Source organism: Emydura macquarii, unplaced genomic scaffold (genome assembly GCF_026122565.2).
Source record: "Emydura macquarii macquarii isolate MOO-44397 ecotype Brisbane River unplaced genomic scaffold, CSIRO-AGI_Emac_v2 contig_587, whole genome shotgun sequence".
NCBI lineage: Eukaryota > Metazoa > Chordata > Testudines > Chelidae > Emydura > Emydura macquarii.
In genome coordinates, this window is record NW_027130724.1 from 11,876,369 (window position 1) to 13,002,328 (window position 1,125,960).

Consider the following 1,125,960-nt stretch of genomic DNA (forward strand, 5'->3'; position numbering starts at 1 on the left):
GCTATTTTGCTCTTTGAATTCACTATTAATTCCATTTTACTCCTCCAATATTGTTTATGTTCACTGCTCCCTCCCCCCCCAAGTTTTTACGTTCAATTCTATTGATTTCACTATGGTTGGATGTCTGTTTTTGGAAGGATATCCATTTGCTTCAAATTACCTCTTTAACCTTGCTATTTATTCAGATTGGTTTCTTGCTTTTTTGTTTCAAGTTATGCATAACTTCTGCAACTATAGTGGTATGGTTATATAGCCAGGAGGTTGAATCTAAGGATTTTAAATGTCCTTACTTTTGACTTTAGAGTTTCTTTAAGTAATTTCCTCATTTGTGGGTTTGTTTGTTTGTTTTTAACTCCCCCTTCCAAAGTTTAGTGTCACAGGTTTAGTTTTTGATACAACCCTAACTTTATTGCTCACTTTTGTTGTCAGTGTTATGACTAGACTTGGCAGAATTCCATTTTTTTTATGATTTCAATGGATAATATTTATGTTTATTTTAAAGCATTGTATTATTTGTATCACTTTAAATGTTCACAGTTGCAGGAAATTATGGGGAGGGTCAGAAAAATGACAGTAGACATTGAGATTTTTAAAGCTTTATAACCATTAAAAACAAATTGTCAACATTGTATATCAATATAAACAAAATAAATGTCCTTAAATCAAACTAATATATTCTCGAGTAGCATTTTTCTTGATTTGCCTATCTGTGAACTTTGATTATTATCAGTGGAAAGTTTTCTTGTTGATTTGTATTATGTATGGTGAAAGTAGTGTTTACTGACATTTTCAAATAAAAATCTGTTCCTTCCAAGCCTAGTTATGTCCAATCACATAGTTAAGCCAGAGGTATTTTTTCCTAGCATGTGTCATGACCACCAGGCAATGTGCCTAAAGTGTACTAGTGGGGGATGTCTGCTCTTGGGTTTTTATTACAATTTTGTTTTTTCCTTTTGAAAGTCCTTAGTAGACTTCCAACAAAATCAGACAAGCAAGGAAAGTGCACCAGCAGGCAGTATTCCTGCTCTGTGCAAGTGAAGATGCTATTGTAGCTTTCAAAATTTTTCTCCTTATAAATTTCTTCTTTAAAAATAATCTTTTTCTACAACTCCAGGATGGAAATAGCCTTCAGTATGTACTGTGGGGAATTTTGCTTTTTTTCCTCTTCAATCTAATTTTCATTTTTTTGTCTTTATTTTTTGTTTTTTATTTAAACAAAATGCAACAGTAAGTACCAATCTAGCAAACCACACAAACGTACCTTCTCAGAAATGTAAAAGATAACACATTCTATATAAATTAAAATGCGTGTGTATGTATATGCATATGTATGCACACACACAGCTATGATAAAATGTGTGCAGGTATACACCACAGATATTTGTATATCCCATCTATTTAGGTGCCTATAAGAGACTCCAACATGGGTGGGGCACCCCATCAGGTATCTGAGCCCCAGCAACAGTGTATTTGTCCTCACATCCTACTGTTATTATCCCCATCTCACAGTTGGGGAACTGAAGCTAAGAAAGATTATGTTTTTGTCCTCATAGCAGCTATAGCAGAGTCAGGAATTGGACCAAGAACCCAGTCTAGCGTCTTAACCACAAAACCATTCTTCCTCAACTGTTAGTATAGGAATTTTAACTTGAACACAATATGCTCTCCAAGATAAGCTTCTTTGCTTGAAGGTACACACGCTGTTGGAGGCCCAGTGCAATTTGAGTTGCCTGACCACTGTCCTAAAGGTCTAGCATAGTCTCAGCTGCTTGCTTGGCTATTCTGACCCCTATAGCGTGATATCTTCCGGGTGGCAGAAATGAATAGGACTACTAAGTAACCTTGCAGATGTCTCAGTTTCTGCATACCACAGTACATAAGACAAAATACACAACATATATGCTTGCAGCTGCACATAGACAACAGTGATGGAAACAAGTTATCTTTGAACATCTGGGGGTACACTTTCTCACTGCCAAGGGACATATTTTCACACAGCCCCTCCTATCACCGGAATTTGTTTTGACGACACCAATTATCATGGTAAAAATGGAATATAGTCAAGGATAAGAACCCATTGTAAGTAATTAGCATATATAATAATAAATAAAAAGGTAATTAGGTGAAAGCTGTTTATGGAAGGCTATAAGAAGTCACCATTTGGAGAAAGGGGCGTGCTCCATCAACGCCTGATTCTGAGGGAGGTGCTGCCAGTCTGACCAGAGGATCCACCATTCCTGTATACAGCCTTCTGAGTGATTGCTTAGCTCTCCAGGAGTAGTGAATATGATATATTGTAGTTAATTTTAGTCTTTGTATTTAACTAGTATATTTATAAAAAGACCTTGCACATTATGCAAATCGGGCGTACCATGTCTCACTGGTATTCACACTAATCATTAAGCCTCCAGTGTCAACACACGTTATAGTGTAGGCTGTATACTGAAGGATAGGATTAACATTTTAAGTGACCATTCTCCCCTCCATAAGTGCACAAAGCCTCAGACATTAATGGAAGAATTGCATGTGCATTTTGGAGGAAATAGACCCCTCCCGCATTAAAAAAAAGTGTAAGATGCTGCCCCGTAGCTGAATGTCTTTAAACACACTAAGTTTATTACTTTGTACATTCCAACTGAGCTTCACATAAAGAGGGTTGCGTCTAGTCAGCAGGGGGAGATCTCCTAGGAAAATGGTTCCTTACAAGAAATACTATACCCTGTGAGCCACCACTGAACTAAAGCCCCAGAACAGTGGTAGAGGGCAATGGGCTGGTAGAGGCATGATGGTTTGAATGAGACGTAAAACAAAGGTCTTAACCACTTCAGCTCATTGAAAAAAATGTATTTGTTATTTGTATTAGATCTGTGCACAGAGCCCTAAAGTAGATTGGGGCCCTGTTGGCTCAGTCAAAACAAAAACCATATGGCAACTTTAAGCTATTCAGAGCAGTGACTGGCTATCCAGGTTACACAAGAAGTGGGAGTGACAGACAGAGTGATCAAGTCCATTTCAAATGTTCTATTTCTGAAGAATAAGAGTATTAAACCTGCTCTCCTGGTTAAATTCTCATGACATAATTACTGTACATCTTTCCTAGTTAAAACTCTCCTGTAGTCTTTATTGGAAAAGTACTGATCTTTATTTCCTATCTTAAAAAGCTGCTGTGCACCCTTTAAAGGCTTCCACCTTTCATCCTACTGCATTTAGTCTCTGATTCACCTGATGAACTGCAGGTCACAATGAACAAGTTTTCTGATGAATGCACCAAGCTTGACATGGTAATCAGTATCAAGAAAACCGTTGTCATGTCACAAGGTACCAACATTCCCCCTAAAATCTGTCACTAATTAAGCTCTGGACAACATGGATCACTTCTGCTATCTTGTCTCAATTCTTACCAGCTCATTTAACCCTGATAGGGAATTTGATGCTAGAATTGGCAAAGCTTCTGTTACCTCTGATGAACTTACCCCACCTGTTTGGAACAGAAGTTGCTAATCCTGAACACAAAGGTGTCTGTTTATCAGGTTTGTGTCCTCAGTACCCACCTTTATGGTTGTGAAAGCTGGATTACATACTCCAAGCAGGAGTGGAAATTGAACAGTTTTCACCGCCGCTGTTTTAGAAAAATCATCGGAGTTACTTGGGACCAACATATCACCAATAACAAGATCATTGAGAGAGCTGGCCTACCATCTATGCTGACTGTTCTGGACATTTGTAGGCTTCAGTGGTTGGGACATGTGGAGCACATGCCTCAAGATCATCTGCTGAAGGCTGTGCTCTTTGGCTAACTTAAGAACTGCTTATGATGCAAAAGAAGGTTAAAGCTCTGATATAATGACAAGGTCAAGCAAGGCCTCAAGAAACTCAGCATTTCCACTGATAATTGGGAAAATCCTGCACACAGTGTTCCATTTGAAGAAGCCAGGATAAGACTGATGCAGTCACCGCTGAGAGCCATCAGAGAGCCCAGGCTGAGGCTCAGGCTGAGCTTCAACTTTCATCTGGCAAGTGGACCTGTGACCACCATGGAAGGATTTGCCTCTCATGCATCGGGCTGTTTTCCCATACCATTGCTAAGCACCACTGACAGACAAACTTTGTCACGTCTTTTTGCATCTGTCAATATGTTGGATGGCAATATTTCATAGATGGATGAAATTATGCTTATATTAATACCAAAAAACTGGAAGTGAAGAGTTTGGGTTGTTTTGTGTGTGTGTCTGCACACAACCCCATACCTGACAAAACCCCACAAGAACAAAGAAATGTAAAGTTAAACCACCCTTTGCTCGTCTACCTACAAGCACACATTGTACCATTGATGGGATTAGATTCAATGACCTCTCATGGACTCTTCCAGTCCTTTGTTTCTATGATTACTGGAGATACCATACACAACAGCCTACACATCCCAACTCTACCCTCTGTTTGCTCTGTACATAATTCTTTATCATATTATCTCCTCCAGCCCCTGTCTACCATGGGTAGTTACGGAAGTTTGGTTGTTAGTGGTGCTGGGAAAAGGTAGTTTGGTAAAGGGTTCTGTGCAGAAGTATGGTGAAACAGGGTGATAGAAGGCTGGCATCCCTAATGAGACAGAGCTACAGTTGTGGTTCATGGTCTGTGGTGTATGATAATTGTAAGATGTGTGCTTGTGGATGGAGAAGTAGAAGATATGTTCAGTAAAATGGCTTAAGTATTTTTAATACTATTAACAGGTTCCAGGGAGGATGGGGCTAGGCTGTTCTTGGTGGTGGCAGATGACAGAACAAGGAGTAACGGTCTCAAGTTGCAGGGCGGGAGGTCTAGGTTGGACATTAGGAAAAAGTTTTTCACTAGGAGGGTGGTGAAGCACTGGAATGGGTTACCTAGAGAGGTGGTGGAATCTCCATCCTTAGAGGTTTTTAAGCTGAGGCTTGACAAAGCCCTGGCTGGGATGATATAGCTGAGGTTAGTCCTGCTTTGAGCAGGGGGTTGGACTAGATGACCTCCTGAGGTCCCTTCCAACTCTAATATTCTATGATTCTAACAGCTATTTTTAATACTTAATTGAGAGGTGGGTCTTTGATGGGGAAGGACCTGTGGGGAGTAGAAGTGCAACTGATGACAGAAAATATTTCATCCATGAGCAGGTGAACCCTTCCCTGATGTAGGATAAAAATTGACAGGCTCTTGATGGAGAATGTTTTATGTAACTTAGCCTTCCACCAACCAATCAGGCTTATAAACACAGTGCTTAGACTTCAATTATAATGCAAATAGCAGTTAGAAAGGACCCTAAATCCAACAGTTTAAAAACACCCTAAACTTGTACCATGTCTACTCAACATTGCCCTCTCAATGAACTTTTGTGTAGATAGAATGTTTTGTAAAGAAAAAAATTGGCTAATGCCTAAATTCAACTTCTTCCTGTTAAAAACCTATTACACAAAACCAAACAAAAACTACAAAGAAAATTCAAAATGCACAAATACTAACCCAATGTGAAGTTTCACAATAATTGGCCAGCTGCTTTTAGAGAAAAGATAACAATTCATGCCCCATTTTAAATCCATTGTAGAACACAACACTAAGTATGGAGTTCCTACCAGGTGCCTCCATATATGGATCCAACTTCCCTGTTTTTATTATACACCTACATTATGCAATATACATAAATAAGGTTGGCACCTATCACAGAGTAGCTGGTCCCTGTGGATAGACTAAGCCCAGCTCTCCTGGACCAGAGCAGGTGAGCTCAATCCAGTTAGTTAAAGAGGGTTGGGCTACACCTGGGCCTATATAGGGCTGCTAGTGGGCGGCTGTCGGGAGGAAAGCCTGAGACAGGCTGACTCCTAGGGATTGAAAGCCACAATTGAGTTGAACTAGCTTCTGTGATGGGTCCCTGGTGCTAGGGGCTAGGGAAGTAGCTCTGTGACTGCTTCTCCAGGAAGGAAGCAGAGCTGACTGAGGCTATGTACACACTGATGGCAGCAAATTCACCACCATCAGATTGATTTTTCCGGATCAATTGAGCAGCAGTGAAGACACACTTAATTGATCCGGAAGTTGATCTATTCAAACCACCTCTAAAAAAAGCGTAGCACTGAGTCGACGGGAACACATTTTCCATTGGCATAGTGCAGTGGAAACGCCACGCTAAAAGGAAGTAACGAAGTCGATGGGAGTTACGCAAGATACTCTGCGTAGCTTGTGGGAATCCTGTCGACTGCTGCCAAATTTTGCCGGCAGTATAGACCAGCCCTGAGGTTGGGAAGCTGCCAGGAGCTGGAGTGCTAGAAACCCCTGGAAGGGGTGGCCTGGAAGTGTGGGTTCAAGGATAGAGTTAAAATTGTTTTCTGTTTGTTTGATAACCTCTGTTAAAGATGCTTGGCCTGGTGACAACTCCATAGAAAGAGGCAATTGGTTGTACTAAGAATGAAAAGGGTGTACGTCAGCAGAGTAATTAGTTTTTGAAGTTGATGAAGCACTTTGAGGTGGTTGGATGAAAGTACACATGCACACAAATTATTCCCCAAATATTTAAAAAATAAAAAACTGTATTTTGGGCGGGAAAGGGAAGGAGGTGAAGGAGACTCATCTAATGGCTGCCAAGGCAATAGTTTTAAAATGAAATTTTATTGGCTCTATTGTCAAAGTCATTGGCAGAGCTCTGATGTGCATGCATTCAACTTAAAACACCAAAAATGTAAATGCTTGCAAATTTACAGTTTAATGCAATATGAAAGAAGCTACAATGAACATTAAGTTGGTTTTACTTTGCAAGTAGAAATTACATATTATGCAGTACATTAATATCAATAGTCCTGATGGTATGTAGGCATAAATACGTTTTCAATAAAACGGCAAACAGTACACCTTAGTTTTGTATCTGTACTAAGATTTGAAAATGGAAGTTCAAATAACATGATTAGGTACACTATGGTATTTGGGTTGATACTTCCTGCTCTGAATGGAACATAAAGGACATCACTAGTAACCCCTACCCCCACTCACAGTGCTTTTACGTCAGAATCAAATGGCTTCTCACCCTTGCTATTTGCACTCTATGGGCTTGTCTACACCTACAGCAGTGCAGCTATGCCAATAGGAGAATTTCTCTGTCAGCAAAGGTATTCCACCTCTAAAAGGCGGTAGCTATTCTGACAGGAAAAGTCCTCCCATTGACATAGCGCTGTCTACACTGGGTGTTCAGTCAGTATAACTGTGTTGCTCAGGATCACACTCCCTGAGTTCTCCATCTCTACTTCAAAGTATATTCAATGCTCAGAATTAGGATTTCTTCGTTTTGGCTAACGTGTGTGCAAGGTAATTATTTCTTTTCTAAAAATTTAACCTTTAATTTTAACATTGTTCAGATAAAATCAGCAGCATTAGATATGTGGACATTACACCATGGTAATCTTTGGTAATCATGGTAATCTTCATGGTAACTTTAACACTAAAAAATTGCACTATGCTCTATTTGTCACATTTTGTACATGTTTTATTGACATCCTGCAGTTTGACTAGGATTGGAATGTAATTGTTTGACAAGAAAGAAGGTATCTGTCTAGTTATAATGTATTATTTCCAGGACTTAAGAGAAATTATAAATAGATGATTGTTGAAATTATTATAGTATCCTGAGAAAGAGAATATGTACAACATGGGGAGCCTGGTTGTTGCATAATCCTCTGCATTTTCCACCCTCAGGGGAATAATGCTAGTTTCATTAAATCTCTGCTTTCATCTCATTTGATACATTGGGTTATTTCATGTCAGCTAATGTGATCTAACAGGATGTAGCCAAACATTAAATGACATGTGAAGAAGGCATTTTCCTCAAACAGGGAGAGTAAAGGCATTTTGAGTACCTTAGAAAGGTTCAGATTCAACAGAGTGGGAATGAAAATATTAGGGAAAGCCTTATTCTTAAATAACTGCTGATATTAACATGTATTTTCTTTGTGATAAAGTATCAATGTCCTTTGATATTCTGTATTCAGAGTTGGACAAAATACCACAACAATTTTTCAACAGGTAGTCACTAGAGTTTAAAGAATTCATTTCAGCAAAGCTCAAGCTGCTTTCACTTTTGTGTTCACTTTTCCTGAGTGTTACAGCAATTTTATTTTAGTCATATAAAACATCACAGAAAAAAAAAACAGTAAGAAAGCCTGTAGGCTTGAGTACCTGAATCTTAAGTGGTACATATTATATGAAACAAAGGGGGAAAACTTTACCAGAGCCCTAGCACAGAATAAATGTAAAGAGCTCGAAAGAAAATTAATGCACCCACCCAGTACATCTTAGAGTAGCCAAACTTTCCAGTAATTCCTCAGACAAGGACTGTGTGGTGTAGAATGCAGAGTTTTGAATTTTTCTAAATTTTCTTAAACTAATTGTCTGCTATCTCCTTTACCTACTGATAACTCTCCCTCACTGACTCATTTACCCACAGTGGCTTCTTGAAACTCTGAGTATGAGAGTCAGGGGATAGGACAATACAATAGGATTTATAGGACCAGAGATAAAATACCATGAATTTCAAACACTGAGTTTCAGATACTAATATCAAACTATTTGTGATTAATCCCATTAAGTTTCCAGGTATTTTTTAAAGTGTGGGGGACGGATAGTAAGTCTGCAATATTCATTTTACAGGAGTGTTTGAATATATGTTGTCTAGCCCAGCGGTTCCCAACCTGTGGTCCACGGACCCCTGGTGGTCAGCGAGGCTACTACATAGGGTCTGCAGAAAAGAAAAATAATAACATCCTCACCAAGGAAATGTACAATTTCAAATAAAACTAGTAGCATGTAGTGGTCTGCAAAATGTTTGGAGGTTGAAAAGGGGTCCGCACATTCGGAAAGGTTGGGAACCGCTGATATAGCCATAAGGACCTATTGAGTATGTCTGCACTGCAAAGAAAAACCCACGGTTCAGAGCCCGAGGAGTTGACTTGGACTTGTAGGTCTCAGGCTACAGGGCTAAAAACAATAGTGTTGACATTCAGGCTCCAGCTGTAGTCTGGGCTCTGAAACCCAGTGTGGGAAAAGGGTCTTCGAGCCAAGGCTTCTGCCAAGTGAGAATATCTACACTGCTATATTTAGCACCACAAACCAAGTCAATTGACTCAGGCTCTGAAACTCAGCATCACTGGTTTTTTTTTCAGTGGAGACATACCCTGAGTAGCCTATGTATGTGCTGTACAACATGCCACATGTCTAGAAAAATTGCATCTAAGGGTACAGCTATACCGTAATTACACACCTGAGGCTAGGATTGCCAAGCCTTCAGGATTGTCCTGGAGTCACCAGGAATTAAAGATTAATTTTTAATTGAAGATTGTCATGTGATGAAACCTCCAGGAATACATCCATCCAAAACCGGCAGCCCTACCTGCAGCTGGCCCATGACAGCTGATTTGGATTTACAGGTCTTGGGCTAAGGGACTGCTTGATTGTGGTATAGGTGTTGGGGTTTGGGCTGCAACCCAAACTCTGGGGCTCTCCCACCTCGCAGGGTCTATGACAGGGTGTTCCACTCACCATTAGTCTGGCACCTCTTCCTGGCCGCTCTGGGAAGCGGCTCATCAAGTTGACGCCCACTCCTGTGATCACACAGCATCATTCTGTCTCTCTCTGTGGTCTGCAGTCCCTCTCACTCCAGAAACTGCACTGTCCTCTTCATGACTCAGCCCTCCAGTCAGGTCACTCAGTGTTCCCACCTTCCAGGATATATCAAAGTCTTTCCCATTCACAGCCTCAGGTGCCACTCCTTCAGTGGTTGGAAGGGGAACTCAGGCCTACTCTCTATTCCAGGTTCCAGTCCAGGGACCTTCACCTTCTCCTAGCCTATGCAGCTCCTTCTCTGGACTGCTTCCTACAATTCTTTGTTCCTTTCCTTTCTCTGGGAGTAGCAGCTCCAAACTCTCTTCCAAGGGAGGGAGGGAGGGAGGTAGTGACTACTGCTCCTCTTCCCAATACTCCTCCCTTCTCCCAGGGAGTAATTTCAGGCAACTTGTCTCTGCAGCCTCCAAACACTCCTTCCTCTTCCCAGGGAGTGACTGCAGCCTTTCCCAGCTGCCCCTTCTGTTGCCAGCCTCCTTGCTTTTTGTCCCTCACAGGTGAACTTCTCTCTAATTACCTGCCTCCAGCCTAGAGCTCCCCTGTTTGCAGCCTAATTAGCTGATTGGGCCCACCTGGCCCAATACAGCTTTTGTAGGGTTTGTATAGGGCAGGGGTGTCAAACATACGGCCCGTGAACCTTTTTGATCCGGCCCGCGTCTGGCCGGTTTTTTTGAGACGTGCTGCCGCCCAAAGTGAGGGCATTGGCTCTTAAAGAGATTTCTCTGCCTACGGCATTGCCGGTTTGAGTACGTGAAATGTCTTAAAGCGTCAATGCCGGACGCAGAGAAATCCCTTAAAGTGGCAATGCACTCAGTCCAGGAACATGGTCCCCCGCAAAATCCCGTCGCCAAAACAGGCTGATGCTGCACCGCCGAAAATGGGAAGATGACCCGAATTTTTCGGCGGAGGGTATTGCATGGCCCCTGAGAAGTGCAGTTTATGAGAATTTGGCCCGTCACCATCAGCGAGTTTGTCATCCCTGGTATAGGGAATACATCCCAGCACATGGTCCTAGAGCCCAGGCTTCAACCCAAGCCCAAATGTCTACACCACAAATAAACAATCCTTTAGCCCAAGCCCTGTGAGCCTGAGGTAGGTAGCACAGCCTCCCATGGGTTTTTAATTACAGTACAGACATACCCTGAGAATTTTCTAATCTCTGTGTATAAAGGCTATCTTGCAAACTTCTAAGGAAGTTTGATGCAAAAGCAATAGACCCAATAAGTGCTATTTTATATGAGGAAAAAAAAGTATTGTAAAAATATTTTGGGGGCACTGTCTTGTTCCAAATGAAGCCAATGGCAGCTTTGCCATTTAACTCCACAGAACTGGTGCCCAGGCCTAGATTTTTTTTTACAATTATTTTTATACTCTCATATATTATTTATTTAGAAACCTGAATTTGTAAGTTTCCCTTGTCCAGAATTATGAATTCCTCAGAGAATATGTATTACACTGTATTAATACTGTGGGGATAGGTTAAAGGCACTGTCCCCTCACAATGTCAGTTTTGCTATTTACTTCAGTGGGAGTGGGAATAGACCCCTTTATAAATTATATAACAATGACAACGAGGTTAGCCAACATAGGCCTGCACCAAAAAATAACTATTGAAGACATTAAATAATGCAGTAGGAATGCCATCATATATTGATTTGGCATAAGAATTCTCACTAGCAAACAAAACAAAACTATTTGAAAAATTCAATGAAACAAAAAAAGGATATGCATTCTAAAAATGTATATTTTGCCATTGACTTTCTAAATGTAAGCCCAAATGCTTTGTCTTCACACTTAAATTTAGCTTCATTCTCCTGCAGGTAAGTCTTCTGCAAATTCTAGCCTGGGGGTATGCTTTTTTGCTTTGTGTTTAATGCTGTTTGAAGCTGCCTGAGTGGAACTTGTGAAATTTCCAGCATCACAGGAGAGTTTTGTATTTTCCATTTAACCCCTGAGTTCTAACTTCTGCTCACAAATTGTCTGAAAGATATACTACATTAAGCATTTTCCTCATCTGCTAGGGATCCTGGGCTTCATCCAAACAAAAGATGAGTTTGTATATTCTAATACACTACTTTCACCTTTGTATCAGTATTTTTGACCACAGCAGACTTAACATTGTCTAAATTTCATGGAGATTAGTGATCATCTCGATGGTGTCTTAATTGCTTTTTCAATAAGAAACATAAAATCAGACACTAATAAGAAAACACACCGACAAACAATGTGCCAGCAATCACAAAAGGAAAAGATTAACATTACATTGGTCGATATTTGGCAGAGAATAGAGTGGTTTATTGTTATAGACAAACTGAGAGCCTTATATAAACAAAGGAAGAACTGGATGTACTAGCTTTAAGGCTTTAGTCAGAGAACCTACACCTGAAGTTAATATATATTTTAGGACTGATAAAACAAATTTAATTTAGAGTGCTCAGTGTGCTAAATCTACTTGGCATGCTTTACAGCTTCCTCTTTGCTGCTGTAAGATTCGCTGCCTATAGCTTTTGGCAGTCCCAACAGAGTAAGCGCTTTCCACTAACAAAATACAAAATGCAAAATTAATAAAAGGACCCTTTGAAACTGACAAATGTGCCTCAGGCAAACTATCTGCCCAGCAGCTGGTTAAAATTTAATCAGTTATTCTTTTCCCATCTTGTATATCTTTTGTAGAGAGCTCCCTGGACTGAGTGTGGTCAAAGTTTGTTAAAAAGAAATAATGGTAAGTCTTTCTCCCTTTCAAAGGAGCAGCAGGGGCTTTAATTTATCTTTTATTTTGCAACATTATGTAACTAATTGGTGTGGTCTTCTCAAAAAGCATATGATTTGTGTGTGTTTTTTTAAAACAGTTAAACCAAATAATTAACACCTGAAAGCTGTGGTAAGATTGCTATGACTCTGTTATGCCTCTTTCTTAATGTGCATTCCTCCTTAAAATGTCTAAACTCCGCTGTGAATGGAGCTTAGCAGCCTTGTTCTTCTTAAGCATTAATGCAGCTTGTAACAGGGAAACATGTATACACATACACACAGCATGCTCTGATGCAGAATTTACTTTTCTTGTTTCTTGTGTTTTCTTTAGTCTGTGTACTAGGCCCTATTCTTAAACATGATAATTGAGAAGAGGGGTTTCCTTGAACTGTACTTTCTTTATGCACTTGAACCCTAAAGATTATAAGATCTTTGGGGTAAGGATTGTCTTTTTGTTCTGTGTTTGTACTTAGTGCTTAGCACAATCGAGTTCTAGTCCTTGACCAGGGTTCCTAGGTGTTATGATAACACAAATAATAAAATAAAATAGTAATGGCAACTTCCCCTGTAGCAACAGTCTCTCTCTGAAATCTTGGTTCCTAATCTCAAAACCCACACACAGTTTCTAAGGGCCTCTCATTAAAAGTTACCCAGACTACAGATAGTGGAAATATTTTTTATATGCTCACTAGAAGTAGACAAATGAATCTTTACCTTCTATTTGGATCTTAGATGAAAAAATTTTAACTAGGAAGTTTTGGGATGTGTACATGACTTTAAGACTCTCTAATAAGCCCTTATACATTGTCACTAGTAGTAGTAGTAGTAGTAGTAGTAGTAATTATTTCTGTTACCATAATGCTTACAAGCTTTAGTCATGGACCAGGACCCAAGCTTGCTAGGTGCTGTACAACAGAACAAAAAGACAGTCCATGACGCAAAGAGCTTACAAGCTACATATAGGACAGAAGACAGCACATGGATCAGACAGATGGGAGAGTACAAGGACACAACAAGACAAGGCTGATCAGTATGGTAGGCAGTGGTGCCGGTGCACCAGTGGCCTAACTGTTGTCAATTTTTTTGTCAGCATCACAGCACAGGAGAATATTAAAGGAGGAATTTAAAGAAGGATAATGATGTTGGAAAATTCACAGAATGATTCTATGTTTCCAGATGGATAGATACTGCCAAAAGAGTGATCCACTAAAAAAATTGTGCATAACTGTGCAACTATTTTATACAGTATATATAACTTATCTGTATATAATGTCAGACCAGTTACTTGCGTATGATATTCACACCTTTGCAGAGGGACTATAAAGGTCTGTGCATCATATAAGTCTCTTGTAAGCTCTCAAAAGAGAGACAGGGGTTCCAGTGAAATATATGTGATGCATAGGCCTTCAACAAACCCCTCCACAGGGGTGAATTTCCCTTCTAAATGACTGTTTTGGCAGATTGACTGCCGCGTTAGATAGTATAAAAAGAATTTATCTACATTTTTTCCACCGGAGTTGGGGGTTAGTGTGTGATGTGCTTATGCATTCGTGAAAGGACAAGGCATGCCTATGAACTATTGTTGTCAGAGAAGGCAATTTTGAATTGAGTTGACATTTCAGCAGGTAAGAACTCAATAGCACTACTGGCATACATAAGTGTCTACAGGATTGGGGCCTGCATTATTATTATTATTTTTATTTTTTTAATTTTTGATTGAACTGTCACTGGAAGTCTATCCATAATTTGGATTTCATGCTAACTTTTGTTTGATACAGCACGTCAAGACTGACAAGGACCTGTATTAAGGATCCTGTCGTGGAAAAGATCACGCAGCTTCTCTTTTAGGGTTGGATCGAGCAGAACTTTAATTGTGACGTACACACAGACAGCTATAGCTATAGGGAAGCCCAGACAGCATGTCCCCGTGCTGATCTCTGGAACTTCGCTTTGGTACAAAATACAGGTGACTCATATAGGTTTTTAAGATTCCTTTTTACATATAGATCGTATAGTGGAGTTTCTGATACTTAACAGGTCATTTACCGCACATAGGGTACTTATAACACACAATGGGGGTCTCACAGTGCCAGCATGTCCCGGTGATTCTTTTGGTGCCAGTGAGTCCCGAGTCACACGTAGTCACTTGTTATCTATCTGACAGGGTATGGCTGGGTGCTGTTACAAAGGTAGTTAACGTCTTACAACATAGACCAATGATTTTGCATTTCTATTGTAGTTCTAAGACATCCTGCCTGAATTTAGCATTTCTATCACAGTTTCAGTCTAAAGCATCCTGTCTGATTTTTTTGTGATTCCACAATCCGTAGTTTTGCATTGGTGCCAAATCATTTCCACAGAACATAACAGAATTAGAATGAGTATTGTGACTGATTACTTCAGTGTTTGAATTAATTCAATGAAACTTGGTTAACGCTATGGCCCCTTCCTTAGAGGCTGATCCCTCTGCTTCTGTGCAGGGCTACGCTGATTTTTAAGGGGGCTCCATGTGGGCGTAAGGATCCACCAGTGCAGATCAGATTGCAGGATAAAGTATTATATTATTTCATAAATAATATTTAGGCTGTTCTCTGTAATTTCTTATTTATCTTGAATTTCTATTTTGATTAGCAAAACATAAGAATTCACAAGTCTTCAATTTCGCTAAGCAACCCCATATTCGGTGAATTCATGTCTGGGTAATTGGCTTATTAAAGTCACCTAACCAGTGTATGTTTACCCTAATGTTCTCATAGTAGAAATGAATAACTTGCTTCAGAAATATTATATTTCTATATAATACAGTGCCTGAGGCTCTGCAATGAGCCCAGAGAGCCCCAGGCAGGTCCCAGCTTCACCTACACATAAACAAATTCAGTTTCAGGTGGAAATGCTTTCAAGCTATTTACCTTGAGCAGATCACATGTTTTTCCCTTAACCGCTAAGGGAACATGGCCCATAAAACTTCCCAGTATAACTTATTCACAAGCAAGGGATTTTGACATATTATTTTACTTCTAAGCTTAACGTCTATTCTTTATCATTATGGCTTTTGACTTAATTTTATTAAAATTAAGTCATTAATTTTAGATTGTAAAGTTCAGCCGTTTACTCTTTAATCTAGTGATGCAAAAATAAAAATAATACTTATGAGATAATATATCTGTGTTAAACTAACAGAAATACACTAAGCATTCAGTCTGACATTTTAGTTGAAATGTCATTGCGAGGAATACATTGATTTTCCCTTGACAGTTCTGTTTTGTTTATCTTGCTCTCTTGGTAGGTTCAGTATTTCTTTATATAATATGATGCTACAACTCTAATGAACCTCTAGCTAGATGCTGTGTAGCCCTTAAGACTTTTAAAATGCTGTACCAACCACAACTAATTAAAAGCCAAACTCTGGAGCTTTTTCGCTTCTGTACAGGGGACAACTAGAATGCCACACTATGCTGTTGCTGAGTTCAAAGGCTGGTGCAAATAGACAAGGGTGTCAGCATCACCAACTGTGCTAGATACCCTGCAGTCACAGCACTGTTCTTTCGCAAGAGTTGGCAAACTCTTAACACCGAGGGAGTGTACACTGCAGCCTGTTAAGAGTATAGCAGTAGCCATTCCTGCATGCACTCCCCAGCAGAACCAAAGGCATTCTGGTGGCTTTAGATCTCTGCAGGCAAAATGCCTCCAGGGAGTGCTGCCAACCCCAACATGCCCAAGAATGTTGGAGGTTTTAAAAGCCACAATCTGGTACTAATCCTCATGACATCAGTGAATAGTAAGTATTGTTTTCCCGACTTCATATGCGGGAAAACTGAGGCAGGAAATTGAAGTGACTTGCCCTTAAGGTATTGTTCCTTAAGGTATTAAAATTTACAAATAAAAAGGGGAATGGTTATTTAGGGGAGATTGTCAATCTTTCTCGTACCACCACATAGTTGGACATTGCCAAAACAGTGGAGGGCTCAGGCAAAACGTAAGTATTGAGTGCTTCCTTTAGAAACTGTATTCTTTTATTGTCAGCCATGAAGGGGAGAGTTACATCAGGATCCTTGGGATGCAGTATAAGAAGTAGAGTGAGCCACATGTTTGTGACTATGGATAAAATTAATCATATGGAGTGTAACTTCCTACAAGTGATTAAAATCTACTGGTCTCAACCATTATAAGATAAAAAATGATATTCAGCCAGCATTCTGCTCTGATGTACGCAGGACAAGTGTGTTCATATTGATAACTCCTCTCTCCACTTTGCTTTCCAAAATGGGGCATTCCTCTACTGTTCATGAGTGCTGAAAAAGGTACCCCAGAAGGGACAGCAAGACTCACCCCTTTCCTCTCCTCCCTTGCTGGCTGACCTGTGTGCTTAGAATTAGTCTGGACTCCATAACAAGAATTCCTCCATCCCCTGCATGTTGCTTACTTTACACCAGATGCTCTCTGTTGCTTTCCAATATCAAGAAAGAGATGGGAACCAGGAGTAGCTCATAATGAGAGAACAGGCTGGGGAAAGGGATATGATTAAGAGAAATTAGCTAGTCCAATAACATCTTTCTGGGGAATATTAATTTGAATTTAGATTTAAACAATTAAAAATACCCGTACAAAGAGCTCTAAGAACCCAAACAATTAAATTTAAAACAACAGTATTAAATACACATATAGGTCATGTCTATACTGAAGGCGGCAAATTCGCCGCCGCCAGATCGATCTTCCTGGATCGATTGAGCGGTCAGTGTAGACCCGCTCAATCGATCAGGAAGTCGACTAAGTAAATCCACCCCCTCAAGAAGCGTAGTGCTGCGTCGACAGGAACGCTGTTCTCAACGGCGCAGCGCAGTGTGGACAGCGTGCAGAAGGGATGCAGAGCAGTCGACGGGAGTTACGCAAACCACGCAGAGTAGTTTGCGTAACTCCCGTCAACTGCCGCCAAATCGCGAGGTAAGTGTAGACCAGCCCATACTGTTAACATATTAACTCAGCCAGATAAAGCAAGAAAAGAACTCATCCTTCACACTCCCCCCCACCCATCCTCGAAAATCTCTCTCTCTCTCTTTTCTCTAAAAACCCTGTCAAATAAATGGCTTTTTGCTGTGCTCCTAGAAAATCCTCAAATGTGGGCAATCTCAGACAAAGAGTAGCTAGCTTCCAAAGAGTTAACTAAATTTAGGGAGACTATGGTAAAATACTTATGAAGTGTAATGAAAGGCTTGATGGCTACATGAGTTATCCTGTACTATACATGGAAGATTTAAAACCTGAAGGTAAATCTCTCTGGATTCAGGAGGTTTAGTGATAGGATAATTAAGATAAAGAATGTTGGGATACTTAGTACAATTAATCTAACCTATGTTTAATCTGACAAAGGAGGTAATCCTGGACACACAATTGAAATACGCTAAATGAGTTTCTGATGAAGAAGAAAATGTGTAGTGGTGAGTATTTTAGAAAGAATGAAAATTTAACTTAGAGAAAGACTGAAGCTCTATTGTGCCAGGAGGGCTAAAATCAGGATGGACCTAAACCAAAATACCAGATGTGAACATCCTTGAATTTGGGGGAGTATTAGGAATCTAAACCCAGATCCAGCATTATAAATCTGAACTCAACCTCCCCTGACTTGTTTTGGGTTGGTAACAGCGCATCACAGATTAATATATTTTCTTGCTAGAGACGCACTCTGGACTTAGAGTTCATTGTAGCTTTTCTTGTGACAAAGCTGCTAGTAAAAAAGGGGAAAATGCATGCTCTTGCTCATATTTGTGATTTTTTATAAATATCTATTTCTCATTCACCAAGGGCTAGATTCTGCCACCATTATTAAATTGAGTAATACCTTATTCTTCAAGTAGTCCCATTAAAATTAATGGAGCTGCTCAAGGGGTACCACTCATCTTGAGTAAGGATGGCACAGTCTGCCCTTAAGTGAGAACTGACTTTAGACTTTCATCAACTCTCATCTTTAATTGTACAGATGTAGTGGAAAAACTGGCAAACCAAGTTTAATATTTTCCAAACCTTAGAAGTTCCTGAGACCTAAACCTGCTCTGCCATGATGATGTTGTATCTTACTTAGTTCCAGAATTATCCTGGGTGATATTTTAGTTTGGTTTTTATATTTTGTCTGTAAATTGCTCAGACATAAATACCGATACTAGATAAAAGTAATAAATTAATTTAAATGCAAGGGACATTAAATGAAAATCAAAGAATATAAAATAGCCTTAAATCTTTATACTGTAGCAGCTTTTTCCATGTTCATCTCAGTAGGCACTGCCACAGTGCCTAGGAGGTGTATATCACATATAGAGCAAAGTTCTAGAGCTTTTATTTGGCCAGAAACCATAGACATTTATTTTTTATTAGCATATCTGAGGTATACATCCCTTTAGTCCCCAACTTTGTGCCTGTAGTGCGAAAAAGACAGGTATTTAAGATACCACCTAAAAGTATAATTATGAAAAATTTGCATATCTTTCATGGTCTCTCTTTTCTTTTGTAAAGGAAGCGGCAAAAGTAATGGTGTGAATTACTACAAACTCCCCACCTCTGTCCTCTGATATTAAGTTTTTAATTATCAGATCAAATAAGGACGTGTGGATCTATTGATTAAAGCAGACTAGGAGCCAGGACTCAGATAGGGGTCTAATCACAGTATATATTCTGCCAATGTTGTTAAAAGGAAGGTCACTCAAAAATGTTACTCTTCGGTCAATGATATAGGGAGCAAAGTACTTACTGTCCCTACAAACCCTCTAAAACCAAACAGTTTCATACTTCTCCCCACTCAAGCCCACCCGGCCAACATTCATTCATTCCATAACTCTCCCCCAGATAAGAACAGGAGGGGAGCTCTTCAAACTATAGATTCAGGTTGGCAAGCAGAAAGATGTGCTACTGGAGTCACACTTTAGGCGGCAGCCTCAGCAGGGCAGCGCACGATTTCATATTTACTTGAAAACCAGTGCAAACAGGAACAACTTGCATCTCTTTCTACATGTGGCCAAGTTTGATCTTACATTTATGGCCACAGCACGAGGCCAAGACCTGGCCTATAGTAATTGAAATCTTCCCCCTTGAGACACTTAGGATATTTCTACACTGCAGAGTGAAGTCGACTTACTTAAAGTCGACTTTCACCCGCCGATTTTTAGAAGTCGCTGGAGCATGAACACAACACGCTCTCTGCACCGGGCTCGTGCGTCCACACTCGCCACGCTTGTGTCAACATTCAAAGCAGTGCACTGTGGGTTGCTATCCCACAGTGAAACTAGCTGTGGTGGCTGTTGAGACAAGTTTAATCATTTAATCGCAGTTTAATCGCAGCTCTCCTTCCCCCCCCCCCTTCTTCTCCCAAACAAACAGGAAACCGATTTTTGCGCTGTTTGTTTATGCCACACTCGCCATTGCTGCGGAGACATGGAGTCATCTCAACTCTGCACTTTTATTGTGAGCATCACAAATACACCACGGCTTATCATTGAGTATTTTCGAAGTAGAGCAAGAAGCTGAAGCACAGGCAACTGCTATGCCACCGAGACTGCTTTCTGCTCACATCCACTGGGGTGGAATGCATCACGTACTGCAGCCTGGCCATTCTCCTCCGAGACATCTTGTGTGTGTGGGAGGGGCAGGGCAGCAAAGCCATAGGCGGAGAGGCTCCGGTCTCCACTCCTCCTGAAGCTCCACAAGCCGCCAGAGCATGTCTGCATGGTTGTGTATTATTCGCAGCATCTCCTGCGTGGTACTGCGCTCATTCTCCTGCATTGCTCTGCAACTCCCCCTGTCCATGTCCATATTCTGGGACAACGTCAGCCACCACACTCGGAGCTCTGTCTCTGCGGCCACGGAGGCATTCATGAGCTCGCCAAACACGTTGTCTCTTGATTTTTTTTTCTCTTTCTAATCTGCGATAGTCTTTCCGCAGCATTTTTAGAGGGTTGGGCCAAGGCAGAGGTGTCTACAGAACGAAAAGAAATACACAAGGTTGCCATTGTTAGCAGACCCAGGAAAAGGAAAAAACTGCAACAATGTATAAAATACTCCCCTTGCAGTGCACAAGGCAAACCCAGACCCTCATTCCATTCCTAACATCCCAGAAGGGTCGTCTCGCTGTGCCATTACAGAGATGGTAAGCCAGGGGCACTTTACTGTGCTATAGAGAGGATTAACGATCTTTAAAAAGCTCATTTCAAATGCCCTGTGTTAGAGGGATGCCTGGGCAATATGGTTTAATTTGGTTTTGTCATGAGGTGGCCACAGGGGATCTGAGGACAGCGCGAGGGAGTTAATAGTCTCTTCTGAAACCAAATCAAATAATTAAAGTGACTTGGTAGGACACTACAATGGGGAATACAGAGGTACAGGGTATGTGCTGTACAGCTCGGGTATTTTAAACATGCGCCATCTTCCCTAGGTGACCATGTGTGATATCAGTCTCCTGAGAGTAACGCACGAGGAAAGGGAAGATTTGCTGTACGCAGCAGGGTACCAGCCTGGCCCTTATGCCGCTATGCTGTGTTCCGCCATGACGCCGGCTCCCTTGATTGCAGCGTGGCGTGGCAAAGTATCTTACCGGGGAGGAAGGAACCAGGCTGCCCTCCCCCGAAACCTTGTGCAAAGGATAACAGATTACCTACATGAAAGTTTCCTTGAGATATCAACTGATGATTCTTGGAGCATATCGCTGCATATAAATAATCTGTTCTGGGGATAACCCCCCAATAAAGTCCGCTGAATGCCTGAAATCCCCTCTCCCCACCTTAAAAGGACAGAACTGCTAAGAAGGAAAAAAACCTCACCAGATATGCCTTCCCTGGGATCATTATTGCTGTCCTGTGTGCTGCTGGACTGCTCTGGGGTCAGGAATAGGTCCTGACTGTCTGGGAGAACAGACACCCCGCTCTCCTGCACCCTGCTCTCCTCAGCCTCCTCCTCATCCACGGAGTCCTCATCATTGTCCATGGACTGTGATCTAGCGGAGGTATCGATGCTGCAGGGTGGCACAGTGGTGGGGTCGCTGCCAAGAATTGCATGCAGCTCCTCGTAGAGGCAGCATGTTTTTGGCAAGGAGCCATGTAGGCGGGGGGCAGGGTCCGACTGGCACGTCGCGACCCTTTCTTGGGCCCAAGCTCCGAGGAAGGCCACAGCGCCTCTGCTGTGGGGAATTAGCAGCCAGTTTAGGAGTCTATAGACCCAGCCTTCCCCCAGGCGGGCTGTTTACGCAGTCTGTCACCTCAGCCCGTAGGCAGGGCGGGCAGGCAAGTAGTCTATTGCCCCGGCCATTAGGCAGGGCGGGCAAGAAGTGTCCTCGGGTCTGTAGAACCAGGGACGGTAAGCACTCCCTGGGTAGTGAGGGAAGGGGGGAGGAGGACGCAGGCCCACCCAACTCCACTGCATCCCAGCCCAGGACCCTATCAGTGGCAAAGGCGTTTGCCACAGAGTCAGCGGGGCTCCCGCCGCAACACGCTGACAGTAGGGTTTTGCCCCTGACTCAGCCACTTGCTATGAACATCCCTGGGCCACTTCCTCCCACCCAATCCCGGGGTACCTGCATCCATGTATCTTCCTCCGGGTCGCTGGGGGAGGTGAGAAGGCGTCCGGCGAGGCCCTCACCATCGACTGGCGGCAGGTCCGGAAACACCTGCGGGTTGTCGGCAAGCAGTAGCTCCTCCAGGTCACAGCGCCCCAGGGGTTCCTTTGGTCTGCTAGGGGCAATCCACGCCGGTGGGTCCTCCACGCCAGGCAGCTCCTCCAGGTCAGGGCTGGCCTCAGGTCAGGGCCGGCCTCCAGGGGTAGCTTTTCCCAGCTATGAGGGTCCGGTGACCCTTCCCAGTCAACAGGATCCAGCGGCCCTGTCCAGTCCTCTGGACCCGGCGGCCCTATCCAGTCAACAGAGTTGGGCAGCCCCTTCCAGTCACTCGGGCCTGGCAGGTCCGGCCAGAGTTGGAGGCTCCGGTCAGCGGGGCATCTCTGCCAAACAGCCGCGGGGCCTGGGTCAAGCCTAGGCAGCAACCTCCGGGAAGACATGTCCGCCTCCCGTGGCAGCCTCCTCCCAAATGAGCTGCTGGAACTGTCTTTTATATTGCCTGCCCTGAGCCTGGCTCCACCCCTCTGCTTCCGGGTGGCTGGGCCTGCAGGGCCCGGTTCTGTCCAGCAGAGGCAGAGCGACCCTTCCTCGGACCCAGGCTTTGAGGAAGGCCACAGCACCTTGCTACAAGCCAGAACGGCTGTTAACCTGGCTTTCTGATATGACTGCTGCAGCTCCTTGATCTTCACGTGGCACTGCTGCGTGTCTCTGTTGTGCCCTTTCTCCAGCATGCCCTGGGATATCTTCGCGTAAATGTCCAAATTCCTTTTGCTGGCTCTGAGCTGAGCCATAACGGACTCCTCGCCCCAAAGACCGATGAGATCTAAGACCTCTGGTCAACTCCATGCTGGAGCATGTTTGGGACTTGCAGTAACCATGAGGAGTCCAGCGATAAAGCTCTCTCTACTCTGGCTGCACAGGAAATGAAAATTCAGATTTTCCCGGGCATAAGGGGAGGGGTCATTTCTGGGTAGCATGACTACATAACAGCAGAGCGCAAATGTCCAGAGTGATCACAATGGGGCATTGTGGGATACCTCCCGGAGGCCATTAACATCAAATTACATTACGCTCTGATGTAAAATAGACCCAATAAAATCGAATTAGGCGCTATGCCACTTGCAGAGGTGGTTTTATTATGTCGACTTTTGCTGCGGTTTAAGTCGACGGAACTGCCGTTCCAGTGTAGACGCAGGCTTTCGGAGATCGATGTAAGTGACATTATGTCGACCTCCATCGCCAATGTAGACCAGGCCTTTGTTGCAGAGTTCTGCATGGGTGTATGTAGTTCACATGGTGAATCAAAGATGGCAAACCAGTTTTTTCAAGTATATGGGTCCAGGCCACTTAGAGTTTTATAGAATTACTAGCCAGTTGTTTGAATTAGGAATGGACTTTTTAAAAGTCAGATGTTTTCAACAGGCTGCTTTGGTCTAAGCAACTGAATGCAGGACTGGGATGTGGAAGACTTGTGTTCCAGTTCCAGCCCCAGCCACTGACACACCATGTGATTTTGAGCAAGTCACTTTACCCATCTGTAAGATGGAAATGAGAATGCTTATCCACCTGTGTAAAACCCTGAGAGACCTATACAAAACTCTTCATGTATAAGTGCAAAGCAGCAGCTACATGTAAGAAAAAGAACCCCTATGAAGCTCTTGTAAATATATTAGTCCATTATAATCATGTGATAATGGCAGATCAGTGGACTGTCCACAGAGTTTTCCTGTCTGGCAACAACCCAAATCCTGAGGTTCTTTCTGAAATACTCAGAGGATGGATGACTGCATCCCACCCCTTTGAAGCATTGGGAGAGAGCAAAACTACACCAGTGTTTCATTAGCAAAGAGTGAAGGTGAATACAGCTTAAGCTGAACAAATGGAACTTTATTAAACCCCGTACATTGCTTTGTCCACATGGCAGTGTTCCTTCCAATCCAACTCCTCACATTCTCAGTTTCCTGGTGTCCCATCAATAATCTCTTCAAAAACACAGGCCCTCTGACTCCAGTTCCACTGATCATGATATATCTTCCCTATTTTACAAACATTAAAATAAATAATTGATGCCTACACTACCAAACCATGTCTTTTTGGCCATAGGTTGCTAGCACATAACTGAGCTGGAGTGTCTTTACCATAGACTCAGCTGGTTACATGAAGCTACTTGCTTCAGTCTTCTCACAAAAACCAACATGTGATCAGACAACTAGCAAAGTTACCATGGACCAGTGGTTCTCAACCTTTCCAGACTCTTTTCAGGAGGCTGATTTGTCTGCATACCTCAAGTTTCATTTCACTTAAAAAGTGCTTTCATACAAAATCAGACATGAAAATAAAAAAGAGTCACAGTACACTATTACTGAAAAAAATGCTTACTTTCTCATTTTTCCATATAATTATAAATCAAATCGATTGGAATATAAACATTGTTCTTACATTTCAGTGTGATACATGAGCCGAATTTTCACTTGTGAACCTTTTCTGAAACCAAAGCCCTGCCTCTTGGGGCTGAAGCATGTAACTTAACTTCATGGGCCCCACTGCGGCATGAGGCCTTGGGCAATTGCCCTGCTTGCCACCCCTGCATTATGACCCCCCCAAAATCTGTCCTGTGACCCTGCTGGTGTTTCTGAGGGTATGTCTACACTGACGGCGGCAAAGTCACCGCCATCAGATTGACTTATCTGGATTAACTGAGCGGTCAGTGAAGACCCACTCAGTTGATCCAGAAGTCAACACAGTAAAACCACCCCTTCAAGTGGCGTAGCACTGTGTCAACGGGAACACGGTTCCTATCAGCACAGTGCAGTTAAGACGCTGAACAGAAGGGAAGCACAGAAGTCGACGGGAGCTACGCAAGCTACACAGATTAACTTGTGTAACTCCTGTCGACTACTGCCGAATCGCCAGTAAATGTAGACCAGGGCTGAATCAGAAACACTGATCTAGATGAGTTGAGTACTCCCGGAAGACCTCTGCATACCCCAAGGGGTTCTGTACTCCTGGTTGAAAACCACTGCCATAAACAATAAAGGGGAAGGGATGTGGATTGGATAAGTAAAAAACATGTCAGAGATCTATTTGAATGAATTCATATCAGTGGGGCCAAATGCTATTCGTCTGAGTGTACTAATGGAATTAGCTGAAGAAATTTTGGAGCAACTGGCAATAATATTTACAAACTCATGAATGGCAGGAGAGATCCCAGAAAACTGGAAAAGGGCTAATGTAGTGCCCATCTTAGCTACTAGAGCAATTTGCAAATACCTGGAGGATGAAGGGGTAATCACTAGCAGCCAGCATGGATTTACCAAGAACAAATCATGCCAAACCAGCTCGGTTTCTTTCTTTGGATGGGTGGATGGAAAAAATGCGGTGGACATAATATACATGGACTTCAGCAGGGCTTTTGATACAGTCCCACATGACGTTCTGATAAGAAAGCTGAAAAAATGTGGGCTCGACAGAACTACCATTGAGTGAATATATAACTGGTTAAACAACCACAAATGAAGAGTAATGGAATGATGTTGAATTGAAGGGAAGTCTCAAGTAGGGGTTTCACAGGGATCTGTCCTGGGTCCAGTGTTATTTAACATCTTTGTTAATGACCTGGATTTAGATACAGAGCGCATACTGATCAAGTTTGCAGATAACACAAAGCTAGAGGGTGTTGCCAATAGTTTGGAGGATAGAGCTAAAGTTCAGAGATATCTTGGTAAATTGGAGAACTTGTCTGGAGACAACAAAATGAAATTCAACAAAGACAAATGTAAGGTGCTCCACTTAGGGAAGGAAAACCAAATGCACAAATAAAGAATGGGGGAAGAATGGCTTGGCAGTAGCACTGCTGAGAAGGATCTGGGATTTGTGGTGGATCACAACCTCAACATGAGTCAGCAATGTGATGCTGTTGCAAAAAAAGCAAATGCAATTTTAGGTTGCATTAACAGAAACATAGCATGCAAATAATGGGAGGGAATAGTATCGCTCAACTTCGTGCTGGTTAGGCCTCAGCTGGAGTAATGTGTCCCATTTTGGTCACCAATATATAGAAAGGATATAGAGAAATTGGAAAGGATCAAGAAGTGACCAACAAAGATAATCAAAAGGATGGAATGCAAGCCATATGAGCAAAATCTGAAGGAACTGGCTATGTTTAGTTTGGAAAAGAGGTGATTAAAGGGAGATTTGATAGCGGTCTTCACATACTTGAAAGGCTGCCATAAAAAAGATGGAGAAAAGTTGTTTTCTTTTGCCACAGAGGACAGGACAAGAGGCAATGGGTTCAAACTACAGCATAATAGATTTAGATTAAATCTCAGGAAAAAATTCCGAATTGTAAGGGACGGTAGGACAATGGAACAGACTGCCTTGGGAGGTTGTGGAAGCCTCTTCACTGGACGTTTCCAAAAGGAGGCTGGATAGCCATCTGTCTTGGGTGGTTTAGACACAACAAATCCTGCATCTAGGCAGGGGGTTAGACTAGGTGACCCTTGAGGTCCCTTCTAACCCTATGATTTTTTGAGACAGTTTGGTATCCTCAACAAGTGACCACTCTGGGGATGACCTCTCTCAGTCTAAGAGTGTTCCAAACTCTGTGGAGTCTTCTCTCTCCTGGTGAGTTGGCTTCTGGATGGTTCTCTGTCTTGCCATTCCATAATGATCTCTGCATCCTTGGAGGCTCTCTCTCTCTTGGGGTGTTGTGTCTGCTAGCTTGTAAGTGCCTCCTTTACCTTCAGATAACTTGTCCCTCTCATGTAATCAACTCATCTGACTTTGGTGCCACTGCACCCTTCACAACTCCTTTAGCCCACTCCTCCTGGTGTCTCTCTAATGGCTGGAACCTCACAGGAGCACTTGTCTTTGGGGTCGGGCAGTCCTTGTCTGATCTACTGTGCTCTATTGCCTACTTTCTCTGATTGGTAGCTATGTTCTCTTGGTAGTACCTCCATCCTTCTGGTCACATCAGGTCTCCCGTTATTGGCAGCAGGGTTTTGTTTCTTCACCACATCAGTGCCTCCACTGGACTGTTTTGGCATCCCTCTGATAGGTTATTCCTGAGTACTAAAAATGCTAACAAGGGGTCTGAACCAAAAGAAACAGCATTGTGTATGAGTCTGAGCTGTTTTCACAGCTGACTGCACCTTACCATTATTGTGTGGGGATGCAGGAGAGGTGGTGTTGTGGTTAACCTCCCATTTGCACACAAATTACTTCAATTCTTCCAAGACACATTGGGGTCCATTGTCAGTGAATGCAGTGTGTGGAATATCTTATCTCACAAAGTGGGTTTTCAATTTGCCAATCATTGACTTGCTTCTTGTGTCAGGCAGGGCATTGAGCTCCCAAAAATTGGAATAGTTGTCCACTGTAATCAAGTATTGCTTTTCACTGAAGATAAATAAATCTGCTCCCACCTTTCCTATGGTAAGATGGGCATCTCATGTGGCAAAGGTCTCTTTCTGCTAGCAATTGTCACATCCTTCCACCAGGAACAGAGTTGCATATTCATTCTAGGCCAGTTGACATACATCCAAGCCCATTTAAGACGGTAGTCAATGCCCAGGTGTGAGACTTTTTTTTACATGACATCCCTACATAATGAGGCAGGGACAACAGCTCTCTGAACTTGAAATATGATTCTGTCTTGCACACTCAGCTCATCTTTAATTTGAAAATAGGATTTTGCTCCTATTGGTAGTTGGCTTTTGTCTTCTGGCTACCCTGCTAATATCAGTCTCTTGACTACCTATAGTTGGATGTCCTTTTCTGTAGTCTCTTTGATTTCTATCAGCTGGGAGATAGAACATTAAATCCTTTAACATGCTGCACTGATTCTCTTGCCCCATCTTATTGATGCTAGGTATATATGACCTGCTCAGAGTGTCAGCTAACACTAATAATCATTCTGGACAATATCTGATCTCCAACTGAGAGCACTGGAGGCACAATGACATGCACTGCAGTCTCTTTGGAGCACTAAAAAGGGGCTTTGTCATGATTGTTCCTAGAGATTTGTGTTCCGATTGCTCTATTACTGGTGACCATCTGTACTGATGGAATTACTTTCTTCCAAATACCAGAACCAGAAGCTCTCTGTATTTGGGCAGACCCCTGTTCTGTCTTTTACAGGGCTCTGCTGGAATAAGCAATTTGCTGCTCCTGCATGAGAGCTACACCCAATACTTCCTCGAAGGCATCACACTGGAGTGTCAGTGGCTTTCTTGGATGGTAGCACTTCAGGACAGGGACAGCTGTTATTTGTTTCAGCATGTCAAATGCTTGTTGTTTGGAACCTGCCTAGTCCCACTCTACAGCCTGTCTTGTGAGCTGATATATTGTTTCTGCTACCACAGTCAGGTATGGGCAGAACTTGAAAAGAAAATGCATCATTTCTATGATGTGCTGCACTCCTTTCACATCCACTGGAGCTGGCATGTCTCCGACTTTCTTGATCTTGTTGGGAATCTGCTTTCAGACTCCCTGCTGTGAACAGATGTCCAATATATGTCACTTTGTGCTATCTGAGTTACATTTTTTTTGGCATGAGAGTTTTCTGCTTGTCCCTGCATTGCTGTAGAAAAGCTTGTCATTGTCTGTCATGGTCATGTTCAGCTTCTATATCATTACTCCCTTCACCCACAATGAGGATATTTGCAATTATTTTCACCTTCCAGTGCTTGGGTGAGTCTTTTCTGAAACACTTCTGGTGCTGGGCATATGCACATTGGCACGTGGCCATCTGTAATGACCAAATGGTGCAGCAAAAGTTGTCAACATGTTTATGTACCAGGCTTATATACCAAATTCCATTCTCCATATCACAGACCATAAAAATTCTGGGTTTGGAGAGTTCTGGCAAGATGTCATCCATGGTGGACAGTGGCATCTTTTCAATGCTCAGTTCAATTTTCCACAAGATTTTATATTTACAGACTAATGTGAGCCATATGTTGGAAGAAGGGCTGAGTATATAAGGCCATGATATGACTTATATCATATCTAGTGTGGGTAGGGTTACCACCTTTACACCAGGGGCACAACTCAAGTATGTACCTGGGCTAGAGGTGATGTTGGCCAAAGCTAGGAGGCTTTGAGCAGCATGCCAATGCTGGGGAATATAAAGCGTGCGCCAAATTTTTTGCCATAGATTTAAGAGGAGGCAGAGGTAAGAGAGACAGGGAAGGAAGGTAACTGGTAAAATCTGAGGCTGTCATAGTTGTCAATTTCACTGTTCAGCTTCAGCAGTGAAAATGACAAGTTTTCTGGGCACTGGGCTTTGAGCCAGGGAGGGGGGCTGCCGCCTGGTTGACAGCCCGGAAGGTGGGCGACTGCCACCCAATCCGAGCTGGGGCAGAGGAGGCTTCAACGTTGGCTGGGATCCAGAGATGTGGGCAGGTGGCTGCTGCATGTCTTCAAGCCGGGGCACTGGAGGCTGTCTCTCAACTAGGAGCCAGGGCGCGGGTGGCTGCCAACCATCTGCAAGCCCAGCTCACGAGACGCAGGAGGCTGCCACCAGGCTCCCCCTTGGGAGCTGGGACCTGGCAGGAAGCGGGCAGCTGCTGTCCGCCTTCCTCAGAAGCTGGCAGCTGCCGCCCACCTCCCCTTCACTCTGTTTTTTCCCCGGGTACCCCCTGCCTGTGTCTCACGTACCCCCAGGGGTACACGTACCACAGGTTGAGAAACTATGGTCCATGGTATTCCCCCTTTTGTTTCTTGCACTGCAGCTATAAAATTCTGATGCTACACCCTGATCAGATCCATGGTTTGTGTGGCTATATTTCCCAAGATGGATCTGGGGTGCTGACTATCCTCCACCACAACAAACTTCAGTTGGTACCATCTTATTTTCAGGTTGGTTCCTCTGAGGTCACATTTTCCTATGGGCAGCATTAGGCTCTCACTGTACATTATTAGATTGAAACTGCTCTTTGTAGTGTGCATGTCTGATTCCAATTCACCCTGAGGAATCACCATGAGAAGGCCCTGCTAGCCTGAAGAGAAAGGATGAAAGCCCTAGGAGGCACAACCACCCCAGGAGAGAGACAAGAGCAAAAGGGAGCAGGTGGCCAGACTTCCATACCCATAGTCAGTTGCATTTACTGTGGGAGACAGCATGAGTGAGTAAAGGAGAAGTGGCCTGCACATGGACAGCACTGCCAGGAATGTGGCAGGTTGAACCATTTTATCAGTGTGTACAAGAGCAGAAGCAGCTCTCAGAGATTCAGTCAATCTTGTACCAGAGGGGAATGGCATCTCAGGCAGTGGTGATGACATTATGACTCTCTTCTTGAGTCTAAGAGCATGGCTGTCTGGACAGAAAAACAACAAGGGACAATACCAACCTGCTGGTATGCAATAATGGTAATAGGGAATCACAATATGTGATTTCAGCTGGATTCCACTGCACACCTCACTTCTAAGTATCTGGTTAATGTGAAAGAGCCTTCCCCAAGCAGCCACTCCCACAGGTAGTATTCCCAAGTTAGCGGTTCTGAATTACAGTCTTTGTCAAGTCTCCAAAATTGCCTTTAGCAGCCAGTGAGCATAAGGCAGTAACTAACCTAGGAACCCCTTCCCTTCGGATTGGTCTGTAGCGAAAAACGTGTCACTCCACAGTTTTGTTCTGCTTTGGGAAACAACAGTTCCCCAGGGTTCCTAGCATTGCTGTGGGGCTTGAGGCAGTTGTGAGTTAAGAACTCTGCTCTGTTCTGCAGGTAAAATAAGTAAAATAAGTTTTACTTTCCTGTGGCTGTTGTCTTCCTGCATTGCCAGAGGCCTGTGTCCAGCTGGAAATCCTCCTTCCACTATCTCCATCTCTGGGCTTTGGTTGAGTCTGCAAAATTCAGGGCTACAGGGAAATTCATCCCAGTTCCAAGGCTCACAATACCAGCAGCTGCACTACAGAGAACTCACTGCTCAGACACTGCCATCATATTTAATTAGAAAAGAGTGGGGCTGAATGCAGGTTAAGTTGAACAAGTAAAACTTTATTTAAACCTGTGCTTTGCTCTGTCCCTGTGGCTGCATTCTTTCCATCCTAATGGCTCATAGTCCATGTTTTCCTGGGTGTCCCAACAATAACAGTCCCTCCAGGGATCATAGGCCCTTTGATTCTGGATCCACTGATCATGATATAGTCAGTTTACATCAGATGGAACCTGTGTATGTTTGGAGAAGAGTTGGGGGATAAAGAAAGAACTTGTGGTGGGAGGGAAGTGGAGGTTCCTTTAGAGTTTTGAGTTTGCACCTTCAGAGCAAACATGGTGGGGGGTCATTGATCTATAACCCCTTTTCAACTCTACTACAGCTCTCTGTTCTTTGAAACTATTGTAAAGCCAATCATGCAGGGTTAGCACAGCTGCAATAAAGGTATATAATGTTCAGCTCAAACACATCCAGATATTGTAGTCATTTCAAAGGTTCTCAAATATCACAGTGATGGGTGGGCTATAAGAATAAAAAAGTCCTTACTTCCAGGGCCACCACTTCTCTACTAGCTAATTTAATCATTACCCTTTTTCCCTGGCACCAAGCACGACTCATTTCTTGAGGACCACTAGCTATCAGACATCTTTAGCACAAAGAACATTTTCACATTTCCTATCCTCTACTATCTTGGTGCTCAGGAAGACCATTATCACTATGTAAAGTAGTGCTCTTCCTCTCTTCTGGATCCCCTGAGAGCAGAAATAGGTGTAAAAATTTCTTTGCAGGGTGCTTAGCCTACTTACTGCTCCCTCATCTTTGTCCCCTCCCTAACACAGTCAGAACTTAGATTTGAATCCTGTTTGCAATTTCATTTCAACATACACTGATGCTTTATGAAGAGATATAGACCTACACATATTTCAGGGGCAGATGTTTATTTTGGCTCGCCTGTCATGCTGCACAATCCTATCTGTTGTAACAACGGAACAGATTTAAAAACAAAATCCTGTGTTTCTGACAAAAAGCTAAAGCAGCATAATATATGCTTATCTGCCAAAGTCATCACCACATCACATAGTCGCTTTCCAAGATTTGAGAACACAGCAAAATGAATTACATGTTTGTGGTGGGCAGATTTTCTCCTTGTTTTCTGTAGACCAGGGAAGCAGAAATGAAGTAGACAGTGGAAGTTTAAGGATGATCTCCACTTGAATTAGGTATCAAATACCTGGTGTTTGATTTATCTTTGGCTTGTATTGCTGAGCTGTGATGCACCACAAAGCATAGAGGCTTAAGTCAGAAAACTAAAATCCTTAACGGAGGAATGGTAACCCCCACGGATTTACTTATTGAAAATAATTGTCTTGACAAAGTGTGGATTTTATTACTCTCCAAGAAGGTTACTTTGGGAGCACTCTTCAAATACTATTGTCAGCAGTTTTAACAGATAGTGTGTGAGAAAGGCACAAAGTTAAAAAAAAGATCTTGGGGCATACACAAGCATCCCCAAACCTCTTTCTGTGTTGCCAGAGACTGTGCACCAGTGCTGATATAAAATATCTGTGCAATGAAAGAGCAGTCTGGCTTTTGCAAGCTAAATTGCATACTATCTGCCTATACCGGAAAATAAGCTGTGTTTGAAAATGGTTATCCAACACACTTCCGCTGTCTTTCCCGCCACCACACACATAAACCAAACTTGCACACAGTTAGTTGTCTGTGTAGGATGCGCCACGCCATGTTCAAAATCCAATTCAGAAGACATTGCTGAGACTTGAACACTATTTGGCCCCGTTTACACAGGCCAGCTAACGATGTCCATGTTTGGTTAAGTGAGGATGAGTGAGAGCTCTGTCTGTTTGCAAACTCTTTTCAAACTTGGTTTATTTTCTAATTTAGATGAGGCCTATGTGCTTCAGTACTAAATGTGGGAATGCTCAAACTACATGGCAGGCATTGTTTTCTATCTATATAATTTTCCACTTTACATTTCATGCTGCAGCATCATGACCCCTGGTTATAGTAACTGTGTTTTGCCAAATTTCCTGGTTTAGTTGGCCAGGGAGCCATGCAGATATTTTTCTCTGGTTTGGTTTCAAATGATTTTGCAGACCCAAGACTTTTTTCATTAAGTTTCAGGTTTGAATGAACCGCAAATCTGACACTCAGCAAAACCTCAGAGTTTCTCCTCATTTTGCATCATGGTCTTACCATGAATTTCTAAAGAGTTCAATGCAAAACCACAAACTGGGCTACATTTGCTGAGAGCTAGACCATGTTTCACTCTAAAAAATTAACAAGCCTTTTGAAAAACAAAGAATTTGTAAAGAAACATGAAACCAATCAACTCTCATGGAGCTTGAGGTTTCACTGAAAAATAAACATTTCACACTGCTGGGCGTTTGAACACTTTACAAAGATTGCAGACTACAACATGACAGCCTTACGGACACTGAGTAATACCTTGTTCCACAAAAAAGTTCCATAGAATCAATGAGACTACTTGAAGAGCAAGTTACTACCCAGTGGAAGTAATGGCACAACAATATAACCCTAACTGATTCTATCTCAAGTAGCCTCTTGTGATTTAGGCATTATTCTATCTATTTTACAGGCAGTTAAAGTGAGACAGTGAGATTAAACACCTGGCCTGATGCTGCAGGTAATAACTGAAGACTTTCCTCATTTCTTGACCCCATGAATTTGGGGAAGCGTAGCTTTCTCAGAGACGATAAACAACTGAGATTGTGCACATGCATTGAAAGAGGGACAACATAGTGATTCAGCAGTTTTTAAAATAAAAAAAAAATGTATGTAGCCATTTGATTTAATGGCTGCAAGATTTTAATAATGATTCTTACCCTAAAAATATAACCACCACTCCTCTGATCAAAACAAGTATATGTTTTATACTGTATATACACATTTGCAATATTAAAAATATAATTATATTTATATTAAAAGGGGCACTTTACAAAATGTAAGCATCATTTTTAATAGATCCCAGTGATTTGTAAAACTCAGTTTCACTATCGTTCCTTTCCTATGGGATCTCTTGTTTTTCCCCTAGTCTTTGAATCTTTTAGAGCTTCTCTCATTATTTTTGTTGTCTGAAGTTGGGCAATAATGTTACTGTGATTAATTAAGCAAAAAGACATGGAAACGGGGGTGTGGTAATCATCAGATAATAAAGCCCTCTGGGTGTTGCAATGCATGAGGTGCAGGCCAGGACCCTTTATCCCCAGAGGTCTGATTATCTCCAGGAAAACTGCACCTCCCGTACTTGCTGTACGGGCTATTATGAAATATCTTTACATTTTTATAGATAAAATAAATTACTTTAATCACTGAAAATTGCCAGTGTGGTGAGGTTTCAGCTGTGAGGTTCACAGAGCTTAATCTGCCCATTTCAAGTCTGAAATAACCAATAATTGTTCTAATAAAAGCAGCAGTAAATCATTATTTAAATGCTGGGATCATCCCCTCAAACTGGAAAGACTCCTACTGTACATCTGATGACATGAGGCTCCTACTTAAAAATAGCTCCAAAACTGCAGACCATAAGAGAAATGCTTCTCTTGAGCAGTGCATCTAACCATTGTTTCGTTAGAACATTGAATTAACTGGATATTCCTCAAATCTGAAGTCTCCAAACAATAGCATTTGGCCAGTATCTGTCACTCTTCTTATAAGTTTTTTTTAAATCCACCACTCTTCCAGTCAGATATTTTGTTCAATGGAAAACTAGATTTTCCCCCCTTCCTAAATCATTTGGAACCTGCAGGAAATATGCTTAATAATTTGTAATAAACAGGGTGCCAATGGTGGATGCCCCAGCACTATTCAGCTATGTACACCTGAACACAAGGGATTGACAAAACTTATGATTAATCAGAACATCTAGCAATCTGATAGCCAACGAAGCTCCATATGACATTATTCTCAAATATAACTCCTGTAATAGGAACAGAACTTCCAAAGTTATATCAGATCATATGATGGTGCTCATTGGCTGATGCAGTGACATCACCTCTGGAGATGTTTCCAGGAATGAAAATTAAATATTGTGATGTATCTCCCAGCTCTACGTGCAATGCTACCCCTAGTTAGTTAAAAGTATATTAACTATTTGGTGGTATTTGCAAGTAGCTAGGTAGTGTATTTTCAACAATTTCTTGTTCTTTTTTATTTTAAAGACCTTATCTACTATTAGAAGGCAAACAAAATATAGACATACACCCCAGAAGCTATTCTCAGGGTAGAGATTTATAGAAAGACACAAAAAATATTTTTCTCTGTTAGTTTTTATTGATTTATATCTGATCGAAAAATTCTGACTTTAGTCATTTTTCAACAAAAAGGACAAACTTTTAGGCAAAATATCCATCCAATCTTTCCACCTATTATATAGCGAACAATATGAATTTCAGACTTATTTTGATTTTTTTCCCCATAAAGTATATTTCCTCCTTTTGATCTGTCTTATTTAAAGTTAATAATGACCATTCTGATGGGGTTAAAAGGTCTTAAGATTTAACAGGATTTAGCTCTGTGAGAGTGCAACATTACTTGAAACTAGGATATGTCTTAAGGTTAAAAATTAAGGTCTAGAACCTGTAAATAAACCCACACAGAACAACCCTTAATCCTGATGGATCCATTTGCAGAATGTAGCCCTAAACATACAGGAGAGCTGAGCAGTATTCCCAAGATTGAAAATGATTAGCTTCATTTGTAAGACCAATATATGGCATAGGCACAATTCTAACTGACATGTCAAAGAGAAACAGGTTCACTTAGTGACAAAAAGATTATACTCTAAGGAGAGGTGAAAAACCAAAAAGACTTGAAGGAAAAATAGAGGCCCCCATGCCATCAATCCTGTTTTCAAAGAATGTTAAAAAATTGTCACACTTCTCATGGAGGGAAAAGTCTAATTTGCCTTTAGAAGGTTAGAGCATGCTATCAATGGTTCTCAAGAGAAATCTGAGGTTCTTGTACCATAGGCAATTAACCCTGAGTAATAAGAACTTTAGCAACCAGAAATGACAACCTAATAGAAGAGTGAATGCTATTTTTAAGGGAAAATGGTGAACCTGAAAAGCAGATATCCTTTGCTACTGCTCAGACTTTCAACCAGAGCTTTTTAAACTCCCTCCAGTAATTTGTTTACCAAATTGACTAATGAGAAGAGGAAGTCAAAGGAGTTTTCATAGGAGAAATGACCTGTAACATGAGCAAGAACAGTAGAACATAGATCAGTAACAGCATCTGTTTCTGGAAGGATTCCAAGCCAGAAGATTGAATCCAATTACAAGGTATAAGGAGAGGGGTGATCAGGGACACTTTGTGGGGAGATAAATGTGATAAAAAGCAAATTATAAAGTATTCTTCAGCAACATTTGCAAACAAAAATGAGAGATTAGAGAAACTCTAAGAAGACTAGACTCTCTGCCAGTGATTTAGATGTGAGTTGGTGCATACTATAAACCAGCAAAGTCAGATGGACAAAATTAAGTACAAGAAAGTCATAGGAAAATGAGAAAGATGGATAGTGCATATTACTAATAAAATCATTATTGATGAGAATCTATCACATTTACAACACATGCAGGTATCTGTTAAAAATTCAGTCACAAACAAAGAGTTGTATATTTTAGTGAATAGCAAACTGGAACAGTGGAAAATTCAGGGGAAGGGAAAAGAAAAGCATTCATAAGGGCATTGTCCTGCAAACCACCATTGCATCAGAGTCAATAGAACTACTTAGTGTGAAGACTTTTTATTTATGTGAGTCAGGGTTTGCTGGATTGAGCCCTCAGATACATGAGGATATCCTCAGTAGGAATAAGGCAATTTCACAGAAGGTATGTGCTCTCTAGGAGCCTAAATTATTTTGTGTATGTCTACATTGCAGCTGGGAGCACGCATTCCAGGCCAGGTAGACAGACTCACACCAGCAGGGCTTGTGCTACTACCCTAAAAGTAGCAGTGTGGACATTGTGGCTTGAGCTGGAGTTCAGGCTTTCAAGCCAAGGAGGTCGGGTGGACTTAAGAACCCATCTACCCTGCTATTTTTAATATGCTACCTCCAACTCCGCTAGTGGGAGTCTAGATACATGGGCTCAGGGACTAGCGTCTAGCTGCAGTATAGACATGCCTGTAGCCGCTTTTGAAAATTTTACCTCAAGTCAGAAAAGAATTAAGGTTCCAACAACAAGTCAATGCACTTATGTAGTATTTCAATCCCTGTTTTTCGGGATTAATGTATAGCATAATATTGAATGTCATATAACGTATATCACAAAACATGCATATGCAGACAGCAGAGTCAATGTTGCTGCCGGAACAACACATGCATTTCCTGAATTCGTATGCTTTTAACTGCACAGCCATAATGTTGCATTTTTAATCTAATACAATAAGATAAGACTGAGGCATACTATATTAAATAAACAGAGACTAGCCAACTGGAAGGTTTAGAAAAAGATGGAGACAGACACACATGAAGAAATTAATATATACTTTATATTAAACCATTTTAAAAATGTATCAATATTAGAAGTGCGATCAAAAGCAAAGGAATCACTTCAGATTTTAAACTAAGGAAAGAAGTTTGCAGAACAGCCCTCAGAGTCTAGCCTTTCTGGTAGCGGCTATATTAAAACACACAGCTCTGCTAATTACAGGGGAAAGTGTCCAGATCATCTGCAGCATACCCAAGATATAAATTAATTATCACAGTAAAAATATAAAGAAAGAAATCAGCATTTGGAGAATAGGATATAGATGAGAATTACCAAATCTTTCAGTTTTACCAAGAATTTAACCCTGGACTATTCAGGATTAATCACTGTAAATATACCAGTCACACTCAAATCCCTGAATGTGTTTCTCATGTCATTCTTCACATACCTTAAACTGGAGAGGAATCATACCTAGCATTTTGTAGCGCTAACATTGCCTATCAAATTCAAAACATTTCCAAAATGTATTGACTAGGCAAGGTAGCTCCAAACATTCCAGCTACGATTCGCTATTTCCCCAAGTACAGAACATTTCGTCATTTTCCTTCTCCTTGTCTAAACATATATTGCATCTAACTGTAATTCAGGCTAGAGAGTAAACATAGATGACAGAAGCAACTTGACTAAGAATACAAAAGAAATGAAGACCCTTTAGGAATTGCCTCTGGAGTAATACGCAATTTACTAAGATTTAGGACAGGAATCAAGTAAAAGTACTGATAATGTGTGTTTATAAACAAGAATTAGTGTCACTGTCTCAAAAGCTATCCATATCCAAACTAAACTTTTACATGCAGTATGATGTAATTGGGTGAATTTCATATTCAATAGTAACTGAAGAGAAGGGGAAAACATAAAGCTGTCTGCAAACCCTCTTTGGTGTATCTTGTACTAGTTCTCCTGGGAAAGAGACATTTAAAACTAAACTGAACAAAACAAAACAATAGAAAGTGTACTGCTGGAAGGAAGCACATACTGGCAAAACAAATAAACTAGGTCTTTTTCATACTTGCTTTCTTTAATCCGCAGTATCAAAGATACTATCAATCCCTGACAAAAATTCCAGTATGTCGCTATCTGGAAAGTGTGTCCTACTTAGCACTAGTGCTCAAATCATATGCAGAATTTAGGAAAGCCACCTGGAAGTTCCAAATAGTATTTCTCTGGGGATAAAAATAAGACAGAACAGCGTCTTGTGTATACTAGTATTACAACTAGTACCAGTTCAGTCACATAACTGCAAGTTTCAATGGTGCAGCTCATGCACAGTAGCCATCCTGTGGATGACTCAGTGGGGAAAATTGCTTCTGGCAAATGGACAATTGAATTTGTAAAGCCTGAGCTCTGTTTAATAGTTTATATTTGAGAAAGACCTATGTAGTTCCTGGGTATCGGGTACACTACACGCTTAATAGAGAAACTGAACTCATGTAACATTCATGCAGAAGTATTTTGCGTAGCTACAGTAAATATGATCAAAGCCTTTAATTGTAAAATAGACTGAAGTTTTTTGTGAAGAATTTTGGGTAATAAGCAAATTTGAAAGCCAACTTGGGGGCTACCTAAAAGGATGAATAGCCTTTGAGATACCAAACTTAAAGCCTCTTGTGCTTCAAAAATCTATAATATTTAGAAATGAAAGAGAGAGCTTTGAAGGCATGAAAATCCTCAGGCTTCAAGAATATCTTATTTAGGCTGGAGAATATGTTATCGCAAACCGGAGAGGGTATTATGAACGCAGTATAACAAGAAAACAGAGTAATGTCTCAACATGTTTTTGTTCAAATGTTAAAAAAATTAAAATAATGCACGAGTTTCTTGATGTTAAGGTTATTCACTCACCCACCCACCCACCCATTTTCCTTCTGAACTATATACGGTATTCTCCTAAGATATAAAATTAGATTTTCCTCTTTGCTCAGCTTTGTTATAGCAGATGCAGAGCTTCATTATGTTCTCTGATAAAGCTACGTTTACCAAGTTACATTGAGCACTTCTGTTAACATGGGTATTCTCTCCTATTATAAAAAAATAGGCTATCAAAAGAGAATTGCAATTAAATTTAATGATTTTCTTACAGCATCTTTCACAGCAAAGACTATTTTTAAGATAACTTTGGATAAATTCCAAATGAGGCTCACAGACCTCTAGGAAAGAAGCTCTGTTGCTTGCAGTACAGGATGATAAAGATCTGGTCCTGAGAAGACTTCCATCACTGATATCTGCTTCTATGGAGGAAGATCAAGCTTTAAGAATCCACCCCCAGGTCTCCAATCAAGGTCTCCAGTGAAGAAAAACTTTCCCTCTTCTTTTCTGGAGTGGATTAGGGTTGGAGAGGCTAGCCTCTCCTTAAGACTATCGCCTACATCCTACTGCTTTCTAAATTAAGTGAAAGGAAAGATTACACTATACAAAGATCAAAGGTGTCTTTTTCAATGGGGAGGTGGAAAATTGGAATGTATTGGAACTTTATTTATTTATTATCCTATAAGTATAGGATTACCCACCATGTTGGATGGGGATGAGATAACATTAAAGGAAAGGAGTCCCATCTATATTATAGGGGCAGGATGTCTTGTGCAGGAAGTCACTCACATGAGGTGGAGGAGAGAAAACCAGAGATGTTATCTGTTTGTTATATATTTTAAAAGGAAAAGTCATCACCAAAAGAAAGGTTGGATATCCCTGTGGCCAATTTGGTAAATGGTCGTGAAAGAACAGGGAAATAAAAAGGGAAAGAGTAAAACATGTCTCCCTTTAAAAAGAGAAAACATAACAAAATCAATTTAATAAATAGGTATAGGGGTTTTCCCTAATAGTTTTGGTGATGAGGGCCCAATCATGCACTCTGTCACAGTTCAAGGCAACTGCACCTGTCTTTCCCCTCAGTGATCCAGTGACCCAGCCTCAGGCTTCCAGCTCCCCAGTCATCGCATTTTCTGGTTGGAGTCCTGCATCCCGCTCTCTTCTGATAGGGTATTTCCAGGATGCACAGTTCCCTGCTTTCACTGTGTTATTCCCAGCAGAGACAGGTTGCCTAAGTACACCTGCTTGCTGTCTCTTTAGATAACAGTTAATGAGGGTAATTGCTATGGTTGTTAGTTACCCATGCAGCACTTCCTATGCAAGCCTCTTTTATTCTTAAGGTAAAAGCACTACAGAGAAAATATATTCAAAACAATAAAAGAACCACACACATGCCAATACACTTACCAGGGAGCACTCAAATTCCAACATGGATTCTGACAGGAGCAGTCTTTCAAATCCCCATCCAAGTGGATTCCTTGTGGTGTACAAATTCATCACAGCTTCAGCTCAGAACAAGTATCCAGTCTTATGGGGCCTCAGTAGATTCAGCCATACCAGCCCTTCCTTAAGGATTGGGGCCCTCAGTGGACCAGGGTTCTGTCCATTTGCTGGATCAGGAAGAAGGCCCTAATCCTGTTTAAAAGTAGGCTATTTAGCCAAAAATCCTTTCTTTGTCTGCTAGTTCCTGGAGAATCCTGTTTGAACTAGTATATGCGCACCTCTCCAGGTGGTGGCTTTCAAGGGCTGGTAACAGAGGAAGTATATTAGCTTTCCTCTCCTACTAGAGGAGGTACATATAATTCCACAACACATCCACAACTGTATTTTTAATACAATGGCCCCCCAAAAGGTATTAAATCTATTTCAATGAAGGTTTAACTTAATTCAATAAAGTTCATGAAGGAAATTGTCAGTCTGTTCAATACTCCTAAGAGTCAGTGTTTAGCTCTGAGGTTCCTAAAAAGCCATAACCAACCAGTAAGATATGACCTGCTCTATTCTTCTGAATACAGTGTAAGGTTATATTGTTTACTTAGTTTAAGTTTAACCTTAAATAGATAATAACAAGGGGGAAATAATGCTGAAGTTTGATGTGCAAAGCATATGATACATTCCACATGTAAGAAAGTTCAGTAGCTTACACTAAGAGAATAAATACTATCAAATGACTAACCATTGTTTCAGACATAAGCAAAGCAGAAACTCTTTCATCCTCTACCATTATAAGTAAAGACAGAGGAGGAGGGAAAATATAAAATAACCAATAAAAATAATTATGGTACTTGGAATGGTAAAAAGCAGGGTCACAACATTATCTTTACATACAGCAGACATGGAGGCAGAATTGTTCATGAAGGAATTCACTAATTCACAGGACAGAGATAGAGGAAAATGTGATTATGTTTCTTAGCATGTGTTATTTTCATATTCAAAAGTTAAAGACAGAAAATATGAAAGATGTTTGAAAAGATGTAGAAATATCAGCATTTGCTAAACGTGTCTACACAGTGGTATCTGTTATACCACAGTCTTCTCCCAATATTTAACGTATGTGCTGAATGTTTGGTATTGTTGGCAAATGTTAACTTTTGAAGGCAACCACTGAATGGCATTGTTTTACTAGTCCCGTGGAGAGGAGGTTCAGCTCTTCATCCTGCATCATTCAAGTCAGTGGGCATTTTCCCCATTGTCTTGAATGGGAGCAGGACCAAGCCTATAATTCCCCATATAGATTTCTTGTAGCTGAGACTACAAGTGTTACTTTTGACAGACCATTTGTAACTAAGAGTTAAGACAATGGAAACAAATCGGTATGAAGGCAAAAGCATTTTTACCATCTGCCCCACAGAAGGAACCCAATATTATTGAATAAACAGTAAAGTTTGAGAAATCACCAGAGATTCAAGTCTCAGAACTAAATTAATAAACCCAAACATTATGAGCAAGGTCCTCAGCTGGTGTAAACTGGCATAGCTCTGCTGCTTTGAACGGAGACAGATTGTACTTTTGACATGTACTTTTGGCTGAGAACACTTGTTAGACTTCCCTCCAGCAATCATGGCAGTCTAATAACCTTGAGCATATTTGCACATTGTGATATATAAGGCATATTCATCATTTTCTATTATTGCCAGAGACCTTGATTCGAGAAAGCACTTCAGCCCGGGCTTAAGTGATTTCCTGAATAGAGATTCTTTACTGAATCTTTTCAGTCAAGACACAAGCACCTCAACTATCTTCTGGCTGATACCTTTTTAAGAGATCACGAAGATGAGTGTGTTTCTCTTTTTTCAGTTCCCATTCCATTAGCAAGAGCAGGAATTAGTTTCACACAAATTTTTTCTTATGTTTAAAAAAATATATGTAATAAAGCCTGTTTAAAGCAAAAGTTAAAGAATAAGTCTAACTATAGGTCCTGCTCTAACTCTCATTGAAGTCAGTGAGAACATTTTTGTGGACTTCAGTCCATCAAGCCCACAGAGAGGGGAAAGAGTGCGAACTCCCTGCAGTTATCAGATTTGGCAAAATTCTGGCAAAATATAAAATTTGGCAAAAGTCTGCTTGCGTTACACATGAAGGTCATCCCTTTGACTTTAGTGCATCAGCATCGCTGTGTAAGACACGGAAGACTCAGCCATTAGAGTACTCCATACACACATACGCTTAACTTTCAGAGGTCATTATTGGAAGTGAGGTCAATACTAATACAAAAATATATATGTTTCCAGTTCCCTTGCTTGTAATTAATATTTTCACTTCCAGAACTTTCATAAATTGAGAGAGCCTGCAACAAGAATTATTTTACGTCTGTGACTGATAAAAGTTAGTTTCCAATACATTATGTATATCATTCTTTAAATGCCATATCCAAATGTATTTTTGTGACCAATCTTAATTTTGCATAGGCTTTTAAAGAAGCATTCATTAAAAAATAATCTTGGTGAATTGACGTTGGGACCATCTTTCATTTTGTCAATCAAGTTCCCAAAATCTTTGCGACAATTTCTTGCACATAACTAACTATAGTAGGAAAAATGATTGTTTCACTCTTAGACTACATCCTGAAATATCAAAAACATTAAAAACTTAAAAGCAGAATTCTTCACTGGAAATAAAAATGCAGTGCATTATATCATATTGAACCTTCCAAGCTGCCTTTCCCAATGCTGGAGTTCAGGGGGATAGATCCTCAGCAACTGAACAGAGCTATGACAATTTACACCATCCAAGGATCTGTCCCCAGATTTTAGGAGTGTTATTTTTGGAGAGGCTGGAGTGGTCAGTGTCTGGCATTATTTTAATATATATATATTAACAACATTTCTGATAAATTTCTGATTTCAAACTACATTGAAAATGTGATGGTTTTTGCTTTAATTTACTATGAATTTAATAATGTAATAACATCTGATACATTAATGTACAGCTTTGTTAATTGAAAGTTGGAGTCCAGTATCGGAGTCCTTTAGTTCTCCCCTGCCACTCTTAGAAAGTGAACTTTTAATTATATATTTTTTGGACCCTGTGGATTTGTGAGGAAATTTTTTTTTCTCATTCTCACAAATTCTCAATTCTCACAAAGTGTCTATGAAACAAAAAGCTGTATATGTATATGCTTCCTCTTTCTATCTTTTTTATGCAGAAGAGTTCAACACTCAATACATCTGAGTACTCTTCCAGTATCATGGCTTTTGAGCTGACAGTAATGTGGGGTTTTTTTTCCATGCACTTGTCGCTGATTAATATGGAAAAGTGTCTGGCAATAGAGTACTCAGATAATATAATACTTTGTACATGGGGGGAAAGCAAAAGAGATTTACAACAAAATTTTGAAGCAACACGTGTTAGATTTAGGTGGAAAACTGGTTTAAAAGATTTTCTACCAAGAGTCATGTGACAAATCAGAGCCTAGTGAATCTCTTCATGTAATGTATGCATAGGTCCTGAAGCCACTGAAGTCAGTGGAAAGACAATGGGCCATTAACATCAACAAGCATCATTAAGGAATGTGTCTGCTGTTGTCTAACAAATATCATATTACATGTTGCGCATTATAAAGACATTGGGTTAAGGTTATAGATGTGCACATACATGTGGATTTTTCCATTACAAACTACACACGGTTCACACCTTACTTATGGAGATATATATACATACAGCTTTGCATACAGTGAGCAGATGTTTTGTGCATCTATCCTGGGCACTTATGCTCATTCATAATTGCAGGTCTTATTTTATAATTGCAGGCCTTGCTCTTTTTCCATCAAGAGAGTAGAAATTAGCCAGATTCCAATCTGAGTTGCACTGTTGCAAATCAAAAGAGCAACTGAATTCAGAATCTGTCTCACCAACGATCAATGGGCCCAAAGCCTCCTACCATCTTATAGTCCAACTACCTGGGCTGGGAAGCTGTGTACGGTATTGGGAAAGAGAAACTACACCTCACAGCAACTAGCTACATACTCAAAGCAGGAGTATCTGCCACAAACCAGCCCATCCTCCCCATCTGCACCGCCTTGAGGTGCCTTTTCATATTCTGTCTCAACCTTTACACAGCAGAACAATATCCTTTATGCTGCCAGGGACCCGCACAGTAACTGAGGTGGAGGCAGAATAGTGAACATCTTGTCTCCCTCTACAGATAAAGCTGGATAAAAGATAATGTTTAGCATTTCTAGAAAAATCTTTCACCAAAGGATCTCAAAGTATTTTGTTAGTGTCCTCTGTGAGCAAAATAAGGAACAGAGGTTAAGCAGCTTGGCCAAGTTATGTAGTCAGCCAGTTGTGGAGTTGGGACTATAAGTCAGAACTCATAACTTGCAGTTCCCTGTTCTAATACTCAGACATAGGGATGGACAAACTCCTGCAAGTTTTAAACAATACACTGAGGTTCCTGGATAAAACACTGGGAGTTACCAGGAGTTGTAGTGCACTGCAACACAACTCCAACTGAAAAAAGTACATCTTGCTCAATCTTAAGGGACATGAGAGTGGAGAAAAGAGGCTTTATTTTTATTTCTTTCAATCTTCACATACTTCATCAGTAAAGAGACAGAGTTACTGCTGGAAAGAATTATTTTCTCTCTTTGAAGGGGAGGGGCCTCTTACCCTGGCAGAAAAAGAAAGTGTGGCAAATAATTTCCACCTCTTTACAAATATAGAAAAAACAGGATTTGCACTCTGTCAACTTTTTCCTCCCCCTAGACCATCCCTGACAAGTGTTCATCCATTCTTTTCTTAAAACACTACAATGATGGGGATTCCACAGCCTCCCTTGGCAGCATATCCCAGAGCTTAACTACTCTTATAGTTAGAACATTTTCCCTAATATCTAACCTAAATCTCTCTTGTTACAGATTAAGCCCATCGCTTCTTATCCTACCTGTAGTGGACATGGAAAACAATTGATCATCATCCTTTTTAAAAACAACCTTTAACATGTTTGAAGATTGTTATCAGGTCCCCCCTCACACTTCTTTTCTCAGGAGTAAACAGGCTGATTTTTTTAACCTTTCCTCATAGGTCAGGTTTTCTAAACCTATAATCATTTTTGATGCTCTCCTTTGGATCTCTCCAATTTGGCCACATCTTTCCTAAAGCAGGTTGCCCAGAACTGGAAGCAATATTCCAGTTGAGGACTCTACAGTCCCAAGAACAGAGTGACATTTACCTACCATGTCATACATACCACTCTCCTGTTAATACACTCCAGACTGATATATTTTTTTTTTTCACAATTGCATCACATTGTTGACCACCATCTTTCAACCAGTCATGGTGAAGATAAAATTACTATAAGGTGGGTGCACACTTCCCTACTTTGGTTATGAATATGTCATGTGGGACTGAATCAAAAGCCTTACTAAAATCAAGATATATCATGTTGACTATTTCCCCTGTAACAGAGGTGCTCTCTTACCATTCTGGCGCCTCCTAGTGGCCCATCAGGGGTTAGCTCACCAAATGGTCTGATGCCCTTCCTGTGGTTGCTCAGCGTGTTGTCACACTCACTCGCTCCATGGTCTCTCTTATGCTCCTGGAACTGCAGCACTTTCCTCTTTGTGGTTTAGCCCTGCAGCCAAGTCACAGTAAAGTTCCCCTTCAAAGTCTCCTTCTAAACTGCCCCCAGCAGTCCCCAAATAGGATGCTCTTACTGTACCATTCCTGCAGTGGCTTGGAGGGGAACCCTTTGCACCAGATTCCAATTCAGGGACCCTTGACCCAACAGCTCAGGTCTTTACTTTTCCAGCCCATACTGCTCCTTCCCTGGACTGCTTCCTACACTATTTCAGGCTCCTACTCTCCCTCATTGCATCAGAGAGTGTGACTGCAGCTTTCCTCAGTACAGATCTTCCTTCATTCTGTCACCAACTCGCTGGCTTTATGGAAGCCTCACCTGGTTCTAGCCAAGTGATCATCAACCCCACACTAGCGGAGTAAACCCTCTAGACCAGTAACCCTGTGAAAGAAGGAAATTAGGTTGGTGTGGTATGATTTGTTCTTGACAAATTAATACTGGCTGTTCCTTATAATGCTATTATCCTCTAGGTGCTTCCAAACTGACTGTTTAATAATTGTTCCAGAATCTTTCTGGATATCATAGTGTTTAAGGACAGAAGGGACCACTAGATCCTTTAGTCTGATCTCAGGTATATCACAGGCCACCAACACTACCCAGCACTACACACTAAACCCAACCACTAGAATAAGACTGAAATATTACAACCCACATGATACTTAGACTCTCTTTGCATGGTACCTTACCTACCAGTTCTCAGAGTTTGTTAACGTCTATATTTTTTAAAGTTATTTATCCTCATTCTGCAGCTCTCAATCCTTCCTTTCCTTAGAATCATAAACTCTATATTTCATGATGACTTCCACCCTAATTGCCTTCAGCCATCAGATTCTCTACCAATTCCTCTCTTTTTGTCAGAATCAAGTCTAAAAAGTCTGTCTCTCTAGTTACTTCCTTCATTTTCTGAAACAAAAAGTTGTCCCCAATACATTCCAAGAGCTTATTGAAAATTTTGTGTTTTGCCATAATACTTTTCCAGCAGATGTCTGGGTAGCTGAAGTCCCCCATTATTACAGGTATTATGTTTTGGATATTTCTGTTATTTGTTCTAGAAATGCCCCATCAACTCCACTTTATGATTTGGTGGTCTACAGTAGAATCCTACCATGACCTCATCCCATTTTTACCCCGAGACTTTCAACTTGTCTGCTTCTGATCTCCTCCGGACCTCAAAACAAGGTATATATTCTGGATGTATAATGCAACACCTCCTCTCTTTTTCCCTGTCTGTCTTTCCTGAACAAGCTGTACCCCTGTATACAAATATTCCAGTCATTAAACTTATCTCACCAAGACTGCCATTTAAGTAATAATTGAGCTTATGTACTAATACTTCTAGTTCTTCCAGTTTATTCACCATACTCCTTGCATTTGTATACAGACATCTAAGATGTTGAGCAGATTCCCCCACTGATTTCCCTCTTGTTGCTCCTATGATTCTACTGTAATTGTCTACCGCTTCCCCCTCCAACATCTAGCCCTCTCTTAAGATTAGTTGTTTATGCTTACCTGTGGGCTGTTACCTGCCTCATTTGAACCTCGTTTACAGCCTGCCTCACTAGGTTGTCAAGCCGATGTGCAAAGATGTTCTTTCCCCTTCTTTGTCAAGTAGACCCCCATCTCTTCCCAGCAGACCTTTCTCCTGGAACAGCATTGCATGGTCAAGCAAGCCAAAGCCCTCTCCTTGCCTCCATCTCTGCAGCCATGCAGTCATCTCCAGGATACGTGTAACTCTTACCTTCAAGTGGGAGGCTGGATAACACCAAAACATCCACCCCCAACTCCTTCACACTGGTTCCCAGAGCCCAGAGGTCATGGATGATCTGCTCCAGGTATCATTAGTTATCAAGTGGATGGGGTAGTGGTTAGAGGGATGGATGAGCTTCAGCAGTCTTACTGTAACATCTTGAACACAGGCTCCAGGCATTCAGCACACCTCCGAGCACATCATGTCAGATTGACAGATGAATGCCTTTAGGAATCACTATTTGGAATGGAAAACGTTAGATATGGAAAGATTTCTAGGGTGATATTTTTATTATTATACAGAGACTAAGCCAAAACTCTCCATCTTGCCCTCATGATACTTTATGTCATGAGCTAGATCTGGGTCTTGTGTGAATACATTTCAGTCTATGGAACATTCATGAGCTGTTAATTGAGGGTGATATTCATACATATGCAGGTGAACACCATGAAAACTATGCATTATGGAAGTCCCATTTATCCCCAGCTTTAGTTCTTTGGTGCATCCTCTCAGCCATTGTCTGCCTACGATAGAGTCATCAGAAAAAGGTTTACATGGGACTTAAGCGGCACACTAACCTTCAGAGGAGTAAAATTCTGGAATATCCTTCCAAGAGAAGTAGTCGGGGCAAAAAAACCCTAACTGGCTTCAAGAGTGAGCTTAATAAATTTATGTAGGAGATGGTATGAGGTGACTCCCAACATGTAACTACTCTTGAACTGCTAGTGGCAAATATCTCCAAAGGGCAGTGATGGAACACTAATTGGGGAGGGCTCTGAGTTATTACAGAGAATTATTTTCCAGGTGTCTGGATGCTGGGTATTGCCTACATGCTCACAATCTAACTGATCACCATATTTGGGGTCTGGAAGGAATTTTCCCTTGTGTCAGATTGGCAGAGACCTGGGGATTTTTCACCTTCTTCTGCACCATGTGGCATGGGTCACTTGCAGGTTTAAATTACTGTAAATGGTGGATTCTCAGGTTGGGCCAGTATGGAAATATCCTATCTATTTTAGGCTTTTCTGTATCACCCATTGCCACCAGTTTCGTAGGGGCATGACCATACTGTCCATTTATTGCTATACAGGGTGATAATTTGATAATAAGCGAATCTGATTCTATTGATACGTTAGCTCAAATTTTGTACCTATTTTATTTGCAAACTCAGATATATGAAAGACATTTTCCTTATTCTATACTTTTGCTTTTGCAGATGAGAAAATTGTTATATGAAGTATCAGAAGCCTTTCAAGTTACGAGCATGTGTGAAGAAACTTAAAACAGTTGTAGGGAAGTCAGCAGTTTTTCATATTGGTTCTACTGAAAATTTAGAATGAACTGCACCTATTTTTAGCTGAAATTCATTATTCTTTCATATAGTGCATTTTCTGTACTGAAAAAACATTAATGTAACAAAAATGAAATATTGCATACTGACATATGTTCCTAAACCTTTCACAAAGGAAAATTTCAATTATGAATATTAAGCAGCAAATCTCTTATTCTGAAATGCCACGTTATTTACAAAGTGGTACACTAAAACATTTTTAGGCTGTTAATCTAGAAATGCCTATTTTTTTTATAGCAGACTTTTACAATAAACACTATTTTATTCACATGTTATTTTTAATGAAATACTAGGTCAGTCTGTATCATGCTATACTCTGGAATGTTAATGTGTTATATGAATTTTTGGTTTCAGAATACAGATAACATGTGACTATCATACATCCTGGCAAATTTATCCATGCTACAAAAAACCCACGATTTGTGTTCTTAACCCTGTGATTTGAGAACAATAAATCTTAATATAACTGAGTTAACTATATCACTTTTAATTGAAGACAATCTTAATTACAGCCAAAGGGCACCATTAATACTCTGAAGAAATGACTAAGATTTTAGCATTTGAATGTTGTACAGAAAATAGAACTAATTAGCACTAATTTAATTCTAAGATTAAAGAAAATTCTGTTTTTAATTTTTAATTTAAGATAAACCATTTTATTCAGAACAAAGAAAGAATAATAAGTACTTTTTTCAACTGAAAGGCAATTTTTACTTTTGCATTATTACATTAATATGGGAATCATGGTCCCATTAAAGATCAGATAATAAGCATTTAATTATTGACAGCAATAAATTTTTAATAAAGATACAAGGGTTTTGCTGTTTAAAAGAAAAACAAAGTACCTCTGACCCAGAAATGCATAGAGGATCCCATACCAGTGTATAATCTATAACCTAATTTTAAGAGGATAGGTTCACAAAGGGACATGTCATTTTTCTTTCTTCTGTACTACAGAGTGAGGAACTATAAGTATAGCGTCTGTGAAAATGCTCCCCAGAAGTACCCCCAGTTCTTTCTTAATCATGCACTTAAGCTAAATAATACATTGAATATGTCATAACCAGGAGGACAGTCATGATAAAAAGTGATTTAACCCCTTTTTACTCTACAAAATAATACTTTCTTTTCTTTACCTTGGGACTAGTTGTCATTTATAATTTCTGACCAAGGGAGACATAATGGATTTACAATGAAACCCTGATGCTTTTCCAAGTAACATGGAAACACAGAAAATAAGCACCCATTGCATTAGCAGACAAAAAGAGAGGTTTTTGCTGGAACTCTGGAGCTTTATTCTGATGTTGGCAAATAAATGGACTGTTTGTGGATTCTGAAAGCATAGTTTGTGGCTAATCACTATCCTTAAAGTAAAAAGATCTGAACTTTTTCTGAACTTCCTTATACATGACACAAAGAAATTGAGTTAGTATTTTTCCACCTTTGGATTTACATTTAGAAGTGGCCCAGTCCTGATACATCTGACCCAAACAGATGCTACCAGAATAATCTGCACTGCTCAGATTACCCATCCTGTTTAAGAAGAGATCAACTGGATACTCAGTGCTGAAAGAACTCCCCCACCCCCCCCGCCCCCTCCCCCACACACAAAAGTGTCTTGTAAAGCAAATAAATACTGCCCCTCACATAGCATAAAGGAGAAAAACAAAAACCATATGGAAGAGAAGGGAAGGAAGAATAGCTGTGAGAAGACAAAATATTTAAATTATGCTATTCATTTACTCCTTACCCAATTTTATAAAAAGGCATATTCTGTAGAGATAAGCAAACTTCAAGGGGCCATAATTTGCTGGGGATTAACTGCTAGGTCACAGGCAAGACAAAGCCAGATTCCCCTAAATGGGCCAGCTAGCCTGGGACAGTAGCCTAACCCAATTGTGAAAATTTTTACCTTAATCTTTTCACACTACAGTTTGGTTTCAGTCAGGTGTATGAAATATCTCCAAATTCAGTGCATATATTACAGTACTCTAGTAATATTCTTTTGCTCATGGGCAGTAGGTATCATAGGCCAGGGGAGGCTAAGCCTCCACATACAGCCAGGTGTGGCCCCTCCCATGTTCCATCCTCAGGCCCTGCCCCCCTCCTGCTGCATCCTGCTCTTCCCCCGTTGGCCCCAGCTCAGCTCAGGCAGTTGCTGGTCATTCTTCCCATCCTTGCTCAACCTCTCCCCTGAAGCAAGCGGGGGCTAGGGCTAGGGCGGGCCAGCCGGTGGTCTGGGACTCGAGGAGGCTGGGGCCAGCACTCAGGTCACCTGGAGCACTGGGGCAGGGGCTGCCCAGCTGGCATTCCAGGGCTGGGACTGCTTGGGGCCAGTGGCTTGTGCCAGCTGGTGGTCCAGGACCTCAGGCTGCCCAGGCCAGCAGCTTGGGCCACCTAGAGTGGGGCTCCTCCAGCTGCAGTAGGGAGCTCAAGGGTCCTCTATTGGTCCAGTCATCTAGACAGAGTGGGGGCTCAGGAAGAAGGGGCGGGGCCATGGGCTAGCCTCACCAAACAGGGGGTACTCGCACCACCTATGATCCCCCTCTTCATTTCTTTTACAATTCTAGTGTATTCACTAGTGTGGTTAAAATCACTACTCTCCAAACACAGGCCAGAAGAAGTGTCCAGTAAGTTCCTGTACCACAGGTAAAAAATTGCATATGTTATAGATAATTAAGATAGTCATGACCAGAGAGGATCCTAAGGAACTTCAGAAAGACCTAAGCAAGTAGATGAATGGGCAACATAATGGCAAATGGGATTCATGTCAACAAATGCAAAGTAGCTTTAGAGGGAAAAATTTAAACGATATATACACCTTACAAGAGTCTAATTAATGGTATCAAACAAAGAAAAGGGCTTAAGAATTATTGTAGATAGCTCATTGAAGACCTCTGCCTCGTGTTCAGTTGTTGTAAAAAAAGTCTAATGTGGTTTAGATACATAACAAATGGGATGGAGAAGAATACAAAGAATGTTGTTATAAAAATCAATGGTGCAGCTTCATCTAGAATACCATGCACCACACAGCTCATCTCATCTCCAGGAGTATATTGTAGAACTAGAGGGATGTTAAAGAAGAGGAGAAAGAATGATTAAGAGCCTGTGAAAATTCATCTGAAGTTAAATTGAAAAGATTGGAATTCTTTACCTTAGAAAGGACACAATAAAAATATATAAAATAATGAATGTATAAAGAAGATATATTAGACTTCTGTTCTCTGTGTCTCATAACACAGGAACAAGGGAACACTCAATCAAATAAATAGGTAGGAAATTGAAAACCAATAAAAGGAATTACTTTTTTTCATACAACATATGATTAAACTGTGGAATTCTCAAGAATACGTTGTGGCCCTGAATTTAAAATTTTAAAAGGGATTGGACATTTATACAGATATCAAAACTACTCAGAGTTATAATTAATTACAACATTTTTATAAGCAATATTAAACCGCATACTTCAATGCTGAAGGCAAACTCTAGCCCTAAGAGATCAGAGTGAAATCTATGGAGGGTGCGGATTATCCTACATCTATCTGCTGCAGGGTTCTTACATTTGCTCTGAAGCATCTGATATTGGCCACTCTTGGAGACAGGTTATGGGACCAGATGGACTTTGGATCTTATCCAGTATGGCAATTCTAATCTTCTTATGATCTGCCCCCCCCCCCCCCCCCGAGTCTAGATGACAATTCAAAGATATATTTCTTAGGGCTTGTCTATAGACCTGTGGCACAGCTGCAGCTGGCCTGACTCATGGGGCGCAGGCTGCAGGGCTAAATGTTGCTGTGTAGACGTTTGGGCTTGGGCTGGAGCCAGAGGCTGGAGCTCAAGCTCCAGTCAAAGCCTAAATATCTGCACAGGAATTTTTCAGCCCTACATCCCAAGCCTGAGTCAGCTGATCCAGGCCAGCTCTGGGTTTTTTATGCCCATGTAGAAATACCTTTAGCCTCTATCAATCAAGATAAACAACATAGTGTTGGAATTGCAGCTCCAGTGTTAAGGCTTCCTTTTATATTGGGGTTAAGATAAACAAGGGAACCAGAACCATGCTGGTGTAAATCTGAGCATCTACTAAAGGTTTTAGGCTGCACAGGTCAAGTGCTGAATAGCGAGGAGGTCGGGGCAATTGGAAGAGAGGGCTATGGCATTGTTCTTTCACAGAAAAAAACATTTAGTGAAACTTTTCTATGGGCAAAAGTGATTCTAGGGAACTAGGTGTCTCTTTCAACAGTAATACAAACCCTCAACAATGACACAAAAATTGAAGGTCAGATCTTCTCTCTTCTTCCCCAAGCAAGCACTGTCCTCAGGAACCACAGAGCTTGGAATCTTAGAACAGATTGTAAATGGAAAACAAAACCAAACCTGCAACTTTTTTAAGGTCATTTGTTTTGAGCTGTTTAAGAGAGTGAGTGAGTGTGTAAGAAAATCATTATGGAATGGTGTAACTTTTTGGGGCTTTCCAAGACCTATAATAATGATCTCATCTGATCACCTAGCACAGTTCAAACTGAAGAATAGTGAGAAGTGGTGCTGGCAGGGGAAATGTTTCCCAAGTATCTTAGCATGAGAAAGAATAGGGGGCATCTCCCCAGGAAAGTAACAGGAAGGATAGAAATGGGCTGAGCTGCCTTTAGTATGTATATCCTTCCCTTCCAAGGGTGAGAGGTCAAGGCCCCTGAACTCTCCCAAAATCCTATGTGGCTGCAGTCAAACAGTAGAGACCCTGGTGATTCTACACACAAAGTACAAGTCAGTATTTGGCCCTTAGGAAGTATATGAGGCAACTGGAGCGCTGAGCTGGGTTTATAAAGATCATCCCTCTTTAAAGTGAATTTAGAGCTTGTGGGACATCTGATAGGCTGGCAGACCCAGAAATGAAGTACCTGTCCATAGAACAAACCTGCACTTCTAAAAATGACTCATGCAGATTTAAAGACTTGGAGGAGCATTCAGACAAATATATATGTATGCAAAGTCTCAGGGCCAAATTTGTCCCTGGAGTTTATTAAAAGATGATTTTGGCCCATTATGCATATCCAAGTATGTATTTACCTAGAGACTAGTGTCTATTGAGGTGCCAGTCAGACAAGTAATATGAGTAATATGACTACAAAGAAGATTTAAATTTTCTTCACTAGATAACACAGTCACATGCACCCAAGCAATGTCAGTCTTATCTTTACATGATCCAGAATGAGTATGTTTTAAAGAGGGGCACAGTCTCTTGGAAGGTAATGTGCAGTGTATTTCTCAACGTCCAAAACCGCAGTTTAAAAAGCAAGGTAAATCAAAGACGAAAGTGTACATTTAAATAATGCTATAGTTGGTCTGAAAATAAATAAAAGACATATTATATATCCAAAATGCAAACTGGTCAGCTTGGTTTTCTATGGTGGTCCAAGTATCTGCATTAACTATGAATGTCAGTGTTGAAACAGTTTTTTGCTTGTCATTTAGAACATTAAATGTTATTTCTCTGTCTGAATCCTAAAATTAGATTTGAATTGCAGAGGCAGTTATGAGTTTTTTTTGTTTTAACTTGAAAATATTTTAACGTATTACCTCCCCTTGGCAGGGGTTAGCATATTGAAGACAAAGGAAAACAAATGTACTGTATTACTTTCCATATACTTAGGGCGAAATTCTACTTCTATTAAAGTCAATGGGAATTTTTCTATTGACTTCAGTGGATTTCACCTTTGCCCCTCTGATTTATTCAAGGTCATCCAAATTACTGAAGTGCCAGCATTGTTCAGCCAGTACAACAGAGCACAGAAAAAAATGTGTATTCATAATATCGCTGGATTCATTTTCTGGTTTAGAAAAACTCTTCAAATATCACAACTGAGAAAAGCACCTGCTCAGTAGTTTCAAAATAGGAAAGTCAATCAGGTCTCCCCCAGCCCTCCGTTAAAAACATATTTGTTTCAAGAGGTTGATGCTATGAGTGGGAACCAAAAGAGCATCATACTAGGAAGTTATGTATATAACAGATATACATGGCTCTAATACCATTAACTATAAAGCTATTCCTGTATATTTTCTACAAATACAACAGGTTGCTCAGGTAGCAACTCCTATAGTTAAGATTGCTTGAAACTTTCTGTTATAAGCCCATGTTTTCAATGGTTAAAACTTTGCAAAACAATCATTTAGCCAAAATTTTCCATTCTGAGTATCTAGCATAAGCCGTTTAGGTTAAGGGAAAATACGTTGTTTTGCCCATGTAAAAATTATTTTTACAATTATTTTATTGAGAAAATCTATTGACTCTGTGCTTTCAAGCAAGGGCTTGAAATTTGACAATGGGATAATCCCAGTGTCATAAATGGTTTTTTTGCCATCCAAATGACAATCCACCTAAAATTTGGCCAAATTATGAGCCTCTGAAAATCCTCAATTCACACGCACATGGTAGATGCTTGTCAGAGTTTGGCAGCTAAATTCTTCTATGATTCTGTCTCTCCTCAGCATTCTGCAGTCCAGAGCAGCAGGGCTGAACAGAGTCCTGTAATTGTTTCTCCCAGAAGCTGGGGGCTGCGGTAGTGGTGGAACTGGGAGAACAGGAAGAGTGTCTCTCTGGTGCTATCAATGCATCCCCTGTTAGCACTCAGGCAACAAAGAAGAAAAGAAATAAACAGCTTGAATGGAATGCAAAGGTGAGGTGCCATGCTGAGGGTGGCAAAGACAGAGCTTGGGATGTGAAGCTGGGATGGGGCTGAAATGTGACATGTAGCCAAGATGGGGGGAACTGTGACTCGTATGTGGGTCTCAAATGGGGGGCAAGAAGGAGGTGGGAATGGGACTAGGACAGGTGTGTGATGGACAGTAGCAGAAAGGTCTCTGACCGCTACAGTACAAACTAGAACCAGGAATAGAAGCCAGAATTCCTGAGTCTCAACATTGCTCTGCTATTAGCAAATAGTGTGAAACATAGGCAAAATATGGCTCTTCCTACTCCAGGGGATGTCCCACATAGAGAAAAACAACCTACTACTGCTATCAATTACTCTGTTAGCTCAAGTGGAGGAGGTTTGTACAGTTGATTTACAGGTTCTAATTCTAGATATGAACCATGTGGGAGTCAACATGGTTCCACATGAAGGAATTCCTGGTTTTTGTGCTTGCTTTTTTTTTCAAAACCTAGGAAATTACATATAAAAGGATTACATTAAAATAAGGTTGCCAAGTGAAGCACTCAAAAGTTAGGAAACACCAGGATTAAGGGTTGCCTGTGCAACCATAACTGAGCGTGCATGAATGCGTTTGATTGTTCTGAAAAACAAAACAAAATAAAATTCCAAATAAATAAAAATATTTTGTTTTGACATTTGCTAAATGAAATGTTTAGATTTCAGTTTGTTTACAAATTTCCTTCAATTTCATTTTAAGAACTCAAACATTTTTAAAAGCTCAAAAATTTAATGAAGCATTTTGTTTCTCATCAAGCAAAATGTTTTATTCAACCTGAAACTTTATGCACCCCCCTTCTCCCCCCCCCTCCCCAGAACTGACAGGAAATGGAAAAATCTGTTATTAGCACAGCTCTAATTATGACGCAGTCTTTAATTAAAAGACGCTTTTTCCCATAGGACTCCTGGATCATTCAGAGCACAGGATGAACAGTGTTCAAGGGAATGCATCAGAGCTGTGTAGTTAATGAGATTGCTGTCTGTAGGACCCCTGCCTCATTTCTTACAGAAGTAGTAAATGAGGCAGGAGATCACAGGAAGAGAGAGGATGCTCTAATGGATAAAATAGATTAATGCTGCCTAGGATAACTGGATTCTATCCCTTTTCTGCCTCAGAGCTTTGACATGTGACATCACAATCTCCCTCCATATTTTTGTTGTTTCATCCATCTAACCATTCTTCTTTTCTCTCTTGAATTCCCTTTAAGTCTTCCATATCTTTTTAAAGATGGGCAACTAGTTCTGAATACATTATTCCAACTGAATGATGATTGATTTCATATAAGCTGTTGATTTCATATAAAAATATTATAATATTTTCTGTATTATTCTCTAGCCTATTCTTTATGCACTTTAATTTTTTTGCTTTTTTGACCACTGCAGCACGTTAAGCAGAGGTCAATTCATTCGTAAGCTTGCCAGCTGTGGCTTCTCCTACTCCTGAAAGTTCTATGAAACATTTAAACCTGATTCACTGTTTGCTGTACTTCAAATACTTTTCCATTTGAAAGATCCAGATAAACACATAGGACCAACTGACTTATGGCCAGTGATGAATTTGGCCCACACTGTTTGTAAGCAATCATCATTTGTTTAGAGATCTCAAGTTTGAATCTCAATACTGAACTTTCACCATAGTCCTATGAATAACTTCAATTTTTTTTCACTGTTTTGGATGTCTTCTATAAACGTCAGACATTAAAATGGACCAAATTATTTTCAATTTTCAATAGGTTGAAACCTAGTTAGTTTGGGGGGGAAAAATCTCAGGCAGTTTTCTTTAGAAAACAAAAGAATGATTATTTTAAAATGTTAATTTAATAACATGCTGCACCCTTTACTTCTGCCTGATGGTTTAATTATTAGTAACTCGGTTCAGTTCATTTGCGATCTATTGTGCTGCTGTTGGCAAAACAGTAACGTCACTGCCTGTTAAATAATTAAAAGCAGTAAAACAAACATCTTTTGTGCCCTAGAATTTATAAATTGCTGTTGCGCATGCCTCCCTTTAATCAATAACTGCTCATCTCTTTTGTCTTTGTGAATAATAAGTATAAACCCCCTCTTGCCTTTTTAGTTACAATTTGATAGTTTTCTGTTCTTCCCGCAATAACTATAGATTTTTGGAGAACAAAGTGTAAAAGTAAAGAACAGCTGAGATGTACGTACTAGCCAGGTTCTTCAACAATGGTAGCCCATCTTACCCATAATTAGTTATTATATTTTGAGCTGTTTCTAGATAGTCAAATATTTCTCACAGATCAAATCCTGCAGTCCTTACTCAAGCAAAACACCCATTGAAACCTGTACCAGGATTTGGTCCTGTAGTACATGGATATAGGTATTGACTCTGGAACAGTTGGTGATGGGTTATACAGCTTTTCACTAGGTTACCAGCTTGAAAACAAATCAGATTAGAAGTGTCAGCAGTGGGAACGAAGCAAATAATGTGCTGTTTCTTATGTGAAATAGATTGTTGGACTCATAGTTCCTATTCCCTACCCTCCTCATAACAAAAGTCAAAAGTACCTTTTAATAGCAGACGGGTCAAGGACTGAAACAAGATAGAGACCTGTTCATCACCATTACTTTGCTAGAGGCGAGATACTTTGGACTGGTAATGAGAATTGGCCATGTAAGGAATAATACCAAGGGAAATTATTTTCAATTAAACACATTAGTTCACTTGTTCATATCTTAATCTATGCTTTCGGTTTCTCTGACATCACAGCAGTCACTTTACTTTGCTTCCAACTGAGACTGGCAAAAACCAATTCAATTTAAGGTGAAAAATAAGAGACTGAACATTTTCAGCTTTTTGAAAGTTGTCAGTGCTGCTACTGAAGAAGCTTCAAGCCAAGAATAACACTTATTATTTCACTATATTCCAGCTGTTGACTTTTAAACAGTTTCAAAGTGATTTAGGATGTTATGTCACATTTTCAAAAGAGACTTAGGCACTTAAGGAGCCTATGGGTATGTCTATACTTGGACTATGTCTACACTACAGACCTTAGAGCGGCACAGCTGTAACGCTGGATCTATGTCGCTATAAGTTTTTCCATGTAGCCTCTCTATGCTGACGGGAGAGAGACCACCCCCAACAAACGGTGGGAGCTATGTTTGTGGGAGAGCGTCTCTCACCAACATAGCGCTGTCCACACCAGTGCTTTCGTCTGTGAAACTTGTCAGTAAGGGGTGTCTTTTTCACACCCCTGACCAACAAAAGTGATAGTGTAGACAAAGCCTTAAACAGCTACAGTGGTGCACCTGGAGCTGCGCTGATGTAGCACTTCAATGTAGCCACTATCTATGCTGATGGGAGAGGTTCTCCCATCTGCATAGGTAATTCCCCTCCCAAGAGGTGATAACCGAATCCATAGAAGAATTCTTCTGTCGAGTGCTGTCTACACCAAGAGTTAGGTCAGCATAGCTTTGTCTCTAAGGGGTGTGGAATTTTCTCATCCCTGGGAGATGTAGCTATGCTGACGTAAGTTCACAGTATAGACCAGCCCTAACTCTCAATGAAAGTGGGTGGGAATAGGCCCCTAAATGCTTACATTACTTTTGAAAATGGGACTTGGGTACTTTTTTTAAAATTACCTGTTTTGAATAAACTGATTGCATCTGATGAAGACTTTTAGAAAAATAACCAGCACAATATAAAGATGTGGAGGGGGGAGGTCTCACTGCACCTGTCTGACTGAAGAGGTTGCTTAGAAGAAACACTATGAAACAATGAAATGGTAAAAGTAATTTCCTTCAAGTTTAATCAAAGTTTTGCATGGTGCTTAGTAGGCAAACAAAAGTGACAGGTCTCTAGCCTCCATTAGACATATCATCAATGGATGACAAGCATATTTAGACTGTATCCTTCATTGGGCAAGGACTGTATTTTTACTACTTTTATGTAAAGTAAGGCACCAAACCTGACTACCACAATACAACAGACAAGAACAAAAACCAAAGCCACCACCTAAAAAGGGAGCAGGAGAACATGGGTTACAACTGTAACAGAAAGCCAATAATGAAAATAACTCATTATATTTAGATGATTCATCAGTTTTTCAGTGTTTAAAATCAGGTTCTGTAGAGCTATTGCAAACAACTTGTATTTGGGATCTGAATATATACAATACAGTTACATAGCATGGTTATTTGCAGTGTCCACATATCATTTGAATCTAAGATCTGAGACAAAACATCTGTCATCATTTGATTGAATCTGAATATTTGATGGAACATGACAAATATCTGCAGAATTTCCTTTCCTCCTGTCCTTCATGCAAGACTTTCTTTATTCTCTTACCAACTCTCTCTTCCATGGACTTAAGTTGGTAGCTGATTTCCTCCTTGTCCTTTCAACTCCCTAGACTCAACCATAGCATCTCCCTTGGTACAAATTATTCAGTATGCATTCCTCTGTTTGCCTTTGCAGCTCATGCTGGTTCTTTGCACAAATTGGTTCTTTGCTTTTGGATATTTGCATTTTCATATTTGGTTTGGTGCTGCAGAAAGAAAAAGGAATGGAGGAAAGAGTCTGCAAACTGACAGAAATAATCTTCTTGATGAATATGAATAGAACCAGAACACAAAACAGGATTTATTCCATGTACAAACTACATTAAACTGAAGTGTATATCAGTACCTCAAGGGCAAAAACATTAGAGTGATATCGTAATTATCCCCAAATCAAGTATTAGAAACACAGAAAATTCAGAGTTAAAGATAACTTGTTTGGATTTCTTTCAAATTAAAGGTATCAAAATGCACTCTAAAGGCATCCAAACAACCTTAACTCTGCTCTGCAGTAAGACCATTCATCAATTATACATTTATGAATAACACATAATGTTTGCAGTCCCAGATTATATTAAACAGATTCTTAAATACACATTTGTTTTTTCATTTTCCCACCTCCTATCAGGTCACTGCTTGGTGGCGTTGAAGTTGTAAATATTAGTAAATTCTCAGAAAATTCAGCTGTAGTCAAAAAGTAGGTGCTGTAATTTTGAAGAGGACTTGTTTTCTTCACGTCTGAAAAAATGGTTGAACGCTTTAAGTGCACTCAACTCAGTTTTAACTATGGAATTTTCACCAGCACTTTCATAATAAGGAACATAACTTTCTGTGATTTTTACCTTGTTATGGCAGGTGATGTGGTTACATACGGTATGTCTACACATAAAATCCTACAACAGCACCACTGCAGTGTTTACACTGGGGGTTAGATGAGAACAGATATGCCTTTCATAAGTGTGGATTTTTCACACCCGAGTGATGTAGCTATGCCGATGTAAGTTTTCAGTGTAGACCAGCCAATAGTCTTTCAAGTTCTTTTAATTAGCACAAAGGCAAGATTTTAGTCTCTGAAGAAATTCTTGAATTGTTGTTAGTTTAGTTACAAGATTCTATATACAGTAAGATATTGCAAGGAGCAAAAAGGTTAGCTGTTAGCTAGAATCAATTCTTGGGGAAGAGTAGCATCCTAGAAACCAGATACTGGTACATGGTAGGAAATTCTTAAAAGAAGGGATTGCTTACTGACACTGTTTTTAACTATTTTGTTCTAGGACTGGAGTATTTGTGTAAATACAGCAAGTTATACTGAGAACATACCCTGCATGAGGGATCTCAGGTCTTGAAACTAAGTCCATGCATTCCCAGCCACTTGTCAGACCACAGTAGCCACACAGAAGCTTGGTGAAACCAGCAGGAAGTATGGGCTGGGGGACCCTAGCTCACCAGAGGCACCATTCACGAGGTTCCTGATTGGAGTTGAGGCCCAGCTTCTCCAATTGCTATTTAAGTTAGAAGGCAGAACAGAAAGATGTCTGAGCTTGACTTGGCTTCTGGCTCTGGCTCTGACCCCTGACCCCTGTTCTGAACACTAAACCAGACCATCACTGCCCTGATCAAGAGGTCTGACCACTGCATCCCTCTTCACAATACCCAGACTCCTCATCACTTATTTCTTCTCCAATGGAGAATATTGCAAAATATGCACAGAAATAAAATTTTGAATTTGTAATCTTGAGTTTTCACATCAGAAATATTATTATAAGAATTACTTTCAATCTAATCAGAGAATAGAGACATAGCATGGAGCTATGCCAATTTACGCAAGCTGATGATATAGCTCCATGTGACCTATATGTCCAAGAAGTACACTGTCAAATTAATCAGTAAATAATTTCAAATAATAAATAAATTTGAGAAACTTGCCATCTGTTTACAGACAATTTGTGATAGAAAGAGAGGCAAAATGTACCAAACAAGTCATTATGAATTCTTCACACAGCTCTAAATGGAAACTACTTTAGTCACTAATCCAGGAATGTCTGGTATTTTAGAGCTGGATTCACATAAGAATTATTTTTATGTATCAGTTTGAATGAGTAAATGGAATTGGTTTTCCTTATTCATAAATGTATGACCATTCTAGTATTCCTGTAATTACCAAATTTCAATATTTATTATCAGCATATACTATCCAAAGAGAGAAGCCTATTCAATGATGCTGTTTATTATGAATGTAGAAATTTAGTGATTACTAGAACTTAATTCTGAGAACAAAATCAGGTCCCTGTTATCCCTTACAATGGTTTCTCTCTCTTTCTAGTTCTACACCATGTAATACCATAGTATCCAGACTAAAGTATTTAGTTAATATTGATTTGATATGCCATTCTGTGGTGTCTTTTGCTCTTACACAAGCAATATAATTGGAAGGTACCATGACCACACAATGGGGTCCAAATGACCATTTTTACGAAATATATATAACATGCAAGGCCAGCTACATATATACACCACTGGATTCTGAAATGTGAAAGATAGTGACAGCCACTAGAGGACTCAAACTATTTAAAGAGACACTACACATTCCCTGAAGCAAGTCACAAAATTTGCACCTCTTTCCCTACAAAGACAGTGCCTTTTTAATTGTCTCATTGGTAAAGTAAATCACAATTTGGATTTTTTTTTTAAATAAAGATTGATAAAGCAAAAAATCAAATTCATGAGCAAGACCCAGTGTTTTGTAGATCTCTTTGCTTAAAGGTAAATTTAACCATATGTTGCATATCTGCTTGAAAGGTGAAAGACGTGTTAAGAGCATATAAATAAAGCAGGATGTGGGCAGCAAATGTGACTCCATAAGGTCATGTTAGGCACAAGCCTATTTTAAAACTATGTGAAGCATTTAAAAAAAAGTTTTCTTCTGTGCCAGGCACTGTCTGTGGCTTTAAATGGCATTGTGCTGTAGCTGTTCCCACTCCAGTTTAAACATAAAGAGATAAGCATTCAACCCGCTGAGTGGCAGATTAGACATGCAATTCCAATTAATGCTAATGAGAGTTGCATGTTTATTCAACTGCACATGCCGCTAAAAATGGACTCCTTGGTCTGTAGCTTTAATTAAAAAAAATCTGAAATTTATAGGGAAAAGTCTCACATTTCAAGTATTCTTATGCAGAGTGAAAGTTAAGAATCATACAGCGTGCTGGGTACATAGAGTATGAGCTATTACATAAAGCTAAATCAGCACTGTAGTACCAGATCTGAACACCAGATAATCTTCAAAGTGTCAAGCGTGACACATTATCATATATGATATTGTAAGGCATTTGCATGGATAGGGTGGAGTGGACTAGCTCATAGCCCAATCATGTGACCTGCAACCAGCAATTATTTCCTAAAGTTCTTAAAATGAAGTGTATCATCTAAACCAACATTAACACTCTAAAGAGAGATTTTTGAAAGCCATCTGTTTTTGTTCATATGGCTTTAAGTGTTAAATTTGATGTTGTAAAGCTGAGTTATGTCAGGACTGTTTAAATAAAAGCTGTGACTTGCTAAATCCTGTCCCCAGCTAATTAAAAGCATGAGTTTGAAGTATGTTGCTCAATACATTCCCCTCATTTTCTGTCTGTTGCAAATGCTTTTACTGAACAATTGTACAATACAGGACATATCTGCAGGGCAGGTTCTGTTTCAACCATAAAGAAAAGGAATGGAAACACAAGGCATTCTCCGATACTGTTTTCAATAGAATACAGAGACGCACAAGATAAGGAAATGAGCATATATTCTGTCTTTCCCTACAGTAGAGGAAGTCATATTTAATGGCACAGTGATGGGAGTTTGAGGAGACTTTAGTAAGAGCTCAGGAAATTTCTAGGACTGCAAGGAAAGATGTTCATAATGGAAAGACATCTGCCCAGATGAGCATGTTAGACAATCACCGGCTATTATCGGAGATGGATTTTTGGATGAGATATTATTTCCAGAGACATTAAATCTACAGATACGGACAATACAGAATTCAAACTGAGTAACCTATCTCAGTAATGACAACATCCAGATCAGAGGTTAAAGCACTTATCCCCAAATGAAAGAAAGGCACCCACACACAGCAGTTCCTGGGTATAATTGATCTTCTGTTAAATACGATTCAAGATAATCCAGAACCTATCCTATAGGCATGCGGAGAGGTGGTACTATGTGTATCTCCCTTGCCTACTTAAATATCTTGGCACTCCTGCATTCTCATCGGTCTTCTGTAAGGCTAACTTTTTGCAGCGGAGAGCATGCTTTCCTGAAGTTAACCCAAAACCGATTTGATGCAACTAATACAGTGTACTAGCAGCAGAAGACGCCTACATCTAAAGTTCAGTTCAGAATATCATCTAAACTCGGTGCAGTTTAGATCTAGAGCCAAACTTTGATGCACTGGTTCCTCTCCACCCATCCATTAGCTTCTCCTACAGCTGTTGCAAATTACAGCTGCAAATTCATTATCTATCAGTTATTGAAGAATGGTTAATAATTGCACATCAGAGTAAAGTTCTAAGTTGAAAGAGATAAACATACTCTGGCTGCTGTCAGAGAACATAGCTCTTTGACAGTAACCACATACAATGTGCTGATAAATTTTGCAGAGTGGAAGCAATCTAATGGGTGACACCATAAATAACAGGAACTTCTTTATTTTAAAACCATTCAGCTTCCCAGAGGCAGTAAATTCTTGGCGCACGCAAAATATTTGACACAATTATCACTCAAGATCCAGGTCTATGGCAAGCAGTAGCTTGTATCATCAAGCAACTGTTTACTTATGTAGCAACTTCTAGTCACACAGATCAGAGGTTAAAAGCACTTATCCTCCGTGAAAGAGGTGCAGAGAAAGTGGCAGAGAGGTAGCGTGGTCTAGTGGATAGAACACTGGACAGAGTCTTGGAGACCTGGATCTGCCACTGAGCTGCTGAGTCACCTTATACAACTCACTTTGCCTTTCTACCCTTTGTCTGTCTTCTCTCTTTAGATTGTAAGCTCTTTGGCACAGGGACTGACACTTACTATATGTCTGTACAGTGCTTACCACAATGGGGCCCCGATCTCAGTATAGATAATACTAAATAGATGTTCAAAATGAACTGTCAGAAAGTTGTGATTGTGCAAACTTTACAAAAATTGATTTTTCACCATATTCATGCCCACAGCCATAGAAAATGGATGCTCACACTTCTCATACAGGAAAGACCGAGTATCTCTACTGAATATGTCAAGCAGGACACAGAGCTCGACAGCTGGACAATCGCCACTGAAACATAACTAAAGCTAACATTTTGCTCTCATTTACATGGGGTATGAATCCACTCTAAATCCAGACCAATTCTATTGAGTTCATTGGTGTTACTCCAATTTCACACCTGTGTGACTGAGAACAGAATAGGGCTTGTAGTCAGGATGTGGTTATATTGCCGAGACTGCACTCATAGTTTTCATACCTGAGACACCTGCATGGGAGTACGCTATATTGAAGATTCTTCAACAGACCCACCTTTAATCTTTTCAATATACTGCTATGTCTATTATACACTACCTCATTAGCATGAATAAATTCAATCAATATTCCAACAGAGAATTAAAAGCCAATTTGTGTTGCTTATTTATAGTTTTTTAATGAACTCAGTAGGTACCTATATCTGTTTCCTAGTGCATCAGAAAAATGTCTAAGGTAATTATTTGCAGACATATTGGACAATTTGATTTTTTTTTAATGGAGCACTTCCTCTGACAGCAATTCATCTCGAAGTCAAAGAATGACCATAATGATTTATATTCCTACTGTTCCTTGGGCCAAATTCAGCACTGTTGTAAATAGGTGCAATTTTCCTAGCAACAATGAAGCTGCACCTATTTGCAAAAGGAGTAAATCTGGACTTCTGTAGCACTGATAAATAAAATATTACTAAAGTCAGATGGGTCACAAAAGTGAAAGTGTACAGCTCTTTACTAAGACAGATCTTCTTGAGTTTATTTATCATTCACAGGGAATGTTTTATAGCACTGCATAGAGGTTGCCAGTAAACAACATTTTAAGAATCTCTTTACCATATTTCATATAAATGTTCTATGGACCTGAGAGGTAAAACTACCAACGTTCAATATTAACATCTTTATTACAGATGACCTCACTATTGTGTTCACTATAAAGAAAAAATATTACAAAGCATTAACATATTTTAAGTCTTAAATTATTGCAGGTTTACTGTCCATATCTGGATCTAAATTTTCTCACAGTGTAATTATTTTTCTATGAAAATTTGGTTGATAACTTTATTAACGGTGATTGGACCAAAAATAAATGTTAACTATATTACTAAAAGTGTGACTTTTGGGATGGGGGCATGCCATATGCTAGTGTAACTCCATTAACTATTTCATTTGTGCTAAGTTTTATAATGAATTTCATATTTAAGAACCTGAACATAAATTAATGTATGTCATCCTGGAATTTCACTACATTTCTTTTATTTCAATAGCCCCAAATATTTGTATTTTTAAATCTAATCTAATATAGATATTTATAACATGCATCAAAAACATACACACACTAACCCTATTTTCAAGTATAACACCAAGAAACAGGAATACTATTACCAGATTTATTATTTCAGCTAATAAAAGTTTTTAAAAAAAATATAAAGCCAAAAAGCAGAAAAGATGCTTATCCTAATTTTTATTGGTTTAGATATCTTTATAATTGGTACTAACGTAAGCATCGTGTGTCTAAGCATCACTGGCTAGAGCATGGCTCCCGTCAAGCAGGAATTTGACAAGCTTCTTCAATATAACACTCCTGCTATTTCAGGCTTAAAAAGCCCTAAGCAATTCCTAAAGCTTTGTTTGAGAGAATTGCAACAGTCGTAATTCTCTCTCCATAACCCTCTCACTTCGTTATCTTTCTGGAACTACACTGAGTTGGTATAACTTGTCCAAATGGCTCCCAAATAAGTAACAAGTCATTTTTGAAGATGGTCACTTCTAGATGAGAGCAGCAGATTTCTTTAACTTGGCTCTACTAATTTAGAAATAGCTTTTCCACAAAAGACTATCTTCAGTCTAAAATAAAGGGTTGCACTGTCAAACAGTCCCAGTTGCACAGAGCTTCAAGATACACCAGGGCATATTTGCGCTGGAAAGCCTTAGCACATTTTGGATGCTATATAATTTAAATAAAATAATATCATCCCAGGAAAAAAAGCACTATTTTATATCTATTTGACAAATTGCCTACTCCTTTAATTTAACTTGAGACTCCAGAATGTGCTCCCAATTTCTAAAAAAAAATCTGTTACAACGGTCAGTTTATAGTTGTACTAAATCAAAATAGAGGGTGTTGTTCTGCGATAGGGCCATTTCTCTGTTAGTTTTGGCACTTAGCTTTAAGACACTTGCCTAAATAAAGAAACCAGTTGGGTCTTATTGCTGAAATATTCCTAAGCCTATATGAACCCACTAGGCAAAATTATTTTTTCATTTTCTTTTTGCCATTACTATTGTGAAAATGCATAACATAGAAATTAGTGTCTGGATGTTACAATTTTATGCTTGTATGCATGAAGGATAGCCTGGAAAGGTAGGCATGATACAGTTACACTATATTCATACTATTCACCTTGATAGAGCTTTTGTGCATCATAGTTCAATAGTACCTGACAAACCTAATGTTAGTTTTCAGCTAGCACTAGCTTGTGATGTTAAATAAGGAGCTGTATGTGGGAACATGCTTTTAAGCACTACAGTGCACCAAAGAATGAGCTGTTTTCAGCTAACATTGAGCTGCTAATGATTTTAATGAGAGTGCCTTCTGGATTCATATTTTTTTCATAAAATACATCACACTAAAACAAAATCAATGAGAAACATTAATTAAGGCCTTTTTAGACGCCTTCTGTGGTGTTGTTTTTCTTTTGAGAAGCACCAGATGAAGAATGCTGTGCTTTATTTAAGCTAAGTTGTTTGACATTTAGATGAGAGTAAAAAGAGAAAAATACTAACAAACACAGGAACAATTTTTGACAGCTCTTTGTCATGCAAGAGAGAAAAAAGGGGACCGACTGTGAGATGCTACTTTGAAGCCCTGGAAATTTGTAATGAAAAATTTAAGATACAAGAGAGGAAGAAAGCTGAGCTATTCATTTGGTTCTGCATATATTAACACTTGTAATTCAAACTAAAGGTTTTCTATGTGTTTTCATAATTTTGACTCTAATAAATATCTTGGAGAATTGCTTTGATATTCCAAGATCATGCGTGTAGCTTGCATCCATTAAGAAAAATGGGGAACAATCATCATCAACCCCCTTGGTGCTAATGAGAAGGTCATTGCTCTTTAATTAGCAGAGACATGAAACTGAAATATTTCAAAGGGTTTGTGGAATACAGTGGCTATCGGCAAGACTGTATATCTGTTTATGAGTCTATCTGTCATACAGCAAACCAAATAGAATCTACATCTTCCATTCTGAAACCTCTGCTTTCGTGTACATTTAATTTAAGTTTACTTCACTGTCCATGCACATGAGATTAATCTGGGAAATTTGGACTAGCTGTTATTAGCAGGGGGTAGAGCAAGGTAGCGGTGGATAGAGAGATGTAAAACTAGCAAAATGCTCCTCATCAGCAAGTATTGTGAAATAAGTACTAGAGGGTTATGTGACCTTTTTTTCCCCACACTAGGGGTGTTATCAAGGGATAGAAACTGAGGCATTGTAGGAAAATATTAGCAAACTAAAATCTGTGTTTTGTGTTGGTTCTAATCTCACGTGTATCTCCATTTTTGCAAAGGAGGAGACTGTAGGGACAACAAAAAAAATAGGAGCAGCTAAGGAAAAACAGGGAAAAAGTAAATATTTTTCTTTGAGATGTGAATTGCCCCAAAACAACGCTGGCCTAATCTGACACATACTTGAAATGGATCGTCACACTCACATCTACTACATGACATATATATTTTGTGATTATATCTGCATCTACTTGTGCCACATGACGAATTTGGGATTACAATAGGGTTGCACAAGTGTGCACTATTTGATCTTCAGTATCTGCATAAGTATTACTTCCTCTGAAGTGTAAATTAAAGAGGGAAGAAGGATAAAGAAGTGTCCAACTTCTGGGTTCCTAATTGAATTTGGTTTTGCATAGTTTTGAAGATAATTGTCATCTTCATTATCACTAGGAGGACATGTACAACTACATTGTCTTCTTTTCGCCTTATTCTTACCCTGGAAGAAGTTATCTCCCGACTTCCACATTTTGCTACTGTTAGTGCTCTTCCCGTTGTATTGAATTAGCTCTAGATATGGATATCTAGCCTGCTAATCTTCCGCATGCTGTTTAGTGATGGGCAGTTAAGGCTACTGGGGAAAATTAATGTTTTTTTCAGAATTTCACATTAAAATGTTTTGCCAGTTTCAGTGTCATTTTCAAATCCTTGAAATTTCAATATATAAAAAAACTCAAAGGCTCATTTCCCCCTCAGATTGACATACAAATCCCCTTCTAGTTTGACTTTGTGCATTACTGAAATAACGTATTTGAAATGTCACAAACTAGAAGCTATCAATTGCCATTTTGTCTTGGGGAGAGAGCCTGTAAAGCCTTCCCCCATCTCCCTGATATTCCCTTATTCCAAGTCCAATTAGGGCAAAGAACCATGCTCTAAAAACCAGCTTTGGAGTTCTACAAAATTAGGACTGGTAAAATGTTTCCATCTAAATTGTTTTTTGATAGAAGATTGGGCTTTTGACTTTTTTTCCCTCTCCAAAAAGTGTTTTCTTTCTGTGGAAAACTGAGTTTTCACTGAAAACTTTCTGGTTGAAAACTGAAAGAGTTTCGGCTGGATAACTTTTGTTTATTTTCAAGTGAAAAGTCAAAAATTTCTGCAGAAGAAAAAACCCAATTTTTTCTCTTTTTTCCAATCAGTTCTCTGGGCAACAGCTGAAATACATGAGAGCTTTAGACATACAACCAAAACATGTGGTTCAAAACAACCAGAAGTATAGGTGTTTTTTAAAGTAACATTTTTAGATGGTCTCTGAAAAAATATTAGCCTCTTTTAATGAATGTGTATCAGAAACCACTGGATATTGGTAGTCTCCCTGAAACCATGTAATTAGCAGCTTTTGCCCTAATCCCTAAAGGGGGCAAGTCCCCAGTTGAGTGATTCTCATATAAACCAATTGCCCTGTTAAATACTAATGTAAACATTTTTGCAAGTATTCTCCCTTCTAGGCTTGAGACCTAAATGCATAACATTATACAAAAAGATCAAATTGGCTTTGTCAAAGAGAGAATTCTCCTCCACTAATTTCCAAATAGTGTTAAAATTGTTCTCGTTTGCCTGGTCAAAAAGCCTTTGACTGCATTGAAATGGGTTACTTCTTCACAGTGATGGAGAAAGCGGAGTTTGAGAAAAGCTACACTGATTGTAACCTTGTTTATTCACTCACATAGACACCGATTAATTATGCTGCCTCTGTGGTCCATTCACTAGGTCAAGATACTTCTCAAGGGTGCCTCTTTTCACCTTTAATATTAAACTCTTACTTCAATTTGAGATGAGCACAATATCTGTGATATCATCTTGGAGGAGGCCACCATTAATTGGTACTCCATATACTGATATTTGTATCTTCGCTCACTCTCACCTTCACTAACTTCTGAGTCAAATTTTGGCGAGAGCTCTGGACACAAAGTAAAATAGGTTGAGGGAAAGATCTTCGGTTGATTCCATGCCAGATGGGAGAGGTCCATGTACATGGAAAAGAGACACTCCACCAAGAGGACTCCGAGAATACCATGCTGGAGTTGTAAATTATATTCCCTATAGCCTATTTTGGAAATTTTGCTTGCATATTCAAAGGTACTTCAGTGGAACTGAGATACATAAGAGCTGCTGTACCAAGAGCTCAGAATGCTATCTCAGATCATATTTATTGGCTAACATTGCTAGATAAAATACTTTTATGTAACGTTTCTATTTTATCTGAATATCATACGTATTTAGAATCTATTTTTCATTCTGGAAGGAGTTTGGGGAGATGTGTTTGTCCTCTCTTTAGGTTTTATTTGTTTGATTTTATTTGGTTGTTTGGCTTTTGCCTTATTGCTTTATCTCGTGCACCAATATATTTGAAATAGTATCTATTTCTATAATCTTTACATGAAAAAAATACCCAATTACTTAGATTGTAAAGGGCAGGAAACACCATTTTGTTGTACACTTTTATAGCAACTAGCACAACAGGTCTGTGGCTTCCAAGTGCCACCATAATACTACTACTAAGTATTAATAATAATGCAACCTAAAAAGGAAGTATACCTTGCCAGTTAAAAAGCAGCAGTTTAAAGTTATTATGATCCAAAATGTTAAAAGGGAGTGGGCTTCCTAGTGCTTCTCAGCATTTCGCTTAGCTATACAAACTATCAAAGCTCCCAAACACTTCTGCTGTTTAACATTTTCTGTACGACCACTTAAAGAACCTCAGTGGTCTATTCCTCTTCCATTTTAGTCTGTAGCCTTATGTTTCTAGAGACTGAATTGAGTAAACTACTTCCCTACCTAAATTCTTAATCTATCCAAGTCATTCTTAATTGCATTGCCCTGTTTCTTTATTTTCACAGCCCCCAACTTTTGTATCTCTGGCAGCTTTAATCCTTTTACTACATTTTCCTTCTTCCTGGTCATTAATATATAAAATGAATTAAATTAGTCCTAAAGATGATCCTTGTGATACTTTACTTCTCGCCACCTCCTTCTATCCTGAACTGATTCATCTCACAAGTACCTCTCTGTCTCCAGTATCAAAGCCTTCATCAGTCAAGTAGTTGATCCTACATACAATACTTGCAAACCTTGCACATAATTAAAAGAGTCTTTTGTTCAGCATTATATCAAAAGCCTTTGAAACAAAAATGAAAAAGGTAAAATGTTCACAATATAAAAGGCTAATGTATCAGTTTTTACCAGTGTGGTTTCACGAGGTTTTCCCTGCCTGCAGAAGACCTAATTTTTACTTGTTAACAGTGAACACTGCACACAGCAAAGCGTGGCTCACACAGGTTCTAATATGAAACTGGCATTTATGTTGCCTTAACACATTTCCAGAAACATCGTGTTACAGCAAAAAATGGATTTTCTTAGCTATCCCATCTCTATAAGGTCAATAAAAAATGTTATTATATACAAAATGATGCCAGATATAACCCTTCCAATAAATGTAATTGTATTTGATGTGTTATGAACCTCTCCAATACTGAGCACTGCATGGGAGCTTTATAAAGATGAGGATGAGAAAGAGAACAATGAGGAACGAGAAAGAGGTGACAGATGTTAGTCATGTTGCTTCATTCACTACTGGAAAGCACTTGGATCCCATGGCAATGACGGACATATAAGTACGCAAATAAAATGGAATAGAAAGATGAAAATGTATTTAGGTTTCTCTTATGGTGGTAAGCTGAGCAGGGCAGGGACCATGCCTTTTCCCATGTCTTATATACCCTCAAACCTTCTTTAAAAGAATAATGTATCATTCATCTTTTAATTGATTGTTACTCTCTGTGGACCCTACACGTCACTCCACTTTATGAAACAAAAAAGTAAGAAAATGGCATTAATGTAAAGGAAATGGGGTAGGGAGCTGCAAGGAGAAGAATGGCAGCTAGAAGGCACATCATGGCTGGCAGCCTCTCTATATCAAGACCACATGAGCTGAGCATTCTATAAAACTCACAAGGGGGCACTGGTGACAAGGAGGCAAGCAGCAGTCACCAATTGCTGTCAGGCAACAAAGACATAACTCTGATAAATAGCCGGTAAATTCACAGTTGCAGCCACAAGAAAAAAACTTTGGGGTGGGGAACTACAAGGGAGAACGTGCTTTCCCAACTTTGAATGAAGGGGGAGATTTGTGTGGCCTGGGGGAAAAAAACTGATTCATGGTTCCTTTAAAGGCCCCCTCCTTCCTTTGGGTTAAGAGGAGACAGTGAGAGACATCTGAACCATGGGTTGATTGGAAGAGGCTCAGATGGGGCACAGGCACCTGTGGGAGACAATGTATTTATACCCTATTCCACCAGAGCCACCTTTCATCCCAGAGAAGTTGCACCTACTCTTGGGATCAGAATAGGACCGAGTTTTATGATCTGTAGTGGGCATTGCATTAGTCACCTTTTGGGCAACTGGGAATACATTTTTCCTTCACTGCCAGATTAGGCAGAGCAGGATGGATTTTTCCACCTTCCCCAGAGCAAATCCAGGACCAGGTGGGGTTGGTAAGCTGGTTTGGTTCAAGCTATCAACGTGGTAGGTGTCCAGTGCAGATACTCATTTTGTAGGTGGTCTAGTTCCCCAACGAAACTGGAGTTGGAAATGGACTTGGGAGAAGGCATCTGCTACGGAAGCTGATGGAGGGGGAAATGGAGCTCCTAATGTCAGGTACAGTGGAGGAGACAACCCCATTTCCTCACTCTCCCTTGATCCTCCTATAAGGGGGATGAAGGTGGGGTCCCAGCAAAGGGCTGGAACCAGGTTTGGAGAAGTGGGTAATGACAGCAGTCCTCCCCAAACAGGTGGAAACAACAGTCCTGCAATGTATGACTTATTGCTTATTCCCAGATGAATTAATAAAATCATAGCCTAATTAAACCACATTTCTTGCATTTTGACTTTCTTCCTGTCTGGCCAGGACATGATACATCATTGAAAAGACAAAGAGAAGGGCTTTTCTAGTCAGTGGGAGTTGGGCACCTAGCTGTTTTAGATACTTTTGGAAATCCCAACCAATAAAGCTTAATCCTCTCTCTTGGATCAGCACACGAAGAGAGAGGCAAAGGTTACTCTAAGCCACCCAGCTGCCTCAGTCCTGGGGCTGACCAGAGCCCAAACCAGATCCTGGGACTAGTCAGAGAGATGACAATGTAGTCCCTCATGCATTAAGATAAAAAACAAGCAAACGCCTGCATTTTACTTGGAAATCGAAACCTTTGTGAAATGTCATGAAAATGAGACCACAGAAGCTGCAAGGTAATGGAAACCCCAGGCACAATGCATTGAAGTCCTAGGTCAATAGGGCATAAGAAGCCCAACCTTCCTCCGATTAATTCCATGCCACTGACTTCAGCGGGACCAATCCCAGGAATGATGAGCGAGGTTGTTTTTAACTCTTGTTTATGCCGTGTTAAGTTAGTTGTTCCAAATTGCTTTGCAGTAATTAAGTTGTGGCAGTTACTGCTGCATGTGCTTATTAGCAAAAATAGTAAAGAACTGTGGCTGCTCTGTTCTTTGTGTGGGGCCTCAGGGACTTTGGCTTTCGTACTCCCCAAAGTGCCTTTTCATGACTGAAGTGAACCCACCAATAAAATGCAACGTGTGATACAATAATTTAAAATTTTTCAGTAGTGATGGGAGTTTAGACTGAACCTGAACTTCACCAGTGTGCCAGCTGCTATTTGTTAGAACATGACGTACGAGCAGCTGGGAAAGGTCCCCCTGTATTGTTCCTCTCTTTCATTCTAGTTAAAGGTTCATTATGGCAGAAGTGGTGGGTGGATGGTCAAGAGTGTAAGAACATTTCAGTTTTCTTACTAGTGTGCTCATCTCTGTAAGAACAATGAAAGGGAGGCTACAGTGGGTATCTGTAATACACAACAAGAGGTTTATATTGCTAATTCTCACAATTTTTAACCACAAGTCTCATGATATGACTAGTGAAATCCTGGTTCCACGTAAGTCCATTGCAGTTTTGCTATTGACTTCAATTGAGTCAGGATCTCACCCTTCTTGTTTTTCTTAATACCCCACTGCCACATGAACAGGACAGGGCAGTTGTACCTAGTGGTTAAAATAGGAGTTGGTAGACAGGAATCAGAACCAAGGGTCAGAAATGGAATTAGAGGCCTGACGCCAGAGGCAAGGGCCAGAGCCAGGTGAGCTGGAGCGAGGCTGGGCAGGAACAAGATTGAACAAGCAGGCACAGGAGCTATCGCAACCATGGATGAAAGCTTTGAGCAGCCAGCACCTTGCTGCTGCTGCTGAGGTTAACAGCAGGTCAGCTGATCCCCTCAGCCAATCAGGCAGTTTGGCCAATCAGGTGGCTCAAATTGGAGCCCAGCTACATTCATTAGACTGCCTGGGGATTAAACTAGCAGGTAAGCAGGCTATCTGTGGGTCCTTACTCCTGAAACCCAGTCTGCTGGAGTCATATGAACACATGAGGATCTCAGCTTTTATTTAATAATTAAAAAAAAAAAAAAAAAAGATTCTAGCCCCATGATTGCAGAGACAATCTTGAAACATGAACACTGAAAGGCACAAGAAACAGAAGGCAAATAAAAAGATTCCAACATTTATATTGTTTTTTTTAAATCTCATGATTTTTTAGGGCCTGACTCATGATTTTTGAAAACTTGGGGCTGGCAATACTGACATTGCAACAGAGGCGCTCAGAATATTGTCTCTGCAGCACTTGTTGTTTAACTGCACATAACTGGCTGGTCACATGATACCGGCTTTCTCCGTTGTTTACAGCTGTTAAATTGCATTCAATGATAAAAGTATCATAATATTTTCCTAATATTACTTTTCCATGTAAACATGTCCTATAGTTGTTGCAGAGAGGCTATTAAAAGTTATTGCAATTGGGAGGCGAAGTCATCCACAAGACAATCTCCCTCTTATATCTTGTGATAGTGCCTAGAGGCCCGAGTCAAGATTAATATGTGATCTATGCTATGAAAACCTTTGCAAACTCCATTACTGTATCTCAAATTATGCAATTGTATTTCTAAATACAGAGGCTACAGAGCACTTTCATAAATGTACCTGTTATACGCCAACAGCTTCAAATGCACATAAGAATCTGAAAAAAAAACCCAACAAAAACCTCACACACCAAAACACTGAATGCTAGAGTTTTCACTACAAGACTTTGGTATTCCTCTTCTGCCATTAGATGGTTAATTCCTTCCTTCCTTCCTTTTCCCACCCCACACCCTCTCCCACACAATCCAGTGTTGACTGCAGTGCTGCTTTTGAATCTTAAATTAATAATAGCTCAGCTTTGGGATCCTCATGCCACTGCGGCTACCTATTGGAAATAGTTTTCATGTCTCTTTTCCCATGAACGTTAAAAGTAAGATACAATGGGCCTGATTCTACATTGTCCTGTAACTTACGTAATCATTTACATCACAGCAGAGTAAAGAATGGAGAATCAGGCCAAATCTGTACAGTTGACCGTCAGTAAGAATGAAGTTAAAACTTCAAGAGGTAATTATGGCGCAATATCTTTACTCTCCCAATTTTAATAGAATAATGTTAGTAAAAAATAAGCCGCTAGAAAAATATTGGTAAAGAATGTGTTATAGAAAATACATGCCCAAAAAAAGGATAGCCAGCCACATAGACTGCAACAAAACATTCCAGAGGGGTATTGGACTCAATTCACTCCAGTAGGCTGAATGCTCACTCTTCTATTTTTTGCCTTCTTCCTTCAATTGCCCAATGTTAAGACTGAATTTATGTGTCTCAACTGAATATACTTGGTGAATGAGATTACATGTATATAAAATTGTCTGCGTGTCTAGTCAAAGGAGTCTTCCTTAAGCCCATATTTGTTTTTCATGCAGAAATATAGACTCTAGCCTTAGTGCGTCTGGCTTTTTCTTATGGACTCATCACCATAGGCACTTCTGAATCAAATTCTAGCAATGATGGCCCATGTCTCAACATAGCATTTTCAGCATATTAGACATCATGTTATTATAGATGTTATATTCAATCAACAGATTTTTCTGGTCAAGGTGAGCTTTGATGACAGTCACTCTCCCACTCATTTACAATACTGTGGACCAGTATTTGAAAGGCAATTGTGTCACAATTTTTAGTTCAAGTACTGCCAATTAGTAGACCCTATGAATTTCAGACATTTACAATTAAGGATGTGGCAGTCTAAGAAAATTCTTCCTAAACTGTTTTCTTTCTCTTTGGCTTCTCATTTGAAGCATATTTTTAAATATGCATCATTGCCCACACATAAATTCATTACAGATATTAATTTTTGCTCCACTTAGCAGAGTGGTCACTTAATTAAATGTCTTCAGTTGTTTTAATGAAAAGAAAAACCCCTCAGCTTAAACAGACTGTTGTAACACTATACATTTAAACACACTATTTGTTGCCTTTATTTCAGTCCATTTGTAATGATATCAGGACATTTGTGGGAACAGATATTAAAAAGTAATATCCTTTTCTAAAGCCCAAAGACTGTTTAGCAGATTTTTAAATTGAAATCAAAATTATACAGATTTTTCATTCTGATAATTTTACCAATTCACTAATTCTTTAATCTTTACAGGTCATTGAACAGCTTCACATTAATGAGATGTAGTTAAGAACAAATTTTACAGTTTTTCTCTCTTTTTTCTTTTTTTTTGAAAAATGTTGCATATCATTTGCAAATTAGAAAGAACTTGTTCCATTTATGGTACATTTATTTAAAATAATCGAATGCATGAGAAGTGGCTGAACACTGTGTGCAATGACGCTTTAAAACAAATTACCATTTATTTATAAGCAAGAAATAGACTTTTAAAAAGCACACAGACTGCATTACATTATTAATGGCATTCTCCATGCAAAACTGATCTTTCTCAATAAAAAGATACAGAAACAGGAAAAAACCCGGAGAAAGAAATGGGAAGAAAGACCTTCTTGGGAACATGCATGTTTTACATATATAGAAACTTACAAAATACAAACAAAAATTGCCAGCATCTCAAATATATGCACAAAGAGGTTTAATGTCAGTTTCTCTTTACCTATAAGCCAGTCTCCAACTAGCAGTTCTGAGGTACAGCATTTGAAAGGGAAATCAGATTATAGAGTACAAGGATGTAAAACTTCTTTTTTTTCCCCAGCATGCAAAATGTATTCAAAATACACCACTCACATCAGTAGCCTGAAAGAATTAATATTTCTAAATTACTGTGGACTATAATTTCATACTGTGGAAACACTGGAAAGGTAATTACTTTGGTTCAAGTATGTTAAATTACTATTATTCCTTACCACATGCTACTGAAATGAATAGTGTTTATCTTTCTAAGTGGTATGTTAACCACTTAGAGCTTCTGGGGCCAAGTTCTACTCTTAGATAAACGTGCACACCATGCACAGAATTCAGTGGGACTTACATGCAGATAATATGGCCCCTGCTATTCAGTTTTACACCCACAAAAAATAGGTTGTCTAAAATTAAAGTCACATCCAGCTCTTAGCTGGAGATGTCCAATACTGCTCAACAAGCCTCTCTAGGCTCATTTGAAAAAGTCTGCAAATCCTGCACCTTTCTAGTTTCTTCCTTTAAAAGTCAAATGAAAAACAAGCCTCAAAAGACATTCTGTTTGTATTTGTTATAATCAGTTGTCTTATTGGACAGGACAAGCAGTCAGGAACAGAGATGTTTTGTGAGGCCAGGAGATTAAAAATATAACAGAGGATATTTAAGATGTCTTTCCCCCCCGCCTATAGTTTTCTCCAACTTTAAACAGACCGTTCTAAGTTTTGTAAATTTACTGGAGGATATATTCTCTCAGTTTCTTTTTTAAATAAACACTATTTGACTTCCATGCCAATTCTCCATGCTACCATACCGTTATTTAAAATAATGCTGCATATTTGTTGATCTGGACTGCTGTAAAAATAGAGAACTAGGTAAAACTTAAGCACATTTTCTTCCAAGTCAGTTTAAAAACCATTCAGAAAATGCTTTATTCAAAGAAATGTGAATCATTTTGAAAAGTCTTACCATTTAGGCATACTGTAAGTGTGCTTGATAATATTGGAAAGGATCCCCTAAGCACTGAAAGAGAGATGATTTACATAAAATCTAGATCTAGTGTTACTAATAATATCATTCCTAACAGGCATCAGTATCAATGCACTATAGCAAATTCAGATCTGGCCAATAATTTGCCAGGTATTTTGAATTACTCATTAGTGAACTTCAGTTCAAGAGGTGCTTAGTAAAAGTCTGAACTAACTCCCGTTCTTTCACTGAAAGAACTCTCTGCATTCCTGAACTGCTAACATTGAAAGATTCTCTGTATCTAACAGCTATTGTCACCAATGAGGTTCAAGTTCTCTCTTTTAAAGCTTATTTACAAAGTTCTTAGCAGAGGAAGTGTGTTTGTTACAGCTCATGAATAGCCAGTAATACTCCTGGAATCTATTCCCAGTTCTGTCAATAACTCATTGCAGGACTATGCCTCCCAATTGTCCGCATCCATGGCTGCTGCAGTTTTTAAAGCCAGTCCTGGGATGTGATAGTTAGATTAACCACCTCTTGATTTTTTTTTATTTAGAGAGAGAGGGAGGGGCATCCCACAACTAGGGGCTGCTGTGGTGGGTAGGAGTAAAGCTGGTAAATTTCTTCATCCTTTTACTCTGTTCTCACTGCCTTACCTCTCACTGGTGTATCCAGTGAAGAGCGGGGCAATAGTAACAGAAGTAGAGAAAACTATCAATGAGCTGTTAGCCAACTGATTCCCACTTAGCAGTGGCAGCATCAAACCTCGATCTGTTTGCTTATTGCTATAGTAATGGGATGCTCCGACTGCAGTTCTCATCTTCCTCAGGACTTTAGAAAAAATAGATTGCGAAAGAAAGGCTTCCCCAACACCACTGGCAGGGAACAGACAGGAAGGAGAGAAATATGGGGTAACACACTGGGAAGGGGAAAAATTGGGGAAATAACAAAAGGAGAAATGTGGGCTGAAATAGAAGGAGGGCAAGATAACGGAGGTGGTATAATTTTTTCCATTTCCTTTGCTCCCTTGTGATGGGATTTGGCACAATGGCCTCCTTGTACACTCTTGAATGAAAGATGTCAGAAGGCTCACACTGCAACTAACTGCCAGGCCTTTAAAGTAAGCAATGAAGGGTAAGAAAATGATTGTCATGCCTTCTCCTTCTCCTGGCCCAGAGAGGAGGCATGCGGCTTCCTATCAGAGTTTGGAAGATCGGCCACACACCCCTGTTTACCATTGAATCTGAGGGAGCCATTGAATGCTCCATCACATTCCATGGCTCCAGGAGTTTCCAGTGGTCCACCATACCACTCCCTACGAAAGGGGGTGTGAGTTAAAGCAACAATTTATTCCTATTATTCTGAGGTGGTTCCTCCACTAATCTTGCCCAGTCCATCCTCTAATGCAGGATTTTAACACTTCCCTTCACAAACTAGTTAAGGGCCCTATCTACATAAGGCAAACAAACACTTGTACAACTTACAATAATGTACAACTTACCTGAAACCTGATTTAAGCAAAGTTCTTACCAAAATGGGATCTAATATGTTTTGTTCCCATCTACACTGTCTGGCCAGAGCATGTTATATCCTCATTTGGCTACAACTGGGTTGAAATCATGTTGAAGAAGCTTTTTAAAACATGGTTTGACCCATGCAAACAATTGCTTAGTGCTCCATTTCCTTTAGACAGGGCCTTAGTATTGCAGTACTTCACATAATGTACTAATAAATAGTAAGTAATTCTTTAAATAAGGTGCTCAGAGTGCTGTACAATATTAAAACATGTTTAAAATACAATAAAAAGTCATCCAGGAGACAGATAAACTTACAGGGGCCATGTATTTTTAACCCCCATTTGCCACATTCCCCATTTTCAGTGATAAACTCTATCCCTCTATACATACATACACCTCCAGCACATACATTAATGCAATACACACACCAGATTCCTCATGTCCACATTATAATGCAAAGCTTCAACTCTCACCACAACAGCACAGTTATGTACGAGCTATATAGAATTACATATCAGTAGCATATTAGGTCATGTAATGCTGTTCCTAGAAGTCCACTATGAAAAGATATAGCTTGGCACGTTGCTTAGTTAATTTTAAGTTTTAAACATAGAAATACTTCCTACATCACAATAAATAAAACATCTGCCAAGTTATTTTTAAACTGGCAGGTGAGAAGAACACAGTTGTATACACTGAAAATAGCACTCTCTCTCAAGGAAGTAAAGATAAGAAATGGGTTCAGAAAGGCGTTATATTGACAAGAAAATGCGTATTACTGAGATTTTCACCCTGGTATAATGGAGTAATTTTTTTTGGGGGTAATAGCATGCATATCTAAAAGTAAGAAGTTTGAACTCTTACTAGCAGAATGGAGAGAGTAAAAATTAAAATAAAAAGTGTCCCTCTACTTCAAAATTGTTGGAAGCAGATATCCCTGATATTTACAAGGGCACTAGAAAGAAAGACTAGATTCTAAGATTCTTTTAAACAGAAGAATATTCTTTTAAATCACAAGGAAATTGTTTGTGGCTGGGTGTGAACTGCTAGAGAAACATTCACAGGTGACCCAACTATAGCAATGCTGTCATGCATTTCAGGTTTGTTTACAAGGTTCTTGTTCAACCAAAGTAATATCAACTATCAGTCTCTCACCAGATTATGTTCATGCAGTTCATCTATCTGTAAACTCTATACAAACACAAACTCACACACACACACACACAATTAAACAAAACAACATCAACAGGATGACTTACGTCTCCACTTCTCTCTCATGACCTTTCATTAGCAAACTCTACTTTCTCACACTGAGTGTAGCTCCACCCCTTTTAAAGGTTCTGAGTTTAGTTAAACTCAATCACACCTGATAATGTCAACTAAGAGAGCACTTCTCACCTAGGCATCTGAAAACCTTGGTGGGATTAATCTCCCCCCAAAAACTTACACTCCCCCCTGGCTCAACTGGGCCTCCTGGTTATGGATTAGGCTGCAGCAATATTATGGGATATCCTCCAATAAGCACCTAATAACCTGTATGCCCCCATCTTAATCTTACAAACCATATGAAGACATTATTCATGGAAATCAGCTAAATTACTAGAAAAGCAGATAGAGCAACAGAAAGAAATTATGGTGTTCAAGAAGGTAAGTGAAGAAAAGAGAAGCCCCCGAGTCCCATCCTGGGACTATATAACATTCCAAACTGGGGCCAACCTCAAATCCTGAAAGCAAGAGCTGTGGACTAAATTGAGACTAATTAGAACAGACTGAATATCACACTTCGGGCTCTAGGTAATCTTTGTAATATTTTACTGCATGCACTGCTCAACTTCATCCATTCAGGTCTAGAGGGTTTTATTGTCTTATTTCAGACAGTATTTTTCACTCCTTTGAACTTCCCAGCCATTTCTTCTCTGAAGAAGTACATCTCCACTTGTAAGCAAATTATGTCTTTGCTGAGATCTGTAAGCTCAGGGCATGATTCCATACATGCATCTGCAGAAGGAGAGCAGTCATGTTGTTGCCAGTTCTCTGTTCTTTAGCCTGAATTGGAGTTTCAATTCTGGCAGATTTTCGGTTTTGTTGGTCTTCCTCAGCATCTTAAAGAATGATGATGGTTTTTTTGGTTGTGAGCAGCATTTGATCTAGGAAGACTGGGGAGGAGGCATGTGCAATTTTAAACCAGCTGTGACAAAAGTGATTCTCTTAAACTACCATCTTATTCACAGAACTAATAGCCAGAACAGGAGTGACCAGTTTGCTCTTTTCAACTCAAAGGAAAATAGGAAGTTCCACATGGTCTCTTCCTACATTGGCAACACGATGTCAGTTGCTATAGAAAAGCCTAAAGTAGACTGTACTGTACTTTGTCCTCCTGAATACTAGCACCTGCTGGAGTACAGTCCAAGTAATAATGCCAATAGAAACTGCATAGTTATTCTTCAAACTTATCTATGATATCACATGAGCCATTAGCTATTTTTTCCTCTTTGGTTTAGACAAAATTTAACATGGAGGGTGAAGGGACAGTTTGGAAAAAGAGTTATGTGGCATTCTCACTCTAAAGAGGCTATTTTTATCTCATGGCCTTGATCTCTCTTTTCACCGCTTTCATAATGCTCATTCTTCTATGCTTTCTAGATACAGCCACAGACCTCCTAGCCATCTGATGTCCATTTACGGTCTCAGTTACAAGTGTCACAGATAGACCATCTACTGGGATAATGGCCTCAAAACACTGAGTGAGCATGACTGTACCCTGTCAAGTGGTAGGTCACAAGCAATAAATGCTGTTTAGCTTCAGTGTATACTTGTTTCACGAGCAGAACTGCTGACTCTTGAGCTCTTGCATACCATTGAGTCCTACACCAGGGGGTTCTGGAGGAGTCCCCCACAATGGTTGATCAAGAGGACTCTGGCAAGATTGCAGCTGCAAGCCAGGGAGAGCTGAAGTGAGCAACTGAAGCCCACTGAGAAACCGCATCAGAAGAAAAGCTGTTTCTTCTCTCACAGGAGCTTATATCAAGGGAAATATGTTAATTCTGAATGCACTGAGAACTCACATGATTAAGAAAACTTTCTCCCATCAATGGTCCTAGATACCTAAGAAGGAATGCTGCAGAATGTAATGAGGGGACAAGGACTGATAGGGAAAATTTTAGCATCATATAAGAAGAGATAAGACGTTCAGTGCAGCATAGGGGAAAGAAGATGAGAGAAGAGCAAGATTTTGAAAGCAGTGGGATAGCAGGAAGAACTCTAGATTTAAACATGTTATGGTTCTAGGAGGAAAACTATGTATTCCGATGATGATGTAGAAGTTCTTAATTTCTACAAGAAACAAAGTGAACATTGCAATTTTGATGTTTTTTCCAGTAGTATATAGTCATTTTAAGTACCTCTGGTTTTTCAGTTAGAAATAATTGAAGTTCCTTCTATAGCATTCATGTCTTATGATCTGGAAGAATCATAACACTTTGGTAGATTCTGTAGTTAACCAAAAACCACACATATATTGATCCTTCCTTTATTCTCTACAGATCTACAGTTTTGCAGTGTTTTGAGTCTACTTGAAAATATATTTCCAGTCATTACCATTGAAAGTTGTATACTCCACTTTCCAAGACATACACTAGTGCATTTTTTTGTAAGGAAAAGCACAGGAGATACTCCATATCCTTTTTGAAGAACTTATGTGCTTCTGCTTCACTTCCCAATCTAACCTAACATGTAGATCTGTCCAGTTTTAGCAGTTGACAGCTCTACCATACATAAGAAATAACGATAGTACATGACACTTGCATTTATTTTAAAATAAACTTAAGACATTAGTTAAACCTAATATCGCCAAAGCTTTTAGAGATCAATTCATAATAACTTTTGACGGGCACAAAGGATGAGATCTAGACATCTTTTAACAAGGGGTTGTAGATACCAACCTGATTTCTCAAGAGCACAAGCCAGATGTATTAACTCAAATGGAACAAGCGAGAAAGATGCTTTCCTTGTCCCAATGAGCCTATTATCATGAGGGTCTGTGAATATTGTGTGTTCAACATTCTATATGAAAGAATGAACAGGAAAAGCTTTCAAAATGAAGTCAACTGTAAATACTTACTATTTTTGAACTTAATATGTAAGTTCCCATGAAAGCTGGCCTTTTAAAAAAGCTAGAGAATGAACAACGACCTTTTGAATAATGAATTCAGTACAAAAATAAATCTGCTGTTTATTCTTTTAATACAAGAGTCAGTAATAATATCTCATAAATCACCGAAATTATTAAAATATGATTTTTCAACGTACTTCAAATTGTACTGCTGTCAATATTATAACTTACATGTGTGAATCCTGTTTGCTACAGATTTTCTACATGTTCAGGGAACTGTAGGCTGTGTTCCCAAATCTCATGATTGAGTCTCACAATATTTGGTGCTAATGTTAAAACCCCAACTGCTAAAATCAAAAAACTTCATGACAATCTAAGCCTCATTGTTTTTACTTTTTGTTTTATAGCTTTTACTGTTATGAAGAAAGTCTTGAAAACATGAACTGAATGCATGATAAAGCCTTACCATCATGGAGAAAATGACCAGAATATCTACTACAGAATAAACTATTCTGCAAAAGTTCCCCATATGGACTATTCTGGAATAAAAGTAACTCTATTCCAGAATAATGTGGAATGATTATTATTCTGCAATAGCTTTTCCAGTCAATTTTCCCATGTGGACAATGCCTAAAGGTTTATAAACCAGAAGGCACATTTTTTTAAAAACACAAATGTCATGATTTTATGCTAATTCCATTATTTTTAAGCCAATGTCATGTTTTCGGAGGCCTGATTCACTAGTTTTGAATGCTTGGGCTTGGGCATTTTATGTACGTGTACTATTGGGCAAATTTTATCATTTTGAATTCTTTGTATTGAATTAGGAACAAATTTGAGCCACTGTACAGATACATACATATTTGGATTTTCTGTTAAAATGGATAAACTGGAAGAAATATTTTATACTACTTACCATGGAATAATCCTCCAGTTCTTAATGAGGCAAAATATCTACTAAGTCATGTTTTTCCTCCCAATTATAATGATATAATTCCATTATCCACTTATTCCAAATTTACGCCAGATTTGAAATGGACTACAGTGAAGTCTGTGGAGTTACTTCAGATGTACACTATTGTACTAAGAGCAGAATTTGACCATATATATATATATATATATATATAATAAACCATCACAGACACAAAACAATGGTTTCTTTTCCTTAGTAACATTCATTATACACAGTAAAAGGAAACCAATCATTTATTGGTTAAATTATTCTTACTGGAAATTTTGAAAAATCATGGTAAAACAAAACATTTAAAGCAATTTTATGAAGGCTTCTGAATTATAGTTAACATGTTCAGGTCCATAAAGACTATAAAGTACCAGTATGTTACACAGGGTAACTCTGATAGGTCTCAGTTTATACTGAATACAGTTAAATTTGTTTTTTACATGTGAGAAAGGTTAATTCTGTGTTGAAGAATGTTCTATTCCACACTATTGGATGCCCCAAAAAAACACAAAAGATTGTATAGATTATTAAACAAAGGTAATAAAAATTCAGTTCGTATTTTATAATATAAATAATAAAAATGTATACATTTGTAAGAGATATATTGAGATATAAAACTCAGGTCTTGATTTAGAAAACAAGTTTGGATAAAATATGAAAGCCCTAAATATTCACCCAAAACTTGAACTGATTATTCTAAATATTTATTTACAGCAAATGTGTTTTTGTTAAGTCACTTTTTTGTTTTTAAGAAAGTTTGCCACTGAAGATCATTAAACATACTTAAACTATTTGTGGAGTCACTGCAAGGGTTTCAGTGAAAACGTGAACTGTCTTTCAGGCCAGTTTTTCATCAAAATTTGAGCCAAGTTTGCTCAGTTCATGAACTTTTCATTGGAGCTGGGAGACATTTAAAGTGAACCCAAGCTGATTTATTGTGTTAGGTTGAAAATAGGGGTATCTTTATATCATCACAAAGTTTTTAAATAATATAATGCCATTATATAAAGCAATTGTGGGGGAAGTAAAGGGTAAAGGGATTAAAACCACAAAGCATAACCAAACTTTGGAATTCAATGAAGCCATGAACTTAGTAGGGCTGCAAGGGTTTAGATATTTATATGGATAATATCAACATCCATAGTTACACTAGTTAAGAGGGGGAAAAAACAAGGATATAAAACTTCGTGCTTAGAGCATGACAACTCCTAACTGTCTGGGGTTAGTCACTTTCCCCATGGGTACCTTATTCCAAAATGATACTTGAATTTTCTCTGAAGCATCTGGTACCTGCCAGTATCAGAGACAGGATACTGACTAGATGGACCAGTGATCTTTAACTTAAAAAGAAATGTAACTAATTAACCACGGGCCTTTCATCACACTAATCACTTTTTCCTATATGTTGTATCTCTTTCCCCTACTCTTTATCTTCAAGGCAATCATTGTCTTCCACTGTGTTTGAATACACTTAGCCAACTCCGGGCATTACCACAATAGCAATACTAAATACGAATAATAAATCCACACTGTGGAAGCAGTATGTCCAGAATCTGGATCCTAATCCTTTCAGTACCCTACATATCATCTTGCACAATAGTGTCTGTATAGAACATGTCCTCATATTCCACTGAGAACTACCATAGAGTAATAAATCATGCTGCATAAGTGTGAAAGTGGTGGTCCTCAAACTCATCATGACATGTCTTAGGCCAGGGAACTGAGAATGCTGATTAAGTTATGTGAGGTGCTGTACAATGGAATTTCTGACATGCCATAAAATCTCTTGAACGCTCACAGTACAACACTCTTTTCTTTGAAAATAATTGTCCACAGCCGTAATAAAATGTGGTAAAGTACTGTAAAACCATGTCATTATCCTGGGATACACAGCCAACCTTAGCATTTTGGAGCTAGCCTGCAAGGTTTTTCACTCCTCCTCTTTCCAATGTATACAACTGATGTCTGATATGATCATACCAATATGCACAGGGCTAGCCATTTAAGAAAGCAACAGGAAGACCATTTTAGATACCCAAAATGTTTATAAATAATTTTATATAAAAGGATGTGGGGTTCAGGAATCACTCAGAGACATTCAGCATCAGTTCCCTCTGCCCCTGAGTTACACAAAACATGAGCCTCTTAAAGGTACAGTTCCCTACAGTGGAAGGGGCTTGGAACATGAAGGCCAGCACCAGCCTCCTGCTCCAGGAGAAGACAAGCCCAGCTGCCATATCTACAGAACCTGGTAACCACAGAAGTCTTTGTCAGTTGGAGAGTTATACGTATGCACTCTAGTGTCTGTTAGCATTTATATAGAGCCAAACGGGACTGTTCTATGTACTGGTTCGAGTGGGTAAGGGGAATAAATCTATCCCTTCCTTGCTTACAATACTGCACTTACACTACTTCATTTCTTGCATGCAGGGGGAAGCAGGCTCTCCAAAGCTTCTGTGTCCCTCTCCCTACCGTGCACCAGTGGGCAAGAAAGCACCTGAGTCAAGCTCTGTGGCACAGCTGGCCATCAAGTTGGGGTGCACATGCTATGCCAGGAAAAAACAGTTGCTGCTAACTCCCTCCCCAGAGCAGCAGGGAGACCGGGGAGGAGATTTTGACTCGGGGGGGGGGGGGAGGGGGGAGGGTCTGCCTACACTGCAGTTGGGTGTGAACCTCGCAACATGGGTAGATAGACTTGTGCTAGTGGCGCTCAAGCTAGTATGCTAAAAATAGCAATATAGACATTGTGGCTTGGGCAGCAGCTCAAGTTCTCAAGCACACCCAACCCCCAGGGTCCGAGCTTGGGTGGCTAGCCTGAGTCCATCGGAACCACAATGTCCATACTGTTATTTTTTGTTCACTAACTCTTGCCGCGCTAGCTTGAGTCTGTCTGCTCAGAGATGGATTCTTCCAGCTGTAGTGTAGACATACTTTGGGAATTATAATTTTCTCTCACAGGTTGCTCTGGGGATGTTGCAACAGCATATTGCCCTTTGCTATGGGCTAGATCATAAACTGACCCTCTAGCCCAATGACATTTTGCAAATGATACATAATTAATCATAACTGCAGAAATGTTAAGTGATTTGACTAAGGCCCCTCATGAAGCTGATGTTAGAGTTGGGTTTAGAATATCAAGCCCTTTATTCTCAGTCCCATGCCTATTCCACTACACCATGCTGCCACTCATGGTCTTCAGCTGCCCCTCCTTGAGGCTAAAGGTTACGATCTCTGCTCATCAGATGAGTCAGCTCAGTTTCAGGCAGCCAGTTGGACTGGCAGGCACTTGCAGCAACAATAGCAACGTAACCGTGATTTAGTTTGAAGTATTCCCAGTAACTGAGCTCTGGGTCTATGGATTGCATGGACTCCAAAAAGAAGCCATGTCACGTGACTGGAGAACAGTGGAAGATCTAGAATAACCTGTGATCTGTCGGAAAAACTACATACAACCCTTCAGCCCCAGTGATCAGTTTATATTTTCAAGGCTACCTTCACAAGGAAAGAGCTAGAACATGTATTTTCTTCAGACATGAAAGCATTAGATTAGCTATATATTTCTAGGTGCAAGACCAAAGCCCAGCTCCAGATAAAGGCATTCACAATTAGTTTTTGTCACTACTATAAAATATGTACTGCAGTACTTAGACATGAAAAAGAGACAAAGCATCAGTCTCTTGCAAGTTTACAGTGTATTGCTTGAATGTAGCTTTGTATGACTTGAAACAGTATATACAGAATACCATTCCCGGCTTTCTGTAGCATGTTAGCTGGTTTTAAAAAAATGCATGCACTGTTCAGTGGTATGAGATCCAGGTTCACAGACTACTGCTGTAGTTGAATTGTTTGAAAAGACATATGGCATCCCAAGTGTAACAGATAGTTGAATCTCAAGGGGGAACCATTGTTCATTCATCTGGACCAAGTGACATTCTTTATGCAAGAATAATTCCTGATTAAAGGGTGAGTTTTAATGGAAACTAATTAGGCAACCTCTTTAGCCTGGGCATAATGATCAAATGAGCTGTCACACAGTACCTGATACAATGATCTCACTTGGTACAAGATTTTATTCCTTAGCAATTACACTCCCACATTGCACTGCATGTGTTTATTGCCTGGAGCACACATGTCAAATTAAAGAGCAGCTTATGCACCTGATATTTAATTATTGCCTAGCACTACAGACAACCGGGAAATGTCAAAGCGAGCAGTCCTACATAGGAGCAACTAAAACTGATATCTTCTTTGGCAAAGAAAAAATAGAGATAAAATATGTATGGACTATTCAGTTGTCTTACAATTCACAGTTACAAAATATGGCCTCCCAAACCGTAAATAATTTACTATTGTGCTGAATTCAGAGAACTCTGTCAAGGCAGAAGAGTATGAGAAACGGGTTCAATGGCTCACATGATTATTTATTAAATGCATCCTTACAAGATTAAAGTGTTTACAAAATCTGGTCAAATCTGAGCTGTTTGTGGTTGTTTTATACTAAATTGAACTGAGAAAGGAATCACTTACTTATACAGGTATGAACTAATACACAGGTGCTAAAAGAAATACTCACTTGCTAGCAAAAGGAGTTGGACAACACTGTTATCCCAGTGTTAACTTAAAATTATCCTTAGTTAATAGGAAACTTTCCTAAATTCCATCATAGTCAAAACACGTCACTAATCCTAGCTGTATTAAGGCTGAAATGAAAACCCAGCAGTATTAAAACAAAAAAAAAGATATAAGAAAAGTGTCTCTAGCAAACTGAGATACACTAAACAGAAAAGAAAGTTTTATGGTCATGTTGGAGGTGCTGATATTAAAGTCAGAGAAAAAAAGACATACAATTGAAAGTTTTGATGCAATTTTTAATAAAAAGTGTGCATAATGTGAAAAAGTTATCCTAGTCTTTGATCTGTTATGGGACACCCAAATACAGATCTGATGGTGTCCTATGGCTAAGAAAGTTCTGTGTGAGAATCTTGGACCATTCTACTCCAAATAAAAGAATCTAATTACCCGTATTCTTAATTGCACAGTCTAATACTAAAAAGGCTTAATAAGAGCGCTTTTGTATTTACAAAACTGCACAGCTTGTGAAAGAACCCTCAAAACATTTGGCAGGAATCCCAGCCGAGGTATGACTGACTGGAACCTCTAATGACTACAACATGTAAACAAGTGTTTTGTTTCGACTGATAATCATTAACTTCCAGTGTCAGACTTATCCCACAAGGTTTTGTTCACTGCTTCACCAGTCTGCTTTACAAAGGCATCTGGTGCTAAGGGAAAGGGAAGGGGGGAAAATTGCAGAGTGCTATACAGTGTTGTCACTCTTAAACTAAAGTGGCAGTAGGCAAATGAAAGGGTCATGAGGTAAATGATTCTAACAAGGAGCAAGCTGCTGTGATAATTCCCACTATTCTTTGATGGGCCTTCTTACTGTGTGACTCAGGCAGTGACATAATGTGCTAGAGCTCCTGTTTATTTTATTTTTTAATGAAGAAAGGAATTTGATACCAAACCTCTTTGAATATTGTTCCATGCCTTGGTATTTTTCAAAATTAAATTGGTTTAAAAAGCAATTCCTTTCTCTAAGTGCAGCAGTACCGGAACAATCTGCGGTGGGAATGGCAAAGCCCCTAAACACTGGTTTTAAAAAAAGAAAAGCTAAGTAGGTTTATAGGACAAATCTGATATCATAAATGCAGGTTCAGATGCCAAAAGTTACATGTGAGTCATGGATTATCTCAGTTTTAAAATAAACATTGCAACAGCTATTTATAAAATGCATTACAGGTGGCCAGATTCTCCGCTACTGTGAAATGACATAGTGCCAGTGAAATCAACGGTGCTATGCTGGTTTACACCAGCTGAGAATCTGGCCCAGAAATTTTTGAATTTATTCTCCCATTATAGTAGTTACTGTTAAAACCTTTTCATATAGAATACTGAAAGATTCATAATAAATTATTGTATATTATATACATTTTATTGTGACAATTAATAGCATATAATGAGATGTGAAGTGGCCAAATTTAAATTTTTCCTGACCATGTTTTTAGCAAGAAGGTTACCGAAGTACAGCAACAACATTAGTATAATTAAAACATGCAATAGCTGATCGATTTCAAGGCCAGAAGGGATCAGTGAGATCACCTAGTTTGATGGCCTGTATGAAACAGGCCATAGAACTCCCCCAATATATTGCCTAGCGCACATTTTAGAAAAACATCCAATCTTGATTTAAAATTGGTCAATGATTGGGCATACACCACGACCCTTGATAAATTCCTCCAATGGTAAATTACTCTCACTGTTAAAAATTTACATCTCATTTTTAATCTGAATTTTTCTAGCTCCAACTTCTAGCCATTGAATTGAGTTATACCTCTCTCTGCTAGATTGAAGAGTCCATTATTAAACACTTGTTTCCCACATAGTTATTTATAGACTGTAATCAAGAAACCCCTTTACCTTTCCTTTGGTTAAGCTAAATAGATTCAGCTCCTTGAGCCTGTCACTATAAGGCATGTTTTCTAGTTCTCTAATCATTCTTGTGGCTCTTCTCTGAATCCTCTTCTATTTTTCAACATCCTTCCTGAAATATGGACACCAGAACTGGACACAGTATTCCCACAGCAGTCACACAAATGCCAAACACAGAGGTAAAATAGCCTCTCTTCTCCTACTTGAGATTAAGATCATATTAGCCCTTTTGGCCAAAGTGTCCCACTGGGAACTCTTCTTCAGCTGATAATCCACCATGACTGCCAAATCTTCAGACTATCTTCAGACTGCTTAGTAAATTAGCACAAATAGCTAGTAATAGATTGCAGGCCAGCAGCTCTATAGGCTACTAGTTAGCCATTCATAAGTAAGAGTCACTTGTAAACTCCATTTAACTATTCACGCCACTAAGAGTTAGTTTCAAATGTTTCAATTTATTCCATGCTCTAGCAGGAGCTTGCCTGCATAACAAGAATTTCTATATAAGTTAGTCAGGCAGTGTGAGGAGTTTCATGCATAGATCTCACTACTCCGCAAAGGGATTTATGCATACAACTCTCATACACTTTGATATATAACTTCACAGAATCAGGTAGGGACTGCGGATCAATCTGTTAAATTTATTAAAACACTGACATAGCAAGTCTGCAGTTGTTTAATTTTCATTTTAACTGCTGCCTTACAAGATAATGTGCCCTCATAATTGTGTTTTATATAAAAGCACATTATGCCTTTACGCAGCACACATAAATGGCTAGTGATTATTAACAAATGTTAAGATGTCAGTAGAACCAAACCAGCATAATGATGTACATTTAACTACCATAAATGGTGCAAATGACTACCGCTTATTTTTTTTTTTTTTTTTTTTTTTTTAAGGTGAGCATCCAAAATGGTAACAAATAAAGGCAAAAATATATTTTAGGAGAAACAGAACTTCAGAAGACATGTCTATTAAATTTGACTTCACAAAATGCATGACATACAAGAACCAGCTAAGCTCGTCACTGGTGATGTTAATACTCCTGGTGATATTAGAATTAGAGGTAAGATGCTTTATGAGTACTTTATATTTCCACCTGAAAATTGTACACACATTTAAAAACTTTTTCCTAAATTTGAATTAGACTTGTTTCTTGTAGTCCCCAGATTTCAATGTTTTTGAATGTTTTACAAAAAACATACCCAGAGTAAGACTTGGAGAGTCCAAATATACACAGATGCCACTGATTTATGTGCTGCAAAAAAAGTCCACTTTTTAATTAAACTTTAGTCAAGAAAAAAAGTCTAGACAGGGAAATTACAATTTAAACTATTACAAACATTCTGGAAGCTTTTAGCCTCAAAATAGGATACAGTGAATCATTTTAGGTGTAAAATTGGTCTTGCTGTGCTGCAATCAGGTGAAAAGGAACAAGATAAAAAGCATGGATAACAAAGGATTCACATTGTTTGTGGTGTGGCTGTTCATTTTCTCCTGTCTTCCAGTTCAGTTCTTGCATCTCTTAAATTCTTCAGCTCATTTAACATGAAGTTTCTTGTCAGCTAGGACTTCTAAAAGATGAAAAACCTGATTTTATTTAAAAGTTTTCTCTCTAGGAGAAGGATAATGAAAAAACCCAATATAATATAAAATATTAAATTGAATTTGTCAGCTGGATTACTGTTTTGCGCCAGGTAACCCATGTGCTACATGAGCCCATATAAGTTAAACAAACCTTTTTTTTTCTTTTAAACCTATTCAGTTATGTGCCACAGACCATATTTAATGTGTAGGCATTTCATACATTAACATATGATGTTCAGAGCAATTTTCCGATCACATGATCTGTTTTATTAAAAATATGTAAATAATAAACAGAAATCTCACGATAGTTTGTTTCCCCATTTTAATACAAATGATCATAGTAAAAGATGTGTGCGCTATATACATACATAAACACACACACACACACGCACGCACGCATGCGGCATTGTGATATTCCTTTCTGAAAATTAAATGTTTTCCTTAGACTCTCTTAACCCCCTGAATTCCTAGTCAGTGATATTTTTATTTATTTATTATTCTGAGCTAATGCAATTTTATTTTATAACAAACATGTTCCCATTTAAAAGCATCATACTTTATATATAATCAATGTCATTAATAGCATCCCTAGTTTTTTTTTCTGTTGCTATAAACCAAATGTTTAAGACACTGAGTTTGACACAGTATGAATTCCGGGATATAAAAATAATATTAACATAATACAATATATGAAAAAGAAGAAGTCAGGAAACATTGGTGATTTTAAAATGTTAACATTTCATTCCTTTCATTGGGCACTTGTCAGTAAACTAAGTCAAAATGTGTTTAAATATGCATGAAGTAGGTATTTTTTAAAGATTGAAATGTATCATTTATTTCCAGTCAGCTTTAGCATCTAAAAAATACATGTTTGTTACAAGCCTAAGGAACAAAAGCCTTGGCGTTAGCAGGGATGTTAAAAGGCCCAGTTAATTAAGCTACATTATCTCAATATGATCAAAACTTAGACACTAATATCCTTTGGGCAAAACAACATTTCAGGTCAAAGTATTCACATAAAATATGCAGAAATGAGACAGAATCCTTGCTTTATCTTAAGTGTAAAAAACTCACATTAACTGTTTGAACTAGTTGCTTAATTTATTTGCACTGTAAATTATCTGAGATCAGATTTTAAAGTTTGTTTGATTTCTGATATGTACAAAAAGAAACTGTTGTCTAATATTGTATATACTGATTGCCTGGCACCACCCAATGGCAATGATTAGAAATGCAGACAGCAATTCTCACAGATCTAGATGTACAAATTTATCATTTTTTAAGAGAATAAATAGTATTTTATTTTGCTGAGATAATAAACAAGTACCCATTTCTTCATAAAATGGTTGATTTCTCCTAATCCCATTTTTAAAATTGGTTAAATGGATGCGCTTTTTCAAAACCATAGTTTGTTGATAGAAAAATCATAGTAAAGTGGTATATCAGTTGACTAGTAAATAATGTACAGTTATTTACATGCAGACACATTAGAAAAAGCAATGTGCTTTACTAAATATGTCCATGTATAAACACCTCCCATTCCCAACCCCCAAGAATGGCAGGAAACATTTAATGCTATGTGTTCTCCAAAAGAGTGAAAAAATACATTAATTATCACATATCTGATGTCATCAAGGTATATAGCAGGGATGGCCAAACTTACTAACTCCCTGAGGCCAGCTTCCCTCTTGGGCAGAATCCTCTAGTTCCACCACACTGCTGGTCCCCATCCCAGTCTGGTAGGAGGAGAATAGGGGTGGGGGAAAGAATAGGGGGCTCCCTGAGCCATACTTTAACTGTAAAAGAGCCGCAAGCAGCTCACGAATCACTATTTGGCTACCCCTGATTTATATAGTCAGATGACAAATGTTTCAGGCCTACAGTGACTGGGCAGCACAAATATATGTCTATGGAGCCAAAATACAATACATTTACTCCTGGGAAAAGGTAAGTAGATACATTAAAAACTAGAGAGGGATAAATTCATTTTGGCTAATTTCAAACCCACTTTAACATCATGGGTTCAAGTATGTGACTCAAACTTCATTGGGTTCACATTACACTAAAGAGAAACTGGAAAAAAAAGGAGCAGAGTAGGAAGAGAGAAAAAATCCAGTGGGAAAAGCAGGGAGAAATGTGGATAGGACTTCCAATTTTTTGTTTTAACCATAAGACACCCCAATAAAAAATAAAATCAGTGTTTATCCAATACTAGAATTAAACAGAAAATCATTATTTGTATCTAAGGACTTGTCCACATAGAGCGGTACTCAGCACTATGGGGAGGGTGATTTCTAAAGTGCACTAACATGTTTCACATTAATTCATCTGTGCAGACCCTTTTGGTGTGCACTAAAGGTTCCCTAGTACACTTTGGCATAGCTCTGTTTGAAATAGTACTATATTAAAGTGCACTAGGGTACATTACAAAGAGATTACTCAGAGTTTATAATATACATCACTCATTACAATATATACAAAGAGAAAGCCCTGAAAACGTCTTACTTTTGGACATCTACATAAAAATAAAAAATAACTAAAAAAATTACCTCCCAAAAATGAAATTAATAAACCCCCAAAGCAAAAGCCATAAATATAGATCACAGACCAGATTCCTGAGGAAAGGACAACCCATGCAGGGCAGAAAGAACTAGAAGTATATATAGTCAATGGTAAAATGAGCTTACCCCACTTCTCATTTGCAGAATATGGAGTTTGGTTAGGTTAGTTCACCCACTTCTTTTTTTACCACTACGTCATTGGAAAGAACCAGGAATGAGTCTCTGCTACCACCACTGTGGAACTGAGTAGGTACATGTCCCAGGTGTACCTTCACAATGATGAGCTAGGAGGGAGGTCATAGAATCCTTGATATGTAGCTCTTAAGGAATACCTAGGTATGCCATTTTACCCCATACTAATAAGGGGTTCTAAGACCTGAAGGTAAAAGGTATCACACATGACACCAGCCCCAGTACTCTGAACTTTCACTGACAAGAAGCAATGGGCTTAAATTGCAGCAAGGGAGGTATAGGTTGGACATTAGGAAAAACTTCCTAACTGACGGTAGTTAAACACTGGTATAAATTGCCTAGGAAGGTTGTGGAATCTCTGTCACTGAAGGTTTTTAAGACCAGGTTAGATCAACATCTCTCAGGATTGGTCTAGATAATACTTAGTCCTGCCTTGAGTGCAGGGGACTGGACTAGAAGACCTCTCAAAGTCCTTTCCAGTCCCACACTTTTATGATTCTATGATATCCATGAGTTCAGGTAGAAACCTATGTTCTCCAGCATTGGTTGGGTTGGTGTTTCTATTGGGTTTTTTTTGCATAGCTCTGTGCAAAATTTCCACACTGGGAAATTCACAATCAGCTGTTTTATAATACAGCAAAAAGTTATGGCTAACACAAAAAGAACCCTGAAATGCATGTACACAGTTCAGGAGAACAATTTCAGTTTTCTTATTCTTGCAATTAAGAACACAGCAACATTAGTTTGTGTTTTGCAGAACAACTGCATAACAGATCCACTCCATATCCCCAAGAATCTTATCAACTTTCCTGTTGGCCACCAAAATTATCCCTTATTATTTGAAAAATAATTGGTAAAAACAGCTTGGAGGTGCTGTGTAAACATCATTTTCAGGGTGCTATTCTGGCCTTTCTTATCCACTAATTATCAGCATTTATTCCCTATCACTCAGTTTATATAAACTTGGCCTTCACCATCCTATAATTTGGTACCCACAACATGCTACTCACAAGGCAGAGAACTCAAGTATTGAAATGGGGATCAGGGTTGTCATTATTTGCTAAATGTAAGCCTGGGAAACTAAAAAAAAAAAATGTTTGTGAGGCACATCTATTAAACCACTAGATGATTGAGTAAAAGCTCATGCAGCTTGCTGTGGGTACACTGGTACTTTGGCCACATATAATTAAATGCATAAATACCAGTGGAGTGCCACAGAAACTCAGAGGGGCTTTAGAAAAGAATTGGGGTCCTGCTAGGGTAGACTGTAAATTCTGTAGAAGCTATATTAAAACTAAAAAAAAAAAAGGCAACTTTCAAAAATTAAATAGAAAAGAGAACAATAAATTTAGTTCAGCTACTCCTGTGTTACATATTTCATTCTAGATTGAAATTTAGTTGTTTGGCCCCTATATTTTTAATTTCTCTTGTAGTGCAGATTTTTGTATTGACAATAGATAAAGTTGTCCTGTGGGAAGCTGGAGGCTTTGACAGCTAGTTTGGGGACCAACTGTTACCTTGGGAAAGGAAGATTGGAACTGTGAGCTAATCATATTAGATGGCTGTTTCTGCTAGAATGATCAGTAATAAAACAGTTAACAGTGTTGACACTGTAGTTGTGATCTATAGGTTTCAGAGTCAACAACTCAAAAATAAATAGATGAATAGAGGCAGTGTACCCATCTCAGAACTATTATTCCAGTGCTAAGAATAGAATCCAGATCTCCTTACTCTCTTCCTTTATTCTGTAGGCGACAATCAGACCAATATGAGAAGTGCATTGAAATCAATGGAAGAATGGATAAGGGTCAGTGTATGACCATGCTATTGCAGGTTTCAACATTGCAAGGTCATATTTGTAAACAGTCTTCATTTTAAAAGGAAAAACAACAACAAAGCTCATAGCATTGAACATAATAATACAATTCACGTGCTATTTTCACAAGGATGAACTGTTTTCTAAGGATAAAACATAATGAAAGCACACCAAGTCGGGCTAAATATATCCCAGTTAAAATTGTTAATGAAGCTACACAGTGACTGCAAATCTACAAGTCCCAGAGCTGGTATAGCACCATGTAATTTTTAAGGAGAAGTTCCTGGGAAGTTCCTTAGTGGCACACCACAATCCCTACTGAAGTACTGAGCGAGTCCCCTTGTAACACGTTAATGGGCTACATAGCAGCATTACATCAGTTTCTTTAAACTGAAAAGTGCCTTTGCAGTTTGTGAGCAATCTAACTCTACTGGGGGAATCTTGGATCCAAAAATCAGAAACATTACTAATTGAACTGGAGGTGAATCTCCAGTACCTTTTAGCTGTAATCTTATGAGGCCTGTAACAGCAGTGTAGTCTCTCCCTTGAAGAGGCACTAGTTATAAAATGTAAAATACCTTCAGCTGAGTTTAACCAAACATGAGTAAAGACCAGAAACATGAAAACGAGATGCTCAAATTAGGAGAACAGTAGCATTTATATATTCATATTTATATATTCATCCCGGGTTAAAATTCACTCTGAGCCAAACCCTGATGGGTACATTCAACTCCACCTGGGCCAAATCCTCAAGTCTGTAATGATTCCTCTTGGAATGGTAAAATTCCCAATGAAGTTCCAACCACCCTCCCCATGCAGACACTGCTATACGAAGCGCTAGGGTGGCAGAAGGAACTGATCAGGCCATTAGCACCAGGGGATGGAAGTGACACCATCTCCCTTTTCTCCTAGAGGGGAGGGAGAGCTGAAAGTGGCAGGATCTCTCTCTAGCACCACTGCAGAGATGAAAAGCTAGCAGAGGAACAATATTTCTGTTGAAGAAAGGAGATAGATGGGGGTCCCAGCTCGGACAACAGTTCTTTCCTGTTAGGTGCCAGTGTAGTGGAAGGCTTGGAACCCTATAAAAACACCCAGCCTGGCAACAGCTCCATCTGCTGCTTCATATTCTCCCACTTGGTCAAGCCCTGTGTGATCGCTGACTGAATCTCTAGCATGCTGGGCTGGTACGAAGCCAAAGGCCTCTGTGCGGTTTTTCAGCTCTAGCTTTCTGGGATGAGGCCAAGGCACAGATCTTTGTGAGCTCATTGGCTCAGCTGCCCTAATACGCAGAGCTAAAGCGCAGGTCCCTGAAGAACATTTCTTTGTTTATTTAAAAACCATCAATCATGGATCTCTTAATCTCAGAACTATGACAAACATGCAACCCTAGCACCAAATGCTGCCTTTGAATGCACATAAATTAAAGCCCGTGAGTGTAATGTGGCTGCCACGGAGACACCTTTGGATCTAAGTCAACAGGCGACAGCTGATAGTGTTCTCAGAAAAGAACAAGCTGGTTTTCGGAAAGGGTATGAATGCACAGGTCAGATCTTTATTCTACAGAATAGAATAGAACAATGCTTAGAATGGCAACGACAACTTTACATAAATTTTATAGACTTTGAGAAGGCTTTTGACAGCATTCATAGGATCAGCCTATGACGTTTTCTGCAGGCTTATGAAGTCCCTCTTGGCATAATTAACATCATTAAAAGCTTCTATTCCAACTTTATATGTAGTGCTGGTCACTGCGAGCTCAGTTTTAAAGTCAAAACAGGAGTACATCATGGGTGTGTTATGTCTGCAACCCTCTTTAACATGGCCATTGATTGGGTAATGCAGAGTACAATAGAAGACATGCCAAGAAGTACTAGATGGACACCCTTCCCATCCCTTGAAGACCTGGACTTTGCAGATCTTGCTCTCCTATCAGATACCCATCACCATATACAAGAGAAAACAACCCAACTCAACATATTCAGCCAGCAAACTACACTGAAAATCAACCACAATAAGACAGATACCATGACTTTTAATATTGCCTAACCATCACCAGTATGGATAAAGGATTATGTTCTCACCAATATAGAAACATTCACATACCTGGGCAGTAGCATCAGCCAGTTGGGACAAGTCATGACATTCAGAACAGAATCAATAAAGCCAGAAACACTTTAGGAGCTTAAATACAGCCTGGAAATCATCAAAATATAACATCAAAATTAAACTTAAGATTTAGCAGAGTTGTGTACTTTCAACACTACTTTATAGTGCAGAATACTGGGGAATGGCAAAGTATGACATGTCCAAGCTGTCTTCATTTCATACAACCTGCTTCAGAAAAATCCTCCATATCTTTTGGCCCAGAACAATATTAAATCAAGATCCATTCATACAGTATTTGCCAAGACGATATGAGCACCATCATTACCAGAAACATTGGAAATGGATTGGCCATGTGTTTCAGATGGAAGTTGATTCCATCACCAGAATAACAACATGGACACCTTAAGGCAAGTGCAAACGAGGCCACCCAAAAACAACCCAAAAATGGTGAAGAGCTGTGGAAACTGAGCTGAAAAACCTGGAGCACAGCTGGGGAACCATTGAAAGACTTGCCAGAAACAAACAGGAGTGGAGGAGCTTCATCACTACCCTAAATGCCAGATGCGTAATGGGTGACTAATTAATTAACTAACTAACTAACAACAGGAGGCATATCCATACATTTAAAGGAAAATTTACCCCTTACTTGACATAAATAACAAATTTGCCACAACAGAGGAGGTAAATCTTCACTATACTGTATTGGCTCTTCCACAGACACTACAGCAAAAGGAATTTAATTCAAATAGCTTTAGTGGGGTACATATTCATAGAACTTCTATAAAAATCATAGGCTGTTTTTTGAGCACTTGGATTTGAATTTTATTCAATAGCATGAATAGCCACAGTTCACAGCCTAACCAAGGCTCCCTTGGCTGCAGTATGTACTGGATGACTTTGACCGTACTTGATTGTAAGAACTTCTATGGGAATCTGGCACCCAGCAAGGGGAGGAGATTTGAAATTAAGTGGCAAAAGACTACAAAAAAAAAAAAAAAAAAAAAAAGATAAATTGGACCTGGCTTGGCTACCTAAAGCCATTAGGCAGCAGAAGACTATCTGGTCAGGAAGAGGTTAAACAAATAAATGTTAAGTCTAAAGACACATTACAAAAAACATTTTAAAAAGCAGTTTTAGATCCTTGGAAACAGAAAACACTAATATCTTAGAGGTCATGAAACCACACCTACCTAGCCATTCATTTTTTAAAACCAACACTGAAGGGTTGAAATAGGTCAACAAGAGTGGGGTAAAACAAGAATGCAACATACAGGAGGGCGGGAGGGAGTCTATCCATTCAATTCTTTCTGTGTTCATTATTCATTAAACCTTTTGTCTACATTTTTACAGGCTTTAATCTCCATACTTCAACTCCAAACCTCTCTGAATGACAATTTAAACACATTTTATTTACCCTCTAATTTTTTTTAAATGAGTTAATTAAAATAATCTGTTTTACACTTATTAAAAATAAATTATTGCACGTTTCAATGTTTTTCCTCCCTGCAACTTTTTCTTAATTAGTTATTTAAACTATGTTGAAAATCCCAGGCCAATAAATTTCAATATTCATTTTTCTATTTCAATTTTTCAAACAAGAAAAGTTCCCCTCTTTAAACTGAAAATTCAGTTTTAAAAGAAGATTAAATACACATTGATGATATCTTACATACTTAATTCATTCACCAGTCACAGATGTTTTTGTTTTGTTTTCTATTTTTTGCAGAGCTGTTAAAATGACAATTTTGCATGTATACACTTTCTTACATCTGTATTAGCATCTCTCATCTTGAAGAATCTCAAAGAGTTTTAGCAAACTTACACAGCTGTACAAACTACACACAGAGGGATTGCTTCACCACTAAAATGCGTCCAACTCTGGGGTGAAATTCTTCTGCTGTTTAACAGCACACAGCAATGCTATGCACCCCTATATGATATGAAGCAAAGAAAGCCTTTTGTGGTATCAACATTGCCTAGCATGATTGGGCTTCATTCCCAGTTGGGCCTCTGGGCGCAATTGAAAAATAAATAATATCATCATTATCCACTGAAAGTATCATGTGACGCTCATGGGAAAAATATAATTACTTATGTTCGGTCTCTTTAGACACTGGGGTTAATACCCTTACTCTTAGGAAAGGACTATATATCCTCTAATGATACAGGAAGTCAAGATCTTAGCTCTATGTCTTATTTGAAAGAAGGCTTCCTTCCAAAACCTACTGGCGGACTAGTTTAGTATTACCTCAGACTTGCAGGGGCGTCAAAGTTATCTGTCCACAAGGGCCATTTAAGACAAAATTGTTCACTTGGCAGGCCACACTGTAAAAAAATATGTAATATTAAAGGGGCAGCACAATGGCGCAGCTTTCACTTACTCACTTTCCATACCCGCTTAATACTCCGGGGACTGGGAGCTCTCGAGCTGGAGGTGCTCTGGGGGTGGGGCGGACCAGCCAGCCTGAGGGCACTTGGGCCAGTAGCACTTAGAGTGCAAGGGCCTCAGAAATTAACCCAGCCCTATGTTTGACATCCCCGCCTCTGAGGAAAGACTGCCACTTACTGAACCACCCTTTGTGCTGTACTTCATTGTCCTTTAGATGTACCCTACAGAAGTACTAACTTACCAAGCTGTGAGAGCAGACAACGGCCCAATCCTCCGAAGTGTCAATGACGTAATCATGTAGCATCAGAGCCAGAATCATAACACATGTTGGCACTGGCTTCTTTAGTACCATGAGTCCAATAGTGTACATATGCATGGGATGAAAAAATAAATTGAAGAAATGTAAAACATCTCCAAAATTCATCTAAGAAGCTTTTGTACACATAAAGAGTCTGACTATAAAGTCCGATATCTTGGGAGCATCAGGCTTTAAATCATAACTTTTTTAAATGCATAAAAGCTACTTTAAGTCGTATTTGGCTATTTTTATTGCACAACCTAAACCCTGTATTTTTGAATTTGTGCTAACTCTAAAGCAGCTGGCTTTACAGGAGGAGGGATACAAAACCATAGTCCCAGCCAAAATTTAACCACTCTCTAAAACATTCGAAAAATAGCTTTTCTAAAACATAAGTTGCATATACAAAAATACATGAGGTGTGATGTGGAGGAAAAATGTTATTAAAGCATGCACACACACACACGTGTGTATACATACACACACACACACACACATATATATATATATATATATATATAAAATTATAAAAGGTCTGATGGAAGGCATGCACACACACACACACACACACGTATGTTCTCTGCTCTTAGAGCAGCTGACACTTTAAGTCATCACACAACATTTAATGATAAGAAGGTAGTATTCATTAAAGTTGATTTGAGGAGACTAACTTTTGTAAGGAACCCCTCTGCCTCGATTGGTGTAACTGTACCAGGAACAGATAGTAGCATTCTAAAGCCAACTTAGAAAGAACAGAGACAATCCAGGCAAAATTCACCCAGCACTAAGCCCTCTGCCCCATTTCAACTCCAAGATTCAACTGTGCATGGGATGAAGTGAAAGTCTTCACAAGTGGAACAGCCAGAGAGAGAGAGATCTCCACACATCACATAGATGGAGACTTCATGCTAGTCAGTAGCTGGGGAACACTGAATGCAGGTAGCTAATAACTACTTTATAGGGGTGGGAATAGATTGAAATATAGCCCTGCAGTGCAGACTGTCCATGGACTGGAGTGAATTCTGTGCCCCAGACAGCCCTGCTTAATTCCTTACACCGATGGCTTTGAGTGGGACGGGAAGAATCTTTTCTTAATCTGAACTGAGGAGAGTTCTTTTATTATTACCTGTAGGGCCTTGTTAAGATCATCTATGTTTAAAATAAAATGCTTTTGGCTAAATTACCATAACATTGCACTACGCTAAGAATACAATAATACAGATGAGTTTATCACAAACAAACTGATGATATTCCATAACCTTCCATTTTAAAAACTGCATTTATTTAAAAAAAAACATATTTCCATCTCCCTCCAGCTGCAAGAAAAAGTTGGTTTTTTTAAAAAAAAGCAGCAAGCCCTTCTTCAATCCTATAGCCTTCCCATTTAACCAAAGTAGGAGAGTCAAACAATTGCTACTTGATATGACAGAGTAGATCGTATCCCCTATAGTAATAATCATTGTTAAGCATGGCAGCATGCTCAAATTCCGTGCATCTTATTTATGCAACAGCCATAAAAAGGTAGTATGGGATGTAGACTATTCCTGCCACCTTTGCATCAAATGGTTCTCTACACCCAAAAATAATATCACAAGTATGTACCGTGAACACATTACCATGAAAAGTGCTATAGTGCAAACAAACAAACAAACAAACCGCATCCTAGAAGCTGATTTTTTAAGACATAGCAATGCATTTCCCACAACAGAAAGTAGAATCAGGCCCCATATTTTAGCTTGATACATGTTAAAAAGCTGAGATATGTAATCAAATGCCCTGGTCCTGCACTGGGATCATTTAGCCTGGACCCCTTCATCTGTATAGAGTCCCATAATCTTTGGCAGGACACGTCATGAGTGAGCGGTCCTGCACTAGTAGATCACAATGAACAATCAGTGGTAAAGGGTTTTTTTTGGTTGGTTTTTATTTTTAAAGAAAATCAAATACACCAACTCTCATGGTGCTACAAGTAAAATGCATCTCTCCTTCCGTCTCTTTATATATGCGTGTGCATGCCCACGCACACAATCTATATATATATATGCTGTATGGAATGCCTCAGATTATAATTAATTCTACTGTTGTAAAGCAGATCCAAGAAATCTCTACAATAATGCTACTTCCCTGGGGGAATGCTGCATGAAAAGGCATTTTTTTTTTAAATTAATTTTACTTTTGTATAACGGAGTCTCACTTTTCATGTAGCGCTCACCCTAGGGAATTCTGCAAAAGAAAAACAATATTTTACTAATTCCCTGTTAAGATCATTAAATTTAGAACACAACATTCTACCAGGCACACAATTCCAAACATGTCACTGAAACAAAAGGAACAACAAAAAATGACAAGTTTGCTCCATTTTGTTTTTTCTTTAACACTCTTTAAGGTAGCAAAATGTTAATGAATTCTGACACAGTGTATGATAATACATTGTATTGAACTTTTATATTGGAGATAAATTGTCATATTCTGTTAGGCAGTTGCATAGAGAAAAAGCTTTGACAATGTCTATTTGAGTCTATTTTTACTGCCTCTCAGATAATATCATTAGGATTACATACTGTACATTTTTTTTAGTTTCACATTCTCCACCCCCCAACAACGTTTTACTACTGCTGTTATCAGTCCTGAGGATTTTAGCATGAAATGAGTAGTCACTAATCCTTATTCTGTGATAGTGAAATGGTGATAAATTAAAAATGAGCTTTTATGTAAACACAAAATATCTGGGTATTCAGTAAAATATTCATTTTTAAAGCAGAAGGCTGGTCTTGTGGATAATGCACTATATTGGGATTCAGGAAGTGAGAGTTTACCTCCTGTTTTCACAAGTTCCCTGATTGACCTTGAACAAGTCACAATCTCTATCTTCCTCCATTCCCCATCTGTAAAATGTGGATGATAATAATAATACTTCCTTTCTCTCACACTTTGTTTGGTTCATGACATTGGATTGTAAATTCATACATTCATAGACTTTAAGATCAGAAGGGACCAATATGAGCATCTAGTCTGACCTCCTGCACAACGCAGGCCTCAGAACCTCACCCACCCTCTCCTGTAATAGACCCCTAATCTATGACTGAGTTATTGAAGTCCTCAGATCATGGTTTAAAAACTTCAAGGTACAGAGAATCCATCAGCAAGTGACTCCATGCTGCAGAGGAAGGCAGAAAATCCCCATGGCCTCTGCCAATCTGCCCTAGGGGAAAATTCCTTCCCGACCCCAAATATGGTGATCAACTAAACCTTGAGCATGTGGGCAAAACTCACCAGCCAGACACCCAATAAACAATTCTCTGTAATAACTCAGAACTTACCCCATCAAACATCCCATCACAGGCCATTGGCATATTTACCTCTCGTAATCAAAGATCAGTTAATTGCCAAATTAGACTGTCCCATCATACCATCCCCTCCATAGATTTATCAAGCTCAGTTTTGAAGCCAGCTATGTTTGTTTTTGTTTTTTTTAACCCCCACTGCTCTTCAGAGCAGGAACTGTCTCTTGTAGCCGTTCTACTGCAGTGGGAATAAAGTGGCCAGAGGTCATGCACACAGTGCACCATAGCACACCAGAAGACCTTGGGACATCTTAATGCACAGAGAGCTGGGAGGAAGGAAAACTGGTGAATCTGTTTACAGGGCCATGACTAGGGCATTCCATCTACTCTGAACAAAAGGCACATCCGGAACTGGTTGCAGAATTACAGTCAGGTGCCAAACTGCCTAGGCCATGTAGCAACATTAAAATTAACAACTGTATTTGTTAGTGACGTTCCATGGATTTTTTTTTATTTGTATTTTTGAAGGAAATAATATTGTTTCTATATATTTTTTAAAATATATCGTATTTTCAAGTCTACAGGAGTTGAAGCAAATCTTAGAAGATCCACAGGAATAATGCCCCCAGGACTTATTTCATAAATTGTGCATGGCCAAAATGAACAGTTCATTATATATGCACTGGGGGCACCATTCTTGGCATAATGCCTGGGCACTTTAGATTCTAGAAGGTGCCAGTTTATCCCTCATATACCATGTTTTATTCTTATTCTTGTTAATAAAGTGATAGTAATGAGCAAAGAGGACCTGAGATGAGGACTGCTTGGGAGCTAGAAAACAACAGACCTTCCAAAGTACTGCTTATTCTGTGCCTACCCTTTGATTTCTATAATTGTCTTCTTCCCTCTGCTCTACAGCTCTCCCCTTTAGTCATAAAAATCACATCTTTTCTATTCCCCATAATAAATTAGCATCCGTAAGGTCCTTCTTTAAAAAGGCCAGGAATAATGTCCTGTCGCACGCTTTATAAAATACGTGTCTACTAGAGCAGGTCAAAACTTTTGCATCAAAAATTAATTTTCATGAAAAATGATTTTCACCAAAAATGAAAACTTTTGGAAAAAATTCATTCTCATGCTTTTTGTCAAAAAGCAGAAAGTGAAACCCTCATTTTTTTACTGAAAATTTTCACTTAAATGGTTTTCAGAAACAAAACTTTGAGTTTTGATTTTTTTTTCCATTGAAAAGTAAAAACATTTCACAAACATTTTTAACAAAAACTAAATTACTAATTTTTTTTTCAAAATTTCCTGTAAAGAAAAATTGGCGTTTTTTAACAGCGCTAGGGCAGTGCCAGTTCTAGCATGGTTTCTTCTGGGTACTTTATTCTTTGGGGCATTTTAAGATTTGCAGTGGATCCTGCCGAATTTTGATGCCCATTTGGGATGCTAATGAAATGAAATGAAACAGGGAAACTGAGGAATGAAGAGGGAAGTTGGGAAGCACCAAGGATCTTGGGGAAGAACATCTGGGACCTAATGAATTACTGTTTCTGTGGCTCATACTAGACAAAGCAAAACGTACTATTCAAAGGGAGTGAATTACTAACAGTGGTTGTTAAAGCAGTTTTAACAACAGAAGTGTTACAAGTCATAAAAACTGTGGCAGTAGATATGAGTAATAAATGTATGTGTTCGTAGACCTGCTCCTATGGTACTGCTGCCCAGAGGCTATGGTCAGACATCCAGGACATGAAAATGAATACACCATATAATCAAGACAGTCATGCTCATGGCACTCACCTCCATTTTGCCTGCAGGCTTCTGAAAGTATGGGGAAAGTTTCGTTGATTGGGAACTAGTATTAGATATGAATTGCCAGAGAGAGCAAACTTCCAACATATGATAACATTGTTTCATTTTACATGAGCAACCCTGATTTACTGCTCATAGCATGCTGGTCTGAACAGATGGGTTTGTGATTCAGTTGGTTTGTGTGCAAACTCTGCTCAGTTATTAGAAATCAATGTGCTTTTTGTATGTGGGTTTATATGAAACCTTTACTGGTGTATTACAGAGTATTCAGGTTAAATTTTAATGAATCTATAACAGAGCTTGGGCCAGGGTTTCTCACATCCCATTGTCAGCTAGGACATGTGGATGTTTTACATGTAAAATGGCACAACTGAATTTGGAGTTAAAAACAGTCACTATTTATTGCCCAATGCTACATGGTGATTCAAGGGAAAATAAAAACTGTTCATGAGAGAGAGAGCAAAGCACTGAGTGAAAGTCCATTCTGTTTTCTGGACATTAATTGAACTTTAGCCTCATTGCCACAGAATTTGTTACATCTGTTGGATTTATTAGTAGTAGTCGTATTTTCGGATATAGACAGATCCATTGAAACCTCTAGGTTTTTAAAGAAGATTTTTAATGTTATGTAACATGTATGGTGACACATGGCATTGTACTAGTACCATATTATGGTTTAACAAGTGAATATAAGAATCACGTTAAGGCTCTGATCCTCCAAACATGAGTAACTTTACACACATGAGCATTGCCACTGAGTTTAATGGGATTTCTCCTGTGTGTATATTTACTCACATGAATAAGTGTTTGCAGGATTGGGACCTAGGACAGTATCTTTATTTTTCATTTTTCTACAATGATGAGAATAAAACCAACAACATTTGTTAAGCATAAACTACAACCACTTTACAAATATAACAGCAAAGTTGTTTCCAGGTTAAACTGTTTTTTTCTAAAATGTGTCGTGGTTTAATTTATTTATGTAAATATACACCTTGATTGTCCAGAAATCTACGCATGTCCAACAAGGCAGAAGTTGAAAAAAAGAGATTAGACTTGTGTAATAATAAGAACATGAACACTAACAATAGTAGGATAAAAATGTTAAGGACAATGAATTCTCATGTTTCACGGCCAGGATGATCTTTGGAAAATTCAGTAAGACACTTCCTTGCATGGTACAATGTTGCACAATTAAGGCACCTTCCTCAGAGATGAAAGTGTCTCCAGCAACTGTTAAAGAAAATATATAGGACAAGATAGAGTACTGGTTTGTTCCAAGATGCCACGTTGGCAGCTCTCATGGTGTGGTAGCAGTAGCTTCTCCACAGTTAGGCTTAAAATAGAAATTTGATTGGAACCTTGACTTTGCCTCATTCCCACCTCATCCTCCATTTTGAAAAACATTGCTTTCATAATTGGCAGGGTAAGTTTAAATCATTAATCCCAAGGCAGGGGAATCACTGAAAGACTGTGACTGTAGAAGGTGAGGGAGACCTTAAAGGGACAGAGCTTCAGTTAAGGTTCAGCAAAGCATCCAAATGCCAATTTTTGCATCTTTCTATTTGTTCACTATTTATGGTCCAACAAGCTTTTGAAGGCCATTGCAGTATAAATCAAATATGCACTGGAAAGTGAAATGAACTTTAAAAATTAGAAATAAAAGAGAACTTTTTAGTCCAACGTACAATATGGTACAGTTTGTAAATGAGAAAAACTAAGCCTGGTGCATGGTTTGAGGCTTCATCAAATTTATAACCTTATTATTTAAAATTATGCAATTGCTCCAAGGCCTCCCTCTGTCTCTCTCTGAGAGTCAGATACAAAACTTTCATTAAAAGAGGCTCTAAGCTTCCCTGTGGATATATATATAGCTCCCCCACCCCCATTTAAGAACTAACTTATTTTGCAAACTAGTTCTGTGTGCAATACAAGCATAGTCTGTAAAAGGCTCAATTCCATGCTAGCTAGGGTTTGAATTAACTGAGCTGAGATTGGGTTGTAATAGATAGAAGATTAACTAAACTAGAATGAAGTGAACCAGGGAAGAATAGTCCATCTTGCAACTCTTTCTAATTTAACACAATATGCAAATGGACAGGTTGCATTCAAGAACAGATTTCACTTCCCTCCTCCCCCCATAGTCAACACATGAGTCTTCCTTTAGCAATTGAGAGACCATTAATGACTGGGTCAATGCTTTCTTCTTCTCTCACCCCTTCCCTAAGAGTGTCTCATTTCTTCTTTCCCTTTCATCTTCTACATACTCCATGCTCACTTCCCCCTTACTATTTGTTCTGCCTCCTCCTTTGTTCTCAGGCTCACCTCTCTTATTCTTCCCTTTTCCCCACTACTTCATCTGAGTGCCCCTGAGTTTGGGTTCTTCCAAACTCTACCACATTATACCCATTGTGATAAAGACAGGCCAGAGGGCTGCAAAAAGGCATACCAGGGCCAGAGTGTGAGCCCAAGAATGCCTAAAGCCCTGGTTCCTGCAAGCAAGGGAGAGATTGTTGCAGGGCAGTTAGGGACACCTGGGCCCAATGAAGGGCCAAGTCCAGGTGTACTTAAACCCTGACTTCCCTAAAGGGGGGGAGGAAGCACCAGCACCGGAGAAGGAAGCTGCCAGAAGGCTGGTAGCAGCTGGAGGAGAAACTCCCCTCCAGGCTAGGAGGTAGTGCTTCTCTGCCTCCCCTCCAGGTCAGGAGGCAATGATTCTCTGCAGCTACAGGAGAAAACCCCTGGCCCCAGCCAGCAGAAGGAAGCTGGAGCAAGGTACTTCCAAGGGGAGACAGGGTTACTGGGGACTCACTGGCCCACTACAAGGAGTTGAAGCGTGAGACCCACTAGGGAGAAGCCGGCTGTTTGCCACACCATATAACTGTGACCTTCCTTCCTTGGTCTTCTCATTCCTACCGCTATCCCATGGTATACAGGTGCTGCTCCCACAGCACCCACATCATCATTCTTCCTCATACACATGAATGACGTAGAACATGCAGACACACATCGGATCTGCACTCTACTCCCCACCCTACACTTGTGCTTTAGGAAGAAGCTGCCTGAGAGCTGCCTCAGTGACACATGTTCCCACACATTGTGAGGGCAGGCTGTAAACAAAGACCCCAGGCCTGTTTATTACTGGAAGAGAAAAGAGAGATGATAGTATTGTTTTTACCCTGCTCAGACACTGAGAGGCTAGGGGCCTGTTGAACGTTGTGTCTCGAGGTCATGCCTTTGGGGTGAGGACAGGTACCTCACTTACTTCATGCATCATTCTCTGGGTGGCTGCTAATCCTGTGGTGAGGTTCTGGAGTATGGGTACTGCCCTCTGACGGTACTTCTTAGTGAGTCCCCCCTTCCTGAAGCCGCTATCAAGCAGTCTAAACAACAAGAAAATACTTTTGTAGCCCTCAAGAGGTCGGGCCCTGTTCCTTGTGCAAGGGAGAGGGAAGCAGACTTTCCTGCCCCAGGGCTCCCACTCTCCTGTACAACTAAAGGCCCAGGCTTAGTCCTGGGGGTTTCAACAGAAAAAAACAGATTGGCTATTTTCTTCCCCAGAGAGCTCGGCTGGGCAGGTAGCATTCTCAAGCCATCGGTCAGTTAGTAACCGAGGACCCCAGTCTGGGAGCACGGACTCTGCTTGCTTCAGAGTGCTGGTCCCAACCACATCGAGTTCTTTCCTTTTAAGAGCCTGTCCCCAGGTCTGACAGCTGCTCAGGTGTCATTAATTGGAGCTGATTGGAACCACAGCAGTTCTTTAACCGCTTCTTTATTGGTGTTGGTGGGAGGGAGGGTCACCTTTTCCACTCCAGAGCCATATATGAACCTAACATTTCCGTGTCCAACTTGTGGCTTTTAATGCCCCCAAAAGCCTCCCTTTTAGGGCCACTCCATGCACGGCTCATCCCCCACCACAAGCACTCTTTATGGACCTGCAAAATCTAAACTGTGGCCTTCAAAGGTGGCAGTGTAAAGAAGAAAACATTAATCTGATTTTTTAAAGCACAAATGTGCTTCCTGATCCATGCCTTGTGGTTTTTAAACTGAAGTCTTCGAATCAATCTGTCATTGATGAGGAGTCAGTGTCTCCAACTCTAACTGCCTCCCCACTGCTTCCCCTGGAGCATCTCTGATGTGAATCACAGTGCTATAAGCAGCTGCTATCCTTTCCCTGAGGAAGCTACGCAGAAGCACCCTCCTGGCAGCCTGTTGCATTGTAGAGGAGGGAGAAGAGAGTAGCTCGAGCTGCTTACCAGGCTGCAGGAGCCCCAGAGAGAGCAGAATAGCAGCTCAATTGGTTTTGTCCAAGCTTAGGGAGTGCCTAGCAGAGAATGGCTCCTCTCACCACACAGCTTCCCAGGGCAGCCCAGAAGAAGAGAAAAAGTTGACAACCAGCCAGTCTTTTCTCCCTGAGTCTCTGCTCTAGCCCAGGTTAGAGCAGCTTATGGCCCCCAAAGGGCCATATGTCGGCTACAGATAAACAGGAATGTAATGTTATCCCACCACTTGTCCATTCTCCCTCTGACATGCCCCTCTTCAACCTGAGACACCCTCTCTGCCAGGGACTGCAGAGGGAAACATAAGAGCTGGCTATAGAGGCTTTATGTCCACTGAAGACCAACATACTAAGGGAAATCCCGGAAGGGGAACCGGGGGTGGGTCCTGCTCCCTTTGTACTGCTCAAGCAGAGCAAAAGAAGCAGAACAGAATTAAGAATTTTCCCAAAGTATTGATTGCAGCCCCTTGAGCTTTTTGAAATAAAATATTTGGCTTTCAGGCGATAGAGGTTTCACACTCTTCCTATAGAGAAAGTTTAAAAAGAGCTGAGCAAACAAGGCAAAAATATTTCCAAAAACAACCACTCGAATTTCAGAATCAATCCACTTTGGAAGTGCATGTGCCACTTGTGTTATCTTTCCACAAGAATGGAGCAACTGAGCTTTATTTGCACTAACCAGCAGGTGCAGGAGCTGCACATTTTGGCGGGGGCCCTGGCAATTGTTCAGCTGTATTGTGCCCCAAATGCATATCTTGAGCTAATAGAATTACATTGCTGTTGCATATAAACAGCCAGATTGCTCACATGGGGTAGGGGGAAAAGCACAAAAAGAGTCGTCATTGCTCCTTTGTACACCCTGACCCGGGGTCACGAACAGTCACAGGGAATCAAGCCCACTACCTTCACGAGCATGTGTCTCCAAACAGATTGGGGAGCAAGTAGGGGCAGCCACACCTCTTAGTTCTCCTTCCCACCATAAAGAGCTGACCATCCACAGAGAGGGGAAGCATTATGCCATGGGAAAAAGCAATCCTTGCTCAAGCTGCCTCGGTGCATTGCCTCTTATTCAGAGCTGTAGCTAAGGCTACATCTAGAGTTGGAGCTAGGAGTGTGATTCCCAGCTCACGTATATATACACTAGTTCTCATAAAGTTAGAATGCTAAAAATAGTAGCATAGCCACACTGCCCACGAGTCCAAGCGGATTTATACATGCGGCAGTTAGCCTATGCCACAGCTTGCTGCTGACCATGCTACCGCGACGACACTATTTTCAGAGCTCTAGCTCGATGAGTGCTAACACAAGTAGGTGTATAGGAGCTGGAAATCACACCCCTCATTCCAAGTGTAGATGTAGCCTTAATGCTACACTCTAGCTCAGACGGACTATGGAGTTTATGGTTTCACTGGATCTGTTTGGCCTGATCAGAGATCCAGAAAGTTCTATTGGCAACTGCCACATCCTCTCAGATAACAAATAGAGGGACAAAAAGAAAGCGTGACAAAGTGTGAGACGCATTCCTGACATCATTGGTCTATTAAGTTGCTTTACTGGTGGTGGCAACGGCAATATGAGAAGCAAATTAAATTAGTGAGTCTGCAGCAGAAGAAAACATCTTTTGACACATCTTTTATTGATGCCAGTTCAAAGTGGTACATCACCATCACGCACACAAACCAATAGAAAGTCAGATATTAGCCTTGGCTTTCTCCAATAAACTTAGTACACTAGTACTCTCAAGGTTATCTGAAAACAGGCTGCCAAATCAATATTTGTTTTAAACTTAAAGGCAGGTACATTGGACTTTCCACAAGCAGAAAAAACAAACCACTTTTCATACCATGGAACAGTACGTGCTGTTATCAGAATGCAAGAGACCCATCTATTTTTTTGGCACATCTCCTGCTCACAGAAAGAAAATGGTACAGGAAGATATAATAGCTTGAACAAATGTCTTACTGACAGGAATCAAAATATACATGTGGGATGTGTCTCTGGAATGAGAAGAGAAAACGTGTGTCCTAATTTATTTACTGTAATTAGAGGTTGGGAGTACATGGCAAAATTATTTTATCATCAACATGGAGAGAAATAAATTCAAAGATCCTCATTACATTACCATCTGTTGATGGAAGTACTTTGAGAAGCACTGGATTATACACCTCCTCACAAATTAGAACCTTGACAAAAAAAATCTAGATGTTACAGGAAAGTTTCAGAATTTCAGTCCATTTCTGAACAGATTTCATTTCTCTAATTTTTTAATAGAAAAGAAGATAGGCTGTAATTATTTTTTTAAAAAACGCTTTTATAGTAGATGGCCTAAAACCACATGGTAGAATCTCAATCAAACATGCTAATATTCCTCACTATCTGTTCTCCTCTGGTTAGATTTTTATATCGGATCCATCACTGGAGAGCATCACTTGAAGCATAATCTCTCCCTCAAAGAGGTAAAAACCATGAGAAGTGCTTTGGTGCCCAGTTCTGGCATAACCAGCCATAAAGATAATTTCTCCCTGACTTCAGGCAGGTACTATGTCATCATGTAATGTTTATGTCCATTTATGAGGCTACCTAAATTGCCACTAGTAATCATGTCATTGTGAATCTAGTTAGGGAATAAAACAAAGCATTTCTGAATAAAGACTATACAATTTTAATTATTCCCCCCCTCCCCTCAGCATTTGTCTTTTCATTTTATTGGTCTGGAAAACTTTCTTAGCACATGACAATAAAAAAAATACAAACAACAAAAATCAACTAATCTTAAAGCTGATTCTTATGCATCTACATTAACATTCTTTGCAACAACAGCACCACCATCTTTCATGGAGGTTCAGCAGACCTGTTGTTATTTAGCAGAGCCAGGCAAATGGTATGTCTTCACAGCACCATTAAGGCAAATTATAATTTTAGTGTTACTCCTAATTTAACTCCTATCCACACACAAAAATCTGTAGTTTGAGTTAAATAGTGATTTAAACTCCAGCTAATTGGCCCGTCCAGAGGAGAGGATGCGGGTTTGAAGTTTGAATGATGCCGATGCTTCATATTATAATACAATGGGAATGCAACAGCTACAGTTACAACTCATCAGCAGCTAATCCAATCACTCTACTAATCAAATCAGTTGAATAACTCCTGTGTTGTTTAGGAGTGTGATTGCTCTCACTGGAGCTAGCCTAGGCTTCTGTTGCTTCACTGGATCAGTTTGCTCTAATCAGTGATCCAAAAAGGCTAGGCTAGTTTGATTGCAGAAACTCGAGCGTACCAACTCGAGCTAACTGCTTCAGTGAAGACAAGCCCTTAGGGAGAGGCTGTACTATGCTCGAGAAAAACAAAACCCCCAAAACCTTCTGATATTTCTTCACCCAAAGCTGTGATTATGCAGAAGTTCCTTTAAATATACTTAGGTACTACTGCAACATTTACATGTCACAGTTGTTTCATGGTAGCAATACAGATCACAACCAGAATTACACCATGTCAAACAGGCAAGTGAATGTCTTGGCATCTATTGCAGTCTCATCTATGGCAAAGTTGAAGAGATTTTGCTGTTGAAATGATGTCTTTGGAAAGACGTTGGAATTTTAATTTTTGGTTCTCTCTCTGCACCTTGTTATTTCTTATGTACAATCCCTACAACATGAAAAAGGAATACATCAAATAAGCTGTTTCAGCAAGAATGCATACCTGCATCCTCACATTACATACCATATGCCATCAAGGCGTTCCAAGTATAGACATAGCCCAGACCTAGCTGCCAAATTTTTTGCCAGGGACAGTTTTCCCAAGTAAATTCCAATATGTTTCTCCAATGGTTGCTGTAGTGTATTGAAATACACTGTAGAGTACCTCCTAATGGTGTTTCTATATATGTAAAGAGTTACAGAATGTTGTGTACTGTGTTTGCTGGTCATAAAGTTCGTTCACAACTGGCATTTGTATGAGTACCTCATACTGTAGCTTCTCCCCAAGAAAGCCTAAAGTCACCACAGATGTTTCTTACCTCCTTTTCTCTGCTCATGGCTGCCTCCTCCTTCATTCCTGCTTTCTGCATTGTCACTCCTTCCACCATGGCTGCTGTAAGAATAACCACAAGAGACAGTGGATCCTGATCTATGTCAGGTGAAGAGGGTATTGACCTGGGTCAGGGTTAGACAGGTTAAGTGATCAAGTCCAGGCCGTAAATCTGAAAGTCCTCCTCTAGCAGTTCTCATATCACACCTCCATTATATTCCTTCCCACCCTCTTTTGCTTCTTGCTCAGACCACCATTTAACAGTTAGATGAAGTGATGCACTGCTGAACGCAGTTTGCCCTTGTGAATAATGTTCAGATGCCTCCAGTGTTAACTGTTAACCGTTAAGTTAACCGTTAAGTGCCATTTCCGACTGTAGACACATGGCCTCACCCTAAAGCACTTTCATGATATGACAGTCCTGTTACATTGCTGAAGCTGCTCTTCAAAATGTCTATCTGGCACCATTTATCCCCAGTTTTCCTCTGTTTCTATGTCTTTTTATTTTATGAACAATCATTTCTTCTACTCTCTGATGTTGGCCCTTTTAAACTTGCAGTGTCTCCCTTCCTCTTCTCTCCGTTCTCCGTGGGAGGCTGTTTGTGCGGTCAAAAGATCAGAGAGAGCTGCTCCCACTGCATAAGAAGCTATTCTGCTTTCCTTCCAGAATGTGTTTAGATACCACAGAATACAATTGCCTCCCTTGTGCCACTTCTTCAATAAAACTCAGATGATGCTCTTCTGCTTCAGTTTCTACAAAGCCAAGCTTTGATTTTTAATAATTTCACTTCCTTTTCATTCAGGAAAAAATTGTGATATTATTCCAGCCAATGAAGAAGAAAGGCCAATTAAAAGGCCAAGGATTCATTTATATCAAACAACAAACAGAATATGACTATCGTATTTCCCATTATTGCTTCCACAGACAGATTCTAATAAAAATGGGATATTTAGAAATAAGTCTATCTAGCAAATTAAGATTAAAAACACAGTATCAAGTGTACAATCCAGGCATTTTTCTGGGGCTGTCTGTTAAAATATTGAATACTAAAATGGACCGACAGTTTCATTTACATCCAATATAACATTACATTGCACATAAATTTATTGAATAAGTTTCAAACACAGGCATCTATAATAAAAATAGCAATATCATCCATGGTCATCCGTTCAATTTCTTTTGATACTAGTCATGGGACAATTTATACAGGATTGGCATTTTGTTCAACATCTTCATTAATGATCTGGAGGATGGGGTAGATAGCACCCTCAGCAAGTTTTCAGATGACACTAAGCTAGGCGGAGTGGTAGATACCCTGGAAAGTAGGGATAGGATACAGAAGGACCTAAACAAACTGGAGGATTGGGCCAAAAGAAATCTGATGAGGTTCAACAAGGACAAGTGTAGAGTCCTGCACTTAGGACGGAAGAATCCCATGCACAGCTATAGACTGGGGAGCGAAGAGCTAGGCAGCAGTTCTGCAGAAAAGGACCTGGGGGTAACAGTGGATAAGAAGCTGGATATGAGTCAGCAGTGTGTCCTGGTTGCCAAGAAGGCTAATAGCATATTGGGCTGCATTAATAGGAGTATTGCCAGCAGATCGCGGGAAGTGATTATTCCCCTCTATTTGGCATTGGTGAGGCCGCATTTAGAGTATTGTGTCCAGTTTTGGGTCCCCCACTACAAAATGAATGTGGAGAAGTTGGAGAGAGTCCAGCGGAGGGCAACAAAAATGATTAGGGAGCTGGAGCACAAGACTTATGAGGAGAGGCTGAGGGAACTGCGCTTGTTTAGTCTGCAGAAGAGAAGAATGAGGGGGGATTTGATAGCAGCCTTTAACTACCTGAAAGGGGGTTCCAGGGAGGATGGAGCTAGGCTGTTCTCAGTGGTGGCAGATGACAGAACAAGGAGCAGTGGGGGAGGTCTAGGTTGGACATTAGGAAAACGTTTTTCACTAGGAGGGTGGTGAAGCACTGGAATGGGTTACTTAGGGAGGTGGTGGAATCTCCATCTTTGGAGGTTTTTAAACTGCGGCTTGATAAAGCCCTGGCTGGGATTATTTAGCTGAGGTTAGTCCTGCTTTGAGCAGGGGGTTGGACTAGATGACCTCCTGAGGTCCCTTCCAACTCTATGATTCTATGATTTATCCACAGAAGATCTCAGCCAACGTAGTAAGTGGTATCAAACCCTTGACTCTCCCAAAGACTTTTTGTAAAAAGCAAAAAATTAAAATATAATGCTGTACTCATGCAAGATGTGTTACTAATATAGATGCAATAAAGGGCCCAAAGAGTCCAAGGAGTTAACATAACCCCAATACTGTTCAGCACTAATTGGTATTAAACATGATTCAGAATTTGGTATGCAGAGACCTCAGCTTTAGTACCATGGCAATCACACTACTAAAAATCTTTTTAACTTTTTTTAAGATGCAAAAAAGAAGGGGGGAGGTTAATGCATTTGAAATGTATAAGTAGGACTTTCATTTTTAACATATCCCTTGTTCCTTTTCCTTTTAGTGGCAGATATTTTGGAAGGAAAGCCCCAATGTTTGAGCATCCCTTAGATGGTAATAAGGATGGTAATAAATGTCCTTTTCGGAAGAAGAGAAGTTAGCTGAGATGGGCTGAAGTTATTGTTTCCCATTTCCTATAAGACAAAACAAGACATATGCACACAAAACAGGGGAAACAAAGGAATAGAAGTGAAAGAAAATGCTGTTTGGTATTGATTCTCACTTGCTGCCTCACTTCTGGAAAAACACAGGCAGAGCACAGGGTCTTATCAGCCACTCCAAGGCCTGGAAAACTTGTACAAGCATCAGACTGTTTAGGGCACTGTTTGTGGCTGTCTCTTTCTGGTCACAGGCTTGATTGGCTAAGTCTTGCTTGGCTAAGCCAGACTCTTAGTAACCAGAAGGAAAAAAGGGGAGCGAGAGAAAAGAGAAGAAATAAAATGGTGAAGGAAAAGGACACACTGTGGCATGAGGTAGGGGAGTGACAAAGTCTGAAATCCCAGGTGGTGGTTGGGATTTAGCCAAAACTGGTGGAAGAGCCCAAGCCCAGAAGTCTACACAGCAATTAAATAAATCCTAAGCCAGAGTATCGTGAGCCTGAGTTGGCTGGCATGGGCCAGTCGTGGGTTTTCCTTTGCTGTGTAGACATACACAGAGTGTCACAGCTAAATACAAAGTGGAACCCTATGTGCCCACTAGGTTGTCTCTTGAAATGTGTTAAGTAAAAAATGAATTTTAATTCATGCACTGTTGCCAGCACCTCTGTAATATTTCATACCTGACTGCATTAAAATGCACGTTTCATTGTGTCCAGCTTACCATGTGATCAAAATAATGCCAAGTGTGTTCCAAACTGACAAAATCCAACAGATTCAAAGTTAAGGCTGACACACTTTTACAGAAGAGTGTGTGTGTGCATGCGCACGCATGAGCACCCACTTCCATTTCCCTCCCAAAAAATATCCTAACAATGCAGTGTAGGTAACTTTCCCTTATCTTAGGTTTGTACTGCTTAGCTTTGTCACTTTGCATCACCAATTTAAAGTGGTTTAATGCACAAAAGCTTTAACCCTTTTCCCCTTCCTCCCCTCCTCCCCCAACTCAACACAAACAATCTTTCTATCTCCATTGTGTAGATCTGAATGTTACTTTAAAGTTCTGAAAGCCTTTACTTGACTTTATGAATTGTATAAAACATAAAATAAACATTAGAGTATAATAATATTTTGTAATTCAGAAGACAGCAACAAAAACCACGGGAAGACAAAAGAATGAATGCTTGAATAATCTGCTGAATGTCAGAAACATTAAATTAATTTATGTAATAATGTAAGTGCAGTGATGTTAAAATAATATGAAGAACATAAATTATACATTATTATTGTCAGTTCTAGCACTTATCTTAGTGGTATGTCAAAATAAATCCTGATATGTTAATATTTATAGATTTGTACAACAAGTGTTACAGCTCAGGGATTCATTTGTGATATTTTTGTATGTAATTTGCATTTGCACATATGGTCATCATTGTCTTTTTTGTAAATTGAAGGGTAAGCATTATGCAATTCATTTCTAATGCATTTTACATTACCATGAAATCACATTATGCTACCTCTGCTAACATTTCTTGAATAGATGGCCTGCAATGATTTAAACATTTCACAAACTGATTTAGCAAATGGGTGGCACTCTACCTGCAAACCACATGGCTGGTAAAACTAGCTTTCTGGTGCTCAATGTAGAAGTGGGCAATTTATTTTCCAGCAAATAGTAATTTGTCAAAAAATGTATTTTTCAGGCACTGAAACTATTTGATAATTTGACACGAATTTGCCAAACAGTTTGGCAGAAGAGTTTTTTCAGAGCTAAGGTGCCAGCTGCAATGATTTAGAGATTGAACTGGGGTTCGATTCCGCCCCCTTCTCCCCTTTGGCTGCTGTGGAGAAGAGATTTGAACATGGGTCTCCCACATTGTGGCACAGTATGTTAGCCTACTGGAGTATGGGATATTCTGATATAGGCTTCTCACATACTCTCCTGTTAAAGCTGTTGCACTATGTAAAAGTAATTCATTTGAACTGGAATGGATTTTTTCAATTCACTGATTTTTTTCCAAATTGTTCGGCATCAGAACAAAACCTAATTTTGAAACTGCAGAAATCTTCAGAAGGTAGAATTCATCATCTCTGTCCAGCTCTACTAATTTTTTTTCTGGCGCAGGATTACTGGACATGGATCTGCCCAGCAATCTGAAGCTGACGGGAGGGGCTGCTGGAAAATAGTACAGAAAATTTCTTTCCCCCCAGACAATGAGTACACTCGTAGTCATCACTACTTCAGAAGCAAGAGACCTACAAATTTTCTCCAGCAAGAGTCCACAATTCTTACCATGACGAAAGAACTTGTTGGGGATTTTGGCCCTGAGTCAAGTTTTCTGGGGCCTTGTAACCATGCTTCGGATTGGACGGTAACTACAGAGGATATATACAGCTGAGTCTGCAGGTTACTGTTTCCAATTACTCAAGTTCATTTTGTTATTATCAAGAAAAGAAATGTGAAAATATTTACTCCCTGACTCATGATCAAAAGACTGAGCTTGAGTCTCTAATTTACCTACCCTGCATGGAAGAATTATGTCACCAATGTCTATTTAGCCAGCCTTAATTATCACATTTTCACCTACTTTTACAATCTACAGCTGTTTGTTGACAAATTAACTTTGGCCAAGATATTCAGAATATAAGAGCCTACAATTAAACGTCTATATTCTTGTCAGAGCACCCATCTGATTTTGAAAAGTGCTGAACACCCAGCTGCTTCCAACGCTGTTAACTTTCCTGACTTTTGTTGTGGAATGGAAGGGTTTCAAATTGGAACCAGCCTTGTACTTTTGTTCCTTTGTCTGGGGTTCCCCACTCCCACATTTTTTGTGCATTTATAATTCTATGAGCAGAAACACAAATTTATTTTCCCCCTTTTGTACGCATTGGATTGAAAGGAGACTATGAGGGAGTGTAGATGGCTAAGTGAAGAACTACTGATGTACCTTCCAGACAAAGAAAAGAGAACCCTTTGTGAAATCTTGAAGCAGTTACCTGCCTGATTTGTGCTGCAGCCTAACATACAGCTAAATTTTGCTCTGTATTGCATCAGCACGCTGGGTAAAAAAAGACTAGGAGCTCACAGAGAACAGCTTCCCCCTAAACACCTTAAAAAAAGGCAGAAAGACAAATTCTAACTGCAGAGAGAAGAGACTGAGCTGCACAGCTGTAATTGACTGAAGAGTTTGGCCTGCAAGCCCTTTGTTACCGGGGTGATAGGCAAGAAGGAAAGAACTCAGCTTGATGTTCCCTGGGTTCTTTGAAGGCTTGACAGTTTTAAAAAAAAAAATTTAACTTTTAAACTGAGAAAAAATTATCTGGAGATACCAAGGGCCAGATTTTCAAAGGAATTTACACACCTAAAGACATAGATAGGAGCCTAAGTGCCTAAGCAATGGAGTCCCATTGAAATCATTAGGAATTAGGCACATAACTGAGAAGCACCAAGTAGGATTTTCAAAGATGCCTAATTTACATCTTTAGGCATCTAACTGCCTTTGAAAATCTCAACCTCAGACACAAGCATAGAGCCCTCACAATGAAAAGTGATTGTGAAAATGCCACAGCGGAACAGCACTTCAAACAATTCCATATAATAGCAAGATCTGTACAGATAAATTGGATATCTTCAGGTATGAGTTTACCTACTAACCCAGGGGTGACACTACACTGTTTATGTTACTTTTATATATTATCTTTTATGCTATATACCAGTATTGTGTTCTCTTCCATTAAACTCCCATCACCTTTGGGATGAAATGTAACAGCACAAAAGATTATATAAAAATGTTTTTTTGGGAGAAGGGATGGGGATGGATTTAGGTCCCAATCCTGCAAAGACTTATGCATATACATAACTTTACACACTGTGAGTAACCCTAATGAGGCAGATCCTCAGCTGATATAATGGTCAATGGAGCTGTAACAATTACATCTGCTGAAGATCTGCCCCATTGAATTCAATGGAGCTATTCACAGTGCATAAAATTCAGCTCATGTAAATCTCTGCAGGATTGGGTTCTTATTTGGCAAAATCAGACCAAATCCTGAGGTTCTTACTTATTTTTAATCAGTACTTACTCAGAATTTTTTCACTGAAGTAAATAAATTTTTCTGCGAACAGAGTAAAAAATTGACAAAGGACCTCAAAAACAGTGCATGTGGGAATAAATCAAACTCTAAGATCTTAAATGTATGAGCTGCTCAAAAGTTTTTGACTGAAAGCTTCTCCATGACAAAATAGGATTATTTTAATGGGGAAAATATTGTTTAATAAAATATTTTGGGTTTTTTGGAAACTGAAAATGTTTTGAAAATTTGATTTTTTTAATTTCTCCCCCCCCCCCCCCCCATCTTCCCCTTTTTCACCTCTGAATGTAATAAAATAAATATATAGGTGGGAGGGGGCTTGACTTTTTCCACTCTAGCTCTTCAAAGTTTCCTCAGCTTTGGAAAAGTGACAGAGTAGCAAATGGAAAAGTGAAACCAACTTTGAGAAAGAGACAGGGTGGCAAAGTTAAAGAAATGTTGCAAAGTATAGGGAGGGAAGAATTAAAAATGGGAAGGTGCTGGGACACGATTCATTTTATTGAACTCGGTGGCAAAAAAGGAAAAATAGGAGACGAAAAAAGACCAAAAATCAATTTTTTTAAAAAAAGGAAAATTTTGCAAAAGTTGTTCTGTTTTGAACCTTATAGGAAAGAAAAATTGGAGATGCCAAAGTTGTTGACCCAAATTGTTTTTTCTATTTTTCTTCCACCTCTAATACACACACTTGCTTTATATTTATTATTATATATTACTATTAAACTATTAAAATCATTTAAAAAATTACTTACTGTGGACCTACCCTGTATTCCTTGAGCAACCACAACACCTTTTGGAGAATGAAAGATTTTGGAGTGAATGAAAAATAAGACTGGTCTCTGTGTTCCCTCTGATTTCTTCCTTTGCTTTCATCCCCTACTCTATTTTTTTCCTTTACTTCTATTGTATAACTTGACATATTTTCAGCAACAAGTGACTAGGAAAACATAACATGTACTCACTAGCTGGAAGAGAGGGTAAGAGATGCATCTGCTGTTGTACAGTGGCCACACAGGGCTTCAGCTACTTGTTTGTCCCAGATTTAAAGCATCAGCTACCAGAAAAACAATGCTGGAAAAGCACCTTTAATAGATTGAACTCAATCTAGACAGGTCAGTAGAAACCAGGTAAAATAGCTACACTGAAAGGGGCTGAATTCCTATATTTCTGTGGCCAGGGATTGGGGTGACAGACTGATCTGTGTGAGAGATGCTCATTGTATGTCATTTTGTTTTCTTTTGATGATATCTGATATTTCCAATATAAAATCTGGATCCTTTTTGAACAGCAGGTGCCTTTTGCTTTATGCTTGCCACCACTGCAATCACAATTTCTATTTGCTTTTTTCATTGATTTTTTTCTCTGCTTTTCTTCATTTTTCTATACTTAATAATTGCTTCCTTATTCCTTTAGACCCTGTCCATCCCTCTCTTCTTTGTTCTCTTCCTATCTTCCTCATTTTCTCTCCTTTCACTATGTCCCTCCACCCTTCTTTTCTCCACATCTACTTATCATAAACTCTCCACTTCCCAAAGTCACTCGTCTCTCATTCTGCACCTATCATAGACAGCTGGCCCACATCCCATTGCTGCACTCTCACCCAAAAGATAGCAGGACCAGAAACCCAGCAGATCTGCTACCCCGCAGATATCTTTGAATGGGGGGGGGGAATTTTCAGATGGCAGAGCTATTGAAGCAATATCTATGTCATGTGTAGCAAAGCGCTGTGGCCTTCCTCAGAGCCTGGGCCTGAGGAAAGGTTGCTCTGCCCCTGCTGGACAGAACCAGGCCCTGCAGGCCAAGCCACCCGGAAGCAGAGGGGTGGGGTCAGGACAGGAAGTATAAAAGGCAGGCCCAGCAGCTTTCTCAGGGGGAAGCTGCTGCCGGAGGCAGATGTGTCTTCCCAGGGGCTGTGGCCTAGGCATGGCCCAGGCCCTGTGGCTGTTTGGCGCAGCCACCCCCACCAATTGGAGCTTCTGAAGCCTGCCTGAATTGCTGGGCCTGAGTGACTAGAGGGGGCCGCCGGGCCCGCTGGGTGGGAGAAACCCTCTGAGGCCGGCTCTGACCTGGAGGAGCTACCTGGCATGGAGGACCCACCAGCATGGACTGAACCTTGTGGACCAGAGGAACCCCTGCGACCTGGAGGAGCTACCTTCTGTAGATGACCTTGAGGTGTTTCCAGACGTGCTGCAGGTCGATAGTGAGGGGCTCACCGCCTCCCCCAGCGACCCGGAGGGAGCTATGTGGCTGTGGGTACCCAGGGATCGGGTGGAAGGAAGTGACCCAGGGGTAGCCAACTAGTAAGTGACTGAGTCAGGGGCTAAAGCCTGTCAGCGTGTTGCAGCTGGAGCCCTTCTGACTCAGTGGCAAACTGCTTTGTCACTGATAGGGCCCTGGGCTGGGACGCAGTGGAGTCGGGTGGGCCTGCATCCCTCTCCCCCTTCCCTAACCACTCTGGGAGTGCTTGGCATCCTCTACACACTGACCAGAGGACCCTGAGCTTTGCCAGCCCCATCTGACTGTAAGGCCAGGGGCTATAGACCACTATACCTGCCCCGCCCCTTGAGAGCCGGGGCTATCGATTGCCACACCAGCCTTGCCCGGCTTGAAGGAAGGGGGCTGCCACCTGCATATGTGCCCCACCTGCTTGAGGGCCGGGGCTATGGATGCCTTCGCCAGCCCTGCCCGGCTTGAGGGCTGGAGGCAGTAGACTGTACCTACCCTGCCTACATGAGGACCTGGGGCCACAGACTGCTCATCTGCCCCGCCCCGCCTGGGGGCTGGGGGCAGCAGACTACTAACCACCCCACCGACCTGTTTGAGGGCTGGGGGCCATAGGACCTTGGTACCTTCCAGCCCCACTTGTGAGCCAGGGGCTAAAGACTCGGTTGCCTGCCCCGCCCTGACTGAGGGCTGGGGGCAATAGACTACTGGCCCACCCCACTTGTTGGAAGGCCGGGGAGCTGCTGATCCAGTATCAGCCCGGCCCTAAATGGGGATGATAGACTGCCAGGGAAGCCCGCCCCGCCTGGGGGCTGGGGCTTCAGACTCATAAATTGGGAGCTTATTCCCCTCAACAAAGGCACTGTGGCCTTCCTCGGAGCCTGGGCCCGAAGAAGGGTTGCGCCGTCACTGCCTGGACTGTGCCACCAGTCTATACATGTCTTCTCCTGGCCATGGCCATAGGGAGTTTGTCTAAGATAAAGGTGGCATGTCTGGAGCATCCCATTACCATGTCAATTCCTTGGTGCTCAAACAGCCCTTGGAAACATAAGCAGACAGCCATAAATTATAGCAGCTCTGAGGTATAGTCTAATTTACATAGGGTTCCAAACTGGCCCTTGGATAGTTCTAGGTTTTAAGGAGCATAAAATGTTCCTTAACGCTCCCTTTTTTTTTCTACCCACTCCACTTCTGCACTGAGCAGGGTTCTGCTGGACAAGAGGATCTAGCCCTTCCTGTGCTTTATCAACCATACCCTTTCCATGGAAGTCCCATTCCCTAAAGACCTACCTTCTTCCCATAGCCCCCTTTCACCAGTCACAAATTTCTTTCTTCCACACCTAACTGTTTTTCATCTCCTTCCCCAGCCATATTCCATTCCATCCTCCTATACTCAAGAAGGTCTCCCATGAAACCACCTTTCAGCCCTATTTCCTCTGCTACTGCTGTGTTCCAGCTGCCCACATCCCAGAGAGAGGGACCCGTGGCAAGATTTGACTGGAAGCAGGAGGAGTATATAGAATGCTACAGGGAATAGACAGAGCCTGGGACAGCTGTAATCCGAGGAGAGCAAACATTCAGCTGCAAATCTAGTTATGCTGATTTTGCTGCCCCCTCAAATAAACTACTTTGGGCAAATACATGGTCAGCCTGTACTGTAGTGCCATCCCTGTACTTAATGATGAATATATTGATGTTAGATATCTAATTAGCAGCTATATTATGAACATTTATAACAGTTCAGAATCTATGTATATATATCCTATAACACTCACCATTCTTACCTGGGATTGCTCTACCGAATCAGCCTGTTGTGCAGACTCTATCTCTTGTAAATGTTGTCCTCTTTCAGGATATCTTAGATATAAATATTGAATCTCTCTGATATTACTAGTAAACAAATTAAATATAGCAGACACACAAGTTCATAATGAAATAATTTTATTCCAGATAGAGAACTATCCCAGGTCTCCCAGTCACATGCCACCTGTTCATGTGGTGTGAACCTGTAGCTCTCTTTCTTGGCTTTTGCAAGCATTAGGCTTTGGTAGTAAACACACATCCCACACTTTCTTGGGGTGCTAGGTGGGTGGAATAGCCTGTGGGTATCTGACAGCAGCTAAGCAGAGCTGTGTGTGTCAGTGCCAGCTGTTCTCTGCAAAGAATCCATCCTATAAACCTAAACAGGATGCATCTCTCCCACCTCTGACTAGCAAAAGCTTTACAACTTTGTCAACCTTTTAAGCATTCAACAAATTCTTTTAAACATATGACTTTTAATAAGTTAATCCATTCATTGTCTGGAGCTGTGCAAAGTGACATAAAAGCACAATGAAGCCTAATTAAACTTGTTCTGTGAAAGCTAATTTGTCAAACCCAGAAGCATAGTTCATAGATAAATGCTAATATTTGAAAGTCAAATTAAAGTTGAAAAGGTTTGTAATAACAGTTAATTAACTCTTGTTTTGTTTTCCTCTCACAAACTTGAACCAACTGAAATACTGTTCAATTCATCTTTAACATTTTGGACCACAAAGATAAAATTCAAAGCTTTGAGATAAGCCTTTGATGTCGGTATTCTCTACAGATTAGATATTATTTTAAGATCTCTTTGTTTAAAAATTCATTTTTATTATCCCTGCATGAAATGCATGGCAATTCCCCAAATAACTAACCATCAGGGCAATTAACATCTTCGATCGACACCATATTCCTGATAATTAATACAGACTTTATACCTCCCCTGTGATAGCTGCAAGGGTTTGATTTTCCAGAGCAACTGTTCATTTACAGAATCAGTTTCATCCTAATGAAAATGGATTGTGAAACTTTAATGAACAAGACTTTGCTGTCATAATAATAAAGACTTTGAAACAACACGAAGACCTACATAACAAGCATCTGACTACACTCGTGTTGCTACAGTATATCAAACCAATTAAGCCAAACGATGAATATTTACACCAATTTTTTAAGTTATATGACATAAACTCATAAAAGTGAGCATTAATTCTCCTTCGACAGCTTCTGACATTATAGCTTTAATAAACTAGCATCTATAGAATAACATGGCTTGATCTGCCCTGCTCTCTCTGTGTTTTATAATAAAGGAAAACAAAAATTTTTGAAAGTCTGAAAAACCAATTTACATACAGTGTGCGCATTTGTTATAAAAAAACAATGGGTTGCTCTGTATAAATGTCTGTGTGCCTGCGCTTGTAACAGGTATTTATAAAAGCAAATAATGACTAAAGAGATCTGTCAAGAATGTTACACCTGCTATCAATGTGAGTATCTGTCCATTAGTATCTTGTACAGTAAATAATTCACCTACTAACAGGCAGGCAAACCCAATGGGAATTTCTGTGGTTTTTGCATCAATCCTAGGTGAACTGACTGCAGAAGGTGGTTCTTTCATAGCGCCATCTAAGCAACACTGACCAGTGACCTATTATTTCTGGAAGTACTGTATTTGAAAGCATATTTTAGGGACATGGGGGGGAAAAAAAGCAATGCCCTATTTGGCCTTCTATTTGGAGGATGGTCAGTTCAGCAAAAGACAATAAGACACTGTCCAGAATTATTTGGGGGCTCACCCAAAGCCCACTGAAGTCATTGAGGCCCAGAGCCTCAAGAGTATTTAGACACCTAACTCTTGTTGATTTCAATGGGAGTTAGGCAAGTAAATACCTTTAAGGAGCTGGTCCTGGGAGCCTTTTCACTAACATACAAGGGCCTGATCCTGCTCCCACTGGAGTCAAGGGCAAGGCTATCATAGAAATCAGTAAGAACAAAAGCTGTCCCTTAGGCCCCCCCAATTGTTCATTATTAGAGTGATAAAACACCCATAAAGTTGCGTTTCTGAGGAAGACAATGTCATGTTACATGACTTTTTCAAAACAATGCAAATTCAGCCACAGATGACTGCAGGCTCTAATGTTGGTGTGCAGCATAATTAAGAAAAAAATAATTCTTATAATGATGACCTGTTAGGAGTAGTATATTTGTGGAAAGAAGAGAAATGTTAAGAGACCAGGAAGCACACATTCTATGCACCACAAACACTTTGTTTAATAAGTTTAAGGATGTTCTGGAATATCAATTTATTTGAAGGATTGGATTGTTAGCTGTCTATGGATGATTCGGGAGCATTTGCTTGTTTTTTTGTGTGTCACAGTTTCAGGGAAACTGCACCTGTATTCACCCTCTTTGTGGTCCACTTCAAGAGTGCCCAGTCAGGTCTCAGGACTCCAGCCACTTCCTTTCTCTGGGCTGGGACCCGTGTCCCACTCTCTTCTGATCAGGGCTTTTAAGGCTGCACAGCTCCCTGGCTTATACTGTGATAGCCACCTGCAAGCCAGTCAACCTAACAGTCAGCACCTATTTGAGTTCTATGAACAGTGAGTTGCCAGCAGTTGCAAGTTACCACACAGCTGTTTCTAAGCAAGCACATTTATTCTTCAGGTAAAGGCATTACAGAGAAAACATAAAAGCCATAAACAGATGTAAACACACACTAAACATAGAAGACTCACCCATCAGTCTTATGGGGCCCTAGTAGGTCAAAGTCCTTCTAACCCATCAACACCAATGCGGCCCCTCCGACAAAAGAATGTGTCTGTTTTGTGGAACAGAAAGAAGGCCCTCTGTCAGTTTATACTCACCCTTCATATACCAAAAGCCCTTTCTTTGTCTGTTGGTCTCTGGAAAACCCAGTATGATGTAGTATAAGCAAGCTTCGCCAAGGGGGTGATAACTCTCGATGGTTGTTTACAGTTTCAGAGACTTGCCTTAATCTCCTTCCACCATTTTAGCTCCTGGAGGACCTGTAGAAACCCAACCCTATGATGTAGAACAAAATCACACAAAAACCATTCATAAATATAATAATGGTCCCCAAGAGTACTGTATGGGGTTGCAATATCTGCCACTGTATTTTATATTTAATATAATGAAAACTGGAGTGGAGAGAAGGAAATGCATATTATTCAAAATTTGGAGAGGCCACAGAAAAGAGTCATTAAAATTATTAAGGGCTGGAATAAAATGCCTTATGTTTAAAGACAGAATTGAATATGTTTAGTTTATCACAAAGGAGAGAGTGCATTCCAGTACCAAGCACCCATAAATCTTTGCTCCACCGAGGATTTAGAATAGTCTATCACAGCTCCAAAGATAGGCAGTATTGGACAGCCAAAGATGCACTAATTCAACACATTTCCAGGAAGCCTCTACTGATGAGACTCCTTTGGAGCTTTGACTGTGATTAAGTTTGTCCTCCCCTAGCAAAGCCCCCCAGGAGATGTTTTCAGTGAACCCATCAGATGCAGGTAAGTTACAAACACCGCCTGCAGCAATGGATATGAACCAAACTCTACTTCACTGGCTTTGTTCTCTCTTCAATAGCATGTGGAGCTCCCTAGAACGTTTAATGCAGAAGTATACTCCATCTCCATGATGAAAAACCTTTCAAAGTTGTAACCTACCTGTAGTGTGCTTTTAGTTTTCACTTGACTAGATACTGACTCTCAGAGCAAGGATCTGGCTGATTTTCTATTAAAAATGAGGGCAGGGGAAATCATTAGTAAGTGTATGAATGGGATGGTTTTTGAAAACTCAAATCTCATTTAAGCCAGTGGAACAGGAACAGACTCAATATTATTGGGCCAAATTAATCCTTGATATAACTCCATTGAAGCTAATGGAATTACACCAGAAATTAATCTGGTGCATTGGCTATTTAGTATTTTTAAAGTATCTTAATCCAAAAAGACGCTTATCTCATTGAAGTCAATGGGATGGTTTTGATTGACTTTAGTAAGCTTTAGCAATAGCAATGAACATTTCTTCTCATTCAGGAGGTAAATGAGGAAACTGAATCTGTTATTTATAGTTAATACCTTTCTTGGCTATTGAATCACCCTAGAATTGCAAAGCTAACAGCAGATTCCCTGAAGTTAAAATTGGGCCTGTTTTTTGTTAACAGAATTTATTTAATCTTACTATGTAATATTTCCCTGAAGTACCATACAATTCTATTAAGAAAATAGAAGTAATATTTCATAATTAAGTTACATTTTTAAAATATTTTTATACGAGGCATGTTTTATTGATAATACTGACTGTGTCACTCTCAATAAACCTAGAGGAAAAAGGAGTAGGAAATTGGCAGCTTTATTTTATAGAAGGAAGGTTTATAGTTTTTTTGGTCTGTAACATATATATCTTGTATTGCAGACTGATCTTACTACAGAGAGTGATGCGGTTACTGTACCTAGCAATGGATGGCTCCTGTTCTGTGCAGATCCAGGCTGCCTTTTTTCAGCTGAGTCCTCTGATGTGCTGTAGGCAAAAGACATGGGTGAATATTTTCCATTAAAAATAGGAGTGGGGAGAAATCACTGGTACTGTAAATTAATGAGATTGGAGTCTTTAAAGACACTCAACAAACAGTCATTTTAGGCTGAGTATAATAAATCATGGAAATTTATAAATTATTACCCACTATAGTACTCCAATGACTATTAAACATCTTTTTCACACCAAGGGCCTGAATGAATGGCTTGGCAGCAAAACATTGGCCAGGTGGCAAAATGTGCTTAGTATAACCCATGCCAGAGTATTTTGTTTGGCCAATATCTAACAGAAGCTGGTTTTAACGTGTGTAACCCTCAGTGTGCCACAGACATCCATTTGAAGAGGGACTCACTGATATTCATTGAGTGGTATGAAATACATTCCAGATACGCAAATATGTTTTATGAATTAAAATAGCCCTCTGCCTCAGCCCTCCTTACCACTTTGAGCTGCAGTTCTGCTGACTATCACCAGGTAAGCACCATCTTTCAGGTGAAGTTTGAAAGAGGCCCTGAACTCTTGTGATAACTTTCCATAGCAGGGTGTTAATCCTGGTTTTCTGGCCAGACTAACTTTGGGGCCTCATTCATGCCATAAAAGAATAATCCACATAGAGATGAGGAAACTTCCAGTCACAGAGATTTCTACCCATTAAACTCATGAAATTCCCTGCTCATTCTTCTCTGAATTAAAGGACATAGTTTGCCCTTACCTCGCAGAAGAACCCAGGGTTCTACTCATGGTTTAAACTCGTGAGGTCCCTGGAATCTACATAAGACAAGAAGTGTCTGTGAGGAGACTCCTGAACTCTACTCCACTCTGCTGCCTGGCCCTATACTAGCTCCAGCTGGCCCCTGTGGAACACAGCTGCTACAGAAGCCATACTTCATCCAACCATTGCCCCTCCTAGAACATCGGTCATATAAGCACTGCGCAGCTCAAAGCGGGGAAAGCAGTGCATGTTAATACACCACTGGGATCCATTAACTTGTGCTGCATCCCTGTATATCTGGAAGAAATAACAATAGAGGATCACAACCAGCTCCCCCTCCTGAGCTCAGACCCTGCCAAACCCCCACAGAGGGGAAGTGGGGAACATGCTACAGAGGCAGCAATCTCCTCCACATGCTGACATTGAGGGGTCAATGGAATCTTGTGAAAAAACAATTCTGCCCACCTATACTAATTAGTTAGGGCTAGATTGTGCCTAGCTGAGGGAACAAGGACAGGCCACGGTTACTATGTGTTCTCAATTTGGATAATTTTCAGAATTTGAGTGAAGACTCAGTTCATCTCTTATACTGTCTTAATGGTTTCACTTATCCTTAACAGTGCCAGTTACTCACTAAAGCTTTTTAAGTAGGCTGTCCTATTTTTCCATTATGACCTCAGACATGGCCTGTGTCAAGGGACATAATATTTTGAATTTTACTTCTTAGAAAGGACTCTGTCCAACTTTGTGAATTTCTTCTTTCCTCTCAGGTAGAGTTATTATAACAACTTATAGTTATTCAGCACCTTTTATTCTGAAGAATCCTACAGTGCTTTATAAACTTTCACACAAACAGCAGTCACTTTGTCTACCACTGAAATTCAGCCACTACTGCAACTAAACCGTAGAGGACACAATACATTTTGATCTCTGACACAGGCTCACTAGCACCCAGTTGCAGTCATCTCCATGGGCCACTTAACCAGGGTGCTGGATCACCGGGTCATAAGAATGCTGGCTCCCCTACTGTAACACCTCCAGCACATCCGCAACTACAACCCAGTGCTATGGAAGGCTGTGGAGGTAAGGAGGTGACAGAGAAGACACTGCACCTGCTGTTGGGGCCTCTTGCACTAGCGTTATTCCCCAGGGGGTTACAACTGTCCTATGTCCCTTTTGCGCCAGCGAAGTGTTGTCAGTATTGTCTAATGTTGCCACGGGACAACATTGAATCAGGTCCAACAAATGTAGCCAAATGAAACTGCTGAAGGAATTTAGGTAGGCAAAAAAAATCTAATTACCAGAGCTGGAATTGTGCAAGGACACATTCACTAACACCTCTATTCATGTAAAAAGTGCCATGTGATCTTTAATGACCACAAATGATCAGGACCTCTATTTTGCATCTCCCACAAAAGCCAGCATATGCTGCAGCACCCCAGAGCTAGACGAACAAAGAAAAAACAAATTCCCACAAATATTAGTTCACATCTTTAAACAAAAAGAAATTGAACAAAAGAGACTCGACCCAATTTTTTCTTGTCTGAGCCCAAAGTTGGCTGACTGCAGACTCCAGGTATGGCAGATCAGGATCTGCTTCTTTTCAAGTAATAAAAACCCATTAGCCCTCAGTATGTAACACTGTTAACATGCAGCAAAATGGAAATAATCAACCTCTCTGAGGGTAATTGACTACCTCATTCTAACTAAATGATTATTGGCCTGATCCAAAGCGCACTGAAGTCCACAGAAAGATTCCTGTTGATCTCAATGGGCTTTGAAGCAGGTCCCAAAGGCACAGAAAAGGTTTTAGATTTTCTATCAGTCTATTTACTGTTCCTAAACTACTAGCAATTTAAGATTTTTACTTTATTACAATTTATTCCAATAGATATGTTTCCATCTTGAATATTCACATTCATACCTATACCATGTGAAATTTTCCTCCACTGTTATTTTTAGCCCATAATTTTATTCTCCATCATCATTCATTTCTCCCATTAAGCTCTTTTGTCCTGCACTGGTCTCTTTATTTGTCATAGACCAGACTCTGATCCCAGTTATACTGTTCCAAATTGGGAGTAACAATAATATACTTAATAGATACCCCTAATTCAGAGAGGTATAGCTGGGAACAGAGCCTGGCCCCTAGATTTTTAGCACCATATAGTATATAGCCACATACAAATCAGGCAATAAAGATTAAGAAATTTCCAGTGTATGTTATGTAAATACATTACGCATGGTGCTGTTCAGAGTGTTAAACAGTGGAGCCAGATTGTGTCTCACTGATCTGTGTTCAGAGGGAAACCTCATAGTTCTCTGACACAAGTGGTTCCACCACCTCTGCTGCACTGCATGGGAGATAGCTGAGGATTGGAGTACACAGCCTGTTTTGGTTGGGAGAAGGGGCTTGGGTATGCATGTTGTTTCCCCTCATTCCCTCCTGAGCTTACCATGGGACTGTATTACCTGCCCCTCAAATCCAAATCTGTGGTAGGGACTGCCTTTAAAAAGAGACGGCTCTGTCTCAGGGAGTAGAGATGTGCTGATGGGGGGTGGGATGCATGCACCAAGGAATCAGAGAATCCTCGGGTTTGGGGTGGGGCCAGCAGAAATCCCACCCACTCCAGATAAAGAAACCCAGGGATGGATCTCTTGCCTTTAGCCCAAGCCTACATCTTTTCCCTTGGAAGGAGCTGACCTGACCCTTTGTTAAGACTATGAATATTTTCCGACACATGTGGCAACTAGGAGGACGGGCAAGGGTGTGTGTTTCTCAAGTGGTGAACAGCATCTAAATGAGAGTTCTGTGATTAAAACCCTGTGCAACACTTTAAAATAAAATCAACTAAAATACAGCTATAATTTTAATTAGGAGGATCATTGAAACCCTCCACCTTACTGACAGATTGCCTATCACAAGAAAAGGGAAAGAGAAAGGCCTCTCTATCTGCAGAGAAGCAAAATATTTCTTCTGTGAGGAAAAGAAACATAATATTAAAGGCTTTTGGAAATGGGGCTTCATTTTACCCAGCATTTGACTCCTTAGGTCCTTTTGTAGCATTCAAATTTACTACTTGCTCAATGGAGAATAAAACTGGGAATTTAAAAAGTTTAAATCTTTACTCAAGACGAGACAGACTTGAACTAGTTACTTGTGCAAGATTCCCCCCACACTGCTGATGCCGTCATTTAGGCTCCTTGGACCTTGGGTCTTGGCACACAAGTAACTGAGACTACTAGCCACCCACTCTCTTTCTGGAGCTGGCAAATGAGGAGAGAGGAGTCATGAGTAGATCATTGGTTCCCTCCCCATACTTGCTGGCCATAGATGTCGGACTACGATTCAATGTCTCCTGGGACAACTCTTGGGGTGGTAGATATTATGTACTATTCTTTGCTATGGACTATGCCTAGCAACACAATCTAGCCCTTCTTTATTGTTACATACTGAATTGAACTGAAAGGTGTAAAACATGGTTACATAAAATTCTGCAGTTGTTTTACATTTTTGTGATCAAACTTACCATTTAGCATAACACAGCTTGGAGGCAACACCATTGCTCCAGCTTATGCCACCATTGAAGTTTGCTCTGATGTTTTCCAAAAAAAAAGTTATATTATTTTCTGGAGCCAAAGAATACAGAAATCTCATGCGCGGCTATGGAAACATAAGTGGAACAAGGCTGTTTCTGATCCATTAAGAGTTTCTTTTATATTGGTTACTATTTGAAACACTTCTGGCACTTTTGCAGGCAATAAAAAAATGGCCAAAATCTGTTCTTTCTTCATATTGTGCAGTTGTAAAATCAAATCAAATCCAAACTTTCATGTTGAAAAGAAAGATGCAGCCACGCTTAGCTTCTGAAGTAGATTAGCAATTTGTCTACCTTCATGAAAATACAAAGGTCATAATATTCTGTAATAGGTGCCTCTGGTGCTATTTGAACCCTTCTTAATACCTGTAATTGTAGGGGGGGAAGTTTTAAACCTAGTTTTATGCTGACAGAAACTGGAAGCAATACAGAAGCAACATACTTGGCCCTGGGATATAGCACCTCACTGTTGCACTGCAATGACCTCCAAGACTGAGGTAAGTGAAGTATTGATGGGTTCTTAAATGGAGTCCCATTCAGTCCTCAGCCAGGAAGGGTGTTACAAAGAAGCCCTAATTTCATATTTCCCTGCTTTCATTTTACCCTTAGCTATGGGAATGAATTATATTAGTTTTGCCCATATATATTCTTGGCTTTGTTAACATGATCTTTTCAGTGTCCTTTATTACTCAGCTGTTTTAAGACTCCCTCAACCTTAGAATTTCAGCTAGCTACAATTCAGAGAATTTATGCTACTTTAAGATGCTCATTGTGCCACTCTTTTCTGCTAAATACACAGCACGTATTGCATCTATAGTAACTTGCTGTTTCAGTTATGGAACAGATCCATAAGATACCAATACAGATACAAAACATGTAACCAACTGAGTTGATTTTGGCACTTGGATTGGCAATAAAATTTATGCTTCATTAATGGATGTCTAATATATATAACACACAGTTTAGAACTGACTTTAATGTAGCCAGTGAGGCAGGCTGACTCCATGAAAATACAATTACATGATGAGAGATTTTCTTATTGTATTTGCCATTTCTAGAAAATTACTGTGTTTGTGTAGCTGTGTCAGACTCCCTCTTTAAATTTTTTTTTTTTTTAAATGTTATTACGTTTGCGAGCTAAACTACTGGAAAGACAGGCAATGGCAGCACAATTTCCTTTCAGACCAGAGCCAGCCTTTCTCCAAAATCTTAGCAGGTTGGGTGTGTCATAACATCAATGCAGCTGAACATTCCACCTGTGGAATGAGCTCATTGTCTATGCATTACACTCACCCTCCGCCAGCCCAAGTAGTGAAGACTTCTGGGGTTGGTGCTGAACTTGCTACTCCCCACAGTGGAGTACTAAGTGCTGCTGCCAAGACACCAGGCTTGGTATTAAAGGCATTCTTGGTGCTTTTATTTCTCAGTACACATAGGACCACATTAGAAAGTTTAAAAAAAAATAATAATAATAATTAGAAGCACAGAGTGAATGGCATGCCAGAAGATTTTTTTTTCCAAGTCTGAAAATTGCTACTTAAAGATGCACTGAAATATGTATTGCACCTTGTCCTTTCCCCACATTCCTGAAACATTACCCCCTCTTGGGGGAAAAAAATAAACAAAATCCAAGTGAAAGTCATTTACCTTCATCCCAGTTCTACAGTCCTTTCATTCACCACTGTTATTTTAGCAGTGTAGTGTTTCCATTTTCCAGACCACGGATCTTTTCAGAGGCTGTAGCTCAAATGCCCCAGACTTTGGAGCCCCCTACTGCAATTTGGAGCACACATTCCATTGCGGGGCTCCACAATAACAGCATCTAGTCTTTGGAGTAGTCATGCCACCTTTAGTGAACAACCTGGAAACTGCAGTTGAGAACGGGAACGCTGCTTTTAATTAACTTGAGGACAAACTAGTGAACAGGGGAGTGACGTTCACGTAAAAACATTTTGGCAGAGGAATTTAACTCAGGATTTTACAGTTCTTACCAGGGAAAATGAAAAAAGCTATTGATGATTTTCTAGTTTTGTTTCTTATTGTTGAAGTCCCAGGGAACTTCATGTTCATAGTCTGATAAACAGCTAGGAAATGTACATTAGATAGATTTAAGCTGCTAGCATGAGTCAAGCATCCTGCCTAATGGTTTTCCCAAAAACCAAAACAGCAAGAAAAGGCATTCAAAGTTTCCTGAGGGCCCGTGTGGAACTTGAAAGTTCTGAGGTCACTACTATCCATTTCAGCAAATGTCGCATACCAGTAAAATAACTGCCACGGTAACTGTCTCCTACTGAACCAGAGCTGAACTCCAACCCATTGTTTCAGCACTGTAAACTTTATAAACTAAGGGTGCTGTTCTGTTTGTAACTATTTATTGGTAGAGACTTAATATAAGCTGTGCTCTTCATTTTGTGTATTTTGCTAACTAATAGCTGACAGTAAACAAAAAGAAAAAGGAAGACTTCAAAAATATGTAAGCATTTCCTTTAGAAACACATCACTGTATCTAGATGTTGTTAGACAGAGGTCATACATGTAAATATAGCGTTGTCTTCAACCTAGCCAGATAGGGCAAGCTTTTTTGGGATTAAAAAAGGGCCAGAATTTGTTACAATGGAGCTGCCCTAATTCATACCTTCGCATTGGCATCCAAAAGACATGCTACTTCTTCATGCCATATTCACAAGCTTTCTCCCACCTCTTCCCTGTCTTCCCAATCTGTACTAGAAATGAAATAAAAGGTAGTGAATATAGGCTTGATAGGATCAGCTTGCGTTGGACTCTGATATATATAGTTAGGCTGTGGTCCCCTTTGGTGGTGACTTTACAATGAAGTTTTCGATCCCAAGCTTAAAGCAAAATTGTCACAACATATTACTTCATTATAATGCTCCCAAACAGTTGACTATTGTGACTAAGGCACTCAGTTAAGATTTACTAATTGTTTAACATTTCGGATTACTTAGGCTGTTTTAACATCAATATTTAAATTAGGTGAAAGAAAAAAATTGTATAACATAAGTTCAATTTAAATAGAAGCAGAACACTGAATATGACAGCAAGTGTCACAAGGTGGGTGAGATAGTATCTTTTATTCGACCAATTTCTAAGCAATTGGACCAGACAAGTTTTCAAGCAAATGTCACATTGCATCACTAATGGAGCAGGTGTGCTGTGTCTTCAAAGAAGGAATGCCTCATACTCATGAGAAATTTCTGTTCAGAAAATTTGGACTATAACATTAGGCTATACCCTCCACATTCTAAGGTGAAGCATATTCCTCATATTCAAGTTAGTAACAAAATTGTAATGAGTCTGATTTTCTTTTCACATAGGTCTGGCAGAAAAGAAAAAAAATTCTGGTAAAGTTTGCAGCTAATTGAAAAATTGGTGGAGTGATAAGAACTGGTCATTTGTAGAGAGTGTTCTGGATCACTTGGTGAGCTGGGTTCATTTGAATAGCATGAGTGAAATGCTGGCCCCACTGAAGCCAATGGGAGCATTTCTATTGACTTTAATATGCCCAGGCTTTCACCCCATGTGTTTTAACACAGCCAAATGGACAAGCATACATCTAGGAACAAAGGGAATTTAGCTCACATGTACAGAATGGGGGACTGTATCCTGGAAAGCAGATACTTTGAACGAGACTTAGAAGTTATGCTGAAAAAAAAAAATCAATTGAATAGGAGTTCCCAAAGCCATGTGGCTAGGAAAGCTAATGAGATCTTTGGATGTATAAAAGGAGCAGAGATGGTATTACCTGTGTCTCCAGTATAATGAGACCATTTCTATAATACCGTCTTCAGTTTTGGTTTCTACACTTAAAAACATTGCAAAATTATAAAGGATTAGAAAGAGCTCTAGAGGTTTAGAAAACCTTACTGTGAGAGACTTAAGAAGATCAGTCTATTAAATTTGTCCAATAGAAAGTTCAGAGGTGCTTTAGTCACAGCCCACAAGTATTTGTGATAGAATAGGGCACTCTAATTTAGCAAACAAAGTCATAACAAGATTGCATGGTTGGAAGCTGTAGTTAGGCCAATTCAGAATAGAAAGGAGGCACAATTTATGGTTTTTAAAGAACTCTGTGGGGAATTAACCATAGGAGGAATTTAGAGACGTTATGGATTCTCTCTCACTTGAAGCCTTTAAATCAAGATTGGATGTCTCTCTAAAAGATATGCTCTAGCTCACCCAAAAGTTATGGGTTTCCTACAGAATCATTCAGTGAAATTCTCTGACCTGCTTTATGCAGGTTAAACTAAATGATCGCAATGATCCCTTCTAAACTTAATCTGTGGAACTATGGTGAAAATCAGGAATAATTTGATTGACATCAATGGAGCTACACTAGTGTAAATAAGAATATCATATCCACTATTTTTAAATGCTGGAAGATCAGTCAATACTAGTGAAAAGAGATGTTCAAGATTCATATGATGATATCTTAAGAATGAGGTCCTTCCATTGCATTCTGAATATAATAATGTTTGGACTCTGACAAATAAATTACATTAATTGCATTCATTCTAGCAGCCACTTTAACGCCATTAGAGCTTGTGAATACAATAATGGTGCCATTAGTCAAATGGCAATGATAACCAGCATTCTGTCTTCTTCTAATTTGGCTTTCTTCATAATTTCTTCTTGCATGTCTCCCCCTGTACCAGTCAGCTACAATGGTTGAAATTAAGATAGTTACAATATTGCCTAACATTACAATGATTCTCCCTATGAGGAATATGCTGCGCATCAGGGCAATGTTAATTAATTGCAAAACAGTTGTGGTAAGGATCTGAATGGTGACCACCGTCTGATGCCATGCCTTCCCGGCTACTCTGCTGCCAGTTCTTCACCATTCTGCAGCTACCTGCTGACATCCCATCCTGAATTCTGGTGGAGCTATTGCCCTTGTTATCACTTTGCTTTTTTCCCTAACCCAGGAGTGTGCCCACTCTAGAGCGATTGCCACACACTAGTCCAGGCATGGTACACAGGAGTGAGGGAAGAGAGACAGCTGCATAACCCTGAATCCATTCTGAAATGTGATGTGGGGAAAGTAGTTCATCATTTCTTGAAACCCACCTTCCTTCCCTGCTCCTCCCTAATCCAGTTGGTCAGAGGCGCCGCTAACACATCCAGGGTTAAGCAGTTCAGGGAGCAGGTAGTTGGCCAAAATGTAGTGTGTCTACTTTTGCAACACTCAGTATAGCTGTGAGTGCATATGTCCTGGGCTTACTGAGCCATCAGTGGAACTCCCTCTCCCCCCATGAACTGGACTGAGATTTCTTCTGAGTAGGGGAATGGGGAACAGCCCAGAGGAGAGGCATAAGGCAAGATGAAGAGGGAAAGAGAATAAAAATAAAAGAAAACAAGACAAGATGAGACAAGACAAGAAAAAAAATGGTGACAGAAAAGAGAATGGGCAGCGGGGGGGAAAAAAGGTTAGAATCCACTGCATTAAGGACTTTAGGAATGTTACTATCTCTGTTATACTCCAAGGTTGCTTATTTAGTTTTCATGGTGTCAATAGAGCCCCATCTGTACAGCAGAAAGGAATCACCTGATTATTATAGGCAGAGAGCTGTCTTTTACATAACAAAAAAAATATATATATAAAAAGCAGGGCATGAGGTTTTTTAAGTTATTATTCAGGTCATATAGATCTCTACTTTGTCATCTAATTAGCATTTTTTTCAGATCAAGGCAGTAAGGCAAGAGATTAATAGTTAGTCATGGTATTTTGCAAACAGGAAATGTGCTTTGTCCATTGATTTCAGAGTAGAATGATTATAAACAAAACATCACACAAAGGATCGGGCTCTCCCCACTATTTTAGATTATTATTATTATTTAAATTATTTAGATTATTTTAGACACTATTTTAAATGTCTTCATTCCACAAATAAACACTGTTTGATGTACTGGAGTTTGGTATTATTACAATATTGTTTTAAATCTAACAGTTTGTTTTGTTGTAAATCTAACTCTTGTTGCTTTAACTCAAGTCCTTTCATTTATGTTCATTCTCCCCCCTCTTGTGGTTCATTATAAAATCACAATTGTTACTTTCTTTACTTTCAAATATGGTTCACACCTATGCTTTGGTTCAGAAAAGATGAGAAAATGGTCCCAGAGTGGCTACCAAAACCAAATGCTACTAACAACCTTAATACACTTCAAATACAGCAGTGTAAATGAGCACATTATTCAGGCTAATTCCCAGTCCTAATGTAAGTGTTCTCTATAATTTCCAATTGAAAGCAAGAATTGCCATGACCATTATGGAATACAATTCTGAAAAGCCAGATTAACTGTAACTACTAATGGGATATCATGTGATATTGCCTGGGAAAGATTTTAGTACTGTGTATCCTAAATCATTTACCATATATAGTGTCTTGAGCCAGATCCTCAGTTTGTGTAGGCTGATGTAGCACCAAGAATCTACGTGACTTATACCAGCTGAAGATCTGACCCGTTATTTGTGCACGTGGATTGTTGCTCATGTAACACAGGGTTTGATCCTAGAAGGTGCTGAGCATTCTAGTTCCATTCAGCAAAATGTTTGTGTCTGAAAAGTATTGACTGAAAATGAACATAGTGTCTTTGTATATACATTAGGAATGCACGTTTACTTCATGGTCTGCAGTAAAAGTAGGTTTGAGGCATGCAAACTAGCAGCCGTGAATAGACATGGATTTGCATAGGCATGGTGATCTTTGTAAGAAAAAGATGTATTTTCTGTTTCATGATAAATCTGCAGCAGGTCAGCTAAATAAGATGGATAGGTAGATAGAAACCTGTCAGCCGAGCAAACCAGAAACACAATACAGGAATGTCAGGACATGGTAACATGTGGGATTAAAACATATTAATATGAGTCAGAAAACTGACATGTCAGAGCTCTCCCTTTAATGCTGATTGACAGCCAAACAGTTCCAATTCTGAACATAAGTTAGACTATCACATTTGCAATCTGTTTCACGTGACATTCTAGTAACCAGAGCTCACCATTTTAGAAAGATCTCCCTTTACTGGAAAAATAGTTCCTATTTGGAATGTGATCTTATTCACAGGGCTAAATTAACGGCAGAAGGTTTATGATACAACAACAACTCGTATGCTCAGAGGTGCAAAACTAGTGTTAAATCCCCATGTGGTTGCACTTACCTTGCCTTTGAGTCAGAAAGTAGCAGGTTTGCATTTTGATGAATGACAGCAGAGTTGTCCCAAGAGTCATGTCTTATTTGGGAAAATGTTAGATGGAAAATGTTAAAGAATCTCTCTCTCGGATCAGCAACCCAATAGTTTTTACTAAAATAGGTAACATAGAAAATAACGTAAGGACTGGGCTGAGAGCACAATGTAAAACTTTTCACACAAAAAAAAAAAAAAAAAAAAAAAAAAAAACACCACACCACCAAAAAACAAAAGTACCCAATAAACAGTTTTTAGATTATGCAAATTGATGGAATTTAGGAAAGCCAGGGGGGAAAAACTACTTTTTGCATTTCTCAGTTTGGACAATGATAGGGATGTTTCTTTTTTGTTTATAGTTGGTTTCTAGTCACTTTCATTGTAACTAGTATGATGAAGTTGAATACGGAGTCACAGCTCTTCCTGAGGAATATTTAATCGTTTTTTGCCCTTTAACTTTCCAAAATTATTCCTATTTAATATTCAATTCTTGGTAAATATTCTTCCCCCTTTCCTAATCTCATTGAAGGTATATTTTCGTTTAAAAAAACTGAATTAACAGGCCTACATTTTCAAAAGTGACAAGTGATTTTGGGTGCCTAACTTGTGACATCTTAATGGGGCTTGAAATTCAGAAAGCGCTGAGCACTCAGCCTGTAAAAATCCAGCCCCTTTAAGGTGTGTCAAATTGGGCATGCAAAAATCACTGGTCATTTTTGAAAACTTAATTCACAAACATTTCCAAAACACATTCGACTTGTGCATTAACCTTCTACTTCTCATTTTTCTTTTCTCCTAATACGCTTGCAGTTTATTTGTCTAAATGTTGATCCAAAACTAAGGTCAGTGTCCCTTTAATTAATGAAGTCGTTCTAATACATACATACATTCTGGGCTGCAGCTGAGTTTGGCCCAACAGGGCAACTGAGAGTCAAAACCCTGGATAATCACTTACTAAAATTCCCAAAGAACCAGGGATCACCCAAGAAAAAATTAATACCCAGCAGGTTTAAACCAAATGTAAGGTAGTAATTCTTCACACAATGCACAGTCAACCTGTGGGACTTGCTGCCAGGGGATGTTGTGCAAACCAAAAGAATAAGGGGGTTCCAAAAAGAATTAGATGAATTCCTGGAAAGATAAGCCCAACAATGGCTATTAGCCAAGATGGTCAGGGACACAACCTCACGCTCTGCGTGTGAAACCTCTGACTGCCAGAAGCTGGGACAGGCATACATTGTAATTGTCCTGTTCTGGCTCTGAAGCATCTGACACCAGCCCCTGTTGGAAGACAAGATACTGGGCTAGATGGACCATTGGTCTGACTCAGAATGGTCATTTTTATGTTCTAAATCATACAGTTCTCTCTCTTTATACAAAGACTGGACATTAAATAGGTGTGGGAATGCCAGGTGAAACAGATATTCACTTACATCCAGTGGAATGATATTAAACACAGCATGTAGTTTACCGTGAACACAGAGCCCCACCTCTTATTACTTTTAATTGTGTGACAGAACCATTTTATACAACCCAGTCATGTAAATTATGGACAATTCTAAGATAATTAGTGCCTTTAGGCACAGCCCTGAGGTAAGTGTGGTGCATACATTGTAACTGTGGCTCAGATGCGCCTCTGAGGCACAGTTCCTTCCCCAGTTCTTCCTTGATCTAGAGCAGTGGTTCTTAACCTTTCCAAACTACTGTACTCCTGAAGCCTGAGTCCCACCCCCACGGGGCTGAGGCATGTAACTTAGTTTCATGGTGCCCCTGTGGCTCCAGGCAATTGCCTTTCTTGCCAGCAACTTGCGACCCCTCTAAACCCCCAGGTTAAGAAACACTGATCTGGATGCCTACATCAGCAGCAAGTGACAACACCCCTCACACTGGTTCAACTATGCTGGCCAGCAACTGTGGGTGGATGAGAGGGCATAGTCCTCCCACGTTCTGTGCCTCCACCCTGCACCTTTCCTGCCCAACTGCTCCAGGGAGGGAGTAAGCAGATATGTAGCATTCTGATTCTTGCACACCCAAACCCAAAGTTCAAGAAGCCCACGTAAAGAGAAAACAGGAGTACTTATTCTCTTCCATGACACATAATCCAAATCACATTCTAGCCCCAAGATACTAAGGGATTAAGGTTAGAATATGGTTTTAAGTGGATCTGAGCAAATCATTGTCACAGGACATTTCATGATGGATAAGTTTCACCTGTTTCTTTTCAAGCAATATTGATGAACAGATTGCAATTCTTTCACATTTAGTCATTCATTTTTCAAAATTACTCAGCAAAATCTACAAGTTTCTTTTGAACTAAGGATGGTTATTCAAAGCCCAATTGAGATTGGCCCCATAAATCACTTAGTTTTGTTTCTGTTCCCCAGTCAGGTGAACGTAACTTGTAGAATCAGATTTGTGGTGCAACTAGAAAGCAAATTTAAATTTCACTTTGAAAGTAGTCTATTATGAGAGATTACCATTTGTTTTCTGCTAACATTCACACTATTAAAAACTTAGCATACGAGTTTGTACAGAAAATGATACCAAAGTACCCAAAAATGGCTGCAGCAGATTTGTTTAAAAATGTGTGCAAGTATCAGTAAAATCATTTTTGCATTATTCATCCAGCTCTAGTCATAAACCAAACATCTTGCTAGCAGACTTGGAAATGCATGATAAGGTGTTTTAAATTTCCATTAGATGTCAGCACACCTTCCCCAGCAAGTGCTTAGGTAAATCCATAAGAAGCTTTTAAAAAGCTGGTTGCACTATCTCATAAAGTGAGAATGCTCTGAGACTTGATTTGCTTTGAATTGCATTTATTTATTATGGCAAATGTTTTTCCATTAACATCTGTTTTTTGGATTTGCAGTAGTGATTGTGCAACCTTACAGAAATCCTGTCACTAATGTGAACCAAACCCTGACTGGGCTAGGAGTCTGCAAAGGGGGAAAAAATTCAAAGAAATAATGATATCACTAACACAAAACTATTCTTCTTCTATCTGATGTTTTTCCAAGAATACAGAATTCAAAAAATTGTTGGTTCTCTAAATAAGAACCAGGTATAGACTGAAAGAGGTGTGATGATACTAAACATAACATCTTTCACCAAGAACACACACACTAAAAAAAAATCAAACAAAACTGTGAGCTTTTGACTTTTGAGATTTGCTGTTCAGCTCTACAAAATCAGACTTGGATTCTGGTGTGGTCAATTGTTGTGTTAGCAAGGCAAAATGCCTGCTGAACTATAAGAAGTGCAGGGAGAGCACACACACACTGCTATACTCTATAAGGGGATGTAGCAAACAAACCCTTCTGTGACTAGCCAATTCCAATGATCAGAGCATATGGTGCTGGTGCCTTTTTCTTGCCCCCTTTGAGCTGGCTGGCCTCTTGCAGAGATAGAAAGGAGAGTACGGAGACTATGATTCTGGCCAGCTGCATGCAGCCTTTAAGAATTCTTGTACCCTCCCTTCCCTTGAATGCCAAGGGTCTCATCCTCTGCCCATTAAAATCAATGGGGGTCTATTTACTTCAGGTTCATACACAAGGTCTAGCCATTATCTGGTTCTACAGGTAAGGGGAGACACCACCAATGGAGTTCCATCTACTTACACTCATTTTGGTCCCCTGTATCCTCCAGCTGAAAATTTTTTTCATGGTACACTATTATAATGAATTATTTTTCACCATTTACATTTTTTATACATCACACTGAGGCAGAAAATTATTTTCCCTATTCCCTTAAAACGCACGCCTAAATCCATATAGATGCAAGAATAATGTCAGTAGACATTTACATTTATAGTTAGTCTGTGAAACCCACTTCTCTGCCGAGGACTTGTACAACCCGTGCACCCCACTAAAATCTCATTTAGAGAATTTAATTGGGAATTAGGGCTTGAGGTGACTCTCTACCCAGATGTGAATTTCACACACAGTTTATTGACATTATTCTCACATCTGTATTTCACCTAACAAGCCTATTTCAGAAAAAATTCATTCCAAAAGAAATCTCAGAAAAACAAGCTGGGTGGGTTTTTGTTGTGGTTGAGATTTCCCATATTACCAGTGTCTCAACAGGCCTCAGATATAAGGAGTGATTCTTCTGATTGTATTTCATCACTTCTACTTCTGGACAGAAGTGCATTATACTGAAGAATAGTGGAACATTATATTCTTCTTATAGGTTTACCAAACATTTTTAAAACTTCAAAAAGATTCTGGATTTCATCCAAATGGTTTTGTCCTTCTCTAGTTAACAACATCAAAGCTCTACATCAGAAACTTATAAACATATCAAAAGTTGGCTCTTGCAATAATTTTAAGAAGTCTCAGGTATTTCAGCTGCAATCCTAAACCAGACTTTTTTTTTTTGAAGGGTTTTGATTGGTCGGTTCATTGGAGGGAGTTAAATCCACCACGTAGCTTTTTAGCATCTTTAGAAACAATGTGGCTTAATCTCTTCCCAGAATTCTAAAGGGCCTACAGATTAATATAGTGTTACCCCCTTTTTAAACTTGAGCACTAGGGATGTTGCAAGTAGAAATTGATGATGGTGCCCCCTATTTTCTGTTTGATATAATCCTGTTTTATTTATAAGGAATGTACAAAATCCTGCTTCTGTGAATACAGGAGGAACCAAAAAGCAAAAGGGAGCAGTTTCTTAGTTCACAAGGCCCAAGGTTCTTTCAGCCAGCACCTCTGACTCAGTATCTTTCTCTAGGCTACTCCCACGGTCACACTGCACTTTACAGACTACTGCTTCTTTTTCTCTCTCTGCTCTCAGTCTCTCTGCGTGTCTTGTCTGCAGCCCCAGATTGTCTTTTTCACACACATGAAGACATACCCACCATCATGACCAGGACAAAACTCAGTTGAACCCTCCACCTACATGGTGCTAGTTTCTGGGTGGACTCCATTATACCTTGTTTTAGGTGTGGCCCCTTAACTCTCTCTTACAGCAATCTTAAGTGAAGGATGCAGTCACACATCAGTTTCAATGAGGTTTCAACTCAACCCATGACAAGGCTTAACGCAGCTCATAACAATACCATCACTGATACCGGTAACACAACAGGCACAGCTAACATGAGGACGAACAACAGCTACAGTGTCTTCATTATGAAAAAGAACAACCCTGAAATAAAAATATAATGTGATGACCTTAATGAGATTCTTACAAGTGTTTTATAATTCTTCCCCCCAAAAAAGCACTTCAGTTTCAATTTCTTTAAATTACAAATTATTTTCAGAAAAGTAGGCTTAAAATTAAAGTAAAAACCCATCAGGTGGTTTATAAATCAGCTAAAAGGATGGCACAACAGGGAAACAATGAGAGCAACCTGCCCTGAGAAAACTGGTTAATTATTAACCTTAAGCCTTCCAAGAAAGAAGCAATCACATTCAAAGACAGTTAATAACTCACAGTACCTAGAAGATCTTGTGGCTAGCTTGATTGTTGTTTTGTGGATTTTAAAAGAGTCCAGCATGAATAAGCTCAAGGTAAAGAAGATGCCTCTAAAAAAGGTGGAAGACACAATGGCTCTTCAGTGGGCAAGAGTTGTAAATCGTGGGGAAGAGAAGAGGAGCATTGACAAAATCAAAATTATCCAGAGGGCTGCAGCTCTGAGCTGTGCTGATGTGGATAGGGAGAAAGCAGCTCTCAAGAAGTTTTTGGATAAAGTTAAGAAGTCCACAGGACACATGAATGAAGACAGTCATCAACCAAATATGCTAAGAGCCAAATATCATTCCAAGTGAAGCGTGCTTGATTGGATATTCAACAGGACAAATCTCTTTAGGTGAGACTTAACCACTTGCTTGCGCTCCATACATACCCTGGTACATGGCCACAGCATAAAATGGTGTAGAGAGCACAACTACACGACTGCTGTAAATTAAAGAGACAGGACTTCTGTTAACTTTATTATTCTGAGTGAGAAAGCACCCTCTGCATGACAGAGTTTTGTCTTGATAATTGATACTCGAGTCTGGACTCTGGGTAAGAAAGCACAGATAACTGTTTTGGAACACCATGGAAGGTAATGAATAACAAAATGCCATTTAAGTTACGGTGTGGTGACAAAATCTGAACTGAGAGACCTCACTGCTGACCTCATCACTGAAGCATCTGAGTTTCACAGAAAAGGGAAGAGTGGTTTCTGAAAGTCAGACTCCAGCAGGACAGTTGTCATGGAGTTGTTTCTTCCTCTAGTGTAATCACTAGACCATAAAATGAGATAACTGCTGTATCTGAATTTATTAGCAGGAATATTTTATACTTCAAAAAGTTTTATTTGCCTTCATCAATTTTTTCTTTTCTAGTTCCAAGCAAATGTTAGAAATTCAGCCACAAATAAAATAAGCACAGTATATTTGAAAATGTAGCCTCAGAACTACAGTAGAATACATAACTTATCTATTCATGCCAATAGACAAGTCAATGTTATTAATTTGTATGCTGCAAGACATTACAAAGTAAGCTAATGATCAAATAATTTTAAGCTGCTTTTGTTAAATAAACTTATATCTCTTGATTACCCCATGCCTCTGTTTTATATTCAACATTATTAAAATAGATCAAATAGATTAAATATACATTTAAATATTAAATTGATAAAATAGATCTGACTATTTTAAATTATTATTTATAGCTATATTAAAATGGCTTTTTATGGTAATAAGTAGAGCTGGTTGAAATATGCCAAACAAAATTTCTCTGAAAAAGCCCTGTTTTTTTCTGAAAATAATTTTTTCTTGAAAAATTATCAACATTGTTAAAAATATTTCAATTCATGAAAAAGGTTGTGCCTTTAAAAAAAAGTTCTATCCAAAAATTGATGCAAAAATCTTTTCAAAACCCTGTTTGTGGTAAACTTAGAATTTGAACAGCTATTTTAATAAAGTGGTATTTTTTAAGGAAGAGGGGAGTGGAAGTGACAAAATCCTCAAAAGTTGTTCAAGAAAACAAAAACAAAAAAAGGATCAATACTGAGCCGTTCAAAAGGAAACCAACTTCTAAATTTCAATTTATTTTGCAAAACCAGTTGTTTGTACCAGTTCTAGTAACAATATCTGAGTAACAAGTACTCTTCTCTGATGATCTTAGAGGCCCCATAATCAGGGCTGATCTCCACACACCATGTTCTAGGATTTTATGGACCTACTACTCTACTCTTATCCTCACCTTCATGGAGACCCTCAGAATCCATTATCTCTTCCCCATTATTATAAATTATTATTGTTAGTATTAGTAGTAGTACTTAAGGAGCCCTATTCATGGACTAGAACCTCAGTAGACTTTCCACTGTATAAACATGAACAAAAAAAGATATTCCTTTCCCTAGGAGCTTGCAACCTAAACAAATCATCACTGAACGGGGAACTCTTCATATTCATTACTTGACAAATATACGGTAAAATACTAAGTCACTAAAAATTGGTAAAGGCGCTTTTCATTCATGCACCAGGAACTTCTAACTCCATTGACATTTGTGAATCTCCTCTCTTCCCTTAATCATCAAGAATTCATGGTGTATTAGCATTTCATGTCTGTTCTTCTACTCTCCGTGACTGCAGTACAAATATTCTGGCTTCACAGTTAACATGTAATGCACAGTTAATGTATCATTAGTGTATGGACTTGTAGCACAGTTCGACTCCCTGCCTCGGCACCTCCTGCTGGTTGTCTGGGGAATCAGCCCTCAATTGGGCAGATGCCTCTTTCTGTGGTGTCTTGTGCCTGTCTCCGCTCGACCCTTGCTCTCGTGACTCAGCCCTCCACTTGAGTCAGAGTCTATGCTCCCTCCTCTTCTGGAGAATTCTGCAGTCCGTTCTAGGAACCTTCCCACAGTGGCCACTGCAGTCCTGACACCAGTCTTATGGCAATCAGGGGGTGAGGGAGGGACCCGAGCCCACCCACTACTCCAGGTCCAGGCCCAGGGACTCTAAGTGCGACAGCCTTTCACTGTGTCTCCCCCACCTCCTCCGTAGGTTTCCCTGGGCCGCTTCCCCACAGCCTCAGTACCTTCTCTGCCCTTGCTTCAGGGACTTTGGCTCTACTGATTCCCAGCAGCCAGCCACTGCTCTGTCCAGGGTACTGCCAGGGTTTCCCCATTGAGCTCCTGGTAAGCACTGTCCTTACTCTGCTTTGTCGCACCTTATATCCTGGCCTCCTGGGCCTTGACTGGCTGCCACACAGCTCCTTCCCATTCGCTGTCTTTCCAAGGGCCCTTTTAACACTTTCCTTGCCCATGCGGACAGGTGCCCCACCACAGGACCATTGAACACTTCACAGATAAGTCACAATTACTGATTGACAACAGCAAGGATAATCAGGTAAGCGGAAGTCCTAAATTCATAAGGAATTAAAGAGGACATTTATCTACTGAACTACGTCTGGTTAGCTAAGGTGGGACAAATTCGCCTGTTCTAGTTAGAAGCTTGATGAGATATGACCAAGTGAGAGAGAACCATACTAGTTATAAAGACATGACATTTATAGAGTTTTACCCAGTAATCCTGATTTTCTAACTTCCACTAAGTCTCCTTAAAGGTGCTGTTTTATAATGTAATCATGGATTAAAATTTGTCCCTGTGCCCTGCCCAGCACAAGCCTAGAGAGCAGGTTAGTCCCCTTTAAACTGTTTTGAAAGCTAACTTGGGACTTACGTAGGGCATAGAACTTGAACTGGTCTTCAACACAGGAGCTAATTTCAGCATCTGATCAAAGATCTGTTAGACAGTTAATAAGGGGCAATCTCTGGGCCATATCACCTGCACAGAATTTAACAGGTTTCTACAACAAAATTATTACCAGAAAAGAAAAGACAGCTTGAGTCAGGGATATTTTCTTGTATTTAGGTGCAAAAGGAAAAGGCACCAAATGATACAACCTAACAATCCAGTTACAAAACAATCACAGCAAGAGGGTCCAGGGAAAAGATGAGGAATATAAGCAAATGAACAGGATATAAGTAGCAACAGAAGCATTGTCAATTAATAAGGGCTCCCTAATAAGATAGCAGATAATTTATTTATGGAGTAAACTTTAAATTCGATTGCTCTTATTTAATGAACACTGCTATTGAAAATATACCACAATAGAATAGGCAGCAGTCTAAGATAAAACCATATAAAAGTAGTAAGCATTCACCATACATGCTCACATAAAGGTATGCTAAAGTTGCAAGAACATTTTTGGGAACTATATAAGACAAAATGCTGGCACTTTCAAAGGAACTGCTATCATTAACATTACTTTTACTACAGAAGCCCTGAGAGGTCTCAGACACTGAGGCCTCAGTGTTCTAAGCACTGTACAAACACATAGTAAGAGACAGCCCTTGTCCCTGCAAGCTTACAATGTAAAACAGACAATACATTTTAATTTTAGGTGTTTCTCCCCCCACAAACACTTTCACGCAACCTGTCTGTAGGGTTTGATTGGTTGCCTTATGTATTTCAGGCTTTATAAATGTAGATCAATATTTACTTAATGAATCATGACACATTGTGCATGTACCTCAGATAGTGAATTCCTTCCATCATCAAGCAAACATACACAAATATTGCCAATTGCTAAGCCTCTTTCTCCCTTTATTTGGGATTATGAATGCCTTTACCAACATCTCCTCTGTCCATCTTTAACTAGATGGAAACCCTTAATAGTAAAGAAAATAAGACACCAGGGTTATGTTGAAGAAACATTCCCACCATACACATATTGATGTGCGCTGGCTGACTTCACCCCCAAGACAGGCTGCATTTCAGAGACACTTTGGATAGTATGTAAAGTATTTAGGGACCTTTCTCAAGATAACTTTCCAACAGTTAAAATATTTTTCTGCAACGGCTGCCAATACAACTTCAATTTGCCCCAAGTATAGCAGGTTGGGAAATTATGTTTATTTTCCAGTGAAAAGTTTCAATGAAAACAAAAAAAAAATTGAAATATGTCTTCCACTATTTTTTCATCTACTCAAAGAGCCATTTTTTATTGAAAATATTTTTGGAGGAAAGGTTTTCAACAGCTCTGCTCTAAAGTTAAATTATTTGTAAGGTGAGTGAATGAACAAACTTGAAAGGCACTGATAGCTGAGCTTTTTAAATAATCAAATAGTTTTTAAGTGAATGAAATTGCAAAAGAAAGAAATGCTGGTGGAGTCTCAGTGTTTTTCTCTCACACGAGCTGGGTGCAGTAGTGTATAGTTTACTTGTAAACTAAAAACTAACTTAGAATACGCATGCATGCAAAGTTGTAAGAGAAGGTAAGAATTCCCTTATACTCTAGACCAGTGATAATCAGACCCTAAACCATTGGAACAATAGTGCTGTGTGTGTGGTCAGTAGAGCTAACTTTTTTAGGGATTATTTTATTTTATTTTATATAAACTGGGTCCTGCATATAGGCATGCCAAGGGATCCCAAAGTGCTTCACAACTACACACATATAGCACCACTAAAACCTTTGGTGCTCATTACTCTACACAACAGTGAAACATGATAAGTCCCTACACATTATAAAGTCATCCATGTGATTGTTAACATCCATACAATGCAAAAGGGAACTCAGTTTTTCAGGTCTCACTTCTAAGATGCACAGAAACTCCAGGGCATGAAGGTGTTTCAGGCCAGAAAACTATCCCCCCACAACTGAACAAATGCTCTCCTATTCTGTGTTTAAACCCAGTGAATAGCACAAAGTTATTTTCTTCCATCCCTTATTTTCTCCTTCCACACAATCAAATACTGGACTGAAGAGATTTAGTGTTTTCATTCTAGCTCGTCTATTTGTATTTGCCTGTTGCCCATTTTTATCCTTCTCTTCAAATGTTCTAATCACCAATCAGACAAATAGTCATGAGTAGTTTTTTCAAAATGCTATATTGAATCTGAATTTCCAAATGTTGTGCCTCTTCCTATACAAACAAAGAGGTAGTACTACTTTCAAAATATAGAAAAAAAAGTTGTAGGAGACTGACAAATCACCATTTGTTGTAAGAAGTTCTGTATGGTGTGGGTGCTCTTAAGAAGGCAAATAGAAGGTGTGCTTCAGGATATTCAGACATTGTATTTTGCCAAATTATTTAGCCATGCTTCAAGAGAAGTTAACTGTCTGCATACCCATTTTATGATGAGATAGCTATTTTAAATAGGACTGTAACCTTTTTAATAGTGAAGATTCAAATTCCTAACATTAGCCGGAAGAGAAGAGAGATGGAAATGGAAACAATCAGTTTGCTGTACAAAGTTAATGGTTTAGTGTACAAAATACACAATTTCTACATTTATAAAGGATTTTAAAATACATTTAATTTTAGTTGCATATTTTATTTCATGCCTTTTACTACAGTTCTTCTAACCTAGTAATGAGCTGAAACTCTGGGAATATCTAAATATACAAGGGAAGTTTTGCCCAGTCAGCTTTTGTGTACAGAATCGACCAGCATATTGATTTTCCATAGCTTTACAGGTGTCTTCCCCAGAAGTCCCAATCCATTCCGTACTTACTTATGCTACAGGTGAAAATTTAAATGGATGCTCATGGATCTACTTAGATCTAAACTCCTTGTTTGTCATAAACTGGAAGTCTTGTAAACAGCGCAGTTAAGAATTATAGCTATAGAGTCTGCTTTACACTAGAAGTCCAGGAACATGCAAGATCTAACAGATTACAAAAGAAAGCACATTACTAAAATTTAGCTATAAGGTTTTGTTAATGCACCAGAAAGCTTAGCTACAAGAAAGGTAAAAATACTTATTAAATCTTAGACTATTCTGAGATTTCATCTAAATCTCTGATGCAGGTGGCCATAGCATTTGTGTACAATAAGAGTGAGAAAGAGCAACAGGGTGTATATAGACTTGATTTTTCTCTATTGAAGCTTTTTGGCCTATTTCTTTTCCTTTTTGGGATGATTAGAATAGGACTGTTGGATTTTGAATTTGCTTCAGAAGGATGGTACAGTGAGTTCTCCCCCCTGTGCATCAAATTCATTCTAATTATTTACACAGGTACTCAGTTCCCTGTTGGGAAACCAAAACCTTTGGTTTGTGAACTGCTATGTGAAGCTGTGACTGAGGGTGGGAGGGGGAGACAGAAAGGATGTATGTGTGCAATCACCTCCTGAATGCTTCCAAGTGGCTAGGAGTGGGATTGTAGTCTTTTTCCCCACTCCTGGAGCCCCCTGTAGGTTACCAAATTCACTAGGCAGGTGTTCAATGGTTTAGCCCTCCAGCCAAGTCACAGTCACAGAGTCAAAAAACAGATCCCTTCTGGGGTAACAAAGAATTCAAACTGTCTGCCAACATCAGGGTCCATCTCCGGGCCCTTTAACTCCAGCTCTTCACTCGGGTTTCAAAAGGAGCCTTGTCCTCTTCTTAGGGCTTAGGCCACTTTGCTAGTGGCCAGTGGTGGAGCCCAGACCCACCCACTTCTCTAGTTTCCAACCCAGGGACCCTAGAAACAGGGGTCACCTACTGCTTCCTTTAATTAGTTGCAGATGTATCCCCCAGGCCTCTTCCCAGCTGATCCCTTTACTTTTGCCCATTACATTACTGTTACAATTCTTAGGTCCTCTTACTCCCAGGTCCAGGAAATGCAGCCAGTCAAGCACCTTTGGCCAGAGCAGAGCATCCTTCCTCCGTGCTCTGGTCCCAGTCAGGGACTGACCTGCTAAGGTCCTGCAGCAACTTTTATCTGAGCCTGCTGGGCTCTGATTGGCTTCTTCGTACAACCTTTCTAGGCAGGCCTGGAGAACCCATCTTCACTTCGCTTCACTTTGTTCTGGAGCGGGGTGTAATAGGACTGCAGGGCCTGCAGCAGGGGGCTACGAAGGCCTGTTAAAACCCCGTCATACAAAGTGCTCTTCTGTATATGTCTCGTTCTCATAACTTGACTTTCCATGCAGCATGCTGATCCATTACATCTTGGTTAATGAAGACCTGCTATTAAAGTCAGAGTTGGCTAATAAGCAGATCAATAATAACCAGCTGCAGAGATGTTGCATGGATCTCTTGGATCCAATTACTGGCCCTGGCTCCAGCTGCTTTGCGCTGCTGAGGATCCAGACCATGACGCAAAACTCATGCTTGTCTAAAGCAAGTACTTCCAGCCAATATTAATTGGAGAAATAGAGTAAGAAAGGACCATGATCATCTGGGTTTCTTACTGGTCACTTTGGGTTTGTTCTGATACCCAAAGAAATATTATAACTCTGTTCTGAGTGCTCATATCTCTGCTTTAAAAATAGCAAAGTTAATGCACAGCCTTTAATTTTGAAATGTTTTACTTTGCTACAATGTGGACCACTTTAAATAAAACAAATTCAGGACAAACTAATACTGCAAACAATGAACCCTAAATTATTCAAAATGCAGAAGGCTGTGTTATTTCAGCAATTCATTGCTATATTTGAACTGAAAATTGCTTTAAAGTGTAAGACATACATTTTGTTTAAACAGAAAATATTCAAAAGTTATAACTAGCAGATGACTCAAATGGAAGTTAACCATATTACAGTAGAACCTCAGAGTTACAAACACCAGAGTTACGAACTGATCGATCAACCATACACCTCATTTGGAACGAGAAATACGTAATTAGGCAGCAGAGACCAAAAAAAAAAAAAAGAAAGAAAATTCTTTACAATACAGTACTTTGTTAGACTACTGAAAAAAATAAAGGGAAAGTTTAAAAAAAGACTTGATAAGGTAAGGAAACTATTTCTGTGCTTGATTAATTTAAATTAAGATGGTTAAGAGCAACATTTTTCTTCTGCATAGTAAAGTTTCAAAGTCAATGTTCAGTTGTAAACTTTTGAAAGAACAACCATAATGTTTTGTTCAGAGCTACGAACATTTCAGGGTTATGGACAACTTCCATTCCTGAGGTGTTCGTAACTCTGAGGTTCTATCTGAGCTTCTAACTCTGAGGTATTTAGATTAATCAGGTGTTTGATTCACAGATGTAGTTGTATCACACCCCACAACCTCTTAAATTCATGTTTTCACATTTACCCTGTTGGATACAGTACCCCTTTTTCATCACGAAGAAGATTCAGAATATGAAGATTGTAGTTAAAGTGAGGGTCAAGGGAAGATGCTACAGAACTCCCAAAGAACAAGCGATATTGCATCATTTCCTACAGTGAACAAGATATTTCTATACTTGAAACACAGATTTCTTCCTCAGTCTTATGGCTTGTCTGCATTGCAAGTTAGTGTGTGGCAAGCCAGGGTATGCACTGGACTTGTCAAGCTGCACTCCTGGGCTTTCCATAGCAGTTTCCATATGGGACATTACTGTATGGCAAACTGATGTGCTGTAGATTCACACCCTGACTTGCAGCACGTATCGTGACACAAACAAGCCTGAACAGAGCACAACAATCCTCTGTGCAGAAATGACCAATTAGAGATCTATTGGGACAATTCTGGAGAGGATATAAAACCTGGAGATGGCAGAAGGCACCTTATTCGAGGATCCTTTAGTTATTTCTCCATGGATTCTGAAGTGGGTTGTTGAAATTCCTCCTGTTTGAGATTATACCCATACCCATGTTTGAGTCCATACCCACCGCTAGTATGGCCAACAGTCTTTATGATTCCATCATCAGTGTCAGTTAAAGCTGGCATTAGTGCAAATTGGACAGATGATACTTCAGCCCTAGATTTGGCACAGTTGGTTTCAGCAAGGTATTAGGTCAGTCATATAATTTAAGGCCAGAAAGGACCACCAGATTATCTAATCTGGCCTCCTGTATATCACAGATCACCACCACCACCCAGCAGCCACACATTAAACTCAACTTTAGCTACAGTAGTAATTTTGGTTGGTTTTTTTGTTTTAATCTCATTTGTAGTGCATGAAGGGGCTAACCTTTGAGATAAATTTGTTCTTTGTCTCTAATGGACATCATCATTTAGGTTTCTGCTAATGTAAAGGCCACCAAAGTGTCAGATTTTACAACTAATGATATATATATATATATCTATATTATGCAGCTGGAAACATGCCTCTCAGCCCAGGTAGACAGACACACACTAGCTCTGCTCAAGCTAGCGCGCTAAAAATAGCAGTGTGAGCACTGATATATGGGTGACAGCACAGCCTCGTCATACAAGTACAAATCCAGGGGGTCAGGCAGGCTTGTATTCAGATGGCCAACCTGTGCCAGAGTGTGAATGCTGCTATTTTTAGTGTGCTAACTCAAGCAGAGCTAATGCATTGAAGCAAAGAACTGGAAAGGACCTTGAGAGGTCTTCTAATCCAGTCCCCTGTACTCAAGGCAGGACCAAGCATTATCTAGACCATTCCTGACCAACCTGCTTTTAAAAATCTCCAATGACAGAGATTCCATAGCCTCCCTAGGCAAATAATTCCAGTGTTTAACTACTCTGACAGTTTGGAAGTTTTTCATAATGTCCAACCTAAATCTCCCTTGCTGCAATTTAAGCCCATTGCTTCATGCCCTATCATCAAAAGTTAACGAGAACAATTTTTCCTCCCTTCTTATAACAACCTTTTATGTACTTGTAAACTGTTATTTCTCCCCTCAGTCTTCTCTCCTCCAGACCCATTTTTTTTCAATCTTCCCTCACAAGTCACGTTCTCTAGATCTTTAATTATTTTTGTTGCTCTTTTCTGGACTTTCTCCAATTAATCTGGACTTTCATGAAATGTGGTGCACAGAACTGGACACAATACTCCAGCTAGACCAACGCAGAGTACAGGGGAAGAATTACTTCTTATGTCTTGTTTACAAGCTCCTGCTAATACATCCCAGAAAGATGTTTGCGGGTTTTTTGGGGTTTTTTTTTTGTTTTTTTTGGGGGGGAAAGGGGGGAGTGTGACACTGTTGTCTCATATTTAGCTTGTGATCCACTATGACCCCCAGATCCCTGCCTACAGTACTCCTTCCTTGGAAGTCATTTCCCATTTTGTACGTGGGCAACCGATTGTTCCTTCCTGAGGACAAATGTAAAGTACACCACTTATAGAATTTCATCTGCATGTCTGTGTACCCAGGCTGGGAAGCACACTCCAAGATGCAGTATAGATCTATCCTAAAATTTCCAATCTGGCAATGGAGTTCCTTTTTGAGCCAAGTCCTGAAGGATATCTATCTTTTAGATATTCCACAAATTGTGCCTTTAGGCAGTGGGTGACAGGCCTTTGGTATGCTGATTTCTGAGCATGGAACATGCTCTTACCAAGCATCTGCCTGGGCTTATCCATTACTTCCACTTTTCTAAGTTCTTGAAGACATTTTATCATTGGTGCAGTTTCTGATTTAATCCCCCCCCCCCTTCCTCACACACACCCCACCCAGCAGTTTAATTTAGCTCTTATAATAGTCTTTTTATTCTTTATATTGTTGTAAATGTTGTGGAGGGGAGTTGGAATCAGTAGCTAATTGTGCTGCACCCAGAATAGACCATTAGATGGATTTATAAATACAGTTCTTTGTACCTAAATCATTCCTTGAAACAAATAATGTCAGACTAATAACCTTCACTGTAAATAATGTTTAATGTAATAGGACACAAAATACATGGAAGTAAACATTTTTATTGTCTCAAATGTCTGAGCCAAAATACATGTAAATACTTGAACTAAATATGATTTGAAATACAAATATTTAGTTCATAGTCCAAAATCATAAGGTCTGTAAAACAACTTACAAAGAAGCTTGCAAGTTCACTGCACATTTTTCCAATATTTTAAAAACATACAAATTTAAAACAATTCTAATACATTTCAATGAAGTGAAAATTTTTCTGGCAAATGTTGCATTCACGTTACTAAATGACTAAGCTAAATGCTGCCCTAAATTCTCCCCTGCAGCTCCTTCACATCAATGAGACTGATACATATATTTTAGAGCTGGTTGACTTTTTTGGTGCTCAAAGTTTTCCTGTTATGAAATATGGTTTCATTAAAACTGAATTTTTTCCTTGGAAACGGTCAATTCTTATTTAAGAGACAAGGTGAGTGAGGTAATATCTTTTACCAGACCAACAGAGAGATCAGACCAACATTGCTACAACTACACGCATGCAATTCTGATTTAAAAAATTGATTTTTCCCATGGAAAGTGCAAAACAATTTTGTTGTTTAGAATTAATGTTTTTAATTTTAAACACATTTTCATTTAGAATTAAAATGCCATTGTGTTTCTTTTTTGGCTAAAAATACAAAAAACAAAATATTATATATCTAAATGTCAATTGAAAATGACAAGTTTTCATTTTGTTTTGTCCTCAAATGTTGAGGGGTTTGGTTTCCAAAAAAATGAACGTGTAGTTCAAACAAAGGTTGTATGCAGTGTTGTTGTTTCAAGAATATTAGAGAGACCAGGTGGATGAGGTAATGTCTTTTATGGACCAACTTCTGTTGGTGAGAGAGAGAACCATTTGAGCTTATGCAGAGCTCTTCTTCAGGTCAAGAAGAGGAGGTCTGTGTAAGCTCGAAAGCTTGTCTCTCTCATCAATAGAAGTTAGTCCAATAAAACAAAAGTTGTCATTTCAAATGGTCAATTTGAAACAAATTTAACATTTAGACTAAGTTCAAAATTTCTTATGGAAAAAAAAGTTGAACATTCAAAGATTTTTAATTATAAAACCAAAAAGATTCCAGTGGGACTTTTCTGGCAAGAGCTAGTGTATATGAAAGGAACATTTGAACTGATGAGAGAAACTCAGACCTAGTGCCCACAGGTACAACTCCATGAAAGATACAACAGCCCAATATATCAAACTGAAATAGTAACTAATCTAATATATATTTTTCATTATTATACCACACATTAGTTTCAGTGAAATATTTATTCCCAAAATGTAAATAGCCATACATACGCACACACAAACTGAGTATATTGGACCCAACAATGTAGTTTCTATGTGCAAATTGAGAATAACTACAGTAAAATCAGTTACTCTGCATTTACACTAGCACGTGACTGCAGAATTAGGCACACAGACCTGATTCTTCACTGTCCTGCACTTTGTACATTCATTTAACCTGAGCAAAGTAAGTGTAAAAGGCTACCAAATTTGCTTTACATCTACTTTGCACTCACTTCAACCAGGTGTATGTGACCTCACAAGGTGCGTGACAGTGAAGAGTCAGGCCCAGTGACTGTAGAGATTTCATTGTGGCTTTCTTTAATCTCGGTTGGTTGGTTGGTTGGTTGGCTGGTTACAGAAATCCTTTCCAAAATATTTTTTAAAAATTAGCCTGAAACTATTTCTTTGCTTAGATTTCTAATCCCTGTTTTAGGGAGATAGCTAGGATTTGTCACGCAGATGAGCGCACAAATGGGAACACACAGCCTAATGTCACTACTATCATCAGTAGAAAATGGGATATCACAATGTTTTCTATTGTTCGTGTGTCTCGTGTATAGGTCTTGAGGGCTGCTGGCTAAATTTTAACTGTGAATCAATATGATTACTTGTGATACAATATGTGATGGTTTGTAAAGGGTTGTGTGGCTGTGCTTCTCTATGGATTTTCTTACTTTGTACTATACCCTACTAAAAGTAGTCCTGGTTCACCACTGAACCTGTACTATTATTTCTGCTCCACCTGGGTCAGCTCTGAAGTGTTTGTACTCCTGCTATCAGCTCTCACTGACTAGTTACACTTCCAAAGAGTTGGATGTTCTCCAAAGTACTCTTCTGCCTGTGGTATGCTGAAAGTATGTCAACACTGCAATAAAACACCTGCCGCCAGCCCATGTCAACTGACTCAGGTTGTGGGGCTATGAAATTGCAGTGTAGATATTCAGTCTCCCATGCCAAATTTGTGCTGAATTGAGCAAATTATTCTGGTCACCAGATAAAAAAAAATCTGGGGAAAAAATAATCAAAATGTTTCTTTTTGACATCTTTGAATTAAATGTTTCAGTTTTTTTAATTCCGAACAACTTTTGCTTTGAAATTTAATGCAATTTCAGGAAAAAGCATTTTTAAAAGCTCAAAAATTAAAAACAAAAACATTGTGTTCACTCTGAAACATTTTTTTAACTCCTCAATTCACCAATTTTTTTTTTTTTTAAATTTCAAGTCAACCTGAAGCAGTTTCCCCCCACCCTCCCCAGAGAGACCGAAAAAGAAAAGAAAAAATCAGTTATTCACACAGCTCTTCTTCATGTGACTCTGGCAATGTAAATTCTACTTGTACCCATGTTAATGCAACTTTAGACTGACAAAATAGTGTTAAGTGGGGTTAGTGCAAGTGAGCAATGGACTTTCTTAATTTTTATGCATAGCTATTTTTGATGCTTAAACATCTCTTTGGCCTTACACAGGCATGAGATGTACTAGTGAACTCTGTCCCCTCCTGCATGTTATCTGTTTTTCAGTAGAACAATGGCATGCAGTTTGCACCTATCCATTTTTGGATGCAGCTGTTGACTTGAACACACTATGAGACAAATTCTACTCTGAGCTACAGAAATGCAAATACAGAATGACATTAACCAGAGCCAGTGAAGTCAGGTTTACAACAACAGGACTGAGAGCAGAATTTGGCCCCTTATATGCAATTTAGGATTATAAATGGTGACAAATTATAACATCTGTAGTAAACGCTACTATCCTATGTGTTGCTGTCAAGTTAAAAACTGTTCACATCAGGAGTGAGGATTTCTCTATTTAATGTGTCAGTTCAAATATGTATTTGTTTTTAATGAGGAAAGTGCCAGAATCACTGGTGCAATATAATGAAGCCTTTACAACAGACCAATCCTTAGAGTGCAAGATCATGTCTTAAAGGACTGCCTCAAAATAGTCATGTGTACTAAGCAGAATTAATCTTCACTCATATAAGAAGAGCATCTCCGTACAACGTCTGATTTGTCTGAACTTTGAGTGGTTGCTTAAGGCAGCAGTCAATATGTGTGCTAATATTTATAAAAGTTGTGTTAAACCCTATCCAGGATAAATATGTGGTTGTCCCAACGCGTCGTCATGAAGAGACATTCAGCAAAGAAACTTCTACACTCTTACACAACTGTAAATGAGCTGGATTGTCATACATAGAATAAAAGGTGGAATCATCTTTCATGAAAACCAGGAAGACAATGACAATTTAGCATTTTCATAATACCTATCATTCAAATATCTCAACAGTAAACAAACATTAATGGATTAAGCGTACTAAAACTGTTGTGAGGTAAATTTTTGCAGAGATTCTAGCATCAGATAGTTGCCTGATCACAAATTATTCAGAGCAGTATTTGCAAACAACCAGAAAATGTCAAACACAAATCTTCCTCAGAGTTACTAGAGAAGAGTAGAAGCAAAAGACTCTCATAGTATTGCTGATTGAAAAATTTCCAAGTCCAAACATTTTTGATGAAAAAAATTCCCATTTTTCAATAAATTCTACACTCAATGTGAACATCTACCAGTTGAATTTCCTTCAGCCAACTCTGAGTGAATTTTAAAATCCCATGCTACATTTTAAAGAAAATTGACAGGCTAAGAAAACAGAATAACTCAAGATTCAATCACAGTCATCATCTGCTTACCTTTTTTTAAATATATGCGCACACACTTTCAGACAAGTATTGGCTTAAATCATTAAAAATATGTCTGGGTTTATGCACTTCAGGAACTCACATACAACTCTGGAATCAAGGAAAACTGATTTGTGTGACATGCTAAGTCTTTTGTGGATATCCAAACATTTCATAGTGAATCAGGTATATCTTTGTATGTATTTTTACAAACTATTAGTTTCCAGAATTTTTCATTTTCATGTAAATAAAATGAAAAATATTACCTGTAATTATATATCCTGTGAAAGACCACATTTTTATACCATCTCTCAACAACAAAAACAAAAAATCACTCAATACCATCATCTGTGCAATCTCAAAATTCAGCTTTGAAAATGTGGCCATATGATTTCTGACATATCTTTAATATCTAATCCTGTGCAGATATTTCAACAGGTCTGTTTATTAAAAAAAAATTTAGGACCAGATCTTCAATGTATCAGCAAATCAACATACCTTAATGGAAACGTGAGATTTTTGTAATGTTTGTTTGATTGTACTGTTTCTTTTGTATTTAACTTTATTTTTTGAATTTTTAAGAATCAATTTTTTTTTTTTTACATGAGTGCATCAAGCTAATAAATCTTTTGGACAACTTAATAGTACTGTAATTGCAAAAAAAAAAGCCGTGATAAAATGTCATAGCATTTAAAATCAAGGGACCCAATTCTCCTTAGTTATCATGACGCAATCTCATGACACCAGTTTAATCAAGTAAATTTGGCCCCAAATCTATACACTAAAATGACAACAGTTATAATCATAATTTTCTGATTTGTTGACATGTCTAAGTATTGCAGAAGAACGGGGGGGAAATTACTTGTGCAAACCACTGATACAAGATTGTTCTTTCTGTTTCTTTTCCTCTACATACCGGACTTTAATAGTTTTAAAATAAATTAATTATAAATAATATTGTCAGAACTACATCATTCTGCATGTGTTATTTTGATTGCTTTTGGGGGCTATATTTAGTCATTTATACAAAGCTCTCTTCCATATTTGTGCACAGCAAAAAGGAATCCACAAGTCTAGGCTTTACCAACTGCTGGAAATCTGAATCCTCAAGGCCATCAGGACTCATAACTGCTAGTCTTCGTAAGGCTGCCTGTCAGAAACAATAACAGTACAATTTAGGATTAGTAAATTCTTCACTTTGATTCTATAAAATACAATTCCTACTGATGATTGACCCCTGGACACAGGGCCAGCATACGGCCTATGTACTAGATTGAATTTTCCAGTCATTCAGTTAAATCTCCCTTCAAAAATCTGTTTCATAATCAAATTGGAATACATTACACTGAGTGCTTGACCTGTTGTGTGATCTTTGGTAAGTCATTTCACTTTCTGCACCTTTGTTTCCCCTCCCTACTGAGAGCCAGTAGCCTACTGGTCACCATAATCATTTTGTGAAATGTGTGTATGGATATTTAAGGAGTTATGTAACTGTACTAAACATTATGTTTTTAAGGCAGGTAAACAGGAGTTGACATGTCTTGGACAGGGTCTTTTCAAGCAAGTGGTAATAGATACTTTATCTGGTCATTTATGTATTGGGCATTGTACACTTAACACTGAATGCCTGTTTGCATATTGAGCCCAGTGCTGATCAAGAGATTGTGAAATCTTCAAGAGAGGAAATTTACAGGACGGGAGCCTCTTTATGAGTAAATACAATCAATTGTTGTGGTATATTTGGTTGTGCAGAGATACACCCTGGATCCTTCACTCGGGAGGTAAGTTAATAGCATGTTTGTCTTTTGAATGGATAGTCACAGCCAGCTTGGCTGTAAGACACTGAAAGGACTTTGGGTGAGATTTCTTTGCAAGGCATAAGAGTATATAGTTAATTAAGTCTAGGTTTTCGAATGTGTGTGTTGATTTTGTTTTACATGTCACGATTTGTTTCCAATATTTCTACTTGCTGTCAGTTGAATCTCTTTACTTTGTTAATAAACTTTTACTTGTTTTCACTATAACCATATCTAAGTGCGATCGGAGATGTAACTAGCAAGCTAGGGTATCCTGCTTCTTTGGAAGCAGCCAGCCTATGACGACTGCAAGTGTCCAGTGGTCCAGGGTAGTAGGAAGGTGCCTCACAACCCTGGGTACCCCCAGGAAGTATCACAAAACCTTACTGAAGAAACAGCTCTTGCATTTAGATGTGAACTTGATCTAGTTTCTGATTGCTTTCTGAACCTGATTGCTTTCTATGATGAGGTGACTGGCTCTGTGGATGTAGGGAAGGCAGTGGATGTGATATACCTTGACTTTAGCAAATCTTTTGATACTGTCTCTCACAGTATTCTTATCAGCAAGTTAAAGAAATATGGTTTGGATGAATGGACTATAAAATGGATAGAGAACTGGCTAGAGCATAGGGCTCAACGAGTAGTGATCAATGGCTCCATGTCTAGCTGGCAACCGGTCAGAAGCGGAGTGCCCCAGGGATCGGTCCTGGGGCCAGTTTTGTTAACATCTTCATTAATGATCTGGAGGATGGGGTAGATTGTACCCTCAGCAAGTTTGCGGATGACACTAAGCTGGGGGGTAGGAATAGGATACAGAGTGACCTAAACAAACTGGAGGATTGGGCCAAAAGTAATCTAATGAGGTTCAACAAAGAAAAGTGCACAGTCCTCCACTTAGGAAGGAAGAATCCCATGCACAGCTATAGACTGGGGAGCGAAGAGCTAGGCAGCAGCTCTGCAGAAAAGGACCTGGGGGTAACAGTAGATAAAAAGCTGGATATGAGTCAGCAGTGTGCCCTGGTTGTCAAGAAGGCTAATAGCATATTGGGCTGCAGTAGGAGGGGCATTGCCAGCAGTTCACGGGAAGTGATTATTCCCCTCTATTCGGCATTGGTGAGGCCACATTTAGAGTATTGTGTCCAGTTTTGTGTCCCCCACTACAAAAAGAATGTGGAGAAGTTGGAGAGAATACAGTGGAGGGCAACAAAAATGATTAGGGGGCTGGAGCACAGGACTTATGAGGAGAGGCTGAGGGAACTGGGCTTGTTTAGTCTGCAAAAGAGAAGAATGAGGGGGGATTTGATAGCGGCCTTTAACTACCTGAAAGGGGGTTCCAGGGAGGATGGGGCTAGGCTGTTCTCGGTGGTGGCAGATGACAGAACAAGGAGCAATGGTCTCAAGTTGCAGTTGGGGAGGTCTAGGTTGGACATTAGGAAAAAGTTTTTCACTAGGAGGGTGGTGAAGCACTGGAATGGGTTACCTAGAGAGGTGGTGGAATCTCCATCTTTAGAGGTTTTTAAGCTGAGGCTTGACAAAGCCCTGGCTGGGATGATATAGCTGAGGTTAGTCCTGCTTTGAGCAGGGGGTTGGACTAGATGACCTCCTGAGGTCCCTTCCAACTCTAATATTCTATGATTCTAGTTGGAGCTCAATTTGATCTTGTCCTCTAAGGCATTCCACAGTTATGTTAATCTCACTGACGGTGATCTGCCCCCATGCGCAAGAGTCTTATTTTGCACTTTGATAGTACACACTTTGGCCTCACAGTTACTGAAGATGAGGACTGAAGGGATTGAACCTTGTGGCACTCCATATGTAAAAACTCTTAGTGAGGAGATACATATGTCTGTCAGGATTTTTTTTCTGATCTTAGAGGAATGAATAAAACGAACAGTGCTGGCTTTTCCCTCTTCTGGCAGGTCCTGTAAGCAGCACCCTACAGATTCAATGACAGGGCAACAGTCCAGTGATATATATTACATTAAAAAAAAAAACTATATTAAAGAAAAAGTTAAAGTTGCCAAGTTAAGCAGCCCTAATGGGCATTGGGGAAAAATACATTTGTGATCATGTCATTAAAAATCTTATCATCATGCCTGTACACAAGGGGGCTATTTAAGGTTGTACAGGCAATCTTAAATTTCGGCATTTCCTAACTTTTGAGTGTTTGACTTTGCAACCTTAATGTTCTTTTAACATACTTGTGTGAGAGTTTCTGGGTTTTTAAAAAAGCACACTGAAAATACAGAAATGGCATCATGTGGAATCAGACTGGCCCCTTGAAGGATCATCAGCAGAGTTGAATCCTTTAGATCCACTGCACAGACCTCTAGCACTCGAGCGAATAAATTAACTGATAGCAATAGTAAGTTGTCATCCTCTATGGAGGCCAGGCAGTAGTGGAGGATGAGAGACACTTTGCCAGTGGATTTCATGGATACCTATCAAAATCAGAGGAATACTGAGATTCAGGAATCTTGGCTTCAATTCCAGATGATGGAAAGGAGCATAACTCTAGATCACACAGAGCCTTCAGTCCCTGTTTCTCTCAAGCCCGACCCATTGTGTCCATGCCCTGTGTAGCCTGTCCCTGTGCCAGTCTTCTCTCTCCACCCCTTTGGACTCCTCATCCCAGTTCCAGTCTCCTTGCCTAATCAGTATAATTCTCCACCCCCTCAGGCTCCTCCCAAATGGTTAAACTTTGGCTAAGTTATAAGCAACTGAAAACAGATCTTATGATTGAAAATGTCAGGCAACCTTTTGCTACCAGCTCCAGTTACAATGGATGTTTGACCACTGTCCAAAGGAAGTCAAAGTCAGGAGAAAGGATTATCTTTGCACCATGTCCTATTCCAAGACCTGATAGTGAGAGATCTAGGAGGATATTAGAAGCCATTGCATGGGTTTAGAATCAACCAACTCCCAGTGTGGAATTAAATAGGTCATGATTGTAACTTTGCTGAAGACGAAGATGGCACAAATCTGCTAGCCAAATCTTTCAGAAGAGCATACACTCCACCAACAGGCACAGGTGTGATGTTCTTACTCTCCAGAGAATAGGAGAAGTGAGTACTTACCTCATGACTCTCAAGAGCTTGAAAAAGCCAACTTGGAGCAGTATAACTACCTCTGAGGAGACTCTCTTAGCCACAAAGTCAAGTACCAACGGGCATCAATGACATGTGCACAAGAAGTGTTAAACAATATAATATTCCCAAATCATGGATGGATTAAAACTATGCATCCTTAAATAGATGATTAGAGAAAACAGAACTCCTTCAGTGCACAGTATAGTTTAAGTCAGATGGGGCAATGAAAAACCTAAAGTCTCATTGCCTCCCCGCCCCATCCACACACCCCACTCCAATCTTAACACTGTAAAAAAACCAAAAAGTTAAACATCAGACTAACTCCATGAGCTAGATCAATACAATGAAATCTATTTACAAATGTTGGAGTAAAGACAAGGGGGTAAATTTCGTGCCAAAAACATAGTGAAAATAACAAGAACCATAGTATTCTCCTATATTCGTAACATTATAACCGCCAGTCTGCCTTATCATCAATTACTCCAATATCCATCCTGACATCTAGGTTTCTGATACTTGCAAAATAATTATCTAATGGCCACCACCCAGTATAGTTAGGTAATGTCTGTCGTACAGCATAATACACAGCCTAAGAGTAAATTTTGTATGCTGAAAAGAACAAGAGTAAAAATGAAAGTGTCTTTATGATATACAAGGTGAATCATGATCTGATTCAGTACCATTACTTAAGGATCTTACGTTTAACCAACAGGTGTACCCAACTTTTCAGGATCTGTTCAAAATAACCACAAAATGCCTTACACTTAAGGCTAAAACTAAGAATTCAAAATGACCTTTGTTCAGCCTGGCTTCATAGTCCTGTGTAAATAAAACAAAACTTCCCATAGTCAGAGACTAAGCAAAATGTTCATAAAGGTTCTGTTTTGTATTGAGCCATATATTGAGTCGGATATTTAAAATAAAAATAACGGTTATTTGGCTAATATTCTCCACCTTTTCATTCATCAGGGTCTGGCTTCAAGTATCAGTCAGCCCATCTCCCCAGAGCAACTCCTTCTCATAGTGCCCTGGGGAAAAATTACTTAATTCTTGACAGCTGAGCCAGACCAGCTATTATGACAATCTCTTCACTTAGGAGACATGCAGCTGTGATCTCTCTCTCGGAGCAAGATTTAACCATCTCCCTGACAATCCCTTCATGGGGTCTATACTCCCTGTTATAGTCCTCCACCGAGAGAAGAGGGATTGTAATGAAAGTGATAGAAGAAAGAAAAGGAGTTTGTTTTTTTAAAAATATATTTGCATGAATGTGTGTATGGATCACGGTCCAAGAGCTCTGTGATTTAAGGTTCATTTCAGCAAAGAAATGGCATTAAACAGAGAATGGAATATAAGTTAGTGAATTATATGGAAAAAGAATTAAAGATGAAAATAGAATTTTCCTATTTGCTCTTCCATCAGAAATGTGCTGTTAAAGAAAAAAGTATATTTGGAAGAATTGAATATGGTAGCTTTACTTTTCCTCATTAGGAATAATCCCACTGTTATCACAACTTCTTTGTTAACTATTTATAAGGACAGCCACATAGTTTTAGGACTGACATTTTTAGGTCTTTCTGAAAACACATCATCAAGCGGAGTGAAATGTATAAAGTAAGCTAAGAGGACAGACTTTTTCAATATAAAATTATTTTGACTGAAAGACTTTCAAAAATCTAATCTAGGCTATAAATAGCACAAAAATGTTTTAACACATGATCTTTATCTTTACCATGTATCTGTTACCTTTTTAGCAAATTTAGAAGCTCCAAACTTTTCAGAGCTATGGCTTCAGCTTCTAGAGTGAAGGGAAGTTGAGTTCCAGTTAGTATCATGAGTACTAATCCCATGATGTTCTGAGTGCCTCCAGTGAGATGCTGAACACCCTCACCTCCCATTTACTTCAAAGACGTGTGTGTGTGCTCAGTATTGTTGAAAATCAGGCCACTTATTTAAGTGCCTGTGATGGGGGATACTCACCTCAAGTGCCTTCTATTGGCTGGGTATGGTGCTGCAATCCTTTTCCCCTCCTTCTCCTGGCACTCCCTGCCCTCTGGCTAAGTCACACAATTAAAACTGAATGAACCCCTTCCAGGGATAACAGAAGTCCAACTAGAAGTGAAAAACATCCAAACAAATGATTCTTCTCTTTCTTTCACCCTACTCTTCAACCTTCTTTCCGGGCTAACTAAGTCCTTCCCTGCCCTGTTATAGAGCACTGACTACCAGGCTGCTTTCCCTGGAGTCCTTCTTGCAGTCCATCAATCACTGAAGTTCACTCCTCTTCATCCCTACTCCTGGGCCCTGCAGAGTTCTTCTTTGTTACTTTAGCTGTGCACTGACCCCAAGGCTTTCTCCCTGGAAACTATTTTCACAGACTCTCAATGCCAGAGCTCTCCATCCAGGTCATCTCTCAAGCCTAGTCCCCTTCCTGGGTTGCAAAGAGTTCACCAAACAGTCTGTCTGCCCATACCGGTCTTCAGGTCCATTTCCAAGGCCTTTGAACTTCAGCCCTTTTCTTGGACTTCTAAAGGGCCCTTGTCCCCTTCTCAGGTCTTAGGCCACTTCTCTGGTGGCCAGAGGAGGAACTTGGGCCTGCCCACTACTCCGGGTCCCAACTCAGGGACTCTATAAACAACAGCCACATATTGCTGCCTCCAGTTCGCTGCTGCTATTCCTTGGGCCTTTTACCACGTCACCCATTTCCTTTCATCAGTTACCTTAGTGCTACAGTTATTAGGTCCTCTCATTCCCAGGGCCAGTAAATCAGCCCAGGGAGCTCCTTTGGCCAGAAAAGAGCCCTCTTCCTCACTCCTCTGTTCCCAGCCAAGAACTGACCAATGCAGGCCCTACGGCTGCTTTTATCAGAGCCTGCTGGGCTCTGATAGGTTGCTTCTGTGCAACCATGCTAGACAGTCCTGGAGGCCCTACCTTCCTTGTTCCTTGCTGGGACGGGGTGTTGTAGGACCACGGGGCCTCCAACAAGGGGCCTCAAAGGGACTGGTACACGCGTCACAGTGTGTAAATCTTGATTGTAACAGGAAACAAGGTATTCAGCACTGGGCCCATGATGGAAAGGAGACTAGTCTGACATGTAATTTACAACAAACTTGTGATACTTACATGCACTCAGAAATCCCACTGAAATGAATGGGATTTCTTCATTTTTAGGGATAGATAAAGGATGGTTTAAGTGCACCTACCAGACAAGCCACTAGAACAGAATCACTGTTATTTCTTTCAGTGGGTGATCTGCAGAGTTCTACAAGGCGAGGAATGCCTAAAAGTGTAAACAAGAATGAAGAGAAATAACATTTGGGGTTATCTAAAACTCTTAATTTTGACACCAAAAAAAATCAGCCTGATGATTCTTTAATTTTATCTGTCTCATTTAATACAATTGTGAATTAATACAATTGCTATCTAGGAGTGTAGAAGGAACTCACCACACATGCATTAGAACAAGCAGTGAAATTCCAAATCGTCAGTTAGATAACTGTGATGCATGAACACACACATTGTTTTTATCCTCTAGTGCTCTTTGACAATGAAAATAGTTGACCTAAAAAAATCCTTCCTGTCCATCATCCCCCAGCTCACCAAAACAAACTAACATTTTTTCCTCCTTGATTTTTAAATTTGAAAAATCTGGTCCCTCGTCTGTTTCCTTCTTTGCTGGAGGATCCTACTAGTCATGTTTGCATGAGGTTTCAAGTTGTGGAGAGAGTAGATGCTGCATCTTCAAGCTTCCCAGCGTCAGCTAGTCACTGTAAAAGCTTGGTATCTCCTTCATCCCTAGCTATGTGTAGGAAGAAGCTGCACCTCATTTTCCACTGAAAAATTAGCCATAGATTCATTTAGTACAATCTCCAAACAAGACAGATAGTGTGGGGAGCCTTGTGGTCTGTAGAGAGTAACCATAACAAGCGATATAAAAGAGCCTCTGCTGCTCTAGTCTCAGCAGGAAGTCATTCTCTTCATATTTTACAGTCTGCCACTAGGCTAGGATTAAATTCTTACAGCTGAGTTTTATAGCTGCATGTGCCACTTCAGGGTCTCGGCTGAGCCGTGCCAGAGTAACTGCAGATTTCTGCTGAACTCGCTCACAAGCAGCAACTTCTGCTGAATTCCCAGAAGATGATCTCTCAAAAAGCATTTCCATTAAAAGCTGAATGCCTACAGAGAAGTAAAAGTTGCTGTTAGTATCTCTCCACAAGCCAGTAAAAACTTCAGTACAAGAAAGTAATTAAAAATAAAGCAAGCTAGGCACTATGGACCAATCTTGCAGTAGGATCTTTACCTGAATGACTGCACAACTGCAACCAATGATTTTTTACTGTTCAGGATATAGGCACTATCTGCATTTGTGCAAAAACATATATTGTCTACAGGAAGCTACAAAACATAGGGAACCAGCAAAGACATTCATATTTTCCCCTCCCCTTTCTAGATTGTCAGTCTGCATTAGAGCATAGGGACTTTAGACTAACCTATCACATCTGGCTCAAAATCCATGTCAATGCTTTTAATTCTTAGTTACATTTAACTTTTAATCCAAGATAAAGCTATAGGCAGGGCCCTGAAGTACATCAGAAGATCTTTTAGGTTAGTAACACCGTATGCAACTTTCCTCTCCAGTTCATATGTTTTAAAACACCTTTTAAATGTTTCAATTTAATTATAGCTAATAGGTTGAATTCTCAATTGAAATACATTGGTATGTTTCCCATAGACTTCAGTGACACTCACATACATGCATGTGAAGGAAGATGTTCATCTCACATGTTTTAGACTCTTCTGGTCTTGTTGCATTCTCAGTAACATTTTATGCTTCAGTTTATTCATCCGAAAAACCAAGTTATGTACCTTGGTTTCCAATTGTTATAACATGACATTATATTATAACTACTGTAACATTGTCAGTTATTTTAAATTTCTGCTCAGCAAATCTATTTTGCTGGTCTAGTGTCAAGCTAAAAGCCTCTATGAAGTTATTAGCTCACTCTGTTGACTGATGTTAAGCTCAAAGCCTTTTTGAAATTACTAGCTAAGTACCTGTGCTTTGACAGTTTGGTGTTATGGGCAGGCACAGGCCCCCGTGCTTCCTGGCTCAGCAACTTTAGCTTGCTAGGTTTATGTGAAGGCTCAGGATTTTGTGAAGTTATTGGGTCAGCACATTGGATCTGTTGGTCATGGCTAGTTTTGGCATGATTCAATGTAAATCAATAGATGTCGGTAAACATCTATGTCAGCTGTCACTGGAATTGAATACAAAAATAATCTATTGGTAACAGTCAGTGAGAGAAAAAATAAAAATCAATATTGAATGTCAAATTCTGCCAACCTAGTCATGGTACAGGCTGCTGTGAGGTGTGTGGTTCAGTATTGTTAGCTTGCTGGACTAATGTTACTGCAGAGAACTCTGAGGTACTGACTCAGGACTTCAAGTTTGCTGGTCTGATACCATGGAAAAGGATGCAGTGAGGTCAGTGGGTCATCACCTATAGCTTGCTGGTCTGATGGCAAAACACAGACCTCTTACAAACATCTCATTCAAATTCTCGTGCAAGTAGGAGATGCTCAGGTTAGGAGGCAGTGCCTCTGCTCCCCAGTGGTGAGGCTGACTGGCTCCTAACAGTAAAGCCAGAGCAGGCAGAGTGACTTTGTTTCTCTACAATCTCCCAGGGTGCCTAAGTGTGGCAAAATCAGACATTTCCACATCTGGAAGCTGAAAACTGGAACTCCTTTTAGCAATTCTAAAACACCACTACAGACAATAGGTATGTCAAAGTGGCCCTCTCATTGGAAATCCGTATTTAAAACAGTTTATAAATATGGTATAAAAGCGTTGAGAACCTTCCCTCTAAATATCAAGTCCCTTTAAGGTGTTTCAAGTCGAACACCCAGAATCACTAGTAACTTTAGGACTAGCTGGATCACACATGTACATATGTATACGCACACAGAGCAAGGTCACTTTAAGGCATTACCCAATTTTACAGGGTTAGGGCTGCACACTGTTCCCTGTTACATTGTGGTTGCTGATGGCTCTTGCTATGTGCTCTTACTAGGGAGGAGTGCATGTGGCATCATGTCCATGTAGCTCTGTTGGTTGGTGCAGAGAGAGCCGGTTCATAGGCTTATCCTTGCACAACCCCAATAGACATCTCATACCACCAGCCACTCTAGATTTCTCATTCCTGCTGCTTTTGGGGGGAGCAAGGACCCTTCGCAGAAGTGCAAGGAAAGGGAAAATTCTTTGTGTATCTTGTATAGGGTGTGGCCAGATGCTACACTGATGGTCACCCTGTAGATAACTGTAACAATAATACAATCAAAACAGCAATGACACAGCTACTGTGCTCAGTTAGATGTTTTGATAACCCATCAGTTCCCTGGACACATCCACACTGTCAGAGAAAAGATTCCTTGCAGCCCCCGGACTCCTCATGATGTAGAATACAGGGAAGCATGCAGTAGGGCACTAGTAACAAATGTTTTAGTGATAGACTGGTAGTGTGATATTGTGGTGTATCTTTCTGGAGCAAAACACTATGGATAAGTCTTACAGGTATCCCAGTGCCTTTTAAAATAGGATATAATGATTAAGAGATGAACACAAGAGCCAGATTATTAGTATTATATCATTCACAAAACCCACACTTTCAGTACCAAAACAGCAGAGAGGGGAACTATACAGTAAACCAGAGAAATATTACACCAAAAACATTGTTAAAGGGTAATGAAGCCCCTTTTCCATTTCAGTTAACACTTTATAACTGAACTCCCATTAGTTCAACAGGGCCAGGATTTCACTCAGAATGTCAACAATCTGTACACTTGTCTATGTATTTATTGTTACCTATATCTGTTATTTAATTTTATGGTCATATTTTTATTGTTATATTTTTGTTAGAACGTTTACATAATTAACAAAATATTAACTGCTTCCAATTAGCAAAAGAATCAGTGCTAGAAACCAAAGCTAAGAAGAGAGCCCACCCAAATTCTTCCAATCCCAAAGACTCTTCTCTCAGTATCTCTGGTTTCTAACCAACTGCTAATTGTTACCATATTACACAGACACAGGAAACTATTATACACAAGTTGGCTCTCACCCCTTATCAAAAGCCTTGAGGAGCTGCCTCTGTGTGAGCTTCCAACACGAAAGAAATATGCAGACTTTACTGTACCACAAACACACTTTGGTTAATAAAGCCTAAATTTTACATGGCCACGTGCCCGGATTAAAATGATCACTAACTTGTATCATTTCATTGGCTAAGGAGGGGGCTAGATGGCAGTGTGCTAATGTGCATTAACATTTTAACACTCTGGGTCTGGGTCCAAATAAGGTTTACTCATCACAAATGAAGAGAACACGTCTGGTCTCAACTTAGACTATAGTGGATGTTCATGCACATCCACAAACCGCTGCACAATTCATTACAACTGGCAGTGTCAATTCAGTAAAGAGCTGATCCTGCAAGGTGCTAAGTGCTCTCTACTCCTATTGGGCTTGATTCTCTTCTCTTACTCACTTGGCAATGATGTAACTCCACTGACTTCCATAAAGTTCCTCGTGGTTTACACCATTCAGAGAGAAGAGAATCAGGCCTATTGTCTTCAGTGTCAGTGGAGAGTTCTCATCACCTCCCAGAAGGACTCAGCACCTTGGAGGATTTGATTCTAGAAGGAATAGACTGGAATAGTGGGTGTGTTACAGGTAAAGATGGAGCTGTAATGAACTATTTAAAGGATACCTAACTGAAAATACATGAACTTACACACAGCATTAACCTACATAGAGTTTTGCCTAATATATAATATATAGTGTATATTACACAAGAAAAGTTTTATGAGGCAGTTCGAGTTCTCTCACACTTCTGTGCTTGTGTGTGTGAGAGAAGAGTGAGCTTAATTACCCCTCTCTCTCTCTTTCTCTCTCACACACACACCCTACCTGACACAAGCATACAAAAGCAAGGAAATTAAAACCTAAGCCACTTATGTGTCCATCTGGACCCAATCCAGTCAGGGTAGTTTGTGCCCATCCTCCATGAGTCAGGTCTTTCAGCTATAACATGAGAACTGGCTAAAAATAACCATAAATCTAATGATATTTTAAAAAGAGCCCATTGCATCATTTCTCCTCAGAATCCATTTCAACAAAGTGTACATAGAAAATGATTTAAAGAGATTTTGGTCAACATTGAAAAAGTAGACCTGCTAAAGAAAAGTTTCAGCCACAACCCAAATTCAAACCCTTTCTATTAAAAATGTATTAAACAAGGATAAAACTATACAGAAAATTCATGGGACAGAAAAAACTAACTTTGTGAAACTTCACTGTGTAGACATCTACTTTTAGAGAAATACAGGAATTTATGCCCTATTTAAACTCACATAATCCTAATTTACTGGAGTTGCTACCAGGTGCCTCCATAAAGTCAGTTACAGATTTGCTATATCCTTATCATGGGACTGTTCTCCTGCCCTTAGAGTCTAGTATGATCCTATAACACCTTGTTCTTTCATCAAATCACAGAAATATAAGGCCGGAAGGGACCTTGAGAAGTTATCTAGTCAGCTCCCTACACTGAGGCAGGACCAAGTAAACCTAGACCATCACTGACAGGTATTTGGAAGGAACCTCAAGAGGTCATCTAGTCCAACCTCTTGCTTAAAACAGGACCATCCCCAACTAAATCTAACTTACTATTGTTCCTATCTTTCCTTTGAATCAGAATAGTTGGCAACTGTGCTTTTAATATTGCCTCCTTGAGAAACTGCCCGCTCCCCTGAATTCCTTTATCCCTTAAATTTTACCTACCAGTTCTCTGAGTTTGTTAGTCAGCTTTTTTGAAGTCCACTGTTCTTATTCGGTTACATTTTCCTTAAAACAATTTCATGATGGCTTTCAACCAAACTGCCTTCTATCTGCTGCTGTTTTGTAGCTTTTGGAGCAGTAATGGCTTATTATTATAGCATTGTACAGTTTGAATGAAGCAACGCAAAATACAGGATGCTAATGTACAAAACTCAACAAGCAGATGATTTAATCTGATTTATAAAAATCACAGGTCTTCTCAAACATCTTAAGTCTTAATTTATGGAAAACAATGTTAATATTAAAATGCTTCATGTTGCCTCAACATGCATCTGTGGGTAATGACATGAACTACAAATATTAAATCAGCAGAATGTCTATATATTTGAAGTCTTCTAAACCATGTTGCAGAATGGCAGCATATTTAAATTATAAGGCCATTCCAAGACCTCACTTTGCATCCTGCATCAATTTGTATTAGCCAGCACATGGAGATTCCACGAAAAATGATTGCCAACAGCAGGCTTAATTTGTGTTGGATTGCATCCTTAGATCATGTTGCCCTGTGATTGAACACAGGTCACCTTTCAAGCACTCTCTTTTTCTCACATGCATTCCATATATACCAATACAGCATTTAATTCAGCTCAACTACATACCATTTCCTTGAATTATTTCTGAAGCACACTGGTCCAGGACAGACATGTTTGCTAATATTGTCACAACCTGCATTAATGAGAGATGAGCACATAAAATATAACATTACAATTCAGAAATGACAAAGATACTCACTATTTCATATACTAAATAATATGGTATAACCAGGACAAACCAGTAGGATAAAAAACTATCCCGCTATTCTTCATACTCTTAGGCTGCTTCAATTTACACTCAGCTGTTAGAGGCACTCGAACATGCACTGGCAGCTGCCAGAGGGAGGTTGTGGAACCATTACTCCTACAGCAGAGGATTTCCTTGGTGGTAAGATCTGCATGCTTTACATGCTGCTAAATCATAAGGGGGCTGAAGGACTACAAAAAAATTAGGCCTCTAGCAGTCTTCACTTAGGTACAAATCATGAATTCCATACTTAGATTCCGACAAAACTCCCATTGAATAGGGACTACGAACATCTGTATGTATCCAAGCAATAATACTACTTAGAAGTTAGTTTTCATCTTCAAAGCATGGTAGAAACACTATTAGATTAATCCTCACAACTCCCTTGGGAGGTTGGTGTTTTGGGCCCTGACTCTGGAAAACATACCTATTCAAGGACAACATGTAAGTACATGTTTAAATCTTACTGAAGTCAATGGGATTTTGCACATGTTCAAGTGTTGTCCTGAATAGAGAGGTGGATTTAAACATATGCTTAAATGTTTTCCTGAATTGGTGCCTTGATCACATTTTGAGATTGGGGAAACTGAAATTAAGAACCTGAGTGGCAGAGCTGCTGAGCAATCACAATAGGAGTTGCGGGTCTTCAGTGCTTCTCAAAAATCAAGTATTTACACCCTACACATTACTGTAATAATCTTTGTGCAAAATGTGTTTCAGAAGGTATCATTTAAAAACTAGTCTCACTCTGATAATCAATACTCTTGTGTAACATATATACAAAAGGCATATTAAGAGTTATGAACATAAACTGAAATTATGACTACAGTGTATTTACCAGAAAAGTCTGAGGAGTGAGTAAATTGGTTTCTCAAAGACAAAGGAAAAGCTGATACCTCTAGTCAGGCATCAAAGTTGATTGCCAATCCCCTGTCTAGTGGCCATTCTTTGACAATGAAGGGGAGGCAGAAACTGATCAATCTGCATTTTAGCAAAGATCATGGAACCTCTTTTACCACAAGACTCCATGTGTCCAATCTCACAGCTGGAATGAGCTTTTTCTAGGGGTAACCATTAGGAAAATGCCTTTCAAGGGGTGACCGGACTATAAAAGTGAGGGGCAAAAAGACCCTGACCTATCTCTTCCTCTCTTTCACCTAAGAGCACAAAGGAACTAGCCCTTTGACTTTGCAGGTGGATTCTGACCTGAGAGTTTGGGTCATCAGTATTGATGGGATCACGTGGTAAGGATTTTTTACCTTGAACCAACTCTAGTTTGTTAAGTTTTAGACATGAGAAAACTTTATCTTTATTTCAGTGGAACCACTTGACTTTAATACCTTATACTTGCACTCAAAATTTCTCTCTTTGCAGTTAAATAAATTTGTTGTATGTTTTTAAATCAAAACTAATCCTGTGTTGTGTTTAAACTGAACTGTTAGGGTAACTCCAGTTAATGTAGGAAATTGTTGAATATTGACTGCTTACAAGGGCAACTGACCTCTAATATATTAACTGCCCTGGAGAGGGCTGTACAGTGCAGAATACACATTTCTGGAAAATATGAGGACTGGAAGTGTGTTGGGGTTACCCTGCAAGTAATAATCAAGGCTGGCGGAAGCTAGAGTGCAACTGGAGTGTTGTTGACACACTGCTAGGGTCAATTACTGGAGCAGGGCTGCAGCTATACACAGAAAATCAGGGTATGACCTGCATGCTGTTTGTAAGTGGCCCAGGTTGGCAACTACACCAGAAAAGCATTGTGAAGCACCCATGGTTGCAGGTCAAGTGCAGACACAACCCATCACTGATCTGGACTCATTCACCCTGGAATGAGACAGAAATTAAGGACCTGGTTGGCAGAATTGCTGAACAATCACAATAGGAGTTGTGGATTTTCAATGCTTCTCAAAACCAGGCTGAAGGCAACTTGCTTTAGTCCATAAAATGATCCATTGATAGAGGCTGGATTAGAACTCAGAAATACCTGGCTCCTAATCCCACACTCAATCCACTATAGTATATTGCTTTCAATAACGCAGCCATTTGGGGCCAGGTGCAAAGATATTGTTATATATCTTAACATTCACATAACTCACTGCATGCAGAGAACCATACATGCTGACATTAGTATGTAAAGGGATTGTGAATAACCATTATATGTAATTTCAAAAACAAAACAAATAAACAATTTCATTAAACGGGTTTTTTGTCATCTTTTTCCTTTTCTTAGTCTGATGCTGTTGATCTCCTTTGAGGAATAATGGATGGACAGAGGGTACATTTGACTAACAGCTTTTGGTTGCAGGATTTGTGTTCGCAAACAAACAAATGCCATTAACAGATGTAAGCAAGCATGAGAACAAATTAGCATTAATTTTGATCTCACTATTCCATTAGAGTAACAAAGGTGACTAATTTTTGGTGCTCTGACATAAAGGTCTTCCACTTTCCAAGGCAGTGTTACAGTGTCATCTCTCTGAATAAATTCATTTACTTAGGATGCAAATAAGCTGATGAATCTCTAAAGAGTGACAGGTAGAAAAATGGAAACTCAATATATGTCTAGGTATTTATTCCATGTTAATTATTAACAGAGTTTCAGGCACACTGTATATATTTTTTCATTCTAAATTATATCCTGTTAATGAAAATTACTTCCTCTATGCAGCGTCTGTACCCCATGTGGCTCTCTAAGTGATAGATGAAGAATTCAATTAACCACAATTTGAATACATGCCAATTATTTCATGGCTGCAAGTTATTTTATCTAATAAGTATTTTTATATATGTAAAAATATGTTGTGTATCTTTTTATGCTAGAAATTATTAGAGTGAGGGGGTATATATGGGCTCAATCAAGACTGCTCTTCTTTCCTTGATTATACATTACCACATATTTTTGAGAGATATTAAAGTGCTGGTCAAAAAGGGTTAAATTTGCCCCTGTGCAGAGGGTGCATAGAAAGCTTATGCATCACTCAGGCCCAATTAAAGCCCTTTTCTGAGGTCTTAAATAGATCTTAAAGGCACTTAAGTTTAGACTGAAGACCAAACTATGAATCTTCAACTCAACTGTTATTTCCATCTTAACATAGAGATGTGAAATCTGGAAGTTCACCAAAGGTCCAGACAGATGTCTAACTGCCTTTGAAAGCAAAGGCCTTTGAAAAATACTACATATTACACAGAATGAATTTAAAACAAATGCCAAGATTTCTCATAGAATTCCTCACCTCTTCAATGTGAAAGTTACCCAGAAAAATTCCAGAAGGGTAGCCGTGTTATTGTTTTTGCTGCATACAGACTGAGAGTTCTGTAGCACTTTAAAGACTGGTAAAAATGCTACCAACTGCATCTGAGGAAGTGAGCTGAAGCTCACGAAAGCTTATGCCTGCTGAAATTAAATTTGTTAGTCTTTAAAGTGCTACAGAACTCTCATTGTTTTTACCCAGAGAAAGAAGATAGAAATATCTGGGACATGCTTTAAGCATGAAGCCAGTGCACCTGGCGTGGCAGGGGTGCCACTGGGCAGCTGAAAGAACATGAAAAAGGGGCCATCTGAAATAATCTCTTCATTAAACACTAGCCAGAGAGGGAAAACCTACAGGACTTAACATCATAAAGGACATGGAAAGAATGGTGCAGGATAGACAGGGATGGCAATGCCGTGTCTGCACTATAAGAACCATCTGACAGCATGAAAAGGATTCAGATTATTTCACCCAAAGCAAGCACAATTTTTCAGTGGAAAATGAGTCAGACCTTTTTGTAATGTAAGCTACATATACAAGCAACATAGGATATAGGTTAACTGAGAGAAGAAACTCTAAATGTTTGTACTTATTCTTATATATCACACACTTATTGGGATTACCAGTTTAGTATAAATACAACTCCCATCTCTCACAGCAAGATTCATACAATGAGACTCTGTAATGAAGACCAAAGTCCATGGACAATTTAACACTAAATATGGACTCTCTGGGTTAAAACCACAATTCTATCTGTTTACTCAACCTAATTATCATCATTTTGAAAAAAGAGAATTGAAAATGGTCCTCTTTTTCATAGAATCATAGGAACGTAGAGCTGGAAGGGAACTCAAGATGGCATCAAATCTAGCCCCCTGCACTGATGCAGGATCAAGTAAACCTTGACCATTGCTGACAAGTCCAACCCGTTCTTAAAAAACCTCCAATGACGGGGGTTCCACAACGTCCCTTGGAAGCCTATGCCAGAGTTTAACTACCCTTATAGTTAGAAAGCTTTTCCTAATATCTAACCTAAATCTCCTTTCCTGCAAATGTGCAATTTGTCTGGATCCTTTAGCAACCAGTGAATTGGGTGACATAGGACAGTGCAAAATTAGGAACCCTATGAAAATGGAACACAGACCAAATTCTCATTACCTGCCAACGTTTGAGATCTATGGACCATCACATTTTTGGGTAAGTCACAGCTCAAACCAATCAGGATTTCCAGTACTGCAGTGTAATTCTGGGAAAGCTATCAATAAGCATAGCAACCTCAAGGGAGGAAGGGTACTGGCCACAAAATGCACTTTGCTCATTGAACTTAGAATACTCCCACATCTAAAGGAAACTACATTTTTCTGAACCGTTAGACTCCCTCAATGGGAGGAACTGAATAGCTCGGAAGATCAAAGGATTGATAATGGAAATAGACCATTTTTTTCTCAGTCACCAGTTAAAATCCAATCTCGGGTTTGTGACTGGAAGCTGTTACTACCCAATGGCCATCCAGTGGACTATGTTGAGTTCAATGAAAAGACACCTGCATCAATAAAACCCTATCACAATCTATAGCAATGACACCTTTATTAGCATACACTACAAAGAGGCCATGAATGTGCAGGGAAAGAAAATCCTCTCACTCCTAAAGTAGTGGACCTTCCAGGTCAAGGCTGGGGTATACTGGTGGAGCAAAGTGCAGGAGTTTACATGATCACTTCCCAAGAAGTTGTTCTTTGGTGAATAAAAATCTACACTCAAGTTCTATGACAAATTTACCCTCATTTCCAGACCAAACTAACTGGGTTGTGTTTTGCATAGACTTCAGCTAATCCAGCACCAAAAAGTCTTGTCTTTTCACCATGCACCCTTTGCTATAGATACATGGTCAAATTTTTAGCGATGGGTGCTTCACATACCTGCAAAAAAAATAAACATCTTCACAGTCATTGCAGCAGCAGAGGCTGAAAATTTTATTATATGCATTATTAATAGATCACCAAGAGTACACTTGGCATAGTTCAGATTTTAGAGCAAAACACAATAAAGATAAATAAAAAGAACTAGAATTAAGGACCTATAATCTCTCTCATTGGCTCAGGAACCATTATGCTGTATCAAATTCTCACCACCAGGAGCACCAACTCATCTTCCACAGAACAACAGGGGAAAAATTAGTGATTTATATATTTCCATGTAGAGAGAAAAATCAGCAGCAGTTTTTGGGTATTTGAAAAGTATCTCAAGGTTTTCAAATGGATTTATCTTTGCTCAGATTCTGAGCAATTTTATAGCATATCACCATAACGGCGGTGGAAGTCTTTACCCAGAACAACCATCAAGCTCCCAGTGAAGCTCTACCCTGTTTAAACCAGTATCCAACATCATTCTTGACTAAGCATGTAACAATTGCACTACATTGACTACAAACTACTAGCCACAACAATAAATCATAAATTGGGAAGGGGATTTAAGGCAAATCTCTTCTATTCCTTATGAGGCTCTAAATTAAGCTGGGGAGGGAGAAATGGCACCCAGATAGCCTCAGGACCAGGGAAAGGGAACCAAGACCCACACCTCAATTCCTTAATTTCAGTCAACGTCACACTTCAGCAATTGCTTAGAAGCATCCAAGTATCCAAAAGCTAGGCATCTTATTACCGTTGTAACAACACGGGATGCAAATCACATTTGTTTCTTTCTTATCAGTAGTTAGTATTTTAATCAGTGGCAGCATTTACAGTACATACTTATATTTAGGGACAGGCAAAGCAGTGTGGATAAAATAAGAATCAAGCCAAACTGGAACTGAACCAAAAAAAAATTTCAGGCATTTGAAGCTATTGGGTTACCGTGCTTTGGTTCATTTTTCATTTTCAAACAGCTCTGAATTGCTTGATTTGGGCTGGAAGCAGCAACACTAAAATAACCTGAGAAAGGCTATTTTCATGCTATAGCAACTCTACTGGCACTAGGAATTTCTGGAAATTTCTAGAGACCCTATTCTCAAGTCATTTCCAGCTTTTCAAACAGAATAGTCTGGGATACAATCTGAATAAGTTTCCCAGCTTCTGAAGGATTATCCAAACCTCTGAAGCTTTGTACTAGATCTGTCTATCACTAATTTTGATTGGAAACTATTTCTGAAGGGCTCATAGTTCAGAAAGAAATTTGACTTCATGTGGCAACTTAGTATTTCAGGCCAAATTTGGTTTAAATCAGGTCAGTCATTTTTAAGTTCTAGAAGTTAAAGAGAAAAGAAAAAAAAGTTATGTGGTTGCAGACTCTTTTCAATGCTCCTATAAATCAAAATCAGCTTCATGTTTGAAAATGAAATTCGGAAGCCATTAGTCTACAAATTGAATAAAGACCTTTGGATGCGTTTCCACCCCCCACTTTAAAAACCAGTTTAAACAATTAAAATATTGAAGTAAGAACAGCAAAGAATCCACATGTGCAGTTAACTATTTCTCATATTGAATTGTTCTGTGTATTTATTAACTTTCTTTTTTGGGTCAAAAATTCAGTCTTTACACTCTTCTCTTCTGATGTATTTCACCCTGTTGTATTTGCTATGCATACCTCAGCTTCAACAGCTGTAACACTTTACTTTAGTACTTAAGCTGAATCGCATTGGCAGGCAACAGCAAGCTGTGTGAACCTGCACCCTAAGACAGTCTCAAAATACTGATACCAGTCATTAACTTTAGGGATCGTTTAACAATTACTTCACATAGATATAATGGTGATTGGCACCCTAATATACCGATTAGACTGATAGATAACAAGCTAATCAGCAAGTATTTCTACCCTAGATGAAATCAGAGTTGTTCAGGTATATGTCACAGGCTATCAACTACTGAATGAGATTCTCATTTAGTTCCAGTGTGATGGGGCCTGTGCTTTGATGCAGAGGGATCAAAATGTTACTCCTGTTCTCATCATGATGCTGTTAATGTATAGCAGCAATGTACAGCACAAGGACAGTCTTGGAATCAGTGAGACAACGTGGAGCCACACCATGTCACTTTTATGGAGACACTTTACAGAACAGAACTTCTCATAAAAGGTCCTGATCCATCAAAGTACATGAATAGCCCCACTAACTCCAATGGGATTCCTCACATGCTTAAAATTAAGTATGTGAATTTATGCTTTGCCAAATGGAGGCCTAAAAGCTAATTTTTAGAGATTCAGAACTCCAGGTCAAGTCAGCAGGAACTCTGGGTGCTTAGCACCACTGAAAAATCAGTCTCTAAACTAATTTATTAGTGACTTAGGAGATGTGCAGCGTAATTTTAAAACTCTATGGGAAGTCTTTTCTCTTTAATCTTATCTAGCTTATAATAATAAATGTCTGTTTCATATCTTCACAATTGTTGCTACAACATCACGTTAGTCTTATGATTATTTTGGATTTATAAAATTCACCTCTCAACAAGCGCATATACAAAATCTAATGGAAATCATCTAAATGTACAAGAACCTCACAGATAGTTATAAAAGCCAGATATGTCACCTATACATTTTAGTTTTAATATTAATATTAAATTGACAGCATTTGTATCATTCGTGATCATCATCCGACAGTAAACAAAAACTGTTCTCTGTCCTCCAAAACAAAGAAGTTTGCAACCCAAGAACAAATAGCCTCCTACCACTAACTCCGACTGAGTTTGTGAAAGATGAACTCCCTCTTTAACCATTTTTGTGGTCTGGTTTACACTGAAATATGGAATGATGTTAAATCAACATATTTTCTTAGAGAGTTAGTGGTACATTACAGAAATAAAACATTTTTGGGAAATCAAGCTTCTGTAAAGAAAAGATTGATTGAAATTGGAGAAACTATATTATAATTAAGGGTCTTTAAAGAAATTTTTATCAGACATCTTGAATGAGAAGTGTCAGCTTGAGGAAGTTATATTGCAAGGAGACCATAACCACAAAGCACTGCAATAATGTGTCTGGTTTTAAATTTATTAGCATTTTTAACCAATAATGAACAAAGGTATCAAATGGTATTTGTGTTTTAGCTAAAACCAGATGAAATAATTCATTTACAGGCTAAAAAAGCAATGCAAAGTGAAATTCTTCATTGTAAACCAAAAGTGTGTCAAAAAACTAAATGGCCAGAAGGTTTGTTCACTGCTTGGGAAAACTCAATGGAGACTAAGGCTGCCTAGCAGAGGTGATGTGTTGGGGCGGCAGGAGGTCATGTATGTCTCCCCTACCCCAAAGTTGCTGCTTGGCTTGTACTCAGCATACTCACACAGACTGAGCATGCTCAGTCATATCTGCTTAAGCCACAGCCCTCACTCTGCCCTCCCCCCACCACTATTGGCAGGTATGGATCCTCTCCGCTGCCTAGAAATTCCAGCTATCAGAAACAGTGTAGATGTTTGCAGGGGGAAAATGAAGAAATAGAGGGAGAGTGAGCAGGCATTAGAGGGCAATATAGCTACATTCTGGGCAGTGCTTAATTTGTAATGAAAGAGGTGCTGAGGCTCAAGCAAATTTTTAAATTCATAATTGATGCAGCAAGCCCAGACAGGCTGGGGCTATGAACTGCCAAGCTTAGCCCTGGCACAAAATGAATCACTGATTATGGGATGACGGAGAGACACACTGGAATAATTATATCCTCCCATTTGTAACCTGCTCTTTAAGGATCCGTAGCCTCATTTTGCAGATCCTGCTCTGCAGAGGTGAAAAGCATGATCTTTGTTGTTGCTAAGGTCACAGTGTTTCGTAAACTTTTATCGATACTGCTGACAGAAGTAGAAAAATTCAAGCTCAAAATGAAAATGAGCAAATCATTAAACTGAGTGGCAAAGCAGATCAATATGGAACTGCTAATCTTCTTAGTTAATTACTCCTTTAAGGCTGATTCATCACTAAGTAAAATTAATTTCTGCTACACATTATGAGTGTGCATATCGTTTCACTTAAATTAATCAAATAAAGATAAGCCAGAGGGTGTTCGCAAAGTTCCAGACACCCATCTGCAGGGACAAAAGTGTGGCTGGCCACTTGCAAGAAGCAATATGGAGTCTATTAGGTTTCTTTATTTCTGTATGTAAATTAAAAACAGCAAAGCAAAAATCAACCCACCTGGAGGCAGCAAATGGAGAGCACTTTTTTTTTTTTTTGTCAGTGGCTGACATCAGGTATTGCTTTGGAGGCATCAACCCTATGGAGCAAGACCTTTTAGATTATTAAGAAGTGTATCAACTGTCCTAAGACGCTTCTAAATAATAGGAATGAACTTCCTCTGGTACCTGGTACTATATGTAGGAAGAAGATTCAATCCTACGTGAGCCAGCAGAGCATGGTTCATATTCAGGACACAACATAGGATGGTCTTTCCCTTCTAGGCCTAAGAGAATTGGGAAGAGGCAGCACCTAGCTATGTGTATGATGGTTTCTTTTTCTTTCTGCTATCTTACTGATTAGTAAAGGGCAATGTCACAGCGGTAGTTGGAGACAGGAGATGGTGGTGTTTTCACAGTTATACATTTATGTTGGACTATATAACGAGCAAGACATGTAAAAGGTAAAAGTCCTGTTCTCACAGCATAGCATATGGTCTCGGAGATACAAGAGGAATTCTTCTGGGAACCATAAGATTCAGTGTGAGGGATTAAAACAAAATAAACCTCTGACCTCTAGTGTAAAGAAGACTGAATACTTCTGTTCACTTATATTTTTCCATTAAAATTTAAAAGGATTAAATGACACAGGACTAGATTGTGACTAGGACTGGAAGACAATACAAGAGTGTAGAAACCGCCCTTAATTGCCTACGTAGGCAATCTGGACTTTGCATCTAAATTAATAGGAGTAAGCATAGTGTGTGCATGCTTACTCCCCCCAAGGAGCAGGAGGGCAGGGAAATGGAACGGGGGTAGAGCCAAGCCTCTCTACTGGCCAGAAGAGCTGAGTGAGTGGGAGTAGTAATTTATTGGTGTCTGTACCAGCAGTAAATGAATACTCCACTGGGAGCAAGAAAGAAGCAGGAGTGAAATGGTGACTCAGGAAGGGGATACTACTGGAAACGTGCACAGTTTGTATAGCACCCCTTGCTGACAGCAGTGCCCGAGGTCACAACCCTAGCCATATGTTGTATTTGTTTCGAGAAAAAAGGCACAGTGAAATATCAAAACTGAGCAGCAGTTTGAAATCTATTACATTGTTTGAAATCTATTTTTATTGTTTCCTGCCAGACTGAAGAGAACCAGAAGGAAGAAGCACTCGTGTGACTGCGTCATTGTCTGTCTTACAGATTTATAACAGCTATAAAGCCCATAACATATCTTTATTATTTCCAGTTTCTACAGTAGACAAGTAGCTGCTCTTTCTGCATCAGCTGAAAATGTGGCAGGTCAGGGCAGAGTCAGCATAGAGTAATAATAAATAAAATGTGCAACATACAATGATGTAGCATACTCCATCCATAGATACTATACACCAATGGGTAAATACTGTTTGCCCCACTTTACAGATGGCAAAAGAGAAGCACAGAGAAATTAAATTATTTGCCTATGGTGACATCGAATAAATGACAGAGACAGGAATAGATCCCAGGGCTGAAATACTGGCCCTAATGAAGTCAATGGAAGTTTTGCAATTGATTTCGATTGGGCCAGGATTTCACCCCAGGTCTTCTGACTGTCTCTGGTGCCTTATACAATGGAATATGCCGCCTGTCTTGCATACCTCTAACTCCCAAGTACTGGGCCAAGATCTGGACATAAGGACCATTTTGGCTGAGGCGGGATTTTAGTTATACGACCTCTGGAATTTAAATCTGCGTAATTTTGACTCCCACTCTGTTTGCCAAGACTGATTTTCACACACAATTATATTCTTATATGCCTATGGTTTGCTACTCCAGGAGAAACCTATCTGAACTTTTTCCAGTGTTCAAATAACCTAATTTGGCATGCAAGTGCAGAGATGGTCAGGTGTATTAAAAAAAGAAAAGAGTAGTAGGTCCTGCAGGAAAGTTATTATGGTCTCTTATAGAAACCTTATTAGGACACCAATAACATAATGGCATTGCTAGAGTTCATTCAAAGCAATCTCCATGACTTGTAGCCTTGCAGCCTTGCTCTTATATTTATAAATATTATTGGCAACCATTGCACTTTTTGTTTAATTTCTTAAGTATTTTGTGGAATTTAATTACATAATTGATCATCTTTGTCTTTGTTAATAGACACAAGAAATTACCTCACCACTTACTATGCAGCAAGACATATGAATTCGTTTTCTTAATGTGAGTCCTGACACTAGTATAAGTGACAGCATCATGCCAGAACATTTTGTGTATTATATTATCCATTCACAGAGCATATTTGGAATATTGTGGGTAAAGGAAATTTCAACCACAAATAGGCTATGCAACATACCAAGCAATAGTAGAAAAGGGACATCAAAAGCCAAAAATCCTAAAAGCAAGGAAGTTCAAATCTATCTGTAATTCTTATGTAGACTTTCATATTAACAGAGAAACAGTTTAAGAGATCTTCAGTGCATACCTTTTACCACCACAGTGTAGAAAGGTAGATGCATACTACCCAGTCTTTATGCACAATGTATGGCTGATTGTATGTTTGAACATAGACTTTTTAATATTGTCAGAAGGATTGGCCCCCTCCCTGCTTTTGATCATAAAAGGAACAGGAGAAAGCTATGGTCTGCTGGACTGAATACAGCCTGGTTCTGTTCTTTACTCTGCTACTAGATGGCTGTGTGACACTGAGCAAGTCCAAACTGTTAAAACATGGGTGCCTCAAGTTGGGCAGGAGCTCCTCTTTCCTATCCCTGGTTCTTCCCTAGTAGAGACACTGCACTAGCAGTCATGAGATTGCAGAGCAGAGGGGCTCTTTTCTCCTGTCTCAGCCAGGCTGCCAATAAGACACTACACTACCAGAGGCAGTAATGGCGTGGGAGAGCATGTTCCCTGCCCCCACCTCTTCTTTGCCAGCAGCATCAGAGTCTCAGGGCAGAGACCAAGTCTTCACAGCCTTCTTTCCCCCCTGCACCATTTTATCTTGTTCTCTCTACACAATTTTTGATGAAGTCTTGTCAAACTAAGGCAGATGAGCACCTGATACGGAGCGGAGTGCTTCATTGCCCAACTTCCACCTCAAATCCCCTATTCTTAATATATCAAACATATCCCTGGACCAATACTGGTTTCCAAGTATGAAGAGATCTGGTCAGCAGCTTGAGAAGAAGCCGATAAACCACCAACCCGATGATCCTGAGCGGAACTTAGATGAGGAGTTCACAGGAAGGAATGAACCAGCTGATATTCAAGAAACTCTGATAAAAGGAATTTCTGATGAAGTAATCAAGGCTGGGATTTTCAAGGGAGCCTAATGGAATTAGTGACTCAATTCCTATTGACTTTCATTGGGAGCTAGACACTTAACTCTCTTAGATCCCTTTGAAAATCCCATCCTAAAGGCTTTGATCCTAATGTAACATCTGTCTCTCTTCTACTTTTGACCCCAAAATTACTGGAGGGGGGGGGAACCCCTCTCCCCCAAGGACAACACAGCAGGAAAGCTTATTATATGCCCTGAGTGAGTGGAGAAGGCAGAGAAAAGGATGTAGAATTTATAGGAAGAGAGGCTATGATTTCATCAAAGCGTGCAACATCTCCAGCAAGAAGCTGCAAAAATGGGAAAACTTCAGGATTATGTAGAGAACAGAAGGAACAGCTAGCTAACTGTGGGTCTCCAGGACTGAGTCAAAGGCCCTCCCACATGCCACAAACATTTGTGAAACTTGGCTTACTGAGGTATTAAACCTGGAATGCAGGCATAAATGCTTTAAAATTGATGGGTTCACTGCACATTAAGTCTTTGTCCCCCAAGATAACGAATAACCAAAAGCTACTAGACTGCACAACTTCACAGGTAAGGTGAGAATGCTAGCCTCACTGAGGAAACAAGACAAGTGGGAATTCAGAAGGAACAGATATTTTTATATTTTAGATTTTTCTCCTCATAAACAGAATGAAAGGCATCCCCTTAGCCACAAAAGTTTTAATTACACCTCCCTGTATCTGATAGTGCTAAAGATTAATGAAGGCAACATGATGCATACATTCCACACAAACAGCAGAGTACCAACTTTCTCTGACAGGAGGAGGTTGAGGTCCCTGAACACGAAGAAACTTTATACTTAGGGAACAGTCACTGGTACCTGTATCAACACCAATGTCAATTGTATAACTCTTCTTGATGTAAAGCTAGATGTTAATGCATGCAAGATCTCTTGTTCCTACTTGAGAGGTGCAGTAGTTTTCTTTCTCCTTTTTAAGTCTTATGTAATGGTTTACCCTGCTTCGAGTTTTGGGATGGGAGAAAGAGAATTTTGGGATGGATCAACTTCTGCATAGCTCCTGACTGGATACTAATGAACAATCCCTTTGGGCCCCAGTAAATGGTTTCTTCTGGGCATCCTCTGCTAGTTGCAGGAAAATGTTTTTTGATTAAGCAGCTTGTCTGATGACACAGGAAATAGGAATAGTGTTTGGGGGGGGGGGGTTGTTTATTTCTTTAAGAGGTGAGGGCCTGTTTTGTCCTTCAAAGACTCTTAATACTTTAAACTGAATATGCAAAGGTATATGGAGGTGACTTGTTACCTACATGAGTTACCTAGGTTTATACCTGCAAAGATGTGGGACCCTTCCCTTACATCTTTTAGGCAAAGTATTTTGTTATTGCATTAAGTGGTCTAACAATAACCGCCTAGATGATAAAGTGTATCCACACGCCTCTAAAATGAAAGAGGATCTTATTAAGAGGAGTGATGCTCTAAGTTGGTTTTCCCTAGGAAACTCACCTGAAATAGTTGAACAGCTGTGTGAATGGCTGGGATAGAAATATTACAACAATAAAACCAGGGATGTTTGTGTACTAATACAAGTTAATCATTTATAGTCAAAAATTCCTTTTCAGTTACCAAAGATGTACTGTTATTGTTAGAGGGAGGATATTTTATATAGGGAGGTGATTTCTCTACACAATGTAGACAAATTCAATATCCCATTCATTAATAGAATTGTCTCCATGTACCTTCTCTTCATTGGGAGTGATTTTAATGGTGTAATGTTAACTTCATTGGACAGGTCTTATAGGTGGGGAAACTGAGGTACAGTGACATGACATGCCCAAGTTCACAAAGAATTAGTGAGTTGCTCCAGACATAAGTCTTTGGCACAGCTGGGAACCACAACCAGAGATCCTGACTCCCACTCCTATTTTTAAGCCACGAGTCAAGCAACTACTCTTTAACGAATCTGTAAACTCAGGGGTTGCACCCTATGACTGGAGAATTGCTAATATAGTACCTATTTTTAAGAGGGGAGGGGGAAGTGATCCAGAAAACTACAGGCCTGTTAGTTTCACCTTAATTGGATGCAAGGTCTTGGAACAAATTTTGAAAAAGAGAGAAAGCAGTTAAGGACATAGAAGTAAATGGTAATTGGGATAAAATACAACGTTGTTTTACAAAAGGTAGATTGTGCAAAACCAACCTGATCTCCTTCTTTTAGAAAATAACTGACTTTTTAGACAAAGGAAATGCAGTAGATCTAATCTACCTGGATTTCAGTAAGGCATTTGATAATGTTTCACATAAGAAATTATTAGTTAAATAGGAGAAGATGGTGATTTAATATGAAAATTGAAAGGTGGATAAGGAACTGGTTAAAGGGGAGATTACAATGGGTCATAGTAAAAGGTGACCTATCAGGCTGGAGGGAGGTTACTAGTGAAGTTTCTCAGTGATCAGCCTTGGGACCAATCTTATTTAACATTCTTATTAATGAGCTTGTCACAAAAAAAGTGGAAGTATGAAAATAAAATATGCAGATGACACAAAGTTGGGAAGTATTGCCATCATGGAGGAGGACCTGAATATCATACAAGAAGATCTGGATGACCTTGAAAACTGGAGTATTAGAAATGGGATGAAATTTAATAATGCAAAATGCGAGGTCATGCACTTAAGGACTAAGAACAAGAATTTTTGCTATAAGCTGGGGACATATCAGTTGGAAGTGACAGAGGAGGAGAAAGACCTCGGTGTATTGGTTGATCACAGGATGACTTATGATGCGGGCTGTGAAAAAGGCTAATGCAGTCCTAGGATGTATCAGGCGAGGTATTTCCTGCGGAAACAGGGAAATGTTAATACCATTATACAAGGCGTTGGCCAGATCTCATCTGGAATACTGTGTGCAGTTCTGGTTCCATGTTTAAGAAAGATGAATTCAAACTGGAACAGGTGCAGAAAAGAGATAGTAGGACAATCAGTGGAATGGAAAACCTACCTTTTGAGAGGAGAGTCAAAGATTTGGCTTGTTTAGCAAACCAAAAGAAGGCTGAGGGGAAATATAATTGCTCTCTATAAATACATTAGAGTGATAAATATCAGGGAGAGGAATTATTTAAGTTAAGTGCCAGTGTGGACACAAGAACAAATTGATATAACCTGGCCATCAACAAGTTTAGGCTTGAAATTAGACAAAAGTTTCTAATCATAAGAGAAGCGAAGTTCTGAAAGTGAAACCTTCCATGGGAAGTAGTGGGAACAAAAAGTCTAAATGGCCTCAAGACAGAGCTTGATATGTTTATGGAGGGGTGGTATGATGGGACTGCCTTCAATTAGCACATAGCCAATCCGTGACTTCTAGCAGCAAGTATCTCCAATGGCCAGTGAAGGGACACTAGATGGGGAGGGCTCTGAGATAATACAATGAATTCTTTCCCAGGTTTTTGGCTGCTGGGTCATGACCCCATCCTCAGGGTCCAACTGATCACCATATTTTCCCCCATGTAAGATTGGCAGAGACCCTGGGTTTTTTTTTTTCTCTGCAACATGGGGCATCGGTCACTTACAGGTTTAAACTAGTGTAAATAGTGGATTCTCTGTAACTTGAAGTCTTTAAATCATAATGTGAGGATTTCAGTAACTGAGCCAGATGTTATGAGTCTGTTACTGGAGTGGATGGGCAAGGTTCTGTGGCCTGCAATATGCAGGTGGTCAGACTAGATGATCATGATGGTCCCTTCTGGTCTTAGAGTTTATGAATCTACCCTTCCTCCCTCTATGGTAGTGTAATGGCCACCTTTTAGTCCGTTACTGAGAAACATTGTAAAAACAGTAATGCCACAATAGTAACATAGTTACTGATTGTGATTAGATTTCTATTAGGAATATTGCTCTATTTAAATGTAGCTAACTTACTGGAAGCCATTGGCTTTATGTTTGAGGAAATACTGTACAGTATTTGATTGAAATTAGATTATCTCTGTTCTATTTGTGGCAAAATGACTCATTTCCTACAAATGCCATTCCTACATTCTTGTTTATCTAATCACTTCACTATACAGTATATTTTGAGTCTAGCATTATTAATCCATCTATTTTACTGATGGGAATGATTTGATCTTTCAAGTAGAACATTTGTCTATTAAAAATATGCTTAGTGGCAACTGCACAATGAAAAAATAAAATCTTCAACCTAGCTTTTTCCAAACCTACTATGAACTATGATCTGCATATTTCTATGAAACCATGTCCACTAATTGATTGGCATACAATGAAATATCTAGATAAGCAAAATTAAGTAATGTATTATGTATGCACAAATAAATTAAAATTATGAGTATCCAAGCCAATATATCAGAATATAATACCATTTCAAACCAATAATAATGTAAGTTTATATTTTAATGGCATCTATATTCCCATTACCACAGAATATGGGCATATGGCAAGTTCAAACCAAGAAACGTATTCTCTTAAATTCCAACAATAGACCAAACAAACATCCCACTCTCTACAACACTGCAACTGTCACCAGTATAAGATAACCTCTCGAGCCAAAAATGCTTGTTCAACAGCCATGGTTGAGCTCCTCCTTAAAGGCCGGAGGTAGTAGGGGGTATCTCCCAATATAGTGGCATAGGGCCATCATGTAGATGGCCTGGGTCTTCCACTGATCCCCCTGAATCCATACAGATCCTTCCAAATAGTTTGGGGGCTGGCTCTGTTGCCTGTTGTGTGGGAAATAATGGGCACAAACACCATCATCCATAGTAGAACAACTGGGATGAAAACTTTATCATGGGAATCTTCCGGAGATTTTCTCCACTTTAGTCCCCCTCTTGTGGGTTTTCCCCAGAGGGATGTGAATCAGTCCTAAATTCCTATTGGAAATGGTACCATTTTGACAGAGGGAAGCTAGTAAGTACTGAACATCCAAAAGGCAACATAAGTAACTGTAATATAAAGCCTACATTCCTTTAGTAATTAACATTAAAAGTTCCAGAGGGGGAGCCGTGTTAGTCTGTATACAGCAAAAACAACGAGAGTCCTGTAGCACTTTAAAGACTAACACATTTAATTTCTGCAGCTTTCGTGGGCTGCATCTGACGAAGCATCTGACGAAGTTGTTTTAACATTAAAAGGATTATCATACTCCTAAAACTGTTTGGCCAGCATAAACATGTTTTTTATATATACGATCAATAGCAACTCAGGTTCAACCTAGGCACCAACACAGAAACAGATCTTAGCAGCACAATCTTCAATTGTACAACCTACAGCTACCTAGCAAATGGATAACAGTGAAATCCAGACACCTATCCCTTCCTGTCTACGTACCAATCCTCCTCGAGTATTGCTGCTTCGTGCTCCTGCCCTTCTTGCAACCAAGAATGCAATTAATGGATTAACATGGACTAAGCACCTGCATATTTTCAAAAGGTCAGCCATTAAAAAGTTTCCTGTTGCTTTGGTTAAAATGTCATAATGGAAGCTAGCAAATTGCAAGAGAATAGGAACAGGCTTATTGGCTAACACAGTAAATATAATTTAATTTAACAGCTGCATTGCTACTATGAAAAAAGCAGCCAGTACTGCTCCTACCAAAGTCAACAGTGAATTTACCATTGAATTTAAAGAGAACAGAATTGGGCCTGCTAGGAGGAGGAGACCGATGGCAAAGAATCATAGAGAGTGTAGGAAATAAAGAGCACGAGAGTCCACAAATTATATATAGGAAATAATGGGCATACACAAAAGCCAAACACTATGGCCTAGATCCTCAGAGGCATTAGAATAGCGCTTGACATGCCAAAATAAAAAAGGGGTAGATGTGGGTTTTTACATTTTACACCACCATTCTTAATTCTGGTGACAGGGAAAAAAGCGGGGGAGGAAATGGCTGCGGGTGCAAATCAGAGCAGCCTCAGTGATAACTTACCCCAGGAGTAGTCAATAAGCAGAGTATGGGCCAAATCTGGGCCACCAGATGCTTTTGAATGGACCCCAAAATATTTTTATTTACTTATTATTTTTTGTATTATTATTATTACTATTTTCTCTGGAGTCTGGACCTTGACTATACCTCGACCAAGAAACGTGGATCTTGACAAAAAATAATTGTCTATCCCTGACTTAAGCCATCAGACAGTGTCTACTTTGGAGCCTCTCCAGCAGCCAGGGTCACTGGAGAACACTATGCTCCTGCCATGCCCCATCCCATCCCCAGTACAACATTGAATGCTGCTACACTGGGTGGCAGAGGGCTAGCTATGTCAGCCCAATCCTGAGCTGCTGCCTTTAGCCAGGTTTAAGCCTCCTTTGTGCTGTGCAGTGGCATGAAGGAGACGGACTTAACAGGGGCTGAGGATCTGGCCAGGGCCAGATTTCCATTTACACACAGTAGGCACATGCCTAGGGATGCCGGCATTCCAGGGGCATCTAAACAATGGTGAATTACCACACAGACTCACGGGCCCTGGCCAATTTGGGGGCCCTACATGAATGCCAGAAATCTGGCCCTGGCCCTGCTCCTCCTCCTCTCTCCTGGGGCCTCACCACCCTGTTCCTTCTTTCCCCTCTGAGGCCCCCATCCCCTAGTCAGGCCAGCTCCTCTCTCCCTCATTGTGTGCCCCTCCGCAAAGAGGAAAACACAAAAGTCAGGTGGAGGGGGAGGGGAACTAAAGATGCAGTGCCCAGGGGCATATAAGGTGTAAATCCAGCCCTGGATCTGGCCCCATTGCTGTATCTATACTGCCCACAAAAGGTAGACAGCTGATGAGGTTAGAGTATCATCCTCTACCACACCAGCTAACAGAGCTGACTGGCTCAAAATGGGAAATAATTCTGCACTCCCTTAATAGGTGCAATAATGAGTACATCCCTGAAACCTGGGAGCTCTGAATAGTATTTTATCTTAAGGAAGCTGAATTCATCCTGTAACTCTCACGTAAACAGTACCCCTCTGGAACAAACCTAATGCAGGCCAGTGACTTATGGGCACATATGAGCCCTTTGTGATTTTAATGGTGCAGGAACACATTTATTTGCATTTAACTCCCTAGGTTTCTGTAATGCAAAAGAAAGAAGAAAAAAAACCCACTACTTCACTCTTTAAGTTACTTGCTACTCAGTTAAGACTTGACCCAAAGCCCATTTTGAGAGAGACACACCAAGTGACTCTCTCTCTAGAGAGAGACAGAAACCAAGTGTGAAAAATATGGGACCAAATAAAGTTTTGAATACATCAAGAAGTGGAGATTAAAACAAACTATTCTGCCACTTCATAACAGGAGCAATCACTGACTGCTATAGGCATGTGTAAACATCACTTTTGTTCAGAAACCACTCACCTGGTCTCGAGAATATGGAGTATCCACGATCTGCTTGTCAGTACAAGCTGCTAGAAGAATTTCCATTGCATTCAACTGAAGCAACATCTCACAAGCCATGGTGTCAAAAAATGTAATATTGGCAAGCGCTGCTGAAGCCAGAAGGAAAACTTCACCAGATGAGGCCCCTTGGCACAATTCTAGATATGCAGAAAATAATTTAATTAAAATAGATCATTTATTCCTCCAGCATGAAAAGCTTCGTATACAGGTTAAATATTCCTCTGAAATTAATACTAGGCATTTCCACCCGTGTTTTTGCAGACTGGACTGAAGCAGGTATAGATGTTAACATAAATCTAGAATACAAATCTTTGGCAGTATTCACTTAATTAGGGACCTAGGCTATCACACTCAACTTTCTCCATTGGATGTTGTTCAAGATAAAGATTATATTTCTAAATAAAATGAGATACAGTAAGCAGATGGGTAAAACTAATGGATCCATAAGAATAAAATTCTACACTTCATCTTACTGTTTCTAAAGCTACTTTTTTTTTTTTATATATATAATCGAAGACTAGCTTGTGTGTTTTTTTCCCTTGCAGTACTCTTAAAAATGCTGCAGACACAGCTATTATCATCATAACCTTCTAAGTGCCTTTTAATTCCTGTACACATTTATTTTAATTAAGTCTGAGTCACCTAGCAATTTGATTTCAGTGTGTTTTAAAAATATGAAAAGAATCACTCAATTACTTAGCTATAAATATTACAAGGAAATTGATGACTGGATAGTGAAAAGGCTTTCCCAAATCTGAGTCATTCTATTCCTAAAGCTTATATTGCTTAGGCTTGGTACATCTTAACTCGCCTCAATCTAATTATTTGGTGGTGGCAATACAGGAAATAGCCATCTCCTGATTCTGCCCATAGGAATTCATTTTGGTATACTCCTGACGGGTCATGATTACTGGGCTTAAACACTGCTTGCTGGTAGCAGGCTAGCTCAACAAATGCAGTATAAAGTGGAAACAGACAGCTGAGGAAGCTATATCACCTTGCTTTTTGAATATATGTCCCCACACACTCATGACTTTCCCTCTCTTCACACACTGTGTATGTGTTCAAGGGCACGTGAGGTCCAGTCTGGAAAAGTACACTGAACAGCATAAACTATCAAATAATGTCTAACAGGCTTCATATTCACTGGATTGGACAAGCCAGTATGATTGCCATATTTGTGATCTGGGATAGCTTTCCACCTCTGGCATATTATCCTGGCCCCAGGGACAAGTGGCTTTCAGCTTTCTCTGTTCAACAGGCCAACATTGTGATGGACTGTTTATGTGCATTTTGGACTTTGGGTTTTGTTGAATTTGTAACAGCTGCCATTGGAACATCCCTAGGGGGTTTCCCTAAAACTCCACTTCAGGCTAGGACTGGGTAAATTAGAGGTGGGATAGACTGATGTTGGTGACATACTGGACACAAGAAGTAGCCCCTCAGAGTGTTTAACATCACTTCATTACAAAAGGGCTGCTGGATGGAAGAAAGGGGTGTGCAGAATAGTGTGCCACAGCATGGGAGGATGGGGGCACAGAGGTGCCTGCAGGCACGACAGACCTATTTTTAATTAATGGAAATTGTAAAATGACCATCTGCAGGGTAACACTTGATGGTTAATAGTTATATTCACATGCTTTATTTAATACTAGTCAGAGGTTGTTGACTCCAGATTTGTGAGTGTTCTGTATTTACAACATCTGGGCAGTGGCAATGGTTATTTCATCTGTACCGTGTTTGTGAATGTAGAATGCATGAGCAGAGCGGCAATAACTATGGATTGTTAAAGATAAATAAGTATTTGTATCTCTAAGATGGAGGAGTAGTGGAAGCATTCATTTACCAGACTTGTACTGAAAAAGGCTAGAAAATAACACTACAAACTAAAGGTTCCCCTATCTAGCAATGACTTAATGCAGGTATTAATGCCTCAGACTATGGGTCCAGCATCTTAATTTACAAGAATATCATCATTACCACCAAATAAAGGAAAAGTCAAGTCACGTGCTATAGTATATAATTGTTGACTGGACGATGCATTTTGGTCTTCATTGTTACATTGTACTTGTCGCCATTACAGTCCACCTCTTGTCTTAGCATGCACTGAAATCCTAATGACAAGACCACTTTTTAATGCACAAGAACAGCAAGTTATACAGTAATTTTCTTATGAAGTATTATACAGACGTAGAAAAGATAATGGGATTGATCTCCACTCACATCAATTTTACACTGATAGTTCTTCACTTACTTCTATATTGTTACTCCTGATTTATACCAGTGTAGGTGAGATGATAATCAGGCCCAAAGTTTTAGGGTTTCATATGGCTACTATTTTCACAAATATGTGCAAATTTTATTTGAACTTTGGGTAAAAGTCAAGAACATTAGAACAACTGAAGAATTTCCAACTTCAGGATTTAAAATGACCTACCTACATAGATTTCTACCACAGCACATTATAATGGCGAGAAAGGCAAATGTTCTTTAGAGAACACTGCTAATGGAGACAATTTTGTCTTTCCTCATTTTTATCTTTTCCAGTCAGTCTAGTAAGAAAGACTTAAAACAAATCCTATTTACTTACTGACAAGTGCAGTGACAATTTCCTCCATGTTCTCCAGAAAGCTGCTGAGATGCTGAGTGAAAGTGAGATGTGGAGATGTGATCTGTGCTATGACTGCTGCTGCTTCTGCATGTGTGGCTTCAGAATGGGTACTATCCATAAGAATGTCAGCTAAACACAATATTCCATCAACCTTGTGGGGGAACACAGTTGGATACAAGTTAACAACTGAGACAAATATTTTTAAAGCCAAATTAAGATTTACAGGTGTGAGTTTTATACTAATTTATAAAAGTACTCAACTGATTTCTTTTCAAAATTGGCTTGAATCTTAGAACTCAATGACATTTACCAAACAAAAAGTTAATAGATTCCAGCTTTTAAAAAATTGAGTGCAACATAAGAAATTATCCTCAGGATACACAGAGGGGAAAAGTGTCATTCCTATCCTTCCCCCCCCCCCGCATAGCTTTTATAATTCAAAATAACTGAGCTGATTTGCTCAAACAAAACAAAACAAAAAGTTTTGGAAGACACCAAGCACGGAAAATTCCACCCCAAATAAAAATTTGTTTGTCAAAGCTAACAGCTATTATCTCAGTGTCTCATCTAAGTCACCGTTTACTCACGTCACTTCACTAAACTTACCCAGCCCTGCAACGAGCTCCACATGGATGGAATGTTGAGGAACTCATTGACAATGCTAAGAAGCCAATACAGGATGAAGGCCTATACTTCTCAGCCTCTAGCCATGACAAAAATAAAATTTTTGTTGTAGACCAGCAGTTTCTGGGAAGCTTACACAAACGTATCATGGGCAGATGCTGTCTCAAACCAGAGCGATAGCTCTTAGTCCCTTACAACATTTGAAAAGTAAAACAAAACAAAAGCAAAGATTTGTACATCCCTGCACTGCTGGAATGACTGACATCTTCAAAGTAAGTTCCTTTTAGCGGGCATATTTATATTTATACACACACACGCAACACATGGACTTTATTCTGTTACACCTTGAAATGCTACAACAGGGCATGATGTAAAACAGCCAACAGAATGTAACAGTTCTTATTGTAAAAATGAAATACAAATTACCCAGGTCAGAGTGATCAAAGATCTATAGACAATGGGATAATCAAAGTATTTGTAGTCAATTAAACTTGTTTTCTAACTGTTCTACGTATTCCTGAATAATTCAGCATGTTGCCATGTAGGAAGGTAAATCTGCTTAAGGCAGTTTTACATTTGTAAATACAGAAATTGTACACAATGATCCAGATTTTGCTCTCAGTTACACCCATGTAAATCCAGAGTAATTCCATTGATCTCAGAGTTACATGTAAATCTCAAGTAAGTGACAGTAGAATTTGGCCCAATATTTAAAAAGTATTATCTCTTTGGTAAGTTTTCTTTAGAAGCTCTTCTAAAATCTTTTTTTTTTTTTTTTACTTGCTTCTTTACAGGATTTCTGGTCTCTATCAGCTCATGATAGCTGGACAGATTTTATAACTCTCCTTTACAGACCTCCCTCCAAGAGAAAGATTCCGTGGGGAACCAATTTCTTGCTCAAAATTTAACTGAGCTGGAATCAGCATTATAAATATAGGAGACAGTTGGTACAAACACAATATCCTTCACTAAATATTTCATATCTCCACTTTATGGGAAAGACACCCTTTTAATAGTCTTCCAAATATCTGTGTGGTCCAGATGTTTGTCATTTTCCAGTTAGACGACAGCAGATTCACATGACTGCCTTGAAGAAGCTGCAGTTTGTGCAATACCCTTCAGAACACCTATCACACCAATACTTGGAACTTCACTGGCAGACTAGTTCTTTCTAGACTGAAGTTAAGATTCTCATCTACAAGACACTTTGCTGGGTCTAAGATACCTCAAAAACTACCTATTAATGACCCTCCAAGGTAGCTATGCTTCAGAGAGACCCTTGCACTAGATTAGCTCCAAGTTAAGAGTGTGTACATAGAGCATTTTCAGCATTACAGCCCCAAGATTTTTTAAAACCCTATAAAAGTGCATCAGATTGAGTCCAAGTCTGACTATGTTTAAGCCTAAATGCATGACTCAGCTCTTTGATAAAGCCTTATCCCTGTAATGGCATCTTCCTTGGAACAACCCACCATTTGTAAAATTGAAGAAAACTGATAAGTGAGAAAAGGAAAAAAGAAAGGAGGAAAAAAAGTATCACCCTTTCTTTCCATCCTCCCAATTCTTATCTGAGAGAGACTGGGAGGACTCTACTAGAAGATCCCAAGATCTTAACTATACCTACAGTTCCTGGGTGATTATATGTTAATTTCTGGGCAAAATAAGAAGTTCCTGGGGAAGTCTTTTTATCACTGTATTTTAAATGTGTTGTGGAGCTCCTAGAGCAAAGGATAGGAGCTTATTTTTCATAAATGTGTGGCTAAATTCAACAAACCCACATCAAAGACAAGTAAAGAGGCAAACTAGTTCCAAAGGAAGCTTTGGGAATATTGCCGCTTAGGGCACACTTAATGCTCTCTTTAGTTATTAGGCAGTACTTGAAGACTACATAGAGAGGTGCCTTAGATTTTGGATTTTGTTGTTGTTCTGATTAGTCTGTGATGCCCCTCAACACCACAGTTTAGCACTTTTCAGAGGTATCAGGGAACAGAAAAGATCCGAGCAGCATCTTGCATAGTGAGGAAAAATCTAGCCCCGCAGAACAATGCCGGGAATGACTTGCCGGGCGTACTCTGAAGTTCTGTGGACTGGCCATATTCTCAGTTGTCCAACTGCCATATGTAGTAAAACAGTCAAGGCAGAACAATCTAGGTTCCATGGGCTCCTGGGGAACCTATTTGGATTTGTCTAATGCACTGACCAATAATGTAATTTAGGCTTGTGGAGCTGCCTCATTTTCTCCAGCTAGTCAATGTTTCCTTACACCTTGCATATTTTTAATGTTCAGTCATTCATCTCTAAATGGTTTGTTTAAAACTTCGCTTGTTCCCATTTTAGTTATTTATTAATGCACAATGCCAGGTTACCTTAATTAAATGTCTCTGCAAGACATAAATTAAGTTATTTTATAAACAGTGGCAATTGCTGTACTCAAAGATCTCTCAGATTCCTGGGAACAGGAATTTCCCTCTTGAAGATCAATCATTTGGAGGGCTTTTTTAAAGGTAAATATAAATATTCACCGGATCCCAACTAAAATCAGGAAATACAACAAAAGAAATAACATCTCTGTGGAGGTTTTTTCTACTGATTACAAATGACATTTAGACTGAATACGCAAAAAATGGGAAGAAGAGAATACCTTTTCAATGTTAAAAAAATTATTTATTTATTTAAAAGCTTTAAACAGTACTCTACCAAGAACATGATATTTTCTTCTAGTTATGGCAGAATTCTACATCTGGAAACCAGGGATTCACATTCATTTAGTTTCAAGCTATATTAATAGATCTCTGTGTCAAAAAATTAGTACGACCCCCCAAACTGATTTACTAGCCAATGTGAGCTAGACATCATCATGAGCAAAAAAAAATCCACTTTGTCATCCTGAAGCTTCTGGTATCACACTTTGTTCAGGCTGAAAAAATGCTAATAATAATAGTCAGTTGAAAAAAGTTAAGTATATTTTAAAACATTCAAAAAATACTACAGTAAGGACTGGCTCTAGTATTTGGTAACAGATTACACAGACTTTCACCGCCGAAGTAATTGGTTCAAACCCAGACTAAGTCAATAATGACCAAGATAATGACCTGTAGACTGTTATTCAACTACCTGTTCAGAAAAACTTCAGTGCAATTGTTAATAGAGAGGAATCCACATCCACAGAACAGCCATCACAACACATGGCACTAACTTGAACCCTTGCTGACAGTCTTAGCAGAAAGGTCCAGGGCTAAATACCCTGAAAGAGTGTAAATCTCCCAGATGCTGTCTGTGCATAAAGGATTACAATTTTCTGTAGCTTCAGTCTAATAATTCTACTGACCACAACATATATTTAAAAAGAAAAAAACTTAATATATTTAAATATGTTGAGATCTTAGGATATGTATAACCAGCAAAGCCATATGAAAATAATTTAAAAAGCTGACTCAAAAGAGCTAAAATATAACTAAATATAATACACACTAGAACTCCAAATAGAACAGCTGCTTAGAATATACATATAATTACATAATTTACACTGTACATGTATACAAGTGTTTACAAATGCAACACATGAGCATGCAGTGAACACATACTACAAGGGAGCATTTATTTCCATCACTGAGAAGTGAGAGGCAGGACCATGCATGAGTTATCCTTCATCTCCATTAATGAAGACATATAGTTAATTCATAAGCAAGTAGGGATTATAAAGCTATTATATCATCAAGAAGATCTGGCCACCTCTCAGAAACCTGTAACAGAACTTAAAAAAAAAAACCCACACAAGAGTCCTGTAGCACTTTAAAGACTAACAAATTTAATTTCTGCAGGCATAAGCTTTTGTGGGCTGTAACCCACTTCATCAGATGTAAGGAACAGAAATCAGATAAGAGGTATATATATATATACACACATACATCTAAGGGTAAGGAACAACAATGGGGAAGTTAGATATAACAAAGTCCATTCAGTTAGAGTAGTTGAGGCCTCTCAGTGTTGGTTTCTGTGTCTGAAAAAATACATAGTAAAAAATTTGAACCCTGGATGCTTAAATATCGATTTAGAGCCTGCCTTCAAACACCCAGGTTTGAAAAAATAATGTCTATATACATCAGAAGGGCATTGAAAGATCAATTAATGTCTATATTGTGCACTGAAGTATTAACAACCAGTAAGCTCTATTTTCCCCATGTAGAATTCAGAATAAAACCACCCACATTTGTCTTTACATCAAACCACCTCACTATTAATAGAGTTTCAAAATAATCAGAGTCTACCTCTCTCATGGTTCCATTTTCCCCCATCCTTTTTCAATAGCCAGGCTTCCCATTATCTGTGACTGTCAAGAACTCCAGCAGGATCTATCTTTGCCCCTGTTACTGTGAGACCTTCAAAATGCATCTCTTTGCACCATCTACTTTTGCTATAAGCTGGGGACACATCAGTTGGAAGTGACAGAGGAAGAGAAGGACCTGGGCACATTGGTTGATCACAGGATGACTATGATGCCAATGTGATGTGGCCATGAGAAAAGCTAATGCGGTCCTTCCAGTAGACAAGGGAGGTGTTAGTACCATTATACAAGGAATTGGTCAGACCTCATCTGGCATACTGTGTGCAGTTCTGGGCTCCCATGTTTAAAAAAGATTAATTCAGACTGGAACAGATGCAGAGAAGGGCTGCTAGGATGATCTGCAGAATGAAAAACCTGTCTTATGAGAGGAGACTCAGAGCTTGGCATGTTTAGCCTAACCAAAAGAAGGCTGAGTAGAGATATGACTGCTCTCTATAAATACATCAGAGGGATAAATACCAGGGAGGGAGAGGAGTTAAGTTCAGCACCAATGTAGACACAAAAATAAATGGATATAAATTGGCCATCAGGAAGTTTAGACTTTAAATTAGATGAAGGTTTCTAACCATCAGGAGAGGAAATTCTGGAACAGCCTTCCAAGAGGATCAGTGGGGACAAGAAACCTGGCTTCAAGACTGATCTTGATAAGTTTATGGAGGGGATGGTATAATGGGATAGCCTAATTTGGCAGTTGACTGATTTTAGATTACTAGCAGTAAATAGGCCCAATGGGCTGTGAAGGGATGTTAGATGGAGTGGGTTCTGAGTTACTACAGAGAATTCTTTCTGGGTGTCTGGCTGGTGAGTCTTGCCCACATGCTCAGGATTTAACTGATCGCCATGTTTGGGGCCAGGAAGGAATTTTCGCCCAGGGCAGATTCGCACAGGCATTGGGGGTCTTTCGCCTTCCTCTGTAGCATGGGGCACGGGTCACTTGCTGGTGGATTCTCTGTACCTTGAAGTCTTTAAATCATTATTTGAGGACTTCAATAACTCAGTCTTAGGTTAGGGGTCTCTTACAGGAGTGGGTGGGTGAAGTTCTGTGACCTGCATTGTGTAGGAGGTCAGACAAAATTATCATAATGGGCCCATCTGATCTTATAGTCTGAGTCTATAAGATGGACTCCAACTACCCACAGGGATAACAGGGCTGAAGCAGGACTCAGTTGCTCTACCGCTCCTCTCACTTCTCTGGGAGTGAGCAGAAGGGGGGAATATATAAATTCCATATTTTCATTTTAATGCTTTACTTTGCAACAGAGCCATGGCCACAGATCTCAGAGATATAACATCCTCTGTGCTCAAGGGTCGGCAAGTCCAGGTATCCCAGAAGGATGAACCACAACCACCAGGAAAGAGCCTAGCTACTTATTCATTGTCCTTTTCTTCATTTAGCAAGTAGGTGGCTGTCAGGTGTGGGAATAGGAACACAGTGGTTAAGGAATTTTCCTGAACAGTATTTTACATTTCTTTCCCATGTCTTTCCAAGCCATATACATTTTGTAAATTATCACTAAAAAGCAGCAACCAAGCAGCTTGCAACATACAATAGAGATGGGGAAAAACAGATCAAGGACATCTCCTTTACTATTACAAATCATGATCTGGAGTATTTCAGATCTCCATGACCCAGACAGCAACTCACATCTTTGTGTCTGAACCAGAAGTTCCCCTCTGCCCCTAATGCAGGAACCTCCATGTAACTAAACTTATTTCCTTGGAAGCATACTCTGATTCAGCCCTACCAGAAATTGAACCTATAAATTCCAGTGAGTCTAAATATTGCAAACCTATTAGGCCACTAAGCCATCCCCAGGGGAACCCTTTCGTAGGCAATGTAAACCCCATCCCCTCCAACATATTTTAGGTCCATTTCTCCAGTGACTTGCATCTTGTATAGTCATTTACACGGGCGCAAAGTAGGTGTAAAATGCTACCACTTGTGGGAGTGGAGAATTGTGATCTGGGAGGGAAAAAAAAATAAAAGGGAAAAGTGCCAGAAACTCCATGAAGTCCACTAGAGGCTTCACTACATTATATGTGGAAAACGTTCAGATAGCATGGTGATGAATTGCAGTATAAAACCCTCCAACAGACAAATTACCTATTCTACTTTGCTGTGTTTTATACTCACTTGGTGCAGGAGCAAAGGACTATGCAAGGTACAAGACAAATGAGAATCAACCCATAGTGTATCAAAGACCTATACAACTGAATGATTAGAGCTTCTGCCAAGTATTTGCTGTTTATACCTAAAAGCCAGTATCAAAATGTAAAAGACAAATGGCCTTCCTCAACTTGTTAATGAGTTTTGCTTTGATACTTTTGATATGCTGAGTTGCTGTATTTGGAAAAGAGGACTTGATTTAATAGTGAGAAATACATAAGGAGGATATATCCTGGCTGGCCAGTGAAAAGATACACTTGATATTTTAGACTCAAAGGCCAGGTTAGTCTTTTTTTTTTTTTTTTTCCCTTTTGCAATGACGCAATATGCCAACAAATTTAGCCCAAGATCTGCTTTATGCTGTTTTGGCAACCATCTTTAAAAAAAAGCTTCATCAAGCAACACCATTTATAAGCGTCCAATAATAAATTTTAGAATGACAGGAGAACAATCTAATAAAAGCACTTTAACATCCAAAAAGAAATTGCTGCTCAAAGCATTTATATAATTAGCTTTCACACTGAAAGGAACTTTGGACGGCTGCCCTGTTTTCTGTTTAATTCTGGTGAGGTAATCAGATAAATGTCATATTCATTCATCACCTTGGCAATACAAAAGAATGGGTCAGAGGGATAACACAAACAAAAAGAATTCTATGAATGCAACAAGATTCTGCAAAGACTTTGCATTTGAGGAATGTTATTTGATAAGCAAATTATTATACGCATTACTGATATTTCAAAATTGATTATTGGAAAAACATAAGGAGTTTAAATTCTTAAGGGCACAGCCTTGTTATGTAAACTTAATTGATATAACAGTTACATCTTTGTGACCGGTTTCATGCACAGATAATGTGTTCTGGAAGGAAATATTCTGATAAACAGGAATCAGGAGTGAAAAAAAATGTAAGGTATCCTTGCCCTTTCCTCAATACACATTGATCTCCCAGAAACATCAAATGAAGATAGGATTCTATAAAAGCAATTGGACTGGCTCAGGTTAAATCCTGGCATTTAATGAGGTGGCTAATATGGAACTTCTGAAAAACAACATTGGACTTCCTGATTTGGAGTATCATGTACAAGAGATGTCTTAACCTTTAAAGCACTGAGGACTCCTCTTCTATCTTCTGTAGTGAGATCCTGAAGCAAAGTAATTTCATCTTCACTACAACCCACACTGGAGAACAAGATGCCTTCTACCTTTATAACCATCCTCTAAGTTTGTCTCCACCCACACTGCCCAGCAGCCTCCCTGGAGACCACAGGTTGCTCCACACTGTGGCGTCAAGAAAGGTAATGATCTTTGACCAAAGGGTGCTCCTACCGTGAAAAAGGACAAGAGGGAAGAAGGGAGAGGAGAGAGCAAAGGAAAGAGGAAGCATAGAGGGGAGAGAAACGGGGGGAGGGGAATACTCCAAATTGTGTTCCACCCTTCACAGTAAGCATCCCACATTTTGCAGGGGTTGAAAGTAGAGACCGCATCCTACAGTGAAACATTGAGAGGAATGGCGGGGGGGAGGAAGGAAAAATATCAGAGTTGGGATTAACTTGGGGTTTTTTTCCTTCCACACTTACAATGTATTAGAGTTTAGCACCTGCAATTTGGAGTCAGAACAGAATAGCTAGGAGCTACAGGTAATGATATGACCACTATGGTACTTGAAAAACCAAAAAGCAATGAATTCAGTATCAAGGCAGAATAGCTGGAAGCTGCAGAGCTGGATTACAACTCGAACATAAGCTATACTGAAAAGTTATGGTGGGGGAGAGGAAAGGGAAAATGATCACATTTTCCTTTGTGTAGAAGAAAAATATGTTAGAATCATTAGCTCCACACTCTTGGAACAGACCACACTGCACTTTCAAAACTACAGTATGAAACATTAAATGACCTTCCACTGTATTGCAACTGTTCAAAATGGAATACAGTGGCATACAATATATCCTTATTTTGATGAATGGATATTTATGAGCATGAATCCCTGATCATCGAGATGGATGTATATCCTATAATTATAATCCTATAATGCTTCATCATTACTGTCTATGGATTTTTTTTAACTCATCTTGCACATTTTAAATGAAAAAGGCCTTCATTTTTGCCTACAATTTCCACTTTAAGATTATGAAATGAGACAAAAAATAATTCCACCTTTCACATAGAACTATTTCATATTTCAGCAGTTGCCAGTCTGAGATGCTGTTCAGATCCTCAGCAGGTGTCAGCTGGCATAGCTCCATTGACTTTGAGGGAGCTCTGCTTATTTACACCAGCTAAAAAGCTGGTCCATTATTATTAAACCAAGAGAATACAGAGTAAAGGCTATATACAATGGTTACTATTAATGTTAAAATGTAAAGATTTTAACAACATAAGACTGGAAGGAATCTCCTGGGTCATTGAGTCCAGTCATCTTCTATCACAGGCAACTAGTCATATAGTCACGTTTATAAACTTATCAAGCTGTATAGACAGAAGTGTTCGTGGTATTCCATATATTTAACCTTTTTGAAGTATAGGGAATACCATGGTAAAACTATCTAGTAGTAAAACAAAATTGCAATGATTTTTATGGCTACTACTAAACAACAGAGGCCATGGAAATTAATTGCATTTAACCCATTTCTCTTTTTATGGTAAGGGATAGTGTAGAACTTCATTTAGGCTGATAGCTTCAATGGATTTAAACTTGCTGGAAATTGCCATCATATGTTGTTTCAGTTGGCAGCTGATGACTGAGCCATTCTATTTTCAAAACCAGCTTGGAGTTTTGAATTTTCTTCCCTCAGAAGTGGCTGCATTATTTAAGGGATATCTATGCTTCACTATGGTTAGCCATTGAAAGGTTCTGGTGTTGGTGTGTTTTTCTTTGTTTCCCCAACCCTCCCCAACGCTCCTTAAAAGATCTGCTCCACTCTTTCTCTGAGGAAAACAGTCATAAAGCATGTCAATGAAAGATCTCAGACTCATTGCACAGCATGAGTGGACAGTCGACTAAAAGCTGCCTCTAAATGCAAGAATGTTACAGTTTCATTCATAGATGGCTGTCCCTCATGCAGCAGATCTTGCAGTGACAGTGAGAGAAGAAACCAAAAACAACCATTAACATGAAGGGGTTTGTTTCTTTTTAGTTTATTTCTGATTGTGAGGGCTTTGTTGGACCCCCTCTATTATTTTCATAAAAATGGCACATCAAAGTTTTGGGCTCATTGGGAACAAAAGGTAAAGAAAAGGTTGAGTCCTTTCCCTCAGATATTAGATATAGTAAGCATGGCAAATCAACTCATACTCCCTTGTCTGCAGTATTTAGGGATGAAGTAGGCTTGTCACAGATAAAAGGCACCTTGATTACTTGTAAATCAGAGGACCAGCAGAAATGAAGCTACTTTAGGCCAAAACATACATTCCTTCCTCCTGTGGAAATAGGAAAGAGAAGGTCCAGCAAACTCCCAGAAGGCTCACGTCAGCAGTTTCCTTCAACTCTTCCCTTCAAGGGCTTGGGTAGGAGACAGGGTACATAGCCGCACAGATCCCAAGAACCTATGAGGAAGAGAACACACTCTTGCAGAGTGTTCTCCTCTGTACTGCTTCTCTGATTTTCTCCAGCAAACCAAATCAGGAACCATGCTGCTATTGGCCAAGCACTTGACGCCTGTGCAACCCCTTAAGGCACAAAGCTTAAATTAATGTGGCTTCAGGCCACACTACTTTAAAATGCATTATCCCGAACCACAGGAGAAGGGAATGCCAAGGAGAAAGGCATTCGTCTCTCTTGGTTCCACCCCTCACAGAGCCCCAACTCTTCACTACATCCACAGTGTGGGTGCTGTGGGTTCCAAGGAAGGACACGGTGAGGGGGCAGGGGGAGACAGTGCCATGGGCACAACATCCACCCTCCTTCTGCTTGACTACTATGCTGCTTTAGCTGGTATGACTGTAGTCACTGAGAGGGCCACAAATCGCAAAGAATGGATTTTTCTGCCTTACTACACTGGTTTATTTTTAAAATTGTAGAAATCTATTTCTATTTGTGCCCATCATTGATGTCTGCATTTCAAATTCCATAAATTATGGCCCCATTTCTTTTAAATAATGAATAAGGCATTACATTTTATACTCTGGGTCTGCATTTCATTAAAATGAAGCCACAAAATGGGGGGGAAAAAAGACTGAGCAATAAGACAAGAGAAACTGTCATACAAGATATAATAATGCTGCGCAAGATACTGGGACCTGAAAGCTGGGTTAAAACAAGGACTATACATTAGCAGTTTCCACATAGCCCTCATTTTTATTTACCCTGGGGGATCACAGTCTGAGACAAAAACTACTCATATATACAAAGAAGAGGTCTAGCCTTTTGCATAGCAGGGCACTCTTGAAAATGAGATGTGTTCACTGAAAAACATGTTCCGATCATCCAGCTTTAAATAAATAATGTCATAGGCACTTGATTGCATGAGGACAAATTATCAAACACCTGGTGCCTGGCATTTAGAAACAAGAGCCTTATTTCAACACATTTGATTACTTTGTATTTTTTGTTGAGTCTTTTGGAGTGACATTGTGGATTTTATGCTCGAAAAGTGCCTGTCAATATATCCCCAGTAAGAAAAAAAAAATGTTCACAGAGGACTCTTCTGGTGCATTACAATAATGAGAAAGCCCCACCGATGCAACAAGAGCTGGATTCAGGGCACCACCAGAGAAGTAGTCATTATCAACTAATCTAACTCTTCATATTCCCTTTTCTCTTGAAGAAAATATCCAACACATACTTTTGCTGAAGCTTTAGATCAATATCCCTATTATAACTTACTCAAACACACATTCAAGTCTTTCATTGTGTTAGGGAGGATCCTTAGAGAGTTTGAAAAAAATTAAGTGGACAGTAAATAGTAGTACATTTACATGTACCAAAAAACCCTAAATTAAAGTCAAGTCCTCACACAGACCAACAGAAACACATACAATTATTTGAAAGCTGACATCCATTTTTCACCCAGAGCATTATGCCATAAGGGTTGGGGCAGGGACACAAGAGGTACTTTAGAACAAGCAGTGCAGGCGTATGGAAGGTGTAAACACCAGAGGTTTCTGCTTTACTCACTGCAAATTTAGGGCTCCAAACCTGTAAATGCACATGCCTTTACACAGCCTGTTTTCTGTATGTAAACTGTCCATGAACTAATCCCAGTTTCTGTTTATGAATGGATTATTCATAAGTATTTGCCAAACTTCTTTCTCAAATGTTTTTCATTTCAAGGGAGTCACTAATTTTAATCAACAAGTTCTCATACTATGAGAATTTGTTTGTCTCCTTCACCCCCTCCCCACAGAGAGACACTTTTACTGTTGAAAATTATGTACATCAGAAAGAGAGAATCATAAAACTGAGGTTATATAAAGGCTTATTTACACTAAAGGAAGGAATCCCACAGCATCTTAAGTCTCCTGCATGAATCATATATGGTGTCCCACATTTTGGTATGTGTCCCACATGGTGTTCTTAATTTCGGCCTTTGCAGGTTGAGAGGAGTGTTCCATCAAAAAGTTGTGTTTGACAACTAGAACACTGTTTATGGAGTATATGTGCAGTAACCAGATGCAGGGTAATAATCTGTTATTTTCTTTAAATAGTGCTGTGTATATAGAGCAGCCATTGTTCAAAATGAGATTGTAAAAATATGCGTAAGTGACAAAACCCATACTATGGGCTCAAAAACTTGCCAATATTTCTTTTTTAAAGTGAAATTTATTTTTGAATTATAAAAATACCACTAGATAGCGAGAATTAATAAAATTCAGTTTGTTCCATTCATACCTTAAAAATGGCCTTGCAATTATTTTAGCAAATTGATTTAAATAAGTTAGCTCCAGGCCTGAGCCTGTGTACACCAGGTTTCATCAACAGAGAATGTTTATAGTTATGTTGTAAAGATTTAAGATAATAGTTTATAGTGGAAACATTCACACCATCACAACCATAAAAATTCTAGTGGGCAATTTTGTAAGAGTTTATTTGCTTTGTAATAACGACAAGGGAAACAACGAGCTTTATTATGAGGACAACTCACTCTGTGGCAAAAGCTCAGATCCCTAGCTGTTGTATGTCAATGTAACTCCACTGGAGTCATGCTGACTTAGACTAGGTGAAGCTTCTCTTTATGGATAGGAAGATCCTTTTTGTCTCCTACAAATGTTAGTTTGTTTATAGCAAAGTGGTAACACCAAATTATTTTAATTTGGTTAACATATGATAGTCAAGCTTAAATTCAGCTATTTACATTCAACATGGATGCTTGTGAGCATTTAGATACCTGCTATGAACCATCAGATGAAATTATTTCACAGCTATATCACTTAGAAATTACCTGATATTTCTCCTTTATGAAACAAATGCTGAATATGGCAGGGATATAGCTTCTGTGTTGGAAGCAAGGATATGGCCGAGAGGCTAGAATGATGAAGTCATTATACCAGCTAAATATTTCCTCTCCTTCCTCTAATAGTTTGCTGTCTTAACTATCAAGGTTCCGATATAGGAAAGCACTGAATGGGGACAGACATAAGCACACGCTTAAGTGCTTTTCCAAATTGTGTCCCAAATTTGTCAACCATCATCTCCAAGTGTCAAGAAGCAGAGATGGCCTCAGATGAGATTACAACTCGTTGATAACGTGACAGCTCAGATCTGGACTCAAATAAAAATTTTGCAACTCAGGCTCATTTCAGTAAGATGGCAATAGACAAGCATACCATATCAGAACCACTTGAACTTTGGGAAAGTTCAGATCAGCATCAACACACAACTCAGGATCTTCTCTGGCTAAAAAATATTTCACGTTGAAAAATCTTGCAGTTCAGTGTTGTTTATGCTATTTGTAGTGACATTTAAAACCTCATCAGCATCAACATGTTTTAACTGATCAGCAGCATGAATTTGAGACTGAGCATGATATTGATATAACCATTCATTCTAATCCTCATTCTGCCACTAGCTCACTGTATGGCTTTATGCAAATCATTTAATTAATCCAAGTCTCATTTTACCCATTTTTAAAATGGTGATAATACTTGCTTTCCTATCTGAATCTGACAGGGCATATTGTGAGAATTAGGTAGTTAATGGCTGTAAAGTGCTAAATATTACTCACCGGGAATGAGCAAATTCCAGTATTTGAGTTTAAATAGGCTGCAAAATGTATGACTCCTTATCAAAAGTATTTCATCTCTTGAGTCAGCAAAACTGGGCTCACATGAAATCTCACATGATCAGAGATTCACTGAAATATTTTTGTACCCCTTCCTTCTGGCCAGGTCATAATATCACAAGACCAGCCTCTCTTGGGGCATTTCTGCACTTCTCCTTCCAGACCCTGGGTCCAGCAGAGTGCAGAACTGTATGAAAACAAAACATATATGTTTCAAAGAGCTAAATAGATGCCTTCAAATGTCAAAAATATTTGAGTGTGGGTTCCATTTCAGTTCTGGGCTAAGAGTGAGGCCAATTCTTACTTTTGATCAACCAATTCATCCAACCCTAGTTTAATGTTTATCATTTTTTAAATGAGGGACTTTGTTTACAAAGAAAAACTTACAGGATCAAACTAACTCTTCCACCAGTGCTGGTCACCTTTGAAATCAAAGAGGCTCTGCACAGGCTTATGGACCAGAGTGCAGAGCAGCTTGTAGGATCAGGACCTTTTTGTTTATTGTATTCCAGAGGGGGAGATTTCACCAAAATATGATCAGACAGAAATGACATTACAGCTGGTTGGGAAAAAATAAGAACAAAATTTTTAAATTAAACATTTTAAACAAAAACTTTTTACAATGAAAAAATTTCTGATCAGCTGGATGGAAAGTGGAAAAAATGGCCATGAAAATTCTCAAAATATGTTTACAGGCTTTTGTTGAAAAGTTGTTTTGAGAGAATGTTTCCAAACAGCTCTAGTTACAGTACATTCTATTTTCAGAGCATTACAGCGGTTTGTGATTTTGTATTGTTGTTTAATGGCCCGCAGGTGGAGCTAAAAACATTAACGGCCTGTGTGTGTCTCAGAAAAATTGAAGCACATAAGCCAAGACTGAGCCAATATCAGAGGGTCCTTGCAGCTGGCCAGTCTTCACATGACTCAGTCCCATTTAAGCCCTATCTTGACCCAGGTGAATTTCACCCAGCTAGAGCACTGTAAACAGATATATTTCTACAACTTTTACTTCTTTCAAATCTTCCAAACCATAAATATTAATTTATAAAAAATAGTAAACAAGATTTGAAATAAATGTTACAGGGTCTGAAAGAAAGCCCATTGAAGCTAATGAGAATGTTTCCATTGCATTGCAGAACAAGCAGTCATTTAAAATTCAAGCAAGGTGGTATTAAAAATCCTTGATTTCTGGAAATGTTTTTTTCTTTGTTTGTTTTTTTGGAGGTTTTTTTGTTTTTGTTTTTTAAGCACACATTTTCCTGCCGTAGATAGTAACCCAAAAAAGTGTACTATTTGCAAACTTATATTAAATTAACAACTCATTGGTTCCTTAAGAATAAAGGTTGTTCAAATATTTTACTTACCACTTTTCCTCCAGTATAATTCTTATATTGGCTAATTTTCAATGCGAAGATTTATTTATTTATTTATTTTTTTAAAACATGACTGAGTGGAAGTAATTAAATTCTGAACATTCCATTGTGAATTATCATTACTTTGACCTCTTTCTGCTTGGCATGAAGGCATCCAAAGTTTAGTTCATGGGCCATCAAAATGCATGGCCTCAGCTACCCTCATCTTTAGTAAGGAGGCCCAGGCCCCACCAAGATAATTAGTTACACACCATTTACTGTTCCACCTCTGTCCAAACTACCTGGTGTGCCAAGATCTACTGGCTCTGAGCTGCACCTCCATATAAGATGAAGGCTGATGCAGTCTGCTCCATTCTATGCAAAACATGTGTGGCCTTCCTGCTACTTGGAAGGTGTTGATGTGGCTCTTACAGACATGTCTAAACTGAGCAAGTCTCCCAGTCTCTCACTAGCAGGACTCAAACTAGCACATTAAAAATAGCAGTGTGGATGTTTTGGCTCAGAAGGAAGATCAGGTTCTCAAGCCCACCTGACCCCATAGGCTTGAGTCCCCAAGCCGGAAGATCCACATTGCTATTTTTAACACTCTACCTTGAGCCCGGCTAGTGCAAGTCTGTCTGCCCAGAGTGGGAGGCTCAATCCCAGCTTCAGACATACCCTAAGGGTCTGATCTTGCCCATTGAAGTGGATAAGAGTTTTACCATTGATTTCAATAGGCACAGCATCAAACCCTAATTGAGTAAATTTGGGCTCCCCTAATAGCAATGCTTCACATCTTCTATTCTGTAGCCACATCATTCTCTCCATGAACTGGAACTTTCATTAGCATTTATGATTACTCAGTGGCCTTTTTTTGGACGGGTGGCAGAACTCTATGACCGATTTTGCTCAAGGTCGCCAAAAACCTCTGTGGCAGGGACCATCTTTTTGTTCCTTGTGCTAGGCAGTGTACACAATGATCCTGGTCCATGGCTAGGGTTCCCAGGTGCTACCATGACACAAATAATAAACAGCAGCAGCACCAAAGATAGTCACAGAATCCCTTGCACTCACTTCTTACTTTGTTTTCTTCTCAGTGATTCTCTTCCTGAAGATCTGTGGAACCAAGTTGGTTGCAGTGACGTACAACATATTGTTAGTGTCATCAAGGTTATGCACCCCATCAGCATTTTTATTGGCGGGGTCTTTGCCAGACCCAGAACTACTAGGTCCTCCCTTGCGTTTGCAGCATTTGGCCATTAAACTTTCACAGATTTTGGTAGGTTTCCCCTTACTTTTTCTGGCACAGTTTATGGGACTCTTACAAAGCTAATACAGATGCTAATGGCACTATTCAGACATTAACAGGGTGGTGGATGGGTTTCCCCACCATCTTCTTTAGCAGAAAGATCTTCTAACTGCCACTTATTGCTGTTTAAAACATCCTTTGTCTTTTCCTCATCCTCAGACACGCACATCCCTTACATATAGAAAGGGAGAGATCTGCACACATTGATCAGAAAAGCATGATCTGGCCCTGTTTTTACACACCCACAAAATGCTTGCCCCCATGAAAGTCTACTGTTGCATGCTATTATCTGCGCCATACATGCAGACTCAGGTTTGCAATCGAATAGTGGGTGCACAAGGTCTTTCCCACTGTAAGATCATTGAATTATCCTGATTGGCTTCCTTTCTGAATTTGATTTCTGGACTTTTATAACTTTTACTCTCTCGAAAAGCAGCTACAGTGCACTCTAAATCACTTTCTTCTCCATTATTAATATCAGCATCTTCCATTGATTGAGTGTGTGTTTTTTTCTATGAGGAAAATCAATTATAATTATGTGAGTGTGTCTCAATTACCTGCATTTTCTCAGGATGGGAGTCACCTCATCCACTTAATTGGAGTTTCCTTTCCCAATGCCTCCTCATATAAGCTGCCCTCAGTCCTGCTGTGTGTGATCTACACTATATAAGAGGCTTTGCATACAGACGAGTAGACTCTTCTCCCTTTTGAATAGCCTGTACACAAAGGGAGTCCTTACACCGAAGACATAGTGAGTCAATGGGATGTGTTAAAAATGAGATGAGCTTTCTTTCCTGTTGAAAAGAGCAATCTTACACGGTAGGGAATGAGCATTCGGGGGGATCAGCATTCAGGATAATGGTATTTACCCCATACGACATCAGCTTTACCTATGGTACAATTCTTGTGGCAAAGCCAATGCAAGTAAAGAGGTAGACTGTGCCTTTCGATATACTCCTGTAAAGCACTGACCTCTCTGAGCCACAGTTGCAGGGCTGGGGGAGGGGGAGAGAGAAGTGATTTGTTATAGACTTTAGAAGGATGCAGTGTACTCCCCGCAACCTCTCCAGCTATTTCTGCTCATCAGACCATGAGGTGGGGAGAGGAAAAGGAGGAGGAGAAATGGCCTCATCCATTCCCCACCCAGTTGCTCCTGGGAGGGAGCATCTGACCGTCGTCGTCCTCCTCCCCCTCCGAGCTCAGGAGACTGAGTCTGTTCCTTAGAGACGCGAAGTCTGTCATTGGCTTGTTGTGGTTCTCTTATCCTCTCTGGGCTTGATTTCTCTCACCATCAGCCCCCATGCTACAAATTGGGTATAATATTTACTCTCCACCATACAGTGATGCGACCTTTTGAAAAATGTAATATACACCAACAATTTTTGCAAACACTAGATGAGGCCAAACTCTGCCATCCTTACTCACTTAGTAGCACCTACTGTGAGTGCAGTCTCATTGACTTCACTGAGCCCACTTACAAAGAAAGCACTATTCAATGTAAGAATGACAGAATACGGCACATAATACACGGCCTTACATTTTCAGAACCACACTACATGCTGCTCCCTGACGACAGGGCAAATTCTCCCACCACCCATCACACATTAACATTCACTGCACCTGGGGCAGCATAAATTGGCCCAAACTTATCAGCCTGTTTCCAACCATCCTAGCCAATTGCAAAGCAACATTAGCCTTACTCTTTCCTGCATCTATTTGCAGCTGGTGTCAGCAACGTTTACACCTGAAATCATTTCCACATGCCCCTCAATGTAAAGGAATTTGGTGCTCAGAATGAAATGTGGAAAATAATTTTGCATTCTAAATTCGATGCAGGAGTGGTTTTGAATTAAATAGAAAAAGGGGAAAGGCTTGGGAACCAGCTCATTAATTTTAAAGGAATGTTAAGTGCCTAAATACCAAAAAAAAAAAAAAAAAAAAAAAAACCACATAGTGCTAGAGCCAGAACAAAGGAATAGCAATGCTCCTCTTAAATATAAATGTGTACTATGCCTTTAAATGGTTTGGGGAGCCTGGAGACAGTGGGTCAGCTTCACTGCTGTTCGGGCACTGAGGCCAATGCAAAAGCAGGTGGGAATCTGCTTGCACAAGCCCTAAGTTGAGGATACAACCCCCATAACAGGTGAGAGCAGCTTGAAGACAGTTTCATCGTCTCACCCTCCTACCTATGTCATTGCTGTAAGATACTACAGCAGTGAGAAATCACTGGGGTGTGAAGATGCCCTGATCATACCTCCTCCTGTCCCCAGCCACCCCCGAATGCCCTGATAACACCTCTCGTGCTGGATGCTGCTGCAGGTGCTATGTCTGCCTAGAGCCCTGTTGGGTCCGTAGGGAAGGAATGGATTCTCCCTAGAGCATTTCTGAACTTGTATGGATAATGAGATGGGAGTTTTGCTATTGATTTCAACAAGAGCAGGATACGGTCTGGGCTAGACAATTGATTACTATGTCAGCAATAGCCAAAACAGTTTGTGCTATCTAAGCCTCTTTAAGGGAGAAGGATGGAGACCTTCAATGTAGTGCATTGAGATTACACACCAAGGTAGGTTAGATTGATCTATTGTTAAAAATAGATTTTAACACAATAGATGCTCTAAGTTTAAATGCATCCCTTTTGGAAGAGTTGTGTTTATCCAAATCTAATTTTTTAATCAATGGAGTCCCACAATGTTTCTTTCTGATTAAGAGATATATATGACTTGGGTCAAGATGCAAAACTGTTCTGCAAGTTGGAAGATAACATCAGTTGTAAGTCAATAAACAAGTCACTACAAGAAAACAAACACATGCTTAAAGTCTGCCCTGAACAGGGATGCTTTCTTGAACTGGGGCCTATAGTTACAAACCCTGAGTATATATATATATATATATTTTTTTGGGGGGGGGGGGGGGGGGGGGGGGACACAAAAAAAAAAACACCTAACTATAAACTGAACAACTGTGATAATTCTAGTTTCCACTGGGTGACGCTGTTGCACAATCCAATGCATGTGTTATGCTACAGGAAACCACAAATGACAAAAAATGACATACCAAATTTAAGAAGCTGCATTTCTTGCCATTTGATTTGTTCTGAAAGTTATCACTCATTCACTTCTCATTCACCTTGTCTAGTCCTCAATTTTTGCATCTAACTGAAGGGGCTGCACATCTATAATGCCAATATACTGCAGTGTCCATTTCTCATCAGTCCTTTCCAATTTAACTGGAATTAAATATTAGTTTTATGGACTGGATTTAAATTTATAAAGTTGACTTAACGGCTTGTGGGTGTCCTGTACTAGATGAACAGCAGGCTTCATTCAGATGTCTCAAGTTGGAGATCCAAAAAAACTGAAGAACCCAAAAATCACAGGTCACTTTTGAAAATCTTGGCCAAAGTATTTAATAATCCTTGAAACAAATCAGAAGCCAGGTTCTCTCATGCAATTCCTGCTCCATGTCACATTCCTTTGGGTTTTTATATTCCCTATTTCCCCAATCTTTTTTGACAACCATGCAACAAGATTTATTTTTCCACTGCATCACAGTAGGTTTTAACAACTTGCACCGTACTTATACAATATTCACACAAGAAGGAGAATATTGCTGTTATATTATATGGTGATCTTACAGTTCTCTCTCAATTGCTGTCATTTGGCCAAATTGCTCTCCAAGTTACACCAGTATAACCCCATTAATTTCAAGGAGAATTTCATTCCATTTCTGCAGAAAGTGGAGCTAAGGTACAGGGGGATATGGAACCACTTTTCATAATGGCTCATCTTTTCTGTCACTCCCCCCAACCTTCCCATGTGATGATTGCTTTGGCTAGTAAAAGACCAACAACCATTCCCCAGGCCCAGATCTGTAAAGGTATGATTTAACAGCCTAAATCTCAGTTTCAAACATTTTTTTTTTAAATCTTGCATCTGACTAAGTGGGTTTCTGCCCACGAAAGCTTATGCCCAAATAAATTTGTTAGTCTTTAAGGTGCCACAGAACTCTCATTGTTTTGCTGAAAACAGACTAACACGGCTACCCTTCTGAAACCCGTAAACATTATTTAAAAGTCTAAATCCCACCAATTAGGCCATTAAACAGAAAAGAAATTCCTACAGAGACTGACCTCCAAATTATCTCATTCTCCTTCCACAGGAAATCAAAACTGTTTTGTGAGACTTTTATGATTGCAATAGCTGATCAAAGATTTCTTAGAAAGGGGGACCTTATAAGGGACTATGCCAGCATCAGGTGTGTGATACAGCAGAAGGGGAGGGGAGGAGGAGGATACATAGTATGTCTAGGGGTTGGGCCACAGACACCTTTAAGGCAGAGAAGTAGCAATGGTAGCGAGCAGAGGAAGAAGCCTGTTCTTCTGCTGTTCAGCCACTCTACTCCAGAGCCTGCAACCGAGCACCTAAGGTTCTGTTCCAGGTCTCTGTCCTAGCAGGCTCTCAGATTGTGTCAATAGGCCACTAGTAAGCCAGGGAGAAGTGGATGTCACATGTACGGTTCCCCCCTTTTTATGCCCGCTTGCTAAATCACATTTTAAAACAGCTACAAGATAGAATGATTGCTTGCAGATTATGTTGTGAATACTACAGGGATACCGGGTGTATGTGAATGGGGGGTGGAAGGCTTATGCAGTCATAGATTAGAAGGGGAAGTGGTCCCCACATCAATCTGTGTATTATGAACAATTAGAGAATCCCTGTGCTTCCATTAACAGCCAGCACTGAAATAACAGCCTGAGATTGGCTCCTTTTTTACAACAGGGCTGAAGTCATATGACCTCTAATCCTACTTTTACATGTACAGAGAGTGTTTACCTTTTTATATTTCACCAGTGGGTAAATCTACTTTTCTTTTGACAATAACCTAAAATATTTGTCAAAAGGGCTATTTAAAAAAAAAATCAGGTCTTTCCCTTTGTATAAAAATATACAGCCTGCCACACAGACCTTTAACCACTTCACCACCAGTCCCGCTGTTTATTCACGTGTTAAGCTTCTCTTTTTCTTACCTCCGCTTTCATTTCCGCAGCAAATTTTTACAGATTGGAGACTCCATTGAGAAATGTAGGGAGCACTAAATAAGATCTATTTCAATTCGGAAGCTGTGCAGTCTGCAATGCTGCCCACGGTAAACTAAGACTTACAAGTCAGTAAGCATCATAGTACGATCCCACTTTTGGAAGGGCCCCCTGTACAATGCCACTGAATAGCTTTCTGTTACTTAAAGATGCAAACGAACAAATAAGGTGCTTGCACAAATGGGGGCAGGAGGGAAGGGAATTAATTCCTGGAAACAAGGATCAGTGTCTATTTTTCAATTACCTGTTTGTAGGCAGTAGCAGTGTTGAAATGCTCTAGGGAGTAAGGGCATCCAGGATATTGGTGTTCACAGACACTGAAGTTAGTCAAGTAGGTCCCATCCTATGCAAGGGCAACCAGTCACCCATGGGAAATTTTGCTTTCAGTTACACTGCTGAAGATTCCTTTCCTGTTCACAGAGGTCACAGAAAGGCTACTGGCGGGAACCTCTTCTGCCTGTTCCTCACTGGGCTGAAGCTAGAAGATGGTCTGCTGAATGGCAGAAAGTTTTCAACCCCTACTTTCACACTAGGCCCAAGGGAGGGCTGATAGAGATCTCCTACTCCTGCTTTTCTGCCCTGTGAGACCTGGTTTTATGCCACAATGTAGTAATCCTAATGCAATTGAGATATTTGTATATGAGAGTTGTAAACTGGTGGAGACTCTACCCAGTTCCACACAGAAGCTTCCAACTCACTGTTAGAGTAAAAAAAAGTCACCCCTTTCTGGGGTCCACTTTAACCACCAAAAAGCAAAATTCAAAAATACCACCACTTAAAGTCCCAAGTATGAGCCTAGCTATTTCTACAGTTCCAGTGCCTCAGCCTTCTTTCCAGGCATGTCAACCCCTTCTTGCAGAAGGCTAGTCCCACCTCTTATTTTTCAGGGTCACTGAGCCACATGTGACCTAATAGGTCAGCTCTAATTAACTTTTTCCAGCTCCTATTAACAGGGTGGGACAGGAAAAGAATCCTGTTATTCAGTTACAAATGTCTAAACATCAGCAGAAAAGTAGAGCCTCCAGATATAAATATGCTCCAAATTCAAATGTTAGCTTATTTGCCAATCCCTAAGTAGGACAAAAGGGCCGACTGGCTGGAATCCAAGGCAGGCTCACTGGGAAATAAATGTTAGGACAGACCAGACTGGGAAGGAAAGGAACAGTCAGAGAGCTATTGTACAGGTCTGTAATGATAGGCAGGCTAGAGATGCATGACCTGATGGATCTGTGAATATTGCTATCAAATGTTTCGCTTTGCAAAAAGAACAAAATTATTTTGTCATTTAAAAATATTTTGGTATTGAAGAAATTCTTATAAAACAAACATACACACATGAAAGTTTTAGTACATATCAGGCATAAGTGCCACTTCTGAGTGGTTTCCTGCAAGCAAACTTGACTGAACAACCTTAAACTGTACATGTAAGCAAGCCTCCACATCTGCTACCATCATCTGCACATTAACTTCAATTGCTGAGAAATATGACTTTGTGCATATCACAATAGTTGGCAAAGGTTGGTTGGCTGGAAGATTTTGGTTGCTGCTGTTCCTCTTTTGCAATCAACACAGGGGGAAAAGTGAGCTTGCTTGCTAGATGGATTTTTTTCTAACTGTAATAATCCCATCACAATGGCTCATTCTTCTCTATCATTATCCAGAGTAGTCAGAACTCACTGGAATTGAGAGAGAAAAAGCACTGAAGTAACTTTACACATACACAGCACTATCTAAGTGAGGATTCAAAGTGTTTTGTAAGCATTCACCTCTGTTAGAAAGGCAAAGTGATAGCATTCAGTACTAGAGCTGACTAATGTTTTCATAAAACTTTCCCCCAGGCAAGAATTTTTCTAACTGAAATTATTAAACTCCTCAGTATTTTGACAAATTTGGAATGGAAACAAAAAAGTACTGTTTATTTTATTTTATTTTATTTTTGAAAACAAGTTCTCACAATATGTTTATCCTTCCCTCCTCCCCCGGCTCTAACACTACAATTTTCAAATGTAGCCTCTTACTTTGGTGCCTAGCCTCAGAAACCTAGGATCTGATTTTCAAAATTGCTGAACACCTGCAGTGCCATTTGACTTAACAGAAGTTGTGGGTGCTCAATAGCTGGCTTAAGTGTCTCAAGTTGGGCCCCTAAAATGAAAGTACTCCACAGTGGCCACTTTTAAAACATCATACAGCAAATTCCCAGCAAAGATGGAAACAGAAACCATGCACCAGACTCAGTCTCTGCATAAGAAAGTGAAATTTCCTTTGCTCCATACAGTCACACTTGTTTACATCAGGGCTGAATTAGGCCCTGTGGCAGGGATCTTATTCATCAACAAATGTCAGCAGACGTTAAAGCTGCTGAAAATTCTGCTGGCTGCACAGTTAACACCACCCTAAATTTTAAGATAGAAGTAAATTATTCACTAGGGAGAGGAAACCAACATAGAAGCTGTCCTAGGGGACAGCCAAGCTCACAGAAACAGCTTTTGCTGAGGTTTATGTTGTTTTACTGCTTTTGAGCTACTACTAAAGCCAAACCTCAGGAAAAGCGTGTGTCTGGATATGAACTCAGGGTCTGGGAGCTCTGGGGTGGGGGATTAGGAACCCAGCCCTTTTAAGGCCCCAAGATTCCTGACCCAAGTCCTACAACTTTACACTCAACCCCAGATGAATTTAAAAGGTCACTTCGTCTGGCACCTTTTTTCATGCTGAACCCATTTACATGGGAAATAAGACTCAGCAGATGGAAACACAGTTGTATATATTCCACTGGGGGTGGGGGAGAAGAAGGATGCTTCGGTGGTTAGCGCACTAGCCTAGGACTAGGGAGACCTGGACTCAATTCCCTGCTCTGCTACAGACTTCCTGTGACACCTTGGGCAAGTCAATCTCTATGCCTCAGTTCCCCATCTATATAATGGGGATAAGAGTACTTTGCTATCTGATAGTGGTGTTGAGAGGATAAATTTGTTAAAGATTGTGTGATGCTCAGATAATGTGGTAATGGGAGCCATATACATACCTAAGGTAGAGAGCATTGCTTACAAGAATGCCCCATAGGACATTTTCACAAGCAAACTAGGGAAATATGAGCTAGATGAAATTACTGTAAAGGGGGTACACAAATGGCTGAAATTCAAAGACTAGTTATCAGTGGTTTGCTGTCAAATTTGGATGATGTATCTGATAGGGTGCCACAGGTGTCTGTTCTGGATTCAGTACCTTTCAATATTTTCATTAATGACTTGAATAATGGAGCAGAATTGCTTACCAAATTTGTAATGACACCCACTAGGAGGAGTTGCTAGGATTGAGGACAGAATTAGAATTTAAAATGAACTTGACAAATTAAAGAATTAGTTTGAAATCAGCAAGACAAAAATCAATAAAGACAAGTGCAAAGTATTACACTTAGGATGGAAAAATCAAATGCACAGCTACAAAATGGGAATAGCTGCCTAGCGAATAGTACTGCTAAAAAGGATCTGGGGGTTATAGTGAATCAGAAATTAAATATGAGCCAACAAAGTGATGCAGTTGCAAAAAAGACTAATATTTTGTGGTGTATCAACAGGAGTGATGTATGTAGGACACAGAAGGTAATTGTCCCTCTTTACTCGGCAGTGATGAGGCCTTTGGAGTATTGTATCCAGTTCTGGGCACCATTCTTTAGGAAAGAGGTGAACAAATGGGCGAGAGTACAGAGGAAAGCAAAAAATAAATAAATAAAAAGTTTAGAAAGCCTGACCTATAGGGAAAGATTAAAAACTGAAGGCCTGTTTAGTCTTGAGGAAAGACAACTGATGGGAAGCCTGACAATGTTCAAATATGTTAAGAGCACAGATCAATTGTTTTCCATGTCCAATGAAGATAGGACAAGAAATAAGGGGTTTAATCTGCAGCAAGGAAGATTTTAGGTTGGATGTAAGGAAAAAGTAACTATAAGGACAGGTAAGTAATGGAATACGGAGGGTATGGAATCCCTGTCCACTGAATGTTTTTAAGAACAGGTTGAACAAACATTTGCTGAGCATGGTCTAGGTATACTTAGTCCTGCCACCGCACAGGGGGCTGAACTAGATGCTCTCTCAAGATCCCTTCTAGCTCTACATTTCTATGATTCTACAGACTGCAATATACTTGCCTTGGAAAGGAGAAATGGAAACATGCTGGAAGAAGGCAAAATTACTTTCTAATTTTCTCTTACTATTAGTTTTATATTATATTGAGCAGTTAGTGTAGTTTGCAGCAAAATAGCAGATGAGGCATGAGGACAGAAGTTTAATAACTCACAGCTGTGAAAAGTGGAGTTCTTCATTAAACTATCCCTGTTTATACCCCAAGACTTTTCTGGTGAGTCACAAAACCATCAGCAGGATAGTTAGGGAAAGAAAGTGTAAGTGTCGGTGAAATTATTCACTTAGACTCTGTGCTGGAGGCAGACATAGAATCATAGAATATTAGAGTTGGAAGGGACCTCAGGAGGTCATCTAGTCCAACCCCCTGCTCAAAGCAGGACTAACCTCAGCTATATCATCCCAGCCAGGGCTTTGTCAAGCCTCAGCTTAAAAACCTCTAAAGATGGAGATTCCACCACCTCTCTAGGTAACCCATTCCAGTGCTTCACCACCCTCCTAGTGAAAAACGTTTTCCTAATGTCCAACCTAGACCTCCCCAACTGCAACTTGAGACCGTTGCTCCTTGTTCTGTCATCTGCCACCACGGAGAACAGCCTAGCCCCATCCTCCCTGGAACCCCCTTTCAGGTAGTTAAAGGCCGCTATCAAATCCCCCCTCATTCTTCTCTTTTGCAGACTAAACAAGGCCAGTTTCCTTAGCGTCTCCTCATAAGTCCTGTGCTCCAACCCCCTAATCATTTTTGTTGCCCTCCGCTGGACTCTCTCCAACTTCTCCACATTCTTTTTGTAGTGGGGGACCCAAAACTGGACACAATACTCTAAATGTGGCCTTACCAATGCCAAATAGAGGGGAAAAATCACTTCCCGCGACCTGCTGGCAATGCTCCTCCTAATGCAGCCCAATATGCTATTAGCCTTCTTGACAACCAGGGCACACTGCTGACTCATATCCAGCTTTTTATCCACTGTTACCCCCAGGTCCTTTTCTGCAGAACTGCTGCTTAGCTTGTCGGTCCCCAGTCTATAGCTGTGCATGGGATTCTTCCTTCCTAAGTGGAGGACTCTGCACTTTTCTTTGTTGAACCTCATCAGATTTCTTTTGGCCCAATCCTCCAGTTTGTTTAGGTCCTTCTGTATCCTATCCCTACCTTCCAAGGTATCTACCACTCCCCCCAGCTTACTGTCATCCGCAAATTTGGCGAGGGTGCAATCTACCCCATCTTCCAGATCATTAATGAAGATGTTGAACAAAACTGGCCCCAGGACCGACCCCTGGGGCACTCCGCTTGTGACCAGTTGCCAGCTAGACATGGTAATCTGTATCTGTTGAGGGAAAGAGATTTAATGCGTTTGTCTCTATGAGTAAGTATTTTCAATCCTTCCCACCGTGCCCAGTCATTCTTCAACGTGTGTGCAGTGTGCCAGTGTAGAAGCCACATGCTAGTGTAGTTTCCTGATGATCGAGGGACAGAAAGTGCCCAGGAGAGTGAAGAAATCTGTTCTTCTCAAAGAACTCTCTTCAATTCCTCTTCTTCCTTGTTTCTTTCCTGTGTGTGTGTTTGGAGTGGGGGGGGAGGGGATGGGGAATGTTTGGATTTGCTGCTCTAAGTTTTCCCTCTTCTTGCATTCTTTTTAAATGTCTCCATTGATTTTCATTAAACTATGCCCTCAGCTTAGAAGCTGACCAAGCTTCTCTCTCTCTCTCTCTTTCATTTTAAAAGTGAGCTTGCTTGCTAGGTGGATTTTTCCTAACTGTAATAATAATCTATCATGATCCATGTAATCTTCTGATTTCCTATATGCCATTTATGGATCATTTGTAGACCCGATTATTGTCATTTTATGGATTATTATAAATCCCTAAATAAAAAAAAATTGTCTGGTGACTTCAAGTTATTTTTCCTCCACAATATTCTGTTAACATCCTGACTTTTGATTCATAAATCTACAGCTATTTGAAATGTTTCAAATGAAATATCTAGTGCAGTGTAAAAAAAAAAACCCAGTAAGTGGCATGAAATACTAATTTAGCAGACTGCAAAAACTGAGCACAACCTATAGCTGTGCATTGAGGGTGCCTGCCCCCAGCACAGACCCCTAAACTCAGATTTTGCGGAGTGGCAACTTCATTGTTATTTTAAAAAGCAAACGGTATACATTAGCATTTTACAGCATTGTGCAACATATAATAGTGTGCATTTCGCAAGCTTAAATTGCATCACTGTTGCATTCAAATATTTTTAAACACAAGTAAAACCTTCAGATTACCTGATACGCACCTTAGAAATAAAATACTCATACACATCAAATGACAAACTGCAGTGGCACAGAACAAGAAGGTAGTCAAGACATTGTACCTTATGGAGTGGTCATTGAGGGGAATTCAGAGGCTCTGCTGGAAGGGCCAATTGACATGGTGCAGCTGCAGCGTCAGCTCTTTGCATACACTAGCCTGGCAATGGAGCTCTGCCTGAACTCAAGACAGAACAGGGCTGAGGCTTGCTGTGATCAAGTGCAAGCCTGTTCACTGTGGCAGCATGAGGTGTGTTGAACGTGGCAGGTGCTCACAATACCAATTTTCTAATCTAAGGTAGACAAGGCTTTACTCAACCTGGAGAACTCAAACCAAGTGAAGCTCACCCGCTTTCATTAGCGAATGTTTACACAACCCCCTGCAGCACACATGCTATATACCATCACCCACTGGTGGGCTTGAACTACATGCATCTTGGAAAACAGAGAATAGGGAAATGATAAATCCTCATTTTTTAATTTTATAAATCTTCACCAGATGCATGTTTGAGTTTCTTGCTTTGTGAAATGTATTACAATCCAAGAGTCCAATCCTACAAACATTTATACATGTGCCTAAAACTTTAAATACATGATAAGTCCTATTGACTTCAATTGAGCAATTCACATGCTCAAAGCTAAGCATATGTGCAAGTGCTGGCAGAATCAGGACTTAATTTATTATCTAAATGGTGATCTACTGGAAAAAAAACAAATCATGCCCTATAATGGCAGGTGTTCACTAGATTATTAGATTAGTTTTACACTGTCCTATTTTGCCGTAACTATCCACAGAATCATCTCTAGTGTTATGCATGCTAGCTCCCCTCTCCCCTTCTAAAAATCTGTAATTGAAATTAGCTTCTTAATGGAATAGGGGTAATAGCAGTGGCCTCAGCAGGGGCAGGTACTGTACAGGTTTTTCTGCATAGATCTAGCAAAGCCCCCCAATCCTAACGGAGCAGGCACTCCTCCCTCCCCTCCCCCCCCCCAAACATCTACGCATCCTGAACAAGGCTGCCAAATTTTGTCCCTTTTAGCATGTTTTCAAGGTATTCCAAAATCACAAAAAAGCTAATCCTTGCAATGGTAAATGATTCAGTAAGTGAATTTCACTATAAATTCAACCTCATCCAAAGGATTCCCTTCATACACTTTAAATACAACAAAAGTTCTGCAGTTACTTAAGCAGTTCTATTGCTCTTGCATGAAAACTTGTTGAATGCAGATGGATCTGCTAATAATGCACAGATAGCATGACTACCAAATAAAATGTTTGAAGCCAAAAGACAAAAAAGGGCAATCCCTGCACTCTTCAACATGATTTAATGAATCTTGCTGGGTCTTTGACAAAGATGTAATTTGCCAAAGCCAGCACATTTTTCACTGCCAATTAATTAAAACTGCCTTATTGAGAAGCACACTCCAGTAAATCAGATCCTCAAGTCTAGAACTTTACATTATCTAATTGTGTCATGAAGTCAGATGTTGAAATAGATTTGCAGTTTTTGGAAACATTATTCCCCCTAACTATAGTTTGATGTTCTTTTGCCATTTTGTTGCTACAACAATCTTCTTGGTGACCTATAAAATTAAACAATGGCAATTGTGAAGCTTATTTACCAGCTCTAGATGGAAATGACACAGTGTAAGTGAACTAGTTGTTTGAGCTTGCCTCATTTTCACAAAAGAGGTTATTCTCCTCACTCACGATTTAGAGGAACAGATGTGTCTTTATCCACTCCTAATTATTATTCGTAACTTACTGAAAAATTATTACAAAGCCCAGCTATCAACTGACCAAGCTAAGGAAATGGGGCCAGTGCAATGTCAGCACTATTGGCTGCAAAGACAAGGGCAATAGGCAAGCTAGAAATAGAAAATAAAATCAGAGGTGACATTTTAGCCATAGTGCATTCATTAGGTTATGAAGAGCATGTGTGGATTAAATCCCCTTTTTCCTCTAAATTAACTCAACATGCACTTGGCCAATGAACTAATGCAGCCTGTCTTTTAAACATTCTTGAGGAAATCTCTCTCTCTATAAAGAAGTCATTTTTCCAATTATATATGCATGAGACATAGAACAGAAGGTTGTTTCTTAATAAACTATGGGAACATATTAAATGAATATTTTTGGAAGCTTCTCTACCTTTCTATGAATGAAAAGCTAATTTTAAAGCCCTAACCCATAAAAAACACTGTTCCCCACCTACCCTCTTCCTGAAGACAGAATAATCTGAAATGAGTGACCTGCTTTGAATAAAACTGAATTTTTGCCCATCTCTTGAATTTAACTTTAAGTTTTGGGGGAAAAATGCAATTTATGTTTTATATCCCTTTAGGCATCTCTCTTCTATCATTCTGATACAAACTTAAAATGAAAATGTTGAAATACCACTTTAAAGGTTTTTATTGCCCAAGTGGAATAACAGAAATTTCATATGAAAGGCCATTCTCACAATATTTCTAGCCTAATATAACAGATCCAAGATGTCTGAATAAGCATCTGAAATCACAGATTGTCCAGACCAAACCTTTGAATTTTGAGATTTGCTCATTGCTAGTAGCAATGTAGCAAGCCGCTGCTCACTTGTCATGATAAAAATCTTTCACCACTTATGATAATTCTGTATATTATCCTTTTCTTCTTGCTAGAAGCAAATGCAGGCATATTTTGAAATATGACAATCTAAGGGCTTGATCCTTCTCATCAATAGGACTTCTCAAGTGAATGAAGTTTTTCTCATGTATGCTTGCAGACATAGGCTCTAAATTAGTACTTCCCCTATTCCCCCCCTCCCCTCCCCACTATTGTGCCCAGGAACTTGAACTGTTTAATGAACCTGGAATGTTCATGTCCTAAGAAAATTAAACTCTTAGTAAAGAGTTGACTAATCCAGGTCTCTTGCATGGAAGCACAGAACATCAACCATGAGGTTAACAGGACTTCCCTACAACCCCGGGATATTGGAAGAATAACTACATTAAAGATTGTTGACCACTCATTTACTACAGTAATGGGATCTATATATGTACCTTAGGTAGACAGAGCTAATCTTTATGTTTAAAATGAAATAAGTGACAAGAGTGTTCTTGATCTAATCTCTGATTTTTGTGAATAGTTCTAGTGAGGACAACACCGGATTTATTTATAGAAAATTAAAGAATGAAATGCTAATGTATTGACTCACTATTGGGCCAGTCTTTCTCCCACTGAAGTCATTGGCAAAACACCGATCAACTTCATTCGGTGTTTATTCTCTACAGCAAGTCACATAATCCTCACATCTACACTTTTTAAGTGGTCTCCAAGTTCTGCCTCACACCAGAACTATGTAAAATGTTAGGGGTTTTAACTGACAAGGATTCATGCAATATTTTTCTTCACTGGGGTCAAACCACCTGTATTTGGCTTTGAGAATCTGAAACTCAAAACTACACTCAGTCAAAACCAAATTTTGAAATAGTTTCAAAGTCAATAAATCAGCTCACATAGGCTCAAAAGGATGCACAAATGTTGCATGGTTTCAGGTTCTGTAGTTAACTTTCACACAGTCCTACCCCATATAAAGCATCCATTGTTAAAAGCTCTTGTATTTTGTCTGACCTGCTGGATAATATCCTGATCCTGCAAAAATTAATACCCATATGTAAAGTTATGTTCTGCTGCTGTCTTTCCAAGACAGAGTCCCTACAGAGTATTAAATGTTAACTTTTTTCCGACATTTAAGGATGTTTGGCAAAGTTATTTCAGTTTCTCAAAAAGAAATATTTTCAGTTCATAGTTGCTTTCCCATTCCTAAACTTCTCTTTTTGCAGTAATTCACCATTTAAAATAAATATGTTTTCATTGAGGGACTCGGCAATTTACAGTCCATACCTGGGCAATTTTACATAAAAGCACAATATTAATAAGCTTTGTAGTTATCCTTCCCTCTGCAAATGTTTCATTAAAGTAGCAAGTGCTGTCATCAGCCTCTCTCTGGAATCACTTCCCTTTTAATGAGTAGATTCCAGGTGTCTGGCTCCATGAGCCATTTTAAATATTTAAAACAAATATGTACTGGTCAATGTTAATATTTGGGCAGCTGTTTGAATGAATGTTTGTGAAGATCATGTTTTTATTGCAGTTGCCTTGGTTCTAAATCCATGGAAAGTTGCAGCCTTTAAATGCATTATTTAGTGCTTCACACAGCACAGGTATTGATTACATTATATTATGTTGTAATAATTAGCCATTTGTGGCCTGATCCTGCAGATCCTTTCCTCCAATGGGAGTTTTGACTGAGTAAGGATTGCACAATTGAGCCTTGATAGAAGTGTTCCATTTTTGCAATGAAATGCAAAGTACAGGAGAATCATAGTTTATAGACCCCAATCTTTATAAACAAGATTTTATCGTGTGACAAATTGCCCACTCTGCTATGGTGGGTCCCGTGCTTTGCTCTTGTATTGTGGGTCGGGACACCACCTGTTGCCCATCTCCGGACGTTGGTGCCTCTGTAGTGCACAGTGAAGGGGGAGGAGGCCCTATGAATAGCAGCTATGTGCTACTGACAGTATGCAGCTGAACTTCTTTTCTCTGGGCTACTTCCCCCTCTCTGTTCTCTTGTACCTTTCACATGGCTCTTGGTCTGGTTCCTATGGTTGACTGCAACACTCTTCCCACACTACTGCCAGCTCTCCTTCCTTTTTTCCCCCCATCTGGCTGGAGCAGGGGTTTTTAATCAGGACTCTAGCTGGGCCTTAATTGGCCTCAGGTGCTCCTAATTAACCTGTAGTAACCCCTGCTCAGTCTGCAGGGAACAAGGCCCCAAACATTCTGGAGCTTATATATCTCCCTTCTATAACCTTCCTGCTTTCCAGGAGCGGTGGGTGCTGTCCAGGGTTCTCTGCTCGGTGTCCCTTTCCGGTTCCCTTCGTTTATACCTCTGACCCTCACGCCCTTTCCTGTTTTTACATTTGTTGTCCCACGAAATTAGTTGCTCTCTAGGTCTGGTGGCTCCTCCCCATCCTAGTTTGCAAATATGCATAACCTTCCTACTGTCTGGGGTTCTCTGCTCAGTGTCTCCTTCCGGTTCCCTTTGTTTGACCATTCCTATTGGCCTGTTCCTGTTTTTAAATTAGTTGTCCCCCAAAATCCGTTGCGTCCCGGGTCCAGTGACTCCTACCCTTAGGCTGAGGAGGGGCCTTTAGCAGTGGGCGGGCTTGTGCCTGTCCACTTCCCAGAACACAGATAGATGACCCTCCTGCTGCCATCTGGCCCTGCTGTCTCACAATGGGCAGACCACTGTGCTGACACAGAGCCCCTTTGACATTAATGCAGTGTAGGGGGGCTGCATGTGTGGAAACCATTGCAAGATCAGGGCTCCAGTGTTTCAGAAAGAAGTTAAAAAGCATATTTAGGCAAAGAATCCTTCATGTTACATGAATATTTCAAATAAAACTAGGCTCATTTTCTAAGCAAGATGGCTTCAGATTGAAAACATAGAAATACAGGTTTTTCACATCTTCATTAAGAAAACACCCATTTTAACCACACTTCATGTAAAGCAATGTGAAACTGAAGGAAACCAAAGATCACACATTTTTGCATGACATTACACGTACATTTTAATTCTTCACATTCCTTCCTCTTAGATAAGACTTCTTACAGAGGAAATAAGAAAAGCACAGCTGAAGAAAGCATGTCATTGTCCTCTGAATTTTAAAAGGCGTGATCCAGGTAGTCACAATGTTCCCGCACAAACGACATGTACAATATGGCCTTGTCCAAAACTCTCCTCCCACTTCCTAGGGTTTGTCATTAGACTTTCGCTTCAAATACATAACAGAAGCAACAAAACCCTGAGGTACGTCTGTATTCACAAATAGTTCTCCCTACAGAACATTGATCCAGGTTAGTTTAGCCCTTTGTCCCCATCTCTCTCTGACTGTTCTGTGATCCTCACATGCCCTCTGCATACAGCTGCCCCCTTGGAACTGGGTTCAGTGCCATGCAAGGGTACACATAACCCTGCACAGTCCCCAGAACCCTTTATCCCTGTAACATTTATGCTGCTAGGAGGAATTCTGTAGCCAAAGAAGGTTGGATTTGACCTTCACTGCAATTCTTTTCTAGTAGAAAACTGAGGCTATGGTCTGTCTTCATTTTCCCTGTTTTTTAACAGCTCTGACTCCTTTATAATCTTGTGGAATTTTCCCCTAAATTCTAAAGTGATAGAACATGGGCTGCTATCTGATGATTACAATGGAATGGTTATGCAGCATTGTGTTCAGTCACACATGACTCCTCAATCAAAAAATCCAGGCAGCTTCCGCAATATTCTTACTACAATACATGGCTTCCTACTTGAAAAACCTGAACAATTTAATATTGACATATTCCCAGAGTGGTCTAGTTCAAGTCTGTACAATTAACCAACAGTACAGTTAGAAAAATCTTTAATGTAGTTAGAAGGAAAGTGATAATTACCCCAGCTCAGCGTTAGAACTGACTGATGAGGCAATATTTTATCTCTGGTCAGCCGAGTTCATCTAAAAGAGACCTGAACCATTACACAGCAGGTATGGCTTAAAACCAGCCTTGCAAAATTGTCATAATTACTAGTTCAGGAAAAATATTTACCTGCTCACCCTTATGACAATGAAAAAGCCACTGTAAAAAAAATAAATGAATTACTTACCATGGATGATGGGAGGGTAAGCTTTTACAAAGCTAGTCGAAACGGTGATAGTGTGAGTGGATGTATATGTGGTAGGACATGGGACTTGGCAGAACTATTCTTCAAAAACAAAATGCTGGGGAAAATGTTCCCCCTTTTTTTAAAAAATAGGCATCGTTCAACATGTTTAGATTTTAAATTCATGTTTCAACTTGGCTTGGAATTGTAGAGCCCAGGAAAGCATGCAAGAATCCAAATGATCACATAAGAACACAACAGTGTGTGAACTCAGAAAAGCTGAAGTCCATATTTCTCTATGAAACAAGGTGGGTGAGATAATATCTTTTATTGCAACAACTTCTGTTGGTGAGAGAGACAAGCTTTCAAGCCACACAGAGCTCTTTTTCAGGTCTGGGAAAGGTACTCCCAGTATCACAATGAATTGCAAGATGGAACAGATTGTTTAGCATAAGTAGTTAGCACATATTGTAAGGGACCATTCATGAGAGAGTGGCCCATTATGCTGTGACACAGAGGCTATGTCTAAACTACAGCCTATGTTGGCATAGGCTATGTCCCTCAGGAGTGTGAATAAACCACGCCCCGAGTGACACAAGTTACACTGACGTAAGCGCTGTGCACATGAACGCTATGTCAGCAGGAGAACTCCTTCCTGCAACACAGCTTCTGCTGTTCATGGAGGTGGGTTTTTTTATGCCAGTGGGAGAGCTCTCCCCCATTGACATAGAGCATCTTCACCAGACGTGCTACAAGAGCATAGCTGCACCGGTTCTGCAGTGCTATACATATAGATATGGCCTTCGAGTACCTTTCCCACACCTGAAGAAGAGCAGTGTGGCTCAAAAGCTTGCTTTCTCTCATTACCCACCTTGTCTCTCTAATATCCAGTGACTGACACAGCTACAACTACACTACATATTTCTCTACAGTCAGTCTTTAAATTTTTGAATTTATAACATTTGCAGAGACAGAAAACCTAAAACTTGCTTTACTGTAAATACTATAAATTTCATTAACTTCATTCATATTAGAATTTCTTTATAATTGAATTATACTACTTTAGTGTTCAAATATCTTAAAAACCAAGAAAAATTTCAGACTAAAGTCTACTCCCACAGTGCCTGTAAACATCGCACTGTCTTGCTTGTTTCCCTACATTAATAGCATTTACATCAGCACAGATACTCTTATTGAACCACTGAATTCATGAAATTGCATGAGGTTGGAGAAATAAAAGAAAATATTTCTAATGTCTCCAGTCACCAAGCCCTGTAATTGTCTCAATGAGTATACCACTCCCTTATTAGCTCAGCTCCCCACTAAATATTCCATTAGGTGGTTCTTTATAAGCATTAATGGCTTTGAAACCTAATTGTCAAATAAGGTTATTTTGTCTTGAATTATCCAAACTAAATTGTTTTGGATTCAATATATCTTCAGTTTTAATGTATTTTCTACTTTAATAAAGTACAATGTCAAAGTGTGTTGAAGTTCTAATTCCCTCCTTCTGGGGCTAAGTGCTGTGATCGGATGATGATGCACAGAACAGCAACTAGAGCCAGGTAACTTTTTTCAGCTGAAACATTTTTTCCACGAAAAATGCACATTTGGCAACACCAAAATATTTTGGAAAAATCATGTCAATTTCACTCAACTATTTCAACTGGAAAAAATATTTTAAAAAATTGAAATGAAATATTTCCATTTTTCAGTTCAACATGACGGTTTCAAGTTTCTCCCTCTTCTTTCAGGGGTACGAAACATTCCTCTTCTTCAGGAACAGCTTACTAAATCCATAATATGTAAACCTCCTCAACAACCACCACAAAATCCTACCTTGTGAAATAAAAATTGTGGTGTACATATTCAATTGAAAGTCTTCTGGTATGTTGAGTGATAGCTGTCTGCTTTAAGATTGATATGGGGAGTCCTCTGTCATTTTCTTTTCCTTTTCCAATTTCTTAAACTCCCTCAAATATAGCTCAAATTAACTATCAGCAAGTCAGCTCTCTCCTCATGGCTATCAGATTTTTCCTCTCTCAGAGTGATTTAACTCTATTTCCTCGTTAAATCATATCTGCCTAACTAATGGAGACTAAAGGGAATAGATCTAGAGTAATGATTAAACATTGGTTTACTTGTTTTATTTTTCCTTTAGCTTCCCCTTTTTCTGGCTGCACCTCCCTTCTTTCTCCTGGGGTGGGGGGTGGGAGCAGGGTAGGAAGAGAGACAGTTGCCTCTTCCACACATTACATCACTAACAATTGAATGTTTCTGTCATGAACCTTAATTCTGTTTAGCCACATGGAGGGAGCTAACCTTCTCAGCTCCAGTTTTGGCCCTTAATGGACAAAGCACAGATTCTAAAAAGGTGTGGATTTAGGGATTATAGGCCCAGTTGACAAATGAGCTGGTGAATCCAATGGTAAGAACTTCAGTTAAAAATCTTCAAACCCCAGCAGAGTTGATTTTGTCCAACCTTGTCCTTCCTACCTACTCCCCCACATTAAAATCAGCCTATAGACGTACAGGCACAAGAAGAACTGCTTCTTCTTGGACTTCTGTGGGGTCATCTTAATATTTGGTATGTCCTGAATCAAGGGACCATATCCTAATTTTGCCAGGGAATGGGCTAAACCTCGATGATCTAACAGTGGTTTTCGAACTTTTTTCATTTGTGGACCCCTAAAAAATTCCAAATGGAGGTGCGGACCGCTTTGGAAATCTTAGGCCTTGTCTACAGTACAAAGTTAGATTGACATAAGGCAACAGCCTTGCTCCCGCCGACGTAAGTGCCCTATTACACTGACATAACAATTCCATCTCCATGAGAAATGTAGGGTTTATGTCAGTGTAGTTAGGGCAATGCAGCGTCCATGTAGACGCTGCATTACTTACACTGGCTGCTAGCTGTTGTTCTTGTCAATTTCACAGCTCCATGCTGGAGACTGGCTCTTAGCAGGGAGCTCCATGCGGAGCTGAGAGCCCCAGCAGTAGCTGGGCTCCTAGCATGGAGCAGAGCTGAAAGCCCAGGCTGGGGGCTCAGTGGGGAGCTGAGCTGAGAGACCGGGCAGCAGCTGGGCTACCAACAGGGAGTTCCAGCTCTCAACCCCCACACTGTCCTCCTTCAGTCAGTGGAAGCATTCCTCTTGGTGAGGCACATCTTCAACAGGAAGGTAGCGTGGACATGAAAAACAACAGTAATCACCGCAGTGACTGTAAGTTGACCTAACTTAGGTCAACTTAAGTTTGTAGTGTAGACATGCCATTATAGTCTGCAGAACCCCAATGCTCCGCAGACCACAGGTTAAAAACCAGTGATCTAAAAAGGTTGTTTCCCTCTCTAGCTGTTTTGTTCCCAAGATTACTACAGAGGTAATGGGTGAACCCTTAAGAGTTCTTCCTGTGTCAGTATGAACTAATACTTATTTCAACAAAAATGTGAGAAATTATCTTCATTAAACATAGGCTTACAGATTTCATTTTTGCAGCAGATGTGCTATCATACTTTGCTTGAGTTTTGGGTAGTAAATTACAAGACATGTCAATGTAAAGTAGCAATGAAATCATTTATCATTAACTTGAAGAGGCACATTATTCAACTGTAGATGATGAGTGTTTTATGAAATACAAAGGATGAGATCATGATTTAGCGACTGATAGAAGTGCTCATTTTCCTAAATATAGAAGTGTACTTTTGTGGGTGATGGCGGAATAAAGTATAAGTATTCCAAATAATTTTGTGGGATAATGTTTTCATGTTAGCTATCAGTGTTCAAATGGTCTCCTGCATGACTTATTGGTGGAAGCCTCTTCCTAATGCTCAGCTATTATTTTTGTCTCTATGCTAGTGCAATTATACCCCTTACATGTCACCTCATTGCCACAGAGATGCTTTGCAGGGATGTCAGAAAAAAGGGCTTAAACATGTTTAAAGCTCTCCACATTTCAAGGGTCTTGGTTATTTGGAATACAGGGATTTCTAAACAAAGACTTCAACAAGTCCAGAGGTAATTATTTCAATAATTTCTTGACACAGCTATCAATGTATCTACTTGCCTTATGGAAATTAGCCCTACTGAGAGAGATCATTTGTACAGACAATTGAACGGGATACCATTATTGCTGGAACTAATAGTATAAACACTGAAGATGTGCTCAGTGTGGCAAAATTGAGCTCATCACCAAGCAGGGTATCAAACACAAGCCAGAACTGAATCCAAAACATTCCCAAGTTACCAATCACTAGATGAGACTAATGATGAGACTCCACTGTTCTTGTAGAACAATCACAGTAAAGAGCATTTAAATAACCATACCTTTTCCAGCTGGTGAATCCCTTCCTCCACACAGCATATGGATGCCAGTGTTCTGAGTGTCTGGGGATAAAGGCACCTGAAACAATCCTGGCGGCAGATCTTAAAGAGAGCAACAACACCTCCTTCCTAGAGGAGGAAAGCAAAATCAAATCAGTAACACTAAATATTGCTTTGCACTTAATTGTTCTTTTTAAAAGATCAGGGATAATGAATTTTTTCTTTCCGTAATTTCTCCAAATTAACTGCCACCTACAATAAAAAGATCACAGAGTCAAGTTTATTAGTGCTTATAAACTAGGTGATAAAAGAGTAATGTAGCTTCAGTGGAAGGGTGCTTAAACTATTGACTTTTACCATTTACAAAACCTTTTGAATTAAATTTGTCAAACAAGTGAATGTTATACACAAAATTATCATTAGTCTAATTAGTAATTATCTATTCTTGGGGTGGTAGCAATATGTGCTTGAAAAATTTAGCTGGAGAAAAAGTTTCTGCCTGTAAATGTTGGTTTTAAGGCAAAAATAAGAAATCCACTTCCAATATTTAACTATCTTCCAAATTTTTGAATCACACATGCCATTACTGGCCTCATTGCCAAAATGTAACAGGGCTGCATTAGCGATTTATGTATGTGTGCATCCCTACAGTGATCATCCTTAAAACATTTCCAATTTTACCTTTATAACTAGATAGCATTATGGCACTTTTCATTACTATTCCAAAGGACTATTAAGGTAACATCCCATTTCAAATTCTGGGATTTTCTATGAGAGGTATTAGGCCCTGATCTAACTTGGGGCTTGTATGTGCTATCATAAAACAAATAATGAATAATAATAAAAATCACATCCCATATGATTCTGAATAATGTTGCAAGTTCAAGGGATAAATACTAATCCATTCACTGACTCCAAACAAATCAATCAAAAGTATCATTAAACCCTGTCACTTACATATATTCAACTGGAGAAAAATCCTAAGAGAATATGAACACCTGGAACTCCTACTGACCCTAATGGAGATGCAGGTGCTCTCAGCACTTAGAATTTGACTCAGTTTCTCCATTCTTCTTGGTATAGTTGACAAATTGAACAACATTAATAAAGTGGAAAACCTATACATTTAAAAATCTGAAACTAAACATAACACTTTCCTTGATTTTATCCTGTTATTAATATGTTTCAAATGTTACTACAGATGTCTTAAGTTATGTAATAGCAAGCTGTAACCAAGATGGAAGCATTTGAAATGTGTTCTCTCTCTTTTGTTGACAGTAAATAATAGAGCTTAGCCTAAAGCACTCAAAGATTCCAGGAACTAATTAAAAAATAATCATAAACATGAACCAAATGACATTCAGTAATGATGGAAATCCTCAGGCATCTTTCTAAATCACCTGAAAGATCTATGTATTAAGATATTTTTCAGTTTCACAGAGCTGTCTTTTTGGAGTTGTTTTTTTTCTTGGTTTTCATTTGCATCTTTTTACCACTTGTGATACCTAGAAATACTGTGATGCTCAGAGCTTTATTGGCATGGGGATTATGGAATGATTGTGGTCAAATTTATTGATTTCTGGAATGAAAATAAAATACTTTAAGATTTTGCACTTGTTCTATATAAAAACAATACAAACAGTAGAAGAGTTTGTTTACAGTAAGTTAGAGCTAACAAAAAGTAACACTACTTTAAAAAACATCAGAATTTTGAAAGATGACCTCTGAATAAATCTTCAAGGTAGAAATTTTATATTGTGCCTTTGGCTATGCATGCGCAATTTCCACTGTTATCAATGGATATAGTATCAATGTATTTAAGAGCAGAATTTGCTCCTGCAATCATCATCATAATGTACATATAGCATATACACTGCAGTACCACAAAATCTACCACATAACACATTACCAAGTCTTAAACTAATGATGGCAATGTGCTAACAAAGCTACTTTGCGTTTCATTTATACCTTTCTTCCATCAAAAGGTATCCAAATGCTTTACACATATTAATTAGTTAATCCCCAAAACCCACCAATGAAAAAGATACAAAAGAGTTCGTGCAGTGCACTTTTTCTAAACCCAGTGCAATCAGCGTACATTTGGTTATTTCATATTTTAAAGTCCTTACAGTTTGTCAGATACAAAGAGGATACACTGTACATTGCTCTTTATTGAAGATCTGTATTTCAGTACTTCAGTTTTAATAAGTGAAAGTTTATAATGGATGACCCTACTAATTCCCAAACGATGGAGGCACATTTATTGCAAGCTTTCTGTGTGATAAATAGCCATCCCGCTTTTGTCTAGTGTGGACAGAAAAGTTATCGCCATACCAGTCGGCAGGAGATAGCATACAAAACAAATACATAGTATGTGCCGTATTGAGCTGTTAAAAGTCAATCATAAATAATGAATCTAGAAAAGCTGAAAAAGGAGATTCCTGCTTTTGTACTGAAGTTTGAGAGAAACAAACACCAAACCAAAAGCACTCAATTGCCACTGATTTCAATGGGAGCTGAAGCCGCTCAGCACTTCCCAGGAGTCACTCAACACCTTGCAAGATGAAGTATCTACATCTTTAATAATGATTACAGAATGATTTAGCCCGACGGAGATTAAAATACATAATAAATAGAGATGGGTGAGCTAATTCAGATAAAACAAGAAACTTGACCTCACTGAGCTTTGCCTGTTTCAGAGATTGATTTAAAGCCGGCATTCCTAAAAGCTTCTGACACGCCGAAGCCCTTTCCCACCCAAATTCTTGCTGGGTAGAACTAGATGAACCAAACTGTTCCAACATTCAGAATAGCTTCTTGTATCGTCTTCACTTCCTCTGAGCACTCAAGGGGCTCAACACTCCAGAAAGGCAGGTCTGGGGCAGGTTAAGGGGCTTGAATTAGAATATCATCCTCAGTACTGGCTGCTTTGAGCTTCTCTCTCCGAAGGAGAGAGTTAGCATAGTATTAAGTCACATGCCATTAGCATTACCCCTTAATGGTTTGTCTGCAAAGTAGATTCACTTACAACAAGGCCTGTTTCTTGATTGGAATTTTTCCTTTATTTATACCCCATTTATTGTTGTTATTGGCTTTTGTTAGTTCTTTTAGCTGTCATGAAGTAGAATTGATTTAGAAACAAATCTGTTTCAAGTAAACCAATTTTCCATAAGTGCTAGGCTCCATGGGTAAGATTTATAATTCAGGTTGTTGAGGTTTCCCTATGATCTCAAAGCCTAACGGCTGATTTTTAATGATCAAACTATGATTTATGGATCTTAACACAGAAGGTCCAAGGGAGAAAAGTCTAATAGACATATTGTAATAAAAAGAATTTTGTGAAAAATAGTACTGCAAAGGCCAGACAACATACAGCCAATAATTTGTACCAGGCCCTTGCTTTATTCTGTCTGCTTTTAAAAGTATATACACATTGCTAGGGTCTCCATCCTGTTGTCACCATAGCATGTACATGTGCACTTGCACACAGAGATTATTGTCCAAAACTAACAGCCCAAGCTTTACCTTTTTTGTTATTCAGAGTAACACCACCACACACAAAACTAGTTTAGCTGTTCCTAGGTCCACGTACAGGACTTCCTTTCTCCTTCCCTACCTTTTATATTCCTGAGTAAGCACTAATGAGACCCAAATCATCTAGCTGCCAGGGTGAGTCAAGAGAATTACTCTTTCCGACCACGCAGTTTTAGAATCTGACAATGTGACGAACACACATACTATGGGTTTCACTAAAAAGGAAAACATTTGTTTCTAATGAATATAATGTGCCTCCAGCATAAATAAGAGGCCAGATAAGTTTTCAGTTTGGGGTTTTTGTTATTTCAGAGCCTTTTAAACTTTAGTAAAGTAATTTATATTGAAAAAAAGAACAAAAACCCCACCAAAAATCAAACAAACCAACCTTATCCAACTAACCTTAAAACTTTAGCATGGCACCTGGTTTTATGCCCCACTTCTTAGATAATCTGTGAAAGCTGAAATGGAGTGGGGTGGAAGAGGACACAGACATGGGACAGGGACACTAGATCCTGATGCTCAGGAAGAATGAAACTAAAAGCTGCATGAACAATTTTGCAGGTTTTTTGCATTGGTTGGTTGTTTACTATAAATTAATATCCTTTCCCCCCCACACTAGCTTTCACCAGTGAATAATGGTTCAAAATGGGGTTTATGTGAAATATTCACAAGGAAAACTTCAGTATCTGAGGGTTTTACGCATGGTGTTGAGATTTCACAAAAAAATAGTACCCATCTTCACCTTGCTACTGAAGGAAATCCTGGGCTCTGAAGGAGCCTGCTACTGAAGGAAATCCTGGGCTCTGAAGGAGCCTGCTACTGCTACTGCTACTGCTACTGAAGGAAATCCAGATTCTTTTTGCCCTGCATCTTGAAAAAGAACCTTTAGATGTTATTTGGTTGCCAACTCAATATTTCTTTGAAAAAAAAAATGTGGTTAGTGGGTGCATCATCCACTTTGTACAGTTTATTGGGCCTGGTTCTCTGTAATCTTGCATCTTGAGTAGTTACTTACACCAGTGTACAAGAGCATAAAATGGCTGGTTAATGCCACCAGATCAGAATGGCAGTATTTTATGTCCCTTTTTTTACTCACTGTGCACTTGCATAAGTGACTACACAAGATGCAGGGTGACAGAGAATCAGGCCCAATAAGTTGTACAAAGTAGGTGATGTATCCACTATCCACTTTTTTTTCAAAAAAGAAACATTGAGTTGGCAATCAAATGACAACTAAAGGGTCTTTGGGAAAAAAGAACATGTCTTCCTCACTATTTAGAATGTGCTTAGCACATTTTGTGCTACTGCCACATAAATATTAGCCATAAGTGAGTAGGTAAAAAACCCTCTGACCTTAAAAAAACCACTTTTTCCTCAGACTCTCCATGGGTCCAACAATGGTAAAGAAACCTTTTGAAAGGAGGATTCTGACCCATTTGATAGTTCCATGTTTTCTCAAAATAAGGCATCTTAACATTGTTTTTGGACACCACAGAGTGGAGCTCAAATACCAATTTAGAACATGTTAAGCCTCTCACACAGCTGCCAGTTTCTACCAGGCATTCAGATTCCATTTAATCCACAGAAATGGGAACAAGGACAAGAATTCCCTAGGTCCCCAACAAGCATGTAAATTCCAAGCTCCCAAACATTAATACATATCAATGATTTATTAGGAAAAATATTAGCTAGATTGTGCCTTTTAGCCTGAACTCTTAGTAGGAGGCAGGGGAAAACCTCCAATGAACCTGGGGAAGCTCAGGAGTGCACTGGGGAGGGGGTGGGCTGCGTAGACTGTACATCTTCTCCTCAGCCCCACCATCTCTCTGACTCATCCCCTTCTTCTAGGGCCATGTGTGTCCAATGGAGCACATGGAGATCCAACCCTATAGGAGCTGCCAGTCCTTTTCCTTTACTGGAAGCGTGCAAGGAAATATTCCTTGCACCCTCTCTACAGCCTGCCTATCAACACAAGACCGAAATAATCTGTTGCAATGTGTATTGTTTACTTTTAATATCAGCATTTTATATTCTCTGAATGACAACATGCACTTTGGGACTGGTGCAGATCTAGCCAGCACCATGTTGACAGCCCTCTTTGTGTATGTCCTGATTCCACACCCACTGAAGTCAATAGGAAATTTGCCATTAACTTAACTGTGCTTGCAATACTTACTCACCTAGAGCCTGATCTTGCCCCCAGTGAACAGGCTGGATTCAGGCATGTATTTTGCAGGGATTTAGGGTATTAGCAAATGTCGTTTGTTTGCTAGAATTAGTGCCTACTATTTGTGTGTGGCTGCAATTACAGCATATAGCTGTTTGTGTTCCATGAACCGCACATTGCTCAGTTATTCACCCTTAAAAAATCCCGCTCACAGTTCAAAAACTTAGGGCCTGATTTTCAGAAATGCTGCTCTCACACAACTCCAGTTAAGTTAAGGGAAAATGGGGGTGCGGAGAAGCTCTGAAAAAGAAAAATCAGACCCTTTATAACATTTAACACTGCTTCCCAAACATAGATGAAGATACATCTTTACGTCTGAATGTTCTTTAAGGCTACCAATCTGGCCTACCCACACTGCTGCAGGTTATAGTCTTGTCATTACATAAGATGCCTTGTGCTTGAAAAATACTTCAATGAGAACCTACCCCCCCTACCCCCACCACAAGCCCAGGGTCCTGTAGGAAGTGGTGATACATTGGGTGGCTTCCCTCTGAGTCAATATTATTTGAACCAAGACCCAGAATCATTTAAGGGCTACTAGAGTTGCTTGCAGAGACCCTGACCTTTATGAAATTAAGGATTCCATAGCACTCAACCTAACATGCTGGCCTCCGTTCCCTGTGGTTTGTGGGTTTTATCATATATTTTATCATATATTATATATATATATATATATTATATATTATATATATATATATTTATCATATATTATAAATGTAAATCATAAATGTAAATCATAAATGTAAATCATATATTATATCATATATTATATATATATATATATATATATAATATTATATATTATATATATATTTATCATATATTATAAATGTAAAATAGCAAAGAACAAGGGGAAATTAATGGTTTGGTTTTTTTGTTTTTTTTTTTTTGTTTTTTTTTAATTGAACACATACAGGGCCCAATTCACTATTGCTCTGCACCTTGTTTACACCTTTACAACAGTGCAAATTGGATGCAAAATGCTACCAAAACTGAAGATCATCATTTTACAATCATTTTACACTAATGGAAGTAACTGTTGTGTCACACCAAAACAGCCCCATAACGCACGTTTCTAACATTTATACTAAATGTGACTGCATCATCTATTTCACATTTCTTTTAACAATTATAGAGATGACAAACTTTTTTTTTTTTTTTTAAAGTCTGTTCTTAGTTTGGCAATCCAAACCCAGTGTGTAATTAATGCTGTCTACAGGAGCTCTCTAAATAATTTGATAGGTTACCAAAACAACTTGGCAACATTTCAACTATGGATTTTTAGATCAGAACGTGCTAGTGGTTCTGCTTCCTTGATTTAAAGGATGAACAATTTATTGGACTGAGGAAATCAAATGAATAAATCATAACACGTTAAAATGTTGGGATGTATTTGAAAGCCCCCCAAATGGCTGAATTTTAGAGGGTACAGCCTTTCTTCTATAAAACTGAGTATTCTGCCCTTCTTATCCCTTGAATAACCAATAAAGATAGCTGCAGGTAATCACTTCAGTTCTAATATGCTCTATAATGTTCATCTGAGAATATCTCTATAGTCGTAGCAGACTGAACTAGGTTAGCTAGATGGTCAGCAAAATTTCCAGAAGCACCTTAGGAAACCTTAAAGCTCTTATGAAAAAGGAGACAGAAGGCAAAGGTAGCTTTAAGCCACCTTTCTGCTCCATAATCCTGGGGCTGGCTGGGGGCCTAAGGAGGCACTTGCACCAGCTTGTAAGTCTCCTGAGAGGCCATTATGCCAATAACAATCTACAGAGCACAGTGTGCTTCAGGCCTTGAAACATCTCCTCCCACTCCCAGTACACTTCCTGCCTCAGGAGGTGACGGAGGAGTTGTAGTTTGCTATGCTGGCTCTGTACCAGCTGGGGATTCCATCACATTGATGGAATATGTGGCTGCTTAGTTTGGGTAAATATAAGGTTTCTTTGCCCCCCTCAAAATTTCTCTCAGACTTCCTATGTGACTTTGGGTAAATTATTTAGCCTTTCTGGCCTTAGTTCTCCATCTGTAAAAATGGGGATAATACTTCCCTGCCTCACAGGGGTTCTGTGAGGCTAAACAAATTAAAAATATATGAATCACTGAGATCTACTGATAAAAAGTGCTATGTAAGAGTTGGATGTTAGGGTTATTAGTGCCGATAGAATCCTCTTTGTATGAAAAAGCCGACCTGCATGAAATGGGTTGTTTTCCTTCCTCCACTGGACTCCATGCAGATGCATCTTTGCCAATTTCTGGGGGCAAATCAGGGGGGATACTACACCCCATGACATTTTAAAGTAAAGACATTGCTTAATTATCATAAATATAATAGCACACTTGTTCCTCTTGATATTTTGCAGAGCTTTTGAGTTAAATGTTTAACTTGAGGGGTTTAAAAAAAGTTAATTAAATGGTACAAAACCTATTATACTAGATTGTAAGGGGAAATGAACTGCAATGAGGCTAAAAAATAAAACTAAGGAAGAGGGAGAAATAAAATGCAATGTGCTCAAGAGGCAGTACAATTGTAATCACTTTTTTGTAAGCAACTCTATATAGTGCTCAACCCAATGGAAGTATTGTCACTCACATCTATTCATTGAGATCTATGAGCTTTGGATCAGACCCTAAGTTACTTGCTCATGATTTGCCAATTTCTATTGCGTATGAATCCTTAAAATATATGTTAGGGAAACCGTCATCAATTATGTTAAATGAATAGCATATGATATCCACATACATAGTGCAAGTCTCCAGTTTCATTGACAAAATACACCAGTGATTTTTCTTTTTAATTTAATTTTAAGTTATTCAAACTCTTTTGTGGTACAGTCATCAGTCAATTAAAAGACAGGAGAACACATATCTACTGGGGTTTCTATTTTCTTTTGGATTTGAAAACGAAATTATTCATAAGTACAGGTTATTTTAGGTTTTATTTGAGATTATATTGTCTTCACACTAGACAAACTAGCACTCTTCTATGAAGCTCCTTTTGGGGTTTTAAGTAAATTTCTAATGTGTATACCGTACAATGTACTTTCAGTTTTAAAAACATACAAAACAAAACACTAAGCCTACTCTTTACTGATGCCTAATGTTTCTAAAAGCTGCTAAAATGATGACAGAAAAATGAATTCTGTATGTGCCTACTTTCCTTTCCTATTGAAAATTATGTAAACAATCAGTTATATTCTTACAGATTCTTACAGTTCAATTCATACATGCTTTCAGAAATTCAGAGCTTTATCAATCAATGCGTCTCAAAAGAACATGATGCTCCTTTTATAGCTGATAAGAAACAATGTCTTGATCCAACTGTAATTCAAGTATTCTCCTCAGGTAGCAAAAAGATAATTTGCCTGGAATTATTCTGTTAACGGATTGTGGAATTAAATAGTTAAGCAAAACACATAAGAAATTTAAGATAGCCACAGCTAGTTGTAGATCCAGAAATGGTAAGGAAACTAAACACACTAATGGTTCATTCTCTTCTTGGTATGCAAGTTTCATAAATATTAATAGGTGCTAGGCCTGAATATCAAGGGAACAACAGGCCCCCTTATTTTCAACTATTCTTCAATCCATGGCAGAACTCCCACGGATATCAATGGAAATTGTGTATGGACTCGGGCTGTATACAGCATGTTATTTTTGAATGGCATAAGGTGAATTTTCAAAATGCTCTACTGAAATAAAATAAATGTAGCTTTCAGTGAAGCATAAAATTCCAGGGGACAGTATGTTAGAAATTATAGAGGCCACTGTAATGCCTAATACACAGAGTTTGGGTGTGAGGGAAGATGGGAGTGTACTCTATTAAGAAGGCCAAAAGAACCCATACTTCATCAAAAGCCTATCCTTAACAAATAGATGGGAGAAGTTTAGCCATATAGGAAAGCAGCCAGCCCTCTCAGGCCAATAATAAGGCTGTGTTCCAATAGGGCTGGTTCTTCTGCGCTTCATTTGTGTTCAGCAGACTAGGTCATGATTATTTCAGGGGATCCTGAATTCACCATAATTGTTTAGCTCTTCAAGCCCCAGGCAGGAATTTAGGGGTGAGGTAATATTTAATTAGCTACTCATGAAAAAATTCAACCTCTAAGAAAATAGCTATATTATGAAAACCACAATTACATTTAAAATGTCAGTCCTGAGATAGGCTCACATGTTCTATGACACTTGCAATGCAACAGCATGTGTCATCTTCTACCCAGCTACCACACCCCGTATGTCCATCTTTTTTTATATTTTTAAATAAGCAAAGGGGGAAAAGTGGTTTCTTAAAGTAAAATTTCTTTTTTCATTAAACTGGATTAGCTGAAATAAAAATTAGCTGAAATACCTACCTTCTGCACTACAGAATTTCATATTAAAGTATGTTTATAGTAAACATCAAATTAGGAACTTTAAATCTCCCAGCTATTCCATAATACATGGTAATTAATCTAGTTCTAGACTTACTTCCAGATTCTGTGACATCCTCTCAGAAGAGAAAGTAACTTCCCCAACAGTGCACCCCACAACACTTGGTAAATATCGGAGCCATTTTAACTATAAATAAAAACAGCAAAGTTAACTCTATATTGAATGAATTTGTGTGCACCTTACCTTAGCTATGATGCGGCACAAATGAGCACCCTCCTGTGTAAGGCTGAATAAAGCACTGGTAGATGATTCTGTGATATATATATTATCTGATGAATGTATTTGTCTCACAAGATTCTGTGTAACACACAAAGATAATAAACACCATTTACTTCCAATGAGGAGAATCAAATGGGGGAGGGGGGTAGGATAACTGAGGTTTTTGTTTTAGGTTGAAGTAACTGAATTTAGTCAGTTTAACCAGTTCAAAATTACCAATCACACAGTAAAGGGAGTGTGTGTGTGTGAGGGGGGAGAGGGGGAGGAGGGATGGGACGGGACGGACGGACACATGAGCTAAATTCCACCCTTGGTAATATTGAGTTACCATATTTATTCCAATTGCAAAGATGAAAGAGTAGAATTTGCCCCTAAACCTCTTTATATAAAGATATATATCAGGAAAATAAACATGCAAAACCAAGCAATTTAAATTACTGAATAAAGAGCCTTGCAATTATTTGGGAGAACTTTATTTGATTTAGCATGGAATTACAATAGGATTTACACAAGGTGATTAATTTGCTTAGCTCAGAATTGACATAGCAGTATGAGTCTCCTATTATTTAAGCCAGTATAATGCCTTGGACTACTGACCTAATAGATCTTTTACACTTCTGGTTTGCAGGGTTCTATAACAGGATTCTACTAAGATCTATTAACTGCCCTCAAACTATAAAGTTTCATAGGTCAGTGCATGACCTTGTGACAGAAAAACCACTGATTCAAGTCTCTAGTAAATGTAATTGATTAAATGCATATTTTTTCTTTTTAAATTATCATCTTGGTTTTGCATTGTACCACTGCATTTGTGCTGATTAAGGGGGTTGTTAGAAGAGCAGAGACTCTTAATCTCTCCACCAGTGCATATTATCAGTACAAAAAAGACACACAAAATGATAATAGTCTTTAAGAAAAAAAAAGTTCTGCATCTTGCCCCCCCTCCCCCATCTTTGGGAAAAGTGCAGAGAAAAATCCCACATTTGATAAGCTTACTGAGCCAAAAATCAGTCCTCTTCTCTTCAAAAGGCTGTATTCCTCTGTCTAACTTTTAGCACCCCAAAAATTCTTAGAAAGCCACAGAACCTATTATTTTAAACATTTCAACATTAATCCAGACAGGAGTAAAAATCTTCACAATCCATGGCAAAAAATCAATCAGGACAGACTGCTGCTATTTGATCTGGCAGTTCCACCTTCCACAGGCTAGCTTGACGCATACCTGTGGTTCCCAAGGAGTGCTATACCAGCCCTGTGCCCACTCACAGAATTTCTAGTTTTTAGCCAAGCACAGAGGCTACCCATTGGCTGCATGCCTGGTCTCAGTAGCTATCCTAATGGAATCAGAGCACTAGAACAAAAGGAATAGGTAACTCCTTTGAGTTACCAGGGGGACACATTTTCTAGGAGGGACTGAATAATGTACTGTGCCATGTAACAAAAGCAAAAAGATTTTAAGGTTTCTAAAAGTGGTTTTGTATTAGTGATCATGCGCGCCTTCCTAGTTTTCACCCATACAAACACAAACTGCTCTTTCATATATAACATAGTTCAGAGAAATTATTTCTGCTTCCCTTAAAAAAATTATTCAGTGATTCACACAAAGATAGTGTCATTAACTATAAAGTGAATCCTACTTCTTTACCTTTTAGTTAAGGTAAAGAGAAATGGAAACTCTGAGCACAGCCTAGTTACTTTACTTACTAAATTGAAATATGACAAATTATTTACACAGCTATTTGTACTTGGGATCATTTGTGGCATTACATATGATTCCCATAAACTATAGCTCAACAGCAGGCAGCTTATTAGCTTGACTTAGCTCTGAGATGCTGAAAATAAACTTTTCTACCTTCCCATTTCCTGGGCAACAATCTGTTTTAAAACTATAAGGTATTACTATGAAAGAGAGGAAGATAAAAATCAAGCCATAATAGGTTTGAATCTCTTAAGGCAGCATGTTAGAGCAGAATTTAAATTACGCCACAGAAGCAATTTCATTTTGGCAAAGTACTATATAACTATTTCCTCCACTCTCAGCTCTTTATGTTCCTTTTCTGCAGTGAAAGCATTTCCGGGGTGTATTGGCATCAGCTCTGAAGTATGCACAAATACTACATTACATAAAGCATAATTAAAAATATTTATCAAGGGTGACTAGAGGGTTAAGGGAATTAATAATGGCATAACGAGCAAGTCACCAGTTTAAATCTAGCCAGATTGATAGAGTAAGAGTTGTTACCATTTAAAGAATGTTCTCAGGGTCAATAAATATGCAATCCCAGTCGAGTTCCACAGCCCCTGTCCTGATATTTAACCACCATTTAGAAATCATGTGTTTTATTTGTGACCATACAGTGCCTTTACTGGAAAGCTTATGTGCAGGGAGGGATTTGTTCTCCAGAGTCCTGTGGTCCTATGAAGTGCAGGGAAACAATCTGTGGGTAAGGTGAGGCATTTTCCCCATCATTCATTAATTGGTTATTTTTGGATTTGAGGTGAGAAAAAGCTAATGGTTTTGTTTGCATACACAATTATATATTTCTAGGATTTCACTCACTGGAGCCTAGAGTCTAGGACAGATGTGCTCTTGTGGGGAAAACTGCAGCCCGCAACTTCAGCCAGTAAGAGCAGAAGCAGCGAAATCAGGGACCATTCCACTAGTGGAAGGTGGTAAAATGAGGCCCAGCTGGAGCCACCCTTTCCCCCCAGCACTCCCCTGCATACAGAACTGTGCAGGAGAAACCAGAAGATGCTCTGGGGGCACTAGACCCACATGTTGCCTCCAAGTGTTTAATTTGTAATGGAAGAGGTGCCAGGGCTCAAGCAATTTTTTAAAAACTTTCATAGCTGATGTGGCAAGCCCACAGCTGCAGGGACTATGAATTGCCAAGCCTAGAGGTACCAGGGCTGAGCCAGGGCAAGCCTCCGTACAAATTAAGCACTGATGCCTCCCCACCCTCCCATCATGAAGTCCTGGGGGGAAAACTTCAGAGAGGAGCTAAAAAGACTCCAGCTGGTAGGGGCAGAAACACTCAATTCAGGGACCTTTGGACAGTCAGAGAACTGCCCTGTGCTGATAGAATTGGCGTAAACAGCCACTCTCTCCCTCACAGCCTCTTCACCTGTCTTCTATACCTGTCCTTCTTATCCTCTACCGTCTCCCTCACTCCTCCTTCATTTTCCATTTAGCTGATCTTTTCCTAAGCCCACCAGTCACATTGTTCATTCTCCTTGTGTGTTCTACCCATTCTACTACATTTGTACAGTGTCTAGAACAACAGGACCCTATTCTCGGTTGGTTCTTAGGCACTACCGTAATAAGCACAATTAGAACAACAACATGAGTGGAAGCAGGTCCATTGCACTGAATCATTATTTGGGCACTGTTTAGACTGCAGCTCCTTTAACTGAAGAGAGCCTGACAGCAGAAGCATTCAGAGGCAGCCCCGTGATCACCTTGTTGGGGATAACGGAATCAATTCAATTAACATAGAAAATGAAGGACACTGATGTTCTGGAAAAACTAAGTGTCCATGGAATCAGAGAAAGATATGATCAGTGATGAGCTATTTGAAGACTTGAATAGGTTACTTTCAAGGTCTGTGAGATACTGTGTGTCTAACAAAAACTGGAATGGTTTTCAAGACGCTTGAAACACCGAACTTCAGGTTTATAGGGACTGAGGGGCTGTAAATATTTTACTTCCACCTTTCAAACAAACTCTCCTTCAATACAACAGAATGTTTTTAAAAATGCATTCACTTCTTACGGACCTGTATCTCGTATGTTAAGGCCAGTTCTATCAACTGGCCAAAGTATTGTGCCACTGTGGTTAATATTTCATTAATACAAGATTTCATGGACTGTAATGTCTGTTCATCTTCAGTTTGTATGCACCTGAAAAGAAATTGAAAGGAAACGAATGAGAAAAATACACACATTAGGCACCACCTTTATCAAGCTGATTGAGGTAGCCAAGCACTTTATATTGCACAAATGTTAATAATGGATATTCAACTGTTCAAATCAAGGCACAGCCTTCTTATAGTTGACATCAGAAAAGGCTTTTAGCAAAGTCTTGTCTGTCCAAGATAAGGAGGAAGTCAAATTATAATATTACAAATTAATATCGTACAGGTTCACAATGCACTTCATAGGCTGTATGCTAAATTCTGCTTTCAGTACACTGGGATAAAACCAGAGCAGCTCCACCACTGTTGACTAAGGCTTAGTGCTGCTGAGCCTCAAATGGCTGCCACAATCGACCCTGAGGTGTCCGCATTTCACTTATAGGTATGTATACCCTTTCTTCACAGAGCCAATTTTGTGCTCAATAAAGTTTAATTTCCTATATTTTAAATGTAAGTAAGATCAAGGCCCTAATAAGTATAAGTCAAGGTGTCCATGTCAAAGGAGTTGGTCAGGATTTAAATGGTGTACCTGAGAGCAGAAGTTAGCCCTCTATACACAGGGAGCACTTATCACTGAAATACAGCAACCTCAGGGATTGCATGCAGCAGCCATTCTGTGCCCAACACTACTTGGCTACAGGTTTCAGGAAGGAAGATGAAGAATAACTTTTATAGCTACAGGGGACAAAGACTCAGACTCTAAGGTCAGAAGGAACCATTATGATCATCTAGTCTGACCTCCTGCACAATGCAGGCCACAGAACTTCACCCACTCACTCTTGTAATAGACCCCTAAAAATCTATGGACTGAGTTACTGGAGTCCTCAAATAATGGATTTAAATAATTCAAGATACAGAGAATCCACCAGCAAGTGACCCATGCCCCATGCTGCAAAAAAAGGTGAAAAATCCCCAGAGCCTGTGCCAATCTGCCCTGGAGGAATATTCCCTCCCGACCCCAAATATGGCAATCAACTAAACTCTGAGCAGGTGGGCAAGACTTACCAACCAGACACCCAGAAAGAATTCTCTGTAGTAACTCAGAACCCACCCCATCTAACATCCCATCACAGGCCATTGAGTATATTTACCACTAGTAGTCAAAGATTAGTTCATTGCCAAATTAGGCTGTCCCATCATACCATCCCCTCCATAAACTTATCAAGCTCAGTCTTGAAGCCAGCTAGGTTTTTTGCCCCCATTGCTCCCCTTTGAAGTCTGTTCCAGAACTTCAGTCCTCTGATGGTTGGAAACCTTCATTTAAATTTCAAGTCTAAACTTCCTGATGGCCAGTTAATATCCATTTGTTCTTGTGTCCACATTGGCTTAAATAATTCCTCTCCCTCCCTGGTATTTATCCCTCTGATGTATTTATAGAGAGCAATCATATCTCCCCTCAGCCTTCTTTTGGTTACCCTAAACAATCCAAGCTCTTTGAGTCTTCTCTCATAAGGCAGGTTTTCCATTCCGTGGATCATCCTAGCAGCTTTTCTCTGCACCTGTTCCAGTTTGAATTCATCTTTTTTAAACATGGGAGACCAGCCACAGTATTCCAGATGAGGTCTCACCAGTGCCTCGTATAATGGTACTAACACCTCCCTATCTCTACTGAAAATACCTCCCTCATGCACTGTAGGACCGCATTAGCTTTTTTCATGGCCACATCACATTGGTGGCTCAGAGTCATCCTGTGATCAACCAACATGCCAAGGTCCTTCTCCTCCTCTGTCACTTCCATCTAATGCATCCTCAGTTTATAGCAAAACTTGTTATTAATCCCTAAATTCATGACCTTGCACTTTCCAATATTAAATTTCATCCTGTTTCTATTACTCCAGTTTACAAGGTCATCCAGATCTTCTTGAATGATATCCTGATCTTTCTCTGTATTCAATCTGTATCAATACCTCCCACCATTGTGTCATCCACAAACTTTATTAGCACACTCCCACTTTTTGTGCCAAGTTCAGTAATGAAAGGTTAAACAAGATTGGTCCCAAGACCAATCCCTGAGGAACTCCACTAGTAACCTCCTTCCAGCCAGACAGTTCTCTTTTCAGTATGACCCATTGTTGTCTCCCCTTTAACCAGTTTCTCATCCACCTTTCAATTTTCATATTAATCCCCATCTTTTCCAATTTAACTAATAATTCCCCATGTGGAACCATATCAAATGCCTTACTGAAATCTAGGTAAATTAGATCCACTGCATTCTCTTTGTCTAAAAAATCTGTTATCTTCTCAAAAAAGGAGATCACGTTGGTCTGACACAATCTACCTTTTGTAAAACCATGTTGTATTTTGTCCCAATTACCATTAACCTCTATGTCCTTGACTACTTTCTCTTTCAAATATTTTCCAAGATCTTGCACACTACTGAAGTCAAACTAAACAGGCCCGTAATTACCTGGATCACTTTTTCCCCTTCTTAATGTTATGTTAGCAATTCTCCAGTCATACAGTACAACCCCTGAGTTTACAGATTCATTAAAAATTCTTGCTAATGGGCTTGCAATTTCACATTCCAGTTCCTTTAACATCCTTGGATAGAGATTATCTGGGCTGCCCGATTTAGTCCCATTAAGCAATTCAAGTTTGGCTTCTACCTCGGATGTGGTAATTTCTACCTCCATATCCTCAAACCCATTTGCCCCCCATGCCACTATCCCTAAGCTCTTCGTTAGCCTCATTAAAAACTGAGGCAAAATATTTGTTTAGATATTTGGCCATGCCTAGATTATCCTTAACCTCCACCCCATCCTCAGTGTTTAGCAGTCCCACTTCTTTGTTTTTTTCCTATTTATATGGCTACAGAACCTTTCACTATTGGTTTTAATTTCCTTTGCAAGGTCCAATTCTACTTGGCATTTGGCATTTCTCACTTTGTCTCTACATGTTCTGACCTTTAAGAAGTAGTTTTCCTTGCTGATCTCTCCCATCTTCCATTCCTTGTAGGCTTTCTGATTTCTCTTAATAACCTGTCCGAGATACTTGCTCATCCAGCTTGGTCTACAACTCTTGCCTATTAATTTTTTCCCCTTTCTTGGGATGAAGGCTTCAGATACTTCAAGTCAAAATTGCAGGAACTAATTCCAAGCCTTTAGATCCATGAGTTCTTCAGTCCAGTCCACTTCCCTAACTAATGCCCTTAATTTTTTTAAGTTTGCCCTTTAGAAACCAAAGACCCTAGTCACAGATCTATTTTTGTTTGTCCTTCCATTTAGTTTGAACTGAATTAGCTCATGGTTGCTTGAACCAAGATTGTCCCTACAACTGTTTCTTCAGTGAGGTCTTTACTACTCATCAATACCAATTTAAAATGGCATCCTCTCTTGTTAGTTCAACAACTATTTGGTGAAGGGAAATTTAGGAGCTAAATTGTTAGTTAAACAGTAACAATGTTCTCTATGCTAACAATAAGGAATATTATCCAAGAATTTGGGGCAGGATTACTAGGGTTAACATCCTTACTCTTGTCTAATATGTCATAGGATATTGTAATAACCATGAATAGTCAGGGTCTCAGTCATGTATCTCATCTAAAAGATTGCACCTCCATTTGTACAGTTTCTCCTAGCACTGGAAATGGGCAGTATTTTCATACAGACAGAGTAGAGGGAGATCTATGGATTTATGCACACAATTTCTTACAGCATTAGTTTTCCTTGGATATCTTTTAGCTGATCATTGTTAATCAGGCCCAACTCTGCTTAGCTTATGGAATTAGATGAGATCCCAACCTAATGTGATATTCACCAAGACATTTATTCTCTTTACTTTCCCATAGGCAACATTCAGAGATTATATAATATTCCCCACACACAAAAATTAGTTCATTTAAATTAAGATTGCTAGACCATACATGCAACCAACAAAATCCAGAAAATGAAAGGAAACAGACAGTTCAGTTATTCAACATCTTCATTTACACTCTCTTCAGCAGTTCTTCTTTAACCTCATCGCCTCTCATCCACCACCTATAGCCCATACAATGGGTCTGCAGAAGGTGAACTGACAATGCAGTCTAGTGGTCAGACAGTGATTGACAGGACATTTCCCCATTGAAGTGCAGTCCTGTTTTTCAGTACCCCCCACTCCAAGGGTTTCCAGTTCTCCCCTTTAGCACAGGGGCTTTGGGGGCTGGGCCCTTGAACAGTCAGTCTTTTCCAGCTGCCCTCTCACTGGAGGTGAAGGCTCTTGTTGTATTGTCCTTTCGGAATGGGGAGGGGAGCCCAGGCCCACTCTTTCCTCTGGACTTCAGTCCAAAGCCCAATGGTGGGCAGTTATACCCAACACCTTGGGGTGCTAAGCTGCTGCCTGGGACCTGACAATGAGCTCCCAGGCAGTCTTTTCCCCTCAGATCAGCTGTCTGCTCCCTTCCACTGCCTGCCTCTGAGCTGCTCTGCTCCCCTTTACAAAGCCCTGCCTCCTGCTTGAGCAAGCCCTGCAGGTGTGTCTGGGCAGGGATGCCTGAGCCAATGGCTGTTCATTAACCCCTGGCTCTCTAGTATGGGGATTGTCTACTCCATCAGAGTGTCCTCCAGGACATACATGAAGAATGCTTCTAAGTAGCACATATTTGGTAGAGAGCAGCAGTATTCAAGAAACATTCTTTTCTCTTTTCTGATAATTATACATTATCTTTTTTTCTGAAAATGCCCCGAGCTGAATGACAGGCCCAGTGTTTAGAGTACATCAAATGAGACTATTAATTTGCACAACTGTGCAAACAGGGAAAGTTCTGTTAGAATCAGGGCATCAGCATGAAAAGGAAAAGGAATCTTTCACAGTTCTTACTTTAAGAGTGTTGTACAGTGCTTATATCAGAGACTCTAATCTAAATGTAATGCAGGTGAACACACATCTGTGCTTAGGCACTAGTATAACAAAACTTGCAGCAATACAGAAACCCATGGTATCAGTTGTCAACCATGGACCGGCACCAGATTTCAAACTTGGTGTGAAATCCTGTCTCCAATTAAGTCAATGGTAGTTTTATCATTGATTTCAACAGAGCAAGTTTTTCCACCCTTAGTGCCTAAAGCCTTAATCCCATGTCACAATCCACTAACACTGACCCTTGTGCCATTCCAAATTCTCTATTTAACAGATCCTAATGAAAGATCAGGGTCTAAACATGGATATACTAAGTACCTAATTTAAGGAACTGATGGCCCAATATTCAGAGGGCATTTTAATGAGAACAGCTGCACATTAAACGTTCAAAGGACTATTGTTGGATATTCCTCCCTCATTAAAACTCCCACATAGTTTATAACAAATTAAGAAGCAAAACTGACTAGCCTGTTCAGGAAATTTAAGTTACCTTTCTGTGACTGCTGTAAATTCGGAACATTTTTCAATTAAAAGTTTTTCAAACTGCAGGGAGAAAAAAAAAAAAAAAAGGTAAAAGTGTTTAAAATAATGTATCCAATATGTATCTTCTTTCAATAAGAGAAAAAGACCTGATTACAGTAATTAGAAAAAAGTCAAGATATTTTATGTGAACACCAATTTTTTAAATTTCCCTTGCTATAGGCATTGGTGGTTAATTATAATAGAGATAAAAAAAAACTGGAGTTAAGCCAGTCCCAGAACAACAACAACAACAACAACATTTTCTAATTCTTAACTGAAAATAAGACTCTCAGATGTAGGATCCAATTCCAGTAGTCCACATGGAGTAAACTACTCAACATAAGTAAAGATGACAGAATCAGGCCCATAACAATACTGTGATCCAAACATAAGACATGTTTGTTTACACACCTACAGGAGGATGGATGATTCTGACATATGGAGCCTTTTTCTCATGGTTCAGAATGAGTTGCCATTATTACAATTAAAAATAAAAATACAAAGGTTGCCTCAATCAACTTTATCAGCTCCCAAATTCTAAACATAGTTTATACATTCAAACTGACAAACAAATCAATATTGAAGAAATAATCTCACCTGGTGCATTTCTTCTGAGGAATTCCTGGTGAAGCTATTGTATTCATTTATCATCGAACGTACATGACAATTGACTCTTACTGTCATGCTGTGAACTCTTTGCCATCTGTTCTTCTCTAGTTTTTGAGCAATCCTGGTCAACTCTGTGCTTATGATCCAAGCTCTTTTTAACAATAACTGCAAGTTATCATATGCACTATGTTGTGATGAAAGGATAAGTTCACTCTGTGCATCCTCCTCTGTGCTGATTGGTTTGGACTGAAGAATACACATACATTCACAATCAGTCATCAACTTCAAGTCCTCCATCCAACGTTGCACAGAATCCACCTGAATTAAGTGCATGCTAAAGTATTGTAAAAAGGAAAAAAAAAATCAGATGACAAAGATCTGAATCTATTTAGACAAGTCTTCATGAATAGAATATGGGGATAAATCTTCCCATCAAGATGCATCTCAGAAAAAAAATGAATTAAATGAAGAATTAACTTGGCTGCAATATGAAAGTGACATGCTTTATATTCCAAATTGAGATTTTGACCACCTAACAACCACTTCCACATTAGAGGCATACAGATCTGCAAAGGGAGTAAGATTTGCCCACAGCAGGGCATTCTTAGTTGACATCACTACTATGTTCTATTCTACTTGCTTTATATTGACCCGATCTAATCTTAATTTTGGCCAAAAAGTTACTCTATTTTATTAGTGGAATAACTGGCAGGCAGCAGACTTCTCAGAAGCGAAGCCACTAGGCTGAGTTACAGACCAATACAAGTCTATACTTCTCTTATAGTAAGCAAGAGCTGTTAGACCCTCAAGCTTCATGAGACCTAAATACACACAAAACAAAGTTTAGGGAGAAAAAATACATTACTTATAACACTGAGATCAAAAGTAAAATGTGTGGAGAAGCCTGATAAAAATAGAGCCCTGTCCTATGAGATGCCAAGCACTTCCTAAGAAGGGGTAAACCCCCTCAAATCTGATTGGTGGTTCTCTGCACCTCTCTGATTGAAGCCTATAATTAGGAGTAATGAATAAACAAATATTGGAGACATTTGTGGAAAGACATTGATTTATGAATGTAGTGAGGAAAAAGGACTAGATATGCTGAAGAGTATCACTGAAGAGCTGTAACATGCCAACTAAGTTTTTGTATCCATTTTTTGGTGCATTTTCACTTATTTTTTATTATGATAAAACAGATGCCGGCCATTAGTTCTGAAATGTCTTGTCAGAGATATATTTTTCAGCTAATAATAGCTTTGCAAGAAATACTAGTTCATATTAAATATAAAAAACACAGCAACTGAGTATTCCTGTGTTCCACATAAGCTGAAGAAAGTTGTCTACAGAAATAATGTCAAGAGTTGCCTTGGAAGACAACTTCAAGTTAAACAACAGACAACTAAATAAATGTATACCATTACCAAATGGAAAATGTGACAGTCTAAGTGTTCCTCAGAACTATAGTCTTTGTGCCTCATGCATTGGATCTGCAGTCTTTCCCAATAGAAGAAAGCAAATCTTCACGTAAGTTTAGGTAAAGGATGCTTAGTCATGATATTCAGTACAAGATTTAGTCTCGGGAGGGAGTTCTTCCCATTGTGTAGAGGTGAAAAGCAGGGCAGCTCTAGGAAAACATATCTGTGTGAAAAAATAATCCTTCATCCATTTGCTGTCTCTAGAGAGCTGGAAATACCTACCACCTAGACTTTAGAACCTGAGACTTAAACAAATATTAAAACTTCATTGAAAGAACTCCAAAAAAGAGATATGCATGGCCCTTGTTTTTACTGTATCCATCCATATTAATGACTTAGCAGTATGCCTTACCTATAGACTACACCCTTGAAGATGATGCCTTTGTGGAATAATTTCTCAAGTCTAAAGGTGCAGACACACACGTGAATAATCAAATTTTAATTGGTACCTCTGAACTATCCTGTAGCTGGATTAATTACTCTGGGTTTGGATGTGGAACAGTCCTTTAGAACAGATCTTTCTTGTACAGGAACCTAGACTGAACACTGATTGCCATTTGAATTTGATACAAGAACCAGGATCTTCTAGGACAACATAGGACCCCCAAGCTCATTTCTACCTTTTTAATTGACCTGGAGAACATTATGAATAGAAAGACATGCTTTTGGCCCTGAGAGAAAGTGCATTATTGTAGCTGTGGCCTATTAATCTCTTCATCTGGTGTGAGACTTCAGGATCCTTTGCTGGATCCCAGGTACACATAGGTTCATTACTGGGAAAACAATGCAGGGCCTTCAGTCAAAAACCTTGGGATGTAGACTCCACTCTTCTGGGTCTGTCCTTTGCCTGCTTACCAGCTGCTATGGTGTATATTACCAATTTATGTGTTGCACTCGAGAATACAGAAAAAAAAATTTCCCCTCCTTTTCATCCCAGCCTCTTTTTTCTGTTCACCCAGGAACAGAAAAGATTAGATGCTCATAGCAGGGATAAGGATCTGGTATCTCATTTCTTGATTTTGCAACTTTATGTAAAGCTGGTGTGGTGACAGAGTTGACTATATAGCTTGTTGCTCTTATTTTAAAATCTCGGGCTGTTGGGAGGGAGACTAGAGGGATATCTCCCACAGTAGTCACTGCTAAGAAAACCTCTCTCAAAAAAGGTTCTCACTTCACAGCATCTTCTGATCCTGACTGTCACAGTAGGCAATAGGGAATCTGATAATGCACCCATGGCTCTAACACAAGACATGGAAGCAGCAGAGGCACTAATAGTGAGGTGACTTACTTTATCATTATTTTGGGGAGTACAAAGGAAGACAGATTTACTTGTGGATGGAGTCACTCTTTTCTCAGGGACTTATCTGAGTCCGCATAATACTCCGGAGAAAGGTTTCTAACTACTGATTCTGAGGTTCCTCCTCTGTAGGCTTTGGTTTCAAGGCTGAAACAATGGTCCTAGTTCCCATGACGTTGAATATGAAGACCACTCTCTGCACTTCCTGGGCTCTTTCTTTCCCATTTAGAGCCTTTACAGTGAAGACATTTGTATTATGGTGAATGTCCCTCAACCTTTTGTTCTTTGTTAGAATTTTTCCTTTGTGGAGAGGTGTTAATCTCTCAGCCTCCAACACTGAGCACATCCTGGCCTTACAGAGTTCTCTCCCATTTTTGTCGGGCAGAGGTACAGTGGCATCCATGTCCTGAGATAAGAGAATATCACTGATGAGGCAATCTGAAGGGAGAACCACACCTGTTGGTGTGCCATAGAAACAAACATAATACTTGAAAGGTTCCTTCTTTTGAGAGGAACCTTAAATGAACACCTTGAATTTTATAGATGCTCCACAGCCCCTACCCCAGGAAGGCAGGGGAAACCTTTATACATTGCAATCACTTTGTCTGCCAAAATCAATCCCATAGTGCACAAGGTAATGTTTCAGAAGGGCTGACCCACACTTTAAGGAAAGCAGGGAAAAATAGTCTGAAAGGAATAGGGAGTCCCTGCTTGTTCTTCCATTTCCAGCCTGGTCTCCCCCTTCTCTCTCTCCAGGGCTGGCTGTTGGGAGCAAAGTGAGAAATGGCGCAGCATGGCTGACTCTCAGTAAACAGAGTCTCCTTAGCACAGGAATTTTGCACTCTGAAATTTCTGTCACTTTATTCCTCTGAGTGCCAGTTTGGTGTTTATGCCACAAAGTCCCACTGCGAAATGTTACACTTTAAGCTACTTCAGTCATCTAGCACAGTATAAGAAGGGGGCTTCCAGCAATCTTTCTGTAGCGCCCCTGAGGTTAATCAACCTCCTAGTACCACCCAGAATCCAATAAACTGAATGCTGAGAATTAAAGATTGATACATCCGGGTCTAACTCCAGTAAGCTGTAAGAAGGGGTAAGATCTCCATTGTAATGAGTATGTGGACTTTCCTAACAGAACAAGAATTAGGTTTTTAGATCAATTTTTTTTTTTAAATTAACAGTTCAAGTCTGAGGTTTTAAATCTAAAGGAGACATCGAGGATAAAATAAAAATTAATATGGATCATATGTGGAATGTATGCAGCTTAGAATTTGAAGCATTCTGTTCTCCATCCCCCACAAAATTTTATACATTTACCATAAAAATATACAATTCTGGGCAGCTGAATCCTATCCTTTCAAAAGAGCCTGGAAACTTATAAACTAAACAATTACCATGGAGGACTTTTGTACATTTCAGAAAAACATCTTAAGAGCAATGACGGACTCTCTGTTGTGGGAGAAATCTGCAAGAATCTGCTTGCAACCTTTGGGAACAGCAGGGAGGCCATAGGGTGTCATTGCTACAGAACAAAATAATGGAAGCCACCTATAGCATCTTGTAATTCTATCTGAAACATAGCTGATTCACTTTGAGTCCTTGGTGAAACTATTTCACTTTGTGCAGCAGTGAACTCAGTAATATGACAGAGGAAGACATAGGACTTTAATTACAACAACTCATTTTACACCTTGGCCATGCTTTCCTGGGCAAATAAATTACTGAGTCAAAAAGATTTGCCTGTTAAAGAATTAGTTTACAGTTTTGAATGTCATCTGTGTTTTAAATTCATTTGTTATTATACTAAGCATGCTACTGTACTGAGCAGAGACTTGGGCAATGACAGCGACTAACAGAAAGAGACTGGAGGCTGTCCACCAGAGATGGCTGAGGAAGATACTACACAGTTCATGGAAAATCAAAACAAATACAAGAATAAGCGAGCTGACAGAGAAGGACATTAGAAAAATATCAAAGAAAGAAGGCTCGGGTGCCTGGGACATGCACCATAAGGAAGATGAGAGAGAAGCTAAGCAAGCATTGAATTGGGAGCCCAGGTATGAAAGATTAAGCATGGAAGGCCAAGGCCAAGAAAGAATTGGCAGAAGACAGTGGCAGAGGATATTTCAATGATTTGTCTCAAGAACAGAATTGCATTTCCCTCCCTCTACTTCCATCAGAAACATATACCTATTCTTGGGTTTTAGTGGAAACTTAAAAGAAAGACCCACCATTTTTCTTTCCTTGCTAGTCTGACCTCAAGTTACATTTTGCAGTGGCTGTTTTCAGAAGCTGCTATATTAGGAAAAATTAAAGTAAAGTTTGAATTACCACTTGTAATATTTTTCTAGCTATATACATGTATCTAAGCACTTATACTGCACTCATCACCATTATATCTGAGCACCCCTGCACTGTCATTACATAAAGTCTTTTTGTAAGAATAGAATCTGCAATTACATTAGCTAAGATAAAAATGACACAACCGTCATCAATTCTCATGCTTCAGGGTATACACTGATCAGCAGCTGGACTCAGGGAAAAAAACATCCTCCATTGTGGTGTAATGTGCAAATGACCAAGTGCATTATGTATGTATTGGGAGGAGAGTCACCCCTGGAATTATACAATATAGGCCAGTATTGGAAACAAGATGCCAGAAGAGAAAAATTATTGATCTGTTCTCCTATCACAATTCCTACTTTGCCATGTATAATACCACAGCTTTTTAATTTTAGACTTTACAGGCTGCTGCTGTTTAAGGTCTTCATTTTATTCAAGCTTTGAATTGAATATTGTGTAATTACATTACATGGTTGATTGTGGTTTTCTTATTCTTGTTACTATATATGATTTCTTTCCTTTATTAGATATGAAACAAGACTTCCTGACTGATAAAAATAATTACTTTAAAAGTTTGATTTATAACCACATGCGCTATTTGCATGACACACAGTACAAGTTCATATGACTTGGAATAATGTATTTTTCATTTTTTTGGAATATAGAATGTACTTTGACAGCTGATTAAATTCTCTTTACTGAGTACAAATGACTTACTACATTTTGCTCTTATAGGGCAAAACCAAAACATGAAGAATAGTCAGATAAAAACAGGGAATAATTCATATTCTTTAATACAGAAGAGAAATCATCCATTTTAGGAGAGGAAGATTATGTAAAGGGGTGGGAATTTCAAAAGTGCTCACCACTAGCCTAACTTTGTTCCCACTGAAGTCAATGTTAAAATGCCCATTGACTTTAATAGAGACAGTACTTACACTTTTGAAAATCCCACAGTAAATAAGTAAACTGAATGTAAATTGGTTGGATTTTATATCAGGAAAGGTCTTCAGCTTCCCTTGCTACTACTCCTTGATTTTATATACACTGAAATTGAAACAGTGTCAAAATTAATTTTTTAAAAATAGTACTTGTAAAAAATATACCTTATAGCTACTTGGAGATATAGAACAAACTTTTCACTTCTCATTGCCTTAAGGAAATCACATATCCCTAAGAGAACTTGAGGGGCAAATCCTGCTCATTTTCCTAACACAAGTAATCACACTAACTTCAGTGGAATTATTCCTATGAAGACTATTCTTTGGCCCTTGTACTGGAAAACTTTAAAAGCCAAAAACCATTGTGTCCCTAATTACGTTTGATGTCACTCTAACCGAAAGCTGCTGCAAGGAAACGTAGCCAATCTATACCAGCTGAGGGGCCATCATACAAAAAAAATGTAAGCATGCCAATTGGGATCATTGTAAGATCCAAGTCATAACTGTACATTTCAATGTCCAGACTATCCACATTTGTATGTGGGTTTTTTTTGTTTTGTACCTGCCCACCTTCCATTTTAAAGCATTTTCTATAGCATACTTCATTGTAGTATCTAAGCGCTTGCCAGGCAAATTAGATCTGCATAGCAGATCTCTCTAGTAGACTTCATGGAGTTTTCTGGTCCCCTCTTCCCTGTTAGGTTTTGTATCTATTATAGTTTTTTATACCATTCTGATAATGATAGGGAAGCTTTAATAGGAGAGGAGGCTCTTATAACATGCCCTGAAATGCTCAGCCTAATCTCCTCTGGAAATTTATTCCATGGCCGAACGCCCTTCTAGCATTCTCCAAAATCTCAGGCTCATGTGTTTCTTATGGGCTTCATTAGTTACATTTCTCTGAGACAGAGTAGCCGTGTCAGGGAATCATGGATGCACATGCAGTCACCACTAGATGGAACTGGATTCTGACCAGCTGATGGCTCTGAAGACTGGTTCTAAGGCCTTAAAACAGTCAACAGAAGCAGACTGGGAGTCAGTGGAGGGATTTGTCCACAGAAGAGCTCTGTGTAAGGTCGAAAGCTTGTCTCTCTCACTATAGCAAAGCGCTGTGGCCTTCCTCAGAGCCTGGGCCTGAGGAAGGATCACAATGCCCCTACTGGACAGAACCGGACCCTACACGCCAAGCCACCCAGAAGCAGAGTGGCAGAGCCAGGACCAGGGAGGGAAGTATAAAAGGCAGGTCTAGCAGCTCAGTCAGGGGCCGCCAGGCCCTAGGAGCAGCTACCCGAGCCCACTGGGTGGGAGAAACCCCAAGGCCAGACCTGACCTGGAGGAGCTACCTGACATGGAGGACCCACAGGAGTGGGCTGAACCTCGTGGACCAGAGGAACCCCTGGTACCTGGAGGAGCTGCCCTCCGCGGATGACCCTGAGAAGTTTCCGGATCTGCCACTGGTCAATGGTGAAGGACTGGCAGGACACCCGCTTGCCATCTACCCCAGCAACCCAGAGGGAGATACTTGGATGCAGGTACCTGGAGATTGGGTGGGAGGAAGCAGCCCAGGGACAACCGACTAGAGAGTGGCTGAGTGCGTGGCCAGATCAGTCAGCGTGTTGCGGCTGGATCCCCGCTGACTCAGTGGCATAACGCTTTGCCACTGATAGGGCCCTGGGCTGGGACACAGTGGAGTCAGGTGGGCCTGCATCCCTCTCCCCACTTCCCTTACCACCCCAGGAGTGCTTGGCATCCTCTGCACTGCTGGCCAGAGGACCCTGAGCTTTGCCACTCCCAGCTGACTGTAAGGCCGGGGGCTATAGACCACTGCACCTGCCGTGCCCACTTGAGGGCCAGGGGCTATTGACTCAGGCACCAGCCCTGCCCAGCTTGAGGGCTATAAACTACTTTACTCACCCCACATAGTGGAAGGCCAGGGGCTACAGACTGCTTAACAGCCCCGCCTATTGGGAGGCCAGGGGCTATAGACAGCTTCTCCTGCCCTGCCTGTTTGAGGGTGGGGGGGCAACAGACTGCGTATCAGACGTGCCCAGCTTGAGGGCCAGAGTCTCTAAACTGGATACCTTGCCTGCCCGCTTGAAGGTTGAGGGCAACAGACTGCTTTCCAGCCCCGCCCTGTTTGAGGGCCAGGGGCTATAGACCACTTTGCCCGTCCTACCCTGCCTAAGGGCCGGGGGCAATAGACTACTTGCCCACCCCGCCTGTTGGAAGGCCAGGGGTCGTGGGCACCGTACGAGCCCTGCCCTACATGAGGGCCAGGGGGCTATTGACTGCTAGAAAACCCGCCCCACTGGGGTCGGGGCTAAAAGACTCACAAGCCGAGGGCTTTTTCCCCTTCAGACAAAGGTGCTGTGGCCTTCATCAGAGCCTGGGCCTGAGGAAGGGTTGTGATGTCCCCGGCTGGACCATGCCACCAGCCTACACTCACCAACAGAAGTTGGTCCAATAAAAGATATTACCTCACCCACCTTGTCTCTCTCCTAGTCTTTAACTCAACCTGGTAGCTCATGTGAAAAATACAAAACCTCTATCTGTGATTTCCACTTCATGTATCTGACGAAGTGGGTTGCAGCCCATGAAAGCTTATGCCCGCAGAAATTTATTAGTTTTAAGGTCCTACAGGACTCTCATTGTTAAAACTTCCTCAGCTTCACTAGGATTTTACCTCATATTAGTTAACTCAAATTAGCTAATGTGAATTAAGAATACAATTTTTTCCTAGCAAAGATAAGGCTGAAAAGGCTATAGAAACTTTCATTATGAACATTTACGCAAACGCATCCATACAGCCATTTGTGACACCTTCTCCTTTGGGCATTAGCCTAGCTAACAAAAAATTCCCCATGTGTGAATGTTCATGAAAAACAAAGGAAAGAGCTTGAAATACCATCCAGTCGAATTCACAAAGATGAGTTTTTTTAATCAAATGAAAGTTTGCAATTTTTTTAAAACAATATCTACCCAGCTGTAACTCCAACATGTTTGTCAACTCACTACACAGCATTATATAACTCTAAGTGGGTCTTAGAGATGTTTCTGTAAAAAAAGGTAAATTGAGATGCCTACTGGTCTTGAAGGCTCATTATATTATTATTACCATCTATGAATTACTGTTATTTTAAATGAGAAACTGCTGTCTATCCTTACATATTTCTGTATGAATATATTTTTATTTGACTCAGTAGCTACTCGCTCCATATAACTATTAGGTCTGCTGGCCTCTACTCAGAGAAATGATTAAAAGGTAATAAAGATAAGAACCAGCTAACCTTTTCCCAAAACAGCAGCACTTACTGAAAGGTTATGATGCTTTGAAATCAGATGAGTCCCTTGAGATAGATGGTAAATAACATTATTTAAGTTAGCCAGTGACAATACCTTTTACCCTTTAACACCATTGTTTAACGTGGCAGTAGGCTTAAATCACTATTAAGAGTGGGGGGGAAATAGCAAAGGTATGAGAACTACCACAGTGTGTGTCAAGGCAAAGACTGATTTTTTTTTTTGTTGTTTTTTTTGTTACCAACTTTTTCTTAAAGGTTTCAGAAAAAAATATCTGTTATTAAGGAAGGCTGTAGATAACTTCCTAACACCAGCATCAGAATTGGATCTGAGATGTGTGGGAATTACACTGCAACAGAATCTATACAGCATTTATAGTGGTTTTTAATCAAATCTAAAGAAACCAAATTAAGGAGCAGATTGTGAAATTTAGAATTTTACCTATCCATTGAGATGTTTTATATGAATCTTTCGTTTATAAGGAAAGTAAAACAAATATCCACGTTAAACACCATTCATATACATGTCACTGTCAGAAATTAAATACAGCATTATTACACATATCCAAAAGTCAATTTGCAAGTTATTTTGGTTACATCATTTCAATACTGAATACTGCAAAGTATCTGAGTTTTAGGATGATTTTTCCAGTTATTACAATGGTTAACATTCTCCTTAAAGCGCTTATGTTTTTATATTTTCTGTGATTTCTTCATTATAAAGTTATCCCACCAGAAGAGTTATAACAACATCACAAAGTTACTGGCTCACTAGAGAACATAAAGGAAGAGACATGAAGTATGAATTTTTCAATATATTCACTTTGATGAGTAGACCACAATAAAACCACATTTACATCCTGATTAACTTTACTCGTGTGAGTAAAATTAGGCATATGGATAGGAATTTGCCGGATAATGACTTCCAACTTCAATCTGCTGACTGTATGAAAGTACACCTAATTCGACCACCAGAGGGCAGCCTATTTTTGTTTGTTTGCTTAACTCATTGCCCGGTACATTACAGTGTACAAATGGTGATATGGCTAAATAAGAACATAGACCAGCTAGTTTTCAGAAAGAAAAGGAAAACAATAGGAAGGGGACATATTTGCCTGTTAATTGTCCTATGCTGAAATATTCCCTGCCATCAACAAGTTGAGTTAGTCTAACCTCCAGTATCTGAAATGCTTGCAAGCAAAGCTCTACAAATGACACAAATGTTAAATATTGTTATTTTCAGTAATATAAAAACTGATTTATAATTGCATGTTTCTCTAAAGAATAAGTCAGTGTAAGGCCAGAGGGGTCTAGTATAGCATTCCCTCTGACCTCCTGTATGTCATAGGCTACTAACACCAGCCAGCCACTTGCACACTAAACCCAACCAACCCAACCCAATTAGACCAAAGTATTATAGCCCTCAGGATACTAACCTATGTGTGTCACACACAGAGAAATGGAGAGAGTTGTGCCAATGCTCGAGAGCCCTTTGATGGAAGAGAATTGAGTGAGAAATGACCCACGCTCCATGACACAGAGGAAGGCAAAAAAAACCAAAAAAACAAGACCGGGGAGAAAATTCCCTCCCAGTTGATATGGTGATCAGTTATGCCCTGAGCATGTAAGAAGCCAGGCAAGCACCTGAGAAAGAATTCTCAGTACCTTCTCACAGTCCAGTCCAGCCTGCCTACCCAGTGTCCCATCTCCAGCTGTGATACTTCAAGAGGAAGACGACTAAAACTATCCACAATACATTCAGAGGTGGGGTGGGGTGGGGGAATCCCTTCCTGATCCCTGCAGGTGACTGCCTGAGGCCCAGAAGCATGAGATGTTAGCAACACAAGATATGAACCAGAAGGGACCCCCAGAGCTGCTAGGTCCTGCCCCTCTCCACCGCAAACAACCCCATCACACAGTCCCACTCAAATTTGTCAAGCCCTTTCTTAAAACTGATTAAGCTGTTTGTCCCCACAACAGCTACTGGGAGGCTGTACCAGAACCTCATTCTCTGCTAGTTAAAATCCTTCTAATTTTCAGACTAAATTTATTCATGGCCAGGTTATACCCATTTGTTTTTGTGCCAACACTGTCCTTTAGCTTAAATAGCTCTTCACCCTCCCTTAACCTGCTGATGTGTTTATAGAATTCAATTATATCCCTCTGCCTTCTTCATTTTGCAAGGCTAAACAAAACAAGCTCTAGTAGTCTCCTCTCATAAGATGCCCTTCTCTTCACCTGTTCCAGTCTGAATTCAGCTTTTCTAAACAGGGTGACCTCATTTGGAATAGTATGTACAATTCTGATCTTACCACTGACTTGTACAATGGTATTAATGCTTCTCAAACTGGAAATTCCTCACCTGATACATCCTAGGATCACATTTACCTTTTTCACAGCCACCATTGGTGGCTCATAGCTATCCTGTGATCAAACCCCACACTCAGATCTCTCCTTTTCTGTCTCTTGCAACTGATGAGCACCTAGCTTGTAGAAGTTATTATTAGATCCTAAGTGCATGATTTCTATACTTTGTTCTATTAAATTTCATGCCATTACTCCAGTGATCAAGGTCATCCAGTTCTTCCTATATAATAGGTGACAATGCTCCCAACTTTGTATCATTAGCATGTGATAAACTCGTGCTCCTAGTGGTAAATATTGTATTCTGATGCTTGGATAGTACTCATTTGTAAACTGGCTAAGACTTATTTTCTGAACAAAAAAATACAGCCATTATTTTAAGTGTGTGAGTGCATGAAATACTCATGAAAGTCAGGATCTACTTTATGTAAGATATTGTGATCACTGTATGTTTCCCTATACGCAGCTCTGCAAATCCTAACCTAAAGCACCCTTGCTAGACTGGAGTCTTCTTTGGGTGGAGATTGAATTGGGCCCCTGAACCATGTGACAGTCTTGCAACATGACAGACAAAAACTGGGATAAGATCACCAAAGAAAATTCATTTGGCTCAAATCAAGATTACCATCCTGCCTTATTATGAAGACACATATACAATGCCAAATTGAGGTGTTTTAAGTACATGAATCAAAGTACAGACTCACAGATAACTTCTTGGCCATAATTCAGGAAGGACATTCTTCTGTGCAAAATGTTGCTTATGTGTTTATTTTGCGTAGTACAATCTGCCACTCCTCATTCTTAGTACTAGGTCATCCATTCCCCCTCCATTTGGGGAAGGATCCAGGAATAGGATGCTATTCTTGCTTTGCCCTAGTAGTGGTGCCTGGATGCAAGACTCCAGCTTTTATGCTGGGTCCCACTGCTGTTCTCTGCAAGCGACAGCCTGGGACTTCAAAATACATACATTCGAGAATCACTGGGGTTGGTCTTTTTGGAAATACTGTAAACTTGGGGGTTTCATAAGCATGTGGGGCAGTCTGGAGCTAAAGTATAAAAGAAGCCTCAAACATAGAATAGCCACACAAAAAAAAGTCTGTCTTTGTCATCTTGAGACCAGATTATTGTAATGTGTTCTTTCATTGCATGAGTAGCCCTATGTAGATGACCCCTCTGTTCATCCTCCTAGTCATCAATTGATATTTGCTGAGATATTGGAACTGCCCAGTCCTAGATTTGTTTTCTGGGAGCTATGGCCAGGACAGATAAAGTAGAGGGCTCTTGACTCCGGAATCTGTTCCCCGCTAGGTCCCTCATAGTCAGAGTTTGATGACGTTCAGGGCACATTGCAAGGTCTATCAACTTACTCAGTCTATTTCTGAAAATATTTGAGCATCATTAACAGGTAGATGTTTATTACTTGCTACTTGTTTTGTACATGCAGATAGAGGGACTGGCAAAATCAGCGCTCAGCATAGGCTATTAAGTCCTACCACCTAGCAGTTGCTCCTACCTCAAACACTGCTGAGGGAAAAATCTGCAAGGCCAACAACAGGAAGAGAAGAACATCAGTTTGCTCTCCTCATAGAACAACCAGGAACAGAGCAGGGGATCATGTCACTTGACTACCCCCTGGTGATCAGCCAAGAGCAATAGCTGAGGGCAGGACACTTGGCAGCCCCAGAAAGACAACATGTCTTAAGGTACAGAGAAAACCTCTGTGTGCAAGAGGAGGAGATAAAGAGGGACAATGTAGTACAAGGTTTGGAGGTTCAGACTATGGGGCCCCCCCATCAGTTATATCACTAAGAAGCACCACTTAGAAACTTACAAAAGCTTTAAGAAAATGGAACCTGTGCCTAGCTGAAAAATCTTGATATAACAACATCTCCCTCCCCTGACTTTCCTTTTTTAATCTGCCTTCATCTGTAGCATTATAACAGTAATAATGTAATTCATGCCTTCTTTTAAAAGCACGACATGAGTTATGAATGTCAGCATTAGCTCTTCACTTCTCAGTTTTTACTCATTTTGAGTCCTCACCCCTAATGTTATTAAAGTTAATTACCTGAAGGAAGGACTGACTCTTTTTACAGAAGGTTATAAAGTCTGTAGAGTTTACAGAAGAGACCAGAATGGGTTTGGAGCCTCATCTCATCTGCTGTGCAACAGTCCTGAACAAACATATCCAATCAATAATTGAAGCAAAGGGTAGCTATATAAATATACTACCTATATTTTTTAAAAGCTGCGTTACAGTGTTTGCATTTAAGTGGACAATATAAACTAGAGACAACTAGCCCCCCCAAAAGTTCCCAAGTGTTGGTGTAGTAACCTTTGGTGAGCTGAGAAGTTAACATTAGCAGAGCAGCACCATTATAAGAACATAGGTGCTAACTCAGCAGAGCACATAGCATGGCTAGCCACATGCATAAGTTCTGTGCTGAATCGAGGCCTTGTTGAAGATCGTGTCATTGGGACGATGTCAAACCACTCCAGAGAGATGCTGAGTGTTCTCAGCTCCCTTTTATTTCCGGCCCATTGTATCAGAGTCTCATCATTACAGCCATACCATGTGCTACAATTATGATACAATAATGTCAACAGCAGTGTACATGGAATAAAGCTCCCACCCCACCCAGACATCCTCTTTATCAACCCTATGGGACCATCAGCTACACAGCGGGAGGCAAGGTGAAATGAATCACAGTGATTAGTTTAACTTTAAATATAAATGTGTTTGAAAAATTTCCCCTCCCGCCGTTTTTTAAAAAGAAAATGTATTTTAAAATGCAGGTTCTTTTACAACACCTCCTGTTCCCTGCCTCTAGTTTATCCCTGTCTGATCTAGGTAGCTTCCAAGGATGTTTGTTCTCCAAATGCGCAGTGAGGCCAGGTTAAAAATGTTTAGTTTATTTATTTGTGTAGCATTAGGTCTTATTAGTCTTATTATAAGGAGGCAGCATTGTCTGCTGGATAGGGCACCTACTGAAGTCAGGAGACCTGGATATTATTGCCAACCCTTCACTAACTTGCTGAAAAGCTACTTCACCTCTTGCTGACTCCATTTTCTCTCTCAAACTTGGTCTGTCTTGCTTGTTTAGATGGTAATGAAAGTAACTGCCTCGCTATTGTACAGCGCTTAGCAAAACAAGAACCAACTCATGGTAGCACTCAGAAGTCTCAACCAAAATACAAGTGATGAAGCAGTCGTAGTTAGAATTTTTTTAGATAAAAGTGGGAAAGCAATGCTGAAAGGAAGCTCTGAAAGGTTGGATGACAGGATAGAGGAAATCAACAAGTTTGTCATTACTCCCAGAAGGGGAGTTTTGAGCAAGGCTCAGCAGGCCAGAGGTAAACAGCATCTCAACTAGAGCAGTCATTAAAATATAAATTCATCAAGGAATGACAGAGATTCAGGAAGGTTATCATAGAAATATAGGGCTAGAGAAGACCTCGAGAAGTCATCGAGTCCAGCCCCTAGCACTGAGGCGGTACCCCGTAAACCTAGACCATACCGGACAGGTGTTTGTTCTTAAAAACATCCAATGATGGGGATTCCACAACCTCCCTTGGAAGCCTTTTCCAGAGCTTAACTACCCTGCTAGTTAGAAAGTTTTTTCTAATATCTAACCTAAATCTCCCTTGCTGCAAATTAAACCCATTACTTCTTGTCCTACCTTCAGTGGACATAGAGAACAATTGATCACCATCTTCTTTAGAACAGCCCTTAACATATCTGTAGACTTATCAAGTTCCCCCCTCAGTCTTCTTTTCTCAAGACTAAACCTGTCCAGTTTTTTAACCTTCCCTCAGGTCATGTTTTCTAAATCTTTTATCATTTTTGTGGCTCTCCTCTGGACTCTCTCCAATTTGTCCACATATTTCCTGAAGTGTAGCAACCAGAATTAGACACAGTACTCCAGCTGAAGTGTCACCAGTGCCAAGTACAGTGGGACAGGTATCTCCAGTGTCTCACATACAGCACTCCTGGTAATGCACCCAAGAATGATATTAGCCTTTTTTGCAGCTGCATCACAGTGTTAACTCTCATTCAATTTGTGGTCCATTATAACCCCCAGATCCTTTTCAGCACTACCACCACTTAGTCAGTTATTCCCCATTTATAGTTATGCATTTGATTTTTCCTTCTCAAAGGACATATTTTGTCCATCTTTATTGAATTTCATCTGGTCAAACTCAGGCCAGTTCTTCAGGTACTTTTTTCTAATCCTCTCCTTCTAAATGCTTGAAACCCCTTGCAGCTTGTTGTCACCTACAAATTTTAAAAGCATTTAATTATCCAAGTCATTAATGAAAATATTGACCAGTTACAGACCTGGACTGACCCCTGTGGGTCCCCTCTAGATACACCCTTCCAGTCTACCAGCAAACCATTGATAACTACTCGGAAAATGTTTTCAAGCAGTTGTGCACTCAACTTATTATTACTAACTAGACAGTATTCCCCTAGTTTGCTTATAGAATCATAGAATCATAGAATTATAAGAATGTCATGTGGCAAAATCCTTACTAAAATCAAGATATATCACGTCTATTGCTTCCCCTCTACCCACTAGGCCAATAACCCTGACAAAGATGGAAATTAGGTTGCTTTGGCATGATTGTTCTTCAACACAGTTCAGAATTAGAATCCATTTGAGAGGAGAAAACCAACCCTTCTGGTGAAAGCAAAAGGTAAGTGATAGAGGGGTCCCTCACTTTGCTCATTCCTCTGACGCATTTCAGTAGTGAAGACTTTTCACCTCTTTGCTATTCACAGCAGCACTGGAGGGGGGGGGGGGAGAAGGACAAATCTTGATGATGTGCTCCCTACAGCATAGGTGCCAATTCCCATGTTCAGAAGGGAGAGGGTGAAGGGATGACTGTGCTGATGTACAGAGGACAGAACCAGCTAGTCTTTGTAACATTTCCCTGGCAAGAATGGAGGCAACAAAGATATCTTTTTTCTCTTAGTGAGTAGGATGAAGCAACATATCTATTTATTCCTCTTCATTTAGCAAGAGCAGGGTTTGGGTCACTCTCAGTGAATCTCTGATACAAATGCATTACCCATGATTCATAAGGGTATGCAGACAACATTCTGTAGCACATTAAAGAGGGAACAATGATGTTTTTCAGAAAAAATATTCTGGAAGCAGTATACAAATTAAGACAATTATCCCTTGTTAATTATATATGTGGTTATAATAAATTTTGTATTACTGTCCATGAAAAGAACCTGGGAAGCAGCAAAGAGGAGCGAAGTTGTAGTGAACACCATTGTCTTGCAACAATATATCATCAGGTTCAATGAATTAGCCTCTGACACCAAATAAACAGGTATTTTCTATGAGAACTGTATTTTGCATTAAAAACAAATTACAAAATAAGTGGATCTGGGATTTTGTGTTGCTACATGTGAAAACGTGTAACAACTGGAAGCAAGGCAATGTTTTATAACTTTAAATGTATTATATTTGGCAGCTTTAGCCATAGGAATCTTTATTTAAGTAATACTGTAAATGAAGGCAACAGCTTCTTTATAAACAAATCAAAATATATCTTAAATATACTTGACAAGTGAAAGAAGTTCAATGGTTTATTAAGTGGACATAGTAATACTTCCTTTCTCCTAGCTGTCTGTCTTCTCTATTGAATGTAAGCTCTGAGGCAGGAACTGTCTTACTATGTTTGCACTGTGCCTAGCTTTCATCTTGGTTGGGATCTCTTGGGTCCACCCTAATGCAAACAGTAGATAAAATAATATTTGGTTTGATTGTATGAAGACACAAAATGGACCCAGTTTTCAAGATTGTGTACCTATGATTTAAGATTGCCCTTTCTGCATTTGAGTGCAGAATTAACTATTAAAAAGTGTGGTTGTCAGTGCTAAGTGATTTCATACAAAGACAGCTTCGTAAAGAGCATGTTATGGTGTCTCAGTGATTCCAGATTAAAGTTTTTTTCAGTTCACAAGTAAAATGCTGTGTATGGTTTTTCTTCAACTGCCAATCCTGCAAAATCAATCTGGGATCTCAAACCAAGGTCACATACCACCACCAGATCCTGCAAGCCAAGTTCTGCCCACTGTGCAATCTAGATCCAAAAGTTTTCTGCTGACCTATTTCTACAAATGGATCAAACAAAACCCTCAAAACTCCTCACCTTATTACATTTGGGGACATTTGCATTTGGGAGCATTAGGCCCATCTAGTTTAGAACTGAGATGGCCTTGAACTTTCCAACCCAACCAAAAAAGAAGTTGCATTAAAAATAAACCCAACATGTGGCTAACCCATTTGTAAAGAACTATTCAAAAAAGAAACAAGATGACTGAACCTGCCTATTGTAAAGTTAAAATAAAAGAATTGGTTGTGTAAAGTATATTTTGATGGTGATATTACAGTTCCTACAACAATATTTTAGAAGTGAGTCATAATGACAAACAAAATAATATCTTCTAGTTCTAGCATTTTAGTACTGTTCTGTTGTCACCTATAGGTTAATGCTTGTTTTTTTAAAAAGCAATATCTCTTTTCAGTACTAACATGATGGGATGTGAAACCATATGACAGGTTAATTCAGTCCATTTCTAATAGCCAACAGTGCAAAAACTTAAATGTCCATTTGTGAGGCAGGATACAAGGGGGCAACTACACAAATAGGACAAAAGCAGCAGATACAACAGTGAAAATATTTCACTGGATTATTTCTCGTTAGGTTTCATTAGCTACTTTGTATAGGAATTGGTCAATAAGTTAAGTGTGGTATCTTGTGAATTTCTCTCTCATGAATCTGTAAAAATGTCAGTTTATGTCTTCTTCCTGTATTTTGCCCGCTGCCTTCTGGCAAAGATATACAAAATAGAACTCTGGTTGAGTTTTGCTTCCTCCTGCCCACCCCACTCAAACCTTAGATAAATCTCATCTGAACACAAACATTTTTAAAAGGCTTGCTATGCCCCAGACTGTACTATGCTGATTAAGCCCCAAAATAAGGTAAGGGTAATATGAATGCCTAAGTAGCAATGTTGCCAGTCCTACTGCTGACTAGGCAGATATCCTGTTCCTCTATTCAGAGGAAGCCAACTTTGTCCCCACCTATCCCAATACACATTCAGGTTCTGCAACAAGCAGGAGCTGGTCCTGCCTCTCGTCACAGTTATATGCATCTCATTTTCAGGCACTCTGTGTAATACATAGCATATTGAATGTAAATAATTAGCAGCACCACGTAATCCAGTTTTTTTTTATTACTTTGTTTTTTTCTCAGTTTTTTTTATTAAATAAATACTAAAGCACTAAACAAGAAGGCATGACTCTTAGATCAGTGACCCCAAAGTAGATTTCTGGATGCAAAGGAAGGATAAGCCAGAACCCTTCATGCCACAGAAAACAATAACTGCAGAGAACACTAAGCCAATTAGCTATTTATCTGGTATTTCAGAACCCTTGCCCATAAAATTATGAAGCACAACTTTTTTTTCCTCACTAAGGTTCCCATCATATTTTGGAATTTTTCTCCTGGAAATAATTCTCCCATAACTCATTTTATTGACACTAGTCCAAGTAATCTCTTAATCATACATTGCTCAGTTCTGAAACAATTGTCTTGCTGCATAGAAGCTACATTTGTCTGTCCCGTCTTCATACTTCCAGAGAATGGTATAGAGAACAAGGAGAATTACTGATGTTGTCAGTTTACATTGCTCATATTATTAGAGGATACACCATCTTTGACATTCTGACATGAAAGGCTGCACTTGATGTCCTAAACCTAACATTTCTTCTCTTGTGTGACCACAGTAAATTAGGTAACCCATGACATATTTATCTGCTTGAAGTCTGAAAGCTTGTTCTAACAAGCTCCCAGGAGATAGAGACCTCTAGTAATAATAGACTGATTTCATTGCTAAAGCTTTAGGAGATTTAAAATCTAACTGACCTAGCTTTCTCCTACATGTAATTGTAAAGACTCAGTTCTGAGAGCACAATGTTGTTGGGCTTTAATGCAAGTGTGACTGGTGGCTATGTGTAGCTACAGGGAAGGTTAAGCATTAGGCATTATTCCCACAGTGAGTGGCAATAAATCTCAAGCTCTTTGTGTAACTGCTTTTTACACTCAGAATTACAGGTCAACAAAAAAGAAGCAGGATGTAGCAGACATTGGATGTACCAGAGAGGGCTTATGTTTGAGTGCATCGTATGTAAAGCTAGTCAAAAAGTGCCAGCACCACCACATCACATCCTGGGAGTAGCACGATTGCTCAGCCACAGGGAAAGACCAGGATGCATCATGGGAGATGTAGTCAAGCTGGGGAACAATGACCATTGTGGAGAATGGCAGCATGAGACCTAGAACTACAGCTCCCATGAGGAAATGTGGCAGCTCAGGTGGACACACATTAATGTTGATCCAAAATAAAACATTGTGTAAGTCTTCCCAACAGAAAATTCTGCTGAAAGCAATTTTTTTAAGTGGAAAATTTCAATAAAACCCCATTTTCCAATGGAAAAATATTCTATTTGAAGTTTTTTGGCCAATCTCACTATCTATAGGAAACACTGCAAATACTGAGGTAACATTGCCTAGTTGTCTCTGTGTCTGTGAATACACATATCCATATATGATATGAGGTTGTTCTTATGCTCTTCAGATTGTCCTTACAAGCCAATTCTCAGAGACTGATGGGTTCAGTTGCTAAGTCTGTAGCAAAATCATTTGTAAGAAGCTACAAAAGGAGAGAGACAAAAGTTTTCCCTGGCAGGGAGGTGGGATCAAAAAACCCAAAAGAAAAGAAATGAGAATATGGAAAAGAACAACAGCACAAAAGACAAGGGTGGATAGAAGGGATGGAGGAAGATTTTGTTAGAGGTTTTTGGAGGACATGGGAATCTCTATTTCTTATTCATGCTTTTGTCAAAGCTCAGGGCAGCTGTTCTGGAAACATGTAATGTACATTTTGTAAGTCCCCACACAGATTTTGCTACTTGCAGAAATTGTAGTTAACTTTAAAACATGCTATTACAGTATGAATTAACCTATAAACAAGTATAGGGCTTTTTTTGTTTTTAAATACAGCAGTGGTACACCAAAATAGAAAGAGAACGTGCAGTGATATCAATTACTTCTGTTAATTTAAAAGAAATTGTCAAGATAATTACCTAAAGGCCTCAAATATGGCTCTGGGTCTATATACAGACATCTGAGGTCATTCACTTGTAGATTGAGGGCAATATTTAAATACACCGTGGAAGCACAAAAATAATGAAGACTGGGACGGATGGCTATAATTATAAACTTGTCCATCATTCCATGGGACTATAGTAAGTTTTATGACTTCAGTATCTGACCTCACGGAGTCATGGGGCCTGATTCATCCCTGTACTGACACCAGCACAGGGACAGAGGGGAAGCAGCTTATGCCTTCTCTGTTGAGGTGCTGCCGAGGGCCAGCTCAGACCACAAAATAAGCTAGTAGCCCTGAGAGCTGCCTTATGTGCACCTCTATTGCTGCATTCCATATGGAACATTTTAGGGGCACAGACTCCCCAGACATGCTGCCTCCAGCCACGCCTAGCCCGGAAGGCCCACTCTGATAGGGATTCTGTAGAGATTGCATTCCTCTGGGATTAAGGCCTTCGGCAATGGGGATATTCTCCAGGTTGCTTACGCCTGTTAGCATCCTAGTTAGCGTGAAAGGGACAAAGTGCAATGATGAATCAGGCCCATGAAGCACAACTTGGGCATTTCACTTAAAATGGAAGCCCAAATACAGTAAATAAGGATAAATAAGTAAGTGCATAAAAGCCCATTTACACACCTAAATGTCAATTTAAATGCTCAAATGTTGTATTTGATACATCCTGCTTAAGTGCTCATGTTTGAAAATCAAGACCACAGCTTAAAATAAATGCTACTTATACAATGCTAAGCCAAATACATGTTTTGACCAAGCCAATAAAAAACATGACTCTTTCACATTGCCTCCATAGGTTACAGCAGAGTCATGCAGCAGCTCACTTGAAAGAGCTCAGTCGACTCTGTTTTCACATATGAAAAGATAAACAAGAAGAATGTGCCTTATGAAAAATTAATGAGACCAGCCTCCTATCTGGTACTGAAACCCTGAAGGCTGCTCAGTCTGACTGTCAGTGGAGCAGGAAGTGGCTGGGGACTGATTCATGCACTTTTCAATCCATCACTGTCAAGAAAGATGTGTTTCCAGTTAATTTCTAGTGCCTTATTTGAGAGTGACGTGATGTTAGACCTTCTCCCCTCCAAAGCCATGAGTACATACTGGTTTAATCATTGTCTGGTTAATTGTCAGAGCACAGTAACAAACATATCCAGCGCTCAATTTTTCAGTGCCACTAGCAAAGTTCTGATGAGTGGAGAATATTTTAAATTATGGGAAAAATCACTTTTAGCACCTGAGTATTTTTTTTGGGGGGGGAGGCGGGAGACATCCCCATCTAAAGCTAAAAAACAAAAACCCTAAAAAAGAGGCACTTTGCTTCCCATTTCATCATCCCTAGTTCAGAGGGAAATGCCCCATGCCCTGATAATGAAAATACATGTGAATATTTCAGTTTAAAAAAAAATTCACAGAATTTACTGAAGAATTATTCATGTGTTGCTTTCTATCATTTTTAGACCTCTAGGTGTTAAGGTCCACCGGTTCTCTGAAGCACCTAACTCAGGCAGCTGGACCAGAGGTCAGGCCCAGTACTTCAGGAGACCCACGCAGGACAATAGCTTTCTTATACTGGGGGCCCCACAAACCATAAAGCCAACCCCCTGAGTAGCTGGAATCACTGTGATTAGGAAGCACTGATGACAGTAATTTATTTTTCTTCTCTGTTTTTTTGGTCAGTTGTTTTTTTCCCCATCTGAGTTAGACCCAGGACATAATAAGCTAAGATCAAGATGAAACCAGATCAAGATAACAGTCTATAAATATTTGAAGGGCAGAGACATTAAGGATGGTGAAGATTTAATCAGGGAGGGACAGTTCAGAGTAGCAAAATGACAAAGGGAAAAGATAGGCCGACTATCAAGAAGAAGTTCCTGACAGTAAAATCAATTAACGTCTGGAAGAGTCTCCAAAGGAATGTGATGGAAGCTCTGTTGAGATATTTAAAACTAGACTGGACAAAAATGTACTAAGGGGAAGAGTCTTAGACTTGCAAGTGCTTGAACTGATGCCTTCTAGTGTATTTCCTATATCTAGAAGTTGAAATAACAATTTTGCACTCAGCAAAAGGAAAGGCTCATTACATGTATAAACTTATTTTCCAATCAGGGCTCCCACATGGGGGGAATACTTTACCAGGGCCCAGAGGCCCTGGGAGGCCTGGCCCAGGCTGCAACCAGTATTACTATAAGGAAAAAATTGAGGCTTAATTGTAGATCATGTCTGAGGATATTTATAGAAACTATTTCCCTGCATCTATGTATCTATTTTCCAGATCTTGTGAGATTTGCTGAAGCCAATCAGGAGCAGTCTCAAGCAACATTTTGAACAGAGAGTTGCTGGGCCTGTTGGCCCAGCCGAGGCCTTCTCTAGAATAGAGTGTACGCTTGTGCAGTTAAACTAGGACCTGAAGTTTGAGATTGAGACACAGAGATTTGTGCTCCTCTCTGTGACATGGTCTATCATGTCAAGATCAGGAACTACCAGTCCCAGAGTTCCTTGTGCATAGGCAGGAGGGAGGGACAGCTGGTGGGAGGGGCAAAGCAAAGCACCATAAGACAGTGGGAGCCAGTGCTGCTGCTTCTTCTGGAAGGATTTGCAGGCCCAAAATATATGTGAGTAAGTGTCTGTCTAACACACACACGCACGCACGCACGGTGGTGGCTATAAATACAAATCAGGCAGCCAGAAACATAAGGAGGTAAAATAAAGGGAACTAAAAGAAGCTAACAGACACCAATCTATCCTCCAGTTTTTCAAATCAGACAAGGCCTTTCTGCAGTCAGGCAATATACTAACTAGGGAAGCAGATGAACAAAATCAAGATGAAAATGATTTCAATATAGACTGTCTGTGGCACATGAAGCTCAATCACAAGTAGAAGCACTGAAAAGGTTCTTCAGCTCATTTTTATGCCTTTTGATGGCTAGTTTCTGGTACAAAATTCTTTCAAGTATTGAGGACAGAAACAAGATTTTACAGGCCAAAGGAATCTCTCTAGAATCAGAGGTAGCTCTCATTGCTGATATTATTGAAGAATAAAACAACTTAGAAATCAGTGGCCCAAAATTCTACCGGAAGCATGTCTTTCAGCAGAAGGCATGGGAATTTTGGCGTGGGAATTTTGGCACAATTGCCAAAGAAGAGGGGAATGAAATGGAAAATATTTCATGATGAGACATCTGAGCCTGAGGAATCATGTTATACCATCTCTGAAAATGAACCAGAGTCTTTATACAGAAGGAACATTTTCAATGCAGCTTTGGACAATGTCATCTGCAAATTAGAGCACAGATTCAAAGCAACCAACAACATTTGTTTGACATTCCGTTCAGTCCTCAAATGTGACACTAGAGCCTGGGGAACTGGAAGAAGCTTCTAAATGTCTACTTCACAAGTATCCTACAGATCTTTCTGAGAATTTTCCTTGTGAAATGTTGCTCCCCCCCAAAAAAAGGCTTCAAGTCTACTTTTGGAAAAGAATATGAACTACCCCCACTTATTTTATTAAATGCGATTTACAAAAAAGTATGCATAGCCCTACTGATTTTTTGCACACTGCTAGTGACTGTGGCAGAAGCTGAAAGAAGTTTCAGCAAGCTAGCATTCATCAAAACCTGCAGGCATTCTACAATGGGGCAAGAACAGTTAAGCCACCTAGCTATCTTGTCTATTGAGTGTAAACTTGCAAGAGGCATTTACTTTGGGGGGCTAATTCATGATTTTGCAATGAAAAAGGCCAGAAAAGTAAAGCTTTAAAGTTAATTGGCCTAATTATAAAATATTTGCAGTCACATTGGTCCATTAGAAAAAAAAAACAAAAACAAAAAAAACCCAAGTCATTGACAGGTTATAATACCTTTATAATGACCAAAAAGTTACAAAATAGTCAGCAAACCTGTAGGACTCTCAGGCTGGATGTTATGTTAAACAAAAATAGCAAAGGGTGGGGGACATTTTTCAGAAACGCAGAATATGTAACCGTAATTTCAGAATTCAAACTTTTTTCATGGCTCATGAAATAATATGTATGGGATGAGGGATTGTGTTATGTGCGTGGTTGGGGGCCTATGTTACAAGTTTGTACTGGGCCCAAAAAATTTGCTTGGGCCCTGTTTCCAATTAGGAAGCCACAAAAGTGCCATATTTTCAAAGATAACGTTAGGAACAGAGTCATTTCCTGACTTCCAGAACCTGTTCTGGTCACATTGTTAACAAATAAAATACCCTAGAGAGGGTAACATCCTGTCTCCCTTTCCAGAGACTTTATCCCATTCTAGCAGTGGGAAGAATATGGAAAGCTGTCCTCAGAGAACATGAAGCATGTTAGCATAAAGGAATATCTAGCTGGTGTAGACCGGCACCAGGAGGCATATTAGGACATGGCCAAAGCACACCGTACTCCACTGACTCTCTGCCAGTGCCATGGCCCCTTATTGGCAGCCCCAGGGATCAGAGAGCACAAGGGTGGCTTAAAGCCACCTCTGCCATCCTACCAGCAACATCAAGAGGAGCTCTGATACAGCTGGTAATCTGTCCCAAAATTGTTTAAACTTTAAACATTTTGCTTTGATACTAAACTTTAAAAGATCTTTCTAACTGTAAAAAAGATATTTACAAATAAATTACCCTTCATAATTAGGGGGAAAAGTGCATCTTGCACTCTGCTTATAATTTATTTATTTATTGGACTACTACAAGGATAAACCGGATGCACTTGTCTTTCCCATCCCAGTGGGTACCAAATATAACTTTTTTTTGCATTTTTAAAACATCTTTTGTAGCAATGAAATTCCATACTTCTAAAATCATGTGTTTCAAAGTGAAATTAAAATGTTACTTTAAGAATATACTGATACAAGTTCAGAATCAAATGTTTGTGCCCTAGATGTGCCCAGCTGAGGTTCTCATTGACAATGAAGTTGAGATATTTTGCTCTGGTTGTTTTACAAAAGGGGGCTTATAAAAATCTAACCAGCCATTGAATCCCACATTGCTTTACAATGATTTTTTCCATCCCTCTTGCACAAAAGCATTTTCCATATATTACATTTTTTTGTTTACACCTGTTTTGTTCCTATCCATGAAGCATTCATCTTGCACCTGATCTAAATCCCCCATCAAGTTAATGGAGAAACTCCCATTACCATCAATGGTGCATGAACAAATTTTCCATTGTACCCATCACACACGTTTTAAAGGTAAAATATTTGCTCAAGGAAAGAAATAGCAAACTAATAACTAACACATAATGAACACAGATGCAGCAGCACAAAAGTTTGTTTGGAGACCAGACCTCTATCATCCTATACATATACTATCTTATTCAAGCCTACGTACATGTTCATCTTAGCATAGCCTAAATATTGCAAGAAACATACCAATATAAATTAATTGTATCAGCTCATTTCTGTTTAATATTAAACCCATGCATGTTATCTGGTTCATCACTCCAGTTCCTTATGGGCTAATGTGAGCTGGGAAAGCCAACAGCTAACAGATACCAGGGAATTTAATGAGACTAAAAATGGGGTCAAACCAAACACATTTCTTAAGGCTACTAGCCTGTTTGTGAAAAGAGAAAAGCAAGAAACCCATTTACAAGGTTGTAGCATTGTTCTCTCATCTCTTTCTTAACTTGCTCGTTACAGGTAACTCAACAACTGATTATAAGATCCTCCTCACTATCCCCAGACAGCAGTGAACCAAATTAAGGGAGATCAGGCAATTATGTCAGGAAGCCATTCCCTAAGGAGAAAAATGCACATTAAAAGCAACAAATATTCTTTTTAACACAATACAGTACAAGTATTTGTATTAAATAAATAGATGAAATGACAAGCAGGACAAATCTTATTAAGATAGTTATTTTTAAGAATCAGAGTGGAACTAAATGTGTCTTAGAAATTACAATGTAGATAGCTATTGAGCAGTCTCAGTTGTAGTGAATCAAGTTCCTGATTCCCAATCCCATGATCCCTTCACTAGACCACATTATCTTTTCTCTTGAAAAGATGATCCTCAGGCAAGTGAGCTGGCTCTTTTGTTCAGTTTCAGGTACTGGGATTCCTTCTTGCATTCAGTCTTTGTATTTGTTTACAGAGTCTGTCTAGGGAGCATGTGCCTTTAAAATGTCCATTAGGAAGAAACTTCCTGCCCTGCTGTGTCCTCTCTGGGCATAGTTTCACCACACATTTGGTTAGCTCAGTACATGCAACCATCTCCAGAATAGTGTCAACTGCTCAAATAAGGCAATGGTTCTAAAAACTAGGGTGAAATCCTGGACCCTTTGAAGTAAATGGCTTTGAAGAAATGACTTCACGGGGCCAGGATTTCACTCCTGATCATCATCCCAGTCAGTCAAGCATTATTTCAATTATATTAAGCTTGTGATAAGAAGAACAGTGTAACTAAGCTTGAAAAAGGCAACAGCTGAAATATGATTTTATCATATTTAAAGCAAGGTATTAAGAACTACAGCACACAGTTTCTTGCCAGTAGAATATTAATAATAGTTTGCATTTCTATAACACTTGGATCTCAGAGCACAACACAGACATTAAGCAAGTCTCACAATGATCCCATGAGGTAGTTATTGTATTACATACAAGAAAACACAGACAGTAGTTGAGTGATATGCCCACAGTTAGATACAGTGGGAGAGAAAGGAGAAGAATCTAGGTCTGGGTTTCAGGAGTCCTATGCTGTTAACTTGAACCTGGATGATTTTAAATGCAATGTTACTCATCTTTGCCAAGCTTCAACTCAGTTCATCGACTGAACTTCTATAGGACACAAAAATTCAAAGTGCAAAACTTTGTTATGATGCTATGTCAACATGTGATGGTGCAAAATCAACCACCACAAGACAACATCAAACTGTCACAATGCAGATAGTTTGTGCCTTCTTGCTACTCTATTGTTTGTGTTCTTTTCCCACCATCCTTTCGTCGCTTCATGGAGATGTAAGCACATCCTCTCTCCACACCTAACACATTAGGTACCAATGGAGTATTCCCACAATCAGTGCTCACTACACTCAGACTAGGAAATACACATAGACTATAGAAGAGCTACGTTCATGGCCCTAAAGAGCCACGTATGGCTGTAGTGCTATAGAGCAGTGGTTCCCAAATTTTTCTCCGCCATGGCACACCTTGATACTTTTCATTATTTTGAGGCACACCACCATATAGTCTCCAAATGACCATTCGTGAGCCAATTCAGAACTCAAGTAGTTTTTCAAAAAATGCCGTGGCACACCTGGTCAGGCCTGACAGTACACCAGTGAGCTGTGGCACACCGGTTGGGAAACACTGCTATAGAGACGGAACAACACTGCATTTGTTACAGGATTCAGAACTTAATAGGAGTTTGGAGCAGTGAAGCTGTATAGGACAGACAAGTCACATGGCACCAAAATCAAGTACACACAATTGTTTCTACATTTAATTCTGTGATAGCCAACAGGGTTTCTTCTTTCTATGCAATTTATATTTAATGTGAGAGATCTCCTAACATATATTTTGTTTACCATGGCACTGGGAACAAAAGATTCACTGAAAGTATGTATAAACACCACCAAGAGAGGTAAAGAAACATTTAAATCCTGATTCTACACAGAAGTAAGGAAAGTTTAAATACAATAATAATTGTGCAGAGAAGACTGAAATCAGATTTGAGTTAAAGTAAAGAATTTAAGAGGACAACATATGTTTTTTTAAAAATTGGAAAAATCTGTGTCTAACTAAATGTATTCCAAAACCTTCTCCCTACGCCTTTGTGTTAGCAAAGGCCTCACGGAATAGCTGTGATATGAAATCTATAGTGCTTTAACTATAACAGAAGCATTCGACTGAAAAATCAAAAGGATCTGTGTCAGGTAGTGCGTCATCTACAATATTAGACATACAAACAATAATGAGAAATCCCACACATGGCATAATCCCACACACAGAGGTTAATGATCTGATTGCAAAACCATGCTCTGAAAATAGCACAGACAAGGAAAAACCAATGAGAGTGGCTGATCTCTAGATACCTGATCAAGAGCCTCCCTGAAAGATGGTACTGAAAAGCAAATATGAGGGAAATGAGGATGAAAACAACTGCAAATCACCACAGATTTATGGATACTTCAAAAAGGTCATGAAGCTACTGAGGAAAATTTGACGCTGTGGGCTTTAAAAGATACATTTTGAGCCAAAGCCAGAGGATGATGATGATGGCCGGAAGAGAGATTCAAAGAGACCCTTGTCATGAAAATTTATATAGACAAAATGAATATGTTGCTACTTCAGTGGAAAAGACATGTAATACCACCAAGAATGTGTACAGAAGGGATAAAAGTGTCATGACAAACATCTCTGTCAAAGAAACAAAGTGAACTAACATTGAGGAGAGGCCTACCAGTTAAAATTCCAGATCACTTATTCAACCATGAGAACCACAGTTTGAAAGTTATGAATTTCAGGGATAACTCTCAAAAAGATACTAGATTCATGCTAGAAAGAAGTTTATCAAGCAAATTAAGGCTATTATTGCCTCATTGTTCGTAGGACAAAAAAGAAAAAAAAATCTTTTAAATAGACTTCCACATTTCTGAAGGCATGTTCTCAAGACAACAAATCAAATATATCAAATTATATGGGCCATACCAATGCTAAATTAATTACTGAAACATGTCTATGAAATGTGCTATTTTTCACTGACCATAGGTTTTGAGGGTAAACACTTATCTGTTATCTGAGATGAAAGTTGGTGTTTAATCTAAAAAAAAGTTAAACAACCAATTTGCCACAAATAATTGTGGACTGAAAATCTGATGAGAGGAACTGAATTAACGCAAAGGAGCACCTTTAAGAGAATGGAATTAACTGATTGTAGAAAAACAAAGTTGCTAAAATTTCAGTTATAATCATGGATATCAACTTCCATCAAATTAAAAGCCAGATGTTCTTGTGATTTCTATTGTACAATAGAATTTCTTACAGCTTACTTCTTATTACTTCTTAGAATTTCCATAATATCTTATGTTGCGCTACTTGCTTTGAGATTATAGGGGGTAGAAGTATAAAAAACAAGATTAGGAAAACTCCTACTGTCTGGCAACCTGATACAACCAAAACTGTAGTCAGTACAAGTTAAATGTAATTACTTACTGCCCACAAGCCAAGATGCTGGCCTGCACTTTAAAATCCTGAATGCAGTTACTGATGGGGACATTTGACCCATGGATGAAAATGAAAAGTGGTCTTGTTCAGTTTCTTTGTGAATGTCAGCAAATGGAGGATCTCTTGCCATAGTCTCTACTCAGCTGAACTTTTTCCTCTAGCTCCACTCAACATGTTACATTATGCACCCTCTTGGAATTGCAGTGCATGTGGGTAATTATGTATAGCTTTAAAAAAAAAAAAAAAAATAAAAAAAAAAAAAAAAGACAAAATAAAAAATATCATGATCTGGATTCAATATTTTTCTTGCAGGTGGGTTTTAAATCCTTGGAATGAGAAACATTTTATTCACTGTAAAACAAGCTCTCTCTCTGTGGCTATAAAATTCTTAGTTAAATTGTTATCATTGTAAGATAAATCAACATGAAGTGAAACAAGGATAAAAGGTCATTGAACGAGGTATCAGTCACTTCAGCCATTCTATAATTGAACTGAATTCTTGTCACCAAAACCATAGCTGTTGTGTAACTAGTGTAGCATTCTCTTTCTCCTATAAGAATGCTACTCAGATTTATTACAAAATAGGCTTTTGCAAGAACATCTTTAGTTCTCTGGCAAACATTTTATTCCTGAATGGTATTTAAGACAAAAACCATAACAGAACACAGAACAAAAACAATAAATCTATATAACTAAAACCCAAACTACATCAAAAAAGAATGGCGTTTGTGCAGTGTTTTAAGCTATAAAATACAATATTCAGAGTATTAAATATCAGGCTGCCTTGAAATCTTCAACTCTAGTCAATTTTACTTTACATTTGTGTGTTTCCCAGAATTTTTTTTAAATATTCGTACAAAAGTTTTAAAAAATCATGAAATACTAATTCCTGATTTTATTACAATAATGGACACTATAGAAAATGTTAAAAGAACTCAGTACACACAGTAGATAGCTGAAATAGATATAAGCATCTACAGGCACTTTGGGCTCTGATTCAGCAAAGCACTTAAGTATGTACTTGCATTTAAACATGTATGTAAGTGTTTTGCTGAATAATGATGGAATTCAGCATATGCTTAAAACTGTATATATGCTTACATTTATTTCATTTTTAAATCCTTGTGGCATTCTTGGGAGTTCGGGGCCAGAGAGAAGGGAACAGGGCTTTGGGGTTGGTGAAGATATTTGGGGAGGAGCACAAGGAACAGAGAGATGGTATCTCAGTGCAGTTGACATACAGAGATGGAGTAAATTGGAGACTTACAACATCTGAAAGGGAGTTGGTGGGAAGGAAAAAAAAGGGGAAGGGACAAATATGTGGAATATCTGGATGAAATACATGAGCCTGGTCCTGTTGTCCGTGTGGATTACTCATTTGGTTAAAAGTTGTGGGACTGGCCCCTAAGGAAGTAGTTAGTTGAATGCACTGGGAATGTTTGGAAGAAATAAGACACAAACAAATAACTGTTGCCCAAAATTCATTGCAAACCTGAACTAAGTCTTGTTGGAATTTCTAAAAAGTTGAGTTAGTTTTTATTGCTGTTTCACTTTCATGTATCCCAATCCTAAATAGATACTGCAGAGGCAGGTTCTATTTCCATAGTATTTTCAGTATTTGGATGAAATGAAGAGGAACTAAAAACCTTGTGCGAGAGCCTATTCTTCTGATGCTTCCTATGCAGTTTCTAGCCCAAAAATTAAGTATCTGATATTCTGGAAATTTGGCTGACATGAAACTCTAGACCATCTATACTTCTTCTATACCTATACTAATAGGTATCTGAAGTTCTCAGCTCTCATTTGAAGGCTGTATTGAAATTAACAGAGAAAACATTTCTCTCAGAAGTTGTAGTTAAAAGAGGTGTAAGCAAAAACCCAAAGGGCCAGATCCTCATCTGTGGTAAACTAATGTTTCTGCACTAAAGACTATGGAGCTATGCTGATTTACACCAGCTGATGATCTGTCCTAAAGAGTTTTAAAGACGGTCAATAAAATTTGCTTCTCCCTTCAATTAATCACTTCTCTGGCATTTCTGATTTTATAATCCTACCAGCTCCTCTATCATCCAGAAAGTGTCTTCCAGCATAGCCAAGATCTGAATTTTTAATGTTAAGAGCAAGTAGAGAAAGACTTTAAAAAATTAAACATAGGCCTACAAAATAGGGCAATTTTTGCTTTTCAGGTTACCTTTAAATTAGTATTTTTCAGTTGTTTATATAGTCTTATTAAAATAGCAGAAAGTTCTTGTTTAAAAACATGATATTGCCTGAGATATCAGTATGTGATAAAGTGCACACTTGGGTTTAAACAAGTTTTTTGACTGAGTACCCCAGCTGGCCCCTGTCCAATATAATGCTCTGAGCCAAGATGAGTGGCTGGAACAAATACATGTCTGAAGAAAATCTGTCTGATGGGAATATAGAACTACTTAAAAATAATCAACTGCTGGATGTTTGAATAGGGTGATTCATTCGAACTTTTCCATGCTTCTTTCGGAACAAAGTGTTGCCTCCTGTTTTTAGGAAGAGGCATTATGAGGGTCTAGACCAAACTTTAAAAACTCACTGTGCCTTAAAAAAAAAAAAATGAATGAAGTGTTGGGCTGGAGAGGGGATGCACATCAGACAAACAAGTGTTATAATGACTAACACTCCAAATTATATCATTGTTAGTACCACCTGGACAGCAGGTGTAGAAACTCAGGATGTTAAATTCCCCTCTACACTGTACCATAATCAGTCTCATAAGAAGCAATAAATGCTTCAGTGCATGGCATGTGCAGAAAACAGCTAGTCTTCAGGAGACTACTTCAGTGGCAAAATACATGAAGTATTTTTAATTGTATTTAAAAAAAACTATTGCTTAAAGTAAGTTTAATGTTTATGAAGGCTGGAAACATGGTGCTAGAGAGTGAAGGCCTCCATTTATGCATCAAGAACAAAAACAGCATGAGCAATCACTATGAGGAAGGATGGTCCTGTAGTGAAGGTACTGGACTAAGCTGGAGGTATCCTCAGTTCAAATCCTAGTATACCACAAATTTCCTGGGTGACCTTGGGCAAGCCCCTTAATCTCTATCACTAAACAGGGAACACAGCACAACGTTAGAGGGGCGATGTAAGAGTAAACCAAATTTTGTGTCAGATACTAAGATGGCAGGGGCGAAACAGACAGATCCATTCCATTTCCCTACATCATTTGTTATGTTTGCTAAGGGCAGTCAGGAATGTGAAGTCAAGAATATGTCGTTGGAAGGCTCATCATGTCTTTCATTTTTCAAGTCCAATGACCTCAGGAGAGAGAGAGAAAACTTTGTTCAACTATGCATAGGCTGCACCAAGTGCATTAAAATGAATTTGAACTATGCAATCCTTAAGGTCTCTGGCTTGAACAGAATTTGCTAATTCTACTCTACATAAAATTCTTATACTGCCCGCATCACTGCAGCATCTCAGTAGATATTTACCATTACTCCGTGGTGGTTAGGGCACTCACCTGGGAGAAGGAACATGTGGGTTCCAGTCCCTGTTCCAACGAAAGAACGAAGATATAAAAAGAATTGAGTTTCAGTGTGTATACATATTTAGAATGTGTGTGTGGATTTAAAACTAAAAGGTTTCCTCTCTTTGCAAAGTGGTGTGGTAAAGAGACCCACCTTTTATGACTTAGGATATGTCTATACTGCATAGTAAACCCAGGGCTGTGGCACCCATGTCTGCAGAGCCATTCTTACCAAGCTTATACTTGAGCATCCACATTGCATTGTGGCATGAACTTGATACCTGTTACCTGAGTGGAAGTTTGAAATCTGATTTCAGGCCAGCAGCAGAGAGCCATCTAGGTAGGAGATTTTTTTTGGTGTCTAGTGACTGACCAGCACACCTACAAATGGAGGGAGCTAGTGAGCTATAGAGGCAATCCCTAAGAAATATGCCCTGCCCTGGAATGCAGCCAGCCATCCGACTAGATGATCATGATGATCCCTTCTGACCTTAAAAGTCTGAGTCTCTACTCCATGAGAAGTTTGCATGAATCACCACTCAGGAAGAGTGAAAAATTGTGGCAAAATAAGATGCTGATTTAGGATGGAGAGACATTACAGCCTCTTTACAAGTATCCTAAATTATTGCACAGACCCAATTGGCAGCCCAGGACTGAGCATGTTCTGCTACCATGTGGGCTCATACCACAGGCATCACAGACTAAGTACTATGTGGACTCATAATACTAAACACATTCACCGCTACCATTTGGATTCACAATACAGACAGCCCCAGGACTCTTCAGCTGTGCTGGGAGGAGGGTGCAGCATGGCCAATTTCCAAACTTTGCTGTAATTGCAGGAAAGGGAATGTAAGGTTCATAAGCCTAATGCTCCAAACCCATTTTTCTAACAATAAGCATTTATCTAATAAAGTTTCATGCTAACTGCTCAACTCCTCCTCCCCTGACCCCATTTCTCAGTATCTATTTTAAATGAATCCCACTTAATGAGGGAGCAGGAGGAAGGGTGAGGGTCCGCTAGGGAAGTGGCATGGCTTCTACTCTCAACAGAAGCACATACCATGCTCCGGCTGCTGATGTTTCAGCAGTGGGCTGCTCCCCTGGGCCATTCCCAAACAGGTCTTCCAAAGATGGACCCAACATGTGCTGTGGCTGCTCTGGCAGCATAGCCTGATCCACGACCAGTGTCAGCACCAGGGTTACTTTGGCTGCTTGATCCAGTAGCTTCAGGTTCTCCCATAGGTGCTGGAACTAGGGGTGCTGGAGGTACTGATGCTGCACCCCCTAGCTTGAAGTGGTTCCCATTATATACAGAGTTTACAGTTTGGTTCAATGGTTCTCAGCACCCCTGAGCACTCCTCTGGCAGTGTCTCTGACTCAGGGGTTATCAGAGTGCCATCCCCAACCCAGCAGGCTGTCATGCAGGACTGCAGGCTCAGTGCTTGCCACAATGCCCAACACCCAATTGAATTCCTTGAAGGAGGAGGTCGATGGGGAGTTCCCCGAGTTGTGGCGGTCATCCCTGGCTCAGTCTACAGCTGCTTGACATGCTCCCCATATTAGTAAGCAGTCCAGTAGATCCCCATTGCTCTCAGCCTTGCTGAGATACTTTTGTACCCAGCATAGTCTCTGGCACTCTTACTGAAATCAAATGTCTTGCCCTCCTCATACCACATTACCAGAATTTGTCTGTTTTCCTCTGGCCAACTAGCAGTGCACTTGATACAAGACTTCTTGTTAGTGCTTACCATAGCTAACACATAATAGGGTTAACTACATTTCCAATTGAGCAGCCCATGTGGAAATGAAGGGTTAAATGCTAAAAACTGTATCTGAACCAGAGGTTGCTTCTGATTCTGGGAATCAAGTGGGAAGATCGGGGATGGAACGGCCAGGATGCACAGGCTTAGGGGAATATGGAATAGCATTGTTGGATTCTCTACACAAGTCTGGAGACCCAAGCTTCAACTACATCCATGCTTCAAAGTGAGCAGGTGTGGCTCCACGCTATGGTAGGACTCTAGCTCAGGCCCATACCCCCGGGTGGGTTGGCAGATCAATCCTGAGAGGTTTCTGCCACAAATTAGAAGACTGTGGACTGCATTAAGTGGTTGGGCTTAACCCCAAGTCTGAGCTTGGATTTATTATGTAGTGTAGACATACCCTCAGTTTACAGCTATGATTCTAAGCATTGTTCCTCTTAGGAATATCCTGAATAAGGAATACATTACATTACTTGACACAGCCAGGTCTCTGAAACATATCCTGAAAAGTTTGGTTTTTTTGAGCTAAAGAATGTCTATATCAAACTGGTGCTTTGTAAAAGGGGACGTGTTCTATTCTTTGAGAAGACACTCTTGTTGGTCAATTGGCTTTTAACCAAGAGGTTCCTAGATATGTAGATTTGTTCCTACCATTTGTAGTACATCTACAATTTTAAAGACTCCTAGCAAATATTCTATACAAGGCACAAATCACAACATTTACTTACATCTTGCAAACACTATATAAAAGAAAAATGTAAAATCATAAAGCAAAATAGAAGTTTAAGGCTATAGCCCAGAATCAATGTAAATACACTCAAGGTAATAAATATGGTTTTGATGGCTAAGAAGATGTTATCCTCACACACTTTTGACAACAGGTGCAATGACATGTACCATTTGATACATGCTAACAGAAAGCAGATATTTCCCTAGAAACTTCCTGAATTAGCTAAAACGTTTCCTTTAATTAAGGAACCACAAATATAAGCATGTGAGCTGACATTTTCCAAATGTAAGCTGTATGAAAGTAATTGTAAGTATCTCCTAAAATTCAGTAAATGCAAATGCAATCTTGTTTTAACCTAAAATTACAATATATACAAATTTTATTAATTATTTTTGCATAAGTAATGAGATCTATCCCTACACATTCGTTGACCTGACCTGAAAAGTTTTGTTTCGAGTCAGTTCAGCGTTAAACAGTGTGTGCCACATTGCCTCATGGGAATTGTAATTTTAGTCCCCATTCTGATTTATGGGCTAGGTCACGTGGCCAGATTACATCTCCCATAATGCAGTACATGCTTCCCTCTGACCAACCTGCATGATGCATCTTGGCAGTCACATTACTGAATAAAAATGAGAGTCCTGTAGCACCTTAAAGACTAACAAATTTCTGCGGGCATAAGCTTTCGTGGACTGCAACCCACTTCTTCAGATGCATGAAGTGGAAATCACAGATAAGAGGCATATATATATATATACATCCAAGGGTAAGAAACACAACAATGGGGAGGGCAAGTGTTAAAGTCAGTTCAGTTAGGGTAGATGAGGCCTATTCACAACCGTTGATTAGAAGGGGAGAATGGATCTACAGCCTATCCTCGAATATGATTCCTAACTTGCTCAAGCCATGGGAGGCAGGCCTATCCTTGCTTACAGACAGCCTCCCAACCTGAAGCAAATACTTACCAGCAACTGTACACCATACAACAAGAACACTAACCCAGGAACCTATCCCTGCAACAAACCCCATTGCCAACTCTGCCCGCACATCAACTCTAGTGACACCATCACAGGTCCTAACCACATCAGCCACACCATCGGGAGCTCATTCACCTGCACATCTACTAATATAATATATGCCATCATATGCCAGCAATGCCCCTCTGCCATGTACGTTGACCAAACCGGACTGTCACCTCACAAAAGAATAAATGGACACAAATTCGGACATAAGAAATGGTAACCTCCATAAGCCAGTAGGAGAGCACTTCAATCTCCCAGGACACTCTGTAGCTGACTTGAAAGTTGCCATTCTTCAACAAAAAAAGTTCAAAAACAGACTTCAGCGAGAAACTGCAGAGCTGGAACTCATATGCAAACTTGACACAATCAGACTTGGTCTGAATAGGGACTTGGAATGGTTCTCTCATCACAAGAAGTAATTGTCACTGTTCACACATTCTCCCATTGTTATGTTTCTTACCCTTGGATGTATATATATACACACCTCTTATCTGTGATTTCCACTTCATGCATCTGACGAAGTGGGTTGCAGCCCACAAAAGCTTATGCCCGCAGAAATTTGTTCGTCTTTAAGGTGCTACAGGACTCTCATTGTTTTTGCTTTATACAGACTAATACAGCTACCCCTTTGGAACTTTTCACATGACTGAATGTGCGTTGTGAGACATAGACCATAAGGGAGACTGAGACATTAGGCTCCCATACTACAATTCTCATAATGCAATGCAGCACCATGAGAAAATACAGTTTAAGTGTATGCTGACTCAAAATGAAAACAGTTCAGATCACTTCAACAAACTGAAAAACAAAAAATATCACTTTGAGAATGTTGAAATGTTTAACTTAGATCAAAAAAAAAAAATGTTGAAACAAAAGAGTTTCCAAATCATAACTTTTCAGAATATTTCATTCTACAAAAAATTTGAACTATTTCAACTTTTTTGCCCTGATTAAGAAATACATTACAGGTCAGTCCAAAGTTTCAATGCTGGACCCAAAGAACATTCACAGAATTATGCATGTAATTTTTCATGTCAAGTCTAGTCTGCAATTGCACATGTAGATCAAGTATTTGTTTAACCAACCCATTTGTTTTCCACATGCAAAATTATGGGCACAATTTTAGACACAGAGTTGAGGTGGTTGAAAACTTGGCCCCAGGAGCTTTTCCATTCATTCAACACAATCCATGATAATGAATGTCTTTAAAAGATTTCATGGAATTTTCCTCCTATTTTTCCAGCAGGCTCACTGTTTTTGTTGCTCTGCATCATGTGACATACAGTCATGGATCTATTATCGCTGTTAGTTTACATAGCTCCTTTCACCAGTAATTGATATAGCTTCTTTATAATTTCATTTCTATAGCTCCATTCACCATCACTTACGGTATAAATATACAAGGGAACACCACAACAGATAAACACTGATGCAACCATGAAAAGTATGAACAGGTAATTAAGTTAAAGCACTAATTTATTAGTCCTCTTTTAAGTCTAGATTTAAAAGAGCTGAGAACCAAACAAAGCATGATTGTCTTGATGGCAGAGGTCAAATGGATCTCGTGACAGAATATTTAAGAAGCTCCCATAGCTAAATCATCATAATACTGCAGATATAGAGTACATTTTAGAGAGCAGCACAAGGCTATAAATATGCATGGGGTGACCTTATTTGTACTGTTCCTTCTTAGGGCTCTGTTCTTTAGACTAACAAAGAAAGGAAGAAAGTCCAACAAAGGGAGGAAGGATTGCCTTTTGGTTAAAATAGAGAACTGGGAATCAGGAAACTTTGATTCTATTCCTGGTTCTGCCATGGACTTTCTCTCTGACTTTGGGCAAGAGTGGGACTACATATAGGAAACTAAATAAAGGCAGTCTGATTTTCAGAGGTACAACAGTGAAGTCATTACAGTTAAGTAGTTAACTTTAGGTACCCAAATTTAAAAGGTTTGCCCTTAATCTCGCTTTGCCTCGGGTTTCTCATCTATAAAACAGAGAAACTATACTTATCTAAATCATAGGGATGAAGTTTAAATTTTTTCATATTTGTATGATGCTTTGAGATCTTCAAGTGCAAGACACTATGAAAAAGTATTATTATAATATGGTGTTCAGAGCCAAGATTTAAACCAGCTGCAAAATGAAGAGAAGCCATCTGCTTACATGGGTGTCTGATAGTCTGTGAGTATTCAGGCCAGGAAAAAAAATCTAACTCCTGATCTTTGAATAAAACTTTATGTAATAATTTAAAATATTGCCCTTTATAATTTCAAAGCAAAATACAAACATGACTAATTCATCTCTAGGGTCACATTTCGTTCTTAGAACTAAAAGTACATTCAAATCTTGTACTAAACATTCCTGAAGTGCTAAGTTTCTGCCGTCAGGAAGGCAAGGTGCCTTCAACTCACACTGAATTTCCGGGGTGAGATTCTGTTTTGGGATGCTAAGAGGGGCAGCGCAGAACTCAATTCAAGAGGAGGGCAGAGGACAACATAGCTTTTTAACCACTTTGTATTGTCCCGATCCAGGCTGTTCAAGGGTCTGGAGAGACCCCTAAAGTAATTTAGACAGTCCCAAGGACCTGTTTAAGCCTTCCTGGGGGCTGCCTGATGGGCCACATTACTGCCCAGAATCTACATGATGCTGTGGGCTACAACCCCACCACCAACACCTGCTTCCCAGGTCTCATGGGAGTGCTCTCAGGAAGCAACCTTATACCAATCTTCCATGATTCCTATACCAGGAGAATCTTCCCCCGATGCCCCATTCTGGCATAAAGGGGTCAAAGCAAGGGTGAGGATCTCCAACCAGGGGAGGATACACCTTAAGAAATTAACTGCTTAAATTGTGTACAAGCAGATTGACCTCTGTGGAGAGCAGAGGCCAAAAATAAGAGCCTATTCCCAGCAGATGAGAAGTTCAAATGCACAGAATAGGTATTTGGGGGTTGTTTTTAAATATAGACAATTTCTCAGTATGCATTTTATAAGCATGGAAGTATGTTTAGGTATTTTGTATTTGCCAATCTCATAACAGCCAGTGAATCTGACATTAAACTAAAGAACCAAAAATATGTTATGCCTTCTTTAAATATCTCTAGAGCTCATGGAAATGGATTCCATCCATCAGGGATTGTGCAAAAACCCACAAATATGATGAAAAAAGTGGCTGCAGCTTGAGAAAGGTAATCAGCCTTTATTACCATGGGAAGCGGCGGGGGGAAAAAAAAAAATCGATATTTTCTGATAGCTTCCTACTTGAAAGGATTCCCTAGAAACAATGAGAGACAATTAAAATGCAGTAAAACTTCTGAAAGAAAGATGTAGAGAAAATATTTTCCAAAGCTTCAAAAAAGGTTTCAAAAGCTAAGCTAAAACATTACATAAATATGCTTGACACACTGCTAAGGAATATACGCCAAACATGCTGTATTGAACTGGCCATGACTATCACTCTGAAAATGGCATCTGCATGAAACATTTCTTCTGTATTCAGTTAAAAGAACAGTGTTTCACGTTAAGCCTACTAATACTTTTGGAAACCATTTAAAATCAAGGTTAAGAGATTTATGTTCCCTTCTAAATGTTTTCTCCCATAAAACTCATATCGGTCACTATGTGTTAGAGAGTTGGAAAATAGGTTTCTTAACAATGGTTTTGTTTTTCTTCTTGAGTTTGTTTCTTTAGAGATAGTATACATTTTAAGTACTGTATATATAGATCAAACCAGATGACAATTAGAGAAGATAGGTCTGACGGTATGGTAGAAAACCACTAGCGAGGTGACTCAAAACACTAGGGACTTTCCAAACCAAGCTGTGATTTCCCACAAAATTACAGTGGAGAGAAAACAAAGTAAACAACAATTTAAAACAGGATAGGGACAATTTAAGGGCCTATCCTGATTTCTTGCACAGCCAACATGATTAGTGACTTTAACAGCAGATGTGCACAAGGAATGCACATGACATTTTCCTAAGGATATGTGAGTACTAAATTGACCATTGTGGAAACAAAATATATTTTTTAAGAAAGCAGTGTTAACCAAATCCTGGTGGGATGTTGGATTGGGTTATAACAGTTAAACTGTTTAAAAAAATTAATAAATATTCTAAAGTACCTCACATCCTTACAGGAGACAATACAATGCCACATTTCCTGTTTGTTAACACAATTCTCTCTCACACGCACACACAGAGGAGTAAAAAGCAGGAATCCTGAGACAGGCACGCTAACTTATAACCGTAGGAATCTTCTTCTTTTCCTTTATGTCACTTTTCCTGCAAGGGTCATGGTGGCAGCATGGAGAATAGGGAGGACCAGACCTCCCTTTCTTCCGCAACAGGTTCCAGCTTCTCCTGGGGGGATTACCAGGCCCTCCCAAGCCAGCCAGGAGATAGAATCTCTTCAGCATATCCTGGGTCATCCTTATCAGGTTCTCAAACCACCTCAGCTGACACCTCTTGATCCAGAGAAGCAGCAGCTCTACTCCAAGCCCAAGCCCTTCACCCTATCTTAGAGGGTCAGCCCAGCCAGCCTGCTGAGAATCCTCATTTCTGCCTCTTGTACCCACAATCTCATTCTTTCGGTCATTACCCAAAGTTCATGACCCTAGGTGAGGATGTAAACCAAGAGTTTCAATCAAAAACTCAGCTCCTGCTTCACCACCACGGATCAGTACAGTCCCTGCATCACTGTCACTGCTGCACCAATCTGCCAATCAATCTTACGCTCCCGTTACCATCACTCATGAACAAGACCCACAAATACTTCAATTCTTCCACTAAGGGCAGCTGCCCCCCTTCACCTGGGGATAACAGTCCTCTTTCTTCTGGGAAAGGACCACAACCTCCAATTTGGACGTGCTGATTCTCAACCCAGCCGCTTCACACTTAGCAGGGATGTTTACCCTATTTCTTATTTAGTTAATTAAATGTTAGTCTGAAACCTGACTCAGTTGTCATTTAAATATTATGCATCTATATTATTCCTTTTACAAAATCCACATCAATCATTTCACAACCACAGGTACTGGAATAATTTTTATAGTGGGGGTACTGAAAGCCATTTAACCAAACTGTAAATCATGTATAGGATGGAAACCACTTCAAGCCAGAAGGTGTGGCAGTATCCCCAGTCCCAGCAGCTATGTTCACAACTTTGTTTAAAATCTCACCAATTAAGAAAAGTTATTATATTGTGGTTTTCAAATTGGAAAGACTATTTTGCACCATCCTTGGACCTTACTGTGCCCTCAACCCACACAAGTAAGTACTATAGGCTGTTTTTTTCCCCATCTCCAATACCAACCCTCTTCTTGCACTTTCACCTTTCATTTTATGTATGTCTTCATTATTTTAGCATCCTTTGAAAACTCACTTTTGTATCTTATTAGGATTGTGAGACTGCAATCCATTCTCCCTCCATTATTCTCTCCCTTGGTTTTTCTTACCAAAACAAACCTTATCAATGTTTAAAAACAAAAAACACACGAGATCATAGATTTCTGAGAAAGTTTCTTGGTTGCTTTGGGATTCTTAAAAACAACTAAATACTGTTGCCCCTTTGGTCTGAACAGTTAGCTCAAATTTAGGGTCTTGCTAGGATGTTTTCATTAGTATGAGAATTTGGTATAATTCGTACAAGTCCTGTTTCTCTGAACACAGGAGAAACAAACAGCAAGCAGTTTCCTTGCTCGTAAATTTCCATCTCCACTCAGTTCTGTGCCCAAAAAGCCCTGTCTCTTCCTCTCAGGATCATAATCACAACTCCTTCACCAGGCTTTCTTCCAAAACACAGTTTGCAGTGGATAGCCCCCCATGTTTGCAAACAGGGAAATGGATACATCTTCATTGCAAAGTTAACCAGGGCTCTGCCCAGCATTAGAGGTGCTTTAACCCGGGCTAATTTACTGTCTGGGGGTATTGTTTAGGATCCAGGTGCCACATTAATTCTGTCTGGAACCCACCCACTTTGCTGTCAGAACACAGGTATAAAGTCACCCGAGTGATAGAAAATAGAATCTCCAATGCCTTCCCAAAATTCCCCCAAAGAACAGACAAGTTCTTCCATAATGGACACAATCTGACTGGGAAAGAATTAGAGCATCTCAGCATAAAGAACCATGGGTTGTGTCCCTAATGCACATGGGCAAGTGCAGAAACAATGAGGACACTAACACAGTGGGATGCTCACACAGACGCTCGTCACCTGAAATAACTCTGCAGTCAACACACACCCTGTTAATCTACCTGGGTTAACACTGGCCTATTGCCATGAGCAGTCACCACCAATGTCTGCAGCTGTTCTTATTACATAGAAGAGCTTTGTTGATCCTTCTGTTGAGCCTGAAAGCATATGTCTACACTGCAGCTAGGAGTGAGCCCCCCAGCCCAGGTAGACAGGCTCATGCTAGTGGAGCTTGAGCTAGCACACTAAACATAACAGTATAGAAGTGGCTTGGCCTGAAAATCGGGTAATCAAGCCTAGGTGGTTAGGAGGGCGTGAGGAGCTCAAGCTGCAATATCCATGCTACTATTTTTAGTACACTAGCTTGAGAGCCCCACTACCATGGAGTCTGCTTACCCAGGCTGGAAGGCTTGGTCCCAGCTTCAGAGCTATAGCAGCCTCTAGTTTTCATTTACTTCTAATCTAATACAGACACTTGGAAAAGAATGAATAAGTGTGTGACAATTTAACATCTGTTTCCAATGAGCTAGAATCTTGAAGTTTGGCAGTCAGTCACTAGGGCAGCTGGAGTATTGAAAAAACAATTCTAAAACAATGAACCTCTCTGCTACCTGAACTAGAAGACACAGCTCTGTTAGCCAAGACTATTGCAGGCTCGGTCACCTCTATATTTGGCCCAGCCACCACTAGAGGAGGACAGAGCCCCACAGAGTGCATTGTGGGTTACACAAGGAATATCTGAACAAAATCATAATTTCACATGGTTAGGAATGATCAGCTACTTCTGTTTCTTTTGTTTGTTTGTTTACAGCAGTCTAAATAGGGTATCATTTATTATAGGGACTCATCACTGGAAGCCACTAAATCAACTTCTGATACTATAAAGCAACTGATATGGCTCTATTACTATTACAAGCATAGCCTGACATTTTAAAAACTTAGTGTATGCTCTCTTTATAAGCAACCAAATTGTCTGCACAACACACCTATTCTATGTGTGCCATTTGGAGATTTGCTAATAGCTTTGCATTAATGCAACCCAGACTTACACAGCTCTTTGTACATACACTTGTTTAAACCCAGAGCCACAAAACTGAATTAACATCCAAGTTTGGATGTTTTTATCCACAAAGAAACTCATTGAGCCAAACCAGAGCAACTCAGATGAACTCAGTGTTTATCTTAGCTCACATGTGCATGACATCACATCAGCACTTACCGCTGAACTGGCAGTGGAAGGGAATCTAAGTGGTCATCACCTTGAAAAGCCATGCTTATCTCAGTCTGTTAGTGTATTTCTTCATAGGCCAGAAAATCTAAGAAGAAATAAATAGTTGATCAGCAAATCAGGGGAAATCAGACTGATACTGTACAATAAAGTGTCAAATTTCTCTTTTTGGGTATAGTAATATTCAACTAAGTAGCAAAATATTCCATTAAGAACAACTCAAAGGGCCTGATTTTCCTTTACTATAAGACCGCTTTGCATCACTAGCAGAGAATCAGGCCAAAAAAACTCACATAACACTGTAGAACACACAGGATTTTTGTCCTCATAAGATTCATGCATTATTGCACCGCGCAAAGAGTCACTTGTAACAAAACGTTTTCGTTATATTAGCATGGGAGCAGTGAAGTGACAGTGCCATTGCCCAGCCTCCTCCCCACTCCTCTCACAATCATGTGCACCCCTGGGATCTCCCAGGGACAATTAGATTACAATGCACCAGGCTACTGTGCGAAGGACTGGCTACAGGCAGAATAGGAGCACGTTAACACTGTTTTAGCAGCACACAGGTATGTACATTTTTATGCATTGAAGGAGAGGGCAGGATTTGGCTAATGACAAATGTTAACATAAGAACAGCCATTCTGGATCAGACCAATGGTCCATCAAGCCCAGTATCCTGTCTTCCAACAGTGGCCAATGCCAGATGCTTCAGAGGGAATGAACTGAACAGACAGACAATCAAGGGATCCAGCCCCTGACGTCCAGCCCCAGCGTCTGGCAGTCAGGATTAGGGACACCTAGAGCATGGGGTTACATCCCTGACCTTCTTGGCTAAAAGCCATTGATGGACCTATCCTTCATTAACTTATCTAATGCTTTTTTGAACACATTTAAACTCTTGGGCTTCACAACATCCCCTAACACAATGAGTTCCACAGGTTGACTGTGCATTGGGCAAAGTACTTCCCTTTGTTGGTTTTAAACCTGATGCCTATTAATTTTATTGGTTGACCACTATTTCTTGTGCTATTTGAAGAGGTAAAAATCAATCATATTCACTGTCTCCACACTACATGATTTTGTAGACCTCTATCACATCTCTCCCTTAGCTAACTCTTTTCCAAGATGAACAGTCCCAGTCATCTTAAAGTCTCCTCATATGGAAGTTGTTCCACAACTCTAGTCACTTTTGTTGCTCTTCTCTGTATCTTTTCCAATTCTAATATACCTTTGAGATGGAGTGACCAGAACCACACACAATATTCAAGGTGTGGTGGTACCATGGCTGTATATAGTGGCATTATGATATCTTCTATCTTATTATCTATCCCTTTCCTAATGGTTCCTACTACCTTTTTTGACTTCTGCTACACACTGAGTGGATGTTTTCAGAGAACTATCCACAGTGACCTCCAAGATCTCTTTCTTAAGTGAGAAAGCTAATTTAGACCTCATTTTGTCTAAATAGTTGGGATAATGTTTTCTAGTGTGCATTACTTTGCATTTATCAACATTGAATTTCATCTGCCATATTGTTGCCTAGTCACCCAATTTTGTGAAATCCCTTTGTAACGCTTTATAGTCTGTTTGGACTTAACTATCTTGAGTAATTTTGTAGGATGTTAAATTTTTAATAAAATTATGGTCATTAATATCAAGTGATTCAGCTACATTCACCACTTGGATCATATCCAGTGTGCCATTTAGGACTAAATCAAGAATTGCCACTCCCCTTCTGAGTTCCAGGACTAGCTGCTCTAAGAAGTAGTCATTTATGGGGGTCTAGAAATTTTATCTTTGCATCACATCCTGAAGTGACAGGAGCCAGTCAATTTGGCAAAATCCCTCATTGAGTTTTCTATTTTTATAGCCCCTCTAATCTCCCTGAGCATTTCATAATCACCATAAGGTGGTCGGTGGCATATTCGTACTGCTACACTATTTGTTATTCAAGTATAGAATTTTTGTCCATAGAGATTCTATGTAGTTTGATTCATTTAAAATTTGTACTATATTCAACTATGTTTTCTTTCACATATAGTGACACTCCTTCACCAGCACCTACTCTGTCAAATGTTGTAACCTGGTGTTACCATGTCCCATTGACCATCATTGTTCCATCAAGTTTCTGTGATGCCTATTAGATCAAAATCCTCGTTTAATGCCAGGTACTTAAGTTCCCCCATCTTACTATTTAGACTTTTTGCATTTGTATACAAGCACTTACAAAATTTGTCAATAGTTAGTTGCCTGCCTTCAAGTGATGGGGGGAAAAAAAGCCCATTTGATAGGAGCTGTAGAGAAACAAACAAACAATCTGTACTTTATAAACTTTCATTCTCTCCTCTTTACTGGGATATAGAGAATCCCGGTTAATAGATCCTCCCTTAAGGGATGTCTCTCTCTGAACTACATGCTCCTCAGCACCTGTCAGCTTTCCCTTACTGTAAAAACTCCTCTACAACCTTTTTGATTTTACATTACATCAATCTATTTCCATTTTGGAGTAAGTGGAGCTCATCCTTCCTGTATAGGCTCCTCCTTTCCCAAAAGGTTCCCCAGTTCCTAATAAAACCTAAATCCCACCTCCAAACATCATCTCATCCATACATTGAGACCCTGCAGTTCTGCTTATCTACCTGGCCCTGCATGTGGAAGCATTTCAGAGAACAGTACCATGGAAGTCCTGGACTTCAACCTCTTACCTAGCAGCCTAAATTTGGCCTCCAGGACCTAGATATACCATGACCACCAGGTTCTCCCCAGCACTGCACCTAAATCTAGAGGTCTCGACAAACCCACAACCTTCACACCAGGCAGGCAGTTTACACTGCGGTTCTCCTTGTCATCACAAACTCATCTATATTTCTAGTAATTGAATCCCCCATTACCACCACCTAGTTATTCCTATTAATGGGTTTCTCTCCCCAGGAGAAGTATCCTCAATATGAGAGGACACCATGACATCATCCAGGACAAGGATCCCAACTATGGGATCATTTCCCTCCACTCCAGTCTGATGTTCTCCTTCCCCAAGAATTCCATTCTCCTCAAACATCACAGAGGCTGTCAGATTGGGGTTGTGATCGCTGTACTGTGTCTCGAACTCTCCTCTATGTATCTCTCCATCTCCCTTCACTCCTGCAGTTTAGCCACTCTGGCCTCAGGAGTCCATATTTGGTCTGAGGGCTATGAGCTACTTGCACCAAATGCACACATTACCTGCCCACTAGGCAAGTCATTATACATTCTGCATTTAGTGCAAAACTGGATAGCCTCTGCTCTGCTACTGGACTTCTGCCAGCATTTTAACTCTTGTAGATTTTCTCTTTTGTTTGTTTTGGTTTTGTTGGGGCTGAGGAGGGTGTTTGTTGGCCTATGTTTAGAGAATGTTAGGTGTATTTGACCCTCTTGCTCAATTTCCTCACAAAACTTCCTTGTTTGCTGCTTCTGGTCACTAGGCTCCTCTGGCCACTCAAGAGACAGCTTTTTAGATCCCTGTTCTCCCTGAGTAACCCCCCTGCCCTACTGTTAAGGGCTCCTAAAGGGATTAGGGACCAAAGCCTCTTTAACAAGGTCTCAGCCTTGCCTAGAAGACTGCTAGGTTCAGCACATGCCCCCTTCTTCCCTCCCGCAACAGGTCACACAATACATTTGTATTTTTGATTGTTTCTTTCCATACATATTTCTTCAGCAATTCATAATGTCTTTCATAAATTGGGGGGGGGAGGGCAGGAGCTGGTCATTCAAGCAGCATACTGAAGCAAATTCCACATTGGTCCATAGTCCCCTATGCCGGAAAAAGGGAAAGCAAAAGGAACTTATCTGCTTTTTGCAGAGAAGGGGGAGCCACAATCCCCATATTCAGTCCCTGACTAGCAGAGTCAAAGGAGGCTTGTCCCACCCAGGAATCAAAAGGGACCTACAACCCTAAGTAGCCACCCCAACCACCACTAGAGGGAACCCACTCCACACCAAATTCACAGCCAGAGGCCTAAGATGATTTGTTGCTATTTGGGGAGCCACCTAGAAGAGTCTGTTTGAGATGACAGGAAGGGAAAGAGAATGGTGGGTCTGGAGGGGCAGGGGTGAAGATTGGTGGATTTGGGTGGGAGGACAGTATGAAACTGATGCATGTTCTGAAACATGAGGGGAAGGATATAGAATTTTGGTCAGGTAGAAATCATTTTACCCAGGGAATGTTAGATGATATGGATTCACCAACCAATGCAGAAAATGTTTTAGACCGCCCCTAGTGGAATGTTGGCAGCACATCAGCTGGTTATTGGCTATGCTTTGTAAATTGAGGTCAGCTTGCATTTAAGGAACTCGCCACTCCAAATTGCTCTTAATTGATGTTAAGTGTGGGCCTTAACCTAAACTAACAAACTGATCTCATTGCTAATGCATTTCCTTGCTTTTATGCCGGATTTGTATGTCAAAATCCACAAACATTGTCCTGAATAAATAAAAGTATTATAGCCAAAGTAATGAGTTCACATACTTTATCCAAGAATACATAATACCACTAGATTGCTAGGAAAACGTTTCCCCCCTTTTTCCTGGACACAGTGAGTTCACTTTTTAAAAAGATGTATCTAGCAAAGGAATATACGGCAAATAGAATAGCCTAAAAGGTTTAGTGGTATAACTAGTATTGAATACTGTGATTTTTAAAAATTGCCAGTCTGAAGAAGTTCTGTCTTACAGCAAGATTGCTTGATATTTGATAAACTACCCCTGCATAGCTCATACATATTAAAAATATGTAAATCTCTTGAGATTGTCTCAACTTGTCAAAAAGACTCATTCATCCTGTTTTCCATTAGAGCCTCTATTGTCTCTGCCATACAACCATGAAAAGTATTAAAAAACAAACCAAATATCTTTATTTAGCAATACAAAAAATTCACTAGTTTTTGCCTCTTCATCTAAAAAGAAAGTTAAGCACAGCAAATATAAAAAACTGTAGATTCAGTTTTACTGGAAATACTTCATTCATGTTGGTACCGAACCCCTTTTTAATCAAGGAAAGAAAAAATTGCTCAACTTCTTGATCTTCAAGGCCAAGATACCTTTCTATAAAGCTAGTGACTAACACATTTGTAAAAAACTGAGACCTTTTCCAACAGACTGCATCTGAACAGACATGATGATATCAGCCAGTTGACTATATGCAGCATCAGAAATAGAATTCACATTTTTCTGTTCCCAACGCAGAAGCAAAGGCCTCTGTCTGTCAAGCTGGAGCAGCTGCTCCATTAGTTCAGCCAATGGAGGGAACCTTTACACATACAAATGAGGGGCTCAGATCTATTCTATTAGCAGTAATCAGTTATATACGGTACATAGATAGACCTAGTCATTACAGTCTAATTTTCTTTAGACATTGAAAACCTCCTATAAACATCTGAGGTATCCTATCACCACAAAATGCATATATATTTCATGCCCTAGGAGCCCTTAATGAAAATAAACTAACTACAGATCATATTGAACCCTAAAGAATCCCCAACCACTTTCCAGACTCAGAGATCCTTGTTTGTACATCAAGGTAGTTACCTATCCCTAGGAATGTAGCCCCTATCCCCAGACCAAAAAAGGTCTTAAATCTCAAGTCAATAGTGGCCAGGTTTGGAAAGGACAGCATTCTGCAGGGTCCTGCGAGATGCCTCAGGGTGTGCATTTCCCCTGAGTATCAAGGAACCTGGTCAGGGATTGTGCCTAATTGTTCTGAGACAATGAAGCACCACACTATCCCCTACACTAGGCAGTGACAAAATGCTTAATTCAAGTCTTAATTTAAAAAAAAGCATACACGGGTCATGATTTGATGTGAGGAGCTGTAGTTCTTTGTCAGGCAGGAAACTCTACAATCTATGAGTGATGTGTTGAATACACGTGACTGATACTCTACTTCTATACAAATCAGTGTTGGGAATCCCATAGGCAAGCTGTACATGCCACCTGCAACGTAGTCTGTTCTATCACAACAACATGAATGGCTGTTAGAGGTGCTTTGTTATGTCAGCCCTAAGGCTGGTAAAAAATTATCCATCAAAACTGGTTTTTTGAAGGCAAATGGGATTTTCAACTCAAATTTTTGCTACAAGCATCTGTTCGCCATGGAAAATTTCATCTTTACCGCAAAAAAAATGAAAATTCAAAAATGGGAAAGTTTTGATTGATGGTTGAAAACCGAAATGGTTTGGGTTTTTTGGTGAAAAGCCAAAATGCTACCACGGTGCCTCCTGAGAGTTGTAGGTTGTGACACCATGGAAGCATTTCCCAATTTAAAATCTTTGGGGTTTTTGATTGTTCACTAAAAAGTCAGTTTTCCATGGAAAATAAAAATATTTTGTTGAATTTTTCCCCATTGGGGAAAAAAAAACATTTTCTGAGCAGCTCTAGTCAGCATTCCTAAAGGCAACATCTTCCAATGTCATCCATTTTAGGAACTTCCCCAGAAATATCACCTCAAGCCATAACCAAAGAACTAATTTTATACATTAAACACTCTAATCAAAACCCAAAGTCTTCATTTCCTCCCTTAAACTAGAAAATGCTGGACAACAGGCACCAAAGGGGTACGGATGCAGTGGTGCTAGCAAAAGTTTACATATGCATTAGCCACCATGCCAAGAAAACCTGCTGTGAGGCTATTTTTCTGAAGGGCCAAAATACGTTGTCGGGGCAAAGTGTGCTGCCTCTGCCGCATTTGCACTGCTGAAGTCTCAGCCTTTTCTGTAGACACAGTGAGGAAATTCAGTTTTCTTCCTGAGTTGTCAATCCAGCACTTTTCATTAACACTAAATTCAACTTACAAGTTTCACACATACCCACACGAATTTAGCTGCTTCCTGGGAAGATTTCTCTTAGCACTCATTATAACTAGTTATCTGCAAGCAGTGCCAAGTCCAGTTTCAACGCTTCTTACTCCCCAAAGTCCATTTGAAAGTTGCTTGTGAATTTTTCTAACTTACACATAATTACAAAAACTAAAGAAAGACACCTCCCCCCCCCCACACACACACACCCCCCACACACACACCTTAAGTGCTTTCCAGAAGCAATGAAAACTATAATTTATTGTTTCTAATGTTAATGGTCAAGTGGAAATATGTTCCACAAATCTCATTTTAAATAAAATTCAACACTGTATCAGGATACTTAGGAAACATTTTTACTTCATACATTCATTCAGGCTTAAATCCAATGCCCACTGAGGTCAGTAGGAGTCTACTGACTACAACAGATCAGGTAAAAAGGAATGGTCAACATGCAAATTTTCTCCAAAACTGAACGGGTTATAATTCACACCATTTGTTATTTCAGTGCAAATCTGGGTATGGACAATTATTTTAGAGTCAGTGTCCTATTTCCATGTTGCTTAGAACACGGAAAAAGGACACTGACTCTAAAATAAGAGTCCACACCCAGATTTGCACTGAAATAACAAATGGTGTGATTTACAACCGGTGTAGTTATTTCAGCACAACTGTGTGTGTAGATGAGACCTTTGATATATTCAAGTAGTCTTTTGTCGTCATTGACATGGTAAAAGAAATGGCAAAAGATTTTAAAGACATTGTTTCTTCTTGTTTATTAACAGAGGGAATACGAAGATCACAAGCCACATTTCATTCCCCCCCCCCAAAAAAAAGAGACTTGTCAGCCTCTCTTTTCAAAAGAAAAAAAAAAGTAGTATGAAAAGAAAATAGAAATAAGTCGCACACTTGTTACAGCATATACAAAATCATCCACAAAACCTCAATCAATGAAATACTTGGCTTTCTAGAATTGTACTTGCAGTGAGACAGGTAGCTTGTTTGCACTAAAGCATTCAAGCCCTGATGTAATGGAGAGATGCGGCCACAGAAAGCCAAATACAGCTGCTTGTTTCAAGGTCACCCAACCCAGGCATAATTTAGAGCAGAAGCACCAGTGGAGAAATAGGCATAGAGGAGCATAGCTCCACCCTACCCTTAATGCTCTATTTTCCTTATGCTAAGGGTTTTGCGGGGTGGCTGGTATAGGATGTAAATATGCAACCTCCACCAGTTCTATGGCAGCAAAGATCCCCCTTACACAATGGAAATTCTCTGTTGGGAATATTTGGCCATTTAAAGGTCATTTTGCACTGTGTAGCATCTTACACAGCACCAAGTGGCTGTAGCAGACCAGTTAAGTCAGCTCTGTCTCCTACAAGTACAGGATGATCAAAAACATGAAGGGAAAATTATTTTGTCACAATAACTTATAGCACAGCACATCTTCCAGTATAAATTCTCTCCCCCATCATGCAATATTTATGCCAAGGTTAGAAATAGCATTTTGCAAAATGTGAGTATCTCAACATAAGCTATTGTTGATAAATATAGTACATTAAGTTGATTACCATGAGATTAATCTTGTTCTAAAATAGCTGATAAGATAAAAAGCAATGATTCGTAGTTCTTGCAGTTGATTGAATGACTGTTTTGGTCTGCAAAAGAAAGATGCCAATAACTTCACCATTAACATTAGCTGATAAATGGCAGTATCCAAGAGAAAACATGGAAAAGTAAAGTAAAGGCTTTCAGTATGGCAGCTTGAAACATTGAGGGGTAAACTAGAAACTTAAAAAAGAATCTAATAGTCTGGATTCTATTTTAGAAAAAAGACTATAGAAAGGTTCTCATGTCCTGATGTTATGGCAGAGTGTTCTTCAAACTGAATAGTTGTGACTCATTTAGTAGTATTAATGCTAGACTTAAGAAAGTTCTCCCCTCTCAAAAGGATGTGCTGGATAGTGAAAGTCCTGAAATACACACAAGTAAGCACACATTTCTCAAATCACTAACTGCCAGGACATCAAGCCTTCTGAAGACCTAAATCAGAAGGCAAGTCCATGAACTCCTGTAATGTCAGCTATAACCTCAAACACCATAACGTCAGCATTTAAGAGTATTTTAAAATAAGGAACATCATTCTTCCTTTTCAAAGAGAAAAATTCTCTCATCCTCGGCTATTAATATCCTTGGATTTGGAGGAAGCTAATCTAATAAATTGCATGGCTAAGCTGTGATAACAAGCCTTCATCTACAGCAGAAACTCATTCTAGACCAGATATCATTTGATTATTCAGAATGGCTGATCTATCATAATAAAGAAAAAATCCCAGGGCTGCCAAAGCATATCTATTGTCCTTTTATAATACTGAAAATCTGGGAATCATTAGTCACTATCCTCCTGATATACAGAAGATCTGCTAATGGAATGCCACAAATCAAATTAAGGACAGTATTGTGAGAATACTTATGTACTGTTAATTTGCATAAATGAATCAGAGGTGGCAGAAATTAAGTATGTATTCTGGCCTCTATAACAGTGGTTCCCAACCTTTTTGAGCGTGCAGACCCCTTTTCAACCTCTGAACATTTCGTAAACCACTACATGCTACCAGTTTTTTTTTTAAATTCTGTTTTTATTTGAAATTGTACATTTCCTGGTGAGGATGTTGGTTTTTTTCCCTGTGGACCCCATGTAGTAGCCTTACAGACCACCAGCAGTCCATGGCCCACAGGTTGGGAACTGCTGCTCTATAACAATAGATAGGATTCATCATTAGTTTTTTCTACTATCCACTTGAAGACTCATGGCAGAGTGCTAATATTGTTTCACACGAGTTTTATATTGGTGTGAATCCATTTACTTCAATGGAGTTACTCCTCATTTACATCAGTGAAAGCAAAATCAGAATGCATCTGTTTGTGACCCCACAAATATAAGGAGGAACAAAATCAAGAACTAGAAAAACCTTAAGGATCCAGCAAAAGATGTGCTGAAATGCCATAGTGAAATTCCCACACAAGAACATAGATACATACACAGATACTCCCAGAATGCAAAAAAAATCACTGTAATGGGTGGGGGGAACCAGTCAGGTTTATTTAGATCTTTAGCAGCATTAATTACTTTCAGAACCAATAACCAAGCTTGCACTGGCCTTGATGATATTACAAGGCAATCTCTGCATAGAGATGAACTATTCCTCTCCAATGTCATGATACTGTTTGGAGGCACAACATTTTCTTCCCCTCCTCTCCTCCCCCCCCCCCCCAAACTTCCTCTCCCCAACATGCATATTTCTTCTAGATCGAATCCATTTCTTTCACCATAATCCTCATTGATGGCCACACCACCATCCCAATCTCAGATGGAGAAACTAACACTATTTGATGATCTTCAGCATTGCTAGTTCTGTGTTTCTGGTTCTGAATTGGATTTCTTCTTCTGAGCCTTAGTATGTGCAAGGGCACACCAAGGACTCATGACGAAAGAAGAGAGGCAGAGAAAATCCAGCTAAACAGAAACAGCGCATCCTGCTAATTACACACTGGAAGCAATACCTTCTGATCCTGGGCTGAGTTGAGAAGTGCAGCATCACCAACCTCAAGCACTAGAAGATAGTAATGAGTCAGGCCTCAAAAAGAAGTAATGATGTTAGCCTAAAAATAATGTGTTTTAAAATAATCAATTTGGATTCTTTATATTTGCCTTCTGGTCGGTGAGTCTTTCTAGGGCTCTTGCCTCAGATTTTCAAGCTTTTCACTGCAACCGCAAGGACTAATAATTTACCTTTTGTTTTTAAAATGAAACTTGAGAGTCTCATGCTGTCTCAATTCCAGCCACTGGAACATTAAGAAAAACAGCAAATATCATGAAACTCACAGTAAAATTGAGAGAGCTGGCAACGTTGGGAAGTGAGAGTGAAGGCCCAGACAGAGCACCTGACCTAACATAATAAACAAAGCCTATGTCTATAGATATTGCAGATGGAAAAGGCCAGCCATCTCATCAAGTCAGTACCTTTGCCGGCACACATTTTTTCCTTTCCATATAGCTTCTAGTAATTCACCCGGTCTAGGTCTAAATGTCTCCATAATGTGGTTTCCAGATACTGTATTAAAAATATCTATATTTCAAGTAAGAAACACAGGGAAGGGTGTGACCTCTTCCAGATTGCATCTTTTTGCCTAAGAAAATAATTTGGGGGCAAAGAACCCCAGCCCTTACCTTACTCTCACTTTCTCACACATACATAGGAGATTCAAGACCTCCAGTAAATTCAGCTTCTTCCCTGGGCATCTTCATTTATAGCTCATTACTCAGAGGACTCTCCCCTACTGGGAGGGGTACACAGATCAATTTATAAAATATACAGGAGTGGGGGCAACTGATTAGCAGCCATGCTTCTAGTAATTACCATTTCAGTAGCAAAGAAGAAATAGGTTGCCACTTGCTTTTTTAGTGCTGAATAATCACTTCATTAACGTGTTTATTAGTTTTTTCATACCTATACTATGATAGTTTGTTCTCATAAAATGCTGAGCTGTGCAATTTTCTAGCTACACACTCATGATCTTTTTGATTGACTGTATAAAGCTTTCCTCTGTCTTAATGGAAGAATACAAGTATGTTCAATTGGCATCGCCTCTTTCAACAACAGGATTCCTAATACTAAAGCTCAAAATGAGGGCAACCCTACTCTAGATAATGGCTTCTTACTTTTAAAGAGGTTTATGCTAAGCGGTAGGTATGTGCACTTCTTTCTCAGATGAAGTTTGCAAACTGTCCATCTTCTGACTTCGGTTATGTTCTCTATCATAAAAATTCCAAGATATGGACATATATCAGAATTTAGGTCCCCGACTGATAAGTACCGTATACCCTCAACTCCAATGGAAATCAAAGGGAGCGGAGGATGAAGAGTACCTCATAGGAAACATTGAGCTGACAAAAAGTTCAGATCCCCCATTTGTACTGGAATAACTTATATAGAATGATTTATAGCGTGAAACAGTATTAGAAACATGTTCACTTAAGGTGAAATTAGAATATTTAGTCAGAGCCCTAAGTAGGGAACCCCAAACATTTGCAGCTTGTCCCCTCGGCACATGCGCTCTGCCTGGACGGGTTGGACCATACTCCACCTCAACACCCCTTTTGGGGCAGTGTGCAATGTCTGAAGTACAGGGACCGCAATTCTCCCTGGTCATTGTGTAGGGTGCACAAGAAAGGAAAAAGGGAAGATGGATCCTTGCACTCTCCATGACACACATCTACAGAAAGGCGAGAATAACCGGTCATGAGACTCCAGGTGTGAGAAGCGGACTGGCACTGCAGTGTGAGCCTATAGGCCTAGGTTTTATTTCCACCTCTGTCACCGAGTGCCTGAATACAAGTCTATTTAGTCTTTCACCCTTTGTCTGTTTAGATTGTAAGCCCTTTGGGTCAGGGAATGTCTTTTGCGTGCATGTGTGTGGCACCTAGCACAGTGTAGCCAGAGGTGCTGTAGCTCCTCTGGTTCTCACACCCCCTGGCTTGAAGTGGTTTCCATCTCAGCACCCCCACTATAAAGCTTCTTCCAGCATCTTTGAGCTTAGCCCAAGTTCATTTCAGGCCTCTGGGTACTACTGTAAAATAAATTAAAATAATGAACAAACCTGTACACGTTAGTTCACATTTTCTTCTGGGAATCAACAGAATATGAGCCTTATAATTAATTGATGTCACCTGCTGCTGATTCGAGACTCCTAAACTAACTCTGAATTCTCTAGTTGGCATTAAATAGCTTGAGTATTTTTAATATGACTTTATTAATATTTCAGTAAAGTCACTTAAGCCCCACAACTTCGTATTCAATAATACATTTGAGAAACAAAGAAATTAAGTGACTTCCCCACAGTCACACAAGAATCCTGTGACAGTCAGGAACTGAAACCAGTTCTCCTAAATCTCAGTCCTATACTTTAACCACAAGACTAGCCTCTCTCTCCAAGTACTAAGTCTGCATAAATGAGTGGCAGAATCAGGTTCTATATGAACTGCACACTACCTGGAAACCAGAAGTGATAGGAATGCCCCTGCATCTCTCTACAGATGATCCCCTTTCTGTAATCAGAGGATTTCAGCTCACTTAATACCAGCTGCTGTTATTCACTTGTGCTATCTGAAAGACATCCTTCCTTATTACATTCAGATTCCTCTAAACACACTGAAAATAATCTGACATTTAGGATAGCTTTATTTATTTTTTTAAATGAAAAAAATACTATATTAATTCAGGTCACAGTCCCCCTCACACGCCACAGTCCTTATTGGAAGTATTACACGGCATTGCATGGTAAATAGCGGTGGCATTTAAAAAATATTTGCAAGCTATTACTAATATTTTCATTTTGCAGAGCTAATATCCGATTGCTCTTTTTTGACATTCATTTGAAAAAAATCTTGAAACCAGTCTCAGACCAATACTAACACATCCACATCCACCTAAAAACGTAGCATGCAAAACAAACTGGAGGGCTAAGGCCAGTTCCCTGTATCAATAGAAGACGTCGTCTGCATCCAGCAATAAACTTTATTGCCGGTTTTATTTATTGTTCTTTTCAGTGTAGAAAAGGGAGAAAAAGAAAAGAAAAAAACAGGAACCTTCTTCATAAAGTTAATACAGAAGAAAATATACAATCAATGTCAAAAGTTACCTTCTGCTAATAAGACATTTCAACGGAATACTGAGGAATCAGATTTAATGACAAGGGGAAACCAGTTCAGTCAAGACACTGAGGTGACACCTATCGAGAACCTTCAAAGCTCAAAACCTTATTTCATGGCCTAGGAAAAGAAAATGATAGCTGCCTTCAATACTGATGTGATGCTGTCTTTGATTGTAAGAGGCCATCACCTTCAGTGTCTCTTACCACAAAAGATACTAGATATAGTTCAGCTGAAGAATGGCAGGTTCATATGACTAAACTAGCTAGCCATTGTTTAAACCAAACAAACAGTTGTATTTTCCAATGCAGGCCACAACATATGAGAAAGCTAAAATCATGAGACAGGCCCCCAAAAAAGTTGGAAACTTTTTTTAAAAAGTGAAAGCTCAGGTTCTTGCCTGATCAAATGATTCCAGGAGCGAGAGCATTAAGATAAACACCAAATGTTGCAAGACTTGTGACTAAATCATGATTGTCCACAACCGTGAAACCCACTGTTAAGGAGTTTAAGCTTTATACATTTGCAATACCACTAACCCAGTGTGTTTAGACTTGGGAACTTTTAAACCAAAGCAATAACATTTTCAACTTAGTTTTATAAAAACTACAGTTGACAACAGAAGAAAAACACATGCACTCTATTTCTAGTTATTCCTGCCTTGGCTGCAGGCATTCTTACTATGTTAATACAACAAATGGCTAGACATGCAGATGTACCATATCAGAGCTTAAAGCAGGAATGGATATTTAGCTCCTTATTCCCTTGCTGTCATTATTTAAGAGCCTTTCTCCTACATCCCCAGGTTCCTTTAGCACAATGCTTCAACCAGTGGCCTGCTTGTGGCCAGCTTCTGGCCCAGCTCTTTCAATTGTTTTTTAGCACAGTTTGCCGCTGCCTGGTCCCGGCAGGAGACGAGGCCAGCTGAGGGGGAGAAAGCGCCAGGCAGCCCTGCTGGAGGGACTCCTACCCTATGGTGGGGGGAGTTGCTCAGCTGGCCCCCTGCTGCTTTATCCCACCCTGTGCTGCAGGGTTACGTTGTGTTTTAAGGTTTCCAGGAGTCTGTCGAAAAGGGAAGTCCAGTTACTAAGGGTGAGGCAGGCGAGAGGGCTTGCTCTGCTCAGTCTGTCAGAGAAAAGGGAGGAGGCTTGCTCAGTCGCTCTCTCTGGCTGAGGCTGGCAGTTCTGGGATGCTGCCTCCTGGGTCTATTGCCCATTGTCATCCTCTAATAGATGTGCTGGGTCCTGTTTCCGTACAATAGAGAGTGCCCGTGGGGGGGAAGGGGCAAGGGTAGATGCACACAACCTGTACATCTATCTATCTATAGTATGGATGCAGCCCACAAACACAGAGCTGCATACGCAGCCCACAGTGGTACATAGGTTGAGAACACTGTTTTAGCATTACCTGATATCTATTTCCATATTCACTTTTACAGATAAAGTGGTCATGCTGCATACTTCCTTCAAAGAAACCAACTTTCTTAGTGATTTTTCACTGGAGAAACTGATTTTGTCAGCAAGTTCCAATATAAACACTCCCTAAACTTGCCTTACACAATGCCTTCTTTAAATACGATAGCAGAATGAGTGCCATGATACAGAAAGTTCTTCTCTTAGGTCAGGAGAAACTTGGAAATTCACTGCCGTCCAATAGCAGGGTAGGGATGAAAAAGCAGACAAGAATAGTGAACCTGCTTGAGAACATATGAATGTAAGTGTTTGAGCCCAGAGCAAACATTTAAGTGCTGTTTTTATTTCTTGGTCATTTCCCTTATTAATTTAATTAACCTCTCCTTCAGAGAGCTTGACATTTGCTGGTTGTTTAACTCTACTTTATTACTTGACCTTTATATAAAGTATAATATGACTGCGTTTATATTTTAAGTCACTGCCAAAGTAAGAGTTCAAGAAGGTGAGGTGCCTGAGCATCTGTCCTTCAGAAGGGGGTGCACAGACTCCAGAAAGCAGCTGTAAAAGTGCAGATTGGGATTCCCTGGCTGTTTTAGAGCCAAAATAGGCTGCCCCATCTTAAATGGAATAAAGGGGCCTATTGAGAGTGGGAGGGAACATGGTCAGAACACCTTGTGCTTTGGCAATCCCTAGCCAGCACAATAGCCCCTAGGAAGCTGTTCCAGCCAGTATAGGTTGATGCACCTTACACCCAGGGTGAAACTGGCCTCAGGATGTACCTGGAATCATGGAAGTACAAAGATGGCTCTAAGTTACTTCTGCTGCCTTCCGCCCTTAAGTCCTGAGCCAAGTATAGCTCAATTGAACCTAAACATCAGATCCACAAAGCTAAAATGCAGCAATAAGATTTGAAAAATACAAAATGATCTATTTGAGGGTTTGTTTGGTTTTTGTTTGTTTGTTTGTTTTTTGAGGGGGGATGAAATAGGAGCAAATGGGGTGGAAAGGAATGTTGCTCATTAGGAAATGAGGTTTGATGTTGAATGGTGTACCTACCTATAAAGGACCAGAAATACCATGAGAGACCTGAAAATATTACCAGTCCCATATGCACAATGGGGAAAATCCTGAAGCTTCTAGTGAGGCAAAATACATTTAAGTCCATGGAAATTTTGGTGAGTTCGGACTGAGTAAAAATGGAATAAGGACTTCTAGATTTAACCAGTTGCACTTTTGATTTTTTCCTCTTTAGACTACAGAACCAACCATGTAGGGACAACATTAGAAAGGCTAAGGCACAAAATGAGTTACACCTAGCAAGGAACATAAGGCAATAAGAAATTCTTTAAATACATTAGAAGCAATAGAAGTGTAAAGGAAAGTGTAGGTCTTCTACTTGTTGGGGAAGGAGAGCTAATAAATTAAAACATCAAGAGGCGTTTAATGCCTATTTTGCTTCAGTCTTAAATAAGAGTTAATGGTGACCAGATACTGAAAAAATTAATATTAACAAAGGGAAAGGAGCACAAGCCCACATAGTCGCTAACCTGTTCTTTGCCTATTTAGATAAGTTGGATGTATTCAAGTCAGTAAGGCTGATGAAATCCATTCTAGAATGCTTCAGGTAGTTCCTTAAGTAATCTCAGAACTGTTAGCAATTATTTTAGAGAATTCATGGAGGCTGGGTGAGGTCCCAAAGGACTGGCTAAGGGCAAAAATCATGCTTATCTTTAAAAGGGGGGAGGGGAGGAGGGACGCTGGGAATTATAGACCAGTCATCTTAATTTTGATACCTGTTAATAACGTGTATCAGTATGTTTGCAATCAGGCTGAAAGCACAAAGGATAATTGGGTTATAAGAAACAGCATGGACTTGTCAAGGACAAATCATGCCAAACCAACCTGACTTCCTTCTTTGACAGAGTTACTGGCCTGGTGGGTAGGGAAGAAGGAATAGATGTGATGTATCTTAATTTTAGTAAGGTTTTTGACACTATTCCACATGACATTCTCCTAAACTAGGGAAATGTAGCCTAAATGAAATTATTATGCACAGCTGAAAGACCATACTCAGAGTAGATATTAATGATTCATTGTCAAACTGGGAGGGTGTATCTAGGGGAGTTCTGCAGGAGGCAGTCCTGGGTCCAATACTATTCAATAATTTCCTTTAATTACCTGAATAATGAAGCAGAGAATATGCATATAAAATCTGCATGACAGCAAGATGGGAAGGGTTGCAAGCACTTTGAAGGACAGGATTAGAATTCAAAATGATCTTGAAAAATTAGAGAATCGATCTGAAATCACTAAAATTAAATTCAATAACGATAACAGCAAAGTATTTCACAACATGGGGAATAACTGGCTAGGTGGTAGTATTGAAAAGAATCTGAGGGTTATAGTGGATCATAAATTGAATATGAATCAACAATGTGATGCAGTTGTGAAAAAGGCTAATATACTAGGCTGTAGTAACACGTGTCATACGCAAAAGAGGTAATCGAAGAGGAGAAAACTGGAGCATGCAGAGATGAGAATGGGGCAGCTGCCTGTCTTGTCCAGGTAGGCATGGGGACAGAGCAGGATAGAGCACCTGCTCCCCATAGTGCAGGGGACAACAGCAGTTAAGGGGAGGCCCTTCTATGTAGTGAGCTGGGAAGCAGTGTGTGTACATATACTGAACTTGAGATTACCCCACATAAATTGGGGTGGGGGGGTAGCTTCCCCTGAAGGTAAAAAAAAGTAACAGTAGGTGAAAACCTGTTTGATAGTTTAAAAATCAGAAGATTAAAAACTATTTTTGGATGCCTTGGGTTAGCAAAACTAATCTCCAGGTGGGTCCTTTGGGGCCATGGCACTGTTTATAAAATATGCCTCAGGTTGTTCTAAAACTATGCCATGTGCTGAACTTGCCTCTAGGCCAGGTAGCCACCAACCATTCCCTGTTTTCAGCTGTGTCCACAGATACTGGGTGCCACTGAGGAAGAAGGCCTACAAATCTTCTGTCAACAATGGTCTTGATTCTGAATGACACTTTCAGCAGCATAGACCACTAGCAACTCCACTGAAGTTGATAGAGTAATGCTGGGCTAGAACTGGTGAGATCAGAAATAGGTCCAACATTTTGAGAGAACACATTTGGCAGATCAGTTGGTATAAATCCATGGTGATGAACTACAGCTACACTGAACTACTTCTCATTTACACAGGAGTAAGATCAGAATCAGGCCTGTTGTGTTTAATATAAAGGGATCTAAGGGAACACATGCAGTTTTTATGCTTATTTTTATATAGATTAGAGTGTTTTCAAATCAGGATCCCCTTTTCCAAGTTTAATCTTTCCATTTTTTCCCCCCATTTCAAGTTTTTGTCCATGAGTTGGGACTAGGAAACTTGTCTCAACAGTTTTGCAAAAGAGTTGTTGAAAATTTATTGACATCAGCTTGTGGCAGGGAAAGAAAGCCTGGTTATTTTTCTCCAGTTTTGGTTCACATAACTTGAAAGCTTGTGTTTTAGGTGTAAGTCTTCAAACAAAAAAGTTTAGTGAAGTTCTGATTCTGAATTGCCTATTGTTTTGGTTTATAGGACAAAGTGCAAACTTCAAACTTTTCTTTTCATAAAATGGTATAACTAAGAGTATTTATTAGTTTGCCTTTTTAGTATTAATAATTGGATTGCATGAATCTAAATCCTGGGTAATCTGTGTACAATGAAATCATAAAATTTCATTGATTTTTTTCCACTGAAATAGACAGCTATGACCTGTAACATGTAAAGGCTAGCAAGAAAGATATCCTTAAAGTGACAGAAATATTCAAGGTTCTGCAGTGGTAAATCTAAATCAGTTCTGAGATTCAGCCATCTAATTGTCCATTAAGATAAAAGAAGAATCAGTTTTTGCTAATTAAAAAAGTCCTCTAAAAAGAAAATCAAAGACAACAGTAAGCATTACTCATTGTGCAACTGCTAGGCAGAGCTTTTGACTCATGACTCATCCAGTAAATATAAAAGCAGTTCAAAAACAGAATCTGGAGCATTTTAGCTGAAAAAGTCACATTGACAAGGGGAAAAAAAAGGTAGTGAGACTCAGGAAACTTGGGTCAATGGTTAGAGGTAGGGACTCAGAATGAGAAGTCCTCAAACCCTATTCTTAGTCTTGACACTAATTTGCTGTGTGGCTTTGAGCAAGTTACTTAACCTCTCAGTGCTTCTACACTAAGTGATAGTACTCAGGTGTCTCTCCTGAAGAATTCTATTTTCTAACTACCCAAATAACAGTTGTACTGGATATGAACTATTTTCTTAGCTCTGATGTTGATAATCTCTTTATTTCAAAATTTCATCTATTTTTTTAATCACAGGAAGTCCATAGACATCACAGTTTAATCTGGTTTACAATTTATTCAAAATAATTTGACTAAATTTTAATGTAAAATTAGAAGGGGTTAAGAGACAGGAGATGAAAATGATCAATAGCATGGGAAAACTCGCATATGAAGAAAGACTAAAAAACCTGAGATTGTTTACTATAGAAAGGAAATAAAAGGGGATGTGATAAAACTATGTAAAATGAATGATATAGAGAAAGTAAATCAGGAATTTCTGTTCTTCCTGTCTTGTAACTATTAATAAGGGGACATTTAAATAAATTAAAAGGGAAATTAAAAAAAATGATAAAAGGAAATGTTTTTACACACAATGTAATTGGATGTGGAACTCATTGCCACAGGATGTTATTGAGGCCAAGAAACTTAGCAAGATTCAAAATGGAACATTTATATGAACAACCAGCTTTATCACAATTAATGATAAAATATTTGGAAAGGATAATGACTTCATCTTTCAGGGCTCACGCCAATCTATCCATTAGAGATCAGGATGAGGCCTTAAGTGTTTCTTGCTACTCCAGGGTTCTTACATCCTTCTCTGAAGCATCTAGTACTTGCAGTGATCAGAGACTGGATACTGGACTATGTGGATCTGATCCATTATGGTAATTCCTATGGTACTGTGCTCCTAAACTTTTACATATTGTTTAATGGCTTATTATTCAGAACTTGAAACTGAAATAGGAGTTGAGTTCTTTAGCTATTTTTGGTCCAGAGCCCTCAAAGGAATTCTGGCCAAGTCATTCAGAATTCTGTTTGACTCATGCAGCTCCCCCCTTTAGGGTTCCTAGCGGATTGCTAAGATTTCTACTTCCAGTTCTAGCTGAAAATACCACAAGAATAGCCTCTCTCATGGTATTTGCACTGGAAACAAGAAGCCTGTGTTTGGAGGGGTGGGGGCAATCCATTCTCATCCCCCATTAAAGCAACTGCAAGTCTTACCACTGACTTCAGTAGAAGCTGAATTGCATGCAAAACTCCTTGCATTGTAGGAGTTAAGTAAATTGACTGGGACCTGTCTTGTATTAGACAGGTTCTTTCACACATACAAACGCAACCTGAAACTTTGCAGATAATTAGCTGGTTAGATGCCCATAAAAATCAAGATAGATATTTTATTACCTGCTCATCTCTTCTTAGGGAATCCAGCCAATATTAGTCAGCACAAGTAGCTTTTTGCAAGCAAGAATACCTTCCTGCCTCACTGGCTGAAGCAATGAGGGAAATCCAAAACACTTATACCTGCCAGCCATATCATATAAATTGTACTTTTTTATTCATTAAAAAAAAGCTTTGAAACAAAGATGCCATATTTTAACTGAGTTCTTGATTCTCTTTCTGCGAGGGAGTATGTAATTTACAAGAAAGAGGATTTGAAGCTTTAAGTGCTTATGACTTAATTCAGCATGCTGTATTGATGGTCCCATTTAGATGATTCCATTTTAGACCCGCTAACGCATTAAAGCCTGACTTACTCACATCCATTTGGCTAATGATCCCCACTGCTCAAAGTAAATGACAGCTATTTACAGTAAATTATTCAATTAGATGGAAGGAAGTGCAGTATTTATTTTATATTGCTTGATATGGCAAAACAAAAGTGTGCAAGGAGCTAGGTGGGGATTTTAATCTTTCATAATCAATTGTTTAATCCATAGCAGAATAAATACACTCCACAATAGTTGTCAGTCTCAGATTATTACTGGAAACACTGTAAAACACTGAAATGTTGTGACTTGTTGATCTGTAATATAAAGTCTATCCACCCCAAAAAATAAAAAGATGTCATAAGAATATAAAAGAGGATTCTAACAACTGTCTCAGATAATTGCTTTATTATAAGCATATTTTAAAATAAGTGCATCAAATAAAATGTTCAGAAACATCTACATGCCTTGGGAGTTTAAGTCCCATTTTCAAAAGTGACAGATACTTGGAGCCTAAATTTTATTGACTGACATTGAGAGTTAGGCTGAAAATGAGACTTAGCCCTGGTCTACACTTATCTGGAGATTTGGCGGCAGTCAATGGGAGTTACGCAAACCACGCAGAGTAGCTTGCATAACTCACATCGACTGCTGTGCTTCCCTTCTGCACAGTGTCTACACTGCGCTGTGCTACTTGAGGGGGTGGTTTTACTCAATCGACTTCCTGATCGATTGAGCAGGTCTACACTGTCTGCTCAATCGATTCAGAAAGACTGCTCTGGCGGCAGCAACTTTGCCGCCGTTAGTATAGACATGCCCTAAGGCTAAGTCATTTAGGTACCCTTGGAAATTTTACCTTGTGAAATACAGAAACAAAATAGACAAAACTTCCTTTGTGAAATCTCAGAAAAGGTCAACTTGGTTGGGCTCACAAATGAAGCTGGTTCCAGAAACAAAAAACAAAACCTCAGATGAAAGAAGAAAAATTCGAAACAAGTTCTAGATTAAGCTAGTGTTAAGTAACAGCCACAGAAGATTACTGTTTGGGGGCTGGATCAGGACTTTAGATATGCAATCTGCACTACTCCAGCAGTAATTTCAGAAAGCGCTGCGTCTCGGACTCTTCTCTCAGTTGCAGTTCTTCCCCTTTTCCCCTGGGGAGGGTGGGAGCAGTGCAAGTAAACGGCAGTTCCCACCATTACTGAACTGATTCAGCTACTGGGGCCAGCAAGTAGGGCAGCTAGAAACCAAGGCTCTGAGTCTTCCCTGCCCTATCCTCACACATTTGCTCTGCAGAAGGGAGTAAGCGGATGAGTAGCTCTGCCTCTTCTTTTGCACCTAGATCCAAAATCCAAAGCAGCTCACCTAGGCTTATAAGCAGGGTTTTTACTCCCATTTGCAGACACTTATTCCAAGTCAGCATGCTACCACTGGAAGGAGGTGGAGGAAATCTGTTTTTCATAATGTAATATTCAGACAGAAATAAGTTAGGATAGCAAATATTTTACTATTTCTGGATTTTAATACACCGGTAAAGAGGAAGCCATTAACAAGCCCAAAACCAATGTGTGCTTTTCAGGTTGGAGGGCTGTAAAATGGGTTTCAGGCACCCATATGGAAGAACACTTTGCCTGAGGCTAAACTGCCAATGCATTTAATTCTGCTGTAGGCAGCAGGCCAAATTCAGCAACTGCATAAGCAGGCATAACTCCCACTAACTTAATGGGAGTTGCACCTGTTTATGCCAGAAAATGAAAATTTGTCCAGTGTCTAGGGGCAACAGACCACAGAACTATTATTGTAGTGGGCTTCATTCACCAGTCAGAGGTGTATATTAAAAACCACACAAAGTCTAGGCTGTTTATTTTCTCTTTCTATTTCATTATTATTTTTACATAGACCGGGCCATGATGGTAGAGCACTAACATCTCTGTTGGGCACACACTCCTGCAAGTAAAGCTACTCATTTTACAGGGACTACTTGTGTGAGTAAACGGTCACCAAGATGCATGGAGCTCCACATATGGATATATTTAGCTGAATACTAGCTTGTGGTAAATAAGACTACCATGAATTGTGCTAGCATTTTTTCCTTCTGAGTGGCAGAATGAATCCAAAACTCCTGGTCACACAGTTCACAAGAATAATGGGCTCAGTGTCTCTCACTTGTGCTCCTAAGAGTCTTTGGACCTTAGGATAGATAGCTGGGGGCGGATGCAGAGGTTTTCCAGGGGTACATCAACTCATCTAGATATTTACCTACATAAAAAGCAGTAGCGAAATAGTACAAACTAAAATTTTATACAGACAGTGTCTTGTTTATACTGCTCTATATACTATACACTGAAATGCAAGTTCAATGTTTACATTCCAATTGATTTATTGGATATGAGAATTTTATAAAAATGAGAAAAGCAATTTTTCAGTAATCGTGCTGTGACACTTCTGTCTTTTTATGTTGGATTTTGTAAGCAGTAGTTTAAGCGAGGTGAAGCTTTGGAGTGCACAAGACAAATCAGACTCCTGAAAGGGATACAGTAGTCTGCTTTAGTGCATGAGGAAATAGCCTACAATAACTGTAGAAAACTTCAGAGGATAGTTTTTTTTTTTTTAATTTGACAAACTCAGAAAGCTATCTGCCTGAAAGGCATTGGAGTTAAACCAAATTACAAACCCACTCTTAATCTGGTAACGTTTTCATAACATGCACATTTAGTGGTGTACAGGAAAACAAACATAACAGACAAAAAAAAAAGGGAGAGTCAGCCTGGATTTGGCTTCATATTTTTAATTTAATTCACACAAAAAAAAATCCCACCAAATGATTAACGTTTTGTTTACCTAATTTTGAAATTGCCCCAGGTGTCCAAACAGGGATATATGGGACAATTGAGGGATTAAGATTTAATTGTAAATAACTGATTTGCATATGCAAATGCAGAGTTTAAAAAACTAACTATACATCACAGTTACTATAAACGAGTGTTGAGAGGGAGCATTTTAGGTGTTCTATGTAGTTCTTTTTCAAATCTGACTGCTCACAGTATCCTAATTAGTTATAGTGAGGGAAGTAAAAACACAAAAGGTGGGGTGTGGAATGAATCTGTACTGCACCTCATGAAGGTTCAGCACAGAACATGCAGCCCAATGTAAAGCAAGAAGGATTCTCTCTCCAAGAATCAGGCAGCAAAGACAATACTGAGCAGTTTATTTGCGATATCGGGAAGTCTGACAAATCAGCTTCAACTTCATGGTGTTACAAAGATCACTTATATACGGTTTTTTCTCACAATTTACATTTCTTTTATCTATTTACTTACAAATACAGACCTTTTTCTTCTCAGTAAGAACAGGGGTGATAAAGACAGAGACAGAACAGGATTTCTAACTATCCTTGGGGGGGGAAATGTGTGGAATCTTTACAGATAAGAGGGTACGCCACAAGTGCGGGGGGGGGGGGGGGGAGTGCAAGGAATGTGCTGTTCATGGAAAGGCAGAATCACTAAATGGGCATCTGGTCCTCGAGTTATCAGGCATTTACATTAGCCATTGTCCTTGAGGTTTTGTTATGCATGCCTGTTAATTATTGTGGGTTTTGGTTGGGCTAAAAACGGCTTCAAGTCTAACACCAAAAAGATCAGAGACGAGGAATTTTAAGCCACATTTCCAATTCTGTGCTGTGGCCCTAATTTATGGCAGTCTCTCAAGGGCTGCTTATGGGCTCTTCCACAGTCCAAAACACCACATAATTGCCCCACGTACTGGAGCTTGTGGGCTGGGATCAGTGAGCAACATAGGGTCTATGAGGAGCTTGCACTAGGGAAGTTTCCCCCAGACACCTGTAAGACTTTTCTTACAAAGAGAAATGACTAAATGTCAATAAAGACAAAAAGAGGAAAACTACAGTATCAGTCTTAACTTACTGTGAAACACGTAGAGCCAAGCATCCAAAAATTAACACTTCAACTCACCCTTTGTAATGAGAAAATCAGATTTTTTTAAATTAGTTTTTAATTACATGTAAAATTTCCTAGCATTCTCTAACAACTCAACACTACCACAACAAACTTTCTCCCAAAGCTTGGCTTCTCCTAGGGTTTTCTCCTTCAGGAACTCTTTGCAGCTGATCTCTGGCCATGGCCCCTCCCCCCCACCTCCCCTATGCTGGGAGCAAGGAGAAAGTGGGTGGATATATCAGCTCTATGCCACTGAGGGATTCCCCCATGCTGGACAAATCGTCAGTTGGCCAGCTACTCTGCTTTTCTAACTGCTTTGTGCCACAGAATTTGGGCTGAGAATCTAGCCAATACTGCAGTGCATCAACATTTTCAAAAATACAGATTCAGCTTTTTGAAAAGACTATTAGATTGGGGTTAATTCACATCTTCTCCTGACTCAAGAGGGGAAAAAATGCTGAGGTCAGTCTTTTTAGAGCATTCAGTTTTGATATCCTATTCCCAGCTTTGTTGATGATTCACTGTATCCCTGGGCAAATCACTTATCACTACAGTGCCTCTGGTTTTTCATTGCCAAAATGGGTATATTATTTCTTATCTACCCTACTTTAAAGAGACTTAAGGCATAATTAAGTGATGTTTGTAAAACACTAACATTCTCAGGCAAAAGGTTCTATGCAAGCATAATTGCATGATTTTTCCATTCCAGGCCAGTATGTAACCACCATTCATATTAACATTAGTGGAGGCAGAGGGGCTGATGCTCATGACAGCTAGAGACTAGAGTCCCTTGTTGATATTTAGCACAACCCTACTGAATATAGTTAAGCTCTGCTTGTTTCTATAAGGTTTCTTTTCACAAGATTTTAACTAAGTTGTTTTCTAGCTTTCATAACATTGAGGCTAATGGCAAGGCTCTATCTCTGTAGTGAGATGTCTTTAAGCATATAATACTGCCTGTCTCACCTTAGACTATCTCCCTAATTTACTAAATGACTGGGTCTTCTTATGTTTAGATGCCAATAAACTACAGAAAGAATCATGTCAATGGAAAAGAAAAAGAGCCTAAATGGATAATGGGCCAGAATCTCAACTCCCACTAAAGTGGAACTTAATTGTACTTCAAAGAGCAACCTCTAGGCTGACCCAGGGTCCTCAGGATGCCAGCTGCCATCTAGTATGTCCCTAGGACAGACAGACAACCACTTTCCTCCAACTCCAGCCTGTGGCCATCTTCTCAGAACTCCAGCATCCATCACCACTTGCTAGCACCACCCATCTGCACTGACCCAGCATTTACAGTGGGGAGCAATGAGTGTTTACCAGCATTGGAGGAAAGGGGGGTGCCTAACTTGATTGCTTTGGGGGTGGGAAGCTGACAGGGAAGTATCTACACAGGGAAGGAGCATGGTTCAGGTCTGAAGTAAGGGCCATCTCTACTCAGAGACAAGTCTCTTGTACTCTATACTTGTACCATAGCACCCTAGCCAGTGACTGAGCCAGTCCACCCTTACCCCAAGGCAGTCATTTTAGCAACAATGTGAGCATCATTCAGCCACAGTTAGCATGCTAAATGTCATTAAAAAAAAAAACCAAACAGAAAATTCCAAACCATACTGGCCATAAAGAAGGGCAAAATGCCTCCAAGCCAGTATTTCTCATTTCCATTCCAGTAACTTAAAATGACAAAACTTTCCTCGTTTTTCCAAGCAGCCTTTTTTTTATTATTATTATTATTATTATTAATAATAAGTGCTTACATGCAGATGTTATGTTGCAAATTTTAGCCTTGAGCACATTTTAAACACTAAATTAACTCCTGGAAATAAAGAGATAAGCTCCTAATTATTTATACCTATATATAGATGCATGTGTATCCTTTTTTCTAGGGAAAAATCCCTATTTTAAGCAAACATTTTAACATTTGCATTCTGTCCTGCCTTCCCAAAATACCCATTTCTAGTACATTTCAGGGTTACTACATCTACATCCCTGTTTTTCCTTCCAAGTGTCTCTATGGATTGTCTTCAAAATGTTATCTATTGCATCCATAGACACCAATATTCCTATTTCATTTGGATAGTTTTCAATATCTGCTGCTCTCTCTACCCTGCTGAGGACCAACCTAACAAATAAATTACCTCACGAAGAATCCAACGCTCCTAGAACTAGCCAATCTACAACTTGATCCATACCTGGCATCTGTTCAGTATTTAGCATTTTAGCTGTCTGGAAGGGAATTTATACTGAACAGCCACTGCTTCAACTGTAAAACTTGCCTGGTGGTTTGTAATTAACTGGAGCACTTTCTATTGTGTAGCACAGGACTTTCTATAGAGAGCATTTACTGATCTTCCCTCTAGCATCTGAGAAGCATTTCAGACATTCAGAAGTTTCTATTGACTTTGACAGAGCTGATGAGTTTCTTGATGGAGAGAAGGTAGCTGAATTTCTCCTCAGACTCCCCTTATCAGGGGCAGTAGCTCAGGGGGGAGGCAAGAAGCAATTCTCTGCATGCCTCAGAAGCAAGTGGATACTACAGTGACCGGTACTGCAGAGGACGGGGAAAGGGATGCTGTATGAAAGCATGGAAGAGGGACTACTGGAGCAGGGGAAGCCAGAGGCAGCATGGGAGAGTTGTGGGGGAGGAGAGCCAGGGGAGAAAAATCTGAGAGGTGTTGTGGATGAGGAAGAGTCAGCCAGCCTTAGGAGGATGTTATTGTGAGGCAACAGAAGGCCTAGAAGATTGCTGAGGTATGTGGGAAACTAGAACGCTGTTGCAAATGACAACTACTTGCAGTTCTGGGGTTTAGCCACTGTTTAGCCTGTGTACTATGTTGAGAGTTCCACAACAGACTAAGATGGAAGCCAGCCATCTGCTTTGTTCATGGCTTGCTGCTGTTCTCCCTGCCATTGTCTGTGGTTTAATAAGGACAGGGGCTCCATATATTAGCACGCCTTTTAATCTCCTTATTGCCTGCCCCCATTAGGTCTCCACCTTGAAGCCCCCAAAAAGGTGAGGCGTGGAGAGAGGAGACGCAAAGAGATTACCTGGCTGTCTGAACTTAGTGCCACAGTGGGCTGAAATGTAATTGCTAGAAGGAAAACTGCAGTTGGCTATGTGATACCCCATCAAATATGAGGCTGTGCTGGGGTATGAGCAGGTATGACAGGGTTACTAAATGCACTGCATGTGAGATGCGTGTCACTTTGCAAATTCTGTTTAAATTTACAGGGTTGCCAATTTGATTGGTCATTGTCCATCCTCTCCCAGAAAGGCCCTATATTGTAGCAATCACTTAGGAGCACCATCAGTTCTGTTCCTTTAACTAAAGAGAGGTCACTTGAGGCTGATACAAGTTTCTCCCTCTCACTGAAAGTTGAATGCATTATTTCCACAATTCCTCCAGTTCCCACTGGCCCAAAGAACTCAAAGCCTGTGGTCAAATTGGAAACCATGTATTATCATCTGTAACCTTGCATGTAAAAAAAAAGTGTAGGGGGCCTGCAAGTTACACCAATTAGAGCAATGTGTTTGGTCCAATTAAAGCATCCCTGTTATTAAAGAATAATGAGCCTGAAAATTTGATGTACAGGATGTACAATAATCAGGCTTTAACACTACAAGAACAGCAGAAAAAGGGTAGAAACACATGAGTTAAAGGGCAATAAGTGGAACTCAAAGTAATAAGAATAGAACCATTGTATTTTTTTTCCCCTTGAAGGAAATTATGCATGAGTATTGAGGATAGTAGAATTACAGAAGTTGAAAATGAAAAGTAACTAATACAGTAAGTCATCTAGTCCCAATACCAATTCGTGCAGGATTGTTTCCTGAAGTGTGGCACCCAGGTTATATTTTCAGGTAGGCTAAGGGCTGGATTCCTTATTTATAGGCATAAATTTGCACTTCCATTTTTGCACCCACTAAATGAATTGTGGACACACATTTGAGTAACTGTACATCTACTCCATTTGTACTCGCAATCAGATTGAGAGAGTCCACAATAAGACACTTCACATGCTTCTCCCTCCGGTGAGAGGATGAGAGAACAAACATCACATAAGATGGCTAACGAACTACTGGAATGCATTCAGATATTATAATGAGTGTGGTATAAAAGCCTATATAGAACGGAATAAAAAAGAAAAAAGTTCAACTTCTCGGTTTTGCACCCACAGATGATCTGTGGGTATAGAACTACAGGCACAAGTTACACCACCCAAAGGAAGACTTCTCTTGAAAATGCATCCCCTAAATGTCTCAAGCTATGAGTATGATTATGTATGAAACTAAGTAATTGTAATAAACTCTTCCAGATTCCTTACGTTCACAGGTACCTGAAGCTTCGCATGGTTCTTGAACGTAAACACATCTATAGGAATTATTTTATTTGCGTTTCAGCCAACTGCCTAGAAGCAGCTTGATTTTCATTTAGTAGGCAAACATCCCATTTCTTTGTCCTGTGCCCACATCCGTATATTCAAGTCAAGTTTTTAGTCTCAGCATTTATAGCTTTCATATGTTTACCATTTCTAAGGAAACCACTTCCTTATTAATGACATGTTAAATTCATTTGTCTCATTTTGCATGTGGCTCTGGGACTGGCACAGTCCTAGGGAAAAAAAGTAAATCAGACCAAAAAACCTAAATAATGCATTTCTCAAGATGCTGTAGATCAAATAAGCTGGAGACCAAGGGTTAATTGTTATTTTTCAAATTACTGTATGTTTCCCCTTTTTTCTCTCAACGTGACTGTCTCAGCTGCACACAGACTGTCCAAAACTCTTATGTTTTTAGTGGGTTCACGTAAAGATTTAAGCCTTGTCTATATTGGGGATTTGCCCTGGATCGCAACCATCACTGACCAATCACTGATGTAGCTGCCACTACACATATAGGTGCAACCTACCCTTCTTTCAAGCAAGGGTAAGCTTCCCTGATACTAATAGCAGCTTTGCCTACCTGCTCCATCTTGGGGTTTTATACTGCCGTCCATCACTCTGGTATCTGAATCCCTATTTTGGTGGGAATATACTGGTGCAGCTACATTCACAGCAGGCCAATGATGGCTGTAATGTGGGCAAATCTCCACAACATATGAAGTATAATAAGTGGATATATAAACAAGTCATTTTTTGTAAAAAGGTGTGCTGAGGTGCGGGGATTGGTTTGCCACTCTAGCAACTTTCCAGGATGTAACCAATTCCAGAATCTAGCAGACAGACACAAACTCTTTATTCCTTTGTGTGGACTACCAAAAAGGGCAGAGCAACATTTCATCTAAACAGATCTGCAGTAAAAGTGGGTATGTCTGAAAAATAAATCAATTGACTTGAGTTAAGATGATTGCCCTATCTGCATTCTCACATCCCTTTGCTTTTGAGGCAAAAGGAGTGGCAGTAATTGAAATTCTGTATATTGTGTATGCTTGACAGTATAGATCCTTGATCTGAGAAAACTTGGCACTGAACACATGAATAAGTCTTTTGTTTTCAAAGATCATAATCTCAGACCATTCCTACTTCCATATGCTTGCTTTGCCAGTTGTAATTCAAACAGAAGTTAGAGATGGAAAAGACCAAGTAAACTATCAGTTCACCCAGCCACCACTGTAAGACTACTCCAAAGAATAGATTGGAATTGAAGAATACATGAGACACTACTTACAGAGTAGGAAAAAGAAATCCTATGAGAAATTTGTAGTTATCAAAAAAAACCACCATTAGAAAGCTAGAAATTCAGAAATAAGCATTAAACAGAAACATTTGAACATAGGGAATAAAAAAAGTTTGTCTCTGCTGGTCCTTGGGGGCTCTTTAAAAGACAATTGGAGCCCAAAAGATCATTCTGACATTCCTAATTCACAAGTTAACTTTGCAAACATGTTTCTCAAAAAAAAAAAAAAAAAAAAAAAAAAAAAAAAAAAAAAAAAAAGTTCCCATGCAGGAGATCTTGCAAAAATACAAAACAAAACATACAATCAAAACTGAAGTTCCTAACACAAGCCATCTCTGAGAAGATGTGGCATCAGAAGTATATTTTAAGTGTGATTAACACCTGTTTTTCTTGAATTATAGACATAAATGATTAGTAAAGTATCACAGACCACACTTGAAGTGGAAATGGCCTTGGAGGCCAAAAAAAGGCAGATTCCTAATGGCAGGCAAGAATCAATCCTATCTATGGGGAGTCTACACCCTCTGTAATTATATTATTTTGCTACCCACCAGCTTGCATGTAGAAATAGAAGAAGTCATAGAGCTATGACGCTATCCATGTATCACATACTGCCTTATGAGGTGGTTGAATCCTTAATTTTGCATGTTTGTTTCAGCATTACAAAGTGTTAGAAGGAGTGGGCGTGTCTTAAAAGTCATCAGAAATTGTTATGTGATTTATATACAGCTCCTGTGCCAATTTACATGTGCTGAAAGTCTGGCTCATTATCCTAGCCATAGGAAGGCTGTAATCTACGAATCCTATGGAATGTCACAGGTTTCAAAATGCAAGTTTCCAGTTACAATATTCTCTCTGAAATTTTTTCCCCTCTATCCTGAAGCTCACTTGACATCACTGAAAGCTCAACTTTTCCACCTCTTTCTACTTCCTTATCAGCCTCAAAGCATTGCTCAGGACAGAAAGACATTCTTCAGACTTCATAGCCAGAAAATCCAGTGATTCTGGTACTTGACATTGCCTCATCATTTTCTTAACATTTATTGATCCTTTCTAATTCATTTTCTACTTTTTCCTTCCTGTAAAATGCTGTCCAAAACATTTTAAAGAAGAAACTCTCCTGATCCAGCTATCTTTTATGGATGCATAGCCCTGCAAATTTCTATATGAAGATAGCAGTTTTGAGAATGCAAACACTACCACGACAAGCATCTGCATAGGAATGGTTGGAAGATAAGTATCTCACTATAAAATGACAAACCTAAAGCTGGAAGAAATTGAGGAAATATCTCCTGCTTTAGACAAGTTTCACAGCAGATCTGCACTATAATAGTTCTTTATGACAGGGGAAAAGATTGGTCTTGTCATCAGTACACTGGTCTAGAGCTTGAGAAATCTGAGTTCACTTCCCAGTTCTATCACAGATTTCTAATTGATCTTGGGTAAATCCTTTAATCTCTGCATCTCCCCAGATCTCCATTTGAAAAAATTTAGGGTTATAATGATTCTCTCATGCCTTTCTCTGTCTTGCTTATCTAGATTGTATGCTCTTTGGGGTAGAAACTGCTTCATATATAACAGCAAGTAGCTGTGCTGCCCTAGAAGCAAGGCAGGGACCAGATCATCTCAAAGAGAATTTTCATTAGGAAATCTAATCACATCTAAACATGATCTTTAACCATCAAGTTAGCTGACATGCAGACCGTGAGAGAGAGGGCAGTTTAGACAAGGACAAGTCCCAGTCAGCATCCTATCAACTAGTCATGAATAAATACCGGTTGAAATGGGATTTGCCAACAAATAACTGACAGGATGGTGACAACACTGACCAATTTGTATCAAATCAGCTAACTCATTTGTTAAGAACAGAGTTTAAACATGTCCTAGTGAAGATGCAATATTGGAGAACGTTGACACATAACAGATTAAGGCCAGAAGGGACTATTCGAACATCTAGTCTGACCTCCTTTATGAGGCAGGTCATTACATTTCATGCAGTTACCCCTGTACTGAGTTCAGTAACTTCTGATTGACTGAAGCATACCTTCCAAAGACATCCAGTCTAATTTGTGTTTTACAGGGAAGATGTTGCATGAGGAGGGGACTGGTCAAACTTGCTATCAGTTATTTCAAAGTTACTGTATATATTTTTCTTGGGTTTTTTGTTTGTTTTCCAATAAGTACAGTTTGACAAGTATGTCATTGGTAAAATGTCAAATTTAAATGGAAGACATACAGAATAACTAAAATGTTTTATTCTTTAGTCTGTTTTGTGGATTATTTTTGTGACTTCACTTAATAAAACGGAAAACTTTTTAAAAAAGATCACTATCTTTAAAAAAAATCACCACTTTATCCAACCTAAACACGATAATCAGCAAAACACAGCTTGATGGCTGCTTTTGATCACACAAGGCACTTTGAACATCAAAACCAATTAATATTTAATGATTAGTAAGCGTCACTTTCATTTCTGTCCTAGTAAAAATAACTGCTCTTAACTGAAGAAAAACAAAACAATACACAAAATGTCACTGATAGCAGGTAATATTTTTCTTGTGCTATAGAATGGGATTTCCGTCCGCTGTTGACCTCATCATGCTTCCCCTCATCCATTCCTTGCATAGGTGCTGGAACTGGGGTGCAGCAACACCCGAGGTTTGAAGTGGTTTCCATCATACACAGGGTTTGCAGTTTGGTTCAGTGGCTCTCAGCACTCCCATTATACAAGTTATTCCAGCACCCCTGATTCCCTGTGCACTGGCAGGGCTGCACTGTGGAAGAAGGAGAGGCAGATGTAGCAACTGCCATTGCCCAGCATGCTCTCACCAGGATGTATTATGCCTTCTATGAGCACATTGCCTCTCTCCACAGTGCTTCAGCACCGATGGTACCCACTCAACTCCTTAGCAGTTGTTTAGCCCAGAAGGTTGAAATATTTTTGCATTAGCCACTGAAAAAGGGAGAACATGAAAAAGTAGCTATAAAGCTAATGCCAAGGAGTAGCTGTGGGAGACAGTCAGCATTGTCAATCAAACATGGCAGGAAGCAGATGAATGCATTGGCACTTCGTTAAATTAACCATCTTTTCTCTTCCTCTCTAGGTATTTGACAGCTTAACACACAGCTTTCCATTTGGTACGATAGGGGAAGTAGCAAACTTGGATTCAAACAAACTTCTCATTGCCCTCCTGCTCCCCATTGCTTAATCCTTCGTTTAGATGTACCCTACGTTGCAGGGTTTTGTTCATTTATTTATTTTAGAACTATTAATTCCCATCACAGATTTATGGAGGTTGGCAATACAAGTAGCAGCATTACCTTGCAGCAAACAAAGATAATAGTATTGGCCTCACTTACACAAAAAAGGCCTGATGATTCTCCGTAACCACATCCCTGCATGTGGCACCCAAATGGCTTTAAACCACCATTATACTCACTGTAGTCTGATGCCAGCAAAGGGCATGCCCAGTGCAAGTCTAAGCAAACTCAAGGTTGCTCTTTCACTGTTCTCCACGTTCCCCAATAGGCACTGAGGAGCAGAGAATAGTTATAGTGCAGTATGGTCTAGCCACACCTCCTTCCCCTTCCCTACTCCCACTGCCAACCCTTTTGCCGGCTCTGTGCCCGCTAGAAAGGCCTCCTGCACAGGAGATTGTTTTCTCAGGCAACAGTTTATGCCCCCGTCATGCTGCCAGGAAAATATTATTTATTCCATAGTTTATTTTGTAGTTCAAAATAGTTTGAATATATTCACTGCTCTTAATCTTTTTTTAAGTTGTCTGGCAGAGTCAAGGGCAAGAGAATATAATAATTGATGTAAACACTGCGCTATCTGCTGTTTCAGATACTATTTGAATATTTAATTTTAAATACAAAGCTGAAGCCTTATCCACAGGGCTTACAAACCAATACAGTACCTGGGAGCTGCTTTGGTCCTCTTTATTGTAGCTGAAGTAAGAAACTAGAGCCAAACTCACCTTTCTTTACTGAAGTACCCTTTTAGAAGAGAAAAGCAAGACCCAATTCATCCCTTTTGAAAATCTGTGCAACCTCAGACTACAGGCAGCTCTGTAATGTGAGCAAGGCAACTCTTGTCAGATTTAGGACGCTGATTTTTTTTGGCCACATGAGGGGGAGAAATGTGCGTGTACATACAACTGGCTGCAGATTACTAGATGAGTGCTTGTCAAAAATGATTAGTGTTTAATAGATGTTTACACATCTAATTACATGTTTTCTCTGTAACAGACCTTTTTTTGGCTTCTTCACCAAACCATCCTCCAAATAAGGAATTGTTCATTTAAAATCCTTCTATCTTTTGTCTGATATTTTAGGAAAACCATGTCAAAAGCTGGCACAAAATCCCTTCAGCTAGCTAATATTCCTCTGTGACTGGGAAACTACTGCTTCTCTCTCTCTCTCATCTTCCTGATCCAAGGAGACCTTCAACTAGTTTGTGAAGATGTGGGGTAGAACATGAATAAGACAGGGAGGCTCAGAAGCTCCATCCAAACTAGCCAACAGCCTAACTCTAACCCAGTTCTTCACCTCCTTATTCTGTAGAGCTGCCCCATCCTTGGTCCAGTTTCTAACCTGGCAGCACAGAGGGAACATATGTTTCTTGATGTTGCAAAGTCACACAGTGGTTATTGACATTTAATCCAACTAGTTTATACCAATAACAAGTGCCTTTTGAAAAATTCATTGCGTACAGTATTTGCCATCCAACCTTTAGATGCCTTCTTCAATAATACATACACACAATGAAGAAAGTTCACAAAAGAAAGAGGTATTGTCACTCAGTGACATAGGAGGTTGGTAATGTAATAGTGAAACATAAGAGGAATCAGGTCAGCAGCACCTATTTTCTAGCATGACTATGCATCATTTATGAGGGTTTGTAGTTTGTTACAAGCCTCTATTTGAATACCCTTTGTTTCAGAGAAAGAACAACTAAGATCAGTCATTGGTATATTGGTTGGGGGTTTTTTTCCTTTTGCCTAAGATTAAGTACAAGTGGGGCAATACAATCAGTTCATGCGCTTAGTTCCTGTTCTCCCAGATTGTTTGTATTCCAATTCCTTCCCTATTACTGGCGTATTAAACAACAACAAAGTTCTTTCTCTATGGAAATTCCCATCAATTATGTGGTCTTTTTCTGCTTTTTAGTATGACCTTGAATCAAGTTGTTTGTACATCAAAGATATTGAGAAGCACATGGGACCTTTATTCTCTTTGAAATCTTGTATAAAAATACTAAATTGTTTCAGGCTCAAAAAAGAAGAAAATGGCATGTGCATGTTATGGAGAAGAGGGAGGATTCAGAGAGGAAACAGCTAAAGTAAATGGTACAAATCTAGAGCTGGTTTAATTATCACTGAATCAGGTTTGAGATCTGAGGATTTAGTCCTGTTAGATGTTGAGCTCAACCTCAGCAAAGCACTTATGCACATACTTAATTTTAAGCATGTGGACAGTGCTATCAAAGCAAATAGAACTACTCACATTTAGAGGTAAGCACCCCCGTAAGTGCTTTGCTGGATTGGGACCAGAGTACTCAATACCTTCCAGGCTCAAGAAGGATGGTGTTGTGTTTACAGTACTGTCCTGGGACTCAGAATATATGAGCTCTGTTCCGGGTCCCGCCTCAAATTTGTGTGAGACCTTGGGCAACTCACTTAAACCCCAACTCAAAGTGCTTACATCCATCCCTATTCAGTAAAGTGTGTCATCAGGTGTTGAATCTCCTTGAAATAAATAGGGCTTAAAGTATGTGCTTTTGCTGAATAAAGAGGATTTCTACTTTTGCTGCATTGGAGTCTTAACAACACTGTACCTCGCCTTCTAATCTATAAAGTGGGGATAATGATACTTCCTTTCTCTGATATTTTTCCTGTCTTGTCTATTTAAACAATAAGCTCTTCAGGACAGATTTTTCTTGTACTCTGTGTCTTTACAGTGGTTAGCACAATGGGACTCCAATTTCAGTGGGAACCTCTAGGTGCTACTATAGCTAGCATTAAGATAAATTAGTGTGCAGCTGTCTTGTACATACATTATAGCCCTTTCCTGTGCATTTTCATACTTCACTTTATAACAAAACTGTTGAGAGTTAGAATAAGAGTGTTTGATAAGTTTATGTTTCCACAAGGACGTAATAGTTAAGCAAATTATAATGAATTAAAGCATTGTTTGTAATCCATTTGCTTTGCTGTTTGTGAAAGGGTACATATGCCCATTTCCCCATGATGGTTATTATTTTGACATGCTCCAGCCTTGAAATAAACTAGTCACTGAATCCTCACTGCTCTGGGTTCTCAAAGGGCTACAACTGATCAAGTTCCTTTCATTAACACTCTTGCTTTCCAATATTCCTTGACATACACATTCTCCTATGGCTTTAACAAATCTTGCTCCCTGGACTATCAAACCTGGCAAATTCATAGGATGTTTTCAGAACTACACATCTGCTCACCAGATGAGATCTTGCCAGACAAGATTTCACCAAGTTTAAGAATTTCACAGTCTTAGAAATAACTGCCAGTTTGTACCAAATGTATGATTCTTCTTTTCTACCATGTTTGGACATAGTTCTCAGATAAACACCATTAAAGTAAATCGAATAACTCAAGACGTAAAAATAGGATAAATCATGTTTCACAAATCAACGATATAGAGGTCATATTCAGCCATCTACTTTTTATACAAATTAAATTAGCTAAGTTTTCCACACACTTCCACTGTTTTAACAGTATAAGCACAATCCATAATTTCATAGTGATAACATGTTTGGGGATCCAGAACAGAAATTGCATAAAAAACAATATTTTTCAAAACAGATTGTACATTCTGGTAAACTGTCTTAAGGGGGAGCCAGGGGAGAAGATAACTAACATGGGAAAAAATAAAAGATGGGTAGGAGGAGGATAGACAAGGGAAAGGGGAAACTAGTTGCGATTTAAAAGAGAGAAAAGACAAGAAAAGAAGGGAAAATAAAGGGGGAGAGCAGAGGACATTGATGTAAATGGGAATTGAGGGTAATGAGCACCACAGAGGAAATACTTAGCAGCTCATATAATCAGCTCATAGTGAAGAGAAAAATCAGACGGAAAATTAGAAGGGCAAACTGGAACTGCTTCAGGTAATACATATTTTGTCTCGCTTTTTTCAGCTAGCCTATAAATTCTCTACAGATTCCTTGGCCCTCTTACTAATAGGATCATATGACAGCACTGAAGTCAGGAATACACCAGGTGTGGGGGGAAGGGAGGGGAAACAGGGTGCTAAAACATGGAGGCAATACCAAGCCTCCATGTGGAGGAGTGAAAGCAATGCTATGGCTGACAAGCTGGTTATTTAGTGTTCGTATCCTGAAAGTTTGTAGTTGTACAATTTATTTGGACAAAAGTGATTTTTGGACAATACATCAATGGCACTTGATACTTTAGTGGGAAACTATAATAAAATGGGGGGGGAAAAAAAAAAAAAAACCCACCACAGTCACCTTCTCCCCTAATTTTTTTCCCAGGTGTGTAACAGCCAAAAGCCTTGTTTGCCTACATATTTAGTCAAGAAAGTATCATATACTGGCAATTTCCTTGTCTTAAATCAGAAGCCTCCAACTTGTAATAGCAAGTTTTAATACTGACTTCCCTTGATACTAAAAGCAGCCACACTCTATCCCTACCTCAGTTTCTCCAGTGTAAACTAAGTAACATTAGCCCTATCTACCTGAATTACATATTATTTAATGTTGTAGTAGTGACCAGAGACCATAAATGAGAGAACAACAGACCCCTGCACTAGTCATTGGTATTACACAGCTAGCAAAAAACACAACACACAACGCCCTGCAGAATGAGTAGAAAGCTCCCAGTCTTGCAAATTTTTCCTTATATCTAGCTACTGATTACCTCTTGGAAACCCCCTCATAGACAGGAGTCACTCTACTTCTTTGGCCATCCAACCTCTTCAGAGGCCTCTTAAGAGTTCACAGAGTAATGCAAACAGTGCTCAGAGAAGCTCTAAATAAACTCAAGTACCCACTGGCTCTCCAGGTCCTAACTTGACTTCTAGCTTTCTCTCCCCACAGTTCAAAACAAAGTCTTTCAAATCAGAATATAACTTCATGCAGTCCTCACCCCAGATTCATCCAGGCACTATCCCCTCCTCCCTGAAGGGCTGTTTATCAGCCTCTCACTACTGCTTCCTGGGCAGGATCTTTCCCAGGTCTCTCTGCCTCGAGAACTTTCTTCTGCTTCCTTGTTATTTTCCTTCAACTAACCCTCTACTTCTCTAATTACAATTTACTGAACTTCCCTGCAACTGCCTTCTTTTTATCCTGGGAGCACCTGATTCAGTCCAGGTGGGGGTCATCCTGCAATCAGGGCTGCTTAACCCAGGTTCTCTAGGCCATGGGGCAAGCCACCCTACTACAGTCCTATTAGCTTTACTGGGACTACTCACAAGTGTAAGGGCTCTTACATGGACAAAGATCCGCAGGCACAAGCTCAAATGGCATAGTAGCAATATATTTTTTTTTAAATATCTGATCTAATCACATAATATTAAGAATAATTTCTGATAGCACATTTGATCACTGTAAAGTTTGGATTTTATTGTTCCACTACAGAGTGGTGATAAACTAAACCTATTTCAGTTTACGTCCAGGAATTTTTATAGCAATATCTTGAACTTTCTTTTGAAATATTTATTTCTGTGCTGTAAACACCAGCTCCAGCATGCCAATATTAATCATCTGTTTCAAGCCTGAAAATCCGTTGATCAACACTTATTGCAGAAGATAAACTGAACATATTGACTTGAAATCCATCACAAAATTAAACAGGCCTATTGATGAAGATGATTTGTGCTAAATTTGACCAGCTGCTCAGTTTTTAAACTTTTCTGACTCTCTCCTAAGACCTTTTTCCCTTCCAAAAGCTGTTATGCTTTTATTATATTTCAGAAGAGTATGATCTATTGTAAAAATTAATATTTGTCAAATGTCCTTTAACTCCTCTTGTATCTTTAGTTCAAACATGCAATGCTTTTGACCTATTTGCACAGCATTTAAGAATGAGCTTATAGCAATGCCGGTAACCCTGAGTGAGGAGTAGCACGTAGCTGTGCTGGTCCACAGCACTAAAGCAACTACGAAATATAGATCTTAAATTATTTGTCCTGTTTTTCTTGTCATAAAAATGAGGAGGTTACATAGAGTACTAGCCCATAGTTAACACTGTCAATGAGGCTTCCATTCAATCAAAAATAATTGGTTGGTTTTTACTAGGTCTAGATGAGTGGCTAAATTTAACCAAGTTTTACATGGCTTCCTTCAGAGTATAAAACATTATGTATGATCCCCACATGTGAAAATCCACAAGTGGGGCTGCAGCACAGCAAGGCATCTGCAAGCTCTCCTCCACCAGGAAACAGCCAAGCATCTAGCACAGTTCAAAAGTATGACAGGACAAATGTGGATGGGAGCATAATGATACTAGACACTGGAGAAGAGAAAAAGAATTTGTAAATATCAGATAACTTCACTATGAAAGTCCCAACTACTTTTTTCCTTGGTGGTGTCATATGGGGGTTTGAGGAAAACAAAAGCATGTTGTGAGCTCCAAAGTGCAACCATGGAAGAGAAGAAAGGAGATTTTCTAAAAGACTAATTGCTACCTACCTGTCTCTGATATTGTTAATTAAGGTTCACAGCCAGGCTTTTTGCAGGCTACACATAGGATTTTATTTTATTTATTTCTCTTTCTTAAATTAACAGCGTATTGCGGAAATTCAGCTATGATTTGGGTCTGATTCTTAATCTGAAGAAGATATAGAGCTCATTGACTATCCAAGAGAAAATGTCTACCTTCAAAAGAAGGGGAAAAAACCCAATAAAAGTTTTTAGCCATTCCAGTGCCAGAAGACATCACAATGCTTGAGCATGTCTGTGGATATCACCATTCATCTTTGCTGGCATAAACAAATAACAGAAATATCCAAAACGCAAGACCGGCTAGTACTGGGGGACTTTAACTACCCAGGCATCTGTTGGAAAAGTATTATGGCAAAACACCAAATTTCCAATAAGTTATTGGGGACAACTTTTTGTTTCTGAAAGGGGAGGCAGTAACCAGTGGGACAGCCATTTTAGACTTGATTCTGACTAACAGGGATCAATTGATAGCAAATCAGATGGTGAAAGCAATTTGGATGAAAGTAATCATGAAATGATATAAAAAAGGGAGGCATGAGAGCTACAGAATAAGGACAATGGACTTCAAAAAATAAGACTTTAATAAACTCAGAGAACTAGTAGTTAAGGTCCTAGGGAAAGAAAATGAAGGGATAAAGTAGTTCAGGAGACCAGGCAGTTTCTCAAGGAGACACTATTAAAGGCACAACTGCAAACTATTCAGATGCAAAGGAAAGATAAGAACAATAGTAAGGGGCCAGTATGACTCCATCAGGAGCTCTTTAATGACCTGAAAATCAAAAAGGAATCCTAAAAAAGTGGAAACACAAATGAATTGTTGAAGAGGAGTACAAAAGAATAGCACAAGGCATGTAGTGACAAAATCAGAAAGGCTAAAGCTTAAAATGAGTTACATCTAGCAACGAACATAAAAGGCAATAAGAGGTTATTCAAATACAATAGAAGAAAGAAAGACAAAGGAAAGTGTAGAAGTATAGGTTCTCTACTTATTGGGAAAGGAGCACTAAGAAATGATGACATCAAGAAGGCTGAAGCGTTTAGTGGCTATTTTGCTTCAGTCTTCAATAAAAAGGTTAATTGTGACCAGATACTCAACACAAATAATCTTAACAACAAGGGGGAAGGAACGGAAGCCAAAATAGAGAAATAACAGGTTAAAGAATATTTAGATAAATTAGATGTATTCAAGTCAGCAGGTCCTGATGAAATCCATCATAGGATACTTAAGGAAATGCCCAAAGCAATCTCCGAACCATTAGCAATTATCTTTGAGAACTCAGGGACGACAAATGAGATCCCAGAGGACTGGAGAAGGGCAAATATTTAAAAAGGAGAACAAAGAGGACCTGGGGAATTATAGACCAGTCAGCCTTAATTCAATAACTGGAAAGATACTGGAACAAATGATTAAAACAATCAATTTGTAAGCACATAGAGGATAACAGGATTACAAAGAATAGTCAGCATGGGTTTGTCAAGAACAAATCATGTCAAACCAACCTAATTTCATTCTTTGACAGCATTACTGGCATAATGGATAGGAGGAAAGCAGTAGACATGATATATTTTGATTTTAGTAAGGCTTTTGATACTGTCCCACATGACATTCTCCTAAGCAAACTAGGGAAATGTGGTCTAGATGAAATTATTACAAGGTGGGTGGACAACTGGCTGAAAGACCATATTCAGAAAGTAGTTATCAATGCTCGGCTGTCAGACTGTGAGGGTGTAGCTAGTGGGGCCTGCAAGGTTCAGTCCTAGGCCCAGTACTATTAAATAGTTTAATTAAATGATTTGGATAATAGAGTGGAAAGTGTGCTTATAAAATGTGCAGATGACACCAAGCTGGGAGGGGTTGCAAGCACTTTGAAGGTCAGTGTTAGTACTTGTCAAAATGGCCTTGACAATTTGGATAACTGGTCTGAATTCAACAAGTTGAAATTGAGTAAAGACAAGTGCAAATTACTTCTGTTAAGAAAGAAAATTCAATCACACAACTACAAAATGGGGAATAAATGGTTAGGTGGTAGTACTGCTGAAGAGACCTGGGGGTTGTAATGGATCACAAAATGAATGAGTCAACAAATTGACGCAGTTGCAAAACAGTCTAATATTGTTCTGGGCGGTATTAATGAGACTGTTGTATGTAAGACAAGTGAGGTAATTGTCTCACTCGGAGCACTGGTGATGCCTCATCTGGAGTACTGTGTCCAATTCTGGCCACTACACCTTAGGAAAGGGTTGGACAAATTGGAGTGAGAATGATAAAAGATTTAGAAAACCTGTCCTGTGTGGAATGGTTAAAAAACTGGGCATGTTTACTCTTGAGAAAAGAAGACATATCTGAAGTCTGTTAAGGGCTCTTCTAAAGAGGGTGGTGATCATTTGTTCCCCAAGAACACTGAAGGTAGGACAAGAAGTAATGGGTGTAATCTTCAGAAAGGACGATTTAGATTACATATTAGGAATAACTTTCTAAATATAATGGTAGTTAAATTCTGGAATAGGCTTCCAAGGGAAGTTGTGAAATCCCCATCATTGGAGGTTTTTAAGAACAAACACCAGTCAGGGATGGTCAAGGTTTACTTGGTCCTGCCTCAGCACAGGAGACTGGACTAGATGGCTTCTTGAGGTCCCTTCCTACATTTCTATGGTTCTATAACATGAACCCTCAAATCTTTGGGGTGCTAGGGCACAGTGACCTTGTTACATTTGTACACTGACCTGTAAAATCAACATTCATATCCAAAGATCATCTCTTATTTAAAAATAAAAAAGGCAGTTTGGCTTAACCCTTCCACAAGATTAGAAAGATGTACAAGTTAAAGGTTTTCCTCTAGTTGTTCTCTTGTGTGGTTTCAAGCAAAGTAGAGATTGGCATGACTTTTGCACATCCCAAGTTAAGTCTGCTGGTAAAAGGCACCGGAATTTATAATCCTCTTGTGTATTTTTATATTGCAGCTATCTTTACTCCACTTCTTGCACATCCAAATCCATCTGTAAATGTCCTGAATTTCCCATATCTCAAATGATAAGATTACAGTGCATCAGAAAGCAGACACTGATGAAACAACACTCTCTGCTTTCGATGTACCCCATGCAGACTTTATATTGCCTGAAAAATTATATAGCAAATTTATTACATAAGGGAAAGGCAGGGATTACTCTTGTTTTGCTTTCAGATGCCACATGTACATGTCTGAATTTTTATTCTCTACAAATACCATGAAGTCAAAGTGCAGATCAGAAAAAAATATTGCAGCATGTTCTTTCCCATTACAGAACTCACAAAGGAGCAGCATGCTGCAATAATAGATCCAGCAAGCAGTTGCAGTGGTCCCACTACAAACTTACTTACTCTAAGTTCAACATTCAAGAAAGTTGTCTAATTAGAGCAGGGGAATCGGCATCAGAAGTCCTGGTTTTTGTCCCCAGCTGTGTCAGTAACAGTGATTTTGGGCACGTCACTAAACCAATTTTTGCTCCTGTTTACCCATTTGGTACATAACCTTCCTCACAGGAGTACAGTACGTTTTAATTAATTTTTATAGCATTCAGAGATCTTCGTATGAAAGGCATTTCAGAGGGCCAAATCCTCCACTCAGACACATGAGAATTTACCCCAGTACAGCAGTCACCATAAAAATGCCAATATATTTCCCAACACTCACCGTGCTACAGTACCTAACATACCACAGTTATTTCCCCATTCTAAGTATATGGAAAAAACTATGGTAGATCAGATGCTGTGGTGCAGCATTGAGAAATTATGATTTTATTTAATGGATGCCACTACAATTGCAAGATATCATAAATGCTTGGGTTACTTTTAAATTGAAAATCAGAGCAGAATTTGGCCCCAGACTTATTCAAGTATACTAAGTAAGATCCACAGTCATCAAATAATTCAAAAATCATGTTACTTCATTTGAAACATAAATGTACTTCTGTTTTTTATTACTAGGTGTGAAATACTATGGCCTTACAATTTAAAAACCTGTAAAACCAAAATATGACGAACTTCATATGTTCCTCCATTATAAATAGTGCAATGGGGCTCCCTTTCCCCATTAGCTGGGTTGCAGGTAGGTGTGATTTGAGAGAGAGGTGGGGGAATGGACATTGAAACAAACTATTCTTTTGGTGTGAGGTTGCCTGTAGCAGCTATTGGGAGGCAGGCACTGCTTATGAAAGGTCTGGCTGCATTAAAGTTTTTGGTGGTGTTTTGGGGCATTGGTGTTTTTTTAGGACAATGTGATCTCACCTTATTCCTCTGATATACTTTACATATACTTTGTTACACCATAGGACCAGTTCTGCCACCTCAACCCAGAATCAGATATAACTCGTCAGTTAGGGTGGCAGTATATGGCCGATAACAAGTAATTTACTTAAACACTATTATTGATAACTACTCTTTTGAATACGGTCTTTCAGTAGTGAATAGGTGGGTTGTGCACCCACCTTATAGTAAGTTCTTCTAGACTACATTTCCCTAGATTTCTTAAGAGAATGTCATGTGGGACTGTGTCAGAAGCCTTACTAAAACCAAGATATGTCACTCACTAGGACAATTACCCTATCAAAGAAAAGTATTAGGTGCACACCACTGCACTTGAGTACTTCTGTGAGTTCTGTAGTTTAACGTATTTATAAAGTATATTTAATAGTATAATAGTTAATAAAACCTTTAAACTAATGCAGTACTGTATGTACAGTGCATTCATCAACCGACATAGTTATCCCCCCCCCCCCCCCCTTAGTGGCCTCACCTCATTTTCTTCAGGCCAATTATCTATGTGCCTGTTTCCTCAAGTTTAGTTGGGAGAAGACTGGTTTGGGGGGAAAAAGTTAATGTAATACAGTCAAAATTGGAAAGAACTTTCTAGCCTAGCTGATTATATTTTTAACAAAGAAAACTTGAGGCAGTGTGAAAATTCCTCATGTACAGGCCTTTTATCAGATTTTTCATGAGCCTATTCACTATTCTTATTATTCATTAAAAATGACAAAAAAAAAATTCTAGCTCTTAACTATTTTCCTGATACAGTCCCTTCCTTTTCCACTCCTTCCGGCACACTGCATTTGCTTTTAAAAAAGGAGTAGAAGTTTTCAGCCTTTTCTAAAATCAGTGTGTTGGCTGCTCACAGAGCCCTTTCATTATGAGATGACATAAATGGGTGCTTGACTCAACAGTGATGCAAAACAATTTTCTAAAAGAACAATCTATTCATGTGATAATAATTGCCTCATTTATTTTCCATAGAAATAGATATGATTAAATTAATGTTTTTATTTTCAAGCTTATTAGACTGGGGTCAGCCTTTAGTGAATGGTAGGTGGTTTCACAGTGCTAAGTAATTTTTGTTTTGTTTTAAATATGCTTTATTTACTATTATTTTGTTACCCAACTTCATGCAATCAAGTCCTTAAAATGGCAAATAAAATTATAATAAAAACAGATACAAAAGCAACAATGTAAATTGTTTCATATCTTCTAACACTAACAAAGGTATCGAAGATCATTTCAAATTTTGCAGACTGTCCCTGGCTGCTGTAAGAGGGACCCACCTGGATAACAATGACCCAAGGTACAGGGAGCCTGCATAAAGAATTCAACAGGGTTTCTGATTCCCTTTTACTGGTGCCAAATTTGAGTCAGAATCTAGCCCTGAACCATTATTCCATTTGTTCTCTAGGCAGCATTGTCATCCTTTCTATGGAAATAGTTTGCAAGTCGTTTACCAGGTGTTCACACTAAACTAACTCCGGGGGGGGGGGGGGAGCCTTTTCCAAGCACGTAGGCCACAATATTACCATACAAAACCAAGAAAAGCGGGATAATATTCTCACATTTAAAAAAAAAATATGTCTGGAATGTGCTCTGTAGAAAAAGCAAATATTTTTCGAAGGGTCATTTTATTGGTAAAAAAAGATTAACACAGATGTAGCCAGAATCCACTTAGAAACTGTGATTCTGCTCTTTTGGATATCACTGGGGGGAAGGGTCATGCCTTTACATAAGCAGAACTACAATCAAAAAGTAACATTTCTTCCCATTTATCTTATGCAGCTTGCTTTCTGGGTCAGATTTCAAAAGTCATTTAACTGGTTTGTGCAAGATCTAGCCCTATAATTTGCACTTTTCTGCATCAGCCAGGGCTGCTGTGCCCCAGGGGAATTCCCTTTTCATCTTACAGGCAGGAATAGAAACATAACCTGACCTCTCTAGGAGTGAATTAGAAGTTCCAGTGGGGCTCCACAGGACTCCAGCTGCTGGAAGATGCTGAGGTTCAGGCTGAATCAGTCAATCTTCAGTGCTCTGGCCCTGTGAGTGTCACCCACTTCTGGGTTGGCCCCTGCTGCCAGCAAGCATCCCAACACTAGTGGAGGGGAGGTTGTGGATGCCTCTGTCTGGTCTTTCCATTGACAAGGTTCCGCAACCAGGATCCTGCTGCTACAGATCCTGAATGAGTCTGTCCCTCTCTGTTAGCCATTCTAAGTACCTTTCTTTCAACTATTACACTCCACTCCCTTTCAGTCTTTAGCAAAACACTGCTTCCTTCAGTGTAAACTACATGAGGGCACTTTTACTACACAGTAAGTTGCCAACTTGCTGCATAGTAAGTTGCCAAAAAGTGTTGTCAACTTTTTATACCACAAGTCTCACAATATTTGGGGTTTGATTTTAAAGCCTTAGTTCCTGAAATTATGCAATTAGCTGAGATTTTCAGCTTTCATATTAAAAAAAACCAAAAGATTGTAACCATTGTGGTAGTGGAGAAAAGCTTGAAAACAAATCCTCAAGGCAAACAGAAAGAATTCAACTGTATGCTTGTTTGGTTTCAATCTTATGGTTTTTAAATCTATCTCCTGATAGTTTCAGGGGCCTGACTCACAATTGTTAAACACTTGTGGTTAGAGTCATAGAATTTAAGGCCTGAAAAGACAACCAGATCATCTAGTCTGCCTTCCTGTCTTTTACAGGCCATTGAACACCATCCAACAACCAAAATACTGAGGGTTCTGCCTAATGGTTTAATTATTGCAATCAGGCAGCATTTTAAAATATTATATATATATATGGACTTTGAAGTCATTTGTATGTATCTGATTGCTTTAATTATTTAAATCTCTCTTCTTATTTGTTTCTTTCCTTTTATACTAAACCTTTAGTTTTAGTTACTAAAGGATTGGCTGGCAGCATGGTATTTTGGGTAAAATCCAAACTTTCATTGATCTGGCGATGTGGCTGACCCTGTGGGGATCAGGAGAACATTTTGGTAAAGGAATAAAGTTTAAATAACTTATCTCTGTATTGGACCCAGTTGCTGATTGGGATCCTGAGACTGAAATGCAATAAAGGGGGCTGTGTATTTCTTGTTGTAGCTTCTTGATAACCATTGTGGGCAACCAGGAGCACTGTTTGTGATTAGTCAGGGAATCTAACTTCTGTGTTACCCACCAGTTCTGGGAGAATCTGCTTTCTTTCTGCAGCCTGCCCTGACCTTGGCATTTTCTGGTGGGCTACCCTAAGGGCATAGATGGATCACACCTACTTTTCAAATGTTGAAGCCAATGGGATTACTTACATGTGTAAAATTAAGTGCATATGTGTATGCTGGATTGGGGCCTAATTTAGCACCAGAATGAGGGTTGCAAAACAGAGGGGCCATGCAAAAGCACATGCTTTATGCACCAGCTTTGTTTTCAATATCCTAATTCATTAACAACAAAAGACCAGGCCAAGGCAGGGAGGACACTTAGAATCATAGAACCATAGGGTTAGAAGGGAGCACAAGGGTCATCTAGTCTAGCCCCCCTGCAGGATTTGTTGTGTCTAAAACATCCAAGACAGGTGGCTATCCAGACTTCGTCTCAAAACCTCCAGTGAAGGAGCTTCCACAAACCTCCCTAAGCAGTCTGTTCCATTGTCCTACTGTTTTTACAGTTAGGAAGTTTTTCCTGAGATTTAATCTAAATCTGCTATGCTGTAGTTTGAACCCATTGCCTCTTGTCCTGCCTCCTATGGCAAGAGAGAACAACTTGTCTCCATCTTTGTTATGGTAGCCTTTCAAGTATTTGAAGACTGCTATCATGAGCCCCCATAATCTCCTCTTTTCCAAACTAAACATACACAGTTCCTTCAGCATTTGGTCATATGGCTTGCATTCCATCTCTTTGATCATCTTTGTCGGTTGTCTCTGGATCCTTTCCAGTTTCTCTACCTCCTTTCTATACATCGGTGACCAAAATTGGACACAGTACTCCAGCTGAGACCTAACCAGTGCCAAGTAGAGCAATATTATCACATCCTGTAGCTTGCATGCTATGCCTCTGTTAATGCAACCCAAAATTACATTTGTTTTTTTTGCAACAGCATCATGTTATTGACTCATGTTGAGGTTGTGATCCACTATAACTCCCAGATCCTTCTCAGCAGTGCTGCTGCCAAGCCAGTTATCCCCGATTCTTTATTTGTATATTTGGTTTTTCTTTCCTAAAGTGTAGCTTACATTGGTCTTTATTGAATTTCATTTTGTTGTCTATAGCCCAGTTATCAAGATACCTTTCAATTTTAGCTCTATCCTCCAAAGTGTTTGCACACAGACACACACACACACCCCCGCAGCTTTGTGTCATCTTCAAATCTGATCACTATACTCTCCATTCCTACAACCAGGTCATTTATAAAGATGTTAAATAACACCAGACCCAGAACAGTTCCCTGTGGGAACCCACTTGAGACCTCCATCCAATCTTGTATCATACTTGCTCCATGCGTTAATATATGCAGGTAGGTTAAATTTTAGGCCTACCAGTCTTGATGCTGTTATTTTAAATATACATATATATATGTATATTACAAAGTTTTGCTTGTTTTAAACCCTCTTATCACAACTTTAGCCATGATTCAGAAAACCTCTATAGTCAGAACAGCTCTAATGCATATGCTTGAACATTAAAAACATGACTAACAGCTTTTGAAGTCAATGAGACTTAAGCACCCACTTTCAGATCTTATTAAGCATAGATTGGGCTATCTAGTTAAGTGCTTTCCTGAATCAGAGCCTCCACAAGCAAAATCTAAGATATTACATCAAGTTTGATTTATGCAAAGTAACTGGGAATCCCACAAAAACATTTCTTCTCCCTCTATTCCAGGTCCTCCACACAGTTCTGCAGGTCACACTGAAAAGAGTGTTGAGAATCAAGACACCTGGCATTGTGTTTGAGTTTACTGACCAAACTGAAGGAAGAGAATAGCATGAGTATCCTCGCCACTCCTTAGCTGAGGAGCACTGGAAGTAGAGCTGTGCAAATAATCAATTTTTTGGGTCACTGGCTGAACTGAAAAACAAAAATTTGTTTCAGATCAATCTGAAAATATTTTTGTTTTCTCATCAAAATAAACAAAAATTTTGTTTTGGGTCAAACAAAACATTTTGTTCTGATTTCAGGCATTTTAACAGCTTTTTTATTAAAAGATAAGGAAATCTGGAAGCACCATTCACAAAACAGGAGGAGGAGGCCCCCTTATAACCTAGAGCTCTATGATTAGCGCATTCACCTGTGATGTGGAAAACAAGAGTTCATCTCCTTAGTTCACCTAATTCAGTGCAAGGACTTTAACTTGTGTCTCGCACATGGTAAGTGAGTGCTCTAATCGCAGGGCTATATGGTATTCTGTGTGGTTTGCTCTCAATGTCTCCAGTTGAAGCTGCTCTACTATGTATAAGTAATTAAATATTCATTGAAACAGGGACTGAAACCCAGGTGAGTTTCATAACCACCAGGTTATAGAGTCGTTCTCACATAGATAAATATTCATTGGGCCAAAAAGAGAGTATGTATACAAAATGGAACAGCCTCAAAAGGAGATGACAAAGACTTCACCCGCGCCCCAGCCTATGATTTGGTGGTTAGAGCATTCACCTGCTAAGTAGGAGACATAGCTTCAAATTCCCACTCTGCCTCGTTTGACCTGAATTAGGCTCCTCCCCCACTGAAGTGAATCCCCTACCAATGATTGGGTGAAGAGCACCTCAGTCCCCTTGCAAATCTACCCTCAAAGAAATTTTTGGCTGAAAAGATTCAGCAAATTTGTGTCAAATTCACAAATAGTATCAGTTGACCCAAACTCCATTTTTCAGCAAATATTCATCCAAAAAATGTAATCAAGCTCTAACTGGTAGGTTCACTGCTACCTGAATTGCTTTGCATTTTAGTATTCAATACTTTACTTCAAACATGAATTACAATACTTCTATATTGTCCAAGGGTTCCATAATAGTTCTGGTAACTGTCCTCTCTTTGCTTTCATATTCATACAGAACACTTGTCATGAGGCCTGGAACAAAACAAACAATCTATTTTTGTAGTATTATAGCTCTTCAACACCAACAATGCATTCATAGGCACTACAGTCTACTTTGATCCAGTCCATAATACATAAACCTTTTTCATTGTTGACCTTCTCACAGCCTAGCTCAGGACTCACACTTTTTAGACAGGTTGAAATATATTTTGCTTCAGCCACAGCAAAAGCAAAGATTTGTAAATTAATGTTTAATAATAATAGCTATCAACTAACCAGACAGATAATGCTACTCTGAGTATTTAATTTTTATTTTTAAACATTCCAGAAAGTTGATTGCATTTATTTTTAAGCTCAGAGGAAGAGTGAAAACCCCAGTTTATGCTGCAAATCCAAAGGATCCTTATCCTTAGAAACACAGCCAGAGCCAAGTGAATTTACAGAGTCTTCTGCTTGACTTGACAATGCAAAATTCCTTAAAAACACCTTTCACCTGTAACAATCCCAAGAAAATCCTTGGCTAGGGTTTCCTACTCACATGAAATAGATTCCAGATTTATGGCTGAATCTGATAGTCTCATCTTTTACAATCCATCTATTCTGTGTCTTGTTAAAATACATTAATAAACTAAAAAGCTATCTGACCACTATAAAAATTCCAAAGGCAATTCAACTGATCTCCAGACCCACCAATTTTCCATGTCTAATTATTTGCATATATAACCCCAAATGGGAACATACACTTGCAATCTGTATGTGCAAATGTGGATTTCTGTGCATGGAAATGTATTTCAGGCACAAGAGAAGGGAAATGTACTTTTTAACAGTGTATAACTCAGCTAAAACTGAACAGAACTTAATGGGACAAAGAAAAGGCATTTTTCTACCCTGCAGGCTTCCCTTCAGCCAAATTTCAAAAGCCTGCTTCAAACAATGAAGATGTGAGAGCTTCTCAAAACAAAAAGGTTGTTAGAATTTTTTTAATTTTTAATTTTTTTAATGGGAAATGTTAGGCAACCTGAACATGAGGGAGCTGCTAGCTCCCTCTATAATGTTTGTATAGTATCTAATACAATGGAACTCGGATCCCCAATCAAGAACTCTAAATGCTACCATAATAGAAATAATAAATGGTGTTTCCCATATTTATCATTTTAAATAAAAAGAATATTGCCAGGATATATAATATCTCTTACACTAAACTTTTTTAATGCACTTACTGTACTAACATTGTTTTATGGATAGTAAAATGTTTCATATAGATGTAGAGATACTCACACCATAATGGGATATATATATAATCCAGTGAGTGAATTTAAAATGTTCATTCTGGTTTAAGAGATATTATATGTATTTTTACTATATATAAAACAATGTAAATAGATGTGTCATAGAAAGGTATATCAATAAATTAATTATTTAAGTAAAGAAGAATAATTATTGGCACTCCACTATTTAGATAAACATAGCAAACAATCTTTTGGCAAATTACAGTGTTTTGCAGAATATTTTATGAATTACTTGCAGAGCTGAAATGCATACATTATAGGAAAACAGAAAAATGTTTTACTTTCCTAACTGGCAACTACCTTCAAGTCTGTGAGGTGTGGGGCAGACTCAGTTTTATTTAAAGGTAAACTTACAAATAGCTTGCGAGATACTTATTGCCAAACATAAAGCAAAGAACTGTATCAAATTTGCCAATTAATTGTTTTACTTATTTCCCATCATGCGTCCCAAATGTACAATGACAAAGAATTAGACCTTAGACTCAGGTTTACTTCTATCCCATAAAATCCAGTGTTTTCTCAAATCATTGTATTGATTTATTAATTTTTTTATAGAATTATCAAACACTAATTCATGAAACTGAGTTTATATAAAATGTTATTTATAATAAAGATATTAATCCCATATCATTTTTAAGCTTTTATTATTGTTTTTTCTTGTGTAACTAATTTTGGCTCTTTATCTCAGTTGTGGCCCACATTTGAGCTTTAGCAGGTTGAATATTTGACTGTCCTGTAATTTTGGTACTTGGTAGTAGTACCCATTGGAGACTGCATGGCTCAGTGATAAAGGATATAAAGCCATCTGTAAGTGACAGGTTTATTTATAGTGCAGGTCAATAGTGACCAAATTTAGTTACTATTTGATAGCTACTTGGTAACCTACTATACATCTAAGAAGTTGGTGGTTCAAGTCCAGTTTCCAGGGAAAAGATGTCCATACCATAGACTAACCAATGCATCTGGCACTAATTAACATATTTGGTTAGAGTCTCAGCAGACACTAAAGAGTTTTCATGTTTATTCAGCACAACAGCTTTCTCACCTTAGAGGTAGTCCCTGCAGAGTAGGGTTGAAGATGGAAATGTTCTGGTTCTGTTACCTTCAAGGCCTTCTATGACTCATCTATAGAAATTTGACCACATGTAAGAATTATTTAATATATAATATACATTTTAACTTAAGTATCCCTTTAAAAGTGAGTAAAATTTACAGTATACTTTATTGGACACTGTTCTTTTAAAAATAACTTTTAGAATAAAAATATCAAGGTTACATTTATTAATTAGAAATTTACTTTAGTTATAGCAGAAGCTACATTAGGAGCATACACTAAAACACTACCAAGAATAAAGATTTGACCCTGATCCTCCACACTCAGCACACAACTAGAAAAAAAGAAGAAAGCTGGGGTCGGTGAATATACTTTCCTGATTGTGGGGCCAGCAAGGCACTGGGCTGATCTCTGGTGTAAATTAGAGCAGCCTCATGACTCTTCTAATTCACGCCCAACTCTTATTGCTCTGAAGGGTTGGTCTGGGAGCTGGAGATCCTGTAGTGCAAAGCAGACCTAAACCTCACTTAAAGGGGGCTGAATACTGCTTGCTGGGATGAGGGAATCCTCAATGGTATAAAAGCACTAGAGACTTCCCCTTCCCCCAGTCTTTGCATAGGGGATGTGTCCAAAGTATCTTGGGGTTCTAGTGATCCCCAGCTGCCACAACAGACAGGCAATCAATGTAATGCAACCTCAGGGCTGCTTTACTTCACATGAGGGGCTTGGCTGATGCCAGCACAAGTTAACCACAGAATCTGAGGAAGAGCAGTATAAAAGTGGCTTAAAACCACCTTTGCCAGGCACCTCACCCTGTGAGGAGTGCTGCTCTGGTGCAGCTGAAAAGTTGGCCCAAACTAATTACCAAGTAGCGTTGGTATAAAAGTAAAACATCCTTTAGTCTGATTCATATTACACATTGAAAAATATTTTTAAAAGACTCAAATATTACATGCTATTACAAAGTTTTTGAGGTTTCATTTTCATATATAAAATCATAAATCAAATACAATGTAAGACACTGAATTAAAACCTTGAATGATGATAATTTCTGTCCCTAGAGCGCCTTTCACCCAGAAGAACCCTAGAGCACTTTACAAACGTATTTATAAATGGAACCCACCAATGAAATGCAACCATTTGTCTGGCAGCCCAAAATACAAGTGAAGTAGTAATAAATGTAACAAACTACAAAGAAAATATACAGGCCCAGTCCTGCTGACTAAGAAGTACATGGCAAAATTCCGATTGACTAATGGTAGTAAGATTGGGCCCTACATTAACAGCCTACAGTTTGATTTAATAATCTTGCATTTTTTATATCTTCCTCTGCAGTTTCTTTTGGAACAGAAATTCACAATACATCTCTTATATACTGTACCTCTTATCTTATTACTGGAAACACAAGAAACTTCATTATAACCAGACCCTATTCTGTTACTTAGATCATATTTCAGTACAACTGATACATAAAAAAGAGAAAAATCTTACATAAGTCTTCATTCAAGACACTAAAATCTGCAGCTTCAAATTCTTTTTATCCACTCTCAGTCACATAAAAGTAAAACATTTTGCCTAGAAGAATAATGAGGATGGTAGAAAAAGACAATGTTTTTTACCAGTCCATTTAACAAATGAAACATTTACTTTGTGCTTGGTGTAAAGTGACAGCAGTCTTATTAGACCTGATACTGATCCTCCCTAGAGGATTTCAGTGAACAAGTTACACAGGTTGAGGTCAATATAGCAAACAAATTAAATGAAGAGAGGCTGGGAACAGCCAGAAATTAAAGACAGAAATTAGTTAAAAACAACAAAAGACAAAAAGAAAATATATTCCTATTGAAAGCCTAATCTGGGGAATATAACCTTCGTAAAATATTAAACGGCTTTGAAAGATTGCCAAGCTCTTTTGGGGTTCAAGAGTGAGCAGATTTGAATCTGAGTCTTTTAAAGTTGGCCTCTCTTCACAAGCACAATGTGCCACCAATATTGCATACTTCATAACTCCTATAAATGCTCAACTTGTGCTATGTTACTGCTTTACTTGCTATTAGGTACACATATTATGTTCACATTTGTTGCATTTTAATGGAAAATAAGCCAATGACTTTTGTACAATAGACAAATCAAGAGGCTTATACTGCAATGTGATATTCTCTTAATTTTTTTAAAATCAAAACTAAAAAGATTGACACCATTGCATGCTAAGCTAGGAAGGGGTGAATTTTAATCAACATTCCCCAGAAGCCACATGTAGCAGCTCCTCAGCTTGCCTACACTGTCTTAAACAACCCTGGTGGCCTTTAAAAGTCTCAGGAAGATCAGTTTTCTGATCTGAGGGGATCAGTTTTCCCAGAGTTTTCCCTAAAGCTTGAAGTCCTAACAAACCGAACTGTAAATGTTAGGTCTAGAGATTCCACAGACCTTTGCAGTTTACCCTAAACTGAATAATGCTGCATATCTGTAGACTTTCCCACATGGGATTATTCGTCAAAAGGGCAGAAACTAATGAGTCCTGTCCCAGAAGACCGTAGAAATGTAGGTTTAGAAGGGAACTTGATAGGTCATTTAGTATAGTCCCCTGCACTGAGCAGGACTAAGTATTATCTAGATCATCACTGACAGGTGTTTGTTTAACCTGTTCTTAAAAACCTCCATGACATTGATTCCACAATCTCCCTAGGTAATTTGCTCCAATGCTTAACTACCCTTATATTTGAGAGGTTTTTCCTAACCTTCATCTGCAATTTAAGGCCATTTCTTCTTTTCCTCTCCTAGTAGATAAGGAAAAAAATTATCACCCTTCTCTTGATAATTTTGTACATACTTGAAGACTGTTATGTCCCCACCTTCAGTGCTCTCTTCTCCAGACTAAACAAACCCAGTTTTTTTCGGTCTTACCTCTCATGTTTTCTAGAGCTTTAATCATTTTTGTTGTTCTCCTCTGGGTTTTCTCCAATTTGTCCACATCTTTCCTGAAGTGTGATGTCCAGAACTGGACACGATATTCCAGCTGAGGCCTTACCAGGGCTGAGCAGAGTGAATAATTACTTCTTTTGTCTTGCTTACAACATTCAAGTTAAACCATCCTGGAATGATGTTTGCTTGTTTGCTTTGTTTTCCAACAGTATTACATTGTTTACTCATATTTGGTTTGTGATCCACTATAATCCCAGATCCTTTTCTGCAGTACTCTTTCCAGGCAGTCATTTCCCATTTTGTATTTGTGCAACTGATCATTCCTTCCTAAGTGTAGTACTTTGCATTTGTCCATATTGAATTTCATGATATTTATTTCAGACCCTTTCTTCAGTTTGTCAAGATAATTTTGAATTCTAATCCCATTGTCCAAAGCACTTGTAACCCCTCCCAGCTTGCTATCATCTGCAAATTTTATAAGTGTACTCTCTATGCCATTATCCAAATCATTTATGAAGATATTGAAAAGAACTGGACCCAAAACAGAACTCTGAGGGATCCCATTTGTTATGCCTTTCCAGTTTAACAATGAACCATTGATAACTACTCTGAGTACTGTATTCCAACCAGTTGTTCACACACCTATAGGTTTGTCTAGGCAATATTTCTCTAGTTTGCTCATGAGAAGGTCACTTTCAGGACTGTGTCCCTGTGAATCCATGGGAAAAGCCTAATGATGACAGACAGAAACCAGATTTCAGGAGCATAAATTGATCATGATGCTCATAAGGTGAGCATCATAGAATATTTCATCCATCTGGCAAAGCCAGCCAGTCTATGGAATAGTCTACGTACTCATATGGTCTAATGCGTGCTATTTTTAGAGTTTACTCTCACTTTTGAACAGCAACATGAACATATTCTTACGTATGAATTCTGACTGCCATTTATTTAAGAGGGTTGATTATTTGTGTCTCTTACAGACATATTATCAAGGAGGGAATCCATTCATTCTTGGTAGATCTGTCTGATCCCATGAGTTAAGCAGGCAGGCACGTGTATGAAACTCAACCCACGCAGGTATTAAATCATTGTCTCATTCTCAGACAAGTTCAACCTTAGCAATCCTTGATAGCTTCAGGTTGTGACAGATGGCAAACACTAAATGGACATGGTTCCAAGACATCTGCAGGAAGTCTGTGACAAGTATTTTACTATTTGTATTTCAAGAGAGCTGAATAGTAACTGAAATAGCCAAGCCGCATTTTGCATCAAGCTCAGGAGCCCTTTGACAATCTGTTATTCTCTGAATATATTAGTCCCGTTCCAACTCTCTGTTTAATCCACTTATGACCAAGGACCTATGAAGCACCAGTGATTATTAGTGCTAGTGGTCCTGTTAAAATAATGCTGATCCATTATTGTGGGTACGAGAACCAACACAAAGCCAAATAATGAGGAAAATGTCAATGTCATTTCTGCTGTCTAATGAAAATTTGGATATAGAATCCCTCCCCACCCATTCACCGTCATCCTGGCTGAAAAGCCAACTGTAGCTAAATGAATAGAGTGTGTTCACAGAACTCACAGGGAGGGATTCACAGTAAATTTTCCAGACAACTAATATATTCAGAACTCCATTATACAATGCTAACCTGACATTCCATGCTCTACAAGCAATCATGAAGCCAATAGATGGATGCAAAGAGTCAATATGTTTATTAGCTACTTTCAAAACAATATTTTCTGTCACCATGAACTGTGATGACCAGTTTTGTGAAGGTTGCTATATATAAAATCGTTCATATTGATTTTCACCTTTTTTTTTTTTTAATGAGCTGCCTGTGTTAAGACAAAGAATTGTCTCCTCACTGCCGCTAACGCCAGGTTTTCAGAGACAGCAGCTTTAGTCTGGTTGCCACTCACCCTGACTTCTTTCCACCAGTGTCTGTGGTAAGCCCCTAGAATGAATGCTGGAAAACCTTCAAAGCATAAGATGTCAAATTTCTGTTTGTCCTAGGAAGACTGGCAGGACAAGTCTAAAATCTCTCTTAAGTGGAACAATGCACAGGCACGTAGGAAGGTGGTGATGTATCACAAGGTTAGCATACACAGATATGTGTACAACAGACATATGGACACTGAATGCAGTGTAGTGGTCACATTGAAGCTACATCCTATGAAGGTTGGCAGAGGTTTGGGGGTGAATGGTATAGTTGTGTGTGAGAAGTAATGATAGAGGCTATGAAAGCACCATATTTATCTCCTTATATCACTGCCTTTCTTCTATTCAGGTCTTTTGTAACAGCACCGTTGGGCCAGCTCCAAGGCTTGCAGCTATCTCTTCAAGTAAGTTCCCTAAGCATTCTGAAGAGCATGATTGACTGCACACTAGCCAACATCTTCTTATTTGATTATACATCCTGCCATGTGTCCACAGCTATTGCAGCCTCCAGGTTGGAAAATCTAGATACCATTCTGGGCTCCATGGTGTTCACGTTCTCCCTCATGTTTTTTAATCTGTCACACTAGGCAGCCCTGCAAATTAAGATCTACACACCTCAGTCAACAGTGCTGCAGTCATGAGAGAGTCCATAGTGAAAGTCACCCAAAGAGCCGGAATCTTTGGGAAAAGCCCAGGTATGAAATATTATTGCACAGCAATGCTGTGTATGGAGTCTGAGAAAGTGAATTCTGACCACTGTGCTAAGATATGGTTAGTTAATAAAGACAAACCACATTCAATCTCTACAGAAAAAACAATAGAAATACACTTCCACGTCAGCATCCTTTTGATAACCCGATCAGCAGCCCTTGAAGCCACCTGTACAGTAGCTGCATATCTGGATGCCATTCCAAGAATGGGGAAAACGCAACTAGATATTTTAAGATACAGTACATTATATGAGAAATAACTGTAAGCATCACATTGTATATGCTTTGAGGTTTGTAAAACGTACATCCAACAGATACTGTGTATTGAGAATCCTGAGAATACTTCCAGATACTGTGTATTGAGAATATTTTGGAAAAAGCTTTAATACCAGAAGTGCTACCATTCTTGAGAAAATTTAGGCCTTAGAAGCTTTCTCAACATAAAAATCATGGTTATGTTCTGTGCCTGCCTGTATGTGTGTTGTTCTAACAATGTCTTGTTGCAGAATTGTCTCCTTGCAGACAATGATCCAAAACTCACCATAAGAAGCTGCTCTCATCAGTGACCAGGGGTTAAAACAGCATATTAAGGTAAGGTAGGAGAGTGAAGAAGGATCCGTTCCAGAGCCTGGAACTTGCAAATTCCTAACTCAGGACTGCTTAAAATACTCCCAAGGAAGTTAACAGAAATATTTCTTAGGCTTCTTAAGGCCTGATCCAATATCCATTGACTTTAATAGTCTTTGGACCAGGTCCTCAGTGCCCAGGACCCAGGATGAGGTTTTTCTTAAAGTTTTCTGCAAATCTATGGTTCTACTGAGAGCTTCTGTGGTTTAATCAGGGAAGGTTTTATGACTTAGTTCTTCCCAGCCCAGCAGACAGCAGCCATTCATCCCCATACAGAGTTTTGTATGTTCTATGCCAGAGGGAAGGAAAAGAGCTACTCTCCTGACTAACTCTGACCCTGGGCTTGAAGGCCCAGAGTTAATTTTGAAAATCTATCATCGGCTTTTTTAGCAACTTCTGATCCATTACAGTCTATTTACACATTAAATCCAAGGTGTACCAACATCTCCATCTTCAACCCCACCCTCCTCCAGACACACATGCAAAGGCCAAGGATAATCTAGCCATCAGGCATTTTCCCTAAGATTATATTATCATTGTATTGCCTTATTTAAACAATATATTCCAGATCTTGAACTGGTGTAAATCAGTATAGTTCCACTGACTTTACTAGAACTATGCCAATTTACACCACCTGAGTTTTTGGCCCTATACACACCTCTGTATATTTCTCCTTTTTCCAATTAATTTCTCTTTTAGTAGCATTTACCTATTGTGATGTTTTGATGACTGATTATTATTATAATTTCAGTGTCTGTGCAGCAGTCTGAATGCTTTAGCAGGAAGAAATTATTATTAAGTGTGGTACAATTTGTGCTAGTGACATGGATTTCAGTTCAGTGTTCTGTAAATGCTAGAATGAAAGAATGAGAGAAGCTAGGAATGCCCCTTTCAAGCCAAATCAGGTCCCCTGTAGAGCTCCAGCTTCCGAAACACGCTGGGGATGGGGATCTGGATTTAAGCATGTTTATAGTTGGTTTTAAAAATCCTGAAAATCATCAGTTAAGCAATATGTCCCATCACATACCTCAGTCACTTTTAAGCACAGAAACAAGAGCCTCTTACACGTGTTTCACTTTCTTCTCCTGTGTTTTATTACCTAGCTTTTACATGAGCAGAGGAGAAGTTATGCTCATGCACATAACCAGATACAGTACCGGTTGCCATATGTAACCATGGAAACCTACAAAGGAATGTCTTCAAACCATCACAGAATGTGCTGTTAATCATTTCAAATAAGCTAGAATCTCAGTTCCACTTCTGCTAACAAAAAACCATACAGGATACCAAGGAACAAGCATTTGTTTGGGATATTTTTCCTTCATTAGAACATTACATATATATTAGAACTTATCTGAATCATTGACGGCAAGATTTCCTTTCCTTAAAATCATCTATTTCCAGCCACAATTAACTCATTCCAGATACTCAAGAGTAAAGCAGTAATTCATTTTCATGAAAGTTTGAAGTGTCCAATTACCAAACTAAGATTTATGAATCATATCATTTACGGTATATTCCTCAATAAAGATGTCTATAAGGTCTGGGAATTTTAGAATAAGATAGATGGATAAGTATAGCTATGTACAATCACCTGAAAAAAACAGAGCCATGATTTTATAAAGTTGGAATAAGACAGTAACACTGCATTTCTATAGCTCATTCAAAGATCGCAGAGTACTTTACAAACATTACTAAATTAAGTCTCACCTTCCATGTCACATAATTATCACTTTCCTTTTACAGGTGGTAAAACTGATGCACAAAGTTATTTACCTCATGTCATAGCAATCACCAGCAAGGCAGGGAACAGGAACCAGAATTCCTTACTCCCATACCACATCCAAACCAGCCACATTCAAAATTGCTGGACCCCAATGCAACTTTCTGAGCTAGTTCATCAGACATTTTTTTATATCATGACATTGTGATGTGAACAGGCACAGCCAGAAGAGTCCTGCATTTCACAGGCCCAGCCCCAAAGCATATAAGGAAGGCTGAGTTTGCACAACTTTGTGGGCAAAACATGAAACTCGTACATTTTCCAGGTTCATTCATGCTAATTTAAACCCCCGTTGATTATACATTAAGCAATATTCTAGGTGTGGATATATCCATGTTGAAGAAAGTAAGAGATAAACATGTGTAATCAAGGGCACCACCGGGCCTTATATGTTTATGAAGTAGTGTTGCAGTAGAGAGTGGCTTGCAAACAGCTGAGACATAAGTCTGAAAGCCGAGCAGTTCCACCCAGTTTTATCCAGATATAAATGTGTTAGTTTGAATAAGATAAGAACTAGCACAAGTCTCTCTTTTGTAGGACATAATCCAGCTAATGTTAGTATCTTCAGCTACTGTCCAACCCAAGCTGCACAGACTTCACTTACCTGTTGAGGCTACTCACAACTATAGGCTAGAAATGCCTTTTTTTCCCCAGAGGCCATGGCACACAGAATAAGGAAGTAAGGAGTTTCCAACACTGGGACCGCATTACCTTTCCATGCAGAGCCAGTGAACTTCCCCAGAATGTCCACTCACTGCCATCTCCAGCTCCACGGGTTGCCCAGACCTATGGAGCACTCTCTATAGGGTCCATGTAAATAGCAACGTTACTGTGGAGGCATCTGAGCCCCCCGTCCTATGCAGAAGGGTGTAATCCACTTAGAGGAAATCATCTGCCTTCACTCCAAAGGTTATTGATAGGGCCCCAAAAATTACAATAGTTCTCTCTCCACTACAAGTCCTTACAAGAGATCCTTCTCTTGGTGTGAACGAAGACTGAGAAAAAATATTATTAAGTCAATAGGAGTTTTGCTGAATAAGGACCTCAAGACCTGGACCTACATCATCACCACAAAAGAGACACTCTCTCTCTCTCTCGCTTTCTCTATATATGTGCCATGAAATAGTTCAGATACGTGTTTACAAATGCCGTAAATAAAACATTGTTCTGTTATCATACAAGTGAGCACAAGTACTTCCAAGTTTATCCATTCCCTTACCCCCAAAATGTTTACTGTATTGCATATTATCTCTGGTCTTTACATGGGTGTACAGTGGTGGAGAAAAGGTAAAAAGGAGCCTGTCGCTCTCCGTATGAGGGTTAGGTATAATCACATTTTTGAACCTCAAGGGAAACAGACCTTTTCCCTTCATGCATGCCTGATCAAGATGTATTGGTTAAAGTGGCTGGGGGGGCCATGCCCTCCCTACCATCATCATACACACTGATAGAGATAGCTGGGCATGGCTAGTAGCATAGGGTGCACTGTCCTTGTACCCTGGGGAGCTCTGGGAGAGGTTTTACCTCTTTAGGTATAATCCAGTCTCAAATTTCCTCAAAGGTAGGGCAGCTCTGCTTCCCTTCTTTCCCCTCCATCTCTCTCTCCCACCCACAAACACTTCACTGCAGGACAGTGGCTAAATACCACTGTTTGGCTCTATAAGAATAGTAATAACTTAAATATCCTGGAAAACAAGCCAAGAAGTGTAAGCTTGAAGGAACACACTTTACTGAATTTTTCTGGAAGTCTTCTTGCCATTCAGAAGTTATTCTTCATTCCTGTCCAATTGCCATTTTGAAAAATAGAACAGAGGGGCAAGGCAATGGTGTGTTACACCACCTTTATGCTTCCTGAGAGCAGCAGTCACTTGCATCTGGCTACATATGCTGACCCCAGAGGCAGATCCAGCAGCTAGGAATAGCCAGAGAAAAGTGGGTCTCTAGCCATGCTCCTTTTTCAACAGGAGCACCTCCTATGACGGGGGCTACCAAGGGGCAATAACACAGTGCCACCACACTGACTCTGGTAGTACTTGAGGATTCCCCATGTATCGGAGAATTTCTTATAGGCCAGTTCTATCTGTTTTATGGACTCTTTTGCTGGCAGAGCCTCAAAGGGACTATCGGAGAATGAAGAATTGGGCCCATTCATTCCACTTTAGACACTGTGTCTAAGTGCATGCACAGAAATGTGACAAAGAGAAAGCTGAAGAAACCTGAGGTGGGGGCATTCTCACTATTTTAATTAGGTATGCCAGGGGGCAAATTTAGGATGCCTTGCCTTCCAAGACCTCATTTATTCTCAGTGCTAAGGAATGCATGTTTTTCACTCTACTTACCTAGTAAATACTTAGGCTTGTAGATGACTCCTATAAAAGCAAATTTTATGGAAAAGAATTTTCTATGACTATACTATCCTGTATGTGCTTTTTATGCAATATTCTTAAAGCCCATTTTATATCCTGTTTCTCCACCAGAGCTCTCCACCATGTACCAAGCATGTCATTTTTGGCATTCACATGGGTGGACACAACGTAAAAAAATCAGGGCAATGGTTAAAAAGAAATCAAAGACTGAGTGAGCTGACCATTTATTTCACTGAAATAAAATGTGCCAGTGGAAATTCTGTGCCAGTTACTTAATACTGTCTTCTGAACATAGCACCTAATCATCCAGCTTTACCTTCTGATAATATTCTCATACAACTTTACCTTATACAGTACTGCCACATGTAAAAAGCCATAAGGCAAGAAAGATAAAAGAGAAAACAAACCTTGTATTCCCCCTTTAACAAATCTTAGAGTTCAAAGTAATGAAAACAGACTAAAAATATATAAAATTGACAAAACTGAAACAGAGAATCATGCCATGTACTGTTCATTCAATCCTACAGAGCTCCATCAAAAATGTAGTTGGGTTTTCTTTTCACAGGTGCAACACAATTCCATTCCCACCACAAATGTATAGAACTTTCAGTGAGACTTTCAGTATGAAAAATAAAATTATATATCAGAGGAACGGACACATGGCCGGATCCTGAAAAGACTTTGCAAGTAAGTAACTTAACTCGTGGTTAGTCCATTGATTCCAGTGGGATTAGCTGTGCATGCTTACCCATATTCTTAAGTATTTTAAAGATCAGGCCACAAAACTGCATTTAAAACTATGAATGTTCTTATAGTATTTATTGAAGAAAAAACCCAACTTTTCTCTTATTATTCTAGTGCCTAACAATCTTGGCCCAAATCTATGTGCCTCAATTAGTTTTTTTTTTTTAAGTAAATAAGGCTGTTTTCATAAGAGTGGCTCCAACTCAGGAGGCTCTCAGACCTAAGGCATTTCCCCACCCCATCTGGATTTGAACCACATTAAACAAAAAAATATAAAGACAGATATTGCATTACTGGTTTTGTGTTTTTTTCAGTCAGTAAGTCTGTGGCAACTGCCACATACACAACTAAGGAAAAGTATTTATCCTAGTAGTAGCTTTCCCTTTCCAATAGGAAATATTTTCATCAGTGTAAGCAAATTTTATAAATATAAAAATAAGGACCAGATCCTCAACTTCAGAGATATGACACTTCTTATGACATACAAATCTTATGCAGAGGAGAAAGAAGAAATCTTATAGAGTAATCCACTAAGAAATATCTAAGTTTTTTTCTAATTTATACTCATAGCTTATTAAAATTCTGGTACTTAATGTAGTGCAAGTTTTTTTATAGAAAGAAATAGTTAAATTAACTAAATTCTATTTTTAAATAGCATTATATTTAACATACTGATTGCTATTAAATCCCCAACAATTAGGGTAGTCTCAGACAACTCAGAAAGCTATCAACAAATAGTCATGCCACAATAATTGTTTAGTTTCATTTTCATTATGTGGCTACCAACCAATACAATTTTCTGTTTGTTTCATGTAAATTGTCATTCATCTGTTTTGCTTCTTATGCTCCCATCAGAACTTAACAGGAAGCTGATAATCCACTGCACAGCACTGAAGGGAGGAATCTAATGCACTATAACTAAAGTTTTCATAGGAAGTTTATGTACTATATACTTAAACACTGCTATGTATTAACTTTATTTTTCCAAATGGTGAAAGACTATACATTATAGTTTCAGGGCAAATACTATACACTGAAACAATTCTAAGACTGCCTAGACAAACAGTAGAGTTTTATTTCCCTACTAAAGTTGTACACAAAAGAGATGAAAGTGCTATTTCAATACTTCAAATCAAAGCCAAAAAAGTTAATACTCACCAATTTGAGATAGTCTATTCAGTAAATCAGATGAAATGCAGAGATTTTGTTGCAGAAAACAGAAGTTGCAGAAGAAGCAGACAAAAATAACAAAACTATAGGCAAACTAGTGTAAATCCTCTCTCTCTCCATTCATCTACTTGAATATTCCTAAAGACTAAGAGGACGTTAAAAAATTTGCTTTCAGCAAAGACTACATCCTCTTGTCAGTCAAACGCTGCATAGTTTCAGCTAGGCATCCATCCAAAAAGACGTGGAATTATTCTATTTTTGTCTCCCATTGCAGTGGAAACATTTTTACAGATTTGTGGTGAGGACTTAATTTTTATAGTGGTCAGTTAGCGGGGGAAATGTAATAAAAGACCCTGCTAAACTTAAGTATGTCCAAAGAGGAGGAGCTGAAGAAATGTGGAGATAGATAATAACCCTACTGCATTAAAGTCTGACATAGAAGTACAATAAAAACTTTCACCCAGGCTAAGAATCAAGATGTAGTTTACTGAAAGAAAACTGCAAACACTTTTTAATAACAACAAGGTTGTTATGAGCAATGTGATTATGATATATTTTCAATTAATCATTTTAAAAATGAAATAATTTTGGTTAAAAACTTTTTTGTATGTTTTTACAGAGAAACCTAAATATTTGTATTACCACCCATGCTATGCCTGGTATGTTACTGTTTTTATTCAAACACAGGTGTTTCCTTTATAAGTGCTTCATGTTTCACCTACTGGTGACATAAAATAAACCTTCTAAACCTCTGACTTTGTAAAATTCTATATATGGAAATATATCTTGGATATGACATGCTTGGATCTATTGCATTTAATTTAGTTTTTATTATACTGATATGAAAGTACAGTAGTTTCCTCTGTACATACTCTCTAGACACTAATACTATACATTTGTATATAGTATCTGGAGGGCTCAATAGATTAGTAAAGCTACATGACTTTCCCCTCTAGGCAGCCGTTTAAAATCCATCCCAATGCCCCAATCCAACAGCAGAATCTACTAGTTTGGACTACTATCCAGGTCTTCATCACTTCCTCCTCTCTGCTCTCCCTGACATCCTCATCATCTGTCAATTTCTTCTTTCCCATTATTCTGACCATGTCAACCCCCTCTTTGAATTCCTCCACTGACACCCTCTTTCCATCAAACTTCTTACCTTCACCTTCACAGCTCTGACCCTCCCTATTATGCTGGTCTCTTATTCAGCCATCACTAATTGAAGCCATCTCTGCTTCACTAATAATGCTGGTTTTATCTTCCAACTTGGCCTCTTCTCCCACAACCATCTCTGAGTTGTCTTCCATTCTACTCCTTAGGCATAGAAAGCCATTCCTGAATTAGTCTATAAGGCCACCATCTTTTCTTCATAACTTTCCTTGGGATGCATACAAGAAATTAGCCAGCTTTTAACAAAGACCTTAAAGAGCTCTCTGGCATAGCTGAGGAGTATTTATTTATATTTGTACTATTTGTAACCCAGGAAGTGGGCGGAGTCACTGGACCCAGGACACAACTAAATGTGTGGGACAACTAATGAAAAAAGGAGTAGGCAGGTTTAAACAAAGGGAACCAAAAGGGGACACAGAGCAGAGAACCCTGGACAGCGCCCACTGCTCCTGGAAGGTGTCAAGGGAGCCAGCGGACGTTGCCCAGAGGAGCTCTTCCAAGATGCGTATTTGTAGCAAGGCGCTGTGGCCTTCCTCGGAGCCTGGGCCTGAGAAAGGGTCACGACGCCCCTACTGGACAGAACCAAGCCCTGCAGGCCAAGCCACCCGGAAGCAGAGTGGCGGGGAGGGAAGTATAAAAGGCCGTCCCAGTAGCTCTGTCAGGGGGAAGCTGCTGCTGGAGACAGACATGTCTTCCCAGAGGCTGCAGTCTAGGCCTGACCCAGGCCCTGCGTCTGTTTGGGACAACCACCCCACCGACCGGAGCCTCCAGAACCTGCCCGGGCCGCCGGGCCCTAGTGACTGGAGAGGGCTGCCAAGCTCTAGTAGCTGGGAGAAGATACCCGAGACCGCTGAGTGGGAGAAACCCCCGAGGCGGGCCCTGATCTGGAGGAGCTGTCTGATGTCAGGGACCCACAGGAGTGGACTGAGCCTCGTATACCAGAGGAACCCCTGGGACCCTGGGACCTAGAGGAGCTGCCCTCTGCGGATGACCCGGAGGAGTTTCCGGACCTGCCACCGGTCAACAGTTAGGGACTCGTCAGACTCCCACTCGCTGTCTACTCCAGCAACCCAGAGGGAGACGGCTGGCCACAGGTACCTGGGGACCAGTGAGAGGAAGTAGCCCAGAGACAGCCGACTCTAGAGTGGCTGAGTCTGGGGTTAAACCAGTCAGCGTGTTGTGGCTGGATCCCCTCTGACTCAGTGGCAAAACACTTTGCCACTGATAGGGCCCTGGGCTGGGACACAGTGGAGTCAGGCAGGCCTGTGTCCTCCTTCCCCCTTCTCTAACCACCCTGGAAGTGCTTGGCTTCCTCTGCACTGCTGGCCAGAGGACACCGAGCTTTGCCAGCCCCACCTGACTGTAAGGCCGAGGGGCTACAGACCATGATACCTGCCCTGTCCGCTTGAGGGCTTGGGGGTGTAACCTGCTTACCTGCCTTGCCTGCTTGAGGGATGGGGGCTATTGACTACTTTGCCAGCCCTGACCGACTTGAGGGCTGGGGGATATAGACTGTGTGTACTTGCCAGCCCCGCTGGAGAGCCGGGGGTTAAAGACTACTTTGCCTGCCCCGCCCTGCCTGAGGGCTGGGGGCAATAGACTGCTTGCCCACCCTGCCTGTTGGAAGGCGGGGGTTATGAAAACTTTACCAGCCCTGCCCTACGTGAGGGCTGGGGGCTACAGACTGCCAGGGAAGCCTGCCCCACCTGGGGGCCGAGGCTACAGACTCATAAGCCGGGAGTTTATTCTCCTAGACAAAGGCACTGTGGACTTTCTCGAGCCTGGGCCCGAGGAACGGTCGCAATACCCCCGGCTGGACCGTGCCACAAGCCTACAATATTCTTTACTGGCACTAAAAAGATGAGTGCCTACCATCACTCTTGAATGCTATATCTTGCTCTTTTCAACTGTTTCAGATCCTCATAGATTGTAAACACTTTGGTCAGCAACTGTTTCTCACAGGCATTTGTACAGCACCCAGCACTCCAATCTGGTTGGAACTTTTTCATACTACTTCATTACCAATAAGTATCCAAAGAAATAAGTAGAGCAACATGTGACAAGAACCAAGTTTGGAACCCTGCACTCCACACAGAAGTGCACTGATTGCCTAGTCAGCCAACTGCTGTTACTACTTGATTGAAATCCCATGCACCTACGCTGGAACACATGCCCTCTTTCTGTATTAGAGAACCCCGTATAGACAACAATCTATAAAAACACATTATTGCGAAAAGCCATTGTAACCGATGGGGATGATGTTTGCTTTTGTTAAATAGAAATGTGCTGAAATGTAAGTAGAGAATAGGCATTTGGGCTTGATAACAATAAGGCCTAGTGAACTATGCGTGAAATGAAGTGAGACAATTCAGAGGCAAGCTAGAGATGTTAGGACCGTGGTTCCCAGCCTGTGGCACAGAGGCCAAAAGTGGCCCGTGGGGTCTTTCAAAGTGGCCTGCTGCTTCCCTCCTGACAGCTGCAGAAGGGAGCTGCCATCTAAGGACTCAGGTGGAGCGTGTTGCCTCAGGACTACAAGACCGGTGCAGGCTCCTTGCTACAGCCAAAGGGACCAGAGATCAGTGCTCCCCTCCCGCTTCCTGTAGCAGGAAGTATGACAAAGTGCTCCTCCTGGATCCATAGGCGCTGGGGTCCCTGTTGGAGCCGGAGGGAGGGGAGCACTGATTTCCCATCCCCCTGGCTGCAGACTGGAGCCACTGCCTAGGTACCCAGGTGGAGTGCACGGGGCTACAGGAAATGTGCAGTTTCCCTGCTGCAGCCAGGGGGACAAGTGATCAGCAAGAAGGCAGCCTCTGCGCTGAACTCTTTCTGTCTGGCTGCAGTGAGGGGTCAGGGATGGCACTGCTGGTGGAACAGCCAGGACCTACCATGCTTGAAGAGGGGCAGGATGCTAAAATATCAGTGCCTTACAGTTTGGCCTGCATTTAGCAGGCCACCCACCGTGACTTAGCTGTCAGGCCATGTGCTTCAGTGTGTAGTGACAGTCACTCATCTACACCAGTGCTTTGTCTGTGAGTATGTGATATACTGTAAGTAATTTGTAGGAGTAAAATAGTGAATGTAAAAATGAGCACAGTAGCATCAAAATGTTTCCTTTAAATATGTAGTGATTTGTAGTCCTTAATGGTGTATACGTCAATACAATTTTTATGAGTTGATAGATTGGTGGCCCTTCAGAGTTGTAAAAATTATATTTGTGGCCCTCGAGCCAAAAAGTTGGGAATCACTGTGTTAGGACATGTTATAAACATGTTTTAAATGTTGTAGAGGAATATTTGGATGTTTCAGAATATTGGTAACTCCAGAATTTGCATTGATGCAAATGATAGTTAGGATGATGTTTGATATTACTGGCCATTTGTGACTTTGGCCTCTAGAGGATCTATGCTAAGATAGCTTAAACAGGGAAAAACTGCAAAGCATCGGGCCGGCAGACCCACAATGCTGATGGTTTTTCTTCCAAAAGATATCTCAACCCAGCAACAAACAGCTTTTGATCACCTTACTGGTCATTCAGAAGTCAAAAACACAGTTTCCTTAAAGCCATCCAGCCCTCTGCCCTTCACCCAGACAGCCAAGTCAAATATGTTTGAGGTTACTGAAAATCTTTATCCCTCATATGTAAAAAAAAGTTCTACCAATCCTAAAGGATCAGACACACTGCTAACCAGGTCAATGAATATTTCAGATCTTACCCAAATACATGCTTAAAGCCAATGCCTATTAACTAAACTAATACTTATTTAAAAAGAGAGAGTGTGGGTTAAAGATCATATACATACAGATGAGAATAAACCCCATAAATCAGTTTCAAAGTAGAGATGATAACTGAGTTGCAAAGTTCTTAATTTGCAAAAGTCTCTGGAAACTACCCAAACAGCTTAGGGGTCATCAGTCCTTGTTTAGAGCTTCTTTGTTAGAAACCCAATCCAGAGAAATGAAGCAAAAGATTAAGACAAAATGGAGATGTTGAAACTGCCTTGTATGCTTTCTGCCATGTGGGTGACTGCTCTTTGTTTTAGCTTGTGGAAATTCACAGACCCAATATGGAGTCAAGGATCACATGAGCAAGTCACATGTCCTTGAATGCTTTCTTGAGTCATAGGAGCAGCTATTTTAACTGGCTAACCCATCCACAGGAGGGCTCACCAGGCAGGAATGAACTTCTTTTATGGCCCATTTTGAAAGCTAAGTATCCTTTGATGAGCCATAAATTGGCATTGTTCATTCACAAAGCAGCTAGACTGGATACAAACTGTTACCCCATGAGCAAACACATTTGGAATCCAAATGGAAAGACCTATTTATAACTTCAGATGCAAAGATTATACATGCATATAAACAGGATAATCATACTTAGCAAATCATAACTTTTCCATTGATACTTTACATGACAGACTTTGTATAAGATTAGTTGCAATTATATATCAGTGGTAGCAACAATGATATGCCTGGTCATATTTTTAATCATACTCTGTCGTATTTTAATCATACAGCATCACACTCATAAAGAAGAAGATAATATTTAGGTTTTGGGATATGGAAGATTAAATGTGGTAGCAGAAATATAGATATGGTAAAAGGTAGGCTTAATTAATTAGGAGTGTTATTATAATTGACTATAAAAAGGAGTACACTAATTTTAGGTTTGCATGCACATCCCCTATTGACATGCCATTAGAAAAAGGATTGTATACCCATTCTTCTCATCCAGGCACGGATCAACAAGATCATTTTATCTTGGGATGTGAGTATAAATGCTCTATATGCTTATACTGTAACGTCTGTTTGCTTTAAACTAATTATTTTATTTTAAATAGCCTTTAATTTTATCATTGTCATTCAAAGTCATCCACTAACTTAAATTATCTAGAACCACCTTGGAGGCTCAAACCTTAAAGAGTTGAGTTTGGTTCTGTTCCTTAACTTTACACTATTAATTGAGAACACATAAATCAAGATTACACACTAAAAGCAATGACTCTGATAGAGTATGGCGCTCGAGAAAATTCCCCATCTAGGACCTAATTTGGAAAGTTCCATGCCTGCTTCTCAATTTTAATGAAGGCAGTGAGTTCAGAAATTTTAAGAAAGCTAATAAAGCCATGGGTGCCCTTCAGGATTTGGCCCCATGTAAACACTCAGTCTCTATTATTCCCATCACATCTATATACAACCAATGACAGACAACAGTTCTCTTGAATACCAAATGTTATGTGATACCACTATAAATATAATCTGAAATCAGCTGTAGAAGTGCTCTTCTACATATTTATCAAGTGAGGAAGGGGATGGGTGGTGTAACTGTATTTAAAAAATACATTTTTTTTTGTTCCATTTAAAACAACTAAATGATACCACATGTGGAAATTACATGTTTCCAGCATTAAATGCATTTAGACAGACACACCCAACGTTATTTTTTTTAAAGCGGTTTTGTCTCAAGAAAATAAATCCCACATATAATTAGACAAGTCAATATACATTGAACAACATTATTCTTTTTAACTTAGCAACCTTCTCTTAGTACTAAACCATATCTTTACAGACCATTAATCTAGTAAATTACAGGTTCTGGTTAAAGCCGACTCATTTTGTTTCTCAGAAATTTAAGATCTTCAGACTCTGTAGACAGTTTCCTACAAAGATTTCTTGCAATAAAAGTTGCATAGCATTTCAGTTCCTACAGTTTCACCATTTTTAGCTTTATTTACTCATAGCTTGTCTCTTCTTTTCTGCACATAGGATAGGATAATTAACTCAGTTACACTACAGTAGGCAGAACAGAGACCAGTGCAATGCCTTTTACAACCACATGGCTTTAACTTCATTCTCTTCATCTTCTCTCTGAACTACCAGCTCTGTGCGCTATCTTCCTTTTCCTGAATCAAAGTAGAGTTTACAGAAAGTAGTTCATTTAAAGAAATAGTAATCTTCCTGGAAGGCCAAGCTCTACTCTCAGAACACAGGTCCAAATTCACTGAAGCCAGCAGCTATAAACACTATGGTATTAACAAAGTTACACTTTTAAAAATTAATAAAGCCTATTAATATTAACTTCTTTATCCTCTAACTGTTTGCATTTTCCCAGTTATTACTCCAGGATTTGACATCTGCACTTGCTGGGATTTCTGATCACAGGGTCTGTGGGATGTGGCTGCAAAGACAAAGGTCATTCTCCATTTTGGAAGGTGGAGCTCTGAAATTCTGGGTGAAGCTGTGATTAGCTGAAGCTTACAGCAGGTTCTCATGGTTATGTAATGATTAGATAACACTTATGTAGTTAAATTAAATAAAAGCTCTGTCTTAAAAAGAAAAAGAACACAATTACTGGATAGAAAGTTGGAAGAAGTCCCATACATGTTGCGATATTTTGGCTCTTCTACTTAAGAAAAAAAGTATCTAGATTTACTGAAACCTCAAAGAAACTTTGGTTGAAAGCTTTTGGACAAATGCCTGCTTGATTCTTGTTTTATTTGTTCTGATTTTCTCAACCCTGCTTACAAGCATGAGAACTATTCTGCCTGCTAAACATTTCAACAAAGTTGGTGGGAACAATTTTTTAAAACATAAATGTTGTAGAATTAGAATCAGTCAGAAAAAGAATTATAACACAATAGTTGGAAGAAGCTAAAAAATAAAAACATGGAAATAAATTAAAAATACAAAGCAGCTTTCCAAAGCTGAGCTTTCCTTGGAGGCTCTCCCTCCCTCCCTTTACAATTCATTCTAGTAAAAAGAGAGTATTATAGTTGTGTGACTCAGAATTACTTGAGTGTCTTTCAGACACTGATGAGGCCTCAGAGTCTTTTCCGTTAGTCTAGACTTTGCCATGCTGTAAATATTCTATAGGTTTTAAAGGTTCCAAAGTCCTTCCTGCTTTAAAGATAAAAGAATTCTTCACTCCTCAAACACTGCAATTCTGCAATTACTCTGAGGATATTAGAAATGTGTGATTGTGAGGAGAGGTGTAATTATGTCCTTATGTGAATTGCACCATTCAGAGAGTTTCTACTGAGAGACAATTTCATGGCATCTATAGGCCCTTAGGGGTCTAGCAAATCATTAACAAATACTCACAAACTCAAACTGGTCTAGTAGTGGCTTCAATAATGATTGTCAATTGCCATCATCGCATTAGTAGTTATTTATTTATTATTTAAATAGCATCTCAAGCATGTTAGGTGGTGTAAAATAAGATGAATGTCTTGCCCTAAAGAGCTTGCAATCAAAATAGACAAGTATGAAGGAAGGGGGGAAATTAAGAACAAATTTTTTAAAACTCTTTTCTCTTATGTATTTATATTTTTAACTTTTAGCCATTTCTGAATTTACCTTTAGCACTTTTATTTTGATTACATATCCTCATTTATTTACTTTTTCATCTCCAGTTTAACCCTGTCCTATTCCAAACCCTCAGCTAGTCTAACCATTTCCATTACAAAAAGGTTGTTACCCTAATGTCCATTGAAGTCAAGGGGACTACTCTCAGTAGGTAAAGTTATGTACGTAAGTCCTTGCAGGACTGGGCCCTGAGGGTACATCTACACTGTGCTTTAAAACCCCCAGAGGCAAGCCTCAGAGCCTGTGTCAACAAACTCGGGTTCCCGCTCTGGCACTAAAAGCAGCCATGCAGATGTTGCAGCTTGGACTGGAGCTCAGGCTATGAGGCCCAAGGGCGAAGGGGAGCTTCAGAGCCTGAACTCCAGTCCAAGCAGCAATGTCTACACTGCTGATTTTTGCATTGTAGTGTGAGCCTCGCGAGCCTGAATATATCAACCTGGGCTCTAAGACTAGCTGCTGTGGGTTTTAAAACACAGTGTAGACATACCCTTTAGTCTGCTTCCAACTCCTATTCTTTTGATATGATATTCATTTCAGACTGGTAACCACTGGCTTCCTATCTTTTTTTCAAGCGGTCAGCACAACTTTACACAAACTTCAACTGACTGCTACAGGATTGGGGAATGCTGGGGAATCTCTGAGTCACCTTCAAATAATCAGAAACTCAGTTTAATCTGCACTGGCCTCAGAATTAGATCGACCTGAATTTGGATTAGAAGGAACCAGGATGGATGAACCCTGAGGAGACACTTGACCAAAACCATTTGGGGTCTTTAATGAAATATGTACTGACATATTTTTACTCCTTCTTCGATATAACTGATCTATAACTAGAGACAGGCAATTCTGTGTTTGTTACTGCCCTCACCTCCTGCATGTGAATACAGGCACTGAAGGGATTGTTTTCATAACAGTTTCCGAGCCTTCATCCTACACAAAGCACAATTTTCCCAAAATATGCAGAAGCGCTCAGCACCCCAAGAGGGGCCAGGTTTTCAGAACAGTGTTCCTGTTTAGGCACCTACATAAGGCAGCAGAACTCCAAAACTTTGCAGCATTGTTCTCAATGAGAGCTGCTGGGTGTTAAGCATCTTTGAAATTCTGTCTTCAGCTGTGTATACCAATCATGTTTGAAAATCTGTCCCTATCTGTTTTGAAACATCTTAAATCAGACTTATGAAGAGTACAGAGTCTTTGAATAATTTTTTGGAATAGTCCAAAAATATGTTTCAGAGATATAGGCTAAAGGGAATTGTTCTGATCCTTACTAGGGCTCAGAGATCAATTTCAAGGCCAACTAAGAGCATGTCTTTGGGTTCAGTATCTCTCCAGTACTATAATACCTGAGAGCCGAAAAACTCATGGGCTGTTCTTATGGGATTTCCTCTATCTTGGGCTGAAATCTCCTGAGAACAGATTTTGGGCTGCAATCAAACCAGAACTGAAAAATGCTACAAAACTCAAATTTATCTTGTTGAGGTCAGTTTTAATTCAGCAAAAGGACTCAGTGGGACCCACTAACTGAATCTAATAATGCAAAAATGCCAAATCCTCTGGAGTCTCTCCACATATAAACCGGTAGCCTCTGCACTAGAACATCTTCATCAGAAAACAAAATTGAGCCTGACTTCTAAAATAAATAATCTAGATGTCTGAGTAGTTCATGTGGCGAAACATCTGGATCAAATAGAGAATAGCACACAGAAGCAAGAGGAAGCAGTGGCAAAAGTTCAGAACAGCAGTTACAAGACATTGAATCATTTCAGCACAATAGATTGGGATTGCATAAAATCAGTTATGGTCCACAAACACCAGGATTTGGGAAATCCTTTGTGTAGGAAAGATCTTGACCTCATGGTTTTCCTAGATCAAATGTTTTCTACCCTTTCCCCCATTGCATCTCACAGTTATCTCTTTTACGCAGTGAAGAGCTATGGGATGATCCCTGTTAGGGATGAACTGAAGAAAATAAAGTGTGAAACGCAATCATTACAACCATCTACAATTCCCGAGCTTAGGAGAATCCTAACTGCAGCCAGAAAAAGACATCTATCATTTAAGGAAACAACATTTGAACTTTTCCAGACCTCAGCCCAGCAATATAATCCCATAGAAAGAAACTAACAAAGGTAGGATGCACATTCGCTGCGGAAAATGCAGAAACAGCAGCCACAAAACTCATGGTACTGTACAAAATTAAAACCTATACTTTTGGGACCTACCATCAAACTGCAAATGGAAATTGAGGAGGAAAATACATACAAAGAAGGAGTGGGATAATAAGACAGGCATATATTTAGAGCTATATTGTATACCAAGTAGGTTTTTGGCTTCTTAAGCTTTCTCTCTGATTCTGTTGTAAAGTATTACTGTACTTAAGGGCACTTAAACATCCTAAAATGGTGTATTTTTCTTTTCAAAATGATAATCTATTGACCAAAAGAGCAAAAAATATCAATAACCTGAATCACTTAACAATAAAGGCACATCTGAAACTTATTCCCAATGAGTCATGGACAGAACTACAGCCTTGCTGCAGCCCACACCAACAACAACCACCAAAATGAAGTGAGGCATTAAAAGTGAATGATGTCAGCTGAACAGAAGTGAACTGAATATTTGATTTTTTCCCCCTTTGGTGGGAAACATACCTATGTCTTGGAGTTTGTGCTTTTATAGATCCCAACAGCTTTGCAGCAGCTGCCATTGTGCTGAGTGGGCTTTTTTGTTTTGTTTTATTTTTCTTCTTTCAACAGCTTCTTTTCTTCTTCTCCCTTTCTGTTGCAGCTTAAAATTAGGGAGGACCTGGACAAACAAAGTACAATCAAGAACAAAGGCACTCCCCCTCCTGCTCTTTAACGCTGAAATAAAAGGGCAACTTTCCTTTACAGAGACAAAAGAGTTCTCATCTGTTCAGCAATGATCTCTGTTCAACACTGTCTGATAAGAAAACATCCTTTCCTGTCCCAGCTTCTCACTTTGGATGGTCCAGCATTATAAGCTATTAGATACTAATAAAGTCAAATGTTATTCCTTATTTTCTTAGTCTTTTGATTTCTATCACCTGTTGAACTGACTTTGTCTGTAAGGTTTGTCTTCTGCTCACAGGATCACAGGCCGGTCATTTGATTTGAAGACTCTCCACTGCCCAACCTGCACGTTTGCAGTAATGACAGCCCACCAGGGCTGAAAACATATGGTTCTCCCCACCAAAGCTTTCTCTGCCAAGAGTGGGCATCAGCATTCAGACCTGAGATGGAGTTGTGATGATCTAAGGCTTGTCATTTGGTTTATGAAAGGACCTATTGTCCCCACTGAAACTTGCATTTGGGATTTGGATTTGTCAAGTTGGAAAAATTCAGCTCTACTTTCATTCTTTAATGAGATGCCATCTTTCTCACTGTAATGCTGCCTTGAAAAATATAGACCTACATCTGTACTCATTCATCACTGCCAAGGCAGGCCATAGGAGTTGGAACGCTTTACCTGTCCCCAACATCCATTTCAGTCCATCATTATTTCATTCATTACTTTTTTTATTTCAAAGAGGTTTTGTTTTATGGTCACTGTTGACCGGATGTTTAGAACTTTCCCTGATCCTTCTGCCTCTTTTTTTTCTATTAGACTCCTTCCTTCATTTTTTATTTGTTTGAAATGTAAGAATGTCATTTATTATTATTATACTGAAGTAGTGCCTACATTATCTCTTTGTTACATCATACAGGTCCTCTAGCAAATTCACAGGACAGTGCGGGAAAGGGCTTTGTAGGTAAAGTTATGTAATAGTATGCAATTGTTTTAAGGGTCAAATCATTTTATTTTTCTCTCTTTATCTGTGACACATATCACAAAGTTCCATCTAATACCATAGGCCCTAATTCAGGAAAGCCCATACACATGTGCTTCACTTTAAGCACAGCTAAAGTCCATCTCTATTCATCAAAGCACTTAAACGTACCCTTCACTTGACTCGAAAGGGATTTAAGCATGTGTTTGAGTGCTTTTCTGAATCTGGTCCATAGATTCTAATCATGTAATGGTGATTCACCAAACACTATTCCTGTTCATTCCATTTATTTATTCATTTGTATAAGTACTTACTTGGGAAAACATTCAGACTACACAGCACATTTGTTGAATCGTTTCTGTCTTCAGGTGTATTCCCTAAAACATATTTCATAATCATTACTGCATAATTCAGAACCTGATGAATTATTCACTGAAGATTTATTACTTTATCAGTTTTTTGTTTTGTTTACTTGAATGTCATCCCCACACATTTCACACAATATACAGCACCACATGAAGGATTCAATCTGGCAAACCCTTCCTCATATGAGTATTCCCATTGACTGCAATGGGACTACTTATAGCATTATAGCTTAATTATGAGTAAGGGTTTGCAGGATAATGGCCCAGTTTTAGGGCCTGTTCTGAAGCCCTTTCTCAGTGAAAATATCTATTACATCCTTGAATATTTTGCTTGAGTAAAGGCTGAAGGATCAGGGCCTTGACACTATATTGTAGAGCTGAGTGTGACTATATATGCAGTTATTCTGATATGAAACAACTTTTTAAAACTATTTGTTCTATAACATATGGGATATATGTATATTAAGCTACATGGCATTCTGACCTGACCTGATCCTGAGATATAGAGAGCACCATTAATTCTTAGTGCCTGAAATGGAAATTGAAGGTTCTCTGAGTACTGGCTCAGCACAAATCAGGGCTCAACCATGTAAATATAATGAGAGTTGTAAGAAATTTGGCACTTCCAGTTAATAATCACTGGTGGAAATCTTTTATTTGATTTTGGTTCCTGTGAGCTCACACACAATGGATTTCACTTTATGACACGGGTTCAAATGAACTAAAAAACTCAACATGAAATTGTGTTTTGCATCAGTCCCAGTTCATTTGAAAGGTTTGTGATCCTTAGTAAACCTTTTGATGAATCTTCAGTTGATTAATATTGAATTGGAACCCAAGGCCAGGTGAATTTTGTGCAGCTTTATAATGAAAGTTTCACACTGCTCTGTTTGTAACATTTATGGTGAGCTCCATGAACTTTGTTTTAGAAACACAGACAGTGTACATAAATGGTTATTCTATCTGGTAGCAGCATTTGTAGAATCATAAATGTTTTTATCTTCCACAGAGCAGGTAGATGCTATCTTTTTCATTTAAAAATTATTATACTCTATTATACTCTAAGGTATAATATATATTTTTAACTTAAATTATATGAAAACCTATGAAAATTCTTGTGTAGATTTTGTCACTGATAAAATAGCTCTCTATAGTAGTACTAGCTAATGCAAGCCACAACATTTTTTAATCTGTATAGTATTTTGAGTTAGATATATATTAGGGTCTCCATTTAGATTGAAATCTCTACAAATTGCTGTTTTTTAATCTTGACTAACTCTACACAAAACTAATCAAAATTCAAAAATATATTTCCATATTTCAGTAGCTGCACTTTGCAAAGAGGACAGAATCAGTCTGAACTGTATTATGTTAAGTGGCATATTGTTTTTCAAAAAAAGGAAGAAAATTACTTCAAATGGCTGCTTCAAATAGCTTGATAACTAAATTCTATATACAGACATTCTATGTCTCCTATGCCCCCTAGCTTCTAGAACTTGTATTTTCCAAGTATTCCATTTCTTAAATGTAACAGATTTGTCTATAGTTAAATTGTTTTAATTTTCAGTTAACCATAACCTATAGTGAAATGAAGTAAAATAATATCCCCATTTTCTTCCCAGGTATAAAATTGTCCCAAGACTAAAGAATAGTTTTGGCACAGCTTCCACACAGCCATGAAGCTTTGGGGTTGGATTCTCATTTACAGTTAGACCCCCTTACAACACTCTGGCAATGTAAAGGTACCTTAAAGTGGGCATACATTATTTTACATCCACTTTAAGGCCCTTTTACATTGTCAGAGTTCTGTAAAAGGGCCTGATAACTGAAAATCAGGCCTGTGAATTCCAGGAGTGTGTTATGTCCATCTTGAGAGAGAAGTGAGTTGACACAGATGGCAAAAAAAACAACATGTATTTGTAAATCACACCATTCTACACAATAGCGTGCGGTCTTTGGAGGTAGCACTTGTCCTGTGAAGCCCCATCAGAGCAAACCTCTACTCTGGTGGAACTTAGAAGTTTTTCAAGACAGGCACTGTGTTCAACACTAGAGTTCCTATAGCACACAGGAGAAGGGCTTCTTCCTGAAACCTTTAAGTGCTCCACCAGCATATAACCAGTTCAGGATGTCTTGCTGTGGAGGCAAGACAGGTTGCCCTTCCTCCTAATCTTCTTAGGGAGTGCCCCACTTGTGGACATATTTGTCCTGAAGAATTCCTAAGCTCTGTTGGAACAGTGACTTTACATAAAATCTTGTCTGATGTGTAGAAGGGCTTTGTATATTGCAACATCTAAAAGATAGCTTTTGAAAATATATACTAAAAAAAAGAAAAAACCAAAATAAACTAAAAATCCTTTGTTGAGAGACAGTGCAACCTAATAGTTACAATAAAGGACAAAGAGCCAGGAGAACTAAGATCTATTCCTGACTGCTTCAGACTCACTGTGGCATGTTTCTCTCTCTCTAAAACATGGGTAGGAATACTTCCCTTTTAAAATTATTATTATATTATCATTATTATTATTGAGGTGGTGGCATCCCACCAATTTTTGGAAAATCACTGAAGTAACTGAATATTCAAGTTAATTCCATTAAGAGTTCCAGTTACAAAAATGTTTAACTCAGATAAGGGCTATCTAAAAATGTTTTTAAAATACCCATAGATGAAACCAGTGCCTTGGCATCTGAGGAACAAGATAACACAACTCAGTCACGATCAAACTGGAAAAAGACAAACAATACAGACATTCTGTCTATTCTGCAAACCACAGAAAAGATAAGCAAAGAGGTATCTTCACAAAATACCTCCCAAACCCCAGAAAATTAAAATGTGTAGATTTATCATCTATGAACTTCATGCAGAAATGGTCAGTGCTTAAATTTTATGAAAAATTATTTTACTACACAATTAATATAGAATGACTATTTTAAATGGTTCCATGTCTGATCTTTCTGTTTGTAGACCTTCATATGAACCAGGGATGCTTTTTGTTTAAAGTCTCTTGCCTTGACATTTGATTTTTTTTTTAAAACATTTTATTTTAATTCTCAATCTATTTCTTTTGCATTAAGAAAATAACTGTTAAGGCTTCTTATAACTAATTTCACATCCATAAATTCATATGAAAGTTAAAGAAAGAATACATACAGCCTAAGGGAAAGCAGCCCTTAACTAACTAATGGTACACATTTTGCATGAAAAACATTCTCCCCCCAGAAATATTTAAAAGCTGGAATGCTCCTCTCAGGTCTCTATGGGAGAACTAGTGAGGGAAAAGGTACACCTAAGCCTTTGAGGATACATCTACACTGGGATAAAAGACCCAGGTCAGCTGACTTGGGCTTGTGCGGCTCAGCCTGTGGGGATAAAAATTGCTGTGTAGACATTTCGGGGTCAGGCTGGAGCCTGAACTCTGAGACCTCCACCCTTGCAATGTCTATACAGCAATTTTTCAGCCCCGTGAGTCTGAGTCAGCTGTGGGGTTTTTTCCCCTGTGTAGACATACCCAAAGAATCCCCAATAGATAAAACCTGAGATTAATACTATGAATATTTCCTACAGCTGGCATTGGAGTGATATTCTTCATCCATCCTGACTCGCATTTGGCTGTCTTGTGTCAACAGGCCTCTCATACCTGTAAAGTTAATAATAACAACATTCAATAAAACAGGGAGCAGGACAAGGAAAACTGGTTAGATTAGTAGTTAAAAATTATAAAGCACCTAGATGAACATATTATGAGAGTGGCCAACTAGCATGGCTTCTGTAAAGAAAAATAGAGCATCCCTGTTAGAATCCTTAGAGCATGTCAGTAGAACAGTGGATAAATTAAACTTGTTGATATCATTTACTGGGCTTTCAAAAAGCACTTCGCAAAGTCCCTCATACCAAGCTATTAAGGAATCTAAGTAGTCATGAAGTAAAGTGCTGTCATGAAATAGAAAGTGGCTGAGAGAGAGAAAACAGAGTAGGAATAAATGGGCAGTTTTCAACATGGCAAATGGCGATGTAGTCTGGAAGACCATGGAGGCAGACAACTTGAGACACCCAGAGTTAGGCAGTTTCCTGGGACGAAGGCAGGTCAGTTCAGGGGATGAAGTGTGCCATGTTGTAGAGATGGTCCACCCTGGTCAGGATGGTTGTGAACTCATTGGACTCAGGTAATTCTACTATGAAATCTATGGTGATGACTGCTCAGGGGTTAGATGGAATCTGGAGGGGTTGCAAGGGACTGAGGGGTTTGTTGTGTGATGTCTTGGAGAAGGCATACACATTATAAGAGGCAACATGGACCTGCACTCTGGCTTGCATGTGAGGCCATCAAAAGAGATGAGAAATTTGGCAATGGGTCTTGAATCTGCCAAAATGTCCTGCCACAGGCAAAGCCTGGCATACTTGCAAGGCCATAATTCTTGGAGTTCCAGAAGTAATATAAATGCACCTTTCGTGTAGGTTATCCCATCCTGGACATCATGAGGTTCCCTGTTTATGGTTTCCTGCTCATCAGAAGGGATCCTCTGAACTGAGCTTGATTGAATCAGGGCAAGCAGGTCTTGCTGGTGGGTGCACCCAAAAAGTTTTAAAATATTGTAGGTTTCAGGGTTCGAGCCCATCACATCAGCACAGAATGTCAGCTTTGCTGGTTTTGGTGCCTGGATGCTAGGCGATTACCAAGTTGTAACAGGAAAAAACAGGGCCCACTAGAACTGCCATTGGTAGAGGGCTTTGGCCTAACAGAAATATTCTAACATTCTTTTGGTCTGTGTATAATTCAACAGAGCACTGTTCCCCTTCCAGATAGTGGTACCATTCCTCAAAGGCAGTTTTGATCTGCAGGAGTTCTTTATCCAATATCTCATAGTTTTGATCTATAGTGGTGAATTTCCTGGAAGCTGAGGTGTAATAGTTTCTGGTGGCTGTGTTTCTGGGAAAGTACTGCCCTGATGACCATGTGAGAAGTGTTGGCTTCAATGAAAAAGACGTGTGGTGTTTAAATGAGCCAATATGGGAGCAGAGATAAAATGCAAGTTTCAATCTCTCAGAGGTCTGTTGGGTCCCTAGATACCAGAGGAAGTTGGTATTTTGGAGGAATAGGGCAGTGAAAAGGATGATGCACTCCGAGAACCTTGGGATCAATAGCTTATAGAAATTCTCAAATCCAAGGAAGTGCTATAGTTCTTGGATGTTCTCTGGAGCTACCCACATTAGGAAGGGCTTCACCATATGAGGGTCCATCTCAATACCCTCAGGGGGTAGGATGAGTCTAAGAATTCTATTGACACCCGACTGAAAACACACTTCTCCAGCTTAGTGTAGAGGCCATATTGTCATAGCCATTCAAGGACAGAACAGACACACATGATTATCACTTAGCATTGTCTAGAAACATATGTTATCTAGGTAAACCACCACTTATTGGTCCATAATATCCCAGAACTGGTCATTAATAAAATATTGAAACATGGCAGGAGTATAGATTAAATTGAGAGTCATTATGAGGTATTCAAAATGTCCATAGCGGGTTCGAAAGGTAGTGTTCCATTCATCCCCAGCTCTTATATATACTAGATTATATGCCTCTCAGAGGTCCAATTTTGTATATACTCAGGCAGCTCCCACATGGTCCTATAGTTCAGGAATTAGAGGTACCTGTTCCTAATAGTGACCTGTTTCAGTGCTCGATAGCCTCCCACTTCGCATGGACTACTATCTCTCTTGTTAACAAAGAGGACCAGTGCTCCAGCAGGCAATGTAGACTTGTGAATAAAACCCTTGGCCAAGTTCTCCTGCAGATAGGTGCATAGGGCCTATTGGCCAGTTTGAGTTTAGACATGGCATGAATCCAACCAAATGCAATTTTCACTCCCAGTTGTCGTTCTGTTGGGTAGTCATAATGCATATGCAGGAGTAGGATGTCTTCTTTTTTTAAAAAAAAATACATAGGCTGGGGTGGAAACTGGGTGGAAATCTGTCAGACTAACTACCCAGGCTTGCAGCTGTTGGGGGGCTCTGCTATGCACTCTCTACTTTCTGGGGACAGGCAGTGCTGTTGGAAGAGAAGATGACCTTTAGTTAGTGCCAAATGATAAGGTTATGGAGGGCCAGCCATTAAATACCCAGGATTGGGGAAAAATGTGGGGAGCAAATGGCACTGAAATGTGGCATCTGTTGTTGCCATTGAATAGTGATCCCCCAGAGGTATGATCTCCATGGCCATTGGCCCAGTGTAACATGGCTCAACTCACTACTTTGGGGCCTCCTGCTGGCTATCTGGGGAATCAGCTCTCAGCCAGGCAGATGTCCCTCTCTGCAGTGTCTCGCCCTCCGTCCTGTCTCTGCTGGACCCTCCTTCTTGTGACTTTGCCCTGCAGCTAAGTCACAATCCTTGTTTCCCAGCCTCCAGGGGATTCTGCAATCCATTCTAGCCACTTTCAGCTGTGGCCACCAGAGCCCATCCACTACTCTGGGTCCCAACCTTCAGCCTTCTGCTGCATCTCCCGTACAACTCCTCCATGGATTTTCCTGGGCCACTTTCCCACAGCCCCAGTACCTTCTCCGCCCTTGCTTCAGGGCATTCAGCTCTGCTGACCCAGCAGTGAGCCACTGCTCTGTCCAGGGTGCTCACAGTCCCCCCTCTTTGAGTTCCTGGGAGTCACTCCTCTTGCGCTGCTCTGCAGTTCCCTTTTATACTGGCCTCCTGGGCCCAGATTGTCTGCCACACAGCCCCTTCTCATTGGCTGCCTTTCGCACAGCCTCCCCAAGGGCCCTCTTAACCCTTTCCTGGCAAGTGACGGGCAGGCACTCCATCACATCCAGAGAATAAGGGGGACCCATCAATCATCTCTATTAGATCTGAAATTGGCTTGGGCCTTAAGGAATTTGAAGGATCTGGGCTGCATCCAGCTTGATAAAGTTATCCACTGCACCAATATCAATGAGGGCCTGCTGCAAAGGGATTGGAAGGCAGCACTGTGGGACATGTAGCTCAACCAGTACTTGCAAATGCAGTGCTGGCATTCAGCATGTGTTCCAGATCATGACCAGGACATGGGCAGTCTGACCTAGTGGTCAGAGCAGGAGTCAGACCAGGTCTGATGCCAGGAGGTCAGAGTCCAAGACAGGGCAGAAGGCAAATCAGGAGTCAGGTGTCAGGAGGAAGGCAATGTCAGGTTAGCAGAACAGAGTCTGAGACAGGCCAGAGGACAAACCAAGGCTAAAGTGTCAGGAGGAAAGAAGGGTCAAGAGATCAGAAGGAGCCAGTAGGAGCAGGTATTGCAACAGAAACAGCCTGAAGCAGTGAGAACCCAGTTGCTTGGACAACTTCCTGCTCCTGTGCTGGGTTTTTATAGAAGCTGTGAACTAATCAGGATGCCCAGCATTCTGCCAATCAGATTCCAGTACTGGAGTCCTCTGTCAGAGTTCAGCTCCTATTCTGACACTAGTTAGCAGGTCACTGGGTGGCCAGTTGGTGTGTACTTGTGCTAAAGATCCCTGTGGGTGAAAGTTCAAAACCTGCAATCCCTGACAAGACCGTGACTGGAGACACTAGGGAATATTTTGTCAAGGTTCTCAGGCTAGCCCTCTTTACTGAGCCTGAATTGGCTCATTTTCTTAGCTATCTTCAGTCTAGGTTCCTCATGGGGCAATCAGAGATAGTGTGACCCTGTTCAGCTCAGTAGAAGCACAGGTTAAAACATCAACAGCATGCCCTTTCCACAGGCGTGAGTGGCCAGTGGGCCAGCTCGACCTAAATTGGCTCGCCTTGCGGAGTGAGACGCAATGGGGGTGGGCGTGACTCTGATGCCGCCCGTCTTCTTTCTTTGCACCATTCATCCAGCTGATTGTCAATCCAGAGGACAAGATTGATTGAAGCCCCCCAATCTGTCGGGGTCTCAACTCTAGCCAACTCATCCTTTATCTCATCCCACAGGCCCCATTTGAACTGGAACAGCTGGGCTGCCTCATTCCACTCCATGTCTGATGTGAGATGGCAGACGTGTGTTGCATGGGAGGCAGCTGTGCCTGACCCCTGTCAGAGCTTCCACAAGGCAGCCTCGGCAGGATGAGGACAGATGGGGTCAACCACGATGGTTGATATTGCCCTCTGGAAAGCATCCCAGCAAGACAGCACTAGACTGCCGGCCCCTAACATGGGGGAGGCTCAGTGTAATGCTGCCCCAGTCAGTAGGCTAACTACCAGGCCTATCTTCATTTGGTCAGATGAATGTGTTTGAGGATGAAGCAAGAACAAGAGATGGCATTGGTTCATGAAGCCTCAAAATTTGAACAATCCTCACTGAAGTGCTCTGGGAGGGAGATAACAGGTCTTGGATCCAGGGGTGATGTGGCCAGTAGGGCACAGAGTACATTGTTTTCTGCACAAGAGTTGATGGACTTGCCCCTGGAGTGCCTGATTCTCAGTGATCAGCTGTGCAATCCATTCCAGCATGGCTTGGTTTTCTGTCTGAAGGCAGATCACTTGCTCATGGTGCACCAGCACTCCTTCGGTTAGGAGGAGCTCTGCTGGGTCCATATTCCACTGGACCCCATTCAGAGAGATTGGTGGTCTTAGCAAACTGTTGTAGATCCAGACACAGACAGTCATGCCTACCGGTCAGAGCAGTGACGGTCATGCCTAGTGGTCAGAGCAGGCATTAGGAGCCGGGAACCAGAGATCAGAGACAGAATCAAGCCAAGGTTCAGAGCCAGAGCCAGGAATCAAGTCAAGGGTCAGAGTCAAAGACAGTAGCCAGGGTGGGGCTTAAAGAAGGGATCTGGAACAAGGAAAGGGGAAGGAATCAAGAACAAAGCAAGGCTCAGGAGCCAGGCGAGAAGACAGACTCTGATGTATCAACAACCTAAGGATTCATCTAGTTTCTCAGACAACTTCGTATGCCTCCTTCTGGCTTAAATAATGAGTCTGAGCCAACTGGGGAGGCCGGATGTCTCCTCCAGTTGGGAGCTTCATGGGCAATGCCTATGGTGAGCGAGGGTCCGTCATCCTACAGTCCCTGCTGCTACCAGCAAGCTGGTGGATTGTGGCTGTGGTCTGAGAATTGCCTGGGGAGCTACAGATCCATATTCCAGACCTGTGATCCCTTACACCCAAGCAAGATTCAGAGTTCTCCCCAGGGAAGGAATGATCCAGTAATGGCATAATTTGGAAATAAAAACCTATTTACTTTCTGAAATAGAATATTACAACACAGCGATGTGTTTCTGCAAGAGAGGTGAACTTTAAAGGTTGCAAGGGGAATATAAATATATAGACTAATTACAAGTAAAGGACAATTTCTTGCTGAACTGGGAAAGCATGGACTGTATATTATAACAGTAATGAGAGGGCATAATAAATATATAAATAAATACCCAAACCCTGTCAACAAAGACAGAATGGGCCTTATTTTCAGAAGCAATGAGCACCCACAGCTCAGACTGAAGCCAAGAGAAGCTATGCGTGGTCAGCACCTTTGAAAAACAGGCACATAATGCATCCTCGACTGTGTCTAGAAATACTATGATTCTGTGATAATTAAATATATCCCCCTGGAGAGGAACAAAAATATTCTCAGATCCAAATTAACCAGCAGGTTTTAAAAATGACCCACTTCATGCAGATATTCAATCAGCTAATTATACATGACAATGTAGAATTAAATGACCAATACCAAAATTTACTACTGTCTGCTAAAGGCTGCTTTTGGCAAGGTTCTGTGACAGAAGCAATAGCATTAGCTATGCTCATTTCTTACACAGCAGACTATGGAAGCTTTCAGGAAGATTAATTCAACTCTACCAACAAAAGAGAAGCAAAGAGATTTAAATAACTGGACAGAGCTACTATGTAAATCTATTTGCATTTTTTAAAAATTTTGGCTAGTTACTACATTTTCAGTGAAGTTGAATCCCAGGGCTTCATAGCACAGATGCAGACTGTCACACGTGTAAGAACAAGGTAAAAAGTGATAAGCAGAACCAGGCGCAGAAAGGAAACATGCCCTGTAATAATGAAAGTACTGTTTTACAGCCACTGTGTTATGCTCCCTGTAGAGGACAAGCCAACAAAGGAGCACATAACTAAGCACCCTATTTGCATGCTGAGGATCACCATGTCTACTCTGATATACTCATTCTCTGTCCACACCTTGGTGCTTTTTTATTGTGTACTCTGGGGAGTAAAGGAGTGGGTGTGGAAGGAGCCATAGATTTACTCCGAGTCAATGCAGAGGGCTATGCCTAGTGCATAACCTTTCTTGTGCCCACATGTTGTGTCTATTCACAATTACACTGAGATCAATACCATCAGACAATGACATACAAACTGAAGGCCCAAGAAGTCTGCAATAACAGTGAGATGTGTCATGAGCAACTATACACATCACTTCCCAACAGGCTTTGGTTGTGCATATTTAAAATAACCATTTGTTAAAGAAAAACAATTTGGACAATTTATTAAAACATTAGAACCAAAATGTAGACGTGGTTTATATATCCTCTTCAACATTAATACAAACACTTGTATATGACTAATCTGTATTATGTTGCCTGACTGAATACTAAATAACTTAGATATGATGCTGCCCATAAAGTGTAAGCCATTTATACTACACTAGCGTTTTATTTTCTGTCCACTTTCAGCACGGCTTAGAATGGCAATGTAATTAAAAAAATGAAAAGGTAGTACAATGGAAACTGCACATTCCCTTATTAAATGCTAATTTCTACAGATATTTTTATCTAGTATAGCTCTTCAGTTTTTTAAAAAAGCTAAGGACTTTTGGCAATTTCATCAACAGAGACAGTCATGAAAATAAAATTTTTCCCCCAGTTGCTCATGAAGTCAAATAATCAAAATTATCCACAAACTTTTGATCAATCCTGTATTTCTTGTGCACCCAAAAATGGATTGACTTCACAAAACATTTGGGTGCAAAAGGAGCAGGGTAAGACCCTAAGTAATTAAAAAAACTGCATTAGTTTCTTGACATGTAATTTTGTCTCCCTTGAATGGGAACCTGCTGTCCCATCAAGCTTCGAACTGATGGGTTTTGTTCATCTCTTGCAAGTCACAAAAACACTTTCTTCTCTCTGCCCCAACCCCAGCAATGTTTTTTGATCCTGTGGTCCACAAAGTTCTTTGGAAAACCTACGCATTAGCTGGGAGAAAAATCTTTTTGCTTGAGAATGATCCTAAGACAAGTTAATGGTCAAGACAGAAAAAAACCTGGTGGCAATATTAGTATAGTTTCATAAAGACTTTATTGATGGGCCTCTTCTTGTCATGGTTGGATCACACAGAATCACAAATAGGCTTAAGAGATTCTGACATGAGAAAACAGTTCTACTTTTTCCTACACCTCATCTTGAGGACACCTTGCGTGGTGAGATACTGAGTAGCTGGTTTGACTATCTGCAAATTGGAATAGATCAATTCAACTAAATTTCAGTGTATTCCTTAGGGAACAGGTGACCCAACTCATGCGATGCAGAGTGCTCAGAGCAGAAAGAAAGGTCCCTTTCATCAGATAAGGACTGGAGCAAATGCTTGATACAGCAAAGAGTCTCCTCAGAAGATAAGGCCAATTTGCTTCTTTGAGAATGGTGTTTATGGCCCTGAAAAGGTGAAGGAGTGCCCTGGCCTTGGTACTTAGACTAGGATGAAGGGAAAATAGAAGCTATCTAAGGAGGCAAATAGAAACAAGTGACTAAGAGCATGATTTAGATTTGTGGAGAATTGGCTGAGGACAATGTGAAGTGAGTAGCGGTTGACTGAATGGAGCAGGAATCTTAAAACATTTAAGAAGGAGGGAAGGGGTGCTTGAGATGATCAGTTTCTGATTCAAACAAGCTATTGAGGTAGTGGATCATGTGCAGCTTGAAAGGGTCTATCTCGGGGCAGGGACTCCATAGGGGAGCTCTGGAGAAGAAATCTTGCAGGGACTGAGGTAGGAAAAGGAGACTGGCTTTCAGCCCTTCCCTGGAACATTGTGGGCAATAAGAACTAGTCACTGCAGTAGCTTGGAGAGTCAGTCCCACACTTCTTCCCACACTGACTAATGTGAGGCTTGCTGGTGCTGGAGCATGAGGACAAAAGAAAGAAAAGAACTGAGGGTGGAGAAAAATGACTGAGCAGGGGGCACTGCCAGAATGGGGAGCTGAATGCAGGAACTTGTGCTCTTTGATGTGATGGTTGAGCCTTGATCAACAGCTGCAGCACTGAAGTGGCTGAGGATTTACTGCTGGACTAGAGGTGTCCCCAGATTTCATCAAAGTCCTCTGCTGAACACTGTCTCTTCCAGAGGAAGGTTAAACTGGGAAGGTGATGAAGAATTTGCCAAAAGTATCTGAGGAAAAAGGCTCTCAGATAGCTACTGAGGAAACTCCCGCCTCACCACACAGAAGCAGAAGACTGGGGAGCTATGTCAGTGCAGTTAACCAGGCTGCCTGTTAAGGGCACTAGCAGGAATATTGTGCTGGGTGGGGGAAGAGCAAACTCTTGCCTGCCTCTGAGAATTTGAAAAAGTGGAAAAGCTCAAGCAACAGATTCCCATGAGAAAGCGAAACGTTGTTAGTGAAATGTCTCGATGGGTCATTTAAATAAGTACATTCTTTGTGAAAGAAGACTGTACATATTTAAAGTATTTTCCTGTAGCTGGAGTGGGCACAACTATCGGTTGCTGTGCAATATATTGTTCACTTTAATCTAAAAAAAAACAAAACTAATTTCTCTTCTATTCTAGTGTCTTTGGTAAAATTATGGAGGAAAAATGTACATTCTCAAATGACTTTTCTTGCCACTAATCTGAGCCCACATCTCTTTAAGAGATTAGTTTCTTCCCGTTGTTAATAAGACACTAAACTTCACCTTTCACCCTAACTCCAGCAGTTGTCCAGGTTTAATGAACATGTCACTTTTCTAAAACAGTAGGACATGATCCTGGGCTTTAAGCCAATGTTTTAGCTCAATAAAGTGTGTGCTAATGTACAAAACTATGTGTGAGCTATTGCTGAGTACATAATGACAGGTGTGCTCTTCTGTGTTGCTGAAGTAACAGGACCAAAGATATCACTGTAAAGTAATATGGGTTAATATGAGTGGATACTATATACAACTGAATTCTAGATATTGCAGAATTCTAGTTTATTGTGGTAATAAATGCAATTTGTGTTTAGCTAAGAAAAAAGTATCAAGCACTGCATGTAGAGAAAAAATGGTTTATAGTCAAGTTAATTTCAAACATAACATGTCGTATGAAATTCACCACAGCCATCCATACTACTTAAATCCCACCTGGCAGAGTTGTGTGAGAATCATGCGGTTTTAAGGCTGCTCTAAGTTACCCAAAAGGGCCAAAAACATAGCCAAGGATTGGCTTGATGTAGGAGTGTCCCCACCACATAGCCTTTCCCCCAACCATGCCCCTGGTGCAAGAGATCCCGACTGGCTGCTCCACACCATGAGATGATCATCACTTCAGTGGCATGATCCTCCCTGGATTGTTGAAGGTGACTTTAGGGTCAGATTACACTGGCAGTGCACAACAGACTCAGAGGCTATGTTTACACTGCACACCAGTGGGGATGGCGGCACATAGGGTATGCGTAGCTGTATGCCACAGTGAAAAAGCTGTGTCCACACAGCAGTGTTTAGCTGCATACGTCAGTGAAAGGTTCTGGCACGAGAGAAAGGGTCCGGCAGCTCCCTGCTGATGAAGCCTTTCACTGCAGCAAGGAAAGATTGGCGGGGAGGAGGCAGTGGGGAAAGGCTCTCCCTGCTGGCTCTCCCCTCTGCCAAAACCTTTCGCTGCTGCTGAAGTCTTTCTCTGAAGCAGGGCAAGTCTCCAGCTGCAAGAAACTGGCAGAGCCTTTCCCCACTGGCACAGTCTTTTCCTGCAGAGGGGAAAGACTCCATCAGCAGAGAGACAGTGGGACACTAACCTGCTAAAAATAACGTACAGATATGGGGACACTGCTTGGGCAAGTGGAAAGCTGTGGAGGGTACATATCCAGAGGCTTCAGGTGTCTCGCGACTCACTTAAGCAGTGCCTCACCACCTACACTGCTATTTGTACCCATCCTTGGAGGGCTAGCCATGTATGTACTGTACACGCTGCCATAACAAATGTGCAGTATAGATGTACCCAGAGTATCTAGCCCAGCCAGTATATGAAAAGTCAGCAATTTCCTTCTGTAGGAAGAAGTACCAGCATTGGTTAAAAGGTGTCCTCCTTGGTTTTAAAACCACCCATGGATTTTCTCCAATTTCCCTTTACTCCACTCCCTGTTCTTCAGCTCCTCTAACCCGTGCTCCTGAATAGACACAGTCTCAAGCACTGGTTAATCAAAGAAACTACTTCTTTGCAGTTCCTTCAGTCTGTAATGGCCTTCCTCAATCTCTTTTCCTCATTTCAATCTCAGCTGAATACATATCGTATCTCCTTTGTCTATCCCCCTACCATTTAACTCTGGAAACCATTTTGGGATATAGCTTGTATGAAAGAGGCTGTACAAAACTGTGTTGTCTTGACTGATGCTACCATAGCCAAAGGGAACTGTGGGGGTTTATTCTGTTTAATCATTTTGTAATTATTTTTGAGCTACTGGTTCATGAGTTTTGTAAAAAGGAAAATGTTTTCTCTAGTCTTAACATTCAAACTTTAGTTCTCAAGAACCACTCTAGAACCTGTAGTTAGATAAGACATAGGATGTACCATATGGGAGCAGGCCAATGATCCTTCTAATCTGGTATCTATTTTTGGCTACTGCCAGATATTTAAAAAAAATATATATAATAAACTAAAAATAAAATTGTTTAAATGAAAAATCAGTTTCTCAATCCAAGTGTATCTAAAATACTTTTTTTAATCTTGCGTAAATTCACAAATGATACAATATTGAAGTGTTCTTTAAACATACTGTACAATCATGTTAGTTAAATGTTTTACATCAAGACACAGCACACCATATTTTACAGATATGCCTTGATAGGCAGCAATTTAGTGTAATCCCCGAGATTTGGCAGTATTGCCCAGATAAATAGCATGGGTCACATTTCACATATATGCTAGAAGATAAATAAATAATAGATGCTATCACATTTTATTTGAAATAGAATTGCATATAAAAAGAATAATTTAACTTGACTAATTAGATTGTTTTGTACTATACATAACAGAAGTGCTTTCATTTGTTTTTAACAAAACATTTTTAAATATTAGAAGGATGCAAAAAATGAGTCTTCTGTTTGGCCTTCTTGATTTATGGAGCAGAGTTGCTTCCATTAGAAACAAAAGGGAGTTTACTTTTCCATTTCATGGCAATCTGAAAGAAAAAGAAATCCAAAATTACCAAAATATTGATACTAAAATATTACTTTTGGTATAATGCATGGATATCCACTGATTGAAACTATTACTTGAACCAACCAGCTTTCTTTTATAAGATGATCTAGCATTTATTACAACTGATTATTTAAATTTTTCACTTTACTTTGAAAAAAAAAAGAGTTTACAGTAGATGTACTATTTAAATAATGTACAGCTGGATTTGTAACACATATGTATTGACTCTTACTGTTTCTTTCTAGGATATAGACACCATAAATCTATTTTCCATCCAAACAAGAATTCTAAACAAGATATTAGCAATGGTAACAAAAGTAATTGCAGTGTGTTTACCATATTCCTGGTGTCATTCAGCTGTTTATATTTGAACATTTCTTCTTCGCCTGCCAAAAGCTTTAGATCCCACATTGGTAGGTACAAAGTTGTTCTTGCCCACTCCTCCTGACCTGCTCAGGAAGTCTGCCAGACGATGGGTCACGCAGGTTGCTGTGTTACATGCCCTTTTCTGTGCTGTTACACTGCTTTTCAAAAATAAAAAATAAAACTCATTCTATGTACATAGAATGTAAAAAACACTTTGTTCATATCAATAAGGTGTGGTTCTACCTGGAAAAGTATCTCTATAAAAATGGGATTTTGGGGTTCCATATTTATTGTGTCTCAAGGATTTCCATACTGTGCACTCAAGTAAAAAAAATTTTTTTGCTTTTCTTTTTCTAGCTGCCAGTCAATACAGACTCAGCTCAGGCTGTTGAAGTCTAACTTGGCTCTTTCTTTTTTGCAAATCATCACCAATAGTTAAGGTTCTGTAGATAAAATCAGGCCCTCAGTAACACTTGATCAACTCCATTCCCACCAGCCAATAATTAGAACTTGACAACTGTTGATAATGCATAAGGAGTAAAAGAATCTAGCTAAACCTCACCTGAGCTGATTCTGTAGTGCTGATGGAGTAAAGTAGCAAAAACTGATTTTAGGTACTCAGACCAGCAGCTATGTCAGGATACCCAAAAAGGGTGAAATCCTGGCCCCATTGAAGTCAATGGGAGTTTTGTCATTGACTTCAATGGGGCAAGTATTTCATCCAAGAATTGAATCTACAGAGTAAGAAGGTGTCAGAAGTTTTTTTTAGTAATATTCCAGAGTTGCCCTTCACTTAGTCATTTTCCTTCTTCCGTGTATCTGATTACACTATTTAAACAGCTTTCTTTATTTAGGCCTTCACCCTAAATAATGCTAACTAGCATTAAGCATGTTAGTAATCCCAATGTCTTCAAACTCACTTGCTTAGAATTAAGCACATGCTTATGTGTTTTGCTGGACTGGGGCCTTAGAGTACATGCTTCTATAGTCCTTGCTCTACCTGATCTCCTACTGAAATCAATGGGAATGTTACCTGAGTTAGGACTACAGAATAGGGCCCAGAAACAGTAATGTAGACAACATCTCTGGTAACATGACAGTTGTTTTCTGAATGGTCCCCTTATTATGAAATGTATGTTTTACAGAGGGAAAAAAGTTAAAGAGGCACAAAAGTAGCACTAAATCTGAAACAGCCACTGTATTAAAAGTAAAAAAATGTACATATAACAAGATTTTAACTGAATTACACAGACATGAAAGTTCCCCTATTTCATTTTTTTAATATACAAGTCTATCTCACAGGTTATTTCTAAACCTAATATACAAGTAAAAAAAACCCAGTTATTCTTGTTAATACTGTAACATGTAATACTGTAAAGAAGCTTCATGTAAATACTTTTAAGGAAAATGAAAAAGGATATTAAGGTTCTTACCTGGATGAGTTCAATGACAACAATTTTAAACCTGGATTACATTTCTAGTGTTTTCACACTAGTTAATACATGCATTTCTTGATTCTTAGGCATTTCAAAAGTTCATACAAATAGTTTTACTAACAAAGATTATATGAGTGACTGATTATATATGCACACATACATATAAAAATGTTCAAAAGGGTCTAGGAGTTCTCCCAGTATATATGAACATAGTAAAATTGTTCAGCTATTCTAGAATTAAATTAGTATACAACTTTTGTATTGTTCTGCTCGTCTCTGCTTTTGAAAAGATTTGTAAAACTTTCCTGGCTTTGTCTAGAAATCTTGCATTCCAACACAATTAATTAAAACAACAGGCCTAATCCTCATAGAAAAATAGGTTTATTGAACAAATGCATGAGCAGGCAAGAAAGAAGAGTTTATCTGTACATGTAGTAGCCAGAAATGAAAAGCTTTGTTTAGATTTTTTTAAAATAAATGTCTAAGAAAATTAGTTGAAGTCTCAAGGCAATGCTGTTCATTCTTTTTTATTTTGTTTGGTTATACTTTTTTTCCCCCTAACTTGGTATGTGTGTTATGTTCTTTATCTTCCTAACTTTAAGTCCATCTCAAACATTCTCTGTCGAAAACAGAATCAAAATAACATAGCAAAGTTAGCAATCAAGGTTAGCTCCACATGCATCAAGTTAAAAAAAGGGAGAAGGGTGGAAATAAGCATGTCTAGTTGTTTCCCAGGGATTCCCCATAGTTTGCATAGCGTTCATTTTCCAGGTCATTCAGCACATTCCTTTTCTTGCCAGGAGTTCCAGCCCCGACGTCAGTACGAGGGTAAGTTTGCAATTTGTGCAATTCTTGAGACAGTTTGCCCAGCACACAAGTACTCAGACTGGCGCAGCGTTTAGAAATAGGTCTATCCAGGCTGCAGGGGGAAAAAAACATGCCAAAAAAGTAATATAAATCATGCACAGTCATGCATTACATTCCTAGATAAAGAACTATAATTAAGAGACAAAAAGAGAAGAAAAAAAATCCCCTCACACTCACATTTCATGCAAGGGGGCTTCATACACGTGAAATCAGAGGGAGAACAGAGTTTTATCATGAACGAAATTAACATATTTTACTTGATCAAGCAAGTTGATTAGATTTTTGGATGCTGGTAGCCGAAGGATAGGAGGAGGTTTGTCTTCCAGTGTACTAGACATGCTGGTGAGTTTCTCATTCATCAACATGCTTTGCAATGGGAATTCATTAAGGTTAATGCAAATGTACTTGCATGCCTTGGCCCTGCGGGAGAGGGTGCCCCTGCGTGCACTGATAGGATGCCCCGCTTCAGCCAATGGCCTTCCATGCCTCACGACAGCATGCACTATCGCGACAGAGAATCCAGGAGCGATCGAAGAGCCCTCAATACTCCCATCAGGGAAACCTACCTCTTGCGGCCAGATTTTAATACAACCCCCTCCTTGAAGTTCAACTCACCCTCCAATGGCATTTTTTATTTCCTCTCGGTGGTAGAAGACAGATAAAAGCAGGTTAACTAGGTGGAAACATTCTCCTGCTACTGACACGGGGAAACATCTCTGCAGCCTCACCCCTTCCCCAGTACCATCCGCAGTCCCAAGGGAAAGGAAAATCTTAGCCTGCCCGGGTGTCTGCTGAGGTGGCTCTTGCTGGGAAATCAAACGGGCGCACAGAGTGGTCCCCCTTCCCCAGCACCTACGCATATCCCCGGGGCTGCGGTCCTTACCTGTTTCCCTCAGTCGCTTGTTCCAGCTCCTCCGTGGTCATCTGAACAAATTCTTTCACCAACGCGTTTAATAACCGCCGAGCTTCGTAGTCACTGAGTGTCACTCGATCTGTTATAGAGTCTAAGCCCGGTCTAGGTGGAGACAAGCGAGACAGCATGAAGACAAACAACTGCTGCAGAGACTCGGCATGCGTGCACTTAGCTGGGATTGGTTCTTTTATGCACCATGCCACATTGTTGAGAGTGTCCTATGTACACCGAACTCAAGACAAAGATTGCTCACTCATTCCCTCCCACACTAGATAATAATCTATTGCATGTCAAACTATGAGTGTCACAGAAAAGTAGTATTAAAGATCTAAGTTTTCTCCTTTACTTTAATTCACTTCCTATCTGCAGCCCACAGGAATACTAAATGTCCCCAGACTGTTCCGAAACTCACGAGTCTCTGCTTCTTACCTGAGTGGGGTTGCCTGGGAGCTATCCATCTGGCACATAACCAAGGCATAAACAGCAAGGAAAGATGAAATCTTCAGCATAACCATAATGTCCTCTCTACAACAAAGAGTCACATCAGACAATGGCCATTTTCCAACCTCCCCAATCTTATCAGATCTATTTAAGATGCAGTCTTTCTCTGGGCACACACGGTAATAGGTTGTTAATTTGCTTTAGTTATTGGTCTTCTGCTTTAGTTTTCTCAAATAATTTTCAATTTTTTTTAGGATTTTTATATATGAGCCAATTAAAATATCTGGAGTTTTTTCAGAGTTAGGATTACTATAAAGATGTAAATAAAATGGGATTTAAATTAATGCAGATCTGTCTGTCTATAAACTGATGGGAAACGTGTCCCTTCGCTCCTATAGTTGAAGAGCTACACATAATTTCATGTATTTAACGAGTAGGATCTAAACCGGTCAAAATGGCACTTCAGGTATAGTAACCCTTATGAAAAAGTATGAAAGCTAAAGCTATTGTTGATATTTTAAAATATGAATTATGACCAGTACTTTTCCTGTATTCTCATTTTGCAGAATATTAATGAAATTTAATCTCTGTGATATTTAATTTTAAATTAAAAAAGAATTATGTTTGTTTAGAAATTAGTACATTATATTAAAGAGTGCTCACTTCCTGGTACAGTTTCTTCCACTAATCTCCCAACTCAGACTCAAATTAGATAAAAATTATAAACAGGTCCTTTAAATTAACTTTAATTTAAAAAATCCCAAAATTTTGACCAAAAATAAATAAATCAGATTAACTCAAATCAAGAGAGCAGAAAGATTTTTTAAAAATCACTATATCTTGAAGAACTCCTGTTTCTGATAGACAGCTTTATTTAAAATATCTTTAGATTGACTTCACCTTTGCACTCATAAATGAAAACACCTCTTACTACCTACAGCATATATTGTTAGCTAACATACAATGAAGGTTATCACATTCTAAACGTTTACCATTTTATAACAGATTTTGTGAGACGCTCAGTTTACAAAAAGAAAGAAAGCTATGCAGCCCAATAATGTAAAGAGAGTAGGGTTTGGAGTTTTTGTTTTTTCATACAAAAATGTAATACACTACATTGCTTTCAATTATTCTAACCTTTCTTACTGGATTGTGTATTCCTTCGTTTATCTTGGTATTTTTTTATTTTACCTGGAGGAATCCAGTAACTGTAATTTTGAAGACCATACGAAATCTAGCTAATTACAAATTAACAGAGAAAACAAATCAGAATAGAGAAAGGCATCAGAAGATGTAACTTGGCACCAGTTAAAGACCTTCCGGGCTACATGTACAGCTTCAAGCACTGCAAATTCTGCTACACTTCAGTAAGCTCACCAAACCGTAGATTTAAGAAAGAAGGAAAGAGCGAGCACGCTTACCTTGAAATGCAAAGCTTCTTAAGAAACAGTAAAACGTGGTGGAGGTTTCCTCAATGTACGTTTCTAAATCGTGATGCTGTTCAATGCCTAAGTACCCCCTTTTATATCTACCGCCAGGCTGAAAGTGTGTAGGCGTTTGACTGGCACTGGCCAGCCAATCACAAGGTCTGTTGGCAAAACGCAGCCAATCCACAACTGGGCACGAAACCCACTGCTCTCGAATTACGTCATCTTCCAGTCACTGAGTATTCCATTCACAAAATTTGCTAGTCGGTTGGCTACATCTGATAGGTTTATTTGCACTGAGGTCACCGAAGGAAAAAAAGAGGGATCACATCAGAGGATTAATGAAAAGTAAGGGAAATCGTCTCGAGTCATTAATAATGTACAGTCCACCCTCTTACCCCCACAAAAAATACCATATCTTTTTAATGAAAAATTCAAAGGACAGGTTATTTACTTATTAGAAGCGACATCTACTGCAAAAAATACCGCATTGCAGACAGAAAAGAGGACCGTGGCAACGGAGGATTGTCATTATTTTTTAGTCTGCAAATGAGTGGATATAGTAATGTAACTGCATACATGGGAAACTGTATTTTAGTATTTATTACAAACATGTTCTAATAGGACAGTTTTATTTGTGGTAACACGTTAAAACATGGGTTCTGAAGTTATTTCACTGTTTCCCTATTGAATGGGAATTTTTATTTTACTAAATAAGCTTAATTATATCACGTTAAGAGTATAGTGTCCGGAGCAAATGAATCTATTATGCTAACCATATTAGAAAAAGTTTTCCTTGAAGCCCGATTCTGCAAACCTTTATTCACTTGGGTAGTTCCCCTGCCTTCAATGGGACTAAGATTTCAGGTTCCAGTTTTTGGATTGCCAGTTTAAGACATTTTCCCATAGTTGTGTTAGCGATTCGCATTTGGCCAAGTGTATGGGGTAAGGGGAAAGGGAAAGTGGGAATTAAATATAACTAAAAATAAAAACCGCACATTCATGGAAAGCCCCAAAGCCCACTGAAATGAATGTGAATCTTCACTCTGGTTGTAATGTGCTTTAGATAAGGCCTTTCGTCTATAATGAGGGGAAGTGATTCCTTTTCATCTGTCAACCAACAAGAACAATTCCCATTTTTCTTCTATAAGTATCGACCATGCTGAAGTCTTTTCACATAGCATATCTCGCATTCTTATTGTTCAGTGTAAACTAAATTCCGAGTGAAAGCTCAAGCATCTTGTGAAATAATTCTTTCTCTCCAGCTATTAAATTCACTTTTCATAAGGTTTGAGAACAAGAATAACATTTGTCTCCGGAGTCTTTTGAAGAATAGCGCAACCTAGTGGGGTAGGCAGTTGTGTGGAAAGCAGGTCTGAAGAGAGATGCTGGTTAGGACTGAAGGGACGATAGGGACTTCTATTCAGAGTTAATACTTAAATGCTGATCATTGTTTCTCCTTTGAACATGACTGATTTAAATTGGTCTTTGGTATGCATTCTTTGGAGGGCAGATTTTACATTCACTGAATCTAATGCAATTATTGTTCACAATATGAATGTGGATTCCCCAACAGAAAAAAATAATACTTGCATTGTCTTCTGTGGCTCACAATTAAGATTCGTAGTTTATTTAATATAAAGCCAGGGAAAATTGCATACTGCAATACTATTTTTCCACCGATGGCACCTGGTATCGATAAGTAATGTAAGAACCTCTCTCTATTCCGCAGCAAATTGTCCGCAGAAAGTGTACAAACACTACGACTGGCCCGACCATCTCCTGTCAGAGGGGAGGATTGCTAGCAGATGTTGTTGTCGGCGTAATTCAATCACTTTCTGCTAGGATCCCTGACTTTATTGATGACCAAGAATACCATTATATTGGCAGCTCCCTTTCTAAGGGCTGCCTGGACCAGCTGGAAGTGTTCGGAGCGTATCTCGCATCCGCGGCTCCCCCGCCTTCTAGAGTTGAAGTGGTCACGTTCCGGCAGCTACCCAGCTGCTTCCCTTCCCTGGGCACTTGGAGCTCCGAGAGCTACAATGAATCACTCTTAAAGAGACTCTTAGTCATTGTCTAGAAGCTTTGTAGACGTGTCTCGAGTTTGTACACCTGCTTCATTACAGGATGTTTGGATTTACTCTGTGTTTGTAAAGCTCTTTCGCACACACACACTGACACAAACCCATCTAAAGGAAAGGAGCGGACAGCAAGTAGTTTTTCCTGTGGAAAATCTCAGTAAGGTGTGTACTTTCTCGATGGGTCTTTTCTTCATTTCAGAAAAGCTCTTTATAAGGGCAGCAATACGTTCTGCCAATCACACCACCGCCACCTTGGGATAAACCACTTTCTGAGTGCAGCAGCATAATAATAAACACTGTCTTTTCTTCTCTCTTGAGTTAAGTTTTCATTGTGCTATTGAGACTATCCCTGGGGTAAGTAGAATGCTTTTCTTTTACTTTGCATTCCAAAGTGGGCGCGTGTGTATCCAAGTACTGGATTCAGACACATTCTGCTAATAGCATTCAGACATAGGAGAGGGAATCGAGCTCCTGCTTAGCAAGAAACAGAGCATAGCGATCTGGAGCTCGCGGACCTGGGCTTCAAAATTAAACCCTAAGGTTGCGCAAGCAAATTGTTCCCCTCTCATTCATCCGAAAGAGCATAATTGGGGCACTGCTGAAGGGGAGCCTTTGCACAAGCCATGAGGTCCGTTTGGCTGCCTTTCTGGCTGCATGCGTTTGACAGGGATCCGGGAGTTCGTTCCTGTGTAACGGTGCCATGGGGCGTCTGGCAGATGGAGAGTGAGAAGGGTGGTTACCGAGAAATCCCCCTCTGGGAGCGCTGGGGAGGGAGAGGAGAATTACATCAGGCTGATTGCTTCTCAGTGCTTTAAAGCAGAAAAAGCCTTTTTATTGCACCCCAGAGACTTACACTGGAAACCCTTACAGCCTTTCCTAAGCGTTTCCATTTGTTTGTACAGAAGATGATACTCTGTAGACATACATTATGAAATGATCACCCATGGACATTATTACTAAGGTAGAAGCCAAACTGTTTCTCTCCTAACCCAGACAGCTTTAGACCCTGCGAAATTCAGAAGGAGCCCCCCTGCCTCTGACATCAAATAGATGGATGGGAAAAACCTACAGAAGGGTTGCTGAGTCCTAACATAACTATCATAACATGTGACTATAATATTAAAGCTTCCAAGAATGATCTGAATACCTGAAAGAGACTATTCCTGCACGGAAATATTATCCCACATATATTCGATATACACACACACACACATATATAATCATGATTTCTCCATTTACTTAAATGAATCAGATCTAGAAATACTAATTCCGATTTCATTATTTTCCATTGTTTGAAACTACCGTCTACATATTCTTGAAAGTAAAATGTGTGACTTTTTATTTTAGATTTAGTAGATATTTTGTAATGAAACTTTACATTAACAATCTACTGCAACCTTCCATTTCTGAAAAATTGGTGACACTACATAATCTTTTTCACAGAATATGGGTAACAGTTTAAAATGGGCAATTAGGCTCCAAAACCCACATTTGGGCGATTATAATGGTATTTGGTGAAGGGGGAACAGCTGCGTGCAGCACTTCTGAAAATCAGGCCACTCATTCAGCTACCTAAATTTGGATTTAGGAGTCTGACTTTCTATAATCTGATCTGTACACAAAATATAATTACAGGGATAGCTCCGGTTGTACTAAAAATATTTATGTACTGATTGATAGAGTTTGAGGGAACAAGATGAATGCAAAGCATGTGCTGTTTTGTTCATTTTATTCTTAGTTCTAAAGCAGAAAGATACCTGATCATAGTGAAAACATGTTCAAAGACTCACACAATTATTGACTACATAAAAGGCATTGCTGATTTTTTTTTTCTGTCATCATTTTTGGTTTTCCATTACCAAACTTCTCCCGTTCATTTTAGTAATAATAAATGTGCAATACACCCATTTATAAGCCGCACACCTTGTATATGCTGACTTTATACCAGGATGATTGTAAAAAAGCCTCAGGTTTCTTCAAATGACCAGGAATTCATGGCTTTCTAAACTCTCTAAAATTTCTCCCTAGGTTCAGGATTTAATGATAGTTACAGGTCCGGAGGGGGCTTCGATATTTTATTTTATGTTCAAGCTTCCGAATTCAGCTGCAGTACGCAGTAAGTGGCTTTATATAAATGCATAACTATACTGTAGATGTTATTGTTTAACTGTAAATTACCTTGAATTTATAATTTCCCCGAGATTTCCCTGTATTTACGCATAGAATTTCAACTTTTCCGTTTTTGATGAAAGTGTCCAAATACATTTAAGATTTATTCCTCTTGCTTACACGAGATATACTAACACTTTACCAAGCCTCTGCTTACAATCTACATGCGCACCGAATTAATTTCATGTACGGAAACTAAGCTAAAAGAATTATCATACTTTCAGGAGATACAGAAATTAGTGGACTGCTGACTACCACAGAACTATTTCAAAGCTTTGCTTAGGATTTTCAGGGCTCCCATAGGGGTGACATTCTTGTGTTTTACAAAAAGGTTCAGCATCCTACCGGGACCTGTTGTGCATTTATATGGATTTCATATAACAAAACTCGAACAACTTATTTGCCACTGAAATAATGTTCTAAAAGAAAATGTAGGACACTCACCAAACTCTGAATTTGTGCCAACACAATGACAGCAAAGTTCACTTTACTAAAAGCCATAACGAATTTAAAGATCAATCTGCAGAAACGACAATATCTTAAACTTGAAATGCAGAAATGTGATTTGCATTTCATTGGAATCCCTTGGGAACAGTTTTTGAATTTTTTATATAGTATTATTATTATTTAGTTTTGAGATGCTTTTTCCTTCTACCAGATTAATGGAAGTTTGATTTGAAATAACCCATTCAGAATGCTTATTTTCATCAAGGCAATTTCTAACAATCTATTGGAAGAATTAAGTGATGTGTTTTGCCTCTTTGATATCCCTATTTCTGGAAATTAAAAATATATGTCTTTGAGTGAGGTAATATCTTTCATTGGACCAACTTCTTGTCTTTAAAGCAGTCTGTCATTTACAGTTAATTCTTTGTTTCTCAGGACTTCAATCCACAATATTAATATTTGAAGGAACAGGCTTTACATTTGCCTTTTCAGCATGGCTTGTACAGTTATTCACATTAAAATAAAATACATTTCCTTAAAGGAATCCAACTTTCCATATAAATATTTTCTCTCGCAAACATCAAGCTAGAGGTGGGCTCATTGTTAAGAATTAATTAAATAATAAATAATACTTTAATTAGGTTTATTAAATTAGAAAGCTACATTCTGATTGTTTTTGCTAGAGATGCAAAGCTACTTTCTCTTCAAAAAACAGATTTTTACATTTTAATTTATTGTATTTATGTTTATAGGAAGAAGCTTGGGTTTCTCAATAACAGGACTTGCCCTGTCTAGGCTAGGGGCAAAGTCCTATTTAAAATCATGAATGTTAAAAAGTTTTAGCTGACCTTTTAAAGCACAAACATTTTCCCTACTCCACACACATCAATTGTGTCTTCTGATTCTGGTCAGCCCTGCTACCCCCCAGCAGCTGAAATGATGTTAAACAAAATATTAATGTTTACACTGTGTGTTTAGTATGGTGTTAGTTAACTTGTGTTATAATACAAAGTAAATTTCCAACATAGATAAGTGTGAAAACCACACAGTGGAAATGCACATGAAAGTAACACAGGGAAAACAGCCATTCTCCCCACACTGGCTCCACACAGGATACCACATATATGCACAGTAGGCATGGGCTAAGATGGTGCCAGAGCCACATTTATAATACAGATCCAGTGAGCGGTGTGGAATTGAATTCATGCCCCCACCTTCTTCATGGACAGAATATAAGGGTTGCATAGAGTCTAATTGAGCCTTATGCAGGTAGAATAAATTATATTATATTAAGTGTAGCTATACAGTTAAACAGTCCCTTTCTATAAAGGGAAGCCTAAGGAACATAGGAATTACTATATTGGATCAGACCCATGGTCTATCTAGGCCAGTATCCTGCCCGCAACAGTGGTCAGCATCACATGCTTCAGAAAAAGTGCAAGAAAACTTGCAGTAGGCAGATGCAGGATAATCAGCCCTCCAGGTAGGTCTCATCCTAATACCTAATGGAGATTAGTTTAAGCTCTGAAAATGAGGTTTTATATATTTTCCAATATTTTGCTAGCATAAACTATTAACTATAAATCTGGATGTTGTTATCCATATACATGTCAAATCCTTTTTTGAATACTGCTTGTCCAGGCCAGTTGAAGGGCCAAACTCAGAACAGGTACAAGTGGGCATCAATTCTATTAAAGTAAATAGAGTTTCACCTATTTACAAGAAGATCTCAATTTAGCCAAAAACGAGCATCTGCCCTTAAAAATCTCCTGAAGTCTCCTGAACTGCATAATCACTGAGGATGATCCCAGTGTAGAAGTATTTTCTCTCTAACAACCATGGAAAGCTGAATCAGGCGTTCTTCAGCCATGGCTTGCTCAAGAGCTGCATCTGTGAGTCCACTAACCGGTTGGTCTCTTGAGAATGCATAAATGAGTCAATGAGCATGTGAGCAGGTTGGGTTCTTCCCAGATGTTTCAATTTTTTCTAGGCTAATATATCGACACTGATGAGAATTATATTTTTAAAATGTATACTACTCTCTGCCTTGTTCTTGGAATGGTGAGGAAAGAATAAGGGTAAGAAGACAGAAGCTCTTTCTACCTGGAATGAGGGAAAATGCAGTTTTATTTGTAGCTAACTCAAACAAATATATAGAATTTTGTAAAATTAACACAGATACTACAGGGATAAGGGGAAAGGCCAGATAGGTTAGACAAATTAAATTGAAATATTTTTAGTGCGGTCTCCCTATTCAATCTATAATATTCTACCTGGCTGTTCTTGTCACCCAGAGAAAGGAAGCAAAGGGACCCAAGAGGCTGCAAACCTCCTCCCCCTTGGGAAAAAGAATACAAAGATAGAGATCAGGAAGAAAAAGTAAGTTCTTATAGGGCCTTCCATTGATAAAATAGGGCTTTACCCACCACAATGGCTAACAGGGCAGGAGTTCCTCTACACTTTCTGGTGATTCCAACAACACTAAAGTAACTCAAATGAGTTATACAGTTGTGGCAGAAGGATGATATAACGGACAATGAATGTTTGGTGCTGTTTTTTAATAATACAATCTATAGCATGTACAGTAGAACCTCAGAGTTACGAACACCAGAATTACGAACTGATCGGTCAACCACACATCTCATTTGAAACTTTGGAAGTAGATAATCAGGCAGCAGCAAAGACCAAAAACTAAAGCAAATATAGTACAGTACTGTGTTAAATGTAAACTACTAAAACAATAAAGGAAAAGTTTAAAAAGGAGATTTGACAAGGTAAGGAAACTGTTTCTGTGCTTGTTTAAATTAAATTAAGATGGTTAAAAGCAGTGTTTTTCTTTTGCATAGTAAAGTTTCAAAACTGTATTAAGTCAATATTCAGTTGTGAACTTTGGAAAGAACAACCATAACATTTTATTCAGAGTTACAACCATTTCAGAGTTATGAACAACCTCCATTCCTGAGGTGTTTGTAACTCTGAGGGTCTACTGTATGTCTCAGAAGACTGTGATATAATGAACTGAAATTGGCCCCATATTTGTTTATAGTTGTCAGGTAATTGGTTCATCTCTCCCTTTACACAATTTCTTCTCTCCAAAGAAAATATACCTGCAGATTATGAAACAGTAATCTAAATTTACGCAATAAGGTGTGTGTATGTTTGTGAATGTATGAGTCATGTTAAGATACCACTGTGCTTTGGATGTATGGTTGAGCTTAAGGCTGAATGCTGCATGCTAGAAACACACAATAAGTACTGTGATATAGCGAGGGCAGAAGGCAGTAGGAGAGTGCTGTTTGAGTACCAGGGTGAGTGGGCAGGTTAGCCCATCGCTAACGGCCCCTCCCCCAGCCTAAGGGGAGGAGCCACCGGACCCAGGACTCAACTGATTCTATGGGACAACAAATGAAAAAACAGGAAGGGGCGTGAGGGTCAAAGGGCCAAACGGAGGGAACCGGAAGGGGACACTGAGCAGAGAACCCCGGACAGCGCCCACTGCTCCCGGAAGGTGTCAAGGGAGCCAGCAGATGCCGCCCAGAGGAACTCTGCCCGGATATGTGAACGGACAGAGAAATGGAAATAGGCCCCACAGTCGCAGGGTGCCCCCCCCCAGCCAACTTCCTCTCCCTGGTGTTATAGATGGCCACTTTGGCCAGGGCCAGGAGGAGGTTGACGAGGAGGTCTGGTGAAGAGAGGTATGTAAGCCCCAGAATGCTCAGGGCTCTGTTCCCTGCAGACTAACTAAGAGTCATTAGGGGGCAATTAGGAGCTGCTGAGGCCAATTAAGGACCAGCCAGGTGCTTCATAAAAACCCTCTGCTCCAAACAGACAGCGCACAAGCTGGAGGAGTGTTTGTGTTGTTGTGGAGCAGACTGGAGTGCTGAGTTGTGTGGAGGAGCTGACCAGAGTCTGGAGGAAGGTACTGGGCTCAAGAAGCCAGAAGGACAAAAGGAGGAGGAAATTAGCCCAGGGGAAAAAGACTGCAGCTGTGAACACAATGCCAGCAGTACATAGCTGCTACTCATAGGGCCCCTGGGCTGGGACCCGGAGGAGCAGGTGGGCCCGGGTCCTTACCCCCTTCCCAGGGGAGATGGGGTGACTGGAGACGTCCTGGCCCACTACAAGAGACAAGAGCGTGAGACCCACTAGGGTGAAGCCGGTGTTGCCACAGTACAGTAAGTGAAGGAAGACATACATCATTAGATATTATAATGTGATGATCAGATAGCTCTTAATAAATATTATTGCCAAACAAATTATAAGGTTAAATAATTTTTATTATCCAAACCTAAATAAAAATAATTCTGATATTAAAACAATCTAAATGAAAGGGACACTGTTTTTTTAAAAAACAAATACCCTTGTCTGGGTTATTATCATCATCTTAAATTTTTCAAACTGAAAGAATTAAAAAAAACAACAACTTTCTTTTCACTGGTTAGAATTTTTTTTCCACAGTGGAAAGAAGCTAGTCAGTTTCACTTCAGTTTCCCATGCAAGCACAGAGCAAAATGATCTGGTTGCAAGCACTAGAGTGATTTTTTATTTGTTTAAAAAAATGTGTACAGTGGATTATTTTTAACCTAATGTAAACATTTCCTTGGATCTTGGTTTTTGCATCTTTGGGTTTTTATAAAATCTAAATTTGGAAACAAATTTAACTTAACACAGCCCTTTAAGTAAGGCATCATTTTTTAAAACTAGGGGATTCAGATTCTAGTCTGCTCTGAAATCTACTTGGCACAGGAGACAGGGACAAACTGTCAGGGAACCATTTATGGTTCCAGTACAGTCCCAACAGTTGGTTTAACCAAACCCTAGGCCCTAACTCATGCCAGCTGGCAATGGGCCCCACCTAGGATGACCACATGTCCTGATTTTATAGGGATAGTCCTGATATTTGTGGTTTTGTCTTATATAGACAACTATTACCCTTCACCCCCAACCTGATTTTTCACACTTGCTATCTAGTCACCTTAGCCCCACCAGGACTTCCTGTCAGCTGTGATTACCAAAGCACAGCAGTGCTCCATCCATGCCCTCTGCTGTCCCAAGCCATACCTCCGAGATGGAGGAGGAGAGTGATGTAGGAGGTGGTTATGCTGGCCTTATACCAGCTGAAGGCTCACCCAACAAGGGGAATGCTCAGTATACCAAATATGACTAATATATGGCCCCTTTACACCTCCAGAACAGCATAAACAATGACAGATTGAGGGGACAAAATCTGGTCCAGAAACTTTACCTTCATTTAAATTCAGTAGATCTATTTAATTTTACACATTCTGCACTTGAGGTAGGGACCGAATATTCTTCTCCATTTCTGTTTAAAAAGTTAGATCTGAATGGATAATTAATCTTGTTAGGCATACACATACACAAACATACACACTGGACTTGATTGTTTGCATGAGTGAGAGTTGCATGATAGTGCCCTATACATTAATGGAATGTCGGCAAAGATCAAGTGGAGAAACTACAGAGTAGGTCTTCAGTTTCAGCCAAGATCTCTGACCTTGATCTACTCTTTATCAGAAATATAAGGACAGAGCTACACATTTGGAACAAAAGTATCAGTTAAGTGTTGTACTCGGTTGACTGCAGTGTTGCAAACTCTGATGATATTTTCTGTTTTACTTAAGTCCCATCTGGTGGAAACAAGGGACTCCTTGAAAATTTCAGCTTTCATTTTTTTAAAGTAAGTTTCTAACACCCATGGTTGCAGAGAAAAGCCTGAAAAAGTGACCCAAGCATACTCTGAAGGCTCAAAAGCAAACAAAAAGATCCTAAAATTGACTATTTTTTTAAAATCTCAATTTTTAAACCAATCTCATAATTTTGGGGACTGCCGTATGATTTTTTTAACATTTAGGATTGGCAATACTGTGATACTATTATGTGATTAATATTATTACTAATATGAAATACTATTTTTTCCTGTTTAACGTATTTACAAAGTACCATAGCTGTTGCAGGTTTAGCTAGCTAGAGACTGTAATTTATAAACTGATAATTGTTGTGCTATTATGGGTGTGTTAAGAGTGTTATTTAATTCCCATAGATAAAATCTTGTGTTGGTCAGCAGATTTATTAAATGAGTTTCTCATACTTCATTGTGTTGAGTAATTAGCATGTGTATTCCATGAACAGTATCTACAGATTTCTCTTTCTTTCAGAGGAAAAGGAAAGAGTTTTTCTAACACTATTTTTCTTTATATAAAAATGTTGTTTTCTAGTAGGTATGCTATTTATAAATTCACTCCCATCCATCCCATTCAAAATAATGCTGCCAAAATGAGCTATTATCTTTCCTTTTCTTTCTTGTCCTTTACAAATGATGTCCATCCAAATATATTTAAATAACAGAAGAACCCTGGAAATGGCTTGGCAAAAAGGAGGGTGAGACTGGGGCACTAGCTGAGATCTCCAGGTGGCTAACATTTGGCCAGTGCAGGACGTGAAAGTGATGGTCCTTGAGAAGAGTGATCTGGGTTGTAGTTTGGCAATAAAAATCCATATTAGATTTAATCTTTGTGAAATCTAAGGATGGATGTGTGATAGCTAAATTAAATTACGTCAGTACTGGACTAATACAGATGCGGGGAGGAAATGGGTCAGTTCTGAAATAATGAAGGAGAAGGGTGGTGGTCGGGGAAATAATTGTGTGTAGGTGATTCAGTTACACGAGCTATCATAAGAATCATTGGTCCATCAAATCTGGCATCCTGATTACTATAGTGGCCAAAACCTAATGCTTTAAAATTATCATAGAAGTAACAATGCATCTAGCCGATTCTACAGTATAGTGGTCTATGGAAAAAATTCCTTCATGAGTCTCTCTGAATGAAAGCCAAATCTACAAATGCTGGAACTCTTGATTGGTTGAGAGAAGAACATAATCTGCAATTTAGCCATTTAAACAGGAAATTTAGTTGTGTTGGAAAGCTTGGGATAAGATAAAGACAATTTCTTACAGAGAGGAAGAAATGTGTGGATTCCTTAGTAAAGAGGTACAGATTATAGTAGAAGTAGTGATGTATTAATATGAGGAGAAAGAGAGAGAAAAACTGGCAACTCATTTAAAGACCTCTAAATTGGAGAAAGTTATAAATCTGTAGTTAGCAATCTGACAATAACAATCACCAAATATTGTAGAGAAAACTCAGGGAAGTACTTGCGAGCACTGGCACCATGTACTTTATGTTTATTTTTGTTCCACCCAAGGATCCAAGTTAATAAAAGGAACTCTATCTCTATGCATGGAGGTTCAGCTACAAACTACTCTGGAATTTCCTTTTAGGGAAACTGCCTGAACTCAATTTTGGGATAGCTAAGGAAGATACTTAAGCACTGAAAGACAAGGCAGTTTGTAGTTTTCACATGAGTTAGCAAGATGATTTAAAACTATGGAAGATCCTAGGATTTACCTTGTCCTGCTAACTCATATGAAGACTACAAACTGACTCATTTTCACCAGGATTTTAGCTGATATTAGTTAACTCAAGTTATCTAACTAGAGTTCCGAACACCCCTCTTTTCCCTAGTGAAAACAAGATCTATGTGTATAGTTCTTTACCATATTTTTATTTCAGCTTGTGGCATTTACTTCTTGCCTCTGCTTTAATACTTGCCTTTGTTTGCTACCCCACAAAAATTAATTAAAAGTAACCCTTCTTTATATTGCAAATAGTTTGGCTCATAAAAGATGGAAATACATGAAAACACTGGAAAGCTCTGCCAAATGAATTCAGTGTTATTGAGCAGCACAAGCAGTGTTGCTACCTTTTTTGAAAAGGTAATGCAATTAGGGCTGGAGGGTTGGGGACTGACTAGACCTACAATAAAGTAAGGGTTTCTGTTGCTCTGGAATGCAAAGTGAGCAATTTCCTTGATCCTTTACTACCCTAGTAAATCATTTATTGGAAGGATTCCTCTAAGCCAAAAAATAGCATACTGGTAATGCTCTTCAAATTTGTACATATGCTCCACTGATTATAAATTTCTGCGATGGACTAAGATGATCATATGACTTTTCCACTGTATGATTACTTACTGAAGAAAGATTACACCTTTTTAATACCTTTCTCACTTTTTGTATCCTGCAGCAAGCGATCATCAGCACAAAGGATCAAATTGAAAAACTGAAATTATCTTGCAATGTTGGGAGTAGATGGCACAGCCCTAAATAACAATCTGTTTAGCTTTCTCAAAGAAAGTATTGCAGTCTACCCAGTGTTTTGGGACACTCCCAGTTTCTCCCAAACACTCCAGTCACTGCAATGTCTTTGCTAAAGAATGTAAAATGGAGTGCAACAGTACTGTTATTAAATTTTGATTTTTAGTCCACACTTCAAAGATATAATGGTAGTGGCCAGGAGAGAGAGAGGATAGGGTTGGAAGGGAAAGTAGAACAAGAATGGTACAGTGCTTTGGCCATGTGTGTGTTTTTATAACCTCGCATCCCTAAGAAAAATGGAAAGATAGTGTAAAAAAACTAAAATCTTGAGTTTGTCAGTCAACCCCCTCCTTGGAATACACTGGTTTCTTCCTCCTTTTCTCTCACTTCCCCCTCCCAATTTAATCACCTTTCACTAGAAATATATTTTACTGCATCAATCATGGACAGGTGTAAGTATATTTTGGTGCCAAAGGACAACAATTCAAATCCAATTTGCATTCTGTCCCTCACAGGAGTACAGTTGGACTGTAGCAAAATAAAACTGAAAACCTTTCCGAAGCTAAAGACCATTTCACTAATTAATGAACTAAATATGGCTTCATGCCTCAAACACGTTCATAACATTTTACTCAAAATAGTAATCTTTTTTATTTTTATTTTATACCCATCCCTCCAAATCAATAAAATGGTCACATACGGTAGATTATTCAAAAGCACTTAAGTGATTTAGGAGCCTAGATCTTCTTGAAAGTCAATGGGATTTAAGCTCTTAAATGACTTAATGACTTTTGAAATGTTTCCCCATAGCCTGGTTTGAAAACTTCTGCTCAGAAGGGCTTGCCAGCCGGGCCCCATTGATGGAGTCACTGTCTGGTGCTGAAGGCTATCATGCCACTTGACCTCAGCAGAAGATCCTTTCAGCCTATGGGAAGCAGACTGCGTCCATCCTAGCCTGCTCAAACGACTTTGTAAGGACAACGAGGCGCAAAACTGACCCCAAAGCCATAGGTGCTGGAACTAGGGGTGCGGGGATGCTACCGCACCCCCTGGCTTCAAGTGGTTTCCATTATATACAGAGTTGACAGTTTGGTTCAATGGCTCTCAGCTCCCCACTCTGCCCATTCATTGTTCCAGCACCAAGGCAGTAAAAGGCCTCACCTCAGCAGCTGGCCTGCAGCTGTCAAGCTGCCTCTGCCCCCCTCCCCCCAAGCCAGGTGCTTCATTTCTGGCCACGCCTCACTATTGTTGGCAGGTGACTCCCTAATTCCCCCGTGTGGGGGCTTTCCCTGAGCAAGCCGCATGTGCTGTTCCGGGCCCGGGGCTGTTTGGGACAGGCAGCGACCCTTGCTGCAAGAGCAGAGCAGAGCCCTCCTGGAAGCCACCCATAACGGCCTTGGCAACTGATCTGCCCAGTCCCGCTACTGTGAAACTGGTCCGGGACAGTTCAGGGCTGGCCGGCGGAGCAGCCCCCCGAGCAAAGGGCTTTGCTGGCAGCTGCACGAGGCTCAGTTACGTAACCAGCCCGCCTCGGCTCGCCGAGCACAGCAGGACACAGCGCCGGAGAAACGGCTTACACGCGCGGGGGGGCGAGTGGGGGAAGGGGAGTAACGGTCATTCCCTGGACCCTGGGGAGCCGCCACTGACCGCCCCCTCCAACGGCCCTTCTCTCAACCGCCCCTTTTCAGAATTCGAGACTGGGCGTGGAAAGAGCGAGAAGAGGCTGGGCAACAACCGGCCGCCGGGCTGACTCCACCAATCACATCTGGATTCTCTTGCATAGCCCGGCTGTCGGCCAATCCGGGCGGTCGAGGGAAGGCAGAGCCCACGTGGCTGAGTGAAGGGGCGGGGCCAGGGAAAAGGGAGTCCGGAGTCGGGCGCTGGCGGGGGCAGCGGCGGAGTCTGGGGTGGGGTGGGGGATGTGGTCGCAGGGCCAGGTGTTCACGGCGGCGGGCAGTGGCGCGCTCCTGCTCCTCGTCCTTGCGCTGGTGGTGAGGCAGCTGCTCAAGCAGAGGCCGCCGCCCGGCTTCCCGCCTGGGCCCCGGGGGCTACCGCTCATCGGCAACATCCACTCGCTGGCCGCGGAGCAGCCGCACGTCTATATGAGGAGGCAGAGCCAAGTCCACGGCCAGGTATTTCAGCACCTCCTCGCCGGCTACCAGCCTGGGGCGCGAGGCAGGGGGGACAATCTCCCCCCCCCCCGCCCCCTCCCCGCCTCAGCCGAGAGCTAGGTGCACTGCACGGCGCACAGGACGACACCATGCACGGTGCAGGACGCCCCGTCGCAGGGGCTTGTGTCCGTGGCACTGCTCGTCACCGTGCAGGACGCCCCATCCCCAGGGCACGTCCATGGTGCTGCTATTCACCAAGCAGGATGCCCCAGCTGGGACTAGTCACCATGCAGGACGCCCCCTCCCAGGGACGCATCTGTGGCACTGCTAGTCACGGTGCAGGACGCCCCATCCCTGGGGCACGTCCCTGGTGCTGCTGTTCACCAGGTAGGGTGCCCCGTCCCAGGGCCATGTCTGCTGTGGCACTGCTTTGGCACACTGGGGGGTGTCAAGAGCTGCATACTTGTGGCACACAGTGCCCTCCGGGTGGTGTCAAGAGCAGCACTGTTCAGAGCTCAGGACTAGGAATGGCCCTAGCTTTTTTGCCAGCCAGGGTGAAAAAATGTTAGTGGAGGAATCAGAAAACAAACAAATGCACAGCCAGGCAGTCAGCAGAGGAAGGGGGAAAAGGCAAGACAATTAACAAAGAAACTAAAAAGTTGAGTAGTACAGCGTTCCCTTGAAGTTGGCACCAAGGGTGACCCACCTCTAGAACCTGGTGCAAGACAGCCTCCTGAGGGTGTTGAGAGCACCACCGTTCATTGCTCAGGATGCCCCACTATGGCAACAGTGCCACTATTGAGGATTCGGGATGCCCCTCCCCATGAGGTGGTGTTAAGAATGCCATTATTCATGGGTCAGGACTGTTCTATAGTGGTGAGAGCACCACTATCCACAGTGCAGAACACACTCAGGGGCTGTCAAAAACGCCACTATTCACAATTCACAATAAATTAAACAGTAATAAGTTACCAGGGCCAGATGGTATTCACCCAAGGAACTCAAGTATGAAATTGCAGAACTACTAACTGTGGTACGTAACCTATCATTTAAATCAGCTTCTGTACCAGATGACTGGAAGATATCTAATGTGACACCAATTTGTTAAAAAATGCTCCAGAGGCGATCCTGGCAATTATAGGCTGGTAAGCCTAACTTCAGATTGGTTAAAACTATAGTAAAGAACAGCATTATCAGACACACAGACTAACACAATTTGTTGGGGAAGAGTCAACACAGCTTTTTCTAAAGGGAAATCATGCTTCACCAATCTATTAGGATTCTTTGAGGAGATCAAGAAACATGGACAAGGGTGATCCAGTGGATATACTGTACTTTGACTTTCAGAAAGCCTTTGACAAGGACTCTCACCAAAGGCTCTTAAGCAAAGTAAGTAGTCATGAGATAAGAGGGAAGGTTCTCTCATGGATCAGAAACTGGTTAAAAAGACAGAAAACAGAGGGTGTGAATAAATGGTCAGTTTTCAGATTGGAGCAAGATAAATAGTGGAATCCCCAAGGATCTATCCTGGGTCCAATGCTGTTCAACATATTCACAAATGACCTGGAATAAGGGATAAATCAGTGAGGTGGCAAAGTTTGCAGAAAATACAAAATTACACAAGATAAAGTTAAGTCTAAAGCTAACTGTGAAGAATTACCAAGGGATTTAACAAAACAGGTTAACTAGGCAACAAAATGGCAGATGAAATTCAGTGTTGATAAATGCAAAGGCATGCACATTGGAAAACATAATCCTAAATATACATACAAAACGATGAGATCTAATTTAGCTGTTACCACTCAAGAAAGAGATCTGGAGGTCACTGTGGATATTTCTCTGAAAACATCTGGTCAATGTGCAGCTGCAGTCAAAAATGCTAACAGAATGTGGAACTCTGGAAAGAAATAGATGGAAAGGAATAGATAATAAGACAGAAAATATCGTAATGGCACTATATAAATCCATGGTATGCCCACACCTTGAACACTGTGCAATTCTGGTCACCCCATCTCATAAGAGAGATATTAGAATTGGAAAAGGTTCAGAGAAGGGCAGCAAAAAATATTAAGGGTATGGAAAACAGCTTCCGTACCAAGAGAGATTAACAAGCCTGGGACTTTTCAGATTGGAAAAAAGACGTCTAAGAGGGGATATGATAGAGGTCTATAAGATCATGACTAGTGTGGAGAAAATGTTGTTTATTTCTTCACATAACACAAGAACCAGGGGTCACCCAATGAAATTAATAGCAGGTTTAAAACAAAGCACAGTCAACATGTGGAACTCATTGCTGGGAATGTTAGAAAGGCCAAAAATAATGGAGTTTAAAAAGAACTAGATAAGTTCATGAAGGATAGGTCCATCAATAGCTATTAGCCAAGAAGGTCAGGGATGCAACCCCATGCTCTCAATGTCTCTTTCCTCTGAAGCATCTGGCAGTGGCCAGTGTCAGAAGACAGGATATTTGGCTAGATGGACCATTGGTCTGACCCAGTCTGACCATTCATATGTTAATGCACAGATGTCCTTATTCATGGCACAGAACGCCTGTCCAAGTTGTGTCAAGAGCACTGCTATTTATCACATAGTATGTCTCTCTCAAGGGTGTCGAGAGCACCACTATTCATGGTGCGGAATGCCTCTGAGGGGAAGTCACAATCTCTGCTATTTATGAAATAGGACACCTCTATGGGAGGACTGGAGGTGTCAAATGCCACTCTTTACAGTGTGACATATCTATCTATGGGGTAGAGAGTGTCTAGAATGCCATGATTCACAGCAAAGTAATCAACTTTGAGATGTGTAGATACTTCTGCTACTTATGGCACAGCAATTTTTTTCCCCTCAGACATTAATACTGTAATCAAACACAGCACATCTTGCTGGAGGCCATCTAATCCAACACTAAACATGGTGCAGGATGGCTCATGGCTGGGCACTGAAGCCACTGCTAAACATGATGTGTAAACTACAGCATAGGGCATTGAGACCTTAGTTTCATGTGATATGGTGCATGATTTTTTGATGCATGCAATAGAATATCTCAGTGCCACATGTGGAGACATTCATTATTCACAAGATGGTACAGCAGAACTTCCCTATTCATAGAGAAACCTGGGAAGAATAACCATCCCACTCCCAAAATGTACTACATTATGTCATGTGGATGCAGGAATGCCTTGATCTCATGAGATGATTTGCCCAAGAAAATTTCCTGTGAGCCCAGCACACTGAGGTCTGACACTACAAGTAAAGGGTCTCAGGAGATGGTTTATTAGCCTAGGGATCATGTCCTGTTACTACTCCCTAGTATGGAAATTAATCTTTTGGCCAAATAGGTCATCTTGCAAGTTGGCAAGCTGCAAGATCAGATTTATCATGTTAATCTGTTAAAACCATAGTGAATACATGAAAACCTATGTATAGATTCCAGAGATCTTCCTGATATCCTCTACCACAGGTAGAGACTCCAGTGCACCCTGCTGATATACCAGTAGCAGCCAATCTTGCCTCACGATTATTCTGGATATCCAAGAACCTCTTGGAGCACTATGACACTGTTCTCCTCCCTGCCAGTCACGTCCTGGCACACCAAATTCTGATGAACCCAAGGACAAAGCCTGAACATAAAACCCATGAAATCAGCATAAAACTCCCAAGAAGTGTGTCATGGGGTACACTCACCGCTAGTGGCACCTGGTTGCTCTGGGGATTAGCTCTTGACATGCTTTGCGTACTCCTCTGGCAGTCTCTTTCCAGTCATACTCTCGTTCTGCAGACCCTTCTCGCTCTAGGAACTGCAGCCTCCTCTTTGTGACTTGGCCTCCAGCCAGGTCTCTCCATGGTTCCCCTTTCTAGGAGATGTAAGAAAGTCTTTTGAGAACAAATCATCCCAGGCAGTCCATTGTTTTGTGCAATGTCCCCAGTTCTGTTAAACGTGGAAGGGGTCTGGACTGAGAGCGGGGCTGGCTGGAGGAACCAGGACACAGGGAGGCACTGTAGAGGGTGAATCCTTGCAATGCTGTGTCCTGAGGGGAGTGTTCTAATGGGGAGGGTATGCTGTAATGTCCCTAATTCCCTGACAATAGTATTGTTTATTATTTGTATTACCATAGTGCCTAGAAACCCTTGTCAAGGACCAGGACCCCATTGTGCTAGGCACTGTACCAACACAGAACAAAAAGATGATCCTACGCCCCAAGGAGCTTACATTCTAAGCACAAGACCAGAGACAACAGATGGAAATATAGAGAGAGGGGAGTACAAGTAAACAATGTTCAGCATGATAGGGAGTAGTCCCAGCACACCAACAGCATTGTCATGTTCTTGGTAGGCATCACTGCAAAGGAGAGTCTTGAGGAAGGATTTGAAAGTGGATAATGAGGTTGTTTTATGGAGGTATAGGGGAGCACCTCTCAAGCATGTGGGTTAGCATGGGAGAATGCAGAAAGGTTCTTGTTTGAAAATTTAGGAAGTGGGCAGTGGAGGCGAGCATTATGGGCTGAACAGAGGCAAGCATTGACATCTTAATAGTGACTGAGAGTTATGAGATCGTATTTAGCAAACTCAGGGAGTTGGTAGGTAAGATCCCATGGGAAGCAAGTTTAAGAGAAAAACAGGTGGAGAGAATTGGCAGTTTTTCAAAGAAACATTAAGTGCACAAAAGTAAACTATCCCATTGCATAGGAAAAAATAGGAAACATGACAAGAGACCACCCTGGCTTAACCAGGAGATCTTCAACGATCTGAAACTCCAAAAAGAGTCCTACAAAAAGTTGAAACTAGGTCCAGTTACGAAGGATGAATATAACCAAACAACACAAGCATGTAGAGACAAAAATAAAAAGGCCAGGGCACAAAATGAGATTAAACTAGCCCGGGACATAAAGGGTAACAAAAAAACATTCTACAAATACATTAGAAGCAAGAGAAAGACCATGGACAGGCTCGAGCCATTGCACAATGAGGGGAGAAAGACAATAACAGAAAATGTGAAAATGGCAGAAGTACTAAATGACATTTTTGTTCCAATTTTCACCTGAAAGATTAGTAGCAATTGGACATTTAATATGGTGAACGCCAATGAAAATGAGGAGGTAGGATCTGAGGCTAAAAAAGGGAAAGAATAAGTTAAAAATTATTAAACAAGTTTGATGTCTTCTAGTTGGCAGGTTCTGATGAAATACATTCTAGAATACTTAGGGAGCTGACTGAGGAGATATCTGAGCCATTGACAGTTATCTTTGAAAACTCTTGGAAGATGGAGAGATTCCAGAGGATTGGAAGAGAACAAATATAATGCCAATATATAAAAAGGGAGATAAGGATAACCCAGGGAATTACAGATCAGGCAGCTTAACTTCAGTACCCAGAAAGATAATAGAGCAAATAATCAAGCAATCATCAATTTGCAAACGCCTAGGAGATAATAACAATAAATAACAATCAATATGGATTTGTTAAGAACAAATCATGTCAAACCAACCTAATAGCTTTCTTTGACAGGGTATCAAGTCTTGTGGGTGAGGGAAAGTGGTAGTTGTAATATATCTTGACTTTAGTAAGGCTTTTGATACTGTTTCTCATGACCTCATAATCAAACGAGGGAGATAAAACCTAGATGGAGTTACTATAAGGTGGGGGCATAATTGGCTGGAAAACAGTTCTCAGAGAGTAGTTATCAGTGATTCACAGTCAAGCTGGAAGGGCATATCGAGTGGGTCCCGCAGGAATTGATCCTGGGTCTGGTTCTGTTCAATATCTTTATCAGTGATTTAGATAATGGCATAGAGAGTACACTTACAAAGTTTGCAGGCAATCCCAAACTGGGAGAGGTTGAAAGTACTTTGGAGAATAGGATTAAAATTCAAAATGATCTGTACAAATTGGAGAAATGGTCTGACATAAATAGGATGAAATTCAATAAGGACAAATGCAAAGTACACTACTTAAGAAGGAACAATCAATTGCACACATAACAAATGGGAAATGACTGCTTAGGAAGGAGTACTGTGAAAATGGATCTGGGGGTTAGAGTGGATCACAAGCTAAATATGAGTCAACAGTGTAACACTGTTGCAAAAAAAATCAAACGTTATTCTGGGATGTATTAACAGGAGAGTTGTAAGCAAGACATGAGAAGTAATTCTTCCACTCTACTCCGTATTGAAAAGGCCTCAGCTAGAGTATTGTGTCCACTTCTGTGTGCCACGTTTCAGGAATGATGTGGACAAATTGGAGACAATCTAGAGAAGAGCAACAAAAATGATTAAAGGTATTGAAAACATGACCTGAAAAAATTGGGTTTGTTTAGTCTGGAGAAGAGAAGATGGAGTGGGGACAGAACAGTTTTCAAGAACATAAAAGGTTGTTGCAAGGAGGAAAGTGAAAAATTGTTCTTGTTAACCTCTGAGGATAGGACAAGAAGCAATGGGCTTAAGTTGCTGTAAGGCTGGACATTACGAAAAGGTTCCTAACTGTCAGGGTATATAAGCACTGCAACAAATTGCCTATCAAGGTTGTCGCATTTCTGTCATTAGATGTTTTTAAGAATAGGTTAGACAAACACCTGTCAGGAATAGTCTCATTATTCCTTAGTCCTGAAAAGTCCTTGAGTGCAAAGAACTGGACAAGATTACCTATTGAGGTCCCTTCCAGTCCTACATTTCTATGATTCCATGATGGGAATTGTCTGTGAAAGGCCTTGAAAGTGAGTACAAGCAGTTTATGTTTGATGCAAAAGTGAAGGGGGAACAAGGGGAAGGTTTCAGAGACCAAGGTGACGTGGCCAAAGTGATGGGCTAGGAAAATGATCTTTGCAGTAGCATTCTGAAAGGATATGAGGAGGGCAAAATTGCATTTGTCAAGGCCAGAGAGCAGGATGTTGCTGTAATTGAGACATGAGATGATGAGCTGCAGGTGTGGCCTGGGGACACTCTTTAAAGAGGAAGTCCCCAGCACAGTGTACAGAAAGTCAATACAGCCTTGGTGACCTATCTGTTGGCCTGATCACTCCATCTGCTTCCTACTCACTGATCCCCAGACTCAGTAGTGGGGAGAAGGAAGGAGATACTGCCCCAGAGATGGCTAGGCCACCTTTTCATATGCACAAATCATGGAGGCACAAAAGGGTATATTCTTATTTAAGAGAAGCAAATTATGACAAATAGCAGCACTTGAATATAGTGGCAGTTTCACTGAAGGCATTTTTTTCCAAAACTGTCTTCCATTTGGTTGTTTCTTTGGTCAACAATGTTTGCTGAAAACTCAGCTTTATAGTACCTTAAAAGTACATTACATTGAAGCCGACAGTCTGTTGATTTATAAGTTAATGACATTAAAGCTTTATTTTAATTTTTTCAATATTTGTTATTTTAAAAATGTTTCAATGCTAGTAACAATTTTATGGTCTGTTGATATGCAGGCATCTAGTGCCAATAACTGTGGAAACGCTTGCTTAACTAGTAAGAAAGTTGGGTTTCAGAAGCCAGTAACTGTGGACCACAGTATTGGCCCTGAGAAGCTATTTAGGAACTGGGAAATGTGCAAAGATTTATTTAGTAGTACAAACTCATTGGAGCTTGACTTTGACAGAAGTACTGAGCATATATAACTCCCAGATTCCGTCTTTGAATAGTGATTGCTCTAGACCGGTTATTGATCTCAGAGATTAATAGAAACTTTGGTTTGTCATATGGCTTATTGGTCTGAGAGGAATCAGAAATTTTCAAGTGTATAAAAAATAAGGTAATTGTAAGCATTGACCACAATCACAGGTTTGTTTTTGCTCTTATTACAATGGATTGTTGGCGCTGTTTGAATCAATGCCTTACTATTTTAATATTTAGTGAGAGTTACATGTTGATTTTTTTATCAGTATATGTACTTGTGTGGGTGGGCATAAACTACTACAGGCACAAAGAATGGGGGATGTGATCAAATAAGTCTGAGAACCACTACTGTATGCAGAAGGGATTCTACAGAATTATGGGGGACTCAGAGAAGGGAAATGATGATGATTAAGGGCCTGAAAAAACTCTTTTGAAGAGAGATTGAAAAGACTGGGATTGTATACTTTAGAAAGAAAATAAGAGTGAACTTGGTAAAAGTATGCAAAATGATGAATGGTATAGAGAAAGTTCATTAAGAGTTTCTGTTCTCTCTGTCTCATAAAACAAAAACAAGGGGGAAATCAAAAGAAATTGAAAGGCTGCAAATTTAAAACTGATAAATGGAAATATTGTTTCAAATAGGGCATAATTAGATTCTGAAATTTTTTGCGACAGGTTGTAATGGAGGCCAAGAGCTTAGCAAGATTTAAAGAGAGATTGGACTGTCAATATGGGTAATAAGAATATCCAGTAATAATGCTAAAAAAAAGTTTTGTAAGTAATATAAAACCTCATGCTTCAGGGGTTAAGTTAATCTTTATTAGCAGTTAGGACAAGACATTAATCTGGGGCACATCCCACGTCTGCCTTCAACAGGGTTTATTGCATGTTCCTCTGAAGCATCCAGGCCACTTTTGGAGACAGGTACTGGGCTAGATGTTGGCTGTTGTCATGGGTGTCATCATTTGATGATTCTTTAGGGGTCTATATGAAATGAGTTGGCAGCCAATTTCAAAGACAGGAAACAGGACTAGATGAACCATCTCATAATTTGATGGTTACCTTGGTTAACACAGCTGTTGTGGCTGCATCATTTGATGGATCTTTGGTGGTCAATGTGGAATGAGCTAGTGTTCAGTCCACTACTAGTGTATAGTTGTCCATAGCCAAACTTTTCTATCGCAGTTGGCACCTTTGACAATTTCAACAGAGGGAGACCAAAGGTTAAATAAGCATTCTTCTCACTTGTAGAGATGGTCCCTGCAAATCAGAGTAGGAGGTAGTTTAGGGAAGCTTGCACTGCACACCTGTTCTGTGAATAAATAATGCTAATAATAAACAGAGGCATTCAGAGCACTGTCAATTCAATATCTTTCTAAGAATATTATTATATTGCAGTAGTGTTCAAAAGCATCAGTCAGAATTAGGGCTGAATTGTGGTTGGCACTGTTCAAAAATACAGAGACATGGGTCCAACCTTAAAGAATTTACAATCTGAAGTTTAGAGGAGAAAAGATTATACCAAACAATGTTTATGCTTGCAATCTGGAAACAGCTTAACATACTCTTGGAGGAATTTTATGCCAAAAAATTAAAGGTTTTGTGCACAATAAAATTCTACATATTTTATTTGCAAAATAACACAATATAATCACATCAGTTTCAATTATATTGAGAATTTATTTCAAAATATCCATATATCTGTAACAATACAGGCAACAGAAAATATTCCCCCAGGAGTAGAATTAAAGAAACCCCTAGTACAACCTAGTTACTGTTTCTCTGTTATGCTTTTGTTGGGTGCCTCAATCTGGATGTGTCATGTGCCAGCTGTGCACATTTTGGGGGAAAATTCTGCCCCTCTTGTATCAGATACCCACACTCCCTACACCTTGCCCCCAGCCACAGGACGCCCTCAGCCCAGACCCCCCGCACCCCCCTAGCCCCCGGAGAGAGAGAAACAGCTTGATGCTGGGTCCCCGGCTTTTATGGAGTTTCCTGCACGCCACCTCCTTCCTTCAGGACGTTCTGAGAACTGCAGCTGCTGGAACCCTCCAGCTCCCCTCCTCTCCCGGCAGTGTTCTGTATTTGCAAGCTGGAGACCCAGGATCTGGTGGGTGCAGCGTCCCCTAGTGGCGGCCAATATCTCTGCAGCACCAATTCTGGGAGGGGTTGAGCAAATTCTGCATTGCACAGAATTCCCCAAGGAGTGTTAAAATGTTTATTGTAGTGATGCTCAGTTGTTCTACTTTTTTCAGTATTGTCTTCATTACTTATTCTTGAAATTAACTTGAGGTTAATTTTACAAGTGCACTTTTGTTCATTTGTTTTTTTCAAAGATTTTCAGTCTTGATCTTGGAGGTATATCTGCTATTGTACTGAATGGTTATGATACTGTAAAAGAATGCTTGGTTCATCAAAGTGAAGTTTTTGCAGACAGACCATCTCTTCCTTTGTTCAAGAAGCTGACAAAAATGGGAGGTATGTACTGCAGTCATAAAAGGGAAGATAATATTTTCTTATTACATTGGATACTTGCTTTAGATTACTTTCCCAATCTTTTCATTTCTTATCCCAGAATATTTGACACTTTTCTAAAGACAGTGTCTGGGAAAGAGAAATGGAATTCTTTAAGCCCTAAAGTTTATGGTTTCTATGGTCAGCAGTAGCAGGTGGCAGCATGAATCATCTCCCTCCTTGCTGGTGATCACACGCAACTCAGGTCACTATTGACTTTGGAACTTTTCAGTCAGTTGTTTTTTGACAATGGTCAGTGAAAGAAGTCCATGCAGAAGCTACACTTCTTCATCTGCCATTCCAACTCTTTCAATTGCTCAGTGTTGATCTTGTTTGAATATCTTTTCTGTTGTGTCCATTCTTGCCTCCCACGCAGGTCTGGCCCTTTTTAATTGTTAAATTTGTTTTCTGTGAGTTTTTCTTCAATGTGGATCCAGGAGGATCAATAGGAAGCTGGTCTCCAAACTCTAAAAGACTTAGAGCAGAGATAATCATTTATTTTTTGTCAAGGTCCAAATTTCTTGGTCAGGGTATAGTCAAGGTTCAGACTCCAGAAAAAAATAATTTAAAAAAATAACAATAATGGTAATAATAAGTAAATCAAAAGATTTTGGGGTCCATTCAAAAGTGTCTGGTGATCCGGATTTGGCTCGTGGTCTGCCTGTCAACTACCCCTGCCTTAGAAGACCTTTAGAGTTCATCTGAGACTTTTCCCCCCTACTGTTAAGTAGTTCATTATTTTTGCTTGGTGATTGAGCACCCATCATTCTGGGGTCCTTAGCCTTAGCACTTTAGCATCTCTGTTTCAAGACCTATTTTACATTGACATTCTTTGTAACCTTCACTCATTACCTAAGAGGTTGGCTCTCTAGGATATGGAATGTATTATTCTCCAAAGCTCTTTGCTTCATCTGTTCTATGTTTCTTTACTTGCCTTGCACAAAAACTACTTAACTACCTTCTTTACCTGTCTGTATCTAACTCAAACTCTATTCAGGTACATTTAGCAACACTTTTGACCTATCATGAATTAGTCAAAGGTAGACCAGTGTCATCAGTTTTATATGGAGCTTGGCACTTTTAAAATGTCCCATTAAAAAGCTCCCTGAATTGTGAGATGTTAATATGATCCTTATGAGGCTGATGTAGACTCTGTGTGAGCCACTCAGTGTCTGTGAACTCAAGTCTCTGATTTTCCTGGTGGCAATAACTTCAGCTCATAAAGTATATTAGCTTCAGGGTTTAGTGACCTTCTTCCAACTTCTACAAGGACAAGGTGGTTCTATAGACCCATTTGAAATTCTTCTCCAAGGTGGTGACAGTCCTGTCTTAATAAGTCTATTATCCTGTCAACATTTTCCCAGCCCTGCATACCTATCTAGAGAGGCCGTTTTTCACACATTCAACATTAAAAAGTCTTTGGGTTTCTACCTGGTGTGGGCTAAATTCTTAAAAAGTCCACCTAACTTTTTATTTCCTTTAACACCAGTTAGCTGCTGTCATTAAGATGAATGTGTCAAAATGTTTCTAACTGTTTTTCACATTGCTATTATCCAGCAGGCTTGAAACTGTAAGGCCATATCAAGGGTAATCCAGTTTTAAGGAAACTAGATTATTTTAGTAGTACTCATTACGGTAGTATCTGAATATCCTGCTGGATCTGCAGTGCCTGCTTCAGCAGTGTTTTTATCGCAGACTTATGCAAAGCACCTAGATGGCCCTCACTCTATAATTATGCAAAGCACTATAGCTTGGATTAGGAGTCTATAGAGGAATCTCTTTTCATTCTCTCTATTCTGCATATCCTGTTTCTCAAATAGGAAAATCCAAACTCTCCTGGTCCTGTTGCTAGAGTTTTATTCTTTTGTGTTCTCTTATTTGTGTTAGCTGCATTTTTGAAGTGTCAAGCTGATGCTTTGGGAAGTCTTACTTCTATCCTATTAGAAAGAAAGCTTCTAGTTTACATAATAAACAATAATATGTAATATTGATACAGACCTCCTTTGTAAAGCACTTTGAGCTCTACTGATGACAAGTATTATATAAGAGTTAGATATTATTATATACATAGTTTGTGCATCTGTTTACAATAGTACTTTTACTCTTTAACCATTTGAAATATCCCTCAAAGTACTTCCTCCATAAGAGTGAGAACCTTACCTCAGTAGTATCTTTAGAAAAGAAAGATTAATTAACCTTTTAATTCTGCTTCACTGAAGGTATACTCACTCTCTTCCTTCAGAGTTTGGAATGTTTGCTTCCTTTTCAGTCAGGAACTAACTGGAAAGTTGCAAGGGCAGTGGAGTCCTGGATGATGTGTGACCACCAGTATAGCGTGAGATGTACCTTCATGCACTACTGCTACCCTCAGAGAGACACACACACAGAAAGAAGCCTTAGTGCTTATGGAATACCTCCTGTTTTATGCTAGGAAGCACAAGACCCAAGAGTAAGAATTTTGGCAGAGTGATATATTTGGGGAATCAAAACTGTGGGATAAGTAATTTCCCCTTTCAGCTTCTATGACTAACAAACAAGAAAGGGAGTTGTTTTTATACTGTTTGCTTGTATTTTTATATGCACACTTGGTTTGTCACCTTATAGTGAGGTAGGTGTTTGTTAAACTGGTTTCAAGCATTTAACAATTGATACTTTAGTGCAAATGTTGTTTCTTAAAGTACACTACTAATTAGCATAATCACACTGCCATAACCAAAAAAAATTATTAGACGTCACAGTCCATGCGAGTGAATTATTCTACATTTTACAAGAAATAGCAATTCACTGAATTGAGTTGGAATGCTGATTTCCAGCATCTTGGACTCAGTAATATTTTCCCTCAGAGTTTAATTACTCAAGTTCAGATAGCTCTCTCAACATAGCTTCTCTCTTCCATATTTTGCTCTTTTATGCTAATTTCTGATCACTTAACTGGGTAATTTTTCCATTCTTCCCCTCTTCCCTTCAAAGTGAAGTGGGGGCAAACATTAACTAACATATTTAAGTAGTAAGAAGAGTAACTAAAACAGATTTTACACACTCATGTGTGTGCACACACACACACACCATATATACATTCTTGCAAAATACAGACTAAAATTCTTAGAATGCTGATCTTTGCTTTTCTTTGGACGTCTGGGCTTTTGTTTCATCTCAGCTGTGAAGAAGGCAGTATAAGGCCAATTCATTTTTCTTTTCATTTCAAATACAGTTGAACCTTGCATTAAAATCTTCATGGCTGTAGACTATTTTCACTTTCATTCAGAGCTCTGTTGCTGTCCTTCCCAATTCAAATGGAATCAAAAAACCTTCTCATGCTTTGTCATTCAAAGTATAATTTGCTCATTAATTTTTCCTGTGCCTGTTATAAACGTAGAGATGCTTAAGAAATGAACTGATCTTTTGGAGAAAAACAAGGGCAGAATTTTGAATCTCTTAATTCACCTTTTAAATTCTTGTAGAATCCATTTCCCAATATATTAAGAGAGGTAAGAACAAATGGGGTCTTTTAAGCCCTTAGGCTCCTCAGGTTGTTCACAACTCAAGAGTTTTGACTGTGGATCCTCTGCTGTCTAATGGTGAAGAAGTAATACCCTAGATTAATCTCCAGATGTAGGATCTGGACTCTGGGATCCAGCAGCACAAAATCCATCAGAAGCAGAGATGTAGTGATGCAAACCACCCTCAAATTTAACTCTACCTAGAGGTTATGAGCTCCAACTTGGCAAAACTAGCCCAGACTAGCCATGAGATGTGCTGATTTAGCAGCTTTCCTGGGGCAGCCTTCACAGGTGAGACTCCTTTGTAGCTCAGTTGGAATTTAAAGTTGTTCTTCCCTGAGGGAATTCCCACAAGGTAAATACCACTTTGTGACAACTGGGCCTGTAAGCATGGCTGTGTACGTATTCTGCAATGGGCATAGATAAAATAAGAGTAAAGGGAACAGTTGTCAAATCTGAGGCATCATATAGACCTCATCATCTTTCATTCCAAGTGCAAACTATACTTCTTTGACTTTGTTTTTGCTAATATAAACACACAGAGTGCACGTATAATATATTAAAAGTGTTTATTTAAAAACTCACACAATTTCTCCTTGGAGTGAGGAAGAAAGAAAGAAGGAACTGCACGGAATACACTCTAGTCACGTTGCCCAGTGCACTTCTGGAAGGCACTTGAGTACTGTGTTGATGAGGAACATAAAAGAATCTGAATAGAATAGAATTCACACCATGAAACAATGTGGGTTATTTTAAAAGTATTGCACAACTAAATCATGGACATGGATATTTATATTGCACTAACTGATTAAGAGAAACATACACTAAGTTATTAAACAAACAAACAAACAAAAAAAATTCACCTTTGGTATGATACTGAACATGAATGTATGAAAAATGGAGCTTATACGGAAGTTAGAATTCAATCTTAACTATAGAATCACCACAGGCTACTGCTATACTATTGTGGCTTCAGCATTTTGTCATCTGAGTTCACTTTGCTTATTTATTTATTTTTATATGATTCATTATCTGTTTAAAACTCTTAGGTTTTTCAGTTTAAACCTATTGAACTGCCTAGAAGTATAATAAAATTTAGCCTTCACATAATAATCTTACCATTAAAGCAATATTTCTTGTCCCATCAACTCACTTTCTCCTAGATACCCAAAAGAAAAGATGGGCTTTGTAGTGAACACAAAGGGTCAACAAATGCAGACTAGTGGACAAGTGAGGTCTCTTCTTGAAGGATGCCCTGCCATCATCAGTTTCTCATTTAAACTGAGAGATCTCCGACTTGAGTGTCTTTGATAGCTACTGGAGCAGTATCACATGGATAGAGAGACCATCTCATAGATAACTGGGTTTCAAACCATGCAGAACTCTAAAAACTAATACTTTGAAGTAAATCTGAAAATGTATTGCTAGACTGTACAGATTATGGAGTACTGGTATAATATTTACTCTGAGGCAAGCAGTGTGTAAGATAAAAGATCATGTTAGAAGAAATCAATTGATGAAAAAAGGAGGGGAGGAAGTCACTATGTCAATCATTGTGTCCATAAGAAATAATTCTAAATATTCTCTCATCACTAAAAGTATGTCAGCATATAAAAAATAAGAGCATAATCCCAACCCCATTTTGTATTACATAAGAAAGAATTTATATTGGATAAAATATGAATTGCCATAGCATAATTAAGAAGCCAAGTGCCTGACAATGTGTCATAGGTAAGGGTGGGAAAATAAAAGTGCCACCGATCTGTATCCAGAACCATCTCAAGACACATATCCTCAATGGTGAAATGAAGGTAGCAATTGAAAATTATATGTAATACATGAAAAAGGAAAAAATAGCAATCCATATAAATTAGAAGTTATGAAATGCGGATAATGGATATGGGAAGCTAAAGGCATCAGGGAAGAATCCACGACTGACAGAGCTAAAGATAATAAGTAGGTGTCTTTTTTTAAATGTACATGAGGAATAACAACAAAAAAATACCCTAGCAATGTTGTAGACCCCTTGCTAGATGGAGATGGTGACGTTTTTAATGACACAGAGAAGGCAGAAGTGTTCAATAAATATTTCTGTTTTGTATTTGGAAAGAAGGAAGATGTACTCAAATCATATGAGGATGATGAATTTGTTTCCAATCCATCAAGAACTAAAGAGGATGTTAAAAAATATCTTACTAGGGATAAACATTTTTAAATCAGCATGCCTAGGTAACTGCACTCAAGATTCCTAAAAGAGTTGGCTAAGATATTAATAAATATTGAAATTCCAAAAGACTGCTAATGTAGTGCCATAAAGGGAAAGTGGGTTGATTCAGGTAACAATAGGTTGGTTAGCCTGACACCAATCCCAGGCAAAATAATGAAAAACTGATATGGTATTCAATTAAGGATGAAAGGAATATAATTAATGCCAATCCGCATATTTTTATGGAAAAATAGGTTTTGTCAAACAAACCTGACTTCATTTTTTAAGATTAAAACTTTGGTTGATAAAGCTAACTGCGTAGATGTAACATACTTAGATTTTTGTAAGGTGTTTGACTTAGTATTGTATGAAATTCTGATTAAACAGCACTGTACAGTATCAATAGACCACATGTTAAACAGATTAAGAGCTGGCTAATTGAGAGGACTCAAAATTGTTGTGAATAAGAAAGCCTAATTGTCTAACTAAATGGAGGTGTTTCTAGTGGGGCTCCGCAGGGATCAGTAATAAGCCCAATGCTATTCAACATTTTCATCAATGATCTGGAAATAAGTATGAAATCATTGCTGATAAAATTTGTGGATGACACAAAGATTGTCAGAACAATAAATGATGAGCATAGAGAACTCATACAGAGCAGAGCAATCTGGATTGCTTGCTCTGGGCCCATTCATACATGTATTGTATTACAGCCAAATCTAAAGTTATATGACTAGGAACAAGGAATGCGGGCCATACCTACAGAATAGGGACTATATCTGGAAAGAAATGAGACTGAAAAGATTTTTAGGGGATCATAGTGGACAAGCAACAGAATAACCAACCATTATATTGCTGTGTTGAAAAGAGCTTATGTGTTTCTTGGATGTATAAATAGGGGAGTAGTGAGAAGGAATAGGGGTGATTTTTACTGGTTTAAGGCATAGGTGAGAACGACACCGGAATACTGTGCGCTGTTCTGCTATTCACATTTTTAAAAGGATGTTGAAAAATTGAAGAAGGTACAGGAAAAAGCCACAAAAATTTATCATTGGAAGTCAATGGTAATTAGGCTTCTAAGTGCTTAAGTCAATTTTGAAAATGAGACTTAGGCTCCTATGTTAGTTATGTATTGCAACACTGAGCAATGCCTAAATACCTTTTTTTAAATTTGCACTTTAGTGACTGCTAAGTGGTACAGTTTTTTGGGTTCTTTTGCATTGGCCTGTCATTGATCCCTGTTCTTCATCTTCTCCCCCCAAGTCCTCCTTTATTCATTGGCATATTCACTATGCAACTTATTACTGTGAGAAAAAAACAATTAACCTTTTTCGTGTTTTGCTGGAGGTTTTTTTTTGTTTTTTTTGTTTTTTTGGCTTAGAGACAGAGTGTCTATTATCCCATCTTTGCACAGGGATGTATATAACTCGTTAGGATTTGGGGGAATTGCTAATAAATACATCACATTCTGGGCTACAACAGTCCAGATCAATGAGTTGTCATCACCTGCCCTGCAACCTTGGGTGCCTTGCAATGATTTGCTGTTGTGGCTCCCAATCTGGGCTGCTCACAACCAGCCTATCATCATTCAGGTCACACCCTGAGTGTCTGTGTGGTTTACAGCCCTGGTTCAGCAAATCTGATGATACAACCCCGCTCTGATTTCTACCAGTTACTATTTTCAGGGTGACCCCACACAAACTCCCAGTCCCGAATTTTCCCAAAATCATGTGCTCTGTAATGTTCAACCCTCTCCTGGGTAGTTCAGAGAAATAATATAGTTCATTTGCTTCTTTAAGGAGACAAAACACACCAGTTTGCTATATTAACTGGAGCTGACATACACTTTAGTACAAACACAGCACTGTTAGTTTAGATTAATAGTAAAACAAGTTTATTAACAAAAGAATATAGGATTTTAAGTGAGTTGAAGTATGAGAGAGAAAGTTAGATATGGTTACAAGCAAATAAAAGTGAAAACACACATCTAAAACTTATTTTAGCAAATTTTGGTTGAAGGCTTTGTTCAAGATGGCCTCTCTCACTCTCAGTCTTCTAGCAAAATGGTGACTTACCCTGTCCTTGATCAGAATCTCTTCCAGAGGCTCTGGTGCCTTTGTTGTCTTAGGTGAAAGTGACAACTTGGGGTTCTCTGACCCTTTCTTTTGTAGTCCATTGAATCTCTGAAGTGGATTATCCTGAAGGATATCCCTTAAAGTAAAGTTTATTTAAACTGTGAGGAAGACAACATGGAGTTTGGTGATGAACGAAGCACCATCTCTTTCTTCCCCCACTTGTGTTTGCTGAAATACAAATTGTTCTGTTTCCTGCCATCTCCTTTCCCTGCTGTTTTGATGATCCTGTTTACTACTTACATGTAACCTGGGGTAAATACATGTTCCTTTGTTAAGGATAGACCTGTTTAACAACATTTTTTTGAACATTTGCTAATAACATGATACAGGAGGAATTTATAACTTTACATATAATGTTGCTACATACATTTCTCCATGATATTATTGACCAGCAAGTAATTTGTTTTCAAATGATACCTCACAAGGCATATTTTCTACAAAGATTATTACAATGAATGTGAATACAGGAGTGTTCTGGGTCATAATATCCATATATGTTAGTGAAGGAATAGATGTCTGAGACTTTCCTGTATGGGAGTGGCCATCACCACTAGGCAAGCCACTGGGACATCTGTATTTGTGAATTTACTTTTAGCATGGACTGCTATTTTTAATAGCTTTGTTATCTGTTGAATATGGATATAGAGCTGTACATAAAATACTGTTTGAAAATGTATTTTCAGGTTTATTGAACTCCAAATATGGTAGAGGCTGGACAGAGCATCGCAAGTTAGCTGTAAGCAGCTTTCGTTGTTTTGGGTATGGTCAAAAGTCCTTCGAACACAAAATTTTGGAAGAATCCATGTTTTTTCTTGATGCCATAGATACATACAAAGGCAGACCTTTTGATCTTAAACACTTGATAACAAATGCAGTCTCAAACATTACTAATTTGATTATTTTTGGAGAACGTTTTACATATGAAGACAATGAATTTCAGCACATGATAGAGATTTTTAGTGAAAACGTTGAATTAGTTGCTAGTGCTTCAGTGTTCCTGTATAATTCTTTTCCCTGGATTGGCCTATTACCCTTTGGAAAACACCACCAGCTGTTTAAGAATGCAGCTGAAGTCTATAACTTTCTGCTTGAACTTATTGAGCGTGTCTCTAAAAACAGGAGGCCTCAGTCACCTCAACATTTCATAGATGCATATTTAGATGAAATGGATCAAAGTGAAAATGATCCAGAGTCTACATATTCAACTGAAAATTTAATTTTCACTGTTGGAGAACTTATCATAGCTGGAACAGAAACCACAACAAATGTTTTAAGATGGGCAGTATTGTTTATGGCTCTTTATCCAAACATTCAAGGTAAGAAATTCTGTCATCTTTGAGGAACTGATATTGTAGCCTTTATGGTGAGAATTTAGAGTGCATTTTCAAGGTGGTATGTTGGAGTTGCTCTGGCTAATCTGTAGTAAAAATAAAAACTTGTGAGCATTACTCCATCATCTCCCTTTTTAAATATATTGCACGCAGACAAGCTGTTATTTTATCTGCGGCTAAATGGGTGTCAAGTTACCATAAGGATAATATTTTAAGGTTGGGTTTTTTTGTAAATACTTCACTGAACTTTTTTTTAAATAAGGAGAGATTTACTTTTATTATGTATAGTATGAACAATATGATGACTCAGAATATTTTCTGGCAGAAGAACACAAGCATCAGCAAAAAAGTGTAAATCAGATTTTGGATAACTGTTTTTGAACCATTTTTTAATCCTTAAGTGCATCAATCCATAATAGGTTTATGTACTATACACTTATATGTGTTGATTGTTTGCGGGGGAGGGAGGGGACGACAATATGAGCTTTTTAAAACATAACCATTGTTAGCTTACTTCTGAAGTACAGTGGTAACATGTATTCTTAAAGATGACCACCACTGATGTTTTGTGCAGAAGCTTGGATGTTAAATTTCATTTGTCAGCTTTTTCTGTGGGTTCACACACCTTCTGAGAATTTTTTTTTCATATCACAACCTTGTAGGTGCTTAGTTTGAATTAGGACTTTTTTAATACGTAGGGGAAGAGGCCAATTAAAAGTGGTTCAAATATTAATGTGTGAAAAATTGCTATAATATATATGATGAGCCAAATTTTCTGCTCATGTAAATGGGTGCTGCTGCCTTGACCTCAGTGAAGCTGGATCCATTAACACCAGCCGAGAATTCTGTTCGGTGTTTATTTTTCATAAATTTGTTTAACTGTTTTAACCATGCTCTACTGTACATCTTGGAGACTCTGCTGAAATTATGATTGTTATTGCAATGGTGGCCATCAGTTAAAATATCTTATACATTTTAGAGAGACCTCTCTTTCATCAAAAGGGTTTCCTAAACTCCACATTTAGATATCCATATCTTGTCAAGAGCTATGATCCAGCGGATAGCAATATATGTTTGTAAGTATGTATATGGCATGAGAGGAAAGGGAAGAAATTCAAGGCTAAGAATGACCTTCATAACTACTATATTTACTCCCCTTTAATTTCCTCCTAATATCAGGATCATTCATACCTTACCAGCAGTTTACAGGCCTTACAACAAAAAACATCCTTATTCCCCTCTACCTTAGGTCTTCCCCAAAACATCATCTTCCAAAAGAGGACAGAAACTAGACACTTCTTGGAGTTTTGTCTCTCGCCCAGATTATTCAGGAGGCACTGGATTGTTATAACACAAAGCAATCCCTCCCCCACCCCCTTAAAATTCTCCTATGATCTCAACTTCTGTTAGCATGTGGGAGAAAAATAAGCTCAGGATCCAAGATCAGATTCTTTACATAGCAGCAAATAATATTAATATCCTGCATTTATTTATTTTCCATGTGAGGATCTCAACATGCATTGACAATACCAATTAGATACAAAATGCACTTAAGTTCTGGTCTGATCTAATCTCATGCACTTTCTTTGGGATGGAAGAGGTTAGTTTCATTTGAAGAATTAGGTAATAGTTCTCCATTGTCTAGATATATTGTATTGATGCCATTGAAGCTTATCACTGCTATTTTATGTGATATAGGGGCTGTCTAACAGCATTAGCAAACCCACTGATAAAATACATCAGGAAAAAATAGTAAAGGAGCTGTTACCCAGTTGAGCAAACTATTATATGATTTTTTTCAATGTGGACTTGATTTAAAGGATCCTGTTACATTTTTTCATTTTTAAAAAAGCTTGAAAGAGAAATAATTTATTTCCCAAAATGTAAAAAATAAATAAATCCAGAAGCCAGCTAGAGTTCTTCCTCTTAGTTTTACCATAATGTGCCTAACTATTTCAAGATTCTTAAAATAGTAGGTAGTTTTACACAACTATATTATGTACTATTTTGGGATAATTTGATAGATTAAAGATTAAGCAACTCTTAATTCTAATTTTTCTATACATGGTCTGCTCTTTTGTGTTTGTGTTTTTTCTTGTTGCATCTAATATACTTCATCTTAGCTATCTAGAATGTGATGTTAGTTATCCCAATTCTGATTAGCTCCTTGAGAGGAAGAACTTACTGAGAAAGAAAAACATAGGAAGTAAGATTATGGCCCCAGTTTGTTGTGACATTACTATTTCTTTGAGGCTTGAAAAAACTTTCAGGAGTGGAATGAGACAATTAAACATTGAAAATATCTATCATACTAGCTTATTAGGTGCTGTATTAAGTAGTAAGACATTTAGAGTCTTTAAAAAATTATTTATATATTTATTTCTTATCTTTGAATTTTAAAGTATTGCACAAGAAACTAAAGTTTTTTTCCCCCCCTAACAGGACAAGTTCATAAAGAAATTGATTTAGTCGTGGGCCCAAACAAAACACCTTCTTTGGAAGAGAAATGCAAAATGCCTTACACTGAGGCAGTTCTACATGAAGTTTTAAGGTTTTGTAATATAGCTCCATTAGGTATTTTCCATGCAACTTCTAAGGATACAGTTGTGCATGGTTATTCTATCCCTGAAGGCACTACAGTAATTACAAACCTCTATTCTGTACACTTTGATGAAAAGTACTGGAGTAACCCAGACGTGTTTTATCCTGAACGGTTTTTGGACAGCAATGGGCAGTTTATCAAGAAAGATGCATTTGTTCCTTTTTCACTAGGTAAAAAGTCATATCTATTCATATATCTAGATAGAATAGGTTAATAGTGTTAATTGATGCACAGTAGACAGCATGATGTAAAAAAGCTATACTTATGATAAAACAACTATTTTTAGTTATATTTAATATAGTGCATCAGAGGCATAGCAATATCCAATGCAATCTCCTATATAAATGAAAGCACATTTTGATACAAAATCTGATCATGTCATCTTAATGTTTTATATGTCTATTTATGTGATGATTTTACATATCTTCTGTCACTGTGGTATCTAAATGGATTTTTTTGTTTGGCAGTCAATGCATCTAGGCTAAGCAGTCATTTGCTGCTTATGTTTTTGTGTATGTTCAATTTTCATAGTCCAGTTTCCATCTTTGAGCGCACCCAGATCAGCACTTGAAATTGCTGCATATGAGTCTCTTATTTCAAATATGGTCCACCATGTCCAGGATGCCAGTTAATTTTGTTTTTCCTACTGATTACTTTTTGGGAAAATAAATACATCTGATCTGGAGCAGAAATCTAGAGTTTTTAGAACTACTTGATTGATGCTGCAGATGCTTTTACTGAATACAGTGTTCTAATTATTCAAGTGATATAATGTGGGGTTTTTATTAAATCAATTGAGCAAAATACCAAAACCCCCAAGCCCTTCCAGCTAACACTTTCCTTTTACAGAACCTGGAGAGTGTTTCCAAGCTTTAGAGCAAAATAGATTAAATGTCTTACTTATTTAACCTCTTCCTGTTTAGCTGCTCTTGTATCTAATCATATTGCTTCTTGCCTCTTGTACTTCATCATTTCTGCTAGCCTTGACTGTCAATTTATTTATGCTTCCATGCTGCCTATTACGCATGGAATGGAAATTAGCGTATAAAGCCACTACCCTATCCTACTTCATCCTACTTCAAAAAAGTCCCATTTTTACTGTGATATCTATAGGTAATTGCAGCTGATGATTGGCAATAGACTTAAACACGTGTAATACAGAAATTAGTGAGTGACAAACATCTATGACAATAGGCACAATTTTTTTATCCTTTGCAAAAGTCCCATTGATATCATTAGCAGTTTTGCCTAAATTAAGACAGCAGGATTAGATCCAGTAGTACTTGTGTTGTCAAAACTACAAATGTTTTTAAAATGTAACCCTTAATATAATTTGCCCCCTATTATTTCCTATGAATGAGACCCAGTATTGTGTCCAAACACCTCCACTTGGACTGGAAGCAGAAATAACTATTCTTATCTGAAATATAGGTGCAAATATTATTAAGGTAACTTTAAAAATATATATTTTTTTCTATTCAGGAAGAAGACATTGTCTTGGAGAACAACTGGCCAGAATGGAAATGTTTTTGTTTTTTACTTCATTACTTCAACGCTTTCACTTGCATTTTCCACATGCTTTGATTCCAAATCTCAAGCCAAAATTGGGTATGACATTACAACCTCAGCCATATCTCATCTGTGCTGAAAGACGTTAAAGTATATGGGCTAAATGAATACATGGTGCTACAGCAATTTAGAGCAGCTGAGTATCTGGCCTCATCTTATATTTGTAAATATCTTGTTCATAGTCTTGCCGAAAGAAAAAGAATTCTGAACACTCTTTGTTAAAGCACTTGCACACAGATTTTGTCTTATGCTTTTAGATATTTCACATATTTGTATGTGATTTGCACAAAAAAGGCATTCATACTCTTCATGTGTTACTTCATGTTCTTACTTCAAAAATCTAGATCAGGTACCATTTCTGATTTAAACTTTTCAAAATTTCATTGAATTACCCCTATTTAAAGATTAATAAAAATTCAGCTACTGACACACACAATATATTCTATTACATATAGTATTTAAATAAATTTGAGAAAAATAGTTTTCAGAGTTTTTAACATAAGCAGCAAACTGCTTTTAGTGTGGGAGAATGTTCTGATAAATTTGGAGAACTTGGATGAAACCTTTTACAGTCAGATTCTTCTCGTGAAATCTCAAATAATGAAAAATTGCCCCAAACAAACTTACTTTTTAGAGTATTGCATTAAAAATATATAAACCTCAATTTTTTCATTAAAATCATTTTGAAATAGATACGATTCATTACAACCTATTTATTCTTCAGCTTTGACACATCCCATCTTGCTCCATTAGAAGCCATTCAAAATGCTGCTGCAAAGATAATTTTTCTTGCATGTCACTTTGAGTACATCAGCCCTTTTTACATCCTTCAGTTAATTCCACATTTGCCATTGCATCAAAGAATAACTGCGTGTCTTCACTTTTATGGCCCTTTATGGCCTATATCTATCCTATCTACTATACCTTATATGCTGTCAGTAAGGATAAGATTAGGTCACTGAACTCACAGAATCCGCGATTTCCTGTGACCTCCGTGACATTTTCTGTTTCAGTTGGAGAGGAGGGGCAAGAGCTGACAGCCAGCAGCTCCCTGCCCCTATGGGCTGGGGAAGAGGGGATCCAGATCTCTGAGCCGCAGCGGGGGACCCCTGGAACTCGATGCCACTGCCTGCGGCCCCTGGAGCTCCTAGGCACCATGGGCATCCCCCGAAGCTCCCAGCCACTATGCGCTGCCAAGGTTCCCAGCTGCCATGTATAGCAGGGGACCCCTGGAGCTCTGATCCACTGCCATGGGTGGCGGGGAGCTCCCAGAGCTCAGAGCTGCTGCGGATGGTGGGGAAGACTCTCAAGCTCCAAGCTACCACTGTCAGTGAAGGCTCTCAGCTGTTGCAGCTGGCGACGGGCCCCCAGAGCTCCAAGCCACCATGGATGTGGGCCCCAGACCCAGAGCTCCCAGCCCTGACCCCCAGCTCCCTGCCTCTGCAGACAGCAGGGAGGACCTTGTCCCACTGCTTTCATCCTCCCAACCTCCCCCGACATCAGCCCCATTTTGTCACAGATAGTTATTTTTAGTAAAAGTCAGGGAGAGGTCACAGCTTCCGTGGACGTTTGTTTAGTGCCCACGACCTCTCCCTGACTTTTACTAAAAATAACTGTGACAAAAACTTAACCTTAGCTATCAGGACATTGTCTTCTGCCTCTGCTCTGACAATTATGGCAGCCATCACAGCCTATTTGTTACATTTTCAAACAAACATCTTGCTGCTTCCCATGCTAGCCTCTCCATTGTTAAAAATTTGAGACTTATTTCTAATCTAATATGGTGTACCTTTAACTTCCAGCTACTGGATTTATTATACCTTTGTCTGCTAGATTGAAGAGCCCTCTATTATCTATCATTTTTGTAAGATTGAGCTCCTTGAGACTTTCGGTATAAAATTTGTTTTTTTTTTTCATTCTTTTAATCTCTCTTGTGGCTCTTCTCTGAACCCCTTCCAGTGTTTTTCCACATCTTTCTTGAATTGTGAACATCACAAGTATTCCAGTAGTGATTGATCAGCACCAAATACAGAGTTAATATAACCTTCCTATTCCTACTGTATATGCTCGTTTATATATCCAAGGATCACGTTAGCCCAATTTTCTTAAGCATTTTGCCAGCACAACCCCATTTTAGTGAATTATTTCCTTCTGAAGCCTAGACAGCCAAGAGGATGCCATTTTGAAGAGCAAAATTGTGTCCTCCATCCATTCTGACCTTGCACTCACGGTACATGCGAGGTAACATTGTACAGAGCAAAATGGTATCCTCCGCACACTAGGGATCGCTTCTACTTCGTTCGCTGATGGCACGACCCCATGACCCACTGTGTGGGAACCAGTGCTGTTTTGGCCAAAGTGTCGCACTGGAAGCTCATGTTCAGCTTATTATCCTGGAAAGCAGTGACTGAAAGAGACTTGGGGGCCTTAGTGGATTGAGTCCCCATCTTATAGGTATGGCCTAAATTATTGGTTCCTAGATTAATGACTTTGCAGTTAGCCATATTGAAACACATATTTTCTGCTTGTTCCCAGTTAAGCAAAGTGATCCAGACTGCTTTGCAACAGCAACCTGTCCTCTTCCTTATTTACTGCTTCCTCAATCTTTGTGTCATTTGCAAACTTGATCAGTAATATTTTATGTTTTCTTCTAGGTCATTGCTAAAAATGTTAATGATGTAGGGCCACGAATCAATCTACAGGATCCCTCTAGAAACACGCCAGTTCAACAACAATTCAACAGTTAGAGTAACATTTTGAGACCTATCCATTAGCCAGTCTTTAATCCATTTAAACTGTGCCATTTTGATTGTGTCTTTCTAGTTTCTTAATCAAAATGTTGTATGATACCAAGTCAAATGCCTTACAGAAGTCTAACTCAACACTATTACGTTTATCAGGTAACCTTGTAATCTGTTCAAAAAAAGATATCTAATTAGTTTGACAGTATTTGTTTTCCATAAACCCAAGCTGATCAGCATTAATTGTATTACCCTCCTTTAATTCTTTATTAATTGAGTCCTGTATCAGCTGTTCCGGCACCATTGTCACTCTGACAGTCTTGTAATTACCTGGATCATCCAATTTACCCTTTTAAAATATTGTCACAACATTCTTCTAATTTCTTCCTTCTAATCCTCTGCAAATTTGCCAGTGCTCCAAGTTACTGAAAATCAAGTACTGGACCTCACTATTCCAGATTGCTTCTTGGCCAGCACTTTTAAAACCCTGGGGTGCACTTTATCCAGATCTGCAGATACAAAAATATGTAACTTTAATAGTTGCTGTTTAACATCCTCCTGGGTTACTGTTACAATGGAAAGTATTTATTTCATCATCGTCGTGTAATAGGAATACATCATCTGGCTTTTCCCCAAATATAGAACAGAAATATTTATTGACTATTTCTGCATTATTATTGATAAGTCTATCATTTTCATCTAGTAATGGACCAATACTAGGGTTCTTTGTATTCTTAATATACTTAAATTCCTGATTGTCCTTTATCCTGCTGGCCATAGATTTCTCCTTGTGTTCTTTTGCTTCCATTATTAGTTTTCTACAATTCCTAGCTTCTAAATTATATTCATCCTGTCAGCTTCCTCATTTTTCTATTAAAAAAATTGTAATGCCCTCACTTCCTCTCTAACACAGGATGCTTTAACTAATATAGCCTTTCCTTCTCATAGAATGTAAGGATGAAAAGAAATAAATCATCCCTCTGTCAACGTAAAATTGTTCCCTATTGTGAATTTGTTAATGTTTGTCCAGACTATTTTTAAGTGTCCCATGCGGTAGGACTTTCATCATGGGAGACTGTTATGGAGCCTTAGATGTCACTGTAGGGAAGCTTTCTTAGATTAATCCTAAATTTTAACTTTCTTAATTTCAGTCCATTAATCTTAGTTATGTCTCCCCTTGCTCCATACCACAATAAACAATTCCTTTTCCCCTTTGATGTTGGCTCCCTTCAAATATTTGTAAATTGATGCTCACCATACTTGTGCTAAATTTATACAGAGTTAGCTCTCTTAATCTGTCCTCAAAATCCATCCTTCCAGACCACAGACCACTTGTTGCTCTTTTCTGGACTCTCTCCAATGTGTTAATATATTTCTGGTAGTGAGGTATCCAGAACTGAAGGCAATGTTTCCAGATACAGTTGCATCAGAACCAGAGAGAAGAGAATGATTACCTTTTCACTCATAATCTGCTGTCCCTGCACTTGCAGTTAAAAACAGCCTTGGGAAAATTAAATAGCAAATTCTTGTCTAATTGGCTGTCTCTTATCATCCCTAGTACACTTTTAGTAGGACATCTTTTCAGGTTTCTCTTTTCTATTGAGTGTCTGTTACAAATTATTTCCCCCCAGATTACTGGATTATTTTAAACTCTCCGTGTACCTTTTATCATTTTTCTGTTCTGATTGGCATTTGTAAAATAAGGGTCAGATCCTGCTACTTCTGTTCATGCCAGGAGTTCCATTAATGTAGGCTTTTCTCTGAATTCCCTTTACTATTTCTCTTTCTTTCTGCTATTGAGATGTCCAGAATTGAAATCAGTACTGTGGGTGCAGTCTTATCAGAAGCCATATTGAGGGAATATTGCTTTCCTGTTCTCTGACTTAATGTTGCTTTTTTTGTTGATTATGCATCTCCTTGAAACTAGGTGGCGCAACCCCATTTGTCATTCCTATATTTGGGGAAAAAGACCTTTCCACTTAAACCACCATGTGGTGATATTCCCAAAGCTATAACAGTATAGTGTAAAATTACTAAATATTAAAACTAAATTTTGGCAATTTTATTTAAATTATTAATCTTTCAATAGGAGAGAGAAATAGCTGTTGAAAAACCAACAGAAAATCAGTATTAGCTCTTGAATATGGAATTAATAAATATAGAATTTAGGAGAACAGAAATTAGACCAAAAATGAGTATATTGTTTGAGTATAATTGTGTCTTTCTTTGTGCCATCTTATCACTGTGGAAAGATACATTATTGTGCTTAATATCCTCTGCTAGATGTATTTGTACCGAGTAATACCATTATATTTTATGGCCCCTTTTCTTCCATTTTTTCCAATAAGAAGCAGTATCACTGCATCTCTGAAAGCAAGGAGGTAAAGGACTGAAGTTATATCTCCCAGGGAATATAAAAACTCAAGCTTTATCTTATCCAGGCAGTCTTCTTTTCCTCTTCATTGGAAGCATGGGAACCCTGCAGTCCTTTGATAGCAATCTTCCTTCTTTCATTCAGTTCTCTGGCCCAAGAAGAAAAGCTAAGAAAGAGAACAATAAAAATTAGGAAAATGAGTCATAGAAGTAAAACACCTGAAAACAAAGAATAACACCTGATTAAAGACACTTTGATTTAAGTGCAGGCTCTCACAAAAAGAGATTTCAGTTCAGTCTTTCAGATCACTGACTCGCCCTCTTCAGTCTCACTCGTGACAGGTCGTCTGTCTGATAGTTGGCAGCTTACCGGCCCCAATTTATTACCACCAGCAATATGGATGGCAAATGGCAGGTCCTTTCTTGTTGTGGGCAATAACTTTTCAACTGAACCCCAAATGGCATGTCCTTTCTGGTGAACAAGCCTTCCTGTTGCCTTGGTATAACAGTTTTTTTCTGTCTATTACACCTACTGTGCCTCTTCTACTTTTTCTTCCTTGTTCATTCACTATTATCTCTGTCTCTTCCTCAAAAAGAGAGCAATTTGGTAATGCCCTTAATCCTGGTTTCCCTTTTTCCAGGTCTGCAAGTGGAGTGGGGGTTTTTTTCTTTTTGTTTTTCCTCTTCCTTCACTGTGATTTTTCCTGGCAGTAGAAACTCTTCCTCCACTTGGCATAGAGAATCGAGCATTACTGGTAGTTACCCAGCTTCAGTGCTCACAACCAGCCCTTATCCCCTCCAGCTTTGAAATGCAAGGTTGTGCCTTAAGACTGATCTAGCAGCTGTATTCATTTGCTGTCTTGCCCTTTGAAGTTGTGAACTTCCTCTGGCTACTATCTCAATGTTCACTCCTCAAAATCCTTTTTTCTTACAAGGATGTGTCTACACTGCAGCTGGGAGATGTGATTCTCAGCATGGGCAGACAGACAGACCAGTGCTGTAGAGCTAGCATGCTAACAATAGCTGCTAAGGCTAGCTACCTGAGTCCAAGCCCACTTGACTCCCCAGGTCAGAGCACAGGTAGCTAGCTTAGGTTGCTGCTGGTGCCACAACATCCAGTGGTAGGGGCCAGCTGCCATTCCTTCCTTTGTTCTCTGTTGTGATAATTGGATACAAATTTATCCTAATTGTGAGCTCAACTGTAAAAGGTAATGTAAGTTCATAAGATGTAACAACAAAAGTTGATAGGAAAAAGGTGCAAAAGTGAGACAGAGACTTAATTAGTCTAAACCACATTTTTGGCATCCCAGCAGGACAGGGCCTAAATACATACTCGGAAGCTGGCACCTTGGCAAATAGGCCATTGTTTTCAAAGTTAGTTTAAAATAAAAGTTTGTTCTAAAATTCTTCAGTGTATTGTGCTTGTTTGAGATAAGTGTGCAAAGCAAATCCTTAATGATTTTGCTTTTTAAAAAAAGGGTTGACAGTTGTTTTAAAATTTTAAATTTTTTAAAATCAGTTTTTTTGAGGTTTGTATTTTCTGTGATTGGTAATAATTGTGAAGGTTTATTGAAAAGGTATTTTTAGAAAAAGCAAAAGTAGTAAAAATGAAGTGATTTAAATAGTTGAAGGTTAAGTTTATTGAAATAACGCTGTGGGTAACCCTCTTGTTAACAAAATGTCAGCTTAATTCAGGGCTGCTACTGCAATAATTATGAGTTGAATCTCAAACAACCAGAACTAACATCTCTTGCAATACCAAATCTGTGGTTGGTTTTTTTGTTTGTTTGTTTGTTTGTTTTTGTGATTGTTTTGGTTTTGCAATTTTTTTCCTTGTTGTTTTTGCAATGTTTTCTTTTCATTTCAGTTATGTTTTTTTATATTTTGTTTGTTTGTTATTCTTTGCATGTGAGAGGATGGTGCTAGTGTTGCAAGTTAGAGCCTCATGATGGACTATGTTGCCACAATGGTTATGTTGTCATCACAAATGTTGTTGGCAAAATAGGTGGGCAAAGTCAACAAATGCCTGTGAATTTTTATTGCCTTTGAATGTTGCAAATTGCTCATGAATACAAAGTGATTCTAAAAGAACATCATTTTATCACTTCTTTTTAAATGAGGCAGCACAGTTGGGTAAGAATGCCATCAGGGCTAAAGCTTTTCTCCAAGAGAGCAAGCTTAACCCCTAGTGTGCAGTTCTGACTGTGTAAGTGGCAAAAACAGGGTCCTTCCTCCTCCCCCATATATTTATCCATTTTGAGCATACAGCCAAAGAAGTGATAAGAGCTAGTTTGTTTTTAAACATCTTGCAAACCTAGCAGCAGTTTTGAGTTTTGTTTTAGCTATAGGTGAACTGAGTTGTTAGTTCTTAAGCTTTGTTAACATCTGAAAGGTTTAACTGTAATTTTTGTAATATTTGATTAAATAAGATTTGTAAATCCCAATTTTGGGATAAGAAATTTACAAATTTTAAAATATAACCAGATACCTTTTTTACCTTTTTTCTGTATGCTTAAAATGATAAAGGTTTTCGTAATTGTGAACAAACTTCCAATCGTGGCAGAATCGATTGATGAGAGAGAGATTATGTTGTGATAATTGGTCCTACAAATTAATTGTGAGCTCCCCTGTAAAAAGTGAGTGTAAATTCATAAGATGTCACAATAACCTATAACTATAAATGTTGATGGGAAAAGGTGCAAAAACAAGACTAAAAGACCAAATTAGTTCAAACAAAAAGGCCTGTTGATATAACGCAAGGATTGTGGTAAACAAAAAAAGCATAGAACCAGCAATCCATGAACCAAAATTGGTGTTTTGGAAACCAGGCCTAATAGGTGGACAGAATAATGGGGGGATGGGCTATCCTGCCCACCACTCTTTTTTGAAGTCTTTAAAGAAAGAGACTCTGGAAGAAAAATTGGCTACTAGAGAAAGCTTCACCATCAGGGCTGCCACACCCACTGTCTTCTGGAACCCTGCGTCTTTGTAATCCTGATCTTGAGAGATGTCCTGACTAGACTGGGCCAGAAAGAGACTCGGTGACATTGCCACCTCTACTAGCTCCAGTTGAATCTCAACCACCATCTGGGATGAAATTGGATTGGAATTTAGCAGCAACAACAGCTCCATTCCATCTCCATTAACTTCTTTTTTCCCCAGAGTGACAGTTAATAACATCTTTGATACCACCTACGAGACTGCCAAATACGGGGTAGTGTCCTTCTAAAAATTCTCTTCAGTAAAGGGAGAGTGAACAAGGGATGTTAAAATGAAAGCATTATTTAATTCTCTACATTTAAAATGCTATAACTATTTTTCCTTCTCTTCTTTATCTTTAATAAAAGGTTAAAAGGATTTTAATGGGATGTTTGTATACGAAACTCCAAACCTTGGACAGTGATTGGATTATGTTAACATTTTTGGCTTATTTATTCCATCTAAATTAATACACCACACCCTCTGAAGGCACCGAGGGAACATGTTGATCCCCTTGCAGAGCTATGCCCAGAAATGTTCCTGATGATGATACATTGAGACAGGCTGTGAAAGGCCTCTTTTTCTGTGCCTCCTCAGATTCATGGCCTCTCAAGTCTTCCTGAGGTCAGATGGATATTTTTGGCAGGGCCCCTGAGAAGGTTTAGACTTTCTCCCCTTAAAGTTTTTCCAAAGCTGCAGAAATGCTCATAGATTATTCATAGCGAATTCTCAACTGAAGCTTCTCTAAATTTGAGGAAACCAAACAACTGTATGCACATTTGTCCCACCAGAATACATGCATGACTTGTACAAATTGTATCCTGGCAATCCGAAGTGTGGGTTCGATTGAGGAAGATGCAACTATTAAAAAGGAAATTATTGGGTGCTAAATTTTCTATTTTGTTATAAGGGCTAGAAATGTACTTTGTGTGTGTGTGTGTATAAATATATATTAAAATAGAGGGTAAATTGCATTCTGTAGACTCTGAATCAGTCAGTTCATATAATAAATGCATCGACAAATGCATTGTGCAACAAATATCTGATGTACAACTACTGCATAACTGGAAAATGTAAATATTTTCACATCAGTATATTAAAATGTGTATGAATGTTAAAGTTTTACAGTTGCGTAGTGTTAGATCATAAAGGTCATAAAGATCATAAGGACATTTTTCATTTTGAAAACCATAATTTTAACTCCTTGCCATTTAAACAATTCTGAGCCTATATTTCTGAAAATCATAAATAAATTCTTCTACACATCCTTTAAATAACACAAAATTCAGACCAATAACAACCCTAACTAAAAAAAGAGAGGAATTTGTCAGAATAAACTGTATAATGGAATATTGGTTGCAATTAGAACTATGGAGTTGTGAGCAGCATCTTTGAGAGGACTACTCAGTTTCAGGTAAAAAAATGGTATTTGTGCCCATGTTATCGAGTCATGATAATAACAGCATGGTTGAGGTTATTGAGACAACTTTCATAATTTCAGTTTTGATGCCTCTTTTAAACTTCCTTTGAAAAAATTTTAACATCAAATTTCTAAATTTGACTCAGGGCCAAATTAGAGAATTTATTTCAAATGTAATAATTTTAGTAATAAAGTGACTATCCTTTTTGGGGGAGTGGTGCTTGTCTCTGGATATGATAAACATAGTTGCCATTTGATGAACATAAACGTAGACTATAGCCCCGATTCTGCATATACACTTAAACATGTGAGTAACTTTATATACATGAGTAGGCCAATTAAACGTGATAATTCTCATGTTTCAGAGATCCTGGTAAATAAATACTTATTATGAATCTATGAAACTCAATAAACTTCATGTCTCAGAAACAAATATACACTTCACAAAGTTGACAGAGTTTGGAAGGGTCATAAACTCGCTTGTTGAGTGGTCTTATCTACTGGACCTGCATTTTACATGCTTGTAACCATTTTTGTCTTTATTCCTTGTACTTGAACTCATTTAAAACCTCTCTTTTTGTTAACGAACTTGTTTTACTTTTAATCTAAATCCACACAATGCTGTGTGTCAATTGAAGTGATTGTTAATTCCAGTGAAAGTAATAAGCTGTGCTTTTATTCTCTTTAAAGAAACCGTGACTCTTATTATTTTTCTGAGTGTTCCAAGAGAAGTCTGGACACTTCAGGGCAGATGGTTTGGGGGAAATTCCGGATTGGAAGTGCATTAGGGTCACCTTGCAACAGTGGTGCACAAATTTTTCCAGTTGTGCCCCCCCCCTTACCAGTAACAGAATGTCTGCCCATTAGTGCACAGCCCCGGTTCCTCAGCAGTGGAGCCTGGGTTGAAGGCAGAACGGGGGATAGGGAAGGAGCGGGAATGAGGACAGAGCTAGGCTTGAGGCAGAGTGGGACTGGGTCGGATCTGGCCTGCAGGTGGAGCTGGGCCTGGGGGCAGAGCAGGACTAGGGGCTGAATGGGGCTAGGGGCGGAGCAGGGCTGGAAGCATGACGCTACCTCTGTGCCCCTTATGGCAGCTGGCCTGGGCCTGGAGGCAGGGCAGGACTGAGGGCTAAATGGCATTTGGAGAGGAGCAAGACTGGGGGGTGGAGTAGGTCTGGAAGCATGGCACTCCTTCGTGATCCCTCTGTGGGGGCTGGCCCGGGCCCCACCACACATCCCCCTGAATGTTCCTTTGTACCCCCACAGGGAGGTGCACCCCAGTTTGGGGACCACTGCCCGCAAGTAGCAACCAAGGCTGGTCAAGATCAACAGGCTGCTGGGGTCTGAACATTGTGGTGCACAACACCCAGACACTCAAGAAACTGCATGCTTGTCTGTTGGCTGATGGTGTCTGGGCTGTGCGCTGCAACAGAGCATTTAAAGCACCCAGGGTTAAAGAGCAGGTGATGACACAACCTCTTACTGGTCTGGATTTCACCCCAAAATGTCACAAATGTATAATCATAAATACTCTGTTTCTTTAATTTGCAATATACACTAATAGTGATTAAATTCCTGCCAGATACCACAATGAAACCATCTCATTGAACAACGTACAGAGAAGGCAAAGAAATTCACTGTGTGGTCAAATTTTCTTAAGGATAAAAAGGCTAACGGGGTGAAAACTACTATCTTTAATTTTGAAAATACTGTTTATTCTCATTTCAAATGGTATAATGCAGTGCCAACCTTTTTGGCTCACGGGCCACAAATATCATTTTTACAACCCCAGCACATAGGGACCCAGGCAGAGTGCTTTGCTGTGCTCCCTGCTATAGCCAGGGAGAGGGGAGCGCTGATCTACCGTCCCCTTGGCTTCATCAAGGAGCCTGCATCGGTCATGTAGCCCCAAGGCAACATACTCTGCCTGGGTCCTTAGGCAGCAACTCCCTTCTGCAGCCAACGGGAGGAGAATGGTGGACCACTTTGAAAGACCTTACGGGCCACTTTTGGCACACGGGCCATGGGTTGGGAACCACTGGTATAGTGTTTGACAGATAGCCATTCAGTTACTTCCTCCAGTCTTATAGTGGAGATGATAATTATTCAAAGGATCAAACATCTTCAGTATAAAGAAAAGATCATTAAAATAGTAAAAATAGAAATAGGTGAAGAAGTACAGTAGATGGAAATAACACTGATAGGAATTACTGGCCCTAATTTTCATAAGTTACTACCATTAAAAATTCTAAAGTATAAATAGTTCATTTGGACATAGTTGCACAACTATAGCTGTGCTGTTTATAGTAAAGTTACTTAATTCTATACTAGAGACAGAACACAAACTGCATTTTATGCATACTTTTAACACGTTTTTCATGGAAAATATGTACTACTTTGGAAAACTGATAAGTTTGTCCTTAGCTTTTAATCATATTTGTATTTCCCCACAGTATTTTATTTATCTTTGCTACTAAAAATACATTTTGTAAAGTTTAAAAAGCTGAAAGATGTCATCTGAAAATGGTTTGTGGTAGTGACTATGACATCTAGTTTGAGTGAGGATGAGGTGCTGCAGGTTTTTTCTGAACTAGTATGCAAGATAAATGTAGCTACTATAAGTAGTGCCTATGATTTGGGCATTGAACCAGTTATTATTTAAATCGATTGGAGTTTTTTCTCTGACTTCATTGGCGCAACACTAGGCCAAAAATTTCAATAAGATTTGCAAATTCAGCATAAGAGCAAAAAGCAATGCAACCAGTTCATCTCTATATATAACTATGGATACAAGTAATTCAATGACTCAATCTGCTCCACCAGAGACCTTATGTGGATCTTTCTTGCTTGCTTTGGCAGACAAACACTGGCAATATTCCTCTAGGCCCTAGCCCCCTCAAAGTTTTGGTGGCTGCAGAGATGGTCCAAGGCTTAAAAACAGAAAAGAGAGGTTTCTCATGACATGAAATCCAAGAACTGCGTCCCAGACTTCACTAAGAGCGTCTCACATTTGCTGAGCCATTAAGTTCAAAGATCCTCAGAAGGAAAGTACTAAGCCATTTTTTTATCTTTTTTTTTTTTTGGCTAAGACTTTTTTTTAAAAGTCTTATGTCAAATAGAGATGGATATCTCTATGGATCCAATGTCAGCCATAAAGGACCCCATGGACAGGGAAGTGGAGGCAGTCCCTGGATTTTAGTCTTTTGATCTGGATGCCACACGATTATTTGCAGCTGTCTCTCCTTTATGTCCAGGTTTGTTATATGCTGTTAGTTACGCAAGATGTTATTTAAAGCAAGATGAGGTTTTTAATTTATTCTGCCTCTAAAACTTAAGGAAAAACCTATACAGAATCCTCTTCACTGCCACAGGCCTTAGAGTAATTGGTGAAGATTCCCTCAAGTTAACTTCCAGTTTCCTTAGTGGCACACAGAGCACATACATTAAGCCAGGGATGTAGTGAAGGATATCTTGTCACAGTTTAGAAGATGGCCTTTGCCTTCAAAGGGATAGGTTCTTTAGGGAAATGCAAGATCCCACCCTTCTTTGATTTGTCAGATACCAAAGCCTCTCCCTATGCCAACCTCCCAGAGAAGGATACCTAAGTTCTGTTCCTCAGAGAAAAGTCACTTCTTTATGAAATCTGTTTCCAGATTTCAGAGCAGAGATAACTTTCTCATCACCCCCAAATAATCCTGACATGAAACCATAACCTTTTCTTTCATTTCCCAAGCTGGGGCATAAAGGTTTGTAGCTATTTGCCCTTACCTTCTGCAGGTTGTCCTCTGGATAACTGGTTTTCATCCCAGTGGATAGTCATCTCCTCAGATTCATAAGTCCTTACCAATCTCTGTGAAGTATTTCCTTGAAACATTCCAGCTGCCTGTCCTTCCTAGGATAGTGGTCTCTTGCTTCTGAGAGTTGTGCTGGGAACTGAGAGATAGGTACCCAGAGAGCATCACAATCAAAATAATTTAGAACAGTGCTAATGCAGACACACATTTTGTGCTTAAACATATGCAACAGAACTGGTTCAGCTACAAATGGTTAAGTTCTCTAGTACAGAGAAGCCCAAAGAATAAGGTAAGCAGCCTACTTCTGTGCAATTTATTTTATTTTTATCTTTGCTGAATAGGGTTGAAATATACGGGAAAATGATCACATTAAAATTGGGTTGTTATAATTTACTCAATGAAGAGTCCATGTAGAATTTCTAAGTGCTGATTGAGCCATAGGTAAAAACTGTTGAATCTGCAGTAAAAATAGATAGCATTAGTCAGAGTGCAATTTGGGAAGAGCCTGCCAGTTTCACTCTAAAGCAAAGTGCAGTAAAATTGTCCAAAGTTTAAAAAAAAAAAAAAAAAAAATTAAAAAGGCTACATGACTTTTTATTAAGTTTTTTATTAGGTTTTATATTAAATTACTGCTTTTCTAACTGTGTACTTACCTAAAATGCAAGACAATTTGGTTTGCAATTTTTGGAATGAGAAGTTAAAATCTTTTGTATAGCTAATGAATATGCACTGCTAGTTAAGGGACCTGTCCATCACAAAGCTCCACAGTGGAGACTCTGGATAAAATCCTGGCTCCGCTGAAGTCAATGAGAGTTATTGCCATTGACTTAAATGGGGACAAGTTTTCACCTTTTGAGCATCCTAGACTAGAACAGAAATGGAGGAAGTTCCTTATTCTGAGATGATCATTCAGCCTCAATAACAGCTGTTTATTATTTAAAGGGACATTTGGCAACTTGAAAAATCACATTTCTCTCTGAAACGTATGTACTTACTATAGTTTATCATCTACAATAAATATAACTAAAAAGTTAGTTTCTCTATTTTTTTCAGTTTGTTTACTTTATGCATGACAGCATTTTGTGTGTATGTAAGTTCAATATTTTCCCTGAATAGTCAGTTTTTCTTCTCCTAGAAGGACATTATAGAGACCAACAGGGGAGCAGAAAAAATCTTTTTAAATTTTAGGATATAGTATTTAAAAGATGCCTGGTTAGGCAATGGAATTTCTTTAAAATAGTTTTAAAAGATTCAAATTGTGCCTTTAAACCAATATTCATTCACCTATAATTATCCCCTATCCACATAGAGAACAAAAATCTGCCCTGTCCAATTGCTACACAGAACACACAAAACTGCTGGGGAATGCACTGAGCACACTGACATTCTAACACCGAGGACATGTTCATCCCTTACTTGCTGACAGCAGCAAGTCAACCGGGGAACACATTTAAAAGAGCCACATCAGCTAGAGATATGCCCTGAGTGAAAGCTTCCTTCTTGGAGGTCAGCCAGAGACAACAGAGGGCCCCGCTGAGGCAAAGATTTGTCACCTCATCGTTCCCTCCACAAACTAAATGGCAATATGGAGAGGGCATTCCCTGCTTTAAGATCTTTTCCTCACCTCCCTCCAAATCCCTCCCAAAATATCCATCCTCTCCAATGTTAATCAGTGAGAGAAATCCTCCAAAACAAATGGAGTTGCAGTTTTAAGTTTAAAGGGTTGGGATTTTTGTAAAACAAAAAGAAGGAGAAGAGAGAGTTCCCCCTCTGTGCTATGCTGGGGTGGATGGTGGTATTAATTCAGGTCTAAGGCTGTAGTAACTTTTGCAGGCTCTGCAGCCTCAGTGGAGATAGTTCCAACAAGTGTGGTGGAATTGTATTGGAGGCTAAGAGCTCATTTATATAACCCGTACCTTTTATCCCCTACCATGGGTAGCTATGAAAGAGTTAAATCAGTTTGAGCTTCTGTGGTAGCCAGACCTTTCACTGATTTGATAAATTGTCCTGCTGCATAATTAGATTCTGCAGTTAGTTTTCTGAATGTAGAAGGACATGGATATTGTTAGTTGGGATTAGGCCCTAAAGTTTTGTACAAAAAAGAACAATTCTGATGGAAGGAGATTTTGCTCCTAGGTACATAATGAATAAGAAGCTGAAACGTTCTCTGAAGAGATCATAATGCTGCCCCACCTGGCTTTACATGTTGTCATGACTTGCATTGTTTCCTCCTGAACTTCCCGTTCTGGATTAAGCTCTGAATGAATCCTCCAAAGGGAACTCTAAGGGCAACAAAAGCATCATAAAGCGTCTCCACAACCTGCAAAAAGCCCTCTTGGAAATTTATGATGAATGACATGATATAATCAAAACTACTACTAATTTTCTCCTCTATGCTACTCAGTTAGGGGACGTGAAATCTAACCTAATTTAAAAAGAATAATTTAAGTCTTGAATTGCCCCCAAATAATTTCTTATTAAACACTTATATTGTGATGGCACTAGTAGCCAACCAGCTTGAAGTTGCACTGTACTAGGCACTGTGCAAACATATACTAAAAGCCAATGCAACTGTGAAAGAAGAATTAGTTGGCCTCGTTGTTTGTAAACTGAGTAGCCTCTGAGGCCACAGAAGATAAGGAAGACTCTGATAGGAACCGATAGGTGAAAGTTTCCATTTTGCCACCACAAATTCTTTGGGTATTGCTAGTAGTTCAATGAAATGTCCTCTCTTTTCTTCCCATGATACTTCCCCTGTATTTTTTGTTTATGTTTTAGCGGTATGATAGCAAAGAGGGAAAAAAGGGGCAGGGTAAAGACATTCATCATGGCTGAAAAAGGCTAATAGCTTTAAATGAAGGAAAAAGTGTTACTGCAAAAACAGGCAACATTTTATGCTAAGTATCAAAAGATTGAAATATACCAGATTTATTTTAATTCAGCACCATAACTATGGAATATTCTATGCTTTAAGAATCAATTATGCAGCAATACCGAAGGAAAACACCAAATGATTACTCACCAATTAAGAACTTATTCTGGAATGAAGAGACTTAAGAGAATAACTGACAGCTGCATTATGGAAGAATGCAACTAATGAATCACCTTTTTGTCCACACACACTTGCACTGTACCTGAGATCACTTCAGTGGCAGAGCCAATCCATCATAGACCCGTAGACTTTACAGTCTGAAGGAACCATTGTGATCATTTAGTCTGACCTTCTGCACATTGCCGGCTACAGAACCTCACCCACTCATTCCTGTAATAGACCCCTAACCTCTGAAATCACTGAGTTACTGAAGTACTCAAATCATGGTTTAAAGACTTCAAGTTAGAGAGAATTCACCATTTACACTAGTTTAAACCTGCAAGTGACCCATGCGCTATTCTGCAGAGAAAGGTGAAAAACCCCCTCTGCCAATCTGACCTGGAAGGAAATTCCTTCCCAACCCCAAATATGGTGACCAGTTAGATCCTGAGCATGTAGGCAAGACCCACCAGGCAGACACCTGGGAAAGAATTCTCTGTAGTAACTTAAAGCCCTCCACATCTCATGTCCCATCTCTAGCCGTTGGGGATTTTTGCTACTGGCAGTAACCAATGGGCCACATGCCATTGTACACTGTCCCATCATGCCATCCCCTCTATAAACTTATTTAGCTCAGTCTTGAAACCAGTTGGGGTTTTTTGCCCCCACTACTTCTTTTGGAAGGCTGTTCCAGAACTTTACTCTTCTGATGGTTAGAAGCCTTCAGCTAATTTTGAGCCTAACCTTCTTGAGGCCCAGTTTATATCCATTTGTTCTTGTGTCCACACTGGTGCTTAACTTAAATAACTCCTCCTTTTCCCTGGGATAAATATGTCCCTGTGATGTATTTCTAGTAAGCGATCATGTCTCCCCATAGCCTTCTTTTGGTTAGGCTAGACAAGTCAACCTCTTTGAGCCTCCTCTCATAAGATAGGTTTTCTATTCCTTGGATCATTCTAGTAGCCCTTCTCTGCACTGTTCCATTTGAATTCATCTTTCTTAAACATGGGAGACCAGAGTTACACACAGTATTCCAGATGAGGTCTCACCAGTGCTTTGTATAATGGTACTAACATGTCCCTCTCTCCACTAGAAAAACCTCGCCTGAAGCATCCTAGGACTGCATTAGCCTTTTTCACAGCTGCATCACATTGATGGTTCATTGTCATTCTGTGATCAACCAATACACCCAGGTCTTTCTCCTCCTCTGTCCCTTCAAACTGATAAGTCCCTGTGCGACCCAGGCAACACTCCAACAGTAGTAACAGCAGTATCCGGGAAAGAATCAGTAATCAATCTCCACTATCCCCAAGTCCTTTTGTTTTGGAAATGGCTAAAGTAACATGTCTAAATTTGTCTCTATGGACTGCAGTGCCAGCGAGAAAGCACATCCTCTTTCTCATTTTCCAAAGGGGAAGAAACAGAAATTGCCCTCTTCTTCAGAGGAGGAACTCAAAATGTTTCAATCCCCTCAAGTTTTTTCCTCACATTAATTTTTTATTTGCTTTTGGTGGACCTGTCTGCCAATTTCTCAGATGAAGTGACAGAGTTTATATCAGAGTTCTTTATATCCTTTTTCTTAGAAGAAAGAAGGTTGAATGCGAGAAACACAAATACACTTCTCAGATAGGGTTTTACTGAGGTAATCAATTCTTTCTGGGAGCAGTTTTGTTGCGTGGGCACTTCCCTCAAGGAGTGCTGCATTGCTCTTGCCATCATGAATCCTGGATTCATCTGTCTAGCATTGCTGTGGAAAGGGAGCTTGGAGGAGGATGTCATTAATTGGTTTTGACTAGATCTGCGGCCCCAACATAATACTCTAACGTCTCCCACAGTCATAGGAAAAAATGGGTCCACAGAAAGAGCAGAGTTTACAATCTGGTTCCATCCATACTGCAAAGCAGACATTGAGGAAAAGGGAGAGCCCAGTGAAGAGAGTCTACAGGAAACCACTTGGAAGGAAAGAATCTTGTTAATTTGTTTGGTTATGTCTTCAAACAGAGAGATGGCCCATTTGTCCAAAATGAAGGCTTTGCTGAACAGGAAGAACATTTTATAGTATTATATATCTTAGGTTTTGTACAACATCCAGCACAATAGTTTCTAAGTAATTCCCAAGTAAATTAGATCTACATAATGGGGACCTTAATGGGCCTCGTGGAAATATCTGTACTTTCCTCTTCCCTGGCTATAGGAAGCTCTGATTTCATTAAATAAATATTTGGGAAAGGTTGTTTTGGATGTCTTTTTGGTGTTTTTAGAGGGTTTCTTTTGTTTGTTTTACATCTATGCAATGATGATGGGAAAACTTTCTCAAAGAAAAAGAATCTGCAGAGTTCCCTAAAGGTGGTTAACATCCACGTTAGTCCAAGTTCCTGTGGAATCTCATTTCATAATTAGGACTCCCTCAAATAAGAATCTCTCTCGTATGTGCTTTGTGACCCGTGCCAGAGAAGCACAGCTGTCTTGGCGGTCATGAATGAAAATATAAGAGGATTGTAATTAATTGATGGCCTTGAACTCACACCAGAAATGGACTGGAGCTGAGGGATGGAATGCACAGTGAGAATGCTATGCTCATACTAGCCTGGCCTACTTACTTGATCATTTATTATTGCTGATGGCAGCATAGCCAGTATTCTGACCCCTCCCTTTGTTGGGATAGTAAAACCACGTTCTTCACTTTTTATTATAGCCATGTTTGCAAATACATGACCTTTAGTAATGATGTCATTACCTCCATTAGTTTCCTAATCTCAAACTGGGATTAGTCACATATTATATACATGTACATTATGTACATTCCAAGTTGGTTTTATTTTGTTTTATGATGAATCTTGTCTCTGTGACAAGTTATTATAGCTTAGAAAGACAGTCTGAGCAGGTACCAAAGGGGTATAATTTACAAAGCACTGAAATCTCTCCTGTTTAATTCCAAAGGCTGCTTCTGCACTTCTACTAACTGTATGGAAACCTGCCAGTGAAAAGTGCTGCCAATGCATAATATAAGATAAACATAACTTTTTCTTACCCTATTATCTTTCCAATATTCTGTTAATAAAAGTTTTAATTTAGCGAAATAAAAAGGAAAGTTGTGAATTAAAATATTGAATTTATATTTTATGCAAAAGTATTTCCCATCACTTTAGCAAGTAAAACAAAACTGAAACTAAACGGTATGTGATACAGTGTGCATTTTTATGTGCACATGTATATGCTGAATACACAAGATATTGAGTGATTAATAAAGCATAATGCAAGTGGAGCATAACTGCTACAGGATTTCAAATATTTTTTACAGAAATCTATGAACAGAATGTACAGAGTAAATGCAAAATCAATAAATGTCAACTTAAATTTGCTAAATGCTATTACTGGTAGAATATTTGGTGGGAACACTGCTTAGGTGTTACAAATGAGGTGGTGGTTGCAATGATTGCAGCAGTAGGGGAATTTGGCACTGACTGTATAATAAACAACAAGTGTGTTTTACTGATTTTCTAAACTGATGCAAAAACAACTTAGACCTTCCATTTCTAATTACTTAGATTGGCCAATTGTACAAAATTAGATTAAAAATCCTTGGTACCATAATGGTTTACACTAAATTTATCTTAAGGAAATTACATTTTTTCCCCAATTGAGATGTAGGTATAAACAAAGATTAATTTAGATAAAGTCTGCAAGATTAATGAAAAACGTATGTCTGGGTTTATTCACTGTGCAGAATTTAAAAACTTGTTTGGTATTAAAAGGCACACATTTAAAATTAGCATTGTTTACTGTTTGCATAAATTATACACTTGCAGCCTAATTAGTTTATGCAGTTTATTTGCAATTATCCTTATAATGATAGTTGTCCTGATACCTTTTGTGGAATGTCTAAACTTCCCACTTAAATAACCTAAACCCCCATGTACTCTGTAATACTGTAACTGTATTTATACTGGTATGGGGCATTACAAATACATAGTAGTTGTGTTCCGCATTCTATATGTCAGGAGTAGCCAAATTTACTGACCTCCCAAGACCCTCCCTCCCCCCGCCCGCTGGGCAGAACCCTCTAGCCCCACCATCTTGCCGCGGGGCAGAAGCTCGGAGCTCCCCACCACAGATTGGTAAGTGGAGAATGGGGGGAGAGGAACTTAAGGAACTGCAAGCCGCACTTTAACTGTAAAAGAGCCGCATGCCACTCATGAGCCACAGTTTGGCCACCCTGCTATATGTATTGGCCAGGATGTATATCTGATTCAAGGGAATATACGATATGTGTATTACTGAAAATAAAAATGAGAGATTAAAGTGCACTGAAATATGGGACATACACAGATGTTGACATTCCAATGACAACACTATAATACATTCTTTATTCAATGTATATGCATGTTCTTTCAAAACAGTAGTAAAAAGTTTTTAAGTTGTTTACCTCTAGCGTGAGTGGTTTACACTATGTTTTGTGGTATGTATATATGCATGATTTATAAGGTAAGGGGAAAATGTACACTTCCCATTTTGAAACAATAGTTTTTTTTAAAAAAACCAAATAAACTTTAATTCTCCTGAAATTTTACATACAAAGAATAAATGAATTATGATCTTATTTTCTCAAAAAATTAACATCTAACATTGGTGCAGAATTTTAAATTATATAAAATCTGCTGTGTGGTAAGTTTAACATGTTTTTAAACATGAATCCTGAGTAACAGTGGGAATATATAGCATTATTGACTAAAAGAATACAATCCCTTCATAATTAAAATAATTGAACAGTTTTTATGTTCTACCACAGAACAGCAAGGCAATATATAATGAGAGCCTTGTATTCAACAACTGTCATGAATACCCACTGCAAACCTGAATATTTTCAGCAAAAATAAAACGCAGATTATGCATAACAGTAAAAAGCATCAGAAATAGATGCATCTGGGATTTTTTTAAACCACAAAAATTAGAATTTAGCTTTTGTTTCACGGTCATCGAATGGTTAAACCAATCTGAGATAATGGCATTAGGTAAACCATTGCACTGAGTAGACACCCTCAATCAGGCTTGACCTGCAATGTTAATATTGGTTTTCATAAAGGCACAGACTTCCTTTTCATATTCATGTTCAAAACCAACATGAAATACGAATCTCAAAATATTATGAGGATCTACCCAACATTTCTATGTAAGCAAAAAGTTCTGGCCACTTTGGTAACTGAAGTCACTGACTTTTTTGAGAACTGTAGGTATCTTATGGAAAATAAGAGCTTTGAATTCAGCAAGGCAGCATTATATCAAGGTATTTGTACACCAAAAAGGGCAGAGAGAATTTTGCATCATGGTATTCAATATTCAATCTTTGAATAAAGTTTTATATTCCATGTGGTGAAAGTGCATAGGAGTGGGATTCTGCCAGAACGGCAAGAATCCTCTCACAGTATTAAGGCCTTTCAACTGTATGTTAACTGTGTTAGTCTAAAGTCAGCACAGTGAAAACTGTGTATATACTTTCTGCTATTGTATTCTATACCACTCTGAGGTTTTCTCAGCATGATTTCTCCTCTCCTAATTGTCGTTCCTCTTCTTCATCTGCTTCCTCAATAACCTGAATTTCATCTGTTTGAGGTAAGGATGAGTTATCTGACTGCAATTTACTCCCTTCTGCTTTACTTTTTTCTTCTTCTTCAATCATTTTCTTCCATATTTTGTGATTTTCACTCAGATGGTGCATTAGCTGGCAAAATATTCGCCTTCTGCCTTTCTTTCTTTGTAGTTCTGTAAAATTAAAAACACTCTTTTCATATTCTAGCCACAATCAACTATAGGATAATTATATTCTCTGTTTAGCAAGAGTTGTTGTTTATCTAGATGCTACTCTGTACAACGGGTAGGTTTGAACTCAACATAGCAAGAAAGAAATGGGTGCTCAATCACAGCAAATATTGGCATTCTGTATTTAATGTTAAGTCCTTAAGGAAATGGGAATAATTAACTAATTTCTATCTCAGGTTGTAAAACTCTTTCTAAGTTTAAGTCAAAATTAATTTGAGGAGATAATTTTATTCCTCCTTACATACAAGTAGCCAAAGTGAAAGGGCAAAAATACATAATTATTATGATGTATAAGTTCAATCAAGCATTGCCACATCCAAATCCATTAAAAAAAACTGTGTGTGCTAATTCAAACAAGCATCTTATCTTACTTTGACCAAAATCATCTTCCATTTCTTCTTCTTCACTCTCCATTTCTTCTCCATTATCATCTTCAGCACTTTCTATATCATCCTCCTCTTCATCAAGCCATCGGCCTGGAAGTAAACCAGCTGCATCATAGGAATTACAAAGGGGGCCAACTATGTGAGTAATAAAAGATTCTTGTAATTTTGCAAGTTGAGGAGAAGAACGGTCCATGAAGGGGCTAATAGGTAACCCAAGGCTCGCTTCTTCATCACCCTGAAAATTTTAGAAATTCAAAATTACTTTTAAACTCAGTTTTTAAAAACTGACTAGATCAGGGGTCGGCAACCTTTGGAAAATGGTGTGCCAAGTCTTCTCCTCGCCCCTCTCCCACATGCCGTGGGCCCAGCCACTCTGGCCAGGGCATACCTTGGGTGTCCGGTGCCCCAATGCCAAAATTTGTATTTGCACCCTCCTGGCAGCAGCGGTGGCAGGAGAGGGGTGTCTGCAGGCCCATTTCCTGCTCTCCTCCTCCCACTGCACCGCTGTGGGGGCAGCAGGTGCAGCAGCAGTAGCGTACCAAAGGGGCCATGCCCCCAGGTGTGGCTGAGCCCTCCTCTGGGGAGCCGCTCCCTGCTGACAATCCGGTAGCTGTGCCAACCCGGCCCCTCCGGTGGGGAGCGGGAGTGAAAGGGGTAGATGCCTCTGAGCCGCCCAGCGGCAGGTGGAAGGAAGGCTGCCTGGCCCATGCATGGCCAGGGCCCCTGCAGCTCCCTCGATGTCCACAGTATGGGGGCAGAGGAGGGGCCGGGAGGACGAGGGGTCAGGTTGGTGCAGCCACTGAGGATGTCAGTGGGGGGCGGCTCCTCCTCCGAGGGCCCGGCTGGCACTCCCCCACAGGCTGGTGCCTGGGGGCATGCCCCCTCCCAGGTACACCACTAGCCCTGGCCAGGAGCTGCTCCCAGCCCCAAGCAGCACCACGCAGTGGCTGCTACCCCCTCCCCCCCCGACATGGGCCCAGTGCCCTGGCCAGGAGCCGCTCCTGGCTCCATGCAGTGCCGCATAGCGGCCACCCCCACCCCTTCCACCTGATCCCTCTCCCACCTGATGTGGGCCTAGCACCCTGGCCAGGAGCTATTCCTGGCCCCAAGCAGTGCCACATGCCTGCTGCTCCTCCCTCCTAGCCACACTCCTTCCCCTCCTCTGCCCCTCTCCCCTGTGACATGGGCCCAGTGCCACCAAAATTATACAACTCTGATGCGTGCCACTCAAAATCATCTCGCATGCCATAGGTTGCCGACCCCTGGACTAGATATTGAGTTGATGGTGTCTTTTTAAAGACATGTTGATTTTTTTTAATAGCTACCCTTTATCTACAAATGCATGAAAAAATTAGTTAAGATGACTTATATAATAAATAGGGACAGACAGTGGCCCATCCAGGCACCGTCATACATGAGAATAAGGATGGGAGAGGGGTTAATGTCTCTTCTCGCTTTCCTGTGTGGCATCCCTGCTGGCAGCTGCTCTGGGCATAGTGGGGAGATCTGGCTCTGCAGGGTCATTACTTCTCCCCCTGCCACAGGTGGGTACAGAGGGGCAGATCTTTGACTCCAATTGCTGAGCTCATGTGTACAGGTAAGGGGAAGATAATCTGCTACTTATACAACACAGTACTAAAATACTTTCTTAAAGGAGCAGGGGAGAGAAGCAATTGTAACTCTCTGCATAAGAAAAGAGTCTTCTAATTTTGCAAGTTAAAGAAAAGAACAATCCACAAAGAGGTTAATTGGTAACTCCGGCAAAGTCTCATTAGCTCTTTTTTGGAGCAGCACTGCTTTTGTGCACAGGACTGTGCTTAAGGGCACAAACTAAGCCAATAGGTTCTTAAGCTTCTGTTCAATGCTATTCCTGCTGAAAAACCCTGCCAATTTTTGTAGTTTTACAATCACATTTTCCAGGTTTTTCTGCTGGAGCTGAAAAAAATGACTACTGAGGCAGATATGAGTACTGCAATTGATTCCGAGTAGCAGTAAGGAATTGGGTGAATCCAAGTGAATGTTCTGTGGGGTGCTGGTTTCCATTATAACCTGTCATCTATGTTGTTGCTAAACAAGCAGAACCGTCAGAGTGAAAATCCATCAATTTGCTCTATATTTTTGGGAGGCGGCCCAGGCATACAGCTTTTGCAACACTATCACTGATGTTAGTGAACCATGTATTAAAGTCTGAAAAATAATATATGTAGCTGTTAGTACATGTTTCACCACCACCATATCTTTTTGGACTATGGATTAAATGTCTACTTGTTAGCCTCTAAAGATCGGTCAATGGCAGAAACTAAGTAACTCCAGAGATTATAATTACAGTTGGCTACAACTTTGTAGTAGTTCTCTATGTTCATGGTCATAACTTCTGTTAATTAAGATTTCAATGTCCTTTTCATCGAGCTTCAGTTAATCCTTATTATGAGGCAAATCTGAAGGGCTTTCCACCCATATTTATCATAGGTTTCAGGGGTTACCCATCTGATTTCTGGTTAATTGGTAAAGGTAGCCAAACCTCTGAAGTTAGGGTGGTTGAGCCCACAAATTCATGGGGGAATTCCTCAAGTGTTAGGTTATAAGAAGGGCCACTCTTCCTTTGTGTTGCAGCTGCAGGATGTTTAACAGCTGATGGAATTTTTCCTGGATAAAAGATAATAGAAATTTCAGATCCCACGTCAGGCATTGAATAAGCTCCTTAAGGCCCTAATGCTATGCCCACCAAAGTCAATGTTAAACTCTGAATTACTTAATAGATAATAAGTGGATTGAATCCCACTACTATTCTACAAGCTCTTATCATTGAAGCTTCATGTCACCTGTAGATCTGCCTCAAAGTCATCATTATTCAGCTGAAGGCTATGTCCTTCCTTCACTCTTTTTAAGCAAGGGGAAGAACTCAAAAGAGAAGAAAATTAAAAGGAAGCCCAGATCCCACTGCTTGCTTTCTAAGAGTGGATTAGCTGGGCATTTGTCCCACACCAGACAATTACCTAGAGAATGCCAAGAACCACTGGAGAATAGGTACTGAAGAAGCTCCTTGAGCTCACTGATTTGATATAGCAGAGCATCAGGTGAAAATTATATACTTTAGTGCCAAGGGAATGGTTCAAGTACCAGATAGCTTCAGCAGAGATGTTCAAGTAAACATTTCCAGATATCAGATTCAAATCTGAAAGGGAAGAAGTGCAGTCTGATGCAAAGATGATGAAGAGTCACCATCTCACTCAGATGAAGTGCTGAATACAGAGCATGCTTCCTTTCCTTTAGATGATGAGAGCTTAGGTCCTGAAAAGGTGTTGAAGATGCATGGGCAAATGGTGGATTTCAGAGTGAAATCAGAGAAGCAGAGAAGAGGAGGTTACTTACCTGTAATTGCAGGTTCTTTGAGATGTATGGAGTCCCTATCTGTATTCCACTGAAGGTTACACATGTGCACTATGTGCCTGAAGTTAGAGAACTTTGAAAGAAGAATCCAGTGATCCGCACATGTGCCCTGACTCGGCTTGTGTGTCCATCTGAGGTGACAAAGGACGGAGCAGACAAACTGTGTCTCCAGTTCCTTCCCCATCATGAATTTGAAAGTTCTGAAGCATAGGGGAAGGGGGGCAGGAAGTGGAATACAAATAGGGACCACACACCTCGAAGAACCTCCTGTTACAGGTAAGTAACTCTTCTCTTCTTCGACTGATGGTTCCTATTGTATTCCACACAGTGTGACTGACAAGCAGTACCTAAGTTAGAGAAGAGTGCAAGGATGAGGACGGAAGGGTCATATGGAGAACTGCCATGCGAAAGGAGGCATCCATCACCGAGTCCATCACAATGCATAGTGTGTTGCAAAGGTGGGTATAGAATTCCATATGGTTTCTCTCTATATTTTTCTATAAGAGGTATGTCCTGAGAGTAGTAGCTTGAGCTCTAGTGGAATATGCCCATACTACTGTGGGGGCAAGGTAGGCGTGACAGCTGGTAGCTGTGTTTAATGCACCCAGAAATCCATTTGGACAGAGAACGTGTGCACCGATGACCAGGTCTCTGATTTACAAAATGTCCTGAATAAGGGATCTACGCTACGAATGCTGTTGAGGATACTTGAGACCTTGTGGAATGAGCTGACAAGGTGGAGGCAGAGCTCCCACTTGATCGAAATAAGTACGAATGCATGAAGTGATCCAGGATGAGACTGTCTGCAAGAAATCAGGAGACCCTACATCCTCACTATGAACAGTTGGGTTGACTTTCTGAATGGTTTAGTCCGTTCTATGTAGAAAGCTGAGACTCATCTAATGTCCATGGAGTGAAGGCACTGCTGCTCCCTATTCATATGCAGCTTTGGGTAAAGGACAGGAAGATAAATTGCCGGATGGTTATGAAATTGTGATACCAAATTCGACAGGAAACCGGGGTGAGGACACAACTGTACATTGTCTTTAAAGAAGATGGTCTGTGGAGGCTCTGATGTGAGGGGCCCTTCTGGCTGAAGTGATGGCCGCTAAAAACACCATTTTCCAAGAGAGGTACAAGAAGGAGCATGTTGCCAATGGTTGATAAGATCAAGCTCAGGTCCCAAGGAAGGACGGGTTCTCACTAGTCCCTTCAGGAATCTGACAGACATGTCATGTAAAAACACAAATTTGTTATCCATCCAGGGGTGGAAAGCCAATATTGCTGCAAGGTGAACCCTGATAAAGGTAAGAGTTAAACCTTGCTGCTTCAGGTGTAACGGGTACTTGGGTATTTCTTGTAAAGATGACCTCATGGGCAAGACCCCTCACTGGCATGCCCAAACCAAAAATCCCTTCCACTTGCAAAGGTAAGTGGACCTGGTACAGGGCTTCCTGCTACCTAGCAGGACCTGACAAATTTGTGCCAAATAAGCTTGCTCCTTGGGGTTTAGCCAGGGAGGTTCCAGGCTGCTAAGTAAAGGGAGCTCAGGTTCAGGTGCAGCCAACCATGGTCCTCAGAGATCAATCAGGTCCAGATGTAACAGAAGTGGGATTGAAGTTGTCACTGATAGGCCCAGTAGAGTGGCGAAGTGTTGGCAGGGTCATGCTGGAGCTATTAGAATGACTCGGGCTCGGTTCTGCTTGCTTTGTCAAGTACTCTGTGCTTGAACAGAATGGGGGAAAGGCATATTAAAGGTGTGGTATCCATGGTAATAAAAAGGCATCCGTGACAGACTGCAGACTGTAGCCTTGCAGGGAGCAGAACTGATAACACTTTCTGTTGTTCTGGGTTGTAAATACGTCTATCTGGGGAGTGCCTCACTACAGGAAAATGCCCTTCACCACATCTGGGTGAAGGGACCACTTATGGTGACTGGAGAAAGTCCTGCTTAAGCGATCTGCCAGCTTGTTCTGCGCTTCTGAAAGATAAGAGACCTCAAGATTCATTGAGTGGACTATGCAAAATTTCCATAGTTGAATCACTTCCTAAAAAAGGAGGGAAGAGAAAACATGTTTAGAGAAAACATGGCAGCAGTACTGTCCATAACAACAAACAAATTTCTGCCTGTAATGTGTGGCAGGAAGGCTTGACAGGCCAGTGAATTGCTCTTTCTGACACTGATGTATAGAGAAAGTTCTTCTGAAGATGAAAGTCTTTGAGTTCTAAGGGCCCGCAAGTGAGCTCCCCATGGGTCTGAGACTAGGGTCATTGATAATTGGGGCCATATGAAGGGAACCCCTGCACAAATACTGTGCAAGTCCCCCCACCAATTGAGGGAGACAAGAACCTAAGGAGGCACCATGAGTACAGCATCCAGATGGTGGCAGTTTGGTGAGTATACCAAGGCCAGCCACATCTGAAGGGACTGAGGCACAGCCTCACATGCTGCACTACATATGTGCATGAGACCATGTGGCTTAAAAACCTCAAACAATTTCTGACTGTTACGATTGGATGGCCTTTGAGGTATGTTATTAGGGACATGATTGTCCAAAACCGATCCTCTGGGAGGTAGGTTCTAGTTTGAATGGAGTTGAACACTGCTCCAATAATTTCTATTCTCTGCACTGGAGGGAAAGTAGACTTTTCCACATTTATCAAGAGACCTAGACCCATGAACGTTGACTGGATGAGCTGAACATTGGATGCTGCCTGAGCCCTGGATCGGCCCTTGATTGGCCAGTTGTCTAGATAGGGTAGACCTGCACCCCTAGTCTTCTCAGGAAGGCTGCCACTACCATCATACATTTCATAAACACCCACAGAGCTGCAGACAGGCCAAACAGGAGTATATAAATTGGTAGTGCACATGGTTCACTACAAATCTGAGGGACCTTCTGTGACACTGGTTCTTAACGGACAACAATTGTGCTAACGACCTAAGTTAAAACTTTAACTAAAACTGATTAAAAACTGACAAACTAATTACCACTAACCAACTATGTACAGATATGTAACAGGGAAAACCACAGAGAGAGCTTGCTGAAACAAGGATAGCAGTTCCAACCACTGTCACTGTCAGAAGAAGGAACTGAGGAAATGTGGGGTTGGCTGGGTACTTTATACCAGTGCGATAGGTGGGCAGCACCAGATGGTATTTGAGCCATTCCAATAATGTACCACTGAGGGAAAAATTTCTGTCGACAGTGTGCAGGGTGCACACACACCTACAGTGGAATGCACTTGTGCAATCACTCGGAGAAGATTTGCATGCTCAGAGTTCCAGGATATTGATGTGCATCCTGGATTCTCAAGATGTCCACATCTCTTGTATTGTTCAGTCATCAATATGGGCTCCCTAGCCTAAAAGGGATGCGTTGTAGATAGTTTTGTCCAGGAAATAGGGAAGAAAGTGGACTCCCACAGTTATGTGATGTAGGCCTGTCCACCATAGGAGGGAGGACAGTACCTTGGCTGGAATTGCAGCATGAGGTTCATGGAGTTGCAGCTCAGAGAGTAGCCATGTCTGAAGGCAATGAAGGTGAAGTCCCACGAAGGGGGTCACATAGGTGCATGAAGCCATGCGGGCAAGAAAAGACAGCCAGGTCCTGGCTGGTACAGAAGGTTTGTTCATGATGTGAGCTATGATGACGTTCATTACCTGAAACCTGTCTATGGGCAGCTATGCTTGTGCTGTGATGGTTTATGGTAGTCCCAATGAAGTCCAGTGATTGCATGGGTTGAGGATCAACTTCTCCATGTTGATGCTGACTCCCAGTGAAGAAAGGAAGCTGAGTAACATGAAGTCAACTCATGGGCTTCCTGTCAGAACCTGGCAGCCAGGAGACAGTCATCAAGGTACAGAAAAAACAGGAGACTATAATGCCAGACATGAGCTGCTACTACAGAAAATACTTTGGTGAAGACTCTGGGAGCAGTAACTATCCCGAAGCCAAGTACCATGTACTAGAAATGGCTGGTGCCCACCATAAATCTGACAAAACCTCTGTAGGTGGGGTGAATATTGATGTGGAAGTAAACATCTTTCATATCAAGATTTGTGAACCACATGCCTTTCTCTAAGGACGGAATTATTTCTTCCAATGTGACCATATGAAACTGGAGTTTGCAGATGCAGAAACTGGAGGTGGCAGAGATTGAGGATTGGTCTCCAACCACCTTTCTTCTTGGGTATCAGGAAGTAAGTTGAGTAGAACCCTGTTACTTGATATTCTAGAGGAATGCATTCTATAGATCCCCATTGTAATAAAGAGTTCACCTCTTGGGCAAGAATACTGTAGTGAGAGCGGTCCTTGAAGGACAACGGAGTGGGTTTTTTTGGAGGAATTGGCATTACAAACTCTATGACATTCAGCACCCATTTGTGCATTGTTACTGCACTCCAAGCATGAAAAAGAGTGCTAAACAACCCCCAAAGGGCTTGGTGGTTGGCAACTCCCGAGCTTGTGTCAAAAATACCTCTTGGCTTGAGGTTGAGTTTGAGACATAGAAGCCAGCAAGGGGGAACCCAGGGAAGTGAGACCTCAATCTTTTGTTCTTTACATGGGGGTTCTTAAGGTCTCTGTTAATTAAATTGAAGAGACCTGTACATTTGGGTGGATAATGGGCAGTGGAACTTTCATTTCAGGGCAGGAGTGTAGATGCTTAACGAGCGAAGGGTAGCCCTAGAGTCTTTCAGTATATACAAAGACTCCTCTGTCTTCTGGATTTGTCAAAAGGGAGGTCCTCAGTGGTGTTGGAAAACCAGAAGCATGAAGCCAGAACTCTCTATGCATCATGTTAGCTGTAGTCGTGGCCCTGGAGGAGCTATCAGTTGCATCTACTGCAGACTAGAAGGCAGTTCTGGCTATAAATTTCCTTTCCTTAACGAGGGCCTGAACACAGGCACAATCTTGTTGTAGGAGGGTATTAACAAATTTCTTGAATTTAGTGTAATTCAGGAAGTCATATTTGGCCATTAATGCTTAACAATTGGCTATCCTGAATTGTAAACTGAAGGAAGAAAAGATTTTCCTTCCCAGAAGATCTAGAGTTCCTTCCTTGTCTGCAGGTGTAGATGGAGAGTGTTGCTGTTTAGCTCTCACTGCAGCAGCCTGAACTACCAATGAGTTCGGAGTTGGGTGGGAGAAGAAGAATTCTAATCCTTTGGATGGAATGTAATAGCATCTCTCTGTTCCTTTAGGGATGGCCGTACATGTGGCAGGGATGTGCCACACTGTCTTGGGTGACTCCAGTATCTTTGATTGGCAGTGCTATTCTCACTGGTCCTAAGGTGTGATGAATATCCAGAAGCTTATGTTGGGAGTCTTGGATTTCTTCCAGTGGGATTTGGAGATCCCTTCAACTGACTGTAAAGTCTCTTGGAATTGTCTGAAGTCATCTGGTGGAGAAGGAGATGATGCAGTTACAGCCTCGCCCGGTGAGGAGGATAGGAATTCTAGTCAGCTCCAGCAGAAGTACCAGGACTGGAGTATAAAATTCTTCTTCTGCTATGGGATCCATGGGCCTGCTTTATGGATCCCTAGGGGGAGAAGCAAGTGATGACTCTCTTGTGGATACTGAAAGGAGGATACTGCTCTCAGGGCCCCCAATATGACCATTAATCTTGGTCTGCAGGAAGATGTAGGGGTTTTCACATGGTTCTGGAGAGGATGAGGAGGTAGTTGATCCCATGGACATGTCAGTCTCCGTGATGGTGCATAGGAGCAGTATGGTAAAGGTTCTTCTCCTGGTTGCAATTTGTCGGAAGAGGAAAAGGCAGACTGCGGTTCTAACAGCAGTACCACTGGAGCCAATGGAATAGCGTATAGCACACGTGAGGAAGTCAAGATACCCTGTACCGTAGGGACATCCCAGGGTGGGGATATGATTTCTTTGGAAGTGTAGGGACAAGATGGAGGAGACTCTGGATATGGCAAGGTGTAGACATCTTGGGGTGAAGCCACAGATCCAGATTGCCTTAGCATGAGGAGCACTCTCTCTTTCCCAGTCATTGATACTGGCACTAAGGTCTTTCCCAGTATAGGAGGGTCTCATGTTTTGGGGGGTGCCAGAGATGGCAGTACTGATGATTTGTAGTCCGAAACTGCTGGATTCCTTTGTTTATGGTTCTTCTTCTTGTGCCTTGGAACATACTCTGTCATCTTGGGCTAAGCTAGAAGAGGGAATGTTTCGTTTCTTGGACTTGGAGGAAGACTTAGTCCCATGCTTATAGGAGTGCTTCCTAATCTCCCAACTAAGCCCTGCCATGGGGTCTGTGGGGGTGGTTCTGCCAGCACCAGAGTCAGATGTAGCAGCAAGAGCTGTGCTCCTCACTGAATCAGGCTGATGTATGGGGGTGTTCCCCAGCCTTGATCCGAATGTGGTCTCATGGCCATCTCCATGAGATACTTTCAGAGGCAAAGTGTTAAGCCTTCCCAGGTATGGCTGGGGAAGGACTGGCAAATATTGCACCTAGCCACAAAGTGAGATTCTCCCAGGCAGTAGAGGCAGCATTAGTGGTTGTCGCTGAGCAAGAAGGATCGTGGGCAAGAGGCATAGAGTTTGAAGTCCGGAGTTCTGGGCATAGTCTGCTATGGGGAGGGGAGGAGAAGACAGGAAAAAATCCTCAAAGTCTACTCTAAATATAACTGTTAAAACTAGTCACCCTACCAAAAGCTATGAAGGAAATAAAACTAATAAAACTACAGTTAAAACTACCGATAAAACTATTTACAACTGTGCTTTATAGAAGTGCATCAGAGATGAGGATATTGAAGGCTCTGACTTGGACCATGTGGCGATGAGAAGGAACTGAAGATGCAGTTGGCCTTTATCATGTGGCCCTGCCCTTTATCAACTTGGACGGAAGCATGAGGCGAGTCAAGTTGCACGTGTGGACCAATGGACACCACTTTCAAAATTCTCCAACTCCAAATGCATGGTGTGCATGCATAACCTCCAATGGAATATATTAGGGACCATCACTCAAAGAGGAAACTGGAATTGCCAGTTTATTTGCCAATTATTGTGTGTTTGAGCAGATTATACACTTTCCAAACCCCATAAAAAAACAAACCACCTCTGGTCAGAGACCATTTCAGACATCTGTTTCTGGGAGGAGGAGGAGGAGGAGGAGGAGAATGTGAGACATTCTACAAGCTTTTTTCTCATTGTGCATATGAAGCAGTGTGTTGCTTTCTCCTGTAGGGGATTACTATGATTCTGAAGCTCTCATGACAGGGACATGAGACTTTGTAGCCCTGATGCTGCAAACTCTAATGCAAATGCCAAACTTTACTCACACATATAGATCCATTACTACTCACATGAGTGAAGACAGGCAATATGCATAAGTGTTTATAAGATTGTGGTGTAAAAGTGGGGACTCTCTGGAAGCAACTTCCTATGGTAGAAGCTTTTGTTAAATAGCATCGTTGTAAACAAAGGAGGAAAATTAACTAATGTTTGAGAAATAGATAAAATTGGTAGGGAAATTTTTTTCAAGTTCTTAACACAATCAATAGAAATTAAAAAATATGCTTACTATAAAAAGGTTATTTGAAGGATTCATTCTTTTAAAAACAGAAATAATTTAAAGCAGTAACAAAAGGAATAACCCACATATAGTATAAGCTCTGTATCCCCAAAATTTATAATTTATTATCAACCAATTATTTTTAAAAAATCATGCTTTCCATACCTACCTGCTCATAAAATTCATTAACAATGCCTTCTGTCCATTTCAAGTGCAGATCTCTAACTTTTGCTGGGCCATTAATATCTGCTAATTTGATGCATATTTGACAAACTAGCAGGCGATCATTCTCATTGTTCCATTCTATACCATGACTGCTTATATCATTGGCCTGTTTGAATAAACATAATTTTTTTAAACAATGTTGGATACTCTTGTAAAGAAAAGCTATAAATCTCTTTGTTACTTTTTAAAGTCTTTGTAGAATAATGTACTTTTGTGTTAATTTTTCTGTAATGTTTTCTGTCTTGTGTAATCATAAAAGACCTTTACAATTTTTTTTTTAAAGAATATGGAGATAACAGATGTTACCAGCAGCAAATAATTAGATTGGACTATAATTATTTTGAGATTTAAAGAAACTGTAATGAATTGAAAAAACAGTAATTATGTGCTATCAATTTCCCCTTCTTTATAGGTTTGTACCTCAGTAATGTACATAGTTATTACAGGATATTAATAACAGAAATTAGTATATTATCTTCTTTCCCCATTTAAAAAAATTAAAGTTATTTTTTGCTCATGATTTTCATATATATCCACTGAACCTTTTTCAATCTTTTCTTAATCTAAGCATAGTTGATGTCTAGAAACTAGGTACCTTTGTTTCATGTTCAATTTCTGCTATTATGTGCAAAACAAAGATTGTAATGGATATTTAATGCAGGCATGCACAGGATTTTCTGATTCTTAAAAACTAATGCTTTAAAGCATAACAGTTTTGAAGGTTTCTACTGAAAAGGGAAATATAATATAAGTGACAAGTATCAGAGTGGAATTCTATATTACTACCCTAAGGCATGTTCAACTGTTTGATTTTTAAAAGATTGTAAGAACCCTCAATTATGTAGGAGATGCTTTAGCGAGGTCTTCCTACTGGTGTGCTGACATTTACAGTTCAAAGTTCTTTACATTTAACTTATTAAAAGCAATAAACATTGAGCAATAATGTTGATAGCAGCACGATCTTATGACCAGCTAAGCCCAGGCATTAATTTGTGTAACAAACCTTGGCATTAAATTCAGCAAGGAAATCAAAATGTTTCTTGAGATCAGTGGCCAGGATTGCTTCAATCACTAAAAAACGAAACCGTTTGAATTCCACATGATTAAGGTTAGGTAGAAAGTTGTAGTCTGGTTGAGATAAAAAGAGATTCCATGCAGAAGCAGCATGATGGTTTTCTAGGACTGATCTGTCATTGTAGAGCACAGCCTACAAAGAAATTAAAAATGTAAAAGGGTGATTTAAGATTCAAAATTGTAATTGAAAGAGGAATAGTGTAAAGGCTAAATAATGACATTTTTGTTTAGCGCAGCTGGTAGCTAAAACATGAAGTTGCTTTCTAGTTCTGGAGGTTGAGCTGAACAAAAGTCTTCTTTGTAGGCAGACATGCACAGGGAAAAATAATCAGACCAGTCTTATTTTTAATCCTGTAAATTTTACTGTAAAATTGTTATCACTAAGAAAAACATTTTGAGAAATGTAAAATATGCTTTATGTTACTACCACTTGTTGCTACAGTGGTTGTTTGTGAATATGAACTAATATGTCTACCTGATATGAAGAAGAGACGGAAATAAGATGCAGAACAAAAGCTTAATATATCAATGCAAAACATTTTTTAAACTATATTTTCATTTAGGTTTTACTTTTTTTTTTTTTTTTTTTTTTTTTTAACTATTAAAATGTTTTTTTTTTATTTTACCTTTAAAACAGTACTCAAGTGAAAAGTTTGATTAAACTGGCTTTTATGAATGAATTATTGGCCAGTTTATAACAATCATCTCTGGCACCCCTTATAGAATAACTACCATTTGTAAAAATTATGGGACCGTATGCTTATGCTCCAGGTTAAATCCCAGCTGGCAATTATTAAAATTGAAGCTTAGACGAGAAATAAAAAGATCAATATTCTGGCAAGAAAAGTTTTAGTGCTGGAATTTTGAACAGAAAACAGTTTTTTGAACGGAGGAGCTAGCATAACTGTAAACTAATTAAATTAATAACATGTACATAAATAATGTTCAAGAAAAAACCGAAGCCCTTTATGGAAAAACAATTAGACATTAATTCATTTAAACAATGTAAAAAGTCTGTTGTATGTACCAAAGAATCATCCTCCAAAAATGAAGTAGAGTGAATCTTAAATTTCTATAGCTGAATCACATGTATATGAACTAAATTAGCAAAGAATATAAGGTAATCTACAATGGAAATTTTTAAAAATTTGGCTTGCCCCATAATTTATATCTGTAAAATGTACAAAGACATCTTGAAAGGTTTTTTATCTTGGAAATATAAAAAATATCAAGTCAGGTTTCCTTAATTTTGCTAGCAGTCCCTATGGGTTCCCTCAAGCATGTGCATTGTGAGTTCTCACAACTTAGCTGAAGGGTAGGATGCTGAATTTTCAACAAAGACTTTGTTACTTCAACATGTTCAGTGGAGTTAAATGGGTTAAGGAAAACAGTTTTAAACAGTCTGTTGGCCAGTGGCGTATCAGCAATTAGAAAGGCAGTGGCTTAATTTGTGATGGCAGCACAGTGCTCTACTTCCTGTGACATACAGTCAGTGGCAGACCTTGTTAAAACCTGGTACTTTAAGTGTACATCTATACTCCTTATGGTGATGTGTAGAGTACATATACTGCATGACCCCTAGCATGGGTATAAACAGCAGCCTAGATGGTGAGACACTGCTTAAGCGAATAAAGACCCTGTATGGCACATTATATGTCCAAACAGTGCCTCCCCCATCTAGATGGCTATTTTTAGCAGTGTAGTGTCCTGCTGCCACTCTGCTGCTGAGCCTTTTCCCACTGAAGTGAAAGACACTGGCAGCAGGAAAAGGCTCTCGTGGGGGAGACAGCAGGGAAAGGCTCTGGCAACGGGGTGCTTCCAGAGCATTTCCCCACTGCCTTTCCCGCTTACTAGAACCTTTCACTGCCATGTGAAACTACTCACTGCAGTGTGGATGCAGCCCACGTTTCACTGTGGCATTAGCTACACATACCAGTGGTGTGCAGTGTAGATGTACCATAAGATTCAGAATGAAAATATTCTGAATTAAAATAATATCTTGAAAACAAATGAATGTAATCTATTAGCTTCAAATATCTTCTGGTTAGTTGCTAGATTCTATTCTAGGTTCAGTTATATTTGTATATACTGTATATGAGTATTATATATAAATGTAGGCTTTGTCACGTGTACACTGTTGCACAGATTTCTCTGTTTTCTGACATTTTTTCTGAATTCTTACCTTGGTGATATTCAAACAAAGCTATCAATGGATATCAGTCAGAGCAAAATTGAACTATTACTAATCTCTCCAGTTGATTTCTATTTCTTTCAGAAAATTTAAACAATCTTGAGTTTACCATCATTTCCATTACATCATATTTTGGAGGAGTATCTGGACATTGATTTAGAGCTTATATAAAATATAGTGTGTTTTCTTTTATCTAGGAAATGAGCCCAACCTGATGTCCACACTTAATGAAATAGATAGAAGCCAAGTTTTGATTATTTCTTTTGTAAATCTTAGATTAATTAATGCTTTTTTACATAGGTCTTTCAGCAGCTTTACTTGTTCAAATATTACTCTCATGTTCATAACAACATAGAGTTTAGGCTATAAATTCTTCAGGACAGGGACTATCTGCTCCTCTGTTTGCACAGTGCCTAGCTAGCACAATGGGTCTCTACTCTTGGTGCGTATGCGTCATGTGTGCCAGATATTGGCACCTTTTGGCCAACAATGCCCGATGGCCCATGTTTGCATCCCTGCTGCCGTTGCACCCTCCACTCCTTTGAGAACATAAAATGGTGGAGCAAGACCAACTGCCTCTCAGCTCTTTTGCCAAGTGGAATCCACACCCGCACACCTTGAAGAACATCAATTACTGCAAGGTAAGTGACAGCTTTTTTTTTTTTTTTTTTTTTTTTTGAGTGATTGTCTATATGTATTCCGCTCTTAGTGACTCCTAAGCAGTGATCACATGCTAGGAGGTGGATAATCAGAGTCCTAGACAAACAATGATCAAAGAACTGCTTTGCCAAAGTAAGTGTCAGCTCTGAAAGCCTTCCCAATAACATAGTGTTTTATGAGTGTATGAACTGAATCATAGGTGGTGCTCTACAAATTTCAGAGCTAGAGATGTTTCTGAAGGAACTACAGTTCCAGGTTGAGCTGTAGGGGAGTGAGCTTTTATCTGACATGGGAATCAATTTTCACTATTTGATAATACAGTCTAATGCATTCTGTAATCCATCTGTATAGTTTTTAGGAAGAAACTACTTTCTCCTTTATTCTTAGACTATAAATAACCTAGAAGAGACTCTGAATGATTCGATCTAAATAAAAAGACTGACATTTTCTTTCAGAATTACTAGCATGAAGTTTGGGAAAGAAAACAGGAAAATAAATGTTCTGCTTAATATGGAAGTCAGATACAACTTTACATAGGAAACTTGGATGTGGCCTAAAAGAGACCTTATCTCTATGAAAGATGGTGGACCTGCCATTAAAGTTTGAATTTCTTCCACCCAACAAGCAGAAGTGATTGCCACCAAAAACTATGCTTTCATGGAAAGATGATGTAACAAACATGTGGCTAATGGTTCAAATGAGAGACCCCATCAGACCAGCTAATATCACATTAAAATGCCATAGCGGGAGGAGGGGTAACGGGGTTCTCTAATTATAGGGAATACATGAACAAACCCTATTAAAAACCTAGACACCACAGAGTGTGAAAATACTGTGCAATTTTGAATTTGTGGATGATAGAGATTTAGTTGCTAGGTGAACTTTCATAGAACCAATTAGAAAGTCAAAATGATTTTAGTGCCTGTTTTTAGAGAACACTATAGCTGTGTTATCTGCCATGATCTGTACAGGCTTGTATTGAATTAGAGATAAGCATGCAATATATGCCAGATGAAACACTCTGAGCTCCAATATATTTATGCATAGACAAGATTCCTCTTTTGACTGGGACCTCCAGGATCTCAAGTGCTTCAGTCAACCTCTTAGGAAGCTTCTGAAATGTTTTTTAGTCATCTGGAGACGTTAGTGAAGATGAAGCTACAGTCTCATCAGGTGAATACAATGATATTGCAAGAGGAAGAAGATCAGTGTTCCTTCTCATAAGTGTGGAGCTGCTGCTGGACAGGAGAAACAAGAGGCTGATGATTTGCATGAGGTCTGGTAGATTCTACTCCATAAGATGATCTTGTTCTGGACTGTATAAATGACAAGTATCTTTAGATTTTGAGGATCCCCTGGAGCCCAATATGATCATTAGTGTGGATCACAGGTAAACTGTGTGAATATCTTCCTATATCTTTTCTGTTTCTCCCTGAACCTTAGAAACCCCATCAGGTGTGAAAAAGGCTGGGGAGTACAAAGAAGAACTCTCTCTACGTTCATCTGAGGTGACGAAGGAAAAGAATAATCCCCTCTTCATAGGGGAAGACAATTTAACAGGAATCTGTGGGTGGTTTGTTCCTGAATCCTTCAACAATAAAGCAGAAGTGCCTTGTACCAACACTTTAGCTGATCCCAGTACTGAAAACAGGATTATGACTGATTGTGCCAGTGTGGGACACTGGAAAATCTGACACCATTAAATTCCCTGGCACCATAAAGTTGGGTGGTGACATGGTCAGTACCAGAAGACACCAGTTGAGAGAGCTTTGATGTTGAATGATGTGGTACTGAGACTATTGGTACAAACAAAATCAGTGCATCAAGACCAACTGCACTGAGTATAGTGCCGAGACCCATAAGGGTAGTACAGCAGACTCAGTACAGATAACTGCAGGAGGCTGCTCTGAAACACTGCCAAAGGGTGAAAATGTATCTTCATCAGAGGGACTTATAAGGGACCGGGACATAGGCGGTCTTGCCTAGTAGTTGCAATTGTGCTGAGGTCTGTCCACCAGGGACAGATGTCACTCGGCCAGAGTTAGAGGAATTACAAGATCAGGTTCCATAAACAAGAATCAGGGTCAGAGTCAGACCGGGGTAAGAGATTGGAGATCAGAGGCAGTACCAGATTAGAGCTGAGAGGCACGAATCGGGGTAAAAATCAGGCTGGAGTCAGAGACTGGAGATCAGAGGCAGTACCAGGTTAGGATCGTGAGGCAGAAGTCAGGTCAAAGTTAGGCTGGAGTCAGAGAGCAGAGATCAGGAGACAAGGTGAAGTCCGGCATAGTAACTGACCACGGTCTGTGTGGTTGCCCAGACAACTTCCTGGGGCAACCCCTGGGCTTAAGTAGGGGCACTTGACCAATCAGAGGGCTGCAGCATACTGTCACTCTGGGTCTCGTGGGATATACTTCCTGTGGTACCTATTCTCCACAGTGCTCCCCAGCTGTGCCTCTGCAGGGCCTTCTGGTAGCATTATGGGAATACCCCAGACTCTGCAGACCAGGTTCTAGTCCTCAGGTCCTTACAGGACTATATTTATGCCATGAACTGCCCTTAGCAGAGATCTGATAAGGAGATTTTTGTCTTCTTTTCTTTAAGGGGTTCCTGAGAAGATGACCAGTCCTTACATGCCCAAGGAATGATAGTGAGTCTTACCCTGGCCTGATGACTATTTTGGAACAGAGACTTTGCTGAAAGAATAGAAGTGGCAGACACCTGATGCATAGTAGCTGCTGGTGCATGTTTAGATGAGGAAGACTGTTCCATTCTCAATTTTTGTGTTCATTTTGAAAATGAGGAACAAATAGAACATTTGCTTGTAATAGTCCCGTTTCTAAACAAAACAAACATTTAGTATGGCCACTATTGAGGGGAATGGCCATGTATGTGAAGGACAGTATTCAAAACAGGGGATTTCTGATCAGCCATGAAGACTGAAGGTTGTGTGCCAGGTAACCAAAAACAATATAAAAAGTTACCCAACTGAAACCTAATACTAAAAACCTAATCCAAATTCTAACACTAATATAAAATTTAACTATATACAGATTTACACTTTGAAAAGTAGAGTAGGGACACTGCTAATTGTTCCATCTCTCAGCCTAGGGCAGAGCTTTCCAGAGCTTCTGGGAAGAAGAGGGGTACCCTGATTCGGCCAGGTCCCAAATTCCCTATCTACTACAGGGCACTTGGAAGTCTCTCTTTTTGCTTAAACCGACTTGAAGGGTGTTCACATTTTCTAAGGTGGAAGATCCCACTGTAGAAATATCTATCAACACCCACAAGCAGTTGTCCTATTCCCTTTCCCTGGGGGAATCAGCCATGCTGGACTTGAAACAGATGTGCCCTAGTATATACGGGACCAACATGCCATAAAGTCTTTGTGACTTATTATCCCTATCTCCTATTTGTTTTATTATTCTCTCTCTCTCTCATCTCTTTCCTTTTATTGTGCATTTCAGTTTCTTTGAAAAGCAGCATCTCCTTTCCTCTTAGTTTCTCATATTTTTGTCCATTCTCAGATGTTAAGGCATGACATGTTCTTCTCATCTTATGTTTTTCTTTTAACATCCTCCCAGCCTTCACTTCAAACTTACTGATGAAAAGGCTACCTATGCAACACAAAAGGCTAGAAACTGGGGTGTTTTGTTTTGAAATAATAGTAAAGAGCACCAATGAAATTAAAAGGCTTAAAAAAATTGGAATATCCATAACCATGGTCTTGGCAAGTCCCAAAGGCTAGCCCAATATGTAACATAGTTCCTATGCTTAGTTGCACTGATTTATTTTATTCTTTACAAGTTTGTTACTTGAAAATGATTTTACTTACACCCACACACACCACTTTGGGATTTCTTGGGTTAAATTGTATTATAAAGGTAATCACAAATCAATTTCCTTGCTCACCTATTAAGGGAAAAGAATGGTCTTATGAAATATGGCAACCAACTCCTATACAAGAACTAGTAAATGTACAGAGTAAAATCTATTTTCCTTATTTTTCTTACATATCAGAAAGCTGGACATTTTAATTTTAGCTTTCCAGTAAAACATTTCCTACCTGAGGTGCATTTGTAGCCACAAGAAAAGCATTTGTACGACCTGGATGATCATAATCATGCATGGCAGCTGCTACATAAAGAGCCATCAACTCCAGGGCAGGAATGTTTGATGCCATGCATCCATAGTTGTCATCAACAATAGCGCAGCTCTTTGAAGAAATATAACTGACTTGACCAGGGGCAATTTCATTATCTGCATTTAGGAAAAATTAAAGTACCAAAATACAATATTAAGAATATTCAAGAATAACTTCTTCCTTAGTATTTTCAAAATTATATTAAAATTCATTATAAAATACATTCTATGAATTGTATTAAATTGCATACACATCCTTGTGTTTTTTGGAGTAAATTTTGTTGTTTAAAAATATTTTATAGTTAAAATTAATTGCTTATTAATGTATAAATATATATTTGGATGCATTGCAGTCAACCAGTTATTATGTTTCTGTTTATGTAGAAAGCAATGTAATCATCACAGTACAGCTTCTCAAGAAGGAAAGATTCAGTATTGCCAACTCTTGCAATGATTAAAACATTCTGGCTGTCACAAGATGTGGGCAAGGTGGGAGAGGAGAGAGACACCTCAATATAATGTCCCATAGCCTAAAAGCAGGTGCACTAAACTGGAAGCCCAGAATCCCCAACTCTTTCAGATTGGTGCTAATAGTTCTCTGCTATTCACAACACTTATTATGAGCCAACATCTCATACTGCAGTGTTGGGAAGTAACTATCATTCATCTATATCACAAGTAAGGTAAATGAGAGCTGGCACAAGTCACTTCAGGTAGAGCTGGGAACAGAACCTACCTCTCTAATACAAAAGAACCATGGCAGATCTACTTTGCCACACAATCTTTTGAAAGGAAGATGGTAAATTAGATACTTCTGTAACTAACATGAACAAAGCATGGCTTTGTGCAGCTAGACCTCATTTAGAGGTTTATGACTCTGCTATTATTTTTGTTATAATAGATCTGACTCTTTCGCTGATGTGGTAGAAGGCCATGCTTTTACATCCAGGTTCAATCCCAACAGAAGACCCATGTTGGGGTGTTGTTACATTTGGGTGTTTTGTCTGTAACCACTAGGTCACAATCTGTTGTGAGACAGTATTAAAACCAAAAATACTGACACCAAGTATGCCACTCCTGTCTCACAAATAATTTTGAGACAATTTGTTTGTTGCATCTCTCTGTACAAATTGATCCACATAAAGGATGGTAGCATACTTTCTATCTCACCAGTTATACCACCTCTCCTACAGCTGAAGGGCTGTGCTCTTGGCAGGGGCATGCACAAGAGGGGGCAAGCAGGGGCATGCCTGCCCCCACTAATCGTCAGGGGCACAGAACTCCTCTGGCTCTGGGCGTGGGTGAAGGGAAAAGTGAGCTCCTGCCAGGGCCAAGTCAGGAAAGGGGAGGAAGAGTGAGCTCCTCCCAGGGGCTGGGATGGGGCACAGAACATGCACCTCCAAAAGGGGTCAAATTTAAATTCCTGTGCACACCCCTGGCTGTGGGGAGCTGAAACTCGTGGATTCAAACCCTTCTAATGACCCATGAGGGGGTGAAAAAATAGATACGTATATGTATAAAAGTTAGTGTGAAGGACACTAGAGTAATTATAGAGAAGGGTTTTATTGCAAAACATATTTACAAGTGAATTCGGATGTTGTCTTAATATCTATTTTACTGTTGCATTTTTAGTGTTTATATTTTGGTTAAAGGTAGCTACCTCTTTAAGAACAGGGGGTGCAGCAGACTGTTTGTTTGGAACTGAGAGCAATATGTGGGAGATTTTGCTCATGTCCTGAGTGGAAGACCCTGCCTGTGTAAGTTCCAAAAAAAAAAGTCAGAATAATAAACTTATCTTTCCAGAAAGCAAACTTCATTCGCAAGTGGGATAATGTTACTGATTATACGGAATTGATGCCTTGGAGCACTGCTAATGAGGTACAGAGCCTTTCACCTGTAGATCACCAGTCTGTATCTTGTTCAGCTCCTCAGGGATTAAAAATTGTTCACATCAAATAGATATATTATAGGAGTTTAACCAATCTCTGTTCCAGCTTCCACATCACAAATTTACCACCAGGCTTTACACTAGATTGTAAGCTATAAGGGGCAGGAACTTTCTCTTACTTTGTGTTTGTTCCGTCCAACAGAAAAGACATACAGCTATATTGTAATTTTTAAAAGCATTCTTTATAAAGAATCCCATTCTTTATAAATGGGAATGATTGAGTGATATTAATATGAAAAAAACAATGATTTTCCTCATTATCTCAGATTAGAAACTCACAAAAATGTCAAGTAAGATGCAGAAGCTAAGTATCAGTTATGACTGGGCATCTGACTGACCATTTCAATGAGAAATTGTTTGAAGACCTCAACAGAATGTCACAAGACTGAAAAATAAACTTATATATAGTCACAGAAAAACTTATTTAATTATGAGATAGATTCGGACACTTTTACTCATATTAAGTAGTACCTTACTGAAATCAGTGGGACCATGTGTGGTCCCAACATGAATAAAGGTATCAAGAATCTGGCCCTAATAAACAGCTGTGTTGCTGAAAGACTATCTAATTAAATGACCCTGGGCACTAGTTTGCTTTGGCAAAACTTCCAACCCCATAAAATAAACAGCAACGGAACAAAAGACAACTATTAGGAACTGTTCTCATTCAACAATCTCTAAAAGCTTCATACTTTAACAACAGTGAACACTGATTCTTATATGTTTAAAAGTGTAGAGAATCAAAAAAAAGTGAACAGAAGCTAGAATTCACAACTATTAAAATAAAAGTCTATTAGATTTACACAATTTAGACTATATACCGACTGGAAATTTTCCAAACTATGTTTCATTGAAAAATACTGATTTGCAGAACAAAATGTTTTGCTAAATCTAGTGCAGATTTGATGCAGTTTTGTCATACAACACTTTCCCACCTAACTCCGGGGACAGAGAAGGCTGTTTTGACTCCCTGCCTCCATAGCACCTAGGAACAGCAGTATTCCTCTGGCTCCCAGAGCTTGCGTGGCTGATGTGGAGACCGAGTGGCCATGCTCTCTGCCTCTCTGGTAGCAGGGCTGGAAGGCTCTTTTCAATGTCAGTGAAATCGACAAGAACATTCCCTTAGGATGGCCAGGCAGCCAAAAAATTCCATTTTGGCTCTCCAAAACAGAATTTGTCTTTTTAAATCTATTTCTGCAAAAAAAATTTGTGTTTTAACATTCTGGCCTTCTTCAGAATGAACCTTTTTTACAAAACCTCAAAAATTTTCACAGGAGGGATCCCCTCTTTTTGACCAGCTCTACTATATACCCTTTAGAAAGCTATAATGCATAGTTCATTCTCTATAATCTTTTAAGAATGTATTAACAATATTGTTTAGCTATTTTTTTCAAGAATCTAAATGAAACTCATGAGATCACTGTGAGTATAACTCTGCTTTTGAATTTAGTATACATGTTTAGCTGCATATCAATCACATATATACACATGGCATGTATTCATTAGGAGTATATGAAAACAGTTATTTTAATCAGAATGCAATATTCTATGTACAATACTTTGACACCCAGATGCATATCCTATGCTTTTACAAATTTGCTAAAATGACGTTATTTAATTTTTCAACTAACAACATTTAGCATATTGACATCAAATCACTGCTGCCGTTAATATTTTGATTACTGCAACAGCCTGGTGCTGACATCAGCATGCACATAGCACAATGCCACTGGTCAGGTGGATTTGAAAATGTAAATAATTTCAGATCTACTCTACCCAATGGCTAAAACTTTGCATCACTGGAAAAGACCCAAGACATAATCAACATGGGATAACTAGCAGCAAGGAGAATAAGATCCAGCAGTTAAGAGAGGGAAAAAACCAGCAGCCAGGACACAACCCAGAAGACATAACAAATACAACATTTATAACAATTGGCAAAATAAGGACAGAAAAGCTGGTAGTGTCAGAAGCCAGTATAGTACTTTAAAAAAAATACCATAGAGCAGCCAGCACCATTATATCAGCTGACTAAGAGCGTCTGGACTTCTAAACCACGCTGTGCTTAAATTCCTGGATCCATTCCATGCCTTTGTAGTAACCTGTGGTGCCTCAGAGACTGCTGTTAGGTTTGCACTTGAACAAATTGATGACTTTGGTAGGTACAGACCAGTGACTTTTGGAGGTTGCAAATTAAACACAAGGAAAACCTAGTATTCAGCTACAGAACTGGAGTGTATGGCTATTGTGTCAGAACTGGCGTGTCAAGGCCTATCATCTCTATTTATGAAGTATGGAATTCGCAGTGTACACAGACCACAGTGCCCTGCAGTGGCTCCTTAAAAAGCACAATTCGATGCTTATGGAGAAGGATTCACAAACTGTCACAATACATATTCACAGTTCACCATAAACCTGGAAAGCAAAATGTGCTCTTAGCTGTGAGAGGACAGTGAAAATAGACTCAAGCTGGTCTCATGAGGACTTCTTGCAAAAACAGCCCTAAAGACCAATAGTTATGTTCAGTGCAACAACAAATCTATCAAAGTAGACACAGACTGGGGAAGTTCATCACAGTTGATTGTCCACTGATCTGGCTACTAACTTGCTCGTGTATGAAGATAACAGGATTGTTTTGTCAACAAGTTTTCAGAGAATACTAGAGTGTCTTCATGACAACGAAGCAATAGGCTACCAGGTGTACGAAAAGACATTGAGTCAGGTATACAACAGATTTTTCTTGGCTGAGCATGAGTGGAGATGTTAAGGATGGGGTGCTTACCGGTCTGATCTGGAAAGGAAGGAACGCACAAGCAAGGAGATGCACTCCTTTAGGGAAATGTTCAATCGAGTAAACCCTGGGAGTTCATATAGATTGACTTGAAGGCCCACTATGAGAAACACCATTTGGAAATCAGTATTTGCTGGTAGTGTATAACACCTTCTCGAAGTATGGGGTGGTACAGCCACTGAAGGATAAATGGCTCAGACCATTACAGTTGTCTCGGTTAAACAGGCAGTGTTGCAATTTTGCCCAAAGAAGTTGCATGTGCAGTGATCAAAGATAGGAATTTGAATCCTGGTTATTACACAAGGTTTACAAACAACTCCAGATAACCAAGGTGAGGACTGGTGTCACCCACCCTGCACGTAATTGGGGAGTGGAGAGAGTAAACTGCACCACTGGTTCTATGCTTAGGATCTTAGTCAATGAAGACCAATAAGACTAAGATACAAAGATACTTTTTGACGTTTTTGCATATAACACCAACCAGCACTCAACTGTCCACTACTCTCCTTGTGAGATTATTTTTGGATTCTGCAAATCCATACTTCCCTGTGAATTGAAGAACTAGCAAGGCTCCCTGCACCTACACATGGTGGAGTCTTATATCAGCTACCTGAAGACAGCATTCCAAAAGGCAGAGGAATAGATGAGTCAGAAGCAAGTATGTCAGGTACAAAATGCCAGGAAAAAGGAAAATTAAATGCCCATCCAGGAAGGAGAGAAGATATGGCTATTCAACTGAAAAAAGCTGCCTGGAAAAAATCCCAAACTTACTCCTTTTTGGAGGTGACTTTACATGATAATTAAAAAACTAAACAACTTATCCTTGCTCATACAAAAAGCCAAGAGCTCACCCCTTTGTACTATGTCGAGAATAGATGCACAGATTCATTGAAAGAAAAGGGAGGGTAAACTATGTATTCAACAACCATCCCAGAGAGAAGTAGAGGAGGATTTGAAGGCACTGCAGCAGGTTCTTGTGGCTCATAGTAGGAGACCTGTTATAAAGAATTTCTAGAGTGTCCTCAGGCTCTCAAGACACTGCAGTCTTCAACAGAAAATATGTCCACAACAGATAGACCTAATCCAGCTGCACCAGTGGCATCCTGAGGGAGGAGGAGGGGGGATGGGACAAGGCCCCTGGGCACCAGCCCTTCACCACACGTAGGAGGCCGGGGGGGAGGGGAGGAGCAGGAGGCTCTGAGGGGCACCCCTCAGCGTCTCCCCCTCGCATGTCATGAAGCGCTGGCCCAGCCCCCCTCCCCAGGCTGTGGGGTGAAGCCACCCCATCCAAGCTGGCACCAGGCTGCGAGGCTGCCACTGCAGCTGAGAGGCAGGTGCTGCGTGGCATGTAACTGCGGGGAGGAGGGAGGCAGCAGAGCCAAGCCTACATTTTTGGTCCCCCCGTGCTTCATGCCCCCCCCCCCCATGGAGGTACAGACTCCTGTCCCCAAGCAGTTGGGGGGCAGCGCCGGGACCCCTCCTGCCTTGCGCAGGGAGGGGCATGAGACACGGGGGAGGTCCGCAAATGTAGGCTTGGTACCCGGGCACCAGAGATCCTCAGTATACCACTGAGCTGCACCCACTGATAGTCAAGATCCAACTATAAGTGATGTCTCCATGACTGAGCAGGCAGATCAATACAGAAACTGCCAGGATCGCAGACCACCTGGATTCCTTTGGTATTAGTGTTTTAAATTCTAATTCAAGTAGATGGGGAAAGTTGTAGTGCAGACAGATTACTGCAGACGTTACCTCCACCAGTAGTTTGTTCTCTATATTTATCATAGTGTTATGATGTTATCTTGTATGTCATTATATTGTTGTATTTGATCTGGTGGATGGGGTGAGCAGGAAGTTCTGTCCTGCCTGTATGTGCTGGGGTTGATACTTGCAGTGTTTCAATAAATACCTGTAATCTTATAAGCAAGTATTACAGTACTATTTCACTGTACAGTCATGACTGTAAAATTAACAACCACTTACAAAGTTCAGTTCAGTCACGCTAGTTAGATTGAAATTCTTGCACTATATTACATGTGGCCTGCTGTCTCTTGAAGTTGAAACTTAGACGTGTAATACAGTATTTTGTGCTCAGAGAGTGAGGCTTGTCATAGAAGGGTGGGGAAAGCATTCTACCAGGACAATCTTGTTGAAACATATTCTCTTCAGACCCATAGGATTATGCAAGCTTTGAACAACCACAGTTTAAGTGTTACCCCATCCAATTGCAATAACTCATTTGTCTGGGACCTCTATTTTGGACAATACTGTTTTTTCTCCTGTTGCTCAAAGAAAGAATCCAGAAGATGCAGAATTTAACTGAAAACTTCTTGAGCACCCATCAAGTCTCAGGTCAACAGTGCTTCAAATTAGTACACGTGATGATTGTCTGCACAGTGACTGTATCCTAGACATTGCTGCAACTCCACTTGCTACAGAATTCTCTGATCTACTACTGGAACTACCAGAAAAATCACTAAATCATCAGTTAAGCATCCTTTCTCCAGTTCTGCTTTTCCTCTGTTTGTCGAAGTCTCTTCTTCATCTCTGATAAAAGTCATCTTCATACATAGAAAATTACAACAGAACCAAGGTGGCCACAGCATCAAGGCCAAACAGAATGAAGTGAAAGATGATGATCTGCTACTCCTGGAAAGTCATGATCAGTCAAGGCCACATGCATCCAAAGTAAAAACAACAATGATGCTCATTGGCTAAGCAAATGCAGAGGAACTAAATCAAAGGATTTTCATTGAGTTACGAAAGACATGGTTAATAAAGCTGGACTGGAAACTGTTCTCCTGTCTCTAGAATATTTTTGAGAATTCAAAAACATTTTTACTCTGTCTAATCGGGACAAAAAAAAAAAATCAAAATCTTGAACATTTTTAATTGAATAAAGGAAAAAGCCTTTTCAGTTTGGGTCAACTGAAACATTTTGTTTTGATAATTTCAAAATGTTTTGTTTTCTTTTTTAAAACAGGAATCACCACAGTACATGATATATTACTTTTCCTCCCTAAACTCAACAAGCCCAAAAGGAGGACAATATGCAACTCCCACAAGCCCCACCCCCAGCCTCTCCACTCTTCCTTGGCCTCCCCAACCCATGAAGAGGCCTCTGTGGGAAGTGAGAAATGTTGCATGGGGCATCCCTCCCTTTCAGTCAGACGAGGGGGATCTGCATGATAGGGAACTCTCCGCACAATTTTTCCTCTCTAAAGTTGCTCCTTTTCACATAGTATGCTATAATGTGTCTTTTCGACACTGCATAACAAACGGTGGATTTTACTGCTTTAATATCTTTATTAATCTTTATTATTATTACACATCTGGCCATTAATAGGAAAGTCTTGAAGTGTGATTAGTTTATTTTTTAATCCTTTCAAATAATAATAATTTTTCAAATTTGGAATGCTCAAGGGCAATAAAACAATAATTTTATCATTTTTACTTGGGGGGGAGATATTTTTGTCATTTTTTATCTTCCTCCAGAAAGTCCTGGCTATAGCCAGATGATAGAAGCCAGATGTTTGCCAGTAAGTAGGGGTTGGCAGCTCCAAAGAGAGTTAGACTAACTCATCAGAAGATCTCTTCTGGCTTTTATGTTTACGGATTAATTTCTGGTCCTGTTGAAATCAATGGCAAAACACTCACTGACCACAAACAGGCCAGGATATCATTCTATACATTTATGTCTGAGTGCAACTGTAAAAATCGGTGGGCAATATCCTTTTCTCAAGTTCCACAAAAGCAACTTTGTATTTCAGCAGTTAGTAAAGCACACATATTTAACACCTTACCAAATGCATCCTCTGGGTTTAGATATTTAGACGCAAAGTAGCACTATTTGTAAATACTAGATGTCTCTTTATGTTTGCTCCACTGAATACAAATTAAATACAAAAAATCACCAGTTTCCCATTATATAGATATTTACACTGGTTGGCTTACATAGACAGTATTGCAATGGCACATTCAAGAAGTTTCTCAAAGATCTGCTGGATCTGTTACGTATTCAGTATTTGAGTGTGATTACACAATCCTAAGAGACTACAATAGTATTTTTTATTAATCTAACTTTATCACACACTTGTTTATAACTTGGATACTATAAATCTGTCATTACAGAGGTGTTTTTCTCCATAGCATCTGCAGAATGGATGGGCCAGTGGTTAGGGCACTGGCTAAGAACACAGAAGTCCTAGGTTCAATTCTCTGTTCTGCCTATGTAATTCTATGTAAGTGACTTAGCATTTTGGTGTCTCAGTTTCCCATCTGTAAAATGGTGATAAAATTACTTCTCTACCTCACAGGGATGTTGTGAAGGGAAAATATATTAAAAGACTGTAAAAAGCTTTGAGATCTAATATGAAGAACCAGCCATTACTATTATTGCCAGTGAGATTTTTTTTTTTTCTTTAAACAAAGTTCAATAAAAAAATTGGCATCAAAACATAACACAGTACAAAGGATTATATGGACTTGGCCAAACATATTTAGAAAAACTAAGGTACTTCAAATTCTGGATTTACCATCCCTGATTCTTTCCTTTAAGAACGCTATTTTTGTTGTTGTTGTAGTATGAAACTGCTTAGAATAACAAGTCTTATTCATCTTAACTGGAAAGAATAATATCTGTATATGCTAAATAAAACAGGACCCTCAGTTGTTCAGGACAATCTCATTTTTACACTGGAAACATTAAGCATAGCTCCATTTATGTTAAATAGTTTAATCTTAGGTATTTTTAGTTCGAGATGTTTAATTTCCTAATTAAATAAAGAAATATTAGCCTAATGTATTTCAATTACTAGAAACATGCTGACTGCAGCAGAAGATGTAGGTCTCATTCAGAAGAAGAAACTTATCTAAGTAAAACAGTATTCTTGGCTAAAGAGCCAAGCACATCAGCAATTATTCAATCAATTAATTATCCTAAAATCAGGTACATACTGCTTGCAAATGGAATATATTGGTACTCTCTTATCTTTCAACTTTAAAATATTGAAGAACAACTATTAAAGGATTTTTTCCAGACTATTGTTCAATTTATCTATGGTAATTATTCTAGTTTGATTAAAATATCTTTACTGAAGATAGAAAAATAAAAATTAATATTGGTACATACCCATATCACTTTCCATTATATGATCACTGTGAATTTGCTGAAACCCAGGAATGGGCCGTGTTGTGAGGTACCATACTGCATGAAGAACATCTGTGGCATGTACACGATTATGATCTAAAAATCAGCAAAGAACTCATGAACAACAAACTCTTTATACAGTTTTCTCTAAGTATTATGGGAGGAGCTGGACTAATGGACTCCCATATTTAGGTTGCCTAACAGTTTTTTGTTTTTTTTTGGGAAGAAACTAACATTTCCATTATTTGTAGCAGGCCTTTGAAATTTGGTAAGGACAAAACTCTACAGAAATTCATTTTGCTTTTTACATTAAATTCCATTCAGATCTAGTTGAGTTAAAAACTGTCAAATTATCATTTCCCTTCTCTTGTTTGCATTCCTGAGGTCAAATTTGGCAGCATGCCAAAACAATAATTAAACATATTCTAAAGAGCCAGGTCCATATACAGAAAAATTAGAGGCTATGCTACACATTTACAATTTTTAAAACTACCATTTGAATTTAAAAATATATTAATCGATAAACATAACACTATTAAATACAATTTATCAAAACAATCTATATTTAAACAACATTAAAGCTGTGGAAAATGTTACAAAAAGCAGGAAATATAAAAAGGATGAAAAATGGAAACAATGGAATTGTCATACCCAACATTAGATGAATAGTCCACCTAGATAAGAATTCTGTCTGACACACAAAATGCAAGAAATCCAAAGGGGGAAATTATTAAATGGCTATCCCACAGCCATTAAAGTTAAAGTAGGTGGCTATCCCACAGCCAGGTAAAGTTTCTAACCTTAGCTAGAGATTGGTTTATGCCCTGAAGCTTGGAGTATTTATTATCTTTTCCAAGCTTTTTCCTAAGTCTATCTAATATAACAGTTAATGTTCTTGCAATCCCTATAAATGCTAATCTACTTGTTTTGCATCCTTCTAAGTTCTTTGTCCTGATAATGATATTATTATTAGTATTACCATACCTCTTAAAAGCCGTAGTCATGGACCAAGACTACATTGTATAATCTTTGCAATGAGTTCCACAGGCTTATTGTGCTTAATGTAAAATTTCCTTTTATCCATTTCAAACTTGTTGCCTTTGTCCTTATTTTGTTTAGCAACTACCTAATTGTTTTTGTTTTGTATTTCATTTTCTGTAAAGGATCAAATATGTTACAGAAAATGTAATAAACTATTTTCAAATCAATGAGAATTCCAGAGTCTGATTCAAAATAAAATCTAGTCAGTCGTAAGAAAACCCAAAACAATCCCTCTTCCCAAACCAATTACCTACTTTTCCTTAGCTGTTTTTTTTAGATGTGTTGCATGTGTCCATTTCACTGTTGATGTGCATACCTCGTGCTCAGTTGTTGGAGAGTTTTCCCTCATCAATATCTGTCAGGGCAGCATGAGTGCCCTCTGATGTCTTGCACCATTGTAGACAGGTATAAAGGGCCACACTTTTTGTGGATTTGAATTTTTTGTGGATTGAAATTGTGGATTGAAGACAAATGTCCAGGATGGATACTCAAGCCAGAAAGGTCATGGGAGCTGCCTGTGATCTAGCTGAAGGAGCCACCACTTTAGTTGGAGGTTCCATATCTGTCAAATAGTAGCATAAATAAATATAGCCAGAAATCCAGGAGGTGATTCTCTGAGTGGACTTTGGGTGGCCCTTTACTCTCTCTGAAATCATGACAACTAGTGGTGAGGATGACCTGAAAAGCCTAGTCCAATCTAGATAAAAAATGAAAGCCCTTCTAATATCTAGAGAATGGAGTTTCTCTTCCCACCTACTTGAATGAAGCTTTGAAGGTTGGTAAGTAAATTTTTTGATTAATGTGAAAATCAGAAACCACCTTAGTCAGGAACTTTGGATGAGGTTGAAGAAAAACCTTATCCTTGAAGAATGCTGTATAGAGAGGTTCCAACACTAAGGCTCACAGTTCTACTCTCTTGGCTGAGGTAATAGCAACCAAGAAATCCACTTTCATAGAGAGGTGTAGTAGGGAACAAGTTGCTAGTACCTCAAAGGGGGAACTATCAACTCTGTTAGAACTAAATTCAAGTTCCATTGTGGAATTGGGCTGTGGATCCACAGGTATAACCTATCCAAACCCTTAGAAATCAGATGGACAAAGGGGTTTGAAAAGATTGATCAGTTATCCACTGGATGATGGGAAGCTAAGATAGCTGCCAGATGGACTCTGATGGAACTACAAGCTGTTCCTTGTTGTTTCAGGAACAGGAGATAGTCCAGGATATGGGGAATTGAAATGGGTGGGGTAGATGCCTCTTTGCATAAACTAAATGGAATTTTTTTTCCATTTAGCAAGGTAAGTAGACTTAGTAGAAGGCTTCCTACTGTTTATGGAAATTTCTTGTACTCCTTTAGTACAATCTCATTCTGAGGATGTCAGCCATGAAGCATCCATGTTGTCATGTGGAAGGCCTGTAGGTTGGAATGGAGGAGGCTGCTGTGGTTATGGGAAATCACGTCTGCATCTCTTGGGAGCAGCAGAGGAGATCTGGCTCATTGGTTTTTGACTCTACTAGCCCTATGCTGAGGAGACCATGCTGGGGCTATTAGTATAATGTGAGCACAGTCTTGCTTGACTTTGGACGAGGCCTTGGGCTGTAGTGGAACTCGAGGGAAGGCATACAGCATGCCTTTTTAACCAGATCAGGAGGAAAGCATCTGTCAGAGACCACAGGTTGTGACCTGCCTAGGATCAAAAAGAGGAGTTTTTTGTTTTCTGTTGTTGCAAATAGGTCCACTTGGGGAGTTCTCCATTGCTGAAAAATGGCCTGGGATAAACCTGGACACAGGGACCACTTATGGTGACCTGCAAAGGACCTGGGGTCAGGTGATCTGCCAGAGTGTTTTGAACTCCTGAAAGGTAAACTGCTTTCAGGTTGATAAATATAAACTGACCACCACCAAGTTTAGACTTGAAATTAGACAAAGGTTTCTAACCATCATAGGAGTGACGTTCTGAAACAGCCTTCTAAGGGGAGCAGTGGGGGCAAAACACCTAACAGCTCAAGACTGAGATTGATAAGTTTATGGAGGGAATGGTGTGATGATACTGCTACAACGGCATGTAGCTGCTCTGTGACTGATAGCAGCAAATATCTCCAATGGCTGGTGATGGGACACTAGATGGGGAGGAGTCTGGCTGGTGGGTCTTGCCCACATGATTAGGGTCTAACTGATCACTATATTTGGGGTCAGGAAGGAATTTTCTCCCAGGTCAGATTGGCAGAGACTCTGGAGGGTTTTCACCTTCCTCTGCAGCATGGGGCATGGATCACTTGCAGATTTAATCTAGTGTAAATGGTGGATTCTCTGTAACTTGAAGTCTTTAAATCATGATTTGAAAATTTCAGTAACTCAGTCAGAAGTTAGAGGATGATTACAGGAATGGATGGGTGAAGTTCTGTAGCCTGCAATATACAGGAGGTCAGACTAGATGATCATGATGACGCCAAAGAAATTACACAAAGCAAGATCACCTCTAAGCATAACTTCCTCAAATGGGCTCCCCTCTGTTTGGGTACATAAAACATGGCTGCTGTATTGTCTGTGAGCATTAACAAATTCTGCTCTGTCATATGCAGGAGGAATGCCATGCAAACCAAACAGATGGCCCATAACTTCCTGATATTTATATGGAGATTTTGATCCTAAGAAGACGAACCCTCTGAGTCTGAAGGGGGCCTAAATGAGCTCCCAGAAGGGCTAGATTAATGCAGGGGCTTTAGGGGCTGCAGCCTAGGGCCGCAGGCTAAAGGGGGCCCTGCAAAAATAAATCTGGGCGACTGGTGAACCACCCCTTCGGAGAGATTAGTTCCCAGACCCGCTCCTTCTGCCCGAAGACACGCCCCTTCCATCCCTCTCCCATCAGAGCCCTGCCCCACCCTGGGAGGCCCAAGCACCACCTGCCAGGCTGGCTGCGTGGCTCCAGTGCCGGAGTGCTCCAAAAGCCCATGCCCCAGCGCTGCCCTGCCCCAACCTACCCGTCCCTGCCCCCGAGGTGGTCACTCTGCCCCAAGTCCCGGAGCACCTCTGGTCCGAGCACTCCCAGCCCGCAGAGTGCTGCCAGCCTGTGCCACACCACAGCATCAGCCCGCCTTGTCCCCAGGCTGCCCTGTCTGCCCCAGGCCCGGCCCACTACACCACAGCACCAGCAGGCCCTACCCCTGGAGTGCCTCCGGTCGGAATGCTCCCAGCCCCCAGAGCACTGCCGGCCCATGCCGCGCCACAGTGCTGGCCTGCCTCACTCCCAGGTTGGTCGGTCTGCCCCAGGCTGACCCGAGTGCTCCCAGCCCCTAGAGCACCACTGTAAGTGGCCCCAAAAAATTAATAGCCCTGGGCCCACAGGAGAGTTAATCCGGCCCTGGCTCCCAGACCCAATGCATCTGTGACTAAGGTGAATGTCTGTTGAGGAGGAGCAAATGGGAATCCTGCACAAACATTTGATAAGTCTATCCACCAGTCCAGGGAGGACAAGATTGAGCAGGTACTTGAACCTCTCTGTCCATACAATGGCGTGCTAGAGAATACAATGAGGTGAGCCAATGCTGTAGCTCTCTGAAGTGCATTCTGGCATGTTGGATCACATAAGCCCATGCCATCAGGTGCCCTAGAAGTTTGAGGCAATTTCAAATTGTAGTGAAATGACGTGTCTTTAGATATAGTGCAATGAGCCACATTGCTTGGAACATCTGCTATGACAAGAATGCCATGACTTGTGTAGAGTCCAGGACTACCCCAATGAATTCTATTCTTTGAACTGGAGTCAGGATAGATTCCTCTGTATTCCCTTGCACATGAAAGACTAACTAGATAGCAGCTATGCTGGACAGTACTTGATACCTGGCTTCTCACCAGCCAGTCATCTAGATAAGGAAACACATGGATTCCCGACCTTCACAGGAACATTGATACTATTGCCATGCATTCTGTGAACATGTGAAGGGCTGCTGACAATCCAGAAAGCAGAATTGTGAATTGGTAGTGGGAACATAACTCTGAGGAACATTCTGTGGCTTCGATGAATTGACACATTTCAATCTCAGAAATAGAGAGAGTTGGTCACCTGACCATATCTCAGGCTTCTCAATGTTTATATTGTCCATGCCAAATTTCACATGGGTGACTCTCAAATCTATCATTCCTTCTCTAGGATAGTTTCAGTACCCTCATCTTTCATGATGCATACTTTCCTGTCGATACATTAATTGTGCAGAAAGTTCCTTTACTTCGCAACATCAAATAATCACTATCAGTTCAGAGTGTTTCTGTTAGTCTTCGAACTACACCTCAAATGTTCTCAAAATTCCAGTCAGTGGTAGCAGCTCATCTTAGTTAAAATTTATTATTATTATTATGGTTATTATTATTTTTGCTAACAGCCTATAAAGGAAACACTACACTATCAAATACAGTGGTTACAACTAAATCAAAAGTTTACAGTAACAACAAATTAACTATACTAAGGAAGGACACTATGTTGTTTTAACTCTATGCCAAAGAGTAGTTAGAAGGAAATGAATGGTGGGCAAGGTCGCGCTGTCCTTTATGCCCTTAGGAGAGGAGTGTGAGGGCATGAATGTGCATGTTCGACCCCTAATGGACACTGCTGATAAAACTTCTGAACTGCACACTGTCAGTGGGATCCACATGCACACAGATTCAAAGAAAACATGGCTTTGAAGTAAATGACATCTATAAACAGAGAGACCAGAAAACTTGTGCTAATATCTTTAAAACGTATTATATGAAAGTTAATCAGTTTTGAGATTCCAGCTGCTGTCACCACTTACTGATACCCGAATCATAACATGTATGTAGCTGTGGAAAAACATTTAATTGTCTTAAATCACAGAATAGAGTTAAAATTTAGATTGTATGGATAAACTTTCCTTTTACCACAAAAGAATGGCAATGTTAATTAATGGCTGGCATAATAAATAAGCATTTATATTCCTAACAGGTCTGATCTAAAGCTTGTTGAAGTCAACGAATAGGCGTCATCTGACTTCAATAGACTCTGGATCAGACTCAGTTTGAAAACTTCCCAAACTATTCATGCAAATTTTACCTGATTATATTCAAACTAAAATTTTGGAGTCCACCAAACCTTTTGTTGTAGGTCTATTTTTTTTTCTTATAAATTATGAGAGAGACATTTATTAAAAAACAATCCAATGACCATACCTGTAATATTAAGATTAGTCCCCGTCTACATGTAGTTTTATGGGTAAAATAATAAGCTAACATACATGCACGTTTTGTTATAAAAGAATAAATGTAAATAGTATGGTTGGATATTACTTACATGGAATATCTCGGTAGCCATTTTCTAGTGCACGAAAGTAGTTCAAGAATTCTTGAGTTGGAATTTTAAAAATTTCAAACAAACCAGTGTCTTGAAACAAAGTGTATGTCACCTAAACATATTAAAATTAATTTCAGTTTGAAAGTGTCAAAGTTTCATCATTTTAGCATAAATCAACTTTAAGAATATTATGCTATATTTTATTTAGGTATACTGTTAAAATTGATAAATTATTAAATCTTGTTGATGCTTCATTAAAAATTAATCATTGAGAGCTAATGTGCTATTAATACAGTATACTGGAATTTTTTCCATCAGAACAGACACCTTTCTTACCACTCTCTTGAAACCAAAAGGAAAAATAAATCTGCATATCTCTTTACTGAAATTACCCCAATGCACCTTCTTAATGTCTTTTCCCATCTTTAATCTTTTATGCATGGTATGCTAGAGAAATAATGCTATTTTCTATTATTGGTCTAAAAAGAGCAAAGTCCATTTCTTATTTACGTAAATATTAAAACTTAGATTATTTTTAAGGTAACAATCGCATTAATTTAGAAAACTTGAAAAGCAAATCTTCTATTTATGCTGCATATTTTGTCAGGAAAATATTTCCCTATAACTTTACTTATTATGACATGAATTTTTAAAAGAATCTAAGGAAAAAAGCAGCCAATTTTTTAAAAAACCAAGCCCTTCATAGGGTAGATAAAAATCAACTAAAAAAATTAAGAAAAATCTGATTTTTTAAATTTAAATTAAATGCAAACTTTAAAAAAAAAACAATTAAAATTAAATTTGAAATTGACAGCCTCTGCAGAGATCTAAACATCTTATAATATACATTAAAATAATGTAAACTAAATACAAAAAATTATATTAAAGCACACATGTTTGCTGGCAAGTTTTAAAGAAAGCCAATCCACTGCACTAGTCAAAGTCACTGGCTAAGCACCTGGAACCTGAGTTTGTTGAAGTGCTAAACCAGCTTTTGACAGCAGAAGCCACTTCTGCAGGTGCAAACAGAATATTTTTTCATTACAGTTTATTCAACTACATCACTTCAATGATTATGTCATTCAAGTTAGGAAACCAATTGGGAGCTGAAAAACAGGAAAGCTAGTTTTCCTTTACTAATAATAAATATGAAGAAAAACTAGGTGTGAAAGGATGAGGCATACCAGTTCTAAAATATTGAAAGACATGGTAAAAAGAAACAATCAGTTAAATTCACTAACTATGGATAATACTTTCTTTGTTTAGTAAATCAGTTGGTTTTAAATTCAAAATAAGTTTTGATAAACTTTTTATATATGTATGCAGAACATTTAAAATAGTTTTATTTAATTAAAAAACACTGTTTTTGTGCATTTTTAATTAAATTTGTATTTTCATCCAAATAGAGCTTGACACAAATTGCAACAAAAAAAATCAATCACCTACTAAAAAGTTTTATAATTGCTTAAATAAATGCATATAGCTGTGTCATAATTTCCTGGCTGGCACAAAAAAAGAAAAAACGCATCCAGTTTAACATAAAGGCTATATTTAGTTGCAAATCAACATTTTTTAATGGTTACCAACCAATGAAGTTCAACTTTTCTTTAGGAAAACAACTAAAAAGTACAAATGCAAAACACTATTAGAATCAATTATTTAAGTCAGTGTTTTCAGCTTACTGATTTACATCATGATTAAAAACAGTCATTTAAATCACTTTGATTTAAATCAATCTACCTTGGACCAACATTTAAAAAATGTGCTCAGACCATGCTCTTGCTGCATGTACAAATATTCTATAAATGCAATTCAGAAGTAGGAGGACTTGACTCCAAAACAAGGATGTTCCTAAAACCTCACAGTTCAAAACCACAAAACATTTCAAAAGTCAATTCAGCAATTCCATTTATTTTTCATCCTTCTCCTTCCCCAGAAACTGAGAAGGGATGAGTTTTGCAATGTGATTTGAAGGCTCACATATCCAGGTTCTGAAGAACTAACAAGGGAAGAAAACGCCACAGTGGAGAAGAGAAGGTTATTCACCCTGGGCAGTAACTGAGGTTCTTCAAGTTGTCCTCCCCACGTTGGGTGCTCCATTTCAAGTGTCAGTGCGTCCCGGCGTCATCAATCAGCGAGTGCTCAGCAGCAGTGTCCGTCTGGGTTTCACATTCATGGTGATCGTCTTGTGGCGCCATTGGCACTTCATCTATTGTGTGAGTGACCTGGCTCCCTCAGTTCATTGTCTACTGTAGAGTTCCTGAGACAAATTCCAAAGTGGGGGGTTGGAGTTGTAACCTCAGTTACTGCACAGGGTGAGTAACCGTCTCTTCTTCAAAAGATGTTCCTGTGCATGCTCCACTTGAAGTGACTATACAGCAGTGTCCATTGTGGACGGGGCAGGGGATCTTTGGAATTGAGTGACAGATGCTAACACTATAGAGCCTACCAGTGTGTTGGTGTCTAAGCTCTGCATGATTGCCTAAGTAATATTTTATTAATGTATGTTCAGAGGCTCAGGTTGCATCTAGACAAATATCTGTCAGTGGAAAATTGTTCAGAAAAGCGATCTAAGTTGCCATCAGTCTAGTAGAATGGGTTCTGATCCCCAATGGTGGTTGTATTTTATTCTGTTCATAGCATAGTTGATGCAGCTAGATATCCATTTGGAAGTTCTTTGTATAAAGATGGTGGATCCTTTGGATCATTCCGTGGTTGAGATTAATAGTCTTGCAGATTTATGGAAGGGTTTATTCTATTCAGGTAAAATGCCATACCTCTTCTAATATCTAGTGTACGTAACAAGGCCTCATATTTGTTCCTGTGTGGTTTGGGGTAGAACGTAGGGAGATGGATAAATCAACCTATGTGAAAGGATGAGGATACTTTAGGCATTAATGTAGGGTGAGGTCTCATGATTTTATCCCTAAAGAATACAGTATATGGCCAGTGAGCCATGAGGGCCCCTATTTTGCCTACTCATTTAGTTGAGGTGATAGAGACTAAGAATACTACTTTCACTGAGAGGAGCATCTCGCCAATGGTTCTAACAAGGGTCCTATGAAATATTTTAATACTAGGTTTAGGTCCCATGTTGGTGTGGGATCATGGACTTCCAGATATATATTCTATAAACCTGTGAGGAAACTTTGGTAATGGGATGCGTAAATAATGATATTCCTTTGATTTTGTGGTAGAATGCATTGATGGCTGCAAGATGTATCTTGATGGAGCTCCAGGAGAGTCCCGAGTTTTTCATTTCCAGAATGTAGTCCAGGATGAGTGGGAGAGGTGCTGAAAGTGCGTTAGTGTATTTTTATTGGTACCATATGTAGAATATTTTCCATTTTTGATTGTAGGTTTTACATGTAGCTGATTTTCTGATGTTAAGTAACACCAGTTTAACCTGTTCTGAACAGTTTAGCTCATCTTGATGGAACCATGTAGGAACAAGCCTTCAGGTGAAGTCTGTCCAGATCATGATGGAGAATCCTGCCCCTGTTATGTGACAGAAAGTCCCTACAAAGAGGAAGATGTTGTGAGGTGTGGATCAACATTCTCAGCAGATAAGAATACCATGGCTGTCTGGGCTATGCTGGGGCAATCAGTATCACTGAGGCCCCATCATGGCGTACCTTGTGTACTACTCGTGATAGTAATGGGATTCGTGTCCCCTAGGGATTGGGGTCCTAACCCCGCTCTTGAGCAACAGTGTGGACATTTTCGGTTCTTTGTTCTTTCCTTGGGAATAGGTCTATAGCTGGGACATCCCATTGTTGCAATACAGACTGTAGAACTGTGTCATTTAGTTCCCATTCGTGTTCATGAAAGAACTGTCTGCTCAATATGTCTGCCGTTGCATTCTGAGAGCCAGGGAGGTATTAGACTGAGATGTTTATGTTGTGTCCTATGCACCCTCCATAGTCTCATGGTTTCTGTACATAGGGAGTGGGATCAGGCCCCACCCTGTCAATTTATGCAAGCTATGTTGTCAGTCATCACTTGTACTGTCCTGTTTGATATCAGTGGAAGAAAGTTTAAGCTTCTATTATGAACTGCCCGTAACTCGAGTAGACTGATGTGCAGTTGAGTTTCCACAGGAGACCATTGTCCCTGGATGGTGTGATGCTGCATATGGGTACCCCATCCAATGAGTGAGGCGTCTGTCATGATCATTACTGATGGTTGTTCCTGTTGGAATGGTATTCCGGTGCAGACATTTTCTGGTTTCATCCACCAGCATAGTGAATCCTTGACTTTGGTGGGTATTATCAGATGACTATTGAGGCTGTATATGTTCAGTGTGGAGACAGAACGCATGCATCCTTGTAGGAAGTGCATATGTAGCTACACATGTTGTACTATAAAAGTAGTGACCGCCATATGTCCTAACTGAAGGCACATACATGTTATGCTATCTGGGCTGGACGTAGCTACTGAAATACAATTTGTTAATGTGTGAAATCTCTCCATTGGTAGTGAGATTTGGCCTCTATGAACTCTAGTTGTTATACTGGAATTAGGGTTGACTTCTGCTAATTTATTTGAAACCCTAGACTTTGAAAAAGTTTGATGGCCCTCTGAGTATTTGTGTGATGCCTCTGATCGTGTGGGGCTTCTCAATAGGCAGTCGTTGAGATATGGAAATATTATTATACCTTGCCTGCGTAAGTGCGCCATGACTGCAAGGGTTTTGGAGAAAACCCATGACACAGCAGAGAGGTCCAACGGTACCCTATATTGATAGTGTTCTGTTCCCACTGTGAAACGAAGGAATTGTCTGTGAGCTGGGTGTATTGTGATGTGAAAGTACACGTATTGAAAATTGAGGACTGAGAACCAGTCCCCTTGATCCAGCGCTGGGAATATCATGGCTTACGTGACCATCTTGTACTTTTGGACTCAAACAAACCTGTTGAGCTTTCTGAGATCCAGAATGGGCTTCCAACCTCCACTTTTTTCCTGTGTTAAGTAATAATGGGAGTAGAATCCCTTCTCCCTGTACTGTAGTGGGACATGTTCCACTGCACGGAAGGGTAAAAGATGGTGTATCTCTTGTTGCAAAGGAGCTCGTAAGAGGGGTCCCTGAAGAGGGCCAGAGAGGGAGATTAGGTGGATGGTATGAATGTAAAAGATGGAATAGCCTGCTCGAATGATCTCTAGTACTCATTTATCTGTAATAATCAACACCCAGGTGTTCTAAAAAGGGTGAAATCAGTGTCCAAAGATTCATGGGTTGATAGTTATTGGTGGGTAAGGTCTCTCAGACTCTCGACCAAGACTTCAAAATGATCATTTCACCAGTGCTGGTTGTGAAGACGATGTCTTTGTCTGACTTGGTTTCCGTCCTGGAGGTCTCTGCTTTTGTTTGTGTGTATCAAACTCTCTGCATAGGAATGAGGACTCCCCTACATTAGTATTGCTGGTATCTCTTATGCTTGGGAGCAGCTGTCTAGATCCCAAGGGCTCTAGGATTGCTCTGGAGTCCTTCATCAAGTAAAGTACCTCATCGATTTTTTTAGAAAATAGTTTTTCCCTATCGAATGGGAGATCCTCTGCTTTCACTTGCAGGTCCCTTGGGATGCCAGATGACTGCAGCCAGGATGCCCTGCACATGGTGTATGGCTGTTGCTGTTGTTCAGGCTGCTGTATTCACAACATTGAGGGATACTTGTAGTGCTATACAGGTGACCCGTTGTCCCTCGGTTATAATAGATTTGAATTGTTCTGGTCTGTCTTCTGGCAGTAATTAACAAAGTCACTTAACTTGTTGTAATTATCATAATCATATTTTGCCAGCATGTGTTGTAGTTTGCTAAACTAAACCACAAGGTTGCAGATGAATAAACCTTTTGCCAGACAAATCAAGTCTCTTGCATTCTTTATCCTATGGGGTGGATTTGTATTGTATCTGTTGCTGCTTGGTTCATGGCTTCAACCACCAACGAGTTTGGAGGGGGGTGAGTAAATAAGAATTCCATAACCTTGGCAGGAACATAGTATTTTCTATCTGCCCTTTTGCAGGTTGGCAGAGTGGTGGCTAATGTCTGCCACATGACTTCTGTGGGTTCCATTAACATTAATGCATCATTTATTGGCAATGCTATCTTTCTGGTGGAGGATGTCTGTAGTATGTGGAGGAGCTTGTGCTGATTCTTTGATAATTCTCTTGGCTTTGTGTCATCCTTTTTAAAAATGGCCTGAAGTCATCAGCTGTGGTAGGAGGCAGTGGCATTATGGCTTCATCAGGTGATTACAAGGAATTGTGAAGTGGCATCATGTCCTGTTCTATCCCTTCATCTGGTTCTTCAATTGGGTCTTCCTGTGCTTCAGGTGTTTCAAGCCTGGGTGATGGTGGTGGTGATCTTAATTCACCTTGGGTTGGCATTACAGGATGGCTGTGTTGAGTCCTATATGCATCCCATAGGTCCCATAGAAGCCATTGCATTGGGGACGGCAGTGGTGGGCACATCCATTCTTGTATCTATCGGTTGTATTGAGATTTTGCTTTTGTGCTCTGTGTGGCTCCATGTTTGATGGAGGAGTGGTGCAGAGAAAAGGCACCTTCCTCCAAGTCATCTTCCTTGTTGCTTGAGAATGGTGTAGCGATGGATGATAGTGGAAGATCTGGTGCTGTGTGTTCCAGAGAAACATCAGTGTCGAATACCAGTGAGTGTAGTGCGAAGGTCACAGTGGTGTACTCCACTTCCAACCACTGGTGGTCGTGGTGCTCCGGTATCGTTGGTGCTGGCGGTGGTTGACTCAGTCGGCATGATAAGTGGTGCCAATATTTTTTCTCCCTGACTTGCTTGGTGCTATCTCAATTGGTGCCAGTGCTGTCAGTAACAATGGTGGGGGCACAGGAGCTGTGGCAAGTCTCAGTGCCATTTTCACTGGAGTTGATGGTGCCATAGAGGTGGACTTGTGTCTTGCTCCATTGCTTTACGCTGGGGCGCAGTCGAGTTCCTGTGCGACAGTGCAGGAAGTGCCCAGAGCATTGAAGGTGCTCACTGGTGAAGTGGTCAGCAACAAAGGCACCAACCTGGTCAGAGACAGCTTCTTTTTAGGTGTGTCTCTATCTGGGTGAGGTCAGGCAGGGCTTTTTTCCTTGGTTTGTGAAGGACTGAGTCTTATCTCTGTTCCAGTTTCTCTGTGGACTCTCGTGGGGTTTTTTGTCCCAGGTCAGTCTGAGGGATTTTTCCATTAATATAAGCTTAAGGAGGAGGTCTCTATCTTGCCTAGTTCTGGCCTTGAAATTCATGCAGTGGATGCACTTTTGTGAGATGTGCCCTTCCCTGAGGCACGGGACCCATAGATAGTGGCTGTCTGAGACAGGTATCATGTCTCGACAGGATCCACATCTTTTAAAGCCTGGGGAACCAGGCATTATTGAATAGTTTCTCCTTTGTAGAAAGGAAACTATCTAGAAAGAGAGAAACACGAAAAAAAATGTAACTAATTAAGTACCTACTATGTTACTCTAAAACTAACTTATTCTAACTAAATTACTAGTATTATACTCATGTCTATAACTAATTTAAACTATTTTCTAGGTCTGTCAGCAACACCGCTGAGGAGCTCCATCTCAGGCCAGCGACGGTTGAGAAGGAATTGAGGAGGCCAGGTCACATGTGTGATAGATGACGTGCCAATGGTGCAGTGAGACGATCACTGTGCATGCACAACCTGGACAGAGACTGCTGCTGAAAACTCTCCGATTGACGGTGCTGGGGCGCACCAACTCCTGAAATGGAGCACCTATAAGGACATCACTCAAAGTAGAACCAAAACTGAAAATGTTCTGGTTTCCAAACTGCTTGCAACAGCTAATGGTAACAGCTGTAGTATCACATAGGGAGAAAGGTAAGACTGTGAGGTAAGCTGGGACACAACCCATTTAAGAGTTTAGAGGTTAAATCTAGCACTGTTAGTTGCACTCAGAAACTAACTAGAAGCTGACACAGATCATGGTGCACTAGTGTAACATATTTACTGCAAAAAAATGCTTCTCAAACAATAGACTGAGGCATTCTTCACTGGCTGAAGTTTCTGGATGCTCCTACAATGTAAACTTACCTAGACAGCTTTACAGAAAGCTGCTCTTGAGGTAGAAAAATGGATTGTGGTAGCAAAGTTTGCATCTGAACCAAAGAGTCACATCCTATTTGGCCAGCATAGGTGACAAGGTGCTTATGGGGCACTGATGTTACCTGAACAACTAAGAGCAGTTGAAAATTCAAAAAGGAAACCCAGATTACAAACCTATGTAACAAGAGGCAAGCAAAGTCACTCAATGAAGCTGCTGAAATAAACTCCACTTTTTCTTCCTCATTTTCTCCTTCAGCATAACAGCACAACCTCAGTCTTGTTGGCAGTGAATCACCAGCAGCTCATTGTTAGCAAAACCCAAAGCTCAACAAAATACTATTAGCTGTGTCTGAAATAAGTACAGCTGACTATCACCAGCCTAAGATACTGCAGCCCATCCCACATTGCTATAGAACATAACATACTGAGAAGGTGAAGCAACCAGATAGGACTCTCCACTTGGAATGGAAAGTGGCAAGGTTTGAAATGGTTCTTCGACACTATGAGAGTGAGTTTCACAGTCTTCATTATGCTGGTGCTGTGCCAATACATAGTACAGCACAGTCCCTGCCTTACAGAACATAACTTTGAAACAAACGCAAAGAAGATGCAATAAGTGAGTGTAATAAACAATAGGAGGGAAAAGGGGAGGGGGAAAATTATAATTATGAGAAGATCACATGGTTCCACAGTTTATCCATTGCACAACTAGACAGTACTAAATCATCCAAAAGATATTTTCTTTTATAAACACATTACTCACGTTCTGAGTAACCAAGGTTCTTCAAGATGTGTGTCCCCATGGGTACTCCACTGTACGTGCGGCAAAGCCTTTGCATCTGGAGTCGGAGATCTTCAATAGCAGTGCCCGTCAGACCACACATGCGCATCTCCCCAGCCTCGCGCAATGTGCAGGAAGTATAAATAGCACCATGCAGTCCAACTGCCCTCGGTTCTTTCTCTGCTGCAGAGGCAATATGTTTGCTCCGAAGAAAGGGTAGGATGGCGGGTAGTGGAGCAGCCATGGGGTTGCACATCTCGAAGAACCTCAGTTTCTGCACAAGGTGAGTAACCTTCTCTTCTTCTTTGAGTGATGTCCCCATGGGTGCTCCACTGAAAGTGACTACAAAGCAGTGCCCCAGTGGGAAGATTGGGGCTTCGGAGCAGCGTGTAGTTTCAAGGACAAAATTGTGTGTCCCAGGACAGTGTGTGCAGAGGAATCCTGCATAATGGCATAGTGTTGAGTGAACATATCTAAGGACGCCCATGCGGCTGCTTTACATGTCACTAATTGGGACATTATTCAGAAATGCAATGAAGGTTTGCAGTGCTCATGTGGAGTGTGTTCTTACTGAAATAGCAGCTTGTTTATTACAGAGATCAAATGCAAGTCGTATGCATCTAGAAAGGCATTGTTCAGATATAGCGTACCCTTGGACCTCTTGGTGGTGGATATGAACAGTCAAAATGATTCTCTGAATAGTTTTGTCCTATTGAGATAGAAGGATAATGCATGTCTTATATCTAGTGTGTGGAAAGCTGCGTCTCACTGATTAGTATGTGGTTTAGGAAAAAAGTGGAGGAGGTGAATAGGTTGGTTCAAATGGAAAAGTTATGACTTTCAGTAGGAATTTGGGGTGTGGATGAAGTGTAAGTTTATCCTTGTGAAACACAGTGTATGGCTGGGGAGCCATAAGGGCTGATGTTTCTCCCAACCGTCAGGCCAAAGTGATGGCGACAAGAAACGCAGTTTTCATGGCTAGGGGTAACTGTCAACATGTTGCCATTGGTCCAAAAGGGGGTCTCATCAAGGATGATAGGACTAAGTTTAGGTCCCAGATGGGGGTAAGGGTCTCATATCTGTGGGTAGAAATGTTGAATGATCTTCAGAAACCATTTAACGAGAGGGTGTGTGAATGCAGAGCATTCATCTATAGGATGGTGGAAGGTGGTGAAAGCTGCCAAGTGTACCCTGATTGAGTTGTTAGACAATCCTCTGTTTGAATTGGAAAAAATAATTGAGAATGAGTAGCATGAGGACAAAAAATGGCTCTACATGCTTTGGAATGCACCAGTGTTGGAATCTATTCCATTTATGGGTATACGTGCATCTAGTAGAGTCACATCTGCTGTGTAGTAAGATATGTTTTACTTGGTCTGAGCAGTCTATTTCTGAACCCCTGAACCAAGAAGGAGCCCTACTTTCAGGTGGAATGTCTGTGGACTGGGATGGCGAATGCACCCGTTGTCCTCTGAGAGGAGCCAGGATGCTGGAAGACTACTGATAGTCAACATAATGACATCCGGAGCCCATACTTGCCAGGGCCAAGTTGGGGCTATTAATATGATGTGAGGTTGGTCCTCTTGTATTTTGCATAGGACTCAAAACCATGAGAGGAAGAGGGTGGGAAGTGTACAGTAGCAATCCCCTCCAAGTGATTAAAAAAAAGACATCCCCCATTAATGCTCATCCCAGTTCTGCTCTGGAGGAAAACTGGGGGGCAGCAGGTGTTTCGTTAGGTGGCAAAAAGGTCTATGGTGGAATGGCCCTATAGGCCCAATATGGGCCATAGTACCCTCATATCCAGTTCCCGTTCGTGTTCCTGTGAAACATTCCTGCTCAATGTGTCCACAATTGTGTTCTGGAGCCCAGGGAGGTATGCAGCCAAAAGGGAAATGTTGTTGTGGATGCAAAAGTTCCATAACTTCTGAACACAGTGAGTGTGATCTTGCCCTTCCCTGCCTGTTGATATTGTACATGCAGGCGAAGTTGTCTGTCATCACTCTTATTGTCTGGTGTTTGAGGAGCGGTAGAAAATGTCAACAGGCATTACGTACCGCTCTTAAATCTAGGAGATTGATATGCAAGGTGGATTAAGGGGGTGTCCATCTGCCTTGTATTTTGTGTTCCATCAGATGCTCTCCCCAGCTGATGAGGAAAGCATCCATGGTTAAGACCATGGTAGGTGAGGGTTGCTGGAAGGGGACTCCGGCACAAACACTGTTGTGGTGCGACCACCAGAGCAGGGAGTCTTTGACTTATCTTGGCATAGACAGTAGTTTGTGAATTTTGTGTTTGTGTGGGAGGTATACAGTGTGGAGCCAGCCTTGGAAACAGCGCATATGTAGACTTGCATGTCTGACTACAAAGGTGGCTGCTGACATATGTTCTAGGAGCTGGAGGCATGTGTGTGCTGAAATCCTGGTGCATATTCTTGCATTTGAGATCAGATTCATTATAGTTGTGAATTGGTGCTGCGGTAGAAGAGCTGAGTGCTGATGAACTCCAATGTTTGTACCGGTCTCAATGTGGATTTTTCTAAATTGATAAGAAGACCTAACTTGTTGAAGATATCTATGGTTGTGTGAACTGCTTGAAGCACCTCAGTCTCAGATGGAGTTTTTGAGGAAGCAATCATCCAGAGAAAGGAAAATGTTGATGCCTTCCTTTTTCAAGTGGGCCACAACCACCAACAGTACCTTGAAGATAGTGCTACTGATAGGCTGAAAGATAGAACTTTGTACTGAAAATGTTTGACGCCAACAGTGAAACGTAGGAAACTTCTGTGAGTGGGATGTCCTTCAGCTATGAGAGGTAAGAACTATTCATCTACTCGGGGCATGGGGTAGGCATCAAACCTAGAAACCAGGTCGACCTTTCGGAAATCCATACAAAACCGGCGGGATCCGTCTGGCTTAGGGACCAGGACAACGGGGCTTCTCCACTCACTCTTCGAGGGTTCAATCATGCCCAGGTCCAGCATCTCCTTCACTTCCTCCTTGATGGCCTCATGCAAGTGTCGCAGGAGAGGTCTAGTTGGCGCCTGGACCACCGCTCCTGGGCTCGTTTGGATGCTATGCCGTACCAAGGTGGTCTGGCCAGGCTTGGCCGTAAATGTTCGGGAGAAGGTCTTCAGGAGGCACCAGGTTTGCGTCCGCTGTCCTTTGGTGAGGTCTTCACCCAGGGCAGGCTCCTGCTGGTCCCCTGGGCCTGGGGGCCGTGGCCCCAACTCCGGTTCTGGGGGGTAGGGCATGATCATGAGAGCCTCCCGCTCACGCCAGGGTTTCAGGAGGTTCATGAGGTATATCTGCTGGGGTCTCCATTGGTGGGGCTGGCGGACCTCATAGTTAACTAGGCCCAACTGCTGGATAACCTCGAAGGGGCCCTGCCAGCACGCGAGGAGCTTGGACTCCTCCGTGGGGAGGAGGACGAGAACCCGATCCCAGGGTTGGAAGGTTCGGGTGTGGGCACCCCGGTTGTAGGTGCACGCCTGCGCCTGCTGGTCATCCCTCAAATTCGCCTGAGCCAGCTCTCCGACCTGGGCTAGCCGGTCCTGCAGTGTCATGACATATTGGAGCAGCCCTCGGTCGCGGGGTGGCGCTTGTTCCCAGGTCTCCCTTATGAGGTCGAGCAGGCCCCACGGTTGTTGCCCATACAGTAGCTCAAAGGGGGAGAAGTTGGTAGACCCTTGCGGTACCTCTCGGATGGCCAGGAGTAGAGGTGGGAGCAGCTGGTCCCAGCGGTGGAGTTCGTTAGGGGAAAACTTGCGCAGCATCCCCTTGACTGTCCGGTTAAATCTCTCCACCAGGCCGTCCGTCTCGGGGTGATAGACCGAGGTTTGTAATTTCTTTATCCCCAGGATGCCACACACCTCTTGGAGTAACCGGGAGGTGAAATTCGTCCCTTGGTCTGAGAGAATCTCTCGGGGCAATCTGACCTGAGCGAAGATCCTTAATAGCTCTGCGGCCACCGCCCGTGCTATGGCGCTCCGGAGCAGGATGGCCTCCGGGAAGCGGGTGGCATAATCCATTACTACCAGGATGTACCGAAACCCTGCGGCACTCCTGGGGAGGGGTTCCACGAGGTCCATTGCGTCCCTTACAAAGGGCATCCCGACCAGCGGAAGCGGTACGAGGGGAGCCCTGGGTACGCCCGGGGGAGCCGCCAGTTGGCACTCGGGGCAGGAGGCACAATAGTCCTTCACCTCTTGCCTAATTCCCGGCCAATAGAAGCGGGCCAAGATCCGGGCAAGGGTTTTGTCCAGCCCCAGGTGCCCGGCTGCGGGAACATCATGGGCCAGTCTTAGCACAGCCCACCGGTGGAGTCGGGGCATCACCAGTTGGGCTCGAGGTTCCTGGGTCTGGGGGTCCCGCTCCACACGGTATAACCAGCCCATCCTCAGCTCGAAATGGGGCCACTGGTTGGCCTGGTCAGGGCGAATGGTGACCCCATCCTCATAAGTGAGCTGCTCATACGCATGGCGAAGCGTGGGGTCGTTTCTCTGGTCCTGGCAAAACTCTTCCACCAGGGTCGTCTGCAGGTCTTCTCTGCCTAGGGTATGGTCGGCCTCCCATTCCATCGGGAGGGGATTGCTGGGTGGTCCTGGGATCCCTGGGGATCCTGGGCCCTCCGGCTCTGGGGGCTCCGCTCGTGGCGTAGCCCCCAAGAGGACTTCCGGTCCAGGGTCTGCTTGGTGTGCGACGGCCTGGAGAATTCGGGCAAACCCGGACCAGTCCCGGCAAGAATGATGGGGTAGGGCAGCCCTGTGGCGACCCCGACTTGCACCACGTGGGTTGTCCCAGCAATGGTGAGCTGGAGCAGGCAAGTGGGGTATTCCTTCAAGTCCCCGTGAATACACCGTACTTGGACCCGTCCGTGGGGTTGCTGGCCCGGGGGAATCAGCTCGGGGAGGACCAGCGTCTGCCCACAGCCGGAGTCAACCAGGGCCTGCGCCTGTCCCTCTGGGAGCCTTACAGTGATCGTCACGGGGGGCCCAAGGTGTCTCCGGGCTCATCCTTCCCCGGTGCAGACCAGGCCAAAGGAGCAGTCCATCTGCGGGCAGTCTCACTGCAGGTGGTCCAGGTGGCCACAGGTGAAGCAGGAGCCAATCTCGGCGTGTCCCACCCGGGCTTGGCTATCTCGGGCTGGGTGGATCGCACCCCGCGGTTCTAAGGCCCGACCTGGCCTTTGGCTGGGCGGCCCTCGGGGAGTTGCCGGGGCTGACGGGGTAGGCAGCTGGGGCACCCGACCTCCTAGGGTTGGCCCCAGTGGGACGGGTCGCCTGGGAGGCGGCAAGGGGTCTCACGTGGGGGTTCCTTTCGCTGCAGGGATTCCCTGGATTGGAGGGTCCTCTGCTGCTAGGAAGTCTTCCATTAGCCACACGGCGTCGCTCAACGCGGCGGGGCGGTGGTGCATCACCCAGGTCCAACTCCGCGGCGGCAGGATCTGGAGGAATTGCTCCTTCATGACCTGGTCCACCACCTCCGAGGCTGACCGGTGGTCTGGCAGCAGCCACCGCTTACAGGTGTCCTTCAGTTCTTGGGTGACCGCTCGCAGCCAGGCGCCCGGGGGATAAGTCTTTCCCTGAAACCGCTGCCGGAAGGTGTCCGGGATGATGTCTAGGATCGCCACCTTTACTGCGGTATAGTCCCGGGCCTCTGTCTCAGAGAGCACCTGATAAGCCGCCTGCGGCACCCGTCAGGTAGGGAGCTAACGGTTGCCCATTGGGTTGGGGCCCAGTCGGCCGCCGACGCTACCCTTTCAAAGGTTATGAGGAAGGCCTCCGGGTCGTCCTCTGGTCCCAGCTTCATCAGATGTAAAGGCATCGGAGTCCCTGCCAGGCCCGCTTCCCCCCCCCAGCCATGCTGCTGGGGCTGGGGAGCAGGGCAGCCATCTGCTGGAGGCACTGGCATTGCTGCTCCTGATGCTGGGCCCCCAAGTCTCGGACGAGCTGTTGCTGCTGGGCTCCTAAGGTCTGTAGCAGCTGCTGCTGCTCTTGTTCTGCCTGCTGTTGCTGGTGGAGCTCGGCCCACCACTGCTTGAGCTGGTCCAGGTCCATGCTGACCTGTATTGGGGAATAGTTTTGCAGGTCACCCACTTGACAGCAAGGGGCAGGTTATGCCCACATTCTCCACCACGTGTGGATGGGCCCCTGTGAGAGGGGGGCAGCGTCCGGAGTTCTCCCTCTGGGTCCTTCTCAGAGGGGGACCACCCCTCCCGGCTATTTCCTGCCGGGACCAGTCTCAAGCCATTTTCCCGGGCAAGCAATCTTTCGCCCGGCCCTTAGGCAGGGCTGGCCAATAAGCCGTCTCGCGCCGGGTCCTCAGGCGGGGCTGGCCAATAAGCAGGCCTGCTCTCTGGAGCGGTGTGGAGGGTGAGGCTCTCTCGGGGCTGCTAGGGAAGGGGGGAGGAGGATGCAGGCCCACCCGTCTCCACTGCGTCCCAGCTCAGGGCCCTCGCAGTGGCAAAAGGCGTTTGTCACGGGGTCGGCGCGGCTCCTGCCGCAACACGCCGCCCGGGTTGCCCCTGACTCAGCCACGGTCTTATGGCTGTCCCTAGGCTTCTTCCTCCCCGAAACCCCCGGTACCTGCTTCCCTTTGGTCGCTGGGGAGTGGTAGTCCTACGAGGCCCTCCTCATCAACGGGTGGCAGCTCTGGCAACTCCATGGGTTCCTCCACGGAGGGCAGCTCTTCCAGCTCCTCCGGCCCTCAGGCCGTGGGTAGGGCCGGTAGGTTCTCTGGGTCCCAGGCAGCGGGTGACTCTGGTGGGCCCTCCACTGGCTCCCAGGCAGCGGGTGACTCCGGTGGGCCCTCCTCCGGCTCCCAGGCAGTGGGTGACTCTGGTGGGCCTTCTTCCGGCTCCCAGGCAGCGGGTGACTCCGGTGGGCCCTTCGCTGGCTCCCAGGCAGCGGGTGACTCCGGTGGGCCCTCCACCGGCTCCCAGGCAGCGGGTGACTCCGGTGGGCCCTCTTCCGGCTCCCAGGCAGCGGGTGACTCCGGTGGGCCCTTCGCCGGCTCCCAGGCAGCGGGTGACTCCAGTGGGCCCTTCGCCGGCTCCCAGGCAGCGGGTGACTCTGGTGGGCCCTTCGCCGGCTCCCAGGCAGCGGGTGACTCCGGTGGGCCCTCCGCCGGCTCCCAGGCAGCGGGTGACTCAGGCGGGCCCTCTGCCAGTTGCCAGGCTGGAGGTAAGACCAGCTACTCCCTGTCGGCGTGGGTCTCTGGTCTGGTCTTAGCTGGGAGCCTTGGGGGAGAGGCGTTCTTCTCCCTCGGTCCTTTTTCCTGACTGGGCTCGCAGGTCGGGGGTTTTAAAGGCCTGGCTCCGCCCCCCTGCTTCCAGTCAAGTGGTGTCCCTGGGGCTTCTAAAGGCCTGGACCCGCCCACCTGCTTCTGGTCAGTGGTTTTCCTTCGGGGCTCCACCAGCCAGGGTGGGTCTGGCTTCCCCTCTGGGTCCTTCTCTGAGGGGGACCACCCCTCCCAGCTACAATGGGTAACACAATTTTGGAGGTGTGGAGGATGTCGGTTAGTTCATGCTGCTGTTCCTTGACCTCTTCTAATTGAATATGCAGTGCATCTGCCACCGTGCAGAATAGATCTTGGAAATGCCTAACGTCATCGGCCACAGTGGGAGGTGGTGACATGATGAACTCATCTGGCGAGAATGATGAGAAACGTAGTGCTAGTGATGTTTCTTCATCTTGTTCATCATCCTGTTCTTCTTCCTGTTCCTCCAGTTATTCGTCTTGTTGTGTCTGTGAGGACTGCCTCTGGAGGTTGGGAGAGTGAAAAGGATGGAATGGATGGAGGGCACTGTGTTTGTTGAGTTGAGGGATTGCCAAACTGAAATCATGGCCCAAGGATCCCAGTATCGCCAAATCAGTGGGAGGGGGATTTTGTCCAGAGAGGCCCCTGCCAAGGTTGCATTCCTTGACAGGGTGAACGGTATGCATATGAGACTGGTATTATTTGTCCTGATGATGGTTGAGTGATGGATTCAGCATACTCCTCTTCTTCATCCTCTACATCACTAGGGAAAGGAGCAGCTGTTCGGGCATGGGGAGAGGGGGTCAGTAGATGATCTTGTCAACTGTAAGGGTCTGATAGGGGATGAAGGAGACCCTGGATCTGACGCAGCTCGGCAGGACTTTTCCATTAGGATCAGTTTGAACCCAATGTCCATATCTTTTCTTGTCCTTGGTTTTAGATTAAGGCAATGGGAGCACTTCTGAGAGACATGACCATCTCCCAGGCAGCAAATACACTGTACATGGTTGTCCATTATGGGGAATGTGGCTCTGCACAACACACACCTCATGGACCTTGTATAAGGGCAAGGTGATAGCTTCCCTTTTGGGGGGAAGGGAAGTGGGGAAAGGAAACCTAACTCTATACTAAAACTGATTTTTTTTTCTTTTTAGGAAAGAGACGAAAGTGAAATCTAAATTAGCTATTTAAGGGGAAGGTGACTATCGCAGTATTTGAGGAAAAGAAGAAAATGGGCTCTACTAAGGGCTCTGTTCCAGACTGCAGGCAATAGAGAAGAAACTGAGGACAGTCGGACTGCCCAGTGCTATTTATACTTCCTGCACATTGCATAAGACTGGAGAGGTGCGCATGTGCAGTCCAACAAGGCACTGCTATTGAAGATCTCCAACTCCAGATGCAAATGCACTGCCGCACTTACAGTGGAGCGTCCATGGGAACATCACTCGAAGAAGAATAAATAAAATCTGCTTTCAGCTATCCTGAACTGTGCCTCAGCCTAGCCATTAGTGTCTGGCAGACTTCTTGTAGACTTCATAGTGAAAGTAGAGTTTTGAAGAAAGAGTAGTGGCCTTATAGATTAAGTCAGAGAGTGCATTCTATATGTAAGAGGCAGCGTGGAAGAAAGAATAGTGTTGTTTATGGGAGAAACAGAGAAAAGGCTACCTGAAAGATTGCCCCTCTCTCCTCTGCTCTGACTTCTAATGATATTTACATTCCATCGAAAAACATGAATCATTTAACAGGAGACGGAGCTCTTCATGGCAGCTGAAGCTAAGACTACAGAACTCACTCCAATATAAAATAAGAACAATCACTATCCTCACAGCATTCAGAATAAAATGCAAAAGACCAAGTTCCATGTAAGTCTCCCACAAAATAAGCAATTCTTACTGTCTACACTTGGAAGGATAGATTAGAAGGAGAAAATAAAACTGTTACTTCTCAAGCTAGTCTTAATTTATACAGACTGACAAAACTGCATCTCAGCTCAGTTGCAAATACAGCAACAAACCTGGCTAAGGATCCTTCCAGATTTGTCTCCCATTCTCTGCACGAGGTCAAAAATTTGGAAATTCCAATTGTTCATCTTCTCCATTAGTGACTCGTGATCATCAGTTAACATCAGTTCTAATGAAGGATCCTGTTCCATCTGTATAAGAGAGAGTGAGAGAATATAACATTTCCACAATGAGAATGAAAACCAATTTGTCAATTGTATTTAAATAGATGTTAAAATGATAAAGCATTGTTGAACTTTTTGCATTCCATTGTTCTGCTGTAGTTACTCTGCACATTTATTTTATCCCACCAACCCTTTTTGCCTTGAAATGGTATAATTATATCCATGATTTTTACACCTAGTATACACATTGATGGATCAAAGCACATAAAAGTTGTAGCTATGAAAAAACCCTCACTTCATAACACGATAGCTCAAGATTTCACTTTGTATACTTTTTAGCATACTAAAAACAATTCATTTATTTTAATGGCCCAAGAGCTTCCATGCCTTGCTGGCATTTAATGTAAAGACTGCCAAAATTTCATTCTGGTCTTAAGACTTACGTTTTTGTACTTTTTCTAAATCAATGCTGAAATTTAAAAAAAACAACCACCAACAACATTTTCTATCTAAGCTAACATAACTTGTTTCCTAATTTTTGTTTAAATATAGTCTGAACCAGCTGAGGTTGATTAAAAAGCAGGGTTTCAATTGGAAAAGTGGGGTATAAAATAGAAAAGTTGGCAAACTTTACTAAATGTCCCTATAATATTCTGCTACTTTTTATTTCGCAGTTTGGTATGTGCACAGACATATCCAGCATACGTTTTCAGAGAGAGCCTTTGTAAAACAGTTCATCAGTTATGTCTAACAGAGTAAATTAATCCAAGCATGTATTTTCACAGGACCCATATTCATGTTCGTTGCTAGTGCAATTTGTACACTTTACAATTTTACTCTTTAAGTTAGTGTTTGGAATTCTGGATTTCAGTGATGCATTCTTTTCTAAAGGCTCTTATACAATAATGTACAGTAAGGACCTCCTTACAATATGATGTTAAAATCCACAAAGAAATACATTAATATACATCTTTGCAGGTTTTGATGCAATTATATGCTTACATCAGACTGCTGATTATTCTGTGTTTGATTCATTTGCGGATTGTCACTTTCTGTCAACTTTTTTTTTTTGCAGTCTCTGCTTTCTTTTCTCTCATCTTTCTGTCCCTCTGTATGGAGGACTGACTCTCTTGAAATACCAGTGGTTCCATCTTCACCTTAAATATAACAAGTACACAATTACTATTCTTTCACACAATTTATTCATATATCAATTCTGGAATTAAGATTTCCAGTCAATTGTTACTTGCTCCCACCCTTGGTCCACTAGGATTTGGATTTATTGATTTTGTGACTGCAAAGCCCATCTTTTCTTTTCTCTTCTCAAGCTATTAAGGAAAGAGTGCACTGAGGATGAGGGTGGTTACATTCATCAGCACATGTTTTAACATAGCGGACAGGAGTCCAGAGCATAGTATGGATGCCTATAAGATGTATTTTACATATTCAAATAATTAAAATATTTTATAGAAATATTCCCCCAAATAAATACCTTTGTCATTTAAGCCTCAAATTGTGTCCTTTACAATAGTGTTTATTATTTTACAATTCTACATTCATTAAAATCTCAAACCTACCTTTCCATCCTCTTCTATGCATTAAAGACATTGCAAAATAGGGGATGGAGAATCACTTTACTGTACCACACTGTGCTTATTGTATCATCGTGTTTACTGAATGTAAATTTGTTTTTTAGATGTACATAAATGAGTTTGTAATGCTCCATCATCAAACTCCTTAACTGTTATATTTTATCATTGCAGATGATTGGTGAAACATAAGTTGCTAACTGCTTCATTTTTTGCAGTTCCTTTTTGATCAAATTTAAGAATTGAAATAAATGTGACAATTATTCTACAGACTTAGTGGAGAACAGTGATTATTTTAAAAAGCAGTAATCTTAAAAGAATTGAAGTATTACACGCAGGTAATGCTCTCTTCTTTAAAAGTAAATGAAAACAGATTACAGAAACAGAGATATGATGCCCTATTTAACATGCTTTTGGGGGCTAGGTATTTTACTGTTAACAGAGAAAGACATGATCCTGTCTGAAAGAGTTCACAATTAGATTTGGGTATATAACTAATTTTTTGTTTCATTTGCATTTCCCAAAAATACCTCAAATTAAATCAAATAATGATTTTTAAAGTGTGTGTGTGTGTGTGTGTGTGTGTGTGTGTGTGTGTGTGTGTGTGTGAGAGAGAGAGAGAGAGAGAGAGAGAGAGAGAGTGAATGAGTGAGTGAGTGAGTGAGTGAGTGAGTGATCTAAAGTCAGCCAAAAAAGTGCTCTGGGGCCAGAGAGGCAGACAGTCCAGGCACTCAGACCTTCTCCCAGCTCAGGGAGTTGGAATGGCAGAGAAGTGTGGTGCTCAGCCTCTCCAGCCTTGGTGCTTGGAAACAGGGGGAAAGGCTGAGTGACCCTGGCTCTTTGCTCTGCCTCTTCCTAAGTTTCTCAGTTCACTTCTGAATCCAATTCGAGTTACTGGTCTTAGTCTTTAAGGCCCTTAAAGGAATACAAAACGGATATTTCAGACTGTCTCTCCATTCATGATCCAACAGGACAACTGCACGTATCAAAAACTCAAATTATTGTCAAGTATTTTATCACTATGGCAAAAAATGTATCAGAATGATTTCTAGTCAAGTTGATTTCAGAGTTCAGTTGTAAAACCCATCTTTCTTTTAGCAGTCTACATAAAACAAAAATTGAGGAATAAATAATAGTAAGGGAAGGGATGGAAGGAGAGGGCAACCAAACAGATTTCTCTTGATAAAAGCATTTAAACCCAGTATGTCAAGAACAGAATGCACAAGTCCACTTCAAGTTTACATTCATGCTATTCTTAAATTCTGTATCTGGGGCACTCTAGCCATACAAAATGAAGCAGAAACCACCCTGAATTGGGGAAAGAGGTCAGAAGGGACTAACCCCCATTGGGGGGTGCAGCTGATATAGCTGCCTATGAAACCCCTCAGCTTCTCAATGTAGGGTAGAAGGATGTACTGGGAGCAGGAAGGGCAGGAAATGGGGAATGGAAAGAGAGCAATGTGATCTTATCATCCCCAACTGACATTTGATCCCTTGAGAAGTGCAGGTAGAGCTTATTAAAGTCTGCTAGCAGAAAAATTTTAAAGTGTAGTCCATTTTTACAAAAATCAGGCCAAATCACTAGTACACTTTGGCCGCTTTGTGCTACTCCAGCAGTGCAAAGATGTAAACCTAGTTTAACTGGCCAATAATTCTTGAGATGACCTCAACAGGTTCTTCATAGGAACATCAATGAAAATTAGTTGTTTATTTTCTGTCTTATTTTCATTCAAAGATTTAACAGGAGAAAGTTCCATAAGACAAAAATAACTTCCCTGATGAAGTGTGGGAAAAGCCACTGTATAGAATTTTAACCATTTATTCATAGAAATGTAATTAATACAGCACAGTGACTGCTATATCTAGTCAGGAGGTAGGGAAATGCAATTTGCTGTTTGACATGCTAAAAGTTCAGCTACAGAACATTTAAAAAACCCATATGTTTGCACAATTATAAAGACAGGAGTAGGTGTCTATTAGAGTAAACAAGATAACCATTTTAGTGGATCCCTGTGTATAAAAAAGATATACTTAGAAGTTATTAAAAAGATATACTTAGAAGTATAGGAAAAGTTTTAATGTGAAATTTTAAAATTGTTAATTTAATTGGCTATTGAGAAAGCACAATGACACAACATAAATACCTGCATATTTTGAATTCCCACCTGATTTTCTGCCTTGATATTCTGCACCAGATTCTGACTGTGATGTTGAAATATGATTGAGAAGCTGACGTCCACAGCTTACAGAATAAACAAGACAAAGTACAATATTGTTACTTCTTGTTTTTTCCCACTTCTGATTGCTGTATAAATTCTACAGTTACTATGCTATTACTCAGATACTTGCAGCCATATCACTTTGGTAAAATCTTATAAATTAAGCAAAATTGAGCCTGGCCAGTACTTAGATAAGTAAACTCCAAAGAAAACCCATGTGTTACAGAAAGTAGTGTTGATCGTTTAAAAGAAAAAAATTAACTCCCAAACATGGGGTTTCCCTTCCCTTCCTAAAACCTGAAGTATAGCATTGCTAGTGCAGAATGGTGGCCAAATTCAATTACAGAGTTAGTGGATGAACTGTCTCAGAGCAATTAAATATATAAAGTGTTTTACAGTCCTTCTGGATAAAAGCTGCTACATATATATAGATATAGATATAGATAGATAGATAGATATAAATTAGTATGAGCAGTTATATTTCACAGATATATCAAGTTTGGCTAGGAAAAAGGGAAATTAGTATGGTTTATCATGTAAAAGTATTGAGATTTACAGCACATAACAAATTATTTTTATACTTTTGAATACTACTGAAGGTTTACAGTACCTGTTACAAATATAGCTTGTAGAAGTTCTAACTTGTTGCTGAAAATCCGGAGAACTAAATGTATATCCAAGAGGTTTATGTAAATTAACACTTGGCTTAGTAAGAAAATCAGCTGTATCAGGAAATTCTACAGGTGACCGACTGACAAGGGACCCACTGGAGACAGACCCATAACTAGATGAACCAGCAGAACTCAGGCTAGGGGAAGTACCTGCAAAAAAACACATGTAATAGTTTACTGAGCATCTCTTTAGGGCACATTAAAAAAAAACATTTTTGAAAGATCAAAATGAAAGATACAAGAAAATTCTATAGCTTAATAAAAACAAAGTGACAGGTGAAAGAAATTCTATAGATGGATCACTCTATTAGATACATATTAGACATCAAGACTTATTTAGTGTTTTGGATTTATACACATGCTGTACTGGCTCGGTTGCACATCTGTGTGACTTGCTGGGTGCATACTCTGTTCCGTGTTTAAGCTTCTCCATCTAAAAACTATATATCAGCTTCTGGAAGAGATTTGAACCTCATACATTTTCAATGCAGATCTCATATATAAGTATGTGTAAAACCTAATTTTTTGTTTAGTAAGTTGGTTTTAATGTATATGTTTAATACTTATATTAAGAGGGGCTGCTAGCACTGCTTATTAAGGTTCCCCTAACATTTACCATGATAAGATCCTGTTTTCAGTTGCTTGTCATTTTGCTAAACTTTAACTGTTTCTGCTAAAATTTTATATGCTGGGTCTTTGCCTCAGGCTGAGTTTTTATGGAAAATTTCAGCCATAATGGTTCAGCTGTTTCTGAGAATAAGGCTATGAAAAATAAGTTGTTTGCAATGTTAAAAAAATTCTGGTGACCTTTACTTTAAAAACTCTAGCATCCCATGCTTTGGAGAAGGGACTTTAAATTTGGCAAGAGGGTGGCCTTTCTGTCATGGATATGCCTTTTGCTGTTCCTGTGAAAATCTGCTGAAATTTGGCCAACTTATAAGCATTTGAAAAATTGCAGTTTCTACATGCTCAGTAGACTTTAGGTTTTAGCAACTAAAATCTCTGAATTCTTTGTGCAGTGAGCATGCGTGAGCCCCTCACAGCTCAGAGTGCTGATCAGACTGTGTATGCGCTATTTGCACAGTGTGACTGAGCATGATCCTTCCAGCCTAGAGATACAGGGGCAAAGCAGGGAGCTTGTCTTTCTTGTACTTTCAATGGCTCCCTGCTGGCACCCAGGCAGAATGGAGGAGGAAACTGCCTGATTTGAATACAGAGGGGCAAGATCCAGATCTGGGGCAGTTAAGTGGAAGAGCAAAGGCTGTATATTGGGACAAGGAGCCTTGCAAGAATGGACTGGGACTTGAGGCTAGGAGGAAGGAGAGATAGAAACTGGAAGTTTGGGGGACACTGTAACTGGGAGCCATGAACAGTGGTGTACCATGGATCTCCAGCGCCTGGGGCCAAGTCTGCATTTGCGCCTCCACCATCCCTCCCCCTCCCCCTGGCGCAGAGCAAGAGGGGTCCTGGTGCTGCCCCCCAGCTGTCCCAGAGAGGGGGAGTTTGTATTTGCGGGGTGGGGGGAGGTGGGCGTAAGGCTGGGGGGGGGGCACAAATGCAGGCTTCGCTCAGCCGTCCCCCCTCCTCGCACTTACCTGCCGCATGGCACCCACATCCCCTGTTCCAGTTGCGCAGCTCGGAGCCGGCTCAGATGGGGGCAGAGGGTCAGGCCGGCCCTTCACAACATATGGGGAGAAGGGGCACAGGAGTGCAAGCAGCCACCTCTTAGCCTTCTGCGACCCCCGCCCGTCGTGAAGGGCCAACCCAGCACCCCACACTTACCCACCGCTCCAGCCCCGCAGCCTGGCGCTGGTTTGGATGGGCGGCCTCACCCCCCAGCCTAGAGCGGGGAGCACCGAACTAGCTCTTCACGACATACAGGGAGCGGGGGGGTATTGGAGGGGCCGGCGCCCCCCGTCCCCTGTGCATTGTGACGGGCCAGCCTGGTGCTCTCCCACAGGCCAGCGCTGGGGGGCCTGGCCCCCTCCGCCCCTCCTCGGTATGCCACTGGCCATGAATGAAAATGAGAGGGCCAGGGATTGAAGGGAAAACAGATTGAATGCCAGTAGGTACAGGAATCATGGGTTGGGAAAAAGGGGAAATGACTAGAAGTGGAATGGGGAGAGAGTCAGATGGAAGAGGAGGCTGGGAATACCTGGGCAAGGAGACAGGGGACAAGGAAATGAGAAAGTATGATGGGGACCGGGAATGCCTGGGTAAGGAGAATGGGAATTGAGGGGAGGAGGGACATGGAGACTGGAACTGCAACAGGGAGTCTGGAGTGGTGAGTCTAGGACTTGCTATGCAAGGATATTGTAACTGAGATGTGAAGCCTGAGGAGAATGGTATTGGGACAAGGAACCAGGGTGGAGAAGAGTCAGGACTGAGACAAGGACAAGTTGGAGGGTACTTGGCAGTTGGGGTCAGATTTGGAGAGGGGTGGGCAGAAAAGTGCATACACACTAAAGCATACTCTCCTCTATAGACTGGAATGGAACCGAAGACCCCTGAATCTCAATTTTCCTTTGCTGTCAGCAAATATCTGTAAAACCCACTAACAAACTGTCCCCATCATTCTCTAGTGCTGCTCCACACAGAGGATGACAACCTACTACTTCTATAAGTTACCCTATTAGTTCAAATGGCAGAGATCTGTGTGATGGATCTAAAGGTTCCAAACCTGGTGATGACCTGTGTGATGTCAATATGATATGACAAGATTGAAAAAGCAAAAATTCTGTTTCCTTTTTTAAAGAACTTGGAAATTACACACATGCACACACAATATTAAAAAGAACACTATTAAGACTGCAAAGTCAAGCACTCAACAGCTAGGAAATGCCCTCTGCAACCTTAATTTGCTCCCCGCTCTCCCCCCACTTCCCGTGCGTATGTATTGTATAACAGACTTTAATTACACAATTATATACTGTTTATGCTACAGGACTCTTGTCTCATTCAGTGCACAAACAACCTTAATCCTGGCATTTCCTAAGGTTTGAGTGGTTGACTTTGCAACCTTAAAAATGTTCTCAACTTTTTTTTTTTTTAGTGTAATTATATGTATAATAGATTACAATATATGATTGAAATATCACTGCATATATTTAAGCATATCATATTTCCCACATTGGGTAATACTGCATTCTGTTTTCCCTTAAGTAAGCATGCATTTAATGTTCTATTTTGTCACTGAGATACTTAACTAGTAAATATTCAATCATATTTGATTTTTTTCAATTTATATATTAAACAACAATTTTCTTCTCCTCTAAACTAATATGTTAACAACCACAATGTTTGAATGGGTAAATGTTTAATCTGTGCAAGATAACACCCTTCTCAAGTAATCTCCTATTTTAAATGGTTAACTAAGTATCCCTGGATTGCATCATACATTATGTTCTACCTTTATTAGAAGGCCACCTTTGTAAACCAATTATCTTTTGATGATCCTTTGAGTGGTTCTTAACAGGTTACAGTGTATTTTGAATTTATATTTATATTTTAAAAATACTAGATTACATACAGTATTTTATGATGTATATAATGTCACCAAGGCCCTTATCCTGCAGTTGACCCCATAAGGAGTACAAGGGTCTGTGTAACAAGTTAGAGGATCAGGACCTGAGTTTGAATGCTGCTTAGGGTTTAGGAAAATGAAATGAGCCTAAAATCAGTGAATGAACTAGACAAACCCAGTGAGAAAAATGGATTTACAAATATACAGTACATTTGAAGAATAATGAAAAAGTAGTTATGAATTCCCAATCAAACTGTTATACTTATTTTTAAATAGGCAATCAAGTTTCCTTATTTTAAAAAGTACATTACACAGTTTAATATCTTACTGAAATTATGCTAAAATCAGAGATGCATTGGTGGAACTAGCAGAAGAACAGGGTACTCAGGTTCTAATTTCATAAGGGCAAAGGGACCAATTCTAATCTCTGGTATATGGAATACACATGATATATACACTGATCATTATTAAACTGAATGCTTACTAAGCTACCACACAGCAGCATCTGATATTTCTATTTTCTTATATTCTACGAAGATTATTAAGATGCAAAGTCCTTTCTTATACTTAAATCTCCTTTCATCAGCCTTGATCATGCAACGAATTCCATGACTTCACTGTGCTTCCCATGAATACAGGGGTCTGTCCACATGGTGCTTATAGCACGTTCAGAGCTTTGGACTGTAAACTCCATGACTAGGTAGGGACAGTTTCTTAATATGTGTTTGTACACTGCATAGTAGTATGGGGACCTGTTCTGACTTGAAGCCTCTAGGCACCGTTGTAATACAAATAACAATAGCATTAATTCTAAGACAATTAAAAATTATGGCATAATAGTTATTACAGTAGAGTAACTTTCCAAATTTTTTTTTAAGCAACAACTATTGTATATATCTTGAAAACCCTGCAGGCTTATATGCTAATATAGTAGCAGAGAGAGTTCTTCCAGTTATACAACATTGTATTCATATTTTATATTTGTATTGAGGTAATTTTCAATATGTCTTCTGAAAATTCTTAGAAGTAAATTAGATGACAATTATTTTCAAGCATGTGATACATACTGATACTAACTTACACTGATGTTATAATGTACAGAATAATATAATAAAAATATTGTAATGTGTGGAGTACCATCTATAAATATGAGGGTTTAATTTAAATCAAATTTATCATAATCATAGCAACATGCTGCAAGATGCGTGGAATAACAAACTACTATCTTACCAGCTCGTCTGGTGCCTATATGATGAGTCAATGTCACTGAAGATGATCTTTGTTTCGGTATTGTCAGTAGATTTGTACTGAAAGGTCCATTTGGATGGGATCCTTGGCTAAAAATGAAAAACAATAAGAAAAATATCAAGCATTCTTTTAATCTGCTTTGCTTTCTTGCATTCTATTCAGTTATCAGGGAAAACGTGTATGCAGATCAGCTCATTTTAGTTTAGTAACACAAATCTACACACACTGTAGCAAAATGGCTAGGCTATAATGATTTATACAGTAACAAGCCCTGCCCCCAAATGCCACATAATTTCTCCTTAGTCAAGTTTTTAAAAGGAATGTTCTGGCCTGATAAATGTTTTCAGGCTACCTAATTATAAGTAAACTAGAGAGAAATAGTAGTTTTATTTGGTTTGGTTTGATTTGGTTTTGCTTAGCAGGATAGCATAAAATCTACTGCTGCCCATACATTACTTTAATAAGAATTAGTAATAAAGCAATGTCAAAATCTTTTAATTCAACTTTGGACTGTGTGTTATAATAAGAGATGGCTAAATCTTTTCAGTCAATTTTGAGATTTGGTACTGGTGATGTCACTCTAGTATTTTTCTCTCTTTTAATCTGAATTTCTGGCGGTCAGTTAATGGTGCCACAGAGTGCTCAGTGAGCCTTGAAAGCCCATTTTTGGATGCCACTACCAAAAATGCCCTGAATGGTATGAAATTTCATCAACAGTAAAAAGAAGTGAATTTTTCCAGAGTGGTTGCTCAAATATTTAGATGTGCACCAATACAGCTGTGACTGCTATAGCACACTACGGACAAACAACTGCATCCTGGTAAAGACTCCTGATGGAATAGTGGGAAGGAGAGATGCAGCTACAAGAGTTCTAGAAGGCGATTTGTTTGCTTATCTGAACTGCAAAATCTTTTTATGTTCACTAACCAGTAATTTGACAGTAGAGGTTATTTCCCGAGCACTACATACATACCAATTTTAAGTAAATAAATACATCCATGCTACACTCATTTAAACCTGAAAATCAACTATTAGAATTATCCCTGTAAAATGGCCTTAAATCTTCTATAAATCAGTCTGTAATGGCTACTGTGTTCACTGTCGTCAGATGAGCAAAGGACAGAGCTACAAACTGCACCAAAAAGCTGGTGCTGACATAATTAGTAAATGCATCATCAGGATTTTTCTTCTTTATCATCAATAGGAATATTTCTTCTGAAACAACTAAGTGGGGGCATAATTCTAAGTTAGTTGGTAACAGTTCTGCATAGAGTTGATAGATCCTTTAGCAGAGACTGCATGAGATCTTTAGCAACCCTGTTTGGTGGAATTAGATTGCCCATGTCATAGCACAAACATATGCAAAAAAGAGATCCACAACAATATTCTTTGAGGAGAGACCTTCATCCTGTCTGCAACTGCCATGAACAATTGTGAGGATGATCTAGATGATTTAGTCCTATCCTAGTAAAACTCTAATGCTTCTCCTAACATCTAATGTCTTGAATCTCTTCTCATCCTTATGAGCATGAGGCTTCAGGAAGAAAGTTGATAAGTATATTACCTGACTGATGTAGAAGTCAGACACTACTTTGGTGAGAAACTTCAGATGAGGGTGTAGGTATACTTTGTCCTTGCAGAAGACTATATATTTATATGGAAATCCAGACATTAGAGCATGTCACCAAACAGGTTATCTTCAATAAAAGATGGAGTAATAAATAGGTAGCTAACAGTTCAAAGTGAAGACCCCATTAGCTTTGACAACACCAGATTTAAGTCCCAAAAGGGAATAGGATCTTCTACTTGAGGATATAACCAGTCTAAATTCTTCAAAAATCTGATTGCCACAGGATTGTAGAAAATGAGCAATTATCAACTGGAGGAAGGAAAGCTGAGATAGTTGCTAGATGGAACCTGATGGAACAAATGGCAAGACTGCTGTTTCAAATATAAATATAAATGTTGTACTGCAGAATGGACTGAGGAAACCCTTTTTTGTCAGGACCAGATGGGAAATCTCTTCCACTTTGCCAGGTAAATTTCGCTAGTAGAGGTTTTCTACTATTCACAAGCATCTCTTGAACCCCCTTTGAACCAATCGCCTCCTGAGGTGTTAACCACAGAGCATCCAAGCTATAAGATGAAGGGTCTCTAGATTGGGATGGAGGAGGTGACCATAGTCCTGTGAGATTAGCTCTGGGTTTAGTGGTAATGTCAATGGAGCCTTGTCAAAGAGGCTCAGCAGAGTGGAAAACCAGCATTGGTGAGGCCACGCTGGTACTGAGAGTATCTGTTGTGAGTGATCCTACTTGATTTTTAACACCACTCTGGCCAGAAGTGTATACAGATGCTTGTCTGTCCAGGACAACAGGAAAGAATCTGTCAGGGAACTCTGGACTGTGACTGATGACACTTCCTGTTGATTCTGGCTGCAAACAGGTCTATGCAGGGAATCCCCCACACCTGGAAAATGAACCTGACTATATCTGGTCAGAGAGACCATTTGTGATGACTGGTGAAAGATCTGCTTATCTGGTCCACCAGACTGTTCTGGACCCCTAAAAGGTGAGAGGCTTTGAGGTAGACTGATGATGATACAAAGGTCTCACAGCAGCATTGCCTCTTGGCATAGCAGACTTGATTGGGCCCCTTCCCAATCCATTCACACAGAACATGGCCACTGCATTGTTTGTAAGTACTACCAAATTATTTTCCTTGATATGGAATGAAAGCATGACAGGCTAGCTGAATGTCTCTCAACTCTCTTATATTTATATGGAGAGAGAAATCCTGGAAAGACTATAAAACTTGAATCTGCAGGGATCCCAGGTGGGATCTCAAATTAAGGGCAGACGGTTTCCATAACTAAGGTCAAAGCAGGTTAAGGAGGAGCAAAAAGAACTACTACACACACAGTGAATGGATGTATCCACCAGTCCAGAGAGGATAAGATTCATGTGGATGCCCAAACCACCGTGATCAGAGAATGGTGAGCTACAAAATACACTGAGATCAACAATCCTGGAAGCTTCCTGATATGAAGCCTGGTATGCCAAATCACATAAATACATGAGGCCATATGCCCCAGAACTCTGAGGCAATTCTGTATTGTTGCAGTAGGATGGTCTTTCAGGTCTAAAGAAATGGACAGCATTATCTGAAACCTTGTCTTTGGGAGGAAGACTCATAGAGTCTCAGAGTCCAAGACCACTCCTATAAATTCTATCATTGGGATAGGTGACAGGATTCACTTTTCTTCACTGATAAGCACTCCCAACACTCTGAAGGTGAACTAGATCATGACTACACTGGACAGCACTCAGCCATTGGATCAACCTCTCACTAACCCGACATCCAGGTACGCAAACATTTGAACCCGATTTCCTCAAGAACGCTGCCACCACTGCCATCTACTTTGTGAACACATGTGGGGCTGATGACAGGCCCAACGGCAGAACTGAAAACTGGTAATGTGATTGGTTGACCAAAACTCTGAGGAATTGCCTGTGGTTTTGATGTACTGCCACACGGACATAAGATGTTGTTTAAATCAAAGGCACCAGAATCCAAGGAAGGGATAGTGGATAATGGAAGCCAGAGTGACCATGCAAGATTTTCTTTTCTTTAGGTATTTGTTGAGTTGTTGCATAGACTTGAGACTTCCTTTCGCTTTTGGGATAAGGAAATAGCAAGAATAAAACCTTTTCCCTCTTTGTAGCAGAGAGATCTCATCTATGACTCCCAGTTGGAGGAGAGATTGAACTCCCTGAAAAAGAACTTACTCAGGAAAGTGGTCTCTGAAGAGGGACAAGAAAGTGCAGGTAGAAATAAATTGAAGGGTGTATCCCAATTCAATTGTGTTTAAGACCCACTGGTCTGAAGTGAAGTGGGTCCAAGCAACTAAATAGTGGGATAGCCTGTTGGAAAAACACCAGGGTAGGATAAGGTGACAAACTGGAAACTGGTAGGTTGTCCTCAACTAGCATGTCAAATTGACTACTTGTTGTTTCTGGGTTATTAGGACAAGCTGGCAGTAGATAAAAACTAGGTGGAGGTGGTCTCCTCCTAGAACTTTTGCCTTTCTTCCTGACTGGTATTGATGGCGACACATAAATGAAGCTTACCAATGTGGCTGCTGGGGATGGAATTGCTTCTTCTTTGTGATAGGTGTAGCTATGTCCAAAGTCTTGAGCATCGCCCTAAAGTCTTCAAGGCTGTGCAGCTTGTTATCAGTCTGTTCCAAAAAAAAAAGCATCAGTCCCTCAAAAGGGAGAAGCTGGACAGTTTGTTGGACTTCCTGAAGAAGATCCAATGACTGGAGCCATGAACATCTGTTCATTGTAATGGCTAATGCCATGGCTCTAGCTGCAGAATCTGCAGCATCCAATGCAGCCTGAAGCAAGGTCCTGGACACCAACTTTCCCTCATCCACCATAGTGGGAAACTCTTGTATAGACAAGTTGCCAGAGGATGCTAGACATTTTAAAACATTGTCACAAAGGTTCAAATCGAGCACCCCAGCAGCACTTACTGATTAGCAATCCAGATGTATAGTCTACCTGTGAAATAACATTTCCTGCCAAAGAGACTGAGTTTCTTTGCATCTTTTGATTTTGGGGTAGATGCTTGCTGACCCTGGCACTTTCTCTCATTGACAACTAAGACTAGCAAATTTCCTGGGGGTGGGGGGAAATGTTCAAACTGCAGTGCAGGGACCTAATATCTCCACTCAGTTCATTTAACTGTGGAAGGTAGGGAAGATGGAGTTTGCCACAGCACTTTGGCTCTAGAATAGCCTCGTCTATTGGGACCATCATTCAAGAAGTCCCACAGACGCCAAGATATCAACCAATCTGTGAGACCTCTCTTAAACCACTTCCACCTTAATATCTAAGGCAGAAGCCACCTTCTTTTAGAAGGTCCTGTTGGGCCCAGTAATGGTCTGGTGGAGATGAGGAGCCTTCTGACACTACTGACTCATTAGGCAATAAGAAGGAGGACCCCAGGGCTGGCAGAGGTGGAGATTCCTCCAGTTCTTGCAAGGGCAGATTCACCAGGCTAGACTGTTCACATTCAGTACTGATCCTGGCACCAGAAGCAACTTTCTACAGCTCTTGATGGGGCAGATTCTGATGTCCACTAGAAAAAATAGAACAGGAAGGGTGTGGAGATGACCTGGAGGCAAGTGGAAACATATGTTTCAGACGTTGATAGCACCGGTATAGTCTTTTCCTATTGATGATGAGGATGAGGATGATGAGACTGATGGTGCCACCTTAGGGGTCAGTCTTAATGGAGCTGGTGCTGAGGCCAGAGTTGATGACCCTGTCTGAAAAGTTATTTGCATCAGGAAGTGCTTTGGCCCTGAGTGCACTCTACCTTGTTTCCCTGCATATTTGCTGGACTTTGGTGCCATGGACCTTGATCTCCAGGATTTTGAGTCCTCCAATGCCATCTTCCAGGGTCTCTTCCTTGGTACTAGAGAAGACCAGCATTGAGACTTTGCCAATACAGGATGAGTGCTCTGAACTGAAGCAGATGTGCTGGTACATGCTCCGAACAGAGAGTCCCTGATGGTGGGGGCTGGGCTGCCTCCAACACAAGGTGTTTTAGTCTGATCTTCCTGTCCTTTTTAGTTCTGGGCTTAAAGTCCCTGAAGATTTGGCACCTGTTCCTGATGTAAGCCTCTCATAGGCACATCAGACACCTGAAGTGCCAGTCACTAACTGCCTTTTTGCAGGTATGGCAGGTCTTGAAGCCAGGAACCAAGGTATGTTCCAGCACCCTGTACTTGTACCAAATGGTGGAAACCAAAGAGAACAAAAAAATACCCAATGTGGCAGATGGCCGGCTTCACCCTAGTGGGTTTCACGTTTTTTGCTATAGTGGACCAGGGCGTCACCAGTCACCGCGTCTCCCCAGGGAGGGGGGTAGGGACCAGAGCCCGCCCGCCCGCTCCTCTGAGTCCCAGCCCAGGGGCCCTATGAGTAGCAGCTATGTGCTCCTGGCACCGTACTCGCAGCTGCAGTCTTTTCCCCAGGGCTACTTTCCTCTCTCGGTCTTTCTGGCTCCTCAGGCCCTGCTTCCTTGCTGCTGGAACTAGACTTCCTTACCCAAACTCCCATGCCTGCGGGAGTATCTCAGCCCTGCCAGGGGCAGGTTTCCCCCTCCTGGGCTCAGTACCTTTCTCATCACTCCTCCTTGCTCCTCCACACAACTCTCTACTTCTCTCTGCTACTTCAGCATGGCACACCTACTCCTCCAGCTCGTGCCCTGTTTGTCTGGAGCAGAGGGGTTTTTATCAGTTACCTGGCTGGGCCTTAATTGGCCTCAGCTGCTCCTAACTGCCCTCTAAGACTTCTAGCTAGTCTGCAGGGAACAGAGCCCTGAGCATTCTGGGCCTTCCAGACCTCTCTTCAAGCACTCTCCTATTGCCCTGTGCCCTTGCTATATCACACCAAGTAGAGGAAACCTACTATTAAAAATATCTTAACACGGAAATTATTAACTATTAATGAGTACCAACTATATATAATACCAAAACAAGAGAAAACTTGCATTAGCGAGATAGAACTAACAACTGTAATGGGCAGTAGGAAAGAACTGAGTAGAGTTGGGGGGTGACTCTGCTCTTTATACCATCGTGCAATAGTGTGAGGCAGCAGGAGGTGCATGCACAGCCCCAATGGGATACCACTGAGGGAAAAATATCTGATGACAAAGTACTGGGCACGCATACACCTGGAGTGAAATGGATATGTGCAATCACATGAAGAAAGAATCTCCAGATAGAACAGGGACAGGTGAGAAAAGCAGGGAATGTCCAACAGTTTTGGGTAGGCTTGGGGGAGATAGCACAAGTTTCAGAGCCTAAGCAGTTCAACTGTGGAGTTCTCACTGCCAAGATCAGTGTCAGACATAAGGTCTGTATCTGGAGTGCATGCCTAGAGGCCCAAAGCAAAGGACTCTGCCCAGCCCCAGAAAGCTAAGGGCATGTGGAATTCAACATTTGGATCCCCTCACAGCAGTCTGAGTTTCCAACAGGTGGTGCTCAACCAGACCTGTGACTGTATTCATAGTTCTTTTTCAACTGTAGAACTCATCCAATGCTCATCTGTCTTTGAAAAATTCTTAGTTGGCATTTACAAATGCAATAACTAAAACAAAGATGGGTTAAGCAATTTGTCTTGAAGGAGAGTACAGTCTAGTGGAGAAGGTAAGGTCTTAGTAGTCAGGAGACTGATTCAGATCCTGATATTGATTTGCTGTATGACCTTAGGCAAGACACTAAACCTCTGTGTGACTCAGTTACCCTTTCTGTAAAATACAGACTTTGCTACCTCTCAGAATGTTTTGAGGCCTCACTAAATAATATTTATAGAGTTTTACAGAAATGCAGACTATTATTAAATCAAGTCAGGGGAACAGAGCTCAAAACTACATGGCTTCAAATCCTGTGCTCAATACAGTAGCTAGGGGATCTTTAATGAGAGCTTTAGCAGCAGGTGTTTGTGTTTTGGGTAAACCAGAATCATGCTTCTTGTAACAGAACTCTCATCATGTTGAGATTATCTCAATGGGTGCTAGGTATTTCATTGCACAGACTGCAATACAGGTTGCACAGGATTATTAAAGTGCTGCATAAACATTAAAGAAATTTCCTAATCATGGTACAGGATACATTTTCAAACGTTCATAATTGTTATTTTTACAAAACAAAATTAAATAAATTATTAAACCATGTCAGAGACTATATACATGATAAATTTCATGTCTCAAATGTTAACCATTTTTGAGTTATACTGAAGAGGAAAATATTGCACCTTTTTATGACAGAGAGAAATGCTTTCTCCCCATAGATTCATAACTCAAACATAACTGCAGGAGTTTACTGAAACTGTCCAAAACAATCACGTTTGGGCAGAGGCCAACCTTGGAATATTTCAGTCCCAAGAGGTTAATGTTTCACAAAGTTAGATTCATCTGAAAAGAGAGGCTTATAATAGATACTGTTTTACAGCTTAAAACAACAACATGTGTGCCCAAATCCCTATATTTTTAAGCTTCCATATTTTTGCATTGGAATGATTTCAGCTTTGGACCAGAGAAAGTTTCTTTAGTGGTAAGTATCAAATGCTATATTATGTGTTTTAACTAAGCAGACTATTTTCCTACAGATCAGATCTGAAAACATTTAATAGATATGTTAAGTTGGAAATGATGTGTGAGCCTTAGGTGACTATGGCTTTTTTCTCAAATCACCAAGCTTTTATATTTATTTCAGCACTCATTTAAGTTGTTATATTTTTAATCCTAAAACTGGTTTTGAAGTTTCATGTACCTATATCATATTGCCCTTTAGAAAATTAACTATAAATGGGTAACTATGTTGTTAAACTGTGCCATCTACTGTTGCAAGAATGAAATTGCATAGCAAAATTTGAAATCACGTATTTATTATAAAACATACTTTTTTTTTAACAAATATTTGATACGTTATGTAATTGAAAAATAACTTTACACTTTAATACACGTAAGAAATGTTGCATGTAGAACTAATTGCTTAATTCAAATACAAAAACATTTATTTACTCAACAAGAAGAGATTAGTTGACTGTTTTGTCTGAAATCTGATGAAATGACATGGAACTCCTACAGATACATTAACTACTCATTCTCAGACCTGTTCACTCAAATATCATTTAGACATCGTGAATGGTAGTTGACTAGGGAAGTATGCTAGCTATCATCACTACATAAGTCACAGACAAAAACTAGAGACAAGGATATTTTTCCTCTCTAAGTAGTAGTTTAAGCCCATTTTAACAGGAAGGTTAAGGTTAGGCAATCTGTCTTTCTCATGTGCATTATGAAGTGTTAGCAAGAACACCAAGAAAGCAGTAGAATGACTTATATGAAACTAAGTGACTATTTTAGGAATAAAATTTAGGTGAAGGAGCAGAGCATCTCCTTATCCCTATGAAATTCTATAACTGGGGGCAAGGGTGCAGGAACAATTTTTGCAGTGGGGGTGCTGAGAGCCATTGAACCAAACTGTACACCTTGTCTATAATGGAAATCACTTCAAGCCACGAGGTGCAGCAGCAACCCCCGCACTCCTAATTTCAGCACCTATGACTGGAGGGATCAGATATCTAAGTCTGTTGCTAGCTCACTCACTTGCCTTACCCTTAGCTTTTCTAGTAATTATATCTTCAGAAACAGGTAATATACAGCCCATCCTTACATTGGCTAAGCAGATGCATTATCAGTCTTGCAGAACTAGATCCAAAAGTAGTTGGTCATGGTTTTCTAAATGGAGATACAACATTAATGAGTCCTTTAAAAAATGACATCACAGTTGTTTGATTATATAGAATATGACTCTATTCATTTGATAGCCATTGTAGATATGGCTGATAAATGAACTTTGACTATGGACAGAGCAAAGTCTAACTTCTTCAGGTGGAAAAGATGACAAGAAATATTTGAATTTGGTTCTTCTTTCCATTTCAGTCACATTCTTGAAGAAATTTTTAAATCAGAGCTTCCATAATTGGGTTGTCATTTGGGTTACAAAAGAATCTGTTGAATCTTTCCTGAATTTTCAGTGCCAGATTCTGACCCTCACTGCAGCAATTTAGTGTATATTTGCACATGCAAAGCAAGCACATAATGTATGAGATTCTTTGAGTGGTGTAGGACCACTGTAGGTACTTCTACACCAGTCCCAATCCTCATCCCTGGCACAGGGAATATTGATAGGGAAAAGAGGGTATGGCTGGAGCATTTGGGGCTCCAATGATCTTTGCTGCCCTAATTTGCACTTCAAGACCAGACTGGAAACCATAAGATTAGGATGGTGCATAAAAGCTGTCTTAAAGGTACCTTGTTGCTGGTTTATAGATCCTCAGAGATTTAAGGATCATCCTTGAATCCTTATGATTTCAGATCCTGTCATCAGTTTTACTGGAAAACGTGAGGGGCCCTCAAATGGGAGTTCTTGAATTGTTTGTTGCACCTATGACGGAAGGCCTGATGCCTGCAGCCAAGATGAACGTAGCATTAATCTGCAGAGTCTGCTGCATCCAGGCTCGCCTGCAATGCTATTCTGGCAACTAATTTGCCTTCCTCCATCAAGGCAGTGAACTCCTGCTTTGTATCATCAGGAAGTTTGTCTTTGAACTTCAGGATATTATAGCATAGGCTGAAATTGTAACAACCCAGCAGAAATTGCTAGTTCACAATGCTGAGCTGTAAACCTCCTGTGGAATAAAGTTTCCTGTTAAACAGATCTAGCTTTTCCTTTCTTTCCCTCCCTTTGGAGCAGAGGCCTGGTGTCCTTGCCTCTCCTTTTTGTTGGTGGTTGCAACCACCGCAGAGCCTGGAGGAGGGTTGTTGTAAAAGTGTTCAAATCCCTATGAAGAACATAATCTCTCTTCTCCACCCTTTCAGCAATGGTGAGTGGGGGGCAGAGAAGAAGGGGTCTATCACAACATCTTGACAGGTTCCAGGTCAGCCTCATTAATAGGGAGAGCTACCCTACAGGGTCATAGAGAGGTTAAAATGTCCACAAGCCTGTGTGATCTTTCTTGTACCTATTCTGGCTCGATATCTAGAGCTACAGTCACACTCCTCAACCAGACTTGATGAGCTGTAAAATCATCAGAAGAGGGAAAGGTAGATTCAGCCACTACTGCCTCATCAGGTGAAGAAGAAGAGGAGGATAAAAGTTGCCGATGAGGCCCCTCTTTCTATAGGGGATTCCTGGTCACACGGCTCTGCCTCCACAGTACTGATCACAGTCTGGGGAAAGGAAGAGGAAGACTTTCCTTCAGATGTTCCCAGTGTTTAGTTGGCGTAGAAGTGCGGGAAGAGAACAGAGAGGTTCTGGAATATGGAGGGAAGCCCCAATGGGTCCAGAAGGGCTGGGTATGGATGTGAGACCCAGCTCTGTGTATGCCAACTGGCTCAAAGAGTACTGAGGCGAAGGATGGTACCACAATGGGCAGGCAACACACTGGGGCTTCTAGACATGCTCAGCTTGGGACACACAGGATCCAACTTCTGAATCCATTGAAGAGTCTGTTTCCTCTGAGGGATCTGAACCCCTTCTCCAGACTTGGAACCTCTCTTACTGGTAATGGAGTTGCTGCTATCCCTCAGTGGTTAGAGCTATCTCCCAGGATGTGGGATAGCTGGGTTCAGTTTCTCACACTGCTTAATGTGGAGTGGGTCTCCAGTCCCCCAGAAAAGTATCCTAACCATGAGGCTCTGGGATATCCTGGGGCAGGTCTCTCTCAATCTTTCCTGTTGAAGCTGTTCCACTTTTTTATAAACAAATATTCACTGGAGCGGGGGGACTGGAACCTGGGTCTCCCATCTCACATATAAGTGCCTAACCACTGGGCTATAAAGTCACTCACTTTGTCTCTGCCTCAATGAATATTTCTTTATTTTCTAATCGCTAGGCTAAAGGTTATTCTTCTTCTCTGTTTTTCTTGAAAAAGGGATGAACTAGCTTAGGCGCCTAACTCCATGAAAAGTTCATGACTGTGAGTCCTGAAGGAGACAAGCTCCTCCCTCCAACCCAGACTCAGGCACTTAAATCCCCTGGAGTGGCATGGCTTTGCTCACACCCCTCTCCACAGCATTTCCTACTGGTCAGCTTAGGTGTTGCAATGCCTAAGTTCCCCTTATGAAGTCCACCACAGATAACTATTTAGAGACTGTGCTGACAAAAGAAACTAGTTTCTGTTAGATAAGTTATTCCTCATTTTCTACAAAAACTTATATTTAGTATTGCCGGCTATGATTGGGCGCTTCATTCCACGCCAGAATGACTTGATGTCTGGCTCTTCTGGATAAATTAATCTATCTGAGTACAAAGTATTATTAACTTGAAATATATTAATATATTACAGTTTATGCTGGAGTATCTCTAGCAAAATTTAGAGAATTAATTCAATTATGACATTGCACATAAACTGTTTTACTTACTCCAATTCAAACATTAGATAGATAAATGTAGGTTATTTTACAATGGCTAAATTAATTTACTGTACCAATAGGAGGTTTACCTTGAAGTATTGTATTCTTGATGAGGTCTCTTGCCATTATTGCGTTCCCACCTAGAAGGTGACTGTTCAATGGGTGGCAGGCCAGAAGCTCCTGAACTTCGTCTCAACTGTGGTGTTGGTAAACTATTCCTGCTATTTAATCCCTGTTGAATAATTTAACAATAGTTAAAATTTCTTTTATTGAAAGCAGATGTAGTTTTATGATTTATTATTTCTGCAGGTAGTGTATAAAATTATTTTATAGCTAATCATGTTCAATGAAGTCGGAAGTATGGTATCTTATGTTAGAAACATACTGATCTCAAAAATTTGAAAAAAAAATTATTTAGAAATAATTCTATTAGAGATAGATATCTATTTTATTTCTCATATTCTCCTCACCCCCCAGTTTAAAAAAGAGTCTCTAAGGATATTTGTCCTTTGGGAATTCATCTGCTCCAGCCATTATTACTCACATGAAGCCAAGTAATTTAGAGATGGAAGAGATCTGTTAGATTATCCAGTCTATCTTCTTGCAAATATAAGATTACTCTTTATGGTACATTTTCTAATATTTTTCCTCGGTAAAATTATCCAAAGCACCTATGTGACTTCTGAACCTGAGTCTCATTTTCAAAAGTAACATGCATGTTGCTCATGTATGTAGACTGGTGCTTTTGGTGCCACAAGCACAGACTGGTGGGATTACCTTATCATGAAGACCTGGGATGACTAACAGTGGGTCCAGAACTTTCACATAAAGAAAGCTACATTTCTGGAGCTATGTGAGCAGCTTGCCCCGATACTCCAGTATGAGGGCACCCATGCCAGTCCAGACCTGGGTCACTATAACCATCTGGAAGCTACCCCAGACTGCTAGAGGTCTGTTGCCAAACAGTTTGGTGCTGGGAAACTGACTGTGGGTAAAGTGGTGGCAGAGGTTTCTGAGGAAATCAGGCATATGGTTTACCCAAAGGTGGCAGGCATAAAAGGTATTCCCAAAGTAATACCTGGCTTTGAGAGAAAGAGGTTTCCAAACTGTGTCAAGGCCATTGATAGAACTCATGTCCATAGTGTGCCCTCCTCAAGGAACATGAGAACATAAACCATAAAAGATTATTATGCAGGCCCTCATGGACCACAGAGTTTGATTTATGAATGTCTACACAGGCTGCATTGGGAAAGTTCATGATGCCAGTGTTTTTTGTCAATCAGGAGTCTACATTCACAGACAAGTAGAATGCTATTCCCACCAAATAACGTTGTCATATATGCAGTTACTGACCCCACCATTATCCTGGGGAACTTTGCATATCTCCTTTTGCCTTGGTTTATGAAACTATACCCTGATTTAAGCAGCATGGGAAAAGATGGTTTAATTACACTCTTCGAAAGTGTAGAATGGTTGTTGAATGTGCTTTTGACAGATTGAAATCCTGTTGGAGATGTCTATAGACACGTTTGGATACCAGGGTCATCAAGGCTGTCTGCATTAGTATGGCTTACTGTGCTCTTCACAATCTTTGCGATGTAAAAGATAAGTCATTTCCCTTTGAATGGATCCAGGACAGCGAGGAGCCAATGAATGAGTTCACTCAGCCAGAAAGTGCACCTATCAAAGCTGGAGCTGAATGCATCCAGACAACAGAAATCAGGGATGTTTTGTGTTCCCAGATCATGCGCCTAGTGGAAAAGAGGGAATAATACTTTTATGAATGGGAGGTAGGGCATGATTCACAGTATGGATTAATATAAGAAAGTGACTAAAGTGTGGGTTGATGTATCTAACTCAGTGGTTCCCAACCCATGGCCCAAATGGTCTTTCAAAGTGGCTTGCCACTCCCCTCCCGCTGGCTGCAGAAGGGAGCTGCTGCCTAAAGACCCACATGGACTGTGTTGCTACGGGGCTAAAAGACCAGGTGCAGGCTCCTGGCTGCAGCCAAGAGGATGGGAGATCAGTGCTCTCCTCCCCCTCACTGTAACAGGGAGCACGGCAAAGCACTCTGCCTAGGTCCCTTGGTGCTGGGGTCCCTGCTAGAGCCAGAGGGAGGGGAACACTGATCTCCCATCCCCCTGCCACAGCAGGGAAATTGCACATGTCCTGTAGCTTTCCATCTGGCTGCAGTGAGGGAGGAGGAGCTGCTGGCAGAAACTGGTGGCCCTTCAGAGTTGCAAAAATGATATCTGTGGCCCTCAAACCAAAAATGTTGGGAACCACTGATCTAACTGTATAGAGGAACAGTGTTTGCTTACTATTTCCTAATTGTCCCTGATTGCGTGCTTATCTTTATTATTTTAAATATACATTGTATGATGTGATGCAGTGATATCTATAAACTTTCTTGATGGCATAAAAAGCTTTATTTATAAACATGTATTATGAAAGTACAACATTCATCCATTGCCAGACATGCCAGTTGCCATTACCACACCAAAACTCCAGTAAACAGAATCTTTCCAAAACAAAACAAGTTCAAGAACAAGTGCAAATGGTGAAACCATGAACAAATCAGAAACCCCCTAGCACTGCATGTCCCCTATCCCCCATTCTCCTTTCCCATCTTATCCTGTTTCCTGCATACGTGGCACTTGGTAAAAGGGGTGGAGGCATCCAGAGGGAAGAAGGTCAAGACAGAGGAGTGCTTGGGGCTAAGTTGCCCTTTCCTGCTGCTCATGGGCCCTGATTGCACGGGTCAACCACCCATGGAGTTTTACAAGTTGCTCCTGGACTGCATCCCAGGTTACACGCAGGGGACTCAGGAGATGGTGTGGATAATGCAGCAAGAGCTGGCATTCTTGCAGAGATTGTTGGTATCAACTGCTCAAAGGGTTCTCTCTGCTGAACTCTGTCCTTCTTCCTTAGCCTGCGTCCATTCTGAAACCATGTCCTCAAGGTGCGCAGCCAGGTTCAGCCATTCCTTTTGCCTCTCAGCATTCCTTTTTTCTAGTCTTAAGTTCCTCTGTTTTTTGGCACTGGACCTGCTTGTTCGCCCTGTCCAGAAGTTCAACCATAAATTCATCATGGAAACGTTTCCTCTTGGAACAGTCTGTGAAAGCACATTGGGCCGGGCTTGTACAGTATTGTGGGTGAGCTGCAGAGGTACTGCAGCCAACAGAGATTTAGGGGCCTGGAACAGGACAAGACACAGAGGGTTATTGTCTCAAATAGCTCGGTGCAGGAGCACAGAAAAAATCTTTGTGGAATTTCAAAGACATAAAATGTTACTTTTCCAAACTAACTTCAATATATTGTGAGAAGGCTGCTTCTGCCCACAGAAGCTTCCTGGACACAGCCTAGTTAATCACAGTGAAAGAAGTGCAGAGACTGTGGTAAGTTAAAAATTCAAAGCTGTTTTTTCTTTTCTAAAAATTGCAGAACTACTTGAGTTTTGGGAGGGAGGTCTGACAGTGGCCTTGGGAGAAAAGCTTCTTCTGTCATTTCAGGCCTTCCACATTTTTGGAGATGTCTAGTTCTTGTGATGGCCGGTTGGCAAAGGGAGATGTTATTCTGAGCTACTGGGGGGCAGGGGAGAAACCTGCAGGATATGCAGCCCAAGTATTCAAATGTATTGTGACTGACTAGTACATCTATGAGTGGACTAGCTTAGTCAGCTACCAAGGTGGCCCTCGAAAATATGCCCTTTCCTGAAATGTCACTACCTATCTGGAGTTCATGCTTCAGGAAAAGTTTGCATCTATCAACACCTGGGATTGTGTCAGAATTCTTGAGGGAGTCCACAGAATGCTGCATTAGCTTCCATGTATTTTAGCTGATTATAACTGCATGCAAAGACATTTAATTCCAGGGCCGCCCCCTCTTTACACCTGCCCCTCCCCCCAGCACATTTCTGGATGCATTTTCAAACTCCAGGCGAATTTGGGACAAATGCTTTTGTCACCCACAGGCTGCATGGACTACCTTTACCTGAAATAGACTAGATTTGTGAATGGAACATATTTCCACCCCCTACTTACCACAGCTCACTGTTTCCAGGTGGCTCATTACACTGTTGAGTGATTACAGAGCAGCGTATTTATAGGTATGGCAGTGTAAGGTTGTTATTTTTTAAAATAGCAAAATTTGATTCTTTCCAGTAAAAAATCACTTTCAAGGCATTTTTACTGTTTGCATTTCCTGGTCGTCATTTTGAACTGCATGTGGTGGGGGGTGGGGAGAGCCACATCACTGGGTTATAATCTGCCACTGGGGATAAACGCTTCTAGCTGGGGCTTCTAATAAGTTTTGCCTTGGTTCATAGAATGGAAATCCTCCCATTCTTATATTAATAAACATTATAAAGGAGACGCAAACTTACCAGGACTGGTTTCAGTAACAGAGTCACTTCGCTTGCATCACTCTGCACCTGCTGCTGGCTCCCATCACTCTTCTTCACTGCTGGATACTGTGGCCAGGAGCATGCCATCCTGGCTGATCATGTCATCACGCATCACTGATGGCTCTGTGCTTAGCACAATGCCCAGCACCCTGTCAAACACCTCACAAAATGGGCACTATTTTAGTGAGTTGCCTGAGGTGAGGCTCTAGTCCCTGGTTTTCCTGTGTTCACTCTTGAGATGCTTCATCTGCTCTCCGGCACTTGTCACCAGTCCGGCATATTTGCAATGCTGGCAGTTTCTTCGCTATTTGCTGGCATGCACAATCATTCATGGTACTCTAAGTAAAATCCACTGTTTTGCTTGCCTCGCACCAGAGATTTACCAAAATCTGGATATGCTCCTGTGATGATAAAGCAGAGCGCTTCACAGAAAGCTTTTTCTGTTCAGTCTCCATTGCAAACACAGAAGACTCTCTGATGGTATGTTTGCAGCTTGCTGGTCAGAAGGCAATGAAAGGATTAACGCTGACTCACTGAGCTGCTGCAGTACAGAAATGAGGGTTCCTTCCGTTTTCACTGGAGATTCTTGGGATAGAGAACAAAGGAAGTTGGTCCATGGGATTCTGGGATACTTTTTCGTGGACCCCCAGCTTCTGAGTCGGGGGAGGTGGGAGTTACTGTCTTTACACTGCAAAGTAATAGGGCTGAAACCCTGGGTCCTGGATTAGACCCTCCAAACCCACAGGGTACTAGAACTCTGGGTCCAAACCCAAGTCTGAGAGATTTGTATGTAGGTGGAAGGGGGGATTTGGGTTCAAGCCCAAGTCTGAGCCCAGGCTTACATTGCAGTGTAGACATACACTAAGTGCCTAAGTCGGTTTGCAAAACAGGACTAGGGGGCCTAAGTAATTTAAGGTCTTTTGAAATTTTTATCTCCTGTCTGATTTCATAATGTTGGCAGTGGGACTTCTACCATTTCCTGTAGGGGACTACTGGTCAGCCTACAGACCTCATTTTCATTAAGCTCTCCAAATATTCTATCTACATTTTCCTTTTCTTAGTTTTATCCCATTAAACCTAATTGTACAGGGTTTGGTTTTTTTTCACATTAAATTCCTCTCCTCCTTGGTGTGTTAATACCATTCAAATATCTGTAGACTTATATTGCCCCTTATATACAGCATAGCAAAGCTATACATACTCAGCTGTTTCAAGCTGCTGATGTAATGTCCACTGAAATTAGTGGAGTGACTTCAGTGGAATTTAAAAAAGATCCTTTATCACTTATGTAATAACCATTTCCACAGTAATTAACTGACATTGCAAACTGTGGCTACAAATTGTGATTTCAAGGAGGGGAATAAGTTTCTGGAGCAGATGTATTCCAACATAGCAAAATAAATTTTAAAAAGCTGGGAGAAGAGAGATACTGAGAATATGCATAGACACACACATACTGTAGTCCTAATTATTTCTTTAAAAAAATGTTTGTTTGTTAAAATTTTCTTTGAGACGTTAACAGATCTAGAAGGGTAGCTGTGTTAGTCTGTTTTTAGCAAAACAGCGAGAATCCTGTGGCACCTTAAAGACTAACAAATTTATTTGGGCTTAAACTTTCATGGCCAGAAACGCACTTCATTGGATGCAACAGATCTGTAACACATAGAATACTTTTCACCTTAAATGAATCAGAATAGCTATAAAGCAGTGTCAAGAACTAAAAATCAGATTTTCATGTAAATATCTTTAGTAATTAAAAAAGAAAAATTCTAAAGAAAATGTATGTCATGAGGAGATTTTCCTTACCTGTAAATGGGGTTTCTGCTAATGTCCATTTGAGAATGTGTGCCAATGTGCTTCCTCCTGCAAGTGTCACCTAAATAGGCAAGCAGACCAGTCTCCCAACACTGAACTTCTCCCTCAGAATGGTTGATTATATATTAGAATTTTGCATTGGTGCCTATCCCCATACTATCTCAGTTCCTCCCAGTTTAATTAGATTGGTATAGCAAAGGCTTTAGTTGATTTCATGGAGCTTTAGGCTCTTGTCTGAGCAACGTCAATGAAAAATACCAGAATAAATTAAATGTGGTGCACTCAACAAGGGATAAAAGGATCTGTTTGGAGCAGTGCAACACCAAACAGAACAATCTCACTTAGATCCCCATCTTTCTCCATGGCTCCCATTTGCAGATTGGGTTGGTCTTGCAGGCCCTCCATCTCAGTTTCCCAAAAACGGTTCACTCCAAAGAAGACAGCTCTAAAGAAACGTTTTATTATCAGTGTCTTCTTTATTGTTTAAGTTAGTAACCTCTTAGTGACTCTCCAGTGTGCCCTTTTAAGTCAGGGTTTCCATTAGTCTCTTTAACTGAAATCAAATTCACCCTTTCAACTCAGGGTATACAATATCTTTTTCATAACTTCTTCACAACCCCCTTTACTAGATCTTCTTACAACTTTTCTCCAACTCCCTGTCTCACTGGCTCTCAGCCCACCTCTTCCAGCCATAATGCCACTCACCCTTTCTTCAGAGCCTTCCTCATAAGGGTCTATCTTTCCCTTTGTAGGCTTTCCCAGAAACTTCCTTCTTGTCCTGGCCCTCCACACTGAGCTCTCCAAACCTCTTTATACTCTGTCTTTTTCCCCTCACCTGTAACTAGTCCTCCCTTTATCAGGAGAATACTCTGCACTAATTCCTTCTTTCAGGACCCAATTAATCAATAAGGCAGGGTTTATGTCAATCAGATATAGGTACCCTGCCCCTGATTTGCCCTCCAGGACCAGTCACATAGCACCTTGGTCCTCACTAGCTAATGCACACAAGTGCATTGCACACTAATTTGCCCATGTGGACCCTACAGGCACACACTAAAAGTTCCTGAGTGCACGTTAATATAATACTCTTCAAACAGTACTACATAAACATGCGTTTGGGAATGTCTAGTGCATGCCAGAAGGGCCTATGCAGGCCAGTCATTGAGCAACGTACAAACGTTCATTAGAATTTATACCCAAGCGAGCACACATTAAAACACCATGTAGACAATCCCCAAGGTCAGCTTCAAGATGCAGCAATTCTAAGAGGATACAGCTCAATATCAGATGGTTGGTCTGTCTGAGTGACTGGTACAGGAGGAAGTATATTGGTATATATATGAGAATACACAGGAATAGAAAGAAGAATTGTTCCTAAACAGAATGTTTTAAATTTTCCATGAGATATTGTATTGGTAAGTAAAGTCCTATAATACGCCTATTTCTCTCCACCACCATAAAGTGTTTGCACTTTAAAAGGTAAAACTCCCACATAGAGTCCCAGTAACTTTCAGTGACATATATTTGAAAGTAAATATTTGTTCTCAATTTTTGTTCTGAGCAGTGTCTGAAATTCATGATACAGTGTATGTCTTAAAAATATCGTGGACAAGGCCACATTGCCAACAATTTTAAGACCAAGGGTTTGTGAGGATCAGGGACATCTTGTAATGAGGGGAGAAACAATTGCTAACTGCACTTCCGTTTCTGCAGCCTTGCTAGCTAAAATCACAGCCTCAATATATGCAACAGCAACCTAAACAAAATTGTACTGAAAGAATAGTAAATCCAGGAAAAGAAATGGGAACTGATAAACTTGGATGGTTTGGTATCTTCATCTGCAAAAACAGGCATTTGAAAAGATAATTTCCTATACATGATCCAGGTTGAAAAGAAATTTGTACTATTTATTTGCTTTATAGTAACTAATGTAATAGTAGATGCTCCCTTGTGCTAGGCACAGTACAAGCAATATCTCTGCCTCAAACAGCTTATTACTAGTTTTGGTTTTTTTGAAAATACAATACACATATAGTACAGAAGTAAACTGCATTTCTTTCATAGCAATCATGATTTCGTGTATTGAACATTTAACTATGTTACTGGGCAGTAATTCAACATAATTCTATGGAAAATATGAAACCAAGAAATGACAGTTGTTGCAACATGATGAGAACATAAACCTTTGACAGGAATGCATGAAAGGTGTCACTGTTGTACTTCTACAAATAAATGTGGGATTTTGTAAAATACCCACAAAACACATAAAGGCTAAGATTTTAAAAAATAGGAACCTAAAGTTCATCTCCTATTTCCATATTTAGACACCTGTCTGAGTTTCAAAGTGCTAAGCAGGCAACTCCTTCCAGTGACCTCAGTTGTAGTTTGTGACTGCTCAGCACTTTTAAAAATCAGACAGATGTCTAAATAGGGGGTTAGGAGATTACATTTAGGCTCTTATCTTTCAAAATCTTGGCCTAAACCAGGGCTCGACAAATTTGTTTTGGAGCTAGGAGCCAGCCCAAAAATTAAGGAGCCAGACAACCTGGGCTCAGCAGCGAGATGCCCTGGCCGGAGAGCAGCCTCCGCTCTCCCCTCCCAGCCCGCCCCTTCTCCCCTCCCCTTTCCCACAATGTGGGCTCAGCAGCGGGGCACCGTGGCCACAGTGCAGTGGCCGCAGCGCTCCCTCCTCCCAGCCCTGCCACATTGGCGCAGTGGCACTCTGGCTGAGCGCGGCGGCCGCTCCCCGCAAAGAAATACTAGGCACCAGACTTAAATTTCTAGGTGCCAGGGCGACCTGGCGCCTGGGGTTTGTCGAGCCCTGGCCTAAACCCAAGCTGGAAGAAGCTACCATCCAAATAGAAGTATTCTTTTCAAAAGTATTCTCTTTGATAAATTGCTGAAAATGTCAACACACACTTTAATTACAATTATACAAACTTTTGACCTTGTGCAGCTTTCGATCTCCTTTTTCAGCTGTATCCTCCATTTCAGGGCATGGGTAAAACCCAGGAAATGGTGTGAATGGGTTAGTCTTTGGTCTGCAAGAGCCTGAGAAAGCACCCATCAAACTATTAATGCTTCGAAGGGAAGAAATCACATTTGGGGGAAGGGTTGGATCGATCAGAAGGTCTGATACCACGTTGCGAGCCTCATTCAGTACTGAAAGATCGACTCCATTTCCACTAGCATTCTAAAATAGAGGGAAATATTGTAAATCACTAATTCAATTATACATTTGATACATAAAATATAAACAAAATATCTACCCTGTAACTCACATAATTCACATCAAAACAGGAGGGAATCAATCTGATGAACATTTCTCTAACATATAAATAAAGGCACCCATACAACATAATAGCCTTCATAACAGTATGTTTTCAGAGAAACATGTTAACTGTGAATCAGTCAAAATCAGGCCAAATAAATATTGCATAGTGTTCTCAAAACTTACCTGAGTCATTACAAAGAACTGTTCCAGAAATTATAATGACATTTTGGATTATATTAACATATTTGTATGTGAAAAATCACTTAAAATCATTACAAAGCAATTTAGATTTCAAGATTTTTAAGCATTTCGTCACTTCCTTGGTCAGGGAAAGACGAATGGGGGCTACCACACCAACTTGAGCCATACCATCAAGGCATACTTCAGAATTGAGCAAAAGCTATCAGGTTTGCTTTCATTCTGTTTTTAAAAATAAAGATTGAGCATCATTTCTTCCCTTAATTAAGCATGTACATAATGTCCAATATTGTTTTACATAAGAACTGAAGGGAGAATATATCCTAAGTATTTTCACTTGGACTTTTAATTTTTCTCAGTTGGTGTAATTTCATTTTTATAGCAGTACATTTGCCAGTAAATACCAAGCTCCCAAAAAGAAGCTTAGGATCATATGAAAGTTTTACAATTGTAAGTTTATTGAATTAATAAAATTTAAACTTTAAAATTTAATTCATTTTTGTGTAATGGGCAAAAAATGGACACTCTAGTAAGATCAGAATAAAATGAAATTCTATTCCACCTTTAATTCAGGTTTTGGGTCTATAGATGGGAAATGTATTAATTTCCTTCTTTTTTCAATATTTTTATTTGATTGCTACTCTGCCCAGTCTCTCAAAATTGTATTACAGTTTCATTTCAAGGCATAAAACAACAAAGTTTTTGATGCCGTATCTTACCTACAAACATTAACAAACATTATAAATATTCATAGTAATACTTACACATGATATTTAAATTATTTGACTCCCATAAATCATGCTAAAAAGTAGACTTTTTATTATGTGCATTGTAGTATTGCCTAAAGGCCTCAGATAGGTCAAGACCATATTGTGGTAGGCACTGTAGGACATATGCAGGTAAACGAGAGTCTTTGCCCCAAGGAGGTATGTTTCTGCATTTAAGGTTCAGAAGTCCAAAAAAAATGATGGGATTCATGCTCCTCAAATTGATTTCGAAGCAGCAGCAACCAATGGCAGTGTATACTTTTGGAGCCTTCTAACCCCTCTGTTATCTCTTTTCAAAGTTTACACCACAGAAGGACAAATAGTATGAACTATCCTACATGACATCAAAAGCAAATTTTCTTTTAAAAAGTCAACTGGAATGTTCTCAACTGGTGGATCTTAATCACAAAACTTATCACTCTCTAGTAACTTCTGCTTTCTGCACCCTCAGCCTACATCAAGCTAAGACATAAGCTATAATTACTATTTATTGCTATTTGTATTTCAGGAGCATTCAACACCCACAATGAAACCCTTTGAGTATGCATACTCAGATAAATCAGCAAAAGAAAGGCAATTTAAAGGGTCCATGCAGAACCAAGAAGTAAACAAACAGTGTCTAATGAAATTCAATGTCTTAAAATATGAAGTAATTCTTGTGTGTAGAACTCACAAAAGTGAATACATAGACTTCATCTGAGCTATTATTTTTTAAAAATGCTGTCCATCTGCTATTTAAAAAAGATATTCAAAGCCTAAAAAGAAGAGAGGAACAACTGTGATACTAGGCCCAAAAAAGCCAAGCAACTTTGCAAGTTGCATGGCCCAACTCTGACCTTTCAAAATATATTATAGGAAAATACAATGGTAGTAAGGGTCATTCCTTATAAGTAAACTAGAGTTTTGATCTGTAAGTGTATTGTTAGTAGTTATTTGATGTGATTTACATATCTCATCAGAGGTTAGCAATATAGATAAACTGCTTTCCTGTCTATCACTGTTCTATTGATTAAGAGTTCAAAAGGAACATATGAACATTTAGCTAGAACTTTGAATGAAACAATAATATTGTTTGTATTTCTCTTTGAAGTTTAAGTAGTAAATACCTGTAAATGGCCAATTACCTCGTGCTAATGTAACTAGTTACCGGTGTGCTCAGGACATAGGAAATAGTACTTCAGAGTCCCAAGTAATCATCTGTTCATTGTTCAAGGAGATATCTACTGTCAAGAAAATATCGGTCAGCCTGCATGGATCTATAAAAGACTCTAGTGGACTGAACCTTTTATCTCAAATCTGTCCAAGCTTGTCAGGGAAAGTTTGAATTGCAAGATTGAGATCCCAGCACCAGCCTAGAATCACCCCGCTAATTCTCATGAGAGAATTTGAACAAACTCTGCACATGGACTATTTAGTTTTCAGTCGTTCAGTCTTCAGTCAGTCTTCATCTACCTCCGGATCAACTCATCTGCAACTGAAGCTGTGAATCAAAGGACTGAGACCCATCCAGGTACTGGATGTACACCAGAGGGACTGTACAAGCCTACAAACTCCACAAATCTACTGGAAACTTGATATATATGGACTTTCAAATCATTTAACATTTCTCTTATAGTTTGTTTCTTTCTTTTTATAATAAACCTTTAGTTTTAGTTACTAAAGGATTGGCTGGCAGCGTGGTATTTGGGGTAAGATCCACACTTACATTGATCTGGTAATGTGGCTGACCCTTTGGGGTCAGGAGAAACTTTTTGATAAAGAGCATAGAGTTTTAAATAACTTATCTCTTTACTAGACCTAGTAGCTGATTGAGAGACAGAGACTGAAATGCAGCAAAGGGAGCTGTGTATATTTTTGTTTTAGCTTCTTGATAACCAGTGTGGGGAATCAGAAGCATTGTTTGTGGCTAGTTGGGAAGTCTGACTTTAGCGTCACCCACCAGTGTTGGGAGATTCTGCGCTCCTTTTGCAGCCTGCCCTCCCCTTGGCATTTTCAGGTGGCTACGGACGGGTCACAACAACCATAAGATTTATTTCCAGCACTGGCAGATTGTCCTGTTAGGAAACTGGTAAGGAAAGGAATTAGTTTACTCTGGAAATAACGTACTTGAAAGGTGACTCAAATTTCATATGAAGCACAAAATGCTTTCATAGTTAACTTGTTTTTATTACAGGACAACAGTAATTGGTAAACGGATGGTCATTAACTAACATTCAGAAAGGAGAAGCTTTAACTTCATGTAAGAATGCTTTCTCTTTAAAGTTTTTTGAGGGTATGGAATCAGAAGTCAAAGAAAGCAGATGAAACTACAAGGATCAAGAAATTTAGGACTGGAATAGATGAGTATCTGGATATACCTGAACTGAGTAACAGAACAGAAGAAGAAAAGAAAAACAAGTAGTGAGAAAGTATTTCCAAAAATCCAGAGAAAAAGGAATTCTGATGTTACATTTAATACTTTTATTTATTCTTCCTCTTCAAAAAAAGAATAGCCTTTTCCATTCCCACTGTTTAAAAAACCAAAATCAAATTTAAAAACTTTGACATAATTATCACTGTAAACATTTGTGCCTATTCATTTGTTTTCTGACTTTGGACCTGTGAAGGGAAGTTTGTATGCCCTAGTATTTAGTTAAGATGAGGTTTTCTAAAAAATATAGTTTAAGCATAAATCACTTTGTGCAGTTTTACAATAGTATATCTTATTCAGTAAAATCTATATAATAACTGCTAGGAACAAAAAATTAACACCTGTGGAAAATTGGCTAGCAAAGGACCTTACCATCACTGGGTTGGCTGGCCATATGTGTCATATACAATACAGAAACATTTTGCTTGAAAAGGACATTTCTATATTGTTTATGGTATAAATGAATTGAAAGATAAAATAATTTATATCAATTAAATTACAGCATAGCAATATTGTTCTCTAGGATATATCCTATAATATACAAAAAACAAACTGGCTACAATACAGCACATGCAAGAATGTTTAGTACAATTTTATAAAAAGATGCTTTTATTTTCCCTCCATAAGAGCAAACACAACAGTAGAGTAAGCAAGATAAAGAATTTAAATATATTTCTAAAATGGGTAAGAAGGATCAAATCTTAGTTTGTCTATCAAGAACTAGCAACTACTATAGGTAGTCAATAGAAGCAGTGTATTCAGCCAAGTTTGGGAGTCTCCTTTATGACGTTTAAACAGCAATGTAAGGGCTAGTCTGTATGAACACTTAGTTCTCAACGAGCTATGGTGTAAATTTGCCCAGCACTAGCGTGCTGCTCACTAACTGACCATGTGGACCTTGTCACCATACACTAAAAGTTCCAAAAATGAGTGCAGACTAAAGCACGCTAGGAAACTTTTAGAGAATGGTGGCAGGGTCCATACAGACACTTAGTGAGTGGCACGTTAAGCGGGGATCAACGGGGTACATTTATACTCCAGCTTGCAGCAAACTAAGTGTTCCTATAGACAAGCCTTAAGAAATTGTGTTGGTAAGTTCCTAGGATCAGTCACTTCTGAGGTGAAAACATGGCGGTTTTAAATAAGGCCATGAGAGCAGAAGAATTAAGCAGAGGCAGGTTGTTCTGGAAGTAACATAGGAACTTGGAGTAAGAGGCAGTTCCTAAACATAGGCCAGCTAATTGGATATATTGCACCAAAAAGGATTTGCCGACAGCCTACATCTGCTAGGTATTTTACTCTTGGGGCAAAGTGACCAGGGACAGAATTTAAAGTGATGTACCTTGAGAAATTTCCTTCATCCTCAGAACTGTTGGAAACAAATCAGCCAGATACATAGCCCTCTTTCTAGGATGGTGCTTTCATAATATTCTGGCAGGAACATAGGTATTTCAGAAAGAGAAAGAGGAATAAATTGAGATTGAGGTGAGAGGAATAGAGTATTTCAGGAAAGTGCAGGTACAGGCCTTGAGGCTAGCATATTCCCAATGGCTTTAATCTAAAGAGAGGAACCTCTTGGATATCACAGCAGCTGTGGTGGTAGTATCAATGCTGGAAGGAGCTAAAGTAGCTGAATGTGAATATGTTCTACAAAAAATGAACATAAGAAAGTTAGAAATTATCAAAACAAAGCCTAAAGAGCGGCACAAACCAGACTTGAGTAAGATATGATTGCAATGTGGACCTGTGTGACTGCACAGATATGGAAAGACTTATCATATGAATAGTAGTTCCAAACCATTAGGCTAGAATATGAAAAGGGAGACACCAATTATCTAGTAAAAAGGGAAAGAAAAATTTCCTGCACATGAGTAAGATATGTTTTTTCATAGAGAAGGTGACCAATGCCTGCTTAAGCAGAACAAATCCCAGGATAATATCTGGGTGCTTGAACTAATGACAGGGAGACTTCCTATAAAGTTCAAAGTAGAAACAGGACCAGAGGTCAATGTTTGCTTACCAGACTATAGTGACTCTTCTTATATATACAGAAAATATAAAAGTACAAGAATTAGCTGACTTTGAACACCAAGTCAGAAGAAAGGTTATCTGGGAGTTCTAAACTGGCCACCTCACAACACGGTTTTATACAATTTGACACCAAGTTAGAGAGTCTCTGGGTCAAAACTGCCTGACCTTTGGATTTCTCAGCAATAGAAACAAATAGCTTAGGAAAATGAATGGTTTTGGTCTGCTTAAGTAAAAAAACAGAGCTTGGAGAACATCTAGAGCACAGTTTCTCAACCTGAGATCATGACCTAAAATTGGGACCCTAGAACGTATCAAACAGTCGTGAAGGAAGCAGAGGCATCTCTGCTCCCACAGAGATGGCTGGGCTTGGCCCCCAGTCTGGGTATTGTGACCTGGTGATCAGGGTTGCAACATGACTCAGGTTTGGCCCAGCTGCCCCTCTGTCATGACGACTAGGAGCTGCACAGGGCAAATTTGAGTGAATAGTGCTATGATCCCATGCACCAGATTGCAATGCCTGGCTGGCTCCCAACAGTGGGGCTGTACCAAACCTGAGTGGTGCTGCAAAACCAGAGATCGCAATGCCTGGAGTTGGGAGCCAACCACAGCCAGCCCTGTGGGACAGGAGTCACCTCTATGGTACATACAGTGTACTTATTACGTTAACATGTATATTATATATCATAGGTAAGAAATATTTAGTAAGCCAAAAATTTTTTGCATTAAAACTATTTAATGGATTGTGACAGGCCATCAAAGTTTTCAAATGGGTCCTGAGCCCAAAAAGGTTTAGAACACAACCTCACTCTTGGATGATGAGACTTTGTGAAAAAACAGGGTAAGTGTATAGTCTGATTAAGTGGAAATCAGAGTTCATTTTGGGGAGAAATTTGGGGTGTGGTCAGAGTGTAACCTTATCTCTGTGGGGGTAAAAAAAAATCACACAGTGGGATGGTAGACCACGTGCAACTACTTGTGAAGACGACAAAGGCAGTTTTGCAAATGGGGTCACCAAGTTACATGAAGCCATCTGGCTTAAAACCCAAAGACAAGTCCTCACTTTAGTATGTATGCTATTCTGAAATTGATTAATCTGTTCTAGCATGTTGTTGAATATGAGCTTTGGCAGTTATTCTTGAGCCATCAGGGAGTTTGTTATAGCTCCAATAAATTCTACTTTTTGAGCTGGGGTTAACTGAGACTTCTCCTTGTTTATTCTCAGTCCCACTCTGGAGAACAGATGCATGATGTATTGAACACCGTTTATTACCTGTTTAGGAGAAGACCCCTTCACCAACCAATAGTTTAGATCACTGTTTCTCAACTTCTCGGTCGTATCCCCTGCAGGTCTCAAAAGACAATGGGGCAGAGGGGTGCCACAATATGTTAAATTTTATTATAGTCAAAACATAAAAATTTAATTCCTCTGCTCCCTACACAACCTGTCCCTTCAACGTCAGGTATTATCTGTTAATCTCTCAATGTGCGCGCGCACGCACGCACACCAATTCTATAGGCTTATCACTATTATAATGTTTTTTTTTGTTTGTTTATTTATTTTTTGTTTTCTTTTTTTTACTCTTATAGTACTTGTTAGGCTGAGAAACACTGGTCTAGATACAGATAAACCAACACATTCCTTTTCCTGAATGTGCTGTGCTTCCACATTCAGAAATTTCAGGTTCTCAGTGTCATTGACAACCTAAAAGGAAGGATTCTCTATTGATGATGTACATTTTGCCCATACAAAATGCAAACAAAGGAATTCAAATTTCTCAGGTTTAAAACTGAACACCAGGCTTCTGATTTCTTAGGAAGTAGAAAATATTGGGAATAGAACTCTTTTTCCCCCAATATTGAAGGGGAACCTCCTCTATAGCACTGAGAGTCAGCAAAGACTGAACCTCCTGCTGAAAGAAACTCTCATTAGAGGGGTCCCTTAAGAGGGATAGAGAAAGTGCATGAGGAGTAGAAATTTCTTCTAACTGAATAGAGTACCTCTTTGAATTATTTCCAGTACTTATTGGTTTGTGGTATTACTGCCATGTCTCCTGGAATGGTCCCCAAAAGGGGTAAGAAAGGGAGAAAGATCTCCCAGGATTGATTGGTAGCTCTCAATATACATGTCAAAATGACAGCATGTGGATCCATATAACACTTTGGCATTCATCTTAGAATTCAGTGTTGACAAAGGTCTCCTCTTACGGTATCATTTGTTCTTAAAGAAATCTGATGTTCTCTGATAATTATGGTAGAGTGAAGTAGTGGCAGACTGCTTTGAAGAGCATTATACAGAGACAGTTTTTCTTGTACTGGGAAGTTAAGATAAATAGTGCTCAGGATGTGGCTCAAGAATTTGTCAATGAATGTAATGACTTCACAGTTTTGGAACTGAACTGGTGATTCCCTTCAAAAGAAAAATCTTCCAGTGTAGCTCAAACCTCCTTTAGCAACCCAAGTGTCTAGAGCCATGACATGCAGCACAATGATAGCTATCAATCACAAAGCCGTATCTACAGCATCAATTGAGGCCTGTAGGTAGGCCTTCAGTATTAATTGACCCTCCAAGATTTAAATCCTTCCAACGAGTCAGAAGAAAAATTTTTGAGAAATTCAGCAACCTTGTTCCGTATAAGGAAATCATAACATGAAAGAAGGGCCTGATAATACCCTTTACAAAATTGAAGGCTGTCTGACGAATAACTCTTTTTTTCCTCAGAAGGTCCAATCTTTTTGGCTCCTTTTCCTTTGGAGTAGTTCTAAAAGACTGATATTTTGACTTCTCCTGTGCTATGGTCACAGCTATAGACCCTGGAGCACGATGAGTGTAGAAAACACTCAAAGCTTGCTGAAGGAACTTGATATCTTTTTTCAAATTTCACAGAGGTTGGTGGTACAGAGGCTTAAATCTGCCATAAAAAATGGCTGGTTCTAGCAAGTCCTCATTTATAGATAGCACAAGCCTCTCTGGAATGGATGTATGTAATAAGTCCAACAATTTATGCCTTTTCTATTAGACAATCTGAACTGCATTTCCACAGCTTCTGCCATTCTGTTAGTCATTTCAAGAATTGGTCCACAGTTATCTGATGAAAACAACTGGGGGGAGCCACAGCCTCATCTGGTGACTGTGTACTGGGACAGCATCAGAAACTTGTTGAGGTATATGGAGAAGATTCCAGTTAGCAAGATGAGCACTTCCCTGTGATTTCTGCTGTTGCTTTAGAGATGGGCCCTAGGGAGGAGATCTAGTCCTGGTACTAGAAGCTGAAGAATGTTTCAATGTAGGATATGGACACAAGTGCCAGTCAAGCCAAGCAGTTTGTCCATATGGATAAAATGAGTACAGCTGGGGTGGAGGAACCCAATGGGGTTTTTTGAATTAACATGCCTATATTTACCCATATGCCTGACCTGACTCTCAGATAAATAAATAAGTCAGTCATGAATGGTATCCCAAAGGCTAAGACAGTGAAACACCTCCACTAACAGAAGAGGATGAAGAGAAATACCCATCTTCTAAGGGACCTACCTGCTTGTGAGAATTACCCACCGAATGGGGCTTACCACCATAATGCCTACGTGACTTAGAAAGCATCTCCAGATTGACAGAAACTCTAATAAAGGGGAGTTAGGCTGCCAAAGCACTGTGTGCCATATGCTTCTGCACCAGGTGGTGCTACTTTGGCACTCAAAAACAGCACCCTAGAACACCATATTCACCACTGTTATGTAATTATATGGTCTGTACAAAGTATGCCTTATGGGGTGGTACCATTGTAAAACTCTTGATCTGTTGAGCATTGATATCCTGTTGGATTGTATGTGATTTTATGAAGCACTGCTGTGTATGTTACTAAAAAGTATTGTGAAGTGGGAAACACCCACAGCCAGCCTTTCAGGTATAACAATGGGGGAGCCAAACTGTTAGTGGTTCACCATCATCCAAGCAAGGAAAGAATCCGCTATCAGAAACTGTTTACAATGAAGACTTCACAGAGAGAGCATTTACACAATGGAACACTGCTTGACCAATGGGGGCAGCCCCACACCATCATAGCATAGATCTTTCCAGCAAGCTGGAAGAAGCTATAAATGAGAGGAAGTGACATCATCACTTGACTTCTCTCCCCCGCCCCCCAACTCAACACCTGGAAACACATCTGGAGAACAAAAGACTTTGAACTGGTGAAGGGGTCCCAGGCTGGAGAGCCATTCCAGCCTGGGTATTGAAGATATGTGACCTATTTATATTATCAGAGTGAGACACTGCTTGATTTAAATCCTGTTCAATTTGTAGAAGTCAGACTGCAAATTTACTTTTATTTCTTAAAGTAACCAGCTCTGATATTTTTATGCCTACTACTTATAATCACTTAAAATCTATCTTTCTGCAGTTAATAAATCTGTTTTATATTTTACCTAAAATAATGTGGTTTTGGTTGATGTGATTGGGAAATCTGCTCAAGTTACAAAGGTTGGTGTATACCCACTTTCCTTTAATGAAGTGGTGGACTGAATAATGAACTTACACTGGCCAGGTTTCTGACCAGTGCAAGATGATATAATTCTGGGGTACATGCTAGAGAGCTGGGGGAAATTCACTGGTGCCTTTTTATTGTTGGTTTGTGAGTGACTGGGCAAAGCATTCATATAACTCAGCTGGATGTGTCCCTGCCTGTGGATGTCTGTGTAAGTTTAAATTGCTGAATGCATCACAGAGTGAGAGGCAACCAAGGTAAACATTCATGCGATCTAGATGGGTGTGGTGCTCTGCATGCTGCTGGGCTAGGTTGTAACAGCACCTGAATGGGTTTGCTGCTTGTCACTAGCAAAGCATTGTGAGGGACAGCCCAGGCTGGAGAGTTAAGAAGACATGGCATTCCTGGTTTTCAGGTTTTACCCCAAGGGACCTCATCACAGCTGTGACATAGGTTGGCCTTGTAATGACAAAGCCCATGCTGGGGACACTAATACCAGCAGCAGTTGCACTGCTGCCAGGGACACAGCTTGGATGATGGAAGCAGCAGCAACTGGCTCCCAATATGCAGGCCCTGACAGCTGCTGTGCTGAGGATGTCTGCACTGAGCAAATCAACACTGCAGAAGGTTGTAAGTGAGCCAGCATCTGAGGCTATGTACACACTGAGGGCAGTAAATTCGTCGCCGTCAGATCAATTTTTCCGGTTCAATTGAGCGGCAGCGAAGACATGATCAATCGATCCAGAAGTTGATCTAATAAAACCACCTCCCCAAAAAGCATAGCACTGCATCGATGGGAACGCATTTCCTGTCAGCACAGTGCAGTGAAGACAGCACACTAAAGGGAAGTTACAAAGACGACATGAGTTACACAAGCTACTCTGCATAGCTTGTGTAACTACCGTCGACTGCCACCAAATTTTGCCAGCAGTGTAGACTTGCCCTGAGGCACATGCTCAAAGCTGGTCCTACCTGTTTTACTACCCAAGAGAGAAAATGATTTTCCACTCCCCCTCATTCCTGCTCCCACGCAAAGGCATAAACAAACACCCTCCACCCAACACGCCCCTCCCCAACCTCTTTCTTTTTGAGGAAGTCTTGCCAAGACATCTTCCTCTGCTCACAGCCACAGCGGCAGGAGTAACCAGAGTCCCAGAGGTTAAGGTTCAGTTGCTGGGGCACTTTTCACGGAGGACTGTGTCCGATTATTAGGATCCTGTCTCATTTCAGACATCTAGCTCAGACATCTCAGCTCAGGCATCTAGCTCAGAGACTGGCTTCATATCTTCATAAAAAGTCACCTTCACTGAATCAGTCCCTGAGTTAATCCCAACCCCTACTTCTACTATACATAACTCAATCCACTCAATCGATCCAGAAGTGGATGCAGTAAAACCACCTCCTCAAGTGGTGCAGTGCAGTGAAGATGTCGCACGGAAGGGAAGCACAGCAGTTGTAGGGAGTTACACAAACTACTCTGTATAACTCCCGTCGACTGCTGCCGAATCTCCAGGTAAGTGTAGACTAGGCTGTAGTAACTGTGAGAAGTCAGAGGCTCTGGTTATGGTAGATGGGGATTCAGAGCCTCAGATGCACATATGGGAAGTGGGGAACTGGTCTAGGGCAGGGAAGAATTAGGAGAGTAATTGTGGAGGATTATCTTCACTTTTTCTTAAGCACTATTAAGCTATGCATATATATTTTTTGTTCATTAAACAAGCACAATCATCCACTGAAAATGTACCTTTTCCTTAAACAGAAAATGACAGTTTGTGTAATATATTGCAAATACCTAACAGTACCAAATAATACTGTTACATTCACTTCATTTGTTCTGAGGTCCATGAGGAGGTGAAAGGCAGCCAGGTTAAAGTCTCTGGGCAAAGATAAAAGGGGGGGGGAAACAGGGGTGACGTCATAGAGGGGCCTACTGCAGACAACCAATTCAAGAAGAGGAAGTGGATGAGCCATTTCTAGAATGAATAACAGAAATATCCAAAAGATAAGTCCTAGTGGTGACGGGGAACTTTTACAACCAATGTCTGGCTATTTAAAGTAATACAACAAAATACAAAATTTCCAGTGAGTTCTTGAATTGTATTGGGGACAACTTTTTGTTTCAGAAAGTGGACGATATAACCAGGGGAACAGCGATTTTAGACTTGATTCTGACCAACAGGGAGGAATTAGTTACGTATCTGAAGGTAGAAGGCAATTTAGGTGAAAGTAATCATGACATGATATATTTCATTATTCTAAGGAAAGGAAGGTGTGAGAGAAGCAAAATAAGGTCTCTGTAGGCCTCTACAAGGTCTCAGAGCGCGCATGATGTAGAGAGGAAGGATTTATGATTATTAGGAATGGGGGAACCTATTTGGAAAAGAATGGCCAGTACAGGAGGGATGGGCTCCAGCTAAACTAAAATAGAACCAGACTTCTGGCACATAAAATTGAAAAGGTTGGAGAGGATTTTTTAAACTAAAGGCTGAGGGAAAGCTGAGAGGTGAGAAGGAGCACAGTTTCGATGATGTCCGATAGGGATGAATTTATCAAAAGGGAAACTCTATGCCCTAATAAAGAGGATAGGAAAGAAGTTGATAAAGTATAAGTAGAAGCTAGCGAGAAAAAGTCAAATGAAATAGAGTCCTATTTAATTATAACATATGAGGGGAAGCAACTTAATACTGACAAAATATACAAGTGATTATATACAAATGTTAAGTCTAAATACTAAGATGGGTGAATTACACTGCTTGGCATTCAGTGAGGATATTAATATAATAGACCTCACAGAAATTTGGTAGATGAGAATATAATCAATGGGACACGTTAATACCAGGGTATGAAGTACAAAGTAGGTCGCACTGATGTGGGACTGGCATTATATAGTAAAGAAAGCATAGAGTCTAATAAGATAAAAATCTTATGTGAAACAAACTGTCCCATAGAATCTCTATGGATAGAAATTCCATGTTTGAATAAAGGGTATAGCAGTACAAATACACTACTGACCACCTGACCGGGATCGTGACAGTGATTGTGAAATGCTAAAGGAGATTAGAGATGCTATAAAAGCAGACAGTGAAATAATAATGGGTGGGTTTCAACCATCCTCTTGTTGCCCGGGTAAAAGTCACCTCAGGGCGTATTGCACAGATAAAATTTCTAGACACCATAAATGACTGCTTCTTGGAGCAGCTAGTCCTAGAACCCATAAGGATAGGGACAGTTCTTGGTTTAGCCTTAAGTGGAGCACAGGATCTGGTCCAATAGCAGAACCACTCGGTAATAGTGATCATAGTATAATAATGTAACACCCTTTCAGGAGAGATAACAGCAAAAAAAAAAAAAAAAAATCACCGCAGTAACATTTAACTTTAAAAAGGGAAGCTACATAAAAATGATGACATTTGTCAGATGAAAATTAAAAGCAACTGTCATAAAAGATAAATGCTTGCAAGCAGCATGGGGACAATTTAAAAACTCCGTAAGAGAGGCTCATACTAAATGTATACCCCAAATCAGAAAAGACAAAAAGAGACTAAAAGAATGTCACCATGGCTAAACAGCAGAGTAATGGAGGCCCCTAGAGGCAAAAAGGCATCCTTTAAAATTTGGAAGTCAAATCCTAATAAGGATAATAGGAGGATACACAAACTCTGGCGGGCTAACTGTAAAAGTAAACTAAAGCAGGCCAAGAAAGACTGTGAGAAACAACTGGCTAATGACTCAAAAACTAACAGTAAGAATTCTTTTAAGTACATAAGAAACAGGAAGTCTGCCAAACAGGCAATGGGACCACTAGACAACCAAGATGTTAAAGGAGAAGTCAAAGAAGACAAGGCCATTTTAGAGAAGCTAAATGAATCCTCTGCATCAGCTTTCACCGCAGAGGATGTTGGGGAGACAACCACATCAGGACTATCCTTTTTTGGTGACAAATCTGAAGTACTGTCCCACACTGATATGTCAATAGAAGGGGATTTAGAACAAACTGATAAATTAATAGTAATCAGTCACCAGATTCACCTAAGAGTTCTGAAATTTCAGAACTAGTACTATTGCTGAAACAAACCTCTCTACCAGATGACTGGAAGGTAACTAATGTAACATCAATTTTTAAAAAGGCTCCAAAGGCAATCCTAGCAATTAAAGTTTGATGAGTCCAACCTTGATGACCTTGAAGTCATTGTGAATAATTCTCTGAAAACATCAGCTCAATAGGCAGCTGTGATCAAACAGACTAACAGAATGTTAGGAACTATTAGAAAAGGGATAGAATACAAGACAGGAAAATATCATAATGCCACTATATAAATCCATGCTATGCCCACACTTTGAATACTGTGCCAAGTTCAGGTTCACAAAAAGGATATAGTAGAAATGGGAAAGGTTCAGAGAAGGGCAACAAAGCTACAGCTTCCATATAAGGACAGACTAAAAAGATTAGGGCTGTTCAGTTTAGAAAAGAGACAACTAACGGGCGATATGATAGAAATCTATAAAATCATGAATGGTGTGAAAAAAGTAAATAGAGAAGTGGTATCTATCTTTCCTCACAACACAAAAACCAAGGGTGATGCAATGAAATTAACAGGCACAAGGTTTAATATAAAGAAGAGGAAATACTTTTTCACACAACAAACAATTAACCTGTGGAATTCATTGCCACAGCATGTTGGGATGGCCAAAAGTATAACTGGGTTGAAAGAAAACAAGATAAGTACATAGAGGATAGGTTCATCAGTAGCTAATAGCCAAGATAATCAGGGACGCAACCCCATGCTCAGGGTGTCCTTAAAACTTGACTGCCAGATGCTGGGAGGGGAAGGCATGGATGGATAACTCCAACCATCCTGTTCTGTATGCTTTCCTTAAACTCTGGTACTGCCACTGTCAGAGAAAGGATAGTGGATTAGATGGAACATTGGTCTGACTCAGTATGGCAGTTCTTAAGGACAATGGACTTCAAAAAACCAGACTTTAACAAACTCAGAACTAGTAGGTAAGGTCCCATTGATGGAGGCCCAGTACAACTTGAGTTGCTTGACCACTGTCCTACAGGCCTAGCATAGCTTCAGTTGCTTGCTTGGCTATTCTGACCCCTGTAGCATGACATCTTCCAGTTGGCACAGACTGAGTAACCTTACAGATGTCTCCGTTTCTGCATAGCATGGCACATAATAAGACATAATACAGATACTGTATGCTTACAGCTGCACACTTTTATTGCCAGGGGCCATATTTTCACTCTGCCCCTCCTATCACCAGATGTTGTTTTGACGACCCCAATTACCATGGTGAGAACGGAATGTAGCTAAGGGTGGAAACCCAATGTAGGTAATTAGCATATATGATAATGAGAGAGAGATAATTAGGTGAAGGTTGTTTATGGAAGGGTATAAGTAGCCATCACTTAGACAAAGGGGGGTGTTCCATCAACACCTGACTCTGCGGGAGGTGCTGCCAGTTGGACCAGAGGATCCACTGACTCCCTGGCAGGGTCCCTGAAGAAAGCCGTTCCTGTATACAGCCTTCTGAGTAACTGCTTAGCTCTACAGGCTTAGTGAGTATGATACATTGTAGTTAATTTTAGGCTTTGTATCTAACTAGTATATTTATAGAAAACTTTGCACACTAAACCGTATTGATCTGCAAATTGGGCGTACCATGTCTCACTGGTATTCACACTGATCACAAAGTGTCCAGAATCAACACCATGGGAAGAAAACCTAAGGGACAGAGGAGTTCAGGAGAACTAGCACTTTCTTAAGGGACAGTATTAAAGGCACAACTGCCTACTATTCTGATGGGAAAGAAAAACAGGAAAAATAGTAATATGACTAAAATGACTTCATCAGGAGCTCTTTCATGACCTGATATTTAAAAAGAAATCTTACAAAAAGTATTAACATGGACAAATTGCTAAGGAAGAGTACAAAAGAAAAGCACAAGCATGTAGGGACAAAATCAGAACGGCTAAGGCACAAAATGAGTTACATCTATCAAGAGACATGAAAGGCAATAAAGAAGAAGTTCTCTAAATACATTAGAAGTAAGAGAAACATAAAGGAACACATAGGTCTTCTACTTAGTGGGGAAAGAGCGCTAATAAAACTGCTGATATCAAGAAAGCTGAGGTGTTTAATGACTATTTTGCTTCAGTCTTCGCTAAAATGGTTAAAGGTGAACAAATATTCAACACAATTAATATTAATATCAAGAGGGAAGGAACACAGGCCAAAATAGGGAAAGATCATTTTAAAGAATATTTGGATAAGTTAGATGTATTCAAGCCGGCAAGACCAATGAAATTCATCCTACGGTACTAAAGGAATTAGCTGAAGCAATCTTGAAACTGATAGCAATTATCTTTGAGAACTCATGGAGGACAGGAGAGGTCACAGAGGACTGGAAAAGGGCAAACACAATACCCATCTTTTAAAAGAGGACACAGGGAATTATACACCAGTCAGCCTAAGTATAATACCAGAAACATACTGGAACAAATTATTAAACAATTAATTTGTAAGCACCAAAAACAAATCATGCCAAGCCAACCTAATTTCCTTTTTTTGACAAGGTTACTGACCTAGCAGATATAGGGAAAGCAGTAGACATGATATATCTTAATTTTAGTAAGGCTTTTCACACAGTCCCACGTGACATTCTCATACAAAAACTAGGGAAATGTGGTCTAGAGAAAATTACTATAAAGTAGGTTTATAACTGGTTGAAAGACTACATTCAGAAAAGAGTTATCAAAGATTCACTGTCAGACGGGGAGGGCATATTTAGTGGGTTCTGCAGGGATCAGTACTGGGTCTGGTACTATTCAAATATGTTCATTAAGTACTTAGATTATGGAGTGCAGCGTATGCTTATAAAATTTGTGAATGACAACAGGCTGGAAAGGGTTGCAAGTACTTTGGAGGACAGGATTAGAATTCAAAAGGACCTTGAAAATTAGAGAATTGGTCTGAAATCAGCAGATGAAATTCAATAAAGACAAGGACAAAGTACTCCACTTAGGAAGGAAAAAACAAATGCGCAATTACAAAATGGGGAATACTGACAAGGTGGTAGTACTGCTGAAAAGTGTCTGGGGGTTATAGTGGATCTGAAATTGAATATGAGTCAATAACGTGATGCAGCTGCATAAAAAGCTAAAATCATTCTGAGATTTTATGTAAGACATAGGTATTAATTGTCCCACTCTACTCAGCACTCAGAGCAGTATACTGTGTCCAATTCTGGGCACCACACTTAAGGAAAGTTGTAGACAAATTAGAGAGTGTCCAGAGGAGAGCCACAAAACTGATAAAAGGTTTAGAAAACGTAACCTATGAGTACATGTTAAAAAACTGGGCATGTTTAGTCTTGAGAAAAGAATGCTGAGGGAAAACTTGATAACAGTCTTCAAATATATTAAGGGCTGTTCTAAATAGCATAGTGATCAATTGTTTTTTTATGTCCACTGTACGTAGGAGGTAGAACAAGTAGTAATGGGCCTAGTCTGTAGCAAGGGAGATTTAAAAGTTGGATATTAGGAAAAAGATTTCTATGTACAAGGATGGTTAAGTACTGGAAGACGTTTCCAAGGGAGGTTGCAGAATCCCCTGCATTGGAGATTTTTAAGAACAGGTCAGGGATGGTCTAGGTTTACTTGGTCCTGCCTCAGCGCAGGAGGCTGGACTTCATGACCTCTCGAGGTCCCTTCCAGCCCTACATTTCTATGATTCTATCCAGCTATTCCACTGTTGAATATTAGAATTATCTTGTAGTATAAAAATTTGTTTTCTTTTTGTAAGAAAGTGTTTTCATTAGGATGGTGTTTTAAGTCTTCAGTATATATAATGTTGAATAGGTAGAAAATTATAGCTGTATTGAAAATACATGGACAATCATTCACTATATGTGGTTTTCTTGTAAATACTATTACATAGAAAAAAAGCTATGAAAAACTAAAATGAAAGTGAAGGTTGCAAAGTCAATCAATGAAGAATTAGGAAATGCCAGAATTAAGATTGTATATGCTACATTAATTTATCCTCTTGTGTGTATGCATAATGGTAACTCAGCCCTGGTCTACACTTACCTGGAGATTCGGCGGCAGTCGACGGGAGTTACGCAAACTACGCAGAGTAGCTTGCGTAACTCACGTCGACTGCTCTGCTTCCCTTCTGCACGCTGTCTACACTGCACTGTGCCAATGGGCACTGTTCCCGTTGATGCAGCACTACGCTACTTGAGGGGGTGATTCACCAGAGTCGACTTCCTGATCGATTGAACGGGTCTACACTGACCACTCAATCGGTCAAGAAAGATCGATCTGGCGGCAGCCTCAAATCATGGCTTAAAGACTTCAAGGTACAGAAAATCCTCCAGCAAGTGACCCATGACCCATGCTGCAGAGGAAGGCAAAAAACCTTCAGGGCCTCTGTCAATCTGCCCTGGGGAAAAATTTCTTCTTGACCCTAAATATGGCAATCAGCTAAACCCTGAGCATGTGGGTAAGACTCACTAGCCAGATGGCTGGGAAAGAATTCTCTGTAGTAACTCAGAACCCACCTCATCTAACATCCCCTCACAGGCCATTGGGCATATTTGCAGCTAGTAGTCAAAGATCAGTTAATTGCCAAATTAAGCCATCTTCTCCATAAATGTATCAAGCTCAGTCTTGAAGCCACCTAGGCTTTTTGCCCCCACTGCTCCTCATGTAAGGCTATTCCAGAACTTCACTCCTCTGATGGCTAGAAACCTTCATCTAATTTCAAGTTTAAACTTCCTGATGGCCAGTTTATTTCCATTTGTTCTTGTGTCCCATTGGCGCTGAATTTAAATAATTCCTCTCTGTGACACCCTGTACCTCCCATGATCACCCTTATAGTGTAATTGTGTATTGTTTAATGCAAAGTATGTCATGTAAGATGTTTCTGGAATGCTCATGATGTTTTGAACGTTATTGTTATGGTAATATGTTTGTTGCAATGTCATGTGTATGGTTATCAGGCTTCACTATGTGATATGCCCAAAGATGTGTCTCATGGCTTAAAGCATATACAAGCAAGACTCTCTGAGCAGAGGAGCAGTTCGCACCACACTAAGGCATGCATAAAACAAACACAGCTCTTCCAGGAACAAAGGACGAGCGTGAGCATCAACAAAGAAACCAAGATAAGGGGATGCTCACTGACTCAGGACATGGATGAAGCCATACAAAGACACTGTTTGTCACCTGACCCTGAAAGGGCGGATGAAGCCCCAGAGGAGAGAAGGAACATTTTGAAAAGGGAAGACATTTTGCAATCTCTCTTCTCTTCCACCTCCATCTACAAACACCATCAAGTAACTGAAGTGCTGATCATAGGCCAAGGGCCTGGCTGGAAGCCTGTGGTGATAATCATGCGTTTGTAAGGTTGCTGAAAGTGTTACGCTTAGTTTAGAATGCAATTTACCTTTTTGTTTTCTCTTGATCAAATCTGGCTTGTTTTCCTCTGACTTATAATCACTTAAAATCTTTCTGTACTTAATAAATTTGTTTGTTTGTTTGTTTTATCTAAAGCAGTTCATTTGGTTTAAGGTGTGTTAGAGACTCTATTTGAAGTGACAAGGCTAGTGCATATCAATTTCTTTGATAAACTGACGAACATATAAACTTGCAGTGTTCAGTGGGCAACACTAAACATTACAAGGCGGCAGTTCCTAGGGTTGCATCTGGGGCTGGGGACAGTGGCTGGGGTCACACCATAGCATAATCCCATAAGTGGTTGGCTAGAAGCACTCATTCACTGAGTTGGGAAGAGAGAGTTACTCAACTTGTGCAGTAACTGAGATTCTTCAAGATGTGTGTCCCTGTGAGTGCTCCACTCCAGGTGCTGGCATGTCCTCGATCAGAGATTTTTCCAGCAATGCCCATCCAGGTTGCGCATGCACCGTCCCTGTCTCACTGCGCTGTTGGCACCCTTTAAAGCGTGCAGGACCTGGGATCCTTTGTTCCTTCTCTACTGTAGAGCCATAACGTTTGACTCCAAAGTAGAGGGGAAGGAGGGTGGGTAGTAGAGCACCCACAGGGATACACATCTCGAAGAATCTCGGTTACTGCACAAGCCTACTACTACAACCCTCTTTTCTTCTTTAAGTAGTGCCCTGAGAGTGCTCCACTTCAGGTGATTTTCGAGTAGTGCTCTCAGTTTGAGAAGGGAACTTCAGAGTTGTTAGGTTGAATAGAAGAGAGTACCGATAGTCCGTTTACTGCATCATGTCTTGATGCATGATCGATGGTGTAGTGCTTTATGAAAGTGTGGGCCGAGGCCCAGGTAGCTGCTTTGCATATTTCAGTAATTGGAACATTATGCAAGAAGGCTGTGGATGTAGCAATTGATCTGGTTGAATGTGTCCTGACCCTTTGTGGTGGTGATATCCCTGACTGTGTGTAGCATGTGTGGATGCAGCTTGAAATCAACTTTGAAAGTCTTTGGATGGATATGGAACCTTTGGAACATTCTGTAATTGATACAAAAAGTTTGGGAGATTTCCTGAAGGGTTTTGTTCTTTCTAGGTAAAACACAATGGCTCGTCTGATGTCCAGTGCATGAGGGTGCATACTGTGCATTACAGTGTGGTTTTGAGTAAAAGGTAGGTAAATGAATGTTTTGGTTAAGGTGAAATGATGATGTTACTTTGGGAAGTGACTTAGGATGAGGTCATAGTGTCACCTTATCTTTGTGAAATACTGTATATGGTGGGTGGGCCATAAGCGATCTGAGTTCACTCACATGGTGTGCTGATGTGATTGCCGCTAGAAATGCTACCTTCATGGACATGTGCATTAATGAACAAGTCGCTAAAGGCTCGAATGGTGACTTGATAGTGGTCCTGAGGACTAAGTTGAGGTCTCAAGGTATTATGGGAGGGCTTATGTCTGGGTACACGTTCTGTACACCAGTCATGAAGCATTTGACAATTGGATGCGCAAAAATTGTGGTATTATCTATGAGATCATGGAAGGTGGTGATAGCTGCTGGGTGTACTTTAATTGAGCTAATCGCTAAACCAGATTTTTTTATTTCCAGGAGATAGTCTAATATAGTGGGGATTGATGCCGTTAGTGCATTGACACTGTTTCTGTTGACACCATAAGGAGAATCTACACCATTTCTGAAGGTACGTTTTTCTTGTGGCAGGTTTTCTGCTATTTAGTAAAATATTTCTTACTGGTTGTTATGCTGGGTAAATGGGGGGAGAGCATTGTCATATTGGTTAACATCAGTGTGTCAAAATCATAATAATTCATGTGAGATATGCCATGTTAGGTACTGTTAGAAAGGTTATAATATGTAAGTCAGATGATAATACTTATGTTCATGTGTAACATGTGAAATGGAAGTTATTGATATATTTGAGATATCTGTATTTCAAATTGTGCTGCTTGGGCAACACCCCAGATAGGATGGCAGCAGGACAATAGCCTGCTTAATGGCCCATTAAGATGCCCACGGATGCAAGGGGCCCAGGAAAAAACCAAAGGCATACCTGAAAAGTTACCAGGATTGGCCCACGTGACTCTGGACTCCATTTTAGTTCTTGTTACATTCCACAAGACAGCATGGCCAAGACCAGAGGATATATCAGGCCAAGCCACAGAAACCATTTTGTCTTTGTTCCTGTTCAGCTGCAGACACATATCTGCCTCTGGATCAATTCATTTTGCAACTGAACTGAAGGACTTAGACCCATCCAGGTGTTGGATGTATATCAGAGGAACTATACAAGCCTGCAACTCCACAATTCTCCCAGAAACTTGATGTATATGAACTTTCAATCATTTGTATGTATCTGATTTGCTCTGACCCTTTAACATTTCTTTTATGGCTTATTTCTTTCTGTTTACAATAAACCTTTAGTTTTAGTTACTAAAGGATTGGCTGGCAGCATGGTATTTTAGGTAAGATCCAAACTTATATTGATCTGGTGCTGTGGTTGACCCTTTAGGGTCAGTGGGAACCTTTTTAGTAAAGAGTATAAAGAACTAGTCTCATTACTGGACCCAGTGCTGATTTGGGAGCCAGAAGCTGAAATGCAGTAAAGGGGGCTGTGTGTATTTGTATACCGGCTTCTGTGGGGATTCAGAAGCGCAGTTTGTGGCTGGTTGGGAAGCCTGACTTCAGTGTCACCCACCAGTGTTGGGAGAATCTTCTCTCCATTTGCAGCCTGCCCTGACCTTGGCATTATCAGTTGGCTACCCTGGGCACAGGACGGGTCACACTGGCTCCGAACATTGTAGTTCAGATTGGCGGAACCAGTTAGGAACCATGCTGTGAGATGTAAATTCTTCAGGTGAGGATGGCGTATGGTTCTGTTGTCCTGGGAGAGGAGATCATCGAATAGTGGGAAAGCGATTGGTGCATGGATTGACATCTATATGAGATAAGTGAACCATGGTTGACTGGGCCATGCTGGTGCTATCATTAGCATCTTCGTATTGTCCGTGCTAATTTTGTGTATGGTTTTAGCTATCACGGAGATAGGATAGGTGGGAATGCATACAGAAGACCTGTGTTCCAGTTGATGAGGAATGCATCCCCCACTGAACGTGTACCTAGACCTGCTCTTGAGCAGAAGTAACAGCATTTGCGATTCTTCATTGCTGCAAATAGATGGATTGTGGATAACCCCACTGACGAAAGATGTTTTCCAGGACTGTATTGTGTAATTCCTACTCGTGATTGGTGCTGAATTTTCTGTTCAGGTTGTCTGCAGTGATATTCTGGGTTCCAGGTAGATATGCTGCTGAAATGTGGGTATTGTGGGATATGCACCAATTCCATAGTCTCATTGCCTCTGAGCATAGAGAGACGGATCTTACGCCTCCTTGACGATTGATGTAAAACATACATGTGATGTTGTCTGTTATTATCTTTATAGTTTTCCCTGCTATCAGAGGTAGGAAGTGTACACAGGCCTTGCGGACAGCCTGTAACTCCAGTAGATTTATGTGTAATTTCATTTCCTGTGGTGATCATTTCCCTTGAACCGTATGCTCTTGCAGGTGTGCTCCCCATCCAATTAGTGATGCATCTGTCGTGATCATGATTGAAGGTATTTTGCTTATGAATGGAGTTCCTGTTTGAAGATTGTTGGGCTGTGTCCACCATTTTAATGATTGATTGATCTTTTTTGGCACTGCTACTGTTTTGTACAGAGATTGTCTCTGTGGTTTGTAAACTGTCACGAGCTACATTTGAAGTGGTCACAAGTGCAACTGTGCATTTTGCACTATGAAAGTGGCAGCTGCCATATGACCCAACATTTGAAGGCATGTGGGTACGTTCAGAGTTAGGCTGCTTTGTATTATGGATTCCAGATTCACAATGGTCTGAAATCTGGTCTTTGGTAGGAACGCCCTGGCAACGAGGGAATCCAGCTGAACACCTATAAACTCCAGTTGTTGCACAGGCTATAGGGTGGATTTTTTGTCGTTTATCATAAGCCCTAGTGTGTGAAATAATGTTCTTGTAGTGTGAACTGCATGAACAGCTTCCATATAAGTGCATGATCTTATTAGACAATCGTCAAGATAGGGGACTATGGTGACCCCATATCTGTGAAGGTATGCTGCTATTACAGCAAGTACCTTGGAGAAGAGTGTTGGTGCAGTGCAAAGGCTGAAGGGTAGCACTGTGTATTGATAGCGGTTGTTGAGCAGTGTAAATCTCAGGAATTTTCTGTGGGCCAGATGAATAGTAACGTGAAAATATGCATCCTGAACATCGAAGGCTGCAAACTAGTTCCCCGGTTCCAGCACCGGCAATATGGTAGCCAGAATAACCACCCTGAATTTTTGTATCTTTATGAATTTGTTCAATTTTCTTAAATCTAAAATGGGTTTCCAACCTCCAGTCTCCTTTTGGGTGAGAGAGTAATGAGAATAAAAGCCTTTTCCTCTGTGTTGGGAGGGAACATGCTCTACGGCACCTATTTGGAGGAAATGATCGACCTCCTGTTGTAATAGTTGTTCATGAGATGGGTCCCTGAAGAGGGACAGGGAAGGAGTTTGGGTTTTAAGTATGGAGTAAAGGGGATAGTGTATCCAGATCTGATAATCTCTAGTACCTATTTGTCTGATGTTATGTTTGCCAAGTGTTGGTAAAAGGGCCATAATAGATGTTTGAACAAGAGAGACTCTGGCTTCGGAAGGCGGGATGTTGGCCAAATCTTGTTTTTGAAAAATACATAAAAGAACAGAACCATAAACACTGCCCCCCTTCCTACCAAAAGGCACTTCAGCCTGACACATTGTAACTTTAATCAAAAGTTAAAACCTCAGCTAACTCTTATTGTTTTACCCTTTGAAATGTTCACTTACTTTCTGTCTATCTGTTTTAAGACCATTTTATCTGTTAATTTTACTCACTTTCAATATATTTGTAAAAACCCTATTTTAAATATAAAAAGTCACACTGTAAAATATAATATACCTACCTAATTGTGAAAGATACTGGCAAAAATGAAATAATGTTTGCTTTAAAAATAATATGTGAATTCTTCAGCTAGGAGTTGGCACTGAGTGATTGAAGTGTGAATGGCTGAGCAATTGAGGTGGATGTAGACGGGGAGAGTGATTGAACAATTGGTCTCAGTAAGGGATATGAAACAGACACGAAGAAAACACTAGCCTCACCTAAAAGGCTTGAGGGAAGAAGAAAGGAGCGAAGATAATAACTTTTACCATTCAAATGGCCGAAGAGGAGTCCCCTGATAAAATTTGGGCCAGCCCACTTAAAGGACAAAATCTGATCAGGCTTGCAGCAATGAGGGTGATTAAGAATCACACCAAATGCAGATGCAGCCTGACAGAGCAAAAACCCATAGACTTACATGGGGTCTTTTTCCTATAAAATGGAACAGAAAGACGAAGGCTGGAGGTTCAGGTCTACATCACCACACCATCTAGGAGTACCGATGCACATCAGCAGAACCTTGCTCCTCACCCTCATGCTACAATCACCTGGCCAGTGACTACCACGAGCACCAAGAGGCTGGTAACCATAACAAGAGGCTGATAACTGGGAGACCCATATGTATGTTTGTCTGTCTCCCTGTCTGTGTATGCCCGTCAGTGTGTGAGAGTGGGAATGAAAGTATCAATTGAAACATGTGTCTCTGTAATTGTAGTATTGATACAATGTTAATACTGTTTTCCTAGTGTTTACATTATTAATACTATTTCACTAAAGTAAAGAACAATATTGATGTTATTACAGTGTTGATACTTTTCTTTCTATTGATACTATTTATCAAATTTCTGTATTCACAATAAACGTGGCTTGTTGCCTTATCCCCTCAAAAATATCCTGTGATATTTGTTATTTGAATAATAGGAGGAGGTGTATAGACCCTCGACCAAGTCCTCAAAATTGTTGCTTCGGAGGTGCAGCCTGGGATGTTGATTGCTGCTGGTCAGTCTGTTCACATTGCTGTGGCTTTTTGTTGGGAGCGTGATTGTTCGAACCATCTGTTTTGTGAGTAATGTTGGTATCTGGAATTATATGGCTGATTCCTGAAGGGTCTTCTTCTTGTTGCAGGTGTGTAAATTCCAAGGATGTGGAGTGTAGCCCTGGAATCCTTCATGGTATGCATGACTTTGTTCATTTTTTCTGCGAAGAGCTTTGCTTTGTCGAAAGGAAGATCCTTGATTGTTGCCTGCAGTTGTTTAGGCAGGGCTGCAGAGTGAAGCCATAATGCCCTCTGCATGACGATAGCAGTTGCCACAGTTCTAGCCGCAGTGTCAGCCATGTCAAGGGAAGCTTGCAACGCTGTTCTTGCGACCAATTGCCCTTCTTTGATCAACGATTGAAATTGCTCTTTTTCTATCTTCCGGGACAAATTCAATAAATTCTGATATCTTGGAATAATTTTTGTGATCATAATTTGATAGTAACGTAGTGTAGTTTGCTACTCTGAACTGAAGAATAACTGATGTGTAGACTTTTCTTCCCATTTAGTCCAGTCTTTTGTCATGTAGTGTCAACTTATGATGCTGCTTTTTGTTCCTCTGGTTAGCAGCTTCTATAACTAGGGAGTTAGGAGCTGGATGGGTGAAGAGGAACTCAGTATCTTTGGCAGGGACATCATAATTTTTGTCAGCCCTTTTACAAGTATGGGGGATGGTGGCGGCCATCTGCCGGATGTTATTTGCTGGCTCCATATGGGCATCATCCATCAGAAGGACGATTTTGGTAGATGCTGAGGTCTGCAATATTTTAAGCAATTTGTGTTGTGACCCTGTCACTTCCTGGAGTGGGATCTCCAAACTGTCCACCACCCTCTTAAATAGTTCCTGGAACTGGTTAAAATCATTTGCAATTGTGGGGGTGAGGGAACTATGGTCTCATCAGGTGAGGAGGATGAGCTGTGTGTGGTTGGAGGTATTTCTTACTCCACACTCACATTCTGTTCGTCAGCAGGACCGGTTGTTTTGGGTCGTGTTTGAGTAGATCTAATAGGTGATCTTTCTTTGCACCTATATGAGGTTGATGGTCTACAGTGAGATGGAGAGTAAGTAGACCAGGTGTCCCAGCCAGGACAGGGCATACGATATTGTGGAGCAAACCATAGAGGTGCAAACCATGGATATGTTGGTTGCCTGTGATGTGGCTAATGTCTGGGTGGGTGGCCTCTAGGTGATGATTGTTAGTAAGAAAAGGTAGCCTGTTCACTATCATACTCCTCATCCCTGGAGAAGGGGATGGGAGACATGGGCTGCTCATGAGTGAAGTGCACTAGAGAGGTGTCAGTCCCGTAGAGAGGGGATAGCTGGAAAGATGTTACAAATTCCTCCTCATAATGTTTGCTCTTTTGAACATGTTTTCGCAGAGCCAGCGCTGTCGGCTCCATTGTCAATGACGGCACTGAAGTATGCTCTGTAGTATTTTCCGGTGCGCACGTATTCATCAGTTAAATAAGATTGGTCCCAAGACCGATCCCTGAGGAACTCCACTAGTAACCTCCTTCCAGCCTGACAGGTCACTTTTCAGTATGACCCGTTGTAGTCTCCTCTTTAACCAGTTCCTTATCCACCTTTCTATTTTCACATTAAATCCATCTTTTCCAATTTAATTAATAATTCCCCATGTGGAACTGTAGCAAATGCCTTACTGAAACCTACATAAATTAGATCCACTGCATTTCCTTGGTCTAAAAAAAAATCTGTTATCTTCTCAAAGAAGGAGATCAGGTTGGTCTCGCACGACCTACCTTTTGTAAAACCCTGTTGTATTTTGTCCCAATTACCATTAACCTCGATGTTCTTGACTACTTTCTCTTTCAAATTTTTTTCCAAGACCTTGCATACTACTGAGGTCAAACTAACAGGCCTGCAGTTACTCGGATCACTTTTTTTCCTTTTCTGAAAAATAGGAATAATTATAGCAATTCTCCTGTCATACGGTACAACCCCTGATTTTACAGATTAATAAAAACCTTTTGCTAATGGGCTTACAATTTCATGTGCCAGTTCCTTTCATATTCTTGGATAGCGATTATCTGGGCTCCTTGATTTAGTCCCATTAAGCTATTCGAGTTTGGCTTCTAATTCAGATGTGGTAATTTCTACCTCCATATCCTCATTCCCATTAGCCACGCTGCCACTATCCCTCAGATCTTCATTAGCCTCATTAAAAACTGAGGCAAAGTATTTGTTTAGATATTAGGCCAGGCCTAGATTATCCTTAACCTCCACCCCATCCTCAGTGCTTAGCAGACCCACTATCTTTTTAACATGCTATTTTTTCTACAGGATCTCTGCCTCGCTTAATGTTCAGGATGTAAAGTGCTCACTGATTGGATAGCCATTGAATTTTTTTTTTATCCTTATCATTCAAAGTGTGACTCAATGCTTTATTTACTGCACACCACATACCTCTGCACTGAAAAAAAGCTTTAAGATGGGCTTTCCTCTGGGACTAATCCTCATAGTATGTGAGTTCTTCATAAACATTAATTATTTATCTTCACAAAATTCCTCTAAATTAAGAAGTTATCATCATCCCTATTTCAAAGATGTGGAACAGAGACATAAAAGCTAAAATAGTCACAACTGCCTACTAAATTTGTTGCCTAACTTGAGACATCTAGGCCTGATGTTTCAGAAAAAGTCCAATGATCAGCTCTCATTGACTTCAGCTACAGATGTGAGCACTGAGCAGTTTTGCAACGCCAACCACAGATATCAAGTTGGGCACATAAAAATAAGGAACACACAATAGTTGCCACCTGAGAAAGTGACTTTTAAGTGACAGGATCATATGGGAACTCTGCACCAGAGAAAGGGATAAAACCCAATTCTCTATGGTATCATCCAACTGCTTAAACCATGAGACCATCTATTGCTTCATTTATTCCACACCTTTCAAGCTTCTTCAGCAAATAAGACTGAGGTGCTAAAGACAACAACCTTAGTTCATCCCCAGCTCATGATCCATAATGTGCACTGAATAAGGCAGAAGTTCTGTGGAAAAATAGTATATGATCATTTAACTAAAGACTATATATACAAAAAAGGGTTTATTAAGGTTATAAAGGCAATCTTAATTCTGGCATTTCCTAACTTCTGAGTGTTTGATTTTGCAGTATGAGCTGTCTTTAAACTTAACTTTGTTGTATATATTTTCCTAGATTTCTTTTTAAATGGAGAAAACAGAAATTCCATGCTGTGGAGTGATAACGACCTTCCTATGTGTCATCAGCATTATTGGAACTTTAGATATACAACACATCTCAACCATTTGAACTAACAGAATAACTAGTAGCAATAGTGGGCATAAAAGCCGTGCAAAAGGAAAAATTTACTTTCACAGGGAAATACCAAAATGGATGTCTCAACAAGCCCAGTAAATCACCTTGAGTATGAATCAGTATCAGGATATTGTCATTGCAATGACTCATAGAAATATCTGCACTCACAACCTCCAGTGCAGATAAAATAGACTGACCTGATAATGGGGTTTATACCACTGCTTCAAGTCCCAGTCCCAAAGAATCATCTATAAGAGAGACAAAATAAATAGTAATGAGTTATATGCAAACAGTCAAAAAGTGTGTTTTTAATAGAATACATCTTGATATGTTTATACTATTTACAATATTCCCTCCAAATTTTGGTGGGAGGGAAAGGTTTATTTTCAGCTGCCCATTTCATCGTCTCAATTGGTGACACTAAAATAAGAGTCATGATAAAGTATGAAAACCACATATAGCAATAACTGTCAGTAAAAAAATTATATTTTAAGAGCAATACAATTTACTTACTGATATAGTAACTATATGTGGGTTTTTTTTAAATCCTCCTGGATTGGAAACAGTAAAGTCATCCATCAGACAGGTCACAGCAGTGGGTGGTGATGCAGCTTTTCTTTTTTTATTTATCTAGATTTATATAGACAAACAAAATGGCACCTACACTAAATACTAAGTACTAAGCAATCTTGGAAATAATTTATAAGTATAGTTAAACACGGATAAACCAGTAATTGCCATCTAGATTTACAGCAAAGGGAAAAAATAAGAAAAAAATTCACTTCCACTAAAATTACTCCCTTAAACAACATCCCACTCCCCCAAAATGCCCACAAAAGAAAAGTCTTCATAAAATAATAAAAATATAGGACTGGAAGGGACCTCAAGAAGTAATCAAGTCCAGCCCCCTAATCTGAAGCAAGATCAGGTAAACCTAGACCATTCCTGACAGGTGTTTGGCCACATGTTCTTACAGACCTCTTGATGAGGATTCCACACCCTCTCTTGGGGTATGTCTACACTGCAGAGTGAAATCAACTTACTTAAAGTCGACTTTCACCCGTCGATTTTTAGAAGTCGCTGGATCATGTCCACACCACGCTCCTTGCGCTGGACTCGTGCATCCACACTCACCACGATTGTATCGGCAGTCAAAGCAGTGTACTGTGGGTAGCTATCCCACAATGCAACTAGCCACGGTGGCTGTTGGGACGAGATTTGTCGTCCCATGATGCAACACTCCTTCCCCCTTTCTTCTTCCCCCAAACAAATAGGAAACCGTTTCTCACACCATTTGTTTGTGCCGCACGCTTGCCATTGCTGTGGAGACATGGAGCCAGCTCAACTCTTGCATTATTATTGTGAGCATCACAAATACATCTCAACTTATCATGGAGTATTTTCAAAGAAGAGCAAGAACCCGAAGCACAGGCAACTGCTATGCCACCAAGGCTGCCCTGCTACAAGCCATCCAGCGGAACAATTCCTGATTGCTGCAGGCCGTAACGCATCATCTGCAGTCTGTGGAGCACCAGTTCTGGTCCCAGGAAACAAGTACAGACTGGTGGGACCGCATCGTTATGCAGCTGTGGGATGATGACCAGTGGCTGCAAAACTTTCGTATGTGAAAGGCCACTTTCCTTGAACTTTGCTCAGAGCTGGCCCCATCCCTTAAGCGCATGAATACTCGCTTAATACAAGCTCTGATGGTGGAGAAGCGAGTGACCATCGATTTGTGGAAGCTGGCAAACCCCGACTGTTACCGCTTCGTTGGAAATCACTTCGGAGTCGTAAATCTACAGCGGGAGCGGCCGTGATTCAAGTGTGCAAGGCCATTAATAGACTTCTGCTATGAAAGCTAGTGACTTTGGGAAATGTGCAGGACTTAGTGGATGGGTTTGCTGCGATGGGGTTCCCAAACTGCGGGGGGATCATTGATGGCACACACATCCCTATCTTAGCGCCTGCCCACCTCTCGACCAAGTACATAAACCGCAAGGGGTACTTTTCCATGGTCCTGCAGGCCCTTGTGGATCACAGGGGTCATTTTACAGATATCTATATGGGATGGTCTGGTAAGATGCATGACGCACTCGTATTTCAGCACTCGAGGCTGTTCTCTAACATGCAGGTGGGCACTTTCTTCCCAGACCAAAAAATTCACATCAGGGGTATTGAAATGCCAATAGTGATCCTGGGGGATCTTGCCTACCCCTTGCTCCCTTGGCTAACGAAGCCATACACCGGGCACCTTGACAACGACAAGGAGCATTTTAATAACAGGCTAAGCAGCTGCAGAATGGTTGTTGAATGTGCGTTTGGGCATTTAAAGGCCAGATGGAGAAGTCTCCTCATTAGGCTGGACGAGTGAAAAGAACATCCCCTCAGTGATATCTGCGTGCTGTGTTCTTCATAATGTATGTGAAGCGAAAGGGGAAAGGTTCCCCCAGGGTTGGGCTGTGGAGGCAGAAAGACTGGCTGCCAATTATGAGCAGCCAGATGCCAGCAATATGCTGAGAGCTAACCGCGGAGCGCTTCGCATTAGGGAGGCATTGAAAACCAGGCTCTGCAATGAGATGCAATAATGATTTATGTTCCTGTATGTTATGAGCCTTTGCTTTAAATCTCCCCTACCATGTACATCAGTACCCTCCAAATCCCTCCCAAGCAAGATATGATTTAATAAAGAAACGTGTTGAAATGATGCAAACTTTTATTTATGAACATTCAAGTCGGTGGGGGTGGGGGCCTAGTGTTCATTCACAGTCTCAAATGGTAGTATGATTGCTTGCAGGCCAGCTGTTAACGGGGCCACCACTGCTTTCTGCTCGCCTCCACCGGCGTGGAGTGCACCACATACTGCAGCCTGGCCATTCTCCTCTGAGACCGCTTTGGGTGGGGAAAGAGGGAGGGCAGCAAAGCCATAGGCTGAGGAGCGTTATGGAGTGTTTAATCCTATCCTCCAAAGCACTTCCAACTTCTCTCAGCTTGGAGAACTTTATAAGTGTACTCTCTATGCCATTATCTAAATCATTGATGAAGATATTGAACAGAACCAGACTGAGAACTGATCCCTGTGGGACCCCACTCGATATGCCCTTCCAGCTTGTCTGTGAACCACTGATAACTACATTCTGGGAATGGTTTTCCAACCAGTTAGGCGGCCTCCTTATAGTACCTCCATTTAGGTTGTATTTCTCTAGTTTGTTTATGAGAAGGTCATCCAAGACTGTATCAAAAGCCTTACTTAAGTCAAGATATACCACATCTACCACTTCCCCCCATCCACAAGGCTGGTTACCCTGCGAAAGAAAGCTATTAGGTTGGTTTGATACGATTTGTTCTTGACAAGTCCATGCTGACTGGTACATATCACCTTGTTGTCTTCTAGGTGGTTACAAACTGCTTAATTATTTGCTTCATTATCTTTCTGGGTACTCAAGTTAAGCTGACTGGTCTGTAATTCCCCAGGTTGACCTTATTCCCCTTTTTACAGACTGGCACTATATTTGCCTTTTTCTATTCCTCTGGAATCTCTCCCATCTTCTGTGAATTTTAGAACATAATCGCTAATGGCTCAGATATTTCCTCAGTCAGCTTCTTGGGTATTCTAGGATGTATTTCATCAGGCATTTGAAGACATCTAACTTGTCTAAGTAATCTTAACTTGTTATTTCCATATGTTAGCCTCTGATCCTACCTCATTTTCACCGGCATTAACTATGTTAGACATGCAATTGCTACTAACCTTTTTGGTGAAAACTGAAACAAACAAAAAAAGAAGTCATTTAGAACTTCTGGATTTCCACATTTTCTGTTATTGTTTTAATGTCATCAATATGATTTTTTTTTCTGCCCAGAAGAATTTTAATTCTGTTCCAAAACCAACCAACAACATTTTTTTCCATTAATATTTCATAGTAAGGATCTAGATTAACAGCAATAACTCAAAAAGCCAAAATAAATGCAAAAGTAAAAAATAAGATCTGCTAAAATGTCTGTGGAAAATGTGATAAAATATTTTCAATATGATCAAAAGTTTTGTTAGAAGTTACTGTTTGAATATGATTGCAAGCCTACATGTCATGAACAGCTTTACAAAACCACAAAACCACACTGATACGTCAGCAACACAATCAGAAGATGCTATCAGGTACAACTACGTCAATTCATTGTTCTTTCTGCAGGCCAAAAATAAAAACCACATAGAGAAAATGAAATTTAGAGAATCGCTATTACATTTTAGCAATGTTCAAACCTTGTGTCACTGTAATGTCACTGTAATTGGGAATCTATGGTTATATTTCTAATTGTGGATTTTTCCTGATAAGTGTAGGCTATGCAAATTAATTTATCTACAAACTACACAAAATAATTCACTGCTTTTCCTTTATTCTCAATCCAAAAATAAGATGTTGATATAACTGCCTTGATTGTTCAGACATCTTCAGTCCCTAGAAATACTTTACTCCTTTCTGTCTGTGAAAGGGCTCAGTTACGTTTTTGTGACTGCTCCTGTACCCTGAGGACTCTCTCATGAACACCACACAAGGTTTAAACCTGGCCTCCCCTTCTGTTCAGTGTTTATCAGAAACTGCAAGAAGTGGCAATAAAAGGACACAGGTTGACATGTTTCAGCATGCTGACAATATCCAGGTCTATCTCTCTGACATCTGACCCAATCAATGCAGTTGAACAGATGACCCAGTGCCTATGTGAAATGAGCCTACTGTGAGAAATCTTTTTTTTTTTTTTTTTTTTTGGGGGGGGGGGGGGGCGGGGGGGAGGCGCGGGGAGGGCAGGGCAGGGCAAAAGTCACTAGCAATTCAAAAAGATCAAACGTCCATACCAATTTGGTTAGATATATCAGTGACCTTTGATACTGTTGGCCATGAGGTTTTGTTGACTTGCCTGCAAACCTTCCAAGAGGTGGAAAGGACTGCACTTAAACGCCTTTTCTTTTTTAAGCTATGTTTGGTGTGGCAAATGAAATGGTCTCTTTCTCTGAAAAGGACCTTGGGGGATAACCAGGCTTTTGCAACTGCCAGGGCAGATTACTATAATACCTCTAGTTGATGCTACCCTTCATCATCAGTCAGAAATTACAAGAAGTGCATTTTTGCCATAAGAAGCATATTATATTAGTGCTCTTTGCTTCCAGATATAATTCAAGGTGTTGATCTATGAAGCCAGTATGATTAGTACCTCTTTTCTTGTGCACTGCTGGAACACAAGAGATAAAACTGTGCACTGCTAGAGGCATTTTCAATGGCAAGGCCTTAGGGCTAAACTTGTTTCCTATGTTGATCTGATAAAGACAAAGTAAGTTGACCTTCAGAGGATAATAATATGAAATCCATGTGTTGACTTAGATATTTATAAAATGGCAGTGTACATTTTCATTTATAGCATTATTATTTGAATGAACACATTATTTCAGTGAACATATCCCAAGGTCCAGAACTCATAACAGAAAACATTCTGAGGACATTTAATCTGGTGGATATAAACTTGAGCTCTTCAGCTGAATTGAACTGCCACAATAACAAAACTTTCTAAACTAATCAGGACCTCAAAATTGTATGTCTCCAAAAGGTCAAAAACCAACAACTCAACTAGTACATTAAAAATTAACTAGAAAGTACTGATCACAGAATATGTGCAATATTTTTCCCAGGAGAAGCAACATTAACATGTAGACTGCCACAATCTACACTAGCCAAACAATATTCAGGGCTAACTTCATGTATCACACATTGCAATAATCAAAAGTGAAGTAACGAAGGCATGGAATGCTATGGTGAGATCCCGTGAAAGAGAAAGTTACAACCTTCTTGCCAGCCACAGGTGAAAAATACAGGTCACCACACACTGCATATTTTTCTGTGTATGTCCTACTTCTATTTAAGTCGATTCTTATGGAAAATGGCTATTATATAAATCTCCTCTCAATCAGGCCCTTAACTTGATGATTTTTCAACATAAGAGATGTGGGGGTTTATTTCATTTTCTCCGATGCTTCTAACAGTCCACAAGGTGGCACTCAAATCCAGAATTGCAAAACACAATTGTTAACTTGAGGTCATATCTTACACTTGAGAGAAAAAGCAGAATACCATAGACCTTTTAAGTAGAAATATTAAGCTACAACTGCAACTACTCCATGATAGGATCATTCTGAGGTTTGGGGACAAAAGTGGATGGATGGGTTTAAACATGATTGCTAATTTGACCATCTGCTCAGTTTAGGGTCCATTTTAACCCTTAAGGTGTAGTTCTTCTTAGACAGGATGCTATAAAGATGGCATCTTGGGGGCCCATATTTTGTTTCTCAATAACTCCCCGGCCACATCTTCTTAGTTTAAGTGCAAGCCATATAATCTCAATCTGGAAGATAAAAGCTAAAAATTCCTTCTAGTTCCTCCATCATCAATATGGATTCTGCAATCAGAGCTTAGTTAACAATTCTGTTGAAGCTGTCCATAGTAAAACCCAGTGTACTCTCAAAGAGTGCTACTGAGCACTAACTGGAGCAAAAAGGAGTAAAACTTTAGTCTGTAAATGAATCTTTAAGAAGGCCCCCAGAATTTAAGACTACCCTTCTTTTAAAAATTCTGTTTCAAACAGTTACAATCATAGGCGGGCACAGCACATTTCATTAGAGTGTGCACCCAGGGAATTTTCATGATCTTTATCAGGGGTGTAAATGTCATGCGGAATGGTATTTCCGCGGCAGATCGCGGCATGTTCCCATCTGCCGCAAACTCTCGCAGCTCCTTCTTTTTCGGTGGCAGCTCGCTGTGACTTGCCATCCGCCAAGAAATCGCGTGCTCTCCACTCTTTCGGTGGCAGCTCTACCCTCCAGCATCAGCTTGAAACAGCGAGATGGCGCCTAGTGCCACATCTAAAAAGGTTCGTGGGCCAGATACAAAAGGCCTGCATTAGGCCTGCATTGAAACCCCTGCATTAGGGTGCTGCACACCCAGCACATCCCGTATGCACGCCTACGGTTACAATCAAGGAAAAACTTGAAAATGTTCCATCAGTTTAACCTAAAGGGTGAATTTAAACGGATATAGTTAAAACAGTGCAAACCACTATGCGAACATTCTTAGTTCAGTATAAGAGTGGCCTTTTCTGATTTAGCTGGTGACAAGTTTAGGTTAAACAAATAAGCCACTTGAACCAAAATAACAGTATCCACATGGATTTGTCTCAGTTTAATAAAGCTGATTTTAAAACAATTTAATTTAAACCAGTGAAAGTTTCCCTATGGACAAAAACCCTGAAATAATGGCTCTGAAGAATGGCTACATCCATCTTACCTAAAGATGACAATTTAAATATCCACATAGCTCTTTCACCACTGTTCATTTTAACAGAAACATTCAGATAATGTGCATATCCCACAATGCCAAATTGCTACATGGAGTGCTAAAAGCCCAAACTGCCCTATATTCAACTGCAAAAATCTCCAGGTTTTGCTCCAAAGACTTCTAAGATAGATGCATTGTCAATACAAAAAAAAATTGTTGAAAATTTAAAAACTGAAAATGTAAAGATGACATAAAAAAACTTAAGTTAATAGCAGTATAAACAACACGGGGATTATTATATTTATTGCAATACTCAGTTTCACATTTAATGAATAAAAGTATTACATTTAGGTGAAGCTACTGCAGAATTTTTAGTCAGTGGCATCAGAGACAGGGCCATGTCGTAATTAAGATGCCATTTTTAAATAGTTTCTTTTCAGAAAGAAACCGTAATTTAATGCTTTAAATACATTCAAAAATTCAAATCCAAAAAATGATTCAGGTATAGGCTGATTAAAAAAAAAATATGGGTAAGTTTATCTAAATAAATAGATTCATAGGAAATGAGAAAAAGAACAGGTTTCCAGCAAGTTCCACTCTTTCCTTCATTCCCTCTCCCTATGGTTCTCATTTTCTGCATTCTGTTCTTTTTTCTCCCTCATTTCCCCCTTTTATTATGTAGTCATTTCTCACCCATTTCATTCTTTCTTTGGGTTAGGAGCGACAAGATGGCAAGTGTGAAAAATTGGGACAAATGGTGGGGGTAATAGGCACCTATATAAGACAAAGCCCCAAATATCGGGAAGTCCCTATAAAATCAGAACATCTATCACCCTACTTTGGGTGTATATTACACCTTTTCTCCAATCTTTATTTTCTTGTGACATGCAGTTTAAGAAAAAAACTCTGAAAGATGCTTTCTTTTTTAAACTGTATTTCAAATTCATACATTGCTGATTATGTATTTTTTACAGCTTGTGTACTGTAATACTGTTTATGTTGGTTTATTAAGACATTTATTATTTAGAAAAGAAAAGAAAAGAAAAGAAAAGAAAAGAAAAGAAAAAGTCTTTAGGTCCATACTATAGGAACTATTTTAAAGTTAACTCATCAGCTGAAAGCTTAGACCTTGAGATAGAAGAGGTATCAGGCAGGGTTTTTTTAAAGCCTGATTTAGGGATTTTTCAAACAAAGAGGAAAATATTCTCAGATTGCAATGATCTCTAGTGTAACGTGCAGTTTGAACATAGGAACTTAGGAACCAACATACTGGATCAGACCTGTAGTCCATCTAGCCTTGACTCTGCCAACATCAGCTCTTCAGAGAAAGGTGCAAAGAACCCCTGAGTAGGCAGATGCAGGAAAATCTGCACCTCCATGAAGGTCTCATCCCAATCCCTACTAGTTAACAGAGATTCACTTGAACCTAGAAGCCTAAAGTTTTGTAGCTCTTGAAATACTATACCATCCATTATTTTATGTCACCTCTTATTTTTCACCTTTCTATTTTCAAATGCTCTTCATGTGAGAGCTTTCTCATGCTCCTAAACCATTTCTCATAACACCTTCTCTAAACCCCTTTTTAATTCTGCAATTTGAATTCTCTGTTCTATCACAGGAAAATTCTAGAAATTCTCCCTATATCATGCCATCATTAATTTAGAATGGAAGTTCCTCATCTCAGGGCAGGATACTCTGTTTATAAAGCATGCACAGCTATAGCACTGTACAAATATGAATAATTATATGTGTCAAGCACGGACATAATTTGTTGTCTTGTTAATTAAAAACAGTAAAATGGTTCTAACATTATTAGAACAGTTTGAGAATTACTGTATTTTAACAAGACACCCTAATATAGTACACGTTGTGTTAACAACCCCAAACCTACCTTTTTAGCAAACTGATACCGTGATGTAGTAACACAGGCCACAAAAGTCTGTAACCTCAACCTATAGTAAATTCTAAGACAGATATTATATGATCCAAAAACTTTTGCCTATTCAATATAATTTTTCCTTTTAAAATGATCATGTCTTTACTTCAATTTGAGTCTTTTATTGAACAAATGGAAATAATTCCTAGTTGCTAGCAGCATCTGTTTGACACTGTTAGGCATTAACTCAGTAAATAAGCATTTCCATAGCAACTCAGCATAGAATTAACTAAACAATGATACTAACACCATAGCAACTTGATTCAGAAATCAACTCTGTAGAAATCTTCTTGTTCAAAAGAAAACTTCTACAACCAAATGAAAGAAATTAAATTAGTAAATTTCCTCTGATATCAGAAAAATCCGGTTTACATGTGCATTGCAATTCATAACTGCAAGAATATTTTTCACCAAGATTGATGCTAAATTTTATTGCTTTTACACTAGATTCATTCTATTACTATGATTGTCAATCTCCTCTAGTCTTTTCACACTGTCATTGAATGATACAAGGACAAAACTATAAGAAGGCAATCGTCTTTCAGATTTTTTTTAATTGCTTGTCATGTATCTAAAGGAAGTGTCATTTTCTCTCTTTAGAATGTACAGATATTGAACAGACAGAACATAGTCGTGATGAATTATTAAAAGTTGTATTTAGTTTGAGGTTAAAGGAAACACCTTGACAAAGAATCATTGTCAAAGTGGAAAGTGCAGATTTCATATCTACAGACAATGTCCCCAATTGACTCAACCTGGACTAGAATGATATTCAAACAAAAAGCAACAGAAATTCATGAATGAGAGCCAGATATTTGGCATACCTTTCCTTGGAGAGCAATGAAGTGTGGTACTTTGTATCTATCCCAATGCCTAGATGTAGGACAGTCCGATATGGCAACAGGTGGCTTCTCTGTGGGGCTTTTCTAGGGGCTTCCAGGAAAAGAATGTTATCTAAACAAGAGCAAATGTGGATTCATTTCTGACAAAGGACTGGGCCCAGAAATATGAAGACTGCAGAAAATACCGTTGAAGCGATGGCATATCCAAAGGATTGTCAATACAAAGCTCAGTGTTCCTGTTCATAGATGAACCAGAGATACTGTCTTTGAGATGGCTGTCTTGGGATAAGCAGATAGGCTTTGTGGAGACTGACTGAAGATAAAAATTCCACCAGAGAAATAGCTGCTTGTTTTGATTTTAATGTTTCCATTTTGAATTTTGGCTTCCAGACCTGTTCAGATTCTTCAGATCCACAATTGCTCTGATTCCTGCCAAATGTTTTTGTGCTGAAAAGAAAATGGGGTATCTTACCAAGATTGCTCCTTTTTGGGAACCAGTTTTTACAGTTCTAGTTTGGAGCAGGTGTAATATAGCTTTCTACGTATGATGGTGATTAGAACCACTGAAGGATATGGGGCTGAGGAAGAACCTGTTGAGATATTCTAGAATTCTATCACAGATCACTTGCTAAGTCTCTCTCATTTACCTATCCAATGTGGTGGATGACCATTAGATTGCAAAGTGTAACCTTTCCCCAGACAGCAAACGTCTTTGAATAGGAAGTGAAGATGGGTTAGTGTTTCTGAAGTTTGGAGTCTGTCCATTGACAGTGAACCTAAATCTTGTTATCATGAATCTGTTCCTTTAACCTCTGTTAGAACTATGGTCTCTTCTGGAGAATTGAGAGGACATGAAATAGAGGTGCCTGCTTTTGCATGAAGCCTAAATTACTCCTCCTGTGGTCTATACAACAAAAGAAACTTCCTCTTATCTGTTATTTTAATAACTGCATTGTTAAACAGCTCCCCAGAGAGCTTGTCTCCTGTATATTTCAAAATAGCCCATGATTTTTTTTTTTTTGCCCATACATTTACTTTTCACAACTGAAGCCACAGGCATCTTCGTCATTGCACCGGTTTCAACAGACCTAACGGTAAATAAGAGGAAAATCCAAAAAGATGTCTGAGACAAGACAGGGCTGGGAAGGATATAAAGACACTTAATAATTATGCCAGTGTGGAATCAAACTTCCTGCCTGTTTATTCTTTTAAGTTGAAATTCTCTCTCCAAAGGGGAAAAATACACTATTTTACAAGACCATCTATTGCTGCATCTGTATTTGGAAGGGTCACCATGTCAATTTCCAATTTGGTTGTTTCATTAAACTTTGGGCATATTTCTTTTGTCTCTTATGTTCACTTAGCCATTCTTTTTCAGGTTTTATGTCATCTTCCAAGGTCATATGAAGACCATACAAAGCTTTTTTACCTGGCAAGGGAAAATATTTCCTAATGGTCTTACCTTTATAGAAGGTAATGAAGAAGAACTGCTACAATCACATTAGGTCATTTCCTGCTCTTTCTAGGCTTTTTTTTTTAACAGCTCATGGTTCAAGGTAAAAGCTGCCCACTAATTTATAGCACTTCAGAAGACACTTCTATGCATATGCTATCCCTAAATCACCCATGATGGGGTTTCTCTGAAGCATTTGGCTCTGATCTCTGTCAAAGATAGGAAACTGGACTAGATGGACTACTGATCTAATACAGTATGGCTGTTCCTGTATTTTGTAGTTATTTTATTACAATCTGAAATCTAACATTAAAAATGCTGCATTTTATACTGCAAAGGGCAAAATCCAAAAATTTCACATAGTAAGAAACACTTTTCAGAACTACCTGTAAAAAGTATTTGAAATTAGCTTGTGGTAAAATTTAAATCCCATATCGGTGTCTTGACAATGTTAATAAATTAAATAATTTGTTATATAGATTATATAGGATTGAGATAGTAACCTAGGCTCCATCCTACTGTAACAAAAATTTAGCAAACAGAAGTTTATTGTTAAAACACTCCATCCAATTTTTGCCAAGATATATATACACAACTCCTTTTGTCTTCAAGGTAGAGAATGGCTGTAAGCATTTTTACTGAATATTAAAATTCAGTATTGGTGTAGTAAAACATAAAAGCAGCATAAGAATAATTCTGGGATCTCTTATTAAAAGGAACTGCTCCATTTACGATACATAAAAGGTAGTCTCAATTTTTTTAAATCAATTTTTTTTTCTGTTTTTTACCTTAGAATTATCAGAAATAATAAATCTCAGCTTCCCTGCTTTTTGCTGCCAAGGCTTCGGAAGACTAGGGAACTAAAGAGAAGCAATTCCAGAAAAGGCTGAAACCTGAGCTGCAGCTTTTTCTGCCCTCAACTGACAGAGAGAGGGTGTTGAATTTTTCACAGAGTTTTTATCTCTACTATTTCTCAGGAGTTGGATCTAAACAGATGTTGACAAAAACAGTAAATAGCTTTAAACAATCTGACTACATATCTCCCCTCTATATCAAAGGCTTTGTAAACTACAACCCACATTTAAATTTTTGCAATATCAATTCCACTATTTATCCAGCTGTCCTTGGGCACAAGGTAATTCTTGGGCTAAGAATACTTTAAAAAAATGTTCTTGTGCCTCAAACTGTTGAGAACAAAATCTGCTGTATCATTTAATTTGAGGAAATAGCAACTTCTCATTCAAAACTTTTCTGAGTATGGCTGGCAGTCCTCACTGATGATCCTCACTGCCAGAGACTAGAGGCAGCCTACAAATACATCTATCAACCTCCCTGTTAACATCACTCCTGGATCACTTGGCTGGGTGATCTTCCATGCTGGAAGGGAACACATGGTTACTTCCACACTGAGCAGGATTTTTTTTTTTTTTTTTTTTAAAGATTCCTTTCCATTAAACCCCATGTTGTGGGATGTCCTAGTCAGTTTCACTAGGAGATTTTTGGAAAAACAGGACTCCCCTGGTGTTGAACTCCTCTCCTTCTATTTCTGCTTTCATCAATTTTCTTTTTTTAGGCATCTCCAGAGCTTCCTCCAAGGTAAAAGCTTCACTTGGGTCAGTAACTGCTTTCTTTGGCTAAACGGCCTGTTTCAGAAGGTGATGAGCCAACAAAGAAGATCTCAGGGATTTACAGTAAAGAAGTAATCTAGCCTGGGCAGAGTAGTCAAGGAGTCTGAAAAAGGCAACATCATGAAGCCAGGTATATATTAGTGCAACAACACCCATGGTTGGAAGTTGTCTGCAGGGCCCTCTAGATCTAAAAACATGAATCCCTTACTGCTCTAGCTAAAGGAACGAGGCCATTTACTTGAAGACAGTAGCAGAATCAAATTTCTCTATGTGGTCTACTCATTAGAAGGAGTGTGTGACCCGTCCGTGCCCAGGACAGCCACCTGAAAATGCCAAGGTCAGGGCAGGCTGCAAAAAGGGAGCAGATTCTCCCTTCACTGGTGAGTGGCACTGAAGCCAGACTTCCCAACCAGCCACAAACTGTGCTTCTGATTTCCCCAAACTGGTTATCAAGAAGCCAGTACACTAATACACACAGCCCCATTTACTGCATTCATGTTTCCGGCTCCCATTCATCACTAGGTCCAGTAAAGAGACCAGTTGTTTAAATATCATGCTCTTTACTAAAAAGGTTCCCTCTGACCCCAAAGGGTCAGCCACAGCACCAGATCAATATAAGTTTGGATCTTACCTAAAATACCATGCTGCCAGCCAATCCTTTAGTAACTAATACTAAAGGTTTACTATAAAAGAAAGAAACAAACCATAAGAGAAATGTTAAAGGGTCAAAGCAAATCAGATACATACAAATGATTGAAAGTCCATATATATCAAGTTTCTGGGAGAATTGTGGGGTTTGCAGACTTGTACAGTTCCTCTGGTATACATCCAATACCTGGATGGGTCTTAGTCCTTCGGTTCAGTTGCAAATGAAATGATCCAGAAGTAGGTGTGTGTCTGTAGCTGAACAGGATCAAAGACAAAATGGTTTCCCAGGCCACAGCCTTATATACCCCCTGGCCCTGGCCATGCTGTCATGTGGAGCTTTACAGGTACTAAAATGGAGTCCAGAGTCACATGGGCAAGTCCTGATGACTTATCAGGTATATTCCTGGCTTCTCCTCCGGGCCCCTTGCACCAGGAAATGTCTTAATGGGCCATCAAGCAGGCTATTGTCTTGCAGCCATCCTGTCTGAGTCATTACCCAGACAGCACAATTTGAAATGCTGATATATCAAACATATCCATAGCTTTCATTTCACATATAACACATGAACATAAACATCATCATCTTACTTAGCACATCCTAGCCTTTCTAACAGTACCTGACATGGCATATCTCACATGAATTATTATGATTTTGATATACGGATGTTAAACCATACACCAAACGACCCCCCTCCCCCCGCCCCAATCCAACCAGCATGACAGAGAGAAAGAGCCAACTAGTGTGGGTTACAATCATTATTAACATATATGTTAACATCACTACTTCTGCAGAGGTAAGAAGCCATGGGGCCGGCGGGCATAGGGAAAACAGAAGCTCTTATCCTTGGTACAGAAGATACAGTTGAGAAGACTGCTAAGATTACCTGTATCTGAGGAAATGACAGACTACATCTGGCTGAGAGAACAGCTGTTGCTAGATTCTGCAGAAAGTCAGTTTAATTTATTTACTTTGATAGTAAGGCAGGGGGGTAGGTTGCAGCTAACTAAAAATCTGGTGACCAGAGTTCTAAGTATCTGAGAAAAGTTCAGATGGCAGCAGGTTTGAAATAGTTGAGAAAATTCCTTCTGGGTGATGCTTTTGGATAAAGGAACCACTGACCTGATTAGCATTTTTCAACACTAAGGAAAGTTTAGTATTTACAGAACTATGTTAGAGTAGAGGCGTCCTTTGCCTCTGAATGATGAGTCTTATCTACTTAAGCATTTATATTAGGCTCATTACTATGGTATCTGCAAGTCTAATAAAAGCATCAGTAGCACAATAAAAAGGCTCACATAAGAATTAGTCCCTCCACCCTTCTTTCCTTGTGTCAGTCATTATCTGGCAGAATGGGGTGTATTCTCATCAGCTGCAGATGCAAGAAGATATTTGGTAACAGTTGGAGATATTTCAGTAACTAGCAGCAGAGAGGAGTCAAAAAGGATGCTATGGCTGTGAGCAGACTTGAAAACCTGAGGGCAGTCTCTCTGAATACTGCCTTCCCAAAGCATTTTTATCCTGGGCTCGAAAGAGGCAGAATTCCGATCAGTGGCTTGGGTAGGACAGCAAGGGCAACAGAGGTATACTTTTTCTAGCCAGTACTTTTTCTAATTCAGTAACAAATTAAGCAGAAATATTAAGGTTTTCCTGCCCCCCCCAAATTTTTTGAAAACATCTTTATTATGAAGCAAGTAGTCTACTAATGTAAGAACAACACTCACTTTAGGCTTTTTAGTGGGAGGAGGTTAAACCTCAGCCCATGACTGAACAGACTGGTACTGCCCACAAGCTTCAGAGAGCAGGAGGCAAGTGGCAAGGCCAGCCCCACAGTGTCTCATTTTCACTTTGAGAAATATCGTCACCTTAATCAGGCAAACCTAGAAGGGGAAAACACTGAGCTTCAGGCAAATTATAGAACAGGATGTTCCAGCACTAGGAAAGACTGCAGTATAATCTACACATTTTAAGGCTAATAGGAATTCAGTTCAAAGCCTGTTAACATTTCATTGTTTTGACTGATTGTCTAGAGTACAATGCTTTTCTTCTTTATTATCTGAGTACTATGGAAAGTTATCCTAGGGAATTAAAAAAAAACAAAAACAAAAAAACAGGATTCCTTGCAACTAAACCTTTTGATGTAATTACACTAGTGCTGTGGAGGTTCAGTGGACCACAAAGGAAATGTCTACGCTGCAATTAGACACCTGCAGCTGACCCGTGACAGCTGATTTAGGCTTGCAGGGCTTGGGCTAAGAGGTTGTTTAATGATGATGGACCCCCAATTACTGGACACCCAAACAGCTAGTTAATAAAGACATTTTGTTCTACCTATGGCTAGCTAGAAGACTGTACCTTATCTTGTCAGATGTATACTGGTCCACAGTAATCTATGAATTCACAACTTCCAGGCTTGAGTTCTTGCAACTTGCAATGCTAGAAACAAAGATGCTGACCTTGAAAAAGCTTTTTTCCCTCCAGAATGTGGCAGCCCACCCATCTTAGCAATACAGGTCACTAGTAGTACAACACACCACTGCTCCACTTACTACACTGGCTCCCCATTGAATATAGTGTTACTTTCTAAGTCTCAGTCCTAATCATCAATCACATCTTAGATCAAATTATCTGGAGGAGACCTATGTTCGTACAGAAAAAACAGAACTGTCAACTATAAATGTGAGATCATGAGAGAGGAAGATGGGGGAGGGGATAGTTTGAATAGCTGGTTCATAAATGTGGAAGTCATTTCTGAAAGAAATCAGAATGGCCACAAATACAAACACCCTCAAAATATAAGATGCAATTCTCTGAATGAACTTTCACATCATAAATAAAATCGTACCAATAGCCTGAGGGAAAGAAACTGGGATCCCATTAATACACCTTATAGAACTCTTAGAACACTCAGAATACAGTGAAGAGTATGTTAAAAGTACCTAGAAAGATATGAGACAGCTTGTCAATTGGGACAAGAATTCTGGAGCCAAAGGTTCCTGACTCGTATATCTGAGATACAGAAATATTACAAATAAGTAAAAACTCCATTTTCCTGTATATATAGTATTTTCAGTCTATAATATTTGTTGCTGAGTTTTCCAGCAGGATACTAAGAAATTCATAGCATGTACCTCTATTTACTAGTCTCTGACCTTTTCATTTCTATCATGCAACACATTTCTAAACTATACAAGAAAGCAGTTAATAAAAGTCGTAGCTTAACCATAACAGCCTATACTTAAAATGCAACTGATCCCATATTCTCTTCAGCAGACTACATGTTCCACTAGCTGTTCCTTTTTAGAACTCCACCTTTAAGAAAGCAAATATCCTTCTAGCACTACACAATAAGAGAGAAAAAAAGTGAGATTTAAAACCAACATTCAATATAGAAAAAAGATGGGATGCCTAGATCCCCAGCAATATAGTTAGAGAACAAAAATGTATCAATTATATACTACATAGAAAAGTTTCTACAGAAAGAATAGTTATTAATCTTAACTTACTGTTTTATTAGCACTTTCATAAACACTTTATTAAGAAGATAAACAGTTGTATAATTATTACATCTTTATAGTATAACCACAGTAAATCCATTTGGCATTAAAACCCATGAAGTCTTAATAACAGAAGCAATTATAGATTATTTTTAATATTAAAACAATATAATTACCATCTTCCACAAAGTCTTAATTGCAACTTTCCACACAGAAATGTTACACTTAGAACTAAATGGCTGTACAAAAGAAGCAGTTCTAGCAGATAGCTCTTGACAGCCAAAATGTATGGAGGCAATCATATATTCTTGTAAAGTAGAAAGTTATCTAAATTAGGAACAACTTGAAGGAAAAGATAAGTTGTATATAAATCTCTTAAATGGTTAATCTATATTAGGAACTAACATCTTTAATAAATTGTATTTTTCAAAACTAAACCATTGTAGATAAAGGATGACATTGAAAAAGACTCCTAGAGAACTGAATTTCATAATTCAAATAATACAAATATTGACTGACTCAATTTATACCAAAGCCTGGTATAACCGCTCTAATATTTTATGTAAATTAAAAGCACAGTCACATACCATTTCACAATAGAAAAATAAAGCATGTATTTAAAGGACTTTGAATAGTACTATTTTTCTATTTCCATACTCTGTATTAAGCAAGACCTGTGATCACCTCCAGTGACACCAATGACACTTGAAAACAACTAATAATTAGGTAAAGGATACAGATTAAAATACACTACACTATGCAATCAGCTGCTTGTTGAAAGCACTTTGTGCATGAGAGAAGCAGATTGTCAGAGCTAACTCTGGGTTGACAAGAGAGCATGTGAGTCACAGGAAACAAGTTTCTCCTATATGGAAGCTATACGGTGCTACTGCTTTCCGATGCAAGTAAAAACAGGACTACCTAATATGAATTTTAAAGGTTGTACAGATAGTGTTTAATATTATACATAACTATTTTCTGTATGTTTTCTAAATTGTAGTTTATGTTATATTAATCTATTTATTTATATACTCAAAAGTACCTGTAAGCATTTTACTAATTTGAACTCCCTTTTCACAGGTGTAAGTTCAAATTTCAGGCAGTGGAGAAGGAGGTCTGTAATTTTTATTTAAAAAATAAAAGAGGAAGAAGAAGAAGAAACTTCTGTTTGGAATCCAATGTCCAATCAGCTCCTTCACAAATTTATCCGTGGAAAGCAAAGCAGGTCAGAGATACAAAAGCTCTTCTTATGCATCTATCAATAGGAATGAACACTAATACAAATGCACAAAATTATCTGAGACATTTGATAAGGAATGCTCTCTCCCCCGCCCACCCTCCTCCATTAGACTATCACAAGTCATCTATACTACATGTGAGATGAATAAATTGTATTCAACAAAAGCTACATTTGCTTTATTTAGACTCCCAATCTTCATGCAAAGAATCAGAAGAAAAAGCAGGAAATTTGCTGGCATATACACTTAAATCGAACTCCTAGCTTAATACAATATGTACCTTTCAAAATTAAAATAATTACAAACAAAAAAACTACATTAAAAGATTATTAAGGTTGCAAAGTCAAGCACTCAAAAGATAGGAAATGCAAGAATTAAAGTTGTGCAACCTTAATTTGGCCCCCTTCTGTGTATGCATTATGGTAAAATCTTTAAGTCCACGATCCCATGCTATCTTTGCCACAGCAATCTTGCTTCATTCAATGCACACCGTGGACAGTGCTCACTTAATGAACAGCTATTCAAAGTCTCTGAAGTCTCGTCTTCCTTGCATTAATTTCTCTTTTAGACCTGCCTCTTTCTTTATCATTCTGACATGAGACATTAAACAATAATCATGGATGTGTAATTTAACATCTTCCTTGTTGACTTGATTGCATTCCATATTTGCTACTTTAAATATGTAAACATGAAAAAGAAAGTTGAATATTTAATATTAATGTGAAATTTGCTAGTGTCTACAAGAAACACAGACTTAAAAACTGCATCATTGCCGGTTTTTTCTGTCACAAAATGCTTTAAAAGAACATCACAGAAAATTAGCCCTAATTTATGGGTGCTTCTCCTGTAGGCCATCTGCCTCAAAGCAAAACAGCTGCCAATGACACAAGCTGGGAAAGTAGCCAATCTGGCTCCCATACAGCTGCATACCCAAAGGAGCAATTAATAAGTCACAAAACAGGACCCAATTATTCAAACATTTTTTAATCTTGGGGCTCCAAACAGGGCCCCAGATAGTATAACACACTCTGAAAGAACTGTCAGTTCACAAGTACAGAGCATGCTTTTATACTCTGCAATCTATCCTTCGTAGCAGCTTTTATTCAAGGATAAAGTTGCAACAATATATATTTTCACCTACAAATTATTACTATTACTTATAAACAAAATAACTGCAATGACAGTATTAAAGCTACTGAGGAAAACATAATAATAAATTACTTAAATCACAGCATATAAACTAAAAGCCATTCCTTTTAGAGAAAACAAAACACAAGCTTATGTGATGATTAAATTTTAGTTCTTTTTTTTTTCCTTTGATATAAAATATGTTAATCATTCAGTAAACATCAGTCAATCAAATACTACTTATGCATGTGACACTATTTTGCCCTAAATGTCTGTACTCAAAGAAAATAACACTGATTTGTAAGGGACTTTTTAAAAATGTTAACTAAATTCTTTAATATTTTGTTCTTCTTAAAAAATGAAATGCTATAGAGATTAAAAACCCTTTCTGACTGCAAACTGGAAGGCAACCAAAGTTGTTGTTTTTGGGGGGTTATTTTTGCAGCCAGCAAGTAAGGTTCATGCTGAGAGTGTCTCAGTGGATGTTGACAATTGTACTGTATCAAATGCATTGTTATCTTTCTCTTTTGCGTAGAGGAAGCTTCCCGCACTAGTTGCCAAAATTCATCTTCAAGCATGTTAACCGGTTAATGGTACTGCTCTGGCAATTAGTAAAATTTATGTTCCCTAATTTAGAAACAGTAAAGAACCAGGAATTTTTCCCTACTTTTATTTACCACTCTTACAATTTAAGGAGGATTGGACTTGCTTCAGTTGCTGGGGCCTTCTTTTCCCTAGGGAAAACAATGTGTGTTTTAACATGTGTTAAACACTAGTATAGACAGGTCAATTAGCACTTGTTAGCTGGCAGAGTTCAGCCCTAGGGCGTTGTATTGCTAGATTTAGAAGGAAAAGAACAACATTATTCTACTTATGAAACAGGAAAAAAATTAAAACAGAAGCATGGTACTAAAAGGTAAACATACACTCCTTGTATTGTTTTAAAAGGAACTAACAGTTTTCTGCAAAAATGTTTTAGGTTCAATACTACCGAGTGGCGATTCCTACTAGATAGGTAAAGACACCACTAAGTTTCCATTATGAGCCGCTCATAAAATTTACAAAAAATAAATGTTGGCCTCAAAATAGATAGAGTAGGGCTGAGGCCAAAAATGAATATTTCTACTAGATTTGAAGTGAATTGGCTAAAGGGGTTTCTGATTTATGGCACATTAAAAAATAGAGATTTTAATTTAAAAGTTCAAAAAGTCTTCTCATTTCTATTTTTTTCCATGCTGCAACAAACAGGAGGAGGATAGTTAACACTTAGTTTACTAGACTACCCAAGCAGAGATCATAAGACCAAAGTTGAGCTGACTGAAGTCTTATTTCAAAAGTTATTAATTTTTAAAATATGAATGTTGTTATAGCATGTTTAGTTACGCAGGCTGTTAGTTTGTCACAGTTCCATAGACTAGGTAAGGGTGCAGCAGAAGGCAGATAGGGTTGAGATGGAATTGTAAAGAATTTCACATCTCCTCAATGATCAGGTGAACAAGGGAGTGAGAGAAATTCCTGCTTGGCATGCTGTCCTCCATGATGCAGGTCTCCTGGGGACTGCAGTAAGAGTCCTGGTCCTCCTGACCTTATATCTGTGAAGGTGAGCCTGGCTCCTCTCCTGTATGCTTCCACCTGCAGGAATAGGGTTCTTCTCCAGTGGATAACAATAACTCATCTTAAATCCCCAGAAATTTCACATTCAATTTATGTACTTCCAGAACAAGCCACAGAGGCACACTCAAATAACCACTAGAACCCTCAACCAAGACCCAAAAGAGACAACAATTAAGATGCAATTAAGATAATTGCCCTGTCCCTCTTGATTTTCAGCAGGACTTTGTGAAGGAGAGGAATGGTCAGAAATACATACATGAAGCTCCCCGACCACTGCAGAAGGAAGGCATTGGAGAACGACCCGGCCTCCAGACTGCATAAGGCGCAGAACTGAGGGCATTTCTTGTTCCATGCTGATGCAAACAGGTTTACCTGGGGAGAGCTCCATTGTTGGAAAATCATAGACCGCACCTCGATGTAGCGACCAGTCATGGCAGGGTAAGAATGACCTGCTGAGACGGTCTGCCTCTTCGTTCCTCACTCCCAGGAGGTGACAGGCTATTATTTGAAAATCGTGCCTCATCACCAGGTCCCACAAACAAATGGCTTCCTTGCAGAGGGCCAAGGAATGGGCTCCCCCTGCCTGTTGATGTAATACATGGCCACTGTATTGTCTGCCAGTACCTGCACTGCCTTGCCCACAATAAAGTGGAGGAACACTCCACATGCTAGTTGAATAGCCCATAACTCTCTCACGTTGATGTGCATGCACCTTTCCTCCCTTGACCAAACCCCGTGTGCTGAGATTGGTGCTGATATGGGCCCTCCACTCTTAGTCCAAGGCATCTGATATCAGGATGACCAAGGGGACTAGCTCTTCGAATGGCACACCTCTCAACACTACCCGGGGGCTCTGCCAGCGCTCTGCCACCAAGATCTGGGGGGGAACTGTGACCACCCAGTCCAGGGAATGTCTGCTCGGGGCATAGACTGAGGCCAGCCATGACTGAAGTGGCCTGACTCTTAGGTGAGCCAGTCTTACTGTGTAAGTGCAGGCTGCCATGTAGCCTAACAGCTGCAGACAGTGTCTGGCTGTTGTCATCGGGCAGAGGTGCAGGTGAGCAATGATGGCAGACATCGCCTCAAAGTGTGGCTGCGGTAGGAAAGCTCTAGCTTGAGAAGCGTCCAGGACCACCCCCAATGAACTCTATATGCTGCACCGGGGTTAATGTAGATTTCTGTTCATTTATTAGAAGGCCTCCCTGGCAGCAAGTGGCACATGTCAAATCTACATTGTTCTGGACTTGGGCCCTGGACCTGCCCCTGATGAGCCAGTCATCTAGATTGGGGAATATTTGGACCCCTTTGCGCCTTAAATGTGCCGCCACCACTGCCATATATTTTGTAAACACCCTCGGGGCCGAGGAAAGGCCAAAGGGGAGTGCTGCAAACTGGTAGTGGGAGCCAGCTACCATGAAACGGAGGAAACTCCTGTGGCTTGGGAAGATAGAAATGTGGAAATGTGTGTCCTGTAGGTCGAGGGCAGCATACCAGTCTCCTGGATCCAGGGAGGGGATGATGGAGGCAAGGGAGATCATGTGAGCCTCTTGAGATATCTGTTGAGACGATGCAGGTCTAGCATGGGTCTTAGACCCCCTTTTGCTTTGGGGATGAGGAAGTACCTCGAATAAAACCCTTTCCCCTTCATGTCTGGTGGAACCTCTTCTACGGCCCCCAGGCTGAGAAGGGTCTCTACCTCCTGCATACGGAGTTGCTTGTGAGAGGGGCCCCTGAAGAAGGATGGGGAGGAGGGTTGTTGGGAGGGGTAGAAGTAAACTGGAGGGCATAGCCTACCAAAACTATGCCAAGGACCCAGTGATCCGAAGTGACCTCGGCCCATTCGGACAGGAAGGGAGCTAGGCAGTTCAAGAAGGGATGGGAGGGATCCAGGGAACAGGCTGGAATGCCAACCTCAGGCACACCTTCAAAATGGTCTTCTTTGATTACCGGATTGCATAGACAACCCTTGCTGGGAGGACCCTGGCATTGGTTAACATCTCCTAGACCCCTATTTCTGTCCCTCTGTCTGCAGGACGTGAACTATTGTGGCTGGTACCTCTGCTTTTGCTGGGCCTGAGGACAGAACTGGTGTCTAGAGGTCTGGGACATATAAAGACCCAAGGAGCAGAGTGTGGCCCTCAGACCGTTCAACTTCACATCCGTCTGGTCAAGAACAAGGCCGACCCATTGAAGGGGAGGTCCTGGATGGACTGTTGAACCTCCTGGGACTGCCCTGGGGCAGCCACTGCCAGGACATTAAAGTGACTGTCCGACACCTCCTTCAGCTCCTCTGCCTCCAACCACAAGTTGGAAGCCACCCTCTTTAGAAGCTCCTGATGTGCCCTGAAATCATCCAGGGGCGCCGAGTTTCCCTGGTTGACCGTCTCGTCTGGGGAAGAGGACGAAGACTGGAAGGGTGCAGTGGATGGTGGCATTCCTTCCCGCTGATGAGGGAACCCAACAGAGGCCCCTTCCTGGAGGTCCGAATCGTCATCGGAGGCCGAAAGATGACCCTTCCCCAGTGCCAGTAGTGCGGACCTTATACTGGTGGTGACAACTCGCCCAGTAGCCATCCTCTCAAGAGGACACCAACTCACTGTCAGATGACCATGGTGGGGCAGCCTTGGAGGCTCCTGTTGAATAGTGCCAAGTAGTGGGGGAGTGCTGCCACGATCCGTGGGTGCTCCGGTGCTCTGAGGAACAGCCCCATTGTGTCGTCAATCATGATGACGATGAGACCCAGTGCTGGTGTCGCAACCAGTGCCGACAAGGGGAACCATACTCTGACTGCGAACTGGAATTCCCAGAGCAGCGCCTAAGCACCGACAACTTACAGCACCACTTCCCTCTGGGCACCGAGTGGGGCTCTGGCAACCAGGTTCTGTGCCGCACCAATGTGGGTGAACTCCTTGGTGCCGGGAAGCAGGAGTGGTACCAACTTCCCTCTGGGGAGCAGCCTCCTGCAGGCAACCCCGACAGGTGCCACCTCCTGGGATGAACCGGTGCCAGGGATTGTGACCGGTGCCGGGAGGGCAACCTCACTCCATGTCCCACCGATGCGGAGTGCTCCGGCGACCGTGACCTGGAGCGACTTGTGGGGGAGCGGTGCTCTGTCAACCCCTCCACCTGGGGCGACCGGGTTATTGGGGGTCTTCCTCCCTGCTCCGCGGATCGCCTGAGCCAAACAGGGAGACCCAACGCGGCTTCCTCTGCAACACCGGCCCCTTCTCTCTGGGTGGAGACTGGGGAGGGGCAGCGTGGGCAAGGCCAACAAGGTCCGTACAGCCTGAAACGCCTCCGGTGTCAACCAGGAGTCGGGGGTGGTTCTCTGATTGCAGACATAGGCTCCAGCCGTGGCGAGCAAGTTTCCACTGCCTGGCTTCAGTGTGGCCCCATGCTCGACCCTGCTTTCTTGGACGGTGCAGGGGAGTGTCCCCGCTCTGTGCACTGCTTTTGCTGTTTCTTCCTCAACGGCAATGAAGAAGTCTGGTGCTGGGGTTGGGCTGGTGCCAGCGGCGTGCTCTGCACTGATGCCACGCTCGGTACCAAAGAAGAACGGGTTGGTTTGGAGGCCGGTCTGAGTGCTGCTTCCATCAGTAAGACTTTCAAACGGATTTTGAGTCCGAGGTCTGAAAGCCTTACAAATTTTCCATTCGTCGGTTATGATGAGCTTCCCCCAGGCATTTTAGGCAACTATCAAGGGGGTCGCTCAGTGGAAAGGCTTGCCCACAGGAGGCACACAGTTTGAACCCTGGTGACCGGGGCATGCCCCGCTCCCAGCAAAGTCCCAACCGGGACTATCCTAAGTGACTAACTACCATTATTAACAACACTTAAGGTCTAATCTACCTAAGACAAACAACAAATGATTAAGAGAACAAAAGGGACCGAGCACTTGCGATCACAGGTGAAAAAAAGGAACTGAGGTGGCATAGGGCCAGCAGCACCTCATATACCACAGCATGTGTGTCAGGCTCCAGGAGTAACCGAAGCCGGCCTTACGGGTACTGCTAAAGGGAAAAAAGTTCCGGTAACTGTGCACGAGTGCGCACACAAACCTACAATGGAATGGAATAACTCCACGTGAGAGTACTCAAAAAGAGAATATACAAATCCCAATAAAAAGCTGTATACTGTCTGGATTTTGAGTAAAAATACAGCACCTCACTAACTTAATGGTAAGGAAACAAAAAACCCTGCCTCACTGAAACACACTGGTGGCAAGAGGAAGTACAAATATTTATAGCTCAAAGAAAATTTAAAAAATAGCATCAGATGTTATTTTCTGCCTAAGTGCACCCCTTCCTGTACCAAAAACACTCAACAACAACAAAACAAAAATCAACCTCTTTCTGTTCTGTGAGTTCCTGAACATGAAAACAGTGAGAATAACAGAGTCTGTATGTTTCCTGAATCTAGCGCGTACAATCTATCTGCTATATAATGACAAGTGTCAGGTGATCTTAACTATTGTCATCATTACATGTACCACCTATAATAAATTTAGCCTTGCAAAATTGTCAAATTTTGACAATGAAGGCACAAAATCTACTTGTCCTCAGTTAAGTTGATGAAGACAAAACAACAATGCTGTCAAAGAAAGGATCAGATATTTAGATGGATATTAAGAATAGTCAGAATTAGATAGGATACATATGTATAAGGGATATAAACCTTCATTCTGTAAGACATAAGCCAAGTACTAATGGCATGAATTCAAGAAAAATACCTACAATGTGCTGTTGTTGCTTAATTCCACTTTTGTTTGAAGCATTTAGTATTTCCCACTTTTAGAGTGGATACTGGACTAGATAGACCACAGGAACTTCCAGAGTTCCTATCAAAATATGTTAAGCAAGAAGTCATTACTGTCAGCCCCAAGACAATCCCGATGCGGGAGGACTGGGAGGAGAAAATGTTGAACCAGCTATACCAGTTTTATTTCAGCCAACCACATCCCTAAGGTCACTTTGCACTGCTCTGGTACACAAAATGGTCACAATGTAGGGCAGTATGTGGCCACAAGTGTTAATTTTATAACATTTTCTTTTGGCAGGAGCTCAGCTACCACTGTGATGAGCATAGTACACATTTTATATTGTGTATGATCAAGTTCAATGGAACAGTAGCATCCTGCAGTTTTAGTATAGTAAATTCAATTCATGTAATGAAGTCTTTAATTAAACTAACTTTCACTGAAGGAGATCAAATTCTGTTATTCGCTTTACAGGAGGCAGCAGCAGCCATTCAAATAAAAATTGCTGAAACAAAATACATGATTTTTTTTTTTTGGTTTAAGTTCTTACTAGAGTAAAATAAACCTAGCCACTATTCTTCATCTTCTGTGTGATCAGGTTAGTTTTTGAGCTAAGAGTTTCTTTATCTGGCTTGTACTTGCATGTTTAAAAAAATATAGTCAACATAATGACAAACACATGTTTTCAGGAAAAACAAAAATGCCACAAGCTGAGGAAGGTCATAAGTATTACGTCAGAGATGAACTTTATCCCACAATGGCACATTTCAAGCATGAACGCCACATTTCAATTGAAAGCCATTTGACAAATTTTTATCAACCAGTTTTTCAGTGTAACAGGGAAAAAATCTTGATGAAATCTTTTTCATACATCAGCTGCAACTTTTTTGCACTTTGTGACTCGCATAGTTTCCCCTAAAATGCAGTAATAAATTACTGAGATAACTAAAACATTTATTGTAATAATTGTTCGAATAAGGTTCTAAATATTTAGCAGGACTGCAAGATATACTAATAAAGTTAACATTCTACATACAGCAAGCTTTTCTTTTCCTTCAAGTGAAGTCATGACTGAACAGAACAAAAATTGTAGTCTGTCATTAGGAATTTCTATTAAGAATGTGTGAAAATCAGTTTCCAGTAACAAAAAAAAGTCCTCCTACTCTTACAATTCCCATATTTAAAAATAAAACCTTGAGTTAACCATGGAATTAGGAGTAGTGCATAAAGTGACTGAAGTCCCAGCTTGGATTAAACTGATTTTTAAAGACAAATTTTTCTTTCCATTTTTTACTCATTATGTTACTTAAGGGCAAAGTTATAATTGTTTTGGTGCCAAAAATTGCATTTCCGCACCTAAATATGTTTGGATTTCTTTTATGTTAAACTCTGAATTGTCTGAGTTTGTAATGCTTGCTTTGGGGATAATACAACATGCCTTTAAGGCTAAAAATATTACATTATTGATATATACTCAAATTTAACTCCAATTTTATGCTGGTTTTGTTTGGGAATTTCCATGTTTGAGTTAAAAATTGCATACGTAAATACTAAACATTAAACCCAAAGTAAAAATGTTGCCATGAGATTTCTAATGATTTCAGAATATGTAGTACAGACTTAAAAAAAAAAAAAAAAATCCTTTTAGCTCCAGATTCACCAGTTTGCTCTTAGCTGCATTATCTGACTCTTGAACTGCGCAAGAGCCAATTTTCACCTCCCTTTTGATTCCCTCAGTACCTGATGCCTCTTCCACACCTGAACTTTCTCTTTTTGTTCTCCTATTGAGTATACGTGATGCAATCCGTAGTTTTTCAAAAGTTTAATTTATGATTAATTTTTTGCCATTATTTTCATAACTAAAAATTTCTTCTTTAGCAGGGGCCAATGAATGATGCCCTTCTATATACGATTTCACAAAGAACTGTTCTTTTCCAAAATGGCTGCCACCATTCTTAATTGGATTGAAGCCGCAGACGCCTTCAGTTAACATGCCCCCTTTAAAAATGGCCACTGCCTTCCATTATTGCAAAGTGGCAATAGCAAGCTTAGCTAAGGACAGCTAGTGGCTACAGATGCTAAATGACAATACTGTAAACATGAAAGTCCTCAAAGCATCACAACGGGTGTCAATATGAATAGTGAAAGCTGCTAAGCCTCATATAATTGGGGATATACTGATTATGCCTTGTGTCTCAAAGATCATTAATAGTAGATTGGGATCTGCTACTGCCAGTCAAGTCAAAGCAATTCCCCTCTCCAATGACTCAACTATCTGACACATACATTATACGTCTGCAAATGTTCAAGAAATGAAGGTCAATCACTGTAAGCAAAGTTCTTTAAGATGACCACTGCACATTCATAATCTTGAGATGTGCAAGTACAGGTTGGACTGGTGGAACCTTCTAATAGCAGTGTCCACTGGAGAACTCTCATGCCTCCTAAGGCTCAAAGGGCAGGATTATAAAAAGGGGATATGGCAGATCAACAACCTCTGTTACTTTCACTAATTCCCCAAGTCCAAAAATTGAAATTAAGATTCTCAGGAAGAGGGGAAGGTGGGAAACCAGTACTAATCCTGCCAGATAGTAGGATAACAAAGCCTAGTTAAATAGAGACTGTAATACTGCTTTACCAAATTGTATATCAGATCTACGTGCCAGATCTAAGGAAAGTATGAATTAAGCTCCAAGTGATAGCTCTATAAAGTTCTTATATGTCTAAAAGAGGCCATAGAAGTGGACTTTATTCTAGTCAAGAACTCTAAGCCCTTCTGAAAGAGAAACAGCAGTGAGTTTATAATAATATTCACTGCAGAGTTTTACTACTTAGAAGGGCAGTAAGATGTGATTGTCTAATCTCTACTTTTTTCCCCATAAGGCACTAACAGTTCAGATGATTTTATGTATTCCTCACACCCATTCAAATACAAAGCTAATTGTTTCTTAGCATTAAAGATGTGAAGCTAGAATGAAGACTAGAAAAAAATACTGGCATACTTATGAACTAGTTAAGATGGAATTATGTTCTCACCATTTCCAGTAGGGACAAAGGACCTGTAAATATAGAAAATCTTAGTGAAAGATCATAAAAGTGCAGTCCACAAGACTCTGGAGTATGCGCAACAATTCTAGAGGATGTAATAGCTACAATAAAACTATCTTAATTGAGACATAAATAGGGAACATTCTCCCATGCGTTCAAAGGGAGATTCCATGTGATTAATAAGTACTAGAATGAGGTTAAAAGTAGGTGTGGACTGCTAACTGAAGGATAGATATTAATTATCTTCTTTGACGATCTTTTTACTGTATCATGGCTAAACACCGTGTTTTGCTTCACGAAACATGATAAATGGATTTGGCTGTAAGATGTATTCTTGACAATTGGAGAGTCCCAAGGATTTCAAGTGAATTAAGTGCTCCAGTATAGATAGAATAAAAGCTGATGCTGGGTTTATATTATTGTTGGTTGCCCACAAAGACAACTTCTTCCATTTATGATCATAACACAGGTAAATTGACTGCTTCCTAGAATTGAATACAATCTCTTGTACTTTTTCTGAACAGGACAATTCCAATTTCAAAGTCCTACCATACTTGCTCTAAAGCCTAGATCCAGATGACAAATATGATCTCTCTGCTAGATCAATAGGTTTGGAATTCTGGAGAGGGACAGATAAACTCCTTGTGATAGTTGCAGTAGATCCAAGAACCACTGTTGTCTCGCCCAGGTCAGGGCAGTCAGAATAACCTTGGCTTTGTCTCGTTTGATTTTTCTGAGAACTCTCTGAATTAGAGGAATTTGGGAGAGAACAGCTAAGGAGACAAGACCTACCCCACAGTTTAGAAGAAAAGAACACATCTGAGATAGACTGGTTGCCTGCTCCTGCTCTGGAGCACAACAACTGACATATAGAGTTATGTGACATAACTCATCTCCAGATACTCCAACAGGAAGATATCATTCACTAATGTGTAGTGACCATGCATGCTCAGTTAATCTGTCTGTATATTGACCTAGTGTGCAAGGTGGAGTGTTATTGGATAAGTATGGTGTACTATGCACCACTCCCATAAAGCTATGGACTCTTTGCACAGCAGGCTGGAATATGCTTCCCCCTACTCCCCTCCCCGTTTGTTCACTATGTGCTGGCAACTACTTGAACCACTCTGCCACAGGAATGAGAAAGGGAGAAAGACATATCACTCTTAACTTTAGAACTCTGATATACATTTTTTTCTCCCAGAAATTCCAATGACTGACTTCCACTCCAGATTGGAAGCACTGGAGGCAAGCATATCTAGTGGAGCTGAGGAATTGAATGCAACTTTTCTGACGACATTGTGATGGTAGATATGTAAAAATAAGCATCCTGGATATAGAACGCCGCAAACCAGTCTTGGATGGATAAGGAGGGAATGACTAAGGTTAGGACAAGTATGTGGAATTTGAACTTTCTGATGAGAGCTGAGCTTCCAAAGGTGAACAGTGGGTCAGAGACCTCCAAATTTCTTTGAGAAGAGGAAGTACCAGGCATAAAATCCCTTCCCCTGAAACTCTTTGGGAACTTCCTCTATGGTACCCAATCTAGTAATGAACCAACTTCTACTCTTGGCAAGTTCTCATGAGAAGGATCCTTCCAGACGGATGGGGAAGAAGGGATGGAGAGAGGGATACCATTAAATTTAATAGAATAATCATACTAGATAATCTTCATCAGTCTGTGGTGATAATACTCCAAGTATCTAAGAAATGGGAAAGATTGTTGCCACACAAAGAGAAGGCAGCCTGTCAAGTCTGAGGCTGAGAGGCTGGTGCAGAGGAACATGATGCAACAGATTTTCATTTTCCTCACTCTTTTGTAAGATTAGCATCTCTGCTGATGATGAATAATGGAATACTAGTATTTCTTACTTTGAAATGAATAAGTAGAGGCTAGATATGGTTTCCTCATAATGAAATGATGGTACCCCAAATCTTTTTCTATGGGGTGAGAAATCCATAGAGACCTTGCAGTAGACCTAGTATCTAAAGCACGGATAGACTATTTTTGTCAAAGTCCAAATTTCTTGATCAAGGTGTAATTAAGCTCTAGACTTCAGAGAAAATAATAAAAAGGTATCATTATTAATGTTAATACAAAGATTCCAGGGTCAGTTCAAAAGCATCTGGTGGTCTGGATTTGGCCAGTGGTCCACCTATTGACTACCCCAATCTCAGGTTTTTCAAGAAATTCATTTCTTCTAGTGCTAAATAGCCCTTCACAATCAAATGGGAGGTCATCTTCTCGGTCCTGTTCCTAGAGAAAACCCTGATAAATGTAACCACAAGTTGTGCTTCAAAGTAACCATGGATGCAACAGCTCTAGATACTGTATCTGAAGTGTCAAAGGATGCTCTCAAGGCTTGCTTAGCAACTACTGGCCATCAGTAATAAGGGCTATAGCCAGTTTTTCTGGTCTTCTGGCACTGACAAGGCAAACAATAGTGCTATTTTCTCCCACAGATAACATAATATAAATATCACCATCTGATAGTTTGCCATTCTAATGCCCAGTATAGCACAGGAAACATCTTTGATGAACCCAAAACATTAAAAAACTGGGTTTGTAGTTTAAATATGTAATTCCAAAACATACCCACTAGAAACTGCTTAGACAGAGTCCATCTGTCTTGAGATATACCACCAAGAAGTTGAAAAAAATGGATTAGATGTCCTCCAACAATAAGTTGCTCATGGACCAGAAGGACCATGTTGTCTTTGAGAGGAGCCAAGAAAGAGGATTTTGGGTGTCCCCTTTAAGAGGGAGTGTTGAGGAGAAGCTTATTAAGTTTGGAGGCTCCAAGGGAATGAGCTGGAAGTAATAAAGCTAACATTTCAATCTATCTTGTTGATTCTCAGAATGTTTGTTGCTGTGAGACAAAATGTTGCTTAATGCTGATAAGTTCTTAAGCACCTTTTCTCCTCCAACCGTCTCATCCCAATAAAAGGAGCTAGAGTAAGATTCTGATCTATAAATAGCAACTGCGTCCAGAATCCTGAGCCATGCTTTCCCTCTCGATGGTGTTATAATGAGAAGAGATCTGAAAGGGGGGGAAATAGCAAGTGATATCACAACAGGTATCATACATACAGAGGCAGGAGAAGATGCTCTTTTAGTTGTCCTAAATTTTCTTGATTTTAGATTTGGTTTATATTGCCACATCTAGGGGAAGAATTTTTAAAATAAAAGCCACAATCTCTTTGCCATGAATGTTTCTGAACAAGAGGACATGTACGGAATCCAGCAGCAGCCAAAGACAATTACTAGATAATAGAGCCCTGATCCATTAGTTCTAAGAAACACAGGCCTCTATCATTAGAGCTAAGGAAGAACTCTGTTTTTAACAAAGAACTACTGAGTACAGTAATACAGGGGCCTCTTGCTCTGATAAGATGGATTCAGATGATATAATGATCAGGTATGATAAGAAAACTGCTGGAGTTTTAGAGGAAACTATGGACCCTAGAGCAGATATATAGCAGGGGTGGGCTACCTTTAAACTAAATGTCATACTTCTGATACTCAGTAGACAAGTCTTTAGTCAGAACCTTGCAAGAAGAACATTTCTCATCTTAGTAGTGAACATTTTAGTCTTTGCAAACACATTTAAAATCAGGACTCTCATTCTGAAGGTGGAAATGGTAATACATGACTGCCTTGAAACAGGTCCTAGAGTGGGTGATGCATAGCACCAGAACAGAACATGTCAACCTTCACTGAGGCAAAGGTCAGATAAGGCTAAAGGTGAAGGATAGGAAAATTGCTTGAAAAGAGGAAAGCCACTGAGTAATTAAAGCAGAATAGGAGTTCAAAAGGCTTAATTACTGGAACTGGGCCAGTCCCTCCAGAGTGCTATAGGAAAGGAAGGAAAGCAGTAGATGAAAGGCTCAAAACATACAAGGAATTAAGGCAGCAACTACCCCAAAAGTTCTAAGAAATTCTCCAGTAAAGTCAGACAAGAGAACCTGGAAGATGGGTGAGAAGAAATTGCTTCAAGACACTTGTTTCCTCAAAGGTCACACCCATGTTGGTGGAATTCTGCAAAAAGTTACCCATCACTATTCATATTGGTTCTGCTCTCCTAGCATTAGTAATTCTAGTGTAGTCATGCCTCTGGTCTATACATTCTGCTATTACTGGTGTTTTAAAGTACCATATTCATTAGACCTGTTCTGAAAGCAGCCAGTCTGAATTTAAGCTCCCAGGCTCATCTTTTGACGGTGCTGTGCAAGTTTCATTTGAGGATGGGGATTGAGATGTCCAATATGGGATGATCGTTTTGTGAAAAGTATTTGCCAGTGGGTGATATAGTGTTTTTGCCTTTTATCAATTTTCTGAGTGAGTTCATTTGAGAGTGTAGTAATTGTCTGGTTTCACCCAGTTTCCTGCTCAATATTTTCCTCCCTTTCTTCAGTAGTTACCGGAGATAGTTCAGAAATGAGTGGGACAGATGGAGATATGGTTCTGTCACTATAAGGGCTGGTGGGTCTGCTGTAACTCTCTTGTATAGAAAGACTATGTATCCCAGTTGGGCCATTGCTTTGGATAAGGTATGGGTGGCCCAAACCATGGTCCAAACCATGATTGCCTATGGTGTCTGGTGTGTTGATACGAGAGATTTTCAAGTTGTTTTAATCCATATAAGGAGATCAGCTCCCCAGAGACAGCATTAAGCCACACAGCTGAAAAGCGGGCTGAGAGGGAGAAACACATTGTGGATTTTGTGTGTTCTAATTAGCATAATAAAAGTGGTGACAGTATCATAATATTTAGGCATGTATAAAATTATAGCAAAAACAACAAGAGTCCTGTAGCACTTCAAAGACTAACAAATTCCTGCGGGCATAAGCTTTTGTCAGCTGCAACCCACTTCGTCAGATGCAGATGCAGGTTGCTGCCCATGAAAACTTATGCCCGCACAAATTTGTTAGTCTTTAATGTGTTACAGGAGTCTCATTGTTTTTGCTGTATACAGACTAACACAGCTACCCCTATGGAACTTATAAAATCATAGTTAGCTTCAGATTTAAGGCTTTTTTATAAGTAGTAAATAGTGATAGTTTAGAGCAGGTTTAGCTAGAAATCCAAAATGGTGGCCGCAATGATTTTGTATCAGAGAGAAACAAAATAGAGGTCTTAGGATAAACTGACCAATAGCAGACAGGTAGACTAAGGTAAAAAAGGTCACTTGTAAATACCTGAAGGGAGGGGTCAATTAGGTAGGAAGGAAGTTCTCAAGAAGGTTCAGCTCAAGTGACAGGTAAAGCTAATTAGCATATCAAAATATTGATTGGCCAAACAGATATCACCCCACTGGGAGGGGATGATGCTAATGACTGGCATTAAGAGAGCAACCAATCAGGAAGGGTCAGAAATCATATAGGAGACAGAGAACTGACAATCTTGAGTGGGGTGGGGTTTGATGGCCAGAGAAGAAGACAGCGACAGAAAACATTAGCAGAAGCACGCAGCAGCAGCAACATCTGATTGACAGAACAGAAGGACACCATGAAACGAGTCAGAGGGGTTTAATAAGAAAGAAGGAAAGTAAATATAACTCTTTAAGGATAAAGAATGCATGAGTATGATTGTAAATAAAGATGAATGCTTATGACTGAGTGGCCCCTTACCTCACCCATTTTATGATTGCCCAAACAACACTCATACAATGTTATTTCATAGCAAAATTATTTAATGTATATTATTGTAATGTTACTTTATACAGATGTATAAGGGATCTGTGTGTTACATTGTAATAGGTTTGGTATTATAGTACAACATTGTATTAAGGCTTTATACATATGTATGAAGAGTCTCTCTCTCTGTGCTATATGTTTGCGTCACTGTATTTTCACTACACTGTGTGCCATGCCACACTAATTATTCACACTACAACATTGTGTTATAATATGTAACTGATTTTTGTGTTACATTGTATTCTTTCCTAACTACTCAATGCATTATAATGGATTATCACATTCAAAATAAATGTTATTTTGTTTTCTAAGTATTGCTGTTTAAGTGTTAATCTTTTGGGTGAAAGGCTATATCCATGTCCTCCCAAGGGTAAAATGAGAGAGTCATTTCTGGGAAGTTTCACAATGATCTAAAAGTGAAACTCCTGGTAAACTCTTGCAAACCCCCTAGGAGAAGCCACCTCCTGTTACCCACTTATAGAGACATGGCTTGTGATTGATTCATTAATATAAATAAGCCACCATAGGTTCTCGTGGGTCCAAATTTTGGTGTAACAGAGTTACCTATATTTTGGAAATTCGGGAGTTGGTCTGGTGGGTGAAGAATGTTGGGAGAAGACTCTTTTCTCTTCCCCATTCTCATCTCCACTAGAAAATGTTATGGGAGAGAAAGCCTCGTCAGGTGCAATGTGCACTGGGGAGGTATCCGTGCTGAACAGCAGCAACTGAAGTGTGATGCTATATGTATCTCTCTCTGCTGGCAGTAATGTCATTTTGAAGCATGTTTTTGACCCGCTGCCGACATTGATATTGCGCTTTTAGTCAATGCTGTCATCATGATAGGTGCCGTAATCAGGGTCAAGGTCAGGGTCAGCTCCAAGACCAGTGACAGTGCCGCAGTCAGAATCTGTGCCACTGTCAATGCAGAGGTTACAATTAAGTCATTTGGCGGCGGTTTGACCTGCAAAACTGGTCTCTGTGTCGTGTGTTTCATCACTGCCATAGTGGAAGAGGTTGACTTATTTTCTACTCTCGATTCCGCACCGGAACGTTGAGAGTCCTTCAGTGCCATTGGACGAGTGATATCTGCGGAACCTGGTGCCTCATTTGTAATTAGTCTTGGCACTACTGGTATCACCCAGAGAGATTTGGCCAGTGAGCTCTTCTTTTTTGTCGGTTCTCTCTGAGGCAGAGTTGTGGCTCTTTTCCATAAAGATTTTTATGTGGTTTGAGCTCTTCTGGACTCTGAGTATGTTTCCTGGCCAGGGTCAGAGGCAGGTCTCAACGACTTTTCCATTAAAATGAGATTCAGTGGCGATCTGGATCCCTTCTGGCTCTGGAATTTAGATTCTTGCAATGGGTACACTTCTGGGCTATGTGTCCCTCACCCAGACATCAGACACTTGGAGAGTGTCCATCTGATGTTGGGATTGTGTCTCTTCAGGATGTGCATCTTTTAAAACCTGGTGAACCAGGTATAATGACAGGCTCCCTGAGGGGAAAACTATTCTATACTCTGAGGAATTTTTTTTATAAACTGGTAAATGGGGAAAGATAAGTACTAACTAATGACTAAACTAATATTATATAAATACTATCTAACTGTTAAGACGAGTTAAGGTAGGAATTGCTGAGGGCTCTATCTCAGCCCACGGACGGTTGAGAAGGAATGGAGGGGGTCTGATTACGTATGCACCAAGCGAGGCACCAATAGCACCATGAGATGGGGATGGCACATGCGTGACCCAGACGAGCACTGTTGATAGAAATCAATGATTGAGGACACACCAACATCTGAAGTGGAGCACCCACTCAAAGAGGAAGTCCCAGTTCATCACACTTACCTTCACAGATCCAAAAACCAAGCCACAACTTCCCTTGGAAACCTCTCTTAGAGTTTAACTACCTTTATAGTTAGAAAGTTCTTCCTATTATCTAACCTAAATCCCCCTTGCTACAGAATAAGCCATTACTTCTTGTCCTATCTCCAACCCCCAGTGGACATGAAGAACAATTGATTACAATCCTCTTTATAATAGACCTTAACATATTTGAAGACTGTTTTCAGGGCCCCACTCAGTCTTCTTTTCTCAAAACTAAACACGCACAGCTTTTGTAAACTTTCTTCATATGTCAGGTTTTCTAAAGCTTTTAAGGTTGCATAGGCGTATTAGTTTTGCAAACACATTTTAAGCATAATTTATTTGTAGTTAATTTCTATTAAAAATTACATAGTTGCTTGCTGTACCAAAGATTATTCTTTAAAGTACAATATACATCAGACAGTTGTGACAGAAAAAAAAGTGTCCACAATGAAAGTACTAGAAATCTTAAAATACTTTAATTAATACTTTAGTGCACAGTAACACCATCACATGCTGATATATTATAAACACAACAATCATTTCAATTATATGGATGATAGAATTTTTTCCACTGGATAAAAGGACACAGAAGAACAACTGGATAACTTTCTTTAACATTCCTTTTTAGTGATGCTTTTAAGAATGTTCTCCATCACTGACTCAATGGAATGCATTTTTAAATACAGATATAGATGCTATCCCACTTTGTGGAAATTCTCAGCCTCATAAGAGAGCATCAGGCTTCATCACAACACTACAATTGTCTTTATGCACATATCAGTGTAGAACTACAAATACAAAGCAGCCAATACATGCAAGCCTATCTATCTACTAAATAGTCTCAACTAAAAGGTACATACACAACAAAAAAACAAGTGAGCTGCTGATGATGACATTTTATTTCTCACCTAGGAATATAATAAATATGAATTGCCTGACAGGAACAGACTCATTGTCCATCAAGTCCTGTAATCTGTCTTCAGATAACAGACTGTGCTCATTTGATGAACAATTAAATATATTGTTTTCCCCTGATTGTTCAATGTGTGGTCCCATACTTTATTACTGCATATTCTTCTGACCCTACTCTGAAGACAGAATTATTCATTTTCTCATCGACTTTTCTACAGTACTCAATCTGAATGCTACACAAACATTTATTTATTTTCACACTATCCCCGTGAGATGAGGGGGTAAAATAAAACCCATTTTATAGATGGGGAACTGAGTCAGAGAGAGATTAAGGTAAAATGTATCCCCTAATTTTGAATGCCTAATTTGAGATGTCTAGGACCTGAATTTTTAGAACATTTAGCATTACGCTTCATTTTATATGTTCAAAGCACAGTTTCCATTGTCTTCAACTGCAGCTCTGAACATTCAGCATTTCTGCAAATCAGACCACAAGGTCTGAAAGTGAGGCAACAGAAAATGAAGAATACACAATTAGTGACCACCTGTCAAAAATTTGGTATAAGTGACTTGACTAGCATCACATAAAAACTCTGTGGCAGAGGCAAGCATAGAACTGAATTCTCTAGGGAATAATTCCACTGCTTTAACCATGAGACCATCCTTTCTTTTCCTGCAATCTCCTGCCTCATTTGCTATACACCTTTCAGCTTCTGCAACAAAAGAACTAGGAATCCTACAGACAAGAGCCTCTTTCAGTACATTCATCCTTCCTGTGCACAGAATGAGGCAGTGATCTTGTAGTGAAAAAGAGTGTGAGATCATGTAATTAACAATGCACAAGCAACCTTAATTCAGATATTTCCTAACTTTTAAGCGCTTGACTTTACAATTCAATTATGTTCTTTTAATGTGGCTTTGTTTGTAATTTTCTACATTTAAAAAAAATTAACTGAAAAAGACAAATTTCATCATGTAGCATCATATTGATGCCAACATATCTTCAGCACAATTGAAACATTTAGATCTACCACACAGAACTCTGCCACTTGAGCTAAGGGAGAGCAGTAGTAGATTGTCATCTTCTATGTGGATCAACACTGGAGAGGGATGGGGCATTTCACTGGTGGATTTCACAGACATTTGCTGACAGCAATGGTAGGGTGAAACTCAGGGATATTGAGTTCCATTCCAATTTCTGGAGGAATGTGGGCTGTAGTGGGCACAGACTCTTCTGCCCATTTCCCCCAAGCTTGACCTCTTCTGCCCTGTCCTCTCCAACCTGTCCTTGTCCCATTCCTGTCTCTTCCTCACCCCTGGATCTTCATCCCAGTCTCCTCACCTAGCCAGTTCCAATCTCCACTTTTAGCTGCAAAAATCTAGAAAGTCTCTACTGAGCAAAGGCTTATAACTTGGTCATATTGGCATGGATTTTTATAAAGTTGACAAAGTTCACACTCCCTACCAAATTTTATGCCTCTTTTGTTTTTCAAAAATAACTATATTTAGAGGATGTCAGTTAGTTACTTTATCAATTTCCTTTCTATGTTTTTGAGTTATTTGTCAAGCAGGAGAGAGAACACTATCATTGTTGGAATAGCACTTGGGAATGGAATGCATGACAGCACAGTTTCTAGGAAAAACTTAACTGCTATAGGGGCTAGAAGAGACCAAGAGCTAACATGGAGGCACAGCACCTCCTCTTGGATGGCTTGGCCTCCCACAGATTCCCACAGGTTTATAGGGTTTTAATAAGTGAACCCGTTGAGGACAAACTCTACCATCTACCATGTCTAATTACCCAGCTCTCATCACCATAGTATCTTATTGCCACACAATCACTGAAGGATTTATCCTCACAATACAGAGTAGAAAATAATCTACATTTTTACAAATGAGGAAAAGGCTAGATTTAAGTGACTTGTTCAAGGTCACACAGGAAATGAGACTGGTCCAGAACCTGAACCCAAATCTCCTTGGTGTCTATCCAGTACCTTATCCACTAGAGCTTTGTTTCTTCAGCCTTGGCAAGTGAATGACAAGAAATAATGCAAGTACAAACTTTAGATCTTTCAGTCCCCCAAGCAGAAATATCCATGTGCATAATGATATGGCCATGTTTTCAATTTTATCTTCAACCCCCTCTTCGCCCAACTGTGCATAACATCTTCTCAAACCATGGAATGATTCATGTACTCCATGGGGAACAGAATCTCTAAGTAGGATAGGAATCTATACCAATTTACACTTACACAGTTGGTGTTTACTTGCACCAGTTTGTACTGTGGAGTTAGCAGGGTGACAATGGTTTGGAAATCAGTTGCTCCTCCTCCACTAAGCCTATCACTTTCCCACCCATATAGGCCATTTCCAGAGAAGCATCCATGCATTGTGAGGACACATCTCTTTCACAGCTCATGCCAGCTAGTATTCCTCACTTTATGCATCCATCAATTCACAGACTGGGATGCATTTGTACCTTAGCACCACTTGTTTTTCCCAACACTTATCCCCTCCAATGGTGTTCATCTGCTCCTCATCCTGCAGCCAGCTATGTATTTGCTACCTGCTTTGTTGCATAGTAGGGACACTCCCAAGTCAGAATTAGCACCTGACCATGGGCCTCCTCCACTTCAGAATCACAATCACAATCAACCTTTCAGAGTGAGCTAGCCTTTCAAACTATGCTATCTGGAATCACCTTCAGGACTGCATTAAAGCAGTTTTTCAACCAAAACTTGGGAGTGTACTTCTTCCCACACCAGAATGTATATCATATGACAAAACCTACTAGTTAGTTCAGGTGAGGGGAGAAAATTCACTCAGCAGGGCCCCTTGCAGACAACTATGGAAAATTGCAAAATTCCAGGGGAAAATAAAGAGAAATTTGTTTCCTGGAGGGGAGGAGACAAAGAATGCTTGCAAAACATTAACAGAAAACAAAAAAGGAAATATCTGTTCTTCTCTGTAGAGGCAGAGAGTGGAGAGTACATGGTCAGTTCAGGAAATGTGCCAGTAATAGTAGTTTTCAATTTAAATTAAAAAAAAAAAGATTAAAAATGAAGAACTCCTGCTCAATTCAGCCTTGATTGGGCAGAAATACTAAGATTATAACTTCTGTTCAGAGCATTGTATCCAATGCAAGATAAAACTGCTTTACATTGCCGGAGGAAAAGAATTATACATTTTCACAGTAAGTAGTTTTCATTATATTCAAATCTGAATCTATTCAAGGTTTTGTATTTTTGATTCATTAGTACTATGCTTCATAAATTATTATTAGCTCACTAAGTTCCCCTAAAAGTACACTTATCTCTTGGAACTCTCTCTTTGAAGGGAAACATTTTATAGTTCTTTCAGATGTGTCTGTTAACAGCTAATAGCCCACATGCCAGATGATGAATAATTCTGATTCCTTTGAAAACCATATGTTTAATTATATAATGAAGCAAGATGTACTCACAGTAAGGTTAATACAGAAATAGCCCATTTAAAACAGATAAAATAGCTTTGTTGTGAAATATAATACAATTTAAGATACAATACAATTTAAGGATATATTACAACTTTAGGAAAGTAACAGCTAGCACATTATGCAATGGCAGATAAACCAAATTTAATACCAGAATTAAAATAATAGGTCATCGACACACTGTTTACTGAGATCTCAAGTTAACCCCTTAAATTTAGCAGTCCAGGCCTTCTGCCATGAAGCATTAACTCTCACTTCCTAGAGCAAAAGGGAGCACTACTTTCAATATTTCCTAAGGCATAACCAGTTAAAAGCACCAAAACATAGACACAGTATAAAGTATCTAGCAGATACAAAACAAGGAAAAATACAGGCAATGTGACAGGAAAAAAAACCAAAAAAATAGCAAAGTACTGTGTCCATTGAATGAGCAAAACCAGGCTTTGTTAACTATGTATTTGAATAATAATATCATATATAATATGTAAAAAATACATGCTATACAAAGTAATATAAAGCAAAAAAAAATTGCCCTTTTATCACCACAAAAAAATTGAAAATTTAGTACAAAAAACATGTTAGTGAAAAAAAAAAAATAGCAAAAGTCCAATACCATAAAATTAAATGTAAAACCACTCCAAACTCCACAATGTAAAAAAAGTTGATTTTCCCTCCTCAAATACTATTATTGCAAGACAGTGGAAGGCTTAAAAAGCCCCAGACTTGTACTACTATTTGCATCTGGGGAACACTTGCACATGCAGATGTAATGTCTTACAGACAAAGTTGCTGGCATGTAAGTTCACTCTAAAATTTAAAAAAAGTCTCCAAATTGCACAGTATAATTAAAATAATTAAACATTAGTAAAGTACAAATTGCCTATGCTAGTAATAACAAGTATTGTGTAAAGTTAAAAAACACTTCTAGTATAAGCCCCAAAATATTATTTTAATTAGCCTAATTTGTTTCATTCTTAAATTTTGTATATTTTATACCCATTTTTATAATTATAATTGAAATAAAAACAAAAGTAAACTAAAAAAGTTTAAAAACAAAAACGTATATAAAATTACATCCTGATAATCTATGCCATAAAAAGTAAGCTTGCATCCCCTAGTTCATACTTTAAGCCTAATATTAATAACTCAAATAATTACAACTACTATAATTTAAAAAAATATGTTACTAAATAATCTTTTAAAAGGACAAAAAATATAATACAAATAAATCATATATTAATTTTATTTTTAAAAGCAGTCGAATGTGGGCCTGGATTGACATGAGTAATTGGATGTGGGTGAGGCCTCATTTTTTGGGAGACGGGATTAGGGAGGTAAATAGATCAGCAAACACAATCTCTGTACTAGCTAAAGTAAGAGGGAACATCCAGGCACCTATTTACAATGGGTAAACAATAACAATAAAAAAGATAAATCACGAACATAAAGATGAGGTAAAGAGTGAGTCATATACAGACAGTGTATGGACAGAGTATGCTATACAGGGATTGGTTCCTACAAAGTAAAGAACTAACCCAAAAATGTGTGATTCAACGTATAGTAAATGCAATATAATGTGTAAAGTTATCTAAAGGGAGATGCTTGTTGTATAACTTTGGATGTGTGGTATGCCTTATATTTACCCTCTATGCTTGAGTCTCATCAACTCAGAGTAGCTTTACTGCATGCCAAATAAAGGAACCTGAATGATGAGACTAGAATTGAACTGAGTTTTTGGGGAACCAAGTAGAAGAGGTCTCAGGGGTACCCCAACATTTAGAAGCCATTAACACACAAAAATTTGTGCCTTGCTGTCCGACATCTTCCATTATTGTTTATACATATCACAATCAGCAACTTACTGGAGGGTCACAATTCCTTGATTATGCAGGCTGAGCTGCACACAGAGCTGGACCCCATAATCCCACTATTCACACAGTAGCTGGGCCCCCCACCCCTACTTCGTCCAGGCCTTCCCCAGGTATGCCCCTGGCCCTCCAAGCCAGCCAACCCTATTCCCCTATACATAGGAATGGTGTGTACCTTAACTTTGTATTTCCTGGTTTTCAGGAGTTTTAAAATGTGTATTATCTAGAGGGCCCTCTGGATCCTGGCTCACACTGAGGGTAGGAAGAAGAGCTAAGAATCCCCAAATGGGCAGGGTCTTTCAGATCCTGGATCACACACAGGAGAGGAGAATGTGGGGATGACAAGTCCCTCTCATACCTAATCCCCCCATCCTCTTGCCACACACCCTCTTGTCCCCCTCCCAGTATCCCATCCCCTTCCTCCTCTTCCTAAATGTCTTCCCTCAGCCTAAGACCCCACACCCACTCCCTTCCTCCAGCAGAAACTCCAATTTATCCCTCTCCCAGTCCCATAATATTCCCTCACTGATATTATCACTGAAGCCGAAAATCCCTCTCCCCATATTACCCGCCACACTTCTCTGCTTCATAATCCCCCCTGCCCTCCCAGCAAGCAATCACAAGTGTAATTTATTTTCTTTCTGAAATTCTTTTGAGGACTTTCTAAGTTATCTGATGTAGTCAGATTACATTTCCCCAAAATAACACACACATACTCCAACAGAGGCAGATTGTGCTAACATGACTACAGATCTTTTTCAGATTTCTGCAACGAGTAGGTTTTGTATTTATATTGGCTGGGTCTAAGTCAGGTTCAGTGGCCACAGCATTTCCCCTTGAGTCAACCAGATCATGTGACTACTGACTGACTGACTGGAAAACCTCTTGGGTAGACTTTCCACACATGTGCATTGTAATGTGTTTGGAATGTGCCTATACAGAAAGCTTAACTCTTTTTTGTTTAACCTTTTCAATATTGCTCCCCTCAAGAGGTAGTGGGTGCCATTTACTAGCTGGGAAAATGTCAAGCAACTGAGATTTTTCTTTATTTTTGTTCATGTGTTTTTTTGAAAATGGGGGCAATCAGAGCCACAGTTTGATCCCCAGGTCTGTGCAAAAAAAAATGCTGGTAGAATGTATCAACCTTAAGAGATGCTATCTTTTCACGGGTCTGTATCTTAGAATCCTTGGTTCAAATCCCAAATTTTGATCACTAACCATATGATGAATCCCCATGGAGGCACACCAAAATTCAAGGCAAGCTGATCAAGCATGAGGATTTTAGAACATTTAGGAAAGTCTACCTTTGAACAGAAAGGGCTTCTTAATCTTAACCATAGCAGAGTTAGTGCTCTGCTATAATGAGAAAATGCATATTGTAACATCAGGGATATCTAAAGGAATGAAAGATGGTGACAAGTCATCCCACCCACAAAAAGAACACTTTGTCTCAATCCTAGTCCCCCAGCCACTCACTCAAACCACATGCACCTGCAACCCAGCTAATAGCAAGAGGAAAAGCCTACTACAACATTTGCTACCAATTAAGGAATTTAAATATTAAATTCTTTCAGAATTCTTGGCTGAATATAATCCAACAGGAAATTTGTCACTCAATTTAATGTATCATTTTTTTCAAGCACCTCATCTTTTCACACTTCAGTCTCCAACACTGCCTCATATTTATTGCCAGAAAAGAGCAGGTTAAGAGTAAGTATCTCCCCAAACATTCTCTGTGATGAAGACTGACATTTAGCTTCTCTGCACTTTCCTTGTCCTCTCTGCTCCTGATAGTCCAAGATCCCTGATTCTTATATATCCTACAAAACTGTTTAGGTTATTTTGTCTTTAGATTTTTGCTCCTCAAATCCCCTCTCAGTCCTTCTAATTTCCATTTCATATTTTATCTACAATAATTGACATTCCTTTCTGTTGGCTTCATTTGCCTTTCCAATTTCTGAAGGACCTCTGTTGGGCTTGATTAAATATTTGTAACTTGCCATATAATAATGCTTGATCATTTTTTTCATGTTCTCACAACTATATTATGGGTCTTGGAGATTTTGGCGTCATTGTGGATAGTTGTGAAAACATCTACTCAATGTGCAGCAGCAGTCAAAAAAGCTAACAAAATGTTGGGAATCGTTAGGAAAGGGATAGATAATAAGACAGAAAATATCATATTGCCTCTTTATAAATCCATGACATGCCCACATCTTGAATACTGCATGCACATCTGGTCGCCTCATCTCAAAAAAGATATATTGGAATTGGAAAAGGTACAGAAAAGGGTAACAAAAATTATTAGAGGTATGGAAAAGCTTCCATATGAGGAGAGATTAATAAGACTGGGACTTTTCAGCTTGTAAAAGGGACGACTAAGGGGGGATATGATAAAGGTCTATAAAATCAGGACCGGTGTGGAGAAAGTAAATAAGTTATTTACTCTTTCTCATAACACAAGAACTATGGGGTCACCACATTTATTAATAAGTAGCAGGTTTTTAAAAAAACAAAGGAAGTATTTCTTCACACACAGTCAAGAGAGAGTTACTCACGTTGTGCAATGACTGAGGTTCTTTGAGATGTGTGTCCCCATGGGTGCTCCACAGCAGATGCTGCAGCACCTTTGCATCTGGAGCCGGAGATCTTCGATAGCAGTGCCTGCCAGACCGCAAATGCGCACCTCCCCCACCTCACGCAGCACATGGGAAATATAAATAATGCTGTGCAGTCCGGCCACCCTTTGTTCCTTCTCTACCAAAGGGCCAACATGTAAGCTCCGAAGTAGAGGGAAGGAGGCTGAGTAGTGGAGCACCCATGGGAGGACACATCTCGAAAAACCTCAGTTACTGCATAATGTGAGTAACTCTCTCTTCTTCTTCAAGTGATATCTCTATGGGTGCTCCACTGTAAGTGACTACAAAGCAGTGTCCCTAGTGGGAAGGTTGAGGCTTCGGAGCAGCTAGTAAAGCAGAGGATAGGACAGTATGTCCAAGGATAGTGTCTGTGGAGGAGTCTTGCATGACTGTATAGTGTTGCGCTAATGTGTCTGAGGATGCCCATGTGGCTACCTTACATGTGTCAGTTATTGGAACTTTGTTTAGGAACTCATTGAAGGTAGATAGAGCACATGTGGAGTGTGTCCTTACTGAGGAAGGGACTTGTTCATTGTGCAGTGTATGAAAGCTGTATATATTGTGAGATCCATTTTGAAAGGCATTGTTTCGATATAGTCTCTCCATTGGATCTCTCAGTGATGGAAATGAATAAAGGTGGTGATTTTCTGAAGGGCCTCCTTCTATCAAGATAAAAAGCTAGTGTGTTGTACATCAAGCATGTGAAGAGTGGCATCCTGTTGATTGTTATGTTATGTGGTTTGGGAAAAAGGTGGGAAGGTGAGTATGTTGATTCAGATGAAAGGATGTTATGATTTTAGGGAGAAATTTGGGATGTGGACAGAGCGTGACCTTGACTTTATGAAACAGTATGTGATGGATGAGCCATGAGGGCTCCTACACGCCAGGACAAGTGATGGCAACAAGGAAGGTGGTTTTCATGACTAGGAGTAATAGCGAATATCTAGCCATGGGCTCAAAAGGAGAGTTCATGAACAATCGCAAGACTAGACTTGGGTGCCAGGAAGGGGTAGGAGCTCGTATCTGCAGGTAGAGATTTTGAATTCTCTTCATGAAACATTGGACAAGGGGAAAATAAAAGTTGGTAATGGCAGCCAAATGTACCCTAACTGAGCTATTAGATAGTCCAGAATGAGTGGTAATGGGACATGGGCTGCTTGTATACGTTTTGGGGTACACCAGTGTTGGAATCTATTCCATTTGTGAGTGTACATGCATCTGTGGTGTCATGCCTATTATGTAGTAAGATGCATTTTACTTGATCAGAGCAATCCACTTCCAGACCTCTGAACCAAGAAGGAGCCATGCCTTCAGGTGGAGTGTCTGTGGATGGGGTGATGAACACAGCCGTTGTCCTGCGTTAGAAGGCAGAATGTTGGAGGAAGGCTGACAGGTCAGCACAGTGACATTCGGAGCAGGTAGGTGTACCATACTTGTCAAGGCCAGGTGGGTGCTATTAGCGGGATGTGGGATTGATCCTCTTGAATCTTGCGTAAGACTCAGAAGAGGAGCGGAAATGGGGGAAAAGCGTAGAACAGTGTTCTGTTCCAGATCATGAGGAAGGTACCCCCCCCCAGTCGATCCCCATCCCAGTCCTGCTTTGGGGCAAAACTGGGGGCAATGGGTGTTTCGTTGCATGGCAAAAAGATCTATAGTAGGATCTCCCAATTGGTGGAATATGGGTCGCAGTACTCTGGAGTCCAGTTCCCATTCGTATTCTCATGAGAAAGATCTGCTTAATGTGTCCGCTGTGATGTTTTGGTGTCCAGGGAAGTATGCTGCTGAGATGCAAATGTTGTTTCAGATACAGAAGTTCCATAGTTTAATTGCTTCCGAGCATACAGAGTGGGATTTCACTCCTCTGTCTGTTGATGAAATACATGCATGCGAGATTGTCTGTCATTACTCTTACTGTGTGATGTTTGAGGATTGATAAGAAGTGTCAGCAGGCATTGCAAACTGCTCTTAGTTCTAACAGATGAATGTGGAGAGTGGACTCGGTGGGTGTCCACCTGCCCTGTATTTCGTGGTCCAGCAAATGTGCTCCCCAGCTGATGAGAGAAGCATCAGTGGTTAGGGTCATGGTAGGTGAGGGTTTGATGAAAAGGACCCCAGCGCAGACATTGTTGTGATGTGCCTACCAAAGCAGAGAGTCCTTGATCTCTCTGGGTAGGAATAAGAGTTTGTGTATGCTGTATTTGTATGGTAAGTACACAGTGAGGAGCCACCTGTGAAGACATCGCATGTGTAGTCTGGCATGTCTGACAACAAAAGTGGCTGCTGCCATATGTCCCAAGAAATGGAGGCAAGTGAGTACTGAGATTTGGGGGTACGTCCTTGAGCTTGAGATGAGATCCGTTATGGCTGCAAACCTGTGAGGTGGCAGGAATGCTCTTGCTTGTATGGGATCTAGTTGAGCACCAATGAATTCCAGTGTTTACACTGGTCTCAGGGTGGGTTTCTCCATATTTATAATGAGACCTAGATGTCAAGATGTTCATGGTTGCGTAAATGCTTGGTGCATGTCATGTTTGGATGGAGCTTTGAGGAGGCAATCATCTAAGTATGGGAAGAGCATGAGTCCTCTCTTCCAAAGGTGAGTGCAATGACTAAAAGTGCCTTGGAGAAAACCTGTGCCACCATCAAGAGGCCAAAAAGGAGTACTTTGTACTGAAGGTGGTCATCGCCCACAGTGAAATGTAGGAAATGTCTGTGAGTGGAATGAATGGTGATGTGAAAGTAAGCATCTTGTAGGTCAAAGACTGAGAAACAGTCCCCCGGTTCCAGTGCTGGTATAATAGTGGAGAGGGTGACCATCTCGAATCGTTGTAGTTTGAAGAAGGCACAGCACAATGGTGATTATGGAGCTCGAACAGGGTCACCCATGAGAAGTGGGGACTCAAGAGTTTCAGAAATCATTAAATCGGAAGTATATCTAATCTCTTGTGGTGCCAACAGTGCCATCGAGTGTTTCTCATGATGGGAAGTTGGTGGCGCGATGGAGGAGGATGAGGACAGTGCCAAAGTCTTAGCGCATGCTGTCATCATAGTCTGTGCCGAGGTCTTGGTCAGCGCCAGGGTCTTCTTTGGTGTCAATTTCGGTATTGCTGAGTGTCTCGTCACCGTGAAAGGCTTCAGTGCTGCTGAAGAAGAGGGCTGGCATCAGTCACCGCACACCAAAGGTGATGCCAATAGCCGTTCATGTGCCCTGGAGTGGTCCCTCAAACTTGAGCCTTTGGGGCTTGATCTTCTCAAGATTTAGACCTACTCAGAAGCCGATGAGCCAACGGATCTAACCAGGGAGGGCATTCTGGCTGTTTTTTTGTTTCCCTCATCTCAGTCCGATGATGTTTTCCTCTTACCAGAGGCTGAGGAATGAGGGTTAGTGGTCAATCTAGAGGAGTGTGTGGGTTTCTCCGGGGAGGAAGGAGAGCCTGGGTCAGATGCTGGGTGAATGGACTTCTTCATCAGAATTAATTTTAATCTGATGTCCCTGTCTTATCTCTCTGGGTTTTAGGTCTTCACAGTGGGAACACTTCTAAGGAACGTGTTCCTCACCCAGACAGAGAATGCAGTGTGCTTGGCCATCAGTTATGGAGAAAGGGCCCCGCAGGTGACACACCTCTTAGAACCAGGTGAGCCAGGCATAAAGTTGAGGAAAGGTTTCCCTCACAGGGATGGGAGGAAAGTGGGAGAACAAAAAGCTACACTATACCAATAGTTTTGGAGAAGAAAAGAAAAAAGATTAATTTAATTTTTTTTAAGGAAAAGGGAAAGAAAAGAAACAGAAAGCTAACTATCTATGGGGGGGTTGAGTAGGAGTATCTGCTTGGATGAGGAAAAAAGGGCTCTCCTAAGGAGTTCCATTCCAGACTGTAGGAACTGAGGGCAACCGGACCACACAGTGCTATTTATATTTCCTGTGTGCTGCATGAGACAGGAGAGGTGTGCATGAGCGGTCCGGTGGGCTCTGCTATCGAAGATCTCTGACTCCAGATGCAAAGGCGCTGCAGCACCTACAGTGGAGCACCTATGGAGACATCACTTGAAGAAGAACCTATGGAACTTCTTGCCAGAGAGTGTTGTGAAGGCCAAGACTATAACGGGGTTTTTAAAAGAGCTAAATAAGTTCATGGAGGATAGGTCCATCAATGGCTGTTAGCCAGGATGGGCAGGGATTGTGGTTTGCCTGAAGCTGGGAATTGGTGATAGGATGGATCACTTGATGATTACGTGGTCTGTTCATTCCACCCCTGACGCACCTGGCATTAGCCACCATCAGAAAACAGGATACTAAGCTAGAAGGACCATTGGTCTGACCCAGTATGGTGGTTCTTATGGAGCACAGGTGACATCTCCGTAAGGTTGAGTCAGAATTTTCAGTTTAACAGGAGCTATATACATTTGTAAAAAATCTCATGGAAATAGCAAAAACCAAGACATAAAATACCAATTTTGTGTATTATTTGAATTTTTTATGGTGGCTTGATGAAAATGAATTGATACATGGAAAATAATTAGAATACAAAAATCACCCCTTTTTGGCGGTTTTTTTTTTTAACTGAATTTTCTCACTTTTCTTTGCTATCCTTTTTCAAGAAGTCTAACACTCTCTGAAACCTGTTCTTTGTCTATATTATTGCTCTTTATGAGTCATTTGCTCAAATATGATTTACATTTCAGTAATGTTTGTCTGTAGACTATTTTATAACATTTTCCATAACAAAAATGAACAAGCTGAACTCGCTGACATACAACAGGCGCTCACCACTTCTAACTATTGTTTATGTTCCCATTAAATTTACTACCCTTATTGACTAAGGCCATGAATCCAGCAGTCAGAAATACTTAATGAACAATCCTCCTTCTCCATTTTTTAAGTAAGGGTGTGTGCAAAGTCACCGCAAGCACAAAATCCAAGTCTCTAACATCATTGTCAAGGTAAATCCCAATGGGATGTAGCTTCCTTGCAGATGGAGTACCAGTCAAATCAATCTCTAGTTAGGTACTTAAGGTAGTCTGGCTGGTTATTCAGTCTATGTCTGTCACAAGCAGTGTTATTGTGCCATTCAAGCTTTTGGAACCCATGTGATTGCCAATCATGTAACAGCATTCTTTGGTAAACATACTTCAACATTTGTTGGCCTTCTGTCACAATAATATGTCCATATCCAGAAATCGGCAAAAACTGAATCAGCACAGACGGAAGCAGTTGGTGGGTTACCTTCAAATATCCTCAGTACTAATCCTATCTTGCCACTTAATATGGATAGCAGACAAAAACAAAAAAGATTAAAAAATGTCCATCCACTGGTCTCCAGCCTTCCTCAATGACCACGTTTCACTGCCGTACAAATAAATTGGAGTTCTATAGCTCCTCAGCTTCACAGTAAGCTTGATATCCCAGTGCCTCCACAGAGGAAACTAAAGAACCTGGAACATGGCAGCAGCTGCTGCTCTATGAGCATCCACATCTCTAACATGACATGCCCCAATATTATCAACTGTATCACACTGCCTGTCAAAGTGACTAAAACAGTTTTGGTTATCTTGTCTCTAACCTCTGAAAAGCACACTCCTCACCCAGAGACAGAATCCAGGAACCTTGACACCAATATTCTAATGCTGACTGGTACATAATTATGTACCCCACTGGGAAAGTATGTTTTACATCCTACTCCAGTGGCTGCTCCACAGATGGGCTAGCAATTACTCCTGTAGCTTAATCAGTAAGGGCCTGAACTGAAGGTCAGGTAGTTCAAATCCTACAGCAGATGTATGTGGGGAGATGGCATGGTTTCATATAAAACACAGAGACTTTGTATTTAGAAACTATGATACTGTAAATTGTGCTGTGAATCACACAAATACACATTTCACTCATTTGCCACACATTTTGCATGGATGTCAAGTATCCAGTCTGTGCTCAATCTACAGAGGAAACGAGCCTGTGGCAGCTCTTGCCTTGAGATCGTAGCTCTTCAGCACAATATGTAAAGATTCATGCTTTTAAGTAATGAGTACTTCATCAAATGTGCACTCCACCAGAGAACCTTAACAGTGTTAAGGCAGAATAACTTCCCAAATATATGGGTTGTGTAACAGTCAGATGTATGTATCTGTTGCCACATTTGATATAAAATTATAAGAGGTCACTGTTAAGATTTGTATAAGAGCACAAGTTTGATTACACTGGAGTACGTACTGTTTTTTGGTATCTATTGGAGATAAAAGTGAAAACCTTATGGAGTGCTGGGAGTTAGTTATTGACAGTGTTATAAGTAATAGGAAAGTGGAAAGGAATGCACAAGTCTTTCCCTTTATTTTCTTATTTCCACGTTTTAAGGTTTCGGGTGGATAGAATGTGTCCTGTTGCAACCTTAAATGTCACTAACTAATTTTTGGTTTATAATATATACAAATATATAGATAGCTGTATATGTATTTTTCATAAAGCAATAGCAGCCTAATAGTTTCTAAATATACTTTCAAACCTATCCCTGTTCCAGCTTTACTTAGCTAATTATTCTAGTTCTCACTGTCACTTAGAATTTCAATGCACAAATATAAGGGGAAAATGCTGCTTTCAGAAAAAATTGCCATCACTAGCAAGTGGTTTTTCTTCATCCAAAGATAAGCATCCTCGATCTGATGAAAACTGTAATTCGCGCAGTGCAATGCTTCATAATTTACAGTTTCTGCCCTCATTCCTGAGCAGGAAGAACAAATAAATTCCACTTCACAATTTGGTATATTTTAAGGATAGGTATTCATCACACGTTTGTGAAATATGGAACTTTTTCTTACAAGTACCTGATTAATAACCAAAAGTACTTAAACTATAAATGAATTATTAAAGTCTTCCCAATTCAAACAGGTAAGTTCTACACCCAAAAAGAAACCAATATTATATTTATACCCCCCCCCCACCCCAAGAATGTTTTTATAAGTTTTCACTTTTAAAAAAAAAATGTAGTGATACCAGTAGAAATTATTCAAATTTTCCACAAAATACTTGGCCATTGGTGGGTCACCCAGTCATATATAGTCAATACCAAGCTTCATATCAGTGAACCCTATGGCTAGCCTAAATTTACCAGGGGAAGATGGATAGCTTGTTGTTTTCCTCATTGTCTCTTATTGATGTAGAATGGTATTTAAAGCTAATTTTCAGCAAACAGACAACTAATAGGAGTAATAAACATACCTAAATGACCATGTTAAGATTGAACAGCTGCCTTCTCAGATTTTGGCCTTCTCGCATAACAGGAAGTCCTCAAAGTACTGAAGGAAATCCGAGCAACTACATATAACTTGCACATTCCAACTGCAGTAGTTAACAGAAATTTTAATGTCTCTAGACTCTCTGCTAATAGATAATGTCCTTTCAGGAAGTCTTGCATCCCATCATAAACTAGGCAATGTGCTGGCCACTACTTAAGGAACTTGATATAGCTGCCCTTGCAAATTACTGAACAATCTCCCTTTTCTGAGCACAATAAACAAGATATTGGTGAAAAGCCACTTCCAAGAATTAACAATATTTTCCAACTAACCCTGACCAGGCCAAAATCTTAGACCTCTCACAATCAGGCATTAACAATACTGACTTTCTCCACAACATAATCATTCATGAGATGATTCGAAGTTTTTAGAAACATGATAGGATTGAAAAACATAACACTGGTCTGGCTCAGATCCTTTCCCTCAGCCCAGTTGCAGAAGGTAATGATGGGCAGCTGCAGCTCCACAACACTCAGTTAGTCCGTGCCACATTGCTCTTTGCATCTCCCATCATATTTAACCTATTACATACCAAAACCTATCTTCAAAGAACATTAAGGTTGCAAAGGCAAGCAATGAAGAGTTAAGAAATGTCAGAATTAAAATTGCCCAGGTAATCTTAATTTGGATCCCCGTGCATATACATTTTTAATATCATATACTATTTTTTCCACAAAACCCTAATTTCATTCAGTTAGCACTGAATGGGTCAATATTTCTTTGCAGCCTATCATTCAGTGTTTGGCTCTATGCTCTGTTTACTGCATATCACCCACATTCTGAACACAGATTTATTAATTTCATCATGGTATTAATCACTAGTATTTGAGAGCTTCTCAAACAGTACTGTATCTTCACGATGCCTCTGTGAGGTAAGGAAATATTATCCTCATTTCATAGAAGGTGAATTGAGGCAGAAAGATTGAAGCCAAAATTGTTAAAATTATCCACTAGTTTTGGGTGCTCAGTTTGAGATGCTTAGGGCCCATATGTTCAGAATACTTCGCTTTTTTTAAACACTTTATAGGTTCAGAGTACAGTTCCCATTGATTTCAGTTGCAGTTGTGAGCATTCAGCACGTCTCCAAATCAGAACTAATGTGTTAAGTCAGGCACCCAGAAAATGAGGAACACATGATTAATGGTCATCTGTAGAAAGTATGATTTATGTGACTTGCCAAGCATCACATAGGAACTGCATGGCAAAGATTGGGAGAGAACCCAATTCTCAGTGTGGCATTCAATTCCTTTAACACAAAACCATCCTTTCTCTTCTTGTAGTCCCCTGCCTCGTTTACTATACACACCTTCCAACTTATGCAATAAATGAGGCAGATGTCCTGCAGACAACATCCACATTCACTATGCGGCTGTCATTCATTCAATCACGGAGTACTGTCCATTCTGTTTACTGACAGAGGTTGGATCCTGCTCATGCAAATTTAACTCTGGCATTTTTAACTTCTGAGCGCTTGATCTGTGACCTTAAGTTTCTAGAAAAACAACATTAAAAGAAAATTAGGAAACTGCATACAAAAAACTAATTGGAAAAAAAAAAAGTCATCAAATGCAACCATAGTGAATCCCTACATCAATCATCAACAAAGCTAGAACCTAGGATCCACTGTACAGACTTCTTCTGTATCTTGAACTGAATAACTACTAGCACTAATAAGTACATGGACCAGCCACTGACATTTCACAACTGTGTTTGTAGATATTTGCTGATGGCAGGGGAATGTTGGGACTTAGGGTATGACTACACTGCAGAGTGAAGTCGACATACTTAAAGTCGACTTTCAGCAGCCGATTTTTAGAATTTGCAGCAGCATGTACACACTACGCTGTTTGCACAGGTCTCATGGGTCCACACTCACCACACTTATTTCAACTTTCAAAGCAGTGCAATGTGGGCAGCTATCCCACAGTGTAACTAGCCGCGGTGGCTGTTGGGATGAGTGTCATCATCCCATGATGCAACACTGCTTCCCCTTCCCTTCTTCTCCCAAACAAACAGGAAAACTGTTTTTGTGCCTTTTTTTACTCTGTGCGCTCGCCACTGCTGCGGAGACATGGAGCCAGCTCAACTCTGCACTATTATTGTGAGCATCACAAATACAACGCGGCTTATCATCGAGTATTTTCAAAGTAGAGCAAGAAGCCGAAGCACAGGCAACAGCGATGCCACTGAGACTGCACTGCTACAAGCCATCAAGCAGAATAATTCACGATTGATGCAGGCTGTAATGCTTCATCTGCAGTCCATGGAACACAGGTTCTGTTCCAGGGAAACAAGCACAGACTGGTGGGACCGTCATTATGCAGCTGTGGGATGATGACCAGTGGCTGCAAAACTTTCGTATGCGAAAGGCAACTTTCCTCGAACTGTGCTCAGAGCTGGCCCCATCCCTGAAGCGCGTGAATACTCGCTTAAGACAAACTCTGACGGTGGAGAAGAGAGTCGCCATCACTCTGTGGAAGCTGGAAAACCCCGACTGTTACCGCTCGGTTGGGAATCAATTTGGAGTTGGTAAATCTACAGTGGGCACCGCCGTGATTCAAGTATGCAGGGCCATCAATAGACTTCTGCTTTGAAGGATAGTGTCTTTGGGAAATGTGCAGGACATAGTGGATGGGTTTGCCACAATGGGGTTCCCAAACTGCGCGGGGGGGACAATAGATAGGACGCACATCCCTATCTTTGCACCTGCCCACCTAGCAATCGAGTACATAAACCGCAAAGGGTACTTTTCCATGGTCCTGCAGGGCCTTGTGGATCACAGGGGTAGTTTCACTGACATCAGTGTGGGGTGGCCTGGAAAGGTGCATGACGTGCACGTATTCCATAATTCAGGGCTGTTCTCTAATATGCGGGTGGGCACTTTCTTCCCTGACCAAAAAATTCACATCGGGGGGTTTGGAAATGCCCATAGTGATCCTGGGGGATCCTGCTTACCCGTTGCTCCCTTGGCTAATGAAGCCGTACACCGGGCACCTTGACAGTGACAAGGATTGTTTTAATAACAGGTTAAGCAGTTTCAGAATGGTTGTAGAATGTGCCTTTGGGCATTTAAAGGGTAGATGGAGGAGTGTAGGAAGGTGCAGTGGCCTTCCTCCAAGCCTGGGCCTGAGGAAGGGCCACAACGCCCAGAGCAGGCAGAAAAAGGGCCAGCCATCCAGCCTGCCCGGCAACCGGGGAGCTGGCCAGCGATAGGTCCTGCCGGCTGGCCAATCCAGTAACAGAGGGGCAGAGCCTCAGCTGGGGCTGAGAGTATAAAAAGCAGGCCCCGCAGCTCAGTGAGGGACAGGCTGGCGCTAGAGGCAGACATTCTGCCCCGCTTCACCGGCTGCAGCCAAGGCCTGAACCCAGTCGGGCTGCTACCCCAAGCAAGCGCCTCCTGAAGCCTAGAACCTGGGGATGGCCCAAGTGACCAAGCCCCAAGGGTTGGATAGAACCTCTGGGCCCCCTAGACTGGCCTAGGCTTACCAGCCCCAAGGACAGGGCCAGGACCAGGCCCCTGGGTCCCAGTAACTGAACCAAGTCCCCTGAGCCTGAGGGCTGGGAGATCCCCCCTGAGGCCAGACCTGACCTGGAGGAGCTGCCTGAGGCCGAGCATCCCCAGAGATGGGACAGGATCTGGAGGAGCTGCCTGAGGCTGAGCCATCCCCCGAGCCCTGTAACCTGGAGGAGCTGCCCCTCACAGAGGAGCTCCCCGCCTTGCTGCCTGTGGATGCAGAGGGACTGGTGAGCCTGCCGTGGGCTGTGTACCCCAGCGACACCAAGGATCCCACCGATACAGGTACCTGGGGATATGGGGAGGAAGTGGCCTGGGGACAGCCATAGCCGTGGCTGAGACAGGGGTGAGACCCCGTCGGCGTGTTGCGGCGGGAACCCCGCCGACACAGTGGCAATGTCTTTGTCACTGCTAGGGCCCTGGGCTGGGATGCAGTGGAGTCAGGTGGGCCTGCGTCCCCTCCCCTCTCCCTTGTCCTCGCCACACAGGGAGTGAGTACCATCCCCTGCTCTCCTGACTAGAGAAGACTGCTGCTTGCTCGCCCGCCCTGCCAGAGGGCCGGGGCGATAAGACTGCTTGCTCGCCTGCCCTGCCTGAGGGCCTGGAGTGCAACGTATCCAGATGATAACGTTCCCCTTTTTGGAAGGTGCAGTGGCCTTCCTCCAAGCCTGGGCCTGAGGAAGGGCCACAACGACAGGGCCCAACCAGTCCCCATGTTACAAGGGGTCTCCTCACTAGGCTGGACATGAGTGAAAAGAACCTCCCTTCAGTGATATCTGCTTGCTGTGTTCTTCATAATGTGTGTGAAGCAAAGGGTGAAAGGTTCCTCCAGGGTTGGGCTGTGGAGGCAAAAAGACTGGCCGCCAATTATGAGCAGCCAGATGCCAGCAGTACACTGAGAGCTAACTGCGGAGCGCTTTGCATTAGGGAAGCTTTGAAAATCAGGTTCTGCAATGAGATGCATGTTGTTTGCCTTTGGATCGATATCTGTACCCTCCAAATCCCTCCAGAACAAGATATGATTTAATAAAGAAATGTGTTGAAATGATGCAAACTTTTATTTATGAACATTCAAGTCATGGGGGAAGGGCGGGGGGGAGTGTTCATTCACTGTCTCAAGGGGTAGGGTGGTAGCTTGCTGGCCAGCTGTCAACGTGGCCGCCGCTGCTTTCTGCTCACCTCCACCGGGGTGGAGGCAAGCACGTACTGCAGCCTGGCCAATCTCCTCCAAGACCTCTTGGGGGCAGGGGAGGGCAGCAAAGCCTGTGGTTGAGAGTATTATGGAGGTGCTGCAGTGGGACTCTGTCCTGACTCCACTCCTCCTGAACCTCCACAAGCCGCCGGAGCATGTCTGCCTGGTCCTGCATGATTTGCAGCATCTCCTGCGTGGTACTGCTATCATGCTCCTGCATTTCTCTGCGACTCTCCCAATCCATGTTCATATTCTGGGACAAGGTCAGCTGCCACGCTCTGAGCTTGGCCTCTGTGGCCACTGAGGTGTTCATGAGCTCACCAATCATGTCCTCTCTTGGGTTTTTTTTTTCTCTTTCTAACCTGTGATAGTCTTTCCGCAGCATTTCTTGAGGGTGAGGTCAAGGCTGATGTGTCTACAGAACGAAAAAAAATTCACAAGGTAGCCATTGTTAGCAGAGTGAAGAAAATGATACAAATGCAAAAATGTAGACAATACTCCCCATGCAGTGCACAGTGCAAACACAGACCCTCATTCCATTCCTGACATCCCAGAGGGGGCTGCTCGCTGTGCCCTTACATAGAGGATCTGTGGACACCAGGAGGGGGAGAGGAGGTTTATAGTCTCTGCTTAAACCAAATAAAAGTAATCAAAGTGACTTGGTAGGACACTACAATGGGGAATACAAAGGTACGGGGCATCTGCTGTATAGCTCTGGTATTTTAATCATGCGCCGTCTTCCCTAGGTGACCATGAGCAATATCAGTTTCTTGAGTGTCATGCACGAGGAAAGGGAAGATTTACTGCACACAGCGGGGTACCAGCTGTGTTCCGCCATGATGCAGGCTCCCTTTATTGCAGCATGGCAAGGCAAAGTATCCTGCCATGGAGGGAAGAACAAGGCAGCCCTCCCCAGAAAACTTTTGCAAAGGATAACAGATTACCTACATGAAAGTTTCCATGAGATATCAACTGATGATTATTGGAGCATATCTCATCACAGAAATAAACTGTTCCCTGGGTAACCCCCCAGTACAGTCACCAAAACACCTGAAATCCCCTTCCTGCCTCCCACCCCCTCCAATGAAAAAGTACATAAATGCTAATAAGAAAAAACCTCACCAGATGTGCCTTCACCAGGATCATTAGTGTTGTCCTGTGTGCTGCTGGACTGCTCTGAAGTCAGGAATACGTCCTGACTTTCATGGAGAACCGACACCCCACTCTCATGCACTCTGCTCTCCTCAGCCTCCTCCTCCTTGTCCACGGATTCCTCATCATTGTCCATGGATTGTGACCTAGCAAAGGTATCGATGCTGCAGGGTGGCACCGTGGTGGGATCGCCACCGAGAATTGCATGTACCTCATCGCAGAAGCGGCATGTTTTGGGCGAGGAGCCAGAATGGCTGTTAGCTTCCCTGGCTTTCTGATATGACTGACACAGCTCCTTGATCTTCACGCGGCACTGCTGCATGTCCCTCTTGTCCCTTCTCCAGCATGCCCTGGGATATCTTCCCATAAATGTCCAGATTCCTTTTGCTGGGTCTGAGCTGAGCCAGAATGGACTCCTCGCCCCACAGACCGATGAGATCTAAGACCTCTGGTCGACTCCATGCTGGAGCGCATTTGGACTTTGCAGTAGCCATGAGTAGTCCTCTCTCCATGCTGGCAGCACAGGAAATCAAAATTCAAATCTTCCCGGGGCTTGAGGGGAGAGGACATTTCCTGATAGCATGACCCCAGTACAGCACAGCGCAAATGTCCAGAGCGGACACAACAGGGCATTGTGGGATACCTCCCGGAGGCCAATAAAGTCAATTTAAGTGAAGTTGTGTCTATACTGACAGTAAATCGAATTAATAAATTCAAATTAGGCACTATGCCACTTGCAGAGGTGGTCTTATTAAGTCAACTTTTGCTGCGACTTAAGTCGACTTAACAGTAGTGCCAGTGGAGACGCAGGTGTTCGGAGATCGACGTAAGTGACTTTACATTGACTTCCATCGCCAGTGTAGACCAGGCCTTAGAGATCCTGGGGCCAATTCCAAGTTCAGGAGGGAAGAATAATGGTTACAGAGCCTAATCCCCCTGTACCTTCCTATCCTGCTCCTCAGCCCCTAATGCTGTTGCCATCCTCTCTGTTTCTGCCTCAGATCCCCAGTGCTCCTCACTCCTCTGCCTTAAAGTCAGGTAATTTCCTTCCCCTTCACACTCCCAGCTGGGTGCTAACGGGAAGTATTAAAAGTGCAGGAGAGGGTGTTCCTGCTCTCTGTTTGGGTGCCTGGCACCACAGCAGCTCCCAGCAGCCGGGAGAAACAATTACAGGAAAAGTCTTGCCCAGGTCCTGTAACAGGCTCATTACAGAGGGAATCAGAGTTTTGCAGCCAAACTAACAAGCCTCTCTATGTGCAAACAGCAATTTTCAGAAGTTTACAGCTTAGTCAAATGTGGGCGGATTTTCGTAAAAACGGCAAGAGTCACTTCTCCGACCCCAGGGCAACCACCATGCTAAATTTCAAGTCCCTGATCCAAAATATAGGGGCAGTAGAGTTTATCAATACAACAGTCGTAAAAAAAACATAATTAACCCTGGCAAAACAACATATTTTTCCTAACTTCATTCTCAGAAATAGCTTACACGCTTTTGCTAAAATTTAGAAAAAAAATTCTAGTCTGAGGCAGACACCTGGCATAGAAAATTTCAGACCAAAAGGTTTGGTGAAATTAAAGCAACTGAAAACACCATGTCATAAAGTGTTAGGCATCCTCAACAACAGGCATCGTTACCAACCTCTGAAGCCCCACAGGTCTAGGACCCAGACCTGCAAAGCAGCCAAGTAGCTGACATCTCCATGCCGCCACATAGCAGTCACTGTAAGCAGCCTGTGTTCCACTGCCCACAACCCATTATGGACACATACCCTGGGAAAAGCACCTCTTTAGTGGGTCTGGCAAGCTGAAGCTTCAGGCTCCTAACTGGATCCTGCCTTATATAAACCTAAAGGGGTATTCCAGGAAGTATCTAGACAACAGTGCAGATTTCCTATAGCTGCTATGACCATTCCTGCGCCTTGCTCCTGAACTCCTGGCTTCAGCCTCAGCTTGATTTGGACTTTGCCTTCTGACTTGGAGCCTGAAGCCTGACTCAGACCCTGACCCTTGGTATCAACCCGGGCCTGGAACCTGATTATGAACTCCTCTGCAATTCCCAGCCTCATGATTGCCCCTGATCTGACAGGGCTTTGCAGGTCTTTTGAACAGCTGCTGTTACCACTATATCCCTCTGCCAGAGAAACTGCTTTCTTCTCTCCCAGTGCTTGCCATTATCATTGATTCCTGCATTGTTTCCCATTCTCACCATTTTATCATGAATCTCATGATACTTAGTGTTTTTCTTTAGCTACGTTTAGAATCTGTTGAGGTTTGTTTGTTTTTTTAAAACATTTTTAATCCTCATGGTTCACGAGAAAAGCCTGAAAACATGAACTGAGTGTACTCTAAAAGTTCAAAAACTAGAAAACAAATGAAAAGACCTAAACATTTTTAAGTCATCACTTTCAGGGGCCTGACTCATGATTAATGTTTGGTATTGGCAATACCATAAAAGACTCAGGGAAGAGGATGTTTCTCCCTATCTGTCTTCATTTACAGTCACTGCAGTGTGGCCTCCATAGGCGTGCACATGGGGTGTGCCTGGTGTGCCTAGACACACCCTAATGTAGGGATGTAAAACATCCAGCTCGCGAACCTTTTTGATGTGGCCCACGGCGCCATCTCACAGAAGGGTAGAGCTGCCGCCGAAAGGTTGGAGGGCGCGTGATTTTTCGGCAGACAGCAAGACAGAGTGAGCTGCTGCCAAAAAAGAAGGAGCTGAGCACGCCTCGATCTGCCTCCGAAATATCGTTCCTCGTGACATTTCTCGGCGGAGACTACGATACGGCGAGAATTCCGCCGGCGGGTAATTCAAATGTGGCCCACTGGTGGAATTTAGTTTGACACCCCTAATAAAGAACATGAAAATTCCCTGGGTGCACACCCTAATGAAATGTGCTGCACACGCCTATGGTGGCCTCACGTCCAGGGAAGCAGCTTCTCCTCTCCCTCACCCCCATCCCCGGCAGACCTACCACCTCCTGAGAACAGGACACAGATAGAGAAATCCCAAAGGAGAGGTATGGGGAGAAATCCCAAGTTATAGTAGAGAAGAGGGGATAAGGAAAAATTCACAAAATGGTAACGTGCGGGGGGTGATAGTCCTAGAAGGAACCAAACAGAAGGATAAGTAAATGGACAGAGAAAGGAGGGTTTCATATATTCATTCTTTTAAAAAGTCTGTGACTTTTAAAGGCAATGCTCAACCAAAGAGGCTCATTCTACAGTTAGACAAGACTGCAAAATTTGTCTCTTGTTTGGTAACATTTTACTCCTGGTCCATGGTTTCTAACCAAAAAAGTAATTTGTTCCTCAACAGTATGAGCTGGGCACCACTGGATTAGGTTGTCCTACCACTAAATGTACAGCACAGCTTGTAAATATATATATGTATATGTGATTTATTATTTCCTACTCCTGGCATGACATGGAAATTTGCTTTGAAATCAAACCACATTATGGGCTATCTTAAATAAATGGTTCAAAAGCACTAAACCTTCAATCTTTTTTTTATTTTGTGGGTTAAGTGCATATTGATAGGCCCATGCTAATATAGAAAGCGAAGGGTTATTTGAAGTATTGGGTATATAAACTCTGTTAATCAGGAACTCTAAAGAGTTTTACAAGTATAAATCAAGGAAAGGAAACATATGATGTATAAAGTTGTGGACAAAGTCAACTAATAAGGAAGAGTTATTGATAAAGATTAGTGTGCTGTAATAGGTCTGCTGAGAAGCAAGCTTGCTCTTCTCCTCCCCCACCCTTGCTGAATACCCTCTAGTGTAAAAGAACACACAACAAGGATGGAACTGTGTTAAAATTGTGATCAGTCACTTTAAATTCTCAAGGATTTTCCTGATGCTGGTTGCAGTCAGAGGGCTCTGTATGGAACCCCATGATCAGTCAGCAGACAGACAGCCTAGGTTAGAGTGGGATGAGAGGTGCCTCTGCTTTATAGAGCAGCCTGCTTTCTCGCTCTCTGTTTTGAATTTTGAGTATCATCATTCTGAATTCTAAGAAATAAAAGTGCATATGTACACAATCACTCAAAGGAGAAGGGAACTCATTCTCTCTGGGAAGGCAATAGTGGAACAGCCTGCCAAACAGCAGACAGACAATGGATCCTCAACAAGATATGCCATGAAATGATGCTTCCCAGGAAAACTACAGGTTACCTTATTGCCTCTAATAGAAAAATTAAGTCTAAAGAACCCTAATCTTCTATTGGAGTGCTCCAGAGAAAATGTTAAGTATTGCAACGTTTACCTTAAAGCGTAACTTCTTAAATCATTGTACTTAAGATATTTGTGGCCTTTCCTTTTCTGCCAGTCCTAGCAAACCATTCTTCCTTTCTGTTAGCCATGTGTCTGAATGCTTTTTGTGACCCACTAGGACTAGAGCCCATTAGAGCTAGCACATGAATGCCTCCAGTGCTTGCCTCTGAGAAGTGTCTTTAACTATCTCTGGTGTGCTACTGAGTAGCATTAAGACATTTGGTGTACCACAGCACGGGGCAGTCCTATGAATTATAGTGCCATAGGCATAAATGTGGACTAAACTGGAAGTTTAGTGAAAAATCTTCAACTGGAAGGGAGTGAAAGACATCTGACTACTCTGAATATATACATTTGAAGCTGCTACCACTATTTCTATAATAAAAACATGAAAGTCACAGAAATTGTGAAGGGCTCTGTTAGGCAGAGGGAAGGACTCAACAGCTAAGGGTGTTAGTTGTGGGGTGGCTGAACAGCTGATCAGCTGTCAGGCAGGAGGAGGGGACTGATCAGCTGTTAGGCAGCCTGGCTCAACAGCTAATCAGCTGCTAGGCAGCCAGGTGGCAGGGGCTCAACAACTGATAAGGAGCTGCTTGCTCCAAAACAGATGTGCGGATGCGGTTAAATCTAAAACAGGGAGAGCAGACTGTGGATCTGCTAAAGTTTATTCCAGTGGATGCGGATCCACGTACTTGTATCTGCCCAGGACTCTAGTGACAATCACTGGCTAACCATCTGGAATCAGTTTGTTGAATTGGTAAGCCAGCTTTTGACAGCAGTATCCTCTTCTGCAGGTACAAAGAGATTATTTTCTTCATTTCAGTTTATTCAACTAGTTCAGTTCAATGACTAGTTCATTCAAAGTTGATAAACAGATTGCAAGTTTAAAAAACAGGAAATCTTGTTTTCCGCTTCTAATCAATAAATAAAAATAAGGTGTAAGAGGATAAGAACTACAAATTCTAAAATTTGAGATGATACGGTGACCAGAAACAATCAGTTCAGTTCACTAACTTCCTTTGTTTAATATACAGCTTTTAAACACAAAATATGTTTTGATAAACTTATTTTCTTATGTACCCAGCACATTTAAAGTAGTCTTATTTAACTAATAAAAACTATTTTAAAATACTTTTTGTACATTTTAACTGAATTCCAATTTCCATCCAAATATAACTTGATAAATCACAAGTAAAGAAAAATCCTCTATTAAAGAAGAAATGTCATTCACCGTTTTCTAACACAATAAAAAAGTAAAAATTAAGAATCTCAGTGAGATATATGTTAAGCTATATAACCGCTTAAATAAATGCGTATAGATGAGATGAAATTCAATAGTACAAGGCGTAAGGTCAATTTAGGGCCTAATAATAATAATCTCCCATCTTGCAGCAGAAATTATCAATTACATAGAGCTCTTTTTTCTCCTGTAAACTTGAAAGCTCGTCTCACTCACCAACAGATCTTGGTCCAATAAAAGATATTACCTCACTCACCTTCTCTCTCTAATATCCTGGAACCAACATGGCTACAACATCACTGCATACGCTAGGATATATCGGGCAAGGCATCTCTAGTAGAGATAAGACTGCATCTGGAGTACTGTGTACAATTCCATGTTCAAGAAAATGAATTCAAACTGGAACAGATGCAGAGAAGAGCTACTAGGAAAATGGAGAATGGAAAGTATAGCCAGGCAGTGTGGCCTCCCTCTGAGATTGACACTGAGTGATGGCCATTCACCTCCTGGTGGATGGAACCCATAAGCCCACACCCACCAGACCAGAACCAGAGAGGCAGGACAGGAGCCAGAAGTACAAGAGGCAGCCCTGGTACCTCAGTTGAGCAGCAGACACCTCCCACCTGCTGCCAAGGCCCTGAGCCACCAGAGACACCAGCCACCCCAGCGACAACCCCGAACTACCAAAATCACCGGAGACACCAGACACCGAGAAACTGCTGGGACTACCACTGGCAGTGTACCCCGAGGCGGCGGAGGATGACCCTAGGACTCAGGTATGCCTCAGGATGGGGTAGGAAGTAGCCCAGGAATAGCCGAACATGGTCAGAGCTATGCATGGAGCACCGATTGGCGCGGAAGCACTCCACCACTGTCAGGGCCCTGGGCTGGGATGCAGTGGAGTCGGGGGGGCCTGCATCCCTCTACCTGTCCCCCGCCTCGCCCCCCTGCTGTGGCAGACACCCACACTGGGACAGAAAGCCTGTACCCCCGCTCACCCCGTGTGCTAGAAGGCAACAGAATGCTCACTAGCCCTGCCCTGCCTGAAGGTCAGGGGCACTAGACTGCTTACTTACCCCACCCTGCCTAAAGGTCAGGGGCCCTAGACTGCTTGCTTGCCCGCCATGCCTGAGATCCAGGGAATCTAGACTGCCTGTTTGCCCTACTCTGTCTGAGGGCCCAGGGCTATAAACCGCTTGTTTGCCCCACCCTGCCTGAGTATTGAGACTATAGACTGCTTGTTTGCCCTCCCCCACCTGAGGGCTAGGGCCCGCGACTTTGAGACTGCCATATTTGGGCTGGGGAGTCCCAGGAACTGCTAATCTCCACTCTGAAAGAAGTTGTTCCCGCAGGATGTAGCAGCCAGGAGGTGTGGCCTCCCTCCGAGATTGATACTGACGTAGTCAAAAAGGCTGAGAGGAGATATGATTGCTCTCAATAAATGCATCCAGAAGTCCATACCAGGGAGGGTAAAGAGCTATTTAAGCTAAAGGACAAAGCTGGCACAGGAACAAATGGGTATAAACTGATCATGAACAAAATCAGACTGGAAATTAGAAGGTTTCTACATAATCACAAGGGTGAATGGTCTGGAACAGCTTCCAAGTAGGAATTGTGGGGGTAAACAACTTAATTAGGTTTTAAGAAAGAGATGGACATATTTTTAGTTGAATTGTATAAAGGGGTTGCTTATGTTGGTGGGGACAGAATTCAAAGACCCTGGGGCTCACTTGCGGTTTATGTCTCACATTCCTGAAAGCTCATGTTTTCAGGTTTTCAGCCAGTCACCTGCAGGGGTCGATTCCCTCTCCCCCAGCCTTGCTCTGTGTATTCTTACAATAAGTCTCCTTCCTCTGAAGCATCAGAGATGTCCACAGATGGAGAGAGGACACTGGACCATGTGGGCCAGTGTTCTGACATGGCATCAAGCATTCGCAGGTGCTTGGCTGACTGGTTCTTGCTCAAATCCAAAACCCTCAAGTTTTGCTCAGGGTCTGATTGCCATACATGGAGTCAGGACACAATGTTCCCCCAGGTCAGACTGACAGTGACTGCCTTCTTCTGCAATGTGTTGTTGCCAGTCACTCGCCAGGATTATCTGGGAATCTCTCACTTAATCAATTCCCTTCCAATGCAAAGGTTCAGCTATTGGTGCGCCTTGGTTTCTTCTATTCATTCCCTGTGGCACTCAATAATTTAGCCTACTATGGATTATAATACTTTGGTCTAATTTCAGTTGTTGAGTTTAGTATGTGGGTGCTGGCTAGTGTTGATGGCCTATGATATACAGGAGGTCAGACTAGATGGTCTGATGTTTCCTTCTGGTCTTAAAGTCTGGTGGGTGGTGAAGCACTATAATGGGTTATCTACGGAGGTGGTGGAATCTCCATCCTTAGAGGTTTTTAAGGTGCAGCTTGACAAAGCCCTTGCTGGGATGATTTAGTAGCAGTTGATCCTGCTTTGAGCAGGCGGTTGAACTAGATGACCTCCTGAGGTCTCTTCCAACCCTGATCTTCTATGATTCTATGAATTTGGGGAAATAATTTAAAAGTTCAACTGCAAAACAAGATTCGGTGATTTAAATCAAGTTTCCTTCTTGCTGATTTAAATCAGTGATTTAAGTTATTCTGATTTAAAATCAATCCAACCCAGTGAGAATGGAATTTACAAACCAAAAGGGAAAGATAAAGATTATACTGCATCATCTTTGTTATATAGATAGGCAAAAGATCAAACACCTTGTGTTAAACCAGAGACTGTACTGGACTGTTCAGTTTCTTATGTTAGTACAACTAACTACCCCAATGGAAGATAACCAGTATTAAAAAAAAAATTAAATGGGAAAATGACCATTCTAAAGCAAATATTGAGAAGAAACATGGAAGTAAAGGACTTTAACAGTTATGTCTACCAATTTTCTAGGATAAAATATAAATTGAAAATCATGAAAAACATTACATTTTAAAATAACATAGTATTAAAAGAAGATTAGAGTACTGAAAATGTAACTTTTTAAAAAAGTTTAATGTTAGACTGCCAGTTATAATCCAGTGGATAACTCAATGAAAAGTGAAAGAGGACTGGCACTGGGATTTCTCACTAGTCTTGAGGGAAATTTTCTGAATTTGTCTGTAATAAATTTCCTTAGAGAGGTTTTGGAGTTGAGCCCAGCTATGGCTTTACAAATTGATAAAGCATACAGGATGAGTAACTAAGAAACCTAACAGTTCAGAGTTATTCTAGCTTGTACTGCAGTTAGAAAATATACCTAATATAATAAATGTCTGTTCCTTTGTCTCAGAGATTAAAGTAGCTGTGGTGAAACTAAATAATTATTTTAAATTTTGCTTTATTATTTTATTTGCCTAATTCTAGTAGAGGTTATGGTGCTCTTCAAAGTTGTGTTTGTCAAATGAAATAGTCAAGGTTGGGAATGACCCCAGAGAAGAAACATAGTGAATTTTAGATAAAATCATATTTCTTCTAAATTACTGCACCAGTTAAACTTTAAAACACTTACTTGTATTTCCCCCTAATAAAAATTAGCATAATGTTGCTACAGTATTAGAAAAAATCTAACAGCAGAAAAAGTTACAGAACCCTTCAAACTGAGGCTTGGTCTACGCTTACCTCAGCGATTCGGCAGTAGTTGACGGAAGTTACGCAAAGTACACAAAGAACTTGCGTAACTCCTGTCAGCTTCTGTGCTTCTCTTCCACGCACCATCTTCACTGCACTGCATTGATGGGAACCGCATTCCCGTCGACACAGCACTACACCACTTGAGGAGGTGGTTTTAGTACATCAACTTCTGGATCAACTGGGCAGGTCTTCACTGACAGCTCAGTTGATCCGGATAAGTCGATCTGATGGCGTCGACTTTGCTGCCATCAGTGTAGACATAGCCTGAGTGATGTTTTTTATGTAGTGAATTTTTATGATGAGTGAATTATGTAGCAGTTACTGGTACATATTTTTAATTTATCCAAAGATGACCATGGCAGTGGATTCCCATTCTGGAAAACTAATAAACTTGAAGGATATGTCTAAAATAAAGTAAAAAAGAAAACTGCATTAGACCGTAACAGAAAAACAAAACTAGCTAGCCTTTAAAACTAAGAACAGCTATTAAAGAGGGCTAACAATTTCCTAATTATACAAAGGAGAACAAAAGATACTACCTATAAATGCAAAATAGTGGTTAAAATACCTTAAACTCCACAGAAAATGGGCAACTGAAAAATAAGTGGGTGTGCTCTTGTTCTCCATCAATCACAATGTAGGTAACATAAAACCAGGATCTTCTCCCTACTGCACACCCCTCTGAACTCTACAGTCAGAATAGTCAGTTAGTTATTTTCATAGCTGCAAAACATTGACTTGTCTCTATCATATTCTATCAGTATGGTCATGGCACAGAAAGAAACAGGTAAGAAACTTGTTTTTCCCTGTGCCACTATTACAGGAAAATAGGTCCAACTAGAAGTATCCTAAAGATAAAGAGGGAAATGCAGTGGTTGAGCTGAGATGAGGATGAGAACTAGGGGGGAAAGGGACAGACAAATCCGTGATTCAGTATTATGTCCCTTTCTCTAAGTTCTTGCTGTCCAAACACTACATCAGCCAATACAGTGAAATCCAGGTGGCAGTGCTTAGAGTTCTGTGCATATTTTTTCCAAGTAGCAGCCTAACACAACTCACCCACTGAGGATTTCTCAGCAAGAGAGTCTGAATTTAGACATTGTCTTCATTTGTGGAATCCTACCTTTTTCTATCCTGAAGACTGAAATAGGTCAAAAAGATCCCAAGATAGCATCTTCACCTGGAACACCAGCTGCTTTTCCATTGCTAACCAAGAAACAACTGGGAATTTGCCTACATAGAACTCAGAAGGTTCAAAGACTGGTGTGAAATTTCCTGTATCCTGAATGGATACCACCTGCCTGAGAGATAGAATCAAGGGGTATACTCCTCCTTCTATAGCACAGGCAGGCAAACTACCTGCCAATCAGAAAAAAAATAAAGGGAAAATGTATTCACCTGTCAGACCACTCTAGTAACAGTGAATACCATATTCTAGACAGAGATTGGTCTTATTCTCTAAAGTTTTGCTTTAGGTTCTTTTTGTGAAAGTGTTATTTTCTTTAAACAGAGGCCCACGTTCTAAGCAGCCACAATATCTGGGTAAAAATATTTCAGAGTGCAGGGCGGTAGCGTTTTATGCATTAATGTTTGCCAAGCATATTTCTAGCGCAAACAATTGTTTGATGTAAACTGTTCATTCAGCCAGAGCTACCCATATACAAGTAGTTTTTTCTTTGACAACATTAGCACTCCTATATTGCAAATACTTCAGCATGTGCTTAACCATTACTGTTTCTCTACTATGGTGGGAGGCTCCAATCACTGCTTCCCCCTTCCCTAACATACTAATGAAGAGTTTATGCAAAAGAGACTTTCACCGAATGTAGTTTTAATACCAACATTATCAGGAACAACAAAAGGTTTTGAAGAATTATCAGACAACCTTTACTCCAATTCTATTCAATACAAAAGCACACATGCCAATTAATCATACTTTGGAAGTACTATTCCTAATTTTTCCAAAATGTTTTTATACTATCCCCCCAAAAATCTTTCAGAGTAGGAACATGTTCCACTGGAGTTAAAAGATGCATCCCCCATTTTTCTCCCAAATCTTCCCCTTTATAACTTCCAAATCTCGGGAAGTCTGTAAAAGATCTGGTATGACATTTACACACCTTTTGAGTCGTCATTCTAAATGTGCTACACAACACCCCCCCCCCCCACACACACACACCCAACCCTGTTAAAACAACAGAAAAACAGAATTCCTTTTTATTATGTTCTTCAGTTAACTAAAAGAGTGGGTGCAGATAATGGAAGATTATTACTTTCAAAATAAAATTTAGAAAAAATTAATAAAACTTGGTATTGCAAATAGTATGCATGATTATTGAAAAAAATCTCTTTAGACTAATCAAGCTTCATACTTTCGCCTTTTCTGAGAGTCTGCCCTCAGCAGACAAACACACAAACTTTCTTGTGCTGCCCCCACTGACGTCAGCAGTCGCTAAAGAACAGCATTTAGTGCAAAAGTGGTAATGTTGAAACTGTGTTTACAACTGAAAAAGAATGACAGTATGAAGGTTTGACCATACCTTCAGGATAAGAATTACAAAATTACAAACAAAAACTACAAAAGCTCTTTTCTAAAAGGTTCATTAAATTGTCAAAGAATGTTGATCTGCCTAAATACCTTGCGGTGATTGCTCCACCATGAGTAATATAATAGACTTATTTTTCCATTTTTTGTAATAGAATTATTACAATAGAATTATAGAATGGAAGTCATCAGTTCTGGAATGTGAGCTTTCAGCTTCTATCACTTCTATTTAATACGTAAAGAAAAATTGAAATCCAGCAACAACTTCATTGAGTAAATATTTACAGGCACAGAGACCTGTTGTTCTCACAGCAGGAAACAGGAAACAAAAGAGCTCACAGAATAACCTGAAGCAGTAGAAGGCATAATCCTGTCACTATTTTATAAACAGTAAAACATTCAAAATGCCTGGCATTTCATGGAAATGGTGTTATCACACTTATTTAGGTAATATAGCACAAAATTTATTTTCAAAGACTAAGGTTGATAAAAACAACTTGAATTATTTGGTGTTGCTATACCATTACACAAGTTGTTAACTTACTGGAAGGTTTGCCAAATATATCAAGTACTAAAAAAAAATGTAACGTAAGTTAAAATTAACATTTTTAAAAGTTACATACATCAAGCTTGTAAGGACACATGCTTGCAAGAGAGACAGACAGACACATAATTTTGTAAGTGGAGCTTGTAGCAAAGCCTGAGGTTAATGTTGCCTAACACTTTCCATTATAAAGATCCTGTACTTAATCGCTCCTAACTTGGCCAAACTTTATGCCATTTATGATAAAGCTTTCCAGACTGGGTGTCTACTACAGATTGTTGGGGGAGGGGGGTTTCCCTCCAAGTTTCAGCTAAAATGGGTCAGCCATTTCTGAGAACAAGGTTAGGAGAAAATGCTCTTTTCTCCACATTAAAATTTCTTACAACCATTTCACTGAAAAGCTGTAGTGTCTCCATGCTTTGGTGCAGGGCTTTGAAATTTGGGGGGAGCAGAGGCATCACCCTGCTGTCAGGGATGACTCTTTTGCCACCCTCTTGAAAATCCACTCAAATTTACCTAAACTAGAAGCCTCTGGGAAAAAATCATAGTTTGCACATGCTCAGCAGAGATTGGTTAGAGGCTGGCAGTTCTCAAGACTCCATCTGTACCAGATATTCTCTAGCCCAGGGTTACAGGAGCTGAGCCAGGATTTTCCCTGAAATTGTTCTTCCAAGGATCCAGTGGCACCCAGCTGGGCACCATAAGAGAGAGAATAGAGAAACTCTCTCTCTCATCACATGCTCCTAATGCTTCTCCTGCTGGCACATAGGCAGCATGGAGGAGGAGGAGAAAGCAGCTGTAATGGCAGACAGGAGCTGCAGGGTTAAGGTTTGGCAAAGTTATTAGAAACATTTTCTGTTAACATTCTTCTGAGGTGAAAACTTGTTATTTTTATCCTCAGCCCTCACCTATGATTCACTTCCCTAGCATCATGTGTCTGTATTTGTTATGATTCCAAGATACTCCAGAAACCATATCACTTTGTGTTTGTTTCAGCTTTCTCACTCTATAAGGCCTGATCAGAAAAATTGCCGGGAAGAGAGAAAAATCAGTTTCCTTCTTCCTGTAAGCCAACCTTCTTCCTTTAAACCACAATCCTGGAAGAGACCATGGGACACTTGCTAGATTATATGGCAATGATCAAAATTGGGGAAAAAAGCTGACATCCACATGCAAAATTTACTATCTGCGGGATAGTAAAATGCAAATGTAAGGATAAACCTCCATTAGGAACTTATTTAGATTTTTCAGATGGAGCCCTATTCTGTTTTCTCCTTATTCTCTGAGGCTAGAAACAGGATGGATAGCAGGTTGTATTGCTCTGATCTAAAGTAAATGATTAATTGATTTCATTTATATAGTGGCATTTCCTGGCTTGAGATCAAGAATGGGACAAAGCTGTGTCTGTGATTCTTGCCCAGCTCTATAATGTACTTCCTCTGGACAATGTTCAATGACCTCATTTTGACCAAACATATAGGTAACTATTTGCTCCCAAGTTGACAGAGCCTGGGATCAATCAGAGGTCTAACTTTAGACAGGGTTGGTTAAGAGTCAGGCAGATAGCTCCAAGGCAACTGACAGTTACAGACCTCACATCAGCATCCCACACTTGTTCCAGGTATCACTTGCAGAGTGATACTTTCTATTATCTGTATTCCTTTCTATAGTGTCTGACAGGATCCAGGATCTAGAGATATAAGGTGGGTGAGGTAATGTCTTTTATTGGACCAACATCTGTTGGTGGGAGAGACAAGCTTTTGAGTTTACACAGAGAAGATCACCTCTGGGGAAAAAACGAACTGAAGAAGAGCTCTATGTAAGCTCAAAAGCATGCCTCTCTCACCAAGAGAAGTTGGTCCAATAAAAGATATTACCTCACCCACCTTCTCTCTCTAACAACCTGGGACCAGCACAACTACAACAACACTGCATAGGATCCAGGATTGTAAGTCAACTTTTCCAGTGATTCTGAATTGCCTCAACTTTCCTTAAAGTTTCCTATTATAAATAAATCCTTATATATACTACAAATACTTTGTCTATAGATTTATATCTGCAGAACCCCATAGTGCAGATGCAGCTTATGCCAACAGAAGGAGTTTTTTCTGTCAGTAGAGTAACACCATCTGCACAAATAATATTAGCTATGCTGACAGAAGCACTTTTCTGTCACCTACACCAGGCAGGTATGTTGACAAATATGTCAGAGAGAGCATGTCTGGGGTTGTATATTTATTTATTTTAAGCACAAAACCTGACCAATATTGCTTTGATGACAAAACTAGACCTAGCCAAAGAGAGCTGGGAACTGATTTGCCTAAGTATCTACTTTCAAGACAAAAGATCCATATTCTTGCAAGTAACAGATTTGTATCCCATTCTCTTTTCTGAGGCCATGAATTTTTACTCTTAGAGAGACCATATTTTTCATACTGTCCACCAATGTTAGTATTGCTTGTGAAAGCACATGGAGGCATTTAGCATGTCAGATGATAAACCCAGACTCTTTCTTTTGCCTCTGGCTTTTCTTAGCCTAGCTCTGTCTCTCTGAAGCCTGCAAGGCCACCAGCTGCTGCAAACATCTCAGAAAGAGCACAGCTGAGGGGACAATCTTCCAAAAAGCAAATGAAGCTCTGGGACACAACTGGGAATTAGACGGCCAAATTACTGAGCCAAAATGTTATTCAGAAATTTGAAATAAAGCTTGAAATTTTCTGCAGAAAAACTCTGCAATACAGGGGTCTAGTAGAGCTTGTGTGACACTATGGAGATAGATAAAACTGGAGAGAACTTCAGAGATTGGGACTTTCTTTTGCTTCCAGTGACCAACAAATCTGGTTCTGCCTGAAAGCTATATGCAAGCTGGAGTACCCAGAAAGGTAAGGGGTTCACAGAATACTATGAGATTGACTAGGGCTCAAGATCAGGTGCATTGTTAGGACTTACTCATGCAACTCCAAAGCCCCTTCCGTCCACCAAAGGGCACTGTTCTTCAGTAACCAGAAATGGAGCATCCACGGGACACTCCTCGAAGGAGAAGAGAAGGTTACTCACGTTGTACAGTAACTAAGTTCATCGAAAACACACGTTCACAGAACACTATGAGCAATACTGCAAGAGTCAACATCTGACACTTTACTAGACCTCACAGTCCTATCATCAATCACAGATCCAACTCCGAAGTCCTTCCCTTCCACTGAGGAGCACTGCTCTACACTCACCTGAAGTGAAACACCCATGGGGACATCACTCAAAGAAGAAGAGAAGGTTATTCACCTTGTGCAGTAACTTAGGTTCTTTGAGATGTATGTCTCGGTAGGTGCTCCACTACCCATCATGCTCCCACTCTCTGGTTGCTATCCAGATAGAAGACTAATGCCCTTCTGATATCCAAGGTCCAAAAAGCAGCTTCCTGTTTGGAGTGATATGGTTTCAGGAAAAAAATGGTAAATGAATGGTCTGGTTAAGATAAAACTCAAAGGACATCTTGCATAGAAACTTGGGACATAGCCTTAATAAAATATTTTTCTTGAAGGACACTATAAAGAGGGGATCTGTCATTAAAGTCCCCAGTTCTCCTCCTCTCCGTGAAGAAGTTGTGAAAGCTGTTCTCATGGAGAGGTGAAGTAGTGAATATGTAGCTAATGATTCAAAGGGGTGTGCCATAAGGCCATTAAAGGACAAGGTTCAAGTTCCATACTATATGCATTTTTTGGTTAAATGTAATACATTTTTTAATGGAAGAACTAAGATGATTCCACTGTTGTTGGGAGTTTTAGTTTGTTTGTTTTTCTCTGACTATAGTGAATGCACTTCCTGTTAGTAATTTTTCTAGAACAACTATTTGTTGGATCAATGTCCATCTAAAAATAGAGCTACTTCAAGGGAAAAGTTTCATTACAGCCATGTCCCAAGTTTCTATCCAATGTGTCTGCTGAGTTTCATTTTAACCAGAGTGAAAGGCTGTTATAGCTGCAAGTGAACCCTGATGGAACTCATAGTGAGACCTGATCTTTTTTATTCTAACAGGTAATCCAAGATGGTAGAAAGAGAAAAATAGATAGAAGACACTTGCCAGTGGATACACCATAGGTGAAATCTCTTCCATTTCTGAAGATAAGTATTTCTAATAGATGTTTTTCTACTATTTAACAAAACTTTCTGTTAAACAGAAAGTCTCTGACCCCGAGAACCATCTAGGAGCCAGTCTTGAAGTCACAGAACTCCCAAATTGGGGTGGTGTCTGACTAGCATCCTGAGACAGCAGGTGACAGTTGACTGGAAGTCTCAGCAGTGGACAAAAAGTGAACCGAATTAGGTAAGTGTACCAAACCTGTCTCTGCCCAATCAGTGCAATCAAAATGACCTTATCCTTGTCCTGCTCGATGTTGCTGAGAACTTTCTAGATCAACGGCACTGGTGGGTAAGCATAAAGAAGACTCCCTCAACATGAAATAAGAAAAGCATCTCTCAATGACTGAGGATGAAGTCCCTTCCTGGAGCAAAACATCTTGCACTTTGCATTGACAGAGGTGGCAAAAAGATCCACTTCTGGAAATCTCCAGGTTAGAAATACGCTGTGGAGGATTCATGAATCCAACTCCCAGTCGTAACTCAAAGAAGTGTCTGTTGAGGTGATCAGCTGTAAAGTTCTGTATTCCTGGAGGTAAAAGGCTGTGATGGCTATCTATGAACCAATTTAAGAGCTTTATCACCTTGACACAGAGTGGGCATCAACCTCAAGATTGATGTAAAACATGCAGGCCACATTATCTGGTATAACCTTCATGGATTTGGCTTTGATCAGTGGCAGAAAGTGGGAGCAAGCATTCCTGACCACCCTCCACTCTAGAATACTGATATGCAGGAGACTCTCTTGGGAAGATCATTTGCCCTGAATGGTGTGAGGACAGAAATGTGCTCCCCATCCCAAAGGGATGTACCTGAAGTGATAATCGAGGTCAGAGGAGACTGAAAGAAGGGGACTCCTGCACAGATTTTGGAGGATTTCTTCCACCAATTAAGAAAGTCCAGAACCTGAGAGAGAAGAGAGACCTATTTGTTGAGGCTATGCTTGTTTTGTGTGTAGACTGTCCTAATCCATCCCTGGAAACACCAAAGATGCAATCTGGCATGCTGGGTCATGAAGACACATATTGCCATATAACCCAACAGTTGAAGAGAACCCCTTGCCAAAGTCTGAGAGCTTAACTGAATCTTTGCAGTAAGATTCTGCAGATTTATAAACCTGTCCACCTGTCTAGCTGTCATGGAATCTAGAGATGTCATGGATGGTTAGGATGAAGAAGCAGAAGTAGTAGCAGACATTATCTTGGAATATCTCAGGCTCTTGGTTGGAAGTTCGGTGGTCATCTGTGGAAAGTAGAGAAGTGAGCTGGGCAACATCTTTGTGCTGTCTGAGACCTGCTTTATTTGCAGGTGTTTATATTCTGAGGAATCTAAGTGGGCCCTTGCATCCTTCAAAATGTTAAGGAAATCATCACTGGACTCCAAAAACAATTTATGGCCATCGAAGAGGAGTGTTCTACACCTCCCTAGGGAAGCCTGACAACTGCAACCAAGATGATAGATGTGTGGCAACTGCAGTAGTAACGGACCGTGCTGCTCTATCTCCTACACCTAAGGCGGCTCACAATGTCTGTGTTAAAAGCTGCCCCTCATGTATGATAGCCTTAAATTGCCCACAGTTCTGGCAAATGGTCAGTAAAGGTCAGTTAGAATTCAAATAGTTGTATTTTGACATGAGCGCATGATGGTTTGCTATCCTGAACTGTAGCGTTGCAAAGGAATAACTCTTGCAACCAAATAGGTTGAATCACTTCTTGTCCTTGTTAGAGGTGTAGATTTTGTATTTTGTTGTCTACCACACTCTTAAGCTGCATCCACAACCAGTGAATTCAGTATTGGGTGTGATAATAAGGATTCTGAATCCTTGGATGGGACACAGTATTTCTTCTTGGCATGTTTATAAATAGGCTGTATTGTAGCTGGAGTCTGCCAGATGGTCTTAACAGGCTCTAGTAAAGCATCATTAATAGGAAGTGCCACATAAGAAGAAGCAGATGGATGCAAAATGTCCAGGAGTTAATGATGGAAGACCAGGACCTTCTCAAGTGGGATCTGAAGCATATCTGCAATATGCTGCATCAACTACTGGAAACGCCTAAAGTCATCTTCCAAGGAAAGAGGCCTCATCTGGGGATAATGAAGAAAGATTTGTATGAGGTGTAACATCTTTGTCAGCCCTTGCTTCTTTTTTCTCAAATGTTCTCTTCTACTGGTTCTGGTTGGAGATGAGGAACTGAAGGCACAGAAGAATGAGAGTATCCGTTTTCCCTGCTAAAAGGACTAGGTGCCCTTAAAAATTGATGATAACAAGGCCTAAGGACCCCAGTAAGGCCACTGACAGTGAGTATAGGGCATGGGAGGAGGCATCCATGGCTGATCATCTCAGTTAGTTGAAAGCTGATATTGCCTATCCCCCCCATCTCTGTATGAAGAGGAGAATAATGACCCATGAAGTAGGCAGGAGATCCCTGAACAGAGATCAGTGAGTTGTAGGAGTAATCCTCAACATATTCCAGGGGAGGTAATATTTGTTCACCCTGGGTGGTCAAAATCAGAGGAAAAAAGAGATCCTGAAGATAAATGTTGAGATTGTGTCTCAGAAGTTCTCAGTTCCAAGAAGTGTACAGTCCTGGTGAGTAACAGACTCTGGCTCCTTCAATACCAGGAGCTCTCTTGAGACTCAAAATACCTGTGGTACGCGGGGAACATAAGCAAAATCTACACGGATTCCTGTGGAAGTCAGCATCAGTACCAAGGTAGGTATGTGGGTGATATGTGTTGGTACAAGTTGCCCAAGTCCTGTGGGCACCAAACAAGAATGTCCAGACTCAGACTCAAAGGCAAAGTTCCAAGGCATCAGGATAGATACCAGAGGTACTGAAACATCTGATGATACTGACCTGTCTTACAGTGGAATGTCCACTAGAATGGGCATAATCACTGGAAGACGTCTTCAGTACCAAGCCTTTCTTAGTAAAACCCTCTTGCAATCAGGTGTTCTTACTGGGGTACCTAGAAGCACCTGGAGCCTCAATAGCACTCTCTTTGGGGTCTGGGGTCTCCAAGACTGAGACTTCTTAGAAGGAGATCTAGAGCTCCTGCTCCTGTCAATACCTGCAGGACTCTCGATACTGCTGTGATGGGTGTCAATGCCAGATTTCCTGAGGCTCTCAGTGATCAGGACACAGATGTAGACAGAGAAGCAGCAGCCTTTCCTCTTGGTCTCTTGTGATCGAGGATCCGGAAGTAGATGGGGCAGTAGGTACAGGTGGCTTCTCAGAATCCAGGTCAGAAGCCGGTCTTAGGGCTTCTTCCATTATCTAGGAGCTGGAACTTTAGCTTCCTATTTTTTCAAGATCTGCTTTTGAATGAAGAGCAGATCTTACTCCTCAATTGTATATTGGTGTCTTCCAAACAGCAAAGCCACCAAGAGTGTCCATCGCTAATTGGGATAGCTTCCCAGGACAGAAGACAACACTTAAAGACTGAGGAGCCCAGAATATCCCAGAAACTAAAACTGAGTCCAAAGTAATCCCTCAAATAGGGAAGAAAAACAACAAGTCTAAACTTAAGTAGGTATGCTAATCTAACTAAGTATACTAAGAAAGAGGGCCTACTAAATGCTGCACCTCAGGCCAAAAAAGGCTGAAAAGGAACTGAGGGCAGTTTGCCGACACAGACCTATATGTCCTCACTACCGGGCACAAGGATGTGTAGGGCACATGCACAGGCTGAACAGACACGACTACTGAAAATCTCCGATTAAAGGTGTAGGGGGCACATGTACACCTGAAATGGAGCATTCATAGGAACACTATTCAAATAACAACTTGGTCTTTTGTCGGGGTGTGTGTTGGCTGTTTGGGAGAAGCTGTCTTTGTTTGCTTGTTTTGTTCTAGTAATGTGTGTCGTGGACACATCAATCTGAACAGGTGCACCTTCCTCACCCACAAAAAAATTAAATCCTAACAAATTTTTTTAAAAAAACCCACAATCTAGAGTTGAGCTATGCCAAACTGAAAGTCTGAGCCAATAAACTACCTTACCAGCTGGCAGTACATGTGCCCTGATGAGTACATGTCCATGTACAAGGATAATAATTGACTTTTTCATAATTTCCTTTTCATAGCAATGGGAAAAAATATAGGGACGGAATGTACAGGAACCTCTCCTAATTACTTTCTAACCTTTCATAGAAGAGGAAATCCAATAAGAATTTCTCCTCCCCCCACTGGCTGAGAAATACCACCCCCTTGACCTATTCTTTCTTTTTTCCTGCAGCTCTTTCCATTCAGGTATACCCAAATATGAGCTACTGGGATATTCTTCTGCCCTTTGACCTCACGTGGTACCTATCCAAGCAGGACATTGCAGCTTTCCTTTAAAACCCACCAACTACTGTGGAGAAACAGTATCTTCTCTGCTTCACATTAAGACAACAATTCTTCAATCAAATGTCTCCTGGGAATGAAGCCAAAGAGGCACCTACTTCTCATAGGAAAAGAAAAACTATTGCAATCTACACTGGAGGCATGACCAGACCTGTCTCAGAGAGAGAGAGGTCTTGGTTCCTCTTGGAATTTCTATCCCAGTTAGCACGCTTCTGAACTGTTACATACTGAAGTACATAAGAATACGGGAACAGCCATACTGGGTCAGACCAATGGTCCATCTAGCCCAGTATCTTGTCTTCCAACAATGGCCAATGCCAGGTGCTTCAGATGGAATGAACAGAACAAGTAATCATCAAGTGATCCATATAGTCAATCATTCCCAGCCTCTGGCAAACAGCAATCCCTGCCCATCCTGGCTAATAGCCACTGACAGACCAATCCTCCATAAAAACTTACCTAGTTTTTTTTTTAACCCCGTTATAGTCTTGACCTTCATAACATCCTCTGGCCAGCAGTTCCACAGATTGATTATGCGTTGTGTGAAGAAATACTTCCTTTTGTTGTTTTAAACCTGCTGCCTATTAATTTCATTTGGTGACCCCCTAGTTCTTGTGTTATGAGAAGGAATAAATAACACTTCCTTATTTACTTACTACATCAGTCATGATTTTATAGAGCTCTATCATATCCCCCCTTAGTCATCTCTTTTCCAAGCTGAAAAGTCCCAGTCTTATTAATCTCTCCTTATTTGGAAGCCTTTCCATACCCCTAAACATTTAGTTATTAACTTATTAACTTTAAATACAGATGTTAAATCCTATCCCACTGGGGCGGGGGGGGATGACGCTTTCTACGGAGCTTAAAAGACTAGCTTGTCAAAATTGCATTGAAAAAGCCCATCCAGGAATACGCAGAATAGCAAATCCAGCTATTGAGAGAAAAGGAAAACATCAGGAAAATACATGCACACTCTCTTTCTATCATTTATATAGGAAAGTTCATGGTTCCTGGTGTAGAGTTTTCACAACAGCAAAAATACAGTGGAGAGACTTTGAAAATTAAATAAATACGTACAAATGTTTAGCTTTTTTTTTTTTTTTAAAGCAAAAAGAAGTTTTTCTGATGAAATGTATCTGAAGCCTGTAAAACCAACTTGCTATACCTAGAGAAAGACAATTGCAAATACATGGCAACATAGGGCATTGACCCATTGTACCTTCCTGCAGTAAAATGTAACAACAGGAGACAAAGAGAAGCTGATTTCTTCGAAGATTTGCCTTGTCAGGTAAGTTTGAAGAACTTGTTACACAGTTAAGACATGCTATATCTTTTCCTGTGGATGAACAGTATTACAACAGTAGGATAGGACAACTACTTCCTGAAAGCAGTACAAGATCCTATCTAAAACCTTAGGGATGGAAATCAAGTTTAAGTGGACACCACCTGGGAGTTTTGCAAAGCTGAGCTGATCATGCCCAGAAAAAACATCTTAACAGAGACAATATATGTGTGCATATTGGAGTGGATTAAACAGAAATTTTTTGATACATTTTTTTTCTTCTATCAATCACAAGCAATTTGCCATCAGTTCCCCACAAAAATATATTAATCAGGTTAAAATGTTTTACTGTAGCGTATCAGTGACTTTTCCATGCTTTTTTGCTTTATATTAAGAAGCAATGTACTGTACCTCAGTACACAAAAAACTAGAGTATGCAATATTTCCACCTGTAATCATTTTCAACCAGCAATTTATGTAACCATTTAAGTGAAAGGAGTGTACCATACAATTTACACAGATTATGAAACTAGACAGAATATTAAGCAGTATGTTCTAAATGTCGAAAGATAAAAGTTGCAAGTTTAACCTTTTGACTGTCCTCTTCAAAGTTTCTATCAATGTTAACCATGTCTGTCAATTATATCCCTTTATTTTTAGAAAAGGTATATACTTTAAAATGATTCCAGATTACTAAAGTTTACACGCAATTGAAAAAAAAAAAAGCATTCAACAATATTAGACACAAATGTATCAGAATAAATCAGTAATTCAATCCATAGAACTGAGGGCAACCTGGGACAACCAGAAATTCTATCTGGACAATTCTGTCTACTGGATAACAGAGTTATTTTGTTTTAATTTGGAATGAGTTTCTAGAACGTTTCAGAATTAGCTTTAAGAGAGAGAGTTTTAAAAACACAAACAACCTAAACTAATACAGGGTATTACTGAAGTCCTTAGGTAAAGTTAATAAAAGCAAAAAGTCATACAGGCACAAAAAAGTATGCTAGAGTGAGAAACTCAAGTGTAAATGCACTTCCAGAATTTCTGGAAAATCTAAATATTCTAGGTTTCATACTGAAAAGTTGAAACATTATCAGTAGTTTGCAGAAAGCTTTCTCACAAGACTTTCCTCTTGTAAGCAGAAGAAAGGCCTTCATGACTGATTTCAAGCATGTTCATGAACCCTCGGCTATTCATGTAAAATATGAAAACAGAAATAGTAGAAGTTTGTTCCATATAATGAAACATGAGGAAACCTGTATGCAGTGCCAGTTTGTTTAACACTACTTAAAACAGTAACAAAATATGATTTCTGTTTCAGAGATAATGTGCTCTCTGCAACAATAAATAGTGGGTCCTGGTCCAGCTGGCCAGAGGGGGTTGTTGCCCCTTTTCAGGCTCCCTGTGCAGAGGCTGAGGAAGGGGAAAGATTAGAGATGGAGCAGGAAGCAGCTGGGCAGGTACCGTTTTCCAGCTGACCAAAGCGGGTTAGGGGTCAATATTTATACTCTATTAGGTTCCAGAGAAGCCATCTTTCATTAAGGGACAGCAAGAAGAATTATAATACTACAAGAGTATGGGGAGGTTGCGATTTGCCCAGGCATAGCAGTACAGATTTGCTTAGTGTAGATACCACTCTTTCCTCACAGGGAAGGGAGTTACCTTGGAGTAAGAAACTTCAGTTCATGGCAATATAAAAGACTGTGTATTGCTGCGGTCCCCTGATGAATACCATTAGGATTGTATTGGTGACATCCACAGTACAGTTTGGAATGGGACCCCAACAACTCAAGTCTATCAATGGTTGCATCCAGATACATAAAAGTTCAGAGCCCCTATTAAGGAGATTAATTCAGTGGTTTATGCACTAAACTCCTGGTGTTTATTCCTTTGGGAGCATGTTAACAGACACTGGGCTGGTGACAATATGTGGCCATAATATTGTGCATTTGGCCCATAGGTTCACTTCTGGGACTCAACAGTGAGACAGCTCTGAGTCAGCACAAATGGAGGTTGCTCTACAGAGATCAAAGAAACAGGTCAAGAAGGTGTATGCTCAGGGACCAGCTGATGCGCCTTGTACACTCTTCGGCAGCCTGGGAACAGGTACCAGCTGTGATTATATTTTCCTTGGTGAAAACAATTTAGGAACATGTAAGGGAGTCAACTTGATGATCAGAGCTAAAAGGGATTTGGGACAGATCCAGGATTTCTTCCTGGGACTAAGGATTATTTTGTTGGAAATTTTGCAACGGAGGGTATGGCAGGGAACTGCAAAACTTCTGCAGCTTGATAAGGCACAGGGATACATAATTAAGGAGGTGGCTAAATTCATATGTGACGAAGAGGGATGCATAATTACTCATATGGACATATCTCATGGGGCACCTGAGTTATTCACAAAGGATATGAATGGATATATTGTACTGAGGGGAAGATATGTTTTTGTCCAATATTAAGGAAAGAACGAGTAAATATTCAGGAACCTGGGATGGAGGGGGGAGGGAGAGGGGGATGGGAGGCAGCCAAGCTAAATTGCTGGCGCTTCCTTGTGTTGGATGTCCAGTGCAGGTACTCATTATGAGAGGGTTAGAGTTATCTGATAAAATGGATTGGAGAAGGATTTAAAGGAAAGCATCCTTAAGGGAGTTGAAGGAGGTTTGGGACGTCTATGTCTGATACAATGGTGAGCCAAACCCCCTCCTTTTATATTCCACTTAACCCTCATGCAAGGGGAGGGCAGCAGGGTCCCAGCAATGGGCCAACAGGGACCAGGTTGCAAAGGAGGTGGTCTGATGGAAGCCCCCCAAATAGGTGGCACCAATTAAGGAAATAATGACCTGCACTGTACTATTTATTTATTGCTGGGTATTCCCAGATATTTTACACAAATAAATCTGTGGCCTAATTAAACCACACTCCACTGCCTCCTATCTTTCTTCCAGCATGGCTGGACAACAAAATATTTTGCAACTTGCAGAGAAAAATTACCTTAAATTTGGATCAAACAGTATTAAACACCCATGTAGTGAAAGACATTAGAAAGGCAACTGCAAAGTCTATGAAGTGGGAGCCTCAGATATATATATAAAGGGCTAGGGTTTTTTTAAACTGTTCTTGTTGATGGAATCATACACAGGAATGTAGCTGAACAGAGTTAGAGTCATTAGATTTCTGCAGGGCAAAAATCTGTAATCTATTTGATATCAGAAACTGAATCAGGGGCAGCATATGGTGCTACATGAGGAATAATCACTACTTTAGGACTCGTGAAAAATCAAGATAGAAGAATTCATATAAAAATTGCCTATCCTGAATTTAGGTTGTATTGCCATAAGTACAGGTTATTCAAAAGGAACACAAGCTACATTTCCACAAGACACTTAAATTTGTGTCATGCAGTACATCATCCACAACCATAAGCTTTCTTTTCTGGTTCTAAAAACAAAAGTGATCATTTAACTTAAAACATTTGAAGATTTTTTAAAAGATATTTTCCATTGTTATTGTAGCAAGGGCTCTCTAGACAAGTCAGCCTCCCCTATCTCTGAACATGTCTTTGTTCAAAGTTTGTGGTACAAGTTTTTATTTTTCATCCCTGGTATTCTGTAGGATCATGTCAAAATTGAAAATGAAATGCTTAGAACTGGTTGTATATTGAAAATGTTTCTCTAAATATCATATAAGAAGAGAGAGTGGGAACTAGTCGATATATAAAGTGATAGATTTGCACCTTGCAATCTACAACAAGGAAAGGGTAATGAGTAGCCTGCACTTCCCCAAGAGCAGAGCAGGGACTGAACTGTGACCCAGTCACAATTCAATATACTTCCCTCTTGTTCCATTGGGAAAGTAACAAGTGCCAGTCCTTTTCCTAGCATAGCTCATCTCCTCTTCTGTACCAGCTCAAGTATGCTAATTAGTACATTGGAGAGAATGGAGCCAAACGCCAATCCCTACACATCCCTGCCTGCCCACCGGCGTTGAAGAGGGAGTAGCAGCCTGGTGGCAGCTGCTCTTCTCTGCACATATGGATTATATTCTCATGCAGGGGAATAAGTGGGTGTCTCAGTCTCCTTCTTCACCTTTGCAAGGCATGTTAGACAGCTCACAATTTTTGCTTAAAACAGTATGTCATGGGATGTTGCCACCATTGTAAAATTCTATTTTGTTTCACTTTCTTGCTCTTCTGGATGGTGATTTTATTAGATAAGGGGAGAAACAGAGCCAGAGTTCACTGTGAATACAGCAGCTCTCTTTGGACTTGTCTACATGGAGAGCTAGTGCACGGCAAGCCAGTATTAGCTTGCTTTGCACAAACTGGCTGTGTGAACTTTGCTGTCGCATATCAAAAGTTCTATAGTGTACTTCAATGCACTACTGTTTGAATGTAGATTCACATCCCAGCTTCCCATGCACTAGCTCTTGGTGTAGACAAGCCTTAAGTCTGCATCATGTGACCTCCTTCTCCCAAAGATAAATTTTCCTAAGGAGCTACGGAGGCAATAATAGCTCTTCTGACCTTTCATTGAAACTTCAAAAAGAAGGGTGGAGAAGGAACGCAGTTCCTTAAGAGGGTAGGACATGAAAAGCTTTTTCTTCCATCCTGAGCGTTGTTCTCTGCAACTCTGTTCAGTTTCAGTGTCAAGGTTTGACAGATGCAAGGCTATGACTTCCCCATTCTCTTTTCTCCTCTGCTCCATCTCAGGTTGTGAGACAAACTGATCTCTGGGGTAGGGGCTGTGGAGTTGCCATGTGGCTGGTGAGTCTCCTTTCTGATATTGTGAGAGGGGCAGAGACTTATGTCCCTTAGAGGGTCTCCACACATTTTCCTGCCATGCTTGGACTCCCTTAACACCTCCCAACTAACCCCTTTTTCAGACTATGAATCAAACTCACTGTTCAGGCAAAGGTGTCCAGCAATGCTAAGCTAGGATGGTGCCTGGTAGCAGAGACACTTCTTTGTCTTGAACTGGGTTGGGGTCCCTGCAGTAGTTAGTCACACTGGATGCCTGTTAAAGACTCCATTGCATAAAGAACAGAGGATCTGCATGCTGATAGTGCCTCATATGACACTGACAAGAATATAGATTCTTCACCTGCCGGAGACAGTACCAACTTAAGTCTGAAAGGCTGATGGATTCTTACATGAAGATTCTGAGGGGGAAAAAAATCCAAAAGACAGTATTCTGACTTCATCTTCTGGTTGGGATTAATTACTATAGAAGGCCAAAAAATAATTTTTTATCATGTAAGTTACTTATTACCTTAGCCTGTTCTTCCTACTCAGACTAAATAAAATCTTACCTAAAATTTTGAACATATCTAAAAGCTTATTATTGTGCTAAAAGCTTATTATTTTTTGTTGTCCAAACTTCTCTCTTCCTTGAAAAATTAAATCTCTCCCCTATTTATTATCTTTCCTTTCACGGCTTCTCTATTTCAAATTTTGTTTTAATATTTAACATTGATATGTCAGACAAATTAGAAGAGATAATTTGTCTAGGAAACCATGTCTGAAATAAATTAACTAAATGACAATTTTCTGTTTCTGCTGAATCTTACTAACTATTTTTTGTTTGGTTTTGTTTTAAATCCTAGTAGAATGTTATGCAAGATATAGAAATAAAGCCCCGCACATAATTAAAATATTTTGGTTAAGTACACCATGTCAAAACCATATACGACAGGAGGGAAAAATTACTTTCAAAGAATCAGAATTATAGGTAAGTATTTCACAAGATTATCACTCTTGTATTGCAAGTCTCTAGCATAAGACTGAATAGAAATCTCAAAGTTGAAAGTTTTGTACCCACAAATACACCAGCAAGTAGAACATTCCAACTCTGAGGTAAAAGGTATGGCCCAACTGCCAGCCCTCCCTCCACAGCAAACAAAAGATTAGGAGAGTGGCCAATGCTCACACTTCTCTCATTAACTTTACAGGGATGAAGGTTGGGACATATAAGCACCCATCTCCAGATGATAAGCGTGATACAGTACATTTTTAGAGGTAAAGCTAGTAACAACCTCTGTTTAATTTGCATAACGTTTTCATTATAAAGAATTCTTGCAACTTTTTTTATACATTCTAACACCTTCATTGTTTGCCTTTGAAGTTTGGCAGGGACAAAGTCTTGGGGCTAGAAATCAGCCTTTCACTTGTCCCAGGAAGTTACATTCAGGTCTGGCCCAACTATTTTAAAATGTCTTGTTTCTCACGTGTTGCACAGGAAAATTTTGGCAGCATACCAAATAACTGCATGTAAACATTCTAAAGAGCTGGACCCAAGCTGCCTCCACCACTGCTACACCAACACATACTGTACTGGAAACATCTGGGACCTGCCAGAGCAGGTAGAAAAGCTATTGCAGCTGCAGGAGTATAGAGCTGAGCTAGGATCCTCACCACTGGTCCCAGCATGTGGCTCCAGTACCCATACTTCCTGCTGAGAAAACAGCCTTCTGCTGCCAGCTAATGTCATTAGTCCTATAGTTCAAACTGTGCTACAGTGCTGAAAACACAAACCATGCAGATGATTCATGATGGGGGAGTTGTTAACATTGTACACAATATAATTTGTTTTTACTTTCTTTCCTCTAAAACAAGATCAGGAAGTTATATACAATGAAACTACATTAAAAGAACAATACTGAGTTTGCAAAGCTAAGCACTCAAAAGTTAAGGAATACCAGATTTGCAGTTGCCCATGCAACCTTCATTCTGCCTCCTGGGTCATATACATTACAATAGAGTCTTTAATTGTATATTCATGTAAAATTGTTCCGCAGAACCCCTTGTCTCATTCGGAAACAGGAAATATGCACAAGGGAGCAAAATTAGGGTGCACAGGAAACCCTACGTCTAGCATTTTCTAACTTTCAAGTGTTTGACTTTGCAATCTAAATCAAAGTTCTTTCAACTTAATTTTTTTATGTAATATTACATATAATAGAGATGGCAGTAATGCATGTAGTTGAAGTTGCTTAACACTTTCCATTTTCAGCTGCTTATAAGCTTGGCTAAATTTTAACTGTTTGGGCTGAACTTTTCTATGCTGTCTGTCTGTCTCTGGCTGATTTAAAAAACTTTCCACTAAAAAGGTTCAAAGCTGTTTCACAGAACAAGTTAGGGAGGAAAATGTTATTTGCCAATGTTGACATATTCTTACAACCACTTCATTAATAAGCTTTATCACCTTCATGCTTTGGAGTAGGGATTTGAATTTTTGCTGGGAGTTGCCCTGAGGTCATATAGATTCCTCTTTTGCTACCTCCATGAAACTCCACCTAAATCTGGAAGCCTTACGAGTCTGTGAAAACTGTCACCTGCATATGCTTAGTAGTGGTTTGTCAGAATCTGCATTAAACACACTCCAAGCCGGGGACTGCTGAAGCCAAGCAGGATTTGCCCTGGGGCAGCAGGCACTAGAAGTGAGCAGGGAAACTCTCTCTCCTATTTTCTCAATGGCCACCACCACCAAGGAGAGCAATCAGCATGAAGACAAAAAGAGCCTTACATGAATGCAGAAGGTTGAATAAGAAAACATGACAGACAGAAGGGTCTGTGACTACTACCGCATACTCCCCACTCCAGAATCTGGAATAAAACCCAGGATTTCCAAGTCCCAAAATTCCTCTGCTGTCTAGCAAATAGCTGTGGTGTCTTATCCCACACCCCTCTAGTGACAGGGCCACATAAAGCATAATTCTACCAGTTACTCTTTTAGTTCAAGTATTAAAAGTCTATGCAATGAATCAGAAGATTCCAGTCCTTCTGGTAATCCATATGGACATCAATATGGTTTCACATGACAGAATTTCTGTTTTTCAGTTAGCTTTTCTTAAGAATGTGGGAAATTACAAGCAAAACAACTAAGTTTAAAGAATGTTAATGTTGCAATGTCACACAGTTGACAGTTAGCAAATAGATGATGCACACATCACCTGATCTTAATGGCCACCTGATCCCTTAGCGAAGCTGATATAAACCATGTCCTTTGCCTCACCAGCCCTGCAGCACCCCAAAATCACATCCCCTACTTAATAAATTACTACTGCATGTAGAGGTAGCAATTTAATAAGACATATTCCCCACGAAAACTCAACAGGACACAAGAGGGCAGAGCCACAGCAGTCATCCAAGATGATGCTCACTATACAAAAGTCACTCTGTTGAGAGGATTAAGACAAAGAACACAGGAGCCCCTGTTACAATGGAAGACTTTTGGTGAGTTGATTGCTAAATTCAGATCCCTAAAATCCTCTATGAATGTCAAATTGAATGAGATTAAGGCTGGCATTGAAGAAACAAACAGAGTAACTGAGATGCAATTAGGAGCACTGCTACTAAATTAAATTGAATTGCTTGGAAAAAAAATAAAAAGATATTGCAGAAAAAATAGAAGATATAGAGAATCATGAAAGTAGTAGTAATGTAAGAATTAGGCATCTCCCTGAAGGTATAGAAAAAGATGGACCAGTTCAACTTGTAAAGCATGCCTTCTGCACCTTCTTAAATGAGGGAGAGGACTTAGAAATAATTATTAATGGAATTCACAGAGCATTATATACATCCCTCCTCCTAACATCAACAGACCTGATTGAAGCTACACAACTTTGAACAAAAGGAACAGATTATAAAAGGAGTCAGAGAACTCGCTCTAGTGAGTCTAGGAGGGTATTAAGTGCAGATCTTTCAATATTTAGCAGCTACAACTTTAGAGAAAGGAAGCAGCTGGGTGAAATTAGAGCTTGCCTTTCGGAAGCCCATATAAGATATAGATGGAACTTCCCCTTCATGCTCGTATTTCCTCATCAAGAACAGCAATATCTCATAAGAGAGATAGTGAAGGGGTTAAAACCCTGAAGAAACTAAATCTAATGGGAGGTAGTCCTGAAACTAGGAAGATTCAGACTCAAATTATGGCCCAAAATAAAATGAGGCAACTTGTTAAGCATTAGAGGAAAGAGGCAAATAAGAGATAGGAACAGAAAAACCAAAAAAACAGAACAATAAGAACACTGACACTAAGAACGAACCTGAAGAAGCAGACAGAGCAAAAAAGGTTTTCAACCATTTCTACCAACTGAGAAAAATATCAAGGAGTATCCTTTTCAATTCACACTTCCAAACGCTATTCAGGATTGGAAGATAAAAGTCATGAGGAAATGTTAACATCAGTGAGTGGGCACTTAAAATTTTAGGGAGCTAATTTAAAAAATTTTATTTAATTAATTTAATTTAAATTTAAAAAAAACCCTGAAGCTCAAGGAAAAGGTATTATAGATTGGAATTGAAGAATAAAGAGGAAGGAGAAGAAAGAATAGGAATGTTTGTTGATACAGTGAATGGGGATGAAGAAGGGGTGGGACCAGAGATGTGATTTAAGGCAGGACATAAAGGAAAGTGGAGAGGGATCTGAGCAGCAATTCCCACAATTCCCACAAGTACAGGTCAAAAAAAGAGGGGGTCAGGAGTCTTGAAATATGGCTCTGAACAACTCCTCCAAGGGATTTGTATTTGTTCTTTAAAGAAAAGAGTAACACAATGTCTCCATGAAGTCGTGATTCCCCTGATGGAGTTCACCACACCATTAAAGTGAGCTAACCAGCTAGTTCTCTCGAACTATACAGAAACTCCACATTGTAGGAAAAGCTGGGAGGGAGAAATCTTATATCATTATGGATTGTTTCAGAATTGGGGGAAGCTAGGAAAATAAAACAAAAACAGAACACTGCACTGTTTCTTCTATTACTTATAATGATTGTGTTGAGAGGGAACTGGAGAAACAAAAATCAATTTGCAGGGGCAGCAGATTGGGGAGTAAAATATTTCAAAAATACAGATCCAAGCAAACAGTATTAATGGGAGAATGGGAATGGTATGTACAAGCCAAATGATGTTCATGATCTAAAAATGTATAAAGACGCCTTAGGGGCACAACCAGGTAATCAGAAAAAAATGTTGTAAATATTGAACACACTAGAACAAAAACTATCTTTGACACAGAACTTTATTGGTACAAAGTAATCTGACAGTTAGCAATTCCCACCCTATATACAATATAAGAAGATGACGGCTTGTCAGCTGTCAGATATACCATTGGCATTTGTGTTGAATTTTTCTGAAAATCCTGTGCTGTATAAGAGCTAAAAAGAACTGAGTATCCATTTGTTGCATCAAGAATCCCCATCATAAGGTAGCAGAAGAGATATGATTCTTCTAAATCAATTTGACTGGCTCCATATTAAAAATAGATATTAGTAAAGCTGGCCCATCAAATCAGATTTCTACTGTGTAGAAAGAAAAATATATTTACCTAGAAACTTTGTGGCATTTCCTGGAATTCACTGAGAAAGAATCATCTCCCATCAGGAACCCTGAGAGACAGGACTTTTTTGAATACTGATGTTGGGAGAAATTATTAAACTGCTATCTTACTAGTCAGCCATCGCCCCCTAGTGTTATGGACTTAAGCTAGTCTACAGATGTATTGGAATGTATACATACATCAAAGCTATTCTTCACAGAACTTTTAGAACTAGTGCTAAAAATGTTTCTGTAACAAGTTATTGGCTCTACTAATATTTTTTTTAAAAGTGCCAAAAATTAAGGTTGGCGAGGCAATTTTAAATTTGGCTCTCTTCTGTGTATGATTGAAATGTCTAGGTTCTGCTTTTTCAGAATATTGAGTAGTTTATTAGCACTTTATGGGTTCAAAGCCTAGTCCCATTGACTTCAGCTGCAGTTGCAAGTGCTGGGGCCTTACTTGCAAAAGACATGAGGTGTCTGAAGTTGTATGCCCAGAAAGTGAGACGCACACAGATTTGTGACCACATTTGAAGCAAGTGGTTTAAGTAATTTGCCCAGCATCACACAGGAACTTTGTGGGCTTGACAAGGATAAAATCCAGTTTTCTGGGGTGGCATTCAGCTGTTTTACCACAAAACCATCTCTTCTTTTGTGCCTGTCCAGCCTCATTCACTACACACTTTCCAACTTCTGCAACAAATGAGGCAGGGGACATACAATCAACAGCTTCATTTGCTACACAAACCCAATTCATATTCTATGCATAATCTACCCGTGCAATAAATGAGGCAAGTGTCCTGTGGAAAAGTCCCAGGCCAGGCAGAGAGTGGCTACCACAATAAATATGATGGAATTCAACTGCAGTGACAGGCCTTACTACAGCATTCTGCTAATATTTCTGAGAATTGGGCAGAGATCACCTGTGTTGTATGGATTTGTGAAGTTCTACTGTGTATCTTTCTAGAATGACCCACATTTACATTATTATTTGAGATGGTGGGGAAAAAAGTTACAATTTTTTTTAAAGTTATCAGGAGTTATATTTTGCAAACATCCAAGTCTCACAAGTACCATAGCTACAGAGTCATGCACTAACAGTCTGAGCTGAGGCCAGTCTTTTTCTTTGCTGCAGCCAAGTTCAGCTTGCACAGCTATCAAAAATAAAAGAACTGTAAGCTAATTGCTGGCAAGTATGACGCAAGCAGTTTCCTAGGCAACAGCCCAAGTTCTGGAGTGTCTGTTCCAGCATTTCCTCATCTGTTTGCACTCACACCAGCAGTCTGACAATGTAGTCATTGCATCCTGTTTCACTCAGTAGCCACCGAAACATACCAAGAACACGGCTTAACCCTTTACTAACATCTTTACCGTTATTCTAAAATACAGTTGCTTCCATAGGTCATCTTTTACAGGAATATTTTATGCATACATTCTTATTTTCTCACAGACATATGCAACAGGTAAAATGCATGCATAGATAATGAATATTTTTATAACAGAATATTGTAGCCACAAGAAAAATATGAGATAAAATACATTTGTTGAGTCAATAACTGATAACTCTAAATGCAACACATGCATTTAAACCACAAAAACAGCATTCAAACTACAGAAAACATCTAACATTTTTTTAATGAATTTTTCTTCTATCTATATCCTGTAGAACATGTAACATACACAACTTTCCTAACATTCAAAATATCCTGCAATATCCAGATGAAAGAATACTAGTTAGCAATAGAGCTTCAGTTTTAACTGTGCAATTCCTTGATTTCTCAAATTTACATATTATTGTAAGAGGGCCTGCTAAACCATTATAGAGTAACCTGCAAATATAACATTCTTATTAAACTAATATAATCCACATTTTATCCATAAGGATTTATAAACAAAATGCATATTTTTAAAAATCCTTAAACAATAGGTATTGTGCATGCAGAGTACACTTTTCTAAACCTGAATAATTTGGATATTTGGTCATGAAAACTCTTGAAAGCATGATCCAAACCACTTATGAGCTACATTCCAATCCAAGATAAATGCTGAGTTCTAAAGCCATGTTAAAGTGGAAAACAAAATAACCAACATTCATATGCTTCTTTCCTTGTCTGAAATAATTTTTACATGACTATTTTTGTGAAGGTTGGAGAAGGGTTTTATTCTAAAATTTAACATGGATTTGAATATTTTAAGCCTCTAAATTTAAGAATAAAATACACCAAATTCCACCTTGCCTGCTTCATAAACAGTATTTAACTGCTTCAATCACATTTGAAATGCTTACCTGTTTCTCAATATTTTTGAAGGCTTTAAGGGGACAAAGAATAGAAATAAATTGATTGGTTCACATGAAAAAACATATTTTGGGGGGACAAGTTCTGATGCAGAACTCAACCATTTGATCTGGAAAAAAAAATGTATATAAAGTTTACTGATGATGATGCCCCTCCCCCCCATTCCACTCACTAATTGCTCTGATTGATGTGATTACTAATTGTAAAACCACTTGAACAGAAAAAGTATGAGGAAGCCTCCTCTAGACATTCTGAACTATGTTTGGTGACAGCTTGTAGCACAGAATCATTATATTGGTCTCCTGACTGGAGGTCCTGCAGATAAGCAGCTTTATGAAACAAAGAAATACGATGTGCCTTTAGGAAATTCAGTCAGATCCAATTAGAGCTCATCTAAGGGAAATACAGATTATTTACGTGTAACTGGAGATTATTTTTTTTAGGTGGATGCTGCATATTCATACTCATAGGTTGCACCAGTTGGAACTTCCTCTTAGCAGTGCCTATTAGAGCACTCATGCATCCCTCCTAAGCCTCCTTTCAGCACTCCTGAATGTTCTGAGTGGCTGTGGTGTGCCCTCTGCTGCCTCAGTTCCTTCCACCACTGCCTCAGAGATAGATTTATTAGGACTCTAAGAAGAGGGGACGGTGAGCTGGGAATGTGAATATGCTGAGCTCAAAGAATTCCAGTTACAGGTAAGTAACTGTAATTTCTTCAAGTGTCCTTTGCATATTTCTATTCATTGTTGTATTTGCCATGCAGGAGCAATTAAAATTGTTCTGGTTCCATCCTGTCTTAATCTTTCTTATCACCTTCTCCTGCATCAACTGGAGGTGAAAGGGTGAGTGGAAAGAGGGAGTGTACAACAGGCGCTTAGCCCAATTCAGTAGTAAAACGTCTGATATGGATTGGGTGACCCTTCCTGCCCAGAACAGAATTGCCAACACTTCATATTGAGTTTGATGGCAAACAGATCTATATCCGGGAATTCCCAGATGTAGAAGATGTTGTATTTCTTTCTTTATCAACCCTTCCTATAAGTGCATCACATCTATTCTTAATTGATCCACCAGGTTATGTTCTTTCCTGCCAGATTAAAGGCTATGAGATAAATATCATGCTGGATACACCAGCCCCTAAACTGACTGCTTCAGCATGCAGCTGGGATGAATGAATGGATTGTGTGTTGCTTGTTAATGTAACACATGGCAGTCATGTTGTCCAAAGCAACTTGAGCTGCTTTCCCTTTGATGTGAGGTGAAAAAGACTTGAGAGCCAAATGAATCACTCTGAGCCCTAGTATGCTTATACGTACCCTCTTCTGCTTAGAGTTATAATGTCCTCAAAATGGTAGAGAATTTAAATGAACCCCCATCCACTGATGGATGCCTCCAATGGGATCATCAGTGATGGAGCTGTATGGTTGAATAACAACCTTCTTAAAATATTTGCTCCCTGAGGTCCACCATGATAAGCAAGTCAGCACATTTTCTGGTATGGTTAGAATATTCTTGAACACTGTCCATACTTGGTCTGTAACTTACTGCCAACCAGTGCTGTAGAGTTCCCATTCTGAGACAAGCATAAGGTGTGACATAAGTTGCTGATGCCATTAGACCCATAAGAGCCAGGGAAAAAGAAACTACTTTTTGGATACACTGATGATGAAGCATACCTATAATTATCTGGTTTCCAAAAATCTCTCATTTGGCAGAAAAACCCTGCCTTCCATAGCATCTAGAATTGCCTCTATACATGAGATTTTCTGTGTGAGACACAGCTGTGACTTCTTCACATTTATTAAAAGCCCCTGGTCCTTGAAGAGTGGACACACATTGAATATCATTGAGAAGGCTCTCACGTAATTTCAGCTTGAGCTAAATCATCTAGATATAGGTAAACAAAAATGCCCCATCTCCTTAGGTAAGCTGCTACATCAGAAAGGCAATTTGTAAAAATTGTGGGGTCAGAAGAAAAGCCAAAAGGAAGGATCTTGTATTCAAAATGTCATTGACCCATCAGGAAGCAGAGTACTTGCTATGATTTGGCATTATGGAAAAAGGAACATAGGCATCCTTTAAAGCAAGAGCAGCAAGAAAGACTGGGAAGGGAGAGTTTACTGAATGCTAGTGTCAACATGCAAATTTTCTGATGAAGGTATTGGGCTTCCTTAAGTCTAGAATCAGACTAATCATTCTTCTTCAGTATGAGCAAATATCTTGAGTAAAATCCCTAACTTCTCTCAGAACGTCCTCTATTGCTTCTGCTAATAGCAAAGATCAGACCTCTGATATTAATCATACTCTCATGAGAGAGGTCCCTGGCTAGGGACAGTTGGAAGGATTGGGCAGAGGTAGGGTTTCAAACTAAATTGTGTACCCTTGAACTGTTCACCCTTCTATCACTTACAAGATCCACTTGTCTGATGTTGCATACTTAAATTTGTTGGCAAAACGAGACAGTCTGTTCCTGAATAATCATTAGAGAGGGTCTGCGTAGATTGATTTGGAGCACTCAATCCACGTCAATTCTGTGGTCTGGGATCTCAAGGAGAAGTCGAGGCTGAAAAGACTTTCTTTCTCTGCTGTGTTTGTGAAGAAATGGGCAGCTACTGGTGAAGTTGTCTCGGAGAAATAATATAAAAACAATGGTGGATAAAATTGTCTGTGATATCTTAATGTAGGACCTCAGGTGGTCCTCCTCACAGACACAAACACACCAAAGATTAGGCAGTAGATCTTGTACCTCATTTTTTTCCAGTATCTCATTGGTCTTAGTAATGAATAATCCATCTCCTTGAAATGGGAGGTCCTCTACCCTGAATCAGGAGGAAGAGTAGGCCATATCCCCACATATTCCTTCTTAATGTGAATGCAGATGCTACTGCTATAGTTGAAGAAACTGAAATGTCAGAAGATGCTCTGAAGGCATTATTTTGCTACATTTTGACCCTTATTTATTATGGCATTAGCCAGTGTTTTGGCTCCTGGAAGTATTTTATCAAAATTAATAATCTTTTCCCATAAATTAAATTGATATTGTGACATTACTGCCTGGTAATTTGCTACTCCATTTTAAAAGATGCAGTAAAGAACATTTTTATTCCTAACACTTCTGATTTCTTGCTTTTATCATAAGGCATAGAATGTGCTTGTCTTCCACTGCATCTGTTAATTGCTGCTGCAACAACCAAAGAAAGGAGAATTCTCCATATGCAACTGATAATTTGCCCACCTTTTTAGAAATTGGTTGAGAATCCAAGGGTAGACCAAATGGCTTTAGCATGTTGCAATAATCCATCCAGGCCAGGGACAGGACAGACAGACTTTATTCTTTGATGGGGCACTAATAATGTTGAAAACTGCATGGAAGGCTTCCTCTAATGCCACAGATGGAAGTTTTAAAATAATGGCCACCCTTTTCTACAAATCAATGAAATTGCAGTACAACTTCAGAATGAAAAGAAGTAGATGTCATTCCCATACTCTAATATAGGGATGAATCTGTTTCCAATTCTGTTTCTAGTGATTAGTACTCCATCTGAGGAATTAGTTCCTCCTCCTCCAGTGAAAGAGTGTCACACACAATGGTAAGGAGAAAACAGAGTATGGTAAGTATGAAAACAGAAATAGTAGTCTGAAAATCCAGTGGGTGAGTCTTTTCTAGTCTTAGTAAAAAGATAATTATTGTGTCAAAAAATACTGAGAACTCTCTGTACAGCATCAAGACAATGGCCAATGGGTGATGTAGCTCAGTGTCCAGCCTGGCAGTATCTGCCATTGGTAGTGGTTCATAGCCCAAAAGATGAGGAAGTCTGAAAACACCAGGTCTAGGAGTATACATGAACTTTTGAGACTGAAATCAGAAAGGGGTTTCTGTAGCTTATCCCAATCCTGTTGCTCTTTTGATTGCAGATCCAACCTCTGATCCAATACAGACACAATCGGAGAAAACATAGGACCTAGAAAGTGTAACACAGTGAATGGTGAGATAGTTTCCTGTAAGCATGAAGGAGTTTTAAGAGGAGATAGACAAAACTCTGGAGAAAAACAGGAAAGTTTATTCTTCCGCCTTCATTTTCAGGGGCTGGAGATCTGAGTAGCAGCCTCCGAGGGAGCTTTTCTCTTCCCTTCCTTAGACTGTATGTCCTGTGGATCTGTGTGATGGTAGCAGCTGAAGTACACAACTGTGGTTGCTGTATGCAACAGTGATGAAGGAACTATTGTCAGTTCTAGCAGCATCTTTAGTATTGTCTTAGGATCTAAAGCTATTAATGGATCCACCACTTTCTGTCTATGCCAAGATTCTTCCTGATGGACTAACTTTCTGTTTTGTAACCAATGTAATCAGATATGGGGCTGATGGATTTAATTAATCTCCCATGTGGAACATGGCCCTGCTAACAAGAGCTCTTTTGACTTTTGCCATATTTCTCAGAATTGACATCTTCTCCCATGGCTTCGGTTTTGTTTCAAAGGCTGGTGCCAACAGAACCTTAGTGGCTTTCAATTACAGATCAAATGTCCTGTGTGCAAGTGTAAGGCAGGCATGAAAAGTGATCCTAGCACTGAATCTGAAGCCTTCAGAGAAGCAGTTGGGGCAGTTTAGTTGGGGTTGGTCCTGCTTTGAGCAGGGGGTTGAACTAGATGACCTCCTGAGGTGCCTTCCAGCCCTAATCTTCTATGATTCTATAATTCAATGTTCTGAACAGCTGCTGAACTCAGAGTGGACACAGGTCCTTGTGTCTTGTTCTCAGAACCTTTAGAAGAAACGTTGGATCAGAGGTTTTGCTGCTAAAGCTTCCTGAAGAAGGAGAGCTTGCAATCTATTCTGATGTTCCTTACATGTCCTAGGCACTAATATCTTACAGAAAAGACTCGTGATCCAAATGATCTGAAAAGATTCACCTCTGTCTGATGTTGCGGTTGGAAGAAACTGAGGTAATGAAGGGTGTCATGCCACTTTTTATAGTCTTGACCTCAGAACATTCAAGACCATCCAGGACAGGGTAGATGGGGTATGTGAACACATTAATGAGCTGAGAGAAGGTTCTACTGCCTAGGCTTTACCACCTTGCGCAACCCAAGTGGAAATATGCAGAGGACACACAAATAAAAATTCCAATATATTCCTGGTTGTGCGACAGAGGAAGTCTTGTCCTTTCAAATGCACCACAATTTCTCCAAGTTCTTTGATATTCCCATTAGTAGACAGTTTTTTTTGACTGGAGCAAGAAGTCCACAAGTTCTCCTGAATATCAAAATATCCAAACGTTCCAAGCTGAGAGACTCAGGGATTGGAGATCTGGATTCATAAAATGAAGATAGAAGGTCCACCAAATCAAGATGGTCTAAAGATGAATAGGCAACTGTATTTATCCAGACAATCATGGACTCCTGGGCCACCATATTTCCATGACATGTTCAACGACTCATTGATTAATATCCTGCAACCAGTTGACATCTAGGTTACCAATATGTAGGTAGACTTTGATCAACCGAGTATTTCCCCTATTACACTGGTTCAAGTTCTCCCATACACACTTTAGTTCTGCCCCAGCAGTTCCAATACAGTACTGTGGACCTATTGTTATTTTCCATGTGAATGACACCAAAACAAGGGGAAATCCTAGGAGTAAGGGGGGAGAGAGAAACTGACAACCACTTGCCTTGAACTGAAAGGGAAAATTCTGGGCCAGAAAGGACCATTTTGATCATCTAGTCTGACTTCCTGTATAGCACAGGCCACAGTTCTTACTCCCTGTAGCAGTGATCTAAATGTTTTTTTGCCTTAAGATGACAATCAGAATTCCCATCAGCTTAATGAAAATCCACAAATCTGTTCTTTCCTACCTTGAAGACTCTTGAATAAAAGCTCAAAAATCTTTCATCCTCTCAAATCAGATGAATTAATGCTTACAACATGGGAGTTCACAACTCTGTCTTTTACCAACTATTATTTTCTGGTCCAGAAAGTCAGGAGATGATCCTTGGGCTATTAGTGAATGAGGATTATAAATCTATTACCATGAGGATGCTCTGTTTTTTCCAACCCTGTCTGCCTCCTTTCCTACCCAGGGGAGAGGGGGGCTGTGGTGACCCTGCCCAGACTGGGTTGCGAGGAGGAAACTGTAATCTGCCCCAAAATCTGGCCGAGCTCCCTAATGAAACACTCACTCAATAAGAGAGTAAAGAAAGAGATATAGAGCCTTCCTTTTGCTGCTGGCTTTTCTTGGCCTTATTCTCTCCCTGAAGCTTGCAGAGGCACCAGCCACTAGAAACACTTCAGAAAGAGAAGTGGAGCCAACAAGACAATCTACAAAAAGCCAAGTGCAGGAGAGAACTGGGAATTATTGAACCTAAAGTTAGACAGAAAATTTAAAGAAAATTTGGAATTTTGCCCAAAAGTTCTGCAACAGGGAAGTCTAGTTGACTTTGCCTGCCACTGTGAAGGCAGATAAAACTGAAAGGAATTTTCAGAGGTGGGACATTCCCCTGCTGTCAGTGATGGACTGGTCAAGTTCTACCCCCAAATGGTAAGCAGTCTGAAGTACCCAAATTAATTATCTGTAGACCTTGGCATGATGAAGAATAGAGAGCACTTAGCTGCACCACCCCAGGACAACCTTCAGGAAGGAATTGTACTTCAAAGGCTAGCACTGCTTCCCCATTCCTCTGGAGGATAGATGGGAGGGGTGAAGGAGGAGGGGGCAAAGAGTAAGTTACTTCACATTCCTTTTCCGAGTGCAACTTATGGTTCCCACCACCAGCCAGCCAGCTACTCTGGCTGGCAAATACTGGGGTGGAGCAAAGCCTCCCTTCCACTCCCCACCCCCGCCCCCTCTTTCCCTAATATTAGGCAAGCCATCAAGCAAGGTGAAGGAGGTCTTAGTCCCCTGAATGGCCAAGAAAGAGACACAATCTTCCCCTTCATAACCAAGAAAAGGCTAAACTAAAAAAAATGTAAATGAGAATTACTCTCAGACTTAAAACAACTGTTTTACAGCCCCACAAGTGTACTAAATTATTTAAAGAACAGGCTCCCACCCAGAAAATTTTACAGTCTAAGGACCAGATATTTCAAAGAAATGTGCACAGGTAGTCCCTCATGCAGAGCGGAGCAGATGAGCAGGCATGGTTCTAAGGGTTCTCTCACATGAGTTGTTTTGCAGAACTGGGTCCTAAATGACTAACCAGACAAATGAGGTTTTAACATACCTCAAGAAGGCGAGAGGTGAAGACATACCGTATTTCCCCATGTATAAGATGCTCCCATGTATAAGACGCACCTTAATTTTGGGGCCCGAAATTTGAAAAAAAAATGTTATTGAACTCAAGTTTTATTCATCATAAATACAAGTAAAAAAATCTACAACCACTGTATAAGACGCACCCAGTTTTTAGACCCCAAATTTTTCAAAAAAAGGTGCATCTTACACATGGGGAAATACGGTAGGTTATGGATTTATGATTTTGCAGTGTTTCACTTTAAGAATATATACATCTTGGATGTTTCAATATTTTATTCTTTTAAATATAGCATACATACATTTTTGGAGGCAATGTTGTGTTAGTGGGCAATTAGGAAGAATTCAAATAAGATGTTCCTGGTAATGTTTTAATTTTGTTAATGCACACAAAGTCTTTGATTCTTTCATTTCGTGAATGAGTGTGCATAACATTTACTAAACCACCCATTGATAGTCAGATAAAACATTTTAAAGCAAGAATGTTGTTTCATAAACCTTCACAAAAGCTAGTAACTGTGCAGCAACAGTCACAAAGCAGTTTTACAGAATGAACCATAAGCAATAGCAGCTAACAAGATTACTGATAATGCAACATGTAAAAAGAGGCAAGGGTTATATCAATAAGAGAAAGAGTTAAAAATAGTTTTAAAATTAGGAAATGCCAAAGGCTAAATAGACAAAAATAGAAAAGCAAGGGTACATTCAGAACAAATAGTGAGAAAGGGATGGGCTATATTTTTAGATTAAAAAATGTTACCTAAGATTACCTGAAAGTTTCCTTTACTTTATTTGAAAGCTCCACAGATACTTAAAAATCAATGTTTAGACTTCTTGCTTAAGGGGCACAACTAGCCCTGTCAGTCACTTGCCCAGGGGAATTGACAGTCTCTAAGAGCCCACTGGTTTGTGAGTTATCAATTACAGTAAACTTTGTACAGTTTTAACAAGCAAGAAATATAATCTCATCTCTTAAACACATTAGAACATATGTTCTCTTCTACTTGAAGGCTAAAATGATGCATCAGGTTGGATGGATTCATGGACCATCCTATCAGAAGAAAATAATTTTTTAGGTAAGAACAGAAAGTCCACAAATCTTTAATGATGAGATGTTAACAGCAGCTAATAGCCCAAGAGAGAAAATGAGGTAAGAGCCACCATGTACCAATATAACATTAGGGAAGTGCCAGTCACAGCTCCACTGTTAAGAACGAATTGAGTTTTGAAGCTGAAGCAGGTACTCAAGGTCTTTGTTACATATGAAAAATAAAGCATATCCTTCCCAAAGTTACAACACTCACTCCGAGTAAAAATAATTATTTTTGCGTATTTACAAATAAATGTTTTAGTTAAAAATTCAGAAATTTAGCACCTTGTGTCAGATTCTTTTGTCCTAATGATATTCCTAATGGATAACAGATTTCAGAACTTGCTCTGTACTTAAAATACACTAAAATCTTATGTTTTGTCTATGTTTGAACATTTTAAAGGATTAATAATATTTTTGCCATGACTCTATATAACTGGAAGTTTCCTCTCGATGAAAGGCTGCACAATTATGTTTTACTTCAGAGAATTCCATGAAGAACTTTGAAAGCAGCTGCCATCTCCTATTATTTACCATGGTACTGAGACCATGGATGGCCCTTAAAAGAAATAACTACTCCATTTATCTCTTCATAGGGCTCTTTGCTCCCTCTTTACAACATACAACATTCTTCCATGAGAGCAGTTTGGCTGCTCTTATTCTGCAAACATTAGGAGGCAGTAGACATTTCAACAGAAGGCAATTCTGTACGAGTTTCTCTGAAGAATGTATTCTTCAGCTTCTGCTGACAGACAAGCTTTCAGTTATGAAAAATAACAGCAAAAGAATTACCATTAATTTCCTTTCAAAGAACTTCCCATTGTACCAGATCAGCTCAACAGGGAGGGCAGAATGGAATGGGAAGATATGGTTTGTGTGTATGTGTACATAGGAAAGTTGGAAACAAGACAGGAAACCTGAGGTGTGCACGCGCAGGATAATGTCAAGGAAAGAAGGTAGCAGGCAAATGGGATATACACTCTGGCTGCTTTGTGCTGCTGGATAATGTAAAGCAGCTGAAAACCAGTTTATCTCACCTGTACACTCTGGCTTGTTTGGGCTGCTCCAGAGCAGCAAAAAGCAGCTAAATAGAGCACACTGGTGATATGACCCTAAGAGTTACAATTAAAACAAGTAATTTAATGTTGATGCTACATTTCTTCAAATCATTAGAGATCTCACAACATACTATTCTCTCTGGATTTCTAATAATTAAAAAAAATATAATCAAGCAAATTCCCAGATAAAAATGATGTTAAAATGGCATTAAGGTTGAGTATGCATATAGGTAATTTAGGTTAAAAACCATTACGGAGATGTTTTAATTAGCCCCAAAATAAGCAATATAAACCCAGAAAATGCAGTTAAGGTTAAACTTGAAGGAAAACCAACATGTTAAGGTATGGAAATACACAGCTGGGACACCAAGAACCTTAACTTGACCCTGAGGAAAAGAATTGAAAAAAAATCGAATGTGTTTTTAAAAAAGTTTCATCTAATCTGTGACTACAAACAATGAAAAGCACTTTATTGAATCCTTACCTGTTTGTCTATATGGAATATATACTAATCTAACTAAAGTTAAAACTCAAGTTACACATTTGAGTGCAATTTTGAGGAATTGGATGCGTACATTGAGATTGGCTATATACTGGAATTGCAAAAGCACGTGTGGAGGAAGTGAGGACTCCATGAGTAGTTAAAAATGGCAATGGACAAACCATGAAGCAATGTAGCAATGCTATTTACCAGGATGGTCCACATTCCCATCCCCTACCACCACCACTACCACCACCACCAGCTAGAGAAGAAAGGAAACAGTTATATCGATAGCCCTGAGAAAGCTGCATTACCTTGCAGTGTGCATGCTAACACAGATAATTATCTTTGCCTTAAGTTCTCTTTTATTACACCTGTAGATGAGTACAAAGTGCACTGCAAAATAAACAATATTTTGTGATAACTGATTTGAGTGCAAAGGGTTAACTGTACTGAGAGAATTAAAAATAACTTGCAATCTCTCTGCATTTTGGCATGCCTCTGTAGCTTAATTTTTGGCTATTTACCACATTAAATTTTGTTGTACATAAAATCTCAGCACATTGCTATAACTGTTACACAAAATACAGAAACAAAACAAAAAAAAACAGAAGAAAATGTATCTGTCACTACAATAAATATGCCCACCATGCAATGGGTTTGATTTTTAAATCCCCATTGTGACAATATCTGAGTGGAGACAGTAAAGATGGGCCACAATGAACCAGAAGGTGGGGAGGGAGGGAAGGAGGAAGTGAGCAGTAAGAACTCAGGAAGAGGACATGAGAGCAGCATGTGTGGCCAATGATTGTGGCATTTGATACACCAAAGAAATAAAAGCTTAATAGTTTTAAGCCTCTGGTCCAGATGTCAATTTGAGCATGCTCGGGAGAGGTAGATGTTAAAAGACATGCAGGTGGCGAGGAGCCAATAGCTCCTCCCAACACGAAAGCATGAAACCTGTACCCCAAAAAAGTTGTTTAAATTCCCCTATACAGATCTTTTGTACTGTAACACATAATGCTTACTGGTAGTCTAGAGCTCCCCTCCACTGCAATGTCAGGCTGCTAGTACAGCAGTTCTTGGTGATCTGGAAAAATTTCTTCATGGTCAGACCTAATTCCATTTGTAGATCTGGGGCAGTTGCCATGGTACGATGGCTGCACTGTGGAAAACTATCTACTACATCATTCTTGGATGCAGTGGTATCAGATTTAAAAAAAAGGTGGTCCAGGTGTTCATTGTATGGGCAGATAGTGGCAGCATTATTGGAAGTTCTGTTCTTGTCCCTTGTCTTCAAATTCTTCTGCTGTAGCTCCTTTGCTTTCACTCAGCACTGAACCCAGCTTGATCACCTTCTCACCTTAATTTGCTCTGACGGTCTTGTAGATGTCTGCATTCAGGTGTCTTCTCCAGATAGGGCTGGACATGCAGTTCTCCAAAGAAGAGAATGCAATGAAGGCAATAAGCTCTGAAGGGGGTCCACATGGATGGGTATATGACTGGGTATTTGAATTCACAACTACCTGGTATCGAAAAAGTGGATACCTGGCTGCATGCCAGCATCTCAAACAGGTGGGTAACATCCAATCAAGATGATTCCAGAGCAGTGGAGAGGACAAAGGTACACAAACGGCACAACCCAGGTGTGAAGCAATGCAGAGTGGGATAGCAGCGGGAGGACTGCCAGTATCAGAGTATTTAGGAATGTGTCCACACTAACCTTAAAGCAAATAATCCTCTTTGGAACAGAAGTAATTTTACTTCTCAGTGAGTTTAATTACTGTGACTTAAAACAGCAAATAATTCAATGTAAAAAGTGGGTGTGGATGTGAGGCACTTTAATATGAACAAATTCAAGTTTATCTACAAGTTACATTGGATTAACTAAGACGACCAGTAAATAAGGAAGGGAATAAAAGAAAAACAAGTGAGTGCACAAATTCAAGGGAAAGAAAGATGAAAATAAAGCTTCATTTCAGCAAGGATGGGAGATTGTAATGATAGCTGAAAACCACAACGGTGATGTTTGATTAAAGGCAACTGAAAGACACCCAGAAATAAAATTCATCCTAAAATCTTCCCATCAACACCATTTTAAAGAATATAGGAGAAACGTTCACACAAACACTCCAAACACAAAAATTAAACCCAAGGCACTGATATTTTGAAATACAGTTGGATCAAAATAAACTAACCAATTTCATCATATTGTTATAGTATCAAAACATAAAAAATGTAACTTTGTTCACCTGCAATATATATTTAACTGAAATGCAAAAATAAAGTGTCAAATCTCATTAATTCAAGCATATCCTGTTCAGTTACTGATACTTTTAGAAACTATGTTTCGCTCCATAAGGTGACATGGTCTTACATTAATAAAAATTAGGCTTTCAAGATCCAAAATTAAAAGAACAAGATTTAAATAATACAATTCTGTATAAACTTATAACATCTTTAACACCTGAACTAGAAATACACTCTCTTTTTCAAAAACAGAACTACCACCTTTAAGGAGGCACTTATACTTTAACACAAAGAGTGACAGAACATATGCTCTATCCAGACTTACAAAGCTCACCTTGCATTCCAGTGTAATGTAAGGAATAATGAGGGGGATGAATAGATTTTGCACTTGGACTAGTACCTGGATTAGTTGACCATTTTGTAAGACTCAATTTATCAATGAAAGTGTAAACTGTTTTGCTTGAGTTTGGACTTCAGTTTGTGTTTTTTCTGATAATGAAAGGCCTGTGTAAATGTTATGCTATTACAGCCTATAAGTAAACACAAGGGAATTACATTTACAACAAATATGAGTGGTTTTACATTGAAGTTCATGCCTAAATGGTTTGCCAGTGCCCCTTTTAAAGAAAAATATGAAAAATATGCAATAAATTTAAGATATTTACCTATTTTATGGAACTCAGATTTTCTGTGTTCCCTTTACCAAATATTAGATCATCAGCATTGATAGTCACTGTACAGACTATGCTTCTAGTAATGACCATTTGAATCAGCAATCTGTATTGATTCTTGAAGACAAAATAAACACAGGCTTTTTTCCCCTAAATTCCAAGAGCAGTCTTCCTTTTTCTGAAGTAGCATTAACATAAAGGAACAAGGGTAAAAATCATTACCCCCATTTTAGAGATGGGAAATTCATGAAAATTAAGCTTTCCTATTTTTGGATGCAACGTCTGCACAGAAACTTCTGAACAGATAGTTGAGGAAAGTAGGTGCAGAGTCTAAAGATGAGGCCAATTCATGTGTTCTCTCTTTATCTCTTGAAGGACTGTTTAGTGGATTCACTTGAAAATAAAATTAATAGTAGATGTAATACTTACATGTATATAGAGTCATTTGTCTAAGTTTATAGCTGTTTAAGTGAGCTGCCTGGCAGGGGAGATACTGCAAGCACTGAATGGCTCCTGTGTCAGTATCTCCCCCACACGGATCCTGCCGTCCCTCCCTTCCTTTCCCTCTCCCATCCTGACCACCATTTTTGTCCCTCTCTTGCCACAATTTCTAGCCTCCCACTCATTCCCATGTTTTCCCCTTTCAGCCTCCCCTTCTCTTGCTGTCTCTTTAAAAATGTCACACCATCTATGACCTCTTCATATCTCACTCCCACTAGCTCCTGGCTCTTACAGAAACTTGGATCCCTTCATCTAACATTGCCTCTGCAGCTGCCCTCTCTTTCAAGGCCTTTCCTTCTCTCTCACTTCCCACCCTGGATCAGTGGTGAAAGTAATGGGCTTCTCTCCTCTTGTTCCCGTCACTTAGAATCCCTGCCTTTTTCCCCTTCCTACTCTTCTCCTTAAACAGCACTCCATCTGACTCTCCTCTACTCGCACTCTTCATATTGCCTCTCCTCCCTCTCCATCTACCACCAACCCAATTCCTCCCCATCAGACTTCCTCTCGGATTTCAATTCCTGGCTCTCTCTCACTTCCTGTCCTCACAATTGCCACACATCTTTGATGACTTCATCTTCTATGTTGATGACCCATCCAATCCCTTAGTTGCATGTTTCCTTGCCCTGACCTCTTTGATCAACCTGTAGCCTGGGTTCAACTGTCCCATTCACCAGAAGGGCTGTTCACTTGACTTGCTTTTCACAAAGCACTGCATTCTATCCATATCTCTCTTTTGCTGAGTTCCCCTTCTCTGACCCTCTCCTGCTCTCTTTCAGCATCACCCTTCAACCACACACACCCCAGGCCTGCTCATTTGACCTTTCAGTGACCTTCTAAGTTCCCCAATGTTGACCTCATCTACTTTCAGATATCTCCTCCTGCCTCTCTTTTCTTTCTTCCATTAATATGGTGGTTGATTCTCTCTGTTTCACTCTCCTCCACCCTGGACTCTTTTGCCACTCTCACTCAGCTCCTGCCTCCCCATCAACATCCACTTCTACTCCTGCTCTCATGCTGTAGACCATCTCTGCAGAAATTCTGTGAACAGGATGACTTTCTCCATTCTCTCTTCTTTCAATTCTGCCATCTTCCTAGCTAAACAACAGTACTTCTCCAACTAAACTGAACCCTATGCAATCACAGCCACCTTGTCAACACCTTTGGTTCACTCCTCAAATCCTCCTCTTCTCTCTTCACATAGGATCTCAAATTTTTTTCCCTTCAGCTTTCCTTTCTTTTTCCTCCAAAAACTCTCACCTTCTTCCCTGACAAAGACACAGATACTTCTTGTCTGTTCTCCTCCAATCCCTCTCTAGCTCCAGTGATCCCATCCTATCTCCTGATTACCTTCACTCTTAACCTCTCACTCACCTTTATCTTTTTCTCCTCACAATACAAGCAAGCTTTAGTCTCTCCAATGTTAAAAAGCACCATCTTTGACCCTACTTCCCTCTCCAATTACCACCTCATCTCTCTTCTTCCTTTTATCTCCAAAATCATTGACTGTGCTGTTTATAATCACTCTCTGGAGTTCCTCTCCTCCAGTTCCATCCCAGACCCCTTCCAATCCAGCTTTTGCCCCTTGTACTCCACTGAAACCCCTCCCACCCAAGTTTCTAATGGCCTCTCTCTTCCTAACCAAAGCTCAGAACCAGTATTCAATCCTCATCTGCCTCAACACATCAGCCACCTTTGACCATGCTCTTTTCTTTAAATCTTCTTCTCCCTTGGCTTCTGTGACTTTGTCATCTCCTGGTTCAGCTCCTACCTCTAATTGCTCATGCAGCATGTTCTTCCAAGAATATTCCTCATTCCCCTTCCAACTTTCTTGGGTGAGTTCCACAGGGCTCTGTCCTTGGTCCTCTTCTCTCCAACTTATCTCTGGGCAATCTCTATTTGGATGAATAAAGATCTACCCTCTCTACTCCAAACCGGTCTTCTTCTGTCTAAACTAAAATCTCAAACTGCCTCTCTGACATCTCATGGCTTTCTAGCATCAGCTCAAGCTCAACATGACTAAAACAGCACTCTTAATTTTCCCCCTAAATCCTTTTTCAATTACTGTGGACAACATTGCCATTCCGTCTATCACTCAGGTCCATAACCTAGGCATTATCTTTGACTCAGACCCTTCTCTAGGTCTTCTTATCCAGGCTATATCTAAATTTTACCACATAACATCTCTAAGATACGTCCTTTCTTATTTATCCACACAGCTAAAACTCTTATCCACGTTATCATCTTGCATCTTAGTTACTGCAACGTTCTTCTCTCTGGTCTTGACAAATGCAATCTTGTCCCACTCATATCCATTTGGAGCACTGTTGCAAAAATCATTTTTCTACCCCATTGTTTTGACCAGGTCATCCCCACCCTTTCAATCCCCCACTGGCTCCTCCTTCACTTTCACAGCAAAAATAAGATGCTTGTATTCACCTTCAAGGTCCTTCACAGTCAATCCCAATCCCACCTATCATCTCTCATTTGTTATCGAGCCATCAGTGCTTGCCTCTGATTGAACTATGATTACAGCCTCCACAGCCCATTTGTTAAATTTTCAAACAAGCACCTTTGTGCTCTCTCCTATGCTGCCTCACACATTTGGGAAGTGTTTCCTGTAAACAATCACAAATTACCTCTTTACCCACCTCCAAATCACTCATTAAAATTCTCATCTCCCATGAAGCCTACAAAAAAAATTTGATAATGGTTAGGCTGCTGGTGTGCCGAGACCACTGCCTATCATATGGACTAATACTGTCTTGTGGTTTTCTTGTACTTCCCTATTGGTCTCTCTGTATCCATCTTGTCGTCTTATACGTAGATTACAAGCTCTTTGGGGGTAGGGACCTTTTTTTGTGTGTGTGTTTGTACAATGTGCCTAGCACAATGGGGTCCTGGTCCATGACTAGTTCTCCTAAGTATTGCAATAATACAAATTAATTATTAATATAAGCATACCTATCAGATTAAAACAGGAGCCCACCTCAATCTTACAGTTTAAATCAGATATTGAAAGCAAAGTGGGTGGCGGTCTTATATAATGGATTATTACAGTAGTGAGTAGCATGAAATATTAATTGTTATGTACAAGTCTCACAAATGTTCTTTTTTTAATATATTAATGTTCATATTTGTGAGGATGAGGATGAGGTTAGAATTGGAAGAGTAACCAAAAAGTAGTATGATTTGAGGACAATTTTAAGACAATGAGCTCACATAGTACTATGAGGCAGTATGGGAAGAGGAGGAGCCATTTTGAGAGCATGGCAGGCAAGCAGAGTTTAGAAAAATGGGTGCTAGTGTGGGGGTAGCTGGTAAAGGTCAAACATCTCAGGGCCTCAAAATTGAGGAAATGTTTAAAGGTAAGTAAGAGGACTGAAAAGAAATGTTATATTATAAATACACATTACATTATTTGACCAACCAACAACACTAGCAAAGAGTAGACGGGCTTCATCTTATTACTTTGCTTTATTGTATGCTCTGTTTAAATATTATCTTTAACTGTTCTTGTATAAAGTTAATCCTAAATATGTTATATTAAGTAGTGAAAATGAAAAATAATGCAATTTGGCCCTTAAGCAAAGTAAAATATATGAGCACTTCTCTTACTGGTTGGAGTAGATGAGAGAGTGTGCATTTGTATCCAACTGCTAATTTCATATTTTAAAATATAAATTGAAGATAAAAAATAGTGTATGTACAAAAGAAAAGACAATTAAAAAAATCACAGAGTCCCTGTTAATATGACAATATCACTTTTTTTTATATTATACCTGTTGTCAGTCATTGCAACCATTTTAAAATAAATTTTTTAAAAAGACAGCCTCTAAAATTTGCACCAAATAAAATTAGTTAAATGTAATTTATTATTATTATTATGATCATTATCATTATCACTATTATCATTATTACTGTAGTGCTATGGGCTCCAACTGATTTCAGTGTTCTACTTTTTTTATAAAATGTACTGTAAAAATATATAACAACAGATATACCCTACCCCAAAGAGCTTACAATCTAAACAGGTAAGACAGAAAAAAATCAAAGTAGTTTTATACCACTTTTACTAACTGGAAATGGAGACATAGAGACTAAGGCCCCAATGCAACAAGGTGTTCAAATACATGAGTAATTCCATTAACTTCATGTTAACCTATCTATTTAAACTTCTTGTATTAGTTCCTATATGACAGAGAAAGTCTATGGTACAACTGGGAATTGAATCCAGATCTCCAGAGCAGTATTTTAACCACATGACCATCCTTCATCTAAGTACAATAGGGTGAAAAGAAAGTAATTGCTTCCGTGAAACATGCTAAGTTTCCTGCATATCTGAACAAGTCAGACAGTCAGGAAAAATTAGCTTCATTTTTTAGAGCATTCACAATTTCAATCACACCTGACCTAGACATAAAAAAATCAGGAAAGAAATATTTTTTTCTGCAAGACAGTATCTTTCACACCGTAGATCTTGTTTACTCAATGAGCCTAATCACATCCCATACATATACCTTTGATAGGAAGAAATACATCTACCAATACATAGATTAAAAACAAGCAAACACCTATTATAGTACTTTTCAGAACAATAAGCCACAAACATATTTGACATTTACAAGGCCTGTAATATTGACCACAGATCCCAGCTGGATGCGTACAAATAATATATTATACTATACTCAGGCAAGCAGTCCCGTTGAAGTCCATTTCAGTGCTCCTGTGAGTGTTTGCAGGATCAGGCCCTTAGGAACTGATTCTGCTCCCAGTGAAGACCAGATAAAACTCACTTTGACTTCAGTGGGAATAAAATTGGAGTAACATACTAACATCTTTAGGGTACAAACACTTTTGATTACTTGTCATGTAAATATTTATTTATAATAGTAAATAGTTATTTATATAACACCAAATAATATAACAACAAATAAGTAATGAATGCAACACTGGGCTCAAGATGGACACAGAAATAAAGTTACATGACGTTTGTTTACTGTAAGTGCAGATTTAAAAAATGTTTAATTTATTGCAGTGAAGAATAGAAACACACTAACATGTTCAGTGCTCCAAGTGTCTCAAAAAACTGTGCTTATTTAATTGTAAGTCTACATTTCAAATCATACTACATCATATTATATGCCCCTTTTACTGTTTTGTATTTCTTTTTTATTCATTTTAATAACCATGTTTACATTTTATTTAATGTTTCTAAAAATAAGCCATTACAGTGTAACCTATTTTAAATGAGGAAAACAAGAAAATGAGTTGTCTGTTTTTCAGAATGGTGTTGTTAGCTATGTTTACAGCAGATGCAGGAGGCAAAACACTCCAGAATACGATGTCTAAAGACAGCTTGGATACTCATTGTCATAAACAGCAAAAGCATACGTAATTTCTAAGCATATTTCAGCTGTATAGTTCCCATACTCGTACAAAACAGAGCCTGATCCTGCAGACATTACTACATGGGCTACTCAAGTTAGGAAGCATTTACAGGAACAGGTTTATGGGGCCTGTTCCTGCTCCCACTGAAGTCAAGGACTGCTCAAACTGATCTCTGTTGGAGTAGAACTAGACACATACACATGAAGCTGTGTCTCCCTCCAACCCCGTACACAGACCTCTTCCCTAGTATTAGCTTTTGCCCACTACTGGAAAAACAGAATATGAACCCAATAAAATTATTTTCTCACGATTTTACAGACTAAGCAGAACACAGGTTGTCAGTCATAACTATTCACAATTTTTTCCAGACTCAGTCAACTCTCTGCAGTTTTCTTATTTTCACCCATAGTACAATTCCAATATACAACATACTATATTAATATTCTTACAAAACATCACCATAGTAACTTAGTGCTCTCAGATTACTAAAACACATTCATACCATTGTGGGTTTATACTACATTCTTTGTATTCTGAACTTTTTAAACAGTACTCATTAATCTCTATGTAAATTAACTACTTGAAAATGTTACTATTGCAAAAAATGCATATTATAGATCTTTATTAAATATTTTAACATGCAACCACAATTCTTTAAGAAACCTTAATTCTCTTCAGAGCATGTAGTTTATATTTTGATTCCATGCATTCCCTCTGATTCAATAGTGGTACTGTAGTAGAATAGCAAAAACCATTCAAATAAGCATAAGGTGTCAATTCAATTTTCAGATAAAAGTCTCAAGGTATTGAGGGTTTAAAAAAAAAAAAAAAAAAAAGATTTGGATATATTTTACATTTTATTAGCTCTGCAGTGACCATCTTCTCTGAGTCAGATGCAAAATAACAGGATTTAACTGCTTTGTCTTTACACCAGCACTGATAAAATACTGAACAGAAGGAAATGTATTTCTAAATCAAAGTACTCCTGATTTGTGAAAAAAAATCTGTTACTACTATTTAAATTTTCCTTAATAAAACAGATATTTTCTGTAAAGCATAATCCACTGTTTAAAAAAATGTAGGAAACTAAAGGTCTACAACATGCTGGTTTTATTCACTTTTATGGAAATGGAAAACATCAAAACCTGGATGTCTACAAGCTATTATGCTTTTACCAATACCCACAACTTCAGCATTTGTTAAATATTCAGTGTATTTTGTTGTGGTTGGAATATATTATGTTTCTCAAACACTAAATATCTATAGTTTGGCTTGAAGTTTACAGAAACTTTTAGAAAATCAGCTTAATATCTAAGACAGTATTTAATTATATTATAACTAATATCCTTTACCATCTATAAAAAGGTTTAAAAAAACCTACTAAAACAATTTGTTTTTTTCTATACTGCTGATATTCCTCTAACACAGAAGCTATTCACCTGAAGTAAAATACTATATTGACTATGTAACTGGAACAAAAGAGGGAAGGGCAAGTAAATTTCTAATTACTCTGTTATATTACCTATATATGTGAAAGCTACCATAGATACAGTGTTTAAATGCGTGTTCATATTATGAATTTTATCAATTTACAGCTTAAAACTGGCTACATAAAACTACTTCTGAAACCTGTTACAGTATACTTGAACTTTAAATTGACCTATACCATTGATACAGAGCCTCAGAATTTGAATCTGAATTGTATTTCTAAACCAGCTATGTATTCCTCTGCAATGTAAATGCACAAAGGAAAGATTTTTTTTTTCACACTTTTCCCTTCTTGGCTTCAGACTCACCGAATAAATTACAGTAGGGGAGGGAGCTCTAGCAAACAATCGCATCAGATACATTAGGAAATACACACGAGAGCAAAACTAGACAAGCTTCGTTTATTTAGAACCTCTGTGTCTCAGCTGCCGCACCAGATGGGGCTTTCTGTAACAATGTCCTCGTGGCTTATAAGCAAGGTTTTGTTCATATGTTTATTTTTTAAAAATAAAATACCATTTGTATTCTCCGTTCTGTGACGAGATGATTTTCCATTTCAAACAGCCCCCGGACCAATTCCATCAGCAGCACAACTCAGTGTTCTGGAGCTCACGTGCAATTTACAAGATATAAACAGACTCAACCCTCACATGGAGTTTGCACTACAAGATTTGCAGTGCAAATGGTTTTGTCCAAAGTAGAAATGAGCAAGACTTGCATAAAAAAAAAAAAAAAAAAACCTGAATGTGTTATGCATCCTTCTAGACTTGACTCAACAGTTCTCTAACCTTAGGACGGTTCCTACACCAAATCAATCCAAACGCGACGTTGCCTTATTTGGAAAGAAACAACATTAACTTGGTAGAAAAACAGACATTCGTCACGTACACATCTGTAGCAACCAGTTGACAAAAATATTCCCAAACACCTGATTTTTCCCTGGTGCTTGCAGTCAACTGGAAAGAAAAAGTAGGAAGAAACTAAGTGCTGTGCAGCTAGAAAGCTGAGGTTTCATTCTCCGGTGTAGTCTATCGGAAGCTGAGAAGGTGGCTTTAGAAAAGCCACAATCAAAATAATAATACGGTATCTGATATCTGAGAGGGTTGTGCTTAAAACAAAAGTTACTTTTATAGTAGCTAAGGTCTGCCAACCTGACACACAACATCCAAGCCCTGTATCCTGCAGGGAACTGCGTCCATTTACAAATTGAATCTTAAAGGGTTGCACCGAAAAAGGATCTCGCACAAGCGCAGAGATGAGCTAATATGCGCGTTAACTTCTTTTTTTTTCCCCCATGTATCGCCTTAGGGAAGTGTTGACACGTCCCCCTGCAAACACCCCAGGCTGTGCGGGGGGCGCGCGCAGGCGCGCGCGCACACACACGTTGTTGCGCTGGTTCCTCGGAAAGGTCTGAAGTTTGGTTTCCTCTCCCACCCGCCCCTCCCCCCCGCCCAGCGCTGCCCTTCCCCCACCCCGTTTTGGGGGACCTACCTGCTCTCTGGAAATGCAAGGCAACGAGGGTCTCCTGGACATTTTGCAGCTGCCGTAGTAGCTGGTTGGCGTCTCCCCTAGGGACACACAGCTAGACCTCCTCCTGGGTCTGATCACGGGCACTTTCTCCTCCACGCTGGGGAGCCGCGGGTGGCGATGCTGGTGCTGCGCTCCCCGGCTCTGAGCAGAGAAGATGCCGCTCTGCCAGCCCAGCAGTGCCAGGAGGCAGCCGGCCACCCCGACCGAGCCGGCCAGCAGCGGTCTGAGGGCTGGGGGCAGCGCGCTGAGGCTGGTGAGCGAGACCAGCCAGACCAGGCTGGAGAAGACCAAGACCAGGAGGCTTCGGCGGAGCTTCAGGCTGCTCTGCAGCAGGGTCAGCGCAGCCACCGAGCCCAGCACGCTCAGCAGCCTGCCCGCCACCATCTGCAGCTCGGCGGGGCCCTGCGGCCAATCTCGGGGCCCTTCGGCGGGCAAGAGCCACTGCAGCGCCACGAAGTCCCCCGAGTAACAGCAGAGGGGCAGAGCCAGCAGCCACCAGAGGCTGGCGGAGCCGCCGCCGCCGCCGCCGCCGGCCTCCCCGCGCTTGTCCCGGGCCAGGTAGCAGGTGAGGAAGAAGAAGGCACAAGCGATGCTGAAGAGGGGGCTGAGGCAGTGGCACAGCCCCAGCAGGGTGCGCAGCGCCGGGGGGCCCCGCCAGCCGCTCTCGCCCGGCCGGCCCCAGGGGCTGCTCCTGCCGTAGGCGAGCAGGAGCGAGAGGACAAAGGCAGCCAGGGCGCCCAGGCTGAGCAGAGCCCGGGAGGAGGCGGCGGCGGGGAGCAGCAGCAGGGAGAGGAAGCCCCGGGGAGGGTCCTGCCTCAGGGGGGTCACGCAGCCCTTCACGTAGCCGTTCCGCAGGCTCTCCGGGCCGCCGCCGCCGGGGCGAGCCGCCGGGGCAGCCCCCCCACCGCCGTCCGGCGGCTGCTGCTGCTGCTGCTGGGGGAGTTTGCTAGGTCCGTGGTGGGAGGCGGCTTCTCTCTCTCCCCTCATGGTGGTGCGGCGGCGAGCGTGGGTCGAAGTCAGCTCCTTCCCCTCCTGCCCGGCGCTGCCTCCCTCATCTCCGCCGGGGAAAGGCTCTCGGGTCAGCCGCGGGCTCCTCTCCCCGACCCAGCGCCGGCGGCGGAGTCCGGAGCATGGCGGGTAAGCGAAGGGGAAAGCGAGACTGAGGAGAGAGAGAGAAGGTAAAAAGTCTCTCTCCGAGGCGGGTCGGCGAGCGGGGACTCGCCGTCGCCTCCCCGCGCCCACCGGCTGCAACGGCGGCTGGCAGGCGCCCGGAGCAAAGGGGGGGGAGGGGGGAGAACGGGACAGAGCCCTCCGTGCAGCTGCACACGGCGTGCGCGGAAGCGGCGGCGGCGCCACGCGCCTGCAGAGCGGTTGGATTCTAACGGCCGCACAGTAGCGGCTCGCTCCTGCCGGGCAGGGGAGAAAGGGAGCGCGGCGCCCGCGCGCCAGCCCGGGTTCTGGCTGCTCCAGTGCCCGGCTTGCAGGGGAAGGCTCTGGAGCGCGAGTCCCGGGGGGAGGGGGGCGGGGGAGTTACAGCGCGGACAGCTCTGGCACCGCTCACTAGGCTCCCTGCTCGCTCGTTAATCCTCCGCCCGCTATCAGTTACTCCTGACTCTTACACAGGCGGTCGGCCCCAAGACTGTGCGAGGCTCCTCTTCTTCCGACTGGGCCCCCTGCATGCACGGGCTGGGCCCATGATGCAAGATCCACCCCCCCACCCCACACACAGAGCGCACAGAAGCCTTTTCACCTGCCGACAGGACTGTGAGAAGTTCAGCACAGCCTTATAAAATCTGGACATTTAGGCAGTCCCTCTTAAAAACTGTGGCCACTCAGCCTGGGGAGCAAACTGGACAAATGACCCAGTGTTTACTTTTCTTGCCTTTGCACATTACTTTCTCTCCTATTTTTCTTTTTTTACTTGCTTGCCTCAGTCCCAGCACAAATTGGAGAAGATTATAATCTTAACATCCTCAACTGTCTGAAGCTCTAAATAGGGACATTTGAGCAGTGGGGAAAAGGAACAGTCAAATAGATTTTTGGAGAAGTAGTGGGAAAGTGGTACATACATATTTGCTTTAAAATGTACCGTCAATCTGAAATAGTTGACATGCATAAAAATAGAATTTTACTCTTTAAAGATTACCACTGTATTACTATAAAAATACATGAGGAATAGGTTTGGTTTATAGTAATTTCCCTTGTTTTTGTCATAATGTTTACACTTATATACACTTCAGCCTAAAGTGTTGGGACAGGCTTGAAGAGCCACACTACACAATTTAATTATTTACTTTTTTAAAAATTTCATGTGAAGCTTCCCCATCACTACTGGAGTAGGTAGAAGCTACAGGCAATATAAATACTTTAAGCAGCATTCCTCTCTTTTCCATTTAATCCCCAATATCCTCCGAGCGGACTGCCTGGTGACAGTTGTGATCTCCGATCTCCTTTTCAGTTCTTTTTATGAGATGGGCATGAAATCTTTCTAGAACCTCTAATAATTTAGTTATGGTCCTGTTTCATAATTACATACAGTATACAATAAGGACCTGATCCTGCACTTCATGCTAATGTGAGTAATCCTTGAAGACCTAATTCTGCAAGCATTTGCACATGTACTTAGCTTTACATTCATTTAACTCTCCCGTTGGTTGTATTATGGTCCTGATCCTACAATTGGGGCTTTGCACAAATGCAGAGATCTGACCAAGTGCAACAATTAACTGAATCAAGGCCTTGGTGACACCCAGAGAAAAAGGTAATTTTTTTCAATAAAAAGTGATGATTCAGCTGAGACTTTAATGGGATTATGTTTTCTTAAATTGTGGAAATTCACATTTTTTCATAAATATATATTTAGCAGTGTGTAGTCAGAAGTGTCCATTACACTTCTGTGAATTACATGCCTGTTTAAAGTGTTGATATTGTTCTGAAGTCACAGATGTGCATCTAGGAGTGAAAGTTACAGAAGCTATCTTGCATATTAAATTATTGGAAAGGACAGATTTAGGGCCCAATACTAAAACCCTTACACAAATCTATTCAACATTATATTTTTGCATTTAGCTTTACTCATGAGTAGTCCTATTAACATCAATAAGCCTATTCATGAGTAAAGTTAAGCATATACATAAATGTTGGCATGCTTGGGGCCTAATATAAAATGACTAGGTACTACATTCTTACTATGCAGATATCTTTCAATATTAGGTTCTGTTTAATTCAGCTGTAAGTAGACACTCATGGAAGTGCACTCTTACTGAACTAAAATCATTTAGACAGTATAATCAATATAAAATGTTTATTTTACTTGCATGTTTGTCTGCATGGGCTTGTTTTGTAATTATTACATGTATCTATGGAATAATTAAACTTGATTACAGAGAGATTTCTGTGCACAAAGCATCTGCTTTATCATACTCTAAGCAATTTATCCATTATTTCCATAGTTATTTATTTATAGTTAGTAACACCTTGTGACAGGATGCTGGGAGAGACCAGGCTGATTCAGCCCCCTGCCACTGGTGTCCTAATGGATCCCCAAGCGCTGGGTCGGCAAATGGGGCTCTCCACCCTTCAAAATCCCTGGCGCATACTGCAGTAGGTAAGTGCAGCCTTGCATCCCGCTGCTCAGGCCTACCTTGAGCGGGTCCTGAGGGAAGGCACTCCCCACCCACCGCTCACCCCGCACCCTCCAGATCTCTTCATCGGACCTCTGCCCCACGAGGCCCCCCATCTGCCTCCTCCACACACCCCGAGCCAGCTGCAGGACCTGCAGCCAGCGCGCTTCTGAACCATGCCACAGGCACATCTCCACACACTCATGCTCCACACTCTCCATTTCCTTGCCCTCGTGTCCTGCCTGACACCAAGTGGCGGGACTTCTTACCACCTGTCCAGGGCAAGAGATCCCGGTGGGCCAGCCTGTATTCCACCTTGGTTCCATGGCCTGCTGAGGATATTGGCTGGCAGCTCCTTCACAGATCCATGAGCATGGTACATATACCTGGCATGGTTCACCCTCTGTCCCGAAGCCTGTAACTTTTGTGGCATGAGGGAGATCCTGGCACACATCTACCTGGAGTGCGCCAGGTTGCAGCCCCTATTCCGGCTCCTCCAGACCCTCCTCCTGAGATTCTGGCTGCACTTCTCCCTTCACCTCCTCATCTACATGCACCCCATCCCTGGCCCCACAAATTTGTGGGACCTCCTTCTCAACCTCCTCCCTGCCTTGGCCAAAGTTGCCATCTACAATACCAGGGAGAGGAGGTTGGCCGAGGAAGTGCTCTGCGATTCTGGGGCAACCTTCCGTTCCTCTGTCCGATCACGTCTCCGAGCAGAGTTCCTCCGGGCCGCGTCTGCTGACTCCTTGGCTACCTTCGAGGAGCAGTGGGCACTGTCCAGGGTTCTTTGCTCCGTGTCCCCTTTAGGTTCCTTCCGTTTAGCCCTTTGACCTCCACACCCATCCCTGTTTTTTCATTCATTGTTCTCCCTAATTAATTGAGTCCAGGTCCTGTAGCTTCTCCCCTTAGGCTGCAGGAGGGGCATTTAGCTGTGGGTGGGCACGAGGAACATCCTGGTACTCAAATAGTAGTACTGGGGATCTCTGTGACCTTAGGAACTGGTATCCCGTCTTGCTTCTCAGCACAGACTATAAAATCATTGCGAAGGCCATCTTGCTGCAGCTAGAGTCCGTGCTGGTGGACGTGGTCCATCCTGACCAGACCTACACCGTCCTGGGCTGTACCATCTTTGACTATCTTTATTTGGTCCGGGACCTCTTTGAGCTTGAGTGCAGGGATGGTCTGTCGTTCGCTCTCCTTTCCCTGGATCAGGAGAAGGTGTTCAACAGTCTGGACCACAGGTATCTCCTGGGCATTCTGTGGACATTTGGCTTCAGGCCCCAGTTTGTGGGTTTTCTCCAGGTGCTGTATGCTTCCGCAGAGTGCTTGGTCAGGCTCAACTGGATCCTGACTGCACCGGTCAGTTACAGGCACAGGGTGCGTCAGGGCTGTCCACTGTCAGGCCAGCTGTATACTGTGGCTATTGAGTCCTTCCTCCATCTTCTCCATACGAGGCTGGCGGGGTTGGTGCTCCATGACATGCTCCTCATGGTCCAGGACCTGGGCGACCTGGTGCGATTGGACGCCTGCCAGGCTGTCTACTCAGCGGCCTCCTCCGCCCGGGTCAACTGGGTCAAGAGCCTGGCCTGATGGTCAGGGTGGGTGGTAGGCGAGCTCCCTCCCACCCATGCTTCAGGCTATCCAATGGAGTGCAGATCCACTGCCCTATCTGGGCGTGTACCTTTCTGCCACACATCCTTCGCCACCGAAGAACTGGCAGGATTTGGAGGGCAGGATGACTGAGCAGCTCTGGAGGTGGACAGGACTGCTCCAGTGCCTCTCGCTGTGGGGGAGGGCACTGGTGCTTAACTAGATAGTCCTGTCCATGCTCTGGCACTGACTCATCACCCTGGTCCCTACCCTGAGTTTCCTGGCCAAACTCAAGAAGAAAATTCTGGAGTTCTTTTGGCCAGGACTGCACTGGGTCTCTGCAGGGGTCCTGGGTCTCCCCCTGGAGGAAAGGGGACAGGGCCTGTGCTGCGTCCGCAGCCAGGTCCACCCTTCCACCTCCAGGTCCTGCAGAGACTACTTTATAGTGTAGGTAGTCCAGCATGGAGCGCACTGGCACACAGCTTCCTCCGCCGCCTCTCAGGGCTCTGATATGACCGGCAGCTCTTCTATCTATCTGGAATATGCCAGGCTGCAGCCCCTATTCCAGCTCCTCCGGAACCTCCTCCTGAGGTTCTGGTTGCACTTCTACCTGCACCTTCTGATCTACGCACACCCCATCCATGGCCCCACAAAGTCATGGGACCTCCTCGTCAACCTCTTCTTCACCTTGGCCAAGGAGGCCATCTACAACAACAGGCCGAGGAAGTGCTCTGCAATGGTGGGACCTACTTCCGTTCCTCCATCCGATCACATCTCCGAGCAAAGTTCCTCTGGGCCGCGTCCGCTGACTCCTTGGCTACTTTTGAGGAGCAGTGGGTGCTGTCCGGGGTTCTCTGCTCGGTCTCCCCTTCAGGTTCCCTCTGGTTAGCCCTTTGACCTTCAGTCCTGTCCCTGTTTTTTCATTTGTTGTCCCGCATAATTAGTTGAGTCCTGGGCTCGGTAGCTCCTTCCCTTAGGCTGGGGGAGGGACTTTTAGTACTGGTGTCCTAATTAGAGGGAATGGAGAAGGCTGAGTAAACCCTGCACAGAATGGGTTAATGAGGAGCAGCTGTGGGGCTTGTTAGACCAGGCATTATAAAGGCTCCCATGAAGGAAGTTTGGAGGCAAACAGCCAACAAAGGGAGAAGCTGCAACAGGAGAGTGTGCTTCTCTTGACCTATAGCTGGAGCAGTAAAGCTCCTGGAGCAGTTAGACCACACTGTATATTAATAGATTGTGGTGGGATATAAGCTATAACTAAAGAGCACTGGTGGGAGCACAAAGCTGACATCTGTGCGTGGTTTGTGGGTCCAGAGGACCTGATCAGCAGGGGGGCCTGTATGTGGTTTGTGGGTCCAGAGGACCTGACCAGCGGAGGGCCTGTATGAACCTGCTACACACCTACAGACCCTAATCATGGATTGGCACCCCACTGGGCTAGTGGACGTATAAGCATATGACTAAAAGAAGGTCCCTGCCCTAACGAGTTCAAGTCTCGTAATAGAAGTGTTTTATTTCAAGTTAAGGAAAAACTTAGCTTGAGTCATTTGGACTTTTAACAAAATTCAAATAGTGTTACAATGTGTGATACAGACCTAGCTTGATAGCTTATTTAACACAGGATTATTTATTAGATGTAAGGTGGTATGGAGGAGTATTTACTTCATGTAGTGTTGGCAGGTCAGTGCCTTAAAACAGATATGGAATACTGAGTAACAGGAAATGGAAGAGTACTTAACCTAAAGTTGAAGGAAGTAATTCATATCATGGTCCTCTAGCCAAGTCATTTTTGTGATGACTATTTTCTTACTGGGAAAAAAAAAATTCTGTTGCCCAGAAATATCTTGGGGGATTTTGTAATGCATCTCTTAGTAAAGTACACAACAGCTGCAGAAGGGGTTAATCAAGATGTGCCATAGCATGTCTTATCAACTGTGTGCAGCCAACACATTTGGGCAAATTCTTACTGGATAGTAAATATAAACTTTTATATGACTTAAAGTTTAAATAAGGACTGTAAGCAGAGTACAGCCTCCAAACGCACCCCCATGCAGCACAGTGTCCTACTGCAGTCCCCTGCCTCAGTTTCCATTCAGGTACCTGGAAATAGTCCACTCACTTTCAAGAGTCTTTAAAACAATATCCCTCTTCTCTTGGGGTCTAATTTATTCAACATAGTTCAGATCCTAAAAGAGCCCTCTTTTTCCCCAACCCTAGGTTTCAGAGTTCTACAGCCTTCCTTCTTGGGACAGCAGTATGGTTCAAATCCTGGCTCCCCAAGCCTATAAACTCTCCTTTTTAGTTCAGTAGCAGTGGCGTACCATGGGTCTTCGGCACCTGGGAGCCAAGCCTACATTTCCACCACCCTCCCAGGCCTCACTTGTGCCCCCCTGTGCAGGGCAGAAGGGGTCCCGGCACCAGCCCCCTAGCTGCCCTGGGGAGGGAAGGGTCTGTACCTGCCTGGGGGATGAGGCGGAGTGAGGCTGGGGGGGAGGAGGGGATGCAAATGCAGGCTTGGCTCCGCCACCACCACCCCCCGGCACTTACCTGCCATGCAGCGCCAGCTCGGACAGAGCAGCCTCTCCCCCAGGCCTGGGGTCTGGGCCAGCCCTTCTTGGTGCATGGGGAGTGGGAGGTTCTATGGGGTGCCCCTCAGAGCTTTCTGCACCCTCCACCCATCGTGAAGAGCTGACCCAGCACTTACTCACTCCTGCAGCCTGGTGCCAGCTCAGGCAGGGCAGCCTCACTCCACAGGCCTGGAGGTGGGGCACCGGGCCAGCCCTTCACAACAGGCAGGGGGCACAGAAGACAAGGAGGTCTCCTTTTTGATTCACCTGCCCAGTCATCTGATCACATCCTTAATCCATGCCAGGTGGTTCTAATAACCTCAAGCACCTGTCTAGGTTAACTGGGTGACAGGGAAGCCATGTCACATCCACTTTACATAGATCTTCATCCCAGGGACCTTAAAGCAACAATAGCATGGGTTTTTCCTCTACCCTCCCACTCCCAGACATTAGCTATTCCCTAGGACCGCCTTCCTCAAACAATATAGGGCCCCTGCCCTGCGAGCCTCCCTGGTTGCCCTTCACATGCAGCCTAAGTCAGCTGAATGCCATCCAGCTGATCTGCCTCTGAACTGCATCCAGAAAACATCTGTTCTCTCTTCGAGTGTTTGCTCATATGCATTCCAATATAGGTGAGTGCGCGCCCCGTGCACGAGCCTCCGGAAGCTTTTCTGCCCCTAGCAACCCCCTGCGGGTCGGCTCCTGCGCCCCCTGGAGTGCCGCGCTCATGTCGCGGTATATAGGGACCCTGCCGACCACGTGGCCCCCAGTTCCTTCTTTCCGCCCGTGACGGTCTTTTGGAACGCTGCCCCTTGCTTTACCGCAAGTAGCAATCTCCTAAACCCTTCTAGTTTTATAATTGTTAGTTAGTTGTTGTTAAAGTTCATAGTTTTAACCTTAATAGTTTAAAAAAAAATTGTTTTAGTAGTTTGAGTAGTTAGTTAGCCCTTACGGGCTCCCGGCGCCATGCCGGGCACTTCGGGGTTTAAAGCCTGCGCGGAATGCTCTAAGGCTTTCCCGATCAGCGACCCGCACGATCGCTGTCTTCGCTGCCTGGGCGAGCTTCATAGGAAGGACAAGTGCCGTATCTGCAAGTCCTTCAAGCCCAGGACGCAGAAGGAGCGAGATGCCTGCCTTCGGACGATCCTGATGGAGTCGGCGCTTCATCCAGCCTCCGAGCCCTCAGGGTCTCCATCGGCACCGAGCATCTCATCGGCGCACAGCGTGCCCCCGGCACCGGCAGCGGCACCGGCGCACAAGGTGCCGAAGAAAAAGAAGCAGCTGGAGCCTGTGTCTATGGACTCCCCCCTGCTACCGGTACAGCAGGGGGTACAACCAGAGCTGACACAGGCGTCGCCACGCAGGGAGCCTCCCCCGACCCCGGGGGGTGGGGGACCTCTCCTGCAAGGGCCGTCGACGCCGGAGGCGTTTGTAGCGGCACGGGCTCTCATGGCCATGCCGACGCCTCCATCCCCCCCTCGGCCGAGGGAGTCAGGGTTGGCGTCTCGGGGTAGATCCGCGCTGGGTTACCCCGGTGGGCAGCGGAGACAGGAACCATCGTCTCCCCCCAGACGGTCGAGGACGGGGGAAGTGGAGTCTCCCCCTCCTCGCTCCTACCTTAGGTCGTTGAGCACCTCGGTACCGCAGCAACGGGAGCGGTCTAGAGGTTCCGAGAGCAGCCACTCTCCATCGGCCTCCAGATCCTCGGTGTCCCACCACCGTCGGGACAGCCAGCCGGCACCGAGAGAGACTGACCATCCTCGCACTTCGGTGCGCACCTCTCGGCACCGGTCACCTGGCTCTCGGCACCGATCCGGCTCGCCTGCGGAGCAGAGGCGCTCTCGCTCCCCGGTGCGCAGCTCCCGGCACCGAATGCCCTCACCTAGAGATGACCAGCACCGCTCCAGCCCTCGGCACCGGTCGGGCTCTCGGCACCGAGCTATACAGCACCGCTCGGGCTCTCGGCACCGCTCGGGCTCTCGGCACCGGGCTATACGGCACCGCTCCGGCTCTCGGCACCGCTCCAGCTCTCGGCACCGCCCAAGATCTCCGGTCCAGGCCCGCGCGCATTCCCAGGACAGCCACCGCTCCCGATCCGCTGGCAGCCGTCGGGTTCCCCCTGCTCCAGAGCCCTACCACCGCTCACCGTCGGCAAGGGCCCCCAGAATTAGCCCGAGTCGGTCCCCGGCACCGCATGCCTTGGCACCCAGGGACTCTCCGGAGCACCGGAGACACAGCCGAGGGAGAGACCGCTCTAGGTCGCCAGCGCCTGACCGCCGCAGAGACAGGAGGTCCCGGGGACACTCGTCTAGCTACAGCTGTTCCCCTCCTGACCGGCATCGCAGATACCGCCGCAGCCGCTCCCGCTCCTCCAGGAGCAGATCACTGCCGGATCGTGGCAAGGACAAGGGGAAGCGCCCGAAATCGCGCAGCCCGGCGCCTTGCGGGCCGGCAACGTCCGCGGCACTGGGACCGGTGCCGGCGTGGATGCAGGGGCCCTGGCAATGGCCCTATTGGGGGCCATGGCCTCAACAACCGACCCAGGGCACGGCATCGGTTCCATCAGTGGCCGTCCAGCCCCCGCCCCCACCTCCTAGTCAGGACAGACCGGACTCCTCGGACGACGGGTCCGACCCTATGGAGGGTCCTTCTACGGGTCCCCTTCACCAGTCCTCCTCCTCCTCTCCTCCGGACACCACCTCTAGGGACCAGAGAACACCCCTTCCTGATTACAAGACCCATCAGGAACTGCTCAGACGGTTAGCTGACAACCTACAGCTAGACCTCAAAGAACTTTCGGAGGAGGAGGATCCTCTCTTCGGGACCTCGAGCTCAGCAGGCCCCTCCCGCGTCGCGCTCCCTGTCCATGACAGGGTGTTGAAGGTGATCAAGCCCCTGTGGGAGACTCCAGCTTCAGTGTCTGCCACCTCTAAGACTGCGGAGCGCAAGTACTACGTTCCCTCCCAGGGGTTCGAATACCTCTACAACCACCCCCCCCCCGGGTCGTTGGTTGTAGATGCGGTCAATCAATGGGACAGACAGGGGGCCCAGTCCAGTACGCCAAAGAATAAAGAGAACAAAAAACTGGACTTATTCGGGAGAAAAATTTATTCGACTGCGGCTTTACAGCTACGCATTGCAAACCACCAAGCGCTCCTGGGCAGGTACAATCTAAACCTGTGGGCTTCCCTCCAACGGTTCCTCCGCGCTCTACCATCTGACATGGCGGAGGACTTTAACACCATCCTGCAGGAGGGAGCGACAGTCGCAGGAGCGGCCCTTCAGTCCTCTAGCGATGCCACCGACGCGGCGGGAAGGGCCATGGCATCGGGCATCGTGATGCGCCGGTCGGCGTGGCTGCAGTCTTCTGGCCTGTCGTTGGAGGTGCAACAGGCCATCCAGGATCTGCCTTTTGAGGGCGTGGGCCTGTTCTCGGACAGAACAGACAGTAAATTACACGCCCTCAAGGATTCTCGAGCCACCCTTAAGTCTTTAGGCCTCTATGTGCCACAGGCCACAAGGCGCCAGGGCAGACAGCGACCCCAACGGCAGCAGCAACAGCAGCCTGCCTCTCGACTGCCTCCTTGACCCACTCCATCTAGGCGAGGCCGTGACCGCTTTAGGCAGTCGAACCGCCGAGACCGCCAAGGCCCTGCAGGGGGCTCCCAGCAGGGCCAGCAGCAGAAAAACAACAAGCGGTCCTTTTGACGGGACGCTCGAGGGTAGCTTCTTTACAATCGCCATCCCACCGGTTTCCACTCTCCCCTTTATGAACAGACTGCATCCTTTCCTCCGAGAGTGGCAGGGAATAACCTCGGACCGCTGGGTGCTCAGCGTAGTGAGTCGAGGCTATGCTCTCCAACTCTCGGCATTCCCACCGGACTCTCCCCCTACCCCGTCCCTCTTCAGGGACCCATCTCACGAGCTACTCCTCGTCCAAGAGGTTCACTCTCTTCTCTGCCTCGGGGCGGTAGAGGAAGTGCCTCCTTCGGAGAGGGGCAGGGGGTTCTATTCCCGTTATTTCCTTATCCCCAAGGCAAAGGGAGGCCTCAGGCCTATTCTAGACCTGCGTCGTCTGAACAGATTCATCAGACGCCTCAAGTTCCGTATGCTCTCCCTAGCCTCCATCATTCCCGCTCTGGATCCAGGGGATTGGTATGCTGCCCTCGATTTACAAGACGCCTACTTCCACATTTCCATCCTCCCTGGGCACCGACGTTTTCTTCGTTTTATGGTAGCGGGTGTCCACTACCAATTTTCAGCCCTATCATTTGGCCTCTCCTCAGCACCCAGGGTTTTCACGAAGTGTATGGCGGTGGTAGCCGCCCACCTCCGCCGCAGAGGCGTCCAGATCTTCCCCTATCTCGACGATTGGTTAATACGGGGAAGATCCAGGCTTCACGTACAGAACAATCTAGCCCTGACATGCACAACCTGCACCAGGCTGGGCCTGCTCATCAACGAGCAGAAGTCCACACTTACCCCAGTACAGCGGATAGACTTCATCGGAGCCACCCTAGATGCAGTCCAAGCCAGGGCTTTCCTCCCCCTGGCCAGATTCCAGACCATGACCGCCATCATTCAGGAGTTATTCAGATTTCCCACGACGACAGCCAGGCGCTGCCTTCAGCTGTTGGGTCACATGGCGGCATGCACATATGTGGTGAGACTAGCTCGCCTCAAACTCAGGCCCCTTCAAGGTTGGCTAACCTCGGTGTACACCCCATCCAGACATTCGCTTTCCAGGGTGGTCACCATCCCAGTCCAGGTCCTAACATCCCTCAACTGGTGGACAGACCCGAGCGAGGTTCTTCGGGGGGTTCCCTTTGCAGACTTAACCCCATCAGTGACGCTGATAACGGACGCTTCCGATGTGGGCTGGGGAGCCCACATGAGCCGCGACCTCAGCACACAAGGTCTATGGTCGCCACACGAGCTACATCTTCACATCAATGTCAGGGAGCTACGTGCAGTTCGTCTCGCCTGCAAGGTCTTCCTCAGGTTCCTAACGGGCAGAGCAGTACATGTCCTCACGGACAATACAGCAGCCATGTTTTATATAAACAGGCAGGGGGGGGCACGCTCCTCCACTCTGTGCCAGGAAGCCATACAGCTATGGGACCTTGCGGTGAGGCACGATTTTCACCTTTCTGCCTCTCACCTCCCCGGGGTCAGGAACGATGAGGCGGACCGCCTCAGCAGGTTGTTCTTACCCCGCCACGACTGGTCACTCCACAAGGAGGTGGTGTCTTTTCTCTTCCACAAGTGGGACACTCCCCAACTGGACCTGTTCGCCTCTGCGTGGAACAAGAAGTGCCAGAGGTTCTGCTCACTCCGGGGACGAGAGCAGGGCTCCCTCTCGGACGCCTTTCTAATAGACTGGACGGGGCCCCTGATGTACGCGTTTCCCCCCGTCCCCTTACTCCCCAGAGTACTCCTGAAAATCAAGAGGGACAAGGCGAACGTTATTCTCATTGCACCAGCCTGGCCCCGGCAACACTGGTTCACTATGCTACTGGACATGTCCATTGCCAAGCCGATACCGCTCCCGACGCGATACGACCTCCTCTCCCAGGACCGGGGCCGTCTTCTACACCCAGACCTGGACTCCCTCCACTTGACGGCATGGAGGCTCTGTGGTTAACTGAGGGGGAGAGAGCCTGCTCAGCACAAGTACAGCAGGTTCTCCTAGGGAGCAGGAAACCTTCCACTCAGGTGCTGTATAAGGCTAAGTGGAAGCGCTTTACCTTTGGGGCTGAGTCCCGGGGGATCTTACCTACCTCATCGCCCATACAGGCGATCCTAGAGTACCTCCTACACTTAAAGATGCAGGGCCTCGCACTGGCCTCCCTGAGGGTACACCTGGCGGCCATCTCGGCCTTCCACCGGCCGATGGAAGGGAGGTCTATTTTCTCTCATCCTATGTCCTGTAGGTTCCTGAAAGGGATAGAGAGATTATACCCGCAGGTTCGTGACCCGGTACCTCTCTGGGACCTGAACTTGGTTCTTGCCATGTTAACAGAACACCCATTTGAACCCATGGCTACATGCCCTTTGCTAGTCCTGTCCTGGAAGGTGGCCTTCCTGGTAGCCATTACTTCGGCCAGACGGGTCTCCGAGTTGAAGGCCTTGACCTCGGAGCCCCCTTACACTGTCTTCTATAAGGACAAAGTGCGGCTGAGACCCCACCCAGCCTTTTTACCCAAGGTGGTGTCTCAGTTTCACTGTAACCAAGACATCTTCCTCCCCGTGTTCTTTCCCAAACCGCACGGATCGGAGGCAGAGCAGAGATGGCACTCCCTGGATGTCAGGAGGGCTCTGGCCTTTTACATCGACCGTACAAGGCCATTCAGGAAGACAACCCAACTGTTCGTCGCGGTTGCTGAAAGAATGAGGGGCTTACCTGTCTCTTCTCAGCGCATCTCTGCGTGGATTACTGCATGTATCCGCACCTGTTACGATCAGGCAAAGGTGCCGCTTCCCAGTACAGTGACGGCACACTCGACCAGAGCCCAGGCCTCGTCAGCGGCCTTCCTGGAGCGGGTGCCCCTGACGGATATTTGCAGGGCAGCAACCTGGTCATCTGTCCATACCTTCTCTTCCCATTACGCCATCGTCCAACAGGCAAGAGACGACGCGGCTGTAGGCAGAGCCGTCCTAAGAAGGGCTACTCGACAGTGACTCCTACCCGCCTCCATGGTATGGCTACATAATCACCTATATTGGAATGCATATGAGCAAACACTCGAAGAGAGAAAACAAGGTTACTTACCAGTAACTGTTGTTCTTCGAGATGTGTTGCTCATATCCATTCCAAACCCGCCCTCCGTCCCCGCTGTCGGAGTCGGCAGAAAGAAGGGACTGGGGGCCACGGGGTCGGCAGGGTCCCTATATACTGCGACATGAGCACGGCACTCCAGGGGGCGCAGGAGCCGACCCGCAGGGAGTTGCTAGGGGCAGAAAAGCTTCCGGAGGCTCGTGCACGGGGCGCGCACTCACCTATATTGGAATGGATATGAGCAACACATCTCGAAGAACAACAGTTACTGGTAAGTAACCTTGTTTACTCATTTGTGCGCCACACCATCCACTTCCTCGCCCTCATGTCTCACCCCAACACCAGTGGTGGGACCTGCTACCAGAAAGGGAGGGTGAGGAACCCCAGTCGGCTAGTTTGTACTCAACTCTAATTCCATGGCTCAGCGGAGATATTAGCTGGTGGCTCCTTCACAGAGCCATGAGCATGGGCGTGTAACTGGCGCAGTTCATGAACTGCCCCAACACCTCTTTCTTTTGTGGCAAGAGAGAGACCTTGGTGCGCATCTATGTAGAGTCCATTAGGTTACAGCCCCTCTTCCGGCTCCTCCAGAACCTGCTACTGAGATTCTGACTGCACTTCTCCGCACACCTCTTGATCCACTCACACCCCATCTGTGGCCCCACAACGTTGCAAGACCTCCTTGTCAACTTCCTTCTGGCACCAATGCAAGATAAAAAAGGAAGGAGGAAAAAGTTGCATGGGAGGGTACTCTGTGACTGTGGGGCCAATTTCCATTCCCTTGTCTGATCACAGCTCCAGGCAGAGTTCTTCTGGGCATTGTCTACTGCCTTCATGGATGCCTCTGAGGAACAGTGAGTGCTGCTGGACGTTCTATGCTCTGTGTCCAGCTGGATCCCTGATTTTATACCTCTGACCTCACCCTTTGTTTTTTTTCATTTGTTGTCCCTTGTAATCAATCAATGCCTGGGTCCAGTATTCCTCCCTCTTAATTAAGGGGGGAGGGCCTTAAGTTTTAGACAGGTCTATGCCAGCTCATCCTCAGTGTTTCAAATAGTACCTTCCTCAACAAAATGTCCATTTTGGTTATTCTGGACCTGGAATGGGGTAACTCTCAGACTACATCTTCTGGCCTTAGTGGACCACTGCCCCATTACACATTTGAGTATAGGTGTATTTATTTATTTTGGGTGTGATCCACACAGATAGTGCCTAAGACTCATTTTTAGGCATCACTGTGGCCCATGAAACTCCTGTTTGACTGCTGCCTAATCCTGTGGACACCTAACTCATTCAGGCCCAAAGCTTTCACCTCAGGACATGTGCACCGCAGCCTCATTGTTGGCCCCTAAACCCCATCTCCCACCTGTATATGCACATTGCTCTCTTGTGAAGGCATGCCTATCTCCCTGCCTGCACTCCACAGCAATTCACAACCTGGAAAAGATACACATTCAGCCTCCTAAGTCACAAGTGGGGGCCTCATCCAGTAGGCATGCTCAAAAGTCACCTATTGGATCCGGCACTTCGGCAAATTCACACAGAACAGCCTGAGGAGGGGGAGGGGGAGAATCTCCCTTATAACCTGTATCCTAATAGGCAGGGTACTCACCCAGGAGATGGGAAACCCCCAGTTTAAGTCTCCCTCAGGGGAAGGGATTTGAAGAAGGTTTAGTCACCTCATTTATGAGTGCCTTAACCCCTAGGCTACAAAATAATTCTAACACATTCACTTGCCCAATTCATATGTAATGATTCATTACTTAACTGAAGTAGAACAACTTCAACAGGAGAGATTGAGGGAGCCCTTGATCAGAATATTCCATAGAGTAGTGGTTAGGGCACTTACCTTAGGGGTGGCTGATCACTCTTCAAATCCCTTCTCCTTGCCAGACAGGGGGGGTCTCCCACAGCCTGGCTGAGTACCCTATGCACTAAGTTAAAGGTTATAAGGGAAGTGATTGTCCTCCTGCTGTTTTGTTTCGTGCCCCATATGTGATTTAAGCATTCTGCTACTTATCTTCTCCCACTTTGTGGATTACAAGCAAAGGTAGACACCTCCCTGCAGCCCAGATTTAGGCACCTATCTTTGTGAGAGAGATGGGCCCTAGCACACATCTGTTTGGTTAATGTTTTCCATTGTCTAGCTTAGATGGCTCCCTGCCTCGTATTCTGGCTTTGAGGATCAAAGTCTAGGGCATCTATTTCTCCTCCTACCTTATACAGGAGCCTAGGTACCTAACTCAGGCTTTGTGGATCACAGTGTTCCTTTAATTTTTCTAGTCTCCTAAAAGTAAAGCGCAAATGACACTCAGCATTACACTGCCTACATACCTTTGTGGATCTGGGCCTTTGCTTTTAAATTGTTCTGTTCAGTTGAGAACCTAATATTAACATAATTTAACACCTGTTACAGATAGGCATTAAGATATTTCAACAAGTAGTAACAATTATAGTGTAACTTGTATACTGGGTTGTAGACATGTTGGTCTCAGGATATTAGAGAGTTATGGTTTAGTTATGGTTTAGTAAAGTTTAGCAAAAGCTTGTCTATTTCACCAACAGAAGTTGGTCCAATAAAAGATATTACCTCACCCACCCTGTCTCTCTTATGTAACTGAACTTTTCAAAATATAAATAAATATGTATAAAAATAAGTAAAGAAACAATTATTACAACTGTTAATCATTTAGCAGAGAGATAAAAAACAAATATTAAACTTCCAAACACCAGAAAAAAAACCAATTATATTTATGAGTATCAGTTTTTGCACATCTTAAATCAATCCTTGCAAAAGTAATTTTTCAGAGTACATATAGAAGCAGACTTTGTGGTTAGTCTGTTGAGTTAGCTGTGGAGCCATCTGCCCCAAAATGTAGATCACCTGCAGGCAAAGACCCAAACACAGCTAAATATGTTTATAGGCCTACATTGTCTGGTAACACACACTGTCATTGCTTATTGATTAGCAAAACGATACTTGTTTCACCCCACAGGTAACTCGAGACAGGCACTTTTGATTATCTCAAGCTTAACTCCATGTAACAGCATCTTTTGTTCCTTTAAAGACAGATGCAATCTGCTATGAGGCGTTGGCTCCCTAAAGGCCACCACACCCTGGCCAGGTGTAGTCCCCTGAGGAAGCACCTGATTGACAGGACTTGTATGACAAGGTGCAAGAAAGGCTGGCTGGGGCTTGTGAGACAGGCTACAGCTCTCCGTGTTTGGAGTGAGGAAGGTTCTGGTAATAGCATCAGACAGCTGGGGAAGCTCTCCCAGGGCAAGTTGTTCCCTGTAGATAGGTAGCTATAGAAGACTCCTGAGAAGGCTCTAGAAAAGGAAGGGCTTGACACAGAGGGAGGAAGGAATTTCTCTGAGCAAAAGGAAGAAGAAGGCTGTGTGCCTTCTTTGTTTCCCTGTCCTTGTTTCTCCAAGCCTTGCTCCTGCTTTATTCTTCCATGGCTTCAGCCTGGATTCTGCTGTGCACCCAGCCTTGTTCCTGTCCAGTCTTGTTCCATCCCAACCTTGCTCCTGCCTCAGAACCAGCCCTGCTCCTGCCTTCCCTGACTCTGGGTAGTCCGGTTCTGACCCTTGGCTCTGACTTGTCTCTGATTGTCTCAACTCTGGCTGCGGTTCTGACCTTCGGTCCTGGTTCTGGCCCTTCTCAAGCCTTGGTTCCTGCATTCAGACTTTGACCACTAGGCATGCCTGCCTATGACCTGGTCCAATGACAATTGGTGAGCCCTGATAGAGGGGGAAAAGAGAAGCCCAGGAATTAAGTGAGAAGGCTTCATAAGGCAATAGCCTGGGAAGGGACAGTAGCTGTCAAGACATTTGTGAGACTTGAGTTGTGAAGGACTAGAGAGAGAGCTCCAGAAACCTATGGATGTTGAGGCATAAATGGGAGCATTGACCTGTAAGAGTACTGATATATATGTTTGGTATGGTAATAAATCAGATTCTGGGAGGGTAAACTTGTTGGAAATACAGTCATAGCATGTGATTTTTGCCAGATCTGAAAAGAGGGCAGCGGGGAAAGGTATTTTGGCACCCAGAGGATGGAGAGTTGGGACAAATTCTATTGCACTCCTGAATAACACAAGATATTAAAATATTTTGGTTTTAAACTAATGTTAACTAGCTCACTCTCTTATGGGTTCAGTACTTTCAAGTTAGGCATTATGTTTCTCACTTATTTTAGAAAAGTTGTTATAAAGAAAGCTAACTTTAATAGAAGTGATGGGATCTGGTCAATTAGGAAACAAAAAATTATTACTGATTTATATCAGTCATTGAAGACAACTTTCCTAACCCAAAAGTCCATATATGGCATGCTGGGAAAAAGAAGCTGCATGGACAAATTACCCCAGAGGAATGAGACCAGCAACCTCAGTCGGTAGCATGATAAAAGAAAATGTCTTGAAGATACTGTTTCAGTGGTACCTCACTCCTGTCAGGTTTATATAGAGAGAGTGAAGGAGATGACTGTTGGAGAAACTATGGTAAGATCTGATGCATGTATGGTGGACTTGTTCAATCACTAGAGAGTATTAAGATGTGATTAGTAACCAAATATTACAAATTGTTTGCTATTTATTACCAAATCATAAGTCTGGTGGGGGAAGCTCCCAGGCTATGGCCCAATCACTTTTTGGGCCGCCACAGCCCGGTTTGAGATAGGCAGGCAATCTGGTAGCAATAGGGTCAGAAAGGGAACGGGGTAGGGTATTTCTGGGGGAAGGCCCTGCCTGCAGATTGTGGTGAGAGCCAATGGGCTAGCCTGGGGAGCCAGGCCAGCCCTGTGGGACAGGGGCCACTACAAAGTGAGGTCACTCTCCAACCTTCTGGGGCCTTCCATGCCCTGGAGGCAGGACCCAACAGGACTCTGCATCACGCTGTCTGGGGGCAGGAACTGACCTTCCCCCAGGTAGCCATACACACACGCACACTTTATATGGTGCTCTGCAGCCTCTGCAAATAGTCCTTTGGAAATCTTCCTGGGGCTTCCTAGTGGAAATAATCACACACAAGGAAATGAATAATTAATCTCATCTTCTAGTAGCTGCTTAGCTATATGTAGCCTCTCAGTGGAAAAAGGAAAAGCAGTCCAACTCTAGAAGAATGGCTCAAAAAATACAAGAGATTGTTATGAAAAAATAACATACTACTTACTTACCCACCAAAACATACAGAGGATAAATAGGCACTTTGATATTTGGTTACCATTTATTCAGTCCTTCCCCATGGACTGCTCCTTGATGTGGCAGAAAGGCTTGCATGTCCCTGAGCGCTATGCTGGCAAGAGCATCATTCCTGGTAAGGTCACTAGTGCCAGACAGGTCAAAGGGTAGGGACCTGACTAATGCCAGTCTACAGGTCCTTCTGGTAGGGGATTGGGAGTGGGCTAACAACCTGCTCCTGTTAAAACAAAAAAATCCCACAAAGTCATGATGGAAAGCTACACTACTGCTCAGTTGAACAAATTCACTCCAACTTAATTCAGTTCAAATAGAGCTAGAAAAGAGGTGATGAAGAAATGGCCAAATCCATGAATTTGCTCTGTCCTAAATCCATTTACCAAAATTGATAGGTAGAATGTGTGGTCAAAAGTAACAAAAGAAATGGACAGATATAACCTAGATTATATTAGGCCTAAGTGAAAGAAGATGGGTAACATTAGGCCAAATAACTTTACAGTAGAATGGGTCCACTTGACATTTTAGACTACCAAATGCTAGTTAAGTACATAGAGATAGTGTGGGTCTGATACCATCAAGGAGGGCAGGTGTCAAACTTCCAGAAAGTGTCCATTATTCAATGTTATGCTCCAACAAAACATGGAGGAAAGAGCCAAATAGCATAACAAGACAAGCATTGGACTAAAACCCCCAGAGCAAGAGGCGACAAGATGGACTAAGGATAACATGGAAACACACAATAGAAGGAGAATTGAAATCTATCAAAATGACATGGGAAAAAGCTAAGACTGCAGCAGGAGACCAGCAAAGATGGAAGGCAGTAGTGAAGGCCCTATGTTCCACACCAAATAGAGAGGCACGAGATTCATACAATACTCAGACAAAGTACAATCACCTGAAAAAAAAAACCAACCAAAAACAACCCTGCACACTTATTTTTTTTAAAAAATATTAATATTGATGGATATGCCTAGTTTGTTAAATGTGTAATCAGAGATTTCTCTCAATTTAATAAAAATCACCAGAAACAACATGTTGCGGGTAATGTAAAGATGTTCACTCTATAATATGGTATTACTTGTTAAATAGAGAGATCTGATTATATTACTGTATAATATTTCTCTAAACAAAAGCTCACTGTAATTATTGTTTTGTTTCTGATATTTACATCACAAGGATATGTAAACCTGTTAAAACTTTCTAAATAAATAAATAGTTTTAAAATAAATCTCTTTATTGACTTTTGTGTGGGAAAGAGTGCAAGTCACAAAATCAAAACACAATCCTTGTTATGTGATGGAAAACACTAAGTTTTAACAAACCACAGACTTACTTCTGCTCTCAGTTTTGTTTACCAATTTTCCCAAAACAAGCACAACATGAAGAAAACTGAGACAGAAAAAAGAAAGGAAAGGAGAGAAAAGAATGCTTCTACAACTAGATGATGGTTCTGGTGCTTGTCAATTCAGAAAGCAAGTGTGTCTCTTGAGTGAGTAGAGTACTATGGTATGACTAAAGTGAAGCTAGAAGGCTAGATCAGGTATGAAATCCAATTAGTGGATGAAGATTCCCTTTTCTTTTGTTGGCAGAGATTGGTGGAGGCAACATCATTGACCTGGCAAGCTCTAATTTGTAGATCAACAAGAATTTACTCCAGGAACTCTGGAGCCTGGAACTGAAAGGTTATAATCAACCTAATTAAACCCACAACTCAGAACGAAATAAAAAGAGACAAAAATGGTGTACTTAATTCTGCCTCAACATCAGGGGATTGACTAGGGCCTGGTCTACACTGGCGTGTTAGGTCGATTTAAAGTCCCTTAATTTGAATTAATTACACTCGAGTCTACACTGGCACCACTGTTAATTCGAATTAAGGTGCCTGTAAAATTGACTTAATAAGACCTCCTCTGCAAGTGGTGTAGCACCTAATTCGAATTTGGTAAATCGAATTAGTTTCAGTGTAGACGCAATGGGACTTAATTCGAATTAATTGACCTCCGGAATGTATCCCATAATACCCCATTTTGACCACTCTGGACAGTCGCGCTGTGCTGCTCTGTGGTCAAACTAGCAGGAAAAGTCCCCTCCCCTCAAGCCACGGGAAGATTTGAATTCTCATTTCCTGTGCTTGCTGCCAGCGTGGAGAGAGATTTGCCACAGTTCTCAGCATGGCTACTGCAAAGCCCAAACGCGCTCCAGCATGGAGTTGACCAGAGTCTTAGACCTCATCGGGCTGTGGGGCGAGGAGTCCGTTCTGGCTCAGCTCAGAGCCAGCAGAAGGAATCTGGATATTTATGGGACGATATGACAGGGCATGCTGAAGAAGGGACACCAGAGGGACACTCAGCAGTGCTGAGTGAAGATCAAGGAGCTGCACCAGTCGTATCAGAAAGCCAGGGAAGCTAACAGCCACTCTGCTCCTCTCCCAGAACATGCAGGTTCTATGATGAGCTGCATGCAATTCTAGGTGGCGATCCCACCACGGTGCCTCCCCACAGCATTGATACCTCCGCTAGTTCACAGTCCATGATCAATGAGGAGGACTCCGTGGATGAAGAGGAGGAGGAAGCTGTGGAGACCGGGGTGTCCGTTCTCCTACAAAGTCAGGACTTATTCCTGACCCCCGAGCAGTCCACCAGCACACAGGACAGCACAAATGATCCCATGGAAGGCACATCTGGTGAGTTTTCTTTCTTATTAACATTTCTGTCCTTGTACATTGGGTGTGGGGGGCACGAGGGGGATCTCAGGCATTTCATTGGCTGTACTGGGTGGTAACCCAGGCTCAGTTTTTTTATGTGTTGAGAAATGCTATGTTTATCATCAGTTGATATCACATAGAAAATTTAATGTATGTAATCTGTTATCCCTCCCTCACCTGCAAAAACTTTTCAGGGGAGGGCTGCCTTTTTCCTCCCTCCACAGTAGGATTCTTCTCTGCAATCAAGGTAGCCAGCATCATGGCTTCCTGTGTTTTAAGCATTGTCTCCCTGCCCTCCTCCCCCCACCATACCATCCGCAGTTGTTCTCTGTAAGGGTTTGAAATACAAGCAGAGAGGAAATCATTTGCTACATTGTTTCATGGCCTCATTATCAAAATTGTTACATTTCTATCAGTTTCTTCACTATGCTAACTGTGGCTCCCTTGTTATTGTTCTTTCATTCTGTAGACACCTCGGCAGTGAACTGACCCTTAGGAAATGCTGCAGACAGACTGTCTCAGATTAGAAAAAAAAAAAAAAAAAAGCAGAGATGACATGCTTTCTGAGCTCATGAACGCCTCATCAGCCACGGAGACAGAGCAAAGGGTTTGGAGGCTGACCTTGTCCCAGAGCATGGACAGGGTCACGGACATTCACAGACAAATGCAGGAGACTGATCGCAGCACCACATAGATGCTGCGGCTTCTGTGGGACCAGTCAGATGTGCTCCGGCGTCTTGTAGACCTTTAGGAGGAGCAGAGTCCTGCTGCAGCCCCTCCATAATGATCCTTAACCAAGGGCTATGCCGCCCTCCACCTTCCCCACCCTCAGGAGGTCTCAGAGGAGATGGTCCAGGAGGCAGGTACATGCTCTCCTACACCCCAGCAAGCTACCACCCTACCCCTGGAAACAGTGAATGAACCCTCACCTCCCCTTCCCCCATGACTTGAATGTTCATAAATAAAAGTTTGCATCATTTCAACACATTTCTTTATTAAATCATATCTTGTTCTGGAGGGATTTGGAGGGTACAGATATCGATTGGGGGGGGAGGGGATGTTCAAAGACAAACAACATACAGGAACAGAAATCAGTCCTGCATCTCATTGCAGAACTGGTTTTCAAAGCTTCCCTAATGCAAAGTGCTCCGTGGTTAGCTCTCAGCATACTTCTAGCATCTGGCTGCTCATAATTGGCAGCCAGTCTTTCTGCCTCCACAGCCCAACCCTGGGGGAACCTTTCACCCTTCGCTTCACACACATTATGAAGAACACAGCAAGCAGATATCACAGAAGGGAGGTACTTCTTACTCATGTCCAGCCTGGTGAGGAGATTCCTCCATCTACCCTTTAAACGCCCAAATGCACACTCTACAACCATTCTGCAATTGCTTAACCTCTTATTAAAACACTCCTTGTCACTGTCAAGGTGACCGGTGTACAGCTTCATTAGCCAAGGGAGCAAGGGGTAAGCAGGATCCCCCAGGCTCACTATGGGCATTTCCACACCCCCAATGTCAATTTTTTGGTCAGGGAAGAAAGTGCCTGCCTGCATCTTAGAGAACAGCCCCGAGTTACAAAATATATGAGTGTCATGCACCTTCCCAGACCACCCCACATAGATGTCTGTGAAACAATCCCTGTGATCCACAAGGCCCTGCAGGACCAAGGAAAAGTACCCCTTGCGGTTTATGTCACTCAGTCACCAGGTGTGCAGGCACTAAGATGGGGTTGTGCATCCCATCAATGGCCCCCCTGCAGTTTGGGAAGCCCATCATGGCAAACCCCTCCACTATGTCCTGCACATTTCCCAAAGTCACTAGCCTTCGTAGCAGAAGTCTATTTATGGCACTGCATGCTTGATTCACGGCTATGCCCACTGTAGATTTACCGACTCCAAATTGATTCCCAACCGAGCGGTAACAGTCAGGGGTTGCCAGCTTCCAGAGAGCGATGGCGACTCTCTTCTCCACCGTCATGGCTTGTCTCAAGAGAGTGTTCACGCACATCAGGGAAGGTGATAGCTCCAAGCACAGTTCAAGGAAAGTTGCCTTTCGCATACAAAAGTTTTGCAGCCACTGATTATCATCCCACAGCTGCATAATGATGCAGTCCCACCAGTCTGTGCTTGTTTCCCTGCACCAGAACCTGTGGTCCATGGACTGCAGATGACACGTTACAGCCTGCAGCAATCAGGAATTGTTCTGCTCGATGGCCTGTAGCAGGGCAGCCATGGTGGCATAGGTGTAGTACCTGCTTCGCCTTCTTGCTCTGTTTCTAAAGTACTCCATGATAAGCCACGATGTATTTGTCACAATCAGAATTATAGTGTATATTAGAGTTCAGCTGGCTCCATGTCTCTGCAGCAATGGTGATTGCTGGGATTAAAAAAAGGCGCGAAAATCCTTTTCCTGTTTTTTTTTGGGGGGGGAGGGTAGGGGGGAGAAAGGCTGGGGGGAAGCAGCGCTGCATCCTGGGACGATGACACTAGTCCCAACAGCCACCATGGCTAGTTGCACTGTGGGATAGTTACCCACATTGCACTGCTTTCTAATTCAAATTAAGGCTGGCTAGTGTGAACGCAAGAGACCAGCGCAAACAGCATAGTGTGTACAATCTGCTGTGATTTCTATAAATCGGCTGCTGAAAGTCAAATTAAGCTAATTCGAATTAGCGCTGCATTGTACACATAGCCTCTAGGACCTCTTGAGGTCCCTTCCAGCCCTACATTTCTATGAACCAACTACCCAGGTCATTGTTGGTCTTTGAGTTTTCCTGTTCAGCAGGGAAAAAACCCAGGTGGTCCCTAATAGAACTGGAAAAATAACTGATACTTCAGTTCCCTTCCTTTAGGTAAACAGAATCCATCAGTCCTACTGTCATGGCAATGCAGAGCTAAAGCTGTAGATGGTCTCTGTGTTCCCTTAAACTTCTGTAATATTGACAGTCTAATACTTTAATTTGGCTTAATGAAAGCTTTTCAGAGGATTGCCTGAGTAACTTTTTTTCAACATAACACATTTTGATTGTCTTGAGAACTGTATAAACTATCCAAAAATGATTTTTTTCCAAAGCTGTCCAGAGGACACTACTTAATAAAAATTCTTAGGCTGAGATTTTTCAAAGCTGATGGAGTCTAATTTTATTTAAAACTAAGGAGAATGGGGCATCCAAATTCCATAAGTGGCTCTCAGAATCCCATTTTAAGAGTTAACATTTAATCATTAATCATTTAATTATGTCTGATGCTTTTTCTGTACTGAAGCTCATTTGGAGAATAAAGGCATTGTATAATCACTTGACAGCAAAAAACATTTTGAAAAGTAATTGCTGCTGTAGCTGTGAAATGTTTAACAGGCTACTACTTTTTGAAAATTGACCATTTAAGTAGACCTCAGTAAACGAATGTATGCATAGAATTGAAGATTACCAATAAAATATAGAATTGGTGACTATTTCCATTTGCTTCCATGTTACATAGCATTAGTCTAAGAGTTTTCTGTATTCTGAATCATGTTTAATTATGAACTCCACACTTGTAGTGATATACCATTAAATATGAGAAACCACGGTAATACTACTTTTGTGATTCATTCTTTAACTTGTAAAATGAAGTTCCAGTTTCAAATTGTAATAGAGACATTTCATGGAATCCATTCATCAGTAATACTGAAGATTAAATCTAGCTAGAATACCTAAATCAGCTTTGTCTCACCTAAAGTTCCTGTTTGCCATGGAGTTTTTTCTTGCCTACACTAGTAGCAGATTCATTATTATATTCCATAAAAGCACAAATGAGTAATCCAACTCAAAAGGTCATTTATTTGACAGTAAAAAATAAGTGTTATGGTGAGATATTCAATCACCCTCCCTCACTCCTCTATACATCTTTCTGGTACTCTTTTAAACCGAAATTGTTAAAATGGGTCTCTGGTAATTAGCACAGTCTTGAAGTCTGTCAATATAATTCTCCACTAAAAATTAATGTGCTTGACAGCATCACAGGCCATATCCTCAGCTGTTGTAAACTGGGATATTAATGGAGTTGTGCTGATCTAGACCAGCTAAAGATTGGTCGCATGTCTCAGAACATTCTAACTTATAATTCAGCTATTATATTTGGCTGAATTACTTTCATTCAGTTATGCCTGTAAAACACTTCAGTGCCTTGATGTTTTCAATGCCTCATAATACACTACAAATGGCACAAAACAGCACTATGCAGAAGAATGTCCTTAAAGGGACAATAATTTTAATATATTTGTGCTATTTGTTTAATTCATAATATGAAGTGGTGTTATAGGCTAACTTTTCTCCTTTAAGATCAGGGTCCAGAAGGGGTCTGGAAGTGTGTACAGTGCCGTCAGACAGTCACTATCTTGAATACTAAAAATAAATTAAAAATCTCCAAATGTACTACGTAAGAGTAAAATTATGACTCAGTGATGGAGCAGTAGTATAATGTAAGCTTTGCAGTGCTGACTTTGTAACTCCTCCTATTTTGGTTGGTGGAGACTCAACGTGGGAGATGGAAAATGTGCAGACTGTGCTGTTCTTCAAGTGGTTGCAGACATGTATTCCACTCAGGTGTTTGCAGGCCCAGTACATCAAAGCCAGACACATTTGTCTAGCAGTACCCATAGGGCCTTCCCCTGGCTTGAGTTGGCTTATAGCCTCTGCTATAACCACGAGGCAGGTGTGCTGGCTGCAGAATTCTGGCATTGCTCCTGCTATACAGCCAACTATAAAAGACTTATTATTTGATGGGTGATCTTTGTTCTCTAATAAGATAGATGAGACATTACCTTAGTTTAAAGACTCTACAGCTACTTTACAATACAGAGGGATTAACACCCCAGTAGTTAAAAGACACTATTATGGGGAGCAGCAACAATTCCGCCAGTACCCAGCAATATTTTACATAGCCCTCCATGAGACAACAAGACTTGTAAAAGAAAAGGCATAAGCTTCACAGGAGAAGACATTCAGGCTCCAGCTTTTAACAACCAGCTCCCATTCTGGTTCCCTTCGTTTGATCCTGTGACCCCCATACCCACTCCTTTTTTCATTCTTTGTCCCCTGAAATCAGTTGTGTTCTGGGTCCAGTGACTCCTCCCCTCCCGGGGGAGAGGCCTTTAGCAGTTCTCAGCTCACAAATAGTAACAACCATCAAGTCTTCCATCAGCTATTGGCAAGCAGTCCATTGACTGCTTTTTGACTTGTCCATTGAGGGCAGTGCACTAGTCCTAGGCATTCCCTTCCCATCCCCAGGCCCCACATTTGGGGATAAGTTGTTCCATTTCCACAGTGCTTGGGGCTCAATAACTTCATACAAGTGATCCTAAACACTGTGAGACTAGTTTATGCCATTCAACTCCTATCAATTCCTCCTTCCCACACTCCTACCTTGTCCCTTTCCAGGGAGCCATCTCACAAGTCAGCCCCTTCTCTTCTCAGCTTCCTAGTTTTAGGGCAGCTCAACCTGTTCCTGCCCGGCAGTGTTGGGGCTGCATCTTCTGTTAGGGCTTGCCTATCCAACCTAATCCCGCCCCCTGCAGCCTATCAGGTTAATTAGCACTTTTCCAGCTACCTTAACCCTTTCAGGTGAGGGGTGGAATCAATACCCCATCACACATACTAAATGAAGACTTCAGATGTCTTTGTCACTCACTTGCTGTGTTCAGAGCTGTAACCAGGGTGGGGCAAGTGGGGCAGCCACCCAGGGTGCAAAGCCACAAGGGAAGAAAAAGGGGGTAGAAAAATGATGAAAAAACCTGGGGCACAAATATGCTTGCTCAGCCCAGGCACTAAAATGCCTGGTTACGGCACTGGATTGTGCTGTTTTATCCATGATGTGTGCTGTCAACAGTTTTGCCTGTTCTGTCTCCTCTGTGCTTCATAATCAAACACAGCATGATCATTTTCAAATAGCGAGAGAATGTATATGATTATCAGACTCACACAAAGGTGGAGCATGCCTGGCCATTTGACAGTGCATAGTGAGAATCAAGTAGCCCAATGAGAGGCACTGGTAAAATAAGCTATTTATTTTGTGCATGATATTTGTGACCTGTTGCTGTTGGGGAATGTGTTACATTTAACAGACTGATTTATTTTATTTTATTTTTTTAAATTTATTTATTTATTTTATTATTTTAAATGTTTTTATTATTTATTATTTTATTTATTATTATTTTTTTTTGACAGAAGAACCAGCATTGAGGATGAAAACTACTTTTCTTTATTTCAAATAAATGTATTTTCCTTATCTAAAGTTCTTTATCCTAAGGATAAATCACATGCAGATTTTCATAAATTGCATTGAACTATTCACATTAATACCTGTTCTATAAAACACATCGTAGTTGGTTACGTAGGCAGAAATGAGGGAATGTTCTGTGAAATTTGGAAATTACAAATCTATAGGTAATACAAAATTATAAATTATAATTAATCAAAATATTATATGCTAATTTACCAGATAAAACTATGTCCAACGTACGTTCATATAAAATAATGATATAGAGAAGATCAGTCAGGTGATCCTGTTTGCTCTTTCTCACAATGAAAGAACAAGTTTTCATCCAACAAATATAAAAGCCAACAAATTTAAAATGGATAAAGAAATATTTTTATACACTTGTATTTAACTTTTTTTCTGAAGCATTTGGTATTGGCAACTCTCAGGGACAGGATATTGGACTAAACAGACACTTGATCTACACTGGTATGGCAATTCCTATGTTCTTTTTAAAGAATAGTTTACAACAGAGATCCTGTAAGAAGGTGCCATTAGTATCTTTCTCTGAACAGGGTACACATAAACTTAGCCCCTTCCTGAGTTTGATATTTTTAACTTAAAAAAAACCACCAACATGATATTAAACCTAAGCATTCTCTCTAAGGTAGGCTATTCCTAGGACCCCTCTGGCCCTACCCCCTAGTGTTTTCTGTCTTAGAGAGACCCTTCAAATCATCTTATATCCTGGTTGGCGCCAACAAGATCCGTCTGCCAGAAAGAGCCACCTTTCTTCTCAATGAAGAGTTTTAGCACCTAAGTTTAGGGTGATTCAATAGGGACATCCTACATTCTTATGCAGGTCTTATCTATACTGGGTCCTTCGCTAAGTTAACTGAAACATTTTAATACATTGTGTAAAATGTTTCCATTAAAACAGCTTCTTATATACTTTTGCTGTCCAGTGAAAGGGGCCAAACCACTTTAAAGGAGCATTAAAAGTACTTTGCTTTAAGCCAGGGGAAATCAGGTTGAGGGAGAACCATAAAACTAGGAAATCTTTTTCTACCTGAGACTAAAACCTCCATAGAATCTGGCTACATTCTAGACTAAAGAACAGTTTTTAAGCATTATTTTAAAGTAGTTTGATCTCATTCACACTGGTCAGCCAAAGTATGTTAAAAGTGGCTTAAAGATTGAACCTCACTTCTAAACACATTCAAATCTCCATTGTTGACAGGGCACCAAAGTGAATTTAAAAATTCAGAGCAAGGCCTTGAACATAACTCTTAAGATGGAAGTGGAAGGTCACATTTTTACTGGTCTTCTATTTTACTTTAGCCAGGAGAATAAACTTACAGCCTGATTTTCAGAATGCAGAGTACACGCAACTCCAGTTGAAGTCAGGTGAAGTTGCTGGTGCTCACTATCTTCATTTCTTCTGCTACAGCTGCAAAAATATTAGTCTTCTCTTTCCAGTGTGGATTTTTCCTGTCTACAGTATTGATGTCAGTCATTATGAACATAGTGACTAAATGTGAAAAACATTTTTAGAGTGGTATGGCAAACAATAACCTTTCTGAGATAAGGGCCCTTATTGAAATATCTTTGAATATGTTGGACATATCTACTGACCCATGCATATACAAACCATATACATTGGCCCAAACACTATGCTTGTTCTCATCGCATGCAGTCCCATTGACTTCAGCACAGCATTTGGCCCCATGAGTTTACTTGTCTCTTAAAAAGATTTGAGATATTTTCCTTGCCTATCCCTTGTTTTTAGCGAGCCTCAGTATCTGATCTTTCATTTCACAATCCAGCCTATAGCCTAGTTGTTATGCCATTTATACTCCCATCTTCTTCTTCATTATACTGCTTTCATCTCTCCATGTCTTTGAGTTGCTACAGATTTTTCAACATTCATTACAACTAGTTGAAACAAGAAGACTGATCCAATTCCCAGTGAAGTCCAGAATATCAAATGGGAGTTGGGTTGGAACCTAGATGAACTGCATAGAGTGTACCAAGTTCTACAAGTTCTTTCTTTGTTATATACCAACTTAAAACGTAATAACTCTGCCATATATTATTATTTTATTATTATTTGTATTGTAGTAGAAGCTAGAATGTCAGGGCTCCACTGGGCTAGGCACTGTATAAGCATATAACAATGATAGGATGTACTGGTTGTAGGTGACTACCCAGAAGACCTTGTGAAGAACATGGAGCTGCTGTGTAATAATTTATTAATACTGTAAGTTGACCTAGTTATTGGGATGTTTATTCAATGACTATATCGGGTTAAATCAACAATGTTGTTGGGAAAAAAGCAGAAAGGGGAAGTAGGGTCTTGAGAAAAGACATCCCTCAGTGAGCACCTGAGGGCTGTTACAGGACAATCAGAGAACCATTGTCTCTGAGGAGACTGACTCAACTCCTGCTGAGCCCACCAAACTGGTTTTGGACAGCAGGACCAAAAAGCCTAGGAACTTAGAAGACAAAGGAACTTAATAACAAGATATTCTCTTTAGAGGAGAGGCAGTTGTTTCTGAGACGCTGTTCAGTCTGACACCCAGGTCCAACTGGTGTATCTGAAGACCTTAGGCCTGCCTGGTCCACCATTACAGTATGGTAGGATGCTAGGTTCGATAGACATGAGTATAGATTGTTGTTTTGAAATCCTTTTTCTCTTATGTCATGCTTTACTCCTACTGTTACAATTAAACAAGACTTTGGTTTTAAGAAGGCTGTCTGGTCATTCTATTCACTACTGGTCATAAACCCTTGAAGAGACGAATCGCAGGTGCCACACCATTATATATGTGGGGTAAACACAGTGGATACACAGAATGTAGCCCAGGACCCAATGTAAGGCTACAGCTACACTACAAGCTAGGGCTGTGATTCCCCTGCTCATGTGCACATGTTCGTTCTAGCTCTGCAACTGCAACAGAGTTTGCAGTCTAAGTTTAAGATGAGAGGCAATAGACAGATGTGGGGAACAGAAAACAACAGTAAGACAGCTATGAACAGTTATGACATCAATGCAGTGATACTCAACTAGCATGAAATAGGTGGCAATGACTGATGCTCTGACATGCCTGACATGCCTAACTCAAACATCAATTAAAAAAATAAGTTTTCTCATAATCACTTTCATACTGCATCATGTACCTGCTTTATAATTTAGACCCTTCTACATTGATTGATCAAGGAGTAATACTAACAGTTTCCAAAATGAGTCGCCTTATAATAATATAGCTTAAATGTATATATGTATTTACATGGATAAGGGGTGGTGTTCAAAAGAGCAAACTCAGATGTTCTGCTGAGAACTGGAAATCTGTCTAGTTTGCTTGACCTGGTGTAGCAGGTCAGTCCTGAAGCCAGCTGGCCTAGTGGTCAAGCCATGGCCTCACAGTTTCTTTCAGTCTCTCTACTCTGGAGGGGCTCTGCCAGGTCATACACAGCAGATCTTAGACCCTCTCGTATGTCCCTTGTTCTCCCCTGGGGACTATCACAGCAGTGGTGAGGGGGAGCAAAGGTAGGGGGACTGGGTCCCAATCCAGGGCCGTAAAAAAGGGGGTTGCAGTGTCCAGACCACTTGTCAACCCATTCCATGTCACACTGTCCCCTTGGTCGCTTCCTACCAGGCTGGAGCTCCTCCATTTGGGCATGGTCACAGTCTTAGTAGTGGCAGTTTAGTCTGTCAGGGAGATAGCATCCCATTCTTCAGGGCCTCCCTTGGCTTCCTCTAACTCCAAAAGGTGATCTGTACCACTGCTTCTGGAGCACCAACTCCTGTGCTTTGGTCACTCTTCCCACAGCTCCAGGGAACAGTTTCCACTCCTGGTGCAGGCTATACTACTCCCCACACCTTCCCCTGGCCTGTCAGTGTCCTTTTAAACTGTCCCTCCATCTGGAACATGCAGATGAAGTTGATGAAGGGTGGGGCCTCCCCAATAGGTACTGCCCCATGCTTTTCTCTGGCTTAATGTTAGATTTGTAAACCCCTTCATAACTGGTTTGACTCACATGGGAGGAAAACTACTAGCAAAAAAAGAAAATGTTGTTAAATTGAGTTGTCTTGATTTCATGTAACATAAGAGATCTTTAGACCTACTTTTATCACACATTTTATCATATGTATTAACATTTACTATTATCTGTGTTACATTTGTGTTCTTTATTATCTATTTAGTATGTCAAATAGTTTTTTAATGGATTGTATATTATGTATGCAATAGAAACTTGCTAATATGCACTTCACTAGTTCAAACACTGATTTACACAACAAATTGGGTACATCTCTCCATGTCTCAGAAGATTTAATAGAAGCCGTTGTAGTGAGTTGCCATATTATTGAAACTTCATTTTGTTTATAAAACTTACTATAAATATTTACTAGAACAATATGATGTATTATAGTTAATGCTGAAGTATGACTGGCAAAATTAGTGAACAAAGCACATTTAATGATGTGGTCATATTTAACCTTTCTCTATTATAGTTTATTCACTTAGTTGCTAATTAGTAAAATTGAGTAATTTACAATAATTTCCTGTCACTAGTGATAATTAGAAAGGTTCTAAAGTAATTAAAATAGGCTTTCATGTAAATTATTGGTTAGGTTACAAGTTGTAGAGCATAATGTTCTCCAAAGATTTTGCTGTTTTTAGCCATTTTGTTATACACTATTATTGTTGTGAGGCGTACTAAAATTTAGCCGTTTTCCAAATGTAGTTCTCATAGATGCAGATAGCCTCTGGGATTTAAAATCATCACACACTACTTTCATTATCTGATGTATAAAAATTCTAGAAGCTGCCATGTATCTGGGGGTTAGCCAAATACCAAAGGAACTGCATGACATATTTTGAATGAGGGCTGCTTACAGTGTGTATTCAAATTGGTGCTGTAAATTCTACAGTACTTTCCATTTAACATAGGCTGTCAAATATCAAGTAATATTGGTAAAGGTTGGACTTAATCTAGAATTTATGTTTTTTAATTTTACATAGTTTGCCCACTGTGGAGTCCTAAATAAATGGCCCTATTCATAAAAAATATGTATATATTTGGTATGTTTGCTTTCTTTAACACTGAAAGTGTGGAATCCATTTTCTGCATATTAAGTATGTTTTTCTTTGATTTATTAACACATCTCTTCCCCACATGAATGGACACATCTCTTTAATGCATGCAAATCTTGGAAAGAGTGGAGAGAGGAGAAAAACAGCATTCCAGTGTTAAATAAAAAAATCTGACAATTGAAGTAAGCTTAGAAAATGTAACAAAAGTATAAATACTTATTCTCTAGGAATCACCCTAATTTATGTACTGAATACTTTATGCTCTGCTTTGCTGGGATAACTAATATGCATTTTAACAATTGTGATTTTTATCAGTTTCCAAAAATTCATCCTATTCAACAGCATCCCAGCAAATCATTATACACAATCAGGATCCAAATCAAATAAAATGCCACAAATTACACATTTCTGAATAGAAACACTTTAAAGGGGTAGATGAAGTGGAAAGTATGTTTATAAAATTTGTGGATGACACAAATTGGGAGAGGCAGCAAAAGAATCTTGATAATTGGTCTGAAATCTACATGATGAAATTCAGTAAAGACAAGTGCAAAGTATTACACATAGGGAGGAAAAATCCAATGCACACATACAAAATGGGAAATAATTGGCTAGGCAGTAGTACTGCAGAAAAAGATCTAGGATCATATTGGTCACAAATTGAATATGAGCCAACAATGTGATGCAGTTGCAAAAATGGCAAATATCATTCTGGGGCATATTAGCAGGAGTCTTGTATGTCAGATACAGGAGGTAATTGTTTCTCTCTAGCTGGCATTGGTGAGGCCTCAGCTGGAATACTGTGTTCAGTTTTGTGTGTCACACTTTAAGAAAGATGTGGGAAAGCTAGAAAGAATCTAGATGACAGCAACAAACAAGATAAAAGTTTAGAAACCATAACCTATGAGAAAAGTATAAAAACGGGGTATGTTTAGTCTTGAGAAAAGAAGACTAAGGAGGGACCTGATAATAGTTGTCAAATATGTTAAGGGCTGTTAAGAAGGAGACAGAGATAAGTTGTTCTCCATGTCCACTAAAGGTAGGACAAGAAGTAATTGGCTTAATCTGCAGCAAGGAAGATTTCGGTTAGATATTAGGAAAAACTTTCTAACTATAAAGTTCTGGAATAGGCTTCCAAAGGAGGCTGCACAATCCACATCATTCATGGTTTTAAGAATAAGTTGGACAAACACCTGTCAGCGATACTCTAGGTTTACCTGGTCCTACCTCAGAATGGAGAGAAAGACTAGGTGACCTGTTGAGGTTCTTTCCAGCCCTACATTTCTATGATTCTATGATTATACTAACTTTTAAAATTTTTAGACTGTAAATAAATGTAACTAAGGAATACTTAGATTTATATACTAAGATGTCTTTATATTCTTCTAGCAGAGTAAAAGGATCTTAAAGTGGGTATAAAACAGTGTAAAAAGTCCTTAGTATACATGAAAATCTGGCCCGAAGTTAAATTTTCATAGCGCTGTTTTCTAATACCAAAACACCACATGTGGCTGTTCATTTGGTCACTCAATACCCAAACATCTGTTTGGGGCATATAAATGACCATCTGAGAGAACAAACGTTGGATTTAGAATCAAGAGTGCTTGTGAATGTCTAAGGCAGGTCCTCCAGACCTTAGCCTAACCTCACATTTAGCCTGTGGAAAGATGTGTTTCTTAAAGTAGTAGAAACATAGAAAAAGCACACAGGCAACCATAGTTTGTATATTTCAACCGTTACTGGCTGATTTTAAAAAACGGCAAAACAGTGATGCTTTAAAAGTGATGCTTACTTACAGTGATGGTACTTAAATTGCGACCTTTCTCCTGCCCAGGAGTATTTTATTAATTTCTCCCATCTGCCTCATACTATTAGAAAGTTGATAGTGCTATGATTTTATTTCTAATCAGAAAGGTAAGAAAAAATGGCCAAACTGTCATCTAGTTTTGCTGTAAATCTAATATCAAATAATGTTCAAAAAAATCCTGCCCCTAAAAAACAAACTAAAAAGTTTATTAGAGAGTGAAATCACTCCTGAATCTGAGAAATAAAAAGTACTGCTATCAAGCTACCACACATGCTTGCATACTGCAGGTACACAATGGTACGATGTTCTTGGCTCTTTTTTTACAAACACTGATGCATTTACCCAGTGATGATATTTTGTCTGATTTTTTTAAAGCAGTTGAGTTTCTGATCTTTGCTGTCTGGGGCCAGGAAATAAAAGAATATTCATATGTCTGTACTGTATTTTGGACTGACCAGGAACCAGCCTCCCAGTCCAGGTCAACAGACTCAAGCTAGGGGGCTGGTGCTAGTGTTCTCAAAATAGCTGTATAAACAGCACTTTGAAGTTGAAGCTCTGAAGCCTACCCCAATGCCTCAGCTTCAGAGCCTGAGCTCCAGCCTGAGCTGCAATTTCAAAGTGCTGTCTATACAATTATTTTAAGTCTATGAACCTGAGCTGGGAGGTTCGTTCCTGTTCAGTCCAAAATGCTGTGTAAACATAGCTTCAGAGATTTGTCATTGGCTGTTGACACACAGCACCTAAATGGATCAACGGAACACATGAGGTGGACACTGTAGTATAATAAGCCTTTGTTGAGATAACAAAACACAGTTTCATTTGAAAAATTTATTTGATATTCTGAGCTTTCATTTAATCTCTCTTTGACAAATACAGACCAGAGGTGTTATGATAAAGGAAGAACTATGGGTGATCCTGGTTCCATTGAAGTCAATGGCAAAACTCCCAAGAAATCCAAGTTTGACATACAAGATGACTATATCTTGGGAAAGTATATTATTAGTCTGATTTGCGTAAGAAGGATGTATGGATATGACTTCCATAAAAAGCCACGGGAAAAAAGAGAAATTGAGGCAAAACTACTAGTAAGTATTGATAAGTAAGCAGTATTGAGGTCATACTCCCATTAACTTCCATGGGCTTTGCATAAGGCCCTATGTAAACAAGTAATCTGAACTGTTTGCATTAGTGCTGACAGGAGAGTCCTTAGGACCACTTTTCTCCTGAAACTCATTTAACTAACAAATATCTGCTGAGGATTATATAAAGCTAACAGTTAATGAAGGCTAGTAGTTAAAGCAGAGAAATTGGAGCAAGGAGACCTACATGTATTACAATGACCTGATGTGTATTGCCTAAGTGATTTGCTCAGTATTTTTTAAAAATGACTATTACATTTTGGGTGCCCAACTTGAGACAGGTGCTCAGTGCTTTCTGAAAACCAAGCCCTTTAAGGTGCCTCAGGTTGGGCAATCAAAACTTGAGGCTTCCCAAAATCACTAGTCACATTTGAAACTCTTAGTCCTAACCTATATGTGCCTATTTTCCAGTCTGCAAAATGGATATAATAATGCCTTTATAAATTATTTCGAGATATCAGATGAAAGGTGTTATACACATGAAGAGTATTAATTTTTTTGTGAATTACATATTCTACTGTGGAATCTTCCCAAAAATGGATTACATTTTGTTCATATGCTGTCTTCACCATGGTGTGCAATGCATCTGGTGATGGGGCCTATTTCCTGAAGATATACTGGTCCTTCTTCATTTGGCAGCATTATTGTTTGATGACACAGTAGCTGTTGGGAATTAGATTAATAAGTTATGTATTTCCTGGAAAAAGCTGTATTTTATTTAGTATACTTCTTCCAAGAACCAATAATAGCTGTGCAAATATGTTAACAATGTGTTGATACGCTAAAAGCTGTTGCAAATATTTTGGATATTCACTGGGTAGTTTCAAGTACGGGATCTATGAAAGCTGTCTGGAATTCATTTAAAGCCATGCAGGCATTTCTTTGAATCTTCCATTGGCAGGACTTTGAGAAGACAAGGATTGAGCCAAATACACTGGATTAAAAAATATCCTTACATCAGTGGAATTTGTTCATAATTTAGGCATCATGTATGATGCACTGTCTGCTCTTAGTGATCTGTCAAAACATTTGAAGGGGAAGAACATTACATTGACAGAAGCTGTCTTGCTGTTCTCAAGACAGGTTCAGATTTTTGCTTCCAAGGCTGACAGGCTTGGAGCATTTGTGAAGTGGGTGGCAGTGCCAAAATAAAATGTGTCCTGTAAAAACACTGAATTGCATGAGAAGAAAGCTGTTAAAGTCAACATAGCAAAATCTTTCAGGAAGTCGGTAAACACCACAAAAAGTTGAATGATGACTATTAGACTTTCCAAGACTAAAATTTACTCAGATGAATATTTTTTTCCTGTACAGTAATTGTACCTTAGAGTTGATCCTAATTAAAAGCTGAATATGTGGTAAGAAATGGGCCAAATCACTTTCTGAAAAGTTTTGATATCTCCAAATACCAGAGCACCTTTATCCAGATATGAAACAGCAGTTGACTGTCCACAAATATACTACTTCTATACCACGCACCTCTAGATATTTGGTTGAGAGATGCTATACAAATATAAATTACTACCTTTTGAACCAGAATGATGTGCCTTCTTAAATGTTACATCATCCTGGAAGTCTTCTCTCTTTAAAAAATGTGCATGTACTTCATGTAGGTTTCACAGAATAAGGCCAATTTGATTATTCGGTGTTGTGAATGTATTACCATCTTTCAAAGCAAGGACTTTTGGCAGTAACAGGAAAAACATTGTGAACCACTGATTGTCTGAACTACACATATGTATATACTGGTAGAATATTTATAAGATAGTGATAAGCAGTTAAAAAGGCAATACTTTGCTACTTTTCTACCCATTAGCTCAGTATGCAAAGAATGTCTATGTAGTAAGGAAATGGGCTTCATCAGCAGCCTGATGAATTACAAACATGATTACATCATTACAGCTTCAACCTTGCGGACTGCTATAACAAATTCTTTCAGTTCTATGGCTGAGTACAGTCTCTTCTAGTGTTTCTGAACCATGAACTAATGTCTGAATCACCAGTCTCAAGATACGTTACATCCTATTTGCTGAGTGTTTACTGAGACATGGTTTTAGTAAATTTGTGCCAATTACAATAGAAAAATAATTCAACACAAATGTCAAAAGTACTCCTATCTGACACATAATAATAAAAAAAAATTACCAAGACTATGTGCTTGTTAAGAGTATGACCATTTATACTAGTGTGAAAAAGACCTAAAATAATGATAGTTGTTCCTTTTCTTTGGAGCTTCATGGGTTCTCATCAAATTCTAAAAAGATGGGATCTAGCACATAGGTTGATGCTAGCTGTTCAGACATCAGTTCATGATTCATTAGTGTACACAAGACCTCCAAATATTTACTTACAGAGATATTGTTTTTTAGGGGATTATGAATATCCAAGCCAAATTTTTTATATTTGTGTCTTTAACTATTTTTCTGCTATAAGTGGTACAGCAAATGCAATAGTACTTCCTCATGCAATATATGTAAACATGTTATGATTATTGTTATTCACAGTACTATACATATTGATTGCTACAAATAGCATCTTTTAAAATGTAGTATACTCTTTAAAACTGCATTTATCTATTATCTTTAATCTTAGATTCTCAAAGTGTTTTATATAGGTAAGTTAATAATTTTTTTAAAAAAATTCAAAAATATAGCAAAGTGCATGCTGAGTGTCACAGTGGAACACATACTGGCTGTTGTCACTATGGGGGCCTGCAAAACAGTGAAAAAAAGTTTAGGGTCATTTGTGGAGTCAATGTTTCTCTTGCTATTTGGAACATTTAATACAAAACTGTAGTGTTTTCTTTCTTTCAAGACCTTTTGCGGGTCACTTTTAAACAATTTTAAAGGCAGACTAAAAATGGTTATTGGAGCTGTTGTAAATTTTGCTCTAGACCTTAATCCTGTTAATGCAAATGTTATCAGATATGACCAATGTTCAACATAGATGCTTAGAATGAAATTCTCTTTCTACATTTAAAACAAAACAAAACAAAAAGCCCACCAACAACAACATCAACAAAAAACAACCATTAATGGACAAGGGAATTTATCAGCTTCAAAATACAGATTGTTCACGTGGCCAAAAATAAACCTGGCCTCTTAGAACACCTGTTTGGTCTGAATGACTAATCCTGAATATATTGTAAGAATATCCAATTGATTTAAGTCTTCAGTACTTCAGTTATCTCAATCTTATTTTGACAAAGTCCAACACCCACAACCCCTGCCTCCCTCCCCCAAAAAAGTATTCTTTCAGGCAGGGATGGAGGGCACTTTGCTCCTTATAAAGCCAACTCTGTTCTAGGCACAAAGGATCTGATTATGCACCACTGAAGTCAAAGAGAGTCTTACCACTGACTTGAAGAGAATCAGGCTCTTAATATTAGGTTGTACTAGAAGATCTAGGTGGTCAGAAACAATGGTTGATTAAGATTAAATTAGTCTTGAATCTAATCCAATCAGAAGGGTCAAACCAAACCAAAAGGCCTTCCCTAACAACTATGATTGATATTTCTGTCCACAAAGGATTGTGGGATATGATGGGTAATGGGCTATTTTGTGGGTGCCAGAGCAAAAATGGTTGAGAGCCTTAGATATCTTCTTCTTTATTCACTCCCTTTCTTCATTTCAAAAAAGGTCCTATTACCCTTCAGCCAAGGAGAATGTCATTGTCACTCCTAGTAGCGACCTAAAAGGTACTTCATTTTTCAGAGTCTGAGAGTTCTTTCTCCACAGGATTCAGAAACAAGGAGCCGAAGTCTGTGAATGAACCAAATCCTCCATATCTCAGGCTTGTACCATCATTAGGTTACTAGATTGTCACACACTTCATTCATAAGTATGCACAGCAAGTGGCATTGGCATACAGCCATGGACCTTAGCACAATAGCTTTATTTTCTTCAGAAGTTTAATTTTATTAAAGTATTTTAAAAGTACATTTTTATAACTTGTTTTTGTGTCACTGGTTGTCTAATATGAAGTAATGCAAGGGAGGGTGCACCAAAGATTGGAAAACAAAACATAACAGCAGGATCTGTCAAAGCTCAATGTCGTATATTACATATTAGTTACAAGAAGAACATATGATTTTATATACACACACACAATGTCCTGTGACAGTGCTAGGTTGGCAGACTTCACCTGTGTTCTTTCTCCCTAAAATCAGAGTCCTAGTCTGCTGAGGCACATAGTCAGCATTAATAATATTAATAATTTCAAATCCAAATAATAGTTTCAGGTTAAACAGTATGTTCTTTATTTTAGAAATGAAAGATAAATGGATTATTTTCATGTACTTGTGTAGCTTTTAGTGTGGAAGCTGTGCTATTATGAGTCATGAAATATATGTTACAAAAGTTAAAGGTTGGTAACTGTATGCTTATATGCTGTTAGCAGTATGCCAGTTCCTACTCGCTCAAGGCCAACTGCTCTTCTGTGGTTGCCTGGAAGTACCTGTGCCCTGCCTATAAGAATGGCTATTTTATCTTTCCAGATTCAATACTTTGCCCTTTTCTCAAAGATCTACTCCAGGATGGCATTCTCAGCTTAGTTCAATCTACATCACATTCAGGCACAATAGCTTGCCTTCTTCCTCCCCTCTTTATGAGCTCACGAATCTAGGCATCATGCTAGGCTATTCATAAAATGTGAAATCATGGCCTCATTGACATCAGTGGAGTTTTGCCATTGATTTCAATGGGGCCAGGATTGCACCCAAAATCTCCACAGGTTTTCAGAAATGCAATACATAGGAGCAGTGATTAAAGGAGAATGAAATAGAAATGGAGAGCTCTCAGCATACCAGCTGAAGAGGACTGGGAGCTGTGGAGGAGTGCTGCTTCCCCTAACTAGGGAAAGAAGCACGAACTGCTCCTATCTCCCATTTGTTCTTATTTTAACCCCTGCATAACAGTGCTTTCCATGGCTCAAGCACCATATATTGCTTATATTGAACTAGAAACATAACATGCAATATGTATCTCTTTTTCACTGGATAGTGTATGTGCATCTTAGGATAGACATTTGTTCACGCTGTGTTGTACTTAATTAAAATACTGTATATTAATGCTTATATATATGCTATTGCAAAATAAAAAAAAATACAAGTGTATCATTTGTATATTAACATTGTTGTTTGACAAATATTGCATTATAGTTTGCTTCAGCTCTCAATCAATATTTTTTCTGTATTTATGACTCAGAATTAGCATGGCTGTATTCCTTCTCTTTCTCTGTGCTGGGATCTGATTTCCATTTGACAATAGGATATTTAAAAGCAATTTATGTACATAGGCATAGCCATATGTCATACAAAGATGTTTTTAGAAAACAGACGTATTTATGTTCTGAAATTATCCTGATTATCCTGATTATGCCATGTGCAAAGATATATATAAGAAAATATTACTATGAGTCACCTAAAGTGTTCTAGGCTATTAAAATATCATAGTGATTGCTGCACGGCTTCCCGTATGTTGAAAAATCATTTGATTTTTTTGCTGAATTTCTGCAGGTACATTATATTAATTAGGTATTTTTTATTAACTCAGTTTTAAAGTATAAGTTACTGCTATGCAGATGTACATTATACATTGTTACTATAAACCGTATAACAGTTAAGTACAACAATACTTTTTAACTCTTAGTTAAAACTGTTAGTAGTTCGTAAAACTACTGTTAGAGCAGTGGCTTTTGTGATGTGGATGCTTGTCTCACTGTCTCAGACCATCAGATCATTTCACACAGGCCACTGAACTCAGTAACTACCTCTGATCTCCAGCCTCCGATCTCAGTCCGACACTGACCCTGACTCTTGCCTTTCGAATCCAGCCTGGTAACTATCTCTGATCCCTGACTCCCTCTGAGACCTTTTCCACTCAGCTTATCCAGAACATGTCCAGTTCTGGAAGAACACTTCATCCAGTTCTCTGGGATCCAAAAAATCAGTTTGGCTCCAGATTTCATCACTCGGGTTCCTTTATTTAGCTTATAGTACAGCTACACTGAGCTGATCAGACTCAAACATAGAGGGTGGGTATAGGGTGTACCGTGCAGCCAAAGTTACAGAGAAAACCTCTTCCTTTATATACATTTACATATTACATTTGCACCACGTTTTTGATTGGATTGGTTACTTTGTAGGAACCAATCCCTGTGCAGCATGCTCTGTCCATGTAGAACCTGATCTTTACATTCCATGCTTATCTTGTCCATTGTCCCTAGAATCGGGGTGTTGTCCCTAGTATCAGGGTGTTCCTGCTTATCTTAAATAGCACAGACATCCTGACTCCAGCATACTGCTTGTTAAGCCCCTATTTACAATTTAACCTTCCATTCATCTTCCCAATCATGCCCACTAAGAAATGAGGCAAGTTACTTATTGCAAGCCAGGCTTACAATTGGGCCTTAAACCAGGTGATGATCCAAAACTGGTATCCCCTGCCCTTGATCTCAGAGTTGTGGCCTGCCAGAATTTTCACCAAACTGGACCTCCAGGGGGCTTACAATTTAGTGTGCATTGGGGCTAGGAGATGAATGGCGTTTCAAACTCACTGTGGGCACTTCAAATATTTAGTAATGCCATTCACTCTGATCAATGTTCCCACACCTTTTAATACTTCATGAATTACATATTTAGAGACATCCTGGACAAGAATGTACTCATTTATCTCAGTGACATACTTACGTTTTCCGTGAACCCTGAGCAACATTGTTACCACACTTTTTCCACCCTGGAAAGAATGGGAAGTACAGCCTGAACATGAAACTGCAAAAATGTGCCTTTGACCAATCCTCTACAGAATTTTTTACTTTTATTCTTTCTCGAGAGGGTGTTAAGATGGACCCCCAGAAAGTGATGATCATCCATGGCTGGGCAGTTCCCGGAAGTTACAGCACTTCCTGGGCTTTGCAAATTTTGATGAACGGTTCATTCCAGGCTTCTCAGGGCAAAAAAACCCCAAATCAAACTTCCTAAAAAAGTCCATCAAATTTATGGAAACCCACCATGCCTTCAGACAGCCCAAGACCACTTTCACCACAGCTCCTGTTCTAGTACATCCAGCCCAGGCATTCATAGTAGTAGCCAATGCTTCCGGTGGGGCCATACTCTCTCAGGGACATTCACCACAGCAAGTGCTGTAATCCTGTGCATACCACTCTCCAAAACTCACCCCTGTGTAACAGAATTATGAAATATTAGATAAAGAACTGCTCCTGATTAAATTAGCCTTTGAAGAGTGGTACCACCACTTTGAGGGAGCCCGAGACCCAATGCAAGTCTTTTCTTATCAGAAGAACCTGAATATCTGTATAAGGCTGAAGCCTGGAACCAAAGACAGCTCAAAGAATGCTCAAGTGGGCATTATTCTTCGCTCAGTTCAATTTCATCATCACTTATCTCCAGGGATTCAGAAACAGGAAAGCCGATGCCTTATCCTGAAAGGGGCAATAGTGCCAAGAAGGCAATGAGCTTAACCAAGAACCACCCTGTCTCCTAAAACCTCATAATTTCCTTAATGATGCAATGCATCAAGACCTGATTGATCTAATCCAATCAGCTTTGCAAGGCAATCTGTTGGCCTACGTGTTGATGGAACAGACCAAACAAATGAGACACAGACCCAAAATCAATGCTCCACACAGGACAGGATCACATACCTCAAAGGGTACATATATGTTCCACTGCACTGTCCCCAGCTAGAAGTGCTTCACCTCTGCCATGACACTCCACTGGCAGGCCATTTTGGCCACCTTAAGACTTTCCACACAGCTTTCCATTTCTTCTGGTGGCCCCATATGCGAGCCATCCCCTGTGACCACCAGCCCTCTGCTTAAACAACGGTTCAACTCCTGTTGGTGCATGTTATTTTTCTTCATGAGCTTTCAAACCATATCACCTCGGATGGAGGCCCATAGTTTGTCTCATGCTTTTGGTATGAAATGCTCTGATTACTGGATGTTTGTGCTTTTACTACCTCTGTGTACCTCACCCAGAGAGATGGGCAGACAGAGAGGATGAATCAATTACTAGAGCAATACCTAAGGTACTTCTGGCTTGCTGCAATTCCAGACCTCACTTTGCTTTCTGATCTTTGGCTTCTGATCCCAATCTGACTCTGAGCCTGACTCTTGCTTCCTGACTACCTCTGATCTCCAGTCTCTGATCCTAGCCTGACCCTGATCCTGACTTTTTTTCCTCTCAATCCCAGCTCTAACAATTACTCTGATCGTACTGCCTAGTGACTGTCCTTCATTTGTGGACACCAGCCCTGCTATGACCACTAGGCCAGACTGCCTATGCCCTGGTCCCTTACACAAAGTGTAAAATGCTTCCATTTTGCTTTGGTGTCCTGTTTGTTATCTGATCAGCTACCTTGTTTTTCTTTGTTCATCTCTATTACTTTCTTATTTTATATTTAAAATTAGAGTGTCAGGTTTATTTAAGTGTATCAGTAATGAACATATTGGATTTTTAGTAATCAAAGCATTAGGATACAGTGTAGAAATACAGTACCTATAAATTGGCTTCACCCATGTTTTTACAGGCCTACCTACAAAGAACTCAACTGCTGTGTTGTCAGGAGCCCAGAGTAATGGGCAGTATATATTAGCACTGTCTCAGGAGAAATCCAGGAGAAAGATTGTGACTCTCTGAGTATGTCTTGTTCCTAAAATTTGTCTCTGCCTCTAGTTCTCTCTTCCCCTACTGCTGGGTTTATACCTGAAGCAGCTATGCTAGCTGGAGCGTTGGATGAATTAGGCCTTGTCTATACTAGCATTTATGCTGGCAAAACTTTTGTTGCTCAGGAATGTGAAAAACACACACCCCTGAGCGACGTAAATTTTGCTGGCATAAGCACTTGTGTATCCATGTTATGCAGACGGGAGAGAGCTCTCCCGCTGACATAATAAAACCAGCTTAACAAGCGGTGGTAGCTATGTCAGCGGGAGAGCCTCTCCCACTGACATAGCGCTGTCCACATGAGCACTTGTGCCGGCAAAACCTATGTTGTTCTGAGGTGTTTTTTTCACACCCGAGCAACAAAATTTTTGCTGACATAAGTGTTTACGTGTAGATGTTTTGCATTCTAAATTTAATTACTGATGTAGAGGCCTTAGTCAAAGCTCCACCCAGTCCCTGCTCTGTTAGGTTGCCTCTTCTAGCCTACCTTTGAGAGTGGAGGACATAATGGCTCCATGGAGTCAGCTTTCCTTCTGTGCTGCTATCTGTTATGTGAGTAGCTTGCACAGGAGTATAAGTGGGTGTATTTCACCCTTGCATGCCCCCATGCTAACTGGGCCACAGGTTGCCTAGAAATGAGCATTTTCATTGATGGACTTATTGCTAATTTATTTATGTTTGACTTTTTTCTACTCATCTATAACAAACAAGCTCTTCTAATTCTAAAGTCATAGTCTAATAAAACTGTTACGTTCCAAAAACTTCCAAAAGATCTTCAGTTATGTAACTTTATTTTTAATTTATCATTCTTAAAGTTTGGACTTTAAAGGTTTACTGCCATTCATGTGCTTCCTAAACACAGGAAATAATGTTTTCAATACAGAGATGAATATAGAGGAGAGTCTTGGCATAGTATAGCATTTTGTAGAACTAATGTACTTTTGTCGAAAGAGAGGAAGTATCTGCCTATTGTTTTATTACTCTAGGAGGTGCAGGGAGATCTGTTGGGAGTCATTTATTGCTGTAGGAAGTTATTACAAAACAGCATTACAGCAAACGCTACAGAAGCACTTACTGAAACAAGTAAATCTTGAAAGCTTTTCAGCCCACTTATCAAAATGTTTACAGCCATTTTCAATGAAGATGAAACAATTTTGAGTACAGGAAATTATTCCATATCAAATGCAATGTTATTAATCACAAATCTTTAAAAAAACAAAACAGGTTAGGCTTATTGTCATCAGAACTGTGTAAAACTTTACATCAGTAACTATAGTATCAAGTTATGTAGAGGAGAAAAAACTTCAAATGTTAAAATAAATAAATTTGCCATCTTGATTATAATCTAGGGTTGATAGAATATAATTATTATTGATTTGAGTGTTGTTTGCCCTTCAAGTTCGAAGATGACCATGACCTCATTGATTGGTTTCATTCCTGTGAATACGACTGGCTGATCAGGCCAATGTGAGCTTTGAAATGTCTGTGGCACATTGAAGAAGAGGTGGATTTAAGTGACCGGCACTGTGGCAGCCATATGCTTGTTTAATCTTTTTTAAAAAATACAGTATTTGTATTTGTCACTTGCCAGCTTGCTTGATTTATGAATACTATATAAGCCTTCTCGGAGTCATTTTTGAGATGTGGAGAGAGGATCAAACACTCATATTAATTTAAAAAAACACAACAGTTGATGGTCTCAGTCTAGTTCTCAATAAACAGGGGTGCAAATCACAAACCATCTCCATTATTAGCTCTACTTCACAGCCTCAGCAGAGAGACCCAGGATTAAATGGGCATGAAGATGTACCTCAGGAGGTTCCCTTTAGGATAGGTTTAAGGCATATTGATGAGGCATTGTGAAGGACCTTGTACTGATGTTCTGTTTGTGCTGTGTCTTTAGGGTCTTCAGTGAGGCATCTTGTGCAAACAGTGTTCACACAAAAACATTTTTAAAAACTGTTAAAAATAAAAGAATGTATGTGATTATTATGTAAATAATCCACAGGTGACACAATTACTAATTATGCAATGTCCATCACTATGAGATTGTTTTAGTTAATTTCTGCCAGCACCAAAAAAGGTCTGGTACAGAATTTGGAATTTCAAAAAGATGCCATAAATCAGGGATGGCCAAAGCTCTTCCAGATGCAGAGCCACCATTGAATGAGAGTCCCATATACAGAGTGATTATATCATTGAGCCAAATACATTCATCCAAGCAGTTATTTCTCAACTGTGGATGTAAATGTTATTAAACCTTCATAGACAAACTAATCTATATTTTAAGATGTGTTAACTAATGCACCTACAGCAGTGTTAGTTTTCAGTCAATCATAAATTTGGCATAAAATTAACAAGCCATCCAGAAAAGAAACCAATCTTTCCTCTACAGAAATGAAGACAAAACTGAAATATTATTCTAACATCATTGTTAACACTCTACCCTTTCTCCTTATCCCTGCCTTCTTTTGTTGGCTCCCTTATTGACCTCCCTTATCTCTATATTAAAAAAAAAAGTAATGGTTTCTTCTCCGGGGTCGTCTAATTTTTACTGATAGCAAATCTGAAAGCCATCCCATTGACAAGCAATACCTAAAGTCATTAATCAGTTCTGGGGAAAAGTATGGTTACCTGCAATGTTCAAACTAGAAAGAAAATAAAAGTAAAGATAGAAACATGAAATGTCTGAATAGAAAAGTGGTAGCAAGTACAATGGAAGAACAAAGCCCATTTCTAGTATAACTCCATTGTTTATTATTTGTATTGCAGTAGTACCTAGACTGCCAAACTGAAATCAAGGCCCCATTGTGTAAGGTGCTGCAGGTAGGAAACAGATACACCATGCCTCAAGGAATTTACAGACTAAGACACAGGATAAGAGAAAAAAAGCATTATCCCAATTTTACAACTGAGAAACTGAGATACAGAGATAAAATAACTTGCCTGAAGTCACACAGGAAATCTGTGGGAGAGGTGGCAATTGAATCCTCATCTAGTGCCTTACTCATAAAACCATCCTTCCTCAACACCTGTTTACAGTTTTGAACTATCTGTGTTGTGAAACATCTGGAGTGCAGTGATCAGTTTGCAGCTGAAAAACCCTTCAATTAAGAAATCAAAGGTTTTAATAGAAACTAAATATTATAAACATCTGATACATTAAACAGATAGCATTCTTTTAATAGATTAGAAAGTGGTGGAAGCACCTTCACGTGTGACATTCAAAACTAGCTTAGGCAAAACATTAGTGGAGGTAGCAGTCCTGTATTCAGTAAGGAGATGGAATGGATAACCTAACTAATCTTTTTCAACTTTTAACTTCTCTATGTGGTTTTGCCCTGAATATTTTATTCATAATCTGCAATATGGTTTGCCCACAAAAATTGCTATTCCAAAACGTAAAAACTCTGTGTATGCCCATTGGATAGTTAGAAGGCTATCTGATCTGTGTGCACACAAATCTAAGACTTTCATGAGCAAAAGCTTGAACCTGTTTTAGAGATGTTTGTTTGGCGGTGTTTAAATGTAGAGTTCAATAAAAATAATAACTAAGACCTGAATTATTTGATGCATGTATAATAGCTCCAGTACTAGATATGTTTTCTGTCTAAGCTAGAACACACTGTGGACAATGCCTGTAGAGGGGGAAAGCTTTTGTTTATTCTCACACTTTCCTCATGTCCTGGGGATAGAAAGTGCAAAGAGCCCCAGTGAATTTTCTCAGAGTACAACAGACATGTGACAATGAAGAACAAGGGAACTAGTGGGTGTGCAGTATTAGACTATATTACAAAATCTGGATGTCTTCATTGTTTTTAATTCTTTCAACTTTTACAAGATTGGTAAAATGACAAAAATTGCTGTATTTTCAACACAAACATCAATATTTTTGAATTCCAAACTAAAACTTTTCCCCAGATCATTTTTCATGTTGAACTCAGAAATTTTGGATTGTCTGTCTGATACAGGCACCGTTATTTCATGGAAAGCAAAATATTCAGGCTGTAAAATAGTTTGAAATAAAGTGCTTGTGTAATTTTGTGACAAATGTTGTATTTTGTAAAACTTTGTGTGGCTACGAAGAGTCCCCCACACTATATACACAGACACACTGTGATAGCGTAGAGAACTTACCCCTAGTCTGCGGTTTGCTTTTATAGTTAACTGGAATGACAAAACTTCTTCCTAAGCATGCTTGTTCTTAGGCTTTTTTCCTGCATCTAGTTCCTTCTGCCTCCTTAAAGGTGATACAATCCCTCTCATACCTGGGACTGGAGCTACTGTGTCCTGCCTGGTACGGCTTCCAACATGAGTCAATAGAATAGTCCTGCCTCTTTCTTTCTTCAGAGTCCTAAATCCTGACAACCTGTCATACACTATAATAAATGATGGGAGTACCTCACAGGGAACACATATGTGCCATAACAGTGAGAGCCAAAGATTTTTAAAAAGTAACCAGGACATCAGCAAGTATTTTTTTTAAAGTTAAAGAACAAAACAAACATTATTGCCTCTAATCTTTTGCAAAGGTCAAACACTGCATTACAATGTTATATAAGTAAAAGGGTTTCATAAACAATGAAAGCACTCTTTGTTTCTGAAACTAGACCATCTGCTCTTCTTCCTTAGGTGGCTGCTGGCGTAAAGGATGTAGATTGGATGGTTGTTGCTTGACAACTAAAGAAAAAATGGTTTAGTAAACATAACCAGGAAACAAGATAGGAAAGATGGAAAAATTATTTGTTGAAGGAGGATACTGATTCTAGGTGCCCATATACCTTAAACAAAGACAACAAATATCATAGTTTAAATAAACCTGCTTTTGTAGGCAATAATGGCCACCTAGCAGCAGCTAGGGAAATTGCACCTGGGATAAGACTTAACTTCAGAGGTACAGCAATGAAGGTCCTGTAAATCACCTTTGTGATGATGGATGCAATATTGTGCAATTAAGTGATTATGTGAGAATCTGAGCTTCCATTTAAAAAAAAAAGATTTTAACTTATGGTGACAGAGAAAATTCTGAAAATATGACCTGCATGTACCCTAAAGGCTCAGAAATCATAAGGTAAATTTAAAAACAAAAACAAACCCTAACTAGATCTTCATGATTTTTAAATGTTTGGAAGTGGGGTGGGAATCCCCTACAATGGGAACCTGTTAAATATGAGTATGGAAAGTAAACACTCGACATGGGAGATGAGAATAAATTCAGTCCAGAGATTGTTATTGTGAAGGCTGTATCACCCTCTTATGTTTCATTAGATATGAACAGTACTGTGTTCATTCTTGTATGCACGCAATACATGTCAGCTTCATGGTTTAGTTTGCATAGTATGTACTCTGCACAAATTGTTTATTACAAAACATGTATGAACTTCACAGCTGCCAGGGACTTTTTACTATTGTCTCACACAGGGCCCAAGTAAACATCAGGAGAAAAGGGGTATACTTTACCAGGCTCTGGTCCAAGGCAGGGGCCTGGCCAGAGGGCCATGAGTTCTTCCAAGTACCGATGAGAAAAAAGATTTTATAAGCCTGAGAAATCGCTCTTGATCAGTCATCTCTCATTGCTGATGTTATTGAAGAATTAAATCAACTTCAAGATCAGTGTCCCAAAATTCTGCTGGAAGCAAGCTTTGTGCCAAAAGGTAGGGGAATTTTGCCACAATTTTAACAGAATAGAGATAAGAAATGGACATGATTTCATGAGGAGACAGCTGAGAATATGACAGCGACTGAGCCTTTATTCAGAAGGCATGCGGGCTATGCAGCTTTGGACAGTGTTATCTGTGAGCTGCAGCGCTGCTACAAAGGCAACCAATGACATTTGTTTTACGTCTAAGGTATGTCCCACTCCCACTGGAGCCTGCGGAGCTGAAATGCAGCAGGCAAATGTCTGCTTCTCCTATGGAGCTGAGAGAGCACTTTCCACCCCGAACAGTGCACCTGGGGGGGGAAACAAAACAAAACACCTTCAGCTCTGCTTTTGGAAAAGAACGGGAACTGCCCCCGTTTAGAACCAAAAAAAAAAAACTACGCCTAATTAAGAGGGAGGCGGACCCGGGCCTCGGAATTTTTCCCGCCCGCTGCCAGCGTCCGGGGCACGAGCCAAAAGTGCCAGTTTGGAGACTCACTGCCGCCCCCCTGCTGTGGCCCGGGAACCAAGCGCGCTCCCGACCGTCCCGTCAGCTTCCCCCTGGCTGGTTTGTCGGCGCCCGACGGAGCTCCCGGCTGGGCAGCAGCCAGGTCCCCGCTGATTGGCGGGGGGAAAAGGCCAGAGCAGTGACGCTGCGCAGCTTTTGGCATGAACCATTGCGTGTGTGTCTGCGCCGGCCGGGGGGGTGGGGCAGTAACCGGCCTACCCTGGGGCCCGGGACATGGCGCCTGCGGCCTGCCGCCCTCACGCGGACAGCGAGCGCGCGAGCGATCCGCCTTCCTTCCCCTCCCCCTCCGCGCGCGCCTTCCGAGACCGCGCGGCTGCAGGCCGGCGACTAGCGTCTCACTCTAACCCACGCCGGGGGGCGGGGTCAGCCGGCCCAGCCAGCTGAGCACTGCGCAGGCGCCGCCTGCGTAGGCGGCACATTGCTCAGACGCCGCAGGGGCTGAGCCTTAGCTGTCCCCGGAGCCTCTCATCCCGCCCTTCGATCGATGAATCTGGGAGCGGCTGCTCTTCCCTGGGGAAGAGGGCGGAAGTTCCTGTCTCCGCGGCAGCCCAGACTTATCGCTCGCTGAACCATCCGCCGCTCGCTCGTTGCTGACCGGGAAGGATCTCGCAGGGGAGAGTCAGGGGAAGGAGGATGGTGAGGAAGGGGCCGCTCGGGCGGGGCGGGGCTTGGGGAGCGGGTTCACACGCAGCCCCGGGCCGCTGCCGAGCCCGGGCTGAGCCGGTGGCGGGATGGGGGAGGGGCCGTGAATCAGCGCTTCCCATGTGCGGCCCGGCCCGGCCCGGCGGATGCTCCGCGCTGCTCCGGCAGGGACAGCCTGGCGCAGCTTCGCCCGTTAGCGGGCCCTTGGCCTTCCTCTACCTGCCTGGCCCGAGCCCAGCGAAACCCGCCCCCTCCTTTCACCGAGCGACCGACCGACCCCAGCCCCCATACCCAGAGCGATTCCTTCTCCTCCTCCTTCTCCTCCTCCATTCAGTGACTCACCTGCCCCAGCCCCGTCACCGTCCCACCACAGAGCCCCCCCTTCCATTCGCACCCCACCCCAGAGCGACTGACTCCCCCACACACAGGCATAAGCTTTCGTGGGCTGCAACCCACTTCCTCAGATGCAAGAAATAGAAATCCGATAGGAGGTGTATATATATACATCCAAGGGTAAGGAGCAACAATGGGGAGGGTAGGTGTTAGCAAAGTCCATGCAGTTAGAGTAGATGAGGCCTATTCACAACCATTGGTTAGAAGGTGAGAATGTGTGAACAGTGACAGTTACTTCTTGTAATGAGAGAACCATTCCAAGTCCCTGTTCAGACCCAGTTTGATTGTGTCAAGTTTGCATATGAGTTCCAACTCTGCAATTTCTCGCTTAAGTGTTTTTGAAGTTTTTTTCTAGAAGTATGGCAACTTTCAAGTCAGTTACGGAGTGTCCTGGGAGATTGAAGTGCTCTCCGACTGGTTTATGGATGTTATCATTTTTTATGTCTGATTTGTGTCCATTTATTCTTTTGTGTAGTGCCAGTCCAGTTTGGCCAATGTACATGGCAGAGGGGCATTGCTGGCACATGATGGCATATATTACATTAATAGATGTGCAGGTGAATGAGCTCCTGATGGTGAGCTCCTGATGGCTGATCCCAGCCCTATATAATCCTCCCATGTTCTCAGCACGCAAGCCAAACCTATATCGTATATGTTTCCCCATCGGTCCATCCAGCATGAGCCAACTTTCATTATAGTTGCTTTTAGTTTCTAATTCTGAAAAGAGGAGTGAAGTGACAGATAACATAAAAAATCAAAGCTCACATGCTTTAGATATGCCTTAATATGCAGTAAGAGAGATAATATTTTATAGTCACCCTATAGAAACATAAAAAATAAGCCCAGACACTTACATTTGTAAGTAACACTGTGAACATGATGAGTGGTGTGAGTTTTCATGTAAACCAAGAGTTTTATGATGCTTTATACCATGTCAGTAGTAGCTTTTTGCTGTCATTTTATGGTAGTTACAAGATGCCATTATAAGAAAATAGATTACTTACCTGTAGCTTTTGTATAGTTTTCTTATAGTTGTGAAGTGCAAACAAACTCTTATTTCAGTACATTTTAAAATCATTAGTTCACTAAGTTCCTATGAGGAAAAACAAACAAAAATCAGAGCACATAAAATTAAAAAATTTCAGTAAAATTGTATGACTGAGGTTGTGGGCCCTGATTCAGCAAGGTACTTAAGCATATGCTTAACTAAGGATGTGAGCAGTCCTGCCGAAGTCAGTGAGTACTTACATATTTAAAGTTACAAGTGCTTAAGTAACTTGCTGAACTGGGACCTTATTTTAGGAACAATGAACAGTTAGATTGATGGTCCATGTGTTTGCACAGTGACTTTGCTGAGACTATCTTCAGGCCCAGGACTCTTGTTTAGACACTTATTACAAGAAAGGAGGCTAAAGTTTTAATGTTTAAATTCCAAGCTAGCATTGCCTATTAACTTAATCACAGTTGGCTTTAGAAACTTATTATTCATTAGGCAGTATTTTTTAATTAACCCATCAAGAACGAAGTAGAAAACAGCAGCTATGTAATACACATTTGTATTTCCCAAATCATCTGTTATAGCAATGTAATCCTGTGCTATAGTCTCTCATAGCAGTTTTTATTTATTTCAGTGTATACTGTTACAACTTTAAGATCTAGAGTACAAACCTAAAATTCACTGCACACAATATGTATAATGAAGTGGAATGGCTGAAGAATAAAACTAATATCCATCAAAACAAACAAACTGTAACTCCACATATAGTCTCATTTTTCCATCTCAACCCACCATATGTCAGCTAGCTGGCAAAAAGTTTGAGCCTTGCAGAGTGACAAAACTAATAAATCAGACTCTGGAGGACCAAGGGGGAAGCAATTTTTAGAATTGCAACCTGTGGAAAATGCCTTGTCAGCAGTCCCATTTATTGAAATCAGCAAAAACAACGAGAGTCCTGTAGCATTTTGAAGACTAACAAATTCAGTTTCTGCAGGCATAAGCTTTCATGGGCTGTAACCTACTTCGTCACAGCCCACAAAAGCTTATGCCTGCAGAAATTAAATTTGTTAGTCTTTAAAGTGCTACAGGACACTTGTTGTTTTTGCTGTATACAGACTAACACGGCTACCCCTCTGGAACTTTTCACTATTGAAATCAGGAGTTCTAACCTGAGCACCTCCACAACAGCAGCAGCTTTGTATGGGGAGAAGCTATCAGGTGGTAACCAGGTCAGAAATTGCAGCTGTTGAGATCAGCTCAGTTAGTGTTAAGTGGCTTCAGTAAGGAAGATCTGCTTGTTTCTTCAGTCTCAGTGAGCACCAGTAGCATGTTCTGGTTTGATTTGTGACAAATACAGCATTCAGAGTACCACAGAAATACTCTTGTATTGCAAACTACAGAGATGACCGAGGGACAACTGTAGTTTCAGTCAGAATGTATAGTCTACTTTTGGGACTACAGCATCTCCATTCACCAAAAAAATGGTGTCAACAGAACTGGAACAGAATGATTGAGCTGGGGGATTTTGAAAGGCCATATGTGGGCCAGTGGTGGGAGGACTGTCTGAATTGTTCTAGTTTGAACTGTTTTAGTGCTGTTCATGCTAGCACTAAACCAACGTGGGCTGAAATGTAAATCAATATTTACTCCCTGGAAAAAACAAGTCTAATCCAAAATGTATATGTCACACTGTAAATCATCTATAACATCTTTGTCTCTGGATTGACTGTATTTTACAAGTGTATGGAGGATCTACAAAGTTGATAGCACAATAAATCTCTGTAGTATAGACAAGACCTTGGTGTCAAGATAAATGTGAAGCCCTTCCTCCTTAAGATTTGTAGAAAAGAGTATTTTGTTTCCCCCCCATATCTTTGTTTCTTGTCAGCTGGCTGTAGCTAGGATGAGTGAGGTCTCCACTTACCTTCCTCAGCCTCCTGGTTGCTGCCAAAAGGTTGTCTCTGCTATTTCAACCTCTGTAACTTTCTGGCTCCTGGAGGGGAGAAGACGACAACTCTTCTACTCAATGCTCCCCTAGGCTCTGTATAAATATTTCTTCTCCACACAGTGAATAGCTCCATGCCTACCCTGGGTACTATTGAGAATTTTCTTAAGTAACAGCAGAATGAAACTGACCTGATTCTTGCCAGGTAATATCACAGTTGCCCACTGTGTGCCAAATACTAGCAGTGAAGACTAGACAGCAGCAGCTTGGCATTCCTCACCAGTAACAAGGCTCCTAAGAGAGCTTTGTTGTCATTGATTGGCTGCCCAGGCCTGAACTCTCTGGCTTCCCACCCAAAAAACCAGTAGAAAATATGGGATTGGTGTTAGTTAATGTTGACAGAATCATTTTTAACCCATGCAGGAAATTAATAGGAATTTCTTAATATTTCCTCAAAGAATTACATTGCAGTGAGCAGATTTCCCCTGTCCCCAAACTAGCTATACCCAGTTATGTTGCTGCTGTTTTCTGCTAATATGCAGAGGTGCTTTAATATGTTAAGAGGCTAGTGATGCCTTTGGGATTAAATGTCTTTAAAAAGCAATTGTCTCAATTTCCTGTTGCCAAAGTGCTATAGCGTGGGTATAGGGTCATAATGCAAGTTAAATGTATACTATGTATCTTATGCTGAAAACGTTTTGAGGTGTAATTCAGAGCGCAGTAAGTACTATGCTGACACAGTAATATTGTGTTTACTAAATAATGATGGTAAATGTAGAAGAGAATATATTGTGGTCGTGTTCTTGTTTCAGACTGGAGAAATTGTCTGTTGGATTAAGCAAAGAAAATTGATATCATTTAAAGCTTGAAGGCTTTCTTTTTCCAGCTGTATATTCATTTCATACTAATGAATTGTTTTTTTTTTTTTCAGTTTCGCAACCAGTATGACAATGATGTCACTGTCTGGAGCCCTCAGGTAAAAGAATATAATCTTGTTACTTGTTTTCCATTTTTCCTTTTCTCTTTTTTCACTTTTATGGTAGTGGCATCAAGGTAGTGGATGTCCTGTTTTGGTAGCTCAAGGAATATGATGCTGCTAGTGTTGCTCCATAGAGCAACCTTTGATGTTTTAAAGCGTAGTATGAATAATACTATGTGCCTAACGCACCAGGGAATTGTTAAATCTACAGTTTTGAGGATGAATTTTGTAATTTTTGTTTTTATTGTTAAGAGGTTTACAATAATTTCATTAACTAGTGTTTTGCTTTTGTGCAGAAGAAATATTACTATATGATATATTCAGTAGGAGTGTGTTTAGTTCTTTGGGAGCTTTTTCCCTCCTTTCTCAGAAAAAGGTTTTTGAAGTACTGCATATTTTTTTTTAAACCCTGAATGTTGGAGAACTGCTATTTGAGCAGTCATCCAACACTTCAGATTGCTTTTGTAATGTGAAATGTACAAACATTCAATTATATAATAGGTGTACATAAGCAACTTTATTGATTTTAATATATTTAATATTTACAAATGTAAAATTTAGTAGGAAAATGCAGAGAATTGAAAAGTTGAATTACAAAAGGGCAAGATTTCTCTGATGCACTAACATTGTGTATCTACAGTGCCTTTTTAATTTTCTATGCATCTACACATTCTATATTACAGCAATGTTCCATGTAATTATGGAAGCCTCATAGTGGCCCCAAGTTATGGTTGCATTGAGATTTACACTGGTAGCAGGAATTAAACCTCTTGATATAAATAATATAGTATACCCTTTCAAAACTTACAGAAGTTAGTGTTGAGTACAGAATATTTTCAGAAAACTAACAAGCAAACCTCCTAATTAGCTTAAGAATTTTAAAATGGTCTCTTTGCATAGTTTTTGAGTCCAACTTTTTTCAGATAGTTCTAGCAAATTAGACTTTTGAGATCTGAAAACTGATTCACTTCTGTATTTAGCAAACTCAGAGATGTAAGCTATTTTTAAAGTTTATTAATGTTAGTGTAAAAATAGTGTAAAATTTGTTTCTACACTGAAATTATTATTGTTGAAGATTTTCATCAAATGTAAGCTGCAGAAAATAAAATTTCAACTTAAAATGGTTTCTAGCCCTCGTTGTGAAGATAACTTTGGAAACTTGAACTGAGCATAAAATGATGCAGGGATGTCTGTTTTACTTTTCGTTGAGTTTTTCAAGTTTATTTTCAAAATTGTGAGGCCTAGATTTGCCTTCACAGATCTTTACTGTGAGATCATGTGCCCTTCTACACTGTGACAGATCCTATTTCAAAGCAGTTAACCAGTTGTGTAGTGTGTTTTCTTGAGGCAAGTGAAACTGGCGGTGTTGAGAAGCCATACTTCCACAGTCATTACAATCTTAAAAGTTTGCTCTTGGGCCTTCCCTATTCTGTAGTATTGATTGCACACTGGTAAATGTCTGGTAAAATTTTCAAGCTATGGTGTTGAGATCCTTGAATGAAAGTTGTTTTGTTACTACACTTGGTCTTCTATAAGACCATTACATGGTATGTGAGTACTATACTTCTACGTATGCCAAAGCTCACCCAACTCCGTGCCTCACCCCCTGGCAGCTGTCACTCACAGGGAGGCGTCAAGCCCTGCATGGCAGCTCCACACTTGGCGCATGTGCAGAGCCGCAGCTGGGCAGCTCTCGCTTGGCGAGGAGCCTCACTGGGCTCTGCGCCTCACCTCTTCCCCAAGGGCAGCATTTAAACTAATTAGTAAATGGTAAGACCGCTGCTTACCGTTTAAATGTTTAGTCACTTACATCCCTGGTTGTAACTTAACTATCCACAGAAGAAATCTTGATAGGCCCTTGGGTTTATGCCACACATACTAAACTGTATAAAAACCTGCAAGTATCGTGGTTTGAAGCTGCATGTGAAATGCTGAAGTATATGAGATTTAATATGCCTCCGGCACCAGTGTTCCAGGATGCACAGCCCAGTAATCTCTGTTAATCAAATATGGTACTTGTTAGTGATACGCAAATATTATATGGGGTTAGACATAAGTACGGAGTTTGCATTCTAGGTACCTGAACTCTGCATTTTAGTATTTACCAGTCTTTTCATACGTGTGACTTTAACTTTAAATTTCCTGGTATTCATCTGTTTGATTTTTTTTAAAAATCAAAACATTCCATTAAGACATGTGTTACTGATACCTAATTACTACTTTCACTACTGCTCTGTTTATTTTTTATCGGATACTTTGTAGTAAAGTACCTTGATACTGTAAAAAGTGCTATATTAATGACAAAGATGTTTTTTAAAAGAACACTTAAAATAGCTACTTTCCACTGACTGAAATTACTTCTCCACAAACTCTCTTGTAAAAACATTTTAGTAGGTGGATTTAATGCGGTTGTGCAGCAGGTGCAGTGATGTGGCACCATAATAATAATTTTTGGGTCTGTTCCTGTTTATGGTGCCACTAAGAAGTAATCAGGCCTTAATGGTGCATGCTGTCAATCTTTGTATTAATCAAGAATATACCCTTTAAAGACTGGAAAGGACTTTGACCCATGAGTTGTGGTCTTCTGTGTCAACCATGCAGTTATTAATCAACAAATGGATGTATATGGGACAGCCCATAATGGTTTCAAAGTCTTCTGAGACAAGAAGTGTCTTATTCCCTATGACTGAAATTCCATTATCTAAGTGGACAAAATGAAATATAAAGGACTGTTTCAGTTACTTCTGATGGATCTTTCAGTATTGTGATAAAAGTAAAACCAAAAAACCCACAAAGTAGTTAAAGGTCTGATTTCAGTTGAGACTGAAAACTCTGTTCTTAATTCATCTTACGTGAAATCTTGGCCCACAGAAGTCAATGGCAAAATTCTCATTTACTTTAATAGGGCCAGGATTTCACCCTTAGTGCTTAGTTATTGCAGAGTCTCTATTTCTCTTGTATGGAGGGTCAGTCTTATAGTTGTTAATTTATTTCATTCTGTAGGGCCGAATTCATCAAATAGAATATGCTATGGAAGCTGTGAAGCAAGGCTCAGCTACTGTAGGGCTGAAGTCAAAAACCCATGCTGTTCTGGTTGCTCTAAAGGTAAATTTAAGAAACAAAACAGAATTACTTTTTTCTTCTTGCAAGCAAACAAATGGTAAATCCAAAGCTTTTATCACTGTTAAATTAAAATGTCAGATAAGGGGAGGGAGATTTCTGGTTTGGGGCAGATGAATTTTATAACTTTTTTTTTTGTACATTAGAAAGTATATACTATAAAACTTATTTTCATATCTTTGAGCACTGATGTAGATCTATTAATATTTTGATTAACCTATGATAAAATGCTTTTAATGCTGTGGTGGAAATGGAAGAAATGGATCAAAGTGTCCAGTTATAAAGCCAAATATACCTTGGTTCACTTGACTCTCTATTTTTAGTTAGAAAAACAAAAAAGGAAGTGTAAATATTTTTTATATATATTTGTTTCCTATTTCTTTTACTTGAAAGCCCACTTTTTCTTCCGTCAGAGGGTTTCTTATTTGGGTGGGATCAGCCCTTCACTTCTTATATCCTTTGCAAGGTTACAGATTTGTGTTATAGTTTTAGTCCTTCCTGACAGTTGCTCACAATTTTTTAAGCATTGTTCCCATTGATTGACACATTGTTTAAAGTTTGCCATAATAATTTTTATGATTAATACTGGCTTTTTTGTTTGTAGAGAGCACAGTCTGAGTTGGCAGCTCATCAGAAAAAAATCCTATATGTTGACAACCATATTGGCATCTCAATTGCCGGGCTTACTGCTGATGCAAGATTGTTGTGGTGAGTGTCTTAGTCACCAGTGTGTACAATGTTCTAGTAACAATGAAATAAAAACACAGAGATATCTCATACTGTCATATAATGGGGCCAGCAAAGAGAACTTGCCTATAGTTACTGGTCTTGCACTACTATGCAAGAAACCAGGGGTGAAGTCCTTGCTCTATTAAAGTAAATGTTAAGGTTCTCATTGATGTCAAGATTCCCGTTGACTTCAGTAGTGCCAGGGTTTAACTGCTAGACTTTATTCCTTGTCCAAAGTCTTGCTTCTGCAAGCTGGTTGGACTGAGCAGTCTCAGAAGTGTACACATAGCTACTAATTCCTTCAGCTAGTGAAGTAGATAAACTCTATAGAGGCATTGCTTTGAACTGTCTGCTGGCTGTGTGGTTCCAGCAAATGGGATAAGTATAAAATGAGCAAGGAGGATTCCTCAGTTGTGTAGGAAGGGACAGAAAAGGGATAGAAAGGACCATTTAAATATTCATTGCAATAACTTTACAAAGGAATATTTCCTATTAATTTTTCATTTTGCTCCAAATAACCTCTCTTCACTGCATATTCTATAAATTTCTGCTTTACCTTCATTCATAGAGCTTCCGCTGTACAATATTCTTCAGGCATGTGGTCTTTTAAACAACTATGATGGGTCATGATAAAATTTAATTATATAGTGCCTCTTAGCCTTTTTTATCACCATAGGCAGTGCTGAAACAGTAATATACACACGCGCGCACAGTTGAAGGGGGAAAAATGTCAAGTTGGAGAAACTCCCTTCGTTTTGTGATCCATATATTTTTATTTACTCTTTTTATAGTAATTTCATGCGTCAGGAGTGTCTGGATTCTAGATTTGTGTTTGACCGACCTCTTCCCGTGTCCCGACTAGTGTCTCTAATTGGAAGCAGTATCCTTTTTTGTTTGAGATATAACATGTAATAACTTCATGCTTTTCTTAAAATTCACTTCAGTTGTCACCTTGTGTTTAGAACTCCTATATCAAAACATTTATTTTTATTTGTTTTATTTAAAACAAACATTGCTTTGAAAGTTAACAGGAAATAGATGCAAGATCGTGTTTATTCTTTGGGAGGCTATCTTTTCTTCATCCATTGAATTAGTAGACAAGGCAATGAAGTCCCTTGTAGGAGACCTATTGCAGCACTAGAAACAATTTTTTGAATACTTGTTTTCTGGAACACTTAAAATGCCCCAGATAATGTCAATTTCTGATGAAAAAGCACATTTGATGTTACTTCTTCATTCACCTTAGTTGCTTCTCTCTGGAACACACTAAGCATTTTGTACATTCTTTGTACTTGATAACCGCAAGTGCATCAAAGGGAAAGGGAATAAAATTGGCCAGACTAGCATAAAATCAGTCACTCATTACTTGCCTGAATATACCAATCGCTTTGTCTGGAGAATTTAATTGCTATAGATCTGATTGGTGCTCAAGATAGATGATGAGATCTGTTTCTCTGGAACAAGTTTTTGTTTTTACCACAGGAAATGGCTAACAAACCATATAGCAGTTCTGATGGAGTTTACTTGGTTTAAGAATAAATTTTAGAGTATTAACTACGTCTTTGTGAAGATTCCTTAGCTTGTTTAAGAAACCCAGATACCAACACAGCGATATGGCAGAAGACCATATGGGGTAGGACTGCTCATTGCCGGTTATGATGTAAGTACAAATGTGCTTATTTCCATTGATCCAAAAAAAAAAAAGCAGCTAATAAAATATTTCATTTTATGCACCAACTAACATTTTTTTGAGAGGGAGGCTGACTATAGCAATATTTAGCAATATTCATATGGTTAAAGGAACCTCTTTCTTTCTAGATCCTGAAAATTACCTTCATTTAACATTTGTAAGAACTACTTTTTCTACAGGTCCCTGGATTTGGCATGGGCATGTGTATATATGTATGCATATACATGCACATAAACCCATGTGACTTAGATTTTCAAAAATGACTAATGATTTTGGGGCCCAAAATGAAATAGCTTAAGAAAGCTTCACCTTCAGAGGATGGGTGTTCACCACTTCTGAAAATCAGGGCTCCTTTAAGGTGTCTCCAATTGGTTACCCAGCTTGTTCTATATAGCACAGACAGTTGCTTCCCTGATAACCTTACAAACTAAGTAAGTTGTAGGGAGTAGCAGCCTGAGGAAATTTGCGTTGACATCTGGGAAATAATGGAAAATATGTGAAATATTTACTCCAGGTCATAAAATGGGAGCTGTTCATAATATAAGCTCAATACAATTTATAGATTTTTTTACAGAGAAACAGGGTTTTCAGTGCCATCCATTGTACTTGCATAAAAACTTCTGATTAAAGCACATAATGAAAAAGGGCAATCTAGAAAATTGAGGCTTGAAGCAACCATGTAAGAACAGCAATGTGATGCGTGGTATAAAACATACCTTGGTGTACATATGACGCAAACATCATGTGACAGAGTTAGCGCTAAAAAAATCTTTTAGGAAACTGCATGCTCTCCTGTGAACAATTTATATAGTTTACACTTTTTTTTTGCCAGGATATGGGTCCTCACATCTTCCAGACTTGTCCCTCTGCAAACTATTTTGACTGCAGAGCTATGTCCATTGGTGCTCGTTCACAATCAGCTCGAACTTATTTGGAGAGACGCATGAGTGAATTTGTTGACTGTGAGTGATGAGACCTATTATATTTTCTAATTATCTTTAAAATATATGCTTGCTCTTATTTATATCCCATCTTATCTGGTGATATTTATTCTACTGTGTAGAAGGGAGGATATAAGAGCTGAATAGAAGTAACTAATGTCAATCAGGAGACAGAAGGAAACTAGATTCAAAACACTGCAGGTTTTCATGTCTAACTTCAGTTATTTAGCAGACCAAATAGAGGAAAGAGTGCCTAGAGAACCTGATACAGAGTTAAACAGGATGAATTTTGTTTTTAGAGAAAGTGTTATTCCTTCCATTTCAAAGAGAAGATAGTATTTCAAGATATGCATGTGACTTGTTTGCACAATATTTAATCTGTAAATATGAAGTAGATTTTAAATCCCAAATTAATTTTATATTAATTGTCAGAGGCCATTGAAGAACTGTGGGGGAGTAAATCAGCTCTGGTATTATGGCTCAGAGACCATATAAGTACCTCAATATATTTATTTTCCATTATCTTAGAGTGTAATACTATTGTGATTTTAATTAGTTATCTTGAATGCAGGGGAGGTTGATTTCTTATGGCATACTTGTATTGGCTCTCCAGTTAGCTATCAAAGAAGCAATATGAGTAAAGCAGTTTGGGGACAGAGCTAGCCAGACTATATTTTTCCAGGTAGGAATGGAAGGTAAGGGAGGAAGGATCTCTGGAAACAATCCTGTACATTAACTGTTTTTCTGATTATAGTGTATTGCAGGGGTGGTCAATAGGCAGACTGCAGGCCAAATCTGGCCTGCTTGATGCTTTTGAATGGACCTTGAAATCTTTTTATTTACTTATTCTTTTTTAAATATTTCTCTGGGGTCTAGATCTTGACTATACCTTGATCAAGAAATTTGGACCTTGACAAAAAATAATTGACTACCGCTGGTGTATTGTTTGTAGGTAATCTGAATGAGCTAGTTAAACATGGTCTGCGGGCCCTCAGAGAGACCCTTCCTGCAGAACAGGATCTGACCACCAAGGTAAACACCAGGATACAAGTTGATAAGTATGGGTATTGTAAATGGTACGAGTTGATAAGTATGGGTATTGTAAGATAAATGGATGGGTATTGTAAGCCTTGTTTTAAGTATGGGAATCATACATTGGTATTTAGGTACAAAATACTGAAATTGTGAGCCTAATTCCATATGGTGTACTATCAGTTCTGGGTCTTACTCTTATACATTATAGTGTAACTTTATGAAATTTCTGTGTTTGACCTTAGCGAAATAATGCTATCGCTAAATAGAAGACTGTTTCCCTTCTTATTGAAGTTTCATAAATTTCTGTGTAGGATAGCTCTTCTTTACTTTATTAACTTTATTGATTATTATTTAAGATTTGTTGAACATGGCAAAATTAGATGCAACATAAAGTAACCCAGCTTTATGCTTATTCGTTCATTTACTATAATGCTTTTAGCTAGAATCTGCTGTTGGTTTCTTCAAAATAAAGTATTTACCTTCGTGTTTTTGGAATTTTTTAATACAGAGTACTGTTTCAGCAGAAAACAATATAAAGAGAGTTGAGGGGGTTGATTCTTATCTCATGATTTCTGCCCCGAGAGCTTGTCCTTAGGTTTATAATAATATAGCTTTTATGTATTTTTTTCAGTGCAAGGGGAATTTTAGTATCTTAAATTTTTTTCTGTGGAGCTCGTAAAACACCATCAATGAGAATTTTTCATCTGAGCCAGTTGTTTTAAACAATTATATTAAAGTAACTTTAAAAAATAATTCTATTGTGTATTTTTTTTGTCCGCTTTCTGGCTGGTAGCCCCCATTGGAAACTTTGTTTGGCCTAGCCTCATCCTGCGCATTCTGGGGCTGCCGAAGACCTCTTGGAGCATAATATGAAGCATAATCTGCTTCCACTACTTTCACATGTTAAGCTCAATGGAATTCCAGATGGTTATGTTTTTTCTTTGTTTTTGACATACTTTTTCTTATTTACATTTTTTGAGTTTTATATACGTAATACGTGGAGTTGCATCTTTAAATTGCTAAAGTAGTAATGAAGTTAGCTTGTTCATTCATGCCTATGTCCAAGTGTTCATTAAATATTTTCCATGTCCAGTAGTAGTAATGTTCAGGTACAGTACCAGGCTATCAATAAAAGCCATATGACCAGTGGATTGCACAGGGAAGTTCTCTTTGTTTATGAAGTTCCCATTAATTATCAAACAAAGTAAATCATTGTGCATCATATGGAGAACTTATTTTTAAGAAAAGTCTTTATGGATTTTAAAATGATGACTAAACCTACACATGAATAACAAACATTTTATAAAGCCTTGAACTTCTAGGCCAATTTCCATACCTGTTACTACCTCCACCTAGATAACTTGTACCTGTATTTTCAGAATTTCTTTCCTTATCACATCACATTCTTCAGTTTGATCATTAATTTTGCACAGTTGTGCCATGTTAATAGACCAATCTTTTAAGTGTCATCCACTTTCTAAAGATTTCTCTTTACACAACTTAGGACCATTATTTCCTAAAGCATATGCTTAGATCACATTCCCATATCCTTTGAGAAACTCAAGTGAATGCATAGGATAAGAGACAATGAGAGAAGGCTGCTAATTTTAATATTTAAAGATTTATGGAAGATGACTCAGATATTCTGGGTAATCAGATAAATAACCTGAAATTACTTTAAATCTAATTGAAAAGAAATATAGTTTATTTAATGCATTGGGATTACTATGGATTTACACTGTCAGAGCTAAAATCAGAATCTGGCCCTAGGACTGTTCAATTATCCTTAAGTTTATGATCAGACAAGCCTTGCATTTTGTTTTTGGTGTAAGGAAACTTAATACAGCAATGTTTTCCTGAGGGTACTCCTGGGGGTTGATTCAAAATCCATTGAATTCCAATAGGAAGAATCATGCATTTCAATGGGCTTCGAATCAGGGTTAATAAAAGCTTTTAATCTTAGACAGTTTTGTTTGTTCAAATATTTACATTAAAGTAACTAAAAATATAATGAAACCAGTAGCATTGAAAAATCACCTGATATGTTTGTTTATAAATGCTGAAACACAAGCAAAAAAAGAAGAAAGCTGAACCTGTTACATCTGAAATCACTGAACTGCTTTTTGACTGATACCATCTTGGATCATGATAGCATCCTTGTAGAAAGTGAGCCTCCCTCACTTTTTTTCTAAGGAAGCCTGCCATAAAGTAAATCCTGATAGAGAATTTCTTTCTTTCCTTTACTAGATTCATTATGTCAAAGGTTTCTTAATCTTAGGAGGGAACTGTAGTTGATATATTTCCCGAGTAAAAGCTACATAAAGTCAGAGATTCACAAGAGACAGTTTCTCAGTTCTTTCAACGTTTTACTTAACAGAATGTTTCCATTGGAATTGTTGGCAAAGACATGGAGTTTACTATCTATGATGACGATGATGTGGCGCCATTCCTGGAGGGTCTTGAAGAGAGACCACAGAGAAAGGTATGTGACTTACTGGACACCGGTTTTGTGGAATGACTGTATATTGGCGATTGATGTATTTAGTCATGCTACACAGTCTGGTTATCTTCAGCAGGAGGGGAGATTTATTTTCAGATGTTTGACGCTTTGACATTCTAGTAGAGATTTAGGATGGTTATTTAAAATAGTTTGAGTTGCTTCCTGTTTGAGGTGGTATTTACAATCGTCTGCTAAAAGATTGAGGACGAAGGCCCAGGAGTCTATTTAACCAGACTAAACTGAATTAGCAGAAACCTCTCAAGTTGTTTCCATCTTCTCACCTTGACTGTCACTGGCTGCTGGCGTCAGAACTCCCAGTTCATATATCCCAAACAAAAGTGGATCTCTCCGCTTCTGAAACCAATCCCACTATGCAACTCCCTTCTAATCCCAGTCTCGGTATTAACCCTCTACTCCTTACCCTTTGATCTGATATAGCTCTTCTCCCCCACTCATACTTTGACTAATCCTGCTAACTCTAGATTAAATCTCTCGTATCTAGGTTTTAGGTGTAGGGAAGTGGTCAGAAGCTGAGGCTGTATTGCTTTTTGTAGGCATGTGAATGGGAATTATTAGTGCAGGTTTTTGCCTAAACACTATAGGGATAAAAAGATTTGTGTAAAAGCCTGTGCTTTGATTGGTTTATAATGACCTGTGGATAGAATACATGGATTTGCATAGTTGACAGATGTACAGCAACTATCTCATTTAGTGCTCTGATGGCTGAAGCATTTCTGTTTCAAAATATGTATTTTTGCATGAAATTTCGTGGGTCCTTAGCCCATCAATTGGACAGTGGGAGGTAATAGAGACTTGGTAGAAGCCTAAGAATCACTCAGAACTTGCATACATTTGCTTCTACCCTGTTTGTAAAGTGTTTTGAACATGTCAAGCTCATACCAGTGTAAAATATTTATTATCCTGACCTTTAAACTCAGAGGTGCAGTTTGCAGATACCGTAGGTCCCAGCACGCAGTTTTACTATGCGTCTGATGAAGGTGGAGTATTACATGTTGGAGCCTGTACACCTCTGCTTGCTTTGTTTCCATATTAATGAGGGGATTATGGGAACCTCGTACATCTGTGGGCTGCATTTTGCCACTCTGACACAGTTAATTCCAGTGCAAAGCTGTCTCTTTCCTGTTTGTCTTCTGCCCTGTTATAGTAAAATCTTTTTTCTCTCCTCAAGACTGCTCCACCAGCTGAGGAACCTGCAGAAAAGGCAGAAGAACCAATGGAGCACTAATACTCGTGGACGAGCCCATGTGTTAACTGATATAGAACCAGATAGGAATGTTCATCCATTAATCTTTACCCTGAACCAAATGCATATTATAATAATACATTATAAATTTGTCCTAAAATATTTTCAAATACCCTTAAACTGGCATCAAAGCAGCCAGACCTGGGTACCTTTTCTTTGAAAAGAAAGGTGTAATCATTTTTTTAAAACTACCAGAATACTGTCTGTTTTGTCTGAAGAGCATATTGTCTTGTAAGGGCATCTGGAATAAATTTTTCTTCCTTGAAACTTGCTGTATTGGTTTGTTTTTAATTTGTTACACAAAAGAACAATTGGTCAAATTATTTGCAGTATCTCTTCCTATATATTTTCAAGGCACCTATCAGAGTGGTGTCTAGGTACCAGTAGATATTTGATCCTTTGTTATACAACAACTAAAATAATAGCTTATCTCAGTGGTTTTATTACTTTTTTTTTAAAATGAATTTAGTGCTCTTGAAAGCTGTTGAATGGAAAATGAAGGTCTGTTTATCTTCAGAACAGATCCAGAACCACTAGGATATGGCACAAGCTTCCCTGCATCTCATCAATGTCTCAACCTTGACCTGGAAGTCTAGTAATGAGGGTTTACTATTCAGTGCCTAGTCAGTTCTGGGTATTTCTGGTGAGGCTGCCATTCAATGATTTCAGCTTTTATTGATGGTGGTTTTAATGATGTTGGATTCCTGTTCATTTAGAAGTGAACTGAGTCAATACATTCATTTCACAAGAGCCAATAGACAATCATCAGGTGGGTAGGAGCTTTCAGAGCACTAACCGGGCTAAAATGAACCAATGAAGGAAACTTGCGTAATTCTGTCATTCTTGTAACAGGCCAGGTCTTGTACCAAATAAATGCTGAGTTTTGAGCATGGGACAAGAGACTTTACCAGCCACCTAAGCCATCCTGTCTGTTGTGACTTAATAACAATATGCATTTTATGGATCTCGGTCTGCAGCACGTGACCCAGTTCATCAGTATTTAGCTACAGTTTGGGTTTAAGTTGAATGCCATAGAATCTAAATAATCTTTAAATAACAAGATTTTCCATGTCACAGTTATACAGATCAGTTTAACTAGTTTTGCATGAAGGTTCCATAAATCATGTCAACATTAGGCATTTTATTTAAATAATATTAATTTTATAAAGCAGTATTAAAACAGTTTGCAATTTCTAATGTTGGGCTGCTATACAGATCATCTCTAATGAAACTGCTTTTCAATGAGACTGCTGCCACTAGCTATAGATTCTGATATGCCAACCGAAGTTAGAGAGTTTCAAATACATTTTGCACTTTGCACAATAAAGCTCTATCAATGTTGTGATAAGCAAATGAACTCAGCATTATTTTTTCATGTCCACAGTGTTTCACCTCCCCTACCCCCATCCTTTCTATTACATTTTATATCTTATAAATATATTTCTTACAACACTAAATGAGTGGGAGAGTGGACTCATTCTTTGCCTTAAATGTCAGGTTAAAAATATGTTTTTACATATTTTCTGAAGTTACTAACGCCACATTGGTTATTTGCACTTTCTGCTTCTCATGCACTAAAGCACATGCTGTCATGTTGGGTTGCAAACGCTATATGGCAGTGTTTAAATACTTCTTAAAACATTTTTTTTTTTTTTTCAAAAATAGATTTTAGGGGGATTTGTATTTTCATAAAATCATAGAAATATAGATCTGGAAAGGGCCTTGAAGTTCTCAAGTGCAGCCCCCTGCACAGAGGAAGAATCAAGTAAACATAGACCATCCTTGACAGGTGTTTGTCCAACCTGTTCTTCAAAACCTCCAACGCTCAGGATTCCACAATCTCCCTTGGAATCCTATTCCAGAGCTTAACTACCCTTCTAGATTGATACCAGGAAAAACCTTCTAACATAAATTTCCCAGCTGCCGATTAAGCCTTTTGCTACTTGTCCTGCCTTCACGAGACATGAGGAACAATTGATCAGTCTTTTTAAAAACAGATCTTAACGTATTTGAAAACTTATCAGGTCCCCTCCTCTGTGTCTGTTCCCCTCCCCCGCCACACACAACCCCCCCCCCCCCAAAAAAAAAAAAAAAAACTAAATGTGACCAGTTTTTTTTAACCTTTCTCCATAGGTTAGGTTTCTAAATTTTTTGTTATTTTTGTTGCTGTCCTCTGGTGTCTCTCTCCAATTTGTCCACATCTTTCCTTAAGTGTGGCACCCAGAATTGGGTGCAGTACTCCAGCTGAGGCTTCACCAGTGCCAGGTAGAGCAGGACAATTACCTACCGTGTACCTACATACGTATTCCTGTTAATAAACCCCAGAATATTAGCCTTTTTGGCAACTGCATTACACTATTGACTCTCATTCAATTTGTGATTCAGTATAACCCCCTGATCAGTGGATCCCAAATTTTTTTACCGTGCTCCCCCCCTTACCTGTGTCTGTGCCCCCCAGCTGTGGTTGAGATAGGGGCCACAGTTGGGGGGGGTGTGGTTTGGGTCAAGGGCTGAGCCAGTTGCTGCGGCTGAGGCATGGGGCCAAAACAAAGCTTGTGGCAGAGCGAGGCTGGGTGACGCTCCTCCCTACCCCCAGTGTGGGGGCTGGCCTAGGACTTGCTATACCCCCCTTGAATGTTCTTCTGCCTCCCCACCAGGGGGGTGCGCCCCAGTTTGGGAACATCTGCCCCAGATCCTTTTCTGTGTAACCAGTTATTCCCCATTTTGTAGTTGTGCAACTACACATGCTGGCTATTCTTTATAATTTGATTATCTTCTAGGTGCTTACAATTTGATTGTTTAATAATTTGTTCCAGAATCTTTCCAGGTATCTAAATTAAGCTGACTGGTATATAACTCCCTGGGTACTTTTTGTCCTCCTTTTTAAAGATAGGTACTATGTTTGCCCTTCTCTAGCCTTCTGGGACCTCACCCGTCTTCCATGAGTTTTCAAAAATAGTTGCTAAGGGTTCCAGGATGGCTTCATCTAATTCCCTAAGTAGCCAGTGATTAATTTCATCTGGCTCTGCTGACTTGAATACATCCCGCTTATCTAAATGTTCTTTCTTTCCATATTTTGGCTTGCACTCTTTCCCCCTTGTTGTTAATATTGTGTTGAGTATCTGGTCACTATTTCACTTTTTAGTGAAGACTAAAGCAAAATAGGCATTGAACACCTCAGCCTTCTTGATGTCAGCAGTTATTAGTTCTCCTTCCCTGCTAAGTAGAGGACCTGTGTTTTTCTTAGTCTTTCTCTTGCTCTTAATTTACTTAAAGAATTTATTACCTTTATGTCCCTTTCTAGTTGTAACTCAGGCCTGGTCTACACTGGCGACTTAGGTTAAGTTGGATTAATCTTAAATAACCTTAATCTTAAGAGACTTTAAGTTGACTTACTTACACCCACGTCTACACTGGCACCACTGTTAATTTGAATTAAGGTGCTTATAAAATTGACTTAAGACTACCTCTGCAAGTGGCATAGCACCTAATTCAAATTTGTTAAATCGATTTAGTGTCAGTGTAGATGCAACAGAACTTAAATCAAATTAATTGACCTCTGGAATGTATCCCACAATGCCCCATTTTGACTGCTCTGGACAGTCGCGCTGTGCTGCTCAGTGGTCACACTAGCAGGAAAAGTCCCCTCCCCTCAAGCCATGGTAACATTTGAATTTTCATTTCCTGTGCTGCCAGCGTGGAGAGAGCTTTGTCACTGTTCTCTGCATGGCTACTGCAAAACCCAAATGTGCTTCAGCATGGAGTCGACCAGAGGTCTTAGACCTCATCGGGCTGTGGGGAGAGGAGTCTGTTCTGGCTCAGCTCAGAGCCAGCAAAAGAAATCTGGACATTTATGGGAAGATAGCCCAGGGCATACTGGAGAAGGGACACCACAGGGATGCTCAGCAGTGCCGAGTGAAGATCAGGGAGCTGCGCCAGTCGTATCAGAAAGCCAGGGAAGCTAACAGCCACTCTGGCTCCTTGCCCAAAAAATGCTGGTTCTATGATGAGGTGCATGCAATTCTCAGTGGCAATCCCACCACGGTGCCTCCCCGCAGCATCAATACCTCTGCTCGGTCACAGTCCACAATGATGAGGACTCCATGGAAGAGGAGGAGGAAGCTGAGGAGAGCAGGGTGCAGGAGAGCGGGGTGTCAGTTCTCCCACAAAGTCAGGACTTATTCCTGACCCCCGAGCAGTCCACCAGCACACAGGACAGCACAAATGATCCCAGGAAAGGCACATCTGGTGAGGTTTTTTTTTTTCTTATTTGCATTTCTGTCCTTTTTCATTGGGTGGGGGGCTCAAAGTAGATTTCAGGTGTTTCGGTGACTACTGCATGTTTAACCAAGGAACAGCTGATTTATGTGATGAGAAATGCTTTCAGAGGAGGGCTGTCATGTTCTTCCCTCCATGGTAGGATTCTTCTCTGCAATCAAGGTAGCCTGCATCATGGCGGAACACTGCTGATACCCCACTGGGTCCAGCAAATCTGTGTTTTAAGCATAGCCTCCTCCCTGCGCCCCACGGTATCCGCAATTCCTCTCTGTAAGGGTTTAAAATACAAGCAGAGAAAGAGGATCATTTGCTAAATTGTATCAAGGAAATCATTTGCTATATTTTTTCAGGGGATCATTTTCTACATTCTATCAGCGGATCATTATCTAAATTGTTACATTTGTATCATTTTCTTCACTATGCTAACTGTGGCTACCTTGTTGTTTTTCTTTCATTCTGTAGACACTGGGGCACTGGACCGACCCTTAAGAAATGCTGCGGACAGACTGTCTCAGATTAGGAAGCGGGGGGAAAAAAAAGAGCAGAGATGACTTGTTTGCGGAGCTCATGAACGCCGCAGAGACAGAGCACAGAGCGTGGAGGCTGACCTTGTCACAGAATATGGACATGGACAGGGAGAGTCGCCGAGAAATGATGGAGCATGATCACAGTACCACGCAGGAAGTGCTGCGAATCATGCAGGACCAGGCAGACATGTTCTGGAGGCTTGTGGAGCTTCAGGAGGAGCAGAGGCAGGACAGAGTCCCGCTGCAGCCCCTCCATAATACTCCTCAACTGCGGGCTTTGCCGCCCTCCCCCAGCCCCAAGAGGTCACGGAGGAAATTGTCCAGGCTGCAGTACGTACTCACCTCCACCCCGGAGGAGAAAGCAGCAGCGAGCAGAAAACTGGCCAGCAAGCTACTACCCTACCTCTTGATACAGTGAATGAACACTCCCCCTTCCCTCATGACTTGAATGTTCAGAAATAAAGTTTTGCATCATTTCAACATGTTTCTTTATTAAATCATATCTTGTTCAGGAGGCATTTGGTGGGCACAGATATCATTGGGGGGGGGAGGGGTTCACCAAAGGCAAACAACATACAGGAACAGAAATCAGTCCTGCATCTCATTGTAGAACCTGGTTTTCAAAGCTTCCCTAATGCAAAGCACTCTGCGGTTAGCTCTCAGCGTAGTGCTGGCATCTGGTTACTCATAATTGGTGGACAGTATTTCTGCTTCCACAGCCCAACCCTGGGGGAACCTTTCGCCTTTCACTTCACACACATTATAAAGAACACAGCAAGCAGATATCACAGAAGGGATATCTCCCTCATGTCCTCCTCCTCATCATGTCCATTCTCCCTCATGTCCAGCCTAGTGAGGAGACTCCTCCATCTACCCTTTAAATGCCCAAAGGCACATTCTACAACCATTCTGTAACTGCTTAACCGCTTATTAAAACACTCCTTGTCACTGTCAAGGGGACCGGTGTATGACTTCATTAGCCCAGGGAGCAAGGGGTAAGCAGGATCCCCCAGGATTACTATGGGCATTTCCACACCCCCAATGTCAATTTTTTGGTCAGGGAAGAAAGTGCCTGCCTGCATCTTAGAGAACAGCCCCGAGTTACAAAATATATGAGTGTCATGCACCTTCCCAGACCACCCCACATAGATGTCTGTGAAACAATCCCTGTGATCCACAAGCCTCTGCAGGACCATGGAAAAGTACCCCTTGCGGTTTATGTCACTCAGTCACCAGGTGTGCAGGCACTAAGATGGGGTTGTGCGTCCCATCAATGGCCCCCCTGCAGTTTGGGAAGCCCATTGTGGCAAATCCCTCCACTATGTCCTGCACGTTTCCCAAAGTCACTAGCCTTCGTAGCAGAAGTCTATTTATGGCACTGCACACTTGATTCATGGCTATGCCCACTGTAGATTTACTGACACCGAATTGATTACCAACCGAGCGTTAATAGTTGGGGATTGCCAGCTTCCAGAGAGCGATGGCAACTCTCTTCTCCACTGTCAGAGCTTGTCGCAAGCGAGTGTTCACGCGCTTCAGGAAAGGTAACAGCTTCAAGCACAGTTCGAGGAAAGTTGCCTTTCGCATCCAAAAGTTTTGCAGCCACTGATCATCATCCCACAGCTACGTAATGATGCAGTCCCACCAGTCTGTGCTTGTTTCCCTCGACCAGAACCGGCCCTCCATGGACTTCAGATGACTCATTACAGCCTGCAGCAATCGGGAATTGTTCTGTTCGATGTCTTGTAGGAGGGAGCCTTGGTGGCATCGGTGTTGTCTCTGCTTGGGCTTCTTGCTCTATTTCTAAAATAATCGATGATAAGCCACGATGTATTTGTCACGCTCACAATTATAGTGCAGAGTTGAGCTGGCTCCATGTCTCTGCAGCAATGGTGATTGCAGGGAGTAAAAAAACGGTGCAAAAATACTTTTCCTGTTTGTTTGGGTGGGGGAGAAGGGGAGGAAGCAGCGTTGCATCCTGGGATGATGACACTCATCCCAACAGCCACCGTGGCTAGTTGCACCATGGGATAGCTGCCCACATTGCACTGCTTTCCAATTCGAATTAAGGCTGGTCAGTGTGAATGCAAGAGACTAGCGCAAACAGCATAGTGTGTACACTCTGCTGCAATTTCTAAAAATCAGTTGCTGAAAGTCAAATTAAAAAAAGTTGACTTCCCTCAGCAGTGTAGACATAGCCTCATTGTGTGCCTTAGCCTTTTTAGACTTTTCCCCCCACGTGCCTGTGCTATTCTTTTGTACTCCTCATTAATTCATCCATGTTTCCACTTTTTGATTTTCAGATCATTAAAGAACTCCTGATGAAGCCATATTGACCTCTTACTATTCTTCCAATCTTACCTTAGCATCTTGTTAGCTTTTGTGTCTTCGGTATTATGTTTTTGAGAAACTGTCAGCTCTCCGGAACACCTTTTGCCCTTCATTTTCTTCCCGTGGGACTTAAACTCAGAACTGGTAAGTAAAAGTTTGCTTTTGAAAGTCCATTGTCCTTATTCTGCTTTCACTCCTTCCTTTCCATCGAATCATGAAATCTATCCTTTCATAATAACTTTCACCCAGTTGCTTTCCACCTTCAGATTTGCAACCAAATCCCTGTTAATCAGAAACAAGTATGAAATGGTTGTCCCTCGGTTAATTTCTTCACCTTCTGAAACAAGAAGTTGTTCCCATTGCCTTGCAAGAACTTACTGGTCATTATGTTTTATGTCATTACTTTTCCAATAGATACCTGGGTAGTTAAAGCCCTACATTATTGCCATGTCTTGTGTTTTGATATTTCTGTTGTATGATCTGGTAGTCTACAGTAGACCCCTACCCATGACGTTGCCCCTGTTTTTTCTCCTTTTATCTTTACCAGAGACTTTCACCTGGTCTGCGTTTCACTTCCTTCTGGCTCTTGGAACAGGAGCATACATTCTTGATGTATAATGTAATGGATTCCATGACTACTTTCGGAGAGGGCTGGAGCAGCTGTTTATTGCCCGCGACCTGTCCCTGACAATTACTAAAAATACCTGTAACAGAATCTTAACCTTTAGTTGTAAGACTTATCTAACCAACTCTCCCTGACACCAATTAAATAAATTGATCTTGTGTACTAAAACTTCCAGTTCTTCTTGCTTATTGCTGTACTCCTTGCATTTGTGAATAGACATCTAAGATGTTGTGCAGATTCCCCCACTATTCTCCCTCTTATTGCTCCTATGACCTACTTTAATTTCCATTTCATCCCCCAACATCTAGGCTTCTGTTAAGGTCACCTTTTTTATATCTACTTTATGTTCCCTTTGAACATAATCACTAGGCTGGTGAGTCTGTGTCCGAAGATGCTCTTTCCCTTCTTGGTCAGGTAGACCCCATTTCTTCCCAGAAGTTCTCCTTCCGAGAACAGCATCGCATGGTTGAGGAAGCCAAAGCCCTCCCATCAATGCCATCTACACAGCCACGCATTCATCTCCATGATGCATGTGTACCTGCCTGGGCCCTTACCCTCAACTGGGAGGAGGGACAGTGGCTCACATTGGAGCACAGTTCCCCTAACTAACAGAGCTAACAAGTGGTTCAAAACTGTTGTTCAGTCCATCCTCTCTTAAGATGGCTAATCTTAACCGGACAACATTTTGTAACTGTAACCCTGACAGAATCAATTAAATAAACATAAAATTTTGAAAAGCAAATTTTAATTAAAGGAAGTACATTTTTAAAACCCTATTCAGTTAGACTGACTGTTTTGCTGATGACAGATGCCATGCACAAGCTTGAACTAGGGAAATGATTGAAAATGACAAAACTAACAGATAATTATTTTGTTTTTACTTTTTCTATCTAAGAGGAAAAGTAGACTCATGTAAATAGAAATACGTAAAAGAAATACGCGCTTTGAACTTCAGCAACTAAAGTTAAATGGTGCCAATTCAGAGACAGCCAAAAATCCTGGCTAGTGAAAGTAGTTGCAGGATTTTGGGAGTGCTTTTGAGTTGGCTTCTCTTTTTCCTCAAAATGTGAAACAAGGAGAAATTACTAGAAGTCTCCTCTTCATATTCAGAAGACCAATTTCCAAATTATCTCTTGAATGCTTCTACTTTGTTATGCATGGACAGATCATTCATATTCCACCTCATAAGAAAGGAGTTCAGTTTACAGTGCCCCTCACAGCTTTCTCTCCTCCAGTCCAGCTTTTCATCTGTGTTGTGAATAATTGTTACTTAATAAAAACATACTCTGTGAAGAATAAGCCGTCTTTATTTGTCTCTTGAACACGGTGGTCGCACCTCACATTGATAGGCAGTGCAAGCTGGATAGCAGTCATAGCATGGCACAGTGCTGATTACAAAGACACATTATTGATGTCAAAATAATTCCTGAAGGCCTCCCTGATTTGAATGGCCCCCCATTGTGCCCCTCTAATACCCCTGACATTTGGTTATTCATATTCAGCTGCAAGGTGATCCACCTCTACGCTCCAACCAGGGGAAACTTTTCACCCTTAGCTTCACAAATATGATGGAGCACACAGCAGGCAGCTATAACCACGGGAATATTTTCCTCATTTAGGTCTAACCTGCCATAAAGGCATTGCCAGTGATCTTTTAATCTGCCAAATGCACATTCAATGGTCATTTGGCACCCGCTTACCCTGTTGTTGAAATACTTCTTGCTGCTATGTAGACTGCCTGTATAAGGCTTCATGAGCCATGGCAGTAAAGGGTAGGCTGGGTCTCCTAGGATCACAATGGGCATTTCAATCTCCCACATTGGAATCTTTTGGTCTGGAAAGAAAGTCCTTGATTGCAGCTTTCCGTACAGGCCAGTGTTCCTGAAGATTCGTGCATCATGCACCTTCTCTGACCAACTCATGTTGATTCAGTGAAACACCCACAGTGATCCACATGCACCTGCAGTACCATAGAAAAGTACCCCTTTTCTATGGATATACTCCATCGCCAGATGGTCCAGTGCCAAAATTGGGATGTGTGACAACTATCGCCTCGTCAGTTAGGGAAGCCATCCAGTATTTCACACACATTTCCAAGACTCACAGTCCTTTGTAGAAGAATGCGATTAATTGCCCTGCACACTTGGTATAACGCAGCTCCAATGGTACACTTCCCGACTCCAAACTGATTAGTGACCAACCAGTAATAATTTAGAGTTGCCAGCTTCCACACAATTGCACGTGCTCCTCCAGCAAGAGGGCAGCTTTCATTCTGGTGTCCTTGTGCCACAGGGCAGAGGCAAGTTCCGCACAGAGTTTCATAAAGGTGGCTATGCGCATTCAAAAGTTCTGCAGCCAGTGCTTGTCATCCCAGACCTGTATAATGATGCGATGCCACCACTCAGTGCTTGTTTCATGTACCCAAAAGTGGCTGTGCACAGTGTGCAGATGCTCCGTGAATGCAAACAGTAATCCGACGTTGTTTGTTTGCATGGCACACAGCAGGTCAGGTGCCTCGGATTCCTGTTCCGACTGAGAGCTCATGATATACTGCATGACTAGCTGCAATGTGTTCAGAACACTGACGACAACAACAGTGGAGAGCAGTGCAAGATGCATCCCTTCAGACAGAGCTAGCGGACACTCAGGAAACGGGCAGTTGAAAAATGCAGTCAGAAAGCCATGGAATGATGGGACATAAATCACTGCATCCCGGGACATTGAGACCACACCCATGATGCACTGCGAGCTTTCCCACAACTTCTAGAAGCACATGGTGGCAAGTTGCACAGAGGGATAGCTACACTCAGTGCTCTGCTTTCACTGTCGATGCTACTAGAAACCTACTGTGGATGCACTTCAGCGACATGAGTGCTAGTGGACAGGCACAAGCTTTGTAATTACAGTGTTTTTTGAGCATCACTGTAACTTGCATTGACAAAACTTCCTAATGTAAGCAAGGCCAAGGACTGAGTGACTGACAGTGCAATGTGGTCCTAGGAGGCTCAGCCACACTTGGGACAGCTGGCTAGCAAGTTTTTGAATTGCTTTGCCTGTGTTGGACAGACAATGTTTTTAACGGGGCTTGGTCTCTGTTTTGTAGACGTACAAGTCTCTGGTCTCATGGTCTCTGTTTTGTAAACGTACAAGTTTCGTGAGCAGCGGCTCTAGCTGCCTCTTGTCCCTGTTCTTGTTGGAGGGCAAACTGCTGAGATAGCTGGTCACGGGACCAGATGGGCCCCAACCTGCTAACAGCACCCGGAATTAGCACCTGGGCTTGTTTAAGTGGATGGCATCTGTTCCCCAAGCCCTGGTGCCCATGTGAGCTCCAGCCATCCCTGCATGAGAGGCTCAAGCCCAGTGGTTCCCAACCTGTGGCCTGCAGGCCAAAAGTGGCCTGCTGCTCCCCTCCTGCTGACTGCAGAAGTGAGCCGCTGCCAAAGGTCCCAGGCAGAGCGCTTTGCTGTGGGGCTACAAAACTGGTGCAGGCGCCTTGCTGCAGCCATGGGGATGAAAAATCAGCGCTCCCCTCCCGTCTATGGCAGGGAACACAGCAAAGTGCTCTGCCTGAGTCCATAGGCACTGGGGTCCTGGCTGGAGCCAGAGGAAGGGGAGCACTGATCTCCCGTCCCCGACTGCAGAAGGGAGCCACTGCCTAGGACCCAGGCCAGGTGGAATGCACAGAGCTACAGGACACATGCAGTTTTCCTGCTGCCAGGGGGACAGGATATCAGCAAGGAGGGAGGCAGCCTCCTTGCCTTGCTGAACTCCTTCCCTCTAGCTGCAGTGTGGGGGGCAGGGCGGCTGCTGGTGGTCACTGGTGACCTTTCAGGGTTGTAAAAATGGTCTCCCGGGCCCTAGAGCCAAAAGAGTGGGAGTCACTGCTCTAGCATCCCGGACAAGACGGGGAAGCGGGCAGTGCAGTGAGTGGATGCCCTGCTCAGCAGCCAGGCTGCCTATTGGCTGTGGGCCAGCAGGAGTCGGACTGGGGCTCGGGCCAGGGGTCTCGCGGTTCCCACGGCCGACCCCAGAGGCTCTGCCTGAGACTACCGGGCCTTGGCCCATCCATTCAAACACCCCCCCCCGCGGTGCGCGTGCAGGGAGTGGGCGGGAGCGCGCGCGCGAGGCGAAGCCCAAGCCCACCTTTGTGCGTCGCTGCGCACGGAGGAGGCGTGTCCTCCTGCGGCCTCCGTACTACCGATGTGGTCCGTGTCGTGGGGAGTGGCGGCGGTTCCACGTCAGCTACAGTCGAGCGGGCAGCGCCGGGAAGGGGCCGGGGGCCTGCCGCGGGCAGCAGGTATGGACACGGCGCCTAGGGCCGCCGCCGCCGAGCGCTTGGGCCGCGACCTCCGCGGGGCCCGGGTCGCCTGAGGCCGCGGCCAGTGACCCGCCCCCGCCCCGTTCCGGAGCCAGCGGCCCCGGGTCCCTCGCAGCCCCGATCCGGCCTCGCCCGGACCCAACCCGCCTTGGGCCACTCCCGGGAGCCGCGGCCAGCGCCCAGCCTCGGGGATGGGGGCGGGCTCCCCGGGGCGGGCAGCCGGCCCGCTCCCTGCTCCTGTGGACCGCGGGGCGGTCGCAGTCTCCGTGCACCCGAGCGGGCAGCGCGGCCCGGTGTCAGAGCGAGGGGCCGGGAGCCCCGGGTTCAGTTCCCCGTCCTGCCACCCACCCACCTGCTTCGCGACCTGTCCTCGCCTCGGTCCCGGACCGTCCGCCCATCCCCCCGCAGTTGGTTTTGCCCATCTGGACCCCCGAATAGAGTTACGCGGGGTTGCCCGCAGGCACTGAGGCCGCCTGCCCAAAACTCATCGCCGGGTCGGGGTCTGAGGTTGCCGCTTTACTTTGTTATAATTTCTTTTCACCTTTGCTAAAAATGCTCTTTGGACTGAAACTTCCTGTGTCACATAAAATTGTTTATGGAAAGTTTCAGCAAAAATCCATTCAGCTGATGATTGTTTGTTTGTTCTTTCTTTCTGGTTTCTTAAACATACAGGTTTTTTGTTGTAGTTATTTATCAATATTGTTAAATCGATGGAGTTAATATGAATACAGGGGCAATGGAAAGTTATAGCTGTAGATATTTATAATAGAGTTTATAAAATAAATCTTTATTTCTATTTACTATTTAAGTTCCTCTTCTTGCAAACATATATTTGAATAGCTTTGTGCAATGAGTATTCCCATTGAAGTCAGTGAGGCTATTCACATGCTTAAAATTGAGTCCATATGAGTTTTCAGGTTTGGAGCCATGTAAGTTTTTTTTTTACCATGGCCATTCAGCAGCAAATTGACAAAGTAACTATATTATGCTATATATTAAATGTTTATCATCTTATTTTTTCATAAAAAGAAAAAATGTGAAATCAAAATCAGTGCACTTTAAAACTTTGAACTAATTATGTGACTAGTTCTCATCAAGGAATAGTTACTCGGAAAATGAAAAAAGAACTTTGAACTGATGTAATAAGCCATTATAAATTTGCCTTGCATTCTTGATAGGTGTTTTTATTCTGTATCTTGAGAGCAGAGAGTTTTAAAATAAGTGGAGTTGCTGAAAAACACAATTATGCAGCTCTACAGTTAGGTTGTAGGATTTAGGATATGTATTGTAGAGTTGTAGTGAACAGATTTGTGCAAAAGAGATTTGCACAGCTCCGTTGTATGCAGCTTTGTTCTCAACTTAAAAATAAAAGAATTAAATGCAAAAATCTGTGTCCATGCAATGTTAACATTGAAAACCTAAAATTGAATAAAATCAAGAAATGCAGAAATTATGATTCTTACAGCTCAAATCTGAAGGATTTTTAGCACTTATGAAATGTTTTATATTGGCAAAATGTTTTATGAACACTGATCAGCAGTACCTGATTACATCTTCTATGAAGCCTCACATGGTTCTCAAGAGACTTACAAGCTTGTAATTGGTTTGAGCAGAGCCATTGTAGAGGCTGTGTAGAAGTTATAAACACTGCCTGCATATTTTGTGGAGCTAATGATCACCATAAGCACCATATTTCAAGTTTCTCAAAATGAGTTAAGCTCCAACAGGTGAGCTATTGGGGTACAGGGTCACATGGACAGTTGGCCTTAATGTAGTTCATTGTCATAGTTCTGATGCATCTCTATCTTTTTTACAGACCTTCATACTTAACACGGTACAGAACCTAGCATTCCAATTAGGAACTACCAAAGAAAGCCTCCTTTCTGACAGTGCTTAGCAAATTTGACACCATGGAGGTTCTGGAGGAATGCTCATGTTTGTAGGGATTTTTTTTTTTTTTTTTTTTTTTTAATGAATGGTTCAGTTTGATCAGTTTAAAGAAGTTTTAAATCTATGTCTTGATCCTTTTGTTTGTTTATATGTGATAGGGAAGACGTAGTCAAGGGCCAAAAGTCATACAGCCTGTCCTTACCCACAGTAAGGTTCTCTTTGGTGTTACCTTTTCAATGCCTAGGAGTGCTTGGAAAAGAGGTCCCACATTCCCCTGTCTCAGAGGCTGAGGAAGGTATGGCCATTTTCTACCTGTAGTGGTATTGGTGTTGCTGCTGAATCTGGGATCCAGGAAACTTCAACTTTCATACACAGAGGTTAACTCTCTCTCTGGTCTCTCATCCAGGTCTCCCTCACCATACTCTGCAGTATAGTTTGGGATGAACATGTCAGCCATAGTATCATAATGCATGAGCCTCAAATAGTGGTTTGTGATAGGGGGCATATACAGCTGGTGGAAAGTAGCATCTTTTTTTTTTTTTTTTTGGAAATTGATGTGGGAAGTTCAAAACTGGTCTCATAATGGAAGTTGAAACATAACTTCTATTATGGAGTTTTGTGACTCTCTATTTTAGCGTTTATTGAGCATGCTATACAGTATGAGATTTTTAGCCACTAACAGAGTAGTACATGTAACAAATTGACCCCCAAAGCATAAATTTTCAAGAAGTTATAAATATGTGAAAATGGGAGGTTATCGAGTCATAGCGTTTAAGGGTATATGGGACCATCAGATCATTTAGTCTGACTTCCTGTATAGCACAGAACACCAATACTACCAAGCACCCTCAGACTAACTCAGCAACCGAAATGAGATCAAAATATTACAGCTCACAGGAGATGAAGCTATATTATGTGCCACAACCAAAAAATAGGAGGGACTGAGGATCACCAATGCCCAAGGCTCCTGCAATGGCAGGGAAATGATTAAGTGAGATATATCCAGATAATCCTGGCAAGTGACCTGCATCCATTTGCTGCAGAGAGAGGCAAAAAAACAAAAAACACCGCACCGTCACTGCCAATCTGATTTGGGGGGAAAATTTTTTCCTAACTCTACATCTGATGATCAGTTAGACCCTGAGTATGTGAGCAAGAACCAGCCAGCCAAGCACCTGAGAGAATGCTCGATATCACGCAGAGCCCTTGCCCACCCCCAATGTCTCATCTCCAGCTGTGGCCAGATCCTGATCCGTCCCATAATACACAGGGAAAGTGGCAATCCTTTCCTGACTCTGGTGATAAGTGAAACCCATTAGCATGAGCTTCAGGAACATAGGACATAAATCGGAATTGAGCCCCAGGGCTATTGAGCTCTGGCTTCTACCATCACAAGCACCCCCTCATACAATTGCACTCAAAAAATTGGCCATCTCTTTCTCAAAACTAATTAGGTTTTGTTCCCACAACTGCTATTTGGAAACTGTTCCAGAATTTCATCCCTCTGATGGTTAGAAACCTAATTTCCACTGTGGATTTGTTCATGGCCAGTTTATAGCCATGTTCTTGTGGTAACATTGTCCTTTAGTTCTTTACACTCCCTGATATTTACCCCTCTAATGTATTTATAGAGAGCAATCATACCACTTTCAGCCTTCTTTTTTGCTAGACTAAACAAGCGAGGCTCTTTCAGTCTCCAAGATAGGCTCTCCATTCCATTGATCATCCTGGTAGAATCATAGAAGTGTAGGACTGGAAAGGACCTCAACAGATCGTCTAGTCCAGTCCCTTGCACTCAAGGCAGGACTATGTAACTAAACCATTCCTCACAGGTGTTTGTCTAACCTGTTCATCAGTGGAGGTTTTTAAGGAGATTCATAAACTCCCTAGGTAACTTGTTCCAGTTTAAATTAATCTTAAAGGGTTAAAGGAAATTGTTTTGTAATCTTAGAGTATTTGTTACTACTTACTGTAATACTTTGCGCTTACAACACTCTTTATTCATAGATCTGAAAGTGCTTTGCGGCTTTATACTTGATCCACTAGACCCTAGTCATCCCTACAAAACTTGTTCTTCATTAGTGTCTAAGTAACAAACAAACATACTCACTTTGGTTTTTGCATGTTACTTTTTCTTTGGGGACTTTGCATACTTGTTTTAACACTTTAAAACAATGTATTAATAAGAACATTTATAAAGTGAATGGAGATTCCACTCTTTGTTGGGGAGAGATTTTGAATATGTTGTTTAGAAGTCCTTTTAATCCAAAATTCTATAGAAACTAAATGTTTAACATTTTTGTGGAAAATGCAATACAGTTCTTTTGTGTTCTTTGTAATGCAGTTATTAACAAGTTCCATTATTTCAGTTTTTTCGTTCTAGAGTGCCTGACCTTTCTCAAAAATAGTTCTTCTATTAAGAAAGCATTTGCAACCAAGAACAATGACGGCCGCAGAGAATGTATGTTATACATTGATTAATGTTCCAATGGATTCAGAACCACCATCTGAAATCAGCTTAAAAAATGACCTAGGTAAGTAATATACTTTATGGCTAGCCAGATAATTCAGTTTTATTTGAATTAACTCTTGTTTTTCTTTCTTGTTATATGATAACCTTTAATATAATAATTACTTTGTATAATATAAAACTAATCTCTTTACAATTAATTGCTTTTATAGTTATTTTAAAAAGAAAATAGCTGTCATACTTTATATTTAAATTTAATTTGGTAATTGAAAAATTTAACCTTTATGCATAACATTACTATTCTAAGTCAATAAAAATGTAGACAGGGATACAGACCTGTACTTAAGCGTGTAAGTTCAATGGTACCACTCCCTCACTTAAATACCTTGCTGAATTGGGGCCTTAGTTGGTTAAGATAGGGTCTAAAGCACTTATCAGACATATGCCTTATAATTTAAAAGCAAGAATCTTGGGGGAAAGTTACGGTTTTGTTTTATGACTTGAAGTCTTTTCCTAGGCTCCTAAAACCTGTTTGAGGATGGGAAACGGGAAGTTACTTCATGGTAAAGCTGCCTATCTGGCCCCTCAAATAAAAATTCAAACCACTGAGTAAACTGTCTCCTATGCATAAAAAGGAAAAACTTAATTAATTTCTGTATTTTATATATGTAGAAAGGTGAGGTCAGGTGAGAGTCAAATTAGTCCTACAATGCAGATTCCAGGTAGAATTCCTGATCACAAGTTCTGTTCTAGCACATTACTAATATATGTTGGAATGCTTCAGCCATTCTGAAAGCAGAGAAAGGAAAGAGTAGTATACCTCCAAAAACCATTGAAATAATGAAAATTTCAAAAGCCAGTGGTACTCTAGCAACCATTCCCTCCCCGTAACTCAAGCATAGCAAATTAGCATATTGGGTTGGAAGTCTGTCCACTGTGAAATAAATGTCTGATGGCCCTAGCAATCTCTTCTAATTAAATACTGATATATAAAGTAATTGTGAATTTAGGTTTGCTGAATTAACACTGAATTTTGAAACTTGAGGAAAAATGTCCTCAGTTTACAGTGTTTTGGTAGTATCTGTTCACTAATGACATGTCATTGACATAGGTCCCATATTGTATCCGATCACATCTCTTTTTGTGTCTGTCTCTGGGTATGTCTTCACTGACGGTGACAAATTTGCTGCCGTCCGATCAATCTATCTGGATCAATTGAGCAGAGGTGAAGACCCGCTCAATCGATCCGGAAGTCGATATAGTAAAACCACCTCCCCCAAAAACGTAACACTGCATCGATTGGTACGCAGTTCCGGTCGGTGCAGTGTAGTGGAGACTGCACACAGAAGAGGATTTAGGACGTCAATGTAAGTTACACAAGCTACTCTGTGTAGCATGTGTAACTCCCGTTGACTGCTGCCGAATTTCCCGGTAAGTATAGATCGCTCTTCCCTCCTCCCTCCACTTATGCTACTGGTGTGGTACGTGTTTGTGCTCAGGTAGATTTAATAAGGAATGCACTGACATACTGAAGTTGAAGTGTTTTGTTTGTTTGTAATTCACTACATATTGCCAACTTTACTTTTTCCTTACTAACTCAGAGGTGCCTGTGCAAGGATGTCTGCAACACCATGACGCATTGTGATTTCCTGGTGTGGAATATGGTCTGTCAGTAAAGAAATTCCCTTCATTAGAGCTGTGTAGTAAAATTAACTGAGCTTCAATGAAAGTTAAATTACAGCTATATTTATAAACCTCTCGTGCTCATTTATTGTTCTCTTAAATGTAAGAGTATTAGTTCATTAGTGTGCTCTCTAACACAGTTGCATCCTGGTTTATGATAGGGCTCCTAGGTGCTATGGTAATACAAAAAATAATAATGTGGTGGTGTCCTGAGGGGCAAGGTTTATATTTGCTGGCATCAAGGGTCAATATTTCTGTAAAAAAATCCTTGATTATTTAAGTAATTCTTAGAGTCCTGTTATTTTATAAATGCTATGCTTACTTTTGAACTTCTTTTTCCCTCTACCAGAAAAAGGAGATGTAAAGTCTAAGACAGAGGCCTTGAAGAAAGTAATTATTATGATCCTGAACGGTGAAAAACTACCTGGACTTTTGATGACTATTATTCGTTTTGTACTGCCTCTTCAAGATCATACCATCAAAAAACTGCTGTTAGTCTTCTGGGAGATAGTTCCCAAGACCACTCCGGATGGCAAACTGTTGCAAGAAATGATCCTTGTGTGTGATGCCTATAGAAAGGCAAGTATGTTTGTTATTTATTGTATGTGTTTATGCTCTATCATCACCCTTGTATCTGACCAATCTCTACATAAAGCATATCAAGGTAATACAATATTTTGTTCCAAATAAGGAGCGGATGTACTACATTCCCTTCATCAGTGACCTAACCGCTCTGCCTCAATAGGTCAGAACTGAGGAATTGCCAACCAGAAGATCTGTTGCCAAGAAAATACCAACATTTTCAGTTATGCCTAAGCAAAGATGTGCACTGTCTGCTTTCCAGCAGGAGGGAAGTAGAGTGATGAGGACCAAGTCTGTTGCCTTCTCCTGTGATATCTTCTCTGGGGATCAACAGTGTTGGTGCAGTTGTTGTGAGGGAGAGGTTATCTTTGGAATAACTGTATCCTAGGCTATTTAGGACTTTATAGATGGTAATTAGCACCTTAAATTATACCTGGACATGAAATTGCAGCACGTGTCCATGTGTAATATGCACTTATTGGGTTGTCCTACCTTCTTAAAGATGGCATTTGTGTCTGGTCTAACTGGAGCATTCAGGTAACCTTCAAGAGTAGACCTGGATAGAGTCTGTTGCACTTGTGTAATTAAATGCTAAAGGCATGGACAATTGTGGCATGCTCTGCATCTAAGAGGAAAGGTTGTAATTTCTTGGCTGGCTGCAGATAAAAGTTGATGTTTCTGGCCATTGCTTCTCGATATCCTTTGTCTTATGCAGTGTTATTGTTGTAGGCATGTTGGTCCAAGGGAGAGACAAGATGGGTGAGGTAATATCTTTTATTGGACCAACTTCTGTTGGTGAGAGAGACCAGCTTTTGAATTTACACGGAGACCTGAAGAAGAACTGTATGTAAGCTCAAAAGCTTGTCTCTCACCAACAGAAGTTGGTCCAATAAAAGACCACCTTGTCTCCAATATCCTTTGTATTAATCAGATTTAGCCTAATTTAGGTAGCTTTCATCCACATGCTGGAAGTTCAAGGAAATAGCTCTGTCCAGATAAATGAGTCATACAACTGACAGAATAACTACATTGGAACCATACAAGTAGCAGTAGAAGCCTAAAAACTTTGAGCCCAAGGATGTAGCAATGCCACACAAGTGTCTGGGGGTTTTCCATTTATGACAAGTTAGTACCAAATGTGCCTTCAGCTGTCTTAATGTTTGTAACTTGAACATACAGATTTCCCTTATTCAGTTTTTTCACTGAAAAGAGAGAGATCTGTTATCCTGTATATGGTAATGGTTCTAATCCCCCCTAAAAATGTTTCTACAGTTGTGAAAAATTAAAATATCTACATGTAGGGAGTAAAATAAAATATTCTCTTCTGTATCTCAATAGCTACTAGTTTAATTTCAAAGTCAAGAGTTTTTCGTCAATCTTTTTAACTCTCTTTTTTTTTTTTTTTCTCCAGAGTGCAAATGTTAACAGCAAGGAAAATTGTAAAATGGTGATGCTTCGTATTTCAGCAAACACTAATACTTCACTTTTTCTTGTTTTAGGATCTCCAGCATCCTAATGAATTTATCCGGGGCTCTACTCTTCGTTTTCTTTGCAAGCTGAAAGAAGCAGAATTACTGGAACCTTTGATGCCAGCTATTCGTGCATGTTTGGAACATCGTCACAGCTATGTGCGCAGAAATGCAGTCCTTGCAATCTACACAATATACAGGTAAAAACTGAATTCTTTAAGTCCTTGGAGCCAGGATGCCCAGGCTAATGTCAGTGGATTAATCTGGAAAGTCCTGACCGAAAAGGAGGTTAATGAGATTGATTTGAATTTTATTTTTGATCCTGCTTAATTCAGTAGACATAGAATATATAATATTTTTCCATTACAGCTTTCTCAAATATAACTAAGGCCCTGATCCTGCAAGCCACTTTGAGTGGGCAGACCTCTGTACCTGCCCAGAGTTCCATTGAAATCAACTTAATTTAGGTTGTTGGGAATTAAGATTGTTCAGCTGCTGTGGATACATAGAAAAAATGTCTAAGTGGGACAACTATTTTTTTAAAATTAAGTAGTGCAACAATATAATTCAATTATATATACAGTTGTGTTTCAAATGAAAACTGTATTTGTGTGACTGAGTAATACAAATACACTAAAATTAAACCAAAACCATTAGGGGGAGGGTCTCAATCATCAGAGTAACAAGCAGTAATTCAAGAAACATGAATGTGTATATTTCTTAACTCCATTCACTTTTAAACATAAATGCATAAAGGATTTTGAACAAAAAGTGAAGATCCTGCCTATTAACACTTGACATTTTAAACATTTGTGTAGAACATATACAGTTAAATATTAGATATCAATCAGTTTACCTTTCTAAAATTGGTTTTTTTTTTAACTTTTTTTTTTTTTTTTTAAAAGAAACTTTGAACATCTTATACCTGATGCTCCTGAATTGATCCATGATTTCTTGGTGAATGAGAAAGATGCAAGCTGCAAAAGAAATGCATTTATGATGCTAATTCATGCAGATCAGGTAAAATTGGTTGCCCTAATTCTTGTATGGTTTTGATATTTTACTTAAAATTATATGTGAACACCTAGTTAGTAACTGAGTAATCTGTTATGTGATTAGTTGGTGGAAATTATCAAGGTACTTTTGCATAAAATAGAAGCAATTTAGTTAATCCTATAAAATTATAAACTAGAACTGGAATTTCTAAAGGTTTAATTTGGAAATAAAAATGTACTTGGTGCAGAAATTTGGGGTAGGAAAGCTGTTAGGTCATGCAAAAGAATAAATTTTTTTAGGAGAATGATTAGTCTCTCTGGTTATACCTTGGCTGCTGTACTTGGGGCAGAGGTAGCTGAATGCTCTATTTTGATCGAAGCTAGGTTCCTCTATATCAGTGGTTCTCAAACTTATTTGATCAGACCCCCCCGTTCTTTGTGTCTGTAGTCATTTATGCTCTTCCCCCACTCCTAGTACATATACCACCACCCAGCTCTGAAGGCGCTGCCATGCCAGCAGCAGCACAGAAGTAAGGGAGGCAATGTGAAAAGTGATATTGATGAATATCACTTTTCACAACAGACTTAGCGCCCCACTGCCATCTTTACTTCTGTGCTGCTGCCACCACCTCGGGGCTGACAGTCAGAGCCTTGCTGCCTTCAGGTGAGGGATTGGGGTGTGGCAGGGGAGGAGAGCCTGAGCCTGGGCAGGTGAGGGTTTGAGGGATGGGGTTAGAGGGGCGGAGGGCGGCTCCGACTGTCAGCCCTGAGGTGCTGGGGCTCTGGCTGCCCCCTTTATCTCCGCCTCCTGGGTGTGCACGAACTCTAGCCACCTGCAACTGAGTGCCAGAACTCTTCCCTAAAAACCCCCAAAACACACAGTTCTCTCCTCCCTTGGTGCATGCTCACTCCTCCCTTGGGAGGTCCACCTCATATTTTGAGAACCGCTGTTCTATATTGTTTACTGGTTGCTTATTCAGAATATGAATTTACACTGGCTTCCAACATTGGAGAACCAGCTTAGTAAATCAAACTTTTAAGTTTCCCTGGTTTCTGCAGTTCTGTCCATCTGTGTTGAAGATTTTCAGAACTTTTAAGAGTGTGAAAACTCTAAACTTAGAGCTGATGGAGATATTTATAAACTGTTGAATATAGCAGATGTTTTAACACAACAAATATGTCTCCCTGCCTTCCTTATTTAAAGACTATCTATATATTGGAAGTATTTGGAAATATTGAATAAAAGTAAGTGATGTGAGGCCTTTACAGCTCTGTTTTTCAAACAGGTCAGTCCCCTTCTTTTAGAAGGGGGGTATATTGGCACTGAGAGCATAATCATTTTTAGCCATGTGGATCTGGTCAGGTTGAAGATTTTGCCACATTACCTACCATTTTGTAACTTATATTGTTTGAGAAATAAATAGCTATCTCCAAACTTGGCTCAGAAGTCATTTGCTTCATTGGCTCAATAATTGAAATATTGTTAGTCAGCAGTAAAGTTCTGGTACAAGGGGAATTGATCTATTTTTCTGGTCAGCAACAACAAATAAAATAATTATGTGAAAATAATGCTCTTTAGGGCTGAAGTTAATTTATTGTTTTATAACTTTTATTTTATTACAGATATTAAAGTGTAAGTTGAATGTAGGAAAAGGATGAATATGGGCTTTTTATTTTTATATCATGATCACTTGAAAATTTGTATTTGTATTACAAGTAATCTGAATTTTTTAAAATTTCCATAGGATCGCGCTTTGGATTATTTGAGTACCTGCATTGACCAAGTCCAGACATTTGGTGACATTCTTCAGCTGGTTATTGTTGAACTAATTTACAAGGTAAAGGGAAATGACTGCAGTCATTTAAATAATTGTGTGTTTTTACTTTATATTGAAAATGCTGTTCACAAAGGTTGGCTATACAGTGAGATGTTTCATAACGAGAAATCTAATCTTAAGTGAACAGTTGGGAATGATGATGCAATATTTAGCTGAACTGGCTATAACTTCTCTTGAAGGCAATGGACTGGTCAAGTAAAAGGTGCCGGATAATGCAGTGAAATTTTGCACACACCTGACTTGCTTTAACTTTGATTGGGAATATGTTCCTCCCCTTCCCCCAATGTTTTTTCCTCTTTTGCTTATGAAATTCACCCTGAGACTAGCTAGTGCAGAACATTCTTTACAAGTTGAGACCTTAAGAGGTGTATAATCCTCTTACCTTATATTGTCCGGTTCCTATCAACCTGGAGGGAAGGGCTCTTACCCTCAAACAAGGTCATTCCTTTTTTTCACTGCCTACTGCAGGGAGGTAGTTAAGGAGCTAAACTAGGGATTTTGTATTTTTAAAATGGCTTTTTATTTTTCTTCAGTATGCTTTCTATCTGTTGTTGTTTTCTCATTTAGGTCTGCCATGCTAATCCATCAGAAAGAGCTCGATTTATTCGCTGTATCTACAATTTACTGCAGTCATCTAGTCCTGCAGTAAAGTATGAAGCAGCAGGAACACTAGTTACACTCTCCAGTGCACCAACAGCAATCAAGGTATTGCAGTGATTTATGATGTTTTAGAATGCTTTAATAACCCAGTAGAATGTAGAGAAGTTATCATACATTGCAGATTAACACTTCGAAGTTTTGAATCTGTAATGTCTGAAGGGTTGACCTTCTTTGTTGTATGACTATTTTGACGCTAGACAGATTACTCAACTATCTTGTGAATATTTCCCTTTTGTGGTGGTCAGCTGAAGTGAACCTTGGGATTCCGGATGTTGTTTGTTGGTCAGTGGGAAATGAATTGGTGGTCTCCATCCAATTGCCAGTGGACAGATGTGAACATTACATAAATTACTTCCACAGCTGACACTAATTTGCAATCTTCTTGACACTCTTAGCAAAGAAGCCAAAATAGTTAGAGACTAAACTACTCTCTCTCATCCATAGTTGTGGTCCTTTTAGGTCAGGATTGAAGTGTGTTAATGGGAGAGGGAAGGTTTGAGCAATCTTGTGCTCTTGCTGGCTTTTCTATGCTCATTTTGTGGGTAATCAGAAGACTATGATGTAAAGGGCTTTCAGTCTGACACTAATATAAAAAAATAGAAAACTCTACCTTGAATGGTCCCTTACAATGTGTGCTAACTATGTATGCCAAAAAATCTGTTCCACCTTGCATTTTGCTGTGACGCTGGGAGTATGTTTTCCCAGATCTGAAGATGAGCTCTGTTTGTCTCAAAAGTGTATTTTTCACCAACAGAAGTTGGTCCAATAAAATATATTACCTCACCCACCTTGTCTCTCTACTATATAGTATCCAAGTCAAGTGAAGTATTAATTCTTTTACGTTCTTGCTACAGTACAGTCACCTTTGGTGAGAATCCATGTAATTAAAACCCACAGGAATTGGAGTTTCCTAGGAATAGTTATTTTAAATATCTTTCCCACAATATCTAACATGTTTTGAAAAAATACTTTCACTCTTTTTTTAAAATTATTTAGGCAGCAGCTCAGTGTTACATTGACTTGATTATTAAAGAGAGTGATAACAATGTGAAACTTATTGTCTTGGATCGCTTGATTGAACTGAAGGAGCATCCTGCCCATGAGCGAGTGTTACAAGTAAGTGCTCTGCTGGGTTTTTTTTGGTTTGGTTTGGTTTGGTTTTTTTGCCCTTGGAAAACCTTTTTTAGATTTTACTTTAGCTAAAACAAAAATGAAGTTCCGTGATTGTGGTAAGAAAAAATCAGGTACTTCTGACATTTAAATTAATTGGTGTGTTTACGAAATGCTGCTGGACAGTTTTACGTTGAGGTCTAGTTTTACTTGACAGCATGAGAACTAGCAGTGATGAGGGGTGATTTTTGGAAAACAGAAGGATTCAGTTTGTTTGAAAGATGCTATGTAAAATTACAATGTATTAGACAAATATTTTGAATTTCCTTGACACACAGTCAGGCTTCAGATACTAACCTCAGAACAGGAAAAAAGATAAAATTAAGACTAAGAATCATTTTACCACTATACTCGTTATCTGTCAATATGCTATATACAGCTTACACATTTTTGAAAGACCTCTGCAGTAATTCTGTACTGTAGCATGGAATTTGTATGTTTGCACAAAAAAGAGAGACTTAAAGCAAGAAAATTATTTTTTGTCTCACTAAATGTTGGTTTTAAAACTTAAGTGTGTTGATTGATTTCAGGATCTGGTTATGGATATATTGAGGGTGCTCAGTACTCCAGATTTAGAAGTGCGCAAGAAAACCCTTCAGTTAGCTCTGGATCTCGTATCTTCCAGAAATGTGGAAGAGGTAAATATTCGTCGTTGTTGTGCTTTTATTCTAGCTAGTTCTTCAGTGAAGCTTGTGGTTCAGTTGAAACTTACTTGATATGTTTTATAGCTGGTGATTGTTTTGAAGAAAGAAGTGATTAAAACAAACAATGTGACAGAACATGAAGATACTGACAAATACAGGCAGTTGCTTGTTCGGACACTGCATTCCTGTAGCGTTCGGTTTCCAGATATGGCTGCAAATGTTATTCCTGTGGTATGCAAATATTTAATTATATTTACAGTAAATGTGTTTTAACTGATATACAAAATCCTCGCTGCCTACTTCAAGAAAATAATTGAAAGTGAGATCTTATCTGTAATATCTACTTAAATTATACTATTATTCCCCTAAAAAGTTTAGGGCTTCTTTGTTGTTTTCAGATTACTCATCTTCTGTAGTTTTAATTTTTGTAATGAACTGTTTTACTGTTCTTGATGAACATAAACTGGAAAATTGTTTTTCCATCAGTACGCAGTAACCCGTGCAAAATAAGTTTCAAGATGCTTATTTATTGGAATGCACAAGTTTTGTTTGAATAAAGCATCGATGCATCAATTCTTCTTTGATCTCAAGGGAATGAATATAAAAGATATAGTTAGTACTCTTTATTCTTCTGAATTAATAGGGAGAACTTTGGGGTATCTCAACCTAAAATCACTTTGAAGCTTAATGCAAATGACATGCGAAGTATTATATTCACTTTGATTCTTGTCCTTGTTTCTTCTGTTGCTGTTCAGCACTTGGTGCTGTAATAACTCTTGTAAAGGTTGTGACCATTTCAAGTTATGTAACTCATGAGTTTATGTTCACTCTTGTTTGTCATAGTTGATGGAGTTCCTAAGTGATAATAATGAAGCTGCAGCTGCTGATGTCTTGGAATTTGTGCGTGAAGCAATTCAACGGTTTGATAATCTCAGGCTTCTTATCGTCGAGAAGATGCTGGAAGTATTTCATGCCATTAAAACTGTCAAGTAGGTTTAAAATATTTTCAAAGAGTATACTACACATCAACTAAATTTGAGAATTTCATGCACTTTGAAACTGTTGGGAAGAAGAAATTAAATGAGAGAGAATTTTATTTTGGGCAAACTTCAGAGTACAGTCAGCGCTTCTTAAATTGAATTTATATTTGCCAGGAAATTATTTCTGGGGCAGTTTCTTTCTCTCCAGATTTGTATGAAAAACATAATGAAATCGTATTGCATTGAGTGAGGAGCATTGATTTAAATCTCATTTTTATGATGCAGTTGTTGTTTGCTTTGCATTTATTAGAGAGCAGCAATGATAATGAAGGCTAAATCTAAAATGTTATATCCATTAAAATAACCTAGTGTTGCCAAGGGATGACCACAATATAATTTTACTCTGTTTCTAGTTTCCTTCAAATGTATTGAAATTGCTTATTGTACATCATCAGAGAACTCGCTGTAAAAGGATTCTTATATAGTTATTTTAATTTGAACATGGAATTTATATTATAGAGTGGGCTAGGTTACCAGTGCAAAAAAGCTGATTGTCTTGATCAGTCGCATTATGTATATTTTTTTAGCTTGTTGCATACTGTAAACACAACATATTTTCATTTCCTCATGCTGTCACTCATAGCCCCATGTATCTAGTGAGAGTGGCACTTCCTCATGGTGCTAGTTTCAGTAATGCTTGAAAACATGCCTTAATTATCTTCCTTATCTCAGGATTTACAGGGGAGCTCTGTGGATCCTTGGAGAATATTGCAGCACAAAAGAAGATATACAAAGTGTAATGACAGAAGTCCGCAGATCACTGGGAGAGGTGTGTGTATTGTCTATCAAAGCTTTTTTCTGCTTTCATTTCTGTATTTTATATGTAGCGCGTGTTTCAAGAGAAGATTTAAAAATGCATATAAGATGCAATAGTATTTTGAACTTCAAGGCTCTGCAGGCTCTGCATGTATAGTCTAACTCTAAAGAAAAATTATCCATGTTATGCTTCATTATTTTCTTCTGATAAACTAGTAAACTGTCAGCCATTGTCCTACTGAGAGGAAGTGATATCTGATTAATAATCTCATTGTCAGAAGGGGAAATGAGAATCCTTATTGGGAAAGGTTGTGACAAATTTGAAATTATAGGGTACAAGTTGACTAGTGTGTGTCAGATTACAAATGGAGAGTACATAAGCCTTTAATTTTTCTAAAAGGCATCTAGGATAGTATAGTGGGGCCAAAGCTTATTTATATGTTGTGACGAGCTCATGAGTACATATTTTAATACCCCCTTCAAAAAGAAATAAAATGCCCTCCAAATTACAATGCTGTAATGGACCTTTCCCTGTTTAAAAGATGGAGAAGCTGAGGAAAACAGTTTTATGAAAAAACGAGAGTTCTGTGGCACTTTAAAGACTAACAAATTTAATATTTGTAGACATAAGCTTTCGAGAGACTTCAGCTCTCTTCTTCAGATGCAGTAATACAGAAAATAGGTAACACAGAGGCATCTTATAGAAAAAACAGGCTGCTTTCCTTAAAACAAAGAGATTGTCTTTATATTCAAATTCAAATTCTTTATTAAATTATTACTTAATTTAGTGTATATTTGAAGTCTCCTGTTGTTCATTGGCAGATCCCTATAGTGGAATCTGAAATAAAGAAAGAAGCTGGTGAACTGAAATGTGAAGAGGAGGTGACTGTGGGTCCAACCCAAAAATTGGTGACAGAGATGGGCACCTATGCTACACAAAGTGCCCTTAGTAGTTCCAGACCTGCCAAAAAGGAAGAAGACAGGTACCTAGACATTTTGTATCTTACTAGCAGTGGCTACACTAAAAATGCTTAGAGAAGAATTAGATTTCCAGAATTCTGCTCTGTCTGAAGAGGAACTGCTGCAGATATTCTCCAGCTAAACGTTTCTTCCTCGGAGAGGGTTTTGGTGTGTGTTTGTAACATTCATTTGCTCTATTGCCCTTCCATATCCTCCTCACTTACGTCAGTTTCCAAGATTAAACTTGTGTTTGCCAGTTGTTTGCAATTCTTAAATGTGCAGACAAAACAGGGTGGATTGATACTTGGCCAAAATGTGGTGGTTTTTGTGTCAATAAAATATGGAAATTGCCACATTTTCTAGTTGTTTCTACTTTTCCAGAAAACAGTTTATTTAGGCTGAAATCCTTTTTTCTGTGATACAGTCTGTTCTAGTTTAATATTTTCTTTTAATCTTGGCTTAGTCTGTAGCTTTTTTATATGAACTTGCAATGAAAATTTGAGGTTTTCTTTCTCCTATTATATTCTCAACTTCCTGTACTCTTCTGTCATTCTCTTTTTGTTTCCTCCATGCTTTTATCCCGAAGTTTTACTGTTCTTCTATCCTTTTCTGTTTTAGTCCCTCCCTCTCTGTTCAGCACTGAATTAATACTTGAGCTTTGTGGTACGGGCCATTGTCCTGTTGAAGGCTATTATATGATACTTAAAATAAAATACTTGACCATGTGTGATCTTTAGTCAACACATGGCATGCTTTTTTTTGTAAAAGTACATTGTTAATTCTGGTATCCTGGCCAAATTCCAATTTGGGTAAATTGTATTGTCTACCTAATTGTTACCTAAATTATTGCTTAGTATTCCTGTGCTCTGCTAAGCAGTTGCATGTTCCATTTAATCTCACTGGTGGGTGAAATGATTAATATACTCTTTTCTACTTCACAGGGAGCTATTTTGTGGCTTAATTACTTCATACTGATACAGAGCTGTGAGATCCTTTGGATGATAAAAGTGAAAGCTGTTATCCTTTTATTCTTTCCACTTCCCTTCTCACTTCCAGTGTGTATAAAATCTCAATTACTCTCTGAGACCTTCCAAACTGTCTATACAACACTGGTCTCGCAATATGAGAGCTGAAGTAAAGTATGGAAATAAGAAGGTGGGAGACAGTGTCTTCCAAAACTAACACTTCATGATTGCCTTTCTTTGCAGACCTCCATTACGAGGGTTCTTGCTGGATGGGGATTTCTTTGTTGCTGCCTCCCTGGCCACAACTTTGACTAAGATTGCTTTACGCTATGTGGCTCTTGTTCAGGAAAAGAAGAAACAAAATGTAAGTCATATTTCCTCTAGCAGTTCTTACAGATCTGATGATAAGCTTTTGAGAGAGGCCCCAAAATGAAATGCCTACATTCCTTTAGTGTTTGATAGACGGTAATTTAATCTGTTCCCAAATATTTCTTACTGCTTTCCAACTGGTATGACTGTCTGGTCTCTTGGGTTCTAGGCAATAAGTCACTGACACAAATCATCTTACCTATTGGGATATAGTTTTAATATTGAACTATGTTTTAAACTTGAATTTCAAAACAAAATTAAATATTTCTGCAGTTTTAAGGATATGTAAGACTTAACTCCTTTCCTTTCTTCTCTCCACCTTCAGTCTTTTATTGCTGAGGCTATGTTGCTAATGGCCACTATTCTCCATTTGGGTAAGTCCTCTCTTCCCAAGAAGCCAATTACAGATGATGATGTGGATCGTATCTCCCTATGTCTGAAGGTTTTGTCAGAATGTTCTCCTTTAATGAATGATATTTTCAACAAGGAGTGCAGACAGTCCCTTTCTCACATGCTGTCAGCTAAACTAGAAGAGGAGAAACTTTCTCAGAAGGTGAGATACTGTACATTTCATTGTGTAAACATAAAATCTTTGGTGCTTGAATTTTGAAAAAAGCTCATGTTCAGGGACGCTCCAGCAGCTGCATAAAGTTCACTGCTTCAGTGTATGTTAGAAGATAGTTATTCTATATTGCTTTCTTACCACAGAAAGAGTCGGAGAAGAGGAATGTGACAGTTCAGCCAGACGACCCCATTTCCTTTATGCAGCTTACTGCTAAAAATGAAATGAGCTCCAAGGAAGACCAATTTCAGCTGAGCCTTCTGGCAGCAATGGGGAACACACAAAGAAAAGAAGCTGCTGATCCATTGGCATCCAAACTCAATAAGGTAATTCAGTATCTTATTTCTGTAAGGGTATTGCTCACACCTAGGGTCGAATTGGGCTTGAAGATTGGGTTTGTGGGGGCTAATGAACCTAATTAAGTTCATTAGGCATCTGAAAAGTTCAATAAGGTTTCCTCATTGGGATAAGGTGAGGAAGGTAGGAGGTCCTGAGGAATGAAGAATCCTTCTCTGTGTTCATGATGCTCCCTTGGCACCATGCTATAGGATGAGGGAGATAGGAATTGGAAAAGGGAAACCAGGAAGGGGTGAGATGAGAAAGAACCCGTACTTAGCTACCCACTCTGGGGATCAGAAAGCATGAATATTTTAAAACATCAAAAACAAAAAACCCAAGAAACTTGCAAGACAAGATCACTTTCCAGTGTTTGGTTTTCATTCAGTTTAATCTTAACTCAGCATTTCCTGGGTTTCTATTGTTTGCTTTTTAAAAAAAATAACTAACGTCATTGTAAATTGGAGGGGCAAGAATTCTATGGTTTCATTTTTTTAATCCTTAAGAGTCTGATATGTATTCTGAACTTTAACTCATGTTTAACAAAACCATGTGTAGGCAATAGACCCCCATTATATGCATATTTAGTTAACTTTTCATACCTGAAGACCCAATCTTAACAGTGAAATTTATTAACTTTTAATTGCTCTTATATAAATTACCTTTTAAAAATCATTAAGCAGTTTCTTGACCAAACATCTGATAGAATACAGAGTTAGTGTTTTCAGGGGGGGGCAAGGGTTTAAACACAAATGTTTTGCTGTTTCAAAACTGATAAGCTGATAGTACAAAACTAAAGCTCTTGTTTATATAGAACTTCCATTTAATTTGCAATTTTGTCTTTGACTACCAGTCTCATCTGTCTTAGCAAATCTTTTTCTATTGTTTCTGTTCTTTCTCTACACTTGTGTCACCATGTTCAACATTTTAAATTGACAAGAGGGAAAGATACTTCAACAACTTGTGTTAATCTTATTTCTCTGACAGGTTACTCAATTGACAGGTTTCTCAGATCCTGTCTATGCAGAAGCATATGTTCACGTCAACCAGTATGATATTGTATTGGATGTGCTTGTAGTAAACCAGACCAGTGATACTTTGCAGAACTGCACATTAGAACTAGCCACACTAGGTAAGGAATGATCTAGTGCAACAAGAATATTTGTTGATTAAATTAATTTAGATCTGAAATTAAGCAATGGACAGTGTTGAGGTACAAGAAATTGCATCTCATATTATAAATGCATAAAGAATTGCTTAATACAACTGACCACTCATCGTCTTAAAAGATACTTTAAAATACCTTTTAAAGAATTGATTTTTCATGGAGCAAGTGAACTTTGATCTGCTGGTACTGATAATGTGATCATGTGCTTTTACACAAAATAATTCTTTGTCTGGCTTCACACTTACTTTTGTCACACTTCAGTTAGAAAAATAGCTTGATTTTCTATTATTTTTTCTCTCCAGAAACATTGGCAATTGCTCTGGTCTGCCCTGTTCTGTTTGTGCTGCTCCTATGGTGCAAAGAGGACAGAATCCAGCCCAACATTGCCAGTGTGGGGGAGTCCCCAGTGAATATACATAAAGCCAATTTAGCTGTCTTCTGTACCCCTCCCTTCCCAACTTCAAGTAAGAGAACGTTCAGGAGTGTGTCTAGTGGAGCAGAAGGAGTGGCTGAAGTGCATCATGCTGCAGCTCTGCTCAGCTAATACATTCCTTTAGGGAACATTGACCACAGGTGCATGATAGAGCAGCCCCCAAGCCCTGAGCCTGGACTAGAGCAGAGAATTGAGGAACTATAACAAACTTTTGGGCAGCCTTCTTTCTGTGCTTGCATAGCGGTCATGGTTGAGGCAAGTTGGCAAGGCAGTGTGGGGAAACTTGGACTTCTGTTGCATGTTTTATCTGCTCTGTGGATGAGCAAGGGACCTAGGCATTTCCATCATCTTTCATAAGCACTAAATTAGGACTAAAATTGGAAAAAATCTTAAGAGTGGACACATTACTTAAATTTCACATGCAGACTGCTGTGTATGAGTGGAAGGTTTTTTTCTGTTTTTATTTTCCTTCACGTAAGTTTTATACAATGGAATATATCAGTAGTATAGACTGTACATAATATTCCATTGATCTTGGGGAGACTTTCTCACAATGGTTCTCTTCAGATATAATTCCTTTTGGGAGTTAGGGCTGTTGTGTTGATGGTGTGTTTTCAATATATATTACTTCACCAAATGAAAATGATATATTATGATAATAGAACTAAGGACATCATTAATAATTGACTATGCTAACAGAATGTAAAGCATAAATTCCGTAAAATAAGAGTATTCAAAGTAAAGCTGCTACTCTGCCTTCCCTAGGTAGCTTAACATATATGGTATTGAATTTAGACCTTTCGGTTTTTGGAGGCTGCTTGTAAAAAGGGTTATGTATTGCAATACATTGTTAGTGAGTTATGTCATAAGTGACAGCATTAACCATTTCCTATTTTCTTATAAGTTAATATATTGGACTTTCAAGGTTTAATGCAAAGCCCGTTGAAATCAATCATTTGACTTCAGTGGGCTTTGAATCAGGCCACTAATGTTTTTAATTAACTTTTTAATTTAATATGTAAGTTTCATTTGTGCTTCAGCTATCAAATATGTTGGTTCAATGTGTTTACCATTTATTGGCTTTATGGCAATTTTGATAAGATTTTAGAATTCAGCTCAGAGATGGTAATCTTCTGTGTCCTGAAACTGATTTTAATTGGACTTTATCCATTATGTGCTTGTAAATTTTTCTTTTTAAAATATTTTTAAACAGGTGACTTGAAACTAGTGGAAAAACCATCTCCTTTGACACTTGCTCCTCATGATTTTGCAAACATTAAGGCTAATGTCAAAGTAGCTTCAACAGAAAATGGAATAATTTTTGGTAATATTGGTAAGTAGGCAGTTTTGTGTGCAACCTTAAATTAGAAGACTGAACTTTCTGTAGAGAAATAGAATTATTTTAAAAAGCATTTAGTGCTGGATGGTAAGTGAAACGCTCTACAATATGAGAATGTTTTATTGCTGGATTTTTAAAAGAAATTGATTATGAATGTAATACCATTTTTATTTTATAATATGATATAAAAAAGCATGCTGATGTTGGTGGTCAGCAGTGGGGCTTGAACCTGAGACTCTGGATCTAAAAGCATGAGCCTCTAGTGCCTGAGTTAAAAGACTCACATCTGTTAGTTCAAAGGCTGTAGAAGACTTTTAAACCTCGGTGATCCAACCACTAGAAGAGGATAGAGACAGACACTGTGCAAGTGTTAGTTATGCTGACAAACACTCCTTTTATAGCCACTTTCAGTTTGCATAAATCTGTGGTTTATGTTTCTTGTTTGCAGTGTACGATGTATCTGGAGCAGCTAGCGACAGAAACTGTGTTGTCCTCAGTGATATTCACATTGACATAATGGATTACATCCAGCCTGCCTCTTGTACTGATGCAGAGTTCCGCCAGATGTGGGCAGAATTTGAATGGGAAAACAAAGTTAGTTCTTTTGGTGATGATCTATTTGCCTTTGTTACATAGATTTAGACTAGTACCTTATCTCAACAGTTTTTTCAACTAAGACCATCACTGAAAAATGAATCCTGTTGTTGTAGGTGTTTCTGTAACGCATGGATTTTTTTACATAACTGAAGCTTTCATTTTAAAACTAGAAGTTTGCATCTGTTTCCATTCTGTAGATAGCTTGCCCTATATAAGTTAGTGTACCGTTGTTTTCTGCCAAACCTTAACAATGAAAGTGATCTCCTGACTTCGTCATTTGAAAAGCTGCTCTGGGGATATGAAAGGAAGTCTCTAAGCTGTAAAATAAGTAGAACATTGGTTTTGAAAGACTCATTCTTCTGTTGGTTTCCTGTCACCTGTTCACTAAGTTTAGAGAAGTCAGGTCTTGCTTATGTATGAGGTGTATGTAGAGCTCTACCTCCAATCCGAAGGATGGCCATGAAGCTCAACTGCAGCTGCACAAATTGGCTCAAAGTTGGTGCAGTAGAGTGTGAAGCCTGTCCCTCTTTAGATTTCTTCTGTCTAGTAATGAGTCTTTGCAGGAGCAAGCATCGTGGCTAAGGCTGGGAACTCCCATATTCCAAATGGTAGATGTGTGGCCCTCTTCTGTTAGCGTAGGCAGTGGTTGAGCTGGCTCAAGAGCAACTTCAAAGGGACTGGTTCCTGTGGTAGGCTGTTTGTGCCAACTGCACCCTTCTCCTTGGGTGCCTCTTTTGAGCAGATACCTGGATTTTTTGGCAAGGCTTGTTCTAAGGTCCATATTTTTTTTTGTATAAGCTTTGATGTACTCAAGCAGCCATCATAAAAAGATCTTTTAAGAGGAGGCTGTGTGGTGCACTTCCTGAAGGATTGAGGCATTAGAGCTCTCCTTACCATTGTTCTTTCCCTTCCTCACTCCCCTGGACTTCATCATCATCTGAGAGTTCCTTCCCTGGGTCTTGAGCCTCAGGTAATCCTGGATCTTCAAGATAGGAGATGTAGCAAAGGCAGTTTTCTTCCTTCAGAGATTCTGATATGGGAAAGTTTCTAGCAATGAAAAGAGGAAAAATATATGCACACAGATTCATGGACACTCACACTGCTCCACACAACCTCTCTTGCAGCAACCTGACCTACCCAATTCAGGCTTTTGTTTGCCAGTCAGCATAGTAAGCCCCTTCTCCCAAGAAATTTAATATAACCACCTAAGGCCTCCTTTACTTCTCAGACATATAAAACATAGGTCCTGCTCACTTGCAGTCATTAAAGGTCTCCTCCCACTTTAGAGTACAAGGTTTTTGTCTTTCCCAAATTTCTGCTCTAATTATGATCATCCTACCTAAATTTCTCTTACCGTTTCAACTGGATACAATACACTTCTTCACTTTCTGTCCTAAGCTGTGTCACAGTATCATTGTGTAGTGTTGAACGGTATCATAATACACTGTTGAACGTCTGCTTTTTTTGAAGAGGTGGCTGTATTTCAGTGGAAGGTGAAGTAATCTCTAGAATTGGTCAGTTAGAGAAAAGCTCCTGGACTAGATTTATCTTTGACTTGCTCTGGTGTGGTAATTCAAATGTACACATTTAGACGGTAACTAGATTAGAAGCAACTGTTCATGGTAAAAGCTCTTTCCACATATTTAGCAAAGTATGATGTACACTTACTCTGACTAATTTTTAAATATGTGGTAGAAAGTAAGAGGCCATCCCTACTTAACCCCTGGATGCTGGAAGATGAAACTTATATGTAAAATACTCCATCATAAAAGGACTTATAGTCATCAACAAGTACAGTATGTTACTACAGCATAAATGACACTGATAGTTTCTTTTCCATAGTCCTAGAACAAAGATGATTTAAAACAGTCTGAGAAGCTGATGAAAATGGTCACACCTTGTTTTTTTTCTTTCTTGAAGGTTACAGTTAATACAAACATCATTGATCTAAATGAATACTTACAGCACATACTAAAATCAACCAACATGAAATGCCTTACCCCAGAGAAGGTAAGATACTTGCTGAAAATTCAAGCTCTTTTTAAACTGGAGTAAAATTACTGTGCTAGTATGAATAGATTTGGATGCCAAAATATAGCATCTTCTCCTGCCCGCTCCCCTCCCCAACGCCACTCTATTTGAATTCTTCTTGAGTATTGGTTGCACTCTTTTTGAAAAATGTAGAGTTATTCTAATTTTGTAAGTCATACATTGCAAAGGATAATTTTGATAACTCACAACATATATATTTATATATTAAAATATCAAAAACAAAAGCGCACATTACCAAACCAAGCCGCTCCTGCACACACCTCTCCCTCTAGGGAGAGGATGAGAGAACAAACAATACACAACAGATGTGTAATCCAGTTGCTTAATGCACTATTGGAAGGTACTCCGCTACTAAGATGATGAACATAGTGTAGAAACCTATATAGAATAGTATTTTCAGGTGATTTTTTTTTTTGGAGTTTGTGTTCTTTAAATTATTTACCTGGTCTAGTCTCTGATTTTATAGACCTCCACCAATTATACAGATCTTTGTTTAGTCTGGAAGATTTTAGTATTCTTTATTATTTAATATAATTTAGAAATGTGTGCTCTACGAAGGCTTAAAAGGAAATTCATATTAACTACCGAGTCATTTTCAACCAGTTTCTTGTTCTGGCTGATCAAGAAGCAGTTAATAAAATGTCAACTAACACATCTCCTTCAGAATGGTCAGCACAATATTTTTTCAATAGGTCAAGACTCCCTTCCTTTCAGTGGGAATTAATCTTTCTTAAAGCCTTTTTGGTATGCATTACATCAGAGCCTGAAAATGCCAGTTATGTCTTGTTTAAATGACTTGATTAAATCTGTCAGCTTTCATTTTAGAAAGATCTATTAATGTTTGCTTCAGAAATGGAGTCCAGGTATCTTACAAAATGTTGTATATAGAAGGTTAGGTTTTAAACATCAAAACCTGCTGAGCTGTATTTAATATGGATCAAAATGTGTCTGTTAAAGAACAATTACTCTTTTGTAAAGAGTTTGTGTTCTTTCTCTAGGCACTTTCTGGTTACTGTGGCTTTATGGCTGCCAATCTGTATGCGCGTTCCATATTTGGAGAAGATGCACTTGCAAATGTCAGCATTGAAAAGCCAATTCATCTTGGACCAGATGCTCCCGTCACTGGCCACATACGAATTCGTGCAAAGAGTCAGGTACTGATATTTCTCTTTAAAACTTTGTCTTTGCCTTATAATTTTTATTATGAGTTCTATACAAATTTGCAGAGCTTGTCTTGTAGATAGAGTTAATTTTTAGTATTGTTAATTAGATTGACAACTTTCAGGAAAGGTGAAGAAATAAATCCTGTCTCAATTTTAAAACTAGGTTTTTGCAATGAAAAGGTTCCATCTCCACTCTTCTTATGCAGTAAGATAGTTGACTTTTTTTTTTTAATTTGGAGGGGAGAGCAGCTCAGCAGTTAGGTGGAAGAGGGGGACCTTTAACCAAATTAACATGCCTCTTGTGGCAGTGCATTATAGCAGTCCAAGATTTTGCTGTATTTATGCATAATATCCCATTTGCAATGCAATGTTCCTTTGTTTAAAAAAAAAAAATGTACCACCCACGTACCCCTCATGTTGTTTCTCAAAGTGTTGAAACAACTATCTTAAATTTCATCTTATGTAGAAAGAAGGGATTCTATTGTTTAAAAAGAAGCTAACAGTATTAGAAACCATTAGGAAAAGGATAGATAATAAGACAGAAAGTATCATAATGCCACTATATAAATTCGTAGTATGCCACAGCATGCAGTTCTGGCCACCCCATCTCAAAAAAGATACTGGAATTGGAAAAGGTACAGAGAACAAAAATGATTAGGGGTATGGAACAGCTTCTATATGAGGAGAGATTAAGAAGACTGAGACTGGTGATCTCTTTTCGAAGATGAACAAAGGGGGATATGATAAAGGTCTATAAAATCATGGATGGTGGGGAGAAAGCAAATAGGAAGGGTTATTTACCCCTTCACATAACATATGAACCAGGAATCACCCATTGAAATAAGTAGGCAGTAGATTTAAAACTTACATACGGAAGTACTACAACGCACTGCCAATCTATGGAACTTGTTACCAGAAAATGTTGTGAAGGCCAAAATTATAACTGGGTTCTAAAATGAATTAGATAATTTCCTGAAGGACAGGTCCATAATGGCTATTAGCCGAGCTTGTCAAGTATGCAACCCCATGTTCCAGGTGTCTCTAAACCTCTGATTGCCAGAAGCTGGAACTGGATGACAGAGATGGATTACTTGACCATTGCTCTTGTCTGTTTATTCCATCAGAAGCAATTGGCACTGGCCGCTGTGGGAAGACAAGATTGGCCGCTAATCTGATCTACTATGGCCATTCTTAGGGTCTTCTATGTATTTGCTACTTTATATAAAATATTCTTACTTCCCCCCCCAAAAAAAGATTTTGTGGGAGTTTTTTGTCCTTAGAAAACTTGAGACTTGGCATCTTTAACCTTGAATAAGAAGAAACTAATGTATAAATAGAGGTATGTTATATAGCTTATTATAAGGGCTCCTTTACGACTTTCAGTTTCAAAGGAACCATTTACTTTACATGATGCTACTGGAAGAATTTTGAAATACTGTATGCAAATCTAGCTTATTCCTGCTTTTTTTTAAAATTTTGTACTATACTTAGCTATAAATAAATGCAATGTTGTCATTGTTGAATTAGAAATATTTTCTTTTCCATGGAATTAGTTTCATGAATTTTGTATACTGAACTGTAGATTAATACTGATACAGAAGGTTTTTAGGGTTTTTTTGAGATTACATTAATTTTATGAAATATCTAAGGTTATTCCTTTTTTATTTCCTTACAGGGAATGGCCCTAAGTCTTGGAGATAAAATCAATCTGTCTCAGAAGAAAACGAGTTTATAAACTTTACAAATAGTCTTTTCAGAGCTTTTACAAGTAAATTTTAGGTATGTGGCTTGTTGGATTCAGAACATCTTGTATTCTTCCATGTTCTGTAATTGTAGAAGCAGAGCTTTTGTGCTGAATGCCTTCCAGCAAATAATTTATAGATTCCTCTGATCAATATTGAGTAAAACTTAAAAACTTCAATTTATTTTTTTCTTTGTCCTAGAAGTCATGTATACTTTCTCTCTAATATATACTATTTCACAGTACAATAAACAAATCTAAAACGGTGTGCTTTTGTCCTGATTTGTAAATAAACTTAGTATTATTTGATTACTTCCTTGAAATATAATAAGTAGTAAAGTTACATGACCTGCAATGTTTGTTGAGTGAATAGCCCTGAAGTGTGTAAATATGTGGCTATCTGACTCGTAAACTAATCCTGTGATGTGTCCAAAGGAACTTAGACTTTGATTTAACTCTGAAATGTCTTGTATGCAGTTGGTTTTGGTAATGTCATCACCTAGCACTGGCAAAGCTCTAATACTAAAAGTTAATGCGGATTTCACTGACATTTGCTATTGTCAGATCCCAGCTTTTGCCAGCAAGGGCTGAAATTTAAACTAAATCGTATTCTTTAAGATGATTCTGTTTGAGAGAGAATTTGAATAATGAATTAGAAAAATCTTGGTATTTATTTGTATCTGTTATGAGTCTGTTTTTAGTAGCATACTTTTGCTCATCTTAGAATAGCAAGAAGGGACAGTGCTGCGTTAGCACTAAGCTGTAGAAATGTAAGCAATGTTTTAACTGGGTACAGTACACACAGCACCTTCATAAGATCAACAAGGAAGGATTCAGATGGGTGTGATTTTTTAGTTGAAAAACAATAAATTGTACTGTTTTGAGTACACAAAATTATGGAAGAGGTTTGGGAGGGAAATCTAAATGATCGAATAAGCATATCCTTATGCTAGTGTTTGCATACCATAATATTATAGATGGCAGGGCTATATTAAAATAACGTAGGGTCCTAGGTACACCTCCCTTCCCCAATAACCTACCCCCCTGCTTGGACAGTAATGTTATGGGCCAGTCACATGAGCAATCTGCTGAGTGGGTGAGGAGCACACCACTTCTATTTGAGTAAACTGGGGCCTTCCTCCCCAAACCTTTGTTCTGTCTTCAGCTCTCACTCACCCAGAGAAAGGACTCTGCATGAGCTCTGAAGGCTGTGAGAATCCCTCTCATCCACACACCCCCACGCCAATTCTGGTATAGACAGACCACCTGCTCCAGTGGGCTTCAGAGTCAACAGCCCAGTAAGATGGTTGGAACTGCTTGCATCCCTCCGATGTTGTTTGAGACTGTTTGAAAAATGCATTGGTTACACTCGTCAAGTTTTCAAGCTGCTTTTTAAAAAACAACTATGAGGAGTAAAAACAAAACCTTACATTCCCATGTTCTCACAAGACCACAGGAGCTGCAGTGCTATGTGCCTAAGCATCAATCCAGCCCTATGACCTTTTCTTGATCCTCCTGCACCCTCAGATGCATAGGGTGTCCACCAGTTTCCACCACTTATTTTGGTCTTGTGCTGGTCTATTCAGGCTTCAGAGTCATGTTATTGGATTTAGCTTTATTGTTCTAAATAATGTTTGTCTAGGTTGCCCTCTCTCTCTTCCAAGGTGGCATCCATGTTTCACTTGTCCTAAATATCACCATCTTGTCATGTCTGATGTTTTAAGTTAGTGTGCTCTGCTTAGAATTTCTGATGTTCTAATAAACTCTTTCCAATGGACTCTGAAAATCTTGTGCAATGTACACCAGTGAAAATCCAGAAGAACTCCATTGACTGAAGTTACTCTGGATTTACATTGATGTAATGGGTTAGAATATGACCCACTGTCTTTTATAGTGCATAATCAGGAGCAATAACTGAATATCTTTCTATCTCCCCTTCCTTTGTGGGTTTTCCCCCATTAATGAAAACAGACAATGGTGCCAAACTTCCTTTTAAAAAACACACTGCCATAGACCATGCGCATAAGATTAGTGTTCTTGAGTAAACTCTTAATTCGATACTGTAATTTTATTCAGGTTTAACAGGTCCCTTGGTATGAGCTTGATTGATTTAGAGGGAGTAGTTGGTGGTAGAACTGGAATCTGAGTCTTACTTGGAGGTGCCCTTCTTAGTGCTGTTCTGAGCTGTCTGAATGTTAGGCAGATGTGCATTGGTTTGTATTCCACTTCCATCTATTAGAACCCATTCTGGTTTGCTATAGGTTTTCTTCAGTAACTAATGTCCGGTTCATCTGTCTCTAGTATAGTTTTATATACCCTGAAAAGGGGATGCTGATTTCTTGCAGATATAGTCTCACTGTCACTCATTTGATCCATTCTGCATATGAAGAAATATTTTTTTTCCTCAGTCTGAGACTACAATCATAGAGATTTGGCTAAAGCCGTGTTCTCACACTTTGTCATAAAGTGGATCATATCTCCCCTGCGGCTCAAATACCATCCTTGTGACAACTACAGCAGTTGCTTATATGGAAAAGAAGTAATAGGAAAGTAATCTACTTTACGCTGCTTTTAATGTGAGTTAGCAGCTGGAAACGGGGAGAGCCAGGGACATGTGACCAGTGAAGGTTCTATAGACAACAGTTTGAAAACTGGTGTTCTAAGGGATGCAAAAGGCTAGGTATCTGAGTAATTGATAAGGAGATAAGATGGACTTTAATGGTCATACAAACCTTGTCATAGGTTCCTGGATCTCAAGTAGCCGTATCCTACAAAAGCATTCATTGCTTGTCAATAGAGAAATTATTAGATCAAGAAGATTGCTATGCTTTAGAATCCAGTCACTCAACATACAACTTCTTAAATTGAAGTAAAATTTAAGCAAAGCGGGTGTTGGAACATGGATACTCAACTTTGTTTAAAAACTCCACTATTGGAGCATAGAAACCTGTTCTGGTGGTCATGAAGCCAGGTACGCTATATAGCACATACACGGTAAATACTTATGTAAACTAAATAAATGCCTTCTAAAGCATTGGCTTGTGAAACTCAGGGAAGAACCTGGAGCAGCTACAAGCCAGTGGCATATTTCAGAAATAATGTCTGATCGGCGGAGATGACCCTGTTTTGCTACACAGATACATGGAAAAAAAGGTGTGTACATATGACAAAAAGCCTAAATACAGCCCTGAAATTGTTCATTTATAAAGTTAACATATCATTACACCAGAGGGTGCTGTCTTACAACTGGTTTGAAATTTGGTCATTTAGTACTTTAAAGCATTAGTGAGGAGGAAGGAAATCGAGGAAATACCATTAAAATGTAGTGTTTGAGGTTTTTGTATGTTTGTTTTTTGTCATGGAACAGATACAGAATGGCCTATAGTTTAGAACTTTTTCACTGCTTTTAGTATATTTGCAGATTGCCTGGCTGTGTAATCAGTGCATGATGGGGCTGGCAGCTCTGCTTACTAATACAATGCATTTGTTTCAGTGCTGACTTTTTCCTCTAGAGATTTTATTTTTCTGAAGCACAGTGAGATAGTCTGAGATAGTACATCTGGAATAGGGAGGATCTCATATTTGAAGGACATGACAATGATTTCATTGGGGGAGGGATGTAGATTAAGTAGTCCTAACTATCACTTTGCACGTAACTTTTAGCACTGGTTTAGGCAATTTTTTGTTTGTTTGATTAAAGCTGCAGATAGTTTCTCAATAAACATTTCTCCCAATCCCCTGATATTCCCTTTTTATGACCATTTTGCATAGCTTATTATTTTAGTCCCTTTCTGATTCTGGTTTATTGTTTGCAACTTTTGAATGATTACCTAAAATGATGCAGAGTGCAGCTGTGCAGGAAATGTTTTTTTCCACCATGAGAAAATTTGAGATTTCAAATGTTTTTTCCATTCTGCATTATTATGAAACCAAGACTTTTCAAAATGTAGAGAGAGAATTTATGTGCATACACCCTCCTCAGAATAGCCAAGAGTCTGATGGTTAGGGCACTCACTTGGGATGTGGGTGACCTTTGCTCAAGTTTCTTTGTCTCCCACATCTCAGGAGAATGCCCTAACCACCACAGTATAGGCTAATTTGGGTTGGGAAAGGGGGTTCTCTTTCTGTCTGTCCAGAAATTGCATTCAGGACCCGAGAAATCTTCCCAACAAAAGATTAATAGAAACTGATACATTTTGTTTTTAATAAATTGGTATTTTCTGATTAAAACAGTTGTCTAAAATTTCCTGACCAGCTTCAATCCAGAATCACAAAGTGTACAGAGTTGGTAATAGGATGTCATCTTGATTTTGTTAAACATGAGTAACATTTTTAATGTGCCCCTAGTTACCCCAAGATTGGGTATGGGATCCCAGGTGTGTTAGCAGGGTATCCTGATCTTAGGTGTGTGCACAGAGCACATTTAAGGACTGGGCCAGTATCTCCAAATTCTGTTTATTAATTTCTTGGAAATAACCCAGAGGTTTTAATTTTAGGCATTTTTATTAAATAACCAAATAACATCTGAACAAATACATCTCCTTTTTTGATGGATTGTAATATTAACACAGTTTAATTAAAAATTATATTTAGTACTCTTTTTCTAATTGAGGTCCTATATGGTAGAATTGTGTTTTGGCTTTTTCTGGGTTTCTAATTCTTGTTCATGTTAACTGACAGGATTCTTAGAAACGCATTCTCATTTTTGTGAAAGTTATATTTAGAAATGTTTGAAAGTCAAATCTTCATATATGAGATTTATTAGAATCTTTAAAAATAGTGTTTTCCCCTTTTTTCTGATCTCCCAGGATTCCAAATAACTTGCTGTCATTCATCTTATCAGTTATTTATATGTGTTAAGACACGATCTGCACACGCTGGGTTGTCCTTAAGCTGCACATTTATTTCTTGAGAGTACATAATACTGCCAAGAATGACCTTAAGTGGATCACTTCAGACTACCTGGCCCTGGGAGGAAGGATAAAAGAGTTTGGGGTACAACTGGTGTTCTCATCCATCTTCCCTGTTGAAGGACAAGGCCCAGGTAGGGACTGTTCAATCGTGGAAGTAAGTGTGGCTACGCAGGTGGTGTTGGTGAGAGGGCTTTGGCTTCTTTGACAACGAGCTGATGTTCCAGGAAAGAGCATTACTGTGCTGGGTTAGGCTTCATCTATCAAATACTGGGAAGAACATCTTTGGACATTCTAGCTAACTTGATAAGGAGAGCTTTAAACTAGGTCTTATGGGGATTGTTCAAAAATCCAGCCAATGTACATCTAAGCTTAAGTAATGAAGACAAGGGGGAGGGGCTAAATTATGAAGAAAGGACTAGAAACCACAACTGCATTAAAGAGGCAAGAAGAAATACAGGACAGTCTGCAAAATATCTTCAATGCCTGTCTACCAGTGCATGGAGTATGGGGAACAAGCATGATGAACTGGAAGTTATGGTATCTGAAGAAATGTATGACTTAATTGGCATTACAGAGACTTGGTGGGACAACTCCTACAATTGGATTACCAGCATTGAGGGATATAGTTTTTTCCAGAAGGATAAGTATGGTGGGGGGGGGGGGGGGAGAAGAAGGAGGAAGCATTGTTCTGTAGCTGTATGTCAAGAATGTACACACATGCTCCACAGTCCAAGAGGAAGTGAGCGGTAGACCTACTGAGACTATTGGAGGATAAAAAGAGAAAAGAATAGTGGTGATGTTATGGGGGGGGGGGGGGAGAGGGGCGGTCTATTATAAACCACTAAATTAAGAGGAGGAAGTGGATGAGACATTTTTCAAGGAGGTAACAAGATTTGCTAACACACATGAGCTAGTAGTAATGGGGGATTTTAATTCCCTGATATCTGTTGGAAGATGATTACTGCAAAACATAATGGGTCCTGAAAATTCTTAACGTGCAGGGGACAGCTTTCTGATTCATGGGGTCATCCATTTTGGGTCTGGTTTTGCCCAACAGGGATACCTTAGTTGTGAACACGAAAGTGGTTGGGAACTTGGGAGGAAGTGATCATGATCAATAGAATTGAGGATCCTAAGAAAGGGAGGACATGAGAAAACAAGGACACTGAACTTCAAAAAGGAAGACTTCAATCAACTCAGAGAAATAGTAGGCAAGGTCCCATAGTGAGACCAATCAGGAACAAAAGGAGTAGAAGGGGGCTGGTAGTTCCTAGAAGATGTAATACTAGAGGCTCAATATCAAGCTATTCTGACACAGAGGAAAGATAAGAAGAGCCACAGGAGACAAATGTGGCTGCACAAGGAGCTTTCTAGCTATCTAAAAACTAAATGGGGTACATACAGGAAATGGAAGAGGGACATGTCACCAAGGTAGTATACATGGGAATAGCGTGAGCATCTAGGGACAAAATCGGGAAAGCAAAGGCAAGGAACGAGTTACAGCTGCAAAGAAATGTTAGAGAAAACAAAGGGTTCTACAAACATGTCAGACAAAAAATAAAGATAAGGGATGGTGTGGGTCCACTACTCAATGAAAATGAGCTGGTAATGGAAGATAAGAGGCGGAGCTGCTCCTTGCCTACTTTGCTTCAGTGTTCACTCAAAAAATAACTTGACCAGATGACTAGTGAAGTTATCAGAGACAATAAAGCAGAAGGAATGCAGATCAGGATAAGTAAAGAACAGAGATCTTCTGACTAATTTAAATGAATTCAAGTTAGCAGGGCCTGATGCTCTTCACCCCAGGGTGCTGAAGAAATCTCAGAGCCCCAATATTTGCAAACTCACAAAAGACAGAATAGGTCCTGGAAGACTGGAGAGGGGCTAACAGAATGCCCATCTTTAAAAAGGGGGAAAAAGGAGGAGCTGGGGAACTATAGACCAGTCAGCCTGACCTCAATATCTGGGAAGCTACTCGAGCAATGTATAAAACATTCAATTTGCAAATGCTTGAAGGATGAAGGGGTAATCGCTAGCAACTGGCATGAATTTGCTAGCAACAAATCATGCCAAACCAGCTTGATTTCCTTCTTTGACAAGGTAACTGGTTTGGTGGAATGGGGGAATGCAGTGGGCATAATATACCTGGACTTAAGCAAGGCTTTTGACACAGTCCTACATCACATTTCTCATGAGAAATGTGACCTTGGTGGAACTACTATTAAGTGGATACTTAAGGGGTTAAACAACTGCAAACAAAGAGTAACAATTAATGGAATAAAGTCAGGTTGGAAGGAAATCTCAAGTTGGGTTCCACAGAGATCTGTTCTGGCTCTGGTGTTGTTTAAATCTTTATTAATGATCTGGATGTAGGAATAGAGAGCATACTGATCAAATTTGCAGATGACTCAAAGGGGGAGAGTTGAAAACACTTTGGAGGATAGAGCTAAAATTCAAAGGGATCTTAATAAATTGGAGACCTGGGCTAGATATGACAAAAGGAAATTCAACTAAGACAAAAGGAAGGCACTACACATGGGGAAGAAAAACCAAATGCACAAAAATACAGAATATAGGATAAGTGACTTGGAGGCAGCACTGCTGAGAAGGATCTGGGAGCTGTGGTGGATCGCAACCTTAACATGAGTCAACAATGAAATGCTGTTGCAAAAAAAAAAAAAAAAAAAAATGCAATTTTAGGTTGTATTAACAGAAGCATAGCATACAAGTAATGGAAGGGGATAGTACCACTCTACTTGGCATTGGTTAGGCCTCAACTGGAGTACTGTCTCCAATTTTGGTTACCAATGTATAAAAAGGAGGTAGAGAAACTGGAAAATATCCACAGGTGAGCAACAAAGATGATCAAAGGGATGGATGGAATGCAAGCCAAATGAGCAAAGGTTGAAGGAACTGTGCATGTTTAGTTTGAAAAAGAGGAGATTAAGGAGGGCTAGGATAGTAGTCTTCAGATATATGGAAGGCTGCCATAAAAAAGATGGAGGAAAAATTGTTCTGTTTTGCCACAGAGGGCAGGGCAAGAGACAATGGGTTCAAACTACAAATAAGAGTTTTAGATTAAATCTCAGGAAAAAATATCTAACTGTAAAAATAGTAGGACAATGGAACAGACTGCCTAGGGAAGTAATGGAAGCTCTTTCACTGGAGGCTTTCAAAAAGAGCCTGGATAGCTATCTGCCTTGGATTTGTTTTGTTTAAACCATCCTGCATCTTGGCAGGAGGTTAAAGTAGATGACCCTTGCGGTCCCTTCTAACCCTATGGTTCTATGATTCTGTAAGTAGTTAACCATACGTGTATCTTTTTTTTTTTTTTTGGATAGGTTTCCCTTTGTCCTTTGCATAGTCTGAGATCTGATTTTTTTTTCTTTCCTTCTCTTGATTTGAATATTTTATGGCAGTGACAAGAATTAGCTGATATGTCATTTCATGGAATATCCCAACATACATAGCATGCTGAATAGAAGATCACTTGACTAGTCTTTATGCTGGTTTTTCAGATGAAGCTATCATTCTTCTTCGAGTGATTGCTCATGTCCATTCCACTATAGGTGAGTGCACGCCAACATTCACGGTTCCCGGAACTTTTTCCCCTTAGCAGATCCCGTAGGGCCAGCTCTGGTGCCCCCTGAGTCCCGCTCACGTGCTGCGGTATATGGGGTACTGCCGGCCCTATGCCCCCTCAGTTCCTTCTTTCCATCTGTGATGATTGCTGGAACTAGCCTTGCTCTCTGCAAGTTCTATTCACCTTTGAACTGTTGTTCAAAGCAGTTTAGTTAGTTTTTAAGTAGTTTTACGTAGTTAAGTGTTCTTAGTGTAGTTAGATAAGAAGTCCCTCCGGGGACTTAGAGCGGCCGGGCTATGCCCCGGTCACCAGGATTTAAGCCATGTGCCTCCTGCGGGAAGGCTTTCCTGCTCAGCGACCCCCACAATTGGTGCCTTAAGTGCTTGGGAGAAAAGCACAGGAAAGACCAGTGTAAGATATGCGGGGCTTTTAAACCATGGACTCAGAAGTGTTGCAGCAGAATTCCCAGCATATGCCCACCCCTCGCACCCCCACCCACTTGGTGCCAACAGTAAAACCGTGACCTGACCTTATTAGGCTGCATCTGTTGTTTACAGCATTTAGTTGTTATGCTGCTACCCCCCCCCCCATAAGAAAATCGCCTACGCACCCCAGTGATGTTGTTCTCAGATAGCTTTGTTGCCCACCGATAACGGGTTATGTATCCCGTGCCATTGCTCACCCAAGGCCACAGGCCTCGTCATAGTCTGGCACATACTAATGTATATCCCTCCCCCAAACCAGAGCTACCAGACTTGTGCTGCATTCCCTAGTATAAAAAGGGGTACCCCCATGCCCAAATTGAGAAAGCGTTCGCCAGCCTGATCACCTGGACCGCCCTGCTTCTCCCGTTCCCGTACTCTGAACGCGAATCGTGAAAGCCGGCCCGTACCGAATGATATGCTACGACTCCTTCTCTGTTCCTAGTGGTGAGATATAAAAAGTAACTGCTTTGCCTATTTCTCTGCCTGCTTGATATGATAATCATTTAAGCTACGTATTAAGTATTACAGCGTGTACCCCATATTCCTTAATAAAATTTTGTTGTATTATCCAACTGACTAATTATTAACTCTGGGGGATCCATAACCTGTCGCGACAAGAAGAACTGAGAGATCCAGTTAAAAGCCCTGCTCATGGAGGCAGCGCTCTGTCCAGCGTCCAAGCTGTCCCGCTCCACCTCGGCACTGAGCGTCCCCTCAGTGCAGAGTGCACCGCTGGCACTGGGATCGACTCGGCACCAAGCAACATCCCCAGTGCCGAAAAAGAAGAAGCAGCGCACGGAGCGCGGACACTCCCCTGCGCAGTTGGTATGGGCAGGGTTGAGTGTGGAAATGCACTGAGCTTGGCCTATTGAGTCTTCTCCAGTGCCTGCATCTCCGCACAGGGAGCCTCCCCTGACTCCTGGGAGCGGGAGAGTGCCCCTGCTGACGTCGTCGACACCAGAGGCTTTTCAGGTGGCAAGAGCCTTGTTGGCCTTGCCTATGCCACTTCCACCACCCTCCATTCTGCCGAGGGAGAAAGGACTGGTGTCCCGGGGCAAGCCTGTGTTGGGTCCTCCTGAAGGGCGGTGGAGATCCCCGGTACGGGAGGAAGATCTCCCCCCGGATGGCCACCGGGGGTAGAGCGAGGACGCTCCCCCAGCAATCGCTCCAGGTCAGCAATGTTGAGCCGGCCTGCTTTGACTCAGGATGAAGAGTCTCCCTCTTGGTGCTGATGCTGGTCCCCGGCACCAAAGGCAACACAGGCCAAGAGGTGGCACCAGTCGAGGTCTGCCAGGCGGCGCTCGGACAGCTCCTGTTCAAGATCCCTGGCACCGAGGAGTTCACCTGCACTGAGGCAGGGCAGAACCCGGTCACTGTTGGAGAGCTCGGCACCGAGGAGTTTGCCCACATCAAGCCCGGGCAGAACCCAGTCACCGGAGGAGGACTTGGCACCAAGGAGTTCACCTGCACCTAGACGGTGCAGAACCCAGTTGCCATCCGAGGACCTGGCACCACGCAGTTCATGATATAGAACCCGGTCGCCAGAGTCCGGCTGGGCACCGCGGAGTTGGGAGCGGCGCCAGTCTCAGTCACTGAAGGGCAAGCGGTGCTGCAAGTCATTGGTACCAAGACGGTGCTCCGGTACTGAGAGCTCTTCGGAGCGCACCTCCGTTTGTCGGCACCGCTCGCGGCGCCGGAGGTGGTCCTCGTCGTCTTCCGAGTTGGCAGCGTTGAGAGGATGGTCCCCAGCGCGGAAGGGTGCCCAGGACCAAGGACGTGCACGGCACCGCCAGTCCAGTGGCTTGAGGTCCCACAGGGAGGACAACCGACACCCCCACAAGGCATCACAGCAGGTGGCGCAGTCAGCCCCAGGTTGGCCTCAGGGACAGTGGCCGCAACAATGGCCTTATTGGGTCCCATGGGGCATCCAGCTGGGTCCGGGGCCCCAATCCATCCTGTCATTGGATGTTCAGTCCGTGCCTCCAGCACAGGAGAAGGCCCATAGACACTGCTCCTCAGATGAGGAGTTGGACCCCATGGAGGAACCCTCTACGGGACGCATCTTGGCAGTCCTCTTCCTCCTCACCAGATGAGGCAGTCTCCCAGGACCACATGGCGCCACTGGAAGATTTCAGGGTGCGCCAGGAGCTGCTCCAGTAGGTGGCCTCTAACTTGGGCCCGGAGGTGAAGGAGTTAGAGGAGACCGATTGATACCCTCTTCAATGTGCTGGCGGCAGCTGCCCCAGTGAGAGTGGCCTTACCCATGATAGGGTCCTCAAAATTGTAAAGGCCCTGTGGCAAACCCCTTCCTTGGTCGCCCCTACGTCAAGGGTGTCAGAGAAAAAGTATTATGTCCTGGCCGAAGGGTTCAAGTGTTTGTTCACTCACCTGGCCCCGGGAACCCTGGTGGTAGACGCGGCCAATCAGCGGGACAGGCAAGGTCAGCCAGGTTCTACTCCCAAGAACAAAGACAACAAAATGCTGCATTTGTTTGGGAGAAAAATGTATTTGATGGCAGCCCTGCAGTTCAGGATTGCCAACCATCTGGCCCTCCTGGGGAGATACAATTTTAACTTGTGGGACTCCCTCAGGCGGTGTGCTGAGGCTGCAGAATTTACTGCTATCCTGGACGAAGGAATCATGGTGGCTAGGCCAGACATCTAGTGATGCTCCTGACTCAGCAGGTAGGGTCATAGCCTCCGTCATTTCCATGAGGAGGTGCTCGTGGCTGCAATCCTCGGGCCTGTCCCAGGAGGTGCAGCAATCGATCCAGGACCTCCCCTTCGATGGGTCGGCCCTGTTCTCCTATCAGACTGATGCGTAGCTGCACGGTCTGAAGGACTCCAGGGCCACGCTTTGCTCCCTGGGCCTGTACACGCCCCAGGCTTCCAGGCGGCAGTCATTGCCCCAGGCACAACAGCAACCAAGGCTTCCACCTAGGCCCTTTCAATCCTACAGAAATAGGGACAGAAATAGGGGGTTTAGAAGACGGAATCAGCCCCCTAGCTCGTCCTCAGCCCCCCAGCAGGGGCCCCCTAGGGGGTCGGGCAATCGTAGGAGGCAGTTTTGATTGTGCTCCTGAGGGTGGAGCCCCTACTGCTCTCCTGGATCCGCCCCGCCCCTTCCTGAACAGGTTAAGGTCCTTCTATCCCAAATGGACAAAGATCACATCGAACTGTTGGGTCCTCGGGATAGTCTCAGGGCTACACCCTACAGTTTGCTTCTACCCCCCCAATACCCCTACCTCCGTCTCTCTTCAGGGACCCCTCTCACGAGCAACTCCTCTTGCAGGAGGTGGACACCCTCCTCAACATAGGAGCAGTGGTTATGGTTCCTCAAGGCAGAAGGGGGAAGGGGTTCTCTTTGAGGTACTTCCGCCATGCATTTGGTGAACACCCTTGGAGCCGAAGATAGGCCAAAGGGTAGGGCTATAAATTGGTAGTGGGAGCCAGCCACCGTGAAACGGAGGTACTTCCTCATCCCCAAGGCGAAGGGGGGTCTAAGACCCATGTTAGACCTGCGTTGTTTAAACAAATATGTCAAACAACTCAGATTTTGCATGGTCTCCCTAGTTTCCATAATCCCTTCCCTGGAGCCAGGAGACTGGTATGCCACCCTTGATCTCAAGGACACATGCTTCCATGTGTCCATCCTCCCCAGCCACAGGCATTTTCTCCGTTTCACGGTGGCTGGCTCCCACTACCAATTTACAACCCTACCCTTTGGCCTGTCTTCGGCTCCAAGGGTGTTCACCAAATGCACGGCGGTAGTGGCAGCCCACCTGAGGCGAAAGGATGTGCAAATCTTCCCTTATCTGGATGATTGGCTGATCAGGGGCAGGTCCAGGTCCCAAGTGCAGGACAGCGTGACCCTCACTTGTTCCACATGCAGCAGGCTGGGACTGCTCATAAATGAGCAGAAGTCTACACTAACCCCAGTGCAACGTATGGAATTCATTGGGGCCATCCTGGATGCCTCCCAGGCCAGAGCCTTCCTGCCTCAGCCACGTTTCGAGGCGATGGTCTCTATCATCTCCCAGCTGCACCAATGCCCCATGACAACAGCTAGGCACTGCCTACAGCTGTTAGGCCACATGGTGGCCTGCATGTACATAGTGAGACTAGCTCATCTGACGCTCAGACTGCTTCAGGAATGGTTGGCCTCGGTATATGTGCCGAACAGACACCCACTGGATCGGGTGGTCACAGTTCTCCCGCTCATCCTAGACTGGTGGAGGTCTCCCAGAGCAGTGTTGATGGGCGTTCTATTCAGGAAACTGGTCCCATCGGTCACCCTAATCTCCGATGCCTCGGATGTGGGATGGGGAACCCACATCAGCACCAACCTAAGCACTCAGGGGCTCTGGTTGGGAGAGTAGAGGCACCTGCACATCAACATGAAGGAGCTGAGAGCTATTCGCCTAACATGCAGGCTGTTCCTCCAATTCCTGACAGGCAGAGTGGTGCAGGTGCTGACGGACAACACTGCAGCGATGTTTTATATAAACAGGTAGGGGGAGGGCGCTCCTCAGCTCTCTGCGAGGAAGCTACCCATCTGTGGAACTTTGCCATGAGGCATGATTTCCACTTGACTGCCTCTCACCTCCCGGGAGTGAGAAACGATGAGGCGGATCGCCTCAGCAGGTTGTTTCTCCCCCGCCATGACTGGTCATTGCACCCAGAGGTCGTGACTACCATCTTCCAGAAGTTCCCCAACTGGACCTATTCGCGTTGTCCTGGAACACCAAGTGTCCGAGTTTCTGCTTGCTCCGGGATCGCAAGACTGGGTCGATTTCCAGTGTCTTCCTCATTGACTGGACGGGGACCCTCATGTACGCATTCCACTCTTGCCCAAGATCCTGCTGAAAATAAAGAGGGACAGGACGGATGTTATACTCATCGCTCCGGCCTGGCCGAGACAGCATTGGTTCAACATGCTGCTGGACCTTTCAGTCGTCCCACCCCTGGAGCTCCTGAGACGACACGACTTTCTCTCCCGCGACCATGGTCGCCTGTTGCATCAGGACTTGGACTCCCTGAACCTCTTGGCCTGGAGGCTCTGTGGCTGACGGAGGGAGAGAGAGCCTGCTCGGTGCAAGTCCAACAAGTCCTGCTTGGCAGCAGGAAACCTTCTACACAGGTCATGTATCGGGCTAAGTGGAGGTGGTTTACCTGTTGGGCAGAGTCCCGGGGTATTCTGCCCAGCCTCTCACCTATACAGGCGATCCTGGAGTACCTTCTCCAGCTAAAGCTCCAGGGTCTGGCGCTGGCCTCATTGAGGGTTCACCTGGCAGCCATTTCGGCCTTCCATTGGCCACTAGAGGGGAGAAACCTGTTCTCCCATCTCATGTCGGTCAGGTTCCTCAAGGGGGTGGAGAGGCTTTATCCGCAGGTCTGTGACCCGGTGCCTTCTTGGGATCTCAACCTGGTCCTCTCAAAACTCATGGGGCCCCCCTTTGAACCCATGACTTCATGCCCCCTGCTCATGCTTTCAAGGAAGGTAGCCTTCCTGGTGGCCATTACCTCAGCTAAGAGGGTCCCCGAGATTAGGGCCTTGACTTCGGAGCCCTCTTATACAGTATTTTATAAGGATAAGGTGCAGTTGAGGCTGCACCCAGCCTTCCTGCCCAAGGTGATTTCCCAATTTTATTGTAACCAAGATATTTTTCTCCCCGTGTTTTTCCCCAAACCGCACGGTTCGGAGGAGAAGATGAGATGGCATTCGCTGGACGTGAGATGAGCCCTGGCCTTCTACATTGAGCGTACAAAGCCGTTCCAGAAATTGATGCAGCTCTTCGTCGCAGTGGCAGACCGGATGAAAGGCTCACCTGTCTCCACACAGCACATCTCCTCGTGGATTACATCATGCATCTAGTTGTGCTACAAGCAGGCGAGGGTGCCGCTTCCAGGAACCATCTCAGCGCACTCAACCAGAGCTCAAGCTTCTTCTACAGCCTTCCTGGAGAGAGTGCCCCTGCGGAACATCTGCAAAGCTGCCACCTGTTCGTCGGTGCATACCGTCATGTCCCGCTACGTCATCGTCCAGCAGGTGAGAGAGGATGCGGGATTCGGCAGAGCCAGGCTGAGGGCAGCTCACTGGTAACTCCTACCCACCTCCAAGGTATTGCTTGTTTGTCACCTATAGTGGAATGAACATGAGCAATCACTTGAAGAAGAAAACAAGGTTACTTACCAGTAACTGATGTTCTTTGAGATGTGTTGCTCATATCCATTCCCCAACCCACCCTCCGTCCCTGCTGCCGGAGTTGGCAGAAAGAAGGGACTGAGGGGGCATAGGGCTGGCAGTGCCTCATATGCGTGGGACTCCAGGGGGCACCAGAGCCGGCCCTACGGGATGTGCTAAGGGGAAAAAGTTCTGGGAACTGTGCACGGTGGTGTGCACCCACCTATAGTGGAATGGACATAAGCAACACATCTCGAAGAACATCAGTTACTGGTAAGTAACCTTGTTTTCTTTTCTATAAACATTTGCATACAGTGGAGTTACTGGTCCAAATTCTGCTGAGTTACATCCTCTGAAATGCACCCTCTGAAAATTGTCCCTGTGTAGAAGGCTCCATGCACCACTTAATTTCAGATTGTCATATTTTGAGGGCTTAAATAGAATATAAGTGGTGTATAGGTCTACAGCTGGTCAAAAACTTTTCTGTCAAAACTGAAAGGGTTTTGTGGAAATGTTTCCGTTTCAACACACTTTTCACCAATAAGGGGTATGTATGCATATTGCCCACTTCAGAATAGCCATTAGCCTTTTGGTTGAGGGACTCACTGGCAGTGTGGAATACCCAAGTTCAGGTCCCAGCTCTACCTGACTCAGAACAAGGATTTGAAGGTGGGTCTCCTCCATCCTTGGTGATTGCCCTGCCTGCTGAGCTATTGGCTGTTCTGGGTGACTCTTGTGTTTTATCATAAAAAATTTTCAACAGGTTTCAATTTTATTCCAATGTAAAATGAAAACAAAACCATTTTTCTTCAAAATGGAATTGTTTTCCAGCCAGCATAAGCCTTCCCCTGGTCCCCGGCACAGGGACTATTTCAATGAGGTGTACAAATTGGGTCACTGTGCTATAATACAATATCCTATGATATGGGTTACCTCAGGCTGTCATTATGTGGCTACCGTACACTACATTCTTACATACATGGATGCTGTAAAGTATGCTATAAAACTGAAATTTGGTTTCTCATTAGTTTAATTCCAATTGTAGTTGAAATGTCCAGGTTGCCTATATAACACACTATTCACTCAGAGCCTAATTCAATTCCTATTTAAATTAATCTGAGTAATGTTGGACCCTTCCATCAGATTTTGTCAGGTCTCATCAGATTTGCTTTTTAAAGGTGCAAGAAAATAAGCCATTAAAAAAACCGAGAAACTCTGACCAGATGATACTCTCATGCTATAGGAATTATCTAGAAACAAGTAATGGGTATTTTCCAGCTTGAACTAGTGCATTTTTAACTACAGATATAACTTGCAGGTTTTGTATGCCTGTTCCATAAGTAAGAACAGTTTGATTTTTTTTTCCCCCTATGCCTGTTCTCACTTGTGGAGGAGTCATACAAGTCCCACTATAATACTATATCCAGCCCTCATAAATGCAAATGTTGCCATAGAAACATCACTTTGAGGGAGGTAATTATGATATATTGGAATGCCAAAGAAACCTGTTCCATCAGCACGCAGACGCTAGTAGCAGATGAAGACATTTATCAGTAAGTCACTTAAGCTTGTTATTTATGGAAAATGCAAATCATTTAAGACAGTCCACCTTATGAAATTTCTTTGTAATTAAGTGAAAATCAGGGACCATATTCCAGCTAATTCCTCACATGTTGTTCAAAATCACAAAATTATATAGTAGTTATAGGCTTTTCAATGTACGTGGTTTACAGAGAAGAGGCTTGAGCAGCAATACTGTATTTGTACTTGTGTTTGTTTACGCTTACCACTGGTCTGGTACAAATTACCACTTCCTTTTGCTGTACAGGTTTTCTTTGTAAAGTTAGTAGGTGTCCGTGATAGGGCACAGAAGGTAAATATTATGGAACATATGTAAATCAATGGTACTTAGGCTCCTAAATCCTTTGGGTGTCTTTGAAAATTTTACCCAGAGTCCCTACTTGATTTTCAACAGTTACCTCTCTCTACTCAAATTTCCCACAGGTGGTTAGTCTGGTGCAACAAGGCAGAACTGGGACCTGGAGATGCAATCAGACACCAAGAGGAAGCCCTGGAAAACAGCTACCTGTAAGTTAGATGGGAGAGGGGTCTTTGGCAGAGTTCTACATCTAGTTGTTGGAAGGGTGGTCAAAAAGTTACCAGCCTGAAGTTTACTTTTTGATGTACTATAATATGGCTTTAGCAAGTCCTGATCAAAGCAAAAATCTGCTTCTTCTTTGACATTCCTGGATGCAAGTAGTCACAGTACTTCTAGTGCTGTTTAAAGGCAGCAGGATCAGCCCCCAGTTTGGGATAACTTAGTGTATTTTAACTTAGTTTTTCAATGAACAGATAACATGAAAATAACTGCAGGTGGAAAAAGTCTTGAGAGTTTGGCGAGTGTGGGGCGAGGGGTGGGGGTTAAGGCCTGGGCTGGTCTTAGTGGCCTATAGCCCATGATGGAAAATATGGTGTGATGCGTAAATGATCAACGCAACAGTCAATGTGGTGAAAAATATTTTTCCTGCCTCCTTTTACTATTCTTTTTTTTCCTTTACGCTAATAGATGTGTCCATATCTATTATTGAATGGAGAGGGTGACATTCATTCTATTTCTGCCTTCCACTGTGAACTAGTTTTCAGTGGTTTTCTTTGGAGTAAAGAGAAATCTTTTATTTTTAACACTAACACATCTAATGCAGCAGGTGCATGGGGCAAAATGCACCTCTAGGGCTGCCCCATGTAACTGATATATTCCCTTTGAAGAGCACTGTTACTTAATAAGCACTGCTAAATGCTTCCTCCATAATATGAAAGGGTAGGCTTTTTGAAAAGGCATTTTAAAAGCCCCCTATTATAGCTGCAATAAGATATTGTACACATGGATGCCATGAATAGGCATAGGTTGCTTTTTCTCAAGTAGTTAAAGTCCATCTAGCCTCCACTCATGTCTCAAATATGTGAGTTCTCCATTTATTCATAGCAACCCATGTCTTAATGCTTAACTGGCAAGAGATCCTTATCTCTGTGATATGAAGGATAAAGAACAGATGCTAAATAAGCAAATTGCAAATTGCACATTGGTATTCTGTGCTTCCCCTGCACCTCCCCTTCCTTCCCCCAGCTTTGAAAGACACTTTGTCATGACTTTTCCTCCACGCCAATACTAAGCAGGTGCTGGATTGGATGTGTGTTAAGGTATGGTAGTTTCTTTTATTAAATGATTAGCTGGGCAAATTGATGATGATGTTTGTCCCAGTGGAGTAAGTATAATTAAATTGTTACATTATTTGCCTGAATTTTGGTTCTTTCAATCAAAATAGTTGGACTCCATGGGTGGTAACTATCATGTAAGATGCCAAAAGCTTATGAATTACTCATAGGACTCACTTATTTGCAAAGTAGCTGAAATCACCTGGGGGATTATCTGCTCTATGGCAACCATAGTGAGCTGAGTGCCCAAGAAAGGGGGAGCAAATCTGACAATAATGGGAGAAGTATTGAAAAATGCAGTTGATAGGGTGGATCCAACTCTTTAATAGTTGCAAATAGAAAAAAATGAGATACAAGGCAAGTACTGCTGAGTAATAAGCTGGATAGGACCTTTTATCAAAACAGCTGATATTTTTGTGAAGGTCACATTGTAAATATTTGGAATTCCAATAGCTGAAAATTTACTTGCCCAGTCTGGCATATGCTGTGAGATACTAATGATTTATTTAGTAATAAGAATAAGCAAGACCAGATGCCCACTAACTTTCCAACATTCTGCCAGAGTTTCCAGGTGGAAACTGGATAATAGGCTTGTAATAGGCAAATGTGGAGAACTGAACTAAGGTACAGACAATACAATGCACAACAATTGCAGCCCTGATGGCAGGGATCAACCCACCCTAATCTTTTTCCATTAATATAAAGCAGTTTGAACAATTCTTGCCCTACTTACACTCATGTTTGCCACATATCAGATTAAGACGGCTTACTAATATCAGTAGGAAGTGATCTGAAATAGGTTCAAGAGTCAGTGGAATTACTCATGTTAATAAACTTGATTCTACCTATAAAAGACAGCAGAAAGAAGAGGAGTAAGTTGCTGAATCAGGGCCTATATTTGGAACACAAGCCAGCACCCTGCCAATGCTTTGCTTAAGTCCCACTTGCACCCTATTTTGAGACATTAAATGGGGCTTTAAGCAAAGCATAGGACTCATGTTGGTCCTCTGTATGTGGTGAGTTTCATGCTGTATGGAAATAGAGGGCAGGGATTGAGTTTGAGGGCAAGTGACGTCTGATTTTGCCTGCCCTACTATCTAGCTATATGTTTAATTACCTAGTACACAGCTGCACTGAGATCAACAACTCTCACTGTTTAGTGTTTAATTTATTTTGTTACTGTCCTGGGCTCAGGGCTGTCCCTAGTTACACTGACACACAAGTGATGAAGGGATATTTTCCTGAGGTTGTTCTTGAGGCTATAAAACAAACAATGTAGTGTTGCTGATATTGTGACATATGACCCTGATCAGAAGTGACTGCAGGGCTCTGGGAGTGTGGGTGAAGGAGTTGGGGGCGCAGGTGGTGGTCTCTTCGATCGTTTCGGTCAAGGGTAGGTGCCCAGGCAGAGGTGAATGTCTGGTTGCAAGGATGGTGATGGCTTCCTTGACCCCAGGATGCAGTTCTGGGAAGGATGTCTAAGCAGAGAGGGGGTCCACCTATCGAGGAAGAGGAAGAACATATTTGGATACAGACTGGCTAACCTAGTGAGGAGGACTTTAAACTAGGTTCGACAGGGGCAGGTGATAAAAGCACAAAGGTAAGGCAAAAATATGGAGACTTGGGAAAAGGGTTGGGATCTGCGGGAGCATGGGCCATTATAGGAGAGATAAGAGAGAACATATGGGAGAAATCAAATCAGTATCTTAGATGTATGTATCTTAATGCCAAGTAGTATGGGGAATAAGCAGGAAGAACTTGAAATGCTAGTTAATAAACAAAATTATGACATAGTTGGCATCACAGAGATTTGGTGAGATAAGACCCCTGACTGGTATATTGGTATAGAAGGGTATAGCTTGTTCAAGAAGGACAGGCAGGGAAAAAAGGGAGGAGGGTGTTGCCTTATATATTAAAAACGTATGCATTTGGACTGAGGGTGAGATGGAAATCTGAGACAGACTTGTTGAAAGTCTCTGGGTTACGATAAATGGGGTAAAAAAATCAAGGGTGATGTCATGGTAGGGTCTAGTACAAACCACCTAACCAGGAAGAAGAGGTGGATGAGGCTTTTTTTAAAACAACTAACAAAATCATCCAAAGCACAGACTTGATGGTGATGAGAGATTTTAACTATCCAGACATCCGTTGGGAAAATAAAATGACAGAGCACAGATTATCCAAAAAAGTTCTTGGAATGTATTGGAGACAATTTTTTATTTCAGAAGTTGGAAAAAGCTACTGGGGAGAGGCTGTTCGGGATTTGATTTTGACAAATAGGGATGAACCAGTTGAGAATTTGGAAGTGGAAGGCAGCCTGGGTGAAAGTGATCATGAAATGGTAGAGTTCATTATTCTAAGGAATGGTAGGATGGAAAACAGCATAATAAAGATAATGGATTACAAACTTCAGCAACCTCAGGGAATTGGTAGGTAAGATCCTATGGGATCTTAGGGGGAAAACAATTCAAGACAGTTGGCAGTTTTTCAGAGAGACATTATTAAGGACACACAAACAAACTATCCCATTGCGTAGAAAAAATAGGAGGTATGACAAGAGACCACCCTGGCTTAACCACGGGATCTTTAATGATCTGAAACTCAAAAAACTATCCTACAAAAAGTGGAAATTAGGTCAAATTACAAAGGATGACTATAAACAAATAATACAAGAATGCAGGGACCAAGTTAGAAAGGCCAAAAGAAGTTTAAACTAGCTAGAGATGTAAAGGGTAACAAGAAAATATTCTACAAATACATTAGAAGCAAGACGAAGACCAGGGACAGGATAGGCCCACTGCTCGATGAGGGGGTGTCACAGGGCAAGCATGCCCATCCCTTGTTTAGGGCAGGTAAGGGTCGCTATAGACCCGTGGCTGTGTGCCCCGACCCCCAGGGCGTGCAGCTTAATGCCCAGGGAGGGAGAGGAATTATTGAAGTTCGGCACCAATGTGGACACAAGAACTAATGGATATAAACTGGCCATTAGAGAGTTTAGACTTGAAATTAGACACAGGTTTCTAACCATCAGAGGAGTGAAGTTCTGGGATAGCCTTCCAAGGGGAGCAGTGGGGGGCAAAAAACCTAGCTGGCTTCAAAACTGAGCTTGATAAGTTTATGGAGGGGTTGGAATGATGGGAACAGCCTAGCTTGATTGACTGATCTTTGACTACTGTGGTAGATATGCCCAGTGGCCTGTGAAGAGATGTTAGATGGGATGGGTTCTGAGTTACTACAGAGAATTCTTTCTGGGTGTCTGGCTGGTGAGTCTTGCCCACATGCTCAGGGTTTAACTGATTGCCATATTTGGGGTCGGGAAGGTAGCCCAAGGGACTTAAACGGCAGGGCAGATTGGCAAAGGCTTTGAGGGTTTTTTGCCTTCCTCTGTAGCATGGGGCACGGCTCACTTGCTGGTGGATTCTCTGTACCTTAAAGTCTTTAAACCATGATTTGAGGATTTTAATAACTCAGTAATAGGTTAGGGGTCTATTACAGGAGTGGGTGGGTGGGTGAGGTTCTGTGACCTGCACTGTGCAAGACGTCAGACTAGAAGATCATATTGGTCCCTTCTGACCTTAGAATCTGAGTCTGAGTCAGTGTGGCTGTTCTCTCTCTCTCTCAGAACTGTATGGTCTAATGGTCAGAGTCAATATGGCTGCCCCTTCCCTCAGGATCGTGTGGCCCAATTGCCAGAGGCAATATGTTGACCCTGGTGTGCAGGATAGCCAGAGATAGTAGGATGGCCCTGGTTTGCAGGGCAGCAAGGCCGAGTGGCCAGAGTCACTAAAGCGGCCCTTTTTGGTTGGGGCAGCATGGCCTAATGGCCAGTAAGTCACACACCTCTGTGAGATAAAGTGGCCTATTGGCATGTTGGGTAGTGGGGCCCCACCTAGGGGTGTGTGGAGCCCGGGGTAGGGGGTCTCGGCCCCTCCCTGCTTCTCCGAGCCCCAGCCCAGGGCCTTGGCAGTAGTTGGGTACTCACCACCAAGTCAGCGGGGATCCTCCCGAAACATGCTGACCAGTTCCCAGATTCTTCCACTGTAACAACGTTTAAGTCCCTTGGGCTACTTCCTGCCCTGTCTTCTGTGGTGATGATCCACGATTCCCTGGGGCCTCCTCAGCCGGTACAGCTTCTGACAGCTCGATCCCTTTTCTGGGTTCATCTGACAGCCTGGTATCCGTCTGGGGCTCTGCGTGCGTTAGCTCTGGGTTCGGAGTCTGTCGCAGTTCCCTAAAGACAGCCAGCAGTCTGTATCCTCTCCCTTCAGCAGCCAGCCTCAAGTGCTGCTTGGCTCCATTTTATACCCAGTCTCCAGCTGGCGCATGCACAGGAGGGTTAAGGACGTGTGGCCTCCTTGGCCCACAGGGTAGAGTTAACTTTTGGAGGACCAGTGTGGGGCAAGCATGCCCCATCATGGGGGGTGGGGGCGACAATAACAGAAAATGTAGAAATGGCAGAAGTGCTAAATGAGTTTTTTGTTTCCCAGTTTTCATCAAAAAGGTTAGTAGTGACTGGACATCTAACACAGTGAATGTCAGTGAAAATGAGGTAGGATATGAGCTAAAACAGGGAAAGAACAAGTTAAAAATTACGTAGACACATTCAATGTTTTTAAGTCATCAGGGCCTGATGAAATACATCTTAGAATACTCAAGGAGGTGACTGAGGAAATATCTGAACCATTAGTGATTATCTTTGAAAAGTCATGGAAGATGTGAGAGATTCCAGAGGGCTGGGAAAGGGCAAATACAGTGTCAACCTGTAAAAAGGGAAATAAGGACAACCCAGGGAATTACAGACCAGTCATCTTAACTTCAATACCCAAAAAGATAATGGAGCAAATAATTAAGCAATCAATTTACAAATACCTAGAAGATAATAAGGTGATTAGTAGCAGTCAGCATGAATTTGTCAAGAACCAAATGTGTCAAACCAGCTTGATAGCTCTCTTTGACAGGGTAACAAGCTTTGTGGATGGGGGGAAAGTGTTAGTTGTGATATATCTTGACTTTAATAAGGCTTTTGATATTGTCTCACATGACCATCTCATAAACAAACTAGGGAAATGTAACCTAGATGGAGCTACTATAAGATGAATGTATAACTGGTTGGAAAACCATTCCCAGGGCGTAGTTATCAGTGGTTCTCAGTCAAGTTGGAATGGCATATCAAGTGGGGTCCCACAGGAATCAGTTCTGAGTCTGGTTCTGTTCTAGGTCTTCATCAATGATTTAGATAATGGCATAGAAAGTACACTTATAAAGTTTGTGGATGATACCAAGTTGAGAGGCGTTGCAATTGCTTTGGAGGCTAGGATTAAAATTCAAAATGGTCTGGACAAACTGGAGAAATGGTATGAAGAAAATAAGATGAAATTTAATAATGCAAAGTACTCCACAATCAATTCCACACATACAAAATTGGAAATGACTGCCTAGGAAAGAGTACTGCAGAAAGGGAGCTGGGGGTCATAGTGGATCACAAGCTAAATATGAGTCAACAGCGTGACACTGTTGCAAAAAAAAAGCAAACATAATTCTGGGATGTATTAACAGGAATGTTGTAAGCAAGACACAAGAAGTCATTCTTTTGCTCTACTCTGCACTGATCAGGCCTCAGCTGGAGTATTGTGTCCAATTCTGGGCGCTGCATTTAAGGAAGATGTGGACAAATTGGAGAAAGGTCATGTTTTCTAGTCCTTTAATCATTTTTGTTGCTCTTCTCTGACCTATGAGGGAAGATTGAAAAAATTGGGTTTGTTTAGTATCGAGAAGAGAACTGAGGGGAGATATGAGAACAATTTTCAAATACATAAAAAGTTGTTACAGGGAGGAGGGAGAAAAATTATTCTTCTTAATCTCTGAGTATAGGACAAGAAACAATGAATGTGCTTAAATTTCAGCAAGGGTAGTTTAGGTTGGACATTAGGAAAAACTTCCTATCAGGGTAGTTAAATACTGGAATAAATTGCCTCGGGATGTGGAATCTCCATCATTGGAGATTTTTAAGAGTAGGTGTGACACACCTGTCAGGGATGGTCTAAATAATGCTTGGTCCTGCCATAGGTGCAGGGGACTGCCCTAGATGACCTCTCGAGGTCCTTTCCAGTCCAACGATTCTATGATTATAAGAATGAGCTTTGCTGGAGATTAGACATGTCAGCTCCTTGTCACACCAGTCTGCCCGCTTCACCAGCAAACTCCTCAATACACTGCCCACCTACACCTTGCCTTGCAGATAGTACTGAACCCAGGTTCCCAAGAGACATTCCTCTGTAGTGTCCAGTCCTTCTCACTGGAAACAAATAAATACATTATTAAATTCTCTACCTCCAAAGAGACAGTGTACACACCAGCTTGTTAGGTTACCTGAGGGCTCACTTTATACTTGAATATAATAGCATGAGGTGGATAGAGATTTAAGTGACACTAAGAACTACAAGCTCATAGGAAGTCCGTTATTTCAGCAATAAAAAAAAGAAGCACAAATCTTGTTATCCCAAATGGAGGCTCCCAAACATTTCAATCCAAACACGCACATCAGTTTAGATAAAACAATAAGTTTATCAACTACAGAAAGAAAGATTTTAAGTGATTACAAGCAATGAGGCACAAAAATCAGAATTGGTTACAAAGAAAATAAAAGATAAAACACAACTAATACCTAATTTAGCAAGCTAAATTAATTCAAAGCAAAAGCTTTTTCTCACCACTTTTTTTGCAGTCTTTACTGGCTGAAAACTTCTCAGCCAGGACCCCTCCCCTAGTTCAGTGTTTCTTCAGGCACTGTTGCTGCCATGATCAAAGAGAAATGGAAGAGAGGTAATTTCTGTTGTGTCCTCTATTCTTATATCTTTCTTTCCTTTGACGATTATATTCAGTGGGGGTACAGGCAACAGCCAGTCTGTCACACGGGAACCTATAGCTGTTCCACTGCCAAAATGTAAATCTTTCATTCACACCTTTCTTCCTGCCAAAGAATGACGGTTTACCCAGGTGATAGTCTACTTGATTATGCTGACACCTGACTAAAGTGGTGACTAGACTTTTGCCTCTGAGGAACTAGTTTGGGCTGCTTTTCTAATCTTAGAACATGGTCACAACAATGTTATACAGTGAAATCTTATAACTTTACATACAGTATTGCGACACATTTTACTAGGGCAATAATGTTCAGTAGGTTGAGTTTTCAAATGATATATCCCAAGGCATACCCTAAGGCAGGCTTATTTTTCAACTTTCTCTACAACATATATTAGGGGCATATTTCTGGCACACTTACATAACACTTTGTACACCACTCATGCATACATCACAATGATATTCATGACCAGCATGTCACCAGTTTTCATAAAAGACCTAACTCAATACACTTCTGTAGAACAATAATATTGTATACAATCAGTTGATTGTTGCTTATTCTTTGGGGTTCAGACCCCTTATTCTTCTGGGGTATCTGTACCCTGATTGTCACATCCTGGGTACAGCATTATTTGAATGGGGATAAACCTGAATCAATCAAGTAGCAGCATCCATTAAAGGAGGTGTAGCTTGATTCTCCTGCCCTAATGAGACCCGTATGCATGTGAATGCACATGCGCACACGCAACAATGTTGTGTGGTGTCTGAAAGCAGTTTAAAGGAGCCCATTTCTCCAAATCCCTTGAAACTTGCTAAAATTGAAAACTACTCTGCTCTTTGAGTCTGTCAAGCTAATAACTTAATGGAAGCAGTTTATGTGCTTGAAGTGGAGGATTCTGACAGAAGATAAATGTTGTAATTTACACTGCCAGACTCATTCCATGCCTGACCTCACACCAATGGCATTTTAAAAATGCAGGTTCATTATTTTGTTCAGGTGGATCATTTGAAATTACCATTATTCTCAAAGAGTTTATCAAATACTAATGGTGTTTTGCAAAATAAATGGCATTGCCATTTGCCATCTAGCCTTTTGCAGAGAGGAGATGAGTGACTGAGGTATTCATTAACTTCTTCCAGTAGCACTAGCTGTAGAACAGAAGTGCATTTTCAAAATCATCTAAAGGATACATGCTCCTGACACTCATTTGATTATCAATGCAATCATGAACACTATACAAACCCATGTCTGTGGTAACTGCCAAAAATCTCATCTGTAATAAGAATTCAATTTTTCTTTAAAACATAGGAAGTCCCCCTCTTCCCCTCCCCCCCCAAGTAAATTGGATGTTTCTGGTAGTGAAGAACCACAGTAGACATCCAACCACTCTGAATAATGTGAAATTTTCCATGTTTCTCATGTATTAGCTCTGTTTATTGCCTGTCATATATTTGAATGTTTATATGAATTAGCATTTAATTTCTAGTGGTAACTTTTCCCCTCAACAGTTTGCTCTCTAAAGTGCTTTACAGACATTAGCCAATGCAATCTCTCAATGGAAGTTTTAGTACTGTACATACCCATTTTTTCAGATGGGAGAACTGAGGAGGAGAGAGCAATGCACAGCCTTGCAGCTTCACAAGGGAGTGAGATAGAGGGGACCTGCTCCATATGCCCCTAAACAAGTATGTTGTGTGGAAACCTATCCTTGGATAGATTCTCAGATTGCCCCAAATGGGTGAAAGGTGGCAGGTCATGTTAAGCTAAAAACATTCTGTAAAACTGTTGAGAAATTATATGGAGATTTAAGTGGTACATGGGCCTTATGTTGGTCCTCTGCACATGGTGAATTTCACCCTATATGGGATGGAGAACGAGCTGAGTTTGAGGGCAACTGAAATGGAGGCATAATTAAATGTCTGGATTAAAATAACACAGATTGATTAAGGTGATCAGATTTCTGGTGACAGTACAGTCTCACTATAGCCAAAAACCAGGCCCTCCTCAAGATGGTAGAAAGTGTGCATTTATGGACCACTGGAAATTTTGCTTTGACATGGATAGTTTTGATGAGATATGGTTGCAATCCCTTTTTGGACATTTGTGGGAAACACTTAGTATGGCATAAAGCTCTGGATAGCTTTATTCTATCAGCTCTCTCTCTTTCTCTCCCTTTATCTCTGTGACAACCAGGTTCAAGATACTGCAAAGGGGGAACAGGGAGATTGAACCCTAAAGAATAAGCAGTTGAATAGCTGATTGTATGCAGTACTATTGTGCTATAAAATAAATTGAGTATGGTCTTTTATAGAGGCTTCTAATGTTCTAAACTTCATCATTATGAGATGTATACATGCTATGGTTATATGTATCTGTATCTAGAGAACTGGGCTTATAAACTTAAGTTCCGACTCACAGCAGGGCAGTGAGCAATCACACAGGGAGGGACACCTCCCAAGTAACGTGTCTACATGTGACAGCTCCAAATAACAACCCATTGTCCAGCCCAGGAAAAGACAAGGATAGGATATTAGTTAATGGAAAGATATTGAAACATCTGGGCTCTTCCACACTTTGAATAAACATGAGTCACCCTGGACTGAAAGAAAGAAAAGAAGCAGCAGCAGCCACCTTTTAATAGCAGGCTTGTGTCTGAGGGTCTGTCTACACTGCAGAGTGAAGTCGATTTATTTTAAATTGACTTTCACCTGCTGAATTTTATAAGTTGGAGGAGCATGATCACACCACGCTCATTGCGTCAGGGAATTGCATCCCCACTGTCTGTGCTTGGGTCGACAATCAAAGCAGTGCACCGTGGGTAGCTATCCTACAGTGCCACTAGCTGCAGAGGCTTTTGGGAAGGTTGTTATCCTCCTATGATGCAACATGCGTCCCCCCCTCCCTTCTTGCCCCAGTCCAAAACAAACAAGATCTCCTTTTCGTGCCATTTTTTCGAACCCTCAGTCTCTGCCATGCACACGCCATTGCCTGAGAGGAATGGAGCCCGCTGAGCTCTGCACTATTATTGTGAGCATCACAAACACCTCACGACTTATTCTTCAGTATTTTGAGGGGCAAGACTGGAGCCGCAGTGCTGAAAATTGCGATGTTACAGAGGCTGCCTTGCTACAAGCTATAGATGAAACCATTCCTGTTTGCTGCAGGCTGTCATGCACCATCTGCAGTTGGTGGAGTGCTGCTTCTGGTCCTGGAAAACAAGCAATGACTGGTGGGATCCCATCGTTATGAAGATGTGGGATGATGAGCAGTGGCTGCAGAACTTTTGAATGCGAAAGGCCACTTTCTTTGAACTTTGCGAAGAGCTCTCCCCAGCCCTGAAATGCATGAATACTCATCTGAGAGTGGAGAAGAGAGTGGCCATCAATCTGTGGAAGCTAGCAATGCCAGACTGCTACCAGTCAATTGGGAATCAGTTTGGAGTCAGTAAATCCACCGTGGGATAAGCTGTGATTCAAGTGTTTGTGGCCATTAATACTGTTCTGCTAAGAAGGGTAGTGACTTTGGGAAATGTGGAGGACATAGTGGAAGGCTTTTCTGCAATGGGATTCCCAAACTGTGGCGAGGCAATAGATGGCACTCATATCCCTATCTTAGCACCAGACCATCTTGCCACCTTGGTGTTGCAGGCCCTTGTGGGTCAGAGGGGATGCTTCACCGACATCAGTGTGGTGAGGTCTGGAAAGGTGCATGATGCGCGCATCTTTAGGAACTCAGGTCTGTCCAAAAAGATCCAGGTGGGCATTTTCTACCCTGACTAAAAAATAAATATTGGCAATGTTGAAATGTCAATAGTGATCCTGCCTACCCCTTGCTCCCCTGACTAATGAAGCCCTACACCGGAACCTGGACAGTGAGGAGCATTTAAATAATAGGCTCAGCAAGTGCAGATTGGTGGTGGAATGTGTATCTGGACATTTAAAAGTGTGCTGGCGAAGTCTGTTCACTAGGTTAGACCTCTGAAAAAAAAATCCCAATAGTTATCTCTGCCTGCTCTGTGCTCCATAATGTCTGAGACAAAAGGGGAGAGACAAAAGGGGAGAAGTTCCCGTTGGGTTGTGGAGGCAGATAGTCTGGCCGCAAATTTTGAGCAACCAGGGAAACATTGAAAAAACGTTTTTTTTGCAATGAGACAACAGTAATGTGCATTGCTTATCTGTGCTGTGCTTTCACTTCGCATCCCATCCCCAACTGAGCCAGTTCACCCCGTTCCCCTTCCTCCTCACCCACCATTCCAGTCCCCCTTCCTTCCCCCTTCCTTTATTCCCTTCTTATCAATAAACAACAGTAATGAAATGTGAAGCAATATGTTTTCTCTTCCAACCTTCCCTCTCCGATCCATTCCCCTCCCACTTCCCCCTCTCTTTATTCCCTTTTTATCAATAAATAAAGAGCAATGCATTGCAGTAATTTCTTTATGGTGATCCTTCACAGAGGGAGGAAATGGAAGAAAATGGAATGTTCCGCATGCATTTTGTGGGGCCAAGAATACAAAACCCATTTTGGCTGTGCACACATGAAAGAATCTCACATCCTCACTCCTTAAAGGGGCCGTTGCCTCTTTCTTCTCACCTCAACCAGCGAGGAGTGCAGCACGTGCTGCACCCTGCTCAACCTCCTCCTAGACCGCTTTGGGGTGGGAGCTGGGAAAGAATGCGTTAGCTCAGCATTTTGCAGGGGCTGCAGAGGGAGTCTGTCTTGCCACTGAGCTTCCTGAAGCTCAGCCAGACTCTTCAACATGTCTGACTGATCATGCATTATATGCAGCATCTCTTCTTGTGTCGAACATTCATACTCCTGTGCTGTGTTCCTATTGTCCATGTCCACATTCCATGTGTCAGATAATGAAATCCTCTACGCTCTTAACTCTGTGTCAGCAGCCACGGAGGCATTCATTAGCTCATGTCATCCTGGAGTTTTTTTTGCTTTCTTATCTGTGGCAAGCACTCTGCAGGAGTATGAGATGGTGATATGTTGAAGGCCACATTGTCCACTGTGAGGGAAGCAAAGCACAAGGTACCCATTGTTAACTCATCCCATGGACGAAAAGCAATGTTACAATGTAAAAATAAGTCCCCTGAACATTCCCAAGGGAAGGCTACAACCTCATTCCATTGTCTGACTATTGCAGGGGTTGGAGTGCCATTCCAGCCAATGGTAAGTAAGGGGCGAGTGCATCTATGTTAGGGAAATCCCCGAGATCCATGCTGCAGAAGTTGGGCTCCCAATTGATCAGGCGGTAGAAAGGGTGAGGGGTGGGTACGGGTTAAATGTCTCTGGAATTAAAAAAAATGGGAACTCATTTGCGGATGCTCAAGGGCCATAGCAACAATGTCCTGCTTAGGGACTTGCAGTGTGCTGAACCAAAAAACCATCCCCGGCTGTGCAATAACACAAACTTTAAAAAGCTTTCTTGGTTGGCCACTATAAATGTGCACCATCTTCCCTAGGTAACCATGGGTGATATCAACTCGCTGTGGGTCACAGGGGTGGAAAGGGAGGATTTGCTGCAAGCATCTGGCTACAGGCCTGGCCCTTATGCTGCTATGCTGTGTTCTGTGATGGTTCCTGCAGAATTAATAACAGAGTGGCAGGGGAAAGTGTCCTATCACGCTGGAAGAAATAAGGCTGCCCTCCCAAGAAACCTCCAAAGGATTGCAGAGTACCTGCATGAAAGCTTCCTGGAGATATGCATGGAGGATTCTCCGAGCATCCCTGTGCACATAAATAATCTTTTCCGGGGTGAACCCAAAGCTTAAGCACACGAAGTACAAGGAAGCACAGCCCCACTGCCACACACTCCACTTCTTCCCATTGGTACAAGATTCTGGACAAGGAATATAACCCAAGATATGCAATTTGCAATACATATTCACCAGATGTGCCTTCCCCAGCATCTCAATCAGTCACGGTTTCCTGCGGCTGGGTGGGCTGCTCCTGTGTTACAAACAGCTCCTGGCTTTCAGGGAGAAGGGATACCACACACGCCTGCCCCTGTTCTCCTCCTCTTCTCGTCCTCATTCATCCTGGACTAGGATTTCCCCTAGGTATCAATGCTGTGTGGTGGCATAGTGGTTGGGTCTCCACTGAGAATCACATGCAGCTCCTTGTAAAAGCGGCATGTTTTGGGCAAGGAGCCAGAACAGGTGTTAGCTTCCCCAGTTTTCTGATAAGCCTGCCTCAGCTCTTTGATCTTAACGTGGCACTGCTGTACAGCCCTGTTGTGCCCCTTCTCCAACATGCCGCGAGATATCTTCTTCTAGATATCCAAATTTCTTCTGCTGGCTGGGAGCTGAGCCAGAACAGACTCTTCGCCCCACAGACTGATGAGATCCAAGACCTTCAGGTCGACTCCAGGTTGGAGCATGTTTGGGGCGTGCAGTTGCCATGATCAGCTGTGCTGACAAGCTCTCTCTATGCTGACCAAACAGGCAATGGGAATTAAAAATTTCCCAGGGCTTGTGTGGAGGAGCTATTTCCTGTTTACATGGCCACAGTGCAGCAGACTGCGAATGTGCAGAGTGGTCAGAACAGAGCATTGTGGGATACCTCCCAGAGGCCTATGACATCGATTTATGTTGCACTCTGCCTACACTGATGCTCATTCAACCCACAGAATTCGACTTCGGCTCTACGCCACTTGCGAAGGTGGTTTTATTAAGTTGAATTTTGCTGCGATTTAGGTCGGTGGATACTGACATGCCAGTGGAGATGCATACTTTAGGGGTCGAAGTAAGCCATGTTACCTCGACCTCCATTGTCAGTGAAGACCAGACCTGTGGTTTTTCATTCAGAAACTGAGGAACAGCCGATAGGCAGGAAGCTGTCTGTGAAATGCAGGATCCCCCTCAGAGATAGTGTGTACTCTGGGAAACTGTTCAAAGGCACTAGGTAGGTAACTCGTATTAGAAAAGGAATTTTATCTAATATAGAATTGCAAAGCCTGTAAAGTTGTGTTAGGTTATTTACTGTGTACCTTGTATGTGTGTATGCTCTTCCTCGCTCTTTTATTTTTGAATCTGTAGTTTTTCTGTTAAATAAACCTATTATTTGTTTTTACCCCAAGCTGGTTTCTGTTGTGCACTATGTAGAGTGTAGGCCCCAAAGTAAGCTGGTGTCTGGATGGTGGTTTCAGACCTACAGGGGAGATGAGGGGAAAAGTCAGTGTGTCTGTCTGCTGGTTAAGAACTTGGGAAGGACAGATTTGGGGAGATTTGGGACTGGACGGGCTGTTTGGTGTCACCCAGCAAGGAGCAACTAGGCTGATGAAAGCCTGGATAAGACCTTGTGCTTTTGGGCTGACTCCTGGCACCAGGGATCTGAGCCATAGCAGCCCAGCATTAAGGAATCCTGAGGTTACAGGGCAGGTGGTGACAGAACCCCTTAGTGGTCTGAGTGATCCTGATGCTTTCATGCTGCTGCCTAGGCTCAGAGCTGCCTCTTCAGTTTTTTCCTTTTCTTTCTTTTTTTTTTTTTTTTTTAACTTTCCTGACCTTCAGATCACTTCTGAAAACCTACCTTTTTTCCAACCTCCCTAGCAATAGCATTATTATCCTGTTCTGTCTCTTTAACTTGTTCTGGGCACCTCCTCATGTAGGGGTATATGTGTGTGATTTTTTGGTTATTCTGTACCTGTTGTAAATCTCTGTCTAAATTCATAGTGCCCTATATGATGGCTATCACACCTGAAGTGGCAAAACTCACAGTGCATCATAATTCCTGGTTTTGGATTTAACCCCTTAAACCTTAGAAAAGAGATCCCTATCCACTGTTCTCAAAACAAGGTCATAATATTGTACTCTGGTGGATCTGAAGAAAATGGTAACTATGATTTAAGCTGGTCTTCTGGAGATGTATCAAGCAGCTGGAATCTGCAATCAGATTTTGGATACCACATGTAGTTATTCACCAGAAGCAAATGTATAGTTAATCCTCAAGGTAGGAATGCTAAGTGAGTATAATAGAGCTGGCACATATGGAATATTACATTATATAATGATCCGGGAGGGATACATTTTCAGTCAGACTGAGGCTTGTTCTCTTGTCTTTATGCCCACATTTTCACACCTGCATATTGAACTGTGGAGACCAGTCTGGATTCTCTGGGGGCGCAAATCAGGTACAGGTGCAAGTACGCACAATTGCAGCCATAATTCAGTTAGTGCAAATTGTACCTGCAAAGACGGAACCTACCTTTTTCACAATTTATCCCTAAAATCTCACCTCAGTCTAGAGTAATATGTTAACAGGACTAACTTTTCACTGCAAGATGCTTTGTTTTAAAGTTTGTTGAGATCACAGGTAAGCTTTATGAATGCAGGAACTGCATCTTTGTATGTCTCTGCACAATGTCTAGCATAATGAGGTTGCAGTTATAACTGAGATATCTAGATGATACCATGATGTAAACATCAACTAATAATAATAGTAGAGAGTATGTTTTGTCCTTCCTTTTCACCTAGACTTATTTGTTCAAATCCCAAAGTTATACTTGCAGGGAAGCAGACCAAACACCTATCCATTCAATGGTTGTCCTGTGCTTTTTTCGTGTACAGTCAGCTGACCCAGGAGAATAATGGCTGGGGAAAAAGAGAGCCTCGATCAATGAAAGACAGAGATTTCCTTATTTTAATCATGATGGGTCAGTAGAATGGCTTGTTTAACAATGCAATGGAAAAACAGAGAAAGGTAGGCACTGTAAAATTAAGTGAGGGTAAGATTAGTTTTTTATCTAAGTGGTGTTTCATGTCTAAAGGCTAAAAACATATTTGTATTTTATTTGGAGGGCAGAAGTGTTTAAGTAAAAGTGCCTTGTCCAAAATTCTGTCCATGAGGAATTTGGAAATTTTTCAGAAGTTGATTGAGTGTGTGTAATATAGTAGTCTATGATTCAGCCCTTAACAGAATAAAACCACAGGTTACTTCTGCCTGTAGCTTCTGGATCTAAATTAGATGCATGCTCATTAAGTTAACTCTGGCTTCCTCCCTTCCTACTGATCTTATTCATTAATGAATACTATGGGTTGCTTCCTTTATTGCATTTTCTTCATCCTGGATCATTATAGGATCAATAAATTTAATTCTTCTCCCTTAGTATACACTAGCTGTTCTCTCTCATTTCAGAACATGGTAATTATGGAGGAAACAGAAGTAGCATTGTTAGAACAACTTAATTTAATTTGGTTTCATTGTCAGTTATTGGGGGGGACCCATTTATGCACCCATAATGTTGAATTTATTTTTGAGAAAAGGTTGGTGAGGTAATATCTTTTATTTGACCAACTTCTGTTTGTGATAGAGACAAGCTTTTGAGCTATACAGAGCTTTTCTTCAAGTCTGAAAAGATGTCTCTAATGTCCTGTGGCCAACATGATTACAACACCACAAACACCAATGGAATTTATTTTTGTCTATTTTACCGAATAAAAGGGATGTAATCTGTTCTTTATCTCTCCCCATATACTAAGAATTCCATTATTCTTTTTACAACCTATTGATGACATAGAAAAAATGGATGTGTATACATTTAAGCCAAATTTATTCTTATGCTACCAGAGAGATGCTAAGCTCCCACAACTCTCATAGAAGAAAAGGTAGTTATGCCTGCTCAGTAATTTTTAGAATCAGGCCCCCTGTACTCACGCTGTCTGCGTGCGTGGGGAGAATGATGCCAATTGCCGCTCTTGTGTCCCTTTGCTCCTGTAAACCTATTTGGATTTTTTCCCCCAAACTGCATTTTACTTGAGTTAGTTAAGAAAACGGTTTAAGACTGGCCACTGGCAAAATAATCTGCCGTCCTTCTCTCACAGTAAAAGCTGATCACTGAAAGCAACAGCTCAATAATGCAGGCAATTGAGTCCTCTGGCTCTTTGGCGGATAGCAGCTTCTTGTCTAATTGAGCTCCCTCGGAAGCCGCACCCTACCTCACACCAGTTACAATATAAAGAAGGCTGTCCCCATTTTCTGTTTCGAAAGTATGGTCTACACTGGACTAACTTTATGCAAGTTTCAGTACTGTACTTGGTGCCTAGATTTGAAGATGATAGGCACTTTATAAATACCTTTGATAGTGGAGGCAGGGCAAGTACTGAGCATAGCTTTTCACACAGCACTACCATTGCATTTCAATTATTCCTGCTGGATAGCACATCCATTTTTCAAGTCCTGAGCCTCTGTTCATTAGGAAACATCCACTCCGCAGGAGTGCTGTGATGATGACAAATCTCATAAGTGTCTCAGAGCCATAAACCCACTTCACTTCTGCCTATGCATCAAATTTGAACTCCTGCCTCCAGTGAATTAACCTTCTGTACCACCAGTCTCTAGCCCCTTCTATAACACTCTTATTTCTACATCGGATACAGAGAAGTATATGAGGCCTTTAATTCAGGATTTAGATTAATTGATTTTGAGGCCAGAAGGGACCATTGTGCTCGTCTGGTCTGACCTCATGTATAACACAGACCATAAAACTTCCCCCAAATAATTTCTAGAACATATCTTTTAGAAAAACATCCAATTTCTATTTAAAGACTGTCGGTGATGGATAATCCACCACAACTGTTGGTAAACTGTTGCAATGGCTAACTATTCTCACAGTTGTTAATTTATGCCTTCTTTACAGTCTGAAGTTTGTCTATTTTCAACTTCCAGCCTTTGGATCATATTATACCTTTCTCTGCTAGATTGAAGAGCCCATTATTAAATATTTATTCCCCCTGTAGATATTTACAGACTGTAATCAAGTCACCTCTGAACTTTCTCTTTGTTAAACTAAATAGCGTGAGCTCCTTGATTCTATCAATCTTAAGGCATGTTTTCTAATCCTTTAATCATTCTCATGGCTCTTCTCTGAACCCTCTCCAGTTTATCAACATTCTCCTTGAAGTGTGGACACCAGAACTGGACAGATTCCTGCAGTGGTCATACTACTGCCAAATCCAGAGGTGAAATAACCTCTCTATGCCTACTTGAGATTCCCCTGTTTATGCATCCCAGGATCCCACTGGCTTTTTGGCCACCACTTCACACTGGAAGCTCATGTTCAGTTGATTATCTACCATGATCCCCAAATCATTTTCAGAGTCACTGCTTCCCAGGATAGAGTCGACCATCCTGTAAGTATGGCTACATGCTTTGACCCTAGATGTATACATTTACATTTAATTGTATTAAAATGCATATTGTTTGCTTGCGCCAAGTTTACCAAATGATTTTGATTGCTCTGAATCAGTGATCTGTCCTCTTCATTATTTCTCACTCCCCCAATTTTTGTGTCATCTGCGAACTTTAGTGATGACTTTGTTTTCTTCCAGGTCATTGATAAAGATTTAAAATAGTATAGAGCCAAGAACTGATCGCAGCAAGACCCTGCTGGAAACACACCTGTTTAATGACAATTCCCCGTTTACAGTTACATTTTGAGACTTATCAGTTTTTAATCCATTTAATGTGCACCAGGTTATCTTTATATCTGTATTAATGAAATTGTCATGTGGTACCAAGTCAAACAACTTACAGAAGTCTAAGTATATTACATCAACAACCATTATCAACCAACCAGTAATCTCATTTAAAAAAATAGCAGGTTACTTTGACAGGATCTATTTTCCATGAACTCATGTTGACTTGCGTTGATTAATAAAGAACTAAAGGAAGATAATGTAATTAAGTCCTGTATCAGCATCTCCGTTATCTTGCCTAGGATCAATGTCAGACTGACAGGTTTATAATTACCCAGGTCATTCCATTTGTCCTTTTTAAGAATTGTTAAAACATTAGCTGTCTTATGGTTTCAAGATTTATTTCTCTTGTGGAACTAGTACCAGTATTGACCATTACCCAATATGGAGAGGGAGCTGTAAAACTGGAAGGGTGACAACTGATATTATTCAGCGGAGAAGATTGAGGAAGCTTGAGATGAGCTTGGAAAACCATCACAGGTGGTTCTGTTGGGAGATTTTCCTCCAGTTGTTTTCCTACCGGGTGCCTTGCCCATGGTAATAATGTTGCAATGTGTTTCAGTCCTTTTTAAATATCTTGTTTCAACTACAATCACTTAATTTTTCCTTTTTACAATGGAGCCCTAAGAAGAAGTGGTCCAGCTTCAATTAAGCTGGTGTAGCCGACACATTCCTGTGCCCACAAGGCCCTCTGAACTGCAGGAGGGATTCAACTCAAAAGAGTGCATGTTGTTTCCAATGCTGCCCTTCCCCAGGGCTCCCACTGTGGGGATCAGCTTTAATTCCCACCACAAGTGCCAGAGTAGCTCCACAGGCAGGATCTGCAGCGGTAGTGTGCTAGGGAGCCAGCAAACAGAGCTGTAAACAGGGGAGTTTGAGTGGGAGCTTGCAAGGGGAATTTGGGGAGGAAGTGTGTAGGGTTCTGATATTGCTGCGGTGGTCATTGCGGGTTTGTTTTGGTGAGGGGTTTTTTCTGTGTGTGGGAGGGGGGAGGTTGGTTTTTTTTTTTTCTTCTTCTTTAACTGACAGGACATAGGTAAGGAAGCTATGCCAGATATAGAGGCAGCATTGATAGTTACCCAAGCAGTGGAAGACAATGAAGATTACTGGATGTGGGAGCTGCGGGATGTACATGATCCTTGAAGGGGCACCACAAAAGAGCTTTGTTTGTATTAAGTGCTGTCTGATAGAAGAGAAGATCCGGGGCTTGGAGATGCAAGTGGAAATTCTGGCTGAGTTTAGAAGAGGGTTCGAACAGATGATGGAGGCTGAAGAGAAAAGCCCAGACTTGCAGATGGAAGTAGGACCAAAGAACTCTGAGGGGAGAATGCTGGGTGAGGAAAGTGGCCAGTGGAAGCATGTGACTGCAAGAACCCAGTAGAGGAAAAGATGGGCTAGTGAAGGAGAAAGAGAGATCAGGAACAGGTTTGTGGAGTTGGAAAATGAAGAAGGGGCGCAGCAAGTGGTAACTGAAGGTGGGAGCAAGGAAGAGAAGAGCAGCTAGTCCTATACAAAGAGTGGATGAGCCAATAGAGATACCAACAAATAAGAGCTCCATGGGATCCAGGATGGGTTGCAGAAGGTTGAAAGAGAGAATAGAAGATGAGAGGAATTGCAGCCAGAAAGAACAGGTCAGAGGCCAGAGAATCGCACCGTCACCAGGAAAAGGCAGGTTTATGTGATTGGGGACTCCCTCCTGAGAAGAACAGACAGGCCTGTAACCAGAGCTGATCTGGAGAACAGAAGGGTGTGCTGTCAGCCTGGTGCCAGAATATGAGATGTGGACCTGACTGAAGAGGATCCTAGCGGGAGTGGGAAAGAATCCATTGATGTCCTTCATGTGGGAACAAATGATACGGCTAGATTCTCACTGGAACAAATCAAGGGAGACTGTGCCAGGCTGGGGGAAGACTCTCTTAAGAAAATGGAGGCTCAGGTGATCTTCAGTGGGATTCTGCCTGTCCCTAGAGGAGGAGAACAAAGACATGACAAGATTATGATGATCAACAGATGGCTCAGACTAATGCTATAAGGAGGGCTTTGGGATGTATGGCCACTGGGAGGCATGTATTTCACATGAACAGGGAGGGAAATGGACTTCTAGGGATGGAGGTTGGTACAACTGATTAAGAGAGCTTTAAACTAGGAATTTGGGCGAGATGGTTTGGAGGTGCCTGGGTGATCTCCACCCCTGATTTTAAAATTGAAAGGGAGGAAAATGAAATAGGAAAGGATAGAGCAGTGGAGAATGGACATGAAGAGGAAAGGTGGTGTAGATACCAGTCTAATAGGTGATATTGGTGGTGGAATGACCATGGCAAATTGTGTAAGGAATGTGAGTGAAGCCAAACAGCAAAAATTAAGATGTTTATATACCAATTCGAGGAGCCTGGGTAACAAAATGGAGGAACCAGAGCTACTTGTGCAGGAAGTGAAACCTGATATTATAGGAATAACAGAAACATGGTGGAATAGTATTCACTGGAGTTCAGGTATTGATGGGTATGTGCTGTTTAGGAAAGATAGAAATTAAGGCAGAGGTGATGGTGGAGTAGTGTTGTATATCAATGATGAAGTAGACTAAAGAAATTAGAAGTGATGCAATGGATAAGTCTGTCTGGGCAAAACTCACATTGAGGAAGAAAACTGCTAGAGCTTCTCCTGGGATAGTGCTTAGGGTGTGCAACAGACCACTGGGATCCGATTTGGATATGGATAGAGACCTCCTTAATGTTTTAATGAAGTAAATACTACTGGGAACTATGCGATTATGGGAGATTTTAATTTCCCAGATATAGATTGGAAGATTAGTGCTAGTAATAATAATAATAGGGCTCAGATTTTCCTGGATGTGATAGCTGACAGATTCTTTCATCAAGTAGTTGCTGAACCAACAAGAGGGGATGCAATTTTAGATTTGGTATTGGTGAGTAGTGAGGATCTTGTAGAAGAACTGGTTGTAGATTTGAGCAACCATGAGTTAATCCAGTTAAAGCTAAATGGAAGGATAAACAAAAATAGATCTGTGACTAGGGTCTTTGATTTCAAAAGGACTAACTTTAAAAAATTGAGTGAATTAGCTAGGGAAGTGGACTGGATTGAAGAACTCATAGATCTAAAAGTGGAGGAGGTTTGGAATTACTTCAAGTCAAAGTTGCAGGAACTATTTGAAGCCTGCATCCCTTGGAAGGGGAAAAAAATTCATAGGCAAAGGTTGTAGATCAAGCTGGATGAGCAAGCATCTCAGACAGGTGATTAAGAGAAAGCAGAAAGCTTTCCTTGCTGATTCCTCCCATCTTCCACTCCTTGTAGGCTATCTCTTGAAGGTCAGAACACGTAGAGACAAAGTGAGAAATGCCTAGTAGAATTGGACCTTGCAAAGGGAATTAAAACCAATAGTAAAAGGTTCTATAGCCATATAAACAGAAAGAAAACAAAGAAAGGGGTGGGACCGCTAGCACTGAGGATGGGGTAGAGGTTAAGGATAATCTAGGCATGGCCCATATCTAAACAAATACTTGGCCTCAGTTTTTAATGAAACTAATGAAGAGCTTAGGAATAGTGGCAGGGGGGCTAATGGTTTGAAGATATGAAGGTGGAAATTACCACATCTGAGGTAGAAGCCAAACTCAAATTGCTTAAATGGACTAAATTGGGGGGCCTGGATAATCTCCATCCAAGGATATTAAAGGAATTGGCATGTGAAATTCCAAGCCCATTAGCAAGGATTTTTAAAGAATCTGTAAACTCAGGGGTTGTACAGTATGACTGGAGAATTCTTAAAAATAGGAGCTATGTTACCAAAGGGGAAAAAAAACGATCCGGGTAATTACAGGCCTGTTCGTTTGACCTCAGTAGTGTGCAAGATGTTGGAAAATATATTGAAAGAGAAAGGAGTTAAGGACATTGAGGTTAACGGTAATTGGGACAAAATACAACCTGGCTTTACAAAAGGTAGATCATGCCAGACCAACCTGATCTCCTTTTTGAGAAGATAACAGATTTTTTAGACAAAGGGAATGCAGTGGATCTAATTTACCTAGATTTCAGTAAGGCATTTGATATGGTTTCACATGGGGAATTATTAATTAAATTGGAAAAGATGGGGATTAATATGAAAATTGGGAGGATAAGGAACTGGTTAAAAGGGAGTCATACTGAAAGATGAACTGTCAGACTGGAGGGAGGTTACTAGGGGAGTTCCTCAGCGATCGGTCTTGGAACCAATCTTATTTAACCTTTTTATTACTGACCTTGGCACAAAAAATTGGGAGTGTGCTAGTAAAGTTTGCAGATGATACACAGTTAGGATGTATTGCTAATACAGAGAAAGACAAGGATATCATACAACAACAACTGAATGACCATGTAAACTGGAGTAATAGAAAAAGGATGAAATTTAATAGTGGAAAGTGCAAGGTCATTAGGGACTAATAACACAAATTTTACTATAAGCTGGGGACACATCATTTGGAAGTGACAGGAAGAGAAGGATCTGGGCGTATTGGTTGATCACAGGATGACTATGAGCCGTCAACGTGATGTGACCATGAAAAAAGCTAATGCGGTCCTAGGATGTATCAGGCAAGGTATTTGTAGTAGAGATAGGGAGGTGTTAGTATCGTTAAACAAGGCATTGGTCAGACCTCATCTGGAATACTGTGTGCAGATCTGGTCTCCCATGTTTAAGAAAGATGAATTCAAACTGGAACAGGTGCAGAGAAGGGCTGCTAGGATGATCCACGGAATGGAAAAGCTGCCTTATGAGAGAAGACTCAAAGAGCTTGGCTTGTTAAGACTAACCAAAAGAAGGCTGAGGGGAGATATGATCGCTCTCTATAAATACATCAGAGGGATATATAACAGGGAGGGAGAGGAGTTATTTAATTTCAGCACCAGTGTGGACACAAGAACAAATGGATATAAACTAGCCATCAGGAAGTTTAGACTTGAAATTAGACAAAGGTTTCTAACCATCAAGGGAGTGAAGTTCTGGAACAGCTTTCTAAGGGGAGCAGTGGGAGCAAGAAACCTAGCTGGCTTCAAGACTGAGCTTGATAAGTTTATGGAGGGGATGGTATGATGGGACAGCCTAATTTGGCATTTGACTGATCTTAGATTATTAGTGGTAAATATGCCCAATGGCCTGTGAAGGGATGTTAGATGGGGTGGGTTCTGAGTTACTACAGAGAATTCTTTCTGGGTGTCTGGCTGGTGAGTCTTGCTGAAATGCTCAGGGTTTAACTGATTTGCCATATTTGGGGTCGGGAAGGAATTTTCCCCCAGGCAGATTGGCATAGGCCCTGGGGGTTTTTTCACCTTCCTCTGTGGCATGGGGCACGGGTCACTTGCTGCTGGATTCTCTGTACCTTGAAGTCTTTAAATAATTATTTGAGGACTTCAATAACTCAGTCTTAGGTTAGGGATTTATTACAGGAGTGGGTGGGTGAAGTTCTGTGGCCTGCGTTATGCAGTAGGTCAGACTAGATGATCATAGTGGTCCCTTCTGACCTTATATACAGTCTGAATCCAAGTACATTCCTCAGCTGCATTGCCCACACTGCCTTCATAAGCTGGTGCCACCCACTTTTTGGACTGCACCAATTCCTTAACCTCACCCATTTTAAGGAAGGCTGCAACACTACACATACTCTCTCTCCACTCCTCAGCAGATTTTCTATTTTGGGGGCCCTCTGCCATGACCGGGACGTGAATTTAGCCCAGATACTGAAAAGGAAATATCTCTCTTTTAATTAGAGAATCACGTTCAAGAGAGCTGAGTGCAGGATTGGGATCCAGGAATTTGTGAGTTCCATTCCCAGCGCTTCAGCTCTCCTGGCATCAGTTTCCTCATCTCTAAAATAGGGAAATTGGAATTCACTTATCCACTTCTCAGGGGTGTTGTGATGTTCGGTTAAATAGTACTGTATTCATATCTCCAGTTATTCCAGCGGGCAACAGGTTGAGAGGAGAGAGGGGAGTTGCTGCAGAAGTTATATATAAAATCTTCTCTCTGGAGGCAGCTGTGAGGTCACAAATGTGACAGTGGCATCTCTGCATGACACAGGCAGGAGGAGGAGAGTCTGGCTATATAAAGGAGAAATCTCCTATTTACCACCAGTACACTGATAAACAGCAACAATGGGGAAATGCTGCTGAGTGTTTAATGTGATTTGATAAACTCTTCCTTAGTTAAGTCTGGAGCGTGGCTGTGATTCTTTGTGTGTGTCACATATGGATCATTTGACTTACTGTCACTCCTGGCTCAGCTGAAAATCGCACGTCCTTTTCAATGATATTTGTCCTTAAGCACAATAGACTTCAAACCCATTCATGAGTATTTCTAATTTCTCATTATCTTTCTCTCCTTTGAATTGATTATATACATCTAGTGCTTTCTCTCATATCACAGAAAGGAGCAATGCTGCTTGCAGCCTTTCCTTCTACTTATCTGCTTCTGTAGCCTTGAGGTACAAGAGAACTCTCAGCTTCTATTTTCTTCAATTTTCCACTGAATTTCCTTTGAAGGGTATCTTTCCTGGAGGCTTTAACTGATTCATTTTCTTTTCATTATTTCTTTCTGACACCATGTTATGTGTTTGCATGAGTAGGAAGAAAGGAAAGAAGAGAAAAAAGTGAACAGTATTTCTGTAAACGTAAAAACTATTTGAACCATGTTCTGCTCTTGGGTTGGTACTTACAAATCCTGAACTCAACTGCAAATGTTCTCTGCTTTAAAGTGAGGTTCTAGTGTGAAAAGTGACTATGTAAAAATGGCATCTTCTTCTCCCGTTGTTTTCAATAGGCTTTGGATCAGGTTCTCAATTAGCAAATCTGCTCTCCGTGCATTTGGTCCTATTTGATTTTAACTACTATTATAGTTAGAAAGTTTTAATAATAGCTCCTTTGCTTCAATCTTAGCTCATAGGTCATGTTTTCCAGACCTTTAATCATTCATTTGCTCTCCTCTGGACTTTCTCCAGTTTGTCCACATCTTTCCCGAAGTATGGTGCACAGAACTGGACACCCTATTCCAATTGAGGCCTTAGCAGTGCTAAGTACAGTAGAAGAATTAATTCTCTTGTCTTGCTTACAACACTCCTGCTAATGCATCCGAGAATGGTGTTCACTTTTTTGCAACAGTGTTATATCATTGACTCTCATTTAGTTTGTGATCCATTATAACACCAGATTGTTTTCTGCAGTACTCCTTCCTAGGCAATCATTTCCCATTTTGTATTTGTGCAATTGATTATTCCTTCCTAAATGTAGTACTTGCATTTGTCCTTATTGAATTTCATCCTATTTATTTCAGTCTATTTCTTCAGTTTGTCAAGATCACTTTTAATTCTAATCCTGTTCTTCAAAGCACTTGCAACCCCTTATTGCTTGGTATTGTCTGCAAACTTTATAAGTGTACTCTCTATGCCATTATCCAAATCATTTATGAAGATATTGAATAGAACCAGACCCAGGACAGATCCCTGCAGGACCTCACTCAATATGCCCTTCCAGCTTGACTGTGAACCATCATTGACCTATATTTAGTTTGTGATCCGATCCACTACAACCATTTTTTTAACCTCTTTTATCTTTACCCGGAGACCTTCAACAGGTCTGCCTCCAATTTCTGTCTCAACCTCAGTGCAACCTCAGTGCAGTATATACATCTTTGATATGCAAGACACCACCTCCCTTTTTGACCTCCCTGTCCTTCCTCATCAAGTTATACATTTTTATGTCAACATTCCAGTCATGTGAATTATCCCACCAAGTTTATGTGATGCCAATTATGTTGTAACTGTGACTATTCACTAGTATTTCTAATTCTTCCTGTTTATTCCCTATACTTCTTGCATTAGTATACAGATATCTAAGGCTATTGCTACACTAGCACTGTGAGCTGTAACCTCTCTAGTGTAGCTGCTCTAAGCCGACAGGAGAGAGCTGTCCCATCGACTTAATTAACCCTCCCCCCAATGAGTGGTGCTAGTTATGTCAAAGGGAGAAGCTCTCCCACCGACAGTATTGTCCTTGCCAGCGCTTAGGTTGGTGTAACTTACGTTGCTCAGGGGGTGGCTTATTCACACCCCTGAGTGACATAAGTTAGACTGACATGAATGATGGTGTAGATATAGCCTAAGATACTCATTAGATTTCCCCTCTATATTATTGTCTTTGCTGTTGTTGCAATATTTAGTCTTTGTCCTGATGGAGTATTTTGCATGTTAATGACTATTTGGCTTGATATTTGTTTCAGTAACAAGGTGTAACAGAGTCAGACTGGACAAATGTAAGAGAGGGATGCAAAACAGCTATATCAGCCCTAGAATAGTAAAGGCCCTTTTCCCCAGGAGCTGAAAAGAGGGACATGTAAGTCCAGTTAAGGACTGCCTTGGATCTTTTAAAAAAACCCTTTTCTGGTGAGGGGAAAGAGAGATGGGAGGTAAGCTTCAGCGGGGAGAAAACGTTTCTCCTGCACGGAAAGCTGCTCTTCTCCCTACAGGGAAAGCAACCACAGTAACAGACTATTGGAGAAGGACTGGCACACTCGAGAGAGGGGGCAAGGAGAAGTATTCCCTTTTTGTGTTATGAACTTGTTTCTTTGTGTTTGGCTGAAAAATACTCCTGGGGTTTACCTGAGGCCCACCTTTTAAATATTGAAGAATAAAAACCTAAGTGAGGAATAAAAGCTTTCCAGAATGGGACACTCCAGGCTCTCACCGCCAGAGGCAGAAATGCTGAGCCTGTGAGGCAAAGAAGGTGCTTCGCCACAAAGGAGATGGCTATATTTTGCTTGCATCGAATGTTCTCACTTTCCTGAGTAGGAACTGCTTGAAGTATATGTCTGTAGACTTGGTTATTTCATTTCATAATTAGCAGAATAGTTATTAGCATTTTATTTTTTTAATTGATGCCCCAAATTCAGGACATTCTTATTTCTTAAGCACGTGTTTAAAACACTTTGAAATCAGTCAGTCAGCACAGATCTAGTTTGTCTGTTACATTAAAAGATTTTTGCCAATTTATTTGATCCTTTTGGCACAATAGCATCTTCACATGAAGAAAGTCCAAAGGATGGTACTAGGGGAATAATGCATCTGAAAGCATCACTACTCTATCCAGTTTAAGCTGTTGGAAGAGTTTAGAATGAAATTATTCAAGCTGGAATTTGGCCAGGGTACCAGGAATCTCTATTAATATGAAAAGTGCTTTGGAATCTTTAATGAGTACAAACCACAAGGGCCTCAATTTATTGTCTCATCTAAAGCATAGCAATGTCATCAAAGTGACCCTTTCCAAGCCCCATTCTCGAGTATTCTCTCAGTCCTGATTCATAGGTGAGAGTCATCGAGTGCATCATCAACATCCCTTCTTGCAGCACCTAAGTATTACTTCGTGGTCTTCCAGTCCAAATATTGACTCAGTTGAATCAAAGCACGTGGCAACATGACTGCAGGCTGTTACAAATCATTACAACTTAAATCAAAGCCTTCTCTTACCTACAAAGAGCTGAGTGTAGAGTTCTGTGTCATCCTCAGACTGATAACGGATGCTGTCATTAATTATATTTGAAGGAGTGCAGCTCCTCTGATAGGTGTCAGCTGTTGCGAGAAACAACCAGCTAGCTGAGATGGACTAGTTTATAGTTCCCTGGTTTGTGTTCTTCTTTCTTTCTAACACACTAGATATGCTTGTGTCTTTTATGTTTGCCGTATGCTGTGCAGGGCACACTAGACATTCTTAAACATCTGAATTAGACCCTTTACTGCCTAAGTTTATGAAGCTGCTTGCTCAGCTCAGTGGGTGGAGGCCTGTGTTGAGTCACAGGTCATGATTCTCTGGATGCACTGAATCAGACATTGAGGATGCAAATGGTCTATTAGGTCATCTAGACCATCCCTTTATTAATTGTTCCTTACAAAATGTATGTTTGTTTTTCTTGGCATCATGTAAAAAAAAATTAAGATAAAGGGAAGTGGAGTTATAGTCTTTGCCTGAAGATATAGTGCTACATAACTCTATGGTTCCTAATTCCTGGGTGTTCATGGAGAGTTTTTGGTCTTCATACACTCAGTAGATCAGTACATTTTCTTTTAGGTGTGTTCAAAGGGCAAAGAGAAGATAAAAATAGCAAAACAGAAGATGATTAAAATATAATCTTAAAATTGTAAGTGACTTTTGAAGATTTAAGGTGCTTGCCTTTTGCTTGTTACTGAGTGACAAATCCAGTACATGACCTTTTCCCTTTTATTTGTAGTTATCTTCCTTTTTTTTTTACATTAGCAAATACAGTTATTAATTATTTGTATTACATTAGCACTGAGATTGAGGATTCATCATGCTTAGCACTGTGCATACAGATTTAGAGACTGTCCCCTTCCAGCAGAATTTACAGTCTAAGACAAGACAAACAGAGTAAACCGAAGCACAGAGAATTGAAGTGACTTACCTGTAGACATGTGACTCCAGTGGTTACTGTTACACATGGCATTGTAAAGGCAGCTCTGTAGGGGCATAGTCAGCTCTGATTTTCAGCCATAGATCTTTAAAAGTGCCAGCACACCAGTTGGTCCATAAGGTGGCTGTGAAGGATGTGGAATTATCTATATATCTGTGGGTTTGGTAGTTGTCGTGCAGCTAAAGGGGAGATAAGGGTTAAATCAGTCTTAGTTTTGGTTGCAGGAAACAAAAGTCAGTAGCTGCAAACAGCTCCAATGGCTGGTACTTAGAGAGTGGAAATAATAATTCTTTTAAGGTTTACTCCACTAATGTGGAATCAGCGTCTGGGTGGTCCCAATGGGTATGGGGTGGGTGGAAAGAAGAATCCCACCTTGAAACCCAGGGGGCTTTCATGTGGGAACTGTCAAACAATGAGATTGAAAGTGATTAAAAGCTGTGCTTCTGAGAAGACAGGAGAGTCAGGTCTTCAGAGAAGCAGGCTGTAATTTGGCCCCCAAGAACACGGGAGGGTGGGGGGGGGGGCGAAGAGAGGGAGGATAGATTAAGTGGAGTCTTCCTAACTGCTTGAGGAATATGTTAGTTATGATGATATGAATTTAGGCTTTGGTTGTTTTAACCCTTTTTTCCTTTGCTTATTTTCCTATGGATAAATAAATAATACTTTGTTTTGAACAGGCTGTTTGGTGACATGGTGTTCGCCAACTGATCATAGCTCCTAGAGCGAAGTCTACAGCAGGGGCCAAACCCAGTTGGCCCTGCTAATGAAAAAATAGTTGGTCAATAGTGGCTGCTGTTGGGTGATCCATTGTAAAAGTGGGGTGGATCACAGGATTCTGCTCTGAGAGAAGTTCAGGCACAGACCTGTCACTTGGACAGAGTGGCCACAGCGACACCGAGTAAGGGGTCAAAAGCACAGCTCACCCCAAAACTGACATGGGCAATCTTGAATCTTGGTGTTGCTGTAGCAGAATATACAATTGATATATCCATGATCTATTCTGGCAGCCCTGCTGGTGGTGGAATCCAGAGTTCAGGCAGTCTGGAAACAGAGCAGTCTAGAAACGAGCTGGTCTGGAGATGGGTCCAATGATCCAGAATGTGCATGGTTTAAAAACTGCATGCCATTTTATCTGCCTAGGGTACATGGCATTAAGATGTGTTTTGCTAATCTCCAAGACTGTGTGTGACCAATGATGATAGAACTGTGGCCTTCTCCTTTCCCTCCTTGCTTGTTTTGGGAACTTCTGAATCTCACCCCACCTCTATGAGTAGGTGACATGTGGAACTGAAGGATTCTGTTGTTGTTTCTTAAGAACATAAGAACAGCCATACTGGGTCAGACCAATGGTCCATCTAGCTCAATATCCTGTCCTCCAACAGTGGCCAATGCTAAGTGCTTCAGAGGGAATGAATAGAACAGATAATCTTGTCTTGTTCCCTGTCATACAATATTACTCACCCATGTTTTGTTCCCCCTGTGTTCAATCCTTCCTCCTCTTGCCCAGTGTGGTCTCCCTCACCTCCCAATTGACTCACACCCTTCCCCATTTCTCCCTGTCTAGGACTTCATTCCCCCCACCCCCCTCTCTCTCCCTGCCGCTGAAGAAGCCATTCTGTTCCTAACATCTGTTTGGCTTCAGCCTCTCCCCGGATCCTCTCCAGCAATCTGGACCCTCAAACCCTCCCTGATCTGTCACGTCTCCGTGGAGACTGCTTGAGAGGTTCTCTGTTCCCAGGCCCCTCTCGCTGTCCTGAGGCCACCCTCCATTACCCCAAAATTAATCCCTGACATTGCACAGCAGATGTGGCACCCACAGTGTCTGCACGTCTCCATAAATTGGCCCAGGGCCAGGGTGGCATGTCCACAAAGTGTAGAGACAGGCACTGCCAGGTGCCGCTCTCTAGCTGTTCCACCAGCAAAATGTGGAAGAAAGAGTATCCTGTGTCTTGAGCAGTGGTGGGTTTCTTGTTTTTAGGTGTTGAGCAGTGGTGGGTTTCTTGTTTTTACCACCACCCTTTGTGATAGCTCACCCCACTGTAAATAATTGTACAGCACTTTTTAACATGTGCACCTCTCAAACACTGTTCTGCTTTTACCGTTTTCATGAGCTTTTTAAAGACTGTATTTTAAGTGTCGTTTTACCATTGTGCTGTGTTATTTTAAAGTTGGTCCTGAGCTTTTTTATTGTTTTTAATTAATCTTATTTGATTTTTATCTCTGACTGTGAATTTATGCCAAGAGTGTGAACTACATCATTTTATTTCTTAATATATCACCTTTTAACTGCATAATATGGAGCTATGCGTTTTAACTTGGAATATGTGACTACGTGGCAATTTAACTGTCCCTTTTTTTAAACTTACATTGTTTGACCTCGGCTTTCTGTCACTTATATTGTTACCCCATTAAGTTGTTGCCTCATCTTCCCCTTTTTAAATTAGGGAACTTTGGTGGAAAAAAGCTAGGTGCCTAGAGAATATGGGTGATTACAGGATTAGGTGGTAGATGAAGGGGAGTTTTGTGGATTGGAGTGGTGCCACAGATGGGCTTCAGGTGCCTAAATCCCTTCTTGGATCCCATTTTTTGTTTCTAGAAGATTGGGAGTTCCTCACAGACATCTAAATACGGACCATCATTCCCTCACAAAATCATGAAAACAATATCTGCTTGGAGCCCTAATCCCATTGGAGGTCCCAGGAAATTAGGACCTCCATACAGTTCAGGGTCCATAGTTGTCTAGGGCCAGTATCATGTTCTTCTCTTATATCCTATTTATGGTTTGATATCGCTATATATTTAGTGATGATTGAAAATATCTTGCAGTTAAAAGCAATGCCTCCATATTTATTAATGAAGGGAAAAGATTATCAAATGACTAATCAGTCTGTTCAGTTCACCTGGTACTTGTCTGATAAGTGAATGGTAATATTTATCCTAACAACAATTCTCTTCTGTTCTATGCTAGAGCATTGCAAAGCACAGTACTTGTTAGGCCAGCAATGGATGCAGAGGGATCACTTACCCTTCTGTAGGGCTGGCTTAGCTGACAGGAACAGGCCCAAGTTAAAACAAAACATGTCTAGACAAGTAATTGCTGAAACAACTAACTGTTGTCAATATAATTGTAGTAAATAAGGGAAGCAGAAACTAAGGGCTTGTCTTCACTTACCTCGGAGATTTGGCGGCAGTCGACCAGAGTTACGCAACCTACGCAAAAAACTTGCGTAACTCCCGTTAACTTCTCTGCTTCTGTTCTGCGCGCCATCTTCACTGCACTGCGCCAACGGGAATCGTGTTGCCACTTGAGAAGGTGGTCTTAATACGTCGATTTCTGGATCGACTGAGCGGGTCTTCACTGACCGCTCAGTTAATCCAGAGAAGTTGATCTGATGGCGGCAAATTTGCTGCCATCAGTGAAGACGTAGCCTAACTAAACTATCTATTGTGAGTATGTTTATAGTAAACAAAAGTAGGCATAAACACTCTGAAGTGATAAGCTTGCTTTATGCAATCTGCAAATGATAGATCCATACATAATCTGCAAAGCGATTGTTCTATAGGCAATCTGCAAAGCAATTGGTCTTTACTTGAAAAAACTATAGAGGTCAGTAGCTAGGAAAGATGTAACCGTGTGGTGTGTGTGACATGAACTGGAATTGTGGTTTCACCCTGTACTTAAACCCCCTGTGTCTGGGTCTAGCAATCATGGGCAAAGAGCTGTTATGTGCCTAATAACTTGAGTAATGAGCTGGAGTCAAACTGAGTTTTTTTGGATCCCAGAGAACTGGATGAAATTTTCTCCCAGCACTGCATAAGGTATTCTGGATAAGTGGAGTGGGAAAAGTCTCTGAGGGAATCCTGACACCACCCCCCACTAAAATGCAGCCACCTTTGGAAGAGAATGCTGCAGCTTTTTAAAACAGTGCTTAGTCACATCACATGGCTATACATAGGAATACCTTATCCATTCCATACTGCATGTGGGATTTAGGCTGGTAGCATGCAACGAACTATCTGAGTTGGAATGTGGGCAGCACATGGGGTTTGTGACCCTTTCTCTTACAAAAATTGTCATAGATTCTTACATGATCACTATGCTTTTACATTTCATCCAAAAGGGCAATTCCTTCTGATTCTCTAAGCACTCCTACATCTCACCTGACTATGACTCAGAGATCTGGCTGTAAAATGCAGTTTGGTTTATGAGATGAGGTTTTCAACATCAACTTTAACAACATTAGGTATTGACTTGACATTTATACAGATTTTGACTCATGGGATGAGTTAACTGATTAAAAAAAGAGGACAAGCAATCTACCAGAGAATGAGAAAAATGATTGACTATGAAGCAGTAATGGTTGATAATAATAAAGGAGAGATTTTGGAGTCATAGGCAAATTGGTCTGGGATCTCATAGGAAGATATTAACTTGAAATAATTGAAAAAACAGATAGACCCCCCTATAATAACTCAAAATACTGTTTTTTTAATGATGATTCATGTATTAAAGTAGTTTAATATTAAAATGTCAGGTGCACTTTTAGCCAGATGTGTAAAATGAAGATTTTCTTCTCCTCAGCTGCCTCTGAAATGAGTTTGAAAAATGAACCTGAAATGAGGTTCGGAAATGAGGTTCAGAAATCAGGAAGCCTTTTTCACACCTCTCAAATAACATTGACAAAGTCTGGCTGCTGAATGCCTCCCCTGAGTGAGAGCAAACAGTGATAAACAAAGGGCCCTATGGCATATTATATCAGGTTCCATTACAATGGCCTGTCACACCCCCATGTTAAAGGCATTGGTTAGGCAAATGATGAGATGTGACTTCTGCTTTCCTTCTAAACTCCCTTCATTTTCTCATCACCTGATCTTCCTATCCACCCACACCCTAGTTGCATGTGTTGTCCACCTGTTGCATCTTGTCTGACACCTAGACTGTGAGCTCTCTGGTCTTTTAATTTTTTGTGTCTACAGCACCTAGCCTTGACTGGAATTCCTATGTGCTGCCTTAATTCAAATAATAATCTTAAACAGGGAGAGGAAAGAGGCGTTTTTTAACAAGATGAAAGAACATCAGTTGGTGTTAAAATATGTAAAGTGCACAGTTAACAAGAGCTTTTAGTTCCAGATATTTTTATAGTGTGAATTTGCCACACAAATTATTTTCAATTGACTCTAAGTTTTTGGTGTATTATTATCAGTAGCAATGCGTTTTACAGGTAGCAGAACTTACATCTCTAATACATTCTATGAAGGTATTCGATCCTTCTGCCACCACTTACCTTTCTGGATGTAAATTGATCATCCTTCTCTCCACTCATTTGGGGCTAGATTGTGCCTAACCCCGGAGCTAGTGTGCAATGGAGGGGAGAGGACACAAGGATTCTATCCCTGCTGTGCAGGAGTGGAGCAGAATGAGAATCCTTGTGCTCAAGGAGTGTAAGGGATTCCGCTGGGCTAGTGCTGCTGTCAGTGGCTGGCCTTTCCAAGAATGGGTGGTGATGGAAATCATCCAATGGTCCCCAATCTGCTCCAGGGAGCAGAGTTCACTGCTAGAGCTGGCTGAAACATTTTCGATGGGACAGATCTGTCGGATAATACCATTTTGTCAAAATAGTCCATTTCGATTAGATTTCCCCATGGTAACATTTTGAAACCATTCTAAATCAAAATGGAGCGTTTTGTTTTTGACTTGGACTTTCCAGTTTTGTTTTTTCCAACTTTATTTTGTTTGATTTATATTTTATTATTATATTTTATATTTATTATCAAAATGAAGTTCCAACTGTGACCTATCAGTGCTTAGGGTATCCCATCTAAAAATGCCAAGGTCAGGGCAGGCTGCAAAAGGAAAGAAGATTCTCCCAAAGTGGTGGCAAATGCTGCAGTTAGATTCCCCAACAAGTTACAAAGAATGCTTTTAATTTGCCACAGTGGTTATCTGGAAGCTAAAACAAGAAGTTACACAGCCCCCTCTATTGCATTTCAGTCTCTGGGGCCCAATAAACAAGTAAAGAGATAAGTTATTTAAACTCTATTCCCTTTACTTAAAATGTTCTCCTGATCCCCAAAAGGTCAACCACAGTACCAGATCAATAAAAGTTTGGATCTTACCCAAAATACCACGCTGCCAGACAATCTGTCAATAACTAAAACTAAAGGTTATTATTAAGGAAATAAACAAATAAGAAGAGAGATGTTAAATGTTCAAAGCAATCAGATAAGTACAAATGACTTCAAAGTTCATATAGATCAGATTTTCAGCAGAATTGTGGCATTTGCAGTCTTGTGCAGTTCCTCTGGTGTATATCCAGTACCTGGATGGGTCTCAGTCTTTTGTTTCACAGCTTCTGTTGTAGATGCATTGGTCCAGAGGTAGGAAGCAGGAATGAAGACGAGATGGTGTAGCTGCCTTTTATGTCTCTTTGCCATTTGGCTTGTCCCAAACACATCACATGGCATGGAAATGCCTCAGAGTCCCCTGTGCATAAGCATGTTCCTACATGTCCTGGTGACTCAGAAGGTGTAGCCCCTGGATTCATGAATCTTTTACTGGATTCATTGTACCTGTGAATTCCCTCGATGAGCCATTAAGCAGGCTTACTGCTGCTGCCATCCTGTCTGGGGCTGTCACTCAGACACACAGCACAAGTCTGAAATACAAGTATACCATACATATTTAGACTCATAATACAGAATTGATCCATACATATAAACATGCTTATCATTCTTAGTGAATCATGGTTTTTCCATTGATACCTTGCAGGGCATTTCATATACAATATTTATAGCAATTCTGTAATATTGGTGATATTATAATATCAGTAATATTATAAATGATCACCCCTAATCCAGACAGCATCACACCAACTTTTCTAGTGCCCGTCTACATGGTGCTTTACTCCACCCCAGAGGGATCTGAATTCTAGTGTACACTAGTGTGTCACACACTAACTGGCCGGTGTGTATCCTGCTGGCATGTACTAAAAGTTCCCTAGCGTGTGTTAATGTAGTTCTGTTTGAAAGAGGACTACATTAGTGTGCACTAGGGAACTTTTAGTGTGCACCAGCAGGTCCAGGTCTAGTGACAACCTTTCCAAAGTCACAGTGGCTATGGGAGCTCACATAATGGCTCTGCAGTTCCAGACTCCCCAGGGCTATGGCTGTATCACACTGTCAAACCCTTAGGTTCTTTTTGTCATAGATTTTAAATTGAGAAGAAATTAATATATGTTAAGGTCAGAAGAGATCATGATGATCATCTAGTCTGACCTCCTGCATAACCAGGTCATAAATTCTCACCTAGTAATTTCTGCATCAAGGCCATATCTTGTGGTTGAACTAGAGCATATCTTTCAGAAAGATGTCTAGTTTTGATCTAAAGACTTTAAGTGATGGAGAAAGAATTGCATTGCTTGGTAAGTTGCTCCAATGGCTAATTACAGCATATGTTTTTAATAGCTTAGGTATCTCTAGCATCAGCTTCCAGTTTACCCTGTGGGAAGAAAGGGTCTGGTAGGAGGTGATCCAGGGAAGCAGCATTATATCACCTCAAGGTGAAAGACTTAGCTTCTTATTCTTGGCCCCTGGATCAGAACCTGGTGGGGAGGCTGGACACAGGCTCCCCTGCAAACCCTTAAAAGGGACAACTATGAAAGCCCATCCCTCAATAGGGAACCTAATTGATGGCAGACCCTGACGATACAAAAGTCTAGAATGAGACCCTGACCCAAGAGGGAAGATCTGAATCTCTCACTTTATCCTGAAGTCTTCCCTGTTATTGGACTCTTTATATATACCCCAAAAGGGGTAGACTTGAAAATGTGACTTTACCGGGGGGTTGAGTCACTGAAAGGACAGACTACTGCGGGGTAGAGCAGTAGTGAGAAAGGGGAACGCACTGGAGGAATTCAACCTGCCACACACCCACCCAACCACAAGGTGACGCTGGTAATGACTGGTCCCAGGGAGAAAGGAGCCAGATGACATTGCCACCTCTACTGGCTCCCAAACACCACCTGGGATGTGAGACTTTGTCACCCCACTACCCCGCTCTTCGGGTGTTCTTTTCCTTTCCCCACCTTGTTTCTTCTCTTTCCCATCCCTCTCCTTTTTTCCTTCTGTCTAATCAGAGTCTGGCTTAGTCAGCCAAGGCTGTGTATTTTCCAACACTGCTGAATGCTTATGACCAGAAAGAGGCAGCTAAGTGCAATGCCCTAAACAGCCTGATGCTGATACAAGTTTGCCAGGTCTCAGAGTAGCAGAATAGACTGTGTGTTGTGCCTGTGTTTTTCCAGCAGTGAGGTTGCAAGTGAGTTAACACCAGAGACACAAGCTGCATTTTCTATCTGTGCTATTCTTTTCTCTCCCCTTCAGTGTTTGTCTTGTTTTGTCTTAGGGTTGTACTTTACCAACAACAGTGCCAGTTCGTGTCAACTAACTTCTTCTCTTTTTTCCCAGAAAGGACATTTTTCATATCAGCTAAGAGACTGTCAAACAAGCATTTTTTCCTTTAAAGCCTCTCTCCTGATAAAAGGAAAGAGAACAAGGATGTTGTTAAAATGAAAGCTTCATTTAATATTTTACATTTGAAGTGCTTTAACTGTTTTTTCTTTTTCTGTAACTTTAATATAAGGTTTAAAGGATTTTTAATGGTGTGCTTGTCATGGTACTAAGCAGGCTGAGGTCTCTGTATTAGCAAACCTTGACCCTTGTTTAAAACTGTTTGCTTAATGTTGGGCAGCTTCAGGCACATCTTAACACCTTTGACTCTTTGGACCTCTTTATTCCATCTGAATTAATATAACCGGCCCCATTGTGTTGGGCACTATACAAACATACTGTAGCAGATAGACCCTGCTTCAAAGAGCTGACAATCTAGATAAAGCCCTCCCTTGACTCTAACTAATAGTCCCTCTCTATCAGCAATGTGCATGGGAAGTGAGAGTTAAATTATGATGGGATGAAGCCAGAAGATGAAGGAACAGTAAGGAGAGATGATTGGTAGAAGAATAGGGAGTGAAAGGTGAAGCGGGGGAAATGATGTAAGAGAGGTAGATGGGAGCAAGATGATACCAATCGTTGAAAATGACAAGCTTGAAATTGATACAATAAAAGACAAGAAGCCGGTGAAGGGATTTGGAAGGGGGATGATGGGTTCAAAGCAGTGGGGAAAGGTAATAACTAGCCAGGAAAGTTCTGGTATGATTGGTGTAGGCAGAGGTGAGAAGCCGGGAGGCCATAGCAGAGAAGATTACACTAATCCCTGTGAGAGGTGATGGGGCTTTAGCAGTGGGGACAAGAAGGAAGAAATCTACAGGAAGAACTCAGTTTAATGAAGTGAGAAGGAACTGTCAGAATTGTGAGTCTTGATGATGGAAAGGATAATGGAGTTATTAATGGCAAAAGAGAAGGGAATAGGTAGAGAAGAATTAAGAGGAAAGATGAGAAAAACTGTTTACTAGGGATTTGTTCCATCTTGTGCAGTGAACTTTGTCTTTGTTGAATAAATTACTGCCACTATACAAATTGTGTGAATGAATCCCCACTTATTTCCCAATATATACTCAAGCCCAGTGTGATGCTGGCTGAATTAGGGAGACCATTTATGATATTATTTAATGTCAATATTTCAAAATTACAATAATTCATGTGAGATATGCCATGTCAGGTACCATTAGAAAGGTTAAAATTTGCTAAATATGACTATATTGTTTATGTGCATGTGTCATATTTGTACTGGAAGTTATGGATATGTTTGATGTATCTATATTTCAACTTGTGCTGTGTTTTTGGGTGACACCCCAGACAGGATGGCTGCAGCAATAAGTTGCTTAATGGTCCATTAAGGAAACTCACAGGTACAATGGGCCCAGGGAGAAAACCCAGGGGCTAACCTGATGAGTCACCAGGACTTACTCATGTAACCCTGGACTCCATTTTATTTCTGTAAATTTCCACAAGCAGCATGGAAAAGACCCAGGGACAAAAAAGGCAGCTGCACCACACTACATCCCTTTTGTCTAAAGTCGTCCTCAGCCTTCAGTCTTCACCTACCTCTGGATCAACTCATCTACAATTGAAGCTGTGAGACCAAGGACTGAGACCTATCCAGGTACTGGCTGTATGTCAGAGGGACTATACAAGCCTGCAAACTCCACAGTTCTACTGGAAACCTGATATATATGGACTTTAAAATCATTTGTATGTATCTGATTGCTTTAATCATTTAACATTTCTCTTACAGTTTTTCTTTCCTTTTATAATAAACCTTTAGTTTTAGTTACTAAAGGATTGGCTGGCAGTGTGGTATTTTTGGGTGAGATCCAAACTTATATTGATCTGGTAATGTGACTGACTCTCAGGGGTCAGGAGAACCTTTACCAAAAAGAGTATAGAGTTTTAAAGAACTGATCTCTTTACTGGACCTAGTGGCTTATTGGAAGCCAGAGACTGAAATGCAGTAAAGGGGCTGTGTTTTTTTTGTTTTAGCTTCTTGATAACCCAGTTTGGTGAATCAGAAGCATTTTTTGTGGCTGGTTGGGAAGTCTGACTTCAGTGTCACCCACCAGTATTGGGAGAATCTGCTCTCGTTTTGTAGCCTGCCCTGACCTTGGCATATTCGGGTGGTCTACCCTAGGCACGGACGGATCACATCCGGTAGCGGCTGTTGGTTCCAGCATTTCAAGTGGATGTGAAGATTGGTAGCGAACCGAACTGGAGTTGCATTTGCATATGTGTCTGATGTCGTTATGGGAGGTGTGGTTTCATACTATTCAGAGGTTTGGTTCCCTTCATTTATATTTCGCTGCTGTAGGGGTTTTGTTATTTGTATTGTTATTTATTATACATATTTAAAGAAGAGCAAGTCCCAGATCACTGGCAACCAATGCAAATAGTAGCCTTGGGTCAGCTGCCGGCTGGAACTGAAAGATTCCAGAGGCCTTGCCCTTCATAAAGTATGGACTCAATTAGCTCCATTTGCTTAACTTCATTCTGGGCTGTGTGTTGAGAGGTGAATCAGGCCTTTGTTAAACATTTTTAAAACATGGACAATGGAAACTGGTCCATGTACAAATCACAACATCCAGAGGGGACTGCACAACCAAAAAGAAAAGAAAAAAAGGGCAACAATAAAGAAAATAGCCCAGAAGAAATCTAATTTAATAGAGGGCTTTGGACAATTAGAGGGAGATGTCCCATCTGGGATAGTTACTATCCAGTTACATCTGTAACACAGATGAGCCACAATGTTCTCTCTTCCTTTGCTTCTGGTAAGGGAGGAGTTTAAGCATCTACCATTGAAGTTTATGCTCTTTTTATACACTTTTCACAAAGCGATCATTCTATGTCTGACCTATCAGTCCTCATCCTCAAAGGAAACCTAACCAACACATTCAAAAGACAAGCCTGGGATCTTAAACTCTGCTAGACTCTAAAATCATGATGAACAGAGACACTGGATTTATGGCTGATTACAATAAACAGTAACTCACCAACACCATCTTTTGGTCCTATGGCTGCAGAGGTGTCATGGGCCACGCTATCTTAAATGGTCCCTTGGAACAGGGATTTTTCTTTCTGAGCCCTCCCCCCCCTCAGCATGCCATAAAAACTCCATGCCTACCTTTGCCACAACAACTGTTTTTCTATATATCCAGTAGATTCAAAGCCAGAACCAGCATTAGGGCGTGACAAGCAGGGCAATTGCCTGGGGTCCCATGCCACAGGGGGCCCCATAAAGCTAAGTTGCAGTGGCTTTGGCTCAGTTCAGCCCTGCATAGCAGGACTCGGGCTTTAGCTTTCTTCCCTAGGCCCTAGAGACTCTGCCAGCCCTGCTCTCTGATTTACTGTGATGGACCTCTGAAACCTGCTCTGTCTTACTTGTGCTAAACAATCTGTTCCACCTTGCATTTAGCTGTGATGCTCAGAGTATCTATGAAGAACAGCTCAGTGTGGCTCAAAAGCTTCTGTGTCTCTCATCAGCAGAAGTTGGTCCAGTAAAAGATATTACCTCACCGAGCTTGTCTCTCTAATTGAAGTGAATAGGCTGTCAGGGTTCCTGTTCCTGCTTTTATTGCTACACTAGAGTCCCATTTATATATGGAGGACCAAGCTCATCTTAGGAGGAAGTATATTTAGTTTGCATTACTTCCTACTTTTCTTTTATCACTATTCCTTTTGCTACAGGTTCCTGTATGAAAAAAGTAAAAGTCAAATTCATCCTGCATTCTGTTAGGTCTATGGAGTGACTGCCACTTACCCCAGGGCTGAATTTGCCCTTGCGGTTTTTTTTTCTACTACATATACACTGCACCCTCCATGTTACAGCAGTTTATGTAAGGACACATCTACACTTAAAATGCTGCATTGGAGCAGCTGCATCACAATACCGCTTTATTGGAGATGCTGTATGCTGAAGGGAGAAAGAGCTGGACCATCAATTTAGTTAATCCACCTCCTTGAGAGGCGGGGTAGCTGTGTCGGCAGGGGCTCTCCCGCTGACATACTGCTGTCTACATGGGAAGAGGGGATTAAGTCAGTATAACTGCGTCGTTCAGGTGTGTGGATTTTTCACACCCCTGTGCAACATAGTTATACTGATTTAGGTCTGTAGTGTAGACCAGACATAAGAAGAATTGTGTGTGTAAAGTAGAGGTGCTAGAAAAATATTCCAAGAAAAAATTCCATTTCATTGCAATGGACATTTTAATGAAAAAACATTCATTTTAGTGAGAGAATTTCAGGTTTTCTTTTAAAAACAAACAAACAAACAAACCAAAAAAAAAAAAAAAAAAAAAAACCCACCTGGGAATACTTTTTTTTTTTTTTTAATTTTGAAGAAAAAATTTGTCTGTGTTTTGTTTCTGGACAAACCTGAAAAATTCTGTAAAAATTTAAAATTTTGACAAAAATGAAAACTTCTGATTTCTTTTCTAAAAATAAAATACATTTCCCCTCCAGCTCTAGAGTAAATTGTTATTATCTAGAGCCATATTTTGACTGTGGATATGGAGGCAGTGGGTGCTATGCATGTCTGAAGTCAGGATATGGTCAATGACATTCAAGTTTATGTTAATCACTTACATTTGTCTTTCTTCACACACATCTGTATTTATCATTGACTATTTTTACTATTAATGGGACAACCCTTCCACTTTGTTGCAAACAACTGCAAAGTGTGAATGTCATTTTCAAAGATTCACAGAGCTTCCATCAAGCTCAGGGAAAAACCCAGCGTCTCTCCAGCAGTGTAGATTTCACACAGCACAGTATGGCAATTGGAAGGCTTGTGGGGCCTCTGAGTGGATTTGAGTGATCTCAGAAGAGCCTCATTTTTCTGTATGTAGTCTGTTGTCTTCCCTACCAAAGTAAAAAAATTGAAGGCTACCTTGATTTAAAGGGTGAATTGGAATTACATTTGTATGTGTTTTGCTGGTTATTGTACAGTTCCTAATGCTACATGTAGTAAATATATAGCCTCCTTCCAGGGTAGCATTGGGATTTCAAAAACAGAAAACGTACGTCACATTTTTTCCTCTCTCCTCCTATCACAGGAATTGCAAAAGCCTATTATATCTAGTAACAATTTATTATTACTTATGCCTGCTCCTGTTCCTATTGAACTCAACAGTAAAATCCCACGTGGGAGTTGGATTAGTTGCTTATCACCAAATAGGTGCCCAGCAGCACTTGTGGATGATTTGTTGAGTATTTTGGCTTCCCCCTTCCCGCATTCTCTTCCCCCCCTCCTTTACCATGCTCACTGTTGGTGCCCTGAGAACATATGGTCTGGTTAAACAGTGATTTAAGATCAAATTCTACTTACTTTCTTGTCAGCAGAGCAGTCCATTGAATGGTATAAATAAACCTACCATTCAATGGGACTAATATAATGAAACAGACAAGCAGGCTTTGGCCCTTACTCTGATTTCTGTTTCTACTACACAGTTTGTATTTCCATGTATCTGTCTGGTTACATAGAAATTTAGATGAGAGAAAACTCATTGGATAGCTTGTTAGAAGTCACAAGCTAGAAAAACATGCCAAGTGATTATATTTCCATGCATGCACATGTATTTCTTAATAAATAACTCTTAGGCTCAGTGTTATGTATTTCAAGTGCCTTTAAATGAGGTAATTGCTAAACTACCAAATTCAATTTCTTCATTGTTGCAATAGGAAAGCCAAACTGCTATACAAAAACTGTTTACATGGTGAATGCATTGAAATATTACAGGTACAGGTTTTAGAAACATATGTAAACACTCCACCTTGCTTTATAGCTGACTGCTAATTTGACAATGTGAAAATAAGAGGTGTCCAATGGCATGTCTGGGGGAATACTGACTGGTGGAGAAACAGTAAATTATGAGGAAAGCATTGTTGGAGGTTTTTCTGTGTAATTTCCATGAAATTATCAATACAAGACATTAATAAAGTTTCTAGGCAGGCAACCCATATTTTTCAAGCTATAAAATGGTGATCATAATATCATAAAAGCTTCATGTTGACAAAGGATCGTAAAAAAAATTAATTAGAACAAAACTGGGACATTCTTATGGACGGCCTATTACCCTGCTTAATCATCTGTCTCAATAAAGGGAAGGCTCTTGAAAAGTCTGAAAAGCTTTAATAGGAAGGAAGAAACCCTATTGAATCCAAGTGCAAGAATATAAATGATATTCATTGCGTTTCAACTTATTTCTTCTGTTAGATTTTATTTGTGAACTATACCAGGCAGGTCCCACAGGGAGGAGGGCCCTGAGGCCGACTCATGCCGTGCTGGAGGAATTGTGTCTCCCGGCTGGCCTGGGAACACCTGGCAATCCCCCAGGAGGAGTTGGAACATGTTGCCAAAGAAAGGGAGGTCTGGTCCTCCTTACTCTCCATGCTGCCACTGCGACCCTCACCAGGAAAAGCAGCATAAAGGAAAAGAAGGAAGAGGAAGAAGATTTTATTTGTTTACTTCTGTGTAAAAGGACCAGTTATTAGAAAGTCATTTCCAGTTGAACAGCACTTAGCACTGGCTTAATGCATTGCTAGCAAGCAGTAATTTTGTACAAGAAAACGTAATTAAAATGTAAACCAAACGTGTTTGTGAGGTAAGTTACTATTGTCATCCACATTTCAGGGCTGCTGCCATGGCTGTAAAAAGACAGGTGCAGATGTCCCCAAGTTTGACACTAACGAGGCAGCTTGAGACTCCCAGGAAGCAGAAGCACTGTCTTAAAGCTGCTGATTAAAACACAGTGTGAGCAAGGGGAATGATCGTCTGCTTGACTCTATTTTCGAACAGTAGTGTCTCCCTGTGTGCCCGTTCCCTAGACTTTGCCCCTCGGCAAGCCCTCAGGGGTCTGGCTTCCCAGTGTTCTTGTTTTATCCCTTCTCATGTTTAACAAAGTCTGAACAAAGTGGCACATGTGATGTGACTGATGATAGCTTAGCTGTCTGAATGCTGTAGAGTGTACATTGTGGGTCTTGTTATTCATCCGATGAAGATGAGCTCGATAGGTAAAGTTCTCCAGAGCGCTTTAGGGACTAGAGCTAAAGTCAGACACATTCTCACAGAAGAAGATAAATCATCCATTAAAACAATGAAACTAACAAATGCCACCGAATGCTATTTCTGAGGTATTATGAATCATGACACACACTCCGCCACTTGTGTGGGAGAGATTTAAAATGAAATGCAAGATGAATTATTTTGTGACAGACTTTATTTCTTTACTGGAAAGACATCATTGTTCATTGCTATGAGTCACATAGGCAGCTCCTGGCCGTACCCATAATAAATCATTGAATGCAGTGTAGCTGTAGCCATGTTGGTCCCAGGATATTAGAGAGACAAGGTGAGTGAGGTAATACCTTTTATTGGACCAACTTCTGTTGGTGAGAGAGAGACATGCTTTCAAAGAGCTCTTCTGCAGGTCTGGGAAACGTACTTACTCAGTGTCAGCAAAATACAAGATGGAACAGATTGCTTTACATAAGTAGATAACACATATTTCAAGGGACCGTTCAAGGCCTGTTAACACCTCTCCAGTCCTAGGAGGGAAGGAAGGGAGAGAGAAAAAAGAGGCAGAGGTTTCTTTGGAGGAGGGCAAAGCATGTTAATGGGTTATAGTTTGTTGGACTAAACCATAAATCCAGCATCCATGATCAGTCCTTGATTTTTAGTGTCTAGCAAAGTTAAGAATTGAAGCTCTCTGGCTCATCTTTTGATGGTGTTGTGCAGATTTCCTTTGAGAATAAGAACTGAGAGGTCAAATATACAGTGATCACTCTGTGAAAAGTGTTCACCCACAGGTGATAGGGTGTTTCTGTCTTTTACCATTTTCCAGTGTGAGCTCATGGGAGAGCGTAGTGGTTGTCTGGTTTCACCCATACAGCTGTTATTGGAGCATTAGTGCATTGGATGAGGTATACCACATGCTGAGATAGGCACGTGTAGGACCCAGGGAGTTTGAAAGATATGTTGTGGGGATGTGTTGATCATCGTAGCAGTAGAGATATGTCTGCAGGCTTTGCATCTGTTGTTCTGGCAGGATCTGGTGCTGCTTTGCGTTGGTGTGTCCTGGTTTGTGGGGAGCTTGTTTTTGATGATGAGGTTGGAGCGGCTCAGGGGTTGTTTGAAGGTCAGAAGATGGGGTTTGGGAAAGATTTCTTTCCGGATGTGGTCCCCATCACGTATGGGTTGTAACTGTGTAATGATACCCCTCATGGGTTCCAATGCAGGGTGGTAGGTGACAATTAGGGATGTGCAGTCAGAGAGGGTTTTATTTCTGTGTTGAAGCAGGGGCATTTGGGTGGTCTGTTTCCTGATGCAATATACTTCTCTGGTGGAGTGTCCTTGTTTGGCGAAGGTGGTTGTAAGTGTATTAAAGTGAGTATCCTGGACTTTCTCCTCAGAGCATAGTTGATAGTTGCTGGGTAGACTGCTGCATTGATACAGTCTCGTTTGACTTCAGTGTGGTTGTGCACAGGTGCTGCAGTCTGCCTGGGCACTATCAGCAGCAAGATCAGAGTCCTAGTTTTAATACTAAATATTTAAGTATGGTAAAAAATGCAACAGTGATAGGTGCCCATCCTATGCCCTGATCACCTATCCCATAGGTTAAAATACACAAAATGCTACAAAAGAGGCTTCTTATTAACATAACCATCTTAATTCTCTGCCCTCTTCCTCCTCAACAGTTTGAGAAAAGATTGGTGTCAGAAGGTGGCTGGCCCCTTAAGGGGACTTAATCTACCTGTGACAAACTTAACTCACCTCCAAAGGTGGGGAAAATGAAGGTCAGGTGACCAGTGAGTTAGGGGACCTAATCAAGCTTCTCATAAGGAAGATGGACAAAAGAGAGCAGAGAATAAAGGAAATGTGATCCTGCTCTGGGAAGGAGGGCTAGGAACTCTCTATCAGAAGGGGAGGGAGGATTGAACTGGGGTTGGACCCTGCAAGGGCCAGGCTTCTGACTGGAGAGAGAGAGATTGAACAGTTCTAGAAAGAGGGACACTGAACTGGGGTGGGGACCTGGAGGGCCAATATGTATAAGGACTAAACAAATTGGAGTGTTTTAATTACCTTCTGGACTGTGATGTGGAGTTCTTGAGGAGTCCAAGAAGGGAAACGGAGGCATGGTGTGGTAGCATAACCTCTGGCCATGAGGAGGTGCGTGGGTGGCAGTCATTCTGTGACAATGGGCTTTGTAGTGTTCCTGGAAGGTTAGCAAATCCAGACTCCGACAAGCCAAGGGGTGGAGGTGGGGTAGGTGAGTTCCAATCCCAAATATGGTAATCACAGAGCAAGGCTAACAACGTAACAATGTTAGAGGCCACAATTAATATTGATTGTGCTTCTGGGTGCAATTTTTTTTTCTTTTTAAAAAAAAGAGGATTAAACACGTCATTGCCCAATTATCTAGAAAGGATGGTTTAACAGCAAGAGGGTGGTCATGTTAAAAAGACTGGAAACAGATAAAACAATTTCATTTTTATTTTTCCTGACAACAGGGCTAGGAATGATCTTAACTTTGCCAAAACAGCATATATTCTAAAGAAAGTTGATTGAACACATGACATGACATTGATCTTGCCCAAACGATGATTTCCAACAAACCAGGCAGTATTTTTAGGAACCACTAAATGTAAGAAGCCTAGTGCCAATGTTAGCATGAAAACATAGTCCCAAGATTCTGTATCATCATCAGATAAGTAAAAATAACAACAAACCCAGTCCCTCAGCTTCACTGTCTAATGGACTCTGGGGATGTGGGTCCAATGCTGTACACCCCTTTATACTTAGCAGTGGGCTTGATCCACCCTTTCTGGTGCACAGTGCCACCCAGAGCTCTCCAGAACATGGGGCAGCACCACTGCTGCACTGTGTGTGATGAGGGTGCCATATATATGCCCTCTTCTCTGCCAGCCCGCATGCCTATGTGGCACAGCTTGGGAATGGGACCCACAGTCTCATCTCCTCCTTACCCTCTGTGAAATATTTAAAGCTCCTAGCAATATTTGGTTTCAAGTGAATGCAAGGACTGTGATTGTGCTCTAATCCTGCATTGGGGTGCAGCTTTCCTGTTATTTTCATTTTCCAGTCTCCTGTAGGTTCAGGCAACAATTTAGTCCTTATTAACTTGCAAGCCTCTTGGAGCAGGAGCTGTCTCTCTCTGTTTTGTACAGTACTGACCACACAATTGCACTCAAATAACTTATTGTTTTAATTCATGGGGAGCCAAGAGTTCACTTGTTTGTTTCTCTGGCTTGTAAGTCCTTTCATTACTGAAAAGGTGCAAATGTGGTGTGCTAACATTGGTGCTGAAACCTCTGCTCTCCATCTAGCTGAGCTGCAAGTAACTGATCATGCTTCACTATATTCAAGACTATTATGATTTTAAAAAATGGTTAGAGTCCTGTGAGAGATCTTCCCCCACCCGCGAAGATGTGGTGGCTTCAGGTAAGATCCCTTACAAACACTCTTGGAATTCAATTTCACACTTAATATTGTGTCTGTTGGTTTTCTCTTCCACTTTACTTCTGCTCCTGTGCTTTTTTGAATATTACAGATTTTGTAGTTTTAGGCCCCAATCCTGAAAACATTTATACATGTGCTTAGCATTACAAACAAGGAGCCCCACTGCAGGTAAAGGGACTACTCCCATGGGTAAGTGTTTGCAGGATTAGGGCTTTATTGACTAGGGTCCCAGTTCAGCAAGGTATTTAGGCACACGTGTAACTTTAAGCACATGAATAGTTCTATTGTCATCAATGAAATCACTCATATGCTTAAAGCTATGCATGAGTTTAAGTACCTTGCTGAATCAGGGTTTAGAGTTCTCTCTTGATACAATGAATGTGCCTGTTCTACATAACTAACAACAACAACAAGAAGTATGACTAATGGTAGGTGGTCTTTATTTGTTTCATACTTATTTGGCTGCTTAGCAGGAGTCAGAGTTTAAGGAAGGAAGAGATCACCAGATCATCCAGTTTGACCTCCTGTATCTTAGGGCAGGTCTACATTACTGCTTAGGTCAATCTAACTTACATTGTGCAGGGGTGTGGGAAAAAAAACACGCTCCTGAGTGACGCAAGTTACAGTGACCCAAGTGCAGTCCACACTAACACTATGTCGGTGGGAGATGCTCTTCCACCGACACAGCTTCTGCCTCTCACGGAGATGGAGTAATTATGCAGACAGGAGACCGCTCTCCTGTCAGCAGAAAGAGTCTTTACCAGATGCGCTATGGTATCGCTTCTAATGTAGACCTGCCCCAAAGGCCACCAATGCCACCCAGCACCTGCTCATTAAACCCAATAACTAAAAGTATTACATCCCATGAGAGACTACATTATTTTGTGCCACAGACAGAAGAAGAGGGACTGAGGTGCACCAGTGCCCAAGGATTCTGCAATGGCAAGGAATTGATTAAGTGAGATATCCCAGCATGTAACCCATACCCACATGCTGCAGAGGCAAGTGAAACATGCCCTCATAAGCTGAAAGTGAGGCCTAGGGCTGCCATCACAAGCAACTCTGTCATACAATGCACTCAAATTGTCCAGGTCCCTTAAAAAGAACTAAGTTGGTTGCCTGCCCCCAACTCCTATTGGGAGACTGTTCCAGAATCTCACTCCTCTGATGATTAAGAACCTTCTTCTAATTTCCAGTCTGTTTTTGTTCGTGGCCAGTTTATACACACTTGTTCTTGTGGCAACATCATCCTTCAGCTTAAATAGCTCTTTGCCCTCCCTGGTGTTTATCCCCCAATGTATTTATAAAGAGCAATCATATCCCTTCACTCTTCTTTTCGTTCGACTAAACAAACCAAGTGCTTCCAGTCTCCTCTAATATTAGGCCCTCCATCCCCCGGTTAAATCTAGTAGCTCTTCTCTGCACCTGTTCATGTAAATTCATCTTTCTTGAACATGGGTGCCAAAATTGTGCACAGAATTCCAGATGAGGTTTATGATCCAGTGACTTGTATTATGGCATTAATACTTCCCCCTATTTCTACTGGAAATGGCTCTCCTAATACGTCCTAAGATGTCATTTGCCTTTTTTGCAGCTGCTTCACATTGGTGATTCATAGTCATCCTGTGATCAACCAACATACCCAGGTGAGCTCTAGCCTGTAGCAGAAATAGTTATTACTGGACACTACATGCATGACTTTACACTTCGTACTATTGAATTTCATACCATTTCTGTTATTCCAGTCTTAAACGTCATCCAGATCTTCCTGTATAACATTCCAGTCCTCCTCTATATTGAGGATTCCTCCCAACCTTGTCACCAGCAAATTTCTTTAGAACAACCTACTTTTTGTGTCAATGGCATTAAGAAAAATATTGACTGATTGATCTCAAGACTGATGCTTTAGGGATTCCACTAGTAACCTCCCTCCAGTCCGATAGTTCACCTTTCAGGACAACCCATTGCCTTCTCCCCTTTAGCCACTTCCTTATCCACCTTATAATTATTATACTAATCCTCCTCTTCTCTAATTTAACTAATAATTTCCCATGTGGTACTGTCTCAAATACTTTACTGAAGTCCAAGTAGATTAGATCTACTTCATTTGCTTTATAAAAAAATTCAGTTATTTTCTCAAAGAAAGAAATCAGGTTAGTCTGGCACAATCTACTTTTGGAAACCCCATGTTGCATTACATCCCCTTTTCCATTTACCTCCATCAATTTAATCATTCTTTCCTTTCCAACTTCTTCCAAAATCTTGCATACTACTGACTGACAGGTCTATAATTGCCCAAGTCAGTTTTTCCCCCCTTTCTTAAATATAGGTATGACATTAGCTATTCTACAATCACATGGAACTACCCCCAAATAGATTTATTTAAAATCCTTACTACTGGACTAGCACTCTTATGTCCTAGTTTTTTTTAGTATTCTGGGGTGAAATTTATCTTATCCGCCCCCAATTTGAGAACAATAAGCTCTTTGAGTTTTTCTTTCACCTCAGTTGTAGTAATTTCCATTTCCTTACACTCATTTCCATCAGTTGTCCTGCCTTCGTGCTCATGTTCCATATTAGCATCCTTATTGAAAACTGAGGCAAGATATTCATTTAGTTTTTGGGCCATACCTAAATTATCTTTAATCTCCTCCCCATCCACTCTACTCAGCGGCCCAAGCTCACCCTTCCTTATATTTTTATTTTCCTTAGTCTCTTTTTATTTTTGATTGTTGTTCTTTGTCCTTTATTGTATCCCCCGCCCATTAAGAATTTGAGACAGCCATAATTATCTTTTAAAATGTAAATTTTTTCTTTTGCAACCTTTTTTATGGTAGACTAAGTTGGTAACTACAGAAAACCTTATGTATATGTTTGTTCAGTTTCTGTGTAGGAAGTTACTTAACAAGTTTAACATTTATCTTCCACTATACTTACCAGATAAACAGAATTTTAAAAAAATATATATTAAAAACAGTGTCTGATTACATACAAGATGTTCTGCCAGATATTAAGAAGACAGCAGCAGAAGGTATTGCATTTCAAGTGGCAATGATACGTCATGGAAAAATTTGAAAAGCATTCTTTTTAGTTATATCTCTGCCTGTTCATCAGGCACTTGCTACCACGTTTGTTTTTCTGGTTTCCTCACTTTTCAGTCATTGGGTACAGCTGCACTTTTAAAACAGGATCTTTGTTTTTCAGCTGTTGGGGAATGGACAAATGCAATAAGAGCATAATAAAGATTTTGTGCCAATTAATTCCTACTGCAATTACATTGATTTTGATGGAGTTAAACCAGGAACGACTTGGTTCCTTGTTTCTATGTAAATATACCTGCTAAAGAAAATCAAAGGAAATTCACCTCCACAGTTGCCTCCACTGTGGGGCTGCACTGTTGGGGAATTAAGGGCTTGATTTCAACAGTGTAGACAAAGTCATAGGGCTATGGGAGAGGAAAGTTGGTTTTGTGATTAGATAACTACATTGGGACTCATAAGACCTGAGTTCAGTTCTTAGGTCTGTTACAGACTTCTTGTGTAACTCCAGGCATGTCACTTAAAGTTCTCTGTGCCTCCGTTGTTTGTCTGTTAAATGGGGATCATATTTCTTTTGTTTATCTTGTCTATTTAGACTGTAAGCTCCATGGGACAGGGACTAGAGCTGTGTGAGTCATTTGGGGGTTCACTGGAAGTTCTGAAAAAAAATTGTTTGGGGTCAAATTAAATGTTTTGTTAGATTCAAAATGAAATGTTTCCTTCTGATTTTTAAAAATAAAATTGAAGGAAATTTCAAAACATCTTTTTGATTTCAGTAAAAAAAAAATCAGAACATTTTAAAATGTTGAAGCAAAATATTTAGACTTTTTCATAATTATTTGTTTGGTTTTTTTTTAAGTGAGCAATTCAGCACGAATTAGTGAAATATTTCGATGTCACAAATCTTCATTTTTCACTGAAAAAGGTTTTGGCTGAAAAATTTTGCCCAGCCATGGCAGGGAATGTTCTTACCATGTGTTTGAGCAGTGTCTAGTAGAGTGGGTCCCCATCTCAGTTGGCTAAGTTGAAAGGCAAACTAATTGGACAAAAATAAGAACCGCATTAGACTTCAGCTGAAATCTCAGTCTGAACCCAAATCTTTTGATAGTTTTGAACAAGCACCTTCCTGCCCCTCCTCAGAAGGCCTCATTGGCTGAAATCCATCTCAGAGTCTCAGTAGGTTTGACAGTCTCTTCCAATGTCACCTTTAAATCACATGTTTCAAGTATCACTGTGGCAAGGGGGAAGGGATGATATATTTTGAGGCATCTCTGATGTCTGTCCCTTAAGAATGCAAGATTTGAGAAGAGCAGTTTGTCAGAGCTCAGCAGAGATACCACCACACTTGATATTCTGCCCTAATAGACTGCCACAGTGTTTTATAGGGGTGGAGGGCATGAGGGAGATGAGGCTGGTTGGAGGTCAGGAGGAAGTGGGGATTCAGGTACCTGTTGAAACTGGGGCCAGATTTTTGAGGTTCCAGGGCCTGCTGAGGATAGGAAGAAGGCATTATGGGCAGACATCGAGTGCCTTTTGAGGTGTGACGGATGGAACTGAACTTGGCAGTCCTTAGTGGATAGGGCCTATATCAATGCTCAAAGGATAGAGGAATTATTGAGGAGCACAGTGATAGGGGAAAGATACAAAGAACTAGTTGGTAAGAGAAAAGGACCCAGGAAATGTCACAAGATTTGGAGATTAGCATCTGAATTTTTGCATCTTTATCCAAACCCAATGAATGGCTTAGCTTTTCATGTTCATCATCCAACTAATGCTTACACAATAAAATGGGAGTGCTGAAGCAAAATTTCAGAGGCTGAGAAAACTGAGTTTCAGTGAGCAACAGCGAAGGTTATTCTATGGCATTTGGAAACACAGAGACACAAGCTTGACTTTTGGTAGTAACAAATGTGCATTGATGTGTTTAGCAAGTAGTCATGACCAGTGGTTAAAGCAAACCAAAATAGGAGGGAGAGCTCCTCCAATCTGGGGGGTTGTCATCACAGATCTTGATGCTATATAGTGATGTGCAACTCTGTTAAAAAAAAGCGAACATCATTCTGGGATGTATTAGCAGGAGTGTTGTAAGCAAGACACATGAAGTAATTCTTCCACTCCATGCTGATAAGACCTCAGCTGGAGTATTGTGTCCAGTTCTGGGTGCCATATTTCAGGAAAGATGTGGACAAATGGGAGAAAGTCCAGAGGAGATCAACAAAAATGATTCAAGGACTTGAAAACATGACCTATGAGGGAAGATTGAAAAAATTGGGTTTGTTTACTAAGGAGAAAAGAAGACTGAGGGGGGACATAACAATTTTCAAGTACATAAAAGGTTGTTACAAGGAAGAGGATGAAAAATTGTTCTCATTAACCTCTGAGAATAGGACAAGAAGCAATGGGCTTAAATTGCAGAAAGAGAGGTTTAATTTGGACATTAGGAAAAACTTCCTAACTGTCAAGGTAGGTAAGCACTGGAACAAATTGCCTAGGGAGGTTGTGTAATTCCCATCATTTAAGATTTTTAAGAACAGGTTAGACAAACACCTGTCAGGGATGGTCTATGTTTACTTAGTCCTGCCTTGAGTGCAGGGGACTGGACTACATGTTTTATTGAGGTCCCTTCCAGTCCTACACTTCTATAATACCATTGACTTCAGATACAGCTGTGGCTGCTCAGCATTTCTGCAAATTAAACCCCAGAGTCTCAAGTCAGCCACCCAGAAAATGAGGAATGTACAAGCAGTGACCACTTGTGAAAAATGTAGTTGAAGTGACTTGACTAGTGTTATTCAGGACCTCTGTAGCAGAGGCAGGGATCAAATCCAGTTATCTAAAATAGCATTTAACTGCCTTAATCACAAGACAATCCTCTCTCTTGCTGCAGTCCCCTACCTCAGTCACTATACACCTTCCAACTTCTGTTGGAAACAAAGCAGGGATCATACAGACAAGTTTCCTTCATTACACAGCCCTGATTAACCTGGTCTATAATTTAATTATCTGAGGTCCTTAGGGCCTTTGGTTTAATTTACTATCTATTTAAAAAAAATATGAGGGTCTTTTTGGACCATAATTGACCTGGAGATGAATATGGGCGTAATAGCTTTGATCCTTTGGGTCACCTTTCCCACCCCAACAGGCTCCTGCACAATCTGTCCAGACCAGTATCAGGGCTGCTCTAACTAGTTGTAGCAGTGCTGTGGCTGGCCCTCCCAGTCAAGCATGGAGGCAGGCCACTCTGCCTCACTACATCGCACAGCAAAGAGTCAATTCATAGGTCAGGGCTCTGACCCTCAAGTGGGGCAAAGCAAGGGGCAGTCTTTAGCCCAACCTCCAGGCTTGGGTAGACAGTCAACATACAAGATGCAGGTCCTTCCAGCCTAAGGTCAGTAGACCACCACCTCAGTGGTGGGGGTTGGTGGCAGGGGGACCTGGACCCACCCTACTCCACCAGGTTCCAGCCCAGAGCCCTAACAGTGGCGAGTAGTCCTGCCACTGGGTCAGCAGGGATCTTACCGCAACACACTGACTCATATTGCAACAGCACAATGGGACTAATGTTTGGTTTCCCTGTATTACTTCCTACCACAGTCCATTGGCAGGGCTCCATCACCTCTGAGTCCTCAGTCTCTTTTGGGTAAACAATGGATGGCAATCCTAGCAATTCCTCTCCACTGTTGGTCGGTCTCTAGCACCACAGCACTCCACAGCTTGGTAGCAGGGCTCCTTCACTGGTTCCCTCCCAAATGAGTTGAAGGGCTCATCTCTTATACTTCCTCTTCTGCCCCCCTCCCTCTGGTGCAAGGGTGGGGCTGGCTTGACTCTGCCCACCAGGGGGAGTGTAGTAGTCCCTCCCCATCAAGCTTGGAGGGAGGCCACTCTGCTACACTACACTAGTACTTGCTGGTAATGGGCCCACTAGAGTAGTACAGTGGCTTTTTGTTGCTTGATATTTTTTTAACACTAGAAATATTTAGAATTCAAGTTTGGACTTGCTGGAGGATTGCTTGGATATCTCAGAGTACATGCAAGATCTCACACTCTAGTTCAATGGGTGGAGTGCTAAATTCTGTATAAAGAAATCTTTTTCTCCAAATTTGCATTAGTTTTTGAAGTTATGTAGGTATTAATAAAAACACCTGTCCCTCAGTGTCTGTGCTTTGTCATGGTGGAACAATTTGTGTGCCCTAACGATCCCCAGAGTTTGTGTCAGCGGGGGCCTCTTGCTCCTTGTAGGTTCAACCATGCTGGATTGGTCTGTGAGGGAGGGGCCAGACAAATACAGATATTCTGGTCCTCCAGGTTGGGGATTAGGTACAGGATTAGCAACCGTATTGTGGGTAGGTAGGGCTCTTGAGCCATGGATTGGCAACCTATCTAGGAGAAGGTTACTCAGATATAGAACCTGCACCCAGCCACACTGCTGAGCTCGTGGCAGTTCCTGCACCAGTTAGCATATGGTGTGCCTGAACAAGAGAGTGGGATTGGGATTGCACAAACCTCTATCCCTATAATCCACTCATGTGCAGGCTAATCAGTGATGCCAAGTGACTACCCTGGGTTGCTGATACCACTCATTCGTCGACATTGATGGGAGACTCCAGACCATACCAACAAAAGCAAACACCCCAAGATTTTTAAACAGTCTTATCTAAAAATTGCTCAGGTGCTCAGCTGCGCTTCCAATCTTTTCTCTTGTGATATCATCATTTCAATAGTTCTCCAGTTGCCACTGAGTCTTTCAAAACAGACACAGCCTGAATTTCTAATGTAAACAACTGGTAGAAATTTAAAAACAAAACATAATCTTCAAGCTCTATTTTGTGTGATTTAGAGCAATAGTAATATTTTTTTCTAATAATGTGTGTGTGTATATTATGGACTGCTTTAACTTGAACAGGTAGATGGACACCAAATTACGGAAAAGTGATCAGTAGCAAAGTTTATAAATAGCAATGGCTGGGAGCATAGGAATAGCTTTGCTACTTCTATAGAAGAGCGAACGTAACTAGGATACGCTTATTACTTGGATACAAACTGACAAGTGTATCTGAGGAATAAGGCTTGCCTTTCCTTTTAAGCCTGTGGATACTTATGAATGTAACAAATAATTCAGAATTCTGATACATAGCAAGGCCAACTGTCCATTTCATTTTGATTTAGAATTTACTTTCTGATTTCTAAGGAAACACAAATTGTTATAAAAAAAAATCTTTCTCTTTATTATATAATTTTAAGGGCTTGTTTTATAACTCTGAGTGCAGCCTGGCTGCATTCCATCATCTTCTGATCAGCAGCAGAATCTGATAGGAATCTCAACATTTAGAATTCTTTATAAGGTCACAACATTCACTTTTGGGAGTGTTCCCTAAGGCCCTGATTCATCAAGATAAAAAAGCATGTGCCTACCTGTAAGCACATTAGTAGTCCAAAAGTGAATAGGACTACTCACGTACTTAATTTATATGATCTATGAAGCGACTTAGGTGTTGAAATGCAGAGCATCATGGCACCTACATTTTAGGTGCCTAGAAAATCACAAGAACAACACTGCAATCCACAAATCTGGGTTTGGTGCCTAGGCTCCCTATACAGTGAATGGGGAGTGATAGGCACCTAAGAATGCAATTCACAAAGTAATAAAATTCAATAGGCAGGGAGCTACCTAAGCTAGCCCATGGTAGATATTGACTAAAGGGGTATGTACTAGGCACCTAAGTCTGGGTGGCAAGGAAGTGCCTATCTCTGTTTAGTGATCCACAATCCAGAACAAGGTGCCTGGAGGCAGGTGGCTTAGGTACCCTAAACTGTTTCTTGAGGGATTGAGTCAGGTACCTGTCTTGCTCTACACAAAACGGCTGGAAGTGGAGCTGCTCATTATATAACTTTTACCCAGTGGTTAGACCACTTGCCAGAGATTGCTCCCTCTCTGCCAGAGGGGTAGAGAGGATTTGAACAAGGGCATCCCACCTCTCCGAGTGCTCTAACCACTGAGATATAGGATATTCTGATGTGGGGCTCCCTCAATCTCTGCTGTTTAGGATGTTCATCTGTGGATAAATAATGAAAGACTCATTAATGCAAGGGGACTAGACCTGGAGTCCTCCACATCCCGCATGGGTGCCCTAACTTTTGGACAAATAAGTAATCCTCTCTCTCTCCCTCTGGCCCAATGACTGATTGACACTGTTCTACTGTGGGTGATAAACTGTGACTCCTCCTTCCCTTCTTTCCTTCCTCTGTTCCCTTACTTTTACAAATTCTGCCATTTCACCATCATTCTAACTGCCTCTACCCCAATGTAAGGAAAAAAGACAATTAAATGATTAATTAACATAACTGGGCTGGTCATCACCATGTGCATTTGCTTGTGTGTTTATATCCTATCCCCAATCCTTTATTCCTGTGTCTTGGGCCCTGGTCTTGCAAACACTAATGCTCAGAAGTAATTTTATGCATGGAGTAATGTTGAGTTCAGTCGGCTATTCCCATACGCAAAGTTACTCCTGGGTATAAGTGTTTGCAGGATCAGAGTCTTAAACTGTAAACCCTCAAGAGCTTGTACAGCTCCTAGTACAACAGAATCCCATTTGTTATTGGGGGAGCCTTTGTGTGTGTCTGTAAACGTTATTCATAACAAACTAGTTGACATATTCCATCTTTGTTTATATATTTATTTTCAGTACTTTGTGTCTGGCAAAATATTGCTTTGTTTATGAAGTTTGATTTGATTACCTGAACAAACAGAAGTACTGAGAACTGTAACATTTACAAGTCTTTGCCTAAACAGTTATTTTTATTTTTTAAAACAGGAGTGCAGTTTACTTTAAATGTTATCACCTTTTAATCCTAACTACCAGAGATCAAGAGATCAAGACAATTTCTGTGGAATGAGGAAAATGTCATCTCACAAGGTTTCACTGGTATACCAGCAAGTAAAACAAGGATGGAAAGTGAAATAGGAAAGCTAAAAAAGAAAGGGAAACATAGAGATGTTTGCTTTCTGAGTAACCTTAAACCAGTGAAGTGAACTAGCCAGCTGCTGCACTTTGGAGGTCATTCTAAGAAATCTACCATTGATGAGTAGACTTTCCATTTCAATGTAATACCACAGATTATAACTAATTCATCTGGTGTGGTGCTAATGTCAGTTTGTGGAAAACTTGGTTGTGTTTTTAATCCTATGCTTTGAATTCTCTTTAGCTAAGGATATCATTAATTTGGGGCCAGATCTTGCAGCTCCAGCTCAAATAGGACTCCCACTGAAGTCAGGGGAATTTTTACCAGAGTAAAGACAGCAGAAATGAGTATTAAAAAAGTTATTTACTTTAAGAACTACACTTCATACTGTATTTTAAATATATATGTATATTCTGTGTACACATGTGCATATATAATGTGACACACTGAATGGGATAGGGATTGAAATACTCTTTCATTACTTGTGGTGCTTCAAAACCAAGGAGATAGGCATGTTATAAATACCTCAACAGCTGCTCAGTCCCTCTCTGCAGTACATGGTTGAGCTAAAGTCAAGGAAGCTTGCTCTCCCGCTGCCCATATTATACCAGCTGTGTGGGTAAAGAGAACCTCCCTCCTTAGAGATGTCAAACTAGTACTTTTTATGAGAGCTAAATTCACTTAATAAAATAAAAAATATACCAATGGATTGCGTATGGCTGTGTGTGGCTCCAATGTGACATTGCTCATTACTTCCCATGTTAGTTATTTCTACTAAAAGACTTGATGCTTCTTATGGTCACTCTACCATTGTCTTACTCCTCTTTGGTCTCGGATAATGATACACAAGCCAGGTGATTGGTATCGTGGATTCATCTAATGTACAGTGTGATCCATCCCCTCCCCCCCCAGCTATCTTGCTTACCACTTTTATTTCCAAGCACCAATATTAATAGGGACCTTTTAACAAGTGGCGGATGTAGTCAGATTCCTAGTTTGGTATAAATATCTGCAACAGAGCTTGGATTCAGAGAACATGCAGTGGAACCGTGTACAGGAATCTCTTTCATGCTGTTTTCTTGTTGCCCAGAATTTAGCGTGCATACCTTTAACAAAAAGTTAGTCTCTAGTTGTTATGTTTGCTGAGATACACATGGGACACATTTGTGAGGTTAACTGTGGGCATGTCTACATTATAAACTTAAGTCAACCTATGTTCAGTCGACTTACAGCCACTGCAGTAATTATTGTGGTGATTCATGTCCACGCTACTCTCCTGCTGGCAGTGCTCATCCTCAGTAGGAGTACTTCCACTGACTTAAGAGGGGCAGCCGGGCTCTCAGCTCTGCATATAGCTCCCCTCTGGGAGCTCCCTGCTGGAGCCATGAAATTGACAAGAAAGCTGGACTGGGGTCGGGGCTCCAGCTGGAGCCCTGCGGTCCCCTTGGCTCCCCGCTCTGCAGAGTGAGTTTGGCTGCACAGAGGCTCCCCCCAGGGAACATGGGCTCCCCACGGGGAGTCTTGGGACAGCCAGGAGCTCAGGGGACAGCTGGGCTCTAGTTGAAGCCCCACACCCACCCCAGCTTTCTTGCCAATTTCACAGTTTCAGCAGGGAGCCATGAAATTGACAAGAATGACAGCCAATAGTCTATGTAAGTAACCGGCCCTTGTCTACAGGGACACCGCGTCACCCTAGCTACACCAACATAAGCCCTACGGCTCTCATGGAGGTGGAGTTCTGATGTTGGTGTAGTAGGACACTTACATCGGTGGGACCAAGGCTGTAGCATGTGCACTGACATAATTAGGTTGAGGTTAAACTGCTTTATGTCAACCTAATTCTGTAGTGTAGACCAAGCCTGTATTTGCAGAATCTGAAACAACAGTTCTGAGAAATGCAATCTGTTCCATTCATCTCCACAAGTGCTAACTCAGATGCCAGTGATCACACTTTAAATGTCAACATTAATTCCCTGCTCAACAAAGAGGAGAAGAGAAGAGAGGGAGGTCATATTATGAATATCTGCACAGCCTACTGGGCACGACAGCTCATTTCAGCATTTCCAGTGAGTGGCCTTAGGGAAGTACTGCCCTCTTTTTTAATTTCCCTATTGAAGAAGTTTTGCCCCAGGAGCTTAGCAGAGCCCAGTGGGACAGCTGAGTCCCCTCCATGGGAAGCCAACCTTAAGGCTTGATCTACAATTAAACCACACCCTAACTAAACACTTAAACACTTAAAGTAGTTATACTGACAAAAATCCCAATGTAGATGCAGCTATGCTGCTGGAAGAGTGCCACTGTCAGCATAGCTAATGTCGCTCAGGGAAATATTCCTACACTATCAGAAAAACTCTTGTTGGTGTATGGTGTGTCTACACAAGACAGCTACATGGGGCATATAAACCTCACAGAGGGGAAGCCAGTCCTGAGGAGCCCAGTAGAGTTCCTGGGTATATTCAGACTCCTCTGAGGGGGAGTCACGTTTAGGGAGCTCAGAGACTCTGTACATTTTCAAAATATGGCCATGTCTAATCTACTGTGGGCAGCATAGGAGCTAGGAAGTGTACCTACTACCTTTTTACTCCCCCAGCTCTCTGCCCCCAGTCTGTAGTACAAACATGCTCAAGACTTAGTGTGCTCTCTCTTAAATAAACACTATCTTTGATAGGATGTATCCTAAACATTTCAACCTTCACCAGCAATTATTTCAGATTAGACATGTTGGGTGAAATCCTGGCCCTACTGAAGTCAATGGCAGAACTCACACTAACTTTGAAGGAACTAGGATTTCACCCATTTCCCATACAGAAAATAAATGTTTTATTATTATTATGTGATTGATTGATTATTTATCACAGATCTCCTAAAATTCCAGCATAATTTAAAAACTTTGGAATATCTGAATATCACTTCAGTTGAACAGAAATTTGGTCATTGATGTGTGTTCTTTTTCAGTGATCCACGCTCCAGATAGTTGAAATATATTGTTTCACAATATTCTCCAGGGCCCTGGGACAATGACTATCAGAGGGACATGGCATGTATAATGAAATGAATAGCAATCTTCCATCAACTGGATGAAGAAACATCTAAATGTAGGACTCTGATCTGATTGATCTCCTAGGGCTATATTTCAGGCAGTATACGTATTCTGACTGCTCACAATACACAACTCTGCTATTCTTAATTTTGGGATGTGTCTATGTTTAAAAGCTCTTTATAGTTGTTTTTCTGCTGCTGAAGAATGGTCTTATCTATATATCCTCATACATTTCAGCCAGTGCTAGGTCTGTCACTTGGTACACTATTTATTTTTTCAGTATGAAAAAGCAAATGTAAACAATGTTTTGTTTTATTTTGTTTTCAGTAAAAAGGACTTTTACTAGTGTTCAAATGAAGTAATTCGAAAAAGGGACGATAAAGTTATTGTAGGGTGGTCTGGTGAGATCCTGCCCTTTTGTAGAGAGAGCTAGTAGCAACCATTATACCTATAGTGTTTCCATTGTAGGATCCTGGTTTCAGTTGCTGATAGCTTTGTCAAACTTGGATAAGGCAGTGCTGATGTTGTGCTTTTTGGCACTCCCCCCGGTTTTAAGCTTCTCAATAAAATCAGTATGCATGTGCTAAAGTTTCTGAAAACTCCATTTGTACTGGGCATGCGCCAGGGGAGGACTCTCCAGGGGCTAAGTAGAACTTTTTCTGCAATTGCTCCTTCCAGCAGCCAAGCAGTCTGAGGCTGTGTGGTGCCAGGCACAGAAACTGAGCTCAGGGAAATTGTCTCTCCTGCATTCCTACTGCTCCAACTGCAATTAACTGGGAGAATGAGACAGATAAACGACAGGAATGCAGAGGGGGTGGGGTAGGCAGAGGCAAGCTGTGGCAATGGGGCCCTAGGGGTGGGAGGACATGGTGCAGAGACAGGCTGTGAGGGGGATACAGAGGCAAATGGAAGCTGCCAGGGGAGCAGCAGTAGAGTCAAGTTGGCAGGGTACGTGATAGGTGTAGAGGCAAAGGGGACCTGGGTAGTGGGGAGAGAGAGAGAATAAAGAGTCTGAAATCATTACCCAACCCTGGAATAGAACCCAGGATCCCTGAGTTCCTCTCCTCACAAACAGCTGTGAAACCTAGCAGCAAAGTGTGGCTCTTCCCCTGTTGTGGCTGGTCGGCACAGAGGCCAATAGCCCGTTACTATTAGCAGTTACTCCATTAGTCCGTGACAGTGGTTTGTATCACGTATGGAAAGGTTTCAGGTCTGCCGATGACCCTGTTTTGAACATACAGTGTGGTAAAAATGCTAAGTCCTGGCTGAAAATGGGACTTTAGGTGCCTCGAATTGGATTCCTGAAATGAATGAACGGCAATGATCATTTTTTGCTCTAATCTCTTTGTTCCTCTGTTCCCCATCTGTAATAGAGGCATCACCATCTCTTCCTGGGTGTTGGGAAGAGAAGTTCGTTTATGTCTGTGAAGCGCTGCGCTAGTGCCTCCGAAAAACCCACGAGGGAATTAATTCTGTAATTCAGCCCTTGTAAACATGGCGGGGGGGACGGACGGACGGACGGACACACTCTGAATCAGGTATGTACAATTAAACCCTGGATCGCGGTCCGGTCTGCGAGCCTCCGCCCTGCTGCGCGCTGAAGGCGGCAGGAGCCCTCCCGCTCGACCCGGATCATGGAATCACAGCCCGTGTGGCGGCTGGCTGAGGCTTGCACAGGCCACCTTCGGTCTGTGGCGGCGCCACTCGCCCGTGCCTGCCTGTGCCCCCTGGCTGGTTCGCGGTGCGGTGCAGCGCTCCCCTCCGCTCGGGATCCTGCCCGCGGCCGCGGGGGCTGGCTGGGCGGGCCTGTGTGTTTGCAGCCCGAGGGCAGGCAGCTGTGCCTAGGTCCCTCCCTGCGCAGGCGGGTGGGAGGATGGTGCAGCCGGAGCCTCACTCGCAGCCCCCTCCCCGGGGCGGCCACACGCGTCCCTTGCACCTGGCGCGGGCGCGGCTCCGCTCCGTGCCCGCCCCCCGCCCCCCTCCCTCCGTCCCTCATGAATATTCATTAGGATTAACATAATGAGGATCCCCGGCCCCGCCCTCCCCCCCCGACGGCCATTTGTGTAGCCGCGCCGGGGCCGCCGCAGCTGCTTTCGCTCCAATCTGAGCCCGCGGCCGCCGCGCGCTGAGAGGAGCCCGGCTGGGGTCGGGGCTCGCGGCGCGGATCTGCTGCCTCTGCCGCCGCCGCCCCTCCGCCGCTCTCCGGGGCCTGCCGCCGCCGCCCCGCGCAGGAGGAGCAGGAGCGGGGCCTGCGGCTCCTCGTCCCGGCCCGCGCAGGGAGGGACCCGGAGTCCGGACCCGGCGGCGCTGCCCGGCGCTTGGCTCGGCTCCCCGATGGCCGCGGGCTGCAGGGACGGGCCGGGGCAGGAGAAGTACCGGCTGGTGGTGGTGGGCGGCGGCGGCGTGGGCAAGTCGGCCCTGACCATCCAGTTCATCCAGGTAAGGGGCGCGGGGGCCGCGCTGAGCCCCAGGCTCCCTCCCGGGTGGGGCTGCCCCGGCGCCCGCCCGCCCGCCCGCGGCTGGGTGGAGGCGAGGCCGCGCGCTGCTTTGGCCCCAGGGGGCTCCTGGGCGGAGGCTTGGCCATTGTCGGGGGCCCTGCCCGGTTCCCACGCGCGGCGGGCTGGACGCCGCCCCGCCGGCAGAGCTCCCGGGTGGGGGTGCCGGGGTGTGGACCTCGCGGGCTGGCTGCATCGAGGTGGGCAGTGAGTGAAGAACCGGGTTCAGGACCCGCCGCCTTAGCGGGGACTCGCAGCCTGACCTTGAGCGGGTCCGGTGGCCGCCTGGTGCCTCAGTTGCTCTCACCTGTGAAACCGGGCCGAAGTGGCTCTTCCCGGACGCGTTGTCAGAGGCGTTGTCCGCTTTAGGTCTAGGTCGCGAGCAAACAGCAGGGAAGCTTCTGGAGAGGGAGCGCTGCCCCATGCCCCACGTTGGCTGTTTTCATAGAGCCCTGTTTGAAACCAGTGTTGCTTTTCCAAGCCCGCTGATTGGACATGCCTCCTCTTCTGTTATATCCAGTACCCTGGGGGCAGAGGTATTCCCAGTCATCTTTGCATAGTACCTCAGTACTCTCCCTTTCCTACCAATTGCACTATTTTAAAATGCTTTCCCATTAGAATTTGCTGCTTGGCCAGTGACATGACAGACAATGCTACAATCTAATGGCTTTCCCCAACTACAAGAGTGATGATCTCTCTACATACAACTGGGGGGAAATATTGAAAGGTGTGACTTGTATGTCAGAAACTGCTACTTGCTGGACTGTAATTACTAAAAATAACTGGTTGTGGAAAGTGAAGAGACCTGTTAGAACGTGCTCATTTCCAAGTACATAATTTCCTGTGAGCAACAAGAAAATAAGATGGTGGTTGGATTTATGTGGGCAACTGAGGCTTAAGGAGAGGGGTGTGGATGGGTGGGTGGTGGCTGGAGGGCATGCATAGCAAAGTGAAGGAGAATGTGGGTATTGCAGCCTCTGTCCAGCTGAAGGTTTTTATTAAAATAATGAGTGATTTAGCTCCTGTTGTTGACATAATACATTGTTGTTTGGCAGGCAGAGTTGCCATATTAAGAACAGGGGCTGTTTATGACTCTGCTGTTGCTTCTCTGTAGAAGCACTAAGACAGCATAATATCAAGATCAAATTTTATCAAAGGCTTTTATCAGAACAATATAGGTTCTCTTTTTAAAAGAGAGAATTCTGCAATATCTGATGGAGTTGCTAGAGAAGTACTGACGTGCTGTACAGCTGTGTACTGGATCGAGTCAACCCTGACTGAGGTTACGTCTTCACTAGAAATGCTGCAGCTGGGCTGCTGTAGCCCTTCACTGTAGATGCACACTACAGCAATGGGCGGGGTTCTCCCATCTCTAAAGTTAATGCACCTCTCTGAAGCCTTATCTACACTAGAAAGGTAAGTTGACCTATTTTAAGTTGATTTACAGCTAGCACAGTAATTATTGTGGTGGTGCATGTCTGCACTACCTTCCTTGGGTTAATGGTTTGCATCCTCACCAGGAGCATTTCCACCAACCTAAGGGGGGCAGTGTGGGGAACTGAGAGATGGGTCTCTCAGCTCTCTCCTGGGAGCCTAGCTGCCCAAAAGCTCCGGAGTTCATGGCATGCTGCCCCTCCCACTCCCAGCATCCCAGCAGGAGCCAGGGGAAGCCTCCCTTGGCATCTCCCCTCTCCGTTTCCCTCACCCCATCCCGGGGAGCCAGGGGAAGTGGCCTGGGGCCTCTCATCCCCGGGAAGCAGGGTACAGCTCCCTGCCGCCTGCTCCCCACTGGGAGCTGGGGCAGCTTTGTCCATGTTATGGCTCAGACATGACATTGACAAGGCTGCCCCGGCTCCTGGTGGGGAATGGGTGGAGAAGCCATGGGTCCAGGGTCCAGCTCTCATTCTTGTCAATTTCAGAACTCTGCTGAAGGTGGGAGGAGCTGGAGCCCTGAAATTTATAAGAATGACAGCCAATGTAAGGAATGCAGTGTCTACACTGACACAGCCTTGCCTTATCTATGCCGACATAAACTCTACACCTCTCATTGAAGTGGTTTTATTATGTCGGCATAGCAATGCAGTTATATCGGAGAAAGGAATATTTGAATGTGTGCACCTCCACTGTTTTGTCAACAAAAACTGACTTTTGTCGACAGAACTCTCTAATGTAGACCAGCCGAGAGGGACATAACTGAGTTAACTGAAAAATTCTTCTGTCAGACTAGGGCAGTCTATACCAGGACTTAAAACATTTTAACTATGCTGGTCATGGGTGTGGATTTTTCACACCTCTTAGTGATGTAGCTGAGTTGAGCTAACTTTTTAGTGTAGACCTATCCTGAAGGACATCTAATTTGTGCTTGTTTTGTTTTGCTATTGCTGTATGCTTAAACTCCAGATCATTAGAGCCACTATTCTGTTACTTTCCTGTTTCAGGAAAGGCAACAGAACAGGTAGGATTATGTATCTCAGTCCTATTAGAAATGTCCCCTTTCCTGTTTTACCTTTTTCTTCTCCCATATCTCATTTAATTTTTTTCCCATTCCCCATTTCTGTTCATTGTTTTTGGCATCAGTAATACTAGCTTGAAGGCATTTTAAAAACAACTCTCTGAAGATGTTCAGATCATACCTGGGTCTTTTAATTTTATTAATTGTACTAGAATGGGTGACAACGGAGTAACACATTGTGGTAAGGGAAGGAGAATAGGGTGGATTTTTCTGTACAGATTCCTCCTCTAGTTAGGAGTATGACAGCAATATAGAAAGTGCTGCCTTGGAATACTAATTCTCATATGTATCACCCTTGTGCATGCTCATTTAGCCATATTAAAAAATGTTCTGATGGGGTAGTAGATTCTGCAGTGTAGGCCAAATTAAGTTTTCTGTACAATTATTTTCTAAAGCTGGGAAGAGGCATTGGATACATGATTGCCTAGAAAAGCTAGTGCTCTACAAAGCGTTATAATAGGTCTTTTGAAAGCTACTTATAGTCTTAATAACAATTGATATCTGTGTTGGACAGTTGTTGTACATTTGGGACTATTTGGATGAGGCATTTTAAACCAGAATGGAAAAACTGTGCAGTAGAAACTGAAATGCAGCCATTAAATGAGCCATAAGTATCTGTTATATGATGTAGCTGCCTTGTTTTACGGACATATTGTTTTTGGCTAGCTGCCAAATTTTATTTTTGGCTATTAGTTTGGATTGCTTCAAAAAATTTTTGTGCAAGAATTGCAGGAGAGGAATCCACACTGAGACATGGTAAGATTAGAATAATTGTAAATCTTTTACTAAATTCATCAGGTTCTTCCTTGCTTGTAGCTGCAGATAATTAGTTTACCCCTTGATGAATGAAGCTAAAATTTACAGAATACCATTCCGATTAAAACTTGGTACAGTTGCCTAGATGGTATTGCCTGTGCAGTCTTGCCTGCACACACACATTACGTGAAGCAGGCAGTGGGTGTCAGCAACCGGCATAGCGGCACTAGTGCTAAACAAGACTTAACTGCAACTGTGGCTCTCTAGATCTCAGCGTGTGATCCAATGGCATGGTTTTTCTTCATGCTTTCTGGGACTTAATTACTGTGCAGTGGCATTAATACTATAGGGCAAGAGTTCTTAAACTTTTTGCTGGGACCCCCTTTGAAAATATTTCAGGCTGTGACAATCCACCCCAAAAGAGATGACACCCACCAATGCCACTCCACCCTTACCAGCATGTGCGGTGGCTGACAGCTTGCGACCACCCCATAATAACCTTGCGACCTGCTGAAGGGTTGCAACCCCCAGTTTGAGAACCCCTGCTATAGGGTATTGCAGATTCTGCTTGTTGCCTGGAGAGGATGGGAAGGGACTGCCATCTTTATGAGATTCCTTAGCAGAGAGTTTCTGACTCTTAAAGTGTATCTACACTTGGATCTGGGGGTCTGATTTCCACATCGAGGAGATATACTTGCTCTAGCTCTCATTAAGCTAGTTACCAGAAATAGAATGTAGCCTCTCTGGGATAGGTTACTACTTCAAGTACATGCCTGGGGTCTCTGATGGATGGCAAGTACTCAGGGCGACTAGCCCTTCCTGTTGCTTGCACTGCTGCAGCTACCTTCTATTTTTAGTACAGTAGCTTGAGAGCCTGCAAGAGTGTGTCTCCTAGAGCTGGGAATTATGCCTACTGCTCCAAGTGTAGACATATCCTTAGAATTTAAAGCATTTTTGAAGTTAGTTCTTCAATCCTTGCTGTGCGGTTCTAGGGGCAGCAAAAGAAGCTGCTTAATAGGTCCTCATGTCACAGGACCAGGGACTAGAGGTCAGGAAACTCTTATGCCTGCAGTGTTACAAAGGCAGTTGCTTTTGTAGCATAAGGATTCATTCTTTTGCTGCTCTTCTGTGGCAAATCAGGTATTTTTTTAACGGTTGCTAAATAAATCTCTCTTTGAGAACTATGAAAATTACAATCTGTACTGTCTTTTTTTTTATTTATTTAAATCAGTTGCTTTAAGCAAGTTGCACAGTTCACTTCAGAACTTCATAGGATTAAACAGTAAACTCAATTGATGATTGCATTACCTAATACCAAATAGAAAGGCTCTGTCCACACTATGCTGGTTAACTGGGGTATAACCAGCAATTATGTGGCTGGATCTAAACATGGCTTTTGTTTGCACAGCATAGGTGCCAAGGTTACTAATTTTAACCCTTATAGTATTTCACCCCTGTCATAGGGCTAATTTGGCACTGTTCCTGAAACCAGTTCAGCATGCTGTTTTTGCAGTCCAGAGAGGACTGCTGAACCATGTTTGTGTAACTAGTTAGACTGGTGGTGCTGCCTTCCAGCACTGTGTGGTAGAATGTCAAGAGTGTGTGGCCTTGCGTGATGCTCTGTATCTATTCACAGGACACTGTCCCTACTGAGGCACTATGGGACAGATGCTTAGATTTTTCCAGAATGCTCCAATAAATAGTTAGTGAGTGTGGTAGGTACAAATGCACAAGCATTGCTGTGATGGCAGAAAAGCTACTGTGTGGAGACGAACTGCCACTTGTAACAAGGTGACTTTTTTATCGGTTACAAAATTTTGGTTCCATGGAAGTCATTGGGATCTTCGTTATTGATGTCAGTGGAGCCAGGATTTTATTTGACTATTATAGTAGAGTTTAGGAGCCTTAATCAATTTCATCCTGGAAGTAAAAGCCACTTCATGTATTTCTAGAAATCAGTTGTGTTTTAGCACTGTACAGCAACACAACAGTTTAGGACAGGAAGTGAGGAAGAATAGTATATCCAAATGAAGTTGTAGAAAAAATGCAGTCAAGCTGGAATTTGTCCAAAACATCATAGCTTTAATGCTAATACTTCCAGATCCTGAAATATAATAGTAGACCATGCTACAACAATGAAATTAAGAGGTTAATTTTTGTTCTATACTTTTAATTTACGTTAAAACCTTATTACCCCAATCTCATATTTTTCATAAAACTATACATTTCCTTAGGCAAGTGCCTTTAAATATTTTTTTAATCCTTTAACTTTTAAGTAATTGTGGTGCACTGAAGTGGAATTGTGTGATAGTTCTGACTTTTTTCCCCTCCAGAATACAATAAATGGCCGATTATGTTCAGATACAGAAGTCAGTTGGCAGGTTACGTTTCAAATAAAGAGGTCATCTTAACAGGTTGCAGTTCAGTGGGCTAAAATAGCAGGAAATTAGTGACTTTATGTTGTGGGGCTGGGGGGTGCTGTGCGGCACACACAGCTGTTGCCACAATAGCTTTTCTCCACCTGTTGTGCAGTGGCCTGTCAGAAAATACCCCACATTCCCTTCTTATTCAACCCTTTGTAACGTTCCATGTTTCCTAGCTCAAAGAAATGGATCCTAGTGAATACTTATACACTCTTTCCACTTTTATTTTACAATCTTGTAGTTTTTAATGCCTAAACTGAGGAATCTGTAGTCATCAATTATAAACAATGTACTGATGTTCTGTCAGTGCCACAAGTTTACTAGAAGCATTTCAAGCTACTCCGCAAAACAGTAGAAGTATTTAATCTGAAATATTACAAGTTTAGACATCTGTACAATACTAGCAATTGTAATAGAATCCTGAAAGTCATCCCCACAAATGTTTCTTTCAGAATCTCTCTTCTATCGCAAAAGTAACATAATCTAGCATACTGAGTAGACTGCAGTGATTTACAAGAATTTACTCATTCATAAATGTCACTTAAACCTTGAGATGACATTGATTGGATGTAACTGAGTACAGGTCAGTTGAAATTTTAGTTCAACATTAAGTTGATTTAAAACATGTTAATGCAACAATATGCTAGAGGAGGTTGAATGTGTAAGAGTACTTTAAAATGAGTTTAATTTAGTAAAATTATAGCAAGGGAAAAGTGAAAGTAAAAATGACTTTGGGTCCTTCATTGTCTTTTTTTTTTTACTAGTTTGGCTCAGTTTACAAGTGAGAGATTATTCTAAATGCCACAGCTACAAATCAAGAGATGTTCTTTCTGTTGCTTACATAATTGCCAGTAATAGAGATTGTGAAATTGGAACTGAGTTGACCATTTTGTTGATGCATTATGTCAGTAGAATGAATTGGAAGTAGTCATCCACAGCTTTATTGGCTCTGCAATACTAAAAGTAGTAAAACATTTGTCTGTGAAGCAGGAATATGACTTGTATACACATGGTGAACAGGTGTTAAGGTGTCACTTCTTATGCTGACATTTTTCTGAGACTGACTGTACTTGAATTAGAATTCATTCTCATTGACTGGACCAAACTAAGGGCTTGTCTACACCTTCCTTGGAGATTCGGCGGCAGTCGACCGGAGTTACGCAAACTATGCAAAAAACTTGCGTAACTCCCATCGACTTCTGTGCTTCTGTTCTGCGCGCTGTCTTCACTGCGCTGCGCCGATGGGAACCGCTTTCCCGTCGACGCAGCGCTATGCCACATGAGAAGGTGGTCTTAATACGTCGATTTCTGGATAGACTGAGTGGATCTTCACTGACCTCTCAGTCAATCCAGGTAAGTCGATCTGACGGTGGCGAATTTGCAGCCGTCAGTGAAGACATAGCCTTAGACTTTTTAACGTAAGTTATCCAGGAGCAGATTGGATCTCAGACTTGGCTGCTGGACACAAATATTAGTGAATCTGTGGTGTGGTTCTATGTTGAAGTTGAGAAGGGGAGGTAGTTGTTACTTTTCAATTTGAAAATTCAGGTTGACTTCAGAGTAAGTTACTAAATGTTTTGACAGTCCCTGATGGCTAATGCTTTGTGCATCTTCAATGGGGTAGACTTGTAGAGGCTTTTATACAATTTCTAGCCTCTGACTAAGCTCCACTAACTACCAGGAACATGTCCTTCAAATAAGTCAGCAAAATCCAGATGGGTGAGATGCCATAGATTCTCGGGCTATGACTGTGTGTGCAGCATGCCAGTTCTGGCATATACCTTTCACTTTGATACACAGAATAAACATTTTTCTTCGGTATAATAGCACAGTCCAACCCAGGCAACCAAAAATTACAACTGTGAAGGAAATGGCATTTTAAGATGATCATCTTGTGCCTTTAAAGGTGGTGGGATAATAAAGAGCCCATAATAATCATTAATACTGGACGTTTCTACAGTTATCTGGAATAACAAGGTGGAAATTGTAACTTTTCTCCGTCTAGACTGAAGCTACCAAGCTGTTCCCTGAAGCACTGCCACATGAAGGTGGTGATGGCTTGTTCAAATTAATTGTAGGTCCAGAGTTTCTCTCAAGTGTGGGGGGTGGAAGCTCTTGATTATATTATATATATGCAGTTGAGGACATAGGCCTTGCCTTTCAGGACTCATGGGAGTATGTGTGTGGTCATAAATACATGACCATGCCATAGAGTGACTTCAGGGAGTATTGCCTGTAGTGCCTGGCATAATGGAATTTGTGCCACAGAGAGAGAATACAGAGACTATTGGATGTACTGCTCTGTGCAGTTGGCCTACGTGAATCAGGCTGGCTAGTGTGAGTGTGAAGTTTATCAAACCACCTTAAAGAGAGATTGCTGAACATCAGTTGTAACACACACGTATATATTAAGGCCTGCACAGGGTGGACTTTGGCACTGTATAAAGGGCTGCCACAAGTCCGTGCCTTATTTAAGACCTGCTGAAGTGGAGGGATAAGCCTTGTGGTGGCCCTTTGCACAGGGCTGAATTTCACCTGCTGTGAAAATGAAGCTCAAGAATCCCCATGATCTTCATAGCATAGCTTGCCTCCCCCTTCCATTTGTGAGCTCCTATCAGCCCTGGGACAATGAAACATTCTCTTTTGAGTACTTAGCTGTCTTTTAACATGATTTTTAGCTTTTGAAAACAAGAAGTACCAGCACCATCCAAACCTGTTCTCCACACCACCAGTAGATACTCCATGGACAATCTGTGGTCAACAAACCACCGTGTGAGAATCAATGAACTAAGTCTGCTAGAGTGTTCTTCTGAGGCTCTCTTTGATTCTTCAGTCACAAATACAGAACTTGAACTACATTGGTTAGCTTAGGGCTGGTGCACACTACCACTTATGTCGGTATAACTTATGTCACTCAGGTGTGTGAATAAACCACCACCATAAGCAACGTAAGTTACACCAATCTAAGCGCTGGTGTGGACAGTGCTGTGTCAATGGGAGAGCTTCTCCTGCTGATCTAGCTACCGGTGCTCACAGAGATTTTGTTATGTTGATAGGAAAGCTCTCTCCTGTCGGCATAGAGCATCTTCACCAGACATGCTACAGCAGCGCAGCTACGCTGATGTTGTGCTTCTAGTGTAGACTAGCCCTTACAGTAGCAGAGAATCGTTGGTTTCATCCTGACTTCTGTGTGGAAAGACATGCATTAAAGGCAATTCAAGTCTGAGTGGTTTTAAGATCTCATTTTCCCTGAGCTTTTAAAAAAAAAAAAAAAAAAAAAAATTAAAAAAAAAAATTTTATTTACTGAATCACTCTTACTACTTACTCCTACTACTCCTAGCTCTGTCATTAAATGACGTTTAATGATGATGGTTGCTTATGAAGTTTAATGATGATGGTTGCTTGTGAAGTTGCTTTGTATTCAGATGACTGAAACAAGTTTCCTCATTTGTGGACTAAATTTGCTCTGAAAAGTCAAACGGTAACAAAACAGGTAGATTTTTTTCTCTCCACCAGTTTTATACGTATTTAAAATCATTTCTTAACAATTCAGCTTCATTTTCTCAACTTTAACAGCCATGCTGCCTGCTGTCCTACTTTAGCAGAGCTTTGTGTTCAGGAGTAATTTAGAAATAGCAGGGCAGCATTTTTCATTTAGTTTTACATATTTTCCTTTGATTAGATGAGCATGTAAAGTAGACGTGACTTTATCTTTAAAATCTCATTCCTAACTCTCATATATTCAATAGTTGCATAACTTGAGATGTTCATAGAGTACCCATGCTGCTTTATAGATGACAGTCCATGCCCCAAAGGACTTTCAGTCTAAATTAGATCCAACACAAAAGGGGAGACAAGTATTAAAAAGGGTAGGATACAGGAAGAGAGGACAAAGATGATACAGTGAAAACATGATTGCTTTGTCTAGCTAGGAATGCTTATTAAAGGTTTCTAGGGTTCTTTTTATTTAAAATATTGTGAGCGAGATATAGAGGCTGCTTCTGTTTGTCAGCAGTGTAGAGGTCTGGGGATGTGAAACTAATTGACCTTGAAAGCTGAAGTCCTACCTGTTCTGCTAGTGGGTTACTTTTTATCTCCCTTAAGAATAGTGATATGCCCTGGTGTCCTTGAACAAAATTTCCTTGTCCCAACCACCTTTGTGCAGTAATCTGCCCATATTCTTCCTGTCACTCCTGCAACTGGACTGCACTCCTGCAACTGGTGCAGGAGTAGTTGTAAAATGCTCTGAGGTAGCAGATGTCATAAATGGGAGGCATTTCTTTGCCCTTTGTATTGTTTAAGAACTCTTAGAAGAGAGCAAATAGAGATATTTACTTAAGCTGTATTGGTTCTCTTGACTTTCTCTGCTCTATACACCTCAAGGACAGGTTATACTTGTGTATTTAGACTAGTCACATAATCACATGCAGAAATAAAATGCTTTTATGTACTGTAGAAAGGGTCATCTTAAACTTGGAGTGCGAAGTGTGGTCTATGGCAGGGATGGCTAAACTTACTGACCATCCAGGCCGTCCCTAGGGGGGCCTGGGGCATGGGAGACTGCCTTCGGGCTTTGAACCTGGCTCGCAGGGTACAGGAGGCTGGCACTGGGCTCCCAGGCAAGGCGCAGGAGACTGTCGCCCGGCTTCCTAGGATTCTGATGGCTACTGCCTGCCTCCCAGCTGGGGCCAGGTGGGAAGCAGGCTGCTGCTGCTCTGCTTCCCAAGAAGTTGGCGGCTGCCGCCTAGCTTCCCAGCTGGGACCAGGCAGGACATGGGCGGCTGCCTCCTAGAATGTGAGGGCTTACAGGACCAGGGGACCAGCACGGGGACCCCTCAAAAGTGTGGGGCCCGGGGTGGTTGCCCCAATTCACCCTACCCTAGGGATGACTCTGTGCATACAATAATCTTCAGAATTTGAGAGCTGTGGCGCGCCTGCTGGGGCTCTGGGCTCTAGGCTCCAGCCCTGTGGGGTGTGTGTGCCCCCAGTCTGGTAGGTGGAGAATGGAAGGGAGGAGGAGAGAGGTGCGGGGGATGTGGATTGGCTTCCCCGGTCTATAGCAGTGATTCTCAGCTGGAGGTCTGTGGCCCCCTGGAGGTCTGCGAGCAGTTTCACGGGGCTCATCAAGCAGGGCCAGTTGGAGCCTTGGCACCCGCTGGCTGAAGCTTGGAGCCCTGAGCCGTCCAGGCGTCCTATGGGGCTGGAGCACCCTCACCCTCCCCACCCGCAATTGAAGCCCACAATGCACCCCCCCCCCAGCACCCTCTGGGTTGTGGAGTTTATAGCCTATGGGGGGGGGGGCCTCTAAAAGAGAGAGGTTGAGAACCCCTGGTCTATACATTACTGTTTTTAATAATCTTCCCCTGGTCTATACATTACTGTTTTTAATAATCTTCCTGGGGAAAAAAAAATCTGCTTTAGTGTTTCTTTGCTAGTTCAATTCTAAGTGACTAATCTAGTTCGTGTTTATGTTCGCACTCTAAACATGTTTAAACATTTTGTATTATGTAAATATTATTCAAAATGTTAAGAGGAGGAGCCAAGTGGTGGTGTAGCAGCACATTGTGCTGTCCCTTGTGAAGTGGTTGTGATGAGCATTTGGCCTGTGGTGTGCTCAGTCTGGGGTCATATCCTCAAGAAACAACATATCTGCAAGAAACACAATGGAAAGGCTCTTGGAAACGTCAATGAGCTGTCTTGAGAGGTCCAAGGCCTCAGATGGCATGGGAGCAGGGTGGAGATTAGTAAAGAAGTGAAGAAGGAATGGATTTTAATGCCCTTAATCTTCTTTCCCCAACCACGTGCAAGGAGAACAAGCTGTGGACCTCAGCGCTGATAAAAAGGATTAACATGTCTCAAGAACTAGTATATGTGGTTGACTTTTTGTATTACTGTAGTGCCCAGGAACGCTAGTCTTGGATCAGGACCCTTGTACTATATAGACAAAACACAAATATGAGTCCCACTTAAAAAAGTTTACAGTCTTAAGTATAAGATGAGACATAGCAATTTTGTACAGACTGGAGTACAAGGAAACAGTGAGACAAAATTGGTCAGCAAGAGAGGCAATGATCTTGGCACACCGTCTGACGGTTATTGTCATTTTTTCTTTTTGCAGGCACCACAGCAAAGGAGGGTTTCTTAAGAAAATTTTAAAAAAAGATGATGATGTAGCTTTGCAGGTATTTATAGAGTGCTCCTTCCAAGCATGAAGGGATCTTGGGAGAAAGCAAGGGAGGTGCTTGTTTGAGAACTTAACAGGTGGGTGATGGAGGCTGGTATGGGCCAATCAGAGGCAAGAGTTGACATCTTAATAATGGGTAAGAGATAATGGATGGGGGTAGGCCATGAAAGGCATTGAAAGTGAAGACAGCCTGTTCCTTGTGATAGAGAAGAGGGAGACAGTTGAGGGCTGTAAAGAGAGAAGTAATATGGTCAAAGTCATGGGCTGGGACAATGATCTTTGCAGTAGCATTCTGAATAGAGATGAGCAGGGCAAGTCTGCATTTTTTAAGATCCCAAAATGATGTTTCAGTAATGGAGACATGAGCCTGAACAAGAGTTTCAGCTTTTTAGATGTATAGGAAAAGCTGTATCTTAGAGATGTAAGATAGAAAGACTTCACAATCTCTTTATGAAAGTCTCAGTAGGCAGATAATAAGTATTAAAAGCTAACTGGATGCCAGAGGCAGATCAATGACACCCTCCTTTTTTGACATGCCAACTGGGAAGAACTCTACCATGAGCCGAATGCATGAACACTAGTTTTTGTGGAAACCTTTATCCAGGAGACAGCTGTGAGACAGTTTCAATTGTTGGAGAATCAAAGTTCAGGTATTAATGGCTCTATCTATAATTGTCACATGAAGATCTCTGGGGTTCACATTTGTTACTGAAAGCACTATAATCACAGATGGTAAAGTGATAGTTCATTCAGGAGCTTCCCTTAGATGTGTAAGGAAATCTTTGTATCATTACACAGTGCAATGTGAAAAACTTCTGTATTTTACAACTGCAGTAACTCAAAATATTGACATTTAAGGCTAAGGGTCAGATTTTTCTGGTAAACTTCATTTTCTCTGTAGTATGAGCTGGGCCTTACTTTGTAGATAATCAGAATCATTATATAATGTACTGAAAGCTGTAAAACTACAGTTAAACCTGGCTACTGCATTTGCTTAATTTTATCTGTCAGAATAAAGAATGAAAAATGAGACCAGTGGCATCTATGAAATCCTGTCTCTGCAGATTGAGGAAATAGTGGTTATTAATATCTTCTGCAAAAATCTTTGTCTTCACAGTATAGGGAGAATAAATGGATTGCAACAAGTTCTGTGGTTGGAGATGGTGGTACTTTAATTAAACTTAATGCCATGAGCAGTTATTCCTGTTACACTTTTTTTAGGAAAGCCCCTTTACTTGTCTTGTGAACATGAAATGCCTTTCATGGTAGGCATGTGTATATGCTGCCACCTAAAGTGCTGGAGATGGTAGAATCTTTCAGGATTAGTCAGTTAAGACTATGTAGAAGGGGCATTCCTTCAATAGTTCACACTTACAGCTACTTGCTTGGGCACCGTAAGGAGATGGCAAGAACTGATCTATGCTTTTTTTTGTATAAAGTGACCCACGACTTAATATTATCCTGTATGCATTAGTTCACTCTAACTGCACAGTTGTTCATAAACTGGTTTACTGGAACACTAACAATAGGTTGTGCATTTACTCTTAAACTCTCTCTCTAGTGTGGGGGGTTTAGGCTAGTTTCTTACATAAAGAGTAGCCTTCTGAATGGTGAAGTCGTCCCTTGATTCCATCATCGATGGAAATCCTCCCTGTTTCCAATATTGATCATGCACTTTCCAGATATTATTAGAAATGTGTAGTGGTGAACCCTATTTAGTATATGCCTCCAGGCATGCTGTCATAGATCAGTTTAACCAACTGATTAATGCTGGGTATTTTTCCCCACCAATGCAGCTATCCTATGAAAACCTTAACATGTAAATAGGATCCTGAAATGTCACTTCTGTGCTATTTGTCATGTACACACAATGTCCAAATCACTGAAGTGTTGAGTATACCCAGGTTTGTTTCCTTAGACATTAATTAATTAGGCCTATGTATGAGCAAAAGATCTATTCCAGTATTGGTTGTTACCATGCATTCCTAACTACTGTTTGGTAGGATTATCACTTGAGGACAATATCCTGGCTCATTCAATCATTTGTCAGTGATGATAGCAGCTGTCAGGTTAGTCACAAAACACTAATTTTTTTTGCAAAGTAGCTACTATAATTGTAGTTTATTACATATTTAATTTATGTACTTCGAGGAGGTACCTAATAGCTTTTATAAATCTGAAGAAATAAACTAAAATACACAGTACAAAATAAAAAATAACACTATATCACACCTTTTTAGTATGCTGTGAAGTTTAGCAAATCCGAGCTGTGGATTGCTCAGCTTCATGCATGGAAAGCAATATCTGGATTGTTAAGGCAGAACACAAAACCAGAGGCCTGAAAAAAGGAGGTGAGAGATCTTCTTCTAGTCTTGGAACATTGGGGTCTGTCAATCAAGGCTACATATATCCAAGGCAAAAACAATGAAATTGCTGACTGGCAATGCCAGTGTTTTGTGGAGGCAGGGGAGTGAACTAAATCAAATGGTCTAAAAACTAAATGAACAGAGATGTGATTTCTCTCTTCTTCCTCACCCTCCTTTCAGGGTAGGCCTCTCTTCTGCATGTTGGATCACATACTGAAGAGGTGAAGGGTTTTTTTAATCAGTCACTGAGGCAGAGAGCGTGGATACATTATATTAGGTCTTCTGGCTTACTTTTGCTCTTACCAATTTGGCCTGCAAGATAAACTGGGGCCAAGCAAGAGTAATATTTACTATCCCATGGTGCTCCAGATGCCTGTGGTTCCCTAGGGTTCTTCAGATGATTGCCACCTTGGGACGCCCTCAGACTCTCAGGATCTATTTTTCCCCCTCTTGCGAATTTTTTTTAAAAATCTCAAAATTAACATTGCACTGACAATACTTAGTACAGCTGACAGTGGCAGATACTCTAAGGTTTGGTTTCTTAACATTGTCATCTTATATACTAACCAGCACATCATTATTTCAGGTTGTGAGAGATACATATTAAACTGCCAAAGGCTTTGGTCACGGTGAAGTTTCAGATGTGTCAGCCTGTTTCTGTATCAATGGTGAGCTTTAAATAAAGCTGTTCTGTGGCTGCGTCAGTGCAGCTGACATTTTCATTCTTCTGCAATTAAACATAACTGGAAAGGATTTCAAAATTTCACACACCTACAAAGCTATCAAGTTTTTGTCTTGCTGTGTGATATATTTCACAGCTGATGTCTCTAGATCAGTACAATACCACATCTCTTCCCAGTATTCTTGATAAACCTTGAAACTTAGATTACATGTTTGAAATTACTGCAGGAGAGTAATATCTCATCTGGAGAGCCCTCTATAGCAGAAGATGACATCAATAGGGAGTTGTGCTGCTTATGTGACTTTGATGGATATTGTTAATATAAGAGCTGATGTCAACTTTTAATAAATGAGCTTCTTTAAAAGCAGCCTCACCATTACTGGCCTATTTGAGGCCCAGGGCAGCTTTAGTAAAACTGCTGATGAGTTTTCTAAACAGTCTGTTTTTGATGTTCACAGAATTACTGAAACAAAACACCCCTTTAGTTTTAGTTAGCATTAAATACATAAATGCCTCCATCTATTCACTCCTCTACCTACCATCTTTGGTTCTGATAGGATAATCTAAGCTTTGCCTGTAAAATTTACCCAACTTCTTGTAGCCTGAGGACTAAGCCTAGGAGTCATTGTACAAAATACTTGTGCTGTGGTGTAATTTTAAATAGATAACACAGCTGTGTATTACTTACTGTGTGCAGAATCGAATTAAATTGGTTGATACATTTCCTTTACTCCCCCCCCACCAATGTGCCTTACTATGTCTCTTGCCTTTGTTATAATTGTTCTCTTACTGGCTTCACTGTTTTCTGCAATTCATCACTTTGTCTCTTTCCTTTCTTACACAGTTGTTGAGCTCCTCCCAGGTATCTTTTTGTCTCCTTGCCCTTCCCCCATCCCCCTCCTCCACACACTCCTCTGAATTACCTCATCAGTCTCTCTCCTCATACACTGGTCTTAGAAATATAACTTAGACATTTAACAGAATTAGCCTAGGATTGATACAAAAAATGGAGGAAATGTATATGTGCGTAACTGGAATTCCTATAAGAGTACTAACCCTGGACCCTGTTTGAGAGAAGGATTTATATCTTTTGTATCAGACTCTGACTATTAGGTGTCTGATAAATTTGAACCCATTCCTTCAAGCCTTCTTTGGCTTCTGGAAAGAAAAAGTATTTTCCAGGATGTGGTCTCCAGAGTGCCTCCCCTGTAGGAATTGGGTGACCAGTTTCATGGCCATGGAACCATTTTTGAGCAAAAGATGACTGCTAGCGGTATGCACAATTCCCTGAGTCCTAATGTTCCATAAACTTAGGGTATTAGAAGCCATGGCCCTCGTGTCCCTCTGTTTTTTTTCCTGTGTCCGAGAACTAACCCCTCACTTTCTCCATTATGTTAGTTCTCATAAAATAACGGAACCATTCAGAAGTAGCTTAGGTATAATATATACACTTAAGTTTTAGTTTAGCGTTGTCTTTTCTGTTGAATCTGTGTATGTGGGCTTACCTTGCGTTTTGCCTCAGTATGGTGGATCCAGCTAAGATAATGAGGTTTCACTTGTTCTGCTCTGGTCTCTGCTTCAGATGACATGAAAGTGCCTCTTATGCCTCATGTAGCTGGATCCACTTTTACCACTGTTAGTTGTGCCTGTTGAAAGGGCTGCACAGCTGTTGGGAGCCTTTTCTGCCCTGGGTTTCCTACTCATGCTACCATTGATTCAGCTCCGGTGATGACTGGCTGGTGCCAAACGTTTTGCAAAATACTCGAGGGTAAACAGAGCCTACAAACTGTAACTTTTATTTCTTAGCCCATCCTTGCCAGATAACTTCACTGGTATCTATCCTCCCTTCTGGCTTGGGTAGGATTGCTCACAGATGGAGCAGGGGAAATGGTAGAGACAATTTTGAGATCACAAACACCATAGTTCAAATAGCTTGAATTTGAGTAAGATATTGCATTTCTAAATTAGAAAGTGGTCACTGGAACTGGGCAGAGTGAATTTCATTTGTTCTAACTGAGTGTTTGTTTTGTACCTAAAAAAAATATCCTGCCCATTAGTAGATTTAACTTTTAAGTCTGCCATCAGGAGTGTTATCATGTAATACTAGATTGGGATTTTTAAGAGCACTACCTTGGTGGGAGGAGAATTTAATATTGTCAGTCTGGAATTAGAATCTTTATAGTCACAGGGACGTGATCAACTTGAAAACAGTGCCTATCTGAATTCTTGCATCTACAGCCTAAGTTGGCTAACTGAAAGATTAGAGGAAATATTTCTCTATTGTTTACTCTTTGCAGCTGTCAGCACTCAGTGCATAGTCAGTTTTGCTGTTATCCTTCAGTCAGTTTTTGCTGTGATGGGAAAGCCCATGTAAATAGTGGAGCAGAAAAATCCATATTTTCTTATTTTAAAAATAAACTAAAATAAAAGGGCATATTAGTCAATATGTCTATGAAAAATGAATTCTTTGGGGGGAAAAAAAGTCAGTTTGGCAGTGTCCCTTTAGGTACTTAAGAACACAAGAGTGCTTTTGCTTGGATATTAATCTTATCTAATTTTTTTAACCTTCATTCACCTCAATAAATGAGTGCACCCAGTCTTCAGAATAGCAAAATAAAAATAAAGATTCTAGAATATTAGTGTACTTGGCTGAGTTGGATTTTTTTGTATTGGGTGAAATCTCCATTTTTACAAAGGCTGAAAAAAGTGATACTTTTTTCATAAATATTTGTCTGATATTCAAGGTTGTAGTTTCAACTTTTCTGTGGTTGTAGGGAGCTCTGACTTTCCATCGTGATAGCTGATATAATACAGGACAAAGAAGTGGGTTGCCTTATCTGTCACCTTCCCAGCAGGTTACATTCCATACATTTCCTAGCAGCTACTTCTCCTCTCCTGCTTTGACTTCTGTTGGAGTGTTTGGAGACTGATATTTTGACATTGAAGAGTTATTTATCAGGCAGGGAAACTGATAAGTGTGATAGCAAATGAATATTCATTTGTCTTTGTATGAATGTATAATACCCTTCTTGTGTGCAAGTAATTGGTGGTAGTTGGGGAGGTAAATATGATAGGGAGGTGAACATGAGCAATCTAAACATGAAAGAATAAATTAATAGCTAGTCCTAATCTTAACTTGATCTGAAAAACACCTTTAACGAAAGCAATGAATCTTAATAGTGTTTCCTGACTTTTAAAAAACTAAAAAAAAAAAAAAAAAAGAGCTAAAGAGCATTTATATATCCCGAACTAGTCTTGCAGTTAATGTTTTTCCAACCTGGAGAGGGGTAAGATCCAGCCTCAGGTTTGGTATGGGGTCTGCCTAGTTAAATTGGGGCCCCACTGTTTGATTCCTAGCTGATAGAGGGTTTGTGCGCATTATGATGAATTTTAGCTTTTTTGTCTGAGCCTTAACAGTTGTCAGGCTTTTGTTAAGATTTCCTCTTCTACTTTCTCTTTCCCATGCTTGGAGAGTTAAGGACTGCAGAAAAATAATCCTGTAATCTGCTAGCCCATCTCCTGTGCCATTGGGTGTGTTACAGTATGGGGAGGAGACAGCTGGTGGGCCTGTTTCCCCTAATAAAATGGAAGAGGAAAAATGCCATTGCTTGCCTTCCCTCACCTCTCCAGCCCCTTTCCCACCTGGGTTTCAGTTTGTCTCCTTGTCACCACTCGGGTGGGGGGATGTTGCAGCTGCTCCAACGACTGAAAGGTTGAGTGAGACTGCTTCCTTGTCTCATTTATCTGATCTGACAGCTGAGAAGCTGTCATATGCAGCAGGAGGGGCAGTGGTTTCTACAGGCCAGAAAGAATGGCCACTAAACTTGTTTTCATTTTTCTCCACCCTCCAAGTTGTTTGTGTCAGGCATATCGAATTGTCCAGGCCCAGGACTGGTACACAATAGAAATCTTAGGACTGTCCCAAGCAAATGGGGGCGGTTGTTCAGAATGGTAGGACCTTCTCATTAAGCCAGAGGTAGGAAATATGTTCCTGCAGTTTTGAAACCTAAGAACTTCTGGAAAATGTGTGTCATGTCATTAGTTCAAGGTGGTTTGTTCACATTCCCTGAGTTACTAAGTCTGTGCCACTCTTTAAAATAAATAAATAAAATAAAAGGGTGTGGGGGGGTGCTCTCTGGAGGATTGTTGGGCAATAGATATTGAACAGCAAATAGGCTAGCCTCAGTTATAGGTATGGATGACTATTAGCCTGGCTAGCACTAGCTATGCTGGTTTTACAGATGGAAAGAAGGGATGATATTGAAACTTTGAGAGTCATTCATCACGTGAATTTATTTTCTACAGCCAGAATAGTTTAAGAAACTGTAGTCCAATATCGATATCTTTGCGGGCTGGACATATAAGGTGTAAAGGACTAACAAAGTGAATTTTCTTTTGTTGACTTGAATGTCCTCTTCATGTATGATCTTGTATCTCAAATGAATACCTACCACCTGTTGCCAGCCCCTGTAATGAGTAGACTCAGCTGATGAAGATACAAATGTATTCATTGTTCTCACTGCAGTTATGCTAGTGCCAGTGGAGACACATGTTAAGTCCACAAATTGATCTGCTGCAAAGAAGAGAACAGAACTGTAGGAAAAACATCTTTAGTAATGGCAAAATAGACAGTTATTAAAAGAAAATATTGGGCTTGTCCCCGTAAAAGGTTAAATCTTTTTCTACGCGTTTATGGACTTACTGATAGTGTTCTGAGGAAGGGCGTTGTGTGTGTATGTAATAGGTGGGGCTGGTCCCACTGCCTTTTAAGGTTGCCTGACACTGCTCTTTAGGCTCTGTTTTCAGTTGCATATAACTTTGCCAAGCTTTAAGCATTTGGATTGAAATTTTCAATGCCAGATGTCTGCCTCAGGCTTTTTTCTGTTTTTGGAAATTTCAGCCAAAATGGTTCAACCATTTTCCAGAGCAAGGTCAGGGGAAAATGTTGGTCTTGCCATTTAATAAAACCACAGCCTCTGGCAACTTTTCCCTTGAAAAGATCTAGTGCCTCTGTGCTTTGCAGTTGTGACTTGGGATGTGCCTTTTGTTTCTGTAAAATTCTGCCCAAATCTGGCAAATTTGAGCGTTTGGAAAAAAAAATCTGTTTGCACATGCTTATTAGAAACTTAGTTTGGCAACTAAAATATTTTAAAGATTTAAAGAAACTGCAACATCATTTCATTTTGAATGGTGTTTTATTCAACCATAAGGACTAGAAACTTCATTAAGCTTTTATTTAAAAGAAAATCTTCTGCAAAAGTTATCAGTGAAGAATGAATGTTACTTGTCCTAGAGAATAAAATGTTTTTCAAGCCCTGTGTAACTGCATTTAACATGACACAATCCAGACGTTCAAAAGTGCTCAGCATCCCTCAGCTCCTGTTTTCAATTAGAGCTGCTTTGTGTGAGGCACTTTTGAGAATCTGACCATATAATTTGAGTGAATAAACTCATTTTATTTGGAATCCATGGTTTAGATGTTCAGAAGTACAAGTTGCAGTTTAGGTGCCTAAGATCTTGACAATCTATCCCCCATAGCATAAATAAGCTTCTGTCCCTAACACTCAGCTAAGTCATCAGACACTTTGGTCTTGTTTCTGAGAAATTTTGCACACTGTGACACACCACAAACATTGCAGTTCTATAGTGGTAGCAGTAGTGAGATCACTAGTGTAGGCACAGGGTTCAGACATTTTTTACCGCTCTCTTCCAGACCCACTCTAAAAGTACTTGACTTGTGCTTGCTGGTGATGAGCATGATACTGAATAGACTATCGTTCTAGGCATTCTGTAGTTAGAGAATGTGTTGCTGATCTCTAAAAATATGAGAATTTAACTTGCTCTGCTGTGGTTTTTAAGCACCTAAGCCTGGTTGCTTATATATTACACACTTTGTCTTCTGTTCACCGAACGCCTTCACCACAGATCAGTACCTCACAGGCATGTGTGAGCGGAAATAGCAATAGGCAAAAAAAACCCTCAAATGTATATTTAAACAGCTCATTCTACAGAAGGTAAACAAACTGAGGAAAAGCTTTACTTCATACATTTCTAAATTTCACACATTTAGGGGACAAGGTCACATGATGAATGTTTGCATCTTGGCTGTGCCTTTAAATAGAATGTGTATGGGTTTTATCATCTGCTGGAGGAACTCTTCAAATAATACTTAGTGTATTTAAATGAAGTAGTTTATTACTTCATAATGGGTTAATCACACTTGGTGGAGGAGCATACATAACACACTCAAAAATTCTCCTGTCTTTCAGAAATGGAGTTTTGGGTAGCTCCTTTCAAGTCTTAACTAATTAAATTAATGAAAACTGAAATGAAGTCCTACTCCCTCCCCACTTTCATTAAGCTATTTTTCTCCTTTTTTTCAATTCTCTTGACCCTACTCCCTCCATACACCTTGTTTCTAAGCATCTGCTTTCCCTTTTTCTGTCAGCTTTGATTCCTTTTCCATGTTTTTTTCCCTTGGTTTTCTCTTCTGCCTCTTTTCAATTACTTCCCGTTATGGAAACCATTCCTTTGGATGAGCAAGACCCCATGCCACATGCTGGAGCCAATAAATGCTGCTACTCCATCAGTTCCATGCGGGTTCCTTCTCTTTACTGGGTAAAGATGGCATATTGTATTATTCTGCTTCCATTTTTTTCCGAGACCAATCACCCTGTGTGATAGCATATGGTCATACCTGTAATCTTGGCTGCATTTGGTACCATCAGGTGAGAGCATTACTTATTAAATTGACCTAGTCTTGTTCTATCACTGTGCTTCTGGCTGGTACTACTTGGGTGGTAAGTAGTCCAGAGTAAAAATGAGATTACTGCTATCCCATGTAGAACTTAAAATTCAAGAAGAAGATTGTTTTTAAGGCTAACTAGGTTATTTCATATAGAAAGAAATCTGTGTGAAATACAGGAATCTTGATACTGTATTATTTATGTTGGAAACATCCTAATTTCTCTCTCCTTTTGCCCTGATTGCCATCTGGTTTGGGTTAGAAGAGACTAATCAGTACAAGATAGACAAGTAACTCGGATAGGTCTTGAAATATAACTTTTCATAAATGTCTTATGAGTAAAAAAGACTAAATTTCTACTCTTACAGTAGCTGTCCACAATCTAACTTTTTATAAAGGAGGTAGGTTTTCAATTACTGCCTGGTTAACCAAGCTAATGTGAAGTTTCAAGAAACTGAGGAAGTAACCAAGTTGTCTAGGGGTGCCCCCTTGTGGCCAGTTAGGGCATGACTTACTATGGCTGGTTTCTGGTGGTCAGATGTTGTGGTTCCTTAGCCCTCTGGCTAAACTCTTGAGTCCTGCCCCTTCCAGGGTATTAGAACCCAAAACAAAAAGGGAAACAGTGAACTTAAAAATCAGAATTGTTTGAGGATTTGTTGACAGGACCCGGCCTTTCTGTTCTGGGCTCGTTTTCGTGTGGCTAGTCCTTTCTTATCTGTTCCAAAAATTGGCGGGTAGCAAGTTGCCTTAAGCTCTTGGCTGGAACCAGACTGCTCTTGTCAAGGAAGTAGATTTTTTTTCTCCTTTGTGGATGGCCTTCATTTGGGCTAGAGCTGCTCCATTTCACTTCCCTCTCCACACTTACCGTTGGCCACATGTATAGCAGAGCAGAGTCAGCTGGGTCCACAGACTCGCCTTAGGCCCCACACTGATAAGGAGAGGGTTATCTGTCCCATCACAGGAACAATGGAAGTCTTACAACTCCAGTACAACTGGTGGCTGCAAAGTCATCTTGTTTATGCTAGTCATATGCTTTTCACTTAATTTAAAAAAAATAAAATAAAAAAATCCCTGCATATTTTTCAATAGAAAACTTTAAACTCTTGTCCTTCTTCACTCGTTTGTGAATGCTTGGTATGCTTTTATGGCATAGCTAATTTGTATATTGAGATTTAGTAAGTGGGTAATTTTAAGCAAAGATTAAGTATTTCAGAACTGCTCATCATAGTACTCTTCTGCCCTTTGTGTTTTCCAGATGCTGATACTTCTCTCTTCAATTGACTTTTTTGGCTAAAAGGAATTTTACATGAACAGGTCATAATCATGTGGTCTTGAAAACACATTCAGTAAGAGTTCCTGTTGTAAATCAGTTCTATGCAGGCTGATCACTGCTTGTAAGTTTAGAAATAGTTTATTTTACAATTTACTCTATGTAAATTATGGTAAAAAATGAGAACAGATTAGGGACAGAAATGATCAACTGGGAAAGCACCTTACTGGAAACCCCCTGCACTGGTTGTCTGAATATACTTGTAGCACTGCTGTACTGAAGAATGATTTTAGAGTTTTGGGCTAGATTCCAGAATTTTGTAGCCTGCACACAGCCTGGAATGGGTTTTGAACAAATCTTTGGCGGGAGAAAGAACCATTAAGCTGACTTCTAGTCTAGTGACCCAAAATGTTTCCTGAGTTTTTGGTGGCTTGGTGCATGGGTTTTGTTTGTTTGGTGTTTTTGTTTTTACATCTAGCTCTGTTTTTTTTAATCTTTTAAAGTTTTGAAAGCAGTTGGTCTCCCATGTGGACAGGTCACACCTGGAATTTTTTACTGAAGTCTGAAAATGCTTTAACCACAATTAATGTAAATAGTCGTACCTTCTGTTAGGAGAAGCTGTCAGTGGTAAACTTATCTCAAGGATCTGTCAGTGCTTCAAAGCAGCAGGTCCAGATATGAATCGCTATACTGTGCTAAAACATGCCTCCAAAGATCCTCTTGTTTTGTTAATGTTTACCTTAGTCTTCAATTGATAAACATATTAATCATACGTTCACAACTTACTAAATTTGGGATGAGAGGGGTTTGCCAAGAGCAGTGGGAGCAGAAATACATAGGGGCCCAGAGAGGTTAGTCCTGATGAGCCGGATAACAGTGAGCTGATGGATAAAGGCACACTAATCTAAGGGTGGGGGGAAGGGGAAACAACATGAAATGGCAATTCAAAAAGGGCTGCGGGTGTGGGAGGAACTGGGAAAGTACTAATGGTGAAAGATTGAGATATTGTTCTCTAGTATCTGTACAGGGCTTTGAATATTTAACTTCATTAGTAGTGAGAGAGGATTCTCAAGTTAGAGGTATGCAAATTAGAGGGTGCCTCAGGTTAGTATAACTGGTTGTAAAGGAAGAAGTGTGGAGAATAAATCTTTCCTAATTTCTAAGATAAATTTTCCTGCTGAGATCTATTCTTTTGGGGAATTGGTGGGGCAGTCCTATCACTGAGATTTAAAATTAGACTGAATATGCTCTAGAAAATACACTGTAGAGAACAATTCTGTATCGGCGGGGGATGGACTAGACATAAAAACAAGTTCAAAATGGAGAAAACCTCTTTGAAACATCTGCAAAGGTCAATGGCATAGACTGACAGTCAGCTGCCTGGGAATGCCTTTTTAAAAGGCCCTTTATCTTTAAAGTAGCAATTTAAAAAAAACATTCTTATCAAGCTCGTGTAACCAGTAGGAAGGAATGTAGAAGTTGAGGATTTAAACTTTATACAGTCTTATTTGTGTATCACAAGGGCCTCCAGACAGTGGGTTCTATAGAACCAATTATACTGCAACACTTCAATCAACTATGGTAATTGAAGAGATTTTGACCATCACTAAAATTTTTTTCAGGTGTATTTTAGAACCTGAGACCACCACGCTCCTTGAGTGGTGTCATGGTATTGAAAACTAATTGGAGACATTTGCTGAATTCCTTTGAGTCCAAAGTTTGATGCGTGGAGGCCCTGGGCCCTGATTTACAGTATTAACTCTCTCGTTGGTCTGGTCTTGGGGCTAAAACTGCAAGTTCCATTTATTTAGGCTTCGCCTGATGAGACTGATTGTGGGGAATGGTGAGAGATACATTTATAGTGACATATCGATCTATAGTGAAACTTTCATTACAAAATTGTACTATTGTGCCATCTTTGGGTACACTTTTTAATTTCCGGAACACACACATCATTCAAACCATGAAGTAGAACATCTTTCACAAGCCAAACTTCATTTTCTTATGTGTAGAGAAAACTGATTTCACTTGATCTTCTAGTCTTTTACCTAGAAGAATGTTGAATTGGGTATTTTACTCATTCACAAGTGTATAGATAGATAGCTTTTGAACAATACAATCCATAACTTGAGTTTATTTCGTCCTATCATTAGTCTTACTGTCCCCCATAAGTTACTGTAATTGTCAATTTTCAAACTATAAGTTAAGTTTCTGGAATTGTTTTACATATTGATAAACATTAATATGCTGGGAGAACATACAGTTGACTCACCTTGCACTCATGGAAAATCATGTAATTTGCATGACTGTTCATGATGAAGGTAAGAGCTCTGATCAGCAAGTACAGTAATTCTAGTTCAGAATGAATACTGCAGAATGAGGGAAAATATCATATGGATGTGGTACTTTAAGGCAAATTACTTGTTTATCTTTTCAGTTACTATTTGAAATGTACAGTTCTTAGTTAAAAGAAATATTGCTAAAACTAAAACTGCTGCAATTTAACTTCTGACATCTTCTACCATAAATGGCAATACTGTAAAAACATTGGTTAAGAGCTTCTGGTGTGTGACTATATAGAACCGTAGCTGGATGTTTACTTGCAGTTTCTTCATGTGGTTCACTATAGATGTGGCTTTCTGTAGTAGGAAAGTAGGCATTTGAACATAAAGCAACAGTGTGTAATTTGTGGCGTAGTATAATGTGAGGAGGGTCTAAAACACCAAAGAATACAGATGGGTATCAAACTCTGTCTCTCTCTAACATAATGGTGTGGGTTTTTTTTCGTTACTAGGATGTGAGGCTAGGGCCTTTGATGCTACTCTGTCTCAAATTCATACCCTTCAAGTTATTTTTCTGGCTCAACCATAGCAGTATCTGTATGTCAGGATAATTACAGACAACTAATGCAAGAGATCAGAATTAGAATTGTTGGTTAGGTGAATGGAGTCGAACAGCGCAAGGTGACAAGACAGCATTGCTAGATAACTGCTTAGGTTCACTAATGAAAAATAATTAGAGGCAACACTGATTTTTTTAAATGGTCCGCATTAGTTAAAACTATTGTTGCATTAGCTGACTTAATAGCATTAATGTTGATTCTCCTAGACGCCTTCCTCAAATAACCCTAGATAAAACCCCTTCAAAACTCTCTATACCCTTGCTTTAACAGCTAATCAGAAAACGAAAACTTCTTCTTTTGTGCATACCCGTGTGCGCTCTTCTTTTTTTTTTCCACCAGGCCCGCCAATCAGTCCTTCCTTGTAGTCTGGAGTGCCGCTGACGAAGAGCAGTGCTAAGCTTACCTGCAGGTGCAGAAATGAAGGGGAAGAAAAATTGTGGGTTGATATTAGTATAAACAAATGTTTTGCTGGTAAGTCTGCTTTTTTAGGTGGAAAGTGTAGCTTATTTAAGCATTTAGATCAGTTGAAACTGAAGACCACAGTTAATTACCCAGGGATAGAGACACCATTTAAAAAGTGACCAAAAGGCTTCAACTTTATTGAACTGAACTCCTAAACAAAATTTCTGTCACTAAGGGTTACTGGAGGTAGTTGAAAGGGGGATGAGAGGTAACAGTAGCCACCCTACTCCTTTTTCTTTTTCCTTCCTATTACTTGTAGAAAAATTTCCAAGCTGTCTGAGCAGGTTCATAGCCTAAGCATGCTTCTATGCTGGGGAATCCTGTTTGCACTAGGATTGTAGGGTGTTAATAGATACAGTTCTGGTTTAGTTTGGGATGTGGCAGATACCCCCAAACTCTCCTTTGTTACAGATTTGCAACATTATAGCCTCTCCTTCACTATCTTTTGTTTGTTTGTTTGTTTTAAATAAAGATCACCTCTAATCAGGAGGCTAATCTAATTCCTTCTACTCCTCATATTTCAGGAAGAGGGGTAAGAGTCCATCTCCTTTTATGAACCAGGCCACACTACCCATCAAAAAACCCTGCTATGAATGGCTGCCACTGATCAGTTCCAGTAGCATTACTACAGGGTGCATATGCAATTGGCTCATGGAGTCATCATTTTGAGTAGGGAGAGTTGTCCTCATGCCCTTTCTGAGACACCTGAGGTAGGCTGTTCTGGCCAGTGACATTTCAGGCATTAGTGAGAGATTTCAAATACATTTTTAAAAGTAGTTCATGTACAGTGGGCACTGTTGAGTTTGACAGTTTTCCAGTTAGATAAATACAGGCAGATGAAAAGGAGAGTGCATTGGTTAGAAGGGGTATTTAGGTACTTCATAATAGTTTGAAATACTAATTGCAATCTCCTGTTTGAAAACTTCAGAAATAAAAAAATGAGAACCTTTATGCATTATATGCTTATCTGGAATGTCACAAAAACACTGGGTGGTTAAAATTCATTCCAGGCAGAGGTCCCGCAAACAACTTTATGTGCTGCTTAAACACTGGGGCGTAAGTGTGGCATAAACCCTTGTAAAGCCATCAGATGTGAATAAAGCTGTATTTTTACCCAAAGGTTTCTTTAAAATCCTCTACCAACATTGCCACTAATGATGGCAATAGAGAGAGCCCTAGTACAAAACTGGTTGTGGCTTCCGGTAGCTGACGTGTCCAGGAGAAGTGCAAGGTATTTCTAGTGAAGGCCTCTCATCTTCACAACATACTCCTCTGACCTGACTGCTGGAGCTTAGTGCAGTAGAAGACTTCGTTTGAACTACAGTATCAGAAGCGCATATAGTGGTTTTAAAAAAAAAAATCTATATTGGCTTTTGCAACTATGTTCTTTGGGGATGTTTTGTATGATTGCAGTGCTAGAGTAATGGGCCCAGTTAAGTTTTATTTTTATTTTAAAATTCGGGAGGCATACATCTATGGGAGGGATCCCAAGTTTCCATGAACATCCCCTTCCCCCTAGACTTCACTAGAAACTAAAAGTTCCTTTTAAAATAGGAGTATAACAAGAACAGGACCTAAACCATTAGTATGGTGGCTGCATTTAATGGTGGAATTGGTACATGGGGAGAAACTTCATTGTCTAGTAGCTAAATCACTGTGCATATTAACTCTTAAGGTTACTGAGATGGCTGTCTTTATAGCTGGAGTGTAGGATCAGTAACTGGGCTTTTATTAAAAACAAACTAGGACTCTGTATTTGTCCGATGTGTTGTCTCACTTAGAAGTTACCGTAAGAGGTGGGTTGGGAGTTTCCACTGCTAGTGCCAACGTAAAATGTATTAACAATATTGCTCTAAAATAACCTATGCTCAAGGATAGTAAGGACAATAATTTTGTACACAGTACAGGGAAACTGACTTAAATTTGATCATGCAGTAGTGCTTCTCTTATCTAACTGTCTCCAGTTTAGAGGCTCTGATGTGCAGACCAAAAACTAAAAGACTGGCTTATTGTTTAAGCGTAACATTCTTGCTTTTAAAAAATTATCCCGGCAAAAAGTGCTGGAATGACTGCCTTGAAAACTGAAATCACATGTCTATCTCCAGAGAAGATAATTATGACTGCAGTTTGTCTTCCAAAGTGTCTCAGTCCACTTCTGAAACTTCTTTAGTAGTAAATATTCCTTCAATCCTATTGATTCCTTGGTGTATCTGCAGAGGCAGCCAATGAGGTCTGAATGAAGAGGTTTTGTAAGTGGACACTTGCATGCTAGGAACTGGACTGTGACTGCCAAGTAACTTCTAAAAGCTATCACAATCTGGTGACTACCAACCTAAATGAGACTGGAACTGAAGACCTAGGGTGATAGGCTTTGTCCCGTTGCTAGTCATTTAGTTCAATAACTAGGTATTCATCAACTGAATTTAAGATGGAATCCGTACCCTCGTGTTTAAGGTGAAGTTTTAAAATTGTGAGCTGGCGTTGTACCTATTGCATGAGAGCATCCAATTTCTCATGTCATCTCTCCTACTTTTTGTTTCACTGTGACGTGCTTTTTGAAGTTTAGTGTGCTTGGCTCTCATTTCCTTTCTCTATGCTTTAACTTTTTCCTACTCAGAGTGAATTTTATGGGGGTTTTGTAATGCCATTTCTATCCTATTCAGTTGTCATTTCTTAAATGAAACATGATTGTTTTGGTGGCTGAAGTTTTAATAGCTGATAAGATTCAAATAGCTTTTATTTGAGTTGTGAAAGGAAAAGTAGCATCTAAAGAGTTTGACCATTTCATGTTGTAAGCAGAATACATGATCCTAATACAGTAACACTCTTGTAATTTACTATTCAAATGCCCTTGATCTTAGTTGAGGAAATCTATCTGAATGATTATGCTAAACATCTACTCTGTCAAATATGAAGTCTTTATCTTGATCTGTAAATCTGTTGCCATAGCAATAAAACAATAAAGTATACTAAGCCTATGAAGGTGTTTTGTGAGGGAGGAAAGGGCTTCATGTCATTATAACCATTGTACACTAAAGAACAAGATATTCCTTTTTGTTGTGACAACTGAGCTGAAATCTGAGACTCCCCCTTGCCGAAGGGTCAGGATAATATTTGGGGCCCTTTATTATGCATTTCTATGCTGTTTCAGTTTCTGGGTTACTTTAACTCTGAATTTCTTATTTCTGATGTTTTGCATTTTGATGAAGACTATTGTATTACCGAAACTCCACTATGAATTGTATATAACTGGGTCTTTTAGTTAGCTTGAAATTCTCATTGTGACATAAGGTGTCCTGTGGACCCATGTACCCTCTACCTCCTTAGCTGGCACTCTGAAAATCAGTTCCCACAATCTGAGAGTTTCATACCTTCTGTCACAGTTACAGGGCTAGCTGCATTTCTGATCCTCTTCTGGTCACTCTGTATGAACATCCCCCTGCACCTCCCTGGTCTTGTGCATTTACTTATTCTGGGGTGGAATTCCACAGTTTTCCCACTCCTAGAGCAGGACCCTGGCTACTGTACTGTTTCAGCTGATCTTACCCAATAGATCCAGCTGAACTCAGGCACCTGCAGTTATTTGCTTCAGTAATCTGTAACCAGTGATATATAGAATGATCAGACAGCTTCATAAAACTAAAGAATTGTTTTAGTAGTGGGAACAACATTTTTAGAGGTAAAAAAGGTTTAACCTGTCTGCACATGTCTATCTTACCTAAAGAATTTCTGTCATGGCTAACTTCTTCAGACACCCCAGTGGAGTGTTCTCTCATTTTCACGTCCCCCAAACAATGACCTTTCCCTCTCTTCAGTGTTCCTTTTTAAACCTGCAGGAGTTGTTTTGATCCCCTGTGTTGACTGAATTTTTCCTCTCCTGGTTCAAACTAGGTTTGTGTAGGTTAGCTATAGAGAGGAGGCAAAATCGTCCAAGCTAATGATCTTGGCATTGTCCCTTAACTCTGAAGTGCTTGTGCAAAGGTGGCCTATCTTGAGCCTTTCTTTTCCTTCCTGCCATTTTTCAAACAGTCTTCTGTTTGTGTTAAACCAATATAGTCATACAGAAAACACTCTAATAACCAGGCCATAAATTATTACAGAGCAGCTCCACATCAGTCACATCCTTATTCCCAGACTGTCCCCATCTTTACCTTGTGAACCTTTTAACATTCCCAGGACCTGTTGCAGTCCTTAGTGTTAAGAAAAACCATAGGCTTATTGACATCACTGAGGTGTATAATAACTTTTTGTTCTCTTAAAGCCAAAGGAAAACTGGGGATTGGGAGTAGAAATGAGGTATAGAGCCTGGGACAGTGTAAGGTATAGGCTACTTGGGGCCGCTAGATTGGAAGCCAAGAGCATTTTAGAATCTGATGGAGACCAGGGGTAGTCAGTGGAACGTGGACACGGGTTCACTGCCAAAAAAGTGTGGGTGTTTTTTTTTTTTTTTACATGGCAATAGCTACCTCAATGTAAAATCCTAATGGAGACAAGGAACCTGTAGTTTTTAACCTCTAGCTAGCTAGTCAAGATAAATCCTGGGCTGGGGATATGGTGTTGACCTTAACTAGCTACACTGAGGCGAGAACTTTGTGCCATGTCTCCATTAGGACTGTACATTGAGATAGCGCTATCTTGATGTAAAAAAGCAACACTTCTTAGAGAGTGAAGACATCATCTTAGTAGCACAGTAGTGCTGCAGGAGATGTTAGATGCCAGGCACATTGGAAACAAGCTGGCTGCATTGGACTCATGGCTCTGCCGCCTTGGTATTCACTGCTGCACATGGTAGCATGCTAAATGCCCTAGTCTTACCTTTTGTAATTGTTCTTACACGCTCAACACCATTTTTAATGACCCTTGTAACTGTCTGTCTTTTACATCTTGCTTGGTCAGGTCAGAGAGATGCTATTACTGTGGGGCAGATGCAATCACATGTCTATTCTGTGGCTATGTGCTGATTCTGCCATTGTCTCTCCCCCAAACATGTGGGAGAACATGTGAAGATTCCAGTGCCATTAACCTCCACCATACTGAAGACAGTACACCACATGCCTTTTGTTTTGTAGGGGGTTTTGAAGGTTCTGCCACTGAAATAGCAGCGTTTGTGCCTTGCTGCCTCTGAAGGACTTCAAGTGAGATAAAACTGCTGCTAAGATGACAAGGCCTGGTACTGTATGATGCAAGGGGTATGGAAGTGGGGAACACCTTTTCCTCTCTGCTCCTTTTCCACAAATATGGTGATGGTGAGTCATTTCCTGAAGTCGTTGTAGCAAATAACAATCCTTCAGGAAACTTCCTGTCTTCTCTCTCCACACCCTCCATTTTCATTCTAACTCTCCACCTTAGTGCTGCAGACAATTCAGTTTCCACAGAGAGAAGAGTACTAACAAATTTCCCTGGTGGTTTTATTTACGTAGCTGGTACCAGACAACAGAGCACCTGATGGGGGTGCCCAGTAAAATGATCATAAGAAATCTCCCTAGCGTCCCTGTTGCTCTCTTGACTTCTTTTGCAAGGGGGGAAGAGGGCAAGAGTGGGTGTTTTTTTAAAACAAAAAACAAAAAAACCCAGTGTGCATTCCCAATGGTTAGTTTCAGACTCTTCTGAAGTCAGTGGACCATTCTGATGAATGACTGAATAACCATGACTTTCATCCCACATAAACTTTCTCAATTTTCACAATTGGTCCTGAGGACTAGACTTGTAACATCTTTCAGTGAAGTATCACATGAGGCAGTGATTTTTTTTTAGACCATTTGTAGCAAATGTTTCAGAACTTTCAAAACATGTAATTATTTTGAAATCCATCTATCCAAAACAGCTAGTATAAATCCTCAGATTTGAGAGAATATTCACCACCTAGCCCCAAACCTTTGGCATGTTTGTGGAAATGACTTCCTATGGATCTGGGAGATAAAATTGGCTTAATACACAAAAGTATGCCTTGGCCTATACGGGGGAATGGTTGAGAGATAGTAATCTATTTTATTATGAATATACAAAACAGTGCTGGGGAAAGATGTGGAATGACTGCGTTAGCAGTTGAAGTAGTATGTCTTGAAAACCAGGGTAGCATGAGACTCATACACATTTAATCATAGATGCACTATTAATTTAACGCAGACTAGCTGGTTCACAAAACTTACATGCTCTGGTGAAGCTTGTAAGCTTCATTAGCCATATCAGATTTTTTTCTCTTGGAAGTGAAAGAAATCTTAGAAATGAAAAACAATGTTGTAGATGGCATCTACAAAATTAAGATGGCATAGTTACATTGCTGTGGATCATTAACTCTTGCTTATAATTTTAACTCAAGATATAGATGCAGCACAACACAGCTGTTGTCTATTCTTGTTTTTTTCTTAACATTATACTTTTTATTGCAGTTATAAAGTACACAATTTGTCATAGATGCTTTTATCATTACTAAATGTGCAATGATGTCTATTAATGCTGCTCATAGAATTTGAACTTCAGCATTTCCTGAATTTGCTTTTGTCTTTGCTGCAGTTACATAGCCCTTTTATGTGTTTAACTGTAAAACAGACTTTTGTAAGTGTTCTGATGTAATCAGGAATGCTGTTCACTAACTCAGTTTTTATGGTAACCTGCCCTTTTAATGACCTTTGCTACCTCAGGAAAGTAACTACAGCAATTGCATCCTCTTCCCCTTCAAAACAAATAGAAAATGTCACAGTGCATTTAAGTTAAATCTGCTGAAATTATCTGGAAGGCTAGTGGGCAAAAATGTTACTTAATCCCTTGTGTCACTTCCGTCAGTTGCCATGGTTGAAGACTGTTGCCTCTGCTTACAGGATCTCCCATAGTACTTGGAACATGTACTTATGTACTCTCCAAGTCAACTTTCCTTTGCTGCAAATTCAGACTATATTATGCCTTGCTCAAATTCTTTCTTCAGGCCAGGTACAGGCGTTGGTTACTTGTCAATAGTTGGCCATGTTTACAGCCACTTGAGGCCAGTTAATATCTTCTGGCCACGTTTGTGCTCCAGCATTTGAACTTCCAACCCTAGCCACCAGAGAGCACTTCGGTTTTATGGATACTGATCTATTGCAATAAAGTGTAGTTGCGTACCCCCTTTAAGAACCTTTATTCTCTGGATCAAACTATGGTAGGCATCAAAGTTGAAGATTTTAATTACTTAGCAGATACATCGCTCCAGCGCCTTAAACTCACTTTCAGGCTCCTCTGCCTTTGTCATCAGGAGACCTGAAACAGCTTGGGAGTGGATGTCTGAAGCAAACATTAAGCAGAAAACCAGCATGGCAAAAAAGTCTAGTGGATTTTTGTCAAAGGTGGAGTTTTTTACCAAATATTCAGGATCAGGAATTCTGCCAGGATGCATGGGTTGTGATTCAGCTTGCGGTACCATAGTTCATAGTCCTCATTCACCTTGTGATACTGTAATTTTTGGAAAGGATCGCTCCATTTGCCACTCTAGGGTTACTTGCGGCAACTGCTTTCCTGCTCCAAAGTAATCTGGATTTTTTTTATGGAATCTGATTTTGATTATGTTGCGAGTAACAGTGTGGTGATGTATTCATTTATCTGCCACGGGGTATTTCCTCTAGTGCATCTATCTTTAAACTTGGGTTGGAGTCTTGTTTCCCAAGGCTCTTAACTTCTCATCTGCTCATGGTGGTCATCTATACCATACACCTGAAAAGAGATGTTTCAATATATGTAGCAATAGCTACAGCCCTTGGAGTTGGTGAGCTACAGATCAGATGTCCAGTCCTCTCTAAACTATAATTCATATGGGAAATGTGATTGGGTCAGCCACTGCCCTCGGATACTTGTTTTCTGTTTCAAGTCATCTGTTTCCATTTCAAAGAGGCTGCTAACCTGCTTGTGTTTTCCCCAGTCTCTTGTACACCCTTAAGACTTTCCAGGTGTTCGTTCATCTGGATATTAAAAGTATTCAGCTAATTTGAAGACTACATTCATTGGTGGCTGTTTTGCTTTTCAGAGAATCTGCAAAGTTACTGCTTGAAGCGCTGTATGTATGTTTGAGTCCAATGTTGGAAGATATCACGGTTGCTTCCAATACACTCTTGACCTGCAGTCTGCAAGTATCAAATGTAGTCATTGTTCACTAGAAAACAGACCATTTTGCCATGGGTTTTAGTGTGTGCTAATCTTTACAAGTGGGAATATGCAGAGGCCACTCAGAGAAGCTTTACCAATAGCTGCTGTTCTTAGCATGTTACATCCGCATGTTCACACTCCCTGCCTTCTCCCTTTTGTTCAGTCTTGAGTAAAGTATTCCAAAATTAGGAATGGACTTTAAAGGTGCCTGGGGCCACTCCCTCTTATATGACTTCCAAATCTGTTATGGGCAGGGGACTAGCAGGGTGAGTGGCCCCATGGGACACTCCTCATTAGAAAAATTCAACTGCTCGATGCCTGGGTGTTATGTTTCACAAGCTTGAGTATTCAGAGGCAGTGCTGTAGAAGAACTAGCATGGTAAACAACGTCTTTTGTCCAATGCATAGGGAAGAGCCCAGTTCATGGGATCATGACACAGCATTGAACTAAATGTCTTTTCTATGTTGAAACCATTCTTTCTGGTTCATGAAAACTTGGTATTGCTGTGGTGTGGCGTGTGTGTGAGAGAGAGATTCAATTTGGAAAGAAGATATTTGTTTTGTGGGAACCTTGCTGGGCCTTGACTTCCTTCCCTCCCCTTCCCCCCTTATTAAAACCACTTCCATAGTTGCACTGTCAGCAGTCCTGGCACCCACAGCCATGGCACTATAGAAGGTCCTGAGATTTTCATGGTAGTCCTTAAAGTCTGAGAGAGTAGCCCAAATATCTGAGGTTTCAGGCCAAAAGGCTGAAGTTAAGCAAGTGTGCTCCCCCTCCCAAAATAAAAAAATAGGAATTCTAGCTAGGATTCAACCTGTTTTCTGACACGATTGTTAGTCATGTTGCTATATAAGATTTTTTTTTTAGAAGTACTGTTTGACAGCTTTCACAAACATTTAGTTTCTAAGGAGCAGTCATTAAATCTTGGCAAATGGCAGAAAGTATAAAAATATATTCTAGAGCATGCAGAGGAAACCTGCTTAATCCAACACTTTCACACTGGATTGCATCCAAACTGGTGTTTAAAAATTCCACAGGGATTAACTACTATACTCCAAATAAAAATTACTGGACAAGAACTAGTATATTGTGACTTATGACTACAAGGCCAAGAGATTGTAATGTAGATGAGGTGTCTTGCTGATTGGTAATGGGTTGTTTTATCTTAAATTCCATAGCTGCGGGCAGATTTATCACTGAAATGGGATTGGATTTTTTGTATATTTTAAAATAAATAGATAGGGTGTAAAAAGCAATTGAAAATTGTCATTTGCTCCACTTTGTGTCACTTAGAGTGTACAAAATCTATATACACGCTTTCCTTTAAAATGTTGAGATTCAACTTCAGAACTAAAAACTGCACGAGTCTTTGCTTGAGATACCTCTGGACAATTAGGGTGAAATCCTGGCCCCTATTGAAGTCAGTTGGAGTTCTGCTATTGAGTTCAATAAAGTCAGAACTTCACCCTGGATGGATGTGTTACGCTGAAAAAAGGGTTCTTACAATTTTGACTTAATTTGGTGTCTGTAAAGAGTCTGAAGCATTAAAGCATATTTTAGATAGTGTGTCTCTTTGGGTGCCTGAGTCTGCCCTTGTTGGATGGATGTAGCTGAAAAGCTTGGTTTGACTTGTTAGCAACCAGTTGCTAATTACTTAAAATGGCTGCTGACTACTCAAAATAATACTGTAAAGAGGAGCTTGCGGTCTGCTGTTATTCTGGCTGTAGGTTTCCAAGATCAATGTGGTTTGTATCATCCAAAAATTGACTTGGACTTTTCTGAAAAGCGGTGAGATGGACCAGTCTCTCAGCCGCTGACCTCTCTCAGGCTGAGGGGCAGCATTTCTGGGCAGTGCCTGTTTACGTAGGCTGCTGTGGCGGTGGGAGAGAAGGACCATGTTTTTTTGTACCAATTTTAATGATATATGTTCAGAAACCAGCATCTATTAAATCTTTGCTGTCCCTAGTGTGGCTGTGGTTATCCCGGTTAAGTGCTTATAGTGGTATTGCTTATTTTAGTAAATTTACCCTTGATAGATTAGCTTGCTTAGAGGAGTGTTTTAGTGGCTGTCGTCTTGTAGGGGAGGGAGTTGCCATTGTGATGCTCCTTCAGGTTACCCAGGATTGTGAAGTGCCTCGCTACCACCTGCCCTTAGCATGAGGAAGCCTTGTCTGTACCTGCCCTGGGCCAGCTCCCTGACTCCATGGTCATGAGCGACATAGCACTTCTTTCTAGGCCTGTGCAGGTCCTGCTCTCTCTCTCTGTAGTTAGCATGAGGCCCACTCCAACCTCAGAGCATCTCCCTGAAGTGTCCGGCCCCTGTTCCACTGGACACTTGCAGTATTCACAGATTCCCTACTTCCAGAAAAGCGGTGTACTCAGCTTACCAGTTTCACTTCTGATTGCTGCTCCACTTTTGAGACACAGCACTTCACTATGTTTATAGGGAAAAGAAGAAAAGGTTATTCAAGTAGAGATTCAAGTGACAGCAAGTGAAGTATTGCAAACACGTGGTAATTTATAAAATAAAATCCTAAAATACATTCTAGAACTGAGATTTACATAACTAGATACTTTCTTGTCTAGTACAGAGCGATGCTTACCCAAGTTCTTCCATTGTTTTTTCAATCAGGCTTGGCTGTGACCCTCTGTTCGTGACAAGTCTGGCTGTTAGCTTGAGTGAATGGTCCTGGGTGTCCGTTTGTACCCCCAGAAATATCAGAACAATTTTTCATTGTTCATAAACAAGAGGTCCACTGCTGGTTGTTTTTTTCCCCTATATACTCTTTTTTTTTTTTTTTTTTTTTTTTTTTTTGTAGACTTCACAATCTCTTAATCAGCCTCTGGCTCAGTGTACAAATAGTGCGTATCACAATGTATGCCTATGACCAGACACGGAGACAAGCTTCTGTTACCCCCTGCCTGAAATGAACCTGTCCAAGACATGTCATCACCTGATTATCTGCATAATTTTCAGTACAGACACACAACGCCTTAATGTTATCTGAACATATATTTTGTAATGATTGATGACCAGTGGGCTTTTGACTCTTAGTAGAGACTTCACGTGCCACCCTTTAGTGAACTATTTTGCAGATATCCGACCCACTTGACTCCTATAAAACCCAGTATATCCTCAGTGCCCTCTGCCAGTTGGCACAAGTGGTCCCTGGCTCACAGGCTCTTTGTGCTCTTCTCCAACAGCCTTTTTCACAAATAAAAAGCACTTCATAAATTTTTTGTTCCTTGGGGATCTTCTTGATACCATGAAATCAGAGGATGTTGTTCAAATCCTCCCCCGAAACATCTTGTGAGAATGGGTTTGTGGCAATTCCTGGATGATGAAAAAGCAGTCAAGGTCTCTTGAAATAGGATAAGGATTTTGTTCTGTGCGTGCATGCATGCATTAGAGAAAGCAAAAGGAACAGAAGCAAGCCACATTAGATTTGGCTGGTGAGTTAGTTCTGCATTGCATTCCTTAAATGTATAAAATGGAGGAAACTCGAAGAATTTTGAGCTCATTCCATTTGGTTCACAGATGTATCTTGAATAAAGAGCTAAGAGAATATTATCACCTCACACGGGATCAGGAGCTGCATACCATTACCTTTACATTTGTGTCTGTAATTGCCAGATACTCAGTTCTTAGATTCTAAGGCCAGAAGGGACCACTGTGATGATCTAGTCTCATGCATAACACAGGCCATAAAACTTCCCCAAAATAATTCCTGTTGGAACTAGAATTCAGTAGTCCCTGAATACCAGCTTTCTATTTGTGAGATTCCATATTGGTGAGACCTCAGGGTGCAGAAAAACCTTATTGTCTAGTATCACTGCTTTTCGGGTTCACAAATTCACAATCTCCCATACATTTTTGTTGCTATTCCTACATGTTGGAGAGGGGTTTTCAAAAACGTTAATGGAGTTTATGGAGGGGCAATGTGTGGTTTCTTCAATAGTTGCTTGTTCCTTCCTATTTCTTTCCAAACTCCAAATGAAGAGTGGGAAACTAGAGAGAGAGATGGTATTAAAGAGCTGTAAAATTGTTTCTGTTGCATCAGTAAAAGATTGAAGTGCAAACTGGTAGTCCTGAATTAATTTTAATTGTGGAAATAGTTATGTACAGGAGAGCTTTAAATAATTACTGGTCCTAATTTTCTTTCTTTTTTTTTTTTTTTTTAACCATACTCTTCAGTTATACTTTGAATTTACCTAGGGTTTTTGCTTTTAAATTCTGATAGCTTCATTCTAGTTAACCACTTAGTGGCCTTTTTTCTGATTTGAAATTTAAAATTGCCTTTGTGAAGGTAGCTGATAGTACACCCTTTTAGGGACTGAATTGCAGTATAGGCTGTCACGATTTTGTGCAGAACAGTCACTGTTTAGACTTTGCAACTGCTTTGTCTGCAACACTAAGTAATACATGAAAGTGGCAGTGCCTTTCAGTCTTCAAATACCAAAAAATGTGAGCTTTCACTGTATAATCCATTATAGGTGTCTATACTGAAGATCCTTAAAAAAAAAAAAATGGACTTACAGGGAATCTCCTATTGAGACTTAGTGTTTCCACACAAAGCAGTTTGCTCTTACCTCTAGCTTTGTCTCATATAGTAATTGTTTAATAAGGGCTTTCTTCTTAACCTAGCTTTCTCATTCTGCTTGATTTTACACTGAAGTCATCCAATAGCTTTTTGCTTTGGAATATATTTATCATAAATACATCACTGTGACTTACTTGTAAGATGAAGAAAGAGATGAGGGGTTTTAATGAAAGAAACCCTTAAACAACCTGAATAACTAGTAAAAATGTGAAGAACAAATAAAAGCAATGAGTTGCTTAAGTTACCTGTTAAATTTTTTTTGAATGTGAAAGTTTCTTTCAGCTACTTTTTCTCAGTGGATGGTTTTAACCTCTTTGTATTCATTTCCCTATTGCCTTGTGCAATTTCTGCACAAAAAAGACTTAAAAGATATTCTCACTTGATGTCTTATCCATTTTCAACTATCTACTGCAGCATAGAACATTGTTGACTACTCATTACTGAGAAGTTCATGAAAAAGATAGTGAGGTTTTTTGTGATGAAGGCAAAGAAAATCTAAGGGTATGTCTATATATAGTGGCTACAGTGCTGCTTTTATGTTGCCGGTGTGGAGATGCTTCGTACATCAACAAAAGATTTTTTCCATCTATGTAAGTAATCCACCTCTCATAGGCGGTAACAATTCTTTCATTGGTGTGAAATTTTTCACAGCCCTGAATGCTGTAGCTAGGCCGGCCTAAGTTCTAGATGTAGACTAGGCCTAAGACTTTGGATCTCCTCCAGGTACAGTTTTGAGTTGGAGATTTCCTCCCCTAAGCCCATGCTGCCTTCCTTCAAATCAGCCAGCAAGTATGGTGCTGAAAATGGTTCTGTTTATACACTGTGTTTCCTTCACCTCCAAATGCTTTGCTTACTCTGTACTCAACAGTGATGATTTCTTTAAGCTCACCTTCACTCTGAGAAGAGTGAGCAGCATTTTATTTCAGGATTTGTTCCCTAAACTGGATCTGCTTTTGTAAAAATTCCTTACTGTTTTAATATTGGCTTCTTATGTTCTCTACGTCAAAAATGTTGTTGCTGCTGCCTTGTACTATTATATGCCTTAGTACTTCTGCTTTATGATGGGTCAAGTTCTTTTAGTATAAGCGTTAATCTTGACATCACACCATGCTTTAAATTCCTACAGGGATTCTGTAAACTCAGAGGTGATGAGTGGAAGAGACTTTGGTTACTTAAGTAACCGATGTGAAGAGATCCATTTTGCCCAGCCACCTATCCTGTTTGCTTTCAGGTTCTCAAAATAATTCATTTTGGAAACTTGGGTTATATGTTGATAGTGCTGCGGTGCATCTTTTCAGGTACTTAGCAACTCCTATTTTACATTTTACCGCTAAAAAGTGTATCTTAAGTAAGGGAAGGTAAGGACTTGCTTAGATTAGGGAAATGTACACTAGTGAACAATATTGATAGTTATTCAAGTGCAAATTTACATAATCTAGACAAAACATAATTTGAAGACATCCAAATTTACAGGTAAATAACCTAATATTTGCATTTTGCTTTATTTTACTTCTTTGAGTTCAGTACTGAACAATATGGTATTTAAGATGCTGACTTGAATTGCAAACTCTTGTGATCTTCCACTCAAGTGTCAAGACTTTTTGTTTCAGGATTTGACAGGCATCTGACAGTGTAATGTCACCTACAAACTCAGATCTTTTTTGAACTGTGTATAGGGATAAAAGACTGTCCTCCTGCAAAGAGGGAAGGAAAAAATATATATATTTATAATACCAAATGCTCTAAATATTCTTTTTTTAGTCTTTTAGGAACTTTCTTGAAAGCTCTTTACGAGACTTATTTAACTCAGAATACTTCCTCTTTTGCTCTGCTTTATGATTATAAATTTTAAAGCAAGTATTACATTATGGTATGTTGGAGGTGTTCATTTTTATATTGTTGTATTTGACTAAATGACAAGCCAGTAATTTGATTTATTAAAATGGTAAAATTACATCTAAAAATGTGCATTTAAAAAAAAAAAAAAAAGTTCCCCTTATTTTTGCCTTATCTCTTAAAACTTATTTCCCAGTAGCTTAGTCCAGCTAGGCCTTTCTCACTGTCATAGCCCTGAAATTGAATATCCACTTTTTAAACTTGTCTGGCTTTTGCAAAGTACAAAGCTGAGACAGTTTTGGTACTATCTTATTTTTATGGCCTTGCATGAATTTGTGGTATGGAAACTCTTGATGTGGCAGACTTGATTATATAGATGATTTTTCTGTCGAATGCTCTAAATATCTTGACATCCATGACAATGCTCAAAACCAGGAACATTTTAATGTATGTAATGTAAAAATATCTCATCCTTCTAGTCTTGCAGATTTTTTATATAATTTTGTGACTTTGTTTTGAAACATGAATCTGTTACTTTGTTTAAAATGTATGGGTTTTTGTTTTGTTTTTGTTTTGTTTTTCATTTGTGCTGGCAGGATATAACATACTTTGTCAAATTAAGCAAAAACATCTTAGATTTGAGAAATTGCACAGCTGTTTTGCAAGAGCTTGTTTTGGTGTTTTTCATTTTGTGTTCTATTAATGATAGCTAATGTGCATAACTTTATTAAGTAGTTTAGTAGATGCAGAATGTGTTAGCTATATACTGATCCATAAGTTTAAAAGTAACTCAAAGTGCATTTAGTCAGGCACATGGCAAACATCACAAGTGGCTTTACATAAAAAGAGTGAAACTCACATGGCACAAGATGCTGTTGCCAGGCCACTGGTTTCTAAGGAAACTAGTACTTAAATGTTGGATCATATGCTGAACATTTATCTTAACTCAGCCAATTGACTTTGGGGGTAGAAATAACTCCAAATGTACAAAAGATTGTATAGTGGTGAATGCAGTTGGTGACATGCTACAACACTAATTATAGGTGGAGCTGAAGGTGGTGTCTACAATTAAGGTTGTCCAATGGTAACTTTATAAAACACAGGTTTCAATTGGCTTCTGTTATGTCAAACTTTAACAATTATGGCTGCAATTTTCTTTGCTGGGTGCCTGTCTGAGACTTGATTTATTTTTAAAATTTCAGTTAAAACTGAGGTTAGGGGAAAATGAATGCCAGTTTGTCTGTGTTTAAAAAAAAAAAAAAAAAAAAAAAAAAAAAAAAAAAAATCTTAGCATCATTTCATTGAGAAGCTCTAGCAACTCCAGGATTCTGGGCAGGGACTCAAAACTTGGCAAGGGAGCTGCATTTGTCAGATGTGCCTTTTACTGTCTCTTTAGAAGTCCAGCAAAATTTTTCAGTTATGAGTCTCTGAAAATCTGTTAGCATGTGCTGACAGCATGTGTCAGAGTTTATAAATCTCTGAAAATGACCCCCTCAATGAGAGAACTTGGTCAATCACATCTATAGATGGATCTTACAGGAATACTTATAAAAACTTCTGCTGACTCATTTTGAAGTACTATAACACTAATGAGTTAGTGGTAGCTATTAATATTAACTGTCTCATTTTATGGGCATATATAAATCTTGCATAGGTCAAGTCACACATTGTTAGAGTTTGTAGCTAAGTCCGAAATGGACATTATACCATTACACAACTTGATGTAGTTGCAGTTTCTGAGAGATGTACCTGTGTACAGGGTAACAGTCTGATCTGAAGTGTTCTGGCAGATCAAGAAAGAAATTAACACAGTAAACTCTTTGTGCATTTTTGAATCTGTTTCCCCACTTCTTTGTGTGCCTGTGTGCGCACCCTCTTTCCCTCCCTCCCCCCATTTGACCTTAAGTGAATATCCTTTTTCACACTGTTCATAACTGTGATTATATAAGATCTTAAATATTTGGATGTGCCCATGTGATTTTTCGATATGCTCATGAGGCACTAGTAGTGACAAGGCTCAATGCTTGGTGCACAGAATATCCAGTACAGAGATATGAGAGGAGATGGAGCTAGAAACTTGAGTGGTTATGGGAAATGTGTATTGTAAAGTTCTAAAACACTACGTACATCCCTCAACAAACAATTTAAAATAATTTGTAATTTCAAGTTTAGTAAGCAGTGTTCCTTGCCCTGAGAGGTTGCATTACTTTAGGTTGTGAAGTCTAGGTACAGCCCAATAGTTCAGGAAAGGAAAAGGGATGAGATTTGATGGCGGAGGAAGAAAGAAGGGAGGATGAATTGTTGGATGAATTTTATCCCAGACCTCAAGTACCTTAAGTTCCATTGACTTTCGATAGACCTGGTCTCCTAAGTGTTGTATGTGCTTTTGAATATTCCTCCCTGTGGAAAAAAGAACAAAGGTGCTTATTGGGGATGAGTTGTACAGAGCAGCATGACAAAAGGAACAAAGTGAAAGTGGGGGAGAAACTAAAGGAGTAATGTGAAAGAACTGGGAACAAATGAGAAGATAGGTTTGCCTCACCATGTGGGAGCTTAAAATGGAATGAAATGAATTTGAATTTGATTAACTTTGTTACATATTTTTAATCCCTTAAAGGGATGTGTGCATGGGATTTCAATAGTTTTATCGTACTTATTAGGGGGCAATTTCACTTGGAATTTATTGCTGCTGTTCAGAATGTGGAGGTGACAGAACTGAGATGGATGCATTTCAACTGATAGTTGATACCTACAGTGAAAATTGATTAAATTACAATGCGTACACTATTCTCTGGGCAGTTAAAACTCTTTTCTTGAATGTTTCTAATTTCCTTACTCTTACAATAAAGCCAGCAGACAATTGTAGGAGTAGTTGTAAATTAAATATATCTGACGTTCTCTAGGGATCGTGATAACATTGCTTGTATAGAACAGCGAGAAGTACTGTAAACTGCGGAAGTGGCAGTGATTGCATAGCAACACTAACTACCTTGAATTAGATCATCAGAAGAATGGAAAGAATGGCTTTACTGTCACTACTGCAAAGGAAAATTATATTCTTTAGGGATTTATGTGGATGTGGGATGACAATTGGATTGTAGTATACAACACTCAAAACAAGTGAAATTCTAATTTCTAACTGCAGATTAAATGTTATAATTGGTTGGGAAGATGTCAAGTCAAAACAATTAATAGCTTTCTTATAGTAGTTGTCCTTCCATTGTACAATCACCTTTGTTTTTGCGGATTGTGATCTTTACCTACTGATACTTAAAATGTTAGGGTTAGGCTTAGGATGTCTTCTCTTCTTCCCCATTGTAGTATTCTGTATAACCATGTGGGATGGCTGGGCTTACTTTTCTGTCAGCAAGACATGCATAAAATTGGCTCATTGCTCTCTTGAATTGTTGTGTAGCAAAGGAAAGGGGCCTAGCGCCACAGTGCTTACTCTTCAAACCATTCCCTCTAAGCAATTTTCAGAGCTTAGACTCCAGCCTAAGTGGGAACATAGAGACACTGCTTCTGTTTAGCTGCATATCGTGGGCCTGATTCAATTGACCCAGGCTTCGAGACTCGCTGCTGCAGTTTTTTTGCAATGTAGGCCTTGTCTACTCTAGGAAGTCTTGTCGACAAGTCAGCTTTTGTCGACAAAACAGTCCTGGTTTATACTACGATGAATGTTTTGTTGACGATATAAAACCAGCTAGACGAGAGACATATAGAGCCTTTTTCGCCAAATTTCTGTTGCAAAAGCGTCAGTGTAGACACTGCTGTATGTTTATGTTGTGTTAAATGGCCTCCAGAAATGTCCTACAATGCTAATCTTAACCACTCTGGACATCTGTTTGCACTCTGCTGCTCTATGCAGTCACCCGCCCTTCCCTCTTTACAGTTGTGGGAAGTTTTGAAACTTTTGTTCCACTTCCTGCTTGGTTGGCATGGAGAGCTTGCATCTCATCTTCCCAGGTGACCATGGCGGGCTCCATGCAAGAAACGCTCTCCTGCTTGGAGCTCGCCGGAGCTGCTGGACCTGATCAGCATTTGGGGAGAGTCAGCCATGCAGTCCCAGCTCCGCTCTAGCTGAAGGAACTTTGATACCTATGGCCAGATTTCTCGTGCCATGGCGGAAAAGGACTAAGAGTGAGACGCTGCAGTGCTGAGCTAAAATCAAGGAGCTGTGGCAAAGCTACCATAAGGCGAGAGAGGCAAAACCGTTGCTCTGGTGCGGAGCCAATGATCTGCCAATTGTACGAAGAGCTGGAAGCAATCCTCAGCAGGAACCCCATATCCCCCCCCCAAGATGCCCGTAGACACTTCTGCAACCCTGGGGACCCCAAATACCAGACTGAACCCCGACGAAGATGTAATCGATGAGGAAGCAGAGCTGGAGGATGACCTGGAGCCAGGAAGCTGCTCAGTTGCTGAGGTTGGGAGTCAGAAGCTGTTCTCCCTCCCAGAAGGCTACAGCCAGCCCTTCAGCTCAGGCGCTCAGGATGCGGGAGAAGGGAGTTCTGGTAAGTGTTTGGAAGCTAATGCTCCTTGTATACAGGAGGCATGAGGGTTCTCAGCTTGTTTAAAATATACAGGAATTTGAAGGGATAGAAATGCACAGGAATAGCTGTGTTTGCATGTGCTTTCCCACTCCCTTGAGCATCTAGGCAGTACGGCTGAGAAGCACGTTAATGTATGCCGAGACTTCACAAATATCCTCCGGTGTGACCTCAAGGAAACTTTCTTGGAGGTACTCCCCGATTCTCTGCCTCAGATTCCTCAGCAGAGCAGCTGTATTTCTTCCCCCGTTGTAGGACACTTTCCCACGCCAATTGGAAATCATGTGAGCGGGGACCAAAGCAGCGCACAGTTATGCAGCATAAGGACATGGTTTGAAGCTGCTCAAGTGGAGGAGATGCATCCTTGCTGACTCTAAGGAGTGAGATATGGCCAGCTTCTATGGCCCCTGCCTGCGGAGAATGATGGCACAATTTGAAATTTGTTTTCCCAGTGCACCTGCATGTATGCCCCAAGTGAGCACCCACCCAGAACCTTGACCTGCTTGGTTGATCATGCCCCCCTTCCCTCCAGCCCCCAAACTCACCATTCCCAGGCTGATCAAGGAGCTGTGCCCTGCACAGGGCACAAGTGAAAATAAGGTGTGTTTCACAGTGATTCATTCGTACTGTTAAGGCACTGACAACAATAGTTCTGTTCATGTTTCTTCTTACACAGATGTGGCCTTCGCAGCCAAAGCCCCTACACTAGCGGAGCACCTCCAGCAGATAAGGAAGCAACCCTGGAGAAGCAAGGAGGAGATGTTCCAGGAACTCCTCCAGTCCTTTGAGGTGTCCAAAAGAGAGAGAAGGGCATGGAGAAGTCAGTGTCAGAATCTCAGAAGATGGACAGACAGGAATGGAAGGAAAACCAGCAAAGAATTTTCACTGGCCATGAGTGCATGATCAAGGCCATGGAGGAGCAAACAGAGCTTCTAAAGACAATAGTGTAATTGCATGCAAGCATCCCCCCCCTTCCTCACATGGCCGTAACAGAACTTCTTTCCATGCACTCCCCCAACACATTCCTACCAGAGTCATGGACCTCTCCACTACCCTCTTCATTCCACCCCTTCAGACAGCTACGAGAATGACAGCTGGACTTACACGCTGATGTCATAACTGGCACTATCCACCCCAGTCCCCCCAGGATTTGTGTGGTGCACAGTTTAGTGTTTAATAATAAGTAAGTTCTTAGAACAATAAGCATTGTTTTTCTGTGTTCACATGAGATTTGCACCTCTACTGACACACATTTATAGCTGTACTGCAGAACAATGTTAGTGATGTTTTTTAAAAAAAATTATGGATTGTCAAAATGGGCCCTCAGAGCCTCCCTTATCCATATGGCCCCCCATTGCACACACCCTTCTCCCCCCATACCTCTGGCATCTGGCTGCTCATATGCAGATGCAAAGTGATCTGCCTCAGTGGTCCACCCAGGGGCAAACTTCTTGTCCTTAGTTCACACAAATTATGTAGTACACAGCAGGTGGCTATAACCACAGGAATATTGTCCTCCTTTAAGTCCAGTCTGCCATAAAGGCATCTCCAGCACGCCTTTAATCAGCCAAATGCACATTCAACAGTCATTCAGCACCTACTCAGCCTGCTATTAAAGTGCTTCTTGCTCTATCCAAGTTGCCTGTGTAAGGCTTCATGAGCCATGGCATTAGTTGGTAGGCTGGGTCTCCTAGGATCACTATGGGCATCTTGACATCCCCTATTGTAATCTTTTTGTCTGGGGAAGAGGTCACTGCTTGTAGCTTCCAGTACAGCCCTGTATTCCTGAAGATACGAGCATCATGCACCTTTCACAACCAACCAACTTTGATATTGGTGAAATGCCCCTGGTGATCCACAAGAGCCTGCAGTACCATAGAAAAGTATCCCTTCCTATTGATGTGCTTCGGTGCAAGCTATTCCGGACCCAAAATTGGGATATGCATGCCATCTATTTCCCCGCCACAGTTAAGGAATCCCAACGCTGCGAATCCATCCACTATTTCACTCAGAGTTACAATCCTTTGCAGCAAAATGCAATTAATGGCCCTGCACACTTGCGATAATGCAGCCCCAATGGTGGACTTCCCAACTCCAAACAGATTAGCGACCAACCAATAGCAGTCTGGAGTTGCCAGTTTTCACACGGCGATCATCATGCGCTTCTCCACCGAGCGGGCACTTCTCATTCTGGTGTCCTTGCACTGCAGGGCAGGGGTCAGCTCTGCACAGAGTTCCATGAAGGTGGCTTTGTGCATTCAGAAGTTCTGTAGCCACTGGTCGTCGTCCCAGACCTGCATAACGATGCGATCCCACCACTCAGTCTTTGTCTCATGCACCTAGAAGCAGCAGTTCACCGTGTGCAGGTGCTCCGTGAATAACAGTGATGCAGTGCTGTTTGTCTGCATGTCACTCAGCAGGTCAGGTTCCTTGGGTTCCTGTTCTGATTCGGACCTCATGATATACTGCGCAAACAGCTGCAATGCGGTAAGAATGCTGAAAGCAACTGTGGAGAGTAGCGCAGGATCCATATTTTCAGATTCAGATGGTGGGTGTGCAGAAAATGACAGGGAGCCATTGGAAAAAAAGGCGTGAGTAGCTACAAGCAACACAATGTATGACGGCATGGAAACGCATTGCACCACGGGACACTGAGCCAGCATCCAAGGTGCTCTGAGCTCCTCTCCTCCAGCCCAGAATTCCTAATGGCAGAAGCTGCCAAGTTGCATGGTGGGATAGCTGCCCACAATGCACTGCTCTCACTGCTGATACGACAGCGCCAAGTGTGGATGCTCTTTTACAATAAAATGATTTGTGTGGACGGGCACGAGCACTATAATTATAGCACTTTTTTATCACCAGCATAACTACTGTTCACAAAACTTTCTAGTGTAGACATGGCTGTAGACATACCCACAGTGAAATTAGGCAAGAAATATGTGTTTCAGATTTTAGGTGTGTGTTTTGCAGATTCTGTGGTAGTGTGGAGAAAGTTAGTGGGTTATCTAACCTAAAATTATGATTTTCCAGGCTTCTCAGATGGTCCACATTTTAACTACATCATTCTTATGTTGCTGTATAAATGAAATACTTGTAGCTTTTTTCATGCTGACAAAGCTATGTTTGGAGGGCTGGTTCCAATAATGTTCTCTTAAATTTGATCTTGTTTGAATTATGGGGTAAAAAGAAAAAGATGGTGGCTGTGAATTCAGAAATAAACAAGTGACTATCCCCTGCTGTTACTTTAAATGACTGTTTTGAGTGATCTACAGATTCATTGAGCTTCTAGGCAGCAAGATGCTTTTAATTAAGTAAAAGCCAACATGTAGGCTGTGAGGTGCTTAAAGAATTTAGTTTTCACTTAAACAATAGAATTCATTTGCATACTCAAATAGATGCTTGTCCATTGATGCACAAACAGCCAATTGTCTTTTTAAATTCCCCAGTGCATTTTAAAGAACTCTGAACTCCATAAATGTCATGTTCTTGATTTTTGAATATTCTAAGAATAGTGCAAATTGTGATGGCTGTTCCATTGAGGCTAGATTTGGGGGCGCTTAACCAAAGTTGAAGGATAGCAAGTCTGTTTTGCTGCTTACTTCATTTAAGGGGTTTTGCTGATTAGTCACAACTAGAATAAAAATCTAAATTGATGTATAATGCTTATTGTTAGAGATGCATCTTAGCTTGTATAGTATTTTTAGACAATAGACTTTCGGTATCAGAGCTACTAAGTTTAACCCTGAGGTTCTTGTCACTATACTCATGAATTTGGTACTTTTACCACTATTTTATGTAATGGATAAAGGGTTGAGTGTTGGAAGGCAGAATACAAGGGGCCAAACTGTTGTGGAGTTAACATCAGGAAGTTAACAATTTGGGTTAGTGTTTGCAAATGGAAAGGGACAATAGTAATGCAGAGGTTATTTTTAAACTTCAGGGGTGTGGTAGGACTGTCAGAGTGAAAGTATAAAAGCACTGAAGTGTTACCTGAAGGGGAGTGCAACAATGAAACTATCTCAAATACTTGTATAATTCTGAAACATTTCTCTAGAAAACAAGTTAAAACTCATGTGCTTTGAGATAAGAGTAATAGTGTAATTCTTCCAGAGAATGTTTAAATTAGTTATAAATCTTCTCCTCAAAACAATGAAGTTAATGTGTTATCATATTAATAACAAAATGCATCCATGATTCAGAACAAATGCTCCCTCTGATATGCTGTTTGCCCATGTCCATGTCAAGCCATTACCAGATATTGCCAATTGACTTAACCTTTTTTGACTTTGATTTGGATTAAATATTGAGGGTTTTTATTTGTTCCATGTAGAAAATAATTCTTACCTTCAGTAAGCTATGAACGTCTCCTCAGTGTTCAGTTTGATAGACTACAAATATTTAATAACTTGCTGCATTAAACTATGTATTGGATGTGTCTTGTATACAAACATAAATTCTGGTTTTCTGCAGTCCTACTTTGTCACGGATTATGATCCAACAATTGAAGACTCCTACACCAAACAGTGTGTGATAGATGAGAGAGCAGCACGGTTGGACAGTAAGTGTAAAAAAAAAAAATATATATATATATATATATATATATACATAATTAAATATAAACAGTCTGTAGCTGTTATGTACTTGAATTTTAAGAGGATGGGGCTGGATCAAATTGTATTGTGCTAAGTATTTTGATGTATGGTTCTTTCATAACTACCTGATTAAAAACTTGTACTCTGATCTTAATTGCACATTCCTTGACTTTCAAAGACCTAATCAAACTTTAAACTGTCTTTAAATTGACACTATACCTAAATGCCTAGCCTACATAATGAGTCGCAACTAAATAAATAGCTTCTTTATTTTTAGAGATGCTGAGCACTTACAGCTTCTATTTATCTAAAGATATATCCTCTGCATTAGGAGCCTTATTCTTGGGCCTTAGTTTCTTAGTACAAGACTAGCAGAATTTCCTCAGGTTTTATGAGGAGTGGTACTGGGAATACAGTGTATTGATTAACTGTCATGTTTACCACCCATGTAGAGTATAAATACTGCCTCCATGTATTCTAGTGAGATTCCTCTTGTTAACAATCATTTAAGACTCATGGCCAGATGTGCTCAACAGCTATTGTAGCCTGGCATGAACTGGTCGAAGAGAGACCAGAATTTCTTCAGGTCTGGTTCATGCTGGACTTATTGCTTATGACTGGGCCACTGCCCTGAAGAATCAAAAACCTTGAGTTAGGAGTCCTAGCAGCATCTTGTTAAGATCCAGAAGTAAGAATCTTGCAATATATCTTCATTGGAAGAAAACCTACAAATAAGTCTTTTTCTATATGTTGGGGAAGATCATAGTTTATAAAATAACATCCCTTTTTTAAAAAGAAGCTATTTTGCTCCAGCTGTTTCAGAAGGAAAAGTTTCACAAACTAGGAGCATAAAGTATAGTAATTAGTCTTTTTCTACTTTTGTTCAGTTCTGGATACAGCAGGACAAGAAGAATTTGGAGCTATGAGAGAACAATACATGAGGACTGGGGAGGGCTTTCTCCTTGTCTTCTCAGTCACTGATAGAGGAAGGTAAGCCTGAAATCAACTATGAAAGCATGTGTGAGTACTCCATCTCATAACTTTCTCTGTTTGCCGTGCTAGTTTCTACTAAAATAACCACATGTGGTACTTGTTGCAGACACAAACTGATACCATAGCTTTCTGGTTTTAAGTGGCTAATTACAATTCTCTCAAATTGTGGTTAAGTGGGAGTTCGCATAATACAGCTAGACAAATTTAACTGTTTGTCTGCATTTTATTTCAGTTTCATTAAAGCACCTATCCAGTGCTGTGAGTGACTTTAATTTATAAATAGGAAAATGTGGGAGGGAACTGCATCAAGACAAAAATAACTTCCCCAAATATTAACTTCACACAAATAACTAACTTTTAAAGCTGGCTCAGTATGGCTTATCGAGCGCTTCTTGGTAAGGGCATGTGTCATCTATACTTGGTAACCTTCATTGACTGCTTCTTGGCTTGTATAAGACAAGCCTTGACTGGTAGCTCAGTTCTTTTTGTTTTGCTTAGCCCTTTTTCCTTCTTGTCCCTGAGACAGCTCTGTTCTTTGCTGTACTCCTCGGCTTCTCGGGCACCTCTTCACTCTTCCAGCTCAGTGTTGCTGTGCCTGGTGTTGCTCTGCTTGCTATTGTCCTTTTCTGGCAGGCAGCAAACCTGACAATTTATTTACTTGGATAGCACTTCAACTGTGTTTCTGGGCAATAGGATTTTCCCCAACCTGATGCTTTTTTTATAATTAAAAGCAAAGGTTTAAAACATCAGAGATAGCTGTGGAGGTTTTGTTGGGAAGACCAATTTGGCTTTGTGGATGCTAGTTGAAATTTTAGACTCTGCAGTCTTGTATGGATACAGTGTATTTTTGGCTAGTAATTTCAAAACCCGGGTGCCTAAAATTAAGAGCCTAAATCATACTTAGTACAATTTTAAAATATTTTTTCCATGTTTTGAGCATAAGAATAAAATTGGCATCCTTCATAAGTATATGGAAACTAGCAAAAGATCTGCTGCTGCCTAAACGCAATCTTGTGTTGTCTTAAATGGGAGTGCCTCTTCCAAGTTATGAATATGCATATCTGATGTGAATATTGAGTTACTGTTGAAAGAAGAAAATAGACACCTGTAAATTTGTATCAACCCTATTCTTAGGGTATGCTCTATTTCAACTCTCTAATAGATCAGAATAAGTCCTATAAGTACTGATTTGTGTTGATTCATTTTAATTAGGTGAACTAGTTCAGTTGTTCCCTAATTCTCCCACCCTGTGACCTATGATGAAACAATATTTTATTTTGTGATATTTGTAATCCCATTTCTTTAGCCATAAACATGAAGGATGATTGTAATCCCACTCCAACTTTTCATGAAACCATAGGTCAAGAATCCATGAATTAGTAAATACAACTCTTTCTTACTTTTCTTTTTTCAGTTTTGAAGAAATCTACAAGTTTCAAAGGCAGATACTTAGAGTGAAAGATCGTGATGAATTTCCTATGATTCTAGTTGGAAACAAAGCAGATCTGGATCATCAGAGACAGGTAAAAAACTTGGCATTATTGTATATGGAGAATCCTAATTCTTTGTACATGGTTTTTGTAGAAATTAAGAGGATTGACTTCAAATTTCAAAATGAGCAGTTCGAGCAAATGACTTTCTCGTGCAATATTTATAATTAATCACAGTGGAAGAGAAATACAGGAATTTTGACAGCTGCTATATTTGAGGTTCTTAACGTTTCTCTTTAGGGAGAACTGTTTCTGGATCAGAATATTTAAAAACAAATTCTTGATACAGCAGCTTCTTACTGACTCCTGGAGGTGAGGCTGAAGCTAAATTAATTCATATATTCGGTTGAGAGATCTCAGGCATGAGCATGTCTAATTCTCCTACTCTTAAAATTTTCCATAGTATATATTACTCATCATATTGGCTAGTGCCAAGCAGAAAACTCTAATATTAGAAGGTATGGTGGCTACTCTAAAAGCTTTCATCATTCTTGCTTTTACAATAAAAAATGCACTAACTGAATTCTAAACATATAAAGCAGATTAAAGTATACCATTGGTTGCAGAAAGTCCGGATGTATGCAACAGAATCAGTGTAACCCATATTAAATGGTCAGCCTCACCTCAGTCCCTGGAAAAATCATGGAATAGGTCATCAAGGAATCCATTTTGAGGCACTTGGAAGAGAGGGAGGTGATCAGGAACAGTCAGTATGGATTCACCAAGGTCAAGTCATGCCTGACCAACCTGATTGCCTTCTAGGTTGGGTATTAGGAAAAACTTCTTTACTAGGAGGGTAGTGAAGCACTGGAATAGGTTACCTAAGGAGGTGGTGGAATCTCCATCCTTAGAGGTCTTTAAGGCCTGGCTTGATAAAGCCCTGGCTAGTATGATTTAGTTGAGATTCGTCCTGCTTGGACTAGATGACCTCCTGAGTTCCCTTCAGACATTAATAATCTATGAAATGGATTAAAAACTGTCTAATTGATAACTACTCCAATTTACAATTACTTTTTCCCAATTTATCGGATGTCTTCTAGTAGGGTCATGGAGGGATCTATTATTGGACCAATGCTGTTCAATTCTATTAGTCTAAAAGAAAATATAAAATCATCGCTGGTAAAATTTGCAGACTCAAATTAATGGAGGGATAAATAATAGGGACATGTTAACTATATACAGTCCAAACTGGATCACTTGGTAAAAGGTTTATGGGGACTGCATGTGTTTTAATACAGCCAAATGCATGGTCATGCATTTAGGACCAAATAATGAACATAATACAATATGGGGGACAATATCTTGGAATGTATCGACATTGAAAAGGACTTAAGGTAGTGGTAATTAACCAGCTGAACATGTGCTCCCTGTGCAATTCTTTAGGTGAGAGTGTGAATGCAATCCTTGGATATATAAGCAGAGAAGTATCAAGCAGGGGTTGGGGAGGGAGGAGGTGGTATTTTTGAATACATAGTATTCTAGTAAAGGTCTCGTTAATGGGTCTAGTTCTGATGTTGATGTTTCAGAAAGGATGTAGAAAAACGGGGAAGGCGTCAAGAATTACTTTGGATTTGGAAAACATGTCTTCAAGTGAGAGACTAAACAAGCTCTGTCTACTTAGTTTTATGTAAGAGAAGTTTTGGAGGTGACTGAGTGTCCATATAAGCACCTACGTGGGTAAGGTAGGGCTTTAAAGATTTGAAACCACTTCCATAAATCTTCAAAATGTCACTTCTAACCTTTTGTTTTGATGGCAGAGAATTCCTAATCTCATGTTTATAAAGCACTTTATGCTGCTTTAAATTTGGAGCTTCAGTTACAGTTGAACACTCTCTCTGGTTCACAGCTTTCATTAACTGATTGTAGATAATAGTGTGGACCCTTGCCATTTACATCGTTGTGTGTTTGATGAATAGCCTTATTCATTTTAGCCCTAATATCTTGTTTGATTTTTGGCTTATAAAATTATGTTTTCTTGTTCTGCTTAGCTTTGCTTTGCTACTATCAGTATTTCAGGGTCTTAAAATAAAAAGTTCATTAGCTTTGGTTGTGCTTGTTTTTCCTCCATCTTCAGACAGTGGGTCTTTTTTAAAATGCAGTGTAGGAACAGAGTACCGAGCCTCTCATCAATGACAGTTCTGTAAGAAATAACACAAAATTAAACTTTTCACCTGTCGTTCCTTAATCCATTGCTGAAATCAAAACCTTTGTTTCTTTTACTTTAATTTCATTAATTTATTAAACAAATGGATTCCCAGTATTTTGAACGAGTTGCTATTCATTCTTCTGGTGTGGGGTGGAAGCAAAGACTGTAGATGCAGATGCAGAAGCACCTGTCCTTTCAGCTGTGAGGCTGGATACCTCAATAGGTTGGGAGTGAGGTTAGTTGCGTAATGAGATGGACATTTATTGCACAAGTGACAAAGAAGACTTCATATCACCTATCCTCTTTTCCAACCTTAGAACAGGTCTTGAGAAATTTAGGAGAAATTCTTAGTCTTTCATATGGGGAGGTGGAGCCTTTCAGAGGGAAATGTCAAAGCCCAGTGGCTCAATGAAAGCTAATTAAAAAATAATAAAATACATTTACATTATTCCACATCAGACAAATGGGCTCTTGAAGTAGTCTGAGAGGGTCATATCAGAGCTTGAATTGGGTTATCATCTGGTGGAATAGCATATTGGCAACTCTCCCAAGCTGTTTTCTTGTTTACCAGTTTATCTTTTAGATATCTTTTTTAAAATCATAAAAAATTAGTTTTTATGATGGCAAAGACTACTCTGGACATGTGAACAGAACAGCTGAGGCATTGATGTCTGCCTGAGTGTAGAGCATGAAATAGTACTTCTGAGATGTGTGAAGTGCCCTTTTATTGTGGTAAATGCTACCTCAGATACCGATGTTACTCTTAAATATCAACATGAACTATTTTCTGATTCTCAGAGCAGGTAAAAAAGAGAGCTAAAATCAGGAAGATCTAAGCAATCTACTCTGACAGCTCATTTTTTGGCACCCTGAGTGAGTAGAGTGCCATTCCCATTTTTTTCCCAATTTAACACTGCACGTCTTAGATGTTCGACTCCCCTCTTGACCAGGTGTTGGAAATACAGCATGGCAAACCTCATTTTACTAGGAGAAATTACTCTGCTTCTAGAGAATGAGGGATTCTTGGATTGTTGATCAAGATTCTTTGGCTATGTGCTCTTAACTCAAGATATAATCTTTAACTCTATTTGCTAACTTCTATGAAAATTTACTAACTGCCTTGTCACTTTTTATCTTGTTGGCTTTCTCAAGTTAAGAAACACCCTTTTTTCTCCAACATAGACAGACAAAGACTTTATTGTAAGAAAGTCAACAGTCAAGTTTAGACTAGTGCTGGATCTATCCAGGTTTATTCTGCCAAGGTGAAAGGCTCATTTCTGTGTGGATTTTGCCTGGCCATCTGATCAAAAGAATGTTCATCAGGATTTTCATGGTCTTACAAAGAAGCCTGTCCTGATGTCCTGACTTTCCTGTAGCACCTGAGCTTTCCAATAATTCCTCACTTCTATTTTTATGAAACTTCTTCTCTAGGCATGAGCCTTTATTTGTCAGAATTTATAGTTTGTATTCTCAGTAGTTTCTGTGGAGTTGTGTGTATAAGTGATGTTTTGGACAGATTGCTGCCCTTACGGAAAATATATTGGGAAGCTGGGAGAAGACTACAAGCATGGAGGTTTTTTAATGTAAGGAGGAAGAGCCTATTTGTAATGGATCATGGAGCAGTAGGTATCCATATCAGAGAATGTAAAATTTACAGGTAAGAATAAAATTTACTGGATCAGTGGCATCTGTCAATTAATGTATGTCACTTATTAGAATTGGTGCCATTAGTTTTCTGTAGCTTCCTGCTAATAATCAGTTAATTGATCTAACTGTACCATGCCATTAATAGTTTTGGGGGTGTGTATGTATGTATGTACCTCAGATGAAAACATAGGTGGACTACAGTATTTTATGTGAATAAAAACTCATTTTATGTCTTCGGATGTGCACAATAAAGTGTTGCTAATAAAGTGCCATAAAATACAAGCAATTAAATAATCTGGGTTTTGTGGTATCTGGCTTTCAGCAAGTGCTTTTTAGCCTATTATAGCTAAACTGATATGAGGTACAAGGAAGTCTAGTGTGACTCTGATAAAACATCAATGGCTTAGTCTAGTTCTTGGGTGTCACAGCTAGCTTCAGTTCACTGTTACGTATTGTTCATGTAGGTATTGATGGAGAGGGCATGAGGGAAGACGAACCCTATGACCTATTGAGCTGTTGCAAAAAAGACTTCATGGGCAGTGCTAATGGAGTTAGTTAAACACTGTGAACTTGCCACAGGTCTACAGGGCAGCATGGTACACAAATATAACGTCCACATTGTCTGCATCATGAAGAGGAAAAAAATACTTTGAGTTTACAAAGGGATATATAAACATTTAAACCTCAAAATGGCCCTGTGAGGTTGGTGTTCTATATTACATTCCTGGCCCCCTGTTATCGTCATTTCTAGGCATTTGGATTTAAGAGGGTGGTGGTAGCATAGGCTGCAAAACAAGTCCTAAGACTGCTAGTACAGCCAGTCACAGCTTGGTAAAAAAGGAATTCCAGTTTGGCCCAAAAGACTTGGTGCACACTGTATCCTCAGCTGCTTGCGTCTCATAAATGCATGCAATATGATAGTTTCTCATAAAGCATTGTTGCAGTGTAACATAGATTTCCTTTCAAAAAAGGAGGAGAGGTGAATAAAGCACTTGATGTTTCAGCAGCTTTTTCCAGTAACATGATAGGGGCAGCCTTATCAGCGTGGGCTGTGATCTTGTCAGATAATCACAAACTAAATGGGGTCAGGCTTTCATCAGCCCCTGGATGGAAGACTTTCAAGGAAAAATCCAAGGCGCTGCAGGGAAGTGGTTTGTGGTTCAGTAGGTGATAGTTTTCCTCTGAGTCAGTACTTAACTAATGCACTAGCACAGCACTGTGCTGCCAGAGGTGTTATTGTAATAAGATTTGAAACAGCGGACCTTGTGTTTCAGTTTAGGTAATAAAATTCTGTCTGCCTAAACTCCCACTTCAATTTAATAGTGGTATTGGCCACTTTCTAGCATAAACTTTTGTGTACTACTTTTGTTTGTTAAACAGCTGCCACGTTCCACTAAAAGGTGGTTGTAGATTATTAGGGGGCAAAGTGATGCCAGTTACAGGAAAACATGCGCTTCTGTGCAAGTTTTGATTACTGTGGATTAATTAGAGAATCCAAAATAGCTTGTGCAATTCAGTCCTTTTAGATTTTTCTTCCAGTTGATTTAGCAAAATGGACCTCCACATAAGAGCAGAACTCCATTCTTTTCATATTTATTTATAAAAGCTTATGTAGCATTAGACATATGGGGAGTGCTGTATGAACTCTAGTCCCGATGCTGCCTTGTGAGGAAGGGAAAGATTATCCGTTTTTTTTAGATGAAGAAATTTACGTAGGTGTTATGTGACTTGCCCAAGAACACACACTGAGTCAATGGAAGACTAAAATTTGAGTTGTGTACAAAGCTTATACTCCCATCAGGCCATTCTGTAATGTTGGAATGCTGTAGGGCCAAACTTGGTTGGAATGCTTATCTCGTAACAGCATAACAAGCATTTGTCATCTTCTGTTTGGTTATAGAGCTCTGAAAGAGAGCATACGCCAGACACAATTCATTAATTTATTATAAAAGAAATAGATTTTCCCTATGATGGGCTAATCCAGAGCTAATGGTACATCCAAAATCCCCAGGGATCATGGTATCTGAAAGATTGGCTAAAGCTCCAGGACAAGGTCTACAAATGACAGCTCTGCTCCTCAGGCGTGATGAAGCTGTCCACAATAAGGGTTAAATTCTTCTGTGCAGGAGATGGAACTTTCTTGTTGCTGATCTAAGACAGTGGAATGAATTCTCAGAGGAATTCAGTGTCCCCAAACCTCATCACCTGCTGCTCTAAATAAGACTAACTACTCTGGCCTTGCTTATGCTAAAAAAAATATTTAGAACAGCATAGAAATTACTAAACTGTGTTTAAAAAATGAGCCCAATACAATTTACCTTTTAGGTATGGGAAGAGAGGAAAGAGATCTACACGTGTCACAGACTTCATGATCACAATGGCCCTGTCTGACCCTGAAATCTATGAAAATGCTGTTTGTGGCATTTAATGCCCTACCTAAAGTTGATCAAATGCTACAGTGATGATGAAGTGTGATGTAAGAACTTCTGAAGTCTTGTCATTCTATTCATTCAGAGTATGCAAATGGCTCAGTGGTTCCTGTGCATGTATTGAGCTGGCCGAGACTATTACTACTGTTCTTACACACTTGGAAAAAACAGTGTCTGCATGCACATGTCACCAGTTCAAACTTTAACAGATTTTATTTCCATGTTTTTGATTGTGTTGTGATCTTTTTCCCTTCTGGAGGTTGTATTGGGTTTTATCTGAGAAATTAACTCTCTCACACTGTTCTGTATTATGTATCAGTGGCATCTAATATCAAACAAGAAAATTTACTAGAATAAAGAAAACTGTAGTGTGCCAAATGCTACTCGTTTTTGTGCACTCTCAAAAACTGTAGTAAAAGGAGGAGAGAAACAGATGTCTCATCCTTCTCCTTGCCCTCTTCTGTGTATGGCTGCAGTTTCTGTTAGAAGAAATCTGACTCTTGTAGTTCGTTTCTGGCAGACTTGTAAATGTTGGGGCTTTGTGGTTAGGAGTAGATTTTTCTGTAAACAGTGGTGTTCAGTTACCCAGAGTCTGCTGAAATGTTTTGAAAAAAATTGGTTTGTCTATGTTGCTAGTACAAAAATAATTTTAATGATTAAGAAAATCTGATTTACCTTTCATTACTGACCTCCTGCTGTCTGTCTGCTTATTGCATTTTACTCAGTTGGACAAAGAGAATAAATTGATCAGTTTCATTTTCTGTTGATCTTGCATTAGCACGTTTTTTCCAGCATTTATAAACACTGCAAGGGAAGGTATAAACCCAACAGGTTTTACTTTATTTCTTAAATTGTGAATTTTTAATACTAAGTCACTTGACAGTGCTCTTTTAAAATTAGTCTAGAAGCAAGGCAATACAAAGATTATTTGGGGATTAAGCAATTACTGTACATTCATCTGCTGTTGTAAACTGTTGCAAAAGTATTGTATTTTTAAATACAGTAAATACTCCAGTATTGCTTTATTAGCCTCAAACATGCAATTTTTTATAGATTTAAAAAGTAAAAGCAGGTTATTGTGGAAGCATAATTTTAGATCTATACTTTCAGTTTTGTTGATGCATTAGTTCATGCTGCTAATTTCTCTTACCCTTGTGCAGTCTCACAGATTCAAGATGTTTCTTATTGTAGCGTTTTGTGTAAATTATAGTTTAACTAAATTTAACACAATGTAGCGTATTTCTAATAAAATATCAGTTTATTAAATCCTCTAAGGCAAATTAGTCACCATCTCAGTGACTTTCTTTTTTTCATTTGGACTTATATTTCTTGATTTTCTACATGCTTTTTTCTGCCCTGTCTTTCATAATCATTTCAGGTTCTTTCACCCCACTAATTCACTCACTTTTTTTATTGTAGATTTAAATCTTAACATCTTTATTCACAGGATCAGCGATTTTGAGTTACAATGGAGGAAAATAGAGTATTGTAGGTGTAACTGTAAGAATGCAGGATGAGCGCATCACCCTGTTTCATTCCCTTTCTAGCCAATAAAAGGGCTGAGGAGTGTTATAATGGGTACTTAAAAGCCCAGATTTGAGGTGTGGGAGGATTCCACTGGTACTGTCACTGTGGAAAATTCTGTAAGGCTGCCTCCCAAGGAGCAACTGCTTTACAAGCCCTGGGAAAGAGGGCATGTTGGTTGGACTAGGTGCACACTTGAGTGCGACTGCAGCATTCAGCGCTGTGGAGATTTTAATTAGTGCTACAGCCCATAGGATAGAAAACGGACTCTGCCATACCTTAAACAGCCCCTATAGCTATGTATGTCAGCACACTGGAGCAGCCCAGGATCTGCGTGGTTGTAGTCTTTTTCCTGGGCTGAGAATTCTGTGCGGGTGCTGCTTAGAGCCATAGCACAGACTCTCATCCAAAATGTTCGAACTGTTTAGTCCTATTAACTTTTTAATGAACCTTTTTATGGTAACTGAAGCATTAGCCCTTCATTCCTTTACTGTGTTACGTCTGCCATTCAGCCGCTCAGCAGCAGATGTGTATTGTGTACTCCAATCACAAGGATGCAGACTCCCCAGATCACAACAAACATCTTCATAACGTTCCTTGCAGGTAAAAAACCTGAATAAATAGCTAAGCCTTGTAATGTGCCTTGAAGGTGGTTGAAGCCTAAGTCTGTCAGAGCTGCAGTGACAGAGAACTGAAGGATTCCCACTATGACTGACTGACAATGTCCTATAATATCCTAAACAAACCTGATGGAATGAAGGTAAATTTTATTGAATTGGGGTAAGCCATATTGAATTAGGGCTAATACCTTTGAGGTACATTGTATTAAAAATGAAGTTGTGCATGTGTTGTGGCATTGTATGTACCCTCTCCAGTAAGGAAGGGGTTGCTGATGAACTTCCTCTATTGTTAATCTTTGAAGCCATCCCTCTGGGGAGAGATGCATATACTAGTTCAAACTGAATTCTCTAGGAACCAACTATAGAAAAGACTTTTGAATAAAAGCATGGGTTTTAAACTCACTCAGAGCCTTCTTCCTGATGCAGTAAATGGAGGACCCCAATTCTCATTGGAAGGACTCTGCCTATTGAGGCTTCATAAGATTGTGTGCTTGTTCTGAGATGAAGCTTTGAACTTGTAACTGAGAAAAAAATCAACCGTGGTATGGGGTGATGCATAGGCGGCTTATTAGCGTGCATGTAGGTTCTCTTACTGTTTTTAATGTCTTCTCTGTAATGCTTTACAGAACTGGGTGGTAACTTATATCTGCAGTAATCACTTTATCAGTCTTTTGAAGAGAAAGCAAGCAGAGCAAATCTGTTTAGGCAGATTCTTTGCTGGGAAATGCACATTAAAGGCAGGGAACATACCCATGTCTGAAGGGAGTGTGACATGGATCTCCACCCAAGAGGCAACAGCTTTGGAGCTGGAAGCTTGAGAGTAGGCGTTCTTGCTGGACCACAGGGGGTAATGCAGATACAGTTACCCTAAATTATGACACCCCGTCTTCCTACTCCAGAGTGCCCTAATTTTCAGACATAGAGATCTGGATATTGCCCGCAAGAGCATAGCAGCTGATCTCAACTGTGGAACTGCGACAGATGGTAGGCAATCTGCACACTGATAGCTTGGACCAATGCTGTAAGGCAAAAAGATCAAGGCTAACAATTTGAGTTACACCAATTAACAAACATTCCAGTGCATTCTTCAGAGCCCACTGAGGCACCCATTGGAAGTGGTTTTTCATAGGGCCCTCCAGGGATCTTAGCCCAGTGCTACGTTTACAGGATCAGGGGAGGGAAGGGAAGGAGGCAGGGGACTATTTCCTGGAAAGCAGTGACTCCGGAAAGGACTTGAAGGTGATGGTGAATAACCCACTAAACATGAGCTCTCAATGTGATGCTGTGACAAGGAGAGCTAACGTGAGCCTTGGATATATAAGTGGACCAATTGAGTGGAAGTAGGGAGGTTGTGCCATATACAAAGGTAATAGCGACACTTAAAATCGTAGGACTGGAAGGGACCTCAGTTCCCTTAACTTGAGGCGGGACCAAACATTATCTAGGTGTCTGTCCAACCTATTCTTAAAAATCTCCAATGATGGAGATTCCACAACCTCCCTAGGCAATTTATTCTAGTGCTTAACTACCCTGACAGTTATGTCCAACCTAAACCACCCTTTCTGTAATTTAAGCCCATTTCCTCTTGTCCTAGCCTCAAAGGTTAATGAGAACAATTTACCTCCCTCCTCCTTATAACAACCTTTTATGTAATTGAAAACTGTTATCATGTCCCCCCTCAGTCTTCTCTTCTCCAGACTAAACAAACCCAATTTTTTTCGATCTTTTTTCAATCATAGGATGTGTTTTCTAGACCTTTAATCATTTTTGTTGCTCTTCTCTGGACTGTTTCCCCCCCCCACATTTTTCCTGATATGTGGCACCCAGAACTGGAGCCAGTACTCTAGTTGAGGCCTAATCAGTATGAAGTAGAGAGGAAGAATTACGTCTCATGTCTTGCTTACACCGCTCCAGCTAATATCTCAGAATGTTTGGTTTTTTGCAACAGTGTTACACTGTTGACTCATATTTGACTTGTGATCCACTATGACCCCCGGATCCCTTTCTGCAGTACTTCTTTCTAGGCAGTGATTTCCCATTTTGTATGTGTGCAGCTGATTGTTCCTTCCTAAGTAGAGTACTCCGCATTTGTCCTTATTGAATTTTATCCTATCTATTTCAGATAATTTCTCAGTTTATCCAGATCATTTTGAATTTTAATGCTATCCTCCAAAGCACTTGCAAGCTCTCCTAGCTTGATATTGCCTGCAAACTTATAAGTGCATTCTCTATGCCATTGTCTAAATCTTTGTGAAGTTATTGCACAGTACTAGACCCAGAATTGTTCCGTGTGGGACCCCACTCAGTATGCTCTTCCAACTCGACTGTGAACCACTAACTACTCTCTGAGAACAGTTTTCTATCCAGTTATGCTCCCACCTTATAATAGCTCCATCTAGATTATTTCCCTATTTGATTATGAGAAGGTCATGCAAGACAGTATCAAAAGCCTTACTCAAGTCATACCACATCTACCGCTGCCCCTATGCAAAGGCTTGTTACCTTGTCAAAGAAAGCTATCAGATTGGTTGGACACAATTTGTTCTTGACAAATCCATGCTGACTGTTACTTATCACCTTTATCTTCTAGGTATTTGCAACTTGATTGCTTAATTATTTGCTCAGTTATATTTCTGGATTTTAAGCTAGCTGGATGTTAAACTGACAGGTCTGTAATTCTCGGGGTTGTCCTTATTCCTCTTTTTGTAGATTTGCACTATATTTGCCCCTTTCCAGTCCTCTCCCATCTTCCATGACTTTTCAAAGATCATCTCTAATGGCTCAGATCCTTGAGTATTCTAGGATGTATTTCATTAAGTCCTGGTGACTTGAAGACCTCTAACTTGTCTAAATAATTTTTAACTTGTTCTTTCCCTATTTTAGCCTCTGATCTTACTTCATTTTCATTGGTATTCATTAAGTTAGATGCCCAATTGCTACTAAACTTCTTGGTGAAAACTGAAACCAAGTTATTTAGTACTTCTGCCATTTACACAGTTTCTGTTGTTTTTCCCCCTTCACTGAGTAACGAGCCTACCCTGTCCTTGGTCGTCGTCTTGCTTCAAATATATTTGTAAAATGTATTTATCCTTTGTCTCTAGCTAATTTAGTCTTATTTTGTACCTTGGTGCCTCTGATTTTCCCCCTACATACTTGTGGTGTTTATATTCATCCTTTTGTGATTTGACCCAGTTTTTACTTTTTTTGTAAAATTTTTTTTGGTTTCAGATCATTGAAGATCTCCTGGTTAAATCAGGGTGATCTCTTGTCATACTTCCTATCTTTCCTATGCATGGGATAGTTTGCCCTTGAGCCCTTGATAGTGTCTACTGCTGCAATATTGTTCAGTCCTATTCAGTATTTCAAAAAAAGGATGGGGGAAAAACTGGAAGGGGTGCAGAAATGAGCTGCAGGGATGGCTGAGGATTGGGAAAAACTGCCTAACAGAGAGAGACTTTGCAATTGCAATCTATTTAACGTATGCAAAGGAAGAAGCATTTTTATTTTTGTCTGTCTCATACTATATGCAGACCACCCACAAGTCTACTTCTTTATCCTGCCCTTCCCTCCCTCCCCTTTCCAGTGTCTTGTCTCTGTCTGCTTCTGACATCTCTTTGAGAAAGCGAGCAGCTGGACATCCAATTAAATGTCTCTTAAACTACACTTTATCTTTTCTCTTGACCCCTGTCCTTTTGCAGCTCTCCCACCACTGACGTCTGTTGTTCTTCAGGTCAGACCCATGTGTAATCTTTGATTGTCTTCCTTTGTAGCCAGTGTGTTGCCAAGATCTTTTGCTCCTTTCTCTTTATCATTAAATATCTGTCCTTTCCTCCCTATACTTACTACTGAGCTCCTTATCCAAACCTTGTTCATCTTTTGCCTTGACCACTGTAACTTTTTCCTGATCTCTCTTCTCCCCAATTGTCCAATAATATGCTGCTAAATTATCTTCTCCCTTCCATGTTAACTCTTCAAGTGAGAACATTTTCCTATTCCATAAGCTTGCTATCTTCTGCTCCATAATATTAAAACTTATCTTTGTATCTAAAGTCCTATTTAATGTTGTCCCTACCTATATCTGTTCTCATTTTCCTTTACACACACAAACCTCCTCCCCTTCCTGCTTTCTTATGCTCTTCCTTATATTTTTAAACTTGTCTCCCTTTCATCACTTTGATGCCTTCTGAGTATCTCTAAGGCTGGAAGTGTCCTTATTCCAAATTCTTCCTTAAATTAATCGGTTAGAGCATGTTTTTCTCCCTGATCAATAAACTCCACGTCCTTCTCCTGATTTGTTGTCCATTGTATCGGTCTAGTTGGTTTTGGATTAAAAGCACTACAGGACAGGGAAAAAGTCTAATATGGAAATGTTTCCTTAATACATTTATATTGAATAGTTCACGTCTGCGGTGTAGATATCATTCTGTTTCTGAATGCTTAGGAAGTATCTATTAGGATGGAATAGAGGTTGCATCTTGGTCCTAGGCAATTCTAACTTTGGAAGCTGAATTTACAGACTATGCAGCTCTCCCTGGATTTGTTGTATCACGTTTTTACGTTTGTAAAAAGGCACCAGATGGAACACTTCATGTTCCCTTTTTTGTGATTCTCTAGCCAAAAGCAACAATCAGAAGCACTTGCATCTAATTATGCTGGACTGTTGTTCTTTATATCAGGCAGCTTCATGTGCTGCTGATGGCTTCAATATGTAATGTACCCAATTCTTGTACCTTCATTGATACCTGAGACAAATTATCATATCCCTTGGTTTTAAAGAATTAAACAAGTAAAATGAGGTCATGTTTATCTTTGATGTTTAAAATCTTGGCCCTTTTAAACCATCTTAGTCTTGTGTTTGATATTTCAGAGTAAACCCTGGGAAACCTTTTATGATTGCAGGCTTACCTCTTTTTTTATGCTGGAAGGTGGAACTTTTGTGCATTGATCTCTTGTGTATGAGAACTTACTCTAATAAAGCAATTCTGCAAGCTATCATTGTTTATCAGGGCCTCCATGTCACTTTTGCTAGCTTCCTTTGCTTCACTGGGAAGGGAACTTGCTGAAAATGAGCACTTTCCACTGCATTTTGTGTATTGCTGTTAGAATACTTTTTTCACTGAAACTTGTACCATCACATTAGGGCAAAGCTTCTCGATTTTCTCATAGGCAGTTCTGTAGCACTATATAATAGACTGTGTACCCATCTTTTAATAGTCTCCTGGAGTTCAAGCTATATTTCTAAACAGCTGTTCTTTTATATTTTGTCTTGGTTCTTACCTCTGAGCAGCTATTTGACTTTTGAATCTTGGTAGTTTAGTAAAGCAAAATAATGAAGTTTGCTATGAACCACTGTAAAACCGAAGTGATGCTATTTACTCTTCAGGATTGGCTAGGTTGGGGGGGAAAAGATAGGTTTTACCAGAATTGACAAAATGCTAGATACTACTTTATCCAGAAGACTGTAGTTAAGCATCTGTTTGAGCAGGGATAATTGTACTCAGGCTTCCCTACTCAAGGACGAAAAACCTGGTCATATAAGCTGTTGCACAGAATTTACAGTTTGAAAAGTATTTAATAAAGTGGGGAAATGGTTTAAAGGTGGTACATGGACAGAGCTTTCTGACCTTTATGAATGCTCTTCTCTACACTAAAAAACGTTGACTTGTATTTTAAATTCTTACCCACCAAAATGCAAAATTGTAGCTTTATTTTTTTTAAATACCACGACTGAGAAATTTTATACCCAGCACTTGTGGATAGTTTAACTTTATCCTTAAGGGGCTCAGTAGTTGAATATTATCTAGCAGTTAAAGTGATTCAAATCCAATATTTAGGAAAACGGCTACTTATTTTTTTCAGACTACACAATGCTCGTGTGTGTGTGTGTGTGTGTGTGTACACATACACAAATCCAGATTTGTCAGTGGAATGCTTGGAGCTTATTTTTAATGATTGCTTTTGGTTTCAGGTAACACAAGAGGAGGGCCAGCAATTAGCACGACAACTTAAAGTAACTTATATGGAAGCCTCAGCAAAAATCCGATTGAATGTAGACCAAGCCTTTCATGAACTTGTCAGAGTCATAAGGTAGGTCAACAGCATTTTGAGGACACTTAAAGAACTCTCGAGCTTTTAATAGGTAACAGACTGCTGTCTGGGAGAGACAATGCAATCAGGGATAATGGGGGGCAAATTCTGCTTGCACAGCTGCGTTAAGTGACTCTCTGCTGACCATATGGGAGATTTTCCTGTTAGGAAAGTAGAATATTTGCATGGGTATCAGACATGTGGATTTGAGAGGAGAATTTTTTCCCCCTTAATCTTTCAAGATTTCTGGTGCTTAGGTTTTGAACATAGTCAGTGAAATCTGCTGAAGCTTAAATAGTGTAGCTGGTATTCAGTTACAGAATGTTGGCTTGTGTAAAAGGCAAGATACCCTTTTATTAAAAACAAGCAACATCCACTGATCAGCAATCTCAAGAATGCCCTGGGACATTGATGTGTTCATGCTGAAAAGCCTACTTGTGTCTCCAGGGCACCACCAGTTCAGAACATAAGAATGGCCATGCTGGGTCAGACCAGTGGTCCATCTAGCCCAGTGTCCTGTCTTCTGACAGTGGCCAGTGCTAGACGCTTGAGAGGGAATGAACAGAACAAGGCAATTGCTGAGTGATCCACCCCCTTGTCCAGTCCTAGGTTCTGGCAGTCAGAGGTTTAGGGAAACCCAGAGCATGGGGTTGCTTCTCTGATCATCTTGGCTAATAGCCATTGATGGTCCTATCCTCCATGAACTTCTCAAATTCTTCTTTGACCTCAGTTACACTTTTGGCCAACACAGCATTCCCCTGGCAACGAGTTCCACAGGCTGACTATGGACTGTGTAAAGAAGTATTTCCTTATTTTTTAAAAACCTTCTTCCTATTGGCTTCATCAGGCGATCCCTAGTTCTTGTGTTATGTGAAGGAGTATATAATATATGACACTTTCCTATTCACATTCTCCATACCTTTCACAATTTTATAGACCTCTATCATATCCCCCTTAGTTATCTGTTTTGTAAGATGATCAATGCCAGACTTTCTATTCTCTAATATGGAAGCTATTTCGTTTCCCTAATCATCCCTTTTTGTCAAAGCCTAAAGGGGTTAGGGATCAAAAGATAGCAGGCTAGAGCCTAGCCTAGCAGGCCGCTTGGTTCAACACAGCCCCCCAAACAGACCACACTATAGTTTTCATCAAGCAAGCACACAACAAACCAATAACAAACTAATTCACCCCAAGGATTGCATAGTTGCTCCTTGTTCACCTAGAGAAACTGCCTTGTAAAACTCCTGTTTGCTGCTTTTGTCTGCGAGGTGAATCCCATAGTGTTAGCACTTCTTTAACACCGCAAGAAGTCCAAAAAAACATTCTCCCAGGAACCAGGTATGCACTTTTTGCTGCATAAAATGTGCTTCTCCAAGCACCAATCTCATTTACAAAAAATAAACAGCTAATTAATGCCTCCTGGAAGTAGCTGCGTTTCCTTGGTAAAATGTTGTCTTTTCTCCCCATCAGAAGGCTGAGTGTATAGTAGCATTACATATGCTTTGACCAGAGCCTGTTAGACCAATATGGGGTGCTTTACTGAGCACCTTTTTGTTTCCACCTTGTAGATTTTCAAATCTAGAGACTGTCCACAAAAGTGCCCTTGCTGACTTCTGTTAGTGTCACCACAAAAAAAAAGTTGGAGGTACCAGAAAAGAGAATTTTCTGTATATAGAGAAAAAAGACAAATTGGGAAAGCGGCAGGGTAGCTGGCAAAGGCTGGCTCTAAGCAAACTTCTGTCTCTGAGACAGTACAGAGCATGTATGCACCCATGTTTCATAAATTTGCCTCATTACCTTACGTATGCAGCCTCCTTTCCTTTCTCTACTGTCCACTACATGAGAGCTTGTGCTTTCTGGGTCACACTCTTTCTGCCTTTCCTCCCTGTCTCACCAGGCTTTCCTGCTCTTCTGTCATTCCCTTTCACTTTTTTCCCCTTTTGCTCCCTTATCCTCCAACTTTTAACTCCTGTTACCCCTCAGCATGGAAGGAGGAATATGGTACAGGGCAGGAGGAGAAAGCATTGTTGGTGTTAGCTGGCTCCTAAAGTACTACAGTCAGCAGGAGTTGTGTGGAGGGGGAGACTGAGAATAGTTTGGTCTAAAGAGAGCATTGCCGAGGGAACAGCTGCAGGGTGTTGTGTTTTGCAGGGGGAGACGAATCTGTGCATTTTAAACTCCATTAGAGCAGGCAAAGTTGGGGGGGGAAGGGGAGGAGGGAGAGCATTCTCTTCTTCCTTTCCTGTAGTCATGGCAATGTACTTAAGCCAAAAATAATACCTTGACTAACTACCAGAAGTGAATAGGAAGTCAGTGAAATTCTGGAGCACAGGTACCTATGTTCCCTATGGCCATAGCTACTAAGCAAACAAAAAGCCACCACCTGAGCTTTCTGAAGCTTTGGAGTATCGAAGAAAGCTCCACGGAGAGTGCAATGCTGTGATTCCAATAGGATTTCACAAAACATGGATAACTATGGTGTGTGGTTACATAATGGTCCTTCTAGAACAGCATGGAAAAAGGTGGCTCAGGTTACTAGTGTCTTCTCTCTGTCTAGAGAAGAATTCTTGAAAAAGGTTTACAATCTCAACTGAAGGACGTTGCTTCCTTTCTGGAGGGCAGGATGCTATCAATCTGTCAATAACTGACCTAATTCCTCCCCAATAGGTTTTTACTAGCCATCAGGGACATGAATCCCAATTGCAGATTGACGCTCCCAATACACTTACACAATTTCTGGGTAAAACTGGAAAAATAAATGACCTATCATAGAAAAAATGATTTTGCACTTCAGGAAGGGAATTCTTCTACCTAAAATCCCATAGCCTAGTCAAAAGGTGCAAACTTTTCTTTCCCTGGTTGGCTTGTTGGTCGAGTGGTGCATTTTGGTTTTGAGGCAAAACCCCATCAGAGTAGTATCTTGCTATAGTTATTCAGATGAAAATATGCTATCTGATTTATAGTGTGGTCATAGGCTAAAGACTATGAATATATCTTTAAGGGCTGTACCAGACGATAGTAAAATATAGATTCTTCATTCATCCTATACTCCATAGATTTGCCTCTTTTATTTTTAAAATTATAATTCAAATTTGATTTCAATTTAAATGGGACTCAAAAACAAACATGTCTATTTCACTTCTTCAAAGAGGGTGTTATGTCATCATTTGGATGTTGAATAATTTCAGAATAGTATCTCAGAACCAACCTTGTTGGCTATATCAGTCAAACTGGCTGTAAGTAACCCATTTTGAACCATCTAAATTGCATCAGAGTAACTTGCTCTATTTCATGGAATTTTCCCTTTTGGTTAAAGGAAAGCCCTGGTTATTAGAAGCATTGTAAGAAGAGCTAACAGAGATGTTTGATTCTAATACTGGTTTATGTAGCTTCTAGAACCAGACATGAATTATAACTGTTGATCAGTCTTTATTATTGCTTATGACCCCTGGAAAGAACCAGGATTAAAGGACTTTCTGTAACATGTGGTTTGCAAAGAGACATCTTAGAGATTTATCCACAAGAATTCGTTACTTATGTAAGCTATTAACATTGAGGTTCAAATACAGGGCCATTGTCTAGATTTTGGTTAAAGGCACAATATCTTCTTTTAAACCTCTGAGCATGCCACGAGGGTAGCAATCTGACCTTACCTGAAAACCTTGCTGGATCTGACATGAACTGTTATAATAAATGTGCCTAATAGTATTCACCAGCAGTACTTGTAATATCTCTGGGCAGGGATTCTTTTTCTTTTTATGTTTGTACAATACCTAGTACACCATGTCTAGGTGCTGCTTCAATACAAATATAATAATAATCTAAAAATCCTGGAACATGTCTAGTCAACAAAGGTCAGGGTTGTTGAGACTAACTTTGCCATAGCAAAATTATCATAAGTTAACTTACTAAAATAATATAGTGAATTTGAGTTAGACTAATATATGATCTCAACTTTCATTTTTTTTTAGAAAATTTCAAGAACAAGAATGCCCTCCTTCACCAGAACCAACGCGGAAAGAAAAAGACAAGAAAGGCTGTCATTGTGTCATTTTCTAAAAATCCCATTAATCAAGCTATCAACTGCCAGATTAATTTTTCTTTCCACCGTTTTGCATCACTTTTGGTATGTCTAGCCTTTTATGCCATGTCCTATAAATGGTCACCAAAATAGCCTTAGTCCAAGAAGCTGGCTGAATGCGGTCCTTGAAGACAACTCAGTCATCTCAGGGCAGACTTCAAAACAAAACACTAAGGCTGCTTCTTTAAAATCTCAGTTCCTTTTTTTCTCTCCCTTTTAAGAGCTTGCACCTTGTGGAGTTTTATTCGTAAAGGAGATGAAAAAAACCTTAGGACAAGGTATGCAAGTGAAGCATAAAAGTTGTCTTATTTGAATTAATTTATTTTCACTTCTGACATTTCATTAGCTACTATCAAGGAGGAGACCTCTAATCAAAGTGTAGAGTGTATTTAATAAAAAAAAAGTGTATTGGCTTTTTGCCCTTCATTTAAATTAGACTTCAGAATTCAGCTAGCCTTAAAACCAACACTGAATTTCTTTATCAGCAAAAATGTTTCAGCTCTTCTTTATGCTGCAGCTTTTTTTTCCAGTGGCCAAAAGTCTACTTACTGTATTTATTTTATGGATCCAGAACAGCTACAGAATTATTACTACTACTACTACTACTACTACTATTATAATGTGGCCAAATACCTGGGCTCATTCTGGACTAGCCGTTTCAGTTTATTAGAAAATTTCACATCATTGTTGGGGGAGGGGAAGGGAAATCAAGCGTCTTCCTTTGATATATTTCGGGTAAGGGATTCAAGAAAACTAAAATTGTAGCTGTTTTTGTTCCATGTAATATAAAAAGATGAATTTGATCTTTCCATTGTCAGAGATGATTAAATGTTTTTGCTATATACTTTTATACATTATTTTCTTATCAAACTAGTTAACAAGTATTTTTATATGTTTGTAAGCAAATATGCTTTCACAGCATAACTTGTGTATATGTAAAGATGAATATTTAATTCTCACGGTTCACGTTTAACTGACAAAATAATGTGGGATATGCTGAATTGTGGTAGAACTTCTCCTTACTGTTCTGGTTGTACCCAGCAATGGCCAATCATGTGCCTGTTCGACTTAGAGAGTAACGTTTGGCATGCTTTCAAATCATTTTCAGTATCCCTTATGAAAGACTGATCATTATGTGAACTATATTAAACTGTAAGAGTTTTAAATGACTGTTTAGTTTAACTGTGGATGGTTTTTGAATTTTGAGTTCTGTGGATTGTGTTTAAACAATTCAAGAGTACGTTCTCTGATTTTTGAAATACTGAGTGGTATTGCACAGTTGTCACCTTATTGAATGTGTACAACAGTTCTATGAAGTTTGATTATTAAGCATACCTTTGTATAACTTGAGGTGCTAGAATTAAAGATGATCTAACCATTATGAATAGGTAAGCACATTGCACCTTTGTTTGTCTTTTCAAAAACTGAATCTTTCCTTGGGAGAAAGGATTAACAATCGCTGGAAGGGAGATAAAACAATATAGGCAAACTTTTACATACTTGCTTTCAACCTGACAGGAGCTTGAAATTGGCCTACAGTAATATAAGCTTGACTTGACTGAAAAGCATCTAAACAGAAATGGCTTCCTAATTCAACCAATGCTGTGACCATTGGCTAACACGAGGGGACTACAAGAAATGATAGTTCACAAAATAGACCATTAAAAATAAGCTTCTTGGATCCTGGTTATGTTTTGGCATATGCTAATTGTTGATTGCTCTGCCAATAAAAAAAATTCTATAACTCTGCTCTGGAACCAGTGTTACCTTGAAGACAACTAGATTTTGTATAACAAGCCAGATTAGTACTAGGAGTGATGCTAGGAGACATTCATAGTAGAGGAACTTAAGTTGCAGTCAGAAGCTTTGGTTGGCTCATTGACACTGCATTCACACCATGGTTATTTTTCTGAGAAATGATTGTTTTACAGCCAGTGTTATCAGTTGGTGATGGTCATTATTTGAGTAATATTTAGAAAATTTGAAATAAACGTCCCATGGAATGTCTGGCAGATATGTTACATTCTCCCAGTCTAAGAAATGATGGCCTTTTGCAAAGATGGTGGGGTTTTATTTCTTAAATATGTAAAGCACTTTGGGATTATGGGAAGGCATTAAATGTAAGGTATTGCATTATGTTCATAAGCCTCAAATTAAGTTCTCTAGAGACTTTCAACTTTGTGTGAATTAAGTAGTCAGACTTATGCACAAATTTTAAAAATTAAAGTTGCAGGTTCATCCATTTTTAATCATTTTTAGATGTGTGGTCTTCCCTTTATTTTAGAAGTTAATTCATCATTAATGAAGATGCTTTTTCAGATCTGGGCTAACTTCAGTACGCTTGACAGAGAAGGTACAGAGTGAGAACTCGACACTATTCCTTCTCCATATACAGCCCCTCTTTTGCCACAGTTGAATGGAGCCTTGCAACCTGTTCCATCTGTTGCAACTTATTAGTAAGTTACATTTCAACTCAGCTGTAATATGTTGAACAATGTTAGAGCTCCGGGATCTGCTGTGCCAGCATGCTGTGCGCGCCACGTTACCTAGGATAAATACACAAACATTCAAGCTTCAGAATGTAAGCCATCCACTAACTACAGGGGGAAGTGGAATCTTCCTATATGCGTGTTATTGCGTAATTATTAATATTGAGGAGAATTCACATATTCCACTGAAGCATTTAGTTCAGGCCACTGCTGGAGATGGGAAATAGGATTGCTGTAGTTCATCTGACCGTTCAATTCAGCATGGCAGTTTGTCCTCCTGTTTGCAAGCACAGGGCCCACCAAGCCTTTATCTGTTCATAGTGCAGTGGCAGAGGAATGAAGCCGCCTTTGTGCTGCTGTGCAAGAAGAAAAGCAAGTTGGTTACCTGAGACCAAAGAGGTATGGAATCCCTGTCTATGTTGTGTGTACAGATCATAGGGCAGAAGGGATTCTCCCATAAATACTCCAGAGACTGGTTCATTGTCTTGCACTATATATTTCATAATCCCTAATGTGGTACCAAGAGAGTTCAAATGTAAATGCATAATGGATTTTGAATAGAAAGTAATCAGCTTAAAAAGAGATGCATAAAAGTCAAGCTGCCGATGACCAAATTATCCATGGATAAAGGGCCACCTCCTGGACCCCTCCCTAGAATTCAATATGGTTGGTAATGGAATAATGCTACCCTTCCTGATCTAGGATATGGTGGGTTCAAGGAAATGCTTTCTAAAATAGTTTGAATCCTTCTTTGTGGGTTGACTTCATGAGCTCAAATCTCATTTATATACAGATATACACAGATATGTCAGTCACAGCTGACAACCACTGTTACCCAGTTATTCTAGCACATAAATCAGCACATAAATGAGGAAGTCTGAAATTAAACTCTAGGTGGGCAGAGAAAAACACTTCAAAAAAAAAAAATTTTTTTTTTCTCCTGGCATGATCCCATCTGTTCTAGGAGAAACACTCAAATCATTAAGATGGTCTACAATTAGACAGTTTTTTGCTGGGCATTTGAGTAATTATAGTCTCACTACTCATTCTATATCCTTGTTAAACGCAGGGTCTGGTTCCTTATTTTCAAAGCACTAAATGGCCTGGCTTTAGGATACTGCCTCTCTTTTTGGGATCTGAACCACTGTGAAGTCATTGCTTTTCGAGCACTGTGGCATGCTAAGGCAACAGAAACATGGAATTCTTACACAAGGGCAAAAAAAGGGAGTGGAGCTTTCTTTGAGGCTGGCCTGAAACTGGAATGCCGCTATCCCACAGCAACTAAGTACCCCAAACCTCAGTATGCTGTGGTCCAAATGCCAAGTGCACTTTTGACCTTTCTTTCCTTAAAAATTATACACAAACTTCTGTGCTAGTAATTAACGTACATGTGATTTTTCTGCAGGGGCGGGGCACACAGTGAAGAAACCCTGACTGAGGAAACATTGGCCATCTTCTTTAACTCTAATTCTGCAAAGTGCTCATGTTATAGTATGGGGCATGGCATGAAAATCTGAATAGAACCAACTGTGTTAGGGATCGCTGTAAACTTTGTTGGCACAGAAAAGGTGCAGTGGTGGTTTGTTTTTCTTTCGGATCTTCCTGAAAGACTATGTTCCCCACAGTGTATTGGCAGCTGCCTGTGCTCTAGATCCTAGCTCTGGCAGCAAGCCAACTTTTCTGCTCCAGACTAAAAATAACACATGGTGACAAGGAGTTGCAGAGGAATGGGATGGATGATTTTCCTCTGCCTAGTCAATCTGTCTCCCTCCCCTCCCCCTCCTTTTTTTTTTTTTTTTTTTTTTTTTTTTCCCATGCGCCTCCACCCCAACAAAGCTGTACTAAGACTCTGCATGGAGCCCTGGTGGACTGGCTGTAGCTCAGTTTAACGGAGAGGGCAGAAATAAATCAGAGTGAGGGATTTTGACAGGCTATTCATTTCTCTGATCATGGTCACAGGGCTGATATGATGCAGGAGGGGGTACGCCCCTATTAACTGCTGCATAGCTTATCTGAGTTAGATGGACTGGTTTGGTCTGGATTGGACCCAAATGTTGCCCACTTTAACAGTGAATCTTCTGCCATCATTTTTCCCCATGACTGCATTCCAAGCATTATGAAGCCTTAGCCACAGTTGATTGTAACACGACTCCTCTCTTATATGGAGGAACTAAAGTTTTTTAGAAATCCTATTTTTCATTTTGAAATTAGGCTAACAACTATCCACATTAGTTCTGCTACAGCAGTTGTCTGCTTTTCTTACCGCTCTTTAGCAGGAATATTGCTTGAAAAGATTCAGAAACCTGCCTTAAATTCATTCCAGCATTTAGTTTAACTGGGAGTAGGTTAAAAGATGATTTGATCAGGTGGAGAAGATTTCTCATGGTAGAAGGCTCTTTTGGCGGACAGAAGCATAACCAGGTCCAATAGTTAGAAGCTGAAGATAGACAAATTCAGGCTGGAAACCAGATTTCCTCCATCTGCCTTTTTTTTTTCCCCCCAAGTGGGTATTAACCCTGTTGAACAGCCTCAGTAGGTGCATGGATACCCCACCATTTGAAGTCTCTTTAAATCAAGATTGGGTGGATTTCTTAAGAGATGTTCTGCCTAAACCAGAAGGTATGGGCTTAATGTGGGAATTTCTGGTTAAAGTTCTATGATCTGTGCTATGCGGCAGGTCAGACTAGTGATCATAATTATCCCTTTTGTAGAGCCTTCCATTAGGGCTCTTGCAGTGAGAATAACAAGCTAGTCAGTCCTACCGCCCTCATGCAGGGGGTAGGTGTGAAGTGAAATCAAAAAAGGAAAGAGTTAACGGTAAGTGGAGAAAGCTGGAAGAGATAAGGGGGAGCAAAGTGAGGGGAAGGAGCAACAGGATGGAGGGAAAGTCAAGGCACATTGCTTCCCCCCCACATGAGTGACTGAGCCTGTCAGCTGGGGGAAATGTGGCATGCCTGGGGGGAAACAGAGGAGGGGGTGCATGTTTTAGATGGAGATAGGTTTAAAGATTTCTGCCTAACACTGAAGAGGTAGACATGGAATAGAAGCAGTGGAGTATATTAAGGAAAGAGGAAGAACATAAAGTTCAGGAGGAACAGTAAACAACATTTTTCTTGTATAGAAAGCCTGCCGTCAGAATGCTACAATAAAATACTTAGTGACTCGAATCTCATGAATGCAGTTTGGGAAGAGGTGATGGAGTCCCGCAAGGATCGTTCTCTGGATGCCTCTTGACACAGCCAGACAGGACTCTAGTGCGCCAGAGTGTGCCCCTGCCCCCCAGGTCTCCACACACCAGTGCAGTCTTCTACATCGGGCCTCAGAGGGTTCAGCACCTTGGCTCCGCCTGAGCTGCCCCATGAGCCCCCTTTGCTGGGACTGTGGGAGCGCCATGCCCCCCACTGCTGCAGTCAGAAGCGATCTGCAACCAGCATGGAAGGCAGAAGGGTTTATTAGTTCTCAGGATTACAACATAGAAGGACTTTACTAGCCACTTAATTAGAAGTTACAGCATCCAGCATATAGAGAGCCCCATTCTTGGGGCTCCCTTCCTGCTGGTCTCTCATGGGCAACTGGCTTCTTCCACCCCCCGCTGCCCCAAACACACCTGTCCGTAGCCCCTCCCCAGGCCTTTGTCTCCTTCCCGGGCTAGGTGGCCACCCCTCCTGGTCTTCACCTACCACAACCTGTTTCAGCTGCCTAACTCAGGAAGACAAAGGGGTTTGGCCGGCGGATGTGTGGTAGGGGAAGGCCCTTCCACCCTCCAGGGGCCTCGGCAATGATTACGCACCCGAGTCCTATCATCTGAAAACATGAGTAACACATGGGGAAACTGAGGCGCGCACACAACACTCAGAAGAAACCGCAAAAACACCGCCACTTTGTCACAGAAGACCTGTCTGTGGAGTGGCAATGAGTGCAGGAGTCTAGAGGTCTTGCATATAGAGGGGATAACTAGGTTTGGTTTTGTGACTGCAGCTATTCCCTTCAACAATATTCCTGACCTGGGCGGAGTTCACTATAGAACTAAATGAATCCCTGCTCTAGAGGAAGAGAGAGCAGATTATCAACCAGAGGCCTCAAAAATGAGGAGCTGAATCCAAGCCTTCAAATCAGATCTTCTGAGACGAAGGTATCTAATCATTTCATAACAATTGATAATCATAGAAGTACTTTCCCTCAAAGCACTTTACAAACTACCTAATTCTCAAAACACAACCTGAGTCTACATTACAGATGAAGGAATTAAAGCACAGATTAATTTACCCAAAGTAAGTAAATGGCAGAGCCAAGATAGAACTAGAGTTTTTGTCTCCTAGTTCTTTTGCACTGCTTGCGATGAGAACTAGAAAGGAAGCTTTTATCTTCCTCAAATGCAGCTGCCATCTATAAATAGACAAATGGTCTGGTATAAAAACACTAACTTGGAATACATTTCATATTCCTTGCTAAAGTGTTCAAATGAATTTACTCCTTTCAATGGTATGTTCAATTTTCTTGTAATACTTTTAGCAGGACTATTCCTTATCAGACCAACTTATTCTTGTGATTTTCATTTAGCTGATGCATGAGAACTGATTTAATTCACTTCCTAGAGTAGGCATTGTTGTATTGCAATGTCCTGAAATACGGCATGTGCTTGTGACTGTCGACAGCCACTGGATGTCACTATTGCTAGACATAAAAAGATGTTTAAAGGGGCTCGGCAGTAATTTGCATTTCTTTTTGTTACCCTTTATTTTGAGACCCTTTTACAAGACTAAATATTTTTCTTTGACTGCTTCCCCCCTGTTTAGGCAAAGATATACAAAATTCCCAAGGCAATCTCGCTACAAATTATAGTCCTTGTCAAAGGGCAACTGCATCAATAGCATCCTACACTGTTTTGAGCTGCAATCCTGTCAGATTTCATAAACTAAGTAATAAAGCCCAGATGGGAAACCATCAAGGAAAGTTGAAATTCTGTAAGAAGTCATGGTGGTTTCAGCACATGATGTCCCTCTTTGCTCCTCAGAGTAGGATAGTTTGTCTAGCAAAAAAATGCCCTCAAATGAGATAACAAAGGGTTGGGGTTTTTTGCCCTTTTTTTTATTTCAGATTATCCATTTCACTCTTTTTTGCAAGAGCAGATGGGTTAACTTTGGTGCCCAAACAAATTTGAACTGGGTTAATAGGGTTTCAACCCACCTAAGTGTACCCTGTAGTTTTAACTAGGCAAAGTATTCTTCACTTCCTGTCTGAAACTGCCATAAAATGTGTGTGTGCTGTTAACTGCTGCAATGCTGTGCCACTAGTGGGTGAAGTGATTCCTGACTGTAGGGTCTGGTCCAATGGCCTTTTGTCAATGAGCAGTCCCAGAGCTAAGATTTTGTGTTTGGGCCCGAAGGCCCCATTCCTGCAAACCCTTACGCACAGGTGTAATGTCAACCATATAGATTGTCCAGTTGACTTCAACAGAACTACTCGTATGCATAAAGTGACATAGCTGCTTTACTGTTTGCAAGATCACGGCTTTGGTTTGTAAATACTTAAGTTATTTTTGGATCCTTCTGCATAAAAGCTTCTCTGTAAATGTAAGTCTGATCACTGATGTAAGAACAGCTGGAAATAGTGTTTTGATAAACGAATTGCTGCAGAAGCCAAACAAAATTTTTTGCAAAAACAAGAACAGTTATGGGAACAGGAAACTACTGAACGTTGGATAACAAAAGCAAAAAGGATATTACCCCAGGTTTAAAAGTAGGATGTCTTAAAACAGTAATCATGGAAAGAAACCAGTGAACGCTCAGGTTGACTATATTTCTGAATTCAGACGTGATCTTGCAGTTCCAAGTAAAGATTATTATTCCAATTAGCACTTTAGGGAGATGTGATGTTTGAAATAAATGGATTGGAAAAGAAGCACCCAGATTTGGATAGCTCTTCCACATTGGAGTAACACTAATTGTTTGAGTGATTAGCAAATCAAGTAGTGAAAGTATTCTACTGAGAAATTGAGGCACAATAGTCAAACCTTTCAAAGGTGGCCAGTGATATGCTCAACCTGGGGCTCCAAGGCCTAATTTTAGGATTGCTAAGCATGTACAACTCCACTTAGTCATTGGGAATTGTGGGTGCTCAGCTCTTATGAAAATCAGCATCTTGATGGTTCAAATTGGGCAAAAAATAAGGCACCCAACTGACAACTGTTTCTGAAAAATCTGAAAAGTTTTTCCAACAAGGGTTGTCACAAATGCCTGTCTCTAGCTATTTCAATGCAAATGTAAACCAGAGGTATTCATTTCTCTCTCTCATATTTTCTGTTAAATAATGTTTTACAAACTAAGATATTTCCTCCTTGAACGTCTAGACTGATCAATAGGTACTGAATTTCCAGATTGCCTGACAAATACTGAGGTTAGCTTGGGTGTGCATATATGTATTTGAGAAATCATTGAGATGGCAAAATGGTCTCCTTTGTTCTCAAATGGTTCCATTTTCCTTAAAGAATATAGTCTGTAACAAACTGACGACTTCTGATAAATCTTATCTGACAGACTAATAGGTCTGTTCAAAAACAAAAACAAAAGAAGATTCATGTGAACAGCAGTAATCTCTGTATCCCAAGAGGCAAAATGGAATCTTACATTCAAACTGCAAATTAAGATATATTTTTAAGAGTTAAGTGCTTTTCTTCAAGTTCAAAAAACCCAACTATACTTTTCCAGTTTCTTTTCAGGTTACTAAGTGTTTTGGAAGCTCCCCTACAGTTTGCCAGAAGGCTTGTGGCACCCAAAGTTAAACTACTACTAGTTCTTATATGCCACCATAAATGTAGTTTTATAACACAAAGACCATCCCTATCCCAATGAGTGTATAGTCTAGCTCAAATACAATAGAAATGCCAATATATTAGATGCACATGAAAATCAACAGTGGTAGACTAGAGAAGTTTTATTCTAGGGATTTGCATTCTTTTCACTTGAGGTGATTACAGTTGCCTACGTACTTGTTCTCAGGGTCACAAATAAAGTTTTACTGGGGGGGGAGAACAATCTCCAGTTTTGTACCTACTATTGTTTGATCAAAGGATCTTTCTTACTTTGAACATGGAATAAAATTTTCAGTTCTAAACCAGTTTCTTAGGCTTTCTGCTCCTTAATGTAACTACCCAGAAAACAGCACTTGCTGCTACATTTAAAACAAAAATGAATGGTGTGCGCTCTAGTATTGGTCATAAGATTTTAAAAATTGAAATTCTTTCCCACGGTGTTGGATTGAAGATTACCAAATTGCTTCTTTTTATTCCATTCACATGGTGTATTCCTTGCACTTTCCTCCCTTCCTATCTGCTTACTCACTCATAAATAAACTATACTATAACAAAAAAAACTTCAAAAACAAACTCCAGCGTGAAACTGCAGAGCTGGAACTCCTATGCAAACTTGACACCATCAGATTAGGTCTGAATAGAGACTGGAAGTGGCTAGCCCACTACAAAAAATAATGTTCCCTCTTTTGACATTCACACCTTCTCGTCGTCTGTTGTGAATAGCCTCATCCACCCTGACTGAATTTACCTCCTTAACGTACGTGTGTGTGTGTGTGTGTGTGTGTACGTACACGTACACACCTACCAAACTGAAGTTTCCACTTCATGCATCCAACGAAATGGGTTTCTGCCCACGAAAGCTTAAGCCCAAATAAATTTGTTAGTCTTTAAGGTGCCACAGCACTCTCGCTGTTATACTATTTTCTTGCTCCTCACTTTTGCTACCTTTTTTTTAACAAAAATGTCAAGTGCCCATTACACAACTTTAAGTTGACCATTCAGATATCTTGTACTTGACTGCTCATCCCACGCTGAGAGAATTACCTACCAGCAGGACAAAATAGTAAAATAAAACCTCTCCAACCCGCAGGCTACTCCATCCCAAAATCCCTGGGTGGGACAGACGAGGGGGGGGGGGGTGGTAACTGCAGAGAGAAAGTGAGTTTTTTGCAACACACAATCTGAAAGACCAAGCCAGGGGAATGGCTCCCAAAGCTGGGGACTCCATGAAAATGCCATGCCAGTAATGTTTTGCATTTTTAAATGCAGGGAAGCTCCAGCATTTCTGATTAATCTCATCTGCTCCAGTGTTGCCTAGGGATAGAGGAGGTCCCTTCAGGTAAATTCAAACCATTTAGGGCTTCTGAGGTTAAAACCAGCACCTTGAATTCTGCGTTTCTTGGCTGCCAATGTGAATCCCAGAGTGCTGGTGTAATGTGATCCTGGTGTGAAACTGCTTAATAGATGAGCATCTGTATGCTGCATTTAGTTTCTAAATGATTTCAAAGTGTGTATCCCCGTGTCCAAGTGTGTTACTGTCACTGAATGTTGAGGTGATGACATAGGCATGGATAATTGTGGCACCCAAAGTAACACTTCTTAAGAGGAATTTTTTTCAATTCTTCTGGTCATCCAGGAGCAACCCAAACCTGATGCTCCTCAGCTGTGCAGTTGTTTCACTGAATAGCAGCCATGGTCATTCCATTGGCACCCCAGAGTAACATTTACCAACTCTTTTGACTGTTTTCCCTAGGCCCATGAACATTGTCTGTTTTACCTGGGATTAAGTCACAGCCGGTTAGATATCATCCAAGCCCACAACTGATATAGACCATGTGACATTTGGGTAAAATTTGCCAAAGCATCTAAATCAATTTTTAAAAAGGACTTAAGGCGGTATGACTTAGGCACTTCTGGAATCTTTGCTCTTGTTCCGATTTGTCAACTGGATCTTCTGGATGGCATTGCTGTACTGAATACATGGCAGTCCATGTCTCCTGTGAGAAATTTTAAATGTAGCTATACTTCAAAACACCCATTGGCCAAGTAACTTTACTCTCTATCCATGCCTGGTTTGTCATGAATGAATTGGATTTTTATATTTAGTGGAGTGCAGATTTGAAAATTCTTACAAAATTTTACAGTATTGATTTGAATAAATTTAAAGTCAAATAAGAAATTACAGCAGGTTGAATAATGATAGGCCAGCAAGAGTGAACTTTATAAGCACTAACTCTGCTCTGACTGAAGTCAGTGACAGTTTTGCCATCGATTTCAGTGTGCCCAATTTAACATAGGATGCTAGGTACTTATAAAGCAATAGATCAAAATATGTATCCTCAGTACAAGTCTCTATCAATGTCCAACAAAAGTGATGGGGTTGTTAATGACAGCTCAACCCAAACTAATTGTCAAGTTTAAATGAGAAATGTAACGGAATGTCAATTTAATCTGAAGTTTCCCTCCTAGAGATGGTGTGTAACCAAACCTTTTCCTTTTGCTCACACACAAATATTACAAATAATCTGTCTGTATTTCCCTACATCTAAAAGAGAGGATGATGCTCATTACCCACTGTTTGTGAAGTGCTGTGAGATCAATAGAAGAAAGGGATCCTGTCAGTATTAAACTGAGGCAGTGGTGTCAACAGCTCCGATACAGATGATAAAACGGTTGCCAATAATATCCTGACTGAGTGACCATAGGAGAGTGCACTCTAGAGATTATAACAAGTCAACTGGATCTGCTGTAAGCTGCTGGTGACTCCTGTTGTTTGAATTTCATAATACTAAAAACAAAGAACTGGAAAAATTGATCAAGTATCTTAACAATGCAATGAAGGCAGTTGTATTCTGGAATGAGGGATATTTGCTATATTTTATAGAAGAATTTGGTTTCAGGGCTAAATGCATTAAGTGGATTGGAATGACCATAGAAGAGTAGTTGTCAAATCCTAACATTTAAAAACAGTTTCAGCTGGCCTGTGGCACTAGGCACAGGTGGACATTATCCTCGGTTTCATTTGCTGTAATATCAGACTTGATCAGCTGGAAAAATAACTGCTTTTTTTTTTCCTTTCTTGTATTTGGTCTTGTCATTTCAGCTCTGAAATGCATGTTCTCTCTCAGATTTGTCTGAAGTGTCAGTTACGAATTGTCAATGCACTTTAAGCTTTTGTAGACTTATAACTGCTATCTGAAAATGGTATTATCTCTACAAAAACGATTGGGGGGTCAGAAGAACTATAGTCAGAATTTTCATCCATTTAGTGTGTGGCTCCATTTCAGCAATGCGTTTAAGCATATGTTTAAGTACTTTGCTGAGCCGGGGCCCATATCCGTGCATACGACTCAATGGTTCTCTAGTGTTCTTCTGCTCAGTCACTGGTTCAAATCCAGCACAGATTTGAAGAAAAAATAAAAGCTGCCGTCTAGCAGGTGTTAACAGTGGCATATGCAAGTGGCATTGTTTAGAGGTGAGTTTTATGGCTTCATTCCAGTTGCTATTGGAGAGATGCTTCTAATACAAACCAGTCTCTGACCAGGTAACTGGAACCCAGATTAAGTCTTGCCAGAGAAAGTGGAAGTTGAATGGCATGGAAAAAAGTTAACCATTCACCCTTAACAGGTCAAGGGTTGAGGCATATGGATGAGGCAATGTGGGAAGCTTTTGCAGCTAACTTGAGTCAGTGAACAGATCATTTCAGTCTTTAGTGCTATCAATCCACTGTTGTTCATGAATGGGAAATTAATACAGACTACTTAAGGAGTAAGTTGGTGCCAATCTCCAATTTACTCAGATAATAAACAAGCGTTGCCTTCCGGTAGCGTATCTAATCAGGGTAAGCTTTGGTTCTCTGACATCAGCAGGCTAATTCTTGGTGACAAATTAACTTTGTGGCTTGATGAAAAGCTCCACCACCATGGGCCCTGCTGAACAAGTGCAGGAGAAAATTAAGCTCTTCAGCAGAGGGAACCTTCTAAAAACATTGCAGCCAGGATGAAGAATTTTCATTTGATTATGCAGATCAGAAAAAGCTGGGGTGCATTTTGGGTTTTGGAAACCACAGCATCATAATGAGACTTCCTGCCTCCAAATACTGCTGATGGAGTGAGTCCTTAGGGTGGATGGGGGAAGACAGCCAGTGAGTTGGCTGGGGAGTGTTTGTTCATTTTTAAATTTCACTCCGCTTGAGTCAATGAAAATAGCCCAGTCAGTTTAACTGGAAATCCTTAGAAGTCATATTTTGGTGCTCATATACTACTAGAAATGCTATTTGTGTTTGGGTTTCCACTACTGCACGTTCTCTTTAAATCCAAAGAACCCCCAGCTTTTTCTGAACTTAAAATAAGCGTTTTGTAAGTATCTAGACCCTCCATCCCCCTTCTGCTTTTCAACTCTGACCTAAAAATCTATTTTTTTAAAATGCTCCTCTGACACAGAAAATCTGTTCTCTCTCCGGAATGAAGATGCACTGCTGTTTAAATCCCAACTACTATGATGGGAAACTAGCCAAAGGCAAAACCAGGTCACTGGGTTGTTACAACTATAGACATGTCTCATTATCTGTCCCCTTCACCTGCCTGCTGTGATCAAGTTACTGACCTATATCAGACATCTCGTCTGCCTTCAAGAATACAGCAAAAGGAAAGGACGTGAGAGTTTTGACTCTACTACCCTCCTGGAGGAATTATTGAAGTATAAGGAGGAGGGGGTGACTTGCCTAGCAATGGAACTGAGCTAGTCAAGAGCTGCAAAACTCTTCTCTAGTGGGGCTGACATTAAAATTGCTGTAGTTTTTTTATAATTAATCTTTGCATTTGCAAACGTTAACATTATCCCTTCCTAAATAATGCAAGTCTTTACCCTGGCAGGTTCCTTGCCACAAAAATAGTTTCTGATCAAACAATAGAACGTATTATGGCACAGTTCCCTATAATACACTTGTGTTCAGATTTTAATACTGCAGTGCCAAAAGGCCTTGAGTAGATGGGGACTCATAGGTATAAACTGGATACTTGGACAGGCTCATGGAGATAAAATGTCCAGTTTCAAGTCGGGAAAAAGAAAATACTCCAGAAATAAAATACCATCAGTGGCTTTCCCTTCTCTGATAAGGTAAACACATAGAGATCTGTGATGTAATCACTGTTAACCACAACACCTGCCCTCTTCATTTAAATGCAAGTTTTATTGGGTTGCAGTGGGAGCAGACATGATGTGGGGATTCCTGTTTTGCCCTGGATAGACTCCCTTTGCTTCTTAAAGTACAATAAAATGATGGATGTTGTCACAGGGTAGGGCTTTCCCCCACTTCTTCAAAGTGTACACTGCCACATCCAGTCTCCTTTAAGGAGGTTTATTATCCAAACGGCAGTGAATAAAACTAACAGTCCCTTAGCTCACCTGTTTTTCTAGGATTCACAGCCTCCCTTCCCAGGGGTCTCTGGTGATCCTGCTGCTTGCAGCTTCTCAGTTCCAGCCAGCTGTGCTACTTTTTTGGCTGCCTTCCTGGTACCTTGCTGCAGGGATCCACTACAGGAGTTAGCTCCACTCCCCAGGCACAGCCTGTCCCAGTAACGCCTCCTCTTCCTGCCCTCTGACAGACCTTTTTAACCACAGATGCAGTCCTGCCTCTTTTAATTAGAGCAGGCAGGCCCAATGGAGCTGACAGAGGGGAGCTGGGTCTGTCAGAGAAGACAGCTACCCTGTGACAGATGTGAGTGTTAGGATCACTGGTGTTGCAGATAGAAAAGCTTTTAGCATTAGATCACTGAGTTATTCCCCTGCCCTGCCATGATGGTATCCAGGTGAAGCATACATCATATCAGGGTCATCTATGTGATCTTAATCAAAGGGCAAGGGGTGGAGTTTACAAATATCTGTATTATGAAAACTTCCCTCTGTACTGTTTGCTCCCATGTTCCATTCCCTATCTCTTTCTTTCCTACATTACATACTCTTCTCCTTTGCTCACCTTTGGACTCCATTGCTGCTTCCGCGAGTGTCCTACTTCTTTCTTTATCTTTTCATCACTTTGTCTTCGCTGCCCCAATATGGCTGCTGCTGAGGATGTTGAAATGTCCCTTCTGCCTCTGTGTCCCAGCACTTTCAACCTGAGGGCAAGTCTCGACTACATAATTAAGCACACCGAAGTTATGTTAACTCACAGCCACTGCAGTAATCACTTTTTCATGTCCACGCCACATGCCTTGTGTCAGGGGTGCACGTCCTCACCAGGAGTGCTTACACCGATTTAACAGTCAGCGTGGGGCATTGTGGGATGGCTTCTGAAAGGCACCAGCAATCGATGTAAGCAACGCAGCATCAACACTGACACTGCATCGACCTAACTACAGTGACCGAAGTGCTACGTCCCTCGCGGAGGTGGAGTTAAGTCAGTGTAGTGGGAGAGTTACATTGGTGGGAGCTATATTTTAGTGTTGACACTTACAAAGTTAGACCAACTTGACGTAGACCAAGCCTGAGTAAGCTGTTCTGTGGAGTGTTTCCCCTCACCTGGTGCCCGTAGGCTATGCTGGCAGCTCAGGAGGAAGGAGTCAGTTCAACTTCAGGTGGCCAGTTGGTTTGAAGAGAGAACCTAAAATGACTGGAGCAAAACTGGTAGAAAGGATTTGATCTCCACCCCGGAGATGGGAGCAGGAGTCTATTCCCTAATCACCTCAGGAACTCACTATGACAGACTTCCAGCCACAGCGATTATTTCCACAGTAAAAAGGGTTAGTGACTTCTTAAAATGAAAGCTAAGTCCTGAATATCTGGCTGTATGTAGCTATGCTGCTGACCTTGTGGGCCTCAATGGCCAGTTCTGCTACTTCCTGAACGCTTACATCATAGACTTTAGCAAGAATAGGATTAGCATACAAGAGCATGCGTCCTAAAGCCCAGACATGTTGTGACGCCATGCAGGATATGAATGACCATTTATAACATTACTGATACCAATATTACAGACCTGCGAAAAATATTGGATATAATATGCCATGCAAGGTGTTGATGGATAAGTCATGATTTGCTAAGATTGATAAGCACACTTACATGTATGGATCAGTTCTGTATTATGAGTCTAAGTATGTATAGCACACTTGTATTTCAAACTTGTGCTGTGTGTCTGACAGCTCCAGACAGGACGGCAGCAGCACTAAGCCTGCTTAATGGCCCATCGAGGGAGCTCGTGTACAGTGAATCTAGTGAAAGAACCCAGGGGCTACACCTTAAGGGTCACCAGGACATGTAAGAACATGCCTATGGATAGGGGACTGAGGCTTTTCCATGCCTTGTGCTGCATAGCTGTGTTTGGGACCAAGGAAGTACAAGCCTCATGGCAGAAACTATAAAATGCAGCTGCATCAGCTCCATCTTGTCTTCATTCCTGCTTCCTACCGCTGGATCAACTACTCTACATCTGAAGCTGTGAAACACAGTATTGATTTGGTAATGTGGCTGATCCTTTGGAGATCAGGAGAACGTTTTGGTAAAGGGAATAGAGTTTAAATAACTTATCTCTTTACTGGTTGCTGATTGGGAGCCAGACACTGAAATGCAATAAAGGGGGCTGTGTATTTCTTGTTGTAGCTTCTTGATGACCAGTGTAGGAAATCAGGAGCAGTTTGTGACTGGTCGGGGAACTCACTGCTATCCCCCATTTCTGGGATAATCTGCTCTCCTTTTGCACACTGTGAAACAGATGGATTATTCAGAATTTGTCATATCTCAGGATTATTTCTAAGTATTGGGCCAGACTGCAATCTGTTCATCTCTGATGTAAATCAGTTTTGAAAAGAGTCAGAAAAACAAATCAGATGACTGTTGATGCCAAGTTAAATAAGTAATGCTGGTAACAACACTTACCTTCCCATTGGGGGAGTGTGGCGGGGAAGTTGAACTGGTGCTGGGGTGAACTGAGAATTTTCTTTTCAGCGGAGGGAAGCTGCTGCCATTTCCTCCACCCCTGCTAAAACCACTATCTGGCTTCCTTTCCTGACAAACCAAGCTGTGTTGGAAACTGGATCCAGTGCTGGGGTCTGATTTGAGACCCACAGTTAAGGTAAGAAGCAGCCACATTTTTGAAGAGGTCCAAGGCCCATGTGCAAACATGCATATGCTTTTGTACTCCTATTTTTATATGCAGATAGCTAGTTAGGAGGTTAAGTAGCTACTTTCATATGCAAATGGAGGTGCACAGGCATGTATGTATTCTGGAATATTAATCACCGGCCTCCCTTTAAACATGCAACCCTGACACATCCTTCGGCATCCTCACCCACCTTCCATTGAAAACTATCTCTTCCTCACAAGATATCACTCATGCAGACCCTCCTGAAGGAATGGCCGTGCTCCCTTCCCTACATCGGGTCTTGTAATATCTTGGCATTTTCAGTGTGATCTTTTCAAATGGGAGCAACTCCTCAAACCAGCAGAGACTTATTAAATTAGCCAAGATCCCTCCCTCCTGCCAGAGCTGCAGATGCAATGAAGCTTAAAACTCCTGGTGGTCTCATGCACCTCAAATATGATATCTCTGTCTGCTCCATGGGCCCAATCCAACTTCAGTGGTGCTGGGTCTAGCTTCATGTTGGGACACAACACGGCCACTAGCCTGCTTCTAATACTCTAAATATGTGGCTGCCAACTGTCTTAAATTAAACATGATCAAGACTGACACACTGCTTTGCATTAACCTATCTTCTATCCTCTTACACTCATCAGAAATGAAAGCGAAGCTTTCTAAATGCAAAAATGTTTGCCCTTAGGCAGCACCTTTCCAAGCTCTTTACAAACATGAATTAAGACTTATGACACCCCTGTGTACATTATCCCCTCCGTTGATGGGGAAACTGAGACTGAACAGTCACTTCAGCTGCGTGCCTCAAAATAAGTCAGTAGCAGCACTGGGTATATGACTAAAGAGTCCAAATTCTTTTGCTCTAATCACTTTTGCACACTCCTGCTAAGTGGCGGAGCAGTTATTCAGCAAAAATGCTGCATAAAATGAAACAATCCTATTTAAACATCAGCTTACTGCTAACCTTCCTTGTCAACTGTGTTTCTGCCTTTAAAATAATTTGATAGTAACCAATTTAAGAATTATGTTAATGTAAGGTGTTGTGATCATAGGTCATTAAGCTGATTCTTTGACCTTTTTCATATTGATGCTATTCTTTATTAGAGGGTTCAGAAGCTTTAACCATCTGCTTGTGCTTCAGAAACAAAACATCTAGCAATATGCAGCTAGGCCTTGCTTGCAGATAGCAGTCTTGATTTGCTAGAGCCCATCTCTGATTTTGAGCCACAGTACTGCTAAATTATAAATGTTCCAGAAATTAATTTACCTCTCTAGTCTAAACAGAGACAGAGCCACAATATATATGATGATGTTCGTCTTTAATAGTTTTTTAATACATTGCATAAAAATCACTTTGTCCAGATGCAGGCATGTCTTTAGGGAGTGCACAGTAGCTTCTAGAACTCGAGAGCGAAGGAAGGGAAAACAACATGAGAATGATTTTATTACCCGAGAGGCACCAACTGAAAATAATAGTTATGTGTCAGGTACCATAAATGTGTACACACAGACATCAGCTCTTCCGCATTTCAATGTATTATAGCTGTGCTCTCTAGCACCACAGTAGTTGTCAGTTACTTTTGCAGGTTTAGATTGTGCATTTTGTAGATTAAATCAGATCTGATCTGAATCTGATCTGAATCAGATTATGTTAATTTTTAACCTACCACAGGCTTTGTTTTTAAAAAGCCAAAATCTATTGGCAAATTTCAAGAATGTGGACATCTTGATAAAGCTAGGATTTAACAAATGGATGGTATCACTTTCTTGACGTTTATGAGTAACAATTAGAGTGCCCATTAAGAGAATGCGTGTAATATGACAACCAGCCAGCAGATGGACTGTGGTAATAGCTGAGCCACTCCATGTAGCTTTGCTGCCTTTCTCAAACAGGTGGAGATTCTCCTCTCTGAGCCCTGGTTTTTAACTGTTTTGGTTCCTTCATCATTGGATGTGCCTCTTTATATTTCTGTATTATTGGCTGCTATAACTACTTATATTTTCCTGCATCCCAATTCTCATTTCTTTTAAATATTTTTTAAAAAAAGCAAAAATATTAATAATACTGTTTTTACCATGAGCAAAAAAGATGTAATGAGAGCTCCCATATGCCCTGGGACTGTAAGATAGTTTGCTGGCATTGTAAAAGGATGCATGCATATTGAGGGGGGGTGGGGGATAGGGGCCAGACTTCTCCACCTTCAGGGAACTCCTTCCTCCCCTTCACAACCACAAATCAGACATTAAGTGGGGAGGGGGGACAGGGGGGATGCTATTACACTGATGCTCTTCTGCTAGAGGTGGTAGTTTTTAGGGTACTGGGTGAGTTATCCTTCTGGCAAGGAAGAGGAGCTTTTGTTGAGGAGCCACTGCCTGTATAAGATCGCTGGTCCAAGAAAGACCTAGGTCCTAGGGGAACAGCTGTTTCAGGCAACCAGAACTGTGCTGGCATGTAACGTGCTAGTCCAGCACAGCAGTACTTACAGGCTGGGGAAACTGCAACCTGTACAGGTCCTTGGCCTGTGAGGGCATGGGAAAAAATATAACTGAGAATAGTTGGGAATTGCTTAAAAACATTTTACTAGATGCTCAAAAAACCACAATCAAGGAAGAAGGCTGTACTGGTTTTAAAAAAATGGCCTGATTTAGAGAGAAAGTGAATGCAACTATAACATATAAAACAAATGGAAGAAATGGAAAGCCAACAGAAATAAATATAAATCAGAAGCTAGGAATTATAGAAAATTGGTAAAGGAAACAAAGGGACACAAGGAGTAATCTATGGCCAGCAGAGTTAAGAACATCAATAAGGAATTTTTAAAGTATACTAGGAACAAAAAAATCCTAACAATAGTATTAGTCCATTAGTAGATGGAATTAGTAGAATTATCAGTAATAATGCAGAAAAGGCAAAGTGTGTGGTAAATATTTTCTTTTGTATTTGGGAAAAAAAGATATATTCATATCATGTGGTGGTGATTAAATACTTTCCACTCCAGCAGTAATTAAATGATGATGAACTGCAGCTACGAAAGGTAGACATTTTAAAAACAGGAGGTTCAGATAATTTGCATGCAAGAATTTTAAAAGAGCTGGCCGAGGAGCTTGCTGAACCATTAATGTTAATTTTCAGTAAGTCTTGAAACATTTGGTAAGTTCCAGAAGACTGGAAGAAAGCCAATGTGCCAACATTTAAAATGGGCAAATGGGATGACCTGGTAATTATAGGCCTGTCAGTCAGTCATGAAAGATAATGGAGTGGCTGATATAGATCTCTAATAAAGTATTAAAAGGAGGTAATATAATTAATGCCAATTAACATGGGTTTATGGAAAATAGATCCTGAAAAACTAACTTTATTTTTTTGACATTACAAGTTTGGTTGATAAATGTAATAGTGTTGATGTAACATACTTAGACTTCTGTGAGCTGTTTGACTTGGTACTGCAAAGCATTTTGATTAAAAAGTTAGAACAATATAAAATTAGCATGACACGCGTTAGCTGATTTTTTAATCCATGTAACTGATAGGCCTCAATTTAATTGTAACTGGGCAATCATCATCAAGCAGGTAGGTTTCTAGTAGTTTACTGCAGTGCTTGGTTTATGGCCCTGTGCTATTTAACATTTTTATCAATGACCTGGAAGAAAATATAAAATCATGACTGATAGTTTTCAGATGACACACAAATTGGAGGAGTGACAAATAATGAAGAGGACAGGTCACTGAAAGAGGGATCTGGCTTGCTTGGTCAGAGGGGCTCAAGAATTTTATAGATGTATTTTAATATGGCTAAATGTAAATGTGTACATCTAGGAACAAAGAATGTTGGCCATACTTACAGGATGAGCAACACTATCCTGGGAAGCAGTGACTCTGAGAGAGATTTTGAGGTTATGCCAAAAGGGCTAATGCAATCCTTGGCTGTATAAAAAGGGAAACCTTGAGTAGAAGTAAAGAGGTTATTTTACCTCTGCATTTGTTACTGGGGCAACTGCTGCTGGGATATTCTATCTCATTCTGGTGTTCACAGTTCCAGAAGGATGTTGATAAATTGGGAGAGGGTCCAGAGAAGAGTCATGCAAATGATTAAAAGATTAGAAAACTTGCCTTATGGTGATAGACTCAAGAAGCTCAATTGATTTACTTTAACAAAGAGCAGGTTAAGGAGTCACTTGATCACAGTTTATAAGCGCTTACATGGGAAGCAAATATTTGATACAAGCTCTTCAATCTAGCAGAGAAAAGTATAATACAATCCAATGGCTGGAAGTTGAAGCTAGAGCAATTCAGAATGCAAATAAAATGTAAATTTTTAACAGGGAGGGTAATTAACCACTGGAACAATTTACCAAGAGTCATGGTGAATTCTCCATCAGTGGCAATTTTTATATAAAGGAGGCATGTTTTTCTAATAGATATATCTTAGGAATTATTTTGGAGAAACTCTGTGCCTGTGTTATACAGGAGGTCAGACTAGATGATCACAGTGGTCCCTTCTTGGCCTTGGAATCTAAGACTCTGTAAGAAATGGCCTTGCATTCCATGCAGAGAAGTTCATTGGTAGCTGTGACACGATGTATCCCATGTACGCTCTTATGGTGTGATTTGCATATCATTCATGTTCAACCTTACATGCTACATCAGATGTTTTGGAATGCTCATGACCTACTGAACGTTATTGCTATAGAAGCATGTTTCCTGCAATGTCATACATATGTACAGATATGAAATTCTGCTGTGTCATATCCCCAAATGTGTCTCTCACATGGTTTGAATAAATACAGATGAACACAAAGCTGTGTTTCCACACTCTGCAGAGGCATGCATGCATGCAGGAACAATGGACTAGCTTAAGCACCTGTGAGCACTTTGGCTCAAGTGGAAGAAATCATGCCCATTGCCAGACAGGGCCAATCAGCTGACCCCAAGAGGTGTTAGGGAAACTTGTTAAAAGCTGAGGCGTCTTTGTCTCTTGGCTTGCCCTTGGAATCCATCTTCTAAGCAACATCAGAGACTGAAAATATACCCGGGGGGGAGAGGGGGACCTGGTTGCAAGAGGCATCGCAATCAGCCTGTGTGGTAAGCTGACTACAGACTGACATATTAACTTGCATTTTAACCTAAAAGATTATCTTTTAGTTAATTGTGATTAACTCCTTCACTTATTAATAATCTGATTTAGATGCACTTAAAATCTTACTGTAATCAATAAACTTATTTGTTTGTCTTATCTAAAACCGTGCATGTGGACTGAGTGTGCGCAGAGACCTCACTTAGAGTGACAGAGCTGGTGCCTATCAATTTCTGTGATAAATTGACGGACAAATGTAAATGAGCTTGCAGGATGCAATGTACAGCACTGAACCCTGCAAGACGGCAATTCCCAGGGTTGCTTCTGGGACTGGGCTGTTTGCTGGGGGTCTATCCCATGAGTAGCTGCCCAGACTGTTTACACTCAGGAGGCTGAGCATGGGCGACCCAGGAGTAGATGGTTCACACTGCAAAGTGGGGTAAATCGGGATCTAGGATTGAGGAATTGGGATGACACAGCTACATACCACTCTGGATTGTGGGCGGGGGGAATGTCACAGTAACCCTGTCCAATCCTGAGTATAGTTGTCAACAGAAGAATTCATTAAATTGCATGTTATATATTTGTTTCTTATAACAAACCAGGACTTTGTGCAGATCACTGTAATGGGCCATCAACCCAGTCTGGTATTTGAGGTACTACATTTCCTGCAAACGTAGGCAATTGGTGATCACTACAGAAATTTAGTATAATTTGAAAGTAGTTATCAGCTACTGGGATATCAATGTAATAATTACGATGTTACACATGAAAAAAATTGCTGTTTCTCTCTTGAATGTGCTCTGTGGGGAATGCATAGTCTTATAGGAAAATGTATCAATGTAGCATCTATGCTGCTCTGAATTGTTCCTGTGGATTTGGTAATTGCAGTAATTTCTACCCATTTTTTAAAAACAATAAACTACCTATAAGTGCTGAGCCAGTCAGATTGCCAAGCAATAACATCTCCATTAGCAGGTCCAAATTGGGTAGTTGCTAAGCAGAAGTTAAATTCATTTGTGGGGAGGATACTTTTATTTCCTAGTTGCCAGAGTAACTCCCACTTGGAGTGTGCCAGCTCCTGGAACTCTGGACTAAGCCTCTAGGGCCCCCCTTACCAAGAACACAATGTGTCTGTGCCACCCTGGGCCAGGAGCAGAGTCCTGGCTAGGCTGGGGGCAGGAAGCGGAGCCTCGGGCAGAGTGGGACTGGGTAGTACTCTCTCTCCCTGCCCCTTCTTGAGGGTTGGTCCAGGCCCTGTCATGTTCCCCGGATGTTCCCCTGCACCCCCTTAAGAGGGCGCACCTTCAAGTTTGGGACCCACTGCTCTAATGGATCCTACCCTATGGATCTCAATAATCACGATTACGAGAGCCCTCTGAAACCATGTCCCAGCACGTTTTGAGTCGGGGGTGGGGGAGAGAATGGACTAGAAACTTCCGCTGAGGCCAGAAGGGAGGTTTCTTCATGGGTAATGTGGACAAGTAGTTTGCTGGGAGGGAACAGCCTGATTCAAGGAGCCTAGTTTCAGGTTTAGGCTTTGTTTGGGTTGGGGGCTGAGAGAAGCAGAACAGCTCAGAGACAGGAAGTCTCTGACTAACTCCTACTGCGCGCAAAGGGAGTCTTTGAACTGATATGGAATCTAGTGGATGGGTCAGGCAGCTCCAGCTCTGCAGAAACCAGGATCCAGAGTGGCAGAGAGATATGACCTGGTGTGATCTCCACCACACTGCAGACAAGGGACCCCAGAGAGGACCCTGCCCCACTCAGGGACAAAGATACTGTAAGAGGACACTTTTGAGGTCTAAGCTGGCAAACCTTCAACAAAACTGCAGCTCTTGCCTCTGGACTCATCCTCAGCCTGCCATCCACTTGGGAGGGAGCTGCGGGGTGGACAGAGTTGTGTTGGGAGGTGAGGAATTGCTTAGTTTGTTAATGTTTAGTACTTATTAGATAACCCTAACCTTTCCTTCCCCAGAGCCTATTTCCCTGTTCCCAGTAAAAACCCCCTTTGTTATATTGTTTGAGTGATACCTTTGAGTGTCATATATAATTTTTTTTTTGCTGGGGTTTGTGGTACCATACCTTTTTGTGTGCGTTGAGGTTTATGCTTTTGGCCAGCAATGGTAGCATTAATCATTTCCCTAAAGGACAGCACCCCTTGTGTCCCAGTACAGTGAAGAGTCACTTTGGAAGGCCCCAGGCATCACAAAAAAGAACCCAGCCCATGTGAGGAGAGGGGAGAAGCCACTCCAAGTAACAAGCACCAGGGAAGAGGCTTGAACTTGAGCTTGAGGGGCTACACAAAGGTTTGTGACAGTCGTCAGTGGTGTGGGATGAGTCCGAGGGCTGGGTTATAAATAAACCATTTCTTCAGTAGGTCACAGACTCGAATCTGGCCCAGTGAGTAATGAGCAAAAAATACTATCTAATCTGATATTATTCCTACCCTATGTGAAAAGAGAAGATTTCGGTCCACTTCTCAATGGACTTGTGTCTGCATCACAATAGGTAGCCCATTTAGCAGGAGCCTGTTAACCTTGTTGCTAGTCCTAGCTGAGAGGACAAGGACTGAACAGGCATTGGGGCTATAATCTTTTTCTAGGTAAGAGAGAGTTCCCCTGAAAATGTGGGGAATCTTGCATTCATGCTGTCCTGTCACTGATCTGGGATAACATAGAGGACTTTGGTCTGCAGGATTTTCAATCCGGAATCTCTTCTGCACACTAGAAAACTTTAGAAAAAGAGTGTAAAATGTTCAGGTGCACAGTATCAAACAAACTCCTAAAGTAGGTCTTTCATTGTAATTGTGGCCAACTCGCCTATTCTGTGTTCTAAATCTGTAGTAATTTCTGCAAGATAATAGTGCCCATTATTATGTATTCCCATCATTGCACTTATGTCTAGAGCCCCGCACGGATACAAAATTTCTATCCGCATCTGATCCGCAAACATAGTCTGTGGATATCTGCAGATTTGCACGGCTCTAGATATAAAATTTGGATCTGCATCCATCTGCAATCTGCTACTGCGGACACAGTGGCGTATAGAGAGGAGGAACGGGGCAGGGGGGGCCATGCCCTGGGTGCTGGCCTGGGGGGGGCACTGGTCGGGCTCTCAGAGGAGAAGCTGCCCCCCCGCTGACATCTCCGGTGGCTACGTCGACTCAGCTCCTCCACTCCCTGTCCTCCCGTCCCCTCTGCCCCCTGTGCTGGGTGCGAGGAGGGAGTTGCAGGGATCCCAGCCATGCAGGAGCCAGGCAGCCAAAGGCTGGGCTTCGGGGCAGAGTCCATCACACCCCCCTCGCTGCCGCCAGCAGCCCCCTCATACTTAAATTTGCACTCTCCCTGTTGGCAGCAGTGCCCCATGTGGGAGAGGTGTCTGCTGGCCCATTTCCCACTTCCGCTCCTTGCTGCATCCGCTGCCTTCACAGGGTGGGGGGGGGGTGGCAATGGGAAACAGGCCCGCAAACACCCACCCCCCCACGGGGCACTGCCGCCAATGCGGGGGTGGGTGGGCACAAATGTAAGAATTGGCCCCTGAGCACTGGAGACCCACGGTATGCCTCTGTGTGGATATCCACAGATTTGCAGGACTCTGTGTGACTTAAAGTACCTATCGTGATAATTTAAGTAAGTGCTTTGATATTAGCATGCAGTGTAGTTTGCTGGGTACAAATCACTATAAGAATAAACAATACTTTATTAAACATCTTACCTGAGTGATTGTGTCTATGGTCCAGCCATCCAAATCTAATACACAATTAGAAAAAAACAAAACCTATTGACTCTATCCATGAAGTTTTGGTAGGAGACCTGGACTTTTCAAAAGGATTAATTGAGCCTATATTCCAAATGTCTGGCACTTCTAGGTACCTTGTCATAAGTATTATGACATAACACCCCACTAAAGCCATACACACACACAGCACATAATTACCCAGTTTCCCATACCTACAAGTAGAGGGAGGTTCAAATGAACACTGATTGCATTACCTGCAGCTCAGAGGCAAAAGTCTTAAACACATCTGTTAACAAAGGCCTATAGAGACTACCTCCTGTTGATACTAAGACCCATTTAGGCTAAAAGGAGGCAACGTGGCCTAGGGCGGAAAGCACTGGACTAGGACTCAGGAGACCAAGGTTCAGTTTCTACCTCTGTCCCCAGTCTACTGGATGACCTTGGGTCAAGTTATTTCCCCTCTCTGAGCCTGAATTTCCTATTTTGTATAAAGGTGCTTTTTTAGATGCTGACCTGCTTTTTAGAATGAACTTTTAGAGCTGTGGATGAAATTAATTATTAATTGGTTTAAAATGTGGTGGGCTACTGCTATAATGAACCTCATCTGAAGGAACGTTGTAGCCACCAGCACTCTTTGGAATGATTTAAACCCAGAAATTAGACAAATACCGTGGTCTATTGCTGTTAAAATATATTCCCTATTGCCAAAAATAATGTACATGACCCCAAAGCTTTATGATCTTTGAGCTTCATTTTTCTAGGATCATGTGTAATAGGATGTTTACTCTTTTTGTAGATACATTCTTCCCTTTTTCACCATCACACTGCATTTTATTATTCAAGGAATTTTTAAAAGAGGCTCGGTTTGGTAATAGCTGGCATTGATCCCAGGTGGCATGGAATCCGTCGTCTTTATATAATTTGTATGCAGTCTTAGATTGCTTCTAATTATGGCTAGACACATTTCAGTGGCATGGACCTTTGTGCGCTACCCACTTTTAGCTGGATGGGTTTTAGAATATTATGTGCCCTGCAGCTTATCTGTCTGCATTGTCTCACTATTAGAGAGATTGAATGTGCTTAGCATTGTTTCACAGTCTTCCTACGATGCTTTAATGTAGAAAAAGGCAGCCTTTGAGGGGTTTATTACCTTAAAAAAATACTTCCAAGTATCACATGTCACATCATGGTGTAATTAAGTGATTGCAATACTGCAGGAACAGTACATTATGCACAAAAGAGATTGCTTCTACTGGTAATACAGAGAGAGCTTGCAACTCCTAAACCTGCTGGAGTCTAAATTAAAGTACTGGCAAAAGATACCAATACGTTTGGACACTGATTTACATTATGGCCCAATTCAGCAAGGTACACTTAAAAATCTTTCAGCACGAGAGTAGTCTCACTGAGTCAGTGGGATCACTCATGTTTAAAGTTTGATACATGTGTAAGTACATTACTGAATCTCTCTCTCAAGAACCATGAATCTGCCACTGGAAACATACTAGTGTATTTGCCAGGGTAATAAAAGGCTGATAATGAGAAAAAGTGTGGCTAATGGAGAAGATTTCAGTTTGGTTTATTTATATTTTTAAGCAACACATCAAAATGCAGTGCCTGTATAGGTCTGGTGAATAAGGCTATGGGCCATGAGTGATTATTGCTCAAACGTGGGAATAGACTTATTTTCCATAGGGATCCCACTTAAATGGATTTCTATTGATGCAATAACCTCATGCTGTTATCTCAGAAGGTTTACTTTGTGATGATATCTCAAAACATCATGGAGTGATGCAGTTGTGATAAGTCAAAACCATGTCCCATTGTGACACATCCATTCCACGTGGTGGTGATTAGCAGGCCCACAATACTTGATACTGCATGTTCCTTCAAAGGCGTTTTTGTGTGTGTGGTTTTCGGTTTTTGTCCTTAGCATGCTATTCTCTCCTTTGCTTTCAGTACGTTTCTCCTATTTCCTGGAGTATTTTAAATTTTTTCCTTTGGAACTTTTCTCTGAAACACAAGAGATCTCCCAATGAATAAGGAATAACAGACATGGTCTGTTAGCACGCAGCAAGTCTAGAGTGTAAAGCTACAGCACTCTAGCCTGAAGCACACTAACTGGCCATGTGGACCTGTTACTGCATACTAATGTTCTGAAGTGTGATTTGACAAAAGATTCACATGGCGACTTAGTGGATGGCAGGTTGGAGAGCTGTAGAGTCACACCATGGCTTGTTGCATGCTAACAGACTGTGTAGATGTGCCCTAAGCCAAGTAATTAGCCTGTTGCTAATATTGTACACTTGTGTTTATACAATGGAAGCCATCTCTACCATTGATTCCAGGTCCACTCCTGGGAAGCACTCGGTGCCCTCTGACTTCCATTGACATCAGTGAGAACTGAGGGTGCTCAATGCATTCCAGGACTGGGGCAGAAGCTTTTCATGCCTGTTAGAATTTTCCATTCCCTCCTCATTGTTCTTCCTTCCAGAATGTCAGTGTTTCCCCTTTCTGGGTTTGACTTTTTCTCCTACTTTCTCATTTTCCTGCCACATAACGGTAATTGATTACATTTCAATTACAGATAAAACAATTGAAGAAGCTGACAGTTTGAAAGAATTGTGGTACCAGTTTCATTTGCTGCTAACAGCCCTGCTTATATACTCTTTGACCAGCAGCTACATTCATTTTGCATTAGTCACCCCACCTAATTTAGTTGGATAGTTAGTGAATCCAGTATCTGTAGGAACCCAATATTTCTCTGTCTTGCACAGCTCTGTATTTCTGGTGAATGCTTATATCTATTTCATAATAGGCAACTGGGGCGCAAGCAAATTGTAATTTATTCATGCCTCTTTAAGAACTTGAGTCAATACTCTGCTGGGATTTAAGCAGGCTTTAAAAGTATGTCAAAATACAAGTTAGCTGTGTATCAAATATTGAATGTATAATAAAATTAACTTTTAGGTGTTCCAAAGGCAACAATGGGTTATTTTGGGGCATTTCTGCAGAGTATCTCAGTACAATGGCCTCACCTCTCCAATCCCTGGAAAAGTTGCTCTGTTTATCTGCCATGAAGGAGATTTTCTGACTTTCTTTTTCTTTACTTAGCTTACTTTGTTGATTATCAGAGCGCTCATGAGCACTAATGAGCTTTGAGCGTAGTAACTGTGATGTGAGAGAAAATTCACATTCTGACAATGGGTGTATCCGTTTAACACCTTGATTCAGGCTCTACTATTGCATCTGGTAAGCCATTACTCTGTTGTCAGAGGGAATGTTTTCAAAGTTGGCTACGCTAACTGTGGATAGTGATGGGGAGAGTCTCAGGTTCTCAGCCTTTTCATAATAGGCGCACTAGATCTATTTCCCAGCTGCAGAGCTTGCATTAGATGAAATGGACAACCCGTGCAAGCCCATTGCAGTTGAATCTCATTGTGACCATCACAAATCATGTAATGGTAAAAATAACACCACCGTTTTATTAGTCTAAGACAGCGAACTCAACAGCTTTTGATCTATAACCCACTATTTTATACTAGTTTTTCTGGTTGCAAAGGATTGTGGGATTTGAGTTATTTTTCTGCCATTTTTGGGAGTGCAGGGATGTGGCTTGATGGGGGGCTGATGCTACTGGATGGGAACGGATGGAGGAAGTGCTTCCTTCATCCCTTCCCTCCTCTGTCGTCTTCCCTTTCTGACCATACAGTACTCAATGCCAGTACAAGAGGCTGACACACCTGCTGCAGAGCCTTTTGAAGTGCCATTTCCCTTACTGTAAAGCTGAGCATTCTGCAGATGGTGGGAAGAATTAGGCAATGAGTGTGAGGACCAAAACAGGAGTTGGTGGTGGAAGAGGGGGATAAAATGAGCCGCACAGTCCCTTCTTCCACCTGACCTGCTAGGTCCTAATGACCCATGCATTTTATTTCTCTCTCAACTGACAGGTTGTGCCCTAATGGATGTTTGTCTATGTATTTTTTTTCCCCATTGCCAGTGAAGTAGCTTTAACGTAAACAAACGAACTGTCCCACCAAGCTCATGACCACTTCCTCAGTGGTTTACGGTAATGTTTCAGAAAACACCATCTGTGAATGTGCTGGACCAAATTGTGCTCGGACTTAGTTCTACTGAAGGTAGTGAAGCTCATGAATATTAAAGTTCTAGTTCAAATCGGACACTACTTTAAGTGGGTGGGGAGTGTGCAGATTCCAGCCTGCCCAAAACAAAACAAACCCAGAAAGCAAACCTGGTCTGTTTTCAGCCACTAATATGTATTTTTAAATGGGTGATCAGAATTCAGCTGGAGCTGAGCTGCCAGAGACTACAGGGGTCCCACGTCAGCTATTACATTACACACCCACCTGATGTACTTACATAACAATTCTTTTCCAGGAGATTTAACAAATGCATACTTACTGGAACCCTGACTGCTAACACCATTAAACTGGAAATGTCAGGGGTAACGGCAACTACGATGAATATAATCAAGGCTATATTAGATAACATAACATGGTAAATATGAAGTGTATGTGACCTTTTTAGCTGCTCTTTGCTCTCTAGAGGGGGAAGGTTTGGGTTTTTTTATGCTTAGAGATATCAGAAATACTCGCTCTTAGCTGTACCGGTGCTTTATTTGAAGAGGTGGAGACGTTTCTCCCAAGTATTTTTATGGCATTTGAATTAAATGTTTTTTTCTAACAAACAAACCAATGTTGTTGTAAACAGTCTAAATAACAATTACTTTCCCTTGCATTTGCTCAGGTTTCAGTTGTGTGGTCTCTGTTGTTACCCTGCCAGCTCTTAAGCGATTCCCAGGGAAACATGGTAGACAAACTTGAAATTTCTAGTGTAAATAAAGGAGCTGGGATTACTCCCCTGCCTCCTCAAATTTCCAGGTTTTCTGTATCATATAAAGGGCACAACTTCCTTATATGCTGTCAGTTTTAACAGATTGTACCACAGTGCCTAAGCCTATGATCCATTGTGCGAGAGAGGGAATGTGAGCCACCTCCATCCCTTCCTTACTTCCTCGTAAATTCAGGGGTGAAGTGGCAGCATTGATGTTATCTGGAGATATCTGAATGAGGGTCAGGTGGGTAGCAGCTGTAATGTCTCCTTGTGGTAGAGGAGAGAGAGGGTGTGTTATACTGAAGAAAGGGAACTTATTCAGGATGTGCAACCCACACATTCAGTTTCTAGCCTGCAGACTGAGGAACACAACCTATCCACATAATGTTACTTATCACACTGATCTGGAAGAAGCACTCAAGGCATGGATTGTTGCCCATCCTACAATAGCATGCATAACTGAGAACATGCTGGCACATAGTCTGAGCAGGGTGATGTGGAACTTTAAAGGGCAGAAGAACGTCCAAGGGAAGTGGTGACTTTGAGGACTGGCTGGTGTACATTGATTTCCTGGTGGACAGGTGTCTGTATAAAACCGGCAAGCACAATAATCCGCTCTCACTGGCACCCTTGTTAGCATTCACAGCGGAATAGGCTCAGGACACCATTATCCTTTCTCTAGTTTGTCCCCACTAGTTCAGGATTGAGCAAGATTGTGGGGCACCAGGCTTTTTTTTTTTTTTTTTTTTTTTTTTTTTTGCTTCTGGCCAAGGGTTTGCAGATAAGTAGAAGACTTCATTCTCTGAGGCTGGCAATATGCACAAGTATTCCATTCATCTGGAAAAAAATTAGGGGGTGTGTGGGGAAGAGAGCTTTAAACGTCATGCCACTTCATGAATACATAAAACCCAAGAACTGACTTGTCTTTCCCCTTCCTCCCCTACTCCTTTTGCAGCTATCAAACATTAAAAAGATGACTCAGAAGCATTATCCACAGTCCACTGACTCTGGGTCATTTGCGTTTGTGTGCTGTACAGCATACACTGGTGTGGAAATGCAGAGAAATTGTCCATTACTTCATTTTTGTCTGCCAATTTAATTATCTACATTACTTAGATAAGTCCAAGCCAGTTTTCCGGACAAGATGATGTATATTGAGGGAAGAGAGACTGAATTTTGGAATGATGGATAATTCTGAACTGTTTCAGTATTCTGTACAGTGCTTGCCCCACAACCGAGGAAGGTGATTGGTATAGGACATTATGCAAACTGTATAATGGAGAAAGAGAATCAGGATTTTCCAGTGCTGAAATACAACAGGGCTGTTGACCAAAAAATTCAACCCTTCTTTGCTTCCCCAAAATTCAACCTAGTCATTTGAGGGAATGTCCCTATGTTTATCTAATGCCTAAAACCAGGGGCCCCCAGTATAATTAATCAAGGCCTCCCAATACTACTACAACAAAGTTATAATTACATTGATCATCCTTAATTAATTTAGAATTAATTTAAATTTTCCCATCTGGAAAATAGATCCAGTAGCGTTTATTTTTCCTTATAAGATGCAACACTGGCTAGAATTTCTGCACCAGGAAATGCATTTCTGCAGGTCTGAAATGCATGTGTTTGTCAGGTTAAACTCTTTCGATATCAGAACTTGCCAAATTTTCAAAAACTAGCTTTCAAATGTCCCCTGGAAATATGAAGGCAGCACTTGCAGGCACTACCTGATTAGTGTTTGCAAATGTTGTATACATGCAAATTCCTATTTCAAGATCAAGATATAAGAAAAACCCATGGGAAATAAACTTTGTCTTCCAGTTTTTTATGAACTATTTCCAGTTATTCAATTCTGTTTAAGCGCAAAGTTCCTTTTCCAAATCCCTTCAGGGAGATATTGACTGAAGAAATCTATCTGGTGACCCACCTTGAAGGACTCTCTTTTCTCTTTTAATATCAAAGACTTGTTCATGTGCCTGATCCTCCAAAGTGCTGAGCGCCAGCAGCTCCCTTTGAGGGTCTTCATTATCCCACCAGAATTGTGGAGGGCTTGGGGTTTTCCAAAACATGCCCCCTGAAATCTCCACCTAACAGGCTCTTCTTAGGTGGAGAGGGGTAGTGCAAAGATGCTGCTGGACTCAGGGCCCCAGATGTGTCCATCTGGGTCTGGTGGAGAGGGTGGCGGTAGGGGGTTGGATTGGAAGCCCCCTGCTGTGGCTGTAACTGGTGCAGAGTGCATTGGGGAAGGAGCTCCAAGAGTCTAGTGCTTTCCAAAAGACTAACCACTGCTAGCTTCACCCAGCTGCTGCCTCAGTTGGGAAATTCAAGGTCTGGAAGGCATGGGCTGGGGGCACCTGAAGTCTCCTTGTGCCCCTAGCTGCAACAAAGTATTCCCAGGGATTTTATCTCATGAATGAATTGCAGAAAGGGCGAGGTGCCTTCTTGAAAACTGACAGTCTGATCATGGCCTGCCGTGCAGACATATCTCAGACCATAGCAAAACCATGGATGAGCTGCGACGGCTGTATCTCTGCATATCACTAGTCAGACTATGGGCAGCACAGGCCTTTGAATTAGTTACCTAGACTATAAAACGTAAGTTTTGTTGTCAAGAGAATGTTCAAAATCTATACTCTGAGCTGGTTTTTGCAGATTGAAGGCTATCGCGCTGGTGTGTGAGCTTAGACATGGACAATGAGAAAGCTAAAACTACAACATATTGTAGCTGGTCTGAGGGCAGCACCCCACCCCTGATGCACAAGAATGTGCAATGCTATAAAATTCCTTTTGACTGTAGGTTCAATAAGAAATTTACTTCAGACCATTTTATTTTAGTTCTAGATCCATCTATGAACGTGCCTCATATTGTCCCTCAAAGCAAGCACAAGATACGGGAGCCTCCCAACACACAGCTGGAGTTGCTCTGAGTGCAGTGTGCTTAGCTCATTCAAGTGGGAGCCTCCTAAGGTTTGCAGGTAGCAATTTTAGCTGGTTAACTAAGTAGAAGCCTCCCTCTGGCTGACCCCATAGCAGTGGGAGTTGAGCTAATCTGGAAATAGCTCTTTCACACACTACTTGATAAGTGACACATCTGAGATCTGATATTTAAGTGTTTGGGAGACCTAAACTCATGCGGAGAAATAGAGCATACATCTGAAGTTCTAACTGTCTCTCTTTTTAGGGCATCCATTTAAGAAAATATTGCAGGCCTTATCCATTTGCACCCTTTTGTTTGCAGCACTAGGGTTAATCATTTGAGGTAGTCTTCTTGCTTAAAGCTCCAAAGCAGGATTAACAACAAGGAACATGACACCAATACACAGTGTTTGGTACAGGTCACATAGGATGTAGAGCTTCATGCTCCTGTAGTTAAATTGAATTATTTTTAAAATTCATGACCTTTTGTTTCTGTTGCAGGGTTTGGTTTGATGCAGAGTGTAGTCTGTATGGTATTCTGCTGTTTTGATGCTGACAGTGTTGGCTTGTGTAACAGAACGGATGGGTAAGTGAGAATTAAGTAGCAATGTAAAAGACCCACAACTTTAAATATGTTCATGTGCAATTTTCTTCTCAGCACACGGAGTGAGCACAAGTAAAATATATTCAGTAGAATGTGGTGGGGGGGAAATGTTTTGTGTTTTTCAGATTGTCCTTTTCTTCTAGATGCTGCAAAATGTATGAGTTACAAACAGAGACTAAATGGTGCATGGTTTCTGTGTGTAATAGCTATGGCTGTTTTTTGTAATTATCAATTCACTATGTACTTCCAGCATGAGGAATAGAACTCTTATCTTTCAACTCCATCAAAGTGAGAGTTTAAAAGCTGCTCAGCCAGTAGAGGGAGCCAGTTAACACTTAAGCAGGTCCAAGACAATCCATTCAGGGGAACACGTGCACAAGCCAGTATATTACACTTGCACAACACACACATGCAATGGCATCATCAAGGATATGAGCATGAAGTCAGCAGACTTCTTCCTTACTTTCCTTGAAGCTAGAGAGGGGAAAAGGGGCCACTTCAGCCCATCCCCACTCTTAAAACATGTACCGTGTGGGTAAGATATGTTTGATTTCCCCATGGAAATGCTGCCCAGCGGAATGACAAAAAGAGCAAGAATCAACTCTGCAGCAAGAGAAAATAAATTTCCAGTCCTATATCCTCTGATTTTCATTACAACTCAAGGAACTGGATCAATAATTCATGAGAAGTTTTTATTTATCCACAGATGTGATATGGCAATGGCAGTGCAAGCTTCTGTGACATACTGCCCTGCCAACGTCCCTCATCCTTGTTTTGGAGGGATGGGAGGGTTGCTTAAATCTCTGGGTCTGAGAAGACAGTTCAGTCTTTGACCATGCAGTCCTTGGGTTCTTTGTTTAGACTGCTAATAAGGGTATTAATTAATGCCATCTATAGCATTTCTGATATGAACATTCGTGTAATAGGAATTGGAGCATGAGCTCACAACTCATTTCACACAGGTCACCAAATAAGACATACGATAATTTAGTCATGTTATATGAATGGTCAATCATTCATAGGTCATTATCATCCTGCAACATGTTCTGACCAGTGACCTAGATGTGGAAGATTCCATACCTCATTACTTATACCATGAGTCATAAAGCCTGTCGGTTAAACACGTCAACTATATCTGTCTTAGGAATCCTAGGAGTCTGAGTTAGAAACAAACAAAAAAACTGGCCCAAACATCTACGTCTAGGATGGATAGAAAGAGAGAGAGCTGTGTAACATGAGCGGGACTGAAAATCACCAACAAAACTCATTTTCAAGGAAATTGCATTTTTAAAATGTGTACTTTTCTAATATTCTGAATTAAAAATCTGACCTTATTAAAATTTTATTTTTTAATACTTGGCTGAGGAACATTGCCTTTAAAACTGGTCTAACTTGATTTACATGTGTTTTACATATTAAAGCAGAAGTTGAGCTGCATTCCGAACTGGCAGAAAAAATCTTTACATTGTCATGTGCACTCTTTTATGGTTCTAAGCATACCAGGAATGTTATGGCTAATAAGGAATGGATTAGTTGACCTAATAGGTCATCCCCATCTCTGATTTCTATACTAATTCACCTCCATCTTTGCTACACAGCTTGAAGCTTTAAAATAGTAACTTTTCTGGAGTGCAGGAATGAGGAAATTGGAATGATCCTTTGTTATAAAAGGAGATGGGTGGCTAAAAGTATGTCATGTTTTGAACTGTCTTTATTGAAGATATTCTAAAATCAACATAGTAAATAAAGAAACACTGGGTAATTTGTTCATATGCTAACTGGAATATAAATTCAAATAATCATCTATGGAAAAAGAGAGGTAGGTAAAACAGAGCAAAACTCAGTCATTTATCCCTGAAAAGTCTTTAATTTGCTGTCAGGGAAAGTAATCTATTCCATAAATAAATCCATAATCTGTAGATTCAAAGAATTTCTGGAATTCTGATACAAGGCAAAAATCACTCTTCTCCCCAAAGTAAAATCCTGCTTTCTTAATTCTCTTGCTCCTCCATGGTCACTCCCTATCACCTCCCGCCAGCGATATGCACATGCTTTGCTGCCTTAACTACATGAATTGGAGAAGGGAATAGGAGCAAGAGGAGAACTGGCTGCATATCATGGAGGTCCCTTTCAGGATCTCTCCCTTATATAACTGGGCCTGCACTCATCTCAGCAGAGCTAGTTGGGAATTTTCTATCTGAATTATTTTATAATAGAAAAGGCAATTTTTGCAAACCAAAATTGCCAAAGCTTTTTAGTTTTCTATTTTGATTGTTGGGTAATATCAACAAGCTGAAATGCAACATTTTGATTTCAGGAATATCTAAACATTTGGATTGGAAAATGTGTCAATATAAAACCTTTTAGATGTTTCTGAATATAAATCTTTTGGAATTTCTGTTCCACTGAAAATTTAAATTTTTTTACTTTTCTTCCTGATGTGGGATGAAAATAAATTTTGAAAGACACAATTTCCCATGGAATGGAAATTATTTTCCTGTCAGCTCTACTTTTCCGCGTTTAAGGGGAGATGAAAAGAAAAGAGAAGCAACCCACTAGTTAAACAGGAGTAAACAAGAAGATGGAACTGTGCAACAAATTTATAAATCCATAGGAGTGAGAGAGAGGAATATGAAATAATAATGACAGCTCCAACCTCCTCAAGCACTACTACTCAAAGGCACCTGTGCTCATCCTATTAACTCCATCAGGCCCTGAATCCATCCAGCAGTGGTTCAAGGGGAAGCCATCGGGTGACCTTACTCAGATGGATCTGCTTGCAGGACAGAACCATTTGCAGCATCCATTGGAACCAACTAAAAATGTGAGTGGGTACAAAAGAGTGGGCTTGATTATCATTTACACTAAGGCCCCTTTATAACTTTCTGGCACTGTAAATGGGCCTTAAAGTGAGGGTAAATTATAGGGAATGGCACCCACCCTAAGACCCCTTTGCTGTGCTAGAGCAATGTGAACCTTAGTCTTAAAAATACTAAGACTGAATTTATGGGAAGGTCAGTCTTGATCCAGGGCAGCTGGGCTCAGAGCCTGGGTCAATTGACTCAGGCTTGCAGGCTGCTGCTGCCGGGCTAAAAATAGCAGCTTAGATATTTGAGCTTGGGCTGAAACTTGGACTCTGAAACTCTTCCCATTCATTGGGATTCAGAACCTAGGTTCCAGCCCGAGTGGGACCATCTACACTGCTATTTTTAGCTCTGAGTCACTTGGCCTGGGCTCTGAGACCTGCTGCTGTGGGTCTTTTTTACAAGGTAGACATATCCTTAGACACTCTGTACCTGCTCCTGGAAAGATCCCATGAGCTTTGGAGAAGTTAAACAATCTACAGGCCTATCAATGGCTGTGGGAAGTGCTGCGTGTGGATGCGATGCACTGTGCATTCCCAAAGCAGTGTGGCTGGCTCGGATGCACCCTTGCAATTTGCAATGCTGTGATGGAACCAGTGCAAGGTACAGCAGTGCTCCTGCCTAATGTAAATGGGGCTTATTACAACTTTCTGTCTTCCTTTCCCCTGTGTTTCTTTCTTTTCACCCCTTCCTGTCCTCATGGTATGCGTTTTATCCTCTACTAACTGCCATTGGTTATTTCATTATCTCTTTACTCCCTGTCTGAAAAATTTACTAACTAAATAATAACTAATAACTAAACAACTTGAAGGGTATCATGTTCCCTTCACTACAAGCATGAAGATCAGTGATCCAACAGCCAGAGCTATGCCTTTCGCAGTACACTGAGCAGCTTTACATCTTGACCCCCATGTCCTACTCAGCACTGAAATCCATGGCATTGTTGAGGGGGGAGGAGATACACAGAGCATTAAAGGGTTTTCAAGACTTGTAAAAAGAAATTACTGTATGGTTGTCCAACAGTTCTGGGTATGGCCTATTGATAGCTTAGCTTTAAAACTCTGGAGTGAAATGTGGTGTACAAGTTCTATTGCCCTTTTTCCTGAAGGAAATCAATATCAGGAGCAATTTGCAATTACTGTGATTGTGTTTTAGATGAGATTGAAATGGATTTGGACTGCGTTAACTTACTTTTCTTTCCCGCCACTCATAACCAAAATAATCAAAGTGTTGCAAGTCTCTAGTCCATAATGAGGACTGGACTATAAAGATTGTATTACAAGGAATAAAAATCAGTTAAAAATATTTTAAACTATTTTCACTCCTATTAGTGCAGTAGATCTAACACAGCACTAGGAGGGATAACTGGATTCTATTCTGGACTGGGGATCATTTTTTATCTTGATCTGCTATGATGATCAACTATAGACAATGGAGTTGCACAGGTGTGATTGAGAAGAGCATTTGGCTTGCAGAATCTTTGTTACTGGGGGTGGTGAATGGGCCAGGAAGGACCCAGTTTGATTTTCAGATTCTAAGATAATCTTCATGGCTGGCATTCAGAAAACAGTTGTACTTGTAAACTGAACAGATTTGATGTGGAAGCCATTGCCAGACATGAAGCATAGGAACTCCTGGTGCCATTTTTTTAAGTCAGTTTTCAAAGCAGACCTGCAAAGTAATTTATTTTGTTTCTCCCTCTACCTTCAGGAAAACAAAACTGTGTGCTCCTGTTCATCATAACAAAACCACTGTGTATAGCACTGGCCTGAGAATTCTGCCAAAGGTTAGTCACGTGTTTTTTGGGCCACTGCCAAAATGGCGAGCTGGAAAGAAATCTTCAGACTCTATCCAGCCCCTTGCTTCAGAAACTACCTACAGCTGCTTTTGCTGTGCTCAGTGCATACTTGTCAATGTTCTTTTTTTAGCAAGGATCAATTGTCTTAACTACCAGAATCTGGGTACTGCTAGGGCATTTGCATTCTGGTGAAAAATTGTCATGGCCCCTAATTATCCTAATTTTACAGATGGGGAAACAAAGGGAGGAAGGCTGGACGATGTGACTAGACCCTGGGAGCCCCACGGTATCAACTGGCACAGGGCACTCCATACTGTGTGTCAGCCTGATGTGAGTTACTTATTGCCCCCAACACACTTTTATCATTTTATTCATTTAAAAGGGGTCTTGTAATATACCATCTGAAAACTAACAACATGCTGGTCGTTAATACCACTGTGAAACATATGTAACAAGGGGGTGTGTGAAATTATGGATAGTCTGTAAACAAACACAGGAGGCAAAACAGGCTTTTTCTTATGTGTATTTATGTCTGACCAGTCTGAGAGCAGAGGACAATGAAAAGTACATTTAGAGATAAGGTGAACAAAGCCATCCAGCTAGCAAGTGGATGAGGTTGGAGAGGGAATGACCGCTTTAAAAGCGTGATGGGGGTGGGGTCTGCGCCCCCAGGAAGCTGTCCTGGATTTTGAAACAGAGGCTATGAATGTTGGTGTAATATAAGAGGGGCAAAGAGACATTCAAGTCATCCATCTTCTAAGGGAACAAAGAAACCAGCATTTCAATTTTGTGCCGACTGGATCCTGGCTGCAACAGCCGGTCTGCTGGAGATTGCTAACAACTTGATGAGAGTAAGGCACAAGCTATTTGTTAGGCAAAGCGATATCTTACTAGAATTAAGTTTTAGACACCAGAAAATGGGTTATTTTTGTTTTGTTTGTAACCCTTCCATATCTCTCTTACTCTTGCCTGAAATCACTTCAATCTGTTCTTTATTAATACATTTATTCTTTATAATATCCTTTGGTTTACTAAAAAGCCTCTCAGTGCCATGTATTAAGATCGAGAGTAAAACCCCAGCTGAGCTGACAAGCTGTTCTGTGTACTGGCTCTTTGAAGGCAGAAAACTTGGTGTTACCTCTGTGGTTATCCATGATTATAAGAGGGACTGGACAGTGCAAGGGAGACCGTTTTGAGGAGACTTGGGACCAGAAGGGCTCTTAGGGCTGCCCTGCAAGGAAGAACTGGGCTCGTGGAAACCAGGGTGAGGTCATTTGTGCTGGGAGCAGGCTGCTGCTATCCGGGCTCTAAGCTAAAGCTGCATAATACAGAGATAGCTAGGGTGACCAGGCAGGCAATGGCAGAACCCCTTGCTGGTCTGGGTGAACTCCCAAAGCATCACAGGTCCATAAAGGAAGTCAGAACTGGAATGCAAGAAATCTTTCCTGCAGCCCCATGCCTAGTCCACTAGACAATGTTGAGCCCTCACAACGTGTGGCTACAAACCATGCTAACTGCTCAGCAGAGGAGCCGACTTAGTGGGGAGGAATCTTGCAGTGGCCTGGCCCCACGTCCCTTTCAGTTACCATTCGTGATCTGGGTGGCACTGCTACCCACGGTGATGAATCAGCTTGAGGTTCTTCAAAAATCAAGGACTTCCATACATTTAATGGGTCCCACAGGCCGGACCTGGACACTGTGAATATCCTATGATCTTCAGAAAGATTCAAGGACAAATTTTCCTAGCAATATGTTTATTTCCAAGGCTACGTCCATAGGAAATGACCACAGAGTGTCTTTTGTTGGTGTGGAAGCTGGGAACACCCTTGGCATTTCTAGGGCCCTAACTCCTAGGGGAAGAAGAAGCTGATTTCATAGGCTTTGAAGACCTCAAAGGCTGTGTCTGCTCAGAGTTGAACAGCATTTTAAGATGTTCATTGCAAACTCATTTTTATTACTGAAATCCAGCTTTATGGATAGCATCATTAATGATGGCACTACGAACTATTCGGAAGGGCTGGGAATAAATGCTATTTCTGCTTGGAAAAGCCATCCAGATGGTTCATTGTAAAAAGGTTATTCCTGATGAGTGATCTCCTGATCTCATCTCTCCTGATCTCAGCTCGCTACAATGACTTAGTGTTAGTCAGCAAGCCGGTGAATGAATGAGACCCCCCTAAATGACAGGGCTCACTTTCAGAAGTGAATCCTCCCAGAAGCAAATGTTTAAAAATGACTGTTTTCGGTGACTGGATTCTTCAGCTCCCACATTGCAATAAGTCTTATACATTTGCAAAGCTGAATCTGAGGGTGGAATGGAATCTTTTCCATATTGAGGCTGTCGCAGCAGACAGCTACAAAAGGACTGACGTTGTCCTTTAGGAATCATGGAAAGATCTCCCTTTTGCCTAGTATGCTTACACTGTATGAAACAAGTGACTGAAGTGTGACATGCCATGCATGTGAAGAATTTCCACTATAAACACAGAATTATCAGAGCTGATGCATGCTGAGCGAGGTCTGATGCCATTGATCTCAATGGATCAGGCCCCTAGAACCTGTTTCTTTTCAGATGAAACAGATTAGACTGTCGTGGTTAGGTAAGTTCAACTGACTGGGCTCGTTCTGTGAGGGAGGGGTGGTGATCTTTGCAAAGCTGGCACACTGAATGATTCTAGTGAGGCTTGAGGTCTGTACTTCTGTACACAGAGGATTTAATTATTGTCTGTTTGAAAGGCCCAGAGATTAGGCTATTGGACAGTGGAAGAGTGATGTCAGAAAGATGGAGCTGTATCTGTGGAAACAAGAATAAATAAAAAAGAAATTGTGCTGTAGCAGGAGGTACATCAACCACTTCTACTCATCCCCATTTACAGAATATCTGTAAAGCAGCTCAGCATCATCACATTTGTTTTGCCTGAACACAGCTGTGCCTAACAACCTGCTGAAAGCATCTTCCTGTTGTTTGCACAGACCATAAAGTAAAGCTTGTGAGCCATCCCCACCTCTTGAAAAGACAATGGTACATTCCTTAGATTGTGAGTCCCAACTAAATCAGTTGCTGTGCATTTAATTCTGGTCCCACCTTGCAGGGCCGTAGGTATCATTCAGCATCCTTGCAATCGGTTGGCTTTCAGAGACAGGTGTCTTATTTTTAAAACAACCTTCTTGTCCATCCCTCATTAATTCTCATAGACAATCAGTGGCTGTGTGCAAGAGAAGCAAGTGATAAGAGAAGCGCAGTAGCTGACACCCAGGGAATGGATGGTGTCAGCAACAACAGGACGATGTCGTATAGTAGATGGAGTTATGACAGGTATTGTGTGTCTGAATTTTTTACCTTGCTTCTTTGTGGTATTGGTAAGCAAGGCAAAGCAATTAGAAACGGAGCCTGAGATCCCCTATTATTGCCTTTAAAAATCTGAATGATGCTTTAGGAATGTAGGTCTCCTAATTATGTAGGCATTGCTTTTTCTGTTAGTTGGACTGGATGTTTGTTGAAAATGAGAATGTTTATTTCATCTATCTAGTCTCTCAGAAAGTGGGTTTCTTTCCTCCATGGTAGCACAAGATAATTATTTTATTATTTGACATGGGGAGAATTGTTAGATATTTACATACAGATATTTCCTAGACTTTTTCAGAAAACACTTTGATGATTAGTTTTAAATACAATGACAAATGAGACAATTGTTCATACAGACCTATGAAAAGAGGCATTTGTTTGTCAATGTCCGTGCAGAGTCGATACCTGGAAATTAAATAATTAGCCTGAGATGTGCAGGTTGTTAGAACTTCAGGTGTTCTAGGTTGTGGTGGGATAGTGATACTTTCAGACAAGAAATCTGAAAAATGCTATATAACAAATGTGCAACATAGAGCTGAAAAATGCTGTTTTAGGTGTTCCAATGAGGCAGTTATAAATTCTTAGACTGTACTTTGTCTCAAGATGCAATTATTTACCTTTTCTTCTTTCTCCGCCACAGAAAGTGTGAAGGTAAAATTTTGTCCGATTAATTTGCTTTTTGTGTGGATACAAGGTAACTTGCACAAATAGAATTGAGCACGATTCCTGGTTGTTACTTAATAGGTCTTTAAGGCTTAGGTTTAAATTAAAAAACAAACATAAAAACAATTTTAAATCTGTAAATTGTACACTTGGGACTGAATTTATATGCTAATAGGGCTGTCACTAATTCACTACAGTGACTCAGTGTGACAAAAACAATCATAAGAAACAATCTTTGAAAGGCTTATGAATTGAAAAACAATGTATTGAATGTCACCCACATTACCAATTGTGTATAAGGTTGTGTGGTTTATACATACATTGTGTATGTCTCTCTTTAACTTTGTGACTGAAATTCCTATATGCATCAGTAGAAAATGTATGAATATCATTTTATACGCATCACATAATGTATTCCAGATTACATGGAGGAGAGTGGGAATGTGTGTGTATATATAGGTATATTTATGCAAACACACATATGAAAGGATGGGTTATACAACATGCTGTGTTTGTATGCATGTAATCCTGTCCCCCCTGTAGAGAGCAGACACCTTCTCGTCTCTTATGCCATGTTCAAAGTAACAGCGTCACAGCACCGTGACACACTTGATTCTATTCCCTATATGCCAAGTTTTGCAGCTGTTGTGATGCCTTTAATCGCATAATGAACGTATCAGAAATTTCAAGAGAATTAGTCTGAGATGTGTTTTCTTTGTGGCAGTGTGTTTAATTTAATCATGTTTACTGCTTTAAAGTCATTTTTCCAGTTCACTGTCACAGAAATGAAAACTGAAAAGTCTCTATTGCTATTTATTAGCATTGCATTCAGTGGGTATGCTGTACTCATTTCTGTCTGGCTTCTTTGCTTTCTGTATTATATTTTGGGAAGAAATGCAATGTTTTTGTGTCTCACTTGCTTTTGGTTGCACAGTTTCCAGATTGTTATGAAAAAATTCAGAAACATAAGATATATGAGCCAATGCCTGTGCAATTTATTCTCTCCCAGTTGCTGATGCCGGAAGGTTGAGAAATGAATTGTTGCTTTTTCAACCATATCTCCCTGCTGAAAAACGGTGCACAGTTATTCTTGTACATTGAAATTGTCCTCTTGCATCCATCTTCTGCCCAGTGCAGTTATAACAATGATTGCTTCTCTCTAATATCAGAAACCTCATTATGCTGTTGCTTTTATTTGAGGCACTGTACATGATCCATTTTGTTGATTGCTTTGAACACCCAAAAAAAAAAAAAAAAAAAAAAAGGCTGTCAGGAGCATGGTACTTCTTTCTGTTGGCATAAAAACACCACCAGGAATAAGCAGATTCTATTCATGCTAATATAGTATCTTTTGTTCCTATGGCTATTTTGGTTTGCATGTTTGTTACATTTATACAACTGACCAACCAGATGTTAATATGGAATTGCTCAACGTAGGTCTGTGCCGTTTCCCTTGTATAAGTGTGAAATGCAACAAACATAAGTATATGGTGTGTTCCAAATGTACTCTTCACATAGACTCTTCCCCCAATCTCCCCCATTTTTACATAGATCTTATGTTTTCCTTCAGTTGTCTCATGGAATTTCAACCCCAAGCATTCAAAAAATTATGAGTCAGGTCCCCAAAAACCAAGAGGCTGTCTTAAAGATCATTACACTTAAAAACCACTTAAGGTTCTTTTTTTTAATTTGCCTTTTGAACACTTAGGGTGCACGCAGGTAATACTGTCAAGCTTTTCTCTGCAACCAAGAGGGTTAGAAAATTACTTTAGAGGAGAATCTCAGCTTTTGTTTTTTTAATCACTTGCCTAGAGGAACTGGGGCTTTACGAAACAAACTAAGTATGTGAGATTCAGATTAAATAAAATCAGGAGTTGGGCACACTGATGTAGGGGAAAGTTAAAGTTCTACTAGTCCTGATAAATAACATAAAACTTATTCCCAATTTGGGGAGACAGTGTAAACTTGGGCAAATCACCGCACCGCTTTCTGCCTCAGTTTCCTGTCTATAAAATGAAGAGAGGTTGATCTCAGTTGTAAAGCACTTTGAGATCTACTGATGAATAGCACTATTCATCAGATAGGTATTATTATCACTACTTCCAATAATATCAAAAAGTAAAATAAACTCCACAATATTTTTCAGAGAGGATGGGAAAGAGAAGAGACCTACTGCTAAACTACCACCAATAATCATGAAACATTATAACTGGCTGTCATCTAGTTTCTCACTCCCAGGATGAATGGACCACAATACCTCAAAATTATAAACACACTTTTTAAAAACAAACATATGTAACAAACCTTATGTGATTGGCTCTAGGTCTTCAATATTCTGTAAGAAACATTTTATACATTTATACATACAATGTTAGATCATTTGTATGGAGAATCATGGTCTAATGGTCTGAGCAGAGTCAAGACATGAATTCCTGATTTCAAGTCTCCACTCCGACACTGTCTTTTGTGACCTTGGGTCAGGTTGTGTCTAAACTGCAATCGGAGAGTGTAATTTCAGCATGTGTAAACATACGTGAGCTAGCTTTATTCTAGCTAGCTTGGGTACTGGATCAGTGAGGCCCCAGCAGCAGAGGCTGGCTGCATGTGTAATGACCCAGAGTTCCAGGCAGACTGTGACTTCAGTGTAGACATTCTCTCAGTCCTCCTATCTGTAAAATGGGGATAATAACAATATCCCTCCCTCCTAAGAGCATTCGGAAGATTAGTTAATGTTTATGGTGATAATCATTGTGACACTTCTCATTCTTTTGACATGGGTTTCTCTTTGCTTTCATATTTTATTTTAAATTAGCAAGATTTAAGAGGGAGAAGAAGAGAGGTTCTGTTAGAGTAATAATCAGCCTTAAAAGGTTTCCTTCCCATGTCTGCTTAACTATAGGGATTTTCCCTGCTGTGTATGTGACTTGAATTTTGGTTAGGCCCCATATTGCACACAATAGCTTTGCTGATAGGGGACTCCTTTTGAAGCTAAGCGGTGTGCATGTGATTTCAGAGAGTTTAGGAGATATTAAAAAATGATTCTGGGCCCCGGCTAGAATGACTGAGATGGGAGATTCCTGGTAGCAGTGGGGTTGGCAGCAGTAAAGCAGGGTGGACAAATTGGTCTTCCCAAATGATATGATTTGGGATTAGAATGCAAGACCGTAGCTCTACCATTGACACACTGAGTGATCTCACACAAGCCACTTCTCCTTTGTGTCTGTTTCCCTATATGTAAAACAAGAATTATAATACTTACCCTCCTAGCTCATAGGGATGTTGCTGGAATGAGTTAATGTCTGCACAGTACTTTGAACAATCAATGCTGAATTAAATGCTAAGTATTGCTATTACCACATTTAAATTTCACCATTTGTTTTATGTTGGGGATAAACACAGCATTATCCTTGATGAAGAAGCAACAATAGACGGGACTAGGTTACAGCTCCCATAAATACTTTAATCTCATGTATTTATTTATGTTACATTTAATGATGTGATGGAACATTGGTCAATTTTCGACATATCTGACAACCAGCAAGCACTGAGTGGATACTTGGACACTGACTTGCATTGTCCTGAAGTGTGCTACCATGTTCCTTCCTGTTATTTGCAGAAGTGTCTCTGCTGAAAATCTGAAAGGGGCCATGTGACAATGAGGTGCCACATTATTGTAAGTGCAGTAGACAGTCATGTGCATTGAAAAGTATTTAATCATCAAAATGCTGCTGCACATACATTAGTCATGGGACATATTCATTCTTATTGTGGGTACTCATAGTTGTTTTTTTATCTGTAAATTTTAGTCAGATTTTTCTAATTTAATCCCTGGAATTACAATATGCAAATATCTTCTTTACAAACTTCTTACCCTCTACTTTGTAGAGTTACACTATAGAAACAATACTGCTTATTCCTGTGCGTACACCATGGACTAAAAAATAAGCAAACTAATAGAGGGGAAAACTTCAAATGACGGCAAGAGACCATCTGACACAATTCACTGCAAATCCCTCCTCAATCTTCATGTTAAACAGGTAAAGAAAAGAGCCTTGGCTTTTCCCAAAGTTGGGAAAATAGGAACACAGCACTGGTGGAACAAGGAGTGTGTTCCAAAGAAGAGAAGGTCATAAATGAATAAATATAAGGTATCCATATCTCCCAATGTCCCTCCTGTAGGAAGGACAATGTCATTTTAGCCCTAAACCTGTCTCTGTTGCACATCAGTCTGTGGTAACCACTCATTAGTGAAAATTGACTTTGTAATGCCAAGATATAGACCAGGATGGATAAAAATTGGTGATTGGGGGGAAATTTTTTTTTAATTGGATTTTTCAATTTAAATACATTTTTTCATTTGAAAAATAAACCTGCTTAAAATTAAAACTGAAATAATGACAATTTATGTTAAGGCCTAAAATCATTTAAATTAAATAAAAAATAATAATATTAAGCAGCACATATTTGCTGATGACGTTTTAAAGGAAGTTAGACCACTGAACTGATCAAAGTCATGGGCTAAGCACCTGGATCCACAGTTTACCATGCTAAAGCAGCTTTTGACAGCAGTAGGGTGACCAGATGTCCCGATTTTATAGGGACTATTCTGATATTTGGGGCTTTGTCTTATATAGGTGCCTATAACCCCCTACACCCGGTCCTGATTTTTCATACTTGCTAGATGGTCACCCTAGACAGGAGTAGCAGGTATCTTCTTCATTTCGACTTATTCAACTAGTTCAGTTCAATTACTAGTTCATTCAAAGATAAGAAACTGATTGTGAATTGGGAAAAAAGGAAAACTTGTTTTCCTCTCCCGATTGAATAAAAATAAGGTTTGAGAGGGTGAGATCTACTAGTTCTTATATCTTGAAGAGCATAATGACTAGAAACAATCACTTCATTAACTACAGATAATAATTAGCATTATTTATTAGGTGCTAAATAATAATATAATAAGAGCCCTAGTCATGGCCAGGAATATACTACTTCCTTTTTAAAATAATTAATTTTAAATGCAAAACAAAGTTTGATACATGATTTTTCTTTTCTATCCAGCACATTTAATGGTAGTTTCATTTAACTAATACAAAATAAATTTAAAAAACTGGTTTTGTGCATTTTTAATTGAATTCAAATTTTCATTTAAAATTAAATTTGATATTAATTCCAAGCAAAAAACGAATCATCTAGTAAATAAGAAATTAATCATTCAACACTTCCTAGCATAAAAAAAATAAATATTAAGAATCTGAATACATGCATGTTAAGCTATATAATAGCTTAAATAAGTGTATATAGATAAATGTATCCCCCTGCTCAGCAAAAAGAAGTACCACATTTAGTGCAATGCCTATATTTAGTTGCAAATCAACATGTTTGAATGGTTACCGACCAATGAGAATCAACCTTTCTTTCGGAAAATAACTAGAGTACAAATGCAAAACAACATTAAAATTGATACTTTAAAGCAAAGTTTCCTGCATGTTGATTTAAACCATGGTTAAAATTGGTGATTTATATTGCTGTAATTCAAATCAATCCACTCTCTTATAGTCAGTGTTTTTTGCTAAAGAAATTCATTCCAGATTGTCTAAAGTTTCTTGTACCCATTGTTTAATCTCATTCAGTTCAGATGTCCCAAATCATTGTACTAGATGATGAGTGTGTGTGTGCACATGAATGCGTGTCTGTGAGTCTATTAGACATGATTCGGAAAAGAAAGTTGTGTATAGTATCACAAGTATACAACATCAGACATTTTTCTCCAAGGCTCTTTCTTTAGTTGCAGATTGTAAAGAGCCTGATGCTGCAGTATATGAAAATTGAAAACAGGTGCATATGAAATGGAAGTTTGGGTCCAAAACATGCAGTTCCCATATGGACTGGAGTGATTAATTTAAAGAGGCACTCCAAGCACTTGCATCTTAGCTATAAACGGAGCACATTAAAAAGAGGAGGGGGGAATCCATAACACCAGACTAACAGTCATTTCCAGTGCTTACCGAAAATGTAAAAGATTTCCTGTTTACAAGTTTATATCCGTTCACTGCCATCTGAATTTAAATAAAACCTTACTACAAAAGAATCAGAGTGGCTGCTCAGAGAAATGAAGCAGAACTCCATTTGTCATGGAGTTCACATACTATCACATTACTATTACATACACATACACAAACTATTTTAAACAAAAAACAAGTGTCCATGTTTCCAGGAACTTGGAGGAGAGATTGGTATTCCTGAAGTGGGCTGATTACTTGTTGGGAGAGAAGGAAGTACAGTCGTACCCAAAGACATTGCTTGAGAATGATTTACTCACAATATCTACTGACTTCTCATTCTCCCTGAATTAGGCTGCACGTGCCTTTTCTGGTACATAGAAAAACCTTTATCCCAGTTCAAAGCCAGACTTATTCTACCACCTGTTCTCCTTCAGCTCTCAATGCTGAGCATGCTTTTGGCCAGGATTATCTTTGGTTATAAACAATTTTGTTTACCTCTCCTTGCCAATCTGTCTGGGATTGTCTTTCAAACAGAAAATCAGATTTTGCCACCATCATTGACAAGATGTGGTATTTTTCTCTGCAGGAAGTCCCACTGAAAGCAATAGGACTAGTTGCACGGTAAGACCTAAAAATAAACACTGGTTTAAATAAATCAGTTTTAAAATCTAGTTAAACTGGTGCAAATCTCTGATGTAGACTCATTTCAAGTGATTTAATCTTTGATTATATCAAGTCATTTAAAATCCATAAATTCATTTACCAATGTACGCTAAATCAATATAAGCAAAGGCTAAATTGCTGTGTGTGTGTGTGTGTGTGTGTGTGTGTGTGTTTATATTTGGGGATTGCACTATTTTAACTAGATCTATTTTGAAACTGATTTAGAAAAACTGATGCATTTTTCCATAAGACAAGGCCCAAGTTCCCACTGATTGTAAGAGTGGAAAAATCTGATGAAGGAGGAAGCCATTTCATCAAATTACATTTTGAAATAGTCTTCTCTCCTTTTTGCTACAAAAGGTAGGCCAGTGTTCAGCTATTAATTGGGTTAACTCACACACAGTCAGGACACCCTGAGTTTCTCCCAATGGCCTTTGTTTAACCCTTTTATGGAGCATTTACTATTCATTCAAGAATGTATTTCTTCCAACTCCCCCTCCCCCCACATCAACATTTTATTTATGCATTTACATTTAAAACAATAAAAATATGCCTATCCAAGGCCCTAGGTGCCTTAAAACAACATTAACAATATAATAGATACAGTTAATTCCCAGCAGCATTAATCAACTCAACAGCAGTTTAGCCAGACTGTCCATATAGGGTACATTTACATTGCAATTTTTAGCCCTTCGGCCCAACTCCACATGCCTGAGTAAATTGACCTGAGCTCTGAGACTTGGCGCAGTGGATTTTTTATTGCAGTGTATACATACCCATGTAAACTCCTTTCCACTCCTTCATTGATGTGGGAAGCACACCCTCAGACTTCTCCCAAAACCTCTTCGAACAGGCATCTTTTGCAGTTTGCTCAGAAAGTCACCTGATTCAGACTGTTTTGTACTGGGGGGTGAGAATAGGGAGTTCCTGAAGCCATTGCAGAGATTGTCCTGAAAGCAGCCCTCTTATTATAAGGAGGGATCTAGTTCAGGCACCACTGCTGATGGCAGCTGTGGCGGCATGGCTTGGGGAGAGAGGCAATCCCTCATGTAGTGCTTTATAGGTCATAACTAACCGTCACATTCACACACAACCAATATTGCTGTATTAGAAAACAAACTGAAATATTTTTCCAGGTTTGGCTTAATAATGTTTTCTTGCTATAATTTGGGGAAAGGGATACAAATATATATACGGGGGGCGGTTATTTAAAATTGTATTAGCAGGATCCAAAAAATTGTTACAGAAACATTTTTATAATGTAGCTTCATAGTTCCCCTTCCTGTGTATTTAAAATAAATTAAAATTAAAGTTCTCAGTCTTTCAGGTTTCATGGCATGGGATGATTTGTTCCCAGGAAATTTCACCAGCTTTCTAGGTAAACATCTTTTTTCCCCTTCTGTCTGTGGAGCCCTGACTTGATGGTCAGATTGTTTAATCATAGCATTTTGGAATGAGTTAATTGGTTTAGGAAAGTCATGTCTCTTCCACCAACTGGCATTTGTGATTTTTGCTGCAACTAAGAAATAGGTAATCAGTCCTTTGTATCTTTTATATAGCACAGATTTTGGGAGGGGAAATTAAACACGAACACTTGATAGATTATTTGACAGCTGGCAACCCTCCATCTCTTTAATGAACTCCCCAATCTTTTTCCAAAATGTCCTAATTTTTGGACAAGTCCACCAATTGTGAAAAAATCTGCACATTTCATTACATACTCTCCAGAATTTGCCCATCCTTGTAGCATAGATACATTTAACTTTAAAGGGGATTAGGTACCATTGGCAGAGGATTTTAACAAAGATTTCTTGTATAAGTATGAATATTTAAGCATGGGGACTGCTATGCAAATACTTTCCCAATTCTTGTCTGTAATTTCAATGCCAAAGTCCACCTCTCCATGAATGTCCTTTCCCTTCCCTCCATCAAGTAACAACTTAAAATGTTATATAAAATGGGAAATGAACTCTTACATTTCCTGAGTGTGATGAGTAATTTTTCAGTCTATCAATTTTCTGCTTAGATTTTTCTTTCTAAGTGGGTGGGTGGGGTGAAATGTGTTTCAAAGTAAGTATTGGCACAATGGAACTTTAGTATCTCTTGAAAGCTGCTGAATCTCTTCAAACAGGTCTGCTTTTTATTATTTTATATATTTTTTAATCTATTAGCAAGTAGCCTATCACTCTCGTTGCCATTTTCATAATACAGTTCTTTTGTAAATCTGATTGCCTTTTCAGCCTTTTCTGTTTATAGCAGGTTTAGTTTACATCTAGCGTCAATTAATCTCTTGTATGCTCTCTGGGACTGATTTATCTGATGTAACTTTTTAAATCTTTCTACTTCTCTCAAGAGGTTCTGTGTCTCTTCTTTTCTAACCTTGAGAATACAGGATTCATTGCTTATTAAGTTACTCCTGAGTTCCAGAGAGTGCTCTTCATCACATTATTTTCTTTCAAGTGTAATTTCTTCTGTAATGTTATGAAGTCTCTCCTGTTTACATAAGAGAGGGATGTTTAATCTCCATATGTTTGTTTTAGGTGTGCCCTCCCAGTTTCTAATGAGAAGTCAGACGGAGCATGATTGGACCATCAGATACACCCTTGTTTAGCCAGAATAGTGTTTTTAAACATTGATTTGGAAATTAATTGCATATCAGTTTGTTTACGTATTTGCTATGAGATGGAGTAAAAGGAATAGTTCCTTTCATTTGGACTGAGGCATCTTCAGGAGTCACGTAGTCAATGTTTCTCAAACTTTTTGATACCAGGGACCAGCTTCCTATACTGTGTCAGGGAGATCTCAGGCTTCCTATACACTCAGGGAGATCTCGGACACCAGTGCCGGTCCATGGACCAGTCGTTGAGAAACACTGACATAAATCATATATACCTCCTAGTAGTTTTAGATACTTGCCTGACTGTTTCTCTTGCTGTTTGGTGTCTGATCTGTCTACATTTAGGATCAGGGCACAGTTACGATCCCACCTGCTGTCACAACAGCCCCTTCTCCAAATTCTTCCAAGAGTTGGGGATTTTTTTTCTCTTTAAAAAGAGCAATCAACCTTGGCTGCGAGGGATAGGTGCTTCCTAAAGACAGTATTTTGTTTCCAATTGTATCTTTAATCAACAAGCATTTACCATCTTGGTCTGTTTGCTATTGTGAATAATAGTGTTTACTGTCGTAGTGCCTAAGGACGAACCAAGACTGAGTCGCCACTGTGCTAGGTGCTGTACAAACATAGATTTAGTCTACATTTAAAAGTTAGGTCAACATAGCTATGATGGTGAGGGGTGTGGAAAAATATCTACACTCCTAGAGAGACACCATCTCCCCATTCAAGTTAGCTATATCAATCCAAAGCCCTCTTTCATCAACACAGCTGCATCTACTTTGGGGGTGATGTCGGCATAGCTATGTTACTCTAGGATGTGGGTTTTTTTCAGACCCTGACCAATGTAGTAGCTATGTCAACACCACCCCTAGAGCAATTACAACTGTGTTGACGGAAGAGGGTTTCAGGTCCATGCAGCTACCTTCATTTGGGGAGGGGGTGTCCCTAGGTCGATGGAAAAGCCCCTTCTATCAATGTAGGCTGCATCTGCACTATGGAGTTATGCTGGCATAGCTACACTGACATTGCTATGCCAGTATAGTCTCCATAGCGTAGCCTTACCGACACAGCAGTAGACAGTCCCTGTCCCAAAGAGCTTACAATTTAAATAGACAAGATACCCACAGAGTGGGTAAGGGGTATAATATACAAGCCCAATGAACTTTGTCATGGCAGGAAACATGTTAGTTCCAGGATTTTTGTGGGGGTGAGTTTACTAAGGAGAGGATCAGCTAAATGTGGTGGGAGAGGGGGGGAAGAGAGAAGAGGGTGATGAGGACAGGGCCAAGGAAGAGGGGCATGTGTGGAGCAAACTGAGATAAAGATACTGTGAGGAAGCAGGAGAGGGAGGGTTGGAGCAAATTGTCAATAAACATAAATTCATGGAAGTCCATACCTGTCCCTGCTTTTACTAAAAATACCCTGGAGGTGGGGAGGACTAATAGTCGAAGTGCTGCCAGGGGATGACCTCTGGCAGCTGCTCCAGCCCTACAGTGCCTCCTGTGACAGGGGCTGACCCAGCTCCAGTTGTGGCTGGGCTGGTGGCCCCAGGGCTGACAGCTGCTTCAGCCCTGCCGCTAGGGAAGAAGTCCCGAAGTCCTGAAAAGTCACGGAACTCGTGACCTCTGTGGCAGAATCGTATCCTTAATAATAACCATCATTTGGCTTGTACGTACCATTCCCATTCTCTAAGATGAATAATATTTGCTTAGATCTGCATTTAAAAAACATTTACTCACAACATACTGCTCCTGCAACGTCTCAGAGGGGTAGCCGTGTTAGTCTGTATACAGCAAAAACAACGAGAGTCCTGTAGCACTTTAAAGACTAACAAATTTAATTTCTGCAGGCATAAGCTTTCATGGGCTGTAACCCACTTCATCAGATGAAAGGAATAGAAATCAGATTGGGGGTATATATATACATCTAAGGTTAAGGAACACAATGGGGAAGTTAGGTATAAGCCAAGTCCTGCAACAGTATTTTTGTTTCTCCAGCTCCCTCACAACACGATCATTAAAAGTAATAGAAGAAATAATGCAGTGGATTTTTTGTTTTGTTTTGTTCTGTTTGTTATTTTCCCAGTTTTTCCCTCCCTCAATTCCCAGACAATTCATAATGATATAAATTCCTCCTTCCCATCTCTCCCTACAATGTAGAGTTTCCCCATAGTCTCCGTTACAGACAGCTAATTAGCCCATTTTACTGGTGTGGTGAACTCCCTCTGGGGGATCACGACTCACCACCCTGGGTGAAGCTGTGGCACTGTTTTCTTTAGAGAATGAATGCCTGGGATCTGTTGCACAGAGCCATATTTCAGCCACCTTTCTCTTTTGTATATCCTGGCTTAAATCACTTCTAAGGTTCCACCCCTTCCTCACCCCTTTTCATTGTTATCAACACACAATCATATTCTTTCTTCCCTTCCCTCCTTATGCATCAATTATAATCTGTAATATCTTTTCCGTGAGTTTCAGGGGGTCTTTTAAAGTTAAAAAAGCCGGACTGCGCTCACTAAAAATTAAAGAGGCCACTCACTGACTTTAACATGTCTTCTCATGACAGTTACCCTCTCTTCTCAAATAGCATTTGGAAGTGTAAATTGAAAATGATATACTCACTAATATTTTTTCTCAGTTGGTAGAGATGGTTGAAAAATGCCTTTGCTCTCACTCTACTTCTTCAGATTCATCAGATTCAGGTTCTATTTCTTGGCTTTTCTGTTCCTGTCTCTTATTTGCCTCTTTCTTTTATGTTTAACATGTTGCCTCTCTGTATTTTGGGTCATGGTCTCAGAGTCTGAATCCTCCTCGGTTTCAGGGCTACTTTCATTTAGATTTAATTTCTTGAGGATTTTTAACCCCTTTGCTTTTCTCCCTTATGATATTGCTGTGCTTGATGAGTAAATATGTATGTCACAGTTTCAGGGGAACAGCACCTGTATTCCCCCTCTGTGGTCCACTCCAGGTGTGCCCAGTCAGGTCTCAGCACTCCAGCCATCACCTGTCTCTGAGTATTGACCCTGGTCCCACTCCCCTCTGACTGAGGGTTTTAAGGCAGCACAGATCCCTGCCTTACACTGTGATATCCCCTGCAAGTCAGTCTGCCTAACGGCTAGCACCTGTGTGTTTCTTTCTCTCCAAGGGCTATAAAAACTGTGTATTTCCAGCTGTTCTAGTTGCCACACAACTCTTTCTAAGCAAGCATATTTTATTATTAAGATGAAAGCATTATGGAGAAAACACATAAAAACCAGAAGTCCCTATATGCCTGCTAAAAGCTTACCAGAGGTAACTCATCAATCTTATGGGGCACTAGTAGGGCAAAGTCTTTCCAATCTTTCTGCAAGAGTTGTGGGGCCCCCTTGGACAGAAGGGTCGGTCTGTCTGTTGGATCAGAAAGAAAGCCCGGAGTCAGTTTAAACCCAGCCATTTTATTTCTTTATCCGTTGGTCTCTGGAAAACGCAGTTTGAACCAGTATATGCACCTCTGGAGGTGTTTACAACCTAAGCGATTCATTTTACTCACTCCCCATTTTTTCATTTCCTGGAGGAACTGTGATACCCCTTCTGTCGTCACCCCCCTCCTGTGCCCCGGAGTTGCATACAATCCCGGCTCGTAGTGATACATAAACCATTCATAACTTCATCGGCAAGTTGAAGCTAGTCGAATTCAGACTTGAAATGAGACATAAATTTTTATCTGAGCATAATTAATCATTAAATCAATTTACCAAGGTTCATGATGGATTCTCCATCACCGACCATTTTTAAATCAAGATTGGATATTTATCGAAAAGATTGGCTCCAGGGATTATTTTTCGGAAGTTCTATGGCCTGTGTTATACAGGAGTTCTGACTAGATGATCACAGTGGTGCCTTTTGGTCTTGGAATCTATGAAAATAAAGGTAACACAATATGGTCCCCAGAGTTATTTCATGTGGTTGCAATATCTGTCATAACCGCATGAAGGGGAAGCCCATTTATATATTATCTGGGCTTCCCTAAAGCAATCTCTAATTTCTCTCACTTCCCTTCTTTTCTCTAAAGTTGTAGCTAAATCTTGACAGATATGCACTTTATGCCCTCCTAGACTCACTGCAGAGAGTTCTCTGACTTTTCGCAAAATCTGCTCCTTTCTCTCAAAATATTGTAGTCCTTTTATTGTGTCGAGTGGTCTGTTGGTGTTAGGAGAGGGGCACATATAATGCTCTGTTAACTCCATCGATAACTATTGCTAAGACCTCTCCCTTGCTTAGGAAGATACAAAAGGCAGGCTTTAGAAGCTGAACTGGTCTATATGTTTCTAAACCTTTGGGGAGACCCCTACTTTTTACATATTTCTTCTTTCACAGTTTTCTATATCTTCTGCCTTCTCTGCCAGGTTTTTTCATTCTTTTTTTCCCCTCCCCACAAATAATTTAATTTTATTCAGTAGCCATGTTCCTAATTCTAGTCACTCCCCCTGTCTATTTCCAGGACGGTTTCCAATTTCCTGAATGTCACTCTGTTTCCAATTTCCTGAATGTCAGCCTTAATCTTGTTCATCTGGACACCCATCGTGGATTTAAGGGACCTAAATTCAGTAATCTACTCACTAAAATTCTCCTTTCAAATAGGGGCTTCTCTCTCCTCTGCATTTGGCACCATCTTGGGTCACTGCTGCAGATCTGCCATCTTGTCTCTTGCAGAGTTTTCCTTAAGAAAATATTTTAAATTGCTACTGTGCATAAAGTAGCCATTTTTAAGCAGGGGAAATGGCTGCCCTCATTTATAATCTCACAACCCAAAGAGGTTAGAAAGTTGTTAATGAGAGCAAAACATTGCTCTTTTTTTCTTAATATGAGCAATTACTGTCCACACAACAGCATGGTATGGATTAATATTGCAACGTCCATAACAACGTGAAATGGAAGTCCAAATGAAGGTTTATGGTCAGACTCTAGTATACTGGAAATCAAGTATACATTTTTAACATTGAGGTTATAATTAACCATTGGAACAATTTACCAAAGGTGGATTCTCAATCACTGGCAAGTTTTAAACCAAGATTGGATGTTTGTCTAAAAGATATGCTCTAATTCAAACAGGAATTATTTTGGGGACATTATCTGGCCTGGGTTATGCAGGTCAGACTAGTTGATCACAGTGGACACTTCTGACCTTAGAATCTATGAAACCCGTGGCATGTAATGGCCAGTGCTGGGGTTCTAAAAAAAGAAGTGCAGGAATGTAGGGGAATGGGAGGCACCAGAAGGGAGCAAGGGGAGCTGAGAGGTGGGGGGGGAGGCAGCTGGGAGAGGCCTAGGAGAGCTCCTTTCCTCCCCTCCCCTGTTCCTGTTCCCACCTCCCCTCTACCTCTGCCCAGCTCCTGTTTCCCACAGGGGGCGCCGCTGTATAAGTGGGCCTGCTACATGGGACCTGACATTGCCTGGTTCCAGGTCTGCCCTGGGCTCCATTGCCTGGTCCTGGCTGCAGCATTCCCAGCTCCCTCTGCACTGATCTGCTGCCAAACATTTCCCCCGGGGACTGGCACTAGCACCTGCCAGCTTGGAGGACACTTTGCAGCCAGGGAGGGAAAGGAGCCACCTGACCTGAATTGTTATGGTGCTGCCATGAACAAGCTTGTGTTCAGTTTCATTCACTTTGATATTTAGAATTGCAGTATTGATGACCAAGTACAGGTGGGCTTTGTTTGTCTTACAAGCAAATTCCACTGGATGAGACAGAATGCCTGTAAAAAATACTGCCTTTCTTCAAGGCAGGAGGAATTTTAAGGAGCCAAGAGTGAATATAAAGGGTATTGTTTTTTCCTTTTTTTTTTTTTAATTTAAGAAATACAATGACTTGGAATAGACCCTAAGGCTATTTTAACTATAGCAAAGTCCACTGAAGTGAGTGAAAAAATTCCCATTGTCCTTAATGAATTTTGGATGAGTCCCTTAGGCTGCAAATTGTGGGTTGAAATAATCTATTTTTCCCCTGATTCTTATGAATTCAGAGTTTTTCATCCAAACAAAAATATTGTGGAGTTTAGACAACCTAGATTTTAATTCTGGGTTTATAGTAGGAAATCTAGTTTGAATCTGGTTACAATATAAAACAGAGGTAGTAGCATTCCATTCAAAAAGCAGCTTATACTATTTAAATATTTTCTGAGCCAGAACCAGGAAAGGTAACAGATTAATTCTAACACCTGATAATCTTGACCTTTGACAATATGTTGGTTGAGCAGCACAATCCCCAAATTGCCAAGAAGAGCTGAGGAACTCTGTGCCAAGATTGAGCTGAGAGAATTGCATTGCTAGCTTCCCTCATACTCCTGAAGAATTTGCTACAGTGGTTTTGTTGATGGTTCATGGCAAAAATCAGTTGGTGGTCTTATAGTGCGCCAGCTTGTTATCAGGAAACCTGGGTTTAAACTAGATGAATCCAAAACCTTCTAATTGAAAATGGATTTTTTTTTTTTTTTTTGCATTAATCTTTTTGAAAACTCTGCCAAATGTCACAACTTTCACCCTCGCCACTTGCAAACTGACTTGTTGTCTAACAAAGAAGCCCCCATTTTCAAGCGAAGGTGGCTTTCAGGGCAAATGTGATCACACAGTGGTCACCATTATAAAGGCAACATTTGCCACCTGTTACCAGATTACAATATCTGAGATCCCATGGTTATTTCCTAGTCTAAACATAGAGCCCTACAATGATATCTTAACCGCTAGCATGGCAAGAGTTGAATTTCCAGAGGTGACTACTGTAGCTGAATTTTGCAAATAAGCAAAATGTCAGGCAGTTAAAATTACCCAGCATGAAAGGGGGAAAATATTTGTATTTACATTTCATGAAAAAATTGCAACTATTTTTTTATAAGCATTTTCATAGACATTCAAACCTGGAAGGAAAATATTACAGTAGTTCAAGGTGTTAGTTGGAAAACAAACAAAATGCTGGGTTAGTTACAGATTCTCTTGAATGATACGTATGGCATGAAATAGTTTGTGCTGAGTGTGTTTTTGCCTCCAGTCCCAGGGGAGCGGGAGATCATGTTTACTTCTTTTTTTTTTCTTTTCATTTTACGGCATGAATTAAGACCTTAAGTAATTGCCTTTTATCCATAAAGAATCATTAAACACACACACCAGACAAACTCTGTGGTTTTACAGCATGCTTGAAAAGGCTTGTAATTATCTTAGCCAATAAAGAGGATCATTGCTGCTAATAAAAGTATCTTCCATAACAGAGAATATTTTATTGTTTGAAAAGACTTACTAGAAAACAAGTGAAGTATGTTGTTTTTTTCTTAAACAAAATCACAACAAGGGCATTAGTAAATTATCTGGATTATGTTTACTTGCTTCATTTGTCTCTGAAATCCTGTTCACCATAAAGATCACTCAAATACCCCATTACTGAGCAGCGTAACTACAAGCTGGCACCAACCATGAAAGATCCCTGTAAAGAGCCAAAGATCTAGCTATGAATAATGGTTCTTTTTTATCAGTCGCATTGGCACATATAATAGCTAAGGGATCTGTTTTTATGCTGATATATAAAGCGTGGTTAATGCCCAATTTGTGTTCCTGTGTCATTTAATATTAAATGGACAATTATTCTTCTTCGGTTAAATATGGTTCAACATCTAGGGAAGATCGAGTGATTGCAGCCTTCAGATGTTTGTCCGCTATTACAGCCTTCCACTCGCCCATCAAGGGCTTCTTCTGTGTTGGTCTACCCCAATATGGCCAGATTCCTCAAGGGCTTACACAATTGGTTGCAGGTTTCATAGCCCACAGCCTCTCATAGCCCACAGCCTCTCAATTTGGTTCTCAGTGCCCTGAGAAAACCCCTCTTCAAACCGATGGCTACCTCTTCTCTCCTCCACTTCTCCTTCAAGACTTTGTTTCTTATAGCCATCGCTTCAGTTAGACGAATGGGAGAGTCAGTGCTCTTATGGCAGATCTGCTATTTACTATATTCAATAGAGACAAGGTTACACTGCGTCTCCCCTCCTTGCTTCCTCCCTAAGATCTCTATGGAACACCAAATTAATCAAGATATCTGTCTACCTACCAGTGTTTTACCCAAAGCCTCATGCCTCCAGAGACCGGCCTACATACGTTAGATGTCAGAAGGACTCTCTCCTACTTTGACAGGACTAAGACCTTCCAGGCCTCTCCTAGATGATTTGCCTCATTTGCAAAGAGGAGGAAAGGACAAACTATTTCCATTCAAAGACTGTCAAAGTAGGTTTTGGGCTGCATTTTAACCTGTTATGACTCTGCTGGGATGCAGCCCCCTGACAGAATGATAGCAAGCTCACAAGAGTTCGTTCCACATTCCCTCTCCTGAGGGACATTCACATAACAGACATCTGTAGGATTGCAACTTGTTCGTCCATCCGTACATTTGCCAAGCACTCTGCCATTTTACCTGCTTTCCAGAGATGATGAAACTGTCCAAACTGTCTTGGACTTGACTCCTTGGCGCCCTCCTCTTCATTGATTCGTTGCTTAGGAGCTTCCTACAGTGCAGCACCCATAGGGATATGTACTCGAAGAAAAAGGAGAGGTCACTTACCTTACAGTGACTTGAGGAAAGATGTAGACAAAGAATAAGTTCAAAGAGAAATAAATGTGAATAAGGGGATGGATGAATTGATTTATAGAGAAATATAAAAGAACTAACTAGGTATAGCTCAGCTAAGCAATGACTGTGGAGACTGCATAAATCTGCAAATACCTGAAGGGTAAAATGAAAAGGGAGAGGAATTAGAGTGATACTAATGGAGAGAATTACAATTACTAGAATGAAAATCTGAAAAGAAATAGGCCAAAAATCAGGAAAAACACTTTGATAATGAAATGTGCGACTACTGAAAAGCCTTGCTAGGAAGTTGTGGAAGCCACATCCCTGGATACATTTAAAATTGTATTGAACAAAACACAGAAAGATACATGAGAATAATCTTGCATCCTGGATGACCCAATAGGTCTCCATTTCTAATTTCTATCATGCTATGAAGTTTTTTTAAAATGTCTAAAATTAACGGGCTGATAATTTAATAGTGAGATGTGAGCTGGAATGGGAGGGAGGAATATTTAGAAATTAGTTTGCTTCCAAAGAAACATCAGTTGACAAAGCTGCTTTAATTGTAACTGTTCATAAATAGGGTAATAGCCCTCTGTAGAAAGTATTCACATGGCTTTTCTATGAACAGAGGGTCCATTCCAGACAGGGCTGAGCTATTTTACTGAATTAAAGTATCTGTAATAAAGAATTACAGAAATACCTTAAGTGACCTTCCCACCCTCAACTAATACAGGAGTGTAGTGCAGGCAATATATTCTCCAGTGTTTTATCAACTCCAGAGTATATGCGAATGATGAGGCTTCCACTACTTCCTTTGCGAGGCTGCTCCAGAGACCCAAAGTCCTTAGCGTTCCACAATGAATTGCAGTCTCTCAATGCTTCGTTTACATCTTAGCCAATTTTTAATCATAGGATACTTCATTTCCCATCTTAAACTATTCAGTGGTGTTGCCATTCCCTGTTAAACAGCTGTTGTGTCCTACCCTCGAAGTAGCTGAAATTCCAAGGTGCGTGAACTGGTTTATATACATGCAATTCACTTCACCCTTGCCTGAAAGTTGGCCAGTGGCCTCAGTTTGGTTTTATCCAGTTATCTCCAAATGTATCCCAAAAGGAAAGCTGCCCTGTTATGATACGGCATTCTGAACAAAATGAAACCTATAATGAACAAATAAGCTACAGCCTTTTTCTTTTAGTTACTGGAATGGAATAGTGTTAATACTGAGAGGGAATAAGAGAAAGAGAGAGAACCAGTGTAAGAACACTAAAGTATTACATGGGAGAAAAAAGGCTTTTGTATCTGTGGTAACTACCTTATCATGACACAATGATTTGAAATAGACCTAGATTCCAAAGATTCAAAGGTAACTTTCTGCACAGGAGTACACATGTGATTTCACATGCCCACATCACAGGAATGTGGTGGTTCAGTTTCTACATGTAAATGGAGGACTCTTTGTCAATGGGTGCAATTTTTTTTCAACATTTTGGTCTTCATTCTGATTCCTCACCCTCCTCAGAAAGTAAACTTTTCCTATTGAATTTTTTGTTATTTTTCTCTTCTCCTTTATATCTACCCTCTGAATGCTATCAATTTGTGATGACTTTACCGTCTCCTCAGACCATTCCTTGTATTTGAACTTTAGGAGCTTTTGCAGGCTATGAATTTGGAGAATCCTTGGTCTGATCCAAAGCCCACTGAAGTCAACAGGAGTCTTTTTCTTGAGTTCTATTGGTTGGGGATCAGGACACCTGTGGTTTCCTAGTGCTCTTCACAAGCTCAAATAAATCTTCCATATTGTATCATTTGCGCCTCCATTTCAAAGCTCCTAATATCAGATTCTGGATTATGCCACAGTCCCCTCCATTAATCCTTTGCAAATGTAAAACAATCCTCAAATTAAACAGTGAATTGAACTGCAAAACCGTTTATTTTCATTTGTCTATATATTGGCAATAGTTCATGTGGGGTTAGGATTGACATTAGAATTTAGCGTCACTGAGCGTAGAACACCAGACCTGTTGCAATTTAGGGTTTCTTGCAATTAAGAATATAAGAATGATCATACTGTGTCAGACCAGTGGACCATCTAGCCCCATATCCTGTCTTCTGACGGTGGCTGGTGCCATATCTTTCAGAGGGAATGAACAGTACAGGACAATTTATTGAGTTATCCATCCTCTGGCATTCAGTCCCAGCTTTTGGCAGTCAGAAGTTTAGGGACACCTGGAGCATGGGGTTGTGTTCTGGACCATCTTGACTAATAGCCATTGACCTATCCTCCATGAACTTACCTACTTCTTTTTTGAAACCCGTTATACTTTTGGCCTTCGCAACATCCCCTGGCAACAAGTTCCACAAGTTGACTGTGCCTTGTGTGAAGAAGTACTTCCTTGTGTTTGTTTTAAACCTGTCACCTATTAATTTCATTGGGTGACCCCTAGTTCTTGTGTTACATGAAGGGGGTAAATAAAACTTCCTTATTCACTTTGTCCGCACCATTCATGATTTTATAGCTCTCCCCACATAGTATCCTCCCTTACTCGTCTCTTTTCTAAACTGACAGTCACACTCTTTTTAATCTCTCCTCATATGTTCCATACCCCTAATAATTTTTGATGCACTTCTCTGTACCTTTTCCAATTCTAATATATCTTTTTTGAGATGGGGTGACCAGAACTGCATTCCAGTATTCGAGGTGTGGGTGTACAATGAATTTATATCGTGGCATTATGATATTTTGTCTTATTATCTATACCTTTCCTAATAGTGCCTACCGTTCTGTTAGGTTTTTTTGGACTGCCACTGCACATTGAGCAGATGTTTTCAGAGAACTATCCACAATGACTCCAAGATCTTTCTCAAGTGGGAACTGCTAATTTAGACCCCATCATTTGGTATGGATAGTAGGGATCACGTTTTCCAATGTGCATTGCTTTGCACTTATCAGCATTGATTTACATCTGCCATTTTGTTGCCCAGTCACCCAGTTTTGTGAGATCCCTTTGTTCCTTCTTGCTGTGAGCTTTGGAATTAACTATATTGAGTACCATCTGCAAACTTTGCCACCACACTGTTCACCCCCTTTTCCAAATTATTTATGAATATGTTGAAAAACAGTGGTCCCAGTACAGACCCTTGGGGGACCTCACTAATTAGCTCTCCCCACTCTGAAAACTGATAATTTATTCCAGCCTTTTGTTTCCTATCTTTGAACCAGTTACCGATACACAAGAGGACCTTTCCTCTTATCTCATGACTGCTTAGTTTGTGTAAGAGACTTTGGTGAGGGACCTTGTCAAAGGCTTTCTGATGGCTACTGTGAAGTGAAACTAGTGTTGGTTGTGATGTTGATAAAATGACTGTAGTGTCATCTTGCAGATGAATTAGGATCTACGTATAACCTAGATTGGTGGAATGATACTACTCTAGGCCTTAGTGAGCCTAGTGTGTATATGAGAGAGTGGATTAAAGTCATGTATAACCCTCTTATACAAACAAAATGTATCCTTTGGGCAAATTTCCTAATCCATAATGTGGATTTTCTGTTGCATATTCTCCACTCATTCTGTGTGTGAAGTATTTCTGTTGATGCCAGTGGGAGCCCCACAAGTGTAGAATATGCACTAGAGACGCATACTGAAGATCCTAGAGGAGAATTCTGCCTTTTATTAGAATTCATGCATCCATCTCTGACACAATGAGATTCTGGGTGAATTAGTGCACTGACTGCCATCCCTAGTTCTGCCTGGAGCCTCTTTTCTTTCTTCTATCCCCAATTTCAGTCCATCAAACTGCATGACCTTCTGCATGGTTTTAAAATACAGAAAACAGTTGGCCTTCCGAATTCTTCTGGAACACTGGAAAGAGTATGTGCTGTGCTATTGTTTGTGAAACCCTGTTTTCAATGGTTTCTGCGAACTTTGAAACCTAAATCTAAGAATTCTAAGAACATTTTTGCCTGCTGCAAATTGCCTTTTTTCCCTTTCAGGCAGTCAGTCGCTAGCACTAAAAACAGTTGTCAGGACATATATATATATATAATCAGTTAAGCAGCATCAAATAATTTGTCTGTAAAACTCTAATAGAAGCAGGGATATCTCTAGGTGCATTTGCAGACCTAGTGCCTTTTTATCAGATATATTTCTGTTACCAAATCATTCAAATTTATCTTCACATTTGCTGTCAGTTTGCATCTCAAACTTGATGCTACTGAAGATAATTTTTTGAATTATATGTATGGCATAAAACATCAGTTATGTTGCAGTAAATTTTAGTGTTACAGTATATGGTAAACAGATCTTTCAAATGGGAGATAGGGGTTTATAATCTCTAAATAGTGTGTTATGCTGAACTTCGTGAATCTTGCAAGGAGTGATGGTAGTGTAGGATTATTTCACTATGCGGAACAGGTTGGATCCCTTAACTGTTCATTTGCAGTGTTAATAATGTTTATTTGAAGGCGTAGATAGAAGTTTCGTAAAGAGCGTGTTTTCTAACATTAATTTTGGGTGTTAGCTGGACTCCATCAAAACACATTCTCAACCTTAACTCTTTAAAAATGATTTTTATATGTGAGTAAATTAGAACAATTTCACAAGCTCTGTTCTGTAAACATTCATTTAAAAATCTCAGAGACACATCGGCGAAAAGGAACCTTTTGCTTACAGTTTAATAACATTTCTGCTTTTCAGTGTAATAAAGAGGATTATGCCATATCATGCCATAATTATGTTAGTTTTAATCTGTTTGTTTATTTATGAACATGAAACTCAAAGGCCAAAATTCAGAAAGGCCAAAATTCAGTAGCTCATCCCTATTCACAAAGTATTAAAGCAAGTGCTTAAATCCGATTGACTTAAATAGGACTTAAGCTCATAGAATCATACAGATGGAAGGGACCTCAAGGAGTCCAGCTTTCTATGCTGTGACAGGACCAAGTAAACCTAGATCATACTTGACCAATGTTCGGTCAAAATGTTTTTAAAAACCTCCAATGATGGGGATTCTACAATATCCCTTTGAAGACTATTCCAGAACTTAACTACACTTCTAGTTAGAAAGATTTTCCTAATATCTTACTAAAATCTCCTTGCTGTAGATTAAGTCCATTACTTCTTCTCCTACCTTCAGTGGACAAGGAGAACAATTGATCGCTGTGCACTTTGTATCAGCCCTTAACATATTTGAAGACTATTATCAGGTCCATGCTCAGTCTTCGTCAGTTAAACGTGCCCAGTGTTTTTAACCTTTCCTCACAGGTCAAGTTTTCTAAACCTTTTATCATTTTTGTTTCTCTCCTCCGGCCTCTCTCCAGTTTGTCCACATCTTTCCTTAAGTGTGGCACCCTGAATTGGACACAGTACTCCAGCTGAGGCCTCAATGCTGAGTAGAGTGAGACAATTACCTCCTGTGTCTTATATGCAACACTCCTGTTAATACACCCCAGAATAATAGCCTTTTTCCTCAGCTGCTTCATATGGTTGACTCATATTCAATTTGTGATCTGTTATAACTCCCATATCCCGTTCAACAGCACTACCAATTACTAATTATTCACTATTTCATAGCTGTAGATTTGATTTTTTCATTTCCATGTGAAGTACTTTGTACTTATCCTTATTGAATTTCATCTTGTTGATTTCAGAGCAATTCTACAATTTGTCAGTCATTTTGAATTCTATTCCTGTCCTCTAAAGAGCTTACAACCCATCCAAGCTTCGTGTCATCCACAGATTTATAAGCATACTCTCCCCTCCATTATCTAAATCATTAATGAAAATATTGAATAATACTGGACCCAAGACTGACCACTGTGGGACCTCACTAGATATGCCCTCCCAGTTTGACAGCAAACCATTGATCACTACTCTGAGTATGGTCTTTCAACCAGTTGTCTACCCACCTTATAATAATTTAATCTAAACTGCATTTCCCTAGTTTGCTTATGAGATTGTCAGATGGGATGGTGTCAACACCTTACTAAAATCAAGGTGTATCACATCTGCTGCTTCCTCCACATGCACTAGACCAGTAACCCTGTTAAGAAGGGAGTTGGGTTGGTTTGGCACAATTTGTTCTTGACAAATCCATGCTGGCATTCCTTATAATCCTATTATCCTCCAGTTGCTTACAAACTGTTTGTTTAATAATTTGTTCCAGTAGCTTTCTAGGGATCAAAGTTAGTCTGGTTTAAATTCCCCAGGTCCTCTTTGTTCCCCTTTTTAAAGATAGGTATTATATTTTCCCTTCTCCAGTGTTCTAGCACCTCACCTGTCCTCCAGGCATTCTCAAAGATAATTGCTAACAGTTCCAAGATAGTTTCAGTTAGTTCCTTAAGTCCCATAGTATGAATTTCATCATCCCCTGCTGAATTGAATACATCTAACTTGCCTAAATATTCTTTAAACTGTTCTTTCCCTGTTTTGGCTTCCATTCCATTCCTCTTGTTAATATTAATTGTGTTGAGTAGCTGCTCATCATTAACTTTTTTAGTGATGACTGAGGCAAAATAGGCATTAAATATCTCAGCTTTCTTGACATCAGTTATTAGCTCACCTTCCCCAGTAAGCAGAGGACCTATAATTTCCTTCATCATTCTCCAGTCCTAATGTATTTCAGAACCTCTCCTTATTGTCTTTTATGTCCTTTGCTAGGTTTAACTCATTTTGGGCCTTTGCCTTTCTGATTTTGTTCCTCCATGCTTGTGCTATACTTTTGTTCTCCTCCTTAGCAATTTGTCAGTGTTTCCACTTTTTGTAGGATTTCTTTCTGATTTTCAAGTCATCAAAGAGCTCCTGATGGAGCCATATTAATCTTCTACTATTATTCCTATCTTTCCTTCACATCAGGATAATTTGTAGTTGTGCTTTTAATATTGTCTCTTTTAGATACTGCCAGCTCTCCTGAACTCCTTTATCCCTTAGATTTTTCCCCATTGGACTTTACCTACCAGTTCTCAGAGTTTAATATCTGCTTTTTTTGAAGTCCATTGTCCTCTTTCTGCAGCTCTGACTGCTTCTTTTCCTTAGAATCATGAAACCTATAATTTCATGATGACTTTCACCCAGATGGCCTTCCGCCTTCAGATTTGCTACCAGTTCCTTCCTACTGGTAAAAATCAAAATGTCCCATATACACACCAAGAATTTATTGGAATTTTTGTGTTTTGCTGTATTACTTTTCCAACAGATGTCTGGGTAGCTAAAGTCCCCCATTACTACTAGGTCCTGTGCTTTGGGTATTTCTGTTATTAGTTCTAGAAATGCCTTTCCACCTCCTCTTCCTGATTTTGGCAATGCTGATAGTCTTAGCGTTTGTTTCTGCAGTAAAAGCTGACAGTTATATTCAAATTATATATTTGTGTACAAGAGAACAGCTAGTAAAAAGATATCCAAGGGGAAAATCCTACTGTGTGAGCTCTCATGTGCCAAATTGCAGCGTAGAGTGAGTGTTCACAGCTAGCTTATGGAGAGCAAAGGCTCTATTTATGAAAACATTTAGCATGTGCCTAAGACCATCCCTAAGTTCTGATGTGCTGGTCTGAATACAGAGACTTTCTTGAATTGGGACCAGAATTAGAAAGAGGCACTTTCAATGGATCACCAACATAACTATTAGAGAAAAGATTTACAGAGAAGTATAACTTTTCCACAGACTTTTGAGCTCTCCTAAAGAATGTAGAAGAAATTTGTATCCCACCTAATAAGTTTCTATAGGATGGTTTGAAATTATTTTAGAAAGAATTGGATAGGGAATTATATTCTTTTGATTTTCTACAAAGCTTTAGTTGTTTCCTCTGTGTTAAATTCTATATCACCTTTCCATATCTTGAGTGTAGATGCACCATTACTTTAAAGCATGATGGGGAAAATGGGAATGGCTGCTGAACTGAAATTAAACACTCTCGTTGAAGTATCTATTTGTATGTTATATTGCAGGGGTGGCCAAACTGTGGCTCGGGAGCGGCATGCGGCTCTTTTGCAGTTAAAGTGAAATGCCCAACGCCCTTCTCCGCTATTCTCCACCTACCAGATTGGGGTGGGGGCTAGAGGCTTCTGCCCAGCAGGAAGGAGGGGGCCTCAAGGTTTCACCCCCCGGGGGCACACTTGTCGGTGCTCGGGGTGCAGCCCCACAGTGGGGTGATGGGACTAGGGGCTTATGCCCCATGAGCGGTACCTGCCAGGCCTCAGGGCTTCTGCCCCATGGGGCATGCCTACCATGCCCCAAGCCCCACCACTACTCCACAGGCCTTAAGTCCAGAGGCCTCACAGGTGCGCCCGGGCTCTCAAACTTCTGAAAATTGTTGTATGCAGCTCTGAGAGTCAGTGAGTTTGGCCACCCCTGGTATATTGACATGTTGTCAGCTCTGACTGTATTTGATCTGTGAGCCGTATTAACTGTATACAATGTATCGTTTGAGCAGACTTGAAGAAGCTCTCTCTCCCATAAAATGAAATAGAGGATTGATGGGGAAGGCTTTTTAAGGCAGGCATTGTTGCACAGCATGCTTTTAGATGATCTGGTTTGTTAAAGCATCTTTTGATGTTGACACCTCTAGCCTTTGCACTGGTAGCACAGACTAAAGAGATGGTATGTTGTGCCTGAATGCCTTAGTTAATACCCACTTCACTGCTTATGGTCATCCTCAATATTAAAATCTTTGACATTTTTCTGAAGTATTGTTAATTGTATCTAAACCAAACCCTAAGTATTAATGACACATTAACTGGTTCTTCTATGTCCCCTTGGTAACTGCTGTCACAATTACAATATTCAGGTCCATGCTCAGGGAAATAGTTTCCTCCTGAGCTTTTCAATGCCACTCTTGAACAGACTGGTGCATAAACTACTTCGTTAATGATCTCAATTCTTATCAGGATAAGAGGAGACTTTATCCAACACTTGAATATATAGCATGTTATTACAAAAAACGAGGAAAATGCCAGGAAACAGGAAGGTAATGATGAGTATATCACCAGAGAGAGCAATTGGATATGAAAGATTCACTTTCAGATGACCAGCACTCTTGTATGATTATAAACCAAAACAATCAGCTAATATTTATGCAATCTCCTGCTACTGGACAGGTAACTAAAAAGATATGCTGATGCGACTCATGGGGGAAACGTTTCAGTCATACACAGACACCTAGCAAGCACAGGGAGATGCTCTTCCCCAGAGATGCTGTGCAAGTGTGCACACAAGAGTAAATAAAAGTAATGGAAACTCATTAGGATAAAACTGGAAGCCAGGGTAAACAATAAATATATTAAGTGTTTACCACTAAACAACTTCTTGGTATTGCAATGTGGGACTGGAAGGAAATGCCAAACAGATCACATGACATAATTACAGTGGGATAAAAATGGATAAAGGATGAGCAGGAAAGTTACACAGTGATGACAATTTAAACCACTTGAAAGTAAGTAGAGACTAGTATAGTAGCACCTCAGAATTACAAACACCTCAGGAATGGAGGTTGTTAAGTTTGCCATTTTAAAAAATACACAACTGTAACATGTGTGATTTCACAGGAAGCAAACCGCCACACTTCCTTTCCAAGAATTCCCCTCCTTTTGCCATCTGGTGTAGCCAGTAACCTGAAGCTTTTAAAAGGCCCCGGGACTCCTGATATAGTTCTGCCATCCTGTTGGTTTTACTGTAGGCTTTTAGGACAGTATGTAGATCCTCTTAAATGAACAGACATCTTCAAATATGAGTCTGGAAGGGTGTACATGTGTGTGAGGAAGGTACCACTAAAGAAGGCACTATAACTGTTCAGCGTTTTGTTTTGGTTTTTTGTTTTATTTAAATCAGCTGGTACATCTCATCTGACTCAAGCTTGCACAGTACTCATGTCAGAGGTAAATACTGAGACTGAGGATAGTTTCAGTTCTCTTGCTACCAGCTCTGAACTTCTTTTGTTTACCTTTCTCCAGGCTTCCCCTAGGCCTCTCATCTGTCACCTTTCTCTTTCATTCTCTTCCTTTCTGATTCAATGCCTGTTTCCCCTCCACAAGAGACTGGGCTACTGGCATCAAACATCAATAATAATTTTGTGGCCTCTTCACCAGTGGATGGGTCTGGGACACCCAGTGGTGATGTCCACAGAACAGTTCATTTTGTTCTGACTTACCCAGATCTTGGGTTAGTTGTCACATGGAGGGCTGAATCATCCTCTGATTTAAACCTGTACCATTCTCCTAGCATATTAACTGGCAGTTAGCCAAAGCAACATAAACTCAGACATTAGTCATGTTCTGAAACAATGTTACCTTGTGACAATGTAGAGAGGTAGTCATCGGCAAGCTTTGTGGTGACCCGTATTTCAATTGCTCAGCCATACCCGATTGATTTATATTTATCCTTGATAGATTAGAAATATCAAACAGAATTTTTCCCCAGTTATTTGAATCCTGTGCTTTAATAATTATACATCTTTTCTACTGGAAAATATCAAGCAATAAAACTGCCCGGCTTCTTTTTGTGGAATCAGTTTTTAATAAAAAGCAGGGTGAAAATAGACTTTTTCTGCTTGCCGTTTACTATGTGTTTGGTCAAAAGTAAACGGTATAGTGGCTGGCTTTATATGGTGCCATTCAATTATGAAGAGCAATAAAATACTTTATCAGCTTTATGAGCTGTAAATTTAATTCTGAATGGTAAGTCAGGCTGATTATAAACAGATATGTCCGTTTATTTTAGCTTGTAAACAGAATTTATAGCAGTAAGAATATGATCAAGCATCAGTGCAGTATGAGTATTTGATATCACCACTTTAATTTTGCCAGCGGGGGGAAAAAATCCTCATCATCTAACTAACAAAATTCAAAATCTTTAATGTCATGCTTCTAACATAACAAACACAATTCATAGGAATACCATTCAGCAAGCAGAGATGTATTTAATAAGACTAGAATCCTAATCTACCTATCTGTGTAGCTAGGTAAAAAGTAAAATAGATGGATTTTCATTAACTCTTAGTATTAATCCAGTAGAATTTTTAAGAATTGAATCTTGCTTTCCCAGACTCATTAAGGGTTTTATCCTGAGAGGTGCTGAGCACCTGCAATGGAAGTCAACTTTCTAACTGCTAGATGATGGGGAAAATATATAAAGCACTAAACAAAAATTGCATTATTGGCACTGGATAGGGTGGGAATGGGGGAAGTTTATTAGGTATATAACAGACATAATGGCTTCCAAGAGCTGGGTGAATAATTTTGAAGTTTGCTGGCAATTCTAAAAAATAATAATCAAAGATTTGGTTCAAGCAAACCTGAACAGTTTAAGCTTTTTTGGTGAATTGAAAAAGTTGACACATTTCGTTTCAGGAAAAATTAAATGTTTTAGTTTCTGGGCATTTTTAATCTCTTAAATAAAAACAAAGGACTGGATTCACAGAGGAGGAAGTTACTCAATAGCCCAGTGGTTGGGGCACTCAGCTGGGATGTGGGAGATGCAGGTTCAAGGTCCCTCTCTAGGACAGGGACTGCAACGCGGGTCTCCCACCTCCCAGGTGAGTGCCCTAACCACCAGACTGCTGGGAACTCTGAGTAGGTCTCAATTTCTCTTGTTGAAGCTGTTCCACTATGATTATTTATTTATATTTTGGGGCAGGGACTTCAACTTGGGTCTCCCCCACCCCAGGTGAGTTCCCTAACCACTGAGGTATAGTCTCTCTCTCGCTGTCCCCCAATTCAAGTGTGTTCAATAAGACAAATGAGAGACACTCGCCTCAGAAGTGTAGTACAGAAGGCCTGTGTAAGAAGAGCAATTGCATCTGCATTGTCCAGGATAAAATTATAAGGGAAGGCACTCCTCATGATACAGGGCATAAAGGGCCAAATTCTGCAGCCCTGCGTCAATTAAAATGATCAGTTGAGAATTTTGCTGAGTTAGGACTGAAGGAAGCAGCTCCAACTGATCACCAGGAAGAGCCTCTTTGATAGTAAAGCACTGCACAATAAGGTGCATGACAGACATCTTTATTGTCTGTCTCTGAAATATTCAGCATTGGGCCCTGCTGTAAATAATATAACACACAAGAGGGATAACTGATCTCTTCTTAATTGGTATGCGAGTATGTCCCAGCTGAGCTGTAAAAGCAAGAACAAATTTGAGCTACAGTGTTAGTGTTTCTTGAGCCCAGTACATATCAAGGAGAGAAACCCAGGACACTTGATGGCCATATTAGGAATGATCTTGCTCTGTTATCTAATAATGAAACTCCTCAGAGCTGATACTAATGCAGTGCTGTCTTCTGAGTGTCTTTTCCTTAAAAACTATTCTTTTGCCACCTGTCCGTTCAGTAAATCAGTGTTTCTCAACCTTTTAAGTAGCAAGTACCCCCTAACTTCTGAAAATTTGAATAAGTACCCCAACACACAATTTTCCATGGGATTTTATATTTACAGACTAATGTGAGCCATATGATGGAAGAAAGGCTGAGTATATAAGGCCATGATATGACAGATGTCAGACCTATTGTGGGTAGGTTTAACACCTTTACACCAGGGGTGCGCAACTCAAGTATGTACTTGGGCTAGAGGTGATGTTGGCCAAAGCTAGGAGGCTTTGAGTGGCATGCCAATGCTGGGGAATATAAAGTGCCGCGTCAAATTTTTTGCCAGATTTGAGAGGAGGAACGGGTGAGAGAGAGAAATGGAAGGAAGGCGAGAGAGAGAAAGAGATAGGAAAAGAGGGTAACTGGTGAAATCTGGGGCTGTCATAGCTGTCAATTTCACTGCTCAGCTAGAGCTAGTATTTATAGAGAGCGATCATATGTCCCCTCAACCTTCTTTTGGTTAGGCTGAACAAGCAAAGCTCTTTGAGTCTCCTCTCATAAGGCAGGTTTTCCATTCCGTGGATCATCCTAGCAGCCCTTCTCGGCACTTGTTCCAGTCTGAATTCATCTTTCTTAAACATGGGGGACCAGAACTGCACACAGTATTCCAGATGAGGCCTCACCAGCACCTTGTATAACAGTACTAACATCTCCTTTGTTCACTGGAAATACCTTGTCTGATGCATCCTAGGGCTGCATTAGTTTTTTTTCATGACCACATCATGTTGGCGGCTCATAGTCATCCTGTCACAGTCAACCAATACGCCCAGGTCCTTCTCCTCTTCTGTCATTTCCAAATGATGCGTCCCCAGCTTATAGCAGAAATTCTTATTAGTCCCTAAATGCATGACCTTGCACTTTCCACTATTAAATTTCATCCTATTTCTATTATTCCAGTTTACAAGGTCATCCAGATCTTCCTGTATGATGTCCCGATCCTTCTCTGTATTGACAATACCTCCCAACTTTGTGTCACCCGCAAACTTTATTAGTTCTATTGAAGTTGATGGGACAACTTGCAGTGTGTAAAGTATGTTCATAAGTCTTTTCAGGATTGTAGTCTAAGGGTACGTCCCATGAAGGGAGAGGGTCCCAAACACTGGGCTCCAGTCGAAGCCTGGATGTCTACACTGCAATTTTATTGCCTCGCAGCCTGAGCTCTGCGAACCTAAGTCAGTTGACACAGGCCAGCTGCAGGTGTTTTATTGCAGTGTAGACCTACCCAGAAGGTCCTCAGTCTGCAACAGGATCTGCTCATATGCATCTTTATACCTTTGCAGAGTCCCATTAAAGTCTGTGCAGCACCACTGTCTAAAACTGGAAGTGATACTCTCTTGTCACACCTGGTGTGCACTTGTGCCATGAATTTTTTAGTGGTAGCCACTACATGGAATTTGGAAACGTCACACACAGCCACTGGGTCGTGAATATACTATTTTGATGGTTATATGTCAAATACCTGTAGGGTAACAAAGAGGTAATGCAGCTCCCAATTTAGCGTTTGCAATACAAAATGAGTCGAAAATGGCAAATGGACTGCAAAATACCGTTTATAGGTAAACAGGGCACACAGAACAATTTGAACTGCCACTTGGGGATTGGATGACTTGAGAATGGGTGACGGGAAGATTTCAGGTTGCATGTAGTTCAAATGTAGCCCATGTCAGAGTCTTCACTTGCTGCTGGCTACTTGGCCTATATGAAATGACCATTCTTAAGGGACAAATGTCCACCTCGCAATTGGCACCCTAGCCCTTACTTTGAAAGGCTGGCCATCAGTCACCTGGATGATCATGCCCAGCATTTAAAGCCAGAATCGAAGTCCAGGTTCACAGCCAGAGGCCAGGTGCCAGACCCAAGAGTCAGAACAGAAGTCAGGAATCAGAGCCACGGGTCAGAGCTGGGTTACCTGGAGGGAGGCAAAGAGGGCAGGGCTGGGAACGAGCAGGCGCTAATGCAGCCATCGGCAAATGGCGTGCCCTTGCTGCTGCTGGTCTCGAGAGGTCTGCTGATCCCTACAGGCAGCTCAACTGGGACCCAGCTGCACTCGTTAGACTGCCGGGTGACTAGCTAGCAGGTAAGCAGGCTAGCTGCAGAGCCGTATGCCTGACACTGTCTCTGCATGGGTTTCTGTCTGGAGATGTTGCTTGTATTAAATGAAATTACAAAGCAAACTTTATATCTTTTTCCTTGTGGACCTTACGTGTGGTCGGACTCGTCTTTTTTGCAGGCAGCTGTTGTGCTACCTACAAGCATTTATTTAAAGAGTTGAAAAGGAGGTTACTATATTCCCCATCCAAGAACACCATCTAAAGGACCAGCCTTACTTTTTGATGGGCTTCAAACAAGAATGAGACCCTAAGGTACTGTGGCGAGGGAATTGTCTGCCTCTCCGTCACAGTGCTGGCGAAGAGATTGGGGCCTGGTTGTGGTTCCACTTTCTCCAATGGCGGGAAAAGTCTGGGGGGTTTGCAAGGGTATGTGAATTCCTTCCACCTTCCTCAAATCTACTCATGTTGCCACTGTGAAGGTCAACCCAGGAGTTCAAGGAAGACCAAGGAGCCCGTGCGATGGTGAGGTGACTTGTGTAATTATTGGGGCTGTTCAGTACATCAAACCCTGGTGTACCAGGTCTACTGCAACTCTGAAGTCAGCACTGTAGGTGCCTTAGCAGCTAGACCTTGTAGGCACTAGTCCTGGTGGGTCCCAACAATCTCTCAGACACATGGCTAAGTGAACAGGTATTTTACCTGGGTGAGCAGGAAAGGGAAAGGTTGCAAATACCCTAGGTACAGCGGTTTAAACAGTTGCAGTTCAAAGTGAGCAATAGCTGTTTTTGGTTTTGGTCTCTGGGATAGCGCAGTTTAGAATCAGGGCTCTTCAGGACTAGTGCTGGAGCGGACTCCCCAGTCCAGTCGCTATTCAAGCAAATAGGAGCTTGTGGGTTTCCAAGCCAGATTCAGTCAGTGTCTCTCACTGGGGCCCTGCTGCTCTCCCCTAGGTCTCAGGTGGCCATGCACATGTTCCCAGAATACTGGACATTCTGGTACTTCCAGGAATGGCGCGGGCCCACCCCTGCCGGCGTGGCGGTGCATGTGAGGTCACACTGGGTCAGGGGCACTGTGTTTAAGAGCGTGCTGTCCTGCTCCCTGCTGCTGTGACCTCATATGCATGTTACATGCTAGTTCAAAACACACGTAGGGGCACCATTGTTAAGAGCGCACCACCCTGCCCCTGCCTGAGTGCCTCGTACGCGTGGTGAATGTGAAGTCATGCCACATGGAGGGGCTTTTTTAAGAGCTGGAGGGGGCAGAGCAGCAACCTCTGTCCCATATTGGACAAAACCAAGTCCGGTGTTATCCCAGTGCTGGACAGGGGACAAACCTCTCAAAAAGAGAACCATCTGGTCCAAACGAGTAGCCTCCCTAAATAAGTGCCATACAGACCCGCACCCAGCTGCAACGTCTGGCTGTCACAGCCTGTTCCACATGCGGCTCTGTCCCCAATTCCCAGGGCTTCTCTCCAGCTGTTTGCCATATGACTCCTGCCTCTGCTTCCCTGCAGCTACTCCTCATGCCATGAGGCCCTGCACCCAAACAGACCCTACTCACTTCTTGGTTCAGGGCCTTTCCCCTTACCTGACCAGGGAAAAGGGAAGTGCAGTGAGCAGGGGGCTGAAGGAATTGTAGTTCCCTGCTTAGAAAATCCATCACTTACTTTGCTAGGGTCAAAAATGGCCCTTGTGTGCCCCCCACTTCCTGTTCAGCTGCTGTGTTCATCAGCACTTCAGGGGTGACAAGTGCCCATTTCAGTTTTGTTTAAAAAACTAAAACTAAAGCAAGACTAGCTTTATGGTGGCTGAAAGTATGAGTCCTTTCAAGATGGCCTGCCCGCTTCCATGAGCATTTCAAAGATAGCTGGAATTCAAAGGGGTAAACACTGGGCCCTCCAGCTGCTTCATAACACCGGCTCACCATGTTCATCATTGCTCCAGATGCAGCCTGCATGCTTTTAATTAACTATTTCATAAGAAGCTTGGGAAAGTTCAAATTTATGGAGAATTATAGGGTTTCTTCACCCTGGGCACTGTCAGCTATGATGTTTGCAGAAGATGAATTTGATTTCTTTACTGCTGCATTTGAATTAGAGAAAAGACAAGATTAGATAAAATAATGGCTCATAGGCGAGAGCCAGTCTATAGGCTTTAATGTCAATAACAGTAAATCTCTTGGGGATATGAAGTTGTAGCAGATACAACAGGTTTAGTTTTTATCCAGATGTTATATTGCACCTATTTGCAGGGCTGTAAATTATTCTTTTTTGAGTGCACTGCTTTGCTATGTTCTTCTGTTTGGTTAGGAATTCTTATTACATGCTGGGCATTTTGTGTAAAATATATGGATTATGGACCAGATCCTAACATAACTAAACATACTAACATAACACCACTAAAGTCAATGATACTTCACTGATTTGCATCAGAGAAGGACCAGGTCCTATATTTCTTGACAAACTGAAAGCAAATAGCTCTTTAATGGCTTATTTTTAGATGGACAGATCCGTGATTATGCCCATGAAATACACTTAGGTTGGTGAGTTTATCTGCTTTCTAGTGTTGGCAACTGGGAGTCAGGATTCTGGGGCTCTTTCATTGCTCTACCTCTGACTGGTATGGATCAAGTTGCCTGACTTTTTTCTATCTGCATAATATACACAGTGTTAGCTCAAGGGGAGTTGCAAGGCATAATTCATTTATACTCATGCATTGTTCTGTGACCAGTGTCCAAAGATGGTATGTTGGTGCAAGATGGTATTATTCAGTTAAATAAATCCTTAAACTGCTTTTATTGTTATGTTCACCTAATGATAATCCACTATGTGACTTAGAGTTCATTGTACATAGCAGAAAATTTGGTCCAAGTGGGAACATTTCAGTTACATCAATGGCCCAATAAATTAAGACATGAAGGAGAGGGATAAACAACATTCTGCAATACATATCACTGTCACTGATACAACTGTTCTGAGTTCTCTGACTGCAGATGTTCCAAAGGGAAGCTACCAATAACCATGTAGCATCCCTCATTTGCTATTTGTTTCTATTCTCCTAGCCAATAGTTTTGAGGCATCTAATGCAGATATTAAGAAATCAGCCCTGACCATATGCCAGTTTTTCTATGCACCCCCTCCATGATGGTTCAGGTTTGTTTCATTGTGTAAGCCAAAGAAATAAAATCAGCACAGCCTTGTACCCACCCTCATCCATCCTTTGTCTGCATGCACACTCCCTATGAGCACTATAATGTCATCTGGGCAGAGACCTGGCATAAGGTGTCCAGCACACTGCTGCCTACAGGTGTAATAATGACCGTGTTTAATTCCACATTTCTACTGATCACACCCTGACCAGCATCTCCAGCCCGCACTCCAGGTTTCTGCAGTAGCCTCTTGCCCAGGGCAGGACCCGCAGGAAGTAAGTCACTGAACTGCTGTTCTGTTGCCAAAGATCTGAGACACTGCTACTCGGGAGTACTTGATCACTGTTGCTTCAGAGCAGCAGAGAAGGTCTCTGGCTTTATATTATGTGTTAGGCTGTGCCGTTTCCTCTCAGTAACTAAGGTCCTTCTTCAGAAGCCTCTAAAATAAAGTATTTTGTCCAAACATTTGTCAGACTCTTGCAGTAGAGCTGGGTTATTATGTTGAACTTTAAGTCACAAAGTACTTTTCCAAGACTAATTACTTTTGGACTGAGAACAGGGTACTTGCAGTAATCAGCAGTTCAAAACACTTTTTTTTCCCCTCCCAGGCCAAAGCTATCAGTAGGAAGAAATAGAAGGCTAGTATCCTTGGAGTTGAAGGGTTAGGTATTTCCTTGGTGTTTGTCAGATAGAGAAACCCACTCTTTTACTCTTTTTTTTGACACATAAGGTCCCTTAGCTGATGTTCTATTTCTGAGGGTATTACCACCATTGGTATGCATGGACATCTCAGAAAGCTTTGCAATGTTTAATTAATTCTGACTACTCTCACTAAAATAATGACAACACAAACCTGAGCTGCCCTTATGTAGGGATATAGCCAATGTTGACTTTTTTAAACACCTTTCCTTTGAATAAGGTGAATACAATGTGAATTATTTGTTTGCATTACAGTAGCACTTAGAAGCCCCACCCATAATCAGGGCCTCATTATGTTAGGCACTGTACAAATATAGTCCTTGCCTTGATGTTTACAATAAAATCAGATAAGATACACCAAGGATAGACCAGGGGACATGTATTAAGTGACTTACCCAAGGTCACACAAGAGGTCTGTGGTGGACCTAGGAAATGAATCTAGGTCTCCTGAATTTTAATCCACTGAGTTACCCGCAAGACCATACTTTCTTCCCATCCACCTTCCCCACCCAAGAAAAAAAAAGCTTTGTACGGCTGAAATGCCTCTTTCCATCTGGGTTCATTTTTTTATCTTGGTTTTATTAACCTGTTTATGTGCTGCTTTATACATGTTAAAGCCAGTGGTATTACAGTTAATAGATGTTGCATCATTACATGATATACTAGTAATATCAGGAAGCACTTTTAAAATAATGCTTTCATACATACAAGAGTACATAGCGTGGACTTGTTTCCTATGAAATGAGTAGATGGAGGCTGTACCTAAACATGTCAGTTGCCTAAGTTAATTAAATAAGATTTGAGTTCTCTATCCTCCATACTGGTAGAATTCAAGTACCAGTATAATAAATACAAGGAAGTACATGGGAACAGGCAGATAAGTAGGTGAATGAATAATTCTTAGCTGGCTTGGTAGAGCTCTGGTAATCACATCCTACAGTGATTTTATGGCAGGTTTGTCTCATAATTCCCCAGGGTGAAATTATTACAAAGCATGTAATAATAGTCAGGTTAACAGTGCATTTTAAGATTTCAAAGAACAAAGCAGCAGTAGTAAAGGCTCTTTGGCTTTATGCAGTCTGAAAAAGGTTGAGTGATAAGTCAGATATATTATCTCAGGAACTACCTTGTGACTTGTACATACAAAAGGCAGAAATATGAAGGTAAGCAATAGAGACCTGGCTTGATGGTGTATATAGAATATTTGTTATTGTCAGAGACTGTTTTGCTATCTTAACTTTCTACATAATAACTGAGAAACGCATTTGAGTATATCAGTGTTTTCAATCTCCTCCCTCTCATTTAGCTGAAATGGCTCCTGTTAGTAGCATGTAAATATTTTTATAAAAATGAATTCTCAAAAGTTTATTTGCCTAATTCTTTTAAAATGTTGTCTATTCTTTAAACAATTATCAACTAGAAACTAGCCCAGTTGCTTGAATTTCACTGACAAAGTAAAGTACTTCACTTGGGAAACATGTTTGCATTTACCAACCTGATTCTTTCACATGAGCTAGATTTAAACTCCAAGTCATTTGGTAGTTTTGTTGTTGTTTTTGTTGTTGTTGTTGTTTTTGGTTTTTTTAAAACAGAGGAGTCAAATGGATGTCTAATGATAGACCCTTCTTACATGAGCTAGCCTAATCCCTGTGGCTGATTCAGTAACTGAACTGCAGTAACATTCTGAATATCTGGTAAACAAGCCCTTTAAAGCAAAAACAACGAGAGTTCTGTGGCACTTTAAAGACTAACAAATTTAATATTTGCAGGCATAAAGTGCCACAGAACTCTCGTTGTTTTTGCTGTATACAGACTAACACGGCTACCCCTCTGGAAACCCTTTAAAGCTTCCCAAATGCTAGCATCCAGGCTTATTGAGTGAACTCACTATTATGCTCTTTGCAGAGATACCCTTAAACAAAACAAAACAAAACAAAACAAAAAAAGGTGGGCATAACAAAAATCAAGCCTTTGCAAGTGGTATTTTGGACATGTATGGAAACAGAGCCAAAGTGGGATTGAAACTCCTAAGTCTCTACTGGATATTTGGGCTAGTTCTCTTCATTCCTGTATCATTACAGATCTTTTCGCTGAAGAGACCCCATGTCAAACTTTTTCAGAGTATTAGTGGGAGGGGAAACGAGCAGTAGAAGAGAATAACTACAGCGCACCAGTAGATTTGGAGTAGGATTTTCAGAGTCACCTAAGTGACTTAGGAGCACTAGTTCCCTTGGAAAGTATGAAATCTGTTTTCCTAAATTACTTTTGAAAATTTGCTTTTGAAAACCCATCCTGTGTACGTTTAACTGGATTTTACCTACCTTAAAGCGACTGGGCCCAAATCTCTGATACACTGTAGTAGCTTGGCAGCCCTCTGCCAGTGCCAAGCTATCCAAAAGTGATTTTAACTAGTTACTGAAAGATTTCCCCCCATATAGAGGGTGATCTTTGTGTAACGTGCAACTGGCATAGCAGCTTCTAAGCCACCTTCTCCTGGCCACCAGTGGAGGGGATATGGCCAAAGAAAAGGGTCACTGAACAGAATCTCATATCCCCAGCTGACCCTGGCTGTTGGAACAGCCTTTGGGGCTGCTGGCATATATAACAGCAGCCTCCATGCTGTTCTAATTTATAGCTGACAACTGGATGGGAACCAAGACAGCCTGGGATTTGTGAGACACAAAAGAAGCTTAATATCATTTTTGCATACCCCTTCCTAAATTGCCCAAAGAGCTCCTTGCCTATAGGCCAGGATATGGGCCATTATACATCATTAAGCAACATTATCCAAGCTTCAAATATTTAAAGATCTTTAATCAATATAATTTTAAAATAAATATAAATTCCCCAATAGATAATTATACTATTTTCCATGGATCTCAAAGTACTTTGTAAACATAGTAATTAATTAAGCTACGCAACATGTGGAAGAAATATCCACAAGATTCCCCTCACAGAGTAACTTCTAAATTATTGCAGCAGATGGCTGGGGTTTGACACTGCATGTAAGAGCCATGGGGCTCATCCACAAACCTCACAGCTCAGCAGAAGGCCTGAGCCATCTATGAGGAGGCCGAGTTCTTACATACTATATCTATACCCCCAGACCCCCATCCCATTGCTCCTCTAGATATATATATACACATATATAAAATACCTAATAGTGTTATCTATAAGTGTGTGTGTGTGTATATATATATATATATGTATATTTATTAAATGCAATTATATACAAATTACATGATAGTGTTGTATAAGCAGTTTGAGATCCATACAATTCACTGTTAGCAAAGTCACGAAGAAGTTATGCAAGTTGTCCTTAAGAGTGTCAATAAAACCTTTACTTCATATCTCATTGTTATGTATTCTGCCTATGCCACATGCTTTGCAGAGCCATGGATGACTCCTACAGTCTCAGTGAATTGTAATCACTGACCTGATTCCTGTCTCCCCACTGTAGGTGAGGGCATCTGAGAAGAGGAGGATACCCTCAGCTCCCTTTGTTAGTCTAAAGTATCCCCTTAGAAGTCAAGTGCACAGACCACATTTTGGATACTTGTTGAAAGAGCCTGTTAATATAGATACTTATTGTCATGGTTCATCACAACTCTATTGCCCCACTTTTATTTCCATTTACAATGTTGTTATAGCGATCGTTTTCTTGGCTTGTTACTTCAACCATCTCACCACGCTCTTATCTTCCACTAGCTCCTCCTCTTCCACTGCTTCCCACCCAAACTGCTTGTCTTCACTTTTATAGCTCTTCATGACCCATCCCTGGTCTACAGATAATTTCTTATGTATTATGGTATACATATCTCACCTCTGCTCTGTCAGTGATGTCATTCTAGATTGTCCATTTGTCAAATTTTCTAGCAAAGACCTTTTCACCTTCTTCGATGCTGGAGAGCAGCTCCTAATAAATATCCACCAAGCCATCACATTGTTCTCCCTCAAACACTTTCTTAAAACTCTCCTTTTACCATGATGCCTACAGAAAACCCTCAGCTATAGCTGGGCAGTTGGTGTGCTGTGTCCACTGCTTGTTACACTCTTCATAATCATCTCATTGTTATGCTCCCACCATCTGTTTGTTGTATTGGCCTGTTGTCTCTTCTCTTACACGTGGATTGTTAGCTCTCTAAGGCAGGGACATCTTTTAGTTATGTTTGTGCAATCCCTAATGCGATCGGGTCCTGGCTTGGGTACCCCAGACACTACCACAATACAAATATCTAAATAATAGAAACAAATGCTGTATTGATTGCACAGCTCGGAATCTCCTCTTTACAAGAGGCTTTTGTCACCCACCTCAAGATATGGTACCATAAATCTGTCATTGGTTAAGGACTCTACATTGCCAATCTGCGTTTTGGACCAGTGTCATTTTGGAGAATCCATTCTGTATTTTAAGGGAAAGGAGGCCTTGTAGGTGGTGGTTATTTTTGAAAAAACAGCTATTTGAAGCTGTTCAGAGATACGGGATGTTGGAATCCCCGGTGTGAAGGGTGCAGGTAAGGAAGGCAATGTTTTAAAAAAGAGAGAGAGAGAGCCTCGTGGCATTTCTCATGGGTAAAGGAGAGTTTAAAAATATGTTAACTCCACTGCTTAGTAGTTTACAGCATACGCAATTAAAAAAATTATTGGCCTATTTAGGGACTCCGGCGGTGTTTGACAAATGACCTCTCTAACATCATCTTCATTATTTTCTTTTGTTTTATTACCCTTTATAAAAAAGTCTTTCCTCCTAAAATGCTAAGAGGGCTGAGTTCAGGAACAGTATTTCCTCAGACAATGCACAGTTAACCTGTGGAACTACTTGCCAGAGGATGTTGTGAAGGCCAAAACAGAGTTCAAAAGAGAACTAGATAAATTCATGGAGGATAGGTCCATCAGTGGCTATTAGCCAGAATAGGCAGGGATTGCTGTTTGCCAGAGGCTGGGAATGGCCAATGTGATGAATCACTTGATGATTTCCTGTTCTATTCATTCCCTCTGAAGAACCTGGCATTGGCCACTATCAGAAGACAGGATATTGGACTAGATGGACCGTTGGTCTGACCCAGTATGGCCGTTCTTATGTTCTAACACACTTGCATAGAATTATAGAAATGTAGGACTGGAAGGGAACTCGATAGGTCATCGAGTCCAGTTCCCTGCAGTGAGGCAGGACTAACACCCAGACAGGTGTTTGTCTAAATTGTTCTTAAAACCTAATGTAATGGAGATTCCACAACCTCCCTAGGTAATTTGTTCCAGTGCTTAACTACCCTGACTATTTAGGAAGTTTTTCCTAATGTCTAACCTAAATCTCCTTTGCTACAATTAAAGCCCATTACTTCTGTCCCGTGCTTAGTAGTTAAGGAGAACAATCTATCACCGTCCTCTTTATAACAACTTTTTATATACTTGAAGACTGTTATCATGTCTCCATTTAATCTTCTCTTTTCCAGACTAAACAAACCCAATATTTTCAATCTTTCCTGGTAGGTTATGTTTTCTACATCTTTAATCATTTTTGTTGCTTTCTTCTGGGCTTTCTCCAATTTGACCACATATTTCCCAAAGTGTGATGTCCAGAACTGGACACAATACTTATCAATTGAGGCTGAATAGAGTGGAAGAATTACTTCACGTGTCTTGCTTATAACATTCCTGCTTATCCATCTCAGAATGATGTTTGCCTTTTTTGCAACAGTATTACATTGGTTGTGCATCCACTTTACAGTAGGTTTATCTAGGCTGTATTTCCCTGGTTTGCTTCTGAGAAAGTCATGTGAGACAGTATCAAAAGCCTTACTAAAGTTGAGATATATCACATCTACTGCTTCCTCACTATATTTTACCCTGTCAAAGAAAGATATTAGGTTGGTTTGACATGATTTGTTCTTGACAAATCCATGTTGATAGTTACTTATCTTATCTTCTAGGTGCTTACAAATTGATTGTTTGATTATTTGCTCCATTATCTTTATAGGTACCAAAATTAAACTGACTGGATTATAATTCCCTGGGTTGTCTTTATTCCTTTTTTTATAGATAGGCACTATATTTGCCCTTTTCCAGTCCTTTGGGATCTCTCCAATCCTCCATGAGTTCTGAAAAATAATCACTAGTGCCTTTGCCTTCTCATTCCGCAACAGGCAAATTCTGCAACAGGCAAAAAGAACCTTGAGAATAGGAGCTAACAATGACTTCAATGGGGTTTAAGCATGTGCATAAGTGTTTTACTGAATCAGGACCTCTACTTTTCAGCTGTTGGCAGTGAGCTCTTCTCTCTCTCCCTCTATGCCTTGACTCTAGGACTCTATGAGTATGTCTACACTGCAGTTGGGACTGGGCAGACAGACTCCACTAGTGAGGCTCTAGATAGCACACTAAAAATAGCAATGTGGACATTACAGCTTGGGCTGTCAGCCTCCCTTTCCCCCCTCCCCCAGTTTAGGAGCCTGGGCTGCTGCCCAAGTTGCAACATCCACATACTTTTACCATGCTAGCCTGAATCTGTCTTCCTGGGCTGGAAGGCTCATTCCCAGCTGCAGTGTAGACATACCCCATAGTCCCAGCTTCCTTCTGTGATGGAGCTTTTGATGCAGCAGTAGAGAACATGTCTTCATATTAGTTGCATTGTCTTCTTCTTGTCAGCTCGCTGACTGGTGCTCTGTTTTCTGTCTCTCCATCATCAAAGCACTGCCTACCAGCCTCTGTCTCAACAAGGACCACATCTAAAATGTGGAATTTTTGTTTTGGATTTTAACTATTCGAGACATCAGTTGTAGGGTCTGTATAATTCTTTTTTTTTTTTTTTTAAACAGCATCTAAAGTTGCTTTTTGCCTTAGACACACTGCAAACACATTGCTATATCCAAAATATGATGAGGCTTTATCTGTGCTGTGCTTAACTGTGGGAAGTATTCATGTTTTGCTTGTTTAGCTTCGGTCTTAAATGCTGAATTTGCTGAAGATGTTACAACATTAAATCACATTTCAAAATGCCCTTATCTTATTTGTTTTCCATTTACACTGAACAATCTTCTTTCCAGGGAGAATGACTTATTTTGAAAGAAAACCAAAATAAAGAATAACAGAAGTAATGTCTCCATGGGACAGCATGGTGACTTGTTTTATAACATGATACACCAGAGAAATCTTGCAAAATGGCACTTTCTTATATAAACAGTGGACTCCTATAAATTTAAAGGTGAGGTACATAAAAGTAATGTTACATAACTAGGGGCAACAGAATAGAAAATTGCTATCATTTTGAAGTTCATAATGTATTTCTTTAACATGTATTAGCCTTGCTCATTTTTCCAGCCAGGCAGATGGTGGATTTCTGTCTTTGGCTTAGCTGACAAGTACTCACATAGTGTCTGCTTAGCATTTTCCCTGCCTAGGCCAAAGGCTTCAATATCTCCTAATTTGGTATTTTTTGGGTATCCTACAAGGCTGCTTCTCCTACAGGAAAGTGCCTTTTGACAGTATATATAACAAATGCCAGGTGTGGCCAGAGACTGTTGCCCTGACGATTAGCTGTTGATGAATCAGACTTGTTGTCAAGGCAACAGCCTGCAGCTCTGAGTGGAAAATGTTGAGCTGAGGCCTGAGCCTTCAGGTAAAGAGTCTTCCAAGAGCTCCTCTATTATACTTGTCTTTCAAAACTTAATCTCTCTTGGCCTGCACTACAGAACAAACAGAACCCAGAAATAAGGGGAAATAGAATGGCAAAGGGAAACGCCAGCCTGTATCCAGCAAGCAAGAGCTAGAAGTGTGTGTGCTCATCACAGTGCAGTAATGTGCAATTTATATGATTGTACAAAGGGGACCTGCCTCTTAAAGTGTGGCTGCTGGGGGAGGCTAAAGGGTTCACAGAGTGCCATCTGGTGCCCTGCAAGAGAACTGCATCACTTTATGATCAAATTAGAGAAAATTTATTGTCAAATAACACCATTCTCTACTGTTAAAGTGACATTAAGAATAACTTAAGATGCAACACAGACAAATATTGTACAGTAACTTCAGAAAATGGAGTTATTTAACAAGAGTTGTGACTGATCCCATGGGAGCTTCTCTTGCCCTTGAGGGCCATTGGCATCTTGTAAAGAAAAATGTGGTCTATTGTTGAGTGTTCCTGTTTATTTACACAGCCTCATAGTTATGCATAGTGCTTTATAGGCAATTAGAAAAAGACACTGTTGGAGTGAAATAGGAGGAACTCCATAAGGGCCTTTTATAGAGATTTCCTTTCCTGAGTTCCTTTTGCTGTCTTTAACATCAGAGGGGAGAATCTGGGCCATAAAAACTTTATAATACTTGTAGATTGTATTAAATGAACTAAGCCAGTGCTGTGACAGTGAATTCATCTGAAAACTGTGGGGTTTATTTCACATCAAAATGGCCCATTAAGCAAGAGATGAATTGCCATTTTAAAGAAGTACATTGAATGGGACTTGGAAATTTTGATGAAAGTTCAGTTCTTTCTAATGCCTTGAACATGGCGTATTTGACGGAATTTATGAGAGCTGCCAAATGTGCATTCACCTTTTGTGCCTCTGCTGAGAATCTGTGTAATCAATGTAGCATTAGGAGCTATATTGCTTTGAATCTGTAACTCATTGACCGAAAAAGCTGCTGCAGTTCTTGGGAATCAAATCAAATCCAAAGTAAAATGAGAATTAAATCTTTATCTCTGACAGATTTTGCTGGATGTTGTATGACCTGCATACATCCAAGGAGTGTCTGGTCATATAACCACAAGAGTGGAGTATGTCTCCGGAATCTTCACATTCAGTACAACTGTATATTCTTTTCACTCTATAAAGCTCAGTTTATCCATTGCTGTAGGTACACTAATAATTTATACTTACAAAATGCACTTCATTGGTACATGCTGTATACTTAGACAGCGGCCCCCCTCAGAGATTGAAAATGCTTGCATTAGTGCAATGCTCCCAAGAGAGCTGTCGAAAAACATTGAGGAACAGTTTTTTGTTAGGATATTCTGCTGTGCTGATGAACACTAATGCTGAGGGCACTATTTACTTGTGCTTTCCTTAGGATATGATAGTATCCTGTGCCCACAACGTTACAACCTTCATATACTTAGCTATTGGTGCCACTGCATATTTTTAGTGATGAGACAAATACCCACACTTAATTTTTCAATGTCCATTTTCAAATGCAATTTCCATCCCAGAAATAGCTGTTGTGATACAGGGATAATTAAAGTACTACTGAGTTCTCTGTAGGGATCCCATCAGTCAATTATGGAACAAGAGCCCAGTGCTGCATTAATGACCTATTATGCTGCAAGAAAGAAACATGAGAATTAAAAGCTCAAGGGAGAAGGAGAGTACTTTGCATTGTACAACATCATTTTTGCTTCAAGACAAAATAGGTGTAGGGGGAAGGTAAGCATGACGAATATTGAAAGAGAGTGCTTGTGTCTAATAGATTGAAAAACTGTTAGTGAATCGTCCATTCTTATATAATGATTACCCAGGTGAATGCTGCCAACGTAGTTTTCTTCCTGGGTATCTGTCATGCAAAGGCTGGTAATGGAAGTTACAAGTGCCTCTGGGCAGTATTAACTTACGCACTTCACTCTTTAAAGTTTGGTTGTAATGAAACACTGGTGTGTCCTGTTTCAGGCTATACTCTCCCTTTTAGAAAAATCTTTCTTCTGTATGTGATAACCAGTTCCCCCACAGAACCTCAGAAAACCAATGCCAATGTATGAATTCACTAAAGATGTGCCAATGTAACATAGGAAGGGCTCTTTAGTGTCGTTTAGCAAAAGACAACCTCCTCTGATGTAAAGATAATTTCAGAAAAGAGCATGGGGAAAACAGTGTTTATAGCTCAGAGAAGAAGCTTAAAAGAAGGCATAATTTCTCATTTTACAATTTTTAATGGGCATATAGTAATGTGAATATATAATGAACTTTGGGGAAAAAAAGAGATGATTTAAATGTTACTGTTCCTGGAACTGGTCTCTGCATATCTAAAATGTGTGACATCCCTCCTGAAACAAACAAAAAATCACCTGTCGAAACCTAGAGCTCTGCCTAATGTACAGTTCTTGATACTATAGCAACATTTCTTTAATATTTATATGAAAAGCCTTTAACGTTGCTCAGTGAAATAAATTCAAAAGGAAAATGCCCTATCTAATAAGAAAATATATAATATAATTAAAATCAATATATAAATCCTATCTTCACTCAGACAAAACTCCCATGGAGTTTTTCCTTTATATTTCTATACATAGGATTCATTTTACTCACCCACCTCTGAAATGAAATTAAGATTTTGTTCAACAGCACAGAACAACATTACACTTCATTTTAGGGCCATTACATTACCATATCTAGAATGGAATGATATAGTACTAATACAAATATTTGCCTCATTTATAGAATTCTTCGTTCATAGATCTCTAACCCTTTCACAAAGGAGGCAGTGTATCACCGGGTGAAATCTTGTCCTTATTGATGTCCATGGAAGTCTTGCCCTTGACTTCAACAGAGTCGGGACCTCATCCATTATCTTTCAGTTTCAGTTAGAGTACACTGCTCCACAAACACAAAATGCAGCCTCTCCTTAAAATTAAGCTAAAAAACTTTCATTATTATTGTGGAGCCAGAATCCTGGCTCCTTAGTTAATGTTGAAACTAAACATACTGTCTTGTGGTTTGGGTTCCCATGGATGAAATCTTTGCCCTGCTGAAGTCAATGGGAGTTTTACTGTTGACTTCAATAGGGCCAGAATGTTATCCTGTATATCCCGCATATGCACAGCCTTGCCCCACCTCCTTCCCACTCCCTTTATTTCCCAGTGCCAGGCATCAAGTGAAGCCTTTCAGAACAGTGTCTCCCGTTATACAGTTTTCTGTTCAGTTTGGGCTTCCTCCTGCTTGGTTCTGGGTATCCTCCTTTCTCCCTGAAGATGAGGGGAGTGGAGGGTGTTCAGTACTGTGCCTCATTGGCTGTTTGGGTTTTCCCATGGAATTTTTCTTTAAGGGGATATCTTAAAACCAGAATAAAAAGTAAGTGCCCTCAAGCACTCCTGAACTATTTGAGGGTTTTTCTTGAGCTCTGTTTGTTCAGTTTTCATTTAGAGACTCATCCAAAGTCCATTGAAAGGCTCCCATTGACTTAACTGAGCTTTGAATCAGGTCCTTCATGTTTATTATTTTATGCTCCTGGAGGAAAACCTCAAAAATACGTAGTCACTGATAAAATGTATAGTAAGAGATGGGATTTTGATATTACTTCAGCATTCAGTGGTAACAATGGAGAGAGAGATTTATTCAACATCTTTACATCTGTTTACCGCTTTCAAGCTTGCTTGATAGTGTGTTTCTAGCTAATAATAACCAGATCTATTTTTATGGAACATGAAGCTCACACAGGACTTTAAGATTTCCCATATATATTCTAATGGCAGTTTAAGGAGCTTTAGTCTTAATAAGGCCGATTGAGCAGACATACAAGTAGTCATAATTTACATTGAGTAATTTTTGTTTTTCAAATTCCATTTCCATCATCCAGCTTTATTTATTTAATTATTTCTCTTTCCATGTTGACTTCTGTAGTGCTCATTATCTCTGCATTTTTCTTTTGGTTGAAAATTGCTCCAGCAGGAAATTTTTGTATGCAAAGAAATATAACTATGTGAGCATCTGTTGATGCCTAGAATAACTTGAATTATGGGAGGCGGCAAGGTGTCCTGTACTGGCATGGAATAAGTTAGTTATAGATAAGTAGAAAGAAAAAAATTCTGAAATCTAGGTTACACTTTAATGAAGCAATTGTCATGTCCGTGCATTTTGGTTTTTCTGAAAATTCACATTGCAAGAATAGTAAGCATTAGTACAATTGACTCACATAATGTGGAATGTAGTTTGCATTCACTGCAAAATTAGGATGCTAATGAGTCTGTTGCCATGAAAAAATATGTGGTGCTCCTTTTCTGTTATTGTTAAAAGCATTCACTTGTAAGAGCAAAGGGACTCAGTGTTCAAACACCACTTATAATTAACAACCAAATTCTGACGTTTCTGATTTTTTTATAACCTAACCAAAATATATCCGACCTATTTTAGCTGAGACAAAATATCCTACACAAAAATATATTTATGTCCTGTTTTTCATACCCATTCCCAACAAACCCAGAAGCTATCATGCATTTAACACATAATGTTGCCAGTAAGTAGGCAACTGCAGATGTTAGTACTGACAAAAGCTAGAGCCATTTGCTGTCTTTTAAAACCTACCCAGCTACAAGCCCACAATTAAGGGGGGGGAATGGAAAAGATGTCGGAGAGTCAGTAAGTGGCACTTCCCTTTGAGACTGTAGGGAATCGATGCCCCAGCATTCTGTAGTAGCACTCTGCTGTTGGGGGTGTTGACTTTCAGCTGAGCTATAGAATGGTTCTGATCACATGACCATTATCGATGTCACAATATCCTTTTTAAGTCTGATGCTGTTAATATAGGTGTCCTGGCCAGTTACAGCTCATGTAATTGCATTGTGCTTAATAAAATTATTTCTGTAGATTCAACTGAGTATATGAAAATACTTTGCACGTATATAGATATGTAACTTTCCCTCAAGGATGTTTTGTTCAGTTTTGTTCAACATCTTCATTAATGATCTGGAGGATGAGGTGGATTGCACTCTCAGCAAGTTTGCAGATGACACTACGCTGGGGGAATGGTAGATACGGTGGAGGTCAGGGATAGGACATAGAGTGACTAGACAAATTAGAGGATTGGGCCAAAAGAAATCTGATGAGGTTCAACAAGAGTCCTGCACTTAGGACGGAAGAATCTCATGCACTGCTACAGACTGGAAACCAACTGGATAGGCAGCAGTTCAGCAGAAAAGGACCTGGGGGTTACAGTGGACAAGAAGCTGGATATGAGTCAACAGTGTGCCCTTATTGCCAAAAAGGCTAATGACATATTGGGCTGCATTAGTAGGAGCATTGCCAGCAGAACAAGGGAAGTGATTATTCCCCTCTATTCAGCACTGGTGAGGCCTCATCTGGAGTATTGTGTCCAGTTTTAGGCCCTCCACTACAGAAAGGTTGTGGACAAATTGGAAAAAGTCCAGCAGAGGGCAACAAAAATGATTAGGGGGCTGGAGCACATGCCTTATGAGGAGAGGCTGTGGGAACTAGGCTCGTTTAGTCTGCAGAAAAGAAGAATGAGAAGGGATTTGATAGCAGTCTTTAACTACCTGAAAGGGGGTTCCAGGGAGGATGGAACTAGGCTGTTCTCAATGGTAGTAGATGGCAGAACTAGGAGCAATGGTCTCAAGTTGCAGTGGGGGAGATCTACGTTGGATATTAGGAAAAACTTTTTCACTAGGAGAGTGGTGAAGGGAGGTGGGGGAATCTCCATCCTTAGAGGTTTTTAAGGCCCGGCTTGACAAAGCCCTGGCTGGGATGATTTAGTTGGGGTTGGTCCTGCTTTGAGCAGCGGGTTGGATTAGATGACCTTCTGAGGTCCCTCCCAACCCTCATCTTCTATGATTCTAAGTATGTTGAAGAATATTACAAATGTTGGTAGGTACTGTTATCCCAATTTTACAGATGCAGAAATGGAGACACAAAGAGGTTGTGACTTGGTCATGATCACTGGGCTCTGGTTCAGCAGTCCACCCATATTCAGTAAAGCACATCAGCACATGCTTAAATTCCATTGTTCTTCACTTCATGTACTCAACTGTTACATAGTGTTTCCATGGTCTACATGGCTACCGTAGGTCACCCCAGAAGTGGCTGCATTTCAGTGGTGGATGAAATGATCCCTATATATAGATCGTTAAACTTTTTGGAATGAAAGGTGCTAGCTAAATAAATGTAATCTATAAATATGTCTAACATTGTGCAGTTGTTGATGTGACATAATTCGGAAGACAAAAACAGGAACAGTTTTCAGAATCTACTGCCTTTCTTGCACCTATCTATAACTTAAGATAAAGAGCCCAGCACTTCTATACTTTGTATGTAACAGGGTGGCTTGCCCCTTATGGTATGTCTACATTGCAATTACACTACACTGGCCTGTGCCAGCTGACTTGCAGGACTTGGCTAAGGGGCTGTTTAATTGCAGTGTAGACATTAAAGCTTGGGCTGGTGGAGCCCAGGCTCTAGGACCCTGTGAGGTGGGAAGGTGCCAGGACTCGGGCTCCAGCCTGAGCTGAAATATCTATACCACAGTTAAACAGCCCCTTAGCCCAAGTCCCATGAGCCTGGGACAGCTGGCTCAGCCACCCCTGGGTATCTAACTGCAGTGTAGGCATCCCTGAAGGGCTGGGGCCAACCAACCCTGATTACAGAATGAGGCACACCTGAGCTGAATCAGCTAATTCCCTATAAAGGGCAGTAGTCCACTGCAATGAAGGGAGAAGTTGTGGCAGTTTGCAGGGACTGATGAAAGGCTCCTTCAGGGAAGCCCCTGAGACCAGGAACACTGCTTTAGGCAGAGAGAGGCTTGGGAGGAGGAAGAGAAGCCTTGTGCTGTGTAGATTTATGAATGAGCTTTGTTTTGGTATTTTTAGTTTTACTTGAAGTTTATTTTATATTAATAAACCTAGTCCCAAGGAACTGTGTTTTTGATCAACAAAAGACCCGAAGGGAAGTTTTATTTGAACAGTCCAAGAGACAGGCTTTCTGTAGTGTTTCCCTAGGCCACGAGGGGATGCACGGGAGATGGCCGGCCCGGTTAGGATTACCGCAAGTCTGGGTTTTCCTGGACATGACCTCTTTTTTGGTCTCCCAATCTCCGTCCGGGCAGATTTTTAAAATATGAACAAATGTCTGTGATTTTTTTCCTTCCTTGTCCTTTTTCCAACATCAGTTTGGGCAGAATTGCAATCCCCAGTGGGCCCTAATAGCGGCATGCACTTTTACTGGTTTGCCATCCTTACTTGTGTGCTGCTGCTGCTGGCAGCAGTGCTGCCTTCAGAGCTGGGTGGCAGGAGAGCGGTGGCTGCTGGCTGGGCTTCCAGCTCAGAAGATAGCACCACCAGCAGCAGCTGTGCAGAAGTAAGGGTGGCATGATATTGACTGTTAAGTCACTGATAGGAAACCTGCTTGTACAGTACAACTTGAGGCACACATCTTGCAAAGACTTTCATGGCTACGTGCTGAAAAATCAACCACTGCTGAGAAAGGTACGCTCTACAGAGAAATATGCATGGGCACAGCAGGAAGAAGCGCAGTAGGAAAGGACTGACGGCGTGTAAAAAGGTACATTTAAATTTGGTTAACAAGTGTAATGGCCTAAAAAATGAATGTTGTTATTTATAAATGTTAGATATTCAAAGTAGAAAGAAACTGTACCCCCCACGCCCGCTACCGCCTTCAATTCCCCCCTCCTCCTGGAAGTGTCCTCTGTTTGGGAACTTGAAATATGGTAACCCTATGCCCGGTTACACCATACTCTTACAAAACTCCCACAAATGTTAAAACTGAAATCAATGGGAGTTTTGTTTGAAAAAGCAGTGTAGGTTCTCTAGCTCCTCCTACACTAACAAAGCAACTCTCCATTGTACAGAAATAACCTGCTGAGGAGATTGAGAGAGACAGGGAAAGAGCAGCCAAGATGGAGACATTTATACAGCTTTATTCTGCAGCATTATGTAAAACAACCCTCCCATCCTCCACTGCTTCCCTTTTAAAAAAACAAACAAACAAAACCACCCTAAGAAATAACTTCAAATTTCCTCCTTTTCAGTCTCACAGGGACTGATTCTGCCAACTTGAGACAAGAGATGGGAGAAAAGGAGATTCCTGTATCGTCCCCTGGAAATCCATGCAGGCTGGGAACTCACTCATGGAAGTGTTGAAGACTAGGCAGACTTGTTTAGTTAAAGTAGCATTGTGGAGTACAGGTGTTTTAATATCTTCACCTTGGCTGTTTTCCCTGGCATGCTCAAGCTCCTCTGTACTAGTCAGTTACATATCTCTGGCCCTGCAGAGATTGAGACAAGCTGTTATCTCTTCTGCAGATCCTCTACCCTGCTAGCGTGGTTCTAAGGAAGCCATAGTGCCAGGTGCCAAAGTGGAGTCACAGAACCTGTATGTGGATGGTCCTGGCCTCTCGGGTGACTGGGACACACTCCACCTGGAGAGCCACAAAGGAACAATCTAACATAATGGGTGGTAATAGGGGGATGTTTTCATGAGGCTTCCTTCCCAGAATCAACTCTTGCTATTGTTTTGGGTTACAGCAGTGACCTTTGCTGGCTCACAGAGGAATAGTGTTGAAAAGGTTGCAGAGAGCGTCTTATCGTGCTGCTATTGCAGATAGCTGTTATTCAAGCTGATATTGACGCTCTTGCTATAGAGCCAGTGTTGTGCAATATCAGGTTGCTGTGCACCTCAACAAGTGGGAGAAAAATAGGAGAAATTGTAGCTCTTACTAAAAGGGTTAGTGAAATGAAGGAACTCCCTGGTAATCAGCTAAAATCCCATATTTACACCACTAAACTATTATTTTTCTATCTTGATGTGGCTTTTTGTAGATGAAACGAATATGCAAAGAGCATTGTAGAGCATTATATATTTGCATCCTGTGCTGATAGCATATGTACCACAAGCTGCAAAATAATATGAAATATTTAAAAACAGCAGTGATAAAAATATTACATTTGGGAATTAGAGTAGGGCTCAGTACAAATATGATTAATGAATATTGAGAGTACAGATTATGGAAGAGATTCATAACAAATATGTGATTTCCGATGTAATATTATTAAAAGTGAAACTCTGTGATATCCTCCTTTCTGGTTCCTAACTTTTATATGTGAATTTAGAGCCGGTAGAAGGCACCAGATTGACAGGACAAGAGCTCTTGGTTTATCCATTGCCTATAGTTTTCCACAGATGAAAAATGTTTTCTTGCTGAAAAACAACACATTTTCACCCGGGGCAAATATCTGAAGATTGATTTTGGGGAGGAAAGGGAGTTGCCACAGAATTGTCCTACATTCTGTCCTAAATATTTCCGAGGAAAATGCATGAAAATTATTTTAAATAAATAAATAAAAGTAAGGCAAGGTGTTTAGTGTTAGATTCACACCATTCTACAATATACAGTACAGCACTGTGACACTATAGTCCAAAAGCGGCTGGAATCTGCTGAGTTTGGAGAAACTTGAATAAGGTTTTATTATGTTAGGGCATATTTTGACCTCCTAAAACAACCCTTCTAGATAATTTTAATCTTAACTGGATGACATACATGCAAAGTGATGTAACAAGCTCCCTGGACCCTATCATTCAAAGTAGACCGTGTGGTTTGGAACAAGAAAACATCAGGGATTGACATTTTTGTAGTTATGCCACAAAGTAATCGTGTTATTTGCCGTAGTGTTATATGAAAAAAATCAAAGTTAAGGAATATGACTTTAAAATGGCTGCTGCTGTTCAGCTGTTCTGTGCCTTGTGCCGATTCAGAGTCATTACCTACTTCTTTAGTGGAAAGAGCAGGGGAGAGATTCTTCCCGACAAACTGCTACAGCAGCATACAGGGCAATACAGGCACCACCAGGAGAGTTTTCCTTCAGCTTGTTCCAAAGTCTATTATAGTCAATGGGAAGGTTTCTACTGACTTTCATGTACTCTGGATGGCCTAATCAACCCTCTGCTGCTCCCCTACTGCCAGGAGGAGTCCAGAGGATGCAGTGGAGGGTGGCACATGGAGTGCTGGGTGCAAGGAGAGTCTCCATTGCACACAACTCTGTGGATTTTCTGAGCTGTGATAGAGCCCATAGCCCACCCTGGGGAGTACATGGTGGTACATTGGAGCAAACCATGGAGCTGCTCTAATTTAGGTGCTGGCCCAGAATTTGAGTGTAGTAAAGATGAGGCTTAAGGCCACTTTTGCTCCCCTTTCTCACTGGGTGGTGCCTTCCCTAGTGCACATCCAAGAGGCAAAGGACAGAACTGAATCTTAAACTTTTCATACTTCCACTGCTGTCTCCCCTACAGAACTCAGAGTGGGAAACAGATTCCTTGTTTCACATATTATGGACATAATTATATACTAAAGTCCAGTTACAGGGCCACCTGTGCAATCCCAGTGTCTTCAAATTCTGCCATAAATTAATCCTGTGAATCTCCCCCAAAGAGAAGGTTGAATAGGGTATATTTGAGAGTGCCATACCGTTGACAGGATATTTATTATGTGTGACAATGAACAAGCTAGAAAAAACAGCTTGGCTTTCAGATCCCTGTGTGAGTTTGCAGGAGAGGTAAATCTTCTGACAGTAAAGCTCTAAACCAAGCAGGACTAGTTCTGCAGGGCTCTATCCCCACCATCTGAGGTTATATTTTCAGACTAATATATATATATCAGACTAATGGCTGTCTGACAAATATTCTCCTCTCTCTTGGAAATACCTTGGATATGCTGCATGCACCTTCTACAGTACACAGCAATGATTTATTCATTATCCTTAGTCTGGACTTTTTCTAGCTTCCATATGTGAACATGGACACAACTGTAGATTAGTAGAGAAAGCTGGGGGCTATAGCCCTGCCTCAAGTAGGTATTTCACAGTCAAAATGTCATCTCTAACCTGACTTCTTTCTCTAACAATGTGTTCTGGTTGGAATTCCATCCAGCCTACGGCTCCTGCCCTAAATTCTGTTTTGGTTTTTGAAGTCTCATTATTAACAACATTTTATCAACATGCACACTTTCCTGTCAACAGTGCCATCAGAGCTGCATGCTCCATAAGCACCTTGTCCATTAAAAAGCATGTATGCCAAGCAACCCTTGTCACTGGAATCCCACAGATTGCAGCTGAACAAAATGTAAAATGAGTCATTTCATTTTTCACCCATTGGCTGCTGGAGTGGTTCAAAAACCTGCTTTTCCTGAAAATTAGGATGTAGGAGTTTCTGCACATCCCAGGCAGCCTCCGTGGCATGGCAAAGCACAGCCAGCTACGTAGCAGCTGTTATGGTCTCTCTGCAGCAGTTAATAGTATCTTCAGTTCAGCCTTTGCTCTTCTACAGCACCTTCCATTTGAGAAGCTCAGAACACCCTTTATCAAAGAGCAAAACTGAGGCACCATGAGGTGGTGGTTAGGTCTGTGGCATGCAGCAGGACTAGAATTCAGGGAACTGTGCTTAAATCACTGGATCCATGGATCCCAAGTAAGAGGGAAAGGGGTGCCGTACGAGATGAGCGGGAGAGAACACAGAGAGGCAGTGGTGGTGGAGAAAGCTGCATAATCCTACATCCACGCTAACTCCCACCTGCAAATAGGGGAGAAGAGGCAGGCAGCTCCTTGAAAATCACCCCTGCCTAATACATCTGACCACAGCAGAAACATGCACGTCCAGAGCTGGCAGCTTACTGCAGTAAGCAGCTCACTGGCCTGAGGTGTGAGCCTGTGTCCTTGCAACACTCAGGTGAGCTGTGAGCACCTGGCCCCAGAGAGCCAAAGATGGATACTCCACTTCCCTAATGTAGCAGGACGTAGCTTTCTGCTGAGTAGGGAAATGGGGAACGGAAATAACCCAGGGAGGGAAACCAAAATCAAAGAGCAAAAATGGATTAAAACAGAAAGCAAGGGCTGGAAGTGGGGAGAAGAGAAAGAAGTTAAGTTGAGCTTCTTAGATGGAAGGCAAAAAAGTAATACTGACAGAGGAGAGATTGGAAAGGGAAAAGATAAATACTTGGCAACTATACTGGGGCATGATGGGACTGAGGGCAGGAAGGGATCTATCACAAAGGAGATCCAACAAAAAGAACCCAAACCCTAGGGATCTCTGTATGAAGCAATGCTCCCTCTCCTCCTTAACTTCCTAGATTAACATTTCCGCATACATCTTGCTGGGCAGTGGAGGTCTCTGAAATGTCCCCTACCAGAGTAGTGAGTGACAACGCATACAGCAGCAGGGACTCATCTTTCTTCTAATGCCCACTTGGAGCCATTGGCAGCAAGCACAATGTAGAGCTGCTCTAAATTACACGGGAGAAATCAGTGTGACCCACAGCAGGCCTGGGTTCAGGAGCCCATAAAGATGGCTTAAAAATATCCTTTCCCTTGTCCCCTTGAGTGACTATGGTCACCACTCCGCTGCAGCTAATGAGCTGGGCTGCAATTTCTCATATATCATCATTTATTTTTATTTATTTGTATTATACATAAAGGGAATTCTGTAGCGTAAAGTAAAATAGCCATAGAAAAATTATATTGTACTAACAAATATCTGACGGGAATCTTGGGATAAGACCACATTTAAGAGAAGTAGGTTCATCCATCCACCCCACATATACCCCCGTGCTTGTGTTGCTGCACTCCAGGAATGTGGTCTAATATGTCATGTAGCTTGGGGGACTGTGCTGTAGTGAATTCCATTTGCATCTAGCCGAGACCTTTATTAGGCTCTGTGTCTGACAGCGCCCCAAAGCGTGCTTCTAGGAGTGCGATGCCAAGAAGCCTCAGTCATGGATCAGGACCCTGTTGAGGTAGGCATTATACACATACTCATAACAAAAACTCTGAAAGGCTTAGACAATGCATAACAGACAAAGTCCCCACCCTGAAGACCTTAATCTAATTTTTAGGGGACACACAACGAATAACAATAAACCAGAACAAGGGAAGGAAGGACGGGGTAAGAGAATGTTACAGCATTAGGTTGCTTTGTTTCAGATTTGGCATGTGCGTAGCCTGATGATCATTTTTGTCTGTTTGTAAGAGATAGGTACATGGGTGAGATCCTCAGATGGTGTAAAATGGCATAGCTCCTTTGTCAGTGACAAATGGAGGATCTTCTGAAGCTCCGGCTTTTATTTATCTGTTGTCAAGGATGCCATGTGTTGTTCAATTATAATAGACGCTGCAATGCCACTACTGTATACCTGTCACTATTCCTTTGTGTAATGTGGTTTGACAGATCCCTGCAAACACGTCTCGACTGGATGACAGTTGTTACTACTGTAATAAGTATTTTTTGCAGTTAGGAAATAGTTGATTCCATTACAGGTACATTGAGTCCCTTCCAACTCCAAGCTAGGAGTGCTAGGAGTAAAATGAAGGTCTGAGCCTCAAGGCTAACAGGCTTATGGGAACAGAAGTGCTTTGTTTCCCTCTGTAGGTGAAATGGGCAAACTCAGGCTGTGTTCTTACCGCCTGCCACATTAATTTGCATATCATCATCACCATCTTTTTCTAATGCCAAGGTTTGGTAGGACCAAGTTCTATCAGTTTCTTGGCTTATAGGTAAGTGCCTAGACTGCCAGTCACCTCAAGTCTAGGCCCATTTTACAGATGGAGACCTGAGGCACAGAGAGAGACTAAGTGACTTGCCCAAGCTCATGTAGGAAATCTGTGATGGAGCCAGCACTTGAACCTAGATCACTTATTGCCTAGGTGAATGCCCTAGCCACCAGACCAGCCTTTCTCTTTAAATTGCAATTGCACAAGGGTTAATCTCTAGCAAGACCACCAAGTCAGTCATGCAGTTTCCTAACCCTTATGACTCCATCCTACTGGTTTCTTTGCGGGAGGGGCTATTTTAGTCCCATGTTTTCTATTTACTGTCAGGAAATAAACTTTAAAATACACTAGACACTAGAGTAACTCCCTTAATTATGCAGTAGCATTTCTTTATCAAAGTCACTGTATGTTAGCAATAAAAGTATTTCTTCCTCCTCTCAGGAATTCATCTTGGGATTTAGTCTGGAACAGGGCTTGAATTGGGCTGGTTGCCCATGCTTTTGCTGAAGCTGACTCTTGTGGTCCAAAATGTAAGCTTTCTTTTCAAGAAGCATAAGCCACTAGCTCTTCAGGTTGTAAAGAAATCCTTCTAAACTTTAATATATGTACTTTCCCTTACAACTTTTTCTTGTTCCATTCTAAGGAAATATGATGTCTGGGAGGCTTAGTTTGAATCTCCTTGTTTGAGTTAAAAAAATATTTATTTTACAATCCAAGTCAATATTTAGCCTGGCAAAGCGTATAGTTCAACATGAACAGTTCAAAAAAGAAACTTCAGTCCCACATTTAACATATAAAGTGGATCAAATGGTTGTTTGTTTACCCTTTAAGCCATAGTGTCCGATTCATATTCCATTAATGGAATTTGTCTATGCCAGGAGTGCAAATTAAAAAAAAGAGTGCAGTCCAGTCAAATTAACTCGACACAGAATTAAATCTCTTTGTGTTAGCAGGTATACTAGTTACTAATTAACTATGTAATAGCTGCACCAACTAGCATTACTATTGCAAAGGAACTGTCAGTATTTTCCCCTGTACAACAGAATTTTCATACAAGTATGTCATTTTGACTGCAAGAAGGCATTATGGCCTACATTTAGCAAGGTACTAAAGCACACATTTAACTCGAAACATGTGAGTAAGCCCTTTGTATTGCAGAGATATATTGACTTCAGATAGTCAGTGGGACTGCTTTCGTGCTTGTAGTCATGCATGCATTAGGTATCAGAATCAGTTGTTTCAGTTCAGAAGCATGATTTGTTTTTCAAAAAAAATCAGTTAAACCATGTTTAATTTCTAGGACTGTTTAAAAAAATGTTTTTAATAGGAAAATTATGCAGCAGGCCCAGAGCCTCAAAGGCATTTAGGTGCTTAATTCCCATTGATTTAAATGGGAGCTAGATGCCTAAGTACTTCTTAGGGTCTGGGCCATGCTGTTTTTTACCTCATAACTTGAATCTCTTGGTTTTTTTTTTTTTTTTTTTTTTAAAATAATTTTGCAGACCAATAATGCATAATTTAAAATTTTTTTTGATGAGTGGGAAGGAGGAGAATTGCTATATCAGACAAGCTTTACGTACAGTATTAATGGTAACAATCTAATCTTTCCCTCCTGCTTCTAAAATACTCTTTCTTTTTACCATATATTACAGGATGTTATACAATTTCATAATATATGTAGCTGAAAAAATTATACTGCCAGTTATTATATATCTGGAAAATAAAAACATGTTTAAATTGAGTTTTGTGCAAAGCACCTTCATAATCTGGTAGTAATGAAAATGATCTTATGAATATAATGTCTTTTATCCCAAAATGCTTTAGAAATGGAAATATCCAGTGTATGGACATCCAGTTGCCTCTTCACTGATGTCTGGACAGCAGTTTAAAAGGGCACAGCAAAAATTCACAATTATGTTTTTAACCTGTTTGTATATACTATCATAGATGTGCAATTGGTTCACATAGCAAACAAAACAATGGAACTGATTCTCTACTGCACTGAGTTCAATGGAACCATGCTGGTGTAAAACTGAACCGGATTCATTATGGCATTACACCAAAGGATCGGCTCCAAGGAGCTTAAAAAATACGCAGTTAGGCTTGGTAGCGAAGAACAATTTATCCATTTGAAATGCAGTGCAAATTTAAGGAGGCAGTTGGAACTTGGATAGAAAATTGAGAATAACCAAATATGCTGAAAGTTTCATAGGATCTTTTATAACCACAAGTGGGCAAGAGTGCCGTTTTACATCCCATGTGAAAAAGATGATCTCCAATAGTATGGTACCCCTACCAACATGCATAGACATTAGTATAGTTCGGACAGAAGAGTGCTATCTGAGTTCCTATACCGCTTCTTGCAGTACGTTGGCATTGCTTTGATGTTTCTCATGCAAATACAGGTCTGACCTTACATAATACTGAGGTCACCATAGCAAAAGGTGCAGTTCCTTTTTACATCAGAGTTTCAAAAGTTGAAACAAACGTGTTCAGAGCTAGATCAATATTCTGCTTTGTTTTGCTAATGATAAAAGAAGCTTCTTAATTTCTGAATTTATCAATGTACTGGCAGTTATGGTCAGCTCTAAAGTAAAAATAAACCCATATATTCCACTTGGGAACCTACCCACATTACTTCATAATCCATAACAACCATTATAGACAGTGACAGAACAAAGTATTTGTTAGTACAAAGAACAGCTTCCTAATAAATAAAATTCAGAAAACCTGAGCTATGAAAACCATCTGCTTTGGGTTGACAAGAGTCTTAGAATTTCATTCAGAATCAGCAATATATTTATCACATCGCTGCACTCTTTGCTATAAAGTATTTATATTATATTTATATTGCTGGTGAAGAAAAGTTGGAGGAGGTGAAGCTTATGTATTGTCATGCTCAATGCAAGGCATAGTTTGGTTGTTATGGCCATTATTTCTGAAATGTATCTCACTGTGTTGCCAGCCATGTGACGGGAGTAAATTCTGATGTGCTGTAGCAAGTAAAGATAATGGTCCTGCTTCAACAAAATTAAATTAGCCACAACTGGGCTAGCTGTAGCCCTATATCAACTAATTGTCAGGAAGTAGCTGACTAAATTAGTCTCCTTTTAGATCAAGATGAAGAACTAACTGCATTTCTACTCAGGTAACAATTTCTGTCTTAAGTTGAAAAACAAACTAAGGTAAATGATGGCTTTAATAGGAGAGAAAAGTCTCCCAAGTGTAGTGAGGTGCAACCACACTGCAGCATTCACTTGGTTAATTGGGCCAGTAGCAGTAGAAGGGGAAAATACTGTTGTGGGAACGTTAAAGAGAAAAAATATTCTTTTGTTTGTTGGGTTTAAAAAAACAGGAAGAAAAGGAAAATAGATAAATGTGGTTTGTACCCTGTTTGTAGTGCCCTTTCATATACATACACCAGACAAGAGGGTGTGCTGTACAGAGAAAGCACTTGAACATAAAGGGGAATGTCTCCCAGGTCTGACTTTAGGGTCTTCTTTAGGGATCCCTTAACAAAAACAAATACAAGGGAGAACAAGAAACCCCATGCCCTACCATGCAATTCCTTGGAGTTTTTCTCTCCCAGATCTCTAGATAAGACAAGCCCTTGATACATGCCAATAGTTAGGTTGTTTTTTCCACCTAAACAGTTTCTTAGACTATTCTTTCACATGCTGGCCAATTTAACAATCATTTTTATATCTACCATAAACCATTGGTGTCAACCCCATTTATAGATGCACTGGTGTTAACACCAGTGAAGTTACATGGACAAAAAGTACATGATTTGCCAAATCCAAGTTCTTTAGTGATTTAGAAGTTACCAAAGTTTTCAGTAGGTAACCATGAGTGTATGATATTGGTAGGCTTGATAAAAGATGGCTTGAACTGTCTTCCTAAGTGCTTCTCTATATTTCTCTCTTGATGATGTTATAAAGGAAATAGAGTGGTAATCTAGATGTTGATAACTGTGGTGTTTGCATTTACAGATTACCAATATGTCTTTTTCACTTACAAATTCATGGGATGTAAACACTGCCATGTACATAAAACATGATGCAAGGATTGAGTTTGTACATAACTGCTTCTATAAGTGTACTGGCAGTGTTTTGATACGGTTACAAAAGCTTGATCATGCTAAATGTACAACGTTCTGGAGATCTGCAGTTTGATTCATCATGTTGATTCTTACTCCTCAGGCTTGCCTGGGCTGGAAGCAGCATTGTCAGCTGATGGGGAAGGGAGAAAGGATAGTGCTTGCTAGAACCTGAAGGGACTGGCATAAATCTCACTGGCTGGCTGGACAGTAGTGTCAATTTGCAGTCTTAGGGCAGGAGACAAATTTGTATAAAGGGGAATGGCTGCTTGCTTGAGGCATCTTTAGAAGTTAACTTTTTTTTTTTATCTGTAAAATATGGCAGCTTAAGAACATTCTCACACATTTCCTATATGGTTTCCTAATTGCTCATTACTGGAACTTCTGTTTTCTGTAACTGAAAAATGTGGATTGCACAAGAGCTGCTATTCTGCCATTTAGATTTGACAAGGTCTTCCAGCAGCTCTGAGTATTCATGTGGTGACTCTGTAAGGAACTGACATACAATGGTCCAGCTTTTACTTATTTATTATAGTAACGACTAAGGATTGGCTGAGATTAGCATTATAGGCCCCCAGATACTATATAAACACAGTGTAGTAGAGAGTCCCTGCCCAGTGCAGCGTTTCCTGCTTAAACAGCTTCTGCTATCTGCTCTGCTGGCTTCGGTCTTGCTCTTTAGGTTCCCAAGTGCTTGTGTCACTTTTGAAAATGGGACTTAGGGGCTGGTCTACACTAGAGAGTTTTGTTAACAAAACAGCAGAGGCATCGACATTCAAATGCTCCTCCCACCCATGTAACACCCTTGATGTGCCGACATAATAAAACCACCTCAATGAGAGGGGTAGGGCTTATGTTGGCATAGATAGGGTGACGCACTGTCAATGTAGAAACTGCATTCCCTTACATCGGTAGTTACCTGTCATTCTTGTCGTTTTCCAGTGGAACCCTGAAATGGACAAGGAAACCAGCTGGGAGAAGGGTAAAAAGTCCCTGGTGGCTGGACCCCGGCTCCCGGCTGCGAGCCAGGAGGGGAGAAGCCCCAGGGGCAAGATCCTAATCCCCTGGGAAGGGGGAGGGGGGAAAACCCCTAGTGGTTTTCCCTGTCTTGCGATGAGGACCAGGGAGGGAAGAAGCCCAGGGCTGTCTCCCAGCGGGGAACAGGGAGGTGGGGGCAGCCCGCTTGGAGCACAGGAGCCTGTGAGGCTCCCTGTAGGGAGCTGAGAAACCGTTTTCTCAGCTCCTCCCATTGCCCCTCTTAGATGGTGGAACTGCTCCTGGTGAGGACATACTCCATCAACCCAAGGTGGGTAGTGTGGATGTCAGCCATGGCAGTAATTACTGTAGTGGCTGTAAGTCGACTTATGTTAGGTCGACTTATTTTTCGAGTGTAGAGGAGGCCTTAGATTCCTAAGTCACTTAAGTGCTTTTGAAACCTTTACCTAAAAGGTCTCCCAAGTGACTTTAACATTCTTATAGGGGGCTTGATCTCCCCTCCCTCCTACCCTCCCAAAAGTAAGAGGACCAAACAATGCCATCGTGGCTAAACAGAGTAGAAGAGGTGGTTAGAGACAAGAAGACTTCCTTTAAGAATTGGAAGTCAAATCCTACTGAGGAAAATAGAAAGGAGCACCAACTCTGGCAAGTCAAGTGCAAAAGTATAATTGTACAAGTCAAAAAAAAAAATTGAAGAGCAACTAGCAAAAGACACAAAAACTGTCATTTTTTTAAAGTACATCAGAAGCAGGAAGTCTACCAAACAATCAATGGGGCCACTGGACAACTGAGATGCTAAAGGAGCAGTCAAGGAAGACAAGGCAGTTATGGAAAAGCTAAATGTATTCTTTGCATTAGTCTTCACTGCAGAGGACGTGAGGGAGATTCCCACATCTGAGACATTCTTTTTTGATAACAAATCTGAGGAACTGTCCCAGATTGAGGTATCGGTAGAGAAAGTTTTGGAATAAATTGATAAATTAAACAGAAATAAGTCTCCAGGACATGATGGTATTTACTCAAGTGTTCTGAGGGAACTCAAATGTGAAATTGCAGAGCTAACAACTGTGGTATCTAACCTATTTAAATCAGCATCTAGATCAGATGATTGTCTCTGGATCCTTTTTTTAAAAAATAGCTTTTAGTACAATCTTGGCAATTATAGGACAGTAAACCGAACTTCCATACCAAGCAAATCAGTTGAAATTACAGTAAAGAACAGAATTCTCAGACTTTTACCAAAGAGTCAACACTGTTTTTATAAATGGAAACATGCCTCAACACCAAACCGATAATTCTCTGAGGGTGTTAACAAGCATGTGGACAAGGGTTATCCAGTGAATATAATGTATTTGGACTGTCAAAAAGCCTTTTGACAAGATTCTTTACCAAAGGCTCCTAAGCAAAGTAAGCAGTCCTGGGAAAAGAGGGAAGGTCCTCTCATGGATCAGTAACTGTTTCAAAGATAGAAAACAAAGAGTAGGAATAAATGGTCAATTTTCCGTGGAGAGAGGTAAATAGCTGAGTCCCTCATGGACCTGTACTGGGACCAGTGCTATTGACCAGACTCATAAATGATCTGGGAGAAAGGGGCCACCAGTGAGGTGGCAAAATTTGCAGACAATACAAAATTACTCAAGATAGTTAAGACCAAAGCTAACTGTGAAGAGTTACCCAATTTTGTGAGATCCCTTTATAACTGGCAAAATGGCAGATGAAATTCAATGTTGAGAAATGCAAAGAAATGCACATTGGAAAACATAATCTCAACTATACATACAAAATGATGGAAGCTAAATTAACATTGCCTCTCAAGAAAGAGATCTTGGAATCATTGTGGATAGGTCTTTGAAAACATCCACTCAATATGAAGCAGCAGTCAAAAAAGCTAACAATGTTAGGAACCATTAGGAAAGGAATAGATGATAAGACAAAATATCATAATGCCACTATATAAATACTGTGTGCAGTTCTGGTCACCCCATCTCAAAAAAGATTTATTAGAATTGGAAAAGGTACAGAGAAAGGCAACAAAAGTGATTAGGGTTGTAGAACAGCTTCCATAATTGGAGAGATTAAAAAGACTTAGACTGTTCAGCCTAGAAAAGAGATGAGTAAGGGGGGATATAATAGCAGTCTATAAAATCATGAATGGTGTGGAGAAATTGAATAGGGAAGTGATATTTACCCCTTTAAATAACAAAAGAAGCAGGGGTCACCCAATGAAATTAAAAAGTGGTTTAAAATGTGCATAAGGAAGTACTTCTTTACACAACACACAGTCAGCCTCTGGAACTTGTTTTCAGAGGATGTTTTGAAGGTCAAAAGTATAACTGGATTGAAAAAAGAGTTTGATAAATTCATGGAGGATAGATCCATCACTGACTATTGGCCAAGATGGTCTGGGACACAACCCCATGCTCTGGATGTTGCTAAGTCTATGACTGCCAGAAGCTGGGACTGGACAACGGAATGAATCACTCAATAATTACCCTGTTTTGTTCATTCCCTCTAAAGCATCTGGCTCCTGCCATTGTTGTAGGAAAGGATACTGGGCTAGATGGACCATTGGTCTGACCCAGTATGGTCGTCTTTATGTAACCTGTAACCAGAGCTACTTGAAATGGTAGAACTTGCCATCAGTTTTGTACATCTTGTTTATTTTGACTTTGTCTTCCAGATACAACAAAAACAAACATTATTCAGGTTCTGGCTGTTCTCGCAGAAATTACACATAAACAGATTCTAAAACATGATATTTCTTTGTTGGATGTTTCTGTCTATTCTCTGCCAACAAAACTTCAAAGTCACTAATTACTTCCCTGAACATCGGTGCCAAATCTCAGATTGACTTCAGTAAGTTAAATCAGGGATGAATTCAGCCCAGTTTTGTTAGCTTCGAGATGAAAAAAAAAGAGACTAATGCTTTTTCTTTGCTATATAATATGGGATAACTAGTGTAAATCCTCTCTCTATTTATACAAACAGGAAGGAATTACAAAGTATATTGGCTTCATTGGCTATGATTAAGCTACATGATTGTGCCTGTCTCTAATAAAACTGCGAAGGATCAAGCCAATTTTAATTTGAAATGTTATGTTTAGGTTAGCTTTCAGTACTAAAAGTGACATTTAAATATCTGATGTATGCACATCAATAAAATCTGGCTTTAAATAAAGCTCTCACTTAAAAGTTATGGGGAAAGTTGTAGCCCTTTTCTGTCTAGTCCTTTTACTTCTATGAGACAGGGCTGGCTAAAATTTACATCCTTTTTACTCCCAAAAAATTTCCCCCCAAAAGACAGATGGTTTTCATGTTGATTTTTGCCTTTAACTGGGTGGGTATATGCTAATTCAGATAGTGCACAAGCACTATCAATAAGGTTCTTGATATCTTCAAGAAACAGAGCCAATGTCCTCCTTGGTCATCTTTGGTTCCTCCTGTAGGACTGACCCTCAGACAGGGATATGGCATATGACTTTGGTGTGAGTGGTACAGCTGTTTCTTCTAAAGCGTGTCAGCTGCTTTCTAACTTTCCCTATTTACAGTAGGGGCAACTGTTCAGCGTTGCCATATGATTTCCTCCATTCTAGTTTCCTGGCATGTGGTTCTTTGCTAAGGCAATATTTATTAACCCTGATGGTTTGTTATATTTTGTCGCTAAAGTTTATGTTCTTCTGCCCAGGAGTCTTTGAACTGATGACTTCTCCATTACTGTGAGGTGTTCATGGTATTATAACAATAGTAGTTATGTATTCATTGAATGCATCAAGGCTTTTTAAAATCAAGCCTTCTGTTATTTGTCCTGATTCTTCTTCTAACTCATAGTTAGGGCTTGATGTGAGGAATATGGGGGATATATCAAAGAGAATTTCCAGGAAAAGTGTGGTCTCTGACACACGTCGAGTAGGGACAAAGGAAGAAAGTGTATTTTCAAAGCCATCTAGGGAGGGTAGAATGACATAAGTTGGTCTTTCAGTCTCATAGTGGAGGGGGCAATGATGGTGTTTCCGGACTATATCTGGAGAAAGCGTATGTATATCTTTATGTAACACACTCTAATAACCAGTCAAATTCCCTGTTTGCTTCTAAATCCTAACTCTGCACTATATGGAAATCCTCTCTGCAACCAACCACTTATATACAGCTTTTAGATTGCTTACATCAAAAGAATGTGCTCTTATATTCTCTATCTCAGTAATTCTTTCAAAGAGTATATCTGCCTCAGATCAAGGGACCTAGTGGAGTAGTTCAATTGTTTACCTCTCCTGACAGGATTTAGCATATTGGTAGTGGTAATTTGGATAAAGCAGTTTAAACTTAATTGGTCCTCAGACTGACTCCGAATCAGTGTATCCTCTAAGAACTACTTTACAGTGGACTGGGATGATAGCCTTTTTTTAAACTACAGACCAGTCAATGAAATTAACCTTATTAAGAGGGTATTGCTTTCAGCTGTCTTTAAAACCACTAGACTAGAAACCTTTTGTATTGTACCTGTCTAGTCTCTTTATTCTTCCTCTATTTTAGAGGAAGTCTAGCTTTTTTATTGCAAAAACGAGAGTCCTGTAGCACTTTAAAGACTAAGACATTTCATTTCGGCAGGCATAAGCTTTCGTGGGCTGTAACCTACTTCATCAGATGACATTCACATCTGACAAAGTGGGTTGCAGCCCACGAAAGCTTATGCCTGCAGAAATTAAATGCGTTAGTCTTTAAAGCGCTACAGGACTCTTGTCGTTTTTGCTGCATGCGGACTAACACGGCTACCCCTCTGGTTTTTTATTATTATTCTTTTGAAGTGTAATCATTATTCTGTAACTATTCCCATGCTGCTTAGCTGGCCTTTAGTCCCCAAACACAAAGTGGTGGTTCCTTGCCTAAGAAGGAACTTTGCAGTGGGGAAGAGCATACAGCTCCTTGATCCTTTTCCTTGCTCTGCCACTGACTGGATGTGTGACCATGAGCAAGGCTGTTTTCTGTGCCTCTGTTTAATCATCTTGAAAACAGGCATAATACACAAAGGGACACTCTCAGTTGAAACCTAGTCATCTTCAGAAGATGAATGTAAAACAGTTTTGGTCCTTACCTCACCACTCAATCTTCCTGTCAGTTTATTGTAAGTTTTGCAATCTCTAACCCTCATTCTTCATTGCTTGACTCCTTATGTAGTCATTTGCACCTGTGCAACTAAGTGTGAAATGTTAGCATTGGGATTTGGTAGTTTCACAAAGACTCTGCATTGGGGTAAGTGACTGCACGAGGGAGGAAGCAGTAGAAAAACTATTTGCCTATTGTTTAAAAATTATTTTTTCTCTCCACAATTGCTCTGTGAAGTAGCCAGGCAAGAGGAGATGCTGATTGATTATACAGAGGAAACAATGAAACTACGATATACAAAGTGCTGTCGAATGCACAAAGTAAATGAACATTAGCAACAAGAAAAATATTTCTCCTAATCTTTGATGGGACTCTTGTAACACAAGTAAATAGAATGTTTTTATGTGGCCACTTTTCAGTTAGCTGTGTCCTTTTAACCACCTTACAGGTGTGTTGGGATCTTTAACGACTTTAAAGTGCTTGAAGAATGAGAGGTGCTACATAAGCACAAAATATTGCTGATAAACAGAGAAGCAGTTTGGCCTCTCCCTTAGCCATTTATGATTTGTCCTCTTACAATTAGAGAAAACTGAATGTTTTTTACATGGAAAATTTTAGACCGTGGTAGTCTATTTGTCTAAGTTTTCAGCTCTAGTGAACAAACCCTTCTAAGCTCTCCAGCTGTGGATCTTTACCCGTTAGATTCAAGTCTGACAGAGTGATGGATGCTGCAGCCACCACTCAACACCAAGCAATTTGGTCTGTTTTCATGCTTAATTAGTCAATGAACAATTGCCCTGAAAAAAACACCAGAATAGATTACTACTTCTTTCTCCCCTCACACCCCCACCTTATGATCTATGTCAGTTCAAGACTCTGTATATAGAAGTCAGCTGGAATTTGCAGCTAAGAGGTATGACTAGAGCTAATTTTTCCAGGAGATGGGAAGGAGCTCTTCATGGAGGAGAGAATATATAATCTGGCTATGCAGACATATACTCGTTGATAACAGGATCAGTATGTGAAGAGCAATGTGAGATGACCAAATCAAACTCTGGTCCTGATTTACAGATGGTCCAGTATATAATTTTTCTTTAGACTGCTGGGAAATATTATATGTCACTACAGATTCACAACAAATCTGTGCCGATTTTAGTCATGCAGTATAGACCCATACAATTGCTGACACCTATAGGAGGAAGGGATTACAATTAGATTGTAAACTCTTTAGGGCAGGGATTCTCTTTCTTTGTCAGCACCCAGCAGCGCCAATCTCAGATGGGGCTCTGAGGTGTTACAAATTGTAAATACAGGCTAATTTAAACACATGTTGGAAAAGCCAAATGGCATGGTGTTCAAACTGTACCTATGCAGAAAATAGACCATAGAAAAAGGATTCAGAATTGAGGTTTTCAATTTTTATTGCACATTTGATTTTTGGCCCTGTCCCTTCCCTCCACGCTGGCTGAAAAAGCTTTTCAACCAACTCCACAAATGGTCGACATTTCTCGACTATCAGCATTTTTCATTTTATGAACCTTTGGAAAAATTCCTCTGAACGTTTTTTGTTGTTGTTTTCAATCAACTGCAATCCTGAATAGTGAAGTTTACCATAGGTTTATGACTTAGGATTTTGCAGCCTTTTGAAGGAAGTGGTGCAAGGGGGTAGGGCAGAGGCGCTTGTGTCACAGGTGATGTCAGAGCAAAAGGAGTTCCAAGAAAATACTCCTTAAAAGCTTAAAGATCTGACTTGCCAAGTGCATGAGCCTGGTCAGACTTGTAAGTGTGTGTGGGGTGGGGAGATTGGACAGCCTTGGAATTGGAGATGAGAATGTCTTTTTATTTAAAAAAAAAAAAAAAAAAAAAAAAAGCTCCCTTCCCTTTTTTCCCTTCCCTCCTTATTAGATAACACACAGGCAGGATCTTGAAAAAGATGTTCTTTGTGCTAGAAAGTCACAGGGACTTATTTATCACATTTCAAAATGTACAAAATGAAACATTCCCCCCTTCTTATCTTTGACACTTGTTAAGCTAGGAACTAAGAATAACCTTCAGCTGTCCCTTCCTGCTGGGTGCCAGTCTCGAAAAATATGAAGAGATGCTAATGAAACAAACTGCTGGTCTGAAGCTTTGGCAGCCACCGTTTGATAATGAAGAGTGGAGGAAACAACTAAGACCATCGCACTTCTCCTGTGTCTCCTCTTTCTTTCCTAACTTTACTTTAACTGCAGCTCAGAGCTGAATAGAACCAAATGGCTATTTCAGAAGCCATCAGCTTAGCTGACTGACAAAAACTAAGTTTTCACAAATGAGATGGTCTGAGTCACCCTCAGCAAATCTGAACATTCATGTGGTGAGAGAAACATTTGTTACTGTACCTGGGATGAACAGGATGCACTAGTTTTTCATTTTAAACTGGCCCTTCTTAACTTTTGCTGGCTGCAAGCAGCTTGCTGGAATATCATTTGTCAGCCTGGTTCTCTAAGGTCCAGTGCCAGAGTCTGTGACCATTCTTCTACCCTGTCTTTATTTTCAGTAGAAAATTCTGCAGGAGTGGCTGAAATGCTATATTCCTGATTCTGCACTTGGAATGGCGCCAGTGAGAGCTAGAACTGTGCAAGGGCGGCCAGAATGAGCTCTTCCTGCTTTATCTAAATATTAAATCGTGAAATGTTCTTGTCTGCATGGAAGCTGGTTTACTTACTCTGACATTAGAGACCAATTCCAGCTGAGGGCGCAGGTGACGTCACTATTTAGCAAATTGCCCCTTCTCAGTACAAACACTGTGTCCAACGTTGAATTTAAAATCCTCTGTGTAAAGATATTTTCCCCTAGACTCTCAGGCCTAGTTCTTTCATAACTTTATGCCTCAACTCAAGTCTACCCTTTCCACCCCTGCCACAAGCCTGTGTATCACATGAAATGCTAGAAAGTCATCATCAAGACCTCTCCTAGATCTTCAGCAAATATAGCAGCTGCAGCTGGTACCAGTTACAGGTCTGAGTGTTCGTATTCGTAACATAATGAAATCAATTGATAACCTAGATGGCTAACAAATATGCCAGTTCAAACGGTTCTGTCTAAAGTTGACATTCTACCTACAGTCCAAAGGGCCAAAGATGATAGAAGAAATGTCTGTAGATGCTGTTTATATGTCATGTCCTGTTACCTTTTAGAGTTGAATGTAGATCTTTTGGCTGAGTTTGTTCCCCTTTTAATATTCTGTTTGTTTAAAGGTTCGTGATGGGTTGGCATTTGTCTGACCTATTGTTAAGCTATTGTATTCTTGGGGAATTGTAAAGAGCTCCCAGCTCTGCAGCAGAGTTTGATAGAACTGAACTCCAAAGCAAGAAAAAAATATATAATCCAATAAGATGCTTAGAAAACGTAGACAAATTTGAGTGAGGGAAATACTGGTAAGAGCAAATATCCTCATTAATGTGAGTTGTTATTGCTGCTGGTCTCGGGAGCTCCTGTGTGCTCACCCCCAACTGGGAGTGCAGCTACCTGATGCAGCAGAACTCAGTGTTATTCAGAAAGACCGAGCACAGGCTTGGTTCGGAGGCGAAGGCACTCAGCCAGGTTTGTTGTTGACAAAGTGCAGTCTTTGTGCCCTGGCTCAGTGATTACAGGTACACTAACATGAGTATGCCCGTGACAAGGTACCGCTCAATCAATGTAACGTGATGCTGTCCATAGGCCAATACAAAGATGCCCCTCCTACGACATTCCCTTTTATACATTAACACAAACAAGTAACGTATTACACTCCAGATGTTAATTACCATACCTTGTAGTTTGAACAAAACATTCTCATCCATTATCCTGTCATTCCCTCCTTGTCTTACAAGGGGTTTGTATGTCCCTGTACCATCTCCTAGGAATGTTACTTGAGAACTCGGTGCTTACCTGTGCTTACTTGTTTGGCTAATACCCAGTGTGTTGCTATTTCGCCAAGGACAGGCCTGCTCTGGTTCATAGCCTTTGGTTCATACCGTTAATTATGCCTAGAACTCCAGCAAGCCTACAATGCATACCATATGTATGTATGTATGTCAAATAGTCTGGAACAGTGTTTATTCAAGTGCAATGATCAAGTTCCTGATAATCGCCATAGACTATAAAAGGTGTTTGAATTCAGATAGAACTTTATTTACAGCTAGTCTTTTCAAGGCTTCCTTCACAGATGCTGCTTATTTTCTCCTTATGTGTTAAATCCAACCTGTTTTCGTTGAACTTTTTTAAATACAGCAGACAAGGATCTATTACTTGCATACACCTGCTGCAAAATAGGTCTGAATTTGGATTCTTAAGAAGATGGAAGGGAAGCATCAGACTTTTCAGGAAATATTACTAATGGTAGGAAAATATCACTTTTCTTTATCACAATATCTTTATATTTGGCATTCACTTCTCTATCACTACAGGCTTGCAAGATTTATTACTGTCCGATGGCAGTTAATCATGCCTATCAGAGTGAGAAGTGAGCATTTTTAGTGACTTTGTTACACCTTCATCTCTGTCTAATAATAAATTCACTTTGGAGCCTTCAGACTGACAGATAGGTTGGCTTATAGCCCTTTTCATTCTGGTTGCTGCCTTCTGGGAGAGAGAAATACCGCCATCTTGAGGCTACTGTGTCATTACCATGAGTAAGATGAAAAGGCAGTGGGAAAATATCTGCTACCCAAGATCCACAAACCTGGGAATCCTGGACACCCCATCATCCCAGGCATTGACATTCTCTCAGCAGGACTGTCAGGCTATGTGGACTCTCTCCTCAGGCCCTATGCCACCAGCACTCCTAGCTATTTTCGTGATACCACTGACTTCCTGAGAAAATTACAATCCATCAGTGATCTCCCAGAAAACACCATCCTAGCCACTATGGATGTAGAAGCTCTCTACACCAACATTGCACACAAAGATGGACTACAAGCCATCAGGAACATTTTCCCTGATGATGATATGGAACACCTGGTAGCTGAACTTTGTGATTTTGTCCTGACCCACAACTACTTCAGATTTGGAGGCAATCTATACTTAAGGTATAGTCAGTGGTACAGCTATGGGCACCCACATGGCGCCACAGTATGCCAACATTTTTATGGCTGACCTAGAACACCGCTTCCTCAAAACTCATCCCCAAGCACCTCTTCTTTACCTACGCTACATTGATGACATTTTCATCATCTGGACCCACGGGAAAGAGTGCCTCAAAGAATTCCACTGGGATTTCAATAATTTCCACCCCACCATCAACCTCAGCCTGGACCAGTCCACACAAGAAATCCACTTCCTGGACACTACAATACAAATAAAGGATGGTCACATTAATACCACTCTATACCAAAGCCAACTGACCACAATATTATCTTCATGCTTCCAGCTTCCACCCTGGACACATTACATGATCCATTGTCTACAGCCAAGCCCTAAGATACAACCAGATTTGCTCCAATCCCTCAGACAGAGACAGACACCTACAGGATCTCCATAAAACATTCTTAAAACTACAGCACTCACCTGGAGAGGTGAAGAAACAAATTGACAGAGCCAGATGGGTACCCAGAAGTCACCTACTGCATGCCATACCCAACAAAGAAAACAACAGAACACCACTGGCCATCACCTATAGTCCCCAGCTAAAATCTCTCCAACACGTCATTAAGAATCTACAACCTATCCTAGCAGATGATCCCTCACTCACTCAAGCTGTGGGAGGCAGACCTATCCTTGCTTACAGACAACCCCTCGCCCCCAACCTGAAGCAAATATCAGCAACCGTACATCATACAACAAGAACACTAACCCAGGAACCTATCCCTGCAACACACCCCGTGCCAGCTCTGCCTGCACATCGACTCTAGTGACACCATCACAGGTCCTAACCACATCAGTCACACCATCAGAAGCTCATTCACCTGCACATCTACTAATGTAATATATGCCATCATGTGCTTGCAATGCCCCTCTGCCATATACATTGGCCAAACCGGACTGGCACTACGCAAAAGAATAAATGGACACAAATCAGACATAAAAAATGGTAATAGCCATAAACCAGTTGGAGAGCACTTCAGTCTCCCAGGACACTCTGTAGCTGATTTGAAAGTTGCCAGTCTTCTACAAAAAAAAAATTTCAAAAACAGACTTCAGCAAGAAACTGCAGAGCTGGAACTCGTATGCAAACTTGACACAGTCAAACTGGGTCTGAATAGGTACTTGGAATGGTTCTCTCATTACAAGAAGTAATTGTCATTGTTCACACATTCTCACCTTCTAATCAATGATTATGAATAGGCCTCATCTACTCTAACTGAATGGACTTTGCTAACACCTACCCTCCCCATTGTTGTTCCTTACCCTTGGATGTATATATATACCCCCTATCGGATTTCTCTTTCTTGCATCGAGGAAGTGGGTTGCAGCCCACAAAAGCTTATGCCTGCAGAAATTACATTTGTTAGTCTTTAAAGTGCTACAGGATTCTCGTTGTTTTTACTCCTTTTATATGTAACTAATGCAACTGAAATTCTCTTTTGGTTCTGCTCAAGAAGATTGTACCTGATGGAATACACAAGTGCAGGCTGAAGTACTGGAATAACTTTGTTCTTGAACTTTGTTCAAAGAAAATGTATGTAAGCAACACTTGTTGGATAGTGGTAATCCAGTTAAAACAAACCATGTCTGCCTATATTTAATGCAACACCAGGAAAAATAAACCAAACAGCATTTAAACGCATGGTTTTGCACTGTTGTCTTAAATTAAGGCAACCTTATTACAATGTGCGCGTTATACACAGAGAGATGCAAATAATATTTTGATTCACTGACAGTTCTGAAAAATAAAATAAATTATTTGATTTAGGTCTAACCAACATTTTCCAGAATTTTCGGTGAATCAGTAAAATTGTATTGCAGATATCTTTAACAAACACAAAGGAAATGAAGGGCCAGATGCACAAAATAGAGGAGGAAGAGGTGGGGCTGTGGCTGGTCCCTTTTTTACCTAACAATCCAGTGGTTAGGGCACTCGCTCAGGAGGCCCAGGGTCAAGTCCCTGCTCTGAAATGAAGAGTGAATACCCTAGGATGTAAGAAAGGGTGACTTTACCTCCTCCTCCTCCTCCAGTTTTGTGAATGGCATTAAATCCCCTTAAGAATCTAGGTCCCAAATTATTTTTGGCTGAAACTATTCAGCGAACTTCTGTCAAATGTGAAATACTTTTGGTCAACTTGAAATTTCATTGCTTGGCAAATAAATCATTAATCCAACAAAAAAGAACCCCAAAAAACAAAATCAAACCAATGTTGCCTAGCTCTAATAGCAATCCAGCATGCAAGATTTCAATAACTCTTCCTGGTTTTGGTCTCTCCATATTTTATATACTCATTATCTATAATTCCTGAGCATATTATTTCACACATTTCTTGCTTAGATTGTATATTGTTTTACTTCCAGGAAATTGAAAGGCATAATTTGCATAGCTACATTGATGAGATCAGATAAATTGAATGGCTGAAATGCTGAACTAGGGATTATTATTTGCTTTTGCACAGTGTAAAAGGTGAATTTTGGGGGGAATTGATTTAGAATGTGTGACAGTCAGATTCTCCCTCTTCTCAGGTGCCGTAAGATTCTCTCTCTTGTAAACATCCTATTTCAAATTAAAGCTGGGAGAATGTGTAAAAATTTGTTTTTGGACAAATACAAGCACATTTGGACAGCTAAACAAAAAGGTTGCCAATATGTTATAACATCCAGGAGACCTTAATTAGTTTCCATAAAAAAATAACACAGGAGTGAGGGACTTCTGTGTTTATAATATGCACGTGTCCAACAGGCTTCAACTACACATACAAAACTATCCGTTAATTAATATTGGTGTTATAATGCACCAGATTCCTATAACAGATATCTTTAAACCATGTTTTTCTGCAAAAATAGGCCTCCATCATCCTAACTTAAAACCTCTCATTCTATGTTCCCAAAAGGTTCTGAGTAAGAATATTATTTCTATGGTATTATGCATATGCTAATAATGAAACAATGATCCTTGCATGAAGGAGCTTGTAGTGGAAAGGCAGGAAGAGGCATGATGTGGATAAGAGAGCACAAATATATGCATGTGGTTTGTGGAGGAGACAGTCCTCCCCAAGGAATCTGGAGGAGGATAGGAAAGGGGGTTGCTTGACAGTGGGTTTGGGAACTATTTTTTTCCTGAAATACAAACCAGAGAGCTCTATAACCTGCCTGGAAGGGATGCAAAGAGCACAAATGCTGGCCACATCTGATATGAAGGGAAGGATGAGAGGAGCCAATAAGGCATTTATATTCCTCCTTCCAAGATGATAGAAGCCTATCTGCGTGCTAATGGCGAGGAATAAAAGGGAATGAGCCAAGGGGCAGGTGCTGTATGTAGATAGCTTCATTCTCAGCCACTCATAAGAAATACAGCTGGATATGTCTATTTAAAATATCTAAAGTGCTGAATTGCTTTAGCTGAAAGATGTCATGCAGTCTGGAGGGGCTCTTGGATGGGAGTACCTACCTCAGAGCAGACTGTCAAAAACAGGGCAGGCACCCCAAAATGATGGTATGTTCTGTAATTAGATTTCACCAAGCCAGTAACAAACATGAGCTCCTGGATGGCTATATCAGTCTTACCATGGAGTCAGACTCGCCAGTCTGTCTTCCCACACAGACAAACTGGATTTAGTGGTAAATGGTCACTTACACCAAAAATCACATCACATTCTGATTGCTTCTCGTTCCAAGAGACTAGTCACTCCAGATCAGTTGGTACCCTAGGTCAAAGACAACGCCTGTAGCCAATCCTCTAAGAAACTATCTAAAGGTTTATTTACTAGGAAAAAGGAATGAGAGAGTTATGTACAGGTTAAAGCAAGCAAACATATACACACAAATGAGTTACTATCTAAATCCTAAGAGTGACAGAGTTGTAATGATCTGTCAGTTCAAAGTGTCTTTCAGGGCAGACCCCGAGGCAGCCCCTGGGGATGTCTGGCTTCAGTTTTTAGAGTCTCTGGCACTTCAGAGTTCAAACAGCCAAAAAGATGTAAAATTTTCCTGTGGCTTTGCTTTATTTCTTTCATTCAGCTTCCAAGTCTACGGGACAAAGCTCCTTCCTGGTAGCATTTCCCAGGTACCATAGGACCATTAACCAATCCTTTGTATTGCGATGTTCCTGGATGGCCCATCTGATTTTGACAGTCCTTCTGGATGGGCAGTTGCCTGAGTTCACAAGTTCAGCGCAAACATTTTCAAAGTTATAAGGCAAAACTTATATATTTTCTTATAGCCTGGAACACAGATATTGCAAGTGAGATTAATGCATGCAGCAATTTACAAGCATTTCATAGTCTAAACATTAAATATATTCTTATAAGACTAATACCTATTTTGAGCAAAACTAACATACAAGTGAACTGGTCTGGTCTCCAGCTATGAGTTTGTCAGTTCTTAGCTTATGCCTGCAGCCTGCCAAGAGTTGGCAGAGGAAAAAGCATTTCCCATGGACAATACTGAAGCTGACGACTTCTGTAGCTTCTAAAAATAAAGCTCCATCCTCCAAACTTTAATATCTTCCTAGCAACATGCAACTAGACAACTTGCAAGTAAATCACCAGGTATGAAAAGAGCAATTATTTCAGCATGAATAAAAATAAACATACAGAACAGAAGTCTGTGGTATGACATGTTATTTTTAGGTGTTTAAAAGCTTTAAAGAAAATTAATTGCATTTTAAAAAGCTGTCAACTATCAGAGCATTACAAAGCTTTCCATATTGACTGCAGAATTCTAAATCCAGCATAAGCTCCTTTAAGCAGTGTAAAAACAACCTAAGCATTTCTGTTAGTTAAAAATGAAGGGATAAAACCTTTACTAAAGTTACTTTGATTTGATGAGCACTCCCCATCTCTGTCTGCTCCCCCTGTAGTTCAGAATAGGGGACTACTCAAAAGCATCTTACAAAACTCTCCATGTTGCAGCCAATTTTTCTTAGATAAAGAGGGCTGGGTAGATGGAATTCCTTCTATTTGTTTCCTAATTTCCCATAAGCAGTTGTTGCAGAATGATGCTCCTTCCTGCAGGGGTTGAGCTCACCAACCAGTCAACGTGCCCACCAATACAGATTTGTGCCAAACTGTAAGTTAAGTCCATGTACAGTGTGATTAATCAGGTGACCTGGGTTTCAGAGGTGCTAAACACCTGCAGGTCCCACTAAGTTAAATGAGAGTTGCAGGTACTTAGCACCTTTGCAAATCATGTTGCTTATTTAAGTGTCCAAATAGGTGGGTTTAAGTGCCTAAAAGGCACCCAAATTCGAAGCTTTTGGCCATTGTTCCGAACTGCATGGGTGCACTGGATTTTGCCACTATTTGTGAACGGGATGGAAACACGTTTGCCAGGCTGAAACTTGTTCCACTCTCTGACCGTATCTGCATAACCAGATTACACAACCTTCCTTCCACCCAGATCTGAGGGTGCCGGGAGTTGGACTATCCCAAAGTGACCATGTGACAAGGTGCGTAGTGCTTTGTTGTAGAGCACTAGAAACTGAGACACTATGGGCTAGCTGGCCAGGTTTCTGTAGATTGCACTGATAAAAGCGCAGTTGTGTGGTGTGTTGGGGTCTGGATGGGCCAATATGGTGGAACTAGGAGAAATGCTATTGTGTGCATGTGCTGAACCATGTTAGGTTCACTCTATCCTGTAAAAATTGCCATGTCAGGGGATCCCAGTTGCAACATGGTAGTCACCTGACAAAGTTAAAATACAGGCCAGTCTTGCAGTGTCAAGGGGCCCTAACATGGTTTGAGAACACAGATAAAATACCATTCAATTCTATAGTCACTGCAAAATCACACCATGTTTTTAAGTATACCTGGCGACTACTGTTGTAACTGGGCATCCCAACATGGTATTTTGTACAGTGTATGCAGGACATTAACAGTAACCAGGTCAGATGAGGATGTCAAATCCTGGTTACGTTGAATGTGGTTCTATCTGTATCAATGGGTGGAACAAATAACCTGTTTGTTGAATAGGACTTTCTTTTTGTTACACACCACTATAGTTTATCAATTTTCTGTCTTATGTGGATGTATTATCCAGTTGTGTGTTTGCTTGTGCACATATATATGTGTCCGGATGTAGAGTGTGGGGGGGAAATGGTCCTGTTACACAAACATCATTCAGTGATGGGTTTCCACTACCATCCATTAGGACATTGTGAGAAAAGGAAGCTTACTGTCTAATGGTACCGATTTTTGATCAAGTAAGCTCAGCTTGGTGAGCATCATCTCTTAAATGTAGTTATATCTCAGTTTTGAATAAGATAGGCACTGAAAATCCAGAATGACTGGATACAACAGCTGATATTACATGAGCTAATGAAAAACAGCATCTAAACAGAATACAAACTGAGTCCTCAGTCATGAATGTCTTAGCCTGGTGTTTCAGATGCTTGATTTTTACCTCCCCCTCATCCCCATCTTGGTTATATGGGTTGTGCTTATGTTAGTGTTAAAAGATTAATACAGACATATATAAAATACATATTAGAATCTTGAGATATAGTGTTATGGCATCCACTCATCCATGCAAAGAATTAAAACCTTAGCATGTAATTCAAGGGAAAACAATCATTACTGGATGAAAGCACTATCATAAAAACCTCTGTCAAGCATGCTACTGAAGTGGCAGGAAATAAATATCTTCATAACTGGCATTAGCACAGGCCAAGAAAGGAGGTAGTCTCAGCATCAGAAGATCAAGGCTGACATGGGAAAGAATAAATGGTTTTCTTCTTTCTCCTTCCCTGGCATTGTCAAAACAGAAACCAGCAGAGGTTAACCTATAATTAGAACTCCTAGTATCAATCTTCCACTGCAGCACTTTTCAGTGGCTTTGTTCCTAGACCTGAGCAAGTGGGGTGTTGTATTAATTTAAATGGATTACAGGGGCCCAAAATATATTAACATAATCCAGTCACTGTTCAACATTAAACTGTGTTAAACAAGGTCTAGGATTTGGTATCTGGAGATCTTAGCCTGCTTAGTACTGTGGCAAATGCACCATTAAAAATACTTTAAACCTTTTATTAAAGATAAAGAAAAGAAGGAAAAACAGTTAAAGCATTTCAAATGTAAGGTATTAAATAAGACTTTCATTTTAACAACATCCCTTGTTCCCTTTCCCTTTAGGCAGAGAAGATTGTAGAAGGAAAAAAGCCCTTGTTTGAAAGTCTCCTAGATGGTATCAAAAAGCAATAACTGTCATCTTGGGGAAAAGAGAAGTTAGCTGAGATAGGCTGCAGCTGTTGTTTATAGTTGCTGTTAAAGTCCAATACCATTTCATCCTGGCTGGTGGCTGGGATTCAGCTGCAGCCAGTAGAGGTGCAATGTCATCTGGGTCCCTCTCTCCAGCCTGGTCTCATCAGGAGATGTCTCAGAATCAGGATGAAGAAGATCCAGATCCCTGCAGATGGCGGGGTGGCAGCCAGGATGGTGAAGCTTCTTCCATAGCCAATTTTTCTCTCCTAAGTCTCTTTCTTTAAGAACCCACAAAGAGAGTGGTGGGTGAAATCACCTATCCCCTCTTTATTTTGTCCGCCAGTTAGGCCTAGTTTCTGACACACCAGTTTTGGTTCATTGATTTCTGGTTCTGCACTTCTGGTTTACCAAGCATGACCTTAACAGAGTCCTTGAGTTATATAAGTGAGCCTTTTTGTTCAGACTAATTCAGTCTGTTTCCCTTTCGTACGTTTTCCCATCACTTTTTTTTTTTCTTGGTTACTGTTCCATCTCATGAACTTTCACATACACTTTACAGTTGAGCTCACAATTAGGATAAATTATTGCAATGGGTGCACTAGATTTTGTCCATGAAGTTGGAGCACTATGGCCCCAGCTACTTCAAAGAATGTAACATTTGTGGCTCTAAAATAAATTCAGTTTGGTCCCGCTGAGAGCTGTGTCTGTTAAGTTCACCAGAAATAATGAAAATTCACACGTCCTCCCTTTATTGAGAATAACTCAGTTAGGATAGTGGTAGAATTCATCCACACTGGTACTTTATTTCCCTCCTTCACTTCTTGAAATCAAACAATGAGGAGCACTGCAATCTCTTACATTTCTTAAGAAAATAATTTAAATAGACTGAAAAGATGGCCCTGATCTTTAGCTATTCCATAGTGGGATCTCCCATTGTTTTCAGTGGGAGTTCTGTGTACAGAACATATGGAGGACTGGACCATTAAAGATATGAGAAATCAGGGGCTGGAAAATTCTGAAGTTTCAAGAGGAAACAATATCAAATTTACCATTAAATTAAAGTATTGCCAACCCCACACATGCAAAACTAATCATTCAGTCCCATCAAAGTCGTAATTTTGAAAAAATGTTGGGTTTCTTTTATTTGCCTTCTAGTTTTTGAGCCTTTAGGGTTTGCATTTTCAAGCTTTTCTCTGCAACCACAAGGGCCACAAACGTTTATTAAAAATGAAAGCTGAAATTCTCACACTATCATATGACTCCTGGTGCTGGAGCATTAAGAAAAATATCACAAGAATCATGATAAAATCACAAAAGCAGTGAGATTACTGAGTTTCCAATTACTTTTTTTTTCACCCTCCCACAGAGTGCAACATGTACTTCCCACTGCAGCAGCCCAGCTCTACAGGCTGGTGTGGAAGGGAAAGAAATTTAGCCCCACCTTGGCCCAGTATAAACCCTCTTCCCTTGCATTCTAACTGTCTTTGCTGGAATCCTCCATCTGTGTTTGCTGGGAGTATAAATGCTGAGAAAAAGGATGATCTTGAGGCACTGCACGGGGACTCTGAGATCTAGATTTATTCCAGGTTCTGCCACAAACTTTCTGGGTGACCTTGATCAAGTCATTTAACCTCTCTGTACCTCAGCTCCCCATCTGTAAACTGGGCATAATAATACTCCTCTTCCTCATGGGGTGTCTTTAGTTTAATTATTTTAGTATGTGTGAGACGGTCAAATAATAAGGTGTCCGGAGCCATATTAAGACCTACTTAGGCCATGCCTAAGCTCTGTATCAGGGGTGGGCAAACTATGGCCCATGGGCCGTATATGGCCCATCTGAGCCTTTCATCAAGCCCTCCAGCTGGGCTTGGCCGGGAGTACAGCACCATTCCCCCTCCTGGCCCCATCCCTTCCCCAGCCCCTTTCCCACCACATGGCCTGCCATACAATTTCATACCCAAATGTGGCCCTCAGGCCAAAAACTTTGCCCACCCCTGCTCTATGTAGTGGGTCTAGGCAGGAGAGGTTCCTTGTGTCTCCTAGATCTGCCATTACTGGGTAGTGCAAGATACAACATAGTCTTATGTTTGAAAAGTCCCATGTAGTTTTTAACATGGGGTGTCCCTCCCACCCCCCACCAATTCCCGAGCAAAAGGATCATGCAGCAAAAGGAACAGTTAGGATTATAACATATGTATTGAAAACATGTTCACAACAGAGAGGGAGAAAGAGACTTGAAGATAGCTGTGAGCCGTGGTGTGTCTATTTTCCCCTCCCGCCACCCCAAGCTGCTAGCTTTGCTTTAATCTATAATTTGGGGGGAGGGATTTGTAAAGTACTGAATGTGCATGTTAGCAAAAAGCACTTTAATAATTCTGGCTTAATTGTGTCTATGGCTAGTTACTGTTTAAAATCTAATTGTCAGTTGCATCAGAGCGAACTGCAGAGCATTTTTTAATGTGGCTACCAAAGTAAAACGCCTTAATTGTAAGAAACAGGGCAACAGTATTCTATTGTGAAATGGTCAGGTCAGCATATCAAAGCTTATCAAAAGATCAAGACTGGATGCCTTTCTAACAGATCACTTTAGTTCAACCACAAGCTATTGGGTTTGATGCAGGAATTGCTAGCTCGGAGTGTGTGTTGTGCAGGAGGATTGTGACTCTCCCTTCCGGCTTCAAATTTATGAATATGTGGGAGAGTTTAGACACTTCAAGTTTTTAGGACAGACTTTCACTTACATTAAAATTGTAGAGGTGGGCAAGTAATCTAACAATCTTCCTGTGAATAATTCATTTGTTTTAAATATTTGTGTTGGTTATTAGAGGACTTGAATTTGCCACCTCGTGTTGTGTAGCACTTCACTCCCTGAGTGATTTCAATGGGACCATTTGTGGAGAAAGATACTACTCCAGCATGACCAAGGGTAGCAAAATCTGGCTCATAATGTGGACTACTTCATGGTGTGGTGTAAAAATGTTATCACATGATTTTGTGATAGTTGCAGTAGTTACTAGAAGTGAATTCAAGTGAGTTATGCAGGTCACCTCAAATACATACCTACAAAACCTTTCTATTATACCATCATCTGGTTTTATATGTCATATTTTACTGAAATTATGTTTGAGTCCTTTTATTGGTGGGTTGTTTGCATCTCTACCCACGAAGTCTAGGTCTACATTACCTAGCTGACAGTACAGTCCCAGGAAGGGGAGAAATGATCAATACATTTTACAAGTTACTAAAATTGCCTAATACAGCTCTTCATTATAGAAGTTTGTAATTTTCAGGTATGATATGAAGTCCACAGAAGGCTAGAAGCACGTTCTCTATATGCCACTGGGAGAAAGGGATCTTTTTAAAATGGTGTATATTGCCTATTTGTTTCTCAGATGGGTTATGAGATAACAGACCAAAAGTTTGTCATTTGTTCTAGACAGCAAATTCTCATGTGCACCTTGGACAAGTGGAATTTTGGTGAGAAACTTAATGTTGTTTGCTAGTAAGATGGAAATGTCTTATTCATGACTGCTTGAGACTGCTCCAGAGTAATAATACTCGGAGAGACAGCTCAATGGCCAGAGTGCAGGTGAAGCAGTGAAAGATGTGCAACAAATGAAACTGATAACATCCCTTACGGAAAAATTTCATAGAATTTAACAGGGATGAAGCCATTAAGTTTCTCTACAAATGAAACTTAATTCAATAGAATTTATTCTTTAACCCCATAAAATGTAATAGAGAAACTATAATCTTTCTATAGAACTTTTAAAGTTTGCTATGGTACTTAATGGAGAATGTTACATTTTACAGAGGGATAACTTGAATAGAACTTTTCCATAAGGAATGAATCTCCAGTTTATCACCACCACACAGTTGGGTCACTGGAGTCTCATGAATATCGTGCTAGCATATATGAAGACTTCGGTAATCTTATGTGTGTGTTTATATGGCATATGCATAAAATATCTTGTATGTATAGTGTTTTTTTAATATCGTCATTGACCTATGCATGGATTTATTCTATGTAGCTTATTAGCTGTGCATTGTTTGGTGTCTTAAAAAAAGATGCCTACCAAACAATCACAGGTGTGAATCCTATTCATGAACACATGCTAGTCTTGTAAAACTAGGGCATTGTCTTCCTGCACATATTTCCCTTAATTTGTTACCATGGGAACATCTGCTGCAATCATGCAGGCCTTTAACATTTCCATGGAAACTAGAACCATGGTGCCACCGAGTGGATCAGCTATGTATCTGCAAGACTGGCTGAAGCTGTGATTATCAGCTTGAATGTGTTTATATATCAGCAGAACTGGCTCAGATAAGTTAATCAGTATTTAGGAGAGGGTGACTAGATGTCCCAATATTATAGGGACAGTACCAATATTAGGGGCTTTTTCTTATATAGGCACCTATTGCCTCCTATCCCCTGTCTCGATTTTTCACACATGCTATCTGGTCACCCTAATTAGGAGAGTGTTTGGCAAAAATTCCTAGTGTCTCTTCTGTTCAGTTTTGAAAATCAAGAACTTTCCTGTAAATTAAATATAAAGATACAGACATCAAGAAAATCCGATAATTACTTTGAATCTTTGTTTTTAGATGAAAAAGATGAAAACAGCTGGCCCCTGTATTTGTATTAAATGTTCAGTTTAAAACAGGGAGTGGGAAATCTCCTCTTAAAGATATTCTAATTTTCTTCTCAAAAGATTTCCAATGCTGTCACTCAGTATTTTATTGACGTCTACAATATTTGCAAGGCACCACATTAAAGGGATACTATAATGATAAAAATCCTTTATAATTAATTTCCCTACTGGTGTTTTGAATAACATGGGAGATGATTAAAATAGTTTGAAAGTACTTACAAACATTTCTGCACTGCATTGTCCAATGCTGCCAAGAACCCAGAAGTACAGAGATATTTAAAAGTGGAAAAAAAACCTTAAAACAAAACAAAACAAAAAAAACAACCCAAAAAACCAACAACATGAGTTTGGGTTTTGCGAGAGGGACAGATGAAATCAGAGCTAATGCACACAACCACGGGACCTGTGGTGGCAGGGGGCCTAGCTGGCAGTTATGTTTTTCTCTAGCAAGGTGGAGGAGGAGCGGTGGCAGGGAGCACACTAGCAATACACACGACAACATGGAAGTCAAAGCCATGGATGAAGAGTGGCAAGGTAAGCGTGTAAAAGAAACGAGTGCAATCGTTGTGTCAGTGCAGTGCACAGTATAATGTTATTTTAACAGCATCTTTCTTACAAGCTGTATTGAAACATGGTTCAGAGTTATAAAAAGCAATAGCTGAAAGAGAGAGGTTTAATTGAGGGTTAAAAGATTTCATCTGAAGTTTGAAATGAGATGGCAATCAGTGAGGCAGAATGATGCAGGAAGGTTGCTTCAGAAGGCAGGAGCTGCACCAACAGCAACAAGACAGTCTGGAAAGGGCTGTGGCTAGACAAAGGGAAGGTCTGGGATGGAAATGGAAGGTTCTAAAATAAGCAGGGTAATTCTGAAGAGAATCCTATTGTGAACAGAGAGCCAGTGAAGTCACTTAAGCTAGTGGGGCGAGGAGTGGCGTTGACTTGTTACTCTGTATGTGTAAGAAGGAAGGCTGAAACTACAAACATACAGGAGACTGTAGAACAGTGAATTGGGAGGCTACAGGGATGTGAGTTCCAAAGGTCAAGGTGAGAGGTGATAAAGGCCAGTGATGGTGATTTCAGCAGAAATTGAGCTGAAGTTGGGGCATTTGTGTGCTGGATCCCAGAGATAAAGACAGGCAAACTAGCAGAAAGGCCATGCGGGATGGTGGGAGAATGCCCAGCCACCTGACTGGGTGGGAAACTTGATGGGGCCAGTGGCGATTGGGACAGCAGTTGAATGGGGGAGGAGAACACATGCTGAAGAGACACAGAGCTGTCTCTAACCTTTGGAGTCTCTAACCATTGGCTAGCTTGGAGAGGAAGGGAGCTTATTGGTCTCTTCTCCTCCCCTTTCAGTAATTTAAATGCTAGCATACACCATGTGGAGCTTCTTTTTTGCTCCATTCCGTGGCACTACCCCCCTCTACTAGGAACGCTGGAGCTGTGTTTTGCAAATGCTGCAGGTCCGACCGATCACTTGTTTGGCGGCAAGGAAGGATTTTTTTTGCTTCCCATAGGGGCCAAATTGGCAGAGACCTGGAGAATTTTCCCCCTTCCCACAACATTGTGGAGGCACAGTTAAGTTAAATAGAAATAGGATTTAATAATTAGTTATAGTACTTGGTAAGGATGTTAGTTCATCACAACTTGCAGCCAGTTTCCAGTGCGGTTAAAAGGAACAGTTCCCAGAAGTAAAAGACCAGGGGTTTTACTGATGGACCTTGCATTCATGAGAGGCCACAAGGTCTTCCCCTGAGGTCCCTCCTTTACATACCTCTTGCTGGGCCCTCACTCTTCTGAGTCCTAGGCCAAAGGTTGAGGAACATCTACCCCAAGTTATATAGTAGGAGCCCTGTAACTAGAACTACTTAACATACCTGGTAGGTAAGTGAAAGGGTGACAGTCAGGTCAGGTCAGGTAGAATCCCTCCAGTGTTAAGTATAACAAAGTTGCAGTCTGCTGCTTAAAATCCATCCCTGTTTGTCCTCGTTCAGCACATATACATCAATTCAGGATCAAGGAAGAATCCAGTGTGACGAAAGCTGATCGGAGGCCTGAGATAAGGAAGGTGGGACACATTTGACAAGTTCATTTTGTCATGGGTGACAGAGAGCTTCTTAACTGTGTCAGAAGAGATGTTTATTTGGGTATTATCAGTTTAAATGTGGTGCTTAAAGTAAATGGTAGGGATAAAGTGAATAACAGAGAAGCTAAAGTGAAGATTGGGAACAGAACTTGTGAAATGTGAGGGATAAGTTGTTTGTGTTACATATAGCTTATTTATAAAACTGAGAGCTAGCTAACTATATTTTGGTTTTGGTTTCCAGTGCTTTAAAATAAATACTTCCAAGTAATCACCAAAATGTCAAAGTTTAAGATAATAAAAATAAAGAGAGTCTGATTTTTTTTCAGTCACTTCTATGTTCTAAAGACTTGTATTTCAACTTGGTTTTTGGTATTCTGTAATCTTCTCAAGCAGACAAAACCGGTTCTCTGTAAGTATTTCCCCTTTACTTCTGGTTCCAGCCCTTCAGATTCCTTAATGAATGCATTCTTAACTAAGGAGCCCTAAAAGCTATCCTAACTACACTCAAATTCACTCAAATGAGAGAGGTGTATCACTTAGTCTCATCTAATGTTCAGTAGTGAAGGTTTTAAAAAAGCTCTAATTACCCATCATTAAATTTCTGCTCACATTGCCTATTTTTAGAAATTTCTTAATAGTCTGTTTTCACTGCCTGTTTTCACTGCTCTTGAAATTTTGCAAATTACCAGGAGGTTGTGGTGAAATCAAAAACATGAAATACTCAAGTGGTTTGTTGTTATCAGTCACTAAATGCAATTATAGAGCTTTAAATTATGTACACTTAATAAAATAGTTGGTTAAAAATCACATATTCTCTTCTCAGGCCCTTTCCATACCTCCTGCTGTACCATTGCCCCACCAGCCATTCCTGCTTTTTGCAAATGCCTTCTTGTAGGAAAGAGAAGAAGGATGGTCCAGAGTCTGAGACCCTCGCCTGGGACTTGGGAGACTAGTTTCAATTCCTAGCTCCACCACACAGTTCCACTGTGGGAAAATCACTTAGCTTCTCCATGCCCCACCTGCATGTATTGTGAGGGGAAAAATACGTTAATGATTACAAGGTGGTCACATGCTATAATTATGGGGAGCTACATGAGTACCTTAGATATTATTCCTTCCTTTCTTGATAGTTTCATTTTTAGAACTGATGTTCCAAAAAGTGTATTATAAAAATCTGTACTCATTGGAGACCACTTTTTAAATGTACATCTGTCGTCACTTGACTGGTAATGAATGGATACAACTCTCCTTTTGGGTAAGCCAGATCTGTGGCTATTCTTCTAAATATTCCTCCACCTTTCAGTTCTGATCATTCTTCCATCCATGGGCTTCCTTCCCCAGTTATGAAACCATCTTCCTCACCCAGGCTTGGAGCTAAAATTGTTAGCGTAGGAGCAGAGGCAGGATTGGGAAGTAGAGGGAGATCCATAGCAGGACAGGAGGCTGGGAGCTAGCAACCAGGGGCAGCTAACAAGAAAGTTTTGCAAGGGAGTTCTCCAGGTAAAGGAGGAGTAACTATGTGACCCTTGAGCTGAGTTTTGTTGTCTGTAGTGTGTGTGTTTGTGGTGTGCTTTCTGCTTGACTGAGGTATATTGTGTGGTCTGTTTGTTTGGGGGACCGTGTGCTGATCCTAGTGGCCTGCTAGGCAAGGCTGAGAGCTTCTTAATGAGGCTTTGATCCCCAAGACCTTTAGTATCCATCAACCCTTAATCAGAGGGTGGGGCTACTCAGGGAGAACCAGGGTTTAAAAAGCTCACTCCTAAGCAACCATAGGAGCAAGTGAATAGGGGCAGCTAACGGGAGTTTAGAGGGGGAGTGGGAGAGTGGGGGCAGTAGATACATTTCATTAACATTCTGTAAACTAAAGACAATAAACCCCCACCAATAAAAAAACAACTAAGCCCCCTCCCCCCATGAAAAACAAACAAACAATAATAAAAGAAAGAGCTGCAGGAATAAAAAGAGAATGCAGGCAGAAGTCCAGCAGCAAAGTCGGGGCTATCCAGTTTATTGCATTGAATGCAACATGTATGATTACCTGCCCTATGGGCGAGTGGCATATGTGTGCAGTCCGTGCAAGGAGCTCTTAGCCTGCAGAGACCACATACAGGCTTTGGAGACCAGGATGGCTGAATTGGAGAAGTAAAGGGAAACAGAGAGGTACACAGACGAGACTTTCTGGGACACAGTAAAACGGTCCCACCCCCGGTATGACTGCCTCTGTACTGCTGAGGAAGATGAAAGTCTCAGGGAAGGAGAATAACAAACTGGAGCAATGGGAATGATCCCATAGTTGGGACCCTCCTTCCAGATGATGTCATGGTATCCTCTCACACTGTGGATACCTCTCCGGAGGAAGGGAACTTCAGTTATTAGGAAAAGACAGGTAATAGTAATGTGGGACTCGATCATTAGAAACATAGACAGCTGGGTTTGTGATGATCAGGAGAACCGCATGATGACTTGTCTGCTGGGTGCAAAGATTGCAGATCTCTCGAGACATAGACAGAGTTGTGTGGTGCTGGGGAGGAGTCAGTGGTTTCGGTACATGTAGGTACCCGTGACATAGGGAAGGATAGGAGAGAGGTCTTGGAGGCCAAATTTAGGCTGCTAAGTAAGAGATTGAAGTCCAGGACCTCCATGGTAGCATTCTCTGAAATGCTTCCAATTCCATGCACAGGGCCACTTAGACAGGCAGAGCTGCAGGGTCTCAATGCGTGGATGAGACGATGGTGTAAGGAGGAGGGTTTTACATTATTAGGAACTATGAAACCTTTTGGGAAAAGGGGGAGCCTATACAGGAAGGACGGACTTGACCTAAACCAAAATGGAACTGGATTGCTGGCACGTAAAATTAAAAAGGTCGTAAAGCAGTTTCTAAACTAAGGGCTGGGGAAAGCTGATGGGGCAGAAGAGCATGTGGTTTGGACTGAGACATCTCTTAAGGGAGATCTATTAATGGAGATTCTCTGTATCATAGTAAAGAGGACAGAATGAAAGCAGATAAAATATGGGTAGGATCTGATGAGAAACAGTCAAATGAAAAAGAGTCCCATTCAATTACATCACATAATGATAGACAGCGAAAAAGTGACATTTTTTTAAGTGCTTATATACAAATGCTAGAAGTCTAAATATTAAGATGGCTGAACTTGAGTGCCTTGTATTAAATGAGGATATTGATAAAATAGGCATCACAGAAACTTGGTGGAATGAGGATAATCAATGGGACACTAATACCAGGGTACAAAATATATTGGAAGGACAGAATAGGTTGTTCTGGCGGGGGAGTTGCAATATATGTGAAAGAAAGCATGGAGTTAAATGAAATAAAAACCTTAAATGAACCAAACTGTGACATAGAATCTCTGTGGATAGTAATTCCATGCTTGAATAATAAGAATATAGCAGTAGGGATATACTACCAACCATCTGACCAGGATGGTGATAGTGACTGTGAAATGCTTAAGGAGATTAGACAGGTTATAAAAATAAAAAAACTCAATAATGATGGATTTCAACTATCCCCATATTGACTGAATACATGTTACCTCAGGACAGGATGCAGAGGTAAAGTTTTTTGACATCTTAAATGACTGCTTCTTGGAGCAGCTAGCCCTGGAACCCACAAGAGGAGAGGCAATTCCTGATTTAGTCCTAAGTGATCTGGTCCAAAAGGTGAATATAGTCAAACTGCTTGGTAATCGTGACCATAACATAATAAAATTTAACATACCTGTGGAGAGGGAAACACCAAAGCAGCCCACCGTGGTACCATTTAATTTCAGAAAAGAGAGCTACACAAAAATGAGGAAGTTAGTTAAACAGAAATTAAAAAGTACAGTGCCAAAAGTGAAATCCCCACAAGCTGCATGGAAACTTTTTAAAGACACCATAATAGAGGCTCAATTTAAATGTATATCCCAAATTAAAAAACATAGTAAGAGGACCCCCAAAAAAGTGCCACTATGGCTAAACAACAAAGTAAAAGAAGCAATTAGAGGCAAAAAGGCAGCCTATAAAAAGTGGAAGTTAAATTCTATTGAGGAAAATAGAAATGAGCATAAACTCTGGGAAGTGAAGTATAAAAATATAGTTAGGAAGGCTGAAAAAGAATTTGAAGAACAGCTAGCCAAAGACACAAAAGGTAAGAGCAAAAAGATTTTTAAATACATCAGAAGTAGGAAGCCTGCTAAACAGCCAGTGGGGCCACTGGATGATAGAGATGCTAAAGGAGAAGTCAAGGAAGATAAAGCTATTGCCAAGAAACCAAATGAATTCTTTGCATCAGTCTTCTCAGATGAGGATGTGAGGGAGATTCCCATACCTGAGCCATTCTTTTTAGGTGACAAATTTGAGGAACTGTCCCAGATTACGGTGTCATTAGAGGAGGTTTTGGAACAAATTGATAAATTAAACAGTAATAAGTCACCAAGACCAGATGGTATTCACCCAAGAGTTCTAAAGGAACTCAAATGTGAAATTGCAAACCTACTAACTGTGGTACATAACCTATCATTTAAATCTGCTTCTGTACCAGATGACTGGAGGATAGCTAATGTGACGCCAATTTTTTAAAAAGGCTCCAGAGGCAATTCCAACAATTACAGGCCGATAAGCCTAACTTCAGTATCAGACAAACAGTAAAGAAGAGAATTATCAGACATGTAGATGAATACATATTGTGGGGGAAGAATCAACATGGTTTTTGTAAAGGGAAACATGCCTCACCAATCTACTAGAATTCTTTGAGGGGGTCAACAAACATGTGGACAAGGGTGATCTAGTGGGTACAGTGTACTTAGATTTTCAGAAAGCCTTTGACAATGTCCCTCATCAAAGGCTCTTAAGCAAAGAAACTGTCTGAATCAGTAACTGGTTAAAAGATAGGAAACAAAGGGTAGGAATAAATGGTCAGTTTTCAGAATGAAGAGAAGTAAATAGTAGTGTCCCCCAGGGGTCTGTACTGGGACCAGAACTATTCAACATATTCATAAATGATCTGGGGAAACAGGGAAGCAATGGGGTGGCAAAATTTGCAGATGATACAACACTACTCAAGATAGTTAAGTCCAAAGCAGACTGCAAAGAGTTACAAAGGGATCTCACAAAACTGGGTGACTAGGCAACAAAATGGCAGATGAAATTCAATGTTGATAAATTCAAAGTAATGCACATTGGAAAACAATCTCAACTATACATATAAAATGATGGGGTCTATATTAGCTGTTACCACTCAAGAAAGAGATCTTGGAGTCATTGTGGATAGTTCTCTGAAAACATCCACTCAATGTGCAGAGGTAGACAAAAAAGCTAACAATGTTGAGAATCATTAGGAAAGGGATAGATAATAAGACAGAAAATATCCTATTGCCTCTTTATAAATCAGTGGTACACCCGCATCTTAAATACTCTATGCAGATCGCCCTAGCTCAAAAAAGATATATTGGAATTGGAAAAGGTTCAAGAAAAGGGCTATTAAAATGATTAGAGGTATGGAAAAGATTAATAAGACTGGAACTTTTCACCTTGGAAAAGAAATGACTAGGGGGGATATGATAGATGTCTATAAAATCATGACTGGTGGGAAAAAGTAAATAAGGAAGTGTTATTTATTCCTCATAACACAAGAACTAGGGGTAACCAAATGAAATTAATAGGCAGCAGGTTTAAAACGAACAAAAGGAAGTATTTCTTCACACAGTCAACATGTGGAACTCCTTGCCAGAGGATGTTGTGAAGGCCAAGGCTGTAACAGGGTTCTAAAAAGAACTAGATAAGTTCATGGAGGATAGAACCATCAATGGCTATTAGCCAAGATAGGCAGGGATTGATGTTTACCAGAAGCGGGGAATGGGCGACAGGGGATGGATCACTTGATGATTCTATTCTATTCTCTTCATTCCCTCAGAAGCAAACGGCATTGTCCACTGTTGAAAGACAGGATACTGGGCTAGATGGACCATTGGTATGACTCAGTATGGCCGTTCTTATGTAAATATTGTGAGTTGAGAGGAAACATCAGCATCCAGGTCTCAGGATCTAGTTCTATGAAAGACAAGATATTGCCACCCTTCTCCCCCCACTACACACACTTTCATTTCCTCTGCTCTCGTGTTTCGGTGAAATATGTAGACCAGCAGATGTAGCAGTTGTCATTGGACTTGGTAGATACTGACCCATACCTAGTGACTGGGTCCAGGAAACAGAGTGATCTGTTATCACGTCAGACTTTTTTGTACATGGTGTTGGAAGAGTACCAAATCTCTGGCAAAAGCTGAGTTACTGAATCCTGCATCCAGAAGGAAACCTGGCAGAGAACTAGAAAAGGTAGCTGCAGTGCTTCCATAGTTTGCTGGAAGCAAGTGGTGTAAAAGAGAAATCTGAGAGGGTGAAATCCTTCAAAGTGCTATAGGTGTCAGGCCCAGAGGTACTGAAGATATGTAATACACTAGTATGACAGTATGAAGGGAATTGCAACCCTTAAGCAAAAATCTTTTAGAAATCTCAAGATTGCTTAGGTTTATGCAAATTTGTCTTTTGGGGAAAGCATCTTTTGAGTCAAATCCTGGTCCCACTGATTTCAATGGGATGACGTCTGTCATTGACTTCAGTGGGGCCAGAATTTCACCCTTTTTCTTTACCCAAAACCTGCTGCCAGGTCAGACCTTTGGGTACTATTATTGCAGGTGTCACTAGGTGGTGCTGTTAGATATAGTTTTGCAAGTTCTTTTTCTTTGTGTGCAAGCAAGTTTTGATTCTTTGAAAGATATACTGTGCTGATGGATTTAATTTCAGTACTGGTGTATACATGTAAATAAAAATAGGTATGCTTAGAGAATACTCAGTCTCTGTGTCACTAATTTCTTCTCCACAGGGAAGCTGAACTGCAAGGCCCTGGACATCTGCTACTATGCCATAGAGAGGCAACATTTCCGTCAGAAGAAAAGGCAACAGTATTTCTTTACAGATCTAGATAAGTTATGTATTTGAACTGGAAAGCCTATCAGACTAGTTGTCAAAGGGCAGCCTACCTGGAGTGCCCTCCTGCCGAGGCTGTGGCATGACAGCTTTCCCTTGGTCCAGCCATAAAAAGAACAATCTCTTCCAGTGTCCACTCAAAATCCCCCCTTGGGCATAATTTATTCAGATACCTAGTCCATAGAACCCTCACTGAAAGCAGTTTCCAGTTTCCAAAGTCAAACAGAGACAAATACAGTGACTTTCTAGGCTCCCCACCTGTGAGTCCACTAGCACTCAGTTCCCAGTTCCTTTCTTCTGCTCAAACACAGCCCAGCAACTCAGCATTTTTCAGCTTTCTCACACAGGCTTTCTGGCTCAGGAAGGGCTTCTTGTTAGTCTCCCCACAAGAACCTTAGCCAATTCCTCCCTCTTCCTAGGGAGGGCCTGCAGAGTTTTCTGCTCTTTGCAGTCTCTGTCTCTGTCCCAGGCAGTTCTTGCTTGCCCCTTTCATTTGCTCCACTGCGGTGGCTCTGTACTCTCAGGTCTCTGCTGACTCACCAGGTCTCTCTCTTGCTGGAGCTCTCTCCTCAGGTTCTCCCTGATTCTTCATAGCCCTTTCAATTGGTCAAAGAGGGAGCACCTCTTCTGACACAGGACAGCTGGACCTGCTTCATTTACAGGAGCCAACCACCCTATGCCACTATTCTTGTTCCTTCTGTGAAAACAACTGATGTCAAGTGGGCTTCTCTGCTCCCTGCCTCCACTCCTCCCCCACTCTTTGTGTCAGAGAAGCATAACTGCCATCTTGCCCCCCTCCCCCCGGTTTTACAGCTGTGTGTATTTAGCTCTGATTTTAGTTGGGTACAGTACACTAACGTGCCCCAGTAAGAGGATATCTCAGGTCTGACTATCTGCTTGGTGGGTGGTTTTGTCTGGTTTTTCTATGTAAATCTGGCATGCTCTGTGTCCAGAAGTGACACAGAACACACTGTTTCTGCTGGCCTCAAGCAAACCTCAGAATTTGAGACTTGAAGTCAGCATCTGGGCCAGCAGAAATTTTTAGCTCACTTAGGGATCATTTTTTCTTTCACTTAGGGCATGTCTACATTGTGATAAGATCTGTGGTACAGCTGCCACTGGCCTGGCTTAGCTGACTCAGGCTTGGGCTGCAGGTCTATAAAATTGCAACGTAGAGGTTTGAGACCAGGCTCTGAGACCCCACAAGGTGGAAGCGTGGGTGTCTTAGACTCTGGGCTCCAGTTCAAGCCCAAACATCTACACTGCAATTTTTAGCCCCACAGCCTGAGCCATACAAGTCAATTCAGCTGATCTGGGCTTTGAGACTGTGCCAGGGTTTTTTTATTGCAGTGTAGACATAACCTTAAAGTACATTTATACAACAGCTTGTAGTTCTATTGTAACTTGAGTTAACTAATTTCCATTAACTTGCTTTAACACAACTGCAAATGCTAGATCTAGGCACTCCATAAACAATTGTTCCAGAACGCAAATGTTTGTGATTTACCTAAAAGCTCAATTAACTAGAGTTAAAATAAGATCATAAACTCTAGTCTAGACATACCCTTAGAACCTGAGACAGTTGTAATAGAATAATCACAATTTAAAAGCACTTAAATGCTCTGTAAATTCAACCCTAGCACAAGTTAAGTGAACATGAGAATGGTTATATCAGGAATGGATTTAGCCAGCTTTCTAAGGATGAACAAGTTTGGAAGGATTTCATCATCATGGTTCAGAAATAAAATGTGATTCAAAGTGTTTTTCTAATTATTAGTGTTTAATTTATACAGTTTTGCCATATGGTATATAAAATGTTAGTAAATAACTTTCTAAACAAGAAATTTTGAAAAACATTTTATTCAAGGTAGTTCTATTTTATGTTAGATGAGAGAAAAACAAACTGCACAATGATTTATAATTTTTCTTATTTTAGGCATATAATGGTGCTGCATTGCAGATTAAACAGTAATCATCACTTCTTCACTTCTGTTATATGACCTTTAAGACATGTCTGAAAACTTAGCCTCTGGGTGAATGTAAAAGGATAAAAACAGGATTTCATGTTAGAAGCCATTTCAACTTGGATTCCTTTATCTCTCTGAGTTTTGTACCTATGAAGTTTACAGAAATATAAAATATGTAGTAATGGCTGACCGTAATGCTTATTTTTCCTTTCCATTCTTGCATGTAATTCTCTAAATAGGTAAATTATGTTCTTGTTACTGAAAATTGTAATTGTGAAGAGAATTACTGCAGTTCATCCCTGTTAAGGAATATCCAAAAGCAGAGTTCTGTGTCATTTTAATGATAACCAAAGGATGCAAGTGCTTCCAAATTGGGAAAATCAGCATATTTTAAAAAAGATTAAATGAAAGAATATACAGAGAAATCAAAAGAGATGGTAAATTGACAACTCCTTTCTCCCATCCCCACTTAGAAAAAGACTCCTGATGAGACTCAGATGAGAATATAGTGGATAGAACAGTAACAGGAAGTAGTGCCAAGACCTGGGTGGGAATGAGAACTAGATCAGTTGTGAAAACACGGGTCTAGGTTTTGGTTCCTTAATGCTGAATTGAATCTTACAACCTTAGCTTTTGTTTTAATTTCTGCCTGTCTGCCCTCAGATATCTTTCACCACTTCTTAAGCACTTGAAGGTATGCCCTTCACACGCTTTATTTAACACCTCCATGAACACTGGCTGCAACTGAAAGAGAGAGAACTGTATTGTTAGAGGGCATCTTCTGAAGATTGTTTTTAGAGAATTGGCCCCTCCCAGCTAGTCATTAATCCCCAGGACCTGCATCTTGACTCTTATTGCTTAGTTAAAGCAGCACTTTTAGAAACATTCAATTTTTTCAAAAGACTCTGCTATTATGTGCCCATGAAAATGTTGATGAGCACCACAGTAAGGGAGCCTCACAGAAAGACTCTGCACAGACCTGGGATCAAAATATTTGCCACTTAAAACAGAAGGAAAGAGAATGAGATCGAGGTTGGATAAATGGGAGAGGGGTCAGAGAAGAGCCAAGAGAATGATTAAAAGATTAGAAAGCTTGCCTTGTAGTTGATAGGATCAAGGAGATCAATCTATTTAGCTTAACAAAGACGAGGTTTTAGTGATGACTTGAATACTGTATATAAATACCTACATGGAGAACAAATATTTAATAATAGATTCTTCAGTCCAGCTCAGAAAGGTATAACACAATCCAATGGCTGGAAGCTGAAGCTAGACAAATACAGACTGGCAACCAGGTGTAACTTTTTAACAATGAGGGTAACTAACCACTGGAACAATTTACCCAGGGTCAGGGTGGATTCTCCATCATTAGCAATGTTTAAATCAAGATTGGATGTTTTTCTAAAAGATACGCTAGGAATTATTTTGGGGAAGTTCTAGGGCCCATGTTATACCGGAGGTCAGACTAAATGATCAAATGGTCCCTTCTGGCCTTAGAATCTATGGAAGACTGATTCTTGACTTGTGATGTACTTCAGCGTTTCACTGGAGTTTAAATTTAGGATGCATTTGTTTGAAATATAAAGACTAAACTTAAGAATATCAAACTAAATGTAGTGGAAAGACCCCCATTCACTTCAGTGGGCGTTGGATGAGGCCTATGGATTTCTTTTATAACAGTGCTGGAGCGTGAAGTGCAATTTTCTCATCATCTCAGTCCTCTTTCTAGCTGAAAGGACAAAAGCAATGTGTGAACACAGAAACAAATTGCTGTATTCTTTTAAGAGCCCCCATGGACAGTACATCTGAGAGACAATGCAGTCTGGATTTTCCACGTGTTTTGGGCAAGTGGAGAGTAGTACAACTCATTTTTGTGTCTGAAATAGTACCCACAGTGCCACTAACAACCTGACTATTCAAACTGATGATTACAAAGACTGCAAGGGAGGCTATTAAAACAACAAAATAGGGACCAGCTAGGAAGATACGTTATCAAAGAAGATGAGCTGCACTTTTTGTTACTGTTCCAAACAGAACTGTGCTCTGAGGTGAGCAGTGAGTTCTCTTCTTTGGTTTCGTAACAGGGAGATGATTGCATAGCTCCCATGTATAGAAATAAAATAGCATCTGAAGTATAATGTTGATTTCATTCAAAAGCCAGAAAACACTTGAATTGTTTGGCTGTGATCTGATCATGATTCATTGTGCCACCTGAAAATGTTTAACAGTCAGGCTGTGAGGGAGGCACAAATAAGGTCGACTGGAGAAGTATTCATTCATTTGGTTTAAAAGAAGACAAAGGGTGGTTTTTTAAAAAAATCTGTCAATGAAAAGTGCTAGGAGGGAAAAATAAGAGGTATATGGGTGTGGTTCAAAGTTCAGGCTTCTCTGCTTTGTTATATGGATGCATTCAAGATGAAAACAGTGGCTTTGCTACTCCAAAGAAAAGGAGGTTGTCATTTCATGGTCATCCAAAGTGTTCTGAATTCTAAATAGTGAAATTACCTAAATGAATGTATTGTCTGACTGCTTTAAAAATTGTATAATTGAACAAAGTCCTCTAGGTGTTCCCTATTTAGAACTAATTAGACTACCTTGACCTGCACTGAAATTAAACTGAGCATGTATGGTGGGAATTGTGTAAGTATTTTTATTACAGCTTTTGTCCCAAGGACCAGTCTTTGAATGGCATCCTTCTATAACTTTAATTTTACTGTATATATTGCTTCATGATCCATGTATCTCATTTATCTGCTAATCAGATTACCTCTTGAAGGTAAGCTGGACACAATTATTCACTTTTCTAGAAACAGGGGAGGAAAAACCCACACAGGGAATACTCAGCTATTCCTATGTATAATGTTCTCCTACTTTCACTCATCATTCCTCTTTGCAGTTTGACATTTTCCAAGCTAGGATCATAGAAATTAAAGAAGATGTGTGATTGGGTTTTTTCCTGTTATCCTCTCACACATCCCAGATAACGCTGAGGTGACAAAAATTCAAAAACTTTAGTTTAAAAAATAAGATTGCAAACAAACTACGACTGTTGCCTGGGCTGATGACAAACATTAAGGGATGTGCCAGGGATAATGGCTGATGTACCTATAAAGGTTAGAGAATTAAAAGGTTTATACTTCGTTTTTGGTGAGTCTTTTTTCAAATGTGTCACATGTACATATCCTCACAGAGATTAACTCTATAACAAATTGGCCCAAGTTTTAGTTAAAAACAAACTTGAAAAACTAAAATAATTTTTTCTTTTTTTAAAAAAATGGGTCACACTTTCGTCTTCTTTAAATGCATGTATGATGATCTGAGGACACTAATTCACCCCCAAACGAATGGTATGTTCACAGTTGCATATCAAAAGTTTCAAATGTAGATTAAAGTCTTAATGAGCAATACTGTAAGTACTGCAGGAACTAGACATACAAGTTTGGATCCTATCATGTTTAACTCAGCCACTTATCTTTCTGTAGCAGACAAAACTCAGGTCCTATCTTTTCTTCATGGAACTTAGATCCATGGTGACTTATAAGAGTGTAGGTGAACTTGAATAACATGTCCCCTCTCTATAGTATGCTGTAGCATAGTGGTTAGTTCATTGTATATCTACCTTGAGGTAAGAGGTGGCTGTATTTCAGTGGTGAAGTGGGTTCTTTATGGGTATGGAGTGAAATGCTTACCCCATTGAAGTCCATGGGAGTTTCATCCTCAGTCAAGAGTGCTTTGAGATCCTAAGGAATGAAGTAATTAGTTGTTGTTATAGCAGAATGACTAGTGGAAAAATGATCTCCAAACATTTTTATTTGAAACTTAATAGCACAAATATTCACAAAAGCCTAATTTTTAGCTTAAATATTGTGAATTTGTACTGATCTGGGATTTGTGAGTGCACTGGGTGGCTTTTTTTCTCCTCTTTTTTCAACTTCTTTGTGGAGGTTGGTGCATTTATTTTTTCTTTGTTTTAGTATGTTTTGTATTTCTAATATATAGTAAACTTGCCTAAAGCCTTGGATAGCTACTTCTCAATGTTTTGTATTAATCTAAATTAAATACAGTGATCTGACTGTAGAATTTGCATTCCCTCTGGTTGTTAGTTACATAAAACATCCAGTCAATGAACAAAAACAATACCAACGGATTTATCTAACTCAGCACAAATTGCAAATATTTGTAATGAACATAACAAGTGACTTGCCAGACCAATGGTGAAACCCTGTGTCTGTTGAAATCTATTGCAAAACTCCCGTTGATTCCTAGGATTTCTTTTTGTTAGTTACTTGAGAATTTTGAGAGGGACATTTTAAATACTGAATACATTTTAGAATTTGAGCCCTTCCAATACAACTCATGAACAAAGAAAAGACCAATTTTTTTGAGGAAATTATGAATTTTTAATTTTTTCCTCTAATTTTATTTCTGAGTTGGTGAACAATACAATGCCAAAAAAGAGCAAAGGCTTATAAGTGTGTTTTGATTAATAGTTTCTAGTTGTCCAACAAAGATCCACACCTTGTCACATTGCTACCTTTCACTTTTCAAGATAAGTACACAGAAGGATAATGATTTAGTGTTGCAAGAATGAGTCAACTCAACTGCAAATTACTGGATAATATTTATTCAGGACAGCTCTTTGAATACTGTTAATTTACATGCTCTACTGCTTATGGATTTGCTTTTTAGTAAAAAGCAGACTCATTAGAACAGTAACTGAAGATTTTGTATCATTCCTTAAAACATATTGAGCAGCCTGAATATCAGAGTAATTATAGCTGTTATAAGCAACAGACACAATTTTAAGTAGTTTTTCTTTGAATTATATGCACGCTCTTGCCAGTTTGCCCTTCATGGGAACCTTTAAAATGCCATGCTAATTAAATTATTTTCTGAATGTATAAATATTAAAGGTTACTGGAACAAAATCAAGACAATGACATTCAAGAAAATAAGCTCACAAGATGAATTTTTGGACCAAACAACTCATAATGCAAAATCTAGACATTTTAAGAAAAGTACCATATGGCAGTTCCGAATACAAATGTGTGTGAGCAACTGATATTTCCTATGTAGGAGACTGTGACCTTTGAAAACAAAAATAGCACCTTGATATTACCATATTGATGGCTGCACTGTAAATACATAGGTGGGTAGATACATTAAGCTGTATGCCTTTTTTGAAGCATGGCTCAGTTTAAAAACACACACACCAGAAAACCCAAATACCTGCATCAACTAAAACAATCACTATAACTTCTAGGAAATAATCCATAACATAATCAAACTTCCAAACCTCTGGGTATCATAGTATTAAGTCATTTTAAATATAATATGTTAAACAGTTTCAGAGGTTATCAAACAGTTAATTATCAAAATTAAAATGATGCCCAAAGTACTGTCAAATCTGCTTTTAGTAAGCCAGCTAATATTTGAATACAGTAATACCCATCTGGCTATTGCTGAAAGCAGATAGTTATATCAAACCAAATTTGGATTTCTTTTACCTTTGTGTAAATCTGGAGTAACTCTATTGACTTCAGTGGGTCTATTGGAGATTTACACCTATATAACTGTAGTTCTCATACAACTTTCCAATGACTATGCCTAGAATGGCATTCGGTGCTCACTATAATACAATGTTATCATATTCAAGGTCTAAACATTAGGCTCGCTCCTATCCAGTCTGCCCTGGTGAGCTGGTAACTAACCCCACAGATCACAAGGTAGGGGGGTCTGATCACCTGATCAGGCTGCTTGGGGGAGTCACCTGACAAAGGGGTTGGGAGATTATAAAAGAGTGTCTCTAAGCAGCTATTTGAAAGAGAGAGAGTGACTGAGATTCTGATCCCATGTTCTGGATGAGAAGCCATGCGTGCAGGAGAGCAGGATGGAGAGGACAGATCCTGGATCCTACACTCAAAGAATTCTCCAGAATGGTGAGGAAACGAAGGCAGGAAAGATGCATATAAGTGTGTTTTATTATTTTGCCTAGATCTCTCTCTCTCTCTTGGGGTAAACAAATGGTAAATTGTGTTTGACTCCTGTGCAAAGTCTGTCTGTGTGTCTGTTGGCTTTTACTCTCACATATCCCTGAAGAGGTAAACCTTTGGTGAGAGTTTGGTGAACATACAAGAGCTGCTAGGGAGCCTTGGAAGACAGTTTTAGTTTCAGGGTCTAGGTAATTGGACTGTGAGATGTTAGACACAAGGTCTGAACCTGGAGTGTGTGTCTAGAGGCCCAAGGCTAAAATATGTCAAGTCCCAGAAAGTTAAGGGCACATGGGATTCAGCATTTGGATCCCCTCACAGCAGCCTTAGTGTTGGGCCAGGAATCAATTCAGATCAATTCATGTACCCACAGCTGGGCACCCAATAACTGTATCAGTGTAGAGTAGGATTCAGTCTCTTCAATGCAGAGCTATTTATTGAAAAGTAGGTATCACAGACACATAGAAAGAACTATACAAAGCCTCTCCTTAGTAACCCTCAATTTCACAAGTATTAACCCTCAGTAACTATGCTGGCCCCACATAGTATCCTGATTAGTAAACAAAGCAAGGAATAGCTACCACTCCTAGGTGAAGACTGTCTCTTCTTTCTTTCAGTTCCCTCAGGTACTTGGTCTATTTTCTGAGTCCCTCATAGTGGGGTCTTGACTACCCCAAATCCATCTGATCTATGGTTCCTCATAGCAGGGTCTAGGTTACCTCGAGGCCCTTTGGTCTCACATCCTTCTGACAGTATCACCAGCCTTCTTGGATATATGCATGTATATAGAGATGTAGATAGATAGATAAAGACCATGTGATCTTCCTAATACTTGTACCCTCTTCCCAAAGGAGTCACATGTCCCCAAAATATGCTTTGCTAACGTATCATCTAGCATATCATAATTAATTCATAGTTTGGGAGGGGGCTACAAGGATTAGCTGATATTCACTTTCCATTAACTACTCACCCCAGGCACCTGACATCATGATGTTCTATAGGGTCAGTTGACCCAGGTCAGCTAGTCCCAGATTCACAATTACACATCTTTGTGTGTACACACCAGGCAAACTGGCCATTGGCTGACCATGACCATTGGTCTTCCACATCAGCACAGCTGCTTACACAGGGCCTGGACAAACATTCATGGCACATGTCAATGCCAAGTGCGAGTTTTGCCTTTTCAGTGATTTTCCACAGTCTAGTGCTAGGAGGCCCTGCTCCCAGAATCCTCTAGCACTCAGGCTCACCAAACTTGTCCTTTGTAACACTATATAGTGATTCAGCACCGTCCCAACACTTAGTGTCCAGTAAGAACTCAACCAGATCCATGAAACCTTCCCAGCCTGTGTTGTCCATGGTCTTTACCTCACAGAGAGAGGAAGGTACATAGTTCCAGGACAGTGAAGCAGCATGCCAAGGCACCAAAATCAATAAGGGTTGAAACAGCTTTGGATCCAGGAGAAACTCTTTGCTCTGAAAGGTAGTGTATATTGGGCAATCCCCCACACCCGTACTCAGACAGCTTGCCCATGCTACTGCCCCTGCTGCTGCCCATGCTGCACCTTCCACACCACTATTTTAGTACACTCGCTTGAACAGAACTAGTGCGCATCTGTTTACCTAGGCTGGGAGACGGATTCCCAGTTGCAGTGTAGATGTACCCAAAATGACAACGTGCAGTGTTCAGCACTACTTATACTAGTAGGTGGCTTCCAGCCAAGTTAAACCCTGGGCACTGGAGTCCAGAAACGTGACTGGATGAGCCATTTCTGCCATAGATAGTGCACTGTGGGATAGCAGTAGGAGAATTATTTGCATTGATTGTGTTACTGTGGTAATGGGATGTGTCCTGACAGGTAGTCAATTGACTGAACTTTCATCATTGAGGGAAACATCCACCTTACTGTGGGCCAATGGACAATTTATTGGTATTAATTTGTGTGTGAATGCAAAGGCAACTTCCACTGATTGAGGGATATCCCAATCAGCTGATCACTCTGTAGACAAGTCCTAGGAAAGTTAAAGACTTGTTTTTAAATGAAAGGTTAGAGTCATCAGATATTGACAACAGAAACCCTGGGGATCTATGTGAAAATATGCAGGGATAGGCTAAGATCAAAGTTTTCAAGGTTGGGAGCCTAAAGTGAAGTATCTGAAAATCAGACTGTTCATCATTTAGGTGTCCAAATAGAAGTTTAGATGCCTAAAGTAAGGCACTCAAGCTTAAAAATATTAGTCACACTATTTGGGGCCCAATCCTTTACCCATTGAAGTCACTAGGAGCTTTGCCATTGACTTCAATGGGAGAAGGACTGTGTATTTGTGTAGTGTGTGTGTGTGTGTTTTCCACACTCTGATATGTATTAGAGAGCCATCTCCTATATTTAGTTTACACAGACAAAATTGTTCAGTTGAGAGTTCATTCTTATTTTTTATAATAAGGAACACTAATTTTGTCTTACTTGATGCCTTTTTATTTTTGTGGCAATGACAGAACTGAAAGTTAAGTCCTGATATGGCGGAAAAGACCTGAAAGCTACAAGACTGAAAGAAAAAGTAAATCATGAGGAAAAATGATGTGCAAGCAGAAATATGATATACAGGTACTGAAGAGCAAAAGATATAGGAAGGTCAAGAAAGTTCTCTTTAGGGGATTTGACAGTGATGTAAAGAATAAGCACTTCTGAAGAATGCTAAAAACAAAATATAGATTTGGTGCGTGCAACACATCAACTTCTTTGAGTAATACTCTCAACAGCAGCCACAAAACAGAGGTATAGACATGGGTGCTGGAACAATTTGTATAGTGGGGGTGCAGAGGGCCATTGAACCAAACAGTAAACCCTGTATATAATGGAAACCACTTCAAGCCCCCTCCCCCCACACACACACTTAGTTCCAGCACATATGGGTATTGAGTTCATAAGAAATTGGTCACCTGGATGGTGTCTTCCTATTCAATATTTTTAGTACAGCAAAATATCACTGTTATGCAAAGCAGGGTGGGGGAGATGGGGGAATGGTAAGGAGGTAATTCAGTGTAGCCTGTGTGATCAAACCAAACTAGCAAGGGCAATATTTAGGCTTTTAAGCCACAGCCCACGTTTGGGAAGGTAGATATCAAAAGGCCATGGTTCAGCAAGAGACAACTTGCACAGAGGAGTGCATGTGCTGGGGTGTAATTCAGGGTGCGGCATGCCCTGCTTCCTCCTCCACACTCCAATTCATCCTGGCTTTGCTCTGCTGTCTGCTGCAGGGAAGAGGAATGCATACACCCCCACTAACCCTGCTGTCAGCAACTGCAGGCCTGGATTTGCACCTTTGAAATCAGTGCTCATTTCTGATTTCAGTAGGAATACAGCTGAGACAAAAGATGGGCTGGTCCTTACACTAGGTGTAAGGTAGGAAAGCTTTTTTTGCCCACATCTTCCCCAATCTGCACTGCATAGCTGTGCCAGTACCAGATGCAACTTAGCCCTACATGTTTTAGTAAACCAGGCTTGGTTACTAACTTTGCCTTGTACATGACCATCCCAAATAAAAACGGAATCCTTTTTCAGGTACTATAATAGTTGTACTTAAGTCTGGACAAATTCAGTACTATGGCCCAAACTTTCAAAAGAGCTCATGGCCAGATATTCAAGTGCTCAGCACCCCACATTTGGGTCCAGACTTTCAAAAGCTTGGCTCCCTCTGAGAGCACCTAAATAATGGCCAGACTTTCAGAAGTGCTCAGCTCCCATTGACGGTGGTGGCCAATCTTTCAAATGAATTCTGCAATCTTTTGAAAATCTGGCCACTTTATTTAACTGCCTAAATAGGAGCTGAACTCTCCTGCAAACCTGGTGCCAGCTGTGGGTGGGGAAATTCTATGCATTTGAGAGATTTGTAGTATTTAACATGAACGAGTGGTGGCAACCGACACCTTTCAATCCCCTTGAATGATGTTGTCATCCAAAATGTATGTATCTTCAGATCTATGCAATATTCCCATTTGCGGTCAATGGTCTCCAGATAGTGGCATCCACCTCTCCCCTGCTTTTATTTAACAAAAGGTGACACCATTTTTAGGTCTGTGCAGAACTCGAGGGTTCAGGTTGCAGGGTTTGAATGATCCTGATCTTCAGTTTTGCTCTGCAGGGGTTTGCACCACGTTAGTTTCTTTCTGAGTTTTGGATTGAAACCAGTGCAGAAGCTGAAAGAGGAGCAAATACTGCCACGTTTCACCTGATCCGGATGAAACTCCATAGAATGATCCAGGTTTGCAAACCCACATGAACTTTTTCAGCGATCTGAGGCTGCCTTTGTTGTTTGGAATGAGGCTCAAAGCCAGGTGTCTTGCAGGGTTTCAGATTTACTTGAGGACGTTTTGCAGCACTCTAATTACAAGTGTGATGAAATTAGTATCTTTAAACTCAATTTTAATCCAATTTGACAGTTCCCTTTTGATAGACTAATACATGCTTCGGAGCCTCCTCAGACTTTTAGCTCACTGAGAGCTGCCTGGTTAGGTGTTTGTTTAAATCTCTCAGTTTTTACTCTTGCAAAGCATAGATCTAGTCAAACAAATCGCTTTTGAAAACTACATTGCATTTACGTTTGCAAATTTCTTTATCTCCAGGACTAGCATGTAATAAAACTCCGACTTTATTAAATACTGTGTAATAACCCCTTGAGGGCCAGCTTCAGCAAAGTGGTCTGGTAACTGACGTCCATGGTATGGGGTATCACGACAGCCAGTTTCAGAGGGCACAGAACTGAGATCAGTTTAAGTAAATGTGGTGACTACCTCCTTTAGTTGTCAATTGATACATTCAGCACACAGCTATGAAGTTAATAGTAATAGTGCTCTCCCTTTGCATACCTCTTAAATTTCCTCTTATCACATCATTCCTCTCTTCAGACTACAATTGGTTAAAGACCAAAAAGATTCTTCGCTACGTGAAACCATTTGATTGTGCCCTCTTAAGAAAGCCCTCCCCCGTAGTTGGAAATCCTTGTTATAATGTATTCTTATTACTTGTGGTAATACGAATTCTTCCTTCCCCAGCCTGTAGAAAAGTCCATCAAGGAAAACACTTCTGAAAGCATTATTACCTTCAGATCATACACATGTAAAGGCACTGAATGAATAGAATTAGCATCATGCTGCGGCACAGGAAGTAACAGGATGCTGAGAAGGCTGCACAGGGGCCATCTGCACCCTGTGTGTGCCACAGAGCACTACCTCTATTTTGGGGCTGGATTCAGGCGAGGCAGGGATTTGACTGGTTAAATAGCCTGCTTTGTCGGAGAGCAGGCCCTGGCTGTCACTGGATCCTTTGGATTGCCGTGGCAGCCTATGGGAGAGGGATGGATTCTATCTCCCCAACCTTGCCTGGGCACCCAGTGTAAAGCCTTTCTGCTTGTGCTGTGTCTTTTATTTTTACTACTACGTGAATTACAGTGTTATAAAAAAGCCCCAACTGGGACCTCACTGTGGTAGGCACTGCACAGAGAGAGGAAGAGGCGGTCCCTGCCTCAAATACATTGCAACCTAAATAGACAAGACAGAAGAAGGATCATACAAGAGAGGTGAAGCGACTTGCCAAGGTCGCACAGTAGAGCAGTTGCCGAGTTAGAAATAGACTTCAGGTCTTCTGATCCTCAGGTCAGTGCTCTTTACACTGGCCTCTGATGTGTCTGATACGTTCAGCCAAAGCTTTTGCAAATACTGTATGTCAATGTTAAAAATAATGCAGTACCCACAATATGAACACGTGACTACAAAGGGAATAGTAGTGTATATAATGGGATGAATAAAGAATAACATGTTGTTCTGACCAGACCTCAAGTCTAGAGGAAAGGCCCCTGCGTAACAAATTCAATAAAGCAATTATGTGTACAACAAATACAAGCCTGCTCCTGACTAACTCCTAATATACTCTTCAAGTAATATATATATACGTCTTCTACCTGGTTCCTTTATGTAATCCCACATAAAGGGCATTTTATTATTACTTGCAGTCATTCTTTGATTGTCAGTGAGTTGCAATGAAATTAGTTTATCCAGTATAATTTAGTACAGAACAAACATTTTGCCATTTTTTTTCTCCTTAGAAAGATGAGGCCTCCCAAAATATACCTTGTGGCTGCACAGATTTACCATACTAGTGTATTGAAGTAACACTGTGTGGTCAAAACATTCCAGAAATTATACTATTAAAGAATGGCTTGGGTTTTTGTTTTAGATTAAGAATTAACTCCAGATCCCTAATAACTGATGTACTAGAAAGTATTGCCTGAACTGGTTACCATTGACTTAGTATCCAATCAACTATTTTATTTTCTGATTTCTTCACCTGTTCTTTTCTCCCATTACTTTTTTTGCCTTCTTCCCTCCCACCTCTTTATTTTTATCCTTTTATCTTGTGCCCATGTGATAAGACACCTCCTTTGCCTTGTGGGACTCGACATTTCTCCCTCTGGCGGTGGGGGCCTGGAGTAAATCAGTCCCACTCTAGAGATTTTCAATTCCTCACTCTGGTTTGTTTTTCAGTATTTTCTAAAGTGGGCTTCAGGATAGGCCCAAGTAGTACTCTTAAACCAAGCAAAAGAAATAAACTCATAACGCAAAAAGGAAATGCCTTGCCTGGCCCCGGCCCCTTTCCAGGATGTTGCATTATTATGCTGGCTTTGGGTTGCCAGAGTCCTTCCCATAACAGCAGTTAAGTTGGTTGTTTCCCTATAGGGAAGAGAGCAGCCTTCCACCTAGGAGAAGCCTTTCTCCCTGCTGCCATCAAACCTGCTGAAGCTTGTTTCTTCTCTCTCTCTCTCATCTGAAGAGGGGATTTTTAAAGGTCACTGGCAGCCTTTAATTGGACTTGATGTCCCTCGTATACCTGAGGTCACCTCTTTTCAGTTTATAGGGTAAAGGGCCTTCATCATTCTAGGGTTGATAAAGCTGCCTTCCACTGCTTTCTTACAGCTGTCAAGTCTGACTTTGTCACACCGTTCGAACATAATCAGCTAGACCACTCTCTGTCCCTGATGCTTCGGACTTGGTACTCAGAGTGGGTGGGGCAGAATATCCCTCATGACTGATACAAATTTCAGAACTGCTGCTATGTTAGCAGAGAGATCAGCTCTAAACACTGTGAATACACTGCTGATAAGCAGCTCTGTATGGTATCTTTTGGTCTATGGAACCTGCAAAGTCATCTCCCTTCTGGATGAATCCTTGGATATTACTAGCTGGATTCTTTCATAGCTGCTTCATCCTCAACCCTAGGAAGATGCAGCTGTTTTGCTATTGGATAGAGATCATCACAAGGATTCTTGCATCCCTTTTCATTGATGGGGACTTGTTTGGAATTAGTGAGCCAATTCAAGAAACTTGGGGGCAGATCCTCAGATGGCCTAAATTGTAATAGCTCCATTATCAACAGAGATGTATGAATTTACATCCCCTGAAGATCTGCCCCATTGTCTTTCTCACCATATCTTTTCCACTGACAGATGTGTCAGGACATTTGGTATGAGGTTTTTTTTCCCAGATTTGCAAACTAGACAAGCCATGCCCTTTAATAGCCTATGCCATATCTGCAACAGCAGTGCTTGCTCTCATGACCACAGGACTTGTTTATTTTTATTCCTAAGAAAGTAAGAATGACCATACTGGGTGAAACCAATGGTCCATCTAGCCTTGTATCCTGTCTTCCGATAGTGGCTAATGCCAAGTGCTTCAGAGGGAATGAACAGAACATGGCAATTATTGAGTGTTCCATCCTCTGTCATCCAGTCCCAGCAACAGGCAGTCAGAGATTTAGGGACACCTGGAGAATGGAGTTGCATCCCTGACCATAATGGCTAATAGCCATTAATTGACCAGTTCTCCTTAGCCTTATCTAGTTCATTTTTTGAACCCATTTATATTTTTGGCCTTCACAACATCCGCAGGCAACAAGTTCCACAGGTTGACTGTGCATTGTGTGAGGAAGTACTTCCTTTTGTTTGTGACCACTGCTTCTTGTGTTATGTGAAAGGGTAAATAACACTGTTTCTCCCCATCAGTCATGATTTTATAGACATCTATCTTATGCCCCTATAGTCATCTCTTTTCCAAGATGAATAATGCCAGTCATTTTAATCTCTCCTCATCTGAAAGTTGTTCCATAGCCTTAATCATTTTTGCTACCCTTCTCCATACCTATTTTAGTTCTAATGTATCTTTTTGGAGATGGGCCAACCAAACCTGCATGCAGTATTCAAGGTGTGGGTATACCATTGATTTATATAGTGGCATTATGGTATTTACTGTCTTATGATTTATCCCTTTCCAAATGTATCCTAACATTCTGTTAGCTTTTTTTGTCTACCTCTGCACATTGAGCAGATGTTTTCAGAGAACTATCCCTAATGACTCCCAGATCTCTTTCTTGAGTGGTAACAGCTAATTTAGACCCCATCATTTTGTGTATATATAGTTGGGATTATGTTTTCTAATGCACATTACTTGGCACCTATCAACAAATTCTCTCTTAGCACAGCTGCTGCCCGTGCCTCTCCACTGCTTCTAGTGTGTTCAGAATGCAGCTCTATGTTTGCTCATTCATTTCAGCAATTGTGCTCATATTGTCTTTTTTAAATTGACAGATTGTCTTTAAGTTGTTCCTGTTGGTTTTTAAAGTCCGTAACAGTGCTGGGCTATATTTAAGGTTTTTTTTTCCTTGGTCCTTATGCTGAAAGATATTTGTACACGGAGAACACCCAATTTATAAAGAAGCCTTCACCATGTCTTAGGATGGTCAAATCTTTGCTCTGGTTGCCTTTTAGGATGTGGAGTTCACTCCCCTTTGACAGCTATCTCAAACCATTTCTCTCTACCCTCCACCCCCTTTGGACACACATCTAACCCTTTTCCCCCCAAGGCGTTTTCACCATAACTTCTTGGTCATATTTTTGTATTTTTGTCTTCCTCTTTTTGTGTGAATTCTCCATTTTGGAGTTAAAGGTGGCTATATGATCTTAGAATCATAGAACTGTAGGGCTGGAAGGGATCTTGAGAGATAATCAAGTCCAGCACCTTGCCCTGAGGCAGGACCAAGTAAACCTAGACCATCCCTGGCAAGTGTTTATCCAACCTGTTCTTAAAAACCTCCAATGATGAGGATTCCACAACCTCCCTTGTAAATCTATTCCAGAATTTAACTATCCTTAAAGTATTTTTAATATCTAACCTAAATCTCTCTGGATGCAGATTAAGCCCATTGCTTCTTATCCTATCTTCAGTGGATTTGGAGTAAAATTGATCACTGTCCTCTTTATAACATCCCTTAACATATTTGAAGATGGTTATCTGGTCTCCTTCAGTCTCCTTTTCTCAAGACTAACTATGTCCAGTTTTTTAACCTTTTCTCATAGGTCAGGTTTTCTAAATCCTTTATTATTTTTCTTCTCCTCTGGACTCCCTCCAATTTGTCAACATCTTTCCTGAAGCGTGGTGCCCAGATATGGACACAGTACTCCAGTTGAGGCTTCTCCACTGCCGAGCAGAATGGGACAATTACCTCTGTGTCTTACATCAACACTTCTGTTAATACACCCCAGAATGATATTTGCATTTTCTGCAGCTGCATCACATTGTTACTCATATTCAATTTGTGATTCACTATAACCCCCAGATCCTTTTCAATAGTACTACTGCCTAGCAAGGTATTCCCCATTGTGTAGCTGTGCATTTGATTTTTCTTTACTAACTGTAGTACTTTACTCTTGTCTTTATTGAATTTTATCTTGTTGTCCAATTTGTCAAGATCATTTTGAATTCCTATACTGTCCTCCAAAGTGCTTGCATCCCCTCCCAGCTTGGTGTCATCTGCAAATTTTATTAGCATACTCCCTTATCCATGTCATGAATGAAAATATTAAATAGTACTGGACCCAGGACTAATCCCTGTGGAACCCCACTACTAGATATGTCATCCCAGTTTGACAGCGCACCATTGATAACGACTCTTGGAGTACCATCTTTCAACCAATTGTGCACCCACCTTAAAGTAATTTTAGCTAGATGACATTTCCCTAGTTCTAGTTCTAAAGTATCTTATTGGGGATTTAAAAAGTTATATTTTGTATTGTGATGGCTCCCTACCACAGGGCCTTCTAAGTCTCAATGGACCTCTACTCTTTGAGCTCAGCCCAGGGAGACATACCCTCACTAGCTCTGATTGATCTAGCACACTAAAAACAGTGTAGTTACCATGCCGCGAGCAGTGGGAGGGGCTAGTCGCTTCAGTATGTACCTGTTACTAGATATATAGTCAGGACAGCTAGCCTGTCCCACTGCCCGTGCCACCAGCTACACTCTATGTTTAGTGTGCTAGCTAGATGAGAGCTAGCACAGGTGTGTCTCCAGTTGGGAATTACAACTCCAGCTCCAAGTGTAGACATACCTTCAGTAACCCTGGGGGACAAGAGCAAAAGGCAGCCCTTGATATATTTGAGAATGTGGGGCTGAGATAGTTAACACACTGTAGCTTCATTGATGCTGAGCCCTGAATGCTGTGGGCTTTAGTCTAGGAACTCTATACATTCTGGAAGTGCTGTATTCTGAAAATAATTATAGATAATTCTAGAACACACAGATTCCAAAGAGAAACAAATCTAAAGTACTTCTGTATTTTTCTTACAGATTAATTGATGATGGCCTAAAGCCTGATTTAAAGGGACAATCATTGACAACAACATGAAAAATTCACTGACTTAAATATTATCCTTAATGGTGAGCAAATTGATTGGGATGCAAATGATCTTCCTGGCTGTTGAAAGTTTGCACACCATGTTTGGTGGATCTATGAATACCAGGAGCCAATGCAGTCAGAAGCGCTAGTCACTCTTGATACTTACCCTTGATATCCACAGAGTGGATTTTGTGTGTGAAATTACTTGAATCTTGAATAATGCATTTAGTACAACAATTCCCACACTCAGTTACTATAAACTGGGAGATACTCTGTCTTCCTAGTATCTAAACTGCTCAGCATGCTTGCACTAAAAGACTTATCTGACCAATAAGGAGCTAGAATAGGCTTACACCTACATTTAGAAGAGGATGTTTTAATAATAAATTTGGTCTGTAGGGAGTAAGTCTAGTAGTTTTTGCTCTCTGGAATCAGAGATTGTGCTCTGGGCTGTCTAAACATATCATTCCAATGATTGCTAGTTTCCAGCTCACAAAAACAGGAGCCCAAGTTCACTCCTAATTAGCAATTTGGTTTCAGTGCCAGCTTTTGCAGTTGGGATAGGACATGGCAATTTCTCCATCCTATACTGTTTTTCTCTCTCCCCACCTTCTCCCCGCTATTCCTGCTTCACACCCAATGTCATGGGGTCTGTTCAGAGATTGGGCAGAGAAAAGGAAAACTTGGAGCTCATGTGCTCATCTTATTTGTTAATTGTCTCAAGGTGAGTGATACTATTATTGCTTATTTCCTTATTTGATCCTGGCAGCACCCAGAATGTGCTAGGTGCTGTACAAACCCAAGAGGGCATGGTCCTGCCCTGAAGAGCTTGCATTAAAAAAACTCCAAACCTCAACCACAAAACAAATAGAGACTAGGGGACAGGGAACAGCACACAAGTCAGATGGGGAGGGAGTAATAGGACATCCGCTGCCATATGCTGCTTTGGAGTAGTTTTGAGCCTGCCTCTCACTCCCACAGGTGATAAACCCCAGCCTTGGGGATTCAGGAGGTAGGCACACTCCACTGTGCGCACAATTCTACCCCTGAGGCAAGGATATGAAAATGAACCACATGACAGATGTTAGTCATATCGCATAATACAGTACTGGAAGGTGCTCTGAAGCTACAGTGATGTAGGCAGTATAAGACCCTAAAAAGAATAGAATAGACTTAGATCCTGCCAGTTAGCTAAGGCTACTTTGATCATAGGACATCTTGCACCAATCTCAGTTTGAGACTCCACTTATTTAAAAGCAGATTCCAAAGTTGTTACAGCAAAGAATAGATTCTTTGGTGTTAAAATTCTAAGAATAGAAAAACAAGAGACCACCATTACAAGTTTTCTGAAACATCTGACTCCTGGTATTAAAAAAACATAAAAGATAAGCATATGGTCAGCTGCTGGTATCAGCTGTTACATCCATTACAATAATTATTATTATAATTAATATTTCTCATGCAAACTTGCAAGAGAAACCAAATGAAAACACTAAATCTGCTCCATCTGCAAATGTTTTGGTTCATACAAGTCAGAGCAAGAGTTCTTATTGACTTGTGTAGGAGTTCTGTGTGCACTCGGTGTAACTTAGAGCAGCCTCAGGGCTGCTGGTAATTGCACCTGGGTGCAATGACTCCCAAAAATCAGATTTTTGGCAAGGGATTGCCAAAGCACAGCAGCATTCTGGCCATTCCCCTTAAACCCAGTTTACCCCAATACACTCTCTGTGTTAAATCTTGGATGGTGGGGATATAATGCTGGCTAGGTCAGCACTCCATCACCCAACATTCCCCTATACCAAAGGAACATTATCCTGGGCCAGGATCTGACCCTGTGACTTCTTGCTTTGGTTTCCTCATTTGCTTGGGGTCTGTTAATTGTTTTCTATTTCAGTACTGTTGAATCAAGGCATTTCAGCTCAGAAGTGCCAAACACTGTTCACATCAAGTAGTTGGAAAAAATGTTTCATATTTTTTTCATACAGAATCATTCGTGTGGAAGATGCTGCTAATTTAAAACCCTCTTTTTCATCAGTGTGATTTATACTGTAGTTAAGCAGGCACCATTTAATTCTTGTGTTTCATCTCAGAAGAAAATTGTGAAGTACTGGAGAATGTTGCTGTAAGTGTATTTTGTGGCCTGATCTATTTTCACTCTCTATGAAAAAAAAATTCAATACAAATTATATTGGTGGGGCAAGTAAATTAGTAATCAGGAAATGACCCAATACCATGTAACTGCCATTGTTTCCAATGGTGATGCCATGTTATTACTGCATAGTTACCATGAGATAACATACATTTATGTCATAGTAACTAAAGCCTTGATACCACATGACGCCTAAGCACGCTGAATATGCCTCACCTTAGGCTTGTGAGCAGTCTCATTGTAGTCAGCTGGACTGTTTACCATGCTCATGTGAGCTCCATTGTTGATCATTGTCATTATTTTATTGAGAGTCTCAGGATATTTGGTGATGGTCTTAAAGCCCCAGCACTTGGAGTCATGTGATTGTGAGAATCACAGCTTTCCTTTACAAGAAAAAGGTATGCTACAGATCCACTTGAAAAGTGTAATTTTAGCCTCTATGAGGCTGGAATTGAGTTGGCTTCTGTCTACCAGGTAGCTGCCACCCTGTAAGTGCAGCTGCTATTAGGAGAACTCCCCTCCAGAGCCTCCCCATGGTGCACTGCGAAGTCTACCACAATGCAATAGGCTGAGGTAAGTTGCTGCTGCACTGAGCAGGAGTCCTACACCCACCTTATTAGTTACCCTATTCTCCACTTTCTGGCTGGCTACAAACAGTTTGGAGTATAAAGAGCTGGTAGAAGAAGATTGCCTGGACACCACTTCCCTCTCACCATCTAGAGGTGAAATGTTGCCCTCCACACCCCGCGCAGAGCCCCTCATATCAGCTAGAAGAAACTTGCTTCCACACACACATATGGAGAAGACCACTAGCTATCATGGATGTCCAGCCTCGCTCAAGAGGACTCCCACCCCAAAATGAACTCAAGCCCATGACCAGGGGAACCTGTTCCCCAACTGAACAGCTGCCCCATACTCTACCAGATGCAGTGAAACACTATTGCTAACGCCAGCAGAGGCTGTAGGAGAATTCTGTTGTATCAGGAACAGCTGTTGGAGGAGCCAAGTGCTGGGGAGAGAGAAGATTGGATTGAGAGGTAATGTACCCTGGGTAGGGTGGAAGAATATGTGGATTTGGATGAGGAGGAAGATGGTGAATTGGTATGGATGGATAACTATGGTAGTTATGGGGTTTTCAGAGATGTCAACAGGTTTGGATTGATGGATTTTGTGAGAAACAGGAGGAAAAATATAAAACTGATGGATTTTGAGGAAGAGAGGTTTACTCTGGAAATGTCTGCCTCAGTCAGCATGTCATGTGGTGAGTTTCAGATATGTTTATCAGCCCATTATTGCTATCACACCCATTGTGTTCTATGATCATTTATATGGTACCACAGAAAGAATAGGCCAGATCCTCCACTGTTGTCAGTCTGCATCATTCCCTTGAAACCAGTGAATTTATGCAGTACACACCCACTAAGGATTCAGGCCCCTGATCTTGTAATGTAATGTGTTTAGTTCACTGCTTTTATTATTAGGTAATAAGATAATATTACTCCTGCTCCCACACATTTGCAATATGGATTTTAAGTAATAGAGAAGATGTTGATAAATTTTTTGCAGGTACTAAAATGAGCTTGGTCTCCTAGAAAAACAAGTGCATAACATCGCATTGCTAATGCAATCAACACTACCAAGGAAGTCTTGTTGTCATGGTATTGGCTCTTAATATTACAGCTCCACCAACAAAAACATAAATCTTATTTCTAAATTGCATATCCATAACTATGTATTTATAGGGGTGTGCTATCAATTCTCAGGCAAACTCTGTGCAATATGACCTGAAGGATATTATATTAGTCTATTCATCTGCAAAATGAAACGCAAGGAATGTGTTAATTGCCTTTGTTTCACTTCTATCATTATATTTTCATTCTAATGTCTTCCTGCAGTTTTTTGTCTGAATTAGGAATGTAGGACTTACTCCTGAGATCTGCTCCACTTCCACAGTGCAAAGCAGCCAGAATTCCTCTGCTAGGGATTTCCCTGGTGTAGGCCTCACTTGGCAGAGAGGCAGAAGCACAGGGGCCATTCTCAGAGCATTCCTCAGGGAAGAAGGAATGTAGCTGGTTTGCTCTTCTGCTCTGGCAATTCTTGGTTGGTGATTTGGCACGTGAGTCTAGAGCCAACAGGGTATAATTTAGAGCAGCCTGGATGAACCAGGCCCCTAGCTATTCCAGATCAGGGAGCTACAAATAACTAAAACTCCTAAAATTATGGGTGAAATTTTCTCTTTGTAAATTTTTGGGTACTACAAGTTTTCACACACAAGGCTTTGGTTGCATACACAAAAAAAAAGATTAAGGTAAGCAGATCAGGCTACTACATATGGTAGAGGAGGCCTGACTACTCATCCAAATGCAGCATGCAGGCGACAAATCCACATCTTTGCATGCCCAAAATCTCAAAAACAGAATTTATACCTGCAGTGTTAAAGGTTACTTTTGAAAATTTCACCTTTTAAATATAAATTAAAATTGCACAAGAGAGGAATTAAATCATCATTTATTTTTCCCCTTAATTTTGAATTTTTTTAAAACCAACACAATAAGCTTGAATTTAGCTAGCAGTTGCCCTGGCTGATTTTTAGAAAAATTCAGTCCCTGAAATGATTACTTCAAGACTGATACAACTGCTGTTTCTTAAGATACTGATGAACCATCTTTAACTTCTGAATGTCTCTGTAAAATAAGCATGGGCTTTATCCAGGATATAAGCCCCTGTTCCATATTGCTATAAAATCCTTAAGCAGTTTTGGATAGCGAGTGGGGTGTTTCTACCAGAGCTAGGTTTCAATTATTTAGCTTTGAACTTTTGTTCTCTTATTAGATGCTTTGCTGCCATAGAACAGATGTGCTCCTTTTTTGACTTGATATTGAAAAGGCTTTGGCCTCTCCATTTATCTCTGAGCTTCCTAGTCTGTCTCCCTGCCCCTCTTATATGAATCAATAAATAAAACAATCTTGGCATGGAACATCTTCTCTGCCTGTGCAGAAGGTTGGGAGGACTTAGGCCTCTATGCTGTCTCCTCACACGTGCACATTGTGGAAGCCCTTTTGCAGAAGCAGGGGCTCAGTAGGTTTTGAATGTGGGATGGGAAGGGGTGAAGGAGCAGGACCAAACACTATAGCACCATCCCTTGGAGGTAGAGTTGCTAGATTTCCAGTGGAATTATTGTTGGATGTTTAATTGCCTTCCTTTCCCATCCCACCAGCTCCATCTTTTATTTTGCAGATATGCAGGACTCATGGAATGACAGGCATGTTGCCAGAGGAGAGGGGGAGGCAGTTGGCAGAAACAGAGGGAAGCAACCAGCCATGCAAAATAGCTCATGCCTCTGCAATTCTTGTAGGTCCCTTTCTTAGGGTGCCTTAGGATCCATGGACTTAGGCCTTGCAGAGTTTTCTTCCCTTACCGTGGGCTTCTTTAAAGGAAATTATTTGCCCCCCTTTCCTTCACCATGTTTTGTACCATGCAGAATACCTTTCATCCGTAAGGTATGCCACTGACCTTTCTTTGGAGGAAGCCACAACTCAGAGATTGGGGAACAATATTGCTTCCAAATGCTTTTTATAAGGCATAATGGGGGGATTAGTCTTGCTACAAGATATATTGGTTAGCAGTAAAATAGATTTTCAACTTGTGTAAAAATTAAATTCTCCATCCTCTCATTTTCTTTATTATTTTGAAGTATATTCTATAATTTATAAGCACTGCTCTGGCTAATGCATGTCTCCAGCCTTCCCCTAGAGGAATTTACAGCATCTATGTCATCATAAACAAAGGAAGGATGGATGCCCGTTACTCAAAGACAATCTATATACTAACTTGTCTTCAGCTCAAAATGCTCAGCGGGTATTAATGGAATCCAGCGAGGCTTCTTACAGCAGATGCTGGGACTGGCATTTTCACAAAGAACTTGACACATCCAGGATAACTGAAGAACTGCAGATTTACTGGTAAATTGGCTGAGAGATGAACTCCTTAGAGGATATCCTTAGAGGATATCTTTGAAATCATCAGCTTATTTCTGCCTTTTTAGGCTACATCTATGCTACAAACCAGGGTTGTGATTCCCAGCTTGCGTACGCATACTTGCTCCAGCTGACATTTGAGTTAGTGTGCTAAAAATAGTAGTGTAGCTGTGGAAGTATGAGCAGTGGTGGCAGTGGCCATCAGGGGCCACCAGGGATTTGTACTTTGGGCAGCCAGCCCGAGCCAGCGCTGCCTGTGCTACTGCAGCTACACTACTACTACTGCTACTACAACACTAGTATATCCTGGCTTACAGACAGCCCCCAACCTGAAGCAAATACTCACCAGCAACCATACACCCTACAAAAAGTCCAATCCAGGAACCCATCCCTGCAACAAACCCCATTGCCAGCTCTGCCCACGCATCGACTCTAGTGACAGCATCACTGGTCCTAACCACATCAATCACACCACAAGGGGCTCATTCACCTGCACATCCACTAATGTTATATATGCCATCATGTGCCAGCAATGCCCCTCTGCCATGTACATTGGCCAAACTGGACTATCACTATGCACAAGGATAAATGGACACAAATCAGACATAAAAAATAATAACATCCATAAACCAGTCGGAGAGCACTTCAAACTCCCAGGGTACTCTGTTGTTGACCTGAAAGTTGCTGTGCTTCTCAAAAAAAACTTTAAAAACAGACTTCAAAGAGAAACTGCTGAGTTAGAAAATTATCTGCAAACTTGACACATTCAAACTGGGTTTAAACAGGGATTTGGAATGGCTATCTCTATACAAGTAATTTGCTCTGATCACCCATTCTCACCTCCTACTCAATGGTTGTCATTAGGCCTCAAGTACCCAGCTTTTATCCACCTACCCCATTGTTATCTATGCCCTTGGATATGTATATGTTGCCTCCTATATATGTTACCTATTTTTGCTGTATCATTTCTACCAACTGTATCTGAGGAAGTGAGCTGAAGCTCATGAAAGCTTATGCCTACTGAAATTAAATTTGTTAGTCTTTAAAGTGCTACAGAACTCTCGTTTTTGCTGTATACCGACTAACACGGCTACCCCTCTGGAATTCTTCTACTAGTATTTTTAGTGCACTAGCTCAGATGAGAGCTAGCATGGTGAGCTGGAATAATACCCATAGCTTGTAGTTTAGAAGTACCTTAGCTAAAGTAAGTTGTTTTTCCGTTCTCCCTTCTTAGGACCTGATGCAAAGCCTATTTGAATTCACAATCTAAATAGACAAAACAGGCAAATAGGGGAGGGGAAACCAAGGCACAAGGCAAGTGTAGTGACTTGCCCAACATCACCTCACAGACCAGTGGCAGACCCAATAACAGAATTCAGCTCTCCCGAGTTCCAGATCAGTGCTTGGATATTTCAAATTATTTTGGTTCCCTAGGGTTTTTATTGATGTGTTTGCAATCTTATTTTTTAAGAAATATTTTAAAAAATGAGGGGCCTGGATGACTGTAGGGTAAGGCTGGTCAGAAAATGGGACAAAACATTTTATGAATGTTTTCAGGAGGAAAAAAAATCCCTTATTTTAACTGAAGAATGTTCACACTTGAAAATTTTCCACAAGCTCCATTCACGGAATTGGCAATGAAATACCGAGACATCGCCCTTTGTGTCTGCTTGGAATTCAGCACAGCTCAGTAGCGAATGAAAATCATTCTGATCTGATGACTGTTGAGTGGCCAGTATTAAATGAGTCCATAGTCTCCCTCTAGTTTTAAGTGACTATGTCTCCATATTACAGAAGCTGTCATTACTATTGGCACTACTTGACAATTTAGACAGTTGCAGCAGAGAGGCAACAAACTTATTGAGCACAGAGACTACATTTTCCCTCCAAGGAGTGGTCAATAGGGCTGTGATGAACTGCACAGTGGAAAGCTGATTTATAGATGACTTGTAATTTCTTCTGTGGACAGTGAACTTCACTCACTAAGAACGTCAATCTGGCCACCTAGAACAGAACAGTTTTAAAACATATTTTTTCATGGAAGGGAGTCTTTTTTTCTAATTAATGGTTAAATCACAGGGATCATTATCAAACACTTAGCAAAAGGAGATGTCATATGCTGGCCCTTTAGAAGGTTTGAGAGTTCATCAGCAAATTCCTTAAGGCAGACAGAATTAGCATATTTCCTGAATCTGATTTTTTAAAATTAAATCTTAACAGGAAAAGTTGTACTTGTTCTCCTAGTTCGAATAAATGGGACTTGAGACTTTCTAGCATGATCACATTTTCCTTTCTCAAATACTTTCATGTTAGGTTAGCTGCAGGCTAAATGTGCACTAATCTTTTGGCTTGTTCTCAGGACTTGTTCTAGAAATATTTAATTCTCTGCGGTTTCCTTCCATAGAGTAGTTTATACCTGAGCCACAGACTGCCCTGAGTTAACTGATCCCTAAAAGTCATACATTCAGTTATGACTAGGATGCTGTATGATGCTGTATACAAAATGGTTCCTTTAGAAATAATTAAAAAAAAATTAATAAACGATTCAACTAACATTTGATAGTTAAAATCCATGGCTCAATACTGCAAGATCTCCAATAACAGAAATCCCAGTGGTTGGACTGCTTTCAGGAGCTGGCTCTCAGTGAAATGATAATTTAGCACTACCTATCTTTTTTTGTAAACAAAGGCTGACTTGAAATCACATTTTCCATTTCAGAAAAATATCCAGTATATATGTTCTTACAGGAGTCATTAATTTACCTTTTAGTCGATCTGTTGTGTAATACGAGATCCAACAAAATCCAGTGCCGTTAAGGAGTGAGAAGCTGGCAAATAGAGAAATACATATCTTCACTTTCTGCTATTATTTCATGTATGACACATCTTTGGGTGCTTTCATCTCTGTGACTTGCTTCTAATTATAATAAAAGGTATCAATGACTTGTAAAGCCCAGTGTCCTCTTGGAATATACATTATTTTTCAGTGCTTTCTCAGTCTCTAGCATTATTGTGGATCTTTTTTTCAGCTTGCCGATGCAAATGATTTTATAGGAGTTCCTTTGACTGTCTTTAGATTATCCATTAGCTCCAACCTTGCCTCGTTGATTTCACAGTCTCCCTTTTTCCTCGTCTCTACCCACGGCCCCCGCATGGGGGGGAAGGGTACACTTTACCGGGGCCTGTGGCAGCCCTGGGACCCCCGGCAGCCCTGGGGGGGGGCCTGGCCCAGGCTGCAACCCCCATGGATATGTGTGTGGGAAGGGGCCCATGTTACAAGTTTGTACTGGGCCTGAAAAAATTATGTTTGGGCTCTGTCTCTACCACCCTTTTTCCTTTCACATCAACTTACCTATTACCGTTTTGTGAACTTTTCCCATGTCTCAAATATTGATTATGTTCTTTCTATCTCTTTCTATTTTTCCTTGACTTCATTCCTTTTTGTGAGTCTCTCTTTTTTTTTTTTTTTTTTTTTGGAGGCTTGTCTAGAAGACAAGTCTTATTGTTATATAGATCTGCTGTGACTTACATGCTGGGAGCCGCATAAGGAATCTCCACAGGTCTCAGTGCTAAAGTGCCGCAGCAGCAGCTTCTTTGCTGCTATGCTACAATATAGTGTCATTTGCTAACAGGTTGTTCTAACAACTACTGAATCTTACAGGGTACAGCAGTTAAAACAATGGAAACACTTGTCTTCATCTTTTTATTGTAATAAGGAGAGTACAGACAAGGGCTGATAATTGTAAGCACTGGAATGGGGGGAACTGTTATTGTAGAGAAGGCAGGATTTGGGGGGGAAAAAACAGCTTGATTCTCAGTGGTTTTGTAAAACAGGATGAGGAATTGGTGAGATGCAGCAGAGCAGGCTGATCCATACACCAGGTACAGCAACAAAGGGCTAGCTAGCCTGTGACAGATTTCCACTATGAATGCTTAAACTCACTTTGTTTATTATTATGTTCATTGTACGTATGGTCTAAACATGTCAGTACTCCCTGGGATCAGGCCTGATCCCAAGCCCATTGAAATCACTAGCGGGCTTTAGATCAGGCTTTTAGTAAATGTTACTAAATCTGATATTTTCCCTCTAGCCCCTGCTCACATCCCAAAGCATTCCTTTTCTCCCATTATCCCATTTCCTGCCCCCAACTTTTCTCCCCCAACCTAAAGATTTTTCCTGGTTTATCTTATCAGCCAAAGAGGAGTGAAGATGGTTCCTTCCAGAGCTCATCTATGCCACCCCTGGGGAAGTTTGAGATGCTGCAGCATCCCTAGAGATCCCAGCCCCAGAGTTGAAGCATGATTTTTTTTTCAGTAGCATTAGTGTATTGTGTATAATTCAACATAAAGCACTTTGAGATCGTTGCATGAAATTAGCAATTATAAGTATATATATATATATATATATATATACTTATATATATATATAAATATAATTATTATTTTCTAATATGGGCAGAGACTTCAGTTGGGCAAATCTTATCAGAATCTGACTGATTTTACACTGTCACTCCAGGAACATAAATCTTATATGCAGGTCCACTGGGACAAGGATGTGTTAAACACATCTTCTGGTTTTGATTTTGCAGTCACAATGCATTGTGGTGAATTTGGAGGTTTCCCTGTCTCTGAAGCTCAACTAATTACAACTTGTTGCTAAATGATCAAATAGTAGCTGGCCTTGTACAAGGGTTGGAGACCACGCAAGGAGCCTACATGTACAGCTTTGTAGTTGAACAGTAGGTGTCAGCCATGTTCTTTGTATAGAACATATATATGTACTTAGTCTAGAGTGGGTGGTGAAGAGGGGCAAATTCTGCTTGCCTTATTCACAGGCACCAAATGGTGGTTACTCATATGAGTAGGACGAGAAGGATTTAGCTTAGCGAGAGCGGAGTTTGTAGTGGAGAAGGAGTTTTGGAGATGTCTGAGAGTCAAAGAAGAGTGCTGAATCAGATCAGAAAAGAGGAGGGCTCCCAAAGAAAACCCTGTGGTAGTCTAGGAGATGCTTGATGAGGCCTGAAGTGGAGGTGAGATGCCAATGGAGGAAATAACAAGATTCACTTCAGACAGCTTCTGCATGGAAATTGATACAGATGCAGATTCGCAGTAATCCTTTTATCTGCATAATTATTTTATTAAATGTACAGTATATGATGTATAGAAACTCTCAACATTTGATTTCTTTTTCTTTGTTATCTCTTTCTATCCTAAAGCTGTGTGACACATGTTGCTTTACCTTATCTCCTCATGCAAGAAGTGAAAATCTTCTCTTTGAAAAACGCAACTTTTGAAAGTGGAAATCTCATTTTAATGCATCCTTTATGGTTTTTCTAGTGCTGTTTTGAAGGTATTTGAAGGAATACATGCTTTGCTTAGTAATGAATTGGTGCTTAAGTACTTATGATTTTATGTCTAAAGGGAAAATTTTAAAAGCTTAACTTCCTGTATGTGTGCCAAGAAAGATATTTTGCAAACAATATTGTAACTTTTTACAGAAGAAACAAACAAGACTGCTTTGATTTTTTTTTCCTTACAGAAGAAGTCTAGTTGAAACATTGAAGAACTTGAGGGAAAAAACTTGCTTATTACCATATTAATAGTTGGATTTTTGGCAATTTGATAGGGGTGCTCTTACCTCTGTATTAGTACTGAGCTGAGTGCCAGTGTGTGTGCAGAGCTAAGGATTACTGTGCAGAAGGCAGTGGGGCCTGGAAACACACTCCTCTTTGAGTCAGTACTGACTTTGCTTCCCCAGGGTAATGCTTGAGGGAGTCAATCTTTTACAGTCTGTTGGTCAAAAAAACCAAGTCCTACCTACAATTTATTTTTTGACCGAGTGAAGACTTAATTGAACTGAAAAAGGAAAACAAAAAAAAACAACCCTTTACTAGTTGTCTGTGATATGAAAAAAGGAGCTTAATGTTTTCAATTAGAACTGTAATAACTCCCTTTGGCTTCCCTTCTAAGGCCTCTGAGCAGCTGCAGAAAAACCCGGCCAATAGCTGGGGTGGAGTATTAGAGACCTGTTGTTGGGAGTGGGTAGGAAGGGGTAGCTAGCCATCTGAACAGCTCCTTATGCTGTGGATTTAGGGTATCCCGGAGATTTACAAGTGTGGGAGAAGTAGATATTTCTAATTCCATGTCCCCCAGAAACCTTCCCCCATGAAAGGAGCTATCCAAAGGAAACTCCACAAAGCCAAACTTGTGGAATTTTCCAGCCTCCATGGAGCCTTCCTTTGGAAGCTGGGGTGGTCTGGACCAGTGACAGTTAATTCTGTTGTGGTGAAATCATTTGTAACTAGAAGTGGATGGGAAATGGTATTCCCAGCCTGTGAATCGTTAAGATTTCAAAAATTTTCTCATTCTGCTTCAGGACAAACTTGAGACCTCTTGAGTTTTTTCGTGAAAAACAAGAGCGAGCCACCCAACTGCAGAACAGCCTGGTGGTTAGGGCACTCATCTGGGATGTGGGAGTTCCTGATTTGGAGCAGGGACTTGAATCTGTCTGTGCTGCATCCCAGATGAGTAACCTAAGCACCAGGCTATTGACTATTCTGGAGCTGGTCTCTATCCTTGAGCAGAAACCCTATCCTGGACTTAAGAAATCTTCCTGCTGTAAGTTTAGTCAAAACGTCATACATTTCTGCAAAATGTTTTGGTTTCGACAGATCGGCATTTTCTCATGAAAAAATATTTTGTCGAAAAATTCTCAATCAGCTCTAATTATAATCTGGTTAAACCAGTAGTCAAACTATCATATAGCAGTTTTTTGAAAAAAGCGCTTTTAACAGCTGGACCACAAATTGTATAGCCTGGCACTAACACCATTTATGGCTAATTCTCTTGCCTTGTCTACCAAGCAAAGCCTTAGTCATTTTGAGACAGAGAATATACAGAAATTCAGAACTGTCATTTTTACCAGTATAATGAAATCAATAAAATTAATAACTCTTGCAACAACAAGTAATCAGCTAGCTGCTAAAGTTAATTTATTCTGTCAGTATATTTGAAATAATCAATTACATTAGGCTACAACTTGGAGAAATACAGATTAAGCAATATGTTCTGCTTGATCTTTTACAGGCAAATATAAAGGGCTAAAGCAGTGTTTGCCATGCTGAACTCCCCATGCTTTTGCACCCACAATAGGAGGATATATATTAGTTATAAATTATGCTTTAAAATTATTTAAGTCTACATAGTTACATATATTGCAAATGTGCAGATTCAGTATTACATTTAACAGTATGAGTAAGCAATGAATCAACCCACTAGTGGAATTAGCAATAGAACGATGTACATTTTCCTTGGGTTTTGAACAAAAGACTAGCCAAGAAAAGATGGTCTAGTGAATAGGGCACTGGACTGGGACTCAGGAGACTAGGGCTCAATTCCCATTTTAATCACTGAGACTTCTTATGTGACTGTGGGCAAATCACTTCATCATCTGTAAAATGCAGATGGTACTTTCCTACATCACAGAGGTGATGTGCGGATTAAAATACATTCATGGTTGTAAGGCACTCAGATAGCATGGTGATGAGGGCTGTGTAGAAGTGCAGATTGTGATAAATCATGCCAAGAAGCTTGTAGAGACCCCGATTCAAGATCAAAGCTCTCTAGTGCAAGATCCAAGATATTTAATCCACTGTATTGTGAGGAGCGTATCAAAACAATAATTTAATCACTCTTTCACCTCACAGTTTCTTAATTCAGACATTTCCAACCAAACTAGCAAACAAAAGGAATAGCAAAAATGATTAGATATTTCTCAATTGTAACTGTCATCTGAAGACTGAGAGCTAATGTACTATATATCCCCAGTGATAAAAAGCTCAATCATTCTAAATCCACTCCCCTGATTTTCTAGCTATTTGTGTCTCCAGTGTGAGCACAGCTGAACTGATGTAATTTCTTTTCTTGTACACTGAACTCAACCTCATTTTTAATTTGATTGCAACTATACGTTGAAGGGTTCCAGGATATGTATTTCTTCCAAAATCTTCAGTTTATTTGTTTCTAAGTAAGCAGACCTCTTTCACTAATCATGTTCACTGGAAGAAGAAATATAAACAGCATAAAATGAGGTCATTATATTGATGTTCCAAGCTGACATTTATAGCAGCACATTTTCAGTTCTACCTATTAGTTCTGCAGGGAGCACTTCAATTTTCAGGTTAATTTTTATGTGAGGCTAACAGCTTTTAAAAGCACATGGTTATAATCGGGTTTGAAAAAATCTGTAGATTTGAAACCTTTTTGGGAGAAACAAAGCTGTCCAGAATTGTCTGTTGGTTTCAAGAGCTTGTCAATTTTTTACTTTATTCTGGAAAGGTACAACTTTTGTTTTGAATACCTGTATTTGATTTTAAAAACAAATGTGTAACTGGGTCTCAAGGAGGATGGCCCAGTGGCATACTGGCGCTCGGGGGGCCAAACCTACATTTGCGCTCCCCCCCCCGTCCTGATGCCCACCCCCTGCGCAGGGCAGGAGGGGTCTTGGTGCCACCCCCCAGCTACCCTGGAGAGGGGGCGGGTCTGTACCAGCGGGGGGGGGGGGGTGAGGCCTGGGGGAGTGCAAATGCAGGCTTTGCTCTGCCCCCGCCCCTGCACTTACCCACCGCGCAGTGCCCGCCCCTCCTCTGCAGCCCGGCACTGGCTCAGACGGGGCAACCTCTCCCCCCCTGGCCTGGAGTGGGTCAGCACCAGGCCACCCTTCATGACGCGGAGGGTGCAGGACCCCCCCCTTGGTACGCCACTGTCTGCAGGCCTGTTTCCTGCTGTCCCCCACTTCCCCTCCATTGGCGGCAGCAGCGCCCCGCGGGGAGGGGAAGGGGATGTCTGCGGGCCCGTTTCCCACTCTTCCCCTATCTCCCCCTGCTGTGAGGGTGGCGGTTGAGGCTGGGAGCCCCATGGCTCCCTCACTGCGCCCGGTGTAGTGCCAATAACCAGGATCTATGAGACTTCGGGACCTAGGTCTGGAACAGTCTCAAATTCTGATAGGTCCTAGTTATCGATACTACACTCGGCGTGGATGCAGAGCCCTGGCCGGCAATGGCCGCCTGCAACAGCAGGGGGCACCTTCTCCTGTGAGGGCCCTGCAGGCACCCTCTGTCCCCTGGCACACCACTGGGATGGCCAACTGAAAGCATGCACATAAATGTTGAGAACACAAAAGTCACTTTAAGAAAATTTAAGTAAGTAAGTACGAGGACAAGTAGAGGAGTGTCAGAAGTCAATGTAAAACCCACCTGGTCCCTCTAATATCCTGGGACCAACATGGCTACCACAGCATTGCACACAATAATGTAAAACTTGGTTAATTTGAAGGTTCAATGGCCTGAACAAACCTTTTAAAAATGGAAGCTATGTGACACTTTAGGAAGAATCGTATATAATTGGTTCAGTTTTGTTTTTAAGTACTGTATCAGTAGAGAATTCACCCATGTAAACAATTCATCATTGTAGACAAGCAGAAAGTAGGAGCTGATTAGCATGAGGTAGGAGGGGGAGCTCAGTTGAATGGGACATGCAATAGGTTACACTTCTAATTGTCTCACTAGCTTGCTGAAACAGATGTTGAAGGGTTGGCAAATTCATCTGATGATCCTGCTAGTTCACTATTTGGAGCTCACTAGCTTTGTTATGGGCAAAGGAGGTGAAGATCAGTCTTATTCTTTATAAGAGGTTGTGATGGCCCTCAGTATTTGGGCCATTATTTCCTGTGACAAATCAGATTAACATGTGATTATGCCCATCAAAATGTCTTGTGGCAAGAGTTACATAGTTCACCACGACACTGAACTAAAATTAAATAGCAAGCGTCAAGTAACAATTAAAAAACACTAACCAATGGTGGTAAATATATGGGCTACTAAGACTCAGTGGTGCACAAGATTGGGTTTATAGTGCTGGTGGCATTATCTGAATCCTTCAAAAACTTAATTTTGGCAATACTTATGTCCTTTATTGGAGTGTATAAATGTAATTTATATAAGCACACAGGTTCATTCAGACCACACCAACTTGATTTTATTCTCCAAAACTCTGATATTAGATAGACAGGATCTCAGTGAAGCTAAGCAATTAGGACAGAAGCAGTTAAAGTGAAAATGACTCTCTCCAGCTAGCTAGAAAATGATGTTCTGAAATTGCAGAATAAGGATACTATTCCAGCATATTACTGATGGATATCTGAACTTTCCAGCATCACAATAAAGAAATAGAAATGTAGTCATTGGCATGATGATAGATGAAATAAAGGTAAAGAAAAGTGACCCTCTGCATCTGTCCAGGAAAGCTCAGCCAAGTAAAAATTGCAATAATTTTTTTTAATAGACAGATTTATGTCCCTTCCCAGAATTCCATCTCCAAATCATTCACCTTCAGTACACACTTTTTGTACCATAGTAGAAAACTGAGATATCACAAATTCTGGATTTTCATATTACTAGAGAAACAGATAGAAAGGTTTAAACTTGGACTTTCTCATTTCATCTGTCTTTGAGCAGAAAGAGGTAATTTAGCCTAAATGTTTTGAGATATCATCCAAAGCCAGAGCACTCAGTGGAAGCCTTTCCATCAAGTTTTTACTCCAGACTGAAATTTCATGGTGAAATTACTATTCAGTATTTTGATTTTTGCAGGCTTTCTGTGAACAGTTTCTTTGCTGTTGATCCATGTCGATTTTTGCTTTTTGCTGTCATCCCTAGAGTTTGCTTTGAGTTTCATATTCCAAAACTTGATGCAAAGAAATGCACTGAAGCCACTGAATTTCACCTTGTCATATGAAACCACATATATTTGCATGAATTCACTATAAAAAGACAGTCTCAGGTGCATTCCAGCTTACTTCAAAAAGTTTGTGAACCTTGTGAGGAACTTGCTCTGAGTTGGTAACCCTGAAACCAGGTGAGTTTTATTTAGTTTAGAGTGCCACTGTGAATATTTAGTATAGCTCTACTTCATCTGAAAGGTTGGTTTTAGGGATTTCAATATGGAAAATCTAACATAACTCTAACTGCATTTATAACTGTGCAAATCCATCTTATTTCTCTTTTAGGATTTTAAATTATGGCAAATTAAAAACTGATAAAAGGTAATACTTTTTCACACAAGACATAACTAGACTGTGAAACTTACTGCCACAGAACGTTGCCAAGGCCAAGAATTTAGCAAGAGTCAAAATGGCATTGTTATATAGATAACAATAGCCAGGATTATCATAATGAATTGTGACAGATTTTTGAAGGCATATTATATCTCATGTTTCAGAGCTTAATTCAATCTCTGTTAGAGATCAGGATAAGACCTAATGTGGGCGACAAATTATCCCACATCTGCCTACTGCAGGGTTTTTATGTTTTCCTCTGAAGCACCTGGTGCCGAACATTGTTGGAGACAGAATACTCTCAGCTGCAATCTTGTATGGCAATTCCTATGAGTAACAAACCACACTTTCATCACCACTAGAAAAAATCTTAATTTAATTGAGAAGAATAGGCTGCAAAAATACCTCCATGC

At 40.5% G+C, this 1,125,960-nt stretch overlaps 7 protein-coding genes and 2 long non-coding RNA genes across 18 annotated transcripts; 4 read left to right on the plus strand and 5 right to left on the minus strand.

Moving 5' to 3' along the window:
- Nucleotides 1–164,492: 164,492 nt before the first annotated feature.
- On the minus strand, nt 164,493–344,291 carry INSC (INSC spindle orientation adaptor protein). 3 transcript variants are annotated; one of them, XM_067540722.1, is made up of 13 exons: nt 344,142–344,291; nt 305,581–305,677; nt 261,043–261,388; nt 260,414–260,466; nt 254,950–255,073; nt 251,138–251,251; nt 240,766–240,891; nt 201,192–201,363; nt 198,560–198,738; nt 178,419–178,485; nt 172,950–173,105; nt 172,133–172,209; nt 164,493–165,194 (listed from the first exon to the last, which is right to left on the minus strand). In XM_067540722.1, the coding sequence occupies exons 2-13, from the start codon at nt 305,631–305,633 to the stop codon at nt 165,066–165,068; spliced, it is 1,596 nt and encodes a 531-aa protein (XP_067396823.1). In that variant the 5' UTR covers nt 305,634–305,677; nt 344,142–344,291; the 3' UTR covers nt 164,493–165,065. The 3 variants fall into 3 exon arrangements, with proteins under 3 accessions (XP_067396823.1, XP_067396824.1, XP_067396825.1); XM_067540724.1 differs by lacking the exon at nt 164,493–165,194 and adding an exon at nt 170,675–170,727; XM_067540723.1 differs by lacking the exon at nt 305,581–305,677.
- On the minus strand, nt 240,892–251,053 carry LOC137148140 (uncharacterized). Its single transcript, XR_010918453.1, has 2 exons — nt 250,991–251,053; nt 240,892–241,014 (listed from the first exon to the last, which is right to left on the minus strand). It is a non-coding gene; the product is annotated as an uncharacterized lncRNA (long non-coding RNA).
- On the plus strand, nt 255,740–761,391 carry PSMA1 (proteasome 20S subunit alpha 1). Of its 2 annotated transcripts, none has more exons than XM_067540726.1 (10): nt 255,740–255,744; nt 749,794–749,839; nt 752,846–752,947; nt 753,567–753,670; nt 754,483–754,571; nt 755,281–755,351; nt 756,214–756,343; nt 757,275–757,354; nt 759,735–759,839; nt 761,047–761,391. In XM_067540726.1, coding segments are annotated over exons 1-10 (786 nt in total). In that variant the 5' UTR covers nt 255,740–255,742; the 3' UTR covers nt 761,104–761,391. The 2 variants fall into 2 exon arrangements, with proteins under 2 accessions (XP_067396827.1, XP_067396826.1); XM_067540725.1 differs by lacking the exon at nt 255,740–255,744 and adding an exon at nt 745,387–745,522 and having other exon boundaries at nt 749,795–749,839.
- Nucleotides 398,202–404,187, minus strand: CALCB (calcitonin related polypeptide beta). Of its 3 annotated transcripts, none has more exons than XM_067540405.1 (5): nt 404,123–404,187; nt 402,690–402,785; nt 402,231–402,362; nt 399,015–399,199; nt 398,202–398,658 (listed from the first exon to the last, which is right to left on the minus strand). In XM_067540405.1, exons 2-4 carry the CDS (start codon nt 402,773–402,775, stop codon nt 399,040–399,042), a joined length of 378 nt encoding a protein of 125 aa, XP_067396506.1. In that variant the 5' UTR covers nt 402,776–402,785; nt 404,123–404,187; the 3' UTR covers nt 398,202–398,658; nt 399,015–399,039. The 3 variants fall into 3 exon arrangements, with proteins under 3 accessions (XP_067396506.1, XP_067396505.1, XP_067396504.1); XM_067540404.1 differs by having other exon boundaries at nt 399,015–399,202; XM_067540403.1 differs by lacking the exons at nt 398,202–398,658; nt 399,015–399,199 and adding an exon at nt 400,791–401,399.
- On the plus strand, nt 418,921–442,748 carry CYP2R1 (cytochrome P450 family 2 subfamily R member 1). Its single transcript, XM_067540406.1, has 5 exons — nt 418,921–419,133; nt 429,065–429,206; nt 437,767–438,399; nt 440,857–441,186; nt 442,499–442,748. The coding sequence occupies exons 1-5, from the start codon at nt 418,921–418,923 to the stop codon at nt 442,672–442,674; spliced, it is 1,494 nt and encodes a 497-aa protein (XP_067396507.1). The 3' UTR covers nt 442,675–442,748.
- On the minus strand, nt 462,949–701,108 carry PDE3B (phosphodiesterase 3B). Its single transcript, XM_067540721.1, has 17 exons — nt 701,048–701,108; nt 693,246–694,443; nt 578,456–578,506; nt 549,247–549,492; nt 540,169–540,311; nt 528,068–528,174; nt 523,254–523,464; nt 522,569–522,666; nt 519,838–519,992; nt 518,725–518,862; nt 500,583–500,694; nt 494,220–494,333; nt 484,273–484,466; nt 477,285–477,488; nt 476,226–476,387; nt 465,112–465,361; nt 462,949–464,683 (listed from the first exon to the last, which is right to left on the minus strand). Exons 2-17 carry the CDS (start codon nt 694,269–694,271, stop codon nt 464,454–464,456), a joined length of 3,441 nt encoding a protein of 1,146 aa, XP_067396822.1. The 5' UTR covers nt 694,272–694,443; nt 701,048–701,108; the 3' UTR covers nt 462,949–464,453.
- LOC137148139 (uncharacterized) lies at nt 743,235–745,850 on the minus strand. 2 transcript variants are annotated; one of them, XR_010918452.1, is made up of 3 exons: nt 745,820–745,850; nt 744,177–744,668; nt 743,235–743,396 (listed from the first exon to the last, which is right to left on the minus strand). It is a non-coding gene; the product is annotated as an uncharacterized lncRNA (long non-coding RNA). The 2 variants fall into 2 exon arrangements; XR_010918451.1 differs by lacking the exon at nt 745,820–745,850 and adding an exon at nt 745,085–745,214.
- An 11,663-nt stretch (nt 761,392–773,054) lies between the features above and the next one.
- COPB1 (COPI coat complex subunit beta 1) lies at nt 773,055–800,348 on the plus strand. Its single transcript, XM_067540727.1, has 22 exons — nt 773,055–773,179; nt 777,460–777,624; nt 779,593–779,822; nt 781,325–781,494; nt 782,200–782,314; nt 784,035–784,127; nt 784,695–784,832; nt 785,784–785,903; nt 786,488–786,595; nt 786,686–786,832; nt 787,445–787,590; nt 788,314–788,410; nt 789,220–789,380; nt 790,566–790,686; nt 791,017–791,244; nt 791,400–791,579; nt 792,577–792,721; nt 794,404–794,523; nt 794,978–795,123; nt 797,047–797,136; nt 798,177–798,332; nt 800,017–800,348. Exons 2-22 carry the CDS (start codon nt 777,534–777,536, stop codon nt 800,074–800,076), a joined length of 2,862 nt encoding a protein of 953 aa, XP_067396828.1. The 5' UTR covers nt 773,055–773,179; nt 777,460–777,533; the 3' UTR covers nt 800,077–800,348.
- Nucleotides 800,349–880,799: 80,451 nt separating this feature from the next.
- On the plus strand, nt 880,800–954,182 carry RRAS2 (RAS related 2). 4 transcript variants are annotated; one of them, XM_067540730.1, is made up of 6 exons: nt 880,800–880,821; nt 931,652–931,739; nt 932,661–932,763; nt 934,181–934,289; nt 948,591–948,709; nt 952,681–954,182. In XM_067540730.1, the coding sequence occupies exons 3-6, from the start codon at nt 932,696–932,698 to the stop codon at nt 952,766–952,768; spliced, it is 384 nt and encodes a 127-aa protein (XP_067396831.1). In that variant the 5' UTR covers nt 880,800–880,821; nt 931,652–931,739; nt 932,661–932,695; the 3' UTR covers nt 952,769–954,182. The 4 variants fall into 4 exon arrangements, with proteins under 4 accessions (XP_067396831.1, XP_067396829.1, XP_067396830.1 ...); XM_067540728.1 differs by lacking the exon at nt 880,800–880,821 and adding an exon at nt 881,347–881,722; XM_067540729.1 differs by lacking the exon at nt 880,800–880,821 and adding an exon at nt 913,218–913,327.
- The last annotated feature ends 171,778 nt before the right edge of the window (nt 954,183–1,125,960 follow it).

Bases quoted from the DNA above. Each gene is read 5' to 3' on its own strand.
- CALCB (XM_067540403.1), bottom strand. From the start codon at position 402,775: ATGGTTATGCTGAAGATTTCATCTTTCCTTGCTGTTTATGCCTTGGTT. The intron at 402,363-402,689 runs GTAAGAAGCAGA...GTCTCCACCTAG, and splicing joins TCCCAGGCAACCCCACTCAG to ACCGGGCTTAGACTCTATAA. The intron at 401,400-402,230 runs GTAAGGACCGCA...TTCCCCCTGCAG, and splicing joins CAAGCGACTGAGGGAAACAG to CCTGGATAGACCTATTTCTA.
- CYP2R1 (XM_067540406.1), top strand. From the start codon at position 418,921: ATGTGGTCGCAGGGCCAGGTGTTCACGGCGGCGGGCAGTGGCGCGCTC. The intron at 429,207-437,766 runs GTATGTACTGCA...ATGTATTTTCAG, and splicing joins GAAGCTGACAAAAATGGGAG to GTTTATTGAACTCCAAATAT. The intron at 438,400-440,856 runs GTAAGAAATTCT...CCCCCCTAACAG, and splicing joins TCTTTATCCAAACATTCAAG to GACAAGTTCATAAAGAAATT.
- INSC (XM_067540722.1), bottom strand. From the start codon at position 305,633: ATGGCTTTTCAAGGTGATGACCACTTAGATTCCCTTCCACTGCCAGTT. The intron at 261,389-305,580 runs GTAAGTGCTGAT...ACAATACTTTAG, and splicing joins CTTCCACTGCCAGTTCAGCG to CATGCACTTAATTCAGGTGG. The intron at 240,892-251,137 runs GTAAGGTGCACA...TTCCTCCTCTAG, and splicing joins TGTGCCGCATCATAGCTAAG to GAAGGAGGTGTTGTTGCTCT.
- COPB1 (XM_067540727.1), top strand. From the start codon at position 777,534: ATGACGGCCGCAGAGAATGTATGTTATACATTGATTAATGTTCCAATG. The intron at 786,596-786,685 runs GTAAATATTCGT...TATGTTTTATAG, and splicing joins CTTCCAGAAATGTGGAAGAG to CTGGTGATTGTTTTGAAGAA. The intron at 791,245-791,399 runs GTGAGATACTGT...TTCTTACCACAG, and splicing joins AGGAGAAACTTTCTCAGAAG to AAAGAGTCGGAGAAGAGGAA.
- PSMA1 (XM_067540726.1), top strand. The intron at 749,840-752,845 runs GTAAAAGAATAT...TTCATTCTGTAG, and splicing joins TCACTGTCTGGAGCCCTCAG to GGCCGAATTCATCAAATAGA. The intron at 754,572-755,280 runs GTATCCTTTTTT...AGCTTGTTTAAG, and splicing joins AGTGTCTCTAATTGGAAGCA to AAACCCAGATACCAACACAG.
- PDE3B (XM_067540721.1), bottom strand. From the start codon at position 694,271: ATGAGGGGAGAGAGAGAAGCCGCCTCCCACCACGGACCTAGCAAACTC. The intron at 500,695-518,724 runs GTTTGTTGCTGT...TAATATGTTTAG, and splicing joins CTGGAAGGATCCTTAGCCAG to GTGACATACACTTTGTTTCA. The intron at 494,334-500,582 runs GTAAGTAATATC...GCTGATTTTTAG, and splicing joins TGGCTACCGAGATATTCCAT to ATCATAATCGTGTACATGCC.
- RRAS2 (XM_067540728.1), top strand. From the start codon at position 881,618: ATGGCCGCGGGCTGCAGGGACGGGCCGGGGCAGGAGAAGTACCGGCTG. The intron at 934,290-948,590 runs GTAAAAAACTTG...TTTTGGTTTCAG, and splicing joins ATCTGGATCATCAGAGACAG to GTAACACAAGAGGAGGGCCA. The intron at 948,710-952,680 runs GTAGGTCAACAG...ATTTTTTTTTAG, and splicing joins GAACTTGTCAGAGTCATAAG to AAAATTTCAAGAACAAGAAT.